Consider the following 1,153,433-nt stretch of genomic DNA (forward strand, 5'->3'; position numbering starts at 1 on the left):
AAAATACCCCTTTATCTCAATGATATCTACTCATCACCCCCTTCCCCCTCTCCGTAAAAGGAGGAACATTCTGAAATGGAGAAATATAAAGTGATTGCAGACAGCATACTATAGATATTTACAAGCGAATCTATCGTGTTTAGCTGCTGCGAAATTATAGTGGATTTAAGCATATCAGGGATTCATGTTGTGAAGATTTTGAACTCACCAATGTGTATTGCTCTGAGTCTGAGTCTCAGAAAACTTTACGTAAAGAAAATACATGCTGCTTTGGCGATTGTCGCTATTTGACCATAACTAACGCATTATCGGATCAGTTTATTATATCCTATGATAATATAGACACAAAATCATCAGTCATTTAAAAACAGAAAATGATGTTTGAAATGCTATATGTCAGGAAAAAGTTGACATAGAAACCAATAGCTCAATTCATCCTCCTCCTCTTTTTTCATTGGTGCAGAAGTAATTACAAAAAATAAAATAAAATAAAATAAATACCTGGCTCTTTAGACATTGTTTCTGTACTCCGAAGGAATATTATTTATTAGTATCATCAAGACAGAAAGAATTCACAATAAAAGTTATGGATTTATCATATCCAGTACGATTTCTCAGGGTTTTTTTCTAGATAGATAGCTAGGTTTTGTATAAGGGAATTTATTTCGTCCACAGTCAAACACAATATAGATAGGTATATGACTAAAATTTACCTTTTCAGATCTTTTAACATATGCAGAAATAGTTCCCATCTCTCTTGATTTTGCTTCTTTACATTTGATAAATTGTTTCTGATATAAATTTAACTCTGAAAGTCTTTCTGTTCCTACTAGTCCTGTCATTTGTAAATGAGTATGTTGTGATAAACCAGAGAAATGAAATGCCCGTATTCTGCTTGGCTTGTTATTTTCCACACTCGGATTTCTATAAACCTAATTTATGATATGATCGGACATTTAATTCTGTTGCCATAGTCTGTTATTGTTCTTTCGGTACGTATGCTCTCCGGCTGCTTTATCTGTTTTGCAGGAGAAAAAAACGGACATTTTTTTTTCCCCGATGTGAATGGCATTTCAATAAAATGTCATGCCATTTAATGATCCTGTAAAAAATAATAAACTTATTTCAGTCCAATAAATCCCAGAAATTGAATAATAGGGATAAATGAATGACACTTTTCGAACTAGTATAACTATACAGGAGGAGTTTCTTCACCAACATATTCGAGTAGTTTAAACCGTTGACTCGTCATCCTGATCTCGAGATCAAACCTAGATCGCCGCTTGGAAATAATCATAAATTATACATTCCATTTGACCTTGTAATCAAACGTTTATGATCTTTGTGATGCGCTTTATTCGTATTGCATACTTTGGATGCGTTTAGTGACGCCAATATCACAAGTTCTTACCGACCGTTCAAAAAAAAAAAAAATTGAAACATATTTCTCTGGTAGTATTGGGAGTGTAAGACTGTAATAATAAAAGTTCACTATACTACATTGTTCGAAATTCTTTTTTATAACTTAATATTAAGCCAGTGCATGTCAAAGATCGTAAACATTCGTAATCGCCAGCTTGCAAATCTCTCACCATTATTTTATTTTATGGTTTAGTGTTTAAAGTAAAAGTTAAACATATGTATTCATGGAAGATCGTAGGATCTCAGTTGAAGTACACATTTCCACCATGAAGCTATATCTAATAGAAATAAAATCAGTATATCTTCTGTTGGCTTACGCTTGGACTCGTCGAACTTTTATAGATTTCTCTATTCGGCATGAAACTCTTAGATATATTTTCTATCTTTGAGTTTCTTATTCGGCTAAGAAATAATGTTGTATTTAATATCCACTTAATTTGAATAAACTTACTTCGCCGAAGTGAAGCCTATTGGCTCTTTATTTCAGTAATTTATTAGTGCACCTTTTGGCGACTCGTACAGTAAAGAAATAAGCTCTGCACTACTGCAACCTCAGTATTTACATCTGGGTCTACCTACTCACTGATGAGACCTCAAAAAAAGATCGAAACCGACTCCCATAATGTATAACAGCATACATCTCCTGGGAGTTATGTTGTACATTATGGGAAAATACTAAGGAGAGTGATCGGAGCTTACTTCACCTTTACTACGAGTTGCCCCAGCATATACCAGGTGTTGGCTTACGCTTGGACTCACCGAACGTTTATAGTTTTCTATATTCAGCATGAAACTCTTAGATAGATTTTCTGTCTTTGAGTTTCTTATTCGGCTAAGAAATAATGTTGGATTCAATATCCACTTAAATTGAATGTATATCTTCTGCCTCTTCATTTCCCCAAAAGGAGTAGGCGACACTCTTTCTCAGTTCTAACTTTTTGGTAATCGGTAGGCACCCACTCTGTATCACATAACCAAAGTTAAATGTTCCGCGGCGCCCATGTTAAGAGCGATATTTTCAACTTATTTGTGTGTACTCGTGTACATTTTGCTGTCGCTTTTGCTGAATTTCGGGATTAAAAATACTGAGTTTCTCAAAAGATTTCCTCACCGTTGTTTGGAGATAAAAAAAATCATGCTCGTTTTCTGATACTGAGTAGAATTGTGTTTGTTGATTATCCATCACCTGGAGCCATCATGACAGGCAACTGTGCACAAATAACCGAGTTTTTTTTTTTGTTTGTTTGTTTTTGTTTTTGTAATAATAATCTCATTCGCGAATGATTGTAAACTTTTATTACATTAGTTAAGTGAATGGATCAAGGTTTAGACATTCCAAGAACCCTGCTCTTGAGACCAAACATGAAAGTTTTTAATCCATTTATAGCTTCCACTAAGCAGAATGGTTGTCATACACCGGATGATGAAAACCATGTGCTACCACAGCGGCATAGATGTCGCCGTGGCATTCAGACTCATAAGTTCTAAGGTTGGAAATCCGTTACACAGTTCACTTTCCGGTCGACAATGATTCCTCTCTCAGGACTTACGTTGCGAACGCCACCATCAAACATTAGATTCCGACTAGATGAATATCCACACCCTATCCTTCTGATATTTTAGTCAGTTTCTGTTGTTGTTTTTTTCTTTTCTTTCTTCTAAAAGGAAGAAATGCCAGTAATAAAAATCTACACATAATTTGGATCTGCTGTGATTGCCACCACTTTACCAGAGGCATTTTAATTTTAAAATAATCGACTATTTTAAACAGATTCTATGGATTACTAACCTGCTTTAATCGTTTATTTTTGTTTTCGTATTTGCTCATTGCAACTTCTTATTTGTCATTTCTCCCTCTTATTGCATATATCATAATTATTGTGTGCTTTCCTTTGAAAAATTTATGTTATTGGTTTAGAAAATCGCCTGTCATCACTATGAATGTGACGCAGATAGAGTGGTAATAGTTATTCATTATTGTATGTGTCTATCTGTGTCGCATTCAATGTGATGACAATCGATGTTTGAATCAATAACATAAAATCAAATAAAAGACTAGTTGTTCAGCCATTATTATGTCTGACAGTATTATAATTCGGTTACGACAAGCTCGTACGTTATCTCACAGACGTGTCAAATTCTATGTGAATTTGATATGGCTTAAATTTAAACAATTTTTTTCTATAATATTAGTATTAGATAAGGAGCTAATAATCCTATGTAGCATAAATATACACCAAAGTATGGTAACTGAGTTTTACTTTATTTCTCTCTGATTTCATTTACTGCAAGAGACCATGAATGCTCTGGATTATTTTTAAGCTAACAAAAATCCGAGTATCCAGTCCTAATTATAGTCCTTTTATTCATTCATTTTTATAAATATCTTTCATTGATTTATGGTTTGAAATATTTGAAATAATGTGTTAAATTATACAGTGGAATGTACAAATTATAATTTCCAGGTTCGATTTCGTTTTCGAGTGGATTAGAGAAAATCATTTTAATTACGTTCTGTACAGCTGTGATCCATGCTTATTTAGACTGAATCAGAGGTGAAAGATTTCTTTCCATACTAAAATGAACTCTGAAATAAATTAGTTCAAATTTTAAACGCCATAATAAAGCCGCTATAGCATAAGCACATGCTGGTTGTTGACTATCACGCATCATCTTTGCAGTAATGAATTATTATCTTTTTATAAACTATTACAAAAAGATCGTCTACCTGTTTCTATTTTTCGTTAAGATGATTTATATAGCTTTCAACGTACATTCAGATGGTATCGCGAGATCTATAAATCTTTTTCTCCTTAGATATTTGTAAAGTAGGTTATCGAACGATATACTTCTTCAAATTCTTAACGTCTCGCTTACTGAGCTTCCAAAATCAGAGGCAAGTTGCAGCTGTTGAAGAAATTAAGGTCATACGATGAACATTGCAACTCGGTATAGTCCATTTTACAAAGAAGGTTAAACGCAAAGTATTTCATATTCTGTGAAACGTGTTTATTTTTTTCACATGCCTTTTTTTTTGGGGGGGGGGGGGGAGTACACAGTGAAGTGTAATCGCTTCTATATTTGTATGTGCTATTTAAATTATGAATCAAGTTTTCATATTTCGAAAATGGTTATTAATTCGACTTAAAAAAAAGAAATCCGCATTCAATGCGATTTTTTTCTAATTATTTATAAGAAAGTGCCATCATTACACGCAAGACACCTGCAGTCAGTTCCTTCACCCACCTATGCTGCCGTCATCACTAAAGTTGCCGCCATGACAGTTCGAGCACACAAGTGACTCGACGTCTAAACACAACTGGCGGGGACAAATTTGGTTGACTATCGACCAGAAAGCTTGTGGATTCCACTCCTAGCGCTGCGTCTTTCACGAGGGTTGGCACTTGTCACGCTCGACAACCCTCCTCCGCTTACACAGATCGATGATGCCCTTAGTTATCCGATGTGAGTAGTGGAGATCACGGAAAATTTGTCCGTCACATCGCGAGCATCTTGGCTTTTGTCATCCAGCCGCCACCGTCTGCTTCACTCTATCATCTTGGCAAGTGGGGCTTGCACGATATTCACGTGACGCTTTCTAGAACGCTGCACTACCCCGTAGAGAACCTCGTGTTATTCTGTTGGTATGCTTGCAGACCAATAGAATTTGCTGTTATGAATATTTACAATTCGTACTCAGAAGTCTGCCAAGTTGGAAAGCACACAGTAAAACAATTCAGCTGTGATTTCCCCTCCCCTTAACATTCGTGTGTCCGCTAGAAATATGATGGCAGTTTATACAAAGTGACACAAGTCGTGAATACTTTAAAAAATCACAAATACTTGTACTTGCAAATCTTGTCATGACAACATATCGATTATACGTTTATCAGAGATATAACTACTGTCTTCATTCTTCTGAGCAGTTACAGTGCAAGAAGAAGAACAAATTTTATATTCACCGATGAACATAGAGTTTTTATCATAAGTTATTCGCTTTTTAAATACCATTATCAGATATTCCATTCATGTAAAGCAAATTGACCTAAATTGATAAGTACGTATGGAACATGTATACTCGAAGGATCTTATTGGCTATTGTGTTACTGAATCAGAAGAATTAAACGCCAGTTGCAGAATAAATGTCATTTTTGTGGTGCTAGTAATTCCAACTGATTCATTCTAGATATTGTGCAGCAGTTGTTTTCGATCTGTGACTTATGAAAACTAGAAAGCTTCATAAACATCAAAGCAAGGGGTACTTTGATATTTAGAATGAAAAAAATGCAGAAATGCCGCAAAGTATGCTGTTCAAGTAAGTTCATGTGAACACAAAGGAATATCTAGGTGTCTTTTTGTGAGTGATTAAAAGAAATAGTAAAGCGAAATTTATATGCCATTGAATGCCTTCAAATTGTAGTTCTGGGAAATGCTTTCGGAGGAACCTGTTCCGTAGGATGGAACTATTAAGGATGAATGATAAAGATGAGTAGTCATAAGCCGAGCCTTAAGTAGAACTAGAAATGATGTTGATTTGGTGTTTTTTTATGGATTTTGAAAAAAAAAAAATAGCAGATTTTGATAAAGTACCTAATATTCTCAATATCAGTATTCACTAGATAGAATTTTGCTGAAATCGAAATACTTTTGATCAATCAGGAATCCTTCGTCCCATGGATCAAAAGTTCCGGGATATTTTTAGAAAATGTGAAGATCTTTACAGCAGTCGTTATCGGTCGACGTTACTTAGACCCAAGAACTTTTCTTAAAAAATAACAAATCATTTGTTATTATTCCGTTCTTACGGTTCACTTAAGTGATGAACGGCGAAGAAAAAACTGGCATGTGCATTTTTTCTGCACAATAAATCTATTCAAAACTCGAATACTAATTCGAGAATTTTATATAATTTCCAAATGATTTGAAGAGATTCATTTCTTGGATGCATGAGCAATTAAGAATGTTCCGGAAACTAGTTTTTCATTCAGAAAACAGCTTTAACTAATATTTAAAACGTGTATTTTTTTTCTTCCTGATTAAGGTAGCCTGCAAATAATAATGGCTATGGGATGGAAACGTGCATTAAACAACTCCAGTAAGAAACATTACATCATCGTGTTCGAACATCAATTTCTAAATAGGCTACTGCTCACGTAATTCTCTCCCTGTCTGACGAGCGTGTACCATGTCATATATGCCGGTTAAGTTAGTGCTCTAATATATAAAAAAATGCCACCGTTTTCCTACACGTTGAAGGAGGAAATATGAAGTGCAATTGGAAAAAAAAAAGTTTTCTAAGTGAGCCACACACATATGGAATAAATGTTTAAATTTTGAAATTAAAGAAATGGAACTGCAATATCACGAGTAATTCTTCCCTTCTGAAAATTCAAGAAACCGACTTAAAAAATCAGACTTACTATTGTTACTCTGTTAAGACATTAAAATGCTTTGATTGGGAATACAGTTAAGCATTTTACGAGTATTCCGAGAAACATGCATTCTAATCATTATTATCTTCCTGTTATTTCTTTACTAGCTCACTAATGAATGATAATAACGAATATTCTTCTCTTCTTTTAAACAGAATTTTATTTAAAAAAACCTGTAATTAATAACCTTCATTTCAAAAATGGAAATAAAGGGACTTAAACATCTGCTAACGATAGACTTAAACCTTTGTTGTTCGTAGGAATACAGCATTGATTACAAAATTTAATCCATCTCTTGTGACATTCGGAAATTTCTTAATATCCTTTAGACAAATGATGGATAAGACAAAATATTTGATATCTGTTATGATATTACAAGTCTTGGCTTACAATATTCTTTCAGAAATTGGTTTGTTCATTATTTTGTACCTGATATGAAAAACGGTATCCTCTCCTCCCTCCCCTAAAAATATAATTTGTTTGCCGGTCAGGTTGGCGGAGTGGTTAACCTATTAGCTGCCCAACCAGCCGGCTGTGGGTTCAAATCTCGCCTTGGGTATAGATGTGTACGATTGTCTTTAGGTGGGAGATGAATTTCATCACGCGGTGTAAGACTATCGCCCCGCATATTGGAGGTCTGAAGTCCCTTGAAGAAGATCTGTGTTTGTCTCTGGAACAGGGTTTCCGGATCATGTAAAAAATTATTTTAAAAAATACAAAAGAATTATAAAAATGGAAACAAAATCCTTATACTACCCATTGTACTAATGTTTAGGTTTATAACCTTTTGTGGGTAGGAGTCACATAAAAAAAAGTCACATTTTACAACGGCTTTTATGTGGATTAATTCTCTATCTTTTGCGAGGCATTCTGTCATTTTTCGATAACGTCTCCATCATTCTCTATACACTTGTGCTATCGCTGAATGAGATGATGTATGCTTTTCCCGTAAAAAGTCTTTACTCCGACTTCGGAGATCTTCACGAACAGCTTGTTTCAACTCCTCGTTGTCCACAAAAGGGCGTCCTTGGGATGCATTCTTCAGAGAATCAAACCAATGGTAGTCAGAGGTTGCAAGATCCGAGTTGTGGGCGAGAAGGGGAAGATCAGTCCATCGAAATGTTGCACAATTTCATCAGTTGTGCGCAAACTGGTGTGAGGTCATGTATTCATGGAGAATGATTCCCGCTTCTGTTCGGCCGAACTTTGCAGATTAGTTTCTTTCAGTTTCTGCAACCACGTCCAGAATTGATTGTGGTCTCTCTCTCTCTCTTTAACATTTGAAAGTCAGGCTTCATTGCTCTTAAAAGTATCTGTACTCACATCAACAGTGTAGTCTTCGTACACATTTTTCGCGAGTCTGAATTTCCATTGGACTCCCATGTTCCGCAGTAAGAAATTCAATTACCACCCCTATTTCGTTGGATAAATGCACGTCCGCCAACAAAAAGCATCATTCACACTAATCATATGATTCAAAGGTATTCTATTCCGGATTTCATCTTAACTTTTATTATTATTATTATTATTATTATTATTATTATTTACATTTTAGGCTATGCACAGTGTATTCTCTTCTTTTTGTCTATTATGTGCTAATACTGAAGAGCTAATTGCTGAAAAGTGATCGAGAAAGAGAGAGAGAGAGATCTCCACTTTTAAATTGCGTATAACGTAAATACATATACATAAAATGCATATAAGTATTTTCTTTTCTCATTTGAATTACATATATTAAGGGACAACATGCATGAAAAGTGTTAAGATGCTCTCTGCGGATATTTACAATGTTTTTTTTTTTTATCACAGTGTTTTTCTTTTGCTTTTAATGACCTCTTCGATTTCTTGACTCATATTTCTCTCTCATTGACTAAGAAATATAATTTTTATTCCTGTAATGCTTACAGAGACGTTATTAGTAATGTTAGTTAATCAAAACAGTTTGGTCTTAAAGTCATTGAAACTTAAAAGAAAGGGAAGAAAGGAAAGTTAAAGAATGAAATATAAACCGGAAATTCAGTAACAAAAATACTCACTCAGTGTAGCACTGTTATCATTATAGGATGTATTATTATTTATTATACATAACAGTATTATCCTTCACTATTATTATAGCATCACGAAGAGGTTTTTAATTTTTTTTCAAATAACACAATTTCTTGCATTCAAAGATTGTCGTCGGGTATATGTATATTTTCTGAGCCAGAAGGAGATAAATGGGAATATATTAATGCAGACATTAAGTTGAACAAGTTGATCTTATTCCATCTGATATTTCACATGAAATAACAGAAATAAATGAATAAAGTAATACCTGTGACTTTCAAATTTGTTATGTTATTTATGTTTAAATCCAAAACCAAATCACTTTTATGCAAAATCACATAGGTGAGGTAAATATTAGTTATGTAAGTATAATTTTCTAGAAATGCTAACTAAGAACCACCAAGAAGGAATATTCTTCTTGATGAAGACTACATGTATGCTAAATGTAGATTTCCTAATATAGCAATATATTATTTTATAATAACCTTGTAACAGTTTGAATGTGCATGTTATTAGCTTGGTTGAAGTTTGTATTTTTCATAGTTATCTGTTGGGATAAAATATCAACTTTTATATCGTCATAATAAAACCAGTGATATATATGTGTGTGTGTTACCCGATTCAAGAGCAGAGAAGTTCTTCTATTAGGGTGGTCTGAAAAGTTCTCGGCCTCGACCACAGATGGCAACACTATCGGCACCATTTTTTTCTAAGTCGCTACATAAGCTGTGATAAGCATCTGTGTGAAATTGCAAGTCATTCTATCAAGTAGTTTGTTTTATACAGCTGCCTGAAGCAAAGGTGTTGTCTGTATCCCTTGAAATGGATAAAATTGAGTATCGTGCGGTTATAAAATTCTTTGTAAAAGAAGGTTTAACGCCAAACGAAATTCATTCGAAGTTTAAAAAAATTTATGGGCACTCTTCACATTCGTTTTCGACAATTAAGAAATGGGCTGCCTAGTTTAAACGTGGCCGTACCAGTCTTGAAGATGATCCACGTGAAGGATGTCCAAAAAGTGTAACAACAACAGAAATCATTGATCAAGTACACGATATATGATATTGGATGACCGGCGAGTCAAAGTGCATGAAACTGCTGAGACTATAGGCATTTCAAAAGAACGTGTAGGATATATTTTGCAGGAAGAATTGCAAATGAAAAAGCTTTGCTCAAGATGGGTGTCGCGCTTGCTCACAGCAGATCAAAAAAACAGTGCTTGGAGCATTTTAACAAGAATAAAACTGATTTTGTGCTTCGATTTATTACCCTGGAGGAGATTTGGTTTCACCATTACACACCAGAATCCAAACAGCAGTCAAAACAGTGAACAGAAGCCGATTGTTCAGCGCCAAAGAAGACAAAGTCGGTTCCATCAGCAGGAAGGGTCATGGCATCAGTGTTTGGGGGATGCTAAAGGCATTTATTTTTATTAATTATCTTGAAAAGGGTAAAACAATAAACGGGGAATATTATTCCGATCTTTTAATCATACTAGACGAAAAAATTCGTGAGAAAAGACCCTGTTTGCAGAAGAAAAAAAATCATCTTTCATCAGGACAGTGCACCTGCCCACAAAGGTGTTTTGACAATGGGAAAATTAAGGGATCTGCACTATGAATTGTTGGAACATCCACCGTATTTCCCAGACTCGGCTCCCTCTGACTTCTATCTCTTCCCAAAACTAAAACTCTTCCTTGTTGATCAGCGTTTTTCTTCGAATCAAGAGGGTGATTGCAGCTATAGAGGGACATTTTGCAGATCTTACTGAGAACCACTACAGGGACGGGGTAATGGCGCTGGAGCATCGCTGGAATAAATGTAGCGAGATTATGTTGAAAAATAAAAATAAATTTGAAATTATAAATTCGTTTTTCCATTGTTAGGCGAGGACATTTCAGACCACCTTCGTATATGTAGGAAGCGACAGGGATAGAACTGTTCTTTAATGAAGAAGAACTGAATCGGGAACCAGACAATTAAGCATTTGTGGACCCTTTACATTAGGAAATTTTGTTATGAACAGTAGCAATTAACTGAAGAGATTATGGAGAGGCCATTAAGCGTTTTAGGGCCTCGACATTAGGAATTACTATTATGGAAAGAAAAAAAAAAGTGGGATTGGAGTTCAGATGATGAGATCCAGGACAATGATTCATTTGAGATGCTTATATTAGGAAGTTATTTCACGAACAGAGACAAAGATATTTTTTAAGGGATGCGGTAACTCTGTATTCCAGGGCAATTAAGCACTTGTGGACATTACAACATTGATATATTTTGCCGCAGTAGCTGAGCTTGAAATTCGTTACACCCTTACGATGATAATGGTTTCAGATATTGAATGCAGAAAATGAATTTAAAACTAAGTTGCTTATATAATTTCAATTTTTTTTTCCCCATTCAGTTTCAATTCATTATGCATGGGGTCAGAAAGTATCATCGCCAGGCAGGTATCATCTTAAAACATATTCACATTAAATTAATTAAACGTAAATTAATCAACATTAAAGTCATTAATTAATAAGTTTGTGGTGCACATTAATATTGGATCTTGCAAAATTATCAGATAAAACCAGTTGGGATCAAATGAAAAAAAAAAAATGTACAAAACAGATTGTTGGATAAATCCATTGATTTATATCAATTTTTCCCTGTGTAAATTGTGTTTACTAGTAAATTGGTAAGCATTCACGAATGTGAAATCAATTTCTAGATACAGTGTGAGTAGTAGAAGTCAGATGACACACACACACACACACACACACACACACACACACACACACACACACACACACACACAACATAGATATATAGGATGATCAAAATTAAAATATCCTTATTTAAGGCCTTGTAGAACGCAGCCCAGTCATCCAAATGTTGCGAAACTTTGCAAGAATACATTTTGCGTCATGCGGCGATATCTGCGAAAAAATAGGTTTCGAAATTCACCACCAGGAGCGCTGTATGATATACCGATTTTAGATGTAGTAGTTTTTCTGGGTGTGTAAGAAGCAGAAAAGCGACAAAAGCATAAATAACAGATTTTTATTCACTTCTATTATGCATTCACGGGCTGTACTGTTCAATGTGCTGCCCTTCCCGGTATGTCATAAACTGCATCTCTTGCACAGCGTGTTCAACGACAGAATGCATTTGGTCGGGACTGATGTTTCGCACATGGTGTCTTTCAGCGCTGACAAGTTATCATGATGATTTCGATAAACCCTGTCTTTAAAAAATCCCAAGAGCCAGAAGTCATGGGGGGGGGGGGTCAGATGATGTGAACGAGGCGGCCATGCAGTGGGAAACGCATGGCTGATCATTCTGGCCTCCGTGAAATGTTCTCAAAGAACCTCCTGTACGGATCGACTGACATGAGGAGGAACCCCATTCCTCATGAAAATGCCTGTTGTAGTTGTGGCACAACAAAATTGTTTTTCATATCGCGATACCTATCGGCAGTAACTGAGCATAGGTCGCAGGACCTGACTGGCGAATGTCAGGTCCTGCGACCTCAAAGAAGAATGGTCCAATGATAAACGAAGCCGTAAACCATCACCAGACAGTAACTTTGGGTGAATGCAATGGAATTTGCTGGATTGCATGCAGATTTTGCGTATCCCATACCGGGCAATTGTGGGTATTCACAGCTCCTTCGAAGTGAAAATGAGCCTCATCTCCCATAAAATCATCTACGGCCACGCAGCATCCAACTCCATTCAAGCAAGGAACGTTAAAGCGAATGTCAGTCTACTTTCAAAGTCCTGCTGGTGCAACTCCTGTGTCAGGGTTATCTTGAATGGATATAAATGCAGAATCTTCTGTAGAATTTTCCAGACAGTTGTGTAGGACAGCGCTTCCCAAACTGTGGGCCGCGGTCCCCTTGGGGGCCGTTAGTTTTGTTGAGGGGAGGGCGAAATAATGAAAACAAATTAAAAATGTTTTAAGACGAAGTGTGTGACATGTCAAATGTGTATGTAAGATGCTAAAAATGTAATATTTGCATTTGATTTCTGCAATATTCGCTGTGTATGTTTTGTATTGAATATAAATACAATAAATATTATAATAATATGTCTGTATTGCAATTTTTTTTCGATGGGGGCCGTGAAATATTTTAATTTTTCCAAAGGGGCCTTTACATCCATAAGTTTGGGAAGCACTGGTATAGGACACATCCATATTATGATACATCACGCATTGCACGAACCAACGCTGTTATTCATGGCCTGCTCCACAACGGCAGTAGCAATTTCATTCATTTGTTGTGAACTGATTGATTTGCGTACTCTGATAAGTCTAACTTCCAACTACCCTGTTTCTTCAAAACGACTAATCATTAGTCGCAGAGCACATGGAGATTGTGGACCTCGTCGACATTTGGTCAGGCGACGAAATTCGAGGAGTGCAACAACAGCATTTCAACTGTTAACTAGTATCGCTTCACGAACAAAACACGTTAGACCAAGATTAATGTCATTACTGTGGACGGTATTACTAACCAGAATGAAGGGAAAAATCCTTGTCCATATTTTTAAACCCTCCTAGCACCTGCCGAGTTGCTTGACATGCAGATTCCATGCATTTGGTGTTTACAACACTCCTGGTAGGGAATTTTGGCACTACGTCCTCCCCCCAGCTATCGCTTGTGTATGACTTACAATGCATTCCTGCAATCATTATTAAAGTCATTAATTAATGAGTTTTGAGGTGCACATTATTACATATACTGTGTGTATGTATGTATATATATATATATAAACGTATAAACATGTTTTTATTACATTTACCAGACTCCTCTAGGAATTATTCACTTTAACTGGTAATTATTAATAATAACCGGATTTATCACTTTAACTGTAACACACACATATATATTTATTCCTTTATAAATACCTGAAGAAGGCTGCTATTATATGCCGAAACTAGTAGTATTTATCATTAAAATCCTTATATGTTATCTCGGTTTTATAGTCATTAAATCTATATTTTTTTCAAATGTACAACAACCGAGTAAAAGCTGATCACCACATATAGTGAATTAAGAAGTAGAAGGTTTTGGTGTAGGATGCATTACGGCAAGAGGAATTAATTAACCATGAGATCAGTGTACTGTATTATATCTTAACTGTGTGTGTGTGTTCCTCTGGGCCGGATTACCTCTTTTGCGAGATGTGAAACCCGCGTTTTTTTTTTTGGGGGGGGGGGGAGAAGAATCCATTCATCTCCGTATGGGACCGGTTAATTCATCGACTGTAAAGCGTTTAGGAAGGGTCTTCGCGCCCATACAAAGCGCATTGTCATTACCAGCCAAGTAAAATTTAGCACTAGTGGCATCAAGTGATGTAATCTAGATAATCAATGTAAAAGTTTAATTAAAAATTGATTAATTAATTAAATCTTCGAAGTAAAAAAAAAAAGGATGAAAGCTCCAACCAATGGTTGTAGCTTTTATCTTTTTGTACATTTTCACTTAAATAGTTCATTTATGTACACCTCTAGTGAGCAAAGAATGACACGTAATTACAAACCTCGATTTAGCTGTAAGAATATCTGAATGGAAAGGAATCAAAAGTTATAGCAAATAATCTCAGGACTCCACATCTCGTTTTAGTTTCAAATGGGCTGTAATTTTAACTAGCTTTGGTAACCATACTCTATTTTGGACATGAATATGAAAAAAGTAGTTTAAAAATTAATTTAATACACATTAATAATGTTCTATATACTAATTATATGAAGAGCCAAAGGCTTCAATAAGTTCTATATACGGGTTCTATAGAACTTAAATAAGTTCTATATACGGATATGAGTAAAGTTTGTTCAAATATTTAGTGCTTTCAATTTTGTTATTTGCCTTTTGTTAAAGGAAAAAAAAAAACAAATAAATTAAGCAAATTGATAATTACATATTAATATATAGTATAGAAAAACACGAAAGCGCAACTAAAGTAGTTGGAATATGATACATAAAGATATAGGAGAACAGGCACAAGAAAAGAATATAACTGTATATCAAAAAGAATACAGTAGAATACTACTTTTAAAACTAAACCTTTTTTCGAACTCTTCAGCCCCTCCCTCCTTGTATATATATATTAATCTATAAATGAAAGGAAACCAAAATTTGAAATAGGTAGTAGAAGAGTTTTATGAAGGTCTACAAAATAAATAAAAAATGAGAAGGAATATGTAATAATAATTGGAGAATTAAATGGAAAATTTGCAAGGTAGCTATTCCAGATATATTTCAAAGATTTAATGAAAATGGAATAAATCTGGTACAGTTTTGTAAGAATTGTGAATTAAAAATAAGTAATACATAATTCGATACATTATATATGGGAGAATACAGAAGGCAAAAATCGAAAATTGTTTACATTATAAATGATAGAGAAATCATACTAGAAAAAAATATTGATATAAGAGTTGTAACATCAATAGATATAGAAAGTGACCATAAATTAGTACATAAAAAAAACAAGAAAAATAAACAGAGTAATAATCCGTGTACAGAGCATTACAAAATATAGGATAAAATTACGCTGAAAGTATAGACACTCATACCAAAAAAAAAAGAGTGTTAGATAATTAACTGGAAACAATAAATACAAAAATAAATATAGAATAGAAGAAGAAGAAATGACAGCTTTTATAGATTCTCTGCATAAAGCAGCAAAATAAGCAGTAACAAGTACTATTTACAGACTTAGATACAGACTTTATACCTTGGTATAAATAAGAGGAAAAAGCTCAGGGAAAGAAAAGAAATCCACATTTCACTGATCTCTAGAAGAAAAATCAAACACATCAGTCTATGAAGAATATAAAACTATAGTAAGTAAATTAAATAGTGAGATGAAGGAAAATCAAACAGGAATATTGAATAACTACTTCAAAGAATTAGAACATGAGCATTATGGTACTCAAAGAAGAATCTGAAGAATAATACAAACTCAAAAGAAATAACTAAATGAAAGGGTGATAACTGACAGATATTGGATTGGATAAACGAAAATATTATTTTCAAAATCTATGCACAGAAAAAAATGATATTTATGAAGGTGAGGGCATCATTTTTGAAATAACAGAAAAAAAGATTGAAAGGAAAAAACTCTTAAATAACTTAAAAAATAGAAAACCTGCTGAAATAGATAGGATACAGAATGAATTATTAAAATATGGCCAAAATAAATGCGTATCTTTTTTCTTGAAGAAAGAGAAAGACAAAATGACTGGTGATTGCTAAAGTGAGTAATACAAATGAAAAATATTGCATATGCTGATGATATAATCTTACTAACTGAAAATGAAGATGATTTACAAAGATTAATAAATACATTAAGTAACACAGCAGAAAAGAAATATATGAAGATATCAGCAGGGAAAACAACATGACAGTTACTAGAGAATAGTAGGATGTAAATCAAAGGAAAAAATAAACAAGTTAGTAAGATAAAATATTTACAAATAGAACTAAATAACTAAGGCATCACGCAAAATAAGTCGTAAAACCAAGCAAAATATCTGGCTGTCTCAATAGCCTCATCTGGAAGAATGAGAACATAAGAAACAATATATATAAATAAACCCGTGACTGACGAAGCCGTTCATATTGAATTTCTTCAAATGAAGATTGACCAACTAAAAGATATGAACGGTGTGAGTATTTTTCGTGATTAGCTTTTTTAAGCATTTTTTTTTATTGCTTCGCTTTCGTAGAATTCTGGATAAGTTTATTTGAGAAGCACAGATTACAGGGAGAGAAATAAGCATTACCGCCGTTAATAAATATATTAATTAAATATGTTAATTAAGAAAGTAGTTTCACTCACTCACTTTTGTACACGCATTGTGGGAGATAAAAGAAAGCAGCTGACAAAAAAAGCATTTCACAAATGTCACTCTATTTAATCAATCTGTTTCCATTACTGTATCTGAGTATTTTATTTCTTCCCATTTAACGGCAGAACGCAAGTGTAATTAATGGAATAACAGGCAGTATGTAGGCTTTCTTGCACTTAACTTGTTATATCTAAGAGTTCCTACTAGAAATTTTAAAGGAACATGCATTATAGGCATTATTATGAATGAAATAATGTTTAGTACATGCAAAAAATTATAGAATTTATTAATGCCAATTATTCATCCTTATTAGAAGGACGTCATCAAGGACGGAAGAAATATCTACACGTTAATAAACTCAATATTTTTTTACATGTGCTAACCGTTATTTAATTCATAATATAAAGTTACTCTGTTTCTTTTTTAGTATCCAAAATTTTATTTTTAAGTTATCCAAACTCTAAAAACCAATGTAATGCTGTCTTCTAGTTACCTTAAATGTAATTTAAGAATTTGGAACTCATTTTGAAAAAAAAAAGGGAAAAAAAAGCGTGATTTAGATTAAGCATTTTCATTGCGTGCAATTCAGTTCAGGTATAATTATTATTTTTTTTTCCAAAAAAATTTAAGTGACTACCACTCACGGAAGGTTGTAAATCTATAGTACATTAGTACCGTAAAAGGGCAAAGATTTCTTCTTTTTTTTTTTAATATATTTTTTGTCTATTTTTTTTTACATTATGGGATATTAAGGCAATTAATATGAAGTTACTAGTCTCTATATACAAGTAGCCCACTTGTTAAGACAGTGCATGCGCAGACTTTATTTAATTACACTTTGATAAAGGGTTAAACAAGAATATAATTTCTTGATTCGTTATATTCAGGTTACGACAGTCATCATGTTTACCCATTAAAAGCTTGTTCTTCCTTGCTCCAATAATAACAATAATATTTCAGTTTCCATTGGATCCGAAGGAGTAAAACGCTATAGAAGACTTCTGTTCTTAGCTTGTGACGTTAAAAGAAAATTCGGTAAAATTGACTCGAATTCTGATATTCGCACTGATATTCAAAGCATATAAGGATTTCAATCGGCATTTTGATTCAATTAATCAAAGCGATTTAGTTTACATACAGAGATTTGCATCCTGATGAAATAATGAAATGGTTATTAAATATAGAATTTTACTTTTCACTTGACGTCGAGGTAAAGTATATACGATGACGAGATTTTAATTCCCTTACTTCATGGAAAGTGCGTGACGTCATTCTCACTTAACCAAGGGAATGACGTTTGAAAACAGCATCGTCTGTAGCAACTAAAAAAAAAAAACTTTAATTATGAGTCATTTATTGCTTTTCATTACGATAATTAACCTTTTTTTTTATCATTAAAGAAAGACTTGTTTATATCACGAGCATCAAAATAAATAAAAATGATGTCATTATTAGACTAAAATTATTGGCATTGAAATGTATATTTTAATCATTCTTTGAAAATTGGAGAAAAATGGATAAAATTGCCAAATAATAGTATAAAAAATAATCGGAGAATCGCACTGTAAAGTCAAATAAAAACCTCACAAAATCTGAAATGTCCATTTTGGGAAACACTGATTTAAAAAATCCTACAGTATATTTGTTATTATTTTGGTATTTGTTTTAATAAGATTAAAGTTAAAACTGAAAGAAAAAAAACAACAACATTATTACTGGTTAAAAATTAAATTTGTTTTAATAATATTAAAGTTAAAACTGGGAAAAAAACATCATTACTAGTTAAAAATTAAATTAATAGAAATTTTTTGGCACACACACACACGTACACGTTTCTTACATTTATATTTTGCGTTTTTTTAGATGGACTTAAGTTCCCTTGTAGAAGACACATAAAGCAATAATCACACACACACACACACACACACACACACACACACACACACACACACACACACACACACACACACACAAACGAAGGCCTACTTACCATGTGATAACTTTATGACACTAGCTTTTTAGGAAAAAAGTAGAAAGATTTAATAGAATCGATTCTGCTCGGTCACCGATTAGAGGAACTTTTCTAGACCGTTTTTTTATAGCTGTAAAGCTAGATAATCTTCATCTTTTGGTACATTTCATATTTTTTTCTTCCGGCAAAAGTACAGGTTTTTAATTCCACTACTTATCAAAATCAACCATAGAACACACTCGGGCAAGCGCTAGTTAGGATTGGAAATACTGCCTGCCATTTAGCACACCACGGGAATACATTGAAATTTAGCGATGTTGAGAGTTAAGGCAGGCTGCCTGCTGATTTCCTTTTAAAAAGAGTTAATGATACGTGAGTTCTGCTCGCTTTCTTTAGAAAAAGAAAAAGGCGCTTGAATATTTTTTTTTTTCGTTACCATTTTTTTTTTTGAGTCAGTGATCTGTCCGAAACACTAATAAACAGTAAATGATTTCAATTACTATAACAAAATATTTTTGGTAAAAAGCGATTAAATAGAGAAAATCATGTAGGTTTTATTGAGAAGATGCAAAATTCAAAAAAAAAAAAAAGTCATGAAAGCGGTTGCTAACATAATTTTCTTCTCTGAAGATTCATATTAGTCTACATTTCAAATCTAATAATATTCTCTATGGGTTGTTACTATAAAGGTTAGAGTTTTTTTTTTATTTACCGATACATATTGGTTTCTGCAATAGTTAAGGCAATGAATTATTAATTACATCAGAATTGTACATATTTCACGGGGAAGTTTATTATGGGGAAAAATGTAAATTCAGGTGTAATACTTGATTTCTTCCTTATTAATGAAATACAGCAATTCGAGACGAAGCTCTGTTTGCAGAAAGGGAGGTCCTTCGATATGCATATTCATCACTGCAATCCGAATAACAACAATATAAATTCAGCTACAAAAGATATCATTTGCGACAATCGCATCTTTTATTAGCTGTAAGTGAAAAAAAAATGCAAGATAAAGAAACTCGAACCAGAAATGTTTATTTATGAACCTTTAGGGGGAAATTCTTTTCAAATACGCTCATTCTCATAACCATAAGTGAATGCCATAACACGATCTTCTTTGGCTCGACAAAAATAATTAGTTACAGAAATGTCGGGTATTCCATTAATATCTGTAACCCATTGTATGTCTAGAAGAATTTGGAGTTTTGTGCGCCATTCTGTCGTTAGCAATGTCATCCTGCTACATTGTGGATGTTGATTTAATAGCGCCTGAACTTACTTAGGAGCAAACTAAATTAGGCATCAATGGAGCTTTGCTTGCACGACGTAAGTGCATTACAATAACTAGATTTGCCCAGTAATGATAATTACTGAAGGGCAGATAATACTGTTAACTTCTGTCATCTGTGCATTAATAAATATTTGCCATTTAACGTGACAGATTTTTTTTTGTTATTGTTTTTTTTTTTTTTAACTTCTCAAGTTCGTTTATTTGAATACTTTACGCATTCGAGAGCTCTCCGAGCAGGCGTCATTCCTTTCAAAAGGAGAAACAAGAAGACTACAATATATCTTATTTCAGTGGAAGAGCCATGTCACTCTTCGTACATCCCGTCACGTCCAATTTGCACAAGTCCACTACTAAAGCAGCTCTCATTTAATCTAGAAACACCGTAAAAAGTTTGTTGTATTTCATCTGTAGCTTGACAGCCTTTGACACTTAGTTCGTTTGTCACGGAAAGAAATGCAAAGTGACGGCTGTCAGCGTTCTTTATGGACGAATTAAAATAAACGACACTTTTGTCTACGGAATGCTTAGTTCACAAAAACTCTTACACCCGCATGTCATAAAAAATTAGACAGTGTCTGAGAGCAATTTGTGAAGTGGCAACAGTATGTCAGCAACAACAACTGTATAGCAGAAAAGGGATCTACATCTAAAACTGACTTTTTAATGATTGGATAGAATGATATCATAAGATGAATTCTCGTATTTCGTTACTTACAATCACAGATCCATTGTTGTGCTTACTTATTCCAACCATAACAAATACTAATTAAATTTCACATTTTCCCCTTAACACTTGTGAGACTGCACTGTTTATTTGGCCTATTCACTAATTCAACGCGTTATATGAAACAATGTCAGACTACTACTTCTTAATTTTCACTTATGAGCAGTATATTAGTCTGTTTTATTATATTTCACAGCAAGAGTATCATAGTCCTCTGCAAAACATTTATGTTCGCCATTAGTAATGTTGCCACATTGAGCATTACCAAAACATTTTTCATTTAATCAAAGAATATCGTACCAAAAATAAATAAAATACAGAACGCAATGATTCTTTAAATCGACACAACACAATAGAATGAAATAAAATGGCTGACAATGTTTTTTTGTAAAATGAAATGCAAAAACAGCTGGTGTTATTTCCACTGAATCGTTGAAACGAATCATTTCCATTAAATTCGTTAATTAGTGCAACATTTTTTTTTTTTTGTGGGCTTATTTCATGAAATATTGTACTTTGTCACGGGGCTTTCGAAATTCACTGTTTGGTTCAATTAGGAGCGAGCGAGCGCGCACACACACACACACACACACATACACACACACATTCCCAGTTATCTCTTAACATCTATGGAATCACTGCTTCTTCAGATCACGTTTCCGATCCAAGCTGTATAAAGCAGACACCGAGTAACAGTATTCCATTTCGAAGTGACAATGGACAAAAAAACGTATTCGAAGTTAAGTGACTAAGCGCTTTGTGATACTCGGCATCAGATGTGGGCTTAACAGGACGGTCATGCACCGTCCTGTTAAGATCTTCAAGCACAGTAGTGTCTAGAGTGTATTAAGAATGGTCCATCTGCAAGTATACTTCTGGCCAACGGTTCAATGGCTGATGACTTTTCTTCCTGTTAGTTGCTGTGAGAGGCCGAGATAATTACAATAATCGTACAGTCTAACAGAAGGTTGGTCAAAAAAAAGCTCAGTGCAAAGAGGTGGACTGCAAGGGAGCATATCTGAATGCATAACGCGTCTGACCACCCTCTCACGGGGAATGGAGTATTTTAGCAGATCTCACCGAATTCCTCTCGTATTATCTAAAAATAAGCAGCTATGGATAGGTGGAAATAGAAATACTGACATTGGACAGTTGAGGAGTGGTAGAAAAAATGTCACCGAACTCCAGTTAGTTATCCCATTCTGGTGTTGACTAGTATTTGAACAGCAGCCAGAATCAATCGTTGTACTAAATCGCATCTCTGCAGAATGGTGAGATGTGGAACAGCGGTTTGAATGCCACACCTGATGGAAGTAACTCTCTTCGTGTTCATAATTTATATATTTGGTGACTATTACTTCCAACAAGAAAATACGCCATCTCACAAGGCGCAGAGGAATGGATCCAAGAGCATGAGGATAACTTGAATCAGACTTTAGTGGCCTGCTTAGTCACTAGGTAATTAGACAGGTATGCCTGATTAACTTGTTTCTCAGTTTATGCAAATTTCTTGAGGAAATCTAGAGATTCCAAATTAATTCCAGGTTGATTCTATACGATCTCAACCTATAGCACATTAGTACCGTGCGTGGGCTAAGGATTAGATAATCTGGGAATTCTGCCGGAGAGACTAAACATGATACTTTTCAAGCCACTTCCGGTCTCTGTTAAGCAAGGTAGTAGTCTCACACTGGACAATAAAATTTATCTCCCACCCAACGATATTCATAAGTGCCCCCGCATCACAGCGGGATTCAAACTGAGAGCCTATAGGCTTGTGAGTTTTGATGAATAGTTGAGAATCAGTATACTCGGGCCAACCATGCTGGCAGTTACGTTAAAATAAATTATTATCAATATATTTTAAAGGCGAATGGATACTTCTCATCCAGTGCAGCTATTTGACAAAATGTAATTGGTTATGCTAATATGAATATACTTAATTTCGTTGTAACTAGATGTTACAGCGACAGTTATGTACCTACATAACTGGTCTTTTAATTATGACGGAAATTTTGAAAATTACATTTTCAAATTGGAGGCGTTAAGTTTATCAATCAGTTATGAATAATTAAATTTTTCTTTTTTTTTTTTGCATAAAACGATTACGAGGTAAATTGGTGTACAGAATATGAAAAGAGCCGTTTACTGTCTCGTGGCATATAATTGTAGGACAAGTCTTTATTCAATACAGTTGTACCAGGTATTCTGTAATTGTGGTTGATTAAGCCTAAATGACAGACGATTTTCATCGTCTAATATGAGATTACCATTCTGTTAATATACAGATACATGAACCGGCTTGAAAGTTTGGTCTTCGGAGGGATTCCGAATTAATCTGTAGTCCACTAACTTATAACAGGTTTGCAACCTTTTATGAATGGGATATAAAAACGTGTGAAAAATCATTTTGATAATCAATTATGCGTTCCGTACTACTTCCTTAATTTTTAGCTATTGTTTTTCAGTACATATCATTATCATTCTATAGTTTCAGTGATGACATTCGTATTTCAGTAACTCGAAGAGAAAACACCTTCAAAACGGATGTGTATATTAGATTGATGGCTCAACAGACAGAAGTGGAAGCTTTTGTGAAATGGGAAGGGTGGGATTGAAAAATAGCAGGAAAGGTTGAGATAGTCACACACTTTATTGACATTATTTTATTGATATAATTTATTTCAGATTATTTATCACATTTATTTGAAATTTTTCATGTGTGTGATAATTTTTTAAAGCAATAGTTTTTTTTTTTTTTTTTTTTGTTAATTTGACTGTAAATTCACAGCATTTTTGCTCATATCCTGAAAAGAGAGAGAGAGAGAGAGAGGGGGAGAAATGCTGCCACTTTTCCCTTACATCTTCTACTTTGATAATTAAAAAAAAAAGAGCTACTGCAAATTTTAATTCTGAACTCATTCTAACCTTCTTCAGTGTGAACTATTCTATTACGTTGCTAAGCGAGTAATCTTTTTTTACTGAATAATGGCTTAATACATGCTATTAAGAAGGATATGCAAAATGGATATTTACTGTTATCAGATGAAAATCTACTCTCTTTGGTATTAATACATTTTTATGTAAATCACACCCACGAACTGTTGTAAGTCTGTAGTACATTAGTACTTTGGGTGCAAAGGATTTTTTTTTTCTATTTTATAAAGTTTATATATTATTTGTATTTTTTTTTAAAGTTTTACATAATCGGGAAACCATGCACCAGGGGTAAAACATGTTACTTTTCAAATTACTTGGAGCCGCCAGTAAGCGGGCGGTGGTCTCACACTGAGTGATAAAATTCATCTCCCGCTTATATAATGACATATACATCCATGCGCACTGAGGGAAGTTAGTTGGAGAGCTGATACGCTACCATTCAGCCAACCAACATATTTACATACTCTCTGTGTGGGTTTGATGAAACTTTGTTTTTTGGTAGAATTAAAACAACAACAACAAAATAACTTTAGTTTATGAGATCTTGTAAAGCAACCGAATTTTTAAATTTAATGAAGCGGTTCCCAGAGCTGGATGAAATTATACTTGTAATGGATGATGTATTGGATATTGGCGAAAACAATGCTAGTCATATGTCACCTTACTAACATCTGTCAGTAGATCTCCAGGGGAAAACTCACGACAGATGGCGTAGCATAGTCAGAGTGTACTATGTATTCTGAGCGTGTTCGCTACAAGAATTTCAACGAACACTACTACCCTGCAGCCTCGGCAAAGAGCAGTCGTGGACAGAGTACCGAAGAGAGAAACCGGCATTTGTGTTGACCCAGCACGTGTGCCGACACCTGCGCCCCCTTAGCTCTATTCAACCACCAGTACTGTGTCAACACGAGAAGAATGTGAGAGGCCGTCTTCGGTAGCTGGTGTGAACCTCCATAATTTGGCGGGACGGTCGCCACTTAACCGAGACGCTGGGGGACTGTTTGTCCCTGTTCACCCCAGGGTTAGAAGCTACACTGTTCTGTTTGTTTTATCTTCGGTATAAACGAGAGGACAGTTTTTCTGGTGCTTTAGATCATGAAACTACAATGTCCTTTCCGCTTTACAGAACTATCCCACATCGTGCAGCAAACTACATTCAAATGAGTCTGGAACTACTGATAACATTACCCCCCCCCCCAATAACGAATGCACGGGACAACCATTCATGACATACTTCAGTGAGCTTAGTTTGTCACTCACTCACTATCCAGCCTCAGGAATAGCAACATGTTTGTAATATCTCAAAATTAGCTTTACGGTTTTGTGGGTTCGTCGCATTCATTGAAATCAGAAACTTTGTTCTTTTCAAAATGTGTGAGATTTATTTATAGTACACATTTCATCTATAATAAAACTCATCATCATGCTTATTTTATCTCTTGAGTATGGGAGTTACTCTATCAACGTTTTACAAAAGTGTTTATCTTAATAAGAAAGATCGATTATTTTATTGAATGATTAAATTGCATTATTGGGAACTTACTAAAAATCACAGAAATCATCCGAATATACATAACTGGAAACAAGCAGAAAATGATTATGCCACGAAATATTTCTTAAATAGAACCATCAGGTAACATTCTATGAGATGGAACACTAGTTTCATCTCATACAATATCCGATATCAAATTTTAATGGGCTAAACTGCTTGCTCTATCGAGGTAATAAGTTAAAATCTCCATTTGAATAATACCATAGTTGAAGCCTGCCATATCCGCTTTAATGACGTCTGGTATTTTTGATGCTTAGCAATCGCTATGGGACCACGTTTCTTAATGAGAATTAGATTTTATTGAACTAATCCAACAATTTTTGTCCCACTCGACTTAAAGTTCGTGAAAATGTTGTGTTATTATTTTTTCTAGTTTTTTTTTTTTTTTTTTTTTACACACGTGTTGTACCCCTGATGATGTAAGTCTAACGACTTACGAAACTTGTCGGGTTGTATTGTTTAGTTTAATAAAATCTAATTATCGTTAAGAAATATGTGATCTCCATATTGGAAGTTAAATGAATTTCCACTTTAATGTTAAAATATTAAAGTCAGCTGCATATTCCTGGACATATAATTCTTCAGTTACCCTCCGATAAAGATTCAGAACCGATGGATTATTATTAGCTCTATTAGGTGAAGGTAAGATGTATAAAACATCTTACGTTCAGTAAGATGTTTTATACATAAAAGTAAGATGTTTTATACATTTCTTCGCTCCAGCATTGCTGAAGCGAAGAAATCATGCGTTATTATTCTTTTTATTTGAATGATTATACCGAAATTTTCTGAGTTGAGAGGATAGTCAACAGGACACAGATGCCAAATTTAAAGAGTTAAAATCCAGTTAATTAAAACGTACTTTGAAAAAAAAAAAAATGCCAAAAACGATCCCTTCGGATAAAAAAAAAAAACGTTTTTCTTCTTTATATATCAACATCATTCAGTTGATTGTGACGCAGTTCGGAATATGGTAGTTTATAATATTTCTTAAGGACCATTGACAATTTCCTCACAGCTGGACCAAATTGGAGGTTGGTTATATAAAAGTGGTAGAAAAAGAAAATGTTGCAGCAGCTGTGATCTGTAGCAGCTGCTACAGATCATACTATTCAATCAATTTCGACTAACTCTTTGTCTACTGTCTTAACCACTTTCTTAGAGGAAACAGAACAGGATGCATTTTAAAAGAAAAAATTTACACTCTAAACAATTTCAGTGTTTAGAAAGGTTCAAAATTTAAATTCCGTTTTAAATTCGAATAAATGCAATAATAGCGGCAACATCATACCACGGATTCTAAAATAATATCGTTGAAATAGTCACTTTAAATTACAGGCACCACACCTGCTTCCTTAGTACTTAGCTCACTTTTTTATACATGAACTGTCTTTTATGAGATCACAATATTATAACGAAAATTATAATATCCTACGTAATGGTGGATCTGCGATTGTTCCTCCCTCTTGCAAAAATCGGTATTAATCCATTAGTAGTAAAACTAAAGAGCACCGAATGGTGATTTTTCCCCTCATTAGAGATTTCGGTATTTTGGTAACGTTTCCTATAGTTTTGGAAATTCATCACAGTGTTTTAGTAGATAAAGCCCTCAATAGCTAAATTGGTAACGCTGATGGGTCTGGGTTCGAATCCGAAGATGACGTATCCGATCGCATACTGAAGCGGAAGGTTTTCGGAAGGATTTTATTCGTTATCGAAACTAGAATTTTTCATCCTTGCAAATAGTCAAACCGTCCAAAAGAACATTTACAGAGAAAATAGTCCTATGAGCATGAGACTAACCACCAAATTCTTCTAAATTAATGTTATGGAAGCCAAGGATCATGGATCTTAGAGACTGGAAAAGACTAAAGGACTCTTGGCTTGAGATATCTTGGATCATAGATGCTTGGAAAAAGCAACTCGCATGTGTGTATGTGTGTGTGTGTGTGTGTGTGTGAGAGAGAGAGAGAGAGAGAGAGAGAGAGAGAGAGAGAAAGAGAGAAAGAGAGGGGAACTTTAAAAGCAGTAGAGAATTACCTAACTATCAATATTCTGTGTTTGGGTTTAGGGCGCGCCTGATTTAGATAATGTCAGATTTAGGGTATGCAAGATCCCCTGGTGCAAATAGTTCTTGTGGACTCGCTTCAGTTTAATTTCATTCGTTCAGTTTCTCAATCTTGTTCAATTTCTTAAAATTTTCTTAATCCAGCATTGGATTTAGGCTTACTTATTTGGGGCCATCGCGACATAAGGAGTCCTCTAATTAAATAGGAAATTCTGATTTTATTTTTCTATTGTATATTGGGTATCTTGGGTTTAACACAGATAAAGCCTCTGTATATTTTAAGCCCACCACTTGGTTTATTTTTATAGCCAATTGACATTTAGGTAGCTATGCGCCAAACCCTTATGAAGTGGTGAAGCTAATAAATGTTAACGAAAACGTGTTTGAGATCCCGGTACAGATAAGCTTGAACTACTTTTTTTTTTTAATCGAAACAACTTTACTCAACATTTTACTAAGTTGATGCTCAAAGATTTACACTACAGATTACACCGATTTCTACGATCATTCAGTAAAATAGTTGTCATTCCTCTACGATTTTATCCATTATATGATTAAAAAAGATAACTATATACTGAGAAAGCTTGAAATGGAGGTATAAAATGCTACCTGGTTGCCATCATTTTCGCTGTTATAATATTGCACAAATTTCAGAAGAATATACTTTCTCAGTCATTAAATCAGAGTTAGGAAAGAAGCCGCTTGTAAATTGTATCGATCTTCGTCTTTTCTCTGTACTTTGGCTCGCTTATTTGTATAAGAAAAGCAAATTATGAGAAATTAGTTATCAAAATCTCAACATTTTTCCATCAATGTGGAAAAATGTTGAGATATAATATATGGAATACATATTAAAATATGTGGATGATTTTCCTTTTTATTTAAAATTTTAAATTAAATCAGAATCATGCATGACATATACAAGGGATTCCATTTTTTTTTTTATTTGAGATTATCTACCAAAATTTCGCTTTAATTGAGGATATTAGGGACAAGGAGTTTGTGTATGATCTCTCTCTGATTCTTCTTTGTATGTGTCTAAATTATTTATTTATTACTGACTTCATCAGTTTCTTTCCGTAGTACATTCGAAAGGCATGGATTTCGGATCCATCACAAGCAACTCAACTTTTGTAGGTCTTTTCCATTAAAGGCTATTATTCGCTCTGAAGAATAGAAAGTTACTCTGATGCTAAACAAAATCCAATTTGAGGACATTTTTGCTTTGCCTAATTAATTATTCCGAAATTATTCTCTCGCATTCGATAGTAGAATAAATCCTGAGATTTTTCCAGTTGAAGCAGTGGTATGTAGCAAACACACGTCTTTATAAACGATAACCTGGAAACTATTGATTTATCTAAAGGGGGGGGTTCACAGTTATGCGATTAGTGGCAGACAAAGGATATCAAACAGAAACGCCTTTCTCAGTTTTTTTCCCCCTTTACATGATTTGTTAGTTTATTATTACATGACACCTCCAAGGAGTCCAAAGACTCACCGAGGCAGGGCACCTACTCTACAACTATTTTTCTCCACCAACTACAGCGAACCGCATATACACCAACGCCATCTACTGCCCACTACCACCACTAGTATTTTCACAGACAATCATAAACATCCATGTCCACAGCGGGATTCGAACGCGCAGCCTTTTGGCTGGAGAGCGGATACGCTAATCACTCGGCCAACCAGGCCGGCAATATATGTATTACAGTACCGCCTGATCTATTTCCAAACTGAATTTACTGTTTGCGCTGTACTCTCTTATACAATTTACATAATTTGAAGTATCTTTGCATCCTCTTTGTAGCATAATTGTTCTCTGATGTCTCCAATATCTTTTGTTCTGATTCCTCCCTTTCCCTAACCCTTAAATAACGTAGGTGGCATATATTTTATCAGATGTTTGCGTTACATCGTCATCTGCCAAGTTAGAAGTATACTGTGGTACTGTTAAGTATTTCGTTTTATTACTAGATATGTATCTCAGAATCAACAACAACAACAAAAAAAATGTGCTTGAAATGCGATGAGGTTATATGAAACCCACTTCTTTTATCCTAAAAAGGGTTTCGTCCATTTATTATCCCATATTTAACCTTCATAGAATGAGTAATATATTTGCCGAATTATAGATTATCACATCCCCCCCATCCTTTATTTATTTATTTTGTTGTTGCTGTTGTTCTTCGCCTTAAAGTAGTGCATTTCTCACCCAAATATGAAGTTTTAAAATATTATTCTTGAAACAGCCGCTATGAATTTCCCAGCCGCTCTAAGAAAAATTACGCTAAAACATCTGCAGAATATTTACATGTTAAAATTTAAATTGTGGTTGTAAATGTTATAATTTTTAATTTCGCCAATTAAAGAAATCGATTGATTGTCAAAGCAATTGTTCGTTTTCAGGTAAATTGTCGCTGTTGAGTATGAGGTATGTCCCTTTAATTAGTTACACAAATAAGGATAGATTTTTTTTCTAATAAAGAAGTTTATTTAAATTGTGTTGACATAAAATTGAATATCGAATTCGTATTGCATATCAGGAAGCTTCACTTATGTTGTGTCTAACTGAAGATTTTTGGTTTCGTGATTTAGGGTGTAAAATTAAAGGAATGCGGCGAGTTGCTAAGTAAGTCAACTTCGGTGCTCCTACAACATTTACGAACCGTTCTAGGGTTTAATTTCTTTCATCCAGCTGGAAATGTTTTTTTTTTTATTTGTTTGTTTTTTTAGTTGTGAACGACCAAAAGTTAGCCTAGTGGCTGTGCGCTTCGCAATCATATGCCTGGGGAAGGAATGTCCTAGGTTCGATTCCCGTCGGAGACGTGAGGAGTTGAATGATCTTCCTCAGCCACAGCCAAATTAGCCGGTCTTGGGCATGGACAGTAGGATTTTTTCACCCAGTTTATTCTGGGGTTTCCCCCCCCCGCGCGCGCGCAAAGCAGACAAACCGGCTCCGTGAACACACGCTTCGACAGGCGTGGGATATCACCGGAAATAAGGAGCAACCAACCTATTCCGTGTGATTATGGGTTACGGAAGCTTACGCAGTAAAATGTGTAGGCCTGCGCGAAAGCGTAACATACGATGACGAAAGACCAAAAGTCTGGTACGACTGGTGAAACTCTATTGTTGGCAATCCACACAGTGAGCAAATTTAGATGAAAACTTCAACAAATTGTTTAGAAAGGAGTTTCACCAAATACATTCTGATGACGAATTGAGTCTTAAATCAGCTGACAGTCTTAAAGGATTGTCTTGAAGAAAACGGTTAAGTGCTTTCAGTTCATCTCTTTTCGAAACATTTCATCGATAGATTCGTGCTCTTTTATAACCATAAAAGAGCACGAATCCAACAACGTCCTAACTGAAATGCTTTTGTCTGGCACCTTACAACTTGCTTGACTTTATAGGCCTGAGATCTTAATATCATATACCTGCAGTCGTCAGTTTACTTATATTTAAAACTAACTTCATGAGGTTATAGAAATATAAGCCGGAATGATAAAATATTTTGGTGAAAAGGTGTCTTGTGGTGTTTGCAGTTTAGTGTGGTGTAATGTGTCATTTATCAAAACAGGAGTAAACAGAACAGTATTTATTCCTGTTCTGATAAATGGCACATCACATAAGACAGAGTTAAACTGATGTTTTATATTCTTTTAGTTTTATTTATTTGATTTATGATATACAGTATATCGTTTCATTAAGTAATATTGTAAGCAAGTATAATTTGTTATTGCAAAATTATAGAGAACCGTCTCGCTTTTGTTTACTTGTTAGACCAATATTTAAAATATAAATATTTTGTACTCGTTTTTGTAGATTAATGTAGTATCGTATATGCTTCATCAGACAATGCCACTAATTAAATAAATTAGAACTTTTTATTTCCGGTCTTGATATGTGAACAAAAAAAAAAAAGAAGAAAAAACGCATATACGATAACAGTGCGACCACAAATGAGTTCTTAATGCAGAAACGTGTTAATATTCAAGATCATGTACTGAAATCCTTTCATAAAGGCCTAAGACTTTAAAAATGACGACATAACTTAGGCACACCGAGCTAAAATTGAATAATTGAATATAATAATTCTGGTTTAACATTTAGCTCGAATAAAAACTGACCATTCTGATATGACTCTATGAAGAGGATCCAAATAGTAGGTTTTTTTTAACATTAAGCTTAGTGGTGTCGTTAATGAGATTTTTGATTTATTGCTGATCGAGACAAATGGTAATCTTTAGTTTTTAGCAACTTATCTTTATTAATAATATTCGTAATAAACAAGAACTGAAAATCCTGTTTTCCTCCCTCAAAATTAAAGGGAGCCATAACACGAAAATTATATATGCACTTATTAGTTGTGTTTGTTCCTCTCCAAATGTGAAATTTTATTTGAACTGCCTCCTTCACAATTTTTTCGAAAACTTACCAATCTCTGAATCAAGAGGCAGAATTGATAATCCTACAGTATGTTAAAAACAAAAAGGTCATTGTTTGTATAATTCTATATTTAATGCTCTAATTATAAATTTCCAGTTTATTTATTTTGTGTTGAATTAATGCCTGTTTTGCTTATTAGAATTTTTTACATATTAAAACTCTTACATATTAAACAACATTAAGTTTTTTAATCATAATTTAATTAACAGAGGCTTAAAGTACAGTATAAATTAACATAGAAAACAGTAAGATACTTCTAAATATTTAAATATGCTGTGTCTTACCAAACGAATACTTTTCATTTTATTTTTTTAAGGTCACTAAAATCTTTTGAAATAGCTTTTTTTTTTTTTTTTGGCCTAATTTGTCATATGATGGACTGGATCAATTAAAACAGCCAGAATAAGAATTTCTTTTGCTTTCAATAAACAATACAACAGAATGATTAACAGTTTTGATATTGTGTGAAATTTTAGATATCATTCAGTTACTATTACGACGTTGGGCAAGTTTATTTTGGAATATTTTATGTACGATTCAAAGGACATCTCTGAACCACACATCTCCCATGCCGCGTTTCGAGATATGAACTACGGCATTGAGATAACGTCTGATACTCATGGAATGTTTTATATAGATCATCCCAAACAAGAGCACTTTATATTTTCAAAATTAATTTGAGCATCCATAATGCAGGAGTTGCCAACTTAAGCTTCAGCTGTATCAATTAATGGACAAGAATCGCTCTGGTCGGCTACTGCTCCTACACTGTAGAATTTTCCTCGTAATATGACATTAATTATAGAAACTGTTAAAGTTATTTAAATTATTAGGTTGGATTTAATTTTTGATGTTTTTATCGTTGAAGGAAATAATAAGGGTGTTCCCTTTCAAAATTTATGTTAATATTAATTTAATCCTTCCTCTTCATGTGTTCTTTAATTTTACCCATTTCGTATTATTTCTTTTATTCACCATTTTTTCTTTCGTATTGTGTTAGAAACGTCCTTGGATGGATTTGAAACAGTTCAGTGTTTGGTCTCTAGAAGCAGCATTTTTGGAATACGTAATCCTTAACCCATTCAGGGAGGTATAGCTATAACTCCTGCGAAGTGATAACTGTTTACAGGCGAGATTCATAAAAAATAAAATAATAAAAATTTAAAAAAATTAAAAACATAAGAAAAATTAATTTTGAAATGTAGAAATGATATGTTACAGTGAAACGGTGTTCGTTTAAGAAATTATTTCTAAAACACTCCACCATGTAAAGGATAAATTCAGAATCATGCTCCTTATCATAAGTATATATGTTTTTTTTTTTTTTTTGGTGTGTGTGTGTGGGGGGGGGGTAATACGAATTCTTTCTTATTCTGAGCTCGAGAGTAAGATATGTTAGAAAAAGTCTGGCATACCTGGTTCTAATTTCCTCATCGTTACCAAAATGAGATTGAGAACTTCATAGTTTTCAACCGTAAATGAAAATTATGTAGGCTCCTGTAGACATTCTAAAATGGCTTTGTAAAGTCGGGATGTTCCTCTAGTAGAAGAGCATAAAATATTCGCTCTGTATTATTATAATGAACGTGTTTGTATTTCATGTAATAGATTCTCTTTAACTTGGTTTAATTTAGGTTAAAGTACTTGCTTGTTTTAGTTTTCTGTAAGCTCCCATCGTGTGGAAAGTGTGTAGTAAATGTTTTCAACTTGTTTTATTCCGTGAAGAAAAAATAAAAAAAAACTATCCTGTAATAGTGAGGCATCCACTTAAAGACAAAGTATGTTTTACTGTCGCAGTTTTGTCCTCGTTTGTGAAGTTTGGTCGAACATTGTAACAAAAGTTGAACAGAAAGTAAGTTCCTGCTTCGTGTCTTCTACCCTACAGCCCGCCAGCTTCTGTTGACTTCCAAGGTACGCTTAGAAGGCTAGCGTAGTTTCCCAACCTGATTCGATTACCGTAATATCATTACCCCAATTAGTGGTTCGAGTCAACATGAAAGCAGGGACAAAGAAGTTGTGCAGACAACCCGGGTAGCCTGGTCCTTGGATTATTTGGCTGAAACCACGTGACTGTAGTGTGGCACAAGGTGGATAATCTAAGTTACATAGTAATGAACATAACTGAGGTTTAACATGTTCAAATGTGTGCTAGAATGATGGAATTGAACTTTCAGATACGTTCAAATTCATCATAAAGTCCCAACTGTGTGATTTAGGAAAAAATTACAAACAATAGGTGTCACATATTACATGTCACAGTGAGTATATGCGCGATTAAGTTCTGTATTCCTATTTGAAGTATTTTTGGAGAGTAAGTATGATACTTATTGTCCAAAAATACTTCAAAAACTAAATATAGATCAACGGGAAAGAGAGAGAGAGAGAGAGAGAGAGAGAGAGAGAGAGAGAGAGAGAGAGAGAGAGAGAGACGACCACCGGCAGGATGGAAAGACCAGTGAAGCCGGAACAGGAAAATGCCTAATCCTTGAAGAGAAGAAGAAAATTTTTCCTCATTTTCCTCATGAAGATTGATGATCTAGAGTGGCTGCTAATTATTTTCTTGTGAATTTCTATTTGAAATGCTTTAGATTTATTTAGATTTTTTACAGATTTTATTTTTTTAGAATATGATATGCAGTTGCAAATGTCATTTTCTCATTCGGATCATTTCATTTTAAACTACTCTCTCTCTCTCTCTCTCTCTCTCTCTCTCTCTCTCTCTCTCTCTCTCTTTGACTATTTTCATTGTTTATGATGGGACGTCGAATAAAGATTAACAAAAATATATCGGTTTTTTTCTTATAAGGGATCGCCTCTTAAAAAGTCTAGTTTAAAAAAAAATAACACGCAAGGCATTTGTATATGTTTAAAAAATTAACAACTGTTTTTCTGTTTATTTATTTATTTTAAATGAGGTCAGAATTCTCTATCATCAAATACGATTCTTACTTTTTTGCATGGACTCTATAATGTGCGACTCCGGTGATGATAAAATTTAAATATTTCCTTGCTAATGTTAGATTGTGAGGGTTACAATGAGATTGTCTGACCTATCTTCTTCTCCCTTAGAAGACTAGATCTCAGTCTACTGTTCAAAATTTTTAGAAAGGAGGGAGGAGTCCATTAAACATTGTGCATGCGCAAAATTCATTTACAATGCTTGAAAGAAATAATGAATGGTTATGTCATTCAACTTGTTCATAGTCAGCTGAGCTAGCTATGAACGGTATTTGATGGTTGGCAATTATTTCGATAGTTCATGGTTGATAGTTGTTTTGATAGTTCATAGCTCATAGTTGTTTTAGATTTACAGTTGAAGAAACTATGACCATGAGACAAGTTTGTAAATTTTTGGTTATGAAGTTTTGGCTCAACGAAAAATACTATGGCAAGCTGCAGCGTGTTATTGCAACCCATTTCAGCTTGTTATTTGAGTATACATATTACCAGACAGCAGGTCTGGTTGGTCAATTTAGTTAACGCATTCGCTTTTCAACCAAACAACAGGCTGTGGGTTCTAATTCCGACACGGGCATGGTATTTTGTGAATGGTTTTAGGTAGAAGGTGAATTTTATCTCCCGGTGCGGACCACCACTCCGCGTACTGTAGGCCTGAAGTTGCGTGAAAAAATTCCATGTTTGGTCTCTAGAGCACGTGGTTTCCGGACTATAGGCTAACAGCCTTTCTTTCGAAAATGGAATTTACATAAAAAAAGTGATCCTATAAAAATGATTTTTAGCTCTGGTTTCTGACTCATAACTGAAATAGCTAGCATATTTCTGAGGACTGATGAAAAAATTAATATTATTCTTTACATGTTCAATAACTTTTTCAGAGACAACTTGAAAAGTAAAGCCAGCACACTTTGATATAGAATCACCTGGTGCTGATTATTTAAACAGGTCTGCATAAAATAACAGTTTGATTTTCACAGAATGAGAAACTACAAAAGTTTCTCATTCATGTTTAATTACTAAGTATTGCTCTTTTAGAATCAACTCTCCTTCATTCCCCCCCCCCTTTTTTTTAAAGCTTTTGTACTGATTTAAAAGGGGAATGAGTTCACTAGAAATGAAAGACTGACTGATGTTTGATTACAGAAAATACAACGTTATTTGATACAGTTATCGAATTCTTGGGCTCATGATGCTGAGTTTTCTTACTCATTCTAAAATCAGCACAGTTTAGAAACCTCTCTTTGCCTAACCTCCCGATGCTAAATTAAGAAAATATTAACATTTCAATGAAGTTAAAGGACACACGACTGCTATCTGTCTTACTAGATAGCCCAAATTCTGTAATAAATGGCATTGCTGAAAATTGGAGGTATGATAATTTAATAAAGGTGTGACCATTTCTTTTGAAATAAGTTCATTATAAGAGAACATTCATATTTTAAAGTGCTACAGTTTATTACATAATCCAAGGAAAGGTGATTGTCATTACAAACATCAAACAACACTCACATAGTAGACTTCTATGCTAGTGCTATTTGTCACTCGATAAACATCCATGTGATATTCCACAAGGACTTTTCAACTGAAGGTGTTTGTCAGTCTCATACGGAGGTAGAAGGGTTTTATTCGCAAAACTCTTTTTCATTCCAAAACTAGCCAGATGAACAAATATGGCTAAATATCTCCGTTATAATTTGTTCATATCTTACATGTGGACGCCTCCATTATTTTGATTCGAAATGCCACCGAGTGCACTATTCGGTTTCTTTCAGTGTTTCGGAATTTTGGAAATATTTTAAATAATTTATTTATTTAGAATATTGGGACATGGACAGCACTCTCACCTTAAGCTAGTTACGTTGATGAAGTAGAGACCCTCTGTTATCCGAGTTAGGTTAACAGTTCTCTTGCTCAAAAACTAACTCAGAAAAAACAAATGTCCGTTCTTATCATCTTTCTCTTTAAAACTGAAGAGAGAGAGATTTATTTGCACCTTTATGTTATATTCACCTTCGAATGCTTTCATTTCATCACTTTTTGTATGATGTGAAACTCGTACAGTCCACTCACTCCCTATCGCGTAGGATCTCTCGCTTTCTGTTTTTGCTTCCACGTTCGTTTGAAACACGCTGATGTAATTTCGATACTCTCCTTGTTCACATCATCCAAGCGCACTCCAAACTCACTGTTTACTAACTGCTGCATTGCTTTATCCTATAGCTTCCTTATATCCTTTACTTTACATGAGTAATTACTCACTGTGAAAAAAAAAACGTATTCTAATAATAAGAGTAATTAATTCCTATATAAAAAAATAAAGATTCTGCTTGAATTATCCGTTTTACAACGTCTGTAATTAGCGGTTGTTGTAAGGGTAGTGGTTTGCCTGCCCGATTAGCCAACTGGATAACGTCTTCGCTTTCCGACCAAGGCTGTGTGGGTTTGAACCAGCATGGATATAAGTGAATGTCTTTAGATGAAAGATTAATAGCCTGTTAAGACTGCTAGCATCCTACTTATTGAAGCCTGTTTTATTGCTATAAGTTTCAGGGGAGGGGAGTTTGTCATTAAAACGTTTATTTTTTTTTTTTTGTTCTGTTCTCTTCAGAAAAGATTTGTTTGTTTGAACAATTTACGAAACACACACACACACACACACACACACACACATATATATATATATATATTTGAAGTTGCTTTACCAGTAACTTCAAACTGAAGTTTGAAGCTGCTACAAAATATTATCTAGAATAAAAATCTGTGAAGATTTCCCCTAATACTATTTCTTGATGTATTGTTGTTTGATGTATTCGAATCTTAAGAGGTGATCATATCAGGTAAGAGCTGTTTCTTTTTCTTTTCTTTTCTTTCAGGATTCATATCTCTCTAGTATAACATCGAAGTAAATGAATATATTAAAATCAACTTCTTAATACTATTTGACACTGAAAGTGTTTGGTGTTTGTTTGACACTTTCCGTATTAAATAGTATTATTCAGTCTGAGGTATCTCGCTGCATACGAATTATCTATCATTATGCCGAAGGCTAATTTTATGTCCTTTTTGTTGTATTTTGATGTATTTTTAACATCGCTATAACTGTGTATTTTAGTAGCATTTTAAAGAAAAACATTTCAATATACTTATAAAAATGACATCTTAGTTTTCTTTATTTGATTATTCTCTCTGACTCAAAATTTAAAAATAATAAACTTTCTTTTTACCAAAAGTAAATTTATCAAGTAGTCTTCTCCATACATAAAAAATTCAAAATTAAAATGTTCAGTATTTTCTAATAAACGGTATTGACATTTGACCTATATTCTGTTTTTGTTAGGTTTGGTTTCAAAATAGAAGAGCGAAATTTCGGAAACAGGAACGCTTAAATCAGCAAAAACAGGCGCAACAGAATAGTCAGAAGACTCCAAGTGGCGTCAGCACGACATCTAACAACACTGGTGTCACTACGACTGTTACAACTTCCACTACCAGTACAACAAACTCAGCCAACTGCAAGGATCACGGAAACGAGAATAAAATAAATTCTCTGATGCCTCCACCATCAGAAACCAAATCATTGAACGGTAAGTTTCTACTAAATAAAAGTATCAGATAATACATAAGTAATCTCTGATCAGTTAATGGATAAAAGAAACTGCTATCATTAACAATTAAAATACCGCAGATAATTCTTTTGTGTAACATCTGTGGTTTCTGTCTGCCTTTTCTGTTAAATAACTATTTTTCCATTTTATAACACAGGTTTAATCATGAAATCATAAAAAGGTACATGTATAGTATTATATAATAAAAGTCTACAGATTGGATTTCATTTACGAATTAAAAACTGTTTACAGTAAATGCTATCCAAAACTTCTCCAGTATTTTATTTATGAGAGAAATTTGCTGTGATATTCCGCTCTTGTAGTTATTGGCTTATCGGAAATGAGAAACGAGCATACAGACCACATGACCTATAGAAATGGCTGTATTTTAGTACCACTCATCTATATCCACTTTTAACTATAGTTCTGGCAGACTGCATGAGTAATTTTAGATGAACAAGAAAAGAATGATGCAACCACTAATTGCAAAGTCTGCATAACGTACTTTACGGAGCGAACATTTAAAAAAAAAAAAATTGATAGCACACTGAGGTTTAAAACAATTAAAGCAATTTGTAATACTGTTATGCTGTAATATTATTACGAAGACTGACACGAAAAGAAATTCTGAAAGGGAAAAAAAATGTTTGCTGCATTTGCTTTACTCGCTAGGGATTCAAGTATCGGGTCACGCGTGCCTACTGCTACATGTTTCGTGCAACTGCCATTAAAACCGCAAACTTCTAAAGAATCTCGAAAGATTGCAGTTTTCTAAATCATATAAATTTAATATGTACAGTGCACACTGTTTCCGAACGGATTTGTGTTTTTCAACAACCAGCCAGAAGCAAAAATAAAAGCAAGCAAACAAACAAACAAACAAAAAAAATCCCAAACAAAAAATCTTTACGTATTCCCTCACAAAAGGCTTAAAGAAGAGAAATGGAAAAGTAGATTTTCGAGAGATTACCGTTCATGGCCTTGAATCTTACACGCAGAACACGGTGGGTAGTTGCGATCCTTTGTGTTCACGCAACCCAACAGAATCTGAACTCATTACCCAAGTGGCTAAACGTTTTCGGAGCGGATTTCCGAGAAACGGTAGACAGAAATATTGAAGCCTGCCAGACACGATTCAATAACTCTTCGCGGTTAAGATTTTTTTTTTTTCTTCTTCACGAAAATGTGATTTATAACAACTGCAACCGAACTTACACTTGGCAAATGATCGGTAACATAAAAAGAGGAACAGGTGGTTTCATTGAAATATTTGGTATAACATTGTCTAGGCAGACCAATCGTAATATGATGAAATCTCTGCGGTATTTCGGAACTCATACCGGAACGAAAGACAATAAAATAGTCACCTTGAAAAATCCTGTATTTTTCTTTAAATTCACAAAGTTTGGAATGAAATAAAGGAAATTAAGAAATTATTACGAAATCATCGATTTATATAATTAATATAATGTTTATAAATTAAGAATAATCCATTCCATAGATTATATCGAGCCCTAGAAAGCTTGTTCATGTAATATATCTTTAACTGAATAAAATCTCTCCGTTTTTAATAAATAATTGACACATGCTAATTAAAAAAAAAAAAAATCGTTGATGCTTTGTCGTCTTGACCCTGGAAGTAGGAAGGTATACGGAAGTCGTGAAAACGAGAATGTATTAAGAAAATAAACGAGAACGTTTGCCATTTTGAGTACATATGCAAATTATGCTTTAAACTAGACAAATATGCCGTAGAAACATTCGAGATGTTTTCGGAGTGGAAACAACGACCAGAACGAAAACATTCGATTGGTTTTTCAAATTCAAAAGTGGACGTGGACTGATTGATGCTGAACGTTAAATACGTCCATCGACGAGCAAAATAAAGGAACATGCAGCGCTGATCACAAGAGAAGTATTCTATCAAAAGAAGCACATCACTTTCTGTGAGTTGGGAATCTCATCACTTATGGGTCATTTCGACAATGGTGCCGCTCGCGCGGTTGTTTCTCTGAGCAGGAATTTAATTATGACCGAAAATGGCAATCCGTTTGTTTTTCCCCAGATCTAGTAATCTCTCACTTTTTTTCCTGCTTTTCCAAAACTAAAGTCAACATTGAAGGGAAAAATTTAATGGACATCTTCGCAATTCAAAAACAAAAATAAAATACAATAAACCAATATGTAGGTTAAGAGAAATTCGAGGCAGTTTTGTTGTTGTTAGTGATGGTGATGATACGATCGTGTATTGCTAAAAAAGAGTATAGGAATGCCATTAGCAGAACTAGAGCAAGAAGTGTTTGCTCCTTTCCAAGAAATCGATGCCAAATGAGTGTGAATTTTGTCAGATAATAAAAAATCTCAAAATATCAGATAAAAATTAACGTTAAATATAATTTTTAATCTGTTTGTGAGCAGAATGATGAATCTCGCACATCATTTTTTATTCTTTCTGCACTGGATAAACATTCGACTGACACGGATGGCCTACTTGTATTATTCATCGCAGGTTTGCGATGAATAATGTAAGTAAGGGCTTAGCGCAAGGATAACAATAGACCTTCAATAAGAGATTCTTCACTAGTGTAAGAACTACTCTAAGGAGGAGCGCTTTATTGAACCACAGACAACAGTTTTGTAATTTAACAAGTATTGCAATAATTTCGATGCCATAAAAATTAGATCTAAACATAGCAACAAATAGTTCCTACTTTAATACTCTCATAGAGGAGGTGTCCAATGCCTTATAAATTTGACACCAAAATTTTGGACATTCGATTTCAGTGTCTAAAACCGAACCTCTACCAATGTATTTATGTATGTATGAGAACGGTCATGCTAGAAAATCACAATGCAAAGTTTGAATGTTTTTTTGCAGGTGCTTTTCTTATCCATAATATTATCTGGTCAGGCAGATAATTAAATGACTGCGAAGGTAGACGAGTAATGCTCTTGAAGGTATTTCAAGGAGAAACATGCTTTGCAACACATTTTGTTAATACTAGAAATTCTTATTTCATTGTTGCTGCCGTTATCTGTTCGGTGTATTACGACCATCGGTTATAATACACCTTGGCTCCAACTCTTATATGTGCATTCTTATGATATTCTACAAGTAACTGAGTATATCGTTAATGATGCAACTGGATGTTATGTAAATGATATAAACGTATTTCTTCATGTCTGTCTTCATGGAATAGTAGATTCCAGTGTTTTTTTGCTATTCATAGAAAATAAAGATATTATTTGCAATTTTATAGTCTAAATCAACCACTGCCAACTAATAATGACGCCCACTGTATTCCTACCCTCTAGCCCTATGGGTACATCAATTTGTTTTCCCGATGTTTCTCTGTATTTTTCGTATGCAAAACTTATGGTTGATTGTGGACTGACTGATTTGTGTGTATCATAGGAAAACAGTTATTGTAATAAATAGCTTTTCTCATAACAAAATGTGTTGCATTTTAAACATCTAACTCTTTTTTTTTTCTATTTTGAAATGATAAATGCAGGTCCCTTTTCTTTCATTCACCATCTGAATAAAAGAAAACGGGCTCTCCCGAGTACACATAAGTTGATCATGGCTAGTCGAAATAATTAATAATTGTATGTTTAATTATGTAATTTATGCCATCTGCAATAAGTTTGGTGAAGCAACTAAGGCCGTAAAATAAAACGTTAGTTGCCTTTACCGGTGGGTCCTATAATATCTTTCTCAGAATAGTTTCTTCATTTGGAGTGATCGTAAATGGTAAAGAAGAATATACAACTTTACAATACTTGAATAAAAAATCTAAATAACTGCTTAATCGGAAACATACCTGATAAAAAAAAATCATTACGCTTTTCTTTTCTTTTTTTTTTTTTTGCAAAAGTCATTCACAATTGTTCAAGTTTTTATTACATAAATATGGGCAATAAATGTTTATGCACAATGGGCAACACTCTTTTTTTTTATTTCTTTAAGATGTAATTAGCGTCATTTAAGTGTGACTAATAAAGAAACAAATGACTAATAAAGAAACTTTTTTTATCAAAGAAAACAGCACTTTTTATGGACAAGTGGTGCATCCTGAACGCTATTCTTATAGATTGGCCCACCATATATTATTTAATTTCATTCAAAACAGTAGTCAACTTCGAAAACTGGTTGAATATTATTCAAAATTAAGTGGATATTGAATACCACATTATTTCTTAGCCGAATAAGAAACTCAAGGATAGGAAGTCTAATCTAAGAGTTTCATGCCGAATATAGAAAACTATACAAAGTTCGGCGAGTCCAAGCGTAAGCCAACACCTGGTAGTGCAATGCTGGGGCAACTGGTAGTAAAGGTGGAATAAGCTCCGATCACTGTTCTTAGTATTTTCTCATAATGTAAAACACAGCTCCTAGGAGATGTATTATTGTTCTACATTATGAGAGAAGTTCACTACCCAGACCGGTTTCGACCTTTTTTTGAGGTCTCATCTCTTCACGTTGGCTCTTATTTTCAGTAATTGTATTTGTGCACCTTTTCGCCACCCGTACAGTAAAGATACAAACTCTGACTATTGAAACCTTTGTATTACATCTAGGTCTTCCTAATCAGTGATGAGACCTCAAAAAAGGTCGAAACCGGTCTGGGTAGTGTTTTACATTATGAGAAAATACTAAGAACAGTGATCGGAGCTTGTTCCACCTTTACTACCAGTTGCCCTAGCATTGCACTACCAGGTGTTGGCTTACGCTTGGACTCGCTGAACTTTGTATAGTTTTCTGTATTCGGCATGAAACTCTTAGATTAGATTTTCTATCTTTGAATTTCTTATTCGGCAGAAATAATGTGGTATTCAATATCCACTTAATTTTGAATAATTTTACTTCGCCGAAGTGAAGCCTGTTGGCTCTTATTTTCAATAACTGGTTAAATATTATCCGAACGTTTCCTTTCCTGTTACACCCAATGAACTTTGTACTTTTAACAAATGTTATTGCTCACATTATTTACTTTTTTTATATCTGTATTCTCGAAATTAAACCATTTTCCCATGACACTTCTGACTCTGATGGGTTCCTTTTCCTTCTCGTTATGTCAGAGCATGAAAATGCCTCCTTAATGGCAGTTGTGGGTAATTTCACACAGCATGAAAGCAAATGAAATGAGAATGCCAAAAAATATAGCCAGGTTACTGAACTTAAAAGAAAATGATCGTATTAATTACAAAAAAAAACCAACGCATTTTCTTTTCCTCCTTTCTGTATATCCCTTAAAAATATTTGTTCCACTAACCGCTATGGTTTTATTAATAATCGCTTCATTTTAAAATATTTTTTATTAAAAAAATAAGGTAATAATATGAAACACTTAAAACAGTGATATCTTAATCTTCACAATTTTCATTTGAAACAAACGTTAAAGATGGAAATTATATTACGATTAATGAGATTAATACATAAAAGCAGAGACATTTTTATTTCGAATGAAAGAATCGGAAACAAAAATAACCTTTCAAATAAAAATAAATTTCATTAAGGAGACTGATAATTCTTAAACAATGAGGAAAACAGACGTGCGACAAAAACGTTTTTTTTGCTTATTATATAATTTAAAATGAAATTAGTTTATTCTACAAATAAAAGAAATCAACTCTGTATCAAGTTAACGAAATATCGAAACAGCTTTCTATTTACAATGATCTCTCACGCCTAATTGATTATAAATAAATTTTGCCATATCTGTGGTATGACAGGGTATTGACATTGTCAAAGTTTAATTTGCATTTTTTTTTTTAGATTCTCAAAAGAAAAAAAAAAGCGTCTTCATCATTGCGAATGTTGCTTTTCGATCATTTTAAAACCACTAATCAGTTGCGCTTGATATTTGGCAATTTTTATTTGTTGAGAAAAGGAAAAAGTCTTATTTATCTGATTACTAATACAATTTATAAGGTTTGCGTACACAGAAACAATATTCTTGTTACAGAATGCATACGAGGAACCCAGACAGAGCAAAGCTTTTGTGAGTGTTTCGAAAAATCGATGGTCTTGGAAAGAAAGCACTTGCTGTGGGTCTGATTAACCGCCATATTGATGTGGGTTTCCTCCTTCAGGGTTGCTGAAATGCACGGCAGCAGCACCATAAGCCTCTCCCATAATCAATGAGCGCACCACCACAGCAGTGCTTGTGTCGCTTCCCAGCCTATGACAAGCTGTCATATCAGCTACCGTCACTAGCACCGCCAATATGTCATAGGTCACATTCTCCCATATTAAGCACGGAAGGGAGAATGAAGAGACTCCACTTTCCGAGCCTCTTGAATAAAGTAATGTCTTGTTTCGTGAATAGTTTTTTGAACTTTTTTTTCAACTTGGCACGTTTTTTCTCGTATTTTTTTTTCTTAAATAAACTGACAATGTTGTTGTTTTGTTACAGGGAAGGTGGTGGCCGCTGATTCTCCTTGCACCGGTAAGTGGAATGCATCTTGCCCAAGCCCATGTCCACAGCCAAAACCCCCCGTAGCTCCAGTGAGTCCTCACGTACTTCCGACGCCTCCTGCCTGCTCGACCGCCCCTTTCCCTGGCGTGTTAGGGGCAGTGCCTGTGTCCGCAGCCAGCTATCCCCTGAGCCCGACCGACAGCAAACCAGACATATCGTCGCACATCTTCTGAACGTTCCCTAACCAATCAGCTAGCAGCCTGCAGCCACCGTCAGGTCGTGGTCCCGAACAACCGCCACCGCCTCCGATCTCACATTGATGAAGGACGCCGAATGTACCGCTGTTCTCCGCTACAGCAGGGAGGATGTTGATTGGTTCAATTCCTGCGGGGCCTGCACGGCTTCCTTGTAAATAACGCTGCAAATGAAAGGTAACGCTCCCTCCTCGAGCGGGAAGACCACCCGAAGGTCAGACAAGCGTTCTAACTAAAGTTCTGAGCCAGAGGGGCCGTAAAAATGGGATTGCTGATTAGGTGTAGGCCAGAACTACTTGACAGTAGAGGCTTCGTGCAAAGTAATAACGCCCGCCACTCGGACTACGGACGCTATGTTTATGTAGCACGGTTCAATCAGCAGCTAGCCTGACATCACAGGATCACGCATTATGAAATCCCAAGAACACGCATCCTAAATTACCTACCCAGAACTGGATAAATCACCCGTGAACGTGCATGAACCTGCCAACCGCCCTCCCTTCCCCCCCTTGCTCGTTGCTGCTGATGATGGTAGAAACAGTTCGTGCATTGCTGACCCCAAGGACCTGACTGATTTCGCACTCATTCTATCATGTTCCTCTCTCTATCTCACTCTCTCTCTCTTCTTCAAGCTATTCTGAGGAAACTGTCACGCGCATCCAGGCATCTCTGTTTACCTTACGAAAAGCAACAAGTGTGTTTCGATAATTCTACTTAAAAATATGGCAGGTTTTTAAAATGAAATATTTAAGCGTTTAAAAAAATATAAGTAACACATTTGAGTGCCATTTTCAGCAGGTTTTAGTTTGTAATTTATTTCATCACATGCATAACAGCATTATTTGCTTTTGTGCATACTCTCGCTGCGTCTGCGTCTCATTGTTTTGATGGGATGCAGCAGCATGCGGAGTTTTATTCTATTAAAAAAAAAGATTAAGGAGAACTTTGGTTATAATTCCATTGTCAGTTTATGAAATTGCAATGACGATTTCCAGTATTTCTTCCAAATAATGTCATTCCTCTGTCCTAGTAATCGAGTATACCGTAGACCAGAGATGCGCAAACTTTTCAGGTCGCTTCTGTTTGGTTTCGTCCCTCTTTCTACCCCATCTCCCATATCTGAATATGCAGTCCGGACTGCATATTCAGATAAATCAGTATTATAAAAGATGACAGGAGTGTTTTTGAAATTCTAAAACTCCGCTATTTCAAGAAATGCATATAGCAAATAAATTTTCTGCATACCCTCTTTCTCTGGTTGCGTCCCGCTTAGTTTGCGCACCTCTGCCGTAGACGATGGATTTTTGGATTTAATTTGTGTTTTGTGTGTTGTCGGATAGAGCAATAAACTAGAAAACATGTCGTTGTTGAATTGATCTCTGTTACATAGCGAAATCAATTGTCATAACATGAATGTAATTGAATTTCACTACCACAGTAACCACACGTTTGTGGATAAGGAGAAATAAGAAGTGGTGTGCTGTCTCATCAACCCCAACACGGCTGTATATGAGTCTTTTGGTTTAATTGAAAAACCCACCATGAATCTCTTTATAAATATATGTTACAAACTTGTTCAAGTTCGCTTAGTTTGTGATAAGTCGAACGAGTCTTTACTTTCTTTAGAGATTCCCCCCCACCCACCCCGACACTAATAATAAAAAGTAAATAATAAACCTAAATAAAAAAATAACAAATAATATTCCTGAAATGAAATGTTTGAAAAGTAACTGATTTTTAATTGTTAATTTTTTTGTGATTTTGGTCGGAGTCGAGAAAAAAATTCTATTAATAGTCTGTTTACAAATTCACTATTATTTATTCTTTATTATCCTTACACTTCAGCGCAGTTTCAGAAATTATCATGGAGGTCCATGCATTAACTTCATCTAATTGCGTCTAATTTTATCTGTTAATTGCGTATCTCACCACACATATTTTTGCCTACTTTGCGGAGGGGAAAAAAAGTGTCTCTAGGAGGAAACAACTTACAATCCTCGAATGAGACCTGGCTAATCCACCCCCAGTTAATTAAGCTGTATATTCGTCACATTATAAGATTCTAGCCCTGGTCTTTCCAACCAAAGAACAGTTAAGGCATAACGATTTTCAGATTGCTTCTTTTAAAGAAATGTAAATGCTAACTATTAATGAGCTTGATTTCTCTCGAGAAATGTACATTTATGACAGTAATCAATCGGTATGCATATACGTAGACAGCGTGGCTTCCTTCCAGACTTACATGAATAAATTTGAAATTTATTGCTGTGGTATTTATTCATTATCCAGAAAATCTGATTCAGATGTTTCTGGAAATGCAATCTGAGCTTCATTAAGCAGCATATGTTTTCAATATGCTAAACATTCAATAATCTTAGAAGCAACAACAAAAATAAAGCAATAAAAAAGCTGCAAAAAGAATCGTTCAAGAAAAGTGTAAATTCTAGTGCGTGTGTTTTTTTTTTTAAATAAAAGATTATTTTACTCTTTTAAATAAAAAAAGTCGTCTTTCTCATGCAAGCAGTACAGACTCGAACCTTCATCCATTGGTAAAGCAAAGAGAAAAGAAAAATTGCTAAGGCTGCTAAACAATCGCTGCTACAAAAAGTACTTCCCTCCCAATGACTGGAGACATCATTCGCGTATAGTAGACTATAGGTTCTATTAGAAATACTTTTAATGATGTAAAACTCTGCAAATATTTTGGCCATTAATACACAGTTATTGTTAACTTGTAGTATTTTCATAATCTTATATATATTAGTTTTACTTCTGCGCTGTCTTTATGAATTTTTTTATTCAGAATATGAGCATATGCTATATTATGTTGATGATATTCGTCTTACGTTTAAAATTTGAACTATATGAAAGAACAGAAACAGTGAAATTTCTAGGAGCATTAAATTTCAGTGAACACTTTTTTACATAAAAAGTAACTGGACAGAATGAAGTCGACGACCATGAGATGATAATTTTCTCTGAAATGGGATGTTACACAAAATATACTGAATAACCTGATTACTGAATTTTTATGAAAAAAAATATATACATATTATTTAAGCACGAGGTTTTTCTTATTATTTTGGTAGTAGAGAAGGCCCACAAAGTACAGAATGGTTCTCAATTTAGTATTTATAATACACCCCCCCCCTCCAAAAAAAAAAAAAAAACTAGGATTTACCGAGAATGTCTGTCGTCTGGTTAATCAACATATCAGAATGTTGGTCACCATGCATAAAGGCACAACGACAGGAAGAAGAAAAGCATCATGATTACTCTGTGTGAACAGAGATCGGAGGATAATCCTTGTAAATCTCATCATAGACTTTTTACGACAAAATAGTATAGCAGTGCATAAAATTGTGGATATATGAATATGACATCGTGGATGAATCCTCTCTCTCTCTCCTCCTCCTCTCCAACAGGCAGGTTGATGGCTTGGCGAGTGTTCTCTCAGAGAAGACTCACATTTCTTATGTCGTTTGGAGATGGACGAATGTTATTACGATGTACTTGAACACTTGTTGATTGTGTACATTCTTACGTTCAATGTTTCCTTAGATTGGGATGGACTGCTTGAAAAGAATGCTATGGTGTGAATAGAGCTAGAGTAATCAGAACATTTTGTGAACTCATTCTTCTACGCTGAATAGTTCATTTTCGAAGTTTTAACATTGTTGAAAATTCTCATGGATTATAAAAGAGGGGAGGAATCTATTTAAGGAGAAATCTTGAGAAGTGGATGTATGCACAATATTGGTGAGCGAATAGTCACGAGATGAATACGGTTCTACGTCCTCATATTGTGAGTTGGGTATATATACCTGTCGAGGGATCGAATTTGAATTGTTTTTTTAAATAAAAATAATAGCATTGCTTCTTGGTCTTGTTTCATGGTTCAATTAATTTCAAAGCATTAGCATTACTGATGAATATCAGTAATGCTAATGCTTTCAACGTATTCAACGTTTATAATCTCTTTCAAATAAATAACTGGAAGTAAACATACCTAGAAACGTTTATCGTATTCATTAGAAATAGGACACATAATGATACATTTACTGAAAAAAAAAAAAAAAAACTGAAAGTAGTAAAACTATCTAGATTAAAGAGACATGCAAATTAAAATCAGTTAATTAAGCCTCATAAAATTTCTTGTGGCTGAAGAAAGAACAGAATATAAATGTAATCGGAATTAGTGCAACTGACTGAATATTAATTACTGTTTTCATGGATTGTCTATCTTTTTGACAACTTATGAAAACCGTAGTGTAAAAAATAACTCAATGGAAAGCTCAAACAATATTATTTCCATACTTCGCATGTAATATCAACCGTCACATTACGTCAGACATTTCCATTCTTAAAAAAATTTAGGTAGAGCGAAAAGAACTTCAGCTTTGAATGGAGCTTTATTCCTTTGGGAAATAATGAGGAGTTATTCGATTTATTTTTTATTTTTATAAACTCAAAATGCTATAGCGAAGTGTAAAAGGAAGTTAAAGTTTGATTTAACTTCCTTTTACACAAAACATCCGCTTTCATTCCCAGTAAGTGGTAATTAGTGGAGTGGTAATTAAAAAGCCTTCTCTAAAACTCTTTTAGAGAAGGCTTTTATGGAAATCGGTAGGAGCCGGTTTCCCTCTTCTTACCACCATCGCTAAAGTTAAATGCATTCGTCCTGCTTGCTAGATGAGAAGAAATATTCCAAATGCTTAAGTATTTATTTATATCTATGTACATGTGTATTCTGCATCCGATTTTGCCGATTTGAGTGAATAAAAACACAGTTTCTTCTTGGAACTATTTTGCAGTTGTCAAAGATCAACTGAAGAAAAAAAAAAGTTCTTCGTGTCGATGATTAAAATCGACCCTGGAATGCTCGTTTTTCTGCATACTTTGCATCACGAAGGTTTCGCAGGCATCTTTCAAAATCACGTAAATAAATAGTTACAGTTAAAATATTTTATATAATTAAATAAAGGATAACTTTCCCGTCACAGTAGGTGGCGTTTCAAGTTTATCATGTAATCATTGTTGCTGTCCTCACACTTGCAGAGTACCATGTTCTTAAGTGAGCCACTGTTTCTTTTAAAAGCTATATACTTCCTACTGATATATTGTTTCAGTGAGTGTGTGCGTGTGAGAGAGAGATTTAAAGCGGTCACAAGATACGCGTATTTCAGCTGTTTCTATGTTAAGTATTTGTATTTTATCCCACGTAACTCACCCTTATCTTTTAATTATTTTTTTCATAACCATTATTCCCATCTTTTCTGTACTGTAATTATATTAAATAGTTACGAAAACAAAACGACAACAACAACAAAAAAACCTTCTACTCCCTGGTTTTCGCCACACTTTTTTATATATATGTTCACGGAGCAATACGTCAACAAATACTTCCAGTTCCTGTTTCACAGCCATAAGCTCATTTTAAACATTGGCCATAATAACAACGAACAAGTTAGGAAACGTATGTCCAATGCAGCATTGTGGGTGCGTTTGCGATATCCTACTTAATAAACCATAGGTAAAAAGATTAGAAAAAGGAAGTGGAGCGATTAAAATTATCGTGGCCGAAGAGTAACTCCCTTGCATGCGTCAGTCGTGCAATGAAGTTCATATAATCGCATCACTACAGTAAAAAATGTATTCTTAAAGTCGAGTGGAAACAGTGTTTATTATCATCCGATTTTAGCAAAAATTAAAATCGGTTTTTCATCAGTCATTTTATTATTACTAAGTGATACCTTCAAGGACTCATTGCGGGAAGGTACTCTACCCTACTCCACTACACACATAACTTGCCACCTCTCCTATTTAATGCTCCAGCTACCATCAACATGTAATTAGTATTAGATCGGCTAACTTACCTACATTTGAAAAGCCCATGTAAAGATTTCTCTCGTGACCGAGAATCAATCGAAGGCGCAGTGTCCCGTTGTTTTTCAGTTGCGCTACGAAATCTCTTAACTTTTTAAGTATTATTTATTTTTACGTATTAAATTTTGGCAAAATCATTTTGTCTGTTCTCGAATTGTTTCATACAAAAAAGACAGACATGACTAAATTCATAGATGCTACGCTCTGAAAAAACACACGTCAGGTTGCAAACCCACCTAATTTCAATAATTCAGTTTACCAGTTAAATGTAACAGATTTTCACCATCCAGGCATGAACCCGCGAAAAATATGCAAAAAAAAAAAGAAAAAAAAAAGGGGGGGGGGAGAAAAAGAAAAGTGCATTTAACAGAAAATCATGTATAAAAACATTAGCGGTTTTCTGCAGCTGTGGTATTTTGAGTCACAATAAATTAGGACGTGTTTCTCTTTGAATACCTCAGTATGACCTCTCTCCATCGCATTCGAAAGGATGCAGGACTTGAGATTGGAAACACTTGAGTTTGACTTGCAATACGAATCTCTTTCTAGACTTACAATCAATAACCGACGTGTTTCGTCGGTAGTTTTTAACTCCACTATGAGCCTACGTAGTTCATTCGCTATCTGTGGTGCTATTTGGTTGAAAGACTTGAGTTCGAAACCAATTTATGACGTTGAGAACCTTTATAAGTGTTTTTTTGTTTTTCTTTTCATCTAAAGATAATTTAGGCCACCTCATAAGACGGTGGCATGGCTTTTCATCCCTCAGGACAAACGGCTAGAGAACATGCGCAATTAGCAGATGTAATACACTGACATACTTTAGCTGATTGCAAACAACAACCTTTCCAGTATAGAAGTGGGGGAGGGGATCCATTTCTCTCACTTTTGTTATCCAAATAACATTGTACTTTGTAGACAACCCCTTCCTATGATGAAAGTTTTGCTAAAATTATATGGTAGTGTTATTTAGCCACCAAATGCTTATGCTATTACAATGTTAATCCAGAAAAACCATGTATGTAGATTGAAATAGGCTATAAGAGAGAAAGAAGGCTCAGTTCCTGTCACAACGTGTTCTTTTGTATGTTGTGAATAATTTATGCACTCGTTTCTTCTTGTACATCATCGATACTTCACGCAGCTTTTGTTTAAAGATACAAAAAGAAACAAACCATAAATTTTGAAATTTATTGTACTTATGAGGTAATGAACGCCACTATACAATATACACATTTTGCAGTTCTTAGTTTTTTATAATTAAAAAAATATATATAAAGAAGAAATAAAAAAAGTGGAACTACACCCAACCCAATTAAAACACGCCTTTATTAGAATGGAACTATCTTCAATTTTATGACCAAACGACAATTTCATGTGCGAATAGAACGACAATTTGCAGTATCTTAAATTAATTTTTATTACAAAGCAGCTGCTTATTTCAGAATTAATTTCCTGCACTTTTAATTTAATCACCTGAGTCTTTTCCCTCCTGCACTGCCCATTTTTTTTGCTTTGATTTTTAACTAGATCGAATTGATCCATAAAGCCGCATGCCATTCACACACGAATGGGGGGAAAGGAAGGAGGGGGGATTAAGAGAAACGATGGTAGCCCGAGAGGACAGTGTGATTAATAATTGAACCGATTTATGAGGAAGACGACTTCCTCCTTACATTGTGCTATTAAAATGATGTAACAGGCCGACATTTTCGATGAAAATGTAAAATATTGGTCCATTATTATGGAGTAATTTACTAGAATGTGTAGTTCGCAAGCAAAACGCTACAAGCGATATGGAGAAATAAATCACGCTGCGAGAGTAACGTAGACTTAAATATCTCCGTCAAAACGCGTCGTAGTTTCACATGTCACTGCTGTTCGGAAGGGTCATACGCCACTATTTAAATCATGCCTGAAGTGCTTTACTTAATGGTGCTGCCCGTCAGCAATAGAAGCGTTTGTTTACCACCAAGATAGCTTGTGTCCCCGTCGACAACAGAAGCGAATGCTTGAACACTACGTCGATAACATCTTTTCACTGCGCCACAACACGTGATAGTATCCTTTATAGTTCGGAATAACTTGAAATAATCGTTAAAACTTCACTGAATGATAAATGTTAGCTAATCCTATTTAAGAAAGTGGAAACATATTATGAGAACATTTCTCTTTAATATTGATGTCACGTGCATGCATGTTTCAGTTTTGTCATGCGCGTTTCTTAATATTTATTTTATCCTTAAAATATAATGTTTCGAAAAAAATAATGTATTTTTAAAGATCTGTTTGCAATTAAAATTTTTCGGATTTTATTCTTCAGTTTCCAATGATTATCGAATTTCAGAACACCGTGACGAAAGAAAAAATCTTTCAAAAACTTTTTTTTAAAGTAAACTGTGAAATTTCGTTTTCTACTATTTTCTCACCCGAATTCCATTGAACAGTTTCGTAAACAATTACCCTTAAATAATGTCACTTTTTTTTTGCAGAACGGTTCTTTACTTCCCCCTTCTCCCCCCCCCCAAAAAAAAAGACGTTAAAAGTTTCTCGTCATGAACCAAAATTTCAAGGATTATTTCTAATGAGATTGCCCCTGTGTTCAATTCTAAGGCTAAATTTACTTCTTACTTGTATGTGTGTGTATATATATATATAATGGCTAAAATGAAACATGAAAAGGATTAATAACAGAGAAAATAATGGATCAAACAGACTGTGGAACTTGAAATATTAAAAATTGAAAACTAAAAATTAAAGAATAAAACGAAGCAAGCTTATAATGTATACAAAGCTAACCCGAGCACACATGATGGTGTGCTGGGCATTTCGTAGGAATCATCTTCAGAAACCAGACATTAACCTAATTAACCTCTCGAAAATTACCAAATAGGCTTTGCTGTTTTGGTTCATTATCTTCTATTAGGAGCTACATAAAAATAAAATAAAATAAAAGGAACCTCAAACACTAATGCTTCGTATTTTTTACATCCGTTAACATTCTTAACGTAGAATAGTATTACCTTCGTTGTAAGGATAAAAACCATTATTTTGTCTTAATACATCGAATAACTTGGAGCTGGATAACCTTGTAATTTTCATTTTTTTTTCAACTAAAAAATCCTTTCTTTCAACATATTAAAAAGTAACTTTCATTACTTTTATCATTAGAAAGTTTCTTGATAACAGACAGGAAAATGAGCTGAATTTAACGTACATGTATATTGACAATTCTGCTTTTGAAGAGTAGTAACGCTTTTTGTTAAATCTAAGAACTCTTCTATATAGACCAACATGGTACTCTTTCAACAGCATTTTAAAAGAAGAAAAACACCGAAGTCCGGAAGGGGAGGGTAGAACTTGACTAAAAGCATCTATGCCTGTGAAGACCTTGGCAACTGCTGTTCTGGTATTCTCATTTTCTATGTATCGTTGCACCACTGATTTTCACTCTCTCTCTTTATTTTAAGTGAACACCACCTTTGAAAGATAATCTGTGAAATAAAGGTGTTATTTAACGTCTCTTGCTCCCTCCATGTTTCTTTTCGAAGACAAGAAACATGATGCGTTTGTAGTAATATTTCATGCGCTTAAAAACATACCAAAATATAAACAAACAACGAAATCATGAATAACAACAACTATAATAATAATAAACGCCTTGAGAAATAAGCCGTGATCGGAATATATTTTCTGTGAAGTATTTAAAAAGTGGAGGGGGTTAAGATTTTCGATTGCAATATTAAGCAAGCGATAGATAAAAAATATATTATATAATTTAAAATAAATTAGATAATTCCTAATTGTGCGTTCTGGTTTAAATATCGTCCCCCCCCCTTATCCCGGGTTCGCTGTCCACGTTTTGTTATCTGCAGTCAACCCCAGTCCAAAAATATTAAACGGAAAATTCCAGAAATAAACAATTTATAATTACATCGCAAAGCGGATATTAAAGATCCAACATTATTTCAAAGCTGAATGTTTGTAGAAACTATGAAAGTTTCGTAAGTTGACCTGAGAACTTACGAGAATACAATTCTCGGTATCCCCGAGTTGCCTTAGCTACTTAAGTCAAATAGTGCAAGCTTAGGCAACTCGGGATACCGAGGATCGTATTCTCATAAGCTCTTAGATCAACTTACGAAACTTTCATAGTTTCTACAAACATTCAGCTTTGAAATAATGTTAGATCTAATATCCACTTATCCTGTGTAATTTTGTATCGCCGAAATGAAGCCGTATGGCTCTTTCTTTTAGTATTAGACAATTCATAAATTGTAAATTGCTCGCCATTCTGAGTAGTTCTCAGTCATCGGATCAACTGTCGCGGTATCGCAGTGCTTGTGTTCAAGTAACCCTTATTTTACTTAATAATCGCTCCCAAAGCGCAAGAGTAGTGATGCTGGCAATTCGGATATGCCAAAGAGAAGCCGTAAAATGCTTCCTTTTAAGTGAAAAAGGTGAAAGTTCTCAAACTTCATAAAATAATAATAATAATAAATCGTATGTGCTGAGTTTCTTAAGATTCCATTCACATTCAGATAACTTTTATTACAGTATGTTGTTATAATTGTTCTATTTTATTATTAGTTACTGTTGTTAATCTCCTACTGTGCCTAATTTATAAATTAAACTTTATCATGGGTTTGTATGTATGTATAGGGAAAAAAAACAAAAAAACTAGTATATATGGGGTCTTTACTATCCCTGGGGTATCTTCAAACATATCCCCCCAACCGGATAAGGAGGGGGATTACTGTACACTTAACTGATTTCGAAACAAAAATCTGTCATTTTTGGCATCAGCGTGAAAGTGCAAGAAAGGGGAGAGGAAAAATAATCACAGATAAACAATATTTGTAGTGATTTCGAACAAGAAGCAAAAGAATTTCCAATAGCAGAAGAGCCATTATGAATTCAGTAGAAAAATAATTTTAGCAGCGGAAGAGTTTAAAGAATATCAGGGCTTTTATAGAATTCCATCTTTACGATGTCTGTTTAAATGCGAGGTAATCGTGAATTATATAGAAAAGCGGGAATTCTTTTCATTAGGATTGAATGAATGGTGGTTCGTTCATTAACTCCAATCATCTACGATATGTGATTTCGTTTTTTTTTTTTTCCTTTCAAAAAACGAGTTGCAAACTGTTAACATAAATTATGACCAGAGTGTGATCACAGGTCCTAGACTAACAGCATAATCGAGTCGTGAAATTGCATAATATATTAATACTTGTTATAGCAATAGCTTGTGAATGGATTCAAAAAAGAGAATACAACAGACACTGATGATTAACACGATATGCAACAATACTGATTACCCATTGGTAAATACAGTTCTTTAACGAAGTCAATACGGATATTTACAGTGTTCATTTTTTGATGCACCTTGTTACTCTTTTAAAAGCAAAAACAACAACAAAAAAAAAAACTTATTTTCCAATAAAGTACATGTTGCATGACTCGTATGAGTACTAGTCATGCACGTATAATAAACACTGCACTTCTAAATAAAACAATTGTTTTTCGGAGTGTTTATTATGTTTCAAGAATATTTTAACGTAGTTCTGGTTTCGTGTGATAATTGGGATTTCTTTGCGGGAATAGCTTTCGTGACAGGCTAATCGACCAGGAGGACACATGCAATTTACAGACAAAAGTAAAAATATACTATTAGTGGTGGGCGGCAGATGGCGTCGTGTGTAGATGATGACAGTGACGTTGTGTTGCGTAGGTGGTTGATGGATTAAGTAGCGGAGACGGTAAGTTGAGTGTAGTAGAATAGAGTGCCCTCCCTTGATGAGTCCTTAGAAGTGACACATATGAAAAGCACCCGTAAATTGACTAAGAGCAAAATGCAGTTTTTATGTTAATTTAAATTAAAATTTAATTTACATAAAGTGTATCCTTGTGACGATTATAAGAGAGCATGAAACATATTTCGAAATGCTATCAAAAACAAAATTCAGAATTTGTTTTATTCCAATATTTCTATAAAGAAATATCAAAACACAAAGAGAAAATAAAATAAATGACTCGTACATATATTAACATTGCACAAGTTGATCTTTGGCGATAATAAAATGCAGCCACTGATGAAATTGTAAGTGAAGGATGGATGGTCACTTTTGTGATTTTTTTTTTTCTCGCATGATTCTCCTACTCATACATGAAATGTTCAGTTGCAGTAAATTCAAAGCTCAGCACATCAGTGCCAGATTATTTTCTTCAAACTAAATTCTCACACATTGAGGTTTATTATAACAGGGGACATTGCTCTATCGAAAAAAGTATGGCCTTTTGCCCTAATGCAATTAGTGGCGCCTTATATTTTATTTCACAGCATGTAAAATAGGATTTCACGTGCACGCATTAATGGTGCAATAAGTAGGAGAAATCGACTAACGGCTTCAATAAACAAATATCGATGAGACCGGCGAACTCGCCACCGAAGAAATCCTTCAAGCTTCGCGTCATAGTAAATATATAACTTCGAGTTATATCATATCAGTTAATAAATGGTTACAATTAATGCATTTTCTTTGCCATCATTAAATATATATTTATTTAATTTCCATGTTGCGAAAGAATTTGAGAATTCTTCATAATAACAAATTATGGGACAAGAGCGGTAAACCTTAATCTGCAGTTCATAGTAGTTTGATAAAGAAAGTATTGTAAAATCTAAGGCTCAATTTAGGAAATTTAAAGAGAGCAACAGATACATAAATGCTAATAATAAATACTGCTTCGTTATCCTCATGTACAGCACCAACTAAAGAATATCTGATTTCTGAACGACGGATAAAATTCGCGTAACCATTTTCCTCACACGCGAACTCAGAAAGTTGGATGAACAAAAAATAATAAAAATTGAACGAGGAAGAGAGAGGTGCACTTCTTAATGTTTCTTTTAATGTATCCTTATAAGGAGGAACTACTGACAAGAGAAGGAAAAATTCTCTATGGCGAAAGCCATAAAGAAACATCCGATTCGAGTCACATAAGATTATGTTAGTGCTGTATTTGCTTGAGAAGTAGTAAAAAAAGTGATGAAGTGGAAGCACTCTGAAATAATTACTAAGTCGATATGGATGAATCAGTAAGTATGAGTATTATTGTAAGAGATAAATTTTCGTAACATGTATTCAACATAAAGTTTAGATTGCTTAATATGGGATGTAATATCCCTTAACTTAAATAAGTTTAGATTTCTTATCCTAGTCGATGAACTCAAGTCATTTCTTGTCTTTGCTTCGAGACGTGGACGGCCTGGTGTGTTTCGATTCCATCTTCGAGAATTTTCTGGCGTTGTTTAAAACGCATAAACTGCTTCACGAGCTGCAGTGATCTCCCCGTATGCATTTTACATCATTTTATAACACTGCTGGTGATTTTTCTAAGTGTAACATAAAATTTTCACATTTCAAAGCAATTGAATGCTGCCATTGTAGTAACGCAAGTAGACCCAAACAACACAGTAGAGTTGGTCCTTGACTTACGAGGTGGTTCCGTTCTGACGATGCGTGGTAAGTCGAAAAGGTAGTATGTCGGAAATCACTGTAGGAATGAAAGTGATTTTCACTTTTATTCTTAATTCAATGGACTCTTTCTTTTCCACACTACTAGAAGAATCATTTGTCGCTTGGTGGCCATTTTCAAAAAAAAAAAAAAAAAAAATCACTAATGAAAATACGTTATCGTACAGCGGATGGAGCGGTCGTCATTAAACTTTATGACCAGGCGTTCGCAGTCGAAAATAGTACGATATGATTAACACGTTCGTCACGAGCAGGGACCAATCGTCTATACTTGATTTTGTAGTGTGCATGCCACAATTCGTGGCATGTACTTCCATGGAAACCAAAATGATTGTTTCATTGGAACAGACGGATTGGCTGACTGTTTAAATTATTGAAGAAGCAATTAAGGCTATTAGGCCAGTGTATAATGTCTGCTCATTACATATGTTCTTCTGACAGGTTTGCCTATTTTGCGGGATAAAAACCACTAGTTTCTGGGGTGGGAAAACCTTTATCACTGTATGAGACCTGCTAACTCTCCTTCTACTGAAAAGTCCTTATGAAGATTCTTCCCGTCATAGACGGGATTCGAACTCATGTCTTACTAACGAAACGGCATCGTCGATACTGACTGAGCTATGAGGCGTCCCAGTCGGGATATATCCGCTTAGAGCGGAGAAAGCAACCATGGTTAAACATGGGAAGCAGTTAGGCAACAAATGCCTATTTAATTAAAAAGAAAAAAACGGAATATTGAAAATTAAAGAGCCTCAACTCAGTTGGCGTAGACAATAATCTTTGGTTGGAAAGACTGGTTCGAATCCCATCCAAGACACGATGGACTTTTATAAGGGCTTTCCAACTGAAAGTGAGTTCCCAATGGCAGAGGTTTCCTCTAGGAAATTATGCATCTCATTCTGTAAAATAGATAACCCTACTAGAAGAAAGCGTACAAATATTAACAGCCGTAGCAGATATTGCAAATGGAATTAATCGCTGTATTACATGGAGTGGTCTGTTTGTCAAGAGACCAAACTATTGATCATGACATGTCATTTTGCCTAACACGAAAAGGAAGATGGGATATGTGGAAGTATGATAGACTCGGATAGCATCTTAGAAAAATATGTCGGTTTCAGGAAATACTTGGGAAAAGATTATTCTGTTGGAAGTGGATAAAGGATCACTTCAAGACAGGCATGCTTAAGTTACACCCCGAGAGTGATGGGTAAAGAGCACAGTTTAGCGGGAGCTGCACAAAGAGATGCTTTGAAGGAAGTATAAACTGAGAAATGGTCAGCAATTTCATGATGAATATGAAATGCAGGCTAGGGAAAGTGGAAAGTTTGGTAAGAAAGAAACTAACAGTTCAGACTAAGCAAAACCTTAAGGAGATGTTTTGTTATGTACCTAATAAAACAAACTGACTATAGAAGAATGATTATACTTACTAGAACGCTGTATAAGGCTGGGTCGGGTTAGAATTATTGCCGAAGAAACTAAGGCTATGAAGCCATTTTATTATGACTGTTAATTGCATGTGTTCTCCTTATCGGTTTTACCTGATGAAAAATCCATGTTTCCAGGAAGAAAAAATTCGGAAACATGGTATAGGAGAACTTCTAGATAGCAAGAAAGTAAAAAATAAAATAAATGTAAAATTTTTTCTAAATTAAAGGAAGATATTGCTACATAAGAGGGATTTCAGAATAGCGGTATCTAATTTCTGACTAGTCTGTGTTTCGCAGTGAGAGTGAATGTGTCTGGAGATGTTGGTTAGGCTCAGAATACAAAACTGATTCATGAGAGAAAGAATCTGTCGGAAAGATAGCATGGATTTGTTATAGGATGGTCTTGCTCTAGAAATTTGATTACGTTTTTCAATAAGGTGACGACAATACTGGATGGGGGAGGAGATGTGATGTAATGCATTCCGATTTTAGTAAACATTGGACCAAATTTCGTACTATAAGTTAGTATTTAAACGTCCAGGCTTATGGATTGATAATAGATTATTGTTATGGATAGATGATTGGTTAAATAAGCAATGAAATGCAGATTGGAAAGCGGCGTCTGAAAATGCTGGCGCTGTTGAAAAGTGAGCGAGGACATCTGTTTAATAAACTTTTGGGCCAAGGAGGTTAATACAGTCTACTGTAATGGTAGAAATGTAGTACAAGAAATGGAAGAAGCAAGGTTGAAGGTGAGCAGGGAATTGAAGTTCACGGGCTGCATAGCAGAGTTAGTAAAGATGGCGCAAAAGGTTGATGGAACAATAAAACAGACACTAAGTTGCAATAAAATTGTTGTGTGCTAGACATTTGTTGAAAAGGAGTTGTGTTAAAACTTAAAACAGTTGTTAATTAATAAATTAATAACTACTTTAATAAACCGAAGTTTCCTGAATTTTTTAAAACTAAAGTTTTTAAAAAATATAACATTGGGAATTGAAGGTTGCTTTTTTTTTTTTTTTTTTTTTTTACATTTCATCAAAAATAGGCAAGGTAAGAGGTAGGTACTACCTTAAGAATTAACGTATTCACAGATTATTAATTAATAATTAGTAAAATAATAAGGATTAACGTAAAGTATTAACGTTACAAAAGGTCAAGCTATGCGTGATTTGTAAACGTTTAACGGTAAAATACAATGCAAAATATACAAGCGCTTATAGTACACGTATATATCTGCAACTCTTTGTCATCGCCAGGAAGTTTTTATTTATTTATTTATTTATTTCTTCAGAGCTTGAGAAATAAAGAGAAAATATAAACACTATTTAGGTATACACCGTTTCCCAACAAAAATTTTCTACAGCATAAAAATCTTTTTTGTACCCTACAACTATTATAATCTTATTTATAAAAGAAAAGTTATATATATATATATATATATATATATATATATACATACATCCTTTAAATTTTAAAAGAAAACTGGTGATCTCAGTGTTTCATGAAAAAGGGGAGAGAAGACTAGAAATCCCCTTCCCAGAAGTTTTAAATTATAATTATACGAATTATTAAAAAATAAATAAGAATTTCTCTTAAACATAAAAAAAGAAATATCAATGGGAACAGGCAAGTAGATTTATATTGAGATTGATTAGTACAATTAAATATACTTGGCATCTTCCCCTTTTTAGGCCCACATATTGGGCCTAAAAGAGGGCCTGAAGTTATTCTTCTCGATGACGCCAAGAGATATCGCATGAGTGCAATGTCTTGGACTAAACTTCAGTCGAAACCGCTGTAAAACTATGCTCTAGCTGCCACCACAAGGCGGAGTACTCAGAACTTCTTGGAAGATGGTCGGTCTTCAGCAATCGAATCCTCTGCCTACGCCTTCACTTAGGTGGATCAGGTAGTAGCTCTGGATATATCTCCTCCCTACCAACAGACATTAAACAGTCACGGAGGGGGGGGGGAACTATTTGGAAACAAGATTCCTCTGTTATATACTCACAGTGCATGGATCAGGATGTGGTGCCCACACCCCTCGGAGGAAAAACGTAACAAATCCTATGTAGTACTATACACCACTAGGTGTAGAACTGCTGTTAGGTATATTCTGCCCCTAAATTCAAGGAGATATATGAAATTAAAAACAACAAAAAACCGTTTTTTTTATTATTGAGATACAATTGTGCTGGTTTCTGCTGCCTTAAAAATTGCTATTGCCTTCGTGGCTTAGTTACAATTGCCCTGACCAGATGGTAGGCAGTTGAGTTTCATCGCTCAGTTTAGTACTACCACATTGCATATGGAAACTTGAAGTGGGCCAAAAAACTATTTTTAAATTTTGGAGCAAGTTCCGGTTTAATTTTATCCGTTTCTTCCATCATGTAATATAATATGTTCTCAGAATTGTCGGTACGGAGAGACCCAACGTTCTTCTTTACGAGGGCACCATTTTAAAACAGTTATTTCGTATATCGGCCACTGGATAATCTCACGGACCTAGCCCTAAGGATAACATAAGGAGATGTTCTCCTAACTGGATACTAAACGGTTTCTTAGTCATAATGGCATTTATATGATATACTTCAAACTAGCTGACGATTTTTGTTCCCAAGTTGACTCGTGGGCTATGACGCTTTTTTATTTATTTATTTTTGTTTAATTTTTTAAAATGTTTTCCCTATTCTACTGGTATCTTTCCTGCAGCCTGGAAATTAGTTCATATTCAACCATGGAAATCAGCTAATAATTTTGTTGCCACCAGTCGGCCAAGTGCGTCTGGATGGAATCCAGGTAGCAGTATGTGGAAGACATTGCCGAGATCACGATTTGCAAAGAAATTGAGTGAAAACTTCCATGTGTCCAGCTTATAAGGAATCCATTAATTAGACATTTGATCGGGTTTGACGCAGGGGCCTACTTAAACTGCCATCCTATGGTCTGCCTTCCTCACTCTGCAACTGGATCGCCAACTTTCTCACTCACTACGTGTCATGGTGGATGGCTTACTCTCCTCAGATTTCTCCACCAACGCAGGAGTATCCAGAGTTCTATTCTTTTACCCACTCTCTTCCTCTTGCTGACCTGCTCTCTCAGACTTCCAATACTATCCACAGTTTTTCTGATGACAGTACACTCCATTCCTCCTTTTCATTCGACAAACCTTTTAGTACTCGGGTATTAGAATCCTCAAGATCTACTACGAGCAGTGACCCAAACTCAGATCTCCTAGCTGTATCCCATGGGGCAAGGACAACTTTGTAAACTTCAATGCCACCAAAACTCAGTCCTGTCTAATCTCTCGCAAAAAAAGAGCTCACATCCCCCCCTACCTTCAGTAAATCTCTCTCTCTCTCTCTCTCTCTCTCTCTCTCACTAATTCACTCCACTCTTTTACGATGTTTCTGCTGTTTGCATTTTTTCCCAATAGTAATACTCACACTCTTCTAAATTTTTCGAAACACATGCAGTAATTGACAAACTGATAGTGTTAAGAAACGTGTAAGAACACCCCAGAATACTGGGGTGTTCTTACATGGATGGATCGATATCGAACTGCACATGGAATTCATGAACACGTTCCCTATAAATATAAAACTTTTCACTCCCCACTGTCATTTGGGTTATTTCTTAGTACTGCATCTTATTATTATTATTTTGTCAATAAATATTTACATTTAAACTTCCGGAAATTTTTTTAAAAATCCTTTTTATTTCATGTATCGCACGGTGCAATTGATTTTCATGAACAGATATATTCCAAAGAAGAAAGGACAAAATATCACAATTATATTGTTAATTCATTTAGGTGGAGATACCAAAACACTTTGGTATGAATTGTGATCTCACCAAATAACACCTCCCCCTGAGTTGCTTATGATCCGGTCCACTCCTCCAACAATCTTAACTATTTTCATCTTTAGCGTCCTTTCCACTATATCTAGGCTATGTCACGTTCCCAGTAGATAATTATAAGCAGATTCACGTAAATTTCCGTCATCACCCAGTTCTTTGAACTAAATGCAAGAACTGGAAACGCAGTTCTCAGTTCTTACCTGGCAACTCGAAAAATATTAAGTGACAATGGACACGGAGTTTCGAACGCATTATTCATGGATGCTGGTCCATGAACATTCGACTATATATGAATTTGGATATGCAAATCACTGTCACGAACACTTTATTCCATAGATGCTCCATCAGCCCACATAACAGGCAAACCGGTCAGAACATGCATTTTACAGACATGATATATTGACCTCATACCCTTAGTTCCTTCTGCCTTCAGCCATAAATCCAGCAACTATTTAATCAGTCAGTCAGTGGAACTGACCTGTGCTAAAGTCATTCTCCATACTGCTGGAACCATTCTCGGAAACAGTTTCTTCATTATGACATGGTACATTATTCTTCTGGATGCAATCGTTATCAGAGAGATAGATATCTCAGTAACATGAAGGAATGACTAGTTCCTCCACATTGCTTATTCAGATATTGCACTACTGGTAAATATCTAAGGGATATGTACTTATATAAGAATCTCCCACCCACCCACACACACACTACGTCAACAGCCACCTGCTACTTGAAGTATTATCTGGTTAGATGAATCCACTGATTCCTGCTTCTGTTCCTATCTCCTCGTTCTCCCATCCTGCTATCAGCATTAGAAAACTAGAAGCAACAATTTATTAATATTATTCATGGATAATATTCATATATGTAATAAATAGTTCATCTCCCCGCAGGCATTTTTATCTAGTGCCTTTTGAAACTACAATGAAGCCGGATGAGATGGTTTTCGTGCTGTCTACTTTCTTTCAGCTATGCCCCATCATAATCCTAAATGATCGAGTTACTGCCAGCGTGTATGTGGACATTCTGGCTGATAAGATGCATCCTATAATCGAAGTGTTGTTTTCCAACAGTGATACCATTTTTAAAGATGATAATGCGCCCATACATACAGCCAGAACAGTTCATTCTTGGTTTGAGGAGTACCGAGAAGAACTTCAATATCTGTCCTGGCCAGATCAATCACCTCACTTGAATATCATCAAACCACTGTGGGAAATTTTGTAGAGCCGAGTGAGATGCAGATTCCCTCCCCCAACATCTCTCAAGCAATTCGCAGATATTTTGATCAATGAATGGTACAACATTCCACTGGAGACTTAAAACGTTGTATGAATCTATTCCAAGATGGTTGGCAGCTATATTAAAGGCAAATGGTGCCCCCCACACATTTTGTCTTTAATATAGCTTCCTTTAATATGTTTTTATTAATAAGGATTATCGCTTATTTCCCAGGTATTCACATCATTTGTCCGAAAACCGAATTTTGTTTAAATATTTGCATTAAATTTGGACCGACAACTGAAAACGTCAGTGCAGTGTGATTTATGTATACACTATCTACCAATAATTGTCCGGACAGTTTAGCAATTTATAATTGATACCAGCAGGCTAACCCTAATATCGGATATATCCTTCCTTTGAGGGGAGGTTTTCCACCAATGTCCAACAGACATCAGGGGAATTTGTCATTTGTCTTCATTTCTCCATCAAAGGCACTGAGTTCAATGACAGATCGAGGACGTGCTGCACTGGACATCAGTCGCCGTTCCAATTCATCCCACAGGTTTTCGATGGTGCCGCGCAGGCCAGGGCAGTAGTTTAACACCCATCTCTTCACACCATTCCATAACAGCTGCAGCTTTGTGGCATGGGGCATTGTTGTCTTGATAGGAACACGGGTCCGTTCAATAAAAACTTCACAGTATAGGCAGCACCTGATTATCCAGAATATCAAGATACTGAGCTGCCTTCATCGAACCACGGACAACGATCAGTGGTCCCCCTCCAAACTAGCTGAATGTACCCCACACCACTACTCCTCCACCACCAGACTTTACTGTGGGTACAACACACTGTGGTAACAAGCGTTCACCAGGCTGCCTCCATACCCTGTCATCAGAACTAAAAACAGGTGAACTTTGATTCATCGCTGCAGTGGACCGTTTTCCACTGCTCAATTGTCCAGTTCACACGCTCTTTGCACTAGGCCCGCCTTATTCGTTGTTGGGATGTTCGGCTTGTGTGCCGCTGCTCTTCCGTGAAAACCCAATAAATGGAATTCTTTTTGTACAGTATTAGTGCTCACCACGGTGTTACTGGTACTCTGGGACTCATCACGGATGCGCTGTGCCGGTTTTTGCGCGCCACCCGTTTTAACATCCTCCTGTTCCTGTCAGTAATTTTCGGCGGTCACCCTGGGATGTTTTCCTGCACTAGTGATGCCGGAACGTCTCAATTTATTGATCACATCGCCAACCGTTAATTTTGGATGCTCCAGTTGAGCGGCAATGGCATGTGTGGACATGCCATCAATGTTACAGCCCATGATGACACCGGTCTTTCTCGAAGACACTGAGTTCACGTCATGTTGCCATACTACCTGTATTCAACTGCTACGATGAAATACTGCTTCTTACTATCTGTACACCGGTTTTTATGTCATTAACAAATCTGGAATATTCTGAAAGGTGTCCAAACAACTATTGGTGTGTGAGTGTGTGTATCCGAAAACCGAATTTTGTTTGGGTATTTGCCTTAAATTTGGCCTAATAACAATAAAAAAATGTTTTAAAAAAAGTCAGTGTAGCGTGATTATCGTAAAATAAAATCAGAAAACGAAATAACACATCGCGTTTTAAAATATTAAGTTTTATATATTATTTACCTTAATATTTTAAAACGCGATGTGTTAATGTGATTTCTGATTTTATTTTACCGTATTAATTTTTAAAGTATATACGCGCAACTTTAGTAGTTTCATATTCTGATAGGTGTCAGTACTGTTAGAGCAGACGAACTTTTGCAATAGTGCGTGGTGTGTAATTTATGAATTTCGTCCATTTTTTTTATTTTGTGTGTGTGTGTATTGTTTCATTGTATAACTGGATTTAAAAGAACCTATTTGCTGAAATAAATGGTAAGATAGGCTAAGGATATCAATGTAGTGTTTTTCAACTTTGTTAATTTGTTTGAGCTGAAGAAAATTTGCACTTTTTACGCGGTACTGTGCTTACTTCAATATTAATCTGTTGCTTGTGTACCGTTTAAGAATGTGCAAGAGATTATTTTATCTTATGTCACAATTTCAGAATAGTGTTATTATTGAAAATGCAGTTATTATTTTGACAAGATTAAAGTATGTAATCAAGAGGATAAACAATTTACAATGGTTTCGTAGTTTTATATGAAGGTATTGATTTGAGATATGCAGTTAAAATACTGACAAAGCGACTTCTCACCAATAGTATTTGCAAGAATTTTGATATGAAGCATTTTTTTTTTGAGAAAGATACTTTTTGAATCGGCGTTAATTGAAAATTTGATAATAAAACTCAAAGAAAATAAACGATTTTGTTTGGATATTTGCTTTCAATTTAAGCGAACAACAATAAAAAGTCAGTGCAGTGTGATTTATGAAAAGGGATGAAAAGACACATAGGGGTATTGCTTAACAAGGGAATTTGCACGGTTTCGAAGAAGGAAAAAAAAAGTTAACAAGATTTGTTGACCGTAATTTTTCACTACTCACATTTAAGAAGCAGACGTTAAGTGATAACATCCGGAAAAAGTTTCCGAAGTTTTACTATTTTAGCAAATGGAACCAGCAGTGCTAATGGTTCCATTTCCCAAATTCCAATAGATAATTCTGCTCGCTGTAGAGAACTGTCTATTGGGAAAGTTTCGTTAAGTTCAAATGGCTACAAAGTTTTGCGTGAATAGCATTTTAACAAAATTTAGGTAGTTCTGCTGACTTTGGTTATTCGTAGGCACTTAAAAAGTAACAGTTGTACCAATACAGTAATAGCCGTTAAGAGTTTGTATTTTAGGAGGTTACTACATGACATGCTTAGCGTAGTTGAACATCATGGTGTTTGGGATCAGAATAAAATAGCTGCATTGTTCGCTAATAAAATTAATTTAGTTCGAAATTTCAGTAATGTATTTACTTTATGAGAGAAGCAGTCAACCTTAAAAAATGGAAATGAGGATATAGCTATGGATCATTGAAATGCAGATTACTGCACTGTTATTGCTATTTTAAGACTATTTTAAGCTCTTTGGATTTTGGATTCTTATGGGTAATAGCTGCGAGTGAGATGTATATCATAAATGGAATTCTGTAATGAACCAATTCACTTCTTTTTTTTCTTTTCTTTTTAACGCTTTTAAGTTGTAATGCCATCAAAGTAAATGTTTGTAACATACGTCAGAAATATTTTAAAGATCCCCGTTATTCAAAAGTGAACAAAATTAACATATTTTACTTTACCTTTGGATTAATAATTAAAACAGTTCTGTGAATTGCCCCACGGAAAGGGGGGGGGGAAATAAGCTAAGTATTACGCACGGCATTCACGATAGTGGCTCCACGAAGGTGACGTCACCAATACTTGCATATCGATTTGAGAAAATAAGGAAGATATGCACGACTCCAGCAAGGGTACGACTGAAAAGAAAATAATACAGGGGACATTCCACTGGTCTTGCACTCCTCGCAATTTGTTCTTTTAATAACTAACTGATTTTGAAGTCATTGAAGTTATTATCCTAACAGACCACTCTTTTTTAAATAATGTATGTCTACTCCATTTTTTTTTTTTTTCATTGTTAGTTGAACAGCATTGGTGGTATCGGAGTACGTTATTTCCTTTCTCCATGTAGTTACTATTTTCCTAGCTTTTAACCTGAAGAACGCACCGTAAATGCTGTCCATAATTTGTAGCTACAATGGATCGGTGAAATCCTTTTTATTTTTTATCGGATTGGATATTTGGCGCTTATACACACATTATGCAGTAAAGTTCAACTGCCAGTAATCCTAACATGCTAATATAAAGTATGTTATCTTTTGGCAACCCTCCCTTCTCACACTCACACACACACACACACACACACTGGAAGGTTGGATAATCCGGCAACTCTGTTGTAGAAACTGAACTTGAAACTTTAAGACACTATAGACTTCCAGTAAGCAGGATGGTGGGTACACCCCGGGCAATGAAAATCACCTACTACCTAAGCTAATTATTAGTTAAGTTAATAACTTAAGTTATTAACCCTTAACTGTTAGCTTAACAATGAATATCTTGTAGGTCTGAGCCACTCTAAGGCATTCTATATTCCTCTGAGAAAATAGTTCGGGTGGATGGAAATTCATTAGTTCAGTAACTTTCATCATTCAATAATTTTCCAGTTCAAATGCACAGGACTTGTCAGTTCGGTACTATGAGAACATGCATGGAGCAGACAAAGGTAACTTCATCTTGGATAAATGCACGTACAAATTTCAAATCATTTGACATCTTGGGTATTTCTCTACCGCTCCCCACCAATTAAATTTCTGTATTAAAAATCGCAAATGAATCAAAATTTAGTTTTTCATTAAATTAAAACGGTCTTCTGCAGACCGGCAAGTACTTCGTGAAGTCGAATCTTAAGTAGTTTTGTCAGACAATATCTCTTGTTGAGAAGCGCATTTTGTCTTATAACAAGGGACGCTTGTCTTCAGTGATCATAGACATATGGTGAGGGAATAAGACAGAACTTAACCGGATATTTTCAGATGAAAGCGTTAAGGAATCAGTTATGAAACTTAATGTACATAAATGGACAGAATGGAAACTTAATGGACATAAACAACTCGCACCTACTTCTGCTTGCTAATGAAACATCGTTGGAGGGGGGGGGTATATGCAAATTTTATCGATCGATCCAACACAGTTAGGTGAAGTGTTTTCAGCGCAGCTCTTCACATTAACTCAAATGAATCTCTCTCTCTCTCTCTCTTTTTCTGTATTATAAAATTTGAGATAAGATGTATATGAGATGAGATAAAATCAGAGATACGATGTCTAAAAAACACGAAATATACCCTCACAATGAATACTATGAGAATAGCTTCATATATTTTATGAAACAAGTAAGCCAAAAATTGAAAGAAGGAAAAAAGCGAGTATTACCATAATGAATTTTTGAAATGTGAAGGTAGTTCCAAAAAAACAATGGTGGAAATTCGTAAACAATATACTGGGCAAAAATATCCGAGAACCAACACTTCCAAGACTTCGTGAAGAGGACAGCAATCATGTAGATTTAAACAGTGAAAGAACGTTAGCAGACAGATTTAATAATTACTTCGTAACCGCCAATGAAAAACTTGTAAATAATCCTAATACATCATCCGTAAATTGCGGACTTGAAAGAAATGAGAGCCCAATGTACCTTTTTCCTACTTGGGAGAATGAAATCAAAAATATTATAATGAAACTTAAAAATTCATCTGCTCCGGGCTACAATAGTATTAATGTCAGTATTGTGCGGGAGTGCCATTATGATAGCTCCTTGGATGACTATCTTCAATCTATCGCTGATGACTGGCGTGTTTCCAACAGAAAACTGTGGTAATACCAGTATACTGTATAAAAAATGATGTAAATATTATCTTAAAAACTACAGGCCAATCTCCTTACTCCGATTTTCTCCAAAATATTGGAGAAAGTAGTAAAAAAACAAATTAGTAACTTTTTTAGGAAAAAAAACAAACAAAACACTTCTACTCTAAGAACCAGTCCATTTAGACAGAAACTAAAAACTGAGCTTGCGCAGCTGAACTTCACAAACTTGATTTATTCATCACAAACTAATTTTTAGCAGTCTTTCTAGACCTCCAGAAAGCTTTTGACACAGTATCCCGCGATATTTTATTTAACAAAACTGGAGAATATAGGAATTAGAGGCTGTGCATATGACTGGTTTAAGAGTTATTTAACGTCTAAAATCACAAGCAGTAAAAATCAACAAAAGTTATATCAGTTTCGTTCAGGTAAAATCTGATATTCCTCAAGGTTCTGTGCTTGGGCAGTACTATTTATAATTTACATCAGCGACTTCTGTGACCTACAGTCATCAAATAAAGTAAACACCATTGCAGATGATACCGCATTGATATTCACTGCAGATTCTGTAAATGAAATGCAAAAGATGGTCAACACAGATTTGCAAATAGTGACAAATTTGTTTCATGTGAACAAACAAAACTCACTCTCAATGCTGGAAAAACAAAATTTATAATTTTTAAACTCAAAAATACCAAAAACTCCATAAACCAGTTTTGCTATCCATATATTCCTGCATCACTGGAATTGTAAAAGTAACCAAAATTGTAACTGTATGGAGATACAAAACGTGAATACTATAACCTACTTAGGATTAAAAATAGACAGCAACTTAAGCTGGAAACCACATATTACAAAAGTATGCAACAGAATAAGATTTACGCTATATCGAGTCTTCTTAAAGCGATTCTTAACTTAGACAATGTTAAGAACATTATATTTCGCAATACGGTATACCAAGCTGGGGAGGAACATATCACACCACACTGGCACCATTAATCTCTTTACAAAATAAATTAATACGCATTTTAATCAATAGAGACACTACAGAAAACGCTAAATATCTTATCCTAATTTACGCTCACTCGTAGACCTACTCATTTCACCGTGTGGGCATTCGGAACCGAAATCCTACGGAATAGGTTGGTTACTCCTTATTCCTGGGCTGTCCTATTTGTCAATGCGTGTGTTCACGGGGCTGGTTTGCCTGTTCTGGGGGACGAAAAACCCGAGTTTCCGTGTAAAAAAAAAAAAAAAAAAACCCTACTTCCGTATGAGATCGGCCAACTATCCCATCAGTTAGCCGAAAGGTGACCAGATAAAAGTTCCCTATGTCACTGATGGGAATCGAAGCCAGGTCTTTCCGCCCAAAGGGCTTCTCGTCTATACCGACTGAGCTTTATTTATATAATCAACATGCTATGTACATTCGGAACTATATACAAATATTTACAATCTATGTACAATATTTACATAGCATGGTTGTTGTTGTTTACATATTATTCTAATATGTTGACAGTATCAGTTTGCAAGTACATTTTTTTCTCCTTATTTTTTACACATAATATTTTAGATATATCTATTTTCATATATGTTACTAACCAGTTACATTAGTTCTATATTTCTACTTTTTTTTTTTTTTTGTATTTGCATGTTATTTTTACTCTTTACATCATTCATTTCTATTCCCACAGCTATTCAGCTGGTGGGTTACCTATTTACATCTGCATTGGAATATGCAGGCATTAATTTTTTACCTTTAATATACATTGCGTTATTGTAACAGATCTTTGCTATACCGACTGAGCTACGGAGGCTCTACGTTAAATATACCCAGGGTCGATTTTATCATTAGGTGAACCTAGGCAATCGCCTAGGGGCGCTAAGCTTCCGGGCACCAGATTTTGCTACATATTTCGGGGAAAAATATATAGAGACAATGTATACGAGCGCCTAAATTTTCTTTCCCTAGGGGCATCAGATACTCTCGGACTAGCCCTAAATATACCTCATTAAATATTCTTCAATTTAGACAACTATATGTTTACAGGCTACTTTTCCTAAAGACTGATAACCAGTACGCAACTATTAGAAAAGATAATTATTGTACTTCTGCAGAAAAGCGAGCTTAAAATATTTTATCATTAAAGCCCAAAAAGAAATAATACACAAACACCTATATCTATTTCGCGCCAAAAAATCTTCAATGTCTTACCGCTCTTAATACCAAAGGAAAACGACATGGACACATACAAAAATTAGGTACTGATTAGACAGTATCTAATTTTTTATAAGAATATTGAAAACTTTTTAGAATAATTGTATGAAAAGTAATTAACCAATTTATACCAAGAGAAAATAACCAATACAAGATATTGAAGTAATTACTGAACTTTATTGTTCTTATTCCACGTGTACATATGTGTAATGTATATTGTCAATATTTTTGTGTACTATTATAATTACTCTGTGTAATTGTTATATTTCTTGTAACCCGGATGAGCTCATGCTCTTGGATTATACATAGGATGTCCTTGTTTTATAATTTTATCATTTTTTTTTTTTTATATCATTGATTCTCATGACCACCGTGGCTCTTGCCCACAACAACACTTGAGCAGTCAAGGTGACTCGAACAGATTTTATTACTGTCCGCTTGGGTCCGACAATTAAGAAGTTGTATTTATATCACTGAATATTTTAACATAATCCCTAGTCAATAAATTCGACGCGTAGTCTCGAAATCATATATTTGATTTTTAGAAAAATGGAACTGGAAATCATTGTTTTATGCAGTCTCTGAAACTAAGTGAACTTGAAAAATTCTTTCATATTTCTAGTTAATTTTCGTTTTCATGAAAATTACTGTTATTTCATTCAATTTTTTTTTTCTCTTTCTTTTTCTTCATGGCTCAACACAACATAGGTGCGTAAAATATCAAGTTTGTATTATCATTGTGTTTAAATAGTTCACGTGTTTTTCCATCTTGTTACTTCCGAGCTTATTACGCAAATGATTATAATGGTTGAAGGCGTGGAAACTTTACATGAACAGCGAATGACCATAAAAAGTCCGGTTGCGGCACCGATATTAGCCCTTACTAACTGCTAAGAGGAAACTAAAGCATCTGTCCAAATATTACGGCAAAATTATGATTGTGGTTAGGTTTCGAGAGGGTATTGTGTTTGATGGAGGGAGTGGAATCGAAAACTGTAGTACAATAGACGGCCAGTAGCTCATTTGCATGGATGAGGCATTTGCCTTTAAGCTATACATTTTGAAAATGGCGATGCTTTTTTTGGCTGGATTTCGAATCCTTTCTAAAAAAAAAATAAATAAGTTACATTTAGTTGATCTCATAAAGGGTTGGCACCCGCTCCCCCTCCGTCTTGGAGAAACGCAGTTTACTGCATTAAAGCTGATATAACTTTGTTTAATGTAGTTATCTCAAGCCAGCAAAGGTTGGTCGATTGGTAGAGCCTCTGCTACTAATGGCTCGCAAAAAAAGTTAAGCAGGTTTGAGCGCGGTTAGTAGTTGGAAGGAGTTCAATCGTTCGATGCTGTTGGCGCACTCTCCTTGGAGGTGTCACATAATAATAAAAGACCACGAGGTTGACATAATACGACATCTTGACCCCGTGACACTGCTCCGTGGTCCCCAAATAAAGTGGGGATTGCGCCACAAAATGTAATAATTACGAGTAAATTACAAAAACTAAAATACTATTACTAAATACATTATATCAGATGATGTGTGTGTGTCTAGTTAGAGTAGAAACTCATGGAAGCAATAGTAGTAATATCCTATGTAGCGGTGAGTGTGAGGCTATCTGGTGTAAAATCAAGGCTAACAGAATGAAATAATATGGCCGGGCGTTGCTACAGATTTGGAGGTCCAGCAGCTGAGGACAATGAAATTGTATGGCCAAATTACCTTCATGGTTATTAAGCGAGTAATCATAATGGCAACTTAAATTATTCGAACTTTGGTTTGGTAGAAGAAAAATCTCACGATAAGAATGAAGTTGCATTTATTGATCTGTTGCGAGACAGTTTTCTCAAGCAGCATGTGAATGAAGGAACTCGAGGAGAAAGAGTGTCAGATTTGATCATAGCGTCAGAAGGGGTCTCAGTTAAACGATGTGATTGTTTTTTCCAGTAGATGGTGATCGTGCTGCACTTTTCTGCGAAGTAGCTAACCATATGGGTGTTCCAGTAGGAAAGGTTACATGCCAAACTGCAGAGCTGGAAATTATGACAAACTCAGGAAGGAGAATACTATCGTTAGTCCGCTGGTATCAGTTACTGAGGAGGGGAGTGGGTAGGATACCAGTACTGCACTGTCAGATTTGAAAAAGGCACTTAAGGGTAGTATCTGAATGAGTGTCCTTAGAGTTCGAAGAACAAATAGGATGGGAGTGAAATTAATGTGCAACCTTATTAAGCAAGAGATCCACAAGATGAGAATGATGTGGAAGGAATATTGTGAGAATAAGTGGGAGAGAAGGTATGAAATATATAATGAGTAAGTCAGAAAAAATTACGAGTATTGTACGGAAAGCTAAATCAGAGTATAAAAAAAGAAATGTAGGAGAATAAGTTCATTGAATGCAGACGGGTTTGTGTCAGAGGTAGATAAGATTGTTCAAATAAGTGCGCACTTCGCTGAGATCTATCAACGAGGTGCATGTAATAACATGGTGCGCAAATCTAACACTGCACCGGATGAAAAGATAGAGGTGCATAAGAATGAAAATTGATATCCAGGTTATGCACCAGCACTTGAACTTCGTTCATATGCACCAACAATAGGACCAGATGGGATACCAGCACGCGTGCTAAAGGAATGTTCAGCAGAAAGACTTGCTTATTGATATATTTGTATAACTTGAGACTCAGCACCAGAAAGATCCCACAGGAATGAAAAGATGAGAGTTGTTTTGTACAAGGATGATGCAGAAAGCGATGTCTATCTGCCGAGTTATCTACATCTGTGAGGTGATGGTGAAGATTCTAGAGAAGTTGGGAGAAACTCACATACAGAAATGGACTCACGGGCAAGTTATACTTTGCAAAGGACATCATTGGTTTCCTAAAGGGAGGTCATGTTTTTAGTAATTTGCTCATATATTTTAATAAAGTTACAGCCGAGTTGGATAGAGGGAATGGATACACTACGCTACTTTTATAACATCCTTTTGTGTGGTATCCTACTCCTACACTAAAGGGTGTTGTAAAAACTGGAGAATATGCGATTGGAATATAAACTATTGACTAGGATAAGCGACTAGCGGACGGATAAGTACCAGAAAGTGGTATATGGTGGATATGAATGTATCAGATTTAAGGTGACTGGTGGTGAAACCCAGGGATTAGGCCTTTTATCATTATTATTCAATGTGTATTGAACAATATCCCGGATAAATTTGTGTGTGGTTAAGAAATGGGTGAGAACTAGCCTTTTACTCTCAGAAAGCAGTGAGTAAGTAAAACAGTCTGACTATTTGAAGTAGTTGATTGCATTTAGTGTAAATGGGAAGGTATGAAAGCTGGTGTGGGTGAACTACGGCCTTTCTGTAATCTTTTCAACAAAAAGTGCATAACCTTGTATTTTGGTACATTAAATTGACGACTATTATCCCTTGCCCACATTGCCAATTTATTTAAATCATCCTGCAGGATATCTACATCGCCGTTATAATTATTATCTTCCCCATTTGTGCATCATCAACAAACAATTGAATATAACCCCCCCCGCCCCCAAACATTCCCTATATCATTAATATACAAATTAGTGGCCCTAGTACAGAATCCTGCAGTACTCCACTAGTCACCTTCATTCTCCTAGATTGCACTCCACAATATACCACTCTTTAGTGTGTGTATTAGTTAGCCATGCTACCAGCTTCATATTCATTCCCATATGCTCCAGTTTATGCAATAATTTCCATGCAGTATTCTGTCACGTTGCAAAGTCCAGCAGTACCATGGCGTAACCATTTCTTTTATCTAATTCCGGTGTCATTATTATAAAATGTAAATTACTAAGGCAGGAATCTACCTTTTATAAAGCCGTACTCTCCACCATGGAGTATCTTATTCCTTTCCACGCAATACTGAATTCTATATTTAACCAACTTTTCCAGTACTATGAACATTAATCCTGCGCCACTAACGGGAACTGTAGTTTGCTGCTATTATTTTGGAAACCCCTTTATGCAATGAAACTATTTTACCCCATTTTAGTCGCGTATAAGCAAGGACATATCTTCACGTATTGACATTGATGTCTTCTCACCACCTTGCGTTTGTTTCTTCTGCACTGCGTTGGAGTTTTCCCTGAATGAGCATACGTAATCTGAAAATTTTAAGGATAGTTTCTGGGCAAAAGTTTCTTGAATACCGTCCCACTTTTTTTTTTATTTTATTTATTTCATCCTATATGAAATCGGTTCAAAATTCATTACCTCTCACCCTTTTTCACGTCACTTCACAAACTTTTAAACACGAAAATTTCTGGTTTTCAGTTTCCATATAAATTCATTCTCATTTTTATAATAACTGTAACAGTTACATGTAATAATGTTCACACTTGAATGTTTAAGAAGTAATGAGATTCCGTTTACATTTTAGTATTTGTCCAAATTGCACTTCAAGATTTTCTTTTCAGCTTTACGTTATTTTGAAACGATTCATAGGACTTAAAAAGATCTTAAGGTTTTGCGTTTCTTCTCTGTAAAACTGAAATCACCGTTGCACTTTTCAAATTTTAAATAATTTTATAGATCCTTAAATTTTAAAACTCCAAAGCATGCTTAAATTGTGTACTCTCGTTCTTTTCTTTCGGATTTTTTTAAGTGAAACTTAAAATGTTTAAAAATAGGAATTAAAAATGAAATGGAGAAGTTTATTTTGATCGATGAAAGTAGACCTAGTTATTTTAAAAAAGTCGAGCTCCAAATTCAAGCTGTGAGTTCCGGACGTAAGAATACGATCTGTGTCCCAGGAGATGTCAATAACAAAAAATTAAAAATGCGAAGTATAAATTTGCATATGATTTTGTTTTTCGTATAACGTTCTTTTAACCTTACTGGTTCGTGGGTGCTAAATCATTTTCAAAATTACCCTTAAGAGAATAGTTATTACCATATGCTTAAGCTTCATTTCTCCTTTTGATTTTTTTTTTTTTTTTTAATTCCTCGTTGGTTAATTTTTCTTATCAATGTAGATCATTTTTCATTTCTGAAGCAATGCATTCCCAGTATGCGTTTTCTACTACTTTTTTTCGTTCGGGAAACTATCGATGCCCATACACCCCACACGTTTATTGTGCTTCTACATAATACTATTACTGTGTGCGTTTTTAGCCTCCGTTTACAACAAGGAGCACGCTTTCTTTTCCAAAAGAAACTGTGTTCAAGTAATCCACAGATGTTCGAAAAGGCGCACATTACGCAAGCTGGGGAAGGTTGCCTCTGTGGTAGGAACTATGGTAATATCTTAAACTCCATACAAGACCGAGGCAGGCGTTTATCGATTAATCTTCAACTGTAGCTCAGAGCAGCAAGCTTTAGTAAGACTACCCATAGTCCTTTGCTGTGAAACACAAGTGGCGGTAGTAGACATGCAAATGTTCCGGTTTATACCGTTGGCAACTGCTGCTTAATTCCATTAATGTCGCTTCTCAAGAAACAGAAAAGACGTGCACGAAGCTTTATATCTCTTCTCCATAAATTTTTTATGGGACTCCCACTGTGAGACATAAAAGAATGGGATGGCGAACTATAATTTCTGAACGCTTACCAAGTGCCGCCTTACAAAATTCAAGATTTTTGCATGCTTCTTAAAATTTTAAGAAAAATTTCAGGTTTATTGCTGCCTTATCTTTGTTGTATGCAACAGCGTGGGCCCTTAGAGAACCCACTGTGTAAGCATATTTGCAAAATATGCTAGATATCGTTATCGGAATTGGGTTACACTCCAAAAAATGGCTTGCAGGTGAGCATAGCCCACACCTGGAACAAATTAATTGCTTTATTTTATACAAAATCCACAATGGCAGACTTTGAAGATCCGTAATGACACAAAAATGTTATGTTAATCAAGCAACCTATGTGTTAGCAAGATAAGAGAAGTTTATTGTATTGCTACGTTTAAGGATGTGAAAAGAGTTTTTTCTGATAGAAACAGGAAAAGAGATGGCCAAGCTAAATAAAATTCATAAACATATAAATTTTAATGTTTCAGTAATAATCATTAATGCTTAAATTATCATTGATAAGGGTTATTTAAGTATTTAGGAAATCGTTGGGTGTACTTTGTTTTATTTTGTCACACTGTTGGTTGAGCGCGGAACACCCAATCCTAAAAATGGTGGCTTACTCAAATAACTCATCATCATAACACTAATTACCGGTATAGACCATATTGGTCTGTTTCGGTCTCATTATCCACCCAATATCCTTTTTTGAGGTCTACCCTGTCTTCTCTTTCCAATTAGCTTATATTTTAGTATTTGTTTAGGATGTTGGGCACTGGCCATTCGGTTTACATGTTCAATCCATTTTTGTTTATAATTGTTTAGTTTTTCTACTATTGATTTTGTTTTAAGTTCTTTTAAAATGTCTTCGTTCCTTTTTTGATCTAATAATGTGTATTTTGCAGTTCTTCTCATAAATCTCATTTCATTTGTTTTTATGTTTATCTTGTTTGTTTATTGCCCAAATTTCACTGCCATATAATGATATGGACACTGCTAAAGCATTGTATATTTTCAAGCGTGTTTCTTTTTGTACTATATTTGGGTTGAGTGTTTCTATTATCAGGCCTATAATCTGAAAAAAGTTTGAAGTTTTTAATTTTATCTCTTTTTCTCCTTCATATGATATTTCACATCCAAGATAACTGAAAGTTTTTATCTGTTCTATTATTTTATTATTAATAACTATTTTGCCTCTAACTGGAGTTTGTCCACAAAATGCCATTGTTTTAGTTTTATCTATGGAAATTTCCATTCCAAACTGTTCTACTACAATGTTTAAATTATATGTTGCTCTTTGTAAATTGTCTTCCTTATCTGATATTATTACCTGATCATCTTCAAATAATAGTGTATTTATTTTGTTATTCCGGGAAATTTCTATACCTTGATTGTTTAAGGTGTTTCACTGTATTAATGTAAATATTGAAAAGTGTTGGAGACAGAGGGCATCCCCGTCTTACTCCTTGGTTTATAGATTGTTTTTCAGACAACTTTTCATTTATTTTTATTTCTATTTCATTATCTTTGTATATATTCAATATTGCATGTAGTAAAATATTAGGTATATTTATTCTTTGTAATATATCAAACAATATATATCTTTATCAAATGCTTTTTCGTAATCTATAAACAAAAGATGAGTTTCTAAATTAAATTTTCTTCTTATTTCTATAAGTAGTTTTAAACAGAAAGCTGCATCCATTGTAGAGCATCCTTTTCTAAATCCATTTTGACATTCTAATAATATTTTTTCACTGTATATTTTTAGTTTTTCATTAAGTATTTTGCTATATATTTTGTAGCATGCATTCGATAAACTAATACCTCTGTAGTCAGCAGGTTTTGTTTTATCCTTTTTTTTTTAAATATAGGTATTACTATGCTTGTATTCCATTCTATTCGTATTTGTCCATTTGTATATATTTTATTTAAAAATTTTAGTAATCTTTGATGAAATTCTTTTCCAGCAAATTTATACAGTTCGGAGTTTATCCCATCTTCTCCTGCTGATTTTCCATTTTTTATTTTATTTAGGTTGTCCATTAATTATTTTACTGTAATCATATCATTTAAGGTATTTTGTAAGTTTCTGGTATAATTATTATATTTTTTTAATTACTCAAATAACTCGCTTTCCGATACTCCTAATATGCAATGGACAAAAATTGTTCGGTGGGAATTTAATATAGGGGGAAAAAAAAAAAAGCCATTTAGTTCGACGTCTCACTTATAATTTCGGAAATTGGTGCAGTAAGCTTCCAAAATTCTTTAAAATAAAACCCTTTGCATAAAAAATGCTAGACCTTTTATTCGTAAAAGGCGTATTGATCAAAATCGAATGCCACCTCTCCCACCTGCTCTGTATATTTTCATGAACATAGTACTTGACGTCATTCGGGAACACTTAATACACCTATGGAGGCATAAGTTACAACCAGAATGCTGTATTTGTACAGCCTGAATTTTCAGTTCGATTCTCATATGATCAGGAGAAAAAAGTGCATAATCCTCTTTTCCTTCAAGTGTATTACGGTGCACAATTTTTAGTATTAGAATAGCATTACAATTTTTTATAAGTTTAAATTGTTACAGTTGGAGACGGCAGACTTTTAATTCTTACAGCATCAGTAGTTCTAATAAGGGAAGTGAAAACGCAAAATCATTAATTACTCGGACCACAGTACTAAACACACTGCGATAGAGGGGGGGTTGGAAATCGCAAAGATCTAACATGCTAGAAATTACCCACAAGAAATAATAGTCCGCACTGCCAGGAGCCTACTGAGATGCGTATCATATGACTGCTTAACTAGCAACAAATGTTTTGTACGAAAATGCGTTTCTGCGCATAAAAACTGTTCACCTTTCACTTTAAATAGACTGCAGTAGACACAACATCTGCAGGCAAGCATTTAGCCTGCTCTCACTGCAAAATTGTAAACAGTCGGCAATATACAATTTTTTTTAATTTTTATTCGGTTTATCCGGCCTTATTTATTTTAATATCGATCATTCTAAGAATTTTTTTTTATTATGATAAACATTGTTGTTTCTTAAAAATGAACTTATGAACCGTGCCCCGGCGGCGGTGCCCCCTTCGTAGCGGCGCCCGCATGCACCGCATGTTCTGCATGCTGCTTCCGCCGGCCCTGATTACTATTATTAGACACCCCCAGGGAGTCCATAGACTCATCGAGGGAGGGCACCTGCTCTACAGGTGCCTCCACCAACTGATCGAAACTACACCAGCGCCGTCCACCGGTATTTCCACAGACAATCACAAACATCCATGCCCACGGCGGGATTCGAACCTGCAGCCTTTTGGCTGAAGAGCAGATACGCTAACCACTCGCAATTATGTCAATGATGTTTTTGCTGTTTGGCCTCATTCTGAAATGAACTTTCCACTTTCCTACAACAGATCAATAGCCTATCCATGCATTCAATTCAACACACACACACAAAAAAAAGAAAATGCTAGCAGTTTACCAATCTTGAACATCATTATTACTTGCACAGCCTCCAGTATTTATCGAAAACCTGCCTTTACTTCAGATACTCGTACACTCATCAAAAGTCTGCTCATCACACCTCTCAAAAAATTGGTATTATCAAGTCTTTAATTAATAGAGTACATAATGTATGCTCTTCTCCCTCAAGCTTACAACAACTTCTCACTATCAAACTTAAATAGAATTAAATGGTTACAACCCTCATCACATCCAGCAGATAATTGATTCATATGTTTCTAACACTTAACAATTTTTCAGCAGAAATATAAGGGTTTCAATTCCTTATATTTCTGGTATCTCTGAATCTATTGGTAGAATGTCGAAGAAATATCACATTATTTCCACATATTTTCCTATCAACAAAATTTCTCATCTGCTATCATCTACAAAAGACAAACTCTATCATTAGTTGGTGTTTTACCAGATTCTTTGCAAATGTAATTTGATATACTTTGGACAATCAGGCCATTCTGTGGAAAAATAATTAGTGATCATCAATATTTGAATACATGAGACCTCAAAAGTCTGGTCAACTACAGCATAGTATTCACACTAAACACAGTATCCAGTGGAATGAAACTCGTCGTCTCCATAGAAGCAGTTTTATAAACACCTTTTCAAAGAAAGTTACGAAGCCTGAATCAGAACGATTCTCTCTCTCCCTCCCTCCCTCCCCCAAAATTTGGAAGATTCTCATTTTATGTAAACATTAAAAATAGTTTTAATCTTAATTATTGATGTATTAATTTCTAGCTCACAACAACCGTTTCTAATTGGTAAAGTGATTGTATATGTATCTTGTATTCCTGTTCTTTGATTTGTTTGTTTCTACACACTGATGAGGTACTGTTATTTTCAGAACAAAATATCTGTACTTTAATTAAAGTTAATTACTGTGGTTATCGTGTAATTTGTTGTTTATTGTAATACTTGTATACAACATTAGAGGGTATCAGACTTTATATCTTTTGGCCATTAAAATTTGAATTGTTTCACTTACTCATTGTTGCAGGTAAACGCTAACACAGTGGTGTTCAACCTTTTTTTTTTACTACGCGAGCTACTTTTCTATAAAAGGTTATTCGGCGATCTACTCTCTTATATAGATCACGTCCCCCCCAACCTGATATCTGATTACGCACAAATAAACAACTAAAAAAATTACACAACTAAAAACTTTTATTTGTGTATTTAAAAATTTATTTATCACTTTTAATTATTTTAATACAACAATTTTAATACAACAACAACAAATATATTGGAATAAAATATTTATTTCTCTATTTTGGAAAACCAAAGTTAGAAAAAACAACAGATTGATTAGAAATCACAAGTTACAGGAAATGCTGGTTGATTAAAAAAAAAAAAAAAAAAAAATGTGAAATTTGGCATTGTTTGGACCTCGCAATATTTTCATAGTCAATTTGATATGAAGAAGTGGCCAATCGCAGACAATCATCCAAATGATCATTTGTAATTTGGTTTCTTAATTGATTTTTTATGATGGTCATATTTGAAAAAGAGGATTCTGACAAGTATGTCGATCCGAAACACGACAGAATTTTTCGCGCAATATCAGTTAATATTGGGAATTTTTCATGTGCATACTTCCAAATGACTTCATTGTTTATTGATTTTAAATGTAAACTATTCTGAATGTTTATTATCTCAAGTTCTACTTCAGCTTGGTTTATATCAAACAGCCCACTAATTTTATTTGAAATTTCTGTGATGTTCAAGTTTTCTTGAAATGGATTATTGAAAAAAGATACAATCATTTCAGTTTTATTTAAATCTTTAAATCTTGAATTTATTTCTTCCTCAACTAATTCTATTTCACGAATAAATTCGCGGTCATTTATATTTTTCTTTAATAAAAGTAAGTATTGTTGGAAAGTTTTTATTGAACTTAACATGTCAATTAAATTTTTATCTCTACCTTGTAACTCTAAATTTAAATTGCTTAATTTCGTACAGAAATCGACTAAAAATGATAAGTGTAACAACTATCTTTTATCACTCAATTTTGGGTAAATATTTCCCTTTTTCATCAAGAAAAATTTGTATATCGTTAATTAATACAAGAAATCTTTCTAAAAATTGACTTCTGCTGAGCCAGCGAACATTATTGTACAACAGAAGTTCCCTATCATCATCGAACAGAATTTACAATTTTAAATGTAATATCCAAAATATCTTTTGTGTTTAATCTTTTACTCACAGTACTTGTTGGTGAATAATAAGTGGTACGTTAAAAAATCTGGATATTTGTCATCGTTTTTACATAATGAAATGAAGCCTTATTTATTACATATCATTGCAGGAGCACCATCAGTAGTAATGGACACAAGTTTAAAAAGCGGAAGTTTGTATTGTTTTAGAAATTCATCAAATGCCGAAAAAATGTCTTCTCCCCTAGTCCTTCCCAATAATGGTATAATTTTCAAACGTTCTTCTTTACTTGAATAATCTTGAAATACCATGCGAATAAATACCATTAACTGAGCAATATCAGTGAAGTCGTTTGATTCATCAAATTGTAATGAAAACGCAACACACTGGTGAATGTCTGACATTAACCTGGCCTGGAAACTTTTCTCCGGCAATTGGAACTCTTCCTTTTGGCAATTTGAAACCTTGTCTGCGGCCTAGAAGTAGTCTCTCTCTCTAGCGACGTCTCGAACCGAGAAGCCCCTTTCTGGAAGTGGGAAACCTCTCTCAAGCAACGTGGATCCGGGCAGTCTCTCTGACGGCGACTTTAGCCCAGGCGGCCTCCTCTGTGACAGCAATTCTGGAACCGGGACCCCTTCTGTTTGCTTCAGTCCCTTTTTATTAGGCCTCCTCTGAGACCTCGCATGAAGTTTGGCAACCCCCCCCCCCCAGAGAATCGGTATGAGTCTTTCATCTTAAGTTTCAAGTTCGGCACGCCGTTTGTTCTCCTCCACTTTCTTTTGATTGTAAGTTGCCGGCCATCGGAAAGTTGTTTGAACTCTTTCTGACTGACTTCGGAGATGTTTACACTTAGAGCCTACAAGCCTTTCTCATACATACAAGTTTCAATAACAGTCTTTCTAATGCCGCCATGTACAGCTTCGACGACAAAAACATTGCCTTTGTTTTTAACACTTTAACATATTCTTATTAAAGCAGTATACACAGTTAGCTTCAAAAGAGTTATTTACAAAAACATCTAATACAAACTATACCGAGACAAACAAAGTTTATTTTTTTACAATATTCACATGGGACTTAACCTAAGTAAAAAATCGATGTAATGTGCTTTGGAATATTTAATATTTAAGCTACAATCGAGTTTTTACACTTTGCTTATAATCGTATTCACTCGGCTCGCTGTTTGACATCCACTGATCCAAATTAATTCATTTACTCGGACTTATAAGAAAATTACTGATTTGACACTTTTAACGAAAAATAAATAAACAATAGCAATACACTTAAAGCGAATTAAAAATAATACAAAATAATAATAAATAAAATATTATGTTTTCAGTCTTAATTACATTTGTAAGTAAGGAGGAATACACAAGAGATCGACCAAAAATCGCTCCCCGGTCGATCACGATCGACGGGTTGAACACCCGTGCCCTAACTGGTCCTGAAGATGCTGGTTTGAAATCCAGTGAAGTATTAACATATCTCAGTCAAATGTCTAATCATCAAAACCATACCTTAAACCCATTCAGTTTCTGCACTCATTGCACTTTCAGTGCAAATAATCTGCTTTTCACTTGCTTGACCCCCCCCCCCCCCCTTATACAGCTTCCAGGAATGGCTTCTATTTCTATCCTTGCCTCCCTCTACTCTATGAAATATCTCCATGTGAATCTAGGAACAACACTCACCAACTTTTATGTTTCAATCACATCATCTCTTATTCTTATAATCACAAGGCTCTGCAAATTGTTTTCCCTTAATCTCTGATATTCTATAGGCCTAACACTGACTTAGTAAACCTTCTCTGGATTCTCCGATGCACCCTTAAAAACCAGGTGACTATATCTGTCCACAGTAGTCCATATGTTGCTTGATCAAAGACTTATACAAGGTAACCATAATCTCTTTGCTTCTGCATGTCATTGCCCTTCTCATTATTGCCATAATCCGTTGTGATGTTCCTACATTTGTAGCAATATGACCCCTGAATTTCAAGTCACTGTCCACCATCACTCCCAGATCTCTTCCACCTGCTTCAAAATTTCTCCATTCATTGTATATTCTGCATCCGAACCTTGCCTACCAAATTCCAAGACCTCTCATTTTGCAGCATTAAACTGTTAGCTTCACTTATTTGACTACTCACATAGTCTATTCAGATCCTCGTGCAAGATCACATTTGCTCCACTTCTAATAGTTCTTCTCAACATTGCATTATCAGCAAATAGCTGCACATCTCTAGTTACTGTAAATCGATCCTGATGTCATTAACATATAAATTAAACAATAATGGTCCAAAAACAGATTCCTGTGGCACTCCACTAGTGACCTTCCTCTTTTGAGATACCACTTCTCCATACACAACTTGCTGACAATATCTCAAAAACCCACTAATTTGTTATGTAATCCCATCTGTTTCAATTTAGCTACTAGCTTGTCAAGTGGAAGTCTATCAAAGGCTTTTAAAAAATAAATATGTACTACTGTATGTGCATCTTCTTTATTGAGTGAATTTGTTGCCTTGTTCTAATACATAAGCAGATTGCTAACTGTAACAAACTTGTGCTGACCATCATAAAGAATACTGCTATTATCAATTCATTTCAGAATTCTAGTCCTCCCTAACTTCTCAGACATCTTAACAACAACCACAGACACACAGATTGACCTATAATTTGTAGCATCAGTCTTATTATCCCTTTATGAAATGGAACAATATTTCTCACTTTCCATTCCTCTGGGAATCACCCTGTTACATGCCTTGTTAAGCAGGCATGCCACAGGAGCATCAATTCCATATAGTATTCCTTTAAGACACATGGAGAAGACATATATTGTCAAGTCCTGTTGCTTTATTAACATCAGTTAATTACACATATACCTCCTTCTTATTCACCAACAGTTCCTACTCTGCTGTACCCTCTACACCTTCCTTTTCACAATGCTGCCTTCACAAGGATGAAACACACTGATAAACTGCTCATTGAATACTTCATCTATAACTACTGCATCATTTACCAATCTGCCAGTATCACCAACTAGCATCATCCTTCAATAGTCTTTTTTTTTACTTGCCACATATCAAAAGAACTGATTATTAAATACTTAAGGAATTGACAGAATATACTAGAAATATAAATTAAATCAAACTTTAATATATACTTTCCAATATTTCGGAAAAACGTGACTTTGCCATCTTCATGGGAACTTAAGATAAAGACATATGCACGTAAGTACTACACAACAGCAAAAGAGAAACGAAGTGAGGAAGCTACCGTTTTCCTAAAGTCCTGATGGTGCCCCTACCGGGCTATATTAGGTGTTCTTGGCCTGTGGGGCTGAAGTTCTCCTGATGTATGTTTCCCAAATTTGGGGCAGTCTCATGCACCCACATTTGTTGAGGTTTGGCATGTTCCTAAGGGCTGAGGCTGATTCCATGAATTGTCTTTCATATTTGAACTTTCTGCGTGTATTACTGTGGCTTTCTTCCGCCTTATTCTGTGACTAGTATCCAGAGCATAGTCTGCTAGTCCAGAGTGGCTGTATTGGTGAAAGCGTATGTAGTCCTTGTGTTCTGAGATTCTGATATTTGCTGTCCTGCCTGTTTGGCCAAAATAGGACAATTTACAGCTGCTAGGGACCTAATATAGCCAGGTGTGTGGGGGGGGGGGGCATCAGGACTTTCGAAAAACGGTAGCTTCCTCACTTCGTTTCTCTTTTGCTGTTGTGTACTACTTGCGTGCACATGTCTTTATCTTAAGTTCCCATGAAGATGGCAATGTGAAGTTTCCGAAATATTGGAAATATATATTAAAGTTTGATTTAATTTATATTTCTAGTATATGCTGCCAATTCCATAAGTATTTAATAATCATGTTTAACCAGCGTATAAGCCTTTCTACAAGAATCAAAAGAACTAAGTAGAATTTTTCTTAGCCTGATTGGCCAACTTCTTCTTGTACTGAACGTTTTGCTGTCTTTATGCAACTTTATTATTGATATTCATCTTGTGTTACCTCCACAGTTCCTTCTTCATTCAGATTTTATGCTTAATCTCTTCATTAATATATTTTACTCCTGCCTTATTTAGCCTTTTCACTTTTGGAATCCACTCAGACATTGCTGCTGTTAAAAGCTCTTGATCAATGCCCAAGTAGTCATGGTCATTTGTCACCTTCATACTCAACTCCTTTTTCCATGCTATTGCTCCAAGTTGTCTCCTAAGATTTACATAATCACCAACTCTGTAGTTCCACATATGTCCCTTCTTTATAGAAGTTCTCATATGACTGGCTACAACCCAGATGATCACTTTATGGGTCATTCTCACCAACTGGGTGAGAGCAATCTTTCAAGCATCGTCGTCATCATCATTAGAGGCTAATCAGAGGATCCCAGAGTGACCCTTCAATCATCAGATATGACTGTGAGAGTGAACTCACACAATCACATCCTCTGATGATATAATTAGATCTAAGACTCTTAATCCTTATGTGCATCCATCTTTCATTTTATTTATTTATTGCACTCTTCTGTTTGTATCTACCATATGATTAATTTTATTCTGTATATGCATTCTGTAATACAAGCCAGTTAATAAACATCTTTTTTCAGTCTCACTTGGTCCACTTTCCTACTCATTTACATCATATCTGACCTCCACTGATACCTTGTTTGCATCACTCATAACACTTCCTTCTGGCAGTTCCAGATGACTCACCCCAGAACCATTCAGATGCATTCCATCACTCTTACACAGTTCCATTTCCCACACATTTCACAAAGTGCACTCGTACATTACATATTGCCTAAGATTGTCATCTCTTAATAACTCAAATTCATTCTCCTTATTCCCTGAAAATATTTCTTCATTCCAATCACTATTGCTGTAATTGAAATCACCCATAACAATTACCTTTCGCTTGCTCACAAAACCAAATTGCCTATACATTTCTTTGTCCCCACTCTCCACATTCTCTGGCCTGTAGCAAAACCCAACCAAATATCTCATTCTATCAATCCCCACTTTGCATCATATTGCTGCAAAACCACTGTCACTTCCCTGTCCCCCTTGTATCTTAACCTTGTGTGGACATAATTCTGCTGCTATGATCAGCAGCACTTCCTCTCCATTTCCTATCTTCATGCAAAACGCCTTATCCCTCCATTTCTATTCTTATCAAGATGTCAATCTTAACTAACCATACTTGACTTATTCCAACTATTTATAGCAAATAAACCCAATGCAATAATTTCATCTCCTTTATTTATGATACTCCTAGCATTCGTAAATAAGCTTATCCATTCATTTCTTGGTCTATAGCCAGTCTACTCACCCCCCCCCCCCCCCATTTGTCCAATTTGCCATTCCTGTTCTCACATTCTCATCACAATCACATCAGTCTCACCTGGTCCACTCTCCTGCTCATTTGCATCATATCTGACTTCCACTGATATCTTGTTTGCATTACTCATAACACTTCCTTCCAACAGTAATCTTTCCAGATGACTCATTCAGATGCATTCCATCACTCGTATACAGTTCCATTCATCCCACACATTCACGAAGTGCACTCCTTTCTCTTCACACATTTCCTATAACATTCTGTTGAAGATGTTATTCTGTTGCTCTCTGTGCAACTCATCATTATGATACCTGGATAACACACAAACTAATCTTCCTTCCATACTGTTGTCTTTCACCCTCCTCAATAATCTCCCGCTATCCATCCTTATTTTCTCCCTGTGTAAATTTCAAATCACCCCTTTTAACCACACTCCTTGACACACTTCTCATTTCATCTTCTTCTTTTCAGCTATTTTCTGTCCACTGCTGGACGAAGGCCTCCAGTTCTTTCGACCTTTCTCTATTCTTAGCAATGGTTGGCCAATTTTTCCCAACGAAATTTGACAGTTCATCACTCCACCTTCTTTTAGGACGTCCTCGGCCTCGTTTCCCCTTCTTTTGGAATCCAGTTTGTTAGTATGGTTGTCCATTGCTCATCTTCTCTTCTGGATACATGTCCAGCCCATTTCCATTTTAGTTGCTTATGTTGAAGAATGATGTCAGTGATGTCAGTCTGGCTTCTTATCTTTTAATGTGATGCCTAGCATCAACCTCTCCATTTTTCTTTGAGTTGTTGTTAGTTTAGTTGCCAGTGCTTTTGTTAGCGACCAAGTTTCACAACCATATGTGATGACTGGAAGTATACACTGGTTAAATGTCTTCCTTTTTAAACGAAGATTTTTCAAATCTTCCTTTTTCTCCTTAGGTATTTACAAATACTTAATTATAATTTATATTATCATTTATTTTAAGTATTAATGTAAATAATATAATTTATTTATATTTAATTATATATTAATATTATTATTTTATAATTCAATACGTCCGTTGTGTGTTGCAATGGACGTACTAAATGCGCCCATCTGGCTGATGTTAACTGGGGCTTATTTTTGGGGTAGGGCTTATCTTACGAGTATCCTGAAAAATCATGCTAGGGCTTATTTTCGGGGAAATACGGTAATTGGTCAATAGTTCTTTGACCCCCTTTTTAAATAACAGTATCAAAGTAGCATTTTCCCAGTTTTCTGGTATCTTTCCCTCTTCCAGGCATAGATTTAGTAAGTTTATGTCATGGTGAGTTATATTGTTTCCTCCCCATTTAATTAATTTTATGTGAATTTGGTCTTCACCCGGACAGTTTCCATTTTTCATTTGTTTTAATGCTTGTTTTATTTCATCTGAAGTGAATGGAGGGATGAATTCTATATTCAATGGAGAAGAGTTATTTATATTTGATTTATCTATTGTGAAGGATCACTGTAAAGTTCATAACAAATGCTTCTAGCTTGCTTAAGATTTGTTCTTGGTTCCTTATTGTAGTTCCATTCTTATCTTTTATTGCAGTTATTTGACTTTTGCCAACTGATAAATGTTTTCTTAGTATTTTCATATTTTTATTGTTTTCAGATGTTTCTTTTATTTTTTTAGTGTTATAAGATCTTATTTCATTTCTCATCTTTTTCCTTATTGTTTTGCATAGTTCTGCTTATTCTATTTTAGAAATTAGATTTTTGTCTTGTTTCATATTTCATCCCTTTTTTAGTACAGTAGTTGTATGGTTTCCTCTGAAAGTTCATGGTCTTTTTGTTGTTGCTTTTGAATTCGTTGGCTGCTGAGATTATTCAGTGGCGTAGCTAGAGGGGTGCGGGGCAGTCTGTCCCGGGCGGCACTTTGAACCTTTTTGAACTTTTGCAGTTAATTCTAAAATACAGTCTCGAGAACTCAGTTCCAAATATTGTATTACTACTGCGAAGCTTCCTCACAATTGCTGTAAGTGTTGCTAGTTGTGAGAGGAGTATTTCTAAGTAAAATTTATTAAGAATTACTTACATTACTATGAAATAGACTTCGCCAATGTCATCGATGATTTTGCTAACAGAAAAGCAAGAAATATAACATTTTAGAACGTTGAAATTAAAGTTTTACTTCTGAAGTGCCGATTTCAAAAATAAACATAGCGTTTTAATTTATTTCCCTATACGTAGGTTTGAATTTTTGTAGTATTTTTGGTGCGTATTGAGAGGGGTGGCAAATTCAGGGACCACCCCGGACAACAAAAGCTCTAGCTATACCACTGAGATTATTACTTCCCTTAGGTTTTTGCTTATTTTATTTATGTCTTCTTCTTCTGCAAATATATTTATTAAGTCTAATTTTTGATTGCGTTTTTCTTCATAATCCTTGTTTTCAATAGATTTTAAGTCAAAACTTCTTGATTTTTTGTTGTTTACCCATTCTTTTCTTTACAATTTGGGGTTTATATTAATTTTGGCTCTCACCAATCGGTGGTCACTTCCTGTTTTTATTTGATTTAGTACTGAGGTAACTTGAACTATTTCTTTATTATTACACAGTATATTATTATTATTATTCCTGGCACCTCCAAGGAGTCCGAAGACTCATTGCGGGAGGACACCTACAACTGTCTCAACCACTACATCGAACCTATACTACGAATCATCTTCATCAACGCCATCTACCGCCCACATCAACCACCACCACAACTGGTATTCTATGTCTGTAAATTGCGTATGTTCTGAAGTGCCGATTTCATTTTTTATTTCTCCATTTAGACTTCTCCATGTCCATTTTCTTTTCAGGGCTTTCTTAAAAAAAAGTATTCATAATATAAAGCTTGTTACTGATAGAGAATTCTGTAAGGGCCATTCCTGAGTTTCTGCTTGTACCATATACGTATGGTCCTATTGTGTCTATTTGGTAAATGGAATGACTTTGGCATTAAAATCACCCATTACTATATTAAAGTTTTGATTGCTATTTCTTTTTTTTTTGTTTAGAGTGTGTGCTGCAGTGAGTCATAAAATACTTCTATCTCTTCATCAGTGTGTGGGATGAGGTGGGAGCATATATTTGGATGATCCTGATTTTAAGTTTGGAGTTTATTTTAAGTGTGATTTCTGTTATTCTTTCATCTCAAAAAAATAAAAAAAAATCAACTAACGCCTTTTATTCCCTAATAGGGAGGAAGCGAGGCCTTTATACCCTATCTAGCTTTTGGAGACTGAGTGGGCAGTTCAATCTCCACCGGTAGCCAATCAGAGATAGCTGGCCCATGTCTATCACTAATTATAGCAGCTGCCGATGAAGAGGCTGGCAAACAAGTGCTGCCATCTCTTGGTACCTAACCCTAACAAGATATGTCACTGTCTGAAAAAATAATGTGGGTACTACGATCGATTTTCTTGAGTTTACGGGACGAAAAACCCGAGTTTCTGGGAGGAAAAACCCGTTTGCCTGTGCCAGAGATCAACTAACTCGGGAACCGGTCGAAGATAGGCTTAGAAAAAGTTCCTCCAGTCAGCGACTAGACTAGAACCTAGGTCTAACTTCAAGCGGCCAAGCGCAGAAGACGCAAGCGCCACTTCCACTGAGCTACACAGGCCTTATTCTTTCATCTGTATAATTAAATTCTTCTATAAGGTGTGCAATTGTTTTCTTAATTGGATATCCAACTCCGTATTGTTCTTTATTTTTCCCATAATAGTATAACCAGTCTCCGTGTTTTAGTTTTATTAAATGTTTATCTTGCCTGCGATCTTCACTTAAACCTATGATGTCCCATTTAATATGTTTTAGTTCTTGCTGTGAGATGGTAAGGTCTTCCTCTTTTTTAAGTGTTCGACAATTAAATGTTCCTATACAGGAGGAAAAGAGGATTGTATTGATTACTGTTATATTTATGAATTCTTTGGGCTATTCCAGCATTGCTTATTATTTGGGAAAGCTTCCCCACTGCATCATGCTCTGGTCTCTATGAATGGTTTCGGTCAGAGTAGTCTTATAGTTGGGTAAATTTAGTCACATCCAGTGTTTGCCCATTCTAGCAATGGGCTTTATGGTCTTTCTTTCTTCTTCTTGGCATTGTAGTGGAGGGGAGGGGGTTGTGGCTTAATCTCCCATGCTGGCCACGTGGGAGATGCATTTTATAGCTATCAGGGTTTTGCCCATGTTGTAGGTTTCCAGCCCACCATGGAAATCCATCCTAGGCTTAACTGTGCTCAACATGCTACAAGCATGACTGATGGGTAGTCAGCCAAGACCCTTGTAGGAGAACACAGCTAATTCTCCCCACCCTGAAAACAGATCTTTTGCTCCCTCTCATCCACACATTTTGTGATAGAATAATGCTATTTTTGAGTCATTTGTTACTTATTTTTCTTCACTATCTTTCGTTTTATTTATTTATTTTTTGCACTCTTCTGTTTATATCTACCATATGCCTAATTTTATTCGGTATATGAATTCTGTAATGCAAGCCAGTTAATAAACATCTTGTGATGATTATTTTTCTTTGGTGTTGTAATACCATTAAAATAAGTTATGGATCTGCATAATTAGTTTCTTCAAACATAATCTAATCTGCATAATATGCCAGTACAGTGCCTTACTATATTGTAATAACAGTGGGTTTCAGGCTTCTAGTAGGGACAAAGGCAAACAGAAAAAGATTATTATTATTAGACCTCCATTTGAGTCAGTGATTGATTGTGGAAGGTCCTCTCTTTCGCACACACACACAAACACACACTTCATCATACTGTTACTAGAATGCATTCACTGTCTCCACACTCACTACACTTCCAGTAAATGCATTCCAACCATCTACAACTCTCCATGCAGACTACCTACTCTTCACCCCTTTTCCCACATCTTTCTTATACAGCTTCCAGAGATTTCTCTTGTTTCTCCCTCTGTCTCCACACATTCTATGAAAAACCTGATTCACGTTAATCCAGTAATAACCCCTTACCAACTTACGAGATTGGTCTTAAACGTTCTCAGCCTTGACCATAGATGGCAACATTATCGGCATGATTTTATTTTTTTTCTAAGTTGGTACATCTGTCATATGCATCCATGTGAAATTGCAAGTCATTCTATCAAGTAGTTTGTTTTCTACAGCTGTCTGAAGCAAAAGTGTTGCCTGTATCCTTTGAAATGGATAAAATTGAGTATCATGTGGTTATAAAATTCTTTGTAAAAGAAGGTTTAACACCAAAAGAAATTCATTCGACATTCATAAACGTTTATGGTCACTCTTCGCCTTCGTTTTCAACAATTAAGAAATGGGCTGCCGAGTTTAAACATGGCTATACCAGCCTCGAAGATGATCCACGTGAAGGACGTCCAAAAAGTCTAACAACACCAGAAATCATTGATCAAGTGCACGATATGGTATTGGATGACCGGTGAATCAAAGTGCGTGAAATTGCTGAGACTATAAGCATTTCAAAAGAACTTGCAGAATCTTTTGCATGAAGAATTGCAAATGAAAAAGCTTTGTTCAAAATGGGTGCAGCGCTTGCTCACAGCAGATTAAAAATGCACTCGCATGAAAATCTCTGAACAGTGCTTGGAACGTTTTAACAAGAATAAAACTTATTTTGTGCATCAATTTATTACTAAGGATGAGACTTGGATTCACCATTACACACCAGAATCCAAACAGTAGTCAAAACAGTGGGCAGAAGCTGGTTGTTCAATGCCAAAGAAGACAAAGTCAGTTCCATTAGCTGGAAAAGTCATGACATCAGTGTTTTGGGATGCTAAAGGTATTTTGTTTATTAATTACCTTGAAAAGGGTAAAACAATAACCGGGGAATATTATTTCGATCTTTTAACCAGACTAGATGAAAAAATTCGTGAAAAAAGACCCGGTTTGCAGAAGAAAAAAAAATCATCTTTCATCAGGACAATGCACCTGCCCTCAAAGGTGTTTTGGCAATGGGAAAATTAAGGGATCTGCACTATTAATTGTTGGAACATCTACCCTATTCCCCAGATTTGGCTCCCTCTGATTTCTCTTTCTTTCCAGAACTAAAACTCTTCCTCGCTGGTCAGCGTTTTTCTTAGAATCAAGAGGTGATTGCAGCTGTAGAGGGGATATTTTGCAGATCTTACTGAGAACCACTACAGGGATGGGATAATGGCGCTGGAGCATCGCTGGAATAAATGTCTTAGTCTTAAGGTAGATTATGTCAAAAAATAAAAGTAATTTTGAAATTATGAATTCGTTTTTTCATTGTTGGGCCATGAACGTTTCAGACCACCCTTGTATATGTATTGGTAATGTTCCTCTCCCCTCATGTTTCTATCCAGTAGACTACAATTTGTATTCCCTCAATCTGTCTTTATACTCTACATTCCAGAGACCAAAAATAACTTTAGTCAATTGTCTCTGAACCTGTTCCAACATCTCTTCATCCTTTTTAAAATCTGGTGACCAAATTTGTGCTGTATAAGTCTGATCAAAGCCTTATATATCAGAATCATAACATACTTAATCCTAGACACATCAGCCACTAAATTATAAACTTTCATTAATACTGTGGTTTTCATATAGACATGTGCCTGCCAATAGTGATCCCCCTTCATTTCTCTGCACGTAGTTCATTGAGATATGGGTTGGGAACAGCCTTCCTTACTTAATCCTAGACACATCAGCCACTAAATTATAAACTTTCATTAATACTGTGGTTTTCATATAGACATGTGCCTGCCAATAGTGATCCCCCTTCATTTCTCTGCACGTAGTTCATTGAGATATGGGTTGGGAACAGCCTTCCTTAAATGCTTTGGTCAATTGCTGCACATAGGAAGTTCTGATTGTCTGTACAAGCCTTCTCAGATGATGCCGATCTCTTTCTTGAAGTTACAGTTATACCTCTTAAACAAGCAGTTGAGGTTTTTTTCAATTGATTAAATATCTGGGATATTTCACTTTTTGAGAAACCAGTCAGCTCTGCTGTTTTCAAAATCATGGCTACAGCCAGAGAGGCACCTGCAATAAGCACTTTATCAAACATTGGAAGATCCTTTGTTTTTCCCATTGTGATTAACACTATTGACAATTAAATTAAAGATGCCAAGAAATTATATTCCTAGTTTCATCTTTTATCCAAGTATAAGCAAATAAAGTTTGTGTGTGAAGTAACTTCACCACTGGGCTACTTGTATATAGATGCTAAATGCCTTCACGTCAGTTTCCTTAGTATTTCATAATGCAAAGCTTATATGCTTATGGACAAGAATAATAATAATTATTATTATTATTATAACACCCTCTATGAAGTTGGTAGACTCATCATGGGAGATTCATTCAACTGACAACATATTTATCATACAGAATCTTAAAATCCTTAGCACTTCTTGCATTAACAACACAATCTGGTAATCTGTTCCATTCACTGACAATTTTCCATGTAAAAAATCTACTCACACCCCTCTTCACCACACTTTTACTTAACTTCGAGGGATGAACTCTGGTTCTTCCCCCTCCCACCTTTCACTCTTTTTATAATCCCTTCTCGATTAATCTGATAAAATCCTCTCACTAACTTAAATGTCTCTATCATATCACTTCTCTTCCTTCTATGCACCAAACTCTGTAATCTGCATTTCTTCAACCGCTCTCCATAGCCAGCATTCCAAAGTCCTGATATTGTCTTATTGCTCACCTCTGGACCCTCTCCAATGTCTCCACATCACATTGAAAACCAGGTGACCAGATGTGAGCACAATAGTCCAAGTGTGGCACAACCACTTCCTTATCCTTGAATGTTAGAGTAGTTCTTATCATAGCAGCACTATGACATGCAGCCTTTGCAATCCTAGCAATATGCCCTTTAAACTTCAGTCTACTGTCAACCATCTCTACTCTCATCCACTTTCTGCAGTAAGGCACCATTGATATAGAACACAGCTTTATATTTCTGCACTCCAAAATGCAACACTTTGCGCTTATTAATATTAAAACTACAGCCCCACTCTTTTGTGCAAGTAAAAAGCTATTCAAATCTTCCTGAAGGAAATTAACATCAGCAGTGTTACTTATAATTCTTACCAACTTTGCATCATCAGTAAACAACTGAAGCTCCCCAGTTGGTCCATATGATATATCATTTACAAAAAAGTTAAAAAGCAGGGGCCCAAGAACAGATCCCTGGGGCATGCTCCTGGGTACCCTCCTTTTTTGAGACACTGCTCCATCATACACAACCTACTGGTATCATTCAGATAGCGAATATCTGATCCATGTAACCAATATACTATCTATTTCCATCTTCTGCAGCTTGTACACCAATGTATCATGTGGTAATTTATCAAACGCTTTTGCAAAGTCTAAGAATATCGCTGTATATGATTCTCCCTTATCTAACACAGATGTTACCTTATCATAAAATGCAAGTAAATTACTATAATAGGACATACCCTTTACAAATCCATGCTGACCATCAAAATAATGCTATGTCCATCAACCAAATCCTGTATTCTATTCCTTACTAATCTCTCCAACACCTTGACCACAACTGCAGTTGTACAGACTGACCAACTTCTGTCTTAGTCTTATCATAATGCATAGCATTATGGAAAGGGCCACTATTCAGAGAAGTTTTGACTTTTATTGAGTGAAAAAGTAAAAGGGTGCTCTTCATAGGCCTAGACTAGTTAGCATAGGGGGGATGCAAGAGAGCCTGATAGTATTAGGAGAAATAAAAGACAGATAGACAGTATGAGAAAGAGAGAAAAGACCTCAGCATCTTTTATATCATCATATAGCCAAAGGCTATCAGTTTTCCTTTTTTACCAATCTCATATAGATGAACAACCAAAAGACCAATTAAAACTAAAGCGAAAAGATGACTGATACCCAGGTAGTTAGCCTTATCTGAGTTTAGTGCCTTGAATTGGCCTTCTCTGCCTGGAATTGCTTTCCAGCCATCCCTGCAATTGACTATGAGACCACATTGGATTAAGAGGATGGAACTATTTAAAAAAAACCTCTCATAGAAACCGGTCAAAAATTTGATATCTCCTAGAATTCTTCTTTCTAAATACAAAAATCGTCTGTCTTAACAATAAAATTTCCAGAATACAATATTATTAAATTAGATAAAGATAAATACATTTATCTTTATCTTAATAAAGATAAATTATTAAATTAGATAAAGACATAAATTAGATTAGATAAAGCATTTCGATATCATATTGCTGGTTTTCAAATCCATGTTTCTTTCTAACCTTCCATAAATAGTATTTTAATTTATTAATTATAAAAATCAAAATTCTCTTCCCGTTGCTGAGAGGTGGTGGATATTTCAAAGGAAATAACCTGTTCTGTTGAAATAGTGGAATGCCCAACACATTACATAATCTGTTTCAAATATGCAGGGCAAGAGGGCAGCTGTAGAATACATGTTCTTCTGATTCCAACTGGTAACAGATGTCACAGATTGGATCTCCAGTGTTAAAATACCTCCATTTGGTGGCATTGGCTGGAAGGTGGCCGTATGCAATTCTCCAAGCAAGACCTCTCCTGTTAGGGTATCCTTGGAACTTCAATAAATTTTGAAACAAAAAGTGTTGTTGTCAGTACCCAACTGCAGAAGTTCGTGGAAAAAGAGATTAAAGATGTCTTTATACCAAATTTTACTTTTTTTTAATGGAAAGAATGTTGTGGAAGTCTTAGAGTTAAGCACAGTGTTGTAGTATTCAGGAACAATCTCAGCTGTTGGACATTTGGACATTTACTCCAAACAGGGGAAGATGAAAATCCAGGTAATACAGGAGAAGGTCTGCACATGTGTGATTGGTCTGCAATATTTTATGGATTTTTGAAGCTGTATTGCTTAAATAACAGAAGTTTAAGACTGGAAGCCCAAATCCTCCATGCTTCTTTGGTAGTTTAAGAAATTATTTTTAACTTCTTGGTATCAACTGCACCAAACAAATTGTACAGGCTTACTATATAATTGCTTTTCTTCAACTTCCGTGATGTCTGTAATATTTATTATGTACAACTGAACAGGTAAGATTATGATTTTGAATACTATGGCTTTAGAAGAAAAATAAAGTGCCCCCCCCCCCCTTCTAAGTTTTCAAAGTTCTTATAAGTTCTTGAAATGGTAATATTGGGTTAGTGGAGAAGGGAATTCCAAGTGTAATGAGGGGTTCTCTTTTAGGGACTAGACTAAAAGAAATGCCTCTAAGATCCCACTTTCCAAAAATTTTTAATTTTGTCTTGTCTGCATTAGTAGTTAATCCACTGAGCTTGCTGAATTTTTCCAAAAATACCAAAAAAGAGAAGTGAAATCATTATCCTTCAAAGTGCATCATTGGCATATGCTAATACCTTATTTTCCTTCATTGTTGAAGGCACTGTTATTCCTCACACAATTCCTGTATTGTCAATTTCCTGTAAGAAAGGTTCAAGAACCAGTGCAAAGAGCAGTGGACTAAGAGGCAATCTTGCTTGACTCCTTTTCGAATTTTGACCAGGTCTAACAGGAACCCATTAACAAGGAGGTGGGTAGTTGAATTGGTACAGGCTCCTTTGATAACGGATAGCAGCTTTTTACCTACACCAATTTTCTAGAGGATGTGGAACAGAAAGGGATGCTGGACATTATCAAATGCTTGAGTAAGGTCTACTGATAGCACTGCCATTGACTGCTTTTTTTATAATAACTAAGCCAATTAGATCACGTAGCAGCAATAGATTAAATTCTACTGCTCGGCTTGGAACTCTACACCTGTGTGCTTTTAATTATGCATCTAATTCCCACTTTGAGCCTGTTATTAATAATGCTGAAAAATATCTTGTAGTCAGTATTAGATAGAGAAATAGGTCTTCGGCTGCTGATTAAGGTGTAATCTCTATTAGGTTTAGGAATGAGGACAGTATGGCTTGTTACAAATTCACTTTGTATGTGTCCTGATGAGAGAAAAGAATTAAATACTATAACTAGAATGGGAAGTATAAAATCCTAGACCTTGTGGTAAAGTTTTATCCCTAGACCATCAGGTCCTGGGGATTTTCTTGTCTGGTATTCCCTATATGCTGTGGTAACTTCAGATGCTGTAATGGGGATGTCAAGCCCATCTTGGATATGAACAGGAAAGTCATTAATGTTATAAGGGTTATAATTTCCAACAGTACTGTTGTCTTCAAACAGATTTTTGTAGTGTTTTTCAAAGGAGTCAAGGATGTCTTGAGTGGTGGACATGTCAATGCAGATTTGAGTGATAGTCCTTTCTTTGCGGAATTTAGTGAATTGTCTATTGAAGAATGCAGCTGAAGGGTAATCTGCTAAGTGCTGCTGCTGTCTTCTTATTTTAAAATTTCTTTCTTCCACTTGTTTCTGCCTTTCCACTTCTATCTCTATGTTAATGTTTCTAATGATGTTGCTACATTCTATACCAGTGGTTCTCAAACTGTGAGGCGCAACCCCCGGGAGGGGGCATGAATAGCTTGAAAGGGGGTGCGGCATACTTTCCTACAGATACAAATTAAAACTGCTCTAATAAAAATACAGAAAGAAAAACTTTTGATGATACAGTGGCAAGGAATTCCCAACTTTGAGCCAAAAAGCATTGAAGATCCTTATTTCTTTCGCAACAACTTATTTATACGAGAAAGGCTTTTCTGCTTTGGCAGCTATGAAGTCAAAGTATCGTTCAAGACTAAATATTGCTAAAGAACTTAGAGTGGCCATTTCTGATATTACACCACGTTTTGATAAACTTTGTTCTCGAAAGCAGGCCCATCCATCACATTAGACTTTGACATTTAAATGTTTGATTATTTTTACAGAGAAAAATTAAATACATGTTAGTTAAATATTGTTTCATTTCAGTACATATTTTGGTTAATTGCAAGTGTTAAAACTAACTTTTATTGTAGGCCTAATATTGTGATACTTTAATTATTTTGTGTCAAAAAACTGTTAAATAGTATGTAGAAAACACAAAATAAACAATAAAACGTCAAATTTAGTATGACTTCTATTTAGATAAATAAAACTGGCAGGGAGGGCGCTGACAGTGTTTTCTCTTGTCAGGTGGGGCTCAGAGGTAAAAAGTTTGAGAACCACTGTTCGATACCATTGCATTGTTTGTTACAAACCAGCTTCTCTCTTTATACAGATCTTTTAACGTTTTTCTTTTGAGGAAAGCCTGTTCCTTCCCAATTCCTTCATATTCTGTTTTACTGCTTATTTCAATTTTAACCAAATATCCCAATTTCCGTTAATATTATTTCAATTTGAACAGAGGTTATGGAATTTGGTTGAGAAATCAATGGAAAATTTGGTGGATGTCTCCTTGGTTCAGAATTGATCTCTATTTGTTCCATGGTGAAACTAAAGTGGAACTGGATTATGATCTAACATGTTGATGTCAATATGTTTTATCTGAATTATCCTATTTATAAGGGAAGAAGAGATATAAATTTGATCAAGACGGGCACCAATACTTTGATTCATGTACGTGTAAGCCTGGAGATTAGGATTGCAAATCCTCCATATGTCTTACAAGTTGAGCATTGTCCAGACATGTTTTTAACTGTGCATATCCCATTTTTCCACTCCTCGGGTGTCCTCCTATTTTGTCTAATTTGGGGTTTTTGATACAATTCCAGTCTCCAGCTGCTATGATGTAGTGGACACCATATAAATATGGCTCCCATTCCTGGAAGAATTTTCATTAACTGCTCCGTTTGATTGAGCATAAACATTTCTAAACCTTATTTACCCATCTACAATATTTCCAGTCTATTGTCAAGATTCTCCCTTCTGCATGCCTTTGGATATTACAGAATGACCCAAAGAAGGGGGCAAGAATAACAACTCCTACTCCAGCACTGTTAAATCTTTCAAAGCTCCAATAAGAAATAAGTGGATATCTATCTGTTCAAGTTTTTATATCTGCAGAAGTATGTTTCTTGGATAACAAAAACCTGATGTTATAGCATAGCGTATGTTTCCATATAGTTTCTTGTTTAATTTGCCTGTAGAATCTTCATACATTTAACGAGGCAGTGCTGAATGGACAGGCTTGATTAACGAAGTGTTACTGGAGTCTTTAACTTCTAAATTTTGGATGAACCTGATGCAGCTTCAATCTGTGAAAGAGCAATTGTGTAGCCTGCTTCTTGTAAACTCTAAGTTTTCTAAGTTTTTTCCAGTTGCTTTCCATTATTTGAATCTCATGCCTGTTGTTCTTGATTTGGAAGCTAGTTATTTTCTTTTCATGTGGATGATAATTGTACTGAGAAAACTTTGAATGAGTAAACTTTATTATATTTTCTTTAATTGTACCTCTTGCTTTCCCTTTATTAGCATGAGATGGTTCTTCATAGTCCATAAACTCTTCTGAGCCTGAAGAGTTTTTATTTGATGATCCACAACCTTCTCCATCTTTACATTTTTTATTACTTCTTTTTTTTTTAATGCAGTTCCTTTCTGTAATTTTTTTGTTTATCCTCAATATCTTTTATTAATTCATCTTTCCTTTTTCGTGATTTTGTCTGCATATTAAGTTGATGGATAGTATCACCATCTCTGGGTCTGGCTCCCACTGATGAGACCTCAATAAAAGTCAAAACCAGTCTGGGTAGTGGCCCTTCCCTCAATTCATAGCATTATATATGTCCACAAGGAGATGTGCTTTGCATTATGGGATATACTAAGGCAAGTGATGAGAAACCACACTTACCATGAGTTGCCCCAGTCCTGAAGATACTTCAGGTGCAAACTTTGTTTGCTTACACTTGGATAAAGGATTAAACTAAATATATATAATTTAATGTTAAAACATATTAAATCTAGGTAGGTAGGTAGGATGATAACCATAGCCCCCCACATCCTGAAGCTGGCCCCCAGGCTAGGATTTCTAGCAGGCCCCTACCTGTCGCTCAGGTTAAGGACAACGCATTGCTCTACAGTCTACAGGGTTTAGGATCAGTTAGTTTAAATGATAACACAAAAGTAATATTTATTTAAAAAAATACCAACATGTAAATAATACGAACTAATAATAATATTCAAAATTACTTCAAAGTATATTTTCCAGCTTTTGTCGACGCAAATTTATCAGTGATATCAGTAAAATCAACTGGCTTAGCCAAATGATTTTCGATGCACAAAATTGATAGGTAATTAAGTCCTTCTTGGCTATTTGTGCTTCTTTACCATGTTTTCAATGAATTGGCCAGTCTGCTTAATGATCTCTCAGCTGAAGAAACAGTAACCGGAATTCTGCAAAATAATTTAATGGCGAGGTAGATATTGGCAAATATATTTTGCAGAAGTCTCACCGGACTTGTTTCTGTGCCAAAAACTATCTTATAAATTATTATAATTACAGCTATTTTGCCTGCTTCAGTTTAGGAGTACCCCTGTTTAAATGTCATTGGCTATTTACTCATGGATTCTTAGGGCATTATGAGTGTAGATGTACTAAAAAGTATATGTAGCCTAAGGAATAGAAAATTGCACATATCTTTTTCTGGGTGTTGTGGCTTTTCCTCAGTCTGCGATGTCGAAAACTGCAGAGTGTGTGTGTGTGGGGGGGGGGTAGGCAGTTTGGTAGAATAAGTTAGAAAAACCCGGGTTTTTTTTGTAATATATAGAAACATATACTTTTATATAGGGTGGGGAAAAAGTGAAAGGGTTAATTTTTTTTTTTTTTTTAAATAGGGAGGGGGAAGGGGAAAGGTGGTTGATGGGGTGTGGACCGTTTCGACTATTCATGGTCGTCATCAGATGACGACCATGAATAGTCGAAACGGTCCACACCCCGTCAACCACCTTTCCCCTTCCCCCTCCCTATTTAAAAAAAAAATTAACCCTTTCACTTTTTCCCCACCCTATATAAAAGTATATGTTTCTATATATTACAAAAAAAACCCGGGTTTTTCTAACTTATTCTACCAAACTGCCTACCCCCCCCCCACACACACTCTGCAGTTTTCGACATCGCAGACTGAGGAAAAGCCACAACACCCAGAAAAAGATATGTGCAATTTTCTATTCCTTAGGCTACATATACTTTTTAGTACATCTACACTCATAATGCCCTAAGAATCCATGAGTAAATAGCCAATGACATTTAAACAGGGGTACTCCTAAACTGAAGCAGGCAAAATAGCTGTAATTATAATAGTTTATAAAGAGGAGTAACATGGGAGTTTTCCCAGAAATAATATACATAATTATCTTATAAATATTTTTAAGGTGACGAATTTCATTTAGTAACTCTTCTGACAAATCTTTTTCATACATTTCACAAGTTTTGCTGCTTTTGCGATAAGTTGACCATTGTCCAAGTTGTGGAAATTTAAAATAGGTGAGAATAATTCACATATGTTATCTGCTGCTTCAAATCTTGTTTTTAAATAATTTATAATGAAATCCAATACTAGATAAAAGTACGAAAATTTTGGAAATCTTGTTCAAGTTCTACAGTAGTTTCTCGATTTTTGCAAAATTGAAGTTGCACACTGATTGCTTCAGCAACTACTTTTGCTTCTTGGACAACATTTCCCCACGAGTCACATAAGTATTGTATCTCTTGCACTAATTCTCTTATAAGTGCGGACTCGACCTCAAGAGATATTCCTTTACTTTGTATAATAATGTTATTATTGTCAATATTTGCAGATATTTTGTGCCACAACATTGTCATTAGCATACCTTTATAAGATCTGAAATATTTTTTCAAGCCTTTAATTGTGTTCAGTGTTGAAGGAGCTAATTCTGAGTCCATCTCTCCGAGAATGACATTTAACACAGCAAGTACACCGGAATAATGTTTAATAATTGGGCGCACAGCTTGAATTCTTTCACTCCACCTCGTTTCTGAAAGAATTTGAAGAGATAGTGGTATGTGTTTTTTCAGTACTTCCCAGCGTGAAGGACTGTGAGCAAAGAAAGAGCAGAAACTCTCTATATTCCCAAAAAACGTTATAACATCTGGATTGATTTTGGCAGCATTGACTCCTACACGATTTAGTGAATGTGCTCCGCAGGGAGAGATTAAGGCACATTTGTTCTTTTGTAAAATGAGAGTTTTTACGCAGCTTATTTTCCACGCATATTTGTGCCTTTGTCATAGCCTTGTGAACAGCAATCTTCGTGAGGTATACTGTTTTTTTTCGGAGTTGCTAGTATTTCTTCAGTTATTTTTTCTCCAATTTTTCCAGTAAAGTTCATGAATTCAATGAGACGGCCACATCAGCATAATTTCTTGTTTACCTTTGACTTCCACTGTCTTTGAAAGTCACGGACTGTTGTTGCCGAGTCTCAGGCTGTGGAGCGGTGGCCTCAGGTGTTCTTTTACTAGAGGAAGAGGGCGGTTTAGCTGTTTCCATCCGTCTGTTCTTTGGGTGCTGAGTACATCCCTTGTAGTTCGCTGGGTGAGGGTCACCACAGTTGGCATATTTAGCCAAGGTAGTTTTTGGCTTTGTGCAGGTGTTCGTGGGATGGTTCACTTGTATCGCCTGAGTTATCTTCTGTGACTGCAGAGGGTAGTAATGAGTCAAAAAGCTTAACGTTTCAGCTAGGTCATGAAGGAGAGATGTGATGTAGGGAATGTTGACATCTCTGTGAATTTGGGAGTTTCTGATAAACCACGGAGCAGCCAAACTCATTCTCAGACATTTGTTTTGTATTCTCTGCAGCTTTTGAATATTTGTTTTCGAAGTATGACTCCACGCAGGAGATGCGTAAGTTATGACTGGGCATATTACCATCTTGTATATGAGCAGTTTGTTCTGAGTATCGAATTTACTTTTTCTGTTGATCATGGGGTAGAGCTGCACTATTGCTTTGGATGTCTTTGAACTTATGTATTCTATGTGGTTGGTGAATTGTAGTTTTTTATCCAGAATTACTCCGAGATATTTGATTGTATTCTCCATGGGATTTTAACACCTAGTAAATGTATATCTTCCTTGATTTGAGGCTTTTTTCTAGTGAACAGTATGGCTGAGCTCTTCTGTGGATTGGTTTGAATTCTCCAGTCCATAAACCATCTTTCCAGTGTGTCAATGCTGCTTTGGAGTCTCTTAATAGCTAGTTTGGGGCTGAGAGATCTTGCTAATAATGCAGTGTCATCAGCATATAATGCAGTGATTGCTGAGCTTGGGTTTTGAGGGATATAAGCAATATAGATAGAAAACAGCAAGGGGGCCAAGAGTGAGCCCTGCGGCACTCCCCCCCAGAACCTTGCGTCTGGTTGATACAGTTTCATTTATTTTGACTTGCATGTATCTGTCTCTGAGGTAAGAGTGAATTATTTTAACTAGATTAGTAGGCATATTGAATGTGATGAGCTTTGTAGAGAAAACCCTGATGCCACACCTTATCAAAAGCCTTTGCAGCATCTAAAAAGACTGCAGCTGTATGAAGGTTCCGGTTGAATCCTTCGGAGATGTATTCGATCAGCCTGTGGATCTGCTGAACAGTCGAGTGGTTTTTTCTGAATCCAAATTGTTCATTTGGGATTATATGTAGTTGGTCTGTTTGTGATTGAAGCCTAGTAAGGATTACTTTTTCTGCGATCTTTCAAAGGTTAGACAGAAGACTGATAGGTCTGTAGCTTTCAGGGAGTTGAGCGTTTTTTCCCATCTTTTTGATTGGTGTGACATCTGCTATTTTCCATGTTAAAGGGAAATACTGGAGTCTGAGGATGGCATTAATTATGTTGACTAGATGTACAATGGCTTTTCTGGGGAGTAGTTTAATTATTTTGTTTGTAATTCCATCTGAGCCTGGAGCTTTATTGTAGTTCAGGTGGGTTATAATGTTTATAACTTCTGTGGAGAAGTAGGTGTGAGAGGTTCTAGGTCATCTTTTTGTTGTGTTATGGCCTGCCTAACTCAGCGGTGAATCCTGTAGATGAGATTGATGTTCAAATTTTCATATGAGGGGTTGCATTGAGTTTCCAAGCTGTCGGCCAGAGCCTCTGCCTTTTCTTTATCAGTGTGAGCTATTCCTTTCGTGGTTTGAATTGGGGGTAAAAGTTATCTTTTAGTGCGGAAGGTTCTAAGAAACTTCCATATGGAGTTATCTTCAGGGTTTAATTTCGTTAGCTTAGATGCCCATTCTTGGTTTCGATGTTTTTGGAGGGCTTCATGGACTTGTTGTTTAATTAATTCAAATTTGCTTTATCTTGAGGGGCTCTTGTGTTATAATACCTCTTTCTGGTTTTGTTTTTCAGTCTATTGACAATTGACATTTATGTCTTTAAGGGTGAAGCAAAATGCTTTTCACATTCCCCGCTATCTGTTGTGGTTACAGTGAGGGTAAAATTTACGAGCAGTTTGCTCGCCCTGAATGGGCATGGAGATTATTCATCGTTTTAGGAGGCTAATATAGCTTTTGGTCTTCTATATTTGAATATGTCCGTTGGCTCGTATGCTGCAGCTTGTTGAACCAAATTGTTGGGATGTGTGGACGTCTTTAGGAAAAACTTGGATACTAAGGATTGTAGAAAAGAGAGAATATAGGGAATATTTGTGTCTCTGTGGAGTTGGTTGTTTCTAACATACCACGGGGCGTTCAGAATCATTCTCAAGCACTTGTTCTGCACTCGTTGTATCTTGATAATGTTAGTATTAGAGGTGTGGCTCCAGGCCGGAGAGGCATAGGGGATTATAGGACGAATCATCATCTGGTATAGTTGCAATTTGATTCTGTTGCTGAGCTTGCTATTTCTATTAATTAGCGGATAGATCTGAGCTATGGCTTTAGATGCTTTTGCGCATGTAGACTTGATGTGTTGGTTGAAAGATAGCTTTTTGTCGAGAATCACACCCAGGTAATTTGTTTCTGTCTGCCAGGGGATTTTAGTATTGAATAGTAACACATCTCCTGCAGGAGACATTGGCCTTTTTGAGAAAAGAACGGCTGAGCTTTTCAGGGGGTTGACTTCCAATCTCCACTTGGAGAACCAACCCTCCAGCTTTAGAAGGTTTTCTTGAAGCTTTCTGGTGATGAAGTGGGGTCTGAGAGATCTGGTTAGTATTGCCGTATCGTCCACATACAGGGCCAAAATGGAAGTCATCGGATTGTGTGGGATGTCTGACATGTATACAGAAAACAGCAATGGAGCCAGTAGAGATCCCTGCGGCACTCCAGCAAAGATATGGCGCTGGGACGATGTAGAACCGTTGATTTTAACTTGCATTGATCTATTCTGAAGATATGAATGGATTAGATGAACCATTTTTAGTGAGGTACCAGCTTCTGACAAGTCTCACATTTCTGGTTTGCAAAACATCAATGACATATTCTCTCTCTCTCTAGACTGTCCTCATACTACAATCTATTTTCTTGTGGCAACCAATAGATAATACACACACACACACTACATTTCAAAAAATCGCCCACGTCAAATCTCCTGCACATCTTGGCCACCATTGTTCTTGTTCACACTTGTGCTGTAAATAACACTATTTATGAATTGTACACTCAACACACAGTCACACACAAGGATTCTACAGCTAGTAATTATAAAAAATATCATGAATTTAATATCAAAACAATGGCATATCTGTGAGCTTACATTCATGTAATCAACCACTATGGTAAAATATACCATATTATGTGGTAACATGCCTTGGGATGCAGAGAGAAATGAATGTAGCAGTGCTGGCAGTCTCAGTGCACCAAGTGAATAACCATAATGGAAGATTTGACTTTAAGAACATATAAATTAGAAAAAAAGAAACAGCACAAGGGAAGAAAGAAAGTAAGGTGATTTCTAGAGAAATCATTTTATTTGAGAGCATGACAACAGATATCAAGATCGTAAAATCTGAGGATGTGATGGTGAGATAGCCATCCTATCTTCAGTTGGGCAGGGGTGGGAGAGAGAGAGAAGGAGAAAGATATGGAAGCTGTTTGAAGTAATGCCATGGCATAAAGAATTGGAGAGGAAAAGAGATCAGAAGTGCATGAGAATTAATTGGGTATTTGAACAGAGAGATGTTAGAAATGCATTCCCAGAATAAGAATAATAAATGAGACGGGAGTCAAATAATGGAATCATTAATCGTGAACTGCATAAAAAAAGTTCATAAGGAAGAGGAGAAAGAGATATTATCTAACACCTCTCTGGAGTCAGACTCACATGAGAGGTCCCTCTGTCTCACACTAACAGCTCATCATACTATGTCTTAAATTCATTCCCATTCTCTTTTCTTTATACAGCTTTTGGGGATGATCTCTTGCACTTCCCCATCTCTGTGAAACACCTCTTCAATATTAACCTGATAAAACCCCCCCTTACCAACTTATGTCTCTATCACACTTCTGTCATATATTGCACATTCATCTGATATGACATAAGTATAATACAGGCATTTCCTGACCAGTAGAGTCAGGAAAGTGACAAGTACATTAAGGGAAACAAACTCAGACTAGGAGAGGAATCTGGTTAATCAGGTTAAAGGAAACAACCTAGGAAAATTTTGCTATACAGCAAGTAAAGGAAGAATGACATGGAAGAATAACTCTGGCAATTGGAGATTTGCTAATGAGAAAATAAAAGCTAAGAAGTCAAGTAAAAAAATTAACAAGACAGTAAAATAGATAAAAAAGTACATTTATGATCAGATGTAGCTATACAAATTAGATCAAAATTTCTACTCTCAGACAACATGAATTTTGTCTGAGCAAAATCTGAGTGTATTGGCTTAACTATATTAGTATAAGATATGTAAATATGTGCTATGCTTGAGTAAAAGTGGTGGCACTTTACTAGAAGTAGACTACACAATTCATAGGTAATATGAATGGTATAGTGCTCACACATAGGTAAGTCAACAGCAGTAAGAACATATTAAGATGAATATAGTTTATGCAAAGCCTAGCAAGGATAACTTCCTCTCCTCTGCTACTATGTACACTGGAATGGACTGCTAATTCTTATTATACACATGACCATTATACAACTTCTGTAAGTGATATTTCTCCTACCATCTGTTATTCAGTGCAATATTTCCCTTATATTCATCTCATAGGTCCCTCTCATTAACTTATATCTCACTCATATCTCTTCCTATCTGTAAAGTGCACTTCCTCAGTCTGTCTTTGACATTCCACAGTGTCAAGAAAATTATTAGTTTCTGGATCATCTATCTAGATATCCAATGAACAGAACTATGCACAGAAATCTCATTGTAGCTTAAACAGTTCTTTATACACACTTGCCTCCTTATCCCTCGCTTGTATCTTTCATATTATGGCAGCATTTCTAATTCACTTTTACAAATTATTCATGAGGCTTGTATTTCTTACTCACTATTGTCCCCAGGTCTCCACCTGCTAAGCTCCAGTTATGTGACACCTCCAAGTACATGTCATGGGAGGACACTCCATTCCACACAGCCCACCATTTCCTCTTACTACTTAATCTACATTGAATAATCCTACTACATTTCCTACTTAATCCTCCTATACACAGTGACACAAACTTCCACCATCAACAGACAATGCCTTCTCCTGCCAACCAATAGGAAACAAATGATAGACTGACAGATAGTGTAATTGCCAGGATGCAAGACCTGAAAAATGAGTTGATCAGAATGAGAAGTAAAATGAATAATAGGCATATTGAGTGAGAAGTTTGGTGGATTGAGAATGGATGAGTGCAAAAGGTTAGGATGAAGGAAAGCAGAGAAAAACAGGTGATAAATGATTTGAGAATAGTGATGTATGGAGATTCCATTATTAGAGGTGTGGTAAATGAGAGATTCCATAACGCATGTTTTCTAGGAGAGAGAGAGAGAGAGAGAGAGAGAGAGAATTAACAGGATAACTGATGTGCTAGAGATATGAACTTCAGCAGAAAATGAGTTAGTAGTGGTTGTTCGAACAAATGACTTGCTTGGACATAAAGGGAAAGCAAGGATGGATATCAGGAGATTGTTGAGGAGAGTAAAAGATAAAAATGTGGTTGGGAAGGTACTCAGTGTGTTGTTGAGGCATGATGATAATGAGCTGAGACAGAGAGAGCAGGAATCATGAATGGTATGTTGGCAAAGCTGTGTGAGAAGAAGGGAGTGGAGTTTGTAAATATGTGGAATGTGTTGAGGAAAGGATGGAAATGCACAGAAGTGATATGTTGCATTTAAATGGATTTGGTGCAAATAGATTGGAAAGACTGTTGCTGCACAAGAAGTGATTTGAGAAAGAGACCAAAAGGAGGTATTCAGTGAGCAATTTTATAAAGGTGTTTTATCCTCATCAGGGTGAAATCATAAGAAATTGTGAGTAAGCAGAAGGTAAAGGAAATAAATAAGCTTCATGTCTAAAAGGTAATAGGATTTGATGAGATATCACCATGTCTTAAGCTAATGTTCCAGGAAACTGATAGTAGCACTGGCATGCCTGTTTAATATGTCTTACAACAACACATCCCAAGAGAGTGGAAAGATGGTAAAATTGTTTCACTGCATAAAGGTAATAAGGCAATGGCTACAAATTATTATTATTATTATTATTATTACCCAGGAGCCCATGGAGTTAATGACTCATCTAGGAGATCCTTTTATCATACACACAGCTCATCATATCGTGCTTTAAACACACTCAAATTCTCTGCAGACACCACACTCTCAGGCAAGGCATTCCAATCATTCACAACTCTGCATGAAAAAAAACCTGCTTCTCACTCCCCTACTCACATCCTCCTCTTTATACAGTTTCCAGGGATGACCCCTGATCTCCCACTATTTTCTGTAGAACCTCTCCAGCACTGATCCTATAACAACCCCTTACTAACTTGTAGGTCTCTATCATATCTCCCCTCTTCCTTCTGTCCATTAGACTCTGCAAGTTGCATCTTCTCAATCTTTCCTCATACTCGACATTCCAGAGGTTAGAAACTACCTTAGTCAGTCACCTCTGGACCTTTTCCAACATCTCTTCATCCTTCTGAAAATCAGGTGACCAAATCTGGCCACAATAGTCCATGTGTGGCCTAATCAAAGCCTTATAACAAGAATATCCCTACTTCTACAAGTCGGTGTCCACAATATATCCTCACCAAGCATAAATTCTGCATCCCAATTTTCAAACTTTTAAAACCTTACATTTTGCAACATTGAAATCACATCCCCATTCCCAATCACTCAATTTATTCAAGTCTTCTTGTAAGGCCACAACATGTTCTCTACTCTTCATGGTTCATCCCAACTTTGCATCATCTTCAAACAACTGAATATCTCCATTCAAATCTTCACCAATATCATTAATATACAAATTAATTTTTTTTTTTTTTTTTTTTTAAATAACGAAACCTGTGGTTGGTGCATTCATAATTAGAAGAAACACACGTATAAACCACAGTGAAAATTATTTAATTGTAAATATTTCATCTTAAGTATCTTAGGACATCATCAGTACAGTATTTAAACAAAAATTAGGAATAACATACAGTTAGGGCGCATGATTACGATAGAATCTCATGAAAACGTGCTAAAGTAGTACAAAAAAAAAACAACATTAATTATTTAACACAGTTTTGTATGATAATTTCCCGTACTTTAGGAATAGTAAGAACGTCGTTGCAGTTTAGGTTTGGTCTGTGTAGTAGGGCTTCAGAACTTTCTTTGTATAAACGTTCATGTTTAAATATAGATCTATGTAAAAGTTTAGCATTTTCCCAATGGATCCTATGGTTTGGATTTTCAATTCCGTGTTGAGAGAGGCCAGATTTCTGCGGTTTAAGACGACGAATGTGGTCTTGATGTTCCGAGATGCGTTTCTGAACAGACCTACCTGTCTGTCCAAAGTAAGATAATTTGCATGAGCATGGAATCTCATAAACACCAGGTAACATCAAGGGTGAGAATTTGTTCTTAGGAGAAGGTAATAAGTTGTAAATTTGGTTGATAGGTTTGTAAGTAGTGGCAAAATTGTATTTCTTCATAATTTTAGAAAGACGTTCTGAGATGCCTTTAACGTAAGGTATGGAAATCCTACGCATTTCTTCCTGTCTGGTTTGATGTATGCAGAAGTGACTGATGATTTTTTGAGTTGTTTTGGGATTATATCCATTTAGGATGGCTGTATTTTTGATAACTTCTAATTCCTGGTTTAAAGATTCTTCAGAGGAGCAGAATTTGTGTGCTCTGGAAACTAGTGATTTAATAATGCCAGATTTCTGAGATGGATGATGAGCAGAAGAATTGTGAATGTAACGACCTGAGAATGTAGGCTTGTGAAAGACGGAAGTGGAGATGGAACCGTCTTCTTTTCTTTTGATGTGTAAATCCAAAAAAGAGATACCCTCAGTCACTTCTGCATACATCAAACCAGACAGGAAGAAGTGCATAGGATTCCCATACCTTATGTTAAAGGCATCTCAGAACGTCTTTCTAAAATTATGAAGAAATACAATTTTGCCACTACTTACAAACCTATCAACCAAATTTACAACTTATTACCTTCTCCTAAGGACAAATTCTCACCCTTGATGTTACCTGGTGTTTATGAGATTCCATGCTCATGCAAATTATCTTACTTTGGACAGACAGGTAGGTCTGTTCAGAAACGCATCTCGGAACATCAAGACCACATTCGTCTTCTTAAACCGCAGAAATCTGGCCTCTCTCAACACGGAATTGAAAATCCAAACCATAGGATCGATTGGGAAAAGGCTAAACTTTTACATAGATCTATATTTAAACATGAACGTTTATACAAAGAAAGTTCTGAAGCCCTACTACACAGACCAAACCTAAACCGCAACGACGTTCTTACTATTCCTAAAGTATGGGAAATTATCATACAAAACTGTGTTAAATAATTAATGTTTTTTTTTTTTTTTGTACTACTTTAGCACGTTATGCACATTTTCATGAGATTCTATTGTAATCATGCGCCCTAACAGTATGTTATTCCTAATTTTTGTTTAAATACTGTACTGATGATGTCCTAAGATACTTAGGATGAAATATTTACAATTAAATAATTTTCACTGTGGTTTTATACGTGTGTTTCTTCTAATTATATACAAGTTAAATGTTAAATAGCAATGGCCCTAAAACAGACTCCTGAGGCACACTACTAGTAACTTCCCTTTTCTTGGATACTGCTCCCCCATACACAACTTGTTGATACCTATCAGATAGCCAGTCTCCAATCCAATGCAACAATCTAATATCCAACCCCATCCACTCTAGTTTAACTATCAACTTATCATGCGGTAATCTATCAAAAGCCTTTGTGTAATCTAAGTATATTACTGTGTATCCTTCTCCTCTGTCCATGGAAGTAGTCAAACTAGAGTGGATGGGGTTGGATATTAGATTGTTGCATTGGATTGGAGATTTGAGGGAAGTCTCACTCCCCTACTCACATCCACATCAAGTAAGCAAATGACCTCCCTTTAGCAAATCCATGCTGTCCATCAAATATAATACCATTGTTGTCAACCCAATTCTGGATCCTAGTTCTCACAAGCTTCTCCAACAACTTAATTACAACACCTGACACACTGATAGACCTATAGTTTGATGCTTGAGTTTGATCATCTCCTTTATGAAGTGGCACAATCTTGCCCTCCTTCCACTCCTTAGGAACTTGACCAAGTGCAAGACTCATATTAAAAAATATGTCAAGGCAGGTGTCAACTCTCTGGTACATTCCTTCAGAATACGTGTGATGTATTATCAAGTCCCATTGCCTTATTAACATCTAGTTTGCTCAACTCCCCATACACCTCTTGCTCATTTATAGTCAGTCTCTCCATGAAGTCACATTCACAAGATTGAAAGACCTTTATGAACTGCTCATTAAGTATCTCCTCCACACATTCCGCAACAGCTGTCTTTATACCATTTTCTCCAATCGATGTCATCCTTCCATAATCATTCTTTCTTTTGCTGGCTACATGTCGAAAGAACTCCTTATGAACCTTTTTGGCTTCATTGAACTGCTGTTCATACCTCTCTTTAGTTACCATCACCAACCAAGTCACCTTCCTTGCCTGGTCTTTGTAGATGTCATGGAATTGGTTATTTCCACTTCTCTTATGCTGCCTCCACAATGCCCTTTTTCTCTGTGTTTTTTCTCATGCTTAATCTCTTTATTCATCCATCTCACACCAACCTTATTTAACCTTCTCACCCTTGGAATACATTTAAACATTGCGTTTACTGGATAGTTTTTGAAAATTTCCCCAAGCTGCATTGATCTCTTTTCCAGCTAACTCCTCATTCCATGCTACACTTTTTATTATTATTATTATTATTACGGGTATCTCCATTGAGTCAGTAGACTCATCGCGGGAGATCCAAACTAGCAAAACAATATCTGTCATATCTCTTCTTGAATTCATTTACAGACGAAGAGCTCACAACTAAGTCAGGCAATGAATTCCACTCGTTCACCACCCTCCAGGCAAAAAACCTTGTTCTGACACCTTTGTTAACCACACACTCTTCTTTAATTTCCAGAGATAACCTCTTGTTCTTCCATCACTATCACACAGCTGAAACATTTCCCCTGCATGAATCCTATAAAAACCTTTCAGTAATTTAAATGTTTCTATCATATCCCCTCTTCTTCGCCTATCAACCAATCTCTGCAATCCACAAGCTCTCAATCTATCAATGTAGGGGGCATTTTTTATATCACTCACCAACTTGGTCACTCTTCTCTGAACCCTCTTCACAGCCTCCTCATCTCCAAGGAATCCAGGTGACCAGACCTGAGCACAGTAATCCAAATGTTGAAGTAGCAATGCCTTATAAAGGGGAATAATAACCTGGATGTTAGTGTGTTCCTCAACAATCAAGTAATCCTATCTTGGACACCTTAGCAATGTGTCCTCTGAACTTCATCTCCCTATCTACCAACATCCCCTAAGTCCCTAGCCTCATCAATCTCTTGGAGTACCTTTCCATCAATGTAGTACACAGCTGGTAATCTTTTAATCCCAAAATGCATGACTTTACACTTTTCCACATCGAACTAACATCCATTATCTTTTGCCCATTTTACCAGCTTATTTAAATCATCCTGCAAACTTTCAACATCAGCTTGATTTTTTATTGCACTACACAACTTTGCATCATCAGCAAACAACTGAATATCTCCCTTTAAGCCATTTCCTATATCATTTATATACAAATTAAACAACATTCGCCCAAGCTTGCAAGCTGTCTCCTGAGTTCTTCATAATCCCCCCCCCCCCTCTTGTAGTTCCACATATACCCTTTTCTCACAGAGGTCCTCACACCTGGCAACTACCTCATGGTCACTCTCACCAATTGGTGGGTGATTTGACACTTTTATAATTGCTTCCTCTGATGAGATGACCAAATCCAAGACCTTCAATCCTCGTGTGTCCTCTGTTACATACTATCTGAGGTAGTTATCCCTCAACAACTCATTTTCTTTACTTCCAGTTGCTATCTCATCATTCCAGTCTATATTTCCCTAATTAAAATCGCCCATAATGATCACTCTTTTCTTATTTGCTTGGCTAATTTGATTATACATTTCATAGTCACTACCATCCACATTACCTGGTCTATAACAACATCCAACCAATTATTTCATTCCATTCACCTCTATCTGCATATCTGGAGTTGTGGTTAAGGTATTGGAGAGATGAGTGAGAATTGGGATACAGAAATGGGTTGATAACAGCAGTATTTTCTGTGATTGTCAGCATGAGTTTGTTAAGAGGCTCTGTAGCGCAATTGGAAGAATGATGGTTTGTTGCGCCCTTCGATTAGAAAAGGACTAAGTTCGATTCTCGTTATGACGGGAGGAATCTTTGTATGGACTTTTTCAATCGAAGTTGAGTTAGCCGATCTCATATGGCGGTAGCAGGGTTTTTCCTCCCGGTTTTTCATCTGGTTGCAAAGGTTCTTTGCATGAAGAGTGGAATGCATTGCCTGAGTGTGTTGTGAATGTAGATACATTGAATCGGTTTAGGATACCGTTGGATGAGCTTTGTGTGTTACAGTGTGTACCTCCCACGATGAATCTCTCACTTCACAGAGGTCAGATGTTAATAATAATAATGTTTTTGTTTGTTTGTTTTTTTATCTGAATGTGTGAATTTTCTTGCAGATTTGTTTGTATGTGGGAAGAAAAATCAAAGTTTTCATTAAAAAAAAATCTCTATACCTCTGTATGAGATCAGCTAACTTGCCCTCATTTGAAAAGTTATATAAAGAACTGAGGTTATACAATTATATAAATATAAGTTGCAGAAGGTATTTTTTAATATACTGGCCAATCAGTATTTAGTAATTTCTATCAGTAGATTCATTGAAATCAATTATGGAAAAAACTGGAACAACAATGTAATATTTGCAATCAAGAGGACAATGAAAGACACAATCCCTGAGACACAGAGGAGAGGTGGATTTTATGAGACACACAGAATGTAAGTCAAGAAAACCACCTCGTTTTTCTATGTCTCCTAATCTTAAAGATTAGTAGAGATTTTTCTGGAAGTAGAAGAATGGTACTGAGTAAAATGCAATGAAGTAAAGAAATGTCTGAAGATGGTTAGAAAGGACAGGTGAAACTGGATAGAGGAGCATTGCAGGGATATCAATAAATACTATGGTGAATATACAGAAGAAGTAGTATATACAAGATGATCAGAAACATCAACAAGAAATGGAGCCAAAACAGAGAACCATTAGGAGGGGAAAAAAGTGTGAAATCTTGATGAACACAGAAGGAATGGGGGGGGGGGGGGAAGAGGAAGAAGATACTGCTCATAGTCATATAAGGAAGATTTGGTGGTCCAAATAAGTGAAGGAAATATCACCACAAGCACAGAGGGCCAGATGGATATACTATGGGAAGAGGTTGTAAAGACAACGAAATGTCTGAAGAATCATAAAAACCCTAAGAATACTGAGATCACTGGGGATACTGGATGTGTGATACTACTTGGGAATGGAAAGAATGGAAACAAATGAACTCAATCAGTTTTAATACCCATTTACAACAAGGAAACAGAATAGACTGAAAAAATTATGGAACAGTTGCCTTAATGAGTCATGTAAACTACTTATGATGAGAAAGTACTTATCAGAAGAATAAGGAAATAAATAGAAGAAACCTAGATGAAGAACAAGTGGGCTTCAGAAGAGACAGTAGCACAGTCCAATAAATATTAATGTTAAGATGAATTGTGGAGATAGCTCTACATAAAAGTACAAATATTCATGCCTACTTTATTGACTTACAGGAGCATTCATAGCATAGATCAAAAAGCAGCATGAGGTATACTTTAATCTTACAGTGCAGAAGTGGAAGAACTGATATGTACATTATAGAATATCAGTGAGAATGCAGAGGCTGCTGTGAGAAATTATGGAAAGGAAGATGGTTTCAGACAATTAGTGCCATGAGACAAGGGGATCTAATATCCCCAAACATTTTCGTAATATGTTTAGAGAGAACAGTGAATGTCATGAAGGAAAATGCAAGAAGAATTTCAGTTCAGTGTACAAAAATCAGTAATCAAAGATTTTCAAATTATAGCAGTTATTGAAGATGAACTAGGAAGAGCAATTCTAAAGTTAAGCAAGAAGAACAGATATGCAGGTTAATAACGAATATTAAAGAAACTAAAACAATGAAATTCAGAGATACGAGGAGATGAATAAGCAAATAAAGTCAGTACATATGAGATACTTGTTGTTTCATGTTGTTCTCTAGCTATACAGCTAGAGAACAACATGAAGCATGATATTTAGACTATAAAAATTGATAAGAACTCTATGAATGTGAGATATGGGTAATTGTCAAAAATTCTGAAAGTCTTTCACAATTGCCTATGAATATTAGTGTTCAAATGAATGTGCCATTGCATAAGTTCTATGAATTGCATGGATAAAGATAACAAATGAAGACAGAAAAGTAAGCCAAAAAGAGAATCGAATGCAGAAATATTATTATTATTACCCCAAGACCTCATGGAGTCAAAGATTCATCTGGGAGGTCCTTTTATCACACACATCTCATCATACCGTGTCTTAAACACGCTAACAAACTCCTTGCAGACACCACACTCTCAGGCAAGGCATTCCAATCATTCACAACTCTGCAGGAAAAAAACCTGCCTCTCACTCCCCTACTCACTCACACCCTCTTTATACAGTTTCCAGGGATGACCTCTGGTTCTCCCCTGATCTCCCACTATTCTCTGTAGAACTTCTCCACCATTGATCTTATAACAACTCCTTACCAACTTATAGGTCTCTATTATATCTCCTCTCTTCCTCCTCTCCATGAGACTCTGCAAATTACATCTTCTCAATCTTTCCTCATACTCAACATTCCACAGGTCAGAAACTACCTTAGTCACTCGCCTTTGGACCCTTTCCAACATCTCTTCATCCTTCTTAAAACCAGGTGACCAAATCTCGTTACAATAGTCCATGTGTGGCCTAATCAAAGCCTTATACAACGGAACAAGAATCTCCCTACTTCTACACGTCAGTGTCCTCCGCATCATTCCCAGAAGCCTTTGTGTTGTCTTCACAATTTTGGCAATGTGTCCCCTATATTTTAGATCCTTATCCACTATCATCCCCAGATCTCTTATTTCCTCTACCTCCAATAATATATTCTCACCCAGCATAAATTCTGCATCCCATCTTTGTTTTCCAAATTTTATAACCTTATATTTTGTAACATTGAACTCATGTCCCCATTACTGTGCTCAATCACTCAATTTATTCAAGTCTTCTTGCAAGGTCACAGCATCTTCACTACTCTTTATGGTTCATCCCAATGTTGCATCATCTGCAAACAACTGAATATCTCCATCCAAATCTTCGCCAATATCATTAATATACAAGTTAAACAGCAATGGCCCTAAATTCCTAAATTCTTTTTCCTGGATATCACATCCCCATACACATCTTGTTGATACCTATCAGATAGCCAGTCTCCAATCCAATGCAGTAATCTAATATCCAACCCCCATCTGCTCTAGTTTGAATGCACCTTATCATGAGATACTCTTGTCAAAAGCCTTTGCGAAATCCAAGTATATTACTATGTATCCTTCTCCTCTGTCCAAGGAAACAGTCACTTTATTGTAATAAGTAAGTAGATTACTAAAATATGACCTCCCTTTATAGCAAATCCATGCTGTCCATTAAAGATAATACCATTGTTGTCAACCCAACTCTGGATCCTAGTTCTCACAAGCTTCTCCAACAACTTAACAACAACACCTGACACACAGATAGGCCTATAGTTTGATGCTTGAGTTCGATCACCTCCTTTATAAAGTGGCACAATCTTGCCCTCATTCCACTCCTTAGGAACTTGACCAAGTGCAAGACTCGTATTAAAAAATATGTTAAGGCAGGTGTCAACTCTCTGGCACATTCCTTCAGAATACGCGGTGATATATTATCAAGTCCCACAGCCTTATTTACATCTAGTTTATTCAACTCCCCAAACACCTCTTGCTCACTTACAGTCAGCCTCTCCTTCCCATCATCAACTGCTTTCAATCTCTCCATGAAGTCACATTCACAAGATTGAAAGATCTTCATGAACAGCTCATTAAGTATCTCCAGCAGACATTCTGCAACAGCTGTCTTTATACCATTATCTCCAATCAATTGTCATCTTTCCATAATCATTCTTTCTCTTGCTGGCTACATATCGAAAGATCTCCCTAGGATTAATTTTGGGTTTATTAGCTAACTACTGTTCATACCTCTCTTTAGCTACTCTCACCAACCAAGTCACCCTCCTTGCCTGGTCTTTGTAGACCTCATGAAATTGGTTATTTCCACTTCTCTTATGCTGCCTCCACAGTGCCCTTTTTCCCTGTATAGCATGCTTAATCTTTTTATTATTCATCCATCTCACACCTACATTATTTAACTTTCTTACCCTTGGAATACATTTAGACATTGCATCTACTAGATAGTTTTTGAAAATCTCCCAAGCTGAAATTGATCTCATTTCTAGCTGACTCCTCATTCCACGCTACACCCGCAAGCTGTCTCCTGAGCTCTTCATACCCCCTCCCCTGTAGTTCCACATATACCCTTTTCTCACAGGGGTCCTCGCAGTGCTCGCAACCACCCAGGTAATCTACCAATTGGTAGATGATTTGACACCTCATTTATAATTACATCCTCTGATGAGATGATCCAAGACCCTTAATCCTCGTGTGCCCTTTGTTACATACTGTCTGAGGTAGTTATCCCTCAAAACCTCACGAAACGCATTTTCTTTACTTCCAGTTGCTATCTCATCATTCCAGTCTATATTGGCCTAATTAAAATCACCCATAATGATCACCCTTTTCTTATTTGCTTGGCTAATTTGACTATACATTTCACTATCACCACCATCCACATTACCTGGTCTATAACTACATCCCACCAAATATTTGATTCCATTCACCTCTATCTCACACCATACTGCCTCAAAACCACTGACACTATTTTCGTCTTGCATCTCTACTTTGTATGGACATAACTCCTTTCTCTATCATCAATAGCACTCCCCCCTCCCTTTTTACCCCTTCTATCCTCACGAAACACATCATACCCTTCCATCTCTATTCCTGTTAGGATTTCATCCTCTTCCAACCATGTCTCTTATTCCGACAATCTTTGGGTGAACAGATGCAATTAGTGCAACCATTTCGTCTGCCTTGTTTCTTATACTTCTAGCATTGGTATACAAACACAACAGCTCATTTCTGGATCTACAGCTAGTTCCACTGATACCACTCACTCGATGCGATGTCTCCATGCTAAACTGGGGCCATTTCCCTTTCTGCTTCTTCATTTTAGAACCCTTTTCAATTCCAACTGTTTCCTCTTGATCCCTGGTCACCCCATTCCTTTCTTGACTACACATGCTCTTACCTCCTCTTGGAGCATCCACCTTTCTCATGCTGTGTATCCCTGTACACTCTGAGCCTCCCCGTTTCCCTGCTCCTCTTGCACACCCATTCTCTCATTTTCTATACTCATACCACTCACTTCCCCATTCATATCCACCTCTTCAATCTCGCATGTCTTACTCTCCTGCTCTTCCACATCACTCCCCTCTTGATCTGATTCATTCTCTCTATTTACTTCTCTACCTTCCAGCAGCAGTCTCTCCAAGCAACTCACACCATAGCCACTCAAATGCAGTCCATCGCTCCCATACAGCTCACAAATAATTAGAAGAAACCTTCTATCTTTATTTTTCAACACATTTGTAGCATGAAGGATAGTAGAAAGTTCAAAACTTTGATGTTAAATAGAACCGGCAGCATAAACAGAAGAGGAAAACCTAAAAGAGCATGTAAAAATTGGATTGGAGAGAGTTTGCAAGACTTGAGCTACCTGGCAGTGGACAGAAGGTATAGCAGAAATAGTGAGAACTGCATCAGACACCAATGGTCATAGAACCCATTGACATTGTTGATTTTGATCATTAGTAAATTTCTTATACTAGGCCTTTACAAATGATTTTGAGTTACTTGAAATATTTTACTCTCCAATTTTTTCATATATTTAACATTGTGAAGTTTTTTCATTAGCATATTGGCTAGTTCTACAGTAATCAGCTAGCATGCTACTTGCAGTGCCTGTTGTACAGACATTCAGGGGAACTACAAAGTTTGATTAGAAAAGGAGAAAAATGTGCATCATTTTATATTATTATTATTAAAACCTCTGTGGAATCAAAAGACTCATCGCGAGAGGTCCCACCGTTACACAGTTTATCACACCACACTTTAAAATGTTCACCGTCTCTGCGCTCACCACACTCTCAGGCAATGCACTCCAATCATTCACCACTCTCTATGCAAAAACGCTGCTCCTCACTCCCTTCCTTACACTCTCTTTATACAGCTTCCAGGGGTGACCTCTTTTTCTCTTCCTATCGTCACCAATTCTATTTAAAACCTCCCTGACATTAATCTAGTAATAACCTCTTAACAGCTTATGTGTCTTGATCATATCTCCTCTCCTCCTCCCATCTACCAATTTCTGCAAATTGCATTTTCTCAATCTGTCTTCATACTCAGCATTCCAGAGATCAGAAATGAACTTAGTCAATCGTCTCTGGACCTTTTCCAATACATTTTCATCTTTTTGAACACCAGATGACCAAATCTGTGCATAGTAATGCATATGTGGCCTGATCAAAACCTTATACATGGGAACCATAACATCCTTACTTCTACAAGTCAGTGCCCTCCGCAACATTCCCATTATCTGCTGTGCTGTTCTCACAATTTTAGCAATATGTCTCCAAACTTTTAGGTGCTTGTCTACAATCACTCCCAGATTGCTCATTTCCTCTACCTCTTCCAAGATATTTCCACCGATTGTGTACTCTACATCCCATCTCTCCTTCCCAAATTTCAAAACCTTACATTTTGCAACAGTGATTTGATATCCCCCACTCATTTACCCACTCATCCAGTGTTTTCAAGTCCTCTTGTAAAGCCACAGCATCTTCTCTACTCCTGATAGCTCTCCCCAACTTTGTATCATCTGCAAACAACTGCCTATCACAATTCAGACCTCCCCCAATATCATTTACATACAAATCAAACAGCAATGGACCACGATGAACAAAACAGATCCTTAGGGTACACCACTAGTAACTTTCTTCTTCTGGAATATCGTTCCTCCGTAGACAACTCACCGATATCTATCAGACAGCCAATCTCTAATCTCTAAAAATTTAACTGATCTACTGTTTAGCCACATGCGTTCCAATTTTACCAGCTTATCATGTGGTAATTTATCAAAGGACTTTGCAAAATCTAAATATACCACTGTCTATGCATCGCCCTCATCCAATGCATTTGTCACTTTATTATAAGTAGCAGATTGCTAAAACACGATCTTATTTTGACAAACCTATTCTGGCCACCAAAGAGCATATTTATGATGTCAACCCAATTCAGAATCATGGTCCTATCTAACCTCTCTACTCTAGACACACAGACTGGCCTATAATTCAAAGCCCTAATCTTATCATCTCCCTTATGAATCAGAACAATTCAACCCTCGTTCCACTCCTTTGGAACTTGTCCCAGTGCAAGACTCATGTTAAAAAGATGTGTAAAAGCTGTTGTTAACTCTCTGGAACATTTCATCAAAACATGAGCTACAAACTGAATCTTTTCTCATGAATTTTTTCGTCTAGTCTGGTTAAAAGATGGAATAATCCTTAAACGTGTGGACAGACTTATGTGTTCGTCGAACATGTTGTTTATTATTTTAATGGTATAATAGAACACAGAAACTAAGTAAATAATTAATTTATTAACTTGATGCTGATATTTTGCTGGTATTATAACCAGCATCTTCAGAGCACAAAAACACTGTTTGTCACAATACGCGAGACTAAAACAACATGGTGTATTTCAACAAAATTGTAGCAGAACACAGAGACTAGAGTCCTGATTTTGGCGCCCTCTATCTGGAAAAAAAAAAAAAAAAAAACGCTATCATATATTACTAGAGTCCTAGAAAAGTGCTAGTTTTTTCTTAATATAACTGTCTCCCAGATCTTCGGCAAGTTAATACAGCCATATTTGTTGAGATTTGGAGTGTGTTTTAGGGCTTCTGTCGCCTCTAAGAACAATCTCTCTGATTTATATGGGTTTCTGTGTAGTACTTTTGTGTTTTTCCAGTTGATCCTGTGTGCAGGGGTATCCAGAGCATGGTCTGCTAGGCCCGACTTCCCATAATGATATTTCCGGACGTATCGTTTATGTTCGTTGATGCGGATATTCACAGTTCTTCCTGTTTGACCATAGTAGGCTTGATTGCATGAGCAGGGTACTTGGTAGACTCCTGGATGTGATAAAGGAGGAATGCTGTCCTTGGGTGAGCGGATGAGGGTGGCTAATTTGCTACATGGTCTGAATGTAGTGCGTAGTTTATGTTTATTGAGAATTCTTGAGATCTTTTCGGATGTACCTTTAATGTAAGGGATGGTGACTGTTTTGTTGTAGTTCTCTGTGGTGGATGGTGGGAGGGGTTTCTTAGGAGTGTTTAGTATTTTGTTTATTTTTTGTGGATTGTAGCCGTTGGCCAAGAAGGTGTGGTGTAAGTGAGTCAGTTCAGCAGTGAGAGCCTTGTCATTTGAACAGATTGCTCTCGCTCTATGGGTTAGCGTTTTTAATATGCCATATTGTTGAGAAGGATGATGGTGTGATTGTTTGTGTAAGTATCTGCCTGTATGTGTGGGTTTTCTGAAAACTGAAAATGATAAGGAACCATCTGGGAGACGTGTGATGAGTGTATCCAGGAAGGGCAGACAGTTGTTGGCTTCCAGTTCCATAGTAAAGTGGATTTTTGGATGTTGGCTATTTAAATGTGCTAAGAATGTTTTCAATTATTTACTTAGTTTCTGTGTTCTATTATACCGTTAAAATAATAAACAACATGTTCGACGAACACATAAGTCTGTCCACACGTTTAAGGATTCTTCACGGAGACGATATCGTACGCAAGACACGACGATATGGTAAGTGGAAGTTGAAATTGGCGCGGCAACTAAACAGGTTAGCCTTCTTAAAGAGGTGCCGAGACACCAAATTAATACCGAACTGTTTTAAAATCAAAAACAAGTTCCACTCGGCCAAAGCCCAACGCATCTATAAACGAGCGAGTGTAGCGCTTTTACGCGAACAAATTAACACCACTCGCCGGGAATTAGCACAAGCAAATACAACCATCAGCGCATTACGAGAATCACTGCATAATATTCTAAATACGGAACTTTGGCAGATCTTAGAGAACATCACCGACGCAACGGCAAAAAAAGAATTCGACAGAGTCAAAAACCGGCACCAAAAGAAGTTCGAAAATCTACAACAACGGAACACCATACAACGACCGCAATTACAACAAGACCTCGTCGTCGTGAATCTATCGTCACTCACCTTAAGCAAAGAAGCCACGACTGCTTTAAGTCTTGGGCACAACTTTGCCTTAACTCCCAAGCAAGTTCCAAAAGCCGAAATAATGGCGTCCATCGAACGAGGAATTTACGACCTGCCTCCAACAATAGCTAACAACATACGTTTAGATGTGGCCAACATCCTAATCAAGTCCAAGCCTCCAAAAAATAATATCCCACATAAGGAATTCATTGCTATAAAAGAGCTACACAACAACAGCCAGATTACCATAACAAAAGCAGACAAAGGAAATGCAACCGTGGTGATGGACACAACTGAATATGAAAACAAAATGCACACACTATTACAAGATCAGTCAACATACAAAATTATAGATCGCAATCCCACCAACACACAAAAGAACAAGACACGAAAATTATTAAAAAAAGTCACTTCCTGGCCCAAAGACACAGTTAACAAACTCAAACCCTTCCATGTTAAAACACCGAGGATCTATGGATCACCAAAAATTCACAAACCAGGCACACCCCTACGCCCAATTGTGGACAGTATAAATAGTCCCACATACAAACTGGCTAGACATTTAGCGAAGCTACTAGCCACTCTCACTAACAATTCTCCCTCCTTTATCAAAAATTCAGCACACCTAAAAAGCATCCTACAACACCTCACCCTAAAAAGCTCAGACTTAATAGTAAGCTTTGACATCACTTCACTATTCACAAATGTACCACTAATAGAAACCCTCAATCTACTGAAGTCACACTTTCCCCCTGATATATTTGAACTATTCAAATTCACAATACATGCAGGATATTTCACATGGTAAGGGAAAATATACAAACAAATTGATGGGACAGCCATGGGCTCCCCCCTTTCTCTCCCCCCCCCCCAGCCAACTTTTACATAGAACACCTGGAAAAACAAGCAATCAATACAGCCACTCTCAAACCAACACTTTGGCTACGCTATGTTGATGATGTGCTTGCTATTTGGCCACATGGCCCTGAGACATTGAAAACATTCTTAGTACATTTAAATAGCCAACATCCAAAAATCCACTTTACTATGGAACTGGAAGCCAACAACTGTCTGCCCTTCCTGGATACACTCATCACACGTCTCCCAGATGGTTCCTTATCATTTTCAGTTTTCAGAAAACCCACACATACAGGCAGATACTTACACAAACAATCACACCATCATCCTTCTCAACAATATGGCATATTAAAAACGCTAACCCATAGAGCGAGAGCAATCTGTTCAAATGACAAGGCTCTCACTGCTGAACTGACTCACTTACACCACACCTTCTTGGCCAACGGCTACAATCTACAAAAAATAAACAAAATACTAAACACTCCTAAGAAACCCCTCCCACCATCCACCACAGAGAACTACAACAAAACAGTCACCATCCCTTACATTAAAGGTACATCCGAAAAGATCTCAAGAATTCTCAATAAACATAAACTACGCACTACATTCAGACCATGTAGCAAATTAGCCACCCTCATCCGCTCACCCAAGGACAGCATTCCTCCTTTATCACATCCAGGAGTCTACCAAGTACCCTGCTCATGCAATCAAGCCTACTATGGTCAAACAGGAAGAACTGTGAATATCCGCATCAACGAACATAAACGATACGTCCGGAAATATCATTATGGGAAGTCGGGCCTAGCAGACCATGCTCTGGATACCCCTGCACACAGGATCAACTGGAAAAACACAAAAGTACTACACAGAAACCCATATAAATCAGAGAGATTGTTCTTAGAGGCGACAGAAGCCCTAAAACACACTCCAAATCTCAACAAATATGGCTGTATTAACTTGCCGAAGATCTGGGAGACAGTTATATTAAGAAAAAACTAGCACTTTTCTAGGACTCTAGTAATATATGATAGCGTTTTTTTTTTTTTTTTTTTTTTTTTCAGATAGAGGGTGCCAAAATCAGGACTCTAGTCTCTGTGTTGCTGCTACAATTTTGTTGAAATACACCATGTTGTTTTAGTTCTCGCGTATTGTGACAAACAGTGTTTTTGTGCTCTGAAGATGCTGGTTATAATACCAGCGAAATATCAGCATCAAGTTAATAAATTAATTATTTACTTAGTTTCTGTGTTCTATTATACCGTTAAAATAATAAACAACAAAAGATGGAATAATATTACCCGGTTATTGTTTTACCCTTTTCAAGATAATTAATAAACAAGCATCCCAAAAACACTGTTGCCATGACCTTTCCTGCTGATGGAACTGACTTTGTCTTCTTTGGCATTGAACAACCAGCTTCTGCCCACTGTTTTGACTACTGTTTGGATTCTGGTGTGTAATGGTGAATCCAAGTCTCATCCTTAGTAATAAATTGATGCACAAAATAAGTTTTATTCTTGTTAAAACGTTCCAAGCACTGTTCAGAGATTTTCATGCCGAGTGCATTTTTAATCTGCTGTGAGCAAGCGCGGGCACCCATTTTGAACAAAGTTTTTTCATTTGCAATTCTTCATGGCAAAATATATCCTACACGTTCTTTTGAAATGCCTGCCTATAGTCTCAGCAATTTCGTGCACTTTGACTCGCCGGTCATCCAATACCATATCGTGCACTTGATCAATGATTTCTGGTGGTGTTACACTTTTTTTGGACGTTCTTCACGTGGATCATCTTCAAGACTGGTATAGCCATGTTTAAACTCGGCAGCCCATTTCTTAATTGTCAAAAAAACGAATGAAGAAGAAGAGTGCCCATGAACTTCAAATCAATTTCTTGTGGCATTAAACCTTCTTTTATAAAGAATTGTATAACTGCACGATACTGAATTTTATGCATTTCAAGGGATACAGGCAACACTTTTGCTTCAGACAGCTGTGAAGCAAACTACTTGGTAGAATGACTTGCAATTTCACATCGATACTTATGAACAGATGTACCAACTTAAAAATCTTGCTGATTGTGTTGCAATCTATGGTCGAGAACTTTTCAGACCACCCTCATATTTCAGATGAATGTTTGCATCGGAAATATTTATAGAATACACATATTGCAGAAATCAAATGCCTGTGTGAAAGTGGGAGGAGTGAGTTGGTAAGAGATGGGTTACTGGTTGATAGAAGAAAAAGAGGGGAATATGATAGAAACATTTAAGTTGCTTAAAGAATTTTATAGGATAGATGCAGGGGAAATGGTTCAGCACTTGCTACAGGGACCCAGAACAAGGGATCGTTACTGGAAGTTGAATAAAGGTCTGGTTAGTAGGGGGTGTGAGGACTAGATTTTTTTGCTTGTAGAATTGTGAATGAGTGGAATAGTTTGCAAGAGTCAGTTGTGAGTGGTTTGTCTGTTAATGGGTTCAAGGAGAAGCATGATAGACTGGGATGCCATCTTCTGCAATGAGTCTTCAGACTACATGGAGGTGCCCAGATAATAATAATAATTTGCCTCCTCTGTATTGAATGAAGCATTTTGAGGGAGCTCTTAGGGGCCCCACTCCAAATGTAAGAGCAGTAGTTAATAGCTAGGTAGATTTGTGATTTGAATAAGGCTAACAGGATTACCTTTGTCCTGTAGTGCTTATTTATTATCATACTTTGATTTTGTCTTTTTTAAAATATTAGTTATGTTTCTGGCCTGTGCTTTGAACTATTTTTGTATTACTAGCAGAGGTACTTTTGATGCTCCAAAGAGAATGTGAATTTGTATGTAGACAAAAAGGAAAGGGAACCTTGGATCAAGAGAAAAAATAGCTGGATTTTTCTGAAGAAGGTTTACAAGATAAATAAGAAGAAAAGAAATGACTCAAGTTAAATATTGAGAAGTCACCTCTAATAAGTAGTATCAGTGAAACTTGTATAGATTATAGATCTAGGAATGAGCGGTGGTGTTTGTATACAGATGCTAGAAGTGTAAGAAACAAGGCAAATGAAATGGTTTGCATTAATTTAGTCTGTTTACCAAAGAATTTTTGGAATAACTGAGACATGGTTGGATGAGGATGACATCCTGAAAAAAAATAGAGATGGAAAGGTATGATGTGTTTCATGAAGATAAAAGGGGGGGGGGAAATGCTATTGATGACAGAGAAAGAGTTATTATGTCTATACAAAGTAGAGATGCAAGAGAGAAATAGTGTCAGTGGTTTTGAGGGCACTATGGTATGAGATGGAGGTGAATATAATAAAATACTTAGTCGGATGTTGTTATAGACCTGGTAATGTGGATGGTAGTGACCATGAAATGTATATTCAAATTAGCCAAGCAAATAAGAAAAGGGTGACCATTATGGGTGATTTTAATTATGACAATATAGACTCGGATGATGAGAGAGCAACTGGAAGTAAAGAAAATGTGTTTCTTCAGTTTTTGAAGGACAATTACCTCAGGCAGTATGCATCATAGGACACACGAGGATTGAGTGTCTTGGATTTGATCATCTCATCAGAAGATGTTATTATAAATGAGGTGTCAATTCACTCTCGAGTTGGTGAGAGTGACCATGAAGTTGCCAGCAGTGTCAGGACCTCTGTGAGGAAAGGGTATATGTGTGGAACTACAAGGCTGGTAATTAAGAGAAACTCGGGAGACAGCTTGCAGTTGTAGCATGGAATGAGGAGGTTGGCTGGACAGGAGATCAATGTAGCTTGATGATATTCAAGAACTATCTAGTAGAAGCAATGTCTAAATGTATTCCAAGAATCAGAAAGTTAAATAAGGTAGGTGTGAAATGGATGAATGAAAAATTAAGCATATGATATAGAGGAAGCATAAGAAGACTGGTAGTAATCAAATTCCATGAGGATTACAAAGAACAGGCAAGGATGGTGACTTGGTTGGTAAGGGTAGCAAAAGTGAAGTATGAGCAGCAGTTAGCTAATGAAGCAAAAAATAATCCTGAGGAATGCTTTCGATATGTAGCCCAACAAAAAAAAAAAAAAAGAATGATTATGGAAGGATGACATTGATTGAAGAAAAATGTACATGAACAACAACTGCTGCAGAAGATACAGTTGAGATATTTAATCAGCAGTTTATAAAGATCTTTCATTCTTCTGAATATGACATGGAAAGTTTGAGAGCAGTTGATGACAAGGAGGAGAGACTGACTGTAAGTGAGCAATAGGTGTATAGGAGAATTGAGCAAACTTGCCGTTAATAAGGCTATGGGACTTGATAGTATATTACCATGTATTTTGAAGGAATGTGCCAGGGAGTTGGCAATCTGCTTTGATATATTTTGTTTAATACGAATCTTGCACTGGGTCAAGCTACAAAGGAGTGGAAGGAAGACTGTGCAACTTCATAAGGGAGGTGCCCCCCCCCCCCCCCACCCCCCCCCCCCCCCACCCCCCCCCCCCCCCACCCCCCCCCCCCCCCACCCCCCCCCCCCCCCACCCCCCCCCCCCCCCACCCCCCCCCCCCCCCACCCCCCCCCCCCCCCACCCCCCCCCCCCCCCACCCCCCCCCCCCCCCACCCCCCCCCCCCCCCACCCCCCCCCCCCCCCACCCCCCCCCCCCCCCACCCCCCCCCCCCCCCACCCCCCCCCCCCCCCACCCCCCCCCCCCCCCACCCCCCCCCCCCCCCACCCCCCCCCCCCCCCACCCCCCCCCCCCCCCACCCCCCCCCCCCCCCACCCCCCCCCCCCCCCACCCCCCCCCCCCCCCACCCCCCCCCCCCCCCACCCCCCCCCCCCCCCACCCCCCCCCCCCCCCACCCCCCCCCCCCCCCACCCCCCCCCCCCCCCACCCCCCCCCCCCCCCACCCCCCCCCCCCCCCACCCCCCCCCCCCCCCACCCCCCCCCCCCCCCACCCCATCAGCACACCTAAAAAGCATCCTACAACACCTCACCCTAAAAAGCTCAGACTTAATAGTAAGCTTTGACATCACTTCACTATTCACAAATGTACCACTAATAGAAACCCTCAATCTACTGAAGTCACACTTTCCCCCTGATATATTTGAACTATTCAAATTCACAATACATGCAGGATATTTCACATGGTAAGGGAAAATATACAAACAAATTGATGGGACAGCCATGGGCTCCCCCCTTTCTCCCCCCCCCCAGCCAACTTTTACATAGAACACCTGGAAAAACAAGCAATCAATACAGCACTCTCAAACCAACACTTTGGCTACGCTATGTTGATGATGTGCTTGCTATTTGGCCACATGGCCCTGAGACATTGAAAACATTCTTAGCACATTTAAATAGCCAACATCCAAAAATCCACTTTACTATGGAACTGGAAGCCAACAACTGTCTGCCCTTCCTGGATACACTCATCACACGTCTCCCAGATGGTTCCTTATCATTTTCAGTTTTCAGAAAACCCACACATACAGGCAGATACTTACACAAACAATCACACCATCATCCTTCTCAACAATATGGCATATTAAAAACGCTAACCCATAGAGCGAGAGCAATCTGTTCAAATGACAAGGCTCTCACTGCTGAACTGACTCACTTACACCACACCTTCTTGGCCAACGGCTACAATCTACAAAAAATAAACAAAATACTAAACACTCCTAAGAAACCCCTCCCACCATCCACCACAGAGAACTACAACAAAACAGTCACCATCCCTTACATTAAAGGTACATCCGAAAAGATCTCAAGAATTCTCAATAAACATAAACTACGCACTACATTCAGACCATGTAGCAAATTAGCCACCCTCATCCGCTCACCCAAGGACAGCATTCCTCCTTTATCACATCCAGGAGTCTACCAAGTACCCTGCTCATGCAATCAAGCCTACTATGGTCAAACAGGAAGAACTGTGAATATCCGCATCAACGAACATAAACGATACGTCCGGAAATATCATTATGGGAAGTCGGGCCTAGCAGACCATGCTCTGGATACCCCTGCACACAGGATCAACTGGAAAAACACAAAAGTACTACACAGAAACCCATATAAATCAGAGAGATTGTTCTTAGAGGCGACAGAAGCCCTAAAACACACTCCAAATCTCAACAAATATGGCTGTATTAACTTGCCGAAGATCTGGGAGACAGTTATATTAAGAAAAAACTAGCACTTTTCTAGGACTCTAGTAATATATGATAGCGTTTTTTTTTTTTTTTTTTTTTTTTTTCAGATAGAGGGTGCCAAAATCAGGACTCTAGTCTCTGTGTTGCTGCTACAATTTTGTTGAAATACACCATGTTGTTTTAGTCTCGCGTATTGTGACAAACAGTGTTTTTGTGCTCTGAAGATGCTGGTTATAATACCAGCGAAATATCAGCATCAAGTTAATAAATTAATTATTTACTTAGTTTCTGTGTTCTATTATACCGTTAAAATAATAAACAGCAAAAGATGGAATAATATTACCCGGTTATTGTTTTACCCTTTTCAAGATAATTAATAAACAAGCATCCCAAAACACTGTTGCCATGACCTTTCCTGCTGATGGAACTGACTTTGTCTTCTTTGGCATTGAACAACCAGCTTCTGCCCACTGTTTTGACTACTGTTTGGATTCTGGTGTGTAATGGTGAATCCAAGTCTCATCCTTAGTAATAAATTGATGCACAAAATAAGTTTTATTCTTGTTAAAACGTTCCAAGCACTGTTCAGAGATTTTCATGCGAGTGCATTTCTAATCTGCTGTGAGCAAGCGCGGCACCCATTTTGAACAAAGTTTTTTCATTTGCAATTCTTCATGCAAAATATATCCTACACGTTCTTTTGAAATGCCTGCCTATAGTCTCAGCAATTTCATGCACTTTGACTCGCCGGTCATCCAATACCATATCGTGCACTTGATCAATGATTTCTGGTGGTGTTACACTTTTTTTGGACGTTCTTCACGTGGATCATCTTCAAGACTGGTATAGCCATGTTTAAACTCGGCAGCTCATTTCTTAATTGTCAAAAAACGAATGAAGAAGAAGAGTGCCCATGAACTTCAAATCAATTTCTTGTGGCATTAAACCTTCTTTTATAAAGAATTGTATAACTGCACGATACTGAATTTTATGCATTTCAAGGGATACAGGCAACACTTTTGCTTCAGACAGCTGTGAAGCAAACTACTTGGTAGAATGACTTGCAATTTCACATCGATACTTATGACAGATGTACCAACTTAAAAATCTTGCTGATTGTGTTGCAATCTATGGTCGAGAACTTTTCAGACCACCCTCATATTTCAGATGAATGTTTGCATCGGAAATATTTATAGAATACACATATTGCAGAAATCAAATGCCTGTGTGAAAGTGGGAGGAGTGAGTTGGTAAGAGATGGGTTACTGGTTGATAGAAGAAAAAGAGGGAATATGATAGAAACATTTAAGTTGCTTAAAGAATTTTATAGGATAGATGCAGGGGAAATGGTTCAGCACTTGCTACAGGGACCAGAACAAGGGATCGTTACTGGAAGTTGAATAAAGGTCTGGTTAGTAGGGGTGTGAGGACTAGATTTTTTGCTTGTAGAATTGTGAATGAGTGGAATAGTTTGCAAGAGTCAGTTGTGAGTGGTTTGTCTGTTAATGGGTTCAAGGAGAAGCATGATAGACTGGGATGCCATCTTCTGCAATGAGTCTTCAGACTACATGGAGGTGCCCAGATAATAATAATAATTTGCCTCCTCTGTATTGAATGAAGCATTTTGAGGGAGCTCTTAGGGGCCCCACTCCAAATGTAAGAGCAGTAGTTAATAGCTAGGTAGATTTGTGATTTGAATAAGGCTAACAGGATTACCTTTGGCCTGTAGTGCTTATTTATTATCATACTTTGATTTTGTCTTTTTTAAAATATTAGTTATGTTTCTGGCCTGTGCTTTGAACTATTTTTGTATTACTAGCAGAGGTACTTTTGATGCTCCAAGAGAATGTGAATTTGTATGTAGACAAAAAGGAAAGGGAACCTTGGATCAAGAGAAAAATAGCTGGATTTTTCTGAAGAAGGTTCCAAGATAAATAAGAAGAAAAGAAATGACTCAAGTTAAATATTGAGAAGTCACCTCTAATAAGTAGTATCAGTGAAACTTGGTATAGATTATAGATCTAGGAATGAGCGGTGGTGTTTGTATACAGATGCTAGAAGTGTAAGAAACAAGGCAAATGAAATGGTTGCATTAATTTAGTCTGTTTACCAAAGAATTTTTGGAATAACTGAGACATGGTTGGATGAGGATGACATCCTGAAAAAAAATAGAGATGGAAAGGTATGATGTGTTTCATGAAGATAAAAGGGGGGGGGGGGGAATGCTATTGATGACAGAGAAAGAGTTATTATGTCTATACAAAGTAGAGATGCAAGAGAGAAATAGTGTCAGTGGTTTTGAGGCACTATGGTATGAGATGGAGGTGAATATAATAAAATACTTAGTCGGATGTTGTTATAGACCTGGTAATGTGGATGGTAGTGACCATGAAATGTATATTCAAATTAGCCAAGCAAATAAGAAAAGGGTGACCATTATGGGTGATTTTAATTATGACAATATAGACTCGGATGATGAGAGAGCAACTGGAAGTAAAGAAAATGTGTTTCTTCAGTTTTTGAAGGACAATTACCTCAGGCAGTATGCATCACAGGACACACGAGGATTGAGTGTCTTGGATTTGATCATCTCATCAGAGGATGTTATTATAAATGAGGTGTCAATTCACTCTCGAGTTGGTGAGAGTGACCATGAAGTTGCCAGCAGTGTCAGGACCTCTGTGAGGAAAGGGTATATGTGTGGAACTACAAGGCTGGTAATTAAGAGAAACTCGGGAGACAGCTTGCAGTTGTAGCATGGAATGAGGAGTTGGCTGGACAGGAGATCAATGTAGCTTGATGATATTCAAGAACTATCTAGTAGAAGCAGTGTCTAAATGTATTCCAAGAATCAGAAAGTTAAATAAGGTAGGTGTGAAATGGATGAATGAAAAATTAAGCATATGATATAGAGGAAACATAAGAAGACTGGTAGTAATCAATTCCATGAGGATTACAAAGAACAGGCAAGGATGGTGACTTGGTTGGTAAGGGTAGCAAAAGTGAAGTATGAGCAGCAGTTAGCTAATGAAGCAAAAAATAATCCTGAGGAATGCTTTCGATATGTAGCCAACAAAAAAAAAAAAAAGAATGATTATGGAAGGATGACATTGATTGAAGAAAAATGTACATGAACAACAACTGCTGCAGAAGATACAGTTGAGATATTTAATCAGCAGTTTATAAAGATCTTTCATTCTTCTGAATATGACATGGAAAGTTTGAGAGCAGTTGATGACAAGGAGGAGAGACTGACTGTAAGTGAGCAATAGGTGTATAGGAGAATTGAGCAAACTTGCCGTTAATAAGGCTATGGGACTTGATAGTATATTACCATGTATTTTGAAGGAATGTGCCAGGGAGTTGGCAATCTGCTTTGATATATTTGTTTAATACGAATCTTGCACTGGGTCAAGCTACAAAGGAGTGGAAGGAAGACTGTGCAACTTCATAAGGGAGGTGACAGAACTCAAGCATCAAATTATAGGCCTATCTCTGTGTCAGTTGTTGTGGCTAAAGTGTTGGAGAGGCTGGAGAATCAGGATCTGTAATTGGGTTGACAACAATGGTCTTATCTTTGATGGACAATATGGATTTGATAAAGGGAGGCTATGTTTTAGTAATCCATTTATTATTACAATATGGTGATGTCTTCATTGGACAAAGGAGATGGATATACACTGCAGTATACTTAGATTTTGCAAAGGCTTTTGATAGATTATTGTTACTATCATTATTAATGTTATTATTGTCACTCCATGGGGCCTAAGGCCCATGGAGTCAAAGACTCATCTAGGAAGTCCTTTTGTCATACACACCTTAAACACACTCAAATTTCCCATAGACACCACCCTCTCAGGCAAGGCATTCCAATCATTCACTACTCTGCATACAAAAAACTTTCTTCTCACTCCTCTGCTCATACCCTCCTTATATAGCTTCCAGGGATAACCTCTGGTTCTCTCCTGATTTCCCACCATTTTCTGTAAAACCTCTTCAACATTAATCTTATAACAACCCCTTACTAACTTATAGGTGTCTATCGTATCACCCCTCTTCCTTCTATCGACTTGATCCTGTAATTGCACCTTCTCAACCTTTCCTCATATTCGACATTCCAGAGAGGAGACACTACCTTAGTAAGTCGCCGCTGGACTCTTTTCAACATCTCTTTGTCCTTTTGAAAACCAGGTGAACCAAATCTGTGCACAGTAGTCCATGTGTGACCTAATCAGAGCCATGTACAATAAAACAAAAATCTCCTTATTTCTACAAGTCAGTGTCCTCCACATCATTCCCAAAATTTGTTGTGTTGTCCTCACAGTTTTGGCAATGTGTCCCCTAAATTTCAGATCCTTATCCGCTGTCACCCGAAGATATATTTCCTCCACTGCTAACAATATATTCTCACCAAGCATAAATTCTACATCCCATCTTTGTTTTCGAAATTTTAAAGCCTCACATTTTGCAGCATTTAACTGGTATTCCATTCCGGTGCCCATTCATTCAATATATTCAAGTCTTCCTGTAAGGCCACAACATTTTCTCCACTCTTCATTTGTCCCAACTTAGCATCATCTGCAAACAACTGAATATCCCCATCCAAATCTTTGCCAATATCATTAACAAACAAGTTAACAGCAATGGCCCTAAAACAGTTCCCAGGCAAATCATTAGTGAATTTCCTCTTCCAGGATATTGGTCCCCCATACACAACTTGCTGATACCTATCAAACAGCGAGTCTCTGATCCAGTGCCCTAATTTAATATCCAACCCCATCCTATCTAGTTTGACTATCAACTTATCATGTGACAATCCATCAAAAGCCTTTGCAAAATCTAAATATACTACTGCATGATAAGTTGATAGTCAAACTACAGCAGAATGGGTTGGATATTAGACTAGTGCATCAGATCAGAGATTAGCTATTTGATAGGTATCAGCAAGTTGTGTATGGGGAAGCAATATTCCAGAAGGGGAAATTCACCAGTAATTTGCCTGGGGTCTCTTTTAGGGCCGTTGCTGTTTAGCCTGTATGTTAATGATACTGGGGAAATTTTGGACGAGGACATTCAGTTGTTTGCAGATGATGCAAAGTTAGGATGAACTATAAGAAGTAGAGCGGATATTATGGCCTTACAAGAAGACTTGAATAGAGTGAGGTAACGAGAATGTGAGTGGGGATACCAGTTCAATATTGCAAAATGTAAGGCTTCAAAATTTGGGAAACAAAGATGCGATGGGAATTTACACTTCGTGTGGATATATTGTTGGAGGTGTAGGAAATAAGAGATCTTGCAGTGATGGTGGATAAGGATCTAAAATTTAGAGGAGAGATTATTAAAATTGTGAGGACTACACAACGAATTCTGAGAATGATGCGGAGGATACTGACTTTTAGAAGTAAGGTGATTCTTGTTCCATTATATAGGGCTCCTCTGATTAGGCCCCACATGGACTATTGTGCACAGATTTGATCACCTGGTTTTCAAAAAGGAGGAAGAGATGTTGGAAAGGTTGAGAAGATGCAATTTACAGTCTAGTGGATAGAAGGAAAAGGGGTGATATGACAGAAATGCACAAGTTGGTAAGGGGTTGTTATTATAGGATTCATGTTGAATAGGTTTTTCATAAAATGGTGGGAGATCGGGGAGAACAAGAAGCTGGAAGCTCTATAAGGACAGTGTGAACAAGGGAGTGAGATGTAAGTTTTTTTTTGTTTTTTTTTTTTGCATGCAGAGTTGTGAATGATTGGAATGCCTTGCCTGAAAGTGTAGTGTCTGCAGAGAATTTGAATGTATTTAAGGCATGGTATGATGAGCAGTGTGTGACAAAGGGTCCTCCTAGATGAGCCTTTGACTCCATGGTGTCTTAGGGTAATAATAAAAAAAATGTAGCCAAATATGAGATCAAGATATTCATAAAGTAATCAGCTAAAGCAGGTGATATAAAACTGTCCATCATGCTAGCTTCAATTTGTTGAAACAATTTATTTTGCCAAGTAATCTATCCAGGATTAATAATAAACTTAAGCAATTTAACAATATTATTAGAGAATTCTCCTTGTAAAAGTTGTAGGGTTTCTTAAGGAGGTATATTTGTAAACATCATTTCAAACTCTTGAAGAGGAAGATTTTTAATTTTGAAGTCAAAATATTTTTTATATAAGTGGTGATTTTGTCAGTGAAGTTTCAGAGAAGATGAGATAGAGATGGGAGTACAGTTTATTACTGTGTGGAATGAGTTTGAGGGACGAAGTGAGCTGTATGGGAGCGATAGACTGCATTCGAGTGGTTATGGTGTGAGTCGCTTGAGAGACTGCTGCTGGAAGGTAGAGAAGTGAATAGAGAGAATGAATCAGATCGAGAGTGGAGTGATGTGGAAGAGCAGGAGAGTAAGACATGAGAGATTGAAGAGGTGGATATGAATTGGGAAGTGAGTGGTATGAGTATAGAAAATGAGAGAATGGTTGTGCAAGAGGGGCAGGGAAACAGGGAGGCTCAGGGTGGACAGGGGTACACAGCGTGAGAAAGGTGGATGCTCCAAGAGGAGGTAAGAGCATGTGTAGGCAGGAAAGGAATGGGGGTGACCAGGGATCAAGAGGAAACAGTTGGAATTAAAAAGGGTTCAAAAATGAAGAAGAAGAAAGGGAAATGGCCCCAGTCGAGCATGAAGAGATCACTTCAAGTGGAACTAGCTGTAGATCCAGAAATGAGCTGTTGTGTTTGTATACAAATGCTAGAAGTATAAGAAACAAGGGAGATGAAATTGTTGCATTAATTGCGTCTGTTTACCCAAAGATTGTCGGAATAAGTGAGACATGGTTGGAAGAGGATGCCATCCTGACAGGAATAGAGATGGAAGGGTATGATGTGTTTTGTGAGAACAGAAGGGGTAAAAAGGGAAGGGGAGTGCTATTGATGATAGAGAAAGAGTAATGTCCATACAAAGTAGAGATGCAAGAAGGAAATAGTGCCAGTGGTTTTGAGGCAGTATGGTGTAAGATAGAGGTGAATGGAATAAAATACTTAGTGGGATGTTGTTATAGACCAGGTAATGTGGATGGTGGTGATAGTGAAATGTATAGTCAAATTAGCTAAGAAAATAAGAAAATGGTGATCATTATGGGGGATTTTAATTATGGCAATATAAACTGGAATGATGAGATAGCAACTGGATGCAAAGAAAATGAGTTTCTTGAGTTTTTCAGGGATAACTACCTCAGACAGTATGTAACAGAGGGCACAGGAGGATTTGAAGGTCTTGGATTTGGTCATCTCATCACAGGATGTAATTATAAATGAGGTGTCAAATCATCCACCAATTGGTACGAGTGACCATGAGATGATTACCTGGGTGGTTGCCAGCAGTGCGAGGGCCCCTGTGAGAAAAGATATATGTGGAACTACATGGGGGGGGGTGATTATGAAGAGCTCAGGAGACAGCTTGCGGGTGTAGCGTAGAATGAAGAGTTAACTGGAAAAGAGATCAATGCAGCTTGTGGGATTTTCAAAAACTATCTTGTAGATGCAATGTCTAAATGCATTCCAAGGGTGAGAAGGTTAAATAAGGTAGGTATGAGATGGATGAATAAAGAGATTAAGCATGCGATACAGAGAAAAGGGGCATTGTGGAGGCAGCATAAGAGAAGCGGAAATAACCAATTTCATGAGGTCTACAAAGACCAGGCAAGGAGGGTGACTTGGTTGGTGAGAGTAGCTAAAGAGAGGTATGAACAGCACTTAGCTAATGAAGCCAAAAAGAATCCTAGGGAGTTCTTTTGATATGTAGCCAGCAAAAGAAAGAATGATTATGGAAGGATGACAATTGATTGGAGATAATGGTATAAAGACAGCTGTTGCAGAATGTCTGCTGGAGATACTTAATAAACAGTTCATAAAGATCTTTCAATCTTGTGAATGTGACTTCATGGAGAGATTGAGAGTAGTTGATGATGGGGAGGAGAGACTGATTGTAAGTGAGCAAGAGGTGTTTGGGGAGTTGAGTAAACTAGATGTAAATAAGGCTGTGGGACTTGATAATATAGCACTTTGTATTCTGAAGGAATGTGCCAGGGAGTTGACACCTGCCTTGACATATTTTTTTAATACGAGTCTTGCACTTGGTCAAGTTCCTAGGGAGTGGAATGAGGGCATGCTTGTGCCACTTCATAAAGGAGGTGATTGAACTCAAGCATCAAACTATAGGCCTATCTGGGTGTCAGGTGTTGTGGTTAAGTTGTTGGAGAAGCTTGTGAGAACTCGTCCCCGAGTTGGGTTGACAACAATGGTATTATCTTTGATGGACAGCATGGATTTGCTAAAGGGAGGTCATGTTTTAGTAATCTACTTACTTATTACAATAAAGTGATTGCTTCCTTGGACAGAGGAGAAGGATACACAGTAATGTACTTGGTTTTGCAAAGGCTTTTGGTAGAGTACCTCATGATAAGTTGACAGTCAAACTAGAGCAGATGGGGTTGGATATTAGATTACTGCATTGGATTGGAGACTGGCTATCTGAAAGGTATCAACAAGTTGTGTATGGGGGGGGGGGTTGCGATATCCACAAAAAGGAAAGTCGCTAGTGGAGTACCTTAGGGGTCTGTTTTAGGACCATTACTGTTTAACTTGTATATTTATGATATTGGCTAAGATTTGGACGGAGATATTCAGTTGTTTGCAGATGATGCAAAGTTGGGACAAACCATAAAGAGTAGTGAAGATGTTGTGGCCTTACAAGAAGACTTGAATAAATTGAGTGATTGGGCACGGAAATGGGGATGCGAGTTCAATGTTGCAAAATGTAAGGTTTTAAAATTTGGAAAACAAAGATAGATGCAGAATTTATGCTTCGTGAGAATATATTCTTGGAGGTAGAGGAAATAATAGATCTTGGGGTGATAGTGGATAAGGATCTAAAATTTAGGGGACACATCACTAAAATTGTGAAGACAACACAAAGGCTTCTGGGAATGATGCGGAGGACACTGACGTGTAGAAGTAGGGAAATTCTTGTTCTATTGTATAAGGCTTTGATTAGGCCACACATGGACTATTGTGCTCAGATTTCCTCACCATATTTTCAGAAGGATGAAGTGATGTTGGAAAGGGTTCAAAGGCGAGTGACTAAGGTAGTTTCTGACCTGTGGAATGTTGAGTATGAGGAAAGATTGAGAAGATGTAATTTGCAGAGTCTCATGGAGAGGAGGAAGAGGGAAGATATGATAGAGACCTACAAGTCGGGATTGTTACAGGATCAATGGTGGAGAAGTTCTACAGAGAATAGTGGGAGATCAGGGGAGAACCAGAGGTCATCCCTGGAAACTGTATAAAGAGGGTGTGAGTGAGTAGGGGAGTGAGAGGCAGGTTTTTTTCGTGCAGAGTTATGAATGATTGGAATGCCTTGCCTGAAAGTGTGGTGTCTGCAAGGAGTTTGAGTGTGTTTCAGACACCGTATGATGAGATGTGTGTGTGTGATAAAAGGACTTTCCAGATGAGTCTTTGATTTCATGAGGGCTTGGGGTAATAATAATAATAATGAGTAGGAGATTCTATGAAATCAACTATCGGATGTAATGGATAGCAAAATTATATAAACATAGAAACTTAAAACATCTTAGCAAGTTTAGATATATTCAGCCTCTTCACCAATGTACCTAAAAACGATACAGTGGATCTTCTTGAAAACCTTTTCCCACCAGACATTTAGGACTATACAAACACTGCATGGAAAACACTTTTTTTCATTTATCAAGACAAATATTGGGCACAAAAAGGACTTGCCATGTGCTCCCTCCCCTCTCTCCAGCTTTAGCTGACCTTTTTATGTAAAATTTTGAAACAAATGCCCTAAAAAGCTCAAAAAAGCCCGAAGGTTTGGCTACGATATGTAGATGATATTTTCATCATTTGGCTGGGAACGGTAGTTGAACTGACTGTTTTTTAAAGAGTATCTAAACAATTTGCATCCAAATATAAATTCACTATAGAACTAGAAGAACATAAAAAATTACCTTTTCTTTTGACATCTTTATCGAAGTAAATGAAGAAGAAAAAAGGTTATAATTTTCCATACACAGAAAACCGACCACAACAGGAAGATTTCTTAATGCTACCTCACACCACCACCCATTGCAATAAATAGGCATACTTAAAACCTTGAGAGACAGAGTATACAATATATCTAGCATGCACATGAAGCAAAATGAAGAATTACACTATCTGACACAGAACCTCACACTTAATTTGGTTTTTAACCCAAGACAATTAAAAAAAAATTCTTAATACAGTTCCTATAACTCCCTTATCAAAACAAGATTTCAAGAACACAATCATGCTGCCTTACATCAAGAATGTCACGGACAAATTGGCTACATTGCTCTGCAAGTATGACATAAAAGTGGCTTTTCTTCCTTTACAAAAATATCAAGATTCCTACATCCACCAAAACCTCTGCATCATCCCATTAAAAAAACCAGGCATTTATCAGATTCACTGTTCTTGTGGCATCTGTTACGTAATCCAGACAGGAAGGTCAGGAGAGATCTGCATGGCTGAACATATAAAAGACATTGAAAAAAGAAGGGAACACAAATCATGCTTAGCATTCCACACAACCACTACTGGCCATTAAGTACTCTGGCAACAGACAAACATATCATATGTTGATAAGAACTGTTTCACAAGAAAATTAAAGAAGCTGCAAAAATGCTTAGAATTCCTACACAATGCAATAAAAATCAAGGCTTGATTTTACATCAAGCCTTGATTTTTATTGTGCCTTTATCAAAAATTTAACTGCCTCAGACCTCGGATATAACACCCATGAGCCACAGAACGTGACAACAACTAGCATTGTTCCAACAAGCATACAGTAACGAATATCATTTTGTATTCGGGTTCTCAATGAATGAATAATTATGAAGTTAAAAAAGACATCTGATTGGCTATTTAATTTGGTTGTTATGTTCAACTTTTATACACCATTACCCCTGATGATGTAAGTCTTATGACGAATGAAACTTGTCGGGTTTTTTACTCCTTTATTTTTTATTGTTTAATAAACATGTGGTCTCAATACCGAAAACTATCTCCAGAACTGCTTACCCACAGAAACCTTTGCTTACAGACTAGAGAGATATTTTGGTAAATAATCAGTAGGAGATTGTAATTCAGAGGAGGAGGTTTAGTTTTATACAAAATCTGTACAATTTCAAAACTATAGTTTGTTAGCCTTATCTTTGTGTAAGTCCCTGATGCCTTTTCTGCATCTATCATGAAGTCTAAATAAGTCAATCAACAAGGTGTTAATGCAAAATCTGGACCTTTTATACTCTTATTAATGTTAAAAGGGTCGGTTAGTTCAATTTATAATCCATTTATTATGGACAGAACTGGATGGTTCCTAAATGAACCAACGGCTTCATTGTTCTAACATTGCAAACTTAATGGCTCAACTTCTGTTTATAATTTAAGTAAGCATGTCTGGTTGAAGAAAGAGAAATTCTACAAATCAAATTAAACTGTTCAGGACTTAGATTATTCTTCATAAGAGTTTCAAGTTAATAGATTTTAGCATTATTTGAAAAGAAGAGCTTCTTAGTATCATGTATCCTCCCTGATAGTAAGGTCTTATTAACAGTAGGGTTCTTTGGTAAATCTTATAAGCAGAATATGATTTAATAGCTTCATTTATTTTAATAAAACTAGGAATTAAACCAGCATTGTGACATCATTTTAGAAAAATGAGTTTGCTACATAAACAGTTATTTAAAAAATTGTATTATATCTACCATGTATGTCCTTATTAAATGTATAGTCGGTACTGAGCTTTGTAGCACACTGAACTTGCCACACTGCTGTTTGATTTGATGAAACTTATTTGTACATTGATGTAGTGGGAATAATTATAATTGCAAAAAATAAATCCAGTTGTCTACTGATGCTAAACTGGGAAGAGCAATAGGTGATGTAAATCATCCTGCAGGGTGATTGAAATAGACTGGTAGTATGGATAATATGTGTGTTAGAGCTGGGTTCTTTACTTTTAGAGTGGTAAATGAGTGGAATAAGCTGCCAGAGTCTGTTGTGGGTGCTATGGTGAGTGAGTTCAAGGCAAGGTATGATAGATACTTTGAGAATGTCGTATAGTTGTGTGGACATCATGTTTAGTGCCTCCTTCAATGAGTCTAAAGACTCCCTAGAGTCGCCTGTAATGATAATAATAAATAATAATAATATACTTGGATTTCACTAAGGCTTTTGATAGAGTACCTCATGATAGGTTGACAGTCAAACTTGAGCAGATGGGATTGGATATTAGATTAGTGCATTGGATTGGAGACTGGCTATCTGATAGGTATCAACAAGTTGTGTGTCTGGGGAAGGGGGCAATATCCAGGAAAAGGAAAGTCACTTCATGGTCACTCCACTAGTGACCATGAAGTGTAGTGAAAATGTTGTGGCCATACAAGAAGACTTGAATAAATTGAGTGATTGGGCACGGAAATGGGGATGTGAGTTCAATGTTGCAAAATGTAAGGTTTTAAAATTTGGAAAACAAAGATGAGATGCAGAATTTATGTTTGGTGAGAATATATTGTTGGAGGTAGAGGAAATAAGAGATCTGGGGGTGATAGTGGATAAGGATCCAAAATTTAGGGGACACATCACCAAAATTGTGAAGACAACACAAAGGCTTCTGGGAATGATGTGGAGGCCACTGACGTGTAAAAGTAGGGAGATTCTTGTTCCATTGTATAAGGCTTTGATTAGGCTACACATGGACTATTATGCCCAGATTTGGTCACTGGGTTTTCAGAAGGATGAAGAGATGTTGGAAAGGGTCCAAAGGAGACTGACTAAGGTAGTTTCTGACCTCTGGAATGTCGATTATGAGGAAAGATTGAGAAGATGTAATTTGCAGAGTCTGGTGGACAGGAGGAAGAGGGGAGATATAATAGAGACCTACAAGTTATTAAGGGATTGTTATAGGATCAAAGCTGGAGAGGTTCTACAGAAAATAGTGGGAGATCGGGGGAGAACCAGAGGTCATCCCTGGAAATTATAAAGAGGGTGTGAGTATGGGAGTGAGAGGCAGGTTTTTTTCGTGCAGAGCTGTGAATGATTGGAATGCCTTGCCTGAGAATGTGGTGTCTGTAAAGAGTTTGAATGTGTTTAAAACACGGTATGATGAGCTGTGTGTGTGTGTGTGTGTGTGTGTGTGAGAGAGAGAGAAAGAGATAAAAGGACCTCCCAGATGAGTCGTTGACTCCATGAGGTCTTGGGTGGTAATAATAATAATAATAATAATAATAGTAAGCAGTTCTCTGTGATACAATATAAAGCTTTTGCACTTTGGAATGAAAAGATTATATCTGTTTATTACTCTGATGAAACTGGACTACAAGAAATTGATAATGGACAGGGAGTTGAGAGGACATATTGCAAAAGTGGATAAAATAGTTCATAGGATCACTTGATGTGGAAAAATACAGTAACAAGTCAAGATAAAGAAATTATCTCTGTATATAAGGCATTGATATGCCCACATATCAAGGCCTTATATACAGATGACTACTGTACATATTGTGTGCTTGTTTTCTAAGATGATAAGGGAGTGGATGCAGAGGACCCACTTTATCTTTGTATCCCTGTTAAGATTTGTGGGTTACAAAAGTTGGTTGATACATGGCAGATGAGAGGATATGCTAGATATAAGTTGCTATAGGGGTTTTATAGATTAAAAATTTTTTCATTATATGAAAGAAGAGAGAGTGAGAGATAGAGAGAGAACAAACAAGGAATTAGCCTTGGAAGTTGTTGCAAAAGTATTGAGTGCTTTGTCAATGAATGAGTTCAAGGAGTAGGTATGATAGATACTGTGTGAAGAATGATTAGTTTGGGTCTCCCATGATGAGTCTCTGAACTCCATGGTTGGTTGGTTGGTTGATTGATTGATTTGGAGTTTTATGGCAAAAGGACAGCAGAGGTCATACTGCACCAGGATACAGGTTACAGCAGCACACAGGGTGTTGATAGGTAAATAAATAAATAAATAGTTACAATGAGATAAATTAGTGAACAATGTAAAATATATGTACAAAGTTTATGAGTAAATAAAATTTAAGTACGAAGTTTAGTATCTACAATGTGGTACTGAACTCTATGAAGTTGACAATATAATAGTAATCTCGTCTGTAACGCAGGCAGAGGCTGTTACACAAACTTTCAAAATTCACTTTCGCTGCATACAGTGAAACTTGTTGCTCCATTAATGAAGTGCAGTTAGCAATAGTTCATTGACTCTTTCGTCCATTCCTGAGAAGTCATCATAAACATGGATGTGCTACTGAATGTGCTATTGGACTGGCGTGTTTTTTTTTTTTTTTTTTTTTTTTGTAGGAAGAAAAAAACAGAGTTGGCATGAAAAATAAAATAATCCTTCTCATCTCTTTCTAAGAGTAGGTAAGTTGGCTCTGTCTAAAATAGGTATGAAATTCCTCCCATTATGGATGTAATTTGAACATGCTCTTTCCTACTCCAATGCTATACAGTGAAATCAGTTCAGCCCTAGATATATTTAAAGAGGTATCTTATACTGTCCTTGAATAACCATAATCTAGTTTACTCTCACTTTCATGCAAAATATAATTTTAAAAGAGAAGTGGTTTTATGGTTTTATTAATAAAACCAAGCTAACATTTTCAAAAACTTTATGTCATAGCAACATTTTTATTTTGATAAATGCTGAAAATCCCAAAGCCAATGCATATGTAGAAATGGCTGTTTAGTAGTGTAGGTGCTTGTTGAAGCTCATATTTAAGTTTAATGTAATGAAAACATAGTGAACACAAAAATAAGTGGAAGATAATAGATTGGAAGTCAATCCAAGGGAGGTTGTTCTCTATGGGCAGCCTTAACTGTTAAGGGGAAGGTCTAAGAATTGCTGTTTCCCAAATCTCAAGAAGTTCCCAAATAATCTTCCAGTTGTCCTGGTTAAAGTATCTGCTCTCTGACCACCAGGTTATAGGTTTGAATCCCAACAAAGCAATGGATGCTAGTAGTTATCTTTAGGTTAGAGATGAATTTCATCATCTTATGTGTGTGAAGAGAAAGAAGTGCAGTTTGTTAATTATTATTATTATTGTTCCGGGAAACTCCAAGGAGTCGACAGACTCATCGAGGGAGGCCCTAACATCATGTCAAGAACAACTATTCAACATTCACACAGTATCTATCATACCTTGCCTTGAACTCATTCACGGTCGTAGCACCCACAACAGACTCTGGAAGCTTATTCCACTCATTTACCACTCTCGAAGTAAAGAACCTAGCTCTAACACCCTTGTCAACCACGCTCTTGCCCAGCTTCCATGCATGGCCCCTAGTCCTCCCACCACCAGTCATATTTTCAAAAATATCTTCTGGATCAATCTTATAAAAATCCTTCAGTAATTTGAATGTCTCAATCATATCACCCCTCCTTCGCCTATCGTCCAATTTCTGCAACCCACAAATCTTCAACCTATTCTCATAAGGTTCATTCCACAGACCTGCTATCATCTTGGTCACTCGTCTCTGGACCCTCTCCACTTCCTCCCCATCACAAAGAAACCCTGGTGCCCATAACTGGGCACAGAAGTCCAGATGGGGTCTTATCAAGGCTCGATACAGAGGAACAACAACTTGTTCGTCTCTGCATGTTAAAGTATTTTTCAGAAGCCAAGTGATTTGGTGAGCTGTTTTAGTTACTTTTGCAATGTGCCCCCTAAACTTCAACTCCCTATCCACCAACACTCCCAAATCCCTGGCCTCATCAATCTCCTGGAGTATGGTTCCACCAATGCGATATACTGCTGCTATTCTTTTCACCCCAAAGTGCATAACCTTACACTTTGCCACATTAAATTGACATCCATTTTTCCTAGCCCAGTCCGCCAAACTATCCAAATCATCCTGTAAAATTTTGATATCCTGTGCACTCACAATTGCTCTACCCAACTTTGCATCATCAGCAAACAAGTGAACACTTCCTCTCAAATCCTTTCCAATATCATTGATGAACAAATTGAAAAGCAGTGGTCCAAGAACAGAGCCCTGTGGCACTCCACTAGTCACAGACGTCTTTTAGACTCCACTCCTGAATAAACCACTCTTTGATATCTCTCCTTCAACCACCCTCCTATCCATCTCACCAACCCTATATCTATACCCATCTGCTCCAGTTTACTGATTAGGGTTCTATGTGGTATCCTATCAAAGGCCTTGGCAAGGTCCAGTAGTATCACTGTAAACCCATTACCCCTATCCAGTTCAGCCGTCACTGTGTTATAAAACGTGAGCAAGTTACTGAGGCATGATCTACCCTTCACAAAACCATGTTGTCCCCCATACAATATCCCATTTTCATCTATCCAATCCTGTATTCTTTTCTTGACTAATTTCTCTAAGACCTTGACAATGATTCCTGATATGCTAATCGGTCGGTAATTTACAACAGCAGTCTTGGAACCACCTTTATGCAGTGGAACTATTTTCCCCTCTTTCCACCCTCTCGGGACTAACCCAGACCCGAGACTCAAATTAAACAAAATGGTCAAGGGTACTGACAATTCTTTAGCTGCTTCTCGTACAACATGAGCTGGTATACCATCCAATCCCACAGATGTATTGACATTGAGGTTATGCAATAGACTACTCACCTCCACTTCATTAACCAGAATTCCCGTATAATCTACTGGTTTATTCGTTTCTGCAATGTCACCACCTGGATGATATACTCTTGCAAAGTGCTCACTCAGTAACTCAACTATCTCAACTGATTCAGTTACCTCCCTACCATCGGCATTCTTTAAAATCAATCTGCCATGTACATTTTTCCTTTTACTTGCTACATATCTAAAAAACTGTTTAGGATTCTCTTTAGCCTGCATGGCCAATGTTCTTTCGTAATCCTTTTTTGCTTTTCTTACCACACTCGTCACCCTTCTGGCCTGCGCTTTATACCGTTCATGTGCCTGCCGGTCACCCTTCTCCTTAAATTCCCTCCATAGTTGTTTCTTTTTTTGCAGCTCAAGCTTAATGGTGTTATTCATCCATTTAACCCCTACTTGATTTATTATTCGGACTCTAGGTATACAGTCAGCCATTGCTTCATGCAAGCACTTCTTAAATACCTCCCATGCACTATCAACTTCTAGTCCTTGCAGTTGTACATGCCATGGCACTGAACCAATCAAACTCCTAAGCTTGTCATACTTTCCAGCCTGATAATTCCACATGTACCCTGTCTTAATTGAAAATTCTACACCTTTAGCCATTTCCCAAGTTAAGACCCTATGATCACTCTCACCGTTTGGTGGCAATGTGGTCATATTTGTTACAGCCAAATCCTCAGATGTAATTACTAGGTCAAGCACTCTCTGACCCTTAGTATTTTCCATTACATGCTGTCGCAGATAGTTATCCCTTAATAACCGCATAAAATCCAGTTCCTTCCTTCCGTGTGTCCTCTCCTCACTCCAATCAATGCGACCATAGTTGAAATCTCCCATAATAATCACCCTCCTTCCACCCATTTCTTCTATTTGCTTGTGCATACTGTCACCACCATCTTTTCCATCACCTGGTCTATAGCAGCACCCAATTGTATATTTAGTTCTGCTAGCCACAATCTAACACCAAATGGCCTCAAATGTGCTCTTTTCTCTATCCTGCAATTCAACTTCTATTCTCCTTGGCTGGAGCTCATCAGCTATCATCAACAATACTCCTCCCCCCATTTTATTCTCTCTGTCATTCCTGAACACACTATACCCGTCACATTCAATCCCACTAGTTATATCATCTACAGTCAGCCATGTTTCACTAATACCTATAACCTGTGGTCTGGAAGTGCCAACCATGGCCAAAAACTCTTCCTTCTTGTTCCTAATACTCCTAGTATTAGTGTACATGAATTTAAGACCCCCATTAGCCCCAACCCTACCTTGATGCCTTATATTAACTATCCCACTCAGATTTGTTGTCCTTATTTGCTCTGGCATATTATATTCATTCTTACATTCAACTGCCTCCATAAGGACTGTATATCTACTCCCCCCCCCCCCCTTAACAAATCTAGTTTCCCTGAATTTGCACATCCACTACATTCAGCAACACTTTCTCAAGTCTTCTTACACCGTAACCATTCAAATGCAAACTCATTAATGCATGAAATGAGTTTGAAGAATGAGTTGAACCATATAAGAGTGATGGACTGCATTTGAATAGTTTTGGTATGTGTTATTTGGAGAGATGGCTGTTGGAAGAGAGATAATGAGTGCAGAGAATCAATCTGAGCAAGAAGCAATGTTAAAGAGTGGGAGAGTAAATAAGCAAAGAGAGATTGAAGTGATGCTTATGACTGAAGAAGTGGATAGCACTGAGTGTAGAGAATGAGAGAGCAAGAGTGCAAGGGAAACAGAGGGACTGAGAGTGAACAGGGGAAACACAGCATGAGAAAGGCTGATCCACAAAGAGGATGTGAATGCATGTGTAGACAAGAAGGGAATGAGATGGCCTGGGATGTAGAGGGAAAGTAGTTGGATTTGAAGAAGGTTCTGGGAAGTAAGGAGAAAAAGAAGGCTCAAGAAGGTATGGAGAAGTAACATCTAATAAGCAGTATCAGTCAGGCTTGTTATTGATCCAGGAATGAGTTGTGTTTGTATACAAACATAACTCAGTATCAGAAACAAGGGAAATGAAATGGTTGCAGTGATTGAGTTTATTCACCCCAAAATTGATGGAATAAGTGAGAAATCGTTGGATGAGGATACATCCTAACAGGAATAGAAATGGAAGGGTGATGTATTTTGTGAAGATAAAGGGTAAAAAGGGAGATGGAGTGCTATTGATGATAGAAAAAGAGTTATGCCCATACAAGATAGAGATGCAAGGGGGGAAATAGTGGCAGTGGTTTTGCAGCAGTACAGGGTAAGACAGAGGTGAATGGAATTGAAATACTTAGATGTTCTTATAGACCTAGTAATGTGAAGGGTAGCGACAATGAATTGTATAAGCAAATTTGCCAAGCAACATATCATTATGGGTGATTTTAATGATGGTGAGATAGCAACTGGAAGTAAGGAAAATTAGTTTCTAGTTTTTGAGAGACAACTACCTCAGGCAGTATGTAACAGAGGGCACATGAGGATTGAGGGATTTGATCATCTCATCATAGGATGTCATTATAAATAAGGTATTAAATCTCCCTCCATTTGGTAAGAGGGAGCATAAAGTGATTACCTGGGTGGTTGCCACCATATGGGGACTTCTGTGAGGAAAGGACATAAAAGGCTGGTGATTATGAGAAACCCAGGAGACAGCTGGAAGTGGAGTGAGGAATTGGGTGGAATGGAGATCAATGCTACTTGGGTAATATTCAAGAACTGTCTGGTAGAAGCAAAGTTTAAATGTATTCCAAAGGTCAGAAGGTTAATAAGGTAGTGTGAAATGGATGAATGAGGAGATTAAGCATGCAATACAGACAAAAAAAGGCATCATGGAGGTACAATAAGATGAGCATGAGGAGTACAAAGAATAGGCAAGGAGGGTGACAGGGTTTGAAAGGGTAGCAAAAGTGCAGTATGAGCAGCAGTTACCTAATGAAGCCAAAAAAAAAACAAAAAAAAACCTAGGGAGTTCTTTCAATATGCAGTCAGCAAAAGAAAAAAAAATAACGATTATGGTAGGATGACCATACCTGAGCAGTTCACAAAGGTCTTTCATCCTTGTGAATGAGACATAATGATGAGAATTTGAGAGCAGTGGATGATGAGGAGGAGAGACTGACTATGAGCAAGCAATGGGGAATTGAGCAAATGATATTGATAAGGCTGTGGGACTTGATATAATCACCATATTTTGAAGGAAATGTCAACTCCCTGGCACTTGTCTCATCCTCTTTATACAGCTTCCAGGGATCTCTTGAAAGCTGTATAAGGAGGGTGTTAGCATAGGAGTGAGAAGCAGGTTTTTTTGTATGGAGAGTTGCGAATGATTGGAATGCACTTCCATGTTTGGTTGCTTATACATGGTTTCTGGATTATGTGTATATATATTAAATACATTTTTAAATCATTTGTCCACCCACCATATATTTACAACCTTATTAAGTTATCAATTAGTTTGTATTTCAGATATTAAAGTTTTGAAAAGAGTTAGGCTATAATATAGCATATGATATAGTTTGATGAGAAGAGAAATCTGCACAGTAGACAGCATGGATATGTTAACGGAGGATCTTGTCACATTTTATAATAAGCTGACTACTGTACTGTACAAAAGAAATGCAGGAAAAGTGGTCTTTCCTTATTTTGCACATGCATTTGACAAAATGCTGTGTGATAAATTATTTCAATGGAAATTTCCTGGTTTCTATCAGTCAACCATTCTTGTAACCAAGCTACTAATAACTATCCATCCCCATCCTGCTTAATTTTCAACAGTGGTTTATCATGTGATATGCTATCAAAATCCAGATATATCACTGTATAAGTTCTCCTCTGTCCGATGCAATAATCATCCAGTTATAAAATGTTACCAAGTTGGTAAAGCAAGACCTTCCCCAAACAAAACCTCTCAAAAGATTTCCATCCTCATCAATGCAGGTTTGTATTAATGTCTTATTCTGTCTCTAATCAGCCTTTCTAACACTTTTACCACTATACCTGATGATATATACACAGTAGTTTTTCCCCTCTTTCCACTCTTCTCAGACTATTCATGCCATACTCATATTGAACAATGATCAAGGCCACTGCCAACTCTTATGCACATTCCCATAATATACAAGGTGATATCCCATCCAGTCCCACATTAAACATCAAGATTACTTAAAATTCTCAGCACTTCACATTCTTGAAATATTTATGATTTGAAATAACATATTTAGCAGTTTGCAAATTATCTGATTTAAAGAAGATCGATGAAAGAGAATTCTGATGTAATGCAAATTCAGGATTTGCATACATTGATGTCAGCACATGGGGAAGGGGCTGAGTTTAATGTGAGTAAGTGTTTTGTTCATATACTGCTGAAAGAAAGAATGTAGTATACTAAATTGGTGGGCAGATAAAGTAATGAAACTCAGGGGCACATGCAAAAGTTGTGAAGACCAAAAACACAATGACTTACTGTGATTGGAAGGATGCTAATAAATCACAAAAAAGCGATTGCATAAATTAATAGAATTAATAGAATATTGCATAAATTAATTTTAGATACACATATCTGACCTGGATTTTTGCACATGATGGATAATGGCTAACATTTCAGTTAATAACTGCACAGCTCAGTAAACAGAAGAAGTGATACAATTGAGAATTAGTACAAAAACATAATATACGAGGTGGTATCAAAAATTTCGAGACTAGGTTTGTAACACAGCAACAGATGGCAGCACAGTCACAGAGAGACCTACTTTCCTAAGTCAGTGTGCCAAAAGACATCATCCTGTGTATATCGGGAGCTGTGCAACTGATTCTATTCTGACCACCAGTGTTACCACATCTGCAATTTTATCATGGACAGCAAGTTAGACAAAGAGCAAACGTGAAATTCACGTTAAAAAAAACGTGAAATTCGAGGATCATTACCGGTGATGAAACTTGGATGTACGGGTAAGACCCTGAGACAAAGCAACAGTCTTCATAGTGGAAGAGCCCATCATCTCCATGACCAAAAAAGGCGAGGCAGGTCCGCAGCTCGACCAAGTGCATGCTCATCGTCTTTTTCGACATATGCGGCATTGCGCATCGAGAATTCGTCCTCAGGGGCCAGACAGTCAATAGCGAGTTCTACTGGCAGGTTTTAAGGCGTCTGAGGGAGGACATTCGGCGAAAGCAACCAGATCTGTGGTGCAAAAAGAAGACTTTCAGGACATACTCCAGAAGTGGCAAGAACGTTGGGAACGGTGTATTGTGATATGCAAGGGGACTATTTTGAAGGTGATGGTGTGTAAACGTAGATAAATAAAATAATTTCTCGTAAATATAGCTAGTCTCAAAACTTTTTGATACCACCTCGTATATGTAGGGAAGATAGTTAATAGGATAGCACAGAAATAAATATCATCCCTGAAAACCGCATGTGGATGCTGTAAACAAAAGAAGTAGATTCTTTGCATGGGTAAGTAGAATTGCTTTACTGTGGTAGTAATGGTGAGTGCATCAGAATTAACTGAGTTTAAGATGGGGTCCAGTAGATGTTGTGATCGCAGATGGATGCTCTATAAGTCTTGTGACTACTACTAGGAAATCTACTGGTTGCCAGATATTTTAGGGAGGAACAGGAGGCAGGCAGAATTCATCGCTAGAGAAGATAATCATTGCTTTGACACTGAATAAAGTTAAGTAAAGGTATTAACAAGGATTACAGCCTATAGTGGGATTGATTAATAATAATAATAACAGGCATATAGTATTCTATCATTTTTATGATATTTGCAAGTGTTGCTCCAAGGACGAAGGATATTAGAGTTAAAAAAAAAATTCAGAAGGATAATTTTTATATTAAGCTATCAAAAATTCTAGACTTATTTCAAAATTTTTATACTTTATTTTCCTTTCATCTTAATAAATTCTTTTATTAAAAGAGGTATTATATATATATAATATATATATATATATATATATACAATCTATCCACAAATTGATGACCTGAAAAACTCTGTAGCATCTAGAGGCTGCAACTACAAAACGATCAAGTTCAACAGTAATTCTGTAGCTGAACTCTATAGTTAGCACCAAGTTATATAGTCCTCTTTGCATCATTTATTCTGGTTATAAAAACTGTAAGTTCTTAATAAATTCTCAATATAGTATTTAGATAAATTTGTGCATTTTCATAATCTTTCTGTATAATTGTTTCTATATTTTTTTTTTTTTAAAAGTAGTAAAAACTGTATCACAAAAGGTGGGAAAAACATTTTGTCCAAAGTACAATTCAATTTATATTTAGTGTGTGCTATAAACATTTGTGTATATATATATATATATATTTTGTGTGGTGAGTGTGTGTATTTTATGTATAATATAAAGATCCACTATGAAATGGCTGGATGACACCTGAGACTACTGTTGCGAGATGTGGGATTTGGCACAGCCGAGTTCCCTGGACAGAGGCACTGGAGCTGCCTAGAATCACAGTCTTGAACAATAACAATGTTGAAACTTAACAACAAAACTGAAAAGTTGTATCAAACAAATGTAGGAGTGTTATCCTCTTGAGGTCTTATATCTGCATCACTATAATTAGCTTCACTGTCTTCTAACTCACATACATTAGCAGACAAGTCTGAACAGGAAGGACATCCTCCTACAGATACTGAAAGTGTATCCAAAACAGAGTTCCTGTTGACATCACCACATTCACCATTCTCTAATGCAAGTCTAAACCCACGACCACCCTGTGAAGGGAAGCCATATATTTTAACATCATCGTCTGACATTTCAGCTAAATTTTTACCAAAACTATCCCAGGAAGAACCTGGCAGGCACTGAGGTGGCAAGTATTCATTAGGATGAAATTGATACTTCAATGGGCTTGCAGATATACTACTCTCAGCATATTCTAAGTTGTTAAGTCCACGAATCCCTTCAAAGTTTTGACACCTGACATCCTCATCACAGTTGCTGTCTTTTATGTTGGCATAGTCAGATGTCAGAAACTCAGGTTTACACACAGTTTGATTAGCATCTCGATTACTCGTATCAACTCTGGAAGAAGGCAACAACTCAATTTGGCTAATTATGCTATTCGTATCTGTACTGTGTCCACTAGAAGAATCAGGAACTTCATTTTGAGAGACTTTAGTAATGTCTGATACAGCTTTCTCAGCCCAGTCTGAGACATCCCAGTCATAACCTGTAATAAAGAAAAGATATTAATATATATATATATATATATATATAGGAAGTTTTGAACTAATATGAGAAATTTGCATGTTTAATTGTCATAAATCAAATGTAATTCTTAAAAATAACATAAAGAGCAAATGTAAATAATGCTTCTATGTACATTTTAAGACAAAGTATAATAATAATTATGACATTACTGTAATAAAAATTCTTATGGCTTATTAGCATTAATTGGATAACAAAGACCATTTTTAAGTCATCATTTTTTCTTTTGTAAAAAACACACACCTTTATCATGCTTTTCTGATCTAAACTGTCACAGTGCTTCTGATTCTCCTTCATACATTAAAGGTATCACTTTTTTTTTTTTAAATATAGCTTCCAGGACCATCTCTGTATAAGGAGGGTGCAAGTAGGTGAAAGAGGACCTCTTGGTGAAGCTTCAGTATCATTATCATCCACTCCATGGAGGTTAGATGTTAATTTATATAAATGTAATGAGGGGGGATTTGTTTTAAATTTGAAGATAATTTTATTTTCTATATTTAATACATAGATAACATCTATACAATGATGTTTAAAAATCATAAGACAATCAATTTGATTCTTTTTTAAGTAAATAATTTATAATATTTTAATTGGAATGTGTTAAGATGCAGCATTTCTTATCTGAACAAGTGAAAATTTAAGAAAATGCTTAAATCTCTATGATGCAACAGACTTAGACAACAGTCACTCTCCCCAAGTCCATCACAAAACATATTTTTTCAAATTCCCTCTTTACTAAAAGCATGATATCACTTACGCATGACCATAGGAGGATGAGCTTTTTTATTTCTTGGGCATTTTTATGGAGTCAAATATTATTATTATATTTATTATTATGGGTATCTCCATGGAGTCAGGTAGCCTCATCGCAGGAGACCCAAACTATCAAAACAATATCTATCATATCTGTTCTTGAATTTATTTACAGACGAAGAACTCGCAGCTGAGTCAGGCAATGCATTCCACTCATTCACCACCCTCCAGGCGAAAAACCTCGTTCTCACACCCTTGTTAACCACACTTTTCCTTAATTTCCAGGGCTCTTGTTCTTCCATCACTATCACACAGCTGAAACATTTCCCCTGCATCATTATAAAAACCTTTTAGTAATTTAAATGTTTCTATCATATCCCCTCTTCTCTGCCTATTAACTATTCATCTATCTAATATCAACTAACAAATATTCATCACTGAAGACCACTCTAACCATTGTTCATATATTACATATCATAGCTCTCCTTGAACTCATTTGCTGATGAAGCATGTTCCACCTTTGGCAACCCATTCACCATCCTCCATACAAAAAATCTAGTTGTAATACCTTTGCTAATCACTCATACAATTTCCAGTAGTTAATTCCCTTGTTCTCTCCCATCCTGCCACATACTGAAAAAAAAGTCTTCAGTTTCAATTCTATAAAACCCTTTAATAAGTTATATGCTTCTATCATTATGCCCTCATGTTTGCCTATTAGCTAGTGTTTGTAGCCCTTGAACATTCAATCTGTTCTCATAAGAAGTATTCTATAGACTTGCCATAATCTTTATCACTTACTTCTGGATCCCCTCCACCACTTCTTCATCCCCATGGAATCCAGGAGATGGATCTGCATGTGCAGTATAAGGGAATAATAACTTCTTTAACAGTCCACATAATCTCATGTGCTGTTTTGGCTATCTTTGAAATATATCCTCTAAACTTCAACTCCATATCTACAATAACCTCAAAATCCTTGGCCTCATCAATTTCCTGCAGTTCATTTCAATCAATATAGTAGACAAATTATACTATATTGTCCCAAAGTGCATGATCACCTTACATTTGGCCATGTTAAATTGACAGCCACTTACCTTAGCCCATACTGCCCGTCTATTTAAGTCATCTGCATGGTTATTTATATCTTCATTGACTGTTGCTCTTCCCAGCTTTGCATCATCAGCAGACAGTTGAATCTTTTAAATTTTGCTCTCTCCCTCACCAGAGATCAAGCTAGTGTAAATGGTTAACAAAGCAATTATACTATATTTTATTTATGCATATTGTGATGCAGCTTGTGTTTTATTTTACATATATGTATTCCTGATGGCGACATAGATATAGTGGTCAAAATATTGAGCATTATTTTTCTTAATTGTATATAATTGCTTTAACGTGTGTTTGTCTTCATAAATTCTACAGGATAAATGGAAACAGAGGAGTCTGTAAAGGATGCTCAGTGTCGCTACTCTTCTTTAATATCTTCTTCTTTAGCCTCTTTCCATCTAGTGCTGGATATAGGCCTCCCCCTTAACTTTCAATTTCTGTCAGTCTTTAGCCAATGTCTACCATCTCATGTCAAACCTATGGAGATCATCCCTCCATCTTGTCCTTCAAGAACTTTTCCTTCTCTTGGTATTCACTCAGTGCTTAATTCTATCCATGTTTTGTCTGATAATATAATAACATGGCCAGCCCAACTCCATTTGCATGCTTTAAAACCAGCATTGTGGAACAATACTTAATACCCTTTTGTTTGCAATGGTCATACAATCATACCAAGAAGCTGAACTCCATAGATCAATATATTCATTAAATATAATTGATAAAAAATTTGAAATGCAAATATTAACAGACAAAACAAAAATTTTGGCTTTTAAAGGACTGTCTCCAGTCAGGAGTAACATCATGATTGAAAATAACATTTTTGAACAAATTAACTGCCTCAAATATCTTGAATGCACTATATCATATACAAAAGAAACTCACATTAATACCAGAATTTCAAACTTCTTGAAGATAAGAGCAGTGATCAGTAATATTTTGAAACTACCAAGTTCAAAAGCATAAGGTTCTGGGATGACCTTCTTATGGAAGCAAATTCTAGACCATAAAAATTATGGGAAAAAAAAAATAATAGAAACCCAAAGATCTGTAATTCCTATGAAAGACAGTAGGCTATACTCTCTGAGATGGGGGAAAAAATAAGCACAGAAATAAAGAACAAAAAAAAAATTAAACCATCTTGAAAAAAACTAATTTTTTCAAAATGGCAGCCACATGCTTTAGGTGTTCAAGTGCTCTTTTTCCTTGTTTTGTACTCTACCTTGCAGGTCCTAGGTTGAATCTACATGTCTGATTTTTTTTAATTTCATTTGTACGTGCAGTAGAATGCAGATGCACAAAATCACTTGGACTGAAGCATTTCTTGTATAAAAATAATTGCCAATTTGTAAAAGTTGTGTGTGGGGGAAACGAAATAAATTTAAATTTTTATGAGATGGTCTTGATGGGTGGTTATATAAAGCTAAACTATACCATTTTTCTGTTATTTTCATCCATTCAGTCTAGGCAGCCGTTTTGAAAATTAAAACTGCAAATTTGGTTGATTTCAGGGAAAAGCTGGATTAAAAATCTATGATTTGTTTGCAAAAAAAGCCAGTTATGAGTTAAAAAAAATCAAAGGAGACATCACTTCTGAGCGCATAGTTTTATGGAATTTTTCACCTTTGTCCTGCAAGATGAAGTGTAGGCATTTCACAGGTAAATGCCTACACTTCATCTTGCCACACTGCACTATTTGTGGTGTATTTAAAAGAAAAGTTTCCCACTTTTGGAGAGGAAAAAAAAAAAAAAAAATATATATATATATATATATATATTATTGCTGGCCGAGTGGTTAGCGTATCCATTCTCCACCCCAAAGGCTGCGGGTTCGAATCCTGCCATGGGCATGGAGGCTTGTGATTGTCTGTGAAAATAATAGTGGTGCTGGTGGACAGTAGATGGCGTTGGTGTAGATGAGGTAGTTTGTGGATGAAGTTGAGTTGTGGAGACGGAGAGTTGTAGAGTAGGTGCCCTCCCTCGATGAGTCTTAGGATTCCCTGGAGGTGTCAAATAATAATAATATATATATATATATATTAGAATTCATATTTACTTGGTGAAAATGATATGAAAATTAAAAAAGTTTGAATGACTAAACACCGAGAATAGTAAAGAATGGGATATATATATATATATATATATTAGTGCTGGCTGATATTCTCAATATAAGAAAACAGAACGAACTTTGTTAACATGGCTAACCACAAACAGTGGCGGCTCGTGGCTTGAAATCGTGGGGGCGCTGCAACTTTCAAAATATAGTAGGGGAGTGAGAGGCAGGTTTTTTCGTGCAGAGTTGTGAATGATTGAGGTGTCTGCAAGGAGTTTGAGTGTGTTTAAGACACGGTATTATGAGCTGTGTGTGTGATAAAAGGACCTCCCAGATGAGTCTTTGATGCCATGAGGTCTTGGGGCAATAATAATAATAATAAATAATATACATACACACTGTAAGTACAGTGTATACGTGTTTGGATAAAATGTCAAAATTATGGTAAAAATTTGAAAAAAAAAATTAAACATGAAAAAATATTGTTTATTATCGATAAAATTATACAGTTTGGTATCATTCGAAATTACTTAAAAATAAAATATATTCTTCTTGTTTTGTTTCATGAAAAAATATTGTTTATTATCAATAAAATTATACAATTTAGTATAATTCAAAATTACTTAAAAATAAAATCCGTTCCTTTAATTGTAATTAAAGGAATGCGATTTACAATTTTTGCACATTACAATTAAATCCTTTAATTGTAATGCCCAAATATTTAAAGAGACGGAGTAAACACAATAAGCACTACGAACACTCTACTATTGGCACAAACTGCATATAAACAATAGTGGAACTATGCGATGAACAGTGCCGCATTAGGCTAATAGCTCGCATCTCACTATGACCTGCATATGCTTGCGCACGTAACAAATACTAGCAATATGGCACTGTGGTAAACACAGTGCTGCTAGCATCCTTCACCCTCCTAAGTGCTACAAGATGGATTTTTATTATTTTTTATACAAAGTAAGAGAATTGTATAGGATTGTTGATGATTAAATTAAATATTACAAGCAAATATAAATAAATTAATAAATATATTTATATATTGGGAAAAATTGGGGGGGGGTGCTGCAGTTCTGCAGTGCCTATGCACGAGCCGCCACTGACCACAAAGATAATTTCTGTTTATTTGCAGAGTGGCTTTTTTTTTTTTTTGCCATGTCATGTAAAAGAGCCCATGTGATGGTGCTGGGGGAAACCATTAACCGGCTTGTCAAGAACTATTGAAAACACCTGATATCAACACAAACTATGTCCAACTTCTGTTCTAGCAACTTTTTCTTCTTCTTAAACTCATCCATCCCTTAGGACGAATATTGTTCTCTCATTAGGGATTATGATTAATTAATGTAGCTGGCATGTCACTCCTCTACTGCATCCTGTAAGGGTAAGTATTTTTTGGCTGTAGATCTATATGTTCATCAGGCCAAATTGCAATTTGATTGAAAAGACCTGATAAAGATTCTTCACATCATAGACAGGATTCAAACCCAGGTCTTTACAACCAAAGTGCTTGTGTATATCAACTGAGCTATGGAGGCTCGTGCCGGCACCATTGGTGGTGTAAAATTTCTTTTTGTATCCACTGAAAACATTGAACTGATGGTAAAATTCTTAAGGAAAGATCTAACGAAAATTGAGGCAACACACAAGAATGTATGACAGCTATATTCCAGTTGATGGGAAAAATACTACTGTTTGCCATTATTCTGCTTCAGAGAACAATGAAGTTGTTGCAGTCACCTGAGCATCATGGATGAATGATTGTCTGTGTTTTCAATGATAACTATTAAAATTAAAATTGACAGTAAGATCATATCCTTTGGAAAAATTAATTACTTTTAAGTGGTGAGTGGCAATTAATTTTATTACCTGGTAAAACTGGGTAATTAGAAAAAAATTTTATAAGCACTTCAAACTGCAGAACACCTGTGTGTTTCAAACCTTAGCGATATGAAATTACATTTCTTGCATAGCTCAGTTACTGGTATAAAAGTTTTTTTGAATGTTTTATTTTACTTTTACATTAATTCTGGCAACATGTTTGCTTTTTTTACACCAATCAGTAAGATCATATCCTTTGGAAAAATTAATTACTTTTAAGTGGTGAGTGGCAATTAATTTTATTACCTGGTAAAACTGGGTAATTAGAAAAAAATTTTATAAGCACTTCAAACTGCAGAACACCTGTGTGTTTCAAACCTTAGCGATATGAAATTACATTTCTTGCATAGCTCAGTTACTGGTATAAAAGTTTTTTTGAATATTTTATTTTACTTATACATTAATTCTGGCAACATGTTTGCTTTTTTTACACCAATCAGGAGGTCCTAAAATTTTTTTCTCAATAAGTGGATGTACTAAATAAGCTGATAATGAAAAAAAAAAAAATGCCATTCAAGGGTATCTCTCATAAAAAGTAAAATTTTTCACTGGTTCCTCCTTCTCCTCCCTCACATCTATGAAAGGTTATTTGGAGAATTTAGGGCATCCATGTTCCATTATATGTGTATATATACCAAAAAATCAGGTCTGTGGATTAAACCTAGGGCCTACAGACAAAAAAAAAAAAAAAAAAACAGTTTGTCTGTAAATGCAAATGAGAAATCAAAAAATATACACCAGTGGCAGCCGGTGACAATTTTAAGTGGGTGTGCTGCATATACAAAATAAAAAAAAAAAAATTCTTTTTTTCCTAATCAATAACCAATTTATTAATAAATAAATTTACATATTAAAAATATTTCACCCTCACCACGAACAAACACCAATAATAAAAGTTTCGTATCTCACAGAAATAACGCGCGCACGCATACAATTTATCTGTAAGTGACATTGCCCAAATGAGCAGTGTCGGAATCACTTGTAATGTGCAATGACAAGCGTAAACGAATATCAGCGAATCTAGCTGCACTTGGTGCAATAATTCTGACACTGTGTTAGATCGCAGTGCATTTGCTTTGTGTAATGATAATTGAAAAAATATAATTCTTTTAATTAAATAAAGGGGATATTAGATCCCACATTGTTTTAAAACCGAATAAGAAACTCAAAGATTGGAATCAGAGAGTTTCATGCCGAATATAGTATAAAAAACTATAAAAGTATCGGCGAATACTAGCGTGAGCTAAATGCAAGTAGTCCTAGAATGCAGTACAAACACAGGCAACTCGTTGCAAAGGTGGGTAAAGTTCTGATTGCTATTCTTGGTATTTTCCATAATGTAAAAACACATTTCCTAGGAAATGTATGCTGTTATTACATTATGGTGGGAGGTCACTACCCAGACCGGTTTCAGCCTTTATTGAGGCTTCATCAGTGAGTAGCTAGACCAAATTAATACCAAAGGGTATAGCGAGTTGTCCAAAAGGTGCACCCATTAAGTTACTTAAATATAAAGAGCCAACAGGCTTCATTTCGGCGATATAAACATTAATTAAATAAAGGGGAGATTATTTCCCACATTGTTTTGAAACCGAATAAGAAACTCAAAGATTGGAATCAGAGAGTTTCATGCTAAATATAGTAAAAAACTATAAAAGTATTGGCGAATACTAGCGTGAGCTAAATGCAAGTAGTCCTAGAATGTAGTACAAACATAGACAACTCGTTGCATAGGTGGGTAAAGTTCTGATCGCGATTCTTGGTATTTTCCATAATGTAAAAACACATTTCCTAGGAAATGTATGCTGTTGTTACATTATGGTGAGAGGTCGCTACCCAGACCGGGTCACTACTTGGTCGGTCTGGGTAGTGACCTCCCACCATAATTCTTTTCATATTTTCAACAGTGACACTCGTAATAATTCAGCCTTGTATCTATAATAAATAAATAATTATATGTTATTTTAACAAAATAAATTAAGATTTACAAAAAATAGTTCACCCTCACCACAAACATGCACCAATAATAAAAGTTTTATGTCTCACAGAAATAATGCACACAAGCATACGATTCACTCCCCAGACGAGCAGTGTTGGAATCACTTATAACGTGCGATGAGAAGCACAAACGAATATCGGAGAGTTTAGCTGCAATTGGCCGAATGTGATAATTCCGACACTGCGTTAGATCGCAGTGCATGCGTTTCATAATCTAAAGCTAACGTTAATCGAACAATTCCAATTATTAACTATTCAATCAATGTCAAAACATAAGCTGTAACCTTTAACATGTTGTATTGCATTTATATAATGTTGTAAGCATTGTTATTATTCATAAACACAAACAAAATTTACATTTTTCCTTGGGGGTGCTGCAGTGTCGCAGTGCTTATGTACAAGCCGCCACTGGTACATACTTTGAGTATTAAAATGGCAGTAAAAAAAATCAGAAATTGGACAATCTGGAAATAAGATGTGATTACTTTTAATACCGTCTGAAATTTTCTTCCATCTAAAGCAGTGGTTCTTAACCTGGGGTGTGTGTGCACCCCTGGGGGTGCGAGAGAAGTTTCTAAATTTTGACCCAGATTCGATGGACAACAGATATTTAATAAAAGACGATCTTATTAAAATACAAGCCAATGTACGTATTCAAATGGAATCTGAAAAACTGGACTTGGAACAATTCTGGTGTACACAGTTAGAACCTTATCCACAGCTGGTAAAAGCAGCATTGCAGACACTTTTAACATTTGCCATCACCTACCTGTGTGAAATGGGCTTTTCATCACTTTTGCATATAAAAACAAAAGCCAGAAATCACTTAAATGCAAGTGATGACTTACACATGGCTCTTTCAAAAAAGGAGCCTTGCTTCGAAAGTATTATTATGAATAAACAACAACAACATAGCCATTAAAAATTTAGATATTGTTTTGTATGTATATGTAAATGTATGTGTTTATTTTTCAATAAATAAATTATCTTGCAATAGATGTAATTTCCTAAATAAAGAAATAGAAACACATTTTTCAAGGGGATGCGAGAATTATTTTTAGATTCAAGGGGGGTGCCGATCACTAAAAAGGTTAAGACCCACTGATCTAAAAGAATGGAGTGTCAAAATCAAAAATTATAAAGCTTCAGCTTCCTGAATTTTACTTGGAATGACCGTTAGGTGAAAAGCACAATGGACAATGGTGCATTTAATTTAAATTTTACAACTGCCACATGACAAGGTGGTAATAAAATTTAAAACAAACAAACAAAAAAAAAAAAACAGATGGGATTATATAATAATTAGTGAGATGGGTAGGAAAATGGATGTGTGACAGTCATTAGCAAGTTGTGTTGGGAAAGCAGTATTCCAGTGTTCTCCTTTAGGGATTTGCTTGGTGCCACTGCTGTTTATATATTAATGATACCAGAAGAGGTTTGAATGAGGATATGCAGCTGTTTGAAGATGATTCAAAGTTAAGAAGAGCAATAAGGAATAGAGCAGACACACACACACCTTGTGGCCTTACAGGAGGATCTGAAGAGGCTGTTTGCCTGTCAAGTGAGGAAATTGTCTGTACAGTACTACAAATTATTAGGTTTTATGATTTGGAAAGCAAGGATTGGGATGTAGAATATATATTTGGGATGAATAGGAATCTAAAATTTGGAGGATACTTTGCTAAAATTGTGAGAACATGATCATTTATAGCAATAATGCGGAGGATGCTGATAAGTAGAAGCAAGGATGTGGTGGTTCCTGAGGCATCGATTAGGTGAATTACTATGTGCAGATTTTGTCACCTGTTTTTTTTTTTCAGTAGAAGGAATGTATATTGGAAAGAATTTGGAGAACATTGACTACTGGTTTCCAGTATCTGGAATGTTGAATATTAGAGATCATTCGAAGAGATTCAATTTGCTGGCTCTCATTGTGGGAGATAGATTTGTGTATATAAGTCGAGGGATTGTTTAAGGATGATGGTGAAGATTTTTCATACAGGTGGGACAGACAGCAGAAGAACAAGGCCATCCTTGGAGGGTGTGAGCAAGGGGATAAAGCAGGATTTTGCTAAGTGGAATGTACAGTCTAAGAGTGCAGAAATGGTGAATGAATTTATGCATGAATTAATAAGTTGTGTGCATCTAACACTAGAACAAAAGCTGTAAACCTGTAATACATTTAATTACATTATAATTATAATGTGTGTGGGGAGGGAGAGACAAGGATTAGATAAACTAGAAACTGTTTTTTGATTCCATATGGTATACTTTTTACACCCATTTAGACTTCCACTAAGGAATATTACGGTCTCAGTGCTCTCCAGGCAGATGGTTGCTGATCTGCCTGTCTGTCCAAAGTACGCCAGCTTACAGGAACAGGGTACTTTATAAACTCCAGGCACTGAGAGAGGAGGGAGCTGATCTTTTGTAGAACGGATAAGGGTAGCAAGTTTGCGGTGGGGCTTAAATGCTGTGTACAGGTTGTACTTTTTTTAAATCTTGGCTATTTTTCCCCGATGTGCCACGGATGTAGGGTATGTGATGGCATTTTTAAACTCTTTCTGAAGAGAAGACCGGGGAATGGGGGAGGAACTGATTTTTTTTTTTTTTTTTTAATACCGTGATCGCTGTAGCCATTGGGGAGGAAAGTGTTGTGTATGTGGTCGAGTTCAGTTGTAAGGGTGGTTCCACTGGAACAAAGATTGTGGGCTCTCTTGGTTAGAGTTTTAATGATGCCATATTGTTGAGCGGGGTGGTAGTGGGAGAGTTTGTGAATGTATCTGCCTGTGTGCGTAGGTTTTCTATATATAGTGAAGGAAAGTGTACCGTTAGGAAGATGTGTAATTAAGGTGTCTAGGAAGGGTAAACAATTGTTCTTTTCCTTTTCCATCGTAAACTGGATTCTTGGATGTAGGCTATTGAGGTGGCTGAGGAAGGAGTCTAATGTGTCTGGGCCATGAAGCCAAATAGAGAACACATCATCCACATATCTTAGCCAGATAGAAGGTTTGAGAGGGGCTGAGTCTATGGCTCACTTTTCAAATTCTTCCATATAAAAATTGGCAAGAAGGGGGAACCCATGTATCTGCTTGTCGATTTTGTTCTTCCAAGAAAAATAACCAGAATTGATGGCAAAGGAAAAGAGATCTAAGATGTCAGAAGTAAAAACGTTTTCTAAGAGTATTAAGGTATCAATTAAGGGAATATTGGTAAATAATGAGGAGATGTCAAAGCTTACCAATATGCCTCTACATACGAATTCCATAGGACATTCCTTCACAACACATGCTGATTAACATCAAGTTTACTCAATTCCTCATATACCTCCGGGTCTCTCACCATCAGTGTCTCCTCCCTTTCCACTGCACTCAAGTTTAGCCACATTCATGAAAATGAAATACCTTTATGAATAGCTCATTTAATGCCTCAGCTATATCATAGACAGTGGTTATCATTATTCCATAATCATCCTTTCTTTCTATTGACCTGGAATTTTTATTATTTTTTTTCCTTAATGGTCACTTATATACGTCGATATGTATATATATTTACTCATATTGCACCACTTTTATTACCATTAACAAGTGAGACACTTTTCTTGCCTACTCTTTTTACTTTTCATGCAATGGATTATTACCACTCAACTTGTGCTGCCTTCATAGTGCCTTCTTCTTCCAGACTGCATGCTTCACTTTTTCATTCATCCATTTCGAACCTTCCTTATTTAATATCCTGGACAGCAGCCAGATTGGTGCATCCCACAATTGAAAGAAAAATGACCTATTGAGGATGTATGCAATTTTAAAAGGTTTCTCTGATATATGATGCTAATCTATACTTATTTCTACATACTGAATATAAAAAAAAATGTAGGTGGAAGAGCATATGCCTTTATAAGACATATGAATTAGGAGGTTTTGGTTAACCTAAATGTAAACTTAACTATATATATTTATGTATATATACACACACATATATAATGACTAACTCATATTCATTATCAAATTTGAAATTTCACATTCCATGCATAGAAAATCTTCATGTTTTGCCATGCATCCAAACATTTGCTCATCCATGCTTTCTTTCACCCTTCCCCATGCTCTTGTATCATGCAAAGCATATTTTTCCTCTGGCATTTAGCAAAAGCTAAATATTACAATATATGCTTTAAAAAATGGTTCTAATACCTTTACAATTCTCCTGGATTTCATTAGTTTCATCAGCTGTCAGGAAATGGATAATCATTGAATGTTAAAATCATAAACAATGCATATTAGATAATATAAATATATATACTACCCTATATATAGATATTAGTTTTAGTTCATTAACACTTTGAGTCCTATCGATGTAAATATACATCGATATGTATATATATTTACAGTAGGCCTAGGACTCAAAGTGTTAAAAAAACTATAATAAGATATCTGATATTTATTTGTAAGCAAAAACATATTTTTTTATATCTAATATTATTCATGTATTCACCATTTCATATTCATCTTGTGCCTTGACTATATGGTTAAGTTACCAACTGAATGAATTATTGTTAATTTCTTACAATATTGTTATTATCTTTCTGTAGTATACCCACTCATGAAAGGCTGTATAATATATTAGTACTATGGGTGGGTGGGCTTAGATAATATGAAAATCTACTCTAGAGACCCAACATTGAACTATTTTTAGTCTTCTAATTAGCAGTGAGGTGGTCTCATATTGGGAGATGTTTGAAATTCATCTCTCCTGTAAAGACATTCACAAAATAAATATCTGAGACCATATCTTACCACTCACTTATGGTAATAGCCCTTTTTTGTCCTTATGCTTTTCTTCCTTCCACTTTTCCTGAGTCTTTTTCACTATCCTCTCTTCCATACCATCATCATGTGGATCCGGTGCCGTTCTGCCATGTTTGCAGTGCAGTGTGACGCATGGATATCTGGAAAAGTAGTCTAATACTACTTTGGCCTCTGCTTCAGCAAGATAGGCTGTACTGGATGACTTGGCCAGGATCAGCTGGCTAGTGGACTTGCCTGCTACAAGGGTCAATAGCATGGCAGTAATTCTCCTTCTCCATGGTCTGGTATGGGGGAAGGGGGGGGTAGAAATGGCATTCTACTCCCCAGCACAGTCATTGTTTGCTGGAGAATGGGTATCCATATATGACTCTATAGTGAGTGGGGAGCATTAGTACTAAATCAAACTCCCTTTGAGTAATTTTTTATCAAGTATATTAGGGGTTCTCCACAAGACCCATCCATGTCTAGAAACCACTGAAATATCAACAGAAAAAAAAAATAAAGAAGCAAAAAAATTGGAGGCAGCAACAAACATACCAATTTTATTAATCCTACACTTGAGTGAAGAACATCCTCTCGAGAAAATGTTGCCCCTTCTAGAAATGTTTGGATTGGCAAGATCTCCAAAATCAGTTAAAAAAAAAAAAAAAAATCCAACTGAACTTACGATTGCATCAAAAGTTCAGTAACTTTGGAATGCAGGCTATGAAGTCAGATTGATCAACTGTGATTTGCATAGTCTCGTGAAATTGGAAAAGAGGGGGATGACATGATTAAGGCATAAAAGTTATTCACAAAAGATTGCCAACATAGATATCAGAGGGAGTAAGACCTAGAAGATAGCTAGAAACGTAATAAAAGATGTGGTGAATAGAAGAAGTAGATTTCTTTTTTCCTCATGGAGAATGATGGATGACTGGGATGTGCTTCCACAGAGCTTGCAAGTACCAAGGCTATGAATAAATTTAAGATGTGGTGTAATATTTGCTTTGTGTAATATTTGTTATTGCTTTGATATACTATCTTTTTTGATATAGTAAAGGTAAACTATACTATATCTTTTAAAAAGATAAATTATCTTTTTTTCCACCAAATCCACTGTTTATTGTCCTCGCTGCATGGCTTCCCCACAAAAAATTTACAATACCTGAAAGTTTAATTTATCTTGTTAAAATTTACCTACCTTTCTTATTCTATGCAATAAATTAATTTTGATATCTTCTTTTAGTAATACTTATCTTTTTATGTAACTCTTACACATGGAAGGTTGTAAACCTATGGTACATTAGTACCATGAGTGGGTTAAGGATTTTTTCTATTTTTTTACATTAATATATAGAAACCTTGCACTAAAACCCAAACATGGAATTTTTATTATTATTACCCCAAGATCCCCATGGAGTCAAAGACTAATCTAGGAGTTATTTTTATCATACACACAACTCATCATACTGCACCTTAAACACACTCAAATTCTCTGCAGACACCACACTCTCAGGCAAGGCATTCCAATTATTCACAACTCTGCATGCAAAAAACCTGCTTCTCACTCCCCTGCTAACATCCTCTTTATACAGTTTCCAGGGATGACCTCTGGTTCTCCCTGATCTCCCACTATTTTCTGTATAAAATCTCCAACATTGATCCTATAACAAACCCCTTACCAACTTGTAGGTCTCTATCACATCTCCCCTCTTCCTCCTGTCTACCAGAGTCTGCAGGTTGCATCTTCGCAATCTTTCCTCATACTCGACATTCCAGAGGTTAGAAACTACCTCAGTCAGTCACTTCTGGACCTTCCAACCTTTCCAACAATTCTTTGTCCTTTCGAAAACCAAATGATCAAATCTAGGCACAGTAGTCCATGTATGGCCTAATCAAAGCCTTATACAATGGAACTCCCTACTTCTACAAGTTAGTGTCCTCTGCATCATTCCCAGAAGCCTTTGTGTTGTCTTCACAATTTTGGCTATGTGTCCCCTAAATTTCCGATCCTTATCCACTATCATCCCCAGATCTCTTATTTCCTCCACCTCTGACAATATATCCCCACCAAGCATAAATTCTACATTCCATCTTTGTTTCCCAAATTTTAAAACCTTACATTTTGCAACATTATACTCGCATCCCCATTCCCATGCACAATCACTCAATTTATTTAAGTCTTCTTGTAAAGCCACAATATCTTCTCTACTCTTCATAGTTCGTCCACAAAGTTGCTTCATCTTCAAACAACTGAATATATCCATCCAAATCTTTGCCAATATCATTAACATACAAGTTAAAGAGTAACGGCCCTAATACAGACCCCTGAGGTACACCACTAATGACTTTCCTTTTCCGGGATATTGCTCCCAAATACAGAACTTGCTGATACCTATCAGATAACCAGTTTCCAATCCAATGCACTAATCTAATATCCACTCCCATCCACTCTAGTTTGACTATCAACTTATCATGCAGTAATCTGTCAAAAGCCTTTGCGAAATCTAAGTATGTTATTGTGTATTCCTCTCCTCTATCCAAGGGAGCCGTCACCTTATTGTAATAAGTAAGGTGACGGCTTCCTTTATATGACCTCCCTTTAGCAAATACATGCTGTCCATCCAAGATAATACCATTGTTGTGAACCCAATTCTGGATCCTAGTTTGCACAAGCTTCTCCAACAACTTAACTACAACACCTGACACACAGATAGGCCTATAATTTGATGCATGAGCTCTATCACCTCCCGTATGAAGCGGCACAACCACTCCTTAGGAACCTCATCCAGTTCAAGACTCATATTAAAAAAAAATATGTCAATGCAGATGCCAACTCCCTGGCACATTCCTTCAGAATATGTGGTGATACACTATCAAGTCCCACAGCCTTATTAACATCAAGTTTGCTCAACTCCCCATAAACACTTCTTGCTCACTTACAGTCAGTCTCTGCTTGCCATCGTCAACTTCTCTCAATCTCTCCATGAAGTCACATTCACAAGAACTGTGACTTTTATGAACTGCTCATTAAGTATCTCCACTATATACCTTCCGCAACAGCTGTCCTTATACCATTTTCTCCAATCAATGTCATCATTCCATAATCATTATTTTTTTGCTGGCTATATATCGAAAGAATTCCCTAGGATTCTTTTTGGCTTCATTAGCTAACTGCTGCTCATACCTCACTTTTGCTACCCGTACCAACCAAGTCACCCACCTTCAAGCCATTTCAGGCCTCTAGTAAGTGGGTCAGTGGCACAGGATGATGAAATTCATCTTCTTGAAGACAATCACAAGCGTCCATGCCCAGAGATAGACCTAAACCTTCAGGTGAGATTTGAACCTGATATAAGCTGGTCAGGGGTTGTTATCAGGTAGATATGGAAGAGAGTTTTCATAGAATAGGAGAAGGGAGTAGAACAAGAGGCCATTGCTGGAAACTGTATAAGAAGGGTGTGAGCAAAGGAGTGAGAAGCAAGTTCATTGCATGGAGGGTTGTTGGTGAGTTTAATGCATTGCCTGAGTATGTTGTGGACACATTGAATCAGTTCAAGACACGGTTGGATGAGCATTGTATGTAATAGTGAGTACCTCCCACGATGAGTCTCTGACTCCATGAAGATCAAATGTTAATAATAATAATAAGTGATTTATATATAATAGCTTTCAAGTTTAAATATTGTATGTTTTGGAATTGTAGTCATCTTTTTTACATGCTGTGGCTCTATTTTTTTTTTTCAGTTTATAAAGTTGCAGTCCTTTCTGAAAGTAACACTGAAACTAGTAATACTAAAATTCATCATATTTATAATACAGAATTTAACTATTCAACAAATCTTTTTTGTTCTCATTTACAAAATGTATCCCCCCCCCCACTGCAACAAAAAAAAACAAAAAAAAAACATAACATTACATTATTCTTACATTTTTAATAATTTGTTAGTACCTCTACTGTTAGTGCTACTCTTATTAAATATATATCATATAAGTGCACTTGACAAACATAAAGTAAAGTTACTCTCAAAATGCAATTATTCAAATCTTCCATTAGACGTGAATTTTCTGTTATCTATACAATTGGCACATAAAGAGAAAAGCAAGCATGCTAACAAAAACACTGGGATGCATAGTTTCTCTTTGCTTTATAGCAAGAAAACAGTAAAGATTAATTATGGAGTTAGAAGCATTCAAGGGAAAAGAAAGACAAAAGAGCAATTTTGTGATTGCTAACTGGACATTGGCAAGCAGTGAAAAGAGTAGTGATTCAAAAAGTTTTTCATTCCTGCTTACCCCAAGCAACTGTTGCACGAGGAGGAGGTGGAGGAACAGGATAGTGGTAACTTAGATTTCCTGTGGTGGCAAAAGTTTGTTATCAATGATATTGTATTAAATCTATAATAACTCAGAAGTTTATTGCCACATATCAAATGTCAGTTTTGTATGCTATAGTTTAAATGGATTAAAACATAATAACAAAATCATGTATAAAGAGCAATAATATATCAATCTAAGGATTCAAAAACACAACATAGGAGATCCCACGTTAACATGATGGATATTCCTACAAACTTCCATATTTAGTGACATCCATGTTTACTTGAGGTGTGAAGTATTTTAATGTGCATATCAACAACTGTAGTCTTGGCATGAATTCTGAGACATCCTAATAAACAGTTTGTAATAACTGTAATTTATAAGATAATAAACACACAATAAGAAAAAAAAATACATTAAAATAAAGATTGATAAAGATTTTACTTAAAATTCAATCCAAAATAAAAAAAAAAAAATCGCATCACTAACAGCTTGTTGCTGTATTTTTTTGAACTTGATGTCCTAGTCACATTTTCTGCATGAAAAAAAAAAAAAAGAAATCCAGGGTAAACTGCAGGACTTTTTACTTGATGTACGAGCTCGTATGTGCTTATTAACCATAGTCCCGATTCAAATCACATATCCATTTAGCTAAAAAAAAAAAAAAATCTATTCCACACATAAAAGACAAATAACTGTCTCATCCAGCTTTTTTTTTTTTAAATCGTTCCATTACAAAGTTCATATTGCATTTATAATTCTTTAGATTAAGAAAAAAAATTTAGTAGATGGGATATGCTATCTATTAAAAAAAAAATGACTGGAGACAATAATAGAAAAGATCATTCCTGGTCACATTCTTCTACTGTTCATTGTCACAGCAACTGAACCCAGAGCCTACTGTAGACATGTTATTTTATGATCCAATTCAAATGATTTGAAATCGTTAATAGTGACCCTGAAAGTGATCCTTAATCCCAGATCCCATTACATTTCACCAGTCCAGAGGGGAATTATTATTTCAAATGTTTTGCCAATAACATACAATTATAGTGAAAATATAAATAAATAAAAATTATAATAAAATTCTTTTACAAACCATATCAGTTGAAATTTTTTTTGCCATTTGATATTTTTTTTTTTTTTTAGGAAATGATATCTGCAACAGTTATTTAAAGAACTCCACTTGAGCAATGGCACTTTTGTAAACTTTAAATGAATGTGGCAAAATGAAATTTAATATACATATTACTCATTTTGGCTTACATATTCTAGAGATAATTTTTTGCCTAATTGTGCTGTTACAAATGATCCAATCAAAATGATGTGAGAAATTTTAAGAGATCACAAATACCAAATTTCATTAAATGTGATTTTATAACAATTTTTTTCTTTTGTTAACATTTTTTGCCAGCAATCCGCATGAACATTTTCTTGCATGCAACCTAAATCCCAAATACCATTAAATTCCTTCCAGGGGTGGAAGGAGTGACTCAACAAATATTTCTAAAAATTTTAAGTACTTCCATAAAAAATCTGTCCAGCCATAGTCTTAGAATAACTTGCATATGGATGGACAAAATGATTGTGCTTGAGCATTTTGCAGAGTGCACTTAAAAGTATGTATGCATTATAGACAAAAAACAAAATTCTTGTTACATCAATCTATGGATCTTTTTTTTAACTATAAGAGCAGTTCTATGAAATTATATTACTATTGTTATTCAGGACCACCATGATATCACAAGACTCTTAATGGGAGGCCTACCAATGCAACACGAAGTCTATCACACCACTCCTTAAATTTCTTCACTGTTCGTCATGGTGTGACTTCCCCATCAGGCAATGCCAAAAAGCTAATTCAAACTCTCTTGCTCAACACTTCCATAACCTCCAGGAATGGACCCCTTGTCCTTTTCTCTTCCCTTTATTCTATCATATGAAAGAATTCCCAGTGTCAACCTTGTAACTACCTTCTCAACAGTTTAAATGTCTCAATCATATTGCATCTCCTCCATCTGCCAAACTTTTGCAGTTCAAATGCTTTCAGCCTATCCTCATAACTAACACTGTACAGTTCTGTTAAGAATACGAAGTAATTTTAAACCTGGTTTTACTCCATTTCCCAAGTAAGCAAACAGACAAAAGTCAAGTTTGCACCTGCAAGTGATGCGTAGTGCAAGACCAAGGCAACTCGTGGTAAAGGTGGCATAAGCTCTGATCACTAATCTTAATATTTACCCTTAACGACAAAACACATCTCCAAGAAGGGGATGTATGATGTTTTGTATTAAAGGCAAATTTTAAACCTGGAGTAAAACCAGGTTTAAAATTACTTGGTATTCTTAACATTTATTATACCCAAGGTAAAATACTTTCTACATTTTTATCTCCTCCTGAGATTTTATTTAATAAGGTTAAAACACCTTATGGTAACTTGTTCTGGTAAAATACTTATAAGCTCTGTATTACTAAATCTTGGTATTTCTAGCCTGGCTCCCACTGATGAGACCTCAATAAAGGTCGAAACCGGTCTGGGTAGTGGCCCCCTTGCCTTTAATACAAAACATCATACATCCCCTTCTTGGAGATGTGTTTTATCATTAAGGGTAAATATTAAGATTAGTGATCAGAGCTTATGCCACCTTTACCACGAGTTGCCTGGTCTTGCACTACCTGTAGGATCAGCTAGACTTGCAGGCACAAACTTGACTTTTGTCTGTTTGCTTACTTGGGAAATGGAGTAAAACCAGGTTTAAAATTACTTGGTATTCTTAACATTTATTATACCCAAGGTAAAATACTTTCTACTGTACAGTTCTGATATGATTTTTGATATCCACCTCTGCACCTTCTCCAAGGTTAATTTATCTTCTTCAAATCACAGTGATCAAACCTAGCACAATAATCCAGATTTGGTCTGATCAGGAGTAGTGATTCCATACAATGGAATCACTACTCTTCTATCTTTGGTCAGTATCCTTCTCAGTATTGCAGCAATACTCTGGGTTACCTTCACCATCTTTGCAACATGTCTCATAAACTTCAAGTTTCTAACAATCATCACCCTAAAGTCCTTCACGTCCTTCACTTCTTCTAGTACAGTTCAACCTACAGAGCATGCAGCTCCCATCGATGGATGCGAAACTTCAAGACCTTACATTTAGCTGAATTCAACTAACATCCCCATTCATGTGCGTATCTGTCCAGCTTATTCAAATCCTCTTGAAGGTCTCCAACACCTGCACTATCACTAATAACCCTTTCCAACTTCACATTATCAGCAACTAACTGAATATCCTACTGCACTCCAGTGACAATGTCATTTATACACATGTTAAACAATGCAGATAATTGGTACTGAGGCCTGTGAAACCTCACTTGTAACATTCTACTTTATTGATGCCACTCCCTCATACATCACTCTTTGGTGATTGGCTATCTGATAAATATCAATCTAATGTAACTACCTGGGATCACGAGGAAACAGTTGGAATTGAAAAGGGTTATAAAATGAATAAGCAGAAAGGGAAATGGCCCCAGTCGAGCATGGAGAAATCACATTGAGTGAGTGGTATCGGTAGAAATAACTGTAGATCCAGAAATGAGCTGTTGTGTTTGTCTACAAATACTAGAAGTATAAGAAACAAGGCAGATGAAATTGTTGCACTAATTGCATCTGTTCACCCAAAGATTGTTGAAATAAGTGAGATATGGTTGGAAGAGGATAACATCCTGACAGGAATAGAGATGGAAGAGTATGATGTGTTTCGTGAGGATAGAAGGGGCTAAAAAGGGAGGGGGAGTGCTATTCATGATAGAGAAAGAGTTTGTCCATACAAAGTAGAGATGCAAGAGGGAAATAGTGGCAGTGGTTTTGAGGCAGTATGGTGTGAGATAGAGGTGAATGGAATCAAATACTTGGTTGGATGTTGTTATAGACCAGGTAATGTGGATGGTGGTGATCATGGCTTTTTTTCAGCCGGAAAGCTTTCTGATAAACTTTTACGGACCGTTCCAGCTGAAAAAAAAGCCCTGGTGGTGATAATGAAATCTATCATCAGATTAGCCAAGCAAATAAGAAAAGGGTGATCATTATGGACAATTTGAATTATGGCAATATAGACTGGAATGATGAGATAGCAACTGGAAGTAAAGAAAATGAGTTTCTTGAGTTTTTAAGGGATAACTACCTCAGACAGTATGTAATAGAGGGCACGCGAGGATTGAGGGGTCTTGGATTTGGTCATCTCATCAGAGAATGTAATTATAAATGAGGTGTTAAATCATCCACCAATTGGTGAGAGTGACCATGAGGTGATTACCTTTGTGGTTGCCAGCAGTGTTGAGGACCTCTGTGAGAAAAAGGTATATGTGGAACTACAAGGGGAGGGGGGTGATTATGAAGAGCTCAGGAGACAGCTTGCAGGTGTAGCATGGAATAAGGAGTGTTAGCTGGAAAAGAGATCAATACAGCTTGGGGAATTTTCAAATATATTTAGACATTGCATCTACTAGATGCAATGTCTAAATGTATTCCAAGGGTGAGAAGGTTAAATAAGGTAGGTGTGAGATGGATGAATAAAGAGATTAAGCATGCGATACAGAGAAAAAGGGCATTGTGGAGGCAGCATAAGAGAAGTGGAAATAACCAATTCCATGAGGTCTACAAAGACCAGGCAAGGAGGGTGACTTGGTTGGTGAGAGTAGCTAAAGAGAGGTATGAACAGCAGTTAGCTAATGAAGCCAAAAAGAATCCTAGGGAGTTCTTTCGATATGTAGCCAGCAAAAGAAAGAATGATTATGGAAGGATGACAATTGATTGGAGAAAATGGTATAAAGACAGCTGTTGCAGAATGTCTGCTGGAGATACTTAATGAGCAGTTCATAAAGATCTTTCAATCTTGTGAATGTGACTTCACGGAGAGATTGAGAGTAGTTGATGATGGGGAGGAGAGACTGACTGTAAGTGAGCAAGAGGTGTTTGGGGAGTTGAGTAAACTAGATGTAAATAAGGCTGTGGGACTTGATAATATATCACCGTGTATTCTGAAGGAATGTGCCAGGGAGTTGACACCTTACTTCACATATTTCTTTAATACAAGTCTTGCACTTGGTCAAGTTCCTAAGGAGGGCAAGATTGTGCACTTCACAAGAGAGGTTATCGAACTCAAGCATCAAACTATAGGCTTATTTTTGTGTCAGGTGTTGTGGTTAAGTTGTTGGAGAAGCTTGTGAGAACTAGGATCCAGAATTGGGTTGACAGGTATGGTATTATCTTTGATGGACAGCATGGATTTGCTAAAGGGAGGTCATGTTTTAGTAATCTACTTACTTATTACAATAAAGTGACTGCTTCCTTGGACAGAGGGAAAGGATACACAGTAATATACTTGGATTTTCGCAAAGGCTTTTGATAGAGTACCTCATGATATGTTGACAGTCAAACTAGAGCAGATGGGGTTGGATATTGATTAGTGCATTGGATTGGAGACTGGATATCTGATAGGTATCAACAAGTTGTGTATGGAGGAGCGATATCCAGGAAAAGGAAAGTCACAGTGGAGTGCCTCAAGAGTCTGTTTTAGGGCCTCATGGGTATGTTTAATTTATATATTAATGATATTGGTGAAGATTTGGATGGAGATATTCAGTTATTTGCAGATGATGCAAAGTTGGGATGAACCATGAAGAGTAGAGAAGATGTTTTGGCCTTACAAGGAGACTTGAATAAATTGAGTGATTGGGCAAGCAAATGGGGATGTGAGTTCAATATTGCAAAATGTAAGGTTTTAAAATTTGGAAAACAAAGATGGGATGCAGAATTTATGCTTGGTGAGAATATATTGTCAGAGGTGGAGGAAATAAGAGATCTGGGGGTGATAGTGGATAAGGATATGAAATTTATGGTCCACATAGCCAAAATTGTGAAGCGAACACAAAGGCTTCTGGGAATGATGCGAAGGATACTGACTTGTAGAAGTAGGGAGATTCTTGTTCTGTTGCAGTGGTTCTTAACCTTTTTGAAGTCATGGAACACTTTTGATTATAAGAAAAATTTGGGGAACATCAAAAGCATTAGAGTCATAAGCTAGCAATAAAAATATTCATTGACTTGCTTTTTATAAAAATGGAACTTATTTTAATGCGATACTTGAGCTTGTCGGCATTTGCAGATTCCAGCAATATAAGGTCTTTTGCACTTTTTAGTTTTTATATTGGTTAACACTGAGAATCCGAGCTCACACAAATATGATGTTGAAAACTGTAACAAAATTTTCAGTGCTCTTGTGGAGAGAGCTAGATATTTGGCTTGGACAAAAATACAAAATTTAGCAAGATTTATTTCAGAGAATTTCATTTTTAGAGTACGATCCGTTGACAAGATAACTAATTGTTCTTCTTCTTGTAACGAAAATTCACAACTCTATGTATTAACTATGCCAAATGCGTTTCGTATTCAGTCATAATTTTGTGTATTTAAGGAAGGAAAGTAACTTGAAATCGTTTCTTCCAATATTGTTAATTGTTCTGTTATAACGGAGATAATTCCCTCGCCATTTTTTATTCAGAGTAGCCAATTACACTAACTATGTTATATGACATCTTTCACCAGCGGAACACTTGTAACCAGTTCGCGGAACACAAGTGTTACGGGGAACACCGGTTAAGAACCCCTGTTCTACTGCATAAAGCTTTGATTAGGCCACAAATGACTATTGTGCCCAGATCTGGTCACCTAGTTTTCAGAAGGATGAAGAGATGTTAGAGATGGTCCAGAGGCGACTGACTAAGGTAGTTTCTGACCTCTGGAACGTCGAGTATGAGAAAAGATTGAGAAGATGTAATATGCAGAGTCTGATGGACAGAAAGAAGAGGGGAGATATGATAGAGACCTACAAGTTGGTAAGGGGTTGTTATAGGATCAATGCTGGAGAAGTTATACAGAAAATAGTGGGAGATCGGGAGAGAACCAGAGGTCATCCCTGGAAATTGTATAAAGAGGGTGTGAGTTGGGGAGTGAGGGGAAGGTTTTTTTCGTGCAGAGTTGTGAATGATTAGAATACCTTGCCTGAGAGTGCAGTGTCTGCGAGGAGTTTGAGTGTGTTTAAGACACGGTATGATGAGGTGTGTGTGATGAAAGGACCTCCCAGATGAGTCTTTGATTCCATGAGGTCTTGGGTAATAATAATAATAATAATAATAATTCACTGCGCTATACCTTAAATATCAGTTTATCATGTGGCACCCTGTTAAATGCTTTTGTAAAATAAAAATAAAAAAAGGCAGTATATGGTTTTCTCTCATCAACTGCTCTTGTTACTTTATTATACATGGGCAATCAGAATGCTAAAAAAAAGAGTGCCTCTTTAAGAAATCCATGCTGACACTCATAGATAGCATTAATCTTGTCAACTCAATTGTCTAGCAATGGGAAAGGTGCCCAATTGTTGGGCACCTTTCCCATTGCTAGACAATCATTGAAAAACTGAGTCAGTGGAACTGTCAGTTCTTTAGTACATTCTCTCAAAACATGTGGTGAAATCCTATCCAGTCCCACTGCTTTATTGACATCTAGAGTACTTAGTATCTGAAAATTGTCCCCATGCACCTAGAAACCTTGAATTCTCTCCATCCCTCTAGGAACGAAACTTACATTTCCAGGATGAAGTACCTGAATAAAGTAATCATTAAAGAACTGTATTATGTCTTCTGCATCAGATTCTACTCTACTCCCATTTTTGTCTGACATTGTCATTCTTCCACAATCATTTCTCCTCCTACTGGTCAAATAATGAAAAAAATTCCTGTATATTTTCCTTGGATCTTAAGCTAATCTCTTCTCGAATTCAAGTTTTACATTTCTTTTTATGTTAGTCACTTTCTAGTCTGAATCCTTAAGCTGTTCATGCATTCGCTCCCCTTTCCATATACTTCCTCCAAAACTCCTTCATTTAAGCATGAAATCTGGAAGAAGTACTTTGGAGGCAGCACAAGATGAATAATAGTAATAATCAGTTGCATGAAGAGTATAAAGAGCAGACCACAAGAGTGAATCAGTTGTTGGTAAAGAAAACAAAAGCGCAGTCTGAGCAGAAATTAACAAATCAAGCCAAGAAAAAAAACCATAAGTTTTTTTGTTTTTTTTGTGTGTGGTAAGTAGAAGGAAGAATGATTTTGGTTCAGATACTGTTGATGGATGAAAGTGCGAGATTGGTGACTGCTGCACAGGACATTGTTGAGGCGATCAGTAAGAAGCAGTTCATCAGGGTATTTCATCCTAAGTGTGAAATCAGAAGCTCAAGAAAATTTTTTCAATATGTGGCAAGTATAAAGAAAAAGATTACGGCATGATGATATTAATGAATGAAAGTGGTAGATTGATAACTCCTGCAGGGGTCATGGGTGAAGTATTTAGTGAGCAGTTCATCAGGATGTTTCATCCTCAATGTGATATCAAAAGTATTTGGTGAGTGAGCAAGAGATATATGAGGAGTTAAGCAAACTAGATGTCAATAATGCAGTAGGACTTGATGAGATATATCACCATGTGTCTTGAGGGAATTAATCTCCAGACACATGGTGATATTTGAATGGCTATGTTCAAAGTAGTTAGTATTGGCCTTGCCCTTCTTGTTTAACAAGACTTGCAACAGCACAAGTCCAAAAAGGAGTGAAAGGGAGGAAGGTAAAACTGTTCCACTTCACAAAGGTGATAATGCTATGACACAAATTACAGACCAAACTGTTTATCTGGAGTTGTACTAAGGTGTTGGTGAGTGCTAAGATATAAAAGTGGGTTGATGACTCCATTATTCTGTGTACTGGTCAGCAATGGTTTGTTAAAAAGGGGTTGTGTTTTACCGACTAGTTTATATACTATAACAAAGTGCTGAATGTATTGGGGAAGGGGAGATGCATATACAGTGGTATACTTCGATTTTGCAAAGGCTTTTGATAGATTGTCACACCACAAGTTGGTAACCAAACTGAAGCAGATGTGATTAGATGATAGATTAATGAGTTGGATAGGTGAATGGATAGATATTAGCAAGTTGTGTGCATGGGGGGGCGCTATTTTGAAAGAGGAAAGTCACTAGTGATGCTACAAGGATCAGTTTTGGGACTATTGTTATTTAATCTGTATATTAATATTGGGATAGATTAAACTGGTCAGTGATATACGACTATTTGCAAATGATGCGAAACTGTTGAGAATGATTAGGAATTCAAGCAGACATTATGGCCTTACAGGAGGACTTGAATACATTGTATGAGTGGTTAACAGTATAGAACTATCAATTCAAAACGTTGATAAGTTGGTAAGTTGAGGTTAGTTGTAGTTGGTGGATTGAGTGGTGGAGGCAGAGAGTTGTGGAGCATGTGTCTCCCTCAATGAGTCTTTGGCCTCCCTGGAGGTGTCACGTAATAATAATAATAATAATAATAATAATAACATAATAATAATTTGCAGTTTCCATTTGATATTAGAGGAGAAGGATACACAGTAATATACTTGGATTTCGCAAAAGCTTTTGATAGAGTACCTCATGATAAGTTGACAGTCAAACTAGAGCAGATGGGGTTGGATATTAGATTAGTGCATTGGATTAGAGACTGGCTATCTCATAGGTACAACAAGTTGTGTATGGGGGAGTGATATCCAGGAAAAGAAAAGTCACTAGTGGGGGGGGGGGTGCCTCTGGAGTCTGTTTTAGGGCCATTACTATTTAACTTGTATATTAATGATATTGGCAAAGATTTGGATGGAGATATTCAGTTGTTTGCTGATGATGCAAAGTTGGGACGAACCATAAAGAGTAGTGAAGATGTTGTGGCCTTGCAAGAAGACTTGAATAAATTGAGTGATTGGGGATGCGAGTTCGATGTTGCAAAATGTAAGTTTTTAAAATTTGGAAAACAAAGATGGGATGCAGAATTTATGCTTGGTGAGAATATATTGTTGGAGGTAGAGGAAATAAGAGATCTGGGGGGTGATAGTGGATAAGGATCTAAAATTTAGGGGACGCATCGCCAAAATTGTGAAGACAACACAAAGGCTTCTGGGAATGATGCAGAGGACACTGATGTGTAGAAGTAGAGAGATTCTTGTTCCGTTGTATAAGGCTTTGATTAGGCCACACATGGACTATTGTGCCCAGATTTGGTCACCGGGTTTTCAGAAGGATGAAGAGATGTTGAAAAGGGTCCAAAGGTGACTGACTAAGGTAGTTTCTGACTTCTGGAATGTTGAGTATGATGAAAAATTGAGATGTAATTTGCAGAGTCTGGTGGAGGGGGAGATATGATAGAGACCTACAAATTGGTAAGGGGTTGTTATAAGATCAATAGTGGAGAAATTCTACAGAGAATAGTGGGAGATCAGGGGAGAACCAGAGGTCATCCCTGAAAACTGTATAAAGAGGGTATGAGTAGGGGAGCGAGAGGCAGGTTTTTTTCGAGCAGAGTTGTGAATGATTGGAATGCCTTAGTGTGGTGTCTGCAAGGAGTTTGAGTGCGTTTAAGACATGGTATGATGAGATGTGTGTGTGTGATAAAAGGACCTCCCGGATGAATCTTTGACTCCATGAAGTCTTGGGGTAATAGTAATAATAATAATAACATTGTTGTCATACACTTTATAATAAATTGTGTTCTGTCTTCACTTGAGGTATGCGACTCGCCATTGCTGCTAATAAATATTTCTTCACTAATTCCCGTATATTGCTCTTCCAACCCTTCCATCCACAGAACTTCCCCAAGATGGTTTCTAAGATTATAATAATTACCTGCCTTATAATTTCACATAAATTTCTTTCTCCTAGATATTTCTGCATATCTATTCACCTCCCAAGTTAAAAGTATATATAAGGTCAGAAGAAACACATGTATAAACCACAGTGAAAATTATTTAATTGTAAATATTTCATCCTAAGTATCTTAGGACATCATCAGTACAGTATTTAAACAAAAATTAGGAATAACATACAGTTAGGGCGCATGATTACAATAGAATTTCATGAAAATGTGCATAACGTGCTAAAGTAGTACAAAAAAAAAAAAAAAAAAAAAAAAAAAAACATTAATTATTTAACATAGTTTTGTATGATAATTTCCCATACTTTAGGAATAGTAAGGACGTCGTTGAAGTTTAGGTCTGGTCTGTGTAGTAGGGCTTTAGAACTTTCTTTGTATAAACGTTCATGTTTAAATATAGATCTATGTAAAAGTTTAGCCTTTTCCCAATCGATCCTATGGTTTGGATTTTCAATTCCGTGTTGAGTGAGGCCAGATTTCTGCGGTTTAAGAAGAAGAATGTGGTCTTGATGTTCCGAGATGCGTTTCTGAACAGACCTACCTGTCTGTCCAAAGTAAGATAATTTGCATGAGCATGGAATCTCATAAACACCAGGTAACATCAAGGGTGAGAATTTGTCCTTAGGAGAAGGTAATAAGTTGTAAATTTGGTTGATAGGTTTGTAAGTAGTGGCAAAATTGTATTTCTTCATAATTTTAGAAAGACGTTCTGAGATGCCTTTAACGTAAGGTATGGGAATCCTATGCACTTCTTCCTGTCTGGTTTGATGTATGCAGAAGTGACTGATGATTTTTTGAGTTGTTTTGGGATTATATCCATTTAGGATGGCTGTATTTTTGATAACTTCTAATTCCTGGGTTAAAGATTCTTCAGAGGAGCAGAATTTGTGTGCTCTGGAAACTAGTGATTTAATAATGCCAGATTTCTGAGATGGATGATGAGCAGAAGAATTGTGAATGTAGCGACCTGAGAATGTAGGCTTGCGAAAGACAGAAGTGGTGATGGAACCGTCTTCTTTTCTTTTGATGTGTAAATCCAAAAAAGAGATACCCTGTGGAGATTCTTTTTCTAACGTAAAGTTGATGCTATGATGAAGAAGGTTAATTTTATCTAGAAACAGTTGTAATTCAGGTTTGGGATGATTCCATACTGCAAATACGTCATCGACATATCTTAGCCAAATTTTTGGTTTGGGTTCAAAAGTGAATATATTTTCCTCAAGGTGTTCTAGAAACAAATTTGCTAGGTTTGGTGATAAAGGAGATCCCATTGCTGTTCCTTCCTCTTGCTTGTAAATTTGACCTTTCCAGGTGAAGTAACCTGATGCAATAACAAACTTGAACAATTCAACGACATATCTTAGCCAAACCAAAAATTTGGCTAAGATATGTCGATGACGTATTTGCAGTATGGAATCATCCCAAACCTGAATTACAACTGTTTCTAGATAAAATTAACCTTCTTCATCATCGCATCAACTTTACGTTAGAAAAAGAATCTCCACAGGGTATCTCTTTTTTGGATTTACACATCAAAAGAAAAGAAGACGGTTCCATCGCCACTTCTGTCTTTCGCAAGCCTACATTCTCAGGTCGCTACATTCACAATTCTTCTGCTCATCATCCATCTCAGAAATCTGGCATTATTAAATCACTAGTTTCCAGAGAACACAAATTCTGCTCCTCTGAAGAATCTTTAAACCAGGAATTAGAAGTTATCAAAAATACAGCCATCCTAAATGGATATAATCCCAAAACAACTCAAAAAATCATCAGTCACTTCTGCATACATCAAACCAGACTGGAAGAAGTGCATAGGATTCCCATACCTTACGTTAAAGGCATCTCAGAACGTCTTTCTAAAATTATGAAGAAATACAATTTTGCTGCTACTTACAAACCTATCAACCAAATTTACAACTTATTACCTTCTCCTAAGGACAAATTCTCACCCTTGATGTTACCTGGTGTTTATGAGATTCCATACTCATGCAAATTATCTTACTTTGGACAGACAGGTAGGTCTGTTCAGAAACGCATCTCGGAACATCAAGACCACATTCGTCTTCTTAAACCGCAGAAATCTGGCCTCTCTCAACACGGAATTGAAAATCCAAACCATAGGATCGATTGGGAAAAGGCTAAACTTTTACATAGATCTTTATTTAAACATGAACGTTTATACAAAGAAAGTTCTAAAGCCCTACTACACAGACCAAACCTAAACCGCAACGACGTTCTTACTATTCCTAAAGTATGGGAAATTATCATACAAAACTGTGTTAAATAATTAACGTTTTTTTTTTTTTTTTTTTTTTTGTACTACTTTAGCACGTTATGCACGTTTTCATGAGATCTGTATGTTATTCCTAATTTTTGTTTAAATACTGTACTGATGATGTCCTAAGATACTTAGGATGAAATATTTACAATTAAATAATTTTCACTGTGGTTTATACATGTTTCTTCTAATTATGAACGCACCACAGGTTTCGTTATTTAAAAAAAAAAATATATATATATATACAGGGTGTTCGGGATAAATTTGACATATTTATAATTAATTATATTTTTCCGTAAGTTACATGTATTAACACACACTTCTCTTCATTTAAAAGTTTGGACCCTTCTTCATTCATATACAAGATGTCAGAAAGGATGGATAGCTGGAACCCACCTGAATCATGGAAGAGAATAACTTGTATCATGATGATTCGTGCCCGCCATCAAAATAAGGATATTACGACTGCTGCCCAATGCTCCCTGAATACAGTAAAAACAATCAGGCATGAACTAGAGACTTGCAATGGTGACTACGAGGATGTAGCAAGAAGAAAGATCCCTAGCAGACGATCTGATTGCGTTCGTACAGCAGAATTCCTCGCAAATCTGCAGGAACAGGTGTTGAAGAACCCTGGCATTGGAATTCGGGCTTTGTTCGTGGAGTTGCTAACTGTAGTCAAGCCCTGGATAACAAGGGTAGCCAATGGTAGGCCGTATGTATGGCAGCAGGATTCGGCACCTTGCCACACCTCTGGGAAAAGTCAAAAATGGTTGTCTGAAAATTTCTACGACTTCACCAGTCCAAATGTTTGGCCTCCAAACTCCCCAGACCTTAACCCCATGGATTATTTTGTATGGGGCGCAGTTGAAAAAGACACCAATCGCACTTCCAGTAATACAAAAGCCCAGTTAATGGATAAAATTAAAACAGTTTTTGCGGCCCTTCCCAGGGAGACTGTAGCATCAGCTTGTTCGAGGTTCCGAAGCAGAATTGAAGCTGTGATCAATGCTAATGGTGGTTATTTTGAGTAAATCTTGTTGATAGTATTGTAATTAACTCTGCCTGTAATGTTTTTTTGTCAATTCATTAAATTTAATAGATACAAAGAAGATTTTCTTTTTCCTTACGAAACTGTCAAATTTATCCCGAACACCCTGTATATATAGGGTTACTCTCCAAATGGGGGAGCAGAGATGTCATGTCATGTCAGTTACAATCAGATTCTCCAGTGCTATGACCAAATCCAAAACTCTCGATCCTTGTGTCCTTTCTGTTACATGTTGCCTAAGATATCCCTCAAGAATTCCATTCCCTGACTATTACATGTCGTTTTCTCTTCCCAATTTATACTGCTGTAGTTAAAATCTCCATGATGATCACTTGCACCTGCCAAACTCAACTGACTAAACATTTCCTGCTCAGGAAATGTTTAGACAGTTGTGTTCCTTGGTTTATACCAACATTCCACTAAATATCCTGCTGTCCTGCCTACCTTCACCACACACCATATGCTCTCGAAACCATTAGTGTCTTCCCCCCCAATTCATCACACTTGATTGATTTTTGGTTTAATGGTGCAAGGACATATAAACAAGCATAAATCAGTGTAGAAAAACAAATGTAAGATATGGGTATAAAAAAGATATAAAAGGAAGTATAAATAAAAGCATTAAAATTCATAAAACCAAGTTTTTAAAATAATATATGCAATAGTTAAACTAATAAATATATAATTTATAATTCCTGAAGCTGCTTGAATGTACAAGGATCAGACAGATTATAAAAGTGACGAATATAATGGATGTGCTCATTGGCAAAATGAGTGTGGTCAATTAAAATATCATGGATAGTATGGCATCACAAAATCCATTTATGTCATCACCTATCAATAAGGAATGTGTTGTGTAAGATAAATATGATCTATGTGGAGCTGAGTAATAAAAACTTCTTCCTCTTTTTGAATCCTCCACAGATTAGACTGCCATAATTTAATTTCAGGCTTAATTTGGTAGAGCTTATGATTAGTCTCTTTCTATTCCAAGTTGGCTGCCACTAGGATAAAAGTCTTTTTTTTTGATAATCTGCTGGTAATTTGTGTGTGGTATAGGCAGGTTGTGGAAGTTTGAGAAATGAGCTGACCTAGCTGCAGTATCTGCACCCTTGTTTCCCTTAATGTCAACATCATATAACTAAGTGTAGCTTTCATAACTGAGAGAGGAGGTGTTGGATTTGAGAGAACAATGGATATTTCTAGCTCTAGACATTTTTTTGCCTGAAGAGAACTTTGAGTCTGAATATATTATACACGTTTGGCAGTAATGCAACTGGATGTATTTTAGTGCAAGCTCTAGCACATAATGCTCAGCTGTAAGTTGTTACAGTGGGATTTGTGCAGATATAATGGTGTCTGGAATTACTTAAATAACTTATTACTTAAATACTTATATAGTTTACTATATTCGGCATGAAACTCTTTGATTCCGATCTTTGAGTTTCTTATTCGGCTTTGAAATCATGTGGGATTTAATATCCCCCTTCATTTAAATAGTGTCTGGAATGATGTGAGATCTTACTAGGTCCTTCAATTTTGAACCATCTGTATAGACAAGCACAAAATTAGAATATTCAATTCTATGAGCTTCGAAGAGTTGCTGGTAAACAACAGGAGTGATGGAAAATTTCAGTGAAAGAAAAGCTACTGAATGGTATATATAGAGTGCCATGGTGGAAGTGTGTTTGGTGTCATTTAGGCTATACTGTCTACTGCAATCTCTAGAGCTTTTGTCCACAAACCAGAAGGTCTTATAGCAGTCTTTTGAGTGTTGTACAAATTCTCCACACAAAAAATAGTGGGCCACATGGGATAGTCTGGGAGGTATTTTAATTTCATTTCTTGGCAGTAATACAACCGGATGTATTTTAGTGCAAGCCTGATGACATAACGCTCAGCTGTAAGTTGTAAGCCATCAGAATTGTAACATGAAATGCTCAAGTTTCAATTCTGATGGCTTGATGGTGAATAGGGACTAGCCATCGCAGGGTTCTTTTCTTTGAGACTTGGGACCCATAATCAAGTTTTGATCTTATCAATGCCCTATACAAACAAAGAAAACAATGTATGGTAGCACCCCAAAAGGCAGAAGATATGGTGCATAGAATATTCATTGCTTTGCAGCACCTGTCTCGGAACTGATGTATGTGAGAGAGAAAACTAAGTTTGGTATCAAATAGAATCCCAAGAACTTGGCTTCTAGTGCAACTGGGATTAATATTTGTTCCAGTTGGAGTTCTGGATCAGGATGAAGACCTTGTCTATAGCAAAAGCTCATACAAATTGTCTTTGCTGTGAAAATATGAACCCATTTGCATGCACCCATTTTAGGAGATAGTCACTGGCTTGCTGCAGCTGTCTTGTTCTGACCCTCATATTACATGAATGACAGAAGATGGTGAAGTCATCCACATAGAGGGCATTTACTTACTGTTGCAGGTAGTTGCTCTGTTGTCAGGTTGATACTGATTGCATAAAGTGTGACACTTAAAACTCAACCTTGTAGGACTCCTCCTCTTTAGTATATAGTCAGAAGAGAGAGCAGTTCCTACTCAAACTTGGAAGATTCAGTTAGATAAAAAGAGGAAGATTCTTCTGAGACTAAAACTGTGTAGGTCTTTCAATATTTCAAATCTCCAAGCAGTGTTGTATGAGTTTTTCATATCAAAGAGAACCAATACTAAGTGCTCACATTTTAGGAAGGTATCTCTAATGGATGTTTCTAGCCAGACTAGATGATCAGTTGTAGAATGCATTTGCAGAAGCCAGATTGTGTTCTGGCAAAAAAAAAAAAAAAAAAGAAAAAAAAAAAAGAAAAAAAAAAAAAAGAAAGAAAAAAAAGTTGTTTCTCTTTAGAAATCATAAAGATGACAGTTAATGATGTTTTTCAGAATCTTGCATACGCAGCTGGTCAGAGCAATTGAACAATAGTTTATTATGGGATTTTTGGATCCTTGCCTCGCTTCAGAAAGTAATAATAGCCTTTTGTCTGGTATCAAGAAAACCCATTTTCACAAAATTTGTTGAAAAAAAGGTGCAGCAGAGATTCCATGACTGTTTTACCAGATGGTCTGCTATATTCTTCAGTATCATTTCAAGAAAACAGAAATTGTTGTTTTTCTCTTTGCAATTATAAGAAGATACTGCTGATGTTTTAGCAAATATCTCTCCTGAGATATTTGCTAAAACTGCCATCCCAACACTCAATGAGATAGTTGGGATGACATCCATTATGTTCAAAGGAAAGAGCTAGTAGGTGGTGTATCTTTCTTTCATTTTCTGAATTTTTTCCCATATATTTCTTTGCTGTTGGTTGATCTTGTTATAGAAGATGCATACTGGATCCTGAATTCCTTCTGGCTCTGACAACAGATGTGTCTTGCTTGAGCATGTTTGAAAGCAATGAGGTTTGTGTGTATGTGTGTGTGTGTGGGGGGGGGTATCTGTGGAAGATACTCCATGCTTTCTTTTGAGCTATCCTGACTGTTGTGCGATTATCATTTCACCATGGCTTAGGGAAATCTGGAAGCCAATTAGATGTTTTTTAGAATTTCAGTTGTTGCAACTTGTGCAATACACTCTGTCACTATATTACTGATTGGACTGTTGTAGAATTAAATTCTGCTAAAGTAAATTAGGTGGACTATTTGGCTTGCTCAATTTTCCATTGTGATATTAATGATTTAGTATATGGTTGTCCATGTAAAAAGGTTAATATTATGGGATAATGATTACTCCCATACAAGCTGTCTTCTGTTTCCCACTTCAACAATGGGAAGAACAAATAGAAAGCTATGCCAGTGTTGCTTCTGGTGTTCAAGAGAGAGAGAGAGAGAGAGACTGTTATTGTAGAACATATATTCCACAACTACTCTTCATCTGATGTTTGTTCGGGCACTACCCCATAGTGTTGTGTTTGTTTAAATCCCCCATTAAATGTAAGGGGGGATGGTAACTGCAATATCACAGTTGCACGTATGGAAGTTCAGTATGAGAGTTGCACGGCAGCTGAATCTATGTTGGTATTAAGTGGGACTTGCTGGAATGGGGTATGGGTGCCCACTAGGATGGTGACTTCTCTGTGGGCAGGCCCATCCCCTGTCCTTATGACCTTACGAATTATAGTTAGATTTTGTAATGCCAGGTCATCACTGAGCTTCAGGTATGTTTCCTGTAGATAGAAGCATGCTGGCATATATTCTGCAAGAGTGTTGATATTGATGTTTTGTCAAAATCCATTACAATTCCATTGTAGGAATATTTTCATTATTTTGTTTTGGGTATCATGGTTTCCTATGTAAAGAGTTTTTTTTTTTCCCCATTAGTCTTGGATTTAGATAGTGGATTTGGATAGTGATGGTAGTGGACAGTATATGACTTTGGTGTAGATGATGAGGTTGAGTGATGGAGACAGAGAGTTGAGTAGGTGCCCTCCCTCAATGAGTCTTTGGAGTTCCTGGAGGTGTCAAATAATAGTAATAGTAATTTTTTATATTTTGAGCATTTGTGGATGGCCAGTGTCCATCATTTCTTCTTTATCGGGAAAAGTATCCAAAACATTGTCATATTTGACTCCCTCTAGGATTCTAGGAATATTAATTATATCTCTATGGGAGGGGAAGAGCAGATATATGTGTTAAAGATAGAACATAGATACTGTGTTGTTCACTATAATATCCAGTATATAATTGTAATTTTTTGAAAGCTTTTCTGTTGGCACGTTGTCATATGCCTTTTTGAGATCTACAAAACTTAAATGCAGATCTTTTTTACATTCCCATAATTTCTCAACTATTTGTCTTAAAGTGAAAATCTGACTCTGACAACCATCCAACCACCAATTTTGTCACCCAGCATGCTGGTTCTCCAAGTTGCCCTAACAAGATTATTCTTAGCCTTCTCTCAAGTATGTTGACATAAATTTACCAGGAACTGAGTAGGGAAATTCCTCTATAATTTTCATTGTTTTATTTTTTTTATAGATGAGTGCTTTGAGACTTCTACTCAAATTTCAGTGGATGTAAAACGTAAAAATTTAAATGCTATTTAACTACTTTGTTTTATTTTGTTCCTAATTAAATGTTATGCAACTTTCTCTGTACATATTAGCATGTCTCCTGTGATTTTATTATGTAATTATATTATAATAAGTATATTATATGAATGTACATGTGTATATAATAATGAAAATGCATTGCATAAATTTTTGTAACTTTATGCATATCGTAACTTGGATGAGCTGTTGCTCTTAGGTTACACATGTGATTGTTCAACATTTTGTACTATTATAGGAAGCTTACAAGTCCTTCTGAGCTCTGCTGTGTGTAGCCACTGTAAAGCTTTTATCTCACACATTTTGAGCACTTATCAAATATCATTTACTCCAGCTGCAATACCAAATTTCAGGTTTTCAGGAATTCCACTTGAATATTTTCTACAAACATGCTGTCACTGCTTATTTCATTTAGAATCTTACAGCAATTACTCCAGATATCTAGAGTATCTCCCTCATAAGTTTTTCATGTCACTGTATCATCTTTAATTCTTTTTCCTGAATATTTTCCTGAATTCAAGCCTCCAGAATATTTTGACATCATCCTGTGATATTTATTTTCTATATTTTAATTAGTCTTCCCATTACTTTTGTTTAGCTAGTTTTCAAAATCAGTTCCATCAGTATAGTACACAATTTATGATCTCTGTTTCCCAAAGTGCATCACCTTACACCTGGCCTCATTAAACAAGCAGCCATAATAACTTTGTCTATACTGTCAGTCTATGTAAGTCATTCTGTAAGATCTGTACATCAACTTCACTATCACTCTTCCTAATCTTGCCTGAAATCATTCTCTATATCACTGATGTAAAATTAAGCAAAAGAGGACCAGGTACCTGAGCCCTGTGAATACACTACTAGTCACCTGTCTTCTCCTGGACTCAACTTCTCCATAAACCACTTATCGATATCTATCCATCATCCACTCACTAATCCAAATCACTCGATTCATATCCATCCCAATTTTCTCTAATCTATGCAACGAAGTTCCATGTGGAATCCCATCAAATGACTTTGCAAAGTCCAGCAGCTGAGTAGCCATTTTCTTTATCTAACTCCATTGTCACTTTATTATAAAAAGTAAGCAAATTACTAAGGCAAGACCTATCCTTCACAAAGCAAAGTTGTCCCTTACAGAGTTTTTCATATTCCTGTCTACCCAGTCCTGAATTCTGTCTTTTACCAATTGCTCCAATACCTTAACCATCACTCCTGAGATACTGATTTGCCTATAATCTGTTAGTTCAGTCCTTGATCCTCCTTTATGCCGTGGGATTATTTTACCATCATTATTAAAGACGTGATGAATGAGAATCAACCAGACAAGATTCATTGCATCACAAAAGGGTGCACAAGATTTATTTTCCGAGAGGAAGGATCAGCAGGAGCGATTGATTTGGTGCAAGAACAGCAAAAGTCATACTGCACCAGGACACAGGTTGCAGCAATATGCAGAGTGTTGATAGGTAAATAAATAAATAAATAGCTACAATGAAATAAAATATATGTACAAAGTTATAAGATAAATCAGTAAATAAAATTTATGTACCAAGTTTAGTATATACATATAAACAAATCTACAATCAAATGTCTTTGAATAAATTAATGTTTTGTAAAAAATCTAAAAGTCAGGAAATCTGTCCCAGCTGATAACATCTGGCTGAGTGTATAGGGCTTGACCAGATAAGTAAAAAATGTCATTTCTCTCTCATCAGAAGTGCTTGCACTCCCAAAACATGACTAATAGTAAGACAGATGTTGTTTCCCACAAATAGGTGGGTCATCAGTTCTCAGTAAATAAGATTGTGTGAGTGACTGTGACCTATGCAGAGCCTAGCAAGAACAACTTCCTCTGTTCTATTCCTACAGTGACTAGACTGCCACGAGTATTGCCATTGGACAATTAACTTTGATTTTATAAACTGGATGTAGACAGTATAAGGGACTGTCAAACAGTATTTGGAAAGTATGAGCTGATCTAGCAGCTGCATCTATGATGTCATTTCCCTTAATTCCAACGTGGCTGGGAATCCAACACAACTGAACATCAAAATTAAGAGTTTTTATTTTGTACAAGAGTTGAAGCACCTCACCAAGCATTGGATGTGCATTGTCCACTGGAAAGGAGATAGCCTGTAAAAGTACTCAAAAAGTGTCTGTATAAATTATACACTTTTGGTAGGAGTTTTCTTTGATATGCACAAGTGCAAGCTGAATGGCATGCAACTCTGCAGAGTTGGCTGCTCTGTGTGCATTGGACAGTTGAAGGTAGAGAGAGAAGGTGCATGAGACTTTTGTAGCTGACAAAGGGAGAGTCTGCAGGATGGGTTGCAAGCCTGCCATGGAGAAATGCTGTTTTGTTTGGTTCAGGTAATGTTATCAACACTCGTGCCAATAGCTTCTACTGCCTTTTTAATGCACATACCAAAAGGACAAATGGCAGTCTGATGTGTGATACAGCCCCTTCCAATGTAGAGAAAAGAGACTAGTCCATGTAGGATGATCTGGAAGGGACTTTATTTTTAGGACATAATTAAGAGACAAATGTTTTCGTTTAAGTGATAAAGGGGGTTCATTTGATTCAACATAAAGACTTTAAACAGGCGATGTGCAAAAATCATCGGTAGCTAATTGGATATCCTGATGATGGATTGGGTCCAACTACTGGAACATGCTTTCCCTTGCAGAACTGTAAACCTGGGACTCATAATCAAGTTTCATAAGTACAAGTGTATGATAAAAGCAGAGCAAGAAACATTGATCAGCACCCATTCTGCAGAGGATAGAGTGCAGAGGATGTTGACTGCTTTCTTGCACTTATCCTGAAGATGACGAATGTGTGTAAAGAAAATTAGCATTCTTTTAAAGATTATTCCCAAAAACCTGGCCTCTGGAACTATGGGAATATAATTTGTCCCATTCTTAAATCAGGATCAGGGTGATGGGTGCGTTTCCAACAGAACTGTACACAGATGTTTTTTTTGGCAGATAACCTGAACCCATGAAGAGACACACGGATTGCTTGATGAAGTTATTAATATTATTATTATTCAGGCCTCCATGGAGGCAAAAGACTCATCATGGGAGGTCCTTGTTAAGAAACACAAAGTCTATCAAGACTCATTGAGGGGAGGTCCCCCCCCCAAGAAACACAAAGTCCATCATACCACTCCTTGAACTCATCAACCGTTCTCGCTCTCACCACTCCATCAGGCAATGCATTCCATGGTTCAGCCACCCTCCATGCAAAGAAACCACTCCTCACCCTCTTGCTCACAGTTTCCTTTCGTAACTTCCAGGGATGGCCTCTTGTCATCACTCCTTTCCGCTGTTCACCCAAGTGAAAGAACTCCCCAGTGTCAACCCTGTAACCACCTCTCAACAGTTTAAAAGTCTCAATCATATCACCTCTCCTTCTTCTATCCACCAAACTCTGCAGTCCACATTCTCTCAGCCGATCCTCATAACTATCATTGTACAGTCCTGAAACCATCTTTGTTATCCACCTTTGTACCCTTTCCACAGTTAATTTATCTCCTTCAAATCTTGGGGACCAAATCTGAGAACAATAGTCCAAGTGTGGTCTGATCAGGGTCTTATACAACAGAATGATAACTGTTTTATCTCTGCAGGTCAGTGTCCTTCTCATTATTGCAGCAATCCTCTATGTTACCTTCACCACCTTTGCAATATGCCCCGTAAATTTCAGGTTTCTATCAATCATCAACCCCAGATCTCTTGTCTCCCCTACTTCCTCCGGTATAACTCCTCCCATAGAGTATGCAGTGTCCCATCAATGTTTCCCAAACCTCAAGACCTTACATTTTGTTGCATTAAACTGAAGCCCCCATTCATTTTCCCATCTATCTAGCTTATTCAAATCCTCTTGCAGGGCTGCTGCATCTGCACTATTACTAATAATCCTTCCCAGCTTCGCATCATCTGGTTTGTAGCAACATCCCACTAAATATCCTGTCTTGCCCACCTCTACCTCACACCATATGCTTTCAAAATCATTAGTGTCACTGCCTTCCAAGACTCACTATCCTAACTCTGTCACTCTTTTCTTTCACTACCTCTAATAATTCCTTCACGTCCTCTCTCATCTTTCAATGAACCTCATATTGTCGAGTGACAGTTAACTGTGAAATCATCGACATAAAGGCAATTGGCTACTGTGGGAGGAAGGTGTTCAGTAATTGAGTTCACTTTAATAGTGAAGACACACTTAAGACAGAGCTTTGAGAAATCCTATCTTATTGAGGATATATTCGAGATAACATTCTACCCACTCGGACTTGCAACACATGGCTGGATAGAAAGTTTTTAATAAAAACAGGAAAGTACTCACTCAGACCAAGATTAAACAAGATTAATCGGTCTCCAGGCTGTATCACTGGCTTTTTCCATGTCAAAGAACAATGAAACTCATGTTCTCCTTTCAGGAACATGTAGTCAAGCAGATGTGTATAAGAAACATGCATAAGATTTCTTCATATCTTATGCATGTTTCTAAACAGACCAAATGGTCCAAAGCTGTGTGATCAACTTTGGACCATTTGGTCTGTTTAGAAATGCTCATCCAACCGTGCCTTAAACTGATTCAATGTGTCCACATTCAAACACACCCAACCAATGCATTCCACTCGTCAACCACTCTCCATGCAAAGAACCTACTCCTCACAACTCTGCTCACACTCCTTATACAGTTTCCAGCAATGGCCTCTTGTTTTATGAGAGGCCATTGCTGGAACCCCCCCCCCTCCTATTCACTAGGCTTTGCAACTTACATTCTCTCAATCTGTCCACGTACTCCACATTCCAAAGGCCAGATCACCTTTGTGAATTTTCTCTGGACCCTTTCCAACATATCCTCGTCACCATGAAAACCTGGCGACCAAATTTGTGCAAAATAATCCATATGAGGCCTGATCAAAGTCTTACACAATAGCATCATAACCTCTCTATTTCTGCATGTCCAGGTAATCCACATCATAGCCATTATCCAATGTGACTTTTTCACAAATTGTGCAATGTAGCCCCTGAATTTCAGATCTTTGTCCACCATCACCCCTAGTTCTCTCATCTCCTCTACTTCCTTTAAAGTTATCCCATCAAGTGTATACTTTGCATCTCATTGTTGCTTACCAAATTTCAAAATCTTACATTTTGCAATATTGAAATGACAGTTCCATACTGTTGCCCACTCATACAATCTATTCAAGTCATTCTGTAAGGCCACATCTTCTTGACTCTGTATTGCTTTCCCCAATTTTGCATCAGCTGCATATCACTAGTTAGATACATCCCAGTATCATTAACATTAACAAATTGAACAACAATGGTCCCAAAACTGACCTTCCTCTTTTGGATACTGCATCCTCATATACAGCTTTCTGATACCTATCTGACAGCCGGTCACTGATCCAATTCAGAAGTCTGTTATCCAGTCCCATCTGTTTCAATTTATTTAAGAGCTTGTTGTGTGGCAGTCTGTTGCAAAATCCAAAGTACACCACTGTATATGCATTTCCCCCCTGTTCAAGGTATTTCTCACCTTGTTATAGTACATAAGTTAGTAAAACAATATAATCTCCCTTTAACAAATACATGCTGATAACCACAGAGAATACTGCTGTTATCAACTCATTTCTGTATCCTACTCCTATACCTTCACCACAATCCAGATCATACAGATTGGCCTATAATTTGAAGCAAAAAAAATTCTTTAATCAAATATAAATGAACCTTTAATCAAATGTGAACCTTATGAGAACAGGTTGAAGATTTGTGGGTTGCAGAAATTGGTTGATAGGTGGAAAAGGGGAGATATGATTGAGACATTCAAATTGCTGAAGGGTTTCTATAGGATTAATTCAGAGGATATTTTTGAGAACAGGACTGGTGGTGGGAGGACTAGGGGACATCCATGGAAGCTGGGCAAGAGTGTGGTTATAAGGGTGTTAGAGCTAGGTTTTTCACTTTTAGAGTGGTGAATGAGTGGAATAGGTTGCCAGAGTCTGTTGTGGGTGCTATGACAGTGAATTCACACAGTATCTATTAAAAAGTATGATAGATACTGTGTAAATGTCGAATAGTTGTTGATGGTCATGATGTTTAGGGCCTCCCTCGATAAGTCCAAGGACTCCTTGGAGTTGCCCGTAATAATAATATGAAAGTGGATATGTTCCTGATGAATTCAGGAATTCTCTTTATAAACATCCCACAAAAGGACTGGAACATCGGAATGTAAATCAATAAGGAAATATCATAAGTAGGCATATTTAAATAAATTATAATACTGGAATTAAATCATGTAAAATATTATTTTATTAGTATAATATTTTGCCTAAGTATCAAAGGCATCTTCGATACAAAGCTAATCAAACAATAACTGACAATTTCAAAAGGTGCCACCTAAGTAGCTAATGTAAGATAACTAAAAAAAAAAGGTCATTAAATTTCCTAATTAAATAAAAATAATAATAATAATAATATATATATATATATATTTGTTAAATTTTAATGACTAAACAGCGAGAATTTAAAATCAGAACTTTAATAGAACACGACTAGTTTTCATCGGAAAGCCAACTTTGTCAGGTGCCACAGCATAAAAATATGTAAAACATTAGACCATAAAAGCATTGCATTTCCAATATAATGGAACATGACAATTAACTGTAATAAAAGTTTAACTTGGAGACTGAGTTCTAGTTGAAACGTCATGTACATGCGTGCATGTGAATTCGCGTGTGCACCAATATTGAATGGCAGAACTATGTGAGTCTGGCAAACTGTAACTTAGGTTGCTATTCATGCGGGAGGCATCAAGAACTATTTCTTTCGATTCCAGTATTCGTCTCTTGAGTTCGTCATAACATTTGTGAACGTCGGTTGTTAAATTCCAGTCTATTTGATGTTGGAAGTCTTCAACGTTGGTGTTTGCAGAAAACAATATATAGCTTGACAAGGCACTGGTCAGAAACTGTTGTAAGAAATGTCTCTCTGGTGTTCTTCTAAGCATAGAAGGATTGATTTTTCAGTCTGACCATAATACAGTTTACCGCAATCACAAACAATTTTGTAGACACCAGGAAACTGAAGATTGTGGTGTTTCTCTTTTGGACAGGCTTAATCTATAGATAGATTCTTTCTCTCTCTCTCTCTCTCTCTCTCTCTCTCACACACACACACACACACACACACACACACACACACACACACACACACACACACACACACACACAATTAAAAAAAGTTAGTACTTTTTAAATCGTGCCTCCATAGCTCAGCCAGTATAGACGAAGCCCTATGGTCGGAAAGACCTGGGTTCGATTCCCATCAGTGATGTGAGAAACCTTTATCTGGTCACTTTCGACTAAAGGTGAGTTAGCTGGTCTCATACAGATGTAGAAGTTTTTTTCACCTGGAAACTGGGGTTTTTCGTCCCCCAGAACAGGCAACCGCCCCCTTGGAATACCTTGTGGGCAGTGCCTACAAGTCGCCTACATTCGGAAACAACTGAAAGGGAAATCCAGGCTTTGTAAATCAGCTAATCTTGCCCATCTCCCACAAAGGGGATAGACATAGACTAACGGATCTGTTTAAGTTAGGAGAGTGAAGTAAAGTTTTGCATGTTTCTTTATAAAGCCATTTCATGAAGAACTGGCTTTTGTGAAGGACTCTCATCTTGTTCCAGTGAACTCTATGTCTAGTGTTGATAGCATGCTCCGCAAGTCCAGACTGTTCAGGTTCAAGGTATTGAATATAAGACTTGTGTTCTTCTAGCCGAATAAAAGTAGATCTTCCTGTTTGACCGAAATAAGATAATTCACAAGAGCAAGAAATCTGGTAGACATTTCGATAATTGAGATGTGGAAGCTTGTTCTTTGGAGAAGTGAGAAAGGTGGAGATATTTCTGAGGAGATGAAAGGCAACCAAAACATTTAGTGGTCATAAAACATTTGCTATGCATTCACTAATACCTTGCACATAAGCGATAGAAATACAAGTTATTTCTCCTATATTTGAAGAAGTAGAGATACCAAAAGCGCTCGAAGCTCTTTTGATGAAAGATTTCTTATAACCATTTAACCATTAGATAAAAAAGTGGAAAGAATATATTGTAATTCTTTCTGTAATAGTTCATCTGAAGAACATAAGGAGTGGGGCTGATGAACCAGTGTTTTAATAGTTCCAGCCTTTTGAATGGGATGGTGATGAGATTCAGCATGGATATAATGGCCTGTATCAGTATTCTTCCCAAAAACCGAGAAATGTAGATTATCATCTGGTTGGCGAAGAATTAAAAGATCTGAAAAGGCTAACTGCTTATTTACTTCTTCTTCTAGGGCAAAATGGATCCTTCAATGAAGTGCATTTAATTTAGAGAGAAACTGTTGTAATTCATAAGAATATCCATTCTGGATAGCAAAAATGTATCTACATATCTGAACCGGTAGGTCTAGGCAAAATATTGCTGAAAATATGTTGTTCAAAGTGCTCCATAAAGAAGTTGGCAATAGCAGGAGAAATAAGATTGATTGCTCGTTCGATGTGTTGATATAACGTGTTTTATTATTATTATCATCACCCGAAGACCTCACAGAGGCAAATACTCATCTGGGAGGTACTTTTATCACACACAGCTCATCATACTGTGCCTTGAACACATTCAAGCTCCTTGCAGACACCACACTCTCAGGCAAGGCATTCGAATCATTTACAACTCTGCACGAAAAACACTGCCTCTCACTCTCCTACTCACACCTTCTATATACAGATTCCAAGGATGACCTCTGGTTCTCCCCCGATCTCCCACTATTTTCTGTAGTACTTCTCCAGCATTGATCCTATAACAACCCCTTACCAACTTGCAGGTCTCTATCATATCTCCCCTCTTCCTCCTGTCCACCAGACTCTGCAAATTGCATCCTCTCAATCTTTCCTCATACTCGACATTCCAGAGGTCAGAAACTACCGTAGTCAGTTGCCTTTGGACCCTTTCCAACATATCTTCATCCTTCGGAAAACCAGGTGACCAAATCTGGGCACAATAGTCCATGTGTGGCCTAATCAAAGCCTTATACAGCAGAATAAGAATCTCCCCACTTCTACATGTCAGTGTCCTCCGCATCATTCCCAGAAGCCTTTGTGTTGTCTTCACAATTTTGGCTATGTGTCCTCTATATTTTAGATCCTTATCCACTATCATCCCCAGATCTCTTATTTCTTCCACCTCCAACAATATATCCTCACGAAGCATAAATTCAGCATCCCATCTTTGTTTTCCAAATTTTAAAACCTTACAGTTTGCAACATTGAACTCACATCTCCATATCCATGCCCAATCGCCCAATTTATTCAAGTCTTCTTCCAAGGCCACAACATCTTCACTACTCTTCATAGTTCGTCCCAACTTTGCATCATCAGCAAACAACTGAATATCTCCATCCAAATCTTCACCTATATCATTAATATACAAGTTAAACAGTAATGGCCCTAAAACAGACCCCCAAGGCACTCCACTAGTGACTTTCCTTTTCCTGGATATCGCTTCCCCATACACAACTTGTTGATACCCATCAGATAGCCAGTCTCCAATCCAATGCACTAATCTAATATCCAACCCCAATTTTTAAAGGATTATCCAATTGAATATCCAATTTTTAAAGGAAAAATAACTAGAATGTATTACAAAATGAATTATTTTAACAATGTCTGAAGGAAATTCTTGTTAAGTAATTGAATGCTCTCAGATAAATCAACATTAGTAAATAATGAAACAGCATTCAAACTGATCATAATATCTGAAACATTCATATGAAGAACTGAAATTTTATTTTTGAAATCCAAAGTATTTTTTATATAAGTAGTAGCTCTTCTAGTTGAAGAAGTGAGTAAATTTGTTAAAAATTTTGAAATTTTATAAGTGGTAGATCCTATACAGTCTACAACTGGTCTTAACAGAATACCTGGTTTATGAACTTTGGGAAGACCATACTGTCTAGGTAGGTGGATGACCAAAGAAGGTTTTAAGGTTTGTTTTTGATCTTCATTCCATGTAGATACATTATCAATAAGAGAATTAAGTCTGTTTAATTGATTACCTGTAGGATCTGATGTGAGGGCCTGTAAGTTGAATAGTCTAGGAGTAATAGAGACATTTTTCTATCATATTCTCGTCTATCTTGAATAACAATAGCCTTAGCTTTCATAATAATTAAATTATTATTATTCTTAAGTGATTTCAGTGGTTTAAATTCAGAATAAGAGAGATTAGGATGTGGAGGCTTGGCATTAAAAAGAATTTTTGCACATTCGAAATATGCCCTGTTTGCTGTTATTTGGGATAAGATCGAATACTTTATGCTATGAAAAAAATCCATAAGGGGTACCTTATTTGGAGCAACGGTGAAATTATGCCCTTTTGATAAATTGATAAAACAAAATGTTCATTCTCTGTTAGTGGATGGCCGAAAACAGTGAGACTAATCTATCCGTATCACAGACATTAGTATTGGTTCTAGAGTGGCTCACCAGTGAATCAAACTTACGCTTTAACTTATCATGAGAAGCATTAAAAACCTTTAGGTATGGAGTCGATGATATGCACAAAATAGTGATAAAAGTTTCAGCTGCTAATACAGATTCTAAGGCATTCTTGATATAAACAGTTTCTCTATTTAAGAAGGCTAGAGATTTTTTTTTAGCTTTGTATAGCCGATAATTTAAAAGTGACCTACTAGCCTTTAAATAAATCCGTGAGCTTTATGAGACCTAAAAACTTCTTTTAATTTACAATAGGTTGGAATAACCTGAGCTATCTTACAGCACTTTAGGAATATTATTCTGTTAATGCATTTAACCTTCTTTACTAATACTTCACCATATCTAGCATGCTGTTTGGAAGTAGAATCTCTGTAAAGTCTTGATATGTGTTTCAATAAGGAAATACCATGAGTAGGCATATTTAAATAAATTCTAATACCAGAATTAACTCACGTAAAATATTGTTTCATTAGTATAATTTATTATTATTATTATGCCTACTCATGGTAGGCATAATAATTGAGGGTGGCCCTAAACATCATATCCATCACGATCGAATAGTTGTGATGGACATTCACACAGTATGTATCATACTTTGCCTTGAACTCATTCACTGTCATAGCACCCACAACAGACTCTGGCAGCTTATTCCACTCATTCACCACTCTAAAAGTAAAAAACCTAGCTCTAACACTCTTACTAACCACACTCTTGCCCAGCTTCCGTGGATGTCCCCTAGTCCTCCCACTACCAGTCCTGTTCTCAAAAATATACTCTGAATTAATCCTATTTTTTATCAACCAATTTTTGCAACCCACAAATCTTCAACCTGTTCTCATAAGGTTCATTTCATAGACCTGCTATCATCTTGGTCACTCGCCTCTGGATCCTCTCAACCTCCTCCCCATCAAGAAGAAACCTAGGTGACCAAATCTGGGCACAGTAATTGAGATGGGATCTTATCAACGCTCGATACAGAGGAACAATAACTTGCTTGTCTCTGTTTGTCAAAGTATTCTTCAGCATCCAAGTGATTTGATGAGCTGATTTAGCCACTTTTGCAATGTGCCCCCTAAACTTCAACTCCCTATCTACCAACACTCCCAAGTCCCTGGCCTCATCAATCTCCTGGAGTACAGTTCCACCAATGTGATATACTGCTACTAATCTTTTCACTCCAAAATGCATAACCTTACATTTTGCCACATTAAATTGACATCCATTCTCCTTAGCCCAGACCTCCAGTTTATTCAAATCATCCTGCAAAATTTTGACAACTTCTGCATTCACTATTGCCCTACCAACTTTGCATCATCAGCAAACAAATGAACTGTTCCTCTCAGATCCTTCCCTATATTATTAATGAACAAATTAAACAGCAGTGGTCCAAGAACAGAACTCTGCGGCACACCACTAGTCGGTGTGCCGCAGAGTTCTGTCTTTTGGTCAGGTCGTCTTTTGGACTCTACTCCTGAGTAAACTACTTTCTGATATCTCTCCATCAACCACTCTCCTATCCATCTCACCAACCCTATATCCTTCCATTATGTTGCAGTTTAAGGATTACAATTCTATGTGGTATCCTGTCAAAGCCCTTAGCCAGGTCTAGCAGTATCACTGTAAACCCATTACCCTTATCCAGTTCAGCTGTTACTGTGTTATGAAACCTGAGCAAGTTACTCAGGCATGATCTACCCCTTCACAAAACCATGCTGTCCCCCATACAGTATCTCATTTTCATCAGTCCATTCCTGTATTTTTCCCTTGACTATTTTCTCCAAGACCTTGACAATGACTCCTGATATGCTGATCGGTTGGTAATTTGTAACAGTAGTCTTGGATCCTCCTTTATGCAGTGGAACTATTTTCCCCTCTTTCCACCCTTTTGGGACTAAACCAGACCCGAGACTCAGATTAAACAATATGGTCAAGGGCTCTCACAATTCTTAAGCTTCTTCATGTAAGACCCGGGCTGGTATACCATCCAATCCCACAGATGTATTCACATTCATGTTCTGTAATAGACTATTCACCTCCACTTCATTCATCACAATTCCCGTATAAACTAATGGTTCCTTCATTTTTTCAATGTCACCACCTGGATGATATACTCTTGCAAAGTGCACACTCAGTGATTTCCACTATATCGACTGATTCAGTGGCCTCCCTACCATCAGAGTTCCTTAAAATCATTCTGCCATGTACAGTTTTTCTTTTACCTGCAGTATATTGAAAGAACTGTTTAGGACTCTCTTTAGCTTGCATGGCTAATTTCCTTTCATAATCTGCTTTTGCTTTTCTTACCACACTCGTTACCCTTCTGGGCTGTGCTTTATACCGTTCATGTGCCTACAGGTCACCTTTCTCCTTAAATTCCCTCCACAGTTTTCTTTTTTTGCAACTCAAGCTTAATGATGTTATTCATCCATTTAACCCCTATTTGATTTTCTATTCGGACTCTAGGTATACAGTAAGCCATAACCTCCTGCAAATGCTCCTTGACCACTTTAGAGAAAGGTGACACAGGTCACCTTTCTCTTTAAATTCCCTCCACAGTTGTTTCTTTTTTTGCAGCTCAAGCTTAATGGTGTTATTCATCCATTTAACCCCTACTTGATTTATTATTCGGACTCTTGGTATACAGTCAACCATTGCCTCCTGCAAACACTTTTAATCACCTCCCATGCACTATCACAAGGCATGTAACAAGAAGTTATGTTTTTTTAAGATTTTTTTAATTTTTTCTGAGGTGCCTCGGATGTAGGGTATGGTGATTGATTTAGAGTAATCCTTGATGTGAGGGGGGGGGGGGATTGTGGTTTACTGGTTTCAATATTTTTTTTTTATTTTTTGGGAGGGATAGCCATTGGCTGAGAAAGTGTTGAGAATGTGGTTTAGTTCTGTGGTTAGGGCATTGTCATTCGAGCAGATAAGTTTAGCCCTGTTGTGTAGTGTCTTAATGACTCCGTATTGTTGGCGGGGGGATTGTTGGTGAATGTATCTGCCTGTATGGGTGGGTTTTCTATATACTGAGAAAACCAAGGTTCCATCAGGCTGGCGGGTGACTAGTGTGTCTAAGAAAGGAATGCAGTTGTTTTTTTCCTCTTCCAGGGTGAATTTGATTCTGGGGTTTTGGTTGTTTAAGTGCGTTAAGAAGGAGAGGAGTGCATTGGAGCCATGTGGCCAAATAGCGAATGCATCATCTACATAGCGAAGCCAAATGGTTGGTTTTTGTGGGGCAGAGTTTAAGGCTTTCTCTTCAAAAGTCTCCATATAAAAGTTGGCCAAGGGTGGGGAGAGTGGAGAACCCATGGCTGTCCCCTCTATTTGTTTGTAGAATTTTCCTTGCCAAACAAAATAGCCTGAGTTCATTGTGAACTGAAATAGGACTGTGATATCGGGAGGAAATTTAGCTTGGATTAGCTCTAAGGATTCTTTGAGTGGGACATTTGTGAATAAAGAGGAGACATCAAAACTGACCGAAAATATCAGAATTTCAGAACACAAGGACTACATCCATTTTCACCAATACAGCCACTCTGGTCTTCCTGACCATGCGCTGGATACCTGCCATAGAATACGGTGGAAGAAAGCCAGGATAATACACCGTAGCAAATACAGATATGAAAGGCTGTTCATGGAATCAGCTTCAGCCCTAAGAAATGATCCAAACCTCAACAAATTTGGCTGCATGAGACTTCCTCAAATTTGGGAAACCTACATCAGAAGACCTTCAGCCCAGTCGCCCAAGAATACCAACATTGCCCACTAGAGGGCACAATCAGGACTTTAGGAGAAATAATAGCTTCCTACTTCTTCCTCACTTACTGTTTTGTTGTGCCTGCATGCACGTGGCTTGTACTTAAGTTCTTGAAAATGGCAACGTGACGTTGCCGAAATATTGAAATATATTAAAATTTATTTTAATGTATATCCTAGTACGTTGTAATTTCCTTAAATTACAATGTACTAGGATATAGTGAAATATAGTGAAAATGTATAAATATTTTTCTCACTACCGTTTTTTTTTTTTTTTTTAAACCAACATCATTAAAATCAATTTAATAATACAATAATCAATTTTACACTAATAATATTATAAAGTTATATATAAATAAATATTATAAATAAAATATTATATATATATATACATATATATTATTAAAAAAATAAATAAGTTTTCTATTAATTTTTCCCCTATTAAAACCTGCCCAGCATGTCTGCAACTTGATTTGTAAACTTTTGACATGCACACATAAAAAGGTTCACCACCACTGCTCTAAAGCATTAACGGCACCTTTGGCACACCTGTTTAACACAAGTCTTGCAATACGATGAATCCCAAAAGAATGGGAGGTGGGAAAAATTACAAATTATTCCACTTTACAAAGAGAGAGAGAGAGAGAGAGAGATAAGACTGAGGCTATAAATTATAGGCCATTCTGTGTGTGTTTCGAGTTGTTGTTAAAGTGTTAGAGAATGGCAGCATTTATTTTTTTTTTTTAAATGATACATGGGTTTGTCAGGTAGTATGGTCACTTAAACAGAATTAGAGAGGAAAGGAAAGATTTGCAAAACAAGTGTTCTCTACCAGGTTGGCAGGAAAAAGACCCAGAGGAAGACCAAGATATATTATTATTATTATTATCCCAAGACCTCATGGAGTCAAAGACCCATCTGGGAGGTCCTTTTATCACACACACAGCTCATCATATCATGCCTTGAACACATGCAAACTCCTTGCAGACACCACAATCTCAGGCAAGGCATTCCAATCATTTACAACTCTGCACGAAAAAAACCTGCCTCTCCCTCCCCTACTCACACCCTCTTTATACAGTTTCCAGGGATGACCTCTGGTTCTTCCCCGATCTACCACTGTTTTCTCTAGAACTTCTCCAGCATTGATCCTATAACAACCCCTTACCAACTAGTAGGTCTTTATCATATCTCCCTTCTTCCTCCTGTCCACCACACTCTGCAAATTACATCTTCTCAATCTTTCCTCATACTCGACATTCCAAGGGTCAGAATATAGGTTTATTGATACAGTGAAAAGCGTCTTAGAATTCAGAAATATACGCTCTGATAATGTTGGAGTCTTGACAGGTAACAGATTGATTTGGAGGAAAATTGTAGACAGGAAGTTAGTAATGATGTAAGTTTTTCATGTAGTACTATCATATCCTGTACACCCCTTGAGGGTAGATGTCAGGAATTTGATGATGACATGGGTTTGTTAGTGGGAAGACATGTTTTAGCAATCTGCTTACATACTACAACAAGGTGAAAAATTCACTTGATACTAAGAATATAACTTTTTGGTATCTTTAATTTATAGGAGATGTGCTATGTTCTACTTGAATGTTTCCATGGCCTTTAATAGACTGCCACATCACAAACTGGTAGCTAAACTGAAACAGATAGGATTAGATAACAGACCAGTGAGTTGGATAGCTTATTGGTTCTCAGATAGCATGTTGTGTATGGAAGAGTGGTATCCTATAAGAGGAAGATCACTAGTGGAGTGCCACAAAGATCTGTTTTGAGACACCATTATTGTTTAACTTTTATGTTAATAACATTGGGACTAGCTTATCTGGAGATATGCAGCTGTTTTCTGATGAAGCAAAGTTGGGAAGAATTATGAGAAGTAGAACAGATTTGGACTATGTGGTGGAGCATTCAGTTAAATGTTGTAAAGTTTGTCAAGTCTTGCAATTTGGTAGGCAAGATTGGGATGTAGAGTATATAATTAATGGGATAATTTTGAAGATGAAAGAGATCTGGGAGTGATGGTGGACAGACTTGAAATTAGGGATCACATTGCTAAAACTGTAGAAACATCACAACAGATTATGGCAATAATGAGGAGGACACTGACATGCCGAAGCAAAGAGGTTATGGTTTTATGGACTAATTGGTTCGATGCAAGTTCTTTGCATGGAGAGTGGAATGCATTGCCTGAAATTATGGTGAATGCAGATACATTCACCATAATTACATACATTGAATGAGTTTAAAGCATGGTTTAATGGGCTTTTGTGTAACAGTGTTTTCTTTCTGCAATGAGTCTTTTGACTCCATGAAGGTCTTGTATTTAGCGACTGCAAAGAGCAAGACTTTTCTCAAGAAAACTCCAGCCTCTTCATCCTACTGGAAGTTATTATTATTTGACACCTCCAGGGAGTCCAAAGACTCATTGAGGGAAAGTGTGCCAACAGCATATCAAACTTTTTTTTTTGCAGCCAAATCCACGGGAAATTTTCCTAAATATTTTGTGCCCGCTACTAAAAAATAACTTTTAATACTAACTAATACAAGCACATTTTTTTCCATTGAATAAAACAAGGCAAGTTCTCAAGTATACTGAAAGTAACTACCGTATTCCCCCCCCCCCCCTTATCCGCAGGTTCGATATCCGGGGTTTCAGTTATCCGCGAGTAACCCCAGTCCGAAAATATTAAATGGAAAATTCCGTAAATAAATAATTTATAATTACTTTGGCAAAGTGGATATTAGATCCAACACCACTTCAAACAAAGCCAAAGTTCTGCCAAGTTCTCAGTAAACTTATTTATCAACCAAGGTAATGCTGGCTTACCTTCTAAATCTCAATCTAATTACTATTTTCTTTTCACTTTCATTCTTGTTACCTAGTTATGGTCTGGAGATAAATAAAGTTCATTACTGTGATATACCAGTCTCTTAGTAGATAGCATCGACAGTAATAACATCATTAATTGATTAGCATCATTGAATATGATGTAAAGTAGAATAATCATTAGTAATATAGTAATCCTTGAATTATCTGATAGATGTGTTAGTTAGATAACTGAAGGAAGTTACATGGCGCTGCACCAGGTTTGACTCTACCCCCATTCAAGAGTCATTTAACTGAAGACTGGATAATTGATGTTCACCATATCATAAAATATTTAAATTATGAATTCTTCATTTATTTACATAAGTTCTGAAAATCTACTAGCATAATCTTCCAATCTCTTTCATTCTCATTTCAAATTTCACTGATTATTTCTCTTCAAGTATTATCCTCTTTTCCCTATTCCTATACTGATTAACACTATCTTCTAGTTCCTAGCATATTATTTCTTATTACTTATTCAGCTGAATATAAAGTACAGCATCACAAAGTATACTGAGGTCATTCTTATAACAATATATATTCATTTATTTTGTTGCTCACCTGTCACCTCATCTTCAAGGCCAAAGTTATTTACAGAGGAATTTACTGTACCATATCCTGGAGGTGGAGGTGCAGGAGTAGACATATCATTCACAGCAAGAGGGGACTGAATACCAGTAATGTTAGGAATAGCATCTGAAAAAAATATAAAAAGCCAAAGAATTGGTTAAATGACTTAACATGGACACACTTCACAGTGTTTGCATATTAAATCAGTGTGTCTTAAATTTTATTTTATTGTTGTCTGAAAGAAACTTGATTGTAGTTTTTTCTAGCATTTTATTTAAGATTTAAAAAACAAGTTTTTCAACCAGTAGATAATCTTATGGTTTAAATGGTGATATTAGGTATATCTTAAGTCCTACGGGTAGGACTTAAGATAGCTTTGTAACAAGCCAGTGCCTATTATGTAGACGAGAGAAGAACTGCTGGAAAGCCTTCTAAAATATACATCTGGGATGATAGTGGTCAGTGGTGCACCCCCCGGGGGAAGGAACCTTCCCCCCAAAGAAAAAGGGAAAAAAACACTAGAAAATTTTCCAAAAATCTTTTCTAATTAAAATTCATTTTTTTAAAAAAAATATTTATGTTGATGTCATGTCTTCTATTTCTATACTATTATGAATTAGCGATCGTTGTAGATGCTCAGTCATAGGTCGTATGCGATGCGTAGTGTGTATTCTCAAATTATCTACTCAACTTGCTTTCCACCCAAGATTAAATCCTGAGTGTGCTACTGATAGTGGCTCCAAAGAAGAGAAAGTAATCCCTGGTGAGTTGTGTGTGTGTGGTGGATAAGTGTGCCCTCCCATGATGGGTCCTCGGAAGTGTCACATCATAATAGTAAATTAAGTGTAAAATCTAAAACTTATCCAAGTCATCATGCAATTTAAAATTTTTAAATAAATATTTAAGTAAATTATATTAATAAAATAAATATATTTCTCAGTTTCCATCTCTGGCTCAGGATTTTCATTTTGGACAATGCAATCTTCCATTTAGTAAATTAGTAAGACAAAAGTTTACATATCATTTACATATATAAAAATTAATTTACATTAATGTTTGGAATAAGTTTGAAGGAAGAATTGAACTGTATAAGAGTGATGGACTACATTTGAATGGTTTTGGTGTGAGTCATTTGGAGAGACTACTGCTGGAAGGGAGAGTAATGAGTGTAGAGAATGAATCTGATCAAGCAGGGAAAGTGCAGCTATTTTTGCCGCATGTTTGACATTGGGAAGGATTATTAGTAATAGTGCAGATGCGGCAGCCCTGCAAGAAGATTTGAATAAGCTAGATAGATGGGCAAATGAATGGGGGTTTCAGTTTAATGCAACAAAATGTAAGGTCTTGAGGTTTGGGAAACATTGATGGGACACTGCATACTCTATGGGAGGAGTTATACTGGAGACAAGAGATCTGGGGTTGATGATTGATAGAAACCTGAAATTTAGGGGACATATTGCAAAGGTGGTGAACGTAACACAGAGGATTGCTGCAATAATGAGAAGGACACTGACCTGCAGAGATAAAACAGTTATCATTCCATTGTATAAGACCCTGATCAGACCACACTTGGACTATTGTTCTCAGATTTGGTCCCCAAGATTTGAAGGAGATAAATTAACTGTGGAAAGGGTACAAAGGCGGATAACAAAGATGGTTTCAGGACTGTACAATGATAGTTATGAGGATCGGCTGAGGGAATGTGGACTGCAGAGTTTGGTGGATAGAAGAAGGAGAGGTGATATGATTGAGACTTTTAAACTGTTGAGAGGTGGTTACAGGGTTGACACTGGGGAGTTCTTTCGCTTGGGTTGAACAGCGGGAAGGAGTGATGACAAGAGGCTATCCCTGGAAGTTACGAAAGGAAACTGTGAGCAAGAGGGTGAGGAGTGGTTTCTTTGCATGGAGGGTGGTTGAACCATGGAATGCATTGCCTGATGGAGTGGTGAGAGCGAGAACGGTTGATGAGTTCAATGAGTGGTATGATGGACTTTGGGTTTCTTAGGGGGGAGGGGACCTCCCATCGATGAGTCTTGACAGACTTTGTGTTTCTTAGGAACGACCTCCCACGATGAGTCTCTTGACTCCATGGAGGCATGAATAATAATAATAATAATAATAATAATTAATAACATCATTTTCCATCTCATCATCGGTATTTGTTGCATTCTCCTCACCTAAGAGACACTCACTTTTGGAACATTTAATACATAATCTCTCTCCAGTTTCAATTTCCTTCCACATATTCTTTAATTTTCTCGTTGAATGCATTTCACACATACTGCACTGAATAAAATCCTGCAAATTCCAATCCACCACTGTTTGTTGTGTTTGTGCCATGGCAACAATATCGCAATAAATATCATGATAAAAATGTTATAAAGATCCTAAATACTCTTAAATTACCAAAATCTACACTAATACACTCTAATACAGTAATGTTCTAAGGTTAAAAACACAATAAAACAGATAAAAAACCACAAATTTTACACAACTCACAATATAACTCATCATCTTTTAGCAACTGTATTAATTATATTTCCTTCCTGACATGTGATATAATCTCGCATCGCTAGTTACTTTGGTATAATAAAAACAACAACTTCACCTGTTATCAGACTTCATTGAAGTTAAGGCTTGTCATAGGTAGCCCCTCTGTAACATGTTTCTCATCAATTTGCAGTGTCTGCATTTGCCATAAACTCTGGCAATGCATTCTACTCACCAATCATACTCCACACAATGTGCCCTTCAATCTCTCCTTATACAACTTCTAGGGATGGACTCTTGTTATCTGCCATCTCCACCTATTTTATGAAAAATCTCATCCACATTAATCAGATAACCCCTTACCAACTTCTGTCTCAATCATGTCCCCTCATCCCATCCCATCCTGCTATCCACTAGACTCTGCAAATTCCATTCCTCCAATCTGTCTTTATAATCGACATTCTAGAGAAACCTGAACTACCTTAATCAATTGTCTCTGACAATAAAAATCCTTTTAAAAATCAGCTGACCAAATCTGTACATAGTAATCCATATACAGTCTGATCAAAGCCTTATACAAAGGAATTATAATATCTTTAATGCAAATTTTTGGAAGTTTTTTTTTTTTAGGATTAAACCAAATATATAATTGGTCATAATATCTTTACTTCTACATGTCAGTGTCTTCTGAATTATTGCTATAATTTACAGGTGCTGTCCTCACAATTTCAGCAAAATGTTCTCGAAATTTCAGGTCCCTAATGACCATAATCCATGGATCTCTCATCTCCCCCACCCCACTCCTTCTCTAAGATATCCTCACCGTTGCTGTTATTTTTATCCCAAAACCCCATGGAGTCAAAGACTCTCATCTAGGAGATCCTTTTATCACACACACAGCTCATCATACCACACTTTAAACACACTCAAATTCTTTGCAGACAAAACACTCTCAGGCAAGGCATTCCACTCATTCACAACTCTGAATGCAAAAAACCTGCTTCTCACTCCCCTGCTCACATCCTCTTTATCTTGCCCTCCTTCCGCTCCTTAGGAACTTGACCCAGTCAAAACTCATATTAAAAATATATGTCAAAGCAGATGTCATCTCACTGGTACATTCCTTCAGAATACATGGTGATGTATTATCAAGTCCCACAGCCTTATTAACATCAAGTTTGCTTAACTCCCCCATAGCCCTCCTACTCACTTACAGCCCGTCTCTCCTCCCCATCATCAACTGCTCTCAATATCTCCATGAAGTCACATTCACAAGATTGAAAGATCTTTATGAACTGCCCATTAAGTATCTCCACTATACCTTCTGCAACAGCTGTCCTTATACCATTTTCTCCAATCAATGTCATCATTCCATAATCATTCTTTTTTTTTTTGCTGACTACATACAGAAAGAACTCCTTAGGATTCTTTTTGGCTTCATTAGCTAACTGCTGCTCATACCTCACTTTTGCTACCCTTACCAACCAAATCTTGCCTGGTCTTTGTAATACTCATGGAATTAGTTACCACTTCTCTTATGCTGCCTCCATAATGCCATTTTTCTCTATATCGCATGCTTAATCTCTTCATTCATCCATTTCATACCTACCTTCTTGAACCTTCTGATCTTTGGAATGCATTTAGGCATTGCTTCTACCAGATAGTTCCTGAATATCCCCCAAGCTGCACTGATCTCTTTTCCAGCTAACTTCTCATTCCATGCTACACTTGCAAGCTGTCTCCTGAGCTCTTCATAATCACCACCCTTGTAGTTCCACATATATCCTTTTCTCACTGAGGTTCGCACAGGAATACAGGAATAAGGTGGTTTCTGGCAACCACCTTATCACTTCATGGTCACTCATTTATAATTATGATGAGATGATCAAATTCAAGACCCTGAATCCTTGTGTGCCCTCTGTTACATACTCTCTGAAGTAGTTGTCTCTCAAAAACTCAAGAAACTCATTTTCTTTATTTCCAGTTGTTATCCCAGTCTATATTGGCATAGCTAAAATCACCCATAATAATCACCCTTTTCTTATTTTCTTGAGTAATTTGATTATACATTTCATAGTGACTACCATCCACATTATCAGGTCTATAACAGCATCCAAGTATTTCATTCTATTCACCTCTATCTCACACCATACTACCTCAAAGCCATGGCACTATTTCCCTCGTGCACCTCTTCTTTGCATGGACATAACTCTTTCTCTATCATCAATAGCACTTTCTCTCCCTTTTTACCCTTTCTATCCTCACAAAACATATCATACCCTTCCATCTCTATTCCTATCAGAATGTCATCCTCATCCAGCCGTGTCTCACTTATTCCAACAATTTTTGGGTGAACAGAATCAATTAATGCAACCATTTCATCTGCCTTGTTTCTTACACTCCTAGCATTTGTATACAAACAAAGCAGCTCATTACGGGATCTATAGCTAGTTCCACTGATACCACTCATTCAATGTGATTTCTCCATGCTCAACTCAACCCATTTCTCTTTCTCCTTATTCATTTTAGAACTCTCTTCAAATCCAACTGTTTCCTCTTGATCCCAGGTCATCCCCTTTCTTTCCTGTCTACACATTCACATCCTGTTGGAGCGTCAACCTTTCTCATACTGTGTCCACTCTGAGCCTCCCCGTTTCCCAGTCCATCTTGCACACCTGTTCTCTCATTCTCTATATCATGCTGCTGAAGTCTTCATTCATAACCAACTCTTCAATCTCTCCTGTCCTACTCTCCTGCTCTTCCACTTCGCTTCTCACTTGATCAAATCATTCTCTGATATTTTGATTATTCTGATTATTGTAATGATGATTATTCTGATTCTCTGATATCATACTTTGCATCCCATCTTTGTTTCCTGAATTTTAAGCTTTGCATTTTGCAACATTGAACTGTTAATTCACTCATTTGCCAATTCACCCAGGTTAAGTCTGTTTAAGTCTTCTTGCAAGGCTAGAAGATCTGATCAAATAGCTGCATATCACTATTCAAGCCTTTCCCAATAACATTTATAAATATATTAAACAGCAATATCCTCAAAATATTCTTGGGACACTCCACAAGTGACTTCCCCCTTCTGGGATATCATTTCTCCACATAAAACTTGCTGATATCTAACAGATGGCCAGTCTCCAATCCAGTGCATTAATCTGCTCTCCATCCCTGTCTGTAATTAATTAGCAAAATAAACATGGAAAGAAGGAAGTGAGTTTGTTGAATTTCTGAAGGATAACTGCCTTAAACAACATGTGACACAGAAACGGCTTGAGGTTGAGGTTTTAGAGTGTTGGACTTGGTGACATCTTCAAGATGTGATTGTTTTTGAGTATTAACACTGCCAGCAGTTGGTGAGAGTGTTCATGAGGTCTAATTGTTTGGGAAGTGGTAAAACAAGAAAGGTTACTGCCAAAAAATAATGGATATATGTGGAGTTACAATGTGGGTGGTTATGAGGAGCTATGTTTCAACTAGCATCAATACATTGGATAAGCCATGCAGAAAAGATGTTACAGTGCATGGGAATTCCTAAGGCAGTATATGACACAAGCAGTGTATAACTGCATAACAAGACTTAAGCAAGTAATTTGAGTAGGAGGAAAATAGATGAAGAGTGAAATCAAGCAAGCAATGTGGCAAAAGAAGTTATGGTGAAGGTACAATACAGATTGTAGTGAACAGATGCATGAAGATCTAAACTGGAGGTCAGAAAAATGACTTCTCTTCTTGACTTGACTAGTCAGATGAAAGATAATCCTATGGAATGTTTCTACTATGTGGCAAGCAAGAGAAAAAAATAATTATAGCAGGTTGGCACTGGTGGATAAGTAAGGTAGCAGAACGACCATTGCAAATGATACAGTGGAATTATTTAATGAACACTTTATCAGTATATCATACTAATGTGAATGATGCTGTGCAACATGTAGAAGGGAGGCAAGTATTAGGAGAATTAAAGATTAAAGAATCAGATGCATCAAATGTTGCTTGGGTTAGATGTTAAGGTTGTGGGAATAAATCACCACATATTTTTAAAGAATGTGCTAGCTCTTTTGCAGTTATTTTCTGGTTATTCTGGTTATTTAATGAAAGTCTTGCAGTGGGCAGAGTTCCTAAGGAGTGGAAAGAAGTCAAATTAGTACTGCTCCATAAGAATGGTTATAGGACAGAAGTTTCCAATTATAGACCAGTCTATATAACTGTAACCAGTTTGCAGAGTTAAGGTGTTGGAGAGTTAGGAATAGAATACAGGATTGGGTTGATGAATATATGATGGTCAACATGAATTTGTAAAGGGTGTTCCTGTTTTAGCAATGTGTTAGATAAGGGAGAATCACATAGTGATATTCTTGGACTTGGCAGAAGCATTTCATGGATTACCACATGATAACTTTGTATACAAGCTGCAAAGGATAAGAATGGATAGTATATCAGTTAGATGGACTGGCTCTCTGAAAAATACAAGCAAGTTGTGTTTCAAAAATGGAGGGTAACCAGAGGCATGGCTCAGGGTTCAGTTCTTAGGATCCTGTTGTTTAACTTGATTGTAAATGATATATCATGTGGACTGACTGAGTGTCTTCAGTTGTTTGCTGATGATGCAAAGTTGGGGAGAATTATAAGTAGCACTGCTGATGTTAATTTCCTTTAAGAATATTTCAATAGACTTTTAGTTTGGACAGATGAATGGGGTTATAGTTTTAATATTAATAAGTGCAATCTTTGGAGTGCAGAAATATAAGGCTGTGGACTATATTGATGGCACTGTACTACAGTCAGGGCTGGATTAACCATTAAGCAAAATAAGCACGTGCTTAGGGCATCATGGAAAGGGGGGCACCCCAGAATTTCTGCTTTAGTAAGATGACAAATTTAATTTAAATTAACTTTTAATGAGTTTTTCATTGTTTTTATCTTTTCTTACTGTTACCTACTTTGTTTCAATAAATAATGACGTGTAGAAGGCCTAATAAAACTCTAACAACATGCATGATGGTTCATTTACACCATATTATCACTCACGACGCTTTCTGGCATCAAATGAGGTAATTTTTTATAATTAACATAACCATTTTATTTTTTATTTTCCTATCTGTTTTAGGTCTTGTTTTAATAAATTATGTCTTATAAAAGGCTCTAGAAGCAAATATAAAACAAATCACGTGGTTGTCTCAGAAATGCGCCTCCGGTAAAAGGCCTAGCTGTCGCAGAAGTGCGACTAACAAGAGTTAATTAAAGCACGAAAGCACAAGATTCAGTTGCGAGCCGAAAATTAAATTGTTCGTATGATTTTGCCTGTGATATGTGTAACTGTGTTGATTGCCACCTAATATTCAACAAAATGATCTTTTTATTTCTGTATTTAACAGATTTCCCAAGAACCAAGATGAAATGTGTTCAGTTAAGTGGTACACAAAAGCAAAAACTATCAAAAAAGAAACAAGAGGAGACTTTGGAATTAGATTCCAAGACTGCAAAGCTGACTGATTTCTTCACACAAGTTCCACAACATTAAATACCAATTTCTGATCAGAGCCAATCTCCGTCATCAGAAGTGGACACAAATACCACTTTGATCACTTCAAAATCAAAATATGGAATCATCAAGGTGTCACAAGCAGGTTCATCTAGCACATGTCTCACTACTGACCTCACTTTGTCTGTAAATTCTCTTGATATCTCTACTGCAAATGTTGATGCAAGTTGCTTTACAAAACATTCTGAGGTTGAAATAATTGCTGAAAATGAAAGTTTAGTGGGCCATGGTGATGGTGGTGAAATGATTCAGTCTGCAAAAGATGAAGTAAATATAGCAAAAGATCCAGGGTTGTGGCTTGATTTCTCTGCTGATGACGTGGCTTATTGGACTGCTTGTAGACCCAGTGACTGTCAACACCACAATGGGCCATTTGACAAGTCTTACTGACATTTCAGTAGTGGCAAACCAGTAAGATACTCTTCACAGAAACTTTTTGTTGGGATAAAAGCCAATGGTGAGAGTAATAAGAGAGAGTGGTTATTGTATTCATCATCAACGGGATCAGTTTATTGTTTTGTTTGTAAACTGTTTGCTCCTAAAAATTTCTCACATTTTGTTACAAGAGAAGGGTTCAGTGACTGGTGAAATACTATTGTAATTGATCAACATGAAAAAAGCACTACTCACCAAGACTCTATGCTAACATACTTAACTCACAGACAAGGTGTAGGGTTGGGACAACAGTTGGAAAAACAAATTCATGAAGAGTGTGATTACTGGGAACATGTCCTGAGGTGTATCATAGCTGTTATTCGTACGTTACTTGAACGTGGCTTGGCTTTTCGAGGAACAGAAGAAAGATTTGGATCATTGCAAAATGGGAACTTTTTAGTGCTGCTTGAGTTCATAAGTCAGTTTGATCCATTTTTAGCAGGTCACATTGCGAAATAAGGAAATTGTGGCAAAGGAAATCCTCCTTATCTGTTCAAAGCCACCTGTGAGGAACTCATTCAACCAATGGCTCAAAAGGTCCACGTGTTTATTGTTGATGAAGTAAAATCTTCTGGTTATTTTAGTTTGTCAGTTGATTCAACACCAGATCTGTCACATATCGACCAGTTAAGTGTTGTACTTAGGTACTTAAAAGATGGACAGCCTATTGAACGCTTTTTAACCTTTCTGGAAATGAAAAGTCATACTGATGAGGAAATGGCAAATCAGGTGTTGCAGTATTTATGTAAAGTTTGTCAGCTAAACTTTTCAAAATGTAGGGGTGAGTCTTATGACAACGCTGCTAACATGTTGGGGCGTTATAAAAATTTTAGAAATAAAGAAGTTTGCTATATATGTGCCCTGTGCAGCTCATTCACTAAATTCGTTAGGCCGAAGTACTGTTGACTGCTATCAAGAGGCGGTTAATATCTTCTCTACAGTGCGGTTGCCCTATACCTTTTTTTCAGCCTCAACCAGCTGGTGGACAATTCTTAAAGGTTGTATTGGAAATGAAAATGTCTTAAAATCCCTCTCTGATACCAGATGGGAGGCAGATGCGTTAGACTGTATAGCCGAAGACCAGTCACAAAAGGGAGACACTAGAAGAGAAGCAGATAATATTGCAAATAAGATGCAAGAGCTAGAATTCGTTTTTATGTTGAATTTTTGGGTAAGCCAAGTTCTACAGAATGAGGATGTCAACTTAAAAACATGTGCAGATCTCTATGGATCATTAGCTGACCAATTGTGCACTTCACGAAATGAATTTGAAAGATATGAAGCAGCTACAAAGGAAGTGCTACCAGATGTTGATTACAAGGCAGCTCAAACTGGCAAACGTATCAGAAAGAAGGTACCCAATGACAGAGATGCTCCAGAAGTATGGAGCATCTCCGTCATCTCCAGAAGAATGCCAGAGATAAATTTCTTATCACCACCTTTTACACAATTGTTGACAAAGTTGAAACTGAGATGAGAAGAAGAGGAGAGATATACAAAGAAATATCAGAGAGATTTTCTTTTGTAAGTGATGGGCCACATAATGCTACTTCAGTGACTTCATCATCTACTGAAATTGTTGTCAAGTATTCTCAGTGTTGTCAAAAGCTGATTGATGCTTACCCAGAGGACTTGAACACTAATTTCTCAGCTGAGCTTCAGCAGTTTTACTCATATGTGTGCCATAAGTTCAGTGCAACAAAAAATGTAAAAACAAGATTCAGTCATGCTGAACTTTATAAAATAATTGTAGAAGATAATATTGAATGTGCCTTTCCAAATGTAGACAGTGCCTTTCGTATATTTTTAACATTAATGGTCACAAATTGCTCAGCTGAGTGTTCATTTTCTCAGTTGAAGTATATTAAAAATCCCATCAGAACAACTATGCAATAAGGCAGGTTGAATGCCTTATCTCTACTAAGTATAGAAGCAGATATGTTACGTAAGATTAATTTTGAGGATCTGGTCAAAGACTTTGCAATTAAAAAAAGTAGGAGAAAACTTTTCAAATCTAAATAAAGTTGAATACAAAAATAAACATTATTTTCCTTAAGTTTTTACTTACTATAAGTTTTGTTTCATTTTGAAAAATAAAAATTTTTTTATGGTTTATTATTGTTTATATTTTGAATTACATATATATGGGGCACCGAAATCTTTTAAGGGCTTAGGGCCTCTATGGGTCTTAATCTGGCCCTGACTACGGTCTACTGTCAACCATTACCCCAGATTTAGGATCTGAGAGTGATGGTTGAGAGTAGACTGAAGTTTAGAGCAATATTGGCTTGCCACACACTTGTTCTAACCATTTTTTGACAGTTCTGGAAGACATCTTTCTTTAGTTCTTTTAGATATGCTATTGCAGCCATTTCAATTTTGTTGCAAAAATGCTTTACCTCCATTAATGATTTCAACTTTGGAAAGAGCCAGAAATCACATGATGCTGAATCAGGCAAATATGGCAGATGCAGGCACATTGTAATTTTTTTTGCCTGACAAGAACCGTCGAATAAGAAGAGAGATGTGTTTCAATGAGCATTGTCATGATGTGTGACATGAACTGTTCATATGCTTCTGCCATGTTTTTTGATACACATCATTCCACAAATGCTGCAGTACTCTTTTATGATATTCAGGTAGGTAAAACTAGGTAAAACTCTGTCCACACAATCCTCTCCAAATCAAAAAAAGATAATCAATAAAACTCTGACGTGGATATTGATTGGTTGCCTTTTTTAGCTGAGTTGAGCTGGGTGTTTTCCATTATGAATTCTTAATCTTAGCCTCAGGATCATAACTGTACACCCAAGATTCATCTTCTGTTATGATGTGTTGGAAAAAGTTCAGGTTTGAAGTCACATGATCACCATTTTTGCAACAGTGATGCAAAATACAGGTACAGGAAAACTGTATTTACAATCAAGCGAGTTGAACTGATAAACTTGAAACTAATTATGTGACTGACAGATGGATACCAGATCATGTGGTTCCTCTCAGCTTCTCTCTCCCTCCGATAGTCAGTACTATCATTGTATTCATTGTACTTTTTGATCACACCTCGTATTATCAGCACTACAGACTTATTACATCATGTTTACTCAGTTACGCATATGCCTCCTGCTTACCCACCGTCTGTGACTCTTCCCTTCCCACTGCAATCAAGTTCTGCTTGTTGTCACACTCATGAGGATGAAGTACCTTATAAATAGCTCATTTAATATCTCAAATATATCCTTCACACTGGTTATCATTCCACAGTTTTCATCAACCAACATCATTCTTCTATAATCATTCTTTCTTCTACTGACTACATATCAAAAGAACTCTCTAGGATCTTTATTTATTTATTGGTCTTATTATCAAACTGCTGCTCATACAACTTTCTCGCATGCTCTTTGCACTCCTTTCATAATTATTATTATTATTATTATTTTTTTTTTTGGGATACTCCAGGGAGTCCTTAGACTCATCGAGGGAGGCCCTAAACATCATGTCCACACAACTATACGACATTCTCATAGTATCTATCATACCTTGCCTTGAACTCGCTCACTGTCATAGCACCCACAACAGACTCTGGCAGCTTATTCCACTCATTTAGCACTCTAAAAGTAAAGAACCCAGCTCTAACACCACTGCTAACCACACTCTTGCCCAGCTTCCATAGGTGTCCCCTAGTTCTCCCACCACCAGTCCTGATCTCAAAAATATCCTCTGAATTAATCTTATAGAATCCTTTTAGCAATTTGAATGTCTCAATCATATCTCCCCTTTTCCACCTATCAACCAATTTCTGCAACCCACAAATCTTCAACCTGTTCTCATATGGTTCATTCCATAGACCTGCTATCATCTTAGTCACTCGCCTCTGGATCCTCTCCACCTCCTCCCCATCAAGAAGGAATCGAGGTGACCAAATCTGTGCACAGTAGTCAAGATGAGGTCTTATCAAGGCTCGGTACAGAGGTACAATAACTTGCTTGTCTCTGCTCGTTAAGGTATTTTTCAACAACCAAGTGAGTTGATGAGCTGATTTAGGCTACTTTCGCAATGTGCCCCCCTAAACTTCATCTCCCTATCCACCAACACTCCCAAGTCCCTGGCCTCATCAATCTCTTGGAGTACAGTTCCACCCATGTGGTATACTGCTGCTAATCTTTTCACCCCAAAATGCATAACCTTACATTTTGTCACATTAAATTGACATCCATTCTCCTTAGCCCAGAATTCCATTCTATCAAAGTCATCCTGCAAGACTTTGACATCTTCTGCATTCACTATTGCCCTTCCCAACTTTGCATCATCAGCGAACAAATGAACTGTTCCACTTAGATCCTTCCCTATATCGTTAATGAACAGATTAAACAGCAGTGGTCCAAGAACAGAACCCTGCGGCACCCCCCCTAGTCACAGGCCGTCTTTTGGACTTCACTCCTGAATAACCACTCTTTGATATCTCTCCATCAGCCACCCACCTATCCATCTCACCAACCCTATATCCATTCCCATATGTTGTAGTTTACGGATTATAATTCCATGTGGTATTCTGTCAAACGCCTTTGCCAGGTCCAGCAGTATCACTGTAAACACATTTCCCTTATCCAGTTCAGCCGTCACCTTGTTATAAAACTTGAGCAAGTTACTCAGGCATGATCTACCCTTTACAAAGCCATGCTGTCCCCTGTACAGTATCTCATTTTCATCAATCCATTCCTGTATTTTTCTCTTGACTACTTTCTCCAAGACCTTGACAACAACTCCTGATATGCTGATCAGTCGGTAATTTGCAACCATAGTCTTGGATCCTCCTTTATGCAGTGAAACTATTTTCCCCTCTTTCCACGCCTTCAGGACTAAACCAGACCCGAGACTCAGATTAAACAACATGGTCAAGGGCACTGATAATTTCTTAGCCGCTTCACGCAAGACCCGTGCCGGTATACCATCCAATCCCACAGATGTATTCACATTAAGGTTCTGTAATAGACTATTCACCTCCACTTCATTCATCACAATTCCCGTATAAACTGATGGCTCCTTCATTTTTTCAATGTTTCCACCTGGATGATATACTTTTGCAAAGTGCGTGCTCAGTAATTTCACTATATCGACTGGTTCAGTGACCTCCTTACCATCGTCATTCCTTAAAATCATTTTGCCATGTACAGTTTTTTTCTTGCTTGCAGCATATTGAAAGAACTGTTTGGGATTCTCTTTTGCTTGCATAGCTAGTTTCCTTTCATAATCGGCTTTTGCTGTTTTTACCACACTCGTTACCCTTATGGCCTGCACTTTATACCGTTTATGTTCCTGCAGGTCACCCTTTTCTTTAAATTCCCTCCACAGTTGTTTCGTTTTTTGCAGCTCAAGCTTAATGGTGTTATTCATCCATTTAACCCCTACTTGTTTTACTATTCGGACCCTAGGTATACAATCAGCCATAACCTCCTGTAAATGCTCCTTGACCACTTCCCATGCTCTATCGACGTCCAGCCCTTGCAGTTGTACATGCCATGGCACCGATCCAAGCTATCTCCTAAGCTTGTCATACTTGCCAGCACAGTAATTCCACATATACCCTGTCTTAATCAAAAATTCCACACCTTTAGCCACCTCCCAGGTCAAGACCTTATGATCACTCTCACCTATCACATGTGTCCTCTCCTCCTTCCAATCAATGTTATTATAATTAAAATCCCCCATAATAATTACCCTCCTTCCACTCATTTCATCAATTTGTTTATGCATACTATCTCCACCATCTATTCCATCACCTGGTCTATAGCAGCACCCAACTGTATATTTCATTCTGCCAGTCTCAATCTCACACCAAATAGCCTCAAATGAGCTCCTTTCACTATCCTGCAATACAACTTCAATTCTCCTTGGTTGCAGTTCATCAGCTATCATCAATAACACCCCTCCCCCCATTTTATTCTCTCTGTCCCTCCTAAACACACTATAACCTACACACACATTCTATCCCACTAACTATGTCATCTTTCGTCAGCCATGTTTCACTAATGCCAATAACCTGTGGCCAGGAAGAACCAATCAAGACCAAAAATTCTTCCTTCTTGTTCCTAATACTCCTGGCATTAGTATACATGAAATGCAGTGATCCCTTTGTTCCATCCCTATCTTGATGCGTTATTCTAAATGTCCCATTCCCATTTTTTGTCCTTAGTGCTGGCTCAGGTACATTATATACATTTTTACGCTCAACTGTCTCACTGATGTCTGCATATCCACTCCCCCCCCCATCCTTGGTAGTTCTAGTTTCTCTGGTTCTGCACATCCATTTTCACTTCATTCAGCAACACTTTTTCCAGTCTTCGCACACCAAGTCCATTCAAATGCAGGCCATCCATCTTGTATAAGTGTCCTTTCGCCCATCAAACCTATTCCACACCACACCGTTTGCATAACCTGCGCATAATGTCATTTGCGATTATGGCCCTCCTTCTAAACTCCTAAACTCTGTCATACCGCGGCAACAGACTCACCATTCTAACTCTGTCACTCTTTTCTTTCACTACCTTTAACAATACTTTCAAGTCCTCTCTCATAAAAAATTTATCACCTTTTAATTCATTCGTACCCGCCACAATTATTAATTCTTTCAACCTCTGTTTTTGCACTCTAATACTCTCACTTACATCCTTAAATTTCGCACCCGGTAAGTACGATTTAGTTACACTCCTCTTAATAACGAGTCACCATACAACACTCTTTCCTTCATTTCAGAAACTCGCCCACTCTTACACTGGTTATTTCCGTTAGCCGAATCACTCTGGAAAGAGTTTTGCAGGTGCTCTAATTGCCGCTGCGCATTCTGTATCACTGCGTGCAACCTAGCGATCTCACTTCCTATAAATAATTCCTCATTTTTTTATCATTCAAACCACTTTCTCTCTCTGTATAGTTGCTCTCACTCTTTCTTAGATCACCGCTCTCATTGCCATCTTGTACATCGCAATTCCCTATCAAGCCACTACATAATACCTCCTTCCATGTCTCACCTGATCATTCCTCCATTTCATACTTTATTCAGACTACTGACATTTGGAATGCATTCAAGCATTGCTACCAAACAGTTCCTGAGAAGGGTGTGAGCAGCATTAATCTACTTTCCATCCAGTTCCTCATTCCGTGACACAGCTGCAAGCCATCTCCTGAGTTTGTCATAATCAAGTTCCACATACATCTCTTTCTCACTGAAGTCCTCATATGGCTGACTGCTGCCTGGGTATTCACTTCATGGTCACTTTCATCAACTGGGGAAAATTTTTACACCTGCAATAGCAATTTTACAATAACATCTGCTGATGAGATAATCCAACCCAAGATCTTTGATCCTTGTGTATTCTCTGTTATATACTACCAAAAGTGGTCTCCCAAAAACTCAAGTAAGGTAATCCATTCTTTTTATCCTCACTTGTTGTCTCTTTATTCCAATTTATATTAACCATAATTAATTACTCATAATGATCAACCTTTTCTTATTAGTCAGAATAATTTGCCTATATATTTCTTTCTTACTGCACTCCCTATTACCAGGTCTGTAGCAACACCCAACTAAATATTTCATCTTTTCTACCTCTACCTCACACTATATTGCTTCAAAACTACTGCCACTATTTGCTCCTTGCATCCCCATCTTGAATGAGTATAACTTCTCTGCTACTATGTACTTGCCCCTTTCTGCCCTGGAAGGGGCAAATACTGGTCTATCTTCACAAAAAACATCATATCCTTTATCTCTGTTCTTGTCAGGATGTCATCCTCACCAAATCATATTATGAAAATTTATGGGCAAATGAACTCTATAAACACAATAATTTAATTTCCCTTATTTTGAACACTTCTGACATTCGTGAACATATATACTAGCTTATTTCTAGGTCCATAACAACATTTCTCAGATGTGACTTCTCCATCATCACTGATCTTGCACCTCTCCCAGACCTAAATGTTGCTTCCTCATTCTTGGGCATCTCAATTCTTTCTTTATTGTACATTCACATATCCACGTCTGTATCCATCATCCATATTTGTCACACAATGTCTCCCTATCCACCCTGACTTCCCCATTTCCTTGTCTGTCATGTATTCCTTCTTTCTCATTCTTTTTACTCAAGCCACTTGTCTCTCGATTCACAAGCTCTCCTACCCTGATTTCCTGACTTTCCAAATCACCTCTTGCTTTGGCCTTCCATCCACCTCAGTCATTACTTTATTTTACAGCAAACGTTTCTCCAGCTGACTCAAACCAAATACATTTTGTATTCAAACCAAATTTCACATGGTGCTAAATCAGGTGAATATTCATCTCACACAGTCACAAAATGAATCTCCTTTCTCCTCACAAAGATCCACTAGCATACCATTCATAATCTTTGCTCACTATCTCAACTCATCCCTATCATACTTGGATAATACAATGACTATCTTTTCTATCATACTGTTAGAAGGAAATATTTAGGAAGAATAAGCCAGGAAGATTGGGGGATATGAAGGATGGAAAGGAGGAAATATAAAAAGAGAGAGAAATAAAAAATAATAATACAGAGCAGTACAGAAAAGATATATGTTAATAAACTGTATAATTTACTATAATTAAATAGCCTTATTATTATCTCATCTCATCTCATCTTCTTTATACCCTCTTTTACCTTACGGTGTCGAGGGTTCATTGATCATCGGACCTCACTTCGTTTACAGGATAAGGTGGTCAGCCCTATGCCCCGTAGTGTTAAGTTCTCAAGGCCAGTTTGCCTGCTTTGCGGGATGAAAAACCCCAGAATAAACTGGGGAAAAAACCCTGCTGTCCACGCCCAAGACTGGCTAACTTGGCTATGGCTGAGGAAGAACCTTCAGCTCCTCATGTCACCGACGGGAATCGAACCTAGGACATTCCTTCCCCAGGCATATGGTTGCGAAGTGCATAGCCACTAGGCTAACTGCGCGGACGCTTTATTATTATTATTATTATTCACGCCTCCATGGAGTCAAAAGACTCATCGTGGGAGGTCCTTTCTAAGAAACACAAGTCTATCAAGACTCATCGAGGGAGGTCCCTCCTAGTAAACACAAAGTCTATCATAGCACTCCTTAAATGCATTGACCGTTCTCTTTCCTGCCACTCCATCAGGCAGTGCATTCCATGGCTCAACCACCCTCCATGCAAAGAAACCACTCCTCACCCTCTTGCTCACAGTTTCCTTTCGTAACTTCCAGGGATCGCCTCTTGTCATCATTCCTTCCTGCTGTTCAACCAAGTGAAAGAACTCCCCAGTGTCAACCCAGTAACCACTTCTCAACAGTTTAACGGTCTCAATCATATCACCTCGCCTTCTATCCATCAAACTCTGCAGTCCACACTCCCTCAGCTGATTCTCATAACTAACATTGCACAGTCCTGAAACCATCTTTGTTATCCACCTCTGTACCCTTTCCGCAGTTAATTTATCCCCTTCAAATCCTGGGGACCATAACAACATTTCTCAGATGCGATTCCTCCATCATCACTGATCTTGCACCTCTCCCAGACCTAAATGTTGCTTCCTCATTCTTGGCCATCTCAATTCTTTCTTTATTGTACATTCACACATCCATGTCTGTATCCATCATCTGAGAACAATAGTCTAAGTGTGGTCTGATCAGGTTCTTATACAACGGAATGATAACCCGTTTATCTCTGCAGGTCAGTGTCCTTCTCATTATTGCAGCAATCCTCTGTGTTACCTTCACTACCTTTCCAATATGTCCCCTAAATTTCATGTTTCTATCAATCATCAACCCCAGATCTCTTGTCTCCCCTACTTCCTCCAGTTTAACTCCTCCCATAGAGTATGCAGCGTCCCATCGATGTGTCTCAAACCTCAAGACCGTACATTTTGCTGCATTAAACCGACATCCCCATTCATTTTCCCATATATCTAGCTTATTCACATTTTCTTCTCCCTTCTATGTGTTTAGGTCTACTGGCTTGTTACAGAGCTATCTTAAGTCCTAAGTCGTACCCATCCCGAGGATAAGGTGACTAGCCCTACACCTCCCGTTATATTCTATGGCTGTAGCTGTGTGTGTTCATGAGGCCAGTTTGCCTGCTTGCAGGAGGAAAAACCCCAGAGAAACTGGGGAGAAAAACCCTGCTGTCCACTCCCAAGACTGGCTAACGTGGCTATGTCTGAGAAAGATCCTTAAGCTCCTCATGTCAGCAATGGGAATCGAACCCAGGACACTCCTCTCCCAGGCATATGGTTGCCAAGTGCATAACCACTAGGCTAACTGCATTGGCATAATTAAATGTATTATAGTAAAAAAAAAATATTTTATATATATGAGAGAGAGAGAGAGAGAGACAGAGAGAGCGAATGAATGAAAAAATATTACAGTTCTACAATTTGCCTCCAAATTAGTTTATTACATGTCAGCATTCCAATATTGTCATGTCTAACATTTCATGGTTCAAAAGCACTTTTGAATGAATCAATTCACCTACACCTTGGCCTTCCTGTGGGTCATTGTACTGCCATCTTGTCATCAAACACCTATTCTGCTACCTTTCCTCACTCATTCTATTTAAATGGCTTTATACCACTTTAGATAAGGTCTGCTGACACATTCTTGAATGCTAACAATGTCAAGTTCCTTTCTAAAAATCATAATTTTTAATATGATTCTGCCATTTATACCAACTGTTTACTTCCCTAATTTTTCTCAGAACCTTCGTATCTGTGGTCTAGTCTTTTTATGTCTGTATCGGTTTACCAAAAATGTATCAGTTCACCCTGTTGAATGTCTATATCTAGGTTGACTTATATGTCCATGAAATGATAATGAAACCTATAGTTGATTTTGGATAGTGCAGTCTCTGAATATAGACATTCAAGGATAATAACAACATAGTACAAAGTATATGGATGTGTTTGTGTGTTAACTCATAACAGAGTAACTAGTTTAGCATTCATTAATATTTTCAATAGGTTAGGACTGAGGAAGATTATTATAGCATAATTTCATTGTGGTATGTTTGTCAATAGCTGGTATAATTGTGGATCGTTCACTGTGTTTTTAAATGTCAGATGTGTGATAAATTAATTAATTAAGGGACCAAAGCAAAGGACATAGTAAAAATGTTATTTGTAATTGGACATAGTAAATTTTATTGGGCATATCATCTTGGAAAAGCAGGTTTTACTCCTGGTAGGATGGTAAGAGTTGAAGGTGTAGAAGTGCATAAGGAGAATATGTTTCAAATAATAAGTACTCTGGAAGTCGTTAAGGCAGTGGGACAGGATGGGATTTCACTGAGTGGTTTAAACGAATCTGCTAAGGCACTGACATTTCCATTGATTTGGCTCTTCAGTGAGAATCTGAGCTACTGGGAAAGTAACCAGTGAGTGGAAGGAGGGTAAGAAAATGTCACTGTATACAAGTGGTGATAGAATGCAGGCATCAAACTATAGACCAATTTGCATTTATTCTGTAGTTGTTAATATTCTGGAGAATATTAACAACTACAGAATGAGAGATTGTATAAAAATTGGGCAGATGAGGGCCGTATTATCTTTGAAGATCAGTATGGATTTGCTAAAGAGCACTCTTGTCTTAGTAATTTGTTACCTTTTACAATAAAGTGACAAGGGCGGTTGTTGAGGAAAAGGCATTTTTTACAGCCATTCCCCCCCCCCCACACACACACAAAGGAATTTGATAGGGTGCAACATGATAAGTCAATATGTAAGTTGCAACAACACATCAGGTTAGTGAACTGGATTTGAAATTGCCTGTCTGATAGGTGTCAGAGAGTTGTGTATTATGAAAGGCAGAGCAGTATCAAGGAAAAGGAAGGTTACAAGTGGAGTTCCACAAAGATCAGAATTGGAGCCTTTGTTTTTTAATCTTTATGTTCATTGATATTGTCACTGCATTGCAGAGAGATATTCAGTTATTTGCAGATGATAATTATTATTATTATCAACAATCTCCTTGGAGTAAAGAGACTCATTGTGGGAGGTTCCACTCTCATATGCACAGATCATTATAGCTCAACTTAAATGCATTCACTTTCTCTGCACTCAACACACTCTGCAATGCATTCCAATCACTCACCACTCTCCAGGCAAAATATCTACTCCTCACACTCACCTTATACAGCTTCCATGGATGGCCTCTTGTTCTCCCTCATCTCCAGATATTCTATGAAAAATCTCATTTTCTTTGCTTCTATCCACTAGCCTCTGTAATATGCATTCTCTCAATCTGTCCTCATATTCCAAAGACCAGATACGAACTTAGTCAATTGTCTATGGGCCCTCTCCAACATCTCATCATCCTTTTGAAAACCTTGTGCAGAGTAATCCATATACAGCCTAATCAAAGTCTTCTATAATGGGATCATTAAAAAAAAAAACAATATCCTTACTTCTGCATCATTTCCATAATCCACTTTGTCGTCCTCACAATTTTAGCAAAATGGCCACAAAATTTGAAGTGTCTGTCCATCACCATCCTTAAATCCTTCATCTCTTCCAAAATATCCCCATCAATCAAAATATCCTCATACACGTCCCAAATTTTAAAACCTTACACTTTCTAACATTAAACTGACATCACACACACACACACACACACACACACACACACACACACACACACACACACACACACACACACACTTGCGCCCATTCAGACAATGTATTTAGGTCCTCTTGCAAAGCTACAACATATGCTCTACTTCTCATAACTCCCCCCAACTTTGCATCATCTGCAAATAACTGTTGTGTCACTATTTAAGCCCTTTCCAATGTTATTTATATACAAATTAAACAACAATGGCCCCAAAACAAGCCACTAGTGACTTTCCTTTTCTGGGATATCACCCTCATATATAACCAACTGATACCTATCAGACATCAATCTGTAATCCAGCATACCAATATACTATCAAAACCCAATTGTTTTAATTTAACTATTAATTTGTCATGTTGTAATCTATTAAAAGCTTTTGCAAAATCTAAATATACTACTGTATATGCATCTCCCTTGTCCAATGTTGTCACCTTGTTATAATAAGTAAGCAGATTGCTAAAACACGATCTTCCTTTAGCAAACCCATGCTGTCCATTAAAGAGAATTCTACTACTGTCCACCCAGTTCTGAATCCTTGTCCTCACTACCATCTCCAATACCTTGACCAACAACTCCAGGCAAGCAGATTGACTTATAATTTGAAGCCTTAGTCTTATCACCTCCTTTATGAAGGAGAAAATTTTGCCATCTTTCTATTCCTTTGAGACCTGGGCTAATCTAAGACTCATGTCGAAAATGTAAATTAAAGGTGTTGCTAACTCCCTGAAACATTTCCTCAAGACAAGCTGTGATATACCATCAAGTTTACTCATTTCCTCATATACCCCCTGCTCACTCACCCATCAGTAGTTTTCTACCCCTCCCACTGCTCTCAATTTCTGCATTATGTTACAATCATAAGGATGGAATATTTTAATGAACTGCTCATTTTCCTCTTCAATATCCTCTTCAGTGTTTATCATTCTCCCATAATCATTCTTCCTTCTACTGGCTGCACATTGAAAAACTCCCTAGGATCACCATGCATCTTAATGGAATGTTCTAGGGAATTGGCATACCTGTTTAATAAGAGGCTTACAACAGTACAGGTTTCAAGGGAGTGGAAGGAGGGTAAAATGGTTCCACTGCATAATGGTGATAAGGATATAGCTTCAAATTATAGGCCAATCTATATAATCTGGAGTTGTGGTTGAAGATACTGGAGAGATTGGTGAGAAATAGGATCCAAAAATGGATTGATAACAGCAGTATTTCTGTGTTTATCAGCATGGGTTTGTTAAAGGGAGACCATGTTTTATCTAAATTATATAGTATAACAAGGTGACAAATACCGTGGACAGGGGAGATGCATATACAGTGGTGTACTTGGATTTTGCAAAAGCTTTTGATAGACTACCACACAACAAACTGTTAAATAAATTGAAACAGATGGGAGTGGATAACAGACTTCTGAGTTGGATCAGTGACTGACTGTCAGATAGGTATCAGAAAGTTGTATTATGGGGGTGAAGTATCCTAAAAGAAATAGGTCACCAGTGGTGTACCACAGGGGTTGGCTTTAGGACCACTGTTGTTCAATTTGTATGTTATTGATATTGGGAGGTGTTTAACTAGTGATATGCAGCTGTTTCCATATGAGGCCTTGATTAGGCCTCATATGGATTATTATGCACATATTTGGTTGGTGGATTTTCATGTGACAAGAATATGTTGGAAAGGGTCCAGAGAAGATTCACGAAGGTGGTCAAGTGGTCTTTGGAATATGGGGTATGAGGACACATTGAGAGAATATAAGTTGCAAAGCCTCATAAATATCTCTATCATATCCCACCCCCTCCCACTCGGAAGAGGGAGAAAAGATATGATTGAGACATATAAGCTAGTCAGGGGCTGTTATTAGATTGACATGGAAGAGATTTTTCATAGAATGGAGGGGGGGGGGAGAACAAGAGGCCATTGCTGGAAACTTTATAAGGATAGTGTGAGTAGAGGAGTGAGTAGCAGGTTCTTTATATGGAGTGTGGTTAGTGAGTAGAATGCACTGCTTGAGTGCATTGTGAGTGTAGGCACATTGAATCAGTTTAAGGCACAGTTGGATGAGCATTGTGTGTAACAGTGTGTATCTCCAATGACGAGTCTTTGACTCCCTGGCGGTCAGATGATGATAATAATAATAACAATAATTTCTTTTAGCAACATTTGCTAACTGCTGCTCATACAACACTTTTGCTAACCTTTCTAAGCGAGTCACTTTCCTTGCTTGCTCTTTGTACTCCTCATGTAATTGATTGTTTTCACTCATCTTGTCCCATTTTCACAATGCCTTTTTCTTACCGATTGAATGCTTAACCTCTTCAGTCATCCATTTTACACCTACCTTATTTAATCTCCTGACCTTCGGAATACTCAGTCATTGACTCTGCAGAATAATTCCTGAGTAGAGACCAAGCAGCACTGATTTCCTTCCCATGCAATTCCTCATTCCATGATATTGCTGCAAGCTGCTTCCTGAGTTTGCCATAATAACCTGCCTTATAGTTCCAGATATAACTCTTTCTCACAAAAGTACTGATATGGCTGGCCACCACTTAAGTGATCACTTCATGGTCACTTTCACCAACTGGAGGATGATCTGACATTTCATTTACAACAATATCTTCTGATGAGATAATCAAATTTAAGACCCCCAATCCACGTGTGGCCTCTACATTTTCTTCTCATTGCCATCGACATTACCAGGTCTATAGGAACACCCTACCAAACATTTCATCCTGTCCACTTCACACTCTGCTTCAAAACCACTGTCATATTTGCTCCTGGCATCTCCACCCTGGATGAGCACAACTCCTCTGCCATCATCAATAACACAATCCTACTCACTTTTTGCTTTGTCTGTCTTCATGCAAGACTATATATATCCCTCCATCTCTATTCCTGTCAGAATGTCATCCTTGTTCAATCATGCCTCACTTATACTGACAATTGTTGGGTGAATGAACTCTATCAAGCTACAATTTCATTCTCCCTTGTTTTCAATACTTCTAGCATTTGTAAACATACACACTAGCTCATTTCTGTTTCTATAACAAGTCCCACTAATCCCATTTCTCGGATGACTCCTCTACTACACTCCTCCCCCAGACCTAAACATCACCTGCACATCTACTCTTGAAGCCATCATCCACAGTTTTCATGAAGTGTCTCCTTGTGCACCTTGACGTTCTGTGTTCCTTCTCTCTTATTCTCTTCACTTGCACCACTTTCTTCACCACTCACCTCTCCATTCACAAATTTGCTCACCTTACTCCCCTGCTCTTCCTCAGCACTGCTTTTTTCATCATGTCTTACATTCCCTTCAGTCATTCTCTCTTGCAGCAACAGTTTCTTTAACTGACTCACACTAAATCCATTCAAATGTAGCCTGTCTCTTTTATACAGCTCTATGCATCCCTCCAACTCATCCCACACATTCACAAAATAAACTCTTTTTTCCTGCTACAACTCTTCTAGCATACCATTCAAAATCTTTGTTTCACCTTCTCCACTCATCATTATTATACCTGGGCAACACACTGTTATCTTTCACTTTCCTTAACAGCCTCATGACATCTCTCCTTACTTTCTTCTTGTTACCAGTCAGATCATTCATGCCAACTACAACTACCAATGCTTTTGCTCGAGTACTCCTCTTATCCAATGCTTCAACCACCCTGCTCATTCTACCTAACAGAAAACAGACCTTGTGTACTTTTTCATTCACCACACCTCTTATCATTGAATTTCCATACACTGTCACTCTCAAATCTTCTGTTCCCATTCTTCCTCACATTCCCATGCAAATCAATAATTCTTCTCAGTTCATTCCTCATATTTTTAATTTTTTGCCTCATCTTTGCCAACTCTGCTTGCATATCATGAATTAGTTTTTCAATGCCATTTATGCAAATCACAATTTCACTATGTTACGTCTGCTGTCTTATTGCTCACCAACACTAACTCTCCACCATCTACATGCACTGTCTACCAATCAACATAAAAAGATTGGAAGGGTTATTAGAAACAGTGCCAGTGTGATAGCACTTCAGGAGGATTTAAAGAAACTGGACAGATGGACAAATGAATAGGAAATTTCAGTTTAATGCAATTAAATGCAAGGGCTTCAAAATTTGGGATCCATGATGGGAGGCTGCATACTGTGGATCTGTTCTAGAGGAAGCATGTGATCTTGAGGTGATATTATTATTCAGGACCTACATGGAGTCATAAGACTCATTGTGGGAGGCCTAAATTAAATAACACAACCTATCATATCATTCCTTAAACTCATTCATTGTTCGTGCTCTCACTACCCTTTCAGGCAATCCATTCCATGATCTAACCACTCTCAGTAAAAAAAAAAAAATCCTCATGATCTTATTCACCACTTCCATTTGTAACTTCCAGGGATGACCTCTTGTCCTTGCTCCTTCCTCTTAATCTACCACAGAAAAGAACCCCACAGTGTGAATCCTGTAACTACTCCACAACAATTGAACTGCCTTGATCATATCACTTCTCTTACTACTGAACAAATTCTGCAATTTGTGCATCCCCCATAGCAACCATTGTACACTGATATCATTTTTGTTATCCACCTTCACTCCCTCTCCAAGGTTAATTTATCTCTTTCAAATCCTGGTAACCAGAACTGAGCACAATAATCCAGATGTGGCCTGTTCAGGGCTTTATACAATGGAGCCACAATTCTTCTATCTCTGCTGGTCAGTGCCCTTCTCAGTATTGCAGCAATCCTCTAGGTTACATTCACTACCTTTGTGATAAGTCCCCTAAACTTCAAATTTCTATCAATCACCACCCCCATGGTCACTTTCCTCTTACCATTGATGGATCCCAAACTTCAAGACCTTATATTTAGTCGTGCATTAAACTGAAACCATATTTATTTGCCAATCTGTCCAACTTATTCAAATCCTCCTGAAGGACTACTATACTGGAACTATTATTAATATTATTAATAACCCTTCCCAGCTTCACATCTTCTGTAAACAATGGAACGTCTACCTGCAATCCACTGACAGTGTTATTGATATAAGGTTAAACAATAAGATTCCCAATACTGAGACCTGAGGGATCCCACCTTCTGCTTCATTGATACAACTCCCTTGTACACAGCTCTCTGATACCCAGAGGCATAGCTAGAGGGGGGGGGGTCCACCCCAGGTAGCAATTGAACATTTTTGAACTTTTGCAGTTAATTCTAAAACACAGTCTCAAGAACTCAGTTCCAACTATTTTAATACTACAGCGAATTTTCCTCAATTGCTGTAAGTGTTGCTAGTTGTGAGAGGAGTTTTTCTAAATAAAATTGATTAAGAATTACCTACATTACTATGAAATAGACTTCAACAATATCATCAATTTTGCTAACAGAAAAGCAAGAAAAATAACATTTTAGAATGTTGAAATTAAAGTTTTACTTCAAAAATAAACATAGCGTTTTAATTTATTTCCCTATATGTCGTTTTGACTTTTTGTTGTATTTTTGGTGTGAATTGACAGGGGCAGCAAACTCAGGGATCGCCCTGGACAGCCAAAGTTCTAGCTACACCACTGCTGATACCTATCAGAAAGCTGTGTACAAGGGAGTTGTATGATACCTATCTGCCAGCCAATCCCCAATCCAATTAACTAACCTGATATCCAAACTCTTGTGCTTTAACTTAAATATCAGATAGCACTCTGCCAAATGGTTTTGTAAAAAAAAAAAAAAAAAAAAATCCGTAGCAACTGTTTTTATTACTTTCATATGACTATCGTAAAAGGCAATTAGATTACTAAAACCTTTTAACAAATCCATGCTCACCCTCCCAGATAATACCACCCTCATATGCCCAATGCTGTATATGATCCTCCACTAATTTCTCCAAATTCATAAATTATAGGCCACTTTGTATTTCCTCTGTCATTGTTGATACCTCCATTCTACCACCACCTTTATGGAATGGGATTATCTTATCCTCCTTCCACTCCTTGAGCACCTTTCCCATAGACAGATTCTCATTGAAAAGCCAAGTCAACAGAGCCACCAATTCCTTAGCACATTCTCTAAAATCACATGCCGAAGTCCCATCCAACTCCATTGCCTTATCGACATCCATAGAACTTCGTAAATTATTTGTAACATACACTCTCCTCTTGTACTTCCAATTCTTGAATCCTCCTTTTCCCTCTAGTAATAAAACCCTCTTTTCCAGGATGAAATATGCCAATAAAGTGATAATTAAACAACTCTACTATGTCTTTTGCATCAGTCACCCTACTCCCATTTTCATCTAGCAATGTCATTCTTCCACAATCATTACTCCTCCTACTAACCACGTAATGAAAGAATTCCTTTGAATTTTATTTGCATCTCAGGGCTAATCTCTTCTCATATTTAAGTTTTCCCTTCCTTACCATGCTAGTCATTGAAAGTTTTTTCACTTGGTTATAAATTAAATTAAAGATGAAAAGAAATTATATTCTTGTTTAATCCTTTATCCAGGTGTAAGCAAACAACTTTGCTTGCTTACACTAGGACAGAGAGAGTTATACAAGAATATAATTTCTTGACATCTTTAATTTAACCATTCTAGTTTCTTAGTCTGAGTCTTATATTCCTCATGCAGCGGTTCCCCACCTCTCTCCTTACACGATTTCTATAACCTCCTTTTCATATACAGTCGACATTTCATGTCATTAATCATCCACTTTACACCAAATATATTCTCTTTTTCACTCATTGTAATTTCTCACTAGTTTCCATGCAGTGGTTATATCTCGCTCTTCATATTTATCCATGGGATTGGCCCAAGCTAATTTTCTATTATTATTACCACCTGTTATAATTCTACATACATTCCTTTCTTCTCAGCATTTCCACATGTCTACTCACACCTCCCAAGTCAAGACCATATGGTCACTCTCTTTTATTGTACGCAGGTCCTGTGATGGCAGAATGAAATCCAAAACTCTTGAGCCTCTTCTTTCTTCTACTACATGCTTTTTTCTCTTCCCAAGTTAGGTTGCTATAGTTAAAATCTCCCAGAATGAGTACTCATTTTGTACTTGCCAAAATCAAAATCAATAGCATAAATATTTATTGGTCCTCAAACTCTGAATTTCCTTGCGTATAGCAAAATCTCCCCAAATACCCCCCTCCCCCCTCCCACCATATATTCTCAAAACCAGATGTGAGTTCAATGTTGCAACATGTACGGTTTTAAAATTTGGAAAACAAAAAAGGGATGCAGAATTTATGCTTGGTGAAGATATATCGTCGGAGGTGGAGGATATAAGAGATATGGGGGTGATAGTGGATAAGGATCTGAAATTTAGGGGACACATAGCCAAAATTGTGAAGACAACACAAAGGCTTCTGGGAATGATGCAGAGGACACTGACTTGTAGAAGTAGGGAGATTCTTGTTCTGTTGTATAAGGCTTTGATTAGGCCACACATGGACTATTGTGCCCAGATTTAGTCATCACGTGGTTTTCAGAAGGACAAAGAGATGTTGGAAAGGGTCCAGAGGTGGCTGACTAAGGTAATTTCTAACCTCTGGAATTTCGAGTATGGGGAAAGATTGAGAAGATGCAACTTGCAGAGTCTGGTGGACAGGAGGAAGAGGGGAGATATGATAGAGACCTACAAGTTAGTAAGGAGTTATTATAGGATCAGTGCTGGAGAGGTTCTACAGAAAATAGTGGGAGATCAGAGGAGAACCAGAGGTCATCCCTGGAAAGTGTATAAAGAGGGTATGAGTAGGGGAGTGAGAAGCAGGTTTTTTTCATGCAGAATTGTGAATGCCTTGCCTGCGAGTGTGGTGTCTGCAGAGAATTTGAATGTGTTTAAAGCACGGTATGATGAGCAGTTTGTATGATAAAAGGAACTCCTAGATGAGTCTTTGACTCTATGGGGCCTTGGGTAATAATAATAATAATAATTTCCCTCCAAATCCTCCACTCCGAGAGGACACAACTCGTCACTTATCGTAAGCAATACTCCACCACAGCATTTGTCCTTTCTTTTCTGCTAAAATACACTATACCCTTATATTTATATTCTTGTCAGTATATCATCTTCATTCAACTATGTTTCACTGATTTCAATTACCTTTGGATTGATTGAGGCTATCCATGCCACTGTTTCATCTCCTTTATTCCTGATACTCCTGGAATTTGTATAAATATCAATGAATTGCTATTTCTATACCTATTATTATTCCCTCCAGACTCTATTTTTTAACTCTGCATGATGCCATGCATTATCACATCTCTAGAGTATCTACAGTTGATAAAAGTTTGAAGTTTTGGGGAGACATTGCAAAAGCAGTGAAGAGTACCCAGAGGATTGTTGCAGTACTAAGAAAGAGTGGCAATTCCATTGTATAAACCCCTGAATAGACCACACATGATCAGATCTGATCACCTGGATTTGAAGAGGATAAATTAAACTTGGAGAGAGATATATAAAGGCGGATAATAAAAATGATATCAGGACTTTACAATGTTAGTTATGAGGATAGACTGAGGGCATGCAAACTGCAGCGTTTAGTGGTGTGACAATTGAGACATTTAAACTACCGAAGAATATTTATGGGATCAATGCTAAATAAAGTTTTATTTTCATTTTAATGAATAAGAATAAGAGTCCATCCCTGGAAGTTGTGAAAGGGAGTGGTGTGTAGGAGAGTGAGAATTCATGGAATTCATTGCCTGATAGTGTGGTGAATGTGCACATGGTGAATGGGTTTCAGGAGTGGTGCAATAGACTTTGTGTTGTCTAACACGGGCCTCCCACAATATGTAGTGTAGCTCCATGGAGATCTATAATATAATAATAATAACAATAATTAATTAATTATTAAGTAACATGAGTTAATTAAGTAATTAATTCATATTATGGATATTGTTAATTGTTATTACTGATACATTTCATGCAGTTCATATGAACATCAAGGAAAACTGTGCCATACAGACAAATCGGCCTTTAGAACACATGCAATTTACAGACAGAAACACCAGTGGGCAATAGATGGCATTGATGTAGACAATGATAATGGTGGAGATGGTGCCCTCCCTCGATGAGTCTTTGAACTCCTTGGGGGTGCCATGATATAATAGTACAGTATCCCTTGATTAACGCGATTAATTAATCCTTCGATGTTACCGCGTATATCAAAATCGTGTTAATCAAATCTAATAATCAATGGTAAAAATTACAATTCGTCCATGATCGATTACTGTATTAATAATTCGTTTTATATGGTACTCTTTTAGGAAAGATAAAAAATGAATGCAAAGTAAATGTTTATAAATGCTTGTATCTACATTAGCTACTGAATTTTTTTATCAAAAAAAAAAGTTATCAAGAGTTGTTTGAAGAGTTTTAGTTTTTTTCTTATCAGCATAAATTCTATGATAACAAGCAGAATGACTCTCTAGACTTCATCAAACAAGCATTCTTCAATTAACATCTGGATCCATATCCATTACTTGCTGCTTAAGCAATTCTAAACTGCAAAATATTCCATCCAGTTCTTTGATTGTTATCTCCTTTGGAACCTCATCTTCACATTCTATTTGTTTGTTGTCTTCATATGCGTGTTGTTGTTCAATTTCAAGAAGACCGTTGTCACCGAAATCTTTTTGAATTTGAATCCAATAATTCTTTAATATCTTCTGCATCAACACTATCAAAACCAAGGTCTTCACCAATTGCAAAGATTTCTTCAACCACGTTGTTCACAGGATCCTGAAAACCACCTAAGTCATTAGTGCATTCTGGCAAAAGGTTTTTACCAACAGCTTTCATTCAGCTAGAAGACACTTGTCTTCTAGCTCCCACGAATCATGAATGTTTTCAATTGCATGCTTAATGTTAAAACGTTTCCAAAATTCTTGGAGCATAATCGCATTTTTAAGAAAATATGCTTTGAAAAGTTGCAATGACGCCCATGTCCATGGGTTGTAGCAATGATGTCATATTTGGTGGAAAAAATAAAACTTTCACATCCTCACACAGATCATTAAGAGAATTTGGATGAAATTCTTTCTTTGATGAAAAAATTTATGAAGAACGTAATTTGTAAATACAGCAGAATAATTGGAGCTTGTAATACACCCACTCTTAATGCTTAATGGAAGGAATGACATCATCATGCTCAAGACTTTCTTTCTCTCAGCCAGGAAACACTCCTCGAGGCTTGCATGTTTTTGCGTGGTAAATTTAAAAGCGTGTTAATTAAAACTTGCTGTGTATATAAAGGGATTGTCGCAATTAATTTCGCTGCATTATTCAAATCCTGCATTAAGCAAGGGATACCTGTAATAGCTATTTGTAATATGCAATTATATGCATATTACATAAGGGATATGTAATATGCAAATACTGTTGAACATGTTAATATTTTGCTACATAAAAAAAAAAACTAAAAAATAAAGAGAAGGAATGCAAGGGAGGTATTTATGAAAACGACAAAGTGCAAGCCATCCTATTCAGGCCAGGTTGCCCGAATGGTTAGCATATCCACTGTCCAGCCAAAATGTTGCAGGTTCGAATCCTGCATGGGCATGGATGTTTGTGATTGTCTGTGAAAATACTAGTGGTGGTGGGCAGTAGATGGCATGGGTGTATATGATGATTGTAGTTATTGCAGTTTGTTGTAATTGTTGAAGGCAGAGAGTTGTAGAGTAGGTGTCCTCCCTTGATAAGTCATTGGACTCTCTGGAGGTTTCATGTAATAATAATAATTAAGAAAAATGACTACATGTTTGGTGATTGCTGTAGTGATGTTAGCCCATATATAAATAACTTATAAACAAAAATAATACAAATATCTATTACAAAAAATAAAATAATAATAACAATAATAATGAAATTGATAAAAATGGAAAAAAAATATTCTTAGTCCACCCACGGTACAAATGTACTATAGGTTTACTGATAACTATTCAGTGGCATATATAAAGGGGAAAATAGCTTAAATGTTTTATTTTGGAATTGAAATATTGAGTTAATCACAAGCTATAAAAAAAAAAAAAAAGAAAGTCATGTCAAAATTTATTTATCTGTAGAATTTTCTCGTAAGTTTCATAGCATCTTAAGTATACAATAACAGAAAATTTTAAAAAGTACAACAATGAAAGCTAATGTAAGATAGCTAAAACAGTCAATATATTCTTAACTAAAAATAAATATAGTTAGTACTTTGCAGTTTACACACACACTATCCTCCCATTGACACTTTTCCTCTTCACAATATCTAACAATGTTCTTAAATCTTTTGCTACCCAATTTATACCACCACTCAGGTCATTGTACTCACCATAACTATCATCTTGTCTGCATCATGCCCTCTCTTTATTGCTAAAGCTACTCTTTCTATTGTCCCACCAGCCAAGCAATCCTCAGGCATACCACTCTCCATACCCTTAATCATAGAATCACCACATATCTTACCACCCTTAACTTCATTCAAGTCCACATAAGCATCACTCATGGACTCATTTTCTACGCTATTCAGCATGACTCTCCCAGTTTCATTACTCAACACTCTTTTACTTAACCCCCCACTCTCACGGCATCTCGTTTCATCTACAACCTCTTGTGGTTTTATTTTGTTGACTCCCAATCACTCCCATACTATTTATTACTGCATCATTCACCAAAGACTCACCCATAAGTAATCCTGTTCTAGTTACTTCAGCTAAAACCTACATCAACCTACAATTTTCTGGTTTTTCAGAAGACTTGTACAGGCCTTTATACTCGGGTTGATTCTCACTGAAATCCTATTCAAAAGGCAGGGTACTCAAATCTCACTACATCTTTCTCATTCTTTATGTTATTTTGACAATCTTTTATAGAAAAATGTTAACACATGTTGGAAGTTTTTTCACTTGGTTAGACTATAAATTATATATTTAGTTTAATCCTTTATCCAAGTGTAAGCAAGCAAAGTTTGTGCCTGAAGTATCTTCAGGACTGGGGCAATGCGTGATAGGTGTGGTATAAGTTCTCATCACTTGCCTTAGTATCTCCCATAATGTAAAGTACATCTCCTTGTGGACATGCATAATGCTATGTATTAAGGGCCACTACCCAGTGGTGGTGATACCAAGGTGGAAGTAATGGAGAAATCATATTTACTTATATGAGTTGCCAAAAGGTGTCACACCTTATTATTAAATAACTCTGGATTAGAGAAAAATGTTGGAAGTTTTTTCACTTGGTTAGACTATAAATTATATATTTAGTTTAATCCTTTATCCAAGTGTAAGCAAACAAAGTTTGCACCTGAAGTATCTTCAGAACTGGGGCAACTCATGGTAAGTGTGGTATAAGTTCTCATCTCTTATGATGAGAGAGACATCACAATATGACTTCGATGACGTCTCCATTACTTCCACCTTGGTATCACTACCACTGGGTCTGGCTCCCACTGATGAGACCTCAATAAAGGTCGAAACCGGTCTGGGTAGTGGCCCTTCCCTTGATGCATAGCATGATATATGTCAACAAGGAGATGTGCTTTGCATTATGGGAGATACTATGGCAAGTGATGAGAACTTATACCACACTTGCCATTTATTATTATTATTATTATTACGGGTATCTCCATGGAGTCAGTAGACTCAGCGCGGGAGACCCCCCCACCCCCCCCCCCCCCCACCCCCCCCCCCCCCCACCCCCCCCCCCCCCCACCCCCCCCCCCCCCCACCCCCCCCCCCCCCCACCCCCCCCCCCCCCCACCCCCCCCCCCCCCCACCCCCCCCCCCCCCCACCCCCCCCCCCCCCCACCCCCCCCCCCCCCCACCCCCCCCCCCCCCCACCCCCCCCCCCCCCCACCCCCCCCCCCCCCCACCCCCCCCCCCCCCCACCCCCCCCCCCCCCCACCCCCCCCCCCCCCCACCCCCCCCCCCCCCCACCCCCCCCCCCCCCCACCCCCCCCCCCCCCCACCCCCCCCCCCCCCCACCCCCCCCCCCCCCCACCCCCCCCCCCCCCCACCCCCCCCCCCCCCCACCCCCCCCCCCCCCCACCCCCCCCCCCCCCCACCCCCCCCCCCCCCCACCCCCCCCCCCCCCCACCCCCCCCCCCCCCCACCCCCCCCCCCCCCCACCCCCCCCCCCCCCCACCCCCCCCCCCCCAAAGAGAAAAATTGTCACTGATTGGGACGTGCGAAAAGGGCAGAAACATCAAAACTGACTAATCGAGCATTATGTTTTTAATTTTGTTTATGAAGTATTGTGTGTTCTTTATATAGGAGAGGGAATGACCTACAGTACCAACTCCTTGAGTGTGGATACTAATTTCTTAGCTAGGCAATAATTAAAGCTGTCTATATCTTCAACTATTGGCCAAAGTTGAACATTATGTTTGTGTACTTTTGGGAACCCATATATTCTGAGAGAGCAGGAGTAAAGTTTTTTAACAGTGGCTGATCGCCCAGAAGTCACAGACTTAAGTAATTTAAAATATTTTTTCTTCTTAATATTGTTAGTTGTACCACCACCCTTCATAAAAACATGGAGTCATCATTAACATCCTCAAAAACAGAGCTATAACAATTTGCTCTAATGAACAAGTTCTCCTACAAGAATTACAAATTATTAGCAATACATTTATAAATAATGACTATAGCAAAAATACTAATCAATAAAGTTCTTCATAAAACTTCATAAAAAAATGCGTATGATATAGATTACAATAAAACCATAGCTATCCCATACATTAAAGGGTTATCAGATAAATAAATAGAATTCTACACCATTACAAGAGCCTCCATAGCTCAGTGAGTATAGACAAAGACTTGTTCGATTCCCGTTGGTGAATTGAGGAACATTTATCTGATCTCTTTTGACAAAAGGTGGGTTAGCCAGTCTCATATGGAGGTGGGGGGGGGGGTTTCACCCAAAAACTCGGGTTTTTTATTCCCCAGAACAGGCAAACCGGTCCTGTGAACACACATGGATTACAGTCATGAATACATCCCAGCCATATTATTATTATGTGACACCTCCAGGGAGTCCAAAGACTCATCGAGGGAGGGCACCTACTCTACAGCTCTCTCTCTCTCTGTCTCCACCACTCAGTTCACCAACTACACCAACGCCATCTACTGCCCACCACCACCACTACTCCATAGGCAATCACAAACATTCATGCCCACAGTGGGATTCGAACCCGCAGCCTTTTGGCTGGAGAGCAGCTATGCTAACCACTCAGCCAACCAGGCCAGGTATAAGGCTGGTCCTGAGCCCAGATAAAATTGGAGTGGGGGTGTTTGTGAAAGCAGTGGTGAACTACAATCTCACTACGAGCGCTTTCTCGTGGTGAGATTGTAGCGCTTTCTAGGCAATGCCTACAAAGTCACCTAGTCACCAATACCTTTCCACATTCGGAAATGACTGAAAGGGAACAACCACCACCATACCATTACAATCTTAATGCTACTTTGAAAACCATCTATAAAATTAAAAAACATATTCAACTCCTCTAAGGAGCCTCTTCCCCATTGGCCCACCCTGGAGTATACCATATCCATTGCACCTGTAACTTACCTCACACTGGTGAAACTGGATGCACAATTCCTATCCATAAAAAAGAATACAAACTACACGTTACATCTCACAATTTTGGTGAAGCAGCCTCTCAGTAATGCTCTTAACTCTCTATACCAAACTGATTGAAAAAGTACATCCTTACATCATACAAAAACCTGGTATAAATGCAAATTTAAAGAAGCCTGTGAAATTTTGATCAACCTTCCTAATCTTAACAATAATGGAGGCATAAAAATCCCAAGAATTTGGATGATCCACTTAAGTTCAAGTTTTCCAGCAAATTTTTGCTGGAAAACTTGACCAATGTGAGCTGAAAAATTTCAGCTCACATTGGTCCACCATCTATAGTGTTTTGTTCTAATTTATGCAAGTAATTATGTGAGAGCATGCATATTGCTTTTTAGCTTAGTATATCTCTTAATGATTTGTAACCAAATAGATAATAATAATAACAACAGAACTCTAGCTTTGATGTAGTAATGTTTTTTTTTTTTTTTTCACCTGAGGTCAGGCCAGTAATTAATTGTTGACCAAATTACTGTGACTTTAGCATAACATGTAGATTTTAATGTCGCTTGTTTGTTTCTTTGTATGTGTATACTTCAGATGATGACCTTGATATGAAGATTGAAATGTCGAGTGATTATTTTGAAAAACTGAAGCTTTACTATCGTATGGTGGTTGTTTCCATAATTTTTAATAATGAATGCTCATCTCCATGTAACCATGAAGGAAAGGATTTTAGAATAATAGTGATTATTATTAGCAGCAATGGCATCTTTTTATGTGAATCGCATGTATTCAAAGTTGGAAACTTGTTTAATGTTTGCAGTTTGGAATAATCTGGAAACACTGCTCTATTAAACATGGACTCTCAATATTGAAATTTTAAACGAAATTTCAGGCCTCAATTGATCTCACAATGGGTGGGTGAGTGATGCAGTTCATCTGAAGGCATGGATGTTTCTGAATGATATTTGTGAGTTGGTAGATAATTTTCTACTCATCTCTTACCAGAATTTATTATAAAAGATTAATACCAGAAATACTTACGTTTAATATTTTTGACTGTAAAATTTTCGGCTAAGTTTCATCATATCCATTGTCAATACACTTATGGGAAAACTCAAATCATCAATAGAACAATTTAATTGAAAGCATGTGATATTATGTGTAATATTAGCTGCAGGAGGATAGCTCCATCTGCATTAATAGATATTCAAAATAAATTACAATAAATTGATTTAGTTAATTATTTTTAAATTATAAACAATTTAATTACAATTATGGAACACACGAATGGTGAGTATTGGTGACTCCAGATTGTGAATAGAGAGAGGCAAACTATCAGTATGAGGTGGGGACTATCAAGACCACATTATAGCATGGAGACCAGATACTTTCTGTATTAGCAATATGTCTAAGATTCTCTCACTGCATGCCTGCCTACTCTTTATTTCAGCTTTGAAATGCTACTATCACAATAAATTGAAATATAGAGAATCTATGGCTAAAATAAAAACCTCCCTCCAAAAACTATACCAAACAATCTCTTCCACATCCACTTTGCTAATGTGGTGTTATGTGTTATCACCAATACAAGACAGGTAGAAACACTGCAACAAACATAAGTTTTATTTTTTTGTAATATTTCTGAAAAATTGTACGCATTTTATCAAAAAATTATTTATTAGTGATACTGAGAATGAATGCTTAGAAATTATTGAGGTTGTTAGTACATTTTAAAAGAAATTAGTATTATATAGTTACAGTTAACAAAGACAAAATCACAGTAAGAACTAATAAATAATTTTTTGATAAAATGCATACACCACATTCAATTTTTGTTCCAGATGTCTGGAAAAAAAATTGAATGTAGTGAACATTTTCTCAGATTGTATAAGGTCAGAAGTGTGGTATGTACATGTGGGCAAATGTAGCAGATGTGTTTATTGGGAGACTGAACAAAAGAAGTAAGAGGGTGAGGGTCTGTAGAAAATGTGATGTTTTAATGGACTGCAGTGATTTGAATGAAAGTCAAGAACTGAAGAATAGTAGACAAAAAAACAAAAGTCAGTGATAAGTGGAAGATTGAGAATGGTATTGATACAAAATTAATAACGGAAAAAACTCGCATACATAGATTATTTAATAGTATAATTTTCGCCTGTGTGTCACAGGCATCTTCAGTACATTAAGCTCAAATTAAACAATAACTGACAAGTTTAAGTTAGGAGAATGAAGTAAAGTTTCACATGTTTCTTTATAAAGGTGTTCCATGAGAAACTGACTTTTGTGAAGAACTCTTGTCTTTCTCCAATGAACTCTATGTCTAGTGAAGATGGTATGTTCTGCAAGTCCAGACTTTTCAGGTTTAAAGTATTCAATATAAGATTGGTGTTCTTCTTCTTTCCAAATAGAGGCAGATCTTCCCGTTTGTCTGAAATAAGATAATCCACAAGAGCATGGAATCTGGAAGACACCTGGATGATTAAGATGTGGAAGCTTGTCCTTAGGAGAAGTGAGAAAGGTGAAGATTTTTCTAAATGGTCGAGAGGCTAGAAGAACACCAATCTTATATTGAATACTTTAAACCTGAAAAGTCTGGACTTGCAGAACATGCCATCTTCACTAGACACAGAGTTCATTGGAGAAAGACAAGAGTTCTTCACAAAAGTCAGTTTCTCGTGGAATGCCTTTATAAAGAAACATGTGAAACTCTACTTCATTCTCCTAACTTAAACAGATCCGATGGCTTATGTCTATCCCCTTTATGGGAGATAGTACTTTACAAATCAGCTAATCTTTCCTAACTTTTTATTGTATTTTTTATTTATTTATTTATTATTTTTTTTTTTAGGAAATTTATTGACCTTTTTAGTTATCTTACACCAGCTACTTAGGTGGCACTTTTTGGAATTGTCAGTTATTGTTTAATTTGAGCTTAATGTACTGAAGATGCGTGTGACACACAGGCAAAAATTATACTATTAAACAATCTTTGTACGGGAGTTTTTTTCTGTTATTAATTTTGTATCGATATGTCTACTTACGGTATACCTCTTTTAAAACTGAGAATGGTATGATCCAGAAGGATGAATGGAGAATGAGATTATGAATATGGAAATGACTGAAAAGCAGAAGCAGGTGAGATTGCAAGAATGGAAGTAAGCCTGACAAATGAAGCACAAGTAGGTACTACTGCAGGTATTAAAGAAAGCACAAATGCTAGACGGCAAGAACTGATGAATGAAATGATTAAGATGAGAAATGAGATGAGGCTTATGCATAATGAGATCAGGCATATGGTGGATACTAATAGAAGAGTGTGAAAGAATAAAAGGAAAGATAGTGGGGAAAAAGAAGTTACAAATGATTCAAGAGTAGCACTGTATGGTGATTCTATTATAAAAGGTATAGTGAGGGAGGCACAAGGTATGTTGTCCAGGAGGAAGTATGAACAGGGTGACTGATGCTCTAGATATGAGAAGCAAAGTGTGCGAGGGAGTAGAGACAAGCAATTTGTTTGGGAATAAGAAGAGTGTGAGGATGGATATCAGAAGATTATTGAGAAGAGTGAAGGACAATAGTGTGGTAGGAAGAGTAGATGGGGTTTTGCCTGGGTATGATAATAATCAGATGAGGTGGAGAACAAAAATAATGAATGGTATGTTAGCAGAAGTGTGTGAAGAGAAAGGTGTGCAGTTTGTGAATGTGTGGGATGAGATTGAAAGATGAATGGAATTATATAAGAGTAATGTACTACATTTCAACAGTTTTGGTATGCATCATCTGGAAAGGCTGCTGCTGGAAGGAAGTGCAATGAGTGATGCGAACAAGGTGTCAGTGTAAGTTAGAGGTGAGCAGAGCAGGTGAGACCAAAGTGATTGTAAATGGAGATGAGAATGTGAGAAAAGGAATGCAAGTCAGACAAAGAAATAGTGTGGGAACCAGAAAGTCAATGTGTAAGGAGAATGAAATTTGAAAGTAGTAGTGAATGCATGTAGGGATGGTCAGCATAGGAATGGTCTGGCATGGGGAGTAGTTGAGTTGGGGACAGAGGATAAAAGTGGACATACAGATGCAGGTGAGAAGTCACATATGAAGGATGGCTTGGGTGGGACTGGTTATAGATTAATAAATTAATTTCTATGCTGATTTACAAATGCCAGGAGTATCAGAAATAAGGAGATGGAATTGTGGCATTAATTGATTTTATTTTCCCAAAAATAGTTGGAATAAGTGAGACATGGTCGGATGAGAATACTTTGATGGGAATAGAAATGGAAGGATTTGAATGATGCTATGTCTGCACAGGATTGAGATCAGAGGATAAAATAGTGGAAGTGATTTTGAAGCAGTATGGTGTGATGCAGAGATGAGAGAATGATATATTTAGTTACATGTTGCTATAGGCTGGGGAATGTTGATGGTAGAGACAAAGAAATGCATAGGCAAGTTGGCTTAGTAAGCAAGAGAAGGGTGATTTTAATTTTGGTGATATTGACTGGAATAAAGAGATAACATCAGGGAACAAGGAAAATGAATTTCTTGAGTTCTTAAGGGACAGCTGTCTTAGGCAATATGTAATTGAGGGCACACAAGGGTTGAAAGCCTTAAATCCCTATATGTGGAATTAGAAGGCTGATGATTATGAAATGCCTAGGAGACAACTAGAAGCTATAAGTTAGAAAGAGGAGTTGAATGGAAAGGAAACACATGCCTCTTGGGCACTGATCAACAGCTATGTAACTCAGCAATGTCTGAGTGTATTTTAAAGGTGAAAAGGCTAAATAAAGTAGGAATAAAATGGATGAATGAGGGGGGTTAAGCATAAGAAATTTGAAAGAAGAAAATGACATTAGGAAAAACAAGATGAATGTTGGTAATAATCAGTTGCAGGATGAGTACAAAGAGGAACAGGAAGATGACTCAGGTGATAAAGATGCAAAAGTAAACAGAAATTAGCCAGTCAAGCTAAGAAAAAGCATAGCGAGTTATTTTGATATGTGACAAATAGAAGAAAGGATGATGATGATGAGAGGATAATGTTAGTTGATGACAATGCTAGATTGGTAACTGAAGCAAAGGATATAATTAAAGTATTTGAATGAACAGTTTATCAGGGTAAATTGAAGGTGATATCATGAGAAGCTGGAGTGTAGATGGTATGGTGGAGGAAAGATTGATGGCAAGTGAGCAGGAGGTATATGAGAAATTAAGTAAACTTGATGTTGACAAAGCAGTACTATTTGATATAATACATCTGCATTTGGAAGGAATGGTCCAGGGATTTATTGGCACCCTTGGCGCACCTGTTTAACATGAGTCTTGCAATGAAGAAAGTTGCAAAGGAGTGGAAAGCAGTAAATATTTTTCCAGTTCACAAATGGGAGGGGGGGGACAGATAAGATTGAGGCCACAAATTATACATTGATTAGTGTACCTGGAGTTGTTGTCAAGATGTCAGAGAGGATGATGAGAGCTAGGAATCAAAAATGGTTTGATAATAGCAGTATTCTTTATGATGATCAGCATGGGTCTGTTAACATGAGGTCATGATTTTGCACTCTACTTACATATTACAACACAGTGACGAATTCACTGGATTAAGGAGATGCACATACAGTAATATACTTGGATTTTTCAAAGGCCTTTGATAGAATGCCACACAACAAGCTGTTAATTATTATATATTTTTTTCAAAATGTAAGCTGTTAATTAAATTAAAACAGATGGAATTGGAAAAAAGAATAGTGAGTTGGATAGATAATTGGCTGTCTGATTGGTGTCAGTGAGTTCGATCTGGGAGTGGTATCCCAAAACAGGAAGGTGACTAGGTTTAACTGAAAATATGCAGTTGTTTGTCAATGATGTAAAGTTGGGAAGAACTATGAGGAGCAGAGTAGATGCTGTGGCAAGACCTCAACAGACTATGTGAGTAGGCAAATGAGTAGAGCTTGCAGTTTAATGTTACAAAGTGCAAGTTCTAAAAATTTGGTAGGTAAGAGTGGGATGCAGAATATGCAATTAATGGAGACAGTTTGAAGGAGGTGAAAGAGATGAAAGATCCAAGAGTGATGGTGGACAGAGACTTGAAGTTTATGGGCCGCATTGCTGAAATTGTAAGAACATCACAACAGATTATGGCAATGATGAAAAGGTCCTTGACAGGCAGAAGTAGAGAGGTTATGATTCCCTAATCAATCTGGTTGTAGTTTTCATTAAGTCCATTTCAGGTCTATGAAATTAATAAAAATGGACTTAATGAATAAAGATATGATTGAGACATGTAACTTAGTGAGGTGTTGTTACCAGATTAAAGTAGAGGAGATTTTTCATAGAGTAGAGACAGAGAAAAGGGAAGAACAAGAGGCAATCCCTGGAAGCAGTATAAGGATGATGTGAGCAAGGGAGTAAGGAAAAAATTCCTTCCATGGTGAGTGGAATGTATTGTGCCTGAGAGTGTTGCGAGTGCAGAAACAAATGTTTTTGCACTCATAATGGATTTAAATCACTGTTGGATGAAGTTGTGGATTGCTGGTAATGAGTACTTTGACTCCATGGAGGTCTCATGTTAATAATAATAATAGTAGTAAACACCAACTTAAATGATGTGCACCACTGCCTATAGCCATCCGAACCCTAACTCCTTTTTTTTCTTTAATGCACCTCAAATTGTAGCTACAACAATCAGTACACCATAACTGTTCAAGTTACACTCTATATGATTTTCCAAAACACGTTTTTGTAGCATCTGATATTCCTTGACAGAGGAGACCAAATGTTGAATCTCCTCTTTTTGACCTATTAACCATCATTCACCTACTGCCTAATCTAATTCTGAAAATCACTCTGTTCTCTTTGACTTCTTATTCTTGAAGGTTGATTTTGCAGTTTAGTTATCTAAACAGTGTAATCACCTTCATTGGTGATCTTAATGTACAGAACTCCAGATGACTCCTCTTTTCCAATTCTAATCAAGTTGGAACGGAATCTGTAAGCAGTGATCTAAAGCAAATTGTTCATTTACTGCCAACCAGAATACTAGACTTTTCCACTCGTCGTAAACTCTATATCTTTTCATAACAATTTCTCCTTCCATGTAAACTGCTAAAGTCATCTCTCCTCTTTAACTTAGATCTTAATCTCATGCAAAATTTCCTCTTTAGCGGGATGCCCTTCCATGAGCTATTCTCAACATGTCCTTTGGCATTACAACAGCAAGTGGGAGCACCTCCATTAAATCCACTCCTCCTTTCCATAGTTAGACTACTTTCATGGATATTTGCTGTAACTGTGTTACAGAAATTATTTCTATTTGAATGAGACTCTTCTTTCCACATGTCCTTCAAAATTCCAGTCATCTATTCAAATAGGTGTGCCAAGGTAGTCCAAGAAGAAAAGAGCACATCACAAGTGTCTTGAGACAAAAACTACAGATTATGGTTCTCAGCCTATACTGAAGCCAGCCTGCAATAGTTGCAAGACAATGCTAAGAAATCAAACTGAGTGAAAAGCTAACTGCAAATAACTTATCAGTTGCACAAATGGCAGTTATGTCTTTTACTTTCTTGAAAAGCTGCTGGGTGCAATTTCTGTCTGTTTGTGTATCAAGAACATTGTGTTGCATTCTTATTTAATCCTTTATCCAAGTTAAGCTAAGTGTAAGTTTACATGTGAGGTATCTTCACAACTAGGCTACTTGTATATAGAGGATGTTAACTTCATATCAATAGCCTCAGTTACAGAGAAAGTGATCATGCAGACTTGACCTGGGAGAATGATAAAGATGTGAAGTTTTCAATAAAAAAGGAGTATATATGTGTAACTACAAAGCTGACAATTATGATAAACTTAGTAGGTAGCTGGAGCTGTGCAACTGATCATTTGAGGAAAGCAGTACCAGACCACATACCAAGGACCAGGAGGATAAATAAAGTGAGAGTTGAATGGATGAATAGCAATACAAAGCAGGAGCTGCAAAAAACATTATGAAGGGAAATATAAAGAAATTGATTGTCAGTGTGCAGGCAAGAAGAGTGATTAGCATAGTAAGAATGGATATATAATATTATGAGAGAAAATGAGCAAAGCAGGCAAAGGAAATCAAAATACTATTTTTTTTTTTTTTTTTTGCTATGCAGTAAGAAAGAGAAAGAATGGCTTCAATTGGTGCTGATAGTACAAAGGTGACAGAAGCAGATAAAATAGCTGATATAAGATACTAAGTGATAATTTTGCAAAGATGCATAATCTAGGTGGAGATACCACAGTTGCCAAGGAGAGAACTGAGGTAGACAACTTGCAGGTACCCAGCATATTGATAAATTTCAGTGTTACATGCTGAAGTGGGATTGGATGGCATATTAACCTGTATGTTATAAGAATATGCAGAACTGGCAGTGCTTTTGACCAAACTGTTTAATCTATATCTCAGCTCTTTCAAGGTTTTGAGAGAGAGAAAACAAGCGTTCTCTCACATAAAGGAAGCTCCAATATTGAAGTAGCAAATTACAGACCACTTAGGTATCTCAGGAGGGGTAGTAAAGATGATGGTGGACACGTTGGTTAAAAGTAGAATTCAGGAATGGATGGATAGGAATATGATACCCTATGGAGAACAACATGGCTTTGTGAAAGGTAGGTCATTATTATTATTACCCCAAGACCTCATGGAGTCAAAGACTCATCTGGGAGGTCCTTTTATTACACACCCACAGCTCATCATACTGTGCTTTGAACACATTCATACCCTTGCAGACACCACACTCTCAGGCAAGGCATTCCAATCATTCACAACTCTGCACAAAAAAAACCTGCCTCTCACACCCCTACTCACACCCTCTTTATACAATTTCCAGGGATGACCTCTGGTTCTCCCCCGATCTCCCACTATATTCTGTAGAACCCCTCCGGCATTGATCCTATAACAACCCCTTAATAACTTGTAGGTCTCTATCATATCAAGTTGCATCTTCTCAATCTTTCCTCATACTCGACATTCCAGAGGTCAGAAACTACCTTAGTCAATCGCCTTTGAACCCTTTCCAACATCTCTTCATCCTTCTGGAAACCAGGTAACCAAATCTGGGCACAATATTCCACATGTGGACTAATCAAAGCCTTATACAACGGAAACAAATAATAAAAAATAATAAAAATACAACCGAGAACATCAATGTCTTCGGCATCATTCCTAGAAGCCTTTGTGTTGTCTTCACAATTTTGGCTACGTGTACCCTAAATTTCAGATCCCTTATTTCTTCCACCTCCAACAAATAACCTCACCAAGCATAAATTCTGCATCCCATCTTTGTTTTCCAAATTTTAAAACCTTACATTTCGCAACATTGAATCATATCTCCATTTCCGTGCCCAATCACTCAATTTATTCAAGTCTTCTTGTAAGGCCACAACATCTTCACTACTCTTCATGGTTCATCCCAACTTTGCATCATCTGCAAACAACTGAATATCTCCATCCAAATCTTCACCTATATCGTTAATATACAAGTTAAACAGTAATGGCCTTGGTAATTTAATCATATTTATAAATGAGTGACTGCTAAGTTGGATATGAGAAATGGCTATACCATGATACAGCTGGATCTTGCTAGGGCATTTAAGAGAATTCTGAATGAAAAACTATTACATAAGTTAGAGGAAATGGGAATGGATATAAGGCTGATGGTATGAATGAGGGTAGGGGAGTTTGATAAACACCTCCTTTCCATAGTTGGACTACTTTCATTGATATTTGCTGTAACTGTGTTACAGAAATTATTTCTATTTGAATGAGACTCTTCTTTCCACATGTCCTTCAAAATTCTATTCATCTATTCAATATTCAATAATAGGTGTGCTAAGGTATATCATGGAGTACAGAGTATATCAAGGCTGTGCAATAGAGCCATTACTAATTACTTGTATAATGAATGATATAATTGGGAGTATGAAGTCGTTTACTAGTGGGCAATAGTTGATAAAGGTGATGTAGAGATCCTACAGAATGATTTAAAGAAATTAGAAGTAAGTGTAAAGAATAATGATTGTCAATTTAATGTGGCAAAGTGTAAGATTATACAGTTTGGGATGAAAAGATTAAATTCCCTGTTTAACCTTGATGATACTGGATTGCAGGAAATTGATATGGCTAGGGATTTGTGAGTGATGGGGAACAAAGAATTAAAGTTCAAAGGACAGTGCAAAAGTTGGTTCACAGGATTACTTGGATGTTGAAGAACACATCGTCAGGTAGATATAATGAGGTTATTATCCTTCTGCATAATTATCCTTCCACATTATTTCAGACATTAAATATATTGTGTTAGGTTTGGGACCACGAGATGGCGGCACATTTGAGCCGTCTCTCTTCACTGTGTACCGCTTAATTAGTGATAGCCTTGGGCCATCCATCTCTGATTGGTACCAGTGGAGATTGAACTGCCCACTCAGTCTCCAAAAGTTAGATAGGGCTAAATGGCCTCGCCTACTCCCCGTATACAGGAATAAAAAGGTGTTAGCTGATTTTTTTTTAGCTGATATATGTAATTAATTTTTTAACTTGGGGATACTGTATATTAGAGTTACCAAGTAATTTTATAAGCTTGGTTATTTAACTCCTAATCCCAAGTAAGCAAACAGTTAAGTTTGCGCCTGAAACATAGTTCAAGTCTAAAGATGGTATAACATCAGGGCAACTCATTGTAAAGGTGGGTAGTTTACAATATGGGAAATACTAAGAATAGTGATCAGAGCTTTATCCCATAATGTAAACTACCCACCTTTACAATGAGTTGCCCTGGTGTTGTACCATCTCGAGACTTGAACTATGTTTCAGGTGCAAACTTAACAGTTTGCTTACTTGGGATTAGGAGTTAAATAACCAAGCTTATAAAATAACTTGGTAACCCTAATATACAGTATCCCCAAGTTAAAAAATTAATTACATCTGTATCTCCTCCAGAGATTCTTATTAAAAATAAAAACACCTTGTAGCAACTTGTATAGGTAAAGTTGATAAGGCTCTGTATTACTAAAACCTTGGTGTTTAGGGTCTAGCTACTCACTGAGGAGACCTCAAAAAAGGTTGAAACTGGTCTGGGTAGTGACCCCACCCATAATGTATTGCAGTATACATCTTCTAGTGTGATGTGCTTTACATTATGGGAAATACTAAGATCTTCTAGTGTAATGTGCTTTACATTATGGGAAATACTAAGATCTTCTAGCGAGATGTGCTTTACATTATGGGAAATACTAAGAATAGTGATCATAGCTGTATGCACCTTTACAATGAGTTGCCCTGGTGTTGTACCATCTTTATACTTGAACCATGTTTCAGCCGCAAACTTAACTGTTTGCTTACTTGGGATTATGAGTTAAATAACCAAGCTTATAAAATTACTTGGTAACCCTAATATATATATATATATATATATATATATATATATATATATATATATATATATATATGTGTGTGTGTGTGTGTGTGTGTGTGTGTGTAGAGCCTTGGTCTTGCACTACGTGCAGGGTCAGCTAGACTTGCAACACTTGCAGGTGCAAACTTGATTTGTTTGTCTGTTTGCTTACTTGGGAAATGGAGTAAAACCAGGTTTACAATAGCTTGGTATCTTTAACACACACACACACACACACACAGAGAGAGAGACCAGCTAAATACATTTCACTATCTGTGTATATATATATATATATATGTGTGTATATTCCAGATGATGATGTTAATATTATTATTATTATTATTATTAAAACAAGACCTCATGGAGTCAAAGACTCATCTAGGAGGTCCTTTTATCTTACACACACATCTCATCATACCGTGTCTTAAACACATTCAAACTACTTGCAGACACCACGCTCTCAGGCAAGGCATTCCAATCACTCACAACTCTGCACGAAAAAAACCTGCCTCTCACTCCCTTACTCACACCCTCCTTATACAGTTTCCAGGGATGACCTCTGGTTCTCCCCTGATCTCCCACTATTCTCTGTAGAACTTCTCCACCATTGATCCTATAACAACCCCTTACCAACTTGTAGGTCTCTATCATATCTCCCCTCTTCCTTCTCTCCATGAGACTCTGCAAATTACATCTTTTCAATCTTTCCTCATACTCAACATTCCAGAGGTCAGAAACTACCTTAGTCATTCGCCTTTGGACCCTTTCCAACATCTCTTCATCCTTCTGAAAACCCGGTGACCAAATCTGGGCACAATAGTCCAAGTGTGGCCTAATCAAAGCCTTATACACTGGAACAAGTATCTCCCTACTTCTACATGTCAGTGTCCTCCGCATCATGAAGGTCGAAACTTCGGGAAATTAAAATAATTATTTATAACATGGTTGTAGAGTCCATAATTTGTGTAAAATGAATGATGATCACCGTGTAACACTAAAGGAAAGGATTATTTTCATCAAGTTTATTTATTTCCTCAAATACCTGCTGCTCACTCACAATTAAGCTATCCTCTCCTATGTCCTCTAACTTAAGTTCCACATGATTCCACCCTGATCAGGATGAAACACCCTTATAAACTAATCACTGAATACCTCAACAATGTCTTCTGTAGCAGTTACCATTCTACCACTTTCATCCATGAACTTCATTTTACCATGATCATTCTTCCTTCTACTTGCCACATATCTAAAAAAAACTCTCTAGGGTTTTTCTTTGCCTGATTTGCCAATTTCATTCATACTCTACTTTTGTTTTCTTTACTGAGTCACTCTCCTGGCTTGTTCTTTATCCTCTTCATGTAACTGATTATTATTATTATTCATCTTGTATTTCCTCCAAAGTACTTTCTTTTTACCTTCAGAATATATTCACACATTGTTGTTGTTGTTATGTATTTTTTTGTCAGTTTCCCATGCAACATTTATTTCCTTATCAAATTTTATAAAGTGTGAAGACGAGATGTCTTTCATTCTACCTGCTGTGGTAAGAATGAGTGAAATGTTTGATGGTCTCAAGTCAGATTTCCTTTCACAAGATAAAATCCCCAAACTCTTGAGTTTTTTTTGTTTTTTTTTAAATAATCCACAGTGCTTTCTTTTGGTTAAAGTCCATTCATAGTCAACTTAAAATATACAATATCATTATCAAAAGGATTGAACAAGAGAACATTTGTAGCACAACAATGGACTGCCTTGACAGAACAAATGCTCAATAGAAAGGAGCAACATTTTTTTTACATCTGTGGTCCTGGACCTCAAAAACTAACAAAAATTCGGAAATATTGAATTTATTAAAACTGTCACCAATTTCAATGACACTTTCCTAGAATTAGAAAACTGGGCCAAGCCTTTTGCAGAGATATGTGGCTTTAAATAGATTTTGTTATATATCCCTGCATCTTGTTGTGTTGTTCACAAGTGTGTCCAAGACATATCCAAAATTGACATCAACATGCTTAAAAGTAATAGAGGAAGATGAACAATTAAATCAAGTGAAGAATATAGGTGACTTTAAGAATGACCATTGGAAGAAATGTGGTGAGACAACTCAATGAAAAATGAAGACAGTTATTTGAACATAATGCACAGTGTTTTATGTTAGGAATATCAGATGCAAAGACATCATTAGAGAGAGAGGCTGCTCTTTAATTGATGCATTTGGGAGTGATGAAATGAACCAGCTGTCTGTTGAAATTGTACAGACAGTATTAATAACAAAAATGCATTTTAAAGACGTATGGACTTGTACAATTTCACAAAGGAGCAGCCAAAGCTTTTGGAAGAAATTCAGTCATTTAAAAAAATATATGACAAAGAAATTAGTAGTGTATGTCCTGGATTGTCTACACAATAAAGAATTGTGTAATATGACAATATTAACATGAAAGTAAGATGGTGATAAATATGCAAACAACCTATGTTAATTTTAATCAAGCTAAACAGTTATAACTATAACTGTTTAGCTCTGTTTTTTTATATTATTAGTTGGAGTGAAACAAGTACAAGAGTATTTTTTTCAACTAGAGTGTTGAAAAGTTTTCATGTTTCATGTTGACTCACCACAAGTGCCTGTTTTTTTATATTATTATTATTATTATTACCCTAAGACCCCATGGAGTCAAAGACCCATCTACGAGGTTCTTTTGTCATACACACTGCACCTTAAACACACTCAAATTCTCTGCAGGCATCACCCTCACAGGCAAGGCATTCCAATCATTCACAACTCTGCATGCAAAAACTTTCTTCTCAGTCCCCTGCTCACACCCTCCTTCCAAGCTTCCAAGAATGACCCCTGGTTGTCCCCTGATCTCCCACCGTTTTCTGTAAACCCTCTTCAACATTGATCCTATAACAACCCCTAATTAACTTGTAGGTCTCTGTCATATCACCACTAGACTATAAATTGCATCTTCTCAACCTTTCCTCATATTCAACATCCAAGAAATCAGACCTTAGTCAGTCACCTCTGGACCCTTTCCAACATCTCTTCATCCTTTTGAAAACCAGGTGACCAAATCTGTGCACATTTGTGCACAGTAGTCGATGTGTGGCTTACTAAGCTACTTATACAATATACTTATATAAATTTTGCATCCTATCTCTGTTTTCTAAATTTTAAACCTTACATTTTGCAACATTGAACTGGCATCCCCACTCCAGTGCTTATTCACTCAATCTATTCAAGTCTTCATGTAAGGCCACAACGTCTGCTCTACTATTCACAGTTCATCCCAAAAAATTAAGGGTAGCAGTGGGATATATAAAGCTGGTCACTCTGAACTACACTGAATCAAATGATTCATCATGAGAGGTCACTTTATGCCATGTAGCCCACTCTGCCTTCCTTAAACTATCACCCACTACATAATCTATACACTATCCACATACACTACAGATCATTTAGAATAATCTGATGTTAAGGTGTGTGTGTGTTTGTACACGTGCGCATAGAGGGCGGAAATTAATATTCAGATAATCAGTAAAACTGCAAATAAGACATTGAAACAACTAATTTTAGGACCTTTTGGTGTTACATAGGGATCTAATGTTTGTATAATTGGTAAAACTAATAATTGCAAATAACATACATCAGAATGATTGTTGTATCATAAATTAAAGTTTTGAAAAGGTTAGATGCCACATAACATGCTATATATATATATATATATATATATATATATATATTTATTCCCCCCCCCCCCCAAAGATTTCATAAACTCTCAAAACTATTTAAAATGTATACCACCATTAAAATGAAAAAATAATATCATTTGAATTGCAGAGAAAATATTTACCTTCTTAATGTTACCACACCATTACTTCCTGAAGTGTGAACTGGAAGTGTAATACCATCAATTCTTATGTCGTCCATACAGCCTATAAAACCCATTCTAATATCATCATAACCTAATGCTGTTGGATGTGGATGCTGTTGGAGGTGCACTTCTGCCCCGAAATAAATATCATTTCCATCTAAATTCAAAATATCATGCACTCCTGGAGCACTTCCAGAACCTTTGAATTGCTTATCAATTGTTAGTTCAGCGGCATTTCCATGACGCTCTATTTTCACTTCATGCCAAGCACCATCACTGACCCGCTGTTGCTCTACACGAACTAGACCTTCACCACTCCCACAGTCAAATCTGTATTGAACAAATCCATTGGAAACCTAACCAGAAAAATAAATTGTTGATTAGCATTCATAATTTTTCTGTATTTTTTTTTTGTTTGTTAAAAGCAAAATATTTCATATTATAGACAACTGAATATAGTAAAGAAACAGCATACTCACTGCAGTTTTTTTAAATTTAAATATATACTATAATATGTTTTTCTCTCTTTTTTTTTAATCTTCATTGCACTCACAAAATATTGTAAACCCATCACAAAATTAATACTGTGTGTGTAGCTAAGTGTTAAATAATTTGGAAATTCTGTTACAGAGGCTAAAGGTGGAATATTTTATATTAATTTTGGGTCTCACACCAGGTAACAAAAATCATCTCCCCAACTGAAGATAATATGAACATTCATGCCATGATAGAATTCAAGCTTACAGCTTATCAATGTTGAGAGAGCAGCAAAAAATTTTCCTGCTCTCTCAAAATAACAAAATTTATCCACAATCAATTATGGATACACACTATTAGTCAAGATAGCAAAGTAAAGTTCTGGACAGACATGGTAGGCAAGAAATCCAAGAAGTCAAGGCTCGATTTGGGCTGTGTGTCGATTTGGGAGGTAATAACAACCTCTCTTCTTATTACCTCCAGTTGGTTGAGAGTGACCATGAAGTGATTGCCTGGGTGGTTGCCAGCAGTGTGAGGACCACTGTGAGAAAAGGGTATATGTGGAACTGGCTGGTGATTAGAGCTCAGGAGAGAGCTTGCAGGTGTAGCGTGGAATGAGGAGTAAGCTGGAAAAGCGATCAATGCATCTTGGAGAAATGGATGAATGAAGAGATTAAGCATGCGATACAGAGGAAAAAGGCAGTTAATACTACTGGCCTGACCTCTGGTAGACCATGTAGTGTGGTTCTCCCCCACTACATGAAAGCTTAGAAAGTATTAACAGAAATTATAACAAAAACAGTATTGATGGTGATTGGCCTGGTTGGCCGAGTAGTTAGCATATCCGCTCTCCAGCCAAAAGACTGCAGGTTCAAATCCTGCTGTGGGCATGGAATGTTTGCAATTGTCTGTGAAAATACTAGTGGTGGTGGTGGTGGTGGTTGGCAGTAGATGCCGTTGGTGGATTGAGTGGTGGTGAGAGAGAGTTGTAGAGTAGGTACCCTCCCTTGATGAGTCTTTAGGCTCCCTGGAGGTGTCACATAATAATAATAATATATGAAATTATTGCTTAGAGTCCTGAAGTGAGGGTTTGCTAGAGAACTTCAATGAAATATTATATGGGCCAAATGTGTTATCCATATTCATGGGATTTTTTTAGGCTATCATTATTGTGATCAAAATTTCATAGGCTTCCTTAAATTTGCATTCATATCAGGTTTTTGTATGATGTAAGGAACATGTACCTTCCCAATAAGTTTGGTGTAGGGTGTTAAGAGCATGATCCAAGAGGATCATGCTTTTAACACCCTAGAAAAACTGTTTATATAAAATTTGTGTTCTTTTTTACAGACTGTATTTGTGCATTCAGTTTCATCAATATATGTTAATTTACTGGTGTACTGAATCTTCTAATGATCCCACCCTGAGGTGGGATCATTAGGTGAGTTGAATATATTTTTTAATTTTTAATATATATATATATATATATATATATATATAAAATATATTTTCAAATATATATTTATATATATTTTATTTTATCTGATAGCCCTTTAATGTATTGAATAGGTATGGTTTTAATGTATTATTATTTTCATTTACAAACTGCTTTCCTTTTCAGTTTATTGATGGTATTTTTGATATAGTCATTGTTTATAAATGCATTGCTAATAATTTGTACTTCTTGGTCACTAGAGCAAATTGTTATAACTCTTTTTTGAGGGTGTTGATAACTCCAAGTTTTTGTGAATGGTGGTTGGTAAAAATTAGAATGTACATGTTGGCCAGAATGGGTGGCCTTGTGGTAGACAGTAAAGGATAGACTACCTGAAGAAGGGTGACAAGTGTATCTAGGAAAGGAAGTGAGTTTTGATTTTCAATTTACAATAATAAATTGAAAATCAAAACCTTCACAGTTTAACTCCTAACATACATTTCTCCTCCGTACTGCTGCTGCCTCTCTGGAACAGCCTATCTTTCTACCTACCTGAGCTTCCCAAGGAATACAATACACAGGCCTTCAAATATAACATGCACAAGTTCCTTCTTACTCAAACCTCTTCCAATAAACAGTACTGATGTATCATAGGTTTGACAAACCAACCTATTGTGTGCAGTAAATTGTTATTCTCACCCATTTATGTTACTTGCTGTTAATTTTCTGAGTGTTTGACAAACAATTTCAACAAGAATATCTCCTGAACATATAAACTATAATCCAACTAACAGAATAAAGAAAAAACTGAGAAATTACTTAAGTCCATCACTTCTTGGCCGTCAGACACTATTAAAAAACTTATACTCCATTATGCCCATTCTCCCAGAATATATGGTGTTCCTAAAGTACACAAACAAAATGTTCTGCTTCGGCTGATAGTTGAAGGAATAGACAGCCCTAATTATCACCTAGCCAAGAAATTAGCGTCAATACTCAAGGAGTTGGTAGGTCATTTCCCCTCCTATATAAAGAACACATAACACTTTATAAACAAAATTAAAAACATAACACTCGGCAAAGATGATTTATTAGTCAGTTTTGACGTTTCTGCCCTTTTCACAAATGTCCCAATCAGTAACACAATTCTTCTCCTATGGAACAAATTTCTGCCCAACATCATGGCCCTCTTTGTCCACGTACTACATTCCAGTTACTTCGTGTGGCAAAATAAATTTTACCTACAAAAAGAAGGTATGGCCATGGGTCACCATGGCTCACCACTATCCCTGCCAATTGTTAACTTTTATATGGAAGCTTTTGAGCAAAGTGCTCTCGATTCCTTTACTCTAAAACATACAGTGTGGTTTAGATACGTTGACGATGTTTTCGTTACTGGCCACACGGTCGACAAACATTAAACACATTCCTTAGCCACCTGAACAAACAACATGAACGCATATAATTTACTATCAAAATTGAAAATCAGAACTCACTCCCATTCCCGGATACGCTGGTCACACGTCTTCCCTTAGGCGTCTATCCTTCACAGTTTACCGCAAACCGACACACACACACTAGCCAATATATACATGCTAACTCATATCACCACCCATTGCAAAAATTTGGAGTCATTGACACCCTTAAAAACAGAGCTATAACAATTTGCTCTAATCAACAAGCTCTTAAACAAGAATTAAAAATTATTAGCAACACATTTATAAATAATGGATATATAACAAAAATACTATTAATAAAGTTCTTCATAAAACTTCATCAGAAAAGAATATAGATTACAGTAAAACCATAACCATCCCATACATTAAAGGGTTATCAGAAAAAATCAATAGAATCCTACACCATTATAATCTCAATGCCACTTTTAAACCACCTATAAAATTAACAAACATATTCGCACATCCTAGAGTTTATTGCATCTGCTGCACCTGTAACTTACCTTATATTGGTGAAACTGGATGTACAATTCCTACACGTAAAAAAAGAACACAAAAGACACATTAAATATAACAATTTTGGTGAAGCAGGCCTCTCAGGTCACACTCTCAACACCCTACATCAAATTGATTGGAAAAGCACCTGCTCTTTACATCATACAAAAACCTGGTATGAAAGAAAATTTAAAGAAGCCTGTGAAATTCTGATTAACTACCCTAATCTCAACAATAATGGTGGCATAAAAATTCCAAGAATTTGAATGGCACTGTTGTGTCAGAAAAAGTGCTGACTCACTTTTTGTAAGCCATCTTGTTTCCGACCCAACACACAGTAACGATTAGACCTAAGGATAAGGACATACTTATGCCTCCAGAGAAAGAGCTAAGAGAATAGTGTACATGTGTTCACTCAGAAGTATGTCAAAACAACTTTTTAAATTTAAGTAAAATTAAGAAATCTATATTTAAAACTGATAATGTCTGTGTAAGATTAGCAAAGGGAAATTATGTATCAGTACGGAAATTGTTATTATTATATATACATAAGAGATCTATGTATTAGAACCATGTCAAAACAGTTCGGAATTGCGGTGACCAATCGGCCGCAGCTAAGAGTATGACGTAGTCATCGAGAGAGGGCGCTCGGATTTTGCAATATAAGGCCCGGCGTGAAACTCAAATTTCTCTCTTGTTTTCTGTTCCTGGTTCCCATCCAAGTCCTGGATAGCTGTGGAAGCTTGCCGCCGGTGCCCAGCAACAATCTCCCGGTTGCTGTTGTACCGTGTCGAGTAAAGTCACCAAAGGAATGAAGTCAAAATTCCAGTAAAGAGCCGTTGGTAAGTTGCCAACGTAAAGTCAGTGAAGGGCAACCTTCAAAGATAAATGGAAGTAAGTCGTTGATGCCCTGAAAACAAGTGGTGAGAAAATACAGGAGTGAAGTCAGCGAGGGGCAACCTTCGAAGATAGTGGAAGTAAGTCACTGATGCCATGAAAATATGTGGTGAGAAAATATGGAAGTGAAGTCAGCAAAGGGCAACCTTCGAAGATAGTGGAAGTAAGTCGCTGATGCCATGAAAATATGTGGTGAGAAAATACGGAAGTGAAGTCAGCGAAGGGCAACCTTCGAAGATAGTGGAAGTAAGTTGCTGATGCCATGAAAACAAATAGTGAGAAAATACGGAAGGGAAGTCACGGAAACTCCATGAAAAGAAAAAGATGGTAATATACAATTTTTCATACTCATTATAGAATTGTAATTGTAAAAAGGAATAGGAGCCAAGGAATTAAGGAGCTACACACATTAACTTATCCATAGTGCCTAAAAGACTATTTGGACTGATTTGTCTGTGTCAAATAAGCTGGTGCCACCTCTAAGCTTGTGCTGAGAAAGGAACCTAACCTTTCTCATTTAAGGCTTCCTTAAATTTGTGTTCATACCATGTTTTGGTGTGATGTAAACAACTGGTGCTTTTCCAGTCAATTCTATGTAAAGTGTTCAGGGCATGATCAGAAAGGCCAGCTTCACCATAGTTATTATATTTAATGTGTTTGTTTATGTTCCTTTTGTCTGACAGGAATTGTGCATCCTGTTTCCCTTATATATGGTAGATTACAGGTGCAATAAATACGGTATACTCCAGGGTGGGCTAGCAGAGGGAGTGGGTCTTTGGATGAGTTGAGTAAGCTTTTTAATTTTGCAGGAGGTTTAAAGTTGCTTTGAGGTTGCATTTCTGTAGTATTCTGTTTATTTATCTGATGTCCCTTTAATGTAAGGAATGGTCATAGTTTTATTGTAGTTTGGTTTATCTTTGTTTTTTATTGAGGTCTTGTAGAGAGTTTTGTTAATAGTGTTTTGGCTGTAACCATATTTTGAAAAATGTTGCTGATAACTTTAAATTCGTCTTTCAGCGCTTATTCATTGGAGCAGATCTTCAAAGCTCTGTTTTTTAGAGTATTAATGATACCTAGTTTTTGTGTTGGGTGGTGATAGGAGTTTATGTGTATATATTGGCCAGTATGTTTCAGTTTCGGGTAAACAACACGTCTGCCAGAAGGAAGACATGTGATAAGTGTATCTAGAAATGGAAGTGTGTTCTGTTTTTCAATCTCAATTATGAATGAACTGTACGCCCATGGCTTGCCTTCTTTATGAGGTAGAAAGTGTTTTGTCATACAAAATAACCAGAACGTAATACATGCGCAAAGAGCAATATGAGATCTGGATGGAATTTGTTCTGTAAAAGAAGGATTGTGTCATCGATTGGGACATTCATAAAGAGAGCAGAGACATCAAAACTGACTAATAAATCGTCTTTTTCTAATGTAATGTCTCTGATTATGTTTATGAAGTGTTGTGTGTTTCTGATATAAGAGGGGGAAATAACCTACCAACTCCTTGAGTGTTGCCGCTAATTTCTTGGCTAGGTGATAACTCAGGCTGTCTATAACTTTGACTATCGGCTGGAGTGGTGTGTTTTGTTTGTGTATCATTGGTAGACCATAAATTCTAAGGGAACGAGCATAGTGCAGGAGTAATTTTTTGATATCTTTGGGCCATGTAGTAATTGATTTAAGTAGTTTCTCTGTTTTCTTTTTTTTTATTCCATTGGTTGGGTCGTAGTTAACAAGTTGGTATGTACTATTATCCGAGACTAGCAGATTCATTTTTTCTAAATATGTGGTTAGATTTAGAATAACGGTGGCACTTCCATTATCGGCTCTAGTTATTACGATGTTTGGATTTGATTTTAATGATTTCACTGCTGTTAATTCGTGTTTCGCTAAGTTGCTTGTTATCGTTTTCTTATAATTTATATTTAAAATGTTGGTGGTTTCTAAACGAATTTTATCTGCTATGGTATTTGGGATGAATCTTAAGTCTCTTTCAATATTACAAATAAAATCCAGTTTGTTCATCGATCTGGGTGCTATGGCAAAATTGAGACCTTTGCTGAGTAGTTCATCTTTGTTTAAGGCATGGTTGGATAGGTTAACTACATTACTGTTACCTGCAAGCGATTGGTAGCTAGTGTTGTTTCTTGATGTTCACTGTGGGGAAATTCAAACACATCTGTTGGTTTTGTTGCTCTTTTAGTCTATGAAATTTGGATATGAGATTTTCTTTCTTAGTTTGAAGGATATGGTTTGCCGTGTTGTCCGTAATCTTTTCGAGGATAGTCTCAATATCTGCATTCAAGTGACGTGAAAGTTCAGATTTTACATTTTGTACCTGGTTTTGAGTAACGACCAAGTTTTTTCTAGTAGGCTGGATTGTTCTCTGAATAGCGCTTTCTCCATGCGGTGGTCTATTTGTTGCACCTTTGTTGAGGTAAATTTTCTATTTAGTTTGATGTAATTTGGAATGATATTGCTCTCCCTACAATGTTTAAAAATGCCAGTCGATTGATCAAACCAGAAACATGAATCTTCAACTTACCGTATTGATTCAACCCACAAGCGATGCAATCAATATGGTAAGTTGGAGATTCATGTTTCTGGTTTGATCAATTGACTGGCATTTTTAAAACATTGTAGGGACAGCAATATCATTCCAAATTACATCAAACTAAAGAGAAAATTTACCCCAACAAAGGTGCAACAAATATACCACCACATGGAGAAAGCGTTACTCAGAACAGATCCAGGCTACTAGAAAAAACTTGGCTGATACTCAAAACTAGGTACAAAATGTAAAATCTGAACTTTCAAGTTACTTGAATGCAGATATTTGGACTATCCTCGAAAAGATTAGATGTAGCAGATCATGATTTATTATCTTGCTCTTTACTACTATATTGAGGCCAGATAGTAGAGCCACAACAGGCAATTCAGGCATGATATTTAAAGCATCTTACTGGTTTAGGTATGTAGAGGCTAACAGGACAGTTGAGATATCCAGCTCTTATTTTATTGTTGAAGGTTTGGGTATATCAAAAGTTAGAATGAATGTCTTTACAAATCAGAATGCACACCATACCATCATCACTCCTTGATCTTTAAGCTTTGAATATAACTCCTCATCTGAAACAGACAACAGATCACACCTCTATAATATTATATCATACAAATCCACTGAAATGAGTGTAGCTGTAACCCCAAACCCCCTTCACAGTTCAACTCCTAACATACATTTCTCCTCTGTACTACTGCTGCTGCACTCTGGAACAACCTATCTACTACCTACCTCAGCTTCCCAAGGAATACAGTACATAGGCCTTCAAATATAACCTGAACAAGTTCCTTCTTACTCAGACCTCTTCCCATAAATGGTACTGATTTATCATAGGTTTGACAAACCAATCTATTGTGTGCGATAAATTGTTGTTCTCACCCATTTATGTTACTTGCTGTTAATTTTATGAGTGTTTGCCAAGCAATTTCAACAAGAATATCTCCTGAACATAGTTTTTTAAATGTATTGGGAGATCCTGCCAGTCCTAAACCTTTCTGAATAAAGAAGAGTGACTACATTTAATTTCTGGTATTGAGTTCATGTTTAGAAACTTACTTTAAAATTTTATTTTATTTTATTTTATTTTATTTTAAAATAAAATAGGTTTATTAAAATAAACAATAGGACCCAACAAGTTTTGTAAGTTATCACACTTACATCAATAATGGTACAAGACTTGTAGAAAAAAAAAGACTAGAAAAAAATTAATTACACATAGTAGATGTTATCAGAATTTCAAAACTAGTATATATAAACAAAGCTACTGAAATTTTTGTAGATAAGCTTATACATTGGTTAAACATACTTCTAATTTTTTTAGGAAATGATAATGTAAACTAAATTATTAATTATAAAAACTTTAATTAATAACTACCTGTATTTTGCAATGTTACATTCCATCTTCAGAGATCACAAAACAATGATATGTGCATTCGTGTGTAGAGGCTTAAGTGCTGTGAGGACATCATGTTGGAGGCTTAATGGATTTTTTACAACACTCAAAAAGAATTAAAATAGAATTTAATACTTCCTATTATTAATAAAATAGAAGTATTAAATTCTATTTTAATTCTTTTTGAGTGTTGTAAAAAATCTATTAAGCCTCCAACATAATGATATGTGCAGGCACTCATATTAAGAAAATGAGGCTGAAGAAAGACAACTGAAGTCGGTCCTAGAGTCCTAAAAGGTGCCCCCTAGCAGGCTAAATTGCATTGTCTTGGTCATTGGCCGAAAGAATGGCAGCCCAACAACCAAGACAAACCAATTTAGCCTACTGGGGGGGGGGCACCTTTTAGGACTCAAGAAGACTTCAGTTAGCTTTCTTCAGCCTCATTTGTTTAGTGCGAGTGCCTGCAGGCACATATAATTGTTTTGTCATCCGAGAGGAAGGCAACGTAACATTGCAAAATTTAGGTAGTATTAATTAAAGTTTTTATAATTAATAATTTAGTTTATGTTGTCATTTCCTAAAAAATTAGAAGAAAGCTACTAAAAAAAATGTTGCATTAATTAATATGTAAGTGTTGGGACAATGCTATACACCTATGGTCATGGAGATAAATCATGAATTAGATGAAGCTGGAAAGAAAGGAATGTAATGGTATATAATGAAAAAGTGATAGGTACACTCATAAACAGTATAAGAAAGAGGCAAGAAGAGTTACCAATTATAAGAGGAAATTAGCTGAGCAAACTTAAGGGAATCCCAAATAGTTCTTTCAGTAAAAGGAAGAATGACTATATAAAATAATTTTGATGAATGCTGATTGTAGGGAGGTGACTGAAGCATACAAAATCATTGAACTATTTAATGTTCATTTTGCAAGGGTGTACCATCCAGGTAGAGATAGGCAGTGACAGGGAATGGTGTAGGACTAGAGAGAGAGATGATTTGGAGGTGTCCTAAGGATATTGCAGAATCTTAATGCTAATAAGGTCATGAGGATAGGTGTTACATAGGGGCATGAATGAGTATGTGCAAGTGATTATTACCAGGATGTTTAAAATGTTAGCTCTGGTAAGGTTCCAAGGGACCTTATCTTGCTGTTTGCTTATGATGCGAAAGTGGAAAGAACATAGTTAATGAAATCTGACATAGAGATCCTGCAGAATGATTTAAATAAGACTGGCAGTATGGGAAAAGGATAATGGCTCCATTTTAATGAGACAAAGTATGAGATTATTTTTTTTTTTATCAAGGCTTCTCCAGGAGTTTAATGACTCATTGAAGAAGGGCTCTTTTTAGTATTTCATGCTAAAATACCCATTTCTTTACAAATACATTAACCAAAGATGCATTCACAACATCTAATGATACTCCATTCCACACACTCCAAATGCCATGATAAGAACCTGAACCTTTTATGCTTCCTAACTATATCCTTAACCACCTTCCAGGGATAACCCCCTAAGTTCTACCTCCACCTGAAAAAATCTTACTTGTCTATAGTCCGTTTCTAACTAGTATTTTGTATAATGAGATTAGTGAAGTTTCTGTAACCATAAAATCACACATGTACCACAGTAAAAATTATTTATTGTACAATATTTCATGTTACGTAAGACAAAGAATTTGAACAATATAGCGCAAGCATTATATTAGAATCCCTCTATACATGTTAGTTAGGATAATAACATTACTGGGTTGAAATTAAATTTAACTGAAAATTAATTAAAATACAATCAATTTACAACAGTTGAGGATTACAATTTTCCAGACTTTAAAGAAGGAAAGGCAGCTGTTACAATTAAGGTTTGGTCAATGAAGTAGGGCTTCGACACTTTCTTCGAATAAATGTTCATATTTATACATAAATATGAACATTTATGTATAAATGTATACCTAAAATGCCTGGAAGAAAGTATACCTAAAATGCCTGGAAGAAAGAATTTTCTCTATCCATCCAAAAATGTGTCACTTTGGCTTTGCTACATTGCTCATTTCTACAAAGAGTTCACAATTTACATGCTCAAATCAAATTTACCCTAGAAAGAGTAAGAATTTCTCAAATGAGAACTGGAAACCAAACAGCTATAGTAAATGGCTACATCCTCAGAACAACACAAAAAATAATTAACAGGTCTCCTATACAGTATCCAAAACAAGAAGAAATCCAAAGAACTGAACAGAGGAGTGAGGACTATGGAGAGTGGCTGGTGAGTGGAATACGTTGCCTGATCATCCAGAGGAATTTCCTTTCTTATTGCACATATGAAATGGAAACCTAATGGATCAATTTCAATTTCTGTCTACGGAAAACCAACTTTCACAAAATGCTATATTCATAATATATCTGCCGACCATTCATCTCAAAAGTACAGCATCCTTAGTGTCCAGAGCATACAAAATTTGTTCGTTCAAAGAATTTCTCAAATGAGAACTGGAAACCAAACAGCTACAACCTCAGAACAACACAAAAAATAATTAACAGGTCTCCTATACAGTATCCAAAACAAGAAGAAATCCAAAGAACTGAACAGAGGAGTGAGGAGTATGGAGTGGCTGGTGAATGGAATACATTGCCTGAGTGTGTTGTGGGGGTAGACACATTGAATCAGTTTAAAGCACAGTTGGATGAACATTGTGTGCAATATTGTGTACCTCCCATGATGAGTCTCTGACTCCATGGAGGTCAAATGTTAATAATAATAATAATAATAATAATAATAATAATAATAATATGCCTTATATCAAAGCTATTTCTGAACGCATAGCAAAGATTATGAAAAAATACTAATTCATTGCAACCGTCAACTTTATCAATATCAAATTCACCATCTGTTGCTCTCTCTCCAAAGGAAAAACTTACACCAATGATGATACTTGGTGTATACCAAGTACCATGTTCGTGGAACCTACCTTACAAAGGATAAATAGGAAGATTAGTTGAAAAATGTATTCCCTTACATCAAGGCCATATTCCATTTATGAAACCCCATAAATCTGTTATCATAAATAGTTTGGTGTAAAAATATTATACAGATCTATATATAAATATGAATGTTTATTCAAAGAAATCACTGAAGCCTTTATTTCATTGATCAAATCTTAATTGTACTTTCCATCCTTAAAATCTGGAAAATTGTAATCCTCAACTGTATTAAATAGGTTGTATTTTTTAATTCCTTTTGAGTTAATTTTAATTTCAGCACAATTATTCTATTATCTTAACTAATATGTGGCACATATAGAAGGATTTTAATGTGATGCATGTACTATACTGTTTCTTTGTTCAAATTCCTCACTGTTGTTCTTTGCTTATGCTGATGATTTCTTATGATATGTAAGATGAAATATTTGTACAATAAGTAATTTTTACTATGGTACACATGTGATTTTATACTTCTGAGTGGTATGTTCCTATGATATCTTGTACCTTCATCCATTCCTCAAACTCAGACACATTCAGTTAATCTGTCCACATAAGTGCAATTCTAGGGGCTAGTTATCATTTTATTGTAGTTACAGACTGCTGGATATTTTCGAATGTCTTGAGCTTAACATATCTTCACACAGTAGCTCAGACTACAATTTCCTTTTCGTGAAAGTTGCAACATTGCAAAAACAGTGAATGCTAGTGCATGAAGACATTAGTAGCACAGTTGATGATTTTGTAGCTTGTTATGAATGCGGCATGAATGTATCCCATACTTTAAAAATGTGGCAGGTGATGGATGGGAATGTATGTGTGCACATGAAAGGAAGAAAGTTGGAAGTTCTGGGAGGCATAAGTATTTCAATCTCTGGATTTAGCAGCAGTGGAGCTAGAGCTTCAGAAATGTGCCGGATTGATTGTGTTAGTAATGCCTCCAGAGATGATGGATCTGAGAGAGTACAAGATGTGAATGGTATGCCAAACTTCTCAAAATTTTCAAAGAACTTAATGAGTTCAGTGATCTTTAATGCAAGCTTGGCAGCAATTTCTACATTCTGGTGGAATCCGATTATATATTATGCTGTTTAGGAAAACAGAGCAGATCCAACCACAGACTTTTCATTTTGAACCATGTTTTTAGATTGGTAATAAATTGGAGAATTCTGTTCTGTTTGTGTTTGAAAAGTCTGCTGGTAGATAGATAGATAAACATACAGAGGTAAAAGTGGAATTTTGCTCCTAATTTACACAAACAGGAGCTGCATGATGTAATGCAGCTGTGGAAATATGCAGGATCCAGTTTTACCATTGACTCTCATTACAACAAATGCATAGACTAGAGGAAGAGTTTGCTATAGTGGGAATGATCACTATATCAGATTTCCCCAAAAAGAGTACTGGTGTTCTTGGGGCTTGACCAGAAACTTCTGGTATTTCATTACACTGAGTACTGACTGTAGTAGCACTGTCAACAGTCATAAATAATTGCACTGCATTTTGGTGTGTTGATGTTTTGGCATAAGTTGGCATATGAGAATGGATATAGGGTTGGTGAGATGGATAGGAGAGTGGTTTATTCAGGAGTAGAGTCCAAAAGACAGCCTGTGAGTAGTGGTGTACCACAGGGTTCTGTTCTTGGACCACTACTGTTTAATTGGTTCATTAATGATATAGGAAAGGATCTGAGAGGAACTGTGCATCTGTTTGTGGATGATGCAAAGTTGGGTAGAGCAATAATGAATGCTCAGGATGTCAAAATTTTGCAGGATGATTTGAATAGTTTGGAGGACTGGGCTAAGAATGGATGTCAATTTAATGTGGAAAAATGTAAGGTTTTCCATTTTGGGATGAAAAGATTAGCAGCAGTATATCACATTGGTGGAACTGTATTCCAGGAGATTGACGAGGCCAGGGATTTGGGAGTGTTGGTGGATAGGGAGTTGAAGTTTAGGGGGACACATTGCAAAAGTGGCAAAATCAGCTCATCAAATCACTTGGTTGCTGAAAAACAGTTTAACGAGCAGAGACAAACAGGTTATTGTTCCTCTGTATCGAGCCTTGATAAGACCCCATCTAGACTACTGTGCCCAGATACAGGCGCCAGGGTTTCCTTCTTGATGAGGAGGGGGTGGAGAGGATCCAGAGACGAATGACCAAGATAATAGCAGGACTATGGAATGTACCTTATGAGAACAGGTTGAAGATTTGTAGGCTACAGAAATTGGTTGATAAGCAGAAAAGGGGTGATATGATTGAGACATTCAAATTACTGAAGGGTTTCTATAAGATTAATTCAGAAGATATTTTTGAGAATAGGATTGGTAGTGGGAGGACTAGGGGCCATCCATGGAAGCTTGGTAAGAATGTGGTTAGCAAGGGTGTTAGAGCTAGGTTTTTTACTTGGAGAGTGGTAAATGAGTGGAATAAGCTGCCAGAGTCTGTTGTGGGTGCCATGACTGTAAATGAGTTCAAGGTGAAGTATGATAGATACTGTGTGAATGTTGAATAGTTGTTCTTGACATGATGTTGGGCCTCCCTCGATGAGTCTAAGGACTCCTTGGAGCTGCCCGTAATAATAATAATAATAAGTTACATGTCCTTTAAAAGAAAATGGTCCAGATTCCATGGATTATCCCCCCCCTCTCTCATTTTTCTATGCATGTCACTGGCAGTGTGAGAATTATTATTTTCCTTTAAATAGGTGTGACTAAATGATTATGACAATATAATTATAGAATTATAAAAAAAAACCTTTGAATTTTAATATACTGACTGAATATTTTAATATACTGACTGAATATAATTACAGCAAGTCCTCAATTATCCGGTAATAGTGAGAGAATAATTTGCTGTTCAGATAATTGAAGGTTTGGATAACTGAAAACAGAACAATTACGTGGTGCTGTACAAGATGACAGGTGACACACCAACCCATTCAACGACTGGTTAACTGAAGGCCAAATAATTGTGGATCACTGTACATAAGAATTCAAAGTGTCACTTACTTCTAATATACTGTAATCTCGTATTCCTGCTGCATACATCAGATTTCCTGTGGCTTGAATGGTACGTGCATTTAAGGAAACACTCAAGTGCCGATCAGTTGGACTATTCAGTGTATAACGTGCATAGCTATTTCCTCTAAACGACACTGGGTTGCTTTCTAAAAATAACCATTCAGTTAGTATCATAATGAGTAAATATAATACTGAGGATAAATACAGCAATGGATGCATTAAGTTCAATAAGCATCAGAAAATCATATGGGGGAGAGGCAGAAACATTCTCATAAACACCTAGAACAAAAATGATATTAAAGCAACTCTTCTTATATATATCTTAAAAGGAAAAAAAGAAGAAATTATTATTGATGAAACATGGGGTTAAAAGGTTTTAAGATATGTTCTTCCTTGTGATTATATCAGTTGCTTTAATATCATTTTTGTTCTAGGTGTTAATCAGAACTTTTCAGCCCCCCCCCCCCCCTGTAGTTACACTTCTCAGAGAAGAATAAAATTAAGTAAAATATAATTAAACAAATGAATGTTTTTATTTTCAGTAATAATATATTGCCTCCAAAAATCCTACCTGTATCTTGTCATGGTGCGGAGGCAAATGTGTAATGTAGGCAAAGCATGCCAGAAGTGTTACACATTCTGGAAGTATATATACGCTTCCAGAAGGGCCACTCCATGTGTAAAGGCTAAATCCATATACCCCAACCAACATAGGGGGCACTTTCTAGTTAGAATAGCATCTTGCCAAATAATTTTAAACCTGATTGCTCAAAGTAATCAAAATTTAAAAGACCACATAACTATCTTGGCACTGACCCAGAATGGAATAAGGAAAACAAACCTAATAGAGGAGAGAGAGATACTGAAAACTAGCACCTAGAATATATGATCCCTGATAGGAAAAATCAGTTACAAGAATGTAACTGATGAATTTGAAAAACATAACATTGAAATTGGTGCAGTATCAGACACAAAGATATAAAGCAAATTGGAAACTATATATTAATATATATAGTGGAGTAGAAAAACAAGAAAGCGCATCTAAAGTAGTTATAATAATGATAATTATTATTATATGGGCATCTATATAGTCTGAAGACTCATCGTGGGAGGCTCAAACTATCCACACAATCTATCATACCTCTCTTTGAACCTATTAACAGACAAAGTGATCACACCCAACTCTGGCAACTTATTCCATTCAATTACAACTCTCCAAGTGAAAAATCTAGTCCTCACACCCTTACTAACCACACCTTTACTCAACTTCCAGGGATGAACTCTGTTCTTCCTCCTCTAGCCAAGTGTGGAAACATTTCCATTGCATCAATTCTATAAAACTCTAAGAAACTTAAATGTTCCTATTTTTTGCCTACCAACCAACTTCTGCAATCCACACACCCGCAATCTATCATCATAGGGAACATTCCACAGACTGTTCGCCGTTTTAGTTACTTTTCTCTGAATTCTCTCTACCACTTTGTGATCGCCAGGAAACCAAACCTGAGTACAGTAATCCAGATGTGGATATACAAGGCCTTATAAGGAGGAATAAAAATTCTTTAACTTTATTAGTTAGAGGACATAATGCAATATGTCCTCTAAACTTCAACTCTCTGTCCATCACTATTAATAAATCACTGATTTAATTTATTTCCTGGAGTACACTTCCATTAATGTGGTACAATGCTTGTAATCTCTTTATCCCAAAATGTATAACTATATTTCTCCACATTAAACTGATACCCATTATCTTTTGCCCATATTGACAGCCTATTTAAATCATCCTGCTAGCTCTCTACATTTCCTTGATTAGCTTTACTCTAATTTACCTAATTTTGTATCATCAGCAAACAACTGCACATTTAATTTCAGATTATTTCCTACATCCTTTGTGTACAAAACAAACGGTTCATTTGTTCTATTCTCACATTTTTGAAAGTTGTTTTTTTCCACTTGGTTATACTATAAATTAAAGATGCCAAGAAATTATATCCTTGGTTTAATCCTTTATCCAAGTGTAAGCAAATAAAAATTTGTGCATGAAGTAACATCATGACCGGGCTACTTGTATATAGAGGCTAATGACTTTACATTAATGGCCTTAGTATCCATAATGCAAAGCACATATCTTTACAGACATATATAGTGCTCATGGAAAGGACCACTATCCCAGACCAGTTTCAACCTTTATTGAGATGTTCTCAAGTAGCCCAGTATAACCAAGTGAAAAAACTTTCAAACATATTTCTCTAATCCAGAGTATTTTATTAATAAGATGTGACACCTTTTGACTACTTCTATATGGAAATATGACTTCTGCATTACATCAACCTTGGTATCACTTCTGGGTCTGGCTTCCACTGATGAGACCTCCTTGGGATGCAGAAGGGAGAATCTTGACAATAGACTGGAAATGCTATGAATGTGTAATAAGGTTTATAAAAGTTTATGCTCCATCCAATGGAACAGTTAGATGAAAATTCTTCCAGGAATTGGAGCCATATTTATATGGTGCCACTACATTATTGTTTTGAAAACCCCACATTAGCCAAAATAGGAGGACAACTCAGGAGTGGAAAAGTGGGATATGCAAAGTTAAACATGTCTCGACATGCTTAACTAGTAGACATCTGGAGGATTTCAAATCCTAATCTCGAGACTTACATGCATGAATAATGTCTATTCTTCCCTTATAAATAGGATAATTCAGATAAAACATTTTCACATCAACATGTCAGATCATAATCCAGTTCTACTTAAGTTCCACTGTATGGAAAAAGTAGAGATCTCTTCTGGACCATGGAGAATTCCATGAAATTTTCAGTTGATATTTTCAACTAAATTCTGGACCCTCTGTTCAAACTGAAATAATGTTACCTGGAATTGTGATATGTGGTAAAATTCAAACAAACAGTAAAACAGAATATGATGGAATGAGGAAAGAAACAGGCTTTCCTGAAAAGAAAAAAGTTCAAAGGCCTGTATAAAGAGAGAAGCTGGTTCATAATAAACCAATGCAATGGTATAAAATGTAGCAACATCATTAGAAACATTAACATAGAGATAGAAGTGAAAAGGCAGAAACAAGTAGAAGAAAGAAATTTTAAGATAAGAATACAACAGCACTTAGCAGATTACCATTCGGCTGCATTCTTCAATAGACAATTCACTAAATTCCACAAAGAAAGGACTATCACTCAAATCTGTGTTGATGGTGAAGACATGTTCACTACTCCTTTCAAAAACACTACAAATATCTGTTTAGCGACAATAGTACTGTTGGAAATTATAACTCTTGGAACATTAATGGCCTTCCTGTTTGCATAAAAGGCTAGTGTCACGAGAAGTAGTGGTGTGTAAAGAGTGCTCCTTTGAGATAAGCTTTTTGAAATGATTAATAGTATATAAATGTGTGTGTGTGTGCGTGCGTGCGTAAGAGTTGCTATAAAAGTTGTGCACTTGCAGTGTTATTAGTGTGTGTGGGATATTTTGTTCAAGTTTATTTACAAATTCTTTGAAATTAGAACTCAGTAGAGTAATCTTATGTTTACTGGAGTAAAGTATGTTTTACTGGAGGTTGAATGAGTAGAGTGATTGGGGCATTAGATATGTGAAGTAAGCGAGCAAAATAGTTGGTAGTTGTAATAGGTACAAATGACTTGACTGTAAACAAAGAACACATCATATTGGATATTAGGAGGTTGTTGAGATGGATAAAAGAGAATAGTGTGATAGGAAAGGTAGTAAGCATGTTGCCCAGGTATGACAGTGATGAGATGAGGTGTAGAGCAAGGATTATGAATGATATGTTAGCAGAAATGTGTGAGGAGAAAGGAGTGCAGTTTGTTAATGTGTGGAATGAGTTTAAAGGTCAAAGTGAGCTGTATAGGAGCAATGGACTGCATTTGAGTGGTTTTGGTGTGAGTTGCTTGGAGAGACTGCTGCTGGAAGGTAGAGAAGTGGGTGCAGAGAATGAATGTGATCAAGTGGTATGCAATGTGGAAGAATGAGAGAGTAAGACAGCAGTGACTGAAGAGGTGGCCATGAATTATGAAGTGAGCGGCATGAGTATAGGGAATGAGAGAATAGGTGTGCAAGACAGACAGGGAAATGGGGAGGCTCAGAATGGACAGAGGAACATAATATGAGAAAGGTAGATGCTCCAAGATGGTGTGAATGCATGTGTAGACAGAAAAGGGAAGGGGAAGGCCTGGGATCTGAAGAAGGTTCAAAGATGAATAAGGAGAAAAAGAAATGGCTCGAGTTAAGCATGGAGAAGTCACATCAAATAAGTGGTGTCAGTGGAACTACCTGCAGATCCAGGAATAAGCTACTATATTTGCATACAAATGCTAGAAGTGTAAGAAGCAAGGCAAATGAAATGGTTGCATTAATTGATTCTATTCATCCAAAAATTGTTGGATGAGGATTACATCCTAACAGGAATAGAGATGGAAGAGATGAATGGATGTGTTTTGTGAGGAAAGAAAGGGTAAAAAAGGAAGTGGGAGTGCTATTAATGATAGACAAAGAGTTATGTCCACACAAAGTAGAGATGCAAGAGGGAAATAGTGCCAGTGGCTTTGAGGCAGTATAGTGTGATATAGAGGTGAATAGAATGGAATACTTGGTTGGATGTTGTTATAGACTTGTTGATGTGGATAGTAGTGACCATGAAATGTATCATCAAATTAGCCAAGCAAATAAGAAAAGGGTGATTATTATGGATGATTTTAAGTATGTCTATATATCGTCATAACTATGCCGATATATAGACTGGGATAGCAACTAGAAATAAAGAAAATGAGTTTCTTAAGTTTTTGAGGGACAACTACAGACAGTATGAATCAGATGCACATGAGGATTGAGGGTTTGGGTTCTGATCATCTCATCTGAGGATGTAATTATAAATGAGGTTTCAAATCACCCTCCAGTTGGTGAGAGTGACCATGAAGTGATTATCTGGATGGATGCCAGTATTGTGAGGACCTCTGTGAAAAAAGAGAATATATATATATATATATATATATATATATATGGAACTACAAGGCTGGTGATTATGAAGAACTCAGGAGACAGCTTGCAAGTGTAGCATGGAATGAGGAGTTAGCAGAAAAAGAGATTGATGCAGCTTGGGGGATATTCAAGAACTGTCTAGTAGATGCAATGCCTAAATGTATTCCAAGGGGTCAGAAGATTAAATAAGGTAGGTGTGAAATGGATGAATGAAGAGATTAAGCATGCGATACAGAGGAAAAAGGCATTATGGAGGCAGCATAATAGAAGTGGCAATAACTAATTCCATGAGTATTAAAAAGACCAGGCAAGGAATATGACTTGGTTGGTAAGGGTAACAAAAGTTGAGGTATGAGCAGCAGTTAGCTAATGAAGCCAAAAAGAATCCTAGGGAGTTCTTTCGATATGTAGCCAGCAAAAAAAAAAAAAAAAGAATGATTATGGAATGATGACACTGATTGGAGAAAATGGTATAAGGATAACTGCTACAGAAGATATAGTAGAAGTACTTAATGAACAGTTCATAAAGGTCTTTCACTCTTGTGAATGTGACATCATGGAGAGATTTTAATTTCATTTCGTATGGTGATTCAACGGCCTTGACCCCTTTTATGGGGAGATACAGCACCCCCCCCTATTTTTATCCGAACTCAGGACCGGCATAGCTGACAATTCAGATCTATGGCTGGAGGGATTGTCTTAAGCATTCCTGACTATCTGTGTGTGTTCACGGGGCCGGTTGCCTGCTTGCGGGATGAAAAACCCCAGATAAACTGGGGGGAAAAACCTGCTGTCCACATCGAAGACCAGCTAACTTGGCTATGACTGAGGAAGATCCTTAAGCTCCTCACGTCATCTACAGGAATCGAACCTAGGACACTTCTTCCCCAGGCATATGGTTGCAAAGTGCACAGCCACTAGGCTAACCACATGGACATGGAGAGATTGAGAGCAGTTGATGATGGGGAGGAGAAACTGACTGTAAGTGAGCAGGAGGTGTATGGGGGAATTAAGCAAACTTGATAATATATCACCACATATTCTGAAGGAATGTGCCAGGGAGTTTACATCTGCCTTGACATATTTTTTTTAATAAGTATAGCACTGGATCGAGTTCGAAAGGAGTGGAAATAGAGAAAGGTTGTGCCGCTTCATAAGGGAGGTGATAGAAATCGGTCATCAAATTATAAGCCTATCTGTTGTTGTGGTTAAGTTGTTGGAGAAGTTGGTGAGAATTAGAATCCAGTAGTGGGTTGACAACCATGGTATTATTTTTGATCAACAGCATGGATTTGCTAAAGGAGGCCATGCATGTTTTAGTAATCTACTTCCTTATAATGTGACGGCTTCCCTGAACAGAAGAGGAGAGAGAGAGAGAGATACACAGTAGTATACTTAGATTTCACAAAGGCTTTTGATAGATTACCACATGATAAGTTGAGAGTGAAGCTAGAGCAGATGTGGTTGAATATTAGATTAGTGCATTGGATCGGGGGGGGGGGGAGCAATATCTAGGAATAGGAAAGTCACTAGTGGTGTACCTCAGGGTCTGTTTTATGGCCATTGCCGTTTAACTTGTATGTAAATGATATTGGTGAAGATTTGGATGGGGATATTCGGTTGTTTGCAGATGATGCACAGCTGAACTATGAAGGGTAGAGATGTTGTGGTCTTACAAGAAGACTTGAATAAATTGAGTGAATGGGCATGGAAATAGGGATGCAAGTTCAATGTTACAAGATGTAAGGTTTTAAAATTTGGGAAGCAAAGATGGGATGTAGAATTTATGCTTGGTGGGGATATATTGTTGTAGGTGGAGGAAATAGGTCTTCGGATGACAGTGGATAAGGATCTGAAATTTAGAGGACACATTGCCAAAATTGTGAGGACAACACAAAGAATTCTGGGAATGATGCAGAGGATACTTACTTGTAGAAGTAAGGAGATTCTTGTTCCATTGTACAAGGCTTTGATTAGGCCACACATGGACTACTGTTTCCAAATTTAGTCACATGGTTTTCATCAAAAAGATGAAGAGATGTTGGAAAGGGTCCAGAGGTGAATGACTAAGGTAGTATCTGATCTCTGCAATGTTGAATATGAGGAAATGTTGAGAAGATGCAATTTACAGAGTCTAGTGGATAGGTGGAAGAGGGGTGATATAACAGAGGCCAACAAGTTAGTAAGGGGTTGTTATAGGATCAATGTTGAAGAGGTTTTACAGAAAACAGTGGGATATCAGGGGAGAACCAGAGGTCATCCCTGGAAGTTGTATAAGGATGGTGTGAGCAGGAAGTAAGAAGCAGGTTTTTTGCATGCAGAGTTGTGAATGACTGGCATGCCTTGCCTGAGAGGGTGAGGTCTGCAGAGAATATGTGTATTTAAGACATGGTATGATGAGCTGTGTGTATAACAAAAGGACATCCTAGATGAGTCTTTGATTCTATGGGGTCTTGGGATAATAATAATAATTTACCGTCTATATTTTTACCCAAGTCTTCCCATAACTTTTGAAAGAATATGTGAAAATGTAGTCCTATGATTACTTTTGCACACTGCTTTCTTATGTTTTTCTCTGCATTCTATCAGAGCACATACTGACTTCTGGTGTTCCATTCACTCCACCCTCACTATTTATTACATTGTCAGTTGTATTCTTTCAAATTGAGAATCAATACTGTTTTTGTTCTATCAGTTAAACTCTCTTCTTTTTTTTTTTTTGTATTAACTATTGTGTAACAGCACTTATATTCTCTCACTCATCCACTCCTTACTGCTTTTGCGCCTGGGTCTGACATTTACTCTTTCCCTATTCTCAATAATGATACCTCATAATTCATCAAATATCACAGTTCTCTATTTCATCCTTAATAACCAAAAAAAAGAAAAACTTTAATACATTTCTCTAAGCTCTATTGTTGTAGCCTGTGATACAACACTATAAGAATATCAGAGATAGTGGATTGCTGATAATTATAACCATCTAATTGCATAACAGATTTCACTGAGAGAGGTTCTTGTTATAAAGCTGCAGAAGAAGACAAGTAGAAATGACATGCTGAACAAAAAGTCAGAGAAGGTAAAATTTTTTTTTAAAACTAAGAATTTATAAAAAATGAAACTAATGGTAATGAATGCAAATAGACTTTATAGCAATACAATAATAATATAAATATGAATTTAAATCACAGAAGAAATAAGTTACCTTCATAGCAAATGTTTCCATTGCATACTTTAATTTTATCTCTATCACAGTGAATACCAGCTTTGCCTGCTGGACAGTGGCACTTGTATCCCAGTTGTGTAGAATCAGATTTGCATATCTGATGTGAAGGGCATGGCTTTCTTGCACATTCATTGACTACTGATTGACAGTGAGAACCTACATATAAAAACATTTTCACATTAATAAAAATTACTAATAAAAAAATGTTTTGTAGATGATCCAAATTAATGACACAGTCATATAATGGAATCATATCAGTGATTCATCTGCTTTTTAACCATATTACCGGCCAAGACGTCTATAGACATCAAGGTTATCATGGATGCGAAGTACATTTTAAAATTGTAATACCATTGATATTACATTGAAATATATGATGGATACGAAGCATATGAGGATCATTTGATCCATAATGGCCATTAAGGTGGTTAATGGTATTATGCCACACCAAAACAATAACTAATAAAAAGGATATTTATAAACTGGCTTATTTTGCTCGATTTCTTCCATCTAATCCTGTGTGAAGAGTTGTCCAAAGCATCGTCATTCAGTCCTGACTTGCTGTAGTGATGTTAGCAAATGTATTTCTTGTGTTGTCAAAGAAGGATGTTAATGGGTCTTCATTTCTGTCCATAGTAGACCATGTTACAGTTACAATGCATTTCATACCCTCCAGCATGCGACAGAGGACGGAGTTTGTCCTTTAGCAAGTGAATCAGGGTTGTTAGTTTGAAATAGGGTTTGAATGTTTTACTTATCTTGTCAGATGTGTCCTACATATGTGAGACAGAAACAGAAGTCTTTTGGAGTTCAACTCCAGCCCAAGAACAATAAATAAGAAAAAAAATCATATATATATACACACAACATTAGAGGGTGCAAAACTAGCACTTTGGGTCTTCTCTCCATTACAATGCAAACTGTTCTATATACTCATTTTCACTTGTGTATTATAACAAATAGATATGTTTAAAGATGCTAGTTTGGAATCCAGTGATATAGCCAGTTAATAAATATTGTTTTTATTGTTTTAGTATTATGTAATACTAAAAGCATGGAAAAGCAGAGATGAATAACATCTAACACCTAAACCTATTCACAACAAAAAGGCTTTACAGTAATGGAGCTACTCCTTTTTACGAACCTCTAGGCTTAAGATTAATGGAATTAAAATTTGTTAAATATATCACTATCATCCTGATCTTCATATTATCCAGGTATGTTGAAATTATCACTCTTTGAAATTTAAACATGCTAATTAATAAATAATCCATTAATCTTAAGCCTGTATGTTGGTAAAAAAAGGGTAGCTCCATTACCATAAAGCCTTTGTATCCTGCATATGTGAGACAGAAACAGAAGTCTTTTGGAGTTCAACTCCGTTTTGTTTATTGTCCTATGCTGGGAGCTACATGAAACTTATCTTTCAGAATATTCCAAATATAGGCTTAAACAAATTTGTACAGTTACACGGCAACTTTGTTACACATGAAGTTACACGAATCAGACAAGTGAAGTGGATATGCTGAAATATTAATGGGGTTTGCAAAGGCATTAACTGATATGATTGGAAGGGAAACTAGTTGCATGAATAGCCAAGCAGCTGATTGATAGTAGTTCACAAAATACATAGCATATAGCACAGCAAAGTCTAGGATAATAAAGGTGCTAGGAATGGTCTGGAGGGTGATATCCATTTGCCTGATAATGATGCTAAGTTGGACAGAATAAATGGCATTCCTGCAACGCAGTTTGAACAGACTGGCACAATTATCATTATGAAGCTTGACATTGTCAATTATCATTAAGAATGTTTGACAAGTATTATGAAGCTTGTCAAACTCCATGAATCAGTAGAGTCATTTTAGGGAGTTAATTCAACACAAATAGCACTTATCATACCTCTTACTGAATTCATTTACTGAAGAAGCACTCATTACTTCCATTGATAATCCATCTACTTAATCATTTTATGCAGCTGATGACAACACTTTTGGCTCGGCTCTCAGGGATTCTTCATTCGCTTCTTACTTTTCATCTATTGAAACTTCTCTGCATTTGCACTACAAAACTAAGTAATTGTAGAAACATTAACTTGTTAAAAACATGTTCCTTTATTCAGTGACATGATTATACCCCCTTAGCAAATATAGATTTTAACTTGAAATCCTTGCTATGGATTCCGACATGTTTTTTCTCACTCTAGAATGTCGCTGGTTCAAACTATTAACTTTAAAGGTAAAGTAATGCTTGAAAAAAATAGAAATCCCCATTTTTCTGAATGCTTAAATCATTAACTGACTCACACACACACACACACACACACACACACACACACACACACACACACACACACACACACACATATATAAACTCTCACTCATGATAGGCAGGGCAAAGCTATGAATTCGCAATCAAGTAGCAGTGATATTTAGAGGTAAGCTTTCTTCGATTTGTGACTATTTTTGCAATTACGTATAATTTAGCTGGTAGACTCTCACATAAGTCTAGGATTTGTCAGTTTTGCTGGTAGACACCTACATTACGCGTGTCTATGGGATTTGCTAGTGGACCCTCAAATCCACAGGATTACTTGCAAGTTGCTCGGGACACCTGAGCAACCTCTGTCCTCTCTTCTAATCACAAATTAAGCCAAATTATGGACACTCCATATGATGAGCTAGACTTCAAGCAGTTATTGGCAGTCTACAAGCATGCAGGTGGCCTGTTGCAAAGAAAATGGCCAGGAAAGGTAGCAATACACCAAATAGTAGAGGTTGAATCAGATGACTACCAATCCCGTGGCCCTCTCCCCAGCACTTCTCAAGATAACACCAGGGAGATTATGTTGCCAGTTATTGACCAGCCCCTAGTGGACTCAGATGACTCTAGAGAGCAGTGGTTCTCAAACTTTTTGAAGTCGGGCCACATTTAAAATCCTACAAATAATTGTAGGTGCACTATATACAAATTTCTGAGAAATATGTTATAATAATTAAGTCAAATATTACAGAAAAAAAATAATGCGATAAAAAAAAAAAAAACGAAACATACCTTAAGTTTATTCATTCTTGTGTTTATGAGAAACATGAGCCTGATGTGTCCTAGCAATTGCTTCAATGTTTGGGCATATATTTGAAAGGCAAACTCTCATTTCCTCGTCAATACATTGAAGAGTTCCTCTCTTTTTTACATTTAATTGTGGTGAGAGTAGAAAATCCTAATTCACATAAATATGATGTTGAAAATTGTAGTAAAATGTTCATAGCTTTTTTAGATATTGACACATATTCTTCTTTTATAGAAATCCAAAAGGCTTCAAGAGACAATTCCTCATGTTTAATCATCAATCGACGATCAGTGGATATAGCTGCCAGTTCTTCTTCTTCTGTTAATGTTAAACCAAAATCACTTGAAGTTTCCATAAATGGGTTTCTAATCCAATCGCATTGTTCAGTGCTAAGTGATGGTAAATAAGAACTCAATTTTTCTTCTAAACTTGTTAAATGTTCAACTATTATTGGAAGTGTTTCATTTATGCAAGTGTTACTTACCAATGGAAACATTTCCAAATTACCTTCAACAGCTTTTCTTTTCCAAATCTGTAGTTTTCTCTGAAACGCTTTAATTTTGCCAGTGGATGAGAATATTTTCTTCTTTCCCTTGCATGCTAGTATTCAAAATATTGAGCTGCTGAAATATATCAGCCAAATACTGTAACCTGGCAATCCAAAATTCGCACCGAAGGAGGTTACAAAAATGTAATTGTTTCATCTCTTCAAAAAATGCAAGAAGTTCTTGTCGTAGCTCGTTTACACGGGTAAGTACTTTTCCCCCTTGACAGCCATCTCACCTCAGTGTGTAAAAGCAGCCGTCAGTGTTGTGAATCCAGATCGATACAAAGCTTTTCGAATAAACGCGATTTGACAGGTCTTGTTTTAATAAAGTTTACCATCTGAACAACTTGATCTAAAACTTCTCTTAATTTTTCTCCCAATGTTTTTGCCATCAAGGCCTCCCTATGAAGAAAGCAGTGAGTTACGATAACATTCTCATTTTGTTTTTTTTACAAAAGATGTAAGGCCCTTAACACTGCCTACCATGGAAGGGGCTCCATCTGTACAAATGCATACACATGACTTCCATGTTAACTGCCATTTATCAAGATACCTATTCAAAATGTTAAAAACGTCCTCACCTTTTGTAGACACACTTAATTCTTTGCAAAAAAGAAACTGATTTACTATTTGATCTTCATTAATAAAACGGACGAATGCTAAGAGTTGCACCTTGTTGATAATGTCTGTTGACTCATCAACTTGCAATGCAAAATTTGAATACTGAAGTTTATTACTGTATACATTTTTCTCGATATCAGAAGACATTTCTATAGTACGCCTGTGAACTGTATTGTTGGACAGAGGAATCTTGCTTATTTTCATTGCTGCTTCATTTCCTAGCATTGTCATGACCATTTTTTTGCATGCAGGCAAAACAAATGACTCACCTAAAGTATGATCTTTCATATTTTTTGCTATCAGTTCTGAGACTTGATAAGAAGCGATTTGAGCTTTATCATACACAGTCATTATACTTTTAAAAGAATTTGCCGCTTTTGTTTGCTGTTCAGACAATCTCTTGAAAAAACTTACAGATTTATCTTGTAAATTAGAGTGTATAGTTTTATAATGTTTACTCAATTTACTAGGAAGCAATGATTCATTTGCCATTTTACATCCACATACTAAACATAGTGGCAAAGGATGATCTTCACTTCTGGTCCAAGTGAAACTAAAGCTTAAATAACTTTCATTATATTTGCGAGCAGGCTGCGATTTTGCTTTCTCACTTGCACTTAACTTTTGCTCACTTCCAGAATCTGATTCTTCAATATCACACTTCTATTTGAGAAATCTATCCATTTTATTTGGGTGTATTTATCTGAAAATAAGTAATATGCATATAACATCCACTTCCAACACTTTTAAAATAAGTAATATACACAACAAGAATACACCATATTCTTGTTCTCTTTGCAAGAAAAACCGCTGTTAATTAACATAATAATGATGTGTTACAAAAAGAGCAGTATATCCGTAATGAAAAGGTATAATAGAGTAACTATATTTATTTTTATATCTGGACACATATTTCTCTGGAATACCACAGGGTGCACCTGGAAATCTTCTAGGGCGCACCAGTGCACCCTGGCACACCCTTTGAGAACCACTGCCATAGCGTATCAGGTTATCAGCAGAAAGAAGTGCAAGAAGGAGTCGCCAGCTGCAGAACCTGAAATAATACCTCAACCCTTGGAAAGAACAGCTCCAATGGACTTAACAGCACAACCTGATGAAAGAATAGAAACTGACTCCAGGGCACAACCCAAAGAGAGGATTCCACCAGTAATTTTAAGAACAAAAGAAAAATGGTATTTAATTGCGGAGACAATGAAGAATACAAACATCAAATTTACATCAGCCAAGAGTACAGATGAAGGAATCCGGATTCAACCAGAAGGAACTTCGGACTACCGCCGGCTCACCAGACTTATGGACGAACTGAAAGTCCCATATCACACCTTTCAGCTTAAGAGTGAAAAAAATCTAAAAGTAGTCATCAGAGGTCTGGATTAAACCATACCAGCTGAAGAAAAAATAGCTACTGACCTGAGATCACAAGGCCTAGATCCAATTAAGATTTTGCAAATGTACCAAGCAGACAAGTGTCCCATGCCTCTGGTCTTAGTCAAGATCAGTAAAGACCATAGAGAAATTTATGACCTTAAGATAGTCTGCAGCTTAGTCATCAAGACCCAACCTCTCAGAAGAAAGGCTTCAGCCGGTCAATGCCATCACTGCCAAAAATATGGGCATGCACAAAAACTATGTAAAGCAAATTACAAGTGCGTTAAGTGCGGTGACAACCATCTCTCACACACTTGCATTAAGCTGCGAACTACACCCGCTAAGTGTGCAAACTGTGGCGGCCCACACCCAGCCAACTACAAGGGATGTTCACTCCACCCATCTAACCTGCAGAAGACTAGAGAGGCTCTACCCCCGCCTACTCAGAAGCAAGCCACACAACCTACACCAGAAATCAAAATGCGGGCTGTTACTCCCGAGAAATCATACGCATCTGCAGTCTCTACAAGTAACAAACCGACATCTTGCAACCAAAACCCCGCAGCAATCCTAGCTCTAGGAGAGATGTTAACGGCCTTTAGCAAAACAAATCCCAATCAGGCCAACACCAACAAATTCCTCAAGAACACACAAGTCATCTTCTCCATGATTAATGGATAACACGGTTACCACAGCTAACTCAATAAAGATCGTATATTGGAATGCTAATGGACTAAACAGCAATCTCCTAGAACTAGAAGAATTTACTGAACAATATAAAATAGACATCCTTTTAGTCAACGAGACACACCTTTGACCTTGCGACAACCCCAAAATAAGGTACTACACACTACTTAGGACAGACAGGCTCAACGGCAGAGGGGGGGGGGGCGGAACAGCTATCTTTGTCGGAAAAAAAAGCATAAGATACAATGAGATCAAGAAAACAACAACTACAAACCTGGAAGAAACTGGAATTGAGATATACATCAACAACACAGGTAGTCTAAAACTATATTTAGTCTACATCTCCAGGCAAACCACTCCTAGCCTCGCACCTCTCCCAGCTCCTTGACACAAACGAATCAACAATAGTTGCGGGAGACCTAAATGCAAAACATCCTGCGTGGAACAGTAGAAACACCAACAATAATGGGAAGAGCCTACACAAATTCGCTATGACAAGAAACATCACCATAGCAGGTCCTGTTGAACCAATACACTACGGACCACTGGGCAAACCTGACGTGCTGGATATAGCCATTTTCAGGAACACCCTGCACCAATTCTAGTTACAGGTTGTTAATAATCTTAGCCCCGACCACAATCCGGTTCTTCTTAGCCTAGGCGGGGAAGCAGAAATCATCCCCGGTCAATCCTACACAAATTTCAAGAAGCTCAACGCAACTCTCTACAACATCACAGGCCCAGTCTCAACCATCTCCTCGCCCAAAGAAGTAGACATAGCGATCAATAAATTGGAAAACACAATCCCAGCTGGACTAGCAACAGCCTCCACCATTACCACTCCTGCTCAAGCCAACCTGCTCCCAGAAGAGATTCTAAAGCTTATCTGCAACAAAAACAGGATCAGACTTCGATACCATGCAACACTATTACCCCAGGATAAACAAGAGCTAAACAGGGCAACAAACCTAGTCTGATATGCAATCAAAGACCATAAGAATCAACTATGGGAGAGAAAACTAAGCTCCTTAAACACCGAAGAAGATAACTCATTATGGAAAATGACTAAAGCCCTTCGCAGAGATCACTCCAACATACAACCAGTCCATGGAGAAAGAGGCATAGTCTACCGAGACGATGAGAAAGCAGAAGCCTTTGCAGATGCCCTGGAGCTGCAATTTCAACCAAACTACACTCATGCGGACTTGTGCTTCATCGAAAAAATCCACAGAAGTACGCTGTGCACTTCATCATTCCACCAGCCGACAACGTAAGCTATACTACACCAAAGGAAATATACCAAATCATCAAGAACCTTAACAACAGTAAAGCACCAGGTCCTGATCAGATTTCAAACAAAATTATAAAAGCACTCCCTCACAAAACAATAATGCATCTAGTGGCTATCATCAATGCGATGCTAAGATTCAACTACTTCCTCACTCACTGGAAGCAGGCAGATATAATCCTAATTCATAAGCCGGAGAAAGTACCTCAGTTCCCCCAGAATTACAGACCTATCACCCTCTTGTCAGGACTGGGGAAAATAGCAGAAAAAGTAATGCTAAAACGCCTACAAGACGAAACGGACAAACTAGATCTAATACCTAACAAACAATTTGGATTTCGTACAGGTCACTGCACAACTCAACAGGTTTACAGACTTATAGAATACATAATTACCGGATTCAGTTGGAAACAACATGTAGGTGCAATCTTCCTGGAAGTGGCAAAAGCCTTCGATAAAGTGTGGCACAAAGGCCTCATCCACAAACTAATAACTGCAAAATACTCACTAAACCTCATCAAAATCATAGACTCTTATCTGAAAGACCGAAAGTTTCAAGTTAGGTTGTGTGGCCCAGATCCACTGCAAGAAGAATCACAGCAGGTGTCCCACAAGGCTCACTTCTATCCCCACTACTCTTCAATATTTACATTTCAGATGTCCCAAACACTCCATCAACCATCATGGCGATACTAGCTAGATCGCTCAGGCCACATATAGCCACACAACGACTACAAAATGCAGCAACAAATCTTGAAAAATGGTTTCAAAAAGGGAGGATAGACGTCAACGCAGACAAGAGCACGGCCATACTCTTTACAAAAAAGAATGCAACCCACCACGGAGCAGTCACTATGTTCAACACTGATATTCCTTGGCAAAAAGAAGTAAAATACCTGGGAATCAAACCAGATAACTGACTCAGCTTCAATCCCCACATCTCACATGTCTGCAACAAAGCCAACTCAGCAATAGGCCAACTCTACCCTCTACTTAACTGAAGAAGCAAAGTCAGTACAGAAAAAAAACTGAGAATATACAAAGCAGTCATTAGACCCATACTAATGTATGGATCACCAGCGTGGAGCCACACCTCCCCTAGCAACATCAAAAGACTTCAGATACTCCAGAATAGGTGCCCCAGAATGATCTTTGACACCCCATGGTTTGTAAGGAATACTCTCCTACACCATGACGGAAACTTACCAGATATACCTAAGTTTCTCATCCAGACAACTACCAAGTACTTTACTCTGAGATCCCTCCATCCCAACTATCTCATTCGAGAATCACCAAATTACGATGAAAATGACAGATGGAAACACAAACGCCCGAAGGCAGTTCTGATCACCGATTTAAAAGACTACACAGCCCTAATTTGGGCAAGCCAGGTGTTCAAAAATCTCTCTCTAAAAAAATAAATTAGCGACAAAGGGATAAAAGTCCTAGGGACTGATGTCCATCTTGCCATAAAAGTCAACAGTCAACAATCATGATAGGTAATTAGTCTATAGTACACGAGCACTGTGAGTAGGCTAAGGATTTTTCTTTTTTTTAAACTATTTTTACACAGTGTGAAAATCCTGTGCTAGACACCAAACATGGAACTTTTTTCAAGCCACTTTCCACTTCAGGCCTCCAATAAGTGAGGAAGCCTCCCACCAGGCAATGAAATTCATCTACCACCTAAAATATGTTGTAATTTCATTTGACTGATTAGCCAAATAAAATTACTTTACTTCTAAAAGTTAATAATTATTAACTTAATACAAATAACATAACTGACCACCCATGCATACTGTTCCCATATTTCAGGTGGTGTCACTAAGAGCTCCCTAAACATACTAAATTTAGTATAGAAAAGAACAATTAAGTCAATTAATGATCCATCTGTTCTAAATTCACTCCACTCACTCTCACACAGACATTTTCCACTGTATGCATCATCTATAAATACTTCTGTGGTAGCTGTTCATTTGACTGGCATCAATAATTCCCCCACTTTTTACTAAATCTATTGAAATATAAGCTCTTCTTCCTCATTCATTCACTCTTCTGCTGCTCTCGACCAAACAAACTCTTGTGAATGAGATGAACATAAAAAATAATTAGATACTACTTTCTAAGATCATTAATGATATCATCAATTATATATTAAATCATACTGGACCATTAAAGGACAGGTAAAGCACAACGTATAGCCTCTTCTCATCACATCAACCCCACCTTTCCTTGGCATAGCATAATCTGTTTTCATCAATGGAATTCTCATTGGTATCTTCAAGTAGCTACTGTCATGTTTTGTCTCCAGAGTACAGTCCTCAATTTGTCCTCCCTTACTTTCATTTCATATACATGCAGGCAATGACCTTGGATCACACTGTTATTAATAAATAACATGTTAAGTGGCTTTTGATGGCCGTCACCAAATAGTACATGGGATAGAACCCAATGGTTATTACTTCTTCCTGAATTACGGAGGCTGTTCAATAAGTTATAAGACTATATTTATACAGAAAACAGATTACCTTTAATCGTCATCATTTACATGGTCTTTTTCGAAGTAACTACCGTGAGACGCGATGCATTTGTCCCAACGTTGCGTCCACTTCTTAAACACATGTGAAAGTCCGTTTTTTGAGAGTTCTTTCAAAACTGCCTCTGCAGCTTTTACTCCATACAGTCGTGATCCGGTGCGAGATCACGACTGTATCGAGGGTGTGGTAGGATATCCATGTTATTCTTCTGCAAAACGTCCACTACACAACCAGCAGTATGTGGCCTTGCATTATCGTGGTGCAATAAGAAGCCATTCTTCAGCAATGGAAGCTTCCTTTTGACGTGCTGTACCATTCTCCGTAAAACATCCTCACAGTATGAGCCGTTTACAGTATTCCCGGGTTCTACAGCGTGTTGGTAAACAATGCCTTCGTAGTCAAAAAACATTATGGTCATAATTTTACCAGCCGATTTTACAGTTTTTGCTTTCTTGGGGGTAGGCGAAGACGGATGCTTCCATTCACTGCTTTGTTGTTTCATTGTAGGGTCAGTGATACAACCAAGCTTCATCTGCTGTAATGATGCGTTTTAAGAAGTTGTTGCCTTCTTGTTCCAGTCTTTCTTTCTTTCCATTCTGTGCACACATCCACTCAATGCTGCATTTGCTCCGGTGTCAAGAGTTTGGGAATCCATCGGGCGCAAACACATTTCAGTCCCAAATGTTCAGCCATGATTGAGTGAATACTTCCCACAGAAATATTCAGGACAACATGCAGCTGGAGTACTGTAACTCTGCGATCCTCCTTGATGATAATCGCTGCTGTGTTGGTCATTGTCTCAGTGATGGACGTTGAAGGTCTTCCCTCACGTTCAAGATCTTCCACATTTTGCCTTCCTACCTTAAAAGTTTTATGATAGCGAAAAACACTTGCCCTCGACATTGCTTCATTGTGAAAGCGTTGCATATCATGTTAAAAGTGTCCGATGCCGATTTTTGCAAACGCACACAAAATTTAATCACATAATCACGCTGTTCCAAGGACGCTTCCATTTCGACGACTGGTCGCGGCTTGTAGTCGTGCCAAAACAAGCTTGCGTTTAGTCACATGATACTCTGGCACATCAGCCCGTATATGCCATTTATCAACCTCTTTTGTTAATACAGACAGCAACATTTCTTTATTCCACAGAAATTAATATTGCGATGAGTGGTTTCACGACAGTAAAATTAGTCTTATTGCTTATTGAATAGCCCTCGTAAATGACAAATAATCCTTCCACTATAAATTAAAGATGCCAAGAAATTATATTCTTGGTGTAATACTTTATCCAAGTGTAAGCAAACAAAGTTTTCATGTGAAGTATCTTCATACTGTGCTACTTGTACATAGAGGCTGTCACATCCACTGCTTCTATATCCCACAATGCAAAACACACCTCCTTTCAAATGTGTATGATGCTATGCATTATGAGAAAGACCTTTGTATAAGTAAAAGGTCCTCCAAAAATCAGGCAATCCTTCAAATCACTCTACCCTCAATGAGTAACCCAAAGGATATATAACTCAGTACACTCCATTAATCTCAGCAGTGGTTCTGCCAGACAAAACCTGCAGAAGCCTCAGCTTCACCTAATGGCAGATGAAAACTCACCACTAAGCCAAACATTAACCTTCACAAGCCATCAGCCACAACTTCTCAACTCCCAGGGCAAGGTACCTACTAAATCTATCAATAGAAGTCATAACATAGGCAGACTTCTAATGTAATGCAGTGATTGAGACCACTTCATAGAATTCTCCCCCCCCCCCCGGCCACAGAAAACCACCACATTAGTGGGAGCCAGATCCAGAAATGATACCAAGATTGACAATTGACATTTATGTCTTTAGGGGTGAAGCAAGATGCTTTTCATATTCCCCGCTATCTATTGTGGTTACAGTGAGGATAAAATTTATGAGCAGTTTTAAAAGAGGTAAACCGTGAGTAGACATATCGGTACACAATAAATAACGAAAAAAACTCACGTAGAAAGATTATTTATTAGTATAATTTTCGCCAGTGTGTCGCACGCATCTTAATGAGTACATTAAGCTCAAAATTAAACACTAACTGACAATTCCAAAAAGCGCCACCTAAGTAGCTGGTGTAAGATAACTAAAAGGGTCAATAACTTTCAAAAAAAAAATTAATACAATAAAAAGTTAGGAAAGATTAGCTGATTTGTAAAGTACTATCTCCCATAAAGGGGATAGACGTAAGCCATCAGATCTGTTTAAGTTAGGAGAATGAAGTAGAATTTCACATGTTTCTTTATAAAGGCGTTCCATGAGAAACTGACTTTTGAGAAGAACTCTTGTCTTTCTCCAATGAACTCTGTGTCTAGTGAAGATGGCATATTCAGAAAGTCCAGACTTTTCAGGTTTAAAGTATTCAATATAAGATTGGTGTTCTTCTAGCCGAATAGAGGCAGATCTTCCCGTTTGTCCGAAATAAGATAATCCACAAGAGCACGGAATCTGGTAGACACCTGGATGATTAAGATGTGGAAGCTTGTCCTTAGGAGAAGTGAGAAAGGTGGAAATTTTTCTAAACGGTCGAAAGGCAACAAAAATATTCAGTGGTTTTAAAACTTTTGCTATACGTTCACTGATGCCTTGTACATAAGGGATAGTAATGCGTGTTATTTCCTCTGTGTTTGAAGAGGAAGACATATTAAAACTACTCAAAGTTCTTTTAATGAAGCAATTCTTATAACCATTAGATAGAAAGGAAGAAGTTATGTATTGTAGTTCTTTCTGTAAAAGATCGTCTGTAGAACAAAAGGAGTGGGCCCGATGAACCAGTGTTTTAATAGTTCTTGCCTTTTGACTGGGATGGTGATGAGATTCCGCATGGATATAATGGCCTGTATGAGTCTTCTTTCTATAAACTGAGAAATGTAGGTTACCATCTGGTTGGCGAAGAATTAGATCGTCTGTAGATCTTTTACAGAAAGAACTACAATACATAACTTATTCCTTTCTATCTAATGTCTGTTGCCTTATATGCTGCAGCTTGCTGAACCAAATAATTGGGGGTGAGTGGACGTCTTTAGAAAAAACTTGGATGTGATACCAAGATCCTTATCCTTATAAGGATAAGGACTGGCTTAAAGGGGTGAAGCAATAATGCTTTTCATCTTCCCTGTTATCTGTAGAGGACACTGTAGGGATAAGGTATTATTGAGCTATTAAAGCTCTGATCATGGCAGGAGGGTAACAGCAATAGCCGAGCCTCAGTTAGAACTTCATTGGCTACAGATTGCTATACATTACCCTCCAAGGGTATAGATTTTCCGATACCAAGATTGAAGTAAAGCAGATATCATATATTACCCATATACAAGTAGTGAAAAGGTGTATTATTTCATTCTTAAAATACTCTATAGCAGAGATACATGTTGAATTTTTTTTCAATTTGTTATAATATAAATTAGAGATGCTAAGAAATTACATACTTGGTTTAATCTTTTATCCAAGTGTTAAGCAAACAAAGTTTGCATATGAGTATCTTCACAACTGTGCTACTTGTATACAGAGACTAATGACTTCACATCAATTGCTAGAGTATCCCTTGGTATGTCTTCTTGGTCTCACTCCCATTGATAAGACCTCAATAAAGATCAAAACTGGTCTGGATAGTGGCCTTTCTCATAATGCATAACATTATACACATCTGAAAGGAGGTGTGGTTTGCATTATGGGATACAGAGGGAATTGATGTGAAGTCATTAGACTATATACAAGTAGCACAGGCGTGAAGATACTTCACATGAAAACTTTATTTGCTTACACTTGGATAAATGGTTAAACCAAGAATGTGATTTCTTGGCATCTTTAATTTATATTATAGCCAAGTGGGAAAAAAAAATGTTCAAAATCCTGCCACTGCTTGGTTTCCACTGGCCATTCCTACACAGTACATTATTTTTATTATTATTATTATCACAGGTATCTCCATGGAGTCAGTAGACTCATCACAGGAGACCCAAACTATCAAAACAATATCTATCATATCTCTTCTTGAATTCATTTACAGATGAAGAACTCACAACTGAGTTAGGCAATGCATTCCACTCATTCACCACCCTCCAGGCAAAAAACCTCGTTCTCACACCCTTGTTAACCACACTTTTCCATAATTTCCAGGGATGACCTCTTGTTCTTCCATTACTATCACACAGCTGAAACATTTCCCCTGCATCAATCTTATGAAAACCTTTTAGTAATTTAAATGTTTCTATCATATCCCCTCTTCTCTGCCTATCAACTTATCTCTGCAATCCACAAGCTCTCAATCTATCAATGTAGAGAGCATTTTTTACATCACTCACCAACTTAGTCACTCTCCTCTGAACCCTCTCCACAACCTCCTCATCTCCAAGGAATCCAGGTGACCAGACTTGAGCACAGTAATCCAAATGTTGAAGTAGCAATGCCTTATAAAGGGGAATAATAACCTCCTTATTTCTGGATGTTAGTGTGTTCCTCAATAACCAAGTAATCCTATGTACAATCTTGGACACCTTAGCAATGTGTCCCCTGAACTTCATCTCCCTATCCACCAACACCTCTAAGTTCCTAGCAGCATCAATCTCTTGGAGTACTGTTCCATCAATGTAGTACACAGCTGGTAATATTTTAATCCCAAAATGCATAACTTGACACTTTTCCACATTGAACTGACATCCATTACCTTTTGCCCATTTTGCCAGCCTATTTAAATCATCCTTCAAACTCTCAACATCAGCTTGATTTTTTATTGCGCTATTCAACTTTGCATCATCGGCAAACACATGGGATGAGGTTCCATTCCATTATGAGATTCCATCCCAGTACATGGAATGGAACCTCATAATAATGCTGCTTTCTGATCAGCTGGTAAATACTCGCAGGTCATGCTGGATGGAGTCTAAGTATAGTGTGCATGTGGGGGGGGGGGGGAAGCACTGTCAAGGCTAAGCTTGGAGTTTCATGCACAAGTCCTTCATTTCTACTGCATGCTCCTGCTCTTTCCTGCACTTATCCAACCATGAAAGATAACCAAATAAATATTCAAATCACTGCATATATAAAAAAATATTATCTTATGGTATGCAACAATAGGCATCAAATCCAAGCTGCTATTCTTAATCAAACCCCAACTGACATTTCCATGATAATAGTCCATCTCAGCTCTGCAAGTACATCCTTCAGGGCACCTTCTGTAAAAAAAAAAAAAAAAAAAAAAAAAAAAAAAAGAAAAAAAAAGAGGAAAATGTCATCATCATCATCATCAAATTCCTGCCATGTACCCTCAAGGGGTGTACAGGATATGACAGTACTACAGGAAAAAATTACATCATTACTAACTTCCTATCTACAATTTTCCTCCAAATCAGTCTGTTACTTGTCAAGACTCCAACATTATCAGATCTTATATTTCTATCGTCTAAGGCACTTTGTACCGTATCAATCCACCTATATCTTGGTCTTCCTCTGGGTCGTTTTCCTGCCAACCTGGCAGAGAACACTTGTTTTGCTAATCTTTCCTCTCCCATTCTATTTAAGTGACCATACCATCTGAGATTAGCTCTGCTAACGCATTCCTGGATGCTGACAATGTCAAGTTCTTTCCTAATATCCTCATTTTTAATATGATATTGCCATTGATGCCATCTGTTCACGCCTCTAATCTTTCTCAGGACTCTCATATCTGCGGTCTCTAGTCTTTGGTCAAGTGTTTTACTTCTGACCCAGCTCTCAGATCCATAAGTTAAAATTGGTTTGAACACAGTCTTGTATACAGCTAATTTAGTGTTCCGACTAATTTCTTTCTTATTCCATATGAATTTATTCAATTGACTTCCCACGATACCAGCTTTGCTGATTCTGTTGTCTATTTCTATATTTAGTTTACCATCTTCAGTAAAAATTGTGCCTAAGTAGCTGAAATGTTTTACTTGTTTCACAGGTTCTCCATTCACAACACAGTTGACATTTTCAATGATTCTGCCTATTTTCATTGTCTTTGTCTTTTTATTGCTGACCTTCATACCATATCTATTACAACAGCTATTCAATTTAGTCAGAGAATCTTGCAGACTTGTAGCAGATTTATTTAGAAGTATAACATCATCCGCATAAAGCAAAGAGCTGACATTAACATCTCCAATTTTGATATCAGGTTTAATACCACATTCCTTCATAATGTGATCCATATAGATAATGAATAACAGAGGGGATAATGTACATCCTTGTCTCACGCCAGATTTAACATTAAACCATCTTCCTGTACTTCCTTCAATTCTAACTGCTGACTCACAACTCAAATAAAGACTAAGTATTGCTTGATATAATGCCCCATTGACACCATATAACTGCAGCGTATTGAATAGCTTCTCTCTTGGCACCTTGTCATATGCCTTTTCCAAATCGACAAAACTTAAATACAGATCTTTGTTATATTCCCATGCTTTCTCGACTATTTGTCGTAAAGTGAAGATCTGATCCTGACAGCCTCTATTTGGCCTGAATCCAGCTTGTTCTTCACCAAGCTTTTCTTCCACAATTCTTCTCAACCGTTTCTCAAGTATACTTGCATAGATCTTGCCAGGAACACTCAGTAGGGAAATACCTCTGTAATTCTCACATTCAGTTTTATTTCCCTTTTTATATATGGGTACTATGAGAGCTCTACTCCAATCATCGGGAATTCATCCCTCTGTCCAGGCTTTCTGAACTATGGAGTGTAGCCACTGTAAGACTCTTATACCACCATACTTCAGCATTTCTGGTCGAATATCATCTACTCCTGCTGCCTTTCCACATTTCAAGCCTTTGATGGCTTTTTCTACTTCAAGTATGGATATGTATTCCTGACTGCATGCCTGGTCAGTGTTTTTTATCACTGTGCTGTCATCACTGCTTGTTTCGTTTAGCAGTTTTTCAAAGTAATTACTCCATACTTCAAGGATATCTTTTTCTCCTGTTTTCATTTCACCTTTATCATCTCTAATTCCTTTTACAGCACTCTTTCCTCCATTCCTAAGCTTCTTCAACAACCTCCAGAATATTTTGCCACCTTCTTGATATTTATTTTCTATATTCTTTCCAAAGTCCTCCCATGACTTTTGTTTAGCTAGTTTTACACACTGTTTAGCTTTCTTACATTTGTCTCTGTATTCTGTAAGAGTAAAAGCTGACTTATTTGCCAGGAACTTTTGATATGCTTTCTTCTTTTCCTTCACTGCCTCTTTAACTTCCTGTGTCCACCAGGGAGTTCTGATTTTTTTATCTTTGCACACAACCTCACCACATGCCTCTCTGGCAGAATCAATCAATGTTTCCTTCAGAGTTTGCCACTGAATCTCCAAGGTTTGATTCCTGTTCTCAAACTCTTTCATTTTCTTTTCAATAATATTTCTGTATTTTAGTCTACAGTTTACATCTGAGAGCTGCTCAACTTTTATTCGCTTTAAAACTTTCTTACATGTTATTCTTTTCAATATGAAATTCAATTTTATCCTGCTCAAGACTAAATAGTGATCACTTCCAATTTCAAATCCTCTGTACACTCTGGTGTCCTGCACCAGGGAGAAAACATCACTATCAACAATAACATAGTCAATGAGACTTTTCATATTCCTAACCTCTTCTCTCCATGTGAATTTGTGCACATTTTTATGTTGGAACATGGTGTTAGTAATAACCAGTCCATGTCCTGAGCAGAAATCCAACAGATATTTGCCATTATTATTAGCTTTGCTCTTTTCTCCAAATTTTCCCAAAATATTTTTGTATGTCTCACAATCATTTCCTACTCTACTATTTAGATCCCCAACAAGGACCAACTTTTCATTTTTCATTGTGTCAGTTGCTTTTTCTAAAGCCTCAAAAAATTCCTCCACTTCTACCTTAGTAGAACCTTCTGTGGGACCATAGGCACAAATAAGTCTCATTGTCCAGTTCCCCATTCTCATATTTGCCCACATTACTCTATTAGGAAAATGTGTTTTTCTCAAATTTGACATTCCTAACCAATACTTATTAATTCTGGAATCCCTACTGTACATTCCACTCCGACTCAAGATTTCCTTTCCTCACTGTATAGCTTTGTTACACTTCTCATTCTTCTAACTGACACAACCATGCTGTGCTCTTTGAATACTTATCTCTAAAAGCTGATTTCATACAGTCCAGTTACTCAAATTGAGATTATCTTTTTAGGAGACAGTTTACAACACAAACTGCCAGAGAGAAAGCTGAATCATTTGTTATCATTTATGATTTAACACAAGTTGGTAGGTTAACAAGTTGTTGTTAACCTACCAACCAGAATCCTGGTTGGTAGGTTAACAACACTAATCGTTTCTCCAACACTACTCTGGACCTTTTCTTAACCAGCTCTCCATGCAGATATACTGTAGATGCTTGATCTCCTTTTGGCAACTCTGACCATAACTGTAACCATGTCTACATTTCTACAGATATATTCCCAATGTCCTCTCATCCATGCTCTTCCTCATATATTTCCAAGGCAAATCTCAACTTTGTAACATGTAGCACTACAATGGTGTCAAGTGAGATGACTCTTGGGATTTGTACACCCTTTTCCCATGGTCAGATTACAGTTTCTGCTTTCCAATTTAAACATCTTCTCCAACTAAATAGCCGAAATAATCCTTATTGGAATGATAACCTTCATTCCTAACTGCACTGCAATCCCCCCCCCCAACACACACACACACACACACACACACACACACACACACAATCTATCCAAGCTCTGATTTTCTACAAAATGTGGCCTTCATAGTCCATGATAAAATACAGCATACGTTCAATAGGTCCAAAACTTCAGCCTGAAACAAGTGTAAGAAAATCATGAACAAATCCAAAGAAGATTTTATAACGGTTAAATGCAATAAGCTTTCCTCTTGCTCTAGTAGCTGAGATCAGGAGCGTGGAACTGGTGAAAATGAGTGCTTATTCATGAAAAGAGTAGTAGTGTGAGAGATGAAAAGAAAATGAGAATACAAGGGGGAGAGGTAAATGTAGAGAGTTGGCGTGAACAGGGAGACACAGCATAGAGTAGCTCTTTGGTTTTTATGTTGTCATTTAGTTTCTTTTTATCATCATCAAATTCCTGCCATGTACCCTCAAGGGGTGTACAGGATATGATAGTACTATGTGAAAACTTTACATCGTTACTAACTTTCTATCTATGATTTTCCTTCAAATCAGTCTGTTATTTGTCAAGACTCCAACATTATCAGATTTTATATTTCTATCGTCTAAGGCAGTGCTTCCCAAAAACTTATGGATGTAGCTGACTTATTTGCCAGGAACTTTTGATATGTTTTCTTCTTTTCCTTCACTGCCGCTTTAACTTTCTGTGTCCACCATGGAGTTCTGATTTTTCTATCCTTGCAGACAACCTCACCACATGCCTCTCTGGCTGAATCAATCAGGGTTTTTTTCAAGGTTTGCCACTGAATTTCCAAGGTTTGGTTCCTGTTCTGAAACTCTTTCATTTTTTCTTGAATAATCTTTGTGTATTTTAGTCTACAGTTCACATCTGAGAGCTGCTCAACTTTTATTCCCTTTAAAACTTTCTTACGTGTTATTTTTTTCAATATAAATTCAATTTTATCCTGCTCGAGACGAAATAGTGATCACTTCCAATTTCAAATCCTCTGTACACTCTGGTGTCCTGCACCAGGGATAAAACATCACTATCAACAATAACATAGTCAATGAGACTTTTCTTATTCCTTGCCTCTTCTCTCCATCTGAATTTGTGCACATTTTTATGTTGGAACATGGTGTTAGTAATAACCAGTCCATGTCCTGAGCAGAAATCCAACATGTATATGCCATTATTATTAGCTTTGCTCTTTTCTCCAAAGTTTTCTGAAATATTTTTGTATGTCTGACAATCATTTCCTACTCTGCTATTTAGATCCCCGCCAAGGACCAACATTTCCTTTTTCATTGTGTCAGTTGCTTTCTCTAAAGCCTCAAAAAATTTCTCCACTTCTACCTTAGTAGAACCTTCTGTGGGACCATAGGCACAAATAAGTCTCATTGTCCAGTTCCCCATTCTGATATTTGCCCACATCACTCTACTTGAGACTGCCTGCCATTCAAGAAGATTAGCCTCGTATTTAGTGTTGAATACTACGGCTATTCCTTCTTTTCCTTGATTGTCATTGCCTGAATATAAAATTTTTTATTTATTGCTCAGAAATATCTCACCAGTTTTTGTCTTTTTTGTTTCAGTCACTCCTATTATGTTGATCTGGTACTTATCTAATTCCTTAACTAGTTCTATTTCTTTGCCATTTAGGCTTCATATATTTTTAATTTTTTTTTATGTTACTTAATAGTGAGTAAGCACGTGCATAGTGAGTAAGTGGAATGCATTGCCCAATAGTTTGGTCTGTGAAGAAACAATGATTTTGATTAAGACAAAGTTCAATGGGTACTGTGGAGCAACAGTTAAGGACCCCCCCCCCCCATACACACACATCAGACCTCCATGGAGTCTTGATGTTAATGATAATAATAGTAAAGAAATGAATTTAAATGTGCTATCACTTTTTTTCTTTAAATTCTTGTGATGTTTTGATTCTGATGTTGACCAATACAATGCTTTTCATTATTTCTTACCAGTCTTGTACAAGCGCCATTGCACCAAGGTGCTGCAGTACATCTGACTTGCAAATATCAGCTTTTTTTATTATTACACCATTAAGACCACTGAACTTTGTCTTAAACTCATGCACTGTTTATGAACTGACCAAACTCTCAGGCAATGCATTCCACTTACTAACTACTCTTTATGTGCTATCCTATTAGGCAACATAAAACAAAACAACCACGAACGACACCATAAAAACCAAAGAGCTTACTTTTTTCAAAAGAGGATGATTTTCTGAATGATACATGAGACATCCTATTGTAGATGGAATGACATGCAGTACTACATTCACTGATTATTTAAATAAACGAAAGGATACATTGAATGAATGAACCTTTAGTAATTACCATAAAAAAGCATTTTTTTTTCCATAATATGAAAAAATAGAAATACAACAAGCATGTTATATAAGTAGATATAATAATTCAAATAACACACATTAATTCTTATTATATCCACTTTAAACCACAAATCCTATTTATATCTATAAAATAGAAATTTTCAGTAATTAGGCTCTATTAAAAATTATTTCATAACATTTCCATTATAATTATTTCATTATTGAAACCTTCAAGGGAAGACTATATTCAGATATAGTTTAACTTTAATATAAAGAGTTTATAAAATCAAAAAAAGTATCTATTTTAATAAATTTGATGTTTCTAAAAAAAAAAATATATATATTTCTATCGCTATATTGGAGTTTTATGACAGCATGTATTTGAAATATCACAGTTTCATTCTATTCAAGGAGCTACCCAAAAGTTCTCAGACCAGCTATAAAACAAAGTACATTAATTACTTAAAGTCAGTGTTTTTTCTTTCAGAGTTGTTCCTTTTTTGGAATTTACGAGACTATGACAATGCATTCAGCATTGCAGTGATTTGGTCAGGATCTTGAAACATCCTCAAATCTCCATCATTTAAGCTGCAGTTTCATTTTGGAAACAAAAAAGGAATCACAAGAAATTAGGTCTGTAGAGTGGACTGTTTGTCGATGCATGGATAAATGATTAAAATAAGAATATGATTTCTTATAAAATATTATTATTATTATTCAGGCCTCCATGGAGTCAAAAGACTCATCATGGGAGGTCCTTCCTAAGAAACACAAAGTCTGTCATACCACTCCTTAAACTCATTGACCGTTCTCGCTCTCACCACTCCATCAGGCAATGCATTCCACGGTTCAACCACCCTCCATGCAAAGAAACCACTCCTCACCCCCTCTTGCTCACAGTTTCCTTTAATATCCAGTCTCAGAACTTATGGGTAATGCTTAGTCTACACACACAATTTCACATCCTTACCACCATAGCCAGGTTCACATAGGCACTCCAATTTCCGAGAATGCTGGAGAAATACATAGCTAAATGTCTCTGTTGTAATGGTTACCACATAAGTATCATTTAAAACAATGCTATCAATACACTGTCCATGCTCACAATGATCAGCAGTGCAACGATCCTTTAAAATCTGGAAGATAATACATAAAAGGAAGAGCAGATGGTTTATATTTGAATTCTAAATACATGACAGTACATAAACTACTATAATGAGAACAATGTTATCTCTTAACATTACACTATTGGGGAATATAATATAAAGATAGCTTCGAACTGAATCTGAGGTAATCTGAGTTAATGCATCAACAACTCTGAAAATTTTCATTTGTTAAAAACTGTGGCCTGTCACTTCATTGTAAATTATCACTATTATCCTGAATAAAAGATTTCCTCAAATATGTTGTTCAATATAGGCTTATCTGAGTAGCCAGAGTTCACTCATACCTTATTTTTCAAATGCAGATATGTTTCCATCACTTCTGAAATGGTTGTAAATCTTTATGTGAATTAAAAAAGGAGGGAGAGATATTTTGCAGGTGGAAGAGAGAAAATATCTGGGAGTGATGGGCGATAAGGACATGAAATTTAGACTGTACGCTACTAAAACCATGACGACATCAAATTGGAGTATGGCAAAGACAAGGGGAATGCTGACATATTGAAACAAGGAGTTATGGTTGCCTTGTATGCTACCTTCATCAGGCCACATATGCATTACTGTATGCATATTTGGTTGCCTGGATTTCACAGTGATGAGGATATACTGAAAGGAGCACAGAGGTAATTAACTAATCTTTAGAAGATTAGTTTTTTTAGAAGATTCAATCTGAAGAATGGTTGTGGAAAGCGTCATGGAGAGGAGAAGGAGGCAATCATGTATGCATCTCCCTTGTTGAATTTTAGCAGACCCATGCCATCTGTCCCAGAAAATGCTGCTGTTGTTTGGAATCTGGTCATCATGAATTTCTCAAACACTCAGACTGGCCTATAATTCAAAGCCGTAGTGTTATTACCTTCCCTATGAAGGGCAACTTTCCATTTCCTTTGAAAGCTGGACCAATGTGAGATTCATGTTAAACAATTCCCAGTGATTTAACTACATCAAAGCTGTTGTTAAATCACTGGGAATATTCCTTCAAAATGTGATATATCATCAAGTCCTTATTATTATTATTATGTGACACCTCCAGGGAATCCAAAGACTCATCAAGGGAGAGTGTGGCAACAGCATTGAACCCCTTCCAACTACTAACAGTGCTTAATCTTGCTTAACTTTTTGCATGCACCATTAGTAGCAGAGGCTCTACCAATCGACCAACCCTTATTAACATCAGGTTTACTCAATTTCCCATATACCTCCTAGTTACTCACCATAATTCTCTCCTTCATCCTTCTTACTGCACTTAAGTTATGCATGATGTCACATTCACAAAGATGAAATACTTTTATGAATTGGTCATTTAGTATCTCAATTGTATGCTCAGCAATAATTATTCTATCATTTTCACTACCAATATCATCCTTTCTGTAATGGCCACTCATCAAAAGAACTCCCTGATGTGTTTTTGGTCTCATTAACTAACTGTTGCTGATATTGTACTTTTGCTATCTTTACCACATCCTCTCTTCATACAACTCACGTAACTGATTATTACTAGTCATCTTGTGCCACCTCCATAATGCTGCTGCCTTCTAGATTGCATAGATAACCTCCTCATTCATCCATTTCACACTTACCTTATTTAACCTCCTGACCTTTGGTATGAACTCTGACACTGCCTCTCCCAGACAGTTGCATAGGCTCAAGCAGCACTGATCTCCTTTCCATGGAATTCCCCATTACATCATATACCTTCAAGCTGTTTCTTGAGTTTTACATAATTACCAGTCTTATTGTTCTACATATATCCTTTTTTCACAGAAGTCCTTATGTGGCTGGAAACCTTAAGTGCTCACTTGAGGAAAATTTTACAATCCTTTATAACAACTTTCTCTAATGAGGTGATCAAATCCATGACCCTTGATTCTGATGTGCGCTCTGTTGCATACTGCCTAAGGTAGTTTTCTCTCTCTCTCAAAAACTCAAAATTCATTTTTAAATTCATTCTCTTTTCCCCCAGATGCTATCTTTTTTTTTTTCTTCTAATATGTACTATCATAATTAAAATCACATCACCAACAATGATTTTCTTATTTACTAGGCTTTGTTACCTGTACATTTCCTCCTCACTACCTCCACATTACTAGGTCTATGGCAACATCCAACTACATATTTCATTCTATCTCTACCTCATGCCATGCTATCTCTAAACCACTGCAACTATCTTAGATGGGTATAACTCTTCTGCTATCATTAACAGCACCCCTTCTGCCCTTTCTGCTCTTGATTCCAACCTCCTGTTAGAATATCATCCTCATCCAACCACATCTCTCTCACTCTTATTCAATCAATTTTGAGGAAAACGAACATGATTATTTTGTTTCCTTAATTCAGATACTTTCGGCATTTGTAAACAAAATAGCTTATTTCTGGTTATATAACAAGTACCATCAACACCACTTCTCAGATATGATTCTTCCATACTTCAATCTAGTCATTCTTCTCATCACCACCAATCACACAATCCACCCCAGATCCATACACTCTCCTCATCACATCTCAGGCCATACCAATCATTTTTTTTTTGTCTGCTCCCACATGCAGTTCTACATTTATCATCTAAGCTTCTCATGCTGTGTCTCTTATCCCCTGACCCTTTCTGTGATGAATAAAGGGAATGAGAAAGCATGAACCCAAGTCATTACTCTGTCTTCCAACAACCTCTCCAGATAGCCCACATTAAAATCATTTAAATACAATCCATCTCTCTTATACGATGCCATCTACCTCTCAAAATCATCCTACACATTTGCAAACTAGACTCCTTTCTCTTCACACAGTCCTGTTAACACACTATTCATAATTTTTGCTTGAAGTTTCAACTTATCACTGTCATACCTGGGCAAGACGCTATATACCTTTCCTATCACACTATTATCTGTACTCTCCTCAACAACAACTTCCTGATATCCATTCTTACATTCTGCTTGTTTCCAATCAAATCATTTATTCCTACTACGACTACTAACTCCTTTGCTTGGTTACTCCTCATGTCCAGTACCTCAATCACGCTGCTTCTTCTGCCTCCAGAAAAACTCTTTCACAAGGCTATCTTTTATTCCATTTTTCCTCACTTCTTACATGTATATCTGTCATCCTCTCCATTTCCCTTTGCATATGTATAAGCATATGCAAAGGGAAATGGAGATAAACATATGCTTCATCTTGCTTTATCTTTGCCAGCTCTACTTACTTGTCTTTAATTACTTTCATTCACTCACTCACTCATCTCTTGCCATCACAATCTTAACATCTGAAGCAATCTTTCTCACTACTAGTTATGAACATTATCTTACTGTCAACTTAGCACACTGTCTTACTGTAAGTTTCAGTTACTTTTGTATCTACACTCCAGGTCTCTCATTCTTCCTTTTGCCTGCTACTACCTATATTCAAAGCAGCCTCACAGTTTATTCTACACTTCCTGCATACCTATACTTGCTCACAAAGCATCTTAAGATACTCTCAGTATAGACTAAGGAGATAACAAGGAAGTTCAAATGCAACTGATTACAACTGTATGCTTAACAATACCTTTAAGTAAAAGAACCTGTTTTAACCGAATTTTAACTAGGTTGAAACAGGAATCCTCATAAGATCTCAAGTATATAAAAACTGTAGACACATAATTTGATGGTAATAATAATATAAACTATTGATGCACAAGTTAATGTATGATTATTTTGCATACAGTATGGAAAATGTAATTTCTAAATCAAACAAAGGATTTACAAGGATTGACAGCATCCCACAAGATGGTTAAAAATTATATGACATTCTAGTGGAAATAGTCATGTGGTAGTAGCAAAAAGCATGATAATAAATGGTAGTAGCAAAATGCATTAAATGTGAGGGAGATCATCTGGTTTATTCTTGAGGAAGTCAGAGGTGAATAAAAATGGAAGAATATACAAATGATCAGAACAGGGCAGATCATCTTGTATTATATTTGTAAAGAAGTTTGCAAATATACCACCAGCATGAAATCCTCTTACACTGAGAAGGTGATGGTTAAGAAACTATCAAAACAGACACAAGCATAACTGTCCCACTAACAGTGCACTTTAGCATACCGGGAGTGCATTAATAGCATAGTGTTATAGCATCAATCTTGAATGAGTGTCAAAAATGATTCTGAAAAATGAAGGGAAGGTAAAAAGTACTTCATAAGAAAAATTTCAGATAATCCACAAAAAATAAAAAAGGATGTTTCTGTGTTTACAGAATTTAAAGTAAAACATGTCACCTGTGTATTAAATATTTTTTCAGAGGATGAGGGAGGGAGGGAGGGAGAGAGAGAGAGAGAGAGAGAGAGAGAGAGAGAGAGATACTGGCTGTCCATACTACCTAAAATCAAATGACAAACACAAACCACAGGTAAGCCCCTCAACCTCTTGACAATTAGATAAATCCATTGCCTTTTAAAAGTATAGATCTAATATTACAATGACACGATTGTGACTCCGCCTAAATAATGATATCATGGTCCTTCTGCAGAAATATAAACCTGTCTCTTTCTTTCTTCCTGTAGGTGACATATCTAAAGCCCCATGAGGGACCCATCTTATGGATGGAGATGACTGTGACTTATGTGCAGCCAAGCAAGAACAACTTCCTCTCTTCTGTTCCGATGTTCAGTGGACTGTTAGTGCTAAATCTCAGGTTTAATCTCATGCAATCTATTCATCAGTGCTTCCTGCCAGGAGTATTGCCACTTGGCAATTAACTAAGATTTTATAAACTGGGTGTAGTCAGTATAAGAGACCATCAAACAGTATGACGAAAAAAGTATGAGCTGATCTAGCAGCTGCATTTGTGATTTCCCTTAATTCCGATGTGGCTTGGAATCCAACACAACTGAACATTAAAATTAAGTATTTTTATTTTGTACAAGAGTTGTAACACTACTAAGCACTTGGATGTGGATTATACACTAGACAGGAGATGTATAAATTACATGCTTTTGGTATGAGTTTCCTTTGATATGCACAAGTGGAAGCTGAATGGTATGCACTTCTGCTATGTAATTACTAATCGAGTGGGATCTGGATAGAGATAGTAATGTTAGGAAAGACAACAGCATGCACAGCCAACAGAGATCTCTGATCTTGAACCATCAGTATAGATGGACAAGAAAGATAAAAGAAAAACAGGAAGTGAAGGCAGAGTGTGACAGAAGGAGAGCAAAGAGAGTATCATATGGCAATTTTATATGAAAAGTGTTTGATGAAAGGATAATGAGAACATGTTTCCCAGGTGGGAAGATTAAGGATGTTAGTGATGTTAACTGGGAAAAAAAAAAAGAGTTTGTTTTGGCAGATATGAATGATTTGAAAGGTGACAACCTATTGTCATACAGATCGAACTGATAAAAAAAAAAATCTGTGATTGCAAATGAGAATGGTGTGCAGTTTATAGACATATGAAATGAATTGGATGGATAAAAACACACACACATATGATGATGGATTGCACTTGAATAGATGTGGGGCTAGGCATCAGAAGAAACTGTTGCTCACTTAAGTGCAAAGGGAAATTAGATCTGCTGGGAACAGGAAGCAGGTGAACACTTGTGTGCAGGCAACCTTGAAATGAGTGAGCAAGTGTGAGAGTGTGAAAATGATCAAAATGTGCTGAATGCAGTTTTTTACATCTTGAATTTGAATGGCATGAGCTATATTAGATGTGAGGGGTAGGCATGGGCATAAGGAGATACTGTAATTTATGTATGCTAAACTGAAAAAAAAGATGAAATAAGCCTGAAATAATGAAGGAAAAGTTTTTTTTTTTTTGCAGTGGTTCTGTTCAAAATGGCTAATGGTTACAGACATTACAAAGACTTGATTCATGGAAAAAAATGTAAGGGATATATAATTATTTCTTCTATAATTAAGATTTTGGAGAAACTGGTAAGAACTCATATACAGAATTGGTCGGTCAGGTGAGGGTTTTTTGTGATTTCTGCATGACAAAAATGTACATGACAAGTCGATGTTTAAGTTGCCTCATATGGGTTTGGATAGGCTCTCTGACAGATATCAGATTGTATATGGGGGAGCAGTATCAGGGAGTAGGAAGGTTACAAGTGCAGTTTCACAGAGTTCAGTCTTGGAACCACTACTGTTCAACCTTATGTCAATGATATTGTTACAGGACTACAATGACATGTTCACTTGTTTGCAGATGATGTGATGCTTAGTTCTATACTTATCATTATCCCCTCCAGATGCCTACGTCCTTCCTCATTCAAATGCAAGCAGTCTTTTGCATACAGTTCCTTTCTGACCTCAAATGCCCACCAAGCATCCGCATATTCAATCCTTTCTTCTGACACATTCTGACTATTATGCTATTCATTATTCCTGCTCTTCTTCTCAGCTTGTCATTATCATGCCTGGTTAACACACATGCTATCTTTCCTCTCTTCATTTTCTTTTGTACAACCTCGAGCATGAATCTCAGATCTCTTGCCACCTGATTTACACCGCCTCTCAAGTCATTCATGCCCACCATCACAATCATCTCATCTACGCTTTCACCCCGCTTAATTGCCATAGCTGCACCTTCTATCGTTCCTCCAGGTAAACACTCCGCTGGCATCCTATCTTGCACACACACACACACACACACACACACACACGGATCATCGAGTCTCCATACATCACACCTGTTACTACTCTGTTCCTTGATTGCTCACCTGCATCCCTCTCTCTCTCTCCTCTCTAAGCTTTCTCTCTATGTTTATCAACATATCTGCTGTCCTGGCATCACTCTATCGCTGGTTCCAGCACACGTGCATGCGTGCACACACACACACACTCTCTCTCTCTCTCTCTTGCATTCTTCTCATTCCCTCTCTCCGACTGTTTCCATTCTCTTCTATCATTCCTATAACTCTCTCTCATTCCCTCTCTTCTGTTATTTCTATTCTCTCCTCTTCTATCATTCCCATAACTCTCTCACTCCTATTCTGATTTGTGTGAGAGGTGTGATGTATGGATACTCGATGATCCATGGTGTGCAAAATAGGATGCCAGAGGAGTGTTTACCGGCCCCGGGTGGGCTGAGTGGTTAGCTTATCCGCTCGCCAGCCAAAGGGCTGTGGGATCGAATCCTGCCATGGGCATGGATGTTTGTGATCATCTGCGAAAATACTAGTGGTGGTGGGCAGTAGATGGCATTGGTGTAGATGATGATGGTAGTTGTGGTTTGCTGGTGGACTGAGTGGTGGAAACGGAGAGCTGTAGAATAGGTGTCCTCCCTCGATGAGTCTTTGGACTCCTTGGAGGTGTCACGTAATAATAATAATAATATACTTCTCATCTCATTCCTGAGACATTGCACCTCCTCTTTCAGCTCATCTTTCTCTCTCTCTCTACAAGTTAGCCACTCTTGCTTGCCATTCATCCTCCCAATCAAGACCATCTCCAAAAACTTCACAGTCATTCAAGCCTTCCACACTCCCCACTCTTATTTTTTCATTCATATTTTGCTCATTATTCTCACCCTGATTAATCATATATTAATCAAATATGTTTGTATAAATTAATTCTTTTAAAAAATATAAAAACTTCATGCAATGTGTCAATTTGTCTAAGTTTGATAAGATGAAGCTGAGGGGCAAATAGCTCAGCCAGATTAGTAAAAAAATTTATTCTTTCTCAATAGAAGTGACAGAACTCCACCAGAACATGATCTATGGTGAGATGCATGTTGAATTATTCACACACAGATGGGTCACAAGTTTTCAATAAATATGACTATAACCTAGCCGAGCATAGTAAGAACAACTTACTCTTTTTTTTTTTTTTTTTGTTTCTATGCTGTCTAAGACTGTCACTGCTTAATTTCATGCTTACTTTCATGCAATTAATTTGTCAGTGCTTCTTGTCATGATGACTGCCACTAAGTTACTAGATTTCATCATATAAATTGTCTGTAGCCTGTACATGAAACTGACAAAGAGTATCTATAAAAATTATCAGTTGCATCTGCAGTCTGATTCCCTCAATACCAAAGTGGTTGGGAATCCAGCACAAATAAATATCAAAATTAAGGACCTTTAATTTGTACAACAGTTGGAGAACTATGCAAACCACTGGATGCAGATTGAACACAGGCAAGACAAGATGAGCTTGTACTTATATGCATAAATACAAGCTGAATTGCATGCAACGTCAGTGTATAACTACTGCAACAAATTGGAATTTGATTGGATATGATAAAATTGGGAAATACAGCAACACAGCCAAGAGTGGCCACAGATCTTGAACTGTCAGTATAGATGGGAAGGAAATCATCATATTCTGCTCTGTGTGCATTAAATAACTGCATGTGGATAGATGATAGAGTGTGACACTTCCTTAGTTGTTTCTGTGATGGGTTGTGGAGTGAAGTGCAAACCTACAGTAAAGGAATGCTGGGAATGTTATGTTTGGTGCAGTTAATGTCATCAGCATTTATGCCAATTGTTTGCATAATCTCTTTAATGCACATACCAGTAGGAAATATGACAGTCAGATGTGTGTGTGTGATATTGGGAAAAGATACTAGTCCACCAGTCCACATAGGATGCTTTTGAAAGAGGGCATAGCTAAGAGAGTGATTGATTAATTAATTTATGGTTTAATGCCACAAAGACAGCAAAGGTCATACTGTGCCAAAGCATAGGTTACAGCAGTACAAAAGGTAATAAAAGGTAATAGCAACAAAGTGATAAATTAATAAATAATGTGTTCTGTACAAAATGAAAATTGAAAAAAAAATTATAAATGAAGCAATGCAATATCTACACAAAAACGGAAGTCATAATAAAATGTCCTTATATAAATTAATTCTTTGTAAAAGGATTAAAAAGTCATGCAGTTTGTCTGTGTCTCATAACATCTCCCTGAGTGTATATGGCTCAGCTAGATTAGTAAAAATTTCATTTCTCTCTCTCTCTTGTGAAGTGCTGGCATGCCACCAAAATATGACAAATGGTGAGATGCATGTTACATTTTTCACACATAGGAGGGTCATCTGCCCATAATAAATAAGAATGTGTAAGGTGACTGTGACATATGTGGAGCCTAGCAAGAGCAACTTCTTTTCTCCTGTTTCTACAGTGAATAGACTGCCAATGCTTAATTTCATATAATTTGCATGTTAGTACTTGCTGCCATGAAGACTGCCATTGGGTAATTAGCTTTGGTCTTATAAGCTGTCTGAAGTCTGTATATGCTGTTGTTGGATCCTACTTCTTAATTTATACTTTGGATCTGACATGTTAGTCACTATGATGTTCTTAAACAAAATTATAAGTTGCTAGTTGATTTCTAATTCAATATAGAGAAAATTTATATTTATAGACTGCGCCACTCTATATCTGAATTAGTTCAAGAATTGAAGAAAAACCAACTCACAACTATCCTCTTTTATATGATGTTATTATATATACTGGCCGAGTATATTTAACTTACTTAATTTTCCCGCTTTGGTTCGAATATTTTATGAATGGTGCAGTAAAAGAGATTCCGGCAAAATACAACTTTTCATTAACAAAAACAAACATTTAATTTTAAAATCATAAATTTTACACTTAACTTCAAATCAGTAATTAAGATATCACAATCACTTCAGCTTCTCCAATAAGTACAATCAAACTCTAACAAGATAAATCTGTTATCTCTATATCACAGTCTTTTCATAGTTCCTTAAGTTCCAAATACAATAAAAATTGCAGTAATACCTCTTCATAAACAGACACTTAATTTTATGCTTCTTTTAATTCTCCGCGATAGTTACTGTTAACATCAGGGAATTCTAAGATGAAACTCATACACTTCTCAGAACAGAAATATTAAAGTTGGAATAAGTTGTTTTAAGGATACTTGCGACATAAGACTGAATGATATAATCACGTAATCACAAGAAAGATATTTATTTAACCAAATATTTCGGTCTGGAAATAGCAGACCATCGTCGGTGGTATTACAAGAACAGTTTAAAAAATATACAAGCTAGAATACTAACAATAGATCGTTGAAATTAGAACATGCCGCGTGATGTTATATCACTAAGTATGAAACGAAATATTTTGAAGTAGAAACATGATTGAATTTGCTATTTAAAAAAAAAAAAAAAAAAAAAAAAAAAAAAAAAAAAAAAAATTAACGAGTAATCTTGATTAGGCTTTCCCAGATTTTTGATATAGATATGCAGTCATTACGATTCAGGTTGGGATGATGGAGCAAGGCCTCCACGCTTTCCTTGAACAAACGTTCGAACCTATAACGGGATCTATGTAAGAGGCGCGTTTTGGACCAAAGGATGCTGTGGTCAGTTTCAATCCCGTGTTGAGCCAAACCAGACTTTTCAGGTTTATTGTGAAGAATGGATGATTGATGTTCTTGGATTCTTTTTTCAAGAGAACGTCCAGTCTGTCCAAAGTAAGAGAGATCACAGTTGCAAGGAATTTGATAAACTCCAGGAAGAGATAAAGTTGAGCGTTTGTCTTTAGGAGAAGGAAATTGAGAAGACAATTTGTTAATAGGAGAATACGTAGCTGTTAAATCATATTTCTTCAAAATTCTTGCGATAGGTTCTGAAATACCGGAGATATAAGGAATAGGTACTCGACGTATTGAATCTTTGTTGTTTTGTGGAGGATTATAAGATGTAAGAAGACGTTGAATACTTTTTTCAGAAAAGCCATTGAGTTTCATGTGTTGCTGGATAGTAGAAAGTTCTTTCTGTAGATAATCAAAAGTAGAACAATTAGTTTTGGCTCTTTTGATGAGACATTTTATAATTCCTGTTTTATGACATGGATGATGGGCTGATTCTTTCAGAATATAACGACCTGTGAATGTTGGTTTCCTGTATACTGTAGTTGTAAGAATATTTGAAGATGATCGGATGAGGAGAACGTCTAAAAAAGATAACTGGTTGTTTTCTTCTAATTCCATAGTAAACTTTATGCGATGATGTAAGGAATTAATACTGTTTAAAAAGGAAGATAAAGTGTTTTTACTGTGAGGCCAAATAGCAAATATGTCATCTATATATCTTACCCAAAAAGATGGTAGAGGGAAACTAGATGTGAAGAGGACTTTTTCTAAATGTTCCAAATAAAAGTTGGCTAAAGCTGGAGAAAGAGGACTTCCCATGGCTGTTCCTTCTACTTGGCTATAAAATTTGTTTTGACATATGAAATAACCAGAATGTATAACGAAATCGAATAGTTTTATAATATCTTGAGGAAAGATGTCAGCAAGTAGTTTTAAAGTTTCCTTAAGAGGTACATTGGTGTATAAAGATTCTATATCAAAACTAACCATAAGATCTGTAGGTTGTAATGAGACATCTTTTAATTTTTCTAAGAAATCTGAGGAGTTTTTTAAAAAAGAACTCGAGTTGCCAATGTAAGATTTCAGTAATTTAGCTAGATATTTGGCTATAGAATATAGCCAAATATCTAGAATCTTTATACACCAATGTACCTCTTAAGGAAACTTTAAAACTACTTGCTGACATCTTTCCTCAAGATATTATAAAACTATTCGATTTCGTTATACATTCTGGTTATTTCATATGTCAAAACAAATTTTATAGCCAAGTAGAAGGAACAGCCATGGGAAGTCCTCTTTCTCCAGCTTTAGCCAACTTTTATTTGGAACATTTAGAAAAAGTCCTCTTCACATCTAGTTTCCCTCTACCATCTTTTTGGGTAAGATATATAGATGACATATTTGCTATTTGGCCTCACAGTAAAAACACTTTATCTTCCTTTTTAAACAGTATTAATTCCTTACATCATCGCATAAAGTTTACTATGGAATTAGAAGAAAACAACCAGTTATCTTTTTTAGACGTTCTCCTCATCCGATCATCTTCAAATATTCTTACAACTACAGTATACAGGAAACCAACATTCACAGGTCGTTATATTCTGAAAGAATCAGCCCATCATCCATGTCATAAAACAGGAATTATAAAATGTCTCATCAAAAGAGCCAAAACTAATTGTTCTACTTTTGATTATCTACAGAAAGAACTTTCTACTATCCAGCAACACATGAAACTCAATGGCTTTTCTGAAAAAAGTATTCAACGTCTTCTTACATCTTATAATCCTCCACAAAACAACAAAGATTCAATACGTCGAGTACCTATTCCTTATATCTCCGGTATTTCAGAACCTATCGCAAGAATTTTGAAGAAATATGATTTAACAGCTACGTATTCTCCTATTAACAAATTGTCTTCTCAATTTCCTTCTCCTAAAGACAAACGCTCAACTTTATCTCTTCCTGGAGTTTATCAAATTCCTTGCAACTGTGATCTCTCTTACTTTGGACAGACTGGACGTTCTCTTGAAAAAAGAATCCAAGAACATCAATCATCCATTCTTCACAATAAACCTGAAAAGTCTGGTTTGGCTCAACACGGGATTGAAACTGACCACAGCATCCTTTGGTCCAAAACGCGCCTCTTACATAGATCCCGTTATAGGTTCGAACGTTTGTTCAAGGAAAGCGTGGAGGCCTTGCTCCATCATCCCAACCTGAATCGTAATGACTGCATATCTATATCAAAAATCTGGGAAAGCCTAATCAAGATTACTCATTAATTTTTTTTTTTTTTTTTTTTTTTTTTTTTTAATAGCAAATTCAATCATGTTTCTACTTCAAAATATTTCGTTTCATACTTAGTGATATAACATCACGCGGCATGTTCTAATTTCAACGATCTATTGTTAGTATTCTAGCTTGTATATTTTTTAAACTGTTCTTGTAATACCACCGACGATGGTCTGCTATTTTCAGACCGAAATATTTGGTTAAATAAATATCTTTCTTGTGATTACGTGATTATATCATTCAGTCAAAGTTGGAATAATCTTACCGTTAATCTTCTTCCTTCATCAACATACACTTTTTATAACTGTAAACACTTTTAACAATAAACAGCACTCATTAAAATAAATCTTCTAGCATTAACTGAATTAATTTACGGGCACAATACATATAACCAGATGTTCTTGTATGAAGCACTACTGATTACTCTTGAATTAGGGCAATACACAATAATTCTTTAACTTGGGGTTTTATATGTACAGATGTTCATTCCTCCGGCATTCAAATAATTCTTTAGGCACTATAATTCTAAACACCGCTATCATTAAACACAACCCTGTCGCCTCTATTTATTCTCTAGTTAATTCTTACTATGTTTCACGTTTCAGTGTGTCCTTGAAAGGTCGGCCCTGAAAATAAATCTCAACTAAATATCGCTAGTCATTCAGTAGTCACTCAGCTATCTTCCGTTTCGTTATTTGTTATTCAGAAACTTATTAGCTAACTGCTTCTCAACTTGTAGACTTTATTTAGTTGCTTGAGTGACTTGCTGACTCGCTATTATCACACTGTGATTGCCGAATGCCCGATTCCAACCTAACGCCAATCCTTCTCTTATAAATCCTTCATCCTCTTAACTAATTAATAATTCCCACATTCGTCGCTTATATATCTGTTTTTCCCCCTAAATTGCTCACGTCATTTCTTTCTAAAACTCTTTTCAATAAATCTCACGTGGTGTTCCAAAATGTGCTCGCTCACTTACATACGTTTCCATGACAACAAAACAAAATATAATAAAATTGAGCTATTACATAACGTTAAACTTTACAAACAGGAATAAATAAGGAATATTTACATTTCAAATAATACGCAGTTAATTTATCAAATACAAATTCTTATAATACTAACATAGTAATAAATAAAATAGCTTAATAATATTTAATACAGTCTTTTCATTATTAATACACATAGCTTGATTAAATAATTAAATATTAAATAAAGTTAAAGGTAGTTATATGAATATTAATTTATAAAATAAGTTGTTCACATTAAATAATATTTACAAGTCTAGCCTTTGTGATGGAAGATCATGTTGGATTCTGAAGCAAATAATAATTACTCTAATCTTTACATAATCATAATCCAACACTGTCAAACAGTACATGGAAAAAAACATGATCATATATTAGCATAGCTTTTTTATGACATTTCCACCCAAAAGAGCTGAATCTCTATAACAGCCTTCTCCACACCGTAGGAAAACAGAAAACAGCAACATTCTGAATTCAAATAGAACAAACTTTGAATTGATTGAATAAAATTCTTAGCACTGATATCGGTATTATTTTTGAATATCTATGGTTTCACACCACAGAATGTAAGAAGCCAAACTTTCTAAAGGCCACAATATACATATCATCTTGCATTAAAAAACATTCAGCATCGGTGCATTGATAACCTACAGAGGCAATACATTCCACTCATTCACCACTGATCGGATCTGATTTTTGCATTCATACTCTCATTTTCCATTACCTATTATGCTATACAATATTTCTCCTATGTTTATTTGATAAGCATTTCATACCAGTTTATATTTTTCAATCATATCACCTCATCTGATCCTATGTGCTGAGTTCTGCTAAACATATTCCCTCAATCTGTCCTTGTACCCAATGTTCTGGAGTTCTGAAGCAGTCTAAATCACTCACCTCCATATTCTCTAATGATTCCTTATCTGTGAAAAAAAAAAAAAAAAAAAAAAAAAAATCCTACAGATGTATCTAGATAAGTGTCAACTCTTATCTGTACTTGCAAGTCCTTTGTATTGCAACTTTTTGGACCGATCTTTACAACTTTTGAAGTGTATACATGTGTTTCCTGAACTACAGCTCCCTATCCATTAACTCTCCCCCTGCCTTTCTCACTAAGATGTCTCGTTTCCATCTCCAGAAGCTTTAATGTGGACAAGCTCCTCCTTTCAAGGTTAACCACAAGCATGCATGCTGAGGGTCTTACTGAAGCTTGAACCTTGAGAGAAATTTTAAAATATCTTGTCTTGTTTACTGAATATTGTAGAGGCAAGTGTATTTCTCACAGCAACAGAATTAAAATTTTTCAGCCCTCCCAAAACTATCATAAAGACCTTCCTGAAGCTGCACCACAGAAAATGTAAAAGACAAAGTTAGGTCATGCTGCTGGCAACTTTTTTTTACAGCTGAGTAATGATATTGTAAACTGTAGGTTCCAAAAAAGTAAAAAGGCTTGCTGCGAGCCCACTCCTGTCATACCAACAAGAAATAATTTCATAAAAGCCAGTACACTGAAAAAGTTACCAATATTTTCCGTATATAAGATGAACTCTACTTTTTCGAACCCAAAATTAAGAAATCAATATTTTAAACATAAAACAGAACACATTTGATATTTTTTTAAATATTCAAAGTATATTTATTAATTGGATAATATTTTTAAGATACATACTAAGAAATTATGTATCATTTTCAGTTCCGGGCATATAATTTTCTTCATCACTATTAATTCTAGACATATCACTTTCTTCACCCTCTATTGCATCACTGCTGTCTTCTGAGTCACTGTCTATATATATGTGAGATCATCCTCAGTTCCATCCATGGCATTGCTGATTCCACATTTATTGAAGGACTTCACAACCACCTCTTGCTTGACTCCATTCCATGAGTTTAGGACCTATTTGCATACCTCAGTAATGGTTGCTTTTTTCACTCTTCCTGTTGGTGTCAAGTTATTACCTGTTTTTTGCATCCATTTATTCCATTCTTCTTTCAGAGTTTTGAAGGGCTTGTTGACAGAAATATCTAGTGGCTGTAACTTACCTGTAAATCCACCAGGAATAACTGCTAGCTGTTCGCAAATGCGCTGCAACCCCTTTTGTCTTTTCTGTTAAATGTGCTTGGAATTGATCAAACACGAGCAGAGCTGGCCTCTTCGAGACCCCTCCAGGTCTTCTGGGCCAAATCTTTGCAAATCAAATAGCCATGATCTCTTCATTCCTCCAGCCATTCTTGTGAACTTGGACTGTTTTGATTGCCACTGTTTTGACCTCTTTCATATCAACAGTTCTGTTGGAAGGCAGATCAAAATTGAATGGCACCTCATCCATGTTTGTAATCTGACTTGGTTTAAAAGCATATTTTTTTCCGAAGTTTTATGACATAGGAGTAAAACTGTTGGATTTTATCCTCATAAGCTGGTGGCATTTCCTGGGCTAACTTGGTTCATGTTCTCATGGCTAACCCTTCTCTCCTCATGAAGGTGAAGCACCATTTTGCCTTTCCTGTGAAATCAACAATGTTCATTTCTCTTGCAAACCTTTTGCCTTATATTGAATAAGCTTGGTTGACACACATATTGAACCTGCTCCATAATCCAAGTCTTAAGCCTCTGCTCCACGTTTGGCCATTTTTCTGGTTTTCCTCTTAAGGCCCTCTTCTTTTTTGGCAGCTTGAGTAGTTGTTCTTCCTGTCTAATCATACACTCAGTGGGAGGAGGTCCAAACTGTCTCTCTGAAGCTTTATTTCCATGTTCATTTATGTAATTGATGACTTTTAACTTGAATTTTGAAGAATATGACAATCGTTTTTTATTTTCAGACATTTTTATGGGCTAGTGCTCAAAATATTGTTAATGCATTCACTTATCTCGCCAACAATTTACAGACGAATGAATGCTTTCAGAGTTCTGATTGGTTTATTTAGAAACAGCCATTAATGAAGTAAATCAACAGAGTTAACAAAGGCTAGTGATTGGCGGAAGCCTGTTCATGGAGATAAGGTACCGGCAGTTTCGCCACAGCAACCGTGGGCCTCTCAACTGGTTACTCCCTATGTAAAAGAAGACCCCCAATTTTTGGTCTAAAAATTTTAGAAAAAAACATCATCTTTTACACAGAAAAATATGGTAATGGCGAACAACTTAAATGTATCTCACATAACACAGTAAATTTCCTGTTGGAGTATTTTACCAGAATATACTCTACCAGACAAAAGAAGTAAAAATTAGAAAAAAAAAAAATCTCAGTATTTGTGAATCTGGGAAGTAAAGACATTCTTGAGAAAGTCACAATATGTTCAGAACACAAATAGGGTACCACAAAAAAAAGCGAAGGACTTTTAACCACATCAAAAAAAAAACAAAAAAAAAAAACATCAATATGCAGGATCGATCATATTGATGTTATTGATATACAGGCCCTAACTGAAGTATTAGCTATTAAGAGTGAAGCAACTAACCAATTCCTGGTTCTAATAACATATAGATACTACTAACAAACAAAAAAATGTGGTGTGACACTAATATTCATCAAATATAAATTAATAGCAAAAGAAGTTAACTGTAAATTTGAACATGTCTAAAGAATGTCTATCATACAATCCATAAACTCATTCACTGTTCGTGCTTTTGCTATCCTATCAGACAATGCATTACACAGTCCAACCACCCTACATGCAAAAAAAAAAAAAGCCACTCCTCATCCTCTTACTCACCATGTTTATTTATAACTTCCAGGAATGGTCCCTCATCCTTGCCCTTTTTCCTGATCTACCATACAAAAGAACTCCCCAATGTTAACCCTGTAACTACCTCTCAACAGTTTTGTCTCAATCATATCACCTAACCTTCTTCTAGAAACCAAACTCTGCGGTCTCCATGTAGTCAGTCTACTTTCAAAGCTAACATTGTACAGTCCTGATATCATTTTTGTCATCTGTCTTTGCAATCTATGCAGGGTTAACTTATCCTCTTCAAATCTTGTGGACCAAATATGAGCACAATAATCTACATGTGGTCTGATCAGGACTTTATACAATGGAACCACAACTCTTCTATTGCTGGTCAGGGTCTTCTAATCTTCACAATACCATATAAATATATATATCATATAAATTTCAAGTGTTTATCACTTATCACCTCAGTTCCTCCAAAATAGTATACAGCTTCTGATCAATGGATAACAAACTTCCAGACTTAATTCAAACAGAATATTCAAATTCTCCCGAAGAGCTGCTACATCAGCACTATTACTAATAACCCTTCCTAGCTTTGCATCTGCAAACAACTGAATATCTTCCTGCAGTCCATTAACATATCATTGATATAAAGATTAAACAATGAGGTTCCCAATACTGAGCCCTTGGGGACTCCACTTGTAATCTTCTGCTTCCTTGATACAGCTCCCTTCTATACAACTCTCAAATACTTATTAGTCAGCCAATCCAATTCACTAACTTGATATCTAAACCTATATTCTATAATGAAGTTATCAGCTTATCAAGGGTAACTGGGCAGTATATGCCTTTCTCCCACCAACCTCTCTTGCTACTTGATTATAAAATAAACCAGTCGAGTCAGTGTGTTAATACAGGGAAACTAGAATTATCAGGATGGATGGTAGCGGGGGGGGGGGGGGGCTCTTATGGGAATAGGTGCTTGGGAAAAGCAGAAATACATTGGGTAATGCTGAATCCAATGGAGCCTGCAGGGGATAATAATAGGTATAGAAACAGCGACATTTTTATTATTTATCCCAATGCCAGGAGCATCTGGAATAAAGGAGATGAATTGGTGGCGCTGATAGCATCAGCCTATCCAAAGATTATTGAGATCTCTGAGACATGGTTGACAGAAGATGATATACTAACAGGAATAGAAGTAGCAGGATACAGCATTTTTCGACAGGATAGGAAGGGAAAATGCAGTGGTGGAGTACTGCCTATGATTAGTGATGACTTATGATCTCTCAGAGTAAAGAAATTGGAGGGCATTGACACTAATGATTTTGAAAGCATATGGTGTGAAGTAGAGGTGGGAAAGACAGGATATTTAGTAGGGTGTTGCTATAAGACAGGGAGCAAAGAGGGTGAGGAGCAGGAGATGCCTAGGCAGTCGAGCTTGACAAGTGCAAGCAGAATGATTGTTGTGGGAGATTTTAACGACAGCAGTATAAATTGGGAAGAGGAAACTGCATGTACTAATAAGGGAATGGAATTTCTAGAGGGATAAATCTCTGAGGCAACATGTAGTAGAAGGAACAAGAAGTTCGAGAGTTTTGGATTTAGTCATAGCATCAGAAGAGCTGATAATAACTGAGATGACATCTCTGCCCACAGTTGGAGAGAGTGACCATGTTGTTTTGATTTCGATAATGAATAGACATGCAGGAGTATCAAAGACAGAGAAATGTATGTGGAATTATAAGCAGGTGATTATAATAGTCTTAGATATTAAATTGGGTCAGTTCCATGGAGGAAGGAATTGAAACAGTGAGATATCATTATTGCTTGGGAAATTGTGAGGGAATAATTATTAGAAGCAATAGTAAGCTGTATACCAGGAGTGAAGAAGACACAATTTGGTGTAAACTGGATGACAAACAATATCAAACAAGAACTGCAGGTTAAAAAGAGGTTATGGAAGAAATATAAGGAGAGGGGTGGAGAGCAGATGCATGAATATTATAACACTCAGGCCAGGAGAGTGACTAGTATGGTAAGGAAGCAAAACTGGAATATGAGAAGAGATTGGCTCTGAGATCCAAAGAAAATCCTAAGGAATTTTTTATCTATGTGGGCAGTAGATAAAGAAATGATTGTGAAAGAATGATGTTGCTGGATAAAAATGGGAATAGAGTGACTGATGCAAAGAACATAGTGGAGTTGTTCAATGAACAGTTTATTGTATTATTTCATTCTGGAGAAGTAGGTTTTAAACATAGAGTGATAGGGCAAGTTCAAGGGTTTAGAAGTGCAAGAGGAGAGTGTGTTTCAAATACTGAGTACTCTGGATGTCAATAAAGCAGTGGAACTGGATGGAATTTTGCCACAGCTTTTGAGAAAATGTGCTGAGGAACTGACACCTCTGCTGACCTGGCTTTTCAAATCTGGGCAAGGGAAGGGTACCCAAGGAGTAGGAGGGTAAGGGTGGTAGCAGACTGGGAGTGTCAAATTATAGACCAGTTTGCATTTCATCAGTAGTTGTTAATATTTTGGAGAAATTAGTGAGGGACCATATACAGCTTTGGGCAGATGAGTGTAATGTTATCTTTGAGAGTCAACATGTATTTGTTAAGGGGTGCTCTTGCATTAGTAATATTTGCCTTTTAAAGGGAAAATATTCTGACAGTCATCAGAAGATGACAGATGAAATGGTTCGGATATGTGGTGAGGGCTAATGGCATTCCAAAGCAAGCACTAGAAGGAATCATTCTGGAATCAAGGGTTGGGACTGACCTCGATTAAAATGGACTGATAACATCAAAAAATGGATGAATTCCTCCCTTTTTCAACTGACATCAAGAACAAGAGACCAAGATGATTGGAGGAGGCTAACAAAGAATATCACCTACTAGCCATGAGTGACCAAATGGTCCATTTAGGACTACTGGAGAGAAAGAAGAAAGAAATAAAGCAACAAGAGCGGTTGATGAAGGAAAGGCATATACTGTCATTTTTTTTTTTTTGATTTTACAAAGGCATTTGACAGGGGACCACATGATAAGCTGATATTTAAATTGCAGAACATAGGTTTAGATATCAGGTTAGTGAACTGGATTCAGGATTTGCTATCTGATAGGTATCAGAGAGTTGTGTATGGTGGGGGCAGTATAAAGGAGGCAGAGGTTTATAAGTTGGATCTCACAGGGCTCAGTACTGGGCCCTGTATCTTTTAAACCTTTACATGAATAATATTTTTGATGGATTGCAAGGGGGGTTGTTTAGTTGTTTGCAGATGATGTGAAGCTGGGAAGGGTTATTAGTAATAGTGCAGATGTGGTAGCCCTACAAGAGGATTTGAATAAACTGGGCAGATAGGCAAATGAATTGGGGTATCAGTTTAATGCAGCAAAATGTAAAGTCTTGAAGTTTGGGGTACATCAATGGGAAGCCGCAATACTCTGCCAGAGGAACAGTACTGGAGGAGAACAGTAGGGGAGGCAAGGGATCTGGGAGTGCTGATTGATAGAAACCTGAAATTTATGGAACATACTGTAAAGGATGAAGGTAATCCAGATGATTGCTGCAGTACTGAGAAGGATGCCGACCTGCAGAGATAAAAGAGTTGTCATTCCATTGTACAAAGCCCTGATCAGACCACACTTCGAGTATTGTTCTCAAATTTGTCCCCAGAATTTGAAGAGGATAATTAACTGTGGAAAGGGTGCAGAGGCAGATAACAAAGATGGTATCAGGACTGTACAGTGTTAGTCATGAAGACAGGCTGAGGGAATGTGGACTATAACTGGTATATAGAAGGAGAGGTGATATGATTGAGACTTTTAAACTGTTGAGAGGTGGTTACCGGGTAATTCATCTAACATCGTACAATGAGTTAATTAGATTTATTTTAATTATGAATTCTTCTAAATTAATAACTTAAATAATCCAAACTTTAAATTATAATTTAAAGAAATAAGGGGAGTTCTTTTGCTAGGTGGAACAGAGGGAAGGAATGAGGACAGGGGGCCATCCCTGGAAGTAACAAAAGGAAGTTGTGAGCAAGAGGATAAGGAGTGGTTTCTTTGCATGGAGGGTGGTTGAACCATGGAATGCATTTTGTGATAGAGTGATGAGAGCACGAATGGTCAATGAGTTCAAGGACTGGTATGATAGACTCTTTGTTTTCTAGGATGGACCTCCCACGATGAGTCTTTTGACTCCATGGAGGCCTGAATCATCATCATCATAATAAAAAAATATAATTAGATTACTAAAACAAGAGTACCCCTTAATAAATCCATGCTGACCCTCACAGATTACATCACCCTCAACTGTCCAATGCTGTATATGATTGCTCACTAATTTCTCCAAAATTTTAACAACCACAGAAATGCAAACAGGCCTATAGTTTGAAACATCCATTCCTCCACCATTCTCATGCAATGGGAATATCTTACTCTTCTTCCACTCCTTGTGCACCTTTCCCGTAGCCAGATTCATTGTAAAGCCAAGTCAACAGAGCTGTCAGTTCATCAGCACATTCTCTTAAAACACATGGTGAAATCCCATCCAGGCCAAGAATACCTACTTAGCCTGCTAGAGGGCACCATAAGGACTTTTAGGAGAACAATAGCTTCATCACTTCATTCTCAATTACTGTGTTGTAGGGCCTACGTGCACGTGCCTTTTTTGTAAGTTCCTTTTGAAGATGGCACGTGACATTTCCGAAATATCGGAAATATTTATTAAAGTGTAATTTAATTTATATTCGTATCTATGTTGTCAATTCCTTAAGTGATTTAGTAATTTAATATAAAGATGGTTTAATGTTAAATCTGGTGTCAGACAAGGATGCATATTGTCTATCCCCTCTGTTATTCATTATCTATATGGATCACATTATGAAGGAAAGTGATATTAAACCTGATATCAAAATTGGAGATGTTAATGTCAGCTCTTTGCTTTATGCGTACTATGTTATACTTCTAAATAAATCTGCTAGAAGTCTGCAAGATTCCCTGACTAGATTCAATAACTGTTGTAATAGATATGGTATGAAGGTCAGCAATAACAAGACAATGAAAATATCAACTGCATTGTGAATGGAGAACAAGTAAAACATTTCAGCTATGCAGGCACGATTTTTAGTGAAGATGGTAAATTAAATATGGAAGTAGATAACAGAATCAACAAAGCTGGTATGGTAGGAAGTCAACTGAATAAATTTATATTGAATAAGAGAGAAATTAGTCAAAACACTAAATTAGCTATATACAAGACAGTGTTCAAACCAATTTTAAACTTACAGATCTGAGAGCTGGGTGAGAAGTAAAACACTTGACAAAAGACTAGAGACTGCAGATATCAGAGTCCTGAGAAAGATTATTGACATGAACAGACAGCATCAATGGCAATATCATATTAAAAATGAGAATATTAGGAAAGAACTTGACATTGTTAGCATCCAGGAATGTGTTAGTAGAGCTAATTTCAGGTGGTATGGTCACTTAAACAGAATGGGAGAGGAAAGATTAGCAAAACAAGTATGGAAAGGCTTATGTGTTCTTCTCACATGTTGACTGGATTTTAAACTGTATAGATGCGAACACAGATTGATAAGAAAATAACTATTTATTAACTTAAATGCTAATATTTCGCTGGTATTATATTATATCCAGCATCTTCAGAGTACACAAACAAAGTTTGTTACAATAGCGAGACAACGGCAATCCGGTGTAACAGTGGGACTAGTATGAGTAATTGTTGCATGAAACACAAAGACTAAAGTCCTAATTAGGTGGCATCTAAGTTTTTTTAAAAAAAAAATTAATTTGGTCTTAAGATGACTGTCTCCCAAATCTTTGGCAGATCCATACAGCCACACTTGTCGAGGTTTGAAGTATGTTTTAAGGTTTCTTGAATAAAAATAAAAATGAATAAAAAAAATAATAAAATATCCGGCACTTTCGCTATGGCAGGTCAGGTCTGGCAGACCATGCTTTGGATGCCCCTGCACAGAAGCTTTTACGAGTCAGAGAGGTTGTTCCTGGAATCAACAGACGCCTTGAAACATACTCCAAACCTCGACAAGTGTGGCTGTATGGATCTGCCAAAGATTTGGGAGACAGTCATCCTAAGACCAAATTAATTTTTTTTTTTTAAACTTAGATCACGCCTAATTAGGACTTCAGTGTTGCATGCTACAATTACTCATACGAGTCCCACTGTTACACCGGATTGCAGTTGTCTCGCTACTGTAACAAACTTTGTTTGTGTGCTCTGAAGATGCTGGATATAATACCAGCGAAATATTAGCATTTAAGTTAATAAATATTTATTTACTTATCAATCTGTGTTCGCATCTATATTTAAAATCCAATCAACATAGCAAAACAAGTGTTCTCTGCCAGGTTGGCAGAAAAAAGACCCAGAGAAGACCAAGATATAGGTGGATTGATATGGTAAAAAGTGCCTTAGAAGATAGAAATATAAGATCTGATAATGTTGGAGTCTTGACAGGTAACAGACTGATTTGGAAAAATTGTAGATAGGAAGTTAGTAATGATGTATATTTTTCATGTAGTACTATCATATCCCTTGAGGGTACATGGCAGGAATTTGATGATGACTTTATTTTACTTTCCATGACACCATGCATTATCCCATCTCCTGAGTGTCTATTCCACAGGAGGACATATTTGTTTACATCCACCCTGAGAACTCTACTTTCCCTGTACTAATACTCTCACTTGCCCTAAAAAAAACAACAACATTCTCTCCAGATGCCTATGTTCTTCCTCATTCAAATGCTGTTCATCTTTCGTATGCAGCTCTCTTCTACCTTCATATTCACTCAGAGCCTCTCTCTTTTGACACATTGTAGCTATCATACCATTCAATTAATAATGATCTTCTTCTTCTCCTCATCTCTGCATTACGATACCTAGGTAATACACTATTTTCCCTCTCACACACACGTCCGCTGTACATCCTCAAGCATAAGCCGCAAATCTCTTACTAAATGCCATTTATAGGTCTCCAAACTTAATTACATTAAAATTATTATTATTACGGGCAACTCCAAGGAGTCGACAAACTCATCGAGGGAGGCCCTAACATCGTGTCAAGAACAACTATTCATCTTTCACACGGCATCTATCATACCTCGCCTTAAACTCATTCACGGTCATGGCACCCACAACAAGATTCTGGCAACTTATTCCACTCATTTACCACTCTACAAGTAAAGAACCTAGCCATAACACCCCTGTTAACCACATTTTTGCCCAGCTTCCATGTATGGCCTCTAGTCCTCCCACCACCAGCCCTATTCTCAAAAATATCTTCTGGATTAATCTTATTGAAACTCTTCAGTAATTTGAATGTCTCAATCATATCACCCCTTTTCCACCTATCAACCAATTTTTGCAACCCACAAATCTTCAATCTGTTCTCATAAGGTTCATTCCACTGACTTGCCACCATCTTGGTCACTCGTCTCTGGATCCTCTCCACCTCCTCCTCCCCATCAAGAAGAAACCCTGGTGCCTATATCTGGGCACAGTAGTCCAGATGGGGTCTTATCAGGGCTCGATATAGAGGAACAATAACTTGTTTGTCTCTGCTCGTTAAAGTATTTTTCAATAACCAAGTGATTTGATGAGCTGTTTTAGCCACTTTTGCAATGTGCCCCCTAAACTTCAACTCCCTATCCACCAACACTCCCAAATCCCAGTCCTGATCAATCTCCTGGAGTACGGTTCCACCAATGTGATATACTGCTGCTAATCTTTTCACTCCAAAATGCATAACCTTACACTTTGACACATTAAACTGACATCCATTTTCCTTAGCCCAGTCCTCCAAACTATCCAAATCATCCTGCAAAATTTTGACATCCTGTGCACTCACAATTGCTCTACCCAACTTTGCATCATCAGCAAACAAGTGAACACTTCCTCTCAGATCCTTTCCTATATCATTAATGAACAAATTGAAAAGTAGTGGTCCAAGAACAGAACCCTGCAGCACACCATTAGTCAGAAGCTGTCTTTTGGACTCCACTCCTGAATAAACCACTCTCTGGTATCTCTCCATCAACCACCCTCCTATCCATCTCACCAACCCTATATCCATCCTCATCTGCTCCAGTTTTCTGATTAGAGTTTCATGTGGTATCCTATCAAAGGCCTTGGCAAGGTCCAGTAGAATCACTGAAAACTCATTACCCTTATCCAGTTCAGTCGTTACTGTGTTATAAAACGTGAGCAAATTACTGAGGCATGATCTACCTTTCTATATTTAAACCAAACCTAGTTCAAAAACAAACCAGACTAAAAGTATACAATATATTAGCCCTACCAGTCTTAACCTCCCAACCAGCCGGTGTGGATGAAATATTCAACACTCCCTAGCTTTTTTCATGGATCAAAACTTCATCGGCATTCTACCTTTTATCATGCCATTGCCATTAATCTCGTTACGGCTATTCCATAGCCATTAGTGGATTAACTGTTGCTGAGTGACCTTTGTGTCCCCTCCCCCTGTCTTTATGTCTATTGTGTTGCTTAGAATTTCATTTACTGTCCTAAGTTATTTGACCTTTCTTGCCTCTAAAATGATTTATTGTATCTCTTCCCAAAAATTGAATCGAATTTCACATATGCGAAAAAAATCAATCCTGAAATGACCACTGATCAGCTTTTGCAATGAATCTATTTAGTGATAGCAAATTTTGTGTATTTTATTCTACAAATCAGTGCACCGGAAGAGTTGCACTGATTATTCTTTCACTTTACGTATAATAATTGAATAATTTTTTTTCGAATTTTCAAATGTTTGCTTTGAAAATATTATGTCAAATATTTATATTTTTAAATAATATTTATTGAAATAAATATGTCATTTTTCTTTCGTTTCTAGCCAAATAGCATTATATGGATCATCACATTTCAGATTTAGATACGATTTTTTGTTATTCATAAAGACAAAATAAAAAAAAAATGTTAAAATGCTAAATTGCATTACTCGGTTTCTGATCGTGTCTTTTTGGTATCAAAAATTTATATCCAATGATATTTTAGCAGTGATTCTTCGCCTTCGTCATTTATTTATTTATTTATTTGTATTATGCATATTACGATAATATCTAGTGCATAACCTCGTAGATATGTTGAAAATATAATGTGAAAAATATATACGGAATGATTCAACATTTTTGCTCATTTTGAAGATTTTCTAATGCTTCCCCCCCCTCCTTATTCTCTCCTGGAACTCAATTGCATAACTACTCTAAATTTCTATACAGGTTTGAAAGCTTTTCTAGACAGCATTCAAAATCAATTACTTCATTTTACCATTTTGACAATAGACATACGGCAATCAGATTGTATCGTGAAGCCTATAAATCTGTTCTATTTATTTGCAGTCTAAAACCAGCTGTTCTACTGTCCGCTGAAATTATGTGAAATTTTAGAAATAATATGCTATATTTTCACCATGCAAAATTGTTTATATGCATACCACACAAAAGAAAGTTAGTAGTATTATTTGTGTTTTGTTTTTTTTAAAAAAATCTAAATATTACTACTTCTGCTGCTGGAAGCTATTTCTGAAATAATCTACATCTTCTAAATACTTGGTAATATCCTCTTACTGGAGGAAAAGTTGAAGGCTTATTACTCTCAGTGCTATCGAGAAGAAAGGGGAGAACACTAAAGTGACTCAGGCTGTAGTGCAGAATATGTAAAGAATGTCTTGTTTTCCTTTTCGATTGTTGACTACCTATATCCTAACAGAAATACTGATATTTCGTTTACATGCTTATAAATGATTTATGCCAAAATAATTGCTTAATTTATAATGATCAGTTTCACTTTTATTATCAAAAATTAGAAATTAAATCATACAATTATCTTGAAAAAGAGGATTTGAATTATTTTCAAAGAAAAGGTGCATAAGCGTTTCATAATCTTCTTTTTTTTTGGGGGGGGGTATAGACCTAATCAATCTGCGGATATTTCAGATAATTTATTTCATAAATCGTTTGCAAGACAGCTGTTACAAACGTAAATCACTTGGGGAACATAGCCATTCATTTTAGTGTAAAATAGTAGCAAAGGTTCAGTTACTTTAGATATGTAATCTAAAAGAAAATGTTATGTCTGCTGAGATTAGAATCTTACGTGAATAATTTTTCTGCCATGATTTCTCTATTCGTTATAATGTAACCAATTTCTTTTCCACTGGCTGAATTTACAATGTTCTTTCTTTGTGTTTTGAAGAGAAAGTGCAAATGACTTTTTTCTTACTATTTTTGCCATTATAACATCTCATATAATTATAAGAGTGACATTTTACCATTTTTCTCCCACACAAGACACAGAAATAAGGTAGTAATAATATTGTTGATTCTGCCAAACTTCATTGTAGCAGAAATTTTTATTACAAAACTTTGTAATATATATATATATATATCTCCGAAACAAGAAATTTGGAACCCATATCACATCAATGTTGAGTGTTGGCAAGGTGAACATGTTCCCGTTATTATTTATATATTTCATTTATTTACTAGGGGGGCTATGCCCAACCCCCCGTGTTCTGGTATGGTAGGCCAGTTCTCCTTCAATTGTGATAACTTGAAAGGGGATTCCGCTCCTGAATTCTGATGACTCGAATTTTGAAGACTCAACACTCAGGGTAGCCCCTGAGTTTCAAAACGTTTCGATAAACATGACATAAAAAGGCTTATCATTATTTATATATATATATATATATATATATATATATATATATAGGGTAGATTTTATTTCGTTATTTTTTATTGTTTTGATGAAATACTTTACCTGGAATACTCTTTCCAGTTTCTCTGTGTCATAAAAAGAACTTAAAAATTAGCCTTCAAGATGAAAAAGAAACAGTGCATTCGGGTATCCCTCTATCAATATTTGTAGTCCTGAAAAGGACTGTTTTGATGGTCTTGAAAACAAACATTTTTTATTTCATACTGTTCAGAATTTAAAATTCTTGAACAGCGTGGAACACCTTGAAGCAAGGGTAAACATCCAAAGCAGTTTTACACTTAGGGCACCAGATTTTTGTTTCCTTTCTGATATTTTTTTTTATTACATACATAATATTTGCATGCAGGTTTTTTTTTTTATTAGCCGTTGGTGGTAGATTTTCGGGATAATGGTTGGAGTTAGCAGCGTTCAACCTCAGATGTCTTGCCGGATTTCCTGTTTTTCTGCTTGCTGAAGAAGGTGCATGTGCATGCAGCAATGCTTTTGCAATTTCTATTCTGTATTCTAGATATGATAGACAAACATTTTTTCTTGTGCAGGAGGAAACTGTTCCAAATAACAAAATCCAATACATGTCCAAACACTTTTTTGTAATATTTTTATGCTGTTTCCTCATTACAGAGTAGAATGAGAGCTGCTGATCGCACCTGTCGACTCCACCCATAGTGTCGTTGTATGCACACACAGCAATGGGTTTATCTTTCTTCAAACCATGCTTCTCCACGGATTCCGTTGATGGATTGTGCAGGGAAGACATCAGAAAAACATCTTTTTTGTCTTTCCAACGTAGTGCAAAGACTTTCCCTCACAGATAAGTTCGGATTTCCCCCTTCGATAGCTTTCCTGAAGCCAGATCTGGAGGCATATCTCGCCTTTTTGAATTTACAGTACCATAACTATCTGTACGATGCTGTAAAAGCAAATCAGCGAGTTCAGGACACATATATAGTAATTATTCATTATAAAGTAGTAACCTTTCCCCAGTAAAGGGTCTAGTAACTGCATTACTGCACGCATCGACAAGGGGAGATCCGAATATTTATCATGCTCGATTACAGTTTGCTTTCCCGTATGAGGTTTGAAATCCCAAAGATATTCACTTTCCGATTCGCAAAGCATAAAATAGTTTACTCCATACTTCGCTTTCTTTTTGGGAATATACTGCTTACATTTCAGTCTACCTTTGAATGGCATAAGGCTTTCATCGATACTCAAGTCTCTCTCTCAGGAATGTAGAGTGATCTACATTTCTGATGGATTTTCATCAGAAAATCATAAATTTTGTTGAGGACTGGGCAAGGATGTGTTAACTGATCGTATTCCTCATTATTCTGAAAATGCAAATACTTCATGATGAGACTGAATTGTTTTTCAGTCATAACATCACGAAACATTGGCATGTTCAGAATCCAGTCTGTAGACCAATACATTTCGAGAGCGGGTTTTCGATATGTATTTCGAAATTTCAGGTTTTCCACTTTCTTTATTCTGATATTGCATTTGAAGGATGACAGTGATTTTAAATATTAATTTCACCTATATCCGAATATCACATAATTTCCTGATTTATAATAATCAGAAAATATGTATATTGTCTGATTTTATAATTTGCTAATTTATAATAATCACCACATAGTTTCAGTATCGAAAAATTAAAGTTATGTGGAACAATTACTAGAGAAAAATAACGAATTAAATAAAAACAGTACCTATGTTTCATAACAGTTTTCGGGTGTGTGATACTAATGCAACGGGGGGGGGGGGGGGGGGTTAAACTATCAGAGGCGAAATAAAGTTCAATTCTATTGTAAAAATATGGAAATGAAATTTCACATTTGATATACATATTTTGAATGATAAAAATAAGCAAAGGTATCGCTTATTTTAAAAATTGGAGAATAAAATATCTGAATTATGCAGAAAATATAAATTTAAATCATTACTGTTAATTTCATTTTAATGACCAATTATACAAGGAAACCAAGAAAGTGAAAGTACAGATTACTATACAACATGAAGAAAAAATTTAGTAATATGATTAAAGAATTTCATGTTATTCTCTATAAAGCAAAGTTGCTCAAGCGTGTCCTAAAGGAAATGTGTGAAGTATTATTCGATTTCGATGGATTTGTACAAAAATAAAAATAATATAATCTGGAACGTCGACAGCTGGTTTTCTTTTCTTTTTTTAAAAGAATATTTCAAATAATTATCGTGAATTAATTTCTTCGAGAACAAAGAAAAATCTTTTGTCTAGTAAGCGATTAGAAAAAAATTAGCGCAAAAAAAATAAAAAATTAAATTGGTTCTCCAAGGTAAGGCAATATTTAAGTGAAGAAATTATGCAAGACCTTTATTTTGTCCAGAAATTAAAATTGTATTGTACAATAAAAAGAGAAAACAAAAATATAAATAATTTCTCTATTTTTAGTCTATCATATATAACTAAAATCCAGTTAACCAGCATGGAACAAGAAAGTCCGTTTCTTGTTATAGGCAACTGAAAGGCAGCTACGAATGGGAGATAATCCGATTACCTGTTCTCTTCAGCGTGAGGGTTTATCACACCTTCTAATGGACATGACAGTCAAATTGCACTTCTTATCCAGGTTCTTTAAACAGGTAGGCTGAAACATATCCAGATTTAGTTGGACGTCTATAGACGTTCTAGCCGGTAGGGAGGTTAATGTATGGAAGCGAAATCTGGACAATAAAACAAAAAGACAAACAAAGATTAACAGCAGCAGAAATGAAGTTTATGAGAAAAACTGCAAAGTACACCCTATTCGATCACCAAAGAAATGAAGAAATTATGAAAGAATTAAAACAAGAACCAGTAATAGAAAAAATTAAAAAATATAAACATAAATGGATGGAACACTTTCAAAGAATGAAAACAGAAAGATTACCAAAACAAGCCTTAAAGTACAAGCCATTAGGAAAAAGAAAACCAGGACGTCCTTTTAAACGATTCAACGATGACTTCTAAAGCCGGAACAGGCCATGCTAGGCCTAAATCCTTGATATGCATGATGATGATGATGATCTACTCTTCACAAAACTTGAACATTCAGATTAAACAGAATGGTCAAGGGCACTGACAGTTCTTTAGCTGCTTCACGTACGACACGAGCTGGGAGCTGGTATACCATCCAATCCCACAGATGTATTGACATTGAGGTTTTGTAATAGACTACTCACCTCCACCTCATTCACCCCAATTCCCATATAAACTTTTGGTTCATTCATTTCTGCAATGTCACCACCTGGATGATATACTCTTGCAAAGTGCTCGTTCAGTAATTCAACTATGTCAACTCATTCAGTTACCTCCCTACCATCGGTATTCTTTAAAATCATTCTGCCATATACATTTTTTCTTCTACTTGCAACATATCAAAAAAACTGTTTAGGATTGTCTTTAGTCATTTAGACTTTTAGAACATGGCCAATGTTCTTTCGTAATCCTTTTATGCTTTTCTTACCACACTCGTTACCCTTCTGGCCTGGGCTTTATACTGTTCATGTGTCTGCCGGTCACCTTTCTCCTTAAATTCCCTCCATAGTTGTTTCTTTTTTTTTGCAGCTCAAGCTTAATGGTGTTATTTATCCATTTAACTCCTACGTGATTTATTATTCGGTCTCTAGGTATACAGTCAGCCACTGCTTCATGCAAACACTTCTTAACCTTCTCCCATGCACTATCAACTTCTAGTCCTTGCAGTTGTACATGCCATGGCACTGAACTAATCAAACTCCTAAGCTTGTCATACTTTCCAGCCCAATAATTCCACATGTACCCTGTCTTAATTGTAAATTCCACACCTTTAGCCACCTCCCAAGTCAAGACCCTATGATCGCTCTTACCAATTGGTCGCAATGTGGTCATATTCATTACAGCCAAATTCTCAGATGCAATTACTAGGTCAAGCACTCTCTGATTCCTAGTACTTTCGATTACATGCTGTCGCAGATAGTTATCCCTGAATAACCACATAAAATCCAATTCCTTCCTCCCATGTGTCCTCTCCTCCTTCCAATCAATGCTACCATAGTTGAAATCTCCCATAATAATTACCCTCCTTCCACTCATTTCTTCTATTTGCTTATGCATACTATCTCCACCATCTATTCCATCACCTGGTCTATAGCAGCACCCAACTGTATATTTTTTTCTGCTACTTTCAATCTCACACCAAATAGCCTCAAATGTGCTCTTATCTCTATCCTGTGGTTCCACTTCTATTCTCCTTGGCTGTAGCTCATCCGCTATCATCAATAACACACCTTCCCCCATTTTATACTCCCTGTCTCTCCTGAACACACCATACCCCTCACATTCAATCCCACTAGCTGTGTCATCTTTTGTCAGCCATGTTTCACTAATGCTAGTAACCTGTGGTCTGGAAGTGCTAACCAAGGCCAAAAATTCTTCCTTCTTGTTCCTAATACTTCGGGCATTTGTATACATGAATTGAAGAAGCTGATTTGTCTCATCCCTATTTTGATGCCTTATACTAACTATCCCATTCTGATTTGTGGTCTTTCCTACTCGTTTGGACATATTACACACATTCACACACTCAACTGTCTCCCTAAAATCTGCATATCTACTTCCCCCCCCCCCCCTTAATAACTCTAGTTTCCCTGGTTCTGTACATTCACTTCCACCACATTTGACAACACCTTTTCAAGTCTCTGCACACCAAATCTATTCATATGTAATCCATCCATTTTATATAAATCCTTTTGCCCATCAAACTCATTCCACAAATTCCACACCACTCATCAAACATAATTCACGCATAAAGTCATTAGCAATTATGGCCCTCCTTCTATACTCTTCACTGTCATGCCGTGGCAACAGACTCACTATTCTAACTGTCTCACTCTATAGTTACCTCTCGTGTCCAGAACTGAAATGAATATTTGGTGATCAGTGATATAAGCATTGCAAATATAAATCAAAATATTACCACATAATACATACATCTATTATCCATGTATAACCTAACTTATTCTCCTCCACCATTAGTAGCAGAGGCTCCACCAATTGACCAGGTTTGGTCAATTGGTGGAGCCTCTGCTACTAATGGCTCGCAAAACGTTAAGCAAGTTTGAGTGCAGTTAGCAGTTGGAATGGGATCAATCGTTCAATGCTGTTGGCACACTCTCCCTCGACAAGTCTTTGGACTTCCTGGAGGTGTCACATAATAATAATAATAATGATATCATGCACTGGAGAAGAAATATCAAAAATACTATCATAGCTTTTTGCATAGATGATATGGGTATCCTGTCATAACCAGACAGCTATACAGCATCACTCATCACCATCATGTGTCATATCCATCCAGGACTGCCATGATGTTATTCATGATGGATTACGGATATAAGGATAATGTGTTGAAAACCCTATCTTCCACATTGTTGTAAGTATTCATGGCTGTAGTCTGTTGTATTCATTGGGCTGGTCTGCTTGTTCTGCAGGATGAAAAACCTGAGTTTCCAGGTGGAAAAACCCTCTACCTCTGTATGAGACCGACTAACTCACCTTTAGTCAAAAGAGACCAGAAAAAGATTCCTCATGTCATGGATGGGAATTGAACACAGGTATTTCTGACCATAGGACTTCATCAATTCCAACTGAGCTACAGAGGGCTTTAAAGGCAAACTAGCAGACCATTATTCAATGGCTTTAACCTGCATACAAGACAGAATCCTTGCAATGCTCCATATCTGAAAATCAATATGAATAAATAATAGTTGAAGAAATATTCAAGAAGTAAAAATATACTGGAAAAACCTGGCAATAAAAGACTCTGCAGATATTTTATACTCAAACAAATCATATTGGAGGAAATATAGAAGAAAGCCACAAAGACAATCAAAATATGCTAAGCAAATCAAAACCAATGGATAACAAACTGGATACGCTATGGAAACAATTATGCAATCCCCAAATACAGATTTAAGAATCAAATATAAGAAAACATGGAATTGCCTTAAAGTGCACATAAGAAACATGAAAAGAAACTATTATAGAGACAAATTAACTTCAAAATAATGAAAAAAAAGTTGACATCTGAAAATAAAGGCTGGATTGCACTACAGAAGTAATAGTACCAAATTGTACTATTACTTCTGAAGCTATAAAAAAACAGCTTCATGAAAGATGCCAAACCTTTCCATCTAGCAAGTTACTTTAAGCACTGCAGATTCCATCCTAGAACTACAGAAATAAGATTACAAACTCAGACCACAAGCAAAGCAGACATTATAGTTTCCAACAACAGGAGAATCAGAGCTGCTCTTTGCAATCCATCAAACAAATCCAAACAAAGTCCAGGAATTCATAGCATCAGATCCAAATATATTATTATTGTATGGGCACCTACATTGAGTATGAAACCTCATTATGGGAGACCCTGGCTATCCACACAATATCTGTCATACTTCTCCTTGAACCTATTAACAGACAAATAATTAATTATCGTATGATGATACAGCAGCCGTGAGTTTACTGGAATGTACAGCACCATCTCAGTCCCCCTAAATTTTATCCGGGCTCCAGAACCGGCATAGCTGACGAATCAGACCTATGGCTGGGTCAGTATTCCTGACTGTAATCTGTGTGTGTGTGTGTCCGCTGGCTGGTTTGCCTGCTTGCAGGATGAAAAACCCCAGATAAGCTGGCGGAAAAAACCCTAACTTGGCTATGGCTGAGGAAGATCCTTAAGATCCTCGTCGTCGACGGGAATCGAACCTAGGACACTCCTTCCCCCAGACATATGGTTGCGAAGCTCAAAGCCACTAGGCTAACCACGCAGACATTAACAGACAAAGTACTCAAAGCTGACTGTAGTCCATTCCATTCAATCACCACTCTCCAAGCAAAAAAATCTGGTCCTCACACCCTTACTAACCACACTTTTACTTAACTTCCAGGGATGTAAATCTTATAAAAACCCTTTAAGTAACTTAAATGTTTCTATCATATGCCCTCTTTTTTCACCTATCAACCAACTTTTGCAACCAACAAAATTCAATTTATTCTATAGGAAGCATTCTACTGGACATTCACCATCTTGGTCACTTGCCTCTGGGTCCTCTTCCTCTCCATTTCCAAGAAAAACCTAGGCAGCCTGATCTGAGCATAGTGATCCAGATGTGGACACATCTGGATCACATAAGGCCTTATAAAGAGGAATGACAACTTTCTTATCTCTACTTATTAGTGTGTGTTCTTCCAAAGCCAAATAATATTACCTACCTTAGCAATATGCCCTCTAAACTTCAACTTTCTATTTATTAACACCCAAATCCCTAGCATAATCCATTTCTTGGATGACAGTTCCATCAGTGTGGTACAAGCTTGTAATCTGTTTATCCCGAAATACAAAATTTTACATTTTTCCACATTAAACTGACAATCATTATTTTTACCCATACTGACAGTATATTTAAACCGTCCTGCAAGGTTTACATTACAAGGCTCTCACATTCATGTTGATTAACTATTAACCTATCCAATTTTGCATCATAAGCAAACAACTGAATATTTTCCTTCTAATTATTATTTCCTATATCATTTATATACAAATTAAACAATAGTGGTCCTGGCACAGAGTCTTGTGGCCCACCACAAGTCACCTGTTTTCTTCTGGATTCTGTTCCTCTATATAATATTTTTTGATATCTGCCCATCAGCTATCCTTGTATCCATAAAGCCAGTTTCCTATCCATCCCCATTTGTTCTTATTTGCATAACAGAGCTTCACGTGATATTCTGTTAAATGCCTTTTCAAAATCCAGCAGTATCATTGTATAGCCATTCCCTTTATCAGAGGTATATATTCTGATTGTGCTAGGTGTGCACATCTAGCAAATTCAAAAAAAATAATTTTTGAGTAGTTTTTTTTTTAAACTATATTTATTATTTATATTAGTTATTTATTTGAAATAAATACATTTATTTTTATCCTTTTTCGACAACTTGAAACATGTTGAAGATTTGTATATACCTTTTTTTAAGCTGAGAATATAAAGTCAAGTTAAAAATTGATAAAGATGGTAAACCACATCTGCTTCTTCCAAATTTATGTAGCATTTATATCTCAGAAAAGAAGAATTGAACTGATGTTTAAATAAAAGTTTTTACTTAATAAAGTAAGTTTTTACAAATTTAATGATTTTTTTAATAATTTTTCCTTACCTCAGCTCACCCACTGGAATATCCACCGTATACCACCCTTTATGCAACTCAGCTGTTGCTCTAGCATAAAAAATAATTAATAAATTACTAAGTCATGACTGACCTTTCAAAAATCCATGCTGTCCGTCACAGAGTATCATATTCTTATACACCCATTCCTGAATTTTCTTGTTGACCAATTTTGCCAGTACTTTTACTTTCAATCCTGAGATACTGATTGATTTAAAATTTGCTGTTGCAGTCTTAGAGCCTCCTTTATACAAGGGAATTATTTTTTTCCTCTTTCCACTCCATTGGGAATCTGCCAGAACTGAGACTTAAATTAAACAGCCTAATCAAAGGCATTGCCAGTTCCGTTAACATTCTCATAAAATGCAAGCTGATATTCCATCTAATCCCATGGCTGTAGTTACAACGGGAGATTCTGCAACATCCTAAGAACCTCCAATTCATCTAAATGCATTGAGATTCTACAATATCCTAAGAAAATCTACAACTGATGTTTTCACATCAGTCCCTGTCATATCTGTTAACAGCAGTAACCTTGCTCAGATGATATATATCCTTGGAAAGTGGTCACTCAGTAACTCAACTATTTTGTCTGCTTCTGTCACCTCACTACCATTAGAACTTGTTAAAGTTATCCTCCCATACTCATTCTTCCTCTTACTTGCCACATAACAAAAGAACTCTTTAGGATTTCTTTTGGCTTGTTCAGCTAGTTTCTTGCTTCTTCATGTGGAAAGTTTTTTATATATTAAATATATAAAAATTTTATATATATATTTATATATAATTTAAAAATAAGTATTTATAATAAACTTTGAAATTGGACATATATCCAGTAAGCTAAGCTAAAGACTCCACTAATTATGCCTATATATAATCATGAGAAAAGAAATTCAATCAGCAATTACAGACTATAGCTACACTATCAATTATCAACCAAATTATGGAGCAGATCATTCTTTACAAACATGCAGGGGTGGCTCATGCATAGGCACAGTGGAACTGCAGCACCCCCAATTTTACTTGATATATAAATATATTTATTAATTTATTTATATTTGCTTGTAATATTTAATTTTATCATCAACAATCCTATACAATTCTCTTATTTTGTATAAAAAATAATAAAAATCCATCTTGTAGCACTTAGGAGGGCGAAGGACGCTAGCAGCACTGTGTTTACCACAGTGTCATATTGTTATACGCACAAGCATATGCACGTCATAGTGAGATGGGCGCTGTTAACGTAATGCGCCACTGTCTGTCACACAGTTCCACTGTTGTTTATATACAGTTTGCACCAGTAGTAGAGTGTTCAGAGCTGCTAAATTATTTAACAAGGAAAATGAGCTAATTTTAAGAATAAATTGCCTACAGAAGAAATAAAATTCACCACTGAAGCATATCCCATGATCAACAAAGAAAAACTTGAAACTGAACTTCAAGTATTTTACAGTAGACTTGACATGCATGATTATTGTAAATTAACTGACTTGTTAAAATTTATAACAGAAAATAATTTAAATTGTGTTCTTAGTGAAATTACTGTATTGATACCGGGTTTTCAGAAGGATGAAGAGATGTTGGAAAGGGTCCAAAGGCGACTGACTAAGGTAGTTTCTGACCTCTGGAATGTTGAGTATGAGGAAAGATTGAGAAGATGTAATTTGCAGAGTCTAGTGGACAGGAGGAAGAGGGGAGATATGATAGGGGCCTACAAGCTGGTAAGGGGTTGTTATAGGATCAGTGGTGGAGAAGTTCTACAGAGAATAGTGGAAGATTAGTGGAGAACCAGAGGTCATCCCTGGAAACTGTATAAAGAGGGTGTGAATAGGGAAGTGAGAGGCAGGTTTTTTTCATGCAGAGTTGTGAATGATTGGAATGCCTTGCCTGAGAGTGTGGTGTCTGCAAAGAGTTTGAGTGTGTTTAAGACAGGGTATGATGAGATGTGTGTGTGTGTGTGATAAAAGGACCTCCCAGATGAGTCTTTGACTCCATGAAGTCTTGGGGTAATAATAATAATAATAATAATAACAATTCTCTTGACAATTCCTATGACTACATCAGAGCCTGAAAGCTGTTTTTCAACATTACAGAGAATAAAAACATTTCTGAGGAGCATTATGAATCAGGATAGGTTAAATGCACTTGTGATGATTTCAACGGAGAAAAAAATTCTTCAACAGTCACACAAACTTCAAGGAAAAAGTTAACCTTTTTGCTCAAAACGAAACAAGAATGGATTTTATTTTTAAGTAATTTTGAATTATATTAAACTGTATAATTTTATTGATAATTAACAATATTTTTTCATGAAACAAAACAAGAAGAATATATTTTATTTTTAAGTAATTTAGAATTATACCAAACTGTATAATTTTATCGATAATAAACAATATTTTTTCATCTTTAATTTTTAAAAATTTTTTTACCATAATTTTGATATTTTATCCAAACATGTATACACTGTACTTACAGTGTGTATGTATATTTTGAAAGTTGCAGCACCCCCCCCCCCCCCCCACGATTTCAAGCCACGAGCTGCCACTGCAAACATGTAATCTATGCAGAAATATTTCCTGTCATTCACAGTAGGGTTTCCAGAAAAATAAGTGAATCTCTCTCTCTCGGAGGACTTTACAGAACTCATTAATGACACCTTTAGATAAAAACAAAATCATAGTCATCTTTACATGCCTGTCTAAAGCATTTGACACACTTATATATGAAACTATTAGAAAATGCCAGCCTGGCTGGCAAAGTGGTTAGCGTGTCCACTCTCCAGTCAAGAGGTTTGAATCCTGCCGTAGCCATGGATGTTTGTGATTGTCTGTGAAAATACTAGTGGTGGTGGTGTTTGGCAGTAGATGGCATTGGTGTAGATGGTGGTTCATTGTAGTTAGTGGAGACAGAAAGCTGTAGAGTACGTGCCCTCCCTCAATGAGTCTTTGGACTCCCTGGAGGTGTCATGTAATAATAATAATAATAATAATAAAAATAAAAAGCTGACATTTTGGATAGACAAGCCCTATACACATGCTTTAGAAATTATCTTCAAAACAAGGAACATATCACATGTATCAGCTCAAGCAACAGAAGAGAGTTTCCATTAATATATAATGAATAGCTCTCTCCTTCCCCTGAGAGAAGCAAGATCTTCAACTTACAAATTATGCATTATGACACAAATGCATTCTTATGGAGGGATGGCATCCATCCATAATAATACAACAAGTAAACATGCAATGTGATGTAAATCTAATTACTAACTGGATCACCATAAACTATCCATTTAAATTGATAAGAGAAAATTAACAATATATTATAATATATTCTAACACACACACACACACACACACACACACACACACACACACACACACACACACACACATTCTTCATTTACATCGTAGATTGGTTCCAGAAAAAAAAAAAACTGAGTAAAAAAGAATACAGTGCATATGAAAAAAATAGAAGAATGGTCCCAGATGCGAAAGCCTGATACAAACATTAAGTTATTTTCAAACAAAACATATGAAAATCAATGAATATTATTATTTGATTTTAATGGAATATTTTTTATTTAAAATACTTATTTAAAGTATATACATATATATCTTTCTTAAAGAAAATAGTGTGTCACTAATAAAACAGAAATTCGAAAAGGCCCAAATACACCCGCACGTATGGTTATCAGTTAAATTTTATTTGCCATCACTTTCTAACAGTAGCCACATTCTTTTGTGTGAGACAGGAATTAAATCACTTCTATCACTAGAAACGCTTTTTCTGTCCTGTCCTGTTCACACTGCAATGGTGAAACATTTCCAAGGACAGCTTCTATTATTTCATCATCACTAACAACCATGTCAACCATCAATTCTTCAATATCTGCAGATGAAAAATCAACAAATCTTTCTTTGCCAACTGATGTGCTAATCTGATAATATTGGGATATTCAGTTGTATGCAAAGGTACAGGGTTTTTCTTTTTCACACATTCTGGCCAAGTAGCTTTCCAGCTTGCATTTAAAGTTGATGGTTTCAATTCTGATAATGCCAAATTAGTAAGTTTGATGCAATCCAAAATAGAAATTTCTTCTACACATCAATAACTGTCAGTAAATTATCCTTGTCTAATTTATCCAAAATGTATTGGAATGTTCTTATGTAGTGAGTTTTGAAGGTAGCGATCACACCCTGGTCTAGTGGTTGCATTAAGGACGTTGCATTAGGTGACAGGAAACAAACTTCACATTCGGGTGTTCTAAAACAGGATGGCCAGGTGCATTGTCTATAATCAATAAAACTTTGAAGTCCAGATTTTTCCCATCAAATTTAACTTCTGGAACAAAACATTGATGAAACCATTCATTAAAAATTTCTTTTGTAACCCAACCTTTTCTGTTTGCCTTCCAGTGCAATGGTAACATGTTAAAATCCACACCTTTCATTGCCCGTGGTCTTAGGGATCGATTAATGAGTAATGGTTTTAATATATGATCTCCCGAAACATTGCTGCTTTAAAGCCATCAACACTTTTTTGTGATTCCGCTATATAAGTTCTACTTGGCATTTTTTTCCAAAAAAGGCCAGCCTCATCTGTGTTCCAAACTTGATCAGGAGTGTAGCCACCATTTTCAACAATTTTGGACAGTTTTGAAAGCAATTCCCTAGCTGCCGGCTCATCTGCAGATGCGGCTTCTCCTGTTATTTTTACATTACGAAGTGCTTATCTTTTGAGAAATTTTGTAAACCAACCTGTACTTGCAGAAAACTCACAATTGCTGTTTGGTTGGTGTTGTTGGTTCCTTTTCCTGAATCTGTTTGTACAACCGTAATGCTTTCTCTTTGATGATATTTCCATCTAAAGGCATTCCTTTTTGTGAGCAATCTTCTATCCGCATCACTAGGGCCTTTTCCATCTTTACTTTTATGTCGCTCATATATGATGACGACTTAGCACCTAATTTTGTTCCATAAAGAACAGATTTTGTAATGGCCTCTACATTTTTCTTAATCATTCTCACTAGCTTCACTCAATCCAAAATATTTCATTAGGGATGTTGAACCTTTTCCACCTACTAAACAATCTAAACTTTGGATCTTAGTTGCTAAAGAAATAGCTTTTCTTTTCTTCTTCTTCTATCTAACTGAATTATCTGACATCGTGATTAATGGGGTAATGTTACAAAAATATATGAAAGTAATCAATAACTAATTTTACTAATTTGATATTACAAAACTGTACAAAACTTCAAAATTTAACTCTATTGTACAAAAACTTTCATCAACAAAATACAAGATGTGTAAACATTTTGAATTGTAAACAAGAAATGATTGTTTAGCAAACAGCTTAACTCCTTCCAAGCAGCTTTATAGAGGCAGGCCTCCCATAACGGACCAACTTAACTTCGAGGAATCAGCATAGCACTCTTCTGCTTCCAGGAACCAATGGCAAGTGAATATAATGGATCATCTGTCAGCTTAACTTCAAGGAATCGTAATTACAAAAATTGATTTTTTTTGTTGTCACTAATAATTTTCTACATTCTAAGCTTAGAGTAATCCCTGATATTTAAAACATCAGAGGGGTCCCCAAAATTCAAGTTTAAGTGCATATGGTTGGATGCATGGACCGAAAGTACGAAAACTCAAAAGGATGAATGAGAGTGAAAGTGTGAAGTAGGAGTTGAGAGTTCAAAAATTAGAAAGATTGAATGATAGAGAGAATATGACGCAAGATTTGAAAGATGAATTGGGTTGGATGAGGCAAGAGATGAAATGGATGCGGAGTGAAATTAAGAAAATTCAGGTGAAAACGATTAAAACAAATCAAGTTTTAATTAAGTTTTAATTTTAAAAGGCATTGTATGGTGACTCCATTATTAAAGGTGCACTGGATGAGAGGATGCACAAGGTATGTTTTCCAGGTGGTAAAATGAGTAGAGTGATTGAGGCATTGGATATGGCTAGGGAGTGAGCAAAGGAGTTTATAGTTTTGATAAGTACGAATGACTTGACAGAGGACAAAGAGTAAGTCAGAATGGATATCAGGAGGCTGCTTAGATGGATAAAAGAGAATAGTGTGACAGGAAGGGTAGTAAATGCGTTGCCAAGGTATGACTGTAGTGAGATGAGACAGAGAGGAAGGATTATGAATGATATGTTGCTTGGAGCAGTAACATGTCATTCAGCAGCAGTTGCTTGGAGAGACACCTGCTGGAAGGTAGAGAAGTGAGTAGAGAGAATGAATCAGATCAGTGGGAAGTGATGTGGAAGAGCGGGAGAGTAAGACAGGAGAGATTGAAGAGTGGCTATGAATGAGGAAGTGAGTGGCATGAGTATGGACGAGAGAATGGGTGTGCAAGAGGAACAGGAAACGAGGAGGCTCAGGGTGGATGCTACAAAAGGATGTGGAGACAGGAAAGGGATGGGAAGCCTGGGATCAAGAGGAAACAGCTGAAATTTCAGAGGGTTCTAAAATAAATAAGCAGAAAGGGAAATGGCCCCAGTTGACCATGGAGAGATCACATCTAATGAGTGGTATCAGCTGTGGATCCCAGGAATGAGCTGTTGTATTTGTATACAAATGCTAGAAGTGTAAGAAACAAGGCAGATGAAATGGTTGCACTAATTGACTCTTTTCACCCAAAAATTGTTGGAATAAGTGAGACATGGATAGATGAGGACGACATTCCTCATTCTTTATTCCTGACAGGAATAAAGATGGAAGGGTATGGTGTGTTTCGTGAGGATAGAAGGGGTAAAAAGGTAGGGGGAAGTGCTATTGATGATAGAGAAAGAGTTATGTCCATACGAAGTAGAGATGCAAGAGAGAAATAGCGTCAGTGGTTTTGAGGCAGTATGGTGTGAGATAGAGGTGAATGTTGTTATAGACCAGGAAATGTGGATGGTAGTGACTATGAAATGTATAATCAAATTAGACAAGGAAATAAGAAAATAATGGTCATTATGGGTTATTTTAATTATGGCAATATAGATTGAAATGATGAGATAGCAAATGGAATCAAAGAAAATCAGTTTTTCAGAGATAACTACCTCAGACAGTATGTACCAGAGGGCAAACGAGGATTGTGGATCTTGGATTTGGTCATCTCATCAGAGGATGTAATTATAAATGAAGTGTCAAATCACCCACCAATTGGTGAGAGTGACCATGGGTGATTACCTGAGTGGTTGCCAGATGTGAAGACCTCTGTGTGAAAACGGTATATATGGAACTACAGGGGGAAGGGTGATTATGAAGAACTCAGGAGACAGCTTGCAGGTGTAGCATGGAGTGAGGTGTAGCTGGAAAAGAGATCAATGCAGCTTGGGGAATTTTCAAAAAAACTATCTAGTAGATAGTTTTGTCAAAATGTATACCTGAGAGTGTGGTGTCTGCAGAGAATTTGAGTGTGTTTAAAGCACAGTATGATGAACTATTTGTATGATAACAAGACTTCTCAGATGATTCTTTTGACTCCATGGGGTCTTGGGTAATAATAATAATAATATGTACCATTCTAGGAAATGATAATTATAATGGAAATATCCTTTTCAACAGAACTGAATTCAAACAGAAATTTTAAAAATAAGCACCATTTGAACCATATTAAATCAAAATATACCATGTAAAAATAGAATTGCTTTTGTTTTTAAACCATGTTATTTCAAAATTGTGTAAAAAAAAAAAGCTGTGTAAGAAAAGAATTAGCTGTACGTGTGTGTGTACACACACACACACACACACACACACACAAGGGGGGGGGGCTGTTCCCCCTGGCACCCCCTCCGAGTTCCGGACTGGTAGGCTGGTTCTCCTTGAATTCTGATGACTCGAATTTTGAAGACTGGAAAGGGGGTTCCCCCCCTTGCTCCTACGCCACCCAACCCCCAGAGTTCTGGACTCACAGGCCGGTTCTCCTTGAATTCTGATGGCTCAAATTTTGAAGACTGGAAAGGGGGTTTTGACCCCCCCCCCCGAGTTTCGGACTGGTAGGCCAATTCTCCTTCAATTCTGATTACTTGAATTGACTCTAAAGGGGGGGTCTTCCCCCTGGCACCCACCCCCCAAGTTCCTGCCTGGTAGGCCGGTTCTTCTTGAATTCTGATGACTCGAAAGGGAGGTTCTGCGCCTAGGGTGCCCAACCCCCAAGTTCCAGACTGGTAGGCTGGTTCTCCTTGAATTCTGATGACTCGAATTTTGAAGACTCGACACTCAGGGTAGAAACTGAGTTTCAAAACATTTCAAAAAAGTGACATAAAAAGGCTTATTTTATATATATAGGGTATATATATATATATATATATATATATATAAATAATTGTTTAGAGCCTGTGTAGCTCAGTGGATGTGGCGTTTGCCAACCACCGCGCTTGGCTGCACGAAGGAAGACTTGGTTTCGAGTCTAGTCGGCGACTAGAGGAAATTTTTCTAAGCCTTTTTTCAACCGGTTCCCGAGTTAGTCGATCTCTGGCACGGGCAAGCAGGTTTTTCCTCCCGGAAACTCGGGTTTTTCGTCCTGTAAACTCAAGAAAATCGACCGTAGAACCCACATTATTTCAGACATTAAATATATTGTGTTAGGGTTAGGGACCACGAGATGGCGGCACATTTGAGCCGTCTCTCTTCACTGTGTACCGCTTAATTAGTGATAGCCTTGGGCCATCTATCTCTGATTGGTACCAGTGGAGATTGAACTGCCCACTCAGTCTCCAAAAGTTAGATAGGGCTAAATGGCCTCGCCTACTCCCCGTATACGGGGAATAAAAAGGCGTTAGCTGATTTTTTTTTTTTTATAATTGTTTAGTTATTAACAGCAACAAATGACACTAATAAGCACATCAAAAGAAGACAAGCCTGACCAGTGGTGAAATTAAGTTTATCCAGCTCAGATACTGTGTAATTTAAAGTATACAGAATCTTATAAAACAATTAAATGCACTTTTTTAAAATATCAGTAGCAAATTGATTTCACATACCTTAACAACTTTTAGACCAACACTGGACTCAAATACTGACTGTCGTTCTTTAAGTTGTAAGTAAATCACTTTAGGAGAAAAAAATATATGAGGTCCTTTGTGTACTGCAAACAGTATATCTAAATCTTGCAAATTCCTTTTATTTCTGAAATCTGCTTCTGCAGGCTGAAGACCAATAATATCGACATCTTTTGTTCTCACATTCATAACATTTCGTATTCCTCTAAGAAAACCCTTTCGATATGTAAGAAGGAAATCTTCTGGTGTTACTCCATCTAAACGAATGCTGATACTATTTTTAAGAGCATCTTCCGTTACCATAATAACCTCCAGTGCCACAGTTGAAAATGTATTGAATTTGCCATCAGTTACAGTAACATTAATGTTGTATGCTCCAACATCCAAGCCAGGTAATGCTAGCAATGTTCCATCCTCTCTATCAATGCTGAATAAATCTTTGTAAGTTACAAGTTCATATGCAAGTTTATCGTATGGATCCTGATCAGTTGAATGAATGCGTCCCAACACACCACCAGGAAAGCTATCCATATAGGAACTGACTGTGACATCTAAAGGCAACACAATAGGAGGATACTGGCTCTCTTCAATAACAAGAACTGTTACCCGTGTTTTACTAGAAAGTGATGGTGATCCGCTGTCTGAAACTCGAATTACCAAGTGATATTCACTGCGCTCTTGGTGATCAAACTTAATAGCAGTTCTGAGACTACCATCTTGCTGAACTAAACGAAATGCATTTTCTTCATTTCCAGAAAGAATTGAAAAAATAAATGGACTAGTATTGGGAGGGGCATCAGCATCCACAACACTAAATTTCAGGATTGTAAAACCAATAGGATTTCCTTCCTAAAAAAAAAAAAAGTATATACATATATATATAATTTATAAATTATCAACATAAACTTTAAATTTTGATTTAGTTTGGGTCATTTGAAGCATTGATTACTGATGGAATTGTAATGTTAACCAGTAACAAAGAATGGAAAGATAGATATATGCAAATCTGATATTTACAAATGGTACATACATATAAAATATAATATAATATCAATAATTCAATATTCTTAAAAAAATAAAAATAAATAAAAACATTTTTTGCGGATCGCTGAAATCACACTGTCACATACAAAATGAATGTATAAGTCTAAGTACCATATGAAGGCTTAAAACACTGCACTTAATAAAATGGGGCAGTCCTTTAAAGGAATGGTATCACAGTCTTTACACATGCATGTTATCACCCTTCAACAGGAGTGTGAGGGATGAGTGATCTATATATAAAAATGCAAGCACAATTTGTGTTGAATGAATTTTCATAGATACATTTTGGGCATAATCTTTGTTAGTTTTTTTTTGTAATTTCTCTTTGTTTTGAGATGTTTATAACTGATATTCCAACTAATGTCTTATCTGCCTGAGGTCTGCATAAAAATAGGTAACTGGGTATTAACATAGTACATGTCCTAGATAAGTCTAATTTTAGTGAATATTAGTAATTTTGGTAATTGTTTTGGTTATATCTTACTTACTTTAGACTGTCAAGTTGAGTGTGTTTGTGTTTGCAAAATTTAATACATGATGGTACTGATGTATACATTGGCCAACATTTTCCTTGTATACATCAGGTCACTGATTTCAGCATGAAAGATTTTGTATGATGTTGTGCATTCTATGCATTCACTGTCAAGAGTGAATGGTTGTGATGTGAAAGCAAGAGCACAGAGAGATAGAGAGTGACATAAATGTTTTGTGTGAAAGTGCAAGAAATGTAAGTCATGTGGACAGTGGGACAATGAGGTAACTAATATTAATGATGTAAGAAAAGATGGATAAAGTGTTTTGGATAATGTCAAAGTAGTGAATGATAGCATGTGAAATATGAATGAGAGCATGAAAAAAGTGGTTGAGAGCAATATGGAAGATGAAGTGATAGTAAGGAGTGAAATATCGCACTTACTTTGCATCCTTCAGTAGACAAAACACAAGCTAGAGGGAACTGGAGAAACAATTGTCATGAGGTAAAAGAGGGAGAAATAAAGAACAAGTGAATGTGGAAAATATGAAAGTCTGAAAAACTGGAAAGAAGGTATTGTATGCAAATTGGATCATAAGAGATATGTTTAATGAGAATTGTTTCAGCAAGCTAAGATAGAACCTTGTCTAATAATTTTTTGAAGGTCTTTTTCTTTGGTTGGGCAGGGTTATTATTAGCATTAGACATCTGTTTTTTCAATAAATTGCATAAATGATAATAATCAATGTCCAAGCATCTTTACCAAATTAGTGACACTGTTCTCTCCCAATGTTTTGGTGCCACCGCTGTTGTTTAACTTATATCTTAATGATATTGGAATTGGTTAAATGGGGAAATACAGTTACCAATTATATATTTCGTTTAATCCTTTATTCAAGTGTAAGCAAACAAAGTTTGCACCTGAAATATTATCAGGACCGGGGCAACTCGTGGCAAAGGTGGAATAACTTCTCATCACTTGCCTTAGTATCCCATAATACAAAGCACATCTCCTTGCAGGCATATAATGCTATGCATTAAGGGAAGGGTCACTACCCAGATCGGTTTCAACATTTATTGAGGTCTCATCAGTGGAAGCCAGATCCAGAAGTGGTGATACTAAGGTGGAAGTAATGGAGAAGTCATATTTCCATATACCAGTTGCCAAATGTGTCACACCTTATTATTAAAATTCTCTGGATTAGAGATAAGTTGATGGAATTTTTTTCACTTGCTTATGCTACCAATTATATATACCAATTATATATTTAGTTTAATCCTTTATCACAGTGTAAGCAAACAAAGTTTGCGCCTGAAGTATTTTCAGGACAGGGGCAACTCGTGGCAAAGGTGGTTATAACTTATCATCACTTGCCTTAGTATCCCATAATGCAAAGCACATTTCCTTAAGGACACGTATAATGCATTAAGGGAAGGGTCACTACCCAGACCGATTTTGACCTTTATTGAGGTCTCATCAGTGGGAGCCAGACCTAGAGGTAGTCCTGAAAATACTTCAGGTGCAAACTTTGTTTGCTTACACGAGGATTAAACCAAATATATAATTGGTAGCATAGCCAAGTGAAAAAGCTTCCATCAACTTATCTCTAATCCAGAGAATTTTAATAATAAGGTGTGACACCTTTTTTCAACTGGTATATGGAAATATGACTTCTCCATTACTTCCACCTTAGTATCACCACCTCTGGGTCTGGCTCCCACTGATGAGACTTCAATAAAGGTCAAAATTGGTCTGGGTAGTGACCCTTCCCTTAATGCATAGTATTGTACATGTCTGCAAGGAGATGTACTATGCATTATGGGATACTAAGGTAAGTGATGAGAAGTTATACCACCTTTGCCACGAGTTGCCCCACTCATGAAAATACTTTAGGCGCAAACTTTGTTTGCTTACACTTGGATAAAGGATTAAACCAAATATATAATTGGTAGCAAAGCCAAGTAAAAAAAATTCCATTGGGATATACAGTTTGCTAATGATACTAAGGTGGAAGAACTATGAGGAGAGGGACAGATGTTGTGGCTTTACAGAATAATCTGAATAGTGTATGTGGATGGAATAGCCAGTTTAATTTTGTAAGGTAAAGTTTTTTTTTTTAAAAATCAGCTAACCTTTAATTCCCTTATAATAAGTAGTGAGGCCTTTTAACCCTATCTAGCTTTTGAAAACTGAGCAGGTAGTTCAATCTCCACCAGTAGCCAATCAGAGATAGCTGGCCCAAGACTATTACTAATAAGTGGCAAACAAGTGCTGCCATCTCTTGGTACTTAACCCTAACAAGATTAGTTCTTGTCTGAAATAGTGTGGGATGTACAGTTGAGTTTCTTGAGTTTACAGGACAAAAATCCCAAGTTTCCCAGAGGAAAAAACCTACTTGCCCATGCCAGAGATTGACTAACTCAGGAACTGGTTGTAAAAGGCTAAGAAAAAGTTCCTCCATTCAGACTAGACTTAAACTTATGTCTATCTTCAGGTGGCCTAGCACGAGGATACACTTCCACTGAGCTACAAAGGTATAGGAAAAGTTTCAAAATTTGGAAAGCAAAAATGAGATACAGAGTATATAATTCATGTCTTATATAGGTCTTATAGGAGGTGGAGAAGATTCTTTAACTTCTCAAGGAACTAACATTTAGGAGATATATTCTTAAAACATGCCAGGGATTGATCATGATTTCCTTGTGCAGTATAGTGAAAAAAAAAAGTACTAAATAACTACAATGATATATGTTATGGAGTTCAGTTATGTCAAAGTTCAGTACTGTTTTTCTTTGTGCCATACTACAGTTGTGGTATGATCACAGATTCAGTGAACAGGTTCTTGAGAGACGAGGATGTATTGGAAATGTCTAGAGAAGATTAAAGGAGTTCTATGTCTCTGGAATATTAGATATGAAGAAAGACTAAGGAAATACAATTTCCAGAGTCTAATAAATAAGAGGAGGAGGAGGGGATATTTGAGCCATAAGCTGGCAAGGAACTGTCATTACTGGATTAATATGGAAGAGATTTTTCCAGAATAAGGCAAGAAGAACAAAAGGCCATCTCTAGAAACTGCAAAAATAGTGAACGAGTTTACCCATTGGGGTGATGAGACTCATCATGGGAGGTCAACACTAGTAAACAAAAATTGTATCATACCACTCCTTAAAATCATCCACAGTCTGCACATTAACTGCCCTCTCAGGTAATGCATTCCATGCTCCTACTACTCTCCATGCAAAAAACTTACTATTAATGATATTGGCGAAGATTTGGATGGAGATATTCAGTTGTTTAAAGATGATGCAAAGTTGGGAAGAACCATAAAGAGTAGTGAAGATGTTGTAGCCTTGCAAGAAGACTTGAATAAATTGAGTGATTGGGCAAGCAAATGGGGATATGAGTTCAATGTTGCAAAATGTAAAATTTTAAAATTTGGAAAACAAAGATGGGATGCAGAATTTATGCTTGGTGAGGATATATTGTTGGAGGTAGAGGAAATAAGAGATCTGGGAGTGATAGTGGATAAGGATCTAAAATTTAGGGGACACATCGCCAAAATTGTGAAGACAACACAAGTGGCAAGAAAAAAGGGATGTCAATTTAATGTGGCAAAGTGTAAGGTTATGCACTTTGGGGTGAAAAGAATAGCAGCAGTATATCACATTGGTGGAACCGTACTCCAGGAGATTGATGATGAGGCCAGGGATTTGGGAGTGTTGGTGGATAGGGAGTTGAAGTTTAGGGGGCACATTGCAAAAGTGACTAAAACAGCTCACCAAATCACTTGGCTTCTGAAAAATACTTTAACATGCAGAGACAAACAAGTTGTTGTTCCTCTGTATCGAGCCTTGATAAGACCCCATCTGGACTTCTGTGCCCAGTTATGGGCACCAGGGTTTCTTCGTGATGGGGAGGAAGTGGAGAGGGTCCAGAGACGAGTGACCAAGATGATAGCAGGTCTGTGGAATGAACCTTATGAGAATAGGTTGAAGATTTGTGGGTTGCAGAAATTGGACGATAGGCGAAGGAGGGGTGATATGATTGAGACATTCAAATTACCGAAGTGTTTTTATAAGATTGATCCAGAAGATATTTTTGAAAATATGACTGGTGGTGGAAGGACTAGGGGCCATGCATGGAAGTTGGGCAAGAGCGTGGTTGACAAGGGTGTTAGAGCTAGGTTTTTTACTTGGAGACTGGTGAATGAGTGGAATAAGCTTCCGGAGTCTGTTGTGGGTGCTACGACCGTGAATGAGTTCAAGGCAAGGTATGATAGATACTGTGTGAATGTCGAATAGTTGTTCTTGACATGATGATAGGGCCTCCCTCGATGAGTCTGTCGACTCCTTGGAGTTTCCCAGAACAATAATAATAATAAAAACACAAAGACTTCTGGGAATGATGTGGAGGACACTGATGTGTAGAAGGGGAGATTCTTGTTCCATTGTATAAGGCTTTGATCAGTCCACACATGGACTATTGTGCCCATATTTGGTCACCAGGTTTTCAGAAGGACGAAGAGATGTTGGAAAGGGTTCAAAGGCAACTGACTAAGGTGGTTTCTGACCTCTGGAATGTTGAGTATGAGTAAAGATTGAGAAGATGTAATTTGCAGAGTCTGGTGGAGAGAAGGAAGAGGGGAGATATGATAGAGACCTACAAGTTGGTAAGGGATTGTTATAAGATCAATGGTGGAGAAGTTCTACAGAGAATAGTGGGAGATCAGGGGAGAACCAGAGGTCATCCCTGGAAACTGTATAAAGAGGGTGTGAGTAGGGAAGTGAGAGGCAGGTTTTTTTCGTGCAGAGTTGTGAATGATTGGAATGCCTTGCCTGAGGGTGTGGTATCTGCAAGGAGTTTGAGTGTGTTTAAGACATGGTATGATGAGATGTGTGTGTGATAAAAGGACCTCCCAGATGAGTCTTTGACTCCATGAGGTCTTGGGTAATAATAATAAGAAGAATAATAATTATCCTTTTACAACTTCCAGGGATGGCCTCTTGTCCTTGTTCCTTTCCCTCCTTCACCACATGAAAAATCTCCTCAGTGTTAATAAGATAATAATCCTTCAACAGCTTAAATGTCTCGATCGTATCGTCCCTTTACCTTTTATTCACCAAACTCTGCAGTCAGTATGCCCTCAGTCTATCCTCATAATCGACATTGTACAGTACTGACATCATTTTTGTTACCCATCTTTGCACCCTCTCCAAGGTTACTTCATTCCCTTCAAATCCCAGATGAGGTTCTGCTGAAAACTTCATACGACGGGACCAGCACATTTTTATTTCTTGTGATCAATGTTCTCCTCAATATTGCCACAGTTCTCTGAGATGTCTCTTCAGAACCTTTGCAAATGTCCCTAGAACTTTAAATCTCTATCCACAAGATCCCTTGCTTCCTCCACTTCTCCAGTATAACTCCACCAAGTGAGTATGAAGCATCCCTTCGTAGATCCCAAATTTTAAAACCTTACATTTAGTTACATTAAACTGACATCCCCATGCCTTTGACAACCCTTCCAACGTATTCAAATTCATCTGGAAGAGCCAAAACATCAGCACTATTACTAATACCCCTCCCAATCTTTGCATCATCCAAACAATTGAACATCTCCCTCTAGTCTAGTCTCCTGACAATATAATTGACAAAAAAATTGAATAGCAATGGTCCCAGAACTGAATCCTGTGAAATTGCACTTGTAACCTCCCTACTCCCTGATATCTATCAAAGAACCAATCACCAATCCAATCCACTAACCTGATATTCAAACCCATATGATGCAATTTAAAAATTAACTTGTCACGTGGCCCTGTCAAATGCCTTGGAAAAATCTAAAAAAATGAGTGCATGCTTTACCTTCATCCACTGCTCTTGTTGTCGTCAGCTTTTAGAATCCCCCTGCTGGGCAAAGGCCTCCCCCCATGTTATTCTATTTGGCTCTATTTTGGGTTATTCTTGACCAGGTTGGTCCTGCTGTTAGAGTAAGTTCATCTCTCCATCTGGTCTTCTGTCTACCTCTATTTCTCTTTCCCTCTCTAGGTATCCAGTAAGTGGTGAGTTTATCCCATATATCATCTTATTTTCTCACCAAGTGGCCTGCCCATTTCCATTTTAGGGATTTTACTGTTCTTATGATGTCAGTGACTTCTGTTTTCTGTCTTATTTCTAGGGCTCAAAATTTTCTATCCTTTTGATGTTTAACATACTTCTTTCCATTGCTCTTTGGCATGTTCTTATCTTGGTTGCCTGTTTAGTTGTTAGTGACCATGTTTGTGATCCATAGGTTAGAATGGGTAGTATGATCATATTATGAAGTTTGCCTTTTAGGCTGATTGGTAGGGCTCTCTTCATTCACTGTTTCAAACTCTAATAGCTCCTCCAAGCACTGGTGATTCTGGCATCTGTTTCTTAATTATATCAAATATTTGAAATCTTCTTCGTAACTTATTACTCTGTTTTCAACAGTTATTGGAATTTCTGTATGGTTAGTCGTTAGTTTAGATTTGCTTAATTTATGTTTAATCCATATGCTTTACTTATATTACTCTAATCATTGTTTTCCAGTTCTAAGCTGTTTTCAGAGAAGAGTGCTATGTCATTGGCAAATCTAAGATTGCTTAGATTTTTGCCTAAGATGTTTAAACCATAATTATCTCAGTTCAGTTCTCTAAATAACATTTCCAACAATGAAGTGAATAGCTTGGGTGCTATTGGATCTCCCTATATTAATATTTTTTTATATTCTGATATATTTATTTTATATACCTTGATTTTCGAGTCCCAGGAGCAGCGGCTTGTGTTCTATTGAGTTGAATGCTATGTATAGAGACTTATTATATTCTTGATGTTTTTCAATAATTTGGTTGATAGTATGTAGATGATCAATAATTGAAAAACCTTTCCTAAATCCTGTTTTTTCATATGGTTGGTTCTGATCTAGTTGGATTGTAATTCTATTTTGGATAATACTAATAGATATTTTATAATTATATGTGATGAGACTTATGGGTCTGTAGTTGCTTTTATTTGATCTATCACCATTCTTATGAAGTAGTATTATTTCTGAGTTTAACCACTGCCTTGGTACTGTTTCCGTATATAGGATGCCATTCTATAGTTTGAGAAGTTATGCTAATAGTTCCACAAGTCCTATTTTGAAGAATTCTCCTGGAATTTGATAACTGCCCTGTGCTTTGCCATTTTTCATTTGTTTGACTGCCTGTTCTATTTCATCTTTAGTGATTTCCAAGATAGGATCATCACACGTTCTATTTGTTTGGTTGTCTATTAAACTATTTTCTTGATTATTTGAGTGCAATTCTTGTTAGAATTTTGTTGCTATTTTGAGAATTTCGGATCTGTTATTTGTTTTATGACCAAATTTATCTACTAACGAAAGGAATCCAGGATTTGTCATATTTTGCTGATTTATCATTTTAAACATGTGCGTTGTTCTAGGGTTGTTTAATTTTTATTTATGTTGAAATTCCTTAGATCTTTTCTAATTTCTCTTTTGACTAATTTGTTTAATTCAACAAACTCTATTTTATTATTAGTATTACATGACACCTCCAGAGAGTCCAAAGACTCATCGAGGGAAGGTGCCTACTCCTCAACTCTCCATCTCCACCACTCATTCCACCAACTACAACAAACTGCAACCATCATCTACGCTGACCACCACTAGTATTTTCACAGACAATCGCAAATATCCATGCCCACGGCAGGATCCGAACCCGCAGCCTTGTGACTGGAGAGCAGATATGCTAACCACTAGACCATCCAGGCTGGCTATATTTTGTTTTGTGTTGATTGGAAACTTTTTTTTTATCTTTAGTAGTTCTCTTTGTTTTATTAAGGTTTTGGTATTGTCAGTTATTTTTGACTCTTTATTTCTCTCGTTACTACTTAGTCGTTGGTAAGCTCTTGAGTAAAAATCAATCAGTAAAATAACCTGGTTGATTTTTGAGTTGTTAATATTTGCTTTGTTGTCTCTAAATTTCTTCTGGTTTCTTTGTAGATCTTGAACTCCTGGTTGTCTGTTTCTGAATTATTCCTGTTTTTTGTTTTTTTTTTTTGGAAAAAAACGAGGAACCAGATAGTTCCTCTTATTAATCTATGATCTGAGTTAAAATTGAAATTGTTAAGAACTTCAAGGTTATATAGATGAAGTGAATCTTTTAATAATATATAGTCTATTTCATTTCTAGGTTTTCTGTCTGGTGAAATCCATGTCCAACTTCTTTTTTCTCTTTTCCTAAAGAAGGAATTTCCAATTTTCAGCTAGTGGTTAAAAGTGAATTGTAGGAGTTGCCTTCCTCTGTCGTTCTTTTTCTGGTTTTAAAGAGCTAAATCCTCTGCCTTTTGTTGCTTAGTGTCTACCAAGGCATTAAAGTCTCCCATTATGATGACCTGGGAGTTGTGGGGTGTTATTTCCAGTACAAGTTCATCATAGAACTCTTCTAGTTTTTCCTGATAATAGTTTGTGGTGGGAGCATAAACCCTTGTATTATTGTTAGTGATTTGTTTTTTCCTAATTCTAACTCTTTAAGGAGACAGTTCTGCTTGTATAACTTTTAAATTCTGTGATATGCTTTTTCCATTTGCTTTTAATTAAGAAACTGACTCCATTAAGTCCATTATCACCTTCATTACTGTATTTTCCGGTGTATAAGACGCTCCTATGTATAAGACGCACCCAAGAAATTTAATACAATTTTCTGGAAAAAACCTCACAGGTTATTTTGACTGCATGTGTACGAATCATTTCTGTTGAAATAGCAATGCCATTTTGCTGATTTTCTTGCACCCATTTCAAAACTTCGGTCTCTAGTTCTGGCCACTTCACAATTTTTCCACGTTCCGTGCGCTTTTCAGTACACAAATTGTACAAAATCTCCTTGTGACCACGCCAAGTTCTAATCATTTTTTCTGTAGGCGGAGGTCCAAAATGTCTTTCAGCTTCCCTATTCCCATGTTCTTCCCTCATATTTTACAACCTGTAACTTGAAGTATATGAATGTCGCCTGTTTTTTTCCATCACTAAAATCTACGGGGAAATATCAAACTGAACACAAAATATCTCAACATGTCAACTCAATGCTGATAAACGTCGGTAACTGATTACTTGGATAAGATATTATGAAACTTGAATTGGGACTCCCCGTTCTTAGCCAATGATGTGCTAGAAATCATGTGAAGGTCACGCATCAATTTGATTGCACCATTAACCACCTACAAAGATCTTGGAACATAAAAGGGAGTGCATACAGGGTGTTCGGGATAAATTTGACATATTTATAATTAATTATATTTTTCCGTAAGTTACATGTATTAACACACACTTCTCTTCATTTAAATGTTTGGACCCTTCTTCATTCATATACAAGATGTCAGAAAGGATGGATAGCTGGAACCCACCTGAATCATGGAAGAGAATAACTTGTATCATGATGATTCGTGCCCGCCATCAAAATAAGGATATTACGACTGCTGCCCAATGCTCCCTGAATACAGTAAAAACAATCAGGCATGAACTAGAGACTTGCAATGGTGACTACGAGGATGTAGCAAGAAGAAAGATCCCTAGCAGACGATCTGATTGCGTTCGTACAGCAGAATTCCTCGCAAATCTGCAGGAACAGGTGTTGAAGAACCCTGGCATTGGAATTCGGGCTTTGTTCGTGGAGTTGCTAACTGTAGTCAAGCCCTGGATAACAAGGGTAGCCAATGGTAGGCCGTATGTATGGCAGCAGGATTCGGCCCCTTGCCACACCTCTGGGAAAAGTCAAAAATGGTTGTCTGAAAATTTCTACGACTTCACCAGTCCAAATGTTTGGCCTCCAAACTCCCCAGACCTTAACCCCATGGATTATTTTGTATGGGGCGCAGTTGAAAAAGACACCAATCGCACTTCCAGTAATACAAAAGCCCAGTTAATGGATAAAATTAAAACAGTTTTTGCGGCCCTTCCCAGGGAGACTGTAGCATCAGCTTGTTCGAGGTTCCGAAGCAGAATTGAAGCTGTGATCGATGCTAATGGTGGTTATTTTGAGTAAATCTTGTTGATAGTATTGTAATTAACTCTGCCTGTAATGTTTTTTTGTCAATTCATTAAATTTAATAGATACAAAGAAGATTTTCTTTTTCCTTACGAAACTGTCAAATTTATCCCGAACACCCTGTATAACTTTGAAAATAGGAAACAATCTTTACCTTCATTATATAAGATGCACCCCATTTTTAAAATGAATTTTTAAGGTAAAAAAGTGCGTCTTATACACCGGAAAATACGGTATGTTAAAATAGAAGGCCATTGCCGCTTTTGATGATTTTTTTTAGTGTCACGTCTCACCTCTGAAAGTCCAATGATGTTCCAGTTGATTTTTTCCAAGGCTTTTTCTAGTTCTACTAGTCTATCCTCTGATTGTAATGTACAAACATTCAATGCAGTAATTTTTATTGTATACATTTTAGTGTAGATTTAGTTATAGTTTTACTAAAAGTTTTTGTGATGGTTTTCCCAGTTCTTTTATCAGAGACAGACCTCCCTTAAGGGTTTGAGTTTGCATCTTCATTTGTCTGGGAGAGATTTGTCAAAATCTGAAAATGTCCTTTTCGACCTTTGACAGTGTGGCCTTTCTTTTTTCTCTTTGCCATGAAACATGTCTTGGGGGGTTTTTGATCTAATTCTCCACACTGACTGGGTGGCTTGGGAGATACACTTTATACCTTTCTGTCAGGTTTGAAAGTGGCCACTACTCTGGAGTGCAGATGCATTAAGGGAATACTCCACCGGAGAATAGATGCTAAAGAAGATTCATCTGTAATCCTGGTGGGTTACATCAAGTTACACCATCTTTACTGCATAAGGCAAAATGAAACAGCAAAACAGAAATTCATCCCTCCCACCCTCAAGTACTCTAATAGCACTGGGGGAAGGAGCAAGTTACTGTTCGTTACTCTATTGTAAAATGTAACCAGATTAATAAAACGAGAGTGCCCTTTAACAACTCATGCTTGCCTACATAAATAATATTATCCTCATCTGCTCACTTTTGTATGAGGTCTTATCAATTTCTCCAAAATCTTAACAACTACAGAAGAAATACAAACAGGCCTTGACATTACCATTCTACCACCAACTTTATGCAATGGTACTATCTTACCCTCCTTACACTCTTTAGGAACCTGCTCATTGCAAGACTATCATTAAATAGCCCAGTTAACAGCACAGTCAGTTCCACAGTATGTTCCCTTAAAACACATGGTGAAATTCCAGCTATTCCCTGCTCCCCAGGAATACATCCTCTTCATTCACTTCTAACACTTCACCACCCATTATCCTTATATGAATAAAGCTTGTAGTGCCAGGATGAACACTCTAATAAAGTGCTCATTAAATAGCTCAGATATGTTACCTGCTTTGGTCAGCCATTTCCAGCAGGATAATCCATCCACTATCATTTTTTTCTCCTACCTGCCACATAGCAAAATACTCCTTGGGATTCTCCATGGATTGCAATGCCAGTTTCCTCTCACATAAATTAAAGATGCCAAGAAGATTCTCAGTTTCATCCTTTATTAAAGTGTAAGCAAAACAAAGTTTGCATGAGTAATTTCACAACTGGACTACTACTATTGTAGAGGCTAATCACTTCACATCAATTGCCTTAATATCCCATAATGCAAAGAATATATCCTTATGGACAAGTATAATGCTATGTATTATGGAAATAGCCACTATCCAGACCAGTTTAGATTTTTATTGAGGTGAAAAAGTAAAGGGTTACTCATCATTGGCCTAGTTAATATAGGGATGCAAGAGAGCCTGACAGTATTAGGAGAAAAAAATACAGATAGATAGCATGAGAGATAGAGTTTTTATTTTTTCACCAATCTCATTTAGATGAACAACCAAAAGACCAATTGAAACTAAAGCACAAAGATGACTGATACTCAGGTGGTTAGCCTTATCTGAGTTAACCATCTTACTGGCCATTATGGACCAAATACGCATCCTCATATGCTTCGTATCCATCATATATTTCAGTGTAATGTCAATGGTATTACAATTTTAATATGCATTTCGCATCCATGGTGACTTGGATGTATATATACATCCATGGTAACTTGGGTTAGCGTGGTTGACCAACTCAAGGTGCTTAACCACGCCGGTAGCGTGGTTAAGCACCTTGAGTTGGCCTTCTCTGCCTGGGATTGCTTTCCAGCCATCCCTGCAATTGACTATGAGACCACATTGGATTAAGAGAATGAAACTATTTAAAATAACCTCTCATAGCAAGAACAGACAGAATTTTCTCCCCCCCCCGGTGAATATTGCATAATGTGGGTGGTCTACACCATCTAGTGATAAATTTGATATCTCCTAGAATGCTTCTTTCTAAATACAAAAATCGTCTGATTGAATAATAAAATTTCCACAGTACAATATATAAAGCATTTGGATGTCATATTGGTGGTTTTCAAATCCATTTTCTCTCTAACCTTCCATAAATGGTTTTTTAATTCATTAATTATAAAAATCAAAATTCTGTTTCCATTGCTGACAGGTAGTGGGTATTGTAAAAAAATAACCTGTTTTGTTGTAAGTAATGGAATGCCCAACACATTATATAATCTTTTCCAAATACGCAGGGCAACTGTAGAATACTGTTTCCAATCGGTAACAGATGTCACAGATTGGATCTCCTATGTTAAAGTACCTCCATTTCATGGTATTGACTGGAAGGCAGCCATATGCAATTCTCCAAGCAAGATCCCTCCTGTTAGGATATCCTTGGAACTTCAGTAAGTTTTGAAACAAAGTATTGTTGTCAGCACCCAACTGTGGAAGTTCACAGCAAAAGAGATCAAAGATTTCTTTACACCAAATTTTACTTTTTTTAATGGAAAGAATGTTAATTCCATAGAGTTTAGCACAGTGTTGTAGTATTCAGGAACAATCTCAGATTTTGGACCTGTATAATCATTAACTCCAAACAGGGGAAGATGAAAACCCAAGTAGTACCAGATAAGGTTTGCACATGTGTGACAGTCTGCAATATTTTATGGATTTTAGAAGCTATATTGCTTAAATAGCAGAATTTTAAGACTCAAAGTCCAAATCTTCCATGCTTCTTTGATAGTTGAAGAAATTCCTTTTTAACGGGATCAGCTGGACCAAACAAATTGTAGAGGTGTGCTATATAATTGCTTTTCTTCAGCTTTGTGATGTTTGTAATATTTATTTTGTACAACTGAGCAGGAAAGATTATGGTTTTGAGTACTATGGCTTTAGAAGAAAAGGAGACTGGCCCTATTTTCCAGTCTTCTAATATGTTCTTGGACAGGTAATATTGGGTAAGAGCAGAAGAGAATTCCAAGTATAACAAGGGGTTCTCTCTTAGGGGTTAGTCCAAAAGGAATGCCTCCAAGATTCCACTTTTCATAAACTTTTAAATTTGTTTTGTCTGCATTAATAATTAATCCACTGCTTTTAATGAATTTTTCCAAAATACCAAAAAATATTGAATCACATTAGTGGAATCCTGACCCAGAAGTGATACAAAGGTTGAAGTAATGCAAAAGTCATATTTACATATACAAGTAGCCAAAAGATGTCACACTTTTTTACTAAAATACACTGGATTAGAGATAGATGTCAAAAGTTTTTTCACTTTGTTATACTATAAATGAAGGATGCCAAGAAATTATATTCTCGATTTCATCCTTTATCCAAGTGTAAGCAAAACAAAGTTTACACGTGAAGTATCTTCATGACTGGACTATATGGAAATATAACTTCTGCATTACTTCAACCTTGGTATCACTTCTGGGTCTGACTCCCACTGATGAGACCTCAATAAAGGTTTAAACTGGTCTGGGTAGTGGTCTTTTCCATAATGCATAGCATTATACTTGTTGATAAGGATATGTGTTTTACATTATGGGATACTGAGGCAATTGATGTGAAGTCATTAGCCTCTATATAAATTAGCCCAGTCATGAAGTTACTTCACTTGCCAACATTTTTTTTGCTTTCACTTGGATAAAGGATAGAACTGAGAATATAATATCTTGGCATCTTTAATTTATAGTATAACCAAGTGATAAAACTATCAACTCCTCTCACATTCTAATTTTTCTCTCCTTAGAATACTAGCCACTTTCTTAGCCTGAGCCTTATATTCCTCATGCAACTGTAGATATGCCTCTTTCTTTATATGACTTCCACAATATCTTTTCTCTTCAGCAATTCTCATTTTAGAAATATATACACGTTTACACAAGAATAAGGCTTAATTTGCCAAATATTTCGGTCTGAACATTACAGACCATCTTCAGTGGCTACATAGGAATAGTTTAAAAAAACAAGGTGGAATACGAACAATTGATCATTCACACATAGAACGAGCCGCATGATGTCATATCGCTAAGTATTAGAAGAGTAAACATTTTTAAAGTCATAATTAAAGATATTAATTCAGAAATTGATAAAATAATCTTAAATAACATTAGACTAATATAGGAAATTTACATTAAAAAATAAAATAAAAATAAAAAAATTAATGTGTTATTCTGATTAAACTTTCCCAAATTTTTGATATAGATATACAGTCATTACGATTCAAGTTAGGACGTTGAAGTAAGGCCTCCACACTTTCTTTAAATAAACATTCAAATTTGTAGCGACATCTGTGTAGGAGGAGAGTCCTGGACCAAAGGATGTTGTGGCTTATTTCTAATCCATGCTGAGCTAATTCAGATTTCTCAGGTTTGTTGTGTTGAATTGATGATTGAAAAAAATGTTTACTCTTCTAATACTTCGCGATATGACATCACGCAGCTCGTTCTATGTGTGAATGATCAATTGTTCGTATTCCACCTTATGTTTTAAAACTATTCCTATGTAGCCACTGAAGATGGTTTGTAATATTCAGACCGAAATATTTGGCAAATTAATTTGACTCCCAATTGCTTTATCTTCTTCACACAAGGTATTCAATCTGTCACTGGTCAACAATTTTTTCTTACTTTCTTTCATGCACTAATGACTCTCTTCCTTTAAATTCTTTTATCCATTGTACTGCTGCAAGCTTGTTTCTAAGTCAACTATAGTCACCTGCCTTATAATTCCACATAACTTCCTTCTGTTTTAATACCTCCCACATGCTTATTCATCCTCTAAGTCAGGATTACATGGTCACTCTCACCAGCTAGGGGCAAGTATGCCATCTTAGTCACAATCTGATTCTCTCATGATATGACCAAATCCAGAACTCTCGATCCTCATGTTCCCTCCACCACATGCTGTCTAAGACAGTTGGCCCTCAAGAACTCCAAAAAATCAGTTCTTTTATTATGGCATGCTGTCTCCTCTGCATAGTTTATATTACAATAGTTGAAGACCCCCATAATGATTGTTGCTCGCTTTGTGCTTGTCTAACTAATTTGCCTAAACATTTTCTGCTCATAACCATCTATACTCCCCGGTCCGTAGCAACATCCTACTAAATACCTTGTCCTATAAACATCTATCTCACACCATATATTCTCAAAGCAATTAGTGTTATTTCCACTGATTAAACAAACATATGTAATAACCACAGTAATAAGTTTTAATAAGTAAATATTTCATCCTAAGTATCTTAGGACATTGTCAGTACAGTTAATTCAAACAATACTAGGATAACATACAGTTAGGGTGCATGATTACAATGGAATCCCAATATGCATGCAGTAGCATGTTATAGCATTAAATTAAAATATATCTGAAGGAATAAAGAGAAAACATTATAAGATTAAGATTGCAATTATGAGAAGGACACTGACCTGCAGAGATAAAAGGGTTATCATTCCGTCTTATAAATCTCTGATCAGACCACACTTAGACTATTGTTCTCAGATTTGGTCACCAGGATTTGAAGGGGATAAATTAACTGTGGAAAGGGTACAGAGACGGATGACAAAGATGGTTTCAGGAGTGTACAATTTTGGTTATGAGGATCGGCTGAGGGAATGTGGACTGCAGAGTTTGGCGGATAGAAGAAGGAGAGGTGATATGATTGAGACTTTTAAACTGTTAAGAGGTGGTTACTGGGTTGATACTGGGGAGTTCTTTCGCTTGGTTGAACAGCGGGAGGGAGTGATGACAAGAGGCCATCCCTGGAAGTTACAAAAGGAAACTGTGAGCAAGAGGGTGACGAGTGGTTTCTTTGCATGGAGGGTAGTTGAACCGTGGAATGCAATGCCTGATGGAGTGGTGAGAGCAAGAACGGTCAATGAGTTTAAGGAGTGGTATGATAGACTTGGTGTTTCTTAGGGAGGGACCTCCCCCCTCGATGAGTCTTGACAGACTTTATGTTCTTAGGAAAGGACCTCCCACGATGAGTCTTTTGACTCCATGGAGGCCTGAATAATAATAATAATTCACACACACAATAATTCACACACACACACACATATATATATAAATTATTTTACACAATTTTGTATGACAATTTCCCATACTTTAGGAATAGCAAGAATGTCATTACGGTTTACATTTGGTTTGTGAAGTAGGGCTTCAGCACTTCCTTTATATAAATGTTCGTGTTTATATAAAGATCTATGTAGAAGTTTGGTCTTTTCCAATGGATCCTATGGTTTGGGTTTTCAACTCCGTTGTGCAAGGCCAGATTTCTGCAGTTTGATAAGACGGATATGGTCTTGATGTTCTGAAATGTGTTTATGAACAGATCTACCTGTCTGTCCATAGTAAGACAATTTACAGGAGCATGGAACCTCGTACACACCAGGTAGCATCAGAGGTGAGAGTTTGTCTTTAGGAGAAAGCAACAAATCATCATCCATCTCAAAATTTTGGCATCATTAAATCATTAGTAACCAGAGGGCACAGATTCTGCTCTTCTGAAGAATCTCTAAACCAAGAATTGGAAATAATCAAAAATACAGCCATACTAAATGGATACAATCTTAAAACAACTCAAAAAATCATCAGTCATTCCCCACACTTCTAGAAAGGAGATACCCTGTGGAGATTCTTTTTCTAGCGTGAATTTGATGCGAGAATGAAGAAGGTTTATTTTATCTAGTCTTTGCTGTCTCGGAATGACCCCAGACAGCAAAAACGTAATTTTTTGGTTTGTGTTCATTGTACAATAAAATATTTTCACTGAGATTTTCCACCCTGGGAGTGCACAATTCATCTCATATCATGAGTAACACCATCATCATATTTACCTTCTCAATCCTGCTGAAATATGCTCTACCCTTCAATTTCTATCCCTTTTAGTACATACTCCTCGTTAACCAAGTTTCACTGCTACTAACAACCCTTGGAGAGACTGAGTCAATCAATGCCACAAACACATTCCCTTTATTTCTAATTCTCATAGCATTTGTATACAGAAAAACCAGTGTATTGTCAGCCTTATTATAGCCATTATTACTCCCCCTCATACTCCACCTGGGTCTGTAATATAGTGTACACCTCCTAATTTCTCAGTGCACTATCCCCACATGAGGCAATCCCTGCAGCATTCCACCTATGGAATTCTAGTTTCCCTGTCCCAGCATACTCACTTACCCACAAAACAACAGTCTCTCCAAATGTCTGCACCCTTCTGTACTCAGATGCAATTCATCTTTCTTGCATACAGCTCCCTTCAATTCTCAAATGTACTTCACACATCCATGTATCCCAGACCTCTTTTTCTGCATATTCTTGCTATCATCTTATTTGTCATCACTGTTCTTCTTCTCCACTCCATATTACAATATCATACTGGGACAATGTGCTCACTATTCTTTCCACAGATTCATTTCTGATGCACTGTGTCTAACATCAACCTGAAATCTCATGACACACACAATTCACACTACCTCTCAGGTAATTCGTTCCCAACATTACTATCATCTTCCCCATGCTAACACCATTCTTCACTGCTATTGCCACACTCTCTATCATCCACCAGGCAAGCACTCTTCTGGCACTCTACTGCACACCCTGAATCATTGAATCTCCATACATTACACTTCAAATAGATTCATTCATCCTTTTCACACTGGCATCCCTGACTCTTATGGCTTGCAATCTCTCCCTCCTCCCTCTCATCTTTCTGCAATTTCCTCTCTTCCATTATCCCCCATTCTTTCGCCTTCCTCTCTGATGCTTTTTTCTTACACCTACTCTTGTTCCTTTCACACTAGCCAATCTCTCTATTCTCCCAAGATCTTCATTCACTTTCATCAATTCACTGTTTGTTTCTTCCACCTCCTTTCTCAGCAATTCTATGTCTCTCTCCCTCTCCAGATATTCTTCTTTCAACCTCACAATCATGGCCATCAGACAAACCATCTCTGTCCACTAAACTACTGAAGGCTAAATCTATATGTAGGTCTTTAACATTCTCTCCATCCTCCAACACAATTCGCATTCACAAACTGAAAATCACCCATTTCCAAAGCACCATTTCTGCCACTGCTAAATACTAAGATTGAGACATTGAGCTTCTCAGCACCTCCTACTGCCTTCATTTCATTCACCCAAACACATTCCCATCTCGCACCTGCCACATTGTTAAACAACGGGACTTGCACATACTGCATGTGTAGGAAGCTATTGCAAAATCTTCAACTGAGTTACGAATAATGAGTCTTTAAATTGGGGAGGGTAGCTCTGGTACTGAAACTGGCAGCTGCCATGTTGAATATAATCACTACACGTGGAGACCGAGACAATATTGAGATCATAAAATCCTAAATACCAAACAAATACCTACCACACAATTAAACAAAAAAAAATCATTCAGTTTGAATAGTGAAAAATTGAATACCAGTATTATTAATATTACCCCAAGACCTCATGGAATCAAAGACTCATCTGGGAGACTCATCTTATTGTCACGAAATAAACACAATATCTTTCCTTGCTACTAATACTTATCTTTTTTTAACACTTTGCATCACTTGTTATTCTTTTTGACTCCATGGAAGTTTGATAATAATAAATATAATCGTTTTTGTTCTACTTCTAATATCAATAACTTGACTAAAGCATCCCAAAGAATGTAATATTGAGTAGCCAAATAGCTATTAAAAGGAAAACCTGCTTCAGTCTAATCTAATCTAATGTAACTCGCAACATAAATGATGCATAGCCACAACTGACTGATATATATAAATACTGTATATACAGTATTTATAAATATCAGATTATAGTTAAAGGGAAAAAAAAGAATAAATACTGGCCTGCACAATTGTTGTATAGTTAGGCTGAGAGAATATGGGAGGATTGTCATTCACATCAGATATTTCAACCTGAACTGTTGTTGTTGCAGATAAGGAAGGAAGCCCGTTATCTTGACAGACAATTTCCAAAACATAGCTTGATATCTGGAATAAAAATTTCATAATTCTATATTATTATTATTTAATGCTCACTTGCTTTCTATAATCAACAACAGTAGTTTAGTAATTTTCAATGAATAAATACTACATACTGTTAATAAGATATATTGTTTGTTTTATTAATCCTTAAACTGAATGTACTCCAATTCTGAGGCTGTAAATCAATCCAGTCAATGAAAGTAAACTGAAAAGTCTTTGTCAAAATTATTTTATTTTATATACTGTAATTTTATGAACGTTTCAGAATGTACAGATTGTGCCTCAGTGGTGCAGTGGGTAGCATGTCAGTCTTATAATCTGGAGGTCGTGAGTTCGATCCTCATCTTGGGCATTTTCATTTGTAAATTAGCTTATAGTAGAGTGTATAACATAGTATAGTAGAGTGTTTAGCATTTAGTTGTGGTAGTTCCATGGCACTTTTTGAATGATCGTGACAGCTGCAGCTCCAATTACGGATGGAGTGTCACCAAGTTCTCTCCCATTCAAAGATTATATTTTACCTAACATATCAAAGGGTTTTGTGGCATGCAGGGCTTGTGGTATGTATGCGTCCTTGCAGTTGGGTATGTGGTAGGCGAGAGAAGGGGGAGTATATATAAGCACAAAATGTAGGGAAGAACTTAGTGAATTAGAGATTACCATAACCAACCTTGTTGCATCAGGGGCAGGAGAATCTCTACCTAGAGAGATGAGTAATGTGATAGAGAGTGAGAATAACGAGCAAAATATGAATGAAAAAATAAGAGTGGGAGTGTGGAAAGTTTGAATAATCGTGAAGTTTTCGTAGATGGTCTTTATTGGGAGGATCAATGGCGAGCAAGAGTGGCTAACTTGCAGAGACAGATAGATGAGCTAAAAGAGGAGGTGGAATGTGTTGGAAATGAGTTAAGAAGTGTGAAAGATGAAGATTAGGTGAATGGAAGAGATGAATGCAAGGTGAAGCAGAGTAGAAGTGAGAGAGAGAATTATGGGAATGATAGAAGAGGAGAGAATAGAAACAGGAGGAGAGAGAGAGAGGGAATGAGAAGAATGTGAGGGAGTGCTGGAACCAGGGATAGAGTGATTCCAGGTAAGTAGGGTAACATAGAAATAAAGTTTTAGAGGAGAGAGGATGCAGGTTAGCAATCAAGGAACAGAGTGGTAAGAGGTGTTATGTATGGAGACTTGATAATCCGTGGTGTGCAAGATAGGATGTGTGTTTGCCTGGAGGAATGATAGAAAATGTGGCTGTGGCAGTTAAGCATGCTGAAAGGGTGGATAAGATGATCATGATGGTGGGCATGAATGACTAAAGAGGCAGTGTAAATTGGATGGCGAGAGATCTGAGATTCATGCTTTAGGTTGTACAAACAAAAACACAGAGAGGAAATATGCTGTGTGTGTGTTGCCCAGGTATGATAATGATGAGCTGAGTAGAAGAGCAGTAATAATTGGAGGGTATTTGAGTAAAGAAAGGAACTGTATGCGAGAGACGAGACTGCTTGCATTTGAATGAGGAAAGACGTAGTCATCTAGAGAGATTGCTGTTTTCTGAATGAGTTGGTGTGTCAATGCATGGAAACTAGAATTCCCAGGGTGAATGGTAGCAGGGTTGGACTGTTGTGGGAATGGATGCTTGGGGGGAGACACATCAGGTAACACTGAGTCCAGTGGAGTCTGGAGGAGGATAATGATATGTATAGAAACAGTGATATTTTTATGCTTTATACTTATGACAGGAGTATCCAGAATAAAGGAGATGAATTGATGGTGCTGATAGCATCAGCCTGGCCAAAAATGATTGGGATCTCTGAGACATGGTTAATGGAAGATGATATAATAACAGGAATAGCAATAGCAGAGTACAGCATTTTTCGGCAGGATAGGAAGGGAAAATGCACTGGTAGAGTATTGCTTATGATAAGGATGACTTATGGCCTCTAAGAGTGGAGGCTTTGGAAGGCAATGACACTAATGGTTTTGAAAGCATATGATGTAAGGCAGATGTGGACAAGATGGGATATTTAGTAGGGTGTTGCTACAAGCCAAGGAACACAGAGGGTGAGGACAGGAGATGTTTAGGCAATTCGGCTTGGCAAGTGCAAGAAGAATGATTGTTATGGAAGATTTTAACTACAGCAATATAAATTGAGAAGAGGAAAATGTATGTAGTAATAATGGAATAAATTTTTTTCTAGAATTCTTGAGGGACAAATGTCTTAGGCAACATGAATAGAGGGAACAAGAGGTTCAACAGTTTTTGGATTTGGTCATAGCATCAGAAGAGCTGATTATAACTGAGATGGCATCTCTTCCCCCAGTTGGAGAGAGTGACCATGTGGTTTTGACTTGGAAGATGAATACACATACAAGAGTAGCAAAGAGAAGGGAACATGTATGGAATTATAATAAATTTAGTTTAATCCTTTATCCAAGTGTGTGCAAACAAAGTTTGCACCTGAAAGTATCTTCAGGACTGGGGTAAAGTGGTACAACACTGGGCGACTCTTTGCAAAGGTGGAGCAAGCTACCAACACTCCTATCTCAGTATCTCCCATAATGCAAAACACATCTCCTTGTGGATATGTATAATGTTATGCATTAAGGGAAGGGCCACTACCCAGACTAGTTTCGACCTTTATTGAGGTCTCTTCAGTGAGAGCCAGGCCCAAGTGGAGATATTAGCAAAGTGTTGTACCACTTTACCCCAGTCCTCAAGATACTTTCAGGCGCAAACTTTGTTTGCACACACTTGGATAAAGAATTAAACTAAATTTATTATAGTCAGACCAAGTGAAAAATAAACTTTCAACATCTTTCTCTAAATCCAGAGTAATTTAATAAAAAGGTGGCACACTGTTTGGCAGCGCCTATAGGAGGAGAGGACCTTGCTAATGCTTCTGGCTTGGTATCTCCACTTGGGCCTGGCTCCCACTGAAGAGACCTCAATAAAGGTCGAAACTAGTCTGGGTAGTGGCCCTTCTCTTAATGCATAACATTATACATATCCACAAGGAGATGTGTTTTGCATTATGGGAGATACTGAGATAGGAGTGTTGGTATCTTGCTCCACCTTTGCAAGGAGTCGCCCAATTTCAGGCGCAAACTTTGTTTGCACACACTTGGATAAAGGATTAAACTAAATTTATTATAGTCTGACCAAGTGAAAAATAAACTTTCAACATGTATGGAATTATAAGGCAGGTGATTATAATAGTCTTAGATATCAACTTGGACAGTTGATATCTAAGATTATTATAATCAAAAAAAAGGACTAACCTCAAAAAAAAAGGGGAGACTAAGGCAAGTGATGTGAAGTTATAAGCTTCTATATGACTTGCCCCAGTCCTGAAAATAGTTCAGGTGCAAACTTGTTTGCATATAATTTCTTGGTAATTTTAATTTAAGGATCTTTTTGCATGAGAATTTGGACCTCTTCCTGTGATGAGTATTTTGACTCCTTGGAGATCTGATGGTGATGATAATAATCTTATTATTATCAAAAAAAGGGGGGAGTTTGTCATCCTAGTTGTTAAATTTGGTTCAAGGAGTTCAAACATGGGTATGTTGATATCAGTAATGCAGAATGGCTGGGTTGGTCAAGAATTTCAGCCACTCAGGATCAGCAGCCTTTCAAAGAAGGTGTGTAAAAATCTAACGACTCTGTCTGCTATGAAGACTTCACATTTTGTGCAGAAACATTTATGATTCACACACAGCACTGGCACTGTCTATTACATCATTATGAATGTGATATTTCTCATGTCTTTGTTCTTACAGGGAAACAATCTCGTATAAAAAAATCATGAAAAATACAACAGCGATTCATTTTTCATTTGTATATTCTGAAATGTTTATAACATTACCATATGTAAAAGAAAAATTTTTGGCAAAGATTTTCCCATTTACCTTTATATTGATGTGGCATACACACTTCTAGCTAATCTCATCCCTTTCTTCTTCTTTTCTCTGTGTCTCCTTTCAGTTAATGCTAACATCCTTAACTTTCATTCACATAAATGAAATGCTAAAGGAAACTAACTGGAAAATGTAACTTTCTTCAGAAAAATTGTCAGGCATGACTGCTTTATGTCTGCAAACAAATGAAAAGATGAAACAAACTTCCTATACCTGGTAAAAGTGACCTGTATATAATGATGAGCAGATCAGGATTAACTGGTGTATCAAAAGTAGATCTTCCCTATCAAGCCTGGCCAGATCTCATCTTTTGTCAGAAGAAACAGAGTTTTCGACTGCATCAACAATTTACAGAAAAATGACAAAGTGATAAGTGTGAACAAGTGATTATATAAAGGAATGCTAGCTTGGAAATGAAGTATTACCAATAGCCATCAGGGAAACCAGAATAAATACAAACATATTATAATTTATGAGAAATTATATTCTTGTTTAAATCTTTTAATCAAGCATATATAAACAAAGTGTGAATGTGACTATCACCTAATAATTGCCACCATTACACCATAGCCTTATATGCAGATAATATTACAATAATGTCACAGTGGGGTAAAGGATTAAAACAAGGATGTAATTTCTTGTCAATTATAACATACAGGGTGATCAAATTAAAGTATCCCTGTTTAAGGCTCACCATCAAGTAATCAAAATGCTACAGCAATACAGTGTGCATCATGCAGAAGCAATATCTGGGAGAGAGGAAGAAGGTAGTTCCAAAATTCACCACCGGGGGCATTGTAAACACCAGATGCATGGAATTTAGACATCATGCAACTCAGCACGTGCCAGGAGGGTTTAAAAAGATGGACATGGGATTTTTCCCTTCATTCTGGTTGTTAATATCATCCACAGTGATGCTATTAACCTTGTTTCCATTTGCTTTGCTTGTGAAGCTGTACTACCTAAACAATTGCAATGCTGCTGTTTCTGTACTGTGTGAATTTTGTCACCTAAACATCTCCATGTGTTCTGAGACAAATGATTAGTCATTCTGAAGAAACAGGATCATTGAGAGTTAGATCTGACAGAGGTTGAAAGCCATTCAGCTCACAACAAGTGAATGAAGTTGTTAATGTCATTGTGGAGCAGGCCATGAATAACAGCATTGGTTCCTGCAGTTCACGTGCTGGTACCAAGGAATATGGATGTGCCTTACACAACTGTCTGGAAAATTCTAATTAAGATTCTGCATTTCTACCCATTCCAGATAACCTTGACACAGGAGTTGCGCCTGCAGGACTTTGAAAATCAACTGACATTCGCTTTAACATTCCTTGCTGGAGTGGAGTTTAACAATGTGTGGCCATGGATGATTTTGTGGGGAGATGAAGCTCCCTTTCACCTGAATTGAGCTGTGAATACTCACAATTGCTGGATATGGGCTATGCAAAACCTGCATGTAATCCAACATGTGATATTTCAAGTTCCTCTGCATTCACCCAGAGTTACCATCTGGTGCAGCTTTACAGCTTTGTTTATCATTGGACCATTCTTCTTTGAGGACATCCACCGGTCAGGTCCCATGACCTGCTCAGTTAATACTAAGAGGTATCACAAGCTACAGCAGTGCCTGTGCATGGATTCAGTCATTCTTAAGCAGGATGGGGCCTTGCCACACATTAGTCGGTCTGTACAGGAGATTCTTTTGAGAACATTTCACAAAGTCCAGAGTGATCATCTAGGCATTTCCCACCGCATGGCCACCTCGTTCATCTATCTGATCTAACCCAACCAGTGGCTGTGGGAATTTCTCAAGGACAGGGTTTATCAGGATAATCATGATAACTTGCCAGTGCTGAAAGACAGCATAATGCAGCATGTGTGCAACATCAGTTCCAACCAGATGTGTTCTGCCGTCTAACACATTGTGCAGAGGAAGGGCAGCACGTTAAACAATACAGCTCGTGAATGCATAATGGAAGGGAATAATAATGTGTTATTTATGTTTGTGTCACTTTTCTCCTTTTTACACACACAAATTATTACATGTACATTCAGTACATCAGACAGCACTCCTAGTGGTGAATTTTTGAGCTACTTTATTTTTTCCCCCTCAGATATCGTTTACACATGATGCACAATGTATTCCTGCAAAATTTCGCAGCATCTGGATCACTGGGTGGTGCTCTACAAGGCCTTAAACAGGATACATTACGGGGGGGAGGATGAAAAGTTCGATAAACATGTAGAACAAAAATGATATTAAAGCAACTGATATAACTACAAGAAAGAACATATCTTAAAACCCTTTAACTCCCATGTTTCATCAAATTGTAATAATTTGTTCTTTTTCTTTTAGGATATATAAGAAGACATGTCAGAGGTTTTGAAGAAATTTGAAGAGACAGAGGTGTGGGCCATCATCAAGTTTTTCGTGCTTCAAAAAAAGTCCACAACCGACATTCACTTTGTGTGAGACTTTAGGAGACTGCATCCCAACACATCCAACAGTTACCAAATGGGTGACCAAATTTAAAACTGGACTCCTGCGACAACAGATGCCCCTAGGTCAGGAAGACTGTCCACAGCGATCATACTTGAAAACAACGATGCAGTGCATGCTATGATCATTGATGATAGACAAATACTACCCAAATTAATCATTACAAAGACTGAGAATATCCAGGGAATGAGCTGGGATCATCATCCACCAACATCTGGATATGCACGAAGTAAGTCCATCAAATGTTTAAATGCTGATCAAAAGAGAGAATGTGTGCTGTCATCTCAAGGGATTTTGGGTCATTTCGAGAAATCAGGTGCAAATGTGTTTGGCTGATATTTTGACTGTTGATGAAAGATGACTTCATCACCATGACCCAGAGACCAAACAACAGTCAGTGGAGTGTAGATACAAAGGTTCTCCATGGCCAAAGAAGTTTTGAACACAAAAGTCAGCAGGGAAGGTTCTTGCCAATGTTTTTTTGGGATATCGATGGTGTAATCCTTAACGTTTATTCAACAGCTCAGGAAACTGAACAGAGGCATGTTGCTTTTTTGCAGGACAACACATTTACTCACGAAACCCAACAGACAATACACAATTTGGGCTTTCAGTGTCTGCCTCACCTACCCTATTCACCAGACCTGGCCTCATCTGACTATTTTCTATTCCCAGATTTAAAGAAACACTTGATATGAACAAAATTTTCCACAGATGATGAAATCATATCTGCAGCTGTGGACTGGTTTGTGCGACAAGGGAATTTTTTTTTTCTCTCAGAGGATTGCAAATGATGCAGCAGCATTGTAACAACTGTATAACACTTCGTGGGGGAATATGTAGAATAATGCGTAAGTTACATGGTTCTACCTCAATTCCTTCATGGTGATTATCATAACTTTAAAGCACACCCTTGTAATTTTGATCACTCGGTACTTTATAATTCAGCGGTAAAACTGTTTTCAGAATACAAACACTGCAAAAGGAATAAGCATCTACCCATGTCATCAACAGCAAACCTCACAGAGCCTTCCAAATATACGTAGTCTCAATTCCTACCTCAGCAGTGTTTATTTCAATCTGCAATCTGTGCAAAAAATACCTAGCTTTCCTGATAGTAGCTCAATGGCTACTAACCTAAGCTTTCCCAAATACACACTGACTCTCTTCATTACAAAGGCAGCACTGGTGCATGTGTTCATTTCTGATATAGCATGCCAGAGCATATCCAACATAGAATCTCCAGATTTTGACCCTCTGGCTGAATATTTCTCTCTTCCTCATTCCATCAAATTCATTTGCAGTTTCTGTCACTTTCCTGGAGCCTCTGTAACTCAGTAAGTTTCAGATGATTCTCTTTGGTTGGAAAGATCTGGGTTCAAATTCCCATCTAGGATGTGAAGAATCTTTATCTGTGATTTCATGTGAAGGTGAGTTGGCCAGTTTTGTACAGAGGCGGCAAGGTTTTTTTTTTTTTTCTCAAGAATGCTCGGGTATTTCATCCCACAAAACAGGCAAACCAGCCAGAAGAACAGATGCAATATGCAAACATAGGATGCCACAGCAATTAGGATGTATGCCAGCCTGCTTGGCCAAGTGGTTAGCGTATCCGCTCTCCAGCCAAAAGGCTGTGGGTTCGAATCCCTGCTGTGGGCATGGATGTTTGTGATTGTCTGTGAAAATACTAGTGGTGGTGATGATCAGCAGTAGATGGCATTGGTGTAGATGATGAAGGTTGGTGAAGACGGAGAGGTTGTAGAGTAGGTGCCCTCCCTCGATGAGTCATTGGACTCCCTGGAGGTGTTAGGTAACAATAATAATAATAATAATTAACTAACCAATCCACAGCATCTGGTTTTGAAAATCTGTACTGTATCCATTGTATGGGTCCACACATAAGCTTAAAACAGGATGGAGGGAAGGATCACTCCTCTGATGTCTCCAACTATTCTGAAATTTTTTACTTCTTTTTCTTCATTCAGTTTTCTTCAGTCCAGCAGTGAAGTCATCTTCCTCAGAGATTTTAATGTTCACAATACCAACTGGTTTTATTCTTTCAACCTCACAGACTAAACAGGTGAAAGGCTGAGACAATTTGCTATCACAAATGATCTTAAACTGTTTACATGTCTACTAGATACCCCCCCCCTCTTCAAATTCTATAGATCTCTTTCTCGCTAATGAGCCTTCCACATACATTGCGAATGATGCTTGTTCTCTAGATAATTCAGGCTACGATCTATTGCTGTTCTCTTCAACCACAATGCAATACTCACTGCCAATTTCAGCTATAAGTTGTCTGGCATTACAAGAATGCCAAGTGGGATGATTTCATAAGTTCTCTGTCTTATTCCATTGGTTGAATTATTGTTTTTGGCCTTCCAACTCAAGCATATGCACAGAAGTGTATATTTCAGGTATGCTAGGAGTACACCACACACCTGAAAAATTCATAAAAGAAATGGTTTTTAACAGTTTTTTTTTTAAATACATTTATTCATTTATTTTCAAGACATTCATAGTGTGATTGTAAATAAGATAAGGTGATTGCCATCAAAGCACATACTGGCTAGTTACATGTGAAGGCAGAGTAATGTGATTCTCTGTGAGCCTGTGATGAGGTATCTGCATGCATTTCTAACAGCTAAAGATTAACAGAGATTATGCAACACACCCATACTGGTTCATTTGCATTGATTGAAATTTGTGTAAGAATAAAAGGCACACAAACTCTCGTGGGAAGTAAAATGCAATCAGCTATTCTTAGTTATTCCTAAGCTGCTATTTGCTACCATTTACATCTCACAGTTTTACTTTGTGTGGACATAATTTGTCTTCTATCACCAACAGCATTCCCTCCCTATCCCTTCTTGTCTTTTCTATCCTCACGGAAAATATCATACCTTCCATCTATTCCCATCATCCTTATCAAACCATGTTTTGCTTATTCCAACAATTTTTGGACAAGTAAATTCAATTAACAAAAACATGTCATCTCCCTTATTTTTGATGTTCCTGGCATTTGTCAATAAACAGAGCGATTCACTTTTAGGTCTATAACTGGTTCTGCACATGCCACTTGTAAGTTGTGATTTCCTCCCACCTAACCATTCCCAACTGCTTTTATCACCACTTAACCTATCTCTCTCTCTTCAGACTCAACTAGATCCTATACATCCCAAGCCATCCCATCCAATTATTGATATGAAGGTTATTTATTTTATGATATACTTCCTGCTTACTTACCCATAATTGGGCCATCCTCTCCTATTTCCTCTATACTTGAGATTTTCATGATTTCACCTTGATGAGGATTAAACACACTTATAAATTGTTACTGAACCTTAGCGATATCTTCTGCAGTAGTTACCATTCTACCATTTTCATCCATTAACATCATCCTGCCATAATCATTCTTCCTTCTACTTGGCACATATCTGAAAAACTATCTAGGATTTTGCTTCACCCAATTCGCTAATTTCAGCTCTTAATATGGTTATATATTTCTTACAAACTGATTCATTTTCCCAGGTTGCTCTTTATACTTCTCATGCAATTTATTGCTGTCATAATCAGCTTGTGTTCCCTCCTTTTTTAAATTTCATATATAATCCCTTCATTCATCCATTAACACTGACTTTATTCAGTCTTTCGACCTTCAGAAAACATTTGGAAATTGATGTAGTTATGTAGTTATAGTTATTGATGTGTATTTTGGTAAGTTCTGCTTAACAAATCATTCCATACTATAGCTGCAAGCTGTCTCCCGAACTTTTCATAATCACAAGCTTTGTCCACATATATCCTTTTTTCAAAAGAAGTCTTCATATAGCTAGCCACAAAGTTGGTGAGAGTGATCACTTCATGATCACTCTCACCAAGTGGAGGGAAGTGCAAAACTCTACTTATAATCACAACCACTAATGAAATGATCAGATCAAAAACTCTTAATTCTTGTGTGCTCTCCTTCACATACAGCCTAAGATAGTTGCATCTCAAGAACTCAAGAAATTCAACTTCCTTATTTCCAAATGCTATCTCTTCATTCCAATCTATACTGCCATAATTAACACTGGCCTGGTTGGCTGAGTGGTTAGCGTATCCGCTCTGCAGCCAAAAGGCTGCAGGTTCGAATCCCATTGTAGGTATGGATGTCTGTGAAAGTACTAGTGGTGGTTGGCAGTAGATGGTGTTGGTGTGGATGATGAAGGTGGAGACAGAGAGTTGTAGAGCAGATGCCCTCCCTCGATGAGTCTTTGGACTTCCTGGAGGTGTTACACAATAATAATATCACCCATAATAATCACCCTTCCCTTATTCACTAACCCAAGTTGCATATTATTATTATTATTTGGGCACCTTCGTGGAGTCTGAAAAGTCATTGCAGCACACCCAATCTATCATACATCTCCTTGAGCATATTAGCAGACAAAGCACTCAAAACTGACTCTTGCAACCTATTCCACTCATTCACAACTCTCCAAGAAAAAAAAAATCTAGTCCTCTCACCCTTACTAACCACACTTTTATTCAACTTCCAGGGATCACACCTTGTACTGTTCGGTCTACTCAAGTGCTGAAACATTTCCCCTGCATCTATCCTATAAAACCTTTTAAGCAACTTAACCAACTTCTACAATCCACTCACCCTCAATCTATCTTCATAGGGAACATTCCACAGGTCACTCACCATCTTGGTCACTTACCGAAACCTCTCCACTACCTTTTCATCTCCAAGAAAACCACAGCACCAGACTTTAGAACAGCAATCCAGATGTGGGCATATCAAAGCCTTATAAAGAGGAATAACAATTTCCTTAACTATACTTGTTAATGTGTTCTTCAATAGCCAAGTATCTTATGGGCAACCTTAGAAATATGTCCTCTAAACTTCAACTCTCTGTCTACCACCACCCCTAAATCTCTAGCTTCATCTATTTGCTGGAGTACAGTTCCATTAATGTGGTACACAGCTTGTAATCTATTTATCCCAAAATGCAAAACTTTACATTTCTCCACATTAAACAGATACTAATTATCTTTTGCCCATACTGACAGCCTATTTCAATAATCCTGCTTGATTAACTATTATTCTATCTAACTTTACATCATTTGCAAACAACTGAGTATTTCCTTTCAGGTTATTTCCTATATCATTTATGTACAAAATAAACAGGAATGGTCCAGCACCGAACATGGCAAAACACCACTAATCACCTGATTTCGACTTGATTCTGTCCCCTCCATATACCACTTTTTGATATCTAACCAGCAGCTAATTTGCATAACAGAGTTCCATGAGATATTCTGTCAAATGTATTACAAAATCATCGTGTAGCAATTTCCTTTATCCAACTCAGCTGTTACTCTATTTTAAAAAGGTAGTAAATTACTAAAGCATGACCAACCCTTCACAAAGCTATGATGACTACCATATAGTATAATATTTTTATGTACCCATTATTGAATTCTCTTTTTGGCTAATTTTTCTAGTATTACTACCATGCCTGAGATACTGAATGTTTTTTTTTCCCCTCTTTCCATTTCCTTAGAACTCTACCAGAGCTGAATTTAAATTAAAGAGCCTAGTCAAAGGCATTGCCATGTGCAAAGTTCCCTAGCACATTCTTACAAAATACTAGCTGATATCCCATCTAATCTCTGCCCCCCCCCCCCCCAGCTGTGTTTACATTGAGATTCTGCAATATCCTAAGAACCTCAAATTCATTCACCTCTGTTCCCACATTAGTGTCTGTCATATAGGTTAAAGCAGTAACTTCACTAGGGTGATATACCCCTTGCAAAGTAGTCACTTACTAACTCAACTATTTTATCTGCTTCTATCTCCTTGTGACCATCATCCCTCATTTCATAGTCATTCTTCCTCTTACCACATAACGAAATAAATCTTTGGGATTTCCTTTGACCTGCTTGGCTAGATTCATCTCATAATCTGATTTTGCCTTCCTTGCCATGCTGGTCACCTTTCTTGTCTGAGCCTTGTACTGTTCATGAGTTTGCTGGTCACCTTTTTCTCTATATACCCTCCACTACTAACATCTTTACCCGTCAATACAATCTCCCAAGTCAAGACTGCATGGTCACTATCTCTAATTGGAGGCAATGTGGTCACCTTGGTTATGGATAGCTCTTCTGATCCTATGACCAGGTTCAATAGTCTCCCACCCCTATTGTTGGAAGTTTTTTCCATTGGTTAGACTATAATAAATTTAGTTTAATTCTTTATCCAAGTGTAGTTTGCACTTTAAGTATCTTGAGGACTGAAGCAACTCATGGTGGTGGACCAAGCTCTCATCACTCCCTGTCTTAGTATCTCCGATAATGCAAAGCACATCATTAAGGGAAGCGCCACTGCCCAGACCAGTTTTGATCTTTATTGAGGTCTCGTCAGTGGCAGCCAGACAAGACTGCATGGTCACTATCACCAATTGGAGGCAATGTGGTCTCACCTAGATTATGGATAGCTCTTCTGATCCTATGACCAGGTTCAATACTCTCCGACCCTTATTGTTGGAAGTTTTTTTCCACTTGGTTAGACTATAATAATGCTATGCATTAAGGGAACGGCCACTACCTAGACCGGTTTTGATCTTTACTGAGGTCTTGTTAGTGGGAGCCAGACCCCGAGGTGGTGATACTAAGGCAAGGAGTGATGAGAGCTTGGTCCACCTTTACCATGAGTTACCTCAGTCCTGAAGTTTCAGGCGCAAACTTTGTTTGCTTACACTTGGATAAAGAATTAAACTAAATTTATTATAGCCTAACCAAGTGGGAAAAAACTTCCAAAATCTTTCTCTAAATCCAGAGTAATTGAATAATAAGGTGAGACACCTTTTGGCAACTCGTATTGGTAAATATGACTTCTCCATTGCTTCTGCCTTAGTATCACCAACTCTGGGTCTGGCTTCCACTGATGAAACCTCAATAAAGGTTGAAACTGGTCTGGGTAGTCCGGTTTCAACCTTTATCCCTTCCCTTAATGCATAGCATTATACATGTCCGCAAGGAGATGTGCTTTGCATTATGGGAAATACTAAGACAAGGAGTGATGAGAGTTTGGTCCACCTTTACCATGAGTTGCCTCAGTCCTGAAGATACTTCAGGCACAAACTTTGTTTGCTTACACTTGGATAAAGGATTAAACTAAATTTATTATTATCTTCCATCCCTAGTCTCCTCCATCACATGCCGCCTTAAGTAATAACTCTTAGAAGGTGTATAAATTCTATTTCCTTCCTTCCATGTGATCTTTCTTCTTTCTAGTCTATATCTCCATAGTTCCCCACCCATAATAATCACTCATCCTGTACTCATTGTACTAATTTGCTGATGCATGTCGTCCAGATTATCTGTGGTACTCCCTGGCCTATAGCAACAACCAATTGTATATTTTCTCTTACTGGCCTTAATTTCACACCAGATTGTTTCAAATGAACAGCCACTCTCCCACCTGTCTCCTTTTCTTTTTCGCTGCAATCCATCTGCTATCATCACCAGCAGTACTCATCCCTCCCATTTCTTCATCACCAACTTTCACATTCCTTGGCCTACAGCAGCATCTGACTAAATATCTCTTTGTATTAACCTCTACCTCACCAATACTGACTCAAAACCATTGCCACTATTCACATCTTGCATCTCCACTTTGTGCAGATATAATTTGTCTGCTATCATCAACAGCACTCCCTCTCTTTCTATTCCCATGAGGATATCATCCTTATCTAGCCATGTTTCACTTATTCCAATAATTTTTGGAAGAATAAACTCGATCAACAAAACCATTTCATCTCTCTTATTTCTGATGTTCCTGGCATTTTTAAATAAACACAGCAGTTCACTTTTAGGTCTATAACCAGTCCTACCCATGCTATTTAGGTGGTGATTTCCTCACACCTAACTGAATTGCATTTATAACTACTTACCCTATCTATCTCTTAAGATTCAACTACATCACAGGCCATCCCATTCCGGCTATCCTCAAATACACATTCATTACTATTTCCAACATGAAATTTTGTTATACTCTGTCTATCTGGCATTCTCATTCAACAGTAAATGAGAATAGCAGAAGTACTACTATTCTCATTTACAACCACTTCAGTCCATCAGTTCCTTTCTCCTGATGCTTTGCTTTACCTCTTACTTCCTCTACTCTCTTGCTCAAGTTAATCATTGCTTTTCCTTGCAACAGCAGTCTCTCTGACTCACATCAAATCCATTTAAATACAACCCATGACTTTTGTACATTTCAATCTTTCCCTCAAAAGCATCCACATTTGTCCAATTCACACAGCAGAAAAAGTCTCCTGGTGCTGATGGGATTTCTCCTATTTGTCTGGAGATCTGTACTCCAGAGTTGATTCCTATTCTGTGTCACTTTTTTTATGTTCTCTTATTCCACTGATATCTATTCTGTAGCACATCTTATTCCTAAAATGGATGTTGATCTTTAGTCAAATTATTGCTTGGTTTCATGTTAAAACGTTATTTTCTTCACCACGAAAACTATGGAAATGACTTCTATTTGGATTTATTGATCAAGTAATTTTTAGAACAACTATGTTACACCAACTAGTTTCACCAACTGAGGCTGTTGGCATCTTCAGGGTACATAATTGATATAAGGCACTTAAAGCTAAAAACTGTTACAGACTATAAATCAACCAATTCCAATTATATTTGACAAAACATAACGCGTACCATACATGCATAGCACGTGTATAATCTCACTTGTTGTTATTTAGGAACGTTCTATAATTGGCACTATAATTCCGTTCTTGCATGTTTAGAGATCTAATAAGGGTCTCCCAGATCTTGGGCAAGATAAATCCTTGGTTCCTGTTAAGATTTTGTACAGAACGGGCAACTGTTGCTTCTTTAATAATTCGGGAGCAGAAATCCTCTTCCATGTAAGGAATGGAACTTTTATCCCACTCTATGATATGGTTAGTTCTTGAGATATGAAAGGATAAACCCAATTTTTCTTCTCTATTGTTATTAACGTCTCCAATGTGCTCCCTTTGTCTAATCTCAAGACTTCTTGAAGTTTGGCCAATGTAATTTAAACCACATGAGCAGGGTATGTTGTAAACTCTATAATATTTGAAGAAAGGATGGCTGTCTGTTGGAGATCTTAAGAGTTGCCTAATTGTTTCTTTAGGTTTAAAAGTCACTCTTATTCTATGGGGTTTGAGGAGTCTTGCAACCTTATTAGAAGCTGTCCCCCACGTATGGAATGACAATTGTAGAAATATATTGTGTGTCATCTTGTTGTCTGTGTGTGTGGGGGGGGGGGTCAGAGAAAAGTATCTTGTGGACAAGTCTCTGAGGGTAGCCATTCATGGCGAGGTTGTTAGATATCAGTGATAATTCATCTTGGAGATCTTGTTGATCTGTTGTAATGCGGAAAGCTCACTTTTTTAACATGTGTACAATGCTAAGTTTCTGAGAAATGTGGTGGGAGGAGCTAAAGTACAAATAACGTCCTGTATTTGTGGGTTTTCAGTAAACTAAGAGGCTGAGACGACCATTTGTTTGCTTCTTGATTAGGGTGTCCAGAAATTATAATTTGTTATCTTTTTCAAGATCTAGAGTGAATTTGATTGTATGGTGTAAAGAGTTGATCTTGTTTAGAAATTCAAACAGGTCCTTTATTGTGTGGTTACAAATAATGAAAATATCGTCTACATATCTCCACCATACTGTGGGTTTAGGGTTTAGTTGAAAATTTTACTTTCAAGATCTTCCATAAAAAGATCAGCACAAGATGGTGAGAGAGGGCCACCCATTGCAAGGCCAGTCAATTGCTGATATATGGTTTTATTCCATAAGAAAAAGTTAGATGTAAAACAATGACGGAACAGGGAAGTGATATCTTGTGGAAACAAACTTCCTAAAATGTTGATAACTTCTTCCACAGGAATGTTAGTGAATAGAGATGTAATGTCCAGGCTAGTGAGTAGGTCCGTATTGGAGATGTTGTTCAATTTCTTTTCGAAATGTTGCGAATTTCATATCTAAGCATCCGAATTATGGATGTATTGTTTGAGGAGGCTTGCAAGGTGTTTTGACAACAGATAGGTGGGCAAGTTGGTACTATCAACAATAGGGCATAATGATATTCCATCTTTGTGTACTCTTGGAGCGCCATATAGTCTTGGTGTTAGTGGACGCATAGACTTCAGTCTTCGTTTTAAATCTGTAGGCTAGTTCACCATGTGACGCAATGAATCAGTCGTATCATCGTGATTCTTTAATGTTGGATCTGTGACTAGGACACGGTAAATGAATGTATCTGATAATAAGTTGCTAATTTTATCTTCGTAATCCCTATTGTTTAAAATCACCATGCCCTTATCTGCTTTTAATATAATGATATCTTTTTTTCCCTTTAAACTATACATTGTCAAATTGATCTATTTGACTCATCTTTATACAAATACTATGGAAAGATTTGGCAGATCACAATTGGTTGCTCTTGGTTTCTCTGAGACTCTTGTCTGAATGTGGCACAAATCCTTTGTTAAGTAAGTTCCCATTATTTGGCCAGTCTCCTGAATTAACAACACTTACTGCAGTTAGAAGATAAGGAACTATTCACTATCACTGTAAATATCAAATCAGGAATTTTGCAATCCAATTGCAAAAATCAGGGGACTGCCCACATAATGGCACCTCACTTAACAAAGCTTTGTGTGCATTCAGACAAAAGCCTCAGAGATATCAAGAGCCACCAATTGTGATCTTCCAAATCTTTCCATGGTGGTTTTCTTCCAGAAGTTCCTTAGAAACCATACTCCACCATAGTAAATTTAAAAAGAAAAGAATGTTTTTGGAATGTACAACAATACTCAGAAATCAATCTAATTTAAACATGTGCAGATGCATAAAACTTCTTGAAATTTAAAAAACAATAACTGTCAGAGGTCCCAGTTTAATTCTAGGCTGCCTACAAACGCCAATAACAGCACATCACCTAGATAGAACTTTAGAGTCACCCACCTTTCATTAAGCATTGTGTTGTCTGTGTGTGTGTTACAAAGTTACAAGTGTTAATTGTGCTCCTTGAAGATGTCTCAGTGACTGATATGAAATACTGGAAGCATTAAAATTAGTTTTTAATACTTTCCTAGTGCTGTTGATATTCCGTTAAACTGCCAACATGATGTCCCCCAGCACTTCAGCCTTAACACACAGAATGTGGTGTGCAGAGGATCCAGAGGCAAGTGACCAAGATGGTGAAGAGTCTCTGGAATGCTCTCTAAAAGGAAAAATTGAAGGTCAGTGGGTTGCAGAACTTGGTTAACAAGAGGAAAAGAGGAATGTGAAAGACGCAGAGGAATTTTTATATATATGTATATATAACCGCACGGTTAGCTTAGTGGCTGTGCACTTTGCAACCATATGCCTGGGGAAGGAGTGTCCTAGGTTCAATTCCTGTCGGTGACGTGAGGAGCTGAAGGTTCTTCCTCAGCCATAGCCAAGTTAGCCAGTCTTGGACACGGACAGTAGTTTTTTCACCAGTTTATCCTGGGGTTTTTCATCCTGCAAAGCAGAAAACCGATCTTGAGAACTCAACACTACGGACATAAGATACACCGGGGCGTAGGGCTGACCACCTTATCCTGTGAACGGTTTGAGGTCCGATGATTAATAAACCCTCGACATTGCAAGCTAAAAGAGGGTAAAAGGAAGATGAGATGAGATTGTCTAGATGGAAGAGCAGAGCAAGAAGTCATTCTTGGAAATTCAGTAAACGTATGGTCAGTAAGGGCAAGGGCTCTATCTAAATTTTTCACTTGGAGACTGGAGAATGAGTGGAACAGGCTGCCACAGTCTGTTGTGCATGCTTTTTTCAGTAAGTCTCATCAAGGAGAGATATGAAAATATCTTCAGATTCCTTGGAGATGCCTATACAAATAATTTCTATTTAACAGCTTTAATGGATTAAAGTAAGTTTCATGGCTTATACATGTAGCAAACATTATGCCAAATTTATTCAAAAATTCCAGCATATTTCATCCAACATCATGTGGACAATGCCAGGGAGAAATACATTAGAGTTTTTGAATAAATTTTATACAATTTTGATTACACGTGTAAGCCACAAAATTTACTTTAATAATTCATTTGTATGTCTCTTGTAAAGAAACAAAATTTAAAACATATGGCAGAACAGTTAAAATGTGAAATGACTCTTATACATTTGATATTATTATTATTATTATTATTACATCACACCTCCAGGGAGTCCAAAGACTCATCGAGGGAGGGCATCTACTCTACAACTCTTCGTCTCACTACTCCACCAACTTTCATCAACTAACACCAACGCCATCTACTGCCGACTACTACCACTAGTACTTTCACAGGCAATCACAAACATCCATGCCAACGGCGGGATTCAAACCCGCAGCCATTTGGCTGGAGAGTGGATACGCTAACCACTCAGCCAACCAGGCCAGCATATGCAAATAACATTTCTGTATCGGAAAGAATGTGATACACAAAACAATGATTAGATACTTCATTTCAGATGTTACTTATTTTGTTTATTTAGAAAAACAAAAGACCTCTCTTGTATTATATAGTCAACTTTGGCCAGGACTTTTCCTAGTTATAACAAACTAGGAAAAGTCCTGGCCAAACATCAGTGCTGTTCTAAAGAAATTCAAATCAAACTTTCCATCATAATAGACTATTTCTTTCATTGCAACAAGTTTAATATAATGAGATTTGATCATATATCTTTAGAATTTTAAAAGCTTATATTTAAATCACAGTAAGGTATTTCACGTTCTTACCAATTCTCTGTCTAGATGACTATTGACAATGACAAATCCTGTATCCCATTCTACTTTGAAATGACTATCAGGATCACCTTTGATAATGGAAAAGCTCAAATTTCCATTAGCAAGGCTATCTGCATCAGTGGCAAGAACCTATTAAATTAACCATTATAAAATTTCTGATATAAAAATGTAATAAATGTAACAAATATTTCTAACTTTCAGAATTTATAATTTTTTAAATATCATAAGATGTTATATAATTTCTCATAAGAATAACTTGCTTGCTAATATATTATAAATTCAGGTGAGAATGTGGTGACATCATTATATAGTAGCAGACACTTGTTTCATTCAGGTTACTGTGTACAGGTTAGGTAACTTTGATTTGGAGAGGTTGATGAAACACTGTGGATGGTCCAAAACTTTTTTGCATGTTAAGGTTCTCTGTATCATTGCCATAATATGATATGCAGCCTTCAATGCAATGAAGGATATGCAAAACTGCAAGTTATGCAATGTAACCTCTGAGCTTTTGAGACAAGAGACCTTGAACCACCTGTCCAAGGTCTCTTGTCTCAATTTCCTCCAAATTATCCACATCAAGTGTATATTTTTCATGCCATTGTTGCCTACCAAATTTCAGAACCTTACACTCTGCAGTACTGAACTGACAGTTCATACTGTTACCCAATCATACAATCTATTCAGTTCTTCCTGTAAGGTTATTCATTCCCCATTAGTCTTGACAGTTTTGCATCGTCTACAAACAGTTGCATCTTCTACTTCCTCTTGTGGGTTATCCCATCTATTAGGATATTATGATGCGACTTTACATGCGCGATCCCAACTGATTCGTTGCAGAACCTGACGTGTTTTTTTTTTTGGGGGGGGGGGTATTTTATGTCTGTAGGAGTGTGTGTGTATGGGGCTGGTTTGCCTGTTCTGAGGGACAAAAAAAACCAAAGTTTCCAGGAGAAAAAACCCTCCAACTCACCTTTATTAAAAGCGACCAGATAAAGGTTCCTTAAATCATGGACGGGAATCGAACCCAGGTCTTTCAAACCAAAGGGCTTTGTTTATACCGACTGAGCTACAGAGGCTCTATCTTACAAACATTTGTATATCACCAGTTAAATAAACCTATTCCAATATCATTAATATACAAATTAAATAAAAATGGCTCCAAAACAGACTTCTGTGGCACACCAATAGGGACTTTGTTCTTCCGGGATGCTGCACCCTATACATGATTTTCGGATACCTATCCGAGAGTCAGTTGTCTATCTAGTTCGCTAATTGATCATCCAATGCCATCTGCTCCAGTTAAGTTATGAACTTGTGGTGTAGTAATTTATCAAAAGTCTTTGCAAAATTTAAGTATAACCATTGTATATATGCATCTCCCTTGTCCAATGTGTTCATCACCTTGTTATAGAATGTAAATAAGTTGGTAAAACATAACCTCCCTTTACCAAATCCAAGCTGATAAGAGAGAGAGAGAGAGAGAGAGAGAGAGAAAGAATACTGCGGTTATCCAGTCACTTTTGTATCCTAGTTCTCACCAACCCCTCCATTACTTTAACTACAACTGCAGGTATACAGATTGGCCTATAATTTATAGCTTTAGCCTTATCGTCACCTTTGTGAAGTGGCACAATTTTAGCTTTCTTCCTTCCACTCCTTTGGGACTTGTGCTGTTGCAAGATTCTTGTTAACAGGTAGGCCAAGGATGACACTAACTGCATGGAACATTCTCTGAAGACACATGGCAATATGCCATCAAGTTATTTATTATTATTATTATTACTGTTAAGAGACTGCCAGGAACTCATCGAGGAAGGTCATACTATATTTGTACCAGCTGTCATGCTTTTTATTATTATTATTATTATTTGACACCTCCAGGGAGTCCAAAGACTCATCGAGGGAGAGTGTGCCAACAGCATCGAACGATTGGCTCCCTTCCAACTACTAACTGCACTCAAACTTACTTAACACGTTCGCTGCCACGCTACTTTGGCATGGTCTGTTCCCCTACGCCGAGCTGTTTTACTTCTTCAAGGTCAGTACGATAATCTCGTTACCGGAGGTAAATGACCTACGAGTATACTCGTAGTTGGCTTGTACAGAGCATATATGGTCTATGAGAATACACAGTTTTGAAGCTAGCCCCACAAGCCAAGCATTTTCACTTCTTCAAGGTCACTACAATAATCTCGTTCCCGGCGGTAAACGTCCTACGAGTATACTCGTAGCTGGCTTGTGAAGCAGGATTAGCCACTACGAGTATACTCGTAGTTGGCAGCGAACGTGTTAACTGAGCCATTAGTAGCAGAGGCTCTACCAATCGGCCAACCTTTGTCGGTTTTGGATGGTCCAAAACTTTTTTGCATGTTAAGGTTCTCTGCATCATTGCCATAATATGATATGCAGCCTTCAATGTAATGAAGGATATGCAAAACTGCAAGTTATGCAATGTAACCTCTGAACTTTAGATCCAGTGAACCACCTGTCCAAGGTGGTTCACAGGATCTAAAGTTATCGCTTGTTATCGAATTAATTCACACTATTTGCACACACAACATCCAATGGCAATCCATTCCAATCACACACCAATATCTATGAGAGAAAAATCTAGTTCTCATCCTCTTCTTGAAATCATTCATTCTCACCTTCCAAGGATGCCTTTGCATCCTTTCCCCACCCTCAATATAATGAAAAATTCCATTCACTGAAATTCTCTATGACCCTTTCAGAGGTTTGTAATTCTCAATCATATCTTACCTCATTCTCCTATTACCTAGAGTCTGTAGCCTACAAACTCTCAATATGTCCTCTTAATCAGTATTGTACAATCCTGATATTATTTTTGATTCTCTTTTTGTGCACTCTCTCTCTCCCCACTGTATCAGAATTGCTATGGAAACCAAGAGAGCAGACCTGCGTGCAATAATCTAAGTTAGGTCTCATCAAGCCTCTGTAAAGAGGCAAAATATCTTCCATATTTTTACATGTCAAGGTTTGTTTCAGCATTGCAGTTATTCTCTGAGTTGTATTTACAATTTTTGCTATATGTATGACCCTTGAACTTCAACTTCCTGTCTACTTAAATCCCCAAAATCCCTAGTCTGATCAGTTTCTTCTAACGTAATCCTACAAATATAATACAGCACTGGATATCTAATAACATCAACGTGTGATTAGATATCCAATTGCATCTTAAATTTATTAATATTGATTTGATAGTCATTTTCACATGCCCACAATTTCAGCCTATTCAAATCATTCTGCAAGAACTGCATATCAGCAGCACTCCTGATTATCCTACCCATCTTTGCATCATCAGCAAACAGCTGTATGTCACATGTCTGATCCTTTCCAAGTCATTAATGTACAGATTGAATAACAATGGACCAAGAACTGATCCATGAGGTACATCACTAGTTATCTTGAATCTTGCAGATTCACTCCCCCCATACACGACTTTCTGGTATCTGTCATTCAGCCATCCTCTTATCCATGCCATTAGTTTATAATCCAATCCCATATTCTCCAATTTATGCAACAGTCCTCCATGCTGGATTCTGTCAAAATCCTTAGCAAAATCCAAAAAAGTATCATGGTGTACCATTCCTCTTGTTTAACTCAGTGGTAATATTATTATAGAATGTGAGCAAGTTGCTAAAACATGATCTTACCTTAGTAAACCTGTTTCTGAATGCAAGCCCTAACCAACTTTACCAAAATCTTCACTACCACTCCTGAGATAATGATTCATTGATAGTTGGAAACATCAGTCTTTGCACTACCCTTGATGGGATTACCATACATTCTTTCCACTCTTGCAGAAGCTTTCCTGTTATGAGGCTCAAATTATATAGCCTTGTCAAAGGAATAGCCAGTTCAGTGGAACGCTCTTTTAATATCCATGCTGATATCCTATCAGTCCCTATTGCTGAATTCTTATTCAATTTATGCAACAGATTCTCTTGAGTTTCTTCAGTCAGTGAAGATGTAGTAGTGAGCTCAATGTTGCATAAACCACATTGGTAGCATTTAGCAAATTGGGCACTCGTTAATTGAACAACCTTTTCCACATCTGTCACCTTCACACTATCTACATTCAAGTAGAGTTATCCTTTCTTATTCATTCTTTCTTTTACTTGCAGCTTCTTTGGGGTTGTCTTTAACTTGGAGAGCCAGTTTCTTTTCATATGCAGCTTTCTGTACACCACTTGTGATTCTTCTGGCCTGCTGCTTATAATTATCATAACTGATAATTATAATTTCTTATGAATCCCTTGCTTAATTAGATTACACATCTATTTCATTCTTACTGTATTTATTCTTTGAACCCTTAGGGACACATTCTGATATCGCATCGTAATAAGTATTTTTCAAACACTTCCCACACACTGTAGATATCCTTCCCACTCAACAACTGATACATAGCACAGAACCCAACATACTCCTCATATGGTCATAATTTCCTGCTTTGTAGTTCAGCATGTAACCTTTTCTGGATGGAACATTCATAAATCTAGCCACTTACCAAGTGACTGCCAATTTTCAGGGAAGATGGAGAAGATAGGAATGGGGGGGGGAAGTACTGTTGATGATAGCAGATGAATTGCAACCAACAAGAATAGCAGACAGGTGGGAGGGTGGCTGTTCATTTGAAGCAATCTGGTGTGAAATTAAGACTGGTAAGACAAAAATACAGTTGGTTGTTGTTGCTATAGGCTAGGGAATTCCACAGATAATCTGGAAGACATGCATCTGCAAATTAGTACGAGTACAGGTCGAAAAATTTTTATCGGAGACTTCAACTACGGAGATATAGAATGCAAAGACGAAAGATCACATGGCAGAAAGGAAATAGAATTTAAACACCTGTTGAGAGATAATTACTTACGCAGCATGTGATGGAGGGGACTAGGGGTGGGAGAGTATTGGATGTGGTCACAGGATCAGAAGAGCTATCCATAACCAAGTTAACAACATTGCCTCCAATTGGTGAAAGTGACCATGCAGTCTTGACTTGGGAAATTGTAAAACATGAGGAATAATCTATCAAGAAGGGGTATTTGTGGAACTATAAGGCAGATGGTAAAGATATGCTCAGGAAGAAGCTTAAATCTGTACCATGGCATAAAACACTGCAGGGTAAGAATGTTAGTAGTGCATGAGATATAGTTAAGAATCATTTAGAGGAAGCAGTATTAAATTGTATACCTCAGGTAAGGAGGGGTTAATCGAGTAGGAGTTAGATGAATGAGTAATATCATTAAGCACAAGTTACAGAAGAAGAAAACACTGTGGAGGGTATATAAAGAGAAAGGTGACCAGCAAACTCATGAGCAGCACAAGGCTCAGGCAAGAAGGGTGACCAGCATGGGAAGGAAGGCAAAATCAGATTATGAGAAGAATTTAGCTGAGCAGGACAAAGGAAATCCCAAAGAGGGATTTCCTTTGTCCTGCTCTTTCGTTATGTGGCAAGTAAGAGGAAGAATGACTATGGAAGATTAACCTTAATGAGTGATGATGGTCACAAGGAGACAGAAGTAGATAAAATATTTGAGTTACTGAGTGACCACTTTGCAGTAACCTCACATCTTGCTAGTGAGGTTACTGCTTTAACCTATGTGAGACACTAATGTGGAAACAGAGTGGATGAATTGGAGGTACTTATTATATCGCGATGTGGATAGCTTGCAGGGTAATTTAAATAGGCTGTCAGTATGGGCAAAAGTTAATGGGTGTCAGTATAATGTCAAGAAATGTAAAGTTATGCAACTTGGGATAAATGAAACTATTGATTTAGTGATTGTGGTAGACAGAGAGTTAAAGTTTAGAGGGCACTTCATGTTAGAGATTTAATGGAATATTAACAACACTGAGAAAGGATTAAAACTAATTTTAATACTTACAATATTTTGTCTCCGTCACAGAGACATCTTTGGGATTACAAAAAAATTTTGTAACAACACACACACAAATACAATACAAAGTGAAACTAAAGTCCTATCTAGATGGCGCACCCTCTATGGGCATTTGCAGGTGGCCTGGGATGTAAAGAGGGATCTCTGATAATTAAAGTTTCCCAAATTTTGGGAAGTTTAGTGCAACCGTATTTGTTTATATTAGGTTGATTCCTGAGCGCAGATGCAGATTCAAAGAATAGTCTTTCATTTTTGAATTTATTATGGTGGAGCATGGTAGTTTTAATCCTTTCTCAGTGTTTTTAATATTCCATTAAACCTCTAACATGAATTCTTCACACTACTTAAGCCTCAACACATGTATTTAGAGGACATATTGCTAAGGTTGCACATAAGATGTCTTGGCTAGTGAAGAACACATTAATTACAACTTCCTTATCTCATTAAGTAGAGAAAAAGAAGGTCCCCTTGGTTTCTTGGGGATGTGGACGCAGTGGAAAGGATTCAAAGGAGAATGACCAAGATGGTGAGTCTTGTGGAATGTGCCATATGAGTATAGATTGTAGGTGTATGGATTGCAGAAGTTGGTTGATAGGAGAAAAAGAGGGGATATAATAGAAACATTTCAGTTGCTTAAAGGATTTTATAGGATAGATGCAGGGGAAATGTTTCAGAATTTGGCTAGAGGGACAAGAACAAGGGTCATCCCTGGAAGTTGAATAAAGGTGGGGTCAGTAGGGGGGTTTGAGACTAGATTTTTTGCTTGGAGAGTGGTAAATGACTGGAATCAGGTGCCAGAGTCACTTGTGAGTGCTTTTTCTGTTAATGGGTTCATGGAGAGGTATGATAGACTGTGTGGATAGATTGGGTCTCCCATGATGAGTCTTCCAACTCAATGGAGGTGCCTGTATAATAATAATAATAATAATAATAATAATCATTGTTACCAACCGGAGGCAGCTAGTTACATCTCTAACTGAAACCCCTTTGACACTATAATCAGATCTAACGCTCTGATCATGAGTTCCTTCTGTCATATACTGCTTGAAGAATTTGTCTTGCAACAGCTCAATAAATTCAGTTTCATTCTTCTCGTGATTTCACAGCAGCTATCTAATCAATATTTGCATAATTAAAGTCAGCTGTTATGATTACTCTTTTTTGTATCCATTGTATATATTTCGCACCCATGCATTTCTTCATCATTAGAAACTGATCCACCATTCTTGTAACAACACCTCACTATGTATTTAATCTGTTAGACTCCACCTCACATCAGATGGCTTCAAACTCAATGTCAAATGAAAAACTGTTACTAGTATTGCAATCAAAAGTCTCAACTCTAATTGGATTCAAGTCATCTGATATCATTAGCAGCATCCCCAACTCTCCTATGCTATCTGTCCCTCCTAAAAATACTGTACCCTTTGCACTCGATACCAGTGCGCCCATTAAGTAATAAGACAACAATTATTATACCAAAACAAAGAACTATACTGCTGGCCTGGTTGGCCGAGTGGATAGCATATCCACTTTCCAGCCAAAAGACTGCAGGTTCAAATCCCACCTTGGGCATGGATGTTTGCGATTGTCTGTGGAAATATCAGTGGTGGTAGATGGCATTGGTGTAATTGCAGTCAGTTGGTGATTGAATGGTGGAGACGGAGCTGTAGAGCAGGGGTACCCTCCCTCGATGAGTCCTTGGACTCCCTGGAGGTGTCAAATAATGATAATAATAATAATAATAATATATTTGGAATTGCCAATTACACAGATTCAAAGTAATCTTCCTCCAACTGCACACAGCATTTACATCTGTTCTTCAAAGACCTGATGGAAGTCCTGAATGGGAACCTCCTTCAGTTTCTGGTTCACACTACATTGGATGTCCTCAATGTCACTGAAACACTCCCCCTTTCAAGGCACACTTCATCTTTGGGAAGAGTACAAATTTAAAACTTCTGAGGAAGCCAAATCTGGCAATATGGGGGGGGGGGGGGTTGCTCGATCACACAAATTGGCTTCGAAACCAGAAAATGCTTTACAGGCAGTTTACAGGAAATAATTTGCAGTGGATAATTCCAGCAATGTCAAAAAAAAAAAAAAAAAAAAAAAAAATCATTTTCTTGACATGTGACTTCTGCACCAGTGGTGTAGTAGAGTTTTGCTGCCCCTCTCCATACACACCAAAAATAGTACAAAAAAGTCAAAACAACATACAGGGAAATAAATTAAAACACTATGCTTATTTTTGAAGTAAAACTTTAATTTCAACAATATTATTTTTCTTGCTTTTCTGTTAGCAAAATCGTCGATTACATTGGCAAAGTCTATTTCATAATAATGTAGGTAATTCTTAATCAATTTTATTTAGAAACACTCCTCTCACAACTAGCAACACTTATAGCAATTGTGGGGAAAATTCGCAGTAGTATTACAATATTTGGAAATGAGTTCTCGAGACTGTAATTTAGAATTAACTGCAAAAGTTCAAAAAGGTTCAAAGTGCCACCCTTGGCAGACCGTCCCCCTCTGCCCCTCCCTAGCTATGCCTCTGTTCTGCACCCTTACTTTCTTCCTTCTGGGGAGAAGATATCCCATGGCATTGCATGCTCTGCTGTTTCATATCTAGATCAAACTGAGAATACCAACTTTCATCACCAGTGACAATTCTTTGCAACACATCACAATCTTGATCAACTGCATGGATGAAATTTTGAAAACATGCAACCCAGTGCTCTCTGCTCATGTGTCAATGTATGCAGCACTTCTGTAGTAGTTTTTCCTAATTTACAGTAAAATTTTATCACAGCTCTTTGCTCCATGATGCAACTTATATAGTTGATGCAGAGATTACAACACACTCTAGCAGGAAAAAGAAAACCAGGACGTCCTCTCAAATGATTCAACGATGACTTCTAAGGCCGGAACAGGCCATGCTAGGCCTAAATCCTTGATACGCATGATGATGATGATGATGATGGTGATGATGGGTGGCGCTAGTGTCCTTGGTAAATGTGGCGGTCGTGTTTAGCTAGTCTAGAAAACATGTTTTTAAAGTTAAATATAGTGTGGCTTTTTGTCACAAATTGTGCTGCAGTTGTGCATCGGTTAGAAACAAGTGTCCTTCAGTGGTATTATTGTTTAGAACTGTGTTGTATATATTGTTTTTTCACTGCCGTTTGTTTCGCTATATCAACGTGTAAAGATGGCGTCCAACAAGAAACGTACGTCAGCGGCGCACAGGACTTCTACTACTACACGAAAGGCTGGCTCAGCGTTAGATTTTTCGCAATGGATGCGTTGCGGAAACTGCTACATGTATGCACCGAAAAATGTGAAGGATCTGTGGTCGGTCTGGCAAAATGAGAAGAACGAAAATGTCGACGTATGTGAGAAGTGTCGGGATAGGCTGGAGCGTTTAGGGATGGAAGCTGACATCGGGACCGTAGCGGAAGAACTTCGGCGGGAGTTTATGAAAATGAAAAATGACCTTCATCTTCTTCATGAGGAAGTGGAAGTGATCGGTAAGGAGATACTGAAAGTTAAAGCTGAGTTTAATGTGTTAAACAGAGAAATTAGGACTATAGAGATTACTTTAGCTGAAGTAACTAGAACAGGATTACATATGGGTGAGTCTTTGGTGAATGATTCAGTAATAAATAGTATGGGAGTGATTGGGAGTCAACATAATAAAACCACAAGTGGCCTAGAAGAAATGAGATGTAGTGAGAGTGGGGGGGTAAGTAATAGAGAGTTGAGTAATGAAGCTGGAAGAGTCATGCTGAATAGTGTAGAGAATGAGTCCATGAGTGTGGACTTGAATGAAGTTAAGAGTGGTAAAATATATGGTGATTCTATGATTAAGGGTATGGAGAGTGGTATGCATGAGGAGTGCTTGGCTGATGGGACAATAGAAAGAGTGGCTTTAGCAATAAAGAGAGGGCATGAAGCAGACAAGATGATAGTTATGGTGGGTACGAATGACCTGAGATGTAGTATAAATCGGGTAGCAAAAGATTTAAGAACATTATTAGATATTGTGAAGAGGAAAAGTGTCAATGGGAGAATAGTGTGTGTGCTGCCTCGATTTGACAATTACGAGTTAAGTAGACGAGCAAAGATAATGAATGATATGATTGCAAGAATGTGCAGAAAAAGAGGTCTGGAGTTTGTTGATGTTTGGAGTGTGTTTGAAGGAAAAAGGCAGTTGTATGCTAGAGATGGACTGCATCTTAATATTATTATTATTATTATTACTATTATTATTACTAAACAAGACCTCATGGAGTCAAAGACTCATCTAGGAGGTCCTTTTATCTCACACACATCTCATCATACCGGGTCTTAAACACATTCAAACTCCTTGCAGACACCACACTCTCAGGCAAGGCATTCCAATCATTCACAACTCTGCACGAAAAAAACCTGCCCCTCACTCCCCTACTCGCACCCTCTTTATACAGTTTCCAGGTATGACCTCTGGTTCTCCCCTGATCTCCCACTATTCTCTGTAGAACTTCTCCACCATTGATCCTATAACAACCCCTTACCAACTTGTAGGTCTCTATCATATCTCCCCTCTTCCTTCTCTCCACTAGACTCTGCAAATTACATCTTTTCAATCTTTCCTCATACTCGACATTCCAGAGGTCAGAAACTACCTTAGTCAGTCGCCTTTGGACCCTTTCCAACATCTCTTCATCCTTCTGAAAACCAGGTGACCAAATCTAGGCACAATAGTCCATGTGTGGCCTAATCAAAGCCTTATACAATGGAACAAGAATCTCCCTACTTCTACACGTCAGTGTCCTCCTCATCATTCCCAGAAGTCTTTGTGTTGTCTTCACAATTTTGGCGATGTGTCCCCTAAATTTTAAATCCTTATCCACTATCACTCCCAGATCTCTTATCTCCTCTACTTCCAACAATATATTCTCACCAAGCATAAATTCTGCATCCCATCTTTGTTTTCCAAATTTTAAAACTTTGCATTTTGCAACATTGAACTCACATCCCCATTTGCTTGCCCAATCACTCAATTTATTCAAGTCTTCTTGCAAGGCCACAACATCTTCACTACTCTTTATGGTTCGTCCCAACTTTGCATCATCTGCAAACAGCTGAATATCTCCATCCAAATCTTCGCCAATATCATTAATATACAAGTTAAATAGTAATGGCCCTAAAACAGATCCCTGAGGCACTCCACTAGTGACTTTCCTTTTCCTGGATATTGCACCCCCATACACAACTTGTTGATACCTATCAGATAGCCAGTCTCCAATCCAATGCACTAATCTAATATCCAACCCCATCTGCTCTAGTTTGACTGTCAACTTATCATGAGGTACTCTATCAAAAGCTTTTGCAAAATCCAAGTATATTACTGTGTATCCTTCTCCTCTGTCCAAGGAAGCAGTCACTTTATTGTAATAAGTAAGTAGATTACTAAAACACGACCTCCCTTTAGCAAATCCATGCTGTCAATCAAAGATTATACCATTGTTGTCAACCCAACTCTGGATCCTAGTTCTCACAAGCTTCTCCAACAACTTAACCACAACACCTGACACACAGATAGGCCTATAGTTTGATGCTTGAGTTCGATCACCTCCTTTATGAAGTGGCACAATCTTGCCCTCCTTCCACTCTTTAGGGACTTGACCAAGTGCAAGACTCGTATTAAAAAAATATGTCAAGGCAGGTGTCAACTCTCTGGCACATTCCTTCAGAATACGCAGTGATATATTATCAAGTCCCACAGCCTTATTTACATCTAGTTTACTCAACTCCCCAAACACCTCTTGCTCACTTACAGTCAGTCTCTCCTCCCCATCATCAACTGCTCTTAATCTCTCCATGAAGTCACATTCACAAGATTGAAAGATCTTTATGAACTGTTCATTAAGTATCTCCACCACACATTCTGCAACAGCTGTCTTTATACCATTTCCTCCAATCAATGTCATCCTTCCATAATCATTCTTTCTTTTGCTGGCTACATATCGAAAGAACTCCCTAGGATTCTTTTTAGCTTCATTAGCTAACTGCTGTTCATACCTCTCTTTAGCTACTCTCACCAACCAAGTCACTCTCCTTGCCTGGTCTTTGTAAACCTCATGAAATTGGTTACTTCCACTTCTCTTATGCTGCCTCCACAATGCCCTTTTTCTCTGTATTGCATGCTTAATCTCTTTATTCATCCATCTCATACCTAACTTATTTAACCTTCTCACCCGTGGTATACATTTAGACATTGCATCCACTAAATATTTTTTGAAAATCCCCCAAGCTGCATTGATCTCTTTTCCAGCTAACTCCTCATTCCATGCTACACCTGCAAGCTGTCTCCTGAGCTCTTCATAATCACCCCCCTTGTAGTTCCACATATACCCTTTTTTCACAGGGGTCCTTGCACTGCTGGCAACCACCCAAGTAATCACCTCACATGGTCACTTTCACCAATTGGTGGATGATTTGATACCTCATTGATAATTACATCCTCCGATGAGATGACCAAATCCAAGACCCTTAATCCTCTTGTGCCCTCTGTTACATACTGTCTGAGATAGTTATCCCTCAAAAACTCAAGAAACTCATTTTCTTTACTTCCAGTTGCTATCTCATCATTCCAGTCTATATTGCCATAATTAAAATCACCCATAATGATCACCCTTTTCTTATTTGCTTGGCTTATTTGACTATACATTTCACTATCACCACCATCCACATTACCAGGTCTATAACAACATCCCACCAAGTATTTGATTCTATTCACCTCTATCTCACACCATTCTGCCTCAAAACCACTGGCCCCATTTCCCTCTTGCATCTCTACCTTGTATGGACATAACTCTTTCTCTATCATCAATAGCACTCCCCCTCCCTTTTTACCTCTTTTATCCTCACGAAACACATCATACCTTTCCATCTCTATTCCTGTCAGGATGTCATCCTCATCTAACAATGTCTCACTTATTCCGACAATCTCTGGGTGCACAGACGCAATTAGTGCAACCATTTCATCTGCCTTGTTTCTTATACTTCTAGCATTGGTATACAAACACAACAACTCATTTCTGGATCTACAGCTAGTTCCGCTGATACCACTCACTCGATGTGATCTCTCCATGCTGGACTGGGGCCATTTCCCTTTCTGCTTCTTCATTTTAGAACCCTTTGCAATTCCATCTGTTTCCTTTTGATCCCTGATCATCCCATTACTTTCCTGCCTACACATTCTCTCACCTCCTCTTGGAGCATCCACCTTTCTCATGCTGTGTATCCCTGTCCACCCTGAGCCTCGCCGTTTCCCTGCTCCTCTTGCACACCCATTCTCTCATTTTCTATACTCATGCCACTCACTTCCACATTCATTTCCACTCCTTCAATCTCTCCTGTCTTACTCTCCTGCTCTTCCACATCACTCCCCTCTCGATCTGATTCATTCTCTCTATTCACTTCTCTACCTTCCAGCAGCAGTCTCTCCAAGCGACTCACACCATAACCACTCAAATGCAGTCCATCGCTCCCATACAGCTCACTTCGTCCCTCAACCTCATTCCACACATTAACAAACTGTACTCCCATCTCCTCACACATTTCAGCCAGAATATCATTCATAATCCTTGCTCTCCGCCTCATTTCACCACAATCATACCTAGGCAACACACTGACCACCCTTCCTGTCACACTATTCTCCTTTATCTTTCCAAGCAGTCTCCTGACATTCATTTTGACATGCTCTTTGTTCTCTCTCAAATCATTCGTACCAATTAATACAATTAACTCTTTTGCTCGTTCCCGCCTCATATTCAATGCCTCAATCACTCTACTCATTTTACCGCCTGGAAAACATACCTTGTGCATTTTATCCTCTAGCACACCTTTAATAATGGAGTAGCCATACAACGCCACTCGCTCATCTTTTGTTAACTCTTTCATGCCATCATGATTTATTTTAATAGTTTTGACCTGAATTCTCTTAATTTCATTCCGCATCCATTCCATTTCTTGCTTCATCCAATCCAATTCACCTTCTGAACCTCGCGACACATTCACTCTATCATTAAATCTTTCTAACTTTCTAACTCTCGACCCCCTCTTCTCACTTTCCCTCTCATTCATCCTTCTTTGTTTCAGTACTTTCGGTCCAACATACGTCCAACTTTCACTATCATTCTTCTCACTTTCACTCTCACATATCTTTCTTTGTTTCCGTACTTTCGGACTAACATGCGTCGAACTTTTACTGTCATTCATCTTTCTTTGGTTCAGTACTTTCGTTCCAACATGCGTCCAACTTTCGCCATCAGTCATTCTTTTTTCGCTATCATTCATTCTTTCTATTTTTTTTACTTGCGATTTCTACACCACGCCATTTCTACTTTCATTCGTCCTCTCGATTTCGTTTCTTTCCGCCTCACTTTCGTCCCTTTTAACATCCGTTACGGTTGTCAAATCGCTCTTTTTCTTTTTTCCTGATTTTTTTAACATTTTTTCGCTTGTCTTTCTCGCCACCCTTCTCTTTCAAACGTGCACTCGCAACACAATCGGTACTAGCACTTTCTGTCATCAACTTCATATTCGCATTCATCAATTCCTCGTTCAGGTCACATTTCGCACACACCCTTCTTCCATCGGCACTAAACATCCACAAATCGTTTATGTAGTCGAAGGAATACATATTACAAACCTCACACTTAACGAACCGACTGAAATCCAAATTAAAATCATGGAATGACAATGCCGCCGCCAAAAAAAGTGAGCTGGACGTGATGGAAGGTCATATGCGATTGAAGAAGTTATTGTTTTCTGAACAGGTTGAAGTTATTGGGCAGGGAAACTAATATTGAAAAGGTTGAGTGTAAGAGAGAGAAACTTTAGCACTGATTGTGTATTTATTGATCCTTATAGGCAGAATAAATTTCAGAAGAGAGGGGATAAAAATCGGCATAGGACTACGGTAGTTAGTGACTTATATATCAGTTCTAAAGCCGGTACTAGATCTAGAGGGAATCTGCAATTTTTGTATACCAATGCTAGAAGCATTCGAAATAAGAGAGAAGAATTTTTGGCATTAGTCAGTGAAATCTCACCAAAAGTTGTAGGCATTAGTGAAACTTGGCTGTCAGCAGAAGATGTGGTCACTGGAATTGAATGTGATGGGTACAGTATTTTCAGGGAGGATAGAGATGATAGAACAGGAGGAGGAGTACTGTTGATGATAGCTGATGTGTTGCAGCCAAAGAAAGTAGTATATCATGATGATAGACATGTGAATGAGAGTTCATTTGAGGCAGTCTGGTGCGAAATAGTGACCAACGCAACCAAATATACAGTTGGATGCTGCTATAGGCCAGGGAGTACGGGGGGGGAGATATTGAATTCATGCATCAGCAACTTAGTGCAATGAGTGAAGGCTTAGTGATTATTATGGGGGATTTTAATTATGGTGATATCAATTGGAAGGAGGAAATATCACGTAACAAAAAGGAAATGGAGTTCATACATCTTCTACGAGATAATTACTTAAAACAGCACGTAACTGAAGGGACACACGTGGTGTGAGAGTGTTGGACCTGGTTATTGGTTCAGAGGTTATATGCATAAGTAAGGTGTCCTCGTTACCTCCAGTTGGTGAAAGCGATCATGTGGTATTGACTTGGGAGGTTGCAAAATCTGTGGATTTTTCTGTTAAAAAGGGGTATGTACAGAACTACAGGTTAGGCAATTATAACAAGCTTTGGAGTGAGCTTGCAGCCATCCCATGGCAGAACATATTGCAAGGGAAAGATGTTAGCAGTGCTTGGGATAAAATCAGCGGGTATCTGAGGAAAGCAATATCAGATTGTGTCCCCATGGTCAGGAGGTCAAACAAGGCAGGCATTAGATGGATGAGCAGTAGTATCAAGCTTGAACTGCAAAAAAAGAAAATGTTATGGAGAATTTACAAGGAGAAAGGCGATCAGGACACCCATGAGCAGTACAAGGCTCAAGCTAGGAAGGTTACCAGCATAGTAAGAAAAGCTAAATCAGATTATGAGAAGACCTTAGCCAAAGAGATCAAGGGTAATCCCAAATAGTTCTTCCGCTATGTGGCAAGTAAGAGGAAGAATGACTTCGGAAGGATAACCTTAGTGGGTGCTGATGGTATTGAGGTGACAAAATCAGATGTAAAAGTCAAGTTACTGAGTGATCACTTTTCAAAAGTCTATCACCCAAGTGAGGATATCTCTATACCTATAGCAATACCTAATGTGAGAATTGAAGCTAAAGAATCAGAGGTATTAAATATATTGCAAAACTTAAATGCAAACACTGCGGTAGGCTTAGATGGAATATCAGCTCGGGTATTGCGTGAATGTGCAAATGAATTGTCAACCCCTCTTACCTGGATATTTAATTTAAGTTTGAACTCTGGTATGGTCCCTAGGGAGTGGAAGTTAGGCAAAGTGGTTCCTTTGCATAAGGGTGGCTCTAAAACTGCAGTATTGAATTACAGACCAATCACCATCTCAGGAGTAGTGGTAAAAGTATTGGAAAAGTTGGTTAAAGACAAAATTCAAGAATGGGTGGATCAGGATATGATACTCTATAGAGGCCAACATGGTTTTGTTAAAGGTAGATCCTGCCTTAGCAATCTATTAACTATTCATAATAGAATAACATCTGAGTTGGACAAAGGAACTGGCTACACAGTGTTACTTCTGTATTTTGCTAAGGCTTTTGACAGGATACCCCATAGAACACTGTTACGCAAATTGGAGCAGATGGGAATGGATATTAAATTGGTGATATGGATAGGAAAATGGCTCAGGGAGAGATACCATAAGGTGGTGTATGGAGGAGCCGAGTCCAGAATGAGGCAGGTGACCAGTGGTATGCCTCAGGGCTCTGTGCTTGGGCCAATGTTGTTTAATTTGTATATAAATGATATAGGAAACGGCTTAAACGGAGATATTCAGTTGTTTGCTGATGATGCAAAGTTGTGTAGTGCAATAAAAAATCAAGCTGATGTTGAAAGTTTGCAGGAGGATTTAAATAAGCTGGTAAAATGGGCAAAAGAAAATGGATGTCAGTTCAATGTGGAAAAGTGTAAAGTCATGCATTTTGGGATTAAAAGATTACCAGCTGTGTACTACATCGATGGAAAGGTACTCCAAGAGATTGATGAGGCTAGGGACTTAGAGGTATTCGTAGATAGGGAGATGAAGTTCAGAGGACACATTGCTAAGGTGTCCAAGATTGCACATAGGATTACTTGGTTGTTGAGGAACACACTGACATCCAGAGATAAAGAGGTTATTATTCCCCTTTATAAAGCATTGATACTTCCACATTTGGATTACTGTGCTCAGGTCTGGTCACCTGGATTCCTTGGAGATGAGGAGGCTGTGGAGAGGTTTCAGAGAAGAGTGACCAAGTTGGTGAGTGATATAAAAAATGCTCCCTACATTGATAGATTGAGAACTTGTGGATTGCAGAGATTGGTTGATAGGCGAAGAAGAGGGGATATGATAGAAACATTCAAATTACTAAAAGGTTTTTATAGGATTGATGCAGGGGAAATGTTTCAGCTGTGTGATAGTGATGGAAGAACAAGAGGTCATCTCTGGAAATTAAAGAAGAGTGTGGTTAACAAAGGTGTCAGAACAAGGTTTTTTGCCTGGAGAGTGGTGAATGAATGGAATTCATTGCTGACTTAGTTGTGAGCTCTTCGTCTGTAAATGAATTCAAGAAGAGATATGACAGATATTGTTTTGCTAGTTTGGGTCTCCCGCGATGAGTCTACTGACTCCATGGTGATACCCGTAATAATAATAATAATAATAATAATGATTACTTAATGGGAACACGGTGTATGTCTGCTTCTGATAGCTAGGTCTCACTAATGCCTACTGTGAGGTTCGAACATATTAATCAAGACAATGAACGCTACTCTTTTGTTTCTGACATTCCGAGCATTCATGTACAGACATAATAAGTCACCTGCATGCTCTTTGTATACTCTTGTCTGCAGTCTGCATGAGACAGCTCAAACTTGCAGATCTCTGTTCTTATCTACTTCCTTATGATGCAGACATTGTTACACATGCTTGATAGGTCTGAACCCAATGAACAAAAAATTGCAGAATTGTTCTCTTCATAATCATTTTCATAATAACCATTCCCTTCATTACACAGTTCACTCTTATCATCATTACACTCTTACACACAATTCCTCCCTTTAGCATTCAGTTTCCTTGACTCTGTGTCATGTCTCATATCAATTAATAAATTTTTAAGACTCTGATGCTAAACATATTCAAGTGTAGTTCATCCCTCTTAAATAAAATCCAATCTTCCCTCCAGCTCACTCCACACATCCATTCCTTCTATACAGCCCACACATCGAATCATTTGCCATCACAGTCCTAATTCATTTCCATCATATCTAGGTGCTTCTTACAACTTTTTCACATCCTCTCTCATAATAAATTTATTGCTAGTTAAAGCATTGGTACCTACCAGAATTACAACTTCTTTTGCTTTGCTTTTCTGTTTTTCAATTGCTTGTGTTATAGTTTTAATTTTTGCTCCAGGAAAACTTTATGTTATAACCAGCTAATGGCATGTTTTATGATAGAGTCACCATAACAAATAACATCCTTCTTTTTTTACAATCCACTTTACTTACCAGTATTTCATTATTGCACACACTAATTTATCTAATTCTAGGTTTTGTTTTTTTCCATTTTGCTGCTGAACTTTTTTTATTCTTCCTATGTTGCTCTAAATGCCTCTTGACGTTCTGTAATTCCCTCGTCATCTGTCTAATAATCTGCTTTAACCTAAAAATTTCAGATGTTTAATTATTTTCATCATCTTTAGTGGAGAAAAACCTTCTTGTTCACTACTTCACTATTCTTGCTAATGTTCCATTTCTTCTGCATTTTTTCAGCCATTTACAGCTGTATTTAATATTACAATATCACAATAAAAATATGTTATAAAGACGCTAAGTAGTCTCAAAACTCTTTTATAAGGGAAAAACACAATAAAACAGATAAAAATCACAAATTTTACATGAGTGCTAAATTACACTGACCACTCATAATATAACCTTGACCCCATATTCCTGCTTACTTACCACATTTTAGCTTACTTAATTTCTAATATAACCGTTGATTGCTCAGCAGTAAGTCTTTTCTGATTTCATTCTCTATGCTTGATCTTCAGTTTTTCACACTGAAGATGAAATATTCTGTTGAACTGTTCTGAATATTTTTATTATGACCTCTGCAGTAGTTATCTACCACTTTCATCCATTAACTTCATCATTCTTTCTTCTACTTCACACTTATTGAAAAAAATTCATGAGGGTTTTGTCTTGGACTGATTTGCTAATTTCTACTCATACTGCACTTTTGTTGTCTTTACCAACTTAGTCACCTTCTGGCCTGTTCTTTATACCCTTCATGCAACTAATTCATGTATACTAATGCCAGAAGTATTAGGAACAAGAAGGAAGAATTTTTGGCCTTGGTTGGCACTTCCAGGCCGCAGGTTATTGGCCACGTGTTGACTGATTTAAGTAGTAGTTTTCTTTTTGTTACATCTTAAAAATATTAAATCAGTCAACACGTGGCCGGAAGAAACAATCAAAAAATTAATACCGCAGTATGCCTGCGCACCCAGAATTTATGGCCTATCAAAAGTACACAAAACAAACACGCCATTACGTCCTATTGTGGAAGGAATTGACAGTCCAAATTACTACTTAGCCAAAAAATTAGCTGCCACACTCAAGGAATTGCTTGGTCATTCCCCTTCCTACATAAAAAATACACAACAATTCATAAACAAAATTAAAAATATTACACTCAACAACCAAGATCTATTAGTCAGCTTTGACATAACTTCCCTTTTCACCAATGTCCCAATCAATGATCCTATCCTACTCTTACAGAACATATTTCCACATGACATCACGGCCCTCTTTGCCCATGTACTTCGCTCCAGATATTTCGTGTGGCAAAACAATTTTTACCTTCAAAAAGAAGGTACCATGGGCTCTCCGCTCCCCCCCCAATAGCGAACTTTTATATGGAAGATTTTGAGCAACGAGCTCTAGAATCGGCGTGCCTAAAGCCCAAAATTTGGCTCAGATACGTCGACGATATTTTCGCCATTTGGCTCCACGGCCGCCAAGCACTAGATACATTCCTTAGCCACCTGAACAAACCAACACGAATGCATCCAATTCACCATTGAAATAGGAAAAAACAACTCTCTTCCGTTCCTAGACACACTTGTCACACGTCTTCCTTCAGGCTGTCTCTCCTTCTCAGTTTACCGCAAACCTACACACACAGGCCAATACATACACAAAACTTCCTATCACCACCCAACACAAAAACTAGGGGTTATAATCACCCTTAAACACAGAGCTCAAACCATTTGTTCAACTGAACTTAGCCCACCCGGGGGTTTACAAAATAGATTGCACTTGTAACATACCGTACACAGGGGAAACAGGACGAACCATCCCAATCAGAAAGGATGAACACAAACGTCACATAAAATACCTCCATTTTGGAAAAACCGGCCTTTCTGACCATGCACTCCAAACATACCACAGAATTGACTGGAAAGATACCAAGTCCCTACACCGCACCAAAACCTGGTTTGAGCGTAAATTCAAGGAAGCATGTGAAATGCGCAAACATGATCCGAATCTGAATAAAAATGATGGTCTAACAATCCCAAGAATGTGGAGGACCCATCTACAACCTTCATAGCAACCGCAAACAAAAATCTCAATACAAGACCCAGTGAAGTGTTTTTTTTTGTGTTTTTTTTCCCCTTGAACATTCAATAGCAACCTGGACAAATCCAGAAGATAATCGTAATATAACTGTATAATTCCAGGAGAAGCCTAGTACATGAGGACTTTAGCAGAGTTTATTGTAGTTTTATTTTTATTTTTATTTTTTTTTATTTATTTATTTTATTTTTATTTTTTTTTTCCACTAGAGGGCAGGCTAAGAAAAAAGATTAGTTAACAACATAGATGTAATTTACTTGTGTAGTGTGCAACAGCATGTAGTTTGTTCTTATACTTCTGAATGTATCCTTTCTGAAGATGACCTCAATACAGGGGTCGAAACGTAAAGTTATTATTTTATTTGTAATCAGTAAAATAATCTTTTTAACACGTGTGTTTTGTTTCCCTAATTTAATTAATATGAATGCTGATCACCGTGTAACCTTAAAAGAAAGAGGGATAATAATAATAATAATTATTATTCATCTTGTGCTGCCTCTAAGGAGCCTTCCAGATTTCATGCTTAGTCCCCTCATTCATCCCTGTGACATCTACCTTATTCAGCCCTTTGACCTTCAGAATACTTTCAAAAATTGATGCTGTTAAATATTCCCAAGCATAAGATATTTCTTTTCAGCTCAACTCCTCATTCTATGCTATAGCTCCAAGCTGTTTCCTAAGCTTCTCATAATCACTAGCCTTGTAATTCCCCATATACCTTTTCCTTACAGAAGTCTTCATATGGTTAGCCACAGATGGGGGTAAGTAAGAACAGTGAGATCTTGCTATAAATTAATTAATGGGATTAATAAATTAATTGCCTTCATCTTGCTAAGATGAAGGGAGTGTTTAATCATCTCATAATAGATGTCATCAAGGCCAACTGCACTAGGGTGAGAGAGGAGATGTGCTCTTTGGAGTTCCTCCTTAGCAAAAGGCTAATTGTATGGTTCTATCCCCTTAGAGCAGGAGTATCAAACTCAATTGGGCCGCGGGCAATTTGGTATAAAACTGTATCTCAATTGGGTCGAAAAAATTTTTGACTAAAAAAAACCTGCACCAAATAGAATTCAATGGAAGTGAAAGAATGAGTATAAATAAATTGGAAAATTAATAACAAAAATTTTATTTATTCTAAGTCATTAGGAAAATAATAATATAATGATTATGACAACTCAAAAAAAAAAAAGAATATTTTTGTTATAGTAATATTTACAATAGATAGCATTTAAACCAAATTAAACTGAAATTAATTTATCGCTGCTTTGAGTTTGAGTTAGTTGGCGCACTCACACACATCTAACTAAAAATAATAGTTTTTAGTTAGATCCTGTGTTTTCCAGTGCAACATATGGTTTTGCTTGAGTCTACATAGCATGGTTAATGTGGAAGGGGACATGTGATTCATTACTTAGCACCATTTTTATCCCACTTGTCTCTAATTGCACTAAACAAATATATTACACATGTTGAGAAATACATTACACAGACAGCAGATGTCTCTGTACTGTACTGTACTTTATTCAGTGGTACAATAAAACCACTTGTTTTTCTTGCATCTGCAATATAGTGGAAGTTGGGGAGGGTGTGTTGTTTACCGCAGGGAGTGAGTTATCACCCTGAAGAGAAAGTGGTTAAACTTTATTTTCGTGTGCGATGTATATGCAAAACGTTTTAATTTCTTTTTTCGTAAAGTAAAATCAGGGGTGCGAGTCATATGCAAGGGCAAGTTATATTCGAGTAAATGTGGTATTTCTGTTTTTTTATAAAAAGCAACCATCCTTTTTTTAAAATCTTTCCTTGAGGTGTCGTGGGCTGCAGGAAATTGCTTTGTGGGCTGCCAGTTTGACACCCCTGCCTTAGAGTTTAGCAACCGTTTCTCTTGTTGCTCTTTCAAAACCAGAAAATCAGGAGGATAAGAAACTGTTACAGAGATTCTGGCAAAGTTTTCTCCTAAAGTGCCTGCCATAGTTTTGGGATAAGGAACAATACCTCCATTATGTTCCACAGCAGACAATCGATGCATTCTGTATCTACCTTTCATCTTCTGGATTTTAACCGATACAATTTTTGTACTGGCTGTTTGATTAATTGATTATAAATTCAACCCAGGAGCACATTTATATGCTATTAAGTTTGTTGTGTTATGGTAACTATGAAATATACCACATGCATTATCTTCATCTTTTTGATTGCGTGGCACTCTGGGTTCCACTAAGGCTTTGGGTAGAATGGAAATCGGGATGATGTTTTTGGAACTGCTGCAGTTTCTGCATGGACAATACAATCTGTTATGTACTTCGCTTCTTCATTGATAGGTGTCTGGCTGACTACATTTGTATTAAATTTTGCAGATTGGGTACATGTACTCCAGTCAGTCTGGTCCATTTTCCACATGGGCTTCTGTGTAGGAGGATATGGTTCCTGTGAAGATGTACTAATAATTGGAAAATAATCACTTCCATATATGTTTTCTTTAACATTCCATGTGAGCAGTGGAAAAATGGCAGGGGAACAGATTGTAAGATCAATTGCAGAATAAGAGCAAATAAGCATATGGAAGAAGATATTTTCTCCATTATCAATAAGGGGAAGGTCATGGTTTTTCAGCATCCACTCAATGATAAGACCTCATCTATTCATGTTGGTGCTACTCCACAGAGTGTCCATTAAAGTCACCCACTCAGAGTATGAGCTGAGGCAATTGCACTAGGAGATTATCGAGTTCCATTTAATTTAATTCAGAACCTGGTGGTAAATATATTTAGCAAACTGTGATTAGAAACCTCGCAAATAGGTGAATCGCAACTGCTTCCAGAGCAGTATTAAGTTGGACATGATGGAAAGGAGTATGATTGCCCATGAGGAATATCTACTACACAACCATCTCTATTTCTGTTTTTGTGTAGAAGAGTGATATTCCTGAAGGTAGGGTCCTCACTGGGTTTTAAATGTTTTCTGCAGATAGAAACAAAAAAGTTTTAAGTTTCTGCAGTAGGTGCTTGATATCTGGTGAAACCAATAACAGTTCCATTGTAAAAAAATTCCTATTGTTTAGGGGCTTCATAGACTTGTTTGATTTCTGTGAAGTCAAGGACTTGCCCTTGTTTGGTTTATATTTCTCATTAGATTTCGTGACATATGGATGACCAGTGTCCATCTCATCCTCTGTAAAAATATTCAATTCATCTTCAGATGTGTCAGGATTACTGGGTAAGTTCAAGTTACTTTAAATGGATACTGATGTGTGAGGGTGGTCTGAAAAGTTCTCGACCTAACAATGAAAAAACGACTAGAATTTCAAAATTATTATTATTTTACAACATAATCTCCCATAATACATTTTACTACATTATTATTAATACATTTATTCCAATGATGCTCCAACGCCATTATCCCATCCCATCCCTGTAGTGGTTTTCAGTAAGATCTGCAAAATACCCCTCTACAGCTGCAATCACCTCTTGATTCAAAGAAAAATGCTGACCAGCGAGGAAGAGTTTTAGTTTTGGGAAGAGACAGAAGTCAGAGGGAGCCAAATCTGAGGAATAGGGTGGATGTTCCAACAATTCATTGTGCAGATCTCTTAATTTTCCATTGCAAAAACACCTTTGTGGGCAGGTGCATTGTCCTGATGAAAGATGATTTTTTTTTCTTTCTGCAAACAGGGTCTTTTCCTATGAATTTTTTTGTCTAGTCTGGTTAAAAGATCGGAATAATTTCCCCGGTGATTGTTTTATCCATCTCAAGATAATTAATAAACAAAATGCTTTTAGCATCCCAAAACACCGATGCCATGACCTTTCCTGCTGATGGAATTGATTTTGTCTTCTTTGGTGCTGAACAACCAGCTTCTGTCTGCTGTTTTGACTGCTGTTTGGATTCTGGTGTGTAATGTTGAATCCAAGTCTCATCCATAGTAATAAATCAATGCACAAAATCAGTTTTATTCTAAGCACTGTTCAGAGATTTTCATGCCAGTGCGTTTTTGATCTGCTGTGAAAGCGTGGCACCCATTTTGCTCAAAGCTTTTTCATTTGCAATTTTTCATGCAAAATATATCCTACATGTTCTTTTGAAATGCCTATAGTCTCAGCAATTTCACGCCCTTTGACTCGCTGGTCATCCAATACCATATTGTGCACTTGATCAATAATTTCTGGTGGTGTTACACTTTTTGGACACGTGGATCATCTTTAAGGCTGGTACAGCCATGTTTAAACTCGGCAGCCCATTTCTTAATTGTCGAAAACGAAGCAAAAGAGTGCCCATAAACTTTTATGAACTTCGAATAAATTTCTTTTGCCATTAAATCTTCTTTTACAAAGAATTTTATAACCGCATGATACTCAATTTTATCCATTTCAAGGGATACAGACAACACTTTTGCTTCAAACAGCTGTATAAAACAAACTACTTGATAGAATGACTTGCAATTTCACATGGATGCTTATGACAGATGTACCAACTTAGAAAAAAAACCCTTGCCAATAGTGTTGCCATCGATAGTTGAGGCCGAGAACTTTTCAGACCACCCTCATATATATTTTTTCTGTGGGAGGGTTTGGTGGTTTGTTTTTAAGTGAAAACCTTGCCACAATTATTTTCACACGTCAGTTCTTATTGAATGGAACCATTTTTGTAGTGGGACTGTATATCATGTAATTAATGCGATAGAAATGGCCATGAGAAATATTCACAATCGTAAAGTCTTGGTATAGTGAAATCATCAAACTGACATATGAGCAGACAGATGAATGGGAGTAAATGCCATTTTCTTAACTGCTACCTTCTCAGCACAACAGGATCTCAGAACAGATGTGGCAGTGGCTAACTACCCTTTTGCATCCTGATATATTTTGTTCTGTTTTTATCTTGTGTACTTCTTTTTCATCTTTCTACTGCTGACATGCATGGGAGTATACACTAGATTATCTCCCTGACAGTTTACACATTTAGCTTTCTTTGCAGAACAAGATTCATTATCATACTCAACCACATCAGGCACAAGTGGAAGAGCCACAATAGGCAGGTTAGGCATGCCCATGTTTCTGGAATTGAAGCATCTTAGTGAATTAGGGATGTACAGTCTAATGGGGTAATTGAGATATCCTACTTTAACAGATATCGAAGGCTTAGGATTATCAAAAGTAACGATGATGTTTCTGGCTGGAACCAGGTAACCATCCCTGCAGATCAGGATGCACCTCATTCCTGTCATGCCTTGATCTTTCAGTTCTGAACATATCTTCCCATCAGGAACATCTGGGAGTTCCCATTCTGAAATTACTCCTCTACAAGAATTGAGTATTTAATGTGACTCAGATTTTGCTCTAAGTAGTTTTTTGGATTGTTGTCATGATGTTTCTACGAGGATCTTGCCAGAACACAGTTTCTTAGCTGTTTTGGGAGAGACAGCTAACAAACCTGCCAATCCTTTTGAATGAAGAAGGGCAACATTTTCCCTATTGGCTTTTCACCTGTTGCATGGATGCTTAGATGACTAGTAATCGAGTGTGAGTAATGCTATCATTACTTGGTTGGAACTTTGTTAGGGCCCTTGAAACAATTGAGGATGCAAGATTCATGCTTGAGAGGTTTTTTGTTCAGCTCCAAAGTTCCTCACCCACCATGGCGCCACATATGGACTCTTACTTTCCTGCAAGAAATTATTGTGCTCAGGAGTGGAATTTCAGGGTTACCACAGATGCTATACAAGCACCACAACAAGCCTTGAACTCTGTTCCCAGACCATAGGGAAGGAGAGTTTCCGCAGCACTCTTGATCCTTGTATGGATGTCAATAGGTTGCATACATGGTGAACATGGCAGCAAGACATTGGATCCCAGTGATGGTAGATAAGAAGGATAAGACAGTAAAAAGGAATTTGGAGAAGTAGAGCAAAGGATATGTGAAGAAAAGCCAAGAAAAAGAAGAAGAATGAAAAGGCCCAGTATCATGACTGGTAGGTCTCCTCTACTCCAAATAGGTGCATCACATGGGGAGGGGGGGGGGAAAGAAACATGAGCTTTCTGTTAAAGATGACTTCCAATAACTCGAAGTCATCTTTGACATATTCTTAGGATCTAGTCGAAGAATGTGCTTTTAGCAGAAGTTATCACAAACACTTTTTTTCTGCTGAAAACCTGAACCAATTACTAAGAGCCCATGAGGAGACATGATTAATTTATTGTTGAAACTGTCTTTCAATTACCCTTGTGTTACCAGAGCTGTAGTAAATAGTGAAATTATTAATATATAGAGGATTACCTACAGTGCTATTTAGTGATTGAATTAACATTGACAGAAAAGAGTGTCACATAAAACAGAGCCTTGGGGGACCCCCCCTCTTCTTGATGATATAATAGAGATAGTGTCCTTCCCGCTTGGACCTGGAAGTCTCAGCTAGACAGAAAGTTTTTAATAAATACCTTAAGACACATTCTGAGACCTAGGTGACAGAGGTCTTCTAATATGCTGTATCTCCAGGTCTGTGTCATAAGCTTTTTCCAAATCAAAGTACACTGACTAGATGTTCTTCTTTCCGGAATGCATCTTTTATACATGTTTCTAAATGGGGCAAATGGTCCAAAGTTGAACAGTGTGTATAAAAGCAATGTTGTGTATTGGAGACAAGATCACTGCTTTCTATATACCAGAGAAGTCTTGTATTAAACAATTTCTCCAATATCTTACAAACACAGTGAGTCAGAGCAATAGGATGATAATTGTTTGCTAATGTTTTGTATGCTCTGGTTTGACTTATGCCTAGAATCTGGAAACGTTTCCTCTGAAGTAATCTGTTGCATAGAAAGAGAAGAAGATCCATAGAAGATGATGGAATATATTTATATCATCTCATAATGGATGTCATCAGGACTTAATGCACTGGCATGAGAGAGATTGTAGAAGAATTTTAGTTCCTCCTTAACAAATGGCTGATTGTATGGTTCTAGTCTACTGGTACAAGAGTTGCTGCTTCCCCTGTTGCTCTTTCAATATTAAAAATTCAGGAGGAATTGAATCTGTTGATGAGATACTAGAAAAATTTTCTCCCAAAGTGACTTCAATAGATTTGGGATCAGCAATAACGCATCCATTATGTTTCAAGATAGACAAACATTGTACATGGTGACACAATCATTAAAGGTGTGGTAAAAGATTAAAGTGCACAAGACATATTTTAGGTGGCACAATGAAACAAATATCAGATGCTTTGCATAGAAGGAAGGAACAGGCATCATAATTAGTGATAGTGGTGGGCACAAACAACTATCACTAATGATAGTGACAGTGGAGATATCAATAGTGATATCACTATCAATTGTTTGTGCTCATAATAGTGGGCACAGACTTGAATAGTGCAACAAAGAATGTGGAAAGGGATTTGAAAGAAGTCATTGCAGGAGGTGAAGAATAATGGTGTCATTGAGAAAGTTGTTAGTTTGTTGCTAGATATGACAGTAGTTCACAGGATCCATACGAAATTAGTACACTAAGATTCGGAGAGAGGTTGAGAAGCAGGTTGTGAAAGGACGGGTTGTGAAAGAGGATGAATACAAAGATGAGGAAGTGATTATGGCAGAGCAAAGTGATACAGTGCAAAATGATGAGGATAAGAATATAAATGGAAATCAGAGTTAGGATCAGGGAAACAAGGATGGCCAGTATACTGATATGCTTGTATACTAATGTATGGAGTATCAGAAATAAAGGGGCTGAGTTTATAGCATTGACTGAATCAGCATGCCCCCCCCCAAAAAAAAAAAAAACTAGCGTAAGTGAAACATGGCTGACTGAGGATAATATAATATCAGGACTTGAAATAGTAGGATATAGAATTTTCCAAAAGATAGAAAGATGAAGAGAGGATGGGGGTATTGTTAATGGTAGCAGAGGAATTGTATCCTTCAAGAGTCAAAGATAGTACGTGTGAAGATTTTGAAGTTGTCTGGTGTGAAGTTGAGATCAATAGAATAGTATATCGAATAGGATGCTGTTATAGGCTATGGAATGTGGAGAGTACTGATTGCGAAATGTTTAGACAAATTAGCTGGAAAAGTAAAAGAAAGATGATCTCAATGGGAGAGTGATATCTTGGTGATATATTCACAGGATGTGGTTGTGATTGAGGTATCAACACTGTCACCTGTTGGTGAAAGCGATCATGAGGTATTGGTTTGGAAGATAGTCAAACAGAAAAAAGTAGAATCACCCACCTTATATGTGTGGAACTATAAGGTGGGTGATTATCGGAAGCTATAGTCAACTAGTATCAATACATTGGGTTGATGCATTGTGTAGAAAGGATGTTGACAGTGCATGGGAAATGACAAGCCATTATCTAAAACAAGCAATGCATACTGTATACCAAGAGTTAAGCAAATAAATAGAATAGGAGTGAGATAGATGAATGGTGAAATCAAGCAAACAGTGTTAAAAAAGAAGTTATTATGGGGGAAGTGTAAGACAGTTTGCAATGAACAGATGCATGAAGAATATAAAGTGCAGGCCAGAAAAGTGACAAGCATGGCTAGAAAAGAAAAAGTAGAATATGAGAGGAGATTGGCCAGGTAGGTCAAAGCTAATCCGAGAGATTTTTTCTGCTATGTGACAAGCAAGAGGAAAATTATTTATGGCAGGTTGATGCTGATGGATCATTATGGTAGCAGAGTAACCATAGCAAATAATATAGTGGAATTATTTAACAAAGACTTCATCAGTGTATGTAATAGTGGTGAATGATGCTGTGCAACATGTGGAAGGGAGGGAGGCAAGAATTAGGTGAATTAAAGGTGAAAGAATCGGAGGTATATCAAGTGTTGCTCAGGTTAAATGTTAATAACAGTACATTGGGTTGATGAATTGTGTAGAAAGAATGTTGACAGTGCATGGGAAATTACAAGGCATTATCTAACACAAGCAATACATAACTGTATATCAAGAGTTAAGCAAATAAATAGAATAGGAGTGAGATAAATGAATGGTGAAACCAAGCAAATGGTGTTAACAAATAAGTTTTTATGGAGGAAGTACAAGACAGTTTGCAACATGTAGACGGGAGGGAAGCAAGAATTAGGAGAATTACAGGTGAAAGGATCGGAGGTATATCAAGTGTTGCTCGGGTTAAATGTTAATAAGCTGTGGAAATGGATGACATATTTATCACCATGTATTTTTAAAGAATGTGCAAAAGAGTTAGTGATGCCTTTGTCCTGTTATTTAATGAGAGTCTTGCAATGGGTAAAGTTCCTAAGGTGTGGAAAGAAGGTAAAAAAATACCTCTCCACAAGCATGTGGAGAACAGCAGTTTCCATTTATAGACCAGTCTGTGTGTCTGCAGTTATGAACAAAGTGTCAAAAAATTGGTTAAAAATAGAATATAGGATTGGGTTGATGAGCATGGTTTTGTGAATGGCAGGTCTTGTTTTTGCAATCTGCTTATGTTTTATGATAGGGTGATGAATGTGTTGGATAATGGAGAATCATTTACGGTGATATTCTTGGACTTTGCAAAAGCATTCAACAGATTATGTGATAATCTGTGCACAAGCTGCAAAGGATAGGAATGGGTAGTATACTGATTACTACCCATTCCTATTGGAGATTGGCTCTCTCTCTGAACGATACCAGCAAGTTATGTATGATGGAGCTGCATCTCAGAAAAGGAAGGTTTGATAACTTGTTTGATAATGATAATTCTTGTGAATTGACTGGGGATCTTTAAATGTTTGTCGATTATGCAAAGTTAGGTAGAATTATCAGGAGCAGTGCTGATGTTAATTCTCTACAGGAAGATTTGAATAGGCTTTTAGCTTAGACAAATTATTATTATTATTATTATTTGTCACCTCCAGGGAGTCCAAAGACTCATTGAGGGAGGGCATCCACTATACAACTCTGCTTCCACCACTCACAATTCACCAACTGACTACACCAACGCCATCTACCGCCGACCACCACTGGTATTTCCACAGACAATCACAAACATCCATGCTCATGACAGGATTCGAACCCGCAGCCTCTTGACTGGAGAGCAGACACGCTAACCACTCGGCCAGCAAGTGAGGTTGCAGTTTTAATGTTAATAAATGCAAGGTGATTTACACTTTGGGATACAGAAGTATAAGGCTACATACTGTATTGGTGGAGCTGTACTTCAGGAAGCAGATGAGATTCAGGATCGGTGGAGTGATGGTGGACAGCAGACTGAAGTTCCGAGGGCACACTGCACGTGTTGACAAGACTGCACATCATATTGCTGCTATGATAAAAAGTGCATTGACATGTAGGGATAAGGAGGTGGCGGTGCATCTATATTAGGTCAGACCACATATGGATTATTGTGCTCAGATTTGGTCACTTAATTTTCATTGTGATCTGGAAACACTAGAGAGGGGTCCAAAGATGAATAACTAAAGTGATGACAGGACTCTGGAGTGTTGGTTATGAAGAGCATTTGAGAGAATGTTAATTACATTAGTTGGTTGATAGGAGGAAAAGAGGAGATATGATAGAGACCTTCAAGTTAGTTAAGGGATTCTATCAGATTGATACAGAAGAAATTATAAAAAGAGTGGATGTTAAGATGGGAAGAACGAGGGGGCCATCCCTGGAAGTTGTGTAGAAATGTGGTGAAGAAGTGTAAATAACTTCAAAACTCATTATGATAGACATGTTGCTGGTTGAGTGGGACCTCCCATGATGAGTCTGTTGACTCTATGGAGGTTACCAAATAATATAATAATAATACTGTATGTACATTTCATTTTCCATATCTTATCCCATACAGTTTTACACTGGCTGTTTGGATTAATTGATGATATAAACTGAATTATTTTAGATTCTTTTGTCTCATATAACTTGCTTTGCACTGAGCATGTTTAAAAGTTATTAGATTTGATCTGGTAGGGCATCTAGATGGTATCCATGAAGTATATCCTATGTTCTGTCTTGATCATTTTTGGCTGCTTGGAACTCTTGGTTCCACCAAGACTTTGGATACAATGGAAATTGAGATGACATGTTTAAAACTGTGACTGCTGCTACTTGGCAATACAACCTGTGACATACTTCACTACTTCATTGATAGGCATTGGAGTGATTGCTTCAGCATTAAGTATTGCAAGATGGCAAAAAGACCTTCACTCATCTTAGTCCATTTACTATATGGGCATCTAAGTAAGAGAAAATGCAAAGAAAATAATCACTTCCATATATGTTCTCTCTGACATTATACATAACTGTAAGATTATTGCAGAATATGAGCAGGTAATTATATGGAAGAAGGTATTGACTGTTATCTTGAAGGGAAAGGTCATGATCAATTTGATTAGTGAGATGGCCTTGTCTGTTTGTGTTGGCACTACTCCAGAAAATGTTATGACTATTAAAGTCACCCATGAAAAGGATAAACAACAGTAAAATGCATTAAGGTTGGGTCCTCACTGGATTTTAAATGTTTCCTGCAGACAGAAACAGATGAGTTTGTGCTTCTGCAGCAGAACCTCCATATTACCAATATTTTGATAAAACCCACGAAGTTCCACTGCAGAATTTTTTTTTATTTGTTTTGGCTTTGTAGACTTGTATAATTTCTGAGATGTTGAAGGCTTACCTTTGTTAAGGTTATATTTATCTATTGATTTAGTGAAGTATGGGTGGCGATTGTTGATTTCTTCTTCTGGAAAAATGTTTAATACATCTGAATGTGTGAGGATCATTTGGTGAGTTTAGCTTACTTTTAATGAATACAGAAGCATCCATTTTTGTAGAGGGTTGCCTGATGGTTTATCTTCAGGTGAGATTCTTGCCAAGGGATTATGGCAATGTACTTTCCAGTACCATAACTTCCCTCAGAGTGTGTTCAGTGTGGAAATTGTGAATATACGGTACAGTTTGATAATCTTTTTTGCATGAGAGAGTATGGACCTCCTGTGATGGGTCCTTTGACTCCATGGAAGTGAGATGCTAATAATAATTTTCTTGACAACTGGATTCTCATTAAATGTGATCATTTTTGGAGTTGTTTCAGGAGCGAGACAGCAGGTAGTGTGACTGATGTGACACATGACATAGAAGCACTCATAATCATAAAGTTCGGGTATGGAGAAATCATCAGATGGTGGAATAGACAGACGAGTTTAATTTTCTTTAATTTTCTTAACTGCAACTTCTTAGTATAAGAGGATTTCTCAACAGGTGGTGTATTGTTAGCTAATTTCCTTTTTTGCATCCTGGATATATCTTTGTTCTGTTTTCATCTTTTGTGTTTCTTATTCACCCTTGTAGCTCTAATATATATAGAAGGTGCTAGTGAGTCAAGCGCTGTGGACGCGATTTGAAGAGCTCCTGATTCAGATAAGTTTTACTAGGAATAATTAAATATATATATGCGTAATTGTTTGAGTAAGCAGCTGTAAACGTTGTGCGCTACCGGTATTATTAGTGTGGGGGATTTTTCTTGTCTAAACTAATTACAAAATCATTATTATTAGCCCTAGTAACCTGCAGAGAAACAAAAAAAAAAAAAAAAAAAATGGCGGCGGCATTGTCATTCCATGATTTTAATTTAGATTTCGGTCGTTTCGTTAAGTGTGAGGTCTGTTATATGTATTCCTTCGATTACATAAATGATTTGTGGATGTTTAGTGTGGATGGAAGAAGGGTATGTGCGAAGTGTGACCTGAACGAGGAACTGATGAATGCAAATATGAAATTGATGACAGAAAGTGTTAGTACCGATTGTGTCGCAAGTGCACGTTTGAAAGAGAAGGGTGGCGAGAAAGACAGGCGAAAAAATGTTAAAAAATCAGGAAAAAAGAAAAAGAGCGATTTGACAACCGTAACGGATGTTAAAAGGGATGAAAGTGAGGCGGAAAGAAAAGAAATTGAGAGAACGAATGAAAGTAGAAATGGCGTGATGCAGAAATCGCAAGTGAAAAAAATCGAAAGAATAAATGATAGCGAAAAAAGAATGATGGCGAAAGTTGGACGCATGTTAATCAGAAAGTACGGAAACAAAGAAAGATAAATGAGAGTGAAAGTGAGAAGAATGATAGTGAAAGTTGGATGTATGTTGGAACGAAAGTACGGAAACAAAGAAGGATGAATGAGAGGAAAAGTGAGAAGAGGGGTCGAGAGTTAGAAAATTAGAAAGATTTAATGATAGAGAGAATGTGTTGTGAGATTCAGAAAGTTAATTGGATTGGATGAGGCAAGAAATGAAATGGATGCAGAATGCAATTAAGAGAATTCGGGTCAAAACTATTAAAATAAATCATGATGGCATGAAAGAGTTAACAAAAGATGAGCGACTGGCGTTGTATGGTGACTCCATTATTAAAGGTGTGCTAGAGGATAAAATGCACAAGGTATATTTTCCAGGTGGAAAAATGAGTAGAGTGATTGAGGCATTGGGTATGAGGCGGGAGCGAGCAAAAGAGTTAATAGTATTAATTGGTACAAATGATTTGAGAGAGAACAAAGAGCATGTCAAAATGAATATCAGAAGGCTGGCTGCTTGGAAAGATAAAAGAGAATAGTGTGACAGGAAGGGTAGTCAGTGTGTTGCCTAGGTATGATTGTGGTGAAATGAGGTGGAGAGAAAGGATTATGAATGATATTCTGGCTGAAATGTGTGAGGAGATGGGAGTACAGTTTGTTAATGTGTGGAATGAGTTTGAGGGACGAAGTGAGCTGTATGGGAGCGATGGACTGCATTTGAGTGGTTATGGTGTGAGTCGCTTGGAGAGACTGCTGCTGGAAGGTAGAGAAGTGAATAGAGCAAATGAATCAGATTGAGAGGAGAGTGATGTGGAAGAGCAGGAGAGTAAGACAGGAGAGATTAAACAAGTGGATATGAATGGGGAAGTGAGTGGTATGAGTATAGAAAATGAGAGAATGGGTGTGCAAGAGGAGCAGGGAAACGGGGAGGCTCAGGGTAGACAGCGGTACACAGCGTGAGAAAGGTGGATGCTCCAAGAGGAGGAGAGCATGTGAAGGCAGGAAAGAAATGGGATGACCAGGGATCAAGAGGAAACAGATGGAATTGCAAAGGGTTCAAAAATGAAGAAGCATAAAGGGAAATGGCCCCGGTCCAGCATGGAGAGATCACATCGTGTGAGTGGTATCAGTGGAACTAGCTATAGATCCAGAAATGAGCTGTTATGTTACCAATGCTGGAAGTATAAGAAACAAGGTGGATGAAATGGTTGCACTAATTGCATCTGTTCACCCAAAGATTGTCGGAATAAGTAAGACATGGTTAGATGAGGACGACATCCTGACAGGAATAGATATGGAAAGGTATGATGTATATCATGAGGATAGAAGGGGTAAAAAGGGAGGGGGGTGGGAGTGCTATTGATGATAGAGAAAGAGTTATGTCCATACAAGGTAGAGATGCAAGAGGGAAATAGGGCCATTGGTTTTGAGGCAGTATGGTGTGAGATAGAGTGAATAGAATCAAATACTTGGTGGGATGTTGTTATAGACCTGGTAATGTGGATGGTGGTGATAGTGAAATGTATAGTCAAATAAGCCAAGCAAATAAGAAAAGGGTGATCATTATGGGTGATTTTAATTATGGCAATATAGACTGGAATGAAGAGATAGCAACTGGAAGTAAAGAAAATTAGTTTCTTGAGTTTTTGAGGGATAACTACCTCAGACAGTATGTAACAGAGGGCACACGAGGATTAAGGGTCTTGGATTTGGTCATCTCATCAGAGGATGTAATTATAAATGAGGTGTCAAATCATCCACCAATTGGTGAAAGTGACCATGAGGTGATTACCTGGGTGATTGCCAGCAGTGCAAGGACCCCTGTGAAAAAAGGGTATATGTGGAACTACAAGGGGGGGGGGGGGTATTATGAAGAGCTCAGGAGACAGCTTGCAGGTGTAGCATAGAATGAGGAGTTAGCTGGAAAAGAGATCAATGCAGCTTGGGGGATTTTCAAAAACTATTTAGTAGATGCAATGTCTTAATGTATTCCACGGGTGAGAAGTTTAAATAAGGTAGGTGTGAGATGGATGAATAAAGAGATTAAGCATGCGATGCAGAGAAAAAGGGCATTGTGGAGGCAGCATAAGAGAAGTGGAAGTAACCAATTTCATGAGGTCTACAAAGACCAGGCAAGGAGGGTGACTTGGTTGGTGAGAGTAGCTAAAGAGAGGTATGAACAGCACTTAGCTAATGAAGCCAAAAACAATCCTAGGGAGTTCTTTCGATATGCAGCCAGCAAAAGAAAGAATGATTATGGAAGGATGACACTGATTGGAGGAAATGGTATAAAGACAGCTGTTGCAGAATGTGTGGTGGAGATACTTAATAAGCAGTTCATAAAGATCTTTCATTCTTGTGAATGTGACTTCATGGAGAGATTGAGAGCAATTGATGATGGGAAGGAGAGACTGACTGTAAGTGAGCAAGAGGTGTTTGGGGAGTTGAGTAAACTAGATATAAATAAGGCTGTGGGACTTGATAATATATCACCGCGTATTCTGAAGGAATGTGCCAGAGAGTTGACACCTGCCTTGACATATTTTTTTAATACAAGTCTTGCACTTGGTCAAGTTCCTAAAGAGTGGAAGGAGAGCAAGATTGTGCTACTTCATAAAGGAGGTGATCGAACTCAAGCATCCAACTATAGGCCTATCTGTGTCAGGTGTTGCGGTTAAGTTGTTGGAGAAGCTTGTGAGAACTAGGATCCAGAGTTGGGTTGACAACAATGGTATTATCTTTGATGGACAGCATGGATTTGCTAAAGGGAGGTCATGTTTTAGTAATCTACTTACTTATTACAATAAAGTGACTGCTTCCTTGGACAGAGGAGAAGGATACACAGTAATATACTTGGATTCCACAAAAGCTTTTCATAGAGTACCTCATGATAAGTTGACAGTCAAACTAGAGCAGATGGGGTTGGATATTAGATTAGTGCATTGGATTGGAGACTGGCTATCTGATAGGTATCAACAAGTTGTGTATGGGGGTGCGATATCCAGGAAAAGGAAAGTGACTAGTGGAGTGTCTCAGGAGTCTGTTTTAGGGCCATTACTATTTAACTTGTATATTAATGATATTGGCGAAGATTTGGATGGAGATATTCAGTTGTTTGCAGATGATGCAAAGTTGGGACGAACCATAAAGAGTTGTGAAGATGTTGTGGCCTTGCAAAGACTTGAATAAATTGAGTGATTGGGCAAACAAATGGGGATGTGAGTTCAATGTTGCAAAATGTAAGGTTTTAAAATATGGTAAACAAAGATGGGATGCAGAATTTATGCTTGGTGAGAATATATTGTTGGAGGTAGAGGAAATAAGAGATCTGGGGGTGATAGTGGATAAGGATCTAAAATTTAGGGGACACATCGCCAAAATTGTGACGAAAACACAGAGACTTCTGGGAATGATGCGGAGGACACTGACTTGTAGAAGTAATGAGATTCTTGTTTCATTGTATAAGGCTTTGATTAGGCCACACATGGACTATTGTGCCCAGATTTGGTCACCGGGTTTTCAGAAGGATGAAGAGATGTTGGAAAGGGTTCAAAGGAGACTGACTAAGGTAGTTTCTGACCTCTGGAATGTTGAGTATGAGGAAAGATTGAGAAGATGTAATTTGCCGAGTCTGGTGGAGAGATGGAAGAGGGGGAGATATGATAGAGACCTACAAGTTGGTAAGGGGTTATTATAAGATCAATGGTGGAGAAGTTCTACAGAGAATAGTGGGAGATCAGGGGAGAACCAGAGGTCATCCCTGGAAACTGTATAAAGAGGGTGTAAGTAGGGGAGTGAGAGGCAGGTTTTTTTTGTGCAGAGTTGTGAATGATTGGAATGCCTTGCCTGAGAGTGTGGTGTTTGCAAGGAGTTTGTGTGTTGAAGACACGGTATGATGAGATGTGTGTGTGATAAAAGGACCTCCCAGATGAGTCTTTGACTCCATGAGGTCTTGTTTAATAATAATAATAATATACATGGGAGTAGGCTGGATGATCTTCCTGACACATTTACATTACTATTGTTCTGAAAGGCAGGAAAACAAAAAAGGAGAAGTAGAGTGAAGAATATGGGAACAAAAGCAAAGAAAAAGAATAAAACTAATAAAAGGCTAGGAGCGCCTGTCTACTACAAACAGGTTTCCCCATAACAAGGGGCATTATAAATTAAAGACACGAAGAAATTATATACTTGGTTTAATTCTTTATCCAAGTGTTAGCAAACAAGTTTGTGTCTGAACTATATTCAGGACTGGGGCAACTCGTATAAAGAAGCTAATGACTTCACATCACTTGCCTTAGTATCCCAAAATACAAAGGACATCTTCTTGAGGAGATGCATAATGCTATGCATTATGGGAAGAGTAACTACCCAGATTGTTTCGACCTTTATTGAGGTCTCATCAGTGGGAGCCAGACCCAGGGGTGATACTAAGGTTAAAGTAATGCAGAAGTCATATTTTCATATACGAGTAGCCAAAAGGTGTCACCTTATCACAAAAATACTCTGGATTAGAGAAAGTTGTTGGAAGTTTTTTCACTTGGTTATACTATAAATTAAAGATACCAAGAAATTATATCCTTGGTTTAATCCTTTATTATTATTATTATTATTATTGTTCCGGGCAACTCCAAGTTAAAGCAAACAAGTTTGTGCCTTGAACTATTTTCAGGACTGGGGCAACTCGTATAAAGAAGCTAATGACTTCACATCACTTGCCTTAGTATCTCAAAATGCAAAGCATATCTTCTTGCGGACATGCATAATGCTATGCATTATGGGAAGGGTTACTACCCACTATGACCATGTGAAAAAACTTCCAACAACTTTCTCTAATCTAGAGTATTTTAATAATAAGATGTGACACCTTTTGGCTACTCGTATATGAAAATATGACTTCTGCATTACTTCAATCTTAGTATCACCTCTGGGTCTGGTTCCTACTGACGAGACCTCAATAAAGGTCAAACCAGTCTGGGTAATTATTATACTAATTAGCAGTATAACCAAGTGAAAAAACTTCCAACAATAGTGACAATACTGTTACAATAGTGTTAGGGTTATGGACTACAAAATGGCAGCTGTTTTCTGCTGGATTCTCCTCCCTAGATGGCAATTTAAATCACTAGTAGTGTTGGGCCACTATTACACTATTACTAGTAGTGTTGGGCCATACATCCTTAGCCAATCACTATTCTGTGATTGGCTATGGATGGTGACCCAATAGTCTTCAAAAGTTTGTTAGGATAAATGTCTTTGCCTACTCCTTTGAATAATAAAAGGTATTAGTGGATTAATAACATAAATTTTAATTAATAATAAGATAATTTCTTATAAGCAAAATGTACTATATTGTTTCTGTGATATTTATACCAACCTGTATTACTTTATCTCCAACAAGAGCACTCTCTTTGATGATAGCAAGATATGAAGTCTGGCTGAAAATGGGAGAATTATCATTGGCATCACTAACTGAGATGTTTACCATAGCTTGGCTACTAAGGGGAGGTGTGCCTCCATCTACTGCTTGAATAATCAGAAAATAGTCTCGAAAAGTTTCATAATCAAGTGTTTTAGATGTAGAAAGTGCACCTATTAAAAAAAAAATTTAAAAAAAGGCAGAACAATTATTTTACTTAAAGAAGAAACTTAATATATTTCTCAGATAAAGTAAATAAACAATAGCATTAATTAAGAATGTACTGAAATCATCTCCATATAATTTTATTTATATACAAGTTTATATAAAGTAAACAAAGCTATAGTTTTGTTTACTTTATATAAACTTGCATTTTTGATTGTCACAGTCATCAGTTAGCTGTAAGCAACTTCTAATATACACTTTCAATGTGAGAAATTGTTTTAATAGCAAAAATAATGGTGATGAGTATGTCAGAAGAGGGTGAAGAGTTCAATCTCCTGCAATGTGGAGTCTGAGAAAAAACAAAGATAAGTTTAGATATTATCATTATTATCTGTCCATGATGGAGTCAAAGGACTCATTGTGGGAGGTCTATACTACATCATGCCAAAAGATTGAGCTCAACTTGAACCCATTCACAGTTTAAGCACTCACCACACTTTCAGGCAATGCATTTCACTCATCAATCACTCTCCATGCACAGAATCTGCTTCTCATTCCCCTACTCACACCCTCCTTATACAGCTTCTATGGATGGCCTCTAGGTCTGCCCTTACCTCCCTTTACTCTATAAAATATCTTCTCTACATTAATCTCTTGACAACCTCCTCACTAACTTATATGTCTCAATCATATTCACAAGGCTCTGTAAGTTGTATTCCCTCAATCTCTTCTCATATCTGACATTCCATGGACCTGACATTAACTTAGCAAACCTTCTCTGGACTTTCTCCAATACATCCTCATTCCCTGAAAACCAGGTGACCAAATCTGTGCACAGAGTCCATATATGATCAAAGCCTTATACAGGGGAATCGTAATCTCTTTGCTTCTGCATGTCAATGTCCTCCTCATTTTTGCTATAATCCATTGGGATGCTCTTACAATTTTAGGAATGTGATCTCTAAACTTCAAGTATGTCTGCCATCACTCTCCTGGATCTCTATCTCCTTTACCTTTTTCAAATTTTCTCCATTAATTGTATACTTTGCATCCCAACTTTGCTTATCATGAAGACTTTGCAACATTCCACTGATAGCTCCACTGATTTGCCCACTCACATAGTCTATTCAGATCCTCCTGCAAGGCCACATCTGCTCTACTTCTTATAGTCCTTCCCAACTTTGCATCACTGGCAAACAGCTACACATCTCCAGTTAAGCTGGTCTCAATGTCATTAACGTACAAGTTAAACAATAATGGTCCCAAAACAGATCCCTGTGCACTCCACTAGTGACCTTCCTCTATTGGAATACCACTCCTCCATATACAACCTGCTGAAACCTGCCCAATAGTCAATCAGCTATCCAACTTACAAGTCAGTTATCTAATCCCATCTGTTCCAGTTTTTAACTTGAGCATAAATTTTAGTCATTGAGTTTGTGATTTTAGTTACTGAATTGTGATTAAGTATGACGTGTTTGGTAGTTATTGAGTTTGAAATACTTTTCCAGTATATACTTAGTGCATTCTTTGTGTGTTGTATATTTACATTCATTCAATTATGGTGTCTGCCCATACTGCCAATTACTGATTTATTATCACTCAGCCTGCCATCATTTAAAGGCCATCTTTCGGGAAGTAAAATACAGGATTTTGCAGCATGCTTTGCCTATCGCAGGAACACTTGCTGTTATTTAAAAATATAGCAGGTAAGATATCAGGTAGTGCAAATTTACATGAAACACAGACAGTGAGAGGGGTTGGGTGATCTCGACATAAGTATCTCAGATACTGTAGGTTTAAGTGACAGTGCTGATACTAAGGAAATAAGTTTTTTTCTAGCAGATATAGCATGATCGAGTGGGAGGAAGGCAAGCGTCAAGGTGTGATGGACTTAATATGGTAGAAAGTTTTTTCACTTGGTTGCAAATCAAACAAAACTTGTCAAAAAATTGTATTCTTGAATATTTAGTGTTTGTAGATTTTGAAAAAACTCTTGATTCTCTATATAATTAAAAAATACTAAACAGTTTAAAACAACAAGCCATCCTAACAAAGTATGTCAGATTATTAAAAACTGATTAAAACTCAACAGCCAGTATAAAGCTAGAACATCAGGGAAGGGAATTTGATATTTGGAAAGGAGTAAGGTAATGTGATCCTATATCACCCAAATTGTTTTCTGCTACATCAAAAAAAGTCTTTAAGAGCATCTCATGGGAAAATTATGGAATTAGCATCAATTCCATAATTTCTGTTCAGTCATGTTTTGAGATGACATTGTTGTTTTAGCAAAGAAATAAAGTAGTTCAGGAAATGCTAAATGATCTTGATAGAAAAAGGCTTCAAGATTAATCTAAATAAAACCAAACTGATGACAAATTCAGATCATACCAAACTAAAATTAACAGGTAATCATATTGAAATTGTGGATTATATTTACCTGTTCATTTAGTTAATTTCAAGGAAAAAGAATCACACAAGGAAACACAGCACTGGCTGTATAAGAATTACTTGTTAGGAGATTTACCTATATTATTATTATTATTATTATTCAGACCTCCATGGAGTCAAACAACTCATCGTGGGTGGTCCTTCCTAAGAAACACAAAGTCTATCTAGACTCATCGAGGGGAGGTCCTCCCGCCTAAGAAACACAAAGTCTATCATACTACTCCTTAAATGCACTGACCGTTCTCGCTCCCACCACTCGATCAGGCAATGCATTCCATGGTTCAACCACCCTCCATGCAAAGAAACCACTCCTCATCCTCTTGCTCACAGTTTCCTATCGTAACTTCCAGGGATGGCCTCTTGTCATCACTCCTTCCTGCTGTTCAACCAAACAAAAGAACCCCCCAGTGTCAACCCTGTAACCACCTCTCAACAGTTTAAAAGTCTCAATCATATCACCCCTCCTTCTTCTATCCACCAAACTCTGCAGTCCATATTCCCTCAGCCGATCCTCATAATTAACATTGTACAGTTCCTGAAACCATCTTTGTTATCTGCCTTTGTATCCTTTCCATCCTTTCCACAGTTAATATATCCTCTTCAAATCATGGGAACCAAATCTGAGAACAATAGTCCAAGTGTGGTCTGATCAGGGTCTTATGCAACGGAATGATAACTGTTTTATCTCTGCAGGTCAGTGTCCTTCTCATTATTGCAGCAATCCTCTGTTACCTTCACCACCTTTGCAATATGTCCCCTAAATTTCAGGTTTCTATCAACCATCAACCCCAGATCTCTTGTCTCCCCTACTTCCTCCAGTATAACTCCTCCCATAGAGTATGCAGTGTCCCATCGATGTTTCCCAAACCTCAAGACCTTACATTTTGCTGCATTAAACTGAAACCCCCATTCATTTGCCCATCTATCTAGCTTATTCAAATCCTCTTGCAGGGCTGCCACATCTGCACTATTACTAATAATCCTTCCCAGCTTCTTATCATCTGCAAACAACTGAATATCCCCTTACAATCCACTGACAATGTCATTGATATAAAGGTTAAACAATATAGGTCCCAGTACTGAGCCCTGTGGGACCCCACTTCTAACCCTCTGCTTCCTTGAAACTGCCCCACCATACACAACTCTCTGATACCTATCAGACAGTCAATCCTGATTCCAGTTGACCAATCTGACATCCAGACCCATGCGCTGCAACTTAAATATCAGCTTATGATGTGGCACCCTGTCAAATGCCTTCATTAAGTATAACAAAATGGCAGTATATGCCTTTCCCTCATCTAATGCTCTTGTAAATTTATCATAAAAGGCTAGCATATTGCTAAAACAAGAGCGCCCCCCCTTCACAAATCCATGTTGACTCTCACAGATAACATTACCCTCATCTGCCCAGTGCTGTATACGGTCCTTCACTACTTTCTCCAAGATCTTACTAACTACTGATGACACACAAACTGGTCTATAATTAGACACTTCCAGTCTGCTACTGCCCTATGCAATGGCACTATCTTGGCTTCCTTCGATTCCACGGGCACCTTTCCAGCAACCAGACTTTCATTAAAAAGCCAGGTCAAAGGCACTGTCAGGTCCCTAGTACATTCTCACAAAACTCGTGGTGAAATACCATCCAGTCCCACAGCTTTACTGACATCCAGAGTACTCGGTATTTGAAACACACTCTCCTCCTGTACCTCTAAACCTCGAACCTGCCCTATTCCTCTAGCATTAAAACTGACTCCTCCAGGATGAAATACTCCAATAAAGTGTTCATTGAACAATTCTACTATGTCCTCTGCATCAGTCACTCTATTCCCATTTTTATCCCACAATATCATTCTTCAACAGTTATTTCTCCTCCTACTGGCCACATATCTAAAAAATTCACTAGGATTTTCTTTGGATCTTAGGGCTAATTTCCTCTCATATTCCAGTTTCATCTTCCTTACCTTACTAGTCACTCTTCTGGCCTGTGTCTTATACTCTTGATGCATCTTTTCTTCCACAGCCTCTTTTTCGCATGCAATTCCTGTTTAATATTGTTTGTCATCTATTTTACTCCAAATTATGTCCTCTTGTTCACTCGTGGTATACAACTTACCATTGCTGCTAACATATATTCTTTCATAATTTCCCATGCACTAATGATATTCCGGCCTTCCAATTCCTCCCTCCATGAAACTTCCCCAAGTTGACGTCTTAGACTATTATAATCATCTGCCTTATAATTCCACATACGTTCGCATCTCTTTGATACTCCTGCATGTCTATTCATTTTCCAAGTAAAAACCATATGGTCACTCTCTCCAACTGGTGGGAGAGATGTCATCTCAGTTATTATCAACTCTTCTGATGCTATAACAAAATCCAAAACTCTTGAACCTCTTGTTCCCTCTATTTCATATTGCCTAAGACATTTGTCCCTGAAGAATTCTAGAAATTCCATTCCCTTATTGCTACATGCATCTTCCTCTCCCCAGTTTATACTACTGTAGTGAAAATCTCCCATAACAATCATTCTTCTTGCACTTGCCACACTCAACTGTCTAAACATTTCCTGGGTCCCACCCTCTATATTCCTGGGTCTGTAGCAACGCCTCACTAATTATCCTGTCTTGCCCACCTCTACCTCACACCATATGCTTTCAAAATCATTATGTCACTGCCTTCCAAAGTCTCCACTCTTAGAGGACATAGTTTGTCACTTATCATAAGCAGTACTCCACCACCACCATGCTTTCCCTTCCTATCCTGCCGAAAAATGCTGTTCCCAGCGACTTCTATTCCTGTTATTATATCCTCTTCTGTCAACCACGTCTCAGTGATCCCAATAATGTTTGGCTAGGCTGATGCTATCTGTGCCACCAATTACTCTCCCTTATTCAGGATACTCCTGGCATTGGTATAAAGCATAAAAATGCCATTGTTTCTATACCCAGCATTATCCCCTCTAGACTCCACTGGGCTCAGTGTTACCTGATGTCGTCCCCCTTCTCCCAAGTACCCATTCCCAGAAGAGGCCACCCCTGCTACCATCCTCCCTGGGACACAATGACTTTTTCAGAACAGCAATCTCTCCAGATGCCTACGTCCTTCCTCATTCAAATGTAAGTGGTCTCTTACATACAGTTCCTCTCTGTCCTCAAACGCACTCCAAGCATCCACATATTCCAGTCCTCTCTTGTCACACATTCTAGCTATTATGTCATTCAATATTATCGCTATATGCTAAAAAGAAAGTTATTTAATATATGAATCATATCAGTGTTTACCTATGGAAGTTAAACATGAGCAACAACTAAAAACAGGAAGACAGGTTGGAAAGAAGAATACTCCACATAATACAAAGGGATAGAATAAGAAATACTAGAATTAGAGAGAGAGAGAGAGAGAGAGAGGACTAGAGTAGATGATATTGTGAAGTGTTGTAAAGCATGTAAGTGGAGTTGGGTTGGCCATATTAGTAGACTGTGAGATGAAAGGTACACAAAATTAAGCACTGAGTGGATACCAAAGATAGAAAGAGAAGGAAAAGTTGCCAAAGAACAACATGGAGGAATGAGCTGCAATGGTTTGACATGAGATGGTAGACATTGGCTAAAAAACAGACAGAACTGGAAAGTTAAGGGACAGGCCTATATCCAGGATTGGATGGAAAGAGACTAAAGAAGAATACAATGTGGATGGGTGAGGTGATGACATGATTAATGATGGCTGTACCAACCAGTGTAAACGCATTTCTTAGGATTGTGTGGATTGAGGTGACCAGATTTTTATTAAAAAAAAAAAAAAGGATCCTCATGGGGAGTTGACATGAATCAGCTGTCAAAGTGATCAGCTAGTTAAAGTGATCCTTTTGTACTTGTTTTATGCCGAACTAGATATAACTATTTAGCTTGGTTAAAATTAGCACAGGTTATTTCCATATTTATCTCTGTATTAGTCTCAAATTAACACTGTCAAATTACACAAATGTTCATTGAGCAGACAGTCCAAGATGTACTAATATTTCTCTTATCTTTTAGAGGACTGAATTTCTTCAAAATATTAGGCTGTTCCTTAATGAAATTGTAAAAAGTCCATACAAGAAATGTCCTTAAAATATGTTTTTGTTATTAATATTACCTGTACAGTTACAACAGACATTTGGTTCCTTTCATCCATTTAAATTCATTCCTTATAGAAAACACCTACACTCTCTATAATGCCTTTGTGCCCAATATTCCTTACATCAAACATAACACATATTATGTTCAAATAACTGATGTCTTCATTTTTCATTGAACTGTTTCAATTCACTTCTTGCTAGCTGTCATGACATACTTCTTCCAATGGCCAATCTTAGATTGACATGATTCACTTCATTTAATTCTTCATGTTCATCTTTTACTTTTAGCATGTTAATGTCAATTTTGATATGTCTCGGACACACTGTTGACACACCACAACAGAACACCACACAACACAGATGGTGTCCCCTGGCTAAGCCCGCCAGGGGGCACCATCAGGACTTTAGGAAAAATGGTAGCTTCCTCGCTTCGTTTCTCATTTGCTATTATGTAGTACTTGCATGCACGTGTGTCTTTATCTTAAGTTCCCATGAAGATGGTAATGTGACGTTGCCGAAATATTGGAAAGTATATATTAAAGTTGATTTAATTTATATTTCTAGTGTACGCTGTCAATTCCTTAAGTAGTATTAATTATCATGTTTAACTAGCGTATAAGCCTTTCTACAAGAATTACTATATACATTCACAAATGCCTTGCACATAAGGGATAGGAATACAAGTTATTTCTTCTGTATTTGAAGAGGTAGAGGTGACCTTTTTTAATGTAGTTATCTTATATTAGCTACTTAGGTGGCATCTTTTGGAATTGTCAGTTATTGTTCAATTATTTTTTTTACATGTACTGAAGATGCCTTTGATACTTAGGCAAAAATTATACTAATAAAATAATATTTTACATGAGTTTATTCTGGTATTATAATTTATTTAAATATGACTACTCACGGTATTACCTTATTGAAACAAAGGTTGTACCATAGGGCACACATGGCAGCAGTATGTTGAATTCTAGTAATGTGGTCTTGAAAAAAGATAGTAAAAAACAGACAGGAGAAGTATAGTGAAAAATACAGGAAGAAAAGCAGAAGAAAAGAGGAAGAACAAAAAGGGCCTCAACCACAGACAGGTGCCCCATGAAGAGGAGCTGGTAAGTGAAATATATTGACTGACCGCTCAATCAATATATTCATGGTGAGTATGGAAACAGTGAATGATTTTAATATATGGTTTAATGATCTGTAGAAAGACCTTGACTAATAATAATGGTATTTTATTTTATTTTTTTAGATTATTTTCATATGCAAAAGCACAGAGTAACCTAAAGGAATTTAAAATTTTCTATTTATGACAGGAATGAGGATTTTTAGAAAATCATTCTTTTATATAAGATTTATGGTTAAAAGAATGTTATCCCAGAAATCAATGTGATATTACTTCCATACAGAAAGTTTGTTATAGAAACGTGGCATGTTAAATGATATACCAGTACTACTGAAGTGCAAAGATATGGAAAAACATGACTTTGATAGGCGAAACTGCATGAATTAAAACTTTACTTTTAGAGAAGCAAATAAATGTACTACTAAAAGTGAGCTCTTTCAGATAGGCTTATTGGGGTGATGTATTGCTCTTTACAAATATGAAGTATCGTGACTGAGTTTACTTGAACTTCCTTTTTTTATTCATAAGTAACAGTCATCTAAAGAAACAGAAGTACTTGCCTGATTTTGGATGTATGCTAAAGGATGTTTGCTCATTCCCTCCAATTATAGCATATGTTATTTCAGCATTAATACCAATATCTCTGCTGGTAGCTAGAATTTTCACAACTTCTGTACCTGTGAGAACATCTTCAGAAACATTTGCATAATAAATTTTGCGGGAAAACTCAGGTGGATTATCATTAACATCCAATACTGTAATGACTAGGTATGCAACAGATGACATTTGTGGAATTCCAAGGTCAACAGCTTGCACAGTCAGATTATACAAAGATTCTTCTTCTCTATCCAGATGCTTATTCAATCTAACAATTCCTGTTTTTCCATCTATTATGAAGTGTTCATTGGCTGAATCCACAAAATTATAGCTGATTTTTCGATTAATGCCTACAAAGTAAATAGCATAATTATTTACTTTAATACAAACTCATAAATTAGAAATTACTATCATAGAACTTGTTTTATAATTTATATTACTTCCATAAAAGTTTATTTAATTTCAAAATATATTATCAATAGAAACATGAGGAAAATACTAAAGTAGAACATCAATTGGCATGCTTATTTGATCATATTTTCCAGTGATCATAATAACTGTTTAATATATGTATTGGGAAATAAACTGGCTTCTAATTATGTAACTAAACCAGCATAATTTTGAAAAGTGATATTCTGTTGTTTCTTTGAATAACTAGAAACTTAAAAGATTTTTTACTTCTGTTTCTTCTGTAGATTTTATATAAAAAGTTTATTATTTGTAAAGTCCGTTCAAATATAACAAGGAATATCTTTATCAGCATTTCACCTTTGATGATATTTGGTTAGTTGCATTTTTGTACATTATATAAATAACAATTTATACATCTAACTTTGTGTATAGAAAATAACTACCTTCTCATGAAAGTTTCCGATGATCAAGAGTGGCATTTTCAGTCAATGTGGGTGGGAGGAAAGAAAAACATGCTTTCTTTCAGATTTGCTATCATGTTCCTATTAACAAATTTGGTTGATCAGAGGTTTATTGGTGCAAGAACAGCAAAGAGGTCATACTGCACCAAGCCAAAGGTTAAAGGTTACTCAAGATTTTTGTACACATCATGATATTTATTCATAAATGAATAAATATCATGTTGTGTACAAAAATGCATATTAAAAAAAATTAAGCAAACCAGTATCTATATATAAACAGAATATATATAACCAAATGTGTTTTTATAAATTAATTCTTTTTAAAAAGTTAAAAACTTCATGCATTTGTCAAAGTCTGATAAGATCTGACTGAGGATATACAACTTGGCTAGATTAGTAAAGAATTCATCCCTTCATCAAGTGAAATGCTAGCTTCTTACCACTTGTCATGTTTTCATGACAAGTGGTAAGAAGTGTATTGAATTCTTCATACATGGAGGGCATTAGCTTTCAGTAAATGCAAATTTGTAAGATGACAGAGTAACCTATGCAAAGCCTAGCAGGAATAACTTCTGTATCTACATTGGCTACACTGATGATGTTTAATTACAGGCTTAATATCTAGTGCAATTTATTTTTCAGTGCTTACCGCCAGGGTTATTATAATATATAAAATAATCCAGGGTATGCCATGACTACCATTGGTTATTATATTTCATCTTATAAACCATCTGTAGTCCATATATGGGACTAGTAAACAGCATGCAGAAAATTATCAGCTAATCTAGCAGCTAAATTTGCTAGATCAACTGATAATTTAGGTGGGAGATGAAATTCATCACATGGTTTGAGACCACTGCCCTGCTTATTGGAGGCCTGAAATGGTTCAAAAAAGTTTCACATTTGGTCTTTAGAGCAGGGTTTCCAGAAGGAGTTAAATTTATGTGAAAATAAATTTTAGAAATATGAAAAAAAATAAAAAATATACATTTGATAAAAAAAAAAGAAAAAATCCTCAGCCAACCCACCCACCCACAGTACAAAATGCGCTATAGTTTTGCAAATAACTTTTTTGCAGGTGAAAGCAACATAAAAAAAGCTTCATTTCCCTCAATTCCAAAGTGACTGGAAATCCAGCACAGCTGAATATCAAAATTAAGGACCTTTAATCTGTACACAGGAGATGAGATTATCTGTATAGAATTCAATGACACTGTATCAATCATATACTTTTGGTAGAAATTTTCTTTTGTATGCACAAGCTTCTGCATATAAAAGGGATACTGAGATCTGATAGTCAAGAAATACAGCAGCACAATCCCCATAGGTCTTAGATCTTGAATCATCAGTATAGATGGGAAGGAAATCAAAGTTCTGCTCCATGAGCATTAAATAACTGCATGTAGAGGTGGCAACAAAAGCCAAATGGTGAACGAGCACCCCATGTCTCACCAGCACAGTGCTGTTGATCGCCACCGACAAACCTATTACGTGTTGCAGCTGGAAAACTGGTGTCACAGATAAAAAAAAGGGTTTATTCTGCGAGTTCTGTTGCCACTGGCTACATGCTTCCTGTGCCAAAATAGACGAATCTGCGAAAAAGCTACTTATCAAACTTAACCAGCTGTTCTTCTGTTCGCTGTGCCTCCCTTCTGTAAAACAACTTCTGAACATAGGTAAACGTGTCGAAAACCTCGAACAGCACATCAGTGCTGTAAATGAAACTTTTACCTCCAAAATACGTGGAAGCTAAGCTGGAACAAACTGATGACCAGCGCAATGCAAGCTCAACTTTGCCAGTGAAATAACTCCATGATCTAATCGCATCAACGGTAAACGACTTGATGGGGGCCAAAAATAAAAAATTCAAGGCCGGCATTTTGAACTTTCTGACAGAAAACGGAAAATCATTAAACAAGGTCATCAACAAACCAGTGAAGAATGCAACAGCGATTCTAAGAATATCTTAAAATCGATGATTAGATTTGCAATCGTTTCAGGCCTATAAATAAAAGGAAGGATGGAACGAACTTTCTGTGCCTAGTAAAAGTGACTTGCGACATGCCGAAAAGCACATCAAAACTAATAACAGCGATCAACAACAAGTTCAAAGGCACCTGTCCCCAATCGCACATACATGCTCAACCAGATTTATCATTTGCACAAAGGGAACAAAGACAACTGGAAGAAAAATGTCAAAATGGTAACAACAGTTGGATCATCGACTACAGACAAGATAAATGGTGCAAAAACCAAGTGATGTCATTATCAGCCACCATGGAGACCAGTATGCAGGAACTGCATAGGAAATGTGAAGACCCTTGCTGTCAAACATATGACTCACAAAAACCCTACATATCCACTAAACCAACATCCATGGCCTAAACTCCAACCTTAATAGTGTCCACTACCACCTTCAGTCTATCAAGCCCTACCTACTCTTCGTGGCAGAAACTCAAATCTCACCTCTCCCCCCAGCACTACTTATCTCAACCTTCCAAACTACTCACTCTTTAACAATTTTCATTTCAACGGTAGTGTCTGCACATACATCTGCTCTGACATACCTTGCCAGAGAGCACCCAACCTAGAATCACCCAACTTTGACCTTCTTTGGTTGAAAATATCCCTTCTCCACTCAGTCAAATTCATTTGCTGTCTCAATCGCTCCCCCAACACAACCAACCACTCTGAGCTCTTTAAATTCCTCTCCCTAAAAATTGACTTTCTCCAATCCCACTTTCCCAACAGCAAAATTATCCTCATAGAAGATTTTAATGTCCACAACATTATCTGGCTTTCCTCCTCCAGTTGTACAGATCTTGCAGGCAGATATGCTGAAACATTTGCTATCATTAACGACCTTACACAACTTGTTCAGATGCCAACCAGAGTACCAGATAACCCAAACACCTTATATCTCTTCCTCACTACTGCCCCCTCCAAATACACAGTGAAAGTAGTGAGCTCCCAGGCAATTCTGATCACAATCTAGTGCTCATCTCCTTCCCCATGCAACAACTTTTACACAGACACTCCCATATAAGAGTAGTGTGGCACTTTAACAGTGCTAAGTGGGACAGCCTCTGCAACTTCTATGCTACATTCCCATGGTTGGACTATTGCTTCCAGCCTTCCAACCCAACATATGCACCGAGCTTATTACCAAAGTAATCCTTACCGGCATGGAAACATACATTCCACACAGTACTCTGAACTGCCATTCCCTAACAAAACCCTTGTTTTCCAAAAGATGTGCCAAAGCTGTACAGATGAAACATCAGACATACCATAACTGGCTGAAATCAAGAACCTCCTCCTCTTATAAAGCTTACACCAAAGCCCGAAATAGATGCAAAAAAAACAATCAATGCTTCCAAAACAGAGTTCAAAAGCAGGAAACTAGCAGCGTGTCCAAACAGCATCCGAGCCTTTTGGTCTTTCGCCAAAGCAATTGTCCGTAACTTCTGTCCAACACTATTCCATACCCACCATACACCTTTTCATACCCAGATGGCTCTATTGCATCAATACCCACAGAAAAGGCCAATTTTCTGGCTTCATACTTTGCTTCCAATGCATGCATAACTGACGATGGTAAATGTCCCCCAACCATTCCAGGCACCCAAAATACAATGCTTCCTATATCCTTTTGCCAGGATGAGATCAAAAAATACTGTCCAAATTATACACAAAAAAGTCTCCTGGCCCTGATAGCATTCCCCCAATTGTCTTGTAAGTTTGTGCACCAGAACTGACTCCTATCCTATGTCACCTATATATATATATATATATACTCTTACTCCACTGGAATCTATCCCACAAATTGGAAATTGGCCTATATTCAGCCCATTCCCAAGAAGGGTGACAAGTCACTGCTGTCCAACTACCACCCTATCTCGCTTACCTCAGCCCTGTCAAAAGTAATGGAAAAAATCATCAATTCCCAACTCCTACACTACCTTGAAGACACTCACCTGATAAATGACTGCCAGTATGGATTCAGTCACTGCCAATCAACAGGAGATCTGCTCACATATGTCACCCATCTCTGGACAAATGCCATGGAGAAGTTTGGCGAATCTCAAGTGGTTGCACTAGATATCTCCAAAGCCTTTGATTGGGTCTGGCACAAAGGCCTACTAAACAAACTACCATCATTTGGTCCGACCCAGGACTTCTGTAGTTGGACTGCCAGCTTTCTGTTTGGATGCACACTGTGTGTGTGTGTGTGTGTGTGTGATGGTGGATGGCTCCCTATCCTCTCACCATTCAATTAATGCTGGAGTTCCACAAGGTTCTGTCCTCTCACCAACCCTCTTCCTGCTATATATCAACAACTTACTTCAATTGACCTCCAACCCAATACACAGTTTTGCAGACAACAGCACACTATACTCCTCGCTTGCATTTGATAAACCTTATCCTACACAACTCACATCAACCTACAGAACATCAACCACCACTACCCTCAACTCCAATCTCCAAGCCATCCTACAATGGGGTTCGGATAACCTCATCAATTTCAATGCCAATAAAACCCAGTTCTGTACTATTTCCCATAAAAAAGAACCATTTTTTCCCAGTATCCTTTTTGACGATACCCAAATTCTCAGACAGTTGGAGATCTGTCTTCTTGGAATTACCCTCACATCAAACTTCTCCTGGCATAAACTCATCACAACCATTGCATCCTAAGCTTCAAAAAAACTAGGATTTCTCTTTCGCCCAAGACGTTACTTCACCCCTGAACAGCTGTTAACATTATACAAATCACAAATTTGCCCAGCTATTGAATACTGCTTCCACATAGGGGGTGGGGCCCCTAAAAGCTCTCTCAAAATGCTTGACTCAATACAAAGGAGAGCAATTAGACTTATTAATGATCCATCTCTTACCAACTCCCCCCCCCCCACACACACACACTTTCACACAGATGTATGGATTCTGCAGTATGTGTATTCTACAAATATTTCCATGGGAAATGCTCATCTGAAATAACACCAATAATTCCTCCACTCGTTACTAAGCTCATTGGAACACTTGCAGTGCTGCTCAACATCTCTTCACAGTACACCTAGAAACAAACAGAACAAGTTTCTTTTCCTCCTCCTTCATCCCTGCAACTGCTGCACTGTGGAACAGTCTCCCACCTGCTGTGTTTCCCAGGGAATACAATTTACAGTCATTTAAATAAAATGTAAACAAATTCCTCTTTTCCCAACCACTACTCATACACGGTACTAAAGTACTATAGGTTGGCCAACCAACCTCTTGTGTATGGGCACAACATAAAAAAAAAAAAAAGATAGATAGATGATAGAGTGTGAGAATTCCTTATAAGGCAAAAGAGAGGTTACAGGATGGCCTGCAAACCTGCTATGAAGGACTGCTTTCTTGCAGGTTTGCACATGCATGCCAAAAGTATCAGTCTGATGAGTTTGATACTGAGTTTCCCGAAGTATAGAAAAGATGCTAGTCCACATAGGATGCTCTGGAAGAAACTTTATTTTTAGGACATATTTAAGAGAAGATAGTTTCCATCTAGGTAATAGAGTTGATTCATTTGCTTCATATAAAGACACTGAGTGGGCATTGTGTGAAAATCACCAAGTTACCCGTAATCTCTTATGATGGAAGGGGATGCAACCATCACAGGCTACTTTGTCTTGCAGAACAATAGACTTGAGATCCATAATCCAGCTTTGAGCATATAAGCACAAGATAAAGATGAAGCAACAGAAATTGATCAACATTCCATTCAGTAGAAGACAGTGTGTGAAGGAGATTCAACGCTTGTTTGCACTTTTCTCTTAATTAACAAATGTGTGTAAGCTTTCTGACAAAGATGATTCCAAAGAATTTGGCTTCTGTTGTACTTGAATAATAGTTTATTCACCTCATATATACCTCAGGATCTCAGTGAGGAGTGCATTTTTGGCAGAAGTGTATACAGATGATTTTTTCTGCTGAAAAGCTGAACTCGTTACTAAGATCCCATTAAGAGACATGATTACCCTCATGTTACGAGAGAGAGAGAGAGAGTAAACTGTGAAGTCATCGACATATAGAACATTGCCTACAGTGAGAGGAAGCTATTCACTGACTAAATTAACTTTGACAGCAGAGTCTCACAATGAAAACAGAGCCCTGGGAAACACTCTCTTCTTTATTACATGGCAGGGATGGCGTGCTTCCCACTCGCACTTGGAAGACAGAAAGTTTTTCATAAATATAGGGAGGCACCTTCTGAGACCAAGGTCACAGAGGTTTATTAGTATGTCATATCTCCAAGCTTCATCATGAGCCTTTTCAAAGAACACTGAAAGCAGATGTTATCATTTCAGGAAAGTGTCTCTCATACATATTTTTAGCAGATCAACTCGTCTAAAGTTGAACAATGTCTATGAAAGCCACATTGTGTACTGAAGAGAAGATTACTGCTTTCTAACTCTCAGAGAATCTGGCATTACCATTTAATCCAATATCTAACAAAGACACTAGGTCGATAACTGTTTGCCTGTGATGGATCATTTCCTGGTTTTGGGATGGCAATGACAATTGACTTGTGAGAAGAGTCTGAAGACTCTTTCTTCATAAGTATTGTGTTCTATAGTTAAAGGAGAGATCCACAGATGATGACAGTAATGGATGTCACTTGGGTAAGACAGCAAAAGGGGATCCTTTTAGTTTCGCTTTAATGAATGACTGAATGCATGGCTCCAGTCCATATTAGAAAAGTTTAGCAGCTGTATCTGTTGTAACACTTTCAATATTAAACATATGAAGGAGGATATGAAGCTGTTGCTGAGATTCTAGCAGCATTTTCTCCCAAAATGCAAGCGATGGGTTTGGTTCAGCAACAACCAGGGCCGCCGAGAGAAATTTTCGGGCCCGTAACAAGTCTGTGGTCCGGGCCCCACTTAAAAAAGTGCATCACTTTTTCAGTATCTTGGTGTTCTTCCATCTTCAAATATTTCAGTAGTAAATGCTTGTTTTTCTTTAAATCTTCTTTTGCCTTCTCAAGATCCCTTTTCTCCTTTCGTTTTTGATTTCCAGATTTATGATGATACATTTCTGTTGGTCAAATTTTTATTATTAAAAATATAATTTTAATAATTAAAAAATCAAATTAATAAGAATACTTACTTTTATTTTTTAGCACACGGCCTACACTATACAGTTGCACACTTTACAAACAATCACAAAACCTTCGTCTATCAAAATACTAACAAGAATGAAGCATTCTGGCAGGGAACATTACTGTGAATGCAATTACTAGCTAGCGCAGCCGACTGCAACAACCTTGCACGAACGTCTATTGACGTCATCACACGCTATAACTACAGCGATCCGTGCCAAGAGAATTAGTGTCTTCCGGACACTCACGGTGAGCTAAAGAGCATAGCCATCTGTCTAAAACAAAACACAGTATCATTCTCGATATGCCATTATCCTTTATCATTGTTGTATTATTACAAGAATTAAAACCATGCATTATAAACACAGTTATGTGGCACGTCGGGGCCCAATGGTCGGGCCCTTTTCAATGCCGGGCCCGTGACAAAAGTCTCAGATGTCACCCCCTCTCGGCAGCCCTGGCAACAACAATTCAATTATAATCCATGGTAGACAAATGGTGTGCTTCATATCTACCTTTTTATTTTCTGGATTTTATTCCATTCAATTTTTCATCCTGTTATTTGATTAACAGATGAAGTAAATTCAATCCAAGATTGCATGTAACATAACCTGCTCTGGCCTGAGAGCATGTTTGAGCACAATCACATTTGATGCAGTAGGGTATCTACAAAATATACGTCATACAATCCTGATTTCTTTTGGCTACATGGCACTCAGGTTTCCACAAAGACTTTGGATAAACTTGAAACTGAAATGATGTTTTTGAAATTGCAGCTGTTGCTGCATGAAGAATACATTCTGATGCATACTTCACTGCTTTATTGGTCAGGTGTTTTGACTGATTACTTCAGGTTAAGTAATGCAAGATAGAAAAAATACTCCTGTAAGTATGGTTCATTTTCCATATGAGCATCCATGTAGGAGAACATGGTTCCTGTGAAAACAGAGCACAAATAAGAGGAAAACAGGCCTGGTTGGCTGAGTGGTTAGCATATCTGCTCTCCAGCCAAAAGGCTGTGGGTTTGAATCCAACTGTGGGCATGGATGTTTGTGATTGTCTGTGAAAATATTAGTGGTGGTGGTCAGCAGTAGATGGCGTTGGTGTAGATGATGATGATGATGAAGGTAGTAGCGATTAGTGGAGACAGAGTTGTAGAGTAGGTGCCCTCCCTCGAGTTGTAGAGTAGGTGCCCTCCTTTGGACTCCCTGGAGGTGTTATGTAATAATAATAATAATAAAAACGATTGCTTCCATAGATGGTCTCTTTCACACCCATATAAGCAGTGGAAGAATGGTAGCAGTGCAAAATGCAACATTTTTATGAGTGAGTTGATATATGGAAGAAGGTACTGAGTATATTATTTAGGGGAGAGAGAGAGAGAGAGAGGGATAATTATTGTTAAACGTTTGCTTAATGATACAACCTCACCATTTGTGATAGCACTATAAGAAGTATTGTAATGGTACCATAAGTATTTCAACCATAAGAAGTATGGACTTGGCCATCTGCAAGATAAGATTGCCGATATCGATTTCATTTAACTCCAGACCTGGAGGTAAATAAATGAGACATACTGCAATAAGAAATCCCTTGTATAGGCAAATGGCTACTGCTTCCACAGCAATATTCAGCAGAACCTGTTGGAAGGGAGTATGATTGCCAGCTAGGATAGCAACTCCAATATGAGCAGAACCATCTCCAGTTTTGTCCTTATGAATACTAGTGAAATTTCTTAATGTGAAGACCTACAAGGTTTTCGGTACATTTCCTGCAGTTTATGGAAAATTCAACACCGAAAGCTCATTGTAGGAAAATTCACTGCCAGACAATTCATTGTGGAGATTATTCTTCACTGGGAAAATTCATCACCATACGATTCATCGCCAAGAATAGTGTTCACAGGTGAAATTCAACACAGTAGAATTTATGGTGGAGATTATTCTTTGCAGAGAAAATTCATCCCATAGAATTCATAGTAGAAATCCTTTGCAGGAAAAATTCATTGCAAGAAAATTGAAATAATATTGCAATGATACACACATTGAAAACAAGACATATGTTAGAAATACAGTTTCTTTCTGTTTTTGTGTGTTATTCATTTAATTAGATTTTATTTCACTCTTTTATAATATTTTTATTCTGTATAAATAAAGTGAAATTAATATTTTGTATTTTAGTGATTAGTGAATTCCCTAATTTCTGTAATGGTACCATTACAGAAATTTCTTAAAATATTAATGTCACTGGGGTCAAGGAGAGGTATGATAGATTGTGTGGATAGATTGAGTCTCTCACGAGTTTTTGGACTCCATGGAAGTGTCTGTATAATAATAATTTACGATATTATTTCAAGTTTCTTGTAATGAATTGTATGGCAATGAATTTCCCTATGAAGAATTTCCTGCAGTGAACTGTCCACAATGAATTGTCTGCAATAAACTGTGCAGACATAGTTTCCTGCAGACAGAAACAAAAAGACCAGTAGAATCTTGATTCTGCTGGTCTTTCTGCAGCAGAATCTTGATATATCATATATACAGTAGTGCCTTGTACTTCGAATGCTTCAAATTAATGCTTGAGAACACAAGAAATTTGATTCGCAGTTCGAACGCCGTTTATAAGTTCGACCTATAGTAAAATGCCAGGAACTCAGAGTCATATAGCATTATGACTCTGAGTCATAATGCTATATGACTCAGAGTCATAATCAGAGACAGTTTCGGCACGCCATTGGGCATGCTTCTCCCCCGCTAATTTCTCTCACTCACTTCCCCATGCCTGCACAGTGTGTGTCTGTCTCAGTCTGCTGTGCGTTATCCCTTAATTTACACAGTTTACTTAATTTACTAGTCATTGCGCAATATGTTTGTGCAGAGAATTTGTAACTGTTTTTGGCATTTTTTTTTATTGCCCATGGCATCTAAGAATGTAGAAAGAAAAACTTAAAAGAAAAGTTGTAGTATCGACAATTGAGATGAAAAAGAAATTATCATGAAACACGAAAACGGTACATGTTTGATGGATCTGGCGACGATGTTTAAAGTGTCAAAGTCAATGATAAATAGCATTCTTAAGAATAATGAAGCAATAAAAGCAGCAAATGTGGCTAAAGGTGTGACAACACTGACCTCCAGGAGATCACATGTTATCGAAGACATGGGAAAACTCCTTTTAGTGTGGATAAACGAGAAGCGATTACATGGTGACGTTATTACTGAGAGAATTATTTGTGAGAAAGCCAAACATCTGCATAGTGAACTTAAGAAAGTTGCACCTGAGATCAGTACTGAAAATGGGGAGTTTAAAGGAAATAGAGGCTGTTTGATAAATTCAAAAAACGAACTGGGATCCATAGTGTTGTCATGCATGGAGAGGCTGTGGGTGCCGATGTAGAAGAAATGGACAAATTTGTAAAAGCCTTTAAGGAGTACATGGATAATGAGGGATTTGTATCTCAACAGGTTTTTAATTGTGATGAAACAGGTCTTTTTTGGAAAAAAAATGCCCAAAAGGACCTATATCACAAAAGAAGAAAAGACGGCACCGGTATATAAATCTATGAAAGATAGAATTACTTTGCTGCTTTGTGGTAATGCTAGTGGAGACTGTAAGATAAAGCCTTTGCTCGTTTACCATTCTGAAATTCCATGCGTTTTTAAAAAGAACAATGTCATAAAGAGCAAATTCGGTGTTATGTGGAGGCCAACATGAAAGTGTGGGTTTACCAGAGTTTTTCACTGAGTGGATTTATCAAGAATTTGCTCCCACTGTAAAAGCTTATCTTACTGAAAAAAATCTACCATTAAAAGCTCTTCTAGTGATGGACAATGCTCCTGCTCATCCCCCAAATTTAGAGGGGGATTTAGTTGGTGAATTCAGTTTCATCAAGATAAATTTTTTGCCACCCAACACCACTTCTATCATACAACCCATGGACCAGCAAGTGATTTCAAACTTCAAAAAACTGTGTACTAAGGCTATGTTTCAAAAGTGCTTTGAAAATAACCAATGCCACAGAACTGACTCTTAAAGAATTTTGGAAAGAGCATTACAGCATTCTTCATTGCTTAAGGATTGTCAATAAGGCATAGAAAGAAGTTTCTATTAAAACAATGAGTTCTGCTTGGAAAAAACTCTGGCCAGATTGTATTTCAGTCAGTGAAGTAGTAAGCTGTGAAGAAGAGTCTGTTGTAAATGAAATTATGTCTTTGGGTAAAGCTATGGGATTAGAGGTGAGTGATGAGGATGTAGAGGAATTAATAGATGATCATAAAACCGAACTCAGCACAGAAGAACTTCAACATCTTCATGATCAACAACAAAAAGAAGTAGAAAAAGAAATTTTTATGGAAGAGAAGGATGCCAAAGGATGCATTTCCAATGCCGACCTTCAAGAATTGTTCTCTGTTTTGGTTAGAACACAAGCTATTGTGGAAAAGTGGCACCCTAATAAGGCAGTAGTGACCAGGAATATCAACTTATTCGATGACAATTGATGGGTTATTTTAAAAATATCAAAGAAAAATCATCAGCGCCAAACAACATTAGATAGATTCTTCTCTGCAGAAAAAAGAGAACATAAATCAGCATTCTCAACTCCAGCTTACAACAGGAGCATTATTTTTGTCTTTGTGATTTTTATATTAAAAAAATATTCTTCACTGTTATTTTTATGTTGTTATAATTAAAATTAATAAAATAAATATAAAATTATTTTGTTTAATTTTTTCGAAGTTATTAACATTAAAAAACCTAAAATAGATAAAATAAAAAAAAAATTGAAATTTTTTGGATATGAGAACGGATTATTTTGCTTTCCATTATTTCTTATGTAAAATCTTGATTCAGACTTCGAACGATTCATAGTTCGAATGGGTTTCTGGAATGAATTAAATACGAACTACGAGGCATCACAGTATATCATTTTGATGAAACCCATGAAAATTCACTAAAAATTTTCCTATTATTTTGACTTTGTAGACAAAAAGAAGAAGAAACTAGATGCTAAGGAAGATCTGGAGTGGTTGATTCTACTGGTGAAAAAGGAAAGTAGCAAAGCAGGGCTTAATTTAATCAGCAGCAAAACAAAAGTGATGGCTTCTGGCAAATTAGATGAAAATTTATAATAGAGGGAGATAAAATAGAAATTGTTCAAAGTTCTGATTTACTGGGATCCAGAATAAGAAATGATACAAAATATGAAAATAAAATTAAAAGAAGGATAGTCATGGGAGAAAAAAGGCATGTTAAACTCGACAAAAATTATGAAACATAGAACAATGATATTTCCAGTAATGATGTATGGATGTGAAAGCTGGATTATTAAGAAGAAAGATAGAAAGTGAACTGATTCATTTTAATTATAAGCATGATCCCATGGACTACAAGAATGACCAATAAGAAGGTTTTATAGAGTATAAAGACAGAATGCTGCTTGGAGGCAATGATCGCTAAACAGAAATTGATGTACTTTGGACATATTATGTGAGCAGATGAATCATTGGAAAAGGTAGTTATGTTGGGGAAGAATGAAGGAATGAAAAGAAGAGGAAGGCAGCAAAATATCAACTTGAACTTACAACTGCTGAAAGAAAGGACAAGAAGCTGAGTGGGATAGAGCCTTTGTTCACAAGATCACCAGTAGTCAAAAATGACTGGATGACAAATAACAACAACAGACGTCCAATTTACAAGAGGTTGAGGGCTAACTTTATCAGGTTTATATTTTCAACTGATTTTAGGAAGCATGGATGGCTAGTGTCCATTTCTTCCTCTGGAAAAATATTCAATATATCATTAGATGCATCAGGATCATTTGATAAGTTTAATTTACTTTCAGAGGATACCTAAGTATCCATTTCACTGTCTCATGGTTTGTCTTTCAATAATATTCTTCCATAATTTTTTGGACAAGTGGTTCTCATCGAATGAGACCATTTTTGGACTTGCTTCAGGAGTTAGGCAGTAGGTCACGCAACTGATGCACTTCACAGAGAAGCACTCACAATCATAAAGTTCTGGTATAGTAAAATAATCACATGGTGGAATAGGCATGTGAGTTTGAGTTTTCTGTTGATATTTTATTTTTTGCATCCTGATATGATATATTTTGTTCTGTTTTAATCTTTTGTATTTCTTTTTAATACATTAAATACATTAAATGACATAGAGGAAGATTTATTATCATGTTTGTTGCTGCACCATTGAACACAGGTAGTAGAGAGACATATAGGCAGTTTTAGCATGTTGATATTTCTGACATTAAACATCTCAAAGAATTAGGGATGTATAGCCTAAGAGAGCAGTTGAGATACTCTGCTTTTACAGATAGTGGAGGTTTAGGTGTATCAAATGTAATGATAATATTCCTGGTCAGAACCAGGTGACTACATGTACATATCAGAATGTGACTCATACCTCTCACTCCCTGATCTTTAAGATTCAAATATATCTCCTCATCTGGAACATCAAGAAGATACTATTCTGATATCATCCGTCTAGAAGAGTTCAGTGTTTGAGGTGTGTGTTGCTTTGACTAGAGTTCCACACATTCATGTTGCTCTAAATAATTTTTTTAGAGTGTTGCTGACATGATGTTTCTGCAGAGATACCATCAGAACATAGTTTCATAACTGTTTTGGGAGAGCATCCTTCTAAATCCTTCTCAGTAAAGGAGAGTGACATTTTCCTTATTGGATTTTCACCTGTTGCATGAATGATGAGAAAAACTGGTACATTCATACCACTTTCATATGTCTTTTGTTTCTTACTTCTGTTATCAAATGATATATCTATGTATCAATACTTTGTTGAGACTTTCTGAAGGGGCCATTGAAAAATTTGAGGATGAAGGATTCATGCTCAAGGAATTTTTTATTTAGCAAAAGAGCTTCCCACTCACCGCAAAGATAAACATTGGTGCTCACTCACTGGCAAGATTAATGCACTTGGGAGTGGAACATCAGGCTACCCAGACTGTATACTAGCACCACAACAAACCTTAGGACTTGTCTTAGGACTATGAGAGCAGGAGACCTGATGCAATACCATTAACCCTTGTAAGCCCTTTAACTGATTGATTCTGGCTAGGCCATCCAGGACTGTCTGCCTTGCCAGAGCAGAGGCTAAAGTAGTGCAAGACTACTGGGATCCCTCTTTCCAGATGTCCACAGTTCGCACTACACAGGCAAAAAAAGAGGGATGTGATAAAAACACATAGGTGTTTTATAGTATATATAGTATAGTTTTGAAGTATAAGATAGGAAGGAAGAGAACAATGGGGTCATCTAGAAACTGCATAAGAATGTGGTTAGCAAAGGTATTAGCACTACATTTTTTTGCCAGCGGGAGAAGGGAAATGGATGGAAAAGGTTGCTCAAGTGGTCATGAATGCTTCATAAGTGAATGAATTCATAGAGAGTAATGAGTGAATAATGGTTAGTAAAGGTCTCCTGTGAAGAGTGTCAGTGCCTGAGAAAATAATAATAATTTGGAAGATTAAGACATTATTGTACGGACACCTCCATGGAGTCCGAAGACATCGTGGGAGACTCAAACTATCCACACAATTTATCATACCTTTCCTTAAACCCATTAACAGATAAAGCACTCACAACATATTCTGAGAACCCATTCCAGCAAAAAATTCATAGCAAAAATTATAGTCCTCACACCCCCTACCAACCAAACCTTTATTCAACTTCCATGGATGATCCCTGGAAGTTGAATAAAGTTGGCTGGAGTGGCCAGGGATGAATCCTGGCCACTCCAGCCAAGTGCTGAAACATTTCCCATGCACCAATCCTATAAAATATTTTAAGCAACTTAAATGTTACTATCATATCCCCTCTTTTTCTCCTATCAACCAACTTCTGAAAACTACATATCCTCAATCTATCATCATGGGAAATATTCTACAGACCACTCATCATCTTGGTCACTTATCTTTGAATCTTCTCGAACACTTCCTCATCCCAAGAAACCTGACTCAAGCACAGTAATCCAGATGTGGATGTATCAAGGCCTTATAAAGAGGAATAACAATTTCTTTATCTCTACTTGTTAATCATCATCATCATAACACTAATTACGGATATAGACCATATTGCTCTGTTCCAGTCTCATTATCCATCCAATAACCTTTTTTGCGGTCTGCCCTGCCTTCTCTTTCCAATTGGTTTATATTTTAGTATTTGTTTTGGATGTCGAGTGTTGGCCATTCGGTTTATATGTTCAATCCATTTTTGTTTATAATTGTTTAATTTTTCTTCTATTGATTTTGTTTTTAGTTCTTTTAAAATGTCTTCGTTCCTTTTTTGATCTAATAATGTGTATTTTGCAGTTCTTCTCATAAATCTCATTTCACTTGTTTTTCTTGTGTATTCTTCGTTTATCTTGTGTGTTTTTTGCCCAAATTTCACTGCCATATAATAATGTGGGCACTGCTAAAGTATTGTATATTTTCAAGCGTGTTTCTTTTTGTACTATATTTGGGATGAGTGTTCTATTTATCAGGCCTATAATCTGTAAAAATTTTGAAGTTTTTAATTTTATGTCTTTTTCTCCTTCATATGATATTTCACATCAAAGATAACTGAAAGTATTTATCTGTTCTATTATTTTATTATAACTATTTTGCTTCTAACTGGAGTTTGTCCACAAAATGCTATTGTTTTAGTTTTATCTATGGTCTACATGTTAATGTGTTCTTCAATAGCCAAGAAATCTTATGGGCTACCTCAGCAACCTTAGCAATATGTCCTCAAAACTCTTTGTTTACCACCACCCATAAATCTCTAGTTTCATCTATTTCCTGGAATACAGTGCCATCAATGTGATAATCGACTTGTCATCTATTTATCCCAAAATGCATAACTTGACATTTCTCCACATTAAACTGACATCCATTATCTTTTGCCAATAGTGACAGCCTATTTAAATCGACTTGCAAGCTCTCGCTCTCCACATAGCCTTAATTAACTATTACTCCACCTAATTTTGCATCATCAGCAAACAAATGAATATTTCCTTTTAGTTTATTTCCTATATCATTTATGTTTAAATTAAACATCAATGGTCCCAGCACTGAACCTTGGGCATACCACTATTCACCTCTTTTCACCTCGATTCTGCCCCTACATATATCACTTTTTGATATCTGTCCAGAAGCTACCCTCTTATCCACTTAACCAGTGTCATATCCATCACCATTTGTTCTAATTTGAATAACAGAGTTCCATGTGTTATTCTGTCAAATGAAGAGATTGCAGTTCTGAACAAGTCAGTGTGTCCCAGGGAAGGTGATAGCAGGGGTGGCCTCTTGTGGGAATGGATACTTGGGAGAAGGGAGACGACATCAGGTAACACTGAACCCAGTGGAGTCTAGAGGGGATAATGCTGGGTATAGAAACAATAGCATTTATATGCTTTATACTAATGCTAGGAGTATCCAGAATAAGGGAGATGAATTGGTGGTGCAGATAGCATCAGCCTGGCCAAATATTATTCGGATCACTGAGACGTGGTTGACAGAAGAGGATATAATAACAGGAATAGAAGTCGCTGGGTACAGCATTTTTCGGCAGGATAGGAGGGGAAAGCGTGGTGGTGGTGGTGGAGTACTGCTTATGATAAGTGACTACCTATGTCGTCTAAGAGTGGGGGCTTTGGAAGGCAATGAGACAAATGATTTTGAGAGCATATGGTGTGAGGTAGAGGTGGGCAAGACAGGATATTATTATTATTATTCAGGCCTCCAAGGAGTCAAAAGACTCATCGAGGGAGGTCCTTCCTAAGACATAAAGTCTGTCAAGACTCATCGAGGGGAGGTCTTCCCCTGAGAAACACAAAGTCTATCATACCACTCTTTAAACTCATTGACCGTTCTCGCTCCCACCAATCCATGAGGCAATGCATTCCACGGCTCAACCAACCTCCACACAAAGAAACCACTCCTTACCCTCTTGCTCACAGTTTCCTTTCGTAACTTCCAGAGATGGCCTCTTGTCATCACTCCTTCCTGCTGTTCAACCAAGCGAAAGAACTACCCAGTGTCAACCCTGTAACCGCCTCTCAACAGTTTAAAAGTCTCAATCATATCACCTCTCTTCCTTCTATCCACCAAACTCTGCAGTCCACATTCTCTCAGCCGATCCTCAAAAATATCCTTGTACAGTCCTGAAACCATCTTTGTCATCCGTCTTTGTATCCTTTCCACAGTTAATTTATCCCCTTCAAATCCTGGGGACCAAATCTGAGAACAATAGTCCAAGTGTGGTCTGATCAGAGACTTATACAACGGAATGATAACCCTCTTATCTCTGCAGGTCAGTGTCCTTCTCATAATAGAAACAATCCTCTGTGTGTTACCTTCACCACCTTTGCAATATGTCCCCTAAACTTCAGGTTTCTATCAATCATCAACCCCAGATCTCTTGTCTCCCCTACTTCCTCCAGTATAACTCCTCCAATAGAGTATGCAGCATCCCATCGATGTTTCCCAAACCTCAAGACCTTACATTTTGCTGCATTAAACTGACACACCCATTCATTTGCCCATCTATCTAGCTTATTTAAATCCTCTTGTAGGGCTACCACATCTGCACTATTACTAATAATCCTTCCCAGCTTCGCATCATCTGCAAACAACTGAATATCCCCCTGCAATCCACTGGCTATGTCATTGATATAAAGGTTAAACAATATAGGTCCTAGTACTGAGCCCTGTGGGACCCCACTTGTAACCCTCTTTCTCCTGGAAACTGCTCCACCATACACAACTCTCTGATACCTATCAGACAGCCAATCCTGAATCCAGTTGACCAATCTGACATCCAGACCCATGTGCTGCAACTTAAATATCAGCTTATCATGTGGCACCCTGTCAAATGCCTTTGCCAAGTCTAAGAAAATTGCAGTATATGCCTTTCCCTCATCTAATGTTCTTGTAACTTTATTATAAAAGGCTAGCATATTGCTAAAACAAGAGCGTCCTTTCACAAATCCATGTTGATTCTCACAGATAACATTACCCTCATCTGCCCAATGCTGTATACGGTCCCTCACTACTTTCTCCAAGATCTTAACAACTACTGATGACACACAGACTGGCCTATAATTAGACACTTCCAGTCTGTTACCACCCTTATGCAATGGCACTATCTTACCTTCCTTCCATTCCCTGGGCACCTTTGCCAAAGCCAGACTTTCATTGAAAAGCCACGTTAAAGGCAGTGTCAGGTCCCTAGCACATTCTCTCAAAACTCGTGGTGAAATACCATCCTGTCCCACAGCTTTTCTGACATCCAGAGTACTCAGTATCTGAAACACACTCTCCTCCTGTACCTCCAGACCTCGAACCAGTCCTATCCCTCTAGCATTAAAACTGACTCCTCTAGGATGAAATACTCCAATAAAGTGTTCATTGAACAATTCCACTATATCCTCTGCATCAGTCACTCTATTCTCATTTTTATCCCACAATATCATTCTTCCACAGTCATTTCTCCTCCTACTGGCCACATAGCTAAAAAATTCCCTAGGATTTTCTTTGGATCTTAGGGCCAATCTCCTCGGATGTTGCTACAGACCCAGAAGCACAGAGGATGGGGGACCAGGAGATGTTTAGACAGTTAAATTTGGCAAGTGCAAGAAGAATGATTGTTATGGGAGATTTTAACTACAGTAGTATAAACTGGAGAGAGGAAGATGCATGTAGCAATAGGGGTATGGAATTTCTAGAATTCCTGAGGGACAAATGTCTTAGGCAACATGTAACAGAGGGAACAAGAGGTTCAAGAGTTTTGGATTTGGTTATAGCATCAGAAGAGTTGATAATAACTGAGATGACATCTCTCCCACCAGTTGGAGAGAGTGACCATATGGTTTTGACTTGGAAAATGAATAAACATGCAGGAGTATCAAAGAGATGGGAACTTATGTGGAATTATAAAGCAGGTGATTATAATAGTCTTAGACGTCAACTTAGGGAAGTTTCATGGAGGGAGGAATTGGAAGGCCAGGATATCATTAGTGCGTGGGAAATTGTGAAAGAATATTTGTTAGCAGCAATGGTAAGTTGTATACCACGAGTGAAGAAGAGGACACAATTTGGGGTAAAGTGGATGACAAACAATATTAAACAGGAATTGCATGCAAAAAAGAGGCTATGGAAGAGATATAAGGAGACAGGTGAAGAGAAGATGCATGAAGAATATAAGACACAGGCCAGAAGAGTGACTACTGTGGTAAGGAAAGCAAATCTGGAATATGAGAGGAGATTGGCCCTAAGATCCAAAGAAAATTCTAGGGAATTTTTTAGATATGTGGCCAGTAGGAGGAGAAATGACTGTAAAAAGAATGATATTGTGGGATAAAAATGGGAATAGAGTGACTGATGCAGAGGACATAGTGGAATTGTTCAATGAACACTTTATTGGATTATTTCATCCTAGAGGAGTCAGTTTTAATGCTAGAGGGATAGGGCAGGTTCAAGATTTAGAGGTACAGGAGGAGAGTGTGTTTCAAATACTGAGTACTCTGGATGTCAGTAAGGCTTTGGGACCGGATGGTATTTCACCACGAGTTTTGAGATAATGTACTAGGGACCTGACACTGCCTTTAACCTGGCTTTTCAATGAAAGTCTGGCTGTGGGAAAGGTGCCCAGGGAATGGAAGGAAGGTAAGATAGCGCCATTGCATTAGGGCGGTAGCAGACTGGAAGTGTCTAATTATAGGCCAGTTTGTGTGTCATCAGTAGTTGTTAAGATCTTGGAGAAAGTAGTGAGGGACCGTATACAGCACTGGGCAGATGAGGGTGATGTTATCTGTGAGAGGCAACATGGATTTGTGAAAGGACGCTCTTGTTTTAGCAATATGCTAGCCTTTTATAATAAAGTTACAAGAACATTAGATGAGGTAAAGGCATATACTGCAATTTTCTTAGACTTAGCAAAGGCATTTGACAGGGTGCCACATGATAAGCTGATATTTAAGTTGCAGCACATGGGTCTGGATGTCAGACTGGTCAACTGGATTCAGGATTGGCTGTCTGATAGGTATCAGAGAGTTGTGTATGGTGGAGCAGTTTCAAGGAGGCTGGGGGTTACAAGTGGTGGTCCCACAGGGCTCAGTACTAGGACCTATATTGTTTTACCTTTATATCAATGACATTGCCAGTGGATTGCAAGGGGATATTCAGTTGTTTGCAGATGATGCGAAGCTGGGAAAGATTGTTAGTAATAGTGCAGATATAGTAGCCCTGCAAGAGGATTTAAATAAGCTAGATAGATGGGCAAATGAATGGGTGTGTCAGTTCAATGCAGCAAAATGTAAGGTCTTGAGGTTTGGGAAACATCGATGGGATGCTGCATACTCTATTGGAGGAGTTATACTGGAGGAAGTAGGGGAGACAAGAGATCTGGGGTTGATGATTGATAGAAACCTGAAATTTAGGGGACATATTGCAAAGGTGGTGAAGGTAATACAGAGGATTGCTGCAATTATGAGAAGGACACTGACCTGCAGAGATAAAAGAGTTATCATTCCGTTGTATAAGTCTCTGATCAGACCACACTTAGACTATTGTTCTCAGATTTGGTCCCCAGAATTTGAAGGGGATAAATTAACTGTGGAAAGGGTACAAAGACAGATGACAAATATGGTTTCAGGACTGTACAATTTTGGTTATGAGGTTCGGCTGAGCGAATGTGGACTGCAGAGTTTGGTGGATAGAAGAAGGAGAGGTGATATGATTGAAACTTTTAACCTGTTGAGTGGTGGTTACAGGGTTGACACTGGGTAGTTCTTTCGCTTGGTTGAACAGCAGGAAGGAGTGATGACAAGAAGCCATCCCTGGAAGTTACGAAAGGAAACTGTGAGCAAGAGGGTGAGGAGTGGTTTCTTTGCATGGAGGGTGGTTTAACTATGGAATGCCTTGCCTGATGGAGTGGTGAGAGCGAGAATGGTCAATGAGTTTAAGGAGTGGTATGATGGACTTTGTGTTTCTTAGGGGGGGGGGGGGACCTCCTCTCGATGAGTCTTGACAGACTTTATGTTCTTAGGAATGACCTCCCACGATGAGTCTTTTGAACTCCATGGAGGCCTGAATAATAATAATAATAATAAAATGCCTTTGCAAAATCCAGCAGAATCATCATGTAGCCATTTCCTTTATCCACCTCTGCTGTTGGTCTATTATAAAACAACAGTAAATTACTAAGGAATGACCAACCCTTCACAAAGCCATGTTGCCTCTCATACAGTATCATATTTTTTCCATCAATTGTTGAATTCTCTTTTTACCAATCATTCAATCACTTTTACCACCACAACTGAGATACTGATTGGTCTATAATTTGCTACTGCAGTCTTAAAACTTCTCTTATGCAAGGTAATTATTTTTCCCTCTTTCAACTCCTCTGGAACTCTACCAGAGCTGAGACTTAAATTAAAGAGCCTAGGTAGAGGCACTGCCAGTTTCCTTGCACATTTTGCAAAACCCAAGCTGATATCCCATTTAATCCTACAGCTGTATTTACATTGGGATTTTGCAATATCCTAAGAAATTTCAATTCATCCACCTCTGTTCCTGCATTAGTATCTGTCACGTTCGTTAAAGCAGTAACCTTACTAGGATGATATACCTTTGCAAAGTGTAACTCAATGATTTTATTTGCTTCTGTCACCTCGTTGCCATCATTACTCATTAAATTTCATCTTAAAGCGAAAGAACTCCTTGGGATTTCCTTTGGCCTACTCAGCTAATTTCTTCTCATAATATGATTGTGCCTTCCGTACCATACTGGACATGTTTCTTGCTTGCCCCTTGCACTGTTCATGAGTCTGCAGGTCACCTTTCTCTTTATATAACCTCTGCAACATTTTCTTCTTCTGCAGCTTGTGCTTAACGATATATTTATCCATTTAACTCCTACCTGATTAACACTCATCACCTTAGGCATACAACTTAATAGTGCTTCCTTTAGATAAACCTTGGCTATCTCCCATGCATTACTAACATCCTTATCCTGCAGTATTTTATGCTATGCACAGATTTAAGTTTCTTCCCAAGCTTGTCATAATCACCTGCCTTGTAGTTCTACATATGCTTCTTCTTGATAGAATATTCTTCATGTTGTACAATCTCCCAAGTCAAGACCACATAGTCACTTTCACCAATCAGACGAACAATGTGATCACCTTGTTTATGGATAGCTCTCCTGATCCTATGACCAGGTCCAATGCTCTCACACCTCCATCACATACTGGCTCAAGTAATTATCTCTTAGTAGGTGTATAAATTCCATTTCCTTCCTGCCATGTGATCTTTCTTCCTTCCAGTCAATATCTCCATAGTTGAGGTCTCCCATAATAATCCCTCAACTTGTGCTCATTGTACTAATTTTCCAACGCATGTCTTCCTGATCATCTGTGGAACTCCCTGGCCTATAACAACAACAACTATATATTTTGTCTTACTGGCCAGACTGTTTCAAATGAACAGCCACCTTCCTGCCCATCTCCTATTCTTTTTGGCTGCAATTCATCTGCTATCATCAGTAGTATCCCTTTGTCCCCATCCTATCTTCCCTGAAAATACTAAACCCTTCAACATTTTAGTTCTGTAACTATATCATCTGGTGTTAGCCAAGTCTCTCAAATGTGCCTATAGCTTTTTTCAAGGCTGCAATAACCAATGCCCCAAACTCCTCCCTTTCTTCCTGATACTTCTGGTATTAGTATATAGAAACTGCAGCATTCCTTTAAGCCCCCACCTGCCTTTACTTCCAGAATCCACTACCCTATTCAATATTTTTGCTTGAGAAACTAGATTCCGAACTTGGTCATTCTCACACTCACTTGCCTCATGGGTGCCTTCACACAAACTCACCTGCTTCCACCCTAATTGCTTAAGTTTTCCTGAATTTGCACTTCAGCATGATCAATGAACAACGCTGTCTTGACACTTAACACCAAAATCATTTTAGATGCAGTCCATTAGCATTGTACAATCCTTCTTTATATCAAAAACAGATAAAAGATCAACAAATCTTATATCATTCCTTCTGTACAATCTATGTATAAACTCATAAGCTAGCAACGTCATCCTCCTCCTCCTCAGTTTGTCTCTATCATAGTGTCTTTGTCATCTCATGTGTGGTAGGAAACTTACAATCTTCACCATCTCACTCTTCAGTTTTGCCTCTTCTAAAAACTCCTTTACATCCTCTCTCATACAAGACAATCATTTCCTTCGACTTACCTTTTTGCATCCAGATGGCATGACTAATATTGTGAATTCTTGCAACAGAGAAACACGATTCTGTCACACTTTCATTAAGTACTCCCCTGTTCACTCAGTCGCCACATATAATTTTCTTCTTGACTTGTTTTTCTTGTTTGTTCATTCAGTCTCTATTGTTACTGCTAATCTCTTACCACTTCTGCAATTTTTCAACTTCGTGCTTTCTCTTGTAAAGAATAACATTCATGCATGCTATTTATTTATTTATGTCCATTTTGTTCTCCTGTATTTCCACCGCTACACATTCTACATTAATTCTGATATTTTCCATCCTACCATTGATACTATTCACTCTACTAACATCTGTTGCATTTTTTTCATATAATAGGCACTCACTTTTGAAACATTTAACACACTCTCTCTCTCTCTCTCTCTTTTCAGTTTCATCCGTAAAATGAATGGTAATAATCAGCCTGCATGAGGAGCATCAAGCATAGCTAAAAAGGTGACTTGATGAGAAAGAATAGCCAAAATATAATATGAGCAATAGTTTAACATTCGAGCTAAGAGTTCTAAAAATATGCCTCCATTCAACAAAAAAAATGATAATGATGATGTGAGAGGATGAGATTAAGAGATGGAAACAATTGATTGGTAACTATTACAGCAGATATGCAGATAGTTGGGATGTGCAATGAGCTGTTCATCAAGGTATTTTAGTATGGGGACATGAGTGTGCTAGATATGGTAGAGAATAATAGGTGAGCATGAGGAATATGGGAAATTAAGTAAAGTTCATGTTAATGATGTTAACAATGCAGCAGTACTAGACAATGCATCATCTTGTGATGCATTGTCTAGTACTGCAATTTTAATCCACAGAGCATTCAAAAGAATGCTCTAGTGGATTAAAACTATGCCTATTGAACAAAAGTCTTGCAACAGGATGAGTCACAGACAAATAGAAAGAAGATAAAATTTGTTCCACCTCACAAAATGAACTACAAATTATAGGCTCTTCTGTGTAGAGGTGTGTTTAACTTTGTTCATAATGTGGGTAAGGTTAAAATTGACAAATAAGTTGATAACAGCAATATTCTCTGTGATGGTCAGCATGGATTGGCATTTGGATAATGAATCTGTATCCTGGAAGAGGAAAGTACATACTGGTGTTTTGCAGGGATCTGTTTTAAGGCCACCATTGTTTATGATTTTCCTGATTTAGTCAGCTAAGTAACACAAGGTATAAGAGAGGATGTGGGATGAAAGGGATATCTCAGTTTATGCCTGCTCATGTCAGAAGTATTCAAAATAAGGTTGAGGAATTTTCAGCATTGGTTAGCACAACTTAGCCAAAAATTATAGGTGTTAACCACTGATGCCTTAACCAAGAATATGGTGACAGGAATAGAATGCAAAGGTAAATATAGTGTCTTCAGAGAGGACAGAAGGAACAGCACAGGGGAGGATTTTGCCAATGATAGCATAGGAACTGAAGCCAAAAAGATACATGGGGGGGGGGGGGGGGGAGTTTCATATGGCAGCTCATTTCAGGCTACCTGGTGTGAAAGAGAGGCAAACAGGGCTAAATATATAACTGGCTGCTGTTATAATCCAGGGAGTACAGGTAGTCCTTGACTTACAACGATTTGCACTTACGACGGACAAAAATTATTATTAAAAATTCTCTAATTTAACTTTGCCGCCAGCATATACATACATATATCACATTACTTTTGTATACGTCCCAGTAGCTATGCGCTTCGCAACCATATGACTGGGAAAGCAGTGTCCGAGGTTCGATTCCCGTCGCCAATGTGAAGAGCTTAAGGATCTTTCTCAGACATAGCCAAGTTAGCCGGTCTTGGGCATGGATAGCAGGGTTTTTCTCCCCAGTTTATCTCGGGTTTTTCCTCCCACAAGTAGGGAAAACGTCTCCGTGAACACACTCAGCTAAGACATAGGACACATTGGGAGGCATACGGCTAGCCACAGTATCCTCGGGACGAATATGGATTAGAAGGGACTAAAGGCAGCTCCATAACAGGCCACTAGGCCTAATACCTCAAGGGAAGAAGAAAAAGAAGACTTTTGTATACGCATTGCAACATCGCCATTAGTCGATAAGCAAAGCCTATCACCAATACACAATGGGTGAATCATAGCAGCATCTATAATTCACCCACTTCTAACTTATCACAGCCTTTGGCACGTTAGTTGCTAATCAGCAGTAGAAGTGTTCATTTCTCTTGTTGCAATTTTTGTATCTCGTAACCGTATCATGTCCAGTAAGAGAATTATTATTATTACCAACCAGAGACCTCGTGGAATCAAAGACTCATCTGGGAGGTCCTTTTATCACGCACACAGCTCATCATACCATGTTTTAAACACATTCAAACTCTTTGCAGACACCACATTCTCAGGCAAGGCATTCCAATCATTCACAACTCTGCATGAAAAAAACCTGCCTCTCACTCCCAATCAAACCCTCTTTATACAGTTTCCAGGGATGACCTCTGGTTCTCCCCTGATCTCCCACTATTTTCTGTATAACTTCTCCAGCATTGATCCTATAACAACCCCTTACCACCTTGTATAGGTATCTATCATATCTCCCTCTCTTCCTCGTGTCCACCAGACTCTGCAAATTACATCTTCTCAATCTTTCCTCATACTTGACATTCCAGAGGTCAGAAACTACATTAGTCAGTCTCCTTTGGACCCTTTCCAACATCTCTTCGTCCTTCTGAAAACCCGGTGACCAAATCTGGGCACAATAGTCCATGTGTGGCCTAATGAAAACCTTATACAACGGAACAAGAATCTCCCTACTTCTACACGTCAGTGTCCTCTGCATCATTCCTTTAGGGGACACGTAATTTTGGTTACGTGTCCCCTAAATTTCAGATCCTTATCCACTATCACCCCCAGATCTCTTATTTCCTCCACCTTCAACAATATGTTCTCACCAAGCATAAATTCTGCATCCCATTTTTATTTTCCAAATTTTAAAACCTTACATTTTGCAACATTGAATTCACATCCCCATTTCCGTGCTCAATCACTCAATCTATTCAAGTCTTCCTGTAAGGTCGCAACATCTTCACTACACTTCATAGTTCGTCCCAACTTTGCATCATCTGCAAACAACATTTGGATAAACAAAACCCAAAGGAATTTATATTTTTCACAGATTCCTTATCAGCCCTTTAAGCTCTTAAGAACTGTTACACTTCTGTTGATTCAAATATTTACAACCTGTAATTATTCAAATACACCAACCAAATATACTAATCTCCTTAATTACTGTGGACTAATATATCCTAAACAAACACATTTGACAGATTTCGTTACGATCGAAGAACCTGTCACAATATTTCCAGGGATGACTTCTGGTTCTCTCCTGATCTCCCACTATTCTCTGTAAAACTTCTCCAGCATTGATCCTATAACAACCCCTTACCAACTTGTAGGTCTCTATCATATCTCTGCTCTTCCTCCTGTCCACCAGAAACTGCAAATTACATCTTCTAAATCTTTCCTCATACTCGACATTCCAGAGGTCAGAATCTACCTTAGTCAGTCTCCTTTGGACCCTTTCCAACATCTCTTCATCCTTCTGAAAACCCGGTGAGGAGAGGAAGATGCATTTAGCAATAAGGGAATAGAATTTCTAGAATTCTTGAGGGACAAATGTCTTAGGCAACATGTAATAGAGGGAACAAGAGGTTCAAGAATTTTGGATTTGGTTACAGCATCAGAAGAGTTGATAATAACTGAGATGACATCTCTCCCACTAGTTGGAGAGAGAGTGACCATATGGTTTTGACTTGGAAAATGAATAGACATGCAGGAGTATCAAAGAGACGGGAACATATGTGGAATTATAAAGCAGGTGATTATAATAGTCTTAGACGTCAACCTCGGGAAGTTTCATGGAGGGAGGAATTGGAAGGCCGGGATATCATTAGTGCGTGGGAAATTGTGAAAGAATATTTGTTAGCAGCAATGGTAAGTTGTATACCACGCGTGAAAAAGAGGACACAATTTGGAGTAAAGTGGATGACAAACAATATTAAACAGGAATTTCATGCGAAAAAGAGGCTATGGAAGAGATATAAGGAGACAGATGAAGAGAAGATGCATGAAGAATATAAGACACAGGTCAGAAGAGTGACTAGTGTGGTAAGGAAAGCGAATCTGGAATATGAGAGGAGATTGGCCCTAAGATCCAAAGAAAATTCTAGGGAATTTTTTAGATATGTGGCAAGTAGGAGGAGAAATGACTGTGGAAGAATGACATTGTGGGATAAAAATGGGAATAGAGTGACTGATGCAGCAGACATAGCAGAATTGTTCAATGAACACTTTATTGGAGTATTTCATCCTGGAGGAATCAGTTTTAATGCCACAGGGATAGGGCAGGTTCAAGATTTAGAAGTACAGGAGGAGAGTGTGTCTCAAATACTGAGTACTCTGGATGTCAGTAAAGCTGTGGGACTGGATGGTATTTCACCACGAGTTTTGAGAGTATGTGCTACGGAACTGACAGTGCCTTTGACCTGGCTTTCCAATGAAAGTCTGGCTGCTGGAAAGGTGCCCATGGAATGGAAGGAAGGTAACATAGTGCCATTGCATAAGGGCAGCAGCACCAGACTGGAAGTGTCTAATTATAGACAGGTTTGTGTGTCATCAGTAGTTAGTAAGATCTTAGAGAAAGTAGTGAAGGACCGTATATACAGCATTGGGCAGATTAATGTTATCTGTGAGAGTCAACATAGATTTGTGGAGGAGCACTCTTGTTTTAGCAATATGCTAGCCTTTTATGATAAAGTTACAAGAGCATTAGATGAGGGAAAGGCATATACTGCCATTTTCTTAGACTTAGCAAAGCCATTTGACAGGGTGCCACATGATAAGCTGATATTTAAGTTGCAGCATGTGGGTCTGGATGTCAGATTGGTCAACTGGATTTACGATTGGCTGTCCGATAGGTTTCAGAGAGTTATGTATGGTCGGGGCAGTTTCAAGGAAGCAGAGGGTTACAAGTGGAGTCCCACATGGCTCAGTACTGGGACCTATATTGTTTAACCTTTATATCAATGACATTGTCAGTGGATTGCAATGGGACATTTGGTTGTTTGTAGATGATGCGAAGCCGGGAAGAATTATTAGTAATAGTGCAGATGCGGCAGCGCTGCAAGATGATTTGAATAAGCTAGATAGATGGGCAAATGAATGGGGGTTTCAGTTTAATGCAGCAAAATGTAAGGTCTTGAGGTTTGGGAAACATCGATGGGACATTGCATACTCTATGAGAGTAGTTATACTGCAGGAAGTAGAGGAGACAAGAGATCTGGGGTTGATGATTGATAGAAACTTGAAATTTAGGGGACAGTGTGGTTAGTAGTTGGAAGAGGACCAATCGTTCGATGCTGTTGACACACTCTCCCTCGATGAATCTTCGGACTCTCTGGAGGTGTCAAATAATAATAATAATAATAATAATATTGCAAAGGTGGTGAAGATAACAATTATGCATATATATTTAATTATTTCTAGAAAACCTATCCCAATCAGAGCTCTTCTTATACATGTCAGTGACTTGACGCACAAGCCCTGAGAAGTAATACAAATGATTAAAATTCCAATATAAAAAAGAAGGTGAGGAAAGCTTTAAGTTTAGATGTTAAAATGAAGGTCATTAAAGCATATGACAAAGGAAAGAAAGTTGGTGAGTTTTTCTTCTCGTACTATTTCACCAACTGTCTTTTATTTCAACAATTCTAAAAGATAAATCAGGAATAATGGAAGCTGCTAAACGGGCAGTTAATATGAAATGTAGAATTTTAACGAAAAAAAAGAGAAGGGCCAATTCATGAAATGGACCAGCTTTTAATGATATGAAGATAGATGATAAAATCAACAAGAATATTCCTCCCAGTTTGTTTACGATTCAAACAAAAGCACACAGCCTATATGACAATTTAAGGAAACAACTAGCTAAATATGGCGAGAATACATTTAACGCGAGTAAAGGTTGATTTTATTGATTTAAAAGCCGATTTAACTTTCGTAACATACAAATAACGGGAGAAGCTGCTAGTTCCGATTTTGAAACTGCCAAAATTTCAAGAAAAATCTAAAATAAACACATATCAAAAATGGTGATTTTTGATATGTGTTTATTTCAAATTTATTTCCCGTGTCTCAAGCACATCCCCATGTTCTTCCCCCCCCCTTTACATACAACCTTTTAGCAAGAGCTTGGATTTAGAAGGCATCTTTAATCTCCCAACTGGCTGGTGTAGATGATATAGTCAGCTCTCCCTAGCTTTTTTCATGGATCAAAACTTTGTCGGCATTCTACCTTTTATCATGCGATTACCTTCCTCCGCCGTTAATCTCGTTACGGCTATTCTATAGCCATCAGTGGATTAACTGTTGCTCAGTGACCTTTGTGTCCCCCTGTCTTTACGTCTATTGTGTTGCTTAGAATTTCATTTACTGTCCTAAGTTATTTGACCTTTCTTACCTCTAAAATGATTTATTGTGTCTCTTCCCAAAAATTGAAACGAATTTCACATATGCGAAAGAAATCAATCATGAAACGACCACTGATCAGCTTTTGCAATGAATCTATTTAGTGATAGTAAATTTGGTATATTTTATTCTACAAATCAGTGCACCGGAAGAGTTGCACTGATTGTTCTTTCACTTGAAGTATAATAATTGAATACTTTTTTTTCGAATTTCAGAATTTTCAAACGTTTGCTTTGAAAATATTATGTCAAATATTAATATTTTTAAATAATATTTATTGAAATAAATATGTTCTTTTGCTTTCGTTTCTAGCCAAATAGCATTATATGGAACATCACATTTCAGTTTTAGAAACGATTTTTTGTTATTCATAAAGACAAAATAAAAAAAAAATGTTAAAATGCTAAATTGCATTACTCGGTTTCCGATTGTGTCTTTTTGGTATCAAAAATTTATATCCAATGATATTTTAGCAGTGATTCTTCGCCTTCGTCTTTTATTTATTTATTTATTTGTATTATGCATATTACGATAATATCTAATGCATATCCTCGTAGATATGTTGAAAATATGTGAAAAATATCATATACGGAATGATTCAAAATTTTTGCTCATTTTGAAGATTTTCTAATGCTTCCCCCCCCCCCCCACCTCCTTATTCTCTCCTGGAACTGAATTGCATAACTACTCTAAATTTCTATACAGGTTTGAAAGCTTTTCTAGACACCATTTAAAATCAATTACTTCATTTTACCATTTTGACAAAAGATATACGGCAATCAGATTGTACAGTGAAACTTCTAATTCTGTTCTATTTATTTGCAATCTAAAACCAGCTGGTCTATTGTCTGCTGATATTATGTGAAATTTTAGAAATAATATGCTATATTTTCACCATGCAAAATTGTTTATATGCATGCCACACAAAAGAAAGTTCAGTACTATTATTTTTGTTTGTTTTTCTTTAAAAAAATCTAAATATTACTTCTGCTGCTGGAAGCTATTTCTGAAATAATCTACGTTTTATAAATACTTGGTAATATCCTCTTAGCTGGAGGAAAAGTTGAAGGCTTACTCAGTGCTATTGAGAAGAAAGGGGAGAACACTAAAGTGCCTCAGGCTGTATTGCAGAATATGTCAAGAATGTCTTGTTTCCTTTTCGATTGTTGATTACCTATATCCTAACAGAAATACTGACATTTCGTTTACATGCTTATACATTATTTATGCCAAAATAATTTCTTAATTTCTAATGATCAGTTTCACTTTTATTATCAAAAATTAGAAATTAAATCATATAATTATCTTGAAAAAGAGGATTGGAATTATTTTCAAAGAAAAGGTGCGTATGCGTTTCATAATCTTCTTTTTTTTGGGGGGGGGGGGTATAGACCTAATCAATCTGCGGATATTTCAGATAATTTATTTCATAAATCGTTCGCAAGACAGCTGTTACAAACGTAAATCACTTGGGAAACATACCCATTCATTTTAGTGTAAAATAGTGACAAAGGTTAGTTACTTTAGATATGTAATCAAGAAGAAAATGTTATGTCTGCTGAGATAAGAATTTTACATGAATAATTTTTCTGACATGATTTCTCTATTCGTTATAATGTAACCAATTTCCAGATGTTTTCCCTCATGCAGACTCCATGTTATATGCAGTGATTTCTTCTTTGTACTACAAGAAAAAAAATCAGATAAGAGAAGAAAAATATGTAGTATTTTCTTTTCCACTGGCTGAATTTACAATGTTCTTTCTTTGTTTTTGAAGAGAAAGTGCAAATGACTTTTTTCTTGCTATTTTTGCCATTATAACATCTCATATAATTATAAGAGCGACATTTTACCGTTTTTCTTCCACACGAGAAACAGAAATAAGGTAGTAATAATATTGTTGATTATGTCATTGATTATGTCAAACTTGATTGTAGCAGAAATTTTTATTACAAAACTTTGTAATATATATCTCCGAAACAAGAAATTTGGAACCCATATCACATCAATGTTGAGTGTTGGCAAGGTGAAAATGTTCAAGTTATTATTTATATATTTCATTTATTAACTAGGGGGGCTATGCCCTAATAAGGTAGTAATAATGTTGTTGATTATGTCAAACTTGATTGTAGCAGAAATTTTTATTACAAAACTTTGTAATATATATCTCCGAAACAAGAAATTTGGAACCCATATCACATCAATGTTGAGTGTTGGCAAGGTGAAAATGTTCAAGTTATTATTTATATATTTCATTTATTAACTAGGGGGGGCTATGCCCTAATAAGGTAGTAATAATATTGTTGATTATGTCAAACTTGATTGTAGCAGAAATTTTTATTACAAAACTTTGTAATATATATCTCCGAAACAAGAAATTTGGAACCCATATCACATCAATGTTGAGTGTTGGCAAGGTGAAAATGTTCAAGTTATTATTTATATATTTCATTTATTAACTAGGGGGGCTATGCCCCCCCCCCCCCCCCCCCCCCCGTGTTCCAGTCTGGTAGGCCAGTTCTCCTTCAATTGTGATAAGGGGGTTCCGCCCCTGTATTCTGATGACTCGAATTTTGAAAACTCGACACTCAGGGTAGCCCCTGAGTATCAAAATGTTTCGAAAAACATGACATAAAAAGGCTTATCATTTTATATGTATATAGGGTAGATTTTATTTCATTATTTTTTATTGTTTTGGTGAAATACTTTACCTGGAATACTCTTTCCAGTTCCAGAGGAACTGGAAATAGTATTCCAATTCCTCTTATATTTTATTCCTTCAAAAATATCATTCTGTGTCATAAAAAGAACTTAAAAATTCGCCTTCAAGATGAAAAGGAAACAGTTCATTAAGGTATCCCTCTATCAATATTTGTAGTCCTGAAAAGGACTGTTTTGATGGCCTTGAAAACAAACATTTTTTATTTCATACTGTTCAGAATTTAAAATTCTTGAACAGTGTGGAACACCTTGAAGCAAGGGTAAACACACAAAGCAGATTTACACTCAGGGCACCAGATTTTTGTTTCCTTTCTGATATTTTTTTTTATTACATACATAACATTTGCGTGAAGGTTTTTTTTTTTTATTAGCCGTTGGTGGTAGATTTTCAGGAAAATGGTTGGAGTTAGCAGCATTCAACCTCAGATGTCTGGCAGGATTTCCTGTTTTTCTGCTTGCTGAAGAAGGCGGGTGTACATGCTGCAATGCTTTTGCAATTTCTATTCTGTATTCTAGATATGTTATGGTAGACAAACATTTTTTCTTGTGCAAGAGGAAACTGTTCCAAATAACAAAATCTAATACATGTCCAAACACTTTTTTTGTAATATTTTTTATGATGTTTCCTCATTACAGAGTAGAATGATAGCTGCTGATCGCACCTGTCGACTCCACCCATAGTGTCGTTGTATGCACACACAGCAATGGGTTTTTCTTTCTTCAAACCATGTTTCTCCATGGATTCCTTTGATGGATTGTGCAGGGAAGATAGCAGAAAAACATCTATTTTGTCTTTCCAACGTAGTGCAAAGACTTTCCCTCGCTGATAAGCTCGGATTTCCCCCTTCGATAGCTTTCCTGAAGCCAGATCTGGAGGCATATCTCGCCTTTTTTGCATTTACAGTACCATAACTATCTGTACAATGCTGTAAAAGCAAATCAGCGAGTTCAGGACACATATAGTAATTATCCATGGTAATGCAGTAACCTTTCCCCCAGTAAAAGGTCTCTCAATATCAGACAATATACATAAATAATATGTATATTGTCTGATTTATAATTTGCTAATTTATAATAATCACCACATAGTTTCAGTATCGAAAAATTAAAGTTATGTGGAACAATTACTAGAGAAAAGTAACGAATTAAATAAAAACTGCACCTATGTTTCATAACAGTTTTCGGGTGTGTGATAGTAATGCCACGGGGGGGGGGTAAACTATTAGAGGCGAAATAAAGTTCAATTCTATTGTGAAAGGAAATGAAATTTTGATATACATATTTTGAATGATAAAAATAAGCAAATCTATCGCTTACTTTAAAAATTGGAGAATATATCTGAATTATGCAGAAAATATAAATTTAAATCATAACTGTTAATTTCATTTTGTAATGACCAATTATACAAGGAAACCAAGAAAGTGTAAGTACAATGAACAGTAGATTACTATACAACATGAAGAAAAAATTTAGTAATATGATTAAAGAATTTCATGTTATTCTCTATAAAGCAAAGTTGCTCAAGCGTGTCCTAAAGGAAATCTGTGAAGTATTATTCGATTTCGAAGTTTTGTACAAAAATAAAAATAATATAAACTGGAATATCGGCAGCCGGTTTTCTTTTCTTTTTTTAAAAGAATATTTCAAACAATTATCGTATATTAATTTCTTCGAGAACAAAGAAAAATGTTTTGTCTAGTAAGCGATTAGAAAAAAATTAGCGCAAAAAAATAAAAAATTAAATTGGTTCTCCAAGGTAAGGCTTTGTTCACTTAAATATTTTTAAGTGAACAAATTATACAAGATCTTTATTTTGTCCAGACATTAAAATTGTATTGTACAATAAAAAGAGAAAACAAAAATATAAATAATTTCTCTATTTTTGGTCTATCCTATTATAACTAAAATCCAGTTGACCAGCATGGAACAAGGAAGTTTGTTTCTTGTTATAGGCAACTGAGAGGCAGCTACGAACGCGAGATAATCCGATTAACCATTCTCTTCAGCGTGAGGGTTTATCACACTTTCTAATGGACATGAGGGTCAAATTGCACTTCTTATCCAGGTTCTTTAAACAGGTGGGCTGAAACATATCCAGATTTAGTAGGACGTCTATAGACGTCTTAGCCGTTTGGAAGGTTAAACTAAAAACAAGGTATGTACAAAATTTTTCCACATTTTTTATTCTGCCATAATTGCCTTCTATACTCACCCATAATGCCCTAAAATATATATATATATACACCCCTTTTTTGAATTATGTTAGCCAATGTATTAAATATAAGGGACACTCCTAAACAAAAACAGGCAAAAATAGCCGTTAATTATATTAATAGTGTTTAAGAGGATTAGCATGGGAATTTCCCAGAAACTATACTTAATTTATAAATGTTTACAAAGTTTATACAATTTTAACGGTTTTAAGTTAAATAGAAACTTAATTTATGAAAATATTATAACAAAAATCAGACAAATGAAGAATTAAAAAAGTCCTCGACTTACAACAGAGACGTTGGAACGGAGCCCGTAGTAAGTCGAGGACTACCTGCATATGGAAGATGCTAATGTGCTCACAAATTAGCATGATGAATACAGGTCAGGTAATTATTATGGGGATTTCAACTATTGGGACATAGATTGGGAGAAGGAAAGGCAAGGAAGGAAATGGAATTTACACAGCTGCTGAGAGATAATTACCCAAGGCCACATGTAATGGAGCAGATACTAGGTTCAAAATTGCTAGATCTGATCATTGCATCAGAGAACTTAACACAGACCAATCTAGCTATGCTACCTCCGCTTGGAGGAAGTGATCATGTAGTCTTGACCTGGGAAACTGCCAGACATGCAGAATTTTCTATTAAGGAAGGATATGTAGTCTTGACATCCACCGATTCCACCAATCTTCCACCAGTCATCCACCAATTGGTGAAAGTGACCATGAGGTGGTTGCCAGCAGTGCAAGGACCCCTGTGAAAAAAGGGTATATGTGGAACTACAAGGGGGGTGATTATGAATAGCTCAGGAGACAGCTTGCAGATGTAGCATGGAATGAGGAGTTAGCTAGAAAAGAGATCAATGCAGCTTGGGGGATTTTCAAAAACTATTTAGTAGATGCAATGTCTAAATGTATACCACAGGTGAGAAGGTTAAATAAGGTAGGTGTGAGATGGATGAATAAAGAGATTAAGCATGCAATACAGAAAAAAAGGCATTGTGGAGACAGCATAAGAGAAGTGGAAGTAACCAATTTCATGAGGTCTACAAAGACCAGGCAAGGAGGGTGACTTGGTTGGTGAGAGTAGCTAAAGAGAGGTATGAACAGCAGTTAGCTAATGAAGCCAAAAAGAATTCTAGGGAGTTCTTTCGATATGTAGCCAGCAAAAGAAAGAATGATTATGGAAGGATGACATTGATTGGAGGAAATGGTATAAAGACAGCTGTTGCAGAATGTGTTGTGGAGATACTTAATGAGCAATTCATAAAGATCTTTCAATCTTGTGAATGTGACTTCATGGAGAGATTAAGAGCAGTTGATGATGGGGAGGAGAGACTGACTGTAAGTGAGCAAGAGGTGTTTGGGGAGTTGAGTAAACTAGATGTAAATAAGGCTGTGGGACTTGATAATATATCACCACGTATTCTGAAGGAGTGTGCCAGAGAGTTGACACCTGCCTTGACATATTTTTTTAATACGAGTCTTGCACTTGGTCAAGTTCCTAAAGAGTGGAAGGAGGGCAAGATTGTGCCACTTCATAAAGGAGGTGATCGAACTCAAGCATCAAACTATAGGCCTATCTGTGTGTCAGGTGTTGTGGTTAAGTTGTTGGAGAAGCTTGTGAGAACTAGGATCCAGAGTTGGGTTGACAACAATGGTATAATCTTTGATGGACAGCATGGATTTGCTAAAGGGAGGTCATGTTTTAGTAATCTACTTACTTATTACAATAAAGTGACTGCTTCCTTGGACAGAGGAGAAGGATACACAGTAATATACTTGGATTTCGCAAAGGCTTTTGATAGAGTACCTCATGATAAGTTGACAGTCAAACTAGAGCAAATGAGGTTGGATATTAGATTAGTGCATTGGATTGGAGACTGGCTATCTGATAGGTATCAACAAGTTGTGTATGGGGGTGCAATATCCAGGAAAAGGAAAGTCACTAGTGGAGTGCCTCAGGGGTCTGTTTTAGGGCCATTACTATTTAACTTATATATTAATGATATTGGTGAAGATTTGGATGGAGATATTCAGTTGTTTGCAGATGATGCAAAGTTGGGACGAACCATAAAGAGTAGTGAAGATGTTGTGGCCTTGCAAGAAGACTTGAATAAATTGAGTGATTGGGCAAGCAAATGGGGATGTGAGTTCAATGTTGCAAAATGCAAAGTTTTAAAATTTGGAAAACAAAGATGGGATGCAGAATTTATGCTTGGTGAGAATATATTGTTGGAAGTAGAGGAAATAAGAGATCTGGGGGTGATAGTGGATAAGGATCTAAAATTTAGGGGACACATCACCAAAATTGTGAAGACAACACAAAGACTTCTGGGAATGATGCGGAGGACACTGACATGTAGAAGTAGGGAGATACTTGTTCCAATGTATAAGGCTTTGATTAGGCCACACTTGGACTATTGTGCCCAGATTTGGTCACCGGGTTTTCAGAACGATGAAGAGATGTTGGAAAGGGTCCAAAGGCGATTGACTAAGGTAGTTTCTGACCTCTGGAATGTTGAGTATGAGGAAAGATTGAAAAGATGTAATTTGCAGAGTCTCGTGGAGAGAAGGAAGAGGGGAGATATGATAGAGACCTACAAGTTGGTAAGGGGTTGTTATAGGATCAATGGTGGAGAAGTTCTACAGAGAATAGTGGGAGATCAGGGGAGAACCAGAGGTCATCCCTGGAAACTGTATAAGGAGGGTGTGAGTAAGGGAGTGAGAGGCAGGTTTTTTTCGTGCAGAGTTGTGAGTGATTGGAATGCCTTGCCTGAGAGCATGGTGTCTGCAAGTAGTTTGAATGTGTTTAAGACACGGTATGATGAGATGTGTGTGTAAGATAAAAGGACCTCCTAGATGAGTCTTTGACTCCATGAGGTCTTGTTTAATAATAATAATAATAATAATATACAATATGTAGAATTACAAAGGAGTTGATTATGACAAGCTGAGAAGACAGCTTTCAGCAGAGCAATGGCATAAGAATTTGGAAGGGGAGAGATCTTGTTGGCGCATATGAGGTGGTCAAGGGAGTGTTTGAAGAAAGCAGTATCTGAATGAATACATAAAGTCCCAAGGATAATCAGATAGGACTTAGATGGACAGTTTCGTTAAGCAGGAGTTGCACACAAAGATAAAGCTGTCGAGGGATTATAAAGAAAAGGTGATCAGCATGCCCATCAGTATAGGGTGTAGGCAAGAAGTGTGACTGGTATGGTAAGGAAGGCCAAAGCTAATTATGAGAGAGAGTTAGCTGATGAGGCCAAAAGAAATTCTAAAGAATTCTTTTGCTATGTTGCAAGTAAAAGGAGGAATGATGGAAGGATGATCAATCTAATAGATAAGCTTAGGTGTTGATAGTCATTCATGACTTATTTTTAATGGTATTAACAACACCAAACAATTTTATCAAAGGATATTTTATTAACTGTTTATATTTCACTGAATTTCAAATCAGCATCATCAGAGCACAGCACAACTAGTATACGTGACCGTCATGACGTTTAATGGTATTAACATCACCAAAATTGTTTGGGGTCATTAATACCATTAAAAATAAGTCATAAATATGAAAGGATGACTTTGAAAAGTGTTGATAGTGGGAGATAACACAACCAAACCAAATAGTTGAATTACTGTGTGAGCATTTTGCAGGAGTGTACCATCTAGGTGGTGACATTGCAATGCCAAATATGACACTGACTGATAGGAGAATAGAGGTGCTTAAAATATAGAAAAACCTCAATATGAACACAGCCATGGGATTAGATGGCATATCGACCCATGCATTACGAGAATGTCCAAGAGAATTATTAGTTTTTACCAATTCCTCAGTAGTGGAATGGTTATGCAGTGGAAAGAGGGCAAAATAGTCTCATTGTATTAAGGAGGTGCCAAGACAGTAGTAGCAAATTATAGGTTAACGAGCATCTGAGCAGTGGTGGTTAAGGAATTGGAGAAATTGGTTAAAGACTGCATTCAGGACTGGATGGATAGGAATATGAACTTTAAAAGGGACAATATGGTTTTGTGAAGGATAGGTCTTGCTTTAGTAATCTGCTTACTTTTTATAATCATATTACAATGGAGTTGAATAAGGGAAATGGCTCAGTGATATTGCTAGACTTTACAAAAGCATTTGAGAAGATTCCATATAGAACTCTATTACATAAACTGGAGCAAATGGAGATGGATATATAGTGATATTTGGATTAAAGGCTGGCTGATGGGCAGATATCAAAGAGTGGTTTATGGAGGAGTTGGGTCCAAGAGAAGCCAAGTGACTAGTGGTGTAACACAGGGTTCAGCACTTGTACTCTGTTGTTTAATTTGTATATCGATTATATAGGAAATGATTTGACATGAAATATTCAGTTGTTTGCTGATGATGCTAAACTAGGAAAATTGTAAATGAAGGTGAAGCAGAGATCCTGCAGGAATACCTAAACAGACTAGCAGTATGGACAAAGGTAAATGGCTGCCAGTTCAGTTTCCCAATGTATGGTAATACACTTTGGGAAGAGATCAGAAGCTGTATACTATATTATTATTCAGTCCTTTGTTGGGGTCAAAAGACTCTTCGTCCTTTCTAAGAAACACAAGTCTATCAAGACTCACCGAGGGAGGTCCCTCCTAGGAAACACAAAGTCTATCATACCACTCCTTAAACGCATTGACCGTTCTCGCTCCCACCACTCCATCAGGCAATGCATTCCATGGTTCAACCACCCTCCATGCAGAGAAACCACTCCTCACCCTCTTTCTCACAGTTTCCTTTCGTAACTTCCAGGGATGGCCCCTTGTCATGACTCCTTCCATCTGTTCAACTAAGCGAAAGAACTCCCCAGTGTCAACTCTGTAACCACCTCTCAACAGTTTAAAAGTTTAAATCATATCACCTCTCCTTCTTCTATCTACCAAACTCTGCAGTCCACACTCCCTCAGCCGATCCTCATAATTAACATTGTACGGTTGTGAAACCACCTTTGTTATCCCCTTCAAATCCTGGGGAGCAGATCTGAGAACAATAGTCTAAGTGTGGTCTGATCAGAGTCTTATACAACGGAATGAAAACCATTTAATCTCTGCAGGTCAGTGTCCTTCTCATTATTGCAGCAATCCTCTTTGTTACCTTCACTTCCTTTGAAATATGTCCCCTAAATTTCAGGTTTCTATCAATCATCAACCCCAGATCTCTTGTCTCCACTACTTCCTCCAGTTTAACTCCTCCCATAGAGTATGTAGCTTTCCATCGATGTGTCCAAAATCTCAAGACCTTACATTTTGCTGCATTAAACCGACATCCCCATTCATTTCCCCATCTAACTAGCATATTCAAATCCTCTTGCTACCACATCTGAACTATTACTAATAACCCTTCCAGGCTTCGTATCATCTGCAAACAACTAAATATCCCCTTGCAATCCACAGACAATGTTATTGATATAAAGGTTAAACAATATAGGTCCCAGTACTGAGCCCTGTGGGACCCCACTTCTAACCCTCTGCTTCCTTGAAACTGCCCCACCATACACAACTCTCTGATACCTATCAGACAGTCAATCCTGATTCCAGTTGACCAATCTGACATCCAGACCCATGTGCTGCAACTTGAATCATGTGTCACCCTGTCAAATACCTTTGCTAAGTAGGAAAATCGCAGTATATGCCTTTCCCTCATCTAATGTTCTTGTATCTTTATTATAAAAGGCATATTGCTAAAACAAGAGTGCCCCTTCACAAATCCATGTTGACTCTCACAGATAACATTACCTTCATCTGCCCAATGCTGTATACAGTCCTTCACTACTTTCCCCAAGATCTTAACTACTGATGACACACAGACTGGCCTATAATTAGACACTTCCAGTCTGCTACCACCCTTATGCAATGGCACTATCTTACCTTCCTTCCATTTCATGGGCACCTTTCCTGCAGCCAGACTTTCAGTGAAAAGCAGGTCAAAGGCACTGTCAGTTCCCTAGCAAATTCTCTCAAAACTCATGGTGAAATACCATCCAGTCCCACATCTTTACTGACATCCAGAGTACTCAGTATTTGGAACACACTCTCCTCCTATCCCTCTAGCATTAAAACTGATTCCTCCAGGATGAAATATTATTATTATTATTATTATTATTAAAACAAGACCTCATGGAGTCAAAGACTCATCTAGGAGGTCCTTTTATCTCACACACATCTCATCATATCGGGTCTTAAACACATTCAAACTCCTTGCAGACACCACACTCTCAGGCAAGGCATTCCAATCATTCACAACTCTGCACGAAAAAAACCTGCCTCTCACTCCCCTACTCACACCCTCTTTATACAGTTTCCAGGTATGACCTCTGGTTCTCCCCTGATCTCCCACTATTCTCTGTAGAACTTCTCCACCATTGATCCCATAACAACCCCTTACCAACTTGTAGGTCTCTATCATATCTCCCCTCTTCCTTCTCTCCACTAGACTCTGCAAATTACATCTTTTCAATCTTTCCTCATACTCGACATTCCAGAGGTCAGAATCTACCTTAGTCAGTCGCCTTTGCACCCTTTCCAACATCTCTTCATCCTTCTGAAAACCAGGTGACCAAATCTGGGCACAATAGTCCATGTGTGGCCTAATCAAAGCCTTATACAATGGAACAAGAATCTCCCTACTTCAACACGTCAGTGTCTTCCTCATCATTCCCAGAAGTCTTTGTGTTGTCTTCACAATTTTGGCGATGTGTCCCCTAAATTTTAGATCCTTATCCACTATCACCCCCAGATCTCTTATTTCCTCTACTTCCAACAATATATTCTCACCAAGCATAAATTCTGCATCCCATCTTTGTTTTCCAAATTTTAAAACTTTGCATTTTGCAACATTGAACTCACATCCCCATTTGCTTGCCCAATCACTCAATTTATTCAAGTCTTCTTGCAAGGCCACAACATCTTCACTACTCTTTATGGTTCGTCCCAACTTTGCATCATCTGCAAACAACTGAATATCTCCATCCAAATCTTCACCAATATCATTAATATATAAGTTAAATAGTAATGGCCCTAAAACAGATCCCTGAGGCACTCCGCTAGTGACTTTCCTTTTCCTGGATATTGCACCCCCATACACAACTTGTTGATACCTATCAGATAGCCAGTCTCCAATCCAATGCACTAATCTAATATCCAACCCCATCTGCTCTAGTTTGACTGTCAACTTATCATGATGTACTCTATGAAAAGCTTTTGTGGAATCCAAGTATATTACTGTGTATCCTTCTCCTCTGTCCAAGGAAGCAGTCACTTTATTGTAATAAGTAAGTAGATTACTAAAACACGACCTCCCTTTAGCAAATCCATGCTGTCCATCAAAGATTATACCATTGTCAACCCAACTCTGGATCCTAGTTCTCACAAGCTTCTCCAACAACTTAACCACAACACCTGACACACAGATAGGCCTATAGTTTGATGCTTGAGTTCGATCACCTCCTTTATGAAGTGGCACAATCTTGCCCTCCTTCCACTCTTTAGGGACTTGACCAAGTGCAAGACTCGTATTAAAAAAATATGTCAAGGCAGGTGTCAACACTCTGGCATATTCCTTCAGAATACGCGGTGATATATTATCAAGTCCCACAGCCTTATTTACATCTAGTTTACTCAACTCCGCAAACACCTCTTGCTCACTTACAGTCAGTCTCTCCTCCCCATCATCAACTGCTCTTAAGCTCTCCATGAAGTCACATTCACAAGATTGAAAGATCTTTATGAACTGCTCATTAAGTATCTCCACCACACATTCTGCAACAGCTGTCTTTATACCATTTCCTCCAATCAATGTCATCCTTCCATAATCATTCTTTCTTTTGCTGGCTACATATCGAAAGAACTCCCTAGGATTCTTTTTAGCTTCATTAGCTAACTGCTGTTCATACCTCTCTTTAGCTACTCTCACCAACCAAGTCACTCTCCTTGCCTGGTCTTTGTAGAACTCATGAAATTGGTTACTTCCACTTCTCTTATGCTGCCTCCACAATGCCCTTTTTCTCTGTATTGCATGCTTAATCTCTTTATTCATCCATCTCACACCTAACTTATTTAACCTTCTCACCCGTGGTATACATTTAGACATTGCATCCACTAAATATTTTTTGAAAATCCCCCAAGCTGCATTGATATCTTTTCCAGCTAACTCCTCATTCCATGCTACACCTGCAAGCTGTCTCCTGAGCTCTTCATAATCACCCCCCTTGTAGTTCCACATATACCTTTTTTCACAGGGGTCCTTGCACTGCTGGCAACCACCCAAGTAATCCCCTCATGGTCACTTTCACCAATTGGTGGATGATTTGATACCTCATTGATAATTACATCCTCCAATGAGATGACCAAATCCAAGACCCTTAATCCTCTTGTGCCCTCTGTTACATACTGTCTGAGGTAGTTATCCCTCAAAAACTCAAGAAACTCATTTTCTTTACTTCCAGTTGCTATCTCTTCATTCCAGTCTATATTGCCATAATTAAAATCACCCATAATGATCACCCTTTTCTTATTTGCTTGGCTTATTTGACTATACATTTCACTATCACCACCATCCACATTACCAGGTCTATAACAACATCCCACCAAGTATTTGATTCTATTCACCTCTATCTCACACCATACTGCCTCAAAACCACTGGCCCCATTTCCCTCTTGCATCTCTACCTTGTATGGACATAACTCTTTCTCTATCATCAATAGCACCCCCCCTCCCTTTTTACCCCTTCTATCCTCACGAAACACATCATACCTTTCCATCTCTATTCCTGTCAGGATGTCATCCTCATCTAACCATGTCTCACTTATTCCGACAATCTCTGGGTGCACAGACACAATTAGTGCTACGATTTCATCCGCCTTGTTTCTTATACTTCTAGCATTGGTATACAAACACAACAACTCATTTCTGGATCTACAGCTAGTTCTATTCCCATTTTTATCCCACAATGTCATTCTTCCACAGTCATTTCTCCTCCTACTGGCCACATAGCTAAAAAATTCCCTAGAATTTTCCTTGGATCTAAGGGCCAATCTTTTCTCATATTCCAGTTTTGCCTTCCTTACCATTCCTTACACACACACACACACACACACACACACACACACACACACACACACACACACACACACACACACACACACACACACACACACTATCTCCTGACCTGTGTCTTATATTCCACATGCATCTTCTCTTCACCTGTCTCCTTATATCTCTTCCATAGCCTCTTTTTCGCATGCAGTTCCTGTTTAATATTGTTTGTCATCCACTTTACTCCAAACTGTGTCCTCTTCTTCACTCGTGGAATACAGTTTTCTATTGCTGCTAACAAATATTCCTCCACAATTTCCAAAGCACTAATGATATTCTGGCCTTCCAATTCCTCCCTCCATAAAACTTCTCCAAGTTGACATCTAAGACTATTATAATCACCTGCTTTATAATTCCACATAAGTTCCCATCTCTTTGATACTCCTGCAAGTCTATTCATTTTCCAAGTCAAAACCATATGGTCACTCTCTCCAACTGATAGAAGAGATGTTATCTCAGTTATTATCAACTCTTCTGATGCTATAACCAAATCCAAAACTCTTGAACCTCTTGTTCCCTCTGTTACATGTTGCCTAACACATTTGTCCCTCAAGAATTCTAGAAATTCAATTCCCTATTTCTACATGCATCATTCTCTTCCCAATTTATACTGCTGTAGTTAAAATCTCCCATAACAATCATTCTTCTTGCACTTGCCAAACTTAACTGTCTCAACATCTCCTGGTGCCCACCCTCTGTGCTCTTTGGTCTGTAGCAACATCCCACTAAATATCCTGTCTTGCCCACCTCCACCTCACACAATATGATTTCAAAATTAGTAGTGTCACAGCCTTCCAAAGCCTCCACTCATAGAGGACATAAGTCGTCACTTATCATATGCAGTACTCCTCCACCACCACACTTTCCCTTCCTATCCTGCCGAAAAATGCTGTACCCAGCAACTTCTATTCCTGTTATTATATCCTCTTCTGTCAACCACATCTCGGTGATCCCAATAATCTTTGGCCAGGCTGATGCTATCAGTGCCACCAATTACTCTCCCTTATTCCAAATACTCCTGGCATTAGTATAAAGCATAAAAATGCCACTGTTTCTATAGACAGCATTATCCCCTCTAGACTCCACTGGGCTGAGCGTTACCTGATGTTGTCCCCCTTCTCCCAAGTACCCTTTCCCATAAATGGCCACACCTGCTACCATCCACACTGGGACACACTGATTCGTTTATTACAGCAATCTCTCCAGATGCCTACATCCTTCCACACTCAAATGCAAGTGAACACTCTCTCGCATACACTTCCTCTCTGTTCTCAAATGTACTCCAAGCATCCACATATTTCAATCCTCTCTTCAGACAGATTCTCGCTATTATGCCATTTAATATCACCGCTCCTCTGTTCAGCTCGACATTATCGTACCTAGGCAACACACACACACTATCTTTCCTGTCTGCGTCTTCTTTCGTACACCCTCAAGCAAGAATCTCATATTTCTCTTTGCCCTATTTACATTACCACTCAAATCATTTGTTCTTACCATCACAATCATCTCATCCGCCCTTTCACCTCTCTTAATTGCCATAGCCACACTTTCTATCGTTCCTCCTGGCAAACACTTCTCATGCATCCTATCTTGAACACCACAGATCATTGAGTCCCCATACATTACACCTCTTACCACCCTATTCCTCGATTGCTCACATGCATCCCTCACACTCTCTCTCTCTCTCTCCTGGAACCAAACTGCAGGAAACTGATGAGGCCAGGGAGTTGGGTATGATTATGGACAATGAGCTGAAGCTGAGAGGGCATATTTGAAGTAACCAAAACAGCACAACAGATTTCATGGTTGTTGAAGAACACACTAACAAGCAGCGATAGAGAGGTTATTGTTTCCCCTATATAAGGCTATCTGGCTTACAGATCTGAACTCCCAGATTCTGTGGTGATGAAGAAGTTGTGGAGAGGATCCAGAGACAAGTGACAAAGATTAATATTATTTGTCTGTGAAATATTCCTATATGATACCTCCTGGGAGTCCAAATACTCATCGAGGGAGGGCACCTACTCTACAGCTCTGTCTATACTCTACAGTTCATTCTAACTGCAACTACACAAACACCATCTTTCGCCCACCACCACTAGTATTTCCACAGACAATCACAAACATCCATGCCCGCAGTGGCATTCGAACCCACAGCCTTTTGGCTGGAGAGCAGATACACTGTGGAAGGTCTGTGAATTTTTCTCTATGAGAATAGACTGACAATCTGTAGGCTTCAAAAATTAGTTGATAGATGAAAAAGGGGAGACATAATAGACATATTTAAGTTATTAAAGAGGTTTTATAGGATTGACACTGAAGTCTTTTTTCAATACATGACAAGAAGAGAGAGAGAGATAGAGAGAGAGAGAACAAGGGGTCACCAGTGGAAGTTGTATAAGCATGTGGTTAGTAAGGACTAGGTTTTTTGCTTGGAGAGTTTTGAAATAGGTTGCCAGAGGTGGTGTGGGTGCTTCATCAGTGAAGGAGTTTAAGAATTATGATAGGTATTGTGAGAATGATGGCTAGTTTGTGAATAAATTGATCTGCCATGATGAGTCTTCTGATTCCATGGAGATACCTGTATAATAACAATAATAATAATAATAATGTATTCCCCATCGATGATAAGTGAATTAGTTTTTAGAGGTACTTGTGACATAGCAAAAGGTCTTGGAACATGTAGACACAAGAAGTTTATTAATAAAAAAAAAAAATATATATATATATATATAAATATAAAAAAATAAAAACTATAAATTATAAAAAATGCTTTAACTTGCCAAGGTTATTAATAAACTACAGGTCACAACCTTTTGCTGGTGGAAGACACCAACAAAAAATAATAAATTCAGATATTTCAATCTGATATTCATAGATTAGTTTCAGTGTTCACATTGCTAATATTGTGAAGATATAATAACATATTGGAAGTTTATTTTGCACTTGGTTAAACTATAATAAATTTAGTTTAATCCTTTATCCAAGTGTAAGCAAACAAAGTTTGTGCCTGAAAATATCTTCAGGACTGAGGTAAGGTGGTACATCCCTTGGCAACTCAGAGCAAAGGTGGACCAAGCTCTTATCACTCCTTGTCTCAGTATCTCCCATAATGCAAAGCACATCTCCTTGCAGACATGTATACTGCTATGCATTAAGGGAAGGGCCACTACTCAGACCGGTTTCGACCTTTATTGAGGTCTCATCAGTGGGAGGCAGACCCAGAGTGGTGATACTAAGGCAGAAGCAAGGGAGAGGTCATATTTACCTATACGAGTTGCCAACCAGTGTACCACCTTACTATTAAATTACTCTGGATTTAGAGAAAGATGTCCTCAGTCCTGAAGATATTTTCAGGTGCAAACTTTGTTTGCTTATACTTGGATAAAGGATTAAACTAAATTTATTAGAGTCTAACCAAGTACAAAATAAACTTCCAACATCTTTCTCTAAATACAGAGTGATTTAATAATAAGGTGGCACACCGGTTGACAACTCGTATAGGTAAATATGACCTCTCCATTGCTTCTGCCTTAGTATCACCACTCTGGGTCTGCCTCCCACTGACGAGACCTCAATAAAGGTCGAAACCGGTCTGGATAGTGGCTCTTCCCTTAATGTATAGCAGTATACATGTCTGCAAGGAGATGTGCTTTGCATTATGGGAGATACTGAGACAAGGAGTGATGAGAACTTGGTCCACCTTTGCCCCGAGTTTCCAAGGGATGTACCACCTTACTTCAGTCCTGAAGATATTTTCAGGTGCAAACTTTGTTTGCTTACACTGGGATAAAGGATTAAACTAAATTTATTATATTATACAATAACATATTATGGCAATGAGCAATAACCTCTTTATTTTATAGAAGTAAAGAGGTTATCAATTTACTGCATAAGACTTTGATCAGATGACATATGGATTACTGTGAATATTGAGAAGGTTATGCTTGATTTCACATTTCTGGAATGTTGGGTGTGATGGAGGAAATACAATGGGCAGAGGCTCTTGGATAGGAAGAGCAGGAATAAAACAAAAAATCATTTCTGGAAGCTGCAAAAGAAAGATGCAAGCAAGAGTGTGCACAAATTATGAAAATGATGAATGAATTTATGAGAATTGTGCATATATGTGAGTGTGTGCGTGTGGGGGGAACTGTAGACTTCCCACAACGAGTCTTTTGCTTCCATGAAAATCTATTGCTAATAATAACTACAGAAAAATCTTTCAACATTTAAACAATTTTAAGTTTCTAAATATGTACAGACAAATTGGCTTTCAGAATGCACACAATTTATAGACAAAAAAACATGGTTGTTAGTGATGATGAGCGGTACATGGCATTGAATATAGTAATGTTATAGTAGGAGAATCAAGTAGTAGTAGTAGTAAGAGTGTGAGATGTATTTAGCGAAAGTAGAGTGGAGGTCCCTCCTGTAATGAGTTCTTGGGCTCCCTGGAGGTGTTAAGTAATAATAGTAATAATAACATATTAGATTTAAAGAATTGTGAATTTATAGATTTACAGATCTATTAACAAGGCTACCAAGTTTACTCATCACAGTTTCCATTATGATGTGGAAACTCTGAGGAAGGTCCAGGGATGAGGAATATCAGCATTATGGGATGTTGGGTGGTGCAGGGGTAGAATGTAAAGTGCAGAGTTTAATAGATGTGGAAAAGAGTTGATATGATAAAGATGTTTACATTAGTGAGCAGATTTCATTAGATTTATAAAGAAAGAATGATACACAGAGTTGAAGGTGAGACAGAGTGGTCATTTCTGTATATTGTATGTAAAGGTGTTGTCAATGAGTGGAATGCATTGTCAGAATGTGTTGTGAATACTAGGAGCATCAATGAATTTAAGGTTCAGTGCAAGAGATGGATGGCCTCTGAGGGAAACCTCAAGCATTGAATCTATTGACTTTTGAAGGTTAATAATAATAATAATAATGATGATAGCTATTTCAGGTGTAAATGAAGCTGTCATTAAAATATATATCATGCATAATAAAAAATTAATTACCAGCAATAAAAGAAATATTAACAAGAACTTTCACTACTTACCTAAATCTTTATCAGTTGCATGCACTTTTGTAACTAAAGTTCCGACTTCAACATCCTCTGGAACTACAACAGAATAAAGTGTTTGTGTGAACTGTGGAGGATTATCATTAACATCATTTAAAGTGACTTCTACTGTACTTGTGCATTCCCAATCTGGATGACCTCTGTCCTGAACATGTATGGTCATTACATATTTAGACTGCCTCTCACGATCTAAATTTTTCACAGTTTTCAGTATTCCTAGAAAATGATTGGTTAGTATAAAAAATTAGATCTGTGGAACCAAAAGTGTGCTATTTAGTATTTCTTTTTTTCTTCATTTTATTTTAACATTTTACAAAATTGTTTTTCTTCACAAATTATATCAAAAGTTTTGATCTGGATGAATCATAATCAACATTATTTTTCGGCTCAGAAATATTCTGACAATGACTTAGAACAGCTTACTAGAATAACATTCTAGTAAGCTGTTCTAAGTACTAGAATGACCCATCGGACTGCATGGAGATTTTATATACATCTTATACAGGATGATCATAAAGTCATGCAACCAAAAGTTTGAATTTGCACTAATGGTTTCCAAATCATTATAATCATTTCTTACACCACTAGATGTCATCATCATGTTATTACAAACTATCAGAGACACTGAGTTCACTGTGATATGTATACATTGCTCTCAGTGTAGCTTTGTTAATTATGGAAGTGAGATGTCTTTTTCCCAGCAGCAATGAGTTTTCATTTTGGAAAGTTATTTCAAGGAATTTTTTGAGGAACTCAGAGTCCGTGATAATGAGATTACCATAATTTCTCGGAAACTGGATCTGTTGCAGATAGAAATCGCTCTGGAAGACCTTCCATTTTGACTGACAATAAAGTGGATGAGGTAAAGAGAGAGCTGTAGCATTCCCCCCAACAAAAAACCTCAGGAAACTTGAAATGTAATCATCAGTTATACAGTAGTGCTCAGAAAGCTGCTTGATTGTTACACCTTCATCCATATCATGTGCACTCAGTCCATGAACTGAAGAGCCCAGATAAAGGCAAACAAATAATCTTCTGCAGATAGTTACACTTATTCATTGAAGAATGCAGTACAGAGATGCTTGATGCTGTTTTCTTCGATGACTAGGCCTGGTTTCACTTCAGTGGGTAAGTGAATAGTCAAAACAACAGGATTTGGTCATATGAAAATCCACATGCTTTCATGAAAAAGTTTTGCATTCTCAAAAAATTGGAGTTTCGTGTGCAATATCACACTGCTGTATAGTCGGACCCATTTTCTTTGAAATGACAGTGAATAGTTCTGTCTACCGAGACATCATTATGCAGTTCATGGTGATCCTTGAAGTCAACAAATGCCATTGTGCTTCCAGCAAGAAAGCATCACATGCCACAGGTCAAATAGTACTGTACATTTTTTCCAAGAATCTTTTGGTGATTGTCTCATATCGAAAGAATTGTGACCTCTAAGATCACCAGATTTTTTTCCTTTGAGAGTATCTCAAAAGTGTTGTTTATTGGAATAATCCTCAAACACTGGATAATTGTTTCAGTGATTGAGTTTATTTCCCACAAAATCATTGGAATAAGTGAAACATGGTTGAATGAAGATGATATTATAACAGAAATAGAAATGGAAGGAAACAGTATTTTTTTGTGAGGAAAGAAAGAGCAAGAAGGGAGGGGGAGTGCTGCTAATGATAGAGATAAAGGGGAATTAAGTCCACATAAGGTAGACATGAAAGAGGGAAATAGTGGCACTAGTTATGGGGCAGTGTAGTGTAACATGGAGGTTGAGAGGAAGACATATTTAGTTGGATGTTGCTATAGGCCTGGAAATGTGGAAACATAATTTCAGGTAAAATTTGTTCTGTCAAGTGAGGTAACCAGAATGAATAATGAAATAGAAGAGAGAAAAAATATCTGTAAGAAAAACTTGGAGTAATTCTAATGTTTAATCTATGAAGAGATGCAATATCTGCAGGCTGATTAAGAGATTATTAGAGCAACTAGGAAGATGTACGATTTTTTTCTTTAAAGTATTAACTGTTCTTAATTAAATTAAAGATGACAAGAAATTATATTGTTGGTTTAATCCTTTACCCAAGTGTAAGCAAACAATGTTTGTATATGAAGTATCTTCACAAATGGGCCACTTGTATATAGAGGCAAATGACTTCACAATTGCTTTAGTATCCCATAATGCAAAGCACACATCCTTTCAAACATTTATAATGCTATGCATTACAGGAAAGAATACAAAGGAGTGTTCATCATTTGCCTATTGTAGTTAGTATAGGGGTGCAAGAGAATCTGATGATATTAGGAGAAAAAAAGACAGAAGTATGTGTGTGAGAGAGAGAAATCTAAAGAGAGAATTTGGCTATATGATAATATAAAAATTATCAAATAGCCAAAGGCTATCAGTTTTCCTTTTTCACCAGTCTCATGCAGATGAACACAAAAGATCAATCGAAACTAAGTGCAAAGATGACTGATACCACGTGGTTAGCCTATCTGCATTAACTGCTTGAGTTGGTTAACACAGGTGGTCTATACCACCTAGCCAAAAATTACATTATTATTATTATTATTACTATTACCCCAAGACCTCATGGAGTCAAAAACTCATCTGGGAGGTCCTTTTATCACACACACATCTCATCATACTGGGTCTTAAACACATTCAAACTCCTTGCAGACACCACACTCTCAGGCAAGGCATTCCAATCATTCACAACTCTGCACGAAAAAAACCTGCCTCTCACTACCCCTACTCACACCCTCTTTATACAGTTTCCAGGTATGAACTCTGGTTCTCCCCTGATCTCCCACTATTCTCTGTAGAACTTCTCCACCATTGATTTTATAACAACCCCTTACCAACTTGTAGGTCTCTATCATATCTCCCCTCTTCCTCCTCTCCACCAGACTCTGCAAATTATATCTTCTCAATCTTTCCTCATACTCAATATTCCAGAGGTCAGAAACTACCTTAGTCAGTCACCTTTGGACCCTTTCCAACATCTCTTCATCCTTCTGAAAACCAGGTGACCAAATCTGGGCACAATACTCCATGTGTGGCCTAATCAAAGCCTTATACAACGGAACAAGAATCTCCCTACTTCTACACGTCAGTGTCCTCCGCATCATTCCCAGAAGCCTTTGTGTTGTCCTCACAATTTTGGCGATGTGTCCCCTAAATTTTAGATCCTTATCCAGTATCACCCCAAGATCTCTTATTTCCTCTACCTCCAACAATATATTCTCACCAAGCATAAATTCTGCATCCAATCTTTGTTTTCCAAATTTTAAAACCTTACATTTTGCAACATTGAACTCACATCCCCATTTGCTTGCCCAATCACTCAATTTATTCAAGTCTTTGCAAGGCCACAACATCTTCACTACTCTTTATGGTTCGTCCCAACTTTGCATCATCTGCAAACAACTGAATATCTCCATCCAAATCTTCACCAATATCATTAATATACAAGTTAAACAGTAATGGCCCTAAAACAGACCCCTGAGGTACTCCACTAGTGACTTTCCTTTTCCTGGATATCGCACCCCCCATTCACAACTTGTTGATACCTATCAGATAGCCAGTCTCCAATCCAATGCACTAATCTAATATCCAACCTCATTTGCTCTAGTTTGACTGTCAACTTATCATGAGGTACTCTATCAAAAGCCTTAGCAAAATCCAAGTATATTACTGTGTATCCTTCTCCTCTGTCCAAGGAAGCAGTCACTTTATTGTAATAAGTAAGTAGATTACTAAAACATGACCTCCCTTTAGCAAATCCATGCTGTCCATCAAAGATAATACCATTGTTATCAACCGAACTCTGGATCCTAGTTCTCACAAGCTTCTCCAACAACTTAACCACAACACCTGACACACTGATAGGTCTATAGTTTGATGCTTGAGTTCGATCACCTCCTTTATGAGATCACATCTCCTAGAATGCTTCTTTCTAAATACAAATATCATCTGACTGAACAAAAAAATTTTAGAAGAGTGGGTGGAGGAGATGGAAAGATGTGGGGATGAAATGATAGTGAATAGGGACTTGAAATTTCATGGGAATTTTGCTAAAATTGTGAGGATAGAACAGAGGATTATGGGAATGATGTAGAGAACACTGATGTGTAGAAAGAAGGATGTTTTGATTCCATTGTAAAATTCTTTGATCATCCTGCATATGGATTACTGGGCACAGATTTCATTGCCAGGTTTTCACAAGGATGATGAGGTGTTGGAGAGGGTTCAGAGACAATTGACTAAGTTGGTTTCTCATCTCTGGAATGTGGAATATGAGGACAGATTGAGAGAATGCAAATTACAGAGTCTAGTGGATAAAAAGAAGAGGGGAGGACATGATCGAGATGTATAAGTGAGTAAGGGATATTTTAGCCCACCTATAGTACATTTGTACCATGGGTGGGCTAAAGATTTTTTCCCCCCATTTTTTATCAATTTTATATATTGTTTTGAAATTTTTTTTATTTTATTTTATTTTTACGTAGTATGGAAACCCTGCTTTAGAGACCAAACATGGAACTTTTTCCACTGCTCCAGGTCTCCAATAAGTGGGGCAGTGGTCTTACACTGGGAAGTGAAATTCATCTTCCACCTAAATTACTAGATTAACTTTGATGAGATTTTTTGTAGAGTATCTAGGGACAGGAGAATGAGAGGCCATTCATGTAAGGTGGGTGTGAGGAAGGGGATTGAGGAGTAGATTTTTGCATGGAGAGTGGTGGATGATTGGAATGCATTGCCTGAGATTGCAGTGAGTGAAGGAGCAGTGAATGCCTTTAATTCGAGGTATGAAGAGGTGTGCATGTGAGAGTGGAACCTCCTACAATGAGTCTCTTGACTCCATGAAAGTCTGTTGATAATAATAAATAATAATAATTTCCACAATACAGTATTGTACAGCATTTTTATGTCATATTGCTAGTTTTCAAATTGATGTTTCTTCCTAACTTTTCATAAATGGTATTTTAATTAATTAAATTATAAAAATTAAAATTATTTTACAATTGTTGACAGATTGGGGGGGGTGCATAAATAGAGCCTGTTCTGTTGTAAGTAATGGGATGCCTAACACATTACATAATCTGTTCCAAATATGCAGGGAAAGATGGCAATTGTAGAATGCATGTTCTACTGTTTTCAATTGGTAAAAGATGCTGCAGATTGGATGTCTGATGTTCAAGTACCTCCATTTGATGACATTTACAGTAAGGTGACCATATGGAATTCTTCAAGCAAGATCCTCCTGTTAGGGTATCCTTGGAACTTCAGTAAGTTACAAAACAAAATGTTATGTCAGTACCAAACTGTGGAAGTTTGTGGCAAAAGAAATGAAAGATTTCTTCATACCATATTTCACTTTTATTAATGGAAAGAATTTCAATGCCAGAATGGTATAAAAATCTTAGAGTTAAGCATAGAATGTCATAGTATTCAGGAACAATCATAGCTTTTGGACCTTTATAATTATTTATTCTAAACAGGGGAAGATGAAAGCCAGGAGAAGGTGTAAAGCTGTTGAACAGAATCTAGCAAAATTTTCTCCCAAAGTGCCTGCATTTGCCTTAGGATCAGCAACAACATATTCAATATGATTCAGGGTAGACAAATGAAATGCTTTATATCTACATATCGTTTCCTGGAATTGATCCATACAATTTTTGGACTGATTGCTAGATTAATAGATAAAGTGAACTGGAACAGACCTCAATAAAGGTCAAAACCGGTCTGGGTAGTGGCCCTTCCTTTAATGCATAGCATTATACATGTCCGCAAGGAGATGTGCTTTGCATTATGGAGATACTGAGGACAAGGAGTGATGAGAGCTAGGTCCACCTTTACCATGAGTTGCCTCGGTCCTGAAGATACTTCAGGTGCAAACTTTGTTTTGCTTACACTTGGATAAAGGATTAAACTAAATTCATTATAGTCTAACCAAGTGGAAAAAAACTTCCAACATCTTTCTCTAAATCCAGAGTAATTTAATAATAAGGTGGTACACTGTTTGGCAACTCGTATAGGTAAATATGATTTCTCCATTGCTTCCACCTTAATATCTCCACTTCTGAGTCTGGTTCCCACTGACGAGACCTCAATAAAGGTCGAAACTGGGCTGGATAGTAGCCCTTCCCTACCCAGCCCAGTTTCGAACTTTATTGAGGTCTCGTCAGTGGGAGCCAGACCCAGAAGTAGATATTAAGATAGAAGCAATGGAGAAATCATATTTACCTATATGAGTTGCCAAATGGTGTACCACCTTATCATTAAATTACTCTGGATTTAGAGAAAGATGTTGGAAGTTTTTTTCCACGAGCCAAAGCACATTATGTGAGATGTCATGTCAAAAACAAGGCCTTAATGAATTTAGTTTATTTCTTTATCCAAATGTAAGGAAACACAGTTTGTGCTTGAAGTATCTTCAGGACTGAGGCAACTCGTGGCAAAGGTGGACCAAGCTCTCATCACTCCTTATCTCAGTATCTCCTATAATGCAAAGCACATCTCCTTGTGGACATTTATAATGAGACGAGGAGTGATGAGAGCTTGGCCCACCTTTACCATGAGTTGCCTCAGCCATGAAGATACTTCAGGTGCAAACTGTGTTTGCTTACACTTGAATAAAGGATTAAACTAAATTCATTAAGGCCTTGTTTTTGACATGACATCTCACATAAAGTGCTTTGGCTCGAGCACATTTAAACTTTGATATCTATGAAAATTATTCAATGCTCTGTCTTAATCTTTTTTGGCTGTTTAGCACTCTAGTTTCCACCAAGGCTTTGGATAAAGAGAGAGGAAACTGAGATGATGATTTTGGCATTGCAGCAGTTACTGCCTGAACAATACAGTCTGGGTGGTCTGAAATGTTATCTGAATAACAATGAGAAAACAAATTTATAATTTCAAAATTATTTTTTTTTTGTCAACACAATCTCCCTTAAGACTAATACGTTTATTTCAGCAATGTTCCAGCGCCATTATCCCGTCGCTGTAGTGGTTCTCAGTAAGATATGCAAAATACCCCTCTACTGCTGCAATCACCTCTTGATTCAAAGAAAAAATGCTGACCAGCGAGGAAGAGTTTTAGTTTTGGGAAAAGATAGAGGGAGCCAAATCTGGGAAATAGGGTGGATGTTCCAACAATTCATAATGGAGATATCTTAATTTTCCCATTGCCAAAACATATTTGTAGGCAGGTGCATTCTCCTGATGAAAGATGATTTCTCACGAATTTTTTCGTCTAGTCTGGTTAAAAGATCGGAATAATTTCCCCGGTTATTGTTTTATCCATCTCAAGATAATTAATAAACAAAATGCTTTTAGCATCCCAAAACACCGATGCCATGACCTTTCCTGCTGATGGAATTGACTTTGTCTTCTTTGGCGCTGAACAACCAGCTTCTGTCCACTGTTTTGACTGCTGTTTAGATTCTGGTGTGTAATGTTGAATCCAAGTCTCATCCATAGTAATAAATCAATGCACAAAATCAGTTTTATTCTAAGCACTGTTCAGATATTTTCATGCCAGTGCGTTTTTGATGTGCTGTGAGCAAGCGTGGCACCCATCTTGTGCAATGCTTTTTCATTTGCAATTCTTCATGCAAAATATATCCTACACATTCTTTTGAAATACCTATAGTCTCAGCAATTTCACGCACTTTGACTCGCTAGTCATCCAATACTATATCGTGCACTTGATCAATGATTTCTGGTGTTGCTACACATTTTGGACATCCTTCACATGGATCATCTTCAAGGGCGGTACAGCCACGTTTAAACATGGCTTCGTTTAAAATCGAAGCCATGTTTATGGCTTCGATTGTCGAAAATGAAGGAGAAGAGTGCCCATAATTTTTTATGAACTTCGAATGAATTTCTTTTGCTGTTAAACTTTCTTTTACAAAGAATTTTATAACTACACAATACTCAATTTTATCCATTTCAAGGGATACAGACAACACTTTTGCTTCAGACAGCTGTATAAAACAAAATACTTGATAGAATGATTTGCAATTTCACATGGATGTTTATGACAGATGTACCAACTTAGAAAATAAAAATCTTGCTGATAGCGTTGCCATCTATGATCAAGGTCGAGAACTTTTCAGACCACTCTCATACATACTTCACTGCTTTATTGATAGGTGGATAACTGATGGCTTCAGTGTGAAGTATTGTAAGACGAAAGAAAAATTACTCCAGTCAGCTTTGTCTATTTTCCACATGGATATCACCAGAACATAGTATGTGTTTTGGAAGATCCTGCCAGTCCTTATAAACCCTTAAAAATAAACTTCCGAATAAAGAATGGTGATATTTTACCTATTGTCTTTTCACGTGTTGCATGGATGATGAGAAATGTCGGTATATTTATGCGGGCGGTTACATGTCTTTTTGTTTCTTTCTTCTGTTATCAAATAATGTATTTATGTTTTCAATACTTGGTTTTGGGCCTTTCGAAGGCACCTGACATATTTATGGATGAAGATTCAAACTCAAGGAATTTTTATTGTACCAGATCTTCCCATCCAACAAGAAGCCACATATAAATGCCCAGTAATTTACAAGCAATAAATTCACTTAGAAGTTGAATACAGGGGTTACTATGGATGCTATATCAGCACCATAGCAAGCCTTAGGTCCCAGACCACAGGGTAGGGACTTACTGCAATATCACTGACTCTTGCACACAAGCTGATTGACCTAGGAAGGCCATTCAGGACTACCTATCTTGCAATACCACCAGGATCTCCCTTTGTGGCTGCCCACTGCCCACTAGTGCAAAGAATACAGGAAGAAAAGGAGGAAGAAGAAAAGGAGAAAAAGACAAAGAATGAAAAGGGCCAGTAGAATAACCTAACTGATAATCCTCTAAATGATAAGGTAATTATGAGTATTTTGTGATGAATATGATAGTTATCAACTGCATTCTTTTAAGAATGGAGTTAAGTTTAAAATTACTGGAAAATGTTTCTTATGTTTTTTTTTAATGACACTTCTATCCACAAAAAATTGCAACACTAACTGTGGATTAAGGAATAGATAATCGAGCAACCCTGCTCTAGAGACCAAGTACTTTTTTTCAAACTACTTCAGATTGCAGATGTATTAATTCCCTGAACAGTTTATCGAACTGTCAGTTAAACTCAGTTCACTGTTTTCACACTCTCAGGCACTGCATTCCACTTGCCTGCTACTGTCCACTCAAATTACCTAAACCTAGTTCCCTTGCCTACTGTCTCCTCACAGCAGAAGCTGTTCATCATGTAGGAGATCATCCAGTCCCATCGAAAGTGGCTGGCAGGCGGAACGCAGTGCCTGAGAGTGTGAAAATAGTGAACTGAGTTTAACTGACAGTTCGATAAACTATTCGGGCAATTAATACATCTACAATCTGAAGTAGTTTGAAAAAAAGTACTAGCCCTCTAGAGCAGGGTTACTGGATTATCTATTCCTTAATCCACAGTTAGTGTTGCAATTTTTTGTGGATAGAAGTGTCATTAAAAAACATAAGAAAAAATTTCTAGTAATTTTAAACTTAACTCCATTTTTAAAATAATGCAGTTGATAACCATCATATTCATCATAAAATACTCATAATTACCTAATGGTTTAAAGGATTATCGGTTAGGCTATTATAAAGCTTTGGTATATCATGCTTTTTTTTTTTTTTAATATTTAAGATGAAAGATTAAAACAGAAGAAGACTTACCAGCTGATGGATCTATAATAAAATCATCAGTTCCATATCCAGTCATATAAAACCGGAGCTGAGCATTTCTTCTGTCATCAGCATCAGAAGCTTCCACAGTTAAAATATATGTTTGGGGTGGTATGCTTTCAGACACGGTCTCTTTATATCTGGACTGTTTAAAACAAAGCAAAGGTTGATAATGAGATAGCTAATTCAGTCACTTATCTAAAGAAGAGAGGGATAAACTACATACAATATGTTGCAAAAATCATATAGATATTCAGTGTGTTACAAACCCTTTAGTCATGAACCTCAGCACACAACTGAACCACCTTTGGATGCATTTATAGATGCCATTTTTATGAATAGACTTTTAAATGTTGAATAACAGGGATAAAAACTGTGGTCTAGTTTTTCATCAACATGGGAATCAAATCTCTAGAGTTATTGACTGCCATTTTGATGAAAAAGTAGACCACAGTTTTTATCCCTTGAATTACAACGGTCCATTATCATGACGATACTAAAATAAATTATGTCCACTGTTCATTTTTCCAGGACTGGTTTAGACCTAAAAATGAATTATGGTTACTTAAATTAAGGGGATATTAAATCCCACATAGTTTTAAAACCGAATAAGAAACTCAAAGATTGAAATCAGAGAGTTTCTTGCCGAATATAGTAAACTATAAAGTATCGGCGACACTAGTGTTAGCCAATGCAAGTGATCCTAGTACGTAGTACAATACCAGGGCAACTCGTTGCAAAGGTGGGGAAAGTTCAGATCGCTATTCTTAGGTATTTTCCATAATGTAAAAACACATTTCCTAGGAAATGTATGCTGTTATTACATTATGGAGGGAGGTCACCAGACCGGTTTCAGCCTTTTTTGTGGCTTCATCAGAATAGTGATCTGAACTTTCCCCACCTTTGCAACGAGTTGCCCTGGTATTGTACTACATACTAGGATCACTTACATTGGCTAACGCTAGTGTCGCCGATACTTTATGGTTTACTATATTCGGCAAGAAACTCTCTGATTTCAATCTTTGAGTTTCTTATTCGGTTTTAAAACTATGTGGGATTTAATATCCCCTTGATTTAAGTAATGTTTTCATTGCCGAAATGAAGCTTATTAGCTCTTTATACTTAAATGAATTATGGTGTTTGTTTACAAATGCTGGAAGTATCAGAAATAAGGGAGATGAAATGATTTCACTGATTGAGTTTATTCGCCCCAAAATCATTGGAATAAGTGAAACATGGTTGAATGAAGATGATATTCTAACAGGAATAGAAAAGAAGGATGCAGTATTTTTTGCAAGGATAGAAAGGACAGGAAGGAAGGAGGGGGGGGCAGCCAATGATAGCAGGGGATTTATGTCTGCATTATTATGAGGGTTGTTTGAAAAGTTTGGTAAAAAAATAAGTTAAACACATTTTTTTGGAAAAAAATCACAACGGTCTCCATCGAGGTCTACAAATTTCGTCCAGCGAGTTTCAAATTTTTTCAAATTGTGCAAAATAGTCATTGACACCCTTGATGATATCCTTGTTCTAAGAAATGTTTTCCCACTGAGCAAATTTTTAAGTGTTGGAACACGAAGAAGTCACACAGGGCCAAGTCCAGAGAATATGGTGGATGTGGAACCAATTCGAACCTCAATTCATGCAATTTTGGCATTGTGATGGCCGATATGTGGGACCATGGATTGTCTTGATGAAAGAGAACTTTTTTGTGTGCCAATCTTGGCGTTTTTTTTTTCAGTTCTTTTAAACGGTCCAACAATGATGCATAACAGATTTCTGTTATTGTATTATCCTTTTCCAAAATGGTCAACTGGGCATTGTCCACTGTTTTGACTGCTGCTTGGACCTAGGTGTGTAGTGGTGGATCCAAGTTTCGTCTACAGTCACAAATCGACACAAAAAATCCGCAAATTGTGATTAAACATCGCCAAGCACTGCATTGAAATGTCTTTTTTGCATGCATTTTTGATCAACAGTCAACAATCGCAGCACCAATCGTGCACACAGCTTTTTCATGTGCAATTTTTCGTGCAGGATAATATACACTCATTCAGTTGAGATGCCCACAATCTCACACACTTTTACTTGGCAGTCTTCCATAATGATACCATGGATTTTGTCAATAATTTCCTTCATAGTTACCTCAGTCAGGTGTCCGGAGCACACTTCATCTTCAATGGACTTACGACTACGTTTAAACTCATTTATTCAAAAATAAATAGTCTTTAATGCTTGTGCAGAGTCCCCATGAACTGCATCTAACTCGGCTTTGATCTGCGTGGCCGTCCACTTCTTCAAATGAAAGTGTTTTATCACTGCAGGAAACTCGTTTTTCTCAATTTTTATGAGAAATGCAAACACGGTCATTTTAAATGTTTGCCCAACGAGAACTACACATCTCACATGGCTAAACTTTTGCCAGTGGTCATAAAAAAGATGATACGTGCTGGCACTGGTATGAATGAATGAATTGTGTTGCCGTCTATTGGAAATTTACCACAGTTTTCAAACAACCCCCATAAGTAGACATGAAAGAGAGAAATAGTGGCAATGGTTATCTGGCAGAGGCAGTGTGGTGTAACATGGAAGTTGAAAGGATGACATATTTAGTCAGATGTTGCTATAGGCCTAGAAATGTGGAAGTTGGTGATGAAGAATTGCATAAACAATTTGGTTTACTGAAAGTTTGTGATGAAGCAATGTATAAACAAATTGGATTAATGAACAAAGAAAGGATAATTATTATGGGCGATTTTAATTATGGCAGTATAGATTGGAATGAAGAGTGAATATGGAATGAAATTTTCCATATCCCCAAATGAGATAGCATTTGGGGATATGGAAAATAAATTTCTCGAGTTCTTGGGGGATAACTATCTCAGGCAGCATCTAAAGGAGGGTACAAAATTTTGAGAGTTCTAGATCCGACCATTTCATCAGAGAATGTAATTGTGAGGGGGGGGGGGGGTTCACACTTTCCTGCAGTTGGTGAACATGGAAAAAATCTGGAATCATGAAATCTGGAAAAAAAAAAGTATTTTGGAGGAAGTACAAGATGAATAATGATAATAATCAGTTACATGAAGAGTTTAAAGAACAAGCCAGGGGAGCGACTCCATTAGTAAGGAAAACAAAAGTAGAGTATGAGCAGAAATTGGCAAATCAGCAAAGAAAAATCCTAGAGAGTTTTTTTAGAAATGTGGCGAGCAAAAAAAAAAAGAATGATCATGGTAAGATGAAGTTAATGGATGAAAGTGGTAGAATGGTAACTGCTGCAGAAGACATTGTTGAGGTATTCAGTGATCAATTTATAAGGGTGTTTCATTATGATCAGGGTGGAATCATGAGGAACTTAAGTGTAGAGGACATAGTAGAAAAATGTAAGTGAGCAGGAGCTATTTGAAGAAATAAATAACCTTCATGTCAATAAGGCTATAGGATTTGATGGCATATCACCAGACATCTTAAGGAAATGCTCCAGGGAATTGGCAGTAGCATTGGCACGTGCATTTAATAAGAGTCTTACAACAGCACAGGTTCTAAGGGAGTTGAAGGAGGGTAAAATTGTTCCATTGTATAAAGGTGGTGATAATGTTGCAGCTTCAAATTATAGGCTAATCTGTATATGAGGTGTGGTGAAGGTACTCAAGAGACTGTTGAGAAAGAGGATACAGAAATGGGTTGATAACAGCAATATTCTCTGTAGTTATCAGCATGGGTTTGTTAAAGGGAGATCATGTTTCACTAACTTACTTATGTACTATAACAAGGCGAAAAATACCTTGGACAGGGGCGATGCATATACAGTGGTGTACTTGGATTTTGCAAAGGCTTTTGATATACTACCACATGACAAACTCTTAAATAAATTGAAACAAATGGGATTGGATAATATACTTCTGAGTTAGATCAGTGAACTGGTTTTCGGATAGGTATCAGAAAGTTGTATATGGGGTGTGGTATCCCAAAAGAGAAAGGTCACTAGTGTAGTGTTCTGCAGGGGGTCATTTTTGGGGGCCATTGTTGTTCAATTTGCATGTTAATGATATTGGGATGGGTTTAACTAGAGATATGCAGCTGTTTGCAGATGATTCAAAACTGAGAAGAGCAATGCAGAGTCAAGCAGATGTTATGGCCTTACAAGAGGATATGAATAAATTACATGAATGGACAGGTAATAGGAACTATCAGTTCGATGTTGCAAAGTGTAAGGTTTTGAGATTTGGTAAGCAGTGGTATCATAAACTTTCTATTTCTGCATGTCAGGGTCCTCCACATCACTGCACTTATCTGATGTGATGTGTTCACAACTTGTGCAATGTGGCCCCTGAATTTCAGGTCCTTGTAAACCATCACTCCTGGATCTCTCATCTCCTCTACTTCCTTTAAAGTTTCCCACCAATTATATACTATGCATCACATCATTGCTTACCAAATCTCAAAACCTTACACTTTGCAAACATGGAACTGATAGTTCTAAATCTGGGCACAATAATCCATATGAGGCCTTGTTCAGACCTCATATGGATTATTGTACCCAGATTTGGTCACTGTTTTTCATGGTGATGAGGATATGCTGGAAAGGGTCCAGAGAAGATTCACAAAGATGGTCAGTGATCTTTGGAATGTGGAGTATGAGGACAGATTGAGAGAATGTAAGTGGCAACGCCTCATGAATGGGTGGAAGAAGGGGGGCATATGATTGAGACATATAAGCTAATCAGAGGTTGTTATCTGGTTGACATAGAAGAGATTTTTCAAAGAATGAGAGGGGGGGGGGTAGAATAAGAGACCAGTGCTGAGAATTGTATAAGGAGAGTGTGAGGAGAAGTTTCTTTGCATGGAGTGTGGTTGGTGAGTGGAATGCATTGCCTGAGTGTGTTGTTGTGAATGAAGGCACATTGAATCAGTTTAAGGTACAGTTGGATGAGCACTGTGTGCAATTGTGTGTGTCTCCCATGATGAACCTCTGACTCCATGGAGGGCAGATGATAATAATAATAATAAGAAGAAGAAGCCTGAGTTTAAACTGAGAGAAGCATTTTAACACCAGTGCAAGATAGATTGAATGGTATCCAAACACAGTATCTAGGGGTGATGTTATTGAGGTCTCATCAGTGAGAACCAGACCCAGAGGTGATACCAAGGTTGAAGTAATGCAAAGTCATATTTCCATATATGAGTAGCCAAAAGATATCACACCTTATTATTAAAATACTCTGGATTAGAGATAGCTGTTGGATTTTTCCAAATACGAGTTGTCCAGTCCTGAAAATACTTCAGGCACAACCTTTGTTTGCTTACACTTGGATAAAGGATTAAACGAAGAATATAATTTCTTGACCTCTTTAATTTGAAAACCTTCCAACAACCATCTCTAATCCAGTGAAGTCATTAGCTTCTATATACGAGTTGCCTAGTCCTGAAAATACTTCAGGTGCAAACTTTATTTGCTTACACTTTTATAAAGGATTAAACCAAGAATATAATTTCTTTGCATCTTTAATTTATAGTATAACCAAGTGGAAAAACTTCCAACAGTCTCTCAGACTGTCATTATGCTACTATCCAACTTTGGTGTTCAGGAGACCTTGAATGCACACACACCCAATGATGATGAGGAAACACAGAATAGCTTCAAACGTTAATGCTTTAATATACAGATTTTTTCTTTCGCAATGTTTGTTGGTAGTTCCTTCATGTTATGCATCTTAAGAAGAAGTCTTCTAAGAAGACGAAACTAGTTGTATAGTTTACTCAATTAAAATAGTGTTTCTGTTTTTATTTCTTGGCTTATAGTCATTTAATCTATTTTAAAAATAATATATATATATATATATATATATATTTTTTTTTTAAATTCAAGTTGAAGCATTGTAAACAAATAACAGTGAAAAAAAAAGGATAGCATTGTGAAGTGCAAAATTTCGGTTAGCATCTAGGAGGCATTCACAATAAAACACAGTATATGACAAAGACTGACATGAAACTTTCACAAGTTTGAGAATTAACTAGCAGACAGAAACTGGTAATGTAAAAGAGAGTGAAACTTATTAAAAATATCAGATCTACATTAGTTATTGCTACAATATTACTAAGGTAGAATTGTCAGAGCTTACCTTAAGGCACCATGGATAGTTATCATTGGCATCTAAAACATCTATTGCAACTTGTGTCCATGAAACAAAAGTACCATCAGTAGCAGTTATATCTAACAAGTAGCTTGCTGTCTGTTCCCGGTCGAGAGGCTTATTCACATATATTTCTCCTGTTTGCCGTATGTGAAACTGATCTTGAGGATTTCCACCAGTAATATAAAATTCTACAGGAGTTGATATTAGGTCAGCATCTCTTGTTTCAAGAGTCACTATTACAGTTCCTGGAAGGGCATCTTCATTGATAGCCGTATCATAGTGATTACGGTGAAATACTGGGGGGTTATCGTTGTAATCTTTAATTCTAACTATGACTCTAGTCGATGAAGAAAGAGGAGGAGATCCTTTATCTTTTGCTATAACTGTAAAATTATAAGAAGATATCATTTCATGGTCAAGTTCCACCATTGTTGAAAGCCAACCCGTTTTGAAATCAAGATGAAACACATTAGCAACATTTCCAACATCTGGTCCAAAGCTGTAAGAAATATCAGCATTTCTTCCAACATCAGCATCGTTAGCAACAACTTTCAAAACTGTAGAACCTTTCTCAACATTTTCAGCCACGGTCACTAAATATGAATCTGATTCAAACAGAGGAGAGTTATCATTTTCATCCATCACATGAATGGTAATATCAGCATATGCTACTAATGGTGGACTAATATTTGTTTCAGCTTTCACCATCAGCTGATAAGTAGCAGTGGTTTCTCTGTCTAAAGCTGAATTCAACAATATTTTCCCTTTACTACTAATGCTAAACATTGAGAGATATAATTCCGCTTCATATTCCTCTGGTGGGGGCACAAAAGAATAAGATATAGGTTCTGTACTACTCACATTCAGTGTAGATACTACAGTACCAATTCTTGATCTTTCAGATAAGAAAAAATCATAGCTATGCTGTTCAAACCTAGGAATAGCATCAGTAGTCTTTACAATAATGATGTTTACAGGTACCTCTGTTTCTTGAGGAATCTTTCCCCTGTCTCGCACACGGACAAAAAACTGATATGCTTGTTTGGCTGAAAACAGAAAGAACATGTAAAATAGTCATTTATTTCACTATTTAGGTATTTACAAGTTTTACTGGTATAATGAAGTTATACTACTATATGATACTACTAGAATACTATATACTATATTATTATTATTATTATTATTATTATTATTACTATTCATGACCTCTATAGAGCCAATAGGACTCATCATGGAAGGCCCATGTTAAACACAAAGTCTAACATACCATTCCTTAAACCTGTTCAATGTTTACACATTCGCTACTCTATCCAACAATTAATTCCACTTGACCATCATTCATGCCAAAAAAAGCTAATTCTCACTCTTTTACCAACTCCTTTTGCAACTTGGAAAGGTCCCGTGTCCTTTTGCCCTTTACTATATGGAAAACCTCCTCCAGTATTAATCTTGTAAATACCTTTTAACAGTTTAAATGTTATCCTCGTGTCACCCCTTTATGCTTGCATCTGTCCTCATAACCAATACTGTACAGACCTGACAGAATTTTTGTTATCCATGTCTGTACTACTACTACCCTTCCAAGGGTTACTTCATCACATTCAAATGCTGGTTAAGAGATTTGAGCACAATAATTCATATGTGGTCTGATTAGAGCTTTATACAATGGCACACCACTCTTTTATTTCTGCTCATCATAGTTCTTAGTGTTGTGGCATTTTCCTTCACTATCTTTGCAGCAAGTTTGCTAAACTCAAATTTCTAGTGACTATCACTCCACAATCCTTTGTCTCCTTCACTTCCTCTAGTATAATTCCATCAACAGAGCATGCAACCTCTCAATATCAGACACCAAGTTTCAAGGCTTTACATTTTGTTTCATTAAACTGGTATTCCCATTAATTCACCTACCTGTCCAGATGGTTCAAATCTTCCTGAAGGGCCACCAACATGCACTGTTACTAATGATACTTCCAAGGTTCACATTATATGAATACAGCTGAATATCTTCCTGCAGTCTACTGACAATATTACACAAGTGAAGTGGATATTAGACCAGAGGCATAGCTAGAGGGGGGGGTGGATGGGGGGTAGTCTGCCCCGGGTGGCACTTTGAACATTTTTGAACTTTCGCAGTTAATTCTAAAATACAGTCTCGAGAACTCAGTTCCAACTATTGTAATACTGCAGCGAATTTTCCTCACAATTGCTGTAAGTTTTGCTAGTTATGAGAGGAGTTTTCTAAATAAAATTGATTAAGAATTACCTACATTACTATGAAATAGAAAAAGCAAAAAAACGATAACATTTTAGAACGTTGAAATTAAAGTTTTATTTCAAAAATAAACAGTTTTAATTTATTTCCCTATACGTCGTTTTGACTTTTTGTAATATTTTTGGTGTGTATTGAGAGGGGCAGCAAACTCAGGGGGGACCGACCCAGTTGGCAAAAGCTCTATTTACACCACTGTATTAGACCCAGCATTATTTCAAAGAGAAATGTAGAAACTATGAAAGCTTCTGGTCAACTTATGAAACTTCCATAGTTTCTACATTCGGCTTTGAAATAATGTTGGATCTAATATCCATTTCGCTTGTGTAATTTTACATCACCAAACTGAAGCCTTTTGGCTCTTTATTTGAATAATTATCGACAATATCACTGACATAAAAGTTAGTACTAAGCCTGGGGAAATCCCACTTTTGTATTTACTTTTTCTTGATGCTGCTTCCCTGTAACAACTCTCTGATGTCTATCACACAGTCAATTTTCAAAGAAATTCATTAATCTTATATTTAACCCCAGATTTTGCAATTTAAATATTAATTATATGAGTATCATGGCACTTTGTGGCATCTTTACAAAAAAAAATTTTAAAAACAATGGTAGCATTATGTTTTCCCCTCATTAACCACTCTTCTTATTTTATTATTAAAGGTCACCAGATTACTGAAACCTTTTATAATTAAATAAGAAGAGTGGTTAATGAGGAGAAAACATAATGCTACCTTTTTTTTATTTATTATTTTTTTTGTAAAGGTATCTGCCAAAGTGCCACATGATACTCATATAATTAATATTTAAACTGCAAAATATGGGGTTAAATCTGTCACCAGATTACTGAAACAAGAGCACCCTCTTAACAAAATCCATGCTGACCTTTACAGATAATACTCCCCTCTATCTGCCAATTTTGAGCACTTTACAGCAACTAGACTTTCACTGAACAGCTAGGTTGATGAAGATGTCGGTTTCTTAGCACATTCTCTTAAAACATGGTAGAACCTATTCAGAGTATTTAATATTCAAAATACATTCTTCTCGTGTTCTAAACATTCAGCTTTCCAGGAATAAAACCTGCTTTTCTGGGAAGAAATGCCCCAATAAAATGATCATTAAACAGCTCCACTATGTCATCTGCATTGGTCACTCAACCCCCTTTTCATCTAATAGAGTCATTTGTCCACAATTATTTCTCTTCCTATTGGTCACATAATGAAAGAATTCCTTAGGATTTTGCTTAAACTGTAGTGCTAGTCTTTTCTCTTATTCCAATTTTGTCTTCCTTATTATACTAGTCACTTTCCTGGCTAAGTCTTATATTCCACATGCACTATCTTCCTGCTTTTTCTATACTTTTTCATAACCTCTTTTTCATTTGTGGTTCCTGTGTAATTTTATTAGTCATCCACTTTACACCAAATTACGTTATCTTTTTCAGTTGAGGAATGCAATTTGTCATTGCCACTGATTACTACTTCTTAGCTACACATACAGCTATTGAATTAGAAACTTTTATACAGATGTACGTAAACATCACTTATGCAGAATCTATGCAGAATATTTGGTCATATTTGTCACCACATGTTCTAGGCAACTATTAGGGAATGCTGCACATAATTGGCAGTAGTAGTGATCACAATGGGAAAAGCAAAGGATCTTTCTGAGTTCGATGAAGTGCTTATTGTGGGTGCCCATCTGGCTGGAGACACAATTTTGAAAACAGCAGAGCCAACTTCTTTCTCAAAAGGTGAGATATCACTGGTGTTTAATCAGTGGAAAATAACCCATATTGCTTGTCTAAGGTGCGGAACTGTGGTCCTAAGACAGTCCTGTCAGGAATGAGATTGTCATCGTCTGAGAAGGCCTGTATGGATAAACAGAAATACTTCCTCTGTGTGGCAATTGACAGAAGCATTTAATGAAGGCTGTTACTGCCCCATATCTCACTGAATTATGCACAGGAAATTGAAGAGGATTGGTATTGTCAATTATATGGAAATCAGATTTCTGTCAAAAACTCTGGATGTGGATCATATATGGATTGTACACAGGAAAGGAGACTGTCTGTAATAGACTCAAAGAATCTGTATAAATCACATATTCTAAAGCAGTTTTCTTCCATATGTACAAGAGCAAGCTGAATGGCATGCACCTATTCAAGTGCAGTCTGATTGAAGACAAGCTAGTCAGAAAAAAACAGCAGTACAACCAGAAGTCTGAGATCTTGATCTGTTCGTAAAGATGGGCAAGAAATCAAAGTGATATGCCATGTGTACAGTAAACAGTTGCAGGTAGATTGATAATAGTATGAGACTTCCTTAGGTTGGATGGCAAGAGGCTGCATGATGGGGAAGATTACTATCATGTTCAGTGCAGGTAATGCTGTCATTTCCTGTGCTGAATTGCATTCATTCCAATATTTTGCATAATCTCTTTCACATACATACATACTGAATGGGTGAATGGCAGTCTCTGATGTGTGAAATATTCAATGTCCTGATGTACAGAAAAAATACAAATCCATGCTTGGATACTGACTTTTACCTGTTCTATAAAAATAACAGAGCAAGTTCATTTGCTTTAACATAATGACTACTTTGAATGGCTATGTGAAAAATACAGCAGTGACTATTATACACCTTAATGATGAATAAAATTCAACAATCCCAGGGTACTCCCCTTTGCCGAAGCATAGACTTGGTCATATTGATGCTTTCAGTAAGAAGTACATGATAAAGAAAAATCAAGGATATTCAATTATCTCTCGTACTTTGAACTTCGTCAATGAATGTGTGCAAGGTAGAAGTATATAAGCATATAAAGACACATTTTTTTCCTGCTGACAACATGAAATCATTAAGAGCCCCCTTAACAGGTACAATCAGTTTACTATGAGAATAAGTCAATTTACTTTGACTTAACACAACAGTCCTCTCAATTATCTGCATGACTTTTGCAATATATTCCCTGAACTTCCCATTTCTAATTGAATTGAAAGTCAGAAAAACTCGGCAAAAAGCTACTTGCAGTTGAAATATTAGTTGGCTGTTTTGTTGATGACATGACAGAGTGCTCCATTTTTTTTCTCAGTAACACAAGTGTTGTTTAATGGTTCTGCTTTAGAGTTTCGTTGTTACATAATGTGTTATTTTTGAGTTACAGAGAATGCGAGGTCACAGTCGGGAGTATTGGCAGCAGAAGAAAAGTAAGTTATTCGCTATTTGGTATAGATGAATATAGTATTTATATATATGTATATACATTTAGCGTTTATTCATACATACATACATATATATATAACACTGTATTATATATATATATATATATATAATACAGTGTTTATATAGCATTAATATATAATTAACGATTACTTTAGCATTTCCTCGGCAGTAAGGAATGATGGGGGATTCAGCTGCAATCGCAAATGGCGTGTCACCAAGTCCTCTGCCATTTAAGAACTCTATTATAAGTAACATAATAAGGGACTTTGTGGCTAACAGTGCTTGCAGCATGTATGTGTCTCAGGAGTTGGATATGTGGCTGGTGAGAGAGAGAGAGAGGGGGAGTGCGTATGCATGCAAAATGCAGGCAGTGGGAGGAAATAAATGAATTAGATATATCGATAACTGACCTAATTGCTCCAAGAACGGGAAATGAATACCAAAAAATGAGTAGTGTGATAGGAGAGAATGAAGAAAAAATATGAATGAGAAAATAATAGTCGATAGTGTGGAAGGCATGAGTGACTGTAAAAGTTTCAGAGATGGTTTTGTTTGGGAGAATAAATTTCAATTAAGAGTGACTGACTTGGAGAGAGAGATGAGCTGAAAGAGGAGATGAAATGTCCTGTGAATGAGATGGGAAGATTGAAAGATGATATTAGGAGAATGGAAGAGATAAATGCAAGGCGAATCAGAGTAGGGAAGAGAGAGAGAGTTTTGGGAATGATAGAAGAGGAGAGAATGGAAACAGTAGGAAAGAGGAAAGGGAGAGAGGTATGGGAATGCTAGAAGAGAGAATGGAACAGTAGGAGAGAGGAATGAGAGAGAGAGAGACGTATGGGAATGATAGAGGAGGGGAGAATGGAAACAGTCAGAGAGAAAAAATGAGAAGAATGTGAGAGAGTGCTGGAACCAGGGACAGAGTGATGTGAGGACAGCAGGTAAGTAGGGAACACAGAGAGAAAGGGTTAGAGGAGAGAGAGAGAGAGAGAGAGAGAGAGAGAGAGAGAGTGAGGGATGCAGGTGAGCAATCAAGGAAAAGAGTGGTTAGAGGTGTGATGTATGAAGACTCGATGATCACTGGTGTGCAAGATAGGATGCCAGAGGTGTGTTTGCCTGGAGGGAATGATAGAAAATGTGGCTATGGCAATTAAGAAAAAGTGAAAGGATGGATGAAATGATTGTGATGGTGGACACTAATGACTTGAGAGACAGTGTAAATCGGGTGGCGAGAGATCTGAGATTCTTGCTTGAAGTTGTGCAAAAGAAAACGCAGAGAGGGAAGATTGTGTGTGTTGCCCAGGTATGATAGTGATGAGCTGAGCAGAAGAGCAGCAATCTGAATCGCATAATAGCCAGAATGTGTGAGAAGAGAGGATTGGAATATGTGGATGCTTGGAGGGCATTTGAGGACAGAAAGGAAACTGTATGCTAGAGACAAATTGCATTTCAATGAGGAAGGACAAAGGCATCTGGAAAGATTGCTGTTTTCTGAACGGGTCAGTGTGTCAATTCAGGGAAACTAGGATTCCCAGGGTGGATGGTAGCAGGGATGGCCTCTTGTGGGAATGCGTGCTTGGGGGAAATGGGGACGACATCAGGTAACATTGAGCCCAGTGGGGTCGAGAGGTGACAATGAAAGGTATAGAAGCAGTGACATTTTTATGCTCTATACTAATGTCAGGAGTATCCGAAATAAAGGAGATGAATTGGTGGCACTGACAGCATCAACCTGGCCAAAGATTATTAGGATCTCTGAGATGTGGTTGACGGAGGATGATATAATAACCAAAATTGAAGTGGCAGGGTACAGAATTTTTCGGAAGGATAGGAAAGGAAAACACGGTGGTGGAGTACTGCTTATGATAAGTGATGTCTTATGTCCTCTAAGAGTGGAGGCTTTGGAACGCAGTGACACAGGTGGGTTTGAAAGCATATGGTGTGAGGTAGAAGTGGCCAAGACAGGATATTTAGTGGGGTGTTGCTATAAACCAGGGAGCACAGAGGGTGGGGAACCAGGAGATGTTTAGGAAGTTGAGCTTGGCAAGTGCAAGAAGAATGATTGTTATGGGAGATTTTAGTAACAGCAGTATAAGCTGGGAAGAGGAAAATGCAAGTAGTAAGAAGGGGATAGAATTTCTGGAATTCTTGAGGGACAAAGGTCTTCGGCAGCATGTAATAGAAGGAACAAAAGATTCAAGAGTTTTGGATTTGGTCATAGCGTCAGAAGAGCTGATAATAAGCGAGATGACATCTCTCCCACACGTTGGAGAGAGGGACCATGTGTTTTTGACTTGGAAGATGAACAGACATGCAGGTGTATCAAAGAAAAGGGAACGTTTGTGGAATTATAAGGCAGGTGATTATAACAGTCTTAGGTATCAACTAGAGGCAGTTCCATGGAGGGCAGAATTGGAAGGCCAGGATATCATTAGTGCTTGGGAAATTGTGAAAGAATATTTCTTAGCAGCAATAGTAAGCTGTATTCCACAGGGTGAAGAAGCGCACACAATTTGGTGTAAAGTGAAGGACAAATGATTTCAAACAGAAACTGCAGTTTGAAAAAGAGATTATGGAAGAAATATAAGGAGAGGGTGGAGGACAGATACACGAAGAATATAAGACACAGGCCAGGAGAGTGACCAGAATGGTGAGGAAAGCAAAACTGGAATATGAGAAGAGATTGGCACTAAGATCCAAAGAAAATCCTACAGAATTTTTTAGCTATGTGTCCAGTAGGTAAAGAAACGATTGTGGAAGAATGACATTGCGGGATAAAAATGAGATCAGACTGACTGATGCAGAGGACATAGTGGAGTTGTTCAATGAGCACTTTATTGGAGTATTTAATCCTGGAGGAGGTTTTAATACTAGAGCGATAGGGTAGGTTCAGGGTTTAGAGGTGCAAGAGGAGAGTGTGTTCCAAATACTGAGTACTCTGAATACCAGCAAAGCTGTTGGATTGGATGGTATTTCACCACGGGTTTTGAGAGAATGTGCTAAAGAACTGACAGCTCCACTGACCTGGCTTTTCAATAAAAGTCTGGCTGCGGGAAAGGTACCAAGGAAATGGAAGGAAGTAAGATAGTGCCGCTGCATAAAGGCAGTAGCATGCTGGAAGTGTCTAATTATAGGCCTGTTTGTGTGTCATCAGTAGTTGTTAAGGTCTTGATGAGGGAAAGGCATATACTGCCATTTTCTTGGATTTTGCAAAGGCGTTTGACAGGGTGCCACATGATAAGCTGATATTTAAGTTGCAGCACATGGGTTTAAGTGTCTTAAACTTGGACTGCAGGGTTTTTCTCCCCAGCCTTGAGAACATAACACTTCTACAGACATAGAATACACAGGGAGGCATAGGGCCAACCACCTTATCCTCATATAATGGTTGCAGTTATAAGGAATAGAAACCCTTGACACTGTAAAGGTAAAAGAGGGAAGGATTAAGAAAGAAAAAGAATAGAGAAGTCCCCATTTTTTTCTGTGGGATGTCTGATAGTTTTGTTTCAGTGACTTTCTTTCATCATTTCCTTGACAAGTGGGTTCTCATTAACTGAGATAATTTTGGGAGTTTTGTCCTGAGTGAAATCATAAGTAGTCCAGGTGATTAATGCACTTCAAAGAAAAAGCACTCACAATCATAAAGTTCTGCTATGCTGAAATTATCAGATGGTGAAATTAATAACATGCATGTTTCAGTTGCTTTTGATATTTTCATAATAGCTACCTTCTCAGCATAAGAGGATTTCTTAAGCTGAGAAGCATAAGAAATCTGAAGGTAAGAATATCAAATCAAATACCAAAAACTGCAGATAACAATGTCAGGAATAACTACTTTAAAAAAAAGACAGCTATTGTGGTGACCAGCTTCCTCTTTGCATCCTGATATGACATATTTTGTTCAGTTTTTCTTTTGCATTTCTTTTTCATCTTTCCAACTTTGGTAGTATAGAAGTAGGATGGTCCAGCTCATAACTGATTTGGTTTCTACACAGAACAAGTTATAATGCTCCTTACTATCATATTGAGCATAGATGGTAGAATCACAACAAGCAGTTTGAGCATTCTCATATTTCTGACAAGTAAGGCATGCCTGTAGATTAGAGATGTACAGCCTAACAGGACAGTTGAGATATCCTGCTTTTATAGGTGTTGGAGGTTTGAGTGTATCAGAGTAAGTGAATTGTAGACTCAGTTATACAAATATATTTGGAGAAAAATGAATAAAAAGAGGAACTAAACCTTAGATTCACAAAAATATGAAGAAGGCATGGAATGATTCAGTCTGGGAAGCATGTGGTAAAGTTTTCTGCAAGGAGAGAAAAATCAGAACTTCATGATGGACTCAGAAAGTTATGACAAACCTAGAAAAAAAAGAAATCATGAAAGTTCCTGATAAGTTAGTCAGAATTACTTTTTGAGCACACAGAAAACAAATGTAAGAATGCTAAATGATATATACAAGTAACTAAACAAAAGTCATGGGAAGACTTGGGAAAGAATACAGAAGTTAAACGAGAGTGGCCAAAATGTTTACTAAGTCTATTAAAAAAACTTAGAAATGGATGAAAGCATACTGTAAAAGAAATCTTGAATAATAAAGTTAACAAAAACTGAAGATAAGAATGTCAGGAATAACTACCTTAAAAATGATTAAATCAGAAACAATTGGTGATGGTACGATGACAGAAAATATCCAGCAAGAATGCAGTCACAGATACCCATCATTTGTGGAAATAGAAAAATGTTATCAGAAGTGTGAAATACACAAAGGCAAGTAAGATAAATGACATATAATCAGAAAATCTCAAATATTATTATTATTACTATTGCACCATCCATAGAGTTGGCAGACTCATCATGGGAGGTTCATTCAACTAACAACATATTTAATATTTATCATACCGACTCTTAACAACACATTCTAATAAAGCGTTCCATTCACTGACAATGATTCATGTAAAAAATCCACTTCTCACACCTCTCATCACCACCCTCTTGCATAACTCCTAGAGATGGCCTCTGGTTTTTCCCCTCTTGCCTTCTACTCTTTTTATAATCCCATCTGGAATTAATATGATAATATCCTCTCACTAACATAAATGTCTCTATCGTATCACCTCTTTTCCTCCTATCACCAAGCTCTGCAATCCATATTTCTTCAACCTTTCTCCATAGCCAGCATTCTGAAGTCCTGATATTGTCTTAGTCACTAATTTCTGGACCCTTTCCAATGTTTGGACATCACACTGAAAACCAGGTGACCAAATTTGACCACAATAGTACAAATATGGAGATATAAAACTTTTACAGTGTTATACTGCATAATTCGTATTGATGGATACTAGGAGATCTCTCATAGTAATCATCTATATGAAGAGAACTAAAACTGAATTGAGAATTGCAGTTGAATTTCTCTACTGAGTGTTGAAGATTTATGCAAGAATAGTTGAGAAAAGGTAAAGAAAAATACAAGAAGAGAAATTTTAGAAAAAATAAAAAAAGATGAGAAGATTTAGGCCAAACAGATACTGTCAGTACTAGATTTTTACCATAAGACATAGAACTCAGAAATAATGACAATATAAGAAGGATCTGTATTTAAGTTTTATAGACTTGGAAAAATGCATAAGGTGCATATGATATTATTATTATTATTATTATTATTATTACCCCAAGACCTCATGGAGTCAAAGACTCATCTGGGAGGTCCTTTTATCACACATGCAGCTCATCATACCGTGTCTTAAACACACTCAAACTCCTTGCAGACACCACACACTCAGGCAAGGCATTCCAATCATTTACAACTCTGCATGAAAAAAACCTGCTTCTCACTCCCCTACTCACACCCTCTTTATACAGTTTCCAGGGATGACCTCTGGTTCTCCCCCGATCTCCCACAGAGGAAAAAACTCTTCCACTGTTGCAGGAAATAAAACATTCTACTCAACAACACATAACACATACTATAGTCATAAGTCAATTGAGCAGTCAGAAATGAAAGAGAAAGTTTGTAGTGAAATCAGGTGTAACACAAGGGTGAATTATTTTTGTTGTTATTCATCATCTGTACCTGTCATATTATTACATACCCCATGGAGTCAGCAGACTCATCATGGGAGGTTCGTTCAACTAACAACATATTTATCATACTGAATCTTAAAATCCTTAACACTCCCTGCATTAACAACATATTCTGGTAATGTGTTCCATTCACTTACAATTCTCCATGTAAAAAATCTACATCACGCACTCTTATTCACAACACTATTATATAACTTCCAGGGATGGTTTCTGGATTTTCTCCTCTTGCCTTCTTCTCTTTTTATAATCTCATTTGGAATTAATCTGATAACATCCTCTCACTAACATAAATGTCTCTACCATATGACCACTTTGCCTCCTATCCACCAAGCTCTGCAATCCGTATTTCTTCAACCTTTCTCCATAGCCAGCATTCCAAAGTCCTGATATTGTCTTAGCCACTAATTTCTGGAATTGTTGGACTAAGTGAGACATGGTTGGATGAGGACGACATCCTGACAGGAATAGAGAAGGAAGGGTATGATGTATTTTGTGAAGATAGAAGGGGTAAAAAGGGAGGTGGAGTGTTATATATGATAGAGAAAGAGTTAAGTCCATACAAGATAGACATGAAAGAGGGAAATAATGACAGTGGTTTTGAGGCAGTATGGTGTGAGATAGAGGTGAATATAATGAAATACTTAGTCGGATGTTGTTATAGACCTGGTAATGTGGATGGTAGTGACCATGAAATGAATACTGAAATTAGCCAAGCAAATAAGAAAAGGGTGATCATTATGGACAATTTTAATTATGGCAATATAGACTGGGATGATGAGATAGCAACTGGAAGCAGGGAAAATGAGTTCCTTGATTTTTTAAGGGACAACTACTTCAGGCAGTATGTAATAGAGGGACAATGGATTGAGGATCTTGGATTTGATCATCTCATCAGAGGATGTAATTATAAATGAGGTGTTAAATCACCCTCCAGTTGGTGAGCGTGGCCATGAAGTGATTACTCTGGTGGTTGACAGCATTGTGAGGACCTCTTTGAGAAAAGGGTATATGTGGAACTACAAGGCTGGTGATTGTAAGGAGCTCAGGAGACAGCTTGCAGGCATGGAATGAGGCATTAGATGGAAAAGAGATTATTGCAGCTTGGGGGATATTCAAGAACTATCTAGTAGAAGCAATGTCTTAAATGTATTCCAAGGTCAGAAGGTTAAATAAGGTAGGTGTGAAATAGATCAATGAAGAGATTAAGCATATGATATACAGGAAAATTTATGGAGGAAACATAAGAGAAATGGTAATAACCAATTCCATGAGGATTATAAAGTTACAAAGACCAAGCAAAGAGGGTGAATTGGTTGGTAAGAGTAGCAAAAATGAAGTATGAACAGCAGTTAGCTAATGAAGCCAGAAAGAATCCTAAGGAATTCTTTCAATATGTAAGCAGTAAAAAATAAAAAAATAAATAAAAAAAAAAAAAATTATGGTAGGATGGTGTTGATTGGACATTAATATGCAGTTCCTGAAGGTCTTTCATTCTTACAAATGTGACATCATGGAGAGTTTGAGAACAGCTGATGATGAGGAGAGACTGACTGTAAGTAAGCAAGAGGTATATGGAGAATTGAGCAAACTTGAAGTTAATAAGACTGTGAGACTTGATAATATATCACCACGTATTTGTATTTTGAAGGAATGTGCGAAGGACTTGGCATCTGCCTTGACATATTTGTTAAATATGTCTTACATTGGGTCAAGTTCCCAAGAAGTGGAAGTAAGGTAAGATTGTGCAACTTCGTAAGGGAGGAAACAGAACTCAAGCATTAAATTATAGGCCTATCTGTGTTTGTTATTGTGGTTAAAGTGTTGGAGAAGCAGATGAGAACCAACTTCTAGAATTTGTTTGAAAACAATGATTGGATAAATCAAGAAGAATGATTGGATAAACAGTACTATACTTAGATTTTGCAAATGCTTTTGATAGATTACCACATGATAAGTTGATAGTCAAACTAGAGCAGATAGGGTTGATTATTAGATAAGCGCATTGGATTGGAGACTGGCTATCTGATAGGTATCAGCAAGTTGATTAGGCTACACATGGACTATTGTGCATTGATTTGGTCACCTGGTTTCCAAAAGGATGAAGAGCTGTTGAAAAGGATCCAGAGGTTATGAACTAAGTTAGATTTTGATCTCTGGAATGTTAAATATGAGGAAAGGTTGAGAAGATGCAATTTACAGAGTCCAGTGATAGCAGGAATATGGGCAATATGATAGAGACATACAAGTTGGTAAGGGATTGTTATAGGTTCAATGTTGAAGAGGTTTTTCATAACATGGTGGGAGATCAGGGGAGAACAAGAAGTCATCTCTGGAAGCTAATCTAATAAACAGAGGGTGTGAACAAGAAAGTGAGAAACAGTTTTTTTTTTGCATGCAAGAGTTGTGAATGATTGAAATGCTTGCCTAGGAGTATGGTATCTGGTATCTGCAGAGAATTTGAATGTGTTTAAGTCATAGTATGATAAGTTGTGTGTGTATGACAAAGGGATCTCCTAGATGAGTCTGACTCCTTAGGGTCTTATGGTAATAATAATATAATCACTTAAATCTTTCTCTATCATAATTATGCAGATAGCATCAGCCTGGCCAAAAATTATTAGGATCACTGAGACGTGGTTGACAGAAGAGGATATAATAACAGGAATAGAAATCACTGGGTACAGCATTTTTCGGCAGGATAGGAAGGGAAAGCGTGGTGGTGGTGGAGTACTGCTTATGATAAGTGACGTCCTATGTCCTCTAAGAGTGGAGACTTTGGAAGGGAGTGACACTAATGATTTTGAAAGCATATGGTGTGAAGTAGAGGTGGGAAAGACAGGATATTTAGTGGGATGTTGCTACAGACTCAGGAGTACAGAGAGTGGGGACCAGGAAATGTTTAGACAGTTGAGTTTGGCAAGTGCAAGAAGAATGATTGTTATGGGAGATTTTCACTATAGTAGTATAAACTGGGGCAGAAGAAGAAGATGCATGTAGCAATAAGGGAATGGAATTTCTAGAATTCTTGAGGGACAAATGTCTTAGGCAACATGTAATAGAGGGAACAAGAGGTTCAAGAGTTTTGGATTTTGTTATAGCATCAGAAGAGTTGATAATAACTGAGATGACATCTCTCCCACCAGTTGGAGAGAGTGACCATATGGTTTTTGACTTGGGAAATGAATAGACATGCAGGAGTATCAAAGAGACGGGAATGTATGTGGAATTATAAGGCAGGTGATTATACGTAATAGTTTAAAACGTCAACTTGGGGTAGTTTTGTAGAGGGAGGAATTGGAAGGCCGGGATATCATTAGTGCGTGGGAAATTATGAAAGAATATTTGTTAACAGCGATGGTAAATTGTATACCACGAGTGAAGAAGAGGACACAATTTGGAGTAAAGTGAATGACAACCAATATTAAACAGGAATTGCATGTGAAAAAGAGGCTGTGGAAGAGATATAAGAAGACAGGTGAAGAGAAGATGCATCAAGAGTATAAGACACAGGCCAGAAGAGTGACTAGTATGGTAAGAAAGACGAAACTGGAATATGAGAGGAGATTAGCCCTAAGATCCAAAGAAAATCCTAGGGAATTTTTTAGATATGTGGCCAGTAGGAAGAGAAATGACGGTGGAAGAATGATATTGTGGGATAAAAATGGGAATAGAGTGACTGATGCAGAGGACATAGTAGAATTGTTCAATGAACACATTATTGGAGTATTTCATCCTGGAGGAGTCAATTTTAATGCTAGAGGAATAGGGCAGGTTCGAGGTTTAGAGGTACAGGAGGAGAGTGTGTTTCAAATACTGAGTACTCTGGATGTCAGTAAAGCTGTGTGACTGAATGGTATTTCACCAGGAGTTTTGAGAGAATGTGCTAGGGAACTGACAGTGCCTTTGACCTGTCTTTTCAATGAAAGTCTGGTTGCTGGAAAAGAATGGAAGGACGGTAACATAGTGCCATTGCAGAAGGGCAGTAGTAGACTGGAAATGTCTAATTATAGACCAGTTTGTGTATCATCAGTAGTTAGTAAGATCTTCGAGAAAGTAGTGAAGGACCGTATACAGCATTGGGCAGATGAGGGTAATGTTATCTATGAGAGTCAACATGGATTTGTGAAGGGGCGCTCTTGTTTTAGCAATATGCTAGCCTTGTTACAAGAGCAATAGATGAGGGAAAGGCATATACTTCCATTTTCTTAGACTTAGCGAAGGCATTCGACAGGGTGCCACACGATAAGCTGATATTTAAGTTGCAGCACATTGGTCTGGATGTCAGATTGGTCAACTGGATTTAGGATTGGCTGTCTGATAGGTATCAGAGTTGTGTATGGTGGGGCAATTTCAAGGAAGCAGAGGGTTACAAGTGGAGTCCCACAGGGCTCAGTACTGGGACCTATATTGTTTAACCGTTATATCAATGACATTGTCAGTGGATTGCAGGGAGATGTTCAGTTGTTTGCAGATGATGCAAAGCTGGGAAATATTATTAGTAATAGTGCAGATGTGGCAGCCCTTCAAGAGGATTTGAATAAGCTAGATAGATGGGCAAATGAATTGGGGGGTGTCAGTTTAATGCAGCAAAATGTAAGGTCTTGAGGTTTGGGAAACATCGATGGGACACTGCATACTCTATGGGAGTAGTTATACTGGAGGAAGTAGGGGAGACAAGAGATCTGGGGTTGATGATTGATAGAAACCTGAAATTTAGGGGACATATTGCAAAGGTGGTGAAGGTAACACAGTAGATTGCTGCAATAATGAGAAGGACACTCACCTGCAGAGATAAAACAATTATCATTCCATTGTATAAGACCCTGATCAGACCACACTTGGACTATTGTTCTCAGATTTCGTCCCCAGGATTTGAAGGGGATAAATTAACTGTGGAAAGGGTACAAAGGCAGATAACAGAGATGATTTCAGGACTGTACAATGATAGTTATGAGGATTGGCTGAGGGAATGTGGACTGTAGTGTTTGGTGGATAGAAGAAGGAGAGGTGATATGATTGAGACTTTTAAACTGTTGAGAGGTGGTTACAAGGTTGACACTGGGGAGTTCTTTCACTTAGTTGAACAGCAGGAAGGAGTGATGACAAGAGGCCATCCCTGGAAGTTACGAAAGGAAACTGTGAGCAAGAGGGTGAGGAGTGGTTTCTTTGCATGGAGGGTGGTTGAACCATGGAATGAATTGCCTGATGGAGTGCTGAGAGCGAGAATGGTCAATGAATTCAAAGAGTGGTGTGATAGACTTTGTGTTTCTTGGGAGGGGGGGGGGGACACCTCCCCTCGATGAGTCTTGGTAGACTTTGTGTTTCTTAGGAAGGACCTCCCACGATGAGTCTTTTGTCTCCATGGAGGCCATTAACATCTGACGTCATGGAATTAGAGACTAATCATGAGAGGTACATACTATTGCACAGAATGCTCATCCAACCATGCTTTAAATTGATTCAATGTGCCTACACCCACAACACACTCAGGTAATGCATTCCACTCACCAACAACTCTCCATGCAAAGAACCTACCACTCACTTCTCTGCTCACATCTCCTTATAAAGTTTCCAGCAATGGGCTCTTGTTCTATCCCTTCTCCCATTCTACAAGAAGTCTTCTCCATGTTGACCCGATAATAACAACCCCTGACCAGCTTATATGTCTCAATCATATCTCCCACCCTCTTCCTCCTATTCACGAGGCTCTGCAACTTACATTCTCTCAATCTGTCCTCATACTCCACATTCCAAAGACCCTGACTTTTGTGAATCTTCTCTGGATCCTTTCAAACATATCCTCACCACCTTGAAAATCTGGCAACCAAACCTGTGCACAATAATCCATACGAGGCCTGATCAAGGCCTCATACAACAGCATCCTAACCTTTCTATTTCAGCATGCGAGGGTTCTCCGCATCATTATTATCCAATGCGACGTCTTCACAACTTGTGCAATATGGCCCTTGAATTTCAGGACATTCTACATCATTGCTAGTAGATCTCTCATCTCCTCAACATCCATTAAAGTTTCCCCCACCATGTGTATACTTTGCATTCCATCATTGCTCACCAAATCTCAAAACTTTACACTTTGCAACATTAAACTCCATTTTTGTATCAACTGCAAACAGCTGCATATCACTAGTTAAACCCATCCCAATAACATTAACAAACAAAATGAGTAACAATGGTCCCAAAACTACCCCCCCCCCATGGCACAACACCAGTGAGCTTTCATTTTCAGGATATCACACCACCATATACAACTTTCTGATACCGATCCAACAGTAACTCACTGATCCAACTCAGAAGTCTGTTATCCAATCCCATCTGTTTCAATTTATTTAAGAGCTTATCATGTGGCAGTCTATCAAAAGCCTTTACAAAATCCAAGTACACAACTGTATATGCATTTTCCCAAGTTCAAGGTATTTGTCACCTCATTATAGTACATGTTAGTGAAACATGATCTCCCTTTAACAAATCCATGCTAATAACCACAGAGAATACTGCTGTTATCAACCTATTTCTGTATCCAACTTCTCACCAGTCTCTCCAGCACCTTCACCACAACTCCTGATATACAGACCGGCCTATAATTTGAAACTACATCCTTATCACCACCTTTATACAGCGGAACAATTTTACCCTCCTTCCACTCCCTTGGAACATGTGCTGTTGCAAGACTTTTATTAAACAGGCATGCCATGCTACTGCCCATTCAGTGGAACATTCCTTTAAGATGCATGGTGATAAGTCATCAAATCCTTTTGCGTTATTGAAATCAAGGTTATTTATTTCCTCAAATACCTCCTGCTCACTTACAATTAAGCCATTCCTTCCTATGTCCTCTACACTTAATTTCCTCATGATTCCACCCTGATTAGGATGAAACACCCTTATAAATTGATTACTGAATACCTGAGCAATGTCTTCTGCAGCAGTTACCATTATACTACTTTCATCCATTAACTTCATCTTACCAATGATCATTCTTCCTTCTGATGGCCACATATCTAAAAAACTCTCTAGGGTTTTTCTTTGCCTGATTTGCCAATAACTGCTCATACTCTACTTTTGTTTTCCTTACTAACTGAGTCACTCTCCTGGCTTGTTCTTTATACTCTTGATGTGACTGATTATCACCATTATTCATCTTGTACTTCCTCCAAAGTTCCTTCTTTTTCCAGATTTCATGTATATGCTCCACATTCATCCATTTTACACCTACCTTATTCAACCTTTTGGCCTTCGGAATACAGTCGTACATTGATGCTATTATGTATTTCTTTGTCAATTCTCATGCAGCATTTATTTCCTTACCACTCAATTCCTCCTACTTCTAGGAGAACGATAGCTTCATATCTTCATTCTCAGTTACTGTGTTGTAGTGCCTGCGTGCACGTGCCTTTTTTGTAAGTTCCTTTTGAAAATGGCAACGTGATGTTGTCGAAATATCGGAAATATGTATTAAAGTATAATTTAATTTATATTCGGATCTATGTTGTTCAATTCCCTAAGTGATTTAGAAATGCATAACCAACGTATAAGCCTGTCTACGAGAATCAACATCATCCACGGAGACACTATCACACGGAAGGCCTGCCAGTATGGTAAAATGAAGTTGAAGCTGTCTAGACAAATAAATCGTCTAACTTTCCTGAAACGCTGCCGGGATAATAAAGTAATCCCAAACTGTGTAAAATTCAAGCACCGTTTTATTTCGCAAAAAGCTCTCCGTATATATAACTGCGCTAGCTACGCGTTGCTTTGCGAACAAATCACCGCATGCGGTTTCTCTTAGCGGAAATTAAACGAAGCTATTCGTGCTTTCAATTTCAATTTCGTGCACTTTAAATCACGAACTGTGGTCTATTTTACATGACATCTCATGTACCGCTGCAGACAAAGAATTTGAAAAAATACGAGGCCAACAGATGAAAAAATTCGAAAAATTAAAAAAGAATTCTACCATCAATCCAAAACTTGCTACCAACACCGTAATCAACCTTTCTTCATTCACCCTGAAGCCTGAAGCACTCAACGCGCTTGCACGTGGCCACAACTTCGCCATTGCTCCCAGAAAAATACCCAGTGAGGATATTATGATCCAGATCGAGGGGAATCCGCCACCTTCCACATCAAATCACCAACAGTGTAAGACTGGATGTAGCTTGTGTCCTTTCCAAAGCAAGACCACCAAAAATCAACATATCCAACAAGGAATTTAAAGCTCTACAGGAAATGAAGAATAATAAAGAATTAGTTATCACCAAAGCGGATAAGGGAAATGCAACTGTAGTATTTAAGGACTACAAAGGTAAGCTTAATGCTCTTCTATTAGATCGGGCTACTTATCTCCCTGTTGAATATAATCCCACCAAGAGAATACTGCTGTCTATGACTGATCATAAAAATTGCCTGCAAGCCGATTTCAACAACAGGCAGCGTGTTCTCAAAACAGAACAAATTAACATCTGTGTTGCAAATGTTAGTGGCCAATCAGCAAGGAAGTATAAAGAAAATTTTCCACTGAAATTGAAGATCAAGGTGGTCTATATCCGGTTCTCAAATCTATTAATACTGAATATTTTCTTCCGGTTTCAGATTGTTCTGAAAACGGAGTGCCGTGATTTTTTAAAAAGTAATAGGAATACAGATTTAAAATCTAATATGAATAAGAGACAAGGCACTTTGTTTAATTTTGGTATTAAGAAATCTATTATTGAAGGTGTTTTTGATGGAATCCGCGCGGTTAGCCTAGTGGCTTTGTGCTTCGCAACCATATGCCTGGGGAAGGAGTGTCCTAGGTTCGATTCCCGTCGGAGACGTGAGGAGCTTAAGGATCTTCCTCAGCCATAGCCAAGTTAGCCGGTCTTGGGCGCGGGAAGCAGGGTTTTTTCCGCCAGTTTATCTGGTGTTTTTCATCCCGCAAGCAGGCAAACTGGCCCCTTGAACACACAGGGATACAGCCAAGAATACCTTGAGGCATAGGAGTGACCATTCTATCCTCGTATTTCGGTTACGAAATCCAAGCATGCTTGGAAGGTTGTGGGCCTTAAAGGCCTGTTAAAGCCATTGGGATAGATAGATTTGATGGAATAGATAGTGAGTCATCTACCTCAAGCCTACAAAGATCTCCAGGGTGTACAAAATGAGGGGAAAACTACCAGCACAGAGGAGAAAAGGTCTGCATTCACTCGTAAGTACTTATAATAATATTATAAATATATTTGGTGATCAGAATTGGATATGTCAATGAAAATCAGCACAAATTAATTTAATGATATTTGCCTGAGGAAACTACAACATGCTACAAGATTTCATTAGTCCAGTGATTGATAATTAATTTAAATGTAATTTATAATTGTCAACATGCCACACCGTATACATAAGTGTACTAATACCCTTTATGATTATGCCATAATTAATTATTAATACTTATGTTAATGTACGATCTTTAAAAAATTTTGGAAAGGTATCAATGAGTAAATTTGCTGGGACCAGGCCCTCGGGAAAAAAAAATCAGCTAACGCCTTTTATTTCCCGTATATAGGGAGTAGGCGAGGCGGCTTTTAAAAAAAGAATTCTTCTTACTCTTTAATAATAATATTATAATTTAATTATAAAATTTAACTAATTTTATAATTAATATATCTGATTTATTTCGAAATGTTTAAATTTTGTTACTGAATTTATCAAATTATCAAGTCATTCTTATTACAATTGCTTTTACATTATTTGACACGGTTTAGTACTTTTCTTACAAGTATTGTTACAATTCATATTTACTTTTGTGTGTTGCAGTCTTTTTTTACTATTATGCATTATTCATTTACTTTCATATTATTCGACATTTATTATTTATAATCTTATTGTTTTTCATACTAAAGTTACCTTTACAACACAATTCTATTTGTTTTTATTATAGCTCTGACAAATATTGGAATTTGAATATTATTCAAAAATTACCCATGGATTATTGTTTAAAGACAGGAACTTTAACAAAAGGAGGAGGGGCAAGTACTTCTGCTGATACATCTACTCGTATAATTGGAGAAGATATGGAATTACAAACTGTGGTTTCTTCAAAAGCTAACATTAAAGAACAAGTGTCATCCAAGAACAGGCCAAAACGGAAGTACCATGAAAGTTATTTAAATTATGGATTTACGTGTATTGGCAATACACATGCTCCTGATGCAATGTGTGTTTTATGTAATAAAATACTAGTAAACAGTTCTTTGGCTCCAGCTAAACTTCGAAATGAAACACACTGATTACAAAGGAAAAGATATACATTTTTTAAGAGACGACATGACTCGCTAGAAAAATCTAAACTTCAAATGTCTACAATTTCTACAACTGAAAATGCAACAGAGGCATCTTTACGCATGAGTTACCACATTGCACTTCATGGTGAAGCTCATACAATTGGTAATTGGTGAGATGCTCATTAAGCCTTGTGTGCAAGACATTGTGTCATGCATGTTAAACGAGCAGGTTGCTAAAAAAATAGATGCAGTACAATTATCAAATGATACTGTTCCATGCTGCATCAGAAAGAGCTAATTCATCAACTTAGACTTTGCAGTGAATATTCATTGCAAATGGATGAATCTACAGATGTCGCAGGACTCGCTGTATTACTAGTGTTAGTTCGTTACATATTTGATAAAAGTAATGAAGAAGATTTACTCATTTGCGAATATCTACAAGAAAAAGCTACCGGAGAAGATATATTCAACTGTATTAATAATTATATTACAAAACAGGAAATCGGCTGGGAGAAGTGAATTGATATTTGTACAGATGGTGCTCAAGCAATGGTAGGAAAGATGAAGGGAGTTGTAACACTTATCCTGCAAGTAGCTACAAGAGCCACCAAAAGTCATTGTGTTTTGCATAGACAAGCACTGGTAACAAAAAGAATTCCTACATATTGAAAAACTATTTTGGATGAAGCCATAAAAATGATCAACTATGTAAAATCTCGACCACTTCAATCTAGATTATTTAAACTTTTGTGCGATGAAATGGGTAGTGCACATAACACACTTTTATCATATACTGAAGTGAGATGGCTATCCAGAGGAAAAGCATTATTGAGGCTTTTTGAACTATGTAGTGAGTTAATGGTCTTCTTGACATCACATAATTTAGGACAAAATTTTATTAAATTATTAAGAAATTCTTCATGGTTGATGAGTCTTGCATATCTGGCAGATATTTTTACAAAGTGCAATGAAATTAACTTATCAGTACAAGGAAAGAATATTACAATTTTTAATACAAGAGATAAAATTGCATCTTTTGATAGGAAGTTGCAATTCTGAATTTCTACAGTTGAACAGAATAATTTTGATTGTTTTATCACCTTGCATGAATTTTTGACTGAAATAAATTCTAAAGTAAATGAAGAAGTTTCTAATGTAATTTTAGAACACTTACATAACTTACAATCAACCCTTTTGCAATATTTTCCAAAATCCAGTGAGGAAAATTCCTGGGTTCTGAATCCATTTACAGTGACAGCTAAGCCAGCAGGCTTCAGCGCAAGTGATTATGAAAATCTAATTGACTTAATTAGTGACTCAGATTTAAAACATAAATACAAGGAACTGCCAATAAATGATTTCTGGACAAATTTAACAGAGAGTACCCCAGCGTGTCAAAACTAGTTATTCTTGTTTTACTTCCTTTTACAACGACATATTTATGCGAGGCAGGGTTTTCATATTATGCTGCAACCAAATCAAAGCCCAGGAACAGACTCGACACTACACCAAATATGAGAATTCAACTTTCTAATATTGTGCCTGATCTCAAAAGAATTTGTAATTCAAAGACCCAAAAACATTGGAGTCATTAAGAACTTAATTTGCAATATATATTAATTTGCAGTATATACCCTAATTTATTTTACTATTTTGATGTGTTTTGTTTTTAATAATTAACATTTGACAACAAATGTTTGTTTTCTCTTAACACTTAGATTTACTCATTTATTTTATTTATATTTACCTACCCTACAAAACCAGCACACAGGAGAAAAAGTCTGCATTCACTCGTAAGTACTTATAATATAAATTTGTGGTGATCAGAATAGGATATGGCAATGAAAATCAGCACAAATTAATTTAATGATGGTTTAATTAATTATGAATTAATAAATAATCATCATTTATTAATTAATACATTCAAAATAACCAAGGTGTTCCGTGAAAATTTCAGGATTTGTGAAGTGTTCCGTCGTAGAAAAAGTTTGAGAAACCCTGGACTAAATAATGCTAAGTTGAAATATCCATTTTCCTTAAAGCACCAATGTGTATTTCATTTTATTTATTTATTTATTTATTTTTATTCTGAAAACAAACAACATACCTAGTTTAAGGACACTTTTCTTAAGATATATCTCTCCTAAATCTTCTGATATACCAAATAGTTCAGTAATAATTGATGTATTGCTAGCATAGATAGAAAACTCCAAAGTTGCAGAGAGGCCTTCATCAAGATCCATTGCATGAACCTGATTTAAAGAACAACAACCATGAACAAATTATTCTTTTAGCTAATTTAAAATATTGCAAAACCTCAAATTAAATATCAGAGTAATTTCAAACTAGAAATTTAAAATGACATAAAAAAACAAACAAACAAAGTTCCAATGAACTCTGAAATAAGGAAAATGGACAATGATTAGGTTTATGTTATAAACTCAATCAAATATATGAAGTTTAATTGTTTATTTTTATATCTCCATGGTTGACAGCTTCTACCATAATTCAACTGCTGAGGCCAGAAATTTGGGTCTAATGTTTTCTGGTGTGGAAGGTTATCTGTAATTTTTAAGACATTCCATGCAGTCCAAAAACTCATTGCAGGAAGCCGATATACAATATCTATCATATTTCTTCTTAATTCATTCCATTCATCCACCACTCTAAATATACAAGATATAGTCCTGACTTCCTTGCTAACCATACCTTTACACAACCTCAGATGGCAACCATTGTTTTCCTCTATCACTGTCATGCACAAAAATTTATACAACCATCTTATATAATTTACTTAGTAACATGCATGTTTTAATCATATCCCTCTCTTTTTTGCATATTAACCAAATTTTGTAATCCACAAACGCTAGTGTGAGAAGAGTGAGAGTAGGTGTGAGAGAGCAGCATCAGAGAATAAGGGAGGGAAGAAGGTGAGAGAATAGGAGAGACAGAGGAAGAGAGGAAACTGCAGAAAGACAAGAGCGTATGGAAGCAAGGTATAGAGAGGTGAGAGGGAGAGTGGGAGAAAAAGTAGAGAAAGAGAGAGATTGCAAACAATAAGTCAGAGATGCCAATGAGAGAAGGATGAATGAATCTATTTGGAGTGTCATGTACAGAGATTCAATGATTTGGGGTGTGCAAAATAGAGTGCCAGAGAAATGCTTTCCTGGTGGAATGATAGAGAGTATGGTAATGGCAGTGAAGAGGGGTGAAAGTTTGGGGGAAAATGATAGCAATGGTTGGGACGAATGACCGGAGAGGTCGTATGAATCATGTATCACAAGATTTGAGATTGATACTTGACATAGTGCAGTAAAAATGTGTTAGAGGAAAGACAGTGAGCCTGCTGTCCTAGTATGATAATGTGGAGTGGAAGAGAAGAGCAGTGATGACAAATGAATGTTTGTGAGAATGTGCAGGAAAAGGGGGTCTGGAATATGTACACATGTGGAGTATGTTTGAGGATAGAAGGGAGCTGTATGCCAGAGATGGTTGCATTTGAATGTAGAAGGTTGCAGGCATTTGGAGAGGGTTATTTTCTGGGCAAGTGAGTGTGTCAGGAGAGGGAAACTAGAATTCCACAGGTGGAATGTTGCAGGGATTGCCTCATGGGGGGGGGGGGATAGTGCTTTGAGAAATGAGGGGATGTACACTGTATTACAGAGCCAGGTGGAGTATGGGGGGGGGAAGTAATAATGGCTATAAGAAGGCTGGCAATACACTGGTTTCTCTGTACACAAATGCTAGGAGTATTAGGAATCCCATCCCCCATACTCCACCTGGATCTAATCTATGATTGAGGAGGGAAAATGATAGTGGACAGATACTGTCCACTATCATTTTTCCTCTTACTTGCCATGTAGCAAAAAAACTCCTTGGGATTTTTCTTGGATTGCAATGACAGTTTCCCCTTCATATTCTAATTTTTTTTTCCTTACAATACTAGACACTTTCCTAGCCTGAGCCTTATTTAAAGAAACCGAGTCAATCAATGCCACAAACTCAATTGACTCAGTTTCTTCAAAGGATGTTGGTATCAGTGAAACTTAGTTAACTGAGGAGGATGCACCAGCAGGGATAGAAATCGAAGGGTAGAGCATCTTTTGGCAGGACAGGGAAGGTAAATGTGGTGATGGTGTTACTCATGATAAGAGATGAATTGTGTACTCTCAGGGTGGAGAATCTCAGTGGAAATAACACTGATGGCTTTGAGAGTATATGGTGTGAGATTGATGTTTATAGGACAAGATATTTAGTGGGATGTTGCTATGGACCAGGGAATATAGATGGTGATGAGTAGAAAATATTTAGGCAAATTAGTTAGGCAAGCACAAAGTGAGCAATCATTATGGGGAACTTCAACTATAGTGATATAAAGTATGCAGAGAGAACAGAATGAAGTAATAAGGGAACTGAATTTTGGAATTTGTTGAGGGACAACTGTCTTAGACAGCATGTGGTGGAGGGAACATGAGGATCAAAAGTTCTGGATTTGGTCATATCATCAGAAGATCAGATTGTGACTGAGATGGCATATTTGCCTCTAGATGGTGAGAGTGACCATGTAATCCTGACTTGGAAGATGAATAGGAATAGGGAGGTATCAAAACAGAAGAGAGTTATGTGGAATTATAAGGCAGGTAACTACAGTCAATTTAGAAATCAGCTTGTGAAAGAATATAAAGGAAGAGGGGTTGTTAGTGTATGGAAGATAATTAAGAAAACATTAGAAAGTATTTTTACCTTGGGTATAAATATGTTAAAGATACCAAGTAATTTTAAACCTGGTTTTACTCCATTTCCCAAGTAAGCAAACAGACTAAAAGTCAAGTTTGCACCTGCAATTGATGCAAGTCTAACTGATCCCACAGGTCGTGCAGGACCAGGGCAACTCGTGGCAAAGGTGGAACAAGCTCCGATCACTAATCTTAATATTTACCCTTAATGCCAAAACACATCTCCAAGAAGGGGATGTATGATGTTTTGCATTAAAGGCAAGGGGCCACTACCCAGACCGGTTTCGACCTTTATTGAGGTCTCGTCAGTGGGAGCTAGGCTAGAATTAGAAATACCAAGATTTAGTAGTACAGAGCTTGTAAGTATTTCGCCAAATATGTTAAAGATACCAAGTAATTTTAAACCTGGTTTTACTCCATTTCCCAAGTAAGCAAACAGACTAAAAGTCACCTGTGGGATCAGTTAGACTTGCATCAATTGCAGGCGCAAACTTGACTTTTAGTCTGTTTGCTTACTTGGGAAATGGAGTAAAACCAGGTTTAAAATTACTTGGTATCTTTAACATATTTATACCCAAGGTAAAAATACTTTCTACATTTATATCTCCTCCAGAGATTCTTATTTAATAAGGTTAAAACACCTTATGGTAACTTGTTTTGGCGAAATACTTACAAGCTCTGTACTACTAAATCTTGGTATTTCTAATTCTAGCCTAGCTCCCACTGACGAGACCTCAATAAAGGTCGAAACCGGTCTGGGTAGTGGCCCCTTGCCTTTAATGCAAAACATCATACATCCCCTTCTTGGAGATGTGTTTTGGCATTAAGGGTAAATATTAAGATTAGTGATCGGAGCTTGTTCCACCTTTGCCACGAGTTGCCCTGGTCCTGCACGACCTGTGGGATCAGTTAGACTTGCATCAATTGCAGGCGCAAACTTGACTTTTAGTCTGTTTGCTTACTTGGGAAATGGAGTAAAACCAGGTTTAAAATTACTCGGTATCTTTAACATAAGAAAACATTGTTGACAGCAGTGACAGATTGTATACCTTATGTGAAGAAGATAAAGCAATACAGAACCAAATGAATGACAAAAGGAATAAAAGGGAAATTGCAGAAGCAAAAGAGATTATGGATGGCATATAAGGAGAGTTGTGGAGAACAGTTGCATGAAGAATATAAGGCTTAGGCTAGGAAAGTGTCTAGTATTGTAAGGAAAAAAAAATTTAGAATATGAGGGGGAGACTGTCATTGCAATCCAAGAAAAATCCCAAGGAGGTTTTTGCTACGTGGCGAGTAGGAGGAAAAATGATAGTGGACAGTATCCGTCCACTTTCATTTTTCCTTCTCAATCATTGATTCTTGATCCAGGTAAGAAGTATCTTGCTGGGTGGAGATGGTAATTGGGTGATCAAAGCAGATGACATAGTTGAGATATTTAATGATCACTTTATTAGAGTTTTCTATACAGGGATATAGAAAACTACAGGATTTATTCCTAGAAGGATAATCAGTGGTGAAGTGTTAGACATGAATAAAGACGATGTATTCCAAAGACTGAGTACACTAAAGTCAATAAGGCAAGTGGACCAGATGGGAGTTCACATATTTTAAGAGAATGTGCGATGGTACTGAATGTGCAGTTGACTTGGCTGTTTAATGAAAGTCTTGCAATGGGGCAGGTTCCGAGAGAGAGAGAGAGAGAGAGAGAAAAGGAGGGTAAGATAGTACAATTGTAATTGTCAAAATTTTGGAGAAAATGGTAAGACCTCATATACAGAATTGGGCAGATTAGGGTAATATTATTTATTCAGGCCAGCACGGATTTGTTAAAGGGCATTCTTGTTTTAGTAATCTGGTTACCTTTTACAATAGAGTAACAAGTGCTGTGGATGAGGATAAGGTTTGCACTGTTTTTTTTTTTTTTTTTTTTGCAGGGGGGGGATTTTTCCAAGGCATCTGATAGAGTGCCACATGACAAGTTGATTTTTAAGTTGCATCATATGGGTTTGAATATCATGTTAGTGGACTGGATTGATCATTGATTCTCTGATAGATATCAGAAAGTGGTATATGGAGGAGCAATATCAAAAACCAGGAAGGTTTGGCATATGCAGAGTTTGGAAGATCAACACATTTAAGCTCTTGAAGGGTTATCATATTAACAAGAATTGTTAATTTCCTTATTCTACCATATTTCATATGGCAGAATGAGGGAAAGGAAAAAGGACAAGAGTCCATTCCTGGAAGTTGTAAAAGTAAATATAAGTAAAGGATATGTAAAAAGATAAGAAGCAAGTTTTTTGTATGGAGATTCACAATTTCTTATCTTCTCCTAAAGACAAACTTTCAGCACTGATGCCACTTGGTGTACCAAATACCAATGTCATGCAATGTGTCTACTACAGACAAACAGGAAAATCAGTCAATAAATGTATTTCCAAACATCAAGACCAGATCTGTGCATTTTGATAAGATGAATGTGTTCTTGAATTCCATACTGCTCCCCCATATATAACTCTCTGATAACTATCAGAGAATTGTATATGGGGGAAGCAGTATCAGGAACTAGGAAGGTTAAGTCATGCAGACTGCAGAGTGTGGAAGACAGAAGGCAAAGAGGGGATGGAGGGGGGGGGAATATGATGAACACATTTACGCTCTTGAAGGGTTATTATCATATTAACACTGAGAAGATTTTCCATATAGCAGAATGAGGGAAAGGAAGAAGAACAAGAGGCTATCCCTGGAAGTTGTAAAAGGAGGTGATGAGTAAAAGAGTAAAAAGCAAGTTTTTTGCATGGAGAGTGATAGGAACATGGAATGCATTACCTGAGAGGGTGCTGACTGCAGATGATTTTAAGAAGTGATATGATAGACTTTGTGTTCGCTAGAGTTGACCTCAGGCAATGAGTCTTGTTACTCCATGGGAGTAAGGAAAATAATAATAATAAACTACTACTTCCAAGATATGAGCATCCTATAATTTATTACCTCTATCTTGGGGTTTCCTTTATGTAAAAGAAGTCTGATACTTCTGTCTTGCTTCTATTCATCCTTTGGAACCTTCCCAGAATCCAGACTTAGCCTGGTCAGAGGGTATTTCATTCCCTTGCATGTTCTCATAGCACAAGAACAGATATCCAATACAATCCCACGGCCGTATTCACATTGAGAATGGGCAACATTTAAGGTACCTCCAATTTTTCTATCTCTATTCTCACATCAGTCCCTATAAAAGGAAGCAGTCCCTGTAAGGATGAAGCTGTGTCAGTTGTTAAGATCTTGGAGAAAGTAGTGAAGGACCATATACAGCATTGGGCAGATGAGGATAATGTTATCTGTGAGACTCAACGTGGATTTGTGAAAGGGCGCTCTTGTTTTAGCAATATGCTAACCTTTTATAATAAAGTTACAAGAACGTTAGACGAGGCAAAGGCATATACTGCAATTTTCTTAGACTTAGCGAAGGCATTTGACAGGGTGCCACATGATAAGCTGATATTTAAGTTGCAGTACATGAGTCTGGATGTCAGATTGGTCAACTGGATTCAGGATTGGCTGTCTGATAGGTAACAGAGAGTTGTGTATGGTGGAGCAGTTTCAAGGAGGCAGAGGGTTACAAGTGGAGCCCCACAGGACTTATAGGTCCAGTACTAGGACCTATATTGTTTAACCTTTATATCAGTGACATTGCCAGTGAATTGCAAGGGGATATTCAGTTGTTTGCAGATGATGCAAAGCTGGGAAGGATTATTAGTAATAGTGCAGATGCGGTAGCCCTGCAAGAGGATTTGAATAAGCTAGATAAATGGGCAAATGAATGGGGATGTCAGTTTAATGCATCAAAATGTAAGGTCTTGCGGTGGTTGAACCATGGGAAACATCGATGGGATGCTATATACTCTATGGGAGGAGTTATACTGGAGGAAGTAGGGGAGACAAGAGATCTGGGGTTGATGATTGATAGAAACATGATTGATGGGGTTGATAGAAACCTGAAATTTAGGGGACATATTGCAAAGGTGGTGAAGGTAACACAGAGGATTGCTGCAATTAAGAGAAGGACACTGACCTGCAGAGATAAAAGGGTTATCATTCCATTGTATAAGTCTCTGATCAGACCACACTTAGACTATTGTTCTCAGATTTGGTCCCAAGGATTTGAAAGGGATAAATTAACTGTGGAAAGGGTACAAAGAAGGTTTCAGGACTGTACAATTTTGGTTATGAGGATCAGCTGAGGGAATGTGGACTGCAGAGTTTGGTGGATAGAAGAAGGAGAGGTGATATGATTGAGACTTTTAAACTGTTGAGAGGTGGTTACAGGGTTGACACTGGGGAGTTCTTTTGCTTGGTTGAACAGCAGGAAGGAGTGATGACAAGAGGCCATCTCTGGAAGTTACGAAAGGAAACTGTGAGCAGGAGGGTGAGGAGTGGTTTCTTTGCATGGAGGGTGGTTGAACCATGGAATGCATTGCCTGATGGAGTGGTGAGAGCGAGAACAGTCAATGAGTTTAAGGCATAGTATGATAGACTTTGTGTTTCTTAGGGGGGGAACCTCCCCCCCCCCCTCGATGAGTCTTGACAGACTTTATGTTCTTAGGAAGGACCTCCCACGATGAGTCTTTTGACTCCATGGAGGCCTGAATAATAATAATAATAATAATCCAATTATCTCTAATTGGACAACACAGTTAAACAAAATGATCACTCAGCAATTAAATCGTTTCTTCTATTGCTGTCACCCTCCTACCATCTGTATTCATTAATATTACCTTTCCATAATCATTCTTCCTTTTATTCATCACAAAGCAAATGTTCTCTTTGTGATTACCTTTGTCTTGTTTGGCTAATTTCTTCTTATAATTTGATTTTGCTTTCCTTATCATGCTAGTTATTGTTCTTGCATGTTCAGGAACTTGCTAATTAAATTTCTCTTTATGTTTTCTCCATCTCATTTTCTTTCATGATATTGCTTCTTTAAAACACCCATTGACCATTTTTGATGGTAACATCTTTCCCTTGTAGTTCCTTATGCCATAGCACTCTAGGTTTGTAATAATCAACTCTAACTATAGAATAATACATATGCCACAGTAAATAACTTTTTACTATGTAAATATTTCATCTTATGTATCATAACACATCATCAGTACAACTAATGAACAACAATAGGAATTGAATTCAAAAAAACAAAAAAAAGCAGTGCACATGCTTAAATTGGAATCTCTTTACGTATACAGTCATTTTTATATAAGTTTTTTTAATCCATGTTCATGGATTAAAAACTCATGCGCTGAAATTAAAATCACTTAAAGTAAATTAAAATACAGCAGATAAATTATTGAATACAACCGAGGATAACAATTTCCCTCACTTTTGGAACAGTGAGACAGTCATTTCGATTAAGATTAGGTCTATGAAGTAAGGCTTCAGCACTTCCTTTATATAACCATTCATGTTTATATGTGGATCTATGTAGTAACTTGGTATTGTGCCATTGGATCCTGTGGTTAGCATATTTGATTCCATGTAGTGCAAGGCCAGATTTGTGACATTTGATAAGGCCAGGGGCGTGCCAGTAGTGTCCGGCGCCTGTGTGCAAAACTTTAGTTGGTGCCCCTATACCCCTCCCCCCAATAAAAAAACATTTTATAAAAACGTTATTTTTAATATTTGATGCCAATAAAGTGAGTATTTCATTTTGAATTTTATCTCTTAAATAGGAGGGCATACTTTTAAAGTCAGGATCATTAGCTACACGTCGAGTGTGTTCCGATATAAAAGGATCAAACTTTTCTAACATCTCAATGCATTTTAAAAAATTGCCATTGTTGTGATCGTAAAGTTTACTGCTTTTACCACGAAGAACTAGATTTTATTAGCCTAAAAACTGTACTACAAAAATTATTCTTTTTATTATAACTTCATACAAATGTTTCCTTTGATTATCTAAAACTGTTTGCTGCAAATTATCAATACAAGTTTTATTTTTTAAGGATGTAATTAATTCTGTCCATTTCTTGTAATTGTTCAAATGATTTAAATTTTTCTCATGATGATTCAGGTACATTGCAAGATGTTGCCTATATTCTGCTGATAACAGCAGAATATAGAATAAAGTTAAAAACTGCAGCAGATTTTCTTATATATGTTTAGAGCAAATGCGAGTGTGAACAAGATTAAACAAATTCAAATGCGCATCACTCACGTAAGTTCAAGTTTTTATTTGTTTATGCTAAACTACTTGTTAGAACTAGGATCAGAATAAAATAACATCTTAAGGAATAATAACAAATAAGTGATTATAAATAATTTGTTTAAGACACATCTATAAAATATAATTAAAATTTAAACAAAAATGTAATTTATTTTGATATAATTAATGAATAATATTTTTTTTAAGTATTTCCTCCTCGCCTGAAATCTTTGGCACCTTTACTATCCTGGCGCTTGTGTGCGTTGCACACATTGCACATATTGCCATGCCCCTGGATAAGGCAGAAGTGGTCTTGAAGTTCAGAGATATGTTTATTTATAGATCTTTCTGTTTGTCCATAGTAAGACAAGTTACACAAACATGGTACTCGGTATATGCCACAGAGAATCATTGGTAAGAGTTTGCAGAAGGTAGAAAGTTGTGAATTTGGTTGATGGGTTTGTAGGTAGCAATGAGTTGATATTATTATTATTATTATTCAGGCCTCCATGGAGTCAAAAGACTCATCGTGGGAGGTCCTTCCTAAGAAACACAAAGTCTATCAAGACTCATCGAGGGGAGGTCCCCCCTCCCCAAGAAACACAAAGTCTATCATACCACTTCTTAAACTCATTGACCGTTCTTGCTCTCACCACTCCATCAGGCAATGCATTCCATGGTTCAACCACCCTCCATGCAAAGAAACCACTCCTCACAAGAAATCACTCCTCATAAACTCATTTCTACAAAATATTTTCTCATAATTTTTGCCACATGTTCAGAGATGCCTTTAATATATGGAATGGGAGTCCTATGAGCTGCTTCTTGTCTGAGTTGATTTGTAGGAGATTGGTTAATTATTTTTTGGGTTGTTATTGGATTATATCCATTTAGTAAGGCTGTGTCTTTAATAATTTCCAATTCTTGTTTTAGGGATTCTTCAGAAGAACAAATCTTGTGTGCTCTGGATACAAAAGATTGTGTAATGCTATATATAAGCAACAGGAAGGATCAGCAATGGGCTTGCCCTTATCACCCAACTTAGCTAACTTTTTTCTTGAACACCTAGAAGAAATAATTTTCACTCTTACCCAAAACCAACAATGTGGCTATGCTATGTCAGCAACATCATTGCAGTTTGGAGTCACATAGAACTTGAACTCTACAAAAAATCAACACCCTGTATCTTAGTATCAAGTTCACACCACAAAAGGAACCATCTACAGGTATTTCCTTTTTTGATGTACACATCAAAAGCAAACAAAATAGACCATTTCCGCTTCTGTCTACCAAAAGCCAACTTTTTCAGGTTGTTATATCTATAATACATGAGCTCACCATCCATCTAAAAAAAAAACATGACATCATAAAATCTTTAGTATCCATCTCTCTCTCTCTCTGCCCTCCATCGAGAAAGTCCTACATAACAGTTACTCACCACTGAGAATTTGCTGATGCATGCATCTTCTTTTGCACTTCTTTTTAGACACATTCAGTTTCTACTCCTATCAGAACAACCTCTTTTATGAACCATGTTTCACTGATTCTAACAATCTTTGATACCCTGAGAGCTATTGATGACACCAGTTGATTCCCTTAATTCCTGATACTTGTGGTAATTATACAGAGAGATGCTTCGGTGCATTATCGCTATTCCAATATCTCTTTATTATTATTCCATCAAAATTCCGCTTGACTCCGTAGCATACATTCTCCCCTTTTCCAAGTGTCTATCCTCACAATTCATCATCCCTGCTACCATCTCCCCATCCTGGTAACTCTAGTTTCCCTGCTATCCTCTCACTTGTCCAGAGAACAGAAATCTCTCTAGATGTCTGCACCTGTTCATGTTCAAATGCAGCCACTCTCTTTTATCACACTCCAGGAATCTATATAATCCAGACCTCTCTTCTGACAAATTCTTTTTATCATATCATGTTGTTCATTATTAGTGCTCTTCTCCTAAACTAGGCTTTCTCATATCACATTTCTGATGCATAATTTCTAATTAATCTCAGATCTCTCACCTGCTGATTCAGGCTACATTTTAAGTTATTCATACCCACTATTACTATATCTCATCACATCTACACTTTCATTGTGTTTATCAATCATAATCTGTATCATTCCTCCAGATAAGCATTTCTCTAGTATTCTATTTTGCACATTACAAATCACACTTCTCCATACATCATACCTGTCACACATCCATCCATTCCTTACTCATCTGTGACCCCCCCCCCCCATGACTCTCTTCTTCTTTGTCCTCTCACTCAGTCAGTCAAAAAAAATATCTAGTGGTGGGTAACCTAGATGATAAATAACCACAATATGGAATTGTGCATATGAGAATTGAAGAAATATGATTTATAAGTTTAGAAATAGATGCATGAGAAGTGATGATATGATAGGGACATTACAATTTGATAAACGAATCTTTTTAGTATAGACAGATGTGAGAATTTGTAGCATGTAGTTGTGAGGGAGAAGTCAGAGTCATTCCTGAAAGCTGATTTAGGGTATGGTTAGGAAGGATGTGAGGTCCACATTCTCATATTGTAAAGTAGGTGCGTATTCAGCAAATGTTTGCAAGAAGACACACATAGATATGTAGGCACTGGGTAACATAGAAGTGTCCCCCTCTTTTCTGCCTATCAATTAAACTTTGTACAAACCTTCAACCTATCCTCATAGGGAGCATTCCACAGACGTGCCACCAGCTTAGTCACTCATCACTGAATCTTCTTCTCTACCACCTTATGGACCCTAAGAAATCCATGTGACAAAAAAAAAAAAAAAAACCTGTCAAAAGTGGGATTTAAACCCACACCTGAAATATTACCTGAATGCCCCTTCCTTTTTTAACAGGAGGTAATAAGCTTTGATTCTAGGATTAGTCTTTACTAGAAAAAATTTAGTTACCCAAGATAGAATATAATGCAAATGTAAGAAACTTGAAGTACCCATACTGGCAATTAATCAACATTCTGAGATGATAATAGTTAAATGATATTTCTCCAATTAAATCATTAATAACTTACCTGAAGTATGGTTGTCCCTACAGTAGTATTTTCATGAACAGTAGCTTTATATTCTGCGGCAGCAAACTGTGGAGCATTGTCATTAACATCGGTAACAGTAACACGTACAGTAGCATATCCCAAGCGGCCTCCTCCATCAGCAGCTATCACAGGTATTTCATACAGATGTCGTTTCTCTCTATCTAAGATGACTCTAGCATATAAAGTACCTGTGATATAATGAATTGTGCTATTACTAAGAAAGTTTAATAAGTGAATTTACAACAATATATGCGCACTGCTGTTATATGTGAACTATTCATTAGCATGTTCTGCTCATATTAGTAAAGAATTTAGAAGAGCTATAGTATTTAGCAGATTATCAGAGAAATTTATTAATATTACTAGAGGATAATAAAAACCATAACCAATTAAGCAACATTCTTAATCAAGGTGTTGGGTGACATCATTTAGTGACACAACACAGAAGAATGGATAATAATTTTATTTTCAGGAGCAGAAATCTGATTTTATTTCCTTCTCTCTCTCTCTTCCCTCCTTCTAATATATGACATTAACAATATTCTTCGAGAATGTGATAGTACTTCATGGGATATTCCATTTAAGGGTGAATAACATCCTTTGAAAATGTGATGATATGCCAGTGGGGGATTCCATGGCAAATTGTTGGACCAAACCTAATAAAAATATGTCTGGAGGATTCATAATCCATCTAACACATAATTTTGATGCTAACCAATCCATTAGTTTGTACTCAGAGAGAGAGAGAGAGAGAGAGAGTCTGAATCAATATAGGAGGGGGAAATGCTGAAGTCACTGAAAACAAAGTGATGAGGAACCATGGCAGACATCTCTGATTATTATTAATATATGGTATCCATCTCCATGGAGTCAGGAGGCTCATTGTGGGAGACCCGAACTAACCATCACACACATAAAACCTATATACTTCTTAAATTCATTCACTGTCAGGAAACTCGCAACTAATTCTTGCGATCCAGTCTACTCATTCACCTTTATTGCAAAAAATCTGGTCCACACATCCCTACTAACCACACTCTCACAGAACTTCCATGGATTGCACCTAGTTCATTGACTACTTGTCATATATTGAAGAATTTCCTTTCCATCAATTTTATGAATCCCATTTAATTTCTTAAAAGTTTCTATCATGTCCCCTCTTTTCTGCCTATCAATTAAACTTTGTAACCAACAAACCTTTAACCTATACGCATAGGGAGCATTCCACAGACATGTCACCAGCTTAGTCACTCATCAGTGAATCTTCTTCTTTACCACCTTATGGACCCTAAGAAATCCATATGACCAAAAAAAAAAAAAAAAACTGTCAAAAGTGGGATTCGAACCCACACCTGAAGTATTTTCAGGATACTTCAGGTGCAAACTTTGTTTGCTTACACTTGGATAAAGGATTAAACCAAGTATATAATTTCTTGGTATCTTTAATTTACTTGCTAGTGTGTTCTTCAATAGCAAAGCAATCTTATGAGCTACTTTAGACAGTGAGTTAACTCACTGTCTACCCTTAACCTCTAGCTTTATTTATTTCCTGGAGTAGAGTGTCATTGATGTGATACACAGCTATTTATCCCAAAATGCATAACTTTACATTTCTCTTCATTAAACTGACACCCATTATCTTTTGTCCATACTGACAGCCTATTTAAATTTACCTACAAGCTCTTCATGTCACTCTAAATAACTATTACTCTACCTAATTTCCCATCATCAGCCACTGAATATTACGTTTCATGTTATTTCCTATATCATTTATGTACAAATTAAAAGGTAGTGGTCCCAGCAATGAACCTTTCGACCACACTAGTCACCTTTTCTTGCCTTGATTCTGCCTCTCCATACAAAACTTACTGATATTTGTTCAGCAGCCACTCCCTTATCCACACAATCAATGTCATATCCAATCCCATTTATTCTAATTTGAATAACAGAGTTCCATGTGGTAATTTGTCAAATACCTGTACTTCCTTCAATTCTAACTGCTGACTTACAACTCAAATAATAGTATCAAGTATTGTATAAATAGTATATATATAATGCCCCATTAAAAAAATAGTATTAATGGGGCATTATATCAAGCAATATAATATAAATAATATTGCTTGATATAATGCCCCATTGACACCATATAACTGTAGTGTATTGAATAGCTTCTCTCTTGGTACCTTGTTTTATGCCTTTTCCAAATCAACAAAAACTTAAATACAGATCATTGTTATATTCCCAAGCTTTCTCGACTATTTCTCGTAAAGTGAAGATCTGATCCTGACAGCCTGTATTTGGCCTGAATCCAGCTTGTTCTTCACCCACCTTTTCTTCCACAATTCTTCTCAACCGTTTCTCAAGTATACTTGCATAGATCTTGCCAGGAACACTCAGTAGGGAAATACCTCGATAATTCTCACATTGAGTTTTATTTCCCTTTTTATATATGGGCACTCTTAGAGCTCTACTCCAATCATCGGGAATTCGTCCCTCTGTCCAGGCTTTCTGAACTATGCAGTGCAGCCACTGTAAGACTTTTATACCACTATACTTCAGCATTTCAGGTCGAATATCATCTACTCCTGCTGCCTTTCCACATTTCAAGCCTTTGATGGCTTTTTCTATTTCAAGTATGGATATGTATTCTTGAGTGCATGCCTGGTCAGTGTTTTTTACCACTGTATTGTCATCATTGTTTGTTTCATTTAGCAGTTTTTTGAAGTAATTACTCCATACTTCAAGGATATCTTTTTCTCCCATTTTCATGTCACCTTTATCATCTCTAACTCCTTTTACAGCATTCTTTCCTCCATTCCTAAGCTTCTTCAACAACCTCCAATATATTTTGCCACCTTCATGATATTTATTTTCTATATTCTTGACAAAGTCCTCCCATGACTTTCTTTTGGCTAGTTTTACACACTGTTTAGCATTCTTGCATTTGTCTCTGTATTCTCTAAGAGCACGAGCTGACTTATTTGCCAGAAACATTTGATATGCTTTCTTCTTTTCCTTCACTGCCTCTTTAACTTTCTGTGTCCACCATGGAGTTCTAATTTTTCTATCCTTGCAGACAACTTCACCACATGCCTCTCTAGCTGAATCGATCAGGGCTTCCTTCAAGGCTTGCCACTGAATCCCCAAGGTTTGATTCCTGTTCTCAAACTCTCATTTTTTCTTCAATAATCTTTGTGTATTTTAGTCTACAGTTCAGATCTAAGAGCTGCTCAACTTTTATTCACTTTAAAACTTTCTTACATGTTATTCTTTTCAATGTGAAATTCAATTTTATCCTGCTCAAGACTAAATAGTGATCACTTCCAATTTCAAATTCTCTGTACACTCTCGTGTCCTGCACCAGGGAGAAAACATCACTATCAACAATAACATAGTCAATGAGACTTTTCTTATTCCTTGCCTCTTCTCTCCATGTGAATTTGTGCACATTTTTACATTGGAACATGGTGTTAGTAATAACCAGTCCATGTCCTGAGCAGAAATCCAACAGATATTTGCCATTATTATTAGCTTTGCTCTTTTCTCCAAATTTTCCCAAAATATTTTTGTATGTCTCACAATCATTTCCTACTCTACTATTTAGATCCCCAACAAGTACCAACTTTTCCTTTTTCATTGTGTCAGTTGCTTTTTCTAAAGCTTCAAAAAATTCCTCCACTTCTACCTTAGTAGAACCTTCTGTGGGACCATAGGCACAAATAAGTCTCATTGTCCAGTTCCCCATTTTCATATTTGCCCACATTACTCTACTTGAGACTGACTGCCATTCAAGAAGATTAGCCTCATATTTTGTGTTGAATACTATGGCTACTCCTTCTTCTCCTTGATTATCATTGCCTGAATATAACATTTTGTATTTATTGCTCAGAAAGATCTCACCAGTTTTTGCCTTTTTTGTTTTAGTCACCCCTATTATGTCGATCTGGTACTTATCTAATTCCTCAGCTAGCTCCATTTCTTTGCCATTCAGGCTTCTTATGTTGATAGTACCGATCTTTAACTCTGGTGATGTTGAGTTGGGGTGTGTTTTCAAATTTGATATTGTGAAGAAGAAAAGTGTCAAAGGGAGAACTGTGTGTGTGCTGCTTCGTTTTGACAATTATAAGTTAAGTAGACGAGCAATGACAATGAATGATGTGATTGCAAGAATGTGCAAAAAAAGAGCTCTGGAATTGGTTGATGTCTGGAGTGTATTTGAAGGCAAAAGACAACTCTATGCAAGAGATGGGTTGCATCTGAACATGGAAAGTCATAAGCGATTGAAGAAGTTACTGTTTTCTGAACAAGTTGAAGAAATTGGGCAGGGAAACTAAAATTGAAAAGGTTGAGTGTAAGAGGGAGAATATACAACTTATGCAGTGATTGTATATTTGTTGATCCTTATTCATGGAATAAATTGTAGAATAGTGGATAAAAATCGTATGGGAGTACTGAAATTAGTGATGTATATCAGTTCTAATGCTGGTACAAGAACTAAAAGGAATATTTCTGTATAGTAATCCAAGAAGCATTTGAAATAAGAGGGAAGAATTTTTGGCATTAGTCAGTGCAATCTCACCAAAAGTTGTAGGCATTAGTGAAACTTGGCTGTTAGCAGAAGATGTGGTTACTGGAATTGAATGTAATGGGTACAGTATTTTCAGGGAGGATAGAGAAGATAGAATGGGGGAGAGGAGTACTGTTGATGATAGCCGATGAGTTGCAGCCAAAGAAAGTAGTATGTCAAGAGGATAGCCATATGAATGATAGTTCATTTGAGGTGGTCTGGTGTGAAATAGTGACCAACGCAACCAAATATACAGTTGGTTGCTGCTATAGGCCAGGGGATACAGGGGGTGATATTGAATTCGTGCATCAGCAAATTAGTGCAATGAGTGCAGGGTTAGTGATTATTATGGGGGATTTTAATTATGGTGATATCAACTGGAAGGAGGAAATATCAGTGGCAAAAAGGAAATGGAATTCATATATCTTCTAAGAGATAATTATTTGAAACAGCACATAACTGAAGGGACACATGGTGTGAGAGTGTTGGACCTGGTCATTGGTTGAGAGGACATATGCATAAGTAAGGTGTTCTCGTTACCTCCAATTGGTGAGAGCAATCATGATGTGGATTTCTCTCTTAAGAAGGGGTATATATATGGAACTACAGGTTAGGCAATTATAACAAGCTTCGGAGTGAGCTTACAGCCATCCCATGGCAGAACATATTGCAGGGGAAAGATGTTAGCAGTCCATGGGATAAAATCAGTGGGTATCTGAGGAAGGCAATATCAGAATGTATCCCCATGGTCAGGAAGACAAACAAGGTAGGTGTTAGATAGATGAGTAGTAGTAGTATCAAGTTCAATCTGCAAAGAAAGAAAATGTTATGAAGAATTTACAAGGAGAAAGGCAATCAGTACACCCATGAGCAGTACGAGGCTCAAACTAGGAAGGTTACCAGCTTAGTAAGAAAAGCTAAATCAGATTATGAGAAGACCTTGGTCAAGGATATTAAGAGTAATCCCAAAGAGTTTTCTGCTATGTGGCAAGTAAAAGGAAGAATGACTTTGGAAGGATAATTTTAGTGGATGCTGATGGTATTGAGGTGACAAATTCAGATGTAATAGTAGAATTACTGAGTGATCACTTTTCAAAAGTGTATCGCCCAAGTGAGGATATCTCTGTACCTGTAGCAATAGATAATGCAAGTATTGAAGATAAAAAATCAGAGATACTTAATATTGCAAAATTTAAATGCAAACATTGCTGGAGATTTAGATGGAATATCAGCTCGGGTGTTGCGTGAATGTGCAAAGGAATTGTCAATGTCTCTTAATTGGTTATTTAGCTTAAGTTTGAAGTCTATGCTCCTTTGCATAAAGGTGGCTCTAAATAATAGAGGGTGCTCATGAGTCAAGCACAGTGACATGTATAAGAAGAGCTCCTGATTGGGATAAGTTTTCTAGGAAAAATTAAATATATATGCGTAATTGTTTGAGTAAGAGAGGCTGTAAACGTTGTGCGCTACCGGTTTTATTAGTGTGGGGGATTTTTTTCCCCAAAACTTAATTACGAAATCGTTATTATTAGACAGTAACCTGCAAAAAATGGCGGCGGCATTGTCATTCCATGACTTTAATTTAGATTTCAGTCATTTCGTTAAGTGTGAAGTCTGTTATATGTATTCTTTCGATTACATAAATGATTTGTGGATATTTGGTGAGGATGGAAGGAGGGTGTGTGCAAAATGTGACCTGAACGAGGAATTGATGAATGCAAATATGAAATCGATGACAGGAAGTGTTAGTAGCAAAATTGTTGCGGGGGAAAATGAGCACATTTGAAAGAGAAGGTTGGTGAGAAAGAGAGGCGAAAAAATGTCAAAAAATTAGTAAAAAAGAAAAAGAGCGATTTGAAAACTGTAACGGATCTTAAAAGGGACGAAAGTGAGGTGAGAGTGGCAGAAGGAAACGAAATTGAGAGAACAAATGGAACTAGAAAGTGAAAAAAATCGAAAGAATGGATGATAGCGAAAAAAGAATGAACGATAGTGAACGTTCAACGCATGTTGGACTGAAAATACAGAAACAAAGATGAATGAGTGTGAAAATAGGAAGAATGATAGCGAAAGTAGGATGCATGTTGGACCGAAAGTATGGAAACAAAGATGGATGAATGAGACTGAAAGTGAGAAGAGGAGATCTAGAGTTAGAAAGATTGAATGATAGAGAGAATGTGTCGTGTGATTCAGAAGTTGAAATGGATTGGATGAGGCAAGAAATGAAATGGATGCGGAATGAAATTAAGAAAATTCGGGTTAAAAACTATTAAAATAAATAATGATGGCATGAAAGAGTTAACGAAAGATGAGTGAGTGGCGTTGTATGGTGACTCCATTATTAAAGGTGTGCTGAAGGATAAAATGCGCAAGGTATGTTTTCCAGGTGCTAAAATGAGTAAAGTGATTGAGGCATTGGATATGAGGCAGGAGCGAGCAAAAGAGTTAATAGTATTAATAGGTATGAATGATTTGAGAGAGGACAAAGAGTGTGTCAGAATGGATATCAGGAGGCTGCTTAGAAGGATAAAAGAGAATAGTGTGACAGGAAGGGTAGTTAGTATGTTGCCTAGGTATGACTGTGGTGAAATGAGGCGGAGAGCAAGGATTATAAATGATATGCTGACTGAAATGTGCGAGGAGACGGGAGTACAGTTTGTTAATGTGTGGAATGAGTTTGAGGGACGAAGTGAGCAGTATGAGTGATGGACTGCATTTGAGTGGTTATGGTGTGAGTGTAAAAATAATTATTAGTTATTTTGAAATTCATGATAATTAAAACCTGTATCATCAAAAGTTTTTCTTTCTGTATTTTTATTCGTTGTTATTTTTAAAACTGATTTAGGGCAGTTTTAATTTTTATCTGCAGGAAAGTATGTGGTGCCCCCCCTTCAAGGTATTCATTCCCCCCTGAGGGTTGCACTCCCACAGTTTGAGAACCACTGCCATAATGCAAAGCACATCTTTATGGGCATGTATAATGCTATGCATTATGGGAAGGGTCACTACCCAGACCAGTTTCGACCTTTATTGAGGTGAAAAAGTAAAGGGTTTCTCATCATAGGTCTAGAGCAGTAGTTAGTATAGGGGTGTAAGAGAGCCTAATAGTATTAGGAGAAAAAAAGACAGATAGATAGCATGAGAGAGAGAGAGAGAAAAGGCCTCAGGTCTTTTATATCATCATATAGCTAAAGGCTATAGCTTTCCTTTTTAACCAATCTCATATAGATGAACAACCAAAAAACCAATTGAAACTAAAGCGCAAAGATGACTGATACCCAGGTGGTTAGCCCCATCTGGATTAACCACCTTGAGTTGGCCTTCTCTGCCTGGGATTGCTCTCCAGTCATTCCTGCAATTGACTATAAGACTACATTGAATTAAGTGGATGGAACTATTTAAAAAACCTCTCATAGCAAGAATAGACAGAATTTTATCCCCCCACCTGGTGAATATTGCATAATGTAGGTGGTCTACACCATCTAGTGATAAATTTGATATCTCGTAGAATGCATCTTTCTAAATATGAAAAACGTCTGAGTGAACAATAAAATATTATAAAGCATTTGGATGTCATATTGCTGGTTTTCAAATCCATGTTTTTTTTCTAACCTTCTATAAATGGTATTTTAATTCATTCGACCTTTATTGAGGTTTCATCAATGGGAGCCAGACCCAGAGTTGATATTATTATTATTTGACACCTCCAGGGAGTCCAAAGACTCATCGAGGGAGGACACCTGTCTACAACTCTGTCTCCACCACTCAATCCACCAACTGACCACAACTACACCAATGCCATCTACCGCTGACCACCACCACCACCACTGGTTTTTCCACAGACAATCACAAACATCCATGCCCATGGCAGGATTTGAACCTGCAGCCTGCAGGTTTGAATCCTGAAAGGTTGACGTAATGCAAGTCATATTTTCATATATGAGTAGTCAAAAGGTGTCACACCTTATTATTAAAATACTCTAGATTAGAGATAGTTGTTGGAAGTTTTTCCACTTGATTATACACTAAATTAAAGATACCAAGAAATTATATGCTTGGTTTTATTCTTTATCCAAGTGTGAGCAAACAAAGTTTGCACCTGAAGTATTTTCAGGACTGGGGCAAGTAATGTGAAGTCATTAGTTTCTATATACAAGTTGCCGCAGTCCTGAAAATACTGGATTCTATTCATTGCTAATTATGCTAAACTGGGACAATAGCTAATAAAGCTGATCTAGAGATTTTATGGTATGACTTAAATAGGTTCAATGTGGGCAAATGATAATGATTACCAGTTCAACATGGCAAAAAATAAGGTTAAGTATGAAACCATTGCAAGGTTTCATGGGAAAGTATTGATGAGGCTAATGATTTGGGAGTGATCGTGAAAAAGGAGTTGCATTTCAGAGTACCTTGAAGGTTGAAGAGCACATTGACAAATGAAGATAAGGAAGTCATCATTGCTCTTTATAAGATTTTGATACTACTGTGCATGTGCCCAGATTTGATCACCTTAGTTTCTTAGAGATGAGAAGGTGGTGAGGATCTAGAAGGTGGTGAGGATCTATGTTTCAGCTTCTGATGAGATGCTGAATTACAAGGAAAAAAGACTGATAAGAATGATAGTGAATAAGGACTGGTCATAACACATCTAGAACAAGCAATGCACATCTATATACCACAGCAATTGTTATGGATTAGATGTAAGATGGTAAGCAACCACCAGAATGAGAAGAAATTTAAGACAAAATTTTAATTATTATTAACACTAGATCTCCATGGAATCAAAAGACTCATTGTGGGAGACAAATACTGTTATACACAAAGCCCATCAAACCTTGCTTAAATTCAATGTATCTACATTCACCACAATGAGGCAATGCATTCCACTCACCAACCACTCTCCATGCAAAGAACCTGCTCCTTATGTCCCTGCTCACATCCTCCTCATACAGCTTCCACAGATGTCCCCCTTGTTCTACCCCCCCTTCTCCCATTCTATAAAAAATTTCTTTCACATTAACCCGTTATTAACTCCTCACAAACTTAAATGACTCAATAATATCTGCCTTCTTCCTCCTATTCTGAAGCTTTCCAAACGGCATTCTCTCTCTCTCTCTCCATCTGTCCACATATTCCACATCCTAAAGACCAGTTACAGCCTTAGTCAGTTTTCTCTGGACCCTTTCCAATATCCTCATCATCATCATCAGAAAACCAGGGGACCAAATCTGTGCACAATAATCCATACGAGGCCTGATCAAAACCTTATACAATGGAACCAGAGTCTCTTTAGCTCTATAAGTTAAGGTTCTCTGCATCATTGCCATAATCTGATATGATGTCTTCACAACTTGTGCAATGTGACCTCTGAATTTCTGATCCTTGTTCGCCTCCACTCCAAGAATTCATCATAAAATGAACTCCATTCCAAGGTCTCTTATCTCCTCAACTTTCTCCAAAATTTCCTCCACCAACTGTATACAATGCATCCCATTGTTGCCTACCAAATTTCATAACCTTACATTTTGCAACATTAAACTGGTAGTTCCACTCACTTACCCATTCATACAATTATTAAAATACTGCTGTAATGTCACAATCTACTTGATTCTTCATCATTCTCCCCACTTTTGCATAATCTTCAAACAGCTGTATATCTCCACTGAAATCCAAAACCTATCTGACAGTCAGTCATATATCCAACTCAATAATCTAGCATCCAGTATCATTTGCTTTAATTTCATTACAAACTTGTTGTGTGGCAGTCTATCAAAAGTCTTTCAATATATATAGATGACCTATAATTTAGAGCCTTAGCCTTATCATTTTTGTGAAGTGGAAGAATATAACCTTCCTTCCAATCATTTGGGACTTGTGCTGTTGCAAGACTCTTGATTAGAAGGTAAGACAAGGCTGTAGTCTGAAAGCAGAACAAATTGCAGGCAGAAGGAACTTTACACACCCCACAATATGCAAAAGGATGAAGTTGAATTTTAGGAGAATGGATGAAGTTAGCTAACTGAATGAGTGGTTTGAGTTTGGCCTGCTTTGGACAGACTGGTAGATCAGTTAACATCTGCCATGAAGAACACAAATACATTCATGTTCATCTGTATACCAAGTCAGGACTAGCACACCATGCTCTGGATACTCTTCCACATAGGATTAAATGAAGGAAGATGTTGACATCATGTAGAAGTCATTATAGGTCTGAGAGACTTATTTTAGAATTAGCATCTGCTATGAAACACTCCCCAACAATGTTCCCTCTAAGCTGTGAGCATGTGCACACGCACACGTTTTACAACTAGTGCACAAAGCAAAAAATATGTGCACACTAGATTTTCAAGATGAAATTAAAATTTATTAATTAAAGAAGTTCCACCTAAACATTAACCTATAAATTCTTTAAAAAATACGGTAACTCGGCAACGCTCAAGCCTATAACTTCACATTTTTTTATTACATTCTTGAAGTTGCACAAAACTTATAAATTATCAACAGTAACCCTATCTGAGGCTGGCGATTTGATGCCAAAGTGAAAGGGGTGTGGCTTAAATGTGTAATTTTTAAGTAGCATATAGAATGGCACGCAGTTTATTTACATCTCAGGCCTGACTCATGGAAAATTCCCAAACGTGATTGGCTGATCAAATTAGTTCAAGATCATGACGAATTAAAACAATGGTTTCATAATTTTAATAAAAATAATTAAATACTTTCAAAAACTTAAATTAGAGTACAATTAAAAATATTGTAGCGTTTCAAAATTCTCTAATTAGTCTACTATTTTAAAAGGAATTTTAAAATAGTAGACTAAATTCGTGTACACGCATTGCGATACAACCAAGCTAATTAAATCTAGCCTCTAGGCATATCTTTTAGCTCTTGTGTTGCCCTCGGCAATGTTTAGTGTTGGTTCAGCTTTTGCCTTGCCAAGTTATTCAGTGAATAGTGTACATTTGTAATTTTATAAAAACAATAAAAAACATTCTTCAAATAACAAAATTGCAAAAAAAACTGATGCACCATGTCAAATTCAAAGGAAGCAAAAGGTGTGAAGCAAAAACGAACTGCTAACTGCTTTAAAGGTGAATGGCTGGATGAAATAGTGAAAACTGCTAAGCCAAAAGCTCATGAGTTGATAAACATTCAGCTGCGTGAAATATTTATGTATGATACTACAATTGGTGTTGTTTGTATTTGTTCATTGCCAGCTACAGGAGTACTGTGTATGCTACGTGAAAGTTCAGATGACCGAGAGAGAAAACTATCAAACCCAGAGCAGATTAAAGTTCTTATTGATTGTTAAGATGAATAACTCTTTACTTTCAGTCCAACATATTAATGAACATATCGAAAAGTATGTTCAACTCCCAGACAGCTGGCGAAGCAAAAATTGCATCTGCAAATTGCATCTGCAAATTTCCACACCTTAACCATTGATGAAAGCACTGATATAACTGTTAACAAATGTGTCATTCTCTATTTTAAGTTTAGACCTAAAGATTGTAATGAATATGAAACATATTTTGGCAGAATAATTCAGTTGCAGGCATGTGATGCCTCCTCCATTGTGTTAGCTATTAAACAGTTTTATCAAGAAAAGAAACTTGATCTCCAAAAAATGGTGATGTTTACCTCTGATGGAGCCGCAGTGATGCTGGGCAAAGTTAATGGTATCACTGCAAAACGTAAATTAGAAGTTCCACATCTTGTCCAGCAGCACTGTGTAGCTCACCATGAGGATCTGGGGATCTGTGAAACGTGGAAGGAAATTAAACTAATTAGAGATATTGATACATTAATGAGAACAGTGTACACACTCTTTTCTCGTTCCACGGTGAAAAGATATGAATTTAAAGAAATTGTCGAGGCATCTGAAAATGAAGCTATTGCCTTCAGACCACTCAATGAAGTGCGGTGGCTATCCAGACATTTTGCATTACAGGCAATAATAAGAAACTATGAAGGACTGATCACATATTTTGAAAAAGACAAATCAAATGATGCCATGGTTAATTATTGTCACAATAAATTAAGTGACATTCAAAGTAGCTGTTAATGTTTTAAGTGATGTTTTTGAAGAAATGGCTTCCCTGTGCAAAATCTTACAAAGGAGTAACCTTACACCACTAGACAGTCATCATTTTGCCAGAGAGAAGATTAACAAAATCAGGAATCAGTATTTAGAAGGTGACACTTGCTGGAGTGACAGAGTAAATGCTTTACTTAAACAAGAATATGATAAATGATCACCTATGTCCTCTAGGAGTGGAGGCTTTGGAAGGAAGTGACACTAATGATTTTGAGAGCATATGGTGTGAGGTGGAGGTGGGCAGGACGGGATATTTAGTGGGGTGTTGCTACAGACCCAGGAGCACAGAGGATGTTTAGACAGCTAAGTTTGGCAAGTGCAAGAAGAATGATTGTTATGGGGGATTTTAACCACAGTAGTATAAATTGGAGAGAGGAAGATGCATGTAGCAATAGGAAAATGGAATTTCTAGAGTTCTTGAGGGACAAATGTCTTGGGCAACATGTAACAGAGGGAACAAGAGGTTCAAGAGTTTTGGATTTGGTTATAGCATCAGAAGAACTGATAATAACTGACATCTCTCCCACCAGTTTGAGAGAGTGACCATATGGTTTTGACTTAGAAAATGAATGGACATGCAGGAGTATCAAGGAGACGGGAACTTATGTGGAATTATAAAGCAGGTGATTGTAATGGTCTTGGATGTCAACTTCGGGAAGTTTCATGGAGAGAGGAATTGGAAGGCCGGGATATCATTAGTGCGTGGGAAATTGTGAAGGAATATTTGTTAGCAGCAATGGTAAGTTGTATACCACGAGTGAAGAAGGGGACACGGTTTGGAGTAAAGTGGATGACAAACAATATTAAACGGGAAATGCATGCGAAAAAGAGGCTATGGAAGAGATATAATGAGACAGGTGAAGAGAGGATGCATGAAGAATGTGGGACACAGGCCGGAAGAGTGACTAGTGTGGTACGAAAGGCGAAACTGGAATATGAGAGGGGGGTTGGCCCTAAGATCCAAAGAAAATCCTGGGGAATTTTTTAGCTGTGTGGCCAATAGGGGGAGAAATGACTGTGGAGGAATGATATTGTGGGATAAAAATGGGAATGGAGTGACTGATGCGGAGGACATGGTAGAGTTGTTCGGTGAACACTTTATTGGAGTATTTCATCGTGGAGGAGTCGGTTTTGATGCTGGAGGAATAGGGCTGGTTCGAGGTTTAGAGCTAAGGAGGAGAGTGTGTTTCGGATACTGAGTGCTCTGGATGTGGGTAAAGCATTGGGACTGGATGGTATTTCACCACGAGTTTTGAGAGAGTGTGCCGGGGAGCTGACAGTGCCTTTGACCTGGCTTTTCAATGAAAGTCTGGCTTCGGCAAAGGTGCCCAGGGAGTGGAGGGAAGGTGAGATAGTGCCATTGCATGGGGGTGGTAGCGGACTGGAAGTGTCTAATTATAGGCCAGTCTGTGTGTCATCAGTAGTTGTTAAGATCTTGGAGAAAGTAGTGAGGGACCGTATACAACATTGGGCATATGAGGGTAATGTTATCTGTGAGAGTCAACATGGATTTGTGAAAGGGCGCTCTTGTTTTAGCAATATGCTAGCCTTTTATAATAAAACAAGAGCGCCCTTAGCTAAGGCATTTGACAGGGTGCCACATGATAAGCTGATATTTAAGTTGCAGCACATGGGTCTGGATGTCAGATTGGTCAACCGGATTCAGGATTGGATGTCTGATAGGTATCAGAGAGTTGTGTATGGTGGAGCAGTTTCAAGGAGGCAGAGGGTTACAAGTGAGGTCCCACAGGGCTCAGTACTAGGACCTATATTGTTTAACCTTTATATCAATGACATTGCCAGTGGATTGCAAGGGGATATTCAGTTGTTTGCAGATGATGCGAAGCTGGGAAGGATTATTAGTAATAGTGCAGATGTGGTAGCCCTGCAAGAGGATTTAAATAAGCTAGATAGATGAGCAAATGAATGGATGTGTCAGTTTAATGCAGCAAAATGTAAGGTCTTGAGGTTTGGGAAACATCGATGGGACACTGCATACTCTATGGGAGGAGTTATGCTGGAGGAAGTAGAGGAGACAAGAGATCTGGGGTTGATGGTTGATAGAAACCTGAAGTTTAGGGGACATATTGCAAAGGTGGTGAAGGTAACAGAGGATTGCTGCAATTATGAGAAGGACACTGACCTGCAGAGATAAGAGGATTATCATTCCATTGTATAAGTCTCTGATCAGACCACACTTGGACTATTGTTCTCAGATTTGGTCTTCAGGATTTGAAGGGGATAAATTAACTGTGGAAACGGTACAAAGATGGATAACAAAGATGGTTTCAGGACTGTACAACTTTGGTTATGAGGATCGGCTAAGGGAATGTGGACTGCAGAGTTTGGTAGATAGAAGAAGGAGAGGTGATATGATTGAGACTTTTAAACTGTTGAGAGGTGGTTACAGGGTTGACACTGGGGAGTTCTTTCGCTTGGTTGAATAGCGGGAAGGAGTGATAACAAGAGGCCATCCCTGGAAGTTACAAAAGGAAACTGTGAGCAAGACGGCAAGGATTGGTTTCTTTGCATGGAAGGTGGTTGAACCATGGAATGCATTGCCTGATGGAGTGGTGGGAGCGAGAACGGTCAATGAGTTTAAAGAGTGGTATGATATACTTTGTGTTTTTTAGGGGGGACCTCCTCTCGATGAGTCTTGACAGACTTTATGTTCTTAGGAAGGACCTCCCGCAATGAGTCTTTCGACTCCATGGAGGCCTGAATAATAATAATAATAAGAAGAAGAAGAGACTGAACCAGTAGATACTAGGCCCCTGTTAAATTTTATAAATTGTTTATGTGCACATTTAGAGGATAGATTCCCTGAGAATGAGATACAAGAATGGTCAGTGTTTGATATCTCCTCTATTTTACATTGTGATTTCTCATTTGGTAGTGAACATGTTAATGCCCTTTCTCTTAAATATCATGATTTTCTGGATGATACTACAGAAATAATTAGTCAGTTTAATGATTTCAAATTTTCTGTACAAGAAAAAATTAAATGCAAAATGATATCAAATTTTACACAAATGGTTGTAATTGCACTTCAAAATGAGCAGTTTTGTGATCTGGCAAAGTTGATGGATATTGGAGGAACCTTCCTTGCATATAGTGCAGACTGTGAGCAAGGTTTTAGTCTAATGAATCAAATAAAAAACCAACTTAGAAACCGTTTAGAAATATTCCCATTACTAATTCTCACCTTGTTAAACATTCATAATAAGTCCATTACTAATTCTCATCTTGTTTAGTTCTAGCTTTTATCTCTTTATTTTTTTCTCTCTTCTGTCATTGGCATTCACCCACTCTTTTTACACACTATCTAAATTAACTGAATTTCCATATAATTGGTAACTTTTCACTCTCATTAGTCATTTGGATATGCTAATGAGAGTGAAAAGTTACCAATTATATGGAAATTCAGTTAATTTAGATAGTGTGTAAAAAGAGTGGGTGAATGCCAAAGACAGAAGAGAGAAAAAAATAAAGAGATAAAAGCTAGAACTAAACAAGATGAGAATTAGTAATGGACTTATTATGAATGTTTAACAAGGTGAGAATTAGTAATGGGAATATTTTAATATGTATGTTTAGAGTTATTTGCAAAGTGTTGTTTATACAGTGAAGCACTGTTATGAATAATCACCAACACCTAAGCTTTTCTACGTGTATGTGATTGAATTTTCTAATTAGATTTTTCCAATTTACTCTGATGTAATATTCTACCTTCGTAATAATTCTATGAATGCAGTCTGATGTTAGAAGTGTTTCAGGAAAACACTTCTAACATCAGACTGAAGCTACCATGGCACTCCAAGGTGTATCCCAATGAATTATTATGCTATGTGTCCAGTAGAAGGAAAAATGGCTGTGGATGGATTATCCTGCTGGATGAAAACAGGACTCAGATGACCAAGGCAGATGACATTGTTAAACTTTTTAATGATCATATTATTAGAGTGTTCCATCCTATTACATCAGGCTTTATTCTTAGAGGGATAAGGAGTGGTGAATTATAAGTGAGTGAAGAGCATGTATTCTGAATACTGGACATGCTAAATGTCAATAAGGCAGGAAAGTAGATGGAATTTTACCATGTGTTTTAGGGGAATGTGCTGTGGGAATTGACTGTGTCTACTTAATGAAAGTCTTGCAATAGGCCAATTTCTGGGAGAGTGAAAGGTGGGTAATATAGTGCCACAATATAAGGATCACTGTGATAGAATACAGGTACCAAATAATATACCAGTTTGTATTTCTTCTGTGGTTCTTAAGAGTTTGGAAAACTTGGTAAGAACTTATATACAGAATTGGATAGATGAGCACAGTATTATTTATGCAAACCAGGATAGATTTGTTAGGAGAATTTATAATTCATTTGTTACCAGATTACAAAAACAAGCAATCCTTGTTTTAGCAATCTGGTTGCCTTTCACAATGGAGTAATGGGAGCAGTGAATGAAGGCAAGGCACATACTGTCTTTTTTTTTTGTTTTGTTTTAATGCAAAGGCATTTGACAGAGTACCAATGACGAGCTGGTTTTTAAGTTGCAAAATATGGGTTTAGATATCACTTTAGTGGATTAGATTGTTAACTGTCTTTACCACAGATATCAGAGAGTTGAATATGGGGGAGTAGTATCATGGAGTAGGAAAGCTACAAGCATAGTTCCACTGGTTTCAGTACCGGGACCATTACTGTTTAATCTTTATGTAAATGATATCATCACCAGACTAGTGGGAGATATTTGGTTATTTGCAAATGATGTGAAGCTCAGGAGGGTTATTAATAATAGTGTTGAACTTCTGTCTAAACTAGAACACAGGGAAATGCAGAAGAATGTCAGTTTAATACAACTAAATGTAAGGGTTTGAAATTTTGGATCCACAGATGGGATGCTATATAATCACTTGCTGGAATTATTCTTGAAGTAAAGGAAGCAAGGGATCTTAGGGTGATTGTAGATAGAAATTTGAAGACAACTCAGAGAACTGCTGAGGAGGACATTGACCATGAGAGATCAAAGAGCGGTGGTTCCATTGTAGGAAACTTTGATCAGACCACACCTGGATTTCTGTGTTCAAATCTGGTCATGGGTTTGAAGGGATGAAACAACCTCGCAGAGAGTATAGAGAGAAGGATAACAAAAATTATATTAGGACTGTATAATGTTGGTTATAAGGATAGACTAAAGGCATTCAAGCTATAAAGTTTGGTGGATAGAAGATGAAGGACAGATTTGATTGAGACATTTACATTTTTGAAAACTTATTAGACTGACACTGAGGAGATTTTCCATATAGAATGAGGGAAATGGGCAAGGACAAGAGGCCATTCCTGGAAGTTGTAAAAGGAAGTAGTTAGTAAGAAGGTATGAAGATTTTTTTTTTTTCATGTAGAGTGGTAGGAGCACAGAATGCAGTGCCTGAGTGGGTGATAAATGTGCAAATGGTGGATAAATTTAGGGAGTAGTATGAGAGATTTTGTGTTGTCTAGCATCGACCTCACATGATGTCGTATGTCTCTATGAAGATCAGGAAAATAACAATAATAATAATATTACACATAATATTATACCCAGCCTTACTTTCTTTAAACTCTTTTATTTAAAAAAGCAATCATAACCCTCTTCTGGAAATATCTTTTACTTATTCTATTCACCATTCTACAAGCAAAAAATCTCTCTTCCCTGTTGTTGCATGCTGAAAAATTTATTTTACATATACATAAATCTTATAAAACCTTTTTATCTTTTGATCTAACCAAATAGGAAGCACTCCACAGGACTGGTACTACATTTATTGCTTACCGCTGAATCTTTTCCGCTACTTCCTTGTCCCCCAAGACAATCAAATTGCTGCATAGTAGTCCAGCTCTGGCAATATCAGAGACTTATGAAGATGGAAATAAATTCTTATCTTTCACGTAAATGTGTTCCTTCTTCAACATCCAAGTGATGCATGCTATGATTTATTATTATTATTATTATTCAGGTCTCCATGGAGTCAAAAGACTCATCATGGGAGGTCTTTCCTAGGAAACACAAAGTCTATCATACCACTCCTCGAACTCATTGACCGTTCTTGCTCTACCCACTCTCTCTCAGGCAATGCATTCCACAGTTCAACCACCCTCCATGCAAAGAAACCACTCCTCACACTCTTGCTCACAGCCTCCCCTCCTAACCTCCAGGGATGGCCCCCTTGTCATTGCTCCTTTCTGCTGTTCCACCAAGCGAAAAAACTCTCCAATATTTACCCTGTAACTGCCTCTCAAGAGTTTAAAAGTCTCAATCGTATCACCTCTCCTCCTTCTATCCACTAAACTCTGCAGTTCACATTCCCTCAGTCGATCCTCGTAACTAACATTGTACAGTCCTGAAACCATCCTTGCTATCTGCCTCTGTACCCTCTCCACAGCCAATTCGTCCCCCTCAATTCCTGGGGACCAAATTTGAGAACAATAGTCTGGTCTGATCAGGGTCTTATACAATGAATGATAACTCTTTTATCTCTGCAGGTTAGCGTCCCTCTCAGTATTGCAGCAACCCTCTGGGTCACCTTCACCACCTTTGCAATATGCTCCCTGAATTTCAGTTTTCTATCAATCATCACCCAGATCTCTTGTCTTCCCTACCTCCTCCAGCATAGCCCCTCCAATCGAGCATGCATCCTCCCATCGATGGATCCCAAACTTCAGGACTCCATATTTTGCTACACCAAACCGACAGCCCCACTCATCTGTCCAGTCCATTCAAATCCTCTTGCAGGGCCTCCACATCTGCACTATCACTGATAACCCTTCCCAGCTTCACATCATTCACAAACAACTGAATATCCCCTTGCAATCCATTGACAATGTCATTGATATAAAGGTTGAACAATACAGATGCCAGTACTGAGCACTGTGGAACCCCACTTGTAACCTTCTGCTTCCTTGATATTGCCCCACCACACACAACTCTCTGATACCCATCAGACAGCCTTATTTGGTCCATTTCGACAACAGTATTCCATATGAACTTCAACTCCTTAACAACATTCCAAAATCCATAGCTTCATCAATTTCCTATAGTACATTTCAATCAAGTGGTGTACAGCTTATAATCTTTTCATTTGTGCATTACCTTATATACTGCTCATTCAACTAGCAACAATTATTCTTTATCATACTTTCAGTTTATTTAAATGATTAATTTTGATCAATTTAAATGATTTAATTTTGCATCAATGGAAAATTACTAGATGTTCTCCCCTCTCACATAATTTCCTATATCATTAATTTGTTAATGACATTTCCTATATTATTAATAAAATTAAACAACAGCACAAAGTCCTCTCACCCATCATAAGTGTGTATTATACTTCATTATATACTACTTGTTTATGTATGTCAGGTAACTGTGTGTTAAGGCTTAAGTGCTGGGAGAAACTCAAGTTATAGGCTGAATGGAGTGAAAATGCACTGAGAAAGGATTAAAAATATTATTTAATTCTTCCCATATTTCATATCATTCACTGAGGCATTGTCAGGGAGTACAATATGAGTCTTGTAACAGCACACACACACACACCCTGGTTGATGGCCTAGGATGTAAATTGTGATCTCGAAGTATTAGTGTTTCCATATTTTGGGAAGGTTAATATAACTATTTATTTAACTCAGGCTAATTTCTGAGAGTAGCTGAAGACTCCAAAAATAGTGTTCTTGTTTAAATTTATATTGCAATGGAGCATGGTAGTGGTCTTTTTCCAATCGATTCTGCGTGCTGTATCTAAAGAATGGTCTGTAGAAAGAAAGGCTCGATTGACCATAGTCATGTGGTCATACATACAAAATACATCTGACTACAAATACAAAAACATACAAAATACATCTGACTGCAGATGTATTTTGTATGTTTTTCCATGCAGATGTTGGCTGATCTTCCTGTCTGTCCATAGTAGGCCAGTTGCAAAAGCAGAGCACTTTATATCCTCCATGTGCAGAGAGAGAGAATGGAGGGAACCGATTTTCAGTAGAATGTATAGGGTAGCAAGCTTTTGGTGGGATTTGAACAGCATATTTTATTATTATTATTATTATTATGTGATGCCTCCAAGGAGTCCAAAGACTCATCGAGGAGGGCAGGCACCTATTTTACAACTCTCCTCCATCTCCACAACCCAATCCACCAACTACAATGAACTGCCACTACCATCCTCACCTACACCAACACCATCTGCTGCCCACCACCATCATTAGTAATTCTGTCTGTAAATTGTGTGTCTACTTAAGGCCAATTTGTGTGTATGTGGGATGAAAACTGAGTCTCTGGGAGAAAAAATCCTGTTACCTCCATATGAGATTGGTTAATTCACTGTGTAGATGACCAAAGCAAATCACCATGTTCTTTACCTGAAATCTTGAACAACCTGGATACCAAAAAAGGTTCCAGTTCTGACTGTATCTGTGCTGAATTAACACCTGTTCTTTATTATTTCTACACTTCATTGTCCTGTGATGGAATCCATCCACTGTATGACATACAAAGAAGCCCATATACAGTCAATTAAAAAAAAAAGGGGGGGGGGGGGATAAGCATCTGTCATCAAGCTATCAATGTATTGCTTACATCTTAGTGTTGTCTAAAGCAGTGCTTCCCAAACTTCTGGATGTCAGGGCCCCTTTGGAAAAATTAAAATATTTCACTGCCCCCCCTTTGAAAAAAAAAATCGTAATATAGACATATATTATTATAATATTTATTGTATTTATAAATTCAATATAGAAATAGACAACAGAATCAACAAAGCTGGTATGGTAGGAAGTCAATTGAATAAATTCATATGGAATAAGAGAAATTAGTCGGAACACTAAATTAGCTGTATACAAGACAGCGTTCAAATCAGTTTTAACTTATGGATCTGAGAGCTGGGTCAGAAGTAAAACACTTGACCAAAGACTAGAGACCGCAGGTATGAGAGTCCTGAGAAAGATTATAGACGTGAACAGATGGGATCAAAGGCAATATCATATTAAAAACGAGGATATTAGGAAAGAACTTGACATTGTCAACATCCAGGAATGCGTTAGCAGAGCTAATCTCAGGTCGTATGGTCACTTAAACAGAATGGGCGAGGAAAGATTAGCAAAATAAGTGTTCTCTGTGAGGTTGGCAGGAAAATGACCCAGAGAAAGACCAAGATATAGGTGGATTGATATGGTACAATGTGCCTTAGACAATAGAAATATAAGATCTGATAATATTGGAGTCTTGACAAGTAATAGACTGATTTGGAGGAAAATTTTCGATAGGAAGTTAGTAATTATGTACATTTTTCGTGTAGTACTATCATATCCTGTACACCCCTTGAGAGTACATGTCAGGAATTTGATGATGATGATGATGATTGTATTTATATTCAATACAAAATATACACAGCGAATATTGCAAAAATTAAATACAAATATTACATTTTTAGCATCTTACATACACATTCAACATGTCACATTATCTCATATTTTTATATAGATAGATATAATGTTATTGTACATTTGCAGTACAAGCACATGAAACGTAAAACAACTAGTAATAAAGAAAGAATTAAAAACATAAAACAAGTTTAATAACAATTTAATGTGATGGATGTGTTTCAATACTGCTACACAAAAAGTCAATATCAGGTGAAATATTTGAAACTGCAATTCTTAGATTTCTGTTTTTTGAAATAAAACTTATATGAATAAGCATATATTTACTAATATTCATTAAGCGCCGAAATATGCAGGAAGCAAAATTTGTGAACCAAATTTGTGAATTTGTGATTTTTTCCATTAAAATATAAAAAATAACAAAAAAGAAATAATAAAAATTAAATACATTTCTTTTAAGATAAAAAAAATCTACTTAGTCTTGAAACATTTTAAATTTGTTTTCATTATTTCACTGCCCCCTTCAACAAAACCTATGGGCCCCCCAAGGGGGACGTGGCCCACAGTTTGGGAAGCGCTGGTCTAAAGTAAGGGAGAAGATCATCAACAGTAAATTTCCTCAACATATGGAAAACAATCAAATAATCAGTGGGAACTCGTACAGAATTTGCCCAAAAACATTGGAGTGCTCAAACATCTCAAATTTCTAGATCATCCACAATAGGTGTCTTAAATGTTGATCATTAAATACATCATCCTTCAACAGAAAAATATCCAGTTACTTTCAGTGTTTCCAAAATGCCATTTTCCCTTCTTTTCTTGCAAGAAATAACTCAGTTTTTCACCTCTTCCCTTTGATAATGCTCAACTTAATAATCAAGACCAGATCTCTCTTATCAAATTGACTCTTACTCCCTGCACTTTATATCCTGGCATAATCATATCACTTCTATAGCACAGTCAGCTTTCAAACAATTTGGCAACCTTGGCTCAAGATGTTACTTTTCATCTGTCCAGTTACACACTTTATACAAACCACAAATCTGCCCAACTAGTACTATATACTAGATCAGTACTACAGCATACTGATCTAGTATGCTCACATTTAAGGTGATGCACCATCTTCTTCTTCCTCCTATCATGGATTTTAGGTCAAGCAGCCTGTTCTAGTCTCATGCCATTGCTTTCTTGGTTTTTCAATTCTTTTTCCATTTATTTTATATCTGTATAGTATTTTTGGCAGTACGATTGTCCATTCGATTTAGATGTTCTAACCATTTTTGTTATACATATATCATAATAATATATATATGAGGGGTGTTTGAAAAGTTTGGTAAAAAAACAAGTTAAACACATTTTTTTGAAAAAAAAATCACCTTTATTTATCAACATAGTCTCCATCAAGTTCTACACATTTGGTCCAGCGAGTTTCCAATTTTTTCATCCCATCTAAAAAGTAGGATTTGTCAAATTGTGCAAAATAGTCATTGACAGCCTTTTGACATCCTCGTTCAAAAAATTTTTTTTCCCACTGAGCCAAATTTTTAAGTTTGGGAACAAGAAGTCACACAGGGCTGAGTCCAGAGAATACGGTGGATATGGAATCAATTCGAACCTCAATTCGTGCAATTTTGCCATTGCACTGACTTGATGAAACAGCACTTTTTTGTGCACCAATCTTGCTGGTTTTTTTTCAGTAATTCTTTTAAATGGTTCAATAATGACACATAATAGACTCTTGCTATTGTCTTACCCTTTTCCAAACTGTCTATCATGATAATTCCTTGGGAATCCCAAAAATACAGTGGCCATCAACTTCCCAGCTGACAAAATGGTCTTCGCTTTGCTCTTTCACCAGGCATTGTCCATTGTTTTGACTGCTGCTTGGACTCGGGTGTGTAGTGGTGGATTCAAGTTTCATCTACAGTCAGGAATTGATGCAAAAAATCCTGTGAATTGTGATTAAATATTAACTGCATCTAACTCGGCTTTGATCTGCATGGCCATCCACTTCTTCAAATAACAGTGTTTTATCACTGTACAAAACTAATTTTTCTCCATTTTTATGAAAAATGTGAACAGGGTCATTTTAAATGTTTGCCAAACGAGAACTACATATCGCACGTGGCTAAAATTTTGCCAGGGGTCTATTGGAAATCTACCAAACTGTTCAAACAACCCTCATATATCATAATAATATCCTTTCAAGAAACTCAAAAAGATAACACAAATAGAACAGTAATATTGGGATATGCAGATACCCAGTTGGAGAAAACTCTGTAAACAATAGAACTATATTTAGAAAACTCAAAATTACTAGTGAAAAACTAGGATTACAAATCAATCAGGATAAAACTGAATATTTATATGTATGCAGAAATCACAATCAAGTAGAAAAAGATGAGTTTACCACCATGAAATTTACAAGTGCCACCTCCTTCAAATATCTTGGAATATTGATTACTCAGGATAATAAAATTAGTATAGAAATAAAAGCTAGAATACATTCCTCCAACAGATATTATCACATTCATTATATCATTTACTATCTTCCAAAATTCTATCAAGCAATACAATGTTAAAACAGAAATTCAAGATGAAGCCTGATAGAAAGCAACCTAGAGGTAGACCATGGATGCATCAGAAGGATAATATCCAAAAAGATTTAGCTGAGATTGATATCCAGGACTGGGATGAAAAAGCTCAAGACAGAAAGGAATAGAAACAGTTGGTACATGCAGTAAAGAACCTTAGAGGTTCATCAAGCTGAAAAAGAATTATTATCTTCTTAACTTCCATGGAGTCACAAGACTCACCCACCATTTGCCTGAGAAGGTGGTGAAAGTGCAATGTAATCCATGCTCCTACTACACTCCATGCAAAAAACTTACTTCTTACCCTTTTACTCACCACCTGCTTTTGTAACTTCCAGGGATTGCTCCTTCTCCTTGTTCCTTCCCCTTGTTCTACCATATGAAAAATCTCATCAGTGTTAATATGATATGTTATTAATACGTTAATAACCCTTCAATGACTTAAATGTCTTAATCATATCCTCTCTTTGTCTTCTTTCCACCAAACTCTTAAGTCTATATACCATATCCTCACTCCATCCTCATAATCAACATTGTACAGTCACACCATTTTTGTTATCCATCGCTGCACCATCTCCAAGTTTACTTCATCATCATCACCTTCAAATCCCAGTGACCAGATTTGAGCACAGAAATTCAGATGAGTATGATCAAAGCTTTATACAATGGGACCACCACACTTTTATCTCTCATGGTCAATGTCCTCCTCAGTAATGCAGCAATTCTCTGAGATGTCTTCACAACCTTTGCAATATGTCCTCTGAACTTCAAATTTCTGTCTACAATTGCAAGATCTCCTGCTTCCTCCATTTCATGCAGTATAATTTCACCAAGTGATTATGAAGCATCCCATCTATAGATCCCAAATTTTAAAACATCATATTTGGTTGCATTACGCTGATCCCTATTCATTTGCCTATATTTCCAACTTATTCGAATCCTCTTGAAGAGACAAAACATCAGCACTATTACTAATAACTCTTCCAAGATTCACATCATTTGAAAACAACTGAGTATCTCCCTGTTGACATAAAGACTGAACAGTAATGGTCCCAGTACAGAACCCTGTGGAACTCCACTGGTAATCTTCCTCCTTGATACTGCTGCCCTGATATACAATTTTCTCATATCTATGAAAGCCAGTTATCAATCTATACTAATCCAAACCCATATGTTGCAACTTAAAAACTAACTTGTCATGTAGCACATCCACACTGTTGCCTGTCAAATGCCTTTTCTAAATCCAAAAAATGACAGTGTATGTCTTAACCTCATCCACCGCTCTTCCTCCAATGATGGTGATGATCAGTCTATAGCCCACTGCTGGGTGAAGACCTCACCCTCATGCAGGAGGGTTGGATCTACTTTTGCCATGGTGATTCAGTCCATCTTAGAAGAGTGTATATTTGCATTCATGTGAATTAGTGAGACAATCACAAACATTCATGCCCATATCCATGAGAGGATTTGAACCTGCGGTCTAGCGGGTGGAGAGCAGGTATGCTAACCACTCGGCCAACCAGGCTAGCCATATAAGTATATATATATATGTATATACCTCTTGTTAACTGAAAATTCCGCATGCTTAGCCATTAACAGCTTCAGTAATGCTCTATCCAAATTGAGTTAGCACTGTTATCTCATAGACAAATTACAGTATCACTAAAAAACACACATACTACTAACCACAGTAATGACTATTTAATTTGTAATTTCATCCCAGGTATCTTGGGATATCATCAGTACAGTAGTTCAAACAATACTAGGAATAACATACAGTTAGGGCACATGATTACAATGGAATCGCAATATGCATGCAGTAACGTGTTATAGAAGTAAATTAAATATAACTGAAAAATAAAATAAAAAAATAAAAATAAAAATATATATACATAAAGATTATTTTACACAAATTTTGTATGACAATTTCCTATACTTTAGGAACAGTAAGAACATTGTTACGGTTTAAATTTGGTCTGTGTAGTAGGGCTTCAGCACTTTCTTTATATAAATGTTCATATTTATATAAAGATCTGTGTAAAAGTTTCGACTTCTCCCAATGGATCCTATGGTTTGGATTTTCAACTCCATGTTGGGAGAGACCAGATTTCTGCGGTTTGAAAAGACAAATGTGGTCTTGATGTTCTGAGATGCGTTTATGAACAGACCTACTTGTCTGACCAAAGTAAGTACAATTTGCAGGAGCATGGGATAAACACCAGGTAACATCAGAGGTGAGAGTTTGTCCTTAGGAGAAGGTAACAAGTTATAGATTTGGTGATAAGTTTGTTAGTAGTGGCAAAATTGTATTTCTTCATAATTTTTGAAAGACGTTCAGAGATGCCTTGGACGTAAGGTATGGGAATCCTATGGACTTCTTCTTGTCTGGGTTGATGTGTGGGAAGGTGACTGATGATTTTTTGAGTTGTTTTAAGATTATATCCATTTAGTATGGCTGTATTTTTGATTATTTCTAGTTCTTGGTTTAGAGAATCTTCAGAGGAGCAGAATTTGTGTGCTCTGGAAACTAGTGATTTAATGATGCCAAATATCTGAGATGGATGATGAGTAGAAGAATTGTGAATGTAGCGACCTGAAAATGTAGGCTTGTGATAGACAGATGTGGCAATGGAACCGTCTTCTTTTCTTTGAATGTGTAAATCCAGAAAGGACATACCCTGTGGAGATTCTTTTTCTAGCTTAAAGTTGATGTGAGGGTGAGAAAGGTTTATTTAACTAGAAACAGTTGTAATTCCTGTTCGGGATGATCCCAGACTGCAAATATATCGTTGATGTATCGTAACCAAGTTTTTCGTTATATAAAAAATTACAGTATGTATGTTCTTTTCACTACTCTTAAACCCTATGCCTCTCTGGCAAGCTAAGATAAGATTATCTGTCCATTATTAACACTGATATGTCTCAGTAAAATTACTTTACTTGACCTGAAGAGACCACCATGCTGAAAACATTAGGGAAAAAATGAAAGATGTGATAGTCTAATAACATGTCCTGACAATTTTTTAAATATGAAAGCAAGTACTAATTTTAATACTTGATTTTCTTGCTCAAATAAATTGGATAACAAATAGATTTATTTCTAGTAGACAAGCTTATACATTGGTTACTCAACTGTTATTATTTTTCAGGAAATAACAACACGTATACTAAAATATTAATTATAATAACTTGAATTAATACTTTCCTATATTTCGGCAAAGTTATATTGCCATCATCGGGGATCATAAAACAATGATACGTGCATACAGACACTAATACTGGAAAAATGAAGCTGGAGAACGGCAACCAAAGTTTGGCTTAGAGTCCCAAATGTCACCTCTCTAGTAAGCTAAATTGAGTGGTCTTGGCCATTTTGAAGATCTGAGAATGAGTGCTTCCCACATTTGGGGCAGTCTCATGCACCCAAATTTGTTGAGATTTGGAGAGTTTTTCAGGCAGATTCGAGGAATAGCCTTCATATTTGTATTTGCTGCAGTTTAATACTGTATTAATTCGAATATAACTCACACGGTATTCCCCAAAATTAAAGTTAAAAAATCGTGGTGTGAGATATCGCACACTTCCATCTCTATGCATATGATTGGTCTGGTATTAACAAAAGATCATGCAACTCAACAACAAAGGCAAGCCAATGATTGTTGAGTTGAAATGCTGATTCTCTTCAACCGAATTCCAAAATATCTGCAACTGCCATAACAACATTCACTATCAAATTCTTAACGTTTTAAACTTTTTTTCATGTGTGAGGTATATGTGAAACATTTTAATTTCATTTTTTGTAAAGTAAAATCAGGAGTGCGAGATATAGGTGAGGGCAAGTCATATTCGAGTAAATATGGTAGAGTGGCCTTCTTTCGGTGGTGGTGCACATACCTCCCCACCATCCTGTGGTGGGTGTATGCAAAGCATGGTCAGCAAGTCCTGAGTGGCTTATGGTGGAACTGGATGTAGTACTTGTGTTTAGAAATTCTGCTACTGGCTGTCCTGCCTGTTTGTCCAGAGCAGGACAGTTTGCAACTGCAAGAGACCTAGTAGACACCTGATGGGTCTAGGGAAAGTGGCTGGTCTTTGGTGGAGTAGATAAGGGATGCCAATTTTAATGTGGTCTGTAAGTGGTTGTAAGGTTATATTTCCTTAGGCTTTTTGTTCATTCAGATGTGCCCTGGATATATAGAATGGTGATAGATTTTGTGTAATCTCTGCTCTGAATCAGGAGAGAGGAGGGGGGGGGGTGTAGTTACAGGGTTTTAATATTTTTGGGGAATTGTAGCCATTGGCAAAGAAAGTGTTGAGAATATGGTCAAGTTCAATAGATAGGGCATCACTATCAGAACTGATTATTTTGCCCTGTTAAATAGTATTTTATAATCACATACTGTTGGGAGGAGATGGGAGTAACTGCTGGTAAATATACCTACCAGTATGTACCTATTCTGTCAAGTAGTATTATACCTAGAAGCAAAGTCAACTTGTAAATCATTATATATTCATAAAAATGCATTGTATAATTTTTAGTACCTACCTGTATCTTTGTCAATCTCAAACATCTTGTTATAATCTTTTCCTTGAATAAAATAGGCTATTTTTCCATACTCTCCTCTATCCTGATCAATTGCTTTTACTGTTGCCATCAAAGTTCCTGGGGCTTGGTTTTCTTGAACAGCTATTTCATAGACAGTGCGAGTAAAGATTGGTGTGTGCTGATTTGCCCCCAAAATATCAATCCTAACTCGAGTATAACTTGAATATACACCATCAGTAACGGACACATTGAGAGAATATACTGATTGATTAGAGAACTGATGAACACTTGATAAACTTAATATACCTACAAAAGAAGGATAAATTGGTTTAAAATATGCAAAATACAAAGAGATAAAAAAATATCCTTTGAACCAACTTATTTTTAAACCCATTTTAGCAATGAGATATAAATAAATGCTATTTTTTTCTGTTGTCTTATAACAGTGGATGGAATAATGACATATCTTCCAGCGTGCAAAGAACTAATAAAGAGTAAAGAGAAAAGAAAAAGCTGGAACACCATTTTTATTAAATTTGAATTTTTATGCCTGTTTACCAATTAATTATATATATATATATATATATATAAAGGAAATTAAATGACTTTATACCGAGAATGACAAATTTATTGTTAAGATACAACTAGTTTCGTTGAAATACAACTTCTTCAGGTATCATTGGTAAAGAGTAAAATAAAAATAACAGACACATGAAAAAATACATTAACAGATCTAGTATAAAACAAGTACATTTAAAAGGAATGCATGCTAGAGTTCCAACTGAAGTTGATTACGTGCGTGAGCTGGTATTAGTGCGCCAGTATTGGACAGTGGCAATGTGCGCATCAGAAATATTATAGCTAAGGCTGTTATTAATATGAGATGAATCAAGTGATATTTCTTTAGATTCAATTATTCTTCTTTCCAGTTCATCATAGCACACATGGATATTACAGGTTTTTTGCCAATCAACGATGTGTTAGCGGCCATCATCTGCGTTGACGGAGAAGAGAATATAGCTAGAGAGAGCGCTGGCTCTGGTTCTGTTGTAAGAAATGTCTCTTTGATGTTCCTCCATGCGTAAAAGGATGGATTTAGAAGTTTGGCCGTAATATGGCTTGCCACAATCACACAAAATTTTAGACTCCTGGATACAGTTCTATATACAGTTCTACCGAGTAAATAATGAACATTAATATATATATATATATGTATGTATATATATATATGTATGTGTATATATATATATATATATGTATGTATAATTTTTATACTTGTTCTGTTATTACAATTTTAAGTCTCTAATTCTTTATATACTTCTTTGATTGATACCTGAAGATGTTGATCAATTCAACGAAACTAGTGTACTAGTAGTATCTTTTCAAATATATCATGTCATCTTTTTATTTCTCGGTATCAGTCATTGAAGCTTTTTCATAATATTCCAACCGAGTAAAAATGAATTCTGAAAAAAAAAAAAAAAAAAAAAAAAAAAAAAAAATATATATATATATATATATATATATATATATATACACACACACACACATATACTAAAATACCGGTTTAGCATTTATACAAAATGGTAATTAACTTGTTTTTACCACTAAGTAGAAAAATGTTTGCTTCTGAAACTTAACAATTTTGATAAATAGCCTCTATATTGTTTGATTTGTAAATGTCCAGGAGAATCCATGTTTGCTTTTTATTAAGGATTAAATGGCCTGAGAACTGTTTCGAACTATTCACTATCATTAAAGACTTCTTTAATGATATTGAATTAATTATTGAAGCAATTAAAAAACCTCTTCTCAATGCCAAGGAATCTTATATTAGAAAGATAGCTTTTAATAGGCAAATACTGTTTACTATTTGGTCATAAAACAACATGGATATTCCTGTTTTTCTTTAAATAATTTTTGAAGATAAATGATGGGATTTTTTTTTTCATTATTAATATTATTATACTAAGACTCATTGCAGTATGTCCATACTGAATATCATGCACACAATAACTATCATATCTTGCCTTAAACTCACCAATCTCCAAGTAGAAAAATCTAATAGCAATTGACTCTGCTCATTTCAATTTTACTCAATTTTCAGGAGTGATCTCTTGATCTCGCCCCTTCTGCCATATACTGAAAAATTTACTCTGAATCTATTCTATGAAAAATTATCTATCACATCCCTTTTTCACACACATAATAAAATTTTGGTCACCCACCTCCAAATCTCTTCACTATTTCAGATACTTACATAAGTGATAGATACAATATTATTATTATTATTAAACAAGACCTCATGGAGTCAAAGACTCATCTAGGAGGTCCTTTTATCTTACACACACATCTCATCATACTGTGTCTTAAACACATTCAAACTACTTGCAGACACCACGCTCTCAGGCAAGGCATTCCAATCACTCACAACTCTGCACGAAAAAAACCTGCCTCTCATTCCCTTACTCACACCCTCCTTATACAGTTTCCAGGGATGACCTCTGGTTCTCCCCTGATATCCCACTATTCTCTGTAGAACTTCTCCACCATTGATCCTATAACAACCCCTTACCAACTTGTAGGTCTCTATCATATCTCCCCTCTTCCTTCTCTCCACGAGACTCTGCAAATTACATCTTTTCAATCTTTCCTCATACTCAACATTCCAGAGGTCAGAAACTACCTTAGTCAATCGCCTTTGGACCCTTTCCAACATCTCTTCATCCTTCTGATAACCCGGTGACCAAATCTGGGCACAATAGTCCAAGTGTGGCCTAATCAAAGCCTTATACATTGGAACAAGTATCTCCCTACTTCTACATGTCAGTGTCCTCCGCATCATTCCCAGAAGTCTTTGTGTTGTCTTCACAATTTTGGCGATGTGTCCCCTAAATTTTAGATCCTTATCCACTATCAATATGGCTGTTAATTTTAGAGCACACGTTTTTAACACATCTGGGAGGATATTATCTTGTGACATTAGTATCAAGGGTATTAAGGACTTATAGTAGGAGGAGATCTGTTTGGGTCAACTATACAACAGCTGGAGAAAAAGGCTGATACCAAGAGCCTTATCTTTATTTAGGTGATGCCATAAGCATGACACTGTGAGGATGTGATACATGTGGAAGCAAATATGGCAGAAGTTATGCCCAACAGCCTTGGTGAGAGCAGAAGGCTTGACTGCTGATTGAGCAAGAAATATGCTTTCTGCATTTGGTCCTTAAAAAGTTGGTGCTGAATTTGTTGCAGGTTTTTCAGACTGCAATAAAGGCTGAGTGAGAAGCTGGAGTTTTTGACTTGAGCCACTTAATATACAGAGATTTCTGTAACAAGTATGCCAAACTACTTTGATACATCTGCTAGAAAACCAGGGTTAGAGATTTTGAGTTGGATGTGGAACAAAGGTCCTCATGTTAGTAAGGATTATTTTCATTATTTTATTGGAACAGGTGTTTAGATTGGGAGTAGTAAAGTAACCAGACAATGAAAAAGAGCAATGGAAATCATACAGGTCATCCCAAGTGGTACAGTTGGGATTATAATGGCTTAGATGCTGAAAAGAAAACATTATTATTATTATTACCACCCCAAGACCTCATGGAGTCAAAAGACTCATCTGGGAGGTCCTTTTATCATGCACGCAGCTCATCATACTGTGTCTTAAACACACTCAAACTCCTTGCAGACACCACACTCTCAGGCAAGGCATTCCAATCATTCAGAACTCTCGACAAAAAAAACCTGCCTCTCACTCCCCTATTCACACCCTCTTTATACAGTTTCCAGGGATAACCTCTGGTTCTCCCCCGATCGCCCACTATTTTCTGTAGAACTTCTCCAGCATCGATCCTATAACAACCCCTTACTAACTTGTTGGTCTCTATCATACCTCCTTTCTTCCTCCTGTCCACCAGACTCTGCAAATTACATCATCTGCTCAATCTTTCCTCATACTCGACATTCCAGAGGTTAGAAACTACCTTAGTCAGTCATCATTGGACCCTTTCCAACATCTCTTCGTCCTTCTGAAAACCAGGTGACCAAATCTGGGCACAATAGTCCATGTGTGGCCTAATCAAAGCCTTATACAATGGAACAAGAATCTCCCTATTTCTACAAGTCATTGCTACGGATCATTCCCAGAAGCCTTTGTGTTGTCTTCACAATTTGGATATGTGTCTCCTAAATTTCAGATTATTATCCACTATCACTGACGAATCTCTAATTTCTTCCACCTCCAACAATATATCCTCACCAATCATAAATTCTACATCCCATCTTTGTTTACAAAATTTTAAAACCTTACATTTTGCAACATTGAACTCACATCCCCATTTCCGTACCCAATCACTCAATTTATTCAAGTCTTCTTGTAAGGCCACAACATCTTCATTACTCTTCATGGTTCGTCCCAACTTTGCATCATCTGCAAACAACTGAATATCTCCATCCAAATCTTCACCAATATCATTAATATACAAGTTAAACAGTAATGGCCCTAAAACAGACCCCTGAGCACTCCACTAGTGACTTTCCTTTTCCTGGATATCGCTTCCCCATACACAACTTGTTGATACCTATCAGATAGTCAGTCTCCAATCCAATGCACTAATCTAATATCCAACCTCATCTGCTCTAGTTTGACTGTCAACTTATCATGAGGTACTCTATCAAAAGGCTTAGCGAAATCCAAGTATATTACTGTGTATCCCTCTCCTCTGTCCAAGCAAGCAGTCACTTTAATGTAATAAGTAAGTAGATTACTAAAACATGACCTCCCTTTAGCAAATCCATGCTGTCCATCAAAGATAATACCATTGTTGTCAACCGAACTCTGGATCCTAGTTCTCACAAGCTTCTCCAACAACTTAACCACAACACCTGACACACAGATAGGCCTATAGTTTGATGCTTACGTTCGATCACCTCCTTTATGAAGTGGCACAATCTTGCCCTCCTTCCACTCCTTAGGAACTTGACTGCGTGCAAGACTCATATTAAAAAAAATGTGAAGGCAGGTGTCAACTCCCTGGCACATTCCTTCAGAATACATGGTGATATATTATCTAGTTCCACAGCCTTATTAACATCTAGTTTACTCAACTCCCCATACACCTCTTGCTCACTTACAGTCAGTCTCTCCTCCCCATCATCAACTGCTCTCAATCTCTCCATGAAGTCACATTCACAAGATTGAAAGACCGTTATGAACTGCTCATTAAGTATCTCCACGACACATTCTGCAACAGCTGTCTTTATACCATTTTCTCCAATCAATGTCATCCTTCCATAAACATTCTTTCTTTTGCTGGCTACATATCGAAAGAACTCCTTAGGATTCTTTTTGGCTTCATTAGCTAACTGCTGCTGTTCATACCTCTTTTTAGCTACCGTCACCAACCAAATCACCCTCCTTGCTTGGTCTTTGTAGACCTCATATAATTGGTTATTTCCACTTGTCTTATGCTGCCTCCACAATGTCCTTTTTCTCTGTATCGCATGCCTAATCTCTTTGTTCATCCATCTCACACCTACCTTATTTAACCTTCTCACCCTTGGAATACATTTAGACATTGTACCTACCAGACAGTTTTTGAAAATCCCCCAAGCTGTATTGATCTCTTTTCCAGCTAACTCCTCATGCTGTCTCCTGAGCTCTTCATAATCACCCCCCTTGTAGTTCCACATATACCCTTTTCTCACAGAGGTCCTTGCACTGCTGGCAACCACCCAAGTAATCACCTCATGGTCACTCTCACCAATTGGTGGATGATTTGACACCTCATTTATAATTACATCCTCTGATGAGATGACCAAATCCAAGACCCTCAATCCTCGTGTGCCCTCTGTTACATACTGTCTGAGGTAGTTATCCCTCAAAAACTGAAGAAACTCATTTTCTTTACTTCCAGTTGCTATCTCATCATTCCAGTGTATACTGCCATAATTAAAATCACCATAATGGTCACCCTTTTTTTATGTGCTCGACCAATTTGATTATACATTTCATTATCACCACCATCTACATCACCTGGTCTATAACAACATCCCACCAAGTATTTGATTCCATTCACCTCTATCTCACACCATACTTCCTCAAAACCACTGGCACTATTTCCCTCCTGCATCTCTACCCTGTATGGACATAACTCTTTCTCTATCATCAATAGCACTTCCCTTCCCTAAAAAATTAACAATATAAAAAAAAAATATGTTATTATTTGCCATCTGCCATTTGCACTGGTCTATATGTAACATCACACAGTTCTTACTACTTTAAATAATCCATTGCTCATGTTCTGCTTTGTATTCAAACTGCCTGTATCACTGATGATAATGATCCGTAATTTTCAGGTTGAAATATTTGGCAATTAAATATATTATTCGCTCTTTTCCTTGTGTTATCATTCATTTGTTAAACCTTATGGCACAAGTATAAGCAAATGTTATAAGTGTACAAGTATAAGTGAACCTTATGACATAAGAATTGCTGAAACAACGGTTATTGATTTTGAAACTTTGACCACATCTATTTGTGAAGTGGATTTGGAATGTGCTTTTTGGGGTTTACAATTGAACCTGTATTTTTCACAGTGGTCGGTAGTAGTATTTTAGCAGTATTTGATTTCTGCAGTAATATTCCTTTTATGTAGTCAATGATCAAACTGAAGTCATCACTTAGGCATTTTTCTTCTGGTTGTTGTTGAAGCCAACAGCCTTATTCCCATTGGATGAAAGTAAAGGTTATGCTGTGCTTGTACACATAACTTTTACTTTGCTCAGGGGGAAGTACCTTTGAACCAATTGTTCACTACCACTATTAAATCAGTGTGTTACAGGTGACTTTTACAAGGTGCTGAAAGTTTGTTCTGTTTTATTATTTTTATTTTTTAATTTATTTTTTGTGGATTTGAAGAGATGGCACATAATGATTTTTCTGGGACTGAAGTTTCCTTCAATAGCTATCTTAATAATATCATCCTTTAGCATATTGTCAATTTCTGTATGCAAGTTGAGAACAACAGCACTGATCTTATTTTTGTCCTTGAATGAGATGTGTATCATCGAGGTTGTAGAGTTTGTTGGTATTATTGGTGGAGTTTGCATTTACGTTAAAGTACTGACCACTGAGCAGTTCAAGCATGGTTTCTAGTGATTTGATTTTTCAGGAGACATTCTTATTAATAGTGATGAGGCACTACTCTAGGATGTTGATGTGCTTTCGGAGTTTAGGAGTTATTTTACTGAAGGGAGACATGGCAGAAAGAAAAAGGCTGGTTCAGGTTGGTAAGCAGTTTATGTGCCAATTTGTATACATTTGTCCAACAAGTATGCCACCAGTAGCAATAGAAATCACATGAGACCTTTTTGTGTAGGAATGTATACTCTGCAACTTGAGCACTTTCTACTGACGTTAGTTTTGTTGGTGTTTGACTAGCATGCACTGGAAAGACCTGCCAGTCCAGTTAAAAAAATAAACTGTTGGTTAAAAATTAAATTATACCACATGAGAAATGATATCAACCTTGCTTTGGTACACAGCATACCAAAAGAAGCTGCACATTCTCACATTGCATATTTAGCATTTAAGAACAAGATGTTTTCTCAGAGGATTATTCCCTTTCCCTAAGCATTTATACAGCATATTTATTTTTGAGAATTCATAATTAAAATCAGATGAACCGCAATGAATAATAAATTTCTAGACACAATATCTTCCATTAACTGTAACGATTTATATTTGCATGATGCTTTAATTGATGGTCTTTATATACGTAGGCTGTTCAATAAGTTATAAGACTATATTTATACAGAAAACAGATTACCTTTAATCGTCATCATTAAACGGTCTTTTTCGAAGTAACTACCGTGAGACGCGATGCATTTGTCCCAACATTGTGGCCACTTCTTAAACACATGTGAAAGTCCATTTTTTGAGAGTTCTTTCAAAACTGCCTCCGCAGCTTTTACACATGCTTTGTTGCTTTCGAAATGGTGGCCTCTTAGTGGTTTCTTGAGCTGAGGAAACAGCCAGAAATCGCACGATGAGAGATCAGGACTGTATGGAGGGTGTGGTAGGATATCTATGTTATTCTTCTGCAAAACGTCCACTACACCACCACCAGCAATATGTGGCCTTGCATTATCGTGGTGCAATAAGAAGCCATTCTTCAGCAATGGCTGTTTCCTTTTGACGTGCTGTACCATTGTCCGTAAAACATCCACATAGTATGAGCCGTTTACAGTATTCCCGGGTTCTACAGCATGTTGGTAAACAATGCCTTCATAGTCAAAAAACATTATGGTCATAACTTTACCAGCCGATTTTACAGTTTTTGCTTTCTTTGAGGTAGGCGAAGACAGATGCTTCCATTCACTGCTTTGTTGTTTCATTGTAGGGTCATAGTGATACAACCAAACTTCATCTGCTGTAATGATGCATTTTAAGAAGTTGTCGCCTTCTTGTTCCAGTCTTTCTTTCCATTCTGTGCACATATTCACTCGATGCTGCATTTGCTCCGGTGTCAAGAGTTTGGGAATCCATCGGGAGCAAACACGTTTCAGTCCCAAATGTTCAGCCATGATTGAGTGAACACTTCCCACAGAAATATTCAGGACAACATGCAGCTGGCATACTGTAATTCTGCAATCCTCCTTGATGATAATCGCTGCTGTGCTGATCATTGTCTCTGTGATGGACATTGAAGGTCTTCCCTCACGTTCAAGATCTTCCACATTTTGCCTTCCTTCCTTAAAAGTTTTATGCTGGCGAAAAACACTTGCCCTCGACATTGCTTCATCGTGGAAAGTTTTGCGTATCATGTTAAAAGTGTCCGATGCCAATTTTTGCAAACACACACAAAATTTAATCGCATAACGCTGTTCCAAGGACGCTTCCATTTCGACGACTGGTCGCAGCTCGTAGGTGCACCGAAACAAGCTTGCGTTTAGTCACGTGACACTCTGGCATATCAGCCCAAATATGCCATCTATCAACCTCTTTTGTTAATACAGACAACAACATTTCTTTATTCCACAGAAATTAATATTGTGATGAGTGGTTTCGCGACAGTAAAATTAGTCTTATTACTTATTGAACAGCCCTTGTATATATATATATATATATATATATATATATATATATATATATATATATGATTAAATAAATCAATAGAAGTCGAGAGATACCAAAATAGAAAAAATACTATTTATTATTTGATCGCACAACTCATTTCATTTTCTTAGAAAACTTCATTGGGTGCAAAACATGAAAAGAGAAATACAAAAATATACATTACAAGAAGCAGCTGTAAATTAAATTGCAAACATATTATTGACATGTGAAGCTATTCTGCATGCCATAGTATGGATGGGCACGTTCGTGGAGGCATGATCTTGTGTACATTGGATGGCTGAAGAGTGACAATCAGAGAGATTATAGCTAAGGTTAATATCAAGATGAACTGGACTGTGGACAGTTTCTGTTGATTCCACAATTCTTCTCTCCAGTTCATTGTAGCATCTAAAATTGTTTTCCGATTTGTTCCAGATCACTGGATGAATGACAGAATCTTCATGTTAGGGCAAGTAGAATTAAGAATGTGATTAGATAGTGCGCTGGCTCTAGTTCTGCCATATGTAATGTCTCTCACATGTTTTTCCATATCCAACTCAATGGATTTCTCTGTCTGACCAAAGTAGGTCACTTTGCAGTTACACCAAAGACGATATGTTTTGGTTTAAGTGTATCAAGTAAGGAATGGAGTTTGGACAGAGGAGTAAAAGAAGTGCAAATTTTAAATTTCTTGAGAAGCAGTCACAGACGACATCATGGACGACCAATAGTGTCCGGCGCCTGTGTGCAAAACTTTAGTTGGTGTCCCTATACCCAGTAGCACGCCAGTAGTGTCCAGCGTCTGTGTGAAAACTTTAGTTGGCGCCCCTATCCCCCCCCTCCAATAAAAAAAACCACTTTAAAAAAAACGGTTTTTTTTAAGTATTTCCTCCTCTTTGGCACCTTTACTATCCTGGCACTTGTGTGCATCACACACACATTGCACATATGGCTGTTGCGCCCCTGTTGAGAAGTTTAGCTAACTTTGGTGAAATGGAGCTAATATAAGATATATATATATATAAAGACTTTTACATCAGTACTGTCTTCAGGGTGGGCAGGTGAATTAAAAAGTAGCTTATGAATAGTCTGTTTAATATAGCCACTTTTCTGAAAGGTTGTAATAAGAAACCATAGTTCTTTGGTGATCTCTTCTTCTTCGCTAAGGAGAAAGCAAGCATGTTTACCTAATGTAGAAATGATGCCAAGCATCTGGGGCAGATAATAATGTGGTTGTGCATGAAGGTATATGTTGGTATGTGTAGATTTTCTATAAATAGAGATCTTCAATTTTTCTGATACACGAGTGAGTTTAACATCCAAGAATGGGTGAGAACCATTAACTTTTAATTCTCAGGTAAACTGGGTGTGTAAAAAAAACTGAAGACCTTTATTTATAGAAAACTTGTAATGCTTACCCTGCCTCTTGTAATGGATATTTTTGTATTTCTCTTTTCATGTTATGCACCCAATGAAGTTTTCTAAGAAAATGAGACTAGTGCAATCAAATAATAAATAGTATTTTTTCTATTTTGGTATCTCTTGGCTTTTAGTTATTAAATTTATTTAATCATGTCATATAGTCAAGTAAATCAATTGCATGAAATATATTAAATATATATATATGATGATGATGATGATGTGTGCTCACCTGTACTACTGTCAACACTAAAGGCTTGTTGCTCATTTCCTCCTACTACAGAATAAGCAAGTTTTGGAAGATCTGAAACATCAGGATCAGTTGCAACAACTCTTGTCACAAATTGACCTCTCTGAGCATTTTCACTAACTGCACAGTTATAAGTAGCATGATCAAATTTTGGAGGATTGTCATTAATATCTAAGACCTTTACTCTAATGACTGCTGTGGAACTAAGAGAAGGTGAACCACCATCACTAGCCATAACTACAAACTGATGGATATCTACAGTTTCATGGTCAAGTGACTGTTTTATAAATACAATACCTTCTGAAGGTTCCACATGAAAATAAGATGTTGCATTTCCTAAAATGTAATACTGTATTCTTTTGTTTGGACCTGTATCTATATCAGTTGCATGGACTTGGAGAATTGAAGTTCCAAATGGAGCTGCTTCTGAAACAGTTGCATTATATGATGGTTGATCAAATACTGGAGAGTTGTCATTGACATCTTCGACATTTACAGTAACAAGCACATTCGCAAATGCTCCAGAAACTGAATCTGTTGCACGAAGCGTCAACTGGTATATTTTGACAAGTTCATAGTCCAAGCCCTCAATTATATGCAATACACCTAAGGAGAAAAAGTATATTCATCAATATAACATTTTGACTTCCAGATTTAAATTTAACAAAGGATTTATATACTCTATTATGATAGAAGACTTTTTTTTTTGTTAACATAACTAAATCTTAATAAAAACCTTTCTTAAATTTTAAAATAAAGTTTAAAATATGCTATTTTAAAATGTAAACTTACAAATTTTTAAATTTAAATATGCTAAAAACATTATATTCTGCTGGATTCAAAGCACACTACAATATGGTATATTAAGTTGGGGAGGAATCTAAAGTATTACGCTGAAACCTTTAATTTCGACTCAGAATAAAGTAGTTCAAATCTTAACTAGAAACATGTGACAAGGATACTGCAATGTGCAATAAACACACCATACTAAACATACTATCCCTTAGATATTTATATGCCTATAAGATACTGCTATTCATAAAGAACCTTATTACAAAAAGGACTACAGAAGTGCTTCTGAGTGCCAGAACTCAGAAAGAAAAATATCTAACATGACAGAAATACCCAAAACAAGAGAAACAGAAACAGACAAAGGAACAAATGAAAGAATACCCCCAGTCATCCTAAGGGCCAAGGAACACTGGACATCGATCGCCACTGCTCTGAAAACAACAGGAATCATCTTCACAAAAGCAATAAACACAGAAGAAGGAATACGCATTCAACTGAAGACATTGACAGACTACAGAAACATAACAAAATTATTGGATAACAACAACCTACCGTATCACACATTCCAACTCAACAGCGACAAACATCTGAAAGTAAGTACTAAGAGGAATCACAGAAACAATATCAATAGAAGAAGTCACCACAGACCTACATAACAAAGGATTTAATCCCATTAAGGTAAGCCGAATACACAGAGCAGACAAGTCTCCCTACCCCTTGATCCTAGTCGAAATCTCAAAAGACCAGAAAGCTATATACGACCTCCAAACCATCTGCGACCTAATTATAAAAGTAGAATCTCTGAGACGCAAATCCACAACAACACAATGTCACAGATGTCGGAAGTTCGGTCATGCACAGCGATGCTGCAAAGCAGAATTCCAATGTGTGAAATGTGGAGGAAAACACGCCACACTAGAATGCAAGAAACCACGCACCCAGCCAGTGAAATGTGCTAACTGCAGGGGCCCCACATCCCACCAACTACAGAGGGTGTACAGCACATCCCCAAAACCAGAAGATAACCCCAAAGCAGCAAGCCCATACAAGAAAGCAAACCCACCCAACAAATCACAGCCTCCATAACAAACGGAAGAACATATGCAGAAGTTGCAAGACCAACCCAACAACAAGACTCCAAACCCAAAACAAACCACCCACAGTAAACCAGCAAGACCAATCTCCTCAACATAACAAGCTGCATAGGAGAGATGCTTGCAGAACTCCGACAAACTGACCCAACACAAGAGGCCAAGGACATCATTCTAAAACACACACAGATTTTATTCTCTTCAATCCTTAATGGATAAAAGCAAAATAAAACCCAACTCTCTACAGATCATCAGCTGGAATGCTAAAGGACTACCCAACAAAGCAATAGAACTACAGGAATTCGTGGCAGAAACCCAAGCAGACATCATCTTAGTAAATGAAACACGCCTGCGTCCATCTGACAAGACAGGAATCAACAATTACACCATGTACCACACAGACAGAACCTATGCAAGAGGAGGAGGAACTGCCATCTTCATTAAAAGAAGTGTAAAACACAACGCAATCGCCACACCTCAAACAGAACACATGGAAACAACAGGAATTGAAATACACATGGAGAACACATAGAGATACACATAGAGATTTTAATGCCAAACATTCAGCCTGGAATAGCAGAAACTCAAATATCAATGGAAGAACACTTAACTCTTATACTACTTCACGAAACATAGCAGTAATAGGACCCACACACTATGGAGCAACCGGATGTCCTGATGTACTTGATATAGCTATATTAAAAAACATAGCGCACAGCTATCAAATACATGCAGTCAACGAATTAAGTTCTGATCACAACCCCATCATATTGCAACTAGGCACCACACAAGATTTAATGGAAAATACCTCCACCTTTATAAACTGGAAACAACTTCCCTCAGCCTTCCAGGAAATTCTTGGCCTGGTACCACATATAATATCCACTGAAGACGTAGAAAAAGCAGTAAAAACCTTTGAAAAGCAAGTACTAACAGCAGTATCACAGGTAACACATACAACCAAATGCGTACCACCAAATAAACTCCCAGAGGACATAAAATGTCTTATCCGAGATAAAAACAGGTTAAGAAGAAAATATCACAGAACACTGGATCCCACAGATAAGCAGGCAGTTAACAGAGCTATAAACCAGGTTCGGTATGTCCTAAAGGATCACCATAACGAACTCTGGAATAACAAAATACACCAATTAAACACAGAGGATCAATCATTGTGGAGAATGATGAGATCACTTCTTTCAAAATGTAACATGCTTCCGCCCAATCCAAGGAGAATATAGAATCGCCTACAGTGATGAGGAAAAGGTAGAAGCATTTGCAGACAGCTTAGAAAGACAATGCAGTCCCAATCATGCCAATGTAGATTTAAGCTTCATAAGAAAAATCCACACCCAAGTGCATAAAATAACTCAAAAAGTCTCACTCCAATCCAACAACAAATCCGTGTCACCAACAGAAATATATGACATCACAAGAAACTAAACAACAAAAAGGCTCCAGGTCCAGATGGTATAAGGAACAAGGTGCTCAAGCTACTCCCATGTAAAGGGGTTATACATTTGGTAGCCATCACCAATGCCATCCTTCGGCTTAATTATTTCCCAGAGTGATGGAAGCTTGCAGATGTCTTCCTAATTCCAAAACCTGGGAAAAATGCACAATTCCCACAGAACTATCGGCCTATCAGCCTTCTATCATGTGTAGGCAAGATAGCCAAATGCACTATACTAACATAGATTCAAGAAGCAACAGATAACAGCCAAGTCATATTCAGATTCAGAAAACAGCATTCTATGACCTCCAAATTTACAGAATTGTTGAATACGTCACCCAAGGTTATGAATGGCACCAACATTCTGGCACAGTTTTCATGAACATAACACAAGCATTTGATAGAATTTGGCATCATGGTCTCTAATTTTTAAGCTACACCAAGTAGGAATCCCAATACCACTTGTTCTACTTATCAAATCATATCTCAGTAACAGAAAATTTAAAATAAAACTGAATGGAATCAGATCCACAGAAAGGAGAGTCATGGCAGGAGTCCTACAAGACTCTCTGCTATCTCCCCTACTCTTCTCCATATACATGGTGGATCTCCCCAAGTTGTCGCCATCCATCACCGCTCTTTATGCCCGATGACACAATTATCATAGCCAGATCCCTCCATCCACATTTGGCCACAAACAAGCTACAGAGAACAGTCAATGAATTAGAGAACTGGTACACCAAATGGCACATTGCCATTAATCCAGGAAAAAGCTCTGCAGTACTTTTCACCAGACGTAAAGCAGAACCGAACACAAGCATACAAATGTTTGGAAAAATCATCCCTTGGCACAACTCTACCAAATATCTAGGAGTTCATCTTGACAAATGCCTGAATTTCAAGACACACAAATAACATCTCCACCAAAGCAAGTCAGACAATAGCACAGCTATATCCACTTTTGAATAGGAAGAGCTTCCTAAACATAAATAACAAAATCCTCCTCTATAAATCGGAAATAAGACCACAACTCCCTTATGCATTACCAACCTGGGGACACACAGCTAAAAGCAACATCAACAGATTACAGACGATCCAGAACAAATGCCTGAGAATGGCATTTAATGCCCCTTGGTTCACGAGAAACTTCCAGTTACACCAGGAAGCCAACCTTCCAGATATCAAGACCTACATTACAGGCATTGCAGAAAAATTCTTCACAGACACAGATAATCATCCAAATCAGCTAATTCCAAAGGCAGCAGACTACAAACCCTCAGATCATTTCAAACATAAAAAACCAAAATCCTCCATCGCAAGATAAAGCTAATACAGCATACAATGTTCACAATGAGCAGGTAATTTACCTGCAATAATCCTCTCATACACAAGCTAAAATCAGATGAAGGGATAAAGAGTCAAGGACTCGGTCCATCTCCCAAAGAAGTTCCAAGTTCCAAGCTATTCATAAAAACAACAATAAATACATAAATAGCAAACAAACTGCTTTCCTCAGTAGACAAAAGGGCCTAAAATATATAGCTCCTAAAGCAAATAAAGAAGCAATACACAAATGTTATACTTATTTAGTGCCAAAAATATTCAACATACTACCTTTAACAATAAGAAATGAAACTAATCCCAACAAATACAAAACTCAAATAAAAGAATATTTATTTTCACACAGACATGAGGAAGCTCTGTTCAAAATAACAATATAAATGATTGGTTTTGAATATTGGTATTATTAAGAACAATTTTAGGTGTAAAATGTAAAAAATTTAAAATTTAAATGCTGTTTAACTACTTTGTTTTATTTTGTTCCTAACTAATGTTATGCAACTTTCTCTGCATTTATTAGCATGTTTCCTGTGATTGTATTATGTTATTATATGAATGTACATATAATGTATATAATGAAAATATAATGATAATGCATTAAATAACTTTTTGTAACTTTATGCATATCATAACCTGGAAGAGCTGTTGCGCTTAGCTTACACATGATTGTCAGAATTTTGTATTAGAATATAAAGCTTACAATAAAAATAAAATAAAATAAATAAATAAAATATTCATTAATGCTTAGAGAGCTTTGTAATTATATCATGATCATTAAGGATCATCACCACCATCAATATCACATAATCATCCTGATGTGAATAATAATATTATACTGAAGATCATAATGAAATAATAAGAGTAAAAATTTGTTTGTATGATTTCTGTATTCCCATTTTAATAAACAGGTTTTCCATAAAAATGCATGACTTCACTGATGGTGTACACACACCACTGCACTATAGGTTTTTCGAACCTTCTGCAGAGAAGTCTGCTATTTAAGAGGAAAAAATCATCATATATTAGAAACTAGGGAACTGACAGTGCATTTGACCTGGCTTTTCAGTGAAAGTCTGGCTGCAGGAAAGGTGCCCATGGAAGGAAGGCAAGATAGTGCCATTGCCTAAATGTGGTAGCAGACTGGAAGTGTCTAATTATAGGCCAGTTTGTGTGTCATCAGTAGTTGTTCAGATCTTGGAGAAAGTAGTGAGGGACCGTATACAGCATTGGGCAGATGAGGGTTATGTTATCAGTGAGAGTCAGCATAGATTTTAGAAGGGGCACTGTTGTTTTAGCAATATGCTAGCCTTTTATGATAAAGTTACACGAGCATTAGATGAGGGAAAGGCATATACTGCCATTTTCCTAGACTTAGCAAAGGCATTTGACAGGGTGCCACATGATAAGCTGATATTCAAGTTGCAGCACATGTGTCTGGATGTCAGATTGGTCAACTGGATTCAGGATTGGCTGTCCAATAGGATCAGAGAGTTGTGTATGGTGGAGCAATATCAAAGAGGCAGCAGATTACAAGTGGGGTCCCACAGGGCTGAGTACTGGGACCTATATTGTTTAACATTTATATTAGTGACATTGTCAGTGGATTGCAAGGGGATATTCAGTTGTTTGTGGATGATGTGACGCTGGGAAGGATTATTAGTAATAGTGCAGATGTGGTAGGCCTGCAAGAGGATTTGAATAAGCTAGATAGATGGGCAAATGAATGGGGGGTGTCAGTTTAATGCAGCAAAATGTAAGGTCTTGAGGTTTGGGAAACATCGATGGGACGCTGCATACTCTATGGGAGGAGTTATACTGGAAGAAGTAGGGGAGACAAGAGATCTGGGGTTGATGATTGATAGAAACCTAAAATTTAGGGGACATATTGCAAAGGTGGTGAAGGTAACACAGAGGATTGCTGCAATAATGAGAAAGACACTGATCTAGAGAGATAAAAGGGTTATCATTCCGTTGTATAAGACTCTAATCAGACCACACTTAGTCTATTGTTCTCAGATTTGGTCCCCAGGATTTGAAGGGGATAAATTAACAGTGGAAAGGGTACAAAGGCAGGTAACAAAGATGGTTTCAGGACTGTACAATGATAGTTATGAGGATCGGCTGAGGGAATGTGGACTGCAGAGTTTGGTGGATAGAAGAAGGAGAATACTTGGCATGCGGAGATAGCAGCGAAAGTGTGTATACTCATAGATGGTATATGAGCGGCACAAGCCAACTACGATTATACTCGAGTAGTGTGGCAGCGAACATGTTAAACAATATAGGTCCCAGTACTGAGCCCTGTGTGACCCCCACTTGTAACCCTCTGCCTCCTTGAAACTGCCCCACCATACAAAACTCTCTGATACCTATCGACAGCCAATCCTGAATCCAGTTGACCAACCTGACATCCAAACCCATGTGCTTCAACTTAAATATCAGCTTATCGTGTGGCACCTGTCAAATGTCTTCACTGAATCCAAGAAAATGACAGGATATGCCTTTCTCTCATCTACTGCTCTTGTAACTTTATCATAAAAGGCTAGCATATTACTAAAACAAGAGCACTCATTCAGAAATCTATGCTGACTCTCACAGATAACATTACCCTCATCTGCCCAATGCTGTATACGTTCCTCACTAATTTCTCCAAGATCTTAATCTTGGAAAATTTAGTGAGAAATCTTGGAGAAACTACTGATGACACACAAACTGGCCTAAAATTGAAACTAAAATTGTAAAGGTTGAGTGTAAGAGGAAGGAACTTCTGCAGTGAATGTATATTTGTTGATCCTTTTTCGCAGAAGAATTTGAAGAATAGATTGGATAAAAATCAGCATGGGATTACTGAAATTAGTAGAATGTATATCTGTTCTAAAGCTTGTACGAGATCTGCAAATTTGTATACTAATGATTCGAAGAGGGAAGAATTTTTGGCACTAGTCAGTGCAATCTCACCAAAAGTTGTAGGCATTAGTGAAACTTGGCTGTCAGCAGAAGATGTGGTTACTGGAATTGAATGTGATGGGTACAGTATTTTCAGGGGGGATAGAAGATAGAATGGGGGGGGGGATTACTGTTGTTGATGATGATAGCAAATGAGTTGCAGCCAAAGAAAGTAGTGTATGAATAGTTCATTTGAGGCAGTCTGGTGTGAAATAGTGACCAATGCAACCAAATATACAGTTAGTTGCTGCTATAGGGTGGGTGGTATAGGGTGGTGATACTGAATTCATGCATCAGCAAATTAAAATTAGTGCAATGAGTGCGGGGTTAGTGATTATTATGGGGGATTTTAATTATGGTGATATCAAATGGAAGGAGGAAATATCATGTGGCAAAAAGGAAATGGAATTCATTTACCTTCTAATAGATAATTATTTGAAACAGCACATAACTGAAGGGACACAATAGTGTGAGAGTGTTGGATCGCATAGGTTCAGAGGACATATGCATAAGTAAGGTGTCCTCATTACTTCCAATTGGTAAGAGCAATCATGTGGTACTGACTTGGGAGGTTGCAAAACATTTGGATTTCTCTCATAAGAAGGGATATATATGGAACTACAGGTTAGGTGATTATAACAAGCTTCGGAGTGAGCTTACAGCCATCCCATGGCAGAGCATATTGCAGGGGAAAGATGTTAGCAGTGCATGAGACATAATCAGCAGGTATCTGAGGAAGGCAATATCAGAATATATTCTCATGTTCACGAAGACAAACAAGGTAGGTGTTAGATGGATGAGTAGTAGTATTGGTCTTGATCTACAAAAAAAATTGTTATAGAGAATTTACAAGGAGAAAGGCGATCAGTACACCCATGAGCAGTACAAGGCTCAAGCTAGGAAGGTTAAAAGCATAGTAAGAAAAGCTAAATCAGATTATGAGAAGACCTTAGCCAAAGAGATCAAGGGTAATCCCAAAGAGTTCTTCTGCTATGTGGCAAGTAAAAGGAAGAATGATTTGGAAGGATAACCTTAGTGGGTGCTGATGGTGTTTAGGTGACCAATTCAGATGTAATAGTAGAGTTACTGAGTGCTTTTCAAAAATCTATCACCAAAGTGAGGATATCTCTGTACCTGTAGCAATAACTAATGTGAGAATTGAAATTAATAAATTTCAATTCTTACATTAGTGAGAATCAAAAAAATCACACCCATTCAAATCAGAGATACTTAGTATATTGCAGAATTTAAATGCAAACACTGCTGTAGGTTTAGATGGAATATCAGCTCGGGTGTTGCGTGAATATGCAAAGGAATTGTCAATGCCTCTTACTTGGTTATTTAACTTAAGTTTGAAATCTGGCATGGTCCCTAGGGAGTGGAAGGAAGGCAAAGTGGTTTCTTTGCATAAATGTAGCTCTAAGGCTGCGGTAGTTATATAACCCGATTTACCACGACTCCCAATATCACCATCCCGGGAGGGGTAGTAAAAGTATTGGAAAATTTGGTTAAGGACAGAATTCAGAATTGCCCTAGCAATATATTAACTTATTACAATAGAATGGCATCTGAGTTGGACAAGGGGAATGGCTACACAGTGATACTTTTGGATTTTGCTGAGGCTTTTGACGGGATACACCATGGAATACTGTTGTGCACATTAGAGCAGATGGGGAAGGATACAAAACTGGTGATATGGCTAAGAGAATGGCTCATGGAGAGATACCAGAAAGCAGTGTATGGAGGAGCAGAGTCCAGGATGAAGCAGGTGACCAGTGGTGGGCCTCAGTTCTCTGTGCTTGGGCTGTTATTGTTTAATTTGCACATAAATGATATAGGAAATGGCTTGAAGAAAGATATTCGATTGTTTGTTGATGATGCAAAATTGGGTAGCACAATAAAAAAATCAAGCTGATATTGAAAGTTTGCAGGATGATTTAAATAGGCTGGAAAATGGGCAAAAGGTAATGGATGTCAGTTCAATGTGGAAAAGTGTAAAGTTATGCATTATGGGATTAAAAGCTTACCAGCTGTGTACCACATTGATGGAATGGCATTCCAAGAGATTGTTGAGGCTAGGGACTTTATGGATAGAGAGATGAAGTTCAGAGAGCACATTGCCAAGGTGTCCAAGATTGCACATAGGATTTACTTGGTTATTGAAGAACACACTAAAATCCAGAGATAAAGAGGTTATCATTCCCCTTTATGAGGCGTTGATACTTCCTCATTTGAATTACTGTGCTCAAGTCTGGTCACCTGGATTCCTTGGAGATGAGGCGGTTGTAGAGAGGGGTTCAGAAGAGAGTGACTAAGTTGGTGAGTGATGTAAAATATGCTCCCTACATTGATAGGTTGAGAGCTTATGGATTGCAGAGGTTGGTTGATAGGCAGAGAAGAGGGGATATGATAGAAACATTTAAATTACTAAAAGGTTTTTATAAGATTGTTGCAGGGGAAATATTTCAGCTGTGTGATAGTGATGGAAGAACAGAAGGTCATCCCTGGAAATTAAGGAAAAGTGTGGTTAACAAGGGTGTGAGAACTAGATTTTTTTCTTGGAGGGTGGTGAGTGGGTGGAATGCACTGCCTGACTCAGATGTGAGTTCTTCGTCTGTAAATGAATTCAAGAAGAGGTATGATAGATATTATTTTGATAGTTTGGGTCTCCCATGATGAGTCTACTTGACTCCATGGAAATACCTGTAATAATAATAATTTTTATTTATTTATTTTTAAGTTACATATGATACATACATTTGATTATATATCATACAACATTAAATACATTTGTTTACATGTGATATGTACATTACATGTGTTTGATTACATATGGTACATACTTTTTTTTTTTTTTAAATCTTGGATGAGATGTAATTTCTCAGCTTTTATCCTCGAAACTTACTTGTAAGCTTATCTAAGGGATGACACCAGTTAGTTATTATTTATTGGTTTGTTTGCTGTGTTCGGAAGCTATGAAATGAAGCCTATGTTTAATAGGCTTGATTTCCACTGCAGCCGTTGATTGAGAGATTCGCACGCATGCACACACACACACACTTACGATAACTTAGAGTGTCTTGATGCGTCGCTGAACTGGATGCCTGAACAAATATATTGTGTTTCGTTAAGTTTGTATGGTATTTTGGGTGGGTGTTTCTTGTTCAAAGTATGTCCTTAGAGCTCTTTTCAGGCTATTGTAGTTTGTAAGGTTTCTGTATTCAAAAGGTAATTTGTTTATCATGTGTGGGATGTGGAAGTTTTGTGTGGCCTTTCCATAGTGATCATTGTATTTATATGTGATATAATTAGTTGTCTGAGGTCTTGTTTATACAGTATGTATTTCTGACTGTCCTGTAGTTGGCATCAAAATAATGTTTTAGCAAAGCTGCATAGTGACATGAATGTTTTGCTGTCAGTATTTTGTGTTCTGACATTGAGTGTATATAAAATCGTTATTGTCTCTTTGTTCCCAAAAGATCAGTTTTATCATTTTGTACTGTAACGACATTAATCTATTTAGTTTGTAGGGTGCACAGAAAGCATACGTTGTTGTAGCATATCTTAGTATATTTTGGCATAGTGCTCTGTATATTAATGTTTTTAGGCATGTGGGAACTATGTCTTTTAACCTGTAGAGTTTGATACTTATTGTTCGGAGTTTGTTGTGTAGATGGTTTATGTGGCTATTCCAGTTCATATCTGCATCAAAGTAAATTCCAAGATATCTTATTGTTTCAACCTGAGTGATTGTAGTAATTTTACTGTTCTGTGTTTTTTTTTTTTTATGTTAGAGAGAGTGAATGTTGGATGGTTATATATCTGTTTATCAACTGGTCGAGTCAGTGGATCGCTGAATGTCATTAATTTTGTCTTATCTGAGTTTAGGTGTATGGAGTTTTTTGTAAGTCAGTCTTACATTCATCAGATTTATGTCATGTTGCATATTTGTTTGGGCTGTGCTTGTGTTATTATGGATGGATATTATCGTTGTATCATCTGTGTATTGGAATATCTTACCTTTGAGAGGTAGCTGATTAATATCGTGCGTGTAAATGTTGAATAGAGTTGGGGAGAGTACAGCTCCACGAGGCACTCCACAGGTTACTGGTAGCTCTCTACTTCGGTTTGACCCAATACGTGTGATATGGTTTCTATTTTGGAGGTACCTTTGTAAACCACCTGTGCAGAGGCCCATCTATTCCAACAGGCCTTAGCTTTTCTAACAAGGTTTGATGTGTGAGTGTATCAAATGCTTTAGTTAGATCAATAAAGACTACCATGGCAATTTTGTTTTTGTCTAAGGCGGTATTAATTACGTCTGCAAAGTCTTCCAAGAGAGATGTTGTTTCCTTATTTTTCTGAAAACCATATTGTGTTTTGGGGATAATATGAAAGGTCTCTGTATATGCTGTGAGTTTCTTCAGTATGATCACTCCATAATTTGATTATAATTGGTAATGTTGCTATGGGTCTGTAATTGCTGATTAAATGTCTTTTTCCATGTTTGTATATGGGTGTGATTATGGTGGTCTTTAGCATACTTTCTATCTGTCCTGTTTTAAATATTTTATTTATTAATTTTAGTAGGATAGGACCTAAACTAGTTGCATGTTGCTTGATATCCTTAGGTCTTATTCCATCAATTCCTGGGACTTTGTTTGGTTTGATTTGATGTATTACAGAGAGAAGTTCTGCTTCTTTTATGGTTGGGAACCATAATGTCTGTTTTGATTGTTGTCCAAGTAGAGGATCACGTTTTGGGATTGGAGGAATATTTCTATGCAGTTCTTGGATGGAGTCTGCAAAGTATTGGTTAAATTCATTTGCTAGTTGTTGGATAGATTTTGCGTCTTTCATGAAGCTGTGTTTTATGGTTTCAAAGGCGGTGGTGTTGGGAGCACAATCTAGCATCTCATTGATCAGATGCCAGGTTTATTTCATGTTGTTTTGTGCAGAGGTTAATTTGTCTCTGTAGTAGTTTCTTTTTGTATTTCTTATTTGTGTTGTAAGGCAATTCCTTGTTATCTTATATTCAGTTTTCAAAGCTGTGTATTTGGATATCATTTTAATTCTTTCCATAGAGCGTCCTTTCTGTGTATTTCTAGGATTAAATTTTGTGTTATCCAAGGATTTTGGGTTGTTTTTGAATGAATTCTGACTTTCTTTGCAGCTTTCTTATATATTTCCTTCAGTGTGAGTTTAATGTTGTTGTACAAGATATCTGCTGAATCTAATGCCATGTGTTCTCAGTGGTTATTCTTATTTCGTGGTTGACTATTTCTTCGTCTATTATTGTTTTATGATCGACATGCATGAAGTGAGGTCCTTTATCTAATATCTTATTGTTATTATTATAATGATAGTTTGTCTGGTTAATTTTGTTGTAATTTTTAAAAAAAGGGGCAGGGTGAGAATCAGCTAACCAATAACCTCAAAGCCGATTCTCAAAATTTCTGACAAAAAACTTTATATCCTCAACAAAGACCATTAATACTGGAAACCACATCGATCCATACTTGTACATTCCCTGATTATGCCACTGACTGAAAGCATACTATTGAAATAGTACATAATCCTGAAACAAAATGAATGGTAAGCTGCTGTGATAAATGAATTGAGTGCTTGACAATTTTCGTAATATTCTGCATAGGTTATTTTTAAAGAGTGCAACGATAGCCTCAAAAGAAAAACTAACTCAAGAATTTTTACAGATGAAAACAAAAGTAACAAATTTAACATAATGAAGAATAATACATAAAGGCCTCCATAAGAGATCCTTTATGTATAAATTAAAATAAAAATAAAATAAAATAAAAATAATATACTCACATGGGCCAGTGCTATGTGATGGATCTAGGTACAAAAGGCCAAAAATGAAGCTTCTTTTTTATATATAATAACAAAACAAAAAACATAAAAATAAAAACAAAAGTAAAAAAAAATAAAAATAATAAAAATCTTAGTTTTTTTTTTTCAGATGTTTAGGGAAATTAAAGTATGATAATTGTATAATTTTTTTTATTTTTTTGCCAGCCTGGTTGGCCGAGTGGTTAGCGTATCCCTTCTCCAGCCAAAAGGCTGTGGGTTCAAATCCCGCTGTTGGCATGGATGTTTGTGATTGTCTGTGAAAATACTAGTGGTGGTGGTGGTGATGGTGGTGGCTGGCAGTAGATAGCATTGGTGTAGTTGCAGTTCATTGTACTTGGTGAATTGAGTGGTGGAGAAGGAGAGTTGTACAGCAGGTGCCCTCCCTCGATGAGTCCTTGGACTCCCTGGAGGTATCACATAATAATAATGATAATAATAATTTTTCTAGCAGAAGAGGTAAATGTGATTATTATTCCCCAGAAAATTATTTCAAAAATCATAAAAAGTATTTTTATTTTTCAAATTTTTGAAGTCAACAGGAAGCACAAGTAGCCTGAATGACCAGTACCTTCTTTGCAATCAACTAGCATTGAGTCTGACTCCCACTGTGCCATGTGAAGTTATTAGGTGTTAAGTGTGTGTATGTGATAGATTTTAACTACTCAGTATTCAATGTTGCCCCCCCCCCAATCATACAAATACTCATCGATTAGATATAAAGTGGCATTAAAAAGGCCAAGTTTGGTCTTTACAGCATGGTTCTTGAAAACAGAAAGTAGTAATTAATTTTTTTTTAATTAAAATTGTACAGAAACTTTGTGCACTGCCATTTAGTGTATTAACTGCTGAGAGAAGTCTTGTGAATTCGGCGACTAAAGTTCTGGTTGTGATCTAATATAACTCGAGAATTAAACTAACTATTTGGGCTTCAATACACATTCACTGATTATTATTACTATTATTGTCCGTGCGGTTAGCCTAGTGGCTGTGCACTTAGCAACCATATGACTGGGGAAGGAGTGTCCCAGGTTCGATTCCCGTTGAAGATGTGAGGAATTTGAGGATCTTCCTCAGCCATAGCCAAGTGAGCTGGTCTTGGGTGCGGGCAGTAGGGTTTTTTCCTGCCAGTTTATCTGGCATTTTTCATTCCGCAAACAGGCAAACCGGCCCCGTGAACACACGTGGATCTATGGCCATAAATACTTAATCTCCCCATGAGGGGGCTCAACTCGCCCCAATAGGGATGGGGGAGAAAAAGGGAGGAAAACTCCATACGAATAAATAAATAAAAATTACTATTATTAACAGCAGACTTCCATGGAGTTAATGACTCATCATGTGAGGTCCCAATGTTACACATACATGGCTAATCACATTGTGCATCAAATGTATTCACATTTTCTGCAATCAATACTACACTCTCTCAATCAATGCATCCAATCGATCACCACTCCATGCCAAAAGCCTGATTTTCACTTACTAGCTCACAACCTCCTTATACAGCTTCTATAGATGACATCCTGTTCTCCCACCATTTAGGAAAAACCTCTTCCAGGTTACATTCATGTTGGAGGTTTAATGGAATATTATCAGCACTGAGAAAGGATTAAAATTAATTTTAATACTTCTTCTCTGTCACAGAGACATCTTCAGGGATTACAAAAAAACTTTTTGTAACAACACACACACAAAATAATACAACAGTGAGTGAAACTAAAGTCACTGATTAAACTTCACTGATTAAAAAAAACTGCATTAAACTTCCCAAAATTTGGGAAACATTAATTATCAGAGATCTCTCTTTACATCCTAGGCCACATAGTGCCCATAGAGGACATGCCACCTAGATAGGACTTTAGTTTCGCTCACTATTGTATTATTTTGTGTGTGTGTGTGTGTGTGTGTGTGTGTGTGTGTGTGTGTGTGTGTGTGTTGTTACAAAAAGTTTTTTGTAATCCCTGAAGATATCTCTGTGACAGAGACGAAATATTGGAAGTATTAAAATTAGTTTTAATCCTTTCTCAGTACTGATAATATTCCATTAAACCTCCAACATGAATTCTTCACAGCACTTAAGCCTCAACACACAGATTCTTCCAGGTTAATCTGATAAAAACCTTATCATTAACTGATATGCCTCTATCATGTACCTACTTCTTTTCTCGCATCCATTAACTCCAAACTGTATTTTCTCAAACGTTTTTCATACTCAACATTCCAGTGATCAGAAATCACCTTTGTCAATTGTCTCTGGACCCTTTCCAATATCTCTTCATCCTTTTGAAAACCAGGTGACCAAATCTATGCACAATAGTCCATATGTAGCCTAATCAATGCCTTATACAATGGAACCATTGTATAAGGCATTAAACAATGCTTTATACAGTAAACCATAAAATCTCTCTATTTCTACAAGTTGGTGTCCCTTGTTTCACTGCCAGATCCATTGTACTGTCTTCAAAATTTAATAATGTGTCCTCTAAATTTTAGGTCCTTATCTACCATCACGACTAGATCTCTTATTCCCCCCCCCCCACCTACTCCAATATATTCTTGCCAATTCTATACTCTGCATCCCATCTTTGCTTCCTGAATTTTAAAACTTACACTTTGCAACAGTGAAATGGCAACCCCATTCCCAGAACCCATGGAAATGACCTCAGTCTATTCAAGTCCTCTTGTAAAGCTAAAACATCTACTGTACTCTACTCCTCATAGTTGTTCCCAACTTTGCACCATCTGGAAAAACTGAATACCCCATTCATACAAGTTAAACAGCAATGGCTATAAAACAGATCCCTTAGGCACACCACCATTAAAACAGACTTTCCTCTTCAGGGATATTGCTCCCCCATATACAACTTGCTGATCAGATAGCCAACCTTCAATTAAATGCACTGATCTATTATCCAACCCCATCTGTTTCAATTTAATTATCAACTTATCATGTGGAATTCAACAAAACAAAAGCATTTGCAAAATCTAAGTATACCACTGGCTATGCATCTCCCTTGTCTAATGCACTTCTCACCTCATTGTAACAGGGAAGAAGATTATTAGAACATCATCTTTTTAGCAATCTCATGCCATCCAACAAAGAGAATGCCATTGTTCACTCTATTTGATGAACCACATGAGATTTTGGTCCACACTAATCTCTTCAACACTTACCACACCTGACACACAGATTAGCCTATAATCTGAAGACTGAGCTTTGTGACTTCCCCAATGAAGCAGTACAATTTTGCATTCCTTCCACTCTTTGGAACTTGGCTCAATGTACGACTCATATTAAACAAGTATGTCAATGCAGATGTCAACTCCTTGCCACATTCTCTCAAAACAAGTGGTGATATATCATCATGTCCCACAAACTTATTAACATCAAGTTTACTCAATTCCCCATATGTACCAACTGCTCACTTACAAGATTAGTCTCTCCTCCTACTCCTTTATGGTTAGCCTCCTCTCCTTCCATTCCATCACACTCTACATGATTTGACATTCATGAGGATGAAATGCCTTTATAAATAGCTCATTTCATACCTCATATACAGATATTAACCTTTATAAACAAATCTCAGTACTTCGCAAAAACATGTAAAAATAGGAGTATAAGAGATTTTCCAAAACGTTAGGGTTGGAAGTTTTCTCTTAACAATAAGAAGCCTTGATCTGCTTTTGCCTTTTTTAAATAAAACATTTGAAAACAACACTTTTGATTTTTTGTCATGCAAAGAAAAATCTGAATCAGAAAGTGATTATAACATACTCTGAATATCAGGAAGCTTTCACAGTAAAAGGATGTCTATTAATTACTGTAAAATGCAATATTTAATAATACAATAATACCCTGCCTTATGACACTTCACTTTACAATGATCTGCTCATTTGATGCTTTTCGATTATTATGAATGTCCATCTATATGATGCCACATTCGCTCATATGTGAGAATGTGGCATCATATTCGCAACAAGCGCCTCCATAGCGCAATTGGAAGAACGACAGTACATTGCACCCTTCGATTGGAATAAGCCTAAGTTCGATTCTCATCGCGACGGGAGGAATCTTTATCTGCACGATTTCAATCGAAGGTCAGTTAGCCGATCTCATACGGAGGTAGCAGGGTTTTTTCTCCCGGAAACTCAGGTTTTTCATCCCGCATACAGACGAATCGGCCCTTCAGAACACACGCAATTTATAGACAAAAAATACTAGTTGTGGTGGCCGGTAGATGGCATTGATGGAGATGATTCGTAGTAGATGTTCGGTGTAGTGGTTGAGACAGCTGTAAGTGTCCTCCCGCGATGAGTCTTTGGACTCCTTGGAGGTCAGGAATAATAATAATAATAATATGTCAATTTTAGCAGCATGATGCTGCCAACAGATGTGCAATATTTGTGAACTCATGTAGAAAGTATTTTACCCTGGGTATAATAAATATTAAAGATACCAAGCTATTTTAAACATGGTTTTACTCCATTTCCCAAGTAAGCAAACAGACAAACAAGTCAAGTTTGTGCCTGCAAGTGTTGCAAGTCTAGTTGACCCTGCACGTAGTGCAAGACCAAGGCAACTCATGGTAAGAGTAGAATAAGCTCTGATCACTAATCTTAATATTTACCCTTAATGCAAAGCACATCTCCTGGAGGAGATGTATGATGCTTTGTATTAAAGGCAAGGGGCCACTACCAGACCGGTTTTCGACTTTTTTCGATTTATATCTCCTCCTGAGATTTTTATTTAATAAGGTTAAAACATGGTAACTTGTTCTGGTAAAATACTTATAAGCTCTGTATTACTAAAATCTTGGTATTTCTAGCCTGGCTCCCATTGATGAGACCTCAATAAACATCGAAACCAGTCTGGGTAGTGGCCCCTTGCCTTTAATACAAAGCATCATACAGCTCCTCCAGGAGATGTGCTTTGCATTAAGGGTAAATATTAAGATTAGCGATCAGAGCTTATTCTACTCTTACCATGAGTTGCCTTGGTTTTGCACTATGTGTAGGGTCAGCTAGACTTGCAACACTTGCAGGCGCAAACTTGACTTGTTTGTCTGTTTGCTTACTTGGGAAATGGAGTAAAACCATGTTTAAAATAGCTTGGTATCTTTAAAATTTATGAACTCAGTTTCTTCATAACATCGTTGTTACTATCTACATCTCTCTATGTTTTGGTGTTTCATTGTGAACTATAACTGTTTATAACTATTATATCTTTTTACTGATGTTAATAATGGAAGATAAAATTCAAAGTAAGGGTGTCTGTTGCTTAGATGCATAACCCTATTACATTAGATACTAACATGATTAAATTTAGCGACGATGGTGTATCGAACACTGAGATGAATGTAGGCTAAACTTATCTCACACTACTGTTGTTACAGTTGTTAAAAATAAAGATCAAATGAAAAGCGCTCCACTAGTTAATACTACAGTTATCTGTAAATTTGACAATTTTAAGGCTGAAATGGAAAATCTTTTAATGGAGTAAATTGATAACCAAACCAGCTGGTATGTTCTTTTAAACCAAACTATTCAGAATAACTTTTTTGTTTGCAAAAATTCTAAATTTATTGTTTGCATAACTGATATAAATTAATAGTTTATGTCATTTGCACACATGTGACCACTTAAAAATGTTAAGTTAAATTATGCATCTACAAGTGGAGGGAAGGAGGGGGAGCAGTGATTCACTATAGGATGGTAATCTGGAACCTAACATGTCATATGACAGGGTATGCCTGTAATACTAAAATATACTATTATCCTTTTATTAGAGGTTCGGTGTAGTGGTTGAGACAGTTGTATAGTAGGTGTCCTCCCGCGATGAGTCTTCGGACTCCTTGGAGGTGTCACGAATAATAATAATGTTTTAGTATGCCTGTAAGACTAAAACATAATAAAAGGCAATGAAAATAATATAATAATATAGCAGTAAAAGCTATAAAACATTATTATTATTATCATCATGAGATCCCTATGGAGTCAAAAGTCTCATTGTGTAATGAGATGTGTATATTCAAGAATATATAAGTATGGATAATCTAAAGTAGTCAGGTCACTGATAAAAAAAATGTGAAATGGAAAATATTATTAGTGGAATTTGAAGTGACAGCAACTTGTAAAATATCCAGATTCTAAATGGAATTCAGTTAGGAATGCTTTAAAAGACAAAAAAAAAAGAACTGACTACTTGAAGAATTCATAAATAATCTTAATAGTATTACATCATAATATCCTGTACATATCCTTGAAAATACATATGATGATGAAATAAATATAATGATGATTATGACAGAATATATCTCACATTCTCATCATCTCCTGCTCTGCTTCTTTTCCCTGGACAGAAGGAAAGAACTGAAGCATAGGGAACTAAAAACAGTATGAAATCAATATCTGTGGTGTGTGTGGGGGGGGGGATGTGAAGAAGCAATGCTTGAACACATGGAAATCAATGTTTTCTTAGAAAAAGTGACAGATAGGAATAATGGAAAAGGTTACTGTTTGGTGAGGAGTAGTCAAAAGTTGAGTGATGACAGTAATGCTGGGATAGTTGCAGACGTCTATGTATGAATGCTAGGAGTATTAGGAATAAGGGGAAAGAATTCATGCCACTGATTCTGTTAATTTTTCTGAAAATCATTGAAACAAAATGAAATATTAATTGAAATTAATGTTTTGGCTTTTCATTTTAATTACAAAATGAAATATTGTTGGATGAGGATGATGTACTAATGCAAAGAGTAATGGAAGGGCATGTGTTTTCCATGAGGAGACATGAACAGTAATAAAGAAGGTGAATGCTATAAATAATAGCAGAGGAACTGGACTAGTTCAAGGTGGAAAGCAAGGGAGAAGGGAAAGAGTGGTATTAATTTCATATTGCATGTTGTGATGTAGACAGGTTAAAATGTAAAGTAGGATGATGTTATGGTACTGGAAATATGGTATGTGTGATCATTATATGTGCATTTTAATTAGTGAAATATACAATGAAATAAAGATAGAATCTAAGAGCAAGGAAAACGAAGATGATATTGTAACAGGAATAGAAATGGAGGATGCAGTATTTTTCATGAGGATAGAAAGAGTAAGAAGGGAGAGGGAGTGCTGCTGATGATAAGAGGGGATTTAAGTTCACATAAGCTAGACATGAAAGAGGGAAATAGTGGCAATGGTTATGAGGCAGTGGGTGTGTAATGTAGAGGTTGACAGGAAGACATATTTAGTTCGATGTTGTTATAGGCCTGGGAATGTGGAGTGTGGTGATGAAGAAATGTAAAAACAATTTGGATTAGTGAACAAAGGAAGGATAATTATTATGCGTGATTGTAATTATGGCTGTATAGTTTGAAATGAAGAGATAGCATTTCATTTGGGAATAAGGAAAATGAATTTCCCAACTTCAGAGATAACTATCCCAGATAGCATGAGGATCAAGAGTTCTAGATCTGATCATTTTGTCATGGGATGCAATTGTGAGAGAAGTTTCACACTTTCCTCCAATTGGCAAGAGTGATCATGAAGTAATCACCTGTGTTGTGGCTAGTCATGTGCAGATTTTTGTGAGAAAAGGATATATGTGAAATTATACGACTTGTAATTATGACAAGCCTTAGGAGACAGCTTGGAACTTAACATGGCATGAGGAGTTGAGTGGATGCAGATAAGTTATCAGCCCTCAATAGATAAGAATATGTTAGGTGACTGTGACCTGTACAGAGCCTGGTGAGAACAACTTCTCTTCTGTTTCTACATTGATTAGACTGCCGATGCTTAATTTCAGGCTTTATCTCATGCAATTTAGATGTCTGTAGTCTGTATACCAAACTGACAACCATACATAGAAAATATATCAGCAGATCTAGCAGTTGCATCTGTAGCCTCATTGCCTTAATTAAAATGTAGCTGGGCATCCAGCATGGCCAAACATCAAAATTTAGGATCTTCATTTTGTCCAACAATTGTAAAACACTGCAAAACAGAGCATGCAGATTGTATACAGGAGGAGATAGCCTGTACAGAACTTACTGAGTTTGTATAAATCATACACTTTAAGCAGCAGTTTTGTTTTATATGAACAAGCTGAATTGTATGCATCTCTGTTTATAATTCTTCTAATCAACTAGAATCTGGCTGGATATGATAAAGACAGGAAACACAGCAACAGAACCAAGGGGTCTAGATTTTGAACCACCAGTATAGACGGAAAGGAAATCAGAGTGCTCTGCTCTTGACACATTAAATAGCTACATGTAGACAGATAAAGAGTGTGGACCTTCCTTGGCTGGCACAATGAGAGGCAGCATGATGAAGTGTAAACCTGGCTGGCCGAGTGGTTAGTGTATTTGCTCTCCAGCCAAAAGGTTCAAATCCCGCCATGGGCATGGATGTTTGTGATTGTCTTTGGAAATACTAGTGGTGGTGTTCAGCGGTAGATGCCATTGGTGTAGTTGCAGTCAGTTGGTGGATTGAGTGGCAGAGACAGAGTTGTAGAGCAGGTGCTCTCCCTCGATGAGTCTTTGTACTCCCTGGAGGTGTCTAATAATAATAATTATTATTATTGCACCTTCTAATGGATAAATAAACCTCCCATGGAAGAATGCTGTCATGTTAGGTGCAGGTAATGTTGTCAACATTCATGCCAATAGCTTGCATAACTTGTTTAATATGCATACCAAAGGGATGCATTGCAGTCTGATGTGTGTAATATTGAGCCTTCCAAGACAAAGAAATCAACTCCAGTCCATTCAGGATGGATGTTAGAAGAGACTTTTTGAAGCACAGTTAAGAGATATCTGTTTCTGTCTAAATGAGAGAGCAGGTACATTTACTTTGACGTATGCTTTGAATGGGCAACGTACAAAAAAGCATCAGAAGAAATCCATATACTCTGATGATGGAAGGGATCTAACCATCACAGGCTTTGCTGCTTTGCAGAACCATATATTTTTTCAGCCGTAGTCCAGCTTTGAAAATACAAGTGCATGATAAAGGGGAAGTAATAAAAATTGTTGAAAGTTTATTTTTCAATTGGTTAGATTATGTTAAATTTAGTTTAATCCTTTATCCAAGTGTGAGCAAACAAAGTTTGTGCTGGAAAATATCTTCAGGACTGGGGTAAGGTAGTACAACACCGGGCAACTTGCAGCAAAGGTGGAGCAAGCCAACATCACTCCTATCTCAGTATCTCCCATAATGCCAAACACATCTCCTTACGGATATGTATAATGTTATGCATTAAGGGAAGGGCCACTACCCAGACTAGTTTCGACCTTTATTGAGATCTCTTCAGTGGGAGCCAGGGCCAGAGGTGGAGATACCAGGCAGAAGCAATGGCAAGCCATCTTTACCTATAGGAGTTGCCAAATGGTGTGCCACCTTTTTATTAAATTACTCTGGATTTAGAGAAAGATGTTGAAAGTTTATTTTTCATTTGGTTAGACTATAATAAATTTAGTTTAATCCTTTATCCAAGTGTGAGCAAACAAAGTTTTCACCTGAAAATATCTTCAGGACTGGGGTAAGGTAGTACAACACCGGGAAACTCGCAGCTCACCCCACTACTACCTTAGTGTACTACCTTACCCCAGTCCTGAAGATATTTTCAGGTGCAAACGTTGTTTGCTCACACTTGGATAAAGGATTAAACTAAATTAATTATAATAAAAATTGATTTGCACCTACTCAGCAGATGATCGAGTGCAAAGCAAATTCAGCATTCTCTTGCACTTTTCCTTTAGTTTTCCCAAAGGTGTGCAAGGAATGTAAGCTTTCTTTCAGAGATGAGTCCTAAAAACTTGGCTTGTTTTGTTACTGAAATAATACTTTGTCCAATTCTTAACTCAGAATCTGAGTGAAGAGGGCATTTTTGTCAGAAGTGTATATACACTTTCTTCCTACTGAAAATCTGAAGCTATTACTAAGAGCATATGAAAAGAAATGATCGATTGCTTGTTGACGATATCTTTCAATTACTCTTATTTTACAACAGTGGCAGAAATTCGTGAATTCATTAAAATACTTAAAATACAGAGCCTACCCTAATGTGGGATGAAGCTGTTCAGTGACTGAATTAAGTTTGAAAGCAAACATATAAGAGAGGGTCTTGGGCAACATCCCCTTCTTGATAATATGCCAGAGATAATGTGTTCCCTACTTAGACTTTTTTCAGATTACACAGGCAATCTGGAAAAAGCATTACTGAGAAGGGAGGATGTAAATAATTAGCTGAAAATAATTAGCACAATCAACAGAGATCTCAAATTTTGAAGCATCAGTATATATGGGAAGAAAATGAGAGTGTTGTGTTCTATGTGCATAACTGCATATGTGAGACTTCCTTAGTTGACATATAATAAACCTGCAAGGAATGTGGTTATATCTGGTGCAGGAATGCTATCAACATTCATGCCAATAAATTGCATAAGTGCTTTAACTTCCATGTCAAATGGATGTATGGCAGTGTGACATTAAGCTTTTGAATACAGAGAAAAGACACTAGTTGATGTAGGATTCTATGGAAGAGCTTTAATTTTAGGGCATAGAGACAACTGTGTCTGCCTAAGTGAGAGAGCCAGTTCCTTTGCTTCAATATAAGTTTTGGATCTTATCATTTGATCAGAGGATGTAACTGTGAGTGGAGTTTTTAACCTTCACCGCAGTTGGTTAGAAGGATCACAAAGTGATCACATGAGTTGTGGATAACCATATGAACACTTCTGCGAGAAAAGGATGCATGTGGAAGCACAAGGCTGGCAATTATGACAAGCATAGGAGACAGCTTGGAGCTATAGCATGGAATGAGGAGTTGACAGGTAAGGAAATAAATGCTGCTTGGGAACTGACAAAGAAATACCTAACAGCATCAATGTGTGAATGTATTCCAAAGGTCAAAAGACTGAATAAGATAGGTGTAAAATGATGAATGAGGAGATTAAGCATGAAATCTGGAAGAAGAACAAGATGAATAATGATAATAAGTTACACAAAAAGTATAAAGAGCAGGCCAGGAGAGTGACTCAGTTGGTAAAGACAACAAAAGTAAAGAAATTTGGAAATCAGGACAAGAAAAACCCTCTTGAATTTTTTCAATATGTGGCAAGCAGAAGAGAGAATGATTATGGTAAGATGCTGTTAATAGATGAAAGTGGGAGATTGGTGACTGATGCAGAGGACATAATCAAGGTGTTCAGTGAGCAGTTCATGTTGTTTCATCCTTAGCGTGAAATCAGAAATTCAAGCATAGAGAATGAAATGAGAGAAGACTTAATGGTGAATGAACAAATGGTAGATGAGGAGTTAAGTAAGCTAGATATCAATAAGGCAATATGACTTAATGACATATCACCACATGTCTTGAGGGAATGTTAAAGGGAGTTAGTATCAGCCTTGGCCTACCTGTTTAACAAGTCTTACAACAGCACAAGTCCCAAAGGAATGGAAGGAAGGCAAAATCGTTCCACTTCACAAAGGTGGTGATAAGGCCAAGGCAACAAATTATAGGTCAGTCCAAAGGTATTGGAGAGGTTGGTGGGATATAGGATAAAGGTAGGTTGATAACAGTGGTATTCATTGTGCTTGTCAAGCATGGATTTGTTAAGGCGAGGTCATGTTTTACAAACTTGCTTATGTACTATAAAAAGGGGATAAATGTACTGGACAAGAAAGATGTATGTAGAGTGGTATAATTTGATTTTGCAGAGGCTTTTGATAGATTGTCACACAACAAGCTGATCACTAAACTGCAGATAGTATTGGATGATAGAATAGCAAGTTGGATGGAGAAATGGCTATCAGATAGATATCAAAAATGTGTGTATTTGTGGGGGAACTATCTTGAAATAGGAAAGTAACTAGTGGTGTGCCATGAGGGTCAGTTTTGGGATCATTTTGTTATTTAATGTGTATATTAATAATATTGGAAGTTTAACTGGTGATATAAAATTGTTTGCCGATGATTCAAACTGGGTAGAGTGATAAGGAGTCAAGCAGATGTTGTGGCCTAACAGGAGGACTTGAATAGATTGTATGAGTTGGCAACAGTATGCAACTGTCAATTCAATGATGCACAGTGTAAGGTTCTGAAATTTGGTACATAACGATGGGATGTAAAGTATATACTTGGCAGGGAATTTTTGTATGAAGTTGAGAAGATCAGCAAATTTGGAGTGGTGGTGGACAAGGATCTGAAATTCAGAGGTCACATTGCATAAGTTGTGAAGACATCACATCAGATTATGGCAATGATGCAAAGGACCTTAACTTGCAGAAATAAAGAGATTCTGGTTCCATTGTATAAGGCCTCATATGATTACCCTGCACAGATTTGTTCCATTGGTTTTCATGGTGATGAAGATATGTTGGAGGTCCAGAGAAGACTGACTAAGGTCACAACTGGTCCTTTGGGATGAAGGATATATATGAAAACAGATTGAGTGAATGCCATTTGCAAAGCCTTGTGAATAAAAGGAAGAGATGTTATGACTGGGATATTTAGTTGGTAAAAGGTTGCTACCAGGTTCATATGGAAGAAAATTTTCAAAGGGAATAGAACAAAGGGAAAGAACCTGGAACTTGTATAAGGGGATATGAGCATGGGCATAAGGAGTAGGCAGTGCCATAACGAGGGCGTGGTGAAAGAGGCACCCACCACGGGCGCAACTAGGTTTGGAGCGCAAAACGTATAACATTTTTGTCATTTTTGGGTTGAGGGGGATGCAAGTTAGACACTTGCCATAGGTGCTTCATACCCTTGTTATGTCACTGGGAGCAGGTTCTTTGCATGGAGAGTAGTTGTCAGTAGAATGCTTTGCCTGACATTGTGGTGAATGCAGACATATTGAATGAGTTTAAAATCACAATTTGATGGGCTTGTGTGCAACAGTTTGCCTTCTGTGATGAGTCTTTAGACTCCATGGAGGTCTGGTTTTAATAATAATAATAATTATTATTATTATTTGACACCTCCAGGGAGTGGAAAGACTCATCGAGGGAGGACACCTGCTGTACAACTCCATATCCACCATTCAATCATCAACTGACATCAACCACAGACAATCACAAACATCCATGACCATGGCGGGATTTGAACCCACAGCCTTTTGGGTGGAGTGCGAACACGCTATCCACTCTGCCAAGCAGGCTGGCATAATAATAAAGACTTTGAGTGTGCAATGTATGAAAGGCACCAGTAGCCATTCATATACCCTGATGATGGATGGAATCCAACCAAAGGCTATTCTGCCATGCTACATTTCAGATCCATAATCCAACTTTTAATGTATAAGTGTGCAAAAAAGATGAAGCAATCAAGATCAATGTGTACCCTATTCAGTAGAGAATAGAGTGTGGAGGAGATTCGGTGATATCTCTCGCTTGCACTTTACTCTTAGTTTATGAATGTGTGTAAGGAATGTAACCTATTTGTCAAAGGTGTACCCTAGAAACTTCAGTTGATTGTTAAAGTTGTCTTTCAATTACTCTCATGTTACAAGAGTGACAATAAACTGTAAAGTCATCAACATATAGTCAGAGAAAGCTGTTCAGTGATTGAGTTAACTTTGATAGCAAAAATTGTCACACTTAAGACAGAGCCTTGGGGTGCACCCTCTTCTTGACGATATACCCAAAATAATGCGTCTCCTACTTGGAGTTGTAATGGTGAGATTAAGCAAGCAATCTGAGAGAAACCATTACTGAGTAGGAAGTTGGCAAATAATTAATTACAAGAGAAAATATAATATTAGCAGGACTTAGCCAAACAGGACCAAATAAGCCAAGAAAAATTCTGGGAAATTCTTGCAATATGTAAAAGAATGATTATACTGAAAAAAAAATTTTTTTTAAATGATATGATTTTGAGCTGTGCAGAAGAAAGTGATTTTTATTCGGTGAATAGTCCGTTTTTTCCCCGTTTTTCTATGTTTTTGAGTGCACGAATACGAGTGTACTTCAGTGGTTGTTTTTTGGAAATTAGTTGCTGCCTCGATATAATATATTTCGGTTACCGTCGAAATTGAATGCATAACAGTGAAAGACAAAATGAAGCTTTCATTTCATTTTATTTAGTGTACATAAATGTTTTGTTTTGCTTGTAATTGTTTGTACTTTTTTCTTATTTATTTAATGGAATTTATTAATTGAATAATTAACGATTACGCTACTCGGCAGTAAGGAACGATGGCAGATTCAGCTGCAGTCGCAAGTGGCGTATCGCCAAGTCCTTTGCCATTTAAGAAATCTATTATAAGCAATATCATAAGGGACTTTTTGGCATGCAGTACTTGCAGCATAAATGCATCTTGGGAATTGGATATGTGGCTTGTGAAAGAGAGCAGAGAGCATATGTGCACAAAATGCAGGCAGTGGGAGGAAATAAGTGCATTTAAAATATCAATATCCGACCTTGTTGCTCCAGGAACGAGGAAATGAATGTAGGAAGACAAGTAGTGTGATAGGAGAGAATGAAAAAAATATACATATGAATGAGAAAATAAGAATATTTGTTAACAGCAATGGTAAGTTGTATACCACGAGTGAAGAAGAGGACACAATTTGTAGTAAAGTGGATGACAAACAATATTAAACAGGAATTGCATGCGAAAAAGAGGCTGTGGAAGATTTATAAGGAGACAGGTGAAGAGAGGATGCATGAAGAATATAAGACACAGGCCAGAAGAGTGACTAGTGTGGTAAGGAAAGAAACTGGAATATGAGAGGAGATTGGCCCTAAGATCCAAATAAAATCCTAGGGAATTTTTTAGATATGTGGCCAGTAGGAGGAGAAATGACTGTGGAAGAATGATATTGTGGGATAAAAATGGGAATAGAGTGACTGATGCAGAGGACATAGCACAATTGTTCAATGAACACTTTATTGGAGTATTTCATCCTAGAGGAGTCAGTTTTAATGCTAGAGGGTAGGGTGGGTTCGAGGTTTAGAGGTATAGGAGGAGAGCGTGTTCCAAATACTGAGTACTCTGGATGTCAGTAAAGCTTTGGGACTGGATGGTATTTCACCACAAGTTTTTAGAGAATGTGCTAGGGAACTGACATTGCCTTTAACCTGGCTTTTCAATGAAAGTCTGGCTGCTGGAAAGGTGCCGAAGGAATGGAAGGAAGGTAAGATAGTGCCATTGCATAAGGGTGGTAGCAGACTGGAAGTGTCTAATTATAGGCCAGTCTGTGTGTCATCAGTAGTTGTTAAGATCTTGGGGAAAGTAGTGAAGGACTGTATACAGCATTGGGCAGATGAGGGTAATGTTATCTGTGAGAGTCAACATGGATTTGTGAAAGGGCGCTCTTGTTTTAGCAATATGCTAGCCTTTTATAATAAAGTTACAAGAACATTAGATGAAGGAAAGGCATATACTGCCATTTACTTAGACTTAACAAAGGCATTTGACAGGGTCCCACATGATAAGCTGATATTTAAGTTGCAGCACATGGGTCTGGATGTCAGATTGGTCAACTGGATTCAGGATTGGCTGTCTGATAGGTATCAGAGAGTTGTGTATGGTGGAGCAGTTTCAAGGATGCAGAGGGTTACAAGTGGGGTCCCACAGGGCTCAGTACTAGGACCTATATTGTTTTACCTTTATATCAATGACATTGCCAGTGGATTGCAAGGGGATATTCAGTTGTTTGTGGATGATGCGAAGCTGGGAAGGATTATTAGTAATAGTGAAGATGTAGTAGGCCTTCAAGAGGATTTGAATAAGCTAGATAGATGGGCAAATGAATAGGTGTATCAGTTTAATGCAGCAAAATGTAAGGTCTTGAGGTTTGGGAAACATCGATAGGATGCTGCATTCTCTATGGGAGGAGTTATTGGAGGAAGTAGGCGAGACAAGAGATCTGAGGTTGATGATTGATAGAAACCTGAAATTTAGGGGACATATTGCAAAGGTGGTGAAGGTAACAGAGGATCGCTGCAATAATGAGAAAGACACTGACCTGCAGAGATAAAACAGTTATCAACCCATTGTATAAGACCCTGATCAGACCACACTTGGACTATTGTTCTCCGATTTGGTCCCCATGATTTGAAGAGGATATATTAACTGTGGAAAGGGTACAAAGGCAGATAACAAAGATGGTTTCAGGACTGTACAATGTTAATTATGAGGATCGGCTGAGGGAATGTGGACTGCAGAGTTTGGTGGACAGAAGAAGGAGAGGTGATATGATTGAGACTTTTAAACTGTTGAGAGGTGGTTACAGGGTTGACACGGGGTGTGGGGGGGGTTCTTTTGCTTGGATGAACAGCAGGAAGGAGTGATGACAAGAGGCCATCCCTGGAAGTTACGAAAGGAAACTGTGAGCAAGAGGGTGAGGAGTGGTTTCTTTGCACGGAGGGTGGCTGAACCGTGGAATGCATTGCCTGATGGAGTGGTGAGAGCGAGAATGGTTAATGAGTTTAAGGAGTGGTATGATAGACTTTGTGTTTCTTAGGTGGGGGGGAACTCCCCTCAATGAGTCTAGATAGACTTTGTGTTCTTAGGAAGGACCTCCCACGATGAGTCTTTTGACTCTATGGAGGTCTGAATAATAATAATAATATATTTGGTTTAATCCTTTATCCAAGTGTAAGCAAACAAAGTTTGCACTTACACATGGATAAAGGATTAAATCAAATATATAATACATTTGGATAAATAAATAAACTAAATATATAATTGGTAGCATAGCCAAGTGAAAAAACTTCCATCAAATAAAAAAAAAATGTTTTCCTTGAAATAAAAGCAGTCATTCTGATAAATATATTCCCATTCTCAATTTAAAAGTGAGTTTACAAATTCCTTACTGTCTTTCAGTATTTCAGGAATTATAATGTGGTGTCATAATAATTGCATATTATATGAATATATGCATATAAACTTTTACATAAATTTAAAACATCATCCTTGAAGTATGTATACTGACAGCTACATAAAACTTCTTTGGAAGTCTTATTTCATTAGTGGAAATGTTGAATGAGCATTCAGTTAATGTATTTCATGTTAGGGGGTTGGAGTAGTGTTGAATAACAATAGGAAAGAGGACAGATGACTGACAGTCAAAAATGTGAGGTGTTTAAAATTTTAATTATATTTGATATTAACCAGGTTGTGGGACTGGATGAGATATCATTATGTATAATAAGGCAATGTATAACAGAGCTAGGAGCATTCTGGTCTTGGTTCTTCAACAAGGTCTGACAATAGGAACAGTCCCAGAAGAATAGCAAGATAGAAAAATGCATAAGAGAGAATCTAGGTCAATGTATATATGATGTGTAGTGGTGAAGGTGTTAGCAAGGTTGGTTGGTTGGTTGGTTGATTCATGGTTTATTGGTGAAAAGACATCAAAAGTCATTCTGCACTAAACTAAAGGTTGCAGCAGATCACAAGATAAAAATAAATAGTAATAAAGAGAAAATTTAGTAAACAACAAGTTATATATAAAAAAAAGCAAATTTAAGGAAATAAGCAATGTAGTGTCTACAAATAAATAGAATTTATAATCAAATGTGTTTCTATAGATTAATTCTTCATAAAAAAGATCAACACTTCATACAGTTTGTCTGATAAGATTTGCCTGAGTGTATATAGCCCAGACAGATTAGTAAAAATTTCATTCCATTCTCATGTGAAGTGCTGTGATGTGCTGGCACTCCCCCAAGAACATGACAAATGTTGAAACACATGTTATTTTGCACACACTTATGTGAGTCAGCCCTCAGTAAATAAGAATGTGTAAGATGAGTGTGATCTGCACAGAGATCAGCAAGAGCAACTTTCTCTTTTCTGCTTCTATGCTGACTAGATGTCCAATGCTTAATCTTGAAATTTATTTGTCAGTGGTTCTAGCCATGATGCCTGCCATTGAGAAATTAACTATATTCTTATAAACTGTCTGTATATGAAACAGACAAACAGTACATATCATTACATACAAACCTGCAGTGGAGGAATGCCGCAACGTTCGGTGCATGTAATTTTGTCAGCATTCATGTCAATAGCTTGCATAATATCTTTCATATTCATATCAGAAGGGCATATAGCAGTCTGATTGTGTGTAATATTGAGCTTCCACATATAGATAAAGAACATTAGTGATTGTAGGATGTTCTGGAAGAGACTATTTTTTAGCATAAAAGGCTTGAATGATGTATGAAAAGCACAGTAACTATTCGTATACCCTGATCATAGATAGGGTACAATGGAGTGTCTTCTACTTTGCAGAACTGTAAACTTGGAATCCACAAGCAAGATTTGATCAAACAAGTGCACAATTCAGTAGAGGATAGAATGCCAATGATATTCAACACTGTTTTGCACTTTTTTCTAAGTTGATGAATGTGAACAAGGAATGTATACTTTCTGTCAAAAGTCATGTTTTTAAAGAACAATGACTCCTAAGAACTTGGCTTCTGAATAACCCTCATATTACATTATTATGACATCATCTACTATATTGTGACATCATCTACTTACAAAACACTGCTTACTCTGGTTTCACATGAATAGCAAAGAAATAATGACACTTGAGTCTTGGGGGAACACCCTCTTCTTGACAAAAATGGTCATAATAAAGTGCTTACCATTGAACTTGGAAGATTCAATTAAAGAGAAAGTTCTTGATAAAAACAGGAAGGTACCCCATGAAACTAAGATTATAGAGGTATTTTAATATATCATATCTACAAGCTGTGCCATAAGCTTTTTCTATTTCAAATAACAGTGAAACTAGATGTTCTCATTTCAGGAAATTGTCTCTTATACATTTCTAAATGAATAAATGGCCCAATGTTGATTAATGTCTATGAAAGCCGAACTGTGTGTTGAAGAAAAATTCATTGTTATCTAAATACCAGAGAAGTCTGGCATTCATAATTTTTTCCAAAGACAACTGATCAGAGTGATAAGTCAATAATTGTTTGCAGATGGCTGTAATAATTCACTTATGCCAGGAATCTGAAAAGGAACTTCCTCTATAAGTATTTTGTTGTATACAGTAAGAGGAAATCCAAAGAAGATGCTTTATCATTTCATAACGGATGTCATTAGGCCTACTGCACTTGCATGAGAAATTAACAGAGTTCTTTTTAGCTCCTCCTTAATGAGCTCAAGCCCATTTATAGAAAGTTTAGCCACTGTTTTTTTCTTATAAATTAAAGATGCCAAGAAATTATATTCTTGGTTTAATCCTTTATCCAAGTGTAAGCAAACAAAGTTTGTGCCTGAAGTTACTTCAGGACTGGGCAACTTGTTTATAGAAGCTAATGACTTCACATCACTTGCCTTAGTATCCCATAATGCAAAGCACATATCCTTATGGACATGTATAATGCTATGCATTATGGGAAGGGCCACTACCAGACTGGTTTCAACCATTATTGAGGTCTCATCAGTGGGAACTAGACCCAGAGGTGATACCAAGGTTGAAGTAAAGCAGAAGTCATATCTCTATATACGAGTAGCCAAAAAGTGTCACACCTTATTAATAAAATACTCTAGATTAGAGATAGATGTTGGAAGTTTAATCAATCCTTTATCCAAGTATAAGCAAACAAAGTTTGCACCTGAAGTATCTTCAGGACTGAGGCAACTCGTGGTAAAGGTGGACCAAGCTCTCATCACTCCTTGTCTCAGTATCTCCCATAAGACAAAGCACACCTCCTTGCGGACATGTATAATGCTATGCATTAAGGGAAGGGTCACTTCCCTTAATGGTATGATGTAAGCTGTATCAAAGATTGCTTTTTACTCAGATGCTCTTTGTCTCAAGAACATTTGAAAGATATGAGATTTGATGTGGTACGAGATCTAAGTAATATCCCCTATGCTCTGTCTTGATCTTTTTTTTTGGCTGCTAGTCACTCAGGGTTCCACCAAGGCTTTGGATGGAGTATAAACAGTGGGGATGTTTTTGGAATTGCTGTCATTGCTGCCTGGTCAATACAATCTGTTACATTACACATGTCACTGCTTCAGTGATAGGTGTTTGATTATTCTACATTCAAATTTACATATTCTAATTAACCTGTCCACATTAGCATGTCCAAATGTGTAGGAGAGCATGGTTCCTATGAGGCATAGTTCAAATACGAGCAGTGGAAAAATTGCAGGGTAGCAAATTATAAGATCTCTTGATCTCTTGCTCAAGAATATGCTCAATGATACAGCTTGGTTGATATGTATCGGCACTATCCCCCACAGAGTGTTGCATCCATTAAAGTTACCCATAAGGAGTATGGGTTCAGGCAGTTGCAATATAAGATTATCAAGGTCAATCTCATGTAACTCAGAAACAGGTGGTAAATATATGGAACATATTGAAATAAGAAATCCCACAGCTAGGCATATATGAAAGAAGGTAATCAATCTATTGTTAACAAGGGAAAGATCATTATTATCAAGCATATACTCAATGATACCATCTGCTCAATTTGTGTTAGGAATACTCCACAGAGTGATGTGTCCATTAAAGTCATCCATAAAAAGCATGTACTGTTCTCTAAAAAATTCTCCATCACCTGTGTTCCATAAATTCTACAGCATCGAATAGTTTAAAATGCATGTCAGTAGGTCTTTCTCAATGTATTATAGATTCTGAAACCAATATGACTTCTTTTTTATTCAAGAAAATGGCTGCAATTAAAAAAATGAGGGAAAAAAGAATATGGGAAATAACATAATAATGATTCATTAAAAATGGAGAGAAAAACACACCTGTATTAAAATCAACACCAAAATCTTCTTGGTTGTTCCCACCGACTATGCTGTAAATCAGCTGCCTACCATCAGGACTATCTGCTAACACAGTAAGAACAGGAGAATGAGCAGGAAGACTTTCGGGAACAGAGATGTTGTAAAACTGTTTAGGAAAAACTGGCATATCACGATTAATAAGGCGGATAGGAACTGCAACGGTGCTCCTTAATGAGGGCTCACCTAAACAATTTGAAAATTAAAATAAACCGTCAACACAAATTCATTCTTTTTTATCAATGTTATAAGAGGAAAAATACAGCTGAAATGTTATTTCTATATATGAATAAAGTCAATCAGAACCACGAACCATACTTCCATGGAGTTTTTGTGAAAAATGTAGATGAAGAACTCTGCATTTAAAAAAAAAAAAAATGAACATAAATATGGATATAAATTATAGAATTTGTGATCAAGTCCAAATAGCTATGATGTTGCATATAAAATTTCAGGCAGATGTATAAAATAAACATACTCAATACTACATGGCATAAATAAAACTATATCTAGAATAAAACAAGTGCACATTTTCTTAATTATATTAACTTACACAGACTTATTTAACATTTTGGGTAAACCAAGGATCTGTCCCAAATGGATATATCCAATATACCTGTATTTACCGTATTTGCCGGTGTATAAGACACACTTTTTTCCTTTGAAAATAGGTCTGAAAAACAGGGTGCGCCTTATATGCTGATACTCAGTTTTTTATTATTTTCATTTCTGGAAATTTTCTCTGTTCCGAGTTACGCGATTTCTTTATTGCTTCATTGCGGTGTGTGTGTGTGAGAGCATTCCAGTTACATAGAGCAGTGTTTGATAAACTTCAGACATCTGCATTCATATGATTGGTGCGGTATTAACAAAAGATCGTGCTACTAAATGACAAAGACAAGCCGACAATTGAGTTGAAATGCTAATTCTCTTCAACCAAATTCCTTATATAATATCTGAAATACATTCACTATATATTTCTTCGTTTTAACATGTTCACTCAAACAAAATCATATGTTGCACCGGCAACATATGGTTTTGCTTGAGTCATACAACATTTTCTGTGGGAGGGGGACAGGGACATGCGATTCATTAGTTAGTGCTGTTTTTATCCCAGTTGTCTCTGTACCTTATTCAGTGATACAATAGGAACGTTTTACGATCTCAAACTTTACGGATACATTGAATTTTATTCTATGCGTTAATAATGCATAGCCGAAAATTGCCACAGGCCCCTGAAGACCTTTCACGTACCCCCCCACCCGGGGGGGGGGGGTACCACACTTTGAAAAACACTGACGTAGAGTTCAGTGGATGCGCATGTGCTGTCATAGACGATTGCAGCTGTGTCCTGTTCATTTAAACTTTCCAATTGTTGTCACAGTTGTGAACAGTGATAAAATTCTGCCGTTAAATTTTCTCTAAATTTCTTGGCAAATTATGGCTGAAAAACGTCAGCATTGTTACAATATTGCATACAAGCTATGTGTGATTGCGTATGCTAAAGAACATGGAAACAGGGCTGCAGAGAGGCATTTCAGACCACCCCCAACGAAGATGATAAGAACTAGGCAGAATCAGGAAGAGGATTTAAAAAAAGCAACTCGCAGTAAACATAACCTACGAAGTGGAATTGCAAAATGGCCAGAACTTGAGGTAGAACTGAATACTTGGATTTTAGACCACAGAAAAGCAGTACTTTCAGTGTCTACAAAAATGATTATTCATGAAGCGAAAGCAATAGCCAATAACAGAGGGATCGCCAACTTTACTGGATCAACATCATGGTGTTCAGGATTCATGAAGAGAAACCAGCTATGTATGCAGAATAAAATAAAAATATCACAAAAGATGCCAGCTGAATATGAAGAAAAAATGATCGAATTTCATCGATTCGTCATTAACACAAGGAAACGAGAAAATTTTGAACTTGTGCAAATAGGAAACATGGACGAGGTTCTGCTGACTTTTGATGTGCCCTCAAACAAAACTGTCGATTCCAAAGGCACTAAAAGTGTTACTATTAAAACTTCGGGGCACAAAAAACTCACTACACTGTTGTTTTATCCTGCTGTGCTGATGGGACAAAATTGCTGCCACTATTGAATTGTACTGTACATGTTCATGCAATAGGCTGGATGGATGGAGGAGGAATGAACTTATGGATAGATAAAATTTGGTCTAGGCGCCCTGGTGGACTGCTGAAGAAGCCTGCCATGCTAGTATGGGATCAGTTTCGTTCTCACAGAACAGATGATGTTACAAATAAACTCAAGGAATTGAAAACTCAGTTAGCTGTAATTCCAGGAGGTCTAACTAGTCAGCTTCAACCTTTAGATGTCTGTATTAATAAACCATTTAAGGGATTTATGAAGGAGAAGTGGAAAAGCTGGATGCAGTCTTCAGATTTTGAGGATATGCCATCAGGAAGAAGGAAGAAGCCTAGCATTTCGCAAGTTTGTGAGTGGGTCAAAGCTTCATGGGATGCTGTGAAAACTGAAGTGGTTAAATCATTTAAGAAATGTGGAATTAGTAATGCACTGAATGGTACAGAGGACAATTTGTTGTATGAGGACTCAGATTTTGATTTAGAAGAGGTTTCAAATGTCTGATCATTTAGTTCTGGAGATGAATTTCTGGGTTTTGACGATTAAAAGGTGGGTACTCTTTCCTAGTTAGATTAAGTATTTGTTGAAAGTAGACCTATTTATTACTTTATATTTGAAATACAGTAAATTCATTATAATATTCAGTGATAAAGTTTTTTTCCTAAAAAATGTGTACAAAAAAGGGGGTGTGTCCTATACGCCGGCAAATATGGTAATTTATTAGATACCAATACATTCATTGTCTTGAGATTTTTAATTTCACTGACTAACTATCTCTATGAAAAATATAGTCTTTACCATACCATATTGTCCTTGTTCCGTCACTGTTTATGTTATATTAAGAAACTCTCCCTCTGATTTTTATGAACTCCAGAGAGTTTATCAACTTTGCATGTTTTCTTTCCTTTCCATTACTGAAGTAACCACTCAATATACTAATCTCAAAGGATTACTTAATGAATTGGTTGGTTGGGCATAGTTAATTCATACAAGAACAGAAAAGATTATACTGCTTCATTACAAAGGTTACAGAAGTACAAAAGGTAGCAAAAAATAAATAGCTGAATAAGTAAATATACTCTTCCAAGCTGGATTGGATCATCATGGAAGAAGTAGACCCAATCTGCCCACGTATGGGAGGGGCCTTCACCCTCCCACATGTGGGGATTTTATAGGCTGAGCATCATAAAATAAATAAATGTTCTGTAAATGAATTTTTTTTTTATAAAATTGAACAATCTACATATAAATTACCATTATGATTATAATTTGTTTGATTCTTTATTAATTAATTCAGATTAATTCTTTGTAAAAAGTTAAATCTTCATGCAGTTTCTGAGTCTGATAAGATCTATCTAAATGTATATGACTCAGTCAGATTAGTAAAATCTGCATTCATCTATTGAATGAAGTGCTGACACTTCAATAGAAAATGGCATATGTATATGATTAAATCAAGTGTTGCATGTTCAGATTATAGGTAAGTCATCAGTCCTCAATACATGGAATGTTAAGACTGTGACCTGTATCAAGCACAACTTCATCTCTCCTGTTTCTACATAGACTAGATTGCCAATGCTTAATTTCATGCAATTTATTTGTCAGTGCTTTCTGCCAAGATCATGGCCACTCATTAACTACATTTGCTGTTATTAACTTTCAGTAGTCTGCATTGGGCCTGACCAACAACATATGAAGGAAAGTACAAGCTGGACTCTGTCTAGGACACAAGGTATATTAATTGTTTATCTTCTTTTGAGGGAGCAGAGATATCCATGCTATCTGTTAATGGGCCAGCCATTAAAGGGTCTGCAGACATGTCTTTGATCCACCATGGTACATGGTTCTATCATTTTTTTAATAAGAAGATTTTCATGTAGTGAGACCATTTTTGGAATACTGACTTTGATTTTTGATTGATTTCTCTTTGATTTGCTCTAAGGAGATAGCGAGCAAATCATACAATTCAGGGATGTTTATAGTTGTGATAAGGCAGGATTGATATACTGGTCGACATCTCTATAAAAGGTTTCATTATCATCATCATTACAAACCATGGGCTCACTGCCCATTGGTGTCCGATGCCTGTTTCACTATCTTCTTCCATCTTTCTTTTGTCCAGTGCACAGTGTTGCAGTTTCTGTACACCCATTTCACACCAGTCCTTTATATTGTCTATCCATTCTCTGTATAGTCTACCTCTTCTGTTTACACCATCCACAATACCAAACATAAATGTCTTTATCTTCAAGTCCTCACTCCTTCTGCAGATATGTTCAAATAATTGCAATTTCCATTTTATAATCTTCTGCATTAGATTCTTCTTTAGTTGTATTCTTCCGATAGAGCTCTTCATTTGTGATTTTCAGTATCCATCCTATTCTTAGAATCTTCCTGTAACAAGTTCTTTCAAATGCCAAAATTCTTTTTCTGGAATCCTTATTTATTACCCACGTTTTAGATCCATACAGTACACCACTAAAAATGCATGTTTCCAGTACTCTTACTTTTGTTTGCAGGCTGATCACTTTACTTTTCCAGATGTTATCCATGGCCTTCAGATTTGTTCTTCCCTTTGCAATCCTGATCTTTATTTATTTTTTTGCAGTATAAATCATACGTCATTTTACTTCCCAAATACGTGAATTGTTCTACATTTTCTATAACAATTCCATCCACTTGTATATTTTGTTTCATGTTCTTCTCACCAAATACCATTGTCTTTGTTTTTTCCAAGTTCATAACAAGTCCAAATCACTCCCCTTGCTCATTTAACAGTTTCAGTGATTTTTTTTGTTCTCTTTCATTTTCTTCAATAATAACAATGCCATCTGCTAATCTCAGATTGTTTATTCTCATCCCATGTACTGATATTCCTTTTGCATCTTCCTTCATTTTTATCCAATTCTCTCTCTCTCTCTCTAAATGTTAATAAAAGATTTAGCAGATGTATTGCTACTATTGTGGTATTCGCTTTGCCTCCTGATAGGTGAAACATTGCTCTATTTTACTTTTTGGATCTCTTCTCATCCTTCCACCTTCACCATGCTCATGAACATCTGGGGTGTTCTCCTTCACAGTTGCAGCAATTTGATATTTTTGTCTTACTTTTTTTCTCAAGATCTGTACTGCCACATCAGACATACTTGTAGATGGTAGATCAGTGATAGGCAGTTTAAGAATAACCATATTTCTGAAATTTAAGCAGAGCAAAGGATTCAGTATATATATATATATATATATATATATATATATATATATATATATATATATATATATATATATATAGAACCTTAGCAGACATCTGAGCAATCTGTTTTGATAGATGTTGGTGGTTTTGGTGTGTTATAGGTAACAATGATGTTGCTGGTGGGAAATTGGTGTGAATTTCTACATGTGAGGAGATTGCTTCTCTGTCATTCATTGGTCCTTGGGTTCAGAGCAGATTTCCTCACTAGAAAAGTTTAAGATTTTGTGGGGAATAACCATAATTGGTATTCCCAAAATAGATGCTACACAAAGTAATTTTTATTACTGTGCTACTGTTGCTACTTCAATAAGAATATCTTCTGAATGCAGTTTCTTTGCAGATTTTGGAAATCCTGGCAACCCTTCCAAATTCTTCTGGATGAAGAATGGTTACATTTTTCTAAGTGGACTCCCGTTTTATTATGATTATTATTATGATTCAGGAACTCCACAGAGTCTCAAGACTCATCGTGGGAGGCGATCCCTAGAAAATGTAAAATCTATTATATAAGGGTTTCCCAAACTTTTTTCTAAAATGAAGCCATGAGGCAAGCAATATTTTTTTGCAGAACCTTCACACAATCTTTAAAATAAACATGAAAAAAGGAAGAAATCAATAAACACTCACCATTTTACAATTTAGTGCTCCATAAATTTAAAAAAAAAATTAAGTTCATTATAATGACTACAATGCAGTTGTTTTGAACTGCAGAGTTTTTTCAAAGTTTGAAATTATTATTCAGGCCTCCATGGAGTCAAAAGACTCATCGTGGGAGGCCCTTTCTAATAAATGCAAGTCTATCAAGACTCATCGAGGGAGGTCCCTCCTAGGAAACACAAACTCTATCATACCACTCCTTAAATGCATTGACCATTCTCACTCTCACCACTCCATCAGGCAATGCATTTTATGGTTCAACCACCCTCCATGCAAAGAAACTACTCCTCACCCTCTTTCTCACAGTTTCCTTTCGTAAATTCCAGGGATGGCCCCTTGTCATGACTTCTTCCCATTGTTCAACCAAGCGAGAGAACTCCCCAGTGTCAACCCTGTAACCACCTCTCAACAGTTTAGAAGTCTCAATCATATCACCCCTCCTTCTTCTATCCACCAAACTCTGCAGTCCACATTCCCTCAGCCGATCCTCATAACTATCCTTGTACAGTCCTGAAACCATCTTTGTCATTAGTCTTTGTATCCTTTCCACAGTTAATTTATCCCCTTCAAATCCTGGGGACCAAATCTGAGAACAATAGTGTAAGTGTGGTCTGATCAGAGACTTATACAATGGAATGACAACCCTTTTATCTCTGCAGGTCAGTGTCCTTCTCATAATTGCAGCAATCTGCTGTGTTACCTTCACAACCTTTGCAATATGTCCCCTAAATTTCAGGTTTCTATTAATCATCAACCTCAGATCTCTTGTCTCTCCTGCTTCCTCCAGTATAACTCCTCCAATAGAGTATGCAGCATCCCATCGATGTTTCCCAAACCTCGAGACCTTACATTTTGCTGCATTAAACCAAAACCCCCATTCATTTGCCCATATATCTAACTCATTCAAATCCTCTTGCAGGCCTACCACATCTGCACTATTACTAATAACCCTTATCAGCTTCGCATCATTCGCAAACAACCGAATATCCCCTTGCAATCCACAGACAATGTCACTGATATAAAGGTTAAACAATATAGGTCCCAGTACTGAGCCCTGTGGAACCCCACTTGTAACCTTCTGCCTCTTTGATATTGCTCCACCATACACAACTCTCTGATACCTATCAGACAGCCAAACCTGAATACATTTGACCAATCGGACATCCAGACCCACGTGTTGCAACTTGAATATCAGCTTATCATGTGGCAACCTGTCAAATGACTTTGCTAAGTCTAGGAAATTGGCAGTATATGCCTTTCCCTCATCTAATTCTCTTGTAACTTTATCATAAAAGACTAGCATATTGCTAAAACAACAGTGCCTCTTCACAAATCTATGCTGACTCTCACTGATAACATAACCCTCATCTGCCCAATGCTGTATATGGTCCCTCACTACTTTCCCCAAGATCTTACTAACTACTGATGACACACAAACTGGCCAATAATTAGACACTTCCAGTCTGCTACCAAGGTTAGGCAATGGCACTGTTTACATTCCTTCCATTCCATGGGCACCTTTCCAGCAGCCAGACATTCATTGAAAAGCCAGGTCATGGGTACTGTCAGTTCCTTAGCACATTCTCTCAAAACCCGTGGTGAAATACCATCCAGTCCCACAACTTTACTAACATCCAGAGTACTTAGTATTTGGAATACACTCTCCTCCTGCACCTCTAAACCTCGATCCTGCCCTATCCCTCCCCCCCCCAGTATTCAAACTGACTCCTCCAGGATGACATACTCCAATAAAGTGTTCATTGAACAATTCCACTATGTCCTCTGCATCAGTCACTCTATTCCCATTTTTATCCCACAATGTCATTCTTCCACAGTCATTTCTCCTCCTACTGGCCATATAGCTAAAAAATTCCCTGGATTTTCCTTGAATCTAAGGGCCAATCTTTTCTTATATTCCAGTTTCGCCTTCCTTACCATACTAGTCACTCTTCTAACCTGTGTCTTATATTCTTCATGCATCTTCTCTTCCCCTGTCTCCTTATATCTCTTCCATAGCCTCTTTTTTGCATGTAGCTCCTGTTTAATATTGTTTGTCATCTGCTTTACTCCAAATTGTGTCCACTTCTTAACTCATGGAATGCAGCTTACCATTGCTGCTAATAAATATTCTTTCATAATTTCCCATGCAGTAACGATATCCCGGCCTTCCAATTCCTCCCTCTACGAAACTTCCCCAAGTTGACGTCTTTGACTGTTACGTATAATCACCTGCCTTATAATTCCACATACATTCCCGTCTGTTTGATACTCCAGCATGTCTATTCATTTTCCAAGTCAAAACCATATGGTCACTCTCTCAAACTGGTGGGAGAGATGTCAGTTATTATCAGTTCTTCTGATGCTATAACCAAATCCAAAACTCTTGAACCTCTTGTTCCCTCTATTACATGTTGCCTAAGACATTTGTCCCTCAAGAATTCTAGAAATTCCATTCCATTATTGTAACATGCATCTTCCTTTCCCCAATCTATACTGCTGTAGTTAAAATCTCCCATAACAATCGTTCTTCTTGCACCTGCCACACTCAACTGTCTCAACATCTACTGGTCTCCACCCTCTGTGCTCCTTGGTGTGTAGCAACATCCCACTAAATATCCTGTCTTGCCCACCCCTCACACCATATGCTTTCAAAATCATTAGTGTCACAGTCTTCCAACGCCTCCAACTCTTAGAGGACATAGGTCGTCACTTATCATAAGCAGTACTCCACCACCACGCTTTTCCTTCCTATCCTGCCGAAAAATGCTGTACCTAGCAACTTCTATTCCTGTGATTATATCCTCTTCTGTCAACCACGTCTCTGTGATCCCAATAATCTTTGACCAGGCTGATGCTATCAGTGCCACCAATTCCTCTCCTTTATTCCGAATACTCCTGGCATTGGTATAAAGCATATAAATGCCATTGTTTCTATACCCAGCATTATCCCATCTAGACTACTGTGCTCGGCGTTACCTGATATTGTCCCCCCTTCTCCCAAGTACCCATTCCCACAAGAGGCCACCCCTGCTACCATCCTTCCTGGGAACACTGACTCGTTCAGAACAGCAATCTCTCCAGATGCCTACATCCTTCCTCATTCAAATGCAGGTGGTCTCTCTCGCAAACAATTCCTCTCTGCTCTCAAACGCACTCCAAGCATCTACATATTCGGATCCTTTCTTCAGACACATTCTCGCTATTATGCCATTTAATATTACTGCTCCTCTGCTCAGCTCGACATTATCGTACCTAGGCAACACAGACACACTACCTTTCCTCTCTGTGTCTTCTTTCTTACAGCCTCAAGCAAGAATCTCATATCTCTCGCTGTGCTATTTACACCACCACTCAAGTCATTTGTTCCCACGATCACAATCATCTCATCCACCCTTTCACCTCTGTTAATTGCCATAGCCACACTTTCCATCGTTCCTCCTGGTAAACACTCCTCACGCATCCTATCTTGAATACCACAGATCATCGAGTCTCCATACATTACACTTCTTACTACTTTGTTCCTCGATTGCTGACATGTATCCCTCACTCTCTCTCTTGTAACAGTTTTGCTCTGTGCTCAATATCATTTTCTGCATTTAGTCTGTTTCTATATTTAGATTTAGTATATGCAGATAGTGAGAACGTTTTTGAAAATGTATCAAAAACTTTAAAGCTTTGCAGAGCCCTAGCATTACAGTTTTAAAGCGTTAGTACTCTGCAGAGCCTGCTTTGGGAAACCCTGGTGGGAGAGATGCACTACTCCTTGAACCACAATTCACCATTCATGCTCTGACCACTCTATCAGGCAATGCATTCCATGGTTCAACCACACTCCATGCAAAGAAACCACTCCTCATCCTCTTGATCACAATTTCCTTTTGCAACTTCCAGTGATAGCCCCTTGTCCTTGCATCTTCCCCTTGTTATAATAAATTCGGCTTAATCCTTTATCCAAGTGTAATCAAACAAAGTTTGCACCTGAAGTATCTTCAGGGCTGAGGCAACTTGTGGTAAAGGGAGACCAAGCTCTCATCAATCCTTGTCTTAGTATCTCCCATAATGCAAAGCACATCTCCTTACAGAAATGTATAATGAAATGCATTAAGGGAAGGGCGACTACTCAGACCAGCTTCGACCTTTATTGAGGTCTCATCAGTGGGAGGCAGACCAAGAGGTGGTGATACCAAGGTGGAAGCAATAGAGAAGTCATCTTTACCTATACGAGTTGCCAAAAGGTATCTCATCTTATTATTACATTACTCTGGATTTAGAGAAAGATGTTGGAAATTTTTTTCCACTTGGTTAGACTATAATAAATTTAGTTTAATCCTTTATCCAAGTGTAAGCAAACAAAGTTTGCACCTGAATTATCATCAGGACTAAGGCAACTCATGGTAAAGGTTGGTCCACCTTTGTGTAAACCAAGGATCTCTCCCAAATTGATATATCCAATATACCTGTATTTAATTTATTAGATACCAATACATTCACTGACTAACTGTCTCTATGAAAAATATAGTCTTTACTACTAAGTTCAAACTCTTCAGTTCAAAACAAGAAAACTTCCTAGTTTACTCTTTGTACTCTTCACACAATTCATAGTATTGGTTAGTTATTTATATTTTGAAAATAAATCCTTTCCCTCTACTTGTAAGATTTTTTTAATTTTTTTTACAATTATGCCTATCACACAAACATGCATATCTAGAGATTATAGGATCACATGTTATTGACTCTGTCCAGCAAACTTATAAGACCACACACACACACACACACACACACACACACACACACACACACACACACACACACACACACACACACACACACACAATGTACATTACTAATAATTCACCTGCCCCAGTAATGTAAGTATTTCTATTCAACACCTGTTCTTTCTTTCCTTTATACCAACCAAATATAGAATTCTCCTTAATCATTGCTTTCTAATATATCATTAAAGCAAACTAACTAATCATATGTTCCTCACCTCTCCCCCCCCCCTTCCCCTATGCAGATTTAGTTATAATTAGAGAACCCACCATAATATGTGGTTGATTTGCCAATACCCAAGCAATAAATTGTGGCAAGGTGCAGTGTTTTCTCCTGTCCTGACAGATGATCAGGAAGGCAGTGGAAATATTCTGATTGTTTTAAATAGGACTTACTGGAAAGGGATGTATGGTTGTCCCCAAAGATGGCAGATCCTCCATGGACAGGTCCATACCCTGTCCTTACAAATGATGGCTACATTTTGTAATGCCAGATGATCACTGTGGTTCAGATATGTTTCCTGCAGACAAAAGACTACAATTCCATTGAAAGATTTTTATTTTTATTTTTGTTGGTGGTGGTCTTTGGCTACTAATACTGTCAGCTTTTGTTTTCAATGGTCTTGGTTATTTTTTTCTTTTTGGAGAATTGTGGACAAGCAAAGTCCATTATTTCTTTTTTCTCAAGAAAAATATCCAAGACACTGCACAATTTAACTCCCTCTAGGGCATAAGGCATATTAATTGTTTTATCTTCTAGTGGAGAAATGGGTCTGGAGGCATATCCCTGATTCTTTGTGGTGCACATTCTATTTTTTTTCCCCCTTCACTGGTAGATTCTTGTGTAGTAGGACCATTTTTGGCATATCTTCAAGAGTGAGCCTATTCAATTGTTCTCTTTGGTACATTTCAAAGACACAGCAAGCAGATCATACCATTCAGTGTTGTTGAAGTTGTGAGAAAGCAAGACAGGGATATAGGTTGAGGTCCCAGTCGAGACTTTCTTTACAGCTGCATATTACATATAAGCATTCCTTGTTCTCAGTGTTTACCAGATGAGACCAGGGTTTAACAGACATTGTGAAAATTGCAAGGGTTACCCAGAACCCAGATTCATGTCAGCATTCTTTGCATCTGCTATGATGCAAAGAATGCTGACATGAATGTATAGGGAGGTGACAGTTCCTATATAAGGTGTTAATTAGGCCTTATTTAGATTTCAATGTGCAGATCTAGTCATCTGTGTATATTGCTGATAAGGATAAATTAGAAAGAGTGCAGAGATAAATAACTAAGACTCAGTGCTATGGAATATTGAGTATGAGGAGAGATTGAGAGAATATGGTGTTCAGAGCTTGGTAGCTAGAAGGGGTGATATAACTGAGACGTATAAGTTGGTGAGAACAGCCTGTCAAATAAATATACAGGGAAATTATTGCAGAGAATAATGGGTGATGCAAGAATAATAGATCATCTCTGTAAACTGTATGAAGGACATGGAAATGAAAAAGAGAATTTTCACTTGGCTGGTGGTTAATGAGTGGAATGCACCACCAGAGTTGGCAGTGAGTGGTCCAACACTCAACACTAAATATATTCAAGACAAGATATGATGTTTATTGTGGCCTGTGAGTGCTCTACCTCCCTCAATGAGTCTTTGGATTCCATGGAGACCTGGAAGTAATACTAATAATAATTAAGATTCTATCATATAGAATCTTAAAATCCTTAACACTCCTTGCATTAACAACACATTCTGGTAATGCACACCACTCACTGATAATGCTCCATGTAAAAAAATTTATATCACCTCATATCACCTCTCTTCCTCCTATCCACTAAACTCTGCAATTCCCATTTCTTCAACATCTCTCTCCATAGCCAGCATTCCAAACTCCTGATATTGTCTCTGGATCCTCTCCAATGTATTCACATCACATTGAAAACCAAGTGACCAGATCTGAGCACATTAGTCCAAGTGTGGCCTGACCAGTGCCTTATACAGTGGCACAACCACTTCCTTATCCTTGCATGTTAGTGTATTTCTTATCATAGCAGCACTACGATGTACATCCTTTGCAACACTAGCAATATACCCTATAAAATTTAGTCTACTGTTAACCATAACTCCAAAATCTCTAATCTCATCCACTTCCTGCAGTACGGCACCATCAATATAGTACACAACCTTATATTTTTGCACTCCAAAATGCAACACCTTGCACTTATTGATATTAAAACTACAACCCAATCTTTTGTCCAAGTAAAAAGTCTATTCAAATCATCCTGAAGGGATTTAACATCAGCAATGCTATTTATAATTCTTCCCAACTTTGCATCATCAGCAAATAACTGAAGATCCCCAGTCAGTCTACATGATATATCATTTACAAACAAGTTAAACAGCAGAAGCCCAAGAACACAACCCTGGGACATGCCACTGGTTACACTTCTTTTTTGAGACACTGCTCCATCATACACGAGCTGCTGGTATCGTTCAGAGAGCCAATCTCTGATCCATCTATACAATATACTATCTATTCCCATCCTCTGCAGCTTTTGCATGTCTAAAAATATCGCTGTATATGATTCTTCGTTATCTAACACACTTGTCAATTTATCATAAAATGCAAGTAAATTATTAAAACAGGACCTATCCTTTACAAATACATGCTGATCATCATAAAGAATGCTATGTCCATCAACCCAATTCTGTATTTTATTCCTTACCAATCTCTCCAACACCTTGACCACAACCACAGTTATGCAGACTGGCCCACAGTTGGAGACTTCTGTCTTAGAACCATGCTTGTGGAGTGGTACTATTTTTGCCTTCTTTCTACTCCTTAGAACCCTACCTACTGCAAGACTTTCATTAAATAACCAGTTCAAAGGCATAACCAACTGTGGTACACATTCCTTAAGAATATTTATTATTATTATTATTATTAGACACCTCCAGGGAGTCCAAAGACTCATCGAGGGAGTGTGCCAACAGCATCGAACGATTGACCCCCTTCCAACTGCACTCAAACTGGCTTAACTTTTTTCGTAAGCCATTAGTAGTAGAGGCTCTACCATCTCACCCTCTCCTCCCCCCCCCCCTGCATTCAAAATAGATGACCTCAAATATATTAACTTATTATGTCCTTTGAAAATAGACTATCATCCATTCCTACAGCCTTATTCACATCTGACCCAACCAACACCTGATCACCTCTGTTTCTTTCACTTCCAATTCTCCTAATACTTGCGTCTCTTCACTCTTCTATATATTGCACCGACTCATTTATACCAGTATGATATATGCTGGGAGTCCGTGCGGTTAGCCTAGTGGCTATGTGCTTTGCAACCATATGCCTGGGGAAGGAGTGTCCTAGGTTTGATTCCCCATCGACGACATGAGGAGCTTAAGGATCTTCCTCTAACATAGCCAAGTTAGCCGGTCTTGGTCCTGGGGAGGACTGCCAGATAAATTAGGGTCCCCCCTGGTTTATCTGGACTTTTTCATCCTTCAAGCAGGCAAACCGGCCCCGTGAACACACACACATGGATTACAGTCAAGAATAGAATACCGCCCTTACGGGATGCGGCAGAGGAGTGGTGAGCCGACTGCATTAATATGCCAGTAAACCCTTCATTAGGAGGGGACTCAACCCGTTCTTGGACGGAAGAGTAAATGGAATGGATGGATATGTGCTGATAAAATGTTCATTCAATAATTCCACTATATCCTTTGCAACAGTTAGTCTACTGCCATGACTATCCAGCAATGTTAATCTGCAATAATTATTTTTTCTCTTGCTTGCCATGTAGCGGAAAAATTCCCTTGCATTAACCTTGGACTGAGCAGCCAATCTCCTCTCATACGTCACTTTTTCTTTCTTTACCATGCTCATCACCTTTTTAGTCTGCACTTTAAACTCTTCATGGATCCGATCACCACCAACTATCTTGTACCTCCTCCAGACCATTTTCTTTTCCAACACAGCTTGCTTGATTTCACTGTTCATCCATTTCACTCCTACTCTATTCACTCGCTTAGCCCTTGGTATGCAGTCATACATTGTGAGTTTCCATTGTGAGTTTCCATACATTGTCAACATCTTTTCAACTCAAGTTATCTGCCAAACGTACTGATGATAACTAACTACAAAGCTTCCAATAATCACCTGTTTTATACTTCCACATGTATCCATTTTTGGCAGTAACCGTTTCTTGTTTCATCACTTCCCAAACAAGTATTTCATGATCACTCACCAACTAGCAGCAGTGTCAACAATTCATTATCAATTACATCAGGTGAAGTTATCACCAATTCCAAAACATTAAAGCCTCTAGTTGCTTCAATCACATGCTGCTTAAGATACTTATCTCTCAGAAATTATACAACCTCACTCTCCTTACTCCCATACACTATCGCCTCCTTCCAGTCTATATTCCCGTAATTAAAGTCTCCCATCAGCTGTAAAGTTCTAGATTTGGAGAGAACAAAATCAGATAGTTTTAGAACCAGTGATACATACAAGTAAATAGAGATTATTGGTATTTTAGGTTTCTCCAGTATTACCTGCAATTATTTTTTTTGGTTATTTTTTTAAATTTAGATAATTAAATTTTGTTAATTTCAAAACACTCAATTTTAATTTTAGCTTTAATTGTACTTTTATTTTATTTTGTAACCATATGTAAGGTGGAACTACAGCACATGGCTCAGCTCTGTAAATAAGATTAACATTCTGTGTTCTAGCTTCACCTTTGATATTGCTGATACAGTCATGATGGCCAGTTAGCCTGTAGTCAAAATATTATTATTATTATTCAGGCCTCCTTGGAGTCAAAAGACTCATCGTGGGAGGTCCTTTCTAAGAAACACGAGTCTATCAAGACTCATCGAGGGAGGTCCCTCCTAGGAAACACAAAGTGCATCATACCACTCCTTAAAAGCATTGACCATTCTCGCTCTCACCACTCTATTAGACAATGCATTCCATGGTTCAACCACCCTCCATGCAAAGAAACCACTCCTCACCCTCTTTCTCACAGTTTCCTTTCGTAACTTCCAGGGATGGCCCCCTTGTCATGACTCCTTCCTGCTGTTCAAACAACCGAAAGAACGCCCCGGTGTCAACCCTGTAACCACCTCTCAACAGTTTAATAGTCTCAATTATATCACCTCTCCTTCTTCTATCCACTAAACTCTGCAATCCACACTCCCTCAGCCGATCCTCATAACTAACATTGTATAGTCCTGAAACCATCTTTGTTATCCGCCTTTGTACCATTTCCATAGTTACTTTATTCCCTTCAAATCCTGGGGACCAGATCTGAGAACCATAGTCTAAGTGTGGTCTGATCACAGTCTTATACAATGAAATGATAACCCTTTTATCTCTGCAGGTCAGTGTCCTTCTCATTATTGCAGCAATTCTCTGTGTTACCTTCACAACCTTTACAATATTTCCCCTATATTTCAGGTTTCTATCAATCATCAACCCCAGATCTCTTGTCTCCCCTACTTCCTCCAATTTTAACTCCTCCCATAAAGTATGCAGCGTCCCATTGATGTGTCCCAAACATCAAGACCTTACATTTTGCTGCATTAAACTGACACACCCATTCATTTGCCCATCTATCTAGTTTATTCAAATCCTCTTGCAGGACAACCACATCTCCACTATTACTAACAACCCATCCCAGCTTCACATCATCCACAAACAACTGAATATCCCCCTTGCAATCGATGGACAATATCATTGATATAAAGGTTAAACAATATAGGTCCCAGTACTGAGTCCTGTGGAACTCCACTTGTAACCTTCTGCCTCTTTGATATTGCTCCACCATACACAACTCTCTGATATCTATCAGACAGTCAGTTCTGAATCCAACTGACCAATCGGACATCCAGACCCACGTGTTGCAACTTGAATATCAGCTTATCATGTGGTACCCTGTCAAATGCCTTTGCTAAGTCTAGGAAAATGGCAGTATATGCCTTTCCCCTCAGCTAATGCTCTTGCAACTTTATTATAAAAGGCTAGCATATTACTAAAACAAGAAATCCCCTTCACAAATCCATGTTGATTTTCACAGATAACATTACCCTCATCTGCCTAATGCTGTATACGGTCCCTCATCTCTTTCTCCAAGATCTTACTAACTACTGATGACACACAAACTTGCCTATAAATACACACTTCTAGTCTGCTACAGCCCTTATGCAATGGCACTATCTTACTTTCCTTTCATTCCATGGGGCACCTTTCCCGCTGCCAGACTTTCATTGAAAAGCCAGGTCAAAGGTACCATAAGTTCTCTAGCACATTCTCTCAAAACTCGTAGTGAAATACCACCATCTAGTCCCACAGCTTTACTAACATCCAGAGTACTCAGTATTTGGAATACACTCTCCTCCTGCACCTCTAAACCTCGATCCTGCCCTATCCTCCCCCTAGTGTTCAAATTGACTCCTCCAGGATGAAATACTCCAATAAAGTGTTCATTGAACAATTCCACTATGCCCTCTGCATCAGTCACTCTATTCCCATTTTTATCCCACAATGTCATTCTTCCACAGTCATTTCTCCTCCTACTGGCCATATAGCTAAAAAATTCCCTAGAATTTTCCTTGGATCTAAGGGCCAATCTTTTCTCATATTCCAGTTTTGCCTTCCTTACCATTCCTCACACACACACACACACACACTATCTCCTAACCTGTGTCTTATATTCCACATGCATCTTCTCTTCACCTGTCTCCTTATATCTCTTCCATAGCCTCTTTTTCGCATGCAGTTCCTGTTTAATATTGTTTGTCATCCACTTTACTCCAAATTGTGTCCTCTTCTGCACTCGTGGAATACAGCTTTCTATTGCTGCTAACAAATATTCCTCCACAATTTCCAAAGCACTAATGATATTCTGGCCTTCCGATTCCTCCCTCCATAAAACTTCTCCAAGTTGACATCTAAGACTATTATAATCACCTGCTTTATAATTCCACATACGTTCCTGTCTCTTTGATGCTCCTGCATGTCTATTCATTTTCCAAGTCAAAACCATATGGTCACTCTCTCCAACGGTGGGAGAGATGTCATCTCAGTTATTATCAACTCTTATGATGCTATATAACCAAATTCAAAACTCTTGAAACTCTTGTTTCTTCTATTACATGTTGCCTAAGACATTTGTCCCTCAAGAATTCTAGAAATTCCATTCCCTTATTGCTATATGCATCTTCCTCTCCCCAATTTATACTGCTGTAGTTAAAATCTCCCATAACAATCATTCTTCTTGCACTTGCCATGCTCAACTGTCTCATCTCCTGGTCCCCACCACTCTGTGCTCCTTGGTCTGTAGCAACACCCCACTAAATATCCTGTCTTGCGTACCTCCACCTCACGCCATATGCTTTCAAAATCATTAGTGTCACAGCTTTCCAAAGCCTCCACTCTTAGAGGACATAGATCGTCACTTATCATAAGCAGTACTCCACCACCACCATGCTTTACCTTCCTATTCTGCCAAATAATGCTGTACCCAGCAACTTCTATTCCTGTCAATATATCCTCTTTTGTCAACGACGTCTCGGTGATCCCAATAATCTTTGACCTGGCTGATGCTATCAGTGCCACTAATTCCTCTCCATTATTCCGAATACTTCTGGCATTAGTATAAAGCATAAAAATGCCACTGTTTCTATACCCAGCATTATGCCCTCTAGACTCCACTGGGCTCAGCGTTACCTGATATTGTCCCCCCCTTCTCCCAAGTACCCATTTCCACAAGAGGCCACCCCTGTTACCATTTACACTGAGACACGCTGACTCATTCAGAACAGCAATCTCTCCAGATGCCTACATCCTTCCTCATTGAAATGGAAGTGGTCTCTCACATACAATTCCTCTCTGTTCTCAAACTCACTCCAAGCATCTACATATTCCAATCCTCTTTTCTGACACATTCTCATTATTATGCCATTCAATATCATCACTCTTCTGCTCAGCTCGTCACTATCATACCTAGGCAACACACATACACTATCTTTCCTCTCTGTGTCTTCTTTCGTACACCCTCAAGCAAGAATCTCATAATTCTCGCTGCCCTACTTACATTACCACTCAAGTCATTTGTTCCTACCATCGCAATCATCTCATCCACCCTTTCACCTCTCTTAATTGCCATAGCCACACTTTCTATCATTCCTCCTGGCAAACACTCCTCACGCATCTTATCTTGAACACCACGGATCATTGAGTCCCCCATACATTAGACCTCTTACTACCTTATTCCTCAATTGCTCACATGCATCCCTCAATCTCTCTCCTGTAACACTTTCTCTCTGTGCTCTCCTACTTACCTGCCTTCCTGACAGCACTCTATCCCTAGTCCCTGTGCCCCCTTGCATTCCTCTCATTCCCTCTCTTCCACTTATCCTATTCTCACCTCTTCTATCATTCATACAACTCTCTCTCTCTCATTCCCTCTCTTCTGCTGTTCCCATTCTCTCCTCTTCTATCACTCCCAAACTATGCTGTGTATTCTGTACTCCAGTGTGGTTTGGGTATTGCAGTTATAGCAGAATGTTATCATGCATTCTGTAATGTGATTCACTGATAGGAGAATAGTCACAAATTGAAGAAAAGTTTGCTAAGCATGAGAACATACTCTAGTCGCCCTGATCTATTTTCCAATGTGATATCCATGAGGGGATACATGATTGTCCATGTAATAGTGTGGATCTTGTGGGGAAAAGGTTCACTAACATAGATGTGTTCTACTTTCCACTCAAGCAGAGTGAAGAAAAACAGAGAACAAATTGTTAAGTTGATTGCAGTGAATGTTCAGGAAGATGTGTGGAAGGAGGTATTACTTCTAGTATAAGAGGGAGAGATTATTTTTAAGAAGCATACACTCCCGTCCCTCTGATGTCAGTGTGTGCAGCACCCCCACAGAGTGTTGTGACCATTTAAATACCCCATAATAAGTATGAGAATGCTAACTGCAAGATAACATCATCAATGTCATCCAGGGAAATATCTGCACCAGGTATATACACACACATAGCATACTGTATCAGAAGGCCCTGCTGAGAGGCACAAAAAAAATTGCCTCCATGTTGGTGTTTGAGAGGGTGCAGAACAGGGTATGGTTGTCCAGAAGGATGATAGAAAATTCTCCATAGGCAGGTCTATACCCTAATTCTGCTCATTTCAATCTCATTTCCAAACAGGAAGATCTTGCATGGATAATATATTTTCATTATAACAAATATCCCGAAAAATGTTGCTAAGAATAAAGAGCTCCATAAAAATCAAATGGGAATATTTGGAAAAAGCTTATGATACTGTTCCAAGAAAAACAATGTGGCAGGTATTGAAGAGAGCAAGAATAGATGGTGCAGAGAATGTACCAGCGATCTAGGTTTGCCATAAAGATTGGTAACAAATTTTCAGAGGAATTTATTACTAGCAAGGGATTCAAAGCAGGGTTGTTATATTCCATCAATATAATTTAAGATCTACTTGGATATGGACCTGGAGGATTGGAACAGACAATGCCATGGAATGGATGTACCAAAAAGAGACCAGGTCCTACCTTCACATTTTTTTTTTTTTTTTGCTATTAATTAGGTGATTCTCATACAATACAAGTATGTAGAATACTAGATGAAAAAAATTATTCGATGTGTATAAATGTTGGGACCTGAAAGTTAATGTATTAAAAATCAAGTAGCTAGTAATCGGAGATGATAGTGCAACAGATTGAGTTAGAGATGGAAACTATAAAATCAGTGGATGCCTTCAAATATCTTGGCTCCATGATGTTAGGTTCACTCAGTGTCAACTAGACATGCATTTCGAACAGGACAGGCACGAGCAGCTATTAGAATCGTTAATGGTATTTTATGGGGTCATAAGGTGTCAAGAAAAATTAAGAAGGTGCTCTATATGTGATTATAGAGAGTATAATGATCTATAGATGCGAGTGTTGGACACTCACTTACAACCAGAGGAGACAAGTAGAAGTTGTAGAAATGGATTACTTCAGGCAAATTATGAGAGCTACCTGTAGGGATCATCTGAGAAAGGCACATATTCGAACAGAGATGAAAGTTGAACTGCCTGTAATGGAGATGATGGCCTTCTCCTTACAGCAGAGAAGGCTGTACTACAACCAGTTTATGCATGCTATTCAAATCCATGGAGAGGTATCATGCAGTAATATACATATATGTGCATGTGTGTGTGTGTGTGTGTGTGTGTGTGAGAGAGTGAGAGAGAGTGAGAGAGAGCACATGTGTATATCAAAAGAATAAAATAAACCACAAAGCAATATATGTACCTCCATCAACAGCTGCTACTATAAGCTGATATTCTAGAGTATATGTGCTAACAGACTGCAGCAAAGTGATCTCTCCGGTTTGTCTATCAATATGAAATGTACTGTTGTCTCCTTCTGTGAGCTCATAATGAACAACACCGTTTACTCCAAGATCCAAATCAATAGCATGTACCTGAAAAACAAATTTAAAAATCCTCGAATTTACTTCATCCAAGTAATTTTAAATGAAACATTTACTGACATTTGCGTATATTGAGTAATACTTTCCCTACATATTTATCATTTTAAATATTACAAAACATTTCAAAGTATATCAAGCATATCACAAATAATACTAAGATCATAACTATCATTATTTATAATAATGAATGGTATTTTATAGTTACCATACTTAAATGTTTCAGTTATGATGTGGTATAAAAATATTAATCAAATAAAGTATATAAAACATTAAAGGTGTGAAAAGGATAATAAATTTCCATTATTTTATAGTGAAATAAAATGCTAAATTGAAAACAAAATAAAAATCAGAAACCAAACTATATGTCAAAAAATGTAGAAATAAGCTACTCTAAACTTGTGCTCCCACGTTTTATTGTTATTATAAGTGTTTTTCACTCAGATTAATCAATAAACAGAAATCATAACAGCAAGTACCAAGGAGCCTATTACTTCTGCAATCTGTAAGTACTTATAATGAATGATATATGCACGTAAACACAAGAAAGATATTTAATTAACCAAATATTTCAGTCTGGAAATAGCAGACCATCCTCAGTGGTATTACAAGAATGGTTTTAAAAAAATACAAGCTAGAATACTAACAATAGATCGTTAAAAATAGAACACACTGCATGATGTTATATCACTAAGTATGAATTGGAATATTTTGAAGTAGAGACATGATTGAAAAAAATAAATAAATTAATGAGTAATCTTGATTAGACTTTCCCAGATTTTTGATATAGATATACAGTCATTACGATTTAGGTTGGGATGATGGAGCAAGGCCTCAACGCTTTCCTTGAACAAACGTTCAAACTTATAACAGGATCTATGCAAGAGGCGAATCCTGGATGGACCAAAAGATGCTGTGGTCAGTTTCAATCCCGTGTTGAACCCAAACCAGACTTTTCAGGTTTGTTGTGAAGAATGGAGGATTGATGTTCTTGGATTCTTTTTTCAAGAGAACGTCCAGTCTGTCCAAAATAGGAGAGATCACAGTTACAAATAATTTGATAAACTCCAGGAAGAGATAAAGTTGAGTATTTGTCTTTAGAAGAAGGAAAATGAGAAGACAATTTGTTAATAGGAGAATACGTAGCTGTTAAATCATATTTCTTTAAAATTCTTGTGATAGGTTCTGAAATACCGGAAATATAAGGAATAGGCACTCGACGTATTGAAACTTTGTTGTTTTGTGGACATTATAAATGTCCACAAAATTTCCTGAAGACATTATAAATGTATATTAATGATATTGGCAAAGATTTGGATGGAGATATTCAGTTGTTTGCAGATGATGCAAAGTTGGGATGAACCATAAAGAATAGTGAAGATGTGGCCTTGCAAGAAGACTTGAATAAATTGAGTGATTGGGCAAGCAAATGGGGATGTGAGTTCAATGTTGCAAAATGTAAGGTTTTAAAATTTGGAAAACAAAGATGGGATGCAGAATTTATGCTTGGTGAGAATATATTGTTGGAGGTAGAGGAAATAAGATATCTGGGGGGGGGTGAGATAGTGGATAAGGATCTAAAATTTGGGGACACACATCGCCAAAATTGTGAAGACAACACAAAGACTTCTGGGAATGATGCGGAGGACACTGACGTGTAGAAGTAGGGAGATTCTTGTTCCATTGTATAAGGCTTTGATTAGGCCACACATGGACTATTGTGCCCAGATTTGGTCACCGGGATTTTAGAAGGATGAAGAGATGTTGGAAAGGGTCCAAAGGTGACTGACTAAGGTAGTTTCTGACCTCTGGAATGTGAGTATGAAGAAAGATTGAGAAGATGTAATTTGCTGAGTCTGGTGGAGAGAAGGAAGAGGGGAGATATGATAGAGACCTACATGTTGGCAAGGGGTTGTTATAGGATCAATGCTGGAGAAGTTTTACAGAGAATAGTGGGAGATCAGGGGAAAACCAGAGGTCATCCCTGGAAACTGTATAAAAAGGGTGTGAGTAGTGGAGTGAGAGGCAGGTTTTTTTCGTGCAGAGTTGTGAATGATTGGAATGCCTTGCCTGAGAATGTGGAGTCTGCAAGGAGTTTGAGTGTGTTTAAGACATGGTATGATGAGATGTGTGTGTGATAAAAGGACCTCCCAGATGAGTTTTTGACTCCATGAGGTCTTGGGTAATAATAATAATAATAATAATTGGATTGTCAATATATCCAGTCGTCCTTTAACTCAAAGCGAAACCCTCATTCTGTCAAAAGGACATGATTTTTCTATTGTTCCTAATAAGATACCATATCTAGATTTTCTAGTTAACATTGAACAGAATCTCAATCATTTAACTAGTGATAAAGCTAATGCTCTTCGCCTAGAACTCGCTTCTTCTCTACTTAAAGCCAAACTTCCTCCTTCCAACATATCTCCTTCTGAAATGAAATCTTTACAGTCCTTGAGAAAAAATAATCACCTCATTATCACCAAAGCTGACAAGGGAAAAGCAACAGTAGTTATGGCCTCAGCAAATTACAGAAGAAAACTTTCTCTTTTTTTCGAGATTGCTCCACATATCAAGAAATTGATTATAATCCAACCAACAGACAACTAAAGAAATTAAATTCTCTCTTAGATGAAGTCATCAGTTTAGATAAAGAAACAATTGAAAGACTTAAAACTCATTTTGCAAGACCTCCTAGATTTTATGGTCTTCCTAAAATACATAAGATTGACTTTCCTCTTTGTCCAATAGTAGATTGTATTGATTCTCCTACTTACTGTATAGGCAAATATCTAGCTAAATTATTGAAATCTTACATTGGCAACTCTAATTCTTTTTTTAAAAAACTCCTCAGATTTCTTAGAAAAATTAAAAAATGTCTCATTACAACCTACAGATCTCATGGTTAGCTTTGATATAGAATCTTTATATACAAATGTACCTCTCAAGGAAACTTTAAAATTACTTGCTGACATCTTTCCTGAAGACATTATAAAACTTTTCGATTTTGTAATACATTCTGGATATTTCGTATGTCAAAATAAATTTTACAGCCAAGTAGAAGGAACGGCTATGGGAAGTCCTCTTTCTCCTGCTTTAGTCAACTTTTATTTAGAATATTTAGAAAAAGTCCTCTTCTCATTTATTTTCCCTCAACCATCCTTTTGGGTAAGATATATAGATGACATCTTTTCTATTTGGCCACACAGCACAAACTCTTTACCTTCTTTTTTAAACAGTATCAATTCCTTGCATCATTGTGTGAAGTTTACTATGGAAATAGAAGAAAACAACCAGTTATCTTTTTTAGACGTTCTCCTCATCCGGTCACCTTCAAATACTCTTACAACTACAGTATACAGGAAACCAACGTTCACAGGTCGTTATATTCTTAAAGAATCAGCCCATCATCCATGTCAAAAAACAGGAATTATACAATGCCTCATCAGAAGAGCCAAAACTAATTGTTCTACTTTTGATTATCTACAGAAAGAACTTTCTACTATCCAACAACACATGAAACTCAATGGTTTTTCTGAAAAAAGTACTCAACATCTTCTCAATTCTTATAATCCTCCACAAAACAACAAAGTTTCAATACTATTCCTTATATTTCTGGTATTTCAGAACCTATCACAAGAATTTTAAAGAAATATGATTTAACAGCTACATATTCTCCTATTAACAAATTGTCTTCTCATTTTCCTTCTCCTAAAGACAAACACTCAACTTTATCTCTTCCTGGAGTTTATCAAATTATTTGCAACTGTGATCTCTCCTATTTTGGACAGACTGGACGTTCTCTTGAAAAAAGAATCCAAGAACATCAATCCTCCATTCTTCACAACAAACCTGAAAAGTCTGGTTTGGGTTCAACATGGGATTGAAATTGACCACAGCATCTTTTGGTCCAGGACTCGCCTCTTGCATAGATCCCGTTATAGGTTTCAACATTTGTTCAAGGAAAGCGTGGAGGGCTTGCTCCATCATCCCAACCTAAATCGTAATGACTGTATATCTATATGAAAATTCTTGGAAAGTCTAATCAAGATTACTCATTAATTTTTTTTTTTCCAATCATGTGTCTACTTCAAAATATTCCGTTTCATACTAAGTGATATAACATCATGTGGCGTGTTCTGTTTTAAACGATCTATTGTTAGTATTCTACCTTGTATTATTTTAAAACTGTTCTTGTAATACCACTGAGGATGGTCAGCTATTTCCAGACCAAAATATTTGGTTAATTAAATATCTTTCTTGTGTTTACGTGCATATATCATTCAGTCTTATGTCACAAGTATCCTTAAAACAGCAAGTACTTATAATGCCTCAAATCAGTTAAAATCAGTCGTGTGTAAGTGCCAACTATGCCCACTGTGCAAAGCAAAGATGGCAGCAACAAAGGCCAAGGACAGAAGAGCACCTCATGTCTCGCCAGCACAGCACCATTGATCACTGCAAACCAAATGATAATATAAAGTGCTGCAAATTGATGTATAAATAAAGTAAAATTTATGTTACTGACAAAAAAAAAAAAAAAAGGGTATTTTGTGCAATTTCTGTTGGCATTGGCTACATGCTTCCTGCAAAATTAGACAAATCAGCACAAAAACTATTTATCAACTTCGACCAGCCCTTCTTCTGTTCACTGTGCCTTCCTTCTGTAAAACAGGTTCTGAACTTAGCTAAACAAGTTGAAAACCTTGAACAGCACCTTAACACTATGAATGAAACTTCCTCCTTCAAAATCCAAATGCTGAAAGCTAAGCTTGAACTACTTGACAATCAGCAGAAAGCACAAGTGCACCTTTGCCTGCAAATGAGCTCTGTGACCTAATCGCATCAATGTAAACAACTCGATCAAGAGTGAAAAGAAGAAATTTAACGCTGTTATTTTCAACTTTCTGACAGAAAGTGGAAAATCCATAAAATATAACATAAGCAAATTAGCAGGAGAATGAAACTTTGATTCTAGAAACATTATCAGGTGCCATCATTTCAGACCCATAAATAAAAGAAAGGACGGAATGAACTTTCCTTGCTTTGTGAAAGTGATATGTGACACACCAACAAGCACATCTACACTAATAACAGCAATTAATAACAAGTTCAAGGATACTTGCTGCTAATTGTGCATATGTACTCAACCTGACCTAACTTTTGCCTAGAGAGAACAAGGACGTCAACTCCGAAAACAACTAGAAGGAAAACGTCAAAACTGGGACAATAGTTGGGTCATCAACTACAAACAAGTTAAATTAGCACAAATATAAAGTGATGCTACTAGTAGCTACCATGGAGACCAATATGCAGACAGTGCATAAGAAACATGTAAGATACTTGTGGTCAAATATGGATGTTAGTGAATTGCATATCCAATTCACTAACATCCGTCGCCTCAATTCCAACCTTAATAGTGTCTGCTATCATCTCCAGTCTACTAAACCCCACCTACATTTTTTGGCAGAAACTAAAATTTCCCCTCCCCATCAGCACTATTCATCTCAGCCTTCCGAACTACATGCTTGTTAACTCCTTTTGGCCCAAAGGTGGCATCTGCGCATATATCTGCTCTGACATACCTTATGCTCCCACATTTTATTATTACAGATAAAATGTGGAAGCATAAGAGAGAATCCAACCCAGAATTGCCCAACTTTGACATTCTCTGGTTGAAAATCTCCCTTCCCCACTGTCAAATTCATTTGCTGTCTTTATCACTCCCCTAATGTTACCAACCACTCTGGCTCTTTAATTTCCTCTCCTTAAAAATTTTTTTTTTCTAGTTCCACTTCCCTAACAGTGAAACCATCCTCCTAGGAGATTTTAATGTCCACAGATTTTAATGTACAACTGGAGGAGGAAAGTACAGATCTAGCAGGCAAAGATGCTGAAACATTTGTCATCACCAATGACCTTACACAAATTGTTCTTATGACAACCAGAATACCTGAACCACTCCCTAGATCTCTTCCTCACCAATGATCCTCCCAAATGCACAGTGAATGTACTGAGACCTTAGGTAATTCCAACCACAATCTTGTGCTCATCTCCTCTCCCATGCAACATTACACAGCTGCTACCATGCAAGAGTCGTTTGGCATTATATCACTGCCAAATGGGATATGACTTCTATACCTCATTCCCATGGTTGGACTTTGTTTCTGGCCTTCTAACCTAAACATATGCACTGGCAGAAAAATAGGAGATAATGTACAGATATGATGTGGAGGAAAGATTTTAGAAGTGGAAAGATAGGACTGTTGGTGGGAGGACTAGGGGCCATACATGGAAGCTGGGCAAGAATGTGGTTAACAAGGGTGTTAGAGCTAGGTTTTTTACTTGGAGAGTGGTAAATGAGTAGAATAAGCTGCCAGAGTCTGTTGTGGGTGCTATGACCATGAATGAGTTCAAGGCGAGGTATGATAGATACTGTGTGAATAGTTGTTCTTCATCATGTTCTTGACATGATGTTAGGGCCTCCCTCGATGAGTCTGTTGACTCCTTGGAGTTGCCTGAAATAATAATAATAATAATAATAATAATAATAATAAAGATCTCAATATTTAGGTAGCTGGATCTCAGAGAAAGGAACTTCAGAGTTGGATATTAGAAATAGAATAGGCAAAGCTAAATCGGCATTTATGGAAATGAAGAGATTTTAATAAACAAGAATATTAAAATAGGTATTAGAATTGGAATAGTTAAAGCAACAGTTTGGAGTATTGCGAATTATGGAGGTGATTCATGGACATTCAGAAAGAGAGATATGGAAAGAATTAATGCTGCATTGGAAATGTGGTGTTATAGAAAGATGGAAAAGATTAGCTATACAGAGAGAATATCAAATCAAGAAGTTTTAAGAAGAGTTGAGATGGAAAGAACGCTGCTCAAGAATATTATGCAAAGAAAGACCAGATTTGCAGAGCATCTTCTGAGAGGTTCTTTAGGACCTCTCAGAAGATGCCCTGACAAGAACTATATTACAAGGGAAAGCTGAGGGGGAACGTGGAAGACCAACTAGAGAATGGTTCAATGACATCATGGAATGGACTGGTTTAAGAATGATGGAGGTGATAGACAGAGAGAAATGGAGAAGAGCTACTCATCTGCTGTAATTATCTTGCTAGAGGATGCTATGGATGATGATGACGAATCCATAAAGCAGCCTCTGAAGTACTTGGAAAGAAAAATAAAATATTAAAAATAAAAACATTAAAAATCTGGAACATAGATATAGAAAATGCAATAAAAGATAAACAAATAGCATACAAATCACTCCTTCAAAAACATACAAAGGAAACAGAAGAAATACACAAAAACAAAAGCTAAAACCATAGCACAGAAAGCTCACCAAGGTTCATGGGGCAGATTTATTAATAAAATAGAAGAGGACATACATGGGAGACAAGATATACCCCACAAAATATTAAGGAAATTAAACAAAGAAGAAAGAGATATAACATGAATCAACATAATACAAGAGAAATAATGGATAGAACATTATAAGAATTTATGGTATGACACAAATTTAATAACAGAAAATAATAACGAAGAAATCAGCATTGATATAGAACCATTAAAATTGGAAGAACTAAAAGAAGCAATAAAGGTATCAAAAAATAGAAACTCAATCCGATTAGATGGCATAAATACAATGCTTTGGAAATAAGGTGGAGAATATTTAAATCACAGATTCTTAAAATTAATAACTGTTGGAGGAAATGTGAGGTTCCATCAGATTGGTTAAAAGCTAAGGTTATATTTATATTTAAGAAAGGAGACAGAGATGATTGAAGAAATTACAGAGGAATGAGTTTATTAAATACAGGTTACAAAATTTACAATAAAATCCTGAATAAAAGAATTAGAAATATTGCAAACAATCTACTCTCAGAAGAACAAAATGGTTTCAGATGTGGAAGATCATGTATAGACAATATTTATGTGATAAAACAAATTTTTGAAAAAAAGATGAGAATTTAAATTAGAAACTCATGTGGCCTTTATGGATTATGCAAAAACTTTTGATAAAATACATAGAGAAAAACTATGGGATATAATAAAAAAAACAAGAATATTTCATTTACATTTACAATTACATTTACAAGTTCTACAAAGTTTATATAAAGATACAAAAATACAGTTACGTTACAGTGAGTAATAAATTAACAGAAGAGATTTAAATAAATCAGAATGTAAGTCAAGGATAGAGCTTATCTTCAACTGTATTCAATACATATATATTGACCAAATTATTAAAATATGGAAAACACAACAAAACAAGGTATCCAATTAACCAGTTATCAATACAATGCTGTATGCAGATGATATCGATTACATTACAAGACAAAGAAAATGACCTTCAAAAATCAGTTGATGAATTAAACAAAATAAGCCAACAATACAATTTAAAAATTTTAGAAAGAAAACAAAAGTCATGGCATTTAAAAGTCGTGATCATGTTAGATCAAAAATAGTTATAGAAAATAAAATAATACAACTGATAACACACAGTTTCATTATTTATGATGCATAATAACATATCTAAAAGCTAAAGATATATATGAAAAAAAATAAAGAAATTTCAAAAAAAATCTGTGGAACAATTAAAAGGGCACAATAAAAAAACAAGATGAGAAACTCAACAAAAATTTTACAAAGTAATGGCCACTCCCACTCTGTTATATGATTCAGAAACATGGACATTTAAAAAGAAAGATGAAAATAAAATACAAACTGCAGAGATGAGATTTTTAAGAACAATTAAAGGACGTACAAAATTGGACCATACAAGAAATGAAGACATCAGAAAAGAACTAGATATTTATAACATAAATGAAAAGATCAAGGAATATCGACAGAAATGGAAAGAACATCTATTTAGGATGGAAAGATTTAGCTATCAAAAGAGGTGGAGAAATGCAGACCAATGGAGGAAGAGAGAGAGAGGGGGGGGGGGACACCAGCGACAAGATGAAAAGACCAGTGAAGACAGAACAGGCAAATGCCTAATCCTTGAAAAGAAGAAGACGATGATGATGAAAGACTGTGGGGATCTAAAATGAGCCTCCAATGATGAGTCATATGATTCCAATGAGGTCCTGAATAAATATACAATCACATGTATACCAAAGTAAAAATTAAATTTACTGTTAAGAATACTCTACAGGTCTCATTATACAAAAAAATCAACAACTGCAACCAATAAAAAGGAATTTCAACAGGAGTGAGGGATACTGATGAAAGAAAGTTATGGAATGAATTACCAGGGGTGGTTGTGACTGCTTTCTCAGTTAACGAGTTTAGTGAGATAAGTTTTTTTGACTTGGTTACAAAGTTAATTACACTTGCCAAGAAATTCAATTTTTGTTGAATGCTTTCCAAGCATAAGCAAATGAAGTTTTCATGTGAAGTAGCGCCACAACTAGGCTACTTGCGTATAGAAGATGTGACTTCGCATCAGTTGCTTTTGTATCCTATAATGCACAGCACACTTGCTTTCTGGCACCCACTGACTCAATAAAGATTGAAACTAGTCTGGGTAGTGACTCTTCCATATTGCATAGCATTATGCACACCCAAAAGGAAATGTGCTTTGCATTATGGGATGCTAAAGCAATTGATCTAATGTCATCAGCTTCTATATAATATTCTGCTTATTATTAACACCAGACCTCCATCGAGTCAAAAGACATTTCATGGGAAAAAAAACACAATTACAAACAAAGCCCATCAAACCATGTTTTGATGAGCTTTGTGTGTAATATAACAATTTATAATAACATCCTCTGATAAGATGATCAAATCCAAAACTCTCAATCCTCATGTGCCATATGTTATATATTGGCAGAGGTAGTTGTCCCTCAAAAACTCAAGGAAGTCATATACTTTATTTCCGGTTGCTATCTCATCATTCCAGTCTATATTGCAATAATTAAAATTGCTCATAATCAGCTTTTCCCGTTTGCTTGATTAATTTGCTTACACATTTCTTGGTCTTTCCCTACAGAGGTCTACAGAAACATCAAAGTATTTCATTCTATTCACCTCAATTCTCACACCATACTGCCTCAAAACCACTACCACTATTTCCCCGTTGCATCTTTACCTTGTATGGACATAACTCTTTTGCTATTGTCAACAGTGCTCCAACTCGTGTTTTACCCTTTCTGTCTTCACGAAATAGATCATACTCTTCCATCTCAGGACTTCATCCTCGTTTAACTATGTCTCACTTATTCCAACAATTTTTGGGTAAACAAACTCAGTCAATACAACCATTTCATTTCCTTTGTTTCTGATATGTCTAGCATTCGTATACAAACATAACAGCACATCCTTGGATCTACAACAAGTTTCACTGATATCACTTTTTACATGTGACTTATCTATACTTTACTTGAGCCATTTCTTTTTCTCCTTACTTATCTCTAAATCCAAGTGTTTTCCCCTACATTTTTCATGCAGGTTCCCTGTGTCCACCCTGAGTCTCCCTTTTGTTTTGTACACTTGTTCGCTCATTCTCTATACTCATGCTACCCACATCTTCATTCATAAGAAAATATTTTATCTCTTCTTCCTTTCTTACTCTCTGGCTCTTTGACATCCCTTCTTACTTGCTCAGATTCATTCTCTGCACTCATTCTTCTCCCTTCCAGCAGGAGTCTTTCCAAATGACTCGCACCAAAACCATTCAAATGCAGTCCATTACTCTTATACAGTTCAATTCTTCATTTAAACTCATTCCCACATTAATAAACTGCACTCCTTTCTCTTCACACATTTCTGCTAACATACCATTCATAATTCTTGCTCTCTGCAAAATCTCATTATTATTATTATTATTATTATTATTATTATTATTATCTCAAGACCCTATGGAGTCAAAGACTCATGTAAATTTTCTGTGGACACCACACCCTTGTGCAAGGCATTCCAATCATTTACAACTCTGCATGCAAAAAAAAAATTGACGGTTAAATTGCACTCTGTTTTTCAATGTCATAATTACTCACTGTTTCATTAATTTCAATCTGTTTTTTAACATTGTATAAATTATCGCCTGCTTTATCATCAATTGAACTTTTCTAGTTGCTAACATTTCCACACACACTCTCTGAACATTTGCATAATCTTCAACTACAGTGTCAGTTACAACACTATGTTCTCTACTCATATTAAAACTATTTAAACTCCTATTTAAGCAAGCCACATGGTCCAACAGAATATTGCATTTCCTACATATCCACACTTGTTCTTTTTTCTTATTCAGCCTCTCTACAAAAATATCTGTGACATCTTGCCATGCATACATATTACATGCATGGCATTGTACCATTTTTGAGAAATCAAAGTTGATATAGGAGGTGGCCAGCCAGGCTGGCGCTACGAAGGCACCAGCCTGGCTGGCTGAGTGATTAGCGTATCTGCTCTCCAGCCAAAAGGCTGAAGGTCCGAATCCTACCATGGGCATGGATGTTTGTGATTGTCTTTGGAAATACTAGTGGTGGTGGTCAGCGGTAGATGGCATTGGTGTAGTTGAGGTCAGTTGGTAGATTGAGTGGCGGAGGCAGAGTTGTAGAGTAGGTGCCCTCCTCGATGAGCCTTTGGACTCCCTGGAGGTGTCTAATAAAATTTTGATTGCCTCCATAGTGCAATTGGAAGAACAATGGTACGTTGCGCCCTTCAATTGGAAAAGGCCTAAGTTCGATTCTCGTCGTGAATGGGAAGAATCTTTATATGAACTTTTTCAATTGAAGGTGAGTTAGCCAATCTTATACAGAGGTAGCAGGGTTTTTCATCTCGCATACAGACAAATCGACCCTTCAGAACAAAAAATACTAGTTGTGGTGATGGTGGTAGTGAGCAGTAGATGGCATTGATGTAGATGACTGGTAGTAGAGGTTCGGTGTAGTGGTGAAGACGGAGAGTTGTACAGTAGGTGTCTTCCTGCGATGAGTCCATGGACTCCTTGGAGGTGTCACGAATGATAATAATAATTTTGCCGGCCTGGTTAGCCGAGTGGTTAGCATATCCGCTCTCCAGCCAAAAGTCTGCGGGTTCGAATCCCGCCAACTGGAGGTGTTACGTAATAATAATATAATGAAGTGCATAAACGTGAGTTTTAAGGGCAGTTATTATATAAACTATTTATAATTATTATTAATTGACACCTCCAGGGAGTCCTAAGACTCACTGAGGGAAGACACCTACTCTACAACTCTCTGTCGCCACCACTCAACCTCATCCACAAACTGCCTCATCTACACCAATGCCATCTACTGTCCACCATCACCACTATTATTTTCACAGACAATCACAAACATTCATGCCCACAGCGGGATTCGAAGCCGCAGCATTTGGGCTGGAGAGCGAATAAGCTAACCACTCAGCCAACAAGGCCGGCAAAATTAATCAAGGTGTTAGACAGGGATGTAGCTTATCTCCAACTCTATTCAATATATATATATATATATATATATATCTACTCTATAATATAAAATGATAAGCCTTTTTTCCTAACGTTTTTGTGTCATGTTTTTTGTCAAGTTATTTGAAACGTTTTGAAACTCAGGGGCTACTCTGAGTGTCGAGTCTTAAAAATTTGAGTCATCAGAATTCAAGGAGGACTGGGGAGTTGGGCGCCAAGGGGGGGAGGAACCCCCTTTCGAGTTTTCAAAATTTGAGTCATCAAATATTGAAATCAGAATTCAAGGAGAACCGGCCTACCAGTCCGGAACTCGGGGGGGGAGGTATCAGCGGGCAGAGCCCCCCCTAGTATATATATATATATATATATATTATTACATAACACCTCCAGGGAGTCCAAAGACTCATCGAGGGGGGACCTGCTTTACAACTCTCTGTTTCCACCACTCCACTAACTGCAACTAACTTCATCATCTACACCAGCGCCATCTACCGCTGACCACCAATATTTTCACAGACAATCACAAACATCCATGACCATGGCAGGATTCGAACCTGCAGCCTTTTGGCTGGAGAGCAGATACGTTAACCACTTGGCCAACCAGGCCGGCAATATATATATATATATATGTAGAAAGACCATGAATTGCTTAGACTTGCACTACGTGCAGGTGCAAACTTGACTTACTTGTCTGTTTGCTCACTTGGGAAATAGGATTAAAAACCAAGTTTATATAAAATTACTTGGTATCTTGAATATATATATTATAAATTATATATAAGTTATTATAAATTATATAAACATTTCTTCCTGAAAGAAAATATATATTTTACAATTTAAAGTATTTTTTATAAATTTTATAAATAAATATTTGTAGTAAACATGGGCAGTATACCTTGCGAACAACATATCCTTTTGGCGCTTCAACTGGTACAACAGAATAATAAGGTAGATTCACGAAAATTGGTGAATTGTCATTTTCATCAAGAATTGTTACCTCCACTAATACGTGAGCAATCTTAGTCTCTGGTAACAATTCACTTCTTACTTCCACAACAAGAATATAAGAAGACTGTAGTTCACGATCAAAAGGCTTACCAGATGTGCGAATTATGCCTGATGTTTTACCAATCTCAAACATGTCAGATGGATTTAGGATACAAAATATTAAATGTTCATTTAACCCTGCTCCTAAAACTGTAATGACAGCAATAGTATGAATCTCTGGAGAATTCTCAACAATAACTGCTTCATATTTTTCTTGACTAAATTTGAATCCACTAATTGCAGACTCTTTCACTCTAATGGCAACTTTACAACTAGTTTCAAATTCTCCATCACTAGCTGAAACAACTAACTGATACTCTTCTCGAAGATCTTCTGGATTATGCACAAAAATAATACCCGAATTTTCATCAATGATAAACTTATCTCCATAATTGCCAGAAACAATATTATATTTAAGGGTTGTGCTTGCAACTGTGTCCGGATCTTTTGCCTTCACACTAATCACCATGACATCTTTATAAGTAGGAAGCAAAACTGTACCACTGTATAAAGAATTCTCAAACTGTGGTGGACAATCATTAACATCAGTCACCTTAATATGCACCAAAGCAGGGAATTCAGCACTACGACGAGGCTTCCCAGCATCACTGACCTGTACATTAAATGTAAAATTTGACAATTTTTCATGATCAAGAGGATAAGTTGTACTAATAGCACCTGGAAAAATAAAAGGGAAAAAAAAAAGCATTTATCAGAAATTGACTAAAATTATATATATTCAAGTTTAAGGTTCGACCATAGATAAAGGAATATGTTTACATATTCCTTTATCTATGAATCAAAGAAATTACAATACAATTACCCAACAGAAAGTTTTATAAAAATATTTTAAGCTAATTACTCAGTTCAATTTAAAAAATGGAAGAAAAAAAATTCATGCATCTTATTTTTCTATTATTATTAAGAGACCACCATTGAGACAGGGACTCATCAAAGGAGGCCATATACTACATGCACCAGCCGTCATACTTGTTCTTGAATTCATTCATACTTCTTACACACACACAACATCCAAGCAATTCATTTCAATCATGCACCACTCTATGAGGTGTGTGCTTGGAAATCACACACACCTCGTAGAGTGGTGTACTTGATTTTGTACTTGTACAAAATCAAGTACACCAATCGAGTACAAATTGTACTTGATTTTTCTATGAGAGAAAAATCTAGATCTCATCCTCTTCTTGACAGTATTCACCCTCAACTTCCAAGGATACCCTAATGTACTTTCCCCACCATAAAATGAAAAATTCCATCTACTGAAATTTTATATAACCATTTCAGAAGTTTATATATAAGTCTCAATCATATCATCCCTCTTTCTTCTGTTTGCTAGTATCTGCAGTCTATAAATTCCCAATCTGCCTTCATTAACAGTATTCCACAATCAGATATTATTTTTAACACTCACTTTTGCACTCTCTTCTGCAGAATCACAATGACAGAGTGCACAACAGTCCAATTGAGGTCTTATCAAGGCCTTGTAAAGAGGCAAAATGACATCCTTATCTTTACATGTCAAAGTTTGTTTCAGCATTGCAATTATCTGTTGAGTTGCATTTGCCATCTTTGCTACATGGCCCTGAACTTTAACTTCATATTCACTAACACTTCAAGATCTCTAGCCTGATCAGTTTCTTCCAGCATAATCCCACCAATATAATACAACAAGGGATATCTAATCATGACAAAGTGCATGACTTTGCATTTACTGACACTGAACTGATATCCATTTTCCCATGCCCACAATTCAAGCCTATTCAAATCATTTTCAAAGTACTGCATATCAGCAGCACTCCTGATTACCCTACCTACCTTTACATCATCAGCATGCAGTTGTATGTCACATGTCAAACCCTTCCCAATGTCATCAATGTACAGAATGAATGATAATGGACCAAGGACTGATACTTGTGGCACACCACTGGTTACCTCAAATCTTGCAGATTCACATACCCCATATACCACTTTTCAATACCTGTCAGTCAGCCATCCTCTTATCCATACCAATAATTTATAATCCAATCCCATATTCTCCCATTTATGCAACCGTTTTTCATGCTGTATTCTATCAAAAGTTTTAGCAAAGTCTAAAAGCATCACGGTGTATCCATTATTTTAAAATGTGAGCAAGTTGCTAAAACATGACCTTCCCTTAGTACACCCATGCTGTTTGTTTGTTGCAAAGTAGAATTCTCTGTCAACCCATTTCTGAATGTGAGCCCTAATCCACTTTTCCAAAATCTTCATCACCACTCCTAAGATATTGATTAGCTGATAGTTGGATACATCAGTCTTTGCACCACCCTTGTGCAATGAGATTACCATACATTCTTTCCACTCCTGGAATCTTACCCATTCTTTGGCTCAAATTATATAGCTTCATTAAAGGAATAGCCAGTTCAGTGGAACATTCTTTTAGCGTCCAAGCTGAAATTACATCAGTCCCTACTGCTGAATTCATATTCAGTTTATGCAATGCTCTAATAACTCCTCCTCATACAGCAGAGTTTCTTCAGTCAGTGAAGATGTAGCAGTGAGCACAATATTGTATACATCAGGTTGATTGCTTTTAGCAAAGTGGGCACTCATTAGTTGAACAACCTATTCTGCATCTGTCACCTTCATGCTGTATTCTATCAAAATTCAGCAGTAGGGACTGATGTAATTTCAGCTTGGACGCTAAAAGAATGTTCCACTGAACTGGCTATTCCTTTAATGAAGCTATATAATTTGAGCCAAAGAATGGGTAAGATTCCAGGAGTGGAAAGAATGTATGGTAATCTCATTGCACAAGGGTGGTGCAAAGACTGATGTATCCAACTATCAGCTAATCAATATCTTAGGAGTGGTGATGAAGATTTTGGAAAAGTGGATTAGGGCTCGCATTCAGAAATGGGTTGACAGAGAATTCTACTTTGCAACAAACAAACAGCATGGGTGTACTAAGGGAAGGTCATGTTTTAGCAACTTGCTCACATTTTAAAATAATGGATACACCGTGATGCTTACCTTACCCATTCTTTGGCTCAAATTATATAGCTTCATTAAAGGAATAGCCAGTTCAGTGGAACATTCTTTTAGCGTCCAAGCTGAAATTACATCAGTCCCTACTGCTGAATTCATATTCAGTTTATGCAATGCTCTAATAACTCCTCCTCATACAGCAGAGTTTCTTCAGTCAGTGAAGATGTAGCAGTGAGCACAATATTGTATACATCAGGTTGATTGCTTTTAGCAAAGTGGGCACTCATTAGTTGAACAACCTATTCTGCATCTGTCACCTTCACACCATCTACATTCAAGTAGAGTTATCCTTTCAAATTCATTCTTTCTTTTACTGTTGAGATGCATTTGCCATCTACAGTATGATTTCTTTGATAGATTTCTTTGTAGTTATCTTTAGCTTGAAGTACCAGTTTCTTTTCATACTCAGACTTAGTTCTCCATACAACAGTTGTGACTCTTCTGGCTTGCTACTTATAATTTTCATAATGGACATCATCCTTATGCATATGGTATTCCTTCCACGTCCTCCTTTTCTTATGAATCTCTGAATGCGATCTTGCTTGATAAGCTTACACATCCATTTGACTTGTACCCTATTTATTTTTTAAACTCTCAGGACATATTTAATATTGCATCATTTAAGTATTTTTTTAAATGCTTCCCAAGTACTGTCGATATCCTTCACATCCAGTTGATCATAATTTCCTGCTTTGTAGTACAGCATGTAACCTTTTCTGAATGGAACATTCATAAACCGAGTCACTTCGTAAATCAGTACTGCTTAATCACTGTCACCAACCAGAGGCAGAATAGTTATGTCTTTAAATGAAATACCCTATGACAAATACCTCTTTGACCTTGAGTTACTTCTCTCACATCCTACTTGAGGGAGTTGTCTCCCAACAGCTCAATAAATTCAGTTTCACTCTCTCATGAGATTTTACTGATACCTAATCAGTGTTACAGACTGACCCACTAGGTCTGTAACAACACCCTGCTATGTATTTGATCTTGTTAGATTCTACTTCACACTAAATGGCTTAATTCACTGCCCCATGAAAAACTGTTACTAGTTTTACAATCACAGGCCTCAACATTACCTGGATTCAAATCATCTGATATCATTAGCAGCACCCCTTCCTTCTTCCATCCTGTCTATCCTTCCTAAAAATACTGTACCCTTTACAATTAATACCAGTTAATATGCCTGATTCTGATAGCCAGGTCTCACTAATGCCTACAATCTGAGGCCCTAACAAATTTATCAAGGCAACAACCTCTACCCCTTTGTTTCTGATGCTCCTATCATTCATGTACAGACATAAAAAAAAAGCTACCTGCATGTTCTTTTGCATACTCTTGTCTGTAGTCTGCATGATGCTGTTGGACAACTCTCAGATTTCTGGTCTTCTCTAGTGCCTTATATATTCAAACATCTATGCCCATGTTTGATAGCTCCAAACTGGACGAACACAGAATCGAAATTGTTCTCTCCTTGTAATCAGTTCCATGATAATGCCTATTCCTGTCATTAACATACATAATATGTTGCTCTTACACACAGATTCTCACCATTTCTTCCATTATAATTTAGTTTCCCTGACTCTGTATGTTAGGTCTCATACCAGTTATTAGTTTTTCAAGATCACCAAACACATTCAAGTGTAGGCATCCCTCTTATACAATACAATCTTCCCTCAAACTCACTCCACAAATCCAAAAACTCGCATCCAACACAGCCTATGCATTGAATCATTTGCCATCATAGCCCTTCTTTGAAATAAATTTAATTCATATTGAGGTAATATATTTACAATTTTTACTTTCTCACTCTTCACTCTCTCACTTCTTCCAACATATCCTCTATCATACTGAACTTATTGCTAGTTAAGTCGTTAGTACCTACTACAATAATGATCTCGTTTACTTTTCTATTTTTGAATTGTATGTGCTATATTTTTAATTTTTGCTCTGAGAATCTTTTACAGTTATAATCTGTTCATCAACAGCATGTTTTATGATAGTCACCATACCAAACAATATCATCTTTAAGATCAACGTTATTACCTGACTTTCATTACTTAGTAACTTACCTGATGCTACTTAATTTTCTTTAATTTTCCTCCCTATGTTCATTCAAACACTGCTTGATTTATCTTTAATTCCCATGTCATCTGTCTAATAATCTACTTGAGCTTCACGATTTTTGAAGTTAAAAGATTTTTAATATCCTCCTCAATATCCCCCTTAGTGGGAAAAACTCTCTTGTTCTCAATTTCACTGTTCTTCTTAGTGCTACATTTCTTGTGCATTTTTGGTGCTATTTTAAACTATATTTAATGCTGCAATATCTTAAGAAAAATATGTTATAAAACACTAAATGCATTAAAACACAAAAATCTACACTAATATACCATAAAATATAGTATATTATTTTCTCTAGAAAATTTTCTAGAGAAAAACACAATAAATAAAAATTCCCACTTTTATAAGAGTGCTAAATTCACTGACCAATCACAATGTAACCTCAAACCCAATCTCATTAATATAAGTCTGTCTGTTATGAACACGAACTTAACATTTGAAACTCAGCTGTTTCTAGGAGCTGGCAGTTTATCCAGTCTACAGACTGTTATGTCTATGAATTCTATGTGTTCTTCAGCAAGTCAATTTTCCTGTTTTCATAACCACAGCTTCTAAAAAAAAAAAGGAAAGGCATCAACCAGATACTTAAAAAACTCATGGCATTTCCATTTAAGAATGACTAATTCACCTTCAACTGAAATGCTTGTAAGATGTAAATGTTTCTCAGCACCTAAACAGGATTTTATCTCTGATCTTTCCAACCAAAAGTCATATGCAATTCTTTTGACTGTACTGAGGCATATTAGAAAGATTTTTATTATTCCAATAGTTTCCATGATCATGCAAGTGATATCCAGATACTTTCTATTTCATCAAATACTTTTGCTTTTTATTATTATTATTATTTGTCACCTCCAGGGAGTCAAAAGACTCATTCGAGGAAGGGCATCTACTCTACAACTCTGTCTCCACCACTCACAACTCCACCAACTGACCGCAACTACACCAACACCATCTATCGCCGACCACCACATAACAACAACAAAATGTTGTTTCACATGTACTATACATCCCAATATACTCTGAAAAAAAAAAGTGTGGATTTAAATAGTGAAAATTAAATATTATTATTATTAACATATGATCTCAATTGAGTCAGAGCTCATCATGGGAGGTACATATTATCGCACACAATGCTTACTATATTATCTTCATATGGATAATACATCCTTGTAATGTGATTACTCAGTAATTGAACTATTACTTCTGTTTCTATCACATCTTCTCTGTTGCAATCATTAGTTATTCCATAATCATTCTTATTACACAGAATAGTGGATATTAAATATCCAATTAGATCAAAGCCGAATATTTATAGAAACAATTAAAGTTTCATAAACTTGAACAGAGCTGATGAAAATGCAATCCTCAGCATCGGAGTTTCCTTAGTTTGCATTATTCACAAGAACACAACTTCTTCCCAAGTCTCTGTTGTCTTTTATTAGTGCATTTGATAAAGGTTTAACTTGCCTGACAGCTGTTTCGAACTGGTTGGTTCTCTTGAGAGACCACTATATAAGTAAATGGTCTTCTCAAAAAACTAGGTGATCCCTCAGATCACTCTAACCTCAATGAATGAGCCAAAAGATTATTTTAATTCATAACTCTCAATCACTCAAGATACTCAGTGGTGGTTCTACTCAGTGACAGGCTCACCTAATCGCTGAGTAGAATCACTCATCTTCCAATGGAAAAGCACCCACCGAAGGCCATGTCAATAGAAGCCATACCATAGAAAAGCATCTAATGAAATGCAGTGAACAGGACCACTTAAGCAGAAACATCCATGAAAGATTAAGAGAGCAAAAACACTCATTCAATACTAAAGAAATCCAATGTCAGAGAAATGTATTTTTCATAAGTGAACTCTCTACCAGTGCATAAAAGTAATTAATGAAGAAAGAGCTATACGGCTTCATTTCAGCAATGTAAATTGCATAAAAATAATGAATATTAAAGATCCAACATTATTTCAAAGCTTGTAAAAAGTTTGTAGAAAATACAAAAGTTTTGTAAATTTGACCAGAGAGCTTATGAGAATGCAATCCTTGACATCAAAACTGCCTTAGCTTGCACTACTTAGAAGAACACGACTGCTGCGTAAGCATCCATATATTTGTCTTCTATTAGTGCATATGATAAAGGTTTTACTGGTGTAACAGCTGTTTTGAACTGGCTAATTCTCAACTCTGATGCTGAGAACTGTATTCTCATAAGCTCTCTGGTCAAATTTATGAAACTTTCATAATTTCTACAGACATACAGCTTTGAAATAAAGTTGCATATTTAATATCCACTATTTCTATGTAATTTACATGGCCAAAATGAAGCCATATATTTCTTACTTAATTAATCATTCTTCTTTTTATTTATCACATAACAAAAAAAAAAAAAAAATCTGATATTTCTTTTAGACTACTTGGTTAATTTCCTCTCAAAATTTCATTTTCTCTCTCTTACAACGCTCATGAACCAGTGAAATTTCTCAACTGGGCTCTTTATTGCTTATGAGTCTTCTAATCATATTTCTCTTGACATTGATTTCCCTCTACATTTTTCTTTTTTTACAGACCCTATTTAATAATGAAACTCATCATTTAACCTCCGCCTGATTATCATTCTGACTGTGGATCTGCAGTTCAAATAGCGTTTCTCTCAAACACTATACTATCCTTTCTGATAGACTTAACATTCTTCATTTTATTTTATTAATGCAGTTACTTATGCCATAGCTGTACTCCAAGCTACCTGCATTCAATTTTCCTCCTGGAAACTCAGGTTTTTCATCCACAAAACAAGAGTTGAATAGCTGGAATTAACAGCAGTAAGAAGTCTTCATTCCATTTGGTCAAGTAAATTATTCTTGACAAGAAATTGTATTCTTGTTTTTCCCATTTACCTAAGTGTGAGCAAATAAAAGTTTTCACAGGAAGTATTTTCATGAATAGGGTATATATATATATATTCATGACACAACAAACTGCTTTAGTATCCCATAATGCAGAGTACACCTTTTACATATGTATACTGCTGTGCATTATGGGAAGTCACTACTCAGACTGGCTTCAACCTTTATTCAGGTCTGATCAGTGGAAGCTAGACTTGTGGAAATGCTGAGAGCTAAAAAAGTGCAGAAGTCACATTTTTCCGACAACAATCTCACATTCAGAGGATGATGATACAACATTTTTTTCTACTTACATATGGAAAATATGTCAAACTGCATGATCACTCTCACCAAGTGGAGGCGGTACAGTCATTGACTGAAATTCTCAGAGGCTGTTACTAGATCTGAAATTCTTGTATCATGAGTCACCTGAAATGTTGCTTAATGTAGTTATCTTTCATTACTTATGATATGGGAATGATAGAAGAGGAGAGAATAGGAACAGTGGAAGAGAGGGAATGAGAGAGTTACAGGAATGATAGAAGAAGAGAGAATAGAAACAGTAGGAGAGAGGGAATGAGAAGAATACGAGAGAGCTCTGGAACCAGGGATAGAAGGATGTAAGAAAGGCAGGTAAGTAGGGGAACACAGAGAGAAAGTGTTAGAGGAGAGAGAATGAAGGATGCATGCATGTGAGCAGTCAAGGAAGAGGGTGATAAGAGGTGTAATATATGGGGACTCAATGATCCATGGTGTGCAAGATAGGATGCGTGAGGGGTGTTTGCCTGGAGGAATGATAGAAAGTGTGGCTATGGCAATTAAGAAGGGTGAAATGGCAGATGAGATGATTGTGATGGTAGGAACAAATGACTTCAGAGGTCATGTAAATTGGGCAGTGAGAGATACGAGATTCTTGCTTGAGGTTGTACGAAAGAAGACGCAGACAGGAAAGATAGTGTGCATGTTGCCTAGGTATGATTGTGATGAGCTGAGCAGAAGAGCAATCATATTAAATAACATAATAGCTAGAATGTGTCAGAAGAGAGGATTGGAATATGTGGATGCTTGGACAGCTTTTGAGGACAGAGACGAATTGTATGCGAGAGACCACTTGCATTTGAATGAGGAAGGATGTAGGCATCTGGAGAAATTGCTGTTCTGAACGAGTCGTTGTAGGGAAACTAGAATGCCCAGGGTAGATGGTAGCAGGGGGTGGCCTCTTGTGGGAATAGTACTTGGGAGAAGGGGGGGGGGAACGACACCAGGTAACGCTGAACCCAGTGGAGTCAAGAGGGGATAATGTTCAGTATAGAAACAGTGGCATTTTTCTGCTTTACACTAATGCCAGGAGTATCCGGAATAAAGGAGAGGAATTGCTGGCATTGATAGTATCAGCCTCACCAAAGACTATTGGAGTCACTGAGATGTGGTTGATGAAGAGGATATAATAACAGGAATAGAAGTAGCAGGGTACAGCATTTTTTGGCAGGATAGGAGGAGAAAGTGTGTACTGCTTATGATAAGTGACGACTTATGTCCTTTAAGAGTGGAGGCTTTGGAAGGCAGTGACAATAATGATTTGAAAGCATATGGTGTGAGGTAGAGGTGGGCAAGACAGGATATTTAGTGGGGTGTTGCTACAAATCAAGAAGCAAAGAGGGTGGGGAACAGATGTTTAGACAGTTGAGCTTGGCAAGTGCAAGAAGAATGATTGTTATGGGATATTTCAACTACAGCAGTATTCAACTACAGCAGTATAAATCGGGGAGAGGAAGATGCATGCAGCAAAAAGGGAATGGAATTTCTAGAATTCTTGAGGGACAAATGTCTTAGGGAACATGTAACAGAGGGAACAAGAGATTAAAGAGTTTTGGATTTCGTTATAGCATCAGAAGAGTTGATAATAACTGAGATGACATCAATCCCACCCACCAGTTGGAGAAAGTGACCATATGGTTTTGGCTTGGAAAATAAATAGACATGCAGGAGTATCAAAGAGATGGGAAAGTATGTGGAATAATAAAGCAGGTGATTATAATAGTCTAAGACATCAACTAGGAGAAGTTTCGTGGAGGAATTGGAAGGCCAGGATATCATTAGTGCTTGGGAAATTGTGAAGGAATATTTGTTGGCAGCAATGGTAAGCTGTATTCCACAAGTGAAGAAGGGGACACAATTTGGAGTAAAGTATATAACAAACAATATTAAACAGGAACTGCATGTAAAAAAGAGGCTATGGAAGAGATATAAGGAGGCAGGTGAAGAGAAGATGCATGAAGAATATAACACACAGACCAGGAGAGTGACTAGTATGGTAAGGAAGGCAAAATTGGAATATGAGAAAAGATTGGCCCTTAGATCCAAGGAAAATCCTAGGGAATTTTTTAGCTATGTGGCCAATAGGAGGAGAAATGATTGTGGAAGAATGACTGATGTAGAGGACATAATGGAATTGTTCAATGAACACTTTATTGGTGTATTTCATCCTGGAGGAGTAAATTTTAATACTACAGGGAATAGGGCAGTTTCGAGATTTAGAGGTGCAGGAGGAGAGCATGTTCCAAATACTGAGTACTCTAAATGACAGTAAAGCTGTGGGACTGGATGGTATTTCACCACAAGTTTTGAGAGAATGTGCTAAAGAACTGACCTAATTTGACCTGGCTTTTCAATGAAAGTCTGCTACAGAAAGGTACTCAGGGAATGGAAGGAAGGTAAGATAGTGCCATTGCATAAGGGTGGTAGCAGACTGAAAGTCTCTAATTATAGGCCAGTTTGTATGTCATTAGCAGTTGTTAAGATCTTGGAGAAATTAGTGCAGGACCATACACAGCATTCGGCAGATGAGGGTAATGTTATCTGTGAGAGTCAACATGGATTTGTGAAATGGTGTTCTTGTTATAGTAATATGCTAGCCTTTAATAATAAAGTTACAATTGCAGTAGATGAGGTAAAGGCTTATACTGCCATTTTCTTGGATTTAGTGAAGGCATTTAACAGGGTACCACATGATAAGCTGATATTTACGTTGCAGCACATGGGTTTGGATGTCAGGTTGGTCAACTGGATTCAGGATTGGCTGTCCAATAGGTATCAGAGAGTTGTGTATGTTGGGGCAGAGGGTTACAAGTGTGGTCCCACAGGACTGAGTACTGGGACCTATATTGTTTAACCTTTATATCAATGACATTGTCAGTGGATTGCAGAGGGATATTCAGTTGTTTGCGGATGATGTGAAGCTGGGAAGGGTTATTAGTAATAGTGCAGATGTGGTAGCCCTGCAAGAGGATTTGAATATAGACATATGGGAAATGATTGGGGGTGTCGGTTTAATACAGTAAAATGTAAGGTCTTGAGGTTTGAGACACATCGATGGGAATGGGACACTGCATACTCTATTCGTGGAGCTATACTGAAGGAGGTGGGTGGGGGACAAGAGATCTGGGGGTTCATGATTGATAGAAATGTGTAATTCAGGGGATATATTCCAAAGATGGTGAAGGTAATATAGAGGATTGCTGCAATAATGAGAAGGATGCTGACCTGCATAGATAAAAGAGTTATCATTCCATCGTATAAGACCCTGATCAAATCACACTTAGACTATTGTTCTCATATTTGGTCCCCAGGATTTGAAGGGGATAAATTAACTGTGGAAAGGGTACAAAGGCAGATAACGAAGATGGTTTCAGAACTGTACAATGTTAGTTTTGAGGCTGAGGGAATGTGGAGTGCAGAGTTTGGTGAATAGAAGAAGAAGGAGGGGTGATATGATTGAGACATTTAAACTGTTGAAAGGTGGTTACAGGGTTGACACTTTGGAGTTCTTTCGCTTGGTTGAACAACGGGAAGAAGTCATGACAAGGGGCCATCCCTGGAATTTATGAAAGGAAACTGTGAGAAAGAGGGTGAGAAGTGGTTTCTTTGCATGGAGGGTGGTTGAACCATGGAATGCATTGCCTGATAGAGTGGTGAGAGCGAGAACGGTCAATGAGTTTAAGGAGTGGTATGATAGACTTTGTGTTTCCTAGGCGAGACCTCCCATGATGAGTCTTTTGACTCCATGGAGTCCTGAATAATAATAATAATAATTATGTAGATTCTCTTTCTGTTGTCTTGCATGCTTTGTACTCCATCAAATCTATATTTGCCTAACGTTTTACCTTACACCTACAGGAAGTAACTGTATATCATAGTATGCAGCCCTGTAAGTTCACACAACTTGCATCATTGTTCTATGAATTAAATTTATTATTCTATTCTTACTAAGTTTCAGAACTTTCTTACTTATTGGCATAGATGTTGGCCATCAGATAAGTTGAAATTTTTGCTAAAAGTAAAATATTGCTGATTATTATTATTATTACGTGACACCAAGGAGTCCAAAGACTCATCAAGGGAGGGGGCACCTACTTTACAACTCTCTGTCTATACCACTCAATCTATCAACGAAAATGAACCGCATCATCTACAGCCCACCACTAGTATTTTCACAGACAGTCACAAACATCCATGCCCACAGCTGGATACGAGCCTGCAGCCTTTTGGCTGGAGAGTGGATACGCTAATAAGCTAAAATTTTTATACCAATTTGTATAAGAACCTGATGGACAGGCAAAAAACATATATATATATATATATATATATATATATATTATTATTATTATTATTATTATTGTTGTTCCGGGCAACTCCAAGGAGTCGACAGACTCATTGAGGGAGGCCCTAACATCATGTCAAGAACAATTATTCGACAATCACACAGTACCTATCATACCTTGCCTTGAACTCATTCACGGTCGTAGCACCGACAACAGACTCTGGAAGCTTATTCCACTCATTCACTACTCTCCAATCTCCCTAGCTCTAACAATCTTGTCAACCACGCTCTTGCCCAGCTTCCATTCATGGCCCCTAGTCCTCCCACCACCTGTCATATTTTCAAAAATATCTTCTGGATCAATCTTATAGAAACCCTTCAGTAATTTGAATGTCTCAATCATATCACCCCTCCTTTGCCTATAAACCAATTTCTGCAACCCACAAATCTTCAACCTATTCTCATAAGGTTCATTCCACAGACCTGCTATCATCTTGGTCACTCGTCTCTGGATCCTCTCCACTTCCTCCCCATCACGAAGAAACCCTGGTACTCATAACTGGGCACAGTAGTCCAGATGGGGTTTTATCAAGGCTCGATACAGAGGAACAACAACTTGTTTTTCTCTGCATGTTAAGTATTTTTCAGAAGCCAAGTGATTTGGTGAGCTCTTTTAGTCACTTTTGCAATGTGCCCACTAAACTTCAATTCCCTATTCACCAACACTCCCAAATCCCTGGCCTCATCAATCTCCTGGAGTACGGTTCCACCATTCGTGTTGCTTTATACCATTCGTGTGCCTGCCGGTCACCTTTTTCCTTAAATTCCCTCCATAGTTGTTTCTTTTTTTGCAGCTCAAGCTTAATGGTGTTTTTCATCCATTTAACCCCCTACTTGATTTATTATTCCGACTCTAGGTATACAGTCAGCCATTGCTTCATGCAAACACTTCTTAACTACCTCCCATGCACTATCGACTTCTAGTCCTTGCAGTTGTACATGCCATGGCACTGAACCAATCAAACTCCTAAGCTTGTCATACTTTCCAGCCCGATAATTCCACATGTACCCTGTCTTAATTGAAAATTCTACACCTTTAGCCACCCCCCAAATCAAGACCCTATGATCACTCTCACCGATTGGTGGCAATGTGGTCATATTTGTTACAGCCAAATCCTGAGATGTAATTACTAGGTCAAGCACTCTCTGACCCCTAGTATTTTCCATTACATGCTGTCGCAGATAGTTACCCCTTAATAACCGCATAAAATCCAATTCTTTCCTCCCGTGTGTCCTCTCCTCACTCCAATCAATGCGACCATAGTGGAAATCTCCCATAATAATCACCCTCCTTCCACTCATTTCTTCTATTTGCTTGTGCATACTGTCACCAGCATCTTTTCCATCACCTGGTCTATAGCAGCACCAAATTGTATATTTAGTTCTGCTAGCCACAATCTCACACCAAATGGCCTCAAATGTACTCTTTTCTCTATCCTGCAATTCAACTTCTATTCTCCTTGGCTGCAGCTGATCAGCTATCATCAACAATACTCCTCCCCCCATTTTATTCTCCCTGTCATTCCTGAACACACTATACCCATCACATTCAATTCCACTAGCTATATCATCTACAGTCAGCCATGTTTCATTAATACCAATAACCTGTGGTCTGGAAGTGCCAACCATGGCCAAAAACTCTTCCTTCTTGTTCCTAATACTCCTAGCATTAGTGTACATGAATTTAAGACCCGCATTAGCCCCAACCCTACCTTGATGCCTTATATTAACTATCCCACTCTGATTTGTTGTCCTTATTTGCTCGGGCATATTATATTCATTCGACTGCCTCCCTAAGGGCTGTATATCTACTCTCCCCACTTAATAAATCTAGTTTCCCTGAATTTGCACATCCACCACATTCAGCAACACTTTCTTACACCGTAACCATTCAAATGCAAGCCATCCATCTTATATAGATCCTTTCGCCCATCGAACTCACTCCACACGTCCACAAATTCCACACCACTCGTCATACATAACCCACGCATAAAGTCATTCGCAATTATGGCCCTCCTTTTAAACATTTAACTGTCATACCGTGGCAAAAGACTAATCATTCTAACTCTCTCACTCTTTTCTTTTGCTACCTCAAACAATTCATTCAGGTCTTCTATTATTTCCATTTTGTCTCCTTTCAAATCATTCGTATCTGCCACAACAATCATTTCTTTCACCCTTTCCTTTTGCTCTCTAATAGACTCAGTTACATCCTTTATGGTCGCACCAGGTTAGTAAGATTTTGTCAAATCCTCTACTATCACACCTCGTACTAACGAGTCTCCATACAGCACTCTATCCTTCATTTTGTTCATGTTCACACTCATACGTCTATTTTTCCTGTCATACTTTTTATTATTGGCTGGTTCATTCAGCCGACTTTTGCTCATACGCTCTAGCTGCTGTTTTGCCCTTTGTATCGCACCATTCAACAACGCAATCTCACTCATTGCGTCTATCTGATCATTTTTATTCTCAGTAAAACCATTAATACACTATCATTCACACTTTCTACATTCACACTCTGGCAATTCTCTGGTACAACCTCGCCGTTTCTTGTCATATCCCTATTTTCTTCATTCTTAAGTTTGACAAAAATATCACACTCACGATCCGAAATACCCTTCAATTTCTCATTCTCCCTACATTTTCTACACACATTCACTCCTTTATTATCATCTAACCACACTCCGACCGCACTCCGCAAAGCATACATTTCGCAGCTAGTACACTGAATCATCTCTTTTATACTACCGTTCTTTGATAAAGATGGCAAACCATCATTACTGGCTGCCATTTTCCTTCGTACTGCAGCCATACTTACTTGCAATGTATTTTATCAAATTATAAATTATAACACACAAAAAGATGCACTAAGAGACACAAGGCAAACAAAACTACGCAATATTAAATAAATTTATCAATGATAACTGAAAATAATACTTATCTTATCCGGAGCTTTCAAGAACACTACACACTACGAATCCCTCTAGCAGCGACAGTATGCCTCTATATATATATTGGAGGCAGTTTACTGCATTGGTGGAACCCTGCTCCAGGAAATTGATGAGGCACGAGATTTAGGAGTGTTGGTGGATAGGGAATTGAAATTTAGGGGACACATTGCAAAAGTGACCAAAACAGCTCATCAAATCACTTGGTTGCTGAAGAATACGTTGACAAGCAGAGACAAGCAGGTTATTGTTCCTCTCTATCGAGCCTTGATAAGACCCCATCTAGACTACTGTGCTCAGATTTGGTCACCTAGGTTTCTTCTTGATGGGGAGGATGTGGAGAGGATCCAGAGGCGAGTGACCAAGATGATAGCAGGTCTGTGGAATGAACCGTATGAGAACAGGTTGAGGATTTGTGGGTTGCAAAAATTGGTTGATAGGCGGAGGAGGGGAGATATGATTGAGACATTCAAATTACTGAAGGGTTTCTATAAAATTAATTCAGAAGATATTTTTGAGAACAGGGCTGGTTGTGGGAGGACTAGGGGACATCCATGGAAACTGGGCAAAAGTGTGGTTAGTAAAGGTGTTAGAGCTGGGTTCTTTACTTTTAGAGTAGTGAATGAGTGGAATGCGCTCCCTGAGTCTGTAGTGGATGCTGTGACAGTGAATGAGTTTAAGGCGAGGTATGATAGATACTGTATGAATGTCAGATAGTTGTGATGAATATGATTTGGAGCCTCCCTCGATGAGTCTAATGACTCCCTGGAGTTGCCCGTAATAATAATAATAATAATAATATATATATATATATATATATATATGTATATAGAGGCATACAGCGATGAGAGAATATTGTTTTATGAATACAGATGAGATTATAATAAAAATGTAATATCGGTGTTTAACCATATGGAACAACTTAACGGTAAAAAATGTTTATTCAAATACTCCACTAGTAATGTGAAATAACTATTTCACATCATTAGGTAACTAAGTTACCTAACAAGTTAAACAAGTTACCTAATGATATTACAAGTTAAGGGAATATAAGACTTGATGGAGTACAAAGCATGCAAGACAACAGAAAGATAATTTAATAATTAATGAAGGATAATTACATTATTATTATTATTATTGTTCCGGGAAACTCCAAGGAGTCGACAGACTCATCGAGGGAGGCCCTAACATCATATCTGGAACAACTATTCAGCATTCACACAGTATCTATCATATCTTGCCTTGAACTCATTCACGGTCGTAGCACCCACAACAGACTCTGGAAGCTTATTCCACTCATTCACCACTCTCCAAGTGAAAAACCTAGCTCTAACACCCTTGTCAACCATGCTCTTGCCCAGCTTCCATGCATGGCCCCTAGTCCTCCCACCACTAGTCATATTTTCAAAAATATCTTCTGGATCAATCTTATAGAAACCCTTCAGTAATTTGAATGTCTCAATCATATCACCCCTCCTTTTCCTATATCAACCAATTTCTGCAACCCACAAATCTTCAACCTATTCTCATAAGGTTCATTCCACAGACCTGCTATTATCTTGGTCACTCGCCTCTGGATCCTCTCCACTTCCTCCCCATCACGAAGAAACCCTGGTACCCATAACTGGGCACAGTAGTCCAGATGGGGTCTTATTAAGGCTCGATACAGAGGAACAACAACTTGTTTTTCTCTGCATGTTAAGTATTTTTCAGAAGCCAAGTGATTTGGTGAGCTCTTTTAGTCACTTTTGCAATGTGCCCACTAAACTTCAATTCCCTATTCACCAACACTCCCAAATCCCTGGCCTCATCAATCTCCTGGAGTACGGTTCCACCAATGCGATATACTGCTGCTGTTCTTTTTACCCCAAAGTGCATAACCTTACACTTTGCCACATTAAACTGACATCCATTTTTCCTAGCCCAGTCCTCCAAACTATCCAAATCATCCTGTAAAATTTTGACATCCTGTGCACTCACAATTGCTCTACCCAACTTTGCATTATCAGCAAACAAGTAAACACTTCCTCTCAGATCCTTTCCTATATCATTGATGAACAAATTGAAAAGCAGTGGTCCAAGAACAGAGCCCTGTGGCACTCCTCTAGTCACAAGCCGTCTTTTAGACTCCACTCCTGAATAAACCACTCTCTGTTATCTCTCCATCAACCACCCTCCAAATCCATCTCACCAACCCTATATCTATCCCCATCTGCTCCAGTTTACTGATTAGGGTTCTATGTGGTATCCTATCAAAAGCCTTGGCAAGGTCCAGTAGTATTACTATAAACCCATTACCCCTATCCAGTTCAGCTGTCACTGTGTTATAGAACGCGAGCAAGTTACTGAGGCATGATCTACCCTTCACAAAACCATGTTGTTCCCCCATACAATATCCTATTTTCATCTATCCAATCCTGTATTCTTTTCTTGACTAATTTCTCTAAGACCTTGACAATGATTCCTGATATGCTAATTGGTCGGTAATTTATAACAGCAGTCTTGGAACCACCTTTATGCAGCGGAACTATTTTCCCCTCTTTCCACCCCCTCGGGACTAACCCAGAACTGAGACTCAAATTAAACAAAATGGTCAAGGGTACTGACAATTCTTTAGCTGCTTCTCGTGCAACACGAGCTGGTATACCATCCAATCCCACGGATGTATTGACATTGAGGTTATGCAATAGACTATTCACCTCCACTTCATTCACCACAATTCCCGTATAATCTACTGGTACATTCATTTCTGCAATGTCACCACCTGGATGATATATTCTTGCAAAGTGCTCACTCAGTAACTCAACTATGTCAACTGATTCAGTTACCTCCCTACCATCGGCATTCTTTAAAATCATTCTGCCATGTACATTTTTCCTTTTACTTGCTACATATCTAAAAAACTGTTTAGGATTCTCTTTAGCCTGCATGGCCAATGTTCTTTCCTAATCCTTTTTTGCTTTTCTTACCACACTTGTTAACCTTCTGGCCTGCGCTTTATACCATTCGTGTGCCTGCCGGTCACCTTTTTCCTTAAATTCCCTCCATAGTTGTTTCTTTTTTTGCAGCTCAAGCTTAATGGTGTTATTCATCCATTTAACCCCCTACTTGATTTATTATTCCGACTCTAGGTATACAGTCAGCCATTGCTTCATGCAAACACTTCTTAACTACCTCCCATGCACTATCGACTTCTAGTCCTTGCAGTTGTACATGCCATGGCACTGAACCAATCAAACTCCTAAGCTTGTCATACTTTCCAGCCCGATAATTCCACATGTACCCTGTCTTAATTGAAAATTCTACACCTTTAGCCACCTCCCAAATCAAGACCCTATGATCACTCTCACCGATTGGTGGCAATGTGGTCATATTTGTTACAGCCAAATCCTGAGATGTAATTACTAGGTCAAGCACTCTCTGACCCCTAGTATTTTCCATTATATGCTGTCGCAGATAGTTATCCCTTAATAACCGCATAAAATCCAATTCCTTCCTCCCATGTGTCCTCTCCTCACTCCAATCAATGCGACCATAGTTGAAATCTCCCATAATAATTACCTCCTTCCACTCATTTCTTCTATTTGCTTGTGCATACTGTCACTACCATCTTTTCCATCACCTAGTCTATAGCAGCACCCAATGGTATATTTAGTTCTGCTAGCCACAATCTCACACCATATGGCCTCAAATGTGCTCTTTTCTCTATCCTGCAATTCAACTTCTACTCTCCTTGGCTGTAGCTCATCAGCTATCATCAACAATACTCCTCCCCCCCATTTTATTCTCTGTGTCATTCCTGAACACACTATACCCATCACATTCAATCCCACTAGCTATATCATCTACAGTCAGCCATGTTTCACTAATACCAATAACCTGTGGTCTGGAAGTGCCAACCATTGCCAAAAACTCTTCCTTCTTGTTCCTAATACTCCTAGTATTTGTGTACATGAATTTAAGATCCCCATTAGCCCCAACCCTACCTTGATGCCTGATATTAACTATCCCACTCTGGTTTGTTGTCCTTATTTGCTCAAGCATATTATATTCATTCTTACATTCAACTGTCTCCCTAAGGACTGTATATCTACTTAACAAATCTAGTTTCCCTGAATTTGCACATCCACTACATTCAGCAACACTTTCTCAAGTCTTCTTACACCATAACCATTCAAATGCAAGCCATCCATCTTATATAGATCCTTTCGCCCATTAAACTCACTCCACACGTCCACAAATTCCGCACCACTCGTCATACATAACCCACGCATAAAGTCATTCGCAATTATGGCCCTCCTTTTAAACATTTCACTGTCATACCGTGGCAAAAGACTAATCATTCTAACTTTCTCACTCTTTTCTTTTGCTACCTCAAACAATTCATTCAGGTCTTCTATCATTTCCATTTTATCTCCTTTCAAATCATTCGTACCTGCCACAACAATCATTTCTTTCACCCTTTCCTTTTGTTCTCTAATAGACTCAGTTACATCCTTTATGGTCGCACCAGGTTGGTACGATTTTGTCAAATCCTCTACTAACACACCTCGTACTAACGAGTCTCCATACAGCACTCTATCCTTCATTTTGTTCATGTTCACATTCATACGCCTATTTTTCCTGTCATACCTTTTATTATTGGTTGGTTCATTCAGTCGACTTTTGTTCATGCACTCTAGCTGCTGTTTTGCCCTTTCTATCGCACCATTCAACAACGTGATCTCACTCAATGCATCTATCTCATCTTTTTTATTCTCTGAGAAACCATTAATACTATCATTCACACTTTCTACATTCACACTCTCATAATTCTCATGTACAACTTTGCCGTTTCTTGTCATATCGCTATTTTCTTCATTCTGAAGTTTGACAAAAATATCACACTCACGATCCGAAATACCCTTCAATTCCTCATTCTCCCTACATTTTCTACACACATTCAATCCTTTATTATCATCTATCCACACTCCAACCGCACTCCGCAAAGCATACAATTCACAGCTAGTACACTGACTCATTTCTTTCATACTACCGTTCTTTGATAAAGACGGCGAACCATCATTACTGGCCGCCATTTTCCTTCGTACAGGTGCCATAATTATTGCAACGTGTTTTATCAAATAAGTTATAATACACCAAAAACACACAAATAGACGCACTAAAATACGCAAGGCAAACAAAACTATGCAATATTAAGTAATTTTATCAACGATAACTGAAAATAATACTTATCTTATCAGGAGCTTGCACGAACACTACACACCACGATATAACCTCGAACCCAACCGATTATGATGGGTATAAGCAGGTAACTACCACAATATAAATATTTGAAAAAAGAGAGGCAAACAACAGAATGCACACATATGCTATGTAGGCACTTGATGGTTGGTGGCATTATGTGCACCAGTGGTATCTTTATACACTAGATGTTTTATGAGAGGTCTAGACTTGATGTAACATCATACCCTGTTTCTTGTTGCACTGTTGTGAATGTTTTATCATTTCAGTTGACTCCTCAAACTGTAGATAATTTTAGTTTGCTGCAACAATACCCACCACAGTGGAGCTGGGCCAAATGATGAAGCCATTAATCGAGGAAGTAGCCCAGGATATTCCAATCTGGACAATTTATATACTGAACTATATAAGTTATATCTGGAAATTATGACAAACTCAAGAGAAAACTATCTTTCTTTCCATGATATCGGTTGCTAAATGGCAATGATATCAGTAGTGCACAGGAAGCTTTCAAAAGATGGTCAAATGATGCAGTACCTGAATGTGACCCCAGAGTTTGACAAACAAATAGAATGGGAGTGAAACGGCGTGCAATCTCATTAAACAAGAGATCCATAAGAAGAAGATGTGGAAGGAATATAGTGAAAATAAGAGTGAGAGGAGTTTTGAAATACATAAAGCATAGGCCAGAAAAGTTACGAGTATTGTCCAGAAAGCTAAGTTGGAGTATGAAAAGAAATTGGCTGCACAGGATAAAGGTAACCCAAAAGAATTTTATCATTATACTGCAAGTAACAGAAAGAATAAATGCAGAAGAATCATTTTACTGAATGCAGCCAGTACCCTAGTATCAGAAGCAGATGAGGTAGTTCAAAACAATGCGTGCTCATGTCATCAAGATCTATCAACCTATGTACGTAACATAGTGCAGAGTGCTACTACTACATTGGATGAAGACATAGATATGCAAGAGAAGGAGGTTCTAGAGCTCTTGAGCATATAACTTTGATAATATTTGGTAACTGGGACAGATGGGACATTCAGCTGAATTGGGTAGACCATTGACATGTTTGTATAATTTGAGTCTTAGCTCAGGAAAGATACCAAAGGAATGGAAAGAATGTATGATAATCCCATTACACAATGGTGGTGCAAAGACTGGTGTATATAACTATTAACCTATCGGGATCATTGAAGTAACTGAGAAAGATTTTAGAGATGTTGGTAAGAACGTGCATACAGAAATGGGTGGACAAACAAGATGTTCTCTGCATTCCCTTTATTCAACTCATTTGCAACATTCTCACATTTTATAAATGTTATGAATGAGTTGGGTAAAGGGAATGGATACACTATGATACTCTTGAACTTTGCAAAAGGCATTTGACAGGATACCACATATTATTATTATTAACATTTGACCTCCATGGAGTCAGAGACTCATCTTGGGAGGTACACTATTGCACACAATGCTCATCACACACACACACACACACACACACACACACACACACACACACACACACACACACACACACACACACACACACAATTGCACACAGTGCTCATCCAACCGTGCCTTAAACTGATTCAATCCGTTTACACTCGCAACACACTCAGGCAATGCATTCCTATCACCAACCACCCTCCATGCAAAGAACCTACTCATCACTTCTCTTTCACACCTTCCTTATACAGCTTCCAGTGATGGCCCACCTTGTTCCACTCCTTTCTCCCATTCTATGAAAAATTTCTTCCATGTCGGCACGATAACAACCTCTGACTAGCTTGTATGTCTCAATCATTTCTCCCCCCACCCTCTTCCTCCTATTCACGAGGCTCTGCAACTTATATTCTCTCAATCTGTCCTCATACTCCACATTCCAAAGACCACTGACTAGCTTCGTGAATCTTCTCTGGACCCTTTCCATCATATCCTCATCATCATGAAAACCCGGCAACCAAATCTGAGCACAATAATCCATATGAGGCCTAATCAAGGCCTTAGACAATGGAATCATAACCTCTCTATTTCTGCATGTCAGGGTCCTACTCATTATTGCCATTATCCGATGTGATGTAATCACATATGACATCACATCATGAAATTCAGGGCCGCACTGCACAACTTATGCAATGTGGCCCTGAATTTCAGGTCCTTGTCCACCATCACTCCTAGATCTCTCTCTCTCTCTCTCTCTCATCTCCTCTACTTCCTTTAAAGTTTCCCCTCCAAGTGTATACTTTGTCCCATCATTGCTTACCAAATCTCAAAACCTTATACTCTGCAACACTGAACTGATAGTTCCACTTACCTGCCCAATCATGCAATCTGTTCAAGTCCTCTTGTAAGGCAATAACATCTGCTTGACTCTGCATTGCTCTCTCTCCAGTTTTGCATCATCTGCAAACAGCTGGATATCACTAGTTAAACCCAACCCAATATCATTAACATACAAATTGAACAACAATGGCCCCAAAACTGACCCCTCTGTGGCACACTGCTAGTCACCTTTCTTTTTTGGGATACTGCACCTCCATATACAACTTTCTGATACCTATTTGACAGCCAGTCACTGATCCAACTCAGAAGTATGTTATCCAATCCTGTTTCAATTTATTTAAGGACTTAGCGTGTGGCAGTCTATTAAAAGTCTTTGCAAAATCTAAGTACACCACTGTATATGCATCTCCCCTGTCCAAGGTATTTGTCATCCTGTTATAGTACATAAGTAAGTTAGTGAAACATGATCTCCCCCTTAACAAACCCATGCTGATAACCACAGAGAATACTCCTGTTATCAACCTATTTCTGTATCCTACTTCTCACTAATCTGTCCGGGATCTTCACCATAACTCCAGATATACAGACCAGCCTATAATTTGAAGCTACAGCCTTATCACCACCTTTACGCAATGGAACAATTTTACTCTCCTTCCATTCCCTTGGAACTTGTGCTGTTGTAAGACTCTTATTAAACAGGCATGCTAATGCTATTGCCAATTCCCTGGAACATTCCCTTAAGATGCATGGTGATATGTCATCAAATCCTATTGCCTTATTGGCATCAAGTTTATTTATTTCCTCAAATACCTCTTGCTCACTCACAATTAAGCTATCCTCTCCTATGTCCTCTACACTTAAATTCCTCATGATTCCACCCTGATCAGGATGAAATACCCTTATAAATTGCTCACTAAATATATCTATAATGTATTCTGCAGCAGTCACCATTCTACCACTTTCATCCTTTAACTTCATCTTACCATGATTATTCTTCCTTCTACTTGCCGCATATCTAAAAAACTCTCTAGGGTATTTCTTTGCCTGATTTTCCAATTTCTGCTCATACTCTACTTTTGTTTTCCTTACTAACTGAGTCACTCTCCTGGCTTGTTCTTTATACTCTTCATGTGACTGATTATCACCATTATTCATCTTGTACTTCCTCCAAAGTACCTTCTTTTTCCAGATTTCATGTTTAAACTCCACATTCATCCATTTTACACCTACCTTATTCAACGTTTTGGACTTCGGAATACAGTCATACATTGATACTGTTATGTATTTCTTTGTCAGTTTCCATGCAGCATTTATTTCCTTACCACCCAACTCCTCGTTCTACTATATAGTTCCAAGCTGTCCCCTAAGCTTGTCATAATCACCAGCCTTATAATTCCACATATATCCATTCCTCACAAAAGTCTGCATATGACTAGCAACAACACAGGTGATTACTTCATGATCACTTCCACCAACTCGAGGAAAATGTGAAGCCCCCTCTAACAATTACATCCTCTGATGAAATTATGAGATCTAGACCTCTTGATCCTCGTGTGCCCTTCTTTACGTGCTGCCTGGGATGGTTTTCTCTCAAGAAATTCATTTTTCTTATTCCCAGATGATATCTCTTCATTCCAATCTATACCACCATAATTAAAATCACCCATAATAATGACCCTTACTTTGTTCACTAATCCAAGTTTAAACATTTCTTCTTCACCACCTTCCACATTCCCAGGCCTATATCAACATCCAACTAAATACGTCTTCCTCTCAACCTCCACGTTACACTACACTGCCTTATAACTATTTCCACTATTTCCCCCTTTCATATCTATTTATGTGGACTTAATTCCCCTGCTATCATCATCAGCACTCCCCCCTCTCTTCTTCCCCTTTCTATCCTCACAAAAAATACTGTACCCTTCCACTCCCATTCCTGTTATGATATCATCTTCATTCAACCATGTTTCACTTATTCCAATGATTTGGGGTGAATAAACTCAATCACTGAAACCGTTTCATCCCCTTTATTCCTGATACTGCTGGCATTTGTAAACAACACAGCAGTTCATTCATAGGTCTATAGCCAGTCCTATACAAGCCATATGTTGGTTGTGATTTCTCCACTACACTTGCTCAATCACCTTTATCACCGCTTACCACATACATCTGCTCAGTCTCAACTTCTCCACCCACAATATATTCCATCTTCATACACACATTCACTCTCTCTATGCTATGATACCCTGTCCACCTGAGCTTCCCTTCCCCCCATTTTACTGTTCCTCTTGTGTTTCCATTCTCTCTTCCACTCTCACACTACTACTGTTTCCACTGCCAAGCACTTCTGTCTCTTCAGTACTATTCTCCTGATTTTTCCATTTATCTCTTTCTTCTGATCTCTGGCACAAATCACTGTATTTCCACACGCTATACTTCCATCCAGCAACACTTTCTCCAGCACACTCACTCCAAAGCCATTTAAATGCAGCCCATCACACCTGTATAATTTCATTCTACCCTCAAACACATGCCATACATCCACAAACCCCACTCCCTTCTCCTCACACAGCTCTGCTAATATACCATTCATTATTTTGACTCTCCGTCGCAACTCATATCATCATATCTAGGTAACACACTGACAACCATTTCTACTACACTGTTATCTTTCACTGTTCTCAATAGTCTCCTGATATTCATCCTCACATCCTTCTTATGTCTACTCAGATCATTCGTTCCTACAATCACAACTAACTCTCTTGCTCGTTTCTTCCTCATGTCCAGCGCCTTAATGATCGTACTCATTCTCTCATCCGGATAGCAGACTTTATGGATTCTGTCAGTAACTAGCCCTCTAATTATGGAATCTCCATATACTGCTATCCTGGAATCACTCGTCACTTCTTTTACTCTTTTTTCCTTTTATTCTGTTCTCTTGCACATCTTCATTAGTTTCCACTAGACGTCTAACATCACTCCGCATATCCTTCATTTCATTTTTCATTTCCAATAATTGTTTCATTAAATCTTGCATTCTGACAGTTTCACTCTCTATCTCACTACCTCTCATTCAGCCGCACTTTATTTCCTTTTGCTTATTCATACTTTTTTTCACTCCTTCAGTTTATCTTGCTTTCATTTTATTTCCGTTTTTTGCAACTTTTTTCTGGAACTTTCGCTTCTACATCTTTACATTATTTTACTCCCTGACTTTCTCTTGCTTTCGTTTCATTTCTGTTTTTCGCAACTTTTTCCATAATTTTCACTTCTACATCCTCACATTCTTTCACTCCCTCAGTTTCTCCTGCTTTCGTTTCATTTCCGTTTTTTGTAACCTTTTCCATAACTTTCACTTCTACATCCTTGCATTCTTTCACTCCATCAGTTTCTCTGCCTTTCGTTTCACTTCTGTTTCTTTCATATACACCATCTACCTTTGCAATCAGTTTCACATTCTTTGAATCATGGTCCAACAATATATCGCACTTCCGACACATCCATACTTTCTCTTGTCTCTTCTTCATTCTCTCTCTCTCTCCACAAAGACATCTCTTACACTCCGCCATGCATACATATTGCACTCACGACATCAAATTAGTTTTGAAAAGTCTATGTGGCCAATGCTGTTTGACTTTTGTGGCATTTGCCTAGTAGCACTGGTCGACACCCGCATGGTTGACCTCGTGACTGCCATTGTATGATATTTAAAACAGCAATTCAGACTAATAAATCTGACAGAATTTCACACCAAAAATCTCTCAGACACACTTCGTTATCAAAAATAAATAACAAAACCCTAAAATTTATGAAACACTGCCAATTATCATTCAAGACAGCACTTATTTTTCCAGAGCTCTTTCTGGAAAGATAACTTACACCCCTCTAGCGGTTTGAAAGGCTGTTGCATAAACTACAGAATATGGGATTTGAATATAAACTACTGGCTTGGATAAAATGATGGCTGATGAATAAATTTCAGAAAGTGGTATAATGGGGGATGTGAATTTGCCAGGATTAAGGTGATGAGTTATGTGCCCCAGGGATCAGTCCTTAGATCCTTAGACCATTGTTGTTTAGTCTATACATTAATGATATTGAAAAGGAGGTTGACAAGAGATCTTCAGCTGTTTGAGGAACCCATTAGTAGTTCTTCCTTTTATTCAAAAAAATTCCTCTTATAATTAAGGAATGTATTGTTGATATAGTTCTTAACTGTTGAGTTCCACAGACTTAATGCGTAAACTTGCCACCAGTGCTGATAGGCTGATGATGATGCAAAGATTGGTAGCATTTACAGGGTGATTTGAATAGGTTGGAAGTGTAGGCAAACAATAATGGCTATCAATACAATGTTAGTAAATATAAAGTTATGCACTTTGGCATGATGCGATATCTAATAGGATATTAAGTTGGTGGGATTATGCTTGGAGTAATTGACAAGGCTAGAGATCTTGAAGTTAGGGTGGATAGAAAGTTGAAGTTCAAAGATCACATGAAAAAATTGCAAATACAACTCAGAAGATAATTGTGATGTCGATATGAACATAAACATGCAAGAATATGGTAGTCATTCCTTTTTACAAGGCCTTGATACCCCTGCACCTGGACTACTGTGTGCAAAGTTGGTGTCCTAGGTTCCAAAAGGATAAAGAAACTGTGGAAAGGCTGCAAAAAAGAGTTATAAAGATGATATTAGGATTATGGAATTGGGATTACGAGGATAGCTTGAGAGTACAAGGGCTGCAGATGCTAGCAGAAAGAAGAAAGAGGGGTGATACAATAGAGGTCTATAAACTTTTCAGAGGGCATTAGAAGATATTGGTTGATAACATTTTTCATTATACGGTGGGGAGAGGACAAGGGATACTCATGGAAGTTAAATTTGTGTGCAGTTAAGAAAGGGATAAGAACTAGACTTTCTTCTTATAGAACCAAGAGTGAGTGGAACAGTTTGTCTGTTAAAGAAGTGAGTACATCTAGTAAGAATGAGATGTATGCCCTCAATGAGATGTATGTCCTCAATGAGTTATTGACTCCAGAGAGGTCTAATAATAATAACATCAACAACATATTGTAGCCCCACTTTAGGCTGTGTTCCATGGTGCTCTAAGGCATGTTCCTCAGACCACTCCATAAACAAGTTTGTAGTATGGAGACAGAGAGGAGTCCACTGCTAGTTCTTCCTTTTATTCAAAAAATTCCTCTTAGAATTAAGGAATGTATTGTTGATATTCTTAACATGTTGGGTTCCATTGGCTTAATGTGTAAACTTGCCACCAGTGCTGACAGGTTGTTAGAATTTTCTCATCAGAAATATATAACTGGTGATACAGTTTTCACTGTCATTGTAACCACATTTTTTTTGCCAAAGTTTTCTTTAGCAAAAAAATAAATAAATAAATAAAAATAAAATAAAATAAAGTTTCAGAGTTTGTACGGCTATGTTACTGGTGGAAAGTTGATTGTCCTGCATGAGAAGGGAGTAGCCAGCTCATTAGAAATGAGTGTCACCAATGCTGCCCTATCACCATGCAGCTACCATAAGCCAGTTATCAATTTGCAACCACTGCCAAAATGTTCTTAGTATTTTTCTTCAAATATATACAACTGCTGATATTTTTTCGTTTTGTCATTGTGACTGCAAACTTTTGAGTTAAGAATAAAAACTAAAATTATCTCATATTTGGTGTATGGATAAATACTTTTTTTATATATGTAATATGATCTTGGTACTGCCAATTTCTAATGAGCTGGATGCTTGCTTCCTTATGGGTCTAGAAACTTTGAACCAGTAATATAAATATGCATGATCCAAAATCTTGTTGGTAGAACTCTAAGTGTTGCAATTTTTGCATTTATTTTACCAAATTTATTATGTTACTTCTCTCATTTATTCACTTGTATAAAATATTTAGTTCAATTTCAACATAAATACTTTATCTTTTTTTTAAGGTTACACGGTGATCAGCATTCATATTTATGAATTTAGGGACACAAAACACACGTGTTGAAAAGATTATTTTACTGATTAATAATAAAATAATAACTTGATGTTTTGACCCCTGTATTGAGGTCATCATCAGAAGGATACATGTGTATAAGAACCAAGCTACATGCTGTTGCACTCTATATAGGTAAATTACATCTACGTTGTTAATTAATCGTTTTTCTTGGCCTGCCCTCTAGTGATAAAAAAAAAAAAATAAATAAATAAAAAAACGACCAAGATCTATTAGTCAGCTTTGACATAACTTCCCTTTTCACCAATGTCCCAATCATTGATACTATCTTACTCTTACAGAACATATTTCCACACGACATCATGGCCCTCTTTGCCCACGCACTCCGCTCCGGATATTTCGTGTAGCAAAACAATTTTTACCTACAAAAAGAGGGTACAGCCATGGGCTCACCACTCCCCCCCCCCCCTTTGGCCCCACGGCCGCGAAGCACTAGATACATTCCTTAGCCACCTGAACAAACAACACAAATGTATCCAATTCACCATTGAAATAAAAAAAACAACTCTCTACCGTTCCTAGACACACTTGTCACACGTCTTCCTTCAGGCTGTCTCTCCTTCTCAGTTTACTGCAAACCTACACACACACAGACCAGTACATACACAAAACTTCTTATCACCACCCAACACAAAAACTAGGGGTCATAAGCACCCTTAAACACAGAGCTCAAACTATTTTTTCAAATGAACACGCTCTTAACCATGAATATGAGACCATCAAACATACCTTTATAAAAAATGGATACAGTATAAAAAACATTCACAAGATCCCCCACAAAGATACCGCTAATAACAAAAAAGATTTCAAGAATGCTTTGCTATATATATGTTAGAGGCATTTCAGAAAAAACAGACAGAACACTACACAAATACAACATCAAAACCACCTTTAAACTCCCAACACAATTAAGACACCTACCAAGTTCTTCCAAGGATCCTCTGCCACACCTAGCCCACCCAGGGGTTTACAAAATACATTGCACATGTAGCATACCATACATAGGGGAAACAGGGCGAACTATCTCAATCAGGAAGGATGAACACAAACGACACATAAAATACTTCCATTTTGAAAAAACCGGCCTTTCTGACCATGCAATCCAAACATACCACAGAATTGATTGGAAAGGTACCAAGTCCCTACACCACACCAAAACCTGGTTCGAGCGGAAATTCAAGGAAGCATGTGAAATGCTCAAACATGATCTGAATCTGAATAAAAATGATGGTCTAACCATTCCAAGAATGTGGAGGACCCATCTGCAACCTTCTTAGCAACCACAAAGAAAAATCTCAATACAAGAAGACTTGGTGAAGTGTTTTTTTTTTTTTTCCTGAACATTCAATAGCAACCTGTACTGTACAAATCCAGAAGATAATCGTAATATAACAACATAAACTGTATAATTCCAGAAGAATCCTAATACATGAGGACTTTAGCAGAGTTTATTGTAGTTTTTATTGGTAATTTTTTAAAATTTATTTTTATTTTATTTTATTTATTTTTTATCACTAGAGGGCAGGCTAAGAAAAAAGATTAGTTAACAAGTTAGATTAATTTACCTGTATAGAGTGCAACAGCATGTAGCTTGGTTCTTATATACATGTATCCTTCTGATGATGACCTCAATACAGGAGTTGAAACGTCAAGTTATTATTTTATTATTAATCAGTAAAATAATCTTTTCAACACGTGTGTTTTGTGTCCCTAAATTAATAAATATGAATAAATACTTTATATATCAATCTTCCTATTTCTCAATTTGAAATACCCACACCAGCAATGAATTATCCCATAGTCCACAACAATGTTCAGTATGACAAATATGATATACATAACTCATAGTTGGCATCCTAATGTAGATGGTCAACTACATGCTATCTCATAATTGACAGTCAATGTGTTCAAATGTTTTCAGAGGTGTAGTGATTCTCTCCTATAATCAGCCAGCCATGGACGAGATGTCAAATTTCCTATGTCAACAGGGTATCAAAGTAAGCTTCTACCTCATCATCAAGATTTCTAACCTCCGTAAGCCTTCAAAAACCTCCTATTCTATCACTTAAGAAAACTGGCATTTACAAGATAATCTAAGCCTGTGGGATGTGTTATGCAGGACAGACAGGCAAGTTTGCAGAGATACGCAAGTCAGAATATTCGAAGGATATGGAGAAAAAAAATAATAAAACACAAATGCAGATTGGCAGCGCATACAATAGACACCAAACATGAAGTGAACTGAAATGATCCACATAGATTACAGTTTCTACTCAAGAGTATTTTAAGAGTAAACTGAAATGATAAAATATCTACAATAGTGTAACAAGAAACAAGGCATGATATTACACCAAATCTTGACCTCTAGCACAAAACATCTAGAGCCTGTGGCACACATAATGCCACTAATCATCAAGTGTCTACATAGCAACTGAACATTCCATTATTAGTCTCTCTTTTTTCAAACATTTACATTGTGATCATATCCTGCATTTAGCATAAATTTTTATTTTATTCCCTGGTATCACCTGACAATGTGAAACACAGTTATTGCACAAAACCAGTTGAGTGTTTGAATAAACATTTTTTTCTATCATGTTGTTTTATGTAGTTAAATACCAGTATTACATTTTCATTATATCCTCATACCACAGAAGCTTCCTATTAGATGAGATTATTTATACAATGAATGCAAAGAAAGAAAGAAAAAAAAGCTCCCCCCCCCTCCTTATACATGAAAGTGAGACAAAGTAATATTTCCCTGGTGCAAAAATTTATGATATTAGTCATGCCATCCAATGCAAACAGGTAAATTGAAGGAAATTATTGTCTTGGTTGGCACAAATGGTTTGAGAAGCAAGAAGTCCATGAGGGATGATGTAAAGGAGATGTTAGAAGAGGCAAAACTGAAGAGCGAGAAGGTGAAGATTGCAAGTATTTTACCATGCTATGATAAAGGTAAACTAAGGAGGAGGGCATTGCTAGCTAATGAGTCTATATGAATTGTGCAGAAAGAATGATGCAACCCACATACCCTCAATCTATGAAGATAGATTGAGGGTATGTGGGTTGCAGAAGTTGGTTGATAGGAGAAAAAGACGGGACAATGATATAAATATTGAAGTTGCTTAAAGGATTTTATAGGATTGATGCAGGGGAAATGTTTCAGCACTTAGCTGGAGGGACCAGAACACAAGGGGTCATCACTGGAAGTTGAATAAAGGTGTGGTGAATAGGGGTGTAAGAACTACATTTTTTGCTTGGAGAGTTGTGAATGAGTGGAATGGGTTGCCATGGTCAGTTGTGAGTGCTTTGTCTGTTAATATAGTTTGGGTCTTCGGACTCCATGGAGGCACCTATACAATAATAGTAATACAAATAATAAGTTGTTATATGAAGGTTGAGCAAAGTTGCAAGGAATGTGGAAGGAGTGAATGAGTCTTAGGTTCAGTATAACAGGAGAGTTAAGAGAGAGACTTTTTATAAGTCTTGCATATAGATGGATGACTGTTGATAATATTAATAATAAAATTAACAAATTATGGTCATACAATGGGTAAAGCAAAAGAAAATGGAAATAATATAGTAATTCCTACCTGTACTTGAATCAATCCTAAAGTATAATTTAGAAACCTTATCAAGAATCTTGTATTGGAGAAGAGCATTTAACTCTGAGTCTTTATCAGTAGCTGCAACCACCAATGGACGGCTATAATTATCAAATACAATACTTCCTACTTCTGCAACTTCACTAATAATTCCAAACATTTCTTGCTGCAAAAACGTTGGAGAATTGTCATTTTTGTCCAAAACATGAATCAGAACTGTGCAAGTGGCTATAGCTCCTACCATATTAGTAGCACATATGGTGAGATTATAAAAGCTAATCTCTTCATAGTCAAGAGGATGGCCAGTATTGATAACACCAGAAGTAGGATTAATAACAAAGCTTTCACCATAATTTCCTCCTATAATTTCATAATATATAGATGATCGGCTAGTTGCAGAAACAGATGCCACAAACATTCCTGCTTTACCATTCTCTGGAAGTTCTATGGAATATTCAGATTTTAAAAACCTAGGAGGAGCATTATCTGCTACGGTTACCAAAATATGTACAGTGACACTACTATTTAAAGGTGGCTGGCCATGATCCATTGCCCTTACAATGAGAAAATATTCTGACATGAATCTTCTGTCCAATTCTTTGGCTACTCTAATAATTCCTAAGGTTGATTCTATTAAAAAAGTGCCACCGACATTACCTGAAAAAAAATCAATAATAATGTCACAAAGAGATATAATTACTTATAAAATAAATAATACACAAACATCTCATATAAAATTCATTTTTTTTTAATGTATCATTTTTAAGAGCACTGAAATCATACAAAAAATGCATTATCTAACCATAAGTCATGGGATACCATTCCACTATTGTGGTTATGTGAATCCCAACCATGAAAGATTGCGAATCTACAGTAGACCAGTATTGATACTGGTGGGCTAATAGTTAATCCAGAGACCAAATCTAGAAATTTTTCAAGCTATTTCAGACCTTCAATATGTAGGGTGGAAATCTCATACCAAGTAATAAAATTCATCCACCACATAAAAAAAATACATTTAGGTGGGATGAATCCACAACCCTGTTGGAGTGCAGTTACGTTATCCACGTGGCTGACCATGCAAAGCAAGCTGGACTGCAGTAAAATGGATGTAACAATATAGTATGCACATGTTGCGGCCTTTATAGACCACATCATTTGTATATTATATGGTTACATCCATTTATAAACAAAATCAACCATTTGCTCTGAAGTCATTATAACCTGTTTGCAGAATGTTGAGTACATGAAAAGAAATAGGCGTTTTGGAGAGGAATGACAAATGTCTTTTAAGGAATGACTCTGAAAATGCATGTGTGCATTAGTTATGATTCTAATTTTTTTCTTCTTTGGTAACTGGCCTGTGTATGCATATGTGACCTTTAAAGAAAACTTGATTTCTTGTTTTCCTGCTTTGCTTTTTTTCTGGGCAAGGATCTCAGGGGGAGATAAGATGTTGCTGATTTTTGAATCAGCAATGTGCAACGATTGTGCTCAAGGATAGAAAGCTGGTAGTTCGTATATCTGCCTTTCATTTTCTGGATTTTTTCCTATATATCTTTGCTGTTTGTGGATCTCGATACACCAACAGCAAAGATACAACACCTGTAAATTGAATACAGGATTCCTTTTGGCTCTGATGATTAATGTATCTAGCTTGAGCCTGGGCATTTGTTTGACAGCAAATATTATTATTATTATTATTATTATTATTATTATTAAAACAAGACCTCATGGAGTCAAAGACTCATCTAGGAGGTCCTTTTATCTTACACACACATCTCATCATACCGTGTCTTAAACACATTCAAACTACTTGCAGACACCACGCTCTCGGGCAGGGCATTCCAATCACTCACAACTCTGCACGAAAAAAACCTGCCTCTCACTCCCTTACTCACACCCTCCTTATACAGTTTCCAGGGATGACCTCTGGTTCTCCCCTGATCTCCCACTATTCTCTGTAGAACTTCTCCACCATTGATCCTATAACAACCCCTTACCAACTTGTAGGTCTCTATCATATCTCCCCTCTTCCTTCTCTCCACGAGACTCTGCAAATTACATCTTTTCAATCTTTCCTCATAATCAACATTCCAGAGGTCAGAAACTACCTTAGTCATTCGCCTTTGGACCCTTTCCAACATCTCTTCATCCTTCTGATAACCCGGTGACCAAATCTGGGCACAATAGTCCAAGTGTGGCCTAATCAAAGCCTTATACATTGGAACAAGTATCTCCCTACTTCTACATGTCAGTGTCCTCCGCATCATTCCCAGAAGTCTTTGTGTTGTCTTCACAATTTTGGCGATGTCTCCCCTAAATTTTAGATCCTTATCCACTATCACCCCCAGATCTCTTATTTCCTCTACTTCCAACAATATATTCTCACCAAGCATAAATTCTGCATCCCATCTTTGTTTTCCAAATTTTAAAACCTTACATTTTACAACATTGAACTCACATCCCCATTTGCTTGACCAATCACTCAATTTATTCAAGTCTTCTTGCAAGGCCACAACATCTTCACTACTCTTTATGGTTCGTCCCAACTTTGCATCATCTGCAAACAACTGAATATCTCCATCCAAATCTTCACCAATATCATTAATATATAAGTTAAATAGTAATGGCCCTAAAACAGACCCCTGAGGCACTCCACTAGTGACTTTCCTTTTCCTGGATATTGCACCCCATACACAACTTGTTGATACCTATCAGATAGCCAGTCTCCAATCCAATGCACTAATCTAATATCCAACCCCATCTGCTCTAGTTTGACTGTCAACTTATCATGAGGTACTCTATCAAAAGCCTTAGCAAAATCCAAGTATATTACTGTGTATCCTTCTCCTCTGTCCAAGGAAGCAGTCACTTTATTGTAATAAGTAAGTAGATTACTAAAACATGACCTCCCTTTAGCAAATCCATGCTGTCCATCAAAAATTATACCATTGTTGTCAACCCAACTCTGGATCCTAGTTCTCACAAGCTTCTCCAACAACTTAACCACAACATCTGACACACAGATAGGCCTATAGTTTGATGCTTGAGTTCGATCACCTCCTTTATGAAGTGGCACAATCTTGCCCTCCTTCCACTCTTTAGGAATTTGACCAAGTGCAAGACTCGTATTAAAAAATATGTCAAGGCAGGTGTCAACTCTCTAGCACACTCCTTCAGAATACATGGTGATATATTATCAAGTCCCACAGCCTTATTTACATCTAGTTTACTCAACTCCCCAAACACCTCTTGCTCACTTACAGTCAGTCTCTCCTCCCCATCATCAACTGCTCTTAATCTCTCCATGAAGTCACATTCACAAGATTGAAAGATCTTTATGAATTGCTCATTAAGTATCTCCACAACACATTCTGCAACAGCTGTCTTTATACCATTTCCTCCAATCAATGTCATCCTTCCATAATCATTCTTTCTTTTGCTGGCTACATATCGAAAGAACTCCCTAGGATTCTTTTTGGCTTCATTAGCTAACTGCTGTTCATACCTCTCTTTAGCTACTCTCACCAACCAAGTCACCCTCCTTGCCTGGTCTTTGTAGACCTCATGAAATTGGTTACTTCCACTTCTCTTATGCTGTCTCCACAATGCCTTTTTTTTCTGTATTGCATGCTTAATCTCTTTATTCATCCATCTCACACCTACCTTATTTAACCTTCTCACCCATGGTATACATTTAGACATTGCATCTACTAAATAGTTTTTGAAAATCCCCCAAGCTGCATTGATCTCTTTTCCAGCTAACTCCTCATTCCATGCTACATCTGCAAGCTGTCTCCTGAGCTCTTCATAATCACCCCCCTTGTAGTTCCACATATACCCTTTTTTCACAGGGGTCCTTGCACTGCTGGCAACCACCCAGGTAATCACCTCATGGTCACTTTCACCAATTGGTGGATGATTTGACACCTCATTTATAATTACATCCTCCGATGAGATGACCAAATCCAAGACCCTTAATCCTCGTGTGCCCTCTGTTACATACTGTCTGAGGTAGTTATCCCTCAAAAACTCAAGAAACTCATTTTCTTTACTTCCAGTCGCTATCTCTTCATTCCAGTCTATATTGCCATAATTAAAATCACCCATAATGATCACCCTTTTCTTATTTGCTTGGCTTATTTGACTATACATTTCACTATCACCACCATCCACATTACCAGGTCTATAACAACATCCCACCAAGTATTTGATTCTATTCACCTCTATCTCACACCATACTGCCTCAAAACCACTGGTCCTATTTCCCTCTTGCATCTCTACCTTGTATGGACATAACTCTTTCTCTATCATCAATAGCACTCCCCCTCCCTTTTTATCCCTTCTATCCTCACGAAACACATCATACCTTTCCATCTCTATTCCTGTCAGGATGTCGTCCTCATCTAACCATGTCTCACTTATTCCGACAATCTCTGGGTGCACAGACGCAATTAGTGCAACCATTTCATCCGCCTTGTTTCTTATGCTTCTAGCATTGGTATACAAACACAACAACTCATTTCTGGATCTACAGCTAGTTCCACTGATACCATTCACTCGATGTGCTCTCTCCATGCTGGACTGGGGCCATTTCTCTTTCTGCTTCTTCATTTTAGAACCCTTTGCAACAACATCTGTTTCCTCTTGATCCCTGGTCATCCCATTACTTTCCTGCCTACACATGCTCTCACCTCCTCTTGGAGCATCCACCTTTCTCACGCTGTGTATCCTTGTCCACCCTGGGCCTCCCCATTTCCCTGCTCCTCTTGCACACCCATTCTCTCATTTTCTATACTCATACCACTCACCTCTCCATTGATTTCCACTTCTTCAATCTCTCCTGTCTTACTCTCCTGCTCTTCCACATCACTCCCCTCTCGATCTGATTCATTTTCTCTATTCACTTTTCTACCTTCCAGCAGCAGTCTCTCCAAGCGACTCACACCATAACCACTCAAATGCAGTCCATCACTCCCATACAGCTCACTTCGTCCCTCAAACTCATTCCACACATTAACAAACTGTACTCCCGTCTCCTCACACATTTCAGCCAGAATACCATTCATAATCCTTGCTCTCCGCCTCATTTCACCACAATCATACCTAGGCAACACACTGACCACCCTTCCTGTCACACTATTCTCTTTTATCTTTCCAAGCAGTTAGTTTTGTTGTTGTGGGATACCTAAGGAATATACCTCGAGCTTTCTATTGGACTTCTTCAGCTGTTGTGCAATTATTCCACCATGGCTTAGGAAAATGGGGGAATGACTAAGTGTTTTGGGAACTGCGGTTGTGCCTGCTTCTATAATACACTGTGTTACATAAATTACTGATAGAAGATGAACTGACTGTTGCAGAATCAAAATCTGTTAATAAGGAACATGTGAGCCAAATAGCTTACTCAACTCTCCACCATAATATCCACAATGTAGTATATGGTTTCCCTACGTAGAAAAGTGGATATCACAGGAAAGTGATTGCTCCCAATTAGATTGTCATGAGTTTCCCACTTAAACACTGGAAAAAGGAGGGGGGGGGGGTGAACAGATAGCTATCGATGGCAGTGAATGTTTGGGTAGGCATATGGAAGGTGTTGCTTCCTATGTTTATGAAAGAAAGAAAGACTGTTGTTATCAGGCATATGCTCAACAACTGTTCCTCTGATGTTTCTTTGGGCACTATCTCAAAATTTGGGTGCTATCATTCACTATCACAAAATAATGACATGAATGATAGTAAAAAAAAATGATGCACAATTTGAAAGCTGAGTTTGGTGAAGATGAGGCAGATGCAGAGTGAAATGAAGAGAATTATAGATATGTATGGTAAGAGTGAAGAAGATGAACACAAATGATGTCGACATGAAAGAGGTAACCAAAAACTTTCAAGTGGCATTATATAGGGATTCAATCATTAGAGGTGTGGTAAATAAGAAGATGTACAAAGGTTTGTTTTCCAGCACATAAACTGAATAGGATTACTGAGATGTTGGATATCAAGAGTAAATGATTTGGTAGTAGGGCCAAATAAACTGATTGGGAACAAGAAGAATGTAAGAATGGATATTGGGATGTTGAGAAAGATAAAACAATAATGTGATAGGAAAGATAGTTAGGTTGCTCAGCTATGTCAGATATGAGGTTGAGAGTTAGGATTATAACTCTGCTAGTGGAAATGTGATAAAGAGAAAGGAGTGAAATTTGTTAATGTGTGGAATTAGTTTCAAGGATGAACTAAACTGTATAATAGTGATGGATCACATTTCATTTTGGTGTAAGTAATTTGGAGAGACTGCTGGAAGGGAGAATAATGAGAGCAGAGAATGAATCTGAGCAAGTAAGAAGCAATGAGAAAGAGCAGGAGGGTAAGGAATGAGGGAATGAGGTGGTGCTTATGAATGAAGAAGTCAGTAGCACAAGTGTAGAGCATGAAAAAACAAATGTGAAAGACAAACAGGAAGACTCAGAATGTGCTGTGATAAGTAAGGAGAAAAGAAATAGCTCGAGAAAGGTATGGAGAAATCACGTCTAATAAGTGGTATCTGTGAAACTTGTTATAGATCAAGGTATGAGCTGTTATGTTTGTATACCAATGCTAGAGATATCAGAAACAAGAGAAATGAAATGGTTGCATTGATTGAGTTCATTCACCCAAAGATTGTTGGAATAAGTGAGCCATGGTTGCATGAATATGACATCCTGACAGGAACAGAGAAAGGGAATAATGTATTTTGTAACATACAATAGGAGAAGGAGAGCTGTTGATGATAGAAAAGTTATATTATTCTCATTATTACATAACAGCTCCAGAGAGTCCAAAGACTCATCAAGGGATCACGCCTACTCTACAACTCTCTGTCTCTACCACTCCACCAACCACAACTACCTTCATCATCTACACCAATGGCATCTACTGCCGACCACCACCACTAGTATTTTCACAGATAATCATAAACATCCATGCCCATGGTGGAATTAGAATCCATAGCCTTTTAGCTGGAAAGCAGATATGCTAACCACTCGGTCAACCAGGTCGGCATATATACATACCAGTTAGAGATGCAAGGGAAAAAAAAAGTGGGAGTGGTTTTGAAGTGAAGTGAGATAGAGGTGATAAGAATGAAATACTTCATTGGATGTTGCTATAGACCTTGTAATGTGTGTGTGTGTGGGGGGGGGGAGGTAGTGAGCGGTAAATGTATAAGCAAATTACCCATGAAAATAAGAAAAGGATGATTCTTATGGGACATTTTAATTACAGCAATACAGATTGAAGTGATGAGATAGCAACCGGAAATAAAGTAAATGAGTTTCTTCAGTTTTTGAGGGAAAACTACCTCAGGCAGTATGTAAGAGAGGGCAAACAAGAATGAGAGAAATGATATATGTGAAAATACAAGGGTGGTGATTATAAGAAGCTCAGGAGACGGCATGTAGCTGTAGCATGGAATGAGGAGTTGGTGGAGAGACCAGTGCTGCATGGGTGATATTCAAGACCTATCTAGTAGAAGCAATGCCTAAATGTATTCCAAGGTTCAGAAGGTTAAATAAGGTAGGTGTGAAATGGATGAGTGAAGAGATTAAGCATGCAATACAGAGAAAAAAAGCATTATGGAGCCTACATAAGAGGATTGGTAGTAATCAGTTGCATGAGGAATACAAAGAACAAGCAAGCAGAATGACTGAGTTGGTAACAGGAGCAAAAGTTCAGTATGAGAAGCAGTTATTTAATGAAGCCAAAAAGAATCCTAGGGAGTTTTTTCGATATGTAGCCAGCAAAAATAATAATGGTTATGGTATAATGGCAGTGATTAGACAAAATGGTATAAGAACAACTGCTGTGAAAGATACAGTTAAGATATTTAAATGAGCAGTTTATAAAAGTCTTTAATCCTTGAGAATGTGCCAACATGGAGAGTTTGATAGCAGTGGATAAGACGAGGAGAGACTCACTGTCAGTAAGCAAGAGGTGAATGGGGAATTATGCAAACTTGATATTAATAAGGCTCTGGAATGTGATGATATTTTGAAGGAATGCGACAGGGAGCTGACATCTGCCTTGACATATTTGTTTAATAAGAGTCTTACATTGGGTCAAATTCTAAAGGAGGTGACAGAACTCAAGCAACAAATTATAGGTAAATCTGTGTGCCAGGTATTTTGGTTAAAGTGTTGGAGAGGCTGGTGATAATCAGGATCCAGAATTGGGTTGGCAACAATGGTATTACCTTTGACAGACAACACATATTTGCTAAAGGGAAGTCATGTGTTAGTAATCTACTTACTTATTACAATAAGGTGACAGCAGCAGCATTGGATGTTGGAGATGGAAACACAGTAGTATACTTAGACTTTACAAAGGCTTCTGATAGATTAGCACATGATAAGTTGATAGTCAAACTAGCGGATGATGTTGGATATTATACTAGGGTACTACTGGATTAGAGATAGGCTGTCTGATAGGTATCAACATGCAGCAAGTTGTGTATGAGAGAAGTAATATCCCAGGAAGAAGAAAGTCACTAGTGGTGTGCCTTAGGGGTCTGTTTTAGGGCCATTGCTCTTTAGCCTGTATGTGAATGATATTGGGGAAGAATTGAATGGGAATGTATGATACAGTTGTTTGCAGGTGATACAAAGTTAGGATGAACTATGAGAAGTAAAGCAGATGTTTTGGCCTTACAAGAAAACTTGAAAAGACTTGGTGAATGGGCACAAAAGTGGGAATATCAGTTCAATGTTTCGAAATGTAAGGTTTCAAAATTTGGATAACAAAGATGGGATGAAGAATTTACTCTTATTCTGCATATATTGTTGGAGGTGGAGGAAATAAGAGCTCTTGGGATGATGGTGTTTAATGACATATTTAGAGGCCACATTGATAAAATTGTGAAGACAACAAAATGAATTCTGAGAATGATGTGGAGGACACTGACTTTTAGAAGCATCGAGATTCTAGTTCCATTGTATAACGCCTTGATTATGCCTTACAATATTATGCCTGATACTGCGCATAGATTTAGTCACCTGGTTTTCTAAAGGATGATGAGATATTGGAATTATTATATTATTATTATTATTCAAGCCTCCATGGAGTCAAAAGACTCATCGTGGGAAGTCCTTTCTAAGAAACACAAGTCTATCAAGACTCATCAAGGGAGCTCCCTCCTAGGAAACACAAAGTCTATCATACTACTCCTTAAACGCATTGACCGTTCTCGCTCTCACCACTCTATCAGGCAATGCATTCCACGGTTCAACCACCTTCCATGCAAAGAAACCACTCCTCACCCTGTTTCTCACAGTTTCCTTTTGTAACTTCCAGGAAAGGCCCCTTGTCATGACTCCTTCCCACTGTTCAACCAAGTGAAAGAACTCCCCAGTGTCAACCCTGTAACCACCTCTCAATAATGAGAAGGACAATGTCATTGTCCTTCTCATTATTGCAGCAATCCTCTGCAATAATGAGAATGCAATATGCCCCCTAAATTTCAGGTTTCTATCAATCATCAAATCCAGATCTCTTGTCTCCCCTACTTCCTCCAGTTAAACTCCTCCCATAGAGTATGCAGCATCCCATCGATGTGTCCCAAACCTGAAGACTTTACATTTTGCTGCATTATACTGACACCACCATTCATTTGCCCATCTATCTAGCTTATTCAAATCCTCTTGCAGGGCTACCACATCTGCACTATTACTAATAACCCTTCCCAGCTTCGGATCATCCACAAACAACTGAATATCACCTTGCAGTCCACAGACTATGTCATTGATATAAAGGTTAAACAATACAGGTCCCAGTACTGAGCCCTGTGGAACCCCCAATTGTAACTTTCTGCCTCTTTGACATTGCTCCACCATACACAACTCTCTGATACCGATTGATAATTGACAGTCAATCCTGAATCCAGCTGACCATTCTGACATCCAGACCCATGTGCTGCAACTTGAATATCAGCTTATCATGTGGCACCCTGTCAAATGCCTTTGCTAAGTCTAGGAAAATGGCAGTATATGCCTTTCCCTCATCTAATGCTCTTCTAACTTTATTATAAAAGGCTAGCAAATTGCTAAAACAAGAGTGCAATTCACAAATCCATGTTGACTCTCAGAGATAACATTACCCTCATCTGCCCAATGCGGTATACGGTCCCTCACTACTTTCTCCAAGATCTTACTAACTACTGATGATACACAAACTTGCCTATAATTAGACACTTCCAGTCTGCTACCGCCTTTATGTAATGGCACTATCTTACCTTCCTTCTATTCCATGAGCACCTTTCCTGCAGCCAGACTTTCATTGAAAAGCCAGGTCAAAGGCACTGTCAGTTCCCTAGCACATTCTCTCAAAACTCGTGGTGAAATACCATCCAGTCCCACAGCTTTACTAACATCCAGAGTACTTAGTATTTGGAACACACTCTCCTCCTGCACCTCTAAACCTCGATCCTGCCCTATCCCCCCCCCCCCAGTATTTATATTGAACTCCTCCAGGATGAAATACTCCAATAAAGTGTTCATTGAACAATTCCACTATGTCCTCTGCATCAGTCACTCTATTCCCATTTTTATCCCACAATGTCATTCTTCCACAGTCATTTCTCCTCCTACTGGCCATATAGCAAAAAAATTCTCTGGATTTTCCTTGAATCTAAGGGCCAATCTTTTCTCATATTCCAGTTTCGCCTTTCTTACCATACTAGTCACTCTTCTAGCCTGTGTCTTATATTCTTCATGCATCTTCTCTTCCCCAGTCTCCTTATATCTCTTCCATAGCCTCTTTTTCGCATGTAGCTCCTGTTTAATATTGTTTGTTATATACTTTACTCCAAATTGTGTCCTCTTCTTCACTCGTGGAATACAGCTTACCATTGCTGCCAACAAATATTCCTTCACAATTTCCCAAGCACTAATGATATCCTGGCCTTCCAATTCCTCCCTCCACGAAACTTCTCCTAGTTGATGTCTTAGACTATTATAATCACCTGCTTTATTATTCCACATACGTTCCCGTCTCTTTGATACTCCTGCATGTCTATTTATTTTCCAAGCCAATGGTCACTTTCTCCAACTGGTGGGTGGGAGAGATGTCATCTCAGTTATTATCAACTCTTCTGATGCTATAACGAAATCTAAAACTCTTGAATCTCTTGTTCCCTCTGTTACATGTTGCCTAAGACATTTGTCCCTCAAGAATTCTAGAAATTCCATTCCCTTATTGCTTCATGCATCTTCCTCTCCCGAATTAGAGGCAATTCACTTAGGTAGTTTCTTGTTTCTGAAACGATGAATATGAAGAAAAGTTGAGATGATGCAATTTGCAGTGTGTAGTGGATAAGAGAAAAAGGGGTGATATGATAGAAATATACAAGTTGTTAAGGGGAATTGTTATAGAATTAATACTGAAGTGGCTTTTCATGAAAAACTATGGGAGATTGGGAGAGATGAAGAAGAAGAGGTCATCCCTGGTAGCCATATAAGGAGGGTGTGAGAAGCAGTTTTTTTACGTGGAGCGTTGTGAATGATTGGAATGTGCATTGTCTGAGAGCTTGTGTGTCTGTAGAATTTGAATGTGTTTAAGGCACGGTATGATGAACTGTATGTATGACAAAAGGCAACAGCTTTTTATTTTCTATTCTCATCAAATTTTTATTTTTATTAGCCTCTTTTCAAATAGTGCTTATACAAATCTTACCTGGAACACTCGGATCGAAAGATCACATTAATGTTCAGAATATATTCACAATAAGAGGGCACTAGTCGGCCAAGCGCTGCAGATGCGATTTGAGGAGCACCTGATTCAGATAAATTTTACTACGAATAATTAAGTATATATGTATAATTATTTAAGTAAGAGTGGCTGTAAACGTTGTGCGCTACCGATATTATTAGTGTTGGGGTTTTTTCTTGCCTAAACTAAATTACGAAATCGTTATTATTAGACCTAGTAACCTGCAGAGAAAAAAAAAAAAATGGCAGCAGCATTGTCATTCCATGATTTTAATTTAGATTTCAGTCGTTTCGTTAAGTGTAAGGTCTGTTATATGTATTCCTTCGATTACATAAATGATTTGTGGATATTTAGTGCGGATGGAAGAAGGGTGTGTGCGAAGTGTGACCTGAACGAGGAACTGATGAATGCGAATATGAAATTTATGACAGAAAGTGCTAGTATCGATTGTGTCGTGAGTGCACGTTTGAAAGAGGAGGATGGTGAGAAAGAGAGGCGAAAAAATGTTAAAAAATCAGGAAAAAAGAAAAAGAGCGATTTGACAACTGTAATGGATGTTAAAAGGGACAAAAGTGAGGCGGAAAGAAATGAAATTGAGAAAACGAATGAAAGTAGAAATGGCGTGATGCAGAAATTGCAAGTAAAAAAATCGAAAGAATAAATGATAGCACAAAAAGAATGAATGATGGCAAAAATGGGACGCATTTTGGAACGAAAGTACTGAACCAAAGAAAGATGAATGAAGTGAGAAGAATGATAGCGAAAGTTGGACGCATGTTAGTCCGAAAGTATGAAACAAAGAAAGATAAATGAGAGTGAAAGTGAGAAGAATGATAGTGAAAGTTGGACGTATGTTGGACCGAAAGTACGGAAACAAAGAAGGATGAATGAGAGGGAAAGTGAGAAGAGGAGGTCGAGAGTTAGAAAGTTCGAAAGATTTAATGATAGAGAGAATGCGTCGCGAGGTTCAGAAGGTGAATTGGATTGGATGAAGCAAGAAATGAAATGAATGCGGAATGAAATTAAGAGAATTCAGGTCAAAACTATTAAAATAAATCATTATGGCATGAAAGAGTTAACAAAAGATGAGCGAGTGGCGTTGTATGGCGACTCCATTATTAAAGGTGTGCTAGAGGATAAAATGCACAAGGTATGTTTTCCAGGCAGTAAAATGAGTAGAGTGATTGAGGCATTGAATATGAGGCGGGAGCAAGCAAAAGAGTTAATTGTATTAATTGGTACAAATGATTTGAGAGAGAACAAAGAGCATGTCAAAATGAATGTCAGGAGACTGCTTGGAAAGATAAAAGAGAAAAGTGTGACAGGAAGGGTAGTCAGTGTGCTGCCTAGGTATGATTGTGGTGAAATGAGGCAGAGAGCTAGGATTATGAATGATATTCTGGCTGAAATGTGTGAGGAGATGGGAGTACAGTTTGTTAACGTGTGGAATGAGCCTGAAGGACGAAGTGAGCTGTATGGAAGCGATTGACTACATTTGAGTGGTTATGGTGTGAGTCGCTTGGAGAGACTGCTGCTGGAAAGTAGAGAAGTGAATAGAGAGAATGAATCAGATCGAGAGGGGAGTGATGTGGAAGAGCAGGAGAGTAAGACAGGAGAGATTGAAGAAGTAGAAATGAATGGGGAAGTGAGTGGTATGAGTATAGAAAATGAGAGAATGGGTGTGCAAGAGGAGCAGGGAAACGGGGAGGCTCAGGCTGGACAGGGCTACACAGCGTGAGAAAGGTGGATGCTCCAAGAGGAAGTGAGAGAATGTGTAGGCAGGAAAGTAATGGAATGACCAGGGATCAAGAGGAAACATATGACATTGCAAAGGGTTCAAAAATGAAGAAGCATAAAGGGAAATGGCCCCGGTCCAGCATGGAGAGATCACATCGTGTGAGTGGTATCAGTGGAACTAGCTGTAGATCCAGAAATGAGTTGTTGTGTTTGTATACCAATGCAAGAAGTATAAGAAACAAGGCGGATGAAATGGTTGCACTAATTGCGTCTGTGCACCCAGAGATTGTCGGAATAAGTGAGACATGGTTAGATGAGGACGACATCCTGACAGGAATAGAGATGGAAAGGTATGATGTGTTTCATGAGGATAGAAGGGGTAAAAAGGGAGGGGGAGTGCTATTGATGATAGAGAAAGAGTTATGTCCATACAAGGTAGAGATGCAAGAGGGAAATAGGACCAGTGGTTTTGAGGTAGTATGGTGTGAGATAGAGGTGAATAGAATCAAATACTTGGTGGGATGTTGATATAGACCTGGTAATGTGGATGTGGTGATAGTGATATGTATAGTCAAATAAACCAAGCAAATAAGAAAAGGGTGATCATTATGGGTGATTTTAATTATGGCAATATAGACTAGAATGAAGAGATCGCAACTGGAAGTAAAAAATAATGAGTTTCTTGAGTTTTTGAGGCATAACTACCTCAGACAGTATGCAACAGAGAGCACACGAGGATTAAGGGTCTTGGATTTGGTCATCTCATCGGAGGATGTAATTATCAATGAGGTGTCAAATCATCCACCAATTGGTGAAAGTGACCATGAGGTGATTACCTGGGTGGTTGCCAGCAGTGCAAGGACCCCTGTGAAAAAAGAGTATATGTGGAACTACAAGGGGGGGGGGGTGATTATGAAGAGTTCAGGAGACAGCTTGTAGGTGTAGCATGGAATGAGGAGTTAGCTGGAAAAGAGATCAATGCAGCTTGGGGGATTTTCAATAACTATTTAGTAGATGCAATGTCTAAATGTATACCATGGGTGAGAAGGTTAAATAAGGTAGGTGTGAGATGGATGAATAAAGAGATTAAGCATGCAATACAGAGAAAAAGGGCATTGTGGAGGCAGCATAAGAGAAGTGGAAGTAACCAATTTCATGAGGTCTACAAAGACCAGGCAAGGAGGGTAACTTGGTTGGTGAGAGTAGCTAAAGAGAGATATGAACAGCAGTTAGCTAATGAAGCCAAAAAGAATCCTAGGGAGTTCTTTCAATATGTAGCCAGCAAAAGAAAGAAGGATTATGGAAGGATGACATTGACTGGAGGAAATGGTATAAAGACAGCTGTTGTAGAATGTGTGGTGGAGCTACTTAATGAGCAGTTCATAAAGATCTTTCAATCTTGTGAATGTGACTTCATGGAGAGATTAAGAGCAGTTGATGATGGGGAGGAGAGACTGACTGTAAGTGAGCAAGAGGTGTTTGGGGAGTTGAGTTAACTAGATGTAAATAAGGCTGTGGGACTTGATAATATAGCACCGCGTATTCTGAAGGAATGTGCCAGAGAGTTGACACCTGCCTTGACATATTTTTTTAATACGAGTCTTGCACTTGGTCAAGTTCCTAAAGAGTGGAAGGAGGGCAAGATTGTCCCACTTCATAAAGGAGGTGATCGAACTCAAGCATCAAACTATAGGCCTATCTGTGTGTCAGGTGTTGTGGTTAAGTTGTTGGAGAAGCTTGTGAGAACTAGGATCCAGAGTTGGGTTGACAACAATGGTATAATCTTTGATGGACAGCATGGATTTGCTAAAGGGAGGTCATGTTTTAGTAATCTACTTACTTGTTACAATAAAGTGACTGCTTCCTTGGACAGAGGAGAAGGATACACAGTAATAAACTTGGATTTCGCGAAAGCTTTTGATAGTGTACCTCATGATAAGTTGACAGTCAAACTAGAGCAGATGAGGTTGGATATTAGATTAGTGTTGGATTGGAGACTGGCTATCTGATAGGTATCAACAAGTTGTGTATGGGGGTGCAATATCCAGGAAAAGGAAAGTCACTAGTGGTGTGTCTCAGGGGTCTGTTTTAGGGCCATTACTATTTAACTTGTATATTAATGATATTGGTGAAGATTTGGATGGAGATATTCAGTTGTTTGCAGATGTTGCACAGTTGGGACGAACCATAAAGAGTAGTGAAGATGTTGTGGCTTTGCAAGAAGACTTGAATGAATTGAGTGATTGAGAAAGCAAATGGGGATGTGAGTTCAGTGTTGCAAAATGTAAGGTTTTAAAATTTGGAAAACAAAGACGGGATGCAGAATTTATGCTTGGTGAGAATATAATGTTGGAAGTAGAGGAAATAAGAGATCTGGGGGTGATAGTGGATAAGGATCTAAAATTTAGGGGACACATCACCAAAATTGTGAAGACAACACAAAGACTTCTGGGAATGATGCGGAGGACACTGACGTGTAGAAGTAGGGAGATTCTTGTTCCATTGTATAAGGCTTTGATTAGGCCACACATGGACTATTGTGCCCAGATTTGGTCACCTGGTTTTCAGAAGGATGAAGAGATGTTGAAAAGGGTCCAAAGGCGACTGACCAAGGTAGTTTCTGACCTCTGGAATGTAGAGTATGATGAAAGATTGAAAAGATGTAATTTGCAGAGTCTAGTGGAGAGAAGGAAGAGGGGAGATATGATAGAGACCTACAAGTTGGTAAGGGGTTGTTATAGGATCAATGGTGGAGAAGTTCTACAGAGAATAGTGGGAGATCAGGGGAGAACCAGAGGTCATCCCTGGAAACTGTATAAAGAGGGTGTGAGTAGGGGAGTGAGAGGCAGGTTTTTTTTGTGCAGAGTTGTGAGTGATTGGAATGCCTTGCCTGAGAGTGTGGTGTCTGCAAGGAGTTTGAATGTGTTTAAGACACGGTATGATGAGATGTGTGTGAGATAAAAGGACCTCTTAGATGAGTCTTTGACTCCATGAGGTGTTTAATAATAATAATAATAATAATAATAATAATAATAATAATAATATAACTGCCTGACCAAGCTTTCAAAATTTTCTAGTGGCCAGTATAAAACCTTTATACTTTCATGTTTAAGGTTTTTTGGTTATATATCATCTACTCCAGCTTAGCTTTAATGGAACTTTGTTTTACTGACACAGTAGTTAAGAGTGAAGTAAGTTAAGCACAACATTCAACTCTATTGAAAATTAGGAAACAAATTTTTTATACAGAAATTTTTAGTACAATCATTGTTAAACAAACAAACAAGTAATTCAATGAGAGACAAAATAGAAGACAAATACAACAAATGGTTACCCTGAAACACTATGTGCTGCAATCTCAGAAATAAACTAACCACTTTCCTGATTCAGTTTCATAACCACATTCTAACAGTTTCCATCTATGTATTCACTTCACTATAGAAAACAAGAGTTTGGTTTTGGCAGGTTACACTTCTTGCATATCATACTAACCTGCACACTCTCTGGCACCTGTTAACCATTTTGTGTATATAAATATTTATTATAGTGCTCTGATGATGATGGTATAAATTCCAACAACATATCAATTTTTTGAATAAAAATATTTTTCTGCTCATGGTGTAGTAATTATATACTGTTGTAAATCCAGAATGAATGAATGAATGACAAATAGACAAAATATTTATAGTGGGGGGGAAAAAGTCAAGGTTTTTTTATATTAACAGCTGTAGCTTCTCAAGAGTTCCAAGCCCATATAGCACTTGTGATAGCCTTTTGTAATGTGAAGATGCAATGATTCAATCCATACAAATCTGGAGATGGTGATCCTCCTGTAACCAAATTACAAATAAAAGGAACTATGAATCATCAGTTATTTGTTAATTACTTCACAAGAGTAAAAAATATATATATATACTACTAGTATCAGTGGCGGCTCGTACATAAGCACTGCGACCATACAGCACCCCCAACCCTCAAGGAAAAAATGAAAAAATTAAATTTTGTCTGTGTTTATAAATAATAACAACATAAATGCAATACATATCAAAGGTTACAGCTTATGTTTTGACATTGATTGAATAGTTAATAATTAGAATTGTTCGATTAACGCTTTAGATTATGAAACAAATGCACTGCGATCTAATGCCGATATTCGTTTGCGCTTGTCATTGCACGTTACGTCATTAGATACACTGCCATTTGGGCAGAGTATCATGCTTGCATGCGTTATTTTTGTGAGATACGAAACTTTTATTATTGGTGCTCATGGTGAACTATTTTTTGTAAATCTTATTTTAGTTTGTTAAAATAACATATAATTATTTATTTATTATAAATACAAGGCTGAATTATGATGAGCTTCACTGTTGAATATTGAAAATATGAAAAGAATTATATTTTTTCAATTATCCTTACATGAAACAAATGCACTGCGATCTAATGCCTATAGCCGATATTCATTTGCACTTGTCATTGCTATTTATACAAAACTTTTATTATTGGTGTTTGTTCGTGGTGAGGATGAAATATTTTTAATAAACAAATTTTTAATATGGAAATTTATTTATTAATAAATTTGTTACTGATTAAGATTTTTTTTTTTTTTTTTTTTTTGTATATACAGCACCCCCACTTAAAATTTTCACCAGGCCGCCACTGACTAGTATTGAAACAGCAAAATACAGAGTTGTTGTAACTTGCTAAAGAGAGCTAACAGTAACATTTCTCATTAATTGTGATGAAATAGCATAAAGAGATAACTAACCAGAAAAAATTGAAAAAGAAATCTGTGCATTTCTTCCTTTGTCTCTGTCTACAGCAAGGACTTGAACAACAGATGTCCCTATAGCAGCTGTCTCATATACTTGACCTTCAAACATTACTGCCAAAAATTCTGGAGCATGATCATTATGGTCTTGCACCCTAACTTCTACGCGAGCAAAACTTCTCTTGGATGGAGTACCACTGTCTTTAACCATTATAGTGAGGATATGTCTTTGGACGGTTTCATGATCTAAATTTTCTGCAACAGACAATGTTCCTTTGATGGAATCCAAGTGAAATTTCTGCATACTTCTAGAGCTTGCACTATTAAAAAAAAACAATATATGTAAGTATGTACATACAGCCAAATAAATCCATTGTACAATGGATTTATTTGGTTGTATGACATAACAGAAAAAAATTTAAATGCTTAAAACCTGAGGAATCACAATAAAATTATTTATTATATGAATGCAAAACTAGTTTCATCTTCTTAAAAGACATCATTGGGTGCATAACATGAAAAGTGAAATACAAAATTAAATTCATTTTAAATATAAATAAAAATAAATAAATAAAAACCTTGCAAATGGACTGCTGACATCTGAAGGCATTTTGGATACCACAGAATTGTTGAGCATATTCACACAGGCATGATCTTGCATACACTAAAGTTGGATAACTGAGGAGTAACAATTTATAGCTATTGTTCTTTTGTACGAGGGTGGTCTGAAAAGTTCTTCACCTCGACCATAGATGGCAACACTATTGGCATGATTTTTTTTTTTAAGTTGGTCCATCTGTCATAAACATTCATGTAAAATGGCAAGTCATTCTATCAAGTAGATTCTGACAGCTGTCTGAAGCAAAGGTGTTGTTTGTATCCCTTGAAATGAATAAAATTGTATATCGTGTGATTATAATCTTTGTAAAAGAAGATTTAATGGCAAAAGAAATTCATTCGAAGTTCATCTTTATTCATCAAGTGCACGATATGGTATTCGATGACCGGCAAGTCAAAGTGCATGAAATTGCTGAGACTATAGGCATTTCAAAAGAATGTGTAGGATATATTTTGCATGAAGAATTGCAAATGAAAAAGCTTTGTGCAAGATGGGTGCCACGCTTGCTCATAGCAGATCAAAAACACACTCACATGAAAATCTCTGAACAGTGCTTGGAGCATTTTAACAAAAATAAAACTGATTTTGTACATCAATTTATTACTATGGATGAGACTTGGATTCACCATTACACACCAGAATCCAAACAGCAGTCAAAACAGTGGACAGAATCTGGTTGTTCAGCACCAAAGAAGACAAAGTTGATGCCATCAGCAGGAAAGGTCATGGCATTGGTGTTTTGGAATGTTTTTTAATTATCTTGAAAAGGGTAAAACAATAACTTGGGAATATTATTCCGATCTTTTAACCAGACTAGATGAAAATATTCACGAGAAAAGGCACGGTTTGCAGAAGAAAAAAATAATCTTTCATCAGGACAATGCACCTGCCCACAAAGGTGTTTTGGCAATGGGAAAATTAAGGGATCTGCACTATGAATTGTTGGAACATCCACCCTATTCCCCAGATTTGGCTCACTCTGACTTCTATCTCTTCCCAAAACTAAAAACTCTTCATCACTAGTCAGGTTTTTCTTTGAATCAAGAGGTGATTGCACTGAAGAGGGGTATTTTGCAGATCTTACTGAGAACCACTACAGGGATAATGGTGCTGCAGCATCACCGGAATAAATGTATTAGTCTTAAGGGAGATTATGTTGAAAAATAAAAATAATTTTGAAATTATAAATTGGTTTTTTCATTGTTAGGCCGAGAACTTTTCAGACCACTCTCGTAATGTATATTTTTTGTAGTTCTCTTTTTTTTCGTTATGAATGCAATGAAGTCTTCAATGAAGACAGAACTAGTTGTGCGTTCATATAATGAATAGTTCTGTTATCATTCCTCGGCTATTAGTCATGCAGGTGTTTTGTATTACAAGTGTGTGTGTGCATACATACATACATATATATACAGGGTGTTCAGGATAAATTTGACAGTTTCGTAAGGAAAAAGAAAATCTTCTTTGTATCTATTAAATTTAATGAAGTGACAAAAAAACATTACAGGCAGAGTTAATTACAATACTATCAACAAGATTTACTCAAAATAACCACCATTAGCATCGATCACAGCTTCAATTCTGCTTTGGAACCTCGAACAAGCTGATGCTACAGTCTCCCTGGGAAGGGCCGCAAAAACTGTTTTAATTTTATCCATTAACTGGGCTTTTGTATTACTGGAAGTGCGATTGGTGTCTTTTTCAACTGCGCCCCATACAAAATAATCCATGGGGTTAAGGTCTGGGGAGTTTGGAGGCCAAACATTTGGACTGGTGAAGTCGTAGAAATTTTCAGACAACCATTTTTGACTTTTCCCAGAGGTGTGGCAAGGGGCCGAATCCTGCTGCCATACACATGGCCTACCATTGGCTACCCTTGTTATCCAGGGCTTGACTACAGTTAGCAACTCCACGAACAAAGCCCGAATTCCAATGCCAGGGTTCTTCAACACCTGTTCCTGCAGATTTGCGAGGAATTCTGCTGTACGAACGCAATCAGATCGTCTGCTAGGGATCTTTCTTCTTGCTACATCCTCGTAGTCACCATTGCAAGTCTCTAGTTCATGCCTGATTGTTTTTACTGTATTCAGGGAGCATTGGGCAGCAGTCGTAATATCCTTATTTTGATGGCGGACACGAATCATCATGATACAAGTTATTCTCTTCCATGATTCAGGTGGGTTCCAGCTATCCATCCTTTCTGACATCTTGTATATGAATGAAGAAGGGTCCAAACTTTTAAATGAAGAGAAGTGTGTGTTAATACATGTAACTTACGGAAAAATATAATTAATTATAAATATGTCAAATTTATCCCGAACACCCTGTATATATATATATATATATATAATTAAAGAAATTTAATGACTAGAAGCTGAGAGATACTGTTTAAATGCACAACCAGTTGTGCATTCATTCAGCTTAGTAAATCTATTGCACCACACGCACACACACAACACACACACACACAGAGTAAAGTGAATGTCTCTTCAATAATAATACATAATATGTGAATTGAATAATAAAAAGATCACAGGATTTTTTTTTGTTCATACATAAATTATAATAAAATCTGAAACAAGCATTAATTTTCTGAGTTGCCAAGTACTATAATAAATACATAACTTGGTATAGAAACTTAGATACTGATTATGAATGTACAATAAATACATTGATCGCATCCTTCATAATTTAATTGAAGGATTTTTGAAAATATTTTTTCCAAAGGATTATTGAAAAAATGAATTCACTATATCTATAAAGACACTATCTGGTATTGATTGCAGCACAAACCATCAACTATTAGTGGTCAGAATGGAGCTCACACTGTGCAAGAAAAAAAGATAGACATCATCCAAAAAAAAGTTCAGTATCAACAACATATCAACAATGTATGTTGTGGAAGTGAAGAACAGGTTAGACTTATTGAACCTTGATGGAAAAGACAAGAGGAACAATGGCATGAGATTAGAGATACAATTGTTGAAATTTCTAAAAAACAGGTGCCATGCTAAAAGCCAAAGAAAACAAACAAATGGCTATCTGACAACACCATCAAAATAGCTGATCAGTGAAGTGTGGCCGAAACCAGAAGAGACAAGGATGAAGTCAAAAAGCTGAATGCAACTTTCCAATGTGAAGCCAGGAAGGAGACAAGGAAAGACAGATAAACAAAAAATGTCAACATCCAGAAGCTAACAGAAAGGGACATACCAGAGTCCTGTTTGCTGAAGTGAAGAAGATGTGATCCAGTTTCTCTGAACAACAAGGAATAGTCAGAGACTGCAATGGAAATGAACTGAGTGACCAGCAAAAAATTAAGAACAGGTGGTAAGAATACACAGAAAAGCTATATACCAACCCAACTGAACACCAAGAAGACAACGAAAAATGACCTTATGGACAGAGAACCAAACATCTTGGAGGAAGAAGTAGCTTGGGACATGAGAAAAATGCCAAACAAGAATGCCTCAGGTATTGATTGGATACCTGCAGAACTCCTAAAACCAGTGCCAATCAACATTATCACAGCTTTGTGCCAAAAGATATGGTCCACTTGCAAATGGTCTAAGGAATGGACAAGATCAATATTCATCCCATTACCAAAAAAAGGTGATGCCAGAGACTGCTCCAATTCTCGCACAATAGCACTGATTTTTCATGCAAGCAAGATCCTACTGAAGATTATTCAACAGCAGCTAGCAGGTCATCAATCAGGAGCTACCTGATGTCCAGTCTGGTTTCAGGAAAGGGAGAGGCACTAGAGTTCACATCGCCAACATCAGATGGATCACTGAAAAGACCCATAAAGACCTGTACATGTGTTTCATTGATTACAGCAAAGCTTTTGACTGTGTAGAGGATAATAAGCAACGGTAGCTCTGCATTATCTCGGTTTCCCATCTCACCTGATCAAGCTTATTAGATCTCTGTATATTGATCAGGAAGCAACAGTGCAAACACTTTATGGTGACACAGATTGGATTAGGATCAGCAAGGGTGTTAGACAGGGATGTATTTTGTCCCCATTTCTTTTCAACTTCTATGCTGAAGTGATCATGAGGAAGTTAGACAGGAACTCATCCAATATTGGAGCAAAGATAGGAGGAAGAACTATAAACAACTTGAATTCAGATGACACAACCTTATTGGTGGAAAGAGAAGAAGACCTCCTAACATTTTGCTGCAAATTGTGCTACATTTTTTCAGTTTGATACAAATGTCCTTCAGTAAGTAGTGTTGTTATTGGAGTTTCATTATTGTTTATATTATGTTTTGCTATAGGTTTATTCTTCCTGAGAGGGTAAAGTCAAAGTCAGATGCGTTCGGAGGTAGCAGCAAAGAAAAAGATAAGTTTTTATGACTTTTATTAGAGTTTTCTACTTTAACTTACCCAATGTAAAGTAATTTACAGTTTGGGAAACTGTACTTAAAACATGAATTTTTTAGTATAGTAGAAGTTCTTAATACTTAGTTCTTCGTGCACTATTTGAATAATGGAGGCAGCTGCAGCTCAGTTTACCAATGTCTTGTCACCAAGTCCTTCCCCATTTAAGGACTACATTTTACATAGCATACTATAAAATTTTGTGGTATGCAGTGCTCATGGCATATATGCATCCTAGAAGTTGGATATATGGCATGTGTGAGATCGGGGGGAGTGCATATATGTAGAAAATGTAAGAAATGGGAAGAAATTTGTGAGTTATATTAGTATAACCGGCCTTGGCAGCGATGTGTCAGAGGTGGGAGAATACCAACCTAGAGAGACGAGTAGGGTTAGGTTAAGTGAGCAGAATGTAAATGTGAAAAAAAGTAGGAAGTGTGGAAAGTTTGAATCATTATGAAGTTTTCGGAGATGGTCTTAGTTGGGAGGATGAATGGCAAGCAAGAGTGGGTAGCTTGCACAGAGAGAGAGAGAGAGAGAGTGAGAGACAGATGGCTTTTCAATGAGAGTCTGGCTAAGGGAAAGGTACCCATAGAGTGAAAGAAGGGTAAGATAGCACACTGCATAAGGGTAGTAGCAGACTGGAAGTGTCAAATTATAGACCAGTTTGTGTTTCATTAGTAGTTGTTAAGAACTTGGAGAAATTAGTGAGGGACTATATACAGTGTTCGGCAGATGAGGGTAATGTTATCTGTGAGAGTCAACATGACTTTGTTAACCACCTTACTAGCCATTATGGATCAAATACGCATCCTGATACACTTCGTATCCATCATATATTTCAATGTAATATCAATGGTATTACAATTTTAATATGCACCTCGCATCCATGATAACCTTGACTCTATAAACATCTTGGCTGGTAGTGTGGTTAAGGGGCACTCTAGCTTTAGTAATATGATTGCCTTTTATAATAAAGTGACAAGAGTGGTTGATGAAGGAAAAGCATATTGAGACATTTTTTGTGGATTTTACAAAGGCATTTGACAGGGTACCACATGAAAAGATGATATTTAAGTTGCAGCACATGGGATTAAATGTCAGATTAGTGAACTAGATTCAGGACTGGTTACTTGATAGGTATCTGAGAGTTGCATATGGGAGGAGCAATATCAAAGAGGGAGAAGGTTACAAGTGGGTACCACAGGGTTCAGTACAGGGACCCGTATTGTTTAATCTTTATATCATTGTCAGTAAATTGCATTGGGATATTCAGTTGTTTGCAGATTATGTGAAGCTTGGAAGGGTTATTAATAATAGTGAAGATGTGGTTGCCCTCCAAGAGGATTTCAATAAACTGGAGAGATTGGACAATGGGGGGGGGGGAGTCAGTTTAATGCAGCTAAATTTAAAGTCTTGAAATTTGGGATAAATCGATGGGAGGCTGCATACTCTGTTGGAGGAACTGTACTGCAGGAAGTAGGGGAGGCAAGGGATATGGGGAGTGATGATTGATATTCAGGGAACATATTGTAAAGGTGGTGAAGGTAACCCAGAGGATTGCTGCAATACTGAGAAGGATGATGACCTACAGAGATAAAAGAGTTGTCATTCCATTGCATAATGCCCTGATCAGACTACACTTGGGCTATTGTTCTCAAATTTGGTCCTCAGAATTTGAACAGGATAAATTAATGTGGATAGGGTGCAGAAACAGATAACAAATATGATATCAGGACTGTACAATGTTAGTTCAACACAGGCTGAGGAAATGTGGACTGCAGAGTTTGGTAGATAGAAGAAGGAGTGGTGATATGATTGAGACTTTTAAACTGTTGAGAGGTAGTTATAGGGTTGACACTGAGGAGTTCTTTCGCTTGGTAGAACAGGGGGAAGGAGTGAGGATAAGGTGCTATCCCTGGAAGTTATGAAAGGAAGCTGTGAGCAAGAGGGCGAGGAGTGATTTCTTTGCATGGAGGGTGGTTGAACCATGGAATGCACAGCCTGATAGAGTGGTGAGAGCACGAGCAGTCAATGAGTTCAAGGAGTGGTATGATAGACTGTGTTTTCTAGGATAGGCTCCCACGATAAGTCTTTTGACTCCATGGAGGCCTGAATCATAATAATAATAATAATCTAATTTAGAAAATCAAGAAAGAAAGTAAAAAAATGGGGCTGCATCTTAACATAAAGAAAACAAAGATCATGACAACAGCAGCTAGTGGAGAAGTGAAGTTGACAATCAATGACAAAGAAATTGAATCAGTTCAGGAGTTCATCTTCCTTGGTTCAAAAACTGACCATGATAGTAGGTCCATCACGGTCAGTTTTGGAAATGAAGTGTAGGATCACTCAGGGTCATACTGGAATGGTCAGCATGCATAAGATATAGAAAAGCAAAGACTTCACTCTAAGTCTTTGCTTTACTCAGAGCTATAGTCTTTCCCATAATGACATATGGGTGCAAGAGCTGAACAATAAAAAATGATAACAGAAAAAAAATTGATGCATTTGAAATATGGTGCTTGCAGAAACTGTTACAAATACCAAGCACAACCAGGGTGACAGATAGGGAAGTGCTAGAGCTCATAAAACCAGCAACATCACTGGACACTAAAATCACTAGACCACGACTAACTTAATTTGGCCATGGTCAGTGGAACCAGAAAAAGGGAGATGACAAAGACCACCCTGGCTCAACACCTTTCAAGCTGATAACAACATGAACATCAAACAACCAAAAGAGGCAGTGCTTGACAGGACAGCATGAAGAACATTTGCCTGCAAAGTCACCAAGAGTCAGACAAGACTGAATGGTTAAATCAATCAATCACTTGCCAGGAACTTTTGATATGTGTTCTTTTCCATGCCCCTCGATGAGTGTTTGGCCTCCCTGGAGGTGTTATATAATAACACCTAATAATAATGATAACAATACCTAATAATAATGATTGTTTCCTTAACATTCTGAGTACACCATGGAGTTCTGATTTTTCTGTCCTTGCAGCTACTCACCCACGTGTCTCTCTCTGGCTAAATCAATCAGTCTTTTCTTCAGAGTCTGCCAGTGATTTTCAAAGGTTTTATTACTGTTTTCAAACTTTCTTTTTTTTTTTTTCTTCCGTGATATTTGTATATTAGTCAACATTTACCTCTGAAAGCTATGTGGAAGACTATTCTTTTTAAAAATTTTACATATTTATCTTTTTAGTATAAAATTCATTTTTATTCTACTTAAAACTAAATGGCAATCATATCCTCTTTCAGATTCTCTGTATGCTCTCGTGTCCTCAACCAACATGAAAATATCACTATCAACAATGACAATCAATAATACTTTCTTGATTCTATTATCCTTGTGAATTTGTGCACATCTTTATTTGGAAACATAGTATTGGTAAAGACTAGTCCATGTCTTGAACAGAAATCCAGCAAATACTTACCATTATTATTAGTTTTAGTTTTGTCTTAAAATTTTCCCAAAATATTTCTCTATACCTAGTGTTCATTTCCTCCTCTGCTGTTTAGATCTCTAATTTTATAGCTCTTTCTTAGTACAACCTTCTGTGGGACCAAAGGCACAAGTCTGATTGTCCAATTCCCCATTGGTGAATGTCCAATTCACCAATTTCCATGGGTGAGTTGTCATCTTGGTTAGCCACTGGATCTTTTCAACTGCCTCCTTACCTACTTAAAACCCATATTTATCATATCTGTGTATTACAGATAGTCTTATCAAAGCCAATAGCTTCCATTTTCTTACAAGTCAGTGTTCTCTTCAAAGGTTCAGGTTATTCAGTGTGATGCCTACCTTGGCAATATGGTCCCTAAACTAATCCTCTCTCTCTCTCTCTCTCTGTGTATGCGTGTGCATGCGGCCTATAACAGTGAAGCTTTTAGTTTCACTGACTACTTGCAAAAAAATTCTCATTAATATAATACTCTGCTGTAACATCCTCAATCCAAAGTAAATAACTTCACTTAGAAACATTAAATCTGACACTGAATTAGCATGTTCAATTCAGCTTAGAGTTTGTGTATCAGATGTACCTTATCACTTACCCTATCCTAGTATTATCAGCAAGCAACTGCTTATCATGCTCTATATCAACAATATCATTAATATACAAGTTAAACAACAATGACCATAGTATAGAATCTTGTCATGCACTACTAGTTATCCTCTTTCCATTACTATCTGCATTCAACACTTTCTGATACATGCCAATCATTCACTTGACTATCGACATCACAAGTTTATTTTGAAAACTTATCCTTTTCAGTTTATATAACAACCTCACATGTGAATCTTGTCAAATACTGACAAAATTCAGATGTATTATAGTGTTATCATTTCCCCTTATCCTTACTCTAGATAAGGGGAACACTTTGCAAAAGGTAATCATGTCTCTATTACAGAGCTTGAGCAGCTTGCTAAAGCAAGATCTAACTTTAACAAAACCATGGTTTTGTTAAAGTTAGAGATGATTTTAGAGATGATTTTAGGACTATTTATCCATCTCCAGACATGATTCCTAATTAACCTTTCCACCATGGATAATGATTGGCCTACAATTCTATAATATGATCAGTCCTAGGCCCAAACTTGAATAATGCAATTATCTAGCTTTCCTTGCATTTCAGGAATCAGTATATGTCAAGACTCAAGTTAAAGAACCATGTCTTAGACACATTACTAACTCTCTTTCACATTTCTTCAGCAAATAATAAATAAAATCATTTACACAACTTCAGCAATAATAACATTCATTTCTTGAGAAAATGTTATAATTCTAATAATAAAAGAAGCTTTTACTTTTATTATTGGATTTTATTTTTATATTAAACAACCAAAGCCATACCTGCTATGAATAGCATAAAGCAATCTGTTGTCATGATCTCTGTCACGTGCTTCTAACTGTAGAATCTCTGTTCCTATGGCTATGTCCTCGACAACATCTACAGTATATGTCGGCTCACTAAACTGTGGCTGATATTTGTTAATAGCATGCACTTTCACCTGAAGCTGTAAAATATACATTCAGACACTGAAAACAAAAAATATTCAATCCTTGCAGAGATACCCTATAATTGTACAAAAAACATTTTTTCCACTCTTTCAATACTTAAGTGTAACTCAATTACTACAAATCAATATTTAGCTTAACACTACAAGAATTGTATATCAGGAAAAATACACATTCATTATAAATGAAATGTTTGTATTATATGATACCATAATGCAACTTCTATGAATATATCCAACTTTTACTTTACTCACAAAATATAAAGCAAAATTATTATTATTATTATGGAGTTTGGTTGCAGTTAGCTGTCTGGAAAAATGGCACTTTTTATTGAATGAATAAAAGTGCAAATTCAGAAAAATTAGGACTACTGGGGAGAGGAGAATCCAGATAACCATGTTTAGGCACCTTCAAGGCAAATGAGTATGAGAATGGGAATGGTTGTAAAATGCTAAGTAGTCTCTGGTTTGAAATCTAAATGTGATTGCCATTAAATGATGCAAGGTGTCCTCTGAGTCTGATGTCTATTAATATCAGAAACAACAGGAATTAGTGTGAGGAGTTTTGAGCAGTGGTTATTTTGACTTGGCCACAAATTAAAGGCATTCCTATTGGGTATGATCAATCAATAGAGAATCATATATTTATACAGATACAGTGTAAAGGCTGTTATATTTTCATGTAGGATGAGAGAGAAGGATGGGAGGAGGAAAAGGTTTTACTGATGATACTTGAAGAAATGCAATCAGCCTTTCTGAGTAGAAGTTTGGAAGTTAGTCAGGATTGTACAGGCAACACATGAAGTTATCTTGCATGAGAAAGACAAATGGTACAAACCCGTTTAAATAGAACAAAATGGATACGCTCTTGTTGCTACTATAAGCAGCAGAGGTGGGGGGGGGGGAAAAGACACAGATGGAAAATTAGCTCAATGAGCACAGAATGAATAATTATTATGGAGAATTCAGCTATAGGAACTTAGATGATAAGGAGAAAGAACATGATGCAGTTAAGCTGTAGCTGACAGTATGAGCAGCAGTTAGCTAATGAAGGAAAAAAAAAAAAAAATCCTAGGGCGTTTTCTTTCAATATATATCCAGAAAAATAATAATGGTTATGGTAGGATGGCAGTGATTAGACCTTCTCTTTATAAAAGAGAATGTCACATCATGGAGAGTGTATGGGGAATTAAGCAAACTTGATATTAATAAGGCTCTGGAACATGATGATATATCACTGCATTTTGAAGAAATGTGATAGGGTGTTGACATCTGCCTTGACATATTTGTTTAATATAAGTCTTATACTGGGTCAAGTTCCAAAGGAGTGGAAGGAAGCAGTACAAAGATTGTACTGCTTCATAATGGAGGTGACAGAACTCAAGCACCAAATTATAGGTAAATCTGTGTGCCAGGTATTTTGGTTAAAGTGTTGGAGAGGCTGGCGATAATCAGGATCCAGAAATGTGTTGGCAACCATCTTTGATGGACAACACATATTTGCTAAAAGGAGGTCATGTTTTAGTAATCTACTTACTTATTATAATAAGGTGACAGCAGTATTGATGTCGGAGATGGATATACATAGACTTCTTGAGAATTCTTTGCAACACATCACAATTTTTGGTCAACTGCATGGATGAAATTCTGATCACGTGCAATTCAATGCTCTGTCTGTTTGTTTATCAATGTATGTGGTAGAAACCTCGAACAAATCTTCCTCTTGTGCAAATCTCTCTCTAAGATTAACACGTTCGCTGCCAACTACGAGTATACTCGTAGTTGGTATATGAGCCACACAATCTAGCTACGAGTATACTCGTATGACGCTTACCGCCGGCAACGAGGTTACCCGTACTGACCTTGAAGAAGTGAAAATGCTTGGCTTGTGGAGCTAGCAGCAAAACTGTGTATACTCATAGATGGAATATGCTCTGCACAAGCCAACTACGAGTATACTCGAATGTCGATTACTGCTGGCAACGAGATTACCGTATTGACTTTGAAGAAGTGAAATTGCTTGGCATACAGGAACAAACTATGCCAAAGTAGTGTGGCAGCGAACGTGTTAAGACCATTTTCTTACTGACACCAAGCTGCACAGCAAGTAGCCTAGTGGTTATTCACCTGCCATGCGCAACAATTTCTCTAACTTTCACCACATTTTATTTGTCCATGCAGAAACTGGTCATTCACAGCATTGGGGGATGACCAGTGACTCCCTCCCCTCTTCAAACATTGAAAACCAGTGGAACACCTCTGCAAAGCTCAGACGGTCATTGCCGTAAACTTTTTTTTTTAGGTCGTGATACATGTCTGTAGCAGTTTTTCCTAATTCACAGTAAAATTTTATCACAGCTCTTTGCTCAATGATGCAACTTCTGACACGCTCCACTCACACACTATTTCAACAGTTGCCACATGAAAACTGCTGCATCACCTGTCTTGAAAGTTAAACCTGTGATTACATCACACTTTAGCGATCAAAACTATAAATGAGTTTATTTCTTTTATTTAAAGGGCTGTAAAAAATCATTCTCATTACTTAACAGGCAATGTAATCATTTATTCTAAAGGAGATGGAAACCCACACAGTACTGGAGAAGGTATGCATATATATATATGATTGGTCGGCAATATTCTATGAATTTTTGACAGAGTACTGCGTAAATACTAGTAGCAAGGCTTATACGTTGGTCATATAGTAATTAGTTTACGGAATTAACAATGCATATAAAGTATATTAATTAAAGGTACCTTTAATAACTAACATCTATATTTCGGCAATGTCACGTTGCCATCTTCAGGAACATAAAGATATGGTATGTGCACGCAGCCACTAACAAAAGCAAATGAGGAAGAAAGCAAGAAACAAATATTGTTCCTAAAGTCCTAATGGTGCCCTCTGGTGGGCTAATTTGGTTGACTTGGCAGGTGGGCTGAAGTTCTCAAAATGCAAGTCTCCCAAATTTGGGGTAGTTTCATGCACCCAAATTTGTTGAGGTTAGGAACGTTTTTTAGAGCTGCTGAAGATTCCTTGAATAATCTTTCGTATTTAAACTTGCTGCGGTGTATTATTTTTGTTTTCTTCCAACGAATTCTATGGTGGGTATCTAAGGCATGGTCTGCCAGCCCAGAGCGGCTGTACTGGTGAAACCGGATGTAGTCTTTGTGTTCTGAAATCCTGATATTTGTTGTTCTCCCTGTTTGGCCAAAGTAGGACAATTTGCAGCTGCAAGGGACCTGGTATACACCAAGTAGGTCTAGGGGAAGTGGTTGGTCTTTGGTAAAAGGCTTTTGTTAGTGCCTGCTTGTGCCATATCTTTATGTTCCTGAAGATGGCAACGTGACGTTGCCGAAATATAGAAGTTATTTATTAAAGTTACCTTTAATTAATATACTTTATATGCGTTGTTAATTCCGTAAACTAATTACCAGTTATATACTGCTTAAATAGCAGAATTTTAATATTGGAATATAACTTTGCCTTCTTTTTAATTTCCTGGTATTGGCCAGACCAAAAGAATTGCAGAGGTTTACTATATAATTGTTTTTCTTCAGCTTCTGTAATGTCTGTAATATTGATTATATTATGTACAACTGAGTAGGAGATTGTGATTTTAAGGACTATAGCTTTAGAAGCAAAGAAAGTGGCCAATTTTCCAGTCTTCTAAGATTTCAATGTTTTTTTGTGAATAAGTTCTTGAACTAGTAATCATGAAGGGGTGGAGAAAGGAATTCCAACTATGGCAAGAGGCTCTCTCTTAGGTGTCAGTTCAAACAGTATGCTTCAGAGATCCTATCTCCAAAAACTTTTAATTTTATCTTCTTGGTATTGACAGTTAGTCCACTGATATTGCTGACTTTTTCCAAAATATTAAAAACTTTTGTATATTGAATCATTATCCCTATAAGTGCCTACTACATGGTCTGCATATGCTAATACTTTTTCCCCTTCATATTGGAGGAACTGTTATCTCTCACACAGCATATCACATAGCACCTCAATGAGTCTTTGGACTCCTTGGAGGTGTCATGTAATAAAAGTAATAATTAGATAGAGAAATAGGTCTCCAGCTGCTGATTAAGGTGTGATCTCTATTAGGTTCTGGAATAAGGATGGTATGACTTGCTACAAATTCACTTTGTATGTTTCCTGATGAGAGAGAAAAGAATTAAATAGTATAGCCTCACGGTAAAGTTCTATCCCTAGACCATCAGATCCTGCATTCTTTATTGGCTATGGTAACTTCAGATGCTGTAATGGATCTGTCAAGACCATCTTGGGTAAGAGCAGGAAAACCATTAATGTTCCAAGAGTTATAATTTCTCACAGTACTATTGTCTCTAAACAGATTTTTGTAGTGTTTTTGAAAGGAGTCAAGGATGTCTTGAGTGGTGGACATGTCTTCATCATCAAGGTAGATTCAAGTGATAGTCCTTTCTTTGCAGAATTTAGTGAACTGTCTATTGAAGAATGCAGCTGAAGACCAGTCTGCTAAGTGTTGCTATATTCTTTTCTTAAAATTTCTTTCATTTACTTGTTTCTTCCTTTCCACTTCTATCTCTATGTTAATGTTTCTAATGATGTTGTATTTATTATTATTATTACCACCTCAAGACCTCATGGAGTCAAAGACTCATCTGGGAGGTCCTTTTATCACACACACAGCTCATTATACCATCTTTTAAACACATTCAAACTCTTTGCAGATACCACATTCTCACGCAAGGCATTCTAATCATTCACAACTCTACACGAAAAAAACCTGCCTCTCACTCCCCTACTCACACCCTCTTTATACAGTTTCCAGGGATGACCTCTGGTTCTCTCCTGATCTCCCACTATTCTCTGTAAAACTTCTCCAGCATTGATCCTATAACAACCTCTTACCAACTTGTAGGTCTCTATCATATTTCCCCTCTTCCTCCTGTCCACCAGACTCTGCAAATTACATCTTCTCAATCTTTCCTCATCCAGTCTATTGTCAAGATTCTCCCTTCTGCATCCCTTTGGATATGACAGAATGACCCAAGAAGGGAGGGGGGGGAAAGAATATTGTCTCTAAACAGATTTCTGTAGTGTTTTTGAAAAGAGTCAAGGATGTCTTGAGTGGTGGACATGTCTTCATCATCAATGCAGATTTGAGTGATAGTCCTATCTTTGCAGAATTTAGTGAACTGTCTATTAAAGAATGCAGCTGAAGACTAGTCTGCTAAGTGCTGCTGTATTCTTTTCTTAACATTTCTTTCTTCTACTTGTTTTCTCCTTTCCACTTCTATCTCTATGTTCCTATACCATTCATTATTTTGTTATGAACCAGCTTCTCTCTTTATACAGGTCCTTCAACTTTTTTCTTTTGAGGAAAGCCTGTTCCTTTCTCCATTCACCCATATTTTGTTTTACTGTTTGTTTGAATTTTAACCACATATCCTATTTCCAGGTAATATTATTCCAATTTGAACAGAGGGTCTCGAATTTGGCTGAAAAGATGAATGGAAAATTTGGTGGAAGTCTCCATGGTCCAGAACTCATCTCTACTTGTTCTATGCAGTGGAACTCGAGTAGAACTGGATTATGATCTGACATGTTGATGTCAAGATGTTTTATCTGAATTATCCTATTTATAAGGGAAGAAGAGATAAATTCAATCAAGACAGGCACCAATAACTTGATTCATGTTACATGTAAGCCTGGAGAGTAGGATTGCGAATTCTCCGTATGTCTACTAGTTGGGCATTGCCAAGACATGTTTTTAATTGTGCATATCCTACTTTTCCACTCCTGGGGATATCCTCCTATTTTGTCTAATGTGGGATTTTCAGTACAATTCCAGTCTCCAGCTGCTATGATATAGTGGGCACCGTATAAATATGGCTCCAATTCCTGGAAGAATTTTCTTTTAACTGTTCCATTGCATGGAGCATAAACATTTATAAATCTTATTACACATCCACAGTATTTCCAGTCTATTGTTCAAGATTCTCCCTTCTGCATCCCTTTGGATATGACAAAATGACCCAAGTATAAGGGGGGGGGGGAAGAATAAGAACTTCTACTCCAACCCTGTTAAATCTTCCAAAGCTCCAATCAGAAACAAGTCGATATTTATCTGTTAAAATTTTTATATTTTTAAAACTGCAGAAGTATGTTTCTTGGAGAAACTAAAACCTGATATTATGGAATAGCATAAGTTTCCATATAGTTTCTTGTTGAATTTGCCTGCGGAATCCTCATACATTTCATGAAGCAATGCAGAAAGGAGATACTATGATTAGTGAAGTGTCACTGGTAAGTCTTTAACTTCTAGATTTGGATGAACCTAATGAGGTCATCAATCTGTAAAGGTGCAATTGTATACACTGCTTGTTGACAACTATCTTCCAGTTTTTTTACAGTTACTTTCCATTATTTCAATTTCATGCATATCGTTCTTGATTTGGAAGCTAGTTATTTTATTTTCATGTAGATGATAATCATACTGTGAAAACTTTGAATCAGTGAACATTATTATTTTTATGTTAATTGTATCTCTTGCTTTTCCTTTATTAGCATTAGATGGTTCTTCATAGTCCATAAACTCTTCTGAGCCTGAAAAGTTTTCTTTTTCTTTTAGAGGGAGTTCCTTTTTTTAAAATTTGTTTTGTTTATCCTGAATTTTTTTTAATTCCTTTTTTCTTTTTGATGATCTTTTCTGCATATTAAGTTCTTTCAGTTGTCTAATTGCTTTTCTGTTTCTTTTTCAGTTTCTCCATGTAGAATAGTTTCATGTTTTTGCATTTCTTTTTGTATCTCTTCAGTTGTACTACTAGGTTCATTTATGGTAATTTAAACTAATGTTCCAACAATATTTGACTGGGAAAGTGGCTCCTGCAGAACTGGAATTTTGGGGCTAATTTCTAGATGATTTGGTCATGCACTCTTTGTGATTTTACCAAGTATAGTTTGTTTAAAAGCAGTGTCTTTACTAGACTGAATTGGAAGATCCAGGAACCCTTCTTTATGCCTCTCTGATATATATGATCTTCTAATTGGCTATATTCTGTCCTTTCAGAACTTTCAGCGAAAGTTCTGAAAGGACAGGTGTTAACGTGGTGTTCAGAACTTTCGCATTTCTGACAAGGTTTAAGACACTGATTAGCAATATGTTCGATCTCCATGCAGTTGAAACATTTAGATTTGGGTTCAGTTATCACCCAAATGATCATATGAACCACAATGTGGGCACTGCCTTTACTCCAGGATAGTTGACCATAACTCAGGTTGTACCGATGTTGACAAAATTTGGTACAGGCATCTTCATATCCATTGTGAAGGTGACATCACCAGAAAACTAATTTGGTTTTCTGGTATTGTCACTAATCTTATTTTCTAAGATTTTCTAATCTTACCCAATTTCAATAATGAAGAATTTCATTACTGTTTTCTATATATTCCATTGGAAATCTTTTGTTTTTACTGTTTTAACCTGGCTCCCCACCTTTATTCCTGTAATGGTGGGGAGCCAGGTTAAAAATTCCTGTGCTGCCTTCAAAAGTTATTTATTTATTTATTCATTCATATGGAGTTCCCTCCCTTTTCTCCCTCATCCCTATTGGGGCAAGTTGAGCCCATCATGGGGGGGGGGGGGGGGGTAAGTATTTATGGCTGTAGATCCGTGTGTGTTCAGAGGACCGGTTTGCCTGCTTGCGGGATGAAAAACCCCAGATAAACTGGAGGAAAAAACTCTGCTGTCCACGCCCAAGACTGGCTAACTTGGCTGAGGAAGATCCTTAAGCTCCTCACGGCAGCGACGGGAATCGAACCTAGGACACTCCTTCCCTAGGCTAGCCAGGTGAACTCTTAAAAAGTAAAACCCTGTAATAGTTTGTCATTTGTTTCCACATCTTTAACTAAAATTAAATATTTCCCTCTGCCATATGGGATAAAAGAATAAATCTTATTAGCACCAACCATCTCTTTTGAAACTTTTGTCACCCGTCTTGTTTCTTCACATTCTGGAATTTCAATTCCTAGAGTTCGCAATCTTGGAGGAATTGGTACAATTATCTCAGGTGGGGGAAAAAGACTAAAACCTGTGCATTTGATTGTTAGAGAGAAAAAAACAAAACTTTTCAGTCATAAGACTGAGAATTAAATAATCCCGTGATATAGAAATAATTCTACAACACCAGAAAATGCTCTATTTGAGCTACTAAATGGCAGCTGTGATACCACTTAAAGTAATCTTGTAATGCAGATATTAACTTCACTACCAGCAAACTTAATATTTACTCTAAAAAAAAAAAAAAAAACAGTGCTAGTGTGGGCAAAACCACTACTAGCACCAGTAAAATAGAATCAAATCAAAAAAACAAATGAAAGAAAACCAAAGTACCTATCTTGCTGAAATCTGACATGTCATCAGCGGGAGCCAGACCCAGAAGTGATACCAAAGTTTAAGTACTGCAGTAGTCATATGTACGTGTACAAGTCACCAAAAGATGTCACAATTTATTACTAAAATACTCTGGATTAGAGAATATGTTGCAAGTTTTTTCACTTGATTATACTATAAATTAAAGATGCCAAGAAATTATATTCTGGTTTTGTGCTACTAAATTTGAGCTACTAAATGGCAGCTGTGATACCACTTTTTTTTTAGAGTAAATATTAAGTAATCTTGTAATGCAGACATTAATTGCACTACCAGCAAGCTTAATATTTACTCTAATATTTACTTTATATTTACAAAAAAACACAGTGCTAGTGTGGGCAAAACCACCACTAGCACCAATAAAATAATCAAATTGAAAAACAAATGAAAGAAAACCAAAGTACCTATCTTGCTGAAATCTGACATGTCATCAGCGGGAGCCAGAACCCAGAAGTGATACCAAGGTTTAAGACCTTGGTATCACTTCTGATTAATTTTAGTAATAAATTGTGATACCAAGATGTCACAATTTATTACTAAAATACTCTGGATTAGAGAATATGTTGCAAGTTTTTTCACTTGATTATACAATAAATTAAAGATGCCAAGCAATTATATTCTTGGTTTCATCTTTTATCCAAGTGGAAGCAAACAAAGTTTGCACATGAAGTCACTTCATCGTGGGCATCTTTAATTTACAGTATAACCAAGTGCAACATCTATCTTTAATTCAGAGTATTTTAGTAATAGGGTGTGAACATTTTTGGCTAATTTTATAGAAATATGACTTCTGTATTATTTCAACTTTGGTATCACTTCTGGGTGTGGCTCCCACTGATGAGACCTTGATAAAGGTTGAATTGGTCTAGGTAGTAGCCCTTCCCATAATGCACAGCTTTGTATATGTCCATAAGGATATATGCATTGCAATATAAGATACTAAGGCAACTGATGTGAAGTCATTAGCCTCTATATACAAGTAACCCAGTCGTGAAGTGACTTGATGCACAAACTTTGTTTGCTTACATTTGAATAAAGGATGAAACCAAGAATATAATTTCTTAGCATCTTTAATTTATAGTATAACCAAGTTTAAAAACTTTTAGCATTCTTTTCATCAATTACTTACTCTTGGTGTAGTCAGGCTTCTTCTAATGAAAATCTTTGCAAAGGTGACAACATTCTACAAACCCAGATTGTTCTATTTCATGGTATTTGATGCAAACTTTTTATCCGCCTATAGATAAATAGTCACACTTTTTTCAGGAAGTGTGACTATTTCAAATGTCAATGTAAACATAAACAAAGCAAAGATAATCCACAAGTGCAAGTGATGAAATACCAGATAATGTCAACAGAGAGAGTTTATCCTTTCAGAACTCCAAACTGAAGAGAGTTTTTGGACAGCACAGAAATCCCCTCTCTGTAAAGACTCAACTACCACAGTTTGATCAACAGATTTTATCTGGTATAATTTACTGTTTCTTCCTCTCTCTCTCTCTCTATTCCACGATATTTGCCACTGGGATATTAGCTTTTCTTATGTGATTTGCCTATAATTGTATATGACAAGCAGATGATGCAGTTTGAATATCAAGTAGTCTAACCATTTTGGTGATGCATTATTGTTGTTGGCTAATGTTTATGGGTATTGTATTTAACTAGCAACATGACAGACATGTTACTAGTTATGTGGGTCTCCCACAGTTAGTATACCAACTAAATGGAGGTTACTACAATAATGTTGTAAAACTATTATTATTATTATTATTATCCAGGCCTCCATGGAGTCAAAAGACTCTTCGTGGGAGGTCATTTTTAGGAAACACAAAGTTTATCATACCACTCCTTGAACCCACTGACCGTTCCCGCTCCAACCACTCTCTCGGCCAATGCATTCCAAGGTTCAACCACCCTCCATGCAAAGAAACCACTCCTCATCCACTAACGCACACCTTCCTTTCGTAACTTCCAGGGATGGCCCCCTTGTCATCGCTCCTTCCCGCCGTTCCACCAAGTTAAAGAACTCTCCAACGTCTACCCTATAACTGCCTCTCAACAGTTTAAAAGTCTTGGTCATATCACCTCTCCTTCTTCTATTCACCAAACTCTGCAGTCCACATTCCCTCAATCGATCCTCATAACTAACATTGTACAGTCCTGAAACCATCTTTGTTATCCACCTCTGTACTTTCCACAGTCAATTTTATATTTCATTATATTTTATAGTCAATTATATTGTTTAACCTTTATATCAGTGACATTGCCAGTGGATTGCAAGGAGATATTCAGTTGTTTGCGGATGATGCGAAGTTGATAAGGGTTATTAGTAATAGTGCAGATGTGGTAGCCCTGCAAGAGGATTTGAATAAGCTAGATAGATGGGCAAATGAATGGTGGTGTCAGTATAACGCAGCAAAATGTAAGGTCTTCAGGTTTGGGAAACATCGATGGGACACTGCATTCTCTATGGGAGGAGTTATACTGGAGGAAGTAGGGGAGACAAGAGATCTGGGGTTGATGATTGATAGAAACCTGAAATTTAGGGGACATATTGCAAAGGTGGTGAAATAACACACAGGATTGCTGCAATTATGAGAAGGACACTGACCTGCAGAGATAAGAGGGTTATCATTCCATTGTATAAGTCTCTGATCAGACCACACTTAGACTATTGTTCTCAGATTTGGTCCCCAGGATTTGAAGGGGATAAATTAACTGTGGAAAGGGTACAAAGACGGATGACAAAGATGGTTTCAGGACTGTACAATTTTGGTTATGAGGATCGGCTGAGGGAATGGGGACTGCAGAGTTTGGTGGATAGAAGAAGGATAGGTGATATGATTGAGACTTTTAAACTGTTGAGAGGTGGTTACAGGGTTGACACTGGGGAGTTCTTTCACTTGGTTGAACAGCGGGAAGGAGTGATGACAAGAGGCCATCCCTGGAAGTTACGAAAGGAAACTGTGAGCAAGAGGGTGAGGAGTGGTTTCTTTGCATGGAGGGTGGTTGAACCGTGGAATGCATTGCCTGATGGAGTGGTGAGAGTGAGAACGGTCAATGAGTTTAAGGAGTGATATGATAGACTTTGTGTTTCTTAGGGGGGGACCTCCCCTCGATGAGTCTTGACAGACTTTATGTTCTTATTAAGAACCTCCCACAATGAGTCTTTTGACTCCATGGAGGCCTGAATAATAATAATAATAATAATATAATAATAATAATTTATCCCCTTCAAATTCATCAAATGTTATGTAATTGTGATAATGATGGAAATGGGTATTATTATGGAAATGATTATGAGGAGAGAGACCAAATCTGAGAATAAAGATTAAGTGTGGTCTGATCAGGGTCTTATACAACAGAATGATAACTCTTTTATCTCTGCAGGTCAGCGTCCTTCTCAGTATTGCAGCAATCCTCTGAGTTACCCTCACCACTTTTTCAATATGCAACTGACTGAAGCTTTTGTATATAAATTCACATTACATAAAAAAATCAATATTAAATTGTAAAGAGTAATAAAATTTGTGTATGATATTAGTTTAAAATATATTTAATAAATATATATATATATAATAAATTTATATATAAAGATATAATTAGTACATCAAAAAATTTAAAAACTATAAAAACTGAGCCTTTTATACTAAGCCTTTTAAACTAACTTTTTTTGGCCAATGTCACAAACCTCACAAAATAAATAAAATAATGCGTATGCCCCCATCCCTCCTGCAACGAAATCCATTTTCATCCTTTATATTCTGGATACATTAGTAAAGATAGCTAAAATTCTCTAAAATATTATCACCATGCTACTCTCAAACCACTCATTCAACTTCTCATAACTCAGTTTCCATAGATAAAGTCATCTTTTATTATCACCTGCATGTTACTCACTAGTCTCAACTGCTCAAACTATTCAGAATCCCCCCCCCCCCTCTGGCATACTGTAACAAGCCACTAAATATCTAAAATTCCTACTCACATAAAATGATCTCAAAGCTGTTGTAATCATTATTAATTTCTAGTTATTAATAAAAAAGTGAGGAAACAAAAAATTATAATTCAAAATTTAAAGTAGTAAGATTTTTTTATGTTTTTCAAATAATATACAACTATATACAGTGAGTTGTATGACATATAACCTCCCAATATGATTTAGCTCCAACTTTAATTTGAATATTCAACTGCAACCAAATTTGGGATCAGTTATTTGTTGTGACTTTTGATTTAAACATTAAAATCTTAATCGTAATGTCTGATTATTCCAAATAATCAGATTGTGTAACTGTCCCTGACTCAGAGAGAGAATCAGGGAAACTGAATTATGATAAAAGGAATGGTAAACATTTACATGTAAGGGCGACAATGTTATGTAATTGTGATAAAGATGGAAATGGGTATTATTATGGAAATGATTATGAGGAGAGAACAATTTTGTGTTTGTTTGATTCGGACCTATTAGGCATGAACAAAAATGTCTGCATAAGTAGTTACCTGAAGTGATTACCTGGGTGGTTGCCAGCAGTGTGAGGACCTCTGCGAGAAAAGGGTATATGTGAAACTACAAGGCTGGTGATTATGTGGAGTCAGGAGACAGCTTGCAGGTGTAGCATTACATGAGGCATTAGATGTACAACGGATCAATGTAGCTTGGGGAATATTCAAGAACTATCTACTAGAAGCAATGTCTAAATGTACCAAGGGTCAGAAGGTTCAATAAGGTAGGTGTGAAATGGATGAGTGAAGAGATTAAGGATGTGATATAAAGGAAAAAGTCACTATGGAGGCAGCATAAGAGAAACAGTAATAACTAATTCCATGGGGATTAAAAAGATCAGGCGAGGAGGGTGACTTGGTTGGTAAGGGTAGCAAAAGTGAAGTATGAGTGGCAGTTAGCTAATGAAGCCAAAAAGAATCCTTGGGAGTTCTTTTGATTGTGTAGCCAGCAAAAAAAAATAATGATTATGGAAGGATTACATTGATTGAAGAAAATGGTATAAGAGCAACTGCTACAGAAGATATAGTAGAGATACTTAACAAGCAGCTCATAAAGGGCTTTCGTTCTTGTAAATGTGACATTGTGGAGAGTTTGAGAGCAGTAGATGATGGGGAGGAGAGACTGACTGAAGTGAGCAAGAGGTGTATGGGGAATTGAGCAAATTTGATGTTAATAAGACTGTGGGACTTGATAATATATCACAATATATTCTGAAGGAATGTCAGGGAATTGTCATCTGCCTTGACTTATTTTTTTAATGTGAGTCCTGTGCTGGGTTAAGTTCCAATGGAGTAGAAGAAGGGCAAGATTGTGCAGCTTCATAAGGGAGGTGACAGAACTCAAGCATCAAATTATAGGTGTATCAGTGTGTCAGGTGTTCTGGTTAAGTTGATGGAGAAGCTGGTGAAAACTAGGATCCAGAATTGGATTGAAAGCAATCGTATTATCTTTGATGGACAGCATGGATTTGCTGAAGGGAAGTCATGTTTTAGTAACCTACTTATTACAATAAGGTGAGAGCTTCCTTGGACAGAGGAGAGGGATACACAGTAGATACATAGAATTTGTAAATGCTTTTGATAGTTTACCATATGAAAAGTTGACAGTCAAACTAGAGCAGATGGAGTTGGATATTAGATTAGTGCATTGAATCGCAGACTGCCTATCTGATAGGTATCAGCAAGTTATGTATGTGGGAGCAATATCCTGGAAGAAGGAAGTCACTAGTGGTGTGCCTCGGGGTCAATTTTAGGGCCATTGCTGTTTAACCTGTATGTTAATGATATTGGCAAAGATTTGGATGGTGATATTCAGTTGCTTGCAGATGATGCAAATTTAGGATGAACTATGAAGAGTAGAGTAGAGAAGATGTTGGGTCGTTACAAAGACTTGAATAGATTGAGTGAATGGGCATGGGAATGGGGACACCAGTAACAATGTTACAAAATGTAAGGTTTTAAAATTTGGGAAATAAGATGGATGCAGAATTTACATTTGGTGGGGATATATTATTGGAAGTTGAGGAAATAAGAGATTTGAGGTGATAGCGGATAAGGACCTGAAATTTAGGGGACACATTGCCAAAATTGTGAGGACAGTACAAAGAATTCTGATAATGATGTGGAGGACACTGACTTTTAGAAGTAAGGAGATTCTTGTTCCATTGTATAAGTCTCTGATTAGGTCACAAGTGGTCTACTGTGCACAGATTTGATCACCTAGTTTCAAAAGGATGAAGAGATGCTGGAAAGGGTCCAGAGGTGACTGACTAAGGTAGCATTTCTGATCTTTGGAATGTCGAATATGAAGAAAGGTTAAGAATATGCACTTTACAGAGTCTAGTGGATAGGAGGAAGTGGGATGATATGATAGAGACCAACAAGTTAGTAATGGATTGTTATAGGATCAATGTTGAAAAGATTTTACAGAAAATGGTGGGAGATCAGGGAGAACCAGAGGTCATCCCTGGAAACTTTATAAGAAGTGTGTGAACAGGAGAGTGAGAAACATGTTTTTTTTATATGCAGAGGTGTGAATGATTGGAATGCTTTGCCTGAGAGGGGTGTCTACATAAAATTTGAGTCTGTTTAGGTGCAGTATGATGAGCTTGTGTATGATAAAAGGACCTCCTAGATTAGTCTTTGACTCCATGTGATATTAGGATAATAATAATAAGTGAGGCACTTGATAAGAACAGAGATGTGCAAGTTGATGTAAGCATTAATAAGACATAGCTATCAGAAGTAGACACACTAATTTGTATTGTAATGTCTATTTTTAGGAAGGATAAACAGGACAGGAGAGGGGGGGGGTGCACTGCTAATGATACTGGATGACTTGAATCCAGCTAGAGTTGAGACCTATAACTACAATACTAGTAACAGTGTTTTATGTAGCAGAGAGTTTGAAGCCATCATTTAAGATGAAGTCTTGCTAGTCACAAAGAAATGCATTATTGAATAAAGATGATGGGTAAGAAATGAGTAATCATATGAGAGACTTTAATTATCCAAATACTGAAATAATCTCATGAGAAGAATGGAACTGCATTTAACAAGCTGGTTGTAACGTCCTCAAGCAGCATGTGACAGTGAAAACTCAAGGTCAAAGAGTGTTAGATCTGATTATAGTGTCAGAGGGGATTTTAGTTAAAGATGTAACTATTTCTGTCTCCATTGGTGACAGTGATCATCAAGTACTCACTCGGGAAGTGGCTAAGTTTATGAATGTTCCATTCAGAAATTCATTGAGGCCTTGATAATACCTTGCTTGGACTATTGTTCACAGGTCTCCTGGTTTCTGTGGTGATTCTGATACAGTGGAGAGCATGCAAAGGACAGTGTTAAAAATGACACTGGGATGGTGGAATACTGATTATGAAGACAGACTGAGAATTTGTAGACTGCAGACACTAGCAAACAGGAGAAAGGGGAGGGTGATATAATTGAGAATTAGAAACTTCTGTAAGGGTCATACTCAGTAGATGGAATTTTTCATTTTATGGAAGGTGGGAAAGAACATGAGGGTATCCTTGGAAGCTAAGAATGAATGCAGTCAAGAAGTGATGAGGGCTAGATTTTTCTCTCAGTGTGGTGCATGATCAGAATAGACTGCCATTGCATGCGGTGTGTGCAAGTAGTATGAATAAATTCAAGAACAGGTATGACAGCTGGTGAAGGAAGTATGGCCTCCTTCAATGAGTCCCTGATTTCCTGGAAGTCTCTCTTAATAATAATAATTATAAATGAATCATTCTGTCTTGAAATGAACAGTCACATGTTATGTAACTCATTGTAATTATCTGATGAAGAAATTTTAAACAGTGAACCACTTACCACTGTGAAAACATTATGAACACCATCAGTAACACAGATTGTAAGATTGTAATGTTCTCGTGTCTCACGATCCAGAGGACGAGCAAGTAAAACTGCTCCTTGTGATGATGCTGTATGTTTCTTTCCCTGATCAAACTGAATCATGAATGCATCTCCAACATTTCCTCCTGCCAATAAAGTAAACTGCATATTAAAATATTTATGTTCATAAATTTTATCTAAAGACAACTGAACTGAAATACTTTTCAACATGCTACACTGGGTTATATATTATACACATATTCTTACATTTGGACAGAAGGTTAATTCAAATTTTCTTGCAATGTGAAAAAGAACAAAACTGTTTCATTGTCATTCATTCATAATAAATCATCATAGAGAAATGCTGTACTTTCTCTACTATGTATACTAAAATTCACTTTATCAAGAGTGTAAATAAAACTGTTGCCATTTCATAAAATTATCGTATATATAGGTATGCATTGAGTAGCCAGTTTATTATTGAAGGGGATAAATTAACTGTGGAAAGGATACAAAGAAGGATGACAAAGATGGTTTCAGGACTGTACAAGGATAGTTATGAAGATCGGCTGAGGGAAAATGCAGAGTTTGGTGGATAAAAGAAGGAGAGGTGATATGATTGAGACTTTTAAACTGTTGAGAGGTGGTTACAGGGTTGACATTGGGGAGTTCTTTCGCTTGGTTGAACAGCAGGAAGGAGTGATGACAAGAGGCCATCCCTGGAAGTTATGAAAGGAAACTGTGAGCAAGAGGGTGAGGAGTGGTTTCTTTGCGTGCAGGGTGGTTGAACCGTGGAATGCATTGCCTGATGGAGTGGTGAGAGCGAGAACGGTCAATGAGTTTAAGGAGTGATATGATAGACTTTGTGTTTCTTAAGGGGGACCTCCCCTCGATGAATCTTGACAGACTTTATGAAGGAAGGACCTCCCACAAAGAGTCTTTTGACTCCATGGAGGCCTGAATAATAATAATAATAATAATAATTAGGTGCATTCCAATCTTATCCATGAAATCAGCTGTTGCTTTACTATTATTACACCATGTAGAGCAAATTAGAAGATACTACCAAAGAACTGTCCATACAGAGTGGCCCTTTTCTGATGCAACAGCATAATCTGGCAGTATCACAATGCTCAGCCACACTATGTGTTCTTATACTGCTGAATTCATCCATTCTTTGGTATGTAGCACAGTGTCTGGAATGCTCCAATACTCCTCATATACAACATCCAAAAATATCCAACCAATGATGGTCCTGTGGCCAAAGTTGCTCATGTGAGAGGATTATAAGAACTGCATTCTAACAAACAAATCATAACTGGTCAAATGGTAGCACAGTGTAAGTGGTTTGTAAAGGCACATATCAGAATGAACAGAATGGCACATATCAGAATGGACCCTGTCATGGACAGCTGATTCAATAAATATCAGCTGAATCCATAAATTCCAGTTATTCATGCTGCTGTCAGCATGGAATGAATGAACCCACTCTGACCAGGTTCACCTCTTCATATTCACAGCTACTTATCCATCTCAATGAATAAGCTGTGCCATGTAACACAGATCACTGGGAAGAGTTCCAGGTGCATGAAGGTTACTTTTCCATTGGCTTGTTTAGGCACTGTATCTTACACCAATTGATCTTGCGGAATAAGGTTTGTTGAGCTATTATGACATGGACTACCTTCCATAGTCCAATCTGAGACAAATGCAAGATACAATTTAGTCTGCATGGACTGGTATATATACCTGTGGAATTATTATTTTCTTGATATCCATGGAATCACAAGACTTATCATGAGGGGGTGGGAGGTCAATGCTAGTCAACACAAATTCTATTTTACCACTCCTTAAACTCATCCAATGTTTACACTTTCCTCACCCACTCAGGTAATCCACTCCATGCTCCTACCACTCTCTCCATGCAAAAAAACTTACTACTTACCCCTTTTTCTCATTATTTCCTTTTGCAACTTCAAAGGATAGCCCGCTGTGCTTGTGCTACCATATGAAAAATCTCCCCATTGTTAATCCAAAAATAACCCTTCAACAGCTTAAATGTCTCAATCATATTCCCCACCCCCACCTTCTTCTATCCATCAAATCCTGCAGCATGTAAGACCTCAGTCTATTCTCATAACCAACATTGTATAGCCCTGATATCATTTTCGTTATCCATCTCCAAGGTTACTTCATATCCTTCAAATCCTGGAGACAAGATCATCGTCATCATCATCATCATCAAATTCCTGCCATGTATCCTCAAGAGGTGTATAGGATATGATAGTACTTCATGAAAAATTTACATCATTACTAACTTCCTATCTACAATTTTCCTCCAAATCAGTCTATTACCTGTCAAGGTAACAGACTGATTTGGTGATAGGAGACAAGATCTGAGCACAGAAATTCAGTGGTCTGATGAAAGCTTTATACAATGGGACAACCATCCTTTTATCTCTCCTGGTCAATGCCCTCCTCAATATTGCAGCAATTCTCTGAGATATCTTCATAACCATTGCAATATGTCCTCTGAACTCTAAATTTCTATCTACAATCACCCCAAGATCTCTTGCTTCCTCCACTCCTCCCATTATAATTTCACCAAGTAAGTAGTATGATGCATTCCATCTGCAGATCCTAAATTTTAAAACCTTACATTTGGTTGCATTACACTGATGTCCCATGCATTCATCCACCTTTCCAGCTTATTTGATATTCTTGAAGAGCCAAAACATCAGCACTATTACTAATAACCCTTCCAAGCTTCGCATTATCTGCAAATAATTAAATCTCTCTCTCTCTCTCTCTCTCTAATCATGTAACAATATCATTGACACAGACTGAACAGTAATGGTCCCAGTACAGAAACCTGTGAAACTCCATTTGTAACATTTCTGATGCTGCTGCCTCATATACAATGCTCTGATATCAGAAAGCAAGTCACTAGTCTAATCAACTAAACTGATATCAAAACCTATATGTTGCAACTAGAAAACCAACTTGATATTAGGCACATCCCCATTCTTGCCTGTCAAATGCATTTTCTAAATTAAAAATGACAGCATATGCCTTACCCTCATCCACTCCTCTTGTTACTCTATTACAAAATATGACAAAATTATTAAATCAAGAATCCTCCTTAACAAATCCATCCTGGCCTGCATAAATAATATTGCTCGTCTCTGCCCAATTCAGTTTACGAGTTCCTACTAACTTCTCCAACATCTTAAATTACAGAAGAAAAATACAAACAGGCCTACAATTTGATAATTCTATGCTATTGCCTTTATACAATGGCAGTATCTTATCCTCCTTCCTCAATTTATCAAGATAACTACACATCCTGATAAGTTGAGTTTGGCATGAGGACTAAAGGTAGTATTACTACTATTAGCTATTATTAAGCCACTATGCCTCCACAGCTCTGTGGTTTTGTCGAGTATGGCCATTTTCAGACAATGTTGGCAAGTTCTTCTTTCAGAAATTCAAATCTCTGAGATGAGAAACAGATGTAATCATCAAACTCAGTAAGAATCATCATTATTATCAAAATGCAGTTTATTTATGCCTAGTTATTATCATTACTGCTAAGCAATAGAATTGCTTAGTCATTAAAGACATTTAAATCTAATATAAGAAAGGAAGTAATGATGTATATAACTGAAAAAATATTATTACAGAAATAGGATTAACCATGTAATTCTCACAAAATATCTGATTAATGAAAGTCAAGTTATTTTGTCAGACAACTCAGCACACCAGGTTAATGGAAAATGAGATATTTTTAAAAGTAACCACACAGACACATTTTGTCTTTAATGAAGTTTCAGTAAAAATGCCATACTGGGAAACAAAAATATTTAATCTGAATAATGCAAGAAACTGTTTCACAAACTACACACATAATTTCCTCTTTGTCAAGAGATATAACAACTAGGCATAAATAAACTGTATTTTGAATATACAAAATGAATATATGCTAAGAATGACTCACAACAGAGCTTTCTGTTATGGAGTAATACTGGAGGAAATCTTTGGTGGAGGCAATTTCCTTGTTACTTACTTCTCTCAGTATATAACCAGTAACACAATGGGACAATCATAATTAAATGAGCATCCCCATGAAGTCTGAAAACTCACTGTGGGAGACACACACACACACACATTACTATTAGTCAGACATTTAGCATACTTTTACAATGCACTTACAATCACCTCTAGCTATCCATTCTACTCATTCTCTACTCTCAAAAAATCTGGTCCATGCATTCCTAATAACTACAATTTTACTCAACTTTCATGGGTTCTTGCCTTTCCAACCAAAAAAGTCTTCTGCATCTATTTTATAACTCCTTTAGCAACATACAAGTTTCTATAATGGAAAATTTTAAATATATCTCAAAGTAACCACACAGACACATTGAATTCACATCCCCATTTCCGTGCCCAATCACTCAATCTGTTCAAGTCTTCCTGTAAGACCACAACATCTTCACTACACTTCATGGTTCGTCCCAACTTTGCATCATCTGCAAACAACTGAATATCTCCATCCAAATCTTCACCTATATCATTAATATACAAGTTAAACAGTAATGGACCTAAAACAGACCCATTCAAGGAATGCCTTGCCAAGGTTTGATAGAGTACCTCATGATAGGTTGACAGTCAAACTAGAGCAGATGGGGTTGGATATTAGATTGGTGCATTGGATTGGAGACTGGCTATCTGATTGGTATCAACAAGTTGTGTATAGGGAAGCGATATCCAGGAAAAGAAAAGTCGCTAGTGGAGTGCCTCAGGGGTCTGTTTTAGATCCATTACTGTTACACTTGTATATTAATGATATAGGTGAAGATTTGAATGGAGATATTCAGTTGTTTGCAGATGATGCAAAGTTCGGACGAACCATGAAGTGTAGTGAAGATGTTGTGGCCTTACAGGAAGACTTGAATAGATTGAGTGATTGGGCACGGAAATGGAGATGTGAATTCAATGTCGTAAAATGTAAAGTTTTAAAATTTTGAAAACAAAGATGGGATGCAGAATTTATGCTTGGTGAGAATATATTGTTGGAGGTAGAGGAAATGAGAGATCTGGGGGTGATAGTAGATAAGGATCTAAAATTTAGGGGACACATCACCAAAATTGTGAAGACAACACAAAGGCTTCTGGAAATGATGCGGAGGACACTGACCTGTAGAAGTAGGGAGATTCTTGTTCTGTTGTATAAGGATTAGGCCACACATGGACTATTGTGCCCAGATTTCTGATCTCTGGAATGTCAGGTATGAGGAAAGATTAAGAAGATGTAATTTACAGAGTCTGGTGGACAGGAGAAAGAGGAGAGATATGATAGAGACCTACAAGTTAGTAAGGGGTTGTTATAGGATCAATGCTGGAGAAGTTTTACAGAGAATAGTGGGAGATCAGGGGAGAACCAGAGGTCATCCCTGGAAACTGTATAAAGAGGGTGTGAGTAGGGGAGTGAAAGGCAGGTTTTTTCGTGCAGAGTTGTGAATGAATGAAATGCCTTGCCTGAGAATGTGGTGTCTCCAAAGAGTTTGAATGTGTTTAAAACATGGTATAATGAGCTGTGTGTGTGCGTGTGATAAAAGGACTTCCCAGATGAGTCTTTGTTTCCATGAGGTCTTCAGGTGGTAATAATAATAATAATAAGAAGAAGAAGAAGAAGAAGAAGAAATAATCGACAGTTATTTGAAGAGATATATTCATTTGTTTGCTAATGATACAAAGTTGGGTAGGGCAATAGTTAATCAAGGCAATGTAGATAGCTTCCAGAATAATTTAAATAGACTGGCAGTATGGTAAAAAATAATGAATGTCATTTTGATGTGGAAAGTGGAAAGTTTTGATTTTGGAATACAAAGATTACAAGCTGTGTACCACATTGAGGTAATAACTGTACTCCAGGAAATTTACAAAGCCAGGGATATGGGGTTAGCAGTAGGCAGAGAGTAAAAGCTTAGAGGACATATTGCTAAAGTAGCCAGAGTAGCTCACAGGATTTTCTGGTTATTGAAGAACACACTAACAAACAGAGCTAAGGGAGTTATTATTCCTCTTTATAAAGAATTGATACAACCACATCTGGATTACTGTGCTCAGGTCTGGTCACCTGGATTTCTTGGAGATGAGAAAGTGGTTGAGATGATACAGAGGTGAGTGGTCTGTGTAATGCTCCCTGTGAGGACAGATTGAGGGTTTGTGGCTTGCAAAAATTAGTTGATAGTCAAAAAGGAGGGGGGATATGATAGAAACATTTAAGTTACTTAAAGGATTTTATAGGATTGATACAAGGGAATTATTTCAGTACTTGGCTAGAGGGGACAGAACAATAGATCATTCCTGGAAGTTGGGTAAGAGTGTGGTTAGCAATGGCATGAGGACTAGATTTTTTGCTTGGAGAGTGGTGAATGAATGGAATAGGTTGCCTGAGTCAGTTGTGAGTGCATTGTCTGTTGACAGTTTCAAGGAAAGGTATGATAGATATTGTGTTGATAGTTTAGATCTACCATGATGAGTATTTATGACTGCATGGAGGTGCCTGTGCAATAATAATAACAATATCCCCTGTTATCAACCAGTTTTAGCAATCGAAACCTTTATTCTTCATGGGATAACATTCCACAAACCGAACACCATTATGGTCAAATGCCTTTAGATCCTTCCATTACTTCCTCATACCCCAGAAATCCAGGTGGTCAAATTTAGCACCGTAATCCACACATGCTATCTCAAGGCTTCATAAAGAGGGTTAATAATATGGAGAGGGCATTAGTGGGTCAAGCGCTACGGATGTGTTTTGAAGAGCTCCTGATTCAGATAAGTTTTACTAGGAATAATTAAGTATATATGCGTAATTGTTTAAGTAAGAGCGGCTGTAAACGTTGTACGCTACCGATATTATTAGTGTGGGGTTTTTTTTCTTGCTTAAATTAAATACGAAAACGTTAATATTAGACCTAGTAACCTGCAGAGAAAAAAAAAAAAAAAATGGCGGCGGCATTGTCATTCCATGATTTTAATTTGGATTTCAGTCGGTTCGTTAAGTGTGAGGTCTGTTATATGTATTCCTTCGATTACATAAATGATTTGTGGATGTTTAGTGCGGATGGAAGAAGGGTGTGTGGGAAATGTGCCTGAACGAGGAATTGATGAATGCGAATATGAAGTTGATGACAGAAAGTGCTAGTACCGATTGTGTAGCGAGTGCACGTTTGAAAGAGAAGGATGGTGGGAAGACAAGCGAAAAAATGTTAAAAAATCACGAAAAAAGAAAAAGAGCGATTTGACAACTGTAACGGATGTTATAAGGGACGAAAGTGAGGTGGAAAGAAACGAAATTGAGAGAACGAATGAAAGTAGAAATGGCGTGATGCAGAAATCGCAAGTAAAAAAAATCGAAAGAATGAATGATAGCGAAAAAAGAATGACTGATGGCGAAAGTTGGACGCATGTTGGAACGAAAGTACTGAACCAAAGAAAGATGAATGACAGTAAAAGTGAGAAGAATGATAGCGAAAGTTGGACGCATGTTAGTCCGAAAGTACGGAAACAAAGAAAGATATGTGAGAGTGAAAGTGAGAAGAATGATAGTGAAAGTTGGACGTATGTTGGACCGAAAGTACGGAAACAAAGAAGGATGAATGAGAGGGAAAGTGAGAAGAGGGGGTCGAGAGTTAGAAAGATTTAATGATAGAGTGAATGTGTCGCGAGGTTCGGAAGGTGAATTGGATTGGATGAAGCAAGAAATGAAATGGATGCGGAATGAAATTAAGAGAATTCAGGTCAAAACTATTAAAATAAATCATAATGGCATGAAAGAGTTAACAAAAGATGAGCGAGTGACGTTGTATGGTGACTCCATTATTAAAGGTGTGCTAGAGGATAAAATGCACAAGGTATGTTTTCCAGGCAGTAAAATGAGTAGAGTGATTGAGGCATTGAATATGAGGCGGGAACGAGCAAAAGAGTTAATTGTATTAATTGGTACAAATGATTTGAGAGAGAACAAAGAGCATGTCAAAATGAATGTCAGGAGACTGCTTGGAAAGATAAAGGAGAATAGTGTGACAGGAAGGGTGGTCAGTGTGTTGCCTAGGAATGATTGTGGTGAAATGAGGTGGAGAGCAAGGATTAAGAATGATATTCTGGCTGAAATGTGTGAGGATGTGGGAGTACAGTTTGTTAGGAGCGATGGACTGCATTTGAGTGGTTATGGTGTGAGTCGCTTGGAGAGACTGCTGCTGGAAAGTGGAGAAGTGAATAGAGAGAATGAATCAGATCGAGAGGGGAGTGATGTGGAAGAGCGGGAGAGTAAGACAGGAGAGATTGAAGGAGTGGAAATGAATGGGGAAGTGAGTGGTATGAGTATAGAAAATGAGAGAATGGGTGTGCATGAGGAGCAGGGAAACGGGGAGGCTCAGGGTGGACAGGGATACACAGCGTGAGAAAGGTGGATGCTCCAAGAGGAGGTGAGAGCATGTGTAGGCAGGAAAGTAATGGGATGATCAGGGATCAAAAGGAAACAGATGGAATTGCAAAGGGTTCTAAAATGAAGAAGCAGAAAGGGAAATGGCCCCAGTCCAGCATGGAGAGATCACATCGAGTGAGTGGTATCAGTGGAACTAGCTGTAGATCCAGAAATGAGTTGTTGTGTTTGTATACCAATGCTAGAAGTATAAGAAACAAGGCGGATGAAATGGTTGCACTAATTGCGTCTGTGCACCCAGAGATTGTCGGAATAAGTGAGACATGGTTAGATGAGGATGACATCCTGACAGGAATAGAGATGGAAAGGTATGATGTGTTTCGTGAGGATAGAAGGGGTAAAAAGGGAGGGGGGGTGCTATTGATGATAGAGAAAGAGTTATGTCCATACAAGGTAGAGATGCAAGAGGGAAATGGGGCCAGTGGTTTTGAGGCAGTATGGTGTGAGATAGAGGTGAATAGAATCAAATACTTGGTGGGATGTTGTTATAGACCTGGTAATGTGGATGGTGGTGATAGTGAAATGTATAGTCAAATAAGCCAAGCAAATAAGAAAAGGGTGATCATTATGGGTGATTTTAATTATGGCAATATAGACTGGAATGAAGAGATAGCAACTGGAAGTAAAAAATAATGAGTTTCTTGAGTTTTTGAGGCATAACTACCTCAGAGAGTATGTAACAGAGGGCACACGAGGATTAAGGGTCTTGGATTTGGTCATCTCATCGGAGGATGTAATTATCAATGAGGTGTCAAATCATCCACCAATTGGTGAAAGTGACCATGAGGTGATTACCTGGGCCAGCAGTGCAAGAACCCCTGTGAAAAAAGAGTATATGTGGAACTACAAGGGGGGTGATTATGAAGAGCTCAGGAGACAGCTTGCAGATGTAGCATGGAATGAGGAGTTAGCTGGAAAAGAGATCAATGCAGCTTGGGGGATTTTCAAAAACTATTTAGTAGATGCAATGTCTAAATGTATACCATGGGTGAGAAGGTTAAATAAGGTAGGTGTGAGATGGATGAATAAAGAGATTAAGCATGCAATACAGAGAAAAAGGGCATTGTGGAGGCAGCATAAGAGAAGTGGAAGTAACCAATTTCATGAGGTCTACAAAGACCAGGCAAGGAGGGTGACTTGGTTGGTGAGAGTAGCTAAAGAGAGGTATGAACAGCAGTTAGCTAATGAAGCCAAAAAGAATCCTAGGGAGTTCTTTCGATATGTAGCCAGCAAAAGAAAGAATGATTATGGAGGATGACATTGATTGGAAGAAATGGTATAAAGACAGCTGTTGCAGAATGTGTGGTGGAGATACTTAATGAGCAGTTCATAAAGATCTTTCATTCTTGTGAATGTGACTTCATGGAGAGATTAAGAGCAGTTGATGATGGGGAGGAGAGACTGACTGTAAGTGAGCAAGAGGTGTTTGGGGAGTTGAGTAAACTAGATATAAATAAGGCTGTGGGACTTGATAATATATCCCCGCGTATTCTGAAGGAATGTGCCAGAGAGTTGACACCTGCCTTGACATATTTTTTTAATACGAGTCTTGCACTTGGTCAAGTCCCTAAAGAGTGGAAGGAGGGCAAGATTGTGCCACTTCATAAAGGAGGTGATCGAACTCAAGCATCAAACTATAGGCCTATCTGTGTGTCAGGTGTTGTGGTTAGGTTGTTGGAGAAGCTTGTGAGAACTAGGATCCAGAGTTGGGTTGACAACAATGGTATAATCTTTGATGGACAGCATGGATTTGCTAAAGGGAGGTCGTGTTTTAGTAATCTACTTACTTATTACAATAAAGTGACTGCTTCCTTGGACAGAGGAGAAGGATACACAGTAATATACTTGGATTTCGCAAAAGCTTTTGATAGAGTACCTCATGATAAGTCGACAGTCAAACTAGAGCGGATGGGGTTGGATATTAGATTAGTGCATTGGATTGGAGACTGGCTATCTGATAGGTATCAACAAGGGGGTGCAATATCCAGGAAAAGGAAAGTCACTAGTGGAGTGCCTCAGGGATCTGTTTTAGGGCCATTACTATTTAACTTGTATATTAATGATATTGGCGAAGATTTGGATGGAGATATTCAGTTGTTTGCAGATGATGCAAAGTTGGGACGAACCATGAAGAGTAGTGAAGATGTGGCCTTGCAAGAAGACTTGAATAAATTGAGTGATTGAGCAAGCAAATGGGGATGTGAGTTCAATGTTGCAAAATGTAAGGTTCTAAAATTTGTAAAACAAAGATGGGATGCAGAATTTATGCTTGCTGAGAATATATTGTTGGAAGTAGAGGAAATAAGAGATCTGGAAGTGATAGTGGATAAGGATCTAAAATTTAGGGGACATATCGCCAAAATTGTGAAGACAACACAAAGACTTCTGGGAATGATGAGGAGGACACTGACGTGTAGAAGTAGGGAGATTCTTGTTCCATTGTATAAGGCGTTGATTAGGCCACACATGGACTATTGTGCCCAGATTTAGTCACCTGGTTTTCAGAAGGATGAAGAGATGTTGGAAAGGGTCCAAAGCGACTGACTAAGGTAGTTTCTGACCTCTGGAATGTCGAGTATGATGAAAGATTGAAAAGATGTAATTTGCAGAGTCTAGTGGAGAGAAGGAAGAGGGGAGATATGATAGAGACCTACAAGTTGGTAAGGGGTTGTTATAGGATCAATGGTGGAGAAGTTCTACAGAGAATAGTGGGAGATCAGGGGAGAACCAGAGGTCATCCCTGGAAACTGTATAAAGAGGGTGTGAGTAGGGGAGTGAGAGGCAGGTTTTTTCGTGCAGAGTTGTGAATGATTGAAATGCCTTGCCTGAGAGTGTGGTGTCTGCAAGGAGTTTGAATGTGTTTAAGACCCGGTATGATGAGATGTGTGTGAGATAAAAGGACCTCCTAGATGAGTCTTTGACTCCATGAGGTCTTGTTTAATAATAATAATAATAATAATAATAATAATATTCTTATGCCTATTTTGTCACGGTGTTTTTTTGGCATTTAAACGATCCTTTATGCTACTTTTTTTTTATTGCTCTGTATACATTTTTGAAGTCATAGGCAAGATATCCTTAAAGATGAATGCGCAAATCAATTACAAGCTTATCAAAATTATTGTTTTATATATATTTATATTTATTTAGCTTAGTGGCTATGTGTTTTGCAGCCATATGCCTGGGGAAGGAGTGTCCTAGGTTCGATTCCCATCAATGACGTTAGGAGCTTAAAGATCTTCCTCAGCCATAACCAAGTTAGCCGGTCTTGGGCATGAACAGCAGGGTTTCCCACTCAGTTTATCTGGGATTTTTCATCCTGCAAGTAGGCAAACCAGCCCCGTGAACACACACAGATACAGTCATGAATATCGTCCTTAGAGGGATACAGCAGAGGAGTGGCAAGCCAGCTGCATTAATACGGCATTAATCCTCCCCTCATTAGGAGAGGACTTAACCAGTCCTAGATGAATGAGAAGGATAGGATATATATATATATATATATATATATATACGCATACATCCACGTGTGTGTGTGTGTGTGTGTGTGAGAGAGAGAGAGAGAGATGATATTCACACTGATAAATGTGAACTTGGAAGAAAATTCATTATTTACATAAATGAAAAATAACTGCAGCTAGATGCCATTTACCAAGCTAGAAACTAAATGATACGCTTATGGCACAAGTGTATGACTATTTGCCATGTATTAAACCATCACAAAGCATGCTTTCTATTAACATATATTGATATCATGGCAGTCATAGTTTTTTCCCCTTTCAGTCTTTTCTGACCCTAGGTGACTTTGTAGGCATTGCCCACAAAGTGTTCCTGGTGAGATTTTTACAGGATTAGTTCACCATCTCTCTCCCCCCCCCCCATTTTATCTGGGCTCGAGACTGGCACATGGCTGGGATGTATTCATGACAGTAATCCACGTGTGTTCATGGGGCCGGTTTGCCTGTTCTGGGGGATGAAAAACCCAAGTTTCCAAATGAAAAAACCCTCTACTTCTGTATGTGACCAACTAACTCACCTTTTGTTGAAAGAGACCAGATAAAGACCATCAGTGACAGGAATCAAATCCAAGTCTCTTTGACCAAAGGGCTTCATTCCAAATATTTCTAATGTTTGTGATTAGGCTTAGCACCAAATTACCATTGTGAGGTCTATCATCCAACCTTTGCAACTTAGTTTCCTCTCTGTTCATTGTTGATGACATCCTTCCTTCAGATTTTCCTGTAATGCCAGAGTACACAGTGTTCTGCACTTTAACCCCCTGCTCTTTCTCCAATACATACATTTTCTTCTATCACTAACCTCAAATCCAATTCACAGTTTCAGAGACAGCAGTTTCATTTGACAAACTCTGCAGTGCACACATCCCAAGCTACACGATCTTCCTTTGCCCTAAACACTGATCTCCTTCCTAGGAGATCAGTGTTTAGGGCAGTGAGGTATGAGGACAATCTTGTCAACTTGAAGCAACAAGAACACAATCTTGCCTCACTTCATGCAAGAAAGATCACACTTTTCTCCTTTCACCTTTGATAATTCCCAGATCTCCATGCAAGATCAAATATCTCTTCTTGGACTGACTGATGCCTCTAGCTTCTATTGGCATAATATCACATCCATAGCACCCTTACATTAAAAAAAAAAAAAAAAACTAAGTGTGTTTTCCAGTCAAGATATTATTTCTCACCTGCACACCTCCTAACACTGCAGGAATCCTAACTTTTCTCATATGTGGGTGGTGCACCAGAAACCTCTCAAAAAATGCTTGATGCTGTCCAAGAAGAGGATGATTCTGTTAAATCGTGACCCTTCTTGCACAGTAGTCACATTTTGGAGACATACTGCTGCTGCTCTATGCCTCTTTTCTAAGTGTTGTAGGCAATGTTCTATCGAACTAGCTGATGCCAATCCTCTAATTTCCATAAACACACTTGCAGCTTGTCAATATTAATTGACAAAAATACTGCACCAAATTCTCATCCTCCCCTTTCATACCTTCAACTGCTATGTTTTAGAGGAGTCTTCCCTCACACAGTTTTCCTTTAGGACCACAACTTTTGCTTGTCCACACATGGCACTCTGTGCTACAGGTTTCACCACCTCTTGTGTGTGGGATTTTTATTAAAAAAAAAAAAAAATATATATATATATATATCTTTTCCCCTAACTTGTGTGTGTGCGCGCGCGCACGCACGCACGCACGCACACACACACACACACACACACATTCATGAGTCAAAACATGACCATCCAGCCTGTTTCTAGCCAAGAAGACTGCACAGTTGGCTGGAAACAAGCAGATGATGGCAGTATACCAGTATGGAGATTGTTCTCACAGACATCACTGGGACCTCTCATTCCCAATGAATACACTAAATCCTGAATGCTAATTCTTATTTGAAGATTGTTTCACACCAGGTATTATTTCCCTACATGGTGACAGTGTGGTCTGAAAGATCGAGATTTTTCCAGCAAGACAATGTCTCTATGTTACAAGACTTGCATTGTGCAAGCATGGCTTGAAGAACATATCCAAGCATTCAGTGTGTTCCCCTGGATGTCTAATTCTTCTGATTTGAATCTCTTTGAATATTTGTAGAATCATATGTAAAGTAGCATCTGCAGGCAAAGTCAGTACCTTACTCAGTCACTGATCATCAACACATTATTCTGTCTAGTTAGTCCAGAATACTCCATTAGACTACACCTTCCATAGTTTAATGGAGTCAATGCCAAGACAGGTAGGTCCAAGCAGTTATCTTGGCCAAAGGGACACAACATGCTACTGAGTATGTGGTCATCATGTTGTCATTATTGTTCTGGGCAACTCCAAGGAGTCGACAGACTCATCGAGGGAGGCCCTAATATCATGTCAAGAACAACTATTCGACACTGACACAGTATCTATCATACCTTGCCTTGAACTCATTCACGGTCGTAGCACCCACAACAGACTCTGGAAGCTTATTCCACTCATTCACCACTCTCCAAGTAAAAAACCTAGCTCTAACACCCTTGTCAACCACGCTCTTGCCCAGCTTCCAAGCATGGCCCCTAGTCCTCCCACCACCAGTCATATTTTCAAAAATATCTTCTGGATCAATCTTGTAGAAACCCTTCAGTAATTTGAATGTCTCAATCATATCACCCCTCTTTCGCCTATCGTCCAATCTCTGCAACCCACAAATCTTCAACCTATTCTCATAAGGTTCATTCCACAGACCTGCTATCATCTTGGTCACTCGTCTCTGGATCCTCTCCACTTCCTCCCCATCACGAAGAAACCCTGGTGCCCATAACTGGGCACAGAAATCCAGATGGGGTCTTATCAAGGCTCGATACAGAGGAACAACAACTTGTTTGTCTCTGCATGTTAAAGTATTTTTCAGAAGCCAAGTGATTTGATGAGCTGATTTAGTCACTTTTGCAATGTGCCCCCTAAACTTCAATTCTCTATCCACCAACACTCCCAAATCCCTGGCTTCATCAATCTCCTGGAGTACGGTTCCACCAATGCGATATACTGCTGCTGTTCTTTTCGCCCCAAAGTGCATAACCTTACACTTTGCCACATTAAACTGACATCCATTTTTCCTAGCCCAGTCCTCCAAACTATCCAAATCATCCTGTAAAATTTTGACATCCTGTGCACTCACAATTGCTCTACCCAACTTTGCATCATCAGCAAACAAGTGAACACTTCCTCTCAAATCCTATTTTTCCTGTAATACTTTTTATTATTGGCTGGTTCATTCAGTCGACGTTTGCTCATATGCTGTAGCTGCTGTTTTGCCCTTTGTATCGCACCATTCAACAACGCGATCTCATTCATTGCATCCATCTCATCTTTTTTATTCTCTGTAAAACCATTAATACTATCATTCACACTTTCTACATTCTCTGGTACAACCTCGCCGTTTCTTGTCATATCCCCATTTTCTTCGTTCTGAAGTTTGACAAAAATATCACACTCACGATCCGAAATACACTTCAATTCCTCATTCTCCCTGCATTTTCTACACACATTCACTCCTTTATTATCATCTAACCACACTCTGACTGCACTCTGCAAAGCGTACATTTCACAGATAGTACACTGAATCATCTCCTTTACATTACCGTTCTTGAAAGAAGATGGCGAACCATCATTACTGGCTGCCATTTTCCTTCGTACTGGAGCCATACTAGTAACGTATTTTATCAAATTATAAATTATAAACACCAAAAACACACACAAACAGATGCACTAACAAAGCAAAGCAAACAAAACTATGCAATATTAAACTAAATTTATCAACGATAACTGAAAATAACGCTTATCTTATCAGGAGCTTACACGAACACTACACACTACAAATCCCTCTAGTGGCGATTTCCCGACATAGATTATGTTATAAAACACTTTAGTACACTAACTACACTAATAAAACTACCATAATATACTAAAATTACACAATTAAATCTAACAAAATATTAATAAAATTAGCCTCGACACCAACCTCCAAATTCTGTCTAGTTGATCTGATAAGGCAACTAGACATTATTCTGTCTAGTTGATCCAGAATATTTTATGCACCTTCTGTAGTCTAGCGGAGTTTTGCCAAGACAGGAAGGTCCAAGCAGTTATCTAAGCCAAAGAAGGCATGACATGCTACTAAACATTTGTCACAACCACCAAGGTTGTGACAAATGTTTTGGCTCATGAGTGTGCGTGTACTGATTATTATTATTATTATTACTATTCCTGACACCTCCAAGGAGTTCGAAGACTCATTGCGGGAGGATACCTACAACTGTCTAAGATAGTTAATAAGATAATATATAATAAGATAATATAGTAATAAAAGTACAACAGAAACTTTATAGACAAAAGAAGAATTTTAAAATTAGAGCATTCTATTAGTGTAAAAGAGATACATAAAGAGATGAAGCATGCAAACTGAAAGGAGCAGAAGTAATTATGAAAGGTTCAGCTATTCTTCAGTTTTTTTTTTTTTAAATTATGGATAAAGTAACTAAGGTTGTGATGCCGGCATATTATTAATTATGTGCATGATGCTTTTCAACTTTATAAATGTGAGTTAGTGAGTAATACAGCAGAAGCAGGATTTATCATCCAGCAAAATGGCTGGGTGATAAATCCTGCTATAGCTGCATGAGACTTGTTAATACTTACCTTCAGTTGAAAAGTATTATGGAGACAGCATAAGGTGAAATATGACAATCAGTTACATGAACGATATAAAGAGCAGGAAGGCAAGCGCTCTGGTAAGGCAAACTAAAGTTCCATATGAGCAGCTGTTTACCAAGCAGACCAAGAAAACTCAGTTATTTCAATTTGTGGCTAGTAGAAGAATTAACAATAATGGCAGATAATCACAGACACATTATTCTGTCTAGTTGCTCTAGAATATTTTATGCACCTTCCGTAGTCTAGCAGAGTTTTGCCAAGACAGGAAGGTCCAAGCAGTTATCTAAGCCAAAGAAGGCACGACATGCTACTAAGTACATGGCCATAATGTTTTGGCTCATGAGTGCATTATGTTTATGAGAATGGTTGACTGGTAATTACTTCAAAGATAGTTGCAGTATTTAATGAACAATTCATTGCACTATCATCACCGCCTACATGATAAGTGTGTTATCATGTAGAGCTTGAGTCTGGTGGGAATGACAGAAGAGAGGCTGTGGTGAGAGTGCAGGAGATATAAGTAATTAACTCTATGATGATAAGGTAACTAGACTTGATAATTCAGTGTATATTTTACAGGGATATTCTAGTGTGTCAACAAGTAGCCTTGATATGACAAGTCCCAAGATCTAAAATTTAGGGGACATATCGCCAAAATTGTGAAGACAACACAAAGGCTTCTGGGAATGATGCAGAGCACACTGACTTGCAGAAGTAGGGAGATCGTTGTTCCTTTGTAGAAGGCTTTGATTAGGCCACAAATGGATTATTGTGCCCAGATTTGGTCACCTAGTTTTCAGAATGATGAAGAGATGTTGGAAAGGGTCCAAAGGCGACTGACTAAGGTAGTTTCTGACCTCTGGAATGTCGAATATGAGGAAAGATTGAGAAGATACAATTTGCAGAGTCTGGTGGATAGAAGGAAGAGAGGAGATATAATAGAGACCTAAAGTTGGTAAATGGTTGTTATAGGATCAATGCTGGAGAAGTTCTATAGAAAATATTGGGAGATTGGGGGAGAACCAGAGGTCATCCCCAGAAACTGTAGAAAGAAGGTGTGAGTAGGAGAGTGAGAGAAAAGTTTTTCTCATGCAGAGTTGTAAATGATTGGAATGCGTTGCCTGAGAGTGTGGTTTCTACAAGGAATTGGAATGTGTTCAAGGAACGGTACGATGAGCTGTGTGTGTGTGTGTGTGTGTGTGTGTGTGTGTGTGTGTGTGTGTGTGTGTGTGTGTGTGTGTGTGTGTGTGATAAAAGGACCTCCAAGATGAGATTTTGACTCCATGAGGCCTTGGGGTATTAATAATAATAATCCAAACAGCAGTCAAAATAATCAACAGAAGCCTGTTCTGCATCAAAGAAGACAAAGTTGGTTCCATCAGCAGGAAAGGTCATGGTACCAGTGTTTAGGGATGCTAAAGGCATTTTGTTTATTAATTATCTTGGAAAGGGTAAAACAATAACTGGGGAATATTATTCTGATCTTTTAACCACACTAGATGAAAACATTCGTGAGAAAAGACCAGGTTTGCAGAAAAAAAAAAAATCTTTTATCAGGACAGTGCACCTGCCCAAAAAGTTATTTTGGCAATGGGAAAATTAAGGGGTCTGCACTATGAATTGTTGGAATATCCACCCTATTCCCCAGATTTGGCTCCCTCTGACTTCTGTCTAAAACTAACTTTAGACTTCTGTCTAAAGCTAAACTTCTTCCTTGCTGGTCAGCGTTTTTCTTCGAATCAATAGGTGATTGCAGCTGTAGAGGGGTATTTTGCAGATCTTACTGAGAATCACTACAGTAGGGATGCACAGACCACGGCCCGCATGCGGCCCTCCATTGATTTGGTTGATTTGCTGGCGGCCAGTCTCACCGTGTATTATTTTAACTTTAACAAGTTAAAGGTAATTTTTAAAAATGGTACATGCGCAAAGCAAAGTAGCTGTGATGTCACGATTGCCTGTCTGCTTATGATATCAGCTAGTAATAATGTGAATAAATTTTATAATTCATCTATTTGCCATATGAGTATTTTGTTTTCGTAGGTGTGGTTGCTACAATTAATTATCACCCCTAGGAAATGGTAAAAAATAAATTCTACAATGGATAAAGCAGGGCTAAGTAGGAAACATAAACTTCAGGATGAAAAACAGCAGTTTCAGGATAGCTGGACCGAAAAATATGGTTTTGTGCAGTGGTTTAATAATATCATGTGCTTGATTTGCAAAAGTGCTGTAGCCATACCAAAATAATACAATATAAGGAGACACTATGAAAGTCTGCATTCTACATTTTCAAATCTACCCGAAGAACTACGTAAATAAAAGATTTCATTTTTGAAACGAGAGAATTGACAGGTCAGTAAGTGATGTTTACAAAACCTATTCAAGATTTGGAAATCGCAACAGAAATAAGTTTTGAAATATATCACCTTATAGCAATAAGGTGCTGACCATTTACAGATGGAGATTTTGTTAAAGATTGCCTTGAGATAGCTGCTAAAAAAATTTGTCCTGAATCAGCCAAAATTGATGAGAAAATTCAGTTAAACAGGATGACTGTGCAAAGAAGAATTAGTGCAATGTCAGAAAATGTAAAGGACCAATTAACATCTTATTCAAAGAAATTTGCCTATTTTTCATTAGCTATTGATGAATCAACTGACATTACTTCCACAGCCCAGTTGTTAATATTTGCACCTCAAATAACGCAAGAGTTTGAGGTAAGTGAGGAGCTGATTGGAATGAGTTCATTGTCAGATCAAACGAAAGGCAATGACATGTTCACTGGGCTTTTGGAACAGTGTTTCAAAATTGATTTAGATCTGACAAAATTATCAGGTATCACGACTAACGGAACTCCTTCCATGATAGGAGCTAATTCTGGATTGGTAACATTATTGAAACAGCATTTGGGATGGCACGATGATGAGTTGATACAATTCCACTGTATAATCCACCAGGAGAGCTTGTGCCCTAAGAAAGTTGGATTTGAACATGTCATGAAAGCTGTGGTTTCAACGATTAATTTTATAAAATCTCGTGGCCTTAATCACCGACAATGTAAAAAGTTTCTTGAAGACATTGAAAGTGAATATGGTGACTTCATTTTTTACACAGAAGTGAGGTGACTAAATCATGGACAAACATTGGAGCAGTGTTCCTAAATTTAATTGATGAAATTGAAATCTTCATGACTGAAAAAAACAAAAACGTCCCTGGCATAAAAAATCCGGATTGGTTATGGGACTTAGCCTTTCTGGTTGACGTTACTAATCATTTAATATGTTAAATACGCAACTTAAGGGCAAAGATCAATTGGTTGCTCAACTTTACAGCCACATTTTGTCTTTTCAGTGCAAGTTAAATCTATTTCAAATCCAACTGAAGTCAGGGAATTGCATCCATTTTCCTACTTATAAGGAAGTTTCTGAAAAGTTCAATGTCAACTTCAAAACTGTGTATGTTGAAAAGATTGATAACTTGAAATCAACCTTCAAGGATCGGTTTTCTGATTTTAAAAAAGTAAAACTGTTGCTAGATTTATGCAGCAATCCTTTTGCCATTTTGCCCGAAAATGCACCAGAATCAGCACAGCTTGAACTCATCGACATACAAAATGATGAGAGAGCCTGTGAAATAAATTTAACGAAGGCAATTTATTAAACTTCTATCGTTGTGTCGATAAAAACAATTATAAATGGTTGCTAGATAATGCATTAAAATGTGCAAGCCTCTTTGGCTCAACATATATTTGTGAACAAACTTTTTCAGTCATGAATATTAACAAATCGAAAAATAGGAACCGCTTGACTGATGAAAATTTAGAATCAATTTTGCAGTTGGCTACTACAAAACTCGAACCAAATATCAAAAATTGTCAAATCAATGCAATGTCACGCATCAAATTAAATTCACTTACTTTTTATTACCTTTTTTGTAACAATTATGACAGGTATAAATAAAATAAACAATATATGGTAGATAACTTTCAAGTTTTTTTTTGGCGGCCCTCCCATAAGTAACAGTGGAACTATGCGGCCTTCGGCCTTAACAAGTTTGTGCATCCCTGCACTACAGGGATGGGATAATGGTGCTGGATCATCGCTGGAATAAATGTAATAGTCTTAAGGGAGATTATGTTGAAAAATAAAAATAATTTTGAAATTATAAATTCATTTTTTCATTATTAGGCCAAGAACTTTTCAGACCACCCTTGTATATTCCACAGTCCAACCATTCTCCATGCAAAGAAGTCACTCCTGAATCTCTTACTAACCACTTCCATTCATAGCTTCCAGAGAGCATCTTGTCCTAGCTCCTTCCTCTTGATCTATCATATGAAAGAGCTCCCTAGTGTCAATCCTGTAACTACTTCTCTAAAGTTTAAATGTCTCAATCACATTGCCTCTTCTCTTCTAGTGACCAAACTTTGCAGTCTGAATAGACATCATTGTACAATTCATAACCTTGAACCCAGAGTAATAGCTCCCTTATATCATTTTTGTTATTCATCATTGCACCTTCTCCAAGGTTAATTTATCCTCTTAAAATTGTAGCAACCAAATCTGAGCACAATAATGCAGATGTGGTCCGATCAGGCTTCATATAATGGAACCACAACTCATCTATCTCTACTGGTAAGCATAATTTCTCAGTATTGCAGCAATTTTCTGGGTTGCCCTTATCATGTTTGTGACAAGTCTCCTAAACTTCAAGTTTCTATCAATCATAGTCCCAATGACCGTTGTCTCTTCCACATCCTTTTAGTACAATTCCTCAAACAGTGTATATAGCTTCACATTAATGGATCCCAAACTTCAAGACCTTAAATTTAGCAGTATTAAAATGGTACTTCCCCAATTCATTTGCCCATCTGTCCAGCTTATTCAAATCTTTCTGAATGGCTACCATTTAGCACTATTACTAATAACCCTTTCCAGCTTCATATCATCTGCAAATAATTGATAATCTCCCTGAAATCCACTGACAATATCACTGATATAAAAGTTAAACAATGCAAGTCCCAATACTGAGCTCCGAGGGATCCCACTTTTAACCTTTTTCTTCCTCGATGCTAATTCCTCATGTACAGCTCTCTCTAATACCAATCAGCCAGCCAATCCTCAATTTAATTTACTAATCTGATATCAAAACCCATATTCTGTAACTTAAGTATCAGCTGATCATGTGGCATCCTGTCAAATGCCTTTGTTAAAAAAAATAATTTAAAAAAAGAAGTATATGTCTTTCCCTCATCAATTGCTCTTACTTTATTATAAAAGGCAAATAAGATTACTAAAACAACAACGGTGATCCTTAATAAATTCATACTGATTCTTAGAGATAACACTACCTCATTTATCCAATACTGTATATGATCATTCACTAATTTCCACTAAATCTTAGCAACTACAGAAGAAATTAAAACTGCCTATGGTTTGACACTTCCATTCTACCACCATTACCCTTATGCAACAAGGACTATCTTACTCTCCTTGCAATCCTTGGGCACCTTTCCCATAGCCAGATTCTTGCTGAAAAGCTAAGTTAATACTTGGCAAGTCAATTCCTTAGCATATTCTCTAAAAATGTGTGGTGAAATCTGATCCAGTCCCATTGCTTTATTGATAACCAGAGAACTTAGTATTTGTAATACACTCTTCTCTTGCAACTCCTAACTTTGAACCCTCCCCATCTTTCTAGTAATAAAACTCTTTTCCAGGATAAAATATCCCAATAAAGTGATTATTAAACAGCCCCCAATGTGTCTTCTGCATCAGTTACTGAAATCCCATTTTCTACTAATGATATCATTCTTCAACAATCTTTCTCCTCCAACTGGCTACATATTCAAAGACTCATCAAGGAAGGGCACCAACTCTACAACTCTGTCTCCACCGAATTCTCCAACTACAACAAACCGCAACCACAATCATCATCATCTACACCAATGCCATCTACTGCCCACCACCATCACTAGTATTTTCATAGACAATCACAAACATCCATGCCCACAGCGGGATTCGAACCCATAGCCTTTTGGCTGGAGAGCAAATATGCTAACCACTCAGCCAACTAGGCCAGCACTTTGTTTGGATCTCAGGGTTAATCTCTTCTCATATTCATGTTTTGCCTTCCTTACCATGCTAGTTGCTTTCCTAGCATGAGTCATATTCATCATGCAACTTATACCCCTCTCCTTATACATTTTCCATAACCTCCTTTTCATCTGCAGTTTCCATTGGATATCATTAGTCATCCTCCACTTTAAACCAATTTATGTACACCAATTTTAATGTATATAATGACATAATTTTGTGAAAATTATAAGAAAAGCATATAAAATACATATATATACATATAGTAAATATTATGAACAAATATGTGTTTTTTTTTAAAAACTTAACGCTAATTTTTAATTACAGTATTTGTAAAAATCACTTCCAACCTTTTAGAAATCAGCAAGTTAATAGGTAGAAATAAAAGTGATTCCCAAAACTGTAAGCACAGAACTGACTTGTCATTCCCCTCCTTTCCATTAATTGGGCACAGTTTACCGACATACTGCCCTCTAGTTTCTTGGAAGAAAGACTGAGGAAAGGAACTGGAAGTATTCAAGCTATAACACACACAAAACACAAATGATAATATACTAGACAGACAGTAGAAGCAGTAGTACATAGTAGTAGTAGTAGTCTAATAGTACAACCTGCATTAAAATAAAACAGTTTTGCAATAACTGTCCATGGTTGAATACACAGACTATGGTTTGGATTGGGCAGAATCATCTAATAGTAGTCATGCAAACATACACTACTAACACCAATGACACTGTATGAAAGATACAAATCAGTCATATGCTGGAAATGTTCTGTAGACCATATTTATGATATTACTGTTCAGTAATAAGTGTTTTAATAACTCATGTGCTGGAAATGTTCTGTAGCACAAATTTAAGTTATGAATTCAGAATAATCATCTATCTTATTTAAATATTTGTTAACTTTTAATGCCATATTTTATAAGTTTGTGAATTTCTGTGAAACAACAGCAATATTTATTATTATTATTATTACCCAAGACCCCCATGGAGTCAAAGACTCATCTAGGAGGTCCTTTTATCAAACACACAGCTCATCATACCATGCTTTAAACACACTCAAATTCTCTGCAGACACCACACTCTCAGGCAAGGCATTCCAATCATTCACAACTCTGCATGAAAAAAAAAACCTGCCTCTCACTCCCCTACTCACACTCTCCTTATACAGCTTCCAAGGATGACCTCTGGTTCTCCCCTGATCTCCCACTATTTTCTGTAGAACCTCTCCAGCGTTGATCCTATAACAACCCCTTAATAACTTGTAGGTCTCTATCATATCTCCTCTCCTCCTCCTCCTGTCCACCAGACTCTGCAAGTTGCATCTTCTCAATCTTTCTTCATACTTGACATTCCAGAGGTTAGAAACTACCTTAGTCAGTCGCCTCTGGACCCTCTCCAACATCTCTTCATCCTTCTGAAAATCAGGGTTAATTCTGGGCACAATAGTCCATGTATGGCCTAATCAAGCCTTATTTATTAACCAATCAGAGATGTTTATTCTCAGATCTTTCATAAAAAAGCAGCAGCTGATACTAAAACATCATTCTGTCAAAGGTGATGAAAACTGTTAATCGGCTAAAACTTATTCCAGATATATACCAAACATGATATTTCTAAATTTGTTGTATAATGAAACCTGTGGAGCATTCATGACTTAACATCTTATTACTGTGGTTATGTGTGTATGTTTAGTCATGATATTTCTAATTCCACATATTGCACAAGTTTACCATATCATTCTATCCCATCATTCTAAAAGTACTGACAAAGTCAGTTCAAAAAATTTCAATTTTGAAATCCCAAATAAATTTCAAATTTAAATTTCCCATAAAGAAAAAAAACTGAAATATTGCATGAGAACTTTTTTTTAATTACAAACCTCTGATTATCTTCAAGTTACATATGCCTTGCATAAAAAAATAAAAAAAAATAAAATAAAATAAAAAAAAAACTGAATAAATGCTATGTTTAAAAAACATGGACATCCATTTACAGCATAATAATTTTAAATTATCTCAAAATCACTAAGCAAGTCTGCTTACAGCCAAAAACTATGTCATTAAGTTGTTGTTCCCACTTCAATTCATTAGCATGAATAAGTAACTGGTTCTTCAATTAATTGTACAATAAGTATCTTTTAGCATTCTTGAGTAAAAGATGGTAACTAAGTTTTTTTTAATTGAAAATTTTACTTTTTAAAAATTCCTAAATTTTACTGCAGTATTTTCTGATAAGCCTAATATGGTGTCCACATACTCCATGGAGGGTGTAATAATAATAATACAAGATTGGGTTGATGGACATAGCTGACTGATCCAAGCTGACCATCATAAAGAATACTATGATGGTCAGCTTGGATCGGTAAAGGATAGGTTATGTTTTAGCAATTCACTTGCATTTTATGAAAAGGTGATGAGTGTGTTACATAAGGTAGAATCACGTACAGTGATACTCTTGGATGTTGCAAAGTCATTTGATAAACTTCCTCATGATAAGTTGGTGTGCATGTAGCTAGATGGACTGGAGATTGGTTCTCTGAATGATATCAAGAATATGATGGAGCAGTCTCAAAAAAGAGGGGTAACCAGTGGGGTGCCTCAGGGTTCTATTCTTGGATCCCCCTGCTGTTTAAATTGTTTGTAAATGATATATCATATGGATCGACTGGGAATCTTCTATTGTATGAAGTTGTATATCATAGACTGTGCATTGTAATGTGCAATCTATGTCTAGTCTAGTGTTAAAGATTTTAAGATTCAATATGATAGATTTGTTGTCAGTTGAATGAACCTCCCACAATGAGTATGTCGACTCCATTGAGGGTATACTATAATAAAATATTGGGATGCAACTCTAGCTTGCCTCCACGTGATGCATCCTGGGTAATGCTAAAGAGCTAGAATGACTTGGCCATCCAGACTATCTTAGTATCTCCTGGATTTGTATACATGCATATGCAAATAGTTTATCAGGTTACAATGATGGAAACTAGGACTCATACTCATCCTGTCAACCAGAAGTGCCCTAAGACTCGTTCACTTGGACAACTGTCAGAGTCTACCAGCTGAATACAGAAAGTATCAGCAGGGCTAAGAGTGAATGTCTTACTAGACTTCTTCATGACAACAGAATTGACATTGCCTCATACAAGAAACCCATGCAAGCAATGAGTTACAACTACGAGAAAGAGGCTGCATTCCAGGTTTCAATCTTATAGGAGCAACATACCATCAGGTATGTTGCACCTAGGCCCAAAATTCACTTACTAAGGTCCGTTTCATTTCTGCTAGCGATGTTTCAAACATATCAACCGTTATTATAGAAGTCAACGACGTAAAAATAATTAATGTCTACAAGCTGGCCTGATAAAGTTTTTCCAGCCTTAATGCATCCTGTGTTTATATTGGAGACTTTAACAGTCATCATACCCAATGGATTATAGAGAAACTAATACAAATGGTACCAAGCTATTTGCGTGGGCAGAGGCAAACAACATAAAGCTGATCTTCGATCCCAAGGATAACTGCACTTTTAACTCGGCTAGATGGAATACTGGCACCAATCCTGACTTATGTTTTGTAACAACCAATCAAAGGGGTCTCCCAGTGCCAACCAGCCATCGTGTTTTAGGAAGATTCCCACACTGTCAACACTGCCCTGTCTTTATTGAGGTGGGTCCTCAAATCCCAATTATTGAAACTACACCAATGCCACGTTGGAATTTTGCCAAGGCAAACTGGAACAGGTTTTCATCAGATCTAGATAAAAATGTGTGCTGGATTCCACCACAACCTTATAACTACTGAAGATTTGTGAAAATAGTAATTTCTACAGCCAAAAAACACATCCCTAGAGGTGCTAGAAACGAATACATACCTGGCTGGAGCAAAACCAGTGAAGCACTTCATAATGACTTTCTGAATAGCAGACGCGTGGATGTTACAGATGATCTTAAATGAAGCTAGAAAGAACAAATGGACTGACACCATGGAAAGACTGAACTTTAAACATTCAAGCAGGAAGGCATGGAGCCACCTTAAAAAGTTGGGTGGTAATTCTCATCGCCCCAATGCAAAAGCTGCTGTTAGTGCTAACTGTATTGCCAATCGGATCATGAATCTGTCCAGAGCTAAAATCAGAAAAACCCCACACTAAAATAATTAGGAAGGAATTGACCAGACTTAAAGAAGATTGTTCTGAAGTGACCAATCTATCGAATCCATTCACCAAAGAACTTCTAGCTGCACTCCAGGGAGTGAAAACTGGTAAAGCTCCTGGATAATATTCACCCTGAGTTTTTAAAAAACTCTGGACCAAATACAGTGGAATGGCTGACAAAATTCTTTTCTAATATTCTACAGAGTGGTAGATTACCAGCAGAATTTAAAAAATCAAAGATAATAGCCATTCTGAAACCCAGAAAGCTACAGACCCATAGCACTGCTCAGTGTCCATCTTAAGTTACCAGAAAGACTTATTTACAATAGAATTAGTACTATTATTATTAACACTCTCCCTCATGAACAGGCCCAGTTTCAGACCAGAGGCACAATTGTGAAGATCAAGCTTTGGCCCTAATGACTCATATAGAATCTGGTTTCGAAAAATGCCTTAAAACTGGTGCAGTCTTTATAGACTTGACGGCTGCATATGACACCATATGGAGGAATGGCATGATCTACAAGCTCCATAAAATACTGAAATGTAAAAAATGGCCCATCTGATTAACACTATTCTATCTAATAGAACAATACAGGTAGTTCTAGATGATGATATGAGCAAGCCAAGAACACTTAACAATGGACTACCACAAAGGTCAGTTCTGGCCCCTCTTCTTTTCAATTTGTATATTTCTGGCCTCCCAAGGACAACGTCTAGAAAATTCGCATATGCTGATAATTTATGCATCACATTCCAACACCAGAACTTCTGTATTATAGAGCACATACTAACTAGTGACCTAGAGGAGCTAAACCACTTCTTTGAGAAGTGGCATCTTATTCCAAGCACTATCAAGACTGAAATATGCTGTTTCCATTTGAACAACAGCATGGCACGAGACATCTTAAGAGTGCTACTAAATGGGAACATACTACCACACAATTTTAATACAAAGTATCTGGGCATAACCCTGGACAGAATCCTCTCCTTTAATAGACATCTCTCCAATATTGCTGCAAACTCAGAACTAGAAATAATATACTGCATAAACTTGCCAGAACAACATGGGAGGGCTTGTGCTCCAAAGTTAAGGACATCTGCTCCGAGCCTTGTCTGATCAACTGCTGAATACTGCTCAGCTGTCTGGCTGAATAGTGCACACATTACATTAATTGATACTGTGTTGAATCAGATAATGCATATAATTTCTGGAACAATAAAGACTACTCCATCATATTGGCTACCAGTTCTGAGCCACATACAACTGCCACAACTACGATGCCAAGACAACCTGATTCCTGAATATAACAAAATTTGCCAGAACCCACCACTTCCTGTACACTCATATCAGAATGTATAGGAAGCTTTACAGCTTTGCATCGCAGAGGCTTAAGTCAAGACACCTGCCTATTATAATGGCACAACAACTTGTCACTGAGGGCTATGATACAACAATAGCACGGCAGACAGAATGGACTGCCAAAGCCCGGGTAACATGGCAGACTGTCTTTAACCCAAACAGTCCTCCATCAGGATTCGACCTACCTCAAAAATATGGGTCTCCTTAAATAGGGTTCGCACCAACCATGGTAGGTGCAGAGCTTCCTTATTTACTTGGGGAATAAGACCAAACTCATCTTGTCACTGTGCTGAAGGATAACCAAACTATACAACATATCACATTTGACTGTCCTTACAGAGCCTTCATGGGACCAGTATCTGACTTTATAACAGTTTCCACTGATGCTGTTGATTGGTTGTCAAATCAATTTTAATTTTATGCTTATTTTTATATGTATATATCTATAGTGTCACTTCACACTACTGTATTCTTTTATGCATTTTGTTGTCTTGTATGTGGTTTTTTTTGTGTGTGTGTGTGTGTGTGTGTGTGTGTGTGTGTGTGTGTGTGTGTGTGGTAGCATATGCATGTATTCTTCTTAGCCAAATGCTAAATAAATAAATAATAAAAAAATATTTATTCTAATAATATTGAGAATATGAAGGAGTGTCTCTGTAATCCAGTTAGAAGAATGACATGTCATGTACCATTCAGTTGGAAAAGCTCTAGCTACTTGTCATGATGGAAGGAATCTTTATGAAGGTGAGTTAGCTGATCCATCAGCAGCAAGATCTTTTCCTCCCAAGATCTTGGGTTGTTCATCCCAAAAGACAAGCAAATTGGCCAGAACATGTATTAGCAAACCAAATTATTGCCACATGTAGTATATGCTGCACTGCAGTGCTCTGATGTTTCCTTGGATTCTATCAAAGGAGTAGATATAGTCTTGTCCTGTCAGGTGTCTTCTCCCTCCAGGAGATTGACTACCATGTGTCTTCACCATGTCCTATTCTGCACCTCTCTGCTGCATTCCTCATATGAGAGATAGGTCCAGTCTTCTATATTTTTCATCCACTCCAGTCTTTATCTTCCTCTTTTTTAAATAACGAAACCTGTGGTGAGATCATAATTAAAAGAAACACACATATTAACCACAGTGAAAATTATTTACTTGTAAATATTTCATCCTAAGTATCTTAGCATGAAATATTTACTTATATAACTTAGCACATCATCTGTACAGTAGTTTAAACAATAATAGGAATAACATACAGTTAGGGCACATGATTACAATAGAATCTCATTAAACGTGTGTAATGTGTTACAGAAGTAAAAAAAAAAACTAATAATAATTATTTTACACAATTTTTTATGACAATTTCCCATACTTTAGGAATAGTAAGAATTTCGCTGTGGTTTAAATTTCGTCTGTGTAGTAGGGCTTCAGAACTTTCTTTATATAAACGTTCATGTTTATATAAAGAGCTATGTAAAAGTTTAGACTTTTCCCAATGGATCCTATGGCTTGGATTTTCAATTCAGTGTTGAGAGAAGCCAGATTTCTGCAGTTTAAAAAGATGAATGTGGTCTTGATGTTCCGAGATGCGTTTCTGAACAGACCTACCTGTCTGTCCAAAGTAAGACAATTTGCACGAGCATGGAATCTCATAAACGCCAGGCAACATCAAAGGTGAGAGTTTGTCCTTAGGAGAAGGTAACAAGATGTAAATTTGGTTGATAGGTTTGTAAGTAGTGGCAAACTTGTATTTCTTCATAATTTTAGAAAGACGTTCGGAGATGCTTTTGCCGTAAGGTATGGGAATCCTATGGACTTCTTCTTGTCTGGTTTGATGTGTGGGAAAGTGACTGATGATTTTTTGAGTTGTTTTAGGATTATATCCATTTAGGATGGCCGTATTTTTGATTACTTCTAATTCTTGGTTTAGAGATTCTTCAGAGGAGCAGAATTTGGGTGCTCTGGAAACTAGTGATTGACCATATAGACCATATATAATGTAGACCATATTCACAATTCTTCCACTCATCATCCATCTCAGAAATCTGGCATTATTAAATCACTAGTTTCCAGAGCACACAAATTCTGCTCCTCTGAAGAATCTCTAAACCAAGAATTAGAAGTAATCAAAAATATAGCCATCCTAAATGGATATAATCCTAAAACAACTCAAAAAATCATCAGTCACTTTCCCACACATCAAACGAGACAAGAAGAAGTCCATAGGATTCCCATACCTTATGTCAAAGGCATCTCTGAACGTCTTTCTAAAATTATGAAGAAATACAAGTTTGCCACTACTTACAAACCTATCAACCAAATTTACAACTTGTTACCTTCTCCTAAGGACAAACTCTCACCTTTGATGTTGCCTGGTGTTTATGAGATTCCATGCTCATGCAAATTGTCTTACTTTGGACAGACAGGTAGGTCTGTTCAGAAACGCATCTCAGAACATCAAGACCACATTTGTCTTTTTAAACCGCAGAAATCTGGCCTCTCTCAACACGGAATTGAAAATCCAAGCCATAGGATCCATTGGGAAAAGACTAAACTTTTACATAGCTCTTCATATAAACATAAACGTTTATATAAAGAAAGTTCTGAAGCCCTACTACACAGAAAAAGTTTAAACCGCAACGACGTTCTTACTATTCCTAAAGTATGGGAAATTGTCATACAAAATTATGTAAAATAATTATTAGTTTTTTTTTTTTTTTACTTCTGTAACACGTTACACATGTTTAATGAGATTCTATTGTAATCATGCACCCTAACTGTATGTTATTCCTATTATTGTTTAAACTACTGTACTGATGATGTCCTAAGATACTTAGGATGAAATATTTACAAGTAATTAATTTTCACTGTGGTTAATACGTGTGTTTCTTTTAATTGTCTTCCTCTCTTTCTTTTTCCCTCAAGAGTTCCTTCGAGAAGTGTCCTTTGTAGCCAGTTATGTCTCAGAATTTGTTCAAAATAGCTAACTTTTCTCTTTTTAATTTCTTTCATCAGGCTCCTGTTTACGCCTGCCATCTCTAGTACCTCTTCATTTATCTTTTTGTCTTTCCCTGATATCCTCATAATTCTTCGCAGCATCCACATTTCAAAGGCCTCCAGTTTTTTCATGCTCAGATTGGAGAGTCCCCATGTCTCTACTCCATATAATAATGTAGACCATATGTAGCATTTGGAGATTCTTAGTCTTGTATTCAGATTAAATTCTCTAGATGTTAGTAGATTTTTCATACTGTTGAAAGTTGACCTTGCAATTTCAATCCTTTTTCTAATTTCATCTTCTGTCCTGCCATTCTCTGTGATCAAGTGTCCGAGGTATATGTATGTTTGCACCTGTTCTAATTTATTTCCTTTTATATTAATGCATATTTTTGGTATTTCCTTTTCTCTTGAAATTATCATGATTTCTGTCTTTTTAAAGTTGAAACTGAGGCCATACTGTTCACTGTACTTAAGTTTCATCTATAAGAGTTTTGAGGTCATATTTGTTTTCAGCTAGAAGAACCATGTCATCTGATTATCTTAAGTTATTAATATTTCTGCCCCCTACAGTGATTCCTTTGAGGTTACTAATTTTATTAAATATTTCTTCTATGTGCAGGTTAAAGAGAATAGGAGAAAAGACACAGCCTTGTCTCATGCCTTTCTGAACTGAGAATTCTTCTGAGGTCTCTCTATTTATTCTCAAAGATGCAGTCTGTTCCCAGTAAAGATTAGTTAATAGCCTAATGTCTTTTCCATCCATGCCTATTTTTGAAAGGATTTCAATTAATTGTTCATGTTGGACATTGTCGAATGCCTTTTTGTAATCTACGAAGCAGAGGGACACATCTTTTTGTTTTTCTAGAATATCTTTCTATGTTCTGACGTTGAAAATACCTTCTCTTGTACCTACATTTTCCTTAAAGCCACTTTGTGTATCATTTATTTCTATGTTTATTTTTCTTTTATTTCTTTCAAGAATAACATATAGGAGGACTTTTGATACTTGACTGATGAGGCTGATTGTCCTGAACTCTTCACATCTTGTAGCTTTTGTCTTTTTTGGGAATTGGAACCAAAATTGAGTGATCAATATCTTTGGGTAGAAATCCAGTCTCGTTTATTTTATTGCATAATTTTGTTAGAAATTTCAGTCCTCCTTCATCGAAAGCCCTCAACCATTCTGCCAAGATGTCATCTATTCTCTCAGCTTTATGTGGCTTTAGTTTGCTGATGCATTTTCAACTTCACAGAGTAAAGTGGATGGTCCTAAATCAGTCTGTTCAGGAATATCATTTCTTTGTTGTTTGTATAATTTCCTTGTGTATTCAATTCATCTTTCCATGATTTCTTTCTTTCTTTTTTCTTTATCCATTAGAATATGGTCTCTTGAGTCTCTAATGACACTTGTACGATTTGCTGCATTTGTCCTGCTTGTCATTTCTCTGATCTTCTCATACATTTCTCTGCTTCTATGTTTTCTATCAAGGTTTTCTATATCTATACATTTATTCTTAATCCATTCCTCTTTGGCTTTCCTGCATTCTTTTTTTATTTCTTTATTCATGCTTTTATATTCAGGTTTGTTCTTTAACTTTTTTCTTTGTTCCATCAACATTAGTATTTTTTCATTCATCCAGGGTTTATTCCTTTTACTTTTTAATTGTGGGAGTGTATTTTTGGCTGCTTCATTGATGCTATTCAAGAATGTTTGCCAGTTCACGTTATTTTCATCAATTGGTGTTCTGTGTGAGTTGTGGTGTCAGACTTGTTAAGGGAAAACAGAAACTTCCTGAATGACATGTGATTTTTAAACAGAAGAATGGAAGGTTCACAAAGGGAGAAGTGGAGGAATTCTTCAACTCATTACAGAAAGCAACTCAGAAAGTATCCATTTTCTAATCTAAACAGCAGAGTAGAAATGTGTACCAGATATATACATAAATGTTTGGGACGATTTGCAAAAATAGAAATGCTAATACTGCTTACTATTATTATTGCCATTATCTACTGGGCTTCTCTTCAGGATGTAGACTAGTCGTTATTAATACCATGTTGCAACATAAAGATGCAAACAAATTTACATACAGAGAGTACAAGATATATCTTATGGACTATATTATTATTAATAGTAATATCTTCCACACTGTGCAGGATACAAGAGCATAAAGGGGATTTGCAGTGACCACCATTTAGTTTTCATCCAGATAAAAATGGATACATAAGGCCTATATGTGAGTCATGTGTTGTGGTGGTCACTGCAGTGTTCGAAAGGCTGATGAGAGTCAGGATCCAGAATTGGGTTGAAAACAATCGTATTATCTTTGATGGACAGCATGATTTACTAAAGGGAGGCCATTTTTTTTTATAATTTACTAACTTATTACAATACAGTGACAGCAGCATTGGATACAGGAGATGGATACACAGTATACTACTGTGTATCCATACTGTGTAGACTTTGCAAAGGCTTTTGATAGATTACCACATGATAGGTTGATAGTCAAACTAGTATGGATAGAGTTGGATATTAGACTGGTGCATTGGATTGGAGATTGGTTGTCTGATAGATACCACAAGTTGTGTATGGGGAAGCAATATCCCAGGAGAGGAAAGTCACTAGTAGTGTGCCACAGGGGGTCTGTTGTATGGCCATTGCTGTTTAACCTATAGGTAATGATATTGGGCAAAATTTGAATGGGGCTATACAGCTGTTTGTAGATGATGCAAAGTCAGGACATACCATGAGGAGTAGAGCAGCTATTGTGGCCTTACAAGAAGACTTGAATAGACTGAGTGAATGGGCACAATAGTGGGGATACGAGTTCAATGTTGCAAAATGTAAGGTTTTAAAATTTGGAAAACAAAGGATGTAGAAAAATTGGGATGCAGAATTTACTCTTGGTGGAGATATATTTTTTGAGGTGGAGGAATTAAAGAGATCTTGGAATGATGGTGGATAAGAATCTGAAATTTAGCAGATAAAAGGCCAAAATTGTCAGGACAAAACAATGGATTCAGGCAATGACGCAGAAGACACTGACTTGTAGATGTACAGAGATTTTGGTTCCATTGTATAAGGTTCTGATTATGCCACATATGAACTAATGTGCAAAGATTTATTCACCTGGATTTCATAATAATGAAGAGATGCTGGAGAGGGTCCAGAGGTGATTGACTAAAATAGTTTCTAATCTCTGGAATGTTGAATATGAAGAAAGGTTGAGACGATGCAATTTGCAGAGTCTAGTGGATAGGAGGAAGAGGGATGATATGATAGAGACATACAAGTTGGTAAGGGGGTTGTTACAGAATTAATGTTGAAGAGGTTTTTTCATAAAGTGGTGGGAGATTGGGGAAAAACAATAGGTCATCCCTGGAAGCTGTATAAGGATTGGAATGAATAATTGGATTGCAATGCCATAGAGCTTAGTGTTTGCAGAGAATTTGAATGTGTTTAAATGATGATACGAGGAGCTATGTGTATGACAAAATAGACCTCCTAGATGAGTTCTGTGACTCCATGGGGTCATATGATAATATTAATAATAATATTACACTGTAAGGAAGAAAATGTGCGAGGTACTATTTAAAAGAATAGAGGTTATCCAGCTTTAAGAAGAAAGGTGGAGACTGAAATATGCAAATATTACACAAGAAAAAAATGAAACTCTGAAAACAAGATCTACATTTAGAGGCTCAATGGTAAACTATGAGAAAAATATTAATTGATTGAGTCAGGAATAGATATAGCATAGGTGTTTGCAAGGACAGAAAAATCTGAAAATTATGTGGACTCAAGAAATTAAAGAGACAGTTTTGAAAAAGAAGAAAACATACTGAAAGTTTTTAGCAAATTGATAGGTGTCCTCAGGAAATAGAGAGAAAATGTAAGAAAGTTAAATTAAATGCAAGAACAACTAAATATAAGTTATGGGATGACTGGTAAGAATACAGAAGAAAATATTAGGAAAACAACACTGAAAAGTTTTGGAAATAAAGAAAATACTACTGTAAAAGAAATCAGTGATTACTTTTACAATACTATCATATAGCATATAGGCTTACATTATTATTACGGGCAACTCCAAGGAGTCAGACTCATCGAGGGAGATCCTAAACATCACATCCAGAACAACTATTCAGCATCCACACAGTATCTATCATACTTGCCTTGAACTCATTCACAGTCATGGCAGCCACAACTATAAAGAACAATGTGCAGCCTATTTGTATATCAGCTATTGGAATTCCAGAAAATACAAGAAGATAGTTTAATGTAAAATTAGATATAAGTCAAGGACATATATTATCTTCATTATTATTTATCATCTACATGGATCACGTTATGATGGAAAGCAGCATTAAACTTGATATCAAACTTGGGGATATTAAAATCAGCTCTAATTTATGGCAAATAGTTTTATATTTCTAATAAATAAATCCAGTTCATGTTTTCAGGATTTTTCAAGAAAACTATTATTATTATTATTTACTATTATTAGCCAAGACCTCATGGAGTCAAAGACTCATATTTGTCATGAAAACAGCAACAAAAAAGATAAAAACTAAAAGATAAAAATAGGCAGGCCCATGGAAAACATCAACTTCATTCTCAATAGAGAACCTGTAAAATATGTAAAATATTTTAACTATTTAAATAAAGAATATTTTTTAGTGAAAATGGCAAATTAAATTTGGAAAGACATACTGTAATGAAATAAACCATGTTGATATGATAAGCAGACAGCTGAATACATTTCTATGGAACAGGAGAAACATTTACTGCTGAACAAACATTATACAATTCAGTGTTGAAACTGATTATAACTTGTGGATCTGACAGCCTGGTTAGAAATAAAATGGTTGATTAAAGATCAGAGGCTACAGATATGAAAGTTCTGAAAAAAAAAAAAAAGTAGGCAGTAAATGAATGATATCAATGACAGGCTTTTATTTTTACTGTTTTTGAGGCTTGTTGTGAATGACAACAAAATGGCAATACAAATGAGATCAGGAAGATTTTATGAGGCAACATAAAAATCAAATATAATTAACACAGTGGACTTTTTGAGGATGGCACGTCGTTGTTATGAATGCAACATGTATACATGACAAAATTTGAAGAGTGTGTTTGTGGAGAAACTGAACAAAAGACAAGAGAGGGTATGGGTACATCAAAAGTGTGATATTCTGTTGGACTATGAGTTATCAGTAGATGTGATGGCCAACAATGGAATGAAAGAGTGCATAATTACAGGAATAAATGACCATAGGAATCATACAATGGAAGAGAACTATGGAAGCAAAAGAAAGTATACCTGAGGAAATGAAAGAAAGAGACACTGAGGAAGCAAAGGAACATCAGAGTGAGGAAATGACAGAAATGAATATAGACTCTTTGATAGTATAAATGCTAGAATGTAAGACTTGAAAAATGAGTTGATCAGAATGAGACGCGAAAAAAAAAATATGCATAGTGAGATGAGATGTTAAGTTGGGGGGATTAGAGTGGATGAGTACAAAAGGTTAGAATGAAGGAAAGCAAATAAAACGAGGTGACGAATGACTTGAGAATAGCAACATATAGAGATTTAACTATCAAAGATGTGGTAAACAAGAGATTTCATAAGGTGTGTTTTCAAGAGAGGAATTAGCAGGATAATTGATGCATTAGATAAGAGATGCAGATGAGCAAGGTGGTGGTGTTGGTTGTTAGAACAAATGACTTCTTTGGATATAAAGATCATGTAAGAATGGATATAAGCAGACTGTTCAGGAGAGTAAAAGATAGCAGTGAGGTTGGAATGGTGGTTGGTATGTTGTCTATGAGGACTGTAAATAAAGTGGTGGCAACATGCATACAAAACATAAATTATTTATCAAGTTATATATCTTCAATATAATCTCCTGCCAAGTTCTGCACTTGTTTCCAAATTTGTGAGAGCTTTTGGATACCATCAATAGAGTGTTACCTGTTGATATCAGTGATAGTGCAACCTACTGCTCAAAGAACCTTTGGCACATTACAAAACAGCACACCTCTGAGGGAGTTCTTTCATTTTGGGGAACAAGTCGAAGTCCCAAAGATTCAGGTGAATACAGAGAATGTTCCAATACTTCCCATTGGCAACTATCTAATATCTCTATAACCAATTGTGACACATGACACCATGCATTGTCATGAAACAGACACAGTGAAGAACCCGTGAAAAGAATGCGGTTGCTTTCTCCTTAAAGCCAGATACAAATGGTGTTCCAGAAATTGTCAACAGTACTGTGCACTAGCAGTTTGCTTTTGGAACACAGCATAATGAAGAATGACACTTTGAACATTGTAAAACCATCAGCATGACTTTAAGTTTGAAGGGGGTTCTGGCAAAGTTATTTGGATGGGGTGATCCTGAATGGCACTATTCATTGGATTGTCTCTTCAGTTCAGGCTCATAAGTCCTTGCCCAAGTTTCATCAATGGATATGATACAATTCAGGAAAGCATCCCCCTTCATTTTCATATTGTTCCAGATAAAATCCAGCAACTGCATATCTCTGCCATTTTTTAAACTTAGTCAAGTGATGTGGAAACCAACGAGCCGAAATTATGCACATATTGAGCCTCTCTTTTGGTGGGCTATCCCTGTTTCCTGGGCCAACTGGTACACAGGTCATTGCTGATCAACTGAAAAGAATCCCCAAACAAGCTTAACATGTTTATCTGAAATGGCAGGTCATCCTGCATGGCAATTAACATCAAGGTGATCTTGCTCTGTACAAAATACACAAACTCATCTTACAACAGTCCAGTATGGTAGGGCACTGTCACCACAGGTTTTTCTAAGGCTACAATAACAGTCACTTGCAGTTTTACCTCACACAATCTCGACCTTCATTCAGGATCATTGTTCTAATCTTGTAAACATACCTTAGAGTGTTGCCCACTGAGATGTTGACTTCACCCACTTCTCCACACAAGGACACTTGTTAGAATGGGCTGTGTCACCTTATACACATGTACAGTACATACAAATAGTGTTTCTGTCAAGATTAACATTTGGATTACCAGCTATGTCTCCTGACAGTGTTGCCCTATTTCATTTACAGCCCTCATAGATATGCTAGTGGTGAGGTGAGACAGTCAGGATCATGAATGGCATATTGGCAGAGGAGAAGAAAGTAGAGGGAGTGAATGTGTGGGGTGCATTTGAAGGAAAGATTGAAATGTACAGAAGTGGTGGGTTGCATCTGCATGAATTTGGTATGAATCAGTTAAAAGACTATTGCTGCAGGAGGAATGAATGATGTTAGCAACAGCAGAAGAAGTAAGGGGTGAAGCAAGAGATCAAGAGAGCAGAACTGGGGAGACTGAAGTAATTCTAAATGAGAATAATAGTTCTGTGAGTGATAATGACAGAATAAGAATGAAAGATGAACAGGGAAATGGAAGATGTCATGGTGGACAGGGAGACCCAGTATAAGAGTGGATGTTGGAAGTGGTAGTGAATGTATGTATGTTATGATGGTCAGAATGGGATGGCCTGGAATGTACAGTCAATAGTTGAGTCTGATGAGATAAATAGAATAACAGAGTAAATAGGATAACAGGGGATGGTTGATAGACAGATATCAAAAAGTGGCATAGAGTGGGTGTGAATCCGCAAGATTTAAGGTAACCAGTGGTGTACCTCAGGGTTCAGCCCTTCGGCCATAATTGTTCAATCTATACATTAACGACATCAAGCAGGGTCTATCATCAGATGTGCAATAGTTTGCCGATGTTGTGAAGATAGGCAGGGCAATCAGGGATGCTACTGATATTCAGCAATTACAAAATGATTTGAATAGACTGGAAATCTGGGCAAATGAAAATGGCTATCAGTTTAATTATTATTATTATTATTATTATTCAGGACTCCATGGAGTCAAAAGACTCATCGTGGGAGGTCCTTCCTAAGAAACACAAAGTCTATCAAGACTCATCGAGGGGAGGTCCCCCAAAAGAAACACAAAGTCTATCATACCACTCCTTGAACTCATTGACCATTCTCACTCTCACCACTCCATCAGGCAATGCATTCCATGGTTCAACCACCCTCCATGCAAAGAAACCATTCCTCACCCTCTTGCTCACAATTTCCTTTCGTAACTTCCAGGGATAGCCTCTTGTCATCACTCCTTCCCACTATTCAACCAAGCGAAAGAACTCTCCAGTGTCAACCCTGTAAACACTTCTCAACAGTTTAAAAGTCTCAATCATATCACCTCTCCTTCTATCCACCAAACTCTGCAGTATACATTCCCTCAGCCGATCCTCATAACTATCATTGTACAGTCCTGAAACCATCTTTGCTATCTGCCTTTGTACCCTTTCCACAGTTAATTTATCCCCTTCAAATCCTGGGGACCAAATCTGAGAACAATAGTCCAAGTGTGGTCTGATCGGGTCTTATACAAAAGAATGATAACTGTTTTATCTCTGGAGGTCAGCGTCCTTCTCATTATTGCAGCAATCCTCTGTGTTACCTTCACTACCTTTGCAATATGTCCCCTGAATTTCAGGTTTCTATCAATCATCAACCCCAGATCTCTTGTCTCCCCTACTTCCTCCAGTATAACTCCTCCCATAGAGTATGCAGTGTCCCATCGATGTTTCCCAAACCTCAAGACCTTACATTTTGCTGCATTAAATTGACATCCCCCATTCATTGCCCATCTATCTAGCTTATTCAAATCCTCTTGCAGGGCTACCGCATCTGCACTATTACTAATAATCCTTCCCAGCTTCGCATCATCTGCAAACAACTGAATATCAATTTGCAATCCACTGACAATGTCATTGATATAAAGGTTAAACAATATAGGTCCCAGTACTGGGACCTATATTGTATAGAGCCCTGTGGAACCCCACTTGTAACCCTTTGCTTCTTGAAACTGCCCCACCATACACAACTCTCTGATACCTATCAGACAGCCAATCCTGATTCCAGTTCACCAATCTGACATCCAGACCCATATGCTGTAATTTAAATATCAGCTTATCATGTGGGACCCTGTCAAATGCCTTTGTTAAGTCTAAAGAAAATGGCAGTATATGCCTTTCCCTCATCTAATGCTCTTGTAACTTTATCATAAAAGGCTAGCATATTGCTAAAACAAGAAAGCCCCTTCACAAATCCATGTTGACTCTCACAGATAACATTACCCTCATCTTCCCAATGCTGAATACAGTCCTTCACTGCTTTTTCCAAGATCTTACTAACTACTGATGACACACAAACTGTCCTATAATTAGACACTTCCAGTCTGCTACCACCCTTATGCAATGGCACTATCTTATTTTCCTTCCATTCCATGGGCACCTTTCCTGCAGCAAGCCTTTCATTGAAAAGCCAGGTCAAAGGCACTGTCAGTTCCATAGCACATTCTCTCAAAACTCGTGGTGAAATACCATCCAGTCCCACAGCTTTACTGACATCCAGAGTACTCAGTATCTGAAACACACTTTCCTCCTGTACCTCTAAACCTCGAACCAGCCCTATCCCTCTAGCATTAAAACTGACTCCTCCAGGATGAAATACTCCAATAAAGTGTTCATTGAACAATTAAACTATGCACACTGCATCAGTCACTCTATTCCCAATTTTATCTCACAATATCATTCTTCCACAGTCATTTCTCTTCCTACTGGCCACATAGCTAAAAAATTCCCTAGGATTTTCTTTGGATCTTAGGGCCAATCTCCTCTCATATTCCAGTTTCGCTTTCCTTACCACACTAGTCACTCTTCTGGCCTGTGTCTTATATTCTTCATGCATCTTCTCTTCACCTATCTCCTCATATCTCTTCCATAGCCTCTTTTTCGCATGCAATTTCTGTTTAATATTGTTTGTCATCCACTTTACTCCAAATTGTGTCCTCTTCTTCACTCGTGGTATACAACTTACCATTGCTGCTAACAAATATTCTTTCAAAATTTCCCACGCACTAATGATATCCCGGCCTTCCAATTCCTCCCTCCATGAAACTTCCCCAAGTTGACGTCTTAGACTATTATAATCACCTGCGTTATAATTCCACATACGTTCCCATCTCTTTGATACTCCTGCATGTCTATTCATTTATATGGTCACTCTCTATCTCCAACTGGTGGGAGAGATGTCATCTCAGTTATTATCAACTCTTCTGATGCTATAACCCAATTCCAAACTCTTGAACCTCTTGTTCCCTCTATTACATGTTGCCTAAGACATTTGTCCCTCAAGAATTCTAGAAATTTCATTCCCCTATTACTACATGCATCTTCCTCTCCCATAACAATCATTCTTCTTGCACTTGCCACTCTCAACTGTCTCAACATTTCCTGGTCCCCACCCTCTGTGCTCCTTGGTCTGTAGCAACACCCCACTAAATATCCTGTCTTGCCAACCTCACGCCATATGCTTTCAAAATCAATAGTGTCACAGCCTTTCAAAGCCTCCACTCTTAGAGAACATAGGTCGTCACTTATCATAAGCAGTACTCCACTACCATGCTTTCCCTTCCTATCCTGCCAAAAAATGCTGTACCCAGCAACTTCTATTCATGTCAATATATCCTCTTCTGTCAATGACGTCTCAGTGATCCCAATAATCTTTGGCCAGGCTGATGCTATCTGCACCACCAATTCCTCTCCCTTATTCCGGATACTCTTGGCATTAGTATATAGCATATAAATGGCATTGTTTCTATAGCATTATCCCCTCTAGACTCCACAAGGCTCAGTGTTACCTGATGTTGTCCCCCCCCCCCTTTCTCCCAAGTACCCATTCCCACAAGAGGCCACTGCTATGATCCTCCCTGGGACACACTGACTTTTTCAGAAGAGCAATCTCTCCAGATGCCTACGTCCTTCCTCATTCAAATGTAAGTGGTCTCTTGCATACAGTTCCTGTCTGTCGTTAAATGCACTCCGAGCATCTACATATTACAGTCCTCTGTTGTCACACATTCTAGCTATTATGTCATTCAATATTACTGCTCTTCTGCTCAGTTCATCATTATCATACCTAGGCAACACACATGCTATCTTTCCTCTAAGTGTCTTCTTTCGTACCACCTCAAGCAAGAATCTCATATGTCTCGCTGCCCTATTTACACCACCACTCAAGTCATTTGTTCCCACCATCACAATCATCTCATCGACCCTTTCTCCTCTCTTAACTGCCAAAGCCACCCTTTCTACCGTTCCTCAGGCATCCTATCTTGAACACCACGGATCATTGAGTCCCCATACATTATACCTCATACCATTCCTTCTTTCCTATTGTTTCCATTTTCTCCTCTTCTTTCATTTCCATACCTCTCTCCTACCGTTTCCACTTCTTCTTCTTCTTCTAGCACTACCATACCTCTCTCTCATTCCATTCTCTCCTCTTCTAGCACTGCCATACCTCTCTCTCTCATTCCGTCTCTCCTACTGTTTCCATTCTTTCCTCCTCTAGCACTCCCATGCCTCTCTGTCATTCTGTCTCTCCTACTGTTTCCATTCTCTCCTCTTCTAGCATTCCCATACCTCTCTCTCCTTCCGTCTCTCCTAATGTTTCCATTATCTCCTCTTCTAGCATCCCCACACCTCTCTATTATTAAATCTCTCCAACTGTTTCCATTTTCTCCTCTTCTAGCACTCCCATACCTCTCTCTCATTCCATTCACTCCTATTCTAACACTGCCATACCTCTCTCTCTCTCTCTCATTCCGTCTCTCCTACTGTTTCCATTCTTTCCTCCTCTAGCACTCCCATGCCTCTCTGTCATTGTCTCTCCTACTGTTTCCATTCTCTCCTCTTCTAGCATTCCCATACCTCTCTCTCCTTCCGTCTCTCCTAATGTTTCCATTATCTCCTCTTCTAGCATTCCCACACCTCTCTATTATTAAATCTCTCCAACTGTTTCCATTTTCTCCTCTTCTAGCACTCCCATACCTCTCTCTCATTCCATTCTCTCCTCTTCTAACACTGCCATACCTCTCTCTCTCTCTCATTCCGTATCTCCTACTGTTTCCATTCTCTCCTCCTCTAGCATTCCCCTGCCTCTCTCTCATTCCATCTCTCCTACTGTTTCCATTCTCTCCTCTTCTAGCATTCCCATACCTCTCTCTAATTCCCTCTCTTCTACTTTTTCCATTCTCTCCTCTTCTAGCATTCCCACACCTCTCTATCATTACCTCTCTCCTACTGTTTCCATTTTCTCCTCTTCTAGCACTCCCATACCTCTCTCTCATTCCATTCTCTCCTATTCTAACACTGCCATACCTCTCTCTCATTCCGTATCTCCTACTGTTTCCATTCTCTCCTCCTCTAGCATTCCCCTGCCTCTCTCTCATTCCATCTCTCCTACTGTTTCCATTCTCTCCTACTGTTTCCATTCTCTCCTCTTCTAGCATTCCCATACCTCTCTCTAATTCCCTCTCTTCTACTGTTTCCATTCTCTCCTCTTCTAGCAATCCCATACCTCTCTCTCCTACGGTTGCCATTTTCTCCTCTTCTAGCACTCCCATACCCCTCTCACCTGTTTCCATTATTTCCATTTCCATTCTCTCCTCTTTTATCATTCACAAATTTCTCTCCTCTCCTATCATTCCCAAAACTCTCTCTCTCTCTCTCTCTCTCTCTCCCCCTCCCACTCTGATTTGCCTTGCATTTATCTCTAATTCTCTCTAATTCCCTCTCTTCTACTGTTTCCATTCTCTCCTCTTCTAGCAATCCCATACCTCTCTCTCCTACAGTTTCCATTTTCTCCTCTTCTAGCACTCCCATACCCCTCTCTCCTGTTTCCATTGTCTCCATTTCCATTTCCATTCTCTCCTCTTTTATCATTCACAAATTTCTCTCCTCTCCTATCATTCCCAAAACTCTCTCTCTCTCTCTCTCTCTCCCCCCCCACTCTGATTTGCCTTGCATTTATCTCTTCCATTCACCTAATCTCATCTTTCATACTTATCATACTTCTCCTAAGACATTCCACCTCCTCTTTCAGCTCCTCTATCTCCCTCTGCAGGTCAGTCACTCTAAATCGAAATTCACTCTCCCAAACAATACCATTTCCTAAACTTTCACAGTCACTGACGCCTTTTACACTATCAACTATTATTTTCTCATTCACATTTTTTTCTTCATTCTCTCCTATCACACTACTCTTCTTCCTGTATTCATTTCCCATTCCTGGAGCAACAAGGTCAGTTATTGAGATATCTACTGCATTTATTTCCTCCCACTGCCTGTACTTTAAACACCCATGCACCCCATCCTCTCTCATAAGCCAGATATCCAATTTCCGAGACGCATACATGCCACAAACTCCCTTATTATATTGCTTATAATAGAGTGCCTAAATGGCGGAGGACTTGGCAACACGCCATTTGTGACTGCAGCTGAATCCACCATCATTCGTTAGTGCCGAGAGACTACTAGCATAATCGTTTGAAACAAAATAGTTTCAAAAATAAACGCTAAATAAGTATTAGAGAGTATAAATAAATAAGAAAAGTATAAACAATTACAAGCAAAACAAAACATTAAGAACACTAAATAAAATGAAATAAAACTAAATACAGTAATGAAAACAGTCTTAATGTTAGTAAAGTTATGCACTTTGGCACGATTAGAATTCCAGCGGCATATTATATTAGTGGGGTTATGCTACAAGAAATTGAAGAGGCAAGGGATCTCGATGTATTGGTGGATAAGAATTTAAAGTTCAAAGGTCACATATCAAAAGTTGCAAATACAACTCAGAGGATAATTGCAATGTTGAAGCGAACCTTGACATGTAAGGAAGTCATTTTGCCTCTTTATAAGGCTTTGATAAGCCACAACTGGATTATTGTGTGCAGATTTGGTCTCCTGGGTTCCAAGGGGATAAAGAAGCTGTGGAAAGGGTGCAAAGAAGAATTACAAAGATTATATTCAGATTATGGGATTTAGATTATGAGAACAGACTGCGAGTATGTGGATTGCAGACTCTGGTGAAAGAGCAGAAAGAGGGGTGATATGATAGAGGTCTATAAACTTTTGAATGGGTGTTAGAGCATTTCAACTGATGAAATTTTTTGTTATATGGAAGATGGGGAGAGAACACATGGACATCCATAGAAGTTAAGGTTGTTCACAATCAAGAAAGGGGTAAGAGCTAGGTTCTTCTCACAGAGAGCAGTGAGTGAGTGGAATAATTTGCCCTTAGGGGTAGTGAGTGCAACTAGTGTAAATGAATTTAAGGAAAGGTATGATAGCTGGTTTGGGTAATTTATAGCCTCCCTCGATGAGTCCTTGACTCCCTGGAGGTCTCAGATAATAATAATAAGTTGGGATAAAGGCAACTAGGAATGGCTAGGTGTGGGGAAATCACAACCCAAAAGTGGCATGGGTAGGACCAGTTATATACCTAAAGGTGAAGTGCTGTGTTTATTTACAAATATCAGAAATATCAGAAATAAGAGAGACGAAATAATTTCATTGATTGAGTTTATTTACCCAAAAATTGTTGGAATAAGTGATGCATGGTTGAATAAGAATGATAACATGATGGGAATAGAAATGGAAGGGTATGATGTTTTCTACCAGGATGAATGATTAAGCATGAAATTTGGAATAAAATGATACTGCAGAGGCAGCATAGGATGAATAATGATAGCAATTAATTGGCCGAAAAGTATAAAGAGCAGGTGAGGAAGGTGTCTCATTGTTAGAACAGCAAAACTACAGGATGAGCAGAAATTAACAAATCAGGTCAAGAAAAACTCTAGTTTTTCAGATATGTAGCAAGTAGAAGAAAAAATAATTATTGTTAGGTGATGTTAATGGATGAAAATTGTAGAATGTTAACTACTGCAGAAGAGATTGTTGAGATATTTAGTAAACAATTTATAAAGCTGTTCCATCCTCATAAGGGTGAAATCATGAAAAACTCAAATGTAGAGGACATATCAAAGGATGGCTTACTTGTGAGCAAGCAGGAGGCACATAAGAAAATAAATAGGATTGATGTCAATAAGGCAATAGGATTTGATGAGATATGATCATGTGTCTTAAAGGAATGTTTGACGAATTGGCAGTAGCACTGACATGCCTCTTTAATAAAACTTAGAACAGCATAGGTTCCAAAAGAGTGGAAAGAAAGAAAAATTATTCCACTACATAAAGGTGGTCATAAGGGAGTAGTTACAAATTATAGGCCAATATGTATATCTGGAGTTGTGATTAAGGTACTGGAAAAATTGGTGACAATTAGAATATAGAAATGGGTTGATAACAACAGTATTCTCTGTGGTTGTCAGCATGAGTGTGTGAAAGAGAGAGATCATGTTTTACTAACTTACTTATGTATATAACAAGGTGACAAATACCTTGGACAGGAGAGATGCATATGCAGTGGCATATTTACATATTGCAAAAGCTTTAGATAGACTGCCATATGGCAAGCTGTTAAATAAACTGAAAGCACTGCAATTGGATAATAGACTAGTGAGCTGGATGGTGACTGGCTGTCAGATAGGTATCAGAAAGTTGCATATGGGGGGATGCAATGTCTCAAAGGAGGAGGATCACTAGTGGCATGCCACAGGGGTCTGTATTGATGCCATTGTTGTTCAATTTGTATATTAATGATATTGGGATAAGTGTAACTGGTGATATGCAGCTGCTTGCAGTTGATGAAAAATTGGGGAGAGCAATGCAGAGGCCTTACAGGAGGACTTGAATAGATTGCATGAATGGGCGAGAGTAAGTGGAACGTCAGTTCTATGTTGCAAAGTGTAAGGCTTTGAAATTTGATAAGCAGCGATAGGATGAAAATTATACACTTGGTGGGAGACTTTAAAGGTGGTTGAGGAAATGAGAGATCTGGAAGTGGTGGAAGACAAGGACCTGAAATTCAGCTGCTACACTGCACAAGTTGTGAAGTTGTCACATCAGATAATGGCGATAGTGATGCAGAGGACAGAAATGTGCAGAAATAAAGAGGTTATGATTCAATTGTATAGGATCTTATATGGATTATTGTGCACAGATTTAGTCACTGTGTTTTCATTGTGATGAGGATATGTCAGAAAGAGTCTAGAGAAGTTCACAAAGGTGGTCAGTGGTCTTTGGAATGTGAAGTATGAAGACTGATTGAAAGAATGTAAATTGCAATGCCTTGTGAATAGGAGGAGGAGGGAGATATGATTGAGACATATAGGTTAGTCAATTGTTATCATGTTGATGTGGAAGAAATTTTTCATAGAATGGGAGGGTGTGATCAGAGGAGTGAGGAGAAGGTTCTTTGCATGGAGAGTGATTGGTGAGTGGTGTGTTGCCGAGTATGTTGTGAAAGTAGAAACATTGAATAAATTTAAGGCATGGTTGAATGAGCTTTTTGTGTGTGATAGCGTGTACCTCCCATGGAGTCCTCTAACTCCATGGAAGCAGATGTTAATAATAATAACAATAATAATAATAATTCATCTTCAGCTGAAAAGGCCTTATATATATACAATGCTCTAGATAGGTTTTGAACTGAGAGCAACAAATTCTGCAACATCCTTCAGACTCCACTACTGATTCTCTTGAACATGGAAATTAGTTCCAAGTGGAACCAATAAAAGCATATTGAATTATTATTATTATTTATTATTATTACGGACAACTCCAGGGAGTCATTAGACTCATCGAGGGAGGCCCCAAATCATATTCATTACAACTATTCGACATTCATACAGTATCTATCATACCTCGCCTTAAACTCATTCACTGTCACAGCATCCACCACAGACTCAGGGAGCGCATTCCACTCATTCACTACTCTAAAAGTAAAGAACCCAGCTCTAACACCTTTACTAACCACACTTTTGCCCAGTTTCCATGGATGTCCCCTAGTCCTCCCACAACCAGCCCTGTTCTCAAAAATATCTTCTGAATTAATTTTATAGAAACCCTTCAGTAATTTGAATGTCTCAATCATATCTCCCCTCCTCCGCCTATCAACCAATTTTTGCAACCCACAAATCCTCAACCTGTTCTTATACGGTTCATTCCACAGACCTGCTATCATCTTGGTCACTCGCCTCTGGATCCTCTCCACCTCCTCCCCATCAAGAAGAAACCTAGGTGACCAAATCTGAGCACAGTAGTCGAGATGGGGTCTTATCAAGGCTCGATACAGAGGAACAATAACCTGCTTGTCTCTGCTTGTCAACATATTCTTCAGCAACCAAGTGATTTGATGAGCTGATTTGGCCACTTTTGCAACGTGTCCCCTAAATTTCAATTCCTTATCCACTAACACTCCTAAATCTCGTGCCTCATCAATTTCCTGGAGCACGGTTCCACCAATGCAGTAAACTGCCACCAATCTTTTCACCCCAAAATGCATAACCTTACATTTTGCCACATTAAATTGACATCCATTCTCCTTAGCCCAGACCTCCAATCTATCCAAATCATCCTGCAAAATTTTGACGTCATCTGCATTCACTATTGCCCTACCCAACTTCGCATCATATGCAAACAAATGAACTGTTCCTCTCAGATCCTTTCCTATATCATTTATGAACAAATTAAACAGCAGTGGTCCAAGAACAGATCCTTGTGGCACACCACTAGTCACAGGCCGTCTTGTGGACTCTACTCCTGAGTAAACCACTCTCTGATATCTCTCCGTCAACCACCCTCCTATCCATCTCACCAACCCTGTGTCCATTCCCATATGCTGCAATTTACTGATTAGAATTCCATGTGGTATCCTGTCAAAGGCCTTAGCAAGGTCCAGTAGAATCACTGTAAACCCATTACCCTTATCCAGTTCAGCCGTCACTGTGTTATAATACGTGAGCAAGTTACTGAGGCATGACCAACCCTTCACAAAACCATGCTGTCCCCGATACAGTATCCCATTTTCTTCTATCCAATCTTGTATTTTCCTCTTGACTATTTTCTCTAAGACCTTGATAATGATTCCTGTTATGCTGATTGGCCGGTAATTTTCAACATCAGCCTTGGAACCACCTTTGTGCAGTGGAACTATTTTCCCCTCTTTCCACCCCCTTGGGACTGACCCAGTCCTGAGGCTCAAATTAAACAAAATGGTCAAGGGCACTGACAATTCTTTGGCCACTTCACGTACGACACGAGCTGGTATACCATCCAATCCTACAGATGTATTGACATTGAGGTTCTGTAATAGACTAGTTACCTCTACTTCATTCATCACAATTCCAGTATAAGCTGTTGGTTCTTCCATTCCTGCAAAGTCACCACCTGGATGATATACTCTTGCAAAGTGCTCGCTCAGTAATTCCACAATATCGACTGATTCGGTTACCTCCCTACCCTCAGCATTTTTTAAGATCATTCTACCATGAGCATTTTTCCTTTTACTTGCAACATATTGAAAAAACTGTTTGGGATTCTCTTTAGCCTGCGTGGCCAATTTCCTTTCGTAATCTGCTTTTGCTTTTCTTACCACCCTTGTTACCATCCTGGCCTGAGCTTTATACTGTTCCTGCGCCTGATGGTCACCCTTCTCCTTAAATTCCCTCCACAACTGTTTCTTTTTTTGCAGCTCAAGCATAATAGTGTTATTCATCCATTTAACCCCTACTTGATTTATTATTCGGACTCTTGGTATACAGTCAACCATTGCCTCCTGCAAACAGTTCTTAACCACCTCCCATGCACTATCAACATCCAGCCCTTGCAGTTTTACATGCCATGGCATTGAGCCAAGCACACACCTAAGCTTGTCATACTTACCAGCCCGGTAATTCCACATGTACCCTGTCTTAATTGTAAATTCGACTCCTTTAGCCACCTCCCAAGTCATGACCTTATGGTCACTCTCACCAATTGGTGGCAACATGGTCATGTTTATTACAGCCACATTCTCGGTTGCAATTAACTAGGTCCAGCACTCTCTGCCCCCTGGTATTTTCCAATACATGTTGCCGTAGATAGTTGTCCCTTAATAACCGCATAAAATCCAATTTCTTCCTCCCATGTGCCCTCTCCTCTTTTCAGTCAATGTTACCGTAATTGAAATCACCCATAATAATTACCCTCCTTCCACTCATTTCTTCTATTTGCTTATGCATACTATCCCCACCATCCACTCCATCACCCGGTCTATAGCAGCACCCAATTGTATATTTTGTTCTGCTAGATTCTATCTCACACCAAACAGCCTCAAATGTGCTTTTTCCCCATCCTGCCGTTCAACTTCTATACTCCTTGGCTGAAGCTCATCAGCTATCATCAATAACACTCCTCCCCCCCTTTTTATTCACCCTGTCACTCCTGAACACGCTATACCCGTCGCATTCAATCCCACTAGCTTTATCATCTTCTGTCAGCCATGTTTCACTAATACCGACAACCTGTGGCCTGGAAGTGCCAACCATGGCCAAAAACTCTTCCTTCTTGTTCCTAATACTCCTGGCATTAGTGTACATGAATCTCAGAAGCCCATTTGTCCCATCCCTACTTTGATGCTTTATACTAACTATCCCATTCTGGGATAGTTATACTCACCAAGAAATTATATCCCTGCTTAATCCTTCATCCAGGTGTAAGATAAAGTATGTGCATGAAGTATCTTAATGATTAGGCCACTCTTTTATAGTGGCTAATGACTTCACATCAATTGCTTTAGTATTCCACAATGCAAAGCATATTTCATTTTAGACATGTATAATTCTATGCATTATGGGAGGGTCAATACCCCAAACCAGGAAGATACCAAGGTTGATTTAATGAAGAAGTCATATTTTCCATATACAATAGCATAAAGGTATATCACCTTCTTATTAAAAGACTCTGGATCAGAGAGAGTAAAGAAAGATTTTTCACTTGGTTACAAATGAATACTTTCCAAGAAATTATATTGTTATGTAATCCTTAATCCTTAAGGAAAATTATGTGACATCATCAGCATCTATATACAAGTAGCCTAGTCATGAAATACCACACACACACACACACACACACACACACATTCTTAGCTTTGACTTCTTAGATAAAGGATTAAATAAGAATGTAATATCTTAGCAAGTATAAGGAAATTATTATTACGGGTATCTCTATGGAATCAGCAGACTCATTGAGGGAAACCCAAACTATCAAAACAATATCTATAACACCTCTTCTTGAATTCATTTACAGACGAAGAACTCACAACTCAGTCAGGCAATGCATTCCCCCACTGACAACCCTCCAAGAAAAAAATCCAGTTCTCGCACCCTCGTTAACCACACATTTCCTTGATTTCCAGGGATGACCTCTTGTTTTTCCCATCACTATCACACAGCTGAAATATTTCCCCTGCATAAATCTTATAAAAACCTTTTAGTAATTTAAATGTTTCTATCATATCCCCTCTTCTCTGCCTATCAACCAACCTCTGCAATCCACAAGCTCTCAATCTATCGATGTAGGGAACATTTTTTACATCCCTCACCAACTTAGTCACTCTCCTCTGAACCCTCTCCAGAACCTTCTCATCTCCAAGGAATCCAGGTGACCAGACTCGAGCACAGTAATCCAAATGTGGAAGTATCAACGCCTTATAAAGGGGATTAATAACTTCTTTATCTCTGGATGTTAGTGTGTTCTTCAATAACCAAGTAATCCTATATGTAATCTTGGACACCTTAGCAATGTGCCCTCTGAACTTCATCTCCCTATCTACCAACATCCCCAAGTCCCTAGCCTCATCAATCTCTTGGAGTACCATTCCATCAATGTGGTACACAGCTGGTAATCTTTTAATCCCAAAATGCATAACTTTACACTTTTCCACATTGAACTGACATCCATTACCTTTTGCTCATTTTGCCAGCATATTTAAATCATCCTGCAAACTCTCAACATCAGCTTGATTTTTTATTGTGCTACCCAACTTTGCATCATCAGCAAACAACTGAATATTTCCCTTGGAACCATTTCCAATATCATTTATGTACAAATTAAACAATAATGGCCCAAGCACAGAGCCGTGAGGCACACCACTGGATGAGCAGAGTCCTCATCCTGGACTCTGGTCCTCCATACACTACTTTCTGATATCTCTCCATGAGCCATTCTGTTATCCATATCATCAGTTTAGCATCCATCGCCATCTGCTCTAATTTGCGCAACAGTATTCCATCGGGTATCCTGTCAAAAGCCTTAGCAAAATCCAGAAGTATTACTGTGTAGTCATTTCCCTTGTCCAACTCAGATGTCATTCTATTATAAAAAGTTAATAAATTGCTAAGGCAGGATCGACCTTTAACAAAACCATGTTGGCCCCCTATAGAGTATCATATTCTGATCCACCCATTCTTGAATTCTGTCCATAACCAACTTTTTCAGTACTTTTACCACCATTCCCGAGATGGTGATTGGTCTGTAATTAACTACTGCAGTCTTAGTGCCAACTTTATGCAAAGGAACCATTTTGCCTTCCTTCCACTCCCTAGGGACCATACCAGAGTTCAAACTAAAGTTAAATAACCAAGTAAGAGGCACTGACAATTCCTTTGCACATTCACACAACACCCGAGCTGATATTCCATCTAAACCTACAGCAGTGTTAGCATTTAAATCCTGCAATATTCCAAGTATCTCTGATTTATTAACTTCAATTCTCACATTAGTTATTGCTATAGGTACAGAGATATCCTCACTTGGGTGATAGACTTTTGAAAGTCATCACTCAGTAACTCTACTATTACATCTGAATTGGTCACTTAAATACTATCAGCACCCAATACGGTTATCCTTCCAAAGTCATTCTTCCTTTTACTTGTACATGGTGGAATTGCTTTGTAATCAAGAGTGGAAAACCAATTTTTCAATAAAAGCTTGTGATTAAGAGGTGGTCACCATCATAACACTGCTATTATTTCATACTGTTATTATTTTTTATTTTTTATTTTATTATTTTTTATTATTTAATATTATTTTATTATTTTTTAATTTTTTTATTATTTAATATTATTTTATTATTTTTTAAATTTTTTTATTATTTAATATTATTTTTTTTTTATATTTGGAAGTAGGGTGCTAATGGGAAGGTACAAAGAAGGTAAGTTTTTTTTTGTATTAATAGGATGCAATTTTTTTTTTTTTTTTGTAAGTTTATTAGACTTAGCTTTAAGATAGGTATCACAGTGTGTATGTATAATTTGTGTGACTATTTCTGTGATGTTCAAGATATCTTGCTGAATCTTATTTGTTACATCCTTACTTGTTGCTATTTTGCCAACTGCCATACTTCCACTATGTAGCAAATTGTCACCTAGCCCATCACCATTTAATTACTATATTTTGCAATGATACAGGCTTTTGTAGAATGCTATGTTTGAGATATGAATGCTTCACCTTAATTGAAAATGCAGCAGGTAAGAAATGGGACTGTGTATGCATGCATGTAGGGTAGGCAATGAAAGCATCCGGCAACCTGAACATTGGTATCTCAGATTTTAGGAACAGTGACATTAATGAGTTGAAAATGAATGTGAGCAGAGTGATTGATGTTAAGGAATATGTGCAAGATATGTCAATAAGTTTAACCCAAGACAGTGCATTACTGAGGATGATGTAACAATTATGTTCAATGGCCTTGAGTTAGTGGATGAATGTTGGGTAAAGGTAGGATGGTTGTTGGGTGTGGGGGGTGGAACATACTGAGAAAGGAAGTGGAAGGCAGGGAGGCTGAGTTGAGGACTGTGAATGGAGATTAGGAGACATATAACAAGGTTAATGAATGGAAGTAAGCAAATCATGAGAAAGTGAGAGCAGAACAAAGAATGGAAGTGAGGAATCTAGCAAATAAAAAAGCAAGGGAAGGAATGGAAGTGAGCGGGTTAAGGAAAGAGTAGAAATGAAAGGAAGTCAAGGGAGAGATAAAAAGAGAGTGTGAAAAACAAGAAACAACAGAAAGACAGGAAAATGGGGTGGGGGGAACAATGAGAGAGAGAGAGAGAGAGGAAGAGAGTGAGGGATATCGAAGAATGAGTAATGAATAGAGTTAGAAGGAATGTAATGTATGGAGATTTGATGATGTGCAGTATGCAGATTAGAATGTTTAGTGCTTGCATAGGAAACAACATAGTGTGACTATGTGGATGGAGCTAGGACAAAATGTGGATGAAATAATGGTGACAATTTGTATGAATGACTTGAGAGGAAGTGCAAATTGGGTATCAAAAAATGAGATCAGTGTTACTATGAAAAGAAAAATGTGAGAGTGATGAGAGGAGAAAAGCAGTGCTAACGAATGACATGATAACCTGAATGTGTAGAAGGAGAAGTCAAGAATATATATATATAGACACTGCTTGGAAAGAATTCAAAGGACACCACAGCATGAGGAACACACAGTTATGGTACACACTGACATCTTATTAAGGTGTAGGTGGGTACATTGCAGTCATCGCAACTATCCTACAACCATGGCATACTTTCCACAAGTGTATGATAGCGATCAATGAGAATTTTGAACAATTCTTCCTGTAGGCATGTAATGTGGTCCTGGAGCAGACTGTTGTGGGATGGATGTCCCTTAACCTCATATGCTGTTCAAGTTCATCCCACAGATGCTCAATAGGGTTGAGATCAGGGTGCTGTGGAGGCCAATCAAGTGTGGTGACTTTCATGTTCACAAACCACACAGTTATGGCAGCAGCCCTATGAGATGGTGCGTTGTCTTGCTGAAAGAGACAATGGTCAGTTCAGTAGAAATGCAACAAAGTATAATTCCAGAATGTTCAGATACCTCTCAGAGTTCAATGTTCGTGGCACCACAAACAGAGGTCTAAGACAAAACCAGGGAAATCAGGACCATACCATCAAACTTCCACCTCCAAATTTCATAATTGGGGTTACACACTTTGGTAAGAGACATTTACTGGGCATCTGCAATACCCACATTCATCCATCTGCTCAGTAAAAGATGTAGCGTGATTCGATGCTCCATAACACAGCTTTCCAAGCTTCCATGTTCCACTGTACACACACTTTGCACCACTGAATATGACACTGCATACTGGTTTGAGTAATGTGGAGCTTGCATATTGATGAAAACCCATGTTGTGAGTCTTGGCTCTGAATATTTTTGATCTGATTTGTGTTCTAGTCGATGCCTAGAACTCCACATTCAATGTGTCAGCTGATGAAGGGCAGGTTTTACATATTTTTCTTCATAGGAAACTATGGTCATGTTTGGTGAGTCATCCACTGCAGGTAGCACTTGCAGTTGACCCTCCCATCGCTTCCATCTCAGTATAGTATCACTGATTGTTGACCTGGGGTGGCCCAATTTGCCAAACAGATAGGTGCACGCACACACACATTTTATGTTGGGCACATACACAAGATGTTGGTTGGTCAACCTATAGTACATTAGTACAGTGTATGGGAGGAGCTTTGAAAAAGGAGGAACTTGTTCATGTTAGATTTGAAAGCCTGTGCATCATATTCCTTGGGAAACACATAGCAGGGGAGGCTGTTCCAGAGTACAGCAGCAGGAGGAATGAAGGAGAAAGAAGAGAAACTTGTTTTATCAGTATGTAGTTGGACTGTGAAGGGGTGTTGGGTGGCAACTGCACATTTCTGAATGGATTTGGTAGAAAGAGAGTAGAGAGGAGGAAGGGTATATGTTAATGATTAGAGTGCATATGACTATAGGGTGGGTTGTATGTAAAAAATGTATTGCGTATGAATATGAGAGGATAAAGGCATTTGAAAGGTTGCCGTTTTGTAAGCAAGCAAGCATGCTGGAAAAGAAAAACAAGGGTTGTCTCCATGAAAAGTTGCAGAAATAGTCACATGTGAGTACATTGGTAATGAGTAGAAAATGTTTAGGCAATTAGTTTGGCAAGTGAAAAGTAAATTAAAGATACCAAGAAATTATATACTTGGCTTAATCCGTTATCAGAGTGTAAGCAAACAAAGTTTGCATCCGAAATAGGGCAACTCATACATAGAAGCTAATGACTTCTATACACCTTAGTATTTACTTAGTATTCACTTGCCTTAGTATCCCATAATGCAAAGCACATATCATTATGGATATGTATAATGCTATGCAATATGGGAAGGGTCACTACTCAGACCAATTTCAACCTTTATTGGGGTCTCGTCAATGGGAGTCAGACCCGGAGGTGATAAACTTGAAGTAATGCCGAAGCCATATTTTCATATATGAGTTGCCAAAAGGTGTCACACCTTATTAATAAAATACTTTGGATTAGAGACAGTTGTTGGAAGTTTTCCCACTTGGTTGTAATATAAATTAAAGATACCAAGAAATTATATATTTGGATTAATCCTTTATGCAGGTGTAAGCAAACAAAGTTTGCACCAGAAATATAATCAGGACTGGGGACAACTCATATAGAAGCTAATGACTTCACAAGGATCAATACCCAGACTAGTTTCGACCTTTACTGAAGTCTCGTCATAGAACAAGTTTTTGATGATAAATGGAGAGGCATATGCTGCATTTTCACAAGTATGTGGGTCATTAGCATACAGTGAATTAAATAGGAATGTGGAAAATGACTCTCACTATTATTATTATTATTTTTGGCAACTCCAAGGAGTGGACAGACTCATCGAGGGAGGCCCTAACATCATGTCAAGAACAACTATTCAACATTCACACAGTATCTATCATACCTCGCCTTGAACTCATTCATGGTCATAGCACCCAAAACAGACTCTGGCAGTTTATTCCACTCATTCACCACTCTCCAAGTAAAAAACCTAGCTCTAACACCCCTGCTAACCACGTTCTTGCCCAGCTTCCATGTATTGGCCCCTAGTCCTACCCAAAAATACCTCCCCCCCCCAAAAAAAAATATCTGGATTAATCTTATAGAAACCCTTCAGTAATCACACAGTAATTCAACTATATCAACTGATTCGTTTACCTCCCTATCATCGGCATTCTTTAAAATCATTTTGCCATATACATTTTTTCTTTTACTTGCAATATATCAAAAAACTGTTTGGGATTCTCTTTAACCTGCATGGCCAATGTTCTTTCATAATCCTTTTTTGCTTTTCTTACCACACTCGTTACCCTTCTGGCCTGCTCCTTATACCGTTCATGTGCCTGCCGGTCACCTTTCTCCTTAAATTCCCTCCATAGTTGTTTCTTTTTTTGTAGCTCAAGCTTAATGGTGTTATTCATCCATTTAACCCCCAACTTGATTTATTATTCTGACTCTAGGTAACAGTCAGCCATTGCTTCATGCAAACACTTTTTAACCGCCTCCAATGCACTATCAACTTCTAGCCCTTGCAGTTGTACATGCCATGGCACTGAACCAATCAAACTCCTAAGCTTGTCATACTTTCCAGCCCGATAATTCCACATGTACCCTGTCTTAATTGAAAATTCCACACCTTTAGCCACCTCCCAGGTCAAGACCCTATGATCACTCTCACCAATTGGTGGCAATGTGGTCATATTTGTTACAGCCAAATCCTCAGATGTACTTACTAGGTCAAGCACTCTCTGAACCCTAGTATTTTCCATTACATGCTGTTGCAGTTAGTTATCCCTTAATAACCGCATAAAATCCAATTCCTTCCTCTCTTGTGTCCTCTCCTCCTTCCGATCAACGTTACCATAGTTGAAATCTCCCATAATAATTACCCTACTTCCACTCATTTATTCTATTTGCTTATGCATACTATCTCCACTATCTATTCCATCACCTGGTCTATAATAGCACCCAACTGTATATTTTGTTCTGCTAGCCACAATCTCACACCAAATGGCCTCAAATGTGCTCTTTTCTCAATCCTGCAATTCAACTTCTATTCTCCTTGGCTGTAGCTCATCAGCTATCATGAATAACACTCCTCCCCCATTTTATTCTCCCTGTCACTCCTGAACACACCATACCCCCTCACATTCAATCCCACTATCTGTGTCATCTTCTGTCAGCCATGTTTCACTAATGCCAATAACAAGAAGCCGATTTGTCCCATCCCTATTTTGATGCCTTATTCTAACTATCCCATTCTGATTCGTGGTGTTTCCTACTCACTTGGGCATATTGCGCACATTCACACACTCAACTGTCTGCATATCTACTTCCCCCTCCCCCCTTAATAACTATAGTTTCCCTCTTTTTTAAATAACGAAACCTGTGGTGCGTTCATAATTAGAAGAAACACACGTATAAACCACAGTGAAAATTATTTAATTGTAAATATTTCATCCTAAGTATCTTAGGACATCATCAGTACAGTATTTAAACAAAAATTAGGAATAACATACAGTTAGAGCACATGATTACAATAGAATCTCATAAAAACGTGCATAATGTGCTAAAATAGTACAAAAAAAAAAAAAAAAAAAAAAAAAAAACGTTAATTATTTAACACAGCTTTGTATGATAATTTCCCATACTTTAGGAATAGTAAGAACGTCGTTGCGGTTTAGGTTTGGTCTGTGTAGTAAGGCTTCAGAACTTTCTTTGTATAAACGCTCATGTTTAAATAAAGATCTATGTAAAGTTTAGCCTTTTCCCAATGGATCCTATGGTTTGGATTTTCAATTCCGTGTTGAGAGAGGCCAGATTTCTGCGGTTTAAGAAGACGAATGTGGTCTTGATGTTCCGAGATGCGTTTCTGAACAGACCTACCTGTCTGTCCAAAGTAAGATAATTTGCATGAGCATGGAATCTCATAAACACCAGGTAACATCAAGGGTGAGAATCTGTCCTTAGGAGAAGGTAATAAGTTGTAAATTTGGTTGATAGGTTTGTAAGTAGTGGCAAAATTGTATTTCTTCAAAATTTTATAAAGACGTTCTGAGATGCCTTTAACATAAGGTATGGGAATCCTATGCACTTCTTCCTGTCTGGTTTGATGTATGCAGAAGTGACTGATGATTTTTTGAGTTGTTTTGGGATTATATCCATTTAGGATGGCTGTATTTTTGATAACTTCTAATTCCTGGTTTAAAGATTCTTCAGAGGAGCAGAATTTGTGTGCTCTGGAAACTAGTGATTTAATAATGCCAGATTTCTGAGATGGATGATGAGCAGAAGAATTGTGAATGTAGCGACCTGAGAATGTAGGCTTGCGAAAGACGGAAGTGGCGATGGAACCGTCTTCGTTTCTTTTGATGTGTAAATCCAAAAAAGAGATACCCTGTGGAGATTCTTTTTCTAACGTAAAGTTGATGCGATGATGAAGAAGGTTAATTTTATCTAGAAACAGTTGTAATTCAGGTTCGGGATGATTCCATAGTGCAAATACGTCATCGACATATCTTAGCCAAATTTTTGGTTTGCGTTCAAAAGTGAATATTTTTTCCTCAAGGTGTTCTAGAAACACCTTGTTTACAAGTTATATCAAGATTCTTATCTAACCTTCTCCGCCCTCACATAGGCCACTCTGTCTCTTCAATCAAAAATTCTACTGAGTTTCACACAAAAATTAAAGACATTCAACTATCAAAAACTGACTTGTTAATCAGCTTCGACATTGTCTCCCTCTTCACTAACATTCCCCATAAAGAAACAATAGAATTACTAACTCAAAAATTTCCGTCTGATATAGTTGAATTGTTCAAGTTTGTTATTGCATCAGGTTACTTCACCTGGAAAGGTCAAATTTACAAGCAAGAGGAAGGAACAGCAATGGGATCTCCTTTATCACCAAACCTAGCAAATTTGTTTCTAGAACACCTTGAGGAAAAAATATTCACTTTTGAACCCAAACCAAAAATTTGGCTAAGATATGTCGATGACGTAAAGACAATTTTTTTTTTCTGCTGAAAACCTGAACCGATTATTAAGAGCCCATGAAGAGATACAATTGATTGCTTGTTGAAATTGTCTTTCACATACACTAATATTGCAGATGTGACAATAAACTCTGGGGGTCATCAGCACTGCTTACTGTGGGATGAAGCAAGCTCAGTGGATGAATTAACTTTGATAGCAAACATCTGCACTCTTAAGACAGAGCCTTGAGAAACACCCTTTTCTTGATGACATAGCCAAGATAACATGCTTTCCATGTGGACTTGAAAGACTAGGCCGTTTTTAAACATTAAGCATTTTATTCAAGTTTTTAATAAAAACAGGAAGGAGTCTCCTGATACCAAAATTAAAGAAATCTTTTAATATGCTATATCTCCAGGATATGTCATAAACTTTTTTCCCATGTCAAAGAAGATTGTTTCATTTCAAAAATGCATCTTGTATACATTTCTAAATGGAACAAATGGTTCAATGTTGATCAGTGTCTACAAAAGCCATATTGTGTGGCAGAAAGAGGTCTGTTCTTTCTAAGTACCATAAAATCCTTGCATTTATCATTTTTGCAAGACTTATATAGACAGTTGGTCTCAGACCAATAGTTTGATAATTGTTTGCTTGTGCTGAGATCCTTTCCAGGTTTAGGGATGGCAATGACTATTGGCTTATGCCTAGAAACCAGAAACTCATCCTCTGTTAGTATTCTGTTGTATAAGAGAAAGAGATCCAGAGAATGGAAGATGATGGAAGATGTTTTATCATCTCATAATGGATGTCATCAGGACCTTTTGTAGTGGTGTGACAGAATCGAAGAACTCTTTTTAGTTCCACCTTAATGAACAGCTGATTGATGTAAGGCTCTAGAGCACTGGTAGAAAAATTTAGCTGTTGTTTTTGTTATTTATTAGATCTCACGAGGGTCAAAGACTCATCAAGAAAACTCACTCACAGAACTATGTCCTTACCTCATTCCAGCAATAGCCTTTTGTTCTACTCCTGTCTCTTTTAATTCAATGAAAAAGCTTTTCTACACTGATCTAGTAACAGCCTTTTACCAATCTAATGTCTCAATCATATCATCCTTTCTCATCCTATCCACTAGGTTCTGCAAATGTCGTTCCTTTAACCTTTCCTCATATGCAACATTCTGCAGACCTGATACCTTACTCGCTTTTCTCTGGGCCTTTCCTTATGTGTCATATTCCTTTTAATGTACCACTATGCATAGTAGTCTGTATGCATCCCAATCAAGAAAAATGGAACCATAGCCTCTACTTCCTAACGGTGTCCTCTTCATCACTGCTAAAATTTTCTATGATATCCTTACAATTTTAGTAATGTAAATCTGAAATCTCAAGTCCTTGTTGGCCATCATTCCCAAATCTCTTATCTCTGCCTTTTGTAAAATATCCCCAACAGATGTATATTTCTGCATTCTACCCATGACTTCCAAATTTCAAATGAAATTTGGAGTAATTTAAAAAACTAAGGATGAATATCAAGGTGGCTATAGAAGAGTAAAAAATGCAATGACTGTAGAACAGAACTAATCTTTAATGTACACTAGTTTTTATATAATGTCAGCTTTCTGTTGCATTTATATTAAATTTGTCTTCTCCTTAATGTGTCACGTTCAAAGGACTATCAGAGCTAAGTAACTTGGCTGCATCAATCCTATCTATACAGTCCACTGTATCTGTCAAAATATATATTCTCTAGTCGATTTATCTATTTTGTGGCATGAAGGAATAATTATCCAGGAGGAATAATTTACTACAACCATACAAGAGTGACTAATTTGCCTTCAATTAAAATACCATCCTTTTAGAGGTTCCATGCATTTCACATAACAGATTAACCCAGGTGTTCCTATTCAAAGGACATAATCGATAATGACAGAGCTATGAAGGCATGTTGTTGGCGTTGTTGTTGTTCAAAGTCAGTTTTTTACAATGGTCTTTGAGGAAATCATAAACAGTTGTATTCATTAAATAAAAGCTTATCTAAATATTTTGTTTGAATTAATGCATTAATGGAAAATGCAATTCGTAAATTTCAGTAAAAATTTAGTAAATTTCATAAAAATCCAATAATAATATTATAACGAATAATGAATTTTAATAGAAAATAAATTTCAAGAAATTTTGGGAAAATTTCGAGAAAAGGGCAAGGTTAATTATGCAGCTGTTTGTAGACGATACAAAATTTGGTTCATCCCACAGCGCCAGTTCTGCTTACCAAAAGTGGCCCACTGGGCACTCACATCCTTTCGTCTGGGCTTCGAGTCAAGCAAGCCGGACTTCTCACCCATTTAAAGTTTGAGAATAGGTTGAGGTCGTTTCGTCCCCAAGGCCTCTAATCATTCGCTTTACCGGATGAGACTGATTCCCTTGGCCTTGCAGGAGGACTTGAATAGATTGCATGAATGAACAGGTAGTGGAAATGTCAGTTCAATGTTGCAAAGTCTAAGGTTTTGAAATTTGGTAAGCAACGATGGGATGAAAAGTATATGCTTGGTGGGGAAACTTTAAAGGAGGCAGAGGAAATGAGAGATCTGGGAGTGGTGGTGGTGGACAAGGTCCTGAAATTCAGGGGCCATATTGCACAAGTTGTGAAGACATTCCATCAGATAATGGCAATGATGGAATTGCTGAGTTTTCATTGTGATGAGGATATGTTGGAAATGGTCCAGAGAAGATCTACAAAGGTGATCAGTGGTCTTTGAAATGTAAGTACAAGGACAGATTGAGAGAATGTAAATTGCAAAGCCTCATGAACAGGAAGAAGAGGGTGGGATATGATTGAGACATATAAGATAGTGTCAGAGGTTGTTATCAGGTTGACATGGAAGAGATTTTTCATAAAATGTGTGTGTGATAAAAAGATCTCCCAGATGAGTCTTTGACTACATGAGGTCTTGGGGTAATAATAATAATAATAATAATAATAATAATAAAATGAGAGAGGGGGGGGGATAGAACAAGAGGCCATCGCTGGAAACTGTATAAAGAGGATGTGAGCAGAGGAGTGAGGAAAAAGGTTCTTTGCATGGAGAGTAGTTGGTGAGTCGAATGCATTGCCTGAGTGTGTTGTGAATGTAGACACACTGAATCATTTTAAGGCATGGTTGGATGAAGATTGTGTGCAATAATGTGTACCACCTATGATGAGGCTCTGATGAAACTCTGAAGAAAATGCTGATTGTTTCAGCTTTGGAGGTATATGGTGAAATTGTCTGCAATGACAGAAAAATAAGAACACTATGGTGGCCACAAGATGTTAATCCATATGTGGCCTGATCAAAGTTCTGAAGACATATTGGAAAGGTTGTGAAGACATCTCAGAGAAATGCTGCAATGTTGAGGAGGACATCGACCATAAATAAAAGAGATAAAAGTGTGGTAGTTCCATTTGTATAAAACTCTGATCAGACCACATCTGGATTTCTGTGCTCAGATCTGGTCATCGGAATTTAAAGAAGATAAAGTCACCTTTGAGATTGTGCAGAGACGGATAACAAAAATGATATCAGGGCTGTACAATGTTGATTATCAGGAAGTGAGGGAATGCAGTCTAGTGAATAGAAGACAAAGTTGAATAACAACTGTAAAATTAGGTATGAAAATCAGCAATAAAAAGACCAAAACTATGGAAATAGGCAGGATCATAGAAAACTTCAGCTTTATTTTCAGTGGAGATCCTATAAAGTGGCAAATTTAATTTGGAAATAGACAATAGAATAACAAAGCTGGTATGGTGGAGAGCCAGTTGAATAAATTTATATGGAATAAGAAAGAAAATTAGCCAAAAAAACACGAAACTAGCTGTATCCAAGACAGTGTTCAAACCAGTTTTAAGTTATGGATCCAAGAGTTGGGTAGAAATAAAGCACTTAAACAATGACTAGAGACCATGGATATGAGATTTCTGAGAAAAATTAGAGGAGTGAACACATGGCAAAAACATATTAAAATGAAGACATTAGAAAGGAACTCGACATTGTTAGCATTCAAGAATGTGTGAACAGAGCTAATCTAAGGTGGTATTGGCCACCTTAGATTAGCAATTCAATTTTTAGAAATATTTCTTGTATTAATTAATGATATAAAACATTTTCTTGATGAAAAAGGAGATATTTATCCACAATTGAGTGATAAAAGATGGTTGTTACACTTATCATTTTTAGTAGATTTCTGTACGAAATTAAACAATTTAAATTTAGAGTTACAAGGTAGAGATAAAAATTTAATTGACATATTAAGTTCAATAAAAACTTTCCAACAATACTTACTTTTATTAAAGAAAAATATAAATGAATAAATGAAACTGCGAATTTAGACATCTCCCATATTTATTAAAATTTTTTGAACAAAATCAAGAAATGCTTCGTTTAAAAGAATTTATTCATGAAATAGAATTAGTTGAGGAAGAAATAAATTCAAGATTTAAAGATTTTAATAAAACTGAAATGATTGTATCTTTTATCAATAATCCATTTCAAGAAAACTTGAGCATCACAGAAATTTCAAATAAAATTAGTGGGCTGTTTGATATAAACCAAGCTGAAGTAGAACTTGAGATTATAAACATTCAGAATAGTTTACATTTAAAATCAATACACAGTGAAGTCATTTGGAAGTATGCACATGAAAAATTCCCAATATTAACTGATATTGCATGAAAAATTCTGTCGTGTTTCGGATCAACATACTTGTCAGAATCTGCTTTTTCAAATATGACCGTCATAAAAAATCAATTAAGAAACCAAATTAAAAATGATCATTTGGATGATTGTCTGCAATTGGCCACTTCTTCATATCAACTTGACTATGAAAATATTGCGAGGTCCAAACAATGCCAAATTTCACATTAACTTTTTTTTTTTTTTTTTTTTTTTTTAAATCAACCAGCATTTCCTGTAACTTGCGAGTTTGTAATCAATCTGTTGTTTTTTCTAACTTTAGTTTTCCAAAATAGAGAAATAAATATTTTATTCCAATATATATATATATATATATATTTTTTTTTTTGTTGTATTAAAATAATTAAAAGTGATAAATAAATTTTTAAATACACAAATAAAGTTTTTAGTTGTGTATTTTTTTTAGTTGTTTATTTTTAGTTGTTTATTTGTGCATAATCAGATATCAAGTTGGGGGAACGTGATCTATATAAGAGTGTAGATCGCCGAATAACTTATATATAAGAGAGTAGATCACAGAATAACTTATATATAAGAGAGTAGATCGCTGAATAACTCTTTCCTAGAAAAGTAGCTCGCATAGTAAAAAAGATTAAACACCACTGACATATGATATTCTATTATTTTGTTAATTTTTTTTGCGATAAATATATAAAAATGAATACTGCATAGTTTTCATGTTCAAATTTTGAAAATATTTGTTTTTAATATATGGATATTTGCAGGCAACTTCCTTATGGTGAAAACTAAAAATCTTGATATCTCATAAATGTAATAGCAGTATCTAGGGACTAAATGGATCACTATAGAAACTTCACATCTAGAAAAAAAAATTGCTGAATAAATGGGAGAAAAAATAACTGTTCTTTACTTACCAACTATAGAATACCACAACTGATCACCATCTTGATCTTCAGCTTTTACTAAGGCCACTAATTGGCCAACACTGTCACTTTCTGTGACAACAATATGAGAATCCATATCCTTAATAACTGGAGCCCTACGGGAAGATTTAGGAGATGACTGCACTTCTAGAGCAACCCTTGTTGTTGTGAAACGTGGTGGCTGCCCACCATCTGCTGCTTTCACCTGATAAAAAAAATGCATCTGTGCATTTTCATAAGATTAATTTATAGATGCTATTTAACTTAATATAAGAACAGCTGATTTCTAAACAACTAATTTGTCAGATCTGAATCCCATGCCAGTGCTAAACTCTGAATCCTCTCTTCATAACCTACTCAGGATGACAATTCCTTTCCCACACTTTGATGCATTCATTTGTTGCCTTTACTGCTCTCCTAATTCTGTTAACTACTCTAATCTCTATCTCAGAAGGTAGATAATATTCCTCAAAGACTTCAATGTTCATAATTCAAACAGACTTTTCTAAATTAACTTCACATTTCATGCTGAGAGAAGTGTTGAAGTATTTGTTTTCATTAATAGTTGAACACAAATTTTACATCAACCAGAATACTAGATAATTTGTTACCCTGGACCTTTTTTTAACCAGCCCATCTTCCAACTATAATGCATATATCAGCTTTCCTCTTGATAATTGAAGCCATAACTTTATCCATATTTCCTTTTCTAAAGATCAACCTTCAACCAGCCAAAATTGGCATCAATCTTCTGGACTACAACAGCACCAAGCAAGATGAAATCATCTATGTGAATTGTATGCCTGTTCACCATGATCTGATTACTATATCCACTCTCCTGGCCTAAAACTTGCTCTGACCAAATAACTGAAACTAATCTTTACTTAAGTAAGACTTCAATCACTCCACACAAAACCTGGAACATTCCCTTGTGATATGTCATCAAAGCCATATTGACATCAAGCTTATTTATTCCCCCATATACCTCCTGCTCACAATTAAGCTATTCTCCTATGTCCTCTGCACTTCAGTTTCTCATGATTTCACCCTGATGAGGTTGAAACACACTTATAAATTGTTCACTGAATATCTCAATAATGTCTTCTACAGCAGTTACCATTCTACCAGTTTCATCCATTAATAGCAACATACCATAATCATTCTTCCTTTCATTTGCCACATATCTGAAAAACTCTTTAGGGTTTTTCTTGGCCTGATTTGCTAATTTTCCCTCTTTATACTACTCATGCAATTGACTGCTATACCATTATTCATCTTGCGATGTCTCTACAGTTTCCTCTTTTTTCAAATTTCATGCTTAATTCCTTTATTCATCAATTTGACACCTACTTTATTCAATATTTTGACCTTTGGAATACATTCTCACAATGGTGTTGTTAAATATCTTTCGATCAGTTCCCATGCAGCATTTATCTCCTGTCTGCTTAACACCCCATTCCATGCTATAGCTCCAAGCAGTCTCCTAAGTTTTTCATAATCACCAGCCTTGTAATTCCACATATATCCTTTCCTCAAAGAAATCTTCATATGGCTAGTTGCAACCCATGTGAACACTTCATGATCACTCTCACCAACTGGAGGGATGTGCAAAACCCCACTCACAATCAGATCCCCTGATGAAATGATCAGATCTAAAACTTTTGAATCTTGTGTGCTCTCCTTTACATACTGCCTGAGATATTGGTTTTCCTTATTCCCAAATGCTATCTCTTCATTCAAATCTGTATTTCGATAATTAAAATCACCTATAATAATCACCCTTTCTGTGTTCAATAATACAAGTTGCTTATACATTTCTTCATCACCACCCTCCATATTCCCTGGCCTATAGCACCCTCTGATTAAATATTTCTTCCTATCAACCTCAACTGCACTATTTACATTTTGCATCTCCACTTTGTGTGGACATAATTTGTCTGATATCATTTCCTCACTTCTTATCCTTTCTATCCTCGCAATAAACATCCCACCTTTCCATTTCTATCAGAATATCATCCTTATCCAACAATGTTTTTCACTTATTTCAACAATTTTGGGACAAATAAAGTCAATCAACAAAACTATTTCATTTTCCTTATTTCTGATGCTCCTGGCATTTGTAAATAAACACAGCAATTCATTTTTAAGTCTATAAGCAGTCCTATCCATGCCACTTGTAGGTTGTGATTTCCTCACACCTTACCATTCCCAATTGCTTTTATCATCTCTTATCCTATTCATCTCTTCAGACTCAGCTTTTCAAAATCAGACTCAACTACTGCCCATACATCCTAGGCCATCCCATTCCCATACTGACCATCATCGTTATCATCATCATCATACACACATTCACTACTACTTCCGACATCCACTCTTCTTATACCGGGTCTCCCTGTCCACACTGACTCCCCTTGTTTCTCTGTCCATCTTGCATTCTCGTTTTATCATTATCACTCAAAGCACCACAATTCTCATTTAAATCAATCAGTCTCACCAGTTCCTCTCTCCTGGTCTTTTGCTTCACTTCTTACTGATGCTATCACTACATTCCGTACTCTCAAATCCAGTGTGCCATCAAATTGCTGTTCCAGGTAATTATCTATTAATAGCTACATCTACATAAATTCTTCTTCCATCCTATTGCATCTATTTATCTTTCCAATCTATGTCTCCATACTTATGCCATAAACCATATAATTATATGGTTTATGGCAACAACTTATATATTTTGTTCTGTCATCCTCTACTCACACTGAACTTGAAAATGCACTGTCCCTCTGAACTATACACTCTTGTTCAACAAAGTGGCTGAAATTCTTCTGCTATCATCAATATCCCTTACATTATTTCTATAACTATCAACTAATAACAACACACTACTATTAATCAAGGCTTCCTGATGCTGAAAATTTTTGGCCAAGTCGAACTAACTAATACCAAAAACTTGTCCCACTTAATTATGATGCATCTGGCATTCATATACATGAAATGTAATATCCCTGTGGTTGCTAAATTACCTTTACATCTTGTAATGAGCATTCCATTCCAATTCAAGATCAAGAAACTACATTCAATAATCTTTGATCATTCCCAATCTTGCTTATTTATCTGGGACGGAGGAAGGTATAGTCTATAATTTTCCTGCATTTCCAATCCTCATAGAACACTTTCTCCAGAATTCTAACTTTAAAACCATTCAAATGCAATCCATTACACAAATTCCACACTATTCCTCCTGCACATGGCTCTTTTTCTCAGTTCATTATAACAAGGTAACAAATTCACAATCAGTACTCTCTCTCTCCCCTCTTTTATATTTTTTGCTTCTTCCATAACTCTTTTCCAAAACAATGAACTCTTATTTTCGCTTGTTATCTTTGCATTCTGATAGCTTCACTAACATTCTTAATCTTACCTTCACATCCAGGGAAAAAAAAAAAAAAAAGTCTTTCTGGAACACTACAATTACTTTTATTATTGCCCTTCAGAATTTGGCATTCATCAGCAAACAACTGAACATTTACTGACAAATAAATCCCAATATGATTAAAAATTAGCAGCAGTCCTAATACAAAGTCCTGTGGCATGTCAACTGACTTCTTGATTCTTCCCCATCATCTTTTATTTTATTTTTTTATGCTGTTTTTATCCACAAAAGATTATACGAGGTGTGGCTATTAAATAACGAGACAAGGTGCCTGTGAATTGTGTACTCGTAGCAGTGGGATGAGCTTATGCCGTGAATGACCTTCAAGATTCTAGAAGCAGTTGAGATAAGCATTGTTCACTGTCTCTCGTAGTTAGTCTGTGGGCGGTTATAAAAGAAACACGTATGAAATTGCTTTGTCGGAATAATGTCTAACCAGAAGATCAGAGGGTCAGACAGTTAACCAACATTATTACCTTGAGGTTCTGGCCAAGCTGAGAGAATGAGTGAGGAAGAAGAGACCTGATCTATGGAAGAACAATGCTTGGATTCTTCATCAGGACAACGCTCTAGCCCACAGTGCACTGTCTGTAAAGCAGCATCCGGATTATAAGAAGATCCCAGTGTTGGACCATCCACCTTATACACGGACTTAGTTCCATGCGACTTTTACCTTTTTCCAAAGTTGAAATCCACATTGAAGGACACCCACTTTCAGTCAGTGGATGAGGTAAAGGAGAAAATGACAGCACTACTGAAGCAGATAACACCTGATGACTTGCAGCACTGCTTCCAACAATGGAAAATTCGTATGCAATGGTGTATAGATAGAGGAGGGGAGTATATTGAAGGGAATAACAATTAAGTTGTACAATTGTAATAATAAACCACATTTTTGTAACCAGTTTCATTATTTAATAGCCACACCACACTAACCTATAGTACATTTTGTATTGTTGGTGGGCTAAGGATTTTTTTTTTTTTTTTTGCTATTTTTATGAATTATATATATATTTTTGTATTTATTTATTTATTTTTTACATAGTCCATAAACCCTGCTCTAGATACTAAACATGGAACTTTTTCAAGCAACTTCAAGCCTCCAATAAGAGGGATGGTGGTCACACTGGGTGATGAAATTCATCTTACACCTAAAAACAATCACAAACATGCTCGGAGCAGGATTTGAACCCGCAGTCTGTTGGATGGAGAATAGGTATGCTAATCATTCGGCCAACCAGGCTAGCAAACATATTACTTTTTGATGTCATCAGTCCATCAGCCATCCTCTTATTCATATCACCAGCTACATATTCATGCTTATTATCATTATCATTATTATTATTATTAATGTTGTTAAAATTAATTCTGAGATGCTATAATATTTTAAATAAATGCAGGCAATAATAATGGGTGTCATGCTTTTACATTAGAAATAATTAACGAGAAGCAGCAGGAGGCACTGAACTTTGTGTGAACATCCAAACCTAACAGAAAAGCAATGCACAATATACAGTCTCTCACTGTCACGTCAACCTGCACATCCATGTGAGGCCTGTTTAGCAAATGGAGCTCAAGTGAACCAGCAAGTATTCCCACTGCAAACGGATATCACAGTTAGAGGGAATACCAACTAGATCCACTAGTGGTAGGTGATTTTTATCAACTGATGAAGTACCACGAGCTGGCTTATCAGAGGCTTCTAGTGGTGAAGTCCATGCTTGGCTTCCACAGCAGGGGTCCTGGTTATCTTCTCCATGCAAGGCATACCAAACATACTTAGATACTCAAAACATCCTCCATTTTGAAGGTATATCAGTCAAAATCATGGTACTGGAAGCTAGCCACCAGATAGTACATGGGCAAAAACCTGTCATAACAAGTCAGGAATCTTCCAATCAACTGGCACATAATCCTATTATCACATACTCTGCTAGATTCTGCTAAAGATGGAGCTAAAGTAGTGATATTTGGAAGATACTCCTGAGGCCATGTTACTTTCAGTACAGTGTCATGTAGAAAAGAGTTGACCTCCTTTAACTGCATGTCCCTGCTTTCTTTCTATCTAACCATAAATGAGGCAATAATGAATCACACAAACATTGACAGCTGCACCACTAAAACAAATCTGCCACAAAACCAATTAAAAAAAAAAAAACCTCTCACATTACTTTACCAACATTCATAGCATAAATACAAAACACGAATGATATTCAGCATCACTTACAGTCATCCAGATAAGACCTCCTCCTCTACAGAAACCCAAATTGCAGCTATATTATTATTATTATTATTTGACACCTCCAGGGAGTCCGAGGACTCATCGAGGGAAGGCACGCACTATACAACTCTCCACTACTCAATCCACCAACTGACCACAACTACACCAATGCCATCTACCGCCGACCATCACCACTAGGATTTCCACAGACACTCACAAACATCCATGCACACGGCGGGATTCAAACCTGCAGCCTTTTGGTTGGAGAGCAGATGCTAACTACTTGGCCAGCCTGGCCGGCAATCAGGGCCGGCCATCTTGGGGGTGCAGTGGGTGAAATGCACCTGGGTCCCACGATCGAGTAGACACAGTCGGTACATATTTGCGGAAACGTATTTTTTATTATTATTTTTATTTTTTTCTTCTTCTAATTTTGCTTATAACTAAAGGGATTTCATCGACAGGATTTTAGTGCCCCCGGCAATAATAATATATCTTGTTTCTTTATTATATTAGGATTTTTGCTTAACCCTTTTGATGCGTTTATGCAGTGTGTAAAAATTAACAAACATGATTTCGTATTTACCCTAAAATGCTAAAATGCCTGATTCATCATTAGTTTTTTTTCTAATCTGTTACACATTTATATCATTTGGCTCGTTATCGAAACTGTTGAAAAAATATTTATTATGTTCTTTATATATGGTTAGTCTAGAGCCATTTAATTTAAGCTTATCGGTGTGGTTTACAATATTGTCAAAAATTAATAGTATCAACAAACCGTTTCAAGCAAAAACAATTGTTCTTCACTCTGCTTTTAATTTAGTGAATAAAATGAAAAATGAAATCCAAAATTTAAGATCAAAATTTAACACATTTTTAGATGACGCAAAATTGATAGCATGAAACTTGAATATTTCCAAAGACTTCTCTGAAAAAATAATTTGAAAAAGATTATTTTCTGAACTAGCAGAAGATGAAGTTTTACTAAACCCGGTAGAGGAATTTAGATGTCACATTTTCAATGTTGTGATTGATACCATTATTGTACAAATAGATGAGAGATTTAAAAATATACCCAATGTTATTTCTTATTTTAAATTAATCACTGATATAAAAACATTAGAAAAAAATGAACTAGAAAACCACTCAAGGGATTTTGTAAAATATTATAGTAAAGATGTAAATGAAGACTTAATCCAGGCAATTGATTTGTTACGAGAATTGATCTTGGACCAAAAAAATGTAAATAAAGTGCAAGACATATTGCAATATATATTAAATAACAGTTATAATGAACCATTTCCAAATGTGCTAACTGTACTGAAAATTTTCTTTACGTTACCAGTTACTATAGCAAATGCAGAGCGTTCTTTTAGCAAATTAAAATTGATAAAGAATTATCTTCGGTCGAATATGTGTGAAGAACGCTTCAATGTACGTGCTATATTAAGCATTGAAAAGGAAATCGCCAAAAATTGTAATTTTTCGGAAATGATTAATGACATAGCAAAAACAAAATCGCATATTTAAATAAATACATATTAAGCAATACATGTGTTAGTAAAACTAGGCCCCTAAATAGTAAACCTATTTATTTTTTATGTGCTTAATTTAATTTTTTTTTTATTACTTTAAACAATAATTAATTGTAAATCATTTTTGTGTGCTAGTTGGTGATTAGGTTACTTTTGTTTGTGTTAATATTTATTTATTTTAATTATTTAATACTTTTGTTTTGTGTGCAGTAAACGTAATGTTAACCTGTTATATTCCAAATGTTTTTTTTTTTGTTTTTTTGTTTTCCTGTGCCAAAATCATTTGCAGATAAGAGGTTTTACAATATGTTTATTTCGAATCCTTTAATTTTTACCTTTGAAAAATATTTTAATGCCCCAAAAGGTTTCTTGCACCTGGCCCCTTTATACAGAAGGCCGCCCTGCCAGCAATCCCATACTATCCACCTTCAACATCCAAATTAAACACTTCACAATTTCTTTTGCCACATTTCTGAGATCTGATATGACTTACTAGAGAATGGGTAATTCAGAATGCCTAACTTTTGATCTCCTCAGCTTGTGGGTGTAGCGTGGAATGAGGAGTTAGCTGGAAAAGAAAGCAATGCAGCTTGGGGGTTTTCAAAAACTATCTAGTAGATGCAATGTCTAAATGTATTCCAAGGGTGAGAAGGTTAAATAAGGTAGGTGTGAGATGGATGAATAAAGAGATTAAGCATGCAATACAGAGAAAAAGGGCATTGTGGAGGCAGCATAAGAGAAGTGGAAATAACCAATTCCATGCGGTCTACAAAGACCAAGCAAGGAGGGTGACTTGGTTGGTGAGGGTAGGTAAAGAGAAGTATGAACAGCAGTTGGCTAGTGAAGCCAAAAAGAATCCTAGGGAGTTCTTTTGATATGTAGCCAGCAAAAGAAAGAATAATTATGGAAGGATGACATTGATTAGGAGAAAATGGTATAAAGACAGCTGATGCAGAATGTGTGGTGGAGATACTTAATAAGCAGTTCATGAAGATCTTTCAATCTTGTGAATGTGGCTTCATGGAGGGATTGAGAGCAGTTGATAATGAGGAGGAGAGACTGACTATAGGTGAGCAAGAGGTGTATGGGGAGTTGAGTAAACTAGATGTTAATAAGGTTGTGGGACTTCATAATATATCACCACGTATTCTGAAAGAATGTGCCAGTGAGTTGACATCTGCCTTGACATATTTTTTTAATATGAGTCTTGCACTCGGTCAAGTTCCTAAGGAGTGGAAGGAGGGCAAGATTGTGCCACTTCATAAAGGAGGTGATCGAACTCAAACATCAAACTATAGGCCTATGTGTGTGTCAGGTGTTGTGGTTAAGTTGTTGGAGTAGCTTGTGAGAACTAGGATCCAGAGTTGGGTTGATAACAATGGTATTATCTTTGATGGACAGCATGGATTTGCTAAGGGGAGATCATGTTTTAGTAAGCTACAATAAAGTGACTGCTTCCTTGGACAGAGGAAAAGGATACACAGTAATAAACTTGGATTTCGCAAAGGCTTTTGATAGAGTACCTCATTATAGGTTGACAGTCAAACTAGAGCAGATGGGGTTGGATATTAGACTGGTGCATTGGATTGGAAACTGGCTATCTGATAGTTGTGTATGGGGGTGCGATATCCAGGAAAAGGAAAGTCACTAGTGGAGTGCCACAGAGGTCTGTTTTAGGTCCATTACTGTTTAATATGTATATTAATGATATAGGTGAAGATTTTTATTATTATTATTATTATTATTCAGGCCTCTATGGAGTCAAAAGACTCATCGTGGGAGGTCCTTCCTAAGAACATAAAGTCTGTCAAGACTCATCGAGAGGAGGTCCCCCCTAAAAAACACAAAGTATATCATACCACTCTTTAAACTCATTGACCGTTCTTGCTCCCACCACTCCATCAGGCAATGCATTCCATGGTTCAACCACCTTCCATGCAAAGAAACCAATCCTTACCGTCTTGCTCACAGTTTCCTTTCGTAACTTCCAGGGATGGCCTCTTGTTATCACTCCTTCCCGCTATTCAACCAAGTGAAAGAACTCCCCAGTGTCAACCCTGTAACCACCTCTCAACAGTTTAAAAGTCTCAATCATATCACCTCTCCTTCTTCTATCTACCAAACTCTGCAGTCCACATTCCCTTAGCCGATCCTCATAACCAAAGTTGTACAGTCCTGAAACCATCTTTGTTATCCATCTTTGTACCGTTTCCACAGTTAATTTATCCCCTTCAAATCCTGAAGACCAAATCTGAGAACAATAGTCTAAGTGTGGTCTGATCAGAGACTTATACAATGGAATGATAACCCTCTTATCTCTGCAGGTCAGTGTCCTTCTCATAATTGCAGCAATCCTGTGTGTTATTTCACCACCTTTGCAATATGTCCCCTAAACTTCAGGTTTCTATCAATTATCAACCCCAGATCTCTTGTCTCCCCTACTTCCTCCAGTATAACTCCTCCCATAGAGTATGCAGCATCCCATCGATGTTTCCCAAACCTCAAGACCTTACATTTTGCTGCATTAAATTGACATCCCCCAATCATTTGCCCATCTATCTAACTTATTTAAATCCTCTTGCAGGGCTATCACATCTGCACTATTACTAATAATCCTTCCCAGCTTCGCATCATCTGCAAACAACTGAATATCCCATTGCAATCAACTGGCAATGTCATTGATATAAAGGTTAAACAATATAGGTCCTAGTACTGAGCCCTGTGGGACCCCACTTGTAACCTTCTGCCTCCTTGAAACTGCTCCACCATACACAACTCTCTGATACCTATCAGACATCCAATCCTGAATCCAGTTGACCAATCTGACATCCAGACCCATGTGCTGCAACTTAAATATCAGCTTATCATGTGGCACCCTGTCAAATGCCTTTGCTAAGTCTAAGAAAATTGTGTCCTCTTCTTCACTTGTGGTATACAACTTACCATTGCTGCTAACAAATATTCTTTCACAATTTCCCATGCACTAATGATATCCCAGCCTTCCAATTCCTCCCTCCATGAAACTTCCCGAAGTTGACGTCTAAGACTATTAAAATCACCTGTTTTATAATTCCACATAAGTTCCCGTCTCTTTGATACTCCTGCATGTCTATTCATTTTCCAAGTCAAAACCGTATGGTCACTCTCTCCAACTGGTGGGAGAGATGTCATCTCAGTTATTATCAACTCTTCTGATGCTATAATCAAATCCAAAACTCTTGAACCTCTTGTTCCCTCTGTTACATGTTGCCTAAGACATTTGTCCCTCAAGAATTCTAGAAATTCCATTCCCCTATTGCTACATGCATCTTCCTCTCTCCAATTTATACTATTGTAGTTTAAATCTCCCATAACAATCATTCTTCTTGCACTTGCCAAACTTTGCTGTCTAAACATCTCCTGGTCCCCATCCTCTGTGCTCCTTCTGTAGCAACACACCACTAAATATCCTGTATTGCCTACCTCTACCTCACAGCATACGCTCTCAAAATCATTTGTCACTTTCTTCCAAAGCCTCCACTCTTAGAGGACATAGGTCATCACATATCATAAACAGTACCCCACCACCATGCTTTCCCCTCCTATCCTGATAAAAAATGCTATACCCCGCGACTTCTATTCCTATTGTTATATCCCCTTCTGTCAACCACAATTCAGTGATCGCAATCATTTTTGGCCAAGCTGATGCTATCTGCGCCACCAATTCCTCTCCCTTATTCCAGGTACTCCTGGCATTAGTATTAAGCATATAAATGCCATTGTTTCTATACCCAGCATTATCCCTTCTAGACTCCACTAGGCTCAGTGTTACCTGACATCGTCTCCCTTCTCCAACGTATCCATTCCCACAAGAGGCCACCCCTGCTATCATTCTCCCTAGGACACACTGACTCGTTCAGAACAGCAATCTCTCCAGATGCCTACGTCCTTCCTCATTCAAATGTAAATGGTCTCTCGCATACAATTCCTCTCCTTCCTCAAACGCACTCCAAGCATCCACATATACCAGTCCTCTCTTGTCACGCATTCTCGCTATTATGCCATTCAATATCACTGCTCTTCTGCTCAGCTCATCATTATCATACCTCGGCAACACGCACACTATTATTTTTCCTCTCTCTGTCTTCTTCCATACAGCCTCAAGCAAAAATCTCATATCTCTCACTGCCGGACTTACATTACCACTCATGTCATTCGTTCCTACCATCACAATCATCTCATCCACCCTTTCACCTCTCTTAATTGCCATAGCCACCCTTTCTATTGTTAAGATTTGGATGGAGATATTCAGTTGTTTGCAGATGATGCAAAGTTGGGACGAACCATGAAGCGTAGTGAAGATGTTGTGGCCTTACAGGAAGACTTGAATAGATTGAGTGATTGGGCACGGAAATGGGGATGTGAGTTCAATGTTGCAAAATGTAAGGTTTTAAAATTTAGAAAACAAAGATGGAATGCAGAATTTGTGCTTGGTGAGAATATATTGTTGGAGGTAGAGGAAATAAGAGATCTGGGGGTGATAGTGGATAAGGATCTAAAATTTAGTGGACACATAGCCAAAATGGTGATGACAACACAAAGGCTTCTGGGAATGATGCGGACGACATTGACGTGTAGAAGTAGGGAGATTCTTGTTCCGTTGTATAAGGCTTTGATTAGGCCACACATGGACTATTGTGCCCAGATTCACCAGGTTTTCAGAAGGATGAAGAGATGTTGGAAAGGGTCCAAAGGAGACTGACTAAGGTAGTTTCTAACCTCTGGAATGTCGAGTATGAGGAAAGATTGAGAAGATGTAATTTGCAGAGTCTGGTGGACAGAAGGAAGAGGGGGAGATATGACAGAGACCTACAAGTTGGTAAGGGGTTGTTATAGGATCAATGCTGGTGAGGTTCTGTATAAAATTAGGAGATCAGGGGAGAACCAGAGGTCATCCCTGGAAACTGTATAAAGAGGGTGTGAGTAAGGAAGTGAGAGGCAGGTTTTTTCGTGCAGAGTTGTGAATGATTGGAATGCCATGCCTGAGAATGTGGTGTCTGCAAAGAGTTTGAATGTGTTTAAAACATGGTATGATGAGCTGTGTGTGTGTGTGTGAAAAAAGGACCTCCCAGATGAGTCTTTGACTCCATGAAGTCTTGGGGTGGTAATAACAATAATAATAATAATAATTTATATTTATACTTATATGAGTAACTTTGTGTGAACATGATGCTCTCTAGCTTAATTTATTTTTGTACCAAATAGATAATAATAACAGGACTCTAATGTTGATGTAGTAAGGTGTTTTTTTGCCACCAGAGGTCAGGTCAGTAGTTTTAATGGTAAATTAATGTAACTTGAGCATATACCATGTAGATTATAGTGGAGCTGGTTTCTTTGCATTTATGTGTATACTCCAGATGATGACCTTAATGTGGAAGGTCAAAACATCAAGTGATTATTTTGGTTTATATTAAACTGAAGTTTTACTCTAACGTGCTAGCTGTTTCCATAATTTTTATAATGAATTTTGATCACCATGTAACCATGAAGGAAATGCATGGAGAGTGGTTGGTGAGTGGAATGAACTGACTGACAGTAATGAATGCAGACACATTAAATTAGTTTAAAGCACAGTTGATGAGCTTTGTGTGTGTGTGTGTGTGTGTGTGTGTGGGTGTGTGTGGGTGGGTGTGAGATATAGTATACCTTCTGCAATTAATTGACAGCCACTCTCACAACTTCATACTGCCTGAAATTATAAGCATTCTGAGTTTAGTAATCTTTACAGTTTCAATTCTTCATATATCACTGGCTTCAATTTTCTGATGTAAACATTTGCAGTAATTGCATGGTTGAAACAATTCCAAGGTTAATAACTTGTATTAATAATTATATGTTTATTTCTTCTCCCTAATGCATGTCCTGTGCACCAGTTTGGTTTTTACTAATGCATGGATGAATGAGGTTGTTATGTTGCACTATGATTGTTCATGAAAGGTCTAAACTTATTGTACATTAGTACCATGAGTGGCTAAAGGTTAAATAATCTGGAAATAACCCTCCAGAGACCAAACATAGAAAATTTCAGGTCACTTCAGGCTTCCCATAAACAGGATGCTGGTCTCACACCAGATGATAAAATTCATCTACCACAAACTCAAGACTTGTTGGTTGGAGAGTAAGAGCTATACACTCAGCAGCTAAATGGGCTGAATATTAGAAGCTGATTCTATGAAAAATAATTAGAAAACTTTATGGGTTTTCCATACTGATTAGAATCTGATTAAATATATGCTTAGTGAGAGTAATTAAATTCATTGTTAAAAAAAAAGATTTAATGGATAAAGACGTGTCGAGGAAAAATTCATTAAAGTTTATTACAAAACTTTACAGGTTATATTTCTCTAGTGTAAAACTAGCTTGCCAGAGCAATCGGGACTAAGAAGTAAACAACTTACATATAAATTTTAATCAGTTAAAAATCCTGAAACTGATAATGGCATCTCTGTTTGTTAAATAATTAATCATTAATGGCTATAAAATATCTACCATTAATCAAACACTAAACAGTTATTTGCCTAACAGTCATCTGATATCAATCACAATAGAATAATTGTTCTGTACATTATAAATAAGTGTGTAAAAGTCTTAATTAAAAAAAAAATAAAAAAATCCAGGTTTCTACCTTATCCTCTCCTGTTCAAAATGTTCTTCCTTTTTTTTTTTCCCCTAATAAAAAGATAAAGTACTTCCATGGTCTCTTCCTGTTGTACACTGCATTCCTTGTTCACACAGTCTCAACAACTATAGTAAAACTAGGTTTATGAATATCAGATTATTTGCATAGAAGGAAGAAATGGGCATCAGAAGGAAGTGGTGTGCACAAACAACTTGAATAGTGAGAATAAGAATGTGGAAAGGGATTTGAGGAAGTTGCTACAGGAAGTGAAGAATAATAGTGCCATTGGTAAAGTGGTTAGTTTGTTGCCAAGATATGACAGTAGTGAAATGAGGAGAGTAATGATACTGAATGACAAAAATGGCTGAATTGTGTCAAGCAGAGAGTGTTCAATTTTTTAATGTGGAATGAATTTGAAGGGAAATTAGAATGTTTCAAAGTTGATTGGATGCATCTGAATGGGTTTAGTGTTGGTCATTTGGGGTGAGTGTTGTTTAATAAGAGTAAACAGAGTCATACAAAATTAGCACCGCGAAGAGTCAGAGAGAGGTTAAGAAGCAGGTTGTGGATGGATGGGAAAAGGATGGATATAAAGATAAGGTAGTTATTATTATTATTATTATTATTATTACCCCAAGATTCCATGGAGTCAAAGACTCATCTACGGGTTCTTTTTTCATACACACAGCACATCATACTATGCCTTAAACACACTCAAATTCTCGACACAGATACCACACTCTCAGACAAGTCATTCACAACTCTGCATGCAAAAAACCTGCTTCCCACACACCCTCTTTATACAGCTTCCAGGGATGACCTCTGGTTCTCCCCTGATCTCAACTATTTTCTGTAGAGCCTCTCCAACATTGAACCGGTATTCTCATTCACTCAGTTTGTCCAAGTCTTCATGTAAGGCCACGACATCTGCTCTACTTCTCATAGTTCATCCCAACATTGCATCATTTGCACACAACTGTATATTCCCCAATCATATCTTCTCCAATATCATTCACATACAGGTTAAACAGCAATGGCCCTAAAACAGATCCCTGAGGCATAACTAGTGACTTTCCTCTTCTGGAATATTGCTCCCCAATATATAACTTGTTGATACTTATCAGACACCCAATTTCCCATCCAATGCACCAGTCCAATATCCAACCCCATCGACTCTAGTTTTATTATTATTATTATTATTCAGGCTTCCATGGAGTCAAAAGACTCATCGTGGGATGTCCTTTCTAAAAAACACAAGTCTATCAAGACTCATCGAGTGAGGTCCCTCCTAGGAAACACAAAGTCTATCATACCACTCTTTAAACGCATTGATCGTTCTTGCCTTCACCATTCTATCAGGCAATACATTCCATGGTTCAACCACCCTCCATGCAAAGAAACCACTCCTCACCCTCTTTCTCACAGTTTCGTTTCATAACTTCCAGGGATGGCTCTTGTCATGACTCCTTCCAGCTGTTCAACCAAGCGAAAGAATTCCCCAGTGTCAACCCTGTAACCACCTCTCAACAGTTTAAAAGTCTCAATCATATCACCTCTCCTTCTTCTATCCACCAAACTCTGCAGTCCACACTCCCTCAGCCGATCCTCATAACTAACAGTGTACAGTCCTGACACCATCTTTGTTATCTGCCTTTGTACCCTTTCCACAGTTAATTTATCCCCTTCAAATCCTGGGGACCAAATCTGAGAACAATAGTCCAAGTGTGGTCTGATCAGGGTCTTATACAATGGAATGATAACTGTTTTAACGCTGCAGGTCAGCATCCTTCTCATTATTGCAGCAATCCTCTGTGTTACCTTTACTACCTTTGCAATATGTCCCCTAAATTTCAGTTTCTATCAATCATCAAACCCAGATCTCTTGTCTCTCCTACTTCCTCCAGTTTAACTCCTCCCATAGAGTATGCAGCGTCTCATCGATGTTTCCCTAACCTCAAGACCTTACATTTTGCTGCATTAAACTGAAACCCCCATTCATTTGCCCATCTGTCTAGCTTATTCAGATCCTCTTGCACGGCTACCACATCTGCACTATTACTAATAACCCTTCCCAGCTTCGCATCATCCACAAACAACTGAATATCACCTTGCAATCCATGGACTATGTCATTGATATAAAGGTTAAACAATATAGGTCCCAGTACTGAGCCCTGTGGAACCCCACTTGTGATTTTCTGCCTTTTTTATATTGCTCCACCATACACAACTCTCTGATACCTATCGACAGCCAATCCTGAATCAAGTTGACCAATCTGATCCATACCCATGTGCTGCAACTTGAATATCAGCTTATCATGTGGCACCCTGTCAAATGCCTTTGCTAAGTCTACGAAAATGGCAGTATATGCCATTCCCTCATCTAATGCTCTTGTAACTTTTTAGCAATATGCTAGCCTTTAAAAGGCTATATTGCTAAAACAAGCGTGCCTCTTCACAAATCCATGTTGACTCTCACAGATAACATTACCCTCATCTGCCCAATGCTGTATACGTTCCCTCACTTCTTTCTCCAAGATCTTACTACTGATGACACACAAACTTGCCTATAATTACACACTTCCAGTCTTACCGCCCTTATGCAATGGCACTATCTTACCTTCCTTTCATTCCATGGGCACCTTTCCCGCAGCCAGACATTCATTGAAAAGCCAGTTCAAGGGTACTGTCAGTTCCTTAGCACATTCTCTCAAAACTCGTGGTGAAATACCATCCAGTCCCACAGCTTTACTGACATCCAGAGTGCTCAGTATCTGGAACACACTCTTCTCCTGCACCTCTATCAAATTTACTATCAACTTATCATGTGGTAATCTATCAAAAGTTTGCAAAGTCTAAGTATACCACTGTGTTTCCATCTTCATCACCCAATGCTGCTGTCACCTAATTGTAATAAACAGGTTACTAAAACGTGACCTCTCTTTAACAAATCTGTGCTGTCCATCAAAGATAATACCATTGTTGTCAACCCAATTCTGGATCCCTATTCTCACCATCCTTTCCACCGCTTTAACAACAACAACACTTTACACAGATCAGCCTATAATTTGATGCTTGAATTCTATCACCTCCTTTATTATTATTATTATTATTTCGGCCAACTCCAAGGAGTCGACAGACTCATCGAGGGTGGCCCAAATATCATGTCAAGAACAACTATTCGACATTCACACAGTATCTATCATACCTCGCCTTGAACTCACTCATGGTCATAGCACCCAAAACAGACTCTGGCAGCTTATTCCACTCATTCACCACTCTCCAAGTAAAAAACCTAGCTCTAACACCCCTGATAACCACATTCTTGCCTGGCTTCCATGTATGGCCCCTAGTCCTCCCACCACCAGTCCTATTCTCAAAAATATCTTCTGGATTAATCTTATAGAAACCCTTCAGTAATTTGAATGTCTGAATCATATCATCCCCTTTTACACCTATCAACCAATTTTTGCAACCCACAAATCTTCAACCTGTTCTCATAAGGTTCATTCCACAGACCTGCTATCATCTTGGTCACTCGTCTCTGGATCTTCTCCACCTCCTCCCATCAAGAAGAAACATTGCCGCCCATATCTGGCCACAGTAGTCTGGATGGGATCTTATCAAGGCTCGATATAGAGGAACAATAACTTGTTTGTCTCTGCTTGTTAAAGTATTTTTCAGCAACCAAGTGATTCGATGAGCTGATTTAGCCACTTTTGCAATGTGCCCCCTAAACTTCAACTCCCTATCCACCAACATTCCCAAATCCGTGGCCACATCAATCCTGGAGTATGGTTCCACCAATGTGATATACTGCTGCTAATCTTTTCACTCCAAAATGCATAACCTTACACTTTGCCATATTAAATTGACATCCATTTTCCTTAGCCCAGTCCTCCAAACTATCCAAATCATCCTGAAAAATTTTGACATCCTGCACTCATTGCTCTTTCCAACTTTGCATCATCAGCAAACAAGTGAACGCTTCCTCTCAGATCCTTTCCTATTTCGTTAATGAACAAATTGAAAAGTAGTGGTCCAAGAACAGAACCCTGTGGCACACCACTAGTCACAAGCCATCTTTTGGACTCCACTCCTGAATAAACCACTCTCTGGTATCTCCATCAACCACCTCCTATCCATCTCACCGACCATATATCCATCCCCATCTGCTCCAGTTTACTGATTAGAGTTCCATGTGGTATCCTATCAAAGGCCTTGGCAAGATCCAGTAGAACCACTGTAAACCCATTAACCTTATCCAGTTCAGCCGTCACTGTGTTATAAAACGTGAGCAAGTTACTGAGGCATGATCTACCCTTAACAAAACCATGTTGTCCCCTATACAGTATCCCATTTTCATCTATCCAATCCTGTATTTTTCTCTTGAGTAGTTTTTCCAAGACCTTGACAATGATTCCTGATATGCTAATCGGTCGGTAATTTACAACAGCAGTCTTGGAACCTCCTTTATGCAGAGGAACTATTTTCCCCTCTTTCCACCCCCTCAGGACTAACCAAGACCTGAGACTCAGATTAAACAGAATGGTCAAGGGTACTGACAATTCTTTAGCCGCTTCACGTACGACACGAGCCGGTATACCATCCAATCCCACAGATGTATTGACATTGAGGTTATGCAATAGACTACTCACCTCCACTTTATTCAACACAATTCCTGTATAATCTATTGGTTCATTCATTTCTGCAATGTCACCATCTGGAAGATATATTCTTGCAAAATGCTCGCTCAGTAATGCAACTATATCAACTGATTCAGTTACCTCCCTCCCATCGGCATTCTTTAAAATCATTCTGCCATATACCTTTTTTCTTTTACTTGCAGCATATTGAAAAAGCTGTTTAGGATTGTCTCTAGCCTGCATGGCCAATGTTCTTTCATAATCCTTTTTTGCTTTTCTTACCACACTCATTACCCTTCTGGCCTGCGCTTTATACCGTTCATGTGCCTGCCGGTCACCTTTCTCCTTAAATTCCCTCCATAGTTGTTTCTTTTTTTGCAGCTCAAGCTTAATGGTGTTATTCATCCATTTGACCCCTACTTGATTTATTATTCCGACTCTAGGTATACAGTCAGCCATTGCTTCATGCAAACTCTTCTTAACCACCTCTCATGCATTATCAACTTCTAGCCCTTGCAGTTGTACATGCCATGGTACTGAACCAATCAATCTCCTAAGCTTGTCATACTTACCAGCCCGATAATTCCACATTTACCCTGTCTTAATTGTAAATTCCACACCTTTAGCCACTTCCTAAGTAAAGACCCTATGATCACTTTCACCAATTGGTGGCAACGTGGTCATATTCGTTACAGCCAAATTCTCTGATGCAATTACTAGGTCAAGCACTCTCTGAACCCTAGTATTTTCCATTACATGCTGTTGCAGTTAGTTATCCCTTAATAACTGCATAAAATCCAATTCCTTCCTCTCTTGTGTCCTCTCCTCCTTCCGATCAATGTTACCATAGTTGAAATCTCCCATAATAATTACCCTACTTCCACTCATTTCTTCTAATTGCTTATGCATACTATCTCCACTATCTATTCCATCACCTGGTCTATAGCAGCACCCAACTGTATATTTTGTTCTTCTAGTTTCAATCTCATGCCAAATAGCCTCAAATGTGCTCTTTTCTCTATCCTGCAGTTCCACTTCTATTCTTCTTAGCTGTAGCTACATATCGACAGACCTCCGTAAGATTTTTTGTGGCTTCATTAGCTAGCCGCTATCCATACAGAATTTTAATACTCTTATCAAATTTGAATATTATGAAGTAGTAGAATCTTGCTTCCCTCCACTCCTTTGGAACTCGACAATGTAAGACTCGTATTAAACAAACATTTCAAAGCAGATGTCAACTCCCTAGCACATTTCTTCAAAATACGTGGTGATATATATTATCAAGTCCCAGAGCCTTATTAACATCAAGTTTGCTCAATTCCCATATACCTCTTCTGCAATCACAGTCAGTCTCTCTTACTCATCATCCACTGCTCTCAAGCTGTCCATGATGTCACATTGAAAGACCTTTATAAGATGCTCATTAAATATCTCAACTATATCCTCTGCAGCAGTTATCCTTATATCATTTTCTCCAATCACTGATATCCTACCGTAATCATTATTTTTTTTTTGCTAGCTACATATCGACAGACCTCCGTAAGATTTTTTGTGGCTTCATTAGCTAACCGCTATCCATACAGAATTTTAATACTCTTACCAACCATGTTATCCTTTTTGCTTGTTCTTTATATTCTTCATGGAATTGATTATTACTACTCATCTTATACTGGCACCATAATGCCTTTTTTCTCTGTATTGCATACTTAATCTCTTCATTCATTCATCCATCCATTTCATACCTACCTTATTTAACCTTCTGACTTGAGAACCCATTTTGACATTGCTTCTACTAGATAATTCTTGTATATCACCCAAGTAACACTGATCTCCATTCTCAATTCCTCATTTCTTGCTACAGCTCCAAGCTGTCTCCTGAGATTCTCAAAATCACCAGCCTTGTAGTGCCGCATATACCCTTTTCTCACATGATTGGCAATAACCCAGGTAATCATTTCATGATCACTCTCACTAGTTGGAGGGAGATTTGACACCTCATTTATAATCACATCCTCTGATGAGATGATCAAATCTGAGACCCCCTCAAAAAAATGAGTTCCCCGAGTTTTTCAAGGACAACTACTTGAAAAATTCAGGGAACTCTTTTTTTTTTCTGGTTGCTATATCGATCTACAGTATATTGCCATAATTAAAATCACCCCTTTCCCTTAATGAATGCAGAGAATGAATCTGAGCAATAAGAAGCATTGTGAAAGAGCAGGAGAGCCATAACCATCATACTTTTCCCATTTGCTTGGCTAATTTGTTTATACATTTTATGGTCGCTACTCTCCACATTCCAAGTCTATAGCAACATCCAATGAGGAATTTCATTCTATTCACCTCTATCTCACACCAGACTGCCTCAAAAACCGCTACCACTATTTCCCCCTTTTATCTCTCCCCTGTATTGGCATAACTCTTTTTCTATCATCAACAGCACTTTACCTCCCTTTTTACCCTTCCTAACTTCATGAAATACACATACTTTTCCATCTCTATTTCTGTCAGGATGTCATCCTCATCCAAATATGTACACTTATTCTAGCAACTTTTGGATGAAAAAACTCAATCAATGCAACCATTTAATTTTTCTTGTTTCTGATACTTCTAGCATTTGTATACAAACATAACAGCTCATTCCTGGATCTATAACAAGTTTCACTAATACCACTTTTTACATGTGACTTCTCCATAATTTACTTGAGCCATTTCCATTTCTCCTTACTCATCTCAGAACCTTCATGAAATCGTACTGTTTTCCCTACATACCAATTTATCCCCTTCCCTTTTTTGTTTACATGTGCATTCACATCCTCTTCGAGCACCAACCTTTCTCATGCTGTGTTTTCTCTGTCCACCCTGAGTCTCACAGTTTCCTTGTTTGTCTTACGCACTTGTTTTATCATTCTTTACACTCATGCTACCTACTTGCTCATCCATAAGCACCACTTCAATCTCTCCTTTGTTACTCTCCTGCTCTTTCAAATGCTTCTTACTTGCTCAGATTCATTCTCTGCACTCATTATTCTCCCTTCCAGCAGCAGTCTCTCCAAATTATTCACACCAAAACCATTATGCATTCCATCAATCTTATACAGTTCAATTCATCCTTCAAACTAATTCCATACATTAACAATCTGCACTTCTTTCTCTTCACATATTTCTGCTAACACATCATTCATAATTCTTGCTCTCCACCTCATCTCATCACTGTCACACCCGGGAAACACACCAACTACCTTTCCTATCATACTATTATCTGTTATCCTTCTCAAAACCTCCTGATAAACAATCTTGCATTCTCCTTCTTCCCAGTCATCATTTGTCCATACTACTACCCACCACAACCAACTCCTTTGCTTGCTTACTCCTCATATCCAATGTCTCAATCACACTATTCATTTTGCCTTCAAGAAAACAAATCTTGTATCTTCTCATTTACCATGCCTCTAATAATCAATAAATTAAAGTGCCCTTCGCATAATGTATAGCAGTATACATGTCCGTAAGGATGTGTGTCTGTTGCATTATGGCATACTAAGGCAATTAATATGAAGTCATTAGCTACAGTGAAGCAAACTTTGTTTGCCTACACTTGGATAAAGGATGAAACCGAGAATATCATTTCTTGGCATCTTTAATTTATAGTATAACCAAGTGAAAAAACTCTCAATTCTAATAATCAAATTGCCACTCAATGCTACTCGCAGGTCGTTCGTTACCTTTTTCATACCAACAACATTTGTTTTCATCTTTTTCACCCATCAGTTATTATATCCAGTACAATTCATTTCACTCCATATCCATCTCATCTTCCCCAACTCAACTTTCAAATATTGCATCCTTTTTTTGCCATGATTTGCTCTCACTCATTATTAATATTAATTGTTAATATATTATAAAAACAGAGTGCAATTAATATATTATTATTAATTGCACTCTGTTTTTCAATGTCATTATTGTCCACTTGATTGTTAATTTTATTCTGTTTTCTAACATCATTATTGCCTGCGTTATTGTTAGAACTTTTTTCCTCACTATTACTTCCACATACTATCTGAATGTTCACACAATTTTCAATTGTCATGTCAGTTATGATGCCCTGTTCCCTACTCATTTTTAAACTATTTAAACTCATATTTAAGCAAGCCTCATTTAAGCAAACCTTCAGAACACACGAAATTTACAGACAAAAAATACTACTTGTGGTAGTGGTGGAGGTGGGCGGTAGATGGCGTTGATGGAGATGATTCGTAGTAGAAGTTCAGTGTAGTGATTGAGACAGTTGTAGGTGTTCTCCCGCGATGAGTCTTCGGACTCCTTGGAGGCATGAATAATAATAATATTATTATTATTATTATTATAAATTCATTGTTTTTGTTAGCACACTGATACAACATGGTGGTAAAAGGCAAATCATTGTGTAGGTGTGTGCCAAATTGTTAGAACTTTTTTCCTCACTATTACTTCCACATACTATCTGAATGTTCACACAATTTTCAATTGTCATGTCAGTTATGATGCCATGTTCCCTACTCATTTTTAAACTATTTAAACTCATATTTAAGCAAGCCTTGCCTAAGAAATTTATCTGAGCACTGCATTTCTCACAGTAATAATTAATCTACAAGTTAGACAAAATCTATGCACATTTAAATATAAAACTGACTTAACTTGCTGCAGCTCATACGACGACTGATGTTTAACTCACTAGATATCCAGATTTACTGCTTCCCTTAAACATCCATTGACCATTTCCCATGTATTGCTAACACCAATCCTTTGCAATTTCCTGGTATACCACTACTCCAAACTGTTTTCTGAGTTTGTCACGATCATGTTCATTTGCTCTGTAGTTCACACATAACCCATCTTAACTAGAAGTTTTCATGCTCACCAGCAGCCAGGTTAACAATGCATGATGGCTCCACTAATCTGAGCAAAGTGATTACTTTTATTATGGTTAAATCATCTGCACTATCACTGGATCAGCTAATCACGAACCATGAGTTCCCCCCCCCCCGTCATATGCTGTTTTAGATGATCATCCTTTCAGTAGCGTAATTTATCCCCCTCCCACAACACACACATACACACAAACCATGAGTTACCCCTCTGTCATATGCTGTTTTAGATGATTAATGCTCAGTAGCTTCATTTATCATTTATTTTCCCCCCCCCCACACACACACGTCCATTTCTCCTTCCAATCTACGTACTGATAGTTGACATATCCCATAATAATTACTCATTGAATTACCGAGGTTACATTCCATCTACATATTCTTTTTCACCCTTTCCCTGGCATATAAACAGAAAATGACTATATATATATATATATATATATATTTTTTTTTTTTCCTGATAGCCATTTTTTCCTGATTTTCCACTAGATACTCTCATTTAAATGCACTGCATCCCAGGATCCTATTTACTGGGTCTTTTTAAAGAAGATATACTTGAAGAAGTGACTAATTTGGATGATAAATTTGTATCAGATAGCATTTAGTCACCAACATCTTTATAAAAAGAATATATGGCTTTTCATTGCATTACAGTACCTTTCACATAACAGAAGCCCCCTCACATTGCAATTTTAAATATCAAGCTTTCTTTGACTGTGACTCAAATAGGACAAATAAGATTACAATTTGACTTTGGGTGCAAAATTCTTTATTTTCTATCTGCAATGGTTTAATAGTGGCTGTATACATTTGCATGCTTTTATCTGTTCAATGCTGAAGATTGAATACAAAATTATAAGCCAAACCTTTATAGAGAGAGAAAAAAAAATCACAAGAACCTTGGTTCAGGAGTGAGACTGTAGGTGTGGAACTGATGTGCTCCACAGAGAAGCATTCATGGTCAAAGTTCAGGTATGGTGAAATTATCAGATGGTGGAATAGACATAAGTTTAATCCTACAGAGGTTGTGACTGATATGACAGATACAAATTGTTTAATATAAATATTCTTACACATATCCAGTGTATATCTTGGATGTCATGAGTAGCTGTGCATGCATATATTATGAGTGATATTCCACACTGTTTATGCAGTCAGTTTTGGTTTAACATGTGTTATGTAAAGATGCGTGATATTTCATAGTAAATTGTATCTGAGAGATACCGCGACTCTGATGTCAGTATAGTGTTGGTTTAGTTGTTGTCTTTTTTATTTACTATTGAAAATGGCTGGGAAAAAATATCGATTGGATAATCCATCGGATGATGAAGAGATTCAGTGATTTTGTTACTCTAGTCCGATGATGAGAATGATAGAGTCGAATGCAAAAGTGAAAGTGATATTTGATAGTAAATTGTATCTGAGAGATACTACAAATTCCGATGTCAGTATAGTATTGATTTAGTTTTTTATTTTCTTTGTTTAATAATTTCTAGATTGTAACTGAAAATAAATAAACCATCATGTATTTTATTTGCAGTGTTTTTTTTTTTTTAAGTTTTATCGCATTTTAGCACATACTAGTAATGAATGTATCTCTCAGATACACGCGACCTATGCTGCAATTTTTTCAACTGTGACCTCCGTAGGGTGAAGCTGCTATTGTAATTTTCTTAACTGTCACCTTCTTGGCATAAGAGGATTTGAGGACAAGTGCATTGGTGGTGGCTAACCTCCTTTTTGTATCCTGATAAGAAATATTTTGTTCTATTTTTATGTTTCGTGTTTCTTTTTCATCCTTCTTTAGCTGACATGCATGGGAGTAGGCTGAATGATCTCCCTGACAGTTGACACATTTAGATTCTTTGCAGGACAAGATTTATTATCATGGTCTTTATTGCTATATCAGGCATAGATAGCAGAGCCATGACAGGCAGTTTGGGTATGCCCATATTTCTGACATTTAAAGCATCTCTGGGGATCAGGGATGTAGAGCCTAACAGGACAGGTGAAATAACTTTCTTTTACAGATGTTGGATATTTGATTGTACTGAAAGTAAGAATGATGTTTATGGCTGGAACCAGATGATCATCCCTACATATTAGAATGCACTTCATGCCTATTACTCCTTAAATATTTAAGCTCTGACATATCTGCTCATCTGTAAAATTAAAGAGATCCATTCTGATATCACTCCTCTAGAAGAGCACTATTTCACGAGGTATTACTATAATTGGTATTCCACCTTTTAGTGTTGCTCTAGGTAGCTATTCTGAGTATTACAAATATAATGTTTCCTCAAGAGTGGGAGATCCTGCCAGTCTAAAGCCTTTTGAATAAAGAAGGGCAAAATTTTTCCTTTTGACTTTTCACCTGTTGCATAAATAATGAGAAACACTTGTGGTGGCTAACTTGATACACAAAATCTATACATGCATAATGCTATTCATTATGCATTTCCAAAAAGAAGTATGCTTTGCATTATGGGATACTAAAGAAAATGATATGAAGTCATCAGCCTCTATATACAAGTAGTCCAGTAATAATAATGAGAAACACTTGTGGTGGCTAACTTGATACACAAAATCTATACATGCATAATGCTATTCATTATGCATTTCCAAAAAGAAGTATGCTTTGCATTATGGGATACTAAAGAAAATGATATGAAGTCATCAGCCTCTATATACAAGTAGTCCAGTCGTGAAGATATTTTTCATGCAAACTTTATTTGCTTTCACTTGGATAAAGGATTAAATAAAAATATAATTTCTTGGCAAGTTTATTATTATTATTACATGACACCTCCAGGGAGTCCAAAGACTCATCGAGGGAGGGCACCTACTCTACAATTCTCTGTCTCTACCACTCAATCCACCAACTACACCAAACCACAACTACACCAATGCCATCTATCACTCATGCCCACGGCAGCCTTTTGGCTGGAGAGCAGATACGCTAACCACTCAGCCAACCAGGCTTGTGTTTAATTTAATGATAGATTTATACTGGTGTCACATCTTTTGTTTCTTACTTTTGTTATCAAATGATGTACCTTATGATATCTGTACTTAGATGGGACCTTGTGAGGGTCCCTTATAAATTTGAAGATAAAGAATTCATGCTCAAGGGAATTTTTTTTTATCTAGCACCAGAGCTTCCATGCACCACAAAGTCACATATGGATGCTGACTATCTGGCATGCAATAAATGTTGTCTGAAGTAGAATGCCAAGGATTACTCTAGACACAATACCAGTACCACAGCAAGTCTTGGGTCCCATTCCCAGACCATGAGGTGAGAGACTTATTATAACACCATTAACCCTTACAGGCAAGCTCACTAACCAACTGATCCTGGTTGGGACATCCAGGATAGTCCTTCTTGCAGATGAAGGGGGGGGCTAATAGTATGAAGATCCTCCTTTTCAGATACTGATGAGTCATACTGAATGGCAAACATGGTGGCAAGGCATTGAATCACAGTGATGGTGGTCTGTAAGACAGGATAATAAAAAAAAAAGACTCAGCAGAAGTAGAGTGAAGAATATGGAAATAAAGGCAAGAAAAAAAGGAAGAAAAAGTACCAGTACCATCACTAGAAGGTCCCTTCCGCCATGAAGAGGTATTCCACATGGAGTGGAATATGAGAGGAGACTAGCATTGAGATATAAGGAAAATTCCAAGTGCTTTTGTTATGCAGCTGACAGGAGAATAACAGTTGTGAACAAACGCCCTTGACAGATGGAGATGGTCAGGTGACCAATGCAAATAATATAATAAATCTGTTTAATGATCAGTTTACTCGAGTGTTTCATCTCTGGTAAAGAATGTTTTATTCTGGAGGGGATGGTGAGGGGTGAATGATCAAAAGTGAATAAAGAGGATGTATTTTGAATACTAAGTATCCAGATATTAGTACAGTAGTAGGACTGGATGTTACACACAAATGCACAACAGACAAAAAATAAAATAAAATAAAAAATAAAACATAAAAAACCTCATCAAAAATCTGTCCAAACTTAAAGCACAAAATATGGATTTACAAAAATCCCTACTCATAATACTGGGAACCTCCTCCCCCCTCTTCACTATTGACAAAATATAGTCCTCTCCTCACTCTCTCAAGTTTTAAGATCACATCTAGTCTTTCTTTTATCAGTTACCATTTGAATTCACAACTACTTGTTTAAGTGCTCTATGTCCTATAAGAGGTGTGTTTATAGTCTGAAGATGTTGTTTTTAAACAAGCAAAATATTAGCAAATTAATAAATAATATTGGTCTGCTGGTATTGTTTATATCGTGAAGCCCTACTATAAATAATCACCTACACTTAAGCTTGTCATTATGTCCATATGTGATCTTCATTAATTCATGGAATGCTAAGTGTAATTCACAGTCTCATGCAATATTAATATCTGCAATGGCTCACCTGAAAAATATTTTTCATTCTGCAACAATATCCATTTACTTTCTTTTACATTTTTTTTTATTTGCATAATTATCATCCATGAAAGGTCGTAAACCTATAGTACATTAGCATTGTGAGTGAACTAACGTTTAGATAGCCCAGAAATCCTGCTCTAGATACTAAGCATAAAACTCCCCCCTTAACTCAAGTCACTTTAGACTTTTAATAAGCAGGACTATGGTGGTTTCATTCCAGAGATGAATGCTATCTAAAGGCATTCACAAACACATTTCTTGCTTATTGCTTTGAGTAAAGGATTATCAAAAATCAAAATCAGCTAACACCTTTTATTCCCTTGCTTGAGTAAAGTATTATCAAAATCAGCCAACACCTTTTATAAGGAGTAGGTGAGGTCTTTTAGCCCTATCTAGATTTTAGAGACAGAGTGGGAAGTTTCCTGTCAAGTATAATATACTTTGTAACCATATGGAAAAACTTTCTACAAATGACTCTAATTCAGACTACTACAGAGAAAATGTTCATATACCATTTTAGTACTTGTATATGGAAAAACATGATTTCTACATCATTAACCATTCTTTCTACATCATTAGTAGCTCCCACTAATGAGAATAAAGGTCAGACTGGTCTAAGTAATGATATTTCCTATAATGCTTGTGCATTATTGAACACCAAGGCAATCAACATGAGTCAAACAGCCTTCATATAGAGTACAAGGAGACTAGTAGTGAAAATACTGATAATTCATGTACAAAGTTTGTACATTGTCAAGTATAATATGGCAATAATATATTTAACAAACCTTACATTCAATTCCTTTAAATGTCCATGTTTAAGGGGACCTTGTGAATAAATAGCACCAGTTTTAGGATGAATTCTGAACTGATTTTCATAAGAAGCTCCATCAAAAGTATACGTAATATCTCCATTTATTCCAGTATCCAAATCAGTAGCAAACACCTAATAATACAAAAATATAATACAGAGTTTGGAATTACCGTACGTTCAAATGAACATCATAATTGATCAGTTAATAATTAGCATAACTAAGATAAAATCAAGAAACTACATGACCATTCCATTGCTATTTTATATGATGTCTTGTGCCGTAGTTATGAGTGGCATCAGTGCTATGTTGTCTATCCCAATTATCTAGGGCAGCACTTCCCAAACTATGGGCCACAGCCACTTTGGGGGCCATAGGTTTTGTTGAGGGGGGGCCGTGAAATAATGAAAACAAATTTAAAATGTTTTAAGACTAAGTAGATTTTTTTTTTATCTTAAAAGAAATGTATTTAATTTTTATTTATTCTTTTTTTTTGTATTTATTATATTTTAATGGAAAAAAATTCACACATTGGTGTTGGTTCACAAATTTTGCTTCCTGCGTATTTCGGTGCTTAATGAATATTTTTTTAGTAAATATATGCTTATTCATATAAGTTTCATTTCAAAGCAGAAATCGAAGAATTGCAGTTTCAAATATTTCACCTGATATTGACTTTTTGTGTAACAGTATTGAAACATATCCATCACATTAAATTGTTATTAAACTTCTTTTATGTTTTTAATTCTTTCTTTATTACTAATCATTTTACGTTTCATGTGCTTGTACTGCAAATGTACAATAACAATATATCTATCTATATGCCGGCAAAGGTTGGTCGATTGGTAGAGCCTCTGCTACTAATGGCTCATTTAAGTACATTTGAGTGCGGTTAGTAGTTGGAAGGGGACCAATCGTTCGATGCTGTTGGCACACTCTCCCTCGATGAGTCTTTGGGTTCCCTGGAGGTGTCATATAATAATAATAATAATAATAATAATATATAAAAATATAAGATAATGTGCCATGTCAAATGTGTATGTAAGATGCTAATAATGTAATATTTCCATTTGATTTTTGCAATATTTGCTGTGTATGTTTTGTATTGAATATAAATACAATAAATATTATAATAATATGTCTATATTACAATTTTTTTCAAGGGGGCCATGAAATATTTTAATTTTTCCAAAGTGGGCCCTGGCATTCAGAAGTTTGGGAAGCACTAATCTAGAGCTTATAAGAGAGCTTTTAGTCACAAACCAAAGGTTGTATGTATGTATGGCAGTCCAGTAGCTGTTATACAGATTCTCTCACCATTAATGAAAAAAAGTTGGTCATGTGAGATTATCTGGCAGGGATTCTATTTTTAAATCATATAACAGAGACAGCTATTGACATTGAAGCAATAAGGTGGTTAATTTGCCTTAATGTACATACTAAGAATTGGTGAAGGTTGCAATTCTTATGGGCTTGATGGTGAACAGGATCTAGCCATATAGAATACTTTTTGCAGAAGCACAGAATTGGGACGCATAATCAAGTTTTATAAATACAAAATTAATGACGGAAAATCTCACATAAAAATATTTTTTTAATAGTATAATTTTTGCCTGTGTGTCGCAGGCATCTTCAGTACATGTTAAGCTCAAATTAAACAATAACTGACAATTCCAAAAAGCACCACCTAAGTAGCTAGTGTAAGATAACTAAAAAAGTCTATAAAATTTCCTAAAAAAAAAAAAAAAAAAACTATATATACAATAAAAAGTTAGGAAAGATTAGCTGATTTGTAAAGTACTATCTCCCATAAAGGGGATAGACGTAAACCATCAGATCTATTTAAGTTAGGAGAGTGGAGGAGTAAAGTTTCACGTTTCTTTATAAAGCCGTTCTGAGAGGAACCAACTTTTGTGAAGGACTCTTGTCTTTTTCCAACGAACTCTATGTCTGGTTAAGATGGCATATTCTGCAAGTCCAGACTGTTCAGGTTTAAGGTACTGAATATAAGACTGGTATTCTTCTAGTCGAATAGAGGCAGATCTTCCTGTTTGTCCGAAATAAGATAATCCATAAGAGCAAGGAATCTGGTAGACACCTGAATAATAAAGATGTGGAAGCTTGTCCTTAGGAGAAGTAAGAAATCATGTTGGAGGTTTAATGGAATAATTATCAGCACTGAGAAAGGATTAAAAATAATTTTAATACTTCCAATATTTCATCTCTGTCACAGAGACATCTTTGGGGATTACAAAAACCTTTTGTAACAACACACACAAAAGCAATACAGTAGTGAGTGAAATTAAAGTCCTATCTAGGTGGTGCGCCCTCTATGGGCATTTGCAGGTGGCCTAGGATGTAAAGAGGGATTTCTAATAATTAATGTTTCCCAAATTTTGGGAAGTTTAATGCAACCATATTTATTTAAATTAGGTTGATTCCTGAGTGCCGATGCACATTCAAAAAACAGTCTTTCTCGTTTGAATTTACTATAATGGAGCATGGTCGTTTTTTTACAGGAGATCCTGTGGGTAGTATCCAAAACATGGTCTGCAAGCCCAGATTGACCATAATCATGATTGCAGATGTAAGATCTGTGTTCTTCTTCTAATTTAATGATGCTGAAATGCCTGTCTGTCCAAAGTAAGCCAGTTTAGGCACAAGGTACTCTATATACTCCAGGCACTGAGAGAGGAGGGAGTTGGTCTTTGGTGGAATGGATAAAGGTAGCAAGTTTATGGTAGGGCTTAAAAGCTGTATGGAGGTTGTACTTTTTTAATGATCTGGCTATTTTTTCTGATGTACCAAGGATGTAAGGTATGGGGATGGCATTTCTGTAGTCCTTCTGAAGAGGTGGTCGGGGAATGGGGAAGGATTTGATTATCTTTTTAATCCTGTGGTCATTGTAGCCATTGGAAAGGAAGGTGTTGTGTATGTGTGAGAATTCAGTTGAAAGTGCAGTTTCACTCTGTGACAGAGACGAAATATTGCAAGTATTAAAATTATTTTTAATCCTTTCTCTGTGTTGATAATTATTCCATTAATCCTCCAACATGAATTCTGCACAGCACTTAAGCCTCAACACACAGAGAAGTGAGAAAGGTGGAATTTTTTCTGACCAGTCGAAAGGCAACAAAAATATTCAGTGGTTTTAAAACTTTTGCTATATGTTCACTAATGCTGTGTATAGGGATAGGAATGCATGTTATTTCTTCTGTATTTGAAGAGGAAGACATATTAAAAAGCTCTTTTGATGATGGAATTCTTGTATCCATTAGATAGAAAGGAAGAAGTAATATATTGCAGTTCTTTCTGTAAGAGATCGCCTGAAGAACAAAAGGAGTTGGCACAATGAACCAGTGTTTTAATAGTTCCTGCCTTTTGACTGGGATGGTGATGAGATTTAGCATGGATATAATGGCCAGTATGAGTCTTCTTTCTATAGACTGAGAAATGTAGGTTACCATCCGGTTGGCGAAGAATTAGAAGATCTAAAAAAGCTAACTGCTTATTTGATTCTATTTCAAGGGTAAACTGGATTCTTGGATGAAGTGCATTTAACTTATTGAGAAACTGTTGAAGTTCATTCCAAATTGCAAAAATGTCATTGACATATCTGAAACAATGAGTAGGTCTGGGAGAAATGTTGTCAAAGATATGTTTTTCAAAATATTCCATAAAGAAGTTGGAGATAGCAGGAGAAAGAGGATTGCCCATTGCTGTTCCTTCAATTTGTTGATACAACTTATTTTTAAAGGAAAAATAGCCAAAATGTATTACAAAATCAAATATTTTTACAATGTCTGAAGGAAATTCCTGTTGCAGTAATTCAATACTTTCAGATAAAGTTAAATGCACTTCATCCAAGAATCCAGTTTATCCTTGAAATAGAATCAAATAAGCAGTTAGCCTTTTTAGATCTTCTAATTCTTCGCCAACCAGATGGTAACCTACATTTCTCAGTCTACTGAAAGAAGACTCATACTGGCCATTATATCCATGCTGAATCTCATCACCATCCCAGTCAAAAGGTAGGAACTATTGAAACACTGGTTCATAGGGCCAACTCCTTTTGTTCTTCAGACAATCTCTTACAGAAAGAACTGCAATATATTACTTCTTCCTTTCTATTTAATGGATACAAGAATTCCTTCATCAAAACAGCTTTGAGTAGTTTTAATATGTCTTCCTCTTCAAATACAGAAGAAAAACGCACATTCCTATCCCTTATGTACACGGCATTAGTGAACGTATGGCAAAAGTTTTAAAACCACTGAATATTTTTGTTGCCTTTCGACCAGTCAGAAAAATCTCCACTTTTCTCACTTCTCCAAAGGACAAGTGAGAAAAATCTCCACTTTTCTCACTTCTCCTAAGGACAAGCTTCCACATCTTAATTATCCAGGTGTCTACCAGATTCCTTGCTCTTGTGGATTATCTTATTTCAGACAAACAGGAAGATCTGCCTCTATTCGACTAGAACAATACCAGTCTTATATTCAGTACCTTAAACCTGAACAGTTTGGACTTGCAGAACATGCCATCTTAACCAGACATAGAGTTCATTGGAAAAAGACAAGAGTCCTTCACAAAAGTCGGTTCCTCATAGAAAGGCTTTATAAAGAAACATGTGAAACTTTACTCCACTCTCCTAACTTAAATAGATCTGATGGTTTACGTCTATCCCCTTTATGGGAGGTAGTACTTTACAAATCAGCTAATCTTTCCTAACTTTTTATTGTATATATAGTTTTTTTTTTTTGTTAGGAAATTTTATAGACCTTTTTAGTTATCTTACACTAGCTACTTAGGTGGTGCTTTTTGGAATTGTCAGTTATTGTTTAATTTGAGCTTAACATATACTGAAGATTCCTGCAACACACAGGCCAAAATTATACTATTAAAAAAATCTTTTTACGTGAAATTTTCCGTCATTAATTTTGTATTCATATGTCTACTCACGGTATTCCCTTACTAAGAGTTATAATCAAGTTTTCATCTAATTACTATCCTGTGCAACTGAAGCAAAGAATTTCACCTCAGCACTCAAAGGGATGAAAGACAGTGTACAAATAATGTTCATTTTTTATGGCACTTATTTTGCCGACCGATGCATGTGAGGGAAGAAACCGAGTTTTTCATAAACTACAAGCCCCAAGAACTTGGATTCTGGTGCAACTGAGATTAAATTTTCTCTTTGTCTGAGTTCTGGGTTAGGATGAAGACCATGTCTGCAGATAAAATACACACAAACTGTCCTCTGCTGTGAAAATTTGAAAGCACCCCATTTTGAAAGATGTTCAACGTCTTGCTGCATGGATGCTGTCTATTCATGGCCGTCATATTGCATGAATGAGAGAAAAAGGTAGAGTCATCCACATAGAAAGTATTAGTTAGAGTTGGAGGAAGGTGTTCAGTTATCGTTAACCTTGATTACATGATACTTAAAACTGAGTCTTCTGGAACTTCCTCCTCTTGGGCATAAGGTCAAAAGAGCAGTTCCAAAATCAGACTCGGCACTGCTCTTTTCTTACCTTATGCCCAAGAGGAGGAAGATCAATAAGGTTCAGTTTTAAGTATCATGCTTTTTTTGTAATCAAGGTTAACTTGATAACTGAACACCTTCCTCCAACTGTAAGTAATACCTTCTAAGTGGATGACTCTGCCCTCTTCTCTCATTGAAGTTGGATAAAAAGAGGGAGTACCCTCTGAGACCAAAATTGTGCAGATCTTTCAATTATTCCAAATATCCAAGCTGTGTCATATGCCTTCTCCACATCAAAGAAAACCGATATCAAATGCTTGCATTTTAAGAAAAGCATCTCTCATGGATGCTTCCAGCTGTAAAATAATATCTGCAGATGCCAGATTGTGTTCTAGGAAAAACAAAGAAGGCTGTTTCTCTCCAGAAATTATAAAAGATAATAGTTAACCTTTTTTTTTCCAGAATTTAGCACAAGCAGCAGGTCAGAGCAAATTGAATGATAGTTTATTGGATATTTTGGATCCTTCCCAAGTTTAGGAAAGAAAATAATAATAGCCTTTCACCAGGTGTCTGGAAACCCATTCTCACAGAAAATTCTCAGCTGATTGATTGTGGCTGATGATGATGACAGATGTTTCACCATTTCATAATGGCCATTATCTGGTACACTAGCAGTTGGACATTTAAGCAAAGCAGTTTTGATTTCTTCTTTTGTGAACAGACTTATATTCACTACCCTTCGAAGAAAACAGAATTTGTTGTTTTTCTGCTTTGCATTCTTGGACAGGGAACTCATGGAGATAAGAAGATACTGCTGATGTTTTAGTTAAAATGTCCTTGAATGTGTTGCTAAATGTGCATCCATTATGTTCAAGGATAGAGAAATGGTTAGCTGTCTATGAGACTTTCATTTTCCATATTTTGTTCCATACTTCTTTGCTCTTGGTTGATCTTGTTATAGAATGTGCATAATGGATCCCTCTGAAGATGGATGTGTGCTGCTTGGGCTCGAGCATGTTTGAAAGTAATGAGGTTTGTTGCTGTGGGGTATCTAAACAAGGTACTCGATGCTTTCTTCTAAGCTTCCTTAGCTGCTGTGCAATCATCATTCCACCAGTGCCTAGGGAAATGAAGAAACTGACTAGATATTTTAGGAATTGTAATCTAGGCAGAATATGTATTACAAAAGCTGCAACTGCATATCATGTACATCACTTCAATGATAGGAAATGAGCTGACTATTGCAGAAGTGAATTCTGCTAAAATAGAGAAGGTGGGCCAGACATAAGGCCCAATTTACCATCGTGATATCCATGATGTAGTACATGGGCGCTCATGTAAAAAAGATTTTGATATTATATTATAGAAAACTGGACCCTCCCATATAAGGTCTCTTCAGTTCACACTTGAACTATGGGAAGGGAGGAGGGGTGAGTAGAAAATTAAATCGATGACAGTGAATGTTCAGGTAGGCATGTAAAAGAAAGTGTTGCTTCTGGTGTTCAAGATGTTTGTTTGTTCAAGTATTACTGCTCTTCCTCTGATGTTTGTTTATTTGAACACTAACCCATAGAATATTGTATCTGTTTAAATCCCCCAGCAAATTAAAGGATATGGTAACTGCAAAATGATGTCAAGTCTTCAAGTCATCCAGGCAGATAACTGTTATAGGGGGAAGGTAGATGCAATATACATTTAAAAGCATTCCAACTGCCTCTACATTGGTATTCAGTGGAACTTGCTGGAAGGAGGTGTAATTGTTCACTGGAATGGCAACTCCTCCATGGGCAGGCCCAATTCCTGTCGTATCCTTACAAATGACAATTATGTTTCATAATGCTAGAGGGATAGGGCTGGTTCGTAATCTTGTAAAAAGTAAAAATGCTTCCTAATCATCACATATTAATGTTCATTTCAGTATTGCAATTATCCTCTGAGATGTATTTGTGATCTTTGTTATATTTAACTTGAGCTTCAACTTTCTATCTACTAAAACATCAAGATCTAGAAGAAAATGATCAACTTGATCATTTTCTTCTAGCATAGCAGTCTAACAAATATAATATAATATTGAATATCTCATTACACCAAGTTAATGACTTTATATTTAGTAACACTTAAATAACAGCCATTTCATTATTATTATTATTATTATTATTATTTGACACCTTCAAGAAGTCCAAGGACTCATTGAGGGAGAGCACCTGTTCTACAGCTCTGTCTCCACCATTCAATCACCAACTGACTGCAACTACACCAATCCATCTACCCCTGACCACCACAGACAATCACAAACATCCATGCCCATGGTGGGATTCGAACCCGTAGCCTTTTAGCTGGAAAGCGGATACACTAACTACTCGGCCAACCAGGCCGGCAAGATTTTTAAAGACTAATCGAGGGAGGGCACCTACTCTACAAATCTGTCTCCACCACTCAATCCACCAACTACAATGAATGCAACTACACCAATGCTACCACCACTAGTATTTTCACAGACAATCACAAACATCCATGCCCAAGGCAGGATTCAAACCCACAGCCTTTCGGCTGGAGAGTGGATACACTAACCACTCGGCCAACCAGGCCAGCAAATAATAATGCAAGTACTGCATTATTCACCTGCCTCTATTTCTCCATCTCTACATATCTAAACACAGCTGATAGCCCCACTTAGACAAGAGAGACACATCTACATCAAGAAGTATCATAAGAACTATTCTCTCTGGATACTGAAGTTATTTGAACACAGTAACAACACATTCTTCAAATTTGTAGAAAGCAAATTCAATTTTTACTTTCTACAAGCAAAAAGTAAACCTTGCAAAAGGCTAACCACTTTCTCTGCTTTTAGCTAGCCTCTCATGGAATCATTTGAAAAACAATTGTGACTCAGCTCTGAAAAAAAAAGAAACCACAAGACTTTGTTGTTCATCTTTAATGGTATTCATCCCTGCATTAAGTTCTCTAGCGAATCAGAAAGTAATAGATCCTTGCCTGTTTTTTAGGCACTCTCTTGGAATGCCTAAAAATTTTCCCTTTGTGCAATTCACAAAGGGAGATACCTCCATGCAAAGTCCCATCCCACCACTATACATTACAAATACTTTGTATTTAAAAACCCTTCAAGACAGAGCACATAACATTTTCAACAGTATGGAGAAGAGAAATGAATACAAGAGCTCAAATACCTCAATTTAATTCTTCCAAAAAATGGCTGAGAACATTTTAAAGGAACTCCCTAGACAAACAGATGGTCAAAAAAACAAGAATATAGAGGAGTTGTATCTCTCCCTTGCATATTGTCTGTCACAGACAAGATGTGACAGCAACTTTTATTCCTTGTGTCAACAAGGAATAAAAGTTGCTTTCTTTCACTTCATTTATCCATTTAACTTCCACTTTGTTTATCCTCCTGACTCTGGGTATGCACTTTGATACTGCTTCCCTCAAAATAAACTCTGACCATTCCCCCCCCCCCCACACACACACTACTTGCACTCTTCCCTTGTAGCTTTTTATGCCATGCACTACTCCAAACCGCCTCCTAAGTTTATCATACTGGTTGGCTTCATAGTTCCACAATACACCTCCCTTCTTAACTGAGAACTCCAAATGTTAAGGAACCTCCTAGGAGAAGACTTCATGGTCACTTTCCCCAATCTGAGGCCAAATGGCTACCCCTTACGGATACATCTGATAATAATTTAGGTTCAGCCTTCTCAAATCCCAGGTCCTCTTCATGATATTGCTTCAGGTAATTATCCCTTAATAACTGTATAGATTCCATTTCCATCCTGCTATGCACCATTTACACCCTCCAAATCTATGTCCCCATAGTTGAAGTTCATTGTGCTGATCTGCCAATGCATGGCATCCACCTCTTTCTGTGCATCCACAAGTCTATAGCAGAAGCTAACAATATATTTTATATGCTGTTGACTTCCATCTCACACAAGCTTCAAATGAACCATTTCGCTTATTCCTAAAATGCTCTTTGACTTCTACTTTTGCCAGGGGCAGTTTTTCAACTATCATCAGTATTAATCCACCCTCCCATCCTATTCCCTCTTCCTGAAAATGCATTATTCTTTCAATTCTATTCCTGTATCATCTTCTGTCAGCAGTTTCACTGATGCTGATAATCCTTGGCCTAGTCAAGCTAACCGAGTCTTAAAAACCTCTTCCCTTTCTTTCTGATGTGTCTGGCATATGTATATATGCATTTCAATATCCACAACCTCATTGGGCCCGCAGTTACTTCTGCTTGATGCAATTATCAACCCATTCAGATTTCACACCTAGGAAATTGTACTAGGTTACATGATCGTTTAAACACATTTGAATTATGTTCCCATTACAACACCTCTAGTTTCCTTTATTTTATACTTCCAGCCTCTCAATGAAGCACACTTTCTCCAAACATGTAGATTCTAAACTTGAATAGCTTCTGAATTTGAATAGGCTAGAAGTATGGACAAACAATAATGGCTATCAATTCAATGTTAGTAAGTGTCAAGTTATGCACTTTGGCATGATGTGATATCCAACAGCATATTAAATTGGTGGAATTGTGCTTAGAGTAACTGATGAGTCTAGAGATCTTGGAGTTATGGTGGTTAGTGGGTTGAAGTTCAGAGGTCACATAACAAAAATTGCAAATACAACTTGGAGTGCAACTGTGATGTTGCAATGTGAAATGAACACTGACATGAAGGGATATGGAAGTCATTTTGCTTCTTTACAAGAACTTGATACAACTGCACCTGGACTATTATGTGCAGATTTGGCCTCCAGGATTCCAAAAAAATAAAGAAGCTGTTGAAGGCTTCAAAGAAATATGCAAAGATGATATTGGGTTTATTGTTATTATTATGCAATACCTCCAGAGAGTCCAAAGACTCATCGAGAGAGAGAGAGGGCACCTACTCTGCAACTCTCTATCTCTACCACTCAATCCACCAACTTCAACAAACCACAACTATCATCATCATCATTTACATCAACACCATCTACCACCCACCAACACCACTAATGTTTTCACAAACAATCACAACCATCTATGCCCATGGCAGGATTCAAACCTGCAGCCTTTTGGCTAGAGAGCAGATATGCTAACAACTTGGCCAATGTAGATTATGAGGACAGACCGAGAGTATGTGGACTGCAGACACTGACAGACAGAAGAAAGAGGGATGATATGATAGAGGTCTATAAACTTTTGAGAGGGTGTTAAAGGATATCGGTTAATAAAATTTTTCATTATCTGAATGGGGAGATGATAAGAGGAAGTTGAGAACATGCGAGGAAGTTAAGTTTGTGTGTAGTTAAGAAAGTTTCTCTCGCAGAACAGAATAAGTGGAACAGTTTGACTGTTAAAGCAGTGTGCAGCTAGTGTGAATGAGTTTTAGAGAAGGTATATGGCTGGCATGAGTGATGTATGGCCTCCCTTGATGAGTCCTTGACTCCCAGGAGGTCTAATAATAATAAACTATTCACACAATCCATTAGTCACATGTCCTTTTGTCCATCATATTTACTCCGAACATCTATAAATTGCAAATCATTCTACCTGCAAAATCTTCTTATAGACTCATTCATGACCATGGCCTGTTTCGAGAGAGTACTGTGGCAACAGACTCACAAATCCATGCTATCTTGCTCTTCTTCCAGCAACTCTTTCATAATTTCTCTCGATGCATATATCTTGCTTTTCAAATCATTCATGCCTGCCAAAACAATCAATTCTTTGCCAACGTTCTTGATCTTTTCACTCAGGAAACATGCTATCATTTTCGTCAAGCATACCTCTTATCATAGAATCTCTGCATAATACTTTCTCCTTATTCCCAGTTTCTTGCTTTTTTATACTCTTCTTACTCACTTTTTATTTCATTCTCTTCTATGCTGTGCCACTTCTAAAGTCGCTCAATCACATTAGCTTCAACCACTTTTTTCGTACTCATATTTCATCCACTATCATTCACTCCTTCAACTACATTCTTTACAATTCTCTTAATTTCATGACTCTTAACATTAACATTCATCACTTTCTTTTTCAGCTTTCAACATGTTTTGTATTTCTGCCCCTTACTCACTAAAATATTTCCAATACACCTTCTCTCTACTCTCACTTTCATATCATAAACCATTCACACTCAACGATGAGTATGATGAGTGCATACCACATAGAATTAAATTCTTTGATAAATGTCACCTTGGCCACCATTGTTCTTGTTTGGATTGGTGCCTATGTAAAACACTGTTTATACCATATACATAATAAAACTCACAAAAAACACTCAGTTGCACAATTATAAAAGAAGCAAAATACTAATAGCTATCAAAATACATAATAGCAATCAGAAGCAATATAGCAATAGGAAACCTGGATGCTCAGGAAGAAAGAAATACAAAAACTGGAGGCTTTCAAGATGAAATGTCTCAGAAAAATAAATAAAACAAAATGAACAGAAAAGAAAACAAATGGAACTATAAGACAAGACCTAAAATTATTATTATTATTATTCGTGACACCTCCAAGGAGTCCGAGGACTCATTGCATTAGGATACCTACTATTATACAACTGTCTCAACCTAGTAGTATGCTGAACCTCTACTACCATCATCTCCATCAACGCCATCTACCGCCCATCTCCACCACCACCACAACTAGTATTTTTTGTCTGTAAATTGCGTATGTTCTGAAGGGCCGATTTGTCTGTATGCAGGATTAAAAATCCGAGTTTGCGGGAGAAAAAATCCTGCTGCCTCCGTATGAGATTGGCTAACTAAAATATACAGACTCATTAATAGAAAAGATCAACGAAGATAACTTCAATGGTACGGACATGTTGAGAGAATGCCATCAAAAAAGGCTACCCAACCTTGCTCTGTATGCAAGATTAAAAGAAAAAAGAAAAACAGGAAGACCAAGAACTAAATGGATAACATCAATAAAGGTGAACTCCAGATTACAAACATATAGCCACGCAAGAAATCGAGACTCCTGGAGGTTGTTGTGGAAACATGGAAGACTCAACCTGTCCCCAACAGAAGAGGACAGTAAGTAAGTAAGTAAATGGCAATCAGCAATATCGTGATTTATTTTCTAAAATAAAAGTATTTATTTATATGCCGTGTGCTTCTTATAAGATGTGCCCCTTATACAAAATGTGGTTTCTGAATGTTTATCTGTAATTTTAATTCCTGATGTGGTTTTCTTTTATAGCATGTCACTGCTACAGTGCTTGGTGTACTCTTGCTTTGATCATTATCCTAATTTTTTTTATTGAATGATACTGTTTTACTATGTATTTTTGCTGCACTTATTGCTATTATTATCTTGCTCTCTTACCTTTATTTGCATGCACTAAGTCACCAAATACAGATTGGTGAACTTGAACAATTCTGAATAAATAACAACACTGAAAACAAAAAATTTTGATGTTTTAATATATTCTACCTGGCAAAGTGTAGGACTTGGGCTTTCTAGTTCATAAACATAACAGCGATAAAGTGGAAGTGAAAATATTGGATCATGGTCATTAACATCAACCACGCTAATAACAACTCTTGTAGTAGATGAAAGAGGGGGATCTCCATTGTCTGTCACTGTAATCTGAGAGTAAAAAATATAAATTTTTTTATTTCTGTGATTCACAATTAAGTCAGCAAAAAGTGAAATATAAATCAGTCCAGTAATAGAAAACCTATATTTTATTTATAGTCACAGCATAAATACAAAAATAAAATTATGAAGAAAATAAATCATTACAGAAAGAGGTTCAGTTTAATGGGGATATATAGGAGATATAGTTGCAAAATTTATGGCAGTTATTTATTTTTTATTATTTATGCAAATTAAATAAATATAAAATACAAGACTTACATTGTACACCAAGTATTGCTGCAAACCTCCATCTCTCTATACAATACTTTCTAATAACTGTTGACCGATCATTATCATGTTCATAACAGCAGCTTATTTTCCCATCTTGTCATCCCATGGGAATATATTTTTTATACTGTCTAATTTTTAGATTGAATGTTACTTGTGAAGTTTGAGTGCGGAATGTGGTGTTTTGTTAAAAGTATTACTTTAAACTCAATGTTTCTTATTAGTGCTCTGACACAAAATGGCAGTGAAAGGTAGATCATTGTGCAGGTCAGCACAAAAGACAAATAAAGTGAATGACGTGGATTTTTCAAGAATGGCACGGTGCCATGAATATAGTATGTATGTGTGGGAAAATGTAGCAGATATTTATGTGGAGAGGTTGAATAAGAGAAAGGAGTAAGTGTGGGTATGCAGGAAGTACAATATTCTGATGAACCCCAAGACTGGTTTAAATCAGATGTTGTAACTGAAATGTAGTTGAGGAAGATTGTGCAAATGTTACGAAAAACAGGTGGAAGTGACAGCAAAGAAAAGAGTGCAATTGATGATAAAGTGTGTAATAATGATATTGAAAGGCAGAGTGCAATTAATGGTAAGATGGTGAGTGGGGTTGTTATGATTATATGAGTTGGTGAAGCTGAGGGAAGAGATGAATTGGATGTAGAGTGAAATGAAGAAAATTGTAAACATATATAAAAGAGTAAGGGATGGAAATGAATGATGTTGGGATGAAAGAGGTAATGAAAGACTTATGAGTGGCATTATATGGGGATTCAGTTATTAGAGGTATCATAAATGAGATGATGCAAAGCTTTTTTTTTTCTAGTAGGTAAAATGAATATTGATTGAGGCATTGGATATGAGGAGTAAGCGAGTGAAAGAGTTGGTAATGGTAGTAGGAACAAACGAGTTGCTGGGAACAAGGAGAATGTATGACTGGATATCCCAACATCTTTCTCTAAATCCAGAGTAATTTAATAATAAGGTGATACACCGGTTGGCAACTCGTATAGGTAAATATCACCTCTCCATTACTTCTGCCTTAGTATCACCACTGGTCTGCCTCCCACTGACGAGAACTCAATAAAGGTTGAAACCGGTCTGGGTAGTGGCCCTTCCCTTAATGCATAGCAGTATACATGTCTGTAAGGAGATGTACTTTGCATTATGGGAGATACTGAGACAAGGAGTGATGAGAGCTTGGTCCAACTTTGCTCCGAGTTGCCTAGGATTGCACCACCTTGCCTCAGTCCTGAAGATATTTTCAGGCACAAACTTTGTTTGCTTACACTTGGATAAAGGATTAAACTAAATTTATTATAGTCTAACCAAGTGCAAAATAAACTTCCAATATCTTTCTCTAAATCCAGAATAATAAGGTGGTACACCAGTTGGCAACTCGTATAGCTAAATATTACCTCTCCATTGCTTCTGCCTTAGTATCACCACTCTAGGTCTGCCTCCCACTGATGAGACCTCAATAAAGGTCGAAACCGGTCTGGGTGGTGGCCCTTCCCTTAATGCATGTATACATAGCATATGTATATATAGCAGTATACATGTCCACAAGGAGATGTGCTTTGAATTATGGGAGATACTGAGACAAGGAGTGATGAGAGCTTGATCCAGCTTTGCTATGAGTTGCACCACCTTACCTCAGTCCTGAAGATATTTTCAGGCTCAAACTTTGTTTGCTTACACTTGGATAAAGGATTAAACTAAATTCATTATAGTCTCATCCTCTTTCTTTGCAGATTCCACTCTCATATTTGTTTGGATTTATGATTTTCAGGTTTTCTTAAGATTCCTATCCTGATTGATTGATATCATACATTACTGTAAAGCTGATATAATATTTGTATGAAATAATCCGATTTTGATTTTTAGATATATTTCCTTTGATCTCCATATTTTCCCTAATAGCAGGTTTTTTTCTCCCGGAAACTCAGGTTTTTCATCATGTATACAGAAAAATCGGCCCTTCAGAACACACGCAATTTACAGACAAAAAATACTAGTTGTTGTGGTGGAGGAGGTGGGCAGTAGATGGCATTGATGGAGATGATTCGTAGTAGAGGTTCGGTGTAGTGGTTGAGAGAGTTGCAGTTTTACTCCTGCAATGAGTCTTCAGACCCCTTGGAGATAACAGGAATAATAATAATAATAATAATAATAATAATATGTTAAAAATTCTCTGTGCTCTCTGTATTTTGGATTTTATATCTTCCTCTGTTTCTTTATTGCTGATCGTAGGTAATTAAAGTTATCCACTGTTTCCAAAATTTGGCAATCCAGTACTATGCCTTTTTTTTTTTAGTTTATTTTCATTATTTTCATTTCTATTTTATTTATTCCTAGTCCAAGTAGCAAGGATTTTTCATATAGCTTTCCTAAGAAATGTGTTTTTACATTATGGAAAATACCTAAGAACAGCGATCTGAACTTCCCCCACCTTTGCAACGAGTCATCCAGTATTGTACTACGTACTAGGATCACTTGCATTGGCTAACGCTAGTGTCGCCAATACTTTATAGTTTACTATATTCGGCAAGAAACTCTCTGATTCCAATCTCTGAGTTTCTTATTCGGTTTTAAAACTATGTGGGATTTATTATCCCCTTAATTTAAGTAAGCTTTATAATTTTTTTTCTTGAACTATTATTAACAGTGGATACTAAAACTTGGAGAGTTGAGAAATAAGTCCTGTATCACTTATAAAATGCACCAATTTTTTTCTTCACAGACTGATGCACATGCTGATATATGAGTAGTTTTTGCTTCTTATTAGGGTAATGTTATCTGTGAGAGTCAACATGGATTTGTGAAAGGGTGCTCTTGTTTTAGCAATATGCTAGCCTTTTATAATAAAGTTACAAGAACATTAGATGAGGGAAAGGCATATACTGCAATTTTCTTAGACTTAGCGAAGTCATTTGACAGGGTGCCACATGATAAGCTGATATTTAAGTGGCAGCACATGGGTCTGGATGTCAGATTGGTCAACTGGATTCAGGATTGGCTGTCTGATAGGTATCAGAGAGTTGTGTATGGTGGAACAGTTTCAAGGAGGCAGAGGGTTACAAGTGGGGTCCCACAAAGCTCAGTACTAGGACCTATATTGTTTAACCTTTATATCAATGACATTGCCAGTGGATTGCAAGGGGATATTCAGTTGTTTGTGGACGATTCGAAGCTGGGAAGGATTAGTGCAGATGTGGTAGCCCTGCAAGAGGATTTGAATAAGCTAGATAGATGGGCAAATGAATGGGGGATGTCAATTTAATGCAGCAAAATGTAAGGTCTTGAGGTTTGGGAAACATCGATGGGATGCTGCATACTCTATAGGAGGAGTTATACTGGAGGAAGTAGTGGAGACAAGAGATCTGGGGTTGATGATTGATAGAAACCTGAAGTTTAGGGGACATATTGCAAAGGCGGTAAAGGAAACACAGACGATTGCTGCAATTATGAGAAGGACACTGACCTGCAGAGATAAGAGGGTTATCATTTCGTTGTATAAGACCCCGATCAGACCACACTTGGACTATTGTTCTCAGATTTGATCCCCAGGATTTGAAAGGGATAAATTAACTGTGGAAAGGGTACAAAGACGGATGACAAAGATGGTTTCAGGACTGTATAATTTTGGTTATGAGGATCAGCTGAGGGAATGTGGACTGCAGAGTTTGGTAGATAGAAGAAGGAGAGGTGATATGATTGAGACTTTTAAACTGTTGAGAGGTGGTTACAGGGCTGACACTGGGGAGTTCTTTTGCTTGGTTGAACAGCAGAAAGGAGTGATGACAAGAGGCCATCCCTGGAAGTTACAAAAGGAAACTGTGAGCAAGAGGGTGAGGAGTGGTTTCTTTGCATGGAGGGTGGTTGAACCGTGGAATGCATTGCCTGATGAAGTGGTGAGAGCCAGAACAGTCAATGAGTTTAAGGAGTGGTATGATAGACTTTGTGTTTCTTAGGGGGTGCCTCCCCTCGATGAGTCTTGACAGACTTTATGTTCTTAGGAAGGACCTCCCACGCAGAGTCTTTTGACTCCATGGAGGCCTGAATAATAATAATAATAATAATAATAATAATAATAATAATTTGCTTCAACAGTTTAATTTTTATCCCATATCAGTTATATGGAATAAAATTTAACCATATCATTAGCAAAAGCTTATAAATTAGTCCAGATCCAGGATTAAACACTTGACTATGATTTTTATGGAAATTTTTTCACTTGGCTATGCTACTAATTATATTTTATCTTGTATCCGAGTGTTAGAAACAAAGATTGCTCCTAAAGTACTTTCAGGACTGGGACAACTTGTGGTAAAGGTGGTATAAGTTCTCATCACTTGGCTTAGTATCTCCCATAATGCAAAGCACATCTGCTTGCAAAACCTTTCATCCAATTTTGGGGCATCAAGATACCCATAGATAAGAGCCTTCTCAATCAAAGCACATCTCCTCACATCTCCTTGCGGAAGAGATGTGCTTTGCATTATGGCAGATACTAAAGCAAGTGATGAGAACTTATACCACCTTTACCACGAGTTGCCCCAGTCCTGAAAGTACTTTAGGCACAAGCTTTGTTTGCTAACACTTGGATAAAGGATAAAACCCAATATATAACTTGACTATGATATTATTAGTCAATGATGGCAGAGGACATCCAGATTAACATCTGACTAGTGACTGGAAGTTTTTTCACTTGGTTATACCATAATTAAAGATACCAAGAAATTATACTTTGGTTTAATCCATTATCCAAATGTAAGCAAACAAAGTTTGCAAACTTTTATAGAAGCTAATGACTTCACATCACTTGCCTTAGTATCCCATAATGCAAAGCACATATCCTTACGGGTATGTATAATGCTATGCATTATGGGAAGGGTCACTACCCAGACTGGTTTCTACCTTTATTGAGGTCTCGTCAGTGGGAGCCAGACCCAGAGAAGATACTAAGGTTGACTTTTGTATTACTTCAACCTTCATCCAATGTTGGGGCATCAAGATACCCATAGATAAGAGCCTTCTCAATCAATTTAAGAAAGGTGATGGTTCAAATAACTGAAAAGTGCTTGTAAAATCTTTAGTGTGGCTTTTATCATGGTGGAGAAACATATGCTATTGCATTAGTAAAGAAACAAACTCCAAAAGTTTGTTTCTTTACTCATTTTGGCAAACATTAATGTGGCAGGGAATTTGAGCTGTGCTGAAGAAAATGCTTATTAATTGGTGAATAGTCCGTTTTTTCTACGTTTTTGTAGTGCTAAGTTGTTTTCTGGAATATGATGAGTATCCATCAGTGGTTGTTTTTTGAAGTTAGTTGTCGCGATATTGTGTATTTTGGTTACCGAGAAGATGGGGTTGGAATCGAATGCATAACGGTGGAAGACAAGACGAAGGATAAGTTTTCATTATTTAGTTATTCCATTTCATTTTATTTATTTATTTATATCTAGCATACTTAAATGTTCTGTTTGAAATTGTTTGTACTTATTTAGCTAATATTTTTTGACTAATTTAAATAATGGCGGCAGCGGTAGTTAAAATTACAAATGGCGTATCGTCGTCCCCCCTCCATTTTGCGCGATATCATATGGGATTTCGTAGCATGCAGGACTTGTGGAATGTATGCGTCCCGGTGATTGTATATATGGGGAGAAAGAAGGGGGAAAACGTATATGTGCAAAATGCAGGCAATGGGAGGAACTTGGTGATTTAGAAATGACCATAACTGACCTCGTTGAGTCAGAGACAGGAGATTCTCCACGTAGAGAGAAGACGGGTATGATAGAGGGCGAGAGAAGTATGAATAAAATAATAAGAGTGGGGCGTATGGAAAGGTTGAATGATTCTGAAGTTTTAGGAGATAGTCTCAATTGGGAGGATGAATGGCTAACAAGAATTGCTGACTTACAGAGAGAGAGAGAGAGAGAGAGATGAGCTGAAAGAGCAAGTGGAATGTCTGGGGAATGAGATGAGAAGTGTGAAGGATGAAATTAAGCGAATTGAAGAGATGAATGCAAGGCGAATCAGAGGAGCAGTGGGAGAGAGTTATGGGAATAAGAGAACAGGAACAATAGTAGAGGAGAGGGATTGAGAGAGAGTTATGGGAATGGCAGAAGAGGAGAGAATAGGAACAGTATAAGAGAGGGAATGAGAGAGAGTTATGGCAGTGATAGAAGAGGAGAGAATGGGAACAGTAGAAGAGAGGGAATGAGAGAGTTGTATGAATGATAGAAGAGGTGAGAATAGGATAAGTGGAAGAGAGGGAATGAGTGTCAGATATTGAAATGATAGAAGAGGAAAGAATGGAAACAGCAGGAGAGAAGGAATGCAAGGGAGCACAGGGACTAGAGATAGAGTGATGTCAGGAGGGCAGGTAAGTAGGGGAGCACGGAGAGAAACTGTTACACGAGAGAGAGAGAGAGTGAGGGATGCATGTGAGCAATCGAGTAATATGGTGGTAAGAGGTGTAATGTATGGGGACTCAATGATCCGTGGTGTTCAAGATAGGATGCATGAGGAGTGTTTGCCAGGAGGAATGATAGAAAGTGTGGCTATGGCAATTAAGAGAGGTGAAAGAGTGGATGAGGTGATTGTGATGGTGGGAACAAATGACTTGAGTGGTGGTGTAAATAGGGCAGCGAGAGATATGAGATTCTTGCTTGAGGCTGTACAAAAGAAGACACAGAGAGGAAAGGTAGTGTGTGTGTGTGTGTTGCATAGGTATGATAATGTCAAGCTGAGCAGAAGAGCAGTAATATTGAATGGCATAATAGCAAGAATATGTCAGAAGAGAGGATTCGAATATGTGGATGCTTGGAGTGTGTTTGAGAGCAGAGAGGAATTGTATGCGAGAGACCGCCTGCATTTGAATGAGGAAGAACGTAGGTATCTGAAGAGATTGCTGTTCTGAACGAGTCAGTATGTCCCAGTGTGGATAGTAACAGGGATGGCCTCTTGTGGGAATGGGTACTTTGGAGAAGGGGCACGACATCAGGTAACACTGAGCCCAGTGGAGTCTAGAGGGTATAATGCTGGGTATAGAAACAATGGCATTTTTATGCTTTATACCAATGCCAGGAGTATTTGGAATAAAGGAGAGGAATTGGTGGCACTGATAGCATCAGCCTGGCCAAAGATTACTGGGATCACAAAGACGTGGTTGACAGAAGAGGATATAATAAAAGGAATAGAAGTTGCTGGGTACAGCATTTTTCGGCAGGATAGGAAGGGAAAGCATGGTAGTGGAGTAATGCTTATGATAAGTGACGACCTATGTCCTCTAAGAGTGGAGGCTTTGGAAGGCTGTGACACTATTGATTTTGAAAGCATATGGTGTGAGGTGGAGGTGGGCAAGACAGGATATTTAGTGGGGTGTTGCTACAGACCAAGGAGCACTGAGGGTGGGGACCAGGAAATGTTGAGACAGTTGAGCGTGGCAAGTGCAAGAAGAATGATTGTTATGGGAGATTTTAACTACAGCAGCATAGATTGGGGGAAAGGAAAATGCATGTAACAATAAGGGAATGGAATTTCTAGAATTCTTGAGGGACAAATGTCTTGTAACAGAGGGAACAAGAGGTTCAAGAGTTTTCGATTTGGTTATAGTATCAGAAGAGCATAATAACTGAGATGACATCTCTCCCACCAGTTGGAGAGAGTGACCATACGGTTTTGACTTGGAAAATGAATAGGCATGCAGGAGTATCAAAGAGACGGGAACGTATGTGGAATTATAAAGCAGGTGATTATAATAATCTTAGACGTCAACTTCGGGAAGTTTCATGGAGGGAGGAATTGGAAGGCTGGGATATCATTAGTGCGTGGGAAATTGTGAAAGAATATTTGTTAGCAGCAATGGTAAGTTGTATACCACGAGTGAAGAAGAGGACACAATTTGGAGTAAAGTGGATGACAAACAATATTAAACAGGAATTGCATACGAAAAAGAGGCTATGGAAGAGATATAAGGAGACAGGTGAAGAGAAGATGCATGAAGAATATAAGACACAGGCCAGAAGAGTAACTAGTGTGGTAAGGAAAGCAAAACTGGAATATGAGAGGAGATTGGCCCTAAGATCCAAAGAAAATCCTAGGGAATTTTTTAGCTATGTGGCCAGTAGGAGGAGAAATGACTGTGAAAGAATGATATTGTGGGATAAAAATGGGAATAGAGTGACTGATGCAGAGACATAGCGGAATTGTTCGATGAATACTTTATTGAAGTATTTCATCCTGGAGGAGTCAATTTGAATACTAGAGGGATAGAGCAGGTTCGAGGTTTAGAGGTGCATGAGGAGAGTGTGTTCCACATACTGAGTACTCTGGATGTTAGTAAAGCTGTGGAACTGGATTGTATTTCACCAGTAGTTTTGACAGAAAATGTGCTAGGGAACTGACAGTGCCTTTAACCTGGCTTTTCAATGAAAATCTGGCTGTGAGAAAGGTGCCCATGGAATGGAAGGAAGGTAAGATAGTGCCATTGCATAAGGGCAGTAGCAGACTGGAAGTGTATAATTATAGACCAGTTTGTGTGTCTTCAGTAGTTAGTAAGATCTTGGAGAAAGTAGTGAGGGACCATATACAGCATTGGGCAGATGAGGGTAATATCATCAGTGAGAGTCAGCATGGATTTGTGAAGGGGCCCCTCTTGTTTTAGCAATATGCTAGCCTTTTATGATAAAGTTACAAGAGAATTAGATGAGGGAAAGGCATAGACTGCCATTTTCCTAGACTTAGCAAAGGCATTTGACAGGGTGCCACATGATAAGCTAATATTCAAGTTGCAGCACATGGGTCTGGATGCCAGATTGGTCAACTGGATTCAGGATTGGCTGTCTGATAGGTATCAGAGAGTTGTATATGGTGGAGCAATATCAAAGAGGCAGAAGGTTACAAGTGGGGTTCCACAGGGCTCAGTACTGGGACCTATATTGTTTAGCCTTTATATCAATGACATTGTTAGTGGATTGCAAGGGGATATTCGGTTGTTTGCAGATGATGCTAAGCTGGGAAGGGTTATTAGTAATAGTGCAGATGTGGTAGCCCTGCAAGAGGATTTGAATAAGCTAGATAAATGAGGAAATGAATGGGGGTTTCAGTTTAATGCAGCAAAATGTAAGGTCTTGAGGTTTGGAAAACATCGATGGGATGCCGCATACTCTATGGGAGGAGTTAAACTGGAGGAAGTAGGAGAGACAAGAGATCTGGATTTGATAATAGATAGAAACCTGAAATTTAGGGGACATATTGCAAAGGTAGTGAAGGTAATGCAGAGAATTGCTGCAATAATGAGAAGGACACTGACCTACAGAGATTAAATGGTTATCATTCCATCGTATAAGACTCTGATCAGACCACACTTAGACTATTGTGCTCAGATCGGGTCCCCAGGATTTGAAGGGGATAATTTAACTGTGGAAAGGGTACAAAGGCAGATAACAAAGATGGTGTTGGGGCTGTACAATGTTAGTTATGAGGATCAGCTGAAGAAGTGTGGACTGCAGAGTTTGCTGGATAGAAGAAGGAGAGGTGATATGATTGAGACTTTTAAACTGTTGAGAGGCGGTTACAGGGTTGACACTGGGGGTTCTTTCGCTTGGTTGAACAGCAGGAAGGAGTCATGACAAGGGCCGTCCTTGGAAGTTATGAAAGGAAACTATGAGGAAAAAGGGTGAGGAGTGGTTTCTTTGCATGGAGTGTGGTTGAACCATGGAATGCATTGTCTGATGGAGTGGTGAGAGCTAGAACGGTCAATGCATTTAAGGAGTGGTATGATGGACTTTGTGTTTTCTAGGAGGGACCTCCCTCGATGAGTCTTGATAGACTTGTGTTTTTTAGAAAGGACTTCCCACGATGAGTCTTTTGACTTCATGGAGGCCTGAATAATAATAATAATAAATTAAGATATGCTTTGTGAATGCGACGATAACCAAAAATGAGTGATTCAGTTAAATGGTGCATGAGTCCACATGTTACATTTAAAATAAATATTGGAAATTGATTTTGCTGCTGCAAATCCTGATTTGTGCAGGTATACCTTATTCATTGATGAAGTCATGACTACCTAAGATGTAGTGAGTATTATTCACTAAATCTTGGTTAACCATACGTAATTCATTGGTGCATACATGAGAGTATGATGCTGGCCTGGTTGGCCAAGTGGTTGGCATATCTCCTCTCCAGCCGAAAAGCTGCAGGTTTGAATTCCACCGTGGGTATGAATGTTTGTGATTGTCTGTGAAAATACTAATATTGGTGAGCAGTAGATGGCATTGGTGTAGATGTAGTTGGTGGATTGAGTGGTGGACATGGAGAGTTGTAGAGTTGTAGGTGCCCTCCCTTGATGAGTCTTTAGACTACTTCGAGGTGTTACATAATAATAATAATGCATACCGGCACAAATCAGGATTCGAGAGCACACACACACACACACACAACAAAGATTTCCTCACAACTCATATTCTACCTCTTCAAGTTACTGTATATCTGACAAATGTACAAATATAAAAGATTTTATGGCTTGCAGAGAGTCTTTTAGGATCAAGAAATTTTGATGAGTGTTCATCCAGGACTGCATTTTACTGCTCAATGTGCATATTAGTGATGTGGTTGATCAATTTTCTAAATTAACACAATAATGCAAGGAAAAGAGTGAATGATATAGTTAATACCCGTATATTTCAACATGAAAATTACAGGTCATCATTAGTGGCATCAGGTAGTTGAATACAAAGTAGAACACGGACAACAGATTATTTAAAACAGTAAGAGCTGCATTATGCTTTACACAGAACAACACAAATGAATAACAGAAAAAACATCATATTATTTTTCTTTAAAAAAATGATAATGATGTTTTTGTTTAAGTTAAGGGACATTACATCCCATATCATTTCTTAGCCGAATAAGAAACTCAAAGAGTTTCATGCCGAATATAGTAGAAACTATATAAAGTTCGGCGATTCCAAGCGTAAGCAAATACCTGGATACTGCAGCAACTGACCCTTAAGGTAGTGCAAGCTGAGGCAACTCATGTCTAAGGTGGAGCAAGCTCTGATCACTATTCTTGATATTTACCCATAATGTGAACTTAGCTCCTAGGAGCTGTATTACTGTTCTACATTATGAGAGAAGGTCACCACCCAGACCGGTTTCAACCTTTATTGAGGTCTCATCAGTGAGTAGGTAGACCTAGTTAATATCAAGTTTGTAGCGAACAGAACTTACAACCCTTCTATGAGTATTGCCGAGAGGTGTTCTAATAAATAAGTCATATGTCGCCGAATAGAAGCCTTTGGCTCTTCATATATCTAATAATGATGTTTGATTAGGATAAGACTCTCCTATAAGGGTGACAGTGAGAGGCAGTGATTCCAACTCAGGTTAGGATGGTGGAGCAAGCCTTCAGTGCTTTCTTTAAATAAATGTTCAAAATTATGGTGGCAACAATGGAGTAAGCATGTTTCATATGAAAGGATATTATGGCATTAGTATCATTTCATGTTGTGCAAGGCCATACTTCTCAGATTTCCTATTAATGTTCTATTATAAGACTGTCATTCTTGCATTCTCCCCGAACGTCTAGTTTGTCCAAGAAAGATGACAGTCATGCTAAACTTGGTAGATCAAGGAAGAACAAGATGGAATCATTTACATTGAGAAGATCCAGCCACTAGAGTAGATAATACTTTTTAAGGATTCTAGAGATTGGTTCCAAGATGCCAGAAATATATATAATAGGAACTATTTGTATTGTTTGTTTGAGCTCAGCTTACAGGAATTAAAAATATGTTGTATGGTCTGTTCTGAGAAATCATAGAGATACATACAGCATTTGACATCTGGAAATTCTTACAGTTTACAGCATATAATGTCAGCATGATGAAACAGTTTTTATAATCATAATCTTCTGAGAAGGATGGTGAGCAGATTGCTGTCGAATACAGTGTCAAATAAAAGTAGATTTTCAGAAAAAACATGGTATTATTTTTCTTTAAAAAAAATTATGATGTGGTAGACAAAGAGTGGTAGAATAGGGGTAATCTAGCTTCTTTTCTTTTCTATTTCCATTATGAAATTAATTTGTGGATGTTTATGCTTGATAGAAAGGCAGGTAATGTGTCTTCATTGTGCGACCAGATCACAAAGATGTCATCTATGGAACACACTTAAAACAAAGGGAAGGCTGAAGCTGTATGGATGAGAAAAGGATTTCATCTAAATGTACTAGACAGAAGTTAGAGAGAGCAAGAATGGACCCCTATAGTGGTCACTTCAACTAATTTTGATTCTGTTGTGACAACGAAAATTACCTGAGTAAATGACAAAGTCAAATAACTCTGACTATATCTGACAGAAAGACAGCAGATGAATGGAATCTTCCAGAGGCACATTAGTGAATAGGGATTCAATATCAAATCTGGCCATTAAGTTGTTGAGTTGAAGGGAAATATTTTTTACTTTATCCAAGAAGTCAGAAGAATTTTTATGAAAGAATGGAAGTTACCAATGTGAACCTTTAATACACATGGCATGGAGAGAGATGAATGTTGAAACAGCAGTCAATGTGCATATGGAGATGGAGTATATTGTGATATGTGTGGGGAAGTTGAGACTGAACAGATATCTGTAGGTAGCAGAGATAAAGGTGATTGGGCAAGGGCAGGTGTGGTGAGAAAATCACAACCAAGTGGCTTGGATTGGACTGCCTATAGACCTAAAAATAAACTGCTGTGTGTTTGCTTACAAATGCCAGAAGTATCAAAATAAGGAAGACGAAATGGTTTCACTGATTGAGTTTATTCATATATAGAGGGTCCACTCTTGCTCTCTCTAACTTCTGTCTAGTACATTTAGATGAAATCCTTTTCTCATCCATACAGCTTCAGCCTTCCCTTTGTTTTAAGTGTGTTCCATAGATGACATCTTTGTGATCTGATCGTACAATGAAGACACATTACTTGCCTTTCTATCAAGCATAAACATCCACAAATTAATTTCATAATGGAAATTTATCCCAAAATTATTGGAATAAGTGAAATGGAAGGATACAGTATTTTTTTGAGAGAATAGAAATGACAAGAAGGGAGGAGGAGTGCTGCTGATGATAGCAAGGGAATTATGTCCACACTCTCCATAGGTCAGGGAATGTGGAGGATGGTGATGAAGAAATGTATAGACAACTTGGATTAGTGCACAAAGGAAGGGTAATTATTATGGGTGACTTTAATTATGGTAGAATAAATTGGAATGAAAAGATAGTATTTGGGAATAAGAAAAATTAGTTTCTCAAGTTCTTGAGAGATAACTATCTCAGGCAGCATGTAAAGGAGGGCAGACGAGGATCTAGAATTTTAAATCCGATCATTTCATCAGAGGATTTCAGTAAGTGGGAGTGGGATTTCACACTTTCTCCCAGGTCATCATTACCCAACAAGGGTAATGATGACCTTGGTTGTGGCTAGCCATATGCAGACTTCTGTGAGGAAAGAATATATGTGGAAGTAAAGGCTGTTGGAGCCTTTGTAGCTCAGTTGGTATAGATGAAGCCCTTTGGTTGGGAAAAACCTGGGTTTGATTCCTGTCCAAGACATGAGGACCTATATCTGGTCTCTTGCAACTAAAGGTGAGTTAGCCGGTCTCATACGGAGGTGGGGGGGGGGGGTTCACCTGGAAACTCTGGTTTTTCGTCCCCCAGAACAAGCATACTGGCCCCCATGAACACACGCATCTACAGCCATAGGACACACCAAGGAAGTATAGGGCTAACCACCTTATCCTTGAAGCAGTCACGGTTTCAAATTGTAATAGGCCATGCCTAATATGAGCATAGGAGCTATAGCATGAAATGAGAAGTTGAGTGGTAAGTAAATAGATGCTGCTTAGGAACTGACAAAGAAATACATAACAGCATAAATGTGGGAATGTATTCCATAGGCCAAAAGGCTGAATAAGGTAGGTGTAAAATGGATGAATGAGGGGGCGTAAGCATGAAATCTGGAAGAAGTAGGTACTTTGGATGTAGGACAAGAAGAATAATGGTAATAATCAGTTACATGAATAGTATAAAAAACAAGCCAGGAGAGTGACTTGGTTAGTAAGGAAAACAAAAGTGGAGTATAAGCAGAAATTGGCGAATCAGGCAAAGAAAAACCCTAGAGAGTTTTTCAGATATGTGGCAAGTAGAAGAAAAAATTATTATTGTAAGATGATGTTAATGGATGAAAATGGTGGAATGGTAATTGCTGCAGAAGAGATTGTTGAGATATTTATTGAACAATTTATAAAGCTGTTTCATCATCATAAGGGTGAAATCTTGAAAAATTCAAGTGTAAATGACATATCAAAGGATGGCTTAATTGTGAGCAAGCAGGAGGCACATGAGAAAATAAATAAGATTGTTGTCAATAAGAAAGAAAGTAAATTTGTTTCACTGCTTAAAGATGGTAATAATGCTGTGGCTACAAATTATAGGCCAATCTGTATATCTGCAGTTGTGGTGAAGTTATTGGAGGGATTGGTGAGAAGTACGATACAGAAATGGATTGATAACAGCAGTATTCTCTGTGGTTATCAGCATGGGTTTGTTAAATGGAGATCATGTTTTACTAATTTACATATGTACTATAACAAGGTAACAAATACCTTAAACAGGTGACATGCATATACAGTGGTGTACTTGGATTTTGCAAAAGCTTTTGATAGACCGCTGCATGACAAACTATTAAATAAATTGAAACAGATTGGACTGGATAACAGGCTTCTGAATTGGATCAGTGACCTGCTGTCAGCTAGATATCAGAAAGTTGTATGTGGTGGTGGTGGTGCAGTATCCAGAGAGAGGAAGTGACCTTCCTCTCTCTGGATATTGCAGGATTCAGTTTTGGGACCGTTGTTGTTCAATTTGTATGTTAATGATATTGGGATGGCTTTAAGTACTGATATGCAGCTGTTTGCAGGTGATGCAAAATTGGGAAGAGCGATTCAGAGTCAAGTAGATGTTGTGGGTTTACAGGAGAACTTGAATAGATTCCATGAATGGGCAAGTAAGTGGAACGTCAGCTCAATTTTGCAAAGTATAAACTTTTGAAATTTGGTAAGCAAAATGGGATGAAAAGTATACACTTGGTGTGGGAGACTTTAAAGATGATATAGGAAATGAGAGATCTGGAAGTAGTAGTGGACAAGGACCTGAAATTCAGTGGCCACATTGCCCAAGTTGTGAAGATGTCACATCAGTTAATGGCAATGATATGAAGGACCCTGACATGGATCCGTATGAGGCCTGATCAAGGCCTTATACAATGGCATCAGAAACAAAGAGGTTATTGTATAAGGCCTTGATAGGCGTCATATGGATGAATGGGCACAGATTTGGTCGCCAGGTTTTCATGATGATGAGGATATGTTAGAAAGGGACCAGAGAATATTTATAAAGGTGGTCAGTGGTCTTTGGAAAGTGCAGCACTAGGGCAAAGTAAAGGGCAAAGCCTTGTGAATAGGAGAAAGAGGGAGGGGGGGGAGGATTTGATTGAGACATACAAGTTAGTCTGGGATTGTTATCATGTTGACATAAAGGAGAATTTTCATACAATGGGAGAGAGAGGGGTAGAACAAGAGGCCATTGCTAGAAACTGTATAAGGAAGCAGAGGAGTGAGGAGAAAGTTCTTTGCATGGAGAGTGGTTCGTGAGTGGAATGAATTGTCTGAGTGTGTTGTGAATGTAGACACACTGAATCAGTTTAAGGCACGGTTGGATGAGCAGTGTGTGCAATAGTGTGTACCTTCCTCAATGAGTCTCTGACTCCATGGAGGTCAGATGCTAATAATAATAATAATAATAAAGAGATATATAGGAGAATTTATATAATCCATAACAGAATGTATTGGAATTCCTTCCTGGTGGATTTTGGCAAACCATAGACATGTGGGATTGTGACCAATAGAGTTTAATTTTCTGAGTTGGCTACTGCTGGGACCAGGGGCGGCTCGTCTATAGGAGCCATAGGGGCTGGGCCCCACCTATAACTAGCCCAATAATTGTTGTTTTAAAAAATATGTTTCTTGTAATTATTATTTTTTGATTTATTTCCAACACGTTATATTGTTTAATAAAAAAATTACTGTAGTATTTTGTGGCAATATTGTACAATGCGACTTAGTACGATCTCTGGGGCCAGCCACGACTGGCCCTATTTTATACATATAGAACACAGGGCATGTATGAGGCAAGTGCATCATATATAGTGATCATGTTTGTTTACCAGGCAAAATGCTTATCTTGGGGCCAGTTTAGTCTGGCCCGGGCACTGTATTTTCACGTACGTACATAGCACGCGATTCTTTGATTGTGAAGCACGTGCACTAGTGATCATGTTTGTTTACCGGGCACAACACCTCAAAAAATATGACCTTACTTCCTGTTACAGACCATATAAAAAGTTGGCATCCCTTATCTGCTCTACCAAAGACCAACCACCTCCCCCATTGAATATAGTCCGACCAACTCTCAGATTAGAACTCTCCACAGACGCCTTAAGAAGGTCACTTCTTGGCCTGTGGAAGTCACCAACAAACTAAAACCTTATAACTCTAGACCCCCCGATTATATGGACTCCCAAAAATACATAAACAAAATGTGCCATTGCGTCCCATAGTGGGTGGCATTGATTCCCCCCACATATAAATTAGCCACACATTTAGCCAAAACGCTCACACACTACACTGGCAATACACCATCACACATAAAAAACTCAGCCCACTTTAAAGCCAGTATAGAAAACCTCACACTCCAACACACACTGACATAATGGTCAGTTTTGACGTCTCCTCCCTATTCACTAATGTCCCACTCAAAGAAACCTTAGAGCTCATCCAAGCCAAGTTTCCTCCCGATATCTCAGCCCTATTTCAGTTCACAATGAACTCAGGCTATTTCGTTTGGCAAGGAAAGTTCTACAAACAGATAGAGGGGACAGCCATGGGTTCACCGCTTTCCCCACCCTTGGCCAATTTCTTTATGGAGACATTTGAAGAGAAAGCCTTAAACTCCGCACCACAAAAACCCACTATTTGGCTTCGTTATGTGGATGATGTGTTTGCTATTTGGCCACATGGCTCAGACACACTCCACTCCTTCCTAATACACTTAAACAACCAACACCCCAGAGTCCAGTGTTCACCTTAGAAAAAGAGGAAAACAACACCCTCCCCTTCCTAGACACTTTAATCACCCGCCAGCTTGATGGATCTTTGGTTTTCTCTGTTCACAGAAAACCCACCCATACTGGCAGATACATTCACCAGCATTCCCCCCCCCCCCCTCACAACAATATGGGGTTATAAAAACACTATACAACAGGGCAAAATTAATCTGCTCAAATGACAAGGCCCTAACTACTGAACTAAACCACATCCTCAACACTTTCTTAGCCAATGGCTATAACCCCCAAAAAATCCAAAAAATACTAAAACCAGTAAACCACAACCCCCCTCCACAATAAAGATTACACCAAGTCTATCACCATCCCCTACATCCAGGGCACCTCTGAGAAAATAACCAATATCCTCAAAAAATATGACCTTACTTCCTGTTACAGACCATATAAAAAGTTGGCATCCCTTATCCACTCTACCAAAGACCAACCACTTCCCCTAGACCTACCTGGTGTATACCAGGTCCCTTGCAGCTGCTAATTGTCCTACTTTGGCCAAACAGGCAGAACAACAAATATCAAGATTTCAGAACACAAAGACTACATCCAGTTTCACCAGTACAGCCGCTCTGGGCTGGCAGACCATGCCTTAGATACCCACCATAAAATTCGTTGGAAGAAAACAAAAATAATTCATCGCAGCAAGTTTAAATACGAAAGATTATTCAAAGAATCTTCAGCAGCTCTAAAAAACATTCCTAACCTCAACAAATTTGGGTGCATGAAACTACCCCAAATTTGGGAGACTTACATTATGAGAACTTCAGCCAAACTGCCAAGACTACCAAATTAGCCCACCAGAGGGCACCATTAGGACTTAAGGAACAATATTAGTTTCTTGCTTTCTTCCTCATTTGCTTTGTGTTAGTGCCTGCGTGCACATACCATATCTTTATGTTCCTGAAGATGGCAATGTGACGTTGCCGAAATATAGAAGTTATTCATTAAAGTTACCTTTAATTAATATACTTTATATGCGTTAATTCCGTAAACTAATTACCAGTTATGTCTGACCAACGTATAAGCCTTGCTACTAGAATCGCTTATCTTGGGGCCAGTTTAGTCTGGTCAAGTCACTGCGTTTGCACGTAAATAGCGGGCAATTATTTCATTGTCTTATTATTTATTCTCGTTGTTGATCTGTTTTATTGTTTTTAGTGTGTTTAATTATTGTTGTCGTTTTTTGTTATAATTTATTTTTAAGTTTAAATTTTTATTATGTCCATAAACAATACATTTTAACTATGAACAAAATCGATAGTTTAGAAAAACATTTCTCATTATTTCTCGGAATCTCAGAAGTTTCGACATTGATTTATAAAATAAATAATAGAAATAATAACTTTTTTGTTTTAACACTTGAAAAATGAAAACATTTTGCAGGGCAGCCAACTGGAGCTGAATAAAAAAATTAAGTTGTTTTTGGACTCTGGCCCCACCTGTTTCTATTGTCACCAGCTGCCACTAGGTGGGACTATGGTGAAGTTCCTGATAATCAGGTCCTTCATTTGGTAAGAAAGATGTTTTTCATTTGTATTCTGCAGAGTCTATAACTTCAGTGACTTTCCCCTTGTCTTCTTTTGTAATAATGAGATGACTGTTGTGTCTTAGCAATTGTAAAGCATTAATTTCTGCTAAAGAAATGTGTGAATGAATGAAGTTTGGCTTTCAGTACAACAGAAGAGACTTCCAAAGTTTGTTGGTATCCTTACTGGAGAGAGTGGATATATTCTGTTCAATATCTCCGATAAAACCTAAGTATGGCATCTTCTTAGGATGTTTGTGTTCTACTTTGTATTCAATTGACTGATGGCAAAAATGATGACCTGTAATTTTCATGTTGAAATATATGGCTATTAAATATATTATATATTATTGACTCTCCTTTACTTGTGTTATCATTGTAATTTGTAAAACCTTATGGCACAAGTATTGCTGAAACAACAATCAGTGATCAATGTCATGTTTTTTTTGCATGGAACATAGTGGAAACTATATACTTTGATTTATTTAATAGAGCAAAGGAATACCAATCATTAATTCAAAAATATTAGGTAATTTTTGAGTTCATATTTTCGTTGTTCTAAATTTTACCATCTATAGATAAGTCATGCATACCTCCAACACATGTTCTGCTTGAGTTTCCCGATCCAACTGATTACTTGTTGTTGTAACTAATCCTGTATGAAAAAAAATAAACAAATAAATGAAGTACAATTTACTACAAAAAAAAAAATAAAACCAGACAAAATACAAGTTCAATAAAATATATTGCACTTGTATTTAAATATTATATTATATTTCATATAATATATGAAATAAAATAACACTTACAATATTCTGACACTTAATTTCTCAGTGTAATCACATTATTTTTCATTTCAATTTAACAAATACATTATTATTATTATTAGCATACAGGACCCTCCATGTTGTCCAAAGACTCATCGCAGGAGACTCAAATTATTCACACAACGTATCATACCTTTTCTTGAATCCACGAAAGCACTCGCAACTGACTCTGGCAACCCATTCCACTCATTCTCCAAACAAAAAATCTAGCCTTCACACTAACCATACATTTATTCAACTTCCAGGGATGACCTCTTGTTCTGGCTCTTCTCCAAGTACTGAAACATTTCTCCTGCATCAATCCTATAAAACCCTATAAGCAACTTAAATGTTTCTATCATATCCCATGTTTTTCTCCTATCAACCAACTTCTGCAATCCACACACTCTCAATGTATCCTCATAAGGAACATTCTACAGGCTCACCATCTTGGCTGCTTGTCTCTAAATCTTCTTCACCACTTCCTCATTCCCAAGAAACCCAGGAGACAGACATGAGCACGGTAATCCCAATGTAGATGTATCAAGGCCTTATAAAGTGAATAGCAACTTCCTAATCTCAGCTTGTTAGTGTGTTCTTCAATAGCCAAGTAATCTTATGAGCCACTTTAGCAATATATCCTGTAAACTTTAACTATCTACCACTACCACCATCCCTAAATCTCTAGCTTCATCTATTTCCTGATGAACAGTTCCATCAATGTGGAACACAGCTTATAACCCATTTATCTCAAAATTCATAACTTTACATTTCTCCACATTAAACTGATACCATTATGTTTTGCCGACTGACAGCCTATTTAAATCATCCAGCAAGCTCTCCACATTACCTCAATTAACTATTACTCTTCCTAATTTCACACCACCAGCACACAACCGAACATTTCCTTTCAGGTTATTTTCTATATCATTTATGTACATATTATATAGTAGTGGTCCCAGCACTGAACCTTGTAGTATGCCACTAGTCACCTGTTTTTGTCTTGATTATTCTGTCTCTCCATATATCACTTTTTGATATCTGTCTGGCAGCCACCCTCTTATCCACATAACCAGTGTCTTTTTCATCCCCATTTGTTCTAATTTGTATAACTAATTCCAAGTGGTATTCCATCAAATGCCTTTGCAAAATCCAGCAAAATCATGTAGCCATTTCCTTTATCCAAATCAGCTGTTACTCTATTATAAAAAGCTAATTACTATGGCATGATTGGCCCTTCACAATGCCATGTTGTCCCTCATACAATATCATATTCTTATCCACCCATTGTTGAATTCTCTTTTTGACCAATTTTTCCAGTACTTTTACCAGCACGCCTGAGATAATGATTGGTCTAGAATTGCTACTGCAGTATTAGAACTTCCCTTATGTAAGGGTTATTTGGCCCTCATTCTACTCCCTTGGTACTCTACCGGAGCTGAGACTTAAATTAAACAGACTAGTCGAAGGCACACTGCCAGTTCCCTTGCACATTCCCATAAAACCTTAGCTAGTATTCCATCTAATTCCACAGCTGTATTTACATTAAGATTCTGCAATATCCTAGGAATCTCCAATTCATTTACCTCTGTTTCCACATCAGTCTGTCACATATATTAATGCAGTAACATCACTTGGATGATATAATGTTGCAAAGTGGTCACTCAGTAACTCAACTAATTTATCTGCACTCATTAAGGTTAATGAGTGCTAATGGTGATGAGGTGACAGAAGATCTTCCACAGTCATTCTTCCTTTTACTTGTCATGTAACAAAAGAACTCTTTGGGATTTTATTTGGCCTGCTCCGCTAGATTCTTCTAATAATCTGATTTTGCCTTCCTTTCACCTTTTTTTGCCTGAACCTTATATTTGTTCATGAGTGTGTTGGTCATCTTTCTCCTTATATATCCTCCACAGCATATTCTTCTTCTGCAGCTCATGCTTAATGATATTATTCATCCATCCAACTCCTACCTGTATAACTCTTCTTATCATAAGTATATAATTTAATATTGCTTCCTCTAAATGCCTCTTAACTATCTCCCATGCACTACTAACAGGGTTTTATGCCATTGCAGAGATTTAAGCTTTCTCCTAAGCTTAAATCTCATAGTAACCTGCCTTGTTGCTACACATATACTCCTTCTCAGAGCCGGCTCAGACATTGATTTTTGAGCCTCAGACAAAGGCCCCATGCTCAAAGGGGCCCCCACACTTTTAAATTTCTAAGAAAATATGATAATAGAATTTTTGATGTTTCAGAGATATATTGATATGGGAAATATTTTAGTATATAACTATATGTATTTAATGTTTGTAAATTATGTTTAATAAAATTATATAATTCTTTTGATAAAAAAATTTCTTTTTTGCAAATATTTTGGGACCCCATTAATAACTTTTTCCCGAGACCCCACAAAACCTCCAGCCGGCCCTGTCCCTTCTTCACAGAATATTCCTCATGTTTTACAATCTTCCAAACTGGTCAATTCCAAAATGGTAATTTTTGCCAATTGGAGGCTATATGGCCACCTTGGTTATGGATAGCTCTTCTGATCCTATGACCAGGTTTAATCCTCTCACACCCCTCCATCACATGCTGACTCAAGTAATTATCTAGCAGCAGGTATATAAATTCCATTTCCTTCCTACCATATAATCATTCTTACTTCCAATGCATATCTCCATAGTTGAAATTCCCCATAATAATCACATGACCTTCACTCACTGTACTAATTTGCTGATGCATGTTTTCCATATCATCTGTGGAACCCCCTTCCAGCTTATAGCAACAACCAACCGTATATTTTATCTTACTGGACTTGATCTCACACCAGACTGCTTCACATCAACAGCCACCCTCCTGCCTATCTCCTATTATTTTTGGCTGTAATTCATCTGATATCATCAGCAGTACCCCCTCCCTTCCTATCTTCTCTATCTTCCCTGAAAATACTAAACTCCTTCACATTCTATCCCTGTAACTACATCATCTACTGTTAGTCAAGTCTCACTGAGGCCTATAACTTTTGGCAAGGTTGCACTAACCAATGCCAAAAGCTCTTCCCTCTTGTTCTTGATAATTCTGGCATTAGTATATAGAAACTGCAGCTTCCCTTTAGCCCCCCCCCCCACCTTTATTTTCTGAATTGACTACCGTATTCAATATTTTTGCTTGGGAGACTAGATTCCACACTTGGTCATTCTCACACTCACTCGCCTCATGGGTGTCTTCACACAAACTCATCTGTTTCTACCCTAACTGCTTAAGTTTTCTTGAATTTGCACTTCAGCGTGCTCAGTGAACCAACTCTCCCTAGATACATAACACCAAAACCATTTAAATGCAGTCCATCAGCATTGTACAAATCCTTCTTTCTGTCAAATAAAGACCACAGATCAACAAATCCTATGCCATTCTTTCTACACAACCTAATTATATTCATTAGCTAGTAATGCCTTCCTCCTCCTCATTTCACCACTATCATAGCATGGTAGGAGAATTATAATCTTCACCTTCTTGTTCTTTAGTTTTGCTTCTTCTAACAACACCTTTACATGTTCCTTCAGAATACTTCTTGTCTCTCAGATGATTTGTGCCAACAAGACAACTAATTCTTTCTTTTGCCTTACCTTTTTGCATCGGGATGGTATGACTAATATCATGAATTTTGTTACACTTTCATTAAGTGCTCCCTTGATCATTGAGTCTCCAACATAATTTTCTCTTCTCAGCCCTGCTATTCTCTTATTGCTTCTGCAACTTTTCACTTTTATGCTTTGTCCTCTAAAGGATGACATTCAAACATGCTATTTATTTATGTCCATTTTGTTCTCCTGTATTTCCACTGCCACACATTCGACATTAATTCTGATATTTCCCATCCTACTGTTGATACTGTCCACTCTACTAACATTTATTCCATACTCACTTTTAAAACATTTATTCCATACTCACTTTTAAAACATTTAATACACACTCTCTCTCTCTCTCCAGTTTCAATTTTCTTCCACATATTCTTTAATTTTTGTGACAAATACATCACTCACTCACTCACTCACTCACTCACTCACTCACACACACACACACACACACACACACACACACACACACACACACACACACAATCTGCACTCCACAAAATCCAGCCAATTCAAATTACCTGACAATGAAGTATTTTCTGCTATTGTTCTTCCACACACTGGTACCATACTGACAATATCATAATTTTTACTAATAATATCAAGCAGACTTGCCACTGAGGTTCAGTGTAACAACTGACTGCATGTAAAACTACAAAGGAACATTGCATAAAAGTTTATGTCAATCTGATCTTTTTAAGAACATGTTTGTATCTTTGGATGCATGGTGACGGACAGGCTGTTACCAAACTTTGTGTCTATACGTAAATTTATTGGTATTTCAAAATGGACTGTAGCCAATTCTTCATTACAGTTGTTACTTTTGTCTCTGCAAAGTGGTTGATATTCAAATTCTAATATTCCTGTTTGGAAATGAATTGAAATTTTACATCTTTCTCCCTCTCTATGAAATTATCTAATGAATGTGTTATAATAACATCCATCCTAATAATGCACAGTAGTTATTTATCAGTTGATGACATGCCTACATGCTACCTCTTAATTTTATGTGACCAGATGTAAAGCATGTGATTTTAATTATGGCAATATAGACTGGAATGATGAGATGGCAAGTGGAAGTAAAGAAAATGAGTTTCTTGAGTTTTTGAGGGATAACTACCTCAGAACAGTATGTAACAGGAGGTACACGAGGATTTAGGGTCTTGGATTTGGTCATCTCATCAGAGGATGCAATTGTAAATGAGGTGACAAATCATCCACCAATTGGTGAGAGTGACCATGAGGTGATTACCGGGTTGGTTGCCAGCAGTGCTAGGACCCTCTGTGAGAAAAGGATATATGTGGAACTACAGGGGGGGGGGAATGATTATGAAGAGCTCAGGAGACAGCTTGCAAGTGTAGCGTGGAATGAGGAATAGCTGGAAAAGAGATCAATGCAGCTTGGGGGATTTTCAAAAACTGTTTAGTAGATGCAATGTCTAAATGTATTCCAAGAGTGAGAAGGTTAAATAAGGTGGGTGTGAGAGAGATGAATAAAGAGATTAAGCATGTGATACAGAGAAAAAGGGCATTGTGGAGGCAGCATAAGAGAAGTGGAAATAATCAATTCCATGCGGTCTACAAAGACCACGCAAGGAGGGTGACTTGGTTGGTGAGGGTAGCTAAAGAGAGGTATGAACAGCAGTTGGCTAATGAAGCCAAAAAGAATCATAAGGAGTTCTTTCGATATGTAGCCAGCAAAAGAAAGAATAATTATGGAAGGATGACATTGATTAGGAGAAAATGGTATAAAGACAGCTGATGCAGAATGTGTGTGGTGGAGATACTTAATAAGCAGTTCATGAAGATCTCTCAATCTTGTGAATGTGACTTCATGGAGGGATTGGGAGCAGAGACTGACTGTAGGTGAGCAAGAGGTGTATGGGGAGTTGAGTAAACTAGATGTTAATAAGGCTGTGGGACTTGATAATATATCACCACGTATTCTGAAAGAATGTGCCAGGGAGTTGACATCTGCCTTGACATATTTTTTTAATATGAGTCTTGCACTCGGTCAAGTTCCTAAGGAGTGGAAGGAGGACAAGATTGTGCCACTTCATAAAGGAGGTGATCGAACTCAAGCATCAAACTATAGGCCTATCTGTGTGTCAGGTGTTGTGGTTAAGTTGTTGGAGATGCTTGTGAGAACTAGGATCCAGAGTTGGGTTGATAACAATGGTACTATCTTTGATGGACAGCATGGATTTGCTAAAGGGAGGTCATGTTTTAGTAATCTACTTACTTATTACAATAAAGTGACTGCTTCCTTGGACAGAGGAAAATGATACACAATAATATATATGATTTCGCAAAGGCTTTTGATAGAGTACCTCATGATATGTTGACAGTCAAACAAGCGCACGCGGTTGGATATTAGATTGGTGCACTGGATTGGAGACTGGCTATCTGATAGGTATCAACAAGTTGTGTATGGGACAGCGATATCCAGGAAAAGGAAAGTCACTAGTGGAGTGCCTCAGGGGTCTGTTTTAGGGCCATTACTGTTTAACTGGTATATTAATGATATTGGCAAAGATTTGGATGGAGATATTCAGTTGTTTGCAGATGATGCAAAGTTGGGATGAACCGTAAAGAGTAGTGAAGATGTTGTGACCTTACAAGAAGACTTGAATAAATTAAGTGATTGGGTACGGAAATGGGGATGTGAGTTCAATGTTGCAAAATGTAAGGTTTTAAAATTTGGAAAACAAAGATGGAATGCAGAATTTATGCCTTTGATAATATATTGTTGGAGGTAGAGGAAATAAGAGATTTGGGGGGTGATAGTCAATAAGGATCTAAAATTTAGGGGACACATCGCCAAAATTGTGAAGACAACACAAAGGCTTCTGGGAATGATGCGGAGGACACTGACGTATAAAAGTAGGGAGATTCTTGTTCCGTTGTATAAGGCTTTGATTAGGCCACACATGGACTATTGTGCCCAGATTTGGTCACCGGGTTTTCAGAAGGATGAAGAGATGTTGGAAAGAGTCCAAAGGAGACTAAGGTAGTTTCTGACCTCTGGAATGTTGAGAATGAGGAAAGATTGAGAAGATGTAATTTGCAGAGTCTGGTGGACAGGAGGAACAGGGGGAGATATGATAGAGACCTACAAGTAGGTGATGGAAACTATATAAAGAAGATATGAGTAGGGGAGTGAGAGGCAGGTTTTTTTCATGCAGAGTTGTGAATGATTGGAATGCCTTGCCTGAGAATGTGGTGTCTGCAGAGAGTTTGAATGTGTTTAAAACACGGTATGATGAACTGTGTGTGTGATAAAAGGACCTCCCAGATCAGTCTTTGACTCCATGAGGTCTTGGGGGTGGTAATAATAATAATAATAATCTCATCTGCCAGCTGACATAGATTTTTCCTTGAAAGTTCTTACAATGCAAAGAATTCATTCACATCTGTCTTGGCTCCAACAGTTCCTCTGTTGATTTTGTGTTTGAGAAATAGGTTATTTTTGTGTTTACAGTTAAATATTTCATGGTATTTTGTGCAATATGCCACCCTACATGCACAATCAAAAAACTTAGTGCAGATTCACAGAAAACAAGGTGAGCAATTGATCTTGAAACAAAGTTGCAAGTTATAAAGCAACGTAAAGCTGGTAAGCTCGTCAATGTGATCGCATATGACTTTGGATGGTCTCATTCTACTATGACGGCCATTTTGAAAAATAAGGATAAAATCGTAGAGGCTGTGAATTACAATTATTATTACGGGCAGCTCCAGGCAGACTTAGACTCATCAAGGGAGGCCCTAAACATCATGTCCACACAACTATACAACATTCTCACACTATCTATCATACGTTGCCTTGAACTCACTCACTGTCATAGCACCCACAACAGACTCTGGCAGCTTATTCCACTCATTTACCACTCTAAAAGTAAAGAATCCAGCTCTAACACCCTTGCTAACCACACTCTTGCCCAGCTTCCATAGGTGTCCTCCAGTTCTCCCACCACCAGTCCTGATTTCAAACATATCCTCTGAATTAATCCTATAGAAACCCTTTAGCAATTTGAATGTCTCAATCATATCGCCTCTTTTCTGCCTATCAACTAATTTCTGCAACCCACAAATCTTCAACCTGTTCTCATAAGGTTCATTCCATAGACCTGCTATCATCTTGGTCACTCGCCTCTGGATCCTCTCCACCTCCTCCCCATCAAGAAGAAACCTAGGTGACCAAATCTGGGCACAGTAGTCGAGATGAGGTCTTATCAAGGCTTAGTACAGAGGTACAATAACTTGCTTGTCTCTGCTCGTTAAGGTATTTTTCAACAACCAAGTGAGTTGATGAGCTGATTTAGCTACTTTCGCAATGTGCTCCCTAAACTTCATCTCCCTATCCACCAACACTCCCAAGTCCCTGGCCTCATCAATCTCCTGGAGTACAGTTCCACCAATGTGGTATACTGCTGCTAATCTTTTCACCCCAAAATGCACAACCTTATATTTTGTCACATTAAATTGACATCCATTCTCCTTAGCCCAGAACTCCAATCTATCCAAGTCGTCCTGCAAGATTTTGACATCTTCTGTATTCACTATTGCCCTACCCAACTTTGCATAATCAGCGAACAAATGAACTGTTCCTCTTAGATCCTTCACTATATCGTTAATGAACAAATTAAACAGCAGTGGTCCAAGAACAGAGCCCTGCAGCACACCACTAGTCACAGGCCGTCTTTTGGACTCTACTCCTGAATAAACTACTCTCTGATATCTCTCCATCAACCACCCACCTATCCATCTCACCAACCCTATATCCATTCCCATATGTTGCAGTTTACAGATTAGAATTCCATGTCGTATCCTGTCAAATGCCTTAGCCAGGTCCAGCAGTATCACTGTAAACCCATTACCCTTATCCAGTTCAGCCGTCACTGCGTTATAAAACTTGAGCAAGTTATTGAGGCATGATCTACCCTTTGGAAAGCCATGCTGTCCCCCGTACAGTATCTCATTTTCATTAATCCATTCCTGTATTTTCTCCTTTACTACTTTCTCCAAGACCTTGACAACGACTGATATGCTGATCAGTCGGTAATTTGCAACAGTAGCTTGGATCCTCCTTTATCCAGCGGAAATATTTTCCCCTCTTTCCACACCTTCGGGACTAAACCAGACCCGAGACTCAGATTAAACAACATGGCCAAAGGCACTGATAATTCTTTAGTTGCTTCACGTAAGACCCGTGCCGGAATACCATTCAATCCCACAAATATATTCACATTAAGGTTCTCTGTAATAGACTATTCAACTCCACTTCATTCATCACAATTCCCATATAAACTAATGGTTCCTTCATTTTTTCAATGTCACCACCTGGATGATATACTCTTGCAAAGTGCTTGCTCAGTAATTCCACTATATCGACTGATTCAGTGACCTCCTTACCATCAGCATTCCTTAAAATCATTCTGCCGTGTACAGTTTTTTTTTTTTTTTTTGCTTGCAGTATATTGAAAGAACTGTTTGGGATTCTCTTTAGCTTGCATAGCTAGTTTCCTTTCATAATCTGCTTTTGCCTTTTTTACCACACTCGTTACCCTTTTGGCCTGCGCTTTATATCATTTGTGTGCCTGCAGGTCACCTTTCTCTTTAAATTCCCTCCACAGTTGTTTCTTTTTTTTGCAGCTGAAGCTTAATGGTGTTATTCATCCATTTAACCCCTGTTTATTTTACTATTCAGACCTTAGGTATACAATCAGCCATAACCTCCTGTAAATGCTCCTTGACCACTTTCCATGCTCTATCCAGCCCTTGCAGTTTTACATGCCATGGCACTGATCCAAGCAATCTCTTAAGTTTGTCATACTTGCAGCACGGTAATTCCACATATACCCTGTCTTGATCACTCTCACCAATAGGTGGCAACATGGTCATATTCATTACGGTCAAATTGTCAGATGCTATTACCAGGTCAAGCACTCTCAAACCCCTAGTATTTTCAATTACATGCTGTCTCAGATAGTTATCCCTTAATAATTGAATAAAATCTGTTTCCTTCCTCACGTGTCCTCTCCTCCTTCCAATCAATGTTACCATAGTTGAAATTCCCCATAATAATTACCCTCTTTCCACTCATTTCATCAATTCATTTATGCATACTATCTCCACCATCTATTCCATCACCTGGTCTATAGCAGCACCCAACTGTATATTTTGTTCTGCCAGTCTCAATCTCACAGCAAATAGCCTCAAATGAGCTCTCTTCACTATCCTGCAATACAACTTCAATTCTCCTTGACTACAGTTCATCAGCTATCATCAATAACACTCCTCCCCCCCCATTTTATTCTCTCTGTCCCTCCTAAATACACTATAAGCTACACATTCTATCCCAGTAACTATATCATCTTCCATCAGCCATGTTTCACTAATGCCAATAACCTGTGGCCAGGAAGAGCCAATCAAAGCCAAAAATTCTTCCTTGCTCCTAATACTTCTGGCATTAGTATACATGAAATACAGAGGTCCCTTTGTCCCACCCCTATCTTGATGCGTTATTCTAACTATCCCATTCAGATTTCTTGTCCTTAGTACTGGCTCAGGTACATTATATACATTCTTACACTGTCTCACTGATGTCTGCATATCCACTTTCCCCCTTTCCTTGGTAGTTCTAGTTTCCCTGGTTCTGCACATCCATTTTCACTTCATTCAGCAACACTTTTTCCAGTCTCTGCACACTAAATCCATTCAAATACAGGCCATCCACCTTGTATAATGGATCTGCTTCCATTAAATCAACGATAGTGACAAAGCAACGACAAGGTCCTATCAGTGATATGGAAAAGCCACGTGCATTATAGATAGAGGACCTGAATCATAAGCGCAAGTCCTCCCCCCCCCCCTGGCACTATGACCATAATCGCTAAGGCACTAAGTTTCTTAAACATGTTGAAGGAGAAAGCCCAATTATGAATACGAATTCAAAGCTTCTTCCGATTGGTTCATGAGATTCCACCAGCATTTTGTGCTGGTAAAATGAAAATGTATGGTGAATCTGCAAGTACCGATGAGAAGCCTGCCAAGGAATTTGTGGAGAAATTGGATAAAATTATCATGGGAGAAAATGATTTGCAATAGCAAATATTTAATATGGATGAGACCTCCCTGTTTTGGAAAAAAAATGTCCACGTGGGCATTCATCCACCAAAAGCTAAAATCTATGTCTGGTTTCAAATCTCTTAAAGACCGGATTGCGATTCTATTAGTGTGTGTGTGTGTGGGGGGGGGGGTAATGTGGCTTGATATAAGTTGAAACCATTTGTAATGTGGTCTTCTTCTAAATACTACTTCATTGATCCAACCGATGGGTCAGGGGGTTCTTTCAGTGTTTACGGTTTACGTATTATTTAGAGAGCTTTTTCCCAAGCCATTTCTGCCTGAAGGAAATCATCAGACTCGCATGCAATTCTGCAGAGCATTCAATATTTATCATGCTATTAAAAATATTGTTTACTATAAACAAATTTATGATGAAAAGAAGAAGAGGAATAAGCAAAGCACATTGGACATTTTCATCAAAAAAACAACGGTTACACCAGAAGAGCTGCAGCCTGGTCCTTGTGGAGGAGGATTTGGGTGATTATTCTCTTGTTTTATAGTGGTCGTGACACACACGGTACAGTTTTATAAGGTTTAAAAATTAAAATGACTATACTTATTACGGTTTAGTCCCTAACCCCTATAACTCTGTTGATTTAATGTATCGACTTACGGCCTGCCGGATGGAACGGAACCCTAACGTAAGTCGAGGGATGACTTTATATGAGTATGAATTTCAATCTCCACTATCAAGAGCGTTGCTAAGCACTGCGTAATGGATAAACAAATGACTTGTAGTTTTTTTTTTTTTTTTTTAAACAAGAACACATACCTTTTATAAGAATTACTTAACGCCATTTACTGAAGCCAACGCATGTATCTGAATCTGTTCGGATGTCCAAACACTTTGGGAAAAAGTGTATGTGCGCGCGCTCGCTCGCACGAGTTCTATAAAATGGCGGTAATGGTGCAAACACGACATCCAGATCCGAACAATAGCTATTAAATCAGTTCTGGTTACCAAATACTTACGTTGTCTGGTGAGCTGTAATTGCAATTACTGCAGAAGGACACATCTGTCTGAAATGTTGTCATTTATTATCTATTTTACCATAGCTGGATAAGCCTGGAAGAATCGCTGCTAGAGGTGACGAGATGTAAATTACTAAATGCTCACCACCACGACAGGTGTGAAGAAGATTATGAATTATGTTACAGTGTTATAATAAATTATTCAAAACTTCGATTTCAGATAGATGCTACCAATTAGGCTTGCCGCGGCTAATAAATCTGCAGGCGAGTTTCCTCGAGTAGTAACCATTAAAACGACAACAGCTCAGTTTTAATTGGAAATCATTAAGCACCTTGCACAATAATCTTGAAAATGAAGGATTTTCAGTGCAGTAAGATTACAGCCTTAATACATAACCTTCCGGGCACTACAATGAATAATTTAAAATTACAGTATAGTATTCAATATATGCTTTATTTTTTGAAAGACATATTAGGTTGAGTGAAAATTTATCTAATGATAAATCAGATAAATTTTCTGAGTGCAAAGTGAACTTTCTTAGAGAAATAATTATTCACCACTACAGACTCTTAGGATACATATACTCGAAATGAATGACTCTTTTGGTGAATGCATTATTTATAATAATAATATGCAGCACTTAAAGGCTCACGACCTGTTCACATTAGCCTTCGTAAAACAATAATTTATGCTTCACGCCTAAGTATTTTTGTGTGTAAACTGCGTGTTTTCAGACAAGCTTGGCTGCTGCGGTAGTGGAAACCTAAGTTTCTGGAAGGAAACAAACCCCTCTACCACCAAGAGAAACCAGGCTAACCTTCATCGGAAAGACCTTGATAAAGGTTCGCGTACTAGAATGGATTCGAACCCAGTTCTTTCTAGCTAAAGGGTTTCGTCGAAGCCGACTGAACTACGGAGGCTGCATTATTATAAAGATAAAATGTTCTCTCATGCGAAATTCGTTTTCCAAAAACGGACTGAAATAAAATTAACACATAGACAACAAACAAAGAGTTAAATACAAATAAAAGTTTTATTTTACAGCGCAAATATGCGTTACCTAGAGATAGGAGGAATGAAGCACCTCATGTGTCCTCCAGACATTTATGAAACAATTTCTACAGGAATGGATTCAATTGTAATATATTGATCTATGGCATGAAAATTAGCACAGTGCTATTATAAAAGATTCTCATCATTAGGGCTCGACAAATGATGAGGCAAATATACTCCCCCGTGGTGAGTAGATTTTGCCAGCTAGTGAGAAGCTTTAGATCAGACAAAAATAGATTAATTTTTTATTTCATAAAAAATAACTTTCGACATTATAATTTTAAGAAAACGCCAAAGAATATACATAATATAACATTCTAGAAAAAAAATTAATGTAAAAAATTATATTCCACGTCGTTTTTACTGTTCTTCCTATTCTTAATGACATTTACTTCTTGGAATGGTTCCCACAGAAAGAAAATGTTCTCAAAACAATGTTATAGCACTACTAATCACTTTATGGGATTCCAATTGACTTACTGAAGCATATCTTTAAAAAAAAATGGTGGAAGTCTTGGTGCGAATATTATTCTTCGTGAGGGTAGAAGTTTGCATAATTTGTCAAGCTTTGCTCATCATTCATTTTAACACCACTGATAATGATAATTTCCATAGATTTGCTAGGTATGAAGTATGATATGAACAAGTATGAAAGAGTATTTAAAATATAGTTCTTCAAATTATCCGAAACGATTTGTTACCATGCTTCTCCTTCAAATTAGAAAAGGAAAATCGCACTAAGACCAATAATTATCACTCCCCAATTCACCGCCTACAACTTCAGTATAACTGTGAAAATTTTCTTCAGCACCTATGCAAGAGCGATGCAAGAAGGTGTTTTTTTTTTTTTTTTGTAATTCCATCTTTTTAATTCTGTCAGCAACAACAAAAATACAAGAAAACTATGTTCACATCTTGAGGGGGGGGGACAGAAAAATGAAGGTAACTAGAAAATTCAATCCTTGAAAGCATGATAGGAAGAAAGTGTAGAAATCTAAAAGTGAAACGATGATTAGAACCATGGTAATCGAACAGAGGAACAAATACACTCCCAAAAAGTGAACGCCCTTCAAAGAGAGCAAAATAAAATATATTGCAGGATACGAAATGTAAAACCTAAGAGGAAAAGCATCACCAGCAGAAATAACACCAAATTACAAAAATGCACGAAATGATATCCAGAAAATTAATATAAAATCAAACGAAAATATTAACAATAAAAAGAAGAAAGTATATGAATCTTTGCAAACAGAATCAGAAAAAGTAAGAAAGAGAAAAATACCATTTGCTTTAATTGGAATTACATCCGAACCAACTAAGTAGAGCTATGAGGGCAGTATATTTAGGTAGGTTAGTTGCAGAGGCGTAGCTAGGGAGGGGCGGGGGAAGCGATCCTCCCCGGGCGGCAATTTGAACCTTTGCAGTTAATTCTAAAATACATCTCGAGAACTCATTTCCAATTATTGTAACACTACTGCGAATGTCCCTCACAATTGTTGTAGGTGTTGCTAGTTGTGAGAGGAGTTTTTTTTTTAATAAAATAGATTAAGAATTATCTACATTATTATGAAATAGACTTCGCCAATGTCATCGACGATTTTGCTAACAGAAAAGCAAGAAAAATAACATTTTAGAATGTTGAAATTAAAGTTTTACTTCAAAAATAAACATAGTGTTTTAATTTATTTCCCTATACGTTGTTTTGACTTTTTGTAGTATTTTTGGTGTACTGAGAGGGGCGGCAAAAGCATTAACTACACCACTGGTTAGTTGGTCTCATAAGGAGGCGACATCTGGTTGGTTTGCCACAGATTAGGCAAACCGACCAGACACGCAATTTATAGACTGGCCTTAGCTTTAGTTGCCTCAGCCGCAGTTCCCAACAACCAAACTAACAACAACAGCCAATATACTTATATCACTTAACTGTGATATGATTGTGACTCCCCCCCCCCCTTTTTTTTTTTTGGTCCCATTTGCGAGATGAAGTTTTCTGAGAGGAAAACCCAACCTTCGCATGATATTGGCTAACTCACCTTCAACAGAAAAGGTCTTATAACGTTGCATCACGTCCTACATGAGATTCGAGCCCCAGATCTTTTCGAACGCAGTGCAAAAGTTTCTAGTCCTCGAGATTGCGCTACAAAAAAAAAAAAAAAAACATGAAATGAACATATCATTGAGGAATGAATTTCAAGTGTACTAATACGGCATCCTACCGATGAAACCATCGCTAACATAAGACATAACTGTAGATGAAAAATATTCATTCTGGCTTACAAGAGACAAGTTATCTGCTTTATCAATGTCAAATATCCCAGACAGTATTGGAAGAAACTGAGTAGCAGACTTAACGTCCAAATAAGCAAGATCCCATAATATTCCATAAAATCTTGGAAATATCCACATTATTGAATTACATCTGGAAGATCATAAAAAAGGCGGTATTCGATTATATCAGAAACTATCACAAATCAGAAGAGATGACAAATAATAAGTACTAATGTGAATTCGTAAAAATTGGCAGAACCGTCACCATCGGCAGACTGCAATAATCTTCCAAAGTGAGAGAGAGAGAGAGAGAGATTATACATTGATATTAAATACAAATTCGAGTGTAATAAGTAAAGGAAAAATCACATTTCCAAGTGTAAAAGCTAAAAATAAATGCAACTAGTAAATGTAAATTATAAGTACAAATATTTAAAATATGATTTAAAATATAACTGAAAATATGACACAACCTCTACTTAAAGACAATACAGAACAAAAAGGAATAGAAATATATAAGAAAAGGAAGGAAAGCTACTGCCAATGACTGTATCTGGTAGAGCTGAAAGGTACAAAGAAACATTCCACATGTAAATGATCCTTAAGTAGGAGAAAAAAACAGTGAGGATGGAAAGATGAAGAGTACGAGTGCGGCAGACCAAACCCAGGAACACTATTTCTGAGAATGTATCTGCAGAGGCATTCTTGGAAGTGTGTTCCCCGATTTTCTCTTCCACGCTCATGCCCTGCCATAAAGGGTAAAAAATGCATGAAAGGATCTGTTTCAAAAATATGTGAACTGCCCATCTAAAAAAAAAAAAAAAAAAGATGGGGTTTCGGCAATGATAGAAAGTAATTATTAAAAAGCGGGGGGGGGGGGAGGACACTCTCATTAAAACACGTGTTCTTCTATTCCAGCAATAAACTTAACTCATTGTTTACTCTATTCTTTCTCTTGAACCGTTTTTTTCTTGCTTAAAACTAAAAAGTAATATGTATGAAAAATACATATTTCTGTAAATTCAAAATGTACGTTCACTTTATCAACCAAATAACTTTATATTATATGTAAAGTACAGAACATCAAAACCTGTGTAGCCTTGCAAAAGCGTTTCTGGTATCATAATGCTCAGTCTTTACTAGAAAGTCTATTTTAGGTTCGATTCTACTTACACACTAGAAGAAACCTTTCTATTTTATTTTTATTTTTTGAGGTTCAAGAGTTAATCGATTTCTTTCACATGCAAGCTGGATTTTTCTCACTGGAAAGTTTTAACCCCGTAACTCAGAAAACTCGACCGCAAATACTCACTATTTCAGAAAATACGAGTGTCAGGGTTTAGGACAAAGCGCTAGTGAAAGTTGTCTGCTATTCTCTTCCCCGATGTCTCCAAAATCAACAATCAGCGTGATCTCAGCTGTGGGTGAGGGCAAGAGGTGGTGACCAGCTGTTCACTGATTTCCAAAAATAAGTAAGGACTATGCGTCTAAGGTGCATAACATTAAGAATATTACGTATGGTTTAGTATATATATATAAAGGAATCATTAAAATTACAACCACTGGGTATTGTTAAATGAAATTTGTGACAACTGCAAAATATGTGCTATTCGGCCATAAAACAAATGAGATTATTGTAACATGTTGTATATTACAATAATTAAGAGTAAAATCAAACAAACATAAGTAGACAGAGTGACAGGTAAGCCTAGTAACAACAAATATTAACCATAAGGAAAGAGAAGACTGGGTAGACCTGAAAAACAGTTATTAAAGAAGACTTGGAACAGACAAAAAAATCGATATTCCTGATAACAATGGTAATAACGTAAACTTTTAAATGGTTTCATATTAATTAAATTGTTTTTGAAAATATTTCGAATACAGTAAGAAATCACGCAACAAATGTTACATATTACCGTGTCACATATTCATTTTCTTTGTTCTAACGCAAAAGTCACTGCTTTTTGCAATGGTAAATCCTTATAGTTGGATATCAACTATAAGGATTTACCATTAATTCCTATTTGCTGAAAAGAGTGGGGCTCAAATTCTATGCAGAAAGCCAGAATTATTTATTGAAGTAGGCATTTTCCAATTGGCGAGAGAATACACACAGTTAACGGACAAAAATATAGTGACGTTTTTTGCTTTGGATGTAGTTTTAATCGTTCCCTCATCATAAATAGCCAATAATCATATTTTCTACTAATATTAGATCAGGAAAAAAAGATATAAAATACCAATTATTCATAAGATTCTTGGGTATTTCTCGAATATGAAACAACTGGCCCATGACCACTGAAACCATCATGGCATAAACGCAACTGTAAGAAAGCAGTTATTTTTAATCCCGCATCAATAGAATAGTGTGAGTATGGAAGCATAAATTCCCTCAAAGTGTGAATTCCTATAAATTATAATTAATCGTAATTGTTTATCATAATTCATTTATTAAAGTATATGTACGAGCATCTGTTAAGAAATTAGGTTGGCATATTATCTGCAGCCTCTTACGATGTTTTTTGCTACTTTAGTCGTAAGAATTGTTTGATCTCTTGAAAATTATCTAGACTGCATATAAAGCGATAAACGATCTGAATGAACAAAAAAAAAAAAAGTGGAAGGGGAGATGAAACGAGTAGATAATATTGTCTTAAATCTAGAGCTAGAAGTCCTTTCATCAGCTTCATTTATAAATGGCAATTTTCATTACGTTTAACCCTTAGTAACGAAAGTACATATCAAAGAGAAAAATCTTTACTTTATTCAAGTAAATATTTTCTTCAATATCAAAAACAATAAACAAATGCTATTTTTGTATTGTTTATTTTTCCAAGTCCATGAAGGGAAAAATAAAATAAAATAAATAAAAAGGAAATAACTGCGGTCCACTGTGCAAAGCAAGAGGGCACATTCAAACAAATGTTCTCTTCATTATCAAAACAACAAACAAATGCTATAACGAAAGTAAAATCTTTAAAAAAAAAAAAACTGACTGTCGACTGCGAAGAAATTGCACATTGCAACAAGCAATACTTCTTGGTCAACGGCTGTTATTTAATAACCAGGAAGTATTTTTGTGGCTTTCAACAGTTGCTGGTCGTGAGGGAGGGAGGATGAAAAAAAAAAAAAAAAAGGAAGGAAGGAAATGTTATTACACTGCGGTGCATTTCGTAATAGCGTTTTTGTATAGTTGCAAAAAATCATTTTATTTTGCCTAGGTTTAGCCTAAATAAACGACTCATCAAATCTTAATAGTGACCTTAAATATCAAATTTCATTAAATTACAAAGTAAGGAAGAGTTATTATTAGGTATGTTTCACAAAATACCTAACCACCTATAAGAGTCATTTTGTCTGTTTCTACGTTAAAGAGCAAAACGTCGGCATTTAGGCAAAGTGGGTATTTCGAATCCCTACAAAATGATGAACCATTCCAATTTTTGTTCAGTTAGCACATATGCAGGTGCAAAAAGGGTCAAAACGTTTCTATGTATTTTGTTTCTATAAGATATAACGTTTTGTCTTGAACAGCATGATAAGACGGTTCATACTACCTACTATGTCTGCCAAAACGTGTATTCTCAGGGAGTTTATCTGCTTTGCGGCATAAAAAAAATCCATTTTCCAGTAGAAAATCCAGCCACCTCTGTATGAGATCAGCTGACTCGCCTTCCCCTGAAAAGCCACTATAAAAATTTTGTTGTTCAAGAAGGGATGTGAACACAGATGTTTCCAACCAAAGGGTCAGAAAATTCGCTCACTAGCCAAAAGGCTGCGTGTTCGAATCCCGCCTAGGGCATGGATGTTGGCGATTATCTTTCACCTTCTTAAATTCATTCATATATACTGTATATACTAAGCCTCTAAGTATTTTTGTCTGTAAATTGCATGTGTTCTACTGGTCGGTTTCTCTGTTTTGAGAGACGAAAAGCCCGAGTTCCCGGGAGAAACAAACCCCCTCTACCTCCGTATGAGACTGGCTAACTCACCTTTAGTCGAAAGAGATGTGAGGTACCAGATAAAGTTCCTCACGTCTTGGAAGGGAATCGAACCCAGGTTTTTCCTACCAAAGGGCTTCGTCTATACTGACTGAGCTATGGAGGCAGTACATAACACCAGTTCAATACACTGTGTGTTCTGTCCCTGGATTTCCACAGAATTCCTGACACGGCGGTGTGTTTACTTGCATATGTACACAAGCAATTTACTATTATGCAAATTAGCTTAACCCTCTTCTGAATATTTGGAAAGATGATTCAACAATTTCTGCTAATTTAATATGGGATTGGATTTATATAAAGCAAATGTGGAGTAATTGAAGAAAATATGCAGAAAAAAAATATATAAGAAAACGTATATAAAAATTCCCTTGGATAATTTCATATATAGTTTGACGCAATATACACATTGGCAGTTATGATAGCAACAGTCATCCTGTTTTTAGGTGTCAAATATTAAAAATGTTCGTGAGAATTTCGCTCTCAGAACTCAATCCTATAAAGAGCAATTCCGAATGATAAAAAACACTGCCATCTTGTCCAGACCATATTAGAAGGAAGAGAAGATTTACTGAGAATATAATATTCCATATTACCAAATATCCATCCTGTTGTTGAACAGCACCTAGAAGTCTATTATTTTCCGAGAATGCTCTGTAAATCCTGAGAATTATAGGATTTGACAGTGACCATCAGAGTTGACATTACTTACAAGACGTGAACACCTTGACTTCAACGTTCTTTGACCTCACAAGGGTATAGAGAGTCCCAAATTCCAACTTAAATCTGCTAATTATCTCAGAAACATGGAAAGGTGTCTCACTGTGAAAAGACAAGTTGAGTATCCACACTTTATCATTGTTTGCATTGTGAAAATTGTGTGCATAGAAGAAAATTAATAAGTAGAAAATAAGTATGAGAACAGTCCAAATGAACTTAGTCATATTCCCCCCCCCCCCCCCCCATACTCTTTTTTTTTTTTTCTGTATGACATTATTAGTCGCTATGATTTTTTACGACTGCAGCCTCATCTCCAAAATCCTGAACTTCAGTTAAAATTTAACTGTTAAATCGACTATATAAGGTGATTCCTACAAGTTAAACGACAAACGCTCTGTTCTTTTCTTCCGTAAATATTATTTGTAGTATATCTTTAGGTGAAAAGGAATCTGGTTAGACTGACAGAGAGAAGTACACGGTATATCTAAAATGATGTCATATCATCGAGAAGACGTATTTTCTTAGAATATTTTGAATGTTTCAGATTTAGAAAGATATTCTTAACATACTTTAAAAGCATTATAGCTTTTCTTAACATTTGTTTCCCCTCTCCCATCTCTAGTTACTCTTCCGCTAACTTACAAATTATTGAAACGGTTTAAATAACCTACTAAATACAAACAAAATCTAGTTATCTTATGTTTCAAAACAAGACATGTGTGGGTATAATAATACTTTCCTTAAAAATATGCATAAAATTAGCTGGAAATTTTAAAATTTCTGAATGGCTACGCAGAATAAAGAAAAGATCCGAAATTCCTTCACAATCTATGATAGAAGCGGGAGAGGCGATGAAACTTGGAACAGAAAAGAAAAAGGAAGCGACAACTCTAAGAAGTACTCCTAAAGTTAGTGGAAGAGTGACTAGAGATGGGGGAGGGGAAACAAATGTTGAAAAAAGCTGTATGATATATACCAAATTGCACTGAAATAAAGATAAATAATGCAGTAATGTCATATAATCAGGATACATTTCACAAGTGCGTTGAGCACTGATTATATTCGCCTCCTGTCCGCCTGCATATTATTCCTACTCGCTGAGCGGATAGATTTTTATTGAAATTCAATATTTGGAAGTTTTGCTAAAATTTTCGCGACTTTCAGTCAGACTATGTTTAGTGGCAAAATTGCATAAAAACTACTCGAAATGAAACGATGATTATGTTATAAGTAACAATAAATAAATGAACTTTCTTCCGTGTCAAAGAAGCCAAAGATGGATCTCAGTCAGCGACTGTGATAATTACGGCAGAAACAATGAATGTTATGGGGACTGTTAAATTGTGATACGTTCGTTTGACAGCCTATTTTTTTTTGGGGGGGGGGGGAGGCGGGTGAAAAAACCAAGTTTTTCAGAAGTAAAAACCTTATCACTTCCATATAAGACGATGTGATGAAGAATGCCACTTTATTATTATTATTATTGTATCGAATCATTTCCATACTTGTAATGCACTTACAAGTATGTAAACTAACCGAAATAAAGGAGAAGACTGTAGTGTAGAAACGATATTTATGCATAACTTGTGTCAAAGTTGTCCGGACTTCATCCAATCATCACTATTGGTATGAAAAGAGCTGTGTGCGCGCGCGCAATTCGGACTTCGTTGATTCTAAGCTGGTAGTATGAGACGAATGTTGATGCAGAGAGCACATAGAACTTAACTTGAGGGAGAGATTCGAATTACCACTCGAATACTTACACGGAGAAGAGACAGAGTGCTTATTATACCAGGATGCAACAGGCTAATCGCTCACACAGAAATTCACAAAACTCACGGAGACAAATAGCTTGCTATCTCTTTTAGAGACGACTACAGGACTGAAAAAGACATACAAAGTGGTATTCAGGAATGCACGATAAATGTGAAAACCTGGAGTCAAGCGCAGGTTATTAATAAGGTGGAATTGATGAGTCTGAGTGAAGTTAAACGGGCAAGTTTGGGAGTATTAAAACAGAGAAGAAAATAAAGCTCAAACAGTGAACTGCATTTAGTAAAAGAATAAAGAACAGTTTCTTCGAATGTGAATCAATATCCGCTGTAATCATTAGCATTAGAAATGTTATGAACATTTCTGGTGATGCGTGAATTAACCAATAAAATAAGCACAGACGGAATTAAAAAATAAATTTCACGACGAACCTAATGAAACCGTATTGAAAATAAAGAAAATACAGATTATACAGATTTTAATTTTTAATGAGAGAACATGAGCTCAAGGTAGGAAATGAAAAGAAAGAACTGCAGTATAATAATGGGCAAACAACGAGTGTGGAAAATGAAGAAAAGAAAGAAAGAAAGATTCAAAGATAAGTATGTAATTCGGGTTTAATAATTAGAAGGACGATATATTAAGTGTAGGTGGATGTCGCAAAATCATCCAATACACGGAATCAAACAGGCCACATAGCTATCATTAATACGTAGCACCGGTGAGGTGTGAAAAGAAATGGTGCAGACATAGAAAGCGACTGACCATGTAACCATGACCACAACTATTTTAGATTAAAAATGGCACCAAAAACAAGTTTTGTTAGACAAGAAGAAAGGTATAATGTGCAAAATCTTAAAATTAACAAATAATTTAAAAGACTAAGAAGACAAAACAGTAAAATGTGCATTTTTCTGATATTAGTGGAAATGTTATTCAATCTAAAAGACAGAAGGAATGCGTTACAGAAAAACGCGTTTGGAAGAATATACAGTATTAAGAAAGTGGTAAATCGAAAGTTAAATTAAATCAAAGTAAAGAAACAGAGTAAGAATAATACGAGAGTACAATGCAATAAAAAAAACATACAAAGAGTGCGATAGGATAAAAGAAAGCATGCCAGACATAATAGCACAAAAAAACACATTTTGCGAATCTTAGTAATATAGGATACTTGCGAATGTTAACAACAGTAATTACTAACGAATAATAACGAACAGTAATTACTACTAGCGAATGTTAGTAATACTTAATAATGGCCTGCGACAAGAAAGTATCTTGTCTCCACAGCCGTTCACTATAGTGATGAATAGTGTCCTAGATACGGTTAATGACCAGAGAGAAGAAACAGCTGTGTTTGCAGATGATGTGGTGATTTGGTCACATTCAGAACTATTAGAAGAAACTGGACAAATGGAACAGTGTGACGCAGCTATGGGTTACATATTATTTAACAAGAAGAGTGAGAGTATGGTTTTAAATTTTACAGAAAATGTATAATAAGTTAATAGTGTTAGTCTCGATGGCATGTCTTAAAGAGTAGGAAAAAATTCAAATATTTCGGAAGTGTGCTTTCTAGATGGAAGTTCAGATTAAGAGATATCAAGGATGATTTCACTACGCTAAAGCTCTTTTATAACAGTGTACGTGTATTTTGAGACCCGCTTTTGATTAACAAAAGTCATTTTTTTTTCTTTGCCCATTCTGAATTTGCAGAAAAATGACGATACAAGCAATTGGAATGAATGTTCTGAGGACAGTGATGAAAAAAAAAAGGAAAGATAAAATAAAAGAGAAATATGAATATTAGGAATGTTTTTGGACTAGAAAACGTTAAAGAAATGCTTGTGAACTCTCGCTTGAAGTGGTTTTGGATAATAATGAGAATGAATGTAAAAAGAATGAAAAGAAGAATGCAGGGATGAAAATCGAGCAGAAAGACCAAGAGGAAGACCAGATAAGAGAAGATTTAGAGGGGGGAAAAAAGAAGATACTTGAACTGAAACATTATTCACGAAGAAAGAATATAGGAGGATAGAAAGAAATGCAAAGCCCTGATCCACCGACAATTTCTGTGGAGCAAAGGAAGAGTAATGTAGGAAACCGGTACATAATTACCAAGATCTCATCAAGAAAACAATTTATTCCAAAGAGACTAATATAGAACAAAAATGGTAAGCTATTCATTAGATACAGCACAAAATTTGAAAAGATGGAAGCAATATTTCCAGAACTTTTCTCAGATAAAGAAGATAGCGTGGGCGATGAATAGATGAGAGAAAATACTGTGATAGATGATTTTAGCACAAACAGAAATTCGGCAATAAAATAGGAAATTATAAGAATTAAAAAAGAGAAAAAATGGAGAAAGCTCCTGGTCCAAATAACATTATTCCAGAAGCATGAAAACAACTATCAAAACTATGGCTATAATATTATAACCAATGTTTACACAAATCTGGGGCAAGGAAAAGATGCTCAGAGACTAGAAAACAGGAATATCCGATTAAAGTACCAAAAAAAAAAAGTAACGAAGTGTGATAATTAGAGAGGGCTTATTTTTCTATTTGTTCATAGTAAAATATTAACAATAATTATGTTAGAATAAAGAAAGAAAAATTTATATTGTATACAAATATTTCCAGTTCATCAGAACTGGCGGTTCACGCGGTTAGCCTAGTGGCTTTGCGCTTCGCAACCATATGCCTGGGGAAGGAGTGGCCTAGGTTCGATTCCCGTCAACGACGTGAGGAGCTTAAGGATCTGCCATAGCCAAGTTAGCCGGTCTTGGGGGTGGACAGCAGGGTTTTTTCCACCAGTTTATCTGGTGTTTTTCATCCCGCAAGCAGGCAAACCAGTCCGAGGACACACACGGATTACACTCAGGAATACTGACCCAGCCATAGTCTGATTCGTCAGCCTATGCCGGCTCCGGAGTCCGGATAAAATTTGGGGGGGGGGCGACTAGATGGTACCGTAAACTTCCGTATCATCACTCGGAATTTATTTTATTTATCAGAACTGGCAATTTAAATTCTCCACTCTCCTCTAAATCTGCTGAAACACATACAAACATTTTCTTCCTCTTCATTCAAAATTTCTGCTGTCTTTTGGAAGAACCACCTCTCGCTTATCTACAGGTCTTGAATTCCAATGTTACGAGTTTCTTTCTCCTTAACTTTCTATCCATTGACGGTACTAATTCACTATAGACTGAACAATCTCTTGTGTATGGAATTACCATACAAAGTTGATAAATTTAGAAAAGAACTAACTAGTGTTTCAGAGAAAAAAATGAATTTGTATAGATTAAATAAGCACCCTGAGAACAGTAACTGACAAGTGGAGGAGTATAAACGTTCTTTGCATCGCATGTGTATACATTTATAAAAGTTTTTGACAAAATGAATATTAAAAAATAAAGTAAGGAACAGATGCTTTGGTATTCCCTTAAAAGCATTAACTTTGTTAAGAAAATGCATATAAAGTATACATGCCAAGTAGAAAATGAAAGGAAACTCTCAGAGCCAATAAAAGTACAGACAAGTAAGACAGACAGGGTTAGCTACGCTCACCAATAAAATTTGTGATAGTAGTTGACATAATTATGAAGGAAACATAAAATCCACCTTATGGATTTAAAATAAAAAGGATTTCCAGACAGACGCTAAGAGAGCACGATTAAAATCGAATAGATGAAAAATAAATCAAAAAAGGACAATAAGAATCGAGGACAAATAAATCTTTTTTTTTTAAGTTTCATTCTAAACATGTTTAGAATGAAACTGAAAAAAAATGAACAAAAGGCAAGTTTGACCAAACGAAATGGTGGAATAAAATATGTTATTAACAGAATTCAGACTGGCCGTAAAATACTAATATTTGGATATTTGTGATAGTGATGTTAACTTCCTTGGAAATTTTAATGTTCACAACTGTAATAACTGGTTTTTCTTTATCGACATCTCTTCTTCACAGATCAAGCAAGTAGAGATGTCAAGACACTGCTATTACCAGTGATCGTTCAAAAATTGTTCACACGCCTACCAAAATACCAGATAACTCTATTTTCCAAACACTCTAAGTATACTGTTCGTCCTGTGGACAATTCAGACCAAACTAGAATGCCAAGAGCGATGATCCTCGTGATTCCTATGCCTCGTTTTCTTTGCTGAATTTTCTTTACAGCTTTCTAACACTTTCGCTCAACATATAACAGAAACAGTCCCTGTTGATACGTAAACATCATTCCCCATTCAACTTTAAATTCTTCCTTATCTAAGTGGTGGCTCTCCAATAACTGTGTAAAGACATCTCAAAATGTTTATCTTTTTTTTTCTTTTAATGTTAGAGCTCGAACCAGCTGCAAGAAATTATTAACGCATCGCATAAAACTGATTTTGAAAGGACTAAACGCAGAAAAGTTGCCGGATATCCAAATGGAGATCATGCTTTCTGATCCCTTGGTAAAATTATTGGTTATAACTTTTATACAACCCTGCTTCTTCCTCCTCCTCCTCTTTTGTGGTCATATGGCTGTTTCTATTACAGCGTTACCAAAGGGAAAAAGTCAATTCCCCTGGCTTCTCATCTCTTGCATTGGCATTCTTGATAAATGTTCTCCAACACACAACATTTGATTTCCAATTTTATTTTTCACCAGAAAGAGATCAGAAGAATCTTTTCAAAATTGGATAACGAAAGGTCTGCTGGCCTTCATGGCTTATGTTTCAGAATCGACACTTGTTCACGTCTTTTTTATTCTCTCCTATTTCAATGGTTTCTCTTTGCAACCTGGGTATCATGTCATATTCAATCCATTCCTAAGAAGGGCGAGAAATCTTTACCATCAAATTACCGTCCAATTTCACTTACTTAAAGTATTTCTAACGTAATGAAGAAAACCATTAACTGTCACATACTACAACCTAGGAACGCTCAATTAATAAATAATCGCAAGTATGGATTCTGCCACTGTCGATCAACAGGGAGATGTTTCTTATGTCACCCAGCTTTGGGCAGTCCTTCTTTTGACAAGAGCTAAATCTCTGAGCAAAATAAGATTTCGCTTCTTGGGATAACCCCTCTAATTCTTTCATGTCTTGAACATATTATAAATATGGCCTTCTCAGCAATAAAAAATGGGTTTTCTTTTTCGCTCAAGGAGTAATTTTACTTCTAAATAGCTGTTAATTCTATATTGCAAATCGGACGAAACATTAAATACTCTTCTCACATTGGTGGCGGTGCTTCTAAGCGCTTCCTAAAATACTTGCCTCAATACAGAAGCGAGCGATTAGGTTGATTAATAATCCACTCTTATTACTTGCTTTCACGATGACGTTCAGTTGTTGCTAGTTGCATTTTCTACTAATATTTCCACAGTCACTTTTCATTAGAAAAAGCATACGATCATTCCACAGCACTCTTCCAAATCTTTTAAGACATGTACAAATCCTAGTCAGGATTCCTTCATAGTTCAACTCCGCATTCACAGAAAATAAAATATTTTCATCTTCACTTAATTGCTTGTACTGCTGTCATTTACAACACTTTCCCCGCTTATGTATTTCCTACAGAGCACAATCTACAAATATTCGAATTCAAAGTTAACAACTTTCTTCTTTTTCCTTAATTTTCTGCCCATGCACAGTATTCATGTATTATGTTACAGGTCAAACAACCTCTCATGTATGGAATTACATAAAAAGAAAAAAATATATCAAAAACATACTAACCAACGGTTACAACTACGTGTGCAAAGAGAATCAGGTGATATAATTCCCGTCATTTTATTATTTTTTACGAATTTATTATATTTCGACTGCCTTATATTCATCATTGTGTTATGCAGTTCATTCTTTTTGCATTAAAGTTCTTTGCAAACAGAATGATCTTTGCAAAAAATTTGCATTTTTGCAAAGATCATTTCATCTGTAAGCAACACCTTGTATTTCATATTTATTTAAATTTTTTGTAACAGTCCAAGTAGTACTGTACTAGGCACCACACGTCACTATGCAACCAAGCATCTCATTACGATATATATATATCTTCATATTTATTCATTATATGAATACATATGAAGCCGTAGGAGATTTCATTAACGATTCGCAATCTAGGAAACATCTGGACGTCAGCTCACCGAACAACAGAATAAGCACAAAATTCCCTCAGTTATATGTCAACAACAGATGCTTGCTACCGACATAATGCAGTGGATAGTAACTTTGGTATAGTCCTCTTATCCGAAACAATACCAACCAACAGTTTCAGCCAATAATAGAGTTTGTTTATCAGTGCTACTTTTTGTAAAGCTTCTCGACTATAGGAAATCAGTTCACACACACACACACACACACACACACACACACACACACACACACACACACACACACACACACACACACACACACACAATCTACCAATAATTGTCCGGACACTCTGTTATTTGAAGTTATGGAACATTCCAAGTTTCTTAATAACAACCCTGGTGTACTGATAGTAGGAAGCAGTATTTCATCGTAGCAGTTGAATACAGGTGGCATGGCAACACGACGTGAATTCAGTGACTTCAGGAGAGGTGTCATCGTGGGTTATCACATTGATGGCATCTCCATACGTGCCATTGCCGCTCAACTGGAGCATCCAAAATCAACGGTTGGCGATGTGATCAACAAATGGATACGTTCTGGCATCACTGGTGCAGGAACACACGCAGGGAGGCTACCGAAACTGACTGATAGGGACAGGAGAGTGTTAAAACGGGTGGCACGCAAAAAAGCAACAATTGGCACAGACCATCCGTGATGAGTTCCAGAGCGCCAATAACGCCATGATGACCACTGATACTCTACGAAAAGAACTCCGTTTACTGGGTTCCACGGAAGCTCAGAAAACAAAAACAGCAACTCATGACACATGACAACGTTCAATTGGTTTGGTTGACACAATAACCATCACAGCTGTTTTTAAAGAAAGCGTCTTCGGTGCCTTCTTTAAAACTACTAGAAGGCTAAAAATTTGACCAGCTGCGCCATCTCTACATCTTTTCAAAAGGCTCAAAGGTGTATTTATTTTAAACACACACTCCGGCTATTAACGCGAATATGATGCGATGTTTAGCGTCGAAAAGTGTCCTCTTCATGAAGCATTAGTATACTGTACTGTGTTTACTTTTAGGAATCACGCTAAATATTGAGAAGGGAAGTCTTTAACTGAAATAAATTCAAAAATATAATATCAATATAATATCGGTGATATTGCTATTCGGAGGATGAGCACTGCACACCTAACACATCTGGAAAACAGCTGGCCTAAAGAAAACCCAAGTTATGTTCAATAGTTATGTCCAACTAGAAATAATAAAAATCAATAATGAGGAAAATAAACAAGTAGACCATTACATATACTTAGGACAACAGATATCAATGGAACATAATATCATGGAAAATTAAAAGGCGCACTATGCTTGATTGGAAAGCATTTGGAAAATTACATTCGATATTCAAAGGCCAGCTACCATTATGATTGAAGAGAAAAGCTTTTAACCAGTGTATTCTTCCTATATTGACATATGGCTGTGAAACATAGCCATTAAATGCAAAAACAATTCAGAAATTAAGAACAACACAATTTAGTAGTGAAAGAAGTTATGCTTGGCATCACAAGACTCGATCACAAAGGAATACGTGGATAAGAAACCAAACTAAAGTCTCTGACATCATAGGAAGAGTGAAACATCTGAAGTGGCAATGGTCTGGGCATATTGCTCGAAGACAAGATCAGCGATGGACAAAAGAAGTACTGGACTGGATTCCACGAGAGGAAAAACGAAGACGCCGACCTAAGTCACGGTGGATTGATGATATCATCAGATTTGCAGGAATGGCATGGACAGACAGTTTAGAAGTAATCTTGGAAAGGCCTTCATCCAGCAGTGGATCGACAATGGCTGTAATGATGATGATATATGAACTTCACACACGAATATACATTTTATCATTTCATCAATTTAAGCATAATGTAGACAAGTCAGGACTAGCAATGAGAGAAAAAACCGTCTGTAACTGAAATACCTGTGAATTCTTCTATAGTCAAGATAGGAGTACTTCAATCCATTGCTATGAACTTCACAAAGTCGTAAGAAATTATTTTCATACTCAAGGTATATGTATAGAGTTTAATATTAATATCAAAAACATTGGAACCAATAAATAAATAGTGTTTTTTATATTTGAACCACAAGCCGCTTTCGAAAAGTTCCAAACCTGACGTATATTAGTAGCGTAGTGGACAAAAAATCCAGGGCCCCAGAAACCGAGCATGGAACTTTTTTTCAAGCCCCTGTAGGTCTCCTGCTTGGTTGCAGTCTCAGACTAAGCGATGAAAGTTATCTACTAGCTAATGTAGTAAAGAATGTTCCCATTCTTGAACCCCTTTTTTATCATTTTTTTTAACCATTCAATTTCATTTTTATTTGATGATATTGACTTCCTACTCTCAGCTGAATACATGAAATTATTCCTGGTAAAGTTGTTCACTGCTTTAAAAAGGGCAAGAAACTGCAATTCAGCTGTAATATTTTCATTCCTTTTTAAGAGAGAATGTACAGCTGTGCAGAGAAAAAAAAACGAATAAATGTTTCACAAATATGGCTTTGCAAGACGATTCACGTTTTGTAGCACAGAAAGCTGCCAAATATCTTTGAAGTATTCTAAAAAGAGATTCCCCCACTTTTAAAATAGGATAAAGGCAGAATTTATACCATATTTCTATCAATGACCACTCATACAAAATATATATTAAATGAACAAATGCGAGTAAAATATATAAACTCGCAGCAAATTTAAATTTTGACAACCGAGCTATTTTGTACTTTATCTATCAACTAGTAACAAAAATTCACACTGATGAAGTTCGCCAAATGACTACAGATCTAATTCATCATTGTCAAAAATTTAGCGAAACTTACCTGCCTAACTACGTATTATTATAATCCAATGTGTGCGTGCGTGCGTGCGTGTGTGTGTGCGTGTGTGTGTGTGTGTGTGTGTGTGTGTGTGTGTGTGTGTGTGTGTGTGTGTGTGTGTGTGTGTGTGTGTGTGTGTGTGTGTGTGTGTGTGTGTGTGTGTGTGTGTGTGTGTGTGTGTGTGTGTGTGTGTGTACTGATATTTGGAATATACAGATACGACTTTAACATCAGGAAATGTAATATCAAACTGAAAACAAAAACACATTAAATACAATATGTTTAAAATTTAAAAAAAAAAAATCAATCTCTTTCGCTTCAGATTCACCTGGCTTTATATTCAGATCATTAAAGTAATATACTAAAGATTAATCAAAACTCAAGAAACGCTATTTATCATTTCCTAAACGCATTTTTCTAAATACAATAAATGCTAAATAAATACAGTAAACGTCTCTTTAGAGAAATACGGGATCACTTAATTTATTTCAATCAAGCGACAGATCCATAAATTGTTCAGAAAAATAAGTCATAAATAATCCTACATAATAAAAAAAAACACGTAAGTTCAGAAAAAGATAGACCATAAATAATCCGGCATAAAAAAAGCAACAGGAAAACTATAGCTAATGAAAAATGTTACTAAATAATATGTGGATCTTGTACCAACATTTTATGCGAAGCCGCTGTTAAGAAATGTGTAATTTGAATTTGCCCTTGACGAGAAATTAAATTTTAATAAAAAAAATAGTGCGATTAGTTTTTACCTCAGACTAGAAATAAAATATTTATTTCCACCGCAATGTTATATATCGGTGCTAAAAACATCTCTTTTGATGGATTCCAGGGAGTATTTGCGTTTCGATGACACGAAAAAACACAGCTGCTTTATTAGGCTTTCGTGCAAACGAAGTTGATATTAATAATATAATGCCTTAGATGCATAACTGTGTCTGGTCGTCTCTTTCATTTATTAAAACAGTGATGAATTTTGATAAAATTCGGTAAATGAAGTATGATCAGGACTAACACAATTACACAAGAATGGAATGAATAAATATGAAATGTTTCATCAGTCTATGGGAAAATTTTTATCTGTATAGAGATAAATATAATGTGTAGTAAAGCGGGGACTTAAATGGTTTGTGATGCTAAGAGCGAACTGCAGTTTAGGAAATCAGTGATTAACATTAGTGAGACTGAAGAACGATGTATTTTGAACTTAGGAGTAAAACGAGCAGGAATCCACTGGTTTTTTTGGTATCAGAGAGAGAGAGAGAGAGAGAGACAGAGATCGATCACAGGATTCGATTCTGAATTCAGATTAGTAATTTATCCAGTGTTTTTGTTAGATAGACATGCGAAGAAGTTAGAAAGGACTGAGTGATGGCTGACCACTCTATGGTGACTGATCCACTCGTAAAATGTATAACAAAATTCCATATAATGGTTAACTCAAATCGCAGAATTAGATGCACTAGATCCCCACTCCTGTTATCGAAATATTAATGGAGAAGGTAGAATAGCCATACTATTTCCCAACTGGATACCTTATTTGATATGGCAGTTTGCATGTGCTAAAAACAGCTGCGCGCACATGCATTTCATATGAAGGTGAAAGTTTTTTTTTTTTTCCTCCATATTCTTCCCTCGGGAAACTAAGGATTTTCATCTCATAACGATTTTTGGATGGACCAGAAGAATACATGCAATTTACAAACATGATACACTAGCCTCGTTTGGCCATAATTCCAAACTACAACTGAACAGACATACCTACATAGCGCAAACATGCAACATTCAGATAACACTGAAGACTGCATTTCATCGACCATGGTTTAAATTAATGTTTTCACCAAAATAGAATTGGACATATTTTACCTAAAGATTCAAATAACAAACTGCACCTGAATTTTATTGAAGATTTAAAATACCAAATCCGTCTAAGACGGGGATTACTTATATACATATAGACAGACAGACGAACAAAGTAGAGCTAATAAATGAATACTGTAAATGAATGCGTTTCACATTCCGTAAAACGCATCTAAAATTACACTAATTTAACTTACTATTGCAGAGGAACAGACGTCAGTTTGATATATTCTATTAAGCAGCGTACGTTTGTTAAAATCCATCAAATATTTGAAGAAATGCGAAGCAAAATATGTTAGATAGGATCCCAAAGGAATTCTGCTATAATGAACTTCGGTATATAGGCTTAAGGAAAAGAAATATTAATGCAAGCGACTTACCTTAACGAACAGTAAATGCAACCCCCCACTACTTTTAAAAAGTGAAAACTCTGTTGGGCGATTAATATTATCCTACTGTTAAAAAAGGTGATCGTATGTAATCATCTTATAAATATAAATTAGATCTATTTTTACAGATATGCAAACTTAGAAAAATCGTTAGTGAACATAAAAAAAAACAAAGCCTTTAGTGAAATATAAGAAAAATAAAGGCAAATATAGTATGGGACATCGTGATTAACATCACGCCTTAGCGAAATAAGAAAGATAATTAAAATCGGTTAATTTAACTATGTTTTGCATTTGCGTGTTTTTATTTACATACGGTTGACAAATTTTATCTTCATCACATTCTATTACGATTTTTTTTATTCTTTAGATCGATAGAAAAGAAAATTACAATTATGTACTGACAGAAAAAAAAAAAAAAAAAAAGACAAGAAGTCGTGAATCTTTTTGTTTGACGACGAAGCAACTTCACCTGCTGACGTTAATGGGGAAAAATCTAACTGTGAGTGTATGCGAATGAATAGTTAATATTTTTCGAAGCTATAGAATAAGTGTTTGTTTCATTTAAAAAAAAAATGATTTCAAATTAAAATTCGACAATTTCTGAACTGTAGACAGGTCATGTGGTCCTCTAACATTTACAGTGTTTACACTTCACTTTGCATCTATTTATATTTCATACTTAGGGCGTGATTATAATCAAACTTATAATTAATTTTAGATAAGTAATTCGGCTAACTGTAAACGAATTCAGATTTCAGGCATTTGTAAACAATAGTTTATGCATAAAGAATTTTAAAATTAAATCATTAAGAAACACTACGGGAAAAAATTCACACCTTGTCAATTTACCAATAAAAATAACAAATTGTAAGCAACAGTTGCAACAGATGAATGTTCCAATAATAACTGTACTGCTTGTGCATTTTTTATATGCATTCACCATGACAACAGAATCTAGGAAAAAGGCCACTGGTTTTACAATAAATAAATTACCGTAGCTGAAAACGAACCAAAATTCCATTTTGTTTTCTTTCTGTGTTTCTTTTTGCTGTGTTTAATAATGTACGCATGTTATACATCATTTGGTTCATATAAGTGGAATTTTTTCTGTCTAATGCAACAAGAAAAATCATGTATTTAATAACAGATGATCGGAGATATTCAAACAAAAATGGATCGAGAATAAAGATAGCAAAATTGCTGAAATAATCCAAAATCATATTGGATACAAATTTAACTTGGCTAGTTTATAATATCCTACATAAATCACATATAAAATAATCAGTTATGCCAGATTCGTAAGTGATTATTTCTGAAAAGCTTTATGATAACTATTATTCATATTGTTAAAAACTAGAATTTATTCATAATTATCATCAAAGCAATGACCAATTACTTTCGTAACTTTAATAGCTGGCAGCTCTTAATCTGAAACTAAATCGTTAATGCTATGAACATTATGGAAGGAATCGTGCAAAGCGCATATAATCTATTCTCTCATAGTATTTTCAGATGATTGTTTAGCATAATTGAAATCTGTGGTATTCAGAGATTGTATCAAAAAATTCAAAATATCATGGAAAATTAGTCCACAACTCCTGCTGAGTAACAGTTTCTGTAGATTCTGATAACAAAATTTCTACCCCTTGGTAGAAATGTAAGGCCTGACTTATCTCCCCAAGGAGCAATTAAATCTATTAACTTCAAGGTGCTTTTAAAAAGGAGAGAGGGTTGCATGCCAATCTGATATTCTGTTCGTTTAATAAGAGGACATTATGCGTATACAGTGCACCAAAGTATGAAAATAAAACGGGGTCTCTGTGTTGAATATCTATGGAGTGAATATCATTTTGTATACTGAATTTTTTGGATAACCGTTAAGGATGAAAAGGCTGAATAATAATTTAAGTTCAAAATTCTTTTTATTCTTGTCTTTCATGATAATAAATTGTCCTTTTAGAATAAAACCTGTTGTCATAAAGCTTTAAGGAAATATGTTTCATCTCAATGAGTAGATAAAAACAGGTACGTGAGCTAGAGAAACGGAAATGTAAGAAACCTAAACCGTCACATTCACTTACTTTAAAAAAGTATGAGATAATCAGATTATCCCTAATTTTTTTAAGAACTGAACATCGCATGGTCTTCTAATGCAAGGCGCGTTTTTTTGTAAAAAAGTTATCTTTTCTCAGCTACGAAAAAGAATTCATTTGACAGCTTTACTGACAAATAAGCCGCATTCTTTACGTTATAATTAGTCGATATTATGACTACAGAAATGTGAAATGTGACAGATAATATGATACGTTGCTGTTCTCAAGTGTTGGATCTGATATATGAAAATCTGCTAAATAAATAAAAAAAATTCAATGTATTATCGATAAAAAGTTGTAAAAGAAAATATCTAGCGAAAGAGTGATCATAAATCTTTTAAATACTTAAAATTATCCTTAAAACCATGGTGTAAGTAACATCCCAGGAAAAGGTTACTTTTTCTGTATTCAAAATATCGATCGTATGTAGGGTAGAAAGAGTAACCAAACACTCAACAGAAAGTACTGCTAATGATATTGGATTTAAAACTGCGGTTCTATTATTACTTTCCACCACCGAAAGCAACATTATTAGTTTGGAAAATAAAGCTTTTTTACAATCGAAAGAAGAACCAACATATCATTTTAAAAATTAATAAAGCCGACATTACAGTTACGAATACAGGTGATTATGAATAAAAATATCCATTGTGCTTTCTAATCTCTCGTCTTATTCTTCACAAGAAAACGATCGCACTCGACCAACACATAAAAAAGAATTTAATTCACGAGATTCACTGGCCTTTGGCATTAAAAAATTGGTAAAATCTCTCCACCCTCTAGCTCCTCGCCTACACGTCCTAAGATTCTTACAACAGAGATTCCTTCACGCCTTGTAGTAGACAGAATAAGTCTACTCTTACCACCCTACTTAATAATGCATATCCAATGTAGTTCTTAAAAAACTATATTGGACAATGAAATTCATTCGTCAAAAATTCGGCTCATCTTATGCAAAAATTACAGAATTAAGCAATCAATGTATGCTTGAATATTATAATTCAAACTGATTTTAAAAAAGTAAAATTGCTGAACAATTAAGGTTGCTTAATTAGGTAACACGATAAGTTTAAAGTAAAACGATACACAAAATTACTTATTTCTTGCATCTGTAAACAACAACAACAAAAAAAAAATACTGATTTCTTAAGATACCCATTTGTATTACTATATTGAAAATAACTTTACTGTTGCATACTTCACTTTTATTCCACATTTATACTGTTGCTGTATCATTTTGAATCATAACAAAATCTTTAATGACATTTTATCAATAAAAAACTCATAATGTAAACTTTTATCAGAACATAAACCTGCTGTACATTAATACCATGAGAGCTAGGAGCTTCCAATCAATAGAACTGTGGTTTCACACTGGGCAATGAAATTGATCTTCCGCCTAAAGACATTCGTAAACATCTATAATGCCCATGGTGGGATTCAAATCTATAGCCTATCAGCTGGAGGACGGATATGCTCTCTCTCTCTCTCTCTCTCTCTCTCCATTCAGCCACCCAAGCGAGCATTTACGAAATGAGATACATTCTTCTGCCACTGCAAATTACACTTTGCATTTCGATAGCGGAGTTTGATATATTAGATTATCATACCTATAGCAGCAGGATCGGATGCAGCTCGCTAACAGTTTTAATCCACTCAACTGGAATCTATCAAGATATTCGTTTATCCATTTAAAATCAAATGGATAAACGCCTGTGGAAGACCTGACTCCTACCAGACGCGTCCCTCGGGTGGCGGATGAGGGAAACCCCAACGAGTTGCTCCAAATAAAGAATAAGGAGTCGTGGACCAAAGGATGCAGCAGAGGAGTGGCAAGCCGGCTGCATTATTCTGCCATTCAACCGTATAAATCAGGAGTCTCCACTGTGTCAAGAGAATGTTACTGCGTCCGAGGAAACCGACGCGACTGATCCTAGATCACAGGGAGCAGTCAAGAAGTTTAGTATGTGGTCAGCCAATAGAGTTTCGCATCTCTTAACCTTAAATATAAGGACACTGTTAAAACCTGGGAAAATAAATTTGATGGAAAAAGACCTTGCTAGGATTAAATGGGACATTGTAGGTTTGGCTGAAACCCATTGGACAGGAGAAGGAGTTATAAATCTAAATTCAGTAAAACTATTCTACTCGGGCAGAGAGGACAATATACATAGAGAAGGAGTCGCCATTTTAGTGAATAATATTCTACAAAATGCAGTCATGGCCATAGAACCACATGACCCAAGAATGATCGCTATCAGATTAAAAGGTAAAGAAAAAAATGTTCACTTCACAATAATTCAAATCTACGCCCCCGACCAGTCACATGAAGATGAAGAAATCGATACCTTTTATGATAATTGGCAAGATCTAATAGACAAGACTAATAAGAAAGATATATTAATAGTGATGGTAGATTTTAATGTCAAAATTGGGAAGTTCACCTCAGGCATGGAGGATGTGATGGGCAGGTTCGGAGTTGATAACAGAAATGAAAGAGGTGAAAGAATATTAGAATTTTGTAAAGCAAATAATCTATTTATCTGTAACACCCTTTTTTTCCATAGACCTTCCCACAAATACACATGGACCTCACCAGATGGTACAACAAAGAACTGTATCGATTACATTCTAATCAAACGCAATTGGAAATCATCAGTGCAAAATGTTAGAACTTTAAAAACTCCAAACTTCGACATTGACCATGAACTGCTAGCAGCAAAAATTAAACTAAAATTCAAGTATCGCAAATCACGAGCTCCTATCAACAAAGTGGACCTGTCAAAACTGAAAGAGAAATCTATGCAAGATAACTATCAGACACTAATACATGGAATCAAGGTAAAAAAAATTATTACAAGTACTGCAAGAAATATACTTGGTACAACATCAAGACCAAATCATGAATGGATAACCCCTGAAATTCTAAATACTTTAGAAGAAAAAATAGCAGCGAAGCATATATTAAATATAAAAAATACAGAAGAAAATAAACAACATTATAAGAATCTTAAAAACAAAATTGATAAAATGTGCATATCTGCCAAAATAACTGGTTGGAGGAAAAAGCATTGTGCGAAGAAGCTAATAAAAGAAATGATAATAAAACGGTATACAAAATGATCAAAGAATTAACTAAAATCTATAAAGATAAACCATTAACAATGAAAGATAAAAACAATCTAGAAACTGGATCAATACAAAATATTAAAATAATTTGGAAGGACTACTATCAAACATTATTTCAAAAAGAACAGGAGGAGGAAAGTATAACAGAAAAGATGATATATGAAAAAGCCCCACCCATAACCTCAGCAGAAATTATAAATGCAATAAATCAAATGAAACTTTCTAAAGCCAGAGGTAAAGATGAAATATCTATAGAATTTATTTAATCAAATTCTTTATGCTGGAGTAATTCCAACTGACTGGAAAACACGAATTATTATACCAATTCACAAGAAAAGGAGAATGAAAATTATAGACCCATAACACTCTTAAGTCATAGTTATAAACTATTCATTCGAATTATACAAAAGAGAACACAGGCGCTTACAGAAAAAATCATAGAGGAAAACCAAGCAGGATTCAGGCCACATAGATCCACTATAGACCATATCTTCACCATTAATAATATAGCATAAAAATATTGGGAATACAACCTGCCCATGCACTGTTGTTTTATAGATTTTAAGCAAGCCTTTGATTCAGTTAATAGAAACAAACTGATTACTATCCTAAAAAACATAAAAATGGATTCTGATATTTTAACATTTATTACAAATTATTATGGAGACACCAAAGCTTTTGTTAAAACAAACAACATTAAAAGCGAGAATTTCAGAGTCGAGAAAGGTGTAATGCAGGGATGCCCTCTCTCTCTCACCTCAACTCTTTATCATCTTCCTAGAAGAAGTCTGTAAAACCATAGCTGATGAACCAGGTGTAAAAATCAATGGTACCAACATTAATCACACAAAATACGCGGATGATATCATTATTTTAGCAGATTCTAAACAACAGTTAGAAAAAACTATTAATATTTTAAATGACTCTTGTAAAACTTATGGTATGAAAATAAATCTTCATAAAACAAAAATAATGAAGATAGGTAGAGAAGAAGAAAATATTTCTGTAAATCTTGAAAATCACCTGCTGGAACAAGTTAATAAATATGTTTATCTTGGCAGTCTTATATCTAGTAACCTCAACAATATGGAAACAGTAAAACACAGGCTAAACCTAGGTTGGACCAACATGAATAAACTAAACAAAATATGGAAAAATAAAAAAATCCCAACCAGTCTAAAATTAAAATTATATAAAACAATTATTATCCCAACGGCTACTTATGCTTCAGAAGCCTGGAGATTAACTCAACAACCAATCAAGAAACATCATAAAACAAAAAACTTCAAGCATTTGGAATGAAATGCATCAGAAAAATTAATAACACCCACTGGATGCAACACAAGACTACTGATCAAGTCAGAACAGATTTAAACTTCCCAGATAATATAGTAGACACAATCAATAAGCATCATGGTTTGGTCATATTCAGAGAATGGCCCCTCATAGGCTCCCATATTTAGCTCTGAATGGATGATTAGCTCTTTATCCAAGTACCAAAAAGTACTTGGATAAAGTTGCTGAAAGAACATTCACATCTACCCAGCTATAGAGTCATGATTGAGATGGCTAAAGATCGCGATAAGTGGAGAACCTTTCTTCTTAGTGGACTCAACCCGTTACCAATCGGATGAGATGACAGAGATTTAAAATCAAACTATCATGGACATGAGCGTGCCTTCGTGCACTCAAGAGTCTCATAACGAGACAATGGAATTGTTTAACGCTTCTACGTGCTAAAACATTCACTGGCAGTCATATCATTATCTTGTAACCGCAAGCATCGACTTCTCATCGAATTGTTCATTACTTCTAGTTTTCATTTCTATCGCATTGTTGATATATATTTGCAAGCATTTTTCTATTCTTAGAATTAAACAAATCTAAAGTTATAGATAATAAACGATCAAAAGAGCGTTACTATTTATTGCCAACTGCTAAATTATCTTTGGACCTCAGTTAAAAACAAATCATCACAATTATACAAGCACAACATCCATTGATAAAGTAAAAGAATAGTAGGAAGCAGATAATTCTGACATTTTTAAATAAAACTTTTTTACGAATAAAAGAATGAGATATACACTATATGGAAAGAAGTCAACGGACAACATATTGTGAGAAACAAACAACCATTGCACCCACCTTAATAAGATGTAGGACCTCCTTTCGCTGCAATGACTGCAACAATCCAACAGGGCATACTTTCCACAAGGGTACGACAGCGATCAATGGGAATTTTGGACTATTCTTCCTGTACGCATGTAATGAGGTTCCGGACTGTTGTGGAGAGTCCGTCTCTTGACCTCACCCGACGCTCCAGTTCATCTTACAGATGCTCAATATGTTTGGGATCAGGGCTCTGTGGAGGCCAGTCAAGTGTGGTGACGTTCATGTCCACAAACCACGCAGTTACAACAGCAGCAGCCTTATGACATGGTACATTGTCTTGCTGAAAAAGACAATGACCAGTTCGTAGAAACGCCACAAAGTAGGAAGCATCGCATTGTCTAAAATGTACAGATATCTCTCTGAGTTCAACGTTCGTTGGCACCACAAACAGAGGTCGGAGGCCAAACGAAGGAAAATAGGACCATACCATCACACCGACACCTCCTAATTTAATAGTTGGGGTTACGCACTCTGGTAAGAGATGTTCACCGGGATCCGCCACACCCACCGCTGTCCATCTGCTTGGTAGCGAGAGTGCAATGTGAATCGTCGCTCCTTAAAACAGTTTTCCAAGCTTCCAAGTCTCATGTTGGTTCGGGTAATGTGGGGCTTGCATTTTGCGGTCCTACCCTGGAAATCCCATGTTGTGAGCCTCGGTTCTCAATGTTTTTGTGCGGATTCGTGTTCCAGTCGATGCCAGGAACTCCATATTCAACGTGTCGGCGTACGAATACTGGTTTTGACATATTATCGTTCGTAACACCCTATGATCATGTTCAGTGAGTGTGGTTAATTGTTCACTGCGGATAGCACTTGCAGTTTATCCTCCCCCCTAAGCTTCCACTCAGTACGGTATCACTGATGGTTGACCTGGGATGGTCCAATTTTGGCAACAGTTTGCTAAATGGATAGGCCTGCAATATGGCATCCAATTACAATGCCTCTTTCAAACTCCGGTATATTCAGCTCTCTTCGATGAAAGAGTGCGGGGTTCATATCATCGGCCTATGAAAAAATTACAGAGGGCAAGTAAGTCCTTTCATTGGAGAGGAAGAAGAGAAAAAAAAGCGTCAATAGTAGAAGTAGTAGGTAAAGGCCTCAGTTCACAATTCTCATCTTATTAACTAAAAGCTCTCTGTTAGCCTCTTTAATCACGTGCTCAGTAACATAAAACTCACAGACCCTTGTTAGACGGAACCTGAGGGTGAGAGGTACCTGGATGATCTTCCTGTTCCGAGCGGATTGCCTGGAGTTAGCCTGTCCCGACCAGGGTTGTCGTCCATTCATTCTTGGAAAGACCATAGAGGAAAGAAGACCCAAGAAGATTATGTCAGAATTAGAACTCAAAATTACATTCTGATGAGAAAGAAAAACCAGTAATTTAACCGAACCATCTCTCAAGGTAGATAAAATGGGGGGGGGGGGCATCATGTTTTCCTTCATTTAAACTCGCCTAAGGTTTTCTTTTCGATGTTCAGACAGCGACGAAGAGAGTTGTAGAACTTAAACAATAAATCAGGTACAAATGAAAAGGACTTGGAGGATGTGAATCTTTTTCGTGTCTCTTCCGGACTTTCCGTATGTGGTACTTCAGTTCATTAATTATAGATATTACGATTCTTTGCTTGTTGTTAACCGGTGGAGGGAACTGTAGAAAAATAACTTGTTCCTGGGAGAGCAGCGGTATATGTAGTCTATCAGATAACTGCATCGATACACTACGTGCGATGGGGCAAGAGTAAAAAAATGGGTGACAGTATCAAGATTGTAGCATACATTACAGAATGGAGCTGTAATGATGTTGTGTATCCACTTGTTAACGTTTAGCGGGAGATTACCGTACGCTATCCTCCAAGCTAGGTTTCTCCTCGTCGGATAGTCTCTGTTCTTTAGTATGTTGCTAAAAAGGACTTCATTATCGCAGCCATTTCACACGAACACAGTTGCACTGACTCGGGAGTATCATATTCCTCCAATTTATACCGGCTATAAACACGTAACTCGTTACATGGCACGTTGCACTTTGCCCATGGAGGTGTACGTTGACTTCTTTTCCAGTAGCGTATTTTTCGACATCTGTGTGAAGTTTATTATCAGTTGCCTCTATCCTCCCGATAAGTTTTCGCTTGAAATCGGGCCCCTACTCCCTAAGTTGGACAGACGTTATAGCATTGAATATTCCGAATTTTGTTTTCATAACTTTCTCGCCTTTAGAAAACCAGAGATTCAGTTTAAAAGAACTCTATTGTATGCAACTAGCTATTAAGTTTTCAAAAATAAACATTCATTTTCCTCGCAGGTTGCATTCAAAAATTCACAAACATTGGAAATCGACATAATCCAACCTTAGGATTATACTTATGTCTTGAAATTTTTTGTATTACATCTTGAGCATTATCAGGCATAGACATCAAGAATTCCACAGTTATAGATAAGGACTTGGATCAAAATGTGTATGTTTTTTTTTTCCCCAGATGTCCGCAACATATGGTATCTATCAAAACATTTCTTGTTCTTTCAAGTGAGAAACAACTGGACAATACAATGCTCTATATTTTTTGTAAAATCAAATGTGAGAGTATAGACACTAGACACTGCGAGGTATGCACCTTAATTCCATACATCAGAATCGAATCTCATTGCCTGTCATGTATCTGATATTTTAGAAACAATTTAAAACGTCTAAATTCAGCGGCTGTCTGTTATATCAAAAGCAAGAAGAGTCGAAGAAAGTTATGGAAATATAAAAATGGACGTGTCCATTTTTATAATCGGAAATTGTACGCGTCAAAATGTATACTCATTGTTTCAACTTGCTATCGATACATATATAGCGACTTTGAAATTGAGAAAGTTTTACTTTTCTTACACATTTCTTCTGGAGTTTCTTAAAAATAGTTTTGATCGATTTCTTAATGATAGTCCATTTGCCACATTTTTGTATGCGATGCGATTAATATAACTAATTTAGTAAAATGTTCAGAGGGAAGCTATTTTCACGTTTCATCAAATTATGCATTTGAAACTGGTTCTATGATTACGATGTGCGTTATTGACTCAGTTACACAGCGCGTTTCAGAAGATTAAAAACTGCAAGTAAATTGTCACTAACCGTAAACGTAAAGTAATAGAGTGAATAGTAATAAATGCGTACATGAATGTAAAACCCGACAGCTCACGTTTGAGATTTGACATTGATGCAGGTTGGTTGCATTCCATAATTTTCAGCAAGTGTAAGTGTATGAAACAATAATAGTCCTGTCACTGCTGTTTTCGTTGGACTTGGTGTATTTAATATCTCTCTCTCTCTGGTTGTGTGTAAACTGCTTTTTTATTTATTTATTAAATCGCAAAACTGAATAAGATCGCGAGCTATTTAAATAAGTTCATTTAGTACAGTAGATGTGTAAGAGAAACTCAATATTTACAATTCAGGCCAAAATCCACATATATTAGAAACAAATTTTTGTCCAGATGTTTTTACTATCGATATTACCAGTGTACTGATGTGTAAGAAAATATAATTTCGTTTTACAATTTGCTATTTTAGTGTTTGACAAGTATGTAGCTCACAGCTGAATGTGTTGTAAACCTCGTTTTCTAAATAAGACATATGTAACTGGGAAAGCGAAAACTACCTAACTGAATTAAGAAGAAGAAAAATCATTTAGCATTATTGTGAAGCAACGGAGAAATGACACATTTTAAAGAGAAGTGCTGTTTTAAACATAACTGAAACTGCCACACTGCCAACGTTTAAAACTGCCTGAAACAGTTTTAAAAACACATCTCTGTCACACAAAATTGTGAGTTGCTTGACAGCATTTATGACGTTTATTTATAGAGAAAATGCTCGGGAAAATGTCAATGAAGTAACATTTTCGTCGCTTCGACCTGATGAACGACTGACATTTTGTCTCCATTCTCTTAATTCAAGACACCAAAATAGTTGCAAATGTCATACTTTCAAAGAATTAAAAGACAGATACAATTCTGACGTTTCTAATCGTAACTTTCAGGAATACAAATGCGGAAGATAAATTAATCTTACTTGCCTACGATGGTTCTACGTGATAGTGATCAAACCTATACGCCGTGGAGGATTATTAGCGTCATCAGTGTTGAATCTGAACTCTACTCATCGGGCCGATTATAATTATCGAGTAGTAGACAGAGAAAGAATTTATAAACTGCCGTTATCCTTCATACATGCGACTCTTTTGCATAAAACGTTTCACTGCACTGAGAAAAATATACTAACTACAAAAGAGAAGGGGGAATCCCTCACTCTGAGTTAAACAGTGGCGTTGATGCTTGTATTTTGCAAACACTACTCTAGAAGAAATGTTTTACATTTCTTCTAGTAACTCCCGTTGGGATATTCTTTGCAAATTTATCTACTTTTCCACTTTTGTCTCGATACCGAGACTTACTGCAAGAAGATTTGCAAAGGACATTTATCTCTTGCCGTTGTCTAATGGAATTCAGAGTAAAGGCATAAATGCGTTTATCAAAATTAAAGAAGCATTAATGGAACATTCTGGAAGAATTCAACAAGAATCTGGATGGGATTTGGTTTTAATAAGAGAACGAGTGCTTTAATGGATTTTTCTAGGAAATGAAGAATTTCTTTTCCTCTTTTAATTTCTTGGCGAAATTTATCTCTCACTCATATGTGTAATAATATCTTACAAAAAAAATGCTGAAGGCGTTTCATATAGCTACAGAGTTTCACATATGCACAACAGCGTTTGTTACAACCTTTCTGAATATTTTATTACTCGTAATCATACACTTTTTCTCTTCATTGTTGGGTTTGAACTGGGTTGAACCAACTGGATTGAAACAAAAAACAAAGCAGTCAGTGGAAAATAGACTGCATGCAATAATGCTGAAACGCACAAAAACGTGATCTACAAAAGTTAAAACAAAATAAATAAAATAACTAAGACCGTTTCAGTTTAGTAGACTGTACAACTTTATGGAACTTAAAAAATAATTTGTTCTAAATGTATAAATTTCCCAAATGCCTACCATTTCAAAAATAAAACTTGAAAGTTCAATCATTGTCCTCATAGGAATACACTCAAAAAGTCAGTTAATTCGTTTTAATATATTTTTTATTGTTATTACATGATAACACAAATGTGCACTACACAGCACATATCCACTATACCGGCCCGGTAGTGTAGTGCTTAATGTACAGCCCGAGCTTTCGAATCCAGCAGTGGACATGATGTCTGTTATCTTCAATTGAGAGAGGTATTTCATCGCCCAGGTTTGCACCACTCTGCTTATTAAGGCCTGGGGCGGCTTCAAAAAGTTCCATATTTGGTCTCTAAGAGCAGAGTTACAGATCAGTAGTTCTAACTGTACTATCACAGAGAATAACTTGAGGCTTTTTTTTATTGTTAATAACGAAAATGCTATATATTTCTTCAATTATCCAATTATCCATATTATATGAAACAACTTTCATATAATATGGAAGTTGTTTCAGCGCTTTGAACACTTTGCCAGTTCTGTCAAATGAAGAGAATTGTTTGAATAAACTAAAAATTCAACAATAAATCAATTCACAAATTCAAAAGAAGAATATATTTCTCTATAATTCTAAACTATGTTAGTCCACGACAAACGTTAGGTCAACAACCACTATTGATATATTGGAATTTCTGCAAGACTAGAGAGAGAGAGCCTTTTAAACTGGCTTTTAAACATGAATAGATTTTCTGATTGGTTTCGTGATAGTAAAGTAGTAATTTTCAAGTAATAAATACCACTTATACCTATAATTACGGTCATTTTTTTTATTATTTGCTTGTTAGTTTCCTAAGTAGCATGCAGTTACCACATCAGAATGCATGGCTGTAGCCACACACACATACATAGACATGCATGCATGAATTCCTTTGGTAATAATCGTTGAACATGAATTAAAATACTAGACTGGAAATTGTTGTACTTCCTGACAGACGAGATGAATGCTGCAATAAAAAATGGGCATGTACAATTCGGCATGCGGAATAGCACGTACTATTCCTTCTAAACGCTAATGATGGAAAACAAATACATAGAAATGATATGACATCTCAATAAAGCCAGGATTTTCCTGTTTTTTTTTTTTTATAACAAGAACAGAAAAAGAACAAGAACTTGTTCTTAAAGGAAACAGAAAAATTCTAGCTTTGCAACACACGTAAAAATCGAGGTACACAAACGAGATTGTGTACTTCGTTTTTTTACTTATTGCAGAAGCGATTCCTTTATGATAATCTCACCACACGAATGTTGATAACACTGTACATGCAGTGGAACATAAGTCATTTAGCTATTTGATTTAAAATACTAAATGAGGATCCGCTTAGAACACGATCTTTATAAAGAGCTTTTCATTTGAAGGTGAATTAGCTGGTCTCATAGAAGTAATAGGGCTTTTCCTCTCGGAAACTTCGGTTTTTCATCCAGCAAAACAGAAATCCGAGCAGAATATATAATTTGCGTAATATACCGCCTTTATAGCCTCAGATATCTCATCGATAATCCCAAATAATAATGATATATACTGTGTATATATAAAATCATGTCCCGAAAAATCCGCTCGTCCACTTCCCCTTAGCGAGTAGATTTTGCTAGCTGCTGCAAACTGGACAATATATATATATATATAACATTTAATAAAAAATAACTTTAAAAAGAATTTATTAACTTTAAGAAAACACAACAGAATATGCGTAACATAAAGGGGCATCCTAGTAAAGAAATTAATGTAACAATTATATCCCCCCCCCAAATCACTGTTGTTTTTACTGTTCTTCCCATTCTTATTATTTATTGACTTGACATAATAAAATGGTTGTTATTAATGGAACGGTTCTTATTGGAATGGTTCTCACACAAAGGAAGTGTTCTCCAAACAACGACACAGTACCATAATAACAGTTCCATAACAACTTTATGGAACTGATAGTGACTTACTAGAAAATATCATTAAGAATGGAAAGGGGTAGAGTACATTATTTTCATGACGAGTAGGATTTTGCACAAGTTGTGAACCGCCTGTCTATAATATTAATATAATAATAGTTATAAATAACAGATGGTTATAAATAAATATAATAATAGTTATCTATTATTTCTGTATGTCAAGTAATTTTACACTAGATAATTTTATAACTTAACAAGAATGCCATCTTTCCATCTTTTAAAATACAGTACTGCCAAGTTTTTATTTATTATTTATTATTTTTTTACATTAAAACAGAACATATTTTTGGTCACTGTGGAGAAACTTTGCGGCTTCTCTTCATTTTCTGCAGGTGAAAGTAATTTCGCAGCAAGAGGAAGACAACGACTCCCCTCTATCAGAAATTATTTTATAATTAAAAACATATCACAACATTTACAGTTTAAGCTACTTTGCGCTACTCCGAAGGCAGCAACAACTTTAGTATGTATCTAAAGTGTACAGTTAATTTGGATAACTAGAAAAGTAACAACGAAAAGCATATAAATGGCAAATAATTCCTGGAAAGAGGAAATGAATCGGTTTTCACATCACTTTGCTTGATATACAGAATAAAAGAAAATATAAGCAACAATAATAAATGTAGTACGGTATATATCAACGATCGTGTACTAATTCAAAAACGATTTGGTTTTTTTCCGAGGATTACTGCAGTGTCAACAAAAGAGATCTGTCAGCGCAGACAAAATGTCCAAATGAAGTACTTTAAGATCCAACTTACTGTCTGATGAGACAACAGCATCTATTGAAACTATCATCAATACAGAGAAAAGTATCTCATGAAGAAAGAGAAACTATTCCCTTAAAAAGAATCAATTTTCTTAGTGCAAGTTCAGCAACTCGGTAAGGGAGTTTGCCAACGGCATTTTCTAGGGCAATTCGGGGACTTCTCACAAACAAATAACCTATGCATTTATTCTTTTATAAAAAAAAAAGTCTCTGTAGAATAATAAAACACCATTTTATGATTGCATAAAAATATAAACTGGTTGGTCTCGTAAAGCATTCTTATTACGTTATCAACATGTCTTGAGTACCAAACCAAATACACATATCAGGTTCTAATAATTGCTTACAAGTACAGCTGAGATTTCGATACTCGATATTTTGCTAATTTTCGCGAGAATTATCATGACAAATTCATCGTATTCAGCGAGTGCAACAGAATGGCACTTTTTTTTCTTTTCTTTTTTTTGTAAAAATGACATAGTGTGTTAAGCGTGCGTAAGGTTTATGAAATTTCGACCAGTTTTGAGATGTATTTCGCAATATTTCGAAGTAGACTCACAACCTAATATTTGAAATCTTTAAAAAAGTTTGTCAATTCATCTCGAATTTTATTTCAGTCGAATTTTCAGGGAAAAAAAAAAAAATATATATATATATATATATATATATATACAGAATTAACTTCACCTGGTTCAATTTAGTTTGAACTGTTTCCATTTTTATTCTCAAACAATTCGAATCGATAGTAATAAATCTACACTGACTGGATGAAATTTAATGAAACGTGAAATTGAGTGTTCAGGATCTCTAGTCATTTTAGGTTTAGTTTCAATCGGATTATTTCGTAGTCTGATTGGCAAAATTAGGCAAAGAAAAATTATGTACATTACATTTAAGTCAAAAATTGGTAGACATTTTATAAATGCGTTTTAACTTTTGACACATTCGCCCGTTTTTTAAATAAAATTACAACCACAGGAATATCGTGAAAAAGCTCCAGCGAAAACAAATACAATACTGACAATCTAAAATTCGTTTTTCTGATTTATTTCACACTGCATTGCATGTAAACAATCAATAATAGCTTCCTAAATCTCATGTCTATCTAAACAAATATACTGCAGAACAGTAATGTCTGTTGTTAAACTAGTCCTACATTCACGAGTATTATTATTATTATTATTTTTTATATAATTTAGTTTTATAAGCAAAATAATTTTAAAGGATAACAATAAGTCCTCTCTGGTTTGATGGAATTTCGTGAAATTTGATATTTAGAATTACGATTAAAATTTTTCGAGTATTTAATTCATTTTAATGGCAAAATTAGGTAAAAGAAAATGATGTATAGAACATATGCCAAAGTGGCTCTAGATTCAAGTGTTGTGATAATATCATTATATAAGAACGGTATTTTGAAATGTATTTTCTATGACTGTCCACAGTAGTTTCCATGCTTGTTGGTACACTACAGACATATAATTTTGTTTTCCTAATGTTTACTACTAGAAACGGTTAATTTGAAGCTGAACTGAAATGACGGATAAAATTTAATGCAGATCCAAACACAATGCAGAATTATTAATATTAGACCGAATGCGTCTAGATTTCGCCGATAAAAAGATACGATTGAACCGACAACTTGAATATATTCTAGTGCACATGAAACTTTGATATACACATATTTTAGTGTACATACATATTCCATCCCAGCAGAGTGGAGATGTTATCATAATACAATTTATAACTTCCATAAAATCCATTCAGCTAGGTTACAGGAAATATTCTGCCTATACGAAACGATAAATTAAATTAATCTAATGAGTGTTTATACATTTTACGACTCCATTCGATCTTACTTTGGCTATTGATTAGGTCTTCAAATATGGATGGCATTTCATCTGAAAGTAAGTTAATAATCTAAATAGACAGAAAAACATAATTAACAGACCATGTTATGCTGGAATCACAAATATACTCTGTTGTTTCGGCCCTAATTCAAACCAAGTCTCAAAGAAGAAAAATGCTTCTTGGAACAATAGTAATCTTGAGCTTCTCATGGCTTAAACATGTCTGATTGTGCCTTCCCATAAAAAAAAAAAACATGCTAGCTTTCTGTTTGGTCCTAGCCGATACTTTGTGTAATCAGAGAATCACATGATATATCTTACTTTATAAACATTTTTATAATCTCAGATCCAGCAAGCAAGAGAATAATGCATTCATATGGATAGGTCACTCCAAAAACCTAAAAAAAAAAAAAAATCATTCACTGTTAAACAGAGAACAATCTCATTCATGACTTGAATTTCTCCACTCTGTAGATGAGAGGTTTGTTCCTGCTTTGGAAAGATACTGCCATGGGCACTGTCCTAACCAGGCACTATCCATTCATTCAACTTAACTCTCATTGTAAAGCTATTAAATCCTCTTCTCTAACTCTACCTTACGGAGCAAGTATTCCGTACAAGCATTGTCCATAAAAATACACTCAGTAGTCATTTAACAAACCTCAGTACCTTTCTCCTGTTTAACTCTAGTATTACCACACTAGGAGTATATTCATTTTACATAAATAACTGTATCACCTATGAATGTAACATGCATATTATTTGCAAAATGTATGAGGTCGATTTGTTTTTCTCAAAGTGTCAATTTGAGATATCAGTAACAAACTACGTAATACATCAATGTACAAAAGCATAGGAATGTATACGCTAAAGTCTGCTCAAAAATGATTAAAACAGGAGCCACTGCTAACCAACATCCCCTTTACAGTCCATCTCGAAACCCACCGAACCAACTTCACTGCCTCCTCCATCTCATCTACTTCTATCCTTTGGAACAGTCTCCCCAAACTGTGCCTTCCACAAAGATTACAATCCTCAGCTGTTCAAACAAAATGTGAACAGATTCCTCCTTTCTTCTATTCCTCTTCCCACACATACCGCAAACAAGGTCTCAAGTTAGAATTAATCTACTTTCAGGATGTAGAAATGCTAGTTTGTTTTTAGTTAGTGCAGAAAGATTTTTTTTATTTTTATTGTTGTTACTTTTAAATCCATCCTAACTATAATTAGCTTTTACGTTAAGCTAGAAGACCTTGAGGTATAACTATCCTGATAAGAAACATACAGATGGTTCTGTTCAGTAAAGGCATTCCTCTCAGTTTACATGGTAGTAATCTCAGGTTCCAATACATCAAACAATGGACGTCGAATTGAAACAAACTTTGTTACAAATGGGCTCTAACAAAAACAAAATTTGTAAAAAAAAAATAAAATAAAAAATTGGAAAGACCCAAATAAATTTTGTCCTTGGTTAAGCACTCGCTATTTACTTTATTTTATTTTTATTTTACCGCCACTGTTCTACAGCTCCCAATGGGCATAAGATGGAGAGAGGTTGTTTACAGTCGAATTACCGATGTCGCAAGCTATCTCCGTCTTTGTTTCCTCGCTGAAATGATTAAATGTAGCTGTAAAGTACGGATGAATTACACAGACGTAAACAGGATAAGGGAAAAACGAACTTTTAAATCGCCAACAGTTGAACAGGTATATATAAATATCGTTAGAGAAAGATAAAAGTTAAAATATTTGCGGAACACAAGAATGCTTTCAATAGAAATGATAGCCAGATAATAAATCTGTTGTGAATGGCTGCTGCGAGAGAAAGAAATATAAGACCACCGCTCGATCGGTAGGTTAAGTAGCTCAGGGTCAAACGAAATACATCACATCCTAATAAACTTCAGAAAGAAATTTCTGGTGGCATTCAGAGTCACAGTGAAGAGAACAGGATTAGTGCAGAGTAGGGATGCAATTGTCAAAAAATCCCAATAAAATCCCATACACAAAGCAAAGTTCTTTGATACTGGACTTCACGATCGGGCAGTCTTAAAATCACTGATAAGTGTTTTATAATCGAGAAGGGGGGGAAAGGGACTGCTGTGGCATAAGTGGCGAGATAAAATTAGCACTATGAAAAGAAATAAATGATTTATTAGTATTATTCATGCGAATTGCACCTAATTCATTGATGTAATGCTCTAGTAGAAAGGAATTAATGGTTGAAATATTAAAGATTTAAGGTTCGTGGCGAGATTTAAAATTGCTGTGGTCCCTAAGCAATAACTTTTAAAAGTCCTCACCTCCCTTTCTAATGAGTAAATTTTAGATTTAATAGCTTTTCGGGGGTGTTTGTAATGATGTGGGTCCTAAGCTGCAGTTTGTTTGGCTTATGAGTAAATCCGGCCATGGATTTGCTCTTCACCATGCAAAGTGCATATGTTCTTATAAAATAAACAGAACAGAAAATAAATATCATTCGAGAAAACATAAAATAATACCTAGCTTTGATAGTATAACAGTGGTTTCCAAGTGGCACACGAGCAGTTCAAAAGAGACAAACGAAAATTTAGATTCTTAGTGTTTTTAGTATGTTTACCTAACAGTACAGGTTACAGTCAATGTTCAGTTCTGATTCACCTAGTAAATAATTTTGAAGCACTTTTTCCATAGAAATGTGATTTCAAATAATTACTTTCATACTGTTCTTATTACGACACAAAATCAAATTTTTTTTTCAATGCAGATCTTGGTTGATAATTCAAATAAATCAAAAGTAACTCAAATGAATTACTATACACGTTCATACCGGAAAAAAAAAAAACAACAGAGAATCGTGGAAATCAAAATTATTACCATTATCAGTCTGAAGTTTATTGAAATAAACTTAACCTGATAGATTTGGATAATAGGAACTTTCTGAAGCTTATTAGGATGTAATAAAAATAACCATTAACAGCTTTCAGCTAATAAATCTGAAGCTGCATTCAATATGAACAATTTTGCAGAATTCCAACATATTTCGGAGATATTTTAGAATACTGTTCACTACGACTTGTACTGTACGTCAATTATTAGCTTGCAAATAAAATATAAGATGAGGGAGATCAAAGAGATATGGCAAACCTATACGGGTTGTTATTTAGAATCTATACCCAACTCGAGGTTGACTTGAAACTTGTTTCCTCACTTTTTCTAATAAAAGGAAAAGTGTCAGGCAGCACTGACGTTTTTCAAAATTAGGATAAGGTAGCTATGGCATGAGGGGAAAGTATTTTGTCTGTTCACTGACTGGCTCATCTGATTTCAGAGTGATTATGACAGTTTCCAATAGGAAATTACAGAGTTGAATCTGGATATCGCCGGTAAATACAGTTTGGAAACCACTACCGCCCAGATTCCTTCAACTGCTTCGCTGCTACTAGAAACATAAGAGTGTTGTTAATAAAATTAGCATTTGTCACATTAATGAAGGTTCCAGTACTTTGAAAAGTATACGGAGACACGATTAGGGCGTTCCTTAAGTATAGCATAAATCAAACAAACATTTCCTTATAAGGAAATGTCTGTTTGAACATCTACCTATATTTAGCACACTTTATCCGCACAACATCCTTTGGTTCTAATGAGTTGGATAGACGACGCATATCGAATCTAAAATTCTTATGGCATACATAATCCGTAATGGATCATATTCAGATTTGAGTATGAACATTTTAGTAGCAAAGAGTTACGTGCAATAGGATATCTTCACATTCTTGCAGATATGCATTTTTCAGAAAAGTGATGTTTCAGAAATTACAATCTGATCCATATCTTGCGATGCACATGCATTCATGTCTTAGATATTTGAATAAACTGAGCACGATTAGAGTATTTTATTTATAAAAATATATTTTATTCGAACTAACTAATCTTTCACTTTTATATAGAGTGAGGTACGCCTCAAACTTATGTAAATATAAATAAATAACGGACCAAGTAAAGCAATAATACAGAATGATTGAGTATTAAGAAAATGCGTTTCTTCCAGTGTTTAAAAAAGAAGCTCTTTTTTGGGTATAATGGTCTGGATTATTATAATTTAACTGAACGACTTTGAGATTCAGATTGAGACAGCTTAAACTGATTTCACAAAAACATCTTGTTAGGTGTGTTGCATCTGTACTTATGTTTAGAACAACGCGCCCACACTGCAAACTTTAAGGAAGAGGATAAATGAAAGGTGTAACCTACCAATACAGCATTGGAAAAAGCAGAAGGTATTCTAGAGTAAGTTATACTTTACTCCTCCTGCTAAACTGCAAAGCTAATTTAGCAGTTGGAAAAAAAAAAAGACTGCTACATTTACCTCGGCGAATAAAGCTTTGGCCAGTCCAACTGATCGCAAAACTCCACAATAGTCTATTAGTACGCGCGCTATTTACAGTGATCAGTGAATGCTCTACAACCATTTCCAAGAGGAGGAGGAAAGGTAAATGCGTGATATGCTCAGCAGTGAAAAAAATGGGGGGGTAGTACGTGGGGGAAAATATCATCAGCAACAGCCATCGTCAATCCACTGCTGGATGAAGGCCTTCCCAAAATTACTCCAAAACTGTCTGTCCATGGTTCTCCTTTCCCATGTCACTCCTGCGAATATGATGATATCATCAATTCACCGTGATTTAGGTCAGTGTCGTGGTCGTTTTTCCTCTCGTGGAATCCAGTCCTATACTTCTTTTGTCCATCACAAAAGATACTGATCTTGTCTTCGAGCAATATGCCCAACCCATTGACGCTTCAGATATTTCACTCTTCCTTTGACGTCAGAGACTTGCGCTTGATTTCTTATCCACATATTCTTTTTGTGACCCAGTCTTGTGCTACCAAGCATACTTCTTTCCATAATAAATTGTGTTGTTCTTAATTTTTTGAATTTCCTTTGCCTTTATTATCTGTGTTTCACAGCCATATGTCAATATATGAAGAATACATTGGTTAAAAACTTTTCTCTTCAGGCATAGTGGTAGTTGGCTTTTGAATATTGAATGTAATTTTCCAAATGCTTTACACCCACGTAGCGTACGTCTTTTAATTTCGTCCATGATATTTTGTTCCATTGATATCTGTTGTCCTAAGTATATGTAATGATCTACTTGTTTAATTTCCTCATTATTGATTTTTATTATTTATGGTTGGACATGGAAAAATATATTTGGATATAAAAGTTTGTCATGTACTTAGGTGCTATTAAAAATACTACGATTTTTTAGATAATTCAGGTTATGAAAAGAAGAGGGAGTTAACCATGATGCTAACCATTAGTTAGCATTCTGTCCAGTATTTGTACCGAGAAATGAAAGTTAAAATATTAATGAAATGCTAAGAGAAGAAAATGCCTAAGCATTACGGTGTGATAACGGTGTGCTGGCCGTTTCGAATAAATCGTCATCACAGTTTCTGTCAACGATTTATTGTAAATGGCCAGCGTACCATTATTATTGTGGCTGATCAGTATGGTATCGATTTTCGGAGTTTTCTATTGTTTTAAATTCTCTCTCTCTGCTTTACTGTATTATATTCTTGCTTTTCCATATGAATATATTGGGTTTCACGTCTCCTATTTCCTTACCTTTATACTGTGCTACTCGCCTCACTGTTTAAGTGTTGTTTACGTGTTCGGTATTAATTATATATTAAGATATAAAAGCTCTCACGTAAACAACTAAAAAAAAAGTGATGATAGAAGATGACTAGATCATCATAATCTCTCCACTAGGAATTCAATTCAGGTATGTTTTTAGTTAATATCCTTTTTGATAACAAAATTTAATTAGCTAATGCAAACATTTAATTTGAAATCTTGAAGGTATAAAATGGGTCAGAAAGGCCTAAACGTTATATATAATAATGCTCAGGCCTTTTCTTCTACTTCTATTACTTTCACTCCGGGAGTTTCATAGAAATAATTTGAAATCCGAAATTATTAAAGGTTAAAAAAAAATTAAATGAAGGGTTCATAGGATGCATTGAGAAGCGGGATGTGCTTCCTGTTTACTCCCCTTGCTTTGCCCTGAATTCCCTACATGTTTGTCATCCGTTGAGTTTCCGGGTTCTATAATTCATTCCAGCTGCACAACTTGGTAGCGACCTGTTGAAGAGCTTACGATAAATCATATAAAGAAAGTGGTAATTGCATGCAACCACATGCTGCACTCGAAGAGTGTTATAAAAAAAAAACTGTAGATGTGCCTAAGAGAGACAAATTTTTATTCATATATGGCACTGATGTGTATATATAAATAAGATTAAATATAGTCCATAGACACTCATACACACACCAAAGTTCCAAATGCCCTATCTAAGCAGAAATCAGCCGTTATTCGAAAATAAGAAATAAACAATGTTAATGTATAATTCTGAACTTATCGCAGCAACGACAATAGCAACGATGGCATCAGTGCTTTTTTTCTGGAAAAAAAGGTGTCGGTACTCACTATGAAGATGTTATTGCAGCAACTTCCACACTTTTAACATATCCTCAAATATACCCTCGTCGTCTCTAGATCGCTTCTTGCTTTTGGTATCAACTGTAGAATGAAGACCTCTATATTTCACTATATTGTCTATTAATGTTTTTCTCATTTCATTTGCGATATGGCTCACAATGTTAATGCAAGCATTTGCAGAATGAAGAATATATCCCTTGTCTAGGCCATTAAGTTCCTGTAAATTTATTTCGTTTGTTAAATGATTGTTAAATCAATCATTTAACAAACTTGTTAAATGATTGATTTCTCCTCGCAACTTTGTAAGCAGTTCGAAACACTTTTCCTGTTACGTCTTTATTATGAGACAAAGTATCTAGGAAAACTTTCTCTAATGTTTCGTTTTTTTCTTCAGATTTTATTTTTTGGCACGCTTTGTGCGTGGACTCTCCTTATGATCGTAAATCTTTTCTCTTAATGACATTAACTGTTGTTTGCGAGATTCTCCAAAATGACTGATTTTACCATTTGCCCACTCCGCTGAAATTTTCGTTCTCATGTGTTTATCGACGGCAAGACTTCCAACATCATGACACACTTTACAGCCCAACATTTTATTCTTGACATACAGCCACTCGTTTCTCTCGCAGAAGTCATTTTTCTCAAGTGTCCAATATTCGAGCCAATCATTATCAGAATCTGCTTCCTTTTGACCACGTGGATCTTCGGTCTTAGTTTCGTGATCCTCTTCACCAAGTGTATTTTTGGTGCTAGTTTTCTGTTTTACAGGATCACAAGTAGATTCGACAATTTCTGCTTCTTCGGCCTTCCTTTGTGTGCTTTGTGTGCATTGGCATAAAGTAACTACTTATTTTACTCATTTTGAACAATGATTGCACTGATTTATTCAAAACTCACGTGAAATTTGCCTGTTGTAGAGTGAATATAGAACTGATAAACTGATATTGGAAGCAATCGGAAGTAAACACAACTTCCTGTTTCCGGTTGCGTACCAACCTATGGAACAGGAAAGCAGGGTACCAACTTATGAGTAATCAAAACTGAAAATTCAATTCGTGAACACTACCATCTACCGGAATATTTATAATACATTTTGCTGTCAATAAATTTTTAAAAGCTTAAGAAAAAATGTGCCGATACTGCGTACCGCCAGAAAAAAAAAACACTGGATGGTATTAAGCTAGATTTGCTATAACTGAGGTGAGTTATTTTCACTAGAAAGACGCCATTTTATGCACTTTAAAAATAAATAAATAAATAAAGACAGTGAAAGAAAAAGAAATCGTATTCAAACTAATTTAATAAAATGACCAAAGAGAACCTACGCAGCTTATGCTTCTCAGGATACGTCTTTGCTTGTTGTGGTTCACTGAACTTCTCTAAGTGCGTCCATTTTGAAACTTAAGTAACTTCAGATGACATTTTTCACCTTCGGGTAGTGCACAAAAGTGAGAGTTACTACTACTACTACTACGGCTATGACAACCGAAGACGGAAACGTGACATTATCGTTACCTTAACAACCTCTCCAGTGCGGAATCAATAAAGATAATGACAAAGAAATGTAAATAGTTCAGTGAAACTCCTAAGAAATATTACCATGTACAAAGTATTAAGATTATGTCACTGTTAATGAGAAGCGTGAAGATAAGAACTAAAGGATGTTCCGTTATTTCTTCAAACTGAAGGGAAAACAGCTTGGAATAATTTCACCTAGACTAATGTAATGCACTCAAAATGGAATGTTAACATTAACTTTCCAGGCTATTTATTTTGCTTGCGAATGTAGCATATTATTAGGCACGTGTATTGTGGGGTCATTAATGTGAGTCGTTTATTGGCTCAGAATGGAAGATCCAGGGTAAGAATTATGAGCACAGAATTGGATCTGCCAATATGGAGCACAATAACATCAAGAAGTTATAGAGTAACGAGAAAGTTAATGCCTTTTTTGATGATTTTAATTTGCAGTGCATCATTTGAGACTAAAAAAATGTACTCAGGGAATAATATCAGCCAATGGCATGGTTCCGCTGATACAGTTTAAAATACTCATAGCAAACGATTTACGAGATGTGTATGATTTTTGTTGTCAATTTCAAATATAGTGAACAATAAAATATACATTATAATCCAGAACTAATCATACAGCTGTTACATAACTTGGTACCTAATAAGCGTTTTCTTTAAGCAATGTGATTATTTCAAGATAAAAATCTGCTTAGAATTTCATTCATATTACTTACTGTAAAAGAAATATTTAATTTTCGAACAAGGAAATCAAAAAACTGGTTCAAGTTAACTAAGTATATTAAAGAATTTATCCTCCAGAGTATTTTTACATCTAATAATGCAGAAATAGGTGGTCTAAAGTATACGGTTACAGCCTGTGCGATATTGCATTCAAACATTTTTTAGATAATACGTAACATGTACCAATAATGTTGTCGCGTCACATCTGTTTTTTACATTCATTTAAGTGGTTGTTGCTATTTCCTCCTCAGTTTCATTCGAAGCTCATTTCTGGTGCAGTAATACGACATTGGGACACAGCAGTTTGGATATTTACGGGGGTGGGGGGATTCCCCTATTGGAAAATACAAGCATTTTTTTTTTTTAAATATTACATATCGCATTGTTTCTTGTATACCATATACTGTACATATAATAATGAAAAATTACTGAGATATACACGCATATTATTTATTGCTTATTTTTTCGCGTGTTCTATATGACATAAAGAAAATTATTTCTTTATATCATTATATAAAGTCCATTATTATATGCGGAAAAAACCTCGGGAGCTATAATCATACATTATTAAAACGACCATGCAAGGAAAGTCATAATGAGTAAACTTTACAATTAAATATGTAAACTAATTTTAAAAAAATATCTGTGTATATAATTAATTCTCATAATCTGTCGTCGGATGAATTATAAATTGGACGAGTAAAGCATTATTACATCATATCACTGGATGTTCAAAAAAAGAGTGATTCGGAACAGCATAGTACTTTTTGAGGAGGGGGGATAAAACCAATTCAGTTATTTTATGCATAAATCAACGATCCCACCCTTATTCTATCTCTCCAATATTTTCCAGCTATTTCAAAAACCTAAAATTTATGTTATATATATATATACATACATATACCACAATATGAAAGCAAGGGGGGGGGCACCACTAAGCCCCTTTTATTACTTTTATGCTTCATTCTCGTGATGCTGGCAGACAGCAAAAAAAAAAAAAAAACCTGTGCTTATTTAAAATTAATCTGCCATTTTATCTCCCTATCTCAACCTTTTCCATTATCCCAAAATCTTTCTCATAATCCTAGAATGCTCCAATACCATCCATTATGTCCTATCTTATCGTTTAATATATAGAGTATTTGGATGAACAGCTCTGAAAGGTAGTTGGGTTGATTTAAAATCATAAAAAAATCCGTTTGGGTTTCTTACTCTATTACAAGAGAGAGTCAGCAGATCCTGAGCAATCCGTCAAGGTTCGTTTGCTCATTTCTCTTGCTCTTCTTTCTTATTAAAAATTCTGGTCCTTGAATTCATACTTGAATTGGATGAATCCAGAACTTCCCGATACACAATGTATTTCCATGCTTTCGTGCTCGTTAGATATTCTTAACCTACACTATATGTATTATTATTTTCTAAGCACCACATCCACCTGTCCTTGTGCAAAGAGGGAATCTTTTCTGTTAATAAGACCAATATGGCTGAAGCTCTGGTCTCGTGCTTTACTAACATCATAGCCAAAGAAGTTACATGCACCAGAAACTGGATATGATGTGACACAAACAGCTTTAGCACATATTTTAACACTTGCAATTAAAATATCTTAGATACGATGAACGTATTATCATTCACAAACATAATCCTCCACTTCGCTTACTTATTGTAACTGAAATCAAAGTGGATATACCATCGGATTTTCTCTAGAAGGCAACAACAAAAGAAATCGGGAAAATTGTCGACTCATTACTGTCAAGTTATTCCCTAAAAAAATTTGAGGAAAGTCTTTTTTCGAGTGTTTGATTTTTTGAACACTTCAAAAAAAAAAAAAAACCCAGTTGTTTTTCTCAGTCCTGTATAACTTTATTTTATTTGTTACTTGCTACTTGCATAATTCAAATAGGCTCTAGGAACAGCGTATAGGAGTAGGTTCTAAACAAGCGTCTTAAAATCATATATTATTTTTTTCCAACAAAATTTAGTTAATGATTTACTAGTTTTCAAAATTCTGTGCCATATAAACTCACTTGATATATTTCAACCGAAAAAGAATTTGATATAAATATTAAAACACTCAGGATGGGTGGAGGTCCTGGAACAAAAGTTTTAAGCATGACTGAAGGGAGGGAGGGGGGGGAGTACTATCAGGATCAGAAGTTTTGTGGGTATCCAAGATGTTCAGAATTCTTCTCATGTCTTTCTCACGAGAGAATAGACGGGGCAGTGACAGTAGTTCTTCGTAAAGAAGGGGGTACTCTGCCTTGATCATCAATGCAGGACTTGAAGTAAAAGGATGATACCAAGAGATCAGTCTTATCTTTGGATGATGTTATACTGGTACCATGCAGACGTATGCATGTGCGATAGAGAGGTGGAAACATGGATGTCATAAGCTGCGCTCTTTACAGGCTATTGCGTACTGCCTTGCTTTATAGGTTGAGTGAAATGCTGGCGTTTTGGTTTCAGGTTTGCGGTATGCAGAATTCTTTTCTTGAAATGGTTTGGCACACCTGTTGTTGGAAAACCAAGTATTTGGACAGCAGTCTACGATTTTAGAATGGGGAAATGAAAATCTTTATTCCAGTAATAATTATTTTAATTACACGGTTAAAGCAGAATCAGAAGCATGAAAACAATGATTGATCAAAGGTGTTGTGGAAGTGGAGAGGATTATCGGGTATTCTGCTGGGTAGGCGGACAATTTGTTAAAAACTGAGAACGAATGCCTTTACCAGCTTAATCAGCGGTTTGGGTCCCGTAGATTCATGCAAAAGATTATCCCAATTCGAATAACTGATATATTCGACCCTAATACATTATAACTCAGAGTCTTCGTAGTCCAGTCGCAATGTCCTTTTCCTCAAGACTAGCTGAAATCCCATGCAGGAAGTGAAGAACTTTATGTAGATATCAAGTATAGGTAAGTTCAATCTCCTTACGAACCAGAAAAATCAACCAGAAAATACCTACTTTGTTAGACACAGTAGACAAGGAAAACAGGATTAATTGTCTCATCAGACAGTAATAAGGTTTATATGAAACTAAATTTCTTAGCCATGACTGTTCATTCTAGAAGATTTTTGATTTCGCAGGACCTCTACTTTTGTCGAATGTAACGGTGAATTATTGGCCTGAGTTATAACTCAAGCCAGTAATTTATGTACCTTCGCCTTCAACTTGACAGGTTAGAATCAATAGCCCGTTATAAATAATGCACTGCACTGCGAATAATAAATCGCAATAATTATAGGCTTTGAAGGCCTGCTCAGAATGACTTTTGTAACAATTATTTTAGGATAAAGTGGTCCGTCTTATGATCGATCTAATTTACATATATTTTTGTATGTAAATCATGCGTGATCCTCTCGCCGATTTCCCTGATTATAAAATGAAAAATCCGAGTTTCAGGAAGTCGAAAAACCCACGACCTCTGAATGAGATCGAGTAACTCATCTTCTACCGAAAAGCCCTGATAAAGGTGCTTTGCGTCATAGATGAGATCAGAAGCTAGGGCTTTCCAATCAAAGGGTTTTGACGAAACCCTTTGATTGGAAAAGGTCCGAGAGCTGCAGAGGCTCTATTAATGTATTACTTAGTGTAAAACTAATATACTACTTAATGTAAAATGTTTTCAGTAGGCCATATCACTCTGATTCTACTTTGTCGCCATTTAATCAGTAAATGAAAGGATTGAAAGTATTGAATTCCAAGATCTATGGTGTCTGATTGGCGTATAGACTGGTTGAATATCAGAGCATATTCAGCAAATAAAATATTCTAAACTTCATTGTTAATTAAAGACATTATTAATTAATGAGTGAAATAATTAAGCCAGCGGATGCCACTGTTCAAATTCTCTTGGACATTGGCATTTGCTGTCTTCACTATTTTACTCATCTGTCCACTGGTAAATGCAAAGTCACTAACATTGGTGTTAACTCTGACAACATTATGCATTTAGTATATTTTACTGAAATTTTGTCTTGTCCCATATTCCGAACAGTTTATACTACTAGAGTTATACCGCATATACAGTACATATGCCACTAATGTCTCTATACAGATATCTATATTTGTTCGTAGAGTATTCCTAGTATTAAGAAGTCGAGGACGTTGAATGAGGTGGAGAACCGAGAAGCTTAAGGTTTTTTAAAGAGAATATAAGGAACTTCATTGGTTGCAAAATTTTTAAATCAGCGGGCTCAAATGAAAACAAAGCTTGCAATTCTGAAAACTCCATGGAAATTGTGCGACAAACAAAACTCAAAATAAATATGGTGTACAATAAAAAAAAATACTCGTTCTGACATACTTGGAAAAACTGTTTTTCTCGTATGGTGCAAAACAGTGTATGATGCAAATAAAAATCGATTTAAGTAAGTGTCTTTTACGGAATGCTAAAAACAAGCATATTAATGCAAACAGGAATAAATTTAGTTTGTATTATGTAGCCCATTTCTTCTGGAAGACTGACTAAAAACAGAAATGCATAATTTCGAAGCTACCGCTCGTTTCGAAAGCAACCGCACTTAGTAATCAGCAAATAGCTTGGTTGAGAAATAGTTTTCGTAAATTCTTAGGCAATAAGAGATAAATCGAAAGAAACAAGTCGGTGGACTTTTTGCGAAAATTTGAAAGTAGCATTCGGTGATACAACAGCTATTAGCATCCGAGAAAATGCTCAATGTTCTTGAAGGCGCTGTGAGTGATATAAGTGAAGTGTTCACTAAGGACTTTCTCCAAGTGTGTTTCGCGAAGTAATTGGTACCCTTAACTTGCATCAACAGCTGATGCAACTTAAGCTATTCTAGCACGTGTTTGACATTCAACTGACATCTCCTGCATGTACAAGGGTGTGCCGGCTGTTAAGCTCATCCGGATGAGGAAACGCCTGAAAGGAGAAGTGACAGTAATTCGATCTTGGAAAGACTAACTAATCTCGCTAGTTCTGTATAAAAACTAATTAATTTCCAGCAAGCATCTTGGAACGTGTCTAACAGATTCTGACAAAGTGCGATTTAAAAATCTCGAGGCTGAATCACCTTTCATGTGTTGAATTTCTATCGGACTAGCAGAACCAAGAAATAAATAGACTTCGCATATTTTATAAAAGCATTATACACTTTTATAAATATACCGGGTTCTCAGGAAAGCTGTTCTGAAATGAAAGGCTGAACCATCAACGTTAATGCAGTAAAGAATTCTTAAAAATTCAGCATTCCTTACTGGGGTTATGAAAGGAAACGAATTTCCATATTTTAAAGCCATGTAGCTTAGTACAGAGGAAAGAAACATGTGCAGAACGGATTGAACAGGACAGTGAATTGCCGGATGGAATACAACAATTAATTGATGCATAAGTTTTAGCCATTTAGACGTTGAAACATACAATACAAATATTTTAATGGTGCACCCATGCAAAACTGTCTGCATGGGTGCACCATTCGGGATGGAGGGGGGGTGTCTTTGCTTACTTTCAAAAGGAAACACCTGAGTTACTGAGAGCCAAAACCTTTCTACCGTGGATGAGATCATACGTTCTAAGGTCCTCATAAATATGCTCAGCGTCCCAGAAGGGGACGCTGACTTTCCGAATGCAAGTCTTTCCAATCAAAAGGCATAACTGTTACAAACTGAGCTACGAAGACTCAACAATATTCCCTGCGAATATCATTGCAGAGTAACTCGGGAGTAGTCAACTTTCCAGAATAGCAGAGAGCTATGTCAGTTAACGAAAATGACTTCTTTTATTTTTTTTAAATAACACTACATTTTTGTTCCTCGTTAAATAATCCGAAAAGTTAATAGGAAGAAAACGAAACATTTTCATTTATACATAATTTTAATTTCTTAAAACATGAGAAAGAAAACAAATGAAAATAACATGGTAATTAAATAAATGTCCAATTGTATCATTACATTTATTTGCATTATATCACATTTGTAGTGAATATTATACAATATTGTTCGTTCTCAAAATTACTGTTATATTCCCAACGTTTATATTCCCAACGTTTATATTCCCAAAGTCATGCATTTTGTGTTTAGTCTTATATTTGCAGATCTTAAGAGATTTTTCACTCGATTATTCTTTTAAGTATGTGACTAAGAGAAATCTGAGAAACTTTTATAATCAAAGTTACATGACATTCCAAATAGTTTTCAAGTGACCGGTTTAAGCCTCCACTGTCGTTCGAGCTGCCACATTAACAAACTAGGACCTTTTAGAAATACAGTCTATACAACACATTGGAGCCAAAGTGAAAAGAGAATCCAAAAGTCACCACAAATCTGTATTTCGTAAAACGGTCTGCTTCATGCATATTTCAAAGCCATAGCCTGATTAAATATAGTCAGTCTGGATAATAAATGAGCATCTTCAAGGTAGGTCTATCTATGAAGAGATGAGATTTTGCATGTGTTTCAGCAAAATTTTCAACAGTTCAATACGTAGCAGCAGCAAAATATTTGATTTTCAATCCTAAATAAATAAATAAATTTATGGTGAAATATTTGCAGTATTTCATTTGTTACTATGTGCCTCTCTTTCGTACCTACCGGTCTTGATGATCGAGTGGATAACATCTCGACAAGCTATGGGGTCGAATCCATGTGCGACATAAATGTTTAAAAATGTCTTTAGGAGGTGGTGGTTCAATTTCATTGCTCCATATAAGGCTATCATGATTTTGGAAGGTCTCCAGTATTACGGAAGGGAAAAGAAAAGAAAAGACCAGATCGTCTCAGCAGTACAAAAGTATTGTTAACCTTATTTAACCCAAAGACAATCATGGTGCTGCTGTGCTTATACGTTTCCAACTTTTAGTGAGTGATTATTATCATAAAAAAGCAGCAATAAAATAACACACTATGTATTTTGTTGTTTCTTTTGAATGCATGAAAAAAGAAAAGCTACTTACTTTCAGCGAAAGAGTCTCTATAGTATAAAGGTTAGGCCTGAGTATCCCTGTGGAAATGTTTGTGTCCATAACGCTAGGCCACCCGAAGAAAGACGTTCTTTCTTCGGCCAGCTTTCAATTCTAGTCGCCGACCACAGTAACTTTTCTAACTCTTTCTTCGAATGGAGGGGTAGCCGGTCTCCTCATTCAAAGCAGGCAAATCAGCCGGAGAAGACACACAATTTACAAACACGGTGCTAGTTATTTCGGCCGTAATTCTAATAACAACAAACAGTCAGTTATACTATATGATGTCAGTCATCTCACAGTATAACTTGCAGGCACTATTGGAAGTGTCACTGATGGCATAATTACAATTATTAGTTTTACTCCATATTTGCAGCCAAAATGAGAAAACACTTCTCATTCTACAAGGATTAGAAGGGAAGGAAACTATTAGACTAGAAAACGGAAAATAATGTACAATTTATGGGCAGTCGCCGTTGAATGAGATTGGATAAATACTCCATATATCGTAAGAAGTAAACGAATATACCTTAAAATCCGCGTTAAAGTCTTCTTCCTTTAAGTGGCTATTAAACACAGGAAAACGCATAAAAGAGAACGTCCGCTAGTAAAGATCACAGAAAATGGCTTATGAATAAAAGCGCTAGCACAGTCAATGGGCAACTACTAAATTCTAAGCAGCCACAAAGGCACCGTATTTCAAGTTGAAATGCGCATAACGAGGACATTGAGAAGTTGTCTATCCATGGATCTTGTACACTTGCCAGCTTACAAAATGCGACTAAAGTAAGTTACTTACTTATACAAATGACACAGAACTAGACCAGCACAGTGATAATGCAAATAATCAGTGCAATTGCTATATAGACTATGGAAATTGTAATGATTTTAACTGATTATGAATATGGTTGCAGATGAAGAAATTTAGTCTTTCTGCGTAAAATAGGCTATAATAGAGACTGGCAACGGCAAACTATTGCAAAAGTTAATAAGAATATTTCTGTATGTTTGCATACAAGTATTCTTGTAATTATATGCGTCTTTATTTCTTGTCAGGTAGAATATAAAATACAACTATATTTTCAATAGAGGGGGGAGGGGTATCATTCCACTTGAACAAAGAAATATAGTAAACAGACAAAATATACTAAAACAACTAACAATATGTATGTACTTATTCAAATATAATATTTGTCTAAGACGGTTGAAGTGATGCTTCTATGGCAACAGTACGCTCTGCTGACATTCTAGTATGCATATCGTCAATAACAATTTACGAATAGGTTATTTAGTGTTAACATAAGTCTCGGAATTCTACAAAATAATTTGTTCTAAAATCGTGGAAAGAGACCAAGTGTAGTAATGTGGTGTCAAAACCGCGTCCTCGAAACTCCTGATGCACCTGAGTTCGGAAGGCGGTAATGAATGAGTTTTATTTCATAGTATAATATTTTTTTTAAAAAAAGTGTGTAAATAGTTGACCCTAAGAGATGCATATGTACATTAGCTGAATAACCTCACCTGCGACGGTGATATTATGACGTCACCTTGTCGATTTACTATGGGCTAAGCGAAGTTCTATTTAAAGGATATGCCAATCAAAGGTTTAGTGACGTCAACACACACTGACTAATACCCAAAGGGTGCTGACTGTTGAGATATGCAACACGCGCAAGTATATCACGATCTATGCTGCTTTACTTCAAAGAGATTTCGCGAGTAAAGAAGACATTGGAATATCTCTAGCGGAACAAACTATATTTAAGAAATACCTAAAGCAGACACCAGTGCAGAAGTAGCATATTTAGCTATCTATAAACAAACGTTCAGTGGACATTAAATAAGTAATCATGAATGTGTTAATCCTTTGATCGCTACAGTATTAGTAAAGTCAATCCTTTATCGTGAATCAGCTTAAAGTTGGCAGGGTAATACGCTAGACGAGGAATGAAAAAGAAAAGAAATGGGGAAGCAGCTAAAACAGCACTGTGGATGTGTGCGTTTCCCGGTTTAGGTTTGAAGTAGAAATGCGAATAACAAATCTCTGATAATTCACAAGCATCCTAATTAGTGTGTAAATTAAGTTGCATAATGCAGTGCATGTCAGATTTCATAAAGCGTAGCAACAAATCCCTAAGGAGAATATTACACGAAATGGAGGATTGTTGACTTTAGCTTTTCAAAGAAACAAGCGTGTACATAGAGGAGATATCATGCGTTAGATTCCAAAACAGATGCACAATGAACAGGTTAGGTCCATTTTACCCTGGAAATTCAAATTTAAAACGCTTCAATTTTGAATAAATAATCTCATTTAAATTAAAGGGAGAGCATTTCACCTTCTTCAAACAACAATTGGGTATAAACATCTATATTAAGACGACTAGAATATCATATTTAACACCAAATTGATTTTTATTTAAGGCTTTATGTAACTGATTCTTTTTTTTTTTTTATGAGAATTTATCTTTACTGAGTATTCTACATCACTGGTGGAGCAAATCTGAGTAACTATTAGGATATATAATTGACCAAATGTGCGATTGAAATATTGGAGACATACATATTGTTTTTTTTTTTTTAACATGCTTCAACCGTTATTAACCGTTATTTCAAAATATTAACCCGTATTAGAATTCAAAATAAGCAGGCAGATAATGAATTCTACCTGCTTATTCTGAGTTTTTTTTTTAAACGAAATGAAAATTAACTGTTATTTTGCTCCAATATCTTAAAAAGAGGAAAGATTGTCTATACCACTCTCTTCATGGATTTGCCATTGCTCTATACCAAATCGTGTGGAGCAATGGCAAATATTATTATTGAGCAAATAATGCGTGGTATATGCTTAAATAAAAATAAATAGTCGAACAAAAAATTTAAATAACATGATGAAAAACAATTTTTTAACAAAAATAAATAAATAAACATAACATGAAGTATCATCCCCCCCCTCCTGTAAATACTCAGTTTAATAGATGCATTTTTTTTATCAATGAAAATTCTGTTTTAGGTCTGTTTTAGTGCCAATGAATGAGTCTTAAGTGAAAAATACGATAATGTTTTTTTGGAAAAGTTTAAAAAACAAAAGTAGTTGTCCATCGGTTGAAACCTTTTCCAGCAACGCTATAGTGAAAACCGTAGCGAGAAAAAAAAAAAAAAAAAAAAAAGGGGGAGCGAAAAGGAAATAGCAACACTAGGGAATGACAACTTTTTTCCTACTCCGTCAGTTAAGAGCTTCACACACTTTTTAATAGCATCAAAACTAAATACATCACTAAGATAGCAAATCAGATAACGACAATTATTAGTCATTTATAAGACATCAAAATAACTTTATTACACGTGGATATTATTGCTATCTGTATAACCGTGAGAATAGCAGACATGATATTTCAGAGTACAAGCCATTTCAGGAATCTGGACAAACTTCATATGGATGGAAAATCTTAATAAAAGATATTCCAAAAACTTAAGGTTGAAGTAGCATAGAACAATTAAACAATACTTTTTCAATAATTATTTTATGTTTAAATTTTTAATGCTGTTTTAATAGTTGTTTTGTTGGTGGAGCAGTACTTTAAGTCCGCGATGAATATGAGAAAGGCCTCTTATTTTAGTTCTTACATACTCATTCGAAGCGATTAAGTAAGGTTGAAGCGATTTATGTTATTATAAACTTAACTTATAGGTAACCATTCAATTGTCTATTTATATGCACACGCAAGCGAAAACAGAAAGAAGGATACAATATGGAAATGAAAACAACTTTCTTAAGAACAAAACGCATTTTCCAAAGAAATAAGTCAAAAATTCTGAACTTAAGGGAACTGAAATTTCACATTAACGCAACAGAAGGCAACGTTTTCAGAGAGCATTCTGCATGCCAATATTTTACCGCCACTAACAAACACTTCTATCGAGAAAATCGCGTCTTTCGACCAGTCCGATGAATTTAGTATTGGCTGACTTGAGAAAATAGCTTCCTCGATCTTCTTTCAGTAAAGAAATTTTGCTGCCGCTCTGTTTACGTTGAAAATTGCCTGCCTGGGGATATTAGGGAGGGAGAGAGTATAAGCAGTATCACAGTGGACGACATTACCCACTGAGTTCCACAACACACACACACGTGATGTTTCAAAACCTGACGTTTCGTTCTCAAAACATCAATAAGTTCGAAGCCTATTTCGATTTTTAGATCACCCATGCTTTTTCTTGCTTGACAATGACTTATGCTTTCACATATTCAATACAACCGGAGAAATTTGTAATTTAAGAGATATTTAACGATATATTTTTCATTATGTCTGCGGAATAGGGATGGATAACAAACCACTATGTTAATATCATTAATGCTTCACAACTTTATTTCTTTTTTACTTTTAAAATATTGTCAACTGCTTGGAGTGAAGCATTTTATAAATTTCTTTATAAATTAAAGATTACGATTTTTGCGAAGGACTATCTAGAAATTCTAAATCGATTACTTGATTTTTGATCATCCTCAGAGTTCTTAAATTAATTTTTAATTTTTTTATTTTCAATTGTTTATTTTTATTCGCATAACTTTTAACATGTAGGGCAAGATATGTATCGTTTGATTGTCTTTCAAAGAACAACTTAATTGCATCATCCACCTCAACACTGGGAACCCTCTCCTAGTTCTAATCACACTTTCTACCCTTTATAGGTTTGCGATAATAAGAGTCTGGACCGTTCTTCTTCAACATGACCACAAATCCGTTGGATGTACCGATCTGGCAACCACCCAAAGTTCCAGTTTGCCTAAGGCGTTATGCTGGGTTTAAATCGGAAGAAAGGGAGGGGGAGTGTTAAAAGAGATCTGAGGTATTCAATAACGTTGCTACAGCATAAGAAACATTGTATTATAAGTGCCGCATGTCAATCAGCATTCACCTTTCCATATGCTCTTCCGCATACGCTGCAATTTAATATGCAGATTTTTACATACTGTCCTGCTATTATCTTGAATCACCGTGACTCTTTGAAATCCTGGCTAAACGTCTTAAATCGAGTATCGAGGTTTCTCCGTACCACCCTTCAGAGCACTCTTTGATCCGCTGATATTAGCTTCCTGAATCTTCATGTACATTTCAAGATGCTGTCGAACATTTCCATCAACTGATAATGTTGTTTGGAGTTGGTTTTGGGTGATGCTGTCTATTAGCAATTTCACAAATGGATAGACCACTTATCGATTTGATATCCTACTATACAGTAGCATTGGTCACATGTGCAAGAGGAATACATATCAGTACTGTTTGTTTCATTCTAAAACAGGTCGGAAGATATCCGATACTTAGTATCAATACGCATGCAATTGCACAGATTGGTACAATAAAGTTTGTTAGCAAGATATTGATAGATGTAGCCACACTAGCTTAGATCACACAACGTTAATTGCTGAAACAGTTTTCGCAAAAGATTGCCGGAAACCTGTTGAACAAGAATTGTTCCTCCTCCACCCTTAAAAAATAAATAAAAATTAAAATAAAAAAGGCAAGATTTTTCAACTTATTCTCAGACATCTATTTGAAATGGACTGTCATCAACACAAAAATTCATCTAGGAATACCTGGTGAGCGTGATTGCTGGAATATTAAAAAAATCTTTAAATCAGAGGATTTATTTGTTAAAGTATTCCGATTAAGTGAATTTATTTCGCAACTGAGTAAACCTTGGACAACACGTTTTTAAATTTCTTTAATCGCTTACATAATGGGATTTGTGACGCTACCCACCAAAGATATGTTTTCTCTGCGTGCAGAAAAAAATAGGAAGAATGAGAAACAGGGTTGACCATTCTATCAGAGTAGTTAATCCACGTAGTTAAAAACTAAGTGGAAAGACCTTATAAAACTGTTGTAAGGTATTTTCAACCATCTAGATTGGATTAACCCAATCTAATCTATATGGTTGAAGCCAGTACCTATCAGAGAATTAATTGGGTTTATAATAAAGCCAACTTATTTTGGCTTTGACAAGCCATTCACAGTCGGACTTGTTAAAGAAAAGGTGAGGAAATTGTTAGGGGGAAAACCTGGGTAGAATTTCCCAGAAACCTTATGTGTCCAGAACACCGTACAACGAAGTTATGTTCTAAATTCGGTCCAAAACAGTTGAAAAAAGCTTTTGGGAGGTTTTTAATATTTTTGAAGTGCTTTAATTGTTGCTGTTGTATCATGAATTGTATTTAATGTTTAAAATCTGGCAGGCTGTGTTCTCATGATAATATTCAAATTAGAACCAGAGTTACACCAGGCTGAATAACCATTCTTGTACGAAAGAGTAGGCAGAGACTTACTATCTTCCTTCTTAGTGACTCTTGATAAATGGAACAGAAACAGGAGTAAGATAATTAATTCTGGAGGTGAAATCTAAAGAAACTTTTATTTAGTTTGAGACAATTTTAAAGACCATCATGCATTTATTGTATACTTGACCTACATAAAATAAATATATTTAGTAGAAATATAATAATTTCTATTCGTAAATTATATAAATTATTTTATAAATATAATAAATATATTTATTATATAACATTTTGAATCAGATATTGAGCCAAATTACTGGTTGACATCATGATTTAACTGATGTTAAAGTTGCATGTTCTTGGAACTTTTACTGAAATGTCAGTGAAACGTTGACGTCGTAGTTGTAACTGCATGAACAATGTGATGATGTTGTTGATATAAGATGTGCAATGAGACTGACTTAACTTTTTTAATAGCAGAGCCTCCAGCTTAAGACGCATTTCTTTTAATGTTAAAGAATATTCTTCGTAAAGCAAATAGATACGTATGAAGTGCCTTAAAAAAGGTTAATCAAAGCGGACTTCTTTTTTGAAGAGGTTTCATCTATGAGACACAGACAACTTTTATATAGCATAGGGGACATGAAACAAAGCATCAGCTTTCTGCAACGCCTCTAGCTAGAACATGATACCTTTTAACGACCACTAAGTGACCGCGGCTCATCCAACTTTCATGACGAACAGAGGAAGCCACGACGGTTAACGACCCACTAGTCAAACTGCAAGTCGAATCCGAAGAAAAGTACGCACGGCTACACCATCTTAGCAAGGAAAGAACAGAGCTACTGGGAATGATTTATTTGTCCTGTGCGAGCGAATGCTGCCTTTTAACGTCAAAGAACCATCCAAAGTATCTGCTTGGAAACAACAGTTCGGCCCATCACTACACAAATCAAGGATAATGCTATCATTTACAACTGCCGTTTTTGACACGCTGTGGATTAGAAAAATTACAAAGAAAACATTAACTGTCTTTACTGATCGACAAGAGTCCTGCTTTTCGCGAAACAAGACACAGTTTACAATGTTTGGAGTGAAATAACTCGTTGCTCAGCTACAGGTCAGACCAAGTCAATTTAACGAGTTCTTTATAACTTTTTTTTGCGATGAAAACATATCGATGAAATATTAACAGGTTTATTGCACATTAGGGCATCACATTGTCCTGTAAATTGCAAGGCGGTACGAGAAACAAGAGACTCAAAAAACATGAGCCTGTAATATCCAGCGCTACAAATTGGCTTCATGGCATTCATTTTAAATGAGGTATAATGCATGTTTCTTCTCAAAGTTGCGCGTGCCATGAAAGTGTGTGTGTGTGTGTGTGTGTGTGTGTGCGTGTGTGTGTGTGTGTGTGTGTGTGTGTGTGTGTGTGTGCGTGTTGTGTTGCAATAACTATAGTTTTCTAAGAAAGAAACCAATCACATCAAAGCTGCTGGCTGATGCACATAGACACAAATTCTTTATTCCAGGGGATGACAAAAATCATTCAGGAAAAATTTTGCAAAAAAAATGGATGGGTAGGAACCATTATATTTTAATCAGTTACATGAAACAGAGAATAAAGTTACATATATGGAGATTAATGAGAGAGATAGAATTAAAACAAAAAAAAAAGTAGGAAGGAATACATACGCAGGAAATGAAAATTATGAAGAAAGTAAGACTAAATAAAGTGAAAAGGAATAGTACTAAAGGAAGAGACAAAATCAGCTTAAGTAAATCCAAAAGGAATTTGTTAAGACACGACAAGTTTTAATAGTAATTCTAAATACAAAATTTCATTAAACTTCAACAAGCCAGAAAGGAATCAGCATTTTCATTTCAAATCGTTTTTTAATAAAAAATGATTTTAAATAATTTCGCTAATAAAAATTGAATTATAATGGAAAAAAACAAAAGTTGACAGTCTGGTTGGCCGAGCATATCCGCTCTCCGACCAACAGGTCGCGGTTCGAATCTTACGTGAGCATGGATGTTTACGATTGTCTTTAGGTGGGAGATGAATTTCATCACCCCGCTTATTGGAGGCCTCAAGTGGCTTGAAAAAAGTTCCATGTTTGGATTCTAGAGGGAGGTCTCCGAACTCTGCAAATAAAATAGAAAAATCCAAAAATGAAAACTGAAAGAATGCACTACTACTACTACTACTACTACTACTATTACAAAAAAAAAAAAAAAAAAAAAAAAAAAAAAAAATTATCACAGACCAATTCTGAATCGAGTACTGGTTTAACAACGGAAATTATTGTACTGAATCATTTTGCCAGTAAAATCGGTTCCAATTTGATCCATAGCGGTTCAACTGCTTTTATTGGAACTGTTATTGGAAAACGATTCAAAATGAATAAGTTTTCGAAAACAAAATAAGTTTTGCAAAATTCGATTATAATGCATATTATAGTTGAAATGCATAGTGTCCAAGTTACATATTTTTATCAAACTTCGACGCACATTTGGCGTAGCCCAAGCATACGATTTTGTTTTGGTTCGAGTGAAACCAAAACTGAAATGTCTCGCAAATTTTAATAGAGAACCTAAATACCAAATTTCATTAAGTTTTACCAGCAGATATGGAACTTTCCGAAATCTTATTCCCAAATTTTGAATCATTTTGTCAATAAAAACATTCTGAACCATTAGGATATCTTCTTGTGCAGTCCTAAATTCCAAATTTGAACTCAAGTGCCCTTTTGTGCACTTGAGTCAAACTGAAGCAAAAAAATGGATTGGTCTAGACAAATTATTTTAAGGATTCCTGATACCAAATTTCCTTTAAATCCATTTAATCAATACTGACGGATGGACTGATCAATGCTCTCGTATAGGTGCATGCTGTAGCATTTTGAACATGGAAATGCAAGGAAATTAAACTACTTCGATTTTATTATGCTGCATTTCTCAAAACAGTCTAACTACTATCCAGATATATACTATTTAGAGGCAACAAAATATTCAGAAACAATTTCAGTGATGGAACTCAAACTTGGAACTTATCAGCGAGAAACCGATTTTTTCCTGTCAACATCAAAATGGGAAGGATCGATAAAGAACTCGTAAAGAAATGTTTAGTTCAGGATCATACTGATTTCACTCGATGCTGAAACTTGGAAAATTTCATGTATCGTACGATCCATATCATATAGTTATTTCTCTTATTTCATCCTAAATTTAAACTCTACATAGAAGTTTAATATTTGGTGTGTAGTACGACATTTTTGCTCAATATCGGATAAAAAGCGTTTGTGACAACAAATAAGAGGCTTCTCAGAAAAACTTAGTTTCTGGTAAATTATGGCTACATACATCACTAAGTAGGAACATACTGCATAATATTTTCTAGGAATACCTTGATATATATATATATATACCCAGCTATAATTCGAAGACCCGTTTGTAGCTCCAATATTTTTAATTTTAAGTCTGATTAATTGGTATACTACAATCTATAACAGACGCAACCGTTTGCTGACGTTTTTAATAAAAGCTGCTATCTGGCATTAGTTGACTTTTGTCAACGCTGTGTTTATGTCTTCTACTACAATATCTATTTAGTGAAAGCTTCATGCAAAGATCCCAACATACGTCCATGTATCAATGTTTTACAAAGCATTTGATTAAAATTATACTTTTGTTCAGTTTTGCTTGGTTTAAAAATATGAACATTTAGCTGATATCCTTTAAACATATTTCGTTACATATTTTTATTTTCTGTTATTTCTATAACTGATTCCATAATTTAATGAACTGAAAGTCTCTAGAATTTCGATTTGATTTCCTTTATATTTGAAGAGTGGTGTGCTTAAAGTTTGTTAACCAGTGATTCGCTAGAGCACTGGACAATAATTCTCATACAATTATCAAAGATATTAAAGAATAAAGTCGTACAAAGACTCATCATAATGAACAAGAGGTATATCTAACCTACATCGAAACTCTACAGGTACAAAAACTTCATGAATTATTGCAACGCACCAATACTTTCGCTTCCCCATTGCCAACAAATGCAGTGCGAACATGCGGGAGTCTGTCAAACAAACAATTCCCTGGAAGATACAATCTCATTCCGTTGTCTGAGGCAGTGGACTACAGCAGGAAGTGTTGGGACAGGTCTATCCGTCTAGAATGACACAGAAGTGAGATTGCGTTCCGTCGCCTAAGGCACGCATCAGAGACGCGACGAGTTGGGAACGCAAATACAAAAATGTCTACACATAACTCACGAGATTTGGAGGACAGCTATGTAAGAACACGTTAACTAAACGGAAAACACTCTTACAAAAAGAAAGGGAAATGAGGTATTCGTGTCGCACTTAAGGAGAAACTTTAAGGTCCATGTCAATTTATTACTAATCCCTTCCCCAACACACACACACACCTAACCAAAATAGGAGAAGTTTCCGAAACCGGCCAACTGTGTCACAACTAACGAGGGTCTCGACCACCTACCTATCTATAGGCTCTTGCCCTGTTTATCAATGAACGTGAAACAGCTACTGGTCTCGTGTACAGAGAGACTTACACAGTGCTATCAGGTTTCTGGATCCTTTTCCCGTCTCCCAATCACCACCCTTAGGCGCAACCCCACAGCGTCTCACCACCACTACTGCGATTGATGTAGTTAATCTTATCAACGGCTGTAATGCACAGAGTGCAGCAGCAGACTATCGATTAAGTCTAGGGGTGACTGCACCAGCATGAGAGTAAGAGTGGGCAAGGCAGAAGAAACACTTGAGGAGTCGTTCCAGTTTTTATCGCTAGACTTCCGGCCTATTAATAAATCACCTGCCTAGTTGGCCTGAACGTCGTTTGACGTCGTTAAGCAAGTAATGTCTGTGTTGAGTCATCTTACTCTTTTCCTGCCGGGGAAAGACACTGCACACTACTCTGAGAAAAGGATACCTCGTAGCGATGGCTTAGAATGAGAGAGAGAGAGAGAGAGAGAGAGAGAGAGAGAGAGAGAGAGAGAGAGAGAGAGAGATGAAAAATAAAACTGACGACTCAAAGGTCATCCTACACATTTCATCCAAGGCACTAGGATGTCACAAACAGTATACCGAGACTACTCCTCTATGCTCGCGTCGATGGCCCATTTCGATCTTTTCCAAATGTTATTTGAGCAATGGATTGTTTGCTAGCGCCCTCTAGCTGAAAGTCTTTCTAGCTTAGGATTTCGAATGGAAAATCTTGTAAAAATCTTCTGTCATTCGATAAGAACTGTAAACTGGATAAGAGAAGTTAGTAAAACTTTAGTTAGTACTGGTTTAATACCCTTCAGTACTACTGTTCCACTGTATAATAGAATGATATTTTTGTTGATAGAAAGATGCTATTTGAGTGTTTTAACACGTCCCGGTATTCAAAAGCTTTAATTTCCTTTCCTTTAACAACAAATTTCTTTTCTTTCTTTGCCCACCAATTCTCAACCATAACGTTTGCAAACATATTTAATAATCAAAAATCAATGGAAGTAAAAATAATTCATATTTCGTAACTAGGAATTCTGTGTAAAATTTTATGGTAGTACTTTTAATATAATTCGAATCTTCTTTAAATAAAGTGAATTCCATTATGGTCTCTTACGAATACTTAAAAGCAATTCCTTCCACTCAAAAATATGAAAATGTCAAGGGGATAACTGACAATTTATCTTTGACATTGATGTAGCAGCATCGTTATGTCGCTATCAACGTTGTCAAACTTGTCGCACCCATGAACGTCATTAAATGTTGATATTTTTGCTCAAGAAGAACGCACAGGGACCAAATGGAAGAAGAACCACAGCATGTTACTTCCTACTTCAATTTAAAATCTGATTTGTTAGATGAATGACAGTCGCAAGAGATGCACAACTATTTCCAAAAATAAAAGCAAGTGCTAGTTAACCACTAACAGATTGATTGAATTTTAATATATTCTCATCTGATATTCGATCGTCAATTTCACAGCAATACATTATTAATTATACATAAACGTGTCAAAGGAAATAATATCACAAATTTTAAATAAAGCATTTCTTTCCATTATGCTGTAGTTTGAACATAATTTCATTTGGAGGATAAATTGCGCATGTGGTGCAATTTTAAGCATTTTTGTATTCGGCTTGCGAGAGAACGACCAAATAACTTAGATAAAGAGCGCGCGTTCTGCACACGCACGCACACACACACACACACACACACAAAATCCTTTGATATTCACCATATATATATGAGACAGCACAAATTTTAGGAATAAAAGTTATTCTTTGAATAAATTGCGACTTTAATTAACCTAGACTGGAACACAAATAATACCCAGTTATTTTACATCTAGAATTATCCAGCGAAAAAAACTCAACATGGGAACTTAATATGCATCATTAATAAGTATTTAGAAATCTATGAAACGTCCGTTGAAAAAAAATTCAATACATTAACAGATAACACCATTACTTGTAAATAAATATATTTTATACTAGCCACATTGCATAATTATGCATAAATTCGAAAGAAAGGATTAAAAAAAGAAGAAACATTTGGCATGTTAAACTTTAATTATCCGCTCCCACCAACTATGATAATGATCGTTTCCATACCTGAGCCGCTGTCTATGGCAAAAAATCCTTGTTGATCGCCTGCAGTAATTCGGTACTGAAGACGTTGGTCTGGGTTAGCATCTAAGTCAAATGCATCTAATTTAACGACAGACGTGCCTGGTGGTGCATGCTCGAGAACGTTTGGATAGTAAGCAGGCTCTAAAGTTAGAGGAGTGTTATCATTTTCATCCAGCACTTCTATGTACACGTCTAGACGAGCAATTAGCGGAACAGCTCCTCTGTCTTGAGCGTATACGGTAAGCCAATAGCGAGAATCTGTTTCTCGATCCAGTACTGCTCTCGTTCGTATGTTTCCTATAAAAAAAAAAAAAGAAAAGAAACATTGATAAAGTTTATTATACACGTTTTCACAATGAAATCAGAAGATTCGCATGCACACCTATCACTATAAAACTTAAGCATAAACTGTTATCTTGTAAAAGGATGACGAAACGGTTACTTAATAAGCATAAAGAATTTGAAGAAACCAAAGCAACATCGGATGCTTCAGGCAACGCATTTAATACAGTTTAAAATCAGTAAAAGTAGCAAAATAGCGAAAAGTTAAGCGTGTAGTTTTGCAGCAAAGTAAGCTGTAGGGTAACAGGGAAACGAGATAAGACGCAGTTATAAAGAAGGCTGGAAATGAAAACGAATACAAAAGAATTACACTAACTGTTAAAAAAGAGGATGCAAGGAGGCAAACGTATACATGAAGAATGACATAACGGAGATGAGTAAGAAATAACAAGACAGAAGAAAGCGAAATTTAAAAGATAAGAAAGTGACAACAACGAATATCGAAACTTCAAGCTTCAGATGTAACTAGAATGAATGAAAGAGCAAATATTCCAGGCGAGGAAAAAGAAATGAACAAAAGATATCAGCCAATGGATAACAACTAAAAAAAATCAATAACCCATTTCAAAAGCACCAGAGTTGAATAATTTCTAAGAGGTGTGATGCTTTCCTTAACGCTGTCTAAACCAAATTCTCTAAAATACCTTTTACAGCGATGACGCAAACTCCAGAAGGAGATGCAGTCACCAGGAAACGGTTCAACAATGAGTCTCGGAGGCTGACTTGAACAAAATCTTTTAAGCTTTAAATCTTCGACTACAGACGAAAATGTTTCGTAGTCCAAAGGAACTAAATTTATTGGCTTGGGCAAAATAAAACGCACAAAGGATAGCAAGACGCCCCTACGTAGAGGCAGCAGGTAAGAAATTTACTGTACTTTTTACAAGTATGTTGAATGCTCTTGCAATATCCCACTAAAAGCAGACGGGGAGGCGGAAGAAGTTGTTCGATCCCCATTGCTGACTTGATGGAAAAATTTTAATGCATGCTCTTCTCAGTTCTGAGTTAGTTAATTTCAAGATTATTTTTGATCTCGAGTATGCTTAAACAGGAAAACGATTCACTTTATGCGAGTAGAAGAAATCAATATGGTTTCCAAATGACGCAAACTTTTAGAATTGGAAGAAACCAAATTAAAACTGCAACAAAATTCCATAAATCACCAAACGAATTAAAACAGATATATCTATTAAAAGCAATATAAAATATATTTAACATATAGTGCGGAGGAGGAGGAGATAAAGTTCTCGAGATATTTCTAAATCAGGAAAAGAAATCTGAAAAATCAGTTCCCTCATCGAGCAATTGATTTATTGTCCGTAATCAAAGATTTTTTTAGGCATCAAAAATTCAGATGATCACTTTCAAATTTAACTTAATTTGGTAGAAAAGTACTACGAGAACTAACTACAGACAATGAAATATAAGTACTGCATACAAACTTCAACTAGATACTGTATACAAAAAGATCCATTCAAAATTCTATATTATAAAGAATTTATCGGTGACAGTCAGGCGTGAACTGCAATCGTTACAAAGTTGGATTAAATTATGAGCGCCTCAAATGACTTTAGTGTTTCGTTTTTCTCTCAAAACTAAACGCAGCAATTAAATAAACAATATAATATATAACAATCATACTCAAATGGTTAAGATTATCTACTTAGTCGAATATATTGCTCCAAGTTATTAAAACATTTGTAGTTGGTTCAGCTAAGAATCGCATAACCCAGGAATCCTCTCTATTGACTTGCGGTACTTCTTGAAAGCTATTTCAGGAAGCCTCAAAAAATAAGCAGGGTGTTGGAGATCGCTCACCGGAAGATGAAAATCACTTGCCACCAAAAAAGTACTGAATAAAAGCAAGATCTCATAATCGTTCTTTTTCGCTTCTATAAAAGAAATCGTCCAAACTTTAGTAATCCAAGAGAGTAATAATATTTTAATTCATGAAACTGACTTATTAGTAGCGGTCTCAATTTTGTGTCACCGATGAAATCAATGGATTTTCTTTTTAAATAACGAAACCTGTGGTGCGATCATAATTAAAAGAAATTTAATTATGATCGCACATAATTAAATATTATTAAATATTTAATTATAATAACAATAAATAAATAATAACAATATTCTTTTAATTATAATAATAATTAATAATGGATTTTCTGGGATAGGTAAAAACTTTCATCAAAGTGTAGTAAAATTCGACAATGAATTAGAATGATTAAAATGAAAACTGGGTAGCGAACTTGAATGATTTGTGAAAAGATTGCTGGCCGAGAAGGAATGAAAACAGTTGTGCTACAGAATCATTTATCGAACAATTTTGGCTTAACCTAACTCATCTGGCGCTCATCCAATTCAATCCCATTGCGCTAATGGAGCACTTCCGAAGGCAATGATTAGAAGGTAATATCTAACTAAAATAAATATTGCACTCGAATGACCACATGCTTCAAAGCCAACGTCATATGATATTAAAGCTCTTTTAATTGCATAGGTAAGAGATGAAGCCCAAGGTGTAAGTGAAGCGGCTTTCATACGTTGGTGGCTGTTGTTTTGGAATTACCGCCGAAGCGACTAAGGCTATGAGGACAGATTATTATGTCTACTAATTGATTTTTTTTTTGGCTAGTCTGCGAGAAGAAAGCGTATTCGGGAAGGAAACCATTATACCTTTGTACGAGTATATGAGACCAGTTAATTCACCTTCATTTGAAAAAAGAAAAAAGTTCTTCGCATCCTAGATAGGATTCGAACCCAGTTCTTTCCAACCAAAAGGCAAATACCCCGATGCCTAATTTTAAATGCGCATAGGTAATTATTCCGAAAACAACACAATATAATCATTCATACATTTAGCTCCTAATTTTTTTAAAGTTTTGATAATGACACAAGTTTCGATGGACAGCTTAAGCAAATACGAAATATTTCTTAGTAGGAAGTTAAACTTCTATGACAGAGTGCAATTCTACAACTCGACGGTTTCCATATTAAATAAATTATAGCAGACATAAAATACCAACGTCCCTGACAATATACGTAAAAATATATTTGTAGTGTTATCATCTCCACCAGAATAAACAAGATAATCTAAATGAATTCCGATTAATCCGTTTACCTTTTTACTTCTTAATGAAATGCTATATATTATAATGTTTGTTAAATCATGGAATTTTAGTAAAGCATATTCAGAGTATTTTCTCACTGTATAACGCCGGCGAATGAATACATGAAGTGTAAAGTTACACCAACTCATCCAAAGTGTGTAGCTGTACTATCTTATTGTCTTCAAAGCCGGAAATTTTAGAAGAATTGTATCTTCATTTCGCTATGAAATTTTGCTTGCAATTTTATTTATTTCGACACCCCCAAACTGTAGTTCCGCTCTTGAAGGTCTGCAAATTATTAGGCTCTTAGACATTACAAAGTAAACATTCCGTATTAGAGTCATAAAAAGTTCTTTGCAATTCAGCGGCGTTATCAAATCCCAACAGTAATTATCTTTAGATATTTCTCCATGTTTACTGCACTTTTACAGCCTATTGTGGTTCTAGTTAATGTCGGTAAGCCTTTTCAGATCCTGCAGCTAGCACCTGAATGGGCGTAACTTTCGAGCCTCCAGTGGATAATATCAAGAGTATTAAAGAAGATTACTAAGAAGTAATTACGTTGATTCCAAGATGCAAAATTTATAGAATTACTGTTTCCAAGCCGGTGGCTATTTTGATACAATCACGCGCTAAATACTAATAATAAAAGACGTATAAAAAACTTACCCGAAGAGTATTTGTTTGCAGAAGAGTACAAAAAAAAAATAATAATTAAATGCATTTAAAAAGGAAAGTGGGGAAAACGGTATACTGCGAAATATATGGAGTAATTAGTTAACTTCAAATATACAGTTTTTTATAAATAGCACAGAGCTCGTGCCCAAGATACAAAAAGAGAAAGAAACACTTTGTCCATTACGTAAGAAGTTGAATGTTGCCCTCGGGACAAGAAATCGTAAAAGAGTACGTTCTTCTGGGTGAATATAGTGTTCAGTTTTGACAGGCGGCAACGAAGTCACAAGTAACAAAAGTTCATTGCTAAAGGGGATGTTTATGTAGTCGTCTTTGTGTTCAAGACAGCTGTATTTCTCCGGCTTTTTTTTTTTTTTTTTTAAATAAATGATCGCACCTCATAACCAGCGTGTGCAAACCACCAGCTTAGTAATCATGAGCACCAAGAAACAGTTGAGACCACTTAGCTGTCTCGAGGCAACGTCACACTTTACGTACTAAATTAGATCGAGAAAGCAGCATTCTCTTTGATTTAGTGGCCTTCTGTGTGACAGTGTGAAATAGTGAGAGACGCAAAAAGCAACTTGACGCATACATAGCACGAATTTGCTTTCTTTTTTTTTTATTGCAACATCTGGTTCGTTGACACAAACTGCAATGGATTATAACCACACACACACAGACACACAGACAAAGAGAGAGAGAGTTTGTTTGTGTGCGTGTTTCGACCATTTTTACCAAAAATAAAGCATTGCAGGTATAAAATAATTTGTCGGAATTTCAAAATTTTACTTCACTTGTAAGAAGGCTAATATGATAATACATTGTATCTAAAATATGTAAATCTCTTTAAATATTCATGTATAATAACGGGCTTCTGAATTAAAATTAGAATAATTATAAGATACTGAACAAAAACAAAAAAAATTCCAAGAAATGCACGCGCACACACACACACACACACAGAGAGAGAGAGAGAGAGAGAGAGAGAGAGATGGAAAATAATTAGCGTCGTCATTGCAATATGTGATATAGCGGTCACCATTAATAAACAAAATACGTTTTCTTTATTTGTGTTCAGAAAAAACAGCGGGTATTTTTCTGTTGAGTCTCCGCAGATAAGTGGGTTTCGAAGATTGTCTTCGGTTGGAAAGCTCTGGATTCGAATCCTGTTTAAGCATACGAGAAAAGGGTTTATCAGGGCTTTTCAAATGAAGGTAAATTTGCCGGTCTAATATAGAAGTTGCAGGTTTTCTTCTTTCGGAAATAAGGGTTTTTCATCCGCAAAACAGACAAACCGACGAGGAGAATATACGCAATTTACATATACATATACTATAGGTATGGGGAAGGTAACCTGTCATGGAATAACAGATAGAAAATCAAGGGAGTGGAAGGTTATGGGCGCAGAGCAAACCAAACGGGAAGAAGAAGACGAAAAAAAAGTCCCAATCTCTTTTATAATATTTTGTAGGGTGAAGTGGGTTCGACAAAATTCTGCAGGTATCATTAGCTTGAATCATGTGGAACCTTCAATAATGGTTTCACCCATAATGCTTTCTCATTCCCTTTCTTTATCCACAATTAGCAATAGATTTTTATCATGTGGCTCAGCGGGACAGTTCATTTTTGTGCTATGATTAGTCGATTATTAATGTGAATTAATTTGCAATATTCGAATAACATTGTGAACATTATTCGCAATAACATTCCTTTTTATTGCGAATAATAACAAGGAATGCGAATCAGTCTTTGTCATGCGAATAACAAAGAATGATTTCTAGATGCGAATTGCAAAAAAATTTCAGGCATCTTAACAGGAATTCCAACGATGCCCTATAAATTCCAAAAGGGATGTTTTCTTGTCTTAAATGCACAATTTCCACTGAGTTCATCATTAGATGAGCGTCTAACATACACAACCACAACGCAAACATCGATTCGTCGCTTAAAACAACAAACATCATCATGAGCAGTAGCTTCCATCTTCCCTTCTCTCGATCTATCTAGCTAGTCTCGCATAAAACGGCGAGGAATCTTTCATAAAGAAAGCAGACTTAATATCAATGCATATTCTATTCGTTTAAAAGGATCTGCTCCAGCTTGTTTAATGATGATGATGAATTACAGATGTCACTGACGAAATAATACAAACACACAAATGACTATGGCGACAGTCAACACGCAATTATCTCTTAGATGTAGCTGTCCATTATCAGTTGATAAAAACAGGTTATTTCAATTTCAATTTCCTAGCTCACTACAGCTGTTTCGTTGATTTTTAAATTTATTTATGCGTTGAATTATTCATAGAATTCAAAATAGAAGCAGCTTAAAAGGCCACATCCTGTTGTTATTGTTGCTGCGAGGTCACGATTATTTACATTCTTTCCTTCAAAAACAGCCATTACATATTACTGAAGAACCATTTCCTATGACAACTGATCGCTAGAACAACGGACAAATGTTTCCAGGTATTATATTACATATGGTGACTAATTTCTTTAAAGCAAGAGACAATTATGACAAAATAACTTCGGAGATTTTTCTTTAAATATATATGTTCTATCTTCTATGCCTATTTATCTATTAATCTACAGTTACTTGTAATATTAATCTTTTAAAAAATCAGTTGTAAACTATACAGATACTATGACAGTACGTCGTAATTACCTCGAAATTAATCAGTTATATCCAAACTCCAGTATCTTCAAAAATTGAGATATCGGTTTTCAAAGACATCAAAATGTACAATTCATCATTAGATTTCTTCGTCGTCCTCTGTTTTTTTTTCCCTTGCAATTCTAGCATCATCAATTATACAGCCTTACATTAGTATTATTCCGTATTCTGGAATGCTACCAAAATCAAGTTTTTTTCTAATATATTCATTTTTAATATGATTCTGCCAGTGATGACACCTGTTTCCTCCCCTGATATTCACCAGAACTATTCTAATTGGGTTCTCTAGTCTTTGATCAAATGTTTTATTTCAGACCCAACTCTCAAATCCATAAGTTAAAACTTGGTTTGAATACTGGTTTAGTGTTTTGACCAATTTCTCTTATTCCAAACTAATTTAGCATATTCACTAATCATTGTGCTTAAATAGCTGATATTCTTTACTTGTTCTACAGGTGTGCTTTTGATGGTCACCGTGTTCTTGTCCATTTTCGCAGGCAGAAATACGAAAAAGACAAAGAGACACTTCCGCTCCAAATTAGGATCGTTGATTCGAATCCCACCATGCGAATATGTTTGGTTGGAAAATGAATTTCATCCTCCACTGTGAGACTGAAGGCATGAAAAGATTCAGGTTTGATGCTTTTTCATAACTGGATTTTCCGAATTATCTATGACAGGTTTATAGCCGTTCGGGAGTGTGGTTCAAATTTACATAAAAATACAGCGTTCTCAAATGAGCCGATCTCTTGCGATCTTCTAATATTCACTTTAATACAGAATGTAAAATATATATAACTGATTCTTATGAAAATGTTTTGAAACTATTAAGAATTCGCACAGATCTATACGAGGATGCTAATTTTGCAGTTAAATAACTCTGGACTAGTCACACATAATAATGAGAAGAGACGCAGCGAGTCCATCGCTGCGAAACAGACACATGAAGTATCTGTTACAGTACAGTATATAACACTGGTGAACAAGCCAAAAGATAATGACGGGACTGGCAGCAGTCCAACTAAGCTTGGTAATACACATTCATGAATTTATATAACCACGTATAAACTAAAAAAAATGACAAAGTATCGAATGCAATATAATACAATCGAATGAACTGATGATCATCAAAGTAACTGAAACTGTAATAATTATAGATTCGACCAAATAAGGGGGTGAAAAAAGTTCGTTCGCTGCAATGCGAACGACTAATATATTGCCTAGCGTGATCTGAGTCGCTTTCTAATCTATAATTATGTTACAGGTACTAACTATTAAGCGTTATAGTGGGATCATTTTGTGGAAAAAGCCACTCTTTTCTATTGATGTCGTTGGGCGTTTCCGCAGCTAACTGGCATCATCAGATGATTAATATTGTGAGATGTTCCGCTACGCAGCGTGTCTGCAAGCAGTGGTGGAAAAAATGGTGAAATGTGAAGTGGGATTACAAATGCAAACTGATTGCACGATTTTTTGTTTGTTTCGGAAAAGAGGTTATTTCAATTTGGTATTTCAGAATGTAATACATAAAGATTAACAAAAAAACTTGCCAATATTATAAAACTAAATGTTTGAAATATAAAATCACAAATTCAGGGAAAATATACGATCATCTGAGATGCCTAATATGTAAATCTACACGACTAGTATTCTTGTGGTAAAACTAACGAAAAATCAGAAAAATACAACTTCTGCATCTCCCCAGAACAAAGTTCATGCCAAGACTGGACAAAATGGAAATTGTTCACCGCCACTGTAATGTTATCAATTCCCCATTACAACTCGTATTTAATATCAATAGTGGTTGAATTTATGCATCATAGCGAGGAATTATCCAAAATCTACACGTAGAACAGAAAAAGCCTTAGTTATGTCATAATGCATTTTTCAAAAAAAAAAAAAAAAAGGTAAGCCAATTTAAGTCCCATTTTTACTGCACATATTTTGTTTTTATTAGTGGTGTACAGTTTCGTGCTATTATTTCGTTAAAGCACTAATTGAAAATATCGGAAAAACAGTTATTACGCTTCTCTCACAAAAATGAATAAATAGCAATACAGTTTTTTTTTTAATCCGTAAACTTAATTTTTTTAAGGACAGCCGAAACGAAACATTTATTTTGTCACATATGTTTATATGTATTTAAAATTATCTCTCACGACTCATTAAACTATATATATAAAGCTTATATATATATAAAGCTTATATATATATAAAGCTTATATATATATATATATATATATATATAGGTATGTCATATAAAAAGCCAAGATTAGATGACAGCCTATTTAGACTGCACATCACAACAGAGAGCAAAATTTAGATTCAGGTTCTTCTTCTGCCTGTTTCCAATCCTTCTTGGGATCAGATGGTTAGTTAAATTTTACTCTATATTTTATTTCACCAACTTGGTAGCCTGGCAGAGAATACAGGTAATATATATTATGTTTGAAAATCAGTGTTTACAGGGAGCCAGTTTACGAAGGACAGGTAACTCATTTTTAGTTAAAAAGTTCTTACAGCAAGGTTCCCCTTGCATACTGCCAAAGGAATCGCTAAGGGCTTTCAAATCTTAGGTCATCATTGTTATTGTCTAAGGCAGTGCTTCCCAAACTTCTGGATGCCAGGGCCCCCTTTGGAAAAATTAAAATATTTCACGGCCCTCCCTCGGAAAAAAATAGTAATATAGACATATATTATTATAATATTTATTGTATTTATATTCAATGCAAAACATTTACAGCGAATATTGCAAAAATCAAATGCAAATATTACATTTTTAGCATCTTACAGACACATTTGACATGCATATTATCTCATATTTTTATGTAGATAGATATATTGTTATTGTACATTTGCAGTACAAGCACATGAAACGTAAAACAATTAGTAATAAAGAAAGAAATTGTAAAGATAAAAGAAGTTTAATAACAATTTAATGTGATGGATGTGTTTCAATACTGCTACACAAAAAGTCAATATCAGGTGAAATATTTGAAACTGCAATTCTTAGATTTCTGCTTTGAAATGAAACTCATATGAATAAACATATATTTACTAATATTCATTAAGCGCTGAAATACGTAGGAAGCAAAATTTGTGAACCAGCACCAATATGATATTTTTATTCATTAAAATATAAAAAATAACAAAAAAGAAATAATAAAAATTAAATACGTTTCTTTTAAGATAAAAAAAAATCTACTTAGCATTAAAACATTTTAAATTTGTTTTCATTACTTCACGTCCCCCCCCCCCTCAACAAAACCCACATCCCCCAAGGTGGCTGTGATCCACAGTTTGGGAACCGCTGGTCTAAGGTACGGGAATGCATATTTATTTCACTTTCAGTATATGGAATTTGAATAATACGTCATTTGACCCTGAATACTACAGATAGCAAAATAAAAATGAAAATGATAAGTTGTTTGGAATATAGATAAACGTGTTCTGAATTGGATCGTACCGATATTAAATATCTATATATGTAACCAATTCCAATGCATATGTTCTTTAAATACATAGTTCACTAAACTGTCTTTAAACTATAAAATTTTATATAGGAAAGCGAAAGAAAATATTCCTAATTCTGCACGTTAATAAGGCCAGTAAAATTTCTTTTCAGTTCGATAAATGAATCAGGCAATAAAGACAGTGGATTTTTTTAAACAATAAGCCCTAACTTTATGGAAGAAAGTAGGAAATTACAAGTTGTACAAGAAAACCTTCCGTTCATGACCATGAGACAAATTGATACCAAACACGTGACAGTACGGCTCCCCAAGTCTAAGTGTTATCTTTTCATGTGATACGAAGTCAAACGACTACCAGAGAAACTCATTACACCGTTCTGAACCATTAACATTCTTATCTTTTAACTCCGACGTTTGTCCTTACTTCAAAATCTTAAATTGCACGATGATATTCTTCAAACAGCTTTTCGACGGCGTGCATATCGTTAGATAATACTCATAATGGCGTTGCTAGCTAAAATGGTAGGGGGAAAACGTTTCATTTTTCTGAATGTTTACACAGCAGAGCAATGTACTCTTGAGGTTACGAGAAACATCTGTGAAAATGACTAAAGATCATAAACTTTACCAGTATCAATGTGCCAGATACGAAACGTCTCGAGGTAATATAACTTCTAATGTCCTGTGCTCACGATTAGCTGATCTATAAAGTGTCAACTCTGATGCGAGTAGAGGACAAACCATTTCAAATTCCAAGCAACATCAACACTAGTTCCAATAATCAATACAAGAAATAGCAAGATGTCTGAAAATGTTATGACAATAATAGCCATAAAATCTATTCCCTCCGACAATTTCTGAACAAAGAAATTAAAAAAAAAAAACCTCAATATCTTGCATAATTTAATACAAAGAAAGAAGAACATGACATCGCTGATATCCCAATACTTTACAGAGATAAGGAAACAAAATTAACTGTGCTATTGGACATCATATGAGAGGCAACAGAAGATAGCAAGTACAATAATATTGATGATGGCTCATAAAAAGACGATTTGGAGGATGGTCAGAGATAACATGTTGAAGGCGGCAAATGGAGATCGGCTCGCCATAAAATCAATTACAATAATATACCAAAATGCACATATATATATATATATATATATATATATATATAAAGGAACAAGTGATAACCTAAGAAAATGTGTGTTAAGTTAATGTGAAGAGAATGTTATGAGATTAATTGCTCTTTCTCATGGAGACAGCAATTCCAACGGCAATCGTCTACTGCACCGAAAGCCAGCCACTCCGTACTCTTAATGACATCTTCACTCCCATCTGCTTTATACAAGGTTCCATCGTTAATATCAGCATTCAAATCAACATTCCATCTCGACCTTTTCATCTCGTCATCATCTCTGTTTTATATTACATTTCTCGATATGAACGAGTGAATATTAGATGTCATTTTTATTGGAATGTTTCATTCTATGGTGAGATTAAGTAATTTAGGAAAAATACGATTACTCATGATTGACATCAGATCTTTCTTCCTCATTAGATTTCTTGCCAGTAGATAATACGCTAAGTATCTGAACTGCTCCCAAGTTTATTTCCTCTTCGTGATTTTTTTTTTTAAGCTACGATCTCAGTTCCGGATATATTTCTGCTATTTCAGAATCTTTTGTAAATACTCTTCTAATGATCAAGTCATGTGCAAAAAATAAAAATAAATAAATAAATAAATAAAATAAAATAAATAATAATAAATAAATAATAATGATGATAAGGCCATTTTCATGATGTCTTTTTTCATTATTCCAATAGAAACATAATTACGATAACATATAAAACGAAAATATAAAACTGATCACAGATGCGCATGAATACTAATAAACTTCAACTGTTCAAATAATTAATTTATTTCATACTTATTGAAAATATTAAGAAATTAACCAAACATTTGGCAAGTAAAATGTATAACACCTAATTTCACTGTCTTCAACAGACAGTTTATTTTTTCTTTCTGTGCTTTAAAAATATTTAAAGCTTTACTTATCCAACAACCTTTCAGAGGTTGATTCCCAGACCATGTTTAAGTAGCTTTTCCGTATAACGATTATGTTAATCTCATTTCCTAAAAGAGTGTCACTCACATTTGAAATAGTCGACAACACTGACAACCTTTTAAGGTTTTTTTGAAGACAATAGAGCCTTCCCTGCACCTATTTCTACGTTTAAGAGTCGGATTATGCGTGGGTACCATTTTGTTATAATTACGTGTAAAACTACGGAACATACCCACTGCGTTAGCACTAATGCAATAAGCTTTTAGGAACCAAAAAGAACACCTCGGAAGGCCACAACGTCTCTTTGTAAGATAATTCTGTAAACGTAATGCGACACTGTTCGCACGTGAACCTAATAAACGTAATACGGTAAAGTTCAAGGTACAATTCTCCTTTCTCTCTCTCTCTCTCTCTCTCACGTTAACCCAATAAACATAGTAATACATTACAAATACTCGAGCCTGGTCACCCTTAATGCGTTAACAAACGTAACATAATTAGACACAGCAAGTTCAGTTAGGAAACTGTTTGTACACTCAATTTACCTCCCTAATCTGCCCAATGAGAAATGCTACTGCTGAAGTCGCAACGTCTGAGTTGTTTGTCGAAGTAAAAAAAATGACATACGTAAGTGAACAAAAGAACTCGAGACGTTGCCGCACGAACAAAGACATCGTCCCCTTCTGAACGCCATATGTCGATTATCCAGATATTGTCTTAAAGCCGAAGCCAGAAAATGACTTACAGAGTGACCAAATGACCTTTGGTATACATTCTTTATTCCCGCTGTCCAGTGTCATGAGCGGGAACCGTTCACCCGCAAAATGACTGGCAGAAAAGAAGAAAATCCAGAAGAAAACGGTGACTCCGTTCCCTACCCCCTAACTTCCAACGTGAGCTGCCAATAGGGTGGATGACTAATGGCCTCCAGCAGACATGTCGTGTTATGGCTGGGAGAGGTATAAAGAAGAAAAAACTCAAGACAATGACAGGCCTGTCGCGTTGCTATAACGCCGAGCGTGCAGCACGCCTTGGAATAATATCACTGTCAACAGGAAGAACAAGCTACCTAGCTTTCCATTCACTCTTTTGTTTCCAAGTTTGTTTGTATTTTTTTTTCCTAATCTCGCGACAAACTAGAACGTTTTTTGTTGTTAAGTCTTCGGTAATGACGACGCTACCCGAGGATAATTCCAAAAAGGCCATACACGAAAACTTGTCATACAAGAAGGAAAACATTACGAGTGAATAAATAAAACCCAACAGGCAACTAACTATAGACTGAAATACAAGGAAGGTGAAGAAATTTGGGTTAGCAGCTTTTACGACTTTTGAGGACAAAAAAATTTCGGATAGAAATGTTCCTATTTTAAATTTCGAAGCGTTCTGCTTAACAATAATAATAAAACAGGTATATTTGTAGGGAGGGGGGGTGGTAACTACTATAAGAGTAGGAGGAGGATGACAAATCAAAAACAATATTTTGAATCGATTAGTCATTCAAGTCTCGAACCAGGCACCAACAGCTATTAGCAATTCATGGAACGTGGAGGCTTCACTGAACCCAAGAAAAAAAAACAAGAGTAGCCATTCTCTTCCGGGTTAATCTATTGTTTGCAAACTAGGCTAAGTCGACCTACGAATATATGACGTTGATATTTTCTGGCGTTCAAGGTCTACTGTTGTGTGCGAATAGCAATCATGCGTTATCCAATCAGTTAAAGAATATTTTCGCACATATGTATGCGTTTCCTTGACCCCACATATCTCACCAATATTCCCTCATGAATCTCAATTCTATTATTGTTTCAATTTTCAGAAATGAAAAATGAACTCCTGGGTAGTCTCTTTTACTATGTGAAGAATTCTTTGCAATATTTTTGCTTAGTAAGTTGCATGATGGCACGCGCGCATATACACACACACACAAGAGATTTTTGCTAATTAATGCAGTAATATCTGTTATGTGTTAGTTAGAAAACTGACCTAACGTATTATTCGCTTTGTGAATGCAATTTTATCGTATTCACTACAGAAATGTAAAAGCTGAATGTTTACAAATTTAATCAGCAGTTTTACAAGAGAAGCAGAATATGACAAACCTTCTGAGAACAGTATTCATTTTAACTTTTGTTGTTTTGAATTCTTTAAGAAATCTCATTTTTCAACGAAAAATTATCATTTATTGGTTAGTACAACTAATATATAATGTTTAAATTTCATTTAAAACGAAATCTCATATCGAATCTAAATCGAAATTTCATAAAAACGAAATCTATCAAAATTTGACTGCATTTTCTTAATTTTCTATTGGAAGTTTCAAAGTTCATTATTTATTTCTGTCAAAGAACATCTCATATGTTTTTACAATAACTATTTCGTTTTATTATGATGGAGCATCCAATTAGACGGTAAATTTCTTGGCTCTTTATATTCTACCACCACTTCTATTATGAAATACTGTAATCTGAGCCACCCGAGAAACGCTGTCAACGTATTATTATTAGTACTGTGGATGGACTTGGGGCTAAATCCGGAAACCTTGTTCTAGAAACAAAACATGGAAAATTTTCAAACCACTCTACGCTTCCGCTCACCCCCTGGTGAAATTCATCTGCTACCTAAAGACATTCAAAACTTTAGTGGGATTTGAACTCACGACCCGTTGGCTACAAAGCGGATACGTTATCCACTCGGCCAACCAGGTCGGCAGGATTCTATTACATTCAATTACCTCTGCCCGAGTGTGAAAGTCACTTAACCATCACTAATGCAAATTAAATAATCCTGAAGATGGAAGCGTCCACGGGCTAAAGATGTGTACATTAGGATTCACCCAATTAGAAGACAACTGTTACCTTTATCCAGTCAGAGAAGCAAAAGCGAGTGAATAGAAAACTGAGTAGGACACAAGCACACAGATTATTGGATAAATAATTAGCTGTTTATCTAACATTAATCCAACTAACACAATGATTATAGATCAGATGATATGCTAAGAAACAAATCCCTAAACTCGAGAGTGAAATCTCTCAATTCAACACCATTGTTTCCCAGTTTCAACTCATTTTTAAATAAATTCTGCATTAATTTAAAAGTATCTAATTAGTCCTATTTTTAGATACCCTTATTGTTACAGCAAAGGAAGAAAATTAAATATAATAATATCCGATAACACAGTGCATGATTTCCGTCTCGCTGAATGCCATATTTACACAAAAGCTAATTCTAAGCTGGTGCTCACTGGCTGACTTTATACCCGAACAAATATACCACATTTTGTAGGCACAGTTGCAAAGTTAGTTACTGTAATTTATATTTACTAAGTTAAGATACCTGACTTTCAAATAACATGAAACTTAATAAATGCAATCTCTCTCTCTACGTTCCTTTCATTAGTTTCAGCGTGTTTACCCCGAGGTGCAATACAATATATTGTACGAGTATGAAAAGTTATTTAACTATCAGTAATGTAAATTAAATAATCATGATCTTACTAAGCACGATCTTCCACGTACAAATTTTAAGTCACGTCTAATTCCTAAAGCCACAATATATTTTCGTTAGCCTTGCATTTTACCATCAAAAACTCACTGCTAGATAGCATCACAATCAGTTGATGTCTTGTTCGTCATTAAACAAGCCCTTCACAAATCTTTTTAAATCCTGTAAAGACAGTTATATGATTTTAGAGAAGTTAAAGGATATCTGCCATAATATTTCTACGATTTGCTATACAGAAACGAAACAAGAAACTATGAATTACTAAACTGCGTTCTTTTTCTTTTCATAAACAAATATCTATAGACAATACATTAATAAAAATAGGCTACTACATATTGCATTAATTTCTATTCCGAGCAACGTACTTTCTTATTTTTGGATATTACTAAGAAATCGATATCATCACACGTACGTAAGGTCATTTAAATTCTGATGAGATATCAGTGTTGAAAACGTCTGGAACAATCGAAACACGTCTGAATTTGCACGGCGAGTGTTCCTGTAAAGACTCTATGAATATCGATTTCTTTAGACAATTCTGTGGGGCTCTCTCTGTTCAACCACACACGCACATACACCCTCGCCAGTCTTTCTCAGTAAAATGTACGTACTTACAAACGATAAGCAGTTATTTCATGTGTCGGAATTTTTCATACTCAGGATTTGTATTTCGCACCCAATAAAAGAACTGAAAAAAAAAATGAATAATTTGACTCGCCTTTTTTTGGTTTTTCGAATATCTTTTAGAAGAACAAATCTAGGTTTCAATAATTCGGACTAAAAAAAAATCAGTGATAATTTTTTTTCTCTCTCCAATACTTTAAACTTATCCCATAAGTGCTGAACATAAAATTTGATTATTTCTATCTTTTGAACAGCACAAGGATCATCTACTTATAAGATCATAATATTTGCCCAGCACTGGACCAAGGTCGTTATTTTATTTCAACATCTCAACGACGAGTCTACGAACTAGTGCACAACCACAGCCTCCAAAAAAAGTGAGAAGTTTTTCTTTATTCTATCGAGAAGTTTTTATACTAAAGTCTGAAAACTTTGTTGTATTTTCAAAACAAAAAATTGAAGATCACTACAGCATGCATTCTCTGTTATTAAAACTGTTTTCAATCACTGTTACAAAAGCGTCACCTGTTTAATGCATTTAGTTAAAAAAGAAAAAGCTATTCGAAGGATTTAATCTCTTCCCGTTGATTAATAATTTAAACCTGCTAACGGATGGTACGATCTAGGGCAGAAAAATGAAACAAATTGCAAACATACACGACATGACCTCTTAGACATGATGTGAAGAGGGCATCCTTTTTCTTTTTCTCAGTAATTGCTACAACAAATCGCTATTTCGTGTACTCTTTTTATTTTTTTTTTGTCCTAAATTAAGAGCTTTTCAAGAAAATTAGCAAAATTAAACTAAGGCAAAGGTCACTAACCTGTACACAATAAACTAGCTTTCTGTTTAATCAGAAAAGCTATGCCTGACAAACTGAACAGAAGAAAAAAAAAACTAATTGGCAACTTTGTAGTGTAGTTCGACAGCAATGAAAAACAAAAAGAAACTGATAATAATGACAGAAAAAAAAATATAATTTATTGGACATCAGTGACAAATGGTTACATACATACACACACAAAAAAAGAAGATAGTCGAAGTAGTATATTTATGAATTAAATTGCAAAGGCCGAATGCAGGTAGGTGGTTGTTGTTGAGAATGTTTAGGAAACCCATTACTTTTTTAAAACAGAAAATAATGAAGGAGAATAAACAGCTCAGTCTTCGAAATAGTTACCACAAAAGAAGTAATTTGAATATCAGAAAGAGAAAATATTAAATAATGAGTGATTACTGATTTCAATATGAAACAGCTTGAACACGAATGATAGTTATTTAGTTAGTTTTTGCAAGAATAACATACTTGTATCCACAGTCGCAAATGGAAACTGTGTTTTGCCAATTGCACGTGAAGTGTTTTAAAATTCTGGTTTGCATATACATGTAAGATAACGAGAAGTCACCGGAAGAAAAGCCTAGTAGGAACTCACGCAGTATTCGGATAGGTAAAGGTTTCCTTCAGTTATCAATGGGATGCGAATCTATGACATTTCCTCTCAGATGAAGTATTGTTTTTAAATTTATCATCGTGGTAGCTAAAGCCAGGAGATGTCACTGTCTTATATCGATCGTTCTACTGTTCTCAGAACAGTTGTCTGTTTTGCAGAAAGAAAAATCCAACCACCTTATATGGCTCCTCCTTATATGAAAGCGACAAGGAAAAAGACTGTATTTTTATACACCACCTACACGCGTTTCTATTAATTACATCAAGAAGGATAAACATGAATGAGTAAACTCCTTTTTCTCAATTTATTCCTGTTGAGGGAATCATTTGACACTTTCTATGGGAAATATACCAATTGGATCAGCTTTCTCGATTCACCTGTCCAACGTACTTTCCTTCTTCGTTAAGGCATACATCTTTCTCCATTACCGAAATTATCCAGTCTTCGCTTTATTCATCACATTCTGTTAAGCCTTCTTGGTTTATTCTTTCTCCAGGTAAACGATGCTGAATTTTCCGTCATTCTAAATGTTATTCTTAATATTTATCTGATGATTTCATCATGCACCTATCAGAAATGAACCCCGAAGAAAACATATTTGTAATTAATCATGATCCCGATACACCTTCGAACGGATTTTCGTAAACGAATCATGAAGTTAAATCTTTTACAGTTATGGAGAATTAATTTAATATTGATCCAAACATAACCTCTCTCTAAACGGTTTTTATAAGCCGCAAAGAAATTCATTTGAACAAGTAAAATCTGATTTCATAAAGGGAAATACACCAAAGAGATGAAAAAATATATAAATTCTTTAGATATGGAAGTTATTATAAGAAAAATGCCTAAAATATTTCATGATTGTCAAGTCAGATTTCAACTACCATTTCATTATGCATTTCCTCAAAAAGGAGAGGGTGAATATTCGTGGTTCAAATTTATCCAGCAGCATTCTTTCATTAAATAAATAAGTACAATCGTGCGGTTCTCATATTAATATTATCCGCATTTACCTTTGCTCCTTAGAACACTGTGTCTTCCTTTTGGAAAACTAGGTTTCATCAAAATAGCAGCATATAATCTTGATTAATGTGCCTGAATTTAAAAACATCTTTTAACATTATTCACATAAACGGACTAATTATGTACACTACGAATCAATAATCCACAATTATCATATACTAAGGTTCCGTAATAGTTGTCAATCGTCAAAACAGAATGGCATTGTTATAATGCGAACAACTGTAGAGACCTCGTGCATGCACTCCGTGATGAATTATGTACATATCTATTAAAACAGGAACTGACTTCGTAACACAGTCTGATTATTCATAATTAAGCACTCAGATGTTTAAAACTTCAGGACTTCATAATTACTTTGCAATGGTTTAAGCAAATTTCAAGCACTGGTGAAGATAAATCCCTTCAAACTAAGCCAGAGTTCAGACTTTTAAATTCTTAGCTCCGTTCCTGATGACGCCACGAGACTGACACTAAAGGGCAGATCGATAGAAAGTCACTTTCGAGTTATTAAAGATGATGAAGTACTTACAAATGTCTTGAGGATTCGCCGAATTCACTAGGCGAACCAAAACAAGATGATGGTCGGTGAAACATGTGGATGATCGATAGTCTTGGTAGCTTTGGGGTTCTTTTTCGCTACTGTTGTAGACAAATCTCTGAGACAAAGTAGAGATGAAATCTCGGCAGTATAATAACCATTGCAATAATAAAACAATTGATACCACAATCATTAATTATTGGAGTGTTTGCGATATTGGCAAATAAGGTTCGGCTTATGACAAAACTAAGCTTCTACATGCACTATTTAAATTCCATTTTTGAAGTATAACAAGAAACTTGAAAATACCTTTTGAGTTCATTGTACAATTCTCTCTGTGTGTGTGTGTGTGTGTGTGTGTGTGTGTGTGTTCCCCCCCCCTCCCGGATTCAGTAATGGAATAAATTTCGACATTTATACAAACTACGTCAGTGATCTCCATGGTTGCATAGCTTTGTCATGTGTCACTGACAGAAAAATAGACGTAGCGTAATACTATTCTATTTGTTAGGAAAGGAATTTTCTATGTTTTTTTTATTTCTTTTTCGGGAGAAACTTAGAAAATACCATCTTCGATAACTTGAGGAATTTTTTTTTAATCGACTCAAGGTGCAAAAACTAAAAGGGTCAAATCAGGATTAAGACGTCGAGACCAAAATAGCTGAAATACGATAGCTGAAAAAATAAAGATGAAAAATAGTTACAAACTATGTGTCAAATCTTAAGTAACAATGCTTCACAGTAAGACAATGCGAATATATTCATTTGATATACTTTCATTGATTCTATTCAATGATTTATTTCGAATGTTCTCGTTTTAAATTAATATTTGGGATCGACTATTTATGTTATTAGTTGAGGTTGTGGATAGACATATCTACAGTGTGTTAAAAATACATTCGTATGGTTCAAAATAACCAGCCAGGAAGAAAGCATTTGGACAATATATTTAGGTCAGTTGTAGTGAGTGTAGGTTATTTTATTATTATTATTATTATTATTATCATTATTATTATTATTATTTAACAGCTGCGATCATATCCTATTCTACACTTGTTCCAGCGGAAATGGCACTTAAATATGATCGTTCTATATAAACGATGTTCAAACAATAAAAATAATAATAAAAAAAAAGCACTGAACTCCTTTACTGAAGCACCTGAGAAGATATGTGTCGTAAATTTTTAGATAATTCTTATCGCCCCTGTCAAGTATAGGAAGTGGAATTCAGAAAGGGATATAACTGCAGCCTCCACAACTATGAAACAAAGATTAGATATGGGGGAAGGCTCGAGACTGTTCGTCGACATCTAGTGTCGTTCGCTGTGTGGTCAAGTGCGCTACCACGACAAGCCTATCCCCCTTCTCAAGAAACTAAACTTAGAGATAGTAGCAGTAAGGTTTATAGCAGATGAGAGTGTAAGTACAGTTTTACGGCCACTGTAATGATTCTTCAAGTCGATCAAACTTTTATAGGCTCTACAGAAATACCTCCTACCTACCTATCGCCAAAAAGATAGACAGACAGGCAGTATGTAGCATATTTCGTTTGGCAGCCTTCTGAAATTCACCACTTAAATAAATTCCGCTTCATCGATTATTCCGCCTGCATGCAAGCCCTCTCAATCCATGAAAGCTAACCAGCCCTATTTCCACGTTACGACAAAAAACAGCCGGCTGATAAAGTTCTATTAACATTCAATATCAGTCCGTAAAAGCCACGACACACCCACATCCTCCCTTCTATTCTCTCCTTCTCTACAAGAGTACCAAGGGGGGGGGGGGGACCCATGAAGCTTCTCTCCAGCCTTTTTCGCGAAACCAGACACAGTTGATTGGCAAAATTCCAAAACTAGAGAGTAATTACATGCACACAATCAGTTAGAGAATCTCGAAACAGCTTTTAACAATTCATACAGAAAATTCACTCTGAATATAAGCTGTCCTTAAAGAACAGCTTAAATATTTCCGAGTTCTTTAACTTCCTTAAAACAAAACTAAATATTAGGAATTCTCGTGTGGGGGGAATGATGGAAGATATGATTACAATGCAATGAACAATGGTCTTCTATAAAAGATAAATTATATTAAGCTAATTACCTAAAGTAAACAACTGTGATAAGAGAAGCGTTACTGGCATGAAACTGTTTTTAACTGATATCATTAATACCGATTATTGGAGAACTACACAACAGCACTATTGTAAAGAAATAAAGAGAGTCAGGACAAAAGAAATTGTAGCTTTGTTCTAGAAAGACGTCATGAAATCTAATCCCTGTGACGTTCTTTTCACCTTTTTCTTTTTTTTTTTTTTTTAATGAAGCTTCTTAGTTCTGGTTATAATGTTTATCGTTAGACTTGAGGCCAGTGTGTTGTTTATATTTTGTAATATGATCAAAAACAACTCTTTTTTTTTTTCTCCCCTAGCTTACTCTAGGGAAAAATGTCTTCACAAACGAGTAGAATAAGTATTAATTATTATTTTAAAAAAAGTGAAAGAAATTTTTTTAAAAGAAATTAAAAATACCATTTTATTATTATCAGTAATATACAAAACCTTTACGTTTTATATGTTGCTGAAATTTACAAAAAAAAAAAAAAGTAAAAACCTTTACAAAAACGTAATAAATGGCAGGATAATGCACCTGCTTCATTATATGCAGTCGCAGGATCAGGCGGGGGGGTTAGGCAAAATTACAATACTACTGAACATAATCATACTCTTAAATAATAGAAAGGATAAAATAATATAATAAATTTCTCCTGCCTCCATCGACTGTGACATTCCATTCTATGACCTTAGCATTCATATGATAATTGTAAAAACAAGATAATGAAATGTTTTTTCGATATATTCTTCTTTTATAGTAGAAGAATTATAAGTAAAATTAAGGGAAATACAGGATCAAGTGTCCAGTCAAATTGGATTGAAGATAAATTCAAGCAAAACAAAAATAATGGTAATAACATAACACAAAAATGAATGAAACTGGAAAATGGCGAAGTGGATTTGAGGTGATTTTTATTTATTTGGGACAAGTGAAAATCAAGATGGTGAAATGAAGGATATAGTCAGGTTGGATAGAATTGAGGAAGCTTAAAGATACTTGAAGAGTAATATTTTAGATAAATATAACTAATATAAATACAAATATTTTTATAAATATTATTTCAGATAAATATCTGTAATAACCAATGGCAGTAAACATGGAATTTAACTAAAGATATGATTCTCAAGATGAGAGTTATGCATAGAATAATGGAAAGGAATATACTTAGTGTGCTGCTTAAAGATCGGATAACTTCTCATTTGATAAAATCAAGAACAGGTGTACATACAACATCCAGTACATCATGCATTTAAAGCAGAAATTGTCTAGACATATCACAAGATACAATAACACAAGCCCGACTTATTAATGGAATGGAGAGCTATGCAGGCAGAGGAGAATACCACAGATTAGACTCCAAGATGAAGTTGTGAAATTGCTGGAGTACAATGGATCAGAAAAGGCGAGAAGAGAGATGAATGGAGAAAAATCAGAGAGAAAGAGACCTTAATTCAACAGTGAACTAATCCAGGTAATTGATCTGATGAGTAATGCTATTTAAAAGAAGCAGCAAGGGGAACGACCCAAGAAATAATAAAACTCGAAAATCCAAACTTTATTTGAGGAAGGAAAAGCTTGAGATTTTAGTGCGTAATATGTATAATATGTAAATAATTGATTATTATTCGTGGTATTATTATGAACTACTAATAACACATGAATTATTTCACGACAATAATGCATAGAATTTATTGTAGTTATAACTATCCATGCATGGTGTCAATTTGCTATAGGTTTTGTAACCTCTCGTGTATATGTGAGTGATAAAAATCATTATATTGCATTAGTATAATATCTAATGCTTCAAAAGCATTGTGGATGGTGCATTCATCATTCCATAACAGCTTAACGAAACTGCTAAAACGATCGGTGAATTTTTGTGATCTTTTTGCAAAATTAGTGTGTGTGTGTGTGTGAGAGAGAGAGAGAGAGAGAGAAAAAATCTCAGAAATTGTTCGAATTCAAAATATTCCAGCCTTATATTAAACCGATATTTCGTTCATACTTCCATTTCATTCTTTTTGAAGTTGATTACATAAAATCTAATATAAAATATAAATACGTAACATATCAAATGTGCATATTATGTACAGAAATAAAATCGACAAACCATACTTATATTCATTACGACTATAAAACCACTGAGGTGACTACATCAGAAGTACTTTTATGTTTACCTCTTACATAATTTCTTTATGCTAAATTTTCCAGGCCATTGTGCTCGAAACATTTTTTCAGGACATCAGTAATGTCCTGAAAAAATAGCATAAGAGATTGCTCTCTCTCTCTGTGTGTGTGTGAGAGAGAGAGAGAGAGAGAGAGAGAGAGAGAGAGAGAGAGAGAGAGAGAGAGAGAGATCTAGGTTTCACAAGGTAACGCTTCAAATAAGGAATGAAGCACCATGTATAACTTTCAGAGATTCAACATTTAACTGCAGAATAAACTCCTGATAACTAAGTTAACTTATTCTATATCTCTCATTCAACTTCAAATTGATAAAAGGATGAAGCCTTCAAGCTTGCTTATCAATAGGTTACCATTTATAACTACCACAGTATTACTATTCAATCCGATGAATGTAAGTAAACCTTATACACAATCAATACAAGGAGGACACCAACAGTATCCTTAGGAACAGAATGTCTTTGATAGGTGTCACACAGAAATCATTTCCAATATAAAGCATTGCCCACAACTAGATTCCATTTAAACTGTAGGTGAATTTTTAACCTCTTTAAAGAACCAATGTTTTATAAATTCAAACCAAGTCAATTTTCATCTTATCTCTAAGATTCATTTCCTTCCCCTAAAATGTCTTTCTTCAAAAATGCGGAAACATATACTACGAATTATTAATTTGGCCAATCTTCTCAGCACTTCTGGAGCATGTCAATCTCCTACACTGACCTATGTAGACCACAGATGATCGATAGTCTATTGCATATGCGCATTGAGGAACTAGACTCTGTGACCTTTTACACATGTTAGATCAGTGGTGTCCAATCTAGGGCATACAAAAGTGTTAAATGTTGGATCGTTTAAATCTTTGTATTTAAATAAGAAAGTGGGTTGTAAGTGCACGAGAAGTATGTACGAGTTCGTATTTTTAAATGTAAAAGTATTATCAAAAATAAATTTCGTAACCAGATTACTAAGCACAAAGTATCTTTACAAATCACAATAAACTTTCGGCCAGCATTTGGGGGGGGGGGGTTGCAAATTTCCGCTGGTTTCATTTTGTTGTGATTATGTTGTATGCACACATATTTATTACTTCTAATCTAATATTTGAAGGTTTCAATATCGAATTGAAAATAAGTCATGCAGACCAGACTATCAAGCATCTTTATAAAGCAATAGGCCATTTCATCTTTTTTGATTTTCCCCAATTCCACAATTCAAGTAAGTTTTTGCTTATTTATTTATTGGATTCCTAAAGTACATAGGAAAACTATAGGGGATACCGAACATAGAAAACATTCACATGATTAACTGCGAAAGCTTTTAATATAAATATTTTACTTCTGTTTTATTCATGTAGATTTTTTATAGATTTTTATGCTCTTTACTGTGTACACAATATTCCCAAACCTAGTAGCATTAAACTATAAAATATTGGCCATACTGGAATTAAATGAATAAGTGTTTGAATCGTTTCCAAGTATGGGAATGATGTTTTGAACTGAAGGTGAGTTAGTCAGTCTCATACGAAGATGAAGGGTATTTTCATCCGCAAAACAGGTAAACTGGCCAGAAGAACATGTGCAGTAGACAGTCATACTACGATGGCATAATAGCTTTAGTAGCTTCGTCTATAAATCCAAAAGGAAACAAGAACATCAATGGTAAATCTTACTACGGCAGTAAGGTTTGGTTTGGTTGGCCTTATGGTAGAAATAACCGAGGCCATGAAGCATGAAGCTAAAGTATTATGCCCGTTTGTCAAGTGTTTTCTGTGCCCAATTTACCTGTTTTGAGGGGGAAAAAACTCGTTTCCATGTGTGTGCGTGTGTGTGTGTGTGTGGGGAGGGGAGAACCGTCACTTCCGTATGAGATCGGCTAATTCATCTTAGCTCAAAAGTTCTTCGTGTCTTAGACAAATAATCCACGTCTTTTCCAATCGAATATCAAGCATCGCATCCTAAGGGTTGTAACACGATGCGGGAGACAGCTCACCAATATTAGCACACATGAAAGAAAACAAGTCTACAGGAATACAATTTCCACATATATCAAGTCAATTAAATATGCGTATAAGCTTTTACTTTACACATATGTTGTGTTGGCACATATGCTACTGTTTGCCAAGTGCATAGTGTCTCCACTTTCCGGCTGGGCAGTGGATTCAAATCCCACTGTAGCATAGTTTGTTAAAGTGTTTGGCTCTTAGATGATTTTCATTGCCCAGCGTACTTGTGATTGTCTGTGAAAATACTAGTGGTAGTGGTGGGCGGTAGATAACGTTGGTGTAGTTGTGGTTCACTGTAATTGGTGGATTGTGGAGGTAGAGAGTTGTAGAGTAGATGCCCTCCTTCGATGAGTCTTTGGACTCCCTGGAGGTGTCAAGTAATAATAATAAAATAATAAAGTATGGCTGCTCCCCCCCCACATCTTATTGATGGCTGGAAGTTTCATATTTCGTCTCAAGAGGGGGGGGGGGGGAAGGTTCTGGTTGGTTAACTCTTTGCTCATCCATGATATTAACATGCACTATAAATTACCACTAACCTAGAGCACACTTATGTAAATCTCACCCATGTGAAGATTGAAACACTTGCTCCGAATCCCTTCTAGAATGCCAAGAAACATTATATTAGGTATTAGGGCTTTTCAACTAAAGGTGAGCTAGCCAATCAAACAGAGGGTGAAAATTTTTTTCCTACCAGAAATTCGGATCTTTCATCCTATTTGCTAGAATACATTGTGATTCAAAAAAGACCGATCTTTTGCTATAAAGACTTTATTGCTCATTTTTGCAACATTTTAAGCACTGTCCCCTTTAAATTAGTCCCCTCTACTGGCGATACACCGTTCCCAACGTTTCTTCCATTGTTGGAATGCTTCCTGGAGCGCACTTTCTGTAATGGTGCGTAGTTCTCTTATCGTATTTTCCTGAATCTCCTCTATGGTTTGGAAACGACGTCCTTTCAAAGTGGTTTTAAGTTTGGGAAACAGGAAAACGTCTGCTGGGACTAAGTCCGGAGAATAGGGTGGATGGGGCACAACGGATGTCAGATGTTTTGCCATATAACTGCGGATGATGGGCGACGCATTGTCGTGATGCAACATCCAAGTCTGGTTTCCCCCACAATTCAGACCTCTTCCTGCGCACAGCATCCCTCAAACGTGTTAAAAACTTCCTGGTACAAATCTTTGGTTACCATCTGACCACGTAGTACAAATTCATAATGCACAATGCCTTTCCAGTTTGCCTATTCTGGGGGACAAAATCCCCCCTATCTCAGTATGAGACCGGCTAACTCATCTTTAGTCGAAAGAGAGTATAATGACAACTGCATTATTCTTATTATAATAAACATAAAACCAACCAGTACACTAATAACCTCACGCCCATCAATGATAATCGGCAGACGCTCAAGAACAAACAACAAAGTGTGCTTAAACTATTCAAGTAATGGCGATTTCGCCAATACACGTAACACGAACATATTTATTTTAAATGTATATTAGAGTGCGAGAACAGATTTCTAAACATGAATTCGACTTCTGGAATGGGGATTCGCAAACTATTAATTACTACAGAGATTTTAGGCATGCTTACAATAATATGCCCATCGGTTCATCTGGACATATGTAATGATTTCATGCTCTGAAAGAAACCAAGATGTATCATAAGAGAAGATTATAAAGCACAGAGACTTAAGAGAATATCATGGCTGTTTTAAACTTCATCCACTACCGTTAAATAATACTTTCAAAAAAAAAAAAAAAAAACAACAGCAACGTCAACGCATGTCAACTTTTATTTTTAAAAGTTTATTCATTCCAAAATAATAATAATAATAAAAAATGAACAAGAAATATATGAAGAAATCCTATGATGAAACAAAGGTAGGGATTATCTTGGAAATGCTGTTTTATTAATTAACTGGCAAAGTTTTAACATATTTAATAAGCGCTGTTGAATAATTTCACTCTTTACGCCCTTAAGTGTGTTTATTTTCACAATAGGAAAAAGGTCAATATACTCTTAACAGAGATCGTTTTTCCAAGTAACACGATTACCAACAGTAAATCTATATGTCAATGGATACGTTTCTTTGACGCGCATTCCGTGTAGATTGAGTTCTTGTTCTGCTTTTTTCATGTTGTGTTGTCGTTTGACCGAAAGGATTTTTACAACCAGAATAAATATGGAATTGTCAGCATACGACTATGCACAAACACATCTATACCGATTCTAATGTATTATCCTAAATGTAAACTGGATGGTGGATATCAACATTGTGCTCTCGCACGACAGTCACCAACGCCTACTATGTCGAAGAAATTGAATTATTTTTGTGGTGACGGTGATGGATGTTTCCACCGCCGACAATGGTAAATCCTTATTTCTTCACCATAAGCCCCACGACTATCGCACGCAGCTGATCCACTTGAACGAGTGCTCCGCAGCTTCTGTTGTTGTTTTTTAGTGCACTTTGTATGTCCGAGAACATGCATGAAAACCTACACATAGAAACTATTCATTGCGAAATACTAAGATATATCATTTCGACACATTTTAATATCTTAATCAAGAATAATTATTTTTTGTTCCTTTCATCCAGTACTAGTTTTAGTTCGTTCACTACTTAAATTAAATTTAAAGACCTAAACCCCAATAAAATACTATTAAAATGAAAACTTGAAAAAGGCTTCGATATTTAAGACACCGATATCTTTTTTCAGCTCTTCATCACCGAATTAATTTTATTTACATGTTCGTACATATAGTAATGAAAAAAAAAACAAAAATGGACACTAACATTTAAAGTAGTTCAATTATGTAACTTTCTTAAAAGAAAGACAAAAGCATCCATCTCCAACTTCAGTTTTTATCCATTACTTTTTTTATCCTTTAAATATCTTTTGCGTGTATGTCTTCTAAGCACACGCATTTGAACAAACTTCAGCTTCCACTAAGCTATAAAAAAATAAAAAAAAAGACTAGCCTTTCCTTCAGGCACGCAATATAAAAATAATATCTAATCATCTGAATGCATCTGGAATTTTTATTATATTTTAAGCAAAGTTGTACTTGTGTGTGTGTGTGTGTGTGTGTGTGTGTGTGTGTGTGTGTGTGTGTGTGTGTGTGTGTGTGTGTGTGTGTGTGTGTGTGTGTGTGTGTGTGTGTGTGTGTGTGTGTGTGTGTGTACAGCAAATAATAAATCTCCAAACTACACTTTTTAAATGTGCAATACAAATAAAGAATAAGCCACAAAAGCCTACGATTGACAAGCATGCAATTCGTGCGGACACTATAAGCTGGGATACTCAGCTACTTTGATATCAAAGTAGCCACAGAAGCGGTTTTCAGTTTTTTTTTACTGAAGAATACGGAATAAAATAAAGGAAGACCGATGGTGCATACCAAAGACAAAACAGACTTATAATTTATTTATGCTTTCTTTCAGATATCAGAATATGATGTCCCCCCCCACCCCTTCCACAAAAATAAGGAAAGTACATGTTCAATAAATTATAGGATTTAGTATGGACTTGAGATTCTCTTTAAAGTGCCATCGAACAAGATGTACGAAAACAAGACAAAAGATGCTGAGTTAAATTGCAAATAGGAACAGAAAATCACCGATCGGTGCCGCATGTGAATGGCCATTGTTACAGCACAAGAGATTGTACAGGACTATGAGAGACCAACTATAATCTTCGTTTTCTGTAAAGTACTTCTGACACTTGACTATAAAGAAGAAGCCCTGTCTACGTTTCGCTGTCACATTTCCCTACGGAAAGCTTAAGCATTGACTATGGACTTTATTTCTTTTTTCAAATGAAAAACAAAAATCGATAAGGGGGCAAATATAAGATCAGTAAAATATACGTTACAGGTTGATGGCAGTTCTGACGGAATCCTGAATTGCATTCGTCGTTTTAAAAGCACTAGAAGAAAGCCGGCTGAACATAAAGGCTCCAAGTCAAAATGCCTTCTTATTGCAGGTAATAAATATTTTAAGTTCTTGGACAGTAGCACAACAGCAAGAAACGAGTTAGTTCCATACAAATTCAACAGAAACCATTTCTGTAATTTTGAAGAGAAAATAAGAATTTAAAATTACCATGAATAAAAAAGGCAAAGTCTTCAAAAAGTCAGCAAAAATTAGAATATCGATTTAAATAATGAATGAGAAATTAATATGCTCATCAGCACTGCCATCTAAACAACCAGGACAACATGAATATTTTAATGCACTTTGCTAATTTTTTTTAATAATCTATTAGAAAATATATTAGTAAAATATTTGAATCATCTCACAAGCTTTCTCTTTACTTTCTTTTATAGCCTGATGATTTACTCAAAATTACTCTACTACAGGATTTTTGTTCTGTCTTTTTATACATATTTATTCACATTGATATCATAATGTTTATTTTACTGGATTATATTCTTATTCTTGAAATTTCATGTTTCTAATTTATATAAATTTACCCTTTCATACATTTCTTGGTTATTCACTTTTAATCTTATATTGTTTCAGCCTCAACACGTTCCATATTAAAAATCAGTTAAGTAATTAAACTTGAAGATTCTTCTACAAAATGGGTATCACTCTCGTTTTAAGAATATCGTGGTATGTTTTCATGTCCGTATATTTTTCAAAAATAAACTTTAATTAATAATTTTAAAAATAGTCTTGCGGTTTAGTAACCCCGAGGTAGCTCCAATTTCCACTAATCTTTGCTATCCGATATTAGTATGATAATTTATAACTAGACAAGGTCATTAATTACCGGAAACAAAGCATTCCATATTTTTTTTCTATTTTGGAAATGGAAGTAATTTAATTTTACTAGTTACGATAGCAAAAGTTCTGAAGCTACAGCATGGTAACCGACATGTCAGTCATTTGTTTAAGCATATTCATTTTTGTCATGAAAAGTGATCAAAGTATGCTATTTAAAGACAATTCGTCAATACCCTCAAAATTTTAACGGCAGACGCTTTAACTATGCTTTTCCTTTTTTTGTAAGCCCTGCTGCAAGGTTTCAAATTCTGCTCTAGAGAACAAACTAGTACTTTTTGACACCATATCAGGCCTTTAAAGCCTTCTGTGTTTTTTGCTCTGGATTTTTTTGCTTTGAATTTTCTTCTTTCCACTAAATAATTTTAACAAATAACTGTTGTTATAAATATTTTAACTAAATTTAATAAATTATAATTTTAATTAACAGTATACTATCATAAATTAAGTTATTACTTGATCATTACACCTACAGTTTTGAAATTAGTGATTTAACTGATTCGTTTCGCTGGAGAAATTTTCGAACCAAATTCGATGACTCTGAAGAAGAATGGATCGTATGAGACAAGTCAACTTTTACTGCAAAGTAACAAAAAAAATGCCAAATCCTTAGTGATGTGACACACTTTTCAGAAAGAAACTGCAGAAAAAGAAATAGGAGAATAGTGAATGATTTAACTTCAACAGAATCAGAGAATTTAAACTATCTTGAAAGAGCGTATTACACAAGGGCTCCAGAACTGGAGCTCTTGTGTAAAATATAAAGATTAGAAAACTAGAATATTATTTTATTTGTTTATTTTTTGTCTCGAGCTGTTTGAAATTTTTGTTCAGCACCGCATTTCTCTGTGTAGCAATTGATACAAATATATAAAACTTCTGTAATACACGGAAGATTGTCACTGCTTCTGTGCAAGATTCACGACAAACTGCTATCAAATTAAGGAAATGACCCGTGGAAAGAATAGGCGCACAGCTCGTTTACAACACTATGGGCTTGAAAATCTTCATAATTTTCTGACATACTGCTAACATTGTTCATGAATACCTTCTGCAGTCATTAATTAACGTTAATATTGTTTTCAGAGAGAAATGGTATGGCAGTGTTGTTATGGGTGGAATGAATTGTAAAATTTATTCACATCATAACATTCATGAAATATTATGGTGTCAGCTGACTTATAAGACTGAGGATGTATCACCATACGTTGTATCTTATTTCTGGGAAAATTTCTTCACTTTTTATTACACAAGTTGCATAAATTACTCGCGGGGCTGTTGAAAACAAATATGGATTCTTTTACCTTATTTCCTTGATCGAAATGGTGTTGTAAAATGGATTAATCATGCTAAACTGTATTCAAAAAATTTCCATTTTGTGAAAAACTTATAACTTTGTTGCTTGGTCACAAAACGAATCATTTTTCATAAATTCTATTCGTCATTCCCGTACTCTGTATGCAAATCTGTTGCTGGTTTATACCTGAATGAGATTTTATGCTCAAAAGTTTTAAAGGCCTGCTATCTTTAATTTGGAACTGACAAGAGCAGCAAGATGTGAGTTAGTGAGAACAACTTTGCCACCACCGGGATGAGGATTCCAATCACTCTAATAATGTGCTCACATATTTCGCATAAGTAGGAGCAACACGTCAACTCCTCACCTACGCTGTTTAAAACATACTAAACCGGAATCAGTTAATCCGTTATTTTACAAGGCATACTCGCTAGCTTGTTCTGTGGTCTCTCTCTCTACAGATGGGAATTTTATCACTTAGGAGACTATTTTAAAATAATCACTCACCGAAGAGGAAAAAAAAAGTTCACGTACAATAATTTATTCCTCATATAACTGCAGTAATGTAAATAACATGGCTACATTAATATTAATAATCTCAATAAACAGAAAATAAATCTGTCAAACTTTACTTTGATCTGTAAAATAGAGGGGGGGAAGGAATATACGGAGCATGTCGTTGCCTGTTTTCCACATCGTAAGGTGTCGCACAGAGCTGAGAAAGCGACAAGATTTATGGGAGGAGAATGGCTGCTATAAACTTGCACTCACAAAAGCAATGCATAAAATTAAGCACTCATAATTTTAAAAAATAAATAATTAAATCAAATACTGATATACATAAGATGAGGTGAAACATAAACAACAGCATCATTATGCAGTGAAACAACTAAATGTTTTTTACTTAGGTAATATTTTATACTTAAATATTAATTGGAGGGAAAAATCATTATCATCCTTTCTGGCATTGCCATTTACTGTCGCTTTTTCCCGTTCCTGTTGTTTACATCAGTTCATTTCTGGTTTTTGCATGTTGCCGCATTCCTTTTATCTAACAAGATAAAATGAGCGCGCGCGCACACACACACACATACTCTCTCTCTCTCTCTCTCATCCCTTGGCTTCCCACACACATCTAACACTCCCGTTGTATTTCAGGTAGTTACATCATAGCATAATCGGATATAGGAAACGCATTAGAAGAAATTTTTCGCTGATTGTAGGGATAAATTCTTAAATCTGAAAGCTCTGCTACAAGTTTTAACTGATTTTCTACATTCTATGCTATAAAGTATATAAGCTAATAATTAATATATTTCCCCTAGATATAGTCATATTTAGGGGAAATATATTAATTAAGGAGCGGGAGGATGCATTGCGTTCACTGAACATTATCCTATTGCTTCATAGTACTACTCTCGATAACAGTCTAACAGAGCAGTTAGGACTGCAATTCAAAATCAGTATAAATAACGAAATAAACATCTCCGGAGGTAACCACGGTGAAGAAAAAAAAATGAGCCATACGTGTCTGATTGGGCAGAGCAGAAGGTTGTATAGTGGTAACCGACGTAACTAATGCTATATAACAGATTCACTGTGTGGATGGAATCGTTCTTTTGAACTAATCGAACTTCGTGTTAAGCAAAGTTTATCAAATTATGAGGCAACCATCAAGGATGAAGGGTAGGCGTAGCTTTTGCTGGAGACGGTCCAAACATTATTTATTTGGAGGTCGTAAGAAAATCTTCATAATAAAGAAGTGAGGAAATGATAGCATACGGTATACTAAGGTGTGTTCCGTAATAGCAGCACCGTTATACAGTGACACCATTCCTTATCACAGTAATCGAAGCTAAGCTAAAGCTTATAATGTATAATATTACTATACGCACAATTTTCAAGTCATCCTAAGTATTATTATTATCGTTATTATTATTATTATTACGAATCGTGTAGCCAATGAAAATTACCCATTTATAAAGGTGGAAAAAACTCTGCTATCAGCTAACCTTGAACATAAAAATAAGGAAATAATTAGATGGTCATGATAATCTCATTCTTTCATATTGACAATATCGCAATAATTGAACCTAGAAATGTTGATGACAATGCATGGTAGTCATAATTTCGGTTTGCCTAAAACCGTACCCTTATGATGTAATTAAAATGACTCGACAAATTAGTAGCAATCCTCTATATCGAAGTTAAGTTCCTCAAAGTAGGGAGGAATTATTAACATTTAAAATCAGAGAATTATAATAATAAAAATGGAGATAAATGGAGGATATTAGAATCCACCCTTACTTCATAGCCATATGTATAGAAACTTATAAAGAGTCGACAGATTGACCACACGGTTCGTGACAATACAACTTTGGCATCGAAGTTGCCTTGGATTTGCACTACATAAAAAACATGGGCTCTGTTAAGAAGCCCGTATTTCTCATCAATTAAACTTAGCAGTTTAACAGCAGAAATTACTGCACTGAAGAATAAAACTCAACCATTATCGATAACGCTGTTAAATTTGTTCACATAAGAGAAACAATTACATACAGATTAAAAAATACACTTTTGTAAACATGTGATGAGTGAGTCAAAAGTTATAACGCGTTAATTCGACTCGGTTATGGCTATGGCTTATATATATATATATATATATATATATATATATATATATATATATTATAAACGCAATTTGTTTTGCCTAATGTTCCGATTGAAAACAAAATTGAAACAACTTAAAAAATTTTAATGGAAACAGAATATTTCATTAAATTAATATCAATTCTAAGCATTTTGCTACTACAGTGCTTCGATTGAAATGAATATTGAATTACACGGACATTTTATGTCTATCTGGAATCCCAAATTTCATTCAATTAAATCTAAACAAATCAAGATTTTATTGAAATATAAATTTCAATAAAGCTTTCTGTCATTTTATGCCTATAAGAAGTGGTCCGACTGAAACACATAATTGGAATGTTTTGCAAAATTTCATACGGATTCTAAAAATAACTAAATTTCAGAAAAATTCGTTCAGACTACTGCAATGACGTTCGTACTGACGGACAAAAAAATAAATAAAAATCATATACGATATTTTGTCAAACGCAGTATTGACAAAATATCATATACAATACATACAATATCAGATACTTACAACTGAATGTACAACTAATTAACATCCAATAAGAATTGTTCCGAGCTGAAATTTCCGTTCTCAATATTTCCATGATTTTTGCAAGAATTATGCCGTCCCTGTCAAATTAATGATATTAAACAGTTTATCGAACTCTGATATTCAGAGAATTTAAGTTACTGTTCTGATATTCATGATATTCAAAGAGTTTACGGTACTGTTGTAAAAATCCAAGAAGTATGTTAAAACATATAAAGCAGTTTACAAAGTGTTGACCTGTTATGAAAATATTACAAAATAGTGTGAGTACATGTACTTAGTTATAAGAAGGAATACAATAGGTTTATTTGGCCATATTAGTACAAATAAACGAAACCGACTAGTTTCGCTGCATATACTGCATTTGTGACTTCTTCTGGGTTAGGATTAGGATGAACAAAAATTACAATAAAGGAATGACATAAACCATAACATTACTAAAATACAGAAACATTACATCTCTATTAGAGGAGATGAAGAAAAACAGAAGTAAGAATTACATTCTCTACTCCAACTACTTGTGAGCAACAGATATGCTAAGAAAATGGTACAAAGAATACTATTCTCCAATCCTGCTCCACAACAAAATTCCGACATTTTCTACAGAACTTCTGTTTCCATCCCTTATATTGGTAGACTTTCTCTCAAGATCTCCAGTCTCCTCAAATCTCATGACATAAGAGTGGCTTTCAAGCCCACTTTGACTATACGGGGTTTATTATGTTCGCCTAAAGACCAATAAAGGTGGGAAAAACTCTGCTATCAGCTAACCTTGAACATAAAAATAAGGAAATAATTAGATGGTCATGATAATCTCATTCTTTCATATTGACAATATCGCAATAATTGAACCTAGAAATGTTGATGACAATGCATGGTAGTCATAATTTCGGTTTGCCTAAAACCGTACCCTTATGATGTAATTAAAATGACTCGACAAATTAGTAGCAATCCTCTATATCGAAGTTAAGTTCCTCAAAGTAGGGAGGAATTATTAACATTTAAAATCAGAGAATTATAATAATAAAAATGGAGATAAATGGAGGATATTAGAATCCACCCTTACTTCATAGCCATATGTATAGAAACTTATAAAGAGTCGACAGATTGACCACACGGTTCGTGACAATACAACTTTGGCATCGAAGTTGCCTTGGATTTGCACTACATAAAAAACATGGGCTCTGTTAAGAAGCCCGTATTTCTCATCAATTAAACTTAGCAGTTTAACAGCAGAAATTACTGCACTGAAGAATAAAACTCAACCATTATCGATAACGCTGTTAAATTTGTTCACATAAGAGAAACAATTACATACAGATTAAAAAATACACTTTTGTAAACATGTGATGAGTGAGTCAAAAGTTATAACGCGTTAATTCGACTCGGTTATGGCTATGGCTTATATATATATATATATATATATATATATATATATATATATATATATATATATATATATATATATATATATATATATATTATAAACGCAATTTGTTTTGCCTAATGTTCCGATTGAAAACAAAATTGAAACAACTTAAAAAATTTTAATGGAAACAGAATATTTCATTAAATTAATATCAATTCTAAGCATTTTGCTACTACAGTGCTTCGATTGAAATGAATATTGAATTACACGGACATTTTATGTCTATCTGGAATCCCAAATTTCATTCAATTAAATCTAAACAAATCAAGATTTTATTGAAATATAAATTTCAATAAAGCTTTCTGTCATTTTATGCCTATAAGAAGTGGTCCGACTGAAACACATAATTGGAATGTTTTGCAAAATTTCATACGGATTCTAAAAATAACTAAATTTCAGAAAAATTCGTTCAGACTACTGCAATGACGTTCGTACTGACGGACAAAAAAATAAATAAAAATCATATACGATATTTTGTCAAACGCAGTATTGACAAAATATCATATACAATACATACAATATCAGATACTTACAACTGAATGTACAACTAATTAACATCCAATAAGAATTGTTCCGAGCTGAAATTTCCGTTCTCAATATTTCCATGATTTTTGCAAGAATTATGCCGTCCCTGTCAAATTAATGATATTAAACAGTTTATCGAACTCTGATATTCAGAGAATTTAAGTTACTGTTCTGATATTCATGATATTCAAAGAGTTTACGGTACTGTTGTAAAAATCCAAGAAGTATGTTAAAACATATAAAGCAGTTTACAAAGTGTTGACCTGTTATGAAAATATTACAAAATAGTGTGAGTACATGTACTTAGTTATAAGAAGGAATACAATAGGTTTATTTGGCCATATTAGTACAAATAAACGAAACCGACTAGTTTCGCTGCATATACTGCATTTGTGACTTCTTCTGGGTTAGGATTAGGATGAACAAAAATTACAATAAAGGAATGACATAAACCATAACATTACTAAAATACAGAAACATTACATCTCTATTAGAGGAGATGAAGAAAAACAGAAGTAAGAATTACATTCTCTACTCCAACTACTTGTGAGCAACAGATATGCTAAGAAAATGGTACAAAGAATACTATTCTCCAATCCTGCTCCACAACAAAATTCCGACATTTTCTACAGAACTTCTGTTTCCATCCCTTATATTGGTAGACTTTCTCTCAAGATCTCCAGTCTCCTCAAATCTCATGACATAAGAGTGGCTTTCAAGCCCACTTTGACTATACGGGGTTTATTATGTTCGCCTAAAGACCACAACCCTTTCAACAAGCATCGTAGGGTTTATAATATTGCATGTTATTGTGGTCTTTCTTACTTAGAGCAGACAGCTAGAAGTTTGGAAATCAGACAAAAAGAGCACGTCGTCAATAACAACAGAAAAGACAGCCCGGGTCTTGCTTTTCATTTCTCCCGCACAGCAATGGGGATAAGAGCTTCATGTCTTACATAGAGGACAACTGCAGTGCGCGTAACATAAAAGAACTATTACGGTCATTCTCTCACAAGGCACACTCAATAGAAGCCAAAGAATAAATCTATGTGATATATGGAAATCGCTTATTAGATCTTTCCTCACGTCAGACTTGAATTTTTCACCCAACTATCGTGTACACATCACTGAACAATAGCTAACCAGTGCCAGTTTTCACATTTCACATGTTTTCTGTTTTCAACTTTTATTGTGACGGTTCCTACATGTTTCTGTATTTCAGTAATGTTATGGCTCATGTTAGCCTTTTATTGTAATTTTTGTTTATCCTAATCCAGAAGAAGCCACAAGTATAAGAGGCGAAATTAATTGGTTTCATTTATTTGTGTTAATACGGCCAAATAAACTTAACGTATTCCTTTCTTATACTTCGATTTTATTTGTCGAAAATCTACATATTCATCATGCATGTATTTAGATTTGTTTTGATCGGGAATCCATCGGTAAACAAGTCATTTCGGGACTCTGATTGACCGACATTATTTATTGCAGGAAGATTTTTCATGTGAATCACATCCACAAGAGGTCGTAATCCTGAAATACATTACTAGTAGTGCCATGAATGGGCTAAGAGTTAGGGAATCCGCAAATCCTACTTTAAATACCAAAGTGAACCTATTTCAAGCCAATTCACGCCTCCAATAAGCACGACGGTGATCTGACACCGGGAGATGAAATTCATCTCCCACCTAATAACGAATATTCATGCCGACATCAGTGCTTGAAAACTCAGATCTACTGATTACAAAAACGACCGAACCGGCCAAACAGGCTGATAATTTGAAATTCTTACAAAACTGTTGAGCCACTCCTGTTTTTTTTTTTTTTTTCTTCCCCAGACCACTCGACATTAGTGTCGAAATTTGCTAACAACTATGCTTTTTTCGAGTTGAATTTAATATAAATTGAGATGTCCTATCTTTATATGTCTGATGATTCTGACGGTGTGATAATAAACGAGTTCACTCGCTGTGTGAGTACAAAATGCATCTTTTTTGATTGAATGCAATCGAAAATGCAATGAACTGGTCGGTCGATTAAGTGAATAGCATGTTCGCTTTCTCACCTACAGCTTGTCGATTCGATTCCCACTACGGCATGGTTGATTGTGAAAATCTTTAGACGATAAACAATCGTCATCACCTGATGTTAGTCCATGGTTACTGGAAGCCTGCAGTAGTGTGAAAAACTTCTGTTTAGTTTCTAGAAAAGGATTACCAGAATTTAACCTTCAACCTATCCAAGGTGTTAAACTTCAAGAGGTTTGGTATCGTGGAACATTTTTAGTACATATAAAGGACTTTCTTGTTACATGTGTAACTTTGTTTTGAGTAATTGTAATACTACAAATGATCCGATTAAAACCAAGACTGAAATTACTCAAAAAAATTTAAGATTCCAAATATCAAAGTTTATTAAATTTGAAATTATTATTATCAATTCCGAGCATTTTGCCAGATTTTTGCCAATAAAAATTATATGGCTAAAATCAAAACTCAACCTCGCACATATTGTAATATATATCTTAAATCCTAATTTTATTAAACTGAATCCACTCAGAAAGAAGTTACTGCTGTTCGTGACTATAACTGGTATCTGCTTCAAAACTTTTCATCCCTTAAAGCGGTCTCTGACTGAGATCATTCAACACACTATCAGAACGATTTCAAATACAAAATTAAATAAAATTTAATCGAAAGCTCAACAACACTTGCTGGATCTATAGACAGACGGAAGGACAAACCAGATCTAATAGGTGTTTATGCAATTTGGGAAATATATTGTAAAATTTACCTGCTGTTACTATTGACGAAAAAAACAATCTTTCAGTTAATAGGTAATAAAAAAATAATTAGAAGTAAAAATGCGAGTTTTCAATGATACTGGGAACAAATTGTTCATTTTTGTTAATAAAAAAGCACTAAATTAAATACAAAATTAATTAATATCACAAATGCAGTCTAAAATTTATACAAATGATAATGCAAAATATTTGCGAAATTATTCAAAAGGTGCACAATAATAAGCAAGAAGTAAATAGTCCGAAGGTAAATTATTTTGTTATTATTTTCATTATAATCAATTTAATTTTGTTTAACTAATTCTGCTGACAATCTCACTTTTTGTTCTTAGAATTACTCTCTAGTTCAGGGCAGCTGTCTTTGTAATCTGAAAGGACAGCACAGTACTGTAGTTATCACTTTCTAAAACGAAAAGTGATTTTCAAAGAAATAGCACTCCAGTGATAAGTACTATTTACTGAAAACGAACATTATCAAAAACTATCAAAAAATCTCGCACAATGGACTTCAATAAGTCCATCACAACTTCGTAGCATAAAAGCCTATTTAAGGAGGTCATACATATAACAATTATATGGCTTTTATATTACATATAACAATTAAATGTCCCAAATTAGGACATTTATGTGCTTTTCTGAAGTTTGGCGCGCCTTCAGAAATTGCAACAATGGAGAAACTGTTACACCACCAACTTTAACGAACAAGTTCTAACTGGATCAGCACACAACATTGCTTTGATTAAATAATTAAGCAACAAAGCATTTATTATATCTCTTATTTCTGTGTTGTCATGCTTTAAATAAAATATTTATTGTCAAAGGGAAGGGAAGTACTCGGCACAGAACTAGATATAAGATTTATTAGGAGAACCCAGCGAAATATATCTTAAGGCATTTGTTTCCTTCTGACCTAAATGTCTAAAATATTGCAAGATGTCTTTGAATATCCTACGATATTTTAACATGAATTTATCCTAACTCCCAAGTGACACTAATTGGAAGTGTTATAACTATCCATATATGTCAGTGCATAAGACGATAATTAAAAAATCTAAGTTTTAAAAAAAATCCTGAAACATGGAGTCGTCTTATACTCCGAGTATAAAATGTGAACCTCTGAACTCGGCGATGGAAAAAATTAGGACAAGCATGTAGCTTTTTCGTTTAAACCTTAATGAAATCTTACTGGAGTGATAATCATATGAATTACAATATACGAAACCGAAGACTGGTATATACAAATTTTACCGATCTTCTCGTACTGAAGATATCTTCATAAATTACGGTAAAAATACCTGCTGTGATTTCTACGCCTACAACATATTAAATGTAAAGTAATATGTAAGCAGCTGTCAAAGGTAAGTGTAAAGAAATTTTGGGGGTCATCTTATACGCCCAGTCACCTTGTTGGCCGGCATATACGGAAAATAATAAAAGAAACATTTATACACTGGCAAGACAACTTACCCCACTTCCCCACCATAAATGTCTGATATATTAGCAGAAGAAGTAATGAAACCTGATTTCTCTCTTTAATGGCGAGCAACGTATGATAGCAAATATTTAACTTCAGAAAGTTACAATGCTATCAGTAGCTGGAAAGTTTCTTCTGTAAAGTGGCGAACAACAGCGGAGTTCTACACTCCAGATAGTTAGACATCTGTTCTGAGCGCGCGCCACGTGTTTCCTGTCGTTCTACGCTACAGTGAGCAAAGAGAACAAAACATAGAAAAGAGCCATTTCACTCATTAGTTGAGTTGCACCACAATTTCTCACCGGCAAGGTTTCTATTTTTGAACTTCCATTTCCCTAAGATTAATGGGGATGCTCTTTAGGTGCAATGAAACCAGTCGGATATTTGTAACTGTCAAACGTATGGGAGGGAGCTTTAACTTAATTACTTTGAATGCTACTGGGCACGAGAGAGAACTTCGCTGCTGGCTCGAGCAAGTAATGATTATTAAATAACAAAAAAAGAGAGAGAGAGAGAGATCGGAATGTCCAGTCTAGAGACCAATTTGTTTAAGCGATGAAATTTTATTCTTCAATTACGATATCACAGTTGCGAAATGTAATTTGGTAAATGAAAAACAAAAACAGAAAAAATCATTAAGTATCTCACATAAAAACTGAGCTTTCTGATAGGCCTGTCATCAAATTTTATTTGTTTCGATTAAAAAAAAAAAAGTTGAACATTTTAAATAAATTCGCCACTTGATAATTCTCAGCTGAGTTAGCTAAAGAAGCAGCTTATGAACCCAACGTAAATGGTTAAATAACTTGCAAGGCAATGTAAATGAGTACTGTAGGTTTAAAAACCGACATTAGTCACTCAGCGTTGCATTTCTTTAATTTTTCATTTTGCTATTTGTTAATTCATTAATAATAATAGACAAATCAGCCTTTGATCTTTGCAGACATCAAATGGTATTTATGATTAATGATCGACTTAAGTGAAGAATATGAGATACCAAAACGATCTGAGTGAATTATTGCACTTCCATGGCCAGAAATTGACAATATTCTTCCGTCGAAGAGAATAAGTTTGCACCGTAAACGATGAACACTAAGGCGCCTTAACAAGTTAAGTCTTGTTATGACCAATTAAAGCGATATTACAGAAGAGCAATAAGTAAACGTAGTTTATTAAACATCCTGAATCACTATTGTGATACCGAATCGAAAAATAATATTAAATCTGATACCGGCGGCATATTATGTGTTCAATTAATATCTCACTAAAAATGATGTTACGGATTTGGTTTGTTTATATCTATTTGAAGAGAAGCGGAAGAGTACTGTAATCTAACTAAAAGAAATAATTAACAAATTATTAGTGGAGAACGTATATATACAGTAAAGGACCAGATGACCTGCAATACACTTTGTAATTATAAATCCTCTCCTCTCTCTCTCTCTCGCCAAATAAACCTGATATAGGATTAGTTAGAACGAATTCTGAGAGGTGAAACGAAGAAGTAAAACAATCTCTAATATACTGAATACATTTAGATTTCTCGCAAGGACTCCTGATTATGTAATCTTTAGTTTATCCATGATACTCAAAGCATGAGGTTTGCAATCTTCCATAGATTAGGTTCACATAGAAGCAAATAGCTAATTGGCCGTATTAATAATTCAGTGATACGATTAAATGAGCGAAAAAATGAATTATATTAAATAAAATTTATGACTATACTTATTCCAAAAACAAATAAATAATTCTACAGTAAGTAAGTTTACATAGAAGAGTATGTTAGGCCTGTCACCTTTGTAGTACCTCAACGGTCTATATACACTATAGGTGAAGAAGTTAAGTTAACATATATGATTACAATTAATTCCTATCAGAAGTCTGTGCAAAAGGATGATTCCTTCCTCTCTCTCTCTCTCTCTCTCTCTTTCTCACACACACACACACACACACACACACACACACACACACACACACACACACACACACACACACACACACACACACACACACATCCTCACTCCATCCCATAGATGGTCCGTGTCTGCTTTATGTCGTTTCTACAGGTAATCAGGTAATTACATGGATCGGGTTTCACTAAACTGGAATCCATCTATAAATATGTTAGTGCGGTAGATGGCATTAAGAATTTTTATTTCTATTTATTTTATTAATTGTGTACATATTTTTGTATTCTGATTTATTTGTTGCATAATCCGGAAAACTTAGTTTATAGACCAAACATGGAACTTTTTTTTAGCCACTTCAGGCCTCCAATAAACGGGAAGACTGTCTTCAACTGGACGATGAAATTCATATTTCACCTAAAGACAATAACAAATATTAATGCTCATGGCGGGATTCAAACCCGCAGCCTGCTGGCTGGAGAACTGATACGCTGAAGATCGGCCAATCTGGCCGGAACGGGCGACCGGAATATGTTACACCTCTTTTATTCAATTGCTCTGTTCTCTGGAATTACCTTCCTTACGAAGTGTGTCTAAGAAATGATGTTAAAAGAATAATAACTACATTCTCCTCCTCTCTTAACTTCCCGCCAACACACGGCACTAGGTGCTATAGGTTTTGCAAATTCTCGTCTCTCCGAGATTCAATATATATTTTTCAAAAAAAAAAATAAAAATTATAATTATATTTTTTTAAAAAAGCACACGAAATACGTTTTTTAAGATGAATTGAAAATTTATATTATTTTGAGCAGATTTCTTAAAGTAAATGGACGATCTCCTCTTTCTTTAAGAAATTCTCTCCAGGTCAAATCCCACTGAATCACACATTCACCGCCGCTGCTACTATTGGATTATCCACATCAATATTAAGACACTTCTCCTGATACCCTTTCATACAGAAGCAACATTGAATACCGTTGCTATTAACCGAGCCTTAATTGTAAGCTGCCTCGTATATACTGAGCACATTCAGTCGTTGTCCTTATAGGGCAAAGGTCACATTCAGACTGTAGAGATTCTATTTTATCTCTATACTCCGATTTAAAATAACTTACTGTAAACATTTCAGAATGTTTATAATGAATAATTCCATTTCCTTGCATGTTCAGAATTAATTTTAGTACTACTCGTCTTCTATTAAAAAAGCACATGGCTTTCCAGTTTTGCATTATATCAACAGGTTCTTAGTTGCCTCTTGCGCGAGCAACTTCATGGCACTCAGGAGTGTTTTGCGATCAGGTGTCTTAGAGAACCAATTTATTAGCATTTTTTGACAATCTGTGATAATCAAGCCTACTCTTAGAAATATTTTCTACTTTGTCATATTTTCATGTTTTCTAGGACTCTCAGCAATGCTCAAGACTATGTTAACTCGCAAATAAAGTGGGGGAAAGGCTTTTTTAAAATATTACTGAAATGCTGAGAGAAAAATTAGGTATTTGTAACATAAACTAAAGCTTGTTAAATATGCATAGAAAAACTTTATTTGATTTCTTTCAACAGCATACCAAGTAAAACACTTTCAATATAACACAGCCTCGCGTCATATATGCTGTAAATATTATGGTTTTTGACATTTCAACAGGAGCAGTATGGTGCAGCAATGTAACGAACAGTTTCGTAATCCTATAAACTTTTAGCAGTTAACTGTTGCAATTTAATTCTGTGAATGGTCATTAGAACGATGATTATAATCAAAACATTTTCGCATTAAGACATTAGTAATTGTTCACATATTGCAAAACAACTTTATTTTAATCAAACTAAAACAATTAATATAAAAGGAGAGTACCATTAACAAGGCGTAAAAAAGCATACATCCAACTCATAAAAGATATCTACAAAAAGGCACAACAAATATAACCCTTTTCAATCACCCATTTAAGATTAACTTAAGTAGAGGAGTACGTCAGGGTGATGTCTTATCACCTAATCTCTTCACATCTCCTCTGGACAGCATCATTCGAAAAATTGACATGAAAGATGGAATAAATATTGATGGTGATATGTTAAATATCCTATTATTCGACGATGATGTGGTATTAATATCTCACTCACTCAAACTCTTAGAATCAATGCTGAATAACATAAGCCAAAACTGCCAAAAATTGGACTGGAAATACACCCTGGCAAAACAAGATGGATGAAAAACAAATACTGTAAAGATCATACAATCACTCTAGAATCTCACACCATTGAAAAAGTTGAAGAATATATCTACCTTGGCCAGTCCATAAAAATGAATAATGATATATCAAGTGAAATAGCAAGGAGAAAAAGAGCTGCTTGGATAGCCTTCAACAAAATAAAATCAACAATTACCAACCAAAACATAGACATAGAAATAAGAGCCCATCTTTTCAATAGTCATATCTTACCAGCATTAACTTATGGAAGTGAAACATGGAACACAACTTCAAAAGAAGAACAAAACTTAATAACAACCCAACGTGCAATAGAAAGAAGAATGTGCAATATAAACAAAATAGACCACGTAAGACACAGAAATCAGGAAGAAGTCTGGACTCATGGACGTAATAAAAGCAATCTACAACAACAAAAGAATATGGGCAGGACATCTTGCCAGGATGAGAGACAACAGATGGACAGTCAGAGTTACAAACTGGTATCCGAGAGATACCAAAAGAAAACCTGGAAGACCAGCCTTAAGGTGGGAAGACCCAATGATTAAGAAAGTTGGAAGAAAATGGAGAAGAAAGGCCCAAGACAGGAACAGCTGGACTCTTTACGACCTGCAGTCATGGAGAAATCCTGAGTGAAATCACAGGTCCATCAAGGTACCATTAAATATCTAATAAAGATGGCAAAGCGTTCATTTCTGCAAAGTCCAATTATGAAGATTACACCAAATTTCTGATGAGAATTAGTCTCAATTACGAAAACTATATTATTTTGGTAATTGCACATTTAACTAACTTTTTTCTTTTTTTTTTTTTTTTTTTTTGAAAAATGATGATAATAACAGTATATTCCATTGAATGAAATGAAAAGGTATAAATGACGAAGTAAAAGTTAATTCCGCCTGTCTGAAGCTATGGGTGCTAACATGGACAGCAACTAGTTTCCACTGACGCTCTTACCAGTTCTGAAGAACGTGAAGGGATTATATATGCGGATTCAGATACTTCCCAAAGAAAGGAGGACATAAAAGTTATTGACAGAATCTGCATATCTGTGTTGACAGAAAATGGAGTGAAAAAAAGCATCATGAATGAATGTATTTATCTTCGGAACAAACTCAAAATTTTCAGATTTCGGGAACGCCCCACCAGAATAGGAACATCATTCTAAAATAGGACTGATTTTTAAGATATTTTCAGCAGTTAAGGCCCAGAGGGTATTACAGCGAATTATTAAGAATAGCGCACTTACAATAAGATTGTTAGAGTTAGCAACATTGACAACCTTGAATTCCACGAGTGTTATTTGTGACAAAATTTTCACACATCAACAATAGTGTGTACTGTTATTTTAAATTCTAATCCCTAAACCATTTTTCAATGAGGTTCAGATAACCTTGTTAATGTCCATACTAGAAAACCATCTTATTTCAAGCAAAAAATATTCAACTTTTACTTTTGACAATACTCAAATCCTTAAACAAGAGAATCTTCTCGAGATTGCTCTAAATGTCATCTCTTGGCATTAAATATTATTAAATATCACCACATCAGCATACAAGAAATTAGTTTTTTGTTTGTTTTTTAATTTCTTTCCCTAAAAGCATTATTTTACCTCTGAACAAATATTAACTCTATGCAAGTCACAAATCCATCCAACCAGTGAATATTGTTTTCACATAATATTGTTCTCACATTTAGAGTGGCACGCCCAAGAGTTTCCTCAAACGCTTGGCTCAGTACTGAAGAGAGCAATTAGGTTGATTAATGTACTGTCTCCTCATCAATTCTCTCTCTCTCTCTCTCATACACAGATGCTCAGTTTCTCCTGCTTTCAATTTCATCAATTATTTCCACAGCGACTGTTCATCAGGATTGGCATCGGTAATTTCCCACACGCTCTTCTAAATCACTCAAAGGCTCTTGCAGCAGCAGCTATTCAACTATTCTTTACAATTCAATTGCAGGGGCACAGAGCAATTTTTTTTTCTTCCTCGTCCTTTTATTGCAGTCTTTCTGGGAACATTCTCCCTTGTTATATGGTTCATAAAGAGTGCAATCTGCAAGGGTCCAAATCCAATATGAACATACAACTTTCTCTTCAACTTTCCCACATTTACGGTACTACTATTCTAAAGAAGAAGCATCCTCTTGTGGATGGAATCACCATAAAATTATGAAACCCAATCAAACTTAAATAAAAATATAAAGATAGTTAGGTTTACTGTTTATTGCGAACCAGCGTATCTTCTTTTGAATCAAGTAGTTTAAACAAAAATGTCACAGATATACAATCGCAACCATCCCATTAATATCTGTTTTGTACTGCAATGCAACACAATACAATGTTTACAACTGAATTAAATTTCAACCCTTTTATGTTTTTCATGGATTTCTTCATAGTATTTCGAGATATTTAATGGAGTAATTTTTATTTTTATTTATGTATTTATTTTTGTGATTACATCCGATAGTCTTAAAATCAAGAGAAGACAACTCTGAATACAATTTACGATTCCTCAAATCGCTTTCGATTCAATGTATTACACTTGTACTTCTAATCACTACAAATCAGAAGAACTGCGTAGTTTGAAGATGCATTCATTCATGGAAAACAGAAAAGAATGCCTCTCTTCATATTTTTTTCCTGCTTTCAGATTTGTTCAGAAGATCGATGCGTCCAATTCTCAATAGGATTCTGCACACTCTCCTTAGTCGGTATCTATTTAGCATCGTTTTTATCTTGCACTTTCGTTGTGTTTTGTCTTCTGTATTTATGTTTGCTACTTAGTCTTCTCCTGCTATTCACTTCCACTAGGAACGTTTTTCCCGCAAACATTTATCGTCCAGTTACATAGCATCAGTCGTTCGGCAAATCCACAAAGCTTGAGAATTGCAAAAAAAAATGTCCGTGGTAATCGTGACTATTGGCAGAGACTTCTAAGAATGATGACAATATGCTCAAAGAACGCAAAGGAAAGATGTGAACATTGAAAACATCGTTCTTGAACGTAGCAATTTTCCGTATTCCCAATGGAGACCAGATGGCAATTTAGAACTACAAGCAACGGTGTCAGCGAAGTTCTGTTTATTGGTTTAAAAATAACAGTGTGACCTGACAAAAGGACAACATAAAAAAAAAAAAAAAACTGAAAGAAAAAAAAAAGATTGCTGAAAAAGATTAAAGTGATTTCGACAGAGTTAAAATCCGAAAGGGAAAGAAGCGAAGAAAAGAGGATTAAATATAGAAGATGGTTAAATGACTTCTGGGAACTCAGCAAACAAGAGTAAACCAATAAAGAAGGCAAACTTTAATCAAGAAATAGAAAGCGCGAAAAAGGTGCAATAGAGAACCTTTAGCAACTAGAAAAAATCTGGAAATGCACTAAATTAACTATGTTTGTGTGTGTGTGCATGAGTGAGTGAGTGAGAGAGAGAGAAAGGGAAAATCATCAAAGATATCCTACATAAGTTGCCATTGTTCTTCCTTGCAAAGGAGGGCATATTTTGCTTTAAATATTTTTCTTTATGAACGAGGGAGTCTAAAGGATAACGCACTCCCGGTGCATTCCTTTTTCTAAGATATTTTTAAACTAAGATTTTAACCTACGTAAATGCGTAAGCCAGCACACGTGCCATTACTGGTCACTCCACTGCAAGATGCTAAACATCCTCTCCCCCTTGATACTTACAGATTCACGTATATAACTGGCCATAATGCTATCCTCTAGTGAGGCTACATACTTAGAGAGTCTTTATCGGTGGTTATTTCTGGTTTTGGCGTCACTTCGAGAACGGAAGTTTAGAAAGGTCGTTGTTCCATAAGTGCACCAAAGTTTGCCTTCTTCTTCTTCTTCTTAGTATGACGCTACCTTGAAGGAAGGAAACAGCTGAGAAATCCCGTCCTTTCACTGCGCCGAAGAACAAAGAAGTTTAAGGATTATAAAGTTCCCGGTTACCTGTCATACATTATAGAGAATTAAAAAAAAAAGTGCTTGGAATGCATCGGTGATCAATGGAGTGCTCTGTATGACGGCATGGTCATTATTCGTGCTAGTGACTGAGAGCAATGGCGCAGCTTCAACAGATGGAGAAAGGAGGAACTCTTTAACTTCAAGTCAAAGCGAAAAATGAGCGTTCCCATTTTATTCTTTTTTTTTTTTCTCTCCGAAATAGAGGCTGACTCTTGGTGATATTCAGATAAATTACACTCTTCCGTTGCCGTCTGAGTTGTCCAGTTCGCACATATTAAAGTTTTTCCAGGTGGCGCAGGAACTTTTTTTTGTTGCAAAAAGAATTTTTCATGAATATAAAGGGATAGATAAAGTTTATTTTTTATAGTTGCATTCATTTCTTGCTATATTTAAGAAACACCTACACTACTGAAAAACAGTTCAATAGCTGTATCTATATTATTCACACGAAAAAAAAAAATCAATAACACTACTGAACCTTTGAAATCCTAGATTAACTACTGTTGAGTTAAATATGTAAAATTGAAGAAAACGTAGAAATGTGGCTGAAGGTGACTTTAAACAGTTTGGGAAAGCAAGACTTCATTTTCAGAAAAAGGAGTAACCTCATTGCACATTTACACAAGTTAAGTGTAGCACGCGAAACAAAAGACAATTCATAGAACTTGAGATTAAGTTTGTACTTAACTGAGTTAAATATTTAAAGTACTTCCTAAACTTGAAACTTGAGCTCCGAGACATACGTATTTCACGAGTTCATGATGCTTTTGCATATTAACAGAAAACGTTCAAAATGATAAACGAAAAAACAAAGAACCTCAAAGAAATAGCAGAACACTTTCAGATGCATAATTTGCAACAAATTATTCCCCTATTGTTCTTATGAAAGCTACAATTTCCAGTTAATAAATGTTATAAGCAAAAAGGCACCTCCATCCCGCTGAGAGATTATAGAGCCCAGCGTGCACTTTAAATGCTTTGTAAAGTGCGGCTGAACCCGAAAAAAAAAGGAGGACAAATAGGCCTTGATTAAGAAAAAAAGACTAAGTCCACTTTTGAGTGGAATTACCAGTCGGAAAAATTTTGTCTGTTCTATTTAAATGCAGTTAATCTTCTAGCATTAAATTTCTAAGCTGTTTAATAATTTACTTGTTATTCTTTAAAATAAATTTAGTTTAATCCTTTATCCAAGTGTGAGCAAACAAAGTTTGCGCCTGAAAGTATCTCCAGGACTGACAACACCAGGGCACTCCTTGTAAAGGTGGAGCAGGCCACCAACACTCCTATCTCAGTATCTCCCATAATGCAAAACAACATAAAGGATTAAACTAAATTTATTATACTCTAACCAAGTGAAAAATAAACTTTCAATATCTTTCTCTGAATCCAGAGTAATTTATTAAAAAAGGGTGGCACACCATTTGGCAACTCCTATAGGTAGAGATGACCTGCTAATGCTTCTGCCTGGCATCTCCACTTGGGCCTGGCTCCCACTGAAGAGACCTCAATAAATGTCGAAACTAGTCTGGGTTGTGGCCCTTCCCTTAATGCATAACATTAGACATATCCGCAAGGAGATGTGTTTTGCATTATGGGAGATACTGAGATAGGAGTGTTGGTAGCCTGCTCCACCTTTGCAAGGAGTGCCCTGGTGTTGTCAGTCCTGAAGATACTTTCAGGCGCAAATTTTGTTTGCTCACACTTGGATAAAGGATTAAACTAAATTTATTATACTCTAACCAAGTGAAAAATAAACTTTTAACTTGTTATTCTTATTTTGCTAAAACTTCCAAAGACGTTTCGAAATTCATTAAATATTTCTTAACTGTAAAGAAAAAAGCTTCTTTATGATTTGTTGAAGAATCGACATATCGATCAGTGTATCCAGTAGCTAGTTTGCAATGTTGGGTGGGAAGAATGACAGATTTCTAAGAGACAACAAAAAAAAAAAAAAAAAAGCTACCTCGGTATGTCAAAACTGACAAAAAGATGGGGCAAAAAAGGTCCTCATATTCTTGAGGTGTTTCCAACCTAGATCTTTACAACATGCACTTTTTTGTTTTCACCCATGTCACGCGACTTTGTAATGTGGATAATTATTATTTGCAACATAATAAGGAGTTTCATAGTAAGGAGTTTCACCAAAAACAAATTTATGCGCAAGAAAAACGAGTGTGCCCAAAACCAAACTTTAAGATCACAGTCCCTTTAACGGATTATTTTAATTTACCTACCAATAAATTCTTAAGAGAGATGCAGAATGAGAACGACACAAAGAAGAAAAAAAAATCCTGAACAACGCCTACGATACATCACTTGAAGGCGGCACACTGCGCGCATGTGCATTGTAAGCAACTACGTGACCGACTTTGAAAGGAATTCGATGTAAAAGTTTCTATTTTAGTTACAGGTAATAAAGTCAAATATTAATAAAGGCGCGGTACAAAAAGGAGGTCCATTTAGGAAATGGAGGGAGGTGATCGCTATTACATGCAGGTATATTATGAAGGCAGATTTACCTGGCCACAGTTCTGGGCTATTAACGACCTACATTTTTAAACTGCTTAGGAGATGTTCCACCTATTATAAAATTCTCTGCGGAACGGTTTAATTGATTAATTATATATGTTCCCCAGGCCAGCAAGTGACGAGAATCAATACCAAAATAGCTGACAACAGAATCTGCGGCCCGAGGTGTCATCAATCAGCCTACCCTGACTGATTCGCTGTTTTCACAGATTTTTATATTACTCTGCAGTGGCTGTTCCAGGCAACTAATGACTGTTACAGTAAACTGTGTGAAAAATTATCAAAACGCCTATAAAAAGCGTAATTTGAACTTCTTGTTAATTGTTTTTGAGGTTAGGATAAAAAGAATGAAGGAGGATCCAACATATTTTGCCATAAAATAATGCACCTCACCAAGTTAATTAGAACAACAGGAGGCGACGTGAAACGATAATGGTTTTTCACGTGGATAAAGGCAAGTGTAGATCAACGTCAAAAACTTTTCCGTATTGGAAAATGCCCACCTTCTTAAATAACTTACATGAACATTGTGAGAATAAAAAATTAGAACGCTCTAACCAATCGGAACATCGAATTGCCTTAACTAACTTTCTTACTCCGTGTAAGTTTCTCACATATTCATCACTATAGAAAAGTAACTAATGCGCCATCTGCCGGAGCAAATTCAACAAAGAATAAATGAAAATTAACAATTCAAAAACGGAAGTTAATTACTAGATTGCCTTAATTTCTAAGTAAACTCTTGTTATCTATTAAGACAGTAAGAATTCCAATAATTAAGTTCGTGGAAAAGCAGATTAAAGAGGTGTGAAAAGGAAGCAAGAGAGAGAGAGAGAGAGAGAGAGGAAGAGAATGAGGGAGGAAAGAAAGAAAGAAAGAAAGAAAAGAAAAGCCTATGCGCGCGCTTATGCATTCAAATTAAGTAAATCATATATTTTAATGATGCCTAAACTCAGAATTGCGATGAAAATTGTCTCCTCATCACCTACCCGGTTTTAATTGTATTAATGCTAACGACCTTAGATATAGCGACCGAGTTTCCTTTACAGTATGTTTCTCTCTACTAACGTTCAAGCCACCAAGTGGTCTCGGAGGAAGCTGGTTCTTGTTCGCTGAACCCAAACGCGACGATAAAATTTACGACATCTTCAAGTTCTGCTGAGCAGCCACCCAGAACATACAAGTAATTAATATTGGTGAGATAGTAGGATGTCGAGTTTACCTCAAGTAACAGCGGAATTGTTGTACAACTATTTTAAGCATTTTTCTTCATACCGATGGCGCATATATCACGCTGCGGGTAGAGGGCCATATTTTCATATTTATGGCAATCGCCAGTTGCGTTGCATGCCTTGCATGGCATTTTATTTTTCTAGAAACGAGAAACTTGAATAATAAATCAACAACTATAGTAAGACATTTGTGAGATATTAAAAAAAAAAGTTATTCAGCGCTTCTTAAAACAGCTTTCTTCGTTAACCAGATAGAGATTTATAATGCAAGTAGAACATAGTTTTACGACTACTTTCTGCGCAATATCAAATATCTCAAAGGAATGAAATATCTCAAAGCCAACGACTTTGCTTCATTCACTGCATTTCCAAGTGCATGCAATTGGTAAAAAATATATATAAATAAATATATTATTTATTTATTTAATGTTTTATATTTATTGCAAAACATAACATACGATATATTTAATAATATATATTATTAAATAAATTATATATTTATTTAATATACTGCTGGTTATAGCTCTGTGTACAGGTGGTGCAATGATTCTTCCTTTTCATCCTACGTGCTAAAATGATTTAGTATCCGATATTGGGATGACTTCCAACTTATGTAGCATAATAAAATGCCCTGTTACCTATCCCCATATTCTTCATATCTTTTATGAGAGAAATTGTCCGTCACAATCAAGCTCTAAACTATATTATGGCATTCCTTTCCTTTCTCTTGCTATCTTCAGCAATTATTTCGAACATCTACTCTCATATAATTATAGTGGATTAAAATATTAAACCATATCTGTCAAGGTCTTTTACATCTACTACCCACACTGACTTAACTTTATCGATCCAAGGTTCATGTATTGGGGAAATATTTACCATCATTTTCTCCAGAGACTGATGCAATCAACGTTAGGTTCCCGAGACTATGTTTTCTTAATATTATAAAATACCCCTCCTTCCTTCCTTCCACCAAATATTTATTTAATGTACTAAATTCCTGTTTTTATTAGCTGTATCTTAAAATCCGCTAAAAGCAGTCACGGCAACAAAATCAGTTTTGCTAATCCCTCAGGCATGAAGCCCATCTTATAATATACTTGATGCAGTACTACGTACTCAATACCTGTCAATATAATATAAAAGCTTATCACAGCCTGCTAGCTGGAAGTGACGGGATTGTTTTATTAAATTTCTTCGTGCATTTTAAACCATGCAACCATGTAAAATTATAAGGCGTTGATATTCTGAATATAACCGAATCAGTAAGAAAGAAAAATCAGATATTCGCTGAAAGTTATTTGTGTGTCCACTACTCATATCTGATGTGGAGGAAAGGGAGGACCACGTGAGAAGGCACTCTCCTCCTATTAAAATTGTCTCTTCGTAGCAAAATATAATACTTCTGAACTCATTGAGTCGATCGGTGTAGTGAAGTAGAGATGCAAGTACGCAGCTCGAAACACTTAGGGTTCAAAACGGATAATTTCTTCAGATAAATCCCTGAATCCCAAGAATCTGAATTCTATTTAAAAAAAAAAAAGCATATCAGAGAGGTTTCTAAAAAAAAAACTCATCGCATTGTCTGCTTTTTAACTACACCACGCCATCTAGAATATAAAAGTGAAAAGGATCCTCCGGTTTTAAATGACCAGGCAACTCATTTTTTACTCCTTTTTTTTTCTATATTAGCAAAGTTCTTTGTCTTTTACTGTATCTGCGAAGTACTCTGTGTTTGCATAATGAATCCTATTGTATATAATGGTGGAAGAACGCTTTCATGAAGTGGACTCAATCCTCTTTCAGTCCTGCAGTGAAATTCTCCAAAGACTTTTTTTGTAGTAAGTTAATATAGGAATATCTTATTTATATATGTTGAATACAAATATAATAATTGGTGTTTATTATTGATATTTTATAGAAATACTAAATTAAATAGTGCTAATTAGCACAAAGATAGTTGAATGAAAATAAGTTAAGTGTTGAACTCGAAAGAATTATATAGATTACTCAATTCTTCCCATTTGCTAGAAAAGGGAAGAAATTTTCTGAAAAGAAAAATTAATTAACTAAAAGTAGTTGCATGTCTATAACAGTGCTCGCTTAATTTTTTTTAAACAAAACCAAATTGGAGATGTGACCATATAGTGTAGTTTGGTTGGAGATCATTTTTAAGTATTCTTAATACTGATCAAGAATAAAGATTCATCAAGTCAAAGAAACAAAATACCAACGCTAATGAAAGGAATCCACAGAAGGAAAAAATCAACTGCTATTACCAGAGAGAAAAATTACAGCTACCATCATCACTAAATAATATGGCAATTTTAATTAGCATTTTATTAATATACATGATAACGGTAAGCAAAGCACACGGATGTTAATGATATTTTGAACATGACCTTAAAAACTATGTATGCTGCTGAATTCAGCGGCAGAAATGATGTGTAATTTTCTTTATCTTTTATGTGAATCCTACCCACCAAAGGCTGACCGATAGTTCATTAGTGTTAATACCATGGGCGTGCGTTAGATAATCTGGAAGCCTCGCTCTTAGAGACCAAACATGAACTTTTCAAAATGCGATGCTTAAGAGATACTTGTGCCATAACTGTCTGCACGTAAACACAAGGATAGATGAATAGAGAAGTAAAAATAAAAACTTTTATTGCCAGACATTTCAACCTGAAAATAACAGTTCATCGTCAGTGGCATGCAGCCCACTAAGTATTACATCAGCCCACTAACTTTTTTTTTTTCCCGTATCTGCATATCAATTACAACATTTCTACCACGTCACGTTGTGCTTTATACCATCAAGACAATTCATGAGAACTTGGTTAAGTTCACTTCAAGTCCTTAGTAAGCAGGGTGACGGTGGCCGCAAACTGGACGACGACGAACTCAGCGACACTTTTCAATAATAGAGGAGGAAGTACATGTAATGTGTTTTACACATTTTTTAATTTTATATATATATATATATATAAAGAAAGTATTTTTTTAACTTTTAACTCACAACAATGCTTTAATAAAACAGACACTTCTTATCGTATTCATTTTGAAAAGTACTTAATTTTATCACGCTAATGTTAATAATTCCCATGTCGAAAGTATTCCGCTGATAAGGGAAAAGTTGTTGCAAGAGATAAAGATCGCACTTTCTAAATTCACTTTTTTATTTAATTGCGAGTGACCTATTAAATACAGACTGGACTCTCGGTAAAGAGGTGCACGACTTTTATCGCTTAAAGTGAGTCGTGAAATTATCAACCATCGCTGTTACATTCAAATATTAGGAGTAGAAGTTGCTGTTTGTATAAAAAGCAATTTAACAAGTGGCGGTTAATACAGGACATTTTAAGACGTGATGGAGAAAAGGTGAATGTACCAATAACAGTATCACGTCGGAAAAAAGGTAAAAGCGATTTCTTAAAAAAATGAGTTTTTCAGCTTAGAGATATAAATTAATACTGTTTATTGGCATTAAATATTTCTTCTTTAAAAATGTCGGTGATAATTGTAATATATTGTAGAGATATGTGAATTTCGTAATACCTTGTTCGCAGAGATAAGGATTATACAACGTCCAAACAAAACAAAAGTGATATTATTTAATAAAATCGTTCCTTATTAACACTGAGTAACTTAACGAGAATTTTGTGCACTCCATTTTACCTTGATATTACATAAAATTAATAAAACCCTAAAGTTGAATAAAACTTGAAACATAAATGAATCAAGGCTTTCGAAGCACTACTTATTTTCTGGAGCACACTTTTCTTTCATGTTATTTCAAGGCTTTTATCTAAAAATAGTTTTTTCATAGAGAACTCGTAGCATTTTATGAGCTATCAATTAAATTAATCTAAAACTTGGTCGACTTTTTTAAAATTTATTTTTAATTTTGATACGCCTGTTTTTCTGTGAACCATCCAAAGTTTGGTGTATCTCCGACAAGGACGTGCAGATTAAATATGAATTTGAACATGCTTTAATCAGAACTGTTTCAATTTTATTGCCACCGACAATGTGGTTATTGCTCAATCTGAGGTGTAAAGCGACTTTCCAAATATAAAATAGTCAAACTGAACGCATTAGAAAGAATAAAATTGTATTTTTTCTAATTTCCTGTTTTGTTTTTAAAGCAAAAAAGAAGAAGGCCAAGAAGTATATTTGATTTATAAATCTGCAAATCAAATATTATTACATTCAATGTCATCAAAACTATCTAGACATTTTTTTTCTTTCAGTTTCTGAATTAGTAAAATAAACCCGAAGAATTCAATATAAGAGAGACATTCTTTGAACCTAACTGGAATCTCGGGTTATTTATATTTATCAATTCGACAGCTTAAATTTTATGGTTTACTGCAAGTAAACATCAAAAGTGAAAGATTCATGCAGGTGAAGAGTACATAGGAAAAAGAAGTTAAAAAAAAAGTTTTACCTTATTCTATGTAGTTTCCACTTGAAGTGGTTCACATATATCTCAGAAGAATAAAAATGTTTGAAATCATTTATCATCCTGATGTATCCATTCTCTTCTTTCATTCCATTCAGTATTTTATTTATTTATTTATTTATTTTTGCTCCAAAATGTCTACAGGTAACAATTCACTTCTTGCTCGAATAACAATACAGAAGAAGAAGGTAAAAGCGAGAAAATAATTGGCCTAAACAAGTGCATAAATAACTCCAGAGACTGCAATTTTCAGGACAGCACAACACCGCCCACGATATCCGCAGGCTCCCTTGGCAACAGATGTTAAAATATGCATGAGGAAAGGCAAATAACATAATAGCATAGAGGGACACAACTGACTAATAGGACTAATTTAAACTTTTATTCCCGATGGAAATCATTTATACGAAAACTCTGAATTTTGCAACTGTTTTATTGCTTTCTCATTCCATATACTGTATATAATTTACAAAGTAAAGTGTCCCAAGTTCTCTCTCTCTCTCTCTCATACACGCACACACGCACACTAGAGGTATGCACATTACTTCAGATATATATTTCATAGTTACATCAGTACCGAGACTTTATGCTATGCACCATGGCACTCAGCTCTTGCCTATAAACATGAAGAATGGATCAAGACTACAAGATCTACTATTCAATGGAACAAAAGGGAGAGAGAAATGGAGAGATCAGAAGAATATATTTTCATACACAAAACTGAATAAATGATCTCTCTCTCTCTCTCTCTCTCTCTCTCTCAAAAATTCAAACTGGAACAAGATTAAATAACATTTAGCACATTATAAATGGAGAGAGAAACTAAGTTCACTAATAATGGCCAAACTAACTGACTAATTCAAAGTTGTTAATAGCATATTTTAGAAATAATATTTTCATATTATTCTCAAGACTTACTTTCAGTAATAATCAACCATAACCAACTTTTCAACAACAGTTGTTTCCAATTTTTCAACTTGTTTTTAGAAAGCATTTGTTTTGAGGAGAAACTAAAAATAAACACTTATATTTGTTTATGCAGAGCATAATAAAAAAAAGTGTTTCTGCTGTCATAAATATTGACAGTAGATGTTGAATTTAATGCTATTTCGACAGCTGAAGATTGAGAGTAACAATCGGATTAAAGGCGCGCACGTGCGCACACACACACACACTGTTCTTAGAATGATTTTTCTTTAATCCAGCAAATATTAAGCTCAGCATTTACAAGAAAAGATTGAAAAATAGACCAAACATGAAGCTTTCATTAGTTTTTCTATATGCAATGTCAAGTAGTTTCGTCCCAATAAAATGTTGAATTTAATACGAAACAAAAAAAAATCATTTAAAATTGGACTTTAAAATAACAAAATATTACCAAATGACCAAAAAAGACATAGGAATTGCGACTAGACCCCACATCCGTTTTTGAGTAATGTCACACGTTCAAAGAAAGCAAGAAAAACCTTCTTTGACAAGATTTCTTACAATGCTTGAGATTATCACATGTTTTTAGTACTGACAGGGCTTCTTTCCTGAAAATTTTCCTTCTTCGTAAAAATAAAGTTCATCTATAGAGGAGATCAAAGAAGACTGTTGAAATATCTTCTGCTCGCGAAGAAAAAAATATGTATGCAAAAAACTGAGTATAAGAATGTTGAAACAAAGTCCGCGTTAGCAACGACCATGGAAGAAATCTTTTAGTTTTATAAAACTCCATAACGTATTTTTTAGGCTTCACACTTTAGTCGTATATTTCAGCCCACCTACTCTACTAATGTACTATAGGTTTACAATCTTTTCTGTGCGTAGGAGTCACAATGCTCTTACACGTTCTATTAAACATCTGTGTAAAGACGCCTCAGTTATATCTACTTCAAAAAAAAAAAAAAAAAAAAGATAATGTGTTATGCAATTTAAAGTAGCGTGAAAGGACGATGTGAGGATCTCGTAGCTCTTTACTTTCTGAATTACCCTTTGAACTGCTTATGTTTGTAACCACTTTGTGTAATACGATTGCCATGAACTTTGAAAGAAACAGCCCAGGGTTACACGTTTAGTAAAAAACATAATGAAGTTATCAACGAAAGAGCACACCGCACTTATCCTAAATAACACAAGACAACGTAATACCATATTTGAGCAGGGAAAAAAAGTATTACCTTAATCTCGTGGAAAACGAACAAGCAAATTTAAAACCAATAAATGTTCAAAATACACACAAAGGCCACTTCGTTTTCGAATTATTTAAAGGCTTAATGTTGGTGAGTAAAATGCAGACGAAAGTAACTGGCTCGCTGAGGTTACATTGATAATTAAAACCATTACCAAAAATTACAACTCAAGACTCGTCAACTAAACTAAAAAAATTAATATAGTGAGCCAAAATACTGAACAGGAAGTTGGATGTACTTTAGAAAGGCTACTTGACTGAGATTATTTTAAATAATTAATTAGTGGTATGATGTTATGCACTGTTTGGATATACGAGGAACGACCTGGAAAGTTCCGATAAACACCTAGAACAAAAATGATATTAAAGCAACTGATATAACCATAAGAAAGAACATATCTTAAAACCCTTAAACCCCCATGTTTCATCAAATTATAGTAATTTGTTCTTTTTCGTTTAAGATACATAAGAAGTTTATCAGAACTTTCCCCCTCTTATTCTCACGAATTTTCTCTTATTCCCTCTTATTCTCACAAATAAATCGGACGGTTGATTGCCATTTAGAGTCGGAAATTTGCTTGGTATTAATGTTTTAACATTAATACCAGACAAATTTCCGGCTCTAAATGGCAACCAACCGTCCGTTTCCTCGGCATTTCGCTCACTATATTTTTAAGTGTTTTGAGAAACACTATCAACAGACTAAGAACAACAGAAAATATAAATCTGATAGAAAGAATAATATAATAAAGTTATACGTGCGTACCTACAAATGTACATTATTATTAGAACAAACCAGACTGGTATAATTATTACTGGAAGCAGAAAAAATAAAATGGGACATCAGACACAGTGAAACTTGGAGACTTGGTAAAAATAGTATCGATTTAAAGAATAGACATCTACTCTGTAATTATGGTCACAATCTCAGATCACAGGGAGGAACTGGCTTCCCAATTCAACTCTCCATAAAAGATCAAATACAAAAGATAAAATACGTCGCAAACATGATAGCAGAACTTTACCTTAATATAAATAGACGTTATAAATCAAGAATTATACAAGTTTTTTATGCACCAACCTCAGACCACACAAACGAAGAAATAGATGCATTTTAGGAAACATTAGACAAACTATTAAATAAGAATGATACATTCTTTACGATCTTAATGGGAGACTTCAATGATAAAGTAGGTGTAAGAGATGCACATCTAGCACCAATTGGAAAATATAGAGTAGGCCAGAGGAATAAGATGGAGAACGCTTGATATTGAAGTTGCTAAAAGGAAAGGGTCGCTATATATTTAATACTTTCTTTAAAAAATGGACATGGCGAAGCCCATACTCTTTATTGAAAGAGACTGTATTTTAACCAACAGAAAATATATCGTCCAAGACACAGATATAATAAATAATCCCAATTAAGGTGACCACAGATTAGTGAGACAAAAATTTTTATTGACAAAAGACGGGAAAGACAGAAACTGAATAAAAGTCAAAGATTATTTATTGGTTTACCAAATCTGGAGAAAAAACTGAAGAGTTCTTCCAGAAAGAGATAGAAAAAAGTTGTAAAATATTGATATGAATAACGACTTGGATAAAAAAAAAACTACCAAATAATCACGAAGAATCTACTAAATAATGCCAGAGAAATTGGTGGAATTAACCAAAAAAAAAAAAGGACGAAAGAAAATTATCCGAAGAAAACCTAAAACTTCTAAGAGAGAGAGAGAGAGAAGACAAACCAATATGAAAACAAATATATAATGTCCCAAATAAAAGAGGAGGAAATATGCACTGATGTTTTAAAAGAAGTTCAGTATACAGTGGGTAGCATGAGTAGTAGAAAGACACCAGGTGATGATGAGATACCGATAGAAGTTCTGAAAGCAAGTGGTGAACCAGTCATGACTATATTAAAAAAAAATTTATACATCCTGCCTAAGACAGAAGAGAATATCAAAGAGTTGGAATAATGCTATCCTTATTATAATTTTTAAAGAGGAAGGCAGAGAAGATATTAAAAATTATCGCCCTATCAGCCTTATTTCAACAATATACAAAATTTTCACAAAAATCATTAGCAACAGAATACAAAACTAGCTAGATTTTTGCCAATCTCAAAAACAAGCAGGATTCAGAAAAAATGCACTACTAATCATATACTGTATATATAATAAGACAAATGAATACCAAAAACTCTTAGGTCTGGCATTTATTGGTTTTGAAAAGGAAATTTGATTCAGTCTCACTGTTAGCTATTTTATAAACCCTAAAAATATCAAGGAATTGAAAAAGATTAATATACTTATATAAAACATTTCAAGTGCATTTATGAAACCAGGAACAAATATGAAATTTCTTATAAAAAAGGGGGAGTTAGACAGTGAGATGCCATTTCACCTAAACTATTTACAGCATCCCTAAAAGATATTTTCAAAAATCTGGATTGGAAAAACAGAGGAATTATAGTTACTGGGAAAGAACTAAATCACCTACGATTTGATGATCACATTGTTCTTTTAGGAAACTCTGCAGAAGAACTTCAACAAGTAATCATGTGAATTGAATGCAGAAAGTATTTAAATATATTTTCTGCATTTTAGATATAATAAACATATCACCAGAAAGACAGTACAAATGGAACCCCAGTAGCCTCCTATGTCTATCTAGAACAAAAGATCGGAATAGACGGAGGCTGTGAAGAATAAATTAAAAGTAGAATTCAACTTGGTTGGATAGCCTTTGGAAAACACCGTGAAGCACCCAAAGGAAACTTCCCAATCTGCCTTAAAAGAAAAATATTCGATAGTTGTGTACTTCCGGTCATGATATGGAAGTGAAATATGGACTTAGACTAAAACCTTGACCAACAAGTTGAGGATTACACAGAGGGAAAAATGGAAAGATCATTACTATTACTATTCTAGATAGAAAGAGCAACACATGGGTCAAAACTCTGACTAGGGTGAAAGACATTAAACAGCCATTAAAAGATCCAAATATCAATGGTCAAATGTTATTTCAAGAAGTAACACTCAAAAATGGACGAAGCTGGTATCTGAAGGATATTCCTGATGGTAAAAAGTGCTACAGGAAGACTAAAGAGACGGTGATAGGATTAGATTAAAGAGATGGCTGGAACTCAGTGGCATAGAAAAGAATTCCGTCCTATCCTGCTAAACAATATGTTTAGAAGGATAGAACTGAATGGAGACATAAAATGGCTGAAGATGATGATGTTCACTTATTTTTAAAAGATGCAGGTAAAACAACTGAGGAATAACCGATCAAATTCGGATGAATGGGAATTTTTCTCTCTCTCTCTCTCACTTATTTTTAAAAGATGCAGGTAAAACAACTGAGGAATAACCGATCAAATTCGGATGAACGGGAATATTTCTCTCTCTCTCTCTCTCTCTCTTCCCCCCCTTTCCTTCATAACTCCGTTCTCTATTTTTGTTCGAGTGTACGGAAACTGGCATGAGATCGGAAACCACTATATTCTAATTCTGGTCAAAAACAGGTTAAGCAGTGCGACGTATAGAAGTTCGCACCCTTCTATTCTCTGTCTTATGCAGAGGAAGTGCACTCCAGTAAACTTCTCATTTAATTTAATCAGTTAACCAGGCAATTTGCAGTTGCATTCAAAATGCTTTAGTTCGTTCATTAATCAGATTTAATCCTTAAAATTTGGCGCAGGTTGCATCCTATTTAAAATTTCTATCGAATAAAATCAGCAGACCGATAATATTTAACTTTGAACTGGAATTACAGCAGGTCGAATTTTGACAGTAATGATTCTTGTAATAAGAGTAGTTTGAAGTGCTTGGTTTAAGAGGTACTACGGGAATTTGAATTACTTTCTCTCTCCGAGATATAAACCGACATTTTTTGTGAAGGTCTTTGCACTGTTAAGTCTTGACGTAGCATAATAAGCGATACTTAAGACTGCTTAAAATTTCCAGTTCTGTATTTTGCATAAAGTATTATGTATTGCATTGCCATTACCTCAATCAATATTAAACATACACGATAAAAACAGAACTATATATTAGGTTATTTCCGATATATATATATATATATATATATATAAATGGAAATAATTCCATTTATATATATCTAATTTATAAATATCCAAATTAAATCTAATTCACCCTTATATGTATACAAAATATATAGTATGATGCTCACTTTTCTTGTCTCTGCACGTAAAAAAAAATGATTACCAGGATTTGCTGGTTCAAATTTGATCTAGGAAAGGTCCAATCATGGCAATAACGTAATTCGAATATGCTGTATACGTGACTGAGTAAGCTATCTTATCCGGTTAAGTTTCATAGCATAAATGTTAAGATGCCATGTCAAATGATGGTCTGTCAGAGAAGGGAGAAGAAGCTGCGACTTTTTTGTATATGCAGTTAGGAAAGAAAGTTTATTCTTCGCTTTAGTTAGATAATTCAATAGTCGTTAAAGAGTACATAAAAAGGAATTTAAATTATTTCACAATGCCAAGTGAGTGTCTTCTGGAAGCTATTAGGGAGCGATAATATCAACAGGAATTATTAATCTAATGATGAACTCGACAAAGCTGAAGACAAGTCCGTCTTAATCCCTGGTCTATTTCAATTTCACAGCAGGGCAAACTGATCAAATAAACAAAATGTGAATTTTCCTTGGGATGCAACACATTCTGCAACTCAATATACTAACTACTACTACTACTACTACTACTACTGTAGAAGAAGAATCTGTAGAGCGACCATCAAAGAAAGAATTTAACAATATACATAGTACATTCATTCATGAAGAACCAATCTCCAGGAAGAGATAAAATTCCCGCAGAGTTGTTAAAAGCAGGAGTGAAAACTAGAAGTCAAAATATACGAATTTACTTCTATTTTAAAGAACAGAACCCCACTTATGGAATTGGTGTCTACTCCATAAAGGCAATTATACAACTAATCAGATACATATAGTTTAAAATTATTACAGATATTCTGGAACTTGATATAAATATTCATCAGATTTTTGTTGATTTCCAACAAGCACATGACAGCATTGACAGAGAAAAATGATATAAGATTATGATGTCCTTTGGAATACCAGATAATCTAGTAAGACTTACAAGATTAACAATGGAAAATTCAGAAGCACTGGTTAAAATACAAGTGATTTAACAGACCCATTTCCAATAACTTACGGAGTAAATCAAGGAGACAGACTAGCTCCAAGAGTTTTTAATTTACATTTGGAGTTCGTCATGCAATAGTTCCATTAGAATACTAAGACTCTAAATAAATCAGTACACACTGTATAATACGCAGATGACATCATGTCACGAAAAAAAAAAAACAGAAAGCAGAAAAAACATATTTGGAAATATAAAAATTATCATACATGTTAGAGCTAAAATTAATAACAATAAACCGAAATAATGATTAACTTACAAGTTAACGCGAAACAGAAAAACTGAAATAATTTAAATATTTAGGAGATGATCACAAACAAACCAGATGAAATGACAGAAGCGGAATTGAATAAAAAAAGAAAAATCGAGAATTTAGGATTTTCTTCTCTCTCATGTGTATTAAGCCCAAAAGATATCCATTGGAAGACCATAGTACAAATATATAAATTGACAATTCGTCCATTTTTTACCTACTGATGTAAAACCTGGATATTTACGGAAGGATTGGAGAATCTGATTTCAGATTTTGAGAGGAAAATCCATAGAAAAATATTTAGCCTGGTGAATGATAATGGCCTCTTCAGGATTAAAACCATGGTTATATATCAGCTCTATAAAGGCCCTACGATATATAATTTAATTAAGTTCAAAAAGTTGCAGTTAACATGACATGTTTTTTTTGCATGGAAAATGACAGTATTCTTAAGAATACTATAAATAGTAAAATTCTTGGTAAAAGATCAAAAGGAAAACCTAGAACAAGATGGATAAACATCATTAGTCAAGATAGCAACATGTCCAAACTGGAGAAGTAAGGTTTTCGATAGGGCAGGGTTGGAGGCAACACATTTAGACTGTAGAATTATAGGAAGAAGAAGAAGAATGCAAGATAATCTAAATATCTTGCTGCATACAACAAGAGCTCAATTAATAAATAGTTATCTTTTTCAAATATTGGTTATGAGAGGTTTTAAAAAGAAGGAAATATAAATGTTATCACTGTTCATCGTCCATGTAAATATAGCCCACAATATAATTAAAACTTATACAGCGTTTACACTATAATATGACGTATTTTATTATTTCAAACATTATGAATAATTTTATCATTCTAAAAGTAATTTCCACTTTTATTAATAAACAGATGCGACAAGTGCATCTATTTTCGGAGCCTTTTAAGAGTTGTCATCTTTATGAAGATAACTTAATCAATATCGCAAATATTCGACTTATGGGAGGTCCTTATTACAGATTTCCAATGTACAAACAAGATCCCGCGTAACATGGATAATGGTTCAATATTTTATACTTCAGACCTTCGAGTTGGCAGGCAGTAAACACAATTATTTCAAATTACATATAAGGTGGAAAATCGACCAGAAACTCGATAATCGTTTCTACAAAGAGAACTGTTGGGTGAAGCGTCATAATTGGTAATCGGCAATATCTACAAAGAATCATAAAAACTTGCATAGAAAAACAACTTTCTATTTAACAAGAACATGGAATTGTGTTTTGGAATTCGGAAGTGTACACAGTTTAGTCTTTTTTTTTTTTTTGAAAAAGGAGAGAAAAAAATGGCTTTTTTTAAAAAATAAAATAAAATAATGGGAATTTAATTTCGTTGAATATGTGAAGGTACAACTCGTGTAAGTACTAAATTTACTTATCATTGTTAATACCTACATCAGTGATTCGAGTATTACAAATTCATTTCTCGTTGGGAAACCGCCTCTGAAATGCCTAAATCGCTCACGTACATAAAAGAAACGACACACGAGAGTATTATAGATGGTTTTATTTACTGTACGCATTTAAGGATTTAAAACACTGAGAGATGGCAGTGGAGCATATCTCTAAATCGAAAAACTGCAAGAAAACTTTAAAAACAACCATTAGCGGAACTCTCTGATCACAAAGAATAAAACTGCAAGCGCAGAAACTAAAGGACCTATTTCAAATAAAGAAATGTAGACAGCTTTTTAGAAAGATGAATAATCCACACATCACGCCAGTCACGTATCGATGTCACCATTTCAATTACACAAGAAGAAGTCTTTAAGTTCTTTAATTTAAATGCAAACTTTTTATTTTGTTTATGGTGCCAAACCGTAATAGTGGAAATAAGTGAATATAGAAACATCATATGCACTAAATATGATGTTTCCAATATATTGGGCATGCTACATTACGAATGTTACTTTTAACCAGAGACCTACTAAACAGCGTTTTTCGGATCCAATTACTTTAATATTTTTTTAATATCCATTCCCAACGTTTAGTTGTCCATAGCTGAAGTAATATATTGGTGTGATAAAAAGCCAAGAGGCTATTTTTTAGGCGGAGTAAATTAAGTTAAGGGGATAATAATTCCCTCATTATTTTAAAGCTGGATACGAAACTCGGAGATCGAAATCTAAGAGTTTCATGCCGAAGAACTATAGGCGAGTTCAAGCGTAAGTCAACACCTGGGTAGTACAACACTAGGACAACTCGGAGGAAAGGTGGAGCAAGTTCTATCACTATCCTTAATATTTTCTCATAATGTAAAACGCAGCTCCTAGGAGATGTATTACTGTTTTACATTATGAGGAGAGGTCACTACCCAGACCGGTTTCGACCTTTATTGAGGTCTCATCAGTGAGTAGGTAGACCTAGAATACCAAGGTTTAAGTGAAACCGGTCTAGGTAGTGACCTCTCCTCATAATGTAAAACAGTAATACATCTCCTAGGAGCTGCGTTTTACATTATGAGAAAATATTAAGGATAGTGATGGGGCTTGCTCCGAGTTGTCCTAGTGTTGTATTACCCAGGTGTTGACTTACGCTTGAACTCGCCTATAGTTCTTCGGCATGAAACTCTTAGATTTCGATCTCCGAGTTTCGTATCCGGCTTTAAAATAATGAGGGATTTATTATCCCTATAACTTAATATATTGTTGTGTTTTCGAAAGACTTATTCTGCGCTGTTTCTTATTATTGCAAACGTAAGTCCTACTGAGAATTGGAGACTGAATTTCAGACGGATAATCAGTTTGTAACTATGAAAACCGCTGTCGCGCAATACAAGGTCACAAGAGGGTCTAAGAAGACCCAGACTTACATTAAAGTTAAGATAAGAGGAAGCAGTAGATCGAATATGGTAGTTTCTCACAGTTTAGGAGATCTTGATCAAACAATCACTCTAAAATCCAATTGTAAACGATTAAAGTGAATATAAATAAAGGTTTGTTAAACAAAGCACAACATAATATTTTCACGCTATCTTTTCTTTGTCTTGATGACACAGTGTACGGTGTTAGGTCAGAGCATATCAAATGCTAGCGGGAAGATTAAAATGAAAACGAACCGTACAAGTAATTCTATTCAAGTAATTTTAACATAAAAGTTTAAAAAAAAATAAAATGTTGTCTGACTAGCGATAAGTGTGACTTTTTTTTTCTTGTGTCATATATATTCAGCTTTCAGTTAACTCTGAAACTGATTTCATCTTTACTCTAAACCTCCCCCCTTACACACACACACACACACACACACACACACACACACACACACACACACACACACACACACACACACACACACACACTAGTAAGGGAATTAATAAACTATTGCACTAAAATCGTGCAAAAACTCAATCAGCTGAAAGCTGTATTGTCAGTGTGGCAATATGACACCTTAAATAAACTGGAGTCAATGTGGATTATTATTTCATTTAGAATGTCGTTTGGAATGAATACAATAAGTGCGATACCAATGATATATTATCAATTGCAAGAGTTAAGAAGTATTACAATAGTTCAATATTTTTTGATACTCTTAAACTTCAGTCAATTGTATTACTAATCACAAAATTAAGATTCAGCATTGCCATTGGATGAAAGACTCTAGTTTCGATTTCTATCATGGTACGAGAGGAGCATTTATCACGGCGTTTTTTTCTTTTTATCATGGTACGAAGATGTGGGATTTGGTCGTCCCGGAAACTAGAGCTATTTCTCCCGCAAAACAAACTACGACCATTCATACATAATACATGGCCTTAGTTATCTCACGCAAACTAAACAGCCCACAACAATCGCTAGATTAAATTAATTTTCTATCCTATTTAGCATTTTTTGGGGAGGGAGAAGGGATAACTTTCGTAAAAAAATGTTTCAGCAACCGTAACAGCGCCGCTCTCATTTAACAGATGTTGATGGAGACTGGAATTTTTAAAAACACTTGTCAAACCAATTTGTAAAACAATGAAATTTTGTTTTAAATAGAAAATCTACATAAACAGAACAACACGAAATTATAAATTATATATAAAAACATCATAAAAAATTCTAAGACGTTTAGCATTCAACTGTTGAAGGAAAAGTAACAACTACTGCTTTGCAAGAATACTATTGCGTTGCTGATCGGTGAACTGGTTAAGATTAATGCAAGTTTTCTTAACAATTACAGTAGCGGATAAATAATGTGGCTGTATCAGTAATCCATAAGACATTGGATAATTATGTATTTCTCAAACATAATGAGAAAATGAGAAAGCGTCATTTTAATCCTCCCCCCCCCCATAGTAAATCATCATTACAGTGATGACTAATCCAATTATAGAAAATAACATAAAAATATCTTAAAATGAAGATGATCAGGATTGTCAGATAGTGAAAAAATGATCTTCAAGAACGCAACCTCGAACACTGGCGATCCAATTCATCATAGGTCTCCGAGTTGTGCGCCGAAGCGATGTCCGGATAAAAGACGGCCATTTCCTGCCCGGAGTGAAGCCGTTTCCTTAAGAAGGCAGTAGCGATTGTTGGTGACCGAGACCCTAAGAGACAGCTGGCAGACGAAAGGGTATGACCTGACAATTCACAGAACCGAGAAAAATCGTGTTGTATTCATTTTCATTGGGAAACCGAAAAGGAAATATGAATAAACAATTAAAATCGGAAGTTTAGCTACATTCGAATTCAAAGAGCTTGACAGAACGAACATCCCTTGTTTTTAATTCGATAAAAGTAGCAACAGCGAATTTTTTTAGTCTCCTCATGACGCACTGTTATTACTCGTTTTCATCCCGGAGCACAGAGCTCATGATTTTTCATTGATTTTCTGTGAAATATCATTAAACCAGAAAAGAAAGCTTGAGATTTATTTTATTTCTTCTGAAATTCCATTGCTAGAAACATTTCAATTCGTTAAGTGCTAAATCAGCAAATTTTCTAATCTTAAGTATAAATATTCAGTTTCGATTCGCACAACAAATCATGAAAACTTTTCTGAAATAATACTGATGATGAATTCATTACTTATTTATTAAATGCATAAAATAAAAAGTTAAGGCTAACTTGGCTTGGATGGAATAAATTACGGAAATCGACTTTTTAGTAAATTAAGACACACCCTTCGGTACAATTTCTCTTGGGAACAATTAAATTAAAGGCGGTCGATAAATCGGATCTTTTCTTCAAACTTTTCTCAGAGATCAATGCTGAACGCAACTGGGAATATTCTTGTAAATACTTAACTTTGTCCGCAGTCAGAGGGTTTGGAAATTACTCACATAAAACTGCCTGCAAATTTTTCAGATCAATATTTGCCCTGGGAGAGTTCCAGGACCTGTTACAAAGATCCGTTAATTTTTCTTAATCTTGACGCATTAACATAATTAACTTATCATTAAATCAGGAAGATACTATCGTTTAATAAAAGTGTAAAAAAATATAATAAAGGTAGCTTGAAAAATCGAATCGCTTAATTATTATTCTGTAGACGTTCCACCGTTTAAATCACCATTTGCTTACTAATGGCGTTATGATGAGCTAGCTCTAAGAGCTGCACAAAATCTTTTTACATATAACAGTCAATAACTGTCATTCAATGCGATTCCGCAAACAACTAGAACACATACTACACGACATATCCTCATTCATATGAGCTCACCTATTACTCGTTGGTACAACGAGAGCTTCTTTGAAACAAGTAGTACCATGACAAAACAAGAAAGTGAATGAGAGAGACGTTGCACCTGTTTTCCACTTAATTAACAAATATGAATTTCCTTTTCATAGCACATAGCATTACTGACGGCAGATGGTGCTGAATGTTGTATGGACGTCCATCTGAAAGAGTCCACTTTAAATTTGAGGAGCCTGGCTACTCCTAATATATCACTGTTTTGTAGTATGTAGAAAAAATATATTTTGTCTATAAATTTTTCAATAATAGCATGCAAGTCAATTCATGTGCCAATTCATCTGTTAAAAAACTCCTCTATCGATTCATCACTTTATTTGACAATTTATTTAATTAATTTATTTTTATTTGCCAATTTAGTTCTCGATCCAGGAATTAAACAGAAGAGTGACAGTCTTAGAATACTTAGACAATTAACTTCTAAATTATTTTAGAAGTTGGTTATCTATTTATTTTTATTGATTTTATTAATTATTTTATTGTCTAATGTACAGCCTCCATAGCTCAGTAGGTTTAGACGAGCCATTTGGTTGGAAAGACTCACCGTCGAAGACGTTCGAAACCTTTGTTTTCAATCAAATGGCGAATTACATATGAATATGAATCTCATACGAAGTAAAAGGTTTTTGTTCTCCCGGAAAGTCGGGTTTTTCGTCTCTCAAAACAGGCAACATGGCCGGAAGAACATACGCAATATACAGGCCTAGGATACTTCAGGATTTAAGATCCTATTCCTTCAGATTTGGTTTCGAATTCGGCGAAGTGTGGGTCTACCCGTAAGCGCAAATCAGGAAGGAAGGATCGTCTAACACGTGTCTGTTTTATAATAATCAAGGCATACTTAATATATTCCGAAATAATGGAGACTTTAATTATGAAAGGTTAAAACATACAACCTGCTGGTATGTTTATTTCCCATGGTACATATGTTTCAAAAACACTTCCGAGAAATGGAAATTCATTACACATAATATATAAATAAATGCACTAAGTGGTAGATAGTGCAGTCAATAGCAAGACAAATTACGTGTGAAAAAAGAAATGTCGTTTGCATCTCAAAGAGAAAAAAAAACAGTTTCATGAGAAACGTCACAGGTTAAAAAATGTCACCAAACAGCATAACCTACAGGTGTTCTTGCTAAGAAAAATTATCTTTCACAAGCAATGATGTTCGCGTAAACGGCAAAAATATCAAATATCTAATTAAGTTAATGCAGATTGACAAAACAGACGAACTATAATGCAATCACAAATTAAAGGCATTAACTTTAAAACTCCATGGAAACTGGTATTCTTCAGCAAAAACAATTAGCGGAATGCGCCCTAGGGATTCGTGAGTAATCATCGACGTTCTGATTAATTTTTAGGAGGCCTGCAGAATACAGAAATGAATGAATACAGCCAGACACGATGTTTCAGACGTTCTCAACGTAATTCGTTTATTGATCGTTATTAACTATATTATAACTAAATAAACCAGTGGAAATTGTGGTGTTCCGTTATTTTACAAAGTGCTTTTACAGCAACTATCTTCTTTTGCTTTTCCCAATCATTAGTTATATTTCTGGAAGACTTAGTCTTATCCACTCACTAGCTTTGTTGACAGTATCAGATATTTTTTGTTATGTAGGTGTGTGTGTTTTCACAGAGTGAAACCTGCCTCATGAGACTGGTTAATTCATCTTCAGTTGAAAAAAAAAAAAAAACGTTATAAAGATTCACTGCATCCCAGATTTGATTCAGATCCATGTATATCCAACCAAAAAGCATCATCCTCACTGGCAAGATATAGAGGTTCACTCTTATATGATTAACAGTGTGTACCCATCGCGCAGCTGGGTTGTATTGTTTGGAATTATAGCCAAAGTTACTTAGGTTACGAGGCCATTTTATTATGCCTGTTAAATGTATGTGTTCTCAAGCCAGCTTGCTTGATTCGTGAAAAGAAACCCAATTTTCTGGGAAGGAAAACACTGCCACTATGAGAGAGCTGACTCACCTTCACCTAAAAGACCCTTTAAAGATTCCTGGCGTCCTAGATGAGATTCAAAACCAGGTCATTCCAAATATAGTCCATCAAAATAAGGATAAAATCATGAAAAAAGAAAAAACCTGCATTTTAAGGCTAGTCAAACATTTGATGTAAGTGATATGAACGTACAGCACACATTGTTAGCGGAGAAATTTTAAGGGGGACCTACGATGAAATCATTAATGATCTCTTAGGGCGTGAATGGTAAAACAAAAAGAGCTTATTACATTTATCTGAAACACAAGTCTATGAAAGGAACCGAAGTCGTAGAAAAGTACTGTAATATGCATTCACAATTTTATTTTATTTATTATCTTTCTTCATATCGTAGAAGCAGTGCAAAAATACATAAACTGATAAACAAAGTTCACTGACAAACTTCGTTCTTCAGTGATTCATAATTCGGAAATTCAGTACAATATTTCGAAGTAGTGATATTCCATACATACTTATCTGGATATGGAATATATAATTCTGGATTAGAGATTTTTCCAACTTCTGTTTTTCACAATCGATCAATGGCGTCTTCGAACAAGATAAGTCACTCCGGAGTATGGGAAATCAGTCAGAATATACTTTTTCAGTAATAAGGGATTAATATACACTATATTACTACTACTATCTTCGTCTTAGGAAATGAGAAGTGATTCCAGTGTGCTTACTAAGTTTAAAAAAGGATAAATCCTGTTCCTATTTTATTTTGTTTTATGTTTTTAATATTAATTCCAAAACCTAAGTTTCCAGAAGAAGGGAGAAGAATCTGTTATCCTCTTTCTTTCTCTCTCTCTCTCAATTCCTAACAATAGTTACAGGTCCTGGAACCAGGACCTCTGACCATTGTCAGGAAACGTATGAACGGGAGTGAGTTGATTCACCACGTTTCAATTTGGACTGTGAATAAGCGTTGACTAGTACCTGATCCCGCAGCTCAATCGATGTCGATATCGATAACGCCATTCGGTTGGGAACACCTAAGTTCGAATCCTGTCTACAGCGTAAAAAAAATAAAAAATCTTCATCAGTACTTTGAAACTGAAGCTGCGTTAGCTGATCTCGTTCGAGGTGGCGGATTTTCCCACCGAAACTCGATTTTTTCATCCCCAAAACAGATAAATCGTCTAGAAGATACACACAGTTATCAGACATAATACACTGGTCTGTTTGCCTCGGCTGATTCCAAAACAGTAAGCCAAAACAATGACGGAGAATTTCAGGTGGGTAGAACAACTTAATGAAAATACCTATGGAAAAGGAAGACAGAAGAAGAACGTCTTGTAAGAAAGGGGATGAAGTAAGTAAATAGGGAAAAAAAGAGACAGAGGAGTCATTTATTAACCGGAAAGTCTTCTGGATTGCATCAAGGAATTTCGAGGAGGTGTGGCACTACAAATATAAGGGTATGTATTCTATGGACAAATCTTGGGTTTGGTTTTGAAATTACGGGCAAAGCAACTAAACCAACTAGACAGGAATTTGGTATTTGTGCAAGGTTGTCAGTCGTACATAGGAAAAGTAGTAGCTTAAACAGAAAAGAATGCCACGTTTTCCTTTGTATGATGAGGATATGGATGTAACGGGCTAGTCCCAGAAAAGATTACAGATGTATGGCAGTCCGCAAAGAAAATACATTTGATTTTACATGGGGATCTGAATATCATCAAATGTAAAGAGAGCTAAAGCGAGATCTTTCTTGAAGGAAAAACTAAATAAAAAAGGAGTAAAAACAGGACAATGTTGTGGTTTAAGTACCGCGGATTATTACTATTGTATACTTCTCTGGAACATCCTTGTCGCAAATTTCATAAGCCATTTGCATTTTCAAATGTGTTTTATCAGCGCTGATAAAACACATTTGCCTGCAAAGTGCTACACATTTGTGGTGTGTATTTTCTAATTGAAACTAACGTTGACGTATAAATATTTTAGTCCTGAATTATGGATAACTAGAAAACAATTTGAATATAATGTATTTTATATTATCATAATGTAACAATGGATTACGATCGCGTACATTATACTGTACAACCTAAGCACAAGTGCGCGCGCACCCTCCTCCAATTCTTTCGCTGTGTATACTTTTTTCTTTTTTCTACTAAAATAAACGTAAGAGCTTGTTAATACATAAAATATGGAAGATGCTTGTTCTCATTTCGCATGATAAATTTAACAAATACAATATATCACAACACACAGGTTAATTCTAGCTTATCAGCAACGGTCAAAGTACATTACGAAAAGCAATTTCCAGAGTTGTTAGAAAAGCGACATTACAGCCACCACGACATAAATCTTTGCATGTACTTCTAGCCAATGTGATTGCAAAGTCCGTCGAAACACTAGAGAGACAGGTGGAGATTTCCAGTTCATTAGCAAACCGTGTGATCACTGTGTACGGGGGGGGGGGAATTCGTTCATTTTGCAGTACTTATCTTAAAACTCTGAGAATGTAATATACAGTTGCACAGTGCTGCGTGATTCCATACCGGAAATGGCTCTAGGATGAAACAGTCTCGATTTAACAGCCGGAAATAGGATTCATTTTGGTGACGGTGAATGATTACTTCTATTAAAGAAGAGAAAAATGCTGCTCCTTCCAATTGTTCCTTCAAGGAACTCCTCGACCACACGTCATTGAGACGACAAAAAAATGCCTTGACCGAAGTGAAAGGTTATGTTGTGCAAGCCACCATTAGTTCACAGTTTCTAGCATTTCGTTATCAAGATTAACCAAGCTGACGTCGCGAATATGAGGAAAATGGTGGATACTTAATTATTGTATTCATGGACTTTGAAAATTTTAAATTATAGAAGTGGAGTGGCTGTCTAACTACTCTTATGAATTAATTTAAAATTTCAGAAATATGTTCACAATACTAAGAATAGAATAATTAACTATCACATATGTTCATATTAAGCTGTAGTATATTTTAATGTATCCGAAAAAATACACTTTAAAAATCCAATATTTGCTTTTCTCTCTAGAGGATTTATAACAATAGAAATGAAATGCGAAACAGAAGAATAAAAGGATTCTCATTCTAACTACCACAGCAACAATGACTAAAAGCGCACAGCTATAAACGGTGAAGATGTCACGGAAAAATATGCCAAGCAACAATGGAAAAAAAAAAAAAAGAAGTAAGATGGTATCTCTGGTATGCGTTGAAACATTAATAAACTTGTTAGGTCCTCTTTGTTTTCGTTCATACTCGAGCATACATCAATTAGCTTTAAGGAAAGAAAAGAAAATTACATCGTATTCAAGGATGAAGCGTAACTATAGAAACGGTTCGTAGAATTGTTTGCTTTGAAATATCTTATTCGTATGCTGAACTTTTATCATTTATATTGATGAAGAAGCATCATGCGTAAATGAAGACAATGATATTTCCCTTATTTCCCGAACACGTGCGTTATCTTCTATATTTAGAACAAGTCACAATTAGATAGCAGCCATCGCGCAAATTCTCTATCCTCCCAGCACTATTATTATGTAGCTAAAATTCAAGATTAAATTTTTTAAAAAATGTGTTGAGAAAATTAAATGTCACTCAACTTTCTAAGCCACTTAATTCATTAGCGTATCCTTCAGAGTGCAGGTTTAGGAGTGGGTATTCAAGTACTCACTAAATCAATGACACACTGGATGAGTTTGTAAAAGAAAACCTTAATACCACATATATAATTAACATGGAACTAATTCCTTAACGAAGATTTGTTAAATAATTGTAAGGTAGTTAGTTATTCATTGTTCAAAAAAACGAATTTTCTAATAACTTTCAATAACTGCGCATTTTGTGTGGCGTGACTATTAAAAATTGCGGATTGTCAATTACCGGAACCTATAGAATTCAACTGCGGAACTTAATTATCAGCTCCGCTTCTACTAATTAAGATGAAATTACCGTGCTATTTCTCGGCATTAAAGCACATGTCGAGATCCCTGAAAAACGTATTAACATAGTACGTGTATCAATATATTGAAGGGGGGGGGTTATATTTTAAGATAAGCATTGTAAGCTATTTTATTAAATATGAAAGAAAATTAAAGATTTCGAAAGAAAAGGAGCTCAATAAAAGTGGATGACTTTAATTTTGCACTTCTTTCGCATTTTTCATCCCTTATCCGCATTTTCGTTTCTTCCTCCTCTTTTATTTTCTCTCGGTACCAGTTTATCTTTATTAAGGTAGTTTTTTTTTTGCATTTCTTTTTTTTCTTTCTTTCTTTTCCTTCGAGATCAGGAATATATATTCATGCAAATGAAATAACACGCACGCTCAGGGATACACAACTATCAGAACGGCACTATAAATGAATATCTTACCTTTAATGCATTTAACCCGAAAATAAATATCCCTAAACGAATTGAATGCGTTTCTTTTTGTTGAATTTAATATAAAACATCGATTAGAAAAGAAGCTGCATTCGTTATTCTAAAAATATATTTTAATAAAGGGGAAAAAAAAAGTAACTTCGCTGTTCTTTCTCATAAAATTTCTCGTATTGCTTTAAATGCCTGCAATGTTAGTTCATATATTTATTTCAGTTTCTTCTTTTATCTGACATCGGATTTGTAATAACACATGCTATTTATTTAGATCTTTACTCAGGCCTTTAAAGAATATTTTTTAATACAAAAACTGTAATATGGAACGCGAGAATTAGAGTAGCTTTCTTATTAAGAGAATATTAAATTCTTCATTTGACAATAATTCGCATTTGAAATACAGCTGCTTATTATCTGATGTTAGCATATCGAAATAAACACACACATCTTTCGACGATTTCTCCAGTATCAATTACATCCAACTTTATCAAAGGTACGATACTCGTTCGGAATGCCATAACGGGGAATTTTCTATCCATGACAGGTCTAGTATTAATAAAACATAAATAATAAAAATGTATAAGAAATATTTTGAAAAGAGAGGAGAAAACATGTATGCGATCTTTACAATGAAAAAAAAAAAGCAAGATGATATCTCTGGTAAGAAGAACATATCTATCCTATCCTTATCATCCGTCCCTTAGGACGAGTCGAGTGCGGGACTTACGACGAATTAATGCAACCGGCTCGTCACTCTTCTGCTGCATCGCCTAAGGGAAAGGCTTAATGACTGTAGATCCATGCGTGTGTGTTCACTAGGCCCGTTAGCTTGTTCTGGGAGACGAAAAACTCGAGTTTCTGGATTAAAAAAAAAAAAAAAAAAAAAAAACTACCCCCGTATAAGACCGGCTAACTCACCTTTAGTCGAAAGAAACCAGATAAAAGGTCCACACGTCATGGACGGAAATCGAACCCAGGTCTTTTCCGACCACAGTGCTTTGTCTATATCGACTGAGCTACGGAGGCTCGAAGAACGCATACGCGTCACAGTTCCTGAATAAAATCATCCACGGCGCACACTGTTATAGAGTACTAACTTCTAAAGAGAAAAACTTATCTATTACTGAGAATTTCATGACAACGTGGTGTTAGCCGGTATTTACTGGTTCACCATCAGGTACGTAGATAGAGAAACTGGAACCGATCAAGCGAGAATACAGAAGCAGCTGACCTCGTTTTCAGTTATTTATTGCATTATTTCTTAAAAATGAAATAAATGCTACATATGATCATCGTAAGAAAAATAAATAAATGAACAAACCTAGAAACCATTCAGTTCTTTCATATCTTACACTAAAATAAATGAAGATCACAAATGAAAAAGATTTTTAAAATATCCATACTCTATCAAAGAAGAAAATTATAATGTAGGCAATATTTCATGAATATTAAAGCAGGTTTTTGGATTCTTGAGTTCATATTGCTGTTCTAGGAAACTATCGATAAGCACAATAAATAAGATTAAGTTCAAAAAATCTCGGATATTTTCATGATTTTTAAGTACTCGATTTTTTCTCACATCGAACAATCATATTCTATGTTAAAAAAATAAAAAAAAGAAGAACTAAATCCAATAAACTGATGTATAACATGCGATACAGACATATTTCAGACGAACATGCAAATCGCTTATTCTCATAAAGCTATGGAAGAAAGTAAGCAGCCAACATTTTTGTGTACATATTGTTATAAACACAACGCTTTACAACCATTAGCACCACGGAGCAATACAAATTGCAAAAGAATTTCACAACAGTTATTTCATATTCATGTGAACGTTGAGTGCACGTAATGTTGGGAATATTCCCTTGGTGACGCATTAGTGACACTACTGTCTGCTTCCAGGGGTGTCTTCTATACCAGTTTCCATAAAGAAAGAAAGACAGAAGGGGAAAAAAATGCAGATTATAACGAGGCTAATCGGTGTCTATGTACTCAGTTGGGCAACGCCTGACAACTCTGGTGGTTGCAGGGCAAGCACGCAAAGGATTAAAAACTCCCTGGCAACGGCAGGCACGTGCGAAGTCATTTCCTAGACAACCATCTATTCTGCCATTGCTATGACCCGTACCAAAAGTCGCGTAGAAGATGTATGGTCACGTCTGTAAACATATGCCGTGTTTGAGTTCACAGAGGTATTGTCTTTACCCATCCCAATCCGGCTGAAGAAAATCACTCGATACGTGCTTGCAAGATAGATTGGCGAAGACGGGGGTGAAGGACTTATTATGGTGCAACAAATAGGTAGTAATAGGTATTCGTTAACTGATGCTAGTACTAACCATTAGGTACGAAAATGTGTGCTAAAATAAATCCTCTGCTCAAAGTATCATTAGTGATGATTCTGTATATTGAAGTTGGAAGAGCTACTGTTAATTCATAATTAAAACTTTCATCGAGAGGAAACGAAGATAAAAATCAATATTGCGAATGAGCATGCTTGTTTTATAACCAAAAAAGAAAGAGGGAAAATGAGGAGATATAAATCCAGAGAACTTCGTTTAAAACTTCAACGACAATGTCAAAAGACAGGTCTCCTGACAATAACACTTCCACTAGGCACTGTCGCTTTCTCCCAACTTCGTTAAACAGCAGCCAGAAATCTTCATTCTCTGCAAGCAGCAGCGACGCCTACATAACGCCGAGGTAAATAAGGAGACGATTGATAGCCGGCCGGAGAACGTGTAAGTCGTAATCACTTCCAGGTCGTCAGAACGCCCGTCATTGCCGTTGCATATCTCTCTTCCCGGGCGAGATTTAGATCCAGGTGAACAGCATTGTCAGAAAAGTAGCCGGGTGGCTCTAACATGCTCTTTTTTATGCAAATCAGGAAGGGGAAAGGGGGGGGGAAGATTAAAGAAGACGGTGACAGTAAGAAATAGTGCGGGAGATCAGGTAATTGAGAAGGAAGATCGGAGGCTGCGGCCTCCTTCTGGTGACAACTCCACTTATCTAGCTTTTAACGGGACAGCGAGTAAGACCGTAGAAGTTATCAAGAAATGAAATGACGTAGACCAGATCGATATCCGGAATACAAATAACAGAACGGCCCCAATTGGGGGGGGGGGGGGGGGGGGAGAATACCTCGAGAAAGTCTGCAGCGGAACACAAGAGGCACCATATGGATCTGTCCCTTAATGTGTTTCCAGTTTTAATTGTCTGCAGATAAAGTGGGCTCGTTTAGGTGCAAGGACTGAGAAGAATGCATTAGCTGTATCAGAAAAGGGAACATTTCTGGCTGCTAATACGCACGATGCGAGCAATTTAAAAAGTGGAACAAAGGCTCTTTAATAAATCTAAAACTTCACTCTCTTTCAGAATTTCAATTTAAATGGAAAACTTGTGTAACGAGATTCCATGTAAAACTGGAGTTGTGTGGCCATTAAAATGCACGGTTAAAGCCGTCTTCCTAATATAAATTTATTGTTACTATAATAGCAGGAAGAAAATAAATTAGTTTAATTTACTAAGGTGAATACCATGTGCATTGCTCACCGCCCTGCTTTAACAGGTAAGAAATCAGTTCATTACCTTTTCACGCTTTAAATCCTGCTTCTGTCTTGTTGCTCATACACTGGCATCATCCTAAAAATGAAACGCGATTAACACAGGGCAAAAAACAGTGAAAAAAAGATTTTCTAATCAACCACTAAATACAGCCAAGGCCTTTCGTAGCCATCCGACTCGAAATGCACACCATTCCGCACGACTGAGCATCCGGTTATCCTGATGACACTGACAAACTTGACCACTTTTTCCAGATAACTTATAGTACTCTTAAATCCTGTTTAAATGAACGTCAGTGAAGAAAAGAAAAAGGATCTCTTTTCTCTTCAACGTCAGGATTACTTTCTTACTCAAATAGAAAGCATACACCGGAACATTACGTCTCTGTGATTTTAATTTAAGAACTTTTTCCCCCTTTTATATATTGCTTCCAAGTTGGTAATGTGGCAGACTTGGCAAACGGAAGGCTTGAGGATCAAATCACTTCGATAAATACTAGTACTTTTATGTAAGACTTTACAAGGATTTTCAAGAATGACTACCGAGTTAGTCGGTCATTGGCGGCAGCAGTAAAGTTTTCAGTTGAGGAACCATAGTCATTCATCCAGCTAAATGTGAGCTACTCTTTAGAACATATGCGACTCACACAGATAAATCACTGTACAAGTCACCTTTTAGCAAATCTGTCAGTATTGCATATCATTGTGTTATGTGCATTTATTTATTTTTAAATAATTTTTGCAATCGTTAACAATAACGAGAACTACTGGAAATTTAAACAAATGGTATGCAGGACCCAAATACTTCATATTTGGCTGTGGATGTCTGCTCTGTATGAAAGAACTGAATTAATACAAAACAAACTAACACGAAGAGGAGAATATTATATTTCGCGCTTAAGTTTGCCCACACGCTTTTATTACTTTTTATTTATTATTATTATCGTTTACTTATTTTTATTTATTTATTTTGCAGGAAGGAAAAACAGATTTCCGAGAGGTGAAAAAGATATAAACGTGGCTTATATAGAGAAAAAAAAAAAAAAACGTAAGCTGTACTCACATTAACAACAACAACACAAAAAAATCATTATTTAATTCGAAATATCTACAATGGCAGATATTTTGAAATTCAAGGTTCTATGCACATTTGAAATTTTTGTCTCGCCCTATTCCGCAGATTTCTAAGTATGAATACATTAAAGGAGAAACTGAAGTTGAGAAGTAGTTATTAAAAGTTCTTTAATAACCATAAACTTCCAACATTACCCAGCTGTCACCAAGAATCTTAGGAATTACTGTATAGGAAAATCGAAATAACGTTCCTCAAATTCTGAGAAACTGTACAGAAATTTTAACTGTAGCATGTCAAATTCACTCACACCAGTATGATGGATTCGAATTCTGCACGGGTGTCTCTGTGTTACGAGAGTTAGTTACCTTCTTTGGGCATGCACACACACATAGATTTCCTTGTTTCGGGGGTTTCTCCGCTCAATAATTCATGGAAGTGATGTCTTTCGGAAGTAGCAACAGTTTTCGCTATACTCGATAAATACGAACGGGACATATCAAAATATGTGCGCATTTAGCGTAAAGAACCTAAACGTGATTTTTAAAGTATTGGCATATAATGCATATGAACTAACAGAACACAATGTTCAGTGTAAATCTTACCCATGAAAAGATGATAACTATAGCACTTTATTACCGTGCTTAGTATAAGAGGTGATTAATCCAGCTGTCCCGAACTAGAGACCAAACATCAAAAATCAGGCACTTTAAGCTTGTAATGAGCAGAGTGGTGGTCACTCAATGAGAAATGATTTTCGTTGATAATTTTTAAAGACTAAAACCAGCCAAGGTACAGTAGGATCAGAAACTACAGCGTTCTGAATGGACAGCGGAAACATTATCCAGTAGGTCAAGCAATACAACAGACTGGTCTGGCTACACAACTTCCTGCTCATCATCAAAATGTGAATACCCAAGCAGATGATAACAGATGATACAATACTAAATAAGCAGTCGTTAAATTCAAGGAGGTAACCGTTGTTGGAACTCGAATAGGAAGTACATCTTAAATGAAAACAATGCAGATAGCAGGTATTCCCGTAGACACAGTATCTACGAAGTATTGACGTCAACTACCAACAGAAAAGAGAATTAACGAAACAAACAAACTACAAGTTTGTTTGCTTCAGAATGTACCAGAATATCTTCAACAGCAGCGTCTATCATCAATCTTTAGGGTGACGGAGTAAGTAATCTTTCCTGAAGACACTCAATACATTTAAAATGTGATAAATCGTACACATTTCCACTTTTAAGAAATTGCGATTAAGGATTTTTTCCCCGATTTATTTATCAAAAGACAGTTACTATAAGAAACTTGCTTTTTCTGTCTTTCACATTTATTAGGTTTTGGCAGCTAATCCACACAAGTATTTGAGAGATGCACGGTCATTTTATAAAGGTATAAGAAGAAGATGAAGCTATGCAACTACATCAGCCTAGTCTTCACTTGTGACTGAGCAGAAGCAGAATGTAATGTATCATACTACAAACGATCGTTGTCTGAGAAGCTCAAAATATTCTTTTGGTCCTGGACGAGATTCTAACGCAGGTCTTCCGAAACAAACAAACAAACAAAAAAAAGCATGGGCCAAAGGACACAAAAATATCACGATATCTCTGGGAAGTCGGAATATTCTCAATGATGCTCTTTGTACTCTAGTGATGCCGTGGATGTTAACAATGGAGGACTGAGAAATCTTAAATCCTGCGCTCTGAATCATAACCCAATCACAGTAGTGTAGCTTTACAATCACCAATGGGTGGAAGCGTTATAAAAATAGCGAAAGGTTGCCGCAATTCAAAATAGTGTTGTACATATTTTCTTACATTGCTATGATTGTCTCAGGATAGCATCAAAGTACATAAGACGGTCATGCGAGTGTATTATGCCTATTGATTTCACTTCAGTTTATTTAACGGAAGGAAAAACCTTTTCCCCCTCCATATGAGATTGGGTAACTAGAATCTCAAATGGACATGGATATGCACTCATTCTATTGGTGAACAAGTTTGATTTAGCTGACAGCATTACTTTTTGTGAAGTTTCTCACAGGACTGTTTTTCAGGTGCTGTCTACATATGCCAGCAACACTAGCTGCTGGAATATGTAGCCAGCAGGTAGTGTTGCAAGAACTTTACTGACATCCATGGCTCTCCCACTCAACAAATTTCAATCACATAACGCATTTATGAAACAATGTGGGAGGTGTTTGCTATGATGGTGAATCATCCAATATTCCTGTTGACTTAATTAAATTAAAATGTCCAGAAATTACGTTGCTGTTTGATGCTTGATCAAAGTGTAAGCAAACAAAGATTGCGCGTGAAGTTTCTTCACGACAACGCTACTTGTATTGTACAGTCTAATAATTTCATATTACTGTTGACTTAATGATATGCCATATATATCGTCATGATTGCCTGAAGAAACCCAGTAGCTTAAATTGACATGACATTTTTTCTCTACCTACTTGTAATTACTTAAAAATATGGGATCCGTTATCCCCGTCAACACGCCTCAATAAACCATGTCATGCTAGAAGAAAGCACGCCTTGAGAAGTAACCTGATTCAACGGTTATGCACAAAAATACTTCCAGAGTTATGTGAGAAACAATATGTGGCAAATATTTGCTCAAGATTATATGGGCATTGAAGTAGAACTTGCTAACCTCTGTTGTTAAGTATATATATTTTTTCTTTTAATGAAATAAGAAAAATGTAACTATTAGCATTGAATGTGGGAATGTTGTGCAGAGGTCCAGTTCTTACTGGTCTCATGAGGTGAAAAAGTTGCCGGTTTTGGAACATACGTCGCACAATGCACACAGTGGAGTTGTATTTTAGTAACGAAGAGACGAAAGATGTGGATGACAGCTGTTATGCATCTCTATGCTCCAGAAGCCAACCATTGTCTATAAGTGTCTTACGGTCATCAGGACATTATCTACAACAGAAAGAGGTAGTACTGCTCGGATGATTATACAAAAAGCAGCAAAGTATGTAAACATATCCGATTTGGTAAGAAGACAATATTACATACACATAAGATGAATAGACTGGTTTTTAGAAAGAATTAGTACATATAGTAAGTTGGGTATTTTGGTTAATAATGAATTAACGAATGGTTTGCGAGTCTCTGGGGGGAAATTATGAGGAGAAAATGAGAGCAGCTAACTCACTCTTGAGAATCGACGATATCCAAAAATATTCACTAAAGTACATAGACAAAATGTATCATGATTACGATAATTCCGTTGGATAGCTGCAATTAGTTGTATTTAACTAATATGAGACGGAGAGGAGACTAATTGAAATTTATGTTAGTTCAGAAATAGAGAATAAGTGTTGACATGGCTGACATAATAAATGCAGTCTTTGATTAACAGTATGTGGCATGTATGTTTGTAATTATTTAAGTGCTAGATGATTGTTATCGCCTGGTATATGATAACTCAGCTCTCTTTACTGGAGGTCTGAAGTGGCTGATAAAAGAAACAAAGTTGGGCCTACAGAAAGGTTTCTGGATTATCTGGCACTTAACCTACAACGATACCAATGCCCATTTTAGGGTTTTAACATTTCGTCTGCCTTGTTTTTTTTTTTTTTTTTTTTTTTTTTTTTGATTGCCTGAAACTTGACTAGAGAAAAAATAAAAACAATGAAATAGAATAAGAATTAATGTTTTATTTTTACTGTTTGTGTCCAGAATATGGAAATTGTCCGATGACTGAAGAAAAATGAATTTAGCTCGCTTTAAGAAAGAAGTAGAATATTAATGTAAATTATTATATGTAATTAGTAAAGTTGTAACCACTTAAGAAAACTAAATATGAGGAGGGGTCAGGTCAAGTCACGAATGAGAATACACATGCAATGTATACAAGAAGGAGAGGGAAGGATGATGTCTTAGGTATTATATTTAATTAATTAGTAGAATAGCCTCTTGGAAAATAATTTTAAGCTCTCAGTCTCAAACTGTTGTTGTGGAATTAATTTTCCTCTTGAGTGTCCAGCGTGCTTCTCACAAACAAAATAAACTGACATTTTCATTGTAGTGTTAAAGGCAAGTCAGTCAGTAGAGGTAATGCGAAATCACAGTCGTTGTCATTACCGATGAACTTATGTCTCCTGACCGAAATAATAATAATATAATGATATGGAGATGAATTTATGTAGCACGACTTATAGGATCTATAGCAATGCATGTGCTTTTACATCGGTAAAAAAAAAAAAAATAAATAATAATAAATAAATAACAATACATTTTTCTACTGCTTGAAAGTCCATTGTTACTGAGGGCGTGTAGTGACGGAAATTCTCATTTCTTTGTTTCGTGAATTTAAGATAACGACACCAGTTCTTTTATTAGATAGCACTAGTTATGGATGACCGTATACTGGAATATATTCGATTCGACTGCTCAACTCAGTTTCACACTAAAGCAGATATCAGAAGAGAACAGAATGTCAAAAAACACTTTACTAAAAATCTGATTTCTTGTACAGAGCGTGGCAGAATTAAAGGCTTACTGTGAACCATAAACAAAGTGACTGCTCGAAAGCAAACTAGTGACGAAGAACCACTTAGCTATGATTGCTTTGCGACTAAATACCTCACGCTGTCATTATTCATATGAGGGACAAACAATAAAAAAGCATATTTATTCATTAAAAAACCTAAGAAACTTTCCAATAAAACTGTTCTCTCTATCTCTCTCACATGCACATAATGATTAAGAAATAATATATTCTTAAAATATTTCGTGGTAATATTCAACAACATTGCTCACAGACCGTCAGTCATACACTCCGCTATCTTTAAGCATCCAACCTCATTAGTTTAGCTTTTCAAGTTGGGAGAATGTTTTTTTTTTTTTTTTTTAAGTTGTTCAGTTTCTGCCGTTGTTATCTCTGGCCACATACTCATTGATTTCTAGGGTAACGCTAGTACCGCTGGGATTATATATCTCTTTCTTCCATCTCGACTTGCAAGTCGCACATCTTATCTTGCGCCTTTCAAGTAATCCTACCACAATCTAGTTTCTTTTCATAAGATAAGTTTTTTTTTTTCTTTCTGCTTGTTTACTAAGGGAAACAGCACAGTGATTGTTTTCCGCTGCCTTTTATATAACAGTTTTTATAAAGAGTCTAACTTCGGAATATCAATGTACACCGGTAATGGAGAAGATCGATCAATGAAACAGTATATTGAAATTTCAAAGATCTAAAATAGTAAGATATATAGTATGTTAGGTCGATGTAATTTTTAAGGTAATAGAATTAAATATGGCTAAACTATTTCCTGAAAAATACGACGACATAACAACAGTCAGCTTGTGAACGAAAGATAGAGATTGAGTATAAACATGAAATATTTCGATGGCTAATTTATCATACAAATTGAAACACTAACGCAACGAAGTTTTGTTTCCAGTTTCAAAGAAACAGTAAAATATATATATATATATATATATATATATATATATATATGTGTGTGAATTTATTGTTTCGTGAAGATACCAAGCAATTTTAAACCTGGTTTTACTTCATTTTTCCCAAGTAAGCAAACAGACAAAAATGTCAAGTTTGGCCTGCAAGTGATGCAAGACTAGCTGATCCTACAGGTAGTGCAAGACCAAGGCAACTCGTGGTAGAGGTGGAACAAGCTCCGATCACTAATCTTAATATTTACCCTTAATGCCAAAACACATCTCCAAGAAGGGGATGTATGATGTTTTGTATTAAAGGCAAGAGGCCACTACCCAGACCGGTTTCGACCTTTTTTTGAGGTCTCATCAGTGGGAGCTAGGCTAGAAATACCAAGATTTAGTAATACAGAGCTTGTAAGTATTTTATTTTACCAAAACAAGTTGCCATAAGGTGTTTTAACCTCATTAAATAAAAATCTCAGGAGGAGATATAGATGTAGAAAGTATTTTTACCTTGGGTATAATTATGTTAAAGATACCAAGCAATTTTAAACCTGGTTTTACTCCATTTTTCCCAAGTAAGCAAACAGACAAAAATGTCAAGTTTGCGCCTGCAAGTGATGAAAGACTAGCTGATCTTACAGGTAGTGCAAGACCAAGGCAACTCGTGGTAGAGCTCTGTATTACTAAATCTTGGTATTTCTAGCCTAGCTCCCACTGATGAGACCTCAAAAAAGGTCAAAACCGGTCTGGGTAGTGGCCCCTTGCCTTTAATACAAAACATCATACATCCCCTTCTTGAAGATGTGTTTTGGCATTAAGGGTAAATATTAAGATTAGTGATCGGAGCTTGTTCCACCTCTACCACGAGTTGCCTTGGTCTTGCACTACCTGTAGGATCAGCTAGTCTTGCATCACTTGCAGGCGCAAACTTGACATTTTTGTCTGTTTGCTTCCTTGGGAAAAATGGAGTAAAACCAGGTTTAAAATTGCTTGGTATCTTTAACATAATTATACCCAAGGTAAAATAAAATACTTTCTACACACACACACATATATATATATATATATATATATATATATATATATATATATATATATATATATATATATATATATATACAGGGTGTTCGGGATAAATTTGACAGTTTCGTAAGGAAAAAGAAAATCTTCTTTGTATCTATTAAATTTAATGAATTGACAAAAAAACATTACAGGCAGAGTTAATTACAATACTATCAACAAGATTTACTCAAAATAACCACCATTAGCATCGATCACAGCTTCAATTCTGCTTCGGAACCTCGAACAAGCTGATGCTACAGTCTCCCTGGGAAGGGCCGCAAAAACTGTTTTAATTTTATCCATTAACTGGGCTTTTGTATTACTGGAAGTGCGATTGGTGTCTTTTTCAACTGCGCCCCATACAAAATAATCCATGGGGTTAAGGTCTGGGGAGTTTGGAGGCCAAACATTTGGACTGGTGAAGTCGTAGAAATTTTCAGACAACCATTTTTGACTTTTCCCAGAGGTGTGGCAAGGGGCCGAATCCTGCTGCCATACATACGGCCTACCATTGGCTACCCTTGTTATCCAGGGCTTGACTACAGTTAGCAACTCCACGAACAAAGCCCGAATTCCAATGCCAGGGTTCTTCAACACCTGTTCCTGCAGATTTGCGAGGAATTCTGCTGTACGAACGCAATCAGATCGTCTGCTAGGGATCTTTCTTCTTGCTACATCCTTGTAGTCACCATTGCAAGTCTCTAGTTCATGCCTGATTGTTTTTACTGTATTCAGGGAGCATTGGGCAGCAGTCGTAATATCCTTATTTTGATGGCGGCACGAATCATCATGATACAAGTTATTCTCTTCCATGATTCAGGTGGGTTCCAGCTATCCATCCTTTCTGACATCTTGTATATGAATGAAGAAGGGTCCAAACTTTTAAATGAAGAGAAGTGTGTGTTAATACATGTAACTTACGGAAAAATATAATTAATTATAAATATGTCAAATTTATCCCGAACACCCTGTATATATATACATAATGACGTATTCCAGTTCTCAAAACTTCGTTACACGTTGTAATTTTTAATGAAGATAACTATTTTGGAAATCGTATAACTAACATTTTCGCTTACCAGTTCCATAGCACTAGGTTCATTAATATTAATATTTATGAACGTAACAATCAGAACAGAAGAAACATATATAAGTTAAAATAAAACATGCTTAATTCATTTCCTGCTAGTCTGGCTACACCTGAAATCTAACAAGCTCCTCTTAAAAAACGAAATAAAATAAAAAAATAAAAAATAGAAAAGTGAATAAGCTGAATTTGAGTATAATTTTTTTTTAAAATTTTTTTATTATCCTATGGTATTATTACACCAGAACATAGAGGTCAAGTTCATGTATTTGATACAGCATCTTTTCTGGGTTGTTATAGAGTTCACATTTAGAAATATTCATACAGTTTAGCAAATACATTGGTGATGCTTCCTCGATGTCACAGATTTTGCAGGCGGGGAAGACTTTTATGCCATTGCTAAACTTGATTGGTCTTGTGTGGCCGGTCTTGAGGCGAGAGATCATGGTAGTGGCACTGTGATTAAACTTGGAGTTGATGGTAGCTCCTGGATTTTCTGCTGAGTATCAGTGGTGAGTCATGTCCTGAAGAATTGTTCTTTTTATGTTTTCTTTTTGGGTGGTTTTTAAAATGATCGAAATCTGTGGTATCACTTAATGTTGTGGCCATTTTTGCTACTTCATATGCAGTTTCGTTTCCCTTTAATCCCACATGAGATGGGATCCATTGGAAGATTATTTCGGAATCCTTATGTAGTTTGTTTATGTTTTTTGCTATGTCTTTAAGTATTTCTTAATGAATAGTGTAGCAGTTTTTAATAGCTTGAAGGGCTGCTAAAGAATCTGTGAAAAATATAAACTCCTTGGGGTTTTTTGTTTGTCCAAATATTGCAGTGCTGTGTGAATGGCTATTAATTCTGCATGGTATGAGTTGCATCCAATACTGTTAATTGTTTTTAGTTCTATATTATGACAGCCATAGATGAGTACGCCACTTCCAGAATTGCCATTTGGATTTTTGGAGCCATCTGTGTAGATCTTTATTGAGTCAGGTCCATATTCCATTATTTTTGAAAGGGCTAATAACCTCAAGATTTCAGGTTTTTCTAGGCTTTTTTTCTCATGTTTCCCTATTTCAGAGTTGATAACTATATTTTTCCTGTCTTGATTTGGAGAAAATGCTGGGTAGTCGGCTATTCTATTTGGACAATCCAAGGGAATTTTATTTTCTATGATTTCATGCATTGTTGATTTTTTTCTTTATTCTGTTTGTTGGTTTCCAGTTTTTGAAACGTTCACTTGTTCTATGATGTGCAAGGTTGGCTCTTTTTTCTACAAATTTGGTAAGATTTTCTTGCCACCTAATTTTTAAAGGAACAAGGTTGGATTCGAATTCTGCTATTTTCCAGGAGTTGTATTCCTTAGTCCACATGTGATTTAGCTGCATTTTTCTGAATTTTTATAAGCTTGTTTAAACTGGTTTGTGATGTTTGCATCCAGATAGGCGAATCATATTCCATTATAGGACGGATAATAGAGGTATATGTGACTTTTAAGGTTTTAGCATCGGCTCCCCACTCTTTACCCGAGATACTTTTCATGATATTTAGTCTTCTTTTTGCTCTGACTGCAACATTGTTGATATGTTTATTGAAGCTTAGCGATGGATCCACAGTAACGTCAAAGTATTTGGGGTTTTCATTAAATGTAATTAGTTGATTGTTTAGCTTAATATTTGGTCTCCACTTTCTGAGGTGGTTATTAATGGTAAATACACGGATTTCTGACTTAGTATGGTTAATTTTGATTTTTTGGTTTTCACAGTATGTAGTTAAACTTTCAATGGCTTTGTTCAAGTGACCTTCTGCTGTTTCTAAGTTGTTATGAGTTGAGAATAAGACGAAAACATCAGCAAACATAGCTATCTTTGTTTCTTTATTTATATTTTTATCTAAGTCATTTAAGTATATGGAAAAAAGGAGTGGGCTCAAAATGCTATCTTGAGGGAGTCCCTGTCTTATTTTCACTTTCTTAGAAAAGGTATTATTTTTTTTTTAACTCGAATTGTTCTATTTCTTATTTGAGTATAATAATCCGGCTAAATGGCCCAGTCTATAATGTCTGAAATATTTATATTATCTTCATTAATTTCTAACCACAAGAGAATCTAGTCAGGATCATCAAAGGCCCCTTAAATGGGCTACTTGTTAGTAAAAACAGCTGGTTTATGGCTCATATAATGTGCCTACAGTGCGACAACCGCATTGTGACTTAGTTCAAAGTAACCAGTTAGTGCAGAATTCCGTCTGCTACAATGCTACAACCGACTCGTGTCATTTATTTTCTAATGTATGTTATTTTATTATTATTATTTTATTTTTTCAGCCGACCGAAGTAGGTCATGTAAGCAACATTTTTTTTTCGTGGTTCGTATCCCTTTAATTACAATAAGTCTGCCAAGAACCACTGAACTATATGCGCTCCTAGCTCGCCTTTAGATATTTAGTTTTATTTTTTCTAGTTACTATTTCCTTTCGTGAAGCAGTTTCAACAATAAGCAGCATCATTAATGCAATATAAATATCCAACATCTTCATCAGCACACATCTTTTTCAATCCATTACATAACTGCAGTTCCCATTCGATAATTACATTAACACAGGGCTCCCAGTCCACAATCTTCTTCCGAAGCTTGTCCATAATGAGCCCGATACCTGAAACCCTCTGGCGCACTTGATGATGTAAGGATTAATTTACCGAAACATAACGACGATAAAAGGTAATTAGGTTTCCGGCGTGTGGAATTTATTGTAGTTATACAACATTTCTTAGTTTTATCGTGCCCTTTTGAAATGATTATCTCAAATCACTAACAGGTGTAACACATCCGTGGGCTTAATGGGATAAACAGAAAATAAACTTCATCCAGACGTCTCACGCTGGTTGCTGCACGCATTCTGTGCATGATTAAGCACTTTCTAGCCTAAAGTTTTCAGAAATTAAATCATTTCAGTCGAACTGATTTTAATGCGAAGGAAATCAATTAATGTGATTGATAACATAACACGAAGAACTCTCTTCCAGTGGAGAATGAGAAAAAACCACGCACATTTGTAAACAACCTCTTAAGAATTCATAGCACTTTGATATATCGCAAAACTTTAAGGCGTTTTCAGTAAAGTTAATGCTGAAATATTCCAATAAACCGGTGATATCTTTATGCGGTACGAAACTGGCAAAGAAGTCTAAGTTTTACCCTCCCCCCCCCCTCACCTTAAGATTTATGATCGAAAGGTTTCAACGACCGAATATTAATGTGTACAGTCAACCAAACGCCGTAGGAAAAATTTTACGAGCCACGTCACTGGAGCCGAACGAATTACTAAGTTATAGTCGGTTTCAACACAAATACACGCATGAAAAATGAAAAACGGGCAACAACTAGGGGAGGTGAAAAACAGGCGAAATTTAAATGAGAAAAGAGTATATATCACGAAAAAAATATATGTACTAAAAACCCATGGAAAGAAACATATTCAGAAGAATGTAAACAATACCCAGTGGAAATCTTGGGAAATATAAGGTTGCAGCCACTAGAATCCCGGAAAAATCTTATTCAAGAGTCATAAATTCCGAGAATATTCCAGATGAAATCTATAAATTATGATACCACCGTAATTTCAATAGGAAATCTTAAAATAATGCGAATCTTCATCAAAAGTGAATGTTTCGAAATATGGTATCAAAAATAAGTACTACCCAGTGCTAAAAAAAAAAGTAAAACGCCATGAGTTAGATTCCATAAATTACATTTATTATTTGCTGTTGTAAATTACATTTACGACAGCAAACAGTAGAATATAATAGCAAATTTAATCTTTCGACAAGAGTGATGAGATGAACAAACTTAGTGAAGTAAGAAAGCAAATACCTGGAAACATATCCATTTAGGATGAATTAAGCGTTAATGACAAAGATGGAAGCAATAGGTCCCTTGGTTCTTAAACATGGCTGAAAGTAGTTTAGTAGAGTTAACGTTTTCATGTTTCTTAATAATGAAAGCTTTCTAGCAATATTTGTGCAACATAAGATAATTTGATCACCTGCTTTTTAGCCTGAACCTGTAAATATGTGCGCATTTTACATCTGGGCATGTCAAAGGTGGCAAATAAGGAATTATTAAAATCCAAGAACGATCTAGAAAATCAGTCGATTTGTTTGTTTATAATTTACAGAAAAGTACCTGGGAATATTGTTTAACAGAACGATATATTTGATAGATAATGTACTTCATTGAGTCATTATTTCACATTTCTTTTCACGTAAATAGCCTTGATGCTCTCCGTTCACTGACTTCTTATCTGTAACTGGCGTCATTAAATGCCATCGGAAAATCCATAACTAAAATCTTCTTCGCATGAATACTCAGCGAAAGGTAAGAGATGACTGTTAACTCATTCTAATGCGAATTTCACATGCCAAGGTTAAAGTAGCTAGCCGATCCCGCTTACTAGACTGGGAGTAACAACCAGTCGACCCAAGCTCAAAGCGTCTTCATAGACATATCTTGATCTTTGTCAATGCTCTTCAAACATTAACAAGGATCAAACACTGTTTTTCCGACTGCACTACGAAGGCATTTTGGTAACTTATGCATGCTTTAAAAGTCTGTGAAGAAAATACAAAAGGTCTGCCGGAAAAAAAAAGTACCAGTGCATGTTCTCAAAGTTATCAAATGACCTTAGTTGCATGGCATATACATTTCCACCAATCTCTCCTCAACCCAGTCATCAAGGATATTCAAATCTTAGATCATGGCACTTGACATGTAAAGATTATTGATAATTTTTTCTATGGGGGCATACAAGACCAACAGATTTAAGAACGTTTTAAGCTGTTTGTTTTGCGCCTTATCAGAATTAATAATCAACAGTACAATTTTCATTAATTAAAATAACTTTAATATTTCACGATAGATGGAGTTGTGAATTAAGCATAATAACGAACTGTTTGCAGATTTTTACATTAAAGAACTACAAAGATACTTTTCTATAGAAAATAACGAAAAATGCTAGAAATCTAGAATATGTTTCTCTCCTACTAGAAAATAGTTTACATACTCTACAGTCATACGGAGTTACTTTTTTCTTGTGCTAAATCGAGAGCAAAGGAAAGAAAAATAACTAGCTGGCCGTCACCAAAGAAAGAACTAGCACTGCGAATAGATTTTACTCTTAAAGATACTCTTAAAGCCTACGGAACATCTTCATATCAGGTTTGCTCATGCTATGCCTTTAAAATTTAAATAAGATGTGTAGTGTCCAGCCACATCTCCTCGAGATGCTTTAATGGCTTCATGGATTAAAGAAAAAAAGTCGTAAATAATTTTTCTTCTACGATATATTTCACAACAATTGTAAAAAAAAAAGGAGTAAAAACAAAACTACTTTGTCCTCTAGAAACTTGGGTGTACATTGTTGCTTGAAATTATTCTTAACCAGAGCTACTCAAAATTGGACAGAAGTTTCTATCTTCCGGGTACCGAAAATAGAAAACAAAATTATACAAGACATTTCGCAAATTCCTGCTGTGACAGGCGATCGAGAAAAGTGAGTGGTTACAAGAAACATATTTAATTTAAACTTTTAAATTTTTTTTTTTTTTTAAATTCAGAGTAAATCATTATACGATATTTTAGTTTTATACGATAATAATTAGAGCTATGCCAGCCTGGTTGGTCGAGTGGTTAGTGTATCCGCTCTACAGCCAAGTGGCTGAAGGTTCGAATCCCGCCTAGGCATGGATGTTTGTGAGTGTATTTCTAGGGTTCAACTTACTGTCCTTGTGTTTCTTTATACCTACCTCTATGCTTTGTAACAATCTTCCTCAATGTTTACTCCGAAATTTTATTTATAATATTTATTCCGTTATTTTAAAACACTATAAACTACAAAACTCTATACTTGCATCCGACATGCGCAAAGCCGACGGTACTGCTTACATAGTTCTCTCGTTATACATTATTTGCCAATGTCGTGTTTCTGTGAGTGCTTCTTTGTAAAGCGTATAACTTCTTATTTATCATTTTCGTTCCAGAATGCTATAACGTCAATTTAATCTTAACAAGTTACACATACCAGTGGAAACCGGTCTGCTTTAATCCTTACTAAACTGTATACAACGAGCAACATCAGCTCGACTCGGTTTCCATTCCTTTTATAATTAGTTATCCAGTTTACGTAACCTAATTCGGTGCATCAACGCAACAATGCACCGCTCACGAGCCTTCGTCAGCAACGATTGGATTCTGAAATCGTATTGTGAACAAGTTCGCGAGCTGAGGTGGCATTAAAGAAACTTCTCCGAAAAGTAGATACAGCACATACAAAAATAAGAAACAGCAGCCATTGCGGAGAATAATACCGTACTTGAAGGAGAATGAGAGTCTTACTGTTAAGAACTCTTACAGGAATGTACTTGTTAAGACGCACACAATAAGTCTGTTCCCCTCAAGGTCTCCGTGTACAATAAACAGAAGACAACCGTTCCAGCTACAATTAAAAGCGCTATTCAGCTGAAGACTACATAGTGAGGTCGGCGCCACCAACTCATACAACAGAGAGTGCCTAGATTACTAAAGAAGTCTATGTAAGTCCACTAAAGTGGTCTGCCTACTGAGAAAAGCATCGACGGAGAAACACGAGAGAATACAAGGATGTCAAAAGGTTAAAAGACCTGGAAAAGAACAAACTGTGTGTTTCATATATTTTCTTTTATTATTTTATTTAAATAAAATGAGCTCAACTCGAATAATTTTGGATGCACGATAGCACAACAAACTCTCCTACTAATGATCCAGTATGTAAATGAAGTTGAATGGAGCCAGTCATACGGTGATAGTTTTACAGAAATATAAACGATTTCTCAGATTTCGCGATACCCTTCCTCGAAAATGTTTACGCCTGGTTACGGGGAGTTTATTCAAGTAAACATCAAAAAATAGAATGGCTAAAAGTAGGATGGTTCTTTAATGAATTATGACTTTTTAACATTCTTAATCAGCAGCAAAATTGAGATTTCTTTTGATTACACTGAGTGAAGTCTACAGATGCATTTGTACTCATACTGTTATTATTGCTCTCGTCTTAGGATGCAATTCTACACACAGTGTACACTTAATATTCTTTGCCTAAGCTAAGAAAACTGCAAGCTTCATAATTTTGTTTGAAACGTTAAAGCAGTTTCCTGTTTTGTAATTTTAAATTCGGAGTAATGTAACACATCATTAAAATATATTTATTGTTATCTTAAATTACCTCGACAGCACTACTGGTTAGAAAATTCTATCAGTTTTAAAAACTTCTTTATTATCACTTCTACATTAGGAGCGCCTTCTCTGATTCTATTATATCTTTTCCCCACGACACATTTTTTCTATTATTTTATGGCAATGATAGGATATGAACCTATTGCATATTAGTACCATGGGGGGGAACAAAAGATAAGCAGGGATTTCTGCTGAGGAAACTCAACCAAAACTGCTACTTCAGTCCTCTAATAAGCAAGATAATAGTCTATTGGAAGATACAAATCATCTTCCACATAGAAGTCACTGCTCTGCTTACTGGAGGCCCGACCTGAAAAAGTACCATGTCTGGTCGAAAGGAATGCGATTACCTAATTTAAAGCCAACCATACACAATATTTTACTACACATTACATTTCATGAGTGGGATTGTCATAAGAAACGGAAAAATAGCCATCAAAAACTTTTAATTTTATATACTTAGTACATTTTTACATTTCTTCTTAATAATAAATTTAAGACTATAATTTTTTAATTGTTCTGTTTTTTAAATGAAAGCGAAATTATCGAAACACCTTACTTTTTTATTTCTATTACGATATTCGATGTTTATACTAACAAAAAATTACCTTTTTTTTATTATTCTCTCATTAGAATAACCAAAAAGTAGGAGAAGTTTACAAAATGCGGAACAATAAAAATACCAGAAAACTCAGATAAATGTGTGGAGCTGTATAGCTCGCGGAGATGAAATATCTCGGGTTCTCTATAAATTCAGAAAACCTCATGGGAAAAACGAGTGAGCCGGTTCTAACTACTGTTTTCCAGTCTGGACGGAATGGACTTGAGCTGGGGTAATTGTTTCGCCGCATCCCAAAGCTAAAGGTAAAGAAGGTTCTCTTCCGGTAGGATTTTTTCTAGTCTGGTTATAGATGGAACAAGGATCTTAGGTTTTTATTGATTTTTTACCTTTATTTCTTTTATCTACCAATGCGTGTCTTATCCACTTTTATGAACACAAAAAAAGAACATCGATCTTAACAATAATCGATTTCGGCCTTTAAAAACAAGAATAAATAGAAAGAAATGTATTAATTCATTTTTCACATATTGTTTAAAACAGTTACAATAAGCTTCAAAACTAAGACAAGAAACATAACTGAGAAATAAATGACACAGAAGAAAATATAATAAAAGTATAAAATTAATAAATTTCTCGAAATATTATCGATATAAAAAACAAACTGTTTAGAATAAATAAATATGATAATTATTATCGACTTTCCACAGAGTCTTAAGTTCAAATATAATGGCGATGGAATGGATTACAAGAATTATCCAAATTCGTATTTGCATTTGGATAGTAAGAACAACTCAAGATTGGTTTTATGTTTGGGAAGGGGCGGGGGAATCCTCAACCATCTCGTTTAGATCAGCGCTTCCCAAACTGTGGGCGGCGACCCCGTTGGGGGCCGTTAGGCTTGTTGAGGGGGGGGGCGTGAAATAATGAAAACAAATTTAAAATGTTTTAAGACAAAGTGTGCCATGCCAAATGTGTATGTAAGATGCTAAAAATGTAATATTTGCATTTGATTTTTGCAATATTCGCTGTGTATGTTTTGTATTGCATATACATGCAATAAATATTATAATAATATATGTCTGCATTAAGATTTTTTTTTTCGATGGTGGCTGTGAAATATTTTAATTTTTCCAAAGGGGCCGTTACATCCATAAGTTTGGGAAGCACTGGTTTAGATGACCTGATCTTATAAAAGTTTATCTTATACTGCTACGGTTATGCTTTTGATTAAGGATTTCCCTATCTGGCAACTGTACCGAACTGCTAGTTCTCATCGGAGATTAGGTAGAAACTCAGATCATTAAGTCAACCGATGATTGAAAGTCAGCCGAATTGGCTAGGCCTTTCACATATTTGTATAACTTCAGTCTCAGCTCAGGAATGGAAGGAATGTATGATAGTTCCATTGTGCAAAGGCAGTGCAAAAACTGATGTGTCTAACTACCGGCCTATCAGTATCTCTGGTGTGGTAATGAAGATATTAGAGAAGTTGGTAAGAACGCGCATGCAGAAATGGACAGACAAACAAGCTATACTCTGCAAGGAACAGCATGGATTTACTAAAGGAAGGTCATGTTTCAGCAATTTGCTCATATTTTATAACAATGTTAGGAGTCAAGTTGAATAAAGGGAATGGATACACTCTGATAATGTTAGATTTTGCTAAAGGATTCGATAGGCTGTTGATCACATGAAAGGCTGTTCCATAAACTGGAACATGGGATTGGAATATAAACTCTTGTTTTGAATCTGTGGATGGTTGACAGACAGATATCAAAAAAGTGGTGTATGGTGGGTGTGAATCTGCCAGATTTAAGGTAACCAGTGGTGTACCTCAGGGTTCAGTCCTTCAGCCATTATTATTTAATCTATACAATAATGACATCAGGAAGGATCTAACATCAGACGTGCAATTGTTTACCGATGATGCGAAATAGGCAAGGCAATCAGGGATGCTACTAACGTACAGCGATTACAAAATTATTTGAACGGGCTAGAAATTTGGGCAAACGAAAATGGCTATCAGTTTAATATTAATAAGTATAAAGTTATGCACTTTGGCGTGATAAGATTTCCAGAGGCATATTATATTAGCGGGGTTATGCCACAAGAAACTGACGAGGCCAGGGATCTTGGGGTAATGATGGATAGGAATTTGAAGTTCAAAGATCACATAGCAAAAGTTGTAAATACAATTCAGAGGATAATTACGCTGTTGATACCGAGCCTTGACATGTAAGGATAAGGAAATAATTTTATAATTATAATTAAAAGGTCTTGATAAGATAGCACCTGGATTATCGTACTCAAATTTGGTCTCCCGGAATCCAAGGTGATAAAGAAGCTATGGAAAGGCGGAAAGATGGTTACAAAGATTATATACGGATTATGGGATTTAGATTATGAGATCAGATTGCGAATATGTGGATTATGGGATTTAAATTATGAGATCAGATTGCGAATATGTGGATTATGGGATTTAAATTATGAGATCAGATTGCGAATATGTGGATTATGGGATTTAAATTATGAGATCAGATTGCGAATATGTGGATTAAAGTCTTTGATTAACAGGAGAAATAGTGGTGATATGATAGTCTATGAACTATTGAATGGGTGTTATAGGATATCATCTGATGAAAGTTTTCGTTATATGGAAGGTGGGGGAGAGAACACGGGGGCATCCCTGGAAGTTAAATTTATTTGCAGCCAAGAAAGGGGGTAAGCGCTAGGATTTTCTCTAACAGAGCAGTGAGTGAGTGAGTGAGTGGAATAATTGTTTTAAGGGGTAGTGAGTGCATCTAGTATGAATGAATTTAACGGAAGGTGTGACAGCTGGTTTAGGTGATGTATAGCCTCCCTCAATCAGTCCTTGAATCCCTGGAGGTCTCAGATAATAATAATAATAATAATTTACAAAACTAAATTTAACTTGATATCTGGGTTTCTGCAATATCAAGACAACTTAAGCCAAAGATTATTTTTGGATTCTCCATCACTTTTTAAACTTTTAAAGACAAACTAATTCTACTTATATAAATAAATTAACCAATAGTGAATATTAATTTTAACTTGTCTACAGTATTTGCTGCTCTAAGCTGAGCCGTTTTTGGCTGTTTCCCGCAATGGTTAATATTCTAATTTTAATAAATACCCTGCAGATAATTTCTGCCTTACCCTGGTATGATAAAATAATTCTGGCAGAATGAACACACAGAGGGAGACATAGTTTTCCATTCACAATTGCAAGGAAGGAACAGAAAAGCTAAACTAACATAAAAGATAAATAATTCTATGAAGGATACCGGATATGAAATTTAGGAGATACTTAAAACAGAATAAACAATAAAATTACCATAACAAATGTACGCAAATACAAATAGTACGTATTCACAGAGAATATTTAAAGAAGCCGTAAAATACAAATAAAAGAAAATGAGAACAGGAAAGAATAAAGCATACAGAAAGAAATGGAAACAGTCTGTTTAGATTCAATACAAAAATTTCCACTATTTCTTCCTGTTTTATTTATAGTGCATAAATTTATACGCTTGTAAATTGAAAACAAGATATAATGTATAATGATAAAAGTATATAAAAATGGTATAATGATATGAATAGACAAATACTGAGGGCATTGGCTTGCTAAACAAGAATAGGGTTCAAATTTAGTTTCGGTCCTAAAGTGTGTCCCAAAATTCACGCAAGATTTAAATTTAGCGCCATTTGTGCGGTAAAGTGTTGCCAACGAGAAAAAAAAGACAGCGTGACAGCTGACAGTTCAGAGTTATTAAAAATGGAGCGCTACACGAAAGAACAACGCATTTTCATTGTTGAGCAATATTTTAAAAATAATGAAGGTTTGGCAGCTACAGTTCGCAATTTTCGTACAAAATATGATCGGAATAGTGATTTAACTTCATCAACTGTGAAAAGATTAATTAAAAAATTCAAGGAAACTGGATAAATTAGTGATCTTATACACTCTGGCCGACCTTCAACAAGTCGTTCAACAGAAAACATCAAAGCAGTTCGTGAGAGTGTTGCTGAGAGTCCAGGAACATCAATTCGGCACCGTGGTCTTGAATTGGGCATTTCGAGAAGCTCTCTACAGCGTATTCTCACGAAAGATTTGCATCTTTATGCTTACAAAGTTCAATTGACTCAAGAACTGAAGCCTACTGACCACACACACAGCGAAGAAAGTTCGTTGAATGGATTATGGAACAAGAACAAGTGGATGCTTATTTTTCGAACAAAATCATCTTCAGCGATGAGGCTCATTTTCATCTTGATGGCTTCGTTAATCAACAAAATTGTCGCATTTGGGGTTCAGAAAATCCACGAGTGATTGTTGAGAAACAAATGCATCCACAACGTGTCACTGTTTGGTGCGGATTTTGGGCTGGAGGCATCATCCGTCCATTCTTCTTCGAAAATGCGGCTGGTAAGGCAATAACAGTTAATGGTGCTTGCTATCGCGACATGATAATCCAGTTTTTTGTGCCTAAATTGCAAGATATGGATGTGGACGACATGTGGTTTCAACAAGACGGTGCCAAATGCCATACAGCCCGAGAAACAATTCAATTACTGCATGAGTCATTTCCTGGTCGTATAATTTCCCGTTTTGGTTATCAGAATTGGCCGCCCAGATCATGTGACTTAACGCGCCATTGGACTTTTTTTTTCTTTGGGGTTTTTTGAAGTCTAAGGTTTATGCCAACAAGCCCACGACCACCCACGTCTTGAAGGAGGAAATTGAGCGCTGTATCAACGAAATTAAGCCACATTTATGCAAAACGGTCATGGAAAATTTCGACAAAAGAGTGCGTATATGCCAGCAAAGCCGTGGAGGCCATTTACCCGATATGCTATTCCATGCATAACCCTATACTGTATACTTTATGAATCAATACGAAATTACAATTTTTAATTAAAAACCTGTATTTTCTATCAAAATTACTTCGTGCGTGAATTTTGGGACACCCTGTATTTATAACCCAAAATATTTTCTTTTATTATTTCTTGTATGATGGCATTCTACAGCATCGCAAGGAGGGGAAAAATTCCATCAATATTTTAAGATCATCATGATCAAAATTTTGTGCACAAATAAAATATACTTTCATTCATTATTAAATCAAAGACTGATCCGAAATGTAACTCTGTACAGATCTTATCATTTAAGCGGGATACCTATTCTGTAATTAATAAGAGAGAGAGAGAGAGAGAGAGAGAGAGAGAGAGAGAGAGAGAGAGAGAGAGAGAGAGAGAGAGAGAGAGAGAGAGAGATAACAGGATTTTCTACTTTCGAAAAATCAGTAGAAACACAGAAGAAGCAAAGATTCCACTTTAAGGTGAGGCAAAAAATAACTTATGAAACCATGCTTAGAGCATTAAAATTCGAGTGATGTCTTTTTTTTTTTTTTTGAAAACAAGGTGCAGTCCTATTGAAAGAAACATCAGGACGCTAATACGTGTGTAGCGCAAAAATAAGCACAAAGACGCTCCCTCTTTTCATAAATAATTGGTGGGTGCGTTCTAGAAGGCTGCAACCTAAATGAAAGTAAAGTTCTCAGACGTAGTGCTTATAACATTCAAAATCATATTATTTATTTTCCAAAATAAGGGTAACTGATTTAAATATTTTAATTTATTTACATAATAAAATCAATAAGGAAGAAAGAAATGGAGACACTATGTGGGATAAAAGAATGGGCTACTGTACATTACTAAAGATAACCACTTTCTTAAATTCAGCATCGGTTAAGGCTTTGAGAATTTTAAGTTTTAGCTTCCATTGTATAAAAGATCTGCCTTCATAGATCTGTTATATGATTTAAATCGTTAACACCTGAAACGATACTCGATTTGTTTATATTTAAATTTTAACTGGACATTCAGGGTTTTATGTAGAAATCTTGGATTTCTTCGTCTGAGGAAAGACGCAAATAAACTGAGACCCAACACACCATCCCCCCATACCCCCCCCCCCCACAGTCTTGTCAAAACAGGTGTATTGTAGATGTTTAGTACCAACACACGTGAAATCTTGAACAAGAGCATAAACGAAAGGCAAAAATTCAGTTCTTTAGGTAATTTCTTTTAATTTATACATTATCAACATTAATACTTGACACGTGTACGCCATCACTTTTTTTTTTGTTTGTGCAAATATCAGTTTGAGCGAGTTACACACGCGCAAAATATCATTTTGCGCGTGTGTAGCTCGCCTAATTAAAAATGCACCTTAATATATATAAAATCGTGAGATTTCCAATAATTAAAAAATTTTTCTGACAATGTTTGAATCTACTCTATGGGCTCAAACTCAACACTACACGATCATGAACTTATCAAAGGAAGATGTGTTACGTCGCACTACGTTTATACTTATTACAGAAAAAAAAAAAGCTGTTGATAACTGATGGTAACTTATATAAACCTTTGGATAACATGCGATTAGTTATGATTTCGTGCATTAGTAATTATTGAAACAAAAAGTGCAACTTCAGGAAAATATTAAATAAATGAAAAATTTATGTCGCTGAAAACAAAAGGCAAAGAAAATGTTGTTTTCGCAAAAACCGTAGATACAGTTAGAAATTATGAACTGCACGAAATGTATTTTAAATATAGTAAAAATATAATAATAATGTATGAAATTATGATATTTTTCATAATCACAACTCAGCATTTAAGTACACACGTAACTGCGTGTTGGAGCAGATTAGAACAGCTAACCAGGAAATGCACTTGTCCAACACTGAAATAGTACGAACTGTGAAACGGTAAAAAAATTGAAGCCGACGTGTTTAACGTCTAAGAACCCCCTCTTCCTTCCTTCCTTCCATACACCCACCCACAGTACATTTAAACTATGACTTACATAAATATCAAAAATTCATTAATTAGTCTAATCACTAAAACTTACAGATTCCCTGATGTCACAAACTGATATTACAAGCTTCATTCAACAATTAATGCAAACGCCAGAAGAAGAAGAAGAAGAAAAGCAAGCAAACAAAAAAAACTAGCTTCCCTTTCAAGCTTAATCATCCATTTCCATAATTTATAATCCCAAGTGTTCCTTTACAATAATTCTCCTTTCTTTCCTTGTCGTTTCACGTTGCCTTTCATTTTTAGCGAGTCCTTAAGACTTGTTATTATATTGTCGGGATGACGACACAACAAATTACAAGCGGACAGACTCCAATTTCACAAAGAAAATAACGCTCCACTGCACTTCCTTTATGACAAATTATTTTAAGTTATTTTCTCCGGGGGTTTCTGAATTACGGATTTATTAAAATAAAGATTAATTAAGAACATATCCAAAAGCAACTGACACAGCTGAAATGGAAGTAGTGGTTCTGCTAGTCAATAAACTCGAGGAAAAAATGAACTTTTAAGTTTCAGTTAATAATTCTCCTGTTGTGTTCGCTTTATCCTTTATATTAATATTCACAGGGCTTTGAAGACTGTTAAGAAAACTGCTGTTGTAGACATGCTAATGAATTAATAATTCATCCAGGTATTCTGTTGGTTCATAAAATGAGACCAAACAAACAGGAAATGTTTATACTTTATATACAAAAAGGGGCATTGGGAATTCAAAGTTCGAAAAATATTTAATATTTGCCATCGTTGAATAGTGTTGTAAAAAACAAATATGTTTATGACTGTAGTTAAAGTTTATCAAAGGTGCACCTTTGATAGTCAACTACAATATCCCCTTATCTCAATCATATACCGTGCATTTTTATAATGACATGGTTCAATTATTAATTTTTGATTTCATTATATTGTTTCAGAGACGCTAATATTTTCATTGTCTATATGCTGAACATCAACGTAGTAATATAAGCTAATAGGTTTAATTTTCCTCGAATCCATCATTTTGTACCAAATCGGAGCGCCTATATTTAGACGAGCTGGAAAGAAAATGTTTTCTTCCGCCATATATTCTTTCAGACATTAGCCTTGAGACAACAGAAATGGTCCTACACATAAGCCCATGTGGCAGAAAAAAAAAGTCAGTAATGCTTGACACACTTTGTCAATTTACATCAATTTACATTTAATGGCCACTTCCTTGTCAGTATTCAGAAAAAGTCTGCGATGTTGCTCCGTAATACAAATGCCAAAAACACTTTACATCGACACAAGTATTCGAGAAAAACAAATAAAATACAGAACTCTTCTTACACTTCATAATATCAGATATTAACAACGGCTGGTTGTCACCCAGAAGTAGAAAATAAAATCGGTTGGGACTTTCTTAGAATAAAACGGTTAGATAGTGCTCAAATACATCGCTGCGGAACACTCGTAAAGAGAGAAAGAGAGAGCTAAGCAGATTGAAGTTACTGATGTCAGAGAACATAAAGATCATAATCAGAAGTCATAAACGCTGTAAAACATGCAAGTTACCTTCTTCCATTTGCAGCCGCGAGGCAACTGCTGTATTTCGCGATAAGAGCGTCATCTCATGGAGAAATGAATGGAAATGATAAGTTTTGATGAAATCGATCGACAAACCTGCATTATGGTTATATACGAGTATACTATTTTCCTTCAGCAGTAGCTAGAAGATTCGACAGGGTGGTTCAAATATTGTAGCAATTTGATTTCCCTGTTGTAATTTATATGAACCTCGAAGTGTCAGTCATTGCTAAGAGAGAGACTATAGACCACTCTATTTTAGCTTCAACGCAATACTGCTTGTCTAGTGTGGGTTTTTTTTCAACAAATATTTTCACACCACGCATTATTTTTAAAGTTTAGTTTCCTAGAATAGATAGCTGATAATAAAAATAACAGAGGCGATGCTCTAGGGATCAAACTCAGTATCTGAGAAATATGATTTTGCTGTGTGTTTTAATCATTTTTTTAATCATTAGGATCCGAAAGAAATCGCGTTCTCAGTTGAATGAAAATTATAGAGTTAATGAAAAAATTAGATAGCTTTCTTAAGATCTTGAAGAGGGGAAGGAAAAGAAAGTTCTGTGATCAATAAGGATGCATCCTCAGTCTTGAGATTCACAGTCATCTATTATGAACCTAAGGACGTTATGAGCATTTATTTTGGCAATTTTGTAAATGTCAGCTTTAAATAACATGAAAACTAACAAAGCTTGCTTGACAACGAAATAAAAATTTCCCATCACAATTTACTTGTATGTACAAATAAAAAATAATAATTTAATTCGCGAAAATAAACTCAGTTAGAAAGAACTGAACGCTAGTTTGAATTCTCTATCCCTAGTATGTTATGAGCGATCCTCTTCCTCGATTAATTGGAATTCTTTCTATTGCAAGCTTTCTGCCTCACCTTCCTTACAAGTAAGAAGAAATAATTATTACAACCTTCCAAAGGTAGCGATTTGTTTATAGAAATAGACGAGTTCGGTTATTTAGAATCAGGCTGAAAGTAGCAACATGAAGAGCCATTATGTTATGTATGTCAGTTTTGTTCCTTTGTTGGTTTGCCTGTTTCGAGAGTAAAAACCGAATTCCGGAAAAGGAAAGACTGCTTTTTTTTTCAGCTACTTTATTCTCGGTTGAAAAAACTGCCTACAGCAGAAAGTGCCTTGAAAGGATTTAAGGGTTATTTTTATTTATTTATTTTTTATTAAGGAAAGTATATATATTCACCATTCCTTCAAATGGAGACGTCCAAATCCAATGAAAGGTGAGGTAATCGGTCTGAAAGAACTTTCATGATTTAAATCCATCTACACTGGCTATCGGGTAAAGATACGGAGGGGATTAAAATATGCAGCTTTAATCATAAAGCTTATTATTATTTTTTTAAATTTCGGAGTATATACAACTATATTTCTAGCGACCAAAAATCTGAAGAAAACAGGAAACAAGTTTCTCTACAGAATATCACGATTATTAAAATAATGGAGGCTTTGGTTGAACAGCGTACTTAAAAAGGGGAAGAAAAAGTGGGGTTAACGATCCAAACCTACTTAATACAACTCTTAGTCAAGGTGACACCCAAATGGTTCAAAGAATTCCTTTCAAATTTATCTGCCTGTATCAAGAATCCGGTAGAAACCGTACACCGAGGAAAGCAGTAACAAGAAGGTCCGCAGTCGGTCGATGGTGTTCACAGTGCGGCTTAACACAACGCAGAACTGTCTTACCTTCAGCACCCTAAGTGGGTCATTCGGTTGTGGGAGAGGTAGGAGACAGGCCAGAGGCGTTGTGTCCGTTTATCTCAGCAATCTCCGACAATAATGAAGGTCGTCGCCTTTAGTTATAGAACAGGCTAACATTCCCGGTTTATTAAGGAAGGAAGGAAAAAAGGGAAAAAAGAAAGAAAGAAAAGAAAGAAGACTTGTAACAGATTAACTTTCTTTCCCCTTCCCCTTATTTGCTTTGTATCGTCGCTAACGTGCGATGTTTATTAATGGGGCAACAACTCTTCAAACGTCATGTTTTCATACTCCAACAACCTCAGTGTCATTAGTGTGTTTGTTCTTCAAATTAACCCTTTTTAAATGCGCGTCAACGAAGGAGCGAGAAAGACGCAGCTCCTTCGAATTTGTGAATCTCTGACACGGCACATTTCTTAAGTTGCTGTTCATTTCTTTTTGATTTAAACGTATTAAAGTCCCTTCACTTGAGGAAAAGAAAAAAAAAAAGTAAACACGCTACTTCAATGAATCTCAAAATTGGTAGTGGAATTCCAAGCCGGTGAAGGCTAGCTCAAGTAAATGGCATTTCAAAGAACTCCAGTGAAAGACGAAAATGAGAAAAGTTATAATGACTTCGTAAAGACCGGAGGAATTTAAATATCGAGAAACTCTTTATGTAAACACCAATAAAGTAATAACCACTAATGGATTTATATTAAAATTCACGTAACGGAAACAGGTATGCGGTCCAACTGAAAATACATGAAGAAATGAACAGCGATGGTCGGCTGCATTCTTAACAGGAGCTGAATCGGCTTCCAACTAATTGCGTCTCAGAATTTGAATAATGATGTGCAATACTAAGATTATCTCGAAATTACTTCTTAACTCTTTTCCCACCATTTCTGAAAAACTAAAGGCTATCGGTTTTCCGTTTTAAAAGCATTTAAAAAATAAAATGTCTACTGTTACTTGATTATTAAGAAACCACTTTCTTATTAGATATTTGGATGATTTCGATGATCCTTAGCACCAACTAATCGGCTTCCCTATATCGGTAATCAAAGTACAGCGGATATCCTCAGTTATCTGCTAATGCAAATAGTAGTAGATATCTACGAACAAATATGGGACATCCCAATAGTTCCGTTACTTGGTGATGTCGACGCTTCCAGGAAATAACAGCGGCGGCGAATAAATTGCGGATATATATCTATGAAATATAGAGTTAAAATCATTACTATCATTCCGGATACGAAAGTTTCTTATAACCGCGCGGAGATCATGCAATTGCTGCAGATTAATTTCATATTCATCATAAGAGCAAATTAAATATAAATTATAAGAAATTTCAAATATTTCAACTGTCCTCTCATGCAGGAACACGAAGGCAATTTCAAGTGATCAACGCAATGTAAGAATACATAAAATACTAACATATAATAATCCAGGATGGCATTTTGGTATTTGAAAACAAGTGCAGTATGTGCCTCGACAAATGGAGCAAGAAACCGAAACTAAACTAAATAGCTTTTCAGTTTGGTAAATGCTATTTCGAAATGTGATATAGGTAATTAAATTCTTCTTCGGTAAATAGTATTAAAATAATACTAAAAAGATTAAAATACTAAAATTAAATTATAATGAAATACTAAAAAGTAAATTTTAAGTAATTTAGCAGATGTATTGGATCATGACGAAGGCCGCTGAAAAAAAATGCACTAAGATTGATAGCACGCTCTCTCTCTCTCTCTCTCTCTCATGCAGACAAATTGGGTTTTTCACTCACTCAGGAATAAAAGTTTATATAAAATTAAAAACAACTTACCTTGATCATCAATAGAAAATACGCCAATTCCATCTCCGTCCCTGAGAGAATAGATAATAGCATTATCAACATTTGGTCTGTCTTGATCTTTAGCCACTACCTGAGTGACAAATGTTCCTTCTGGTTTGTTCTCGCGCACTGCTCCTGTAGCGACAACATCAGGGAAACGTGGTGGATAGAAGTTTTCGTTGACATCCTCTACTTCCACTAGCAGATAAGTGATGGAAGACAGTGGAGGATCGCCTCTATCTTGAGCTACCACTGTAAGATTATACAACTGTTTCTTCTCGAAGTCCAAAGGCTCGGCCAACCTAATGATTCCCATCAAAGGATCGATCTGAAATGCCTTGTCACCAGACAACGAATACTGCACCTCGCCTCCTTGATCTTCGTCTAAGTCGTGAGCAAGCATCACCATCACAACAGATCCAGGAGGTATATCCTCGCGGATCTTCACCCAATACTGAGAAAGTCGAAACTGGGGAGCATTGTCATTGATGTCCAATATTTTAATGTTCACAACGCACGTGGAAGAGAGCGGGTTCTCTGGACTCGAATCAGATACACGCACTTTCACATGATAGTGATCAATTCGTTCACGATCCAGAGGTCCGTGCACGGTAAGAACGCCATTCACGGAATCGATGTGAAAGTCTTCTTGGTCAGTTTCCAGCATGAAGTTTAGCAAAGCATTATCGCCAATATCCATATCGGTGGCCCTCAAGCGTACAATACTGGTGCCATTCTGAACATCCTCGGACAATGCAAAACTGTACGAAGACTTCTCAAACAACGGTATGTTGTCGTTTACATCCTCTACGTGGACCACTATGCTTGTGGCTGCTGACTTCTGAGGTCTTCCTAAGTCGTAGGTGGAAATATTCAGCATATACCTCGACGTTCTCTCCCTGTCTAATGGACTCATCACCACCAAGCGACCAGTGTACATGTCCACACGGAAACAACTATCCTCGTCACCTGCAGTGATGACATGCACCACCCGTCCACTGTAGCCATGATCACGATCACGTGCTCTTAACACGCCCACTTCTGTTCCGACAGCCACACTTTCGTTGACCCATATTTCTTTAGGAATGGTCTGCGGAAATTCTGGGGAATGTCGATTTTCACCGTAGTGAACCAACGTCGGTTCCGATCCATCGATAGGCTTGTTGTTCACCTTACCCAAACGTATTTGTTCCTTCAGCCTCTCTGTCACTCCAACATCTCGACATTCCACAACAGCTGCTCGGTCTGTAAATCTTCTATTTCCACCACTGCTGACGATCTTCAGATGAATGGACATAACGTCAGCAAAATGCGTACTGTCAGTCGCCGACACGTTTAGCACTTTCTCTCGTGCCGGTTGCTCAGACAGCGCACACGTGACTTTCAGCACTCCTGTGACAGGATCAAGATTGAAACAAGGGTCGTCGTTGGAAGGAACCATTCGATATGTTACGATACTTCCAATATCAAAATCGATGGCAGAAAGAGTGAGAACTTCCATGTCACGTGGTGCAGAATCCGAGATATATCCGACGCAGTCGACCTTCTCGAATAACGGTCTATGGTCATTCACATCTCGAACCTTTACTCGAACGGTCATTTCGGTCTGCCGTCGGTAAGGTGATCCCCAGTCAGAAGCACGAACCTTCAGAACATACTGTCTGCGCATGGTCTCGTAGTCGAGCACGTCGGAAGTTCTGATGTCTCCGGTGAAGTGGTCAATGACAAAGGGCACCGGAGTCAAATTGGCAAAACTGTAAGTAACATAGCCGTTATCTCCTTCGTCTTCATCGACGGCGTGCACCGAATACACTAAGCTTCCTGAAGGTCGATTTTCGTCGAACATCACCATCACGGTGGTCGTGTTGAAGATGGGATCGTTGTCGTTGTTATCCAATACCTTGATGTTAACTATAGCACTTCCTTTTTTTCTGGGCCCTCGTAGACCCTTGTCCACAGCACTGACAGTGAGGGAGTAATAAGGCTTCGTTTCACGATCCAGCTGCCGAGTGGTTGTAATGAGTCCTGTATTGCTGTTTACCGAAAACGTGTTGAAGTCATTTCCACTCTCGATGGTGTACAAGAGTTTTGCAAACTTGCGCGAACCTACTGCCGACACTTGAAGCAGTGGAGAACTTGGTGGAGCGATCTCTTCAATTTCCACCTCGTAATCCGACTGGCTGAAGATAGGTGGCTTTCCCTCAGCTTCACGTATTTTTACCTGCACAATTTGCGTGGTGGATTTGGGAGGATGACCTTTATCGGTGGCGCGGAAGGTGAGTGTGTAAGTTCCGGGAGGAAGTTCTTGCTCGACTCTTTGATTTACCTTGAGATCAAATTCGCTAAGTTTTCGACCAGGTGTTACTCGAAAATAGCCATCAGGATCACCGTCTATAATCTCTACACTTTGGATCTCCCCGTGCACTCCTCGGTCTTTATCTACTACCCTGACCATAGCATATACATCCGGGTCGCTACGCTCCAAAATTGAAGGAAACTGACGTACAACTATCTCCGGTGCAAACAGGTTCACGGGGGTCACTTTAATTCGGACGGTAGCAGTGCTCACTCTCAAGTCCCCTGCCCGGAACTTTGGACCACGATCTTGAGCCAAGACAGTCAGTTGATGATATGACTGCTTCTGGAAATCCAAAGGTCGCGTTAATGTCAAAGTACCACGAGTCGGATGGACGGCAAACTGCAATGTAGGTTCACGAAAACTGAAATAAATCTCACTATTAATCCCACTGTCCGCGTCAGAGGCTGTCACTTGGAAGATGCTCCGATGGAGAGGAGTGTCCTCCCTCACAGCAACGTCATATTCGGATGAATGAAACAGAGGATTCAAATCATTTGTGTCCAGTATATGCACGTTAACTACAGTTTGTGCTTTTAATCTCACGCTCCGTCTGTGCAGGGAAGTTACTGTTGCTCGCACTTCCAGTTTATAATGGTCTTGATATTCGCGATTAAGCACAGCCTGCTCTTCTGTACGAGTCCTGACCAGCAGGAAGCAAAAGTCACCAACTTGCCGTGTCTCCGCTTTGAAAAGTTTTCTCTGATCCCCAGATATTATCTTGTAACGTATAACGAGAGAAGGATCAGACACGAATATCCCCATCTTCTCCGTTGGGGTAACGAATGTTTTTCCCACTGAATTCTCAGGAATGGTAGCATTATATACTGGTTGGGTAAAATCCATAGAGTTCTTGGCGGATGCCCGTCCCCACCAGCACAACACGCAAGACAGAAGAAGAGAAAGGTGTACCCAGTGCCATCTCCAGCCTGCTACAGGATCGTGTCCAACCCTCAGGTTAGCCATTACTGTTGCGATCTTCTTATGTCACCAGAGAATCGCAGTGAAATTCTGAAAAAAAAAAAGGCAAAAATAAATGCACGCATCAGTACGATTCTCTTCTTAGAAATAAATAGTTCAATTAATGCTGACAGTTATAAATGCGTTCTTATGGAAACTTAGAAGTTTCCATGGTTACAAAGCAAAGCAAACAAAACGCAAGCCACGCCAAAGTGCAACAATTAATCAGAAATTATCGCTACATAAGAGCTATTTGTATACTCTGCTACAATGTTCGTTTTCTCACTTGTCTCTTTACAGTGCTATATTCCTTTCTTTAACTTTATTATCTGCTAATGAATTGTGACGTCGTTGTCACAGCAATGATTTCCTATATTTTTCTTTTTCCTTTCACTTATGAGAGAATACAGTATGTTTGCTATTTGGTGAATAGAAACACTGGTGATTTCCAACATGTGCGCATACATTTCCGCCAATTACATTACGAGAGTACTTGTTCAGCTAATACTATCAGGTTCGTGTGTAGTACTTTAACAAAATTAATGAAATTAGCAAATATAATTGTGAAGGTTCCATTTAATTTGAGATACCAATTAAATCGAACTTGCTTATTTGTTATCCAAAATAATTTTAAAATATTTTAAAAGATGAGCTCAGTTATTGTATTTAATCTTATATAATCAGAGCAAAACGAATCAACTACAGATTTACTATAACTCTTTCAGGAGGATTGGCCGAGACAGTTTCGGCTTGAAGGACAAGCCATTTTATTTTATATTTTATTTCACACACACACAATAAGCAAATATTGATATATACTTTCAAGTAGGGAACAACATACATACATATAAAGGGAGGACCAATACAGCATAATAACAATCAACATCAGAGATTACTGGAATCAAGCAAACCATAATAAAAATGTATGCACGTACAATCAAGGAAAATTCTGTTGAGCAAGCGAATTAATGGTACCGGATAAATGAGGACATTTGATAAAAAATTAATTAAATTAAAAAAAAATACGCATTCAAGAGAGGTAACATGAACAGCAAATTTTGTAGATACAGATAAAATAAGCACAGAACAAAATATGAATAGAAAAAAAGGTGCCAAGTTCGCATTTGGAGTTGATGTAATTGGATCTAAGTGGTACAAATTTCCTTATTGAAAAATATCAAAGGAAAAGTAACAAATGGTATAAAAATGAAAAATAAATACATTGATAATATTTTAAGGAATATATGAAAAATAAGCACAGCTGACATTTACACTGGAGAAAGAAAGACGATTAAAAAAACTGTGCAATGGTTTTCAAAACATGTCACGTGAAAGCGTGTTAGAATATGATATCGACCTATGCTGAATTCTCCGCCATTTGTGATCTGATGTATTGGAAACACATCGCAAAATACTCGCACAGCTCTGAACTCAACAGGAGGAAAGAGTCGAACATGGGTATTGGAATGCATTCTTCCACTGAACCTTTCAGATGATCGGAAGAGAAATAGCGATGTCCGGCTCATACTGACAATGGTAGCTCTTATCTTATGCTTACGGAAGTAATTTTTATAGACCTGTAGGAGGTGAAGTAACATCTACATGTACGATGGCTTTCCATTTTGGAACAACGTTCCTTTTGCTGGACCTGTCAGCGCCGCACTTTCCCTGATCGACTGCCTCCACTTGTGGCAATGTACAGTCAAGATGCATTGGAGCTCTGCCAGCTCCTGTCCATGTGCCATATTACTCTAAACCGGTCTTGTCACAGACAATTGTCATATTTATCGTTTCCAGCGGCGATAGACGACACGCACGTTTATCTTATGGGGAAGGAATTTACTCCATAACGCTGGTAGGATGATCCACTGCATTAGCAATATCTCGATGTCCGCCTTTCCTTTGAAATATCTTGCATCAGTATTTCAAGTGAAGAGTGTACCCTGGACCTTGCCAGTTAAAAAAAAAAAACTCAATTTTGTCCTCAACTTCAAGAAATCAATATGGTAGGCATGTCTACTAGTTTCACCTTAGCTGTTTATAAATACTACATGTCGGTGGAACACAAACACATGCGTGCATATTTTACGTACAGGAAATCTCGCTTTATTATTTTTTCATTTTTATAGCGAAAAATTCAAATTTGTATTCATAATCGATACATCGTTTCTTCTATGGACAAAAAAAATAAATAAAAGCTGCAATTTCGTTCAGTTATGAAATCTAATTTATTTCAACTTGAGTCAAAGTTAAGTCTGAATTTCCAAATTCAGTCTGTTATAATATTAGTTACACGTAAGTTGTAAGTAACAGACTGCTACAATATTTCCTAGTAAACAACATTATTAATACTTTAATGCATATATATATATATATATATATATGACTACTACTATTAACTCGGAGGTGGGATATGTTCATTTTAATATAAAGTGACTAAAAATCCGAGAATATAACAAATTGAGATAACGCAACATGTTTCGTCGGGATTGACTTCATCAGGCGTTAAAAAAGACACTGAAAAAAACATTGAGACACTCTAAAGCTATACAATTATAAAGCTATAATATTCGACTGTAAATTACAGTTATTATGAACTTGAGCTATAGTCCGTGTTAAAGTTCTATTGTTGTACACTTGTGTGTGTGTGGAACCACGCGATCTCCAGTATCTGATAGTAGAGCTGAAAGAGTCAGGCAAATTATAGCTGAGATTATTGTTCATATGAAGAGGGTCCAAGGTGATTTCTTTTGACTCGACAATGCGGCGTTCTACCTCATCGTGGCAAATGTGTAGTTTTGAAGCTGTTGTCCAATTTACTTCATGTTGGCGGCTTTCGTTGTTCGCGTTTATTGAAAACAGGACATGGCCTGATAGGGCAGTAGCTCTGGTTCTCTTGTAAGCAATGTCTCTCTGGTGGTCCTCGAGACGTAGGAGGATAGATTTCTCCGTTTGGTCATAGTAAGGTTTTCCGCACTCACATGTGACTTTGTATACACCTGGGAATTGTAGAAGGTTGTGAGATTGTTTGTAGTTACTGAAACTTGATCTTATTTTTGGAAGAGTCGAGAAGCACGTTTGTATGTTAAATTTCTTTAAGATTCTACTCAGTTTTTTGGATAGGGTGCTGATATATGGCAAGGAGATATAACCTTTGGAGTCGTCCTGTGTTTCTACGTTGCTACGTTGACAGCGGGATAGTTGTTTGTTGATACTTTTTAAAGAGTAGCCATTGCTTTTAAAGGTCCATTTAAGATGTGTAGTTCTTTTTTTTAGTTCTTCTTCATCTGACAGTACAGATCTTGCACGATTCGCAAGAGTTGATATAATACCCAACTTTTGCGCTGGATGGTGATGTGAGGATGCATGCAAATATCTGTGCGTGTGTGTTGGCTTTCTAAATATAGAGACTTTTATTGATTCAGGCGTCTTGGTGAGTTTAACATCTAGAAAACAGAGGGAACTATTTTCTTCAGTCTCCATGGTCAATTTGATATCCTGATGGAGGTTGTTTAAGTGGTTGAGAAACCTGTGAAGATTCTCGATACCATGTTCCCATATGAGGAATATATCGTCCACATATCTAAGCCAAATTCTTGGTTTTAAACTAAAAGAGGAGATTGCCTTTTGTTCAAAATCCTAGAAAAAATGTTGGCTAATATAGGAGAGGGGGGCTTCCTATAACTAATCCTTTGACCTGTTTATAAAGTTTACCTTCGAATTCAAAATAGCCAGAGTTTACACAGTGAGATAGTAGAGAGAACATTTTATTTGGAATCTTGTTCTTTAAAATATGGAGAACTCCTTGTGTCGGAATGTTGGTAAAGAGTGCTACCACGTCAAAGCTCACCATGATGTCAGAAGATCTGAGTTTTAAGTCCATGATTTTAGAGACAAAATCTGTTGAGTTTTTAATATAAGAAGATTTTCCCGCATAAGCTTTTAACGATGACGCCAGATATTTAGATAACCTGCAGGTGGGTGAGTCAATGCTGTCTACTATAGGTCTCAGTGGATAGTTTTCTTTATGTACCTTAGGGAGACCATATAGCCTTGGAATGAGTGGGTGTAAAGAACGGATGGAAATCCGTGTGTGTGTGTGTGTGTGTGTGTATATTATTATTTTTAAACTGAAGTTTTGAAATCGAGATATACTGTTGTCCATCTAAGAAAACCGACAGAGGAAGACAATACTCTACAGGATCGTAGCATTTGTTCCAATATTGTTTATTGTTATAGTAAAGGCAGAGAAGTAATGACAGACGATGTCCAATCGAGTCAGGGTAAAATGCCCAAAAATTCCTTTATTTCAAAGAATCACCAGTAATGACTTGATTCATATAAATCTAGAACACATGTGTTCTAGATTATCACGCAAAACCTACTGGCTTTATTACTTTCATCGCAAGCGCTGTTTTGAATTAATATGACATGATTATTTAATATATATACTGTATATAGAAATTCAGACTTAACTTTTTAATAACTTATATATATATAAATAGCACTACCGAATGTGGAGTTGATTTCCTTACGTTACACTTAAGTTATCCAGAAGTGTGGAACCATACCATGCATGTCATCCACTATCGGAATGGTCTTAGTGGGATTACCAGAAGAGACTACTGTGACCATTGGGTAAGTAAGGTATATCATATATGCTAGCAATATATGATATACTTACCCAATGCGTTCTCTAGGCAGTTCATCTGTTTTACAGAAAACAAAATTCAGAAATTTCAGAACGGGAAGAAAATTGCACTTCCGTATGAGAAGATTAACTTATCTTCCATTAAAAAATCCTTATAAATGCCCACTTGCATCTCCGACAGGATGAGAATCTAGATCATTCTAACCAAAGGGTACCTGTGGTACTGCCCTATGAATTCTGTCAATTCATATAAATTGTTCTTTCTTTGTTCACAAAATAAAGAATAACCCAAAGAATTGTGCATTTATATCGATGATGACTAAGATTCTGCGCTATAAACGAGGACAAAGAGATGAGGGCATGATTTCTGATAATAAATTACAGAAATATAGATGTATCGCATTCACTTCTTGATTTCCAATAAGAACGACTTGCCTAGTTTTCTTTTAATACATGTACAATATCATGCGGATATTGAATGATTTGATAACCATGCGATTTAGTAAGCTTAAATATTTTTACTAGATGGATTTAATATTTTATCATCGGAACAAAGAAAATGAATGTGTGTGAATGAACAGCGTACACCAAACGAGATTATGCGGAATACTTAACAATAGCTGTATTATTTTGACTGTTCATTTTTGAAATTAATGAAATTCGGAATGAGATCATGAAAATAATTGCCTGAAAGAAATAACTGTACAAAATTATGGCGTTAGTAAATATATCATTTGTATTTTCTCAAATTTGAACAAAACCGATTCCTAATTTGCATAGAATCTGTTTATCTCATTACCAAACGACTCTTGGTATTCAACACATTTCAATTAACGCACTTTCTCAATCTCAACATAGGCATAAATAACGTCAGATATAATGAAAAAAAAAAAAAAAGAAAAGAAAGAAAACAAATGAACCGAAGGAAAATAGTGCTTATTCTAAAAATACTCTGAAATCCTATATATCAAATTTTAATTCCTTTCAGCTTCTTAGAAGCATCTGGCTTATAATTCATTAAGTTCAATAATCACAGAACGTGATAAACCAGTCAATGCCGTTTATCATCCATTTCTTTTTATTCTTAAGAATTGGTGACGCCAATGATAAAAGTTCATTTAAATCATCTTAAGAATTTCGACTTACTGTCAGGTAATCGCGCAGTAACTGACATGCTAATGTTCTAATCCCTTTTCCCGTGTCTGATTCGAAACTGTGACTCTTTAAAAGCTGCAGTAATTTATTGACATCTAAATCAAATTTACTCTTCAGTGATTTAAAATGTTACGATGATATTTTGTTCCAAGACTGGAGTAGTTCGCTTTCTGCAAATTGCAGAATCTATTACTTGTTAAATAAGCCATCGATACATGTTGTAAATCTTTTTTAGTGGCAGCTCAATTAATTTCGTGTCATATGAAGTCTTTTTGATTGCAGCTTTTCTTTTTTTTTTAATGCATCCAATAAGTTTAAAAAATGGGGAACATCATTTGCTTGTCAGTGAACCATAAAGCGATCATTTGGAAGATACACTTAGCATTGTTGAACTAGTTAAAACCAATTCAGCAATGATTATTATTGCATTCAGAAAGTACAATCAAATGGGATTCACAGAAGTTAATAATATAAACTGCTTACAGAAATTAAAAGGATTTTTTTTTTTTTTTTTTTTTTTTTTTTACTGTTGCTAGACTAACAAATGTTTCTCAACTGCTTCTAGGAATGTGGCGTCCTTCGAAGACAATTTCCGTAAGGAAATCATAAGGAAGTCTATTTCGCACGTGTCCCTCGTATCTCGGTCAAGTGATTGACTGCATGAATAGTAACAATTCTAAAAGCACAGTGCAAGTATTCGAGAAACGGAACTAGCAAACAAGAAAGAAGCCGGCAAAGTGCCATTCATCAGTGCACCAATGAGATCGCAATGACGTCACTGCTGATGACTCAGCAGATTTAATATTTCGCTGTCACTGAGAAAGTGTGTTAGAAGTGGCAGCGTAATGGATATCCTCAATCTTATTTCATTCTCACTGTTCCGCTAAATTAGTGTATCGTCAGCGGGGCACTTCTACCACCGACACTGCAGCGACCCCAAGTGACACAGAAATGTTAACAAATTAATCATTCCGCATTATGACAAACAATTAATCACGGCCCCGGCGCTCGTTATAATACGCCATAGTGACTACTGGAAACCACACCATTAGCACAAATGAAATTATCACCGATTACGCCACACAACTAAAAGCCTACATTCTGCTGTGAGAATGGGACTTCAGTCGCTTATTGTCTTCCCCAAACGCTCGGAATCTTCTAGTGTGGTTTGATTTATTGTTGGCTATTATATCAAGTACTTTTTTTCTTTATTAATGTAATCCCCCCCCCCCACTTGGAAAGTGTTCGGCAAAAATCTTGAAGTCAAAATAGCGAAAGTCATTTGAGAAATATTTTTGAGGAAGTGAAAATATTAGTCTGTTAAGAAACGAAAATACAAAGTCAAACCGATCTTTATATAATATTCATATATGCGTTTTCTTTTGTTTGTTTGGTTAGAGGTTAAAGAAAAAAAAAAAGGCGCCGGTTTCTCAAAGGCGCCCGTTTTCAGCTGTAATCTCAACAAAGATTCACAAAGGCAAATCCCACTTCTACACCGACCTGTTTTGCAAGCATTTGGAAACAAGAGAAGATGGGAGGGAGGGGGGGGGGGTGCCGGAAAGCACGAGGAAGGAAAATTTATTATGAACTACTCCTCTCTGTCGTTACAGGAATTAATATATTACTGAGTCAGTCATAGTTTTAATGACGTAACTATCTGCTTAATTATGTAATTTAACGGCAATATTTGTCTTCCACCTTCAGGATACCGAAAGTGGAGTATTTTAAACAGAAACGCGCGAGACAATACAATACTCATGTAAACGTGAAATAAAGGTTTGAAGAAGGGTAGGTGCTACTGACAAAGAACGGGGAGGATGATAATTTGATAGACTGTAGGCAGTAGTGAGACCTAGATACCAGAATTGGACACATACTAACTGGTATCGAGTGTAACGGGTACAGTGTTTTTAGGGAGGATAGGAGAGGAGGGGGCGTGCTGCTAATGATATCAGATGACTTGAATCCAGTTAGAGTTCACACCTATGATTGTAGTACTAGCGACAGTATTACATGTGCCAATGAGTTTGAAGCCATCGAGTGTGAGATGTAAACTTACAAGATCAAATACATAGTGGGATGGGGTGTTGTTACAGACCTGGTGGATCAGTTGCTATTGATGACGAAATGCATCACCAAATAGAAAAGGTGAGCGCGAAAAGAGTAATCATAATGGGAGACTTTAATTATCCAAATATTGATTGGGTAGCAATAGAATCTCATGAGAAGAATGAAAATGCGTTTATTGAGCTATTGCGGGATAACTTCCTCAAGCAGCAGAAGGAACTCGAGGTCAAACAGCGTTAGATTTGATTACAGTTTCAGTTAAAGACGTAATATTATGCCTCTGGTTAGTGACAGTGATCATGCGGTACTCACTTGGGAAGTGACTAAGTTTATGAATTTCCCATTCAGAAAAGGTTACATGCTGAACTACAAAGCAGGAAATTATGACCAACTGAGGAGTATACCGTGTTCAGTGCAATGGTATCGTTTGCAGGATGGGAAGAATTTAAAAATACTTAAATGATGCCCCGAGAATGTGCCCTGAGAGTTCGAAGAATAAATAGGAATCAAATAGATGTGTAAATAAACTTATTAAGCAAGAGATTCGTAAGAAAAGGATGATGTAGAAGGAATACAATGTGCATAAGGATGATGTCCGTTATGAAAATTATAAGCAGCAGGCCAGAAGAGTCACAACTATTGTACGGAAAGCTAAGGCGTATGAAAAGAAACTCGATCTGCAAACTAAAGTCAACCCACAAGAATTCTATCGATATGCTGCAAGTAAAAAATAATAATAATAATGAACATGAAAGAATAACCCTACAGAATGCAGATGGTGTGAGGGGGTGACAGATGCAGAAGAGGTTGTTCAACTAATGAGTGTTCATTTTGCTATAAGCTATCAACCTGATGTATGCAACATTGAGTTGGCTGCTATGCAGTGAACTCACTGCTAATACAGTGTGCAACATTGAGTTCACTGCTATCCCTTCACTGGATAAAGAAACCCAGGTGTATGAAGAGGAGGTATTAGAGCTATTGCACAATCTGAATAAGAATTCAGCAATACGGGCTGATGGGATATCAGCACAAGTGTCAAAAGAGTGTTCAGCTGAACTGGTCATTCCTTTAACCATGCTATATAATTTGAGTGTCAGAACAGGGAAGATTCTGCAGGGATGGAAAGAATGTATGGTAATCCCATTGCACAAGGGTGGTGCAAAGACCGATGTATCCTATCGACCAATCAGCATCTCAGGAGTGGTGTGAAGATTTTGGAAAACTTGGTTAGGGCTCGTATTCAGAAATAGGTTGACAGTGAATTTCTGCTTTGCAATGAACAGCATGGGTTTACTAAGGAAGATCATGTTTTGGCAACTTGCTCATATTCTATAATGTTACCACTGAACTAAACAAGGGGAATGGATACACCATGATACTTTTCGATTTTTCTAAGGCTTTTGACAGAATACAGTATGGAAGGCCGTTGCATAAATTAGAGAATATGGGTTTTCATTATAAAATATTAGCGTGCATAAGAGGATGGCCGATTGACAGATATCATAAAGTGGTATACTGGGGGATGCGAATCTGCAAGATTTAAAGTTACCAGTGGTGTACTACAAGGATCAGCCCCGGTACACTGATCCTTGTTTGACACGTGACATACAGCTATTTGCTGATGACAATACGATAGGTAAGGTAATCAGGAATGCTCCTGATATGTAAGAAATGCAGTAAATGTAAAGTCATTCGCTTTGGCGTGATTAGATATCTAATGTCGTATTATACTGGTGTGATTATGCTAGAAGAAACAGATCAGGCTAGGAATCTTGGAGTGTTAGTAGATATAAAGTTGAAGTTCAGGGGGCCATGTAGTAAATACTGCAAATACAACTGAAAAGATAATTGCAATGCTTAGATGAACTTTCAAGTGTAAAGACAAGGACGTCATTTTCTCTCCTTTACAAGGCCTTGATAAGATCTCATTGGGACTACTGTGCGCAGGTCTGGTCTCCGTTGTGATTCTGATACAGTAGAGAGAGTGCAAAGGAGTGTGTTAAAAATGATATCAGCATTGTGGAATACTGATAATGAAGGCAGACCGAGGATTTTGAAGACTGCAGACACTAGCAAACAGGAGAAAGAGGGGTGATTGAGACTTACAAACTTCTGAAAGGGTCATACAGGATTTCAGCTGATGGATTTTTTTCATTTTATGGGGGGGGAGGGCAAGCGAGCATTCTTGGAAGCTGGGAATGAATGTCGCTAAGAAGGGGTGAGGGCTAGATTTTTCTCTTATAGAGAAAAATCTAGCCCAGATGCGTGATTTGAATGGATTGCCATTGGATGCTCTGTGTGTGTGTGTTCAAGCAGAAGTATGATAGATGGTGCGTGTAGTATGTGGCCTCCCTCGATGAGTCCGTGACTCCTTGGAGGTCTCTGTTAATAATAATAATAATAATAATAATAATGCAGCTTAGAATTGCTACAGGACTTAGAAATTGGAACTATAATAATAGTTCCAATTTCGATCAATTCATTATCATCCTGCTTGTAAATAAATAAAAAAAAAATACGCCGTTCCACGTTTTAATATGCTTTTTTTGTAGTACTTATGTTTATTAAAATTTCTTCTTACATAGTTACCAGTACTTATGTTTATTAAGTACACACATCTTTGCAGCACAATCTGCTGCAGAATCTTGTAAGCGAAAGCGTCGTCTGTTTATGCTACACAAGGACCTGCATGCAATTATGTCAGAATTGGGAACTTATTAGTAAGGTTGCCAAGGGAGCCTTGCATAATTCGTCGAATGACTCGGAATCGGAATAAACGTCATAGTGGAATCTCGCAGGGCAAGAAATGTAGCTAAGATTACCGTGTTTTAAAAGGAATATTTAAATCGGGTCAATATTTACAAGTAATAGAACAAAATAAGAATTTAAATGTTTTGCAACAATTGAGTGAATGTGTTGTGCGTGATGAATTATATATAATTATATATATCTAAGCTGGCCACAAGATAACTTCAGATATTGTGTTGTACCTTTTGCCTCAGATTACAGATTATACTTTGAAAAGTATTAAGTATCGTCTGGGTGGTATAGAACGAATTGCTAGAACAGTGTCAAACTGGGTGGTTTATATAAACATTACATTTCTGGGACTCACACAAGGCCCAATAAGATTCAAGTTTTTTAAAAATAAATTTTGCACAAAGCTATGTATAAAGATGTAACAATATTTATCATACAGTAAATTATAAATACATATACTGAAAAACATCCACTTAGAGTAATATCTGTGTATGCTGGGATGAGAGAGAGAACATTTTCAATTCAGTAGGTAATTAAATTAATTTAACCAGATTTTTAACATTAACTAGATTTCCTAACGCCATATGAGATTAGCTAGTGGCTAATCTCAAAACCAATTATTTTTTTCAAGAATTAAAAGCATTTTCTTAAAAGCAGCTTCAATCAGTTGTGAATCTGAATTGACCTGAAGGAAAGTAATTTGCAAACCGAAGGCCTCAAAATATGATTTTTATTTTTTATTTCTATATATATTCTAATCTTAGATTTAACAATGATATGAGAAAAACCGACATTATTTCAGTGTCGTTCAAGATTAAGTATTCACCAAACTGCCCTGCACTGAAGATTACATTACAAATTCATTAATTAAATACTATATAATCTCAACGCTGGCGAAAATGATAATTAACCGGCAGGTCGATATTATCAAAAAAAAAAAGAAAAAAGCATCTCGAATGAATTTATTATTTTGATATCCTATCCTACACCTCTTTTATTGCTGTTTATATAAAATCTAAGTCGGTCACAAGACAACTTCTGATATTTTGTTCTACCTCTTGCCTCAAATTCTGAAAGGCATTAAGTATCGTTTGGGTGGTACAGAACGAATCGTTAGAAGAGTCTCAAAACAGGGCGAGTTTTTTTTTTTGTTGTTGTTGTTGTTTGTTTTTTAAAACACAGCACATGATATGCTCATTTGATAGCATTTTACGCTAATAGACTCTTGACTAACTTATCAATAGAACAAGGACCTACTTTTAGTTTTTCCAAGTTTTTAAGACTTAACTCAACATAAAAATATTTATTTTTCGAGGAACCCTTATGAAAATTTTGTTTAAAACATCAAAAAAGTAAATTATGACAATGAACAGTTATGTTAAAATATTTTAATAAAAATAAATAAATAAACAGACGTCTGTATAGTCTGGGGAACTCTAGGTTTATGCGGAACAGGGTTTAAGAAACATTGGACTAGAGAATGCCCACAATAAATAACAGGACGATCAACCATCTTTATTCAAACAGAAATTTGTTTATATCGAAAACCAAAGAACGTGGCAATGTATTAGCTATTCAATACATATCATACACTTTAGTGTAACAGGTTTGCGTTAGCCTCCATTCCAAATGAAAAAGAGAAAAACTCTTCTTCCTTTGATATCCATTTAAATAGGAGTCTTCTAAGGAAAGGCGTATATAAACATGATTAATGTTGAGCATCACAATAAATTAGAATGCAGACTATAACTTGCATTAACATGCAATCTGTTCCTCCAGCAACATAAAAGAACAATGAAGAATCCCGTGTTACATATAAAGCAGTTAGTTTTCTAAGACTTACGACCATCCCATGAAACACCAGACAAATTAAGATGTTTAGGCGGTCGAAATTTTAATAACTTCTAGAGAGAATATAAACTAACACAATTATGAATTTCAAGACATGAAGAATGCCCACTGATGTGTACGAGTTCCGTTGGTTTGCCTTATTACATAGACCCTGTTCTCATTTCTTTCAGTGAAACGAATATAATCAGGACATTATTGAAGTGAATGGCATAAAACGCTCGAGTAATTTTTTCTCTAATTTATCTTCACTTCGTAAGTACAAGACAAATCTCAATATTGGATTATTTTAATAAGTATTGGAATCGATATTTTCAGCAAATAGCTTTAGTCACAAATTTTATAGTAAGTTCAAAAATATTTTCTCTATATTCGGAGACATATTAACTTGTTCCAAGATGAAATGACGACAGTTACAACACTCTCGCTAATTTACTGAGCATGAAATAATGCGCAAATGCAAGGTGAATTAACTTTTTATGTGGCATGAGGCATTATTCCCCCCAGAAATGACTGAGTTTTCTGTAAAGAAAGCTTCATTATTTATAATTCAGTATTTACAACTCATTGCATCTAAAATATTTTTGTTAAATTTCTGTTTTGTTTAAAACTTTTGCACGGCCATATTTGCGCCTCATATTATTCTCAACAAAAACAATCATAAAATAATAATGTGTAAATATCACTGTATTTTATCGTTTAGGAATATGATCACTAACTATTGGCATTACCATTATTCTGGAATGTGATCGAAAGAGATTTGAGTTCTTTGGTGATTTCTCCATCATCGTATATGATAATGTTCGAGTTCCTAGTGTTATAATGCTAGGTTTTGGGGATCAGTGATGAGATTGAACATGGAAATACCTGTTAGTGTGAGCTAATTTTTTATACAGTCAAGACTCTGAAAAAGATGTACTGACGATGTTTTCTTAATATGAAGTTATGGTCAGAACACATTCAGGAGTTCTTAAATCATCTGAACAGCCAACATCCGAAATAAGAGATGTCCCCATATATCATTTGGTGAAACCAAAGCAAGGCAACTCTTGCTTTGGTTTGAAGCTCAAATGTTTATCGCTTTTCGTGTGATTGCGATGTCCCATAAGACGAACAAACAGAAAAATACACAGAACAGCGCATAGAGGAACACTTTAAAGACATCACATACAGGAGATTCCGGACCTACGCTCTATCTACAAATCCAAATTACGACTCATCTAAGAGATACGTAATAAAGTAAGACATGTTATCATAAGACCAAAAAAAAAGATTCCAGGGAAATAATACTTAGTCCTGACCATCTGAATGTGAACCTCAGCTAAAATGCTTCAGACTATTATTCAACTGTAGCAAAAACGAGATTACACACACACACACACACACACACACACACACACACACACACACACACACACACACACACACACACACACACACACACACACACAGCCGCTCAATAATGCCAAACAAGTCAGCAACAGTATGTATTTGTATTTTTTTCTTCTTACATTTTATTAAATGTTTTCTTCTGTGTATATTTGCTGCAGTTGAATTCCTTGAGAGTAGGATGACGTAATCGTTTTTTTTAAATAGTTTACTCTATTTTTTGTGCTTCTTTCGACTTAATTGCAGATTAGATTCTACTCGCCAACTAGAGAAACTTTTTGTAGGTGTTTTCGCACCCATTCCTAACTTAATCCTCACTTGAAATTATATAAAAAAAAATACTTGCACAGGCAAGTATTTCTTTCTTTCTTTCTTTCTTTTTTTCCTGATAACTCTGGTTTTAATCTCTTACTCAGAGCAATCGAATGGAGTATTACGGTTTAGGATCATGAAAATGGCGACAACTGTCTGCCATACACTTGCTGGATACCTCCAAGGGCACTGAAAGCTATGACTTAGGATACTGTGACGGATAATGGTGGAGAATGGTCAAAAGAGCTCTTTTACAATTTCAAAAAGAAGAGTTCCCGCCTATTTCTTTTGGGCATTAAAAGGGCGTTAGGGAATTACACCAGTATTCTTAATGTATTCTGGTGGAATATCACGTGAGATGTATGTTAAAAAAGTATATATGCTTCTTCGTTTCTCCTTATTAATTCACTTCGGGTTTATAATCTATTAAATTCAATATAATCACAAACTTTAAACTATTTTTGTTTTACAATATCAACCAAGAGGAATATTTTTAATAAAATTTATCCGACTACTTTTGCCGATTCTATTTTGAGTTAAAGATGAAAGTCTTGTCAATAGTCGTGGTTATTCTGCCATTCACGCTTATTTCTCTGCAATAAATATATAACAGTAGCGTTTTCAATATCGCACTGAGCAACTGATGATGTGTACTGCTGCATATAACTGATAACGTACACCTTATTGATTCGTTTATGCATATTTTCTTCACATTATAATTAGTATCATACTTTTTTATACAAAGCATTTCCAATCTAAATTGGTTTGGAGTTGCAATATACTGCTATAAAGAACTAGAATAATTATTCAAATGCCGAAAACAATTAACCTAAGTAGCTACGGCGATCTATTGTCGAAGCAAATAATTGTAATAAAACAGTTATTACGAAGAGAGATAATGGAATTTCGTGCTACCCAAATGGATTCCTACTAAGATGTGGTTGAATAAAACAGGAAACTTGTTCAAGAATGTGGTAGGAAATGAAACTCGCCATAACGCTTTCTGTAAGGTAAGAGATTCAGCCTCTATTACAGGAAAACTTTGTAAAGACAATAAAAAACGGAAGAATGTGGCATGGTAGAGACTACAAAGCAGTCCCATCTACTAAACTTTAACTGTCGTCGCTATCGAAACGAGCTGCAGTAAAATGAGTGTTTTGGTCGTAAAATATCAGAAGTGCAAGTCCAGGCCTTAAAAACTACAGGCGGCCATACCTGACCACAGTCACTGAAGAGGTTGGAAATGTTCTGAAAACATTGTCATTGGAAGAAATAAAGTCTTCTTATTATTCCCTGTGTCCCTTAATGTTGCCTGGGTATTTCGGCATCTGGTTTTTTTTTTTTTATTCAAAAATGCTTCGTTGCTTTATGAGGTAACACAAGGGTTCTCTTCTCGATGAAGGAACTCGCTTGGTTGACCATTTAAAATAACTAGTCTCATGAAATTGCTCAAATAATACTAAAAGAATTCATAATTCTGTGCACTTGGCTCTGTGAGAATGTTCAAGTTAGGAACATTTTGTTCGGACTACCGTCTAAAGGTTAGTGAAAAGGAATTTTCTCCAACTTACGAATCTCTTACCAGTAATAACTTAAAGCACTTTAGCAATGAGAACGAGAAAACCTACCCATTAACGAAATCTGCACTGACTGCTAAATGATATCGTCTAAGATAGATCTTCCAAATTACCCAATTAACCACATTATTGAAAACTATTCGTATTTCTATGCTTTAGGTTTTTTTTTCTTTTTGTTTCGTACAAAGGCATGCCTGTCATCTGTTATTTTTAAATATGCCTTAACTATATTAATCAATCTCTATAGAGACTCGATACAATAATGCGTACGTGCGTCAACTTTTTTAGCTGGATGGTACGTCCAGCTAAGAAAGTTGACGGGGTCATTTATTATTTTTTATATCCGAGATTATACCATAATTTCGATAAAGTTATTTTGCAATATGTATTGTGTAATCTTTTTGACTGAAAAAGATACATTGTTTAGAACCTGCCAGTGTTTTTTTTTTTTTTTTTTGCAATACAGTGAATTTATCTCACGTATTAACAAAATCGTCCGCGCGGTTAGCCTAGTGGCTTTGCGCTTTGCAACCATATGCCTGGGGAAGGAGTGTCCTAGGTTCGATTCCCATCGCCGACGTGAGGAGCTAAAGGATCTTTCTCAGCCATAGCCAAGTTAGTCGGTCTTGGGTGTGGACAGCAGGGTTTTTTCCCCCAGTTTATCTGGGGTTTTTCATCACGCAAGCAGGCAAACCAGCCCCGTGAGCACACAGGGATACAGCCAGGAATACTTAGAGGCATAGAGGTGACCATCATCCTATCGTCGTACTTTGGTTACGAAATCCAAGCATGCTTGGAAGGTTGTGGGCCTTTAACATACCTGTTAAGCCACTGGGATAAGATATTCACAACGAAATTCCATTTGCTGGCTTGATAAACCGAGTGAATAGCATCTCATTTCTCCTAAACTCTCTCCTCTTGAGAGACCACAATTTTAACGAATGTCCTAATACAGAACTCTGTTTTTAAAAATCGCTAATTATAACGAATATAGAAATGTATCATTTAGTCTGATTATCCAATTCATGATTTCCAAATTTCAATCAAGATTTTATCTATTTTTCTTAAATCTCAGGAATGAAATATTGAATTGCTATAGTTCACGAAATCGGCAGTACATAAGAATTATAAATCTGAGAACATCAATCAGAAAAAAATAAAATTGTCCCCCTCATCAGTAGAGGATGAGGGGGACAATTTTAGGCTTTACATCATACAAGTAGTGTTAAGAAAAATACAGACTGGAGAGTTTCCGTCGAGCAAAACTGATAACAATAACAGCGCAACATCATTATTACTTTACATTGAATTAATTAAAAATGAATGCTAAGAAAACTTAAATTAATAATACCATTATCAATTCCTAATAGTTATTTCCGAAGTGGTATGCGAACAATCAGATGTCAGCGGACTGTTGGAGAAGTCTAGTTATGAAAATTCGAACGTTGTCTTATAGCGAAGAGACAAATGTTTAGCATTCCAACACAACCAAGTGCATTACATTATCGGTCCCCTGGCTACTGCTAGAAAGAACCTGTTGAGCTAAAAGGTTCCACACTTGTAATTTATTCAGCTGTACTCCTTACCCATAATACACTTCCTGCATCGTTAATAGTGGCAGAATCGGCAGAGTTCCTCATATGGCATACATCTCACGTAGTGCTTTCCTGCTCGATTGGGACTATTCTTCAACAAATGCCACCACCTTTCTATCATTGTTTGAGCGTAGGTCGTTGGCGTGTGCGCGCGCATACGTTCACCGTAAACCAAACGGAAATAAATTTCAATAAAATTTGTAATAACTTGACTTGATTTTTCTAAATTTCCGTCACAGTGACAACAAGGTTGAACAAACTTTCACTGCTACATCCACTTCCGAGTTTGAACTTCGGTAAAAAAATCTTTAAAAAGAACTGAAAGGTGCTTTTGATTTTATTCTTTAAGCTTTTTAAGTTTTTCAAAGAATCGCTTTCTCTGAACTTTGCTTCGTATCTATAATTTTCTACTTGCAGCATGAGCCCGTCGCTCGCCTCACCAAACGTGTCTACGAATGGACTTGATGGAGTATCGATTACTAGAGGGGAAGTGTATCGTAGCCGAAATCGATCAAAACACTTTGATACACTAGAAATAGTTTTAGCATTGTTAACTATTATTCTACTGCGATGCTGGCCCTTAAATGCAACGTCATTTATTACTACACCTTCCTTAGGGAGGCCAATCATTAACGCGAGAAAATTGGGATAAGAACCGGATAACGTTTGTCTGTGTGTTTGCCAGTCTCACTCAGAACGTCAAGGGGGTAGTAGACGGATAGAGTTAAGTAGACGGATAGAGTGACCTACAAGAACACGGAACAATGCATTTGGTCTACATAAAACGAAGTGTAATGTATGCTAAACTTGCTGGCCAGTAGGCTTCTTATCGAAGTGACACGGATATCAGACTATAGGAATGTACGCAGCGTGAATGATGCATTCGAAGAAAATCACAACCTAAAACACACTAGAATGTAAAGGGGGTGCAGAGTTATGTTCCATTAGTACTAAAGGAAAGTGTTATTCACTGTCAACGCCGTTTCTCAGAGGAAAAACATGCACTTAAAAGTTTTTTGAAACATGAGAAACAGCGCCATACAAATTCTAATGTTCCGAACAGGAGATGCTCCAAGAATTTAAACAGCTAGTTACAAGGATAAAATAAAGAACACCGGACGCTATGTCACAGTAAAAGTGCTTTTTATGAACTATTAAAAGTAACAATGGAAACTTAAGAAAAAAATACTTTATGGATAGCTGCTAATAAACGTAGAAAGTAAGGTCATAAAATGGCTCCCAGTACCCACTGAACATTAATTTATTATTAGATATGAGGTTGTGCTAGTGTTGTATGGGACATAATTTCTTATCGTGTCGGATGTAGGAGTATGTTGTCTTAAAAGGGTATTCAGGCATATAATTTAAACCGGAAGATTTCTGTGATTTCAATAAAACACTAACATTTAAATTTTCAAAAAAGACATTTACAACAATACGAATGACAGTAAATTAATATTTTTACGAATATTAATTCAGATTGGAGGTTTTTAAGTTCAAAATCGTAAACTGAACTTAGGAATAATCTTCAATAAAAAAAACATCATTTTTTTCTTGCAGTAGACGTAAGTCAGTCCAAGTCAGATGATTTTCATTTTCTTTAAGTGTCTTTCATTTTCTTCTTTGATCTTCCCTCTCTTGTGCTGTTTTGCTTGCACTATTTTTAATGACTCCGCTATCTATCATTTATTTCAATGTTTATTTCATTTTGTTTTCTGTATTGATGTCCACTCTTCACCTGATGTCTAGCCTCGTTCTGCACTATTTTCCGAAAGAAGTTGATCACCTGCGAATGGCTTTATAGCATATGATCTTTTTTCCACTGATGATGTCGTACTTGTCTTAATAAAAAATACATTTCTATGCTCGAAACTTCAGATTTAGTTAGTAATTTCAATTTGTCCATATGCCATCGTGCAGAACTTCATTACCTATTCTATTGTCTCATTAATTCTAATTTGTATCGTATTGGTTGCGGAAAAAAATCGTTTATTTCTTTTGACATCAGTGTGGTCCTCTAATGCTTTTCTACTTCTAATGAATATTTATATCCTGAGTGATCTTCGACTTCTCTGGGAAGCATAACAGCATCTGCACAACAGATTAGTCTTAGTTTTCCTTGTTTAGTCTGATTCCTAACCGTTTGTGAATATTGATATTTCTTATTATGTAATCCATCACGGCATTAAACAGGGCGACTTTCCCTGTTACATTTCGTTAAGTTTTTGTGCTCCTCACTTTGCATTACACAACAGATTATTATATATTTCTGTAACGGTGAGATTAGGCTGTATGGTATTGAACTTTTCGAACGTCCTTTATATGAGTTTTGTCAAAGTTATTATTATTAGTTTGCCCCATCAAACATATTTACATCAATTATCTCTGAGTACATACAGAATCCTTAGAAGTCGACAATTTCAAAAACCTTTCTTATCAACTAAATGCTGATGTTTCTTTCCAAACATTTTTATCAACAATTTTAATGTTATGTCCATAAATCAATTCTTTTCCAAAGAATTGATTTATGGACATAACATAACACTCATGATAGATAAGTTGAGTGCTGCTTGATTTTGCATAAAACATGATAAAACATGGCCTAATTAGCCTAATTCTCTCAAGCATTCTCTATCGTATTATCACTAATTAGCAAGTTTTTTTAATTAATATACACAATCGTTCATATAAACTGTTAAGTTCAAAATAGAGTGCTTCAAGCAAGTAAAACAGTCCTGAAACGAGTATCAGGTCTGAGAATTCAAGGCACAGCTTAAATTCAAGACACATATTCAAGACACATATAATGAGGGATAAAGGTGTTCTTCATGAGTGGTAATGTCATAAAAATGTCCTCTCTCATTTCACTAATGGCATCAATCATAGTGATCCTGTTTTTTTTTTCCTCTCCAGTCTATCTTTCGTAATAGCTACATATTCCTCGAAGTTTGTATTAAAATATTATAAGGAAGATAACGATGATTTCTATTCTGAATTTCCTTGTATGGAATAATGAGTATGGTCTTTTTATCCAAGCTGAACGCATGCTGACATAATTCTGGCAGAATTATGTCAAAAGAACCAACTGTTCCTCATTCTACTTTAGAGTCTCATCCTTTCATTTATTCAGTCTTTCTCGCAGAAATGTGAAAAGGCTGTTCTAGTCAGTAACAATCACATGTATCAGCTGGCTTTGATCACGCTCTTCGGCATCCATTGAGCAAACATTACAATTTGTAATAATTGCAAAACTGCAAACAAATATTGTCCCATTATGATTTTGACAGGGATAAAAGCAGGAAATTTGCAATTTGAGAGGGAGAAAAAGCTGAAAACGTGCAATTTTGAACATGATAAAAGTAAGAAACCTGCATCATGTCAAAACATTTTCTGACCCATTAATAATAGGAGGGTCGAAACATCTGTCAGTCCTGTTTCTGATTCTTTTGATCAATGACTTTCTCACGTCTTATCCACAGCAAAAAACATTCTGGAATATCTCTTTTACCTGTGTTGACAATCTACGTAAATATTCTCCTATTCCAAACTCGAACTTGCCAAAAAGATCAGAAGAATCTTATGCAATAACCAAAACAGTGTTCTAAATCCTAATAGAATTTTTCGATTATTTTTGAAGTTTTGTGTATCTAGGTTGATTTCTGTTTCACATTTTCACACGCTCCATTACGTTGGTATCTAATACCTAGTACAGATAATAAATTAAGTTAAACTTATTGGGTAAGTATCTAAGAATGGCAACAAATTTTTACCATCAAACCACACTCCAGTGTCTCGTTTTCATTTTATTCCTTTCCATGGTAATGGAAAACTCATTAAAAGTCAACTTCTCACTTTATTGGAAATCTCTGAACTAAATAAAACGTGCACAAGTATTGATTTCACTATTGATTTTCTTGATTATTTGGACAGCTTTGCACAAATGCCATGGAAGAGTTTGGCAAAGCTGAAGTGGTTGCTCTTGATATCTCTAAGGCACGTGATAGAGTTTGCTACAAAGGGTCTGTTATGTTAGTTTGCTTCTTAAGATCTATATTCCGTCTTTGAAATTGTATTTTCAGCTTTTCGTTTTGGTGTACATTACATATGATGGCGGAAGAATTTTTATCCTCAAACTGAAACCAAATAAGGTTTTGATTTTTTTGCATAGTCTTGGTTCTGTATATTAACCTTCTCCGACTGAAAGCAAATTGAATTCATATTTTTGCTGACTACTTTCCGCTCCTCTTTTTTTTTTTTTTTTTTGAAAAAAAATAATTTGCTTGCACAAATGGACACAGCTTTCTTTCGGAGTAACTACCTCTTCAACCCTAAATGCTGATATACAAATATTATTTAGTGTGCGTATGGGAGGGGGAAGAAGGAGGGGGGGGTGATAACTTTGACACTTTCAATAATTCCTACTTTCTGTTTATCCTTTTTCTTAAAAAGATCTATTTTCTAGACAAGACTAGATTTTTCTTCACGGGATAACATTTATCACCAATTTTTCCCTGCAAAACATGTCAATAAGTATTGCCCGCACAGCATTTAAGAAACTAGGTTCCAGGAGTTGCTTTACCTCTAAACAATAATTAACACTATAAAAATAACAGATCCATAGGTCTATAGACTGCCGTTCTCACATCTGCGGTGCAATTCTAAAATCTGCCTAGAAATTTTTGACCCAGTGAAGAAAGAAAGAAATGTAGTTGATTAATGATCAATCTTTGGTTTATTCACGCCTCTCTCTCTCTCTCTCTCTTTCACACAGATATTTAGTTTCTGCCAAGCGTATTAAATTTCTACAGACATTTTCATGGTCGCTATTTTCAGTAATTTCCTCATTCTCTTCTAAATCTGTTACCATACATGCAGTGACAATCAACACACAAATATGAGTTCCAAACTCACAGAACAAAATTTCTTTATTCATTTTCTCTTTTGCCGCGCTTAGAAATGCAATGTCATCTTATTTCGTAAAACATACCATCTGGATTTTCAAATCTATCGGAAACACGTTTCTTTTTCCTCCACTTTCGCTCATCCAACACCATCAGTCTAGAATCGGTTGAACATTTTTTTTTTAAATGTTTGGAATTATCGTCCTAAAAAAAAAAATACAAAATCGCGAACATAATGTTCTGTATCCTTAGTACAGTAAACAAGCTAATGGAGGTGCGTCATTTAAAAAGAACGTTATATATTAATACGGCAGAACACCCCTAGAGGAAATGTTTTGATTCTTAATATCCGCAAATGACCTTTCGTCAAGTTATTTACGGAAAATAATGGAACTGCATAATCAACCGGGAAGACTTTTAAATGAAAAGGAAAATGCTTTCTTTTAAGACAGTTTATAGATACTGAGGGATGATTAATGCTGTCTACGGAACGCGCTTTAGTATTCATGAAATCTTCCTTGAACTAACGAAAATGGACGATCATAAACTAGTTATTACTGCTGGTAACGAAAGTCAAATATTGTCAAAAGCAGAGCTGATTCATAGGACGAAGGCCAGTTAGATGAAGTGGCATATTTAATTTGAGAATATTCATCTATAGATGCACTCGTAAGTTACGAGTAATATTAAACTCTCTTGTGAGTTTATCAGTTTGGATCACTCATACAGGATTTCCCATTCTTCCTACATTAAAAAGAAATCAGATGGAAAAAATGTTTAGAATAACAAGGAAACCAGGGAATAGTTGATAACAGCGGTTTACTGATATTTGTTTTAATTGTAGATCTAAAGTAGTCAAAGTTTAGTCTAAAAGCAGGATCTCCTAATTATCTAGCCCTTAGCCAACCACGGTACTAAGGAACGATAGGTTCTTTCATGGAAGTGGAATTCACATAACAAAGTATCGAAAAACTTGTAGAGTATAAGGAAAGCAATGTATTTGCTGTAAGAGTTTTTTTCCTAATTTTTAATACTTTCACACTAAGAATTCTGCGAAAGAGTGTTGATAATTTTGCCATTTTGCAACAGATCAGGATTCTGTACCAACCAATGCTGGATTTCAAAATAAAATGCTATTTTAGTGATGAATATCAATCACATTTTATTGAGTGATTTTAAATCACAGAACAACAAGCAACTGGATGGCAGTATGACAAAGCGTTTTGTCTTTGGTTTCCAAACGTTGGCCAGACAAATAAGTGTGCGAAAATAAATAAAATTTGGCCAGATTAACTGGGACTTTAAACAAAATAAAATATATGGGCGTGAACATACAGAAGCCAAACTATATAAAGGGTACTGATACTTGTTTCACTAATAGGATGTCGTGAGAATTATTCAGGACATTGTTTATATTTATTTATTTATTTTCTAGACCCTGAAATTCAACACTGATTTATTCGATCTGGGACTGTTGGATACGTTTTTATTTGATTACTTCAAATTTCTGCTCACAAACTTAAATCTATCTTCGAATACATTTCGTAGCGGTTAAATGTAAAAGTATAACGTAAGAATCTCAGTAATTTGTGTGATTATATTGTTAGTGTCCTTCTACGGGAAGGTCGATAATGATAGTACTGTAATAATCGCATCTTTGTAATAATTTTTACTATTGTTTAAATTGCAGCAGTATGTGTTAAACTATTCCCCAGTAATGGAGTTGGTTGGTGTGTCCGATATATCCGAATAAGACAGCTTTTCTTACTTTTATTCAAGGTATAATTACTGGTGAACTACGATTTTATAACTAAGATTTTAAAAAAAATGACAATTTCTTGGCACAAATTTCTTAGAATGCATGAGAGGCTTGGGTTTTATATACTCTTTGTCTTCCTAATATATAAACTGTCTTCCTAACATCTTTTTGGGAAGGCCATACATTTGGACATAATCTATCCCATAAGCACAAGAGTCAGCAACGTTTGTAAATCCAGCTTGCATATCCAGAAATAATTCGGTCACTTTTATATTGCAACAAATATTTCAGACACAGTCCATAAATACTTTTTCCTTTAACTGGATATATTTTCAAAACGTATCGCATATGCGATGGTATGGAAAGCTTCTCGCTATTATTGTACAATAAAACTGCTTTTAAGCTTGTTTTAAAAGAATCCACAAACAATTGGCGATCTCTTAGCTTATGAAGTTCATTTTTCTAAAAAGGTCAAAGTCACCTGTTAGAGAACCGGCAATTAAGTAACAAATTCCGTTCTTTATCTCAATGTATGAAACGAGGATCTGTTTAGATTTCTAAAAACAGAAATATTTTCATTATTAATATTATAACTATTTAGTCTATTTTTGTTTAGGATTGCCCCTTTTTATAATGTCATTGGCTTTTTACACATTCTAGGGTAGGGGTCTTCAACGCATGGCCCGCGGAGCTCTTTGCTGTGGTCCGCCGGCCATTTTGAAAAAAAAAAAAAAAACTACTTAACATTAAAACGCGATTAAATAAAAAATAATTTCAATGAAGCCCGCGGGCCACTAAGCTGTACTGCCGTATTTAGAATTGTAAGGTGCTTTCCAGATTCACAAGGCTGTGCAATTGATCTTTACATAAAATCCTATAAAAATAAATATTAAATAGACATGCTTCTTCAGCCATCTACCAGCGCCAAGCGGTACTTAAGTACTAGTACTAACGTCGCAGGTAGATGGCTGAAGCAGTAGTTCGTTCGAGTGCGCTGTCTAGTGCCTTCCAGATACATCTCGAAGGTTCTCGATACTTCGTTATTTTCATTTAAATACAAGAGGATCTCATCCACAGTCAGTCAGTCGGTCGGTCGGTCGGTCGTGAACAGTGTGACATTCGTGTATAAGCGCACGCAAGTTCGTCGTGTCAGCTATAGCCTATTGTGGTTTTATATTGCCAGACTTTTTCATTAGTGTGAGACATATTCAGGATAATAACCGTTACACGGCCATTTTGGATAATTGTTTGGGTTCACCTTCCATCACTATGGTGACTACGAGTAAAAAGCGTAAATCAAGTGATTCTTGTCGGGATTTTAATGAAAAGTGGGCCAATTTGTACTTTTTTGTGCCGATCGACGATAAGCCAGTGTATTTAATTTGTCGTGAGTCAGTGTCAGTATCAAAAGAATAAATAAAAAACGGCACTATGACACAAAGCATGCGTCCAATTTCGATCACTTTCAAGGGCAGCTTCGTGTGGACAAAATGAATCGTCTCCAAATTGATTTTAAAATGCCAGCAGGGTACGTTTAAAAGGCAGAGGGAAGACAGCGAAGCGTGCGTCAAAGTAAGTTATGTAATAGCTGAAAAAATTGCAAAAAAATCAAAAGCCTTCTTGGACGGCGAGTTTGTGAAAGTGTCTCATCGCTGCTGGGGATATTCTGTGCCCGAATCATAAGGAAGTGTTAAAAAAACCGAGTTTGTCTGGGGTAACTGTAGCACGACGTGTCCATCCAAGAACATACCAATTACATTGAAGGAACTTTAAAAAACGATCGTCCGAATTTACGTCATATTCACTTGCTTTAGATGAGAACACACAGATGTGAAGGATACAGCACAACTTGCTATCTTTGTCCGTGGCATTGATCAACAATTCAATGTGACAGAAGAACTGCTAGCGCTTGTATCTATGAAGGGAACGACGAAATTCATTGATATTCTTGAAGCCGCCAAGAAAACGCTCCAGCGTTTCGACCTCAGCCTAACCAACTTCGAGGGTGTGGTAACTGATGATGCCCCTGCTATGGTGGGAAAGAACGAAGGGTTTGTTGCGCTGCTACGGAAATAACCGGAACTAGAAGGGAAGGATTTCGTCCATTACCACTGTTTAATCCACGAGGAGAATTTGTGCGCGAAAACTATTGGATTTGAGAATATCATGAAAGTTATTGTGACTGTTGTCAACATTATTAGGGAAAGAGGATTGCATCATTGTCAATTCCATGAGTTTTTGATCCAAGAGTGTGAAGTAGATCACGGCGATATGGTTTATCATAGTGATGTGCGAAAAATTATTCAACGTGCCCTTGCTTACATTTTACAAAGACTACATTTCCGAGGACGCATTCCCTAATCTTCGCCCGCATGCTTTGAAGATGTGCGCTTTGTTAGGAAGCACATATGTATGGGAACAGTTGTTCTTCTCCAGAATGAAGCAATGTGAAGTCCAAGACAAGAACTCAGATTACGGACCAACATCTCGAGAATACTCTGCGCATAGCGACTTCCAACATTGATGCTAACGTCGACAAACTGGTCAAGGAAAAACATTGCCAAGCTGCCCATTGACATTGTAAAAAATGAACGCTTTCTTCATTAAATTATCTTTTTTCAAGTATTGATTATATTTACTAATCATGACCCCGACTCCTACCTACGCTCTTAAAGTTGAGTTTGTTTATTTTTATAGGATTTTACGTAAAGTATCAAATGCACAGTGTTTCTTGTGAATCTGGAACGCTTCTTACAATTCTAAATACCGCAGTATAACTTAGCGGCCCGCAGGCTTCATTTAAATTTTTAATGCGGCCCACACTGTCTGAAAGATTGAAGACCAGGGCATTACAGTTTTAGGGCATTACATTATAAAAAGGGTCACTCCTGAACAAAAATAGGCTAAATAGTCATAAAATTAATAAAATTTTCTTAGAGGAGTAACATGAGAATTTTCCCAGAAATAAAACCTAGAAATATTTTCGTCTCTAGAGCTAATGCCTTCTGCTCAATCAGATGAGGTTTGCTGACAATTTCCTATATGTTCCATAACCTAAACAGAGAATATCACTTACTTATCAGTACTTAAATAGCTAAGTATTATTTTGTCCAAAATAAAACACCACAGGTAAGAAAAGTTAAGTGGCCGATGGCTATATAAGCAACACAAATAATCATTCACTTTTTTATTTGAGATTCTAATGCTGTTGACTATTTTTTATATTTTTTTCTGCTGATTATGGTGGAAAAGAAGGTCCTGAAAGATGAAAAGAGTGAGACACTAGTCTCATGGCATGTTCCACGATTTTTTTTTTTTTTTTTTTTTTTTTAATTACGGCAGAGGCCAGACATTAATAAGTCTGCTGGATGTATTCTTCTTCTTGCCCATTTATCCTTTTGGCGGGATAAAATAACACAACAAATTTCTATAAGAGACCAGTTAACTCGTCTTCAGTTGAAAAGTTGTTATGAAAGGTTAGCTGGTTCTAGATAAGATTCGAACACAAGGTTTTTCGACGAAAGAGTATCATAGATACTGACTGAGCTACGGTGACTATGCTGATGATGAACGTGAAAATCATGGAAGACGTGAATGACAATAGATTTTGAGATAAAATATATAATAAGCCACTTTTTCCAAGAGGAAATTATTACAAAAAGCAGATTAAAAGGTTAAATTAAAAAAAAAAAAAAAAAAAAAAAGATTTTTTTACTTGAAACACTCTACAGCGCTTGCCTTTTTCCTCCCTTCTTTGACTATCCAAATAAAACACTTGACGCATTTAATTCATAAATTATTAAGGTACACAAAGACATAAAAACTACCACAACACGTGCCAGAATTATAGATTTCGTCCGAGAATATCAACTCAGAAAACAGAAAAAAACTGTAATTATTAAGTTTAAATTTATTTGACGAATTATAATAAATCACTAATTAGCTACGTCTGAAATAATCAGTTTGAAAGTACAGTTTCAACTTGATAAATAGCTAAGTATTATTTTGTCCAAAATAAAACACCACAGGTAAGAAAAGTTAAATGGCCGATGGCTATATAAGCAACACAAATAATCATTCACTTTTTTATTTGAGATTCTAATGCTGTTGACTATTTTTTTTTTTTTACTTTATCTCGCAGCGGTTCAATGCAGTTTAAGCAAGCGTTTAAACTGATAGAATTTCTTTCTGTGCAAAATCCCCCCTCCCCACTTTCATTTACTTATTTATTAAATAAACTCAGATTATCAGAGTAAAGAACTAGCGCATAAAAATTATTAAAAAAACAACAAAACAAACAGAAAACAGTTTGGGATATCCTTTTTTTAATGGACACTGCACAGTTAGTTCTGGTTTTAAAAAATGTAAACCATTCCAGCCCGACTTAATTCGTGAATAAAAGACAAGCAAGCGGGAGATACAATAAGTGGGAGAGTCTACAACAGTCCATAATTTAGAGATTAGCACTTGTGCATAAATGAAGGAACGGTAAAGTACAATAAACTGACGATTATCGTAATGACCTATTGGCATAATCCCGATCAAAAAAACATGAAACACTGACATATTCAATAATAGGTCAAGCTTTAAAGTACTTTGGATTTTCACTTTCTTGGCTTGTGGATTAGAAGAACAAGGCAAAACAAAATTACCTTCGAGAAGATCTGATTTAATCTTAGCTGACTTTTTTTTCTTATGCAATCGATTTCGTTGAAAGAGAAATGTGGACATTGTTGTTGCCAAGAAAGATTGCAGTGGCTAGTTAGCATATGATGATACAACGACTGGGAGACCACAGGGCTGGTAGGCACCATCTCATAAAACTAATATATTTTTGTCTGTTAATTACGTGTGTTCTAATGGCCGGTTTGGCTGGTTGCAGGACGAAAAAAACGAGTTTCCTGGAAGAAAACCGCTGCCATCTTCGTATGAGATCAGTTAACTCACTTTCTCTTGAAATGCTCTGATAAGGGTTTCTCGTATCCTAGACTGGATTCGAACTCAGGTCTTTCCAACCGAAGGGCATCGTCGAAACCGACTTTGTAGTGGTAATGGAATGGTCTCTTAGATATACTCTCCCGTGTGGGGTGAACTGGCATCGTCTTAATGAGTGTAGAGCTCAATGGCGTTCAGATATCGTACTGCATTAAGTGGCAGTGAAAGTCAGAGAGAGAGAGAGAGAGAGCTTCTCTACTAAATTTCGAAAAAGCAAAACATTATACGTTAATGCATCTAATAAATATTAATTTCTTCTTATGGACAACTGCCTTATACTAGAATGAAAAGAATACGATATATACATATACAAATTTTATTTTAAACACAAAAGCTTACTTCTGTAACATTGCAGTAACGGATGCTTACAACTTTAGCAATGTGGTCGTAATACAACTAATAAAAGACACAATCTCTGAGGATCCATGTAATTTATTTATTAGGTTCATATTTAGTAGAACCTTAAAACTAGTATTGTAAAAGTTTCCGATTAGTATTAGAAACATAATGATGAACTAATGAAAGGCAATTATACAAAACTCTTCGGAGATCAGATCCTCAATTAATTCGGTATTTCGCGTTTCAAAAGGTTGTAAGCACGCAGGACTTTTCAGATTAAATATCTTTTACTTGATGCTTTTGTATTTATCATAACAGATGGTACGTCGATCTCCGGCTCTAGAATAGAATATATTAATAAATATTAATAACCGAAAAATCCATAGTTCTCTCCGCAAGGCAATAAGTTTGCACAAAAGTGAATGTGTAACCAGTGTATAATTGCCACAATAACTAACGCAGGATTATCTTCGTCTCTTTTATGCGGAAATATCGTTATTAGCCTTTCTGTGAATTATTGAATACGACTCACTCAACCCATTTCAGAATAAGCAATATGTCTAAGAATATTCTGCTTGCTTAAGAACTAAAATCTGAACCATGCAGACACCGTATTAATTTGCCTCACACACTGGCAGTCTAGTTGTACAATTTTCGCAATTATTTGTAGTAATTAACACTTAATTTTCTAAGCTAAGAATCTTGCGGTGCAGAAACATGCTATCCGCAATGCAATGCTTATGATATAATAGAACATTAATATTCGGGTGAGTGAAATAACCAGAGGATTGGCAACTGTGTTATTTCAAAATATTCGCTATCATAAGTTTATCCAAGTCAGAATATTCTTATCCATTAAAACTTCGCGACTTGTGACACGAAAGGTTATCGGCTGTACACGTTACTTAGCTCTGACTGGCTAATTAATAAACTTCAGTGATTTATTTCCATGCAAGAGCACCGGTGTATCTAAGAAGCAGTATCTCTCGTTTCTAAACCGGAGATGACTGCTTTTTTAATATATTTAATAATTTCTATTCCATCAAATGTTTTAATCTGATATCCTTCATGTCATAAACCATAATTTCTGCCAGCTTCATCAACACATCCTTAATCCCTTACATATTCAAATCTGATTTGATGGAGCGTCGCAAGATAATTAGGGATACACAAATGTGCCGAGGTATAACAATATCAATGCGTCCTGTTGATTTTCAAGTTATGATTCGAATTATGGAAGCATTATTTCTTAATTTATTCACATATGCAGTTAGTAATTCTAAGTAAATAGCTTGTATGAGTGACCTACACATGAAACTATTCTCAGAACGTGGAGTTCGCATTCGACATTTTGGAAAATCGAGTTAGGGTCCCTTTTAACTCAAACACGGTTCACGAATAATACACTAGAATATTCATACCTTCTCCTTTAAGATGTCACTTTAGAAATTAGACATCATCGCTGTTCGTTTTAAACGGTACTGTTACCTAATTTAATTACAACATAAAAAAAAAACAAACGGAACAAACGAAAGAAACGAATAATTTCTTCAGCAAAAATAAAAGCCACGATAACAAATATTAAAGACATTTTCTTGCCTGCGCTAAAAGTCTTTATGGAAAGAAGACTTGATGTTTAAAACATTTTCGCATACTTTCCTGACAGTTTTAAATTCATAAGATGTCACATGGATGATTTATACGGCATATTTTCATGAAACGTTGCACGGGGATATCGGTAATTTTCCACGGCCCTCCTTATTAAACACCGCGTTCTATCCCGAGGAATGATCAATGTGTCGCTCGCTATGACAATTTTTCCAAATGTGAAAAAAATGTGCATTAGAAAAACATAAAACTTTCGCTAATATAAAATGGCATAAATACCTTAGGCATGCTTAAACAAGACTACATTATAGTTACGTTTTAGATACATGCGAAGCAGTTTCACTAAACTAAACGTGATCAATGTCTTCGAGCGTTTGAAAGTTATTTTAAGAAAAATATGCACTTGGTGCGAAGCATTCTCACAGAAGAGAATGCTTTCTAAAAGTATGACTTATTATCGGCATTTTCCTCTCTGGGAAACCACGTGATAGTGCGCATATCATGATTGTGGGCCAACTATCATGATGTGGAACTGTTGGGTTAGAAATCATCTGAACTGGAATCCCATTTTAAACGGGAGAAACTTTTTGGACGTTTTTTAACGTAATTTAGCCTTGCTCAAATGTGCCTTATTTTTTCAAATATATTATATTTCACATAATATATTTGTGAAATGCAGATTTCTTCCACATAGAAAATGGTTCCAGAAAACAGAATACCGAAGACGTTACAAGCAGAATTCCTTGTGGTTAAATTGCCTGCCTAAGGATGTCTGGAAAATATTACATCGGACCTTCAAGGCTGTGTGTTCTTTCTCTACGCCCTTTATTCTGTACATGAATTGTTTCTTCCAAATCAAAAACAGTTCAGTACAAAAGAAGTGCTTAATAACCTAAAATCATGCTCTATGCTTTCCGTGTGAAAACCACTTGCATCACACACACACACACACACACATATATATATATATATATATATATATGTTCAAGTTCTTTTCCTACCAACGGATGGTGGGTTAGAATCCCACTGTGGATATGAATATTTGTGAACGATTTTAGATGGTAGACGAATTTCACTGCGCCGTGAGACCACCATTGTGTTTATTAGAGAGCTGAAGTGGAAGTGGCTTAAAAATAAGTTTCGTATTTGGTCTCAAAAGCCGGGTTTCCAGATTATCTATCGCGGTAATTGATACACTACAGGCTAACAAATATTCGGAGTTTAAGAGTACAAATTACCGTATAATGAGCAGATATTCACTGATCTCGCAAATAATATAATACTCATCATTTTGGAAATTCGCGAATGAAATTTATAAAAATTTAATACACAAGACACACAAATTTTAAGCAGAAGAAAAAAAAAATTCACCTATAGTTGCTAATATAATATTCAGTGCGAGCTGCATGCTGTGAATATTTCACTTTTGGCATTATGCCAGGAGAAAGATGACAGGATAATAATTAATAGATTAACTATACTAAACATCCGATTAACTATACTAAACACTTCTATATCGAATTTTAGCATTTTAACAAAATTCATTAAGTGGTGTGAGACACGAAAGGCGTGATGCTATTATTAGCTTCGCAGTTAAAAGAATACCTAAAAACGGAATCATGACCAAACTCCGCGACGATGCTGCAATTTAAGTATACGAGTACTACGCTTGCGCACGAATTCCAGTTTTTTTGTTTTTTTTTTGACAATCATCTTAGGAGTCATGAGATTTCTTGGGAAATTACTATTTTTCGCACGCTTCAGGATCCCGAAATTTAATTTGATGCAATGCTTCTTGTGTACAGATATATAACCAACTTTTGCAGTCTTAATAAAAAATAAATATTATTTTCTTTGGGAAATCTCTTCAGTATCTCACGCTCCTGAAATATTTCGTCTTAAGAAAGGATATATAATTATCCTCTTTATACTTTATAATTAAGCAAAATGTAAGAATTCCAATAAAAACGAAACACCCATTTAGCTATTAATTGCAGATATTTTATAACATCAGCTTACATGAAGTATGTGCGTTTCACTCTTCTTTATTTTCTTCCACCAAACTTGTGTTCTATCGTCGGGAATTTTATTACCCTCTCTCTTTTTCTCTCACATTGCTACCAGAAACACGTGTATGTCGTTCACTTGCATTATAATGATCTGCATCGTATTATAAATGTATTCTAATGCTAACAGAGTCGGATGATGGTAATCAGAGAAGATAAATGCAGCCAAGACATGACTTGTTTTCCTCATCCATCTATAACACTGCCAGAACATATTTACCAATTATCCTGTCTTTAGTTTTCCAGGACAGTTCGAACAGAACACACACACACAATGGTCAATTAATCACCTAGGGCTGTTAAGCACACACACGCGCAACTTGAAGACAACGCTGGCAAATAAGAAAAACTAAAACACTCTACCTAAGCAACAATTGATCCATTGCTCAAGAAATGCTGGCGCGAGAGGAGAATATCTTTCTAGTTTTCTTTCTTTTTCAAAATAAGAGAACCTTGGCGACACAATATTTTTCAATACGTGAATATTCTGTTCTCTATTTACTCATGAGGAATATCATGTTTAAAATAAATACTGGATATTATTTGCCAGATGATGATAAATCATTTTTACATTTTCCTAGTCAAGGGGCCGCTAGCAACACTCACGACATGTTTCTTTCGGTAGGGCAGATCAGCATTCGAACGCCGTCTAGGACGCAAGGAATTCAAGGCTTTTCAACTTGAGATAAAAGACTCATATGGAGGGTGACAGGAATTTTCCTCTAGCAATTTACGTTCTTCCACAAAAAAAACACAAAAACCCATCGATAAACACAAACACATAAATTCAGGAAAAATAATGAATCTCTCCAGAATATCAAACAACCAAAACAACCAAATTATGCTAACATAATTATATATGGCGAGAGATTTGTGCCTAAGCTAGTAGAGATGCTTTGGACACAATTTCGGTTTTTTTTTTCCCTAAATATTTATTTATTTACTAGGGGACTCCGCCCACTGGTGCCTACGGTGCCCAACTCCCCTGAGTTCCGGACTGGTAGGCCGGTTCTCCTTGAATTGTGATGACTCGAATTTTGAAGACTCGACACTCAGGGTTGCCCCTGAGTTTCAAAACGTTTCAAATAACTTGACAAAAAACGTGACACAAAAACGTTACATAAAAAGGCTTATCATTTTATATATATAGGATAGATTAAATATGTATTTATGAATACAGCGTTCGTCCCTTGGAAAGGGATTTCACCAGGAAATTCTTGAGTAGGATCTGGATTTGAATCCTATATGTGGGAAAAAATGTACAGACTATTTTCCAGGAGGGAGAAGTAAACGGACCTTGGGTCAAAGACATTAAGGCTTTATCTCAGGCAAAACAGGCAATCCACCCTGAATATACGAAATTTGCAGACACAGAAAATATGCTGTCATAACCGATAGTCCACTCGTTGGATTATATAGTCTATACGATGGATGATAATCCTGCAAAGCAGTTGAACAATCACTATGAATAAATAAAGAAATATATACTCAATCACAAGTCCCACAGTTAAAAATTAAATATTTCTGTATAACCGCATGTTAATTTATGGAGACATGACTCTTGGAAAATTCTTTGTGTGAAACTGTTAAGAAATGAACACCTAATCAAATTGATATATTTGACTGATAGCGAACAAATTTAATTAATGATCACAGAAACCGTTCACTTCTCGAGAGTTTTTTTCTCCTACTTTATTTCTAGTAAGTCCAAGATGTTTGAGCAAAAAGTCATATTTTAAAGAAAATATATAACTGTTACTTCAATATAATGTTTTTGATAGGCTGCAGAAATATGCACTACTGTAGTTTCCAATAACTTTAGGTTGGTGAAGTTTACGTTTTAAGAACTCAAGATTATTTATAACAGCAATTTTATTTACGTGGTGGTCAAATATCTCTCTTCTCATGTTGAAACAGCTGACGCCACATTTTACTTGAAGAGTAAAATAACAACATTTAATGGTCATACACACCGGAAGAATAGTGTGACCGGATGTCTGTTATCCATCATGCCAAAGCTGCTGATGCCACAGGGCAAATACGTCCGTCTAAAATTGTGCATTCTCTCCATTAGTGCATGAGTGTGTGCTATTTTACGGCAGGATACCTCACCAACTTCATAAGAGAGCGGCTAACTCACTTTCAGTTGAAAGTTCGTTATGAATGTTCCTCGTATCCTAGATCGGATTCAGAGAGATTTCTATCCAAAATGCACGTTTAGATTAACAGTACATAATAATAACACTTATCTTCAAAAATCTCCATAACAAGCAGTTGGAACTGAAGGCAGCTGTTAATAAACTGAAAATAAGCTATTTTTTAATACGTTATTAAGTATAACTTCATTTTGTGCTTTGGATTTTTGAAGGTTTCTTTAATTATCCAATTTGTCGTAAGTCCATTTTCTTAATCAATAAGACACTTAAACGTGGAATGAAATGTTCGTCGTATCGACTATAAGTATTACTAGTAGTAACAATATATATCCATTTCATTGTTCCTTTTTTCACAGACATCGCTCATAGTCCGGTATGAAGAGAATCAGCGGAAGTTTCTTTTAAAAAAATAATAACAAACAAGTTCATCCACGAAAGGTCGGAAATCTATTTACACGGTTCCGTGAACATATCAGAGGTTAGATAAACCGGGAATTCTTACTTTAAAGGCCAAACAAGGTCTTTTCATATTGTCCAGGCTATAATATACAAGCATCACTATGAGTCTCGCACTGAACGATGAAATTCATAACAAAGATTACAAAATAAAGAAGGAAGGAAAAATTACCTAAGAGTAGAATAACAAGGCAACAATTATTCGACATCGTTTATCTGCTTTAACTAACTGTGATGCTTGTCCATTCTTCCTGATAACGAAGATTGAACAGTTATCAACTAAGTAAAATAATAGTACATGCATTATTTGTAATATCGAATACTAATGTAAAATTTTTACAATAGCATTCGATATTCGGCTCAAAATTCCTATTAATAGCATTTATGTGGCAGAATTACCTGGGATATTTACCCTAACCCTTTTTTCTTCTTATTTTTTATGTGAATCCTTCCACACACGAATGGTTATAAATCTACAGCACATTAGTATCACGAGTATGCTAAGGATTAGATAATCAGAATTAATTAAAAGAAACACACGTATTAACCACAGTGAAAATTATTTAATTGTAAATATTTCATCCTAAGTATCTTAGGACATCATCGGTACAGTAGTTTTAAATAGGAATAATAGGAATAACATACAGTTAGGGCGCATGATTACAATAGAATCTCATTAAACGTGCGTAACGTGCTACAGAAGTAAAAATATTAAAAAAAATAAAAAAATTATTGTGTTAAATAATTTTTTCTTTGTATAAACGTTCATGTTTATATAAAGATCTATGTAAAAGTTTAGACTTTTCCCAATGGATACTATGGTTTGGATTTTCAATTCCGTGCTGAGAGAGGCATAGATTACTTTTACATAGATCTTTATATAAACATGAACGTTTATACAAATGAAGTTCTGAAGCTCTACTACATAGACCAAACTTAAACCGAAACGACGTTCTTACTATTCCTAAAGTATGGGAAATTGTCATACAAAATTGTGTTAAATAATTTTTTTATTATTTTTTTTTAATTTTTACTTCTGTAGCACGTTAAATGAGATTCTATTGTAATCATGCGCCCTAACTGTATATTATTCCTGTTATTGTTTTAAACTACTGTACTGATGATGTCCTAAGATACGTAGGATGAAATATTTTCAATAAATAATTTTCACTGTGGTTAATACGTGTGTTTCTTTTAATTATGATCGCACCACAGGTTTCGTTATTTTAAAAAAATAGATAATTAGGTTTAATAGGAAATGGGAACTGGTTAATAGGAAATGAGCTAATATCGTCATATTAATTCATCTTTATAGAGGCCTGATCTCAATTATTTCGGTTCTGAAAACCAGATAGGTTCTTAATCTACATCCAACAGACTGTATTGGATGCTCGAATCCCAGTGGCATGAATGTCTTTAGGTTGAAGCTGATTTTAATTGTCCAAATATGAACCTTTTTATGGGAAGCTTCACTTGAAAGAGTCCATGTTTTTTTCTCCAGAGCAGGTTTTCAGATGTTCTAACATTGTGTAATATATATGCGCGCACATTGTGTGTGTGTGTGTATTACTTGTGCATATTACACACACACATATATGGCTTTACTCCTAGCAACTCTATTGGATTCATGCACCACAGCAACGAAAAAAAAATCCAATACATTAAAAATGTTTTAGATAATGGTATAATTCATCCTGTAGGGACAATACTTAATTAGAGGATGCCAGCTGGGTAATTTGAGACTGTTAACCGGAATCATCTTTCTTAAAAAGAAAAAAAAGCGCATGGCAGAAAAGAACACAGAATATCATCTACCATATCAATGATTATTAGATTAGTCCCACTGCAACGATGAATCACAATGCAGAGCTGTCACCCAGCCAAGTAGCATGCTTTCGAGTCCACCCTAATTCAGTCAATCATTTAGAATAATCTCGGTAGAAGTACTATCAGTGAAATTGGAACGTCCACACCCTATCATTTACAAAGAGGGGGAAAAAAAGAGGGAAAATATGACAGGTGCGATTAGTCAAATGTGACTCCATCGCATTCCACAATGCTACTGTTCCCAAAAATCACTCAAAATATAAAATATAACAGCAATGCAGAAACATTTATTATACAGAACCCTATTAACAGAAATTATTTCAACATCATCGTTTTAATTAGATTTCAGATTTCTGGTTATCACCAAGAAAAGTCAAGGCCCGTGTCGGAGGATGCATGAACCGTTGTTACAGAAAAGCGAACAAGTTAACGCAAACATTACGAAGTTGCAACAGAAATGCCACTCGGGTCATAGCATTAGCAAACAAAGCAATGAAGGTTATTTCAGTAACGTGAAAGAAACTGCGTCTTGAAATCTGCCTCTAACAATTTTCCTAAGAGGTCATGGCAATTTAGAAAACCATGAAAAAAATAGAGGTAATAAAAAAAGAAAAGAACGCGGTTAAAGAAATCAAGGAACATCTCGGAGGGAAGCTTAAGTACTAAATTACCCCTGTTTTACTACTAACGTCTTTATCCAAAATGGAACTAGTGACCCCTTTTTTTTCTCTCTCTTCCATAAAGACCAGGAAACACAAGAACATCTTAGTCTGCCTAGAAGTCATATTTTTTAAAATGTGAATGGAAAAGTCTCGCAACAGAAATAATACATACAGCTGTTTCTATCATACTCTGTCATCATTATAAATTTTAAACTTTGTTTACAGTAATAGAAGGGGAAAAATTACAGCATCCAATTCTAATCGTTAGCTATGGGAGTCCTTGCTAGGAAAATTAATTGGATGTATCTCGTAACATGCCTTCATCCAACAGGAGATCCTTAAAAGTAACAGCTGAACTGACATGACACCAATCCATAGACAAGACGAATTGACTAGACGCATAGATAAATCAAACATACTATCGCTGTTCGAAATTTATAACACACATAGCAGGATTATAACGTGTGTATGGCATGTACTTGCAGTTTCGATTTTTTATTTTTTTTAAGAGTGTTAAGAAGATTTCTAAATGGCCACTTTAAACTGCTTGGAGTTAGCGATCACCTCTCAATATGAAGACAAATGACGCATTGAAATATGACTCGCTAGAGAGAGAGAGAGAGAGAGAGATCTATTCGTCTACCTAAAGCCAGATATCCCGAATAGGATTAAGTCGTTGAATGTAACCATCGAAGTATTTTTATGCTGTCATAAACGCACGGTTAGGGTACTCTCTCTCTCCTTTCTTCATCACCATAAAAAAGGGAAAAAAGATCAAATGGTAACGTGCTGAGAAAACAGATTGTCCATGCGTTACATAAACTGTCTTTCACATGGCTGTTAATGGCAATATGCAAAACCTTGAAATGACAATATCTAAATGACTGGGCTATTTTTCCCATACTCCTTAGTCAGCTGTAGTCTCCATTAAATCATGCTGGATTTTCAAGACAAGCCGATTTTCTTATGCAAAGTAAAGCGAACAAATCTGACATCAAATTACACAAACTTTTTTTGAATTTTTCATAAGGAAGGGGAAAAAAGTTTTGGAAACTATAGAATTACACGCATTTACATAAATACGTCGGTTTTTCTCCGAACAAAATGGACAAGCCAGGGAAGAATGATGTTAACTCGAAATGATGGAACTATTTCCAGCAACACAACCCCAGACGTTTACGAAAGTAGTTACTGGGGACCAAGGAATTATTCAACTGAAGTCTGCACGATGGAAACTGTCACTGTTGAAACAAAAGGGAAAAAAAATCCAACTTTCTTAAGATGATGTAAGACAATTTGCTCCAAAGCGCACATGGTATTCCTCACACAATTACAGCACAAGGAAAATCTCGCAATTGGAAGTACATGTGTATCCTTCTAATGATTCCGACTAAAATATGTAGGTTAAAAGACATTTTCTTTCTCGCAAGAAATGTCATATTTAGTGAAAAAGTGTAAAATGTTTAAACTTTAAATACAAATAATAGTGTTTATAAAAACGTTAAGACAAGTAAGTGAATTTGCAAATTAATTGATTCCGATTAACTTGTCTTAATTAATATTCGTCTATATAATGAAAGATAAAACAAAGGGAAGTTCTTTTTAAAAATACAGCAAAAAATTAATTATGGAAGCTTAGCATTCAAAACTACGTAGCCACCGCTATTATGTCACCATGCGGAAGAAATTGTAGTATAAACTCTTCAGTAATATTCACTTCCAGCAACCTAATATTTGCACCGTAAGTCCTTTAGATATTCATTATATAAGAAAAGCCCGTAAGTTTAGTTAATAACCGTTAATCTACAATCGAAATCTATCTTCGTTTAGAACACTTAACGTTTCAACATATAGCAATGAACACTAATGCAAGCACTAATGTAGTTCACTTGTACTATTAAAATCAATACTCTCTCCTTTTTTTTTATTTATAAGCGCTCATGAATCTTTATTAACTTCTTTTATCTTCTAACTCTAACATTAGCTTCATTGGGTTTTTTTACCCCCCCCCCCCCAATCTCTTTTCTCCGGGTTCTCGCAGAAAAACACATTCGACAGGATGATAACATCGCCTCATTAAACTTTCCAAAATTTACACAGACGGTGTAATGACTAAGGCATCGTTGTGAAGTAATAACTGTTGGCTTTACTGTTGGATACTAGTGATCAAGTAATGACAATTACTAAATGATAAAGTTTATCTTCTTGCTTTACGTTAAATACAAGATTAATATCATGCGACAAGTGTTGCATCTGCCGATATTATACACGTTATATTCGCAAGGATCGTAATGTAGCTTGAACTGCTATTCCTGAAATATCTTCTAATTCTTCGACGCGAAGTAAGTCTAAAAAAAGTCAAAATGAGCCTGACTGTTATATATTAATATCAACATATAAAAATTATTGGAAATGTCAGAATAATTACAAATGATTACAGTTAATTTACATTTTTACATTAAAACTGAACAGTGAATGATACTGGTACACATCCTTTACAATAACCTTAAAATCATTTTCTACAGACTTGAGCAATAATTATTGTACGGACATTATGGTAACTCAAGTGAATCTAAATATTTATCTAATAATCCCAAATAGTTACCTTTTTTTTCTTTTTTTAGCAGCTTTTGGGATATTTAAAAACAGAAGTTGATTTGAAAATATAAAATTCGCGCTCCCAAAAATGAACTTTCCAAGGAGTGAAAGAATTACAAAGTTTCAGATAAGACGGAGTATTCAAACCTCAAAATTAAAGAGAAAATAAGCCATTTCAGTATATATAAAAAAAAAACTGTCGACAAAAATATACATGTAACTATATTTTTAAGGAACAGGTCAAAATTACAGAACATACTGCTCGTTCCCTGACTGAAACATTGAGTTAAAAAAGAAGGAAGGTGGAAATAAAATTCACAAGCAGAAAAAATGAACCAAAAAGTCTATTCGAAGAAGAGAGGTACATAAAACACCTGGGCTGGTTAAGACATATCACGAAAGTGAAACGATCCCAATGGGAAAAACACTAACACAAAAAGAAAAGAGACAGAAAGATGGAGAAATAGATTGACAAAGAGCACAAAGTACATATAAGCAGCATTCACATGAAAGAGAGCCATATGAGGCAGGTTGAAATGAAAGGAATGGGTGTGGATCTATCGTGCTACGGCAGAACACTTACAAGTCAAAATGATGAATGCGCGGACGAAAACTTTGTTCTGCAACACTGGAGCCATAATATAATACCCGAATATTTTTCTCTCTTCATTGCCACACCAAATATAACACCACCAGATGAGAGAGAAATATTACTTCTCTACCATTTCTTCTCTTTACTTTATTTTTATATTTTCCTCTGTCAGCGGTGTATCAGGAATCAAGTATCACCTGTGTGCGACTTCTTCACATAACAGCATTTTATTATATAAGTAATGTATGGTTCTAGAAGTCCGATGAAAAGTACCTAGCGAAACCTAATACGTTCTCTAACAAACTATTCCCATTTACAATTCTCCGTGTACTCCTCCATATCTACTATAGGGATTCCAAAACCGAAATGTCAACTTTTCATGCTATACGCTAGTCAAAATTACATTCTACTTTTACAATGGAATCTTTGCTTTATAGGATATATGCGCAGCTTCTAAAGATTTCAGTGCACAGATATTCCAACTAGAACTATCATATATATACAGTGTTAACGAACAAGAAAAATGTTGTTCTTCCATCTAATCGAACTCCCTGAAACTCGAAATATTCATGAATATTTCTAAACAGTGCTTCTCGTGGGAGACGTTTATATCGATAGTTTCAGCTGTGCCTGAATCATACAAACATTTCTATTCAATTCTAAAAGGAAGCATACTAATATATAAAACAGGAAAATGATTTATAAATTTTATAACACATCGGATCTATAAGTATAACAAGGATGAATTAACCAGTTATTACATATTGAATATTCGATGCGTATTGCATTGAATATTCATTCGACTTCAATTTCAAGTTTTTTTAACAGTTCATATCAATGCAGAATAGCAGAAGAGGGAAAAACGCATTTTCGTCTATCTGACATGCATCACAGCATTTTTTGTAAAAATGTCAGCAGTTTTCACGACTAGTTTCAGAGATCACTACGATAAACATTTCTCAGAAAATGGGGTCCATCGATTTATTCAATACTTTAAACATCAAATGAATTCAAAGTTTGTCTAAAATAGCAGTCTTGAGAAAGAATTCCTTAAGCGTTTTTTCCTCCTCTTTACAAAAGATACGAAATATTTTACGGAAGAAAAACGTTAGTGTCAGTGTACACATCTTAAAGAACACACATTGTGCATTTAGATGCGCTAGCAAATCTTCATATTTTTCTATTCTATAGTGTACGAAAAATCTTACGTGGTTTTATAACAATGGATATAACCCAACTTCTCACCTTAAATATTTTTAGTGACATCAGAAAAACTCAGTTTCCCAAAACACGTTATTATTTAATCAAAGTTCTCGTACACTTTTCAGGTTATCATTCTAAAACACGCGATGTTATTGCTAAAGCAGAACATCTGTTGCTTGGCAACAAGTATTGTGTGGGATGAATGAATAGGATACTGCTACTGTTGGTATGCGAAAAGTCGTCAGGGTGATAAAATTAAACTGCATGTTTGAAACGCCTATCAATTTTCTGCACTAATTAACAACCCTGCTATAGTTTCTACCACGAGTACTTTGTAAATTATTGATGTTAACCTTTACATCTTTTTTCGCCGCCTATTTAAATTCCTTTGTTTTCCACAGCAAAGACTTGCACTGTTTTGTTTCCTACAGTTTGAAATCGAGAAGGCTTTAGAAGCGCAAAAAATGCAATCAATATATTGACTTCCATTCTGTTTATACGCCGTAAAGAAATGTATCACTCCACATATCAAATAAAGAGTATAAAAAAGAAATAATATTCCATCCTGAGAAAGATAAAATCAAACATTCCTTTCCGCCTCAGGATATTCACGAGTCCTACGCAGTGCTTTCATTAATACTTCCTTTTTTTGGCACATAATTCCGAATAATGTGACTGAAATAAAGTACAACATATAATAACGACATCACACTACCTGTAAATACATTAACGTAATGATAGATCTTTCCAAATTTCATTTTAAATCACGCTAAGTTAACAATAGCTAATAATCTTATCTATATGATTGAGACCTTATCTATTTCTCCATTCAACTTTCCGTATCCTAGCAACAATGGTTATTATGACTTTCATTATTGTCATTCTAAAGATTATTGATCGCTTCTCTTGCATAAATAGCAGTGACTAAACACAGTAAATTTACTAAATATGATCATTTGATATTTCAATAATGTTTTTCTTTCTTTCTTTTTTGTTTTTATTTCTTTTGTGAAGAGGAGAATGCGATGAAGGCTTTAGGATACCATTCGTGATTAAGATATCTTCAACTCTATCTGGTCTATAGCATAATAAATCATTGCTAATATTGAACTGCTTTGCTCTCTGTTATCATGTGTAAAATCCTACTAAATGTGAATAAGTATGGATTTCTCATTCCACGAACCAACATAAACACTTTAATAGAAAAATAATAGTCTCTTAATGCCAATCTTTTTGCACTTTTTATGAAATAGATAAGATGGGGAAAGGACAGAGTAAAAGTAGTAAATGAATGAGTGAAGAGGAGAAATAGAGCAACCACACGAGTCTTTGAGCTTTACTTCAGTTTCACGAGTTCAAAGGTTTGTCTCTAAAACAGGTAATCCAACCTAGGAGAATAGTTCCGGATTGAGACCGGCGAAATCCATATTGATAGTCACTGATAAAGCAGAAGGCCCTACATATAAAGACTGAAGGTGATGAGATCATGGGTTGACTGCTGACTTATCTCTTTATTTGTCTGGAAGGAGTTGAATATAGACCATTCAGTAGCTGAAATCATCTTTAGTCTATTTGGACAGACCGTAAAGATGATTATTAATTCTAGATAAGTTTAGCGTACGACTAGCGGGATACAGTTAAGACTGAAGACTTATTGATATCCAAATTATTTAATATTATTCTGATGTCTTTCTGGAGAAAGATCAGTAGGAGCATATCGTGAACAGTTATTAGTACTGTGTGATGTGATTTTGCCTTAGCTATCTATACCAGGACATCAAGATCTGCGAGTGATCTTGCGATGTCATCTGGAGGTGGAAACAAACGAGGGAAGTGCTGCGCCTAGAGCTAATTAGAAAAGACTGTCGCAATGTTAAAAACTTAAGGTAGACTAATACGGATGGGAGAAAGGCCACGTGGTTCAACAAGATGGATGCACATTATGCACAGAAAAAACTGCATGTGACAATTTTGATAAATCTAAGCGAAGGTAACAATATTAAGATACTGGGAGAGAAAAAGTACAACATAATCATAACGGATTACCTTATAAAGTTTTAAAATTTTACAGTAATTGGCATGTATAAATTTATTTATCAGATGTATCAGTTCATAGAATTAATCAAGTTAAACTAGATATCAATGATAATAAAAAAGCAATAATATACACAAATAAATGAAAAAATAATAAATTATAAATAATATAAATAATAAATAAATAATACTAAATAAAGAGAAATAAATTATTTCACTCTTTGTGAAATAATTTACATGAAGATAAAATTACAGACCAGAAGGAATAAGGAACAACGACAGAGAATAATGAAATTCTGGATAGAGTCCATATGTCACCATATCCAAATTCGAAAATAAAGATGAATTAATTTATCAAAATTAACTTTAAAAAAAATAATCCTTTTAACATATACGTGAATATTTGTCTGATACAAAAATTTGCAATCTGATGTGGGTTAAGAGAATTGTATTCATTTGTGTTTTCTCCCACAGGATGAAAATAAATTCTTGTTTCGCCGGCTAACCCAGGCCGACGAAAGAAGAATACAAGCAGACTCGTCAGATACTTAAGTATTAAGTGCAGAGAAAAATAACCATGTACATCAGAATATAAAGTACGAAAAAATAGGCTTACTCGAGGACAACTGTTTGGTAAATGAGCAACCAGAAATCAATCTACAAAGGTTAATAGGACTTAAACGATCTCGTCTACTCCATTTGGGAAATAAAAGGCGTTAACGGATTTTTTTTTTTTTTTGCCGTTTGCTTAAGATATTTCATAAATTTACTCATTTTAACTGGAAACAATTACTTAATTATTAGTAAGCGTTTCTTTTACAGGCATTATTTCCGTCAAATAGTATAGCATTTGAGAAATTGAGCATCTTCCGGCATAAATATGTTTATATGTTAAATATTCTTCCAATATGAGTTCATCTTTTTGAAAGAATATTTATATGTTAAATATTCTTTCAAAAAGATGAACTCATATTGGAATTTTTTGTTCTTACATACGAAACATTAAGCTACAAAGCTTATGTCCTAAAATTACAAAACTAGTAAGGCTTGCAAGATTCTGACAGAAAGAGACTTAAGGCAGTGAAACCCATGAGCAGAGACGGCGAAGGTTGTACACACACACAAAAAAAAGGAAAGCCACTTCTTCCTGAGTAAATAAGAAAAGCACTTATTTTTTCTTATAATGCTGGGCTAAATTATCATCAACATCAAAAGATAACTGGAAAAATGGAATTGATCTTTACTTATTATGGGGTATGCAATGAAAGAAGAGAAGCCAGACATACGTTGCTCAAATAATGAGCTCCTTCTCTTATTCTACTACCAGATCACCCTCATCATTTGCTAACATATATCTGGCACCATATAGGCATCTAATTCTCTTATATAACGTTAGAAAAATCATTTCTGTTTTCCGACGACTTCATTTGTACCAGCAAGAAATTCAAAACTAGATTTATGCCATCATTCAGAGTACCAACACAAGTCTACTAATTAGCAGAATATGTCCCGAAACTTTGAGAAATAAAGCGCTAAAAATAATATACAAAAACTCAGATTTTATTATAGCTTTTTTTTTAAATATAAAGAAAATAAATTACGTTAAGCATAATTATATAGTTTTATTAATATCAGTATGAAATAATTAAAAAGAATAATATTACAAATGAACTTGAAAATAAATCTATATTAGGGGGATAGAAATTTGTTTTATATATGCGGAGTATTTTATTTATTTGCTACATGTGCTGTTTTATCTCATAAAATCAAAACAAGAGACATAGTTTAGTGCGTGTATATCACAACGTGCTCCTTTTCTGACATGCCATATCCTACAAAAATAGTAACAAAATTACCACACTTTAATTGCATTAACAGCTCCTACTATTATTAACAACAGACAACAAATATAGAGAATATGAATGATAACCTACCGTGAAAAACTTCGTTTTACAGCAAGTCTAAACAAATTCCTCACGGTGAAAAACAAATACATGAGCAGTGGGTTTATTTTACAACCAGCTTTGATTATTATGAAATCCTACTTATTTTTTTTTATGTGACTCACATCCGAGAATGGTTGTAAGCCTATAGCACATTAGTACTGCAGGTGGGCTAAAGATCATATGTTTTTATATTTTTCTTAAATTTCGTCATTTTTATTCACTTGTGAGTGGCCCCTGCTAGAGACCAAAGATCGAACTTTTTTCAAGTCACTTCAGGCCTCCACTAAGAAGAGTAATGGTCTCACACCGGATGATGAACTTCATCTCAACATCCATGCTTATGGAGGGGTTCGAACCCATACTGGTAGTTGGAGATCATATACGCTGACCTCCGGCTGACCTCTAGTCATCAGTTCAATCGGCAACAAGCGACTCTCATCGTAGCAACTACCTGGTTAGTTACTGCACGCTGGACGTTTTACTACGAAAGATTTATACCGAATATCTTAGCAAGCACGGAAGGAATGGATTTTTTATACATATATAGAATTATCGATATGGGTCGATGCTGTGCGATTGATTTCATCGAAATTTATCCATCTAAATCAATGTTGTTACACATATACAGATGGAGAAACGGAAAAAGCGATCTTAATAGGCGTTCCACATGGTTACCAAACTTATCAAAACGATCTAGAAACATAATTGAGTAATTAATTCGTTATAAGACCAATTAAAAGTTAATACTTCAACGGTAAAATCACAATACCTTATCAACATGTACGACTTAAACAGATTTTGAGATAAGAAATATCCTTCGCTAATTACGCTAATTTGATGTTTAAAAAAATACAATTCGCAGTGACTCACATTAACACCGAGCTCATTCTAGCGAGTACGATGTTTTAGATGTTTATGGAGAAGCTGTAATATTCTATGTTTTTAATATCCTTTTAAAAAAAGTACCAACTTCTCATAATTTGCTGTACCTCGATAACTTTCGATGAGCTAGAGAATCCTGATCTTAGAGAGAGAGACACATTTTTAGTTTCTGGACAGATAAGATGAGACCGATCTTTTTAATTTACATTTATTTATTATAAATGTAAAATCTGTCTCACAAAGTAATTCATTTCCATATCCTCCATGATGAACATTTTGGATTCAACAAACATAACTTGGATTCCAATTTTCATAACACAAGTCAATTTTAAAAATGGAATTTTTTTCGGTTCTGGTCTTGAGCGGGTAGACAGAGTCGCTCCATACCAACCAACAAGCTGTGGGATTCGAATTCTACAATGAGAAAGTGTTTGCAAACGTTTTAAGATGACAAAAAAAAACACATCTATGATGAAACGTCGACCAAAAAATCTAAACAGAACCGTCTATCAAAAATTGTCCACTGGTGTGAACCACCATCCAGCTCTACACGATGGATTTGAAAGACGTGACTGGAAATTGTGAGAAAATTAGGTGGTGAAAATGCAACTGGGGGCCATTGAGTAGAGTATGTCTTTCAGATAGGCAAGTTCTATAGGGTTTGTCTATAAAAATTCTGAAATCTGATATCATTTCCATTCTGATAAGTATGGCTCAGAACTCTGCCATCTCCTTATAAGAATGGAAATGTCACCTCAATTGAACGCTCTTATAACAACACAGAATTGAACGTAGTGGTTCTTTACAATCAAAGGTAATTTTGCTGGAGAGTCTATGGTGAACAACTCGTACCATGTCTGTGCGCCTATGTGAGTAAAATTCCCATGAATAGTATAACGAAAACTCTGTGAAGGATTCTGCTCAAAGTTCATACAAACGGATGGAGAAACGGAAGAATAATAACTCAATCTATATTTTTTTATACCCAAAAATTTTAGCCTAATAAATATGAATGCCGTGGGGATAATTGGGGATTCTTGCTCTAGAAACCAAACATGGACCTTTTTGACTCTTCTTCTGTCATCAAACAAGTATGGTGTAGTCTTCCATCAGCCTGTGATAATCATCTACGCCCGCAGTGGGATTCGAATCCAAAGCTTACTGGTTATTACAGAGGAAAATGCTATCTATTAAGACAGCAATTATGAAAACGTGAAAACTGCTGCATTATGCCGTTCCTGTATGTAAATAATATTGTTCAATAAGCAATATCTTGAATTATATACATATGTATCGCATTCGTGATATTCTTTATTTGAAAAATAAGGCAAAATGTTATCCGAGTATGCTGCTAGTATAATCTGCTTATCTAAACTGAAACGATAATGCTTTACATATAATGAGTTATTTTCATTACATATTTTCAGTTCTAAGATTTGATCAACATAACACCGAATTTAGACACCAAAATGTCCAGAATCTCCTTAAAATAGTACATATACAATCAACAGTTGATCCTCGGGGGGAAAAATATCGGTGTTTGATCAGCTTTTCGTTAAAAACTCCAGAAACGAATTCTAGCTGTTAAAATCTTCAGAACTAGAGATGAAATTGTTACAAAAAAAATGGGTTCTGTTAGTAGAGGAGAAAAAAAAGTTCGTTTTAACTGTGCAAACATGTATCACTGCAGAATGTAATTCGGGTTCTGAAATCAAGAAAAAAAATAACTAAATCAAAAACAATGTTAATTATATTAATACATATAACGAAACGTTGCCTTCCTTAGAATTGCAGACAGAAAAACGAAATGCGTACAAATAATTTTGTGCGTGCACTTTATGTTAAGCGTGTTATCCTTTCTCCTCTATTAAATCATACAATCCATAGTTGAGTGCATTTGATTATTTAAATATCTATTGCGTATCACAAACACGCGATAATTCAAAGGAAATGTTATTGCAGACATTTAATTCAAGAGGATTATGTCAGATATTGAGAGCAATTCTCGTACCCTGGGACATATAATGCCGTTGAAGTCGAATAGCTTGACAGAAATGTGATATAGTGTAACTTATTGGAACTACGCAACACGGAAATAACACACAAACACCCACTAAAACGACAATTATTTCTCATAAACATTATTAATGGCATCGAATTACAGTCATCAGAAAGAAGATAAAACGATGGAACGAAAGGATTCAACTAAACAAGATTTTTCCAGACGTGATGGTTTCGACAAAGATAAAATAGCAATAAATGCTGTACGTTCCGCAACATCTGCTAAAGGAGAACGCTACGAAGCGAGAAATTATAGGATAGAGTTAAAGGTCAAAGCGCCCTCAGTAATAGTTCGTTTATTGCTTTTAAAGTTACTTTCCAGAAAATTAGAGTATCTCTAACGGATACTTCGGACATATCCCACAGGAAACAACGCAGAAAGAACGTATAAAATGAAAGGAGTTTAGCAGGTAACTAAAAAAAAGTTTTTTGTTTTGTTTTGTTTGTTTCTGTTCTATACTTTGCACATGCGAAGAAAGTACACAAATACCGTGTTCTAGTATCCGAATAATATGACTTACCATGTGCACAACCGCAAATACTGGGATGAGCTACAAAGAATTAAAACCATACCTTTCTCTTGACTGCTACGTTTTCATGAAAGTACAGTTCTCACGTGTGGGTACTTGCATTCACACGATGACTACCTCTACCGCGCTCATTTGTATTCACCAAATGCACACAATGCAGTCACCCATTCATCAGTGAGAAAGCCACCATCATTTGCAATTTTTGTCTATGACTTTCTCTCGGGACTGTAGCAGAATCTGTGCATGAATCATAACGATAAGTACCCGGCCTGCTCTAGTTGCTTGTGTGAGTGTCACACTATAATGCGAAGTGCGCTCTCCACTTTCAGGACTGGAAAGGAAAGGAAAAGATCTTCCAGTCCATTTCATGCGATTTCAATTCATTTTCAGATTTCAAAATACACTGCTAACTTTCTACTAAGAATAATACACTTGAAAATCCAGATTTTGTTTGAAAATATTTTTCTGCAAATTTTCAAGTTTATTTCATTTCTAGGTATGGAAATATTTTCCGACTTACTCTACCACAAAATAATCGGGAATGGCATTATGTTCTGCAAATAACACGTCGTCGAAATTAAGTTGAAATCTGTGTGTGTATTGCCAATGCCAGGTGTTTAAATACAATGCGAGAACGAAAGATCTGCATTACGCAAACTCGGGAGAAACAGTTTGTACAGTAAAGAATTTTTTGAATGTTCTGCAAAAATTGTGACAATAAAATGTGGATTATTAATTTTTTTTCGCTTATGAAAAACACTCACATCTCTGCAGTTTCACAATTCTGATAAACAGCAATCTCTGCATATGTCTAAGGACGTACGACAAAATCACACACAAAGAAAAATACAAGAAAAACAACTTGGTGTCGTTTTTCATACGAACACTTAGTTATGTTTGTCTGCAACATAAGCTACGCAGTTATTTATAATGACGCTATCTCTCTCTCTCTCTCTCTTTTTCGTGCGAGTAATGAAATAATTAGTCAAACTGTCTGGTTAACTTTTTTAAATATACTATATTATTAAATTAATTATATATATATAAATGATGTACTTAATTAACTATATATGTAGCTATTTGTTTCATATATGTGCATGTTAATATACACCAGGTCCTGGCGTTGATTACAAAATAAACTTTGGCTATGAGAATCTGAAATCCAAGGGGGGGGGGGTTGACAAACTTCATATCATGATGTAATGTGCAAGAGATTCAAGAAACATCTGAATCCGTTACACTTACCTCTTTACTCTGCCAACTAACTCCATGTTCTTGACCCCAATCTTTACATCATACATGAGCAAAAAACACTTTGGTTGGCGCAACCTTTAGAGAATGAGTTATTTAATTTCAGAGAGTGGAACTTAACGCTGAAGCAAGTAAGACTATAAAGTTATGCAGGAAGCAAAAACAATAATTTATAGCGGTGAAGTGCCAAAGAGTTCATAATCACAAAAAGAGGGAGAGACAACATTCAGAATGTGGTGACCAAAAGCATTACACAAATATCACTATCGATCCCGTAAAATTTACCTCCTTTATTATATTTAGATATTTCATATCTGTTCGCATCCTACAATAAGAAACAAATGTTTATGCATCAAAGAGATATTTCTTCAAGTTTAATTATTTTCTTCTTTAATTTTAAAATATTTAAATATGAAATAAAGTAGCACCTATTTCTGAGCTCCAAGTTAATAATATCGATTCTGAAATAATATCGGATTAGAATTAAACATTTTACTCATCATATGCAATTCAATTTGAGTATCATGACTTAGCATAATTAATTGTATACGATTACGTGAATATTATTTACACACAATATAGAAATATGTTTATAAATATAATAATATAGTGATATTTTCTTTAAAAATGAATGAGTTAAAATTTTTCGTATTGAATTATTTAACTCAAAATCATCCATCTTCCATATGTTTATATCTCGGAGATACTTCGACCAGGGGAGGCTCGTGCATAAGCACTGCGGAACTGCAGCACCCCCAATTTTTCTCGATATATAAATATATTTATTAATTTAGTTATATTTGTTTGTAATATGTAATTTTATCATCAAAAATCCTATACAGTTCTCTTATTTTGTAAAAAAAAAAATAATAAAAATCCATCTTGTAGCACTTAGGAGGGCGAAGGACGCTAGTGGCACTGTGCTTTCTACAGTGTCATATTGCTACGTGCGCAAGCATAAACACGTCATAATGAGATGCGAGCTATTAGAATAATGCGGCACTGTCCGTCGCACAGTTCCACTGTTGTTTATATGCAGTTTGCCCCAGTAGAAGAGTGTTCGTAGTGGTTATCGTGTTTACTCTGTCTCTTTAAATATTTGGCCATTACAATTAAAGACATAACATTTGTTATAGTAATTTTTAAGTAATTTTGAATTATACCGAATTGTATAATTTTATCGATAATAAACAATATTTTTTCATGTTTCATTTTTTTGAAATTATTACCATAATTTTGATATTTTATCCAAACACGTATACACTGTACTTACAGTGTGTATGTATATTTCGAAAGTTGCAGCACCCCCACGATTTCCAGCCACGAGCCGCCACTGGTTTCGACATTACTTGTGGATCTGCAATATTTTTGCTATTATGCTACTTCTTTACAGTATTTTTTTTCTCTGAGAAAAAAATTCTAATTAGTAAGGTTACCTTCCGCAATACAGACTAAAAAGGTTGAAAACACATTCATTTCAAAGATGTAACATGATAATTCTAAACAGCCTAACTTCGACGTGCCAATCACAAACAAGTTGTAGAAATACTCTGGCTAACCCAATATGTACACTTATCTTGATTCTGGCGTGATCAGTTATTGTTTTTTTATCGTTTAAGAATTAAAAATAAGTCCACTACTTGCGAAAATTGAAAACATCCTCTCTCTCTCTCTCTCTCAAGACAAATAACTGCGAAGACTTTCCCAGTGTCAATGTGCAGGTGCGTATGACGTTACTAGCTTAGCCATTTGCGAACTAAGAGCAATACGTTTTTATTTAAGAAACCGTACCTTACCATCTCATTTTTTCTCAACTCCTAAAACCTTTTACAATATCCCAATAAACCTGGTCGTGCATGTCGGGTTTATTAAGATATTTCATATCACCTATCTACGGAAACCTTTTTTAGTAAGTATATGTTTCTGTGCTTAAAAATTGCAAATTCAAAAACCGCAAAAATTAGGGTACGGAACCAAATCCAACTGGAAGTGCCATGGAGGATAATCTTCAAGCTGTCTCACCCTCACTATATCATTGGATGTATCGCATAATGTGAAACTGTCATTCGGATGAAAGTTTTATATGGAACGCTACTTTTGACCAAAAATGTCAATGCAACACAAAGATATCAGTTAAAAAAATTCTCTATTGTCTCTAATTAAATCGTATATTCATGAATATGATATTCTTCATGAATATCATATTCATGAAGAATATGAATATTCCGCAAATAATATACCGTGTAAATTCGCACATTCCCCTTAACAGCGAATGTCCTCATCGTTAGTTTCGTGCTAATATATTAAGATAGAAAATTTTCACGTGTTTGTCACGAAGCTGATATACTTTGTGGGAGGAAAAGGCAAACCTTTTTGTCCAAACCAAAAACAAAACAAAACAACAAATAAAATGTATTTAACGCAGTTTATTTACTGTCCTTCCGAACTCCAAACATCGAATAATATTAATTTTTCTGCTTATCTTAAAACCGGTGCCCCATATGAGAAATTATTGGTTTCTCTCCATAGTGAAAAACTTAAGATGGAGAAACCTCTTCAGCGAGATATATTCCTTTAATCGTTAATTACACTTGAGTCTTTTGCTTTTTATCCCATCCAAGTTCGTTCAGAAGACAGTCATTTAACTGGTCATTATAGTGACAAAATAGATGAACTGACAGTCATTCTCTTGGTGTCTGAAAAAAAATGGCCTATATTCTAGAATCGTCATTCTCCTCGCTCGCAGTTTTCGGTATTCTAATAGGCGTGATAATGGAGCACACCTTACTCGAGTAGCAAATACAGTACAATATTGAGTCTCTAGAAGAGGTTCACCATCTGTTACAACTCCCATAAAAGCGGAGTTGGCCTTCGAGTTAGCTTTCATACCTACCAGTTTTATTACTCTATAGTGCTCAAGTAAATATGTGTGCTGATGACATTACTCCGTGACGGTCGCTAGTCACAAAAGTGGAGTATCTCATTTTTTAAAGTCATTTTTACGTATTTATTTATTTATTTATTTATTTTCGCGATGGAAGGTTTTCTTAGTGAGTACTTATTTTGGTCTGTGTACCTTAGTTTTTCAGTGAGAGAGAGATAAAATGTATGCATGCATGCAACATAATGACAAGAGAATACCATTTTAAAAGACTTACCAATCTGTCTCTTTTGCGTTTTTGAAACTCTTTCAACGCGCTCTGGGTAACAGATGTTTCATCTTTGTCTTGAAGAACAAAAACGGAATTCTGTTGTCTGAAAAATAAAATTATATTCGCTCACGTAAACTGACGTATTTCACAGAAAAGAAAAGAAAATTACTGTAAGGAATAATTTTTGCAAGTACATCAAAAACTGAGAAAAATATGAAGGAATCTATTCAATTTTTAGATAGTAATGATTATATACTACAATAAGCATTGGTTTAGAGAATGCTAAAATATTAATAATTTGTCTCGCAGGTAAAGAAAAAAATATAAATGTTGCATTTTTAATTAATGATATAATTAAATAATGGATACAATATTACTAAGGGAAAGATTATTAAACAATCGGCTATCATATGAAAATGTAACTATATACAAAAAAAGCTCTAAATGAATACTAGTGTCCATTTAGAATGTCCATATGAGTTAAAATATAATTTAATGAAACAAATATGGATGTTCAAACACGCTATTTTAGCAATGGATTAATATCTCTACTACAACCCACGTATAGGAAAATAAACAAAAATATATGAAATGGAAAAACTATATATATATATATATACTGGACAGAAAAATGAGATATCTTATTAGAAGTGCATGAGAGTTGAACTACATATACGTAGTACTTTAGTCTATCATGACTTACGCATCAAGTCTGAGGATCTGTTCCTAGTAGCGCTATCATAGCATCTACATGAAGAGCAACCATGGGTGCAAAGGAAAATGTCAATGAGTCTTTGAATGATTATAACTTGCTCAGAATTGTTGTTTAAAAATAATAATAAAAAAAAAAAAACTTAAGCAGCGACTTGAACGTGTGAGTACAAGGTAACCATAAGCCACTAACAGACAAATGAAGCGCGAAGTTGAAGGCAGATGTTAACGCATCAGGAAGTTTCTCGATCAGATGAATCATAATCCAGCTACATACTTAGGCAGGTATTTCCTGGAGAGATTCTGTAGTGGTATGTCGAGACCAAGAGGTCGCGAAGGAAAACAACCTGAGAGACTTACATTCTTCACTTGCATGGTCAGACTACTGTTTCTGTTCATCTGATCCAAACACCTGCTCAGAGCGAGTTACAAAAATTCTTGCTGGAACGTAGGACTCCATTCAAATTATCCGCTATTCAAGATATGATTAAACAGGTAGTGTATGCCAAAACGATCCAAGAAAAAATATACACCATAACACACAATTCGCTTCCAGAAATAACTCCAACCTCATTCTCGTTTATACTGGCGTAAATAACAAATGCAAAACAACCACCAATAAATCTTTGAAAGGGCCAAATGCAGAAAACCCGCCTCTTGAACAAATAGCAGTCGCGCTTTCTTGAGTAGGCCATCGAACGTAGCTTCTGCTCATCCATGATTCCAGCTCTCTTTCACCATATGACACCACTAACAACAGACTGATCTCTTAACATTAGTCTTTTTTCCCAACTCGTACATAAATGACTAAGACAAATAACTTCCTAACATATGAGATATAGCGCATTACATTCCTCCTGATGTGTTTCGCTGGCAAGACATCAGAATAACTTAAATGACCAAGATAACCAAACTAATCAAAAGTAGTCTTCTAGTTCAGATGATATTTCCACAATTGTACTCAGAACTTACTCATTCTGTACATATGTATACATTTTTTATAGTCAGCTAACATCAATGTCATAACCTAAAATAATCCTGTTTCAGTTATTTCCAACAAAATGAGATAAAAGTGGTATCAATCAAGCTATTCATCTCCTTCGGTCATCTCCATAATGAAGGTCACTGACATTCAACTTCTTCACAAGCTGAAAGTTCACCAGTTAATTGGAATGGATTACATTACGCTAGATTCACGACAAATCCCCCTGCAATTGCCATTAAAATACTTGGAAAATATGTGCTGTTGTTCCTTACATTTCCAAAATATTTGATCGAGTCTGGCACCAGTTACTAACGATGCCGGTTAGCAACTGGCTAGCAAAAAAACTGCTTACCTAATTACTCTGTAATTGTGTAACCGTGTGGATACGTTTTATTGATGGAGATTAATTTTCTAACGTTTGATGAATCTGTGATTCATCAAACGTTAGAAATTGTTCTCCTGGACTTCAAGAGTACCGGTAGTTTAGTGGTCTTTCTCCCTCTCTAATTGACGGTCCTTCTCTAAATCGCTCGCTTCAACCACTCTGTGATAAATAGATCTAACGAAGTGTTTTAAAATGAACTTCAACCTTCAGCTATTCAAGAAGAATATTAACAGAAACCCTCTATTCTAATATCTGGCCTCACCCTGAAGCACTTGTACGCTATAAATTCTGCAACACTCATATGTGGGACTAATATTAAGCTGAAAGAAAGAAAACCGACTTCCTCGCATTTTCCGATCGGGATTCGTTGCTTCAGTTACAGCGATTGCTAATGAGATGTGGAATTAATTGGAAGGACGTAAACCTAGGGGGGGAGGAATATTACTGAAAGGCAGTAGTGGGAGGAGTCGCACTCGAATAACATAACGTAGCTGTGAAATGAAAGCAAAAAAAAAAAAAAACAGAACAAATGCAAATAAACTGTACGCAGTGCTAATGTGAGTTGTGAATACACGTGTCGTTCGTGTTACAATTCAAATGGAATTTCACAGCAGACATCACGGCCAGGTTTTTTTGATCAAATCATTCGTTACTGTTGACAACGGCCGGTTGGAGTTCGTTATTAGCACTACTAGAAGTTTTAATGGTATAATACATTGTCCGTTACTCTGTTTTTCACTAATGGACAAGGGCAGGTGCAACAGCTCAAACAGTTTCAAACCCCAGAGAGAATGATAAATACTGAAGCGCAAGAAATGCGCTCTTTTCGTTAACAGTGAAAACTTCGAACATTTCTGAAAATTAGAACGCATTAATTTAATTACAGGACTACCGATTCCTTCAATAAAGATTGTATAGCAAGAAAAAGAAGAGAAAATAGCAGAACGTGCATTCTCCTTATAACTAGATTAAAAATATAGCTTAGAAGCGAAATGTGGTCTTCGTTGCTTTTGCTTCAAATCACGATAAAATAATATTACTAAATAATGAATAATATAAACTACTAATTGTGTTAGAAGTAATGCACATATGAAAGGGAGCTAGCTTGCCTGACTTATTTTAATTATGGGATACAGATAAAAGATATTTTGTTTGGAAGGAAGGTTTAAGTAAACTGAAAAATTGGTTTGATGCTGAGATCATTTCAGATTCGCAGGATGTGGTACGAGGAAGTTTAGTTTGAGATACCGGTCACTGGCATACAGGGGGACAAAAAATTTAAAAAAATAAATTTGGGAAGGGATGAAAGAGGAAGTTGACTTTAGTTTAGAGACGGGGGGGAGAGGGAAAGAATTTTATAGCATTAGGTGGAGTGACTTCGTTTAACTCATGTGGTCTATCATTAATACTCCCGCCCTTCACCCACATATCTACAGAACAACCATCGGCATTAGATAAGGCTCTAACTTGCTTAATCGTACCACCCAAGTAAGAATTATCTTATCTCTTCTCTAATGATATTAGGATAAGTGATTCATAAAGGTTATTCCACCTCGTCCTTATTCTACTTGTGAACGTACAATAACGTTTGAAGGCCAGAGGTGGAGGCCTTCTGAGCTTCGTAATTAATGAAGCATAGAACTGATAATCTACAAATGTTGAGCTAATGCATTTAATTAAATATAATACTATACTGTTCCTTTATTCAAGTCTATTCTCGAATATTTTAAGAATCCCTCATAGTGTTACCTTCTGAGAAAATTTGTAGCCAATTAAGTTTTACCATTTCACACGCATCAATAATATACACTGCTTGGAAAGAAGATAACGTACAGTGTAGTGTCAGGAACAAACAGCCATGGGTCCCACCTTAATAAGATGTAGGATCTCCTTTCGCTGCGATGACTGCAGCAATCCTACGGGGCATACTTTCCATAAGGGTACGATAAGTGATCAATTATTATTATTATTATTATTATTATTACATAACACCTCCAGGGAGTCCAGAAAATCATCGAAGGAGGGTACCTACTCTACAACTCTCTCTCCACCACTCAATCCACTAACCGCAACTACACCAACGCCATCTACCACCCGCCACCAACACTCAGCGTATAATGGGATTTTTTTTTTACCATTCTTCCTGTAGGCATGTAACGAGGTACTGAAATGTGTTTGTGGGGAGGACGTGCCTTTACCTCACCCGACGCACTAGTTCATTCCACGGATGTCCAATAGAGTTCTGTGGTGGCCAATCATGTGTAGTGACGTTCATGTCCACAAACCAATTAAAATCGCACTTACAGAAGAAGCCTTATGACACGGTGCACACTGTCTTGCTGAAAGAGACAACGGTCAGTTCCGTAGAAACGCCAAAAAAAGCAGGAAGCATTGTATTGTCCAGAATTCCTCTCGGAATTCAATGTTCGTGGCACCATAAACAGAGGTCCGAGGCTAACCAGGAAAAACAGGACCATACCATCACATCACTACCTCCTAATTTCATAGTTGGAGTTACGCACTCTGGTAAGAGACGTTCGATGGGCATCCACCACACCAATCCATCTGCACGGTAGAGGTTGATAGGGTGATTCGTCGCTCCATAACACAGCTTTCCAAGTTTCCACACATCTCACTGTACACACTGAAGACGACGCTGTATGTTAGTTCGGGTAATGTGTGTGTGTGTTGGTGGGGAGGAGGGACTTGCACATTGCTTCCTACCACGGAAACCCATTTTGTGAGCCTCGGTTTTGAAAGTTTTTATGCAGATTCGTGTTCCAATGTTCAAATATCAATGCTCGTAACTCCGTATTCAACGTGTCAGTCGACGAATGGCAATTTTTACATATCCTTCTAGCACCCTACGGTCACGTTCGGTGAGTGTGAGGAGTCAACTGGAAGTGCTACTGCGGATAGCACTTCTAGTTGAATCCACGTGCTTCCTCCTCAGTAATGGTCATTGATCGTTGATCTGGGAATGGCCTAATTTGACAACAATTTGCCAAACAGATAGGCCTGCAACATGGCATCCAATCAGAACGCCGCTTTCAAGCACTGTCAGTTCCCTTGTTGCCCCCATGTCACCCGGACACAGTTGCACTGAGTTGAGAATATCATATATTCCTCCCATTTATACCGGTTACAAACACGTGACTGGTTACATGACACGATGCACATTGCCCATGGAGAGTGTCTGTGACTTCTTTCTAAGCAGTGCATAATCCTCAGTATTAATATTATTATCTTATTCTGTGACAAATAACTCATATTCAGAAATTCTTCGATAAGAATTTTTAATGATAGGAAGAGAAGAATATTATTCTTGGACCTATTAAAATATCCATTCGAGCTCACACCTTATTTCTCACTTTTAATCTTTATAGAACGAAATGAACTTGACTTAAGATCTACATATATTCTATTAAATGAATAGACGCTCACAATTAAAAAAAAGAAAAATATATTTTCACACACGTTTATCAAAACGCGTAGGGCATAATTAGATATGTTTTTGCTTCCCATCTGGCTGGACAGATGTCATTGAAATATGATATCTGCTTCTTTACTGAAATTTGTTACGTGATCGATGTTTTAAAAGGGAAGATGGCGACAATGAATAGTCTCACCGTACAAAATAATATAAAAACGCCTATTATTAATTAACGTTTGAATTACAATTTTCTCAGTTTTCTGCGCTTTCCTCTACCATTCTCGCTCTGTATGGATTGTCACCTTCCTAAATACCATTATTTTAGCCACTACTAGATAATATAATCATCTTTGTTCTATGAGAACAAAGACTCTGCAACAGAATTATGAAGTAAATCGCATAAAAAAAACAACCGAAATGCACTTAAAAAAAAAATATATATATATATATATATATATATAGAAATTCTAGTGACCATTCAGAGATTTTATAAAATTTTCCTTGCTCATTAACAAAAAGGAATGTGAGCTAATTTGAGAAATTCTTCAAGTAAATAAATCAACAGTATATCCTGATACATTCTACTGAATTCATGTTGGCATTTCTTCTTTGTTGAGAGATATCAGCTTATTAAGTGATGATACTTCAATTCTAAAAAAAATACGGACCATAACAGCAAACTTATATTGCTTCCATGATCCTTCCAATCTATCTAGAAAGATAAATCCAACAATGATTCCCTTCTAGAAGAAGAGCACGAAAATTGATAACTCGCTTCATGGAACTCCCCAAGAGGTGTATCAGTCCAGATATTAAAGTGGCATCGTCGGTATTTCCATTTTCCCGTTCAGCAACTGTATGTTTCAATTTCATCTAAAGCTGTTTTTTTTTTTTTCTGTCTTTCTCGTTGGACCTTATTAGAATGTGAATGACAACACAGATTGCACTATGAATTGTTTACACGATCATTGAACTTTATATGATGTACAGTGGATATGGACTTTGTTTTCTTCACTTAATGTTTCTATTTTCTTCAGGATACAGTATGTAATAAATCTTAACATTAGGGCTATGGCGAAGAATTTATAAATAAATATAATTAGTAGTAGCTTTAGTAATCATTATCTTTCTGAATTCTAGTTCAGTGCTCAACCAAAACATAGCATAAAAAACCTTTTGTGGTGAGATTATCAATACTGCTAATTTTCTATGAAGTTATCATATTTAGATAATAATGTAAAATGCAAACTTTCAGCGTATCAAGCTTGTAAGGAAGTATATTTGAATACCCCGAATAGTTTGATTACAATATGTTCAGATTTAAAGATACGAAGCTATTCGGATTAAGAGTTCTAATTTAAATGAAAAAAACATTTAATATTTTCACCGAAATATTGAGAAACATTTCGGTGAAAATATGAACTGCTCTTAAAACACCGCCGACAAAGGTATTCATCTTTCCAATAATTTCAGTTCTCTCTCATGATAATAATTACGCATTTCAAAATAAAATAATATGCTTATACAACAAACATTTTATGGTGTGCCACTTCCACAAAGAAACAAATTATACACTTTAAGAACTTTTGTTAAAATTACCTCAAAAGGCATTATGGCGGCAGAAACGCTGAAAGGGGGGGGGGGGGGGAGCCTGTGTTCGGTAAAGCGTGGAAACTTATGATGGGTGACAGAAAAAAGAGTGACTCTGCACAAAATAGTTAACTTATAAAATATGGTGCACTAAAAGAAAAGAGAAATTTATCAAATGCGACATCTTGAAGAATATGTTTCAAAAAAGTGGTCCGAGGAAGAAAATATTGTAATTTTCTATTCGAATCTTGGAGTGAGTTTTTATGATAATAACAATAATAAAATTACCCATTTTTGTATGAAAGTAGCAAGTTTCTATTGACATTTTGGTTTCATTGTTTCCTTTTATTCTTTATGTGTTAATGAGATAGTCCTAACTGGTTAAATTTAATAACAATATTTCATCCTCGTTCTTTGGTTCAATATGCTATTAATTCAAACAGACAGATATTTCCAAAATGAAATGATTTTGAGGAAGTAACTTCAAACGGATTTAGATTGAAAGTTTTACTAAGCATTTAATTAAGTTGGAAAAACTATTCACGTTTATTACCTAAACAAGAAAAAAAAAAACAATTTTTGCGCTACGAAACAAAATTTCCGAAAGTGATTGTCATTCTGATTAGCGTATGAACCCTCGACCGTTGCATAACGTTTCCTCCGTATTGCACTACTTAAATTATTCGATCCTGCAAAAGAACTATTTTTTGGATTTTTTTTTCTCTTTATCTTCGTTTTTTTCACTCTTTTGCTGAAAATGCTTTGACAGATTAGTGAAAGTTTTAAAAGTACTAATAAAGATAAAAATTATTGGATAGCACATCACTATATATCGTTTTTCATAGTTAGGAAATTACAATAACTGCAGTTCTTATATATTAATAAAATATTATGATATTGATTAACAATAACCGCAAGAAATAACTGTAATGTACGTTAAAACACGAATTTATTCATCTTCAGCTTGCTTAATTATTATATTTATTATAAATGCCATTATATAATAGCATTAATCCTGTATATTTAATTTCTCTAATAATTTTTTTTAAAATATGTAACTTTAAAAATGAAATTTATTCCTCATTAATATTATTTCAGTATATCTTAAATTCTTTTATATGCAAGAACAATATAAATATTTAAGTAGCTTCTCACTTTTTAAGCAGATTATTTCGATTTCTGTATCGGATAAATTATTTTGGGGAAATGGTTCCACTGTTTCAATTATTCCAACTATTTCGAAATTAGAACTATTTCAACGACAAAATTTTATGGTTTAATGTCTGAAATTATTATTATTAAACCTCCTTGGAGTCAAAAGCTCATAGCATAAAATAGCATATGAACTACAGAAAAAACGTCGGAACAAGAAAATGAATTGGAGCTTGACGGAACTAGGAATGATTATACTTGAAATACAACCTGTGACAAGGATTAAGTTTTATAATAAAAATGAGGGGTAAAATGCATAAGTAGCGCCATAAAATGATTTTGCTTCGTATAACGTTTTTTATCTGTCCACTACTTTTGTTACCGTTTTCTATTTGTGGGATGGAGAGAGAGGATAAAGAGCTCTCTGAACATTTCTCAGAATTCGCTATTAACGCTTAAATCTTTTTAAGCGTTAATAGCGAATATTTTAAGTATTTCGCCTTAAAATAAACCCCATCCTAGTTTATTTTAAGTATTTCGCCTGGTGATCTGTTACAGTGGAGTAACTTCTCTTCATGTTTAATGATCAACCTAATTTTAATGATAAGTGCATAATCCTATGCTGATTAAGGCGTGTGTTCTCTGGCTGGACTGCCTAACTTACAACAAATAATGTTCTAGTAGTATTTAAGGTTCTACTAGTGCACTACTAAAAGACTAGTATAAAAATGTACTATTAGGATTTAAAGAATTTGATAGGTCTCTGTAAACAAAAGATGTCATTGCCATACTATTGCTAATTTCTAGAATATTCAGGCAAACATTTAAAAATATCAATTTACTCGCAATCTAATGCTTTTTTTACGTAATCATTATAAACGGGACTACTACTAATAATAATAATTCATGAAACTTATAGGCCCTTAAAGCCCAAGAGTTGCCTGGTCAAGTGGTAGCATATTCGGTCCAACCAGCAGACTGTGGGTTCGAATTCCGCTGTGGGCATGGGTATTTGTGATTGCTTTTAGGTGGAAAATGTACTGCATCGAAAATTGTGAGATTATTTCGCCACTTATTGGAGATCTAAGTAGCTTGAGAGAATTCCATGTCTGGTCCTCCAGACAGGTCGAAACCAACTGAGCGACAGAAGCTCAATATAACAATTCCTGCAGTAATTACAAGAAAAGTTTAGAGGCGCACCCGGCAGCAGCAACTCAGAAACCTTTAAGTAGGAAGATTTACCTCTTGTTTAGTGCTAGGACCTATCCTATTTTTAATATATGTAAATGATCTGTGTAAAAGTTTGGTAAACTGATATTGTTTACTGACGGCACGGCATTAATATATACTGAAACGACCACTGAGGATTTAGAAAACAGGATTAACCATGATATGTTGAAACTAAGTGGTTAAAACCTCCATAGTTCAGTCTGTATAGATGAAGCTCTTTGGTCGGAGAGACGTGGGTTCGATTCCCGTCCATGACGTGAGGAACCTTTACTGGTCTCTTTTGACTAAAGGTGAGTTAGCCGGTCGAATACGAGTGTAGAGGTTTAAAAAAAAAAAAACTCGGTTTATTTTGTCTTTCAGAACAGGCAAACCGGCCTCGTGAACACACACACACACACACACACACGGATCTACAGTCATGAATACTTGCCCTTAGGGGATGCAGCAGAGGAGTTACGAGTCGGCTGCATTAAATCGGCGTAAACTCCCCTCATTAGAGAACTGTACCCATATTAAGGGACGGATGAGAAGTGAAAGAACCAAGTGGTTTAGCAATAATGGCCTTAAAATTAACACTGACAAAAGTAAATACGTATATTTCAACTTAGCAGAAAAGCTAGATATAACTATAAAATGAATGAAACAAATTGCATAAAAAGTGCAACTTCATTTTAATAAAAATTTAAAAAAAATCTGTGAAGTATTTGGACCTCCATATTGACAACAAACTGAAATGGAACTCTAATATGGCATTTTTAACAAACAAGTTTGAGGATTGTAATTAACAGAATATTTTATGTTAAAAAATTGCGAATTCGCCATCTTTAAGATGCTTATAATTTTTGGTAAATTCTTCATTGCAAGGTATTACCACCTGTTGAGGGGAGATTATTACAACAATTTGCTTCCTTTGATTCAAATACAAAATAGAATAATCATAGTTATAGTCATTACTAATATCTTCGCATATTCCATCTAGTGACTTGTTTTGCCATTCTTAACATTTTGCCATTACAGAAACTTTAGTTATATAATTGTATACTACATGTAAGAAATAACATTGTACATTTTTCAGAAATAATGTAGACTATAGTTTACGTTGTGGCCGGAACTTTCTGGTAATTCCTACGGCAAAGAAAAAAAATTTCCAGAAATCCTGAGTATTTAGCAACAAGCACTACAATAAATTGCCTAATGAAATAAAGTCTGTAACATCAGGTTCTATTTTTGAAAAAAAAAAAAACAGACTACCTTATGGGACTAAATAATGTTGCTTTTCATTTTAAACGCATATTATAGGAAATTACTCGTAAATGTCATATATTATATTATAACAGAATTATTTTCTGTATGTATTCGTGTGCCTTTATAGTTACAGTTATTTAATTTTTTTAGTGACAGTGACTGTATCGCCTACATTATATATTTTATAGTAATCAGTATGGCTACGGCCCGTGGTTGCACACATTGTACCATTCTTTCTAATTTATTTCTATTTTCTGTTCTTTATTCCTAAGTGCTTTTTTTTCCTATCAATCTCTACATTGCCACTTGGAAAATAATTGTCGTGTGTGTGTGTGTGTGTGTGTGTGTATATATATATATATATATAGAGAGAGAGAGAGAGAGATTTTAATATTGTTTTATTTATTTATTTAACTTAATAAAATATACATTCGAAGATAGGTAACAAAAGGACTATTTACATATTATTAGTATATAAGTATATATATTACAGAGAAAGGAAGATTTTCCTTTCGGATATACAATAGAAAGTGCAATAAATGAATGAACATTACAGTTCAGTTTCACTCTTAGTTTTCTTTCAGATGAAGTGTATTGTCGTCGTCAATCCAGAACAGAGTACCAGTTGGGTTCCACTCCTCTATGAATTTCGCGACAGTTCTTGTTTCTTTGCAGTAATCATGTTCCAGTGAAAGCCTGCTTTGTAGTTTCCGACGGAGGCTATACACGAGGGTTTGTGCCGATTCGGTGATGGATGGGTGCTGGTTATTTCTTGTCTGTTTTAGTTAGAAGCTGTGGATGACAGCCTTAGCGCAGATGAAGAGGAAATTGCATATTCTATGTCTGTTTTCTTAAGTATGGACTAAAGTCCAGTAGTCTTCTTGGCTGTGTGCATAGTTACAGGTGCTAGAGGCAGTATTCAGGACATAGGTTATCATCACTTTGTTCGCAGGACAGGTTAGGTACGTGTGTTCCAAGGTGCCTGAAACTTCGCACAATAAACACAGATCCGTTTCTCTGAGCTGAAATTTGTAGAGCTTAGGAGTTGGCAGGATGTTATTCCATAGTCTCCACTGTATGTCGGAATCTGGTTTGGCACACTTCGATTTGTTTGGAAGATCCCACTGAAAACTGAATGGCATGTGCAGCCTTATAGATGAGAGGGTTAAGGATGAATATACGAAGGGCGAAGTTGGAGGCACTGACACGAGGAAGTGGTATATTTTCTTGTAGTTGGAGGGAAGAAGTGGAAGTGAGGCTTCAGATTGTACAAGATGAAATATGGGCTCCGAGCAGTTGCCAAAAGGAATACGGATTCCCTGAGGTTTAGCGATATCTGGATAGGCTTTTATAATAGCAGATTGCATCTGTTGATATTGCTTTTCAGTTTTTGGGTTCTACATCGGTAGGCTTGTGAATGTTTTCCACTTTGGGGGTCAGGAGGTCCCCTATGATTCTTATTCCTGCCCAGTTCCATGTAGGGAAAAGAAAGGGCTGGCGCTAGTTGTGAGACTTGTTATGTTTCTGTATACGAAAATAGTGGGTCTGTAAGTACAGTTGACTCTGTTGATCCTGTCAGTGTGTGATGAAGTTCTGTGTTTGTCCACCGCTGTATAGGATCTCTGTAAAAATGAGGTAGTTTAGGAGGAGATGGTGCAGAACTGGCCATTCGGAGGATCGTGGAAAGTAAGTCCTCTGGTGGATGATTTCGTGATGTGATCGAAGGTGGTTGCATAAGTATGATTGCACTGAAGTGTCTTGAGGAGGAAGATTATCCTGAAGGATCTAATCTTGTTTTCAAGGGAAAGGCCTTGACCTCCCTTACTGAGTGGCTTGCAGAGTTCAGAGTATGTTGTCCAGTTAGTATAGTTAAAGAGGAAACGTTTGATTGCCTTTTCAATGTGATGGAGAAATTCTTCAGGGGGTGCGAGTACTTTGAGTATGCCATAACACACTCGCAGCCATCTGGTTAACTATTAGTACTCTTCCTCTACGTGAGGACATGGAACGAATGCTGTTCCATTTACCTAGCAAGCACCTGTTTAAAGCAGTTTATGCAGCTGTGTCTAGTTCAATGTGTTATATATTTTGGTGTTGCCAAGGTGCACACCTAAGTATATTTGTCCTTCACTTGACCAGGTACATTCGATTGGGGAATCATTTCTAGCCTTCCATCTGCCTAACCGCAAGTCAGTGGTTTTTGCAGAATTTAATTTGGTCCCTGAGGCTTGTGCATATAGACTGTGTGCTTCCTCGGTTACTGTCATTTCTTCTTCATTTCGGACTATTACAGTGACGTCATCGGCATATGCTGATAGGGTTTTTTTTTGTTTTTTTTTTGATGTGGCTCTATTATGTTGGTTCGTTTGGAGATGATGGTGTTGTATACTCTTTTTAAGAGGGGTTCTATGGCCAGTGTGTATAATTGTCCAGAGAGAGGACATCCTTGTTTGATCCCTCAAGAGTATGACAAAGTGCGACTGAGCCTGTTGTTGATTTCTAAACAGAAGTGTGCATCTCTGTAGAGCAATTGCACTGTTTCAATGATGAGAGGACCATAGCCAAATGCCTTTAGGACCTCATAAAGATACTCGTGCTCTACAATGTCTAAAGTCTTTTCCTGATCAAGGCTGACGAGTGCTAGGTTTCATGTTGGCTGTTTGCGATGTGGATGAGATCTCTTATTAAATGGAGATTATCATGTATTAATCTTCCTGGAACAAAGTACGTTTGATGTTGGTCAATAACTTCAGGCAATGTTGGATATATTCGGTTTGCTATAACTTTGGAAATGATTTTACAATCGGTATTAATTAAGGAGATTGAACGCCAGTTTCGGATATTAGTGTGCCCCCCTCCCTTCTTTGGTATCACTCATGCTACTGAGATCGTGATGGATTGTGGGAGCCAATTGAGGTAGGCTTCTTGCAGTGTTTTAAGGAGAAGGGGTCCGAGTTGATTCCAGAAGGCTTGGAAAACTCTGTTGTGAGACCATCAAGGCCGGGAGATTTGTTGCAGAGATTTTTTTTTCTTTCAGTATTTCGAATGGCATGATGGGATGTTCCTATGGAGCTGTAAGCATTCTTGTAGTATTGTAGGATTTCAGAGGTGATTTTACTTGGATCTTCTATGATACTGCCATCTTGAAGTCTAATAGAGGAGATGCAGTTTGCTGCCTGGTATTTTATTTCCAAAGAGAAAAAATATTTTGTGGGGGCATTTGAAAGATTTATTTTATGTGCTGCGATCTAAGCAGGGCACCTTTAGCAGATAATTCTGAGTGTTTTACATGGCTTGGAGGGCTGAATGATATTCAGGGCTTTCTTCTGGGAGATACTTGAGCTGTTCTTCAAGTTGTTTGATGCTAATGTTTCTCTGTTGATTCTTTTGGTGACTGTAGATTTGCGTAAAGGACTTTATTTGTGATTTAGGTGGGGCCACCATGTTTTCATGGGTTCTGTATTTCTCTTCAATTGAGTGAGGTTAGTTAGTAAAGCCTGAGTGTTTGTTATGTATTCTGGATCTTTCAGGAGGGTATTATTGAAGATCCAATAGGCACTTCCTGATTTGGATGCTTCCAACGATAATGAAAGTTGCAGCTTGATGAGGCAATGATCTGAGATGTAGGAAGGAACAGGTGAGATGTTTTTAACTAGAGGAATGTGTTTGGAAATGTAGTATATGTCCAGTTGTGCTTGGTAGAGTGACCTATTAGTTGCTGTGGTTGCTGACCTCCATGTGAGGACTCCTCATCTGGATGTTGATGCCGAAAGACGTCACTGAGTTCATTATTGTTTACCAGTGTTTAAAGTTGGTTTATTAATGAGCTGCGATAGATAGATAACATATGTAGTATTACTTTTTCACTAATCAGTTATCATCACTTGTATTGTTCTAAATACTTGTTGCGTCTGCTATACTCCTTATTCAGTGTTTTAATAAAATAAAATAAATTATTTAAACACTTTGGACCCCAAAATTTGGTTGCTCGTCCTTAAAAGGTGAAAGAAAGAGGTTATAACTAAACTTTACATATGCTTCTATACCTCAACCATAAAAAAGATGACCCATTCGAACTACATGAAATAATTACAGTATATCTTTAGACATGTAATGAGTTATAAGAATGGACTGCATTGATGTAGATCTGACCACTACAACGATCGCTGAATTCTGCAAAACCACTTGAAGCAGTTTCTCAGGCAACCAAACAAAATAAACAATTCAACATGTGCATCTGTTATTGTTGGATATATATAAATTTCCATCATTCATTGGGCTATAAGGCTCTTCAAAACATTTTCAATTGTATAAATGTTTCCATAGAGAATGAGAATTTGTCACTCATTCGACTTGTTGGCGAGTCTGGAAGTAGATTAACCATGGCTTATCAACATATGCGGTCGATCAAAATACATTTTCGCTCTGAATGGAAATGCAAACATAGTCATAACTACATTATTATGATTCTAGACAAATCCACATGTAAATACAGCTAACGCCTCACTTGATGATACTGAACCAATAGAGTGTACAGTTTACCACTGACTTTGTCACACGTTTCTTTGAGGCACCATAACCAACAGGACCCTAGTGCTGAATATTTTGTCCCACTAATATCCTGCCTTATCTTTGAACTACAACATCGAATTGTGCCACCCAGAATCACATTCAAGCAGAATGTTGTTCCTCCATACATGCTAGTAATCTAATAAAACACGCCTTGCAAAAACTACGGGCACAGAATTATTTCACATCATTTCCCTTGGGAATAGGCACATCGATCACTCGACCTGACAACAGCGGATTTTTGACTATGGGGAGACGCAAACTTGTATGAGCAGTGAGAGAATTTCCACCAATGCTCCTCGACGTCAAGAAAATCACTTCAGATAATTTGCTATGATAAGATGAGGTAACCAAATTATGATATACAAAAGAAATTGCTAATTTTCAAATTGAGTTCATTTTATTATTCTTCACCGCTTATTTATTGCATAATAACACAAACTTTAAGCAGTTAAAATAGGGTTTTCTAAGGTGAGATTTTCTTTTAAGGATGTTCCCATTATCTTTAGTAATTTTTTTCATGAACTTTTTTTCTACTATTATCTACTAATATGCTATCGACTAGTAACAAAAAAAATTAACATATTGGTGAAATTCTTCAAAATGATTATTGACAATTTTAAATTATCTTATAAAGTAGGTAGTAAAGATTTCTTGGATATCCCACACATATGCTACATTCTCTAGTCATGTAAGGACATTATCTGCTAACACACGAATGCAATACTATACAGTATTATGTGTGATTACGAGATAGTTGTTCTATTGCGTCCTAACTCCTAATGAAAGCAGCTTCGAAGTCCTCACCAGTCAGCATCTAGTGACTAAAATATTCAAGATCAATCTATTCCTAAACACTAGAGTTTTCAATGTTCTGTAGAAGATTTTAAGAGTTTGCTGATCCAACCTCTAAAGATTACTTTGGAATCGTCTTTTTTTTTTTGGAGAGAATAAAATTTCTTCCTTTCCTAAACTCGTGTTTCTTAGTCTTCTTTCAATAGCTGCTTTAACGACTTATTTAACAAATTTTGAACCAAAAATGCTCTGCATATTTCATTAACTTTTATATATACATCCATCTTCGCTAGAAGTTAAGTTGTATTGGTGGTTGTCTAGTTAAATTATGAAGTTATTTCAGGTTTTTATGTATTGTTTTTTTTTTCCTATGTATTAAGCTTTTTCATTTAATTTACTGTTCAGTGCGACATATAATCCTTTTTTTTTTCAGTAATGGATTAAATCAAATTTCTTCACCTTGGATATATAACAACTGACTGAAATGACTTTCAGCATTTACCCCATGAAATAGCATAAAAACTTTTTTTTGCTTCGTCAACCAAGAAATTATATCAAACAAACATGCTCGTTACCTGAGCATCTCTATCCATTAAAATCAGTCGGTTTTAGAGATGGATACAAATATATGCATGAATATAAAATTTTCATTTTCTAGTAGCAATATGACCTCCATGAAAAGAAATCACAATTGTATCAATTCTTTTTCATATTATTTTGTATGTACTTTTCTCTTTTTTATTTAATATGCATAGTACTTAGAGTTTTATTTTTTTATTAGATACATTTGTTATTTTTTTTTAATTATCATTAAAACAAAATCAAAATGCAAAATCTGCGAATACAACTCAGATGGCATGAAGGATGCTTAGCATGCAGTAAGGTCTGATATACAGAACAGTTTCAGACTAAGGTAAAACAACAGGTATTAAAATTATAGAATGTAATGATACGCCACTTATAATTTTATGTAAACTAAAATTTTTATTCCATATTCATTCATTTGTACTTGCCGTCCGATAACTTTACCTTCATTCCATAAGCTATAAGCATGTAATTAGCATTGCTTTTCTTTCAAACACTTGGATACAGTGATTTCCTTACTCCAGAACTCATCTACTATCACCATAACTCTGTTTTTGCTCCTTATCTTAATTTATTTCACTAAATATAAAAATTAATTTAATTATCCGTTTTAATTACTCCATGCTCGTACTATAATTTCTATTTCATTACACTTTTTTTATGATAGGATCGTAAAATTTGGTAGCAGCCGACTCAACAAAGTTACGAGGTAAAAAAACACGAAATATCTATGGCCTGAATAACAGTACGTAAGAAAAATTCACGGCTCATACCGCCTGCAGAAACATCCAGTTAAGAGTGTACTCCATTGACTCGCTTCTTCTCACGTAAGTGCGAAGAACTTTGCTCTTCAAGCGCAAACCCGTGATAAAAGCGACAAACAGATCATCATCAGCGTGGGGGTAAAATAAAAAATAATAATAAAAATAAAAAATCAGTGACGGCTAAAGCCAGAGTAGCAAAGTAGGTTTCAATTTATGAGTGCCTTGTGGATATGGCAAAACGTGCTTTCGGACAGGAATTATTACTGGAATGTGGGAAGAAAATATGTATGTGCACGTATTTCACATACAGTGGTTCTTGTAACTTGAAGAAGTAGAATACCAATCAGTACACCAAGAACTGATTTGCATCAGAAAACAATATCGCGGTATACCTGATGTGCAAGACTGCACTTTACTGGTTTTGATAATAAAAGTGCCTGCTAAACAGTTAAAATGTATTAAGTCTATTTAATAAAAGAAATCGTATTACGTTTAATATATATAAAAGAAGTAGTATGAATTTTTTATAGCAATTCGAAACAAGAAACATTGTTCAATCGGCAGAACTTTAGTACAGTAAATGGATAGAATGTTGAGGGGAGGGGGGACTTTTTCCATTGGTTAGAGGAATGAATAAATAAAAATTCTCTAAGTTTGAAATTGAAGTGAAAAAGAGTGTTGAATATCTGCTGATTTTAACAGATTTAAAAGAAAGCGAAGGAATTAAGAAACGTCTGTGTGTAAGAATGGAGTGAACTAATGAGAGATGGGTCATTACTTAATTACTCTCTTTTTTGTATTTTTTTTTTAGGGAGCACCTTTAGGGTACCATTTTAAATGTGTGAGAACAGTATTTACTGGTGAGACGAATTTATGAATTTTATAAAGGTTTGTATAAAATTTTATAAAAATTTTATAAATAACCTTGAGCGAAAAAGAAATATTTAGAAAGTAAATAAGTAAATATTTAGAAAATATTTAGAAAAAGAAAAAATTAAAAAAAAAAAGAAAAGAAAAGAAATATTTATATTACAAACATCGTCTGGGGAGGCAGTGTTTGTACTATAATTATATCAATCAATATTGGGAGTTAGATTTTAAAAAAAAAATGTTAATTTTGAACATAATCCGAAAATTCGGCTCTAGAGATCATGGAACTTTTTTCAACGTATTTTAGGCCTCCAGTAAGAGGGGGGGGGGGGGGCTAGTTATCTCACTCGAGAAGATGAAATTATTTTCCCAACAATACACATTCACAACCATTCATGCACATTTTATTGCACTCGACGAACCAAGCTGGTATGAGGTTTACGTGCATTAATTTGTTAAAATTACTTCAAATTATAAAACATTCGATTTTCTTTATTTCATCCAGCCATAAAAATAGATTTCCCTTAGTTCTATACTCTGTACTCAGGAATATCCTCTTATACAGAATGGAAGACGATATTTAACAATGAAGTTTCTTAAATCTCGTTTATAGTGCATTTTAAATAAGTCAAACGAAGTATACTACTTCCAGAATATAGAATATAATATGTATGAATACAAATAGCAATGCTCAATGAATATGCTTATTAACAAGCCAAACCAAAAAATATCGTTAGTCATCCTATCAAAACTATTTCATAAAATAAAGAAATCCAACATGTTACTAGCTAAGTATTCAAGACAAGTTGAATAAACCACAGTTAAGAAAATGTGATCCATAACTTAATCAAATGTATTGCACGAAACAAGGCATAAATATGGTTTCTGAAAATAACTGGAGTCAGCTGCTTTTAGTGAATCGCATGAAATCCATCACAAGAATGGGCGGAAGAGTGAAACAGCTGTTCAAATGACTTGCGATAATATACGAGTAAATCATGGCAATCTTTATTGATTGGATGATCGGTTGACTACCAAAGGCTAACACTAGGCATCGGATTTACAGAGTTATGTTTTGAAACGATCGACCTACTGCCAAACTGTGATATATCACGTGCAACGAATGAAATATTGCATGCCAATAGCACATTTTGAGCAATTTCTGTCAAAAGTCTTGTATTACAAAACAATAACAAAAAAGTTGCTGTCTATGCTTCCTATCCTATTTACTTTTAATATCGTTCGATATCAAGTTCAAATTACCCTTAATATTCAAAGCAAAGTACGGATAACTAGAATAATATAGATCATTATTTTAGTTAAATTTTTATTATCAAACAAGAGTCGAGTTTTTCAACACATTAGAAAATTATTGATAGTTCCATACGTAAAGTAAAATTAGATTAAAAAAGACATAACTTGCATTTTATGTATTTTACAAATTGCCCAACAAAAACTTCCACTTTTTATACTGTAATAACTGAGTAAAAAAGCGTATAAATTTGGACACAGAAGTATCCAATTAGTACTATAAAAGGATATATATACTGGAAAAAAATGAATAAAATGCACTGGTTTTTGCAATTCAATGTTTGTAAAGACAGCTTATTACACAGCAGAACATCTGTAGATCGGAAATTACTGTCGTTAAGAGCAGATTGTCACAATCTACGTTGTCACAACCACGCACGCAAACATAACGTCAGCGACTGCAAACTCAGACAGAATCAATTCAATTCAGTAGCCGAGTACACGAAACAAAACAATCACTTGCTTAATACATATTTCTCTTATTGATTATGCTAATACAATATGCATCAATAGGCTGATACAATGAATGATTTGGGATCTCAGACACGTCCAGAATATATAAGAGCAAGCATTCGACATTAAACAGCCTCCTAATCTTGCAAGTTCTTGTGGAAGAGAATTTCAACGCTCAGAATTATAGGATTTCAATTAAAATCGCATTTGATCTGAAATTTTGAAATTTTTGTCTGTTGACTGCATTTTATTTTCGCTGATTTGTATATTCTGCTAGAGGACAACATTTCTACATTTATAGTTTTGCAAAGGTCATAATCATGATTTATTAGTCATTATAAGAATCCTCAAGATTCTAATTAAAGTGAATATAATGCTGAATTTAAAAAAAGAAACGCTTCACAGAGAAGAGTTTATTTTATTAAACTAGTACAAGTAAAAAAAAAAAGATTTTTTTATTCTTTACAGATATTGATGTGGTGGGAGGACGAATATACCTGAAACCCCGAGAAATATGTAGGCTGTTCAATAAGTAATAAGACTATATTTATACAGAAAACAGATTAACTTTAATCGTCATCATTTACATGGTCTTTTTCGAAGTAACTACCGTGAGACGCGATGCATTTGTCCCAACGTTGCGTTCACTTCTTAAACACATGTGAGAGTCCGTTTTTTGAGAGTTCTTTCAAAGCCGCCTCCGCAGCTTTTACACATGCTTTGTTGCTTTCGAAATGGCGGCCTCTTAGTGGTTTCTTGAGCTGAGGAAACAGCCAGAAATCGCACGGTGCGAGATCAGGACTATATGGAGGGTGTGGTAGAATATCTGTGTTGTTCTTCTGCAAAACGTCCACTAAACAACCAGCAATATGTGGCCTTGCATTATCGTGGTGCAATAAGAAGTCATTCTTCAGCAATGGACGCTTCCTTTTGACGTGCTTGATGATAATCGCTGCTATGTTGATCATTGTCTCTGTGATGGACGTTGAAGGTCTTCCCTCACGTTCAAGATCTTCCACATTTTGTCTTCCTTCCTTAAAAGTTTTATGCCAGCGAAAAACACTTGCCCTCGACATTGCTTCATCATGGAAAGCTTCGCGTATCATGTTAAAAGTGTCCGATGCCGATTTTTGCAAACGCACACAAAATTTAATTGCATAACGCTGTTCCAAGGACGCTTCCATTTCAAAGACTGGTCGCACCTCGTAGGCGCGCCGATGAGTACTTGCGTTTAGTCACGTGAAACTCTGGCACATCAGCCCGTAAACGCCATATATCAACTTCTTTTGTTAATACATACAGCAACATTTCTTTATTCCACAGAAATTAATATTGTGATGAGTGGTTTCGCCACAGTAAAATTAGTCTTACTACTTATTGAACAGCCCACGCATAACTTTGTCACTGATATGATAATCTGATAAGTTTCATCTACAATTCTCAAAATAAGTTTAAAACATGCTTCATTTAACTGTATTAGAAAACACTAGAAAGTGAAGAGTCTTACAACATGTTATATATAGCTTTATCATATAGTCTCTTTCTGTGTGTGTGTTCTCTCTCTCTCTCTCTCTCTCTCTCTCTATTCGAAGTCATTTTATCAAACATATAAAGCAATGAAAGCGAATGCAGTTCCATTACTGTCCTTAATGTTATATATAAACTTCCCTTAAATCTGCACTATGCGAAAGGAAATCACCCAAAAATAGAAGCAAAGTTGTTTTCTTAGTCTTAGCTATGATGACCAGCATTCTAAGACTTTATAGGTGTGTAGCTTGATCGGAAAATATCCTCCTTATCTACTTGCAGAAAGCGCCTGTTCACGACCAGCACGATCGAGTGCACATCTGGCTCAGTGAGATGGCTTTTTCCCGAACCCTGCCTGTGCTCCTGCCATCCGTATAAACCGTTTTTAAGGGAAGATCAATATCCATAACGGCATTCTTAATTCCTCTAGCGTCCGCGATGCTTCCTACTATTCCCAAACACTCAGAATTTACTCCCTGCAGACTCCCACACATTTTTCTATTCCTTGGCACACTTGGGGCTCCCTGGCGGCAACAACGAGACCCAGAAAAAGGAGTATTCTACTGATTGAAAGACTTCTGCAAAGAAGTGTGTTCTGCTCGTGTCAGTTTTCTGCTTGTGTCTGAAGATACGCTAGTATATTTCTGTTACCTCCAAGACCGGAAATTAAACCGATGAGCAGTTGCCGCACGTGTTTACACAGAAGAAATATACGACCTCAGAAGGCAGGTAGTAATGACAAGGTTCTATCAAAGGACTGGATAGTGGTTCTTAATATCTGCGTTTGGATTTATAAGAAATGATTCTGCATTTTAAATAGCACTTGGAGAGAGGGAGAGAGAGAGAGGATATACTCGAACGCAACTTAGTAAAAGCATCGCTTGTTTCTTTAACTGCACTCGTTCATGTTGTTCATATAACCCAATCTAGTTTTCGCTATAACAGACTGTCTGTGCTATTCGTAACTGGCGGGAAGTATTTCATTAGTAAAGTTTCTATTTTAAATTTACTTCAGGTTGAATACAGTGAGTAAATACGTTGAATTGAATGGATGAGCATTAGAGGTAACATTTTATAAAGAGAAAGTGTTCAAATTATTAAGGTGACTTTTTGATTAGGTAATCAAATGTGGAATAAATCTGATGTGTTGCCTGATCATTCCTCTGTATAATTTTAATAGATCTGACCCAATTCGGTACAAAGGTTAGTCTAGGCCAGTGGTTCCGAACCTTTTTCCAGTTGTGTACCCCTTTTAAACCCATTTCTATAAATTGTACCCCTTGTTTTTAAAATAGCTGTTTTTAAATACTGGCATTTATTGTTTCGTAACTAACGTTTTGCATTTTGTTTACTTTACTTGTTTTTCCGCCATTACTGATTATTTTTCGTGTGGCCCAGCACGTACCCCCGGGGGGTACGTGTACCACTGGTTGGGAACCGATGGTCTAGGCAATCAAGCTGGGAGTTATGGAATATGTTGAAATAATAATGGATGAAACCTTCTCCTTTAGGAGATGTGTATATGCCTGTCAGTGCAGATGGCCTATACTGCCGGTCTAGTTAGCCGAGTGGATAACGTTCTCCAAACAATATGTTACGGGTTCGAATCGTACCATCAGTATAGATATTTGTGAATGATTGGGATGAAGAATGAATGATTTCCAGGTTTGAGAGTACTACTTCACTTACTGAAGGCCCAAAGTCATTCAAAGAAGTTCCATGTTTGAGTTTAGTCTCTAGAGAGGGTTTCCGGATATCATATATAACACTTAACCCATCCACAGTACTACCACTGACGCATTATTTCCATTCGATGTGCCATTAGCAGTTTTCCATGACACTGTAAACCATGGTGTTCATGGAATTCCTTCATTGCCATAGTCAGTGCCTAGATTACGTCTCTCCAGATTACAGAAATTTTCTCCCTGGAATGGTGCTTGATGAAAGGACATCGATCACGATTTCCTCAACTCAACAAACAAGATGGGCTGTATTACAAGAATATAAACACGTTTCCTCTCGACATCAATGGATTAAGGACGGACTCACTTCCTGTCTAGTTTTGCATATACAGATTTAATTAGGAGGAGAATTAATACTCTGCCGATTCGAGCTCGTACAATTTGGGGAAGAAGTGATGACAAGAATCGCAGATCAGGTTGTCAGAGTATAGAAACTTTGGCTCGTGTTGCTCAATGTTGTCATCGCAAACATGGAGTACGTGACAGAAGACACAATGCAATAGTGAAGATTATAAATAATAGGTAAAAACAAAGATTAGACAACAACAGTCCAACAGCACTGTAGGACTAAAATTGGATTAAAGAAACCTGACCTTATAGTAAAGAGAGTAGATGAGTTAGTCGTAGTGTAACGTACAAGTTGTGGGTGCTGGGCGATCACTCACTACCGCCCATCATGAGAAAGCTACCTACTATGCTGAATACCAAAACTTGGTGCGGCTACTTCTGGAAGAACACTACAATGTACCAAAACTGATCTCTGCAACTGTATCCTTAAAATGTGTACAGTGTCAGTAAAGTTACATGGACTTTCTCAGATTTGGATTCTTTCGGAGTGATTTCAAGATACTCTCTTTGCGTGCCTTGCAGGGCACACTGGCGGCATGGAGGATTTGCAACAGAATTCCTTCTCGAATCCACAAGTGTGGAGTTGGATAGCACAGGATATTGTTGGGGCTTAGGCTTTTTTTCTGGTCTAACATGCGGGGTCATAGTATGTAGCATTATTTTTAATGCGAAGTTTTTTAAAAAATAAATAAATAAATAAAAAATTTACAACCTTCCCTGGTTGGGTTACAAATATATACGGCAAACGTTTATTTGTATATTTAAAATACACAAGGAAAAGAACTTAAAGGACTTCAAAGAGTATCACAGGATTCCATATCAATGGATTAACCATTTGTGGTACTGATTTAAAGACTGCCTCACCCAAAATTAACTCTAAGCTATATTATCAGCCAATAAATGGAGTGAGTAACCACAGCTAAGAAACCCGCAGGAAGATCCATTAGGTTAACACTAAGATATCTGGGGGGCCGGGAATACTTAAATCCTTGCAGTCCAATCTGGAAACGGTAACTAGGAGTTCAATCAACAGGGCAGGAGGTTAGTAGTAGGGCGTACGTAAGGAGCTTTATGGAGTCTCGGTTTATACAGAAACGCAGCTACGCATAAGCCAAACATCAGTCAGGAAAATCAACAGCACGCACTTATACCAGTCTTAAGTATACACCGGTGTTAAGTCCATAGAGCACTCAATTCGTGACATGGAGCGAAGAATCCCTATCCCATTTTCCAATTGAATGGGGCCAGTGTGGTGGTGATGACGGATGACTGGGGAACAAACGCGTTATGCCCTTCATTATTCAACTTATAAAGTCTGGTGGAGGACAAGTAATGGTCGGGAGCGAGATGTTTCTCTTGGTATAAATTTACTGTAGATCCTTGAGTACAGTACCTGGAAGAATAAAAACCAGCAGACACAACACTTTCAGATAAATCAATGCTTCCTACCTTATGAAAGTTTTACGAAGAGGCCCATTCACTTTCAACACGATAATGTTACACCATGATATGCTGCATTTCAAAAAACCTAACTAGCTTGCACATATTGCGATCTTAATCCAAAAGAGCGAACAGCGTTAAGATTAACGGGAAAGTCAGATGCAGAAATAATCAGCGCATGCAATAAGGATAAATTTATCATCTATAAAGAGAATTATCCAAAATACCCGACTTATTATCATGCTCCAATGTAGAGCATATCGAGATGAGTGGAAAATGTAATTATGACCAAAGAAAGACTATACGTTATTGATAATTGCGAGCGAGCTCGTGATTTTGGTTTCTCTGAAATAAAGTGTTATCCCAATAATTATTGAGATAGCACTTGCTTCTTTCTTCCTACGAAGAAGCGAAGAAAAACAACGTCTCTCTCTCTCTCTCTCTGAGAAGTATAGTACAGAAAGATAAAATAAGAACATTTCAGCTAATGATTTCTGAAAATGAGAAAACTGGAATTCATAAGTATTCATAATGATAATGCAAAATCATCTGGTGATTGCAACTCGTGCTACTTAGAGAAGTGAAGCGAGTGATGAAGCAGAACCTAATAAAATAAGTTTGGGAAAACAAACACAAATATCCAACTATTGAGACGATAATTTAACAATGCTATAAAATGCTCTTAACTTCAGAATGAAATCACAATTATAAACAAATGAGATTCTCTGAACTTCATCTTGAATCAATGAGCAAATACTCGAATAATAAGCACCTATTTTTTGAAAGAAATGTAATCCTTTGAAATAAATTTATAGTTTCATATCATAATTATTACTATTATCACTTTTTTTTTCAACTTTATTGCATTTTAATCGCAATTGCAATTTGCACAAGCTACTAAAAATTTCAAGATTTAAATAAAATATAAAAACAACCCACGGCAGAGAAGGCAAATGATCTAAATATCGACAGAGGAGAATCTTTCGCATAATATTATCACCGCAACGTAATATGTCGTCTTCAAGAGCTGAAACGCAGGGGCGGCCGATTTGCTGCTTTGTGGGAATTTAACAGCTGAGAAAACATATTACTTTTCATAATTCTCTTGCGTGGTGTTACATATTGATACTATAATTAAATTTATGGGTAAAATTATCCTTTTTCCACTAGTCTTATTCCTGTCTTTAATGTCCACGCCCATTCAAATAGTTTATCTTTCAACTCTAAGGATTCTGCAGCTCAATGCATTATTCACATCGTTCACATTTGCTTTGTGAATAGTTACTGCACGCAGATAGTCATTTTCCAGGGATTTCTGTCAAGCAATCAGTTGTATGATTCGTCAATACTCCATGGTGTAACTTTTGGATGAGACAGCCTTCGAAATATAGAATTTGATTCCATTCAAAGTGATAGCAAACTTGGTGGCTAATCATTATTTTTGAAGTTGATATTAATTAATTAATTTAATTTAATTTTTTTTAATACGTAAGATACTCCAGTTTAAGATAGGAACACAACTAAAGATGTTTTCCAGCTTAATGCTATTTGAATTGCTTGGTTTCATGAAAAAAATATCTTAAATACCTTTCACGGAATATTTCGATGGTAACAGAAATTTGATAGAATTTTCGTTAACAGTACGCGATGTCAATTAGTTCATCCATTTTGTGGCGTTTCTTCGGTGGTTCTTGTGCGTTCCGCTTGACACGAAATTTGTGAAGAATCCGTACATGCAACGCATTGACCAAAATCGCATGAAAATTTCTCCGGGATGGGGGGGGGGGGTATGATCTATTATCTCTTACATGTTAGACAATGGCCAATAACAGTCAAGTAACTCGGCATCTCTGGAGCCTGATTGATGCTCTGAAAGAGTGGTTAATCCTATCGGCATAGTCTACATGTCTTTCAATGGCGTGTATTATTCTGTCAGTATGCCAGTTTTGTGATATCCAAAACCAGAGTTTCAAAACAAACAAACAAAAAATAAATAAATAAATAAAATACCACCACCGCATGAGGCCAGCTAACTCACCGTTCAGGAAAGTCTTGATAAAGGCTCTTCGCATCCTAGACGAGATTCGATTCCAGGTCTCTCAAGCAAAGAGCATCGTTGAAACCGGCAAAAGTAGGGCGGCTCGGCCTGTATACATCAATATTTCAAATACATCTTACGCTAAAGTAAAATCAAAATTTGCCATTATACTCGGGAGGAAATTAAAATGTCAGCATTCTGGGGCAAATTTCCTAATTAAAGTAAACCAGAAAAGAATTCTGGGAAATAAAATAAATGATAATAAATCATTGTTGATAATATCTAGAAACGTCAGATGGCTGTTTTTAAACATTTTGAAAACATATTTCGCTGAAGATAATATAGATTACGTTTTCTATCTGGAATATTTCCTAGGGATCTCCACCATTTCTACTTCATTTCCCATAAGCGTTTCTCAATCGGACTTTGATCACAGCGAAAAGAATGCAATATTAAAACAAGACAGACTGAAATTTAGAAAGAAGAAACGAGCTTAAAATACTGTTGAGAGCGGTAACTAAGATCAGTTCGTACAAAGGTTTCTTTTCTCAAAAGAAATGAAGCGAAATAATATGTCTTTGAGATCTCGGACTAATTCAAAGGAAGCAGTAACACACTATAAAGAACATATTCCTTGCAGTGACCTATATAGTGTTCTTATATGTGTATTTATTTTATAGACTGCTTCTTTATCCCTCCAGAAGGAAAACATTAAAGCCACAAAACACAAAAAAAACGCTATATTAAAATTTTAAAAATAAAACCAAGATCTTCTAAATAAAAAATTCTAAACGATAAATTAGCATATTTTTGAAATGAAAGTGAAATTGCAGTGCAGCAATTCACGATAACTCCGCTTTCCTTTACAGAAAGTAAAATGAGAATGCAGTAAAGTGGAAAAATTCATTCAAGGACAAAAATCACTTCACAGTCGAAAAGTTAGAAACTGGTGAGATGGAATTTATGTGCATGAAAGCAGTTCATAATAGAGAATAGTAATACTCAGAAATTGCGTTTGCGCCGAACTATGTTCTCTTGGCAACAATTCAATTCAATGCTCCTTCAGGAGGAAGTCCTGGAAGTGATAAGTGTGCGAAAGGTGAAGGAGCACATCATCGTGGCTTAGTAGGATACACAATACGTTAAACACAACAAGCCATAACTGTAAATGAAACCATTCACGAAACAGACCTCAATTTGACAAGAACGATATCCGAGATCAGTTTCTGTTTGCTTTTCCACTGGTTGAAGTTCATTTCACGATAAACCAATTCATGTATCGCTATCAGTTGTCGCTAGAGGGCGACAAGCTTTTGCAATGATGGTTAATCGGGGCTTGTATTTAAATAACTATTTCTCGCTTAGCAAAGTTAAGTTAATAGTACGAAAGTTAGAATATATACAAAAATCGGCAGAAATGTGTAAAAAAAGAAATAAATACAGAAAATCGTTTACTCATATTGATTATAAATGTCAATTGGAGTGAACGCAAATCACCATAACTAATATTCCACAAAAAAGTAACATTAGTAGTAATAATAATATTAATAATAAATAAGTAAGCAATCAGAACCTAAAAATCACCTATAACTGAAGGTTCTTATCAGTACATATAAACTATGTAAAAATGAACGTGTGACGGGATACGCAACGAAATAACAACGAAATATACTATTATATATACTATTTTGGCACATCTTTGAAATATTGTTGTCCATCACTATCCGGAATTGCTTGCAATATATGGATCTACACCATATTATAAAGATCCACATGTGTAGATCCACATATTATTGCTTTAGGAATAAAATCTACAGAGTAATTTACAATCTAGAAAGCCATTCTACTATATTATATACGGATATATGCAGCTGTTACTCTCCAAAATTATATGAAAATGAATTTTAATGAGCATATCGATTATAAATTTAATTAGTCCATTGCAATTGGTTCAATAGGCGAAGGATGGTAGAGAAAATAAATGTTCCTATATGACATTCCCGTAGTCACTTAGAGAGGTGCGCCTAAAACTTAACGAGAATCTAGTTAGGTTAGAAAATCACCAATCACATCAAACGCTAGTGATCATCTATTTCATTTGGATAATAAAGATAAATGTGAACTACTGTTTTTGACTTCTTGAATATTTTTCTATTTACATTGATAAGAGAAAATTTTCAGTAAGATATTTCAGTTAACTGGATGAATAATATATTCTTGTCAAGATGATTTTATTATTGTTTAAATACAATAAAATGAAGATGGACTGATTTCAGCCCTAAAGTTTTAGAAAATGTAGGTCTCACTATTTCAGAGATTAAGTGCATCCTCACGGCGGTGTTTTCTACTCCTGATTAGTAGTAATTGTATATACTAATTATGTTAAACTGTACATTTTGATTTAATAAATACAAAACATGCCGAAAGTCCACAATGCAGGAAAATGGAAGTCAATTGCTCATTTCACATCGCCCTCTGATAAGTTTAAGCCAATAATAAAAATGATCAATATGTATTTGGATAATCTGTGTAACTAATATTTTCCATACATGGCTTCTAAAGCACAATAGTGTACAATGTCACTCAAAACACGATAAAAACTCACATTTCGCACAATAAACCATCGAGATATTCTGACAGCTTTGTATCTGATATTCCGTTTTGTTTGTTTTTTCGTTTTCTTCACACAGGACACACATTTAGTGTATCTCCCCACCGAAAACAAAAAACGACCATTGGAAAAGTTTGTACTTTGCGTCACATCCTACTTCGACATACATTTCTTTTTTAAATTTCTCCTTTCTAGTGAGTGAATAGTTTTAATTTACTCAGCAAATTTCTCAGTAAACGTAAATCACGACCTCTTTAAATTTGCTGATGTCTAAGTAGTCATAATGCTGGTATATACTTTTAGACATTTATATTATGCCTTTTACTTTCTAAAAAAAAATATAAGAGAAAGCTTTCAAAAACGTTTTTACAGATTCTTACACAAGCGATTTCACCATAGTGAAAAGGGCATCCGTAAATCATCCGGTTTCGACAAACTCCTTTGGCCGAAAAGACAAGTTCGAATTCCGTCTCCGAAAGAACCTTGATCAGGTTGGAGAGTTTCTCCATTCGGAAGCTCGTGTTTTTCGCCCAGCAACCAGGTAAACCTGCCAGGAGAACATTCGCAACGTACATACAAAAATGCAAATTTAGGAATAACACTAACCCACCTTATCTTAAATTTATGGTTACGAAAACTATTTTGGCGTGTCGTTGGGCCTTAAAGGTCTGTACGTACCGATCATTATCATTCATAATTATTGACTGTGAAAATCTTCAGCGTTGACCATGTTCTCAGGAAAACTGAAAAATAGTTCTACAACAAAGGATTAAGGCATTTATCGGCCATTCTGACAATACAAAGCTGTAATGCTTTCTCGGTAAAATGGCTATTGCTTCATGAATGTTATGTCAAGAGGTTGCAGCTGGTGAGATGAATAAGCTGTTAATGACACGCGTTGACAAAATCCTTGTGCGCACGTTCAATGACCTCTAGGTTCCTAATTTGTTAGAATGCACATAGAAAATCAGTAGAAGAGGGATCCTTTCCAGTTGGTCTGACTTTATTATAAACTCAACAAATCACCGAGTGCATATATTGAGTATGGGTAAGAAAATAACAATAGAATGGAAATAAATCAGGATTTATAATTTATCCTGCATGATATTAAAATAATTCAACTGTTTTCCTAAAGGAATGCAACTTGAATTTAAAAAAAATTAAAAAATTATTAAAAAAAAAGAGAGCCGAATGCAGTTCCTGTTCCTTGCAAATGTATATATCGTGTACGGTCTTAAAAACAGCCAAACTCTCATAACCCTTTCCTGTCGCGTTAAATAATTTAGATATTAAAGTAACGACTAACATCTGGATATAAAGTTTTCGCAATTTAGCCAATAATCAGACGTTTCATAAATTAGAAACTTAACGGGCTTAATTAATTATTTAACTAAGCCGGTATTAATTTATTATTTAATAAAAACGGACTACTATTACGTATATTGCAAATTAGTACTGAATCAAGTAGGATTGACCGAGGCATTAGTATGCCCGGTAACTGTATGCTTTCAGGAGAGTCTATTTAAAAATAAATAAACAAATAAAAATAGAATAAATAGCTGGCTTATCTATAAATAAGCAAAACTACCTATATCTGTACAGTCTGAACCTAGGTAGAAAAATGCCTGGAAAAATTCCTTGCGTTCTTGAGGGGGAGCTGAACCAAATTCTGGTCTTGTGTGTTGGCCAAATTCTGACCAACACATAGATGAGTGTGCGGTGCAGTTATATTTTTCTATTATTTGACAGAAAATCTGAACCGTTAAGACACGTCATTTTGTCATCCTCTCTCTCTCTCTCTCTCTCTCTCATCTCACACACACATTTAGACGTTAGAAATGTATAAATATTTAAAACCTTCCTTTATATATGGATCCAGAAATGGATAGTAGCTGATGTTTCTTGCTGATAGAAAATTATAAATAGTTCAACACGGTATTTTGTGATAAGAATTTCGTTAACAGTACGGAAGACTGAAGCCGCCAGAATCCCACTGAACAGTCAATTATTACTCGGATTTTCATAAAATTTAAGCAATCTATCTCTCTGAAATGAAGGCGGTTGCTAATCCCTTTAATACGTCCTTTTTTCCAATGATGTCATCAGTAATGCGATATTTATTAAGTATTTGATCATTTTACAATCAAGGAATTTGCAAGGTTTAGAAGCAAGCCCTCTAAAAAATAAATAAATTCTCCACACTTTCATTTGTGAACTACAATTCTCTGGAGTATAAAGACTGCTCGAGCACCGCTTAAATACAAAACCAAGGAAGAAATAAAGTAGGTGGGGACAATAAAATAACTCGGAATTAAATAGTTGATGACCACAATGTATAAAGAACCTCGCCATATGAATATTAATCTTCAGATTAATTACGTTTCTCATATTTTAACTATGTTATAATTAAGAACTATCCATAGAAGCAGTTCTTAATAGTTTCGTCGGTAGCCAAATTTCTCATTACGTGGCACGGCGTTTAAGTACACACAGAAGATGTTAATTTCCTTTGCTTTCACATTTTCTCTTGTAATCACATTCTTTAATGAAAGTTCTGTTCAAGAACTATTGAGAAAATAGAAGTAAAAAATAAAGCAGTCTTATTATATTTAAAATAAAAAAAATTGGGAATTCGCTTCTTGATGACATTTTCTAATTTTATTATATAGTTTAATGCTGCGACTACTTTTAGGGTGCAGTTCTCTGGGAGAATAAAATTTGCCGTGTGGGATGACTTCCAGCTAAAGAGTGTTAGATATGCAGTATTAATCTATAAGATGATTAGGACGATCGTTTTAATGATGTCAGTACTTGGTTCGAATGTTTGTGAAAAACAATAGAAAGACTACATAGAAACACCACAGATTGTGAAAAAACTACACTTAAAATTAACACCGAATGCCTATTACGTTTCTGATCGTTTTTCCCTTTCACACCTAGAACACAATTGTAATGAAATGCTGTATAATTCAGTTACTTAACACCTTACTGGCCATTAAAGATCAAATACGCATCCTCAACAGCTTCGTAACCATCATAAATTTCAATGTAATATCAATGGTATTACAATTTTAATATGCACTTCGCATCCATGGAAATGTGGACGTATATATACGTCCTGGCCGGTAACGTGATTAAATTAAACCAATACTCCCTATAAGTCCACTTTCCTGAACATTGCACTCCGTAATTACAGTGATTATTATTAAATTCCATTTAATTTCCTTAAGTCTATAAAAATGAGTCTTCCCTAACACAATGTCTCTCAACTTATATTAACTAAACTTCCGTGTTTATAATGTAGTAGCCCCTTACATTAATAATATTCAAAAGTTTGACAAACAACATTAATGATAACAGTGAGACATTCTATTTTATTTTTTAGTGCTCACAAGGACGTCTCATGGCCACAGTACAGTCGCTCTGATAAACAATGACGATACTTGCCTAGTATCTGCGTGCTACTCGTCTAAAGGTGTGTGTTACAAATAACTATGGCAAACAACTTTGTATCGTTTTATATTATTATATTTTGGCAAGAAAAGTTATCTGATTCAAATTAAAATGGTTCGACAAAATTTTAATGAAGATGTCTAATACCAAAGTCATTAAAATTTGTCAAGCCAGAGTGGAATAGGAAAATGCTATCATTCTTTGAAAGAAGTAACAGGTTTAAGATAAAAACTGATTCTTTTCACAAAGTAAAAAATGCTCTATCCATGAACATAAAAATTGTTAAGAATTGGCATTTTATTATTAATGAAGTTTTAATCAGCTTAAAATAAAGAGCATTCAGATCCTTGAAAAGCATTACTAGAGAAAGGAAGTGGCATAAACGACCTGCTTGGTTAACATGTCGTTTATGCCACTTCTGATTAGTCTCATCGGCTGTAGAATTGCTATTCATAGGCATTTATATTTTGCACTTGCATTCTGGAATATCAAAGAACTGTTAAGAGAGACGAGAAAAAATACTGAATTTAATAAATTCAAAATTAAGATTGAATATAGCATAAGGACATTGTACAGGCATACCTTTCATTACTCAGCATAAAACTATATTTGAATGCATGATCTCCCATATGTTTCTTAACACTTATTTCCATATCTTATTTATAAGTATACCCGAGGTCAGAGTAATAAATCCAAGACGGAAAAAGAATTACGCCACGAAGAACAGGTGTATGAATTAGAAATAATTACTTTCAAAGAAATTGCGAGGAAGAATCCAGTACGTCTTCACCAGTGGCAATGATCTTTCCACACGATGCAAAGTATACTGTCTCCCCCCCCCATCGCCAACCTTCCCCCTCACCAGGAGAAAGACAAGTTTTCTGAAGCACACTGCGTGACCACTCCCTGCTCGTCTTTATTCAGTTGAAGGCAGTGGTTTCTGCAGTGTCCGACAATCAAATATTCAAAATGTCTCTAACATCTCTACCCGCAGGTCGACGGCCGAAATGCGGGTACACGAGAAAAGAAGTCTAGTCACAATTTGTTCTTGACAGGAAACACGTCTCCAGACAATCCCCCTCCCCCTTCGTCTCCACACATACATGCTCATATGTGGCGGGGAGGATGTCACGGTAGTCGTGATGGGTTTGAAAGAAATCGAATCATATAACACAGATCGAATACCAATATTTCCCATGTAGTTGCTATTGATTTCGATTACTTTGAATGCACTTCATCAGATTATGAAACTGACAGATAAAATCTTTCGGCATGTACTACAAAGTTACTGTAGAATTAATGGTTAATAACGGTTATAACGGACGTGTGATAAATATTATTAATTTCAATTCTACAGAAAACCCGGATGAGTGAACTATCTCCGAAAAAAATTTTCTCGTTACCGTTTACAGCTAGTTACTTTCATAAAAAATGTAACAGTACTGCGGAACTCCAGAGTGGAATAAATACATAATTTTCTGCTCAGTATACGAGACTTAAGATGGATAAAAAATTAAACAGAGTCGTTTAAGTTCATGCCTCTTTAAAAGAGACAGAACAGAAGGGGGATACTCATATCTTAAACCTTCCTTTCATATACAATATGGACTGACTATATTGGAAATGAATGGAATTTTAAATACCATAATAATCCGATGTAAGTAGTACTGCATATAAAGAGAACTTGGCTTTGTTCGTATTATTTAAAAGTATTGCATTCATAGTATGAATGCAATAATATGAAATACAAGAACATATTTCGGCTGTAAGAAAAGTACTGCTTTATTGTTTATGCTGCAACGCCTACTTTGGTTTTCCTCAGTTGCCAAAAGAATGGATTTTTACAAGTTGCGGGCGTTAGTCGTGAAATATTACAGGAGCTGTAAACGACCGCTTCAAACTAAATTATCCTTAATCACAATCAATTACTTCAACAAATTACAGTGTTTATTTTCAACAATTCATTCAGGTTTTATTCTTTGTTTTGGTTCATCCTGGACTATCAAATTAATTCTCTGTAACGGATTGATTCCACATTGTCTTAAGCGTTACCGCGCGACAAGCTTTTGGAATCAACTTTTGCTACTAATTGTCAGAATAACGATAATAATAACAATAACACTTGAATGGGACGGAAACAAAATTTGAATATGATGCGCAAGCCACTGTTCTTTGATTCGTTCACACTATGTAGACGCGGTATATGTTCCAAGACTTGTATTAAGTCAAGTATGATTTCCTGTCGTTATTACACTAATGCAAATATATATACTCTCATGCGAATATTTTTTAATTGATTGTAAATTCCTATTGAATTAAATATAGTATTTAATTTAATTACAATCACTGCGATATGTAATATGAAAGAAAACTCAACTACTGCTGTATTTGTGTTTCTTGTGGACCAAGATTATTTCTAATCGGTTATAACGAGCATTCATTATAGCAATATTTTTACCTGAGCGGTGCAATTCTTGTTATGAGTGATTAGTTATTGTACAAATTCGTAACAGTGGCTATAAGTTTAACTTCGGAACTGAATATTTAAAAAAACGCGGATTCCCTTTTCTGTGAAATTCGACAATGCTTTATAAAATTGAAAAGCATTCAATTCATTCAAATATTTATTATAATTAAAACATACTGCAATTTGCAGCTAACTTCCTGCTTTCTTTCTCAGTATTTGGCTCACTTCACTTTTTTTTAATATATGAGGTATGTTTTTTTTTTTTGGGGGGGGGGATTATTTATTTTTATAAAGTAGGCAAGTGGATGAATAAATTGTTGAAAACGGGTTGAACGATAACACTTTCAAAGAGGAAAAGGAAAAAAAAGGAATAGTAAAACGATGGGATTTTTTTAAATCCATTTTTCGTTATTTTTCAATGCCTTTTCTTTCATTAAATGCATTTATTTAAAAATAGTCCGCGCGGTTAGCCTAGTGGCTTTGCGCTTCGCAACCATATACCTGGGGAAGGAGGGTCCTAGGTTCGATTCCCGTCGTCGACGTGAGTAGCTTAAGGATCTTCCTCAGCCATAGACAAGTTAGCCGGTCTTGGGCGTGGACAGCAGGGTTTTTTCCCCCAATTTATCTGGGGTTTTTCATCCCGCAAGCAGGCAAACCGGCCCCGTGAACACACACGGATCTACAGCCATAAATACTTAATCCCCCCATGAGGGGGCTCAACTCTCCCCAATAGGGACGGGGGAGAAAAGGGAGGAAACTCCATATGAATAAATAAATAAATAAATTAATTAATTAAAAATACACTGCAAGTTCGGTAATGTCTGCACTGTTGAATAAACGTGATGGATCGATAATAAACGTAGAATCGGAATTAAAGCAAAGTCAAACTGGCGCCTCACGATATGTAATAAGAGTAATGTACGGTAACTTTCCACAGTACTTGGCTTCAAGAGTCACTGGCGTGACTTTTAACAGTTCGGTTTAACTGCGAACTTCCACTACTCTGTGAGGAACTTTGGTGTTCAACGTGCATAAGTGGTCACTGTTATGCGAGACTCAGCAGAATAAGTTAAATGATTGAATAATATAAGCACGTAAACACAAGAAAGATATTTAATTAGCCAAATATTTCGGTCTGAAAATTGCAGACCATCTTCAGTGGCACTACAAGAACAATTTTAAAAAATACAAGGTGGAATACTAACAATAGATCATTTAAAAATAAAACAAGCCGCGTGATGTTATATCACTAAGTATTAAAGGGAATAACATCATGCGGCTTGTTCTATTTTTAAATGATCTACTGTTAATATTCCACCTTGTCGATACAAAATTAATAACGGAAAAAACTCACGTACAAAGATTATTTAATAGTATAATTTTCGCCTTTGTACGTGAGTTTTTTCCGTTATTAATTTTGTATCGATATGTCTACTCACGGTATACCTCTTTTAAAACTTATTCCAACTTGTATTTTTTAAAATTGTTCTTGTAGTGCCACTGAAGATGGTCTGCAATTTTCAGACCGAAATATTTGGCTAATTAAATATCTTTCTTGTGTTTACGTGCTTATATTATTCAATCTTTATGTCGCAAGTCTCATCTCAAAATATCAAGTTAAATGATTTAAAAATGAAGTTCAGAGCATCATTCAGGTAGGATGGCAAATCTCCGTAATCTGAAACAAATACACTTTAACACATTCATAGCGGATATCATATTACCAGAACGAACTTTCTTATTGCACACGCAGGACTCTGTTTAGGAGATAACAGGAAAGATATAGTTTATTTAATTAATTATATATATATATATATATATGTGTGTGTGTGTGTGTGTGTGTGTGTGTGTAAAAAATAATTTTTTTTAATGCCTATATTTCTACCCACTGCAGGGCGAAGGCCTCTCCCATTGCGGGAGGTTTCGCATCTACTACTCCCATGGTGACCAGTCCATATTGGGAGAGTGGATATCCGTGCCTACGCGGGATTCAAACCCGCAGCCTCTTTGCTGAAGCGGGAATATGCTCACCACTAGGCCGGTACACACACACATACATGGGGAAAAAAATGCATTCCTTTGAATAAGTACAGTACAATATCTTCAAGGAAATAAGCGACTTTGGAGGAAGACGGAAACATGAGCAATCGTAATAATGAAAAGTACTTTTACTGCTGCTGAACCATATATCCATATAATGAAAGAATACAAAGAAAATTACTCTGCGCATGACAATCGAGCGAAACACCTTGCTTAGCACTTCATTTCGCAACATCATAGAAGTCCTTCCCCTCCCAACACTCTACATACAACACCTTTTTCCAGGTAAGATTTGCGTAACATCGACTGTTCCGTCAGCGAATGAGAAGAAAATTATATTTAAATACAATTTTCATACTTACACGTGCATGTGTATACACACCATTTTTTTTTTTTTTTTCGTTTTTCACTGCAAGGATAAACTTCCGCCACCCACGCTAATCAATGATGAAAGAGTTTTACTCTGACTTTCAACAAGTTTAAGTTGACCTTCAGATGAGCAGGAAGAGAGGCGAAGACGGTGGTCTCACAATTTAATCCTGGAGCAGAAAGAGAGAGAACATTTAGTGCTACTACACAACCCTGGAGTTCTTTATTAATTTAATTTGTTTTAAAAAATTTTAAAAAGGTAGATCTATGAACTCGCATATTATTAATATTAATTAATAGTCACGCAAGATACACATAATTAAATTCAGAATTTTTAACAGAACTATAAATGAACACGGCATACACGCCCATTAATATATACACCATATTAGTTATGTACAGGTAGTTGCCATGAGCTATTTAATTTCGCATACGTACCGTATCGATAATCAAAAATTCCACCTTTAAACATAGCTTTTTTTTTCTCGTACAGGATGAAATCTCTTTTGCTAATCGCGAATACTATAAACACAATTTGTAAAGGGCAGATTGAAGATGCATCATATCGCTTATTTCCCGCTTAAGAAAACAAAGTCCCTGCAGTGGAAGAAATATTGTTTTCTCAAAGTAGATCTATGGGTTAGCAGGAAATGATATGCCATCTGAAGTAAACAACAGCAATGGCTAATGCTACGACCATCATTTTCTTTCTCCTGTTTCTGGCAGATCTAATCTCTCTCTCTCTTTCTTTCTTTTCTCTCTCCCTCCCCCATGTATACACACACACAGAGTTACTTTTACCTATGTCGCCGAAACTAGTCAAAGAGCAAAGACTTATATGCTGTCCATACAATGTGCCTACAGAATTTTTCATTCAATAAAGTAGTTTCTTTAACCAGAAACGAATGGAACGACTACAGTTTGACGTATGCTCGAGGTTGCAGAACTACACTTCCAAGGCAGCAAAATCTGTTCTTGTAAAGAACTTCTAGTTTTAGAAACAAACAACCCACCAAGTGCATTTTGTTTTATCTTTTTACCTACAATGGAAAAAGAAAACAAAAGAGAGAGAGAGGGGGGGATAAAAAGTGTTCTTTATCTGCCGACCCTGAGTAGCGTACGTCAGGCAAGCAGGAAGGCGGCAGTCCAGCTTGGAGCCAGATTCTCCTCTATAACATAAATCTCTGTCACAGAACTCGTCAGCGAAGTAGCAGCAAAGAATCACGATAGGTACTATTTCCCGAGATTAAAATGTCCTATCTCTGATGGTACACCCAAGGGGGAGGGCGACGTAAAGGACATGCTGTTCTTGGAAAGGCAAAGATGAGCTTCTCTTTTTTTATTTTTAAATTGACCACCAACTGCTCGGTATGTATGCAGAGGACTTCGGCCAGCCTATTCATCATAATGTGTGTCAGTGAGTGCGTCTAACAATGACAACCCTTTATTGTTCAACAGTCAGTGTGAAAAGTGCCCAGGAAAACGAGATAAGCAATCACACACTTAGATGAGGTAAATCATCAATTATTAAACATATCCAGGAAGTTGCTTAGCTCACAATATCCAACACTATTATTCATCTAATGCGAGACTTAAGACTGAGTTAACTTGAACCTAATTATACAAAAATATGCTAAATAATTCCCCTTTCAGACTAAAGAGAGATTTTGATTTTTGTACTGCGTTATCAGACTTCGAATGTTCTTAAGATCATGGCTTGTTACATTTTTACTAAGTGCTTTTCATAAATATATAGTCTAGCAGTTTTTTTCTTTTTTTATTTATTCAGCGTTAGGACATAAATAAAGACTAGCAAGAGATAAAATTATAAGCGCAGTGCAAGAAAACTTTCTTTACTTAGCAGATGAACATCCATCAAGTGAAATTTCTTTATATAATTATTTATTTAGTATTAACATCCTAACAATGGTCATTTACATAAGGTGGTATTCTAAGAACCCGTATTTTTAGCGAAAACAAAAAACAATTTTCAGCAGTTATCTTACATGGTAAAAAAGAGATAGAAGTGGCCAGAACTGGCATTTTGAAGATACAAAATGCACGTACAGAATTTTTAACTCTACTTTTTCTCTTGAAAGAAAATTCAGAAGTTTTATTTTATCTTTCTTTTTATTATTTTATTTATTATTATTTTCTGTTTTTAATATTTTCTCTGGTATATTTTTAAAATTTAGTTCTCCGAATATTCTTCATAGAAGAAGGATATTAAGATAAATTATCCTCTAACATTTTCACCGATTTTGCTATAATTAATTAAAATGATTGATAAGTATAAATAAAGATATATTAACAAATAATTTTTTTTCTTTTCCCGTTGTTTTAAAAAGTATACCTATCCTATATCAGGAGCTTGTGATTTCTGATCCTAAGGAGGGTGGTGGAGCAAATAAAAAGTGAGTCATAGTTAAAACCTGAGAATGTTATTTTTAAGTAATTTAAATTATTCAAAATTAATTACATTTATTGGTTATGAGAATTCAGTTACTTGCATTGATTTTTGTTCGGTTATTCACTATCCTTTTTTATTTAACTTGTATATGTTAATTAAAATGTATACATAATTTAGAGAGTCAAAAATATAACTGGAATTTCATTTCTGTTTGCTATTAGTTAGTATGAATTAGTTTTTGATTGAAAAGACCTAGGTCTATCCAACTAGGCGGTTCCAATTCCGGCGCAAGGAACCTCTATAAGAACTTTTCGACAGAAGTATTAAGCCAGTCTCATACGGTGGGGGTGGTGGTGGCAGGTGGATGCTTGCAAGCTTTCTTGGCTGTAATGCATAGATTTTAATATATATAGCTGATTAACGCCGAAGGATACAAAAATAAATAAATAAATAAATAAAAACAAAAATAAATAAATAAAAATATATAATTAACCAAATGACATTTCTATAAAAAAAAAAGTGTCCAAAACCATTCGGCGTGATAGCTATCTGGACATACTGGATGACTTCATGCTTTCGACAATGTAGAGGTACTTCAGTACGTTGAGCATAACGCCATATCAAACAAACATCAGTTATCTTTTCCCGAATGTCTTTCCAAAGTCGTTGTAATCAACACACTCATTGATTTTTAAATCACCTTAAAGCTAGCATTCAAAAAACAAGTTTACGGCGAAGACCAGTAGTTTCCTTTCTGGAGACGTCAATTACAATATACAGAAAACTAACCCACACAACAATTATTATTATCGATATCAAAACGAATTTATCAAAAAACAGATTTCTTGCTGGCATGTTTAAATGACTAGCTGCGATAAAAGAACGGTTACAGACTTCAATTTCTTCCAATGCACGCCACGAAATTGATAATAGTGAAATAAACAGATATATACTACGTTGAAAAAAGGATTTGGACACCTTACATGCCATACAAATTTCGGATCCTACGACAAGTTCCCATGCAAATATTCACAGAGTGCCTGCGTAAGTCTGGTAATAAAAGGTGGGATGTGTTTTGCACTGTACTTGATGTCAAGATACCATATTCAGCTGAACTGAGACTTCTAACGTGGGATGGCAGTCACATCAGTAGTCTTTCTGCTCATGACATTCCTTCCGTCTTAGTATACCGAAATCCACCATTGCTTATTTCATTAATATATGGAAAGTTGGTACTACCAAACAGGAAAACGCCATGAGAGGCGACCGACACTCACTGACTGAGATCGACGAACTCTGTGCCTCAGAATGTTCGCTCTGATAGTCATGTTTGGATCTGGAGATTATCCGGGGTACGGCTCCAGCAAGACTTCATCATTCCAACTCTCACGTTTGGTGAAGGCTCAATAATGGTATGGGGGTAATGGTATGACTTCATTTTTCCGACGTTGTGGAAGTACTTCGGTAGTGACCCTTGTATGTTTCAGCACGACAATGTTCTATGCCATACTACACTGCATGTCCGAAATCGGTTTCCACAAAATAATGTTTAAGTGTTCAACTGGTCGGCTCAGTGTCCGCATCTCAACCTCATCGAACATCCTCGGGACGAATTAGAACGCGAATTCGATCCAGACCACAGCGGTCATCAGCATTAGCAATGGGATAAGCTTTGCGCGACCAATGGAAGAATATTCCTGTTATGATTGCCATGTGTCAGAAATTGGTTGAAACTGTAGGGTAGTTGCTGTCATTCACGCCAAAGGTGGTCCCACTTGGTACTCGAAATGTAATTAAAACGCATTTCTGATCACAACTAGGTGGTCAAAAATACTTTTGTCAGCATAGTGCATATCCCAAGTATATCTGTTGCATTACAATCAAGTTAGAGAAAGTTCCCAAGAATTACATAATCATAATTACATTCATGCCTGTAATTAAATTATCACTTTCTCTTCGCTTACTAAATCAAAAGAACATTAGCCTAAAGTACCAGGTGTTTATCGCCTCTGCTATGATTGCAATGCCCCTATTATGGAGAACCATTCTGTAGAAAATCACTTAACGCGTTCATTGCCAATCACGCGATATCGCGCGATAGCTGCGCCCTCACCAAACGGCCGATCACGCGTTATCGCGTGGACGTCGCTAACTAAAAAAAGTTAAAAAAATTTTGGCCACCACACGAAATTCCAATTTTCAGCTTGGCAATGAACGATATCGCGCGATCACGCGATGCGAGCCCTCACCAAACGGTCGATCACGTGTTATCGCGTGGACGTCGCTAACTAAATTAAAAAAATTAAAAAAAATTTGGCCACCACACGAAATTCCAATTTTCAGCTTGGCAATGAAAGTGTTAAGAGACATAACAGAGATCCACTCCTTGAACTCTATCCAGTCATGTTTTATCTTTTGCAGACCCAAATGATGACTGGCCTACAAGACACAAAGTGGTGAACGCGCAGGACGTCTTACATCAATATTATTTAGGAATCGAAAGAAAGTTATCAGAATCTACAAAAAGTATGTTCAACCCCAACCATCCGGATGTAATCACAACCTTAGCTACAACTTATCCGATTCTTATTGAACAATGATTCAGATAATGCGTAAGCGAGACCAGCACACGCGCTCAGCAAATACGAACATGCACAGAATAATTTCAAACAGCAAACCATTCTTAGACTAATGACACTTGCTATATCTATCCTCTAACACTTTTTATTCCCCAAAGAGGCTAGACGAAGCTCTTTTAACTAACTTCTAAGGACACAGATGGACAGTCAATCTTCATCCTTCAATGATGGTGAACTCAATATATCAATAAACTAAGATTTTTGGGGGGAGAGAAAGAGAGAACAGTGCGACAGACAACTGTGACCATCTCATGGCAGTAAAATCCTGATACTAGGATATTGTTGTATGTAATAACGTGACTTCTACGTTTTTTTTCTTTCTTTCATACATGCGATGGCTATGCAGCCCTGTGGAAATGGAATTTGTTCTTCAGCTGGTACCCAAATTAGCCGATGTCTTTGACACAGAAGAGGGTAGTAAGTTTTCCCTGCTGGAAACTCGAGTTTTAACCCTGCATCTGAAAAATTAACCATACTATAGAATTCACTACAATTATTATATTTCTAATGTTTATGTCCGTTTCTCTGAAGCTTTTCTTTGTAATTTTGCACCGCCCGATGACAGACTAATTTGAATTACTCTGTAAATTGCTTCACCAGTTGGAGTTGCCTATTAATGGTATTCTTAATACCCATACTTCATAGATTTTTGGAAATCTTAATTATCAATTTGTTCGATTATGAAAGATATGCTTCTTGCGACTTTTTTTTTTTTTTTTTGTGACGAAGGCAGTCAACATTAATTTAGTTTACTGAAAACAGCATAATCCCACGTGTGCCTTCTACACTTCAAGTACATAATTATGGATCTAAATTTAGATCGGTACGGAACCTATGGAAAATTGATGAACAATGCAGCACTCCCCTCTTTTCCGTTCTCACTTGCTTTCACGGCTGTTTTAAACAAATAATGAATTCTGGAGGTAGCGAAGGTAATAATTAACACCTCTTTCCAGGTGTAACTCACAGGTATTCCTCATTATTCAATAATAAGGTCACCGCCCTATAATTATCCGGTCAAAGGAAAGGTCAAACAACAGTGCTGAAAGCGAGTTGAAAAATGCTAGTGTGTAGACAAAAAAAGTGTGTGGAGGGGGAATCCATTAACCGTGAAATGGTGAAGGCAAGTGCAACCATGTTACAGACACCGCCTACCGTTGATAAAAGACTTTCCGGAAAACGAATCTGCCACTGCACAAATCAAAGTTGTTAATCATGGAGACGAGAGCAAACACCATTTAGGTAATCTTTTTTCATGCGTCCAAGAACCATGCAAAATGTGAAAATGTTTCCGGAAACGTACGGAAACAAATCATAAATTGAGAAAGTTGTTATGATTCGGCTGGCCTTTGTGCAACGCCACAAAATGTTAATAGTGTGATTTCTCAAACATTTTTCTCTTCTCTTAAGGACTCTGGGAACTCTAATGCTACAAGAGTATTTTCCGGATTTAAACTCGTGCACTGTGCACGTGTGTAGCAATAAACTTACAACTAAACATCTTCGTTATCCTGCAGAGAATCAAAGATTATCACTTACTTTTTTGCTATTTGTTGTGTTCACTTTACGCTTATATATCGGTATATCGAAATTTGTTTACCGCTCTCTTTGTTGTTGATATAAATAAATATACACTTCCAGATAGCTATACAAGTCAATTCTTTCATTTTCTAACACACACATTGCTCTTTGTTTGAAACTAAAATAATCCTTTTGACTTTTCTTCGCTATGTGAAAAATACCCGGTTAAACTCACAGTTTCCAACATCTCCTTTGACACGTTGGATTGCAATTGTCCATTATGATATTTTCGTTCAAGAATCATCGAGAACTACCATATGACATGCTCCACACCATATCAAGCAATATTATTTGTCAGCTCGCATTAATCTTTCCTTTTCGAGAGCTGCATAGGCCATGACAGTTAATGTCTTTCGTTAGGTGTCTCCGATATCATTGGACAGGCGGCTACTGCTCGACTCACTTTCTCATAAATTCATGCGACAGAACAGGAACTTTCAAAGTGTTCTTCAGTGTTTATCCGTTGCATTCTTTCTAGCAGGTGAATTCGATTAAAACTATGGCAGCATTTCGACGCCTCGTCTGCTGTTACCCGATCAATAACATACACATCTACGAAAGTAAGAAAATCGAACAACTGTTGAAAGAAGTTGCATATCACAGATGTATAGACTGTATTATAGGAATCCACGAATCAATACATCTAATTATTTACTATTATCTTTTTTTAATAATATTCTGAAAGTTTAATTTAATGGCTTACGGCAACAGAATAAAGTAAGAAGCAAGTAATTTATTATTGCTATTATTTTGCCTACAGTTACTGACACATTTTCAGTGATAATCACAAAGACACACAATTATAATTGAATAAACACGCGAAATTTCAAGAGGTCACTCGAATGTTTTGACTAGGCCCTCTGGGTTCATTAAACTTGGCCGGTTTTGTTGTTCTTTTTGGCGAAGAATGACAGACTCCCAAATACGTGGCATTTTTTAATCAACTTTATTTAATTTAAAATTGTTTGGAAACGCATACTTTTCGGAACAGCCTCTCACCTTTGAAGACTTTTTTGAGTCTTTTCAGAGTATCTATTTTTTCTACATTTTACTAGATAAAGGTTTCAAAAAGTTCGTGTTCTTATTTAATTATATATTATGCGCAACTGTGATTAATCATGAAAATGTACTCAGTAATTGTAGACGAAATTTTAAAATATACTATTTATCAATATTTTGCTTTCTTGCCTGTTGTTTTGTGATAAACCATTGAACTTTCATATTATGTTTAACCAAGACAGAAGTCTAAAATACGTGGAGAGTATTTTTTTTTTCATTTCTTATTTTTCAGTTTCGAAAAAGGAGACAAGGAGCGAATGGATAAGGACGTATTATTTCAGAAATATAAAGAGGGAAAAATGAATGAAATCTGCACTGAAGAATAATTGTTAAATGACCTTCTTACATACTGAGTTAGAAAATCTGTTTTCCAAAAGAAGCAGGAAAAAAAGAAGGAAACAAACTCTGGTACCAAAACAATATTTTTATTTTAACAACCAACTATTTACAACTTTGAAAAGTTTAGCAGTGAAGCTCCATCGTTAGCATGCAGTACTTCTGATTAACATTAAGCAACATTCTTTCAAGTTCGCATACTATGAACGAGTCTAAAAAAAATAAAAAATAAAAAAGTTTAGAAGATTTTACGATACCGACTGCCGAAAGGTTAGGGTTACATTACTTGCAGTTACAGGTCACGAATGTTGTACAGTGTCACGTATCAAGTCGTCATTTAGTGGTGTGAAGAGCTGTTCCCTTTATACACGATGTAGCCTGTTTCTACTAAAAACAGATACTCAGGGATAATTTTATATAATTACATGGGCATCGCGCAAGTTCGCGCACGCAACAACCAAATTACGGCACTTTAACCGCTGTTTCTCGCCATCTTGTACTCAAGGTGAGGATCATCCCGAGTGATAAAAATGTTGGCAGCAATCAGAGGAAGAGGCGAGGGACACGAAGTACATAAAACAGAGGGGAAGACATTTCGAAAGTAAACGAATTGGCCAGTCATAATTGCATCCGCAGCAAGTTACCAAAAGCAGGAAATTTACAGATGTATTATTCCAAGTAAGATAGATATATATGGTAATAAATGCAACGTCTACCTATTATTCAGAATAAGGTTATGCACGCTCAAAAAATAAAATAAATAAAATCCTGTACTTCAGCGTACTCACTCATCAATTCACTATTTCTGCCTTTGTTCTAACTCTGTTCAGTTCTTTAGCCCTTCAAGTTTATCCAATTTGTTCGTGATTTTGTCTAGTCCTTCCATAACAGTAATAATATTTGGATAGATCTACGCTTGCATCAATGGCACCAATATTTGTAGAATGTGAATCGCAAATCCCTGATTCCAGTTTCTTCCAGAAGCTTTAATATTACGCAATACTGCTGGAAAATTTCACATACTTACATTAACGATGTGGAATCTACTGTTCTCTAAACTTCCGTTTTGGCACATAAATGAGGATCTGCATGGTCAATATTCTTTTCTATATTACTAACGCTTCGTTTTCATATAACAGACAGAAATTTATTTCCCGTGTTTCTATTTATTTCTTATGAGACAGACTTCCAATACAATTTTATGATCAGCAAATTGTGGATGTCACGCAAAACTACTATCTATGACACTTAAAAGCACAGCGTAATGTAGTTGGAAGTGTCTAGAAATGTTTTTTTTTCTTCTCTGTGTTACATTAAGCAATATCAATATCTGATATGTTTCGTGATAAGAAAAGAACAGTTTGCTTGAATGGGCTGTGATGATAAAGCCTGCAGCCTATCAAGGATGGGAAATGAAAAGTGAAACTGTTCCAAGACAAGGCGACACACAGATCTGACGCATTTCTTTTCTTAATTCGAAAGTTTTGATATTTTACGAATTAGTTTTAATTAAATTGTACTATTCTCTAATTATGTTCCTGGTAAGGGGACACTTAGACAATTATTGTTGAGTTTAGTGCTAAGCCTGATAAAATAAAAAGACCGAAAAAGGTAATTTTTCCACATATCTTTCCAGTCAGCAAATACCAGAACTCGCTTAGTCGACTACACGATTCTTTATCTACACGTGATAGCTGCACAATATTTGTACAAGCATCACCTTGAGAAAGAGTAATTATAAACACTTTATTTATATCTCCGTCGCCTAGCTACAGCATTTCCACTACGTGTTGATAAGTGAGGATAATAAGAGCAAAGGGTTATCGGACTACAACCAGAAAGAGCCATCAGGAGTGAGCGTTGGCGATCATTCATTACGTAAGTTACGACACCTAGCACCTAGAGGTGTCAAGAATATCGCAGCTGAAACATTCATCACATCTTGCTTAGTTAGATTGGTGATACAAAAAATTTAACACAGCTAAGTAATAGAAGGACATCTAAGTAATTAAATGTAATATTATGTGCGTAGTCAATTACGATGATCGTTTAAAACATTTTCAGATAAATTACGTTATGCTGCCACACATATCAAAATGATTTACTCAGTAATTTTTGTAAGCATAAAAAAATTAGCAGCAGTGATATAATTAAAATGGAAAAATGAATTAACTAGCAGTGCAATAAATGATGAAGCGAATAATCCCAGAAATGGAATTAAGAATATAGAATACACTGAACATTTCGGTATACAGAAATGTTCAGTGATCCTTCGTAGTAATAATCCTTTAGTAATGAAAAAGAAAAAATTAAAAACGAAGAGGATTCAGAGACGATAAACTCTTAAAGAGGATTACGCTGTTAAGAATTAAAGTAGAAGACTAATACCATAATGTGATGAATGCCTATCAAGGGAATGCGTGTTTACTGCCAGCTTGCCTTTTTTTTTTTTGTGATAGGATGGTTGGTTGGATTATCAAAGCAACTAAAGTTATAGGAGAGCGTCATTCTCGTAAATGTGTTTTTCATGCGTTTTTAGCCGGTTTGCCTGTTTTGTGGAGGGAAAACCAAGTTTCTGGAAAGCAAAATCCTACCACCTACAACACCCGAGATCGAGCATATAATACTGAGTTTATAAGCTTTTATAAAGATGACTCATATTCTTGACGAAATTTAAATTTCGACTTAAGAAGGAAAGAATTAAAGGAAAAATTCGTACCACAATACTTTAGCTGGATCGAAACAATGATTAAAATGCAAAACTTATGTTAAATGATAACAAGAAAAGAAACATCTATGACACCAAATTTGAGTGTTACGAAAATCATCGATACTGTTAATATATTCATTTTAATCTATCATATTTTTTAAGATTTAACTCCGGCATTTCTAAAATTTCTAGAATTCAATTCGAACTTTAATATTAAAAGGTTGACTTAATAAAACCTGCGCCTTTGATAAGAGTTTTACTCAGGAAATTTGAGTTTATCAATCTTAGAAATTTCGTGATTAGCAGCCTGTTGTTAGCTTTCCAAAATCAGCACACATAACAGACCTAATGAGTATATAGAAATCTAAAAAACACATTCGCCATGCAATCTTCTCTTTGGACGTATCATTAGCGGCCGCCTCTGTCATATGTGGTGTCAAGCACTGATCGGTTATCACTTCAAACATGACAGTAGAAGTGGTACTCTGAGACACTCACTCTACAAGTTTCATCTCAATGGTAGTTTGTCTTGTTGCCTCAGCCAATGTTAGATGCTCGTCTGGAGACTAAAATAACATCGACCACACCGGGATTCAACATCAGTCACGATCCCGTTAGTGATTTTGTGGTTCGCAAACAAACAACCAGCTGACAGACGGTGTCTGCTAGCGATCTAACTTAGCACGATAGGCGATATTTAACGTGTTTAAAATAGTTTACTTTAACATTAGTTATTATCGATGAAACAGTCTACGCAGCCTTCACCAGAATAGCCCGAGGGAATCTATGGCGCCAGATCGAATCCAAGGACAAAAGAGACCTGCTTTTCTCTAAGCCTAAATCAAAATACCATTACTGATCAAATATAACCCATAACACTACAATTGCACCTTTCCCAACACATACTGAGGACTAGTTTGAGCGTTCTCTAACGACAGCTAAATTAGCCAGCTACAAAAAAAAAAAAAGTATATATATACATAAGGAATTTTAATCCCATCGTTAAATATTGCGATAGAGAGTCATCTTAATATTTTGTATAGTTAACAATGTGATCATTACGAAACCCCGACACAAATCTAATTAATATTCGATTAATGATATTACATGAGCGATAATGTTGTATGTGTTAACATTTTTAATGAGTTGTCACTGAGAATATAATCTGTGCTATGTTTGTATAATAAAGTGGTGATGCCTTGCTAACCAACATACACTACTGAAATCAGTCCATTAGACTATACATAATTTAATTTTGTAAACTGGAGTTCAGTTTGAAGATCGCAATCATTATTTGACAAATACGGCTGCTCCATTGTCTGCAAAGGATTCCTCTGTTACGCTCGATCAAATTGTTGAATGTATTCCAACAGCTGCAAAGTGAAATATTAAGAAAATGTGATAGTTGGCGTGCCTAAGACGATAATTCACACAATCTTTGGATAATGAACTGAAAGCGCTTACAAGTATCGTATTATTGTGATAAAGTACAAGATATCAGTACAACATATATCACAATTTGTTAGTTTTGTAAATTGGCTTGCGTTCAACTGAGATATTACGCGCATTACTCGACGATATAACTAAGGCCATTGTTTCCACAGATTCTTTCGCCTCTTGGTCGAATTGTTGAATGTCTTCCAACAGCTACAAGAATGAAATACAGTAGTGGCACATAGCGAGAATTGAACTGTTGAATCAGATTATTCAGCAGTGTGTTCTCAAGTTGGAAATAAAAGCAAAATTTACGTGGGAGGTTACGTTAATTAACCCTATTGAGACCTCACCAAATGAAATCAATTAACTTCGGTTGGAAAGATCTTATGTGTTCCGCGCATTCCAGACAGAATGGAATATGAACTCAGATCAACGGAGGTACTAAGCTTGTCTTCTTAAGCAATAATTCACACAACTGTTTCCGAATATTTCACGGCCCTCATCGAAAAAAAAAAAAAAAAATTCGTAATACAGACATATTATAATATTTATTGTTTTTATATTCAATACAAAACATACAGAGCGATATATTGCAAAAATCAAATGCAAATATTACATTTTAGCATCTTACAGACACATTTGACATGGTCTTAAAACATCTGAATTAGTCTTAAAACACTTTAAATTTGTTTTCATTATTTCATGCCCCCCCCTCAAGAAAACTAACCCCCAAGGCCCACAGTTTGGGAAGCGCTGCTGTACATAATTCAGTGCAACTGATATATTTCTCATGCTCATTGTTATTTGATCATTTCTTAATATAATGCATTAAGTATAAATGATCTGTTATTAAATTCGCAAGCATTATTAACATTTGTGCTTTCACTATGATGATAAAATAAATATTACAAGCACCGATTTAATCCAGAATTTGATCAATGTAACCGCATAAGCAGTCCTACCTTTGCTGTAGAAGTGGAAACAACAGACAGCTTTGGCAACTTCCTGTATTTCTCCTTTTCTCGGTTCCCAGCTAACCCAAAACTCATAACGACTTAATGAATGGCTATAAAACTAACACATCACTGCACACCTCAGCGTGATTACCAGCGTGACATAGACAACACTGAGCAAGCGACCCATACACGGAGCACAGCTGTGTGTCCTGTTAGTGTCCCGCGAGACGAAGGGAATGGCGGAGGGAATACGACGAACGGAGTTAGCGTCATTAGAAATGTTCAGTTTATCCCTAAGAAGCGCAAGGCAACCACCAGATGTATATACATCTGATAGCATCGGGGGTGTCCCTAATGGTCGATTCTCTCAGGACGTTATCGTCTCTGCCTCCATAGCTGAACAATTGTTGCTAATGCGAGCTGGACGCGGAAAATTGAAGCGGCACTGATGTCCGCAGACGACCGAGTTCCAACAATCTGTTCCGGTGCCGCATGACCGAATTTGGCAATTCAAGTGATTTATTACCGCGAAGAGTTGTCATTGTCACTATTAAAGAACACATGATGGAGATGAAATATCATAACTGCACAGAATGTCTTTCTATATGGTTAGTTATTGGTGATTTGTCGACTTAATGTTATTGCCCTGGATAAATTTAGTGATTTTGCACATCTCTGTTGTAGCTACTGCTGCTTACTGCGGATAATGTTTTACAACTCTGCTGAACTGTTTATTTGTGTTCTGAATTGCTTTCGCGGAAATAACGGCGAAAACAGCTAAAAGAGTCTATCATATGCGAAGCAGAGTTGGCATCTAAGCAACAATACCAGTTTTAACCAAAAGACACCTAAAACAGCATTATATATATATAAAAGGAAATTGCGTCACAGCTCGTGCACATTTCCTT

The 1,153,433-nt window shown here is 36.6% G+C and overlaps 3 protein-coding genes, 1 long non-coding RNA gene and 1 other non-coding gene across 11 annotated transcripts in view; 2 read left to right on the plus strand and 3 right to left on the minus strand.

Annotated features, from left to right (window-relative positions):
• LOC150104704 (uncharacterized) overlaps nt 1-46,357 on the plus strand; it is a 352,800-nt gene extending 306,443 nt beyond the window's left edge. For all 7 annotated transcript variants that reach the window (XM_090395291.1, XM_090395292.1, XM_090395289.1 and 4 more), the window contains 2 exons: nt 38,052-38,298; nt 44,739-46,357. In XM_090395291.1, coding sequence (XP_090251417.1) covers nt 38,052-38,298; nt 44,739-44,974 — 483 coding nt within the window. In that variant the 3' untranslated portion in view covers nt 44,975-46,357. The remainder of the gene's footprint in view (nt 1-38,051; nt 38,299-44,738) is intronic.
• Nucleotides 46,358-155,686: 109,329 nt separating this feature from the next.
• On the minus strand, nt 155,687-728,752 carry LOC150104706 (fat-like cadherin-related tumor suppressor homolog). The gene is made up of 30 exons (XM_090395611.1): nt 728,501-728,752; nt 712,081-712,244; nt 702,210-702,532; nt 683,951-684,619; nt 650,973-651,802; nt 637,464-637,635; nt 616,294-616,515; nt 595,529-595,552; nt 582,056-582,679; nt 571,284-571,589; nt 542,040-542,248; nt 530,168-530,312; nt 506,174-507,234; nt 500,043-500,196; nt 490,282-490,521; nt 440,297-440,683; nt 431,830-432,044; nt 392,706-392,843; nt 373,323-373,466; nt 352,525-353,391; nt 306,993-307,158; nt 284,837-285,013; nt 276,601-276,758; nt 261,878-262,254; nt 240,145-240,202; nt 222,516-222,588; nt 210,903-211,037; nt 173,909-173,968; nt 169,016-169,051; nt 155,687-156,980 (listed from the first exon to the last, which is right to left on the minus strand). The coding sequence occupies exons 1-30, from the start codon at nt 728,750-728,752 to the stop codon at nt 156,313-156,315; spliced, it is 9,054 nt and encodes a 3,017-aa protein (XP_090251737.1). The 3' UTR covers nt 155,687-156,312.
• On the plus strand, nt 373,740-373,812 carry TRNAI-UAU (transfer RNA isoleucine (anticodon UAU)). The gene has a single exon. It is a non-coding gene; the product is annotated as a tRNA-Ile (tRNA).
• A 35,686-nt stretch (nt 728,753-764,438) lies between the features above and the next one.
• Nucleotides 764,439-1,046,413, minus strand: LOC150104708 (fat-like cadherin-related tumor suppressor homolog). The gene is made up of 8 exons (XM_090395612.1): nt 1,046,403-1,046,413; nt 1,043,585-1,046,313; nt 934,225-934,539; nt 855,624-855,685; nt 835,840-835,995; nt 822,871-823,023; nt 794,221-794,434; nt 764,439-764,497 (listed from the first exon to the last, which is right to left on the minus strand). The coding sequence occupies exons 1-8, from the start codon at nt 1,046,411-1,046,413 to the stop codon at nt 764,439-764,441; spliced, it is 3,699 nt and encodes a 1,232-aa protein (XP_090251738.1).
• A 118-nt stretch (nt 1,046,414-1,046,531) lies between these two features.
• LOC150104709 (uncharacterized) overlaps nt 1,046,532-1,153,433 on the minus strand; it is a 184,633-nt gene continuing 77,731 nt past the window's right edge. The window contains exons 2-3 of the long non-coding RNA XR_016548517.1: nt 1,101,291-1,101,387; nt 1,046,532-1,046,960 (exon numbers count right to left, since the gene is read on the minus strand). This is a non-coding gene — a long non-coding RNA (uncharacterized LOC150104709). The remainder of the gene's footprint in view (nt 1,046,961-1,101,290; nt 1,101,388-1,153,433) is intronic.

The sequence above is a fragment of the Typopeltis vanoorti genome, chromosome 7, assembly GCF_054136105.1.
Source record: "Typopeltis vanoorti isolate ZY-2024b chromosome 7, IOZ_Tvanoo_1.0, whole genome shotgun sequence".
Taxonomy (NCBI): Eukaryota; Metazoa; Arthropoda; class Arachnida; order Uropygi; family Thelyphonidae; genus Typopeltis; species Typopeltis vanoorti.

Bases quoted from the DNA above. Each gene is read 5' to 3' on its own strand.
- LOC150104706 (XM_090395611.1), bottom strand. From the start codon at position 728,752: ATGTTGAAAAGTATTTCAGTTCAGTTGTCTTTAGATAAAATTTATGAA. The intron at 637,636-650,972 runs GTATACTGCCCA...TTTGTTTTTCAG, and splicing joins AAGGATATGTTGTTCGCAAG to GTACATGCTATTGATTTGGA. The intron at 500,197-506,173 runs GTAAGCTCTGAC...TGTTTTAAACAG, and splicing joins ACTATCCATGGTGCCTTAAG to TCCAGATATAAAGAGACCGT.
- LOC150104708 (XM_090395612.1), bottom strand. The intron at 855,686-934,224 runs GTATGGAAACGA...TTTTTCATACAG, and splicing joins TGCCATAGACAGCGGCTCAG to GATTAGTTACAACAACAAGT. The intron at 794,435-822,870 runs GTAAGGTTTGTT...TTTTTTTATCAG, and splicing joins GACATTTAAAGGAATTGAAT to GTGAAAGCAGCAGATGGTGG.